General features: G+C 47.0%; 1 protein-coding gene and 1 long non-coding RNA gene across 3 annotated transcripts; one reads left to right on the top strand and one right to left on the bottom strand.

The window, feature by feature from the left end:
* The first annotated feature begins 169,809 nt into the window (after window positions 1-169,809).
* On the top strand, window positions 169,810-940,948 carry PDIA2 (protein disulfide isomerase family A member 2). Its single transcript, XM_069646771.1, has 11 exons — window positions 169,810-170,122; window positions 274,674-274,880; window positions 275,868-276,001; window positions 323,238-323,375; window positions 420,897-421,013; window positions 510,360-510,485; window positions 569,990-570,184; window positions 620,569-620,689; window positions 692,717-692,898; window positions 815,269-815,367; window positions 939,615-940,948. The coding sequence occupies exons 1-11, from the start codon at window positions 169,867-169,869 to the stop codon at window positions 939,696-939,698; spliced, it is 1,659 nt and encodes a 552-aa protein (XP_069502872.1). The 5' UTR covers window positions 169,810-169,866; the 3' UTR covers window positions 939,699-940,948.
* Window positions 347,823-350,161, bottom strand: LOC138569110 (uncharacterized). Of its 2 annotated transcripts, none has more exons than XR_011303132.1 (3): window positions 350,123-350,161; window positions 348,352-348,425; window positions 347,823-348,235 (listed from the first exon to the last, which is right to left on the bottom strand). It is a non-coding gene; the product is annotated as an uncharacterized lncRNA (long non-coding RNA). The 2 variants fall into 2 exon arrangements; XR_011303133.1 differs by lacking the exon at window positions 350,123-350,161 and adding an exon at window positions 348,905-349,158.
* Window positions 940,949-1,153,433: the final 212,485 nt, after the last annotated feature.

Here is a 1,153,433-nt window from a genome sequence, read left to right on the forward strand (position 1 = left end):
TCACTCCAATTGGGGGGAAGTTGTCAGGCAGAATCCAGTTCCTTAAGCCAGGCCCCAGAAAATGTCACTTTTAGTTACACTGTTTTCTGCATTCAAATAAAACTAACAATTTTTACATATGCAGCTAGAATGCTGATTCTAAGTTCAAAACTATGACATTTTAACAGTGACAAACTATGTGGCAGTCACAAGTCTATCCCTCAGTTTATTTACACATTTCGATTTTTGGTAATTTTAAATCCAGTTTCAGTTTAAGCCGCTGCAGACCTGCAGAGCTCAGCCAGTCATTTTATAAACCTTCAAGTCACTTCAGAATATAACTTTACATTGTATCCACCTCTCAGTAAGTCTTTCTTTGGCCTGCTTTGGGTTCATTTATTCAGTTTTACACAAAAGTCTGGTGGTTTTAAAACGCCGGCTTTCTGATAGTGGTGAGTACTGGTAATGCAACCATTTTTGGGATTTAAGAAAATGAATTCCCCACAGTTCTAGGTTGCTTTTGGCAATCAGCATTGCCATTCCCAATGGTTTCAGGCTACTGTGTGGGTAGTCCAATGGTGGTTTTAGGCAGTGCCCTTCTGTGCCCATAACATCGGCAAAAATGGGTGGCAGCCTATTCTTCATGCATTTCCCTGGGCATTTTCTGGGAAGCTCTGGCCATAATGATGTTTTCAATGCCAGTAATGCACAGGTTTTTTTTTTTTTTGTAGGGCTCGGATGCATAGGTAAAAACATCCCACACTCCGACCTGCAGAGGCGGAAAGGTCCCCTCGTCTAATGGGAACTAGCCCAATCACACTGAAGAATCCATTTCCCATTAGAGAAACTCCCCTCTGACCTGGAGAGGCAGAAAGGTCCTTTGGTATAATGAGTACTAGCCCACTCACACCAAGCAGCTATTTCTCATTAGAGAAACGGCCCTCCGACTTGCATAGGCAGAAAGGGCCCCTTGTCTAATGGGAACTGGCCCAATCACACTGAAGCTGCTACTTCCCATTAGAGAAACGGCCCTGCGACCTACAGAGGCAGAAAGGTCCCCTCGCCTAATGGGAACTGGCGCACTCACACTGAAGCAGCTATTTCCCATTACAGAAACGGCCCTCCGACCTGCAGAGGCAGAAACGTCCCCTTGCCACATGGGAACTGGCCCACTCACACTGAAGCAGCTATTTCCCATTCGAGAAACGGCCCTCCGACCTGCAGAGGCAGAAAAGTCACCTTGTCTAATGGGAACTGGCCCACTCACACTGAATCAGCTATTTCCCATTAGAGAAATGTCCCTCCGACCTGCAGAGGCTGAAAGGTCCCTTCGTCTGGGAATTGGTCCACTCACACTGAAGCAGCTATTTCCCATTAGAGAAGTGCCCCTCCAACCTGGAGAGACAGAAAGGTCCCCTCGTCTAATGGGAACTAGCCCACTCACACTGAAGCAGCTATTTCCCATTAGAGAAGCGGCCCTCCGACCTGCAGAGGCAGAAAGGTCCCCTCGTCTAATGGGAACTATCCCAATCACAATGAAACAGCTATTTCCAATTAGAGAAGCGGCCCTCCGACCTGCAGAGGCAGAAAGGTCCCCTTGTCTAATGTGAACTAGCCCACTCGCACTGGAGCAGCTATTTCCCATTAGAGAAACGGCCCTCTGAACTAGAGAGGCAGAAAGGTCCCCTCGTCTAATGGGAACTAGCCCACTCACACTGAAGCAGCTACTTCCCATTAAAGAAACGGCCCTCCGACCTGCAGAGGCAGAAAGGTCCCCTCGTCTAATGGGAACTGGCACACTCACACTGAAGCATCTGTTTCACATTAGAGAAACGGTCCTTTCACCTGCAGAGGCAGAAAGGTCCCCTCGTCTAATGGGAACTGGCCCACTCATACTGAAGCAGCTATCTCCCATTAGAGAAATGGCTCTCCGACCTACAGAGGCAGAAAGGTCCCCTCGTGTAATGGGAACTAGCCCACTCACACTGAAGCAGCTATTTCCCATCAGAGAATCGGCCCTCCGACCTGCAGAGGCAGAAATGTCCCCTCGTCTAATGGGAACTAGCCCACTCACACTGAAGCAGCTATTTCCCATTAGAGAAATGGCCCTCCGACCTGCAGAGGCAGAAAGGTCCTCTCGTCTAATGGGAACTAGCCCACACACTGAAGCATCTTTTTCCCATTAGAGAAACGGTCCTCCAACCTGCAGCTGCAAAAAGGTCCTCTTGTTTAATGGGAACTAGCCCGCTCACACTGAAGCATCTATTTCCCATTAGAGAAACGGCCCTCTGACATGCAAAGGCAGAAAGGGCCCCTTGTCTAATGGGAACTGGCCCACTCACACTGAATCAGCTATTTCCCAGTAGAGAAACGGCCCTCCGACCTGCAGAGGCAGAAAGGTCCCCTCCTCTAATGGGAACTGGCGCACTCACACTGAAGCAGCTATTTCCCTTTAGCGAAACAGCCCTCCGACCTGCAGAGGCAGAAAGGTCCCCTCGTCTATTGGAAACAAGCCCACTCACACTGAAGCAGCTATTTCCCATTAGAGAAATGGCTCTCTGACCTACAGAGGCAGAAAGGTCCCCTGTGTAATGGGAACTAGCCCACTCACACTGAAGCAGCTATTTCCCATTAGAGAAATGGCCCTCCGACCTGCAGAGGCAGAAAGGTCCTCTCGTCTAATGGGAACTAGCCCACACACACTGAAGCAGCTATTTCCCATTAGAGAACGGCCCTCCGACCTGCAGAGGCAGAAAGGTCCCCTCATGTAATGGAAACTAGCCCACTGACATTGAAGCAGCTATTTCCCATCAGAGAAACGGCCCTCCAACCTGCAGAGGCAGAAAGGTCCTCTCGTCTAATGGGAACTAGGCCACTCACACTGAAGCAGCTATTTCCCATTAGAGAAACAGCACTCCAACCTGGAGAGGTAGAAAGGTCCCCTTGTCTAATGGGAACTAGCCCATTCACACTGAAGCAGCTATTTCCCATTAGAGAAATGGCACTCCGACCTGGAGAGGCGGAAAGGTTCCCTCGTCCAATGTGAACTAGCCCACTCAAACTGAATCAGCTATTTCCCATTAGAGAAATGGCCCTCTGGCCTGCAGAGGCGTAAAGGTCCCCTCGTCTATTGGGAACTAGCCCACTCACACTGAAGCAGCTATTTCTCAATAGAGAAACAGCGGTCGGAGCTGCAGATGTGGGACAGTCCCCTCGTCTAATGGGAATTAGCCCACTCACACTGAAGCAGCTATTTGCCATTAGCAAAAGAACCCTCCCACCTGCAGTGGCGGAACGGTCCTCTTGTCTAATGGGAACTAGCCAACTCACACTGAGTCAGCTATTTCCCATTAGAGAAATGGCCCTCCAACCTGGAGAGGTGGAAAGGCCCCCTCGTCTAATGGGAACTAGCCCACTTACACTGAAGCAGCTATTTCCCACTAGAGAAATGGCCTAACACCTGGAGAGGCGGAAAGTTACCCTGGTCTAATGGGAACTAGCCCATCCACACTGAAGCAGCTATTTCCCATTAGAGAAACAGCCCTCTGACCTGGAGAGGTGGAATGGTCCCCTCGTCTAATGGGAACTAGCCCGCTCACACTGAAGCAGCTATTTCCCATTACAGAAATGGCCCACCGACCTGCAGAGGCAGAAAAGTCCGCTTGTCTAATGGTAACTAGCTCGCTCACACTGAAGCAGCTATTTCCCATTAGAGAAACGGCCCTCCCACCTGCCAAGGCAGAAAGGTACCCTCGTTTAATGGGAACTAGCCCACACACTGAAGCATCTATTTCCCATTAGAGAAACGGTCCTCCAACCTGCAGCTGCAAAAAGGTCCTCTTGTTTAATGGGAACTAGCCCGCTCACACTGAAGCATCTGTTTCACATTAGAGAAACGGTCCTTTGACCTGCAGAGGCAGAAAGGTCCTCTCGTCTAATGGGAACTAGCCCGCTCACACTGAAGCAGCTATTTCCCATTACAGAAATAACCCACCGACCTGCAGAGGCAGAAAAGTCCTCTCGTCTAATGGGAACTAGGCCGTTCACACTGAAGCAGCTATTTCCCATTAGAGAAACGGCCCTCCGACCTGCAGAGGCAGAAAGGTTCCCTCGTCTAATGGGAACTAGCCCACTCACACTGAAGCAGCTATTTCCCATGAGAGAAATGGCCCTCCGACCTGCAGAGGCAGAAAGGTCCCCTCGTCTAATGAGAACTAGCCCACTCACACTGAAGCAGGTATTTCCCATCAGAGAAACGCCCCTCCGATCTGCAGAGGTAGAAAGGTCCCGTTGTGTAATGGGATCAAGCCAACTCACACTGAAGCAGCTAATTCCCATCAGAGAAACGGCCCTCCGACTTGCAGAGGCAGAAATGTCCCCTCGTCTAATGGGAACTATCCCACTCACACTGAAGCAGCTATTTCCCATTAGAGAAATGGCCCTCCGACCTGCAGAGGCAGAAAGGTCCTCTCGTCTAATGGGAACTAGCCCACACACACTGAAGCAGCTATTTCCCATTAGAGAAATGGCCCTCTGACATGCAAAGGCAGAAAGGGCCCCTTGTCTAATGGGAACTGGCCCACTCACACTGAAGCAGCTATTTCCCATTAGAGAAACGGCCCTCCGACCTGCAGAGGCAGAAAGGTCCCCTCCTCTAATGGGAACTGGCACACTCACACTGAAGCAGCTATTTCCCATTAGCGAAACAGCCCTCCGACCTGCAGAGGCAGAAAGGTCCCCTCGTCTATTGGAAACAAGCCCAGTCACACTGAAGCAGCTATTGCCCATTAGAGAAATGGCTCTCCGACCTACAGAGGCAGAAAGGTCCCCTGTGTAATGGGAACTAGCCCACTCACACTGAAGCAGCTATTTCCCATTAGAGAAATGGCCCTCCGACCTGCAGAGGCAGAAAGGTCCTCTCGTCTAATGGGAACTAGCCCACACACACTGAAGCAGCTATTTCCCATTAGAGAACGGCCCTCCGACCTGCAGAGGCAGAAAGGTCCCCTCATCTAATGGAAACTAGCCCACTGACATTGAAGCAGATATTTCCCATCAGAGAAACGGCCCTCCAACCTGCAGAGGCAGAAAGGTCCTCTCGTCTAATGGGAACTAGGCCACTCACACTGAAGCAGCTATTTCCCATTAGAGAAACAGTCCTCCAACCTGGAGAGGCAGAAAGGTCCCCTTGTCTAATAGGAACTAGCCCACTCACACTGAAGCAGCTATTTCTCATTAGAGAAACGGCCCTCCGACTTGCATAGGGAGAAAGGGCCCCTTGTCTAATGGGAACTGGCCCATTCACACTGAAGCTGCTACTTCCCATTAGAGAAATGGCCCTGAGACCTACAGAGGCAGAAAGGTCCCCTCGCCTAATGGGAACTGGCGCACTCACACTGAAGCAGCTATTTCCCATTACAGAAACGGCCCTCCGACCTGCAGAGGCAGAAAAGTCCCCTTGCCTCATGGGAACTGGCCCACTCAAACTGAAGCAGCTATTTCCCATTCGAGAAACGGCCCTCCGACCTGCAGAGGCAGAAAAGTCACCTTGTCTAATGGGAACTGACCCACTCACACTGAATCAGCTATTTCCCATTAGAGAAATGGCCCTCCGACCTGCAGAGGCGGAAAGGCACCCTCGTCTAATGGGCGCTAGCCCACTTACACTGAAGCAGCTATTTCCCATTAGAGAAACGACCCTCCGACCTGGAGAGGCGGAAAGGTCCCCTTGTCTAATGGGAACTAGCCCACTCACACTGAAGCAGCTACTTCCCATTAGAAAAACGGCCCTCTGAACTGGAGAGGCAGAAAGGTCCCACGTCTAATGGGAACTAGCCCACTCACACAGAAGCAGCTATTTCCCATTAGAGAAACAGCCCTCTGACATGCAGAGGCAGAAAGGTCCCATCATCTAATGCAAACCAGCCCACTCACACTGAAGCAGCTATTTCCCATTATAGAAATGGCCCTCCAACCTGGAGAGGTGGAAAGGCCCCCTCGTCTAATGGGAACTAGCTCACTTACACTGAAGCAGCTATTTCCCACTAGAGAAATGGCCTCTGACCTGGAGAGGCGGAAAAGTCCCCTGTTCTAATGGGAACTAGCCCACCCACACTGAAGCAGCTATTTCCCATTAGAGAAACAGCCCTCTGACCTGGAGAGGTGGAAATGTCCCCTCGTCTAATGGGAACTAGCCCACTCACACTGAAGCAGCTATTTCCCATTAGAGAAACGGCCCTCAGCCCCTGGAGAGGCGGAAAGATTCCTCGTCTAATGGGATCTAGCCCACTCACACTGAAGCAGCTATTTCCCATTAGAGAAATGGCCCTCCGACCTGGAGAGGTGGAAAGGCACCCTCGTGTAATGGGCGCTAGCCCACTTACACTGAAGCAGCTATTTCCCATTAGAGAAACGACCCTCCGACCTGGAGAGGCGGAAAGGTCCCCTTGTCTAATGGGAACTAGCCCACTCACACTGAAGCAGCTACTTCCCATTAGAAAAACGGCCCTCTGAACTGGAGAGGCGGAAAGATCCCCTCATCTAATGGGAATTAGCCCACTCACACTGAAGCAGTTATTTCCCATTAGAGAAACGACCCTCCGACCTGGAAAGGCAGAAAGGTCCCCTCATCTAATGGGAACTAGCCCACTCACACTGAAGCAGCTGTTTCCCATTAGAGAAACAGCCCTCCGACCTGGAGAGGCAGAAAGGTCCCCTTGTTTAATGGGAACCAGCCCACTCACACTGAAGCAGCTATTTCCCATTAGAAAAATGGCCCTCCGACCTGGAGAGGAGGAAAGGTTCCCTCGTCTAATGTGAACTAGCCCACTCAAACTGAATCAGCTATTTCCCAGTAGAGAAACGACCCTCCGACCTGCAGAGGCGGAAAGGTCCCCTCGTGTAATGGGAACTAGCCCACTCACACTGAAGAATCCATTTCCCATTAGAGAAACTCCCCTCTGACCTGGAGAGGCAGAAAGGTCCTTTTGTATAATGTGAATTATCCCACTCACACTGAAGCAGCTATTTCCCATTAGAGAAATGGCCCTCCAACCTGGAGAGGTGGAAAGGCCCCCTCGTCTAATGGGAACTAGCCCACTTACACTGAAGCAGCTATTTCCCATTAGAGAAACAGCCCTCTGACCTGGAGAGGTGGAATTGTCCCCTCGTCTAATGGGAACTAGCCCACTCACACTGAAGCAGCTATTTCCCATTACAGAAACGGCCCTCAGCCCCTGGAGAGGCGAAAAGGTTCCTCGTCTAATGGGCGCTAGCCCACTTACACTGAAGCAGCTATTTCCCATTAGAGAAACGGCCTAACACCTGGAGAGGCGGAAAGGTACCCTGGTCTAATGGGAACTAGCCCACCCACACTGAAGCAGCTATTTCCCATTAGAGAAACAGCCCTCTGACCTGGAGAGGTGGAATTGTCCCCTCGTCTAATGGGAACTAGCCCACTCACACTGAAGCAGCTATTTCCCATTACAGAAATGGCCCTCAGCCCCTGGAGAGGCGAAAAGGTTCCTCGTCTAATGGGCGCTAGCCCACTTACACTGAAGCAGCTATTTCCCATTAGAGAAACGGCCCAACGACCTGGAGAGGCGGAAAGGTCCCCTTGATAATGGGAACTAGTCCACTCACACTGAAGCAGCTACTTCCCATTACAGAAACGGCCTTCCGACCTGGAGAGGTGGAAATGTCCCCTCGTCTAATGGGAACTAGCCCACTCACACTGAAGCAGCTATTTCCCATTAGAGAAACGGCCCTCAGCCCCTGGAGAGGCGGAAAGATTCCTCGTCTAATGGGATCTAGCCCACTCACACTGAAGCAGCTATTTCCCATTAGAGAAATGGCCCTCCGACCTGGAGAGGTGGAAAGGCACCCTCGTGTAATGGGCGCTAGCCCACTTACACTGAAGCAGCTATTTCCCATTAGAGAAACGACCCTCCGACCTGGAGAGGCGGAAAGGTCCCCTTGTCTAATGGGAACTAGCCCACTCACACTGAAGCAGCTACTTCCCATTAGAAAAACGGCCCTCTGAACTGGAGAGGCGGAAAGATCCCCTCATCTAATGGGAATTAGCCCACTCACACTGAAGCAGTTATTTCCCATTAGAGAAACGACCGTCCGACCTGGAAAGGCAGAAAGGTGCCCTCATCTAATGGGAACTAGCCCACTCACACTGAAGCAGCTGTTTCCCATTAGAGAAACAGCCCTCCGACCTGGAGAGGCAGAAAGGTCCCCTTGTTTAATGGGAACCAGCCCACTCACACTGAAGCAGCTATTTCCCATTAGAAAAATGGCCCTCCGACCTGGAGAGGAGGAAAGGTTCCCTCGTCTAATGTGAACTAGCCCACTCAAATTGAATCAGCTATTTCCCAGTAGAGAAACGACCCTCCGACCTGCAGAGGCGGAAAGGTCCCCTCGTGTAATGGGAACTAGCCCACTCACACTGAAGAATCCATTTCCCATTAGAGAAACTCCCCTCTGACCTGGAGAGGCAGAAAGGTCCTTTTGTATAATGTGAATTATCCCACTCACACTGAAGCAGCTATTTCCCATTAGAGAAATGGCCCTCCGACTTGCATAGGCAGAAAGGGCCCCTTGTCTAATGGGAACTGGCCCATTCACACTGAAGCTGCTACTTCCCATTAGAGAAATGGCCCTGCGACCTACAGAGGCAGAAAGGTCCCCTCGCCTAATGGGAACTGGCGCACTCACACTGAAGCAGCTATTTCTCATTATAGAAATGGCCCTCCAACCTGGAGAGGTGGAAAGGCCCCCTCGTCTAATGGGAACTAGCCCACCCACACTGAAGCAGCTATTTCCCATTAGAGAAACAGCCCTCTGACCTGGAGAGGTGGAAAGGTCCCCTCGTCTAATGGGAACTAGCCCACTCACACTGAAGCAGGTATTTCACAGTAGAGAAACGGCCCTCCTCCCCTGGAGAGGCGGAAATGTCCCCTTGTCTAAAGGGAACTAGCCCACTCACACTTAAGCAGCTATTTCCCATTAGAGAAATGGCCCTCCGACCTGGAGAGGTGGAAAGGCACCCTCGTCTAATGGGCGCTAGCCCACTTACACTGAAGCAGCTATTTCCCATTAGAGAAACGGCCCTCCGACCTGGAGAGGCAGAAAGGTCCCCTCGTCTAATGGGAACTAGCCCACTCACAGTGAAGCAACTATTTCCCATTAGAGAAACGGCCCTCCGATCTCGAGAGGCGGAAAGGTCCCCTTGTCTAAAGGGAACTAGCCCACTCACACTGAAGCAGGTATTTCACAGTAGAGAAACGGCCCTCCTCCCCTGGAGAGGCGGAAATGTCCCCTCGTCTAAAGGGAACTAGCCCACTTCCACTTAAGCAGCTATTTCCCATTAGAAAAACGGCCCTCCGAACTGGAGAGGCGGAAAGATCCCCTCATCTAATGGGAATTAGCCCACTCACACTGAAGCAGTTATTTCCCATTAGAGAAACGACCCTCTGACCTGGAAAGGCAGAAAGGTCCCCTCATCTAATGGGAACTAGCCCACTCACACTGAAGCAGCTGTTTCCCATTAGAGAAACAGCCCTCTGACCTGGAGAGGCAGAAAGGTCCTTTTGTATAATGGGAATTAGCCCACTCACACTGAAGCAGCTATTTCCCATTAGCAAAACAACCCTCCGACCTGCAGAGGCGGAACGGTCCCCTCGTCTAATGGGAATTAGCCCACTCACACTGAAGCAGCTATTTCCCATTAGCAAAACAAACCTCCGACCTGCAGAGGCGGAACGGTCCTCTTATCTAATGGGAACTAGCCCACTCACACTGAAGCAGCTATTTCCCATTAGAGAAACGGCCCTCTGACATGCAAAGGCAGAAAGGGCCCCTTGTCTAATGGGAACTGGCCCACTCACACTGAAGCAGCTATTTCCCATTAGAGAAACGGCCCTCCGACCTGCAGAGGCAGAAAGGTCCCCTCCTCTAATGGGAACTGGCGCACTCACACTGAAGCAGATATTTCCCATTAGCGAAACAGCCCTCCGACCTGCAGAGGCAGAAAGGTCCCCTCGTCTATTGGGAACAAGCCCACTCACACTGAAGCAACTATTTCCCATTAGAGAAATGGCCCTCCAACCTGGAGAGGTGGAAAGGCCCCCTCGTCTAATGGGAACTAGCCCTCTTACACTGAAGCAGCTATTTCCCACTAGTGAAATGGCCTCTGACCTGGAGAGGCGGAAAGGTCCCCTGGTCTAATGGGAACTTGCCCACCCACACTGAAGCAGCTATTTCCCATTGGAGAAACAGCCCTCTGACCTGGAGAGGTGGAAAGGTCCCCTCGTCTAATGGGAACTAGCCCACTCACACTGAAGCAGCTATTTCCCATTAGAGAAACGGTCCTCAGCCCCTGGAGAGGCGAAAAGGTTCCTCGTCTAATGGGATCTAGCCCACTCACAGTGAAGCAGCTATTTCCCACTAGAGAAATGGCCCTCCGACCTGGAGAGGTGGAAAGGCCCCCACGTCTAATGGCCGCTAGTCCACTTACACTGAAGCAGCTATTTCCCATTAGAGAAACGGCCCTCCGACCTGGAGAGGCGGAAAGGTCCCCTTGTCTAATGGGAACTAGCCCACTCACACTGAAGCAGCTATTTCTCATTAGAGAAACGGCCCTCCGACCTGGAGAGGTGGAAAGGTCCCCTTGTCTAATGGGAACTAGCCCACTCACAGTGAAGCAACTATTTCCCATTAGAGAAACGGCCCTCCGATCTCGAGAGGCGGAAAGGTCCCCTTGTCTAAAGGGAACTAGCCCACTCACACTGAAGCAGCTATTTCTCATTAGAGAAACGGCCCTCCGACCTGGAGAGGTGGAAAGGTCCCCTTGTCTAATGGGAACTAGCCCACTCACACTGAAGCAGCTATTTCCCAGTAGAGAAACGGCCCTCCTCCCCTGGAGAGGCGGAAATGTCCCCTCGTCTAAAGGGAACTAGCCCACTCACACTGAAGCAGCTATTTCCCATTAGAAAAATGGCCCTCCGACCTGGAGCGGCGGAAAGATCCCCTCATCTAATCGGAACTAGCCCACTCACACTGAAGCAGCTATTTCCCATTAGAGAAACGACCCTCCGACCTGGGAAGACGGAAAGGTCCCCTCGTCTAATGGGAACTAGCCCACTCACACTGAAGCAGCTATTTCCCATTAGAAAAACAGCCCCCCGACCTGGTGAGGCAGAAAGGTCCCCTCGTCTAATGGGAACTAGCCCACTCACACTGAAGCAGCTATTTCCCATTAGAAAAATGGCCCTCCGACCTGGAGAGAAGGAAAGGTTCCCTCGTCTAATGTGAACTAGCCCACTCAAACTGAATCAGCTATTTCCCATTAGAGAAACGGCCTTCCGACCTGCAGAGGCGGAAAGGTCCCCTCGTCTAATGGGAACTAGCCCACTGACACTGAAGCAGCTATTTTTCAATAGAGAAACGGCCCTCGGACCTGCAGAGGTGGAACGGTCCCCTCGTCTAATGGGAATTAGCCCACTCACACTGAAGAATCTATTTCCCATTAGAGAAACTCCTCTCTGATCTGGAAAGGCAGAAAGGTCCTCTTGTCTAATGGGTACTAGCCCACTCACACCCAACAGCTATTTCCCATTAGAGAAACGGCCCTCTGACTTACATAGGCAGAAAGGGCCCCTTGTCTAATGGGAACTGGCCCATTCACACTGAAGCTGCTATTTCCCATTAGAGAAAGGGCCCTCCGACCTACAGAGGCAGAAAGGTCCCCTCGCCTAATGGGAACTGGCGCACTCACACTGAAGCAGCTATTTCCCATTGGAGAAACGGCCCTCCGACCTGCAGAGGCAGAAAAGTCACCTTGTCTAATGGGAACTGGCCCACTCACACTGAATCAGCTATTTCCCATTAGAGAAATGGCCCTCCGACCTGCAGAGGCTGAAAGGTCCCTTCGTCTAATGGGAACTGGCCCACTCACACTGAAGCAGCTATTTCCCACTAGAGAAGTGCCCCTCCAACCTGGAGAGACAGAAAGTTCCCCTCGTCTAATGGGAACTAGCCCACTCACACTGCAGCAGCTATTTCCCATTAGAGAAGCAGACCTCTGACCTGCAGAGGCAGAAAGGTCCTCTCGTCTAATGGGAACTAGCCCACTCGCACTGGAGCAGCTATTTCCCATTAGAGAAACGGCCCTCCGAACTAGAGGGGCAGAAAGGACACCTTGTCTAATGGGAACTAGCCCACTCACACTGAAGCAGCTATTTCCCATTAGCGAAACGGCCCTCCGACCTGCAGAGGCAGAAAGGTCCCCTCGTCTAATGGGAACTAGCCCACTCACACTGAAGCAGCTATTTCCCATTAGAGAAACGACCCTCCGACCTGGGAAGACGGAAAGGTCCCCTCGTCTAATGGGAACTAGCCCACTCACACTGAAGCAGCTATTTCCCATTAGAAAAACAGCCCCCCGACCTGGTGAGGCAGAAAGGTCCCCTCGTCTAATGGGAACTAGCCCACTCACACTGAAGCAGCTATTTCCCATTAGAAAAATGGCCCTCCGACCTGGAGAGAAGGAAAGGTTCCCTCGTCTAATGTGAACTAGCCCACTCAAACTGAATCAGCTATTTCCCATTAGAGAAATGGCCTTCCGACCTGCAGAGGCGGAAAGGTCCCCTCGTCTAATGGGAACTAGCCCACTGACACTGAAGCAGCTATTTTTCAATAGAGAAACGGCCCTCGGACCTGCAGAGGTGGAACGGTCCCCTCGTCTAATGGGAATTAGCCCACTCACACTGAAGAATCTATTTCCCATTAGAGAAACTCCTCTCTGATCTGGAAAGGCAGAAAGGTCCTCTTGTCTAATGGGTACTAGCCCACTCACACCCAGCAGCTATTTCCCATTAGAGAAACGGCCCTCTGACTTGCATAGGCAGAAAGGGCCCCTTGTCTAATGGGAACTGGCCCATTCACACTGAAGCTGCTACTTCCCATTAGAGAAATGGCCCTGCGACCTACAGAGGCAGAAAGGTCCCCTCGCCTAATGGGAACTGGCGCACTCACACTGAAGCAGCTATTTCTCATTATAGAAATGGCCCTCCAACCTGGAGAGGTGGAAAGGCCCCCTCGTCTAATGGGAACTAGCCCACCCACACTGAAGCAGCTATTTCCCATTAGAGAAACAGCCCTCTGACCTGGAGAGGTGGAAAGGTCCCCTCGTCTAATGGGAACTAGCCCACTCACACTGAAGCAGGTATTTCACAGTAGAGAAACGGCCCTCCTCCCCTGGAGAGGCGGAAATGTCCCCTTGTCTAAAGGGAACTAGCCCACTCACACTTAAGCAGCTATTTCCCATTAGAGAAATGGCCCTCCGACCTGGAGAGGTGGAAAGGCACCCTCGTCTAATGGGCGCTAGCCCACTTACACTGAAGCAGCTATTTCCCATTAGAGAAACGGCCCTCCGACCTGGAGAGGCAGAAAGGTCCCCTCGTCTAATGGGAACTAGCCCACTCACAGTGAAGCAACTATTTCCCATTAGAGAAACGGCCCTCCGATCTCGAGAGGCGGAAAGGTCCCCTTGTCTAAAGGGAACTAGCCCACTCACACTGAAGCAGGTATTTCACAGTAGAGAAACGGCCCTCCTCCCCTGGAGAGGCGGAAATGTCCCCTCGTCTAAAGGGAACTAGCCCACTTCCACTTAAGCAGCTATTTCCCATTAGAAAAACGGCCCTCCGAACTGGAGAGGCGGAAAGATCCCCTCATCTAATGGGAATTAGCCCACTCACACTGAAGCAGTTATTTCCCATTAGAGAAACGACCCTCTGACCTGGAAAGGCAGAAAGGTCCCCTCATCTAATGGGAACTAGCCCACTCACACTGAAGCAGCTGTTTCCCATTAGAGAAACAGCCCTCTGACCTGGAGAGGCAGAAAGGTCCTTTTGTATAATGGGAATTAGCCCACTCACACTGAAGCAGCTATTTCCCATTAGCAAAACAACCCTCCGACCTGCAGAGGCGGAACGGTCCCCTCGTCTAATGGGAATTAGCCCACTCACACTGAAGCAGCTATTTCCCATTAGCAAAACAAACCTCCGACCTGCAGAGGCGGAACGGTCCTCTTATCTAATGGGAACTAGCCCACTCACACTGAAGCAGCTATTTCCCATTAGAGAAACGGCCCTCTGACATGCAAAGGCAGAAAGGGCCCCTTGTCTAATGGGAACTGGCCCACTCACACTGAAGCAGCTATTTCCCATTAGAGAAACGGCCCTCCGACCTGCAGAGGCAGAAAGGTCCCCTCCTCTAATGGGAACTGGCGCACTCACACTGAAGCAGATATTTCCCATTAGCGAAACAGCCCTCCGACCTGCAGAGGCAGAAAGGTCCCCTCGTCTATTGGGAACAAGCCCACTCACACTGAAGCAACTATTTCCCATTAGAGAAATGGCCCTCCAACCTGGAGAGGTGGAAAGGCCCCCTCGTCTAATGGGAACTAGCCCTCTTACACTGAAGCAGCTATTTCCCACTAGTGAAATGGCCTCTGACCTGGAGAGGCGGAAAGGTCCCCTGGTCTAATGGGAACTTGCCCACCCACACTGAAGCAGCTATTTCCCATTGGAGAAACAGCCCTCTGACCTGGAGAGGTGGAAAGGTCCCCTCGTCTAATGGGAACTAGCCCACTCACACTGAAGCAGCTATTTCCCATTAGAGAAACGGTCCTCAGCCCCTGGAGAGGCGAAAAGGTTCCTCGTCTAATGGGATCTAGCCCACTCACAGTGAAGCAGCTATTTCCCACTAGAGAAATGGCCCTCCGACCTGGAGAGGTGGAAAGGCCCCCACGTCTAATGGCCGCTAGTCCACTTACACTGAAGCAGCTATTTCCCATTAGAGAAACGGCCCTCCGACCTGGAGAGGCGGAAAGGTCCCCTTGTCTAATGGGAACTAGCCCACTCACACTGAAGCAGCTATTTCTCATTAGAGAAACGGCCCTCCGACCTGGAGAGGTGGAAAGGTCCCCTTGTCTAATGGGAACTAGCCCACTCACAGTGAAGCAACTATTTCCCATTAGAGAAACGGCCCTCCGATCTCGAGAGGCGGAAAGGTCCCCTTGTCTAAAGGGAACTAGCCCACTCACACTGAAGCAGCTATTTCTCATTAGAGAAACGGCCCTCCGACCTGGAGAGGTGGAAAGGTCCCCTTGTCTAATGGGAACTAGCCCACTCACACTGAAGCAGCTATTTCCCAGTAGAGAAACGGCCCTCCTCCCCTGGAGAGGCGGAAATGTCCCCTCGTCTAAAGGGAACTAGCCCACTCACACTGAAGCAGCTATTTCCCATTAGAAAAATGGCCCTCCGACCTGGAGCGGCGGAAAGATCCCCTCATCTAATCGGAACTAGCCCACTCACACTGAAGCAGCTATTTCCCATTAGAGAAACGACCCTCCGACCTGGGAAGACGGAAAGGTCCCCTCGTCTAATGGGAACTAGCCCACTCACACTGAAGCAGCTATTTCCCATTAGAAAAACAGCCCCCCGACCTGGTGAGGCAGAAAGGTCCCCTCGTCTAATGGGAACTAGCCCACTCACACTGAAGCAGCTATTTCCCATTAGAAAAATGGCCCTCCGACCTGGAGAGAAGGAAAGGTTCCCTCGTCTAATGTGAACTAGCCCACTCAAACTGAATCAGCTATTTCCCATTAGAGAAACGGCCTTCCGACCTGCAGAGGCGGAAAGGTCCCCTCGTCTAATGGGAACTAGCCCACTGACACTGAAGCAGCTATTTTTCAATAGAGAAACGGCCCTCGGACCTGCAGAGGTGGAACGGTCCCCTCGTCTAATGGGAATTAGCCCACTCACACTGAAGAATCTATTTCCCATTAGAGAAACTCCTCTCTGATCTGGAAAGGCAGAAAGGTCCTCTTGTCTAATGGGTACTAGCCCACTCACACCCAACAGCTATTTCCCATTAGAGAAACGGCCCTCTGACTTACATAGGCAGAAAGGGCCCCTTGTCTAATGGGAACTGGCCCATTCACACTGAAGCTGCTATTTCCCATTAGAGAAAGGGCCCTCCGACCTACAGAGGCAGAAAGGTCCCCTCGCCTAATGGGAACTGGCGCACTCACACTGAAGCAGCTATTTCCCATTGGAGAAACGGCCCTCCGACCTGCAGAGGCAGAAAAGTCACCTTGTCTAATGGGAACTGGCCCACTCACACTGAATCAGCTATTTCCCATTAGAGAAATGGCCCTCCGACCTGCAGAGGCTGAAAGGTCCCTTCGTCTAATGGGAACTGGCCCACTCACACTGAAGCAGCTATTTCCCACTAGAGAAGTGCCCCTCCAACCTGGAGAGACAGAAAGTTCCCCTCGTCTAATGGGAACTAGCCCACTCACACTGCAGCAGCTATTTCCCATTAGAGAAGCAGACCTCTGACCTGCAGAGGCAGAAAGGTCCTCTCGTCTAATGGGAACTAGCCCACTCGCACTGGAGCAGCTATTTCCCATTAGAGAAACGGCCCTCCGAACTAGAGGGGCAGAAAGGACACCTTGTCTAATGGGAACTAGCCCACTCACACTGAAGCAGCTATTTCCCATTAGCGAAACGGCCCTCCGACCTGCAGAGGCAGAAAGGTCCCCTCGTCTAATGGGAACTAGCCCACTCACACTGAAGCAGCTATTTCCCATTAGAGAAACGACCCTCCGACCTGGGAAGACGGAAAGGTCCCCTCGTCTAATGGGAACTAGCCCACTCACACTGAAGCAGCTATTTCCCATTAGAAAAACAGCCCCCCGACCTGGTGAGGCAGAAAGGTCCCCTCGTCTAATGGGAACTAGCCCACTCACACTGAAGCAGCTATTTCCCATTAGAAAAATGGCCCTCCGACCTGGAGAGAAGGAAAGGTTCCCTCGTCTAATGTGAACTAGCCCACTCAAACTGAATCAGCTATTTCCCATTAGAGAAATGGCCTTCCGACCTGCAGAGGCGGAAAGGTCCCCTCGTCTAATGGGAACTAGCCCACTGACACTGAAGCAGCTATTTTTCAATAGAGAAACGGCCCTCGGACCTGCAGAGGTGGAACGGTCCCCTCGTCTAATGGGAATTAGCCCACTCACACTGAAGAATCTATTTCCCATTAGAGAAACTCCTCTCTGATCTGGAAAGGCAGAAAGGTCCTCTTGTCTAATGGGTACTAGCCCACTCACACCCAGCAGCTATTTCCCATTAGAGAAACGGCCCTCTGACTTACATAGGCAGAAAGGGCCCCTTGTCTAATGGGAACTGGCCCATTCACACTGAAGCTGCTATTTCCCATTAGAGAAAGGGCCCTCCGACCTACAGAGGCAGAAAGGTCCCCTCGCCTAATGGGAACTGGCGCACTCACACTGAAGCAGCTATTTCCCATTGGAGAAACGGCCCTCCGACCTGCAGAGGCAGAAAAGTCACCTTGTCTAATGGGAACTGGCCCACTCACACTGAATCAGCTATTTCCCATTAGAGAAATGGCCCTCCGACCTGCAGAGGCTGAAAGGTCCCTTCGTCTAATGGGAACTGGCCCACTCACACTGAAGCAGCTATTTCCCACTAGAGAAGTGCCCCTCCAACCTGGAGAGACAGAAAGTTCCCCTCGTCTAATGGGAACTAGCCCACTCACACTGCAGCAGCTATTTCCCATTAGAGAAGCAGACCTCCGACCTGCAGAGGCAGAAAGGTCCTCTCGTCTAATGGGAACTAGCCCACTCGCACTGGAGCAGCTATTTCCCATTAGAGAAACGGCCCTCCGAACTAGAGGGGCAGAAAGGACACCTCGTCTAATGGGAACTAGCCCACTCACACTGAAGCAGCTATTTCCCATTAGCGAAACGGCCCTCCGACCTGCAGAGGCAGAAAGGTCCCCTCGTCTAATGGGAACTAGCCCACTCACACTGAAGCAGCTATTTCCCATTAGAGAAATGGCCCTCCAACCTGCAGAGGGAGAAAGGTCCTCTCGTCTAATGGGAAAAAGCCCACACACACTGAAGCAGCTATTTCTCATTAGAGAAACGGTCCTCCGACCTGCAGCTGCAGAAAGGTCCACTCGTTTAATGGCAACTAGCTCGCTCACACTGAAGCAGCTGTTTCCCATTAGAGAAACGGTCCTCTGACCTGCAGAGGCAGAAAGGTCCTCTCGTCTAATGGGAACTAGCCCGCTCACACTGAAGCAGCTATTTCCCATTGCAGAAATGGCCCACCGACCTGCAGAGGGAGAAAAGTCCTCACGTCTAATGGGAACTAGCCCGCTCACACTGAAGCAGCTATTTCCCATTTGAGAAATGGCCCTCCGACCTGCAGAGGCAGAAAGGTCCCCTCGTCTAATGGGAACTAGCCACCTCACACTGAAGCAGCTATTTCCCATTAGAGAAACGACCCTCCCACAAGCAGAGGCAGAAAGGTCCCCTCGTCTAATGGGAACTAGCCCACTCACACTGAAGCAGCTATTTCTCATTAGAGAAACGGCCCTCCGACATGCAGAGGCGGAAAGGTTCCGCTCGTCTAAGGGAACTAGCCCGCTCACACTGAAGCCAGCTATTTCCCATTAGAGAAACGGCGCTCCAACCTGGAGAGCCAGAAAGGTCCCCTGGTCTAATTGCAACTATCCCACTCCCACTGAAGCAGCTATTTCCCATTAGAGAAACGACCTTCCGACCTGCAGAGGCAGAAAGGTCCCCTTGTGTAATGGGAACTAGCCCACTCACACTGAAGCAGTTATTTCCCATGAGAGAAACGGCCCTCCTACCTGCAGAGGCAGAAAGGTCCCCTCGTATAATGGGAACTAGCCCACTCACACTGAAGCAGCTATTTCCCATTAGAGAAATGGCCCACCGACCTGCAGAGGCAGAAAGGTCCCCTCGTCTAATGGGAACTCGCCCACTCACACTGAAGCAGCTATTTATCATTAGAGAAACGGCCCTCCGACCTGCAGAGGCAGAACGGTCCTCTCGTCTAATGGGAACTAGCCCACACACACTGAAGCAGCTATTTCCCATTAGAGAACGGGCATCCGACCTGCAGAGGCTGAAAGGTCCCTTCGTCTAATGGGAACTGGCCCACTCACACTGAAGCAGCTATTTCCCACTAGAGAAGTGCCCCTCCAACCTGGAGAGACAGAAAGTTCCCCTCGTCTAATGGGAACTAGCCCACTCACACTGCAGCAGCTATTTCCCATTAGAGAAGCAGACCTCTGACCTGCAGAGGCAGAAAGGTCCTCTCGTCTAATGGGAACTAACCCACTCGCACTGGAGCAGCTATTTCCCATTAGAGAAACGGCCCTCCGAACTAGAGGGGCAGAAAGGACACCTCGTCTAATGGGAACTAGCCCACTCACACTGAAGCAGCTATTTCCCATTAGCGAAACGGCCCTCCGACCTGCAGAGGCAGAAAGGTCCCCTCGTCTAATGGGAACTAGCCCACTCACACTGAAGCAGCTATTTCCCATTAGAGAAATGGCCCTCCAACCTGCAGAGGCAGAAAGGTCCTCTCGTCTAATGGGAACTAGCCCACACACACTGAAGCAGCTATTTCTCATTAGAGAAACGGTCCTCCGACCTGCAGCTGCAGAAAGGTCCACTCGTTTAATGGCAACTAGCTCGCTCACACTGAAGCAGCTGTTTCCCATTAGAGAAACGGTCCTCTGACCTGCAGAGGCAGAAAGGTCCTCTCGTCTAATGGGAACTAGCCCGCTCACACTGAAGCAGCTATTTCCCATTGCAGAAATGGCCCACCGACCTGCAGAGGGAGAAAAGTCCTCACGTCTAATGGGAACTAGCCCGCTCACACTGAAGCAGCTATTTCCCATTTGAGAAATGGCCCTCCGACCTGCAGAGGCAGAAAGGTCCCCTCGTCTAATGGGAACTAGCCACCTCACACTGAAGCAGCTATTTCCCATTAGAGAAACGACCCTCCCACAAGCAGAGGCAGAAAGGTCCCCTCGTCTAATGGGAACTAGGCCACTCACACTGAAGCAGCTATTTCTCATTAGAGAAACGGCCCTCCGACATGCAGAGGCGGAAAGGTTCCGCTCGTCTAAGGGAACTAGCCCGCTCACACTGAAGCAGCTATTTCCCATTAGAGAAACGGCCCTCCGACCTGCAGAGGCAGAAAGGTCCCCGCGTCTAATGAGAACTAGCCCACTCACACTGAAGCCAGCTATTTCCCATTAGAGAAACGGCGCTCCAACCTGGAGAGCCAGAAAGGTCCCCTGGTCTAATTGCAACTATCCCACTCCCACTGAAGCAGCTATTTCCCATTAGAGAAACGACCTTCCGACCTGCAGAGGCAGAAAGGTCCCCTTGTGTAATGGGAACTAGCCCACTCACACTGAAGCAGCTATTTCCCATGAGAGAAACGGCCCTCCTACCTGCAGAGGCAGAAAGGTCCCCTCGTATAATGGGAACTAGCCCACTCACACTGAAGCAGCTATTTCCCATTAGAGAAATGGCCCACCGACCTGCAGAGGCAGAAAGGTCCCCTCGTCTAATGGGAACTCGCCCACTCACACTGAAGCAGCTATTTATCATTAGAGAAACGGCCCTCCGACCTGCAGAGGCAGAACGGTCCTCTCGTCTAATGGGAACTAGCCCACACACACTGAAGCAGCTATTTCCCATTAGAGAACGGGCATCCGACCTGCAGAGGCAGAAACGTCCCCTCATGTAATGGAAACTAGCCCACTGACATTGAAGCAGCTATTTCCCATCAGAGAAACGGCCCTCCGACCTGCAGAGGCAGAAAGGTCCTCTCGTCTAATGGGAACTAGCCCGCTCACACTGAAGCAGCTATTTCCCATTAGAGAAACGGCCCTCCAACCTGCAGAGGCAGAAAGGTCCCATTGTCTAATGGGAACAAGCCCACTCACACTGAAGCAGCTATTTCCCATTAGAGAAGCAGACCTCTGACCTGCAGAGGCAGAAAGGTCCTCTCGTCTAATGGGAACTAGCCCACTCGCACTGGAGCAGCTATTTCCCATTAGAGAAACGGCCCTCCGAACTAGAGGGGCAGAAAGGACACCTCGTCTAATGGGAACTAGCCCACTCACACTGAAGCAGCTATTTCCCATTAGCGAAACGGCCCTCCGACCTGCAGAGGCAGAAAGGTCCCCTCGTCTAATGGGAACTAGCCCACTCACACTGAAGCCGCTATTTCCCATTAGAGAAACGGCCCTCCCACCTGCAGAGGCAGAAAGGTCCCATCGTCTAATGGGAACTAGCCCACTCACACTGAAGCAGCTATTTCCCATTAGAGCAACGGCCCTCCGACCTGGAGAGGCAGAAAGGTCCCCTTGCCTAATGTGACCTAGCCCACTCACACTGAAGCAGCTATTTCCCATTAGAGAAATGACCCTCCGACCTGCAGAGGCAGAAAGGTCCCCTCGTCTAATGAGAACTAGCCCACTCACACTGAAGCAGCTATTTCCCATTAGAGAAACGGCCTTCCAACCTGGAGAGGCAGAAAGGTCCTCTGGTCTAATGGCAACTAGCCCACTGACACTGAAGCAGCTATTTCCCATTAGAGAAACGACCTTCCGACCTGCAGAAGCAGAAAGGTCCCCTTGTGTAATGGGATCTAGCTCACTCACACTGAAGCAGCTATTTCCCATTAGAGAAACGGCCCTCCGACCTGCAGAGGCAGAAAGGTCCTCTCGTCTAATGGGAACTAACCCACACACACTGAAGCAGCTATTTCCCATTAGAGAAATCGCTCACCGACCCGCAGAGGCAGAAAGGTCCTCTCGTCTAATGGGAACTAGCCCACTCACACTGAATCAGCTATTTCCCATTAGAGAAACGACCCTCCAACCTGCAGAGGCAGAAAGGTCCCATTGTCTAATGGGAACAAGCCCACTCACACTGAAGCAGCTATTTCCCATTAGAGAAGCAGACCTCTGACCTGCAGAGGCAGAAAGGTCCTCTCGTCTAATGGGAACTAGCCCACTCGCACTGGAGCAGCTATTTCCCATTAGAGAAACGGCCCTCCGAACTAGAGGGGCAGAAAGGACACCTCGTCTAATGGGAACTAGCCCACTCACACTGAAGCAGCTATTTCCCATTAGCGAAACGGCCCTCCGACCTGCAGAGGCAGAAAGGTCCCCTCGTCTAATGGGAACTAGCCCACTCACACTGAAGCCGCTATTTCCCATTAGAGAAACGGCCCTCCCACCTGCAGAGGCAGAAAGGTCCCATCGTCTAATGGGAACTAGCCCACTCACACTGAAGCAGCTATTTCCCATTAGAGCAACGGCCCTCCGACCTGGAGAGGCAGAAAGGTCCCCTTGCCTAATGTGACCTAGCCCACTCACACTGAAGCAGCTATTTCCCATTAGAGAAATGACCCTCCGACCTGCAGAGGCAGAAAGGTCCCCTCGTCTAATGAGAACTAGCCCACTCACACTGAAGCAGCTATTTCCCATTAGAGAAACGGCCTTCCAACCTGGAGAGGCAGAAAGGTCCTCTGGTCTAATGGCAACTAGCCCACTGACACTGAAGCAGCTATTTCCCATTAGAGAAACGACCTTCCGACCTGCAGAAGCAGAAAGGTCCCCTTGTGTAATGGGATCTAGCTCACTCACACTGAAGCAGCTATTTCCCATTAGAGAAACGGCCCTCCGACCTGCAGAGGCAGAAAGGTCCTCTCGTCTAATGGGAACTAACCCACACACACTGAAGCAGCTATTTCCCATTAGAGAAATCGCTCACCGACCCGCAGAGGCAGAAAGGTCCTCTCGTCTAATGGGAACTAGCCCACTCACACTGAATCAGCTATTTCCCATTAGAGAAACGACCCTCTGACCAGCAGAGGCATAAAGGTCCTCTTGTCTAATGGGAACTAGCCTTTTCAGTGTGAGTAGACTAGTTCCCATTATTATGCAGGACTTGACCACTAGGGGCAAAAAAAGGGCAATTTCTCGAATGGGAACTAGCCCACTCACACTGAAGCAGCTATTTCCCATCTGGGAAATTGCCCTAGCAACCAATGGTCCATTTCTCGGATGGGAACTACTATTGGTCCTCCGACCTATTTCCCATTAGGGAAACGGCCCTCCGACCTGCAGAGGCAGAACGGTCCTCTCGTCTAATGGGAACTAGCCCACACACACTGAAGCAGCTATTTCCCATTAGAGAACGGGCATCCGACCTGCAGAGGCTGAAAGGTCCCTTCGTCTAATGGGAACTGGCCCACTCACACTGAAGCAGCTATTTCCCACTAGAGAAGTGCCCCTCCAACCTGGAGAGACAGAAAGTTCCCCTCGTCTAATGGGAACTAGCCCACTCACACTGCAGCAGCTATTTCCCATTAGAGAAGCAGACCTCTGACCTGCAGAGGCAGAAAGGTCCTCTCGGTTAATGGGAACTAACCCACTCGCACTGGAGCAGCTATTTCCCATTAGAGAAACGGCCCTCCGAACTAGAGGGGCAGAAAGGACACCTCGTCTAATGGGAACTAGCCCACTCACACTGAAGCAGCTATTTCCCATTAGCGAAACGGCCCTCCGACCTGCAGAGGCAGAAAGGTCCCCTCGTCTAATGGGAACTAGCCCACTCACACTGAAGCAGCTATTTCCCATTAGAGAAATGGCCCTCCAACCTGCAGAGGCAGAAAGGTCCTCTCGTCTAATGGGAACTAGCCCACACACACTGAAGCAGCTATTTCTCATTAGAGAAACGGTCCTCCGACCTGCAGCTGCAGAAAGGTCCACTCGTTTAATGGCAACTAGCTCGCTCACACTGAAGCAGCTGTTTCCCATTAGAGAAACGGTCCTCTGACCTGCAGAGGCAGAAAGGTCCTCTCGTCTAATGGGAACTAGCCCGCTCACACTGAAGCAGCTATTTCCCATTGCAGAAATGGCCCACCGACCTGCAGAGGGAGAAATGTCCTCACGTCTAATGGGAACTAGCCCGCTCACACAGAAGCAGCTATTTCCCATTTGAGAAATGGCCCTCCGACCTGCAGAGGCAGAAAGGTCCCCTCGTCTAATGGGAACTAGCCACCTCACACTGAAGCAGCTATTTCCCATTAGAGAAACGACCCTCCCACAAGCAGAGGCAGAAAGGTCCCCTCGTCTAATGGGAACTAGCCCACTCACACTGAAGCAGCTATTTCTCATTAGAGAAACGGCCCTCCGACATGCAGAGGCGGAAAGGTTCCGCTCGTCTAAGGGAACTAGCCCGCTCACACTGAAGCAGCTATTTCCCATTAGAGAAACGGCCCTCCGACCTGCAGAGGCAGAAAGGTCCCCGCGTCTAATGAGAACTAGCCCACTCACACTGAAGCCAGCTATTTCCCATTAGAGAAACGGCGCTCCAACCTGGAGAGCCAGAAAGGTCCCCTGGTCTAATTGCAACTATCCCACTCCCACTGAAGCAGCTATTTCCCATTAGAGAAACGACCTTCCGACCTGCAGAGGCAGAAAGGTCCCCTTGTGTAATGGGAACTAGCCCACTCACACTGAAGCAGCTATTTCCCATGAGAGAAACGGCCCTCCTACCTGCAGAGGCAGAAATGTCCCCTCGTATAATGGGAACTAGCCCACTCACACTGAAGCAGCTATTTCCCATTAGAGAAATGGCCCACCGACCTGCAGAGGCAGAAAGGTCCCCTCGTCTAATGGGAACTCGCCCACTCACACTGAAGCAGCTATTTATCATTAGAGAAACGGCCCTCCGACCTGCAGAGGCAGAACGGTCCTCTCGTCTAATGGGAACTAGCCCACACACACTGAAGCAGCTATTTCCCATTAGAGAACGGGCATCCGACCTGCAGAGGCAGAAACGTCCCCTCATGTAATGGAAACTAGCCCACTGACATTGAAGCAGCTATTTCCCATCAGAGAAACGGCCCTCCGACCTGCAGAGGCAGAAAGGTCCTCTCGTCTAATGGGAACTAGCCCGCTCACACTGAAGCAGCTATTTCCCATTAGAGAAACGGCCCTCCAACCTGCAGAGGCAGAAAGGTCCCATTGTCTAATGGGAACAAGCCCACTCACACTGAAGCAGCTATTTCCCATTAGAGAAGCAGACCTCTGACCTGCAGAGGCAGAAAGGTCCTCTCGTCTAATGGGAACTAGCCCACTCGCACTGGAGCAGCTATTTCCCATTAGAGAAACGGCCCTCCGAACTAGAGGGGCAGAAAGGACACCTCGTCTAATGGGAACTAGCCCACTCACACTGAAGCAGCTATTTCCCATTAGCGAAACGGCCCTCCGACCTGCAGAGGCAGAAAGGTCCCCTCGTCTAATGGAAACTAGCCCACTCACACTGAAGCCGCTATTTCCCATTAGAGAAACGGCCCTCCCACCTGCAGAGGCAGAAAGGTCCCATCGTCTAATGGGAACTAGCCCACTCACACTGAAGCAGCTATTTCCCATTAGAGCAACGGCCCTCCGACCTGGAGAGGCAGAAAGGTCCCCTTGCCTAATGTGACCTAGCCCACTCACACTGAAGCAGCTATTTCCCATTAGAGAAATGACCCTCCGACCTGCAGAGGCAGAAAGGTCCCCTCGTCTAATGAGAACTAGCCCACTCACACTGAAGCAGCTATTTCCCATTAGAGAAACGGCCTTCCAACCTGGAGAGGCAGAAAGGTCCTCTGGTCTAATGGCAACTATCCCACTGACACTGAAGCAGCTATTTCCCATTAGAGAAACGACCTTCCGACCTGCAGAAGCAGAAAGGTCCCCTTGTGTAATGGGATCTAGCTCACTCACACTGAAGCAGCTATTTCCCATTAGAGAAACGGCCCTCCGACCTGCAGAGGCAGAAAGGTCCTCTCGTCTAACGGGAACTAACCCACACACACTGAAGCAGCTATTTCCCATTAGAGAAATCGCTCACCGACCCGCAGAGGCAGAAAGGTCCTCTCGTCTAATGGGAACTAGCCCACTCACACTGAATCAGCTATTTCCCATTAGAGAAACGACCCTCTGACCAGCAGAGGCATAAAGGTCCTCTTGTCTAATGGGAACTAGCCTTTTCAGTGTGAGTAGACTAGTTCCCATTATTATGCAGGACTTGACCACTAGGGGCACACAAGTGCCATTTCTCCAATGGGAACTAGCCTTCTCAGTGTGAGTAGGCTAGTTCCCATTATTATGCAGGACATGGCCATTAGGGGCAAAAAAGGGCAATTTCTCGAATGGGAACTAGCCCACTCACACTGAAGCAGCTATTTCCCATCTGGGAAATTGCCCTAGCAACCAATGGTCCATTTCTCGGATGGGAACTACTATTGGTCCTCCGACCTATTTCCCATTAGGGAAACGGCCCTCCGACCTGCAGAGGCAGAAATGTCCCCTCATGTAATGGAATCTAGCCCACTGACATTGAAGCAGCTATTTCCCATCAGAGAAACGGCCCTCCGACCTGCAGAGGCAGAAAGGTCCTCTCGTCTAATGGGAACTAGGCCACTGACACTGAAGCAGCTATTTCCCATTAGAGAAACGGCCCTCCGACCTCCAGAGGCAGAAAGGTCCCCTTGTCTAATGGGAACTAGCCTGCTCACACTGAAGCAGCTATTTCTCATTAGAGACACGGCCCTCCGACCTGCAGAGGCGGAAAGGTTCCCCTTGTCTAAGGGAACTAGCCCGCTCACACTGAAGCAGCTATTTTACATTAGAGAAACGACCCTCTGACCTGCAGAGGCAGAAAGTTCCTCTTGTCTAATGGGAATTAGCCTTTTCAGTGTGGGTAGACTAGTTCCAATTATTATGCAGGACTTGACCACTAGGGGCACACAAGTGCCATTTCTCCAATGGGAACTAGCCTTCCCAGTGTAAGTAGGGGAGTTCCCATTATTATGCAGGACATGGCCACTAGGGGCAAAAAAGGGCAATTTCTCCAATGGGAACTAGCCCACTCACACTGAAGCAGCTATTTCCCATCTGGGACATTGCCCTAGCACCCGATGGTTCGTTTCTAGGATGGGAACTAGTATTGGTCCTCCAACCTATTTCCCATTAGGGAAACGGCCCTGCGACCTGCAGAGGCAGAAAGGTCCTCTCGTCTAATGGGAACTAGCCTGCTCACACTGAAGCAGCTATTTCCCATTATAGAAACAGCCCTCCGACCTGCAGAGGCAGAAAGGTCCCCTTGTATAACGGGAACTAGCCTGCTCACACTGAAGCAGCTATTTCTCATTAGAGAAACGGCCCTCAGACCTGCAGAGGCAGAAAGGTCCCCTTGTCTAATGGGAACTAGCCTGCTCACACTGAAGCAGCTATTTCTCATTAGAGACACGGCCCTCCGACCTGCAGAGGCGGAAAGGTTCCCCTTGTCTAAGGGAACTAGCCCGCCCACACTGAAGCAGCTATTTTACATTAGAGAAACGACCCTCTGACCTGCAGAGGCAGAAAGTTCCTCTTGTCTAATGGGAACTAGCCTTTTCAGTGTGGGTAGACTAGTTCCAATTATTATGCAGGACTTGACCACTAGGGGCACACAAGTGCCATTTCTCCAATGGGAACTAGCCTTCTCAGTGTAAGTAGGGGAGTTCCCATTATTATGCAGGACATGGCCACTAGGGGCAAAAAAGGGCAATTTCTCCAATGGGAACTAGCCCACTCACACTGAAGCAGCTATTTCCCATCTGGGACATTGCCCTAGCACCCGATGGTCCGTTTCTAGGATGGGAACTAGTATTGGTCCTCCAACCTATTTCCCATTAGAGAAACGGCCCTGCGACCTGCAGAGGCAGAAAGGTCCACTCGTGTAATGGAAACTAGCCCACTGGCACTGAAGCAGCTATTTCCCATCAGAGAAACGGCCCTCCTACCTGCAGAGGCAGAAAGCTCCTCTCGTCTAATGGGAACTAGCCCACTGACACTGAAGCAGCTATTTCCCATTAGAGAAAGGGCCCTCCGACCTGCAGAGGCGGAAAGGTCATCTCGTCTAATGGGAACTAGCCCACTCACAGTGAAGCAGCTATTTCCCATTAAAGAAATGGCCCACCGACCTGCAGAGGCAGAAAGGTCCTCTCGTCTAATGGGAACTAGCCTGCTCACACTGAAGCAGCTATTTCCCATTATAGAAACAGCCCTCCGACCTGCAGAGGCGGAAAGGTTCCCCTCGTCTAAGGGAACTAGCCCGCTCACACTGAAGCAGCTATTTTACATTAGAGAATCGGTCCTCTGACCTGCAGAGGTAGAAAGGTCCTCTTGTCTAATGGGAACTAGCCTTTTCAGTGTGAGTAGACTAGTTCCCATTATTATGCAGGACTTGACCACTAGGGGCACACAAGTGCCATTTCTCCAATGGGAACTAGCCTTCTCAGTGTGAGTAGGCTAGTTCCCATTATTATGCAGGACATGGCATTCAGGGGCAAAAAAGGGCAATTTCTCGAATGGGAACTAGCCCACTCACACTGAAGCAGCTATTTGCCATCTGGGAAATTGCCCTAGCAACCGATGGTCCATTTCTCGGATGGGAACTAGTATTGGTCCTCCGACCTATTTCCCATTAGAGAAACGGCCTCCGACCTGCAGAGGCAGAAAGGTCCCCTCATGTAATGGAATCTAGCCCACTGACATTGAAGCAGCTATTTCCCCTCAGAGAAACGGCCCTCCGACCTGCAGAGGCAGAAAGGTCCTCTCGTCTAATGGGAACTAGACCACTGACACTGAAGCAGCTATTTCCCATTAGAGAAACGGCACTCTGACCTCCAGAGGCAGAAAGGTTCCCTTGTCTAATGGGAACTAGCCTGCTCACACTGAAGCAGCTATTTCTCATTAGAGACACGGCCCTCTGACCTGCAGAGGCGGAAAGGTTCCCCTTGTCTAAGGGAACTAGCCCGCTCACACTGAAGCAGCTATTTTACATTAGAGAAACGACCCTCTGACCTGCAGAGGCAGAAAGTTCCTCTTGTCTAATGGGAACTAGCCTTTTCAGTGTGGGTAGACTAGTTCCAATTATTATGCAGGACTTGACCACTAGGGGCACACAAGTGCCATTTCTCCAATGGGAACTAGCCTTCTCAGTGTAAGTAGGGTAGTTCCCATTATTATGCAGGACATGGACACTAGGGGCAAAAAAGGACAATTTCTCCAATGGGAACTAGCCCACTCACACTGAAGCAGCTATTTCCCATCTGGGACATTGCCCTAGCAACCGATGGTCCGTTTCTAGGATGGGAACTAGTATTGGTCCTCCAACCTATTTCCCATTAGAGAAACAGCCCTCCGACCTGCAGAGGTAGAAAGGTCCCCTCGTGTAATAGAAACTAGCCCACTGGCACTGAAGCAGCTATTTCCCATCAGAGAAGCAGCCCTCTTACCTGCAGAGGCAGAAAGGTCCTCTCGTCTAATGGGAACTAGCCCACTGACACTGAAGCAGCTATTTCCCATTAGAGATATGGCCCACCGACCTGCAGAGGCAGAAAGGTCCCATCGTCTAATGGGAACTAGCCCACTCACACTGAAGCAGCTATTTCCCATTAGAGCAACGGCCCTCCGACCTGGAGAGGCAGAAAGGTCCCCTTGCCTAATGTGACCTAGCCCACTCACACTGAAGCAGCTATTTCCCATTAGAGAAATGACCCTCCGACCTGCAGAGGCAGAAAGGTCCCCTCGTCTAATGAGAACTAGCCCACTCACACTGAAGCAGCTATTTCCCATTAGAGAAACGGCCTTCCAACCTGGAGAGGCAGAAAGGTCCTCTGGTCTAATGGCAACTAGCCCACTGACACTGAAGCAGCTATTTCCCATTAGAGAAACGACCTTCCGACCTGCAGAAGCAGAAAGGTCCCCTTGTGTAATGGGATCTAGCTCACTCACACTGAAGCAGCTATTTCCCATTAGAGAAACGGCCCTCCAACCTGCAGAGGCAGAAAGGTCCTCTCGTCTAATGGGAACTAACCCACACACACTGAAGCAGCTATTTCCCATTAGAGAAATCGCTCACCGACCCGCAGAGGCAGAAAGGTCCTCTCGTCTAATGGGAACTAGCCCACTCACACTGAATCAGCTATTTCCCATTAGAGAAACGACCCTCTGACCAGCAGAGGCATAAAGGTCCTCTTGTCTAATGGGAACTAGCCTTTTCAGTGTGAGTAGACTAGTTCCCATTATTATGCAGGACTTGACCACTAGGGGCACACAAGTGCCATTTCTCCAATGGGAACTAGCCTTCTCAGTGTGAGTAGGCTAGTTCCCATTATTATGCAGGACATGGCCATTAGGGGCAAAAAAAGGGCAATTTCTCGAATGGGAACTAGCCCACTCACACTGAAGCAGCTATTTCCCATCTGGGAAATTGCCCTAGCAACCAATGGTCCATTTCTCGGATGGGAACTACTATTGGTCCTCCGACCTATTTCCCATTAGGGAAACGGCCCTCCGACCTGCAGAGGCAGAACGGTCCTCTCGTCTAATGGGAACTAGCCCACACACACTGAAGCAGCTATTTCCCATTAGAGAACGGGCATCCGACCTGCAGAGGCTGAAAGGTCCCTTCGTCTAATGGGAACTGGCCCACTCACACTGAAGCAGCTATTTCCCACTAGAGAAGTGCCCCTCCAACCTGGAGAGACAGAAAGTTCCCCTCGTCTAATGGGAACTAGCCCACTCACACTGCAGCAGCTATTTCCCATTAGAGAAGCAGACCTCTGACCTGCAGAGGCAGAAAGGTCCTCTCGGTTAATGGGAACTAACCCACTCGCACTGGAGCAGCTATTTCCCATTAGAGAAACGGCCCTCCGAACTAGAGGGGCAGAAAGGACACCTCGTCTAATGGGAACTAGCCCACTCACACTGAAGCAGCTATTTCCCATTAGCGAAACGGCCCTCCGACCTGCAGAGGCAGAAAGGTCCCCTCGTCTAATGGGAACTAGCCCACTCACACTGAAGCAGCTATTTCCCATTAGAGAAATGGCCCTCCAACCTGCAGAGGCAGAAAGGTCCTCTCGTCTAATGGGAACTAGCCCACACACACTGAAGCAGCTATTTCTCATTAGAGAAACGGTCCTCCGACCTGCAGCTGCAGAAAGGTCCACTCGTTTAATGGCAACTAGCTCGCTCACACTGAAGCAGCTGTTTCCCATTAGAGAAACGGTCCTCTGACCTGCAGAGGCAGAAAGGTCCTCTCGTCTAATGGGAACTAGCCCGCTCACACTGAAGCAGCTATTTCCCATTGCAGAAATGGCCCACCGACCTGCAGAGGGAGAAATGTCCTCACGTCTAATGGGAACTAGCCCGCTCACACAGAAGCAGCTATTTCCCATTTGAGAAATGGCCCTCCGACCTGCAGAGGCAGAAAGGTCCCCTCGTCTAATGGGAACTAGCCACCTCACACTGAAGCAGCTATTTCCCATTAGAGAAACGACCCTCCCACAAGCAGAGGCAGAAAGGTCCCCTCGTCTAATGGGAACTAGCCCACTCACACTGAAGCAGCTATTTCTCATTAGAGAAACGGCCCTCCGACATGCAGAGGCGGAAAGGTTCCGCTCGTCTAAGGGAACTAGCCCGCTCACACTGAAGCAGCTATTTCCCATTAGAGAAACGGCCCTCCGACCTGCAGAGGCAGAAAGGTCCCCGCGTCTAATGAGAACTAGCCCACTCACACTGAAGCCAGCTATTTCCCATTAGAGAAACGGCGCTCCAACCTGGAGAGCCAGAAAGGTCCCCTGGTCTAATTGCAACTATCCCACTCCCACTGAAGCAGCTATTTCCCATTAGAGAAACGACCTTCCGACCTGCAGAGGCAGAAAGGTCCCCTTGTGTAATGGGAACTAGCCCACTCACACTGAAGCAGCTATTTCCCATGAGAGAAACGGCCCTCCTACCTGCAGAGGCAGAAAGGTCCCCTCGTATAATGGGAACTAGCCCACTCACACTGAAGCAGCTATTTCCCATTAGAGAAATGGCCCACCGACCTGCAGAGGCAGAAAGGTCCCCTCGTCTAATGGGAACTCGCCCACTCACACTGAAGCAGCTATTTATCATTAGAGAAACGGCCCTCCGACCTGCAGAGGCAGAACGGTCCTCTCGTCTAATGGGAACTAGCCCACACACACTGAAGCAGCTATTTCCCATTAGAGAACGGGCATCCGACCTGCAGAGGCAGAAACGTCCCCTCATGTAATGGAAACTAGCCCACTGACATTGAAGCAGCTATTTCCCATCAGAGAAACGGCCCTCCGACCTGCAGAGGCAGAAAGGTCCTCTCGTCTAATGGGAACTAGCCCGCTCACACTGAAGCAGCTATTTCCCATTAGAGAAACGGCCCTCCAACCTGCAGAGGCAGAAAGGTCCCATTGTCTAATGGGAACAAGCCCACTCACACTGAAGCAGCTATTTCCCATTAGAGAAGCAGACCTCTGACCTGCAGAGGCAGAAAGGTCCTCTCGTCTAATGGGAACTAGCCCACTCGCACTGGAGCAGCTATTTCCCATTAGAGAAACGGCCCTCCGAACTAGAGGGGCAGAAAGGACACCTCGTCTAATGGGAACTAGCCCACTCACACTGAAGCAGCTATTTCCCATTAGCGAAACGGCCCTCCGACCTGCAGAGGCAGAAAGGTCCCCTCGTCTAATGGAAACTAGCCCACTCACACTGAAGCCGCTATTTCCCATTAGAGAAACGGCCCTCCCACCTGCAGAGGCAGAAAGGTCCCATCGTCTAATGGGAACTAGCCCACTCACACTGAAGCAGCTATTTCCCATTAGAGCAACGGCCCTCCGACCTGGAGAGGCAGAAAGGTCCCCTTGCCTAATGTGACCTAGCCCACTCACACTGAAGCAGCTATTTCCCATTAGAGAAATGACCCTCCGACCTGCAGAGGCAGAAAGGTCCCCTCGTCTAATGAGAACTAGCCCACTCACACTGAAGCAGCTATTTCCCATTAGAGAAACGGCCTTCCAACCTGGAGAGGCAGAAAGGTCCTCTGGTCTAATGGCAACTATCCCACTGACACTGAAGCAGCTATTTCCCATTAGAGAAACGACCTTCCGACCTGCAGAAGCAGAAAGGTCCCCTTGTGTAATGGGATCTAGCTCACTCACACTGAAGCAGCTATTTCCCATTAGAGAAACGGCCCTCCGACCTGCAGAGGCAGAAAGGTCCTCTCGTCTAACGGGAACTAACCCACACACACTGAAGCAGCTATTTCCCATTAGAGAAATCGCTCACCGACCCGCAGAGGCAGAAAGGTCCTCTCGTCTAATGGGAACTAGCCCACTCACACTGAATCAGCTATTTCCCATTAGAGAAACGACCCTCTGACCAGCAGAGGCATAAAGGTCCTCTTGTCTAATGGGAACTAGCCTTTTCAGTGTGAGTAGACTAGTTCCCATTATTATGCAGGACTTGACCACTAGGGGCACACAAGTGCCATTTCTCCAATGGGAACTAGCCTTCTCAGTGTGAGTAGGCTAGTTCCCATTATTATGCAGGACATGGCCATTAGGGGCAAAAAAGGGCAATTTCTCGAATGGGAACTAGCCCACTCACACTGAAGCAGCTATTTCCCATCTGGGAAATTGCCCTAGCAACCAATGGTCCATTTCTCGGATGGGAACTACTATTGGTCCTCCGACCTATTTCCCATTAGGGAAACGGCCCTCCGACCTGCAGAGGCAGAAATGTCCCCTCATGTAATGGAATCTAGCCCACTGACATTGAAGCAGCTATTTCCCATCAGAGAAACGGCCCTCCGACCTGCAGAGGCAGAAAGGTCCTCTCGTCTAATGGGAACTAGGCCACTGACACTGAAGCAGCTATTTCCCATTAGAGAAACGGCCCTCCGACCTCCAGAGGCAGAAAGGTCCCCTTGTCTAATGGGAACTAGCCTGCTCACACTGAAGCAGCTATTTCTCATTAGAGACACGGCCCTCCGACCTGCAGAGGCGGAAAGGTTCCCCTTGTCTAAGGGAACTAGCCCGCTCACACTGAAGCAGCTATTTTACATTAGAGAAACGACCCTCTGACCTGCAGAGGCAGAAAGTTCCTCTTGTCTAATGGGAATTAGCCTTTTCAGTGTGGGTAGACTAGTTCCAATTATTATGCAGGACTTGACCACTAGGGGCACACAAGTGCCATTTCTCCAATGGGAACTAGCCTTCCCAGTGTAAGTAGGGGAGTTCCCATTATTATGCAGGACATGGCCACTAGGGGCAAAAAAGGGCAATTTCTCCAATGGGAACTAGCCCACTCACACTGAAGCAGCTATTTCCCATCTGGGACATTGCCCTAGCACCCGATGGTTCGTTTCTAGGATGGGAACTAGTATTGGTCCTCCAACCTATTTCCCATTAGGGAAACGGCCCTGCGACCTGCAGAGGCAGAAAGGTCCTCTCGTCTAATGGGAACTAGCCTGCTCACACTGAAGCAGCTATTTCCCATTATAGAAACAGCCCTCCGACCTGCAGAGGCAGAAAGGTCCCCTTGTATAACGGGAACTAGCCTGCTCACACTGAAGCAGCTATTTCTCATTAGAGAAACGGCCCTCAGACCTGCAGAGGCAGAAAGGTCCCCTTGTCTAATGGGAACTAGCCTGCTCACACTGAAGCAGCTATTTCTCATTAGAGACACGGCCCTCCGACCTGCAGAGGCGGAAAGGTTCCCCTTGTCTAAGGGAACTAGCCCGCCCACACTGAAGCAGCTATTTTACATTAGAGAAACGACCCTCTGACCTGCAGAGGCAGAAAGTTCCTCTTGTCTAATGGGAACTAGCCTTTTCAGTGTGGGTAGACTAGTTCCAATTATTATGCAGGACTTGACCACTAGGGGCACACAAGTGCCATTTCTCCAATGGGAACTAGCCTTCTCAGTGTAAGTAGGGGAGTTCCCATTATTATGCAGGACATGGCCACTAGGGGCAAAAAAGGGCAATTTCTCCAATGGGAACTAGCCCACTCACACTGAAGCAGCTATTTCCCATCTGGGACATTGCCCTAGCACCCGATGGTCCGTTTCTAGGATGGGAACTAGTATTGGTCCTCCAACCTATTTCCCATTAGAGAAACGGCCCTGCGACCTGCAGAGGCAGAAAGGTCCACTCGTGTAATGGAAACTAGCCCACTGGCACTGAAGCAGCTATTTCCCATCAGAGAAACGGCCCTCCTACCTGCAGAGGCAGAAAGCTCCTCTCGTCTAATGGGAACTAGCCCACTGACACTGAAGCAGCTATTTCCCATTAGAGAAAGGGCCCTCCGACCTGCAGAGGCGGAAAGGTCATCTCGTCTAATGGGAACTAGCCCACTCACAGTGAAGCAGCTATTTCCCATTAAAGAAATGGCCCACCGACCTGCAGAGGCAGAAAGGTCCTCTCGTCTAATGGGAACTAGCCTGCTCACACTGAAGCAGCTATTTCCCATTATAGAAACAGCCCTCCGACCTGCAGAGGCGGAAAGGTTCCCCTCGTCTAAGGGAACTAGCCCGCTCACACTGAAGCAGCTATTTTACATTAGAGAATCGGTCCTCTGACCTGCAGAGGTAGAAAGGTCCTCTTGTCTAATGGGAACTAGCCTTTTCAGTGTGAGTAGACTAGTTCCCATTATTATGCAGGACTTGACCACTAGGGGCACACAAGTGCCATTTCTCCAATGGGAACTAGCCTTCTCAGTGTGAGTAGGCTAGTTCCCATTATTATGCAGGACATGGCATTCAGGGGCAAAAAAGGGCAATTTCTCGAATGGGAACTAGCCCACTCACACTGAAGCAGCTATTTCCCATCTGGGAAATTGCCCTAGCAACCGATGGTCCATTTCTCGGATGGGAACTAGTATTGGTCCTCCGACCTATTTCCCATTAGAGAAACGGCCTCCGACCTGCAGAGGCAGAAAGGTCCCCTCATGTAATGGAATCTAGCCCACTGACATTGAAGCAGCTATTTCCCCTCAGAGAAACGGCCCTCCGACCTGCAGAGGCAGAAAGGTCCTCTCGTCTAATGGGAACTAGACCACTGACACTGAAGCAGCTATTTCCCATTAGAGAAACGGCACTCCGACCTCCAGAGGCAGAAAGGTTCCCTTGTCTAATGGGAACTAGCCTGCTCACACTGAAGCAGCTATTTCTCATTAGAGACACGGCCCTCTGACCTGCAGAGGCGGAAAGGTTCCCCTTGTCTAAGGGAACTAGCCCGCTCACACTGAAGCAGCTATTTTACATTAGAGAAACGACCCTCTGACCTGCAGAGGCAGAAAGTTCCTCTTGTCTAATGGGAACTAGCCTTTTCAGTGTGGGTAGACTAGTTCCAATTATTATGCAGGACTTGACCACTAGGGGCACACAAGTGCCATTTCTCCAATGGGAACTAGCCTTCTCAGTGTAAGTAGGGTAGTTCCCATTATTATGCAGGACATGGACACTAGGGGCAAAAAAGGACAATTTCTCCAATGGGAACTAGCCCACTCACACTGAAGCAGCTATTTCCCATCTGGGACATTGCCCTAGCAACCGATGGTCCGTTTCTAGGATGGGAACTAGTATTGGTCCTCCAACCTATTTCCCATTAGAGAAACAGCCCTCCGACCTGCAGAGGTAGAAAGGTCCCCTCGTGTAATAGAAACTAGCCCACTGGCACTGAAGCAGCTATTTCCCATCAGAGAAGCAGCCCTCTTACCTGCAGAGGCAGAAAGGTCCTCTCGTCTAATGGGAACTAGCCCACTGACACTGAAGCAGCTATTTCCCATTAGAGATATGGCCCACCGACCTGCAGAGGCAGAAAGGTCCTCTCGTCTAATGGGAACTAGCCCACTCACACAGAAGCAGCTATTTCCCATTAGAGAAACAGCCCTCCGACCTGCAGAGGCAGAAAGGTCCCCTTGTATAACGGGAACTAGCCTGCTCACACTGAAGCAGCTATTTCTCATTAGAGAAACGGCCCTCCGACCTGCAGAGGCGGAAAGGTTCCCCTCGTCTAAGGGAACTAGCCCGCTCACACTGAAGCAGCTATTTTACATTACAGAATCGGTCCTCTGACCTGCAGAGGTAGAAAGGTCCCCTCGTCTAATGGGAACTAGCCCACTCACACAGAAGCAGCTATTTCCCATTAGAGAAACAGCCCACCCCTACACCCCAGAAGTTCACTAAAGACAAAGCCTGGTGCGACGGCATCCAAACTGCCATTGGCAAAAAAATATAGACCTCCTTCAAGCCAAAATCCTGAAATCCAGACTCTCTCTGCCCACCCCCCCTACTCCCGACCCTCCCTCTCTCTAGATGCCTCCCCCACCTTCTCCTTCAAAACCATCCAGGAGAAAGACATCATTACCCTTATGAAAGGCATCAAACCCTCCAACTTCAAAGGAGACCCCTGCCCCGCCACCATTATCAAAGACTGTGCTGAGTCCCTCACCCCATTTCTCACAGCCTTTGTAAACGCATCCTTCACTACAGGTATAGTACCCTCCTCCCTCAAAGAAGCATGGGTCAGGCCTCTCATAAAGAAACCCACACTTGACCCCACCTCACCTAACAACTACAGACCCGTCACCACCGTCCCCTTCCTCCTTAAAATTCTGGACAAGGCAGCCTATCTGCAAGTCCAACACTTCATCGAAGAGAACAAACTCCTAGGCCTGAGACAATCTGGGTTGCGCCCAAAACACGGAACCGAGACCACCTTACTGGATTTAAAAAAACAGATGGATGATGCCAGAGACCTGGGCAAACCTGTCCTGCTCCTCCTCCTCGATCTCTCTGCTGCGTTTGACCTCGTGGATCACAATGTTTTATGCCACTACCTAACCTCCACTGCAAATTTTTCAGCCCATGCTAGTGCTTGGAACACTTCCTTCCTATATGGAAGGACCTTGCAGGTCTTCTCTGATCTAGCTACTGCATCCCCAACCATTATGCTGTGTGGGGTCCCACAAGGCTCCTGCCTCTCTCCCACCCTCTACAATATATTCACTTGCCCCCTCTCCCTCATCCTTGACGCCATGGGGATCTCATACACTAGGCGGACGACACGCAGATCCACGTGACCCTGACAGGCGACTATGAGACTGACTCCAAGACCCTCAACACCATGTATAACGCAATCCAAACCTGGATGGCTGCCAACAGCCTCTGTCTCAACTCTGACAAAACTGAACTCCTACCTGTTGGCTCCCCCGTCACCCTAAAAAAACTTGACGCGCAGTTCTCCCACTTCAACCTTGACTCTATCATAATTCCAGTATCTGAGACAGTGAAAACCCTAGGCGTCTACCTGGACTCCAATCTGTCCATGACCAGACAGGTGAACGCCATTTCCTCCTCAGCTGCCTACCAGGCCAAACTCCTCAATGCAGTTAGACCCTACCTCTCCAGCGACACCTGCACAAACATAGCTAGGGCTATCACGGGATCACGGCTGGACTACTGCAATGTCCTCTTCCTAGGGACCTCCATAAAAAACCTTGAGAAACTGCAAGTCACTCAAAACAACGCCCTCCGCGCAGCACAAGGCAACTCCAAAAGAGAGCATATATCTACTGCCAGAAGAGCCTCCCACTGGCTACCTATAAAAGAGAGGATCATCTTCAAAACCTTGACCCTCACCCACAAATGCATCCACTCTGCAGCACCAGCCTACCTGGCACAAAGGATCCACCCGGCCATGTCCTCAAGACCAACCAGGACCCCCTACACCAACCTACTCACTGTACCCAGGGTAAAAAAGCAAGAGCAGGGGGTGCCAGCTTCCCCTACCTTTGCGGCCCTACACTGGAATGCCCTCCCCACTTCCCTGCGAGCTGAACCTTCTCTGACCACCATCCGCAAAACCTTGAAAACCACGCTGTTTGCTTGATTCTCTACCGTCTCTCATGTACACCCGTCATATGTATACCTGACCTGTGTACGCCTCTATGCATATTATATGTTACGCCTATGTACCCAATCTGTAATTTATGCATAATGTAACTAAGTTGTCTGCAAGTAACAGTGCTACAATGCCCTTGGGCTGCCTGCGCGCTATACAAATGTAAAAAATAAAATAAAATAAATAAATGCAGAGGCAGAAAGGTCCCATCGTCTAATGCAAACCAGCCCACTCACACTGAAGCAGCTATTTCCCATTAGAGAAAGGGCCCTCCGACCTGCAGAGGCAGAAAGGTCCCCTTGTCTAATGGGAACTAGCCCACTCACACTGAAGCGGCTATTTCCCATTGGAGAAAAGGACCTGCGACCTGGAGGGGCAGAAAGGTCCTCTCGTCTAATGGGAACTAGCCCTCTCACACTGAAGCAGCTATTTCCCATTAGAGAAATGGCCCTCCGACCTGCAGAGGCAGAAAGGTCCCCTCGTCTAATGGGAACTAGCCCACTCACACTGAAGCAGCTATTTCCCATTAGAGAAACGGCCCTCCAACCTGCAGAGGCAGAAAGTTTCTCTCGTCTAATGGGAACAAGCCCACACACACTGAAGCAGCTATTTCCCATTAGAGAAACGGCCCTCTGACCTGCAGAGGCAGAAAGGTCCTCTCGTCTAATGGGAACTAGCACATTCACACTTAATCAGCTATTTCCCATTAGAGAAATGGCACACCGACCTGCAGAGGCAGAAAGGTCCCTTGGTCTAATGGGAACTATGCCACTCACACTGAAGCAGCTATTTCCCATTAGAGAAACGACCCTCTGACCTGCAGAGGCAGAAAGGTCCCCTTGTGTAATGAGAACTAGCCCACTCACACTGAAGCAGCTATTTCCCATTAGAGAAACAGCCCTCCGACCTGCAGAGGCAGAAAAGTCCCCTCGTGTAATGGGAACTAGCCCACTCACACTGAAGCTGCTATTTCCCATTAGAGAAATGGCCCTCCGACCTGCAGAGGCAGAAAGGTCCCCTCGTCTAATGGGAACTCGCCCACTCACACTGAAGCAGCTATTTCCCATTAGAGGAACGGCCCTCCGACCTGAAGAGGCAGAAAGGTCCTCTCGTCTAATGGGAACTAGCCCACACACACTGAAGCAGCTTTTTCCCATTAGAGAAATGGCCCACCGACCCGCAGAGGCAGAAAGGTCCTCTCGTCTAAGGGAACTAGCCCACTCACACTGAAGCAGCTATTTCCCATTAGAGAAACGACCCTCTGACCAGCAGAGGCAGAAAGGTCCTCTTGTCTAATGGGAACTAGCCTTTTCAGTGTGAGTAGACTAGTTCCCATCACTATGCAGGACTTGACCACTAGGGGCACACAAGTGCCATTTCTCCAATGGGAACTAGCCTTCTCAGTGTGAGTAGGCTAGTTCCCATTACTATGCAGGACATGGCCACTTGGGGCAAAAAAGGGCAATTTCTCCAACTGGAACTAGCCCACTCACACTGAAGCAGCTATTTCCCATCTGGGAAATTGCCCTAGCAACCGATGGTCCGTTTCTCGGATGGGAACTAGTATTGGTCCTCTGACCTATTTCCCATCAGAGAAACGGCCCTCCGACCTGCAGAGGCAGAAAGGTCCTCTCGTCTAATGGGAACTAGGCCACTGACACTGAAGCAGCTATTTCCCATTAGAAAAACGGCCCTCCGACCTCCATAGGCAGAAAGGTCCTCTCGTCTAATGGGAACTAGCCCACTCACAGTGAAGCAGCTATTTCCCATTAGAGAAATGGCCCACTGACCTGCAGAGGCAGAAAGGTCCTCTCGTCTAATGGGAACTAGCCCGCTCACACTGAAGCAGCTATTTCTCATTAGAGAAACGGCCCTCTGGCCTGCAGAGGTGGAAAGGTTCCCCTCGTCTAAGAGAACTAGCCCGCTCACACTGAAGCAGCTATTTTACATTAGAGAAACAACCCTCTGACCTGCAGAGGCAGAAAGTTCCTCTTATCTAATGGGAACTAGCCTTTTCAGTGTGGGTAGACTAGTTCCAATTATTATGCAGGACTTGACCACTAGGGGCACACAAGTGCCATTTCTCCAATGGGAACTAGCCTTCTCAGTGTGAGTTGGGTAGTTTCCATTATTATGCAGGGCATGGCCACTAGGGGCAAAAAAGGGCAATTTCTCCAATGGGAACTAGCCCACTCACACTGAAGCAGCTATTTCCCATCTGGGCCATTGCCCTAGCAACCGATGGTCCGTTTCTAGCATGGGAACTAGTATTGGTCCTCCAACCTATTTCCCATTAGAGAAACGGCTCTCCGACCTGCAGAGGCAGAAAGGTCCCCTTGTGTAATGGAAACTAGCCCACTGACACTGAAGCAGCTATTTCCCATTAAAGAAATGGCACACCGTCCTGCATAGGCAGAAAGGTCCTCTAGTCTAATGGGACCTAGCCTGCTCACACTGAAGCAGCTATTCCCCATTAGAGAAACAGCCCTCCATCCTGCAGAGGCATAAAGGTCCCCTTGTATAACGGGAGCTAGGCTGCTCACACTGAGCAGCTATTTCTCATTAGAGAAACGGCCCTCCGACCTACAGAGGCGGAAAGGTTCCCCTCGTCTAAGGGAACTAGCCCGCTCACACTGAAGCAGCTATTTTACATTAGCGAATCGGCCCTCTGACCTGCAGAGGTAGAAAGCTCCTCTTGTCTAATGAGAACTAGCCTTTTCAGTCTGAGTAGACTAGTTCCCATTATTATGCAGGACTTGACCACTAGGGGCACACAAGTGCCATTTCTCCAATGGGAACTAGCTTTCTCAGTGTGAGTTGGGTAGTTCCCATTATTATGCAGGACATGGCCACCAAAGGCAAAAAAGGGCAATTTCTCCAATGGAAACTAGCCCACTTACACTGAAGCAGCTATTTCTCATCTGGGACATTGCCCTAGCAACCGATGGTCCGTTTCTCAGATGGGAACTAGTATTGGTCCTCGACCTATTTCCCATTAGAGAAACAGCCCTCCAACCTGCAGAGGCAGAAAGGTCCCCTCGAGTAATGGAAACTAGCCCACTGACACTGAAGCAGCTATTTCCCATTAGAGAAAGGGCCCTCCGACCTGCAGAGGCAGAAAGGTCCTCTCGTCTAATGGGAACTAGCCCACTCACAGTGAAGCAGCTATTTCCCATTAGAGAAATGGCACACCGACCTGCAGAGGCAGAAAGGTCCTCTCGTCTAATGGGAACGAGCCCGCTCACACTGAAGCAGCTATTTCCCATTAGAGAAATCGCTCACCGACCCGCAGAGGCAGAAAGGTCCTCTTGTCTAATGGGAACTAGCCCACTCACACTGAAGCAGCTATTTCCCATTAGAGAAACGACCCTCTGACCAGCAGAGGCATAAAGGTCCTCTTGTCTAATGGGAACTAGCCTTTTCAGTGTGAGTAGACTAGTTCCCATTATTATGCAGGACTTGACCACTAGGGGCACACAAGTGCCATTTCTCCAATGGGAACTAGCCTTCTCAGTGTGAGTAGGCTAGTTCCCATTATTATGCAGGACATGGCCATTAGGGGCGAAAAAGGGCAATTTCTCGAATGGGAACTATCCCACTCACACTGAAGCAGCTATTTCCCATCTGGGAAATTGCCCTAGCAATCGATGGTCCATTTCTCGGATGGGAACTAGTATTGGTCCTCCGACCTATTTCCCATTAGGGAAACGGCACTCCGACCTGCAGAGGCAGAAAGGTCCCCTCATGTAATGGAATCTAGCCCACTGACATTGAAGCAGCTATTTCCCATCAGAGAAACGGCCCTCCGACCTGCAGAGGCAGAAAGGTCCGCTCGTCTAATGGGAACTAGGCCACTGACACTGAAGCAGCTATTTCCCATTAGAGAAACGGCCCTCCGACCTCCAGAGGCAGAAAGGTCCCCTTGTCTAATGGGAACTAGCCTTTTCAGTGTGAGTAGACTAGTTCCCATTACTATGCAGGACTTGACCACTAGGGGCACACAAGTGCCATTTCTCCAATGGGAACTAGCCTTCTCATTGTGAGTAGGCTAGTTCCCATTATTATGCAGGACATGGCCACTTGGGGCAAAAAAGGGCAATTTCTCCAATTCGAACTAGCCCACTCGCACTGAAGCAGTTATTTCCCATCTGGGAAATTGCCCTAGCAACCGATGGTCCGTTTCTCGGATGGGAACTAGTATTGGTCCTCTGACCTATTTCCCAACAGAGAAACGGCCCTCTAACCTGCAGAGGCAGAAAGGTCCCCTCATGTAATGGAAACTAGCCCACTGACATTGAAGCAGCTATTTCCCATCAGAGAAACGGCCCTCCGACCTGCAGAGGCAGAAAGGTCCTCTCGTCTAATGGGAACTAGGCCACTGACACTGAAGCAGCTATTTCCCATTAGAGAAACAGCCCTCCATCCTGCAGAGGCAGAAAGGTCCCCTTGTATAACGGGAGCTAGGCTGCTCACACTGAGCAGCTATTTCTCATTAGAGAAACGGCCCTCCGACCTACAGAGGCGGAAAGGTTCCCCTCGTCTAAGGGAACTAGCCCGCTCACACTGAAGCAGCTATTTTACATTAGCGAATCGGCCCTCTGACCTGCAGAGGTAGAAAGCTCCTCTTGTCTAATGGGAACTAGACTTTTCAGTGTGAGTAGACTAGTTCCCATTATTATGCAGGACTTGACCACTAGGGGCACACAAGTGCCATTTCTCCAATGGGAACTAGCTTTCTCAGTGTGAGTTGTGTAGTTCCCATTATTATGCAGGACATGGCCACCAGAGGCAAAAAAAGGGCAATTTCTCCAATGGAAACTAGCCCACTTACACTGAAGCAGCTATTTCTCATCTGGGACATTGCCCTAGCAACCGATGGTCCGTTTCTCGGATGGGAACTAGTATTGGTCCTCCGACCTATTTCCCATTAGAGAAACAGCCCTCCGACCTGCAGAGGCAGAAAGGTCCCCTCGAGTAATGGAAACTAGCCCACTGACACTGAAGCAGCTATTTCCCATCAGAGAAATGGCCCTCTGAACTGCAGAGGCAGAAAGGTCCTCTTGTCTAATGGGAACTAGCCCACTGATACTGAAGCAGCTATTTCCCATTAGAGAAAGGGCCCTCCGACCTACAGAGGCAGAAAGGTCCTCTCGTCTAATGGGAACCAGCCCACTCACAGTGAAGCAGCTATTTCCCATTAGAGAAATGGCACACCGACCTGCAGAGGCAGAAAGGTCCTCTCGTCTAATGGGAACGAGCCCACTCACACTGAAGCAGCTATTTCCCATTAGAGAAATCGCTCACCGACCCGCAGAGGCAGAAAGGTCCTCTCGTCTAATGGGAACTAGCCCACTCACACTGAAGCAGCTATTTCCCATTAGAGAAACGACCCTCTGACCAGCAGAGGCATAAAGGTCCTCTTGTCTAATGGGAACTAGCCTTTTCAGTGTGAGTAGACTAGTTCCCATTATTATGCAGGACTTGACCACTAGGGGCACACACGTGCCATTTCTCCAATGGGAACTAGCCTTCTCAGTGTGAGTAGGCTAGTTCCCATTATTATACAGGACATGGCCATTAGGGGCAAAAAAGGGCAATTTCTCGAATGGGAACTAGCCCACTCACACTGAAGCAGCTATTTCCCATCTGGGAAATTGCCCTAGCAAACGATGGTCCATTTCTCGGATGGGAACTAGTATTGGTCCTCCGACCTATTTCCCATTAGGGAAACGGCCCTCCGACCTCCATAGGCAGAAAGGTCCCCTTGTCTAATGGGAACTAGCCTGCTCACACTGAAGCAGCTATTTCTCATTAGAGACACGGCCCTCCGACCTGCAGAGGCGGAAAGGTTCCCCTTGTCTAAGGGAACTAGCCCGCTCACACTGAAGCAGCTATTTTACATTAGAGAAACGACCCTCTGACCTGCAGAGGCAGAAAGTTCCACTTTTCTAATGGGAACTAGCCTTTTCAGTGTGGGTAGACTAGTTCCAATTATTATGCAGGACTTGACCACTAGGGGCACACAAGTGCCATTTCTCCAATGGGAACTAGCCTTCTCAGTGTGAGTTGGGTAGTTTCCATTATTATGCAGGGCATGGCCACTAGGGGCAAAAAAGGGCAATTTCTCCAATGGGAACTAGCCCACTGACACTGAAGCAGCTATTTCCCTTCTGGGCCATTGCCCTAGCAACCGATGGTCAGTTTCTAGGATGGGAACTAGTATTGGTCCTCCAACCTATTTCCCATTAGAGAAACGGCCCTCCGACCTGCAGAGGCAGAAAGGTCCCCTCGTGTAATGGAAACTAGCCCACTGACACTGAAGCAGCTATTTCCCATTAAAGAAATGGCACACCGACCTGCAGAGGCAGAAAGGTCCTCTTGTCTAATGGGACCTAGCCTGCTCACACTGAAGCAGCTATTTCCCATTAGAGAAACAGCCCTCCATCCTGCAGAGGCAGAAAGGTCCCCTTGTATAACGGGAGCTAGGCTGCTCACACTGAGCAGCTATTTCTCATTAGAGAAACGGCCCTCCGACCTACAGAGGCGGAAAGGTTCACCTCGTCTAAGGGAACTAGCCCACTGACACTGAAGCAGCTATTTCCCATCAGAGAAATGGCCCTTTGAACTGCAGAGGCAGAAAGGTCCTCTCGTCTAATGGGAACTAGCCCACTGATACTGAAGCAGCTATTTCCCATTAGAGAAAGGGCCCTCCGACCTGCAGAGGCAGAAAGGTCCTCTCGTCTAATGGGAACTAGCCCACTCACAGTGAAGCAGCTATTTCCCATTAGAGAAATGGCACACCGACCTGCAGAGGCAGAAATGTCCTCTCGTCTAATGGGAACGAGCCCGCTCACACTGAAGCAGCTATTTCCCATTAGAGAAATCGCTCAACGACCCGCAGAGGCAGAAAGGTCCTCTCGTCTAATGGGAACTAGCCCACTCACACTGAAGCAGCTATTTCCCATTAGAGAAACGACCCTCTGACCAGCAGAGGCATAAAGGTCCTCTTGTCTAATGGGAACTAGCCTTTTCAGTGTGAGTAGACTAGTTCCCATTATTATGCAGGACTTGACCACTAGGGGCACACAAGTGCCATTTCTCCAAAGGGAACTAGCCTTCTCAGTGTCAGTAGGCTAGTTCCCATTATTATGCAGGACATGGCCATTAGGGGCAAAAAAGGGCAATTTCTCGAATGGGAACTAGCCCACTCACACTGAAGCAGCTATTTCCCAAATGGGAAATTGCCCTAGCAACCGATGGTCCATTTCTCGGATGGGAACTAGTATTGGTCCTCCGACCTATTTCCCATTAGGGAAACGGCCCTCCGACCTGCAGAGGCAGAAAGGTCCTCTCGTCTAATGGGAACTAGGCCACTGACACTGAAGCAGCTATTTCCCATTAGAGAAACGGCCCTCCGACCTCCAGAGGCAGAAAGGTCCCCTTGTCTAATGGGAACTAGCCTGCTCACACTGAAGCAGCTATTTCCCATTATAGAAACAGCCCTCCGACCTGCAGAGGCAGAAAGGTCCCCTTGTATAACGGGAACTAGCCTGCTCACACTGAAGCAGCTATTTCTCATTAGAGAAACGGCCCTCCGACCTGCAGAGGCGGAAAGGTTCCCCTCGTCTAAGGGAACTAGCCCGCTCACACTGAAGCAGCTATTTTACATTAGAGAATCGGTCCTCTGACCTGCAGAGGTAGAAAGGTCCTCTTGTCTAATGGGAACTAGCCTTCTCAGTGTGAGTAGGCTAGTTCCCATTATTATGCAGGACATGGCCATCAGGGGCAAAAAAGGGCAATTTCTCGAATGGGAACTAGCCCACTCACACTGAAGCAGCTATTTCCCATCTGGGAAATTGCCCTTGCAACCGATGGTCCATTTCTCGGATGGGAACTAGCATTGGTCCTCCGACCTATTTCCCATTAGAGAAACGGCCTCCGACCTGCAGATGCAGAAAGGTCCCCTCATGGAATGGAATCTAGCCCACTGACATTGAAGCAGCTATTTCCCCTCAGAGAAACGGCCCTCCGACCTGCAGAGGCAGAAAGGTCCTCTTGTCTAATGGGAACTAGCCTTTTCAGTGTGGGTAGACTAGTTCCAATTATTATGCAGGACTTGACCACTAGGGGCACACAAGTGCCATTTCTCCAATGGGAACTAGCCTTCTCAGTGTAAGTAGGGGAGTTCCCATTATTATGCAGGACATGGCCACTAGGGGCAAAAAAGGGCAATTTCTCCAATGGGAACTAGCCCACTCACACTGAAGCAGCTATTTCCCATCTGGGACATTGCCCTAGCACCCGATGGTCCGTTTCTAGGATGGGAACTAGTATTGGTCATCCAACCTATTTCCCATTAGAGAAACGGCCCTGCGACCTGCAGAGGCAGAAAGGTCCACTCGTGTAATGGAAACTAGCCCACTGGCACTGAAGCAGCTATTTCCCATCAGAGAAACGGCCCTCCTACCTGCAGAGGCAGAAAGCTCCTCTCGTCTAATGGGAACTAGCCCACTGACACTGAAGCAGCTATTTCCCATTAGAGAAAGGGCCCTCCGACCTGCAGAGGCAGAAAGGTCCTCTTGTCTAATGGGAACTAGCCTGCTCACACTGAAGCAGCTATTTCCCATTATAGAAACAGCCCTCCGACCTGCAGAGGCAGAAAGGTCCCCGTGTATAACGGGAACTAGCCTGCTCACACTGAAGCAGCTATTTCTCATTAGAGAAACGGCCCTCCGACCTGCAGAGGCGGAAAGGTTCCCCTCGTCCAAGGGAACTAGCCCGCTCACACTGAAGCAGCTATTTTACATTAGAGAATCGGTCCCCTGACCTGCAGAGGTAGAAAGGTCCTCTTGTCTAATGGGAACTAGCCTTTTCAGTGTGAGTAGACTAGTTCCCATTATTATGCAGGACTTGACCACTAGGGGCACACAAGTGCCATTTCTCCAATGGGAACTAGCCTTCTCAGTGTGAGTAGGCTAGTTCCCATTATTATGCAGGACATGGCCATCAGGGGCAAAAAAGGGCAATTTCTCGAATGGGAACTAGCCCACTCACACTGAATCAGCTATTTCCCATCTGGGAAATTGCCCTAGCAACCGATGGTCCATTTCTCGGATGGGAACTAGTATTGGTCATCCGACCTATTTCCCATTAGAGAAACGGCCTCCGACCTGCAGAGGCAGAAAGGTCCCCTCATGTAATGGAATCTAGCCCACTGACATTGAAGCAGCTATTTCCCCTCAGAGAAGCGGCTCTCCGACCTGCAGAGGCAGAAAGGTCCTCTCGTCTAATGGGAACTAGACCACTGACACTGAAGCAGCTATTTCCCATTAGAGAAACGGCACTCCGACCTCCAGAGGCAGAAAGGTCCCCTTGTCTAATGGGAACTAGCCTGCTCACACTGAAGCAGCTATTTCTCATTAGAGACACGGCCCTCTGACCTGCAGAGGCGGAAAGGTTCCCCTTGTCTAAGGGAACTAGCCCGCTCACACTGAAGCAGCTATTTTACATTAGAGAAACGACCCTCTGACCTGCAGAGGCAGAAAGTTCCTCTTGTCTAATGGGAACTAGCCTTTTCAGTGTGGGTAGACTAGTTCCAATTATTATGCAGGACTTGACCACTAGGGGCACACAAGTGCCATTTCTCCAATGGGAACTAGCCTTCTCAGTGTAAGTAGGGTAGTTCCCATTATTATGCAGGACATGGCCACTAGGGGCAAAAAAGGACAATTTCTCCAATGGGAACTAGCCCACTCACACTGAAGCAGCTATTTCCCATCTGGGACATTGCCCTAGCAACCGATGGTCCGTTTCTAGGATGGGAACTAGTATTGGTCCTCCAACCTATTTCCCATTAGAGAAACAGCCCTCCGACCTGCAGAGGTAGAAAGGTCCCCTCGTGTAATGGAAACTAGCCCACTGGCACTGAAGCAGCTATTTCCCATCAGAGAAGCGGCCCTCTTACATGCAGAGGCAGAAAGGTCCTCTCGTCTAATGGGAACTAGCCCACTGACACTGAAGCAGCTATTTCCCTTTAGAGAAAGGGCCCTCCGACCTTCAGAGGCAGAAAGGTCCCCTTGTCTAATGGGAACTAGCCTGCTCACACTGAAGCAGCTATTTCCCATTATAGAAACAGCCCTCCGACCTGCAGAGGCAGAAAGGTCCCCTTGTATAACGGGAACTAGCCTGCTCACACTGAAGCAGCTATTTCTCATTAGAGAAACGGCCCTCCGACCTGCAGAGGCGGAAAGGTTCCCCTCGTCTAAGGGAACTAGCCCGCTCACACTGAAGCAGCTATTTTACATTAGAGAATCGGTCCTCTGACCTGCAGAGGTAGAAAGGTCCTCTTGTCTAATGGGAACTAGCCTTTTCAGTGTGAGTAGACTAGTTCCCATTATTATGCAGGACTTGACCACTAGGGGCACACAAGTGCCATTTCTCCAATGGGAACTAGCCTTCTCAGTGTGAGTAGGCTAGTTCCCATTATTATGCAGGACATGGCCATCAGGGGCAAAAAAGGGCAATTTCTCGAATAGGAACTAGCCCACTCACACTGAAGCAGCTATTTCCCATCTGGGAAATTGCCCTAGCAACCGATGGTCCATTTCTCGGATGGGAACTAGCATTGGTCCTCCGACCTATTTCCCATTAGAGAAACGGCCTCCGACCTGCAGAGGCAGAAAGGTCCCCTCATGGAATGGAATCTAGCCCACTGACATTGAAGCAGCTATTTCCCCTCAGAGAAACGGCCCTCCGACCTGCAGAGGCAGAAAGGTCCTCTCGTCTAATGGGAACTAGACCACTGACACTGAAGCAGCTATTTCCCATTAGAGAAACGGCACTCCGACCTCCAGAGGCAGAAAGGTCCCCTTGTCTAATGGGAACTAGCCTGCTCACACTGAAGCAGCTATTTCTCATTAGAGACACGGCCCTCTGACCTGCAGAGGCGGAAAGGTTCACCTTGACTAAGGGAACTAGCCCGCTCACACTGAAGCAGCTATTTTACATTAGAGAAACGACCCTCTGACCTGCAGAGGCAGAAAGTTCCTCTTGTCTAATGGGAACTAGCCTTTTCAGTGTGGGTAGACTAGTTCCGATTATTATGCAGGACTTGACCACTAGGGGCACACAAGTGCCATTTCTCCAATGGGAACTAGCCTTCTCAGTGTGAGTAGGCTAGTTCCCATTATTATGCAGGACATGGCCATCAGGGGCAAAAAAGGGCAATTTCTCGAATGGGAACTAGCCCACTCACACTGAAGCAGCTATTTCCCATCTGGGAAATTGCCCTAGCAACCGATGGTCCATTTCTCGGATGGGAACTAGTATTGGTCCTCCGACCTATTTCCCATTAGAGAAACGGCCTCCGACCTGCAGAGGCAGAAAGGTCCCCTCATGTAATGGAATCTAGCCCACTGACATTGAAGCAGCTATTTCCCCTCAGAGAAACGGCTCTCCGACCTGCAGAGGCAGAAAGGTCCTCTCGTCTAATGGGAACTAGACCACTGACACTGAAGCAGCTATTTCCCATTAGAGAAACGGCACTCCGACCTCCAGAGGCAGAAAGGTCCCCTTGTCTAATGGGAACTAGCCTGCTCACACTGAAGCAGCTATTTCTCATTAGAGACACGGCCCTCTGACCTGCAGAGGCGGAAAGGTTCCCCTTGTCTAAGGGAACTAGCCCGCTCACACTGAAGCAGCTATTTCCCATCTGGGACATTGCCCTAGAAACCGATGGTCCGTTTCTAGGATGGGAACTAGTATTGGTCCTCCAACCTATTTCCCATTAGAGAAACAGCCCTCCGACCTGCAGAGGTAGAAAGGTCCCCTCATGTATTGGAAACTAGCCCACTGGCACTGAAGCAGCTATTTCCCATCAGAGAAGCGGCCCTCTTACCTGCAGAGGCAGAAAGGTCCTCTCGTCTAATGGGAACTAGCCCACTGACACTGAAGCAGCTATTTCCCATTAGAGAAAGGGCCCTCCGACCTGCAGAGGCGGAAAGGTCATCTCGTCTAATGGGAACTAGCCCACTCACTGTGAAGCAGCTATTTCCCATTAGAGAAATGGCCCACCGACCTGCAGAGGCAGAAAGGTCCTCTCGTCTAATGGGAACTAGCCTGCTCACACTGAAGCAGCTATTTCCCAATTTAGAAACAGCCCTCGAACCTGCAGAGGCAGAAAGGTCCCCTTGTATAACGGGAACTAGCCTGCTCACACTGAAGCAGCTATTTCTCATTAGAGAAACGGCCCTCCGACCTGCAGAGGCGGAAAGGTTCCCCTCGTCTAAGGGAACTAGCCCGCTCACACTGAAGCAGCTATTTTACATTACAGAATCGGTCCTCTGACCTGCAGAGGTAGAAAGGTCCCCTCGTCTAATGGGAACTAGCCCACTCACACAGAAGCAGCTATTTCCCATTAGAGAAACAACCCACCCCTACACCCCAGAAGTTCACTAAAGACAAAGCCTGGTGTGACGGCATCCAAACTGCCATGCGCAACAAACTAGACTTCCTTCAAGCCAAAATCCTGAAATCCAGACTCTCTCTGCCCACCCCCCCTACTCCCGCCCCTCCCTCTCTCTAGATGCCTCCCCCACCTTCTCCTTCAAAACCATCCAGGAGAAAGACATCATTACCCTTATGAAAGGCATCAAACCCTCCAACTTCAAAGGAGACCCCTGCCCCGCCACCATTATCAAAGACTGTGCTGAGTCCCTCACCCCATTTCAGCCTTTGTAAACGCATCCTTCACTACAGGTATAGTACCCTCCTCCCTCAAAGAAGCATGGGTCAGGCCTCTCATAAAGAAACCCACACTTGACCCCACCTCACCTAACAACTACAGACCCGTCACCACCGTCCCCTTCCTCCTTAAACTTCTGGACAAGGCAGCCTATCTGCAAGTCCAACACTTCATCGAAGAGAACAAACTCCTAGGCCTGAGACAATCTGGGTTCCGCCCAAAACACGGAACCGAGACCACCTTACTGGATTTAAAAAACCAGATGGATGATGCCAGAGACCTGGGCAAACCTGTCCTGCTCCTCCTCCTCGATCTCTCTGCTGCGTTTGACCTCGTGGATCACAATGTTTTATGCCACCACCTAACCTCCACTGCAAATTTTTCAGCCCATGCTAGTGCTTGGAACACTTCCTTCCTATATGGAAGGACCTTGCAGGTCTTCTCTGATCTAGCTACTGCATCCCCAACCATTATGCTGTGTGGGGTCCCACAAGGCTCCTGCCTCTCTCCCACCCTCTACAATATATTCACTTGCCCCCTCTTCCTCATCCTTGACGCCATGGGGATCTCATACACTAGGCGGACGACACGCAGATCCACGTGACCCTGACAGGCGACTATGAGACTGACTCCAAGACACTCAACACCATGTATAACGCAATCCAAACCTGGATGGCTGCCAACAGCCTCTGTCTCAACTCTGACAAAACTGAACTCCTACTTGTAGGCTCCCCCGTCACCCTAAATAACCTTGACACGCAGTTCTCCCACTTCACCATTGACTCTATCATAATTCCCGTATCTGAGTCAGTGAAAACCCTAGGCGTCTACCTGGACTCCAATCTGTCCATGACCAGACAGGTGAACGCCATTTCCTCCTCAGCTGCCTACCAGGCCAAACTCCTCAATACAGTTAGACCCTACCTCTCCAGCGACACCTGCACAAACATAGCTAGGGCTATCACGGGATCACGGCTGGACTACTGCAATGTCCTCTTCCTAGGGACCTCCACAAAAAACCTTGAGAAACTGCAAGTCACTCAAAACAACGCCCTCCGCGCAGCACAAGGCAACTCCAAAAGAGAGCATATATCTACTGCCAGAAGAGCCTCCCACTGGCTACCTATAAAAGAGAGGATCATCTTCAAAACCTTGACCCTCACCCACAAATGCATCCACTCTGCAGCACCAGCCTACCTGGCACAAAGGATCCACCCGGCCATGTCCTCAAGACCAACCAGGACCCCCTATACCAACCTAATCACTGTACCCAGGGTAAAAAAGCAAGAGCAGGGGGTGCCAGCTTCCCCTACCTTGCGGCCCTACACTGGAATGCCCTCCCCACTGCCCTGCGAGATGAACCTTCTCTGACCACCATCCGCAAAACCTTGAAAACCACGCTGTTTGCTTGATTCTCTACCGTCTCTCATGTACACCCTTCATATGTATACCTGACCTGTGTACGCCTCTATGCATATTATATGTTACGCCTATGTACCCAATCTGTAATTTATGCATAATGTAACTAAGTTGTCTGCAAGTAACAGCGCTACAATGCCCTTGGGCTGCCTGCGCGCTATACAAATGTAAAAAATAAAATAAAATAAATAAATGCAGAGGCAGAAAGGTCCCATCGTCTAATGCAAACCAGCCCACTCACACTGAAGCAGCTATTTCCAATTAGAGAAAGGGCCCTCCGACCTGCAGAGGCAGAAAGGTCCCCTCGTCTAATGGGAACTAGCCCACTCACACTGAAGCAGCTATTTCCCATTGGAGAAAAGGACCGGCGACCTGGAGGGGCAGAAAGGTCCTCTCGTCTAATGGGAACTAGCCCTCTCACACTGAAGCAGCTATTTCCCATTAGAGAAATGGCCCTCCGACCTGCAGAGGCAGAAAGGTCCCCTCGTCTAATGGGAACTAGCCCGCTCACACTGAAGCAGCTATTTCCCATTAGAGAAACGGCCCTCCAACCTGCAGAGGCAGAAAGGTTCTCTCGTCTAATGGGAACAAGCCCACACACACTGAAGCAGCTATTTCCCATTAGAGAAACGGCCCTCTGACCTGCAGAGGCAGAAAGGTCCTCTCGTCTAATGGGAACTAGCACATTCACACTTAATCAGCTATTTCCCATTAGAGAAATGGCCCATCGACCTGCAGAGGCAGAAAGGTCCCTTGGTCTAATGGGAACTATGCCACTCACACTGAAGCAGCTATTTGCCATTAGAGAAACGACCCTCTGACCTGCAGAGGCAGAAAGGTCCCCTTGTGTAATGAGAACTACCCCACTCACACTGAAGCAGCTATTTCCCATTAGAGAAACAGCTCTCCGACCTGCAGAGGCAGAAAAGTCCCCTCGTGTAATGGGAACTAGCCCACTCACACTGAAGCAGCTATTTCCCATTAGAGAAATGGCCTTCCAACCTGCAGAGGCAGAAAGGTCCCCTCGTCTAATGGGAACTCGCCCACTCACACTGAAGCAGCTATTTCCCATTAGAGAAACGGCCCTCCGACCTGCAGAGGCAGAAAGGTCCTCTCGTCTAATGGGAACTAGCCCACACACACTGAAGCAGCTTTTTCCCATTAGAGAAATGGCCCACCGACCCGCAGAGGCAGAAAGGTCCTCTCGTCTAAGGGAACTAGCCCACTCACACTGAAGCAGCTATTTCCCATTAGAGAAACGACCCTCTGACCAGCAGAGGCAGAAAGGTCCTCTTGTCTAATGGGAACTAGCCTTTTCAGTGTGAGTAGACTAGTTCCCATTACTATGCAGGACTTGACCACTAGGGGCACACAAGTGCCATTTCTCCAATGGGAACTAGCCTTCTCAGTGTGAGTAGGCTAGTTTCCATTATTATGCAGGACATGGCCACTTGGGGCAAAAAAGGGCAATTTCTCCAATTGGAACTAGCCCACTCGCACTGAAGCAGCTATTTCCCATCTGGGAAATTGCCCTAGCAACCGATGGTCCGTTTCTCGGATGGGAACTAGTATTGGTCCTCTGACCTATTTCCCAATAGAGAAACGGCCCTCTAACCTGCAGAGGCAGAAAGGTCCCCTCATGTAATGGAAACTATCCCACTGACATTGAAGCAGCTATTTCCCATCAGAGAAACGGCCCTCCGACCTGCAGAGGCAGAAAGGTCCTCTCGTCTAATGGGAACTAGGCCACTGACACTGAAGCAGCTATTTCCCATTAGAAAAACGGCCCTCCGACCTCCATAGGCAGAAAGGTCCTCTCGTCTAATGGGAACTAGCCCACTCACAGTGAAGCAGCTATTTCCCATTAGAGAAATGGCCCACTGACCTGCAGAGGCAGAAAGGTCCTCTCGTCTAATGGGAACTAGCCCGGTCACACTGAAGCAGCTATTTCCCATTAGAGAAACGGCCCTCCGACTTGCAGAGGCAGAAAGGTCCCCTTGTCTAATGAGAACTAGCCTGCTCACACTGAAGCAGCTATTTCTCATTATAGAAACGGCCCTCCGGCCTGCAGAGGTGGAAAGGTTCCCCTCGTCTAAGAGAACTAGCCCGCTCACACTGAAGCAGCTATTTTACATTAGAGAAACAACCCTCTGACCTGCAGAGGCAGAAAGTTCCTCTTATCTAATGGGAACTAGCCTTTTCAGTGTGGGTAGACTAGTTCCAATTATTATGCAGGACTTGACCACTAGGGGCACACAAGTGCCATTTCTCCAATGGGAACTAGCCTTCTCAGTGTGAGTTGGGTAGTTTCCATTATTATGCAGGGCATGGCCACTAGGGGCAAAAAAGGGCAATTTCTCCAATGGAAACTAGCCCACTCACACTGAAGCAGCTATTTCCCATCTGGGCCATTGCCCTAGCAACCGATGGTCGGTTTCTAGGATGGGAACTAGTATTGGTCCTCCAACCTATTTCCCATTAGAGAAACGGCCCTCTGACCTGCAGAGGCAGAAAGGTCCCCTCGTGTAATGGAATTTAGCCCACTGACACTGAAGCAGCTATTTCATATTAAAGAAATGGCACACCGACCTGCAGAGGCAGAAAGGTCCTCTCGTCTAATGGGACCTAGCCTGCTCACACTGAAGCAGCTATTTCCCATTAGAGAAACAGCCCTCCATCCTGCAGAGGCAGAAAGGTCCCCTTGTATAACGGGAGCTAGGCTGCTCACACTGAGCAGCTATTTCTCATTAGAGAAACGGCCCTCCGACCTGCAGAGGCAGAAAGGTCCCCTTGTATAACGGGAACTAGCCTGCTCACACTGAAGCAGCTATTTCTCATTAGAGAAACGGCCCTCCGACCTGCAGAGACGGAAAGGTTCCCGTCGTCTAAGGGAACTAGCCCGCTCACACTGAAGCAGCTATTTTACATTACAGAATCGGTCCTCTGACCTGCAGAGGTAGAAAGGTCCCCTCGTCTAATGGGAACTAGCCCACTCACACAGAAGCAGCTATTTCCCATTAGAGAAACAGCCCACCCCTACACCCCAGAAGTTCACTAAAGACAAAGCCTGGTGCGACGGCATCCAAACTGCCATGCGCAACAAACTAGACCTCCTTCAAGCCAAAATCCTGAAATCCAGACTCTCTCTGCCCACCCCCCCTACTCCCGCCCCTCCCTCTCTCTAGATGCCTCCCCCACCTTCTCCTTCAAAACCATCCAGGAGAAAGACATCATTACCCTTATGAAAGGCATCAAACCCTCCAACTTCAAAGGAGACCCCTGCCCCGCCACCATTATCAAAGACTGTGCTGAGTCCCTCACCCCATTTCTCACAGCCTTTGTAAACGCATCCTTCACTACAGGTATAGTACCCTCCTCCCTCAAAGAAGCATGGGTCAGGCCTCTCATAAAGAAACCCACACTTGACCCCACCTCACCTAACAACTACAGACCCGTCACCACCGTCCCCTTCCTCCTTAAACTTCTGGACAAGGCAGCCTATCTGCAAGTCCAACACTTCATCGAAGAGAACAAACTCCTAGGCCTGAGACAATCTGGGTTCCGCCCAAAACACGGAACCGAGACCACCTTACTGGATTTAAAAAACCAGATGGATGATGCCAGAGACCTGGGCAAACCTGTCCTGCTCCTCCTCCTCGATCTCTCTGCTGCGTTTGACCTCGTGGATCACAATGTTTTATGCCACCACCTAACCTCCACTGCAAATTTTTCAGCCCATGCTAGTGCTTGGAACACTTCCTTCCTATATGGAAGGACCTTGCAGGTCTTCTCTGATCTAGCTACTGCATCCCCAACCATTATGCTGTGTGGGGTCCCACAAGGCTCCTGCCTCTCTCCCACCCTCTACAATATATTCACTTGCCCCCTCTTCCTCATCCTTGACGCCATGGGGATCTCATACACTAGGCGGACGACACGCAGATCCACGTGACCCTGACAGGCGACTATGAGACTGACTCCAAGACCCTCAACACCATGTATAACGCAATCCAAACCTGGATGGCTGCCAACAGCCTCTGTCTCAACTCTGACAAAACTGAACTCCTCCTTGTAGGCTCCCCCGTCACCCTACATAAACTTGACGCGCAGTTCTCCCACTTCACCATTGACTCTATCATAATTCCAGTATCTGAGTCAGTGAAAACCCTAGGCGTCTACCTGGACTCCAATCTGTCCATGACCAGACAGGTGAACGCCATTTCCTCCTCAGCTGCCTACCAGGCCAAACTCCTCAATGCAGTTAGACCCTACCTCTCCAGCGACACCTGCACAAACATAGCTAGGGCTATCACGGGATCACGGCTGGACTACTGCAATGTCCTCTTCCTAGGGACCTCCACAAAAAACCTTGAGAAACTGCAAGTCACTCAAAACAACGCCCTCCGCGCAGCACAAGGCAACTCCAAAAGAGAGCATATATCTACTGCCAGAAGAGCCTCCCACTGGCTACCTATAAAAGAGAGGATCATCTTCAAAACCTTGACCCTCACCCACAAATGCATCCACTCTGCAGCACCAGCCTACCTGGCACAAAGGATCCACCCGGCCATGTCCTCAAGACCAACCAGGACCCCCTATACCAACCTAATCACTGTACCCAGGGTAAAAAAGCAAGAGCAGGGGGTGATAGCTTCCCCTACCTTGCGGCCCTACACTGGAATGCCCTCCCCACTGCCCTACGAGCTGAACCTTCTCTGACCACCATCCGCAAAACCTTGAAAACCACGCTGTTTGCTTGATTCTCTACCGTCTCTCATGTACACCCTTCATATGTATACCTGACCTGTGTACGCCTCTATGCATATTATATGTTACGCCTATGTACCCAATCTGTAATTTATGCATAATGTAACTAAGTTGTCTGCAAGTAACAGCGCTACAATGCCCTTGGGCTGCCTGCGCGCTATACAAATGTAAAAAATAAAATAAAATAAATAAATGCAGAGGCAGAAAGGTCCCATCGTCTAATGCAAACCAGCCCACTCACACTGAAGCAGCTATTTCCAATTAGAGAAAGGGCCCTCCGACCTGCAGAGGCAGAAAGGTCCCCTCGTCTAATGGGAACTAGCCCACTCACACTGAAGCAGCTATTTCCCATTGGAGAAAAGGACCGGCGACCTGGAGGGGCAGAAAGGTCCTCTCGTCTAATGGGAACTAGCCCTCTCACACTGAAGCAGCTATTTCCCATTAGAGAAATGGCCCTCCGACCTGCAGAGGCAGAAAGGTCCCCTCGTCTAATGGGAACTAGCCCACTCACACTGAAGCAGCTATTTCCCATTGGAGAAAAGGACCGGCGACCTGGAGGGGCAGAAAGGTCCTCTCGTCTAATGGGAACTAGCCCTCTCACACTGAAGCAGCTATTTCCCATTAGAGAAATGGCCCTCCGACCTGCAGAGGCAGAAAGGTCCCCTCGTCTAATGGGAACTAGCCCACTCACACTGAAGCAGCTATTTCCCATTAGAGAAACGGCCCTCCATCCTGCAGAGGCAGAAAGGTTCTCTCGTCTAATGGGAACAAGCCCACACACACTGAAGCAGCTATTTCCCATTAGAGAAACGGCCCTCTGACCTGCAGAGGCAGAAAGGTCCTCTCGTCTAATGGGAACTAGCACATTCACACTTAATCAGCTATTTCCCATTAGAGAAATGGCCCATCGACCTGCAGAGGCAGAAAGGTCCCTTGGTCTAATGGGAACTATGCCACTCACACTGAAGCAGCTATTTGCCATTAGAGAAACGACCCTCTGACCTGCAGAGGCAGAAAGGTCCCCTTGTGTAATGAGAACTATCCCACTCACACTGAAGCAGCTATTTCCCATTAGAGAAACAGCTCTCCGACCTGCAGAGGCAGAAAAGTCCCCTCGTGTAATGGGAACTAGCCCACTCACACTGAAGCAGCTATTTCCCATTAGAGAAATGGCCTTCCAACCTGCAGAGGCAGAAAGGTCCCCTTGTCTAATGGGAACTCGCCCACTCACACTGAAGCAGCTATTTCCCATTAGAGAAACGGCCCTCCGACCTGCAGAGGCAGAAAGGTCCTCTCGTCTAATGGGAACTAGCCCACACACACTGAAGCAGCTTTTTCCCATTAGAGAAATGGCCCACCGACCCGCAGAGGCAGAAAGGTCCTCTCGTCTAAGGGAACTAGCCCACTCACACTGAAGCAGCTATTTCCCATTAGAGAAACGACCCTCTGACCAGCAGAGGCAGAAAGGTCCTCTTGTCTAATGGGAACTAGCCTTTTCAGTGTGAGTAGACTAGTTCCCATTACTATGCAGGACTTGACCACTAGGGGCAGACAAGTGCCATTTCTCCAATGGGAACTAGCCTTCTCAGTGTGAGTAGGCTAGTTCCCATTATTATGCAGGACATGGCCACTTGGGGCAAAAAAGGGCAATTTCTCCAATTGGAACTAGCCCACTCGCACTGAAGCAGCTATTTCCCATCTGGGAAATTGCCCTAGCAACCGATGGTCTGTTTCTCGGATGGGAACTAGTATTGGTCCTCTGACCTATTTCCCAATAGAGAAAGGGCCCTCTAACCTGCAGAGGCAGAAAGGTCCCCTCATGTGATGGAAACTATCCCACTGACATTGAAGCAGCTATTTCCCATCAGAGAAACGGCCCTCCGACCTGCAGAGGCAGAAAGGTCCTCTCGTCTAATGGGAACTAGGCCACTGACACTGAAGCAGCTATTTCCCATTAGAAAAACGGCCCTCCGACCTCCATAGGCAGAAAGGTCCTCTCGTCTAATGGGAACTAGCCCACTCACAGTGAAGCAGCTATTTCCCATTAGAGAAATGGCCCACTGACCTGCAGAGGCAGAAAGGTCCTCTCGTCTAATGGGAACTAGCCCGCTCACACTGAAGCAGCTATTTCCCATTAGAGAAACGGCCCTCCGACTTGCAGAGGCAGAAAGGTCCCCTTGTCTAATGAGAACTAGCCTGCTCACACTGAAGCAGCTATTTCTCATTAGAGAAACGGCCCTCCGGCCTGCAGAGGTGGAAAGGTTCCCCTCGTCTAAGAGAACTAGCCCGCTCACACTGAAGCAGCTATTTTACATTAGAGAAACAACCCTCTGACCTGCAGAGGCAGAAAGTTCCTCTTATCTAATGGGAACTAGCCTTTTCAGTGTGGGTAGACTAGTTCCAATTATTATGCAGGACTTGACCACTAGGGGCACACAAGTGCCATTTCTCCAATGGGAACTAGCCTTCTCAGTGTGAGTTGGGTAGTTTCCATTATTATGCAGGGCATGGCCACTAGGGGCAAAAAAGGGCAATTTCTCCAATGGAAACTAGCCCACTCACACTGAAGCAGCTATTTCCCATCTGGGCCATTGCCCTAGCAACCGATGGTCCTTTTCTAGGATGGGAACTAGTATTGGTCCTCCAACCTATTTCCCATTAGAGAAACGGCCCTCCGACCTGCAGAGACAGAAAGGTCCCCTCGTGTAATGGAAACTAGCACACTGACACTGAAGCAGCTATTTCATATTAAAGAAATGGCACACCGACCTGCAAAGGCAGAAAGGTCCTCTCGTCTAATGGGACCTAGCCTGCTCACACTGAAGCAGCTATTTCCCATTAGAGAAACAGCCCTCCATCCTGCAGAGGCAGAAAGGTCCCCTTGTATAACGGGAGCTAGGCTGCTCACACTGAGCAGCTATTTCTCATTAGAGAAACGGCCCTCCGACCTACAGAGGCGGAAAGGTTCCCCTCGTCTAAGGGAACTAGCCCGCTCACACTGAAGCAGCTATTTTACATTAGCGAATCGGCCCTCTGACCTGCAGAGGTAGAAAGCTCCTCTTGTCTAATGGGAACTAGCCTTTTCAGTGTGAGTAGACTAGTTTCCATTATTATGCAGGACTTGACCACTAGGGGCGGACAAGTGCCATTTCTCCAATGGGAACTAGCTTTCTCAGTGTGAGTTGGGTAGTTCCCATTATTATGCAGGACATAGCCACCAGAGGCAAAAAAGGGCAATTTCTCCAATGGAAACTAGCCCACTTACACTGAAGCAGCTATTTCTCATCTGGGACATTGCCCTAGCAACCGATGGTCCGTTTCTCGGATGGGAACTAGTATTGGTCCTCCGACCTATTTCCCATTAGAGAAACAGCCCTCCGACCAGCAGAGGCAGAAAGGTCCCCTCGAGTAATGGAAACTAGCCCACTGACACTGAAGCAGCTATTTCCCATCAGAGAAATGGCCCTCTGAACTGCAGAGGCAGAAAGGTCCTCTCGTCTAATGGGAACTAGCCCACTGATACTGAAGCAGCTATTTCCCATTAGAGAAATGGCCCTCCGACCTGCAGAGGAAGAAAGGTCCTCTCGTCTAATGGGAACTAGCCCACTCACAGTGAAGCAGCTATTTCCCATTAGAGAAATGGCACACCGACCTGCAGAGGCAGAAAGGTCCTCTCGTCTAATGGGAACGAGCCCGCTCACACTGAAGCAGCTATTTCCCATTAGAGAAATCGCTCACCGACCCGCAGAGGCAGAAAGCTCCTCTCGTCTAATGGGAACTAGCCCACTCACACTGAAGCAGCTATTTCCCATTAGAGAAACGACCCTCTGACCAGCAGAGGCATAAAGGTCCTCTTGTCTAATGGGAACTAGCCTTTTCAGTGTGAGTAGACTAGTTCCCATTATTATGCAGGACATGACCACTAGGGGCACACAGGTGCCATTTCTCCAATGGGAACTAGCCTTCTCAGTGTGAGTAGGCTAGTTCCCATTATTATGCAGGACATGGCCATTAGGGGCAAAAAAGGGCAATTTCTCGAATGGGAACTAGCCCACTCACACTGAAGCAGCTATTTCCCATCTGGGAAATTGCCCTAGCAACCGATGGTCCATTTCTCGGATGGGAACTAGTATTGGTCCTCCGACCTATTTCCCATTAGGGAAACGGCCCTCCGACCTGCAGAGGCAGAAAGGTCCCCTCATGTAATGGAATCTAGCCCACTGACATTGAAGCAGCTACTTCCCATCAGAGAAACGGCCCTCCGACCTGCAGAGGCCGAAAGTTCCTCTCGTCTAATGGGAACTAGGCCACTGACACTGAAGCAGCTATTTCCCATTAGAGAAACGGCCCTCCGACCTCCAGAGGCAGAAAGGTCCCCTTGTCTAATGGGAACTAGCCTGCTCACACTGAAGCAGCTATTTCTCATTAGAGACATGGCCCTCCGACCTGCAGAGGCGGAAAGGTTCCCCTTGTCTAAGGGAACTAGCCCGCTCACACTGAAGCAGCTATTTTACATTAGAGAAACGACCCTCTGACCTGCAGAGGCAGAAAGTTCCTCTTGTCTAATGGGAACTAGCCTTTTCAGTGTGGGTAGACTAGTTCCAATTATTATGCAGGACTTGACCACTAGGGGCACACAAGTGCCATTTCTCCAATGGGAACTAGCCTTCTCAGTGTAAGTAGGGGAGTTCCCATTATTATGCAGGACATGGCCACTAGGGGCAAAAAAGGGCAATTTCTCCAATGGGAACTAGCCCACTCACACTGAAGCGGCTATTTCCCATCTGGGACATTGCCCTAGCACCCGATGGTCCGTTTCTAGGATGGGAACTAGTATTGGTCCTCCAACCTATTTCCCATTAGAGAAACGGCCCTGCGAGCTGCAGAGGCAGAAAGGTCCACTCGTGTAATGGAAACTAGCCCACTGGCACTGAAGCAGCTATTTCCCATCAGAGAAACGGCCCTCCTACCTGCAGAGGCAGAAAGCTCCTCTCGTCTAATGGGAACTAGCCCACTGACACTGAAGCAGCTATTTCCCATTAGAGAAAGGGCCCTCCGACCTGCAGAGGCGGAAAGGTCATCTTGTCTAATGGGAACTAGCCCACTCACAGTGAAGCAGCTATTTCCCATTAAAGAAATGGCCCACCGACCTGCAGAGGCAGAAAGGTCCTCTCGTCTAATGGGAACTAGCCTGCTCACACTGAAGCAGCTATTTCCCATTATAGAAACAGCCCTCCGACCTGCAGAGGCAGAAAGGTCCCCTTGTATAACGGGAACTAGCCTGCTCACACTGAAGCAGCTATTTCTCATTAGAGAAACGGCCCTCCGACCTGCAGAGGCGGAAAGGTTCCCCTCGTCTAAGGGAACTAGCCCGCTCACACTGAAGCAGCTATTTTACATTAGAGAATCGGTCCCCTGACCTGCAGAGGTAGAAAGGTCCTCTTGTCTAATGGGAACTAGCCTTTTCAGTGTGAGTAGACTAGTTCCCATTATTATGCAGGACTTGACCACTAGGGGCACACAAGTGCCATTTCTCCAATGGGAACTAGCCCTCTCAGTGTGAGCAGGCTAGTTCCCATTATTATGCAGGACATGGCCATCAGGGGCAAAAAAGGGCAATATCTCGAATGCGAACTAGCCCACTCACACTGAAGCAGCTATTTCCCATCTGGGAAATTGCCCTAGCAACCGATGGTCCATTTCTCGGATGGGAACTAGTATTGGTCCTCCGACCTATTTCCCATTAGAGAAACGGCCTCCGACCTGCAGAGGCAGAAAGGTCCCCTCATGTAATGGAATCTAGCCCACTGACATTGAAGCAGCTATTTCCCCTCAGAGAAACGGCCCTCCGTCCTGCAGAGGCAGAAAGGTCCTCTCGTCTAATGGGAACTAGACCATTGACACTGAAGCAGCTATTTCCCATTAGAGAAACGGCACTCCGACCTCCAGAGGCAGAAAGGTCCCCTTGTCCAATGGGAACTAGCCTGCTCACACTGAAGCAGCTATTTCTCATTAGAGACACGGCCCTCGGACCTGCAGAGGCGGAAAGGTTCCCCTTGTCTAAGGGAACTAGCCCGCTCACACTGAAGCAGCTATTTTACATTAGAGAAACGACCCTCTGACCTGCAGAGGCAGAAAGTTCCTCTTGTCTAATGGGAACTAGCCTTTTCAGTGTGGGTAGACTAGTTCCAATTATTATGCAGGACTTGACCACTAGGGGCACACAAGTGCCATTTCTCCAATGGGAACCGATGGTCCGTTTCTAGGATGGGAACTAGTATTGGTCCTCCAACCTATTTCCCATTAGAGAAACAGCCCTCCGACCTGCAGAGGTAGAAAGGTCCCCTCGTGTAATGGAAACTAGCCCACTCACACTGAAGCAGCTATTTCCCATCAGAGAAGCGGCCCTCTTACCTGCAGAGGCAGAAAGGTCCTCTCGTCTAATGGGAACTAGCCCACTGACACTGAAGCAGCTATTTCCCATTAGAGAAAGGGCCCTCCGACCTGCAGAGGCGGAAAGGTCATCTCGTCTAATGGGAACTAGCACATTCACTGTGAAGCAGCTATTTCCCATTAGAGAAATGGCCCACCGACCTGCAGAGGCAGAAAGGTCCTCTCGTCTAATGGGAACTAGCCTGCTCACACTGAAGCAGCTATTTCCCATTATAGAAACAGCCCTCCGACCTGCAGAGGCAGAAAGGTCCCCTTGTATAACGGGAACTAGCCTGCTCACACTGAAGCAGCTATTTCTCATTAGAGAAACGGCCCTCCGACCTGCAGAGGCGGAAAGGTTCCACTCGTCTAAGGGAACTAGCCCGCTCACACTAAAGCAGCTATTTTACATTAGAGAATCGGTCCTCTGACCTGCAGAGGTAGAAAGGTCCCCTCGTCTAATGGGAACTAGCCCACTCACACAGAAGCAGCTATTTCCCATTAGAGAAACAGCCCACCCCTACACCCCAGAAGTTCACTAAAGACAAAGCCTGGTGCGACGGCATCCAAACTGCCATGCGCAACAAACTAGACCTCCTTCAAGCCAAAATCCTGAAATCCAGACTCTCTCTGCCCACCCCCCCTACCCCCGCCCCTCCCTCTCTCTAGATGCCTCCCCCACCTTCTCCTTCAAAACCATCCAGGAGAAAGACATCATTACCCTAATGAAAGGCATCAAACCCTCCAACTTCAAAGGAGACCCCTGCCCCGCCACCATTATCAAAGACTGTGCTGAGTCCCTCACCCCATTTCTCACAGCCTTTGTAAACGCATCCTTCACTACAGGTATAGTACCCTCCTCCCTCAAAGAAGCATGGGTCAGGCCTCTCATAAAGAAACCCACACTTGACCCCACCTCACCTAACAACTACAGACACGTCACCACCGTCCCCTTCCTCCTTAAAATTCTGGACAAGGCAGCCTATCTGCAAGTCCAACACTTCATCGAAGAGAACAAACTCCTAGGCCTGAGACAATCTGGGTTCCGCCCAAAACACGGAACCGAGACCACCTTACTGGATTTAAAAAACCAGATGGATGATGCCAGAGACCTGGGCAAACCTGTCCTGCTCCTCCTCCTCCTCGATCTCTCTGCTGCGTTTGACCTCGTGGATCACAATGTTTTATGCCACCACCTAACCTCCACTGCAAATCTTTCAGCCCATGCTAGTGCTTGGAACACTTCCTTCCTATATGGAAGGACCTTGCAGGTCTTCTCTGATCTAACTACTGCATCCCCAACCATTATGCTGTGTGGGGTTCCACAAGGCTCCTGCCTCTCTCCCACCCTCTACAATATATTCACTTGCCCCCTCTTCCTCATCCTTGACGCCATGGGGATCTCATACACTAGGCGGACGACACGCAGATCCACGTGACCCTGACAGGCGACTATGAGACTGACTCCAAGACCCTCAACACCATGTATAACGCAATCCAAACCTGGATGGCTGCCAACAGCCTCTGTCTCAACTCTGACAAAACTGAACTCCTACTTGTAGGCTCCCCCGTCACCCTAAAAAAACTTGACGCGCAGTTCTCCCACTTCACCATTGACTCTATCATAATTCCAGTATCTAAGTGAGTGAAAACCCTAGGTGTCTACCTGGACTCCAATCTGTCCATGACCAGACAGGTGAACGCCATTTCCTCCTCAGCTGCCTACCAGGCCAAACTCCTCAATGCAGTTAGACCCTACCTCTCCAGCGACACCTGCACAAACATAGCTAGGGCTATCATGGGATCACGGCTGGACTACTGCAATGTCCTCTTCCTAGGGACCTCCACAAAAAACCTTGAGAAACTGCAAGTCACTCAAAACAACGCCCTCCGCGCAGCACAAGGCAACTCCAAAAGAGAGCATATATCTACTGCCAGAAGAGCCTCCCACTGGCTACCTAAAAAAGAGAGGATCATCTTCAAAACCTTGACCCTCACCCACAAATGCATCCACTCTGCAGCACCAGCCTTCCTGGCACAAAGGATCCACCCGGCCATGTCCTCAAGACCATCCAGGACCCCCTACACCAACCTACTCACTGTACCCAGGGTAAAAAAGCAAGAGCAGGGGGTGCCAGCTTCCCCTACCTTGCGGCCCTACACTGGAATGCCCTCCCCACTGCCCTGCGAGCTGAACCTTCTCTGACCACCATCCGCAAAACCTTGAAAACCACGCTGTTTGCTTGATTCTCTACCATCTCTCATGTACACCCGTCATATGTATACCTGACCTGTGTACGCCTCTATGCATATTATATGTTACGCCTATGTACCCAATCTGTAATTTATGCATAATGTAACTAAGTTGTCTGCAAGTAACAGCGCTACAATGCCCTTGGGCTGCCTGCGCGCTATACAAATGTAAAAAATAAAATAAAATAAATAAATGCAGAGGCAGAAAGGTCCCGTCGTCTAATGCAAACCAGCCCACTCACACTGAAGCAGCTATTTACCATTAGAGAAAGGGCCCTCCGACCTGCAGAGGCAGAAAGGTCCCCTCGTCTAATGGGAACTAGCCCACTCACACTGAAGCAGCTATTTCCCATTGGAGAAAAGGACCTGCGACCTGGGGGGCAGAAAGGTCCTTTCGTCTAATGGGAACTAGCCCTCTCACACTGAAGCAGCTATTTCCCATTAGAGAAATGGCCCTCCGACCTGCAGAGGCAGAAAGGTCCCCTCGTCTAATGGGAACTAGCCCACTCACACTGAAGCAGCTATTTCCCATTAGAGAAACGGCCCTCCAACCTGCAGAGGCAGAAAGGTTCTCTCGTCTAATGGGAACAAGCCCACACACACTGAAGCAGCTATTTCCCATTAGAGAAACGGCCCTCTGACCTGCAGAGGCAGAAAGGTCCTCTCGTCTAATGGGAACTAGCACATTCACACTGAATCAGCTATTTCCCATTAGAGAAATGGCCCACCGACCTGCAGAGGCAGAAAGGTCACTTGGTCTAATGGGAACTATGCCACTCACACTGAAGCAGCTATTTCCCATTAGAGAAACGACCCTCTGACCTGCAGAGGCAGAAAGGTCCCCTTGTGTAATGAGAACTAGCCCACTCACATTGAAGCAGCTATTTCCCATTAGAGAAACAGCTCTCCGACCTGCAGAGGCAGAAAAGTCCCCTCGTGTAATGGGAACTAGCCCACTCACACTGAAGCAGCTATTTCCCATTAGAGAAATGGCCCTCTGACCTGCAGAGGCAGAAAGGTCCCCCTCGTCTAATGGGAACTCGCCCACTCACAATGAAGCAGCTATTTCCCATCAGAGAAACGGCCCTCCGACCTGCAGAGGCAGAAAGGTCCTCTTGTCTAATGGGAACTAGCCCACACACACTGAAGCAGCTTTTTCCCATTAGAGAAATGGCCCACTGACCCGCAGAGGCAGAAAGGTCCTCTCGTCTAAGGGAACTAGCCCACTCACACTGAAGCAGCTATTTCCCATTAGAGAAACGACCCTCTGACCAGCGGAGGCAGAAAGGTCCTCTTGTCTAATGGGAACTAGCCTTTTCAGTGTGAGTAGACTAGTTTCCATTACTATGCAGGACTTGACCACTAGGGGCACACAAGTGCCATTTCTCCAATGGGAACTAGCCTTCTCAGTGTGAGTAGGCTAGTTCCCATTATTATGCAGGACATGGCCACTTGGGGCAAAAAAGGGCAATTTCTCCAATTGGAACTTGCCCACTCGCACTGAAGCAGCTATTTCCCATCTGGGAAATTGCCCTAGCAACCGATGGTCCGTTTCTCGGATGGGAAATAGTATTGGTCCTCTGACCTATTTCCCAATAGAGAAACGGCCCTCTAACCTGCAGAAGCAGAAAGGTCCCCTCATGTAATGGAAACTAGCCCAGTGACATTGAAGCAGCTATTTCCCATCGGAGAAACGGCCCTCCGACCTGCAGAGGCAGAAAGGTCCTCTTGTCTAATGGGAACTAGGCCACTGACACTGAAGCAGCTATTTCCCATTAGAGAAACGGCCCTCCGACCTCCATAGGCAGAAAGGTCCTCTCGTCTAATGGGAACTAGCCCACTCACAGTGAAGCAGCTATTTCCCATTAGAGAAATGGCCCACTGACCTGCAGAGGCAGAAAGGTCCTCTCGTCTAATGGGAACTAGCCCGCTCACACTGAAGCAGCTATTTCCCATTAGAGAAACGGCCCTCCGACTTGCAGAGGCAGAAAGGTCCCCTTGTCTAATGAGAACTAGCCTGCTCACACTGAAGCAGCTATTTGTCATTAGAGAAACAGCCCTCCGACCTGCAGAGGCAGAAAGGCCCCATTGTCTAATTGGAACTAGACTACTCACACTGAAGCAGCAATTTCCCATTAAAGAAATGGCCCTCCGACCTGCAGAGGCAGAAAGGTCCCGTCGTCTAACGGGAACTAGCACACTCACACTGAAGCAGCTATTTCCCATTCGAGAAATGGCCCTCCGACCTGCAGAGGCAGAAAGGCCCTCTCGTCTAATGGGAACTAGCCCACACACAATGAAGCAGCTATTTCCCATTAGAGAAACGGCCCTCTGACCTGCAGAGGCAGAAAGGTCCTCTCGTCTAATGGGAATTAGCCCACTCACACTAAATCAGCTATTTCCCATTAGAGAAATGGCCCACCGACCCGCAGAGGAAGAAATTTACTCTTGTCTAATGGGAACTAGCCTACTCACACTGAAGCAGCTATTTCCCACTATAGAAACGGCCCTCCGACCTGCAGAGGCAGAAAGGTCCCCTCGTTTAATGGGAAGTAGCCTGCTCACACTGAAGCAGCTATTTCCCATTAGTGAAACGGCCCTCCGACCTGCAGAGGTAGAAAGGTCCCCTCGTCTAATGGGAACTAGCCCACTCACACAGAAGCAGCTATTTCCCATTAGAGAAACAGCCCTCTGGCATGCAGAGGCAGAAAGGTCCCATCGTCTAATGGGAACCAGCCCACTCACACTGAAGCAGCTATTTCCCATTAGAGAAATGGCCCTCCGACCTGCAGAGGCAGAAAGGTCCTCTCATCTAATGGGAGCTAGCCCACTCAGACTGAAGCAGCTATTTCCCATTAGAGAAATGGACCTCCGACCTGGTGAGGCAGATAGGTTCCCTCGTCTAATGGGAACTCGCCCACTCACACTGAAGCAGCCCTCCGACCTGCAGAGGCAGAAAGGTCCCCTTGAGTAATGGAAACTAGCCCACTGACACTGAAGCAGCTATTTCCCATCAGAGAAATGGCCCTCTGAACTGCAGAGGCAGAAAGGTCCTCTCGTCTAATGGGAACTAGCCCACTGATACTGAAGCAGCTATTTCCCATTAGAGAAAGGGCCCTCCGACCTGCAGAGGCGGAAAGGTCATCTCGTCTAATGGGAACGAACCCGCTCACACTGAAGCAGCTATTTCCCATTAGAGAAACAGCCCTCCGACCTGCAGAGGCAGAAAGGTCCCCTTGTATAACGGGAACTAGCCTGCTCACACTGAAGCAGCTATTTTACATTAGAGAATCGGCCCTCTGACCTGCAGAGGCAGAAAGGTCACCTCGTCTAATGGGAACTAGCCCACTCACACAGAAGCAGCTATTTCCCATTAGAGAAACAGCCCTCTGACATGCAGAGGCAGAAAGGTCCCATCGTCTAATGCAAACCAGCCCACTCTCACTGAAACAGCTATTTCCCATTAGAGAAATTGCCCTCCTACCTGAAGAGGCAGAAAGGTCCCCTCGTCTAATGGAAATTAGCCCACACACACTGAAGCAGCTATTTACCATTGGAGAAAAGGATCTCCGACCTGGAGGGGCAGAAAGGTCCCCTTGTCTAATGGGGACTAGCCCTCTCACACTGAAGAAGCTATTTCCCATTAGAGAAATGGCCCTCCGACCTGCAGAGGCAGAAAGGTCCCCTTGTGTAATGGGAACTAGCCCGCTCACACTGAAGCAGCTATTTTACATTAGAGAAACAACCCTCTGACCTGCAGAGGCAGAAAGTTCCTCTTATCTAATGGGAACTAGCCTTTTCAGTGTGGGTAGACTAGTTCCAATTATTATGCAGGACTTGACCACTAGGGGCACACAAGTGCCATTTCTCCAATGGGAACTAGCCTTCTCAGTGTGAGTTGGGTAGTTTCCATTATTATGCAGGGCATGGCCACTAGGGGCAAAAAAGGGCAATTTCTCCAATGGGAACTAGCCCACTCACACTGAAGCAGCTATTTCCCATCTGGGCCATTGCCCTAGCAACCGATGGTCCGTTTCTAGGATGGGAACTAGTATTGGTCCTCCAACCTATTTCCCATTGGAGAAACGGCCCTCCGACCTGCAGAGGCAGAAAGGTCCCCTTGTGTAATGGAAACTAGCCCACTGACACTGAAGCAGCTATTTCCCATTAAAGAAATGGCACACCGACCTGCAGAGGCAGAAAGGTCCTCTCGTCTAATGGGACCTAGCCTGCTCACACTGAAGCAGTTATTTCCCATTAGAGAAACAGCCCTCCATCCTGCAGAGGCAGAAAGGTCCCCTTGTATAAGGGGAGCTAGGCTGCTCACACTGAGCAGCTATTTCTCATTAGAGAAACGGCCCTCCGACCTACAGAGGCGGAAAGGTTCCCCTCGTCTAGCCTTCTCAGTGTGAGTTGGGTAGTTCCCATTATTATGCAGGACATGGCCACCAGCGGCAAAAAAGGGCAATTTCTCCAATGGAAACTAGCCCACTTACACTGAAGCAGCTATTTCTCATTTGGGACATTGCCCTAGCAACCGATGGTCCGTTTCTCGGATGGGAACTAGTATTGGTCCTCCGACCTATTTCCCATTAGAGAAACAGCCCTCCGACCTGCAGAGGCAGAAAGGTCCCCTCGAGTAATGGGAACTAGCCCACACACACTGAAGCAGCTTGTTCCCATTAGAGAAATGGCCCACCGACCCGCAGAGGCAGAAAGGTCCTCTCGTCTAATGGGAACTAGCCCACTCACACTGAAGCAGCTATTTCCCATTAGAGAAACAACCCTCTGACCTGCAGAGGCAGAAAGGTCCTCTTGTTTAATGGGAACTAGCCTTTTCAGTGGGAGTAGACTAGTTCCCATTATTATGCAGGACTTGACCACTAGGGGCACACAAGTGTCATTTCTCCAATGGGAACTAGCCTTCTCAGTGTGAGTAGGCTAATTCCCATTATCATGCAGGACATGGCCACTAGGGGCAAAAAAGGGCATTTCTCGAATGGGAACTAGCCCACTCACACTGAAGCAGCTATTTCCCATCTAGGAAATTGACCTAGCAACCGATGGTCTGTTTCTCAGATGAGAACTAGTATTGGTCGTCCTAGCTATTTGCCATTAGAGAAACGGCCCTCCGACCTGCAGAGACAGAAAGGTCCTCTCGTCTAATGGGAACTAGCCCACACACACTGAAGCAGCTTGTTCCCATTAGAGAAATGGCCCACCGACCCGCAGAGGCAGAAAGGTCCTCTCGTCTAATGGGAACTAGCCCACTCACACTGAAGCAGCTATTTCCCATTAGAGAAACAACCCTCTGACCTGCAGAGGCAGAAAGGTCCTCTTGTTTAATGGGAACTAGCCTTTTCAGTGGGAGTAGACTAGTTCCCATTATTATGCAGGACTTGACCACTAGGGGTACACAAGTGCCATTTCTCCAATGGGAACTAGCCTTCTCAGTGTGAGTAGGCTAATTCCCATTATCATGCAGGACATAGCCACTAGGGGCAAAAAAGGGCATTTCTCCAATGGGAACTAGCCCACTCACACTGAAGCAGCTATTTCCCATCTGGGAAATTGCCCTAGCAACCGATGGTCTGTTTCTCAGATGGGAACTAGTATTGGTCGTCCGAGCTATTTGCCATTAGAGAAACGGCCCTCTAACCTGCAGAGGCAGAAAGGTCCCCTCATGTAATGGAAACTAGCCCACTGACACTGAAGCAGCTATTTTACATTAGAGAATCGGCCCTCTGACCTGCAGAGGCAGAAAGGTCCCCTCATGTAATGGAAACTAGCCCACTGACATTGAAGCAGCTATTTCCCATCAGAGAAACGGCCCTCCGACCTGCAGAGGCAGAAAGGTCCCCTCGTCTAATGGGAAATAGCCCACTCACACAGAAGCAGCTATTTCCCATTAGAGAAACAGCCCTCTGGCATGCAGAGGCAGAACGGTCCCATCGTCTAATGGGAACCAGCCCACTCACACTGAAGCAGCTATTTCCCATTAGAGAAATGGCCCTCCGACCTGCAGAGGCAGAAAGGTCCCCTCATCTAATGGGAACTAGCCCACTCAGACTAAAGCAGCTATTTCCCATTAGAGAAATGGACCTCCGACCTGGTGAGGCAGATAGGTTCCCTCGTCTAATGGGAACTCGCCCACTCACACTGAAGCAGCTATTTCCCATTAGAGAAACGGCCCTCCGACCTGCAGAGACAGAAAGGTCCTCTCGTCTAATGGGAACTAGCCCACACACACTGAAGCAGCTTGGTCCCATTAGAGAAATGGCCCACCGACCCGCAGAGCCAGAAAGGTCCTCTCGTCTAATGGGAACTAGCCCACTCACACTGAAGCAGCTATTTCCCATTAGAGAAACGACCCTCTGACCTGCAGAGGCAGAAAGGTCCTCTTGTTTAATGGGAACTAGCCTTTTCAGTGGGAGTAGACTAGTTCCCATTATTATGCAGGACTTGACCACTAGGGGCACACAAGTGCCATTTCTCCAATGGGAACTAGCCTTCTCAGTGTGAGTAGGCTAATTCCCATTATCATGCAGGACATGGCCACTAGGGGCAAAAAAGGGCATTTCTCCAATGGGAACTAGCCCACTCACACTGAAGCAGCTATTTCCCATCTAGGAAATTGACCTAGCAACCGATGGTCTGTTTCTCAGATGGGAACTAGTATTGGTCGTCCTAGCTATTTGCCATTAGAGAAACGGCCCTCCGACCTGCAGAGGCAGAAAGGTCCCCTCATGTAATGGAAACTAGCCCACTGACATTGAAGCAGCTATTTCCCATCAGAGAAACGGCCCTCCGACCTGCAGAGGCAGAAAGGTCCTTACGTCTAATGGGAACTAGGCCACTGAGACTGAAGCAGCTATTTCCCATTAGAGAAACGACCCTCTAACCAGCAGAGGCAGAAAGGTCCTCTTGTCTAATGGGAACTAGCCTTTTCAGTGGGAGTAGACTAGTTCCCATTATTATGCAGGACTTGACCACTAGGGGCACACAAGTGTCATTTCTCCAATGGGAACTAGCCTTCTCAGTGTGAGTAGGCTAATTCCCATTATCATGCAGGACATGGCCACTAGGGGCAAAAAAGGGCATTTCTCGAATGGGAACTAGCCCACTCACACTGAAGCAGCTATTTCCCATCTAGGAAATTGACCTAGCAACCGATGGTCTGTTTCTCAGATGAGAACTAGTATTGGTCGTCCTAGCTATTTGCCATTAGAGAAACGGCCCTCCGACCTGCAGAGACAGAAAGGTCCTCTCGTCTAATGGGAACTAGCCCACACACACTGAAGCAGCTTGTTCCCATTAGAGAAATGGCCCACCGACCCGCAGAGGCAGAAAGGTCCTCTCGTCTAATGGGAACTAGCCCACTCACACTGAAGCAGCTATTTCCCATTAGAGAAACAACCCTCTGACCTGCAGAGGCAGAAAGGTCCTCTTGTTTAATGGGAACTAGCCTTTTCAGTGGGAGTAGACTAGTTCCCATTATTATGCAGGACTTGACCACTAGGGGTACACAAGTGCCATTTCTCCAATGGGAACTAGCCTTCTCAGTGTGAGTAGGCTAATTCCCATTATCATGCAGGACATAGCCACTAGGGGCAAAAAAGGGCATTTCTCCAATGGGAACTAGCCCACTCACACTGAAGCAGCTATTTCCCATCTGGGAAATTGCCCTAGCAACCGATGGTCTGTTTCTCAGATGGGAACTAGTATTGGTCGTCCGAGCTATTTGCCATTAGAGAAACGGCCCTCTAACCTGCAGAGGCAGAAAGGTCCCCTCATGTAATGGAAACTAGCCCACTGACACTGAAGCAGCTATTTTACATTAGAGAATCGGCCCTCTGACCTGCAGAGGCAGAAAGGTCCCCTCATGTAATGGAAACTAGCCCACTGACATTGAAGCAGCTATTTCCCATCAGAGAAACGGCCCTCCGACCTGCAGAGGCAGAAAGGTCCCCTCGTTTAATGGGAAGTAGCCCGCTCACACTGAAGCAGCTATTTCCCATTAGCGAAACAGCCCTCCGACCTGCAGAGGTAGAAAGGTCCCCTCGTCTAATGGGAAATAGCCCACTCACACAGAAGCAGCTATTTCCCATTAGAGAAACAGCCCTCTGGCATGCAGAGGCAGAACGGTCCCATCGTCTAATGGGAACCAGCCCACTCACACTGAAGCAGCTATTTCCCATTAGAGAAATGGCCCTCCGACCTGCAGAGGCAGAAAGGTCCCCTCATCTAATGGGAACTAGCCCACTCAGACTAAAGCAGCTATTTCCCATTAGAGAAATGGACCTCCGACCTGGTGAGGCAGATAGGTTCCCTCGTCTAATGGGAACTCGCCCACTCACACTGAAGCAGCTATTTCTCATTAGAGAAACGGCCCTCCGACCTGCAGAGACAGAAAGGTCCTCTCGTCTAATGGGAACTAGCCCACACACACTGAAGCAGCTTGGTCCCATTAGAGAAATGGCCCACCGACCCGCAGAGCCAGAAAGGTCCTCTCGTCTAATGGGAACTAGCCCACTCACACTGAAGCAGCTATTTCCCATTAGAGAAACGACCCTCTGACCTGCAGAGGCAGAAAGGTCCTCTTGTTTAATGGGAACTAGCCTTTTCAGTGGGAGTAGACTAGTTCCCATTATTATGCAGGACTTGACCACTAGGGGCACACAAGTGCCATTTCTCCAATGGGAACTAGCCTTCTCAGTGTGAGTAGGCTAATTCCCATTATCATGCAGGACATGGCCACTAGGGGCAAAAAAGGGCATTTCTCCAATGGGAACTAGCCCACTCACACTGAAGCAGCTATTTCCCATCTAGGAAATTGACCTAGCAACCGATGGTCTGTTTCTCAGATGGGAACTAGTATTGGTCGTCCTAGCTATTTGCCATTAGAGAAACGGCCCTCCGACCTGCAGAGGCAGAAAGGTCCCCTCATGTAATGGAAACTAGCCCACTGACATTGAAGCAGCTATTTCCCATCAGAGAAACGGCCCTCCGACCTGCAGAGGCAGAAAGGTCCTTACGTCTAATGGGAACTAGGCCACTGAGACTGAAGCAGCTATTTCCCATTAGAGAAACGACCCTCTAACCAGCAGAGGCAGAAAGGTCCTCTTGTCTAATGGGAACTAGCCTTTTCAGTGTGAGTAGACTAGTTCCCATTACTATGCAGGACTTGACCACTAGGGGCACACAAGTGCCATTTCTCCAATGGGAACTAGCCTTCTCAGTGTGAGTAGGCTAGTTCCCATTATTATGCAGGACATAGCCACTTGGGGCAAAAAAGGGCAATTTCTCCACTTGGAACTAGCCCACTCGCACAGAAGCAGCTATTTCCCATCTGGGAAATTGCCCTAGCAACCGATGGTCCGTTTCTCGGATGGGAACTAGTATTGGTCCTCTGACCTATTTCCCAATCGAGAAACGGCCCTCTAACACGCAGAGGCAGAAAGGTCCCTTCATGTAATGGAAACTAGCCCACTGACACTGAAGCAGCTATTTCCCATAAAAGAAATGGCACACCGACCTGCAGAGGCAGAAAGGTCCTCTCGTCTAATGGGACCTAGCCTACTCACACTGAAGCAGCTATTTCCCATTAGAGAAACCGCCCTCCATCCTGCAGAGGCAGAAAGGTCCCCTTGTATAACGGGAGCTAGGCTGCTCACACTGAGCAGCTATTTCTCATTAGAGAAACGGCCCTCCGACCTACAGAGGCGGAAAGGTTCCCCTCGTCTAAGGGAACTAGCCCGCTCACACTGAAGCAGCTATTTTACATTAGCGAATCGGCCCTCTGACCTGCAGAGGTAGAAAGCTCCTCTTGTCTAATGGGAACTAGCCTTTTCAGTGTGAGTAGACCAGTTCCCATTATTATGCAGGACTTGACCACTAGGGGCACACAAGTGCCATTTCTCCAATGGGAACTAGCTTTCTCAGTGTGAGTTGGGTAGTTCCCATTATTATGCAGGACATGGCCACCAGAGGCAAAAAAGGTCAATTTCTCCAATGGAAAGTAGCCCACTTACACTGAAGCAGCTATTTCTCATTTGGGACATTGCCCTAGCAACCGATGGTCCGTTTCTCGGATGGAAACTAGTATTGGTCCTCCGACCTATTTCCCATTAGAGAAACAGCCCTCCGACCTGCAGAGGCAGAAAGGTCCCCTCGAGTAATGGAAACTAGCCCACTGACACTGAAGCAGCTATTTCCCATCAGAGAAATGGCCCTCTGAACTGCAGAGGCAGAAAGGTCCTCTCGTCTAATGGGAACTAGCCCACTGACACTGAAGCAGCTATTTCCCATTAGAGAAAGGGCCCTCCGACCTGCAGAGGCAGAAAGGTCCTCTCGTCTAATGGGAACTAGCCCACTCACAGTGAAGCAGCTATTTCCCATTAGAGAAATGGCACACCGACCTGCAGAGGCAGAAAGGTCCTCTCGTCTAATGGGAACGAGCCTGCTCACACTGAAGCAGCTATTTTACATTAGAGAATCGGCCCTCTGACCTGCAGAGGCAGAAAGGTCCCCTCGTCTAATGGGAACTAGCCCACTCACACAGAAGCAGCTATTTCCCATTAGAGAAACAGCCCTCTGACATGCAGAGGCAGAAAGGTCCCATCGTCTAATGCAAACCAGCCCACTCTCACTGAAACAGCTATTTCCCATTAGAGAAATTGCCCTCCTACCTGAAGAGGCAGAAAGGTCCCCTCGTCTAATGGAAATTAGCCCACTCACACTGAAGCAGCTATTTACCATTGGAGAAAAGGATCTCCGACCTGGAGGGGCAGAAAGGTCCCCTTGTCTAATGGGGACTAGCCCTCTCACACTGAAGAAGCTATTTCCCATTAGAGAAATGGCCCTCCGACCTGCAGAGGCAGAAAGGTCCCCTTGTGTAATGGGAACTAGCACACTCACACTGAAGCAGCTATTTCCCATTAGAGAAACGGCCCTCCGACCTGCAGAGGCAGAAAGGCCCCATTGTCTAATTGGAACTAGACTACTCACACTGAAGCAGCAATTTCCCATTAAAGAAATGGCCCTCCGACCTGCAGAGGCAGAAAGGTCCCGTCGTCTAACGGGAACTAGCACACTCACACTGAAGCAGCTATTTCCCATTAGAGAAATGGCCCTCCGACCTGCAGAGGCAGAAAGGCCCTCTCGTCTAATGGGAACTAGCCCACACACAATGAAGCAGATTTTTCCCATTAGAGAAACGGCCCTCTGACCTGCAGAGGCAGAAAGGTCCTCTCGTCTAATGGGAACTAGCCCACTCACACTAAATCAGCTATTTCCCATTAGAGAAATGGCCCACCGACCCGCAGAGGCAGAAATTTCCTCTCGTCTAATGGGAACTAGCCTACTCACACTGAAGCAGCTATTTCCCATTAGAGAAGTGGCCCTCCGACCTGCAGAGGCAGAAAGGTCCCCTCATTTAATGGGAAGTAGCCCGCTCACACTTAAGCAGCTATTTCCCATTAGCGAAATGGCCCTCCGACCTGCAGAGGTAGAAAGGTCCCCTTGTCTAATGGGAACTAGCCCACTCACACAGAAGCAGCTATTTCCCATTAGAGAAACAGCCCTCTGGCATGCAGAGGCAGAAAGGTCCCATCGTCTAATGGGAAACAGCCCACTCACACTGAAGCAGCTATTTCCCATTAGAGAAACGACCCTCTGACCTGCAGAGGCAGAAAGGTCCTCTTGTTTAATGGGAACTAGCCTTTTCAGTGGGAGTAGACTAGTTCCCATTATTATGCAGGACTTGACCACTAGGGGCACACAAGTGCCATTTCTCCAATGGGAACTAGCCTTCTCAGTGTGAGTAGGCTAATTCCCATTATCATGCAGGACATGGCCACTAGGGGCAAAAAAGGGCATTTCTCCAATGGGAACTAGCCCACTCACACTGAAGCAGCTATTTCCCATCTAGGAAATTGACCTAGCAACCGATGGTCTGTTTCTCAGATGGGAACTAGTATTGGTCGTCCGAGCTATTTGCCATTAGAGAAACGGCCCTCCGACCTGCAGAGACAGAAAGGTCCTCTCGTCTAATGGGAACTAGCCCACACACACTGAAGCAGCTTGTTCCCATTAGAGAAATGGCCCACCGACCCGCAGAGGCAGAAAGGTCCTCTCGTCTAATGGGAACTAGCCCACTCACACTGAAGCAGCTATTTCCCATTAGAGAAACGACCCTCTGACCTGCAGAGGCAGAAAGGTCCTCTTGTTTAATGGGAACTAGCCTTTTCAGTGGGAGTAGACTAGTTCCCATTATTATGCAGGACTTGACCACTAGGGGTACACAAGTGCCATTTCTCCAATGGGAACTAGCCTTCTCAGTGTGAGTAGGCTAATTCCCATTATCATGCAGGACATGGCCACTAGGGGCAAAAAAGGGCATTTCTCCAATGGGAACTAGCCCACTCACACTGAAGCAGCTATTTCCCATCTGGGAAATTGACCTAGCAACCGATGGTCTGTGTCTCAGATGGGAACTAGTATTGGTCGTCCGAGCTATTTGCCATTAGAGAAACGGCCCTCCGACCTGCAGAGGCAGAAAGGTCCCCTCATGTAATGGAAACTAGCCCACTGACATTGAAGCAGCTATTTCCCATCAGAGAAACGGCCCTCCGACCTGCAGAGGCAGAAAGGTCCCCTCGTTTAATGGGAAGTAGCCCGCTCACACTGAAGCAGCTATTTCCCATTAGCGAAACGGCCTCCGACCTGCAGAGGTAGAAAGGTCCCCTCGTCTAATGGGAACTAGCCCACTCACACAGAAGCAGCTATTTCCCATTAGAGAAACAGCCCTCTGGCATGCAGAGGCAGAAAGGTCCCATCGTCTAATGGGAACCAGCCCACTCACACTGAAGCAGCTATTTCCCATTAGAGAAATGGCCCTCTGACCTGCAGAGGCAGAAAGGTCCCCTCATCTAATGGGAACTAGCCCACTCAGACTAAAGCAGCTATTTCCCATTAAAGAAATGGACCTCCGACCTGGTGAGGCAGATAGGTTCCCTCGTCTAATGGGAACTCGCCCACTCACACTGAAGCAGCTATTTCCCATTAGAGAAACGGCCCTCCGACCTGCAGAGACAGAAAGGTCCTCTCGTCTAATGGGAACTAGCCCACACACACTGAAGCAGCTTGTTCCCATTAGAGAAATGGCCCACCGACCCGCAGAGCCAGAAAGGTCCTCTCGTCTAATGGGAACTAGCCCACTCACACTGAAGCAGCTATTTCCCATTAGAGAAACGACCCTCTGACCTGCAGAGGCAGAAAGGTCCTATTGTTTAATGGGAACTAGTCTTTTCAGTGGGAGTAGACTAGTTCCCATTATTATGCAGGACTTGACCACTAGGGGCACACAAGTGCCATTTCTCCAATGGGAACTAGCCTTCTCAGTGTGAGTAGGCTAATTCCCATTATCATGCAGGACATGGCCACTAGGGGCAAAAAAGGGCATTTCTCCAATGGGAACTAGCCCACTCAAACTGAAGCAGCTATTTCCCGTCTAGGAAATTGACCTAGCAACCGATGGTCTGTTTCTCAGATGGGAACTAGTATTGGTCGTCCGAGCTATTTGCCATTAGAGAAACGGCCCTCCGACCTGCAGAGGCAGAAAGGTCCCCACATGTAATGGAAACTAGCCCACTGACATTGAAGCAGCTATTTCCCATCAGAGAAACGGCCCTCCGACCTGCAGAGGCAGAAAGGTCCTTACGTCTAATGGGAACTAGGCCACAGAGACTGAAGCAGCTATTTCCCATTAGAGAAACGACCCTCTAACCAGCAGAGGCAGAAAGGTCCTCTTGTCTAATGGGAACTAGCCTTTTCAGTGTGAGTAGCCTAGTTCCCATTACTATGCAGGACTTGACCACTAGGGGCACACAAGTGCCATTTCTCCAATGGGAACTAGCCTTCTCAGTGTGAGTAGGCTAGTTCCCATTATTATGCAGGACATGGCCACTTGGGGCAAAAAAGGGCAATTTCTCCAATTGGAACTAGCCCACTCGCACAGAAGCAGCTATTTCCCATCTGGGAAATTGCCCTAGCAACCGATGGTCCGTTTCTCGGATGGGAACTAGTATTGGTCCTCTGACCTATTTCCCAATAGATAAACGGCCCTCTAACCTGCAGAGGCAGAAAGGTCCCCTCATGTAATGGAAACTAGCCCACTGACATTGAAGCAGCTATTTCCCATCAGAGAAACGGCCCTCCGACCTGCAGAGGCAGAAAGGTCCCCTCGAGTAATGGAAACTAGCCCACTGACACTGAAGCAGCTATTTCCCATCAGAGAAATGGCCCTCTGAACTGCAGAGGCAGAAAGGTCCTCTCGTCTAATGGGAACTAGCCCACTGACACTGAAGCAGCTATTTCCCATTAGAGAAAGGGCCCTCCGACCTGCAGAGGCAGAAAGGTCCTCTCGTCTAATGGGAACTAGCCCACTCACAGTGAAGCAGCTATTTCCCATTAGAGAAATGGCACACCGACCTGCAGAGGCAGAAAGGTCCTCTCGTCTAATGGGAACGAGCCCGCTCACACTGAAGCAGCTATTTCCCATTAGAGAAACAGCCCTCCGACCTGCAGAGGCAGAAAGGTCCCCTTGTATAACGGGAACTAGCCTGCTCACACTGAAGCAGCTATTTTACATTAGAGAATCGGCCCTCTGACCTGCAGAGGCAGAAAGGTCCCCTCGTCTAATGGGAACTAGCCCACTCATACAGAAGCAGCTATTTCCCATTAGAGAAACAGCCCTCTGACATGCAGAGGCAGAAAGGTCCCATCGTCTAATGCAAACCAGCCCACTCTCACTGAAACAGCTATTTCCCATTAGAGAAATTGCCCTCCTACCTGAAGAGGCAGAAAGGTCCCCTCGTCTAATGGAAATTAGCCCACTCACACTGAAGCAGCTATTTACCATTGGAGAAAAGGATCTCCGACCTGGAGGGGCAGAAAGGTCCCCTTGTCTAATGGGGACTAGCCCTCTCACACTGAAGAAGCTATTTCCCATTAGAGAAATGGCCCTCCGACCTGCAGAGGCAGAAAGGTCCCCTTGTGTAATGGGAACTAGCACACTCACACTGAAGCAGCTATTTCCCATTAGAGAAACGGCCCTCCGACCTGCAGAGGCAGAAAGGCCCCATTTTCTAATTGGAACTAGACTACTCACACTGAAGCAGCAATTTCCCATTAAAGAAATGGCCCTCCGACCTGCAGAGGCAGAAAGGTCCCGTTGTCTAACGGGAACTAGCACACTCACACTGAAGCAGCTATTTCCCATTAGAGAAATGGCCCTCCGACCTGCAGAGGCAGAAAGGCCCTCTCGTCTAATGGGAACTAGCCCACACACAATGAAGCAGCTATTTCCCATTAGAGAAACGGCCCTCTGACCTGCAGAGGCAGAAAGGTCCTCTCGTCTAATGGGAACTAGCCCACTCACACTAAATCAGCTATTTCCCATTAGAGAAATGGCCCACCGACCCGCAGAGGCAGACATTTCCTCTCGTCTAATGGGAACTAGCCTACTCACACTGAAGCAGCTATTTCCCATTAGAGAAATGGCCCTCCGACCTGCAGAGGCAGAAAGGTCCCCTCGTTTAATGGGAAGTAGCCCGCTCACACAGAAGCAGCTATTTCCCATTAGAGAAACAGCCCTCTGGCATGCAGAGGCAGAAAGGTCCCATCGTCTAATGGGAACCAGCCCACTCACACTGAAGCAGCTATTTCCCATTAGAGAAATGGCCCTCCGACCTGCAGAGGCAGAAAGGTCCCCTCATCTAATGGGAACTAGCCCACTCAGACTGAAGCAGCTATTTCCCATTAGAGAAATGGACCTTCGACCTGGTGAGGCAGATAGGTTCCCTCGTCTAATGGGAACTCGCCCATTCACACTGAAGCAGCTATTTCCCATTAGAGAAACGGCTCTCTGACCTGCAGAGACAGAAAGGTCCTCTCGTCTAATGGGAACTAGCCCACACACACTGAAGCAGCTTGTTCCCATTAGAGAAATGGCCCAACGACCCGCAGAGGCAGAAATGTCCTCTCGTCTAATGGGAACTAGCCCACTCACACTGAAGCAGCTATTTCCCATTAGAGAAACGACCCTCTGACCTGCAGAGGCAGAAAGGTCCTCTTGTTTAATGGGAACTAGCCTTTTCAGTGGGAGTAGACTAGTTCCCATTATTATGCAGGACTTGACCACTAGGGGCACACAAGTGCCATTTCTCCAATGGGAACTAGCCTTCTCAGTGTGAGTAGGCTAATTCCCATTATCATGCAGGACATGGCCACTTTGGGCAAAAAAGGGCATTTCTCCAATGGGAACTAGCCCACTCACACTGAAGCAGCTATTTCCCATCTGGGAAATTGACCTAGCAACCGATGGTCTGTTTCTCAGATGGGAACTAGTATTGGTCGTCCGAGCTATTTGCCATTAGAGAAACGGCCCTCCGACCTGCAGAGGCAGAAAGGTCCCCTCATGTAATAGAAACTAGCCCACTGACATTGAAGCAGCTATTTCCCATCAGAGAAACGGCCCTCCGACCTGCAGAGGCAGAAAGGTCCTTACGTCTAATGGGAACTAGGCCACTGAGACTGAAGCAGCTATTTCCCATTAGAGAAATGGCCCTCTGACCTCCAGAGGCAGAAAGGTCCTCTCGTCTAATGGGAACTAGCCCGCTCACACTGAAGCAGCTATTTCCCATTAGAGAAACGGCCCTCCGACCTGCAGAGTCAGAAAGGTCCCCTTGTGTAATGGGAACTAGCACACTCACACTGAAGCAGCTATTTCCCTTTAGAGAAACGGCCCTCCGACCTGCAGAGGCAGAAAGGTCCCCTTGTCTAATTGGAACTAGCCTACTCACACTGAAGCAGCTATTTCCCATTAGAGAAACGGCCCTCTGACCTGCAGAGGCAGAAAGGTCCCCTCGTCTAATGGGAACTAGCCCACTCACACTGAAGCAGCTATTTCCCATTAGAGAAATGGCCCTCCGACCTCGAGAGGCAGAAAGGTTCCCTCGTCTAATGGAACTAGCCCACTCACACTGAAGCAGCTATTTCCCATTAGAGAAACGGCCCTCCGACCTGCAGAGGCAGCAAGGTCCCCTTGTGTAATGGGAACTAGCACACTCACACTGAAGCAGCTATTTCCCATTAGAGAAATGGCCCACCGACCCTCAGAGGTAGAAAGGTCCCCTCGTCTAATGGGAACTAGCCCGCTCACACTGAAGCAGCTATTTCCCATTAGCGAAACGGCCCTCCGACCTGCAGAGGTAGAAAGGTCCCCTCGTCTAATGGGAACTAGCCCACTGACACAGAAGCAGCTATTTCCCATTAGAGAAACAGCCCTCTGGCATGCAGAGGCAGAAAGGTCCCATCGTCTAATGGGAACCAGCCCACTCACACTGAAGCAGCTATTTTTCATTAGAGAAACGGCCCTCCGACCTGCAGAGGCAGAAAGGTCCCCTCGTCTAATGGGAAATAGCCCACTCACACTGAAGCAGCTATTCCCCATTAGAGAAACAGCCCTCCGACCTGCAGACACAGAAAGGTCCCCTTGTGTAATGGGAACTAGCCCACTCACACTGAAGCAGCTATTTCCCATTAGAGAAACGACCCTCTGACCTGCAGAGGCAGAAAGTGCTCTTGTTTAATGTGAACTAGCCTTTTCAGTGGGAGTAGACTAGTTCCCATTATTATGCAGGACTTGACCACTAGGGGCACACAAGTGCCATTTCTCCAATGGGAACTAGCCTTCTCAGTGTGAGTAGGCTAATTCCCATTATCATGCAGGACATGGCCACTAGGGGCAAAAAATGGCATTTCTCCAATGGGAACTAGCCCACTCACACTGAAGCAGCTATTTCCCATCTGGGAAATTGACCTAGCAACCGATGGTCTGTTTCTCAGATGGGAACTAGTATTGGTCGTCTGAGCTATTTGCCATTAGAGAAACGGCCCTCCGACCTGCAGAGGCAGAAAGGCCCCATTTTCTAATTGGAACTAGACTACTCACACTGAAGCAGCAATTTCCCATTAAAGAAATGGCCCTCCGACCTGCAGAGGCAGAAAGGTCCCGTCGTCTAACGGGAACTAGCACACTCACACTGAAGCAGCTATTTCCCATTAGAGAAATGGCCCTCCGACCTGCAGAGGCAGAAAGGCCCTCTCGTCTAATGGGAACTAGCCCACACACAATGAAGCAGCTATTTCCCATTAGAGAAACGGCCCTCTGACCTGCAGAGGCAGAAAGGTCCTCTCGTCTAATGGGAACTAGCCCACTCACACTAAATCAGCTATTTCCCATTAGAGAAATGGCAAACCGACCCGCAGAGGCAGAAATTTCCTCTCGTCTAATGGGAACTAGCCTACTCACACTGAAGCAGCTATTTCCCATTAGAGAAATGGCCCTCCGACCTGCAGAGGCAGAAAGGTCCCCTCGTTTAATGGGAAGTAGCCCGCTCACACTGAAGCAGCTATTTCCCATTAGCGAAACGGCCCTCCGACCTGCAGAGGTAGAAAGGTCCCCTCGTCTAATGGGAACTCGCCCACTCACACAGAAGCAGCTATTTCCCATTAGAGAAACAGCCCTCTGGCATGCAGAGGCAGAAAGGTCCCATCGTCTAATGGGAACCAGCCCACTCACACTGAAGCAGCTATTTCCCATTAGAGAAATGGCCCTCCGACCTGCAGAGGCAGAAAGGTCCCCTCATCTAATGGGAACTAGCCCACTCAGACTGAAGCAGCTATTTCCCATTAGAGAAATGGACCTTCGACCTGGTGAGGCAGATAGGTTCCCTCGTCTAATGGGAACTCGCCCATTCACACTGAAGCAGCTATTTCCCATTAGAGAAACGGCTCTCTGACCTGCAGAGACAGAAAGGTCCTCTCGTCTAATGGGAACTAGCCCACACACACTGAAGCAGCTTGTTCCCATTAGAGAAATGGCCAACCGACCCGCAGAGGCAGAAATTTCCTCTCGTCTAATGGGAACTAGCCCACTCACACTGAAGCAGCTATTTCCCATTAGAGAAACGACCCTCTGACCTGCAGAGGCAGAAAGGTCCTCTTGTTTAATGGGAACTAGCCTTTTCAGTGGGAGTAGACTAGTTCCCATTATTATGCAGGACTTGACCACTAGGGGCACACAAGTGCCATTTCTCCAATGGGAACTAGCCTTCTCAGTGTGAGTAGGCTAATTCCCATTATCATGCAGGACATGGCCACTAGGGGCAAAAAAGGGCATTTCTCCAATGGGAACTAGCCCACTCACACTGAAGCAGCTATTTCCCATCTGGGAAATTGACCTAGCAACCGATGGTCTGTTTCTCAGATGGGAACTAGTATTGGTCGTCCGAGCTATTTGCCGTTAGAGAAACGGCCCTCCGACCTGCAGAGGCAGAAAGGTCCCCTCATGTAATACAAACTAGCCCACTGACATTGAAGCAGCTATTTCCCATCAGAGAAACGGCCCTCCGACCTGCAGAGGCAGAAAGGTCCTTGTGTCTAATGGGAACTAGGCCACTGAGACTGAAGCAGCTATTTCCCATTAGAGAAATGGCCCTCTGACCTCCAGAGGCAGAAAGGTCCTCTCGTCTAATGGGAACTAGCCCGCTCACACTGAAGCAGCTATTTCCCATTAGAGAAACGGCCCTCCGACCTGCAGAGTCAGAAAGGTCCCCTTGTGTAATGGGAACTAGCACACTCACACTGAAGCAGCTATTTCCCTTTAGAGAAACGGCCCTCCGACCTGCAGAGGCAGAAAGGTCCCCTTGTCTAATTGGAACTAGCCTACTCACACTGAAGCAGCTATTTCCCATTAGAGAAACGGCCCTCTGACCTGCACAGGCAGAAAGGTCCCCTCGTCTAATGGGAATCAGCCCACTCACACTGAATCAGCTATTTCCCATTTGAGAAACAGCCCTCCGACCTGCAGAGGCAGAAAGGTCCCCTCGTCTAATGGGAACTAGCCCACTCACACTGAAGCAGCTATTTCCCATTAGAGAAATGGCCCTCCGACCTCGAGAGGCAGAAAGGTTCCCTCGTCTAATGGAACTAGCCCACTCACACTGAAGCAGCTATTTCCCATTAGAGAAACGGCCCTCCGACCTGCAGAGGCAGCAAGGTCCCCTTGTGTAATGGGAACTAGCACACTCACACTGAAGCAGCTATTTCCCATTAGAGAAATGGCCCACCGACCCTCAGAGGTAGAAAGGTCCCTTCGTCTAATGGGAACTAGCCCGCTCACACTGAAGCAGCTATTTCCCATTAGCGAAACGGCCCTCCGACCTGCAGAGGTAGAAAGGTCCCCTCGTCTAATGGGAACTAGCCCACTGACACAGAAGCAGCTATTTCCCATTAGAGAAACAGCCCTCTGGCATGCAGAGGCAGAAAGGTCCCATCGTCTAATGGGAACCAGCCCACTCACACTGAAGCAGCTATTTTTCATTAGAGAAACGGCCCTCCGACCTGCAGAGGCAGAAAGGTCCCCTCGTCTAATGGGAAATAGCCCACTCACACTGAAGCAGCTATTCCCCATTAGAGAAACAGCCCTGCGACCTGCAGACACAGAAAGGTCCCCTTGTGTAATGGGAACTAGCCCACTCACACTGAAGCAGCTATTTCCCATTAGAGAAACGACCCTCTGACCTGCAGAGGCAGAAAGGTGCTCTTGTTTAATGTGAACTAGCCTTTTCAGTGGGAGTAGACTAGTTCCCATTATTATGCAGGACTTGACCACTAGGGGCACACAAGTGCCATTTCTCCAATGGGAACTAGCCTTCTCAGTGTGAGTAGGCTAATTCCCATTATCATGCAGGACATGGCCACTAGGGGCAAAAAAGGGCATTTCTCCAATGGGAACTAGCCCACTCACACTGAAGCAGCTATTTCCCATCTGGGAAATTGACCTAGCAACCGATGGTCTGTTTCTCAGATGGGAACTAGTATTGGTCGTCCGAGCTATTTGCCATTAGAGAAACGGCCCTCCGACCTGCAGAGGCAGAAAGGTCCTTACGTCTAATGGGAACTAGGCCACTGAGACTGAAGCAGCTATTTCCCATTAGAGAAATGGCCCTCTGACCTCCAGAGGCAGAAAGGTCCTCTCGTCTAATGGGAACTAGCCCGCTCACACTGAAGCAGCTATTTCCCATTAGAGAAACGGCCCTCCGACCTGCAGAGTCAGAAAGGTCCCCTTGTGTAATGGGAACTAGCACACTCACACTGAAGCAGCTATTTCCCTTTAGAGAAACGGCCCTCCGACCTGCAGAGGCAGAAAGGTCCCCTTGTCTAATTGGAACTAGCCTACTCACACTGAAGCAGCTATTTCCCATTAGAGAAACGGCCCTCTGACCTGCACAGGCAGAAAGGTCCCCTCGTCTAATGGGAATCAGCCCACTCACACTGAATCAGCTATTTCCCATTTGAGAAACGGCCCTCCGACCTGCAGAGGCAGAAAGGTCCCCTCGTCTAATGGGAACTAGCCCACTCACACTGAAGCAGCTATTTCCCATTAGAGAAATGGCCCTCCGACCTCGAGAGGCAGAAAGGTTCCCTCGTCTAATGGAACTAGCCCACTCACACTGAAGCAGCTATTTCCCATTAGAGAAACGGCCCCCCGACCTGCAGAGGCAGCAAGGTCCCCTTGTGTAATGGGAACTAGCAAACTCACACTGAAGCAGCTATTTCCCATTAGAGAAATGGCCCACCGACCCTCAGAGGTAGAAAGGTCCCCTCGTCTAATGGGAACTAGCCCGCTGACACAGAAGCAGCTATTTCCCATTAGAGAAACAGCCCTCTGGCATGCAGAGGCAGAAAGGTCCCATCGTCTAATGGGAACCAGCCCACTCACACTGAAGCAGCTATTTTTCATTAGAGAAACGGCCCTCCGACCTGCAGAGGCAGAAAGGTCCCCTTGTCTAAAGGGAAATAGCCCACTCACACTGAAGCAGCTATTCCCCATTAGAGAAACAGCCCTCCGACCTGCAGACACAGAAAGGTCCCCTTGTGTAATGGGAACTAGCCCACTCACACTGAAGCAGCTATTTCCCATTAGAGAAACGACCCTCTGACCTGCAGAGGCAGAAAGGTCCCCTTGTGTAATGGGAACTAGCCCACTCACATTGAAGCAGCTATTTCCCATTAGAGAAACAGCCCTCCGACCTGCAGAGGCAGAAAGGTCCCCTCGTGTAATGGGAACTAGCCCACTCACACTGAAGCAGCTATTTCCCATTAGAGAAATGGCCCTCCGACCTGCAGAGGCAGAAAGGTCCCCTCGTCTAATGGGAAATAGCCCACTCACACTGAAGCAGCTATTCCCCATTAGAGAAACAGCCCTCCGACCTGCAGACACAGAAAGGTCCCCTTGTGTAATGGGAACTAGCCCACTCACACTGAAGCAGCTATTTCCCATCTGGGAAATTGACCTAGCAACCGATGGTCTGTTTCTCAGATGGGAACTAGTATTGGTCGTCCGAGCTATTTGCCGTTAGATAAACGGCCCTCCGACCTGCAGAGGCAGAAAGGTCCCCTCATGTAATGGAAACTAGCCCACTGACATTGAAGCAGCTATTTCCCATCAGAGAAACGGCCCTCCGACCTGCAGAGGCAGAAAGGTCCCCTCGTTTAATGGGAAGTAGCCCGCTCACACTGAAGCAGCTATTTCCCATTAGCGAAACGGCCCTCCGACCTGCAGAGGTAGAAAGGTCCCCTCGTCTAATGGGAAATAGCCCACTCACACAGAAGCAGCTATTTCCCATTAGAGAAACAGCCCTCTGGCATGCAGAGGCAGAAAGGTCCCATCGTCTAATGGGAACCAGCCCACTCACACTGAAGCAGCTATTTCCCATTAGAGAAATGGCCCTCCGACCTGCAGAGGCAGAAAGGTCCCCTCATCTAATGGGAACTAGCCCACTCAGACTAAAGCAGCTATTTCCCATTAGAGAAATGGACCTCCGACCTGGTGAGGCAGATAGGTTCCCTCGTCTAATGGGAACTCGCCCACTCACACTGAAGCAGCTATTTCCCATTAGAGAAACGGCCCTCCGACCTGCAGAGACAGAAAGGTCCTCTCGTCTAATGGGAACTAGCCCACAAACACTGAAGCAGCTTGTTCCCATTAGAGAAATGGCCCACCGACCCGCAGAGCCATAAAGGTCCTCTCGTCTAATGGGAACTAGCCCACTCACACTGAAGCAGCTATTTCCCATTAGAGAAACGACCCTCTGACCTGCAGAGGCAGAAAGGTCCTCTTGTTTAATGGGAACTAGCCTTTTCAGTGGGAGTAGACTAGTTCCCATTATTATGCAGGACTTGACCACTAGGGGCACACAAGTGCCATTTCTCCAATGGGAACTAGCCTTCTCAGTGTGAGTAGGCTAATTCCCATTATCATGCAGGACATGGCCACTAGGGGCAAAAAAGGGCATTTCTCCAATGGGAACTAGCCCACTCACACTGAAGCAGCTATTTCCCATCTAGGAAATTGACCTAGCAACCGATGGTCTGTTTCTCAGATGGGAACTAGTATTGGTCGTCCGAGCTATTTGCCATTAGAGAAACGGCCCTCCGACCTGCAGAGGCAGAAAGGTCCCCTCATGTAATGGAAACTAGCCCACTGACATTGAAGCAGCTATTTCCCATCAGAGAAACGGCCCTCCGACCTGCAGAGGGAGAAAGGTCCTTACGTCTAATGGGAACTAGGCCACTGAGACTGAAGCAGCTATTTCCCATTAGAGAAACGACCCTCTAACCAGCAGAGGCAGAAAGGTCCTCTTGTCTAATGGGAACTAGCCTTTTCAGTGTGAGTAGACTAGTTCCCATTACTATGCAGGACTTGACCACAAGGGGCACACAAGTGCCATTTCTCCAATGGGAACTAGCCTTCTCAGTGTGAGTAGGCTAGTTCCCATTATTATGTAGGACATGGCCACTTGGGGCAAAAAAGGGCAATTTCTCCAATTGGAAGTAGCCCACTCGCACAGAAGCAGCTATTCCCATCTGGGAAATTGCCCTAGTAACCGATGGTCCGTTTCTCGGATGGGAACTAGTATTGGTCCTCTGACCTATTTCCCAATAGAGAAACGGCCCTCTAACCTGCAGAGGCAGAAAGGTCCCTTCATGTAATGGAAACTAGCCCACTGACACTGAAGCAGCTATTTCCCATAAAAGAAATGGCACACCGACCTGCAGAGGCAGAAAGGTCCTCTCGTCTAATGGGACCTAGCCTGCTCACACTGAAGCAGCTATTTCCCATTAGAGAAACAGCCCTCCATCCTGCAGAGGCAGAAAGGTCCCCTTGTATAACGGGAGCTAGGCTGCTCACACTGAGCAGCTATTTCTCATTAGAGAAACGGCCCTCCGACCTACAGAGGCGGAAAGGTTCCCCTCGTCTAAGGGAACTAGCCCGCTCACACTGAAGCAGCTATTGTACATTAGCGAATCGGCCCTCTGACCTGCAGAGGTAGAAAGCTCCTCTTGTCTAATGGGAACTAGCCTTTTCAGTGTGAGTAGACCAGTTCCCATTATTATGCAGGACTTGACCACTAGGGGCACACAAGTGCCATTTCTCCAATGGGAACTAGCTTTCTCAGTGTGAGTTGGGTAGTTCCCATTATTATGCAGGACATGGCCACCAGAGGCAAAAAAAGTCAATTTCTCCAATGGAAAGTAGCCCACTTACACTGAAGCAGCTATTTCTCATTTGGGACATTGCCCTAGCAACCGATGGTCCGTTTCTCGGATGGGAACTAGTATTGGTCCTCTGACCTATTTCCCATTAGAGAAACAGCCCTCCGACCTGCAGAGGCAGAAAGGTCCCCTCGAGTAATGGAAACTAGCCCACTGACACTGAAGCAGCTATTTCCCATCAGAGAAATGGCCCTCTGAACTGCAGAGGCAGAAAGGTCCTCTCGTCTAATGGGAACTAGCCCACTGACACTGAAGCAGCTATTTCCCATTAGAGAAAGGGCCCTCCGACCTGCAGAGGCAGAAAGGTCCTCTCGTCTAATGGGAACTACCCCACTCACAGTGAAGCAGCTATTTCCCATTAGAGAAATGGCACACCGACCTGCAGAGGCAGAAAGGTCCTCTCGTCTAATGGGAACGAGCCTGCTCACACTGAAGCAGCTATTTTACATTAGAGAATCGGCCCTCTGACCTGCAGAGGCAGAAAGGTCCCCTCGTCTAATGGGAACTAGCCCACTCACACAGAAGCAGCTATTTCCCATTAGAGAAACAGCCCTCTGACATGCAGAGGCAGAAAGGTCCCATCGTCTAATGCAAACCAGCCCACTCTCACTGAAACAGCTATTTCCCATTAGAGAAATTGCCCTCCTACCTGAAGAGGCAGAAAGGTCCCCTCGTCTAATGGAAATTAGCCCACTCACACTGAAGCAGCTATTTACCATTGGAGAAAAGGATCTCCGACCTGGAGGGGCAGAAAGGTCCCCTTGTCTAATGGGGACTAGCCCTCTCACACTGAAGAAGCTATTTCCCATTAGAGAAATGGCCCTCCGACCTGCAGAGGCAGAAAGGTCCCCTTGTGTAATGGGAACTAGCACACTCACACTGAAGCAGCTATTTCCCATTAGAGAAACGGCCCTCCGGCCTGCAGAGGCAGAAAGGCCCCATTGTCTAATTGGAACTAGACTACTCACACTGAAGCAGCAATTTCCCATTAAAGAAATGGCCCTCCGACCTGCAGAGGCAGAAAGGTCCCGTCGTCTAACAGGAACTAGCACACTCACACTGAAGCAGCTATTTCCCATTAGAGAAATGGCCCTCCGACCTGCAGAGGCAGAAAGGCCCTCTCGTCTAATGGGAACTAGCCCACACACAATGAAGCAGCTTTTTCCCATTAGAGAAACGGCCCTCTGACCTGCAGAGGCAGAAAGGTCCTCTCGTCTAATGGGAACTAGCCCACTCACACTAAATCAGCTATTTCCCATTAGAGAAATGGCCCACCGACCCGCAGAGGCAGAAATTTCCTCTCGTCTAATGGGAACTAGCCTACTCACACTGAAGCAGCTATTTCCCATTAGAGAAATGGCCCTCCGACCTGCAGAGGCAGAAAGGTCCCCTCATTTAATGGGAAGTAGCCCGCTCACACTTAAGCAGCTATTTCCCATTAGCGAAACGGCCCTCCGACCTGCAGAGGTAGAAAGGTCCCCTCGTCTAATGGGAACTAGCCCACTCACACAGAAGCAGCTATTTCCCATTAGAGAAACAGCCCTCTGGCATGCAGAGGCAGAAAGGTCCCATCGTCTAATGGGAACCAGCCCACTCACACTGAAGCAGCTATTTCCCATTAGAGAAACGACCCTCTGACCTGCAGAGGCAGAAAGGTCCTCTTGTTTAATGGGAACTAGCCTTTTCAGTGGGAGTAGACTAGTTCCCATTATTATGCAGGACTTGACCACTAGGGGCACACAAGTGCCATTTCTCCAATGGGAACTAGCCTTCTCAGTGTGAGTAGGCTAATTCCCATTATCATGCAGGACATGGCCACTAGGGGCAAAAAAGGGCATTTCTCCAATGGGAACTAGCCCACTCACACTGAAGCAGCTATTTCCCATCTAGGAAATTGACCTAGCAACCGATGGTCTGTTTCTCAGATGGGAACTAGTATTGGTCGTCCGAGCTATTTGCCATTAGAGAAACGGCCCTCCGACCTGCAGAGACAGAAAGGTCCTCTCGTCTAATGGGAACTAGCCCACACACACTGAAGCAGCTTGTTCCCATTAGAGAAATGGCCCACCGACCCGCAGAGGCAGAAAGGTCCTCTCGTCTAATTGGAACTAGCCCACTCACACTGAAGCAGCTATTTCCCATTAGAGAAACGACCCTCTGACCTGCAGAGGCAGAAAGGTCCTCTTGTTTAATGGGAACTAGCCTTTTCAGTGGGAGTAGACTAGTTCCCATTATTATGCAGGACTTGACCACTAGGGGTACACAAGTGCCATTTCTCCAATGGGAACTAGCCTTCTCAGTGTGAGTAGGCTAATTCCCATTATCATGCAGGACATGGCCACTAGGGGCAAAAAAGGGCATTTCTCCAATGGGAACTAGCCCACTCACACTGAAGCAGCTATTTCCCATCTGGGAAATTGACCTAGCAACCGATGGTCTGTGTCTCAGATGGGAACTAGTATTGGTCGTCCGAGCTATTTGCCATTAGAGAAACGGCCCTCCGACCTGCAGAGGCAGAAAGGTCCCCTCATGTAATGGAAACTAGCCCACTGACATTGAAGCAGCTATTTCCCATCAGAGAAACGGCCCTCCGACCTGCAGAGGCAGAAAGGTCCCCTCGTTTAATGGGAAGTAGCCCGCTCACACTGAAGCAGCTATTTCCCATTAGCGAAACGGCCCTCCGACCTGCAGAGGTAGAAAGGTCCCCTCGTCTAATGGGAACTAGCCCACTCACACAGAAGCAGCTATTTCCCATTAGAGAAACAGCCCTCTGGCATGCAGAGGCAGAAAGGTCCCATCGTCTAATGGGAACCAGCCCACTCACACTGAAGCAGCTATTTCCCATTAGAGAAATGGCCCTCCGACCTGCAGAGGTAGAAAGGTCCCCTCGTCTAATGGGAACTAGCCCACTCACACAGAAGCAGCTATTTCCCATTAGAGAAACAGCCCTCTGGCATGCAGAGGCAGAAAGGTCCCATCGTCTAATGGGAACCAGCCCACTCACACTGAAGCAGCTATTTCCCATTAGAGAAACGACCCTCTGACCTGCAGAGGCAGAAAGGTCCTCTTGTTTAATGGGAACTAGCCTTTTCAGTGGGAGTAGACTAGTTCCCATTATTATGCAGGACTTGACCACTAGGGGCACACAAGTGCCATTTCTCCAATGGGAACTAGCCTTCTCAGTGTGAGTAGGCTAATTCCCATTATCATGCAGGACATGGCCACTAGGGGCAAAAAAGGGCATTTCTCCAATGGGAACTAGCCCACTCACACTGAAGCAGCTATTTCCCATCTAGGAAATTGACCTAGCAACCGATGGTCTGTTTCTCAGATGGGAACTAGTATTGGTCGTCCGAGCTATTTGCCATTAGAGAAACGGCCCTCCGACCTGCAGAGACAGAAAGGTCCTCTCGTCTAATGGGAACTAGCCCACACACACTGAAGCAGCTTGTTCCCATTAGAGAAATGGCCCACCGACCCGCAGAGGCAGAAAGGTCCTCTCGTCTAATGGGAACTAGCCCACTCACACTGAAGCAGCTATTTCCCATTAGAGAAACGACCCTCTGACCTGCAGAGGCAGAAAGGTCCTCTTGTTTAATGGGAACTAGCCTTTTCAGTGGGAGTAGACTAGTTCCCATTATTATGCAGGACTTGACCACTAGGGGTACACAAGTGCCATTTCTCCAATGGGAACTAGCCTTCTCAGTGTGAGTAGGCTAATTCCCATTATCATGCAGGACATGGCCACTAGGGGCAAAAAAGGGCATTTCTCCAATGGGAACTAGCCCACTCACACTGAAGCAGCTATTTCCCATCTGGGAAATTGACCTAGCAACCGATGGTCTGTGTCTCAGATGGGAACTAGTATTGGTCGTCCGAGCTATTTGCCATTAGAGAAACGGCCCTCCGACCTGCAGAGGCAGAAAGGTCCCCTCATGTAATGGAAACTAGCCCACTGACATTGAAGCAGCTATTTCCCATCAGAGAAACGGCCCTCCGACCTGCAGAGGCAGAAAGGTCCCCTCGTTTAATGGGAAGTAGCCCGCTCACACTGAAGCAGCTATTTCCCATTAGCGAAACGGCCCTCCGACCTGCAGAGGTAGAAAGGTCCCCTCGTCTAATGGGAACTAGCCCACTCACACAGAAGCAGCTATTTCCCATTAGAGAAACAGCCCTCTGGCATGCAGAGGCAGAAAGGTCCCATCGTCTAATGGGAACCAGCCCACTCACACTGAAGCAGCTATTTCCCATTAGAGAAATGGCCCTCCGACCTGCAGAGGCAGAAAGGTCCCCTCATCTAATGGGAACTAGCCCACTCAGACTAAAGCAGCTATTTCCCATTAAAGAAATGGACCTCCGACCTGGTGAGGCAGATAGGTTCCCTCGTCTAATGGGAACTCGCCCACTCACACTGAAGCAGCTATTTCCCATTAGAGAAACGGCCCTCCGACCTGCAGAGACAGAAAGGTCCTCTCGTCTAATGGGAACTAGCCCACACACACTGAAGGAGCTTGTTCCCATTAGAGAAATGGCCCACCGACCCGCAGAGCCAGAAAGGTCCTCTCGTCTAATGGGAACTAGCCCACTCACACTGAAGCAGCTATTTCCCATTAGAGAAACGACCCTCTGACCTGCAGAGGCAGAAAGGTCCTATTGTTTAATGGGAACTAGTCTTTTCAGTGGGAGTAGACTAGTTCCCATTATTATGCAGGACTTGACCACTAGGGGCACACAAGTGCCATTTCTCCAATGGGAACTAGCCTTCTCAGTGTGAGTAGGCTAATTCCCATTATCATGCAGGACATGGCCACTAGGGGCAAAAAAGGGCATTTCTCCAATGGGAACTAGCCCACTCACACTGAAGCAGCTATTTCCCGTCTAGGAAATTGACCTAGCAACCGATGGTCTGTTTCTCAGATGGGAACTAGTATTGGTCGTCCGAGCTATTTGCCATTAGAGAAACGGCCCTCCGACCTGCAGAGGCAGAAAGGTCCCCTCATGTAATGGAAACTGCCCACTGACATTGAAGCAGCTATTTCCCATCAGAGAAACGGCCCTCCGACCTGCAGAGGCAGAAAGGTCCTTACGTCTAATGGGAACTAGGCCACTGAGACTGAAGCAGCTATTTCCCATTAGAGAAACGACCCTCTAACCAGCAGAGGCAGAAAGGTCCTCTTGTCTAATGGGAACTAGCCTTTTCAGTGTGAGTAGACTAGTTCCCATTACTATGCAGGACTTGACCACTAGGGGCACACAAGTGCCATTTCTCCAATGGGAACTAGCCTTCTCAGTGTGAGTAGGCTAGTTCCCATTATTATGCAGGACATGGCCACTTGGGGCAAAAAAGGGCAATTTCTCCAATTGGAACTAGCCCACTCGCACAGAAGCAGCTATTTCCCATCTGGGAAATTGCCCTAGCAACCGATGGTCCGTTTCTCGGATGGGAACTAGTATTGGTCCTCTGACCTATTTCCCAATAGAGAAACGGCCCTCTAACCTGCAGAGGCAGAAAGGTCCCCTCATGTAATGGAAACTAGCCCACTGACATTGAAGCAGCTATTTCCCATCAGAGAAACGGCCCTCCGACCTGCAGAGGCAGAAAGGTCCTCTCGTCTAATGGGAACTAGGCCACTGACACTGAAGCAGCTATTTCCCATTAGAGAAACGGCCCTCCGACCTCCATAGGCAGAAAGGTCCTCTCGTCTAATGGGAACTAGCCCACTCACTGTGAATCAGCTATTTCCCATTAGAGAAATGGCCCACTGACCTGCAGAGGCAGAAAGGTCCTCTCGTCTAATGGGAACTAGCCCGCTCACACTGAAGCAGCTATTTCCCATCAGAGAAATGGCCCTCCGACTTGCAGAGGCAGAAAGGTCCCCTTGTCTAATGAGAACTAGCCTGCTCACACTGAAGCAGCTATTTCTCATTAGAGAAACGGCCCTCCGACCTGCAGAGGTGGAAAGGTTCCCCTCGTCTAAGAGAACTAGCCCGCTCACACTGAAGCAGATATTTTACATTAGAGAAACAACCCTCTGACCTGCAGAGGCAGAAAGTTCCTCTTATCTAATGGGAACTAGCCTTTTCAGTGTGGGTAGACTAGTTCCAATTATTATGCAGGACTTGACCACTAGGGGCACACAAGTGCCATTTCTCCAATGGGAACTAGCCTTCTCAGTGTGAGTTGGGTAGTTTCCATTATTTTGCAGGGCATGGCCACTAGGGGCAAAAAAGGGCAATTTCTCCAATGGGAACTAGCCCACTCACACTGAAGCAGCTATTTCCCATCTGGGCCATTGCCCTAGCAACCGATGGTCCGTTTCTAGGATGGGAACTAGTATTGGTCCTCCAACCTATTTCCCATTAGAGAAACGGCCCTCCGACCTGCAGAGGCAGAAAGGTCCTCTCGTCTAATGGGACCTAGCCTGCTCACACTGAAGCAGCTATTTCCCATTAGAGACACAGCCCTCCATCCTGCAGAGGCCGAAAGGTCCCCTTGTATAACGGGAGCTAGGATGCTCACACTGAGCAGCTATTTCTCATTAGAGAAACGGCCCTCCGACCTACAGAGGCGGAAAGGTTCCCCTCGTCTAAGGGAACTAGCCCGCTCACACTGAAGCAGCTATTTTACATTAGCGAATCGGCCCTCTGACCTGCAGAGGTAGAAAGCTCCTCTTGTCTAATGGGAACTAGCCTTTTCAGTGTGAGTAGACTAGTTCCCATTATTATGCAGGACTTGACCACTAGGGGCACACAAGTGCCATTTCTCCAATGGGAACTAGCTTTCTCAGTGTGAGTTGGGTAGTTCCCATTATTATGCAGGACATGGCCACCAGAGGTAAAAAAAGGGCAATTTCGCCAATGGAAACTAGCCCACGTACACTGAAGCAGCTATTTCTCATCTGGGACATTGCCCTAGCAACCGATAGTCCGTTTCTCTGATGGGAACTAGTATTGGTCCTCCGACCTATTTCCCATTAGAGAAACAGCCCTCCGACCTGCAGAGGCAGAAAGGTCCCCTCGAGTAATGGAAACTAGCCCACTGACACTGAAGCAGCTATTTCCCATCAGAGAAATGGCCCTCTGAACTGCAGAGGCAGAAAGGTCCTCTCGTCTAATGGGAACTAGCCCACTGACACTGAAGCAGCTATTTCCCATTAGAGAAAGGGCCCTCCGACCTGCAGAGGCAGAAAGGTCCCCTCGTCTAATGGGAACTAGCCCACTCACAGTGAAGCAGCTATTTCCCATTAGAGAAATGGCACACCGACCTGCAGAGGCAGAAAGGTCCTCTCGTCTAATGGGAACGAGCCCGCTCACACTGAAGCAGCTATTTCCCATTAGAGAAACAGCCCTCCGACCTGCAGAGGCAGAAAGGTCCCCTTGTATAACGGGAACTAGCCTGCTCACACTGAAGCAGCTATTTTACATTAGAGAATCGGCCCTCTGACCTGCAGAGGCAGAAAGGTCCCCTCGTCTAATGGGAACTAGCCCACTCATACAGAAGCAGCTATTTCCCATTAGAGAAACAGCCCTCTGAACTGCAGAGGCAGAAAGGTCCTCTCGTCTAATGGGAACTAGCCCACTGACACTGAAGCAGCTATTTCCCATTAGAGAAAGGGCCCTCCAACCTGCAGAGGCAGAAAGGTCCCCTCGTCTAATGGCTACTAGCCCACTCACAGTGAAGCAGCTATTTCCCATTAGAGAAATGGCACACCGACCTGCAGAGGCAGAAAGGTCCTCTCGTCTAATGGGAACGAGCCCGCTGACACTGAAGCAGCTATTTCCCATTAGAGAAACAGCCCTCCGACCTGCAGAGGCAGAAAGGTCCCATCGTCTAATGCAAACCAGCCCACTCTCACTGAAACAGCTATTTCCCATTAGAGAAATTGTCCTCCTACCTGAAGAGGCAGAAAGGTCCCCTAGTCTAATGGAAATTAGCCCACTCACACTGAAGCAGCTATTTACCATTGGAGAAAAGGATCTCCGACCCGGAGGGGCAGAAAGGTCCCCTTGTCTAATGGGGACTAGCCCTCTCACACTGAAGAAGCTATTTCCCATTAGAGAAATGGCCCTCCGACCTGCAGAGGCAGAAAGGTCCCCTTGTGTAATGGGAACTAGCACACTCACACTGAAGCAGCTATTTCCCATTAGAGAAACGGCCCTCCGACCTGCAGAGGCAGAAAGGCCCCATTTTCTAATTGGAACTAGACTACTCACACTGAAGCAGCAATTTCCCATTAAAGAAATGGCCCTCCGACCTGCAGAGGCAGAAAGGTCCCGTCGTCTAACGGGAACTAGCACACTCACACTGAAGCAGCTATTTCCCATTAGAGAAATGGCCCTCCGACCTGCAGAGGCAGAAAGGCCCTCTCGTCTAATGGGAACTAGCCCACACACAATGAAGCAGCTATTTCCCATTAGAGAAACGGCCCTCTGACCTGCAGAGGCAGAAAGGTCCTCTCGTCTAATGGGAACTAGCCCACTCACACTAAATCAGCTATTTCCCATTAGAGAAATGGCCCACCGACCCGCAGAGGCAGAAATTTCCTCTCGTCTAATGGGAACTAGCCTACTCACACTGAAGCAGCTATTTCCCATTAGAGAAATGGCCCTCCGACCTGCAGAGGCAGAAAGGTCCCCTCGTTTAATGGGAAGTAGCCCGCTCACACTGAAGCAGCTATTTCCCATTAGCGAAACGGCCCTCCGACCTGCAGAGGTAGAAAGGTCCTCTCGTCTAATGGGAACTAGCCCACTGACACTGAAGCAGCTATTTCCCATTAGAGAAAGGGCCCTCCGACCTGCAGAGGCAGAAAGGTCCTCTCGTCTAATGGGAACTACCCCACTCACAGTGAAGCAGCTATTTCCCATTAGAGAAATGGCACACCGACCTGCAGAGGCAGAAAGGTCCTCTCGTCTAATGGGAACGAGCCTGCTCACACTGAAGCAGCTATTTCCCATTAGAGAAACAGCCCTCCGACCTGCAGCGGCAGAAAGGTCCCCTTGTATAACGGGAACTAGCCTGCTCACACTGAAGCAGCTATTTTACATTAGAGAATCGGCCCTCTGACCTGCAGAGGCAGAAAGGTCCCCTTGTCTAATGGGAACTAGCCCACTCACACAGAAGCAGCTATTTCCCATTAGAGAAACAGCCCTCTGACATGCAGAGGCAGAAAGGTCCCATCGTCTAATGCAAACCAGCCCACTCTCACTGAAACAGCTATTTCCCATTAGAGAAATTGCCCTCCTACCTGAAGAGGCAGAAAGGTCCCCTCGTCTAATGGAAATTAGCCCACTCACACTGAAGCAGCTATTTACCATTGGAGAAAAGGATCTCCGACCTGGAGGGGCAGAAAGGTCCCCTTGTCTAATGGGGACTAGCCCTCTCACACTGAAGAAGCTATTTCCCATTAGAGAAATGGCCCTCCGACCTGCAGAGGCAGAAAGGTCCCCTTGTGTAATGGGAACTAGCACACTCACACTGAAGCAGCTATTTCCCATTAGAGAAACGGCCCTCCGACCTGCAGAGGCAGAAAGGCCCATTGTCTAATTGGAACTAGACTACTCACACTGAAGCAGCAATTTCCCATTAAAGAAATGGCCCTCCGACCTGCAGAGGCAGAAAGGTCCCGTCGTCTAACAGGAACTAGCACACTCACACTGAAGCAGCTATTTCCCATTAGAGAAATGGCCCTCCGACCTGCAGAGGCAGAAAGGCCCTCTCGTCTAATGGGAACTAGCCCACACACAATGAAGCAGCTTTTTCCCATTAGAGAAACGGCCCTCTGACCTGCAGAGGCAGAAAGGTCCTCTCGTCTAATGGGAACTAGCCCACTCACACTAAATCAGCTATTTCCCATTAGAGAAATGGCCCACCGACCCGCAGAGGCAGAAATTTCCTCTCGTCTAATGGGAACTAGCCTACTCACACTGAAGCAGCTATTTCCCATTAGCGAAACGGCCCTCCGACCTGCAGAGGTAGAAAGGTCCCCTCGTCTAATGGGAACTAGCCCACTCACACAGAAGCAGCTATTTCCCATTAGAGAAACAGCCCTCTGGCATGCAGAGGCAGAAAGATCCCATCGTCTAATGGGAACCAGCCCACTCACACTGAAGCAGCTATTTCCCATTAGAGAAACGACCCTCTGACCTGCAGAGGCAGAAAGGTCCTCTTGTTTAATGGGAACTAGCCTTTTCAGTGGGAGTAGACTAGTTCCCATTATTATGCAGGACTTGACCACTAGGGGCACACAAGTGCCATTTCTCCAATGGGAACTAGCCTTCTCAGTGTGAGTAGGCTAATTCCCATTATCATGCAGGACATGGCCACTAGGGGCAAAAAAGGGCATTTCTCCAATGGGAACTAGCCCACTCACACTGAAGCAGCTATTTCCCATCTAGGAAATTGACCTAGCAACCGATGGTCTGTTTCTCAGATGGGAACTAGTATTGGTCGTCCGAGCTATTTGCCATTAGAGAAACGGCCCTCCGACCTGCAGAGACAGAAAGGTCCTCTCGTCTAATGGGAACTAGCCCACACACACTGAAGCAGCTTGTTCCCATTAGAGAAATGGCCCACCGACCCGCAGAGGCAGAAAGGTCCTCTCGTCTAATGGGAACTAGCCCACTCACACTGAAGCAGCTATTTCCCATTAGAGAAACGACCCTCTGACCTGCAGAGGCAGAAAGGTCCTCTTGTTTAATGGGAACTAGCCTTTTCAGTGGGAGTAGACTAGTTCCCATTATTATGCAGGACTTGACCACTAGGGGCACACAAGTGCCATTTCTCCAATGGGAACTAGCCTTCTCAGTGTGAGTAGGCTAATTCCCATTATCATGCAGGACATGGCCACTAGGGGCAAAAAAGGGCATTTCTCCAATGGGAACTAGCCCACTCACACTGAAGCAGCTATTTCCCATCTAGGAAATTGACCTAGCAACCGATGGTCTGTTTCTCAGATGGGAACTAGTATTGGTCGTCCGAGCTATTTGCCATTAGAGAAACGGCCCTCCGACCTGCAGAGACAGAAAGGTCCTCTCGTCTAATGGGAACTAGCCCACACACACTGAAGCAGCTTGTTCCCATTAGAGAAATGGCCCACCGACCCGCAGAGGCAGAAAGGTCCTCTCGTCTAATGGGAACTAGCCCACACACACTGAAGCAGCTTGTTCCCATTAGAGAAATGGCCCACCGACCCGCAGAGGCAGAAAGGTCCTCTCGTCTAATGGGAACTAGCCCACTCACACTGAAGCAGCTATTTCCCATTAGAGAAACGACCCTCTGACCTGCAGAGGCAGAAAGGTCCTCTTGTTTAATGGGAACTAGCCTTTTCAGTGGGAGTAGACTAGTTCCCATTATTATGCAGGACTTGACCACTAGGGGTACACAAGTGCCATTTCTCCAATGGGAACTAGCCTTCTCAGTGTGAGTAGGCTAATTCCCATTATCATGCAGGACATGGCCACTAGGGGCAAAAAAGGGCATTTCTCCAATGGGAACTAGCCCACTCACACTGAAGCAGCTATTTCCCATCTGGGAAATTGACCTAGCAACCGATGGTCTGTGTCTCAGATGGGAACTAGTATTGGTCGTCCGAGCTATTTGCCATTAGAGAAACGGCCCTCCGACCTGCAGAGGCAGAAAGGTCCCCTCATGTAATGGAAACTAGCCCACTGACATTGAAGCAGCTATTTCCCATCAGAGAAACGGCCCTCCGACCTGCAGAGACAGAAAGGTCCCCTCGTTTAATGGGAAGTAGCCCGCTCACACTGAAGCAGCTATTTCCCATTAGCGAAACGGCCCTCCGACCTGCAGAGGTAGAAAGGTCCCCTCGTCTAATGGGAACTAGCCCACTCACACAGAAGCAGCTATTTCCCATTAGAGAAACAGCCCTCTGGCATGCAGAGGCAGAAAGGTTCCATCGTCTAATGGGAACCAGCCCACTCACACTGAAGCAGCTATTTCCCATTAGAGAAATGGCCCTCCGACCTGCAGAGGCAGAAAGGACCCCTCATCTAATGGGAACTAGCCCACTCAGACTAAAGCAGCTATTTCCCATTAAAGAAATGGACCTCCGACCTGGTGAGGCAGATAGGTTCCCTCGTCTAATGGGAACTCGCCCACTCACACTGAAGCAGCTATTTCCCATTAGAGAAACGGCCCTCCGACCTGCAGAGACAGAAAGGTCCTCTCGTCTAATGGGAACTAGCCCACACACACTGAAGCAGCTTGTTCCCATTAGAGAAATGGCCCACCGACCCGCAGAGCCAGAAAGTTCCTCTCGTCTAATGGGAACTAGCCCACTCACACTGAAGCAGCTATTTCCCATTAGAGAAACGACCCTCTGACCTGCAGAGGCAGAAAGGTCCTATTGTTTAATGGGAACTAGTCTTTTCAGTGGGAGTAGACTAGTTCCCATTATTATGCAGGACTTGAACACTAGGGGCACACAAGTGCCATTTCTCCAATGGGAACTAGCCTTCTCAGTGTGAGTAGGCTAATTCCCATTATCATGCAGGACATGGCCACTAGGGGCAAAAAAGGGCATTTCTCCAATGGGAACTAGCCCACTCACACTGAAGCAGCTATTTCCCGTCTAGGAAATTGACCTAGCAACCGATGGTCTGTTTCTCAGATGGGAACTAGTATTGGTCGTCCGAGCTATTTGCCATTAGAGAAACGGCCCTCCGACCTGCAGAGGCAGAAAGGTCCCCTCATGTAATGGAAACTAGCCCACTGACATTGAAGCAGCTATTTCCCATCAGAGAAACGGCCCTCCGACCTGCAGAGGCAGAAAGGTCCTTACGTCTAATGGGAACTAGGCCACTGAGACTGAAGCAGCTATTTCCCATTAGAGAAACGACCCTCTAACCAGCAGAGGCAGAAAGGTCCTCTTGTCTAATGGGAACTAGCCTTTTCAGTGTGAGTAGACTAGTTCCCATTACTATGCAGGACTTGACCACTAGGGGCACACAAGTGCCATTTCTCCAATGGGAACTAGCCTTCTCAGTGTGAGTAGGCTAGTTCCCATTATTATGCAGGACATGGCCACTTGGGGCAAAAAAGGGCAATTTCTCCAATTGGAACTAGCCCACTCGCACAGAAGCAGCTATTTCCCATCTGGGAAATTGCCCTAGCAACCGATGGTCCGTTTCTCGGATGGGAACTAGTATTGGTCCTCTGACCTATTTCCCAATAGAGAAACGGCCCTCTAACCTGCAGAGGCAGAAAGGTCCCCTCATGTAATGGAAACTAGCCCACTGACATTGAAGAAGCTATTTCCCATCAGAGAAACGGCCCTCCGACCTGCAGAGGCAGAAAGGTCCCCTCGTTTAATGGGAAGTAGCCCGCTCACACTGAAGCAGCTATTTCCCATTAGCGAAACGGCCCTCCGACCTGCAGAGGTAGAAAGGTCCTCTCGTCTAATGGGAACTAGCCCACTGACACTGAAGCAGCTATTTCCCATTAGAGAAAGGGCCCTCCGACCTGCAGAGGCAGAAAGGTCCTCTCGTCTAATGGGAACTACCCCACTCACAGTGAAGCAGCTATTTCCCATTAGAGAAATGGCACACCGACCTGCAGAGGCAGAAAGGTCCTCTCGTCTAATGGGAACGAGCCTGCTCACACTGAAGCAGCTATTTCCCATTAGAGAAACAGCCCTCCGACCTGCAGCGGCAGAAAGGTCCCCTTGTATAACGGGAACTAGCCTGCTCACACTGAAGCAGCTATTTTACATTAGAGAATCGGCCCTCTGACCTGCAGAGGCAGAAAGGTCCCCTTGTCTAATGGGAACTAGCCCACTCACACAGAAGCAGCTATTTCCCATTAGAGAAACAGCCCTCTGACATGCAGAGGCAGAAAGGTCCCATCGTCTAATGCAAACCAGCCCACTCTCACTGAAACAGCTATTTCCCATTAGAGAAATTGCCCTCCTACCTGAAGAGGCAGAAAGGTCCCCTCGTCTAATGGAAATTAGCCCACTCACACTGAAGCAGCTATTTACCATTGGAGAAAAGGATCTCCGACCTGGAGGGGCAGAAAGGTCCCCTTGTCTAATGGGGACTAGCCCTCTCACACTGAAGAAGCTATTTCCCATTAGAGAAATGGCCCTCCGACCTGCAGAGGCAGAAAGGTCCCCTTGTGTAATGGGAACTAGCACACTCACACTGAAGCAGCTATTTCCCATTAGAGAAACGGCCCTCCGACCTGCAGAGGCAGAAAGGCCCATTGTCTAATTGGAACTAGACTACTCACACTGAAGCAGCAATTTCCCATTAAAGAAATGGCCCTCCGACCTGCAGAGGCAGAAAGGTCCCGTCGTCTAACAGGAACTAGCACACTCACACTGAAGCAGCTATTTCCCATTAGAGAAATGGCCCTCCGACCTGCAGAGGCAGAAAGGCCCTCTCGTCTAATGGGAACTAGCCCACACACAATGAAGCAGCTTTTTCCCATTAGAGAAACGGCCCTCTGACCTGCAGAGGCAGAAAGGTCCTCTCGTCTAATGGGAACTAGCCCACTCACACTAAATCAGCTATTTCCCATTAGAGAAATGGCCCACCGACCCGCAGAGGCAGAAATTTCCTCTCGTCTAATGGGAACTAGCCTACTCACACTGAAGCAGCTATTTCCCATTAGCGAAACGGCCCTCCGACCTGCAGAGGTAGAAAGGTCCCCTCGTCTAATGGGAACTAGCCCACTCACACAGAAGCAGCTATTTCCCATTAGAGAAACAGCCCTCTGGCATGCAGAGGCAGAAAGATCCCATCGTCTAATGGGAACCAGCCCACTCACACTGAAGCAGCTATTTCCCATTAGAGAAACGACCCTCTGACCTGCAGAGGCAGAAAGGTCCTCTTGTTTAATGGGAACTAGCCTTTTCAGTGGGAGTAGACTAGTTCCCATTATTATGCAGGACTTGACCACTAGGGGCACACAAGTGCCATTTCTCCAATGGGAACTAGCCTTCTCAGTGTGAGTAGGCTAATTCCCATTATCATGCAGGACATGGCCACTAGGGGCAAAAAAGGGCATTTCTCCAATGGGAACTAGCCCACTCACACTGAAGCAGCTATTTCCCATCTAGGAAATTGACCTAGCAACCGATGGTCTGTTTCTCAGATGGGAACTAGTATTGGTCGTCCGAGCTATTTGCCATTAGAGAAACGGCCCTCCGACCTGCAGAGACAGAAAGGTCCTCTCGTCTAATGGGAACTAGCCCACACACACTGAAGCAGCTTGTTCCCATTAGAGAAATGGCCCACCGACCCGCAGAGGCAGAAAGGTCCTCTCGTCTAATGGGAACTAGCCCACTCACACTGAAGCAGCTATTTCCCATTAGAGAAACGACCCTCTGACCTGCAGAGGCAGAAAGGTCCTCTTGTTTAATGGGAACTAGCCTTTTTAGTGGGAGTAGACTAGTTCCCATTATTATGCAGGACTTGACCACTAGGGGTACACAAGTGCCATTTCTCCAATGGGAACTAGCCTTCTCAGTGTGAGTAGGCTAATTCCCATTATCATGCAGGACATGGCCACTAGGGGCAAAAAAGGGCATTTCTCCAATGGGAACTAGCCCACTCACACTGAAGCAGCTATTTCCCATCTGGGAAATTGACCTAGCAACCGATGGTCTGTGTCTCAGATGGGAACTAGTATTGGTCGTCCGAGCTATTTGCCATTAGAGAAACGGCCCTCCGACCTGCAGAGGCAGAAAGGTCCCCTCATGTAATGGAAACTAGCCCACTGACATTGAAGCAGCTATTTCCCATCAGAGAAACGGCCCTCCGACCTGCAGAGACAGAAAGGTCCCCTCGTTTAATGGGAAGTAGCCCGCTCACACTGAAGCAGCTATTTCCCATTAGCGAAACGGCCCTCCGACCTGCAGAGGTAGAAAGGTCCCCTCGTCTAATGGGAACTAGCCCACTCACACAGAAGCAGCTATTTCCCATTAGAGAAACAGCCCTCTGGCATGCAGAGGCAGAAAGGTTCCATCGTCTAATGGGAACCAGCCCACTCACACTGAAGCAGCTATTTCCCATTAGAGAAATGGCCCTCCGACCTGCAGAGGCAGAAAGGACCCCTCATCTAATGGGAACTAGCCCACTCAGACTAAAGCAGCTATTTCCCATTAAAGAAATGGACCTCCGACCTGGTGAGGCAGATAGGTTCCCTCGTCTAATGGGAACTCGCCCACTCACACTGAAGCAGCTATTTCCCATTAGAGAAACGGCCCTCCGACCTGCAGAGACAGAAAGGTCCTCTCGTCTAATGGGAACTAGCCCACACACACTGAAGCAGCTTGTTCCCATTAGAGAAATGGCCCACCGACCCGCAGAGCCAGAAAGTTCCTCTCGTCTAATGGGAACTAGCCCACTCACACTGAAGCAGCTATTTCCCATTAGAGAAACGACCCTCTGACCTGCAGAGGCAGAAAGGTCCTATTGTTTAATGGGAACTAGTCTTTTCAGTGGGAGTAGACTAGTTCCCATTATTATGCAGGACTTGACCACTAGGGGCACACAAGTGCCATTTCTCCAATGGGAACTAGCCTTCTCAGTGTGAGTAGGCTAATTCCCATTATCATGCAGGACATGGCCACTAGGGGCAAAAAAGGGCATTTCTCCAATGGGAACTAGCCCACTCACACTGAAGCAGCTATTTCCCGTCTAGGAAATTGACCTAGCAACCGATGGTCTGTTTCTCAGATGGGAACTAGTATTGGTCGTCCGAGCTATTTGCCATTAGAGAAACGGCCCTCCGACCTGCAGAGGCAGAAAGGTCCCCTCATGTAATGGAAACTAGCCCACTGACATTGAAGCAGCTATTTCCCATCAGAGAAACGGCCCTCCGACCTGCAGAGGCAGAAAGGTCCTTACGTCTAATGGGAACTAGGCCACTGAGACTGAAGCAGCTATTTCCCATTAGAGAAACGACCCTCTAACCAGCAGAGGCAGAAAGGTCCTCTTGTCTAATGGGAACTAGCCTTTTCAGTGTGAGTAGACTAGTTCCCATTACTATGCAGGACTTGACCACTAGGGGCACACAAGTGCCATTTCTCCAATGGGAACTAGCCTTCTCAGTGTGAGTAGGCTAGTTCCCATTATTATGCAGGACATGGCCACTTGGGGCAAAAAAGGGCAATTTCTCCAATTGGAACTAGCCCACTCGCACAGAAGCAGCTATTTCCCATCTGGGAAATTGCCCTAGCAACCGATGGTCCGTTTCTCGGATGGGAACTAGTATTGGTCCTCTGACCTATTTCCCAATAGAGAAACGGCCCTCTAACCTGCAGAGGCAGAAAGGTCCCCTCATGTAATGGAAACTAGCCCACTGACATTGAAGAAGCTATTTCCCATCAGAGAAACGGCCCTCCGACCTGCAGAGGCAGAAAGGTCCTCTCGTCTAATGGGAACTAGGCCACTGACACTGAAGCAGCTATTTCCCATTAGAGAAACGGCCCTCCGACCTCCATAGGCAGAAAGGTCCTCTCGTCTAATGGGAACTAGCCCACTCACTGTGAATCAGCTATTTCCCATTAGAGAAATGGCCCACTGACCTGCAGAGGCAGAAAGGTCCTCTCGTCTAATGGGAACTAGCCCGCTCACACTGAAGCAGCTATTTCCCATTAGAGAAACGGCCCTCCGACTTGCAGAGGCAGAAAGGTCCCCTTGTCTAATGAGAACTAGCCTGCTCACACTGAAGCAGCTATTTCTCATTAGAGAAACGGCCCTCCGACCTGCAGAGGTGGAAAGGTTCCCCTCGTCTAAGAGAACTAGCCCGCTCACACTGAAGCAGATATTTTACATTAGAGAAACAACCCTCTTACCTGCAGAGGCAGAAAGTTCCTCTTATCTAATGGGAACTAGCCTTTTCAGTGTGGGTAGACTAGTTCCAATTATTATGCAGGACTTGACCACTAGGGGCACACAAGTGCCATTTCTCCAATGGGAACTAGCCTTCTCAGTGTGAGTTGGGTAGTTTCCATTATTTTGCAGGGCATGGCCACTAGGGGCAAAAAAGGGCAATTTCTCCAATGGGAAATAGCCCACTCACACTGAAGCAGCTATTTCCCATCTGGGCCATTGCCCTAGCAACCGATGGTCCGTTTCTAGGATGGGAACTAGTATTGGTCCTCCAACCTATTTCCCATTAGAGAAACGGCCCTCCGACCTGCAGAGGCAGAAAGGTCCTCTCGTCTAATGGGACCTAGCCTGCTCACACTGAAGCAGCTATTTCCCATTAGAGACACAGCCCTCCATCCTGCAGAGGCCGAAAGGTCCCCTTGTATAACGGGAACTAGGATGCTCACACTGAGCAGCTATTTCTCATTAGAGAAACGGCCCTCCGACCTACAGAGGCGGAAAGGTTCCCCTCGTCTAAGGGAACTAGCCCGCTCACACTGAAGCAGCTATTTTACATTAGCGAATCGGCCCTCTGACCTGCAGAGGTAGAAAGCTCCTCTTGTCTAATGGGAACTAGCCTTTTCAGTGTGAGTAGACTAGTTCCCATTATTATGCAGGACTTGACCACTAGGGGCACACAAGTGCCATTTCTCCAATGGGAACTAGCTTTCTCAGTGTGAGTTGGGTAGTTCCCATTATTATGCAGGACATGGCCACCAGAGGCAAAAAAGGGCAATTTCGCCAATGGAAACTAGCCCACTTACACTGAAGCAGCTATTTCTCATCTGGGACATTGCCCTAGCAACCGATGGTCCGTTTCTCTGATGGGAACTAGTATTGGTCCTCCGACCTATTTCCCATTAGAGAAACAGCCCTCCGACCTGCAGAGGCAGAAAGGTCCCCTCGAGTAATGGAAACTAGCCCACTGACACTGAAGCAGCTATTTCCCATCAGAGAAATGGCCCTCTGAACTGCAGAGGCAGAAAGGTCCTCTCGTCTAATGGGAACTAGCCCACTGACACTGAAGCAGCTATTTCCCATTAGAGAAAGGGCCCTCCGACCTGCAGAGGCAGAAAGGTCCCCTCGTCTAATGGGAACTAGCCCACTCACAGTGAAGCAGCTATTTCCCATTAGAGAAATGGCACACCGACCTGCAGAGGCAGAAAGGTCCTCTCGTCTAATGGGAACGAGCCCGCTCACACTGAAGCAGCTATTTCCCATTAGAGAAACAGCCCTCCGACCTGCAGAGGCAGAAAGGTCCCCTTGTATAACGGGAACTAGCCTGCTCACACTGAAGCAGCTATTTTACATTAGAGAATCGGCCCTCTGACCTGCAGAGGCAGAAAGGTCCCCTCGTCTAATGGGAACTAGCCCACTCATACAGAAGCAGCTATTTCCCATTAGAGAAACAGCCCTCTGAACTGCAGAGGCAGAAAGGTCCTCTCGTCTAATGGGAACTAGCCCACTGACACTGAAGCAGCTATTTCCCATTAGAGAAAGGGCCCTCCGACCTGCAGAGGCAGAAAGGTCCCCTCGTCTAATGGGAACTAGCCCACTCACAGTGAAGCAGCTATTTCCCATTAGAGAAATGGCACACCGACCTGCAGAGGCAGAAAGGTCCTCTCGTCTAATGGGAACGAGCCCGCTCACACTGAAGCAGCTATTTCCCATTAGAGAAACAGCCCTCCGACCTGCATAGGCAGAAAGGTCCCATCGTCTAATGCAAACCAGCCCACTCTCACTGAAACAGCTATTTCCCATTAGAGAAATTGCCCTCCTACCTGAAGAGGCAGAAAGGTCCCCTAGTCTAATGGAAATTAGCCCACTCACACTGAAGCAGCTATTTACCATTGGAGAAAAGGATCTCCGACCCGGAGGGGCAGAAAGGTCCCCTTGTCTAATGGGGACTAGCCCTCTCACACTAAAGAAGCTATTTCCCATTAGAGAAATGGCCCTCCGACCTGCAGAGGCAGAAAGGTCCCCTTGTGTAATGGGAACTAGCACACTCACACTGAAGCAGCTATTTCCCATTAGAGAAACGGCCCTCCGACCTGCAGAGGCAGAAAGGCCCCATTTTCTAATTGGAACTAGACTACTCACACTGAAGCAGCAATTTCCCATTAAAGAAATGGCCCTCCGACCTGCAGAGGCAGAAAGGTCCCGTCGTCTAACGGGAACTAGCACACTCACACTGAAGCAGCTATTTCCCATTAGAGAAATGGCCCTCCGACCTGCAGAGGCAGAAAGGCCCTCTCGTCTAATGGGAACTAGCCCACACACAATGAAGCAGCTATTTCCCATTAGAGAAACGGCCCTCTGACCTGCAGAGGCAGAAAGGTCCTCTCGTCTAATGGGAACTAGCCCACTCACACTAAATCAGCTATTTCCCATTAGAGAAATGGCCCACCGACCCGCAGAGGCAGAAATTTCCTCTCATCTAATGGGAACTAGCCTACTCACACTGAAGCAGCTATTTCCCATTAGAGAAATGGCCCTCCGACCTGCAGAGGCAGAAAGGTCCCCTCGTTTAATGGGAAGTAGCCCGCTCACACTGAAGCAGCTATTTCCCATTAGCGAAACGGCCCTCCGACCTGCAGAGGTAGAAAGGTCCCCTCGTCTAATGGGAACTAGCCCACTGACACAGAAGCAGCTATTTCCCATTAGAGAAACAGCCCTCTGGCATGCAGAGGCAGAAAGGTCCCATCGTCTAATGGGAACCAGCCCACTCACACTGAAGCAGCTATTTTTCATTAGAGAAACGGCCCTCCGACCTGCAGAGGCAGAAAGGTCCCCTCGTCTAATGGGAAATAGCCCACTCACACTGAAGTAGCTATTCCCCATTAGAGAAACAGCCCTCCGACCTGCAGACACAGAAAGGTCCCCTTGTGTATTGGGAACTAGCCCACTCACACTGAAGCAGCTATTTCCCATTAGAGAAACGACCCTCTGACCTGCAGAGGCAGAAAGGTCCCCTTGTGTAATGGGAACTAGCCCACTCACATTGAAGCAGCTATTTCCCATTAGAGAAACAGCCCTCCGACCTGCAGAGGCAGAAAGGTCCCCTCGTGTAATGGGAACTAGCCCACTCACACTGAAGCAGCTATTTCCCATTAGAGAAATGGCCCTCCGACCTGCAGAGGCAGAAAGGTCCCCTCGTCTAATGGGAACTCGCTCACTCACACTGAAGCAGCTATTTCCCATTAGAGAAACGGCCCTCCGACCTGCAGAGGCAGAAAGGTCCTCTCGTCTAATGGGAACTAGCCCACACACACTGAAGCAGCTTTTTCCCATTAGAGAAATGGCCCACCGACCCGCAGAGGCAGAAAGGTCCTCTCGTCTAATGGGAACTAGCTCACTCACACTGAAGCAGCTATTTCCCATTAGAGAAACAGCCCTCTGGCATGCAGAGGCAGAAAGGTCCCATCGTCTAATGGGAACCAGCCCACTCACACTGAAGCAGCTATTTCCCATTAGAGAAATGGCCCTCCGACCTGCAGAGGCAGAAAGGTTCCCTCATCTAATGGGAACTAGCCCACTCAGACTGAAGCAGCTATTTCCCATTAGAGAAATGGACCTTCGACCTGGTGAGGCAGATAGGTTCCCTCGTCTAATGGGAACTCGCCCATTCACACTGAAGCAGCTATTTCCCATTAGAGAAACGGCCCTCTGACCTGCAGAGACAGAAAGGTCCTCTCGTCTAATGGGAATTAGCCCATACACACTGAAGCAGCTTGTTCCCATTAGAGAAATGGCCCACCGACCCGCAGAGGCAGACATTTCCTCTCGTCTAATGGGAACTAGCCCACTCACACTGAAGCAGCTATTTCCTATTAGAGAAACGACCCTCTGACCTGCAGAGGCAGAAAGGTCCTCTTGTTTAATGGGAACTAGCCTTTTCAGTGGGAGTAGACTAGTTCCCATTATTATGCAGGACTTGACCACTAGGGGCACACAAGTGCCATTTCTCCAATGGGAACTAGCCTTCTCAGTGTGAGTAGGCTAATTCCCATTATCATGCAGGACATGGCCACTAGGGGCAAAAAAGGGCATTTCTCCAATGGGAACTAGCCCACTCACACTGAAGCAGCTATTTCCCATCTGGGAAATTGACCTAGCAACCGATGGTCTGTTTCTCAGATGGGAACTAGTATTGGTCGTCCGAGCTATTTGCCATTAGAGAAACGGCCCTCCGACCTGCAGAGGCAGAAAGGTCCCCTCATGTAATGGAAACTAGCCCACTGACATTGAAGCAGCTATTTCCCATCAGAGAAACGGCCCTCCGACCTGCAGAGGCAGAAAGGTCCTTACGTCTAATGGGAACTAGGCCACTGAGACTGAAGCAGCTATTTCCCATTAGAGAAATGGCCCTCTGACCTCCAGAGGCAGAAAGGTCCTCTCTTCTAATGGGAACTAGCCCGCTCACACTGAAGCAGCTATTTCCCATTAGAGAAACGGCCCTCCGACCTGCAGAGTCAGAAAGGTCCCCTTGTGTAATGGGAACTAGCACACTCACACTGAAGCAGCTATTTCCCTTTAGAGAAACGGCCCTCTGACCTGCAGAGGCAGAAAGGTCCCCTTGTCTAATTGGAACTAGCCTACTCACACTGAAGCAGCTATTTCCCATTAGAGAAACGGCCCTCTGACCTGCACAGGCAGAAAGGTCCCCTCGTCTAATGGGAATCAGCCCACTCACAGTGAATCAGCTATTTCCCATTTGAGAAACGGCCCTCCGACCTGCAGAGGCAGAAAGGTTCCCTCGTCTAATGGAACTAGCCCACTCACACTGAAGCAGCTATTTCCCATTAGAGAAACGGCCCTCCGACCTGCAGAGGCAGCAAGGTCCCCTTGTGTAATGGGAACTAGCACACTCACACTGAAGCAGCTATTTCCCATTAGAGAAATGGCCCACCGACCCTCAGAGGTAGAAAGGTCCCCTCGTCTAATGGGAACTAGCCCGCTCACACTGAAGCAGCTATTTCCCATTAGCGAAACGGCCCTCCGACCTGCAGAGGTAGAAAGGTCCCCTCGTCTAATGGGAACTAGCCCACTGACACAGAAGCAGCTATTTCCCATTAGAGAAACAGCCCTCTGGCATGCAGAGGCGGAAAGGTCCCATCGTCTAATGGGAACCAGCCCACTCACACTGAAGCAGCTATTTTTCATTAGAGAAACGGCCCTCCGACTTGCAGAGGCAGAAAGGTCCCCTCGTCTAATGGGAAATAGCCCACTCACACTGAAGCAGCTATTCCCCATTAGAGAAACAGCCCTCCGACCTGCAGACACAGAAAGGTCCCCTTGTGTAATGGGAACTAGCCCACTCACACTGAAGCAGCTATTTCCCATTAGAGAAACGACCCTCTGACCTGCAGAGGCAGAAAGGTGCTCTTCTTTAATGTGAACTAGCCTTTTCAGTGGGAGTAGACTAGTTCCCATTATTATGCAGGACTTGACCACTAGGGGCACACAAGTGCCATTTCTCCAATGGGAACTAGCCTTCTCAGTGTGAGTAGGCTAATTCCCATTATCATGCAGGACATGGCCACTAGGGGCAAAAAAGGGCATTTCTCCAATGGGAACTAGCCCACTCACACTGAAGCAGCTATTTCCCATCTGGGAAATTGACCTAGCAACCGATGGTCTGTTTCTCAGATGGGAACTAGTATTGGTCGTCCAAGCTATTTGCTATTAGAGAAACGGCCCTCCGACCTGCAGAGGCAGAAAGGTCCCCTCATGTAATGGAAACTAGCCCATTGAAGCAGCTATTTCCCATCAGAGAAACGGCCCTCCGACCTGCAGAGGCAGAAAGGTCCTTACGTCTAATGGGAACTAGGCCACTGAGACTGAAGCAGCTATTTCCCATTAGAGAAATGGCCCTCTGACCTCCAGAGGCAGAAAGGTCCTCTCGTCTAATGGGAACTAGCCCGCTCACACTGAAGCAGCTATTTCCCATTAGAGAAACGGCCCTCCGACCTGCAGAGGCAGAAAGGTCCCCTTGTCTAATTGGAACTAGCCTACTCACACTGAAGCAGCTATTTCCCATTAGAGAAACGGCCCTATGACCTGCACAGGCAGAAAGGTCCCCTCGTCTAATGGGAACTAGCCCACTCACACTGAAGCAGCTATTTCCCATTAGAAAAATGGCCCTCCGACCTCGAGAGGCAGAAAGGTTCCCTCCTCTAATGGAACTAGCCCACTCACACTGAAGCAGCTATTTCCCATTAGAGAAACGGCCGCCCGACCTGCAGAGGCAGCAAGGTCCCCTTGTGTAATGGGAACTAGCAAACTCACACTGAAGCAGCTATTTCCCATTAGAGAAATGGCCCACCGACCCTCAGAGGTAGAAAGGTCCCCTCGTCTAATGGGAACTAGCCCGCTCACACTGAAGCAGCTATTTCCCATTAGCGAAACGGCCCTCCGACCTGCAGAGGTAGAAAGGTCCCCTCGTCTAATGGGAACTAGCCCACTGACACAGAAGCAGCTATTTCCCATTAGAGAAACAGCCCTCTGGCATGCAGAGGCAGAAAGGTCCCATCGTCTAATGGGAACCAGACCACTCACACTGAAGCAGCTATTTTTCATTAGAGAAACAGCCCTCCGACCTGCAGAGGCAGAAAGGTCCCCTTGTCTAATGGGAAATAGCCCACTCACACTGAAGCAGCTATTCCCCATTAGAGAAACAGCCCTCCGACCTGCAGACACAGAAAGGTCCCCTTGTGTAATGGGAACTAGCCCACTCACACTGAAGCAGCTATTTCCCATTAGAGAAACGACCCTCTGACCTGCAGAGGCAGAAAGGTCCCCTTGTGTAATGGGAACTAGCCCACTCACATTGAAGCAGCTATTTCCCATTAGAGAAACAGCCCTCCGACCTGCAGAGGCAGAAAGGTCCCCTCGTGTAATGGGAACTAGCCCACTCACACTGAAGCAGCTATTTCCCATTAGAGAAATGGCCCTCCGACCTGCAGAGGCAGAAAGGTCCCCTCGTCTAATGGGAAATAGCCCACTCACACTGAAGCAGCTATTCCCCATTAGAGAAACAGCCCTCCGACCTGCAGACACAGAAAGGTCCCCTTGTGTAATGGGAACTAGCCCACTCACACTGAAGCAGCTATTTCCCATTAGAGAAACGACCCTCTGACCTGCAGAGGCAGAAAGGTGCTCTTGTTTAATGTGAACTAGCCTTTTCAGTGGGAGTAGACTAGTTCCCATTATTATGCAGGACTTGACCACTAGGGGCACACAAGTGCCATTTCTCCAAGGGGAACTAGCCTTCTCAGTGTGAGTAGGCTAATTCCCATTATCATGCAGGACATGGCCACTAGGGGCAAAAAAGGGCATTTCTCCAATGGGAACTAGCCCACTCACACTGAAGCAGCTATTTCCCATCTGGGAAATTGACCTAGCAACCGATGGTCTGTTTCTCAGATGGGAACTAGTATTGGTCGTCCGAGCTATTTGCCATTAGAGAAACGGCCCTCCGACCTGCAGAGGCAGAAAGGTCCCCTCATGTAATGGAAACTAGCCCATTGAAGCAGCTATTTCCCATCAGAGAAACGGCCCTCCGACCTGCAGAGGCAGAAAGGTCCTTATGTCTAATGGGAACTAGGCCACTGAGACTGAAGCAGCTATTTCCCATTAGAGAAATGGCCCTCTGACCTCCAGAGGCAGAAAGGTCCTCTCGTCTAATGGGAACTAGCCTGCTCACACTGAAGCAGCTATTTCCCATTAGAGAAACGGCCCTCCGACCTGCAGAGTCAGAAAGGTCCCCTTGTGTAATGGGAACTAGCAACCTCACACTGAAGCAGCTATTTCCCTTTAGAGAAACGGCCCTCCGACCTGCAGAGGCAGAAAGGTCCCCTTGTCTAATTGGAACTAGCCTACTCACACTGAAGCAGCTATTTCCCATTAGAGAAACGGCCCTCTGACCTGCACAGGCAGAAAGGTCCCCTCGTCTAATGGGAATCAGCCCACTCACACTGAATCAGCTATTTCCCATTTGAGAAACGGCCCTCCGACCTGCAGAGGCAGAAAGGTCCCCTCGTCTAATGGGAACTAGCCCACTCACACTGAAGCAGCTATTTCCCATTAGAGAAATGGCCCTCCGACCTCGAGAGGCAGAAAGGTTCCCTCGTCTAATGGAACTAGCCCACTCACACTGAAGCAGCTATTTCCCATTAGAGAAACGGCCCCCCGACCTGCAGAGGCAGCAAGGTCCCCTTGTGTAATGGGAACTAGCACACTCACACTGAAGCAGCTATTTCCCATTAGAGAAATGGCCCACCGACCCTCAGAGGTAGAAAGGTCCCCTCGTCTAATGGGAACTAGCCCGCTCACACTGAAGCAGCTATTTCCCATTAGCGAAACGGCCCTCCGACCTGCAGAGGTAGAAAGGTCCCCTCGTCTAATGGGAACTAGCCCACTGACACAGGAGCAGCTATTTCCCATTAGAGAAACAGCCCTCTGGCATGCAGAGGCAGAAAGGTCCCATCGTCTAATGGGAACCAGCCCACTCACACTGAAGCAGCTATTTTTCATTAGAGAAACGGCCCTCCGACCTGCAGAGGCAGAAAGGTCCCCTTGTCTAATGGGAAATAGCCCACTCACAATGAAGCAGCTATTCCCCATTAGAGAAACAGCCCTCCGACCTGCAGACACAGAAAGGTCCCCTTGTGTAATGGGAACTAGCCCACTCACACTGAAGCAGCTATTTCCCATTAGAGAAACGACCCTCTGACCTGCAGAGGCAGAAAGGTCCCCTTGTGTAATGGGAACTAGCCCACTCACATTGAAGCAGCTATTTCCCATTAGAGAAACGGCCCTCCGACCTGCAGAGGCAGAAAGGTCCCCTCGTGTAATGGGAACTAGCCCACTCACACTGAAGCAGCTATTTTACATTAGAGAAATGGCCCTCCGACCTGCAGAGGAAGAAAGGTCCCCTCGTCTAATGGGAACTAGCTCACTCACACTGAAGCAGCTATTTCCCATTAGAGAAACGGCCCTCCGACCTGCAGAGGCAGAAAGGTCCCCGTGTATAACGGGAGCTAGCCTGCTCACACTGAAGTAGCTATTTCCCATTAGAGAAATGGCCCTCCGACTTGCAGAGGCAGAAAGGTCCCCTAGTCTAATGGAAACTAGCCCACTCACACTGAAGCAGCTATTTCCCATTGGAGAAAATGATCTCCGACCTGCAGAGGCAGAAAGGTCCTCTTGTCTAATGGGAACTAGCCTTTTCAGTGTGAGTAGACTAGTTCCCATTATTATGCAGGACTTGACCACTAGGGGCACACAAGTGCCATTTCTCCAATGGGAACTAGCTTTCTCAGTGTGAGTTGGGTAGTTCCCATTATTATGCAGGACATGGCCACCAGAGGCAAAAAAGGGCAATTTCTCCAATGGAAACTAGCCCACTTACACTGAAGCAGCTATTTCTCATCTGGGACATTGCCCAAGCAACCGATGCTCCGTTTCTCTGATGGGAACTAGTATTGGTCCTCCGACCTATTTCCCATTAGAGAAACAGCCCTCTGACCTGCAGAGGCAGAAAGGTCCCCTCGAGTAATGGAAACTAGCCCACTGACACTGAAGCAGCTATTTCCCATCAGAGAAATGGCCCTCTGAACTGCAGAGGCAGAAAGCTCCTCTCGTCTAATGGGAACTAGCCCGCTGACACTGAAGCAGCTATTTCCCATTAGAGAAAGGGCCCTCCGACCTGCAGAGGCAGAAAGGTCCTCTCGTCTAATGGGAACTAGCCCACTCACAGTGAAGCAGCTATTTCCCATTAGAGAAATGGCACACCGACCTGCAGAGGCAGAAAGGTCCTCTCGTCTAATGGGAACGAGCCCGCTCACACTGAAGCAGCTATTTCCCATTAGAGAAACAGCCCTCCGACCTGCAGAGGCAGAAAGGTCCCGTTGTATAACGGGAACTAGCCTGCTCACACTGAAGCAGCTATTTTACATTAGAGAATCGGCCCTCTGACCTGCAGAGGCAGAAAGGTCCCCTCGTCTAATGGGAACTAGCCCACTCATACAGATGCAGCTATTTCCCATTAGAGAAACAGCCCTCTGACATGCAGAGGCAGAAAGGTCCCATCGTCTAATGCAAACCAGCCCACTCTCACTGAAACAGCTATTTCCCATTAGAGAAATTGCCCTCCTACCTGAAGAGGCAGAAAGGTCCCCTCGTCTAATGGAAATTAGCCCACTCACACTGAAGCAGCTATTTACCATTGAAGAAAAGGATCTCCGACCTGGAGGGGCAGAAAGGTCCCCTTGTCTAATGGGGACTAGCCCTCTCACGCTGAAGAAGCTATTTCCCATTAGAAAAATGGCCCTCTGACCTGCAGAGGCAGAAAGGTCCCCTTGTGTAATGGGAACTAGCACACTAACACTGAAGCAGCTATTTCCCATTAGAGAAACGGCCCTCCGACCTGCAGAGGCAGAAAGGCCCCATTGTCTAATTGGAACTAGACTACTCACACTGAAGCAGCAATTTCCCATTAAAGAAATGGCCCTCCGACCTGCAGAGGCAGAAAGGTCCCGTCGTCTAACGGGAACTAGCACACTCACACTGAAGCAGCTATTTCCCATAAGAGAAATGGCCCTCCGACCTGCAGAGGCAGAAAGGCCCCCTTGTCTAATTGGAACTAGCCTACTCACACTGAAGCAGCTATTTCCCATTAGAGAAACGGCCCTCTGACCTGCACAGGCAGAAAGGTCCCCTCGTCTAATGGGAATCAGCCCACTCACACTGAATCAGCTATTTCCCATTTGAGAAACGGCCCTCCGACCTGCAGAGGCAGAAAGGTCCCCTTGTCTAATTGGAACTAGCCTACTCACACTGAAGCAGCTATTTCCCATTAGAGAAACGGCCCTCTGACCTGCACAGGCAGAAAGGTCCCCTCGTCTAATGGGAATCAGCCCACTCACACTGAATCAGCTATTTCCCATTTGAGAAACGGCCCTCTGACCTCCAGAGGCAGAAAGGTCCTCTCGTCTAATGGGAACTAGCCCGCTCACACTGAAGCAGCTATTTCCCATTAGAGAAATGGCCCTCGGACCTGCAGAGTCAGAAAGGTCCCCTTGTGTAATGGGAACTAGCACACTCACAATGAAGCAGCTATTTCCCATTAGAGAAACGGCCCTCCGACCTGCAGAGGCAGAAAGGCCCCATTTTCTAATTGGAACTAGACTACTCACACTGAAGCAGCAATTTCCCATTAAAGAAATGGCCCTCCGACCTGCAGAGGCAGAAAGGTCCCGTCGTCTAACGGGAACTAGCACACTCACACTGAAGCAGCTATTTCCCATTAGAGAAATGGCCCTCCGACCTGCAGAGGCAGAAAGGCCCTCTCGTCTAATGGGAACTAGCCCACACACAATGAAGCAGCTATTTCCCATTAGAGAAACGGCCCTCTGACCTGCAGAGGCAGAAAGGTCCTCTCGTCTAAGGGGAACTAGCCCACTCACACTAAATCAGCTATTTCCCATTAGAGAAATGGCCCACCGACCCGCAGAGGCAGAAATTTCCTCTCGTCTAATGGGAACTAGCCTACTCACACTGAAGCAGCTATTTCCCATTAGAGAAATGGCCCTCCAACCTGCAGAGGCAGAAAGGTCCCCTCGTTTAATGGGAAGTAGCCCGCTCACACTGAAGCAGCTATTTCCCATTAGCGAAACGGCCCTCCGACCTGCAGAGGTAGAAAGGTCCCCTCGTCTAATGGGAACTAGCCCACTGACACAGAAGCAGCTATTTCCCATTAGAGAAACAGCCCTCTGGCATGCAGAGGCAGAAAGGTCCCATCGTCTAATGGGAACCAGCCCACTCACACTGAAGCAGCTATTTTTCATTAGAGAAACGGCCCTCCGACCTGCAGAGGCAGAAAGGTCCCCTCGTCTAATGGGAAATAGCCCACTCACACTGAAGTAGCTATTCCCCATTAGAGAAACAGCCCTCCGACCTGCAGACACAGAAAGGTCCCCTTGTGTAATGGGAACTAGCCCACTCACACTGAAGCAGCTATTTCCCATTAGAGAAACGACCCTCTGACCTGCAGAGGCAGAAAGGTCCCCTTGTGTAATGGGAACTAGCCCACTCACATTGAAGCAGCTATTTCCCATTAGAGAAACAGCCCTCCGACCTGCAGAGGCAGAAAGGTCCCCTCGTGTAATGGGAACTAGCCCACTCACACTGAAGCAGCTATTTCCCATTAGAGAAATGGCCCTCTGACCTGCAGAGGCAGAAAGGTCCCCTCGTCTAATGGGAACTTGCCCACTCACACTGAAGCAGCTATTTGCCATTAGAGAAACGGCCCTCCGACCTGCAGAGGCAGAAAGGTCCTCTCGGCTAATGGGAACTAGCCCACACACACTGAAGCAGCTTTTTCCCATTAGAGAAATGGCCCACCGACCCGCTGAGGCAGAAAGGTCCTCTCGTCTAATGCGAACTAGCTCACTCACACTGAAGCAGCTATTTCCCATTAGAGAAACAGCCCTCTGGCATGCAGAGGCAGAAAGGTCCCATTGTCTAATGGGAACCAGCCCACTCACACTGAAACAGCTATTTCCCATTAGAGAAATGGCCCTCCGACCTGCAGAGGCAGAAAGGTTCCCTCATCTAATGGGAACTAGCCCACTCAGACTGAAGCAGCTATTTCCCATTAGAGAAATGGACCTTCGACCTGGTGAGGCAGATAGGTTCCCTCGTCTAATGGGAACTCGCCCATTCACACTGAAGCAGCTATTTCCCATTAGAGAAACGGCCCTCTGACCTGCAGAGACAGAAAGGTCCTCTCGTCTAATGGGAACTAGCCCATACACACTGAAGCAGCTTGTTCCCATTAGAGAAATGGCCCACCGACCCGCAGAGGCAGAAATTTCCTCTCGTCTAATGGGAACTAGCCCACTCACACTGAAGCAGCTATTTCCCATTGGAGAAAATGATCTCCGACCTGCAGAGGCAGAAAGGTCCTCTTGTTTAATGGGAACTAGCCTTTTCAGTGGGAGTAGACTAGTTCCCATTATTATGCAGGACTTGACCACTAGGGGCACACAAGTGCCATTTCTCCAATGGGAACTAGCCTTCTCAGTGTGAGTAGGCTAATTCCCATTATCATGCAGGACATGGCCACTAGGGGCAAAAAAGGGCATTTCTCCAATGGGAACTAGCCCACTCACACTGAAGCAGCTATTTCCCATCTGGGAAATTGACCTAGCAACCGATGGTCTGTTTCTCAGATGGGAACTAGTATTGGTCGTCCGAGCTATTTGCCATTAGAGAAACGGCCCTCCGACCTGCAGAGGCAGAAAGGTCCCCTCATGTAATGGAAACTAGCCCACTGACATTGAAGCAGCTATTTCCCATCAGAGAAACGGCCCTCCGACCTGCAGAGGCAGAAAGGTCCTTACGTCTAATGGGAACTAGGCCACTGAGACTGAAGCAGCTATTTCCCATTAGAGAAATGGCCCTCTGACCTCCAGAGGCAGAAAGGTCCTCTCGTCTAATGGGAACTAGCCCGCTCACACTGAAGCAGCTATTTCCCATTAGAGAAACGGCCCTCCGACCTGCAGAGTCAGAAAGGTCCCCTTGTGTAATGGGAACTAGCACACTCACACTGAAGCAGCTATTTCCCTTTAGAGAAACGGCCCTCGGACCTGCAGAGGCAGAAAGGTCCCCTTGTCTAATTGGAACTAGCCTACTCACACTGAAGCAGCTATTTCCCATTAGAGAAACGGCCCTCTGACCTGCACAGGCAGAAAGGTCCCCTCGTCTAATGGGAATCAGCCCACTCACACTGAATCAGCTATTTCCCATTTGAGAAACGGCCCTCCGACCTGCAGAGGCAGAAAGGTCCCCTCGTCTAATGGGAACTAGCCCACTCACACTGAAGCAGCTATTTCCCATTAGAGAAATGGCCCTCCGACCTCGAGAGGCAGAAAGGTTCCCTCGTCTAATGGAACTAGCCCACTCACACTGAAGCAGCTATTTCCCATTAGAGAAACGGCCCTCCGACCTGCAGAGGCAGCAAGGTCCCCTTGTGTAATGGGAACTAGCACACTCACACTGAAGCAGCTATTTCCCATTAGAGAAATGGCCCACCGACCCTCAGAGGTAGAAAGGTCCCCTCGTCTAATGGGAACTAGCCCGCTCACACTGAAGCAGCTATTTCCCATTAGCGAAACGGCCCTCCGACCTGCAGAGGTAGAAAGGTCCCCTCGTCTAATGGGAACTAGCCCACTGACACAGAAGCAGCTATTTCCCATTAGAGAAACAGCCCTCTGGCATGCAGAGGCGGAAAGGTCCCATCGTCTAATGGGAACCAGCCCACTCACACTGAAGCAGCTATTTTTCATTAGAGAAACGGCCCTCCGACCTGCAGAGGCAGAAAGGTCCCCTCGTCTAATGGGAAATAGCCCACTCACACTGAAGCAGCTATTTCCCATTAGAGAAACGACCCTCTGACCTGCAGAGGCAGAAAGGTGCTCTTGTTTAATGTGAACTAGCCTTTTCAGTGGGAGTAGACTAGTTCCCATTATTATGCAGGACTTGACCACTAGGGGCACACAAGTGCCATTTCTCCAATGGGAACTAGCCTTCTCAGTGTGAGTAGGCTAATTCCCATTATCATGCAGGACATGGCCACTAGGGGCAAAAAAGGGCATTTCTCCAATGGGAACTAGCCCACTCACACTGAAGCAGCTATTTCCCATCTGGGAAATTGACCTAGCAACCGATGGTCTGTTTCTCAGATGGGAACTAGTATTGGTCGTCCGAGCTATTTGCTATTAGAGAAACGGCCCTCCGACCTGCAGAGGCAGAAAGTTCCCCTCATGTAATGGAAACTAGCCCATTGAAGCAGCTATTTCCCATCAGAGAAACGGCCCTCCGACCTGCAGAGGCAGAAAGGTCCTTACCTCTAATGGGAACTAGGCCACTGAGACTGAAGCAGCTATTTCCCATTAGAGAAATGGCCCTCTGACCTCCAGAGGCAGAAAGGTCCTCTCGTCTAATGGGAACTAGCCCGCTCACACTGAAGCAGCTATTTCCCATTAGAGAAACGGCCCTCCGACCTGCAGAGTCAGAAAGGTCCCCTTGTGTAATGGGAACTAGCACACTCACACTGAAGCAGCTATTTCCCTTTAGAGAAACGGCCCTCCGACCTGCAGAGGCAGAAAGGTCCCCTTGTCTAATTGGAACTAGCCTACTCACACTGAAGCAGCTATTTCCCATTAGAGAAACGGCCCTCTGACCTGCACAGGCAGAAAGGTCCCCTCGTCTAATGGGAACTAGCCCACTCACACTGAAGCAGCTATTTCCCATTAGAGAAATGGCCCTCCGACCTCGAGAGGCAGAAAGGTTCCCTCGTCTAATGGAACTAGCCCACTCACACTGAAGCAGCTATTTCCCATTAGAGAAACGGCCGCCCGACCTGCAGAGGCAGCAAGGTCCCCTTGTGTAATGGGAACTAGCAAACTCACACTGAAGCAGCTATTTCCCATTAGAGAAATGGCTCACCGACCCTCAGAGGTAGAAAGGTCCCCTCGTCTAATGGGAACTAGCCCGCTCACACTGAAGCAGCTATTTCCCATTAGCGAAACGGCCCTCCGACCTGCAGAGGTAGAAAGGTCCCCTCGTCTAATGGGAACTAGCCCACTGACACAGAAGCAGCTATTTCCCATTAGAGAAACAGCCCTCTGGCATGCAGAGGCAGAAAGGTCCCATCGTCTAATGGGAACCAGCCCACTCACACTGAAGCAGCTATTTTTCATTAGAGAAACGGCCCTCCGACCTGCAGAGGCAGAAAGGTCCCCTTGTCTAATGGGAAATAGCCCACTCACACTGAAGCAGCTATTCCCCATTAGAGAAACAGCCCTCCGACCTGCAGACACAGAAAAGTCCCCTTGTGTAATGGGAACTAGCCCGCTCACACTGAAGCAGCTATTTCCCATTAGAGAAACGACCCTCTGACCTGCAGAGGCAGAAAGGTCCCCTTGTGTAATGGGAACTAGCCCACTCACATTGAAGCAGCTATTTCCCATTAGAGAAACAGCCCTCCGACCTGCAGAGGCAGAAAGGTCCCCTCGTGTAATGGGAACTAGCCCACTCACACTGAAGCAGCTATTTCCCATTAGAGAAATGGCCCTCCGACCTGCAGAGGCAGAAAGGTCCCCTCGTCTAATGGGAAATAGCCCACTCACACTGAAGCAGCTATTCCCCATTAGAGAAACAGCCCTCCGACCTGCAGACACAGAAAGGTCCCCTTGTGTAATGGGAACTAGCCCACTCACACTGAAGCAGCTATTTCCCATTAGAGAAACGACCCTCTGACCTGCAGAGGCAGAAAGGTGCTCTTGTTTAATGTGAACTAGCCTTTTCAGTGGGAGTAGACTAGTTCCCATTATTATGCAGGACTTGACCACTAGGGGCACACAAGTGCCATTTCTCCAATGGGAACTAGCCTTCTCAGTGTGAGTAGGCTAATTCCCATTATCATGCAGGACATGGCCACTAAGGGCAAAAAAGGGCATTTCTCCAATGGGAACTAGCCCACTCACACTGAAGCAGCTATTTCCCATCTGGGAAATTGACCTAGCAACCGATGGTCTGTTTCTCAGATGGGAACTAGTATTGGTCGTCCGAGCTATTTGCCATTAGAGAAACGGCCCTCCGACCTGCAGAGGCAGAAAGGTCCCCTCATGTAATGGAAACTAGCCCATTGAAGCAGCTATTTCCCATCAGAGAAACGGCCCTCCGACCTGCAGAGGCAGAAAGGTCCTTACGTCTAATGGGAACTAGGCCACTGAGACTGAAGCAGCTATCTCCCATTAGAGAAATGGCCTTCTGACCTCCAGAGGCAGAAAGGTCCTCTCGTCTAATGGGAACTAGCCTGCTCACACTGAAGCAGCTATTTCCCATTAGAGAAACGGCCCTCCGACCTGCAGAGTCAGAAAGGTCCCCTTGTGTAATGGGAACTAGCACACTCACACTGAAGCAGCTATTTCCCTTTAGAGAAACGGCCCTCCGACCTGCAGAGGCAGAAAGGTCCCCTTGTCTAATTGGAACTAGCCTACTCACACTGAAGCAGCTATTTCCCATTAGAGAAACGGCCCTCTGACCTGCACAGGCAGAAAGGTCCCCTCGTCTAATGGGAATCAGCCCACTCACACTGAATCAGCTATTTCCCATTTGAGAAACGGCCCTCCGACCTGCAGAGGCAGAAAGGTCCCCTCGTCTAATGGGAACTAGCCCACTCACACTGAAGCAGCTATTTCCCATTAGAGAAATGGTCCTCCGACCTCGAGAGGCAGAAAGGTTCCCTCGTCTAATGGAACTAGCCCACTCACACTGAAGCAGCTATTTCCCATTAGAGAAACGGCCCCCCGACCTGCAGAGGCAGCAAGGTCCCCTTGTGTAATGGGAACTAGCACACTCACACTGAAGCAGCTATTTCCCATTAGAGAAATGGCCCACCGACCCTCAGAGGTAGAAAGGTCCCCTCGTCTAATGGGAACTAGCCCGCTCACACTGAAGCAGCTATTTCCCATTAGCGAAACGGCCCTCCGACCTGCAGAGGTAGAAAGGTCCCCTCGTCTAATGGGAACTAGCCCACTGACACAGGAGCAGCTATTTCCCATTAGAGAAACAGCCCTCTGGCATGCAGAGGCAGAAAGGTCCCATTGTCTAATGGGAACCAGCCCACTCACACTGAAGCAGCTATTTTTCATTAGAGAAACGGCCCTCCGACCTGCAGAGGCAGAAAGGTCCCCTTGTCTAATGGGAAATAGCCCACTCACACTGAAGCAGCTATTCCCCATTAGAGAAACAGCCCTCCGACCTGCAGACACAGAAAGGTCCCCTTGTGTAATGGGAACTAGCCCACTCACACTGAAGCAGCTATTTCCCATTAGAGAAACGACCCTCTGACCTGCAGAGGCAGAAAGGTCCCCTTGTGTAATGGGAACTAGCCCACTCACATTGAAGCAGCTATTTCCCATTAGAGAAACGGCCCTCCGACCTGCAGAGGCAGAAAGGTCCCCTCGTGTAATGGGAACTAGCCCACTCACACTGAAGCAGCTATTTTACATTAGAGAAATGGCCCTCCGACCTGCAGAGGCAGAAAGGTCACCTCGTCTAATGGGAACTAGCTCACTCACACTGAAGCAGCTATTTCCCATTAGAGAAACGGCCCTCCGACCTGCAGAGGCAGAAAGGTCCCCGTGTATAACGGGAACTAGCCTGCTCACACTGAAGTAGCTATTTCCCATTAGAGAAATGGCCCTCCGACTTGCAGAGGCAGAAAGGTCCCCTACTCTAATGGAAACTAGCCCACTCACACTGAAGCAGCTATTTCCCATTGGAGAAAATGATCTCCGACCTGCAGAGGCAGAAAGGTCCTCTTGTCTAATGGGAACTAGCCTTTTCAGTGTGAGTAGACTAGTTCCCATTATTATGCAGGACTTGACCACTAGGGGCACACAAGTGCCATTTCTCCAATGGGAACTAGCTTTCTCAGTGTGAGTTGGGTAGTTCCCATTATTATGCAGGACATGGCCACCAGAGGCAAAAAAGGGCAATTTCTCCAATGGAAACTAGCCCACTTACACTGAAGCAGCTATTTCTCATCTGGGACATTGTCCTAGCAACCGATGCTCCGTTTCTCTGATGGGAACTAGTATTGGTCCTCCGACCTATTTCCCATTAGAGAAACAGCCCTCTGACCAGCAGAGGCAGAAAGGTCCCCTCGAGTAATGGAAACTAGCCCACTGACACTGAAGCAGCTATTTCCCATCAGAGAAATGGCCCTCTGAACTGCAGAGGCAGAAAGCTCCTCTCGTCTAATGGGAACTAGCCCGCTGACACTGAAGCAGCTATTTCCCATTAGAGAAAGGGCCCTCCGACCTGCAGAGGCAGAAAGGTCCTCTCGTCTAATGGGAACTAGCCCACTCACAGTGAAGCAGCTATTTCCCATTAGAGAAATGGCACACCGACCTGCAGAGGCAGAAAGGTCCTCTCGTCTAATGGGAACGAGCCCGCTCACACTGAAGCAGCTATTTCCCATTAGAGAAACAGCCCTCCGACCTGCAGAGGCAGAAAGGTCCCCTTGTATAACGGGAACTAGCCTGCTCACACTGAAGCAGCTATTTTACATTAGAGAATCGGCCCTCTGACCTGCAGAGGCAGAAAGGTCCCCTCGTCTAATGGGAACTAGCCCACTCATACAGATGCAGCTATTTCCCATTAGAGAAACAGCCCTCTGACATGCAGAGGCAGAAAGGTCCCATCGTCTAATGCAAACCAGCCCACTCTCACTGAAACAGCTATTTCCCATTAGAGAAATTGCCCTCCTACCTGAAGAGGCAGAAAGGTCCCCTCGTCTAATGGAAATTAGCCCACTCACACTGAAGCAGCTATTTACCATTGGAGAAAAGGATCTCCGACCTGGAGGGGCAGAAAGGTCCCCTTGTCTAATGGGGACTAGCCCTCTCACACTGAAGAAGCTATTTCCCATTAGAAAAATGGCCCTCCGACCTGCAGAGGCAGAAAGGTCCCCTTGTGTAATGGGAACTAGCACACTAACACTGAAGCAGCTATTTCCCATTAGAGAAACGGCCCTCCGACCTGCAGAGGCAGAAAGGCCCCATTGTCTAATTGGAACTAGACTACTCACACTGAAGCAGCAATTTCCCATTAAAGAAATGGCCCTCCGACCTGCAGAGGCAGAAAGGTCCCGTCGTCTAACGGGAACTAGCACACTCACACTGAAGCAGCTATTTCCCATAAGAGAAATGGCCCTCCGACCTGCAGAGGCAGAAAGGCCCCCTTGTCTAATTGGAACTAGCCTACTCACACTGAAGCAGCTATTTCCCATTAGAGAAACGGCCCTCTGACCTGCACAGGCAGAAAGGTCCCCTCGTCTAATGGGAATCAGCCCACTCACACTGAATCAGCTATTTCCCATTTGAGAAACGGCCCTCCGACCTGCAGAGGCAGAAAGGTCCCCTTGTCTAATTGGAACTAGCCTACTCACACTGAAGCAGCTATTTCCCATTAGAGAAACGGCCCTCTGACCTGCACAGGCAGAAAGGTCCCCTCGTCTAATGGGAATCAGCCCACTCACACTGAATCAGCTATTTCCCATTTGAGAAACGGCCCTCTGACCTCCAGAGGCAGAAAGGTCCTCTCGTCTAATGGGAACTAGCCCGCTCACACTGAAGCAGCTATTTCCCATTAGAGAAACGGCCCTCCGACCTGCAGAGTCAGAAAGGTCCCCTTGTGTAATGGGAACTAGCACACTCACAATGAAGCAGCTATTTCCCTTTAGAGAAACGGCCCTCCGACCTGCAGAGGCAGAAAGGTCCCCTTGTCTAATTGGAACTAGCCTACTCACACTGAAGCAGCTATTTCCCATTAGAGAAACGGCCCTCCGACCTGCAGAGGCAGAAAGGTCCCCTTGTCTAATTGGAACTAGCCTACTCACACTGAAGCAGCTATTTCCCATTTGAGAAACGGCCCTCCGACCGGCAGAGGCAGAAAGGTCCCCTCGTCTAATGGGAACTAGCCCACTCACACTGAAGCAGCTATTTCCCATTAGAGAAATGGCCCTCCGACCTCGAGAGGCAGAAAGGTTCCCTCGTCTAATGGAACTAGCCCACTCACACTGAAGCAACTATTTCCCATTAGAGAAACGGCCCTCCGAGCTGCAGAGGCAGAAAGGTCCCCTCATGTAATGGAAACTAGCCCATTGAAGCAGCTATTTCCCATCAGAGAAACGGCCCTCCGACCTGCAGAGGCAGAAAGGTCCTTATGTCTAATGGGAACTAGGCCACTGAGACTGAAGCAGCTATTTCCCATTAGAGAAATGGCCCTCTGACCTCCAGAGGCAGAAAGGTCCTCTCGTCTAATGGGAACTAGCCTGCTCACACTGAAGCAGCTATTTCCCATTAGAGAAACGGCCCTCCGACCTGCAGAGTCAGAAAGGTCCCCTTGTGTAATGGGAACTAGCACACTCACACTGAAGCAGCTATTTCCCTTTAGAGAAACGGCCCTCCGACCTGCAGAGGCAGAAAGGTCCCCTTGTCTAATTGGAACTAGCCTACTCACACTGAAGCAGCTATTTCCCATTAGAGAAACGGCCCTCTGACCTGCACAGGCAGAAAGGTCTTCTCGTCTAATGGGAATCAGCCCACTCACACTGAATCAGCTATTTCCCATTTGAGAAACGGCCCTCCGACCTGCAGAGGCAGAAAGGTCCCCTCGTCTAATGGGAACTAGCCCACTCACACTGAAGCAGCTATTTCCCATTAGAGAAATGGCCCTCCGACCTCGAGAGGCAGAAAGGTTCCCTCGTCTAATGGAACTAGCCCACTCACACTGAAGCAGCTATTTCCCATTAGAGAAACGGCCCCCCGACCTGCAGAGGCAGCAAGGTCCCCTTGTGTAATGGGAACTAGCACACTCACACTGAAGCAGCTATTTCCCATTAGAGAAATGGCCCACCGACCCTCAGAGGTAGAAAGGTCCCCTCGTCTAATGGGAACTAGCCCGCTCACACTGAAGCAGCTATTTCCCATTAGCGAAACGGCCCTCCGACCTGCAGAGGTAGAAAGGTCCCCTCGTCTAATGGGAACTAGCCCACTGACACAGGAGCAGCTATTTCCCATTAGAGAAACAGCCCTCTGGCATGCAGAGGCAGAAAGGTCCCATCGTCTAATGGGAACCAGCCCACTCACACTGAAGCAGCTATTTTTCATTAGAGAAACGGCCCTCCGACCTGCAGAGGCAGAAAGGTCCCCTTGTCTAATGGAAACTAGCCCACTCACACTGAAGCAGCTATTTCCCATTGGAGAAAATGATCTCCGACCTGCAGAGGCAGAAAGGTCCTCTTGTCTAATGGGAACTAGCCTTTTCAGTGTGAGTAGACTAGTTCCCATTATTATGCAGGACTTGACCACTAGGGGCACACAAGTGCCATTTCTCCAATGGGAACTAGCTTTCTCAGTGTGAGTTGGGTAGTTCCCATTATTATGCAGGACATGGCCACCAGAGGCAAAAAAGGGCAATTTCTCCAATGGAAACTAGCCCACTTACACTGAAGCAGCTATTTCTCATCTGGGACATTGCCCTAGCACCGATGCTCCGTTTCTCTGATGGGAACTAGTATTGGTCCTCCGACCTATTTCCCATTAGAGAAACAGCCCTCTGACCTGCAGAGGCAGAAAGGTCCCCTCGAGTAATGGAAACTAGCCCACTGACACTGAAGCAGCTATTTCCCATCAGAGAAATGGCCCTCTGACCTGCAGAGGCAGAAAGCTCCTCTCGTCTAATGGGAACTAGCCCGCTGACACTGAAGCAGCTATTTCCCATTAGAGAAAGGGCCCTCCGACCTGCAGAGGCAGAAAGGTCCTCTCGTCTAATGGGAACTAGCCCACTCACAGTGAAGCAGCTATTTCCCATTAGAGAAATGGCACACCGACCTGCAGAGGCAGAAAGGTCCTCTCGTCTAATGGGAACGAGCACGCTCACACTGAAGCAGCTATTTCCCATTAGAGAAACAGCCCTCCGACCTGCAGAGGCAGAAAGGTCCCCTTGTATAACGGGAACTAGCCTGCTCACACTGAAGCAGCTATTTTACATTAGAGAATCGGCCCTCTGACCTGCAGAGGCAGAAAGGTCCCCTCGTCTAATGGGAACTAGCCCACTCATACAGATGCAGCTATTTCCCATTAGAGAAACAGCCCTCTGACATGCAGAGGCAGAAAGGTCCCATCGTCTAATGCAAACCAGCCCACTCTCACTGAAACAGCTATTTCCCATTAGAGAAATTGCCCTCCTACCTGAAGAGGCAGAAAGGTCCCCTCGTCTAATGGAAATTAGCCCACTCACACTGAAGCAGCTATTTACCATTGAAGAAAAGGATCTCCGACCTGGAGGGGCAGAAAGGTCCCCTTGTCTAATGGGGACTAGCCCTCTCACGCTGAAGAAGCTATTTCCCATTAGAAAAATGGCCCTCTGACCTGCAGAGGCAGAAAGGTCCCCTTGTGTAATGGGAACTAGCACACTAACACTGAAGCAGCTATTTCCCATTAGAGAAACGGCCCTCCGACCTGCAGAGGCAGAAAGGCCCCATTGTCTAATTGGAACTAGACTACTCACACTGAAGCAGCAATTTCCCATTAAAGAAATGGCCCTCCGACCTGCAGAGGCAGAAAGGTCCCGTCGTCTAACGGGAACTAGCACACTCACACTGAAGCAGCTATTTCCCATAAGAGAAATGGCCCTCCGACCTGCAGAGGCAGAAAGGCCCCCTTGTCTAATGGGAATCAGCCCACTCACACTGAATCAGCTATTTCCCATTTGAGAAACGGCCCTCCGACCTGCAGAGGCAGAAAGGTCCCCTTGTCTAATTGGAACTAGCCTACTCACACTGAAGCAGCTATTTCCCATTAGAGAAACGGCCCTCTGACCTGCACAGGCAGAAAGGTCCCCTCGTCTAATGGGAATCAGCCCACTCACACTGAATCAGCTATTTCCCATTTGAGAAACGGCCCTCCGACCTGCAGAGGCAGAAAGGTCCCCTTGTCTAATTGGAACTAGCCTACTCACACTGAAGCAGCTATTTCCCATTAGAGAAACGGCCCTCTGACCTGCACAGGCAGAAAGGTCCCCTCGTCTAATGGGAATCAGCCCACTCACACTGAATCAGCTATTTCCCATTTGAGAAACGGCCCTCTGACCTCCAGAGGCAGAAAGGTCCTCTCGTCTAATGGGAACTAGCCCGCTCACACTGAAGCAGCTATTTCCCATTAGAGAAATGGCCCTCGGACCTGCAGAGTCAGAAAGGTCCCCTTGTGTAATGGGAACTAGCACACTCACAATGAAGCAGCTATTTCCCATTAGAGAAACGGCCCTCCGACCTGCAGAGGCAGAAAGGCCCCATTTTCTAATTGGAACTAGACTACTCACACTGAAGCAGCAATTTCCCATTAAAGAAATGGCCCTCCGACCTGCAGAGGAAGAAAGGTCCCGTCGTCTAACGGGAACTAGCACACTCACACTGAAGCAGCTATTTCCCATTAGAGAAATGGCCCTCCGACCTGCAGAGGCAGAAAGGCCCTCTCGTCTAATGGGAACTAGCCCACACACAATGAAGCAGCTATTTCCCATTAGAGAAACGGCCCTCTGACCTGCAGAGGCAGAAAGGTCCTCTCGTCTAATGGGAACTAGCCCACTCACACTAAATCAGCTATTTCCCATTAGAGAAATGGCCCACCGACCCGCAGAGGCAGAAATTTCCTCTCGTCTAATGGGAACTAGCCTACTCACACTGAAGCAGCTATTTCCCATTAGAGAAATGGCCCTCCAACCTGCAGAGGCAGAAAGGTCCCCTCGTTTAATGGGAAGTAGCCCGCTCACACTGAAGCAGCTATTTCCCATTAGCGAAACGGCCCTCCGACCTGCAGAGGTAGAAAGGTCCCCTCGTCTAATGGGAACTGGCCCACTGACACAGAAGCAGCTATTTCCCATTAGAGAAACAGCCCTCTGGCATGCAGAGGCAGAAAGGTCCCATCGTCTAATGGGAACCAGCCCACTCACACTGAAGCAGCTATTTTTCATTAGAGAAACGGCCCTCCGACCTGCAGAGGCAGAAAGGTCCCCTCGTCTAATGGGAAATAGCCCACTCACACTGAAGTAGCTATTCCCCATTAGAGAAACAGCCCTCCGACCTGCAGACACAGAAAGGTCCCCTTGTGTAATGGGAACTAGCCCACTCACACTGAAGCAGCTATTTCCCATTAGAGAAACGACCCTCTGACCTGCAGAGGCAGAGAGGTCCCCTTGTGTAATGGGAACTAGCCCACTCACATTGAAGCAGCTATTTCCCATTAGAGAAACAGCCCTCCGACCTGCAGAGGCAGAAAGGTCCCCTCGTGTAATGGGAACTAGCCCACTCACACTGAAGCAGCTATTTCCCATTAGAGAAATGGCCCTCTGACCTGCAGAGGGAGAAAGGTCCCCTCGTCTAATGGGAACTCGCCCACTCACACTGAAGCAGCTATTTGCCATTAGAGAAACGGCCCTCCGACCTGCAGAGGCAGAAAGGTCCTCTCGGCTAATGGGAACTAGCCCACACACACTGAAGCAGCTTTTTCCCATTAGAGAAATGGCCCACCGACCCGCTGAGGCAGAAAGGTCCTCTCGTCTAATGGGAACTAGCTCACTCACACTGAAGCAGCTATTTCCCATTAGAGAAACAGCCCTCTGGCATGCAGAGGCAGAAAGGTCCCATTGTCTAATGGGAACCAGCCCACTCACACTGAAGCAGCTATTTCCCATTAGAGAAATGGCCCTCCGACCTGCAGAGGCAGAAAGGTTCCCTCATCTAATGGGAACTAGCCCACTCAGACTGAAGCAGCTATTTCCCATTAGAGAAATGGACCTTCGACCTGGTGAGGCAGATAGGTTCCCTCGTCTAATGGGAACTCGCCCATTCACACTGAAGCAGCTATTTCCCATTAGAGAAACGGCCCTCTGACCTGCAGAGACAGAAAGGTCCTCTCGTCTAATGGGAACTAGCCCATACACACTGAAGCAGCTTGTTCCCATTAGAGAAATGGCCCACCGACCCGCAGAGGCAGAAATTTCCTCTCGTCTAATGGGAACTAGCCCACTCACACTGAAGCAGCTATTTCCCATTAGAGAAACGACCCTCTGACCTGCAGAGGCAGAAAGGTCCTCTTGTTTAATGGGAACTAGCCTTTTCAGTGGGAGTAGACTAGTTCCCATTATTATGCAGGACTTGACCACTAGGGGCACACAAGTGCCATTTCTCCAATGGGAACTAGCCTTCTCAGTGTGAGTAGGCTAATTCCCATTATCATGCAGGACATGGCCACTAGGGGCAAAAAAGGGCATTTCTCCAATGGGAACTAGCCCACTCACACTGAAGCAGCTATTTCCCATCTGGGAAATTGACCTAGCAACCGATGGTCTGTTTCTCAGATGGGAACTAGTATTGGTCGTCCGAGCTATTTGCCATTAGAGAAACGGCCCTCCGACCTGCAGAGGCAGAAAGGTCCCCTCATGTAATGGAAACTAGCCCACTGACATTGAAGCAGCTATTTCCCATCAGAGAAACGGCCCTCCGACCTGCAGAGGCAGAAAGGTCCTTACGTCTAATGGGAACTAGGCCACTGAGACTGAAGCAGCTATTTCCCATTAGAGAAATGGCCCTCTGACCTCCAGAGGCAGAAAGGTCCTCTCGTCTAATGGGAACTAGCCCGCTCACACTGAAGCAGCTATTTCCCATTAGAGAAACGGCCCTCCGACCTGCAGAGTCAGAAAGGTCCCCTTGTGTAATGGGAACTAGCACACTCACACTGAAGCAGCTATTTCCCTTTAGAGAAACGGCCCTCGGACCTGCAGAGGCAGAAAGGTCCCCTTGTCTAATTGGAACTAGCCTACTCACACTGAAGCAGCTATTTCCCATTAGAGAAACGGCCCTCTGACCTGCACAGGCAGAAAGGTCCCCTCGTCTAATGGGAATCAGCCCACTCACACTGAATCAGCTATTTCCCATTTGAGAAACGGCCCTCCGACCTGCAGAGGCAGAAAGGTCCCCTCGTCTAATGGGAACTAGCCCACTCACACTGAAGCAGCTATTTCCCATTAGAGAAATGGCCCTCCGACCTCGAGAGGCAGAAAGGTTCCCTCGTCTAATGGAACTAGCCCACTCACACTGAAGCAGCTATTTCCCATTAGAGAAACGGCCCTCCGACCTGCAGAGGCAGCAAGGTCCCCTTGTGTAATGGGAACTAGCACACTCACACTGAAGCAGCTATTTCCCATTAGAGAAATGGCCCACCGACCCTCAGAGGTAGAAAGGTCCCCTCGTCTAATGGGAACTAGCCCGCTCACACTGAAGCAGCTATTTCCCATTAGCGAAACGGCCCTCCGACCTGCAGAGGTAGAAAGGTCCCCTCGTCTAATGGGAACTAGCCCACTGACACAGAAGCAGCTATTTCCCATTAGAGAAACAGCCCTCTGGCATGCAGAGGCGGAAAGGTCCCATCGTCTAATGGGAACCAGCCCACTCACACTGAAGCAGCTATTTTTCATTAGAGAAACGGCCCTCCGACCTGCAGAGGCAGAAAGGTCCCCTCGTCTAATGGGAAATAGCCCACTCACACTGAAGCAGCTATTTCCCATTAGAGAAACGACCCTCTGACCTGCAGAGGCAGAAAGGTGCTCTTGTTTAATGTGAACTAGCCTTTTCAGTGGGAGTAGACTAGTTCCCATTATTATGCAGGACTTGACCACTAGGGGCACACAAGTGCCATTTCTCCAATGGGAACTAGCCTTCTCAGTGTGAGTAGGCTAATTCCCATTATCATGCAGGACATGGCCACTAGGGGCAAAAAAGGGCATTTCTCCAATGGGAACTAGCCCACTCACACTGAAGCAGCTATTTCCCATCTGGGAAATTGACCTAGCAACCGATGGTCTGTTTCTCAGATGGGAACTAGTATTGGTCGTCCGAGCTATTTGCTATTAGAGAAACGGCCCTCCGACCTGCAGAGGCAGAAAGTTCCCCTCATGTAATGGAAACTAGCCCATTGAAGCAGCTATTTCCCATCAGAGAAACGGCCCTCCGACCTGCAGAGGCAGAAAGGTCCTTACCTCTAATGGGAACTAGGCCACTGAGACTGAAGCAGCTATTTCCCATTAGAGAAATGGCCCTCTGACCTCCAGAGGCAGAAAGGTCCTCTCGTCTAATGGGAACTAGCCCGCTCACACTGAAGCAGCTATTTCCCATTAGAGAAACGGCCCTCCGACCTGCAGAGTCAGAAAGGTCCCCTTGTGTAATGGGAACTAGCACACTCACACTGAAGCAGCTATTTCCCTTTAGAGAAACGGCCCTCCGACCTGCAGAGGCAGAAAGGTCCCCTTGTCTAATTGGAACTAGCCTACTCACACTGAAGCAGCTATTTCCCATTAGAGAAACGGCCCTCTGACCTGCACAGGCAGAAAGGTCCCCTCGTCTAATGGGAACTAGCCCACTCACACTGAAGCAGCTATTTCCCATTAGAGAAATGGCCCTCCGACCTCGAGAGGCAGAAAGGTTCCCTCGTCTAATGGAACTAGCCCACTCACACTGAAGCAGCTATTTCCCATTAGAGAAACGGCCGCCCGACCTGCAGAGGCAGCAAGGTCCCCTTGTGTAATGGGAACTAGCAAACTCACACTGAAGCAGCTATTTCCCATTAGAGAAATGGCTCACCGACCCTCAGAGGTAGAAAGGTCCCCTCGTCTAATGGGAACTAGCCCGCTCACACTGAAGCAGCTATTTCCCATTAGCGAAACGGCCCTCCGACCTGCAGAGGTAGAAAGGTCCCCTCGTCTAATGGGAACTAGCCCACTGACACAGAAGCAGCTATTTCCCATTAGAGAAACAGCCCTCTGGCATGCAGAGGCAGAAAGGTCCCATCGTCTAATGGGAACCAGCCCACTCACACTGAAGCAGCTATTTTTCATTAGAGAAACGGCCCTCCGACCTGCAGAGGCAGAAAGGTCCCCTTGTCTAATGGGAAATAGCCCACTCACACTGAAGCAGCTATTCCCCATTAGAGAAACAGCCCTCCGACCTGCAGACACAGAAAAGTCCCCTTGTGTAATGGGAACTAGCCCACTCACACTGAAGCAGCTATTTCCCATTAGAGAAACGACCCTCTGACCTGCAGAGGCAGAAAGGTCCCCTTGTGTAATGGGAACTAGCCCACTCACATTGAAGCAGCTATTTCCCATTAGAGAAACAGCCCTCCGACCTGCAGAGGCAGAAAGGTCCCCTCGTGTAATGGGAACTAGCCCACTCACACTGAAGCAGCTATTTCCCATTAGAGAAATGGCCCTCCGACCTGCAGAGGCAGAAAGGTCCCCTCGTCTAATGGGAAATAGCCCACTCACACTGAAGCAGCTATTCCCCATTAGAGAAACAGCCCTCCGACCTGCAGACACAGAAAGGTCCCCTTGTGTAATGGGAACTAGCCCACTCACACTGAAGCAGCTATTTCCCATTAGAGAAACGACCCTCTGACCTGCAGAGGCAGAAAGGTGCTCTTGTTTAATGTGAACTAGCCTTTTCAGTGGGAGTAGACTAGTTCCCATTATTATGCAGGACTTGACCACTAGGGGCACACAAGTGCCATTTCTCCAATGGGAAATAGCCTTCTCAGTGTGAGTAGGCTAATTCCCATTATCATGCAGGACATGGCCACTAAGGGCAAAAAAGGGCATTTCTCCAATGGGAACTAGCCCACTCACACTGAAGCAGCTATTTCCCATCTGGGAAATTGACCTAGCAACCGATGGTCTGTTTCTCAGATGGGAACTAGTATTGGTCGTCCGAGCTATTTGCCATTAGAGAAACGGCCCTCCGACCTGCAGAGGCAGAAAGGTCCCCTCATGTAATGGAAACTAGCCCATTGAAGCAGCTATTTCCCATCAGAGAAACGGCCCTCCGACCTGCAGAGGCAGAAAGGTCCTTACGTCTAATGGGAACTAGGCCACTGAGACTGAAGCAGCTATTTCCCATTAGAGAAATGGCCTTCTGACCTCCAGAGGCAGAAAGGTCCTCTCGTCTAATGGGAACTAGCCTGCTCACACTGAAGCAGCTATTTCCCATTAGAGAAACGGCCCTCCGACCTGCAGAGTCAGAAAGGTCCCCTTGTGTAATGGGAACTAGCACACTCACACTGAAGCAGCTATTTCCCTTTAGAGAAACGGCCCTCCGACCTGCAGAGGCAGAAAGGTCCCCTTGTCTAATTGGAACTAGCCTACTCACACTGAAGCAGCTATTTCCCATTAGAGAAACGGCCCTCTGACCTGCACAGGCAGAAAGGTCCCCTCGTCTAATGGGAATCAGCCCACTCACACTGAATCAGCTATTTCCCATTTGAGAAACGGCCCTCCGACCTGCAGAGGCAGAAAGGTCCCCTCGTCTAATGGGAACTAGCCCACTCACACTGAAGCAGCTATTTCCCATTAGAGAAATGGTCCTCCGACCTCGAGAGGCAGAAAGGTTCCCTCGTCTAATGGAACTAGCCCACTCACACTGAAGCAGCTATTTCCCATTAGAGAAACGGCCCCCCGACCTGCAGAGGCAGCAAGGTCCCCTTGTGTAATGGGAACTAGCACACTCACACTGAAGCAGCTATTTCCCATTAGAGAAATGGCCCACCGACCCTCAGAGGTAGAAAGGTCCCCTCGTCTAATGGGAACTAGCCCGCTCACACTGAAGCAGCTATTTCCCATTAGCGAAACGGCCCTCCGACCTGCAGAGGTAGAAAGGTCCCCTCGTCTAATGGGAACTAGCCCACTGACACAGGAGCAGCTATTTCCCATTAGAGAAACAGCCCTCTGGCATGCAGAGGCAGAAAGGTCCCATTGTCTAATGGGAACCAGCCCACTCACACTGAAGCAGCTATTTTTCATTAGAGAAACGGCCCTCCGACCTGCAGAGGCAGAAAGGTCCCCTTGTCTAATGGGAAATAGCCCACTCACACTGAAGCAGCTATTCCCCATTAGAGAAACAGCCCTCCGACCTGCAGACACAGAAAGGTCCCCTTGTGTAATGGGAACTAGCCCACTCACACTGAAGCAGCTATTTCCCATTAGAGAAACGACCCTCTGACCTGCAGAGGCAGAAAGGTCCCCTTGTGTAATGGGAACTAGCCCACTCACATTGAAGCAGCTATTTCCCATTAGAGAAACGGCCCTCCGACCTGCAGAGGCAGAAAGGTCCCCTCGTGTAATGGGAACTAGCCCACTCACACTGAAGCAGCTATTTTACATTAGAGAAATGGCCCTCCGACCTGCAGAGGCAGAAAGGTCCCCTCGTCTAATGGGAACTAGCTCACTCACACTGAAGCAGCTATTTCCCATTAGAGAAACGGCCCTCCGACCTGCAGAGGCAGAAAGGTCCCCGTGTATAACGGGAACTAGCCTGCTCACACTGAAGTAGCTATTTCCCATTAGAGAAATGGCCCTCCGACTTGCAGAGGCAGAAAGGTCCCCTACTCTAATGGAAACTAGCCCACTCACACTGAAGCAGCTATTTCCCATTGGAGAAAATGATCTCCGACCTGCAGAGGCAGAAAGGTCCTCTTGTCTAATGGGAACTAGCCTTTTCAGTGTGAGTAGACTAGTTCCCATTATTATGCAGGACTTGACCACTAGGGGCACACAAGTGCCATTTCTCCAATGGGAACTAGCTTTCTCAGTGTGAGTTGGGTAGTTCCCATTATTATGCAGGACATGGCCACCAGAGGCAAAAAAGGGCAATTTCTCCAATGGAAACTAGCCCACTTACACTGAAGCAGCTATTTCTCATCTGGGACATTGTCCTAGCAACCGATGCTCCGTTTCTCTGATGGGAACTAGTATTGGTCCTCCGACCTATTTCCCATTAGAGAAACAGCCCTCTGACCAGCAGAGGCAGAAAGGTCCCCTCGAGTAATGGAAACTAGCCCACTGACACTGAAGCAGCTATTTCCCATCAGAGAAATGGCCCTCTGAACTGCAGAGGCAGAAAGCTCCTCTCGTCTAATGGGAACTAGCCCGCTGACACTGAAGCAGCTATTTCCCATTAGAGAAAGGGCCCTCCGACCTGCAGAGGCAGAAAGGTCCTCTCGTCTAATGGGAACTAGCCCACTCACAGTGAAGCAGCTATTTCCCATTAGAGAAATGGCACACCGACCTGCAGAGGCAGAAAGGTCCTCTCGTCTAATGGGAACGAGCCCGCTCACACTGAAGCAGCTATTTCCCATTAGAGAAACAGCCCTCCGACCTGCAGAGGCAGAAAGGTCCCCTTGTATAACGGGAACTAGCCTGCTCACACTGAAGCAGCTATTTTACATTAGAGAATCGGCCCTCTGACCTGCAGAGGCAGAAAGGTCCCCTCGTCTAATGGGAACTAGCCCACTCATACAGATGCAGCTATTTCCCATTAGAGAAACAGCCCTCTGACATGCAGAGGCAGAAAGGTCCCATCGTCTAATGCAAACCAGCCCACTCTCACTGAAACAGCTATTTCCCATTAGAGAAATTGCCCTCCTACCTGAAGAGGCAGAAAGGTCCCCTCGTCTAATGGAAATTAGCCCACTCACACTGAAGCAGCTATTTACCATTGGAGAAAAGGATCTCCGACCTGGAGGGGCAGAAAGGTCCCCTTGTCTAATGGGGACTAGCCCTCTCACACTGAAGAAGCTATTTCCCATTAGAAAAATGGCCCTCCGACCTGCAGAGGCAGAAAGGTCCCCTTGTGTAATGGGAACTAGCACACTAACACTGAAGCAGCTATTTCCCATTAGAGAAACGGCCCTCCGACCTGCAGAGGCAGAAAGGCCCCATTGTCTAATTGGAACTAGACTACTCACACTGAAGCAGCAATTTCCCATTAAAGAAATGGCCCTCCGACCTGCAGAGGCAGAAAGGTCCCGTCGTCTAACGGGAACTAGCACACTCACACTGAAGCAGCTATTTCCCATAAGAGAAATGGCCCTCCGACCTGCAGAGGCAGAAAGGCCCCCTTGTCTAATTGGAACTAGCCTACTCACACTGAAGCAGCTATTTCCCATTAGAGAAACGGCCCTCTGACCTGCACAGGCAGAAAGGTCCCCTCGTCTAATGGGAATCAGCCCACTCACACTGAATCAGCTATTTCCCATTTGAGAAACGGCCCTCCGACCTGCAGAGGCAGAAAGGTCCCCTTGTCTAATTGGAACTAGCCTACTCACACTGAAGCAGCTATTTCCCATTAGAGAAACGGCCCTCTGACCTGCACAGGCAGAAAGGTCCCCTCGTCTAATGGGAATCAGCCCACTCACACTGAATCAGCTATTTCCCATTTGAGAAACGGCCCTCTGACCTCCAGAGGCAGAAAGGTCCTCTCGTCTAATGGGAACTAGCCCGCTCACACTGAAGCAGCTATTTCCCATTAGAGAAACGGCCCTCCGACCTGCAGAGTCAGAAAGGTCCCCTTGTGTAATGGGAACTAGCACACTCACAATGAAGCAGCTATTTCCCTTTAGAGAAACGGCCCTCCGACCTGCAGAGGCAGAAAGGTCCCCTTGTCTAATTGGAACTAGCCTACTCACACTGAAGCAGCTATTTCCCATTAGAGAAACGGCCCTCCGACCTGCAGAGGCAGAAAGGTCCCCTTGTCTAATTGGAACTAGCCTACTCACACTGAAGCAGCTATTTCCCATTTGAGAAACGGCCCTCCGACCGGCAGAGGCAGAAAGGTCCCCTCGTCTAATGGGAACTAGCCCACTCACACTGAAGCAGCTATTTCCCATTAGAGAAATGGCCCTCCGACCTCGAGAGGCAGAAAGGTTCCCTCGTCTAATGGAACTAGCCCACTCACACTGAAGCAACTATTTCCCATTAGAGAAACGGCCCTCCGAGCTGCAGAGGCAGCAAGGTCCCCTTGTGTAATGGGAACTAGCACACTCACACTGAAGCAGCTATTTCCCATTAGAGAAATGGCCCACCGACCCTCAGAGGTAGAAAGGTCCCCTCGTCTTATGGGAACTAGCCCGCTCACACTGAAGCAGCTATTTCCCATTAGCGAAACGGCCCTCCGACCTGCAGAGGTAGAAAGGTCCCCTCGTCTAATGGGAACTAGCCCACTGACACAGAAGCAGCTATTTCCCATTAGAGAAACAGCCCTCTGGCATGCAGACACAGAAAGGTCCCCTTGTGTAATGGGAACTAGCCCACTCACACTGAAGCAGCTATTTCCCTTTAGAGAAACGGCCCTCCGACCTGCAGAGGCAGAAAGGTCCCCTTGTGTAATGGGAACTAGCCCACTCACATTGAAGCAGCTATTTCCCATTAGAGAAACAGCCCTCCGACCTGCAGAGGCAGAAAGGTCCCCTCGTGTAATGGGAACTAGCCCACTCACACTGAAGCAGCTATTTCCCATTAGAGAAATGGCCCTCCGACCTGCAGAGGCAGAAAGGTCCCCTCGTCTAATGGGAACTCGCCCACTCACACTGAAGCAGCTATTTCCCATTAGAGAAACGGCCCTCCGACCTGCAGAGGCAGAAAGGTCCTCTCGTCTAATGGGAACTAGCCCACACACACTGAAGCAGCTTTTTCCCATTAGAGAAATGGCCCACCGACCCGCAGAGGCAGAAAGGTCCTCTCGTCTAATGGGAACTAGCTCACTCACACTGAAGCAGCTATTTCCCATTAGAGAAACGACCCTCTGACCAGCAGAGGCAGACAGGTCCTCTTGTCTAATGGGAACTAGCCTTTTCAGTTTGAGTATACTAGTTCCCATTATTATGCAGGACCTGACCACTAGGGGCACACAAGTGCCATTTCTCCAATGGGAACTAGCCTTCTCAGTGTGAGTAGGCTAATTCCCATTATTATGCAGGACATGGCCACTAGGGGCAAAAAAGGGCATTTCTCCAATAGGAACTAGCCCACTCACATTGAAGCAGCTATTTCCCATCTGGGAAATTGACCTAGCAACCGATGGTCCTTTCGTCTAATGGGAACTAGGCCATTGAGACTGAAGCAGCTATTTCCCATTAGAGAAATGGCCCTCCGACCTCCAGAGGCAGAAAGGTCCTCTCGTCTAATGGGAACGAGCCCGCTCACACTGAAGCAGCTATTTCCCATTAGAGAAACGGCCCTCCGACCTGCAGAGGCAGAAAGGTCCCCTTGTCTAATGAGAACTAGCCTGCTCACACTGAAGCAGCTATTTCTCATTAGAGAAATGGCCCTCCGACCTGCAGAGGGGAAAGATTCCCCTCGTCCAAGAGACCTAGCCGCTCACACTGAAGCAGCTATTTTACATTAGAGAAACGACCCTCTGACCTGCAGAGGCAGAAAGGTCCTCTTGTTCAATGGGAACTAGCCTTTTCAGTGTGAGTTGGGTAGTTCCCATTATTTTGCAGGACATGGCCACTAGGAGCAAAAAAGGGCAATTTCTCCAATGGGAACTAGCCCACTCACACTGAAGCAGCTATTTCCCATCTGGGACATTGCCCTAGCAACCGATGGTCCGTTTCTCGGATGGGAACTAGTATTGGTCCTCTGACCTATTTCCCATTAAAGAAACAGCCCTCCGACCTGCAGAGGCAGAAAGGTCCCCTCGAGTAATGGGAACTAGCCCACTGACACTGAAGAAGTTATTTCCCATTAGAGAAAGGGCCCTCCGACCTGCAGAGGCAGAAAGGTCCCCTCGTCTAATGGGAACTAGCCCACTCACACTGAAGCAGCTATTGCCCATTAGAGAAACAGCCCTCCGACCTGCAGAGGCAGAAAGGTCCCCTTGTATAACGGGAACTAGCCTGCTCACACTGAAGTAGCTATTTCCCATTAGAGAAATGGCCCTCCGACTTGCAGAGGCAGAAAGGTCCCCTAGTCTAATGGAAACTAGCCCACTCACACTGAAGCAGCTATTTCCCATTGGAGAAAATGATCTCCGACCTGCAGAGGCAGAAAGGTCCTCTTGTCTAATGGGAACTAGCCTTTTCAGTGTGAGTAGACTAGTTCCCATTATTATGCAGGACTTGACCACTAGGGGCACACAAGTGCCATTTCTCCAATGGGAACTAGCTTTCTCAGTGTGAGTTGGGTAGTCCCCATTATTATGCAGGACATGGCCACTAGGGGCAAAAAAATGGGAACTAGCCCACTCACACTGAAGCAGCTATTTCCCATTAGAGAAACGACCCTCTGACCAGCAGAGGCAGAAAGGTCCTCTTGTTTAATGGGAACTAGCCTTTTCAGTGTGAGTAGACTACTTCCCATTATTATGCAGGACTTGACCACTAGGGGCACACAAGTGCCATTTCTCCAATGGGAACTAGCCTTCTCAGTGTGAGTAGGCTAATTCCCATTATTATGCAGGACATGGCCACTAGGGGCAAAAAAGGGCATTTCTCCAATGGGAACTAGCCCACTCACACAGAAGCAGCTATTTCGCATCTGGGAAATTGACCTAGCAACCAATGGTCCGTTTCTCAGATGGGAACTAGTATTGGTACTCCGACCTATTTGCCATTAGAGAAACGGCCCTCCGACCTGCAGAGGCAGAAAGGTCCCCTCATGTAATGGAAACTAGCCCACTGACATTGAAGCAGCTATTTCCCATTAGAGAAATGGCCCTCCGACCTCCAGAGGCAGAAAGGTCCTCTCGTCTAATGGGAACTAGCCCGCTCACACTGAAGCTGCTATTTCCCATTAGAGAAACGGCCCTCCGACCTGCAGAGTCAAAAAGGTCCCCTTGTGTAATGGGAACTAGCACACTCACACTGAAGCAGCTATTTCCCTTTAGAGAAACGGCCCTCTGACCTGCAGAGGCAGAAAGGTCCCCTTGTCTAATTGGAACTAGCCTACTCACACTGAAGCAGCTATTTCCCATTAGAGAAACGGCCCTCTAACCTGCACAGGCAGAAAGGTCCCCTCGTCTAATGGGAATCAGCCCACTCACACTGAATCAGCTATTTACCATTTGAGAAACGGCCCTCCGACCTGCAGAGGCAGAAAGGTCCCCTCGTCTAATGGGAACTAGCCCACTCACACTGAAGCAGCTATTTCCCATTAGAGAAATGGACCTCCGACCTCGAGAGGCAGAAAGGTTCCCTCGTCTAATGGAACTAGCCCACTCACACTGAAGCAGCTATTTCCCATTAGAGAAATGGCCCACCGACCCTCAGAGGTAGAAAGGTCCCCTCGTGTAATGGGAACTAGCCCGCTCACACTCAAGCAGCTATTTCCCATTAGCGAAACGGCCCTCCGACCTGCAGAGGTAGAAAGGTCCCCTCGTCTAATGGGAACTAGCCCACTCACACTGAAGCAGCTATTTCCCATTAGAGAAATGGACCTCCTACCTCGAGAGGCAGAAAGGTTCCCTCGTCTAATGGAACTAGCCCACTCACACTGAAGCAGCTATTTCCCATTAGAGAAATGGCCCACCGACCCTCAGAGGTAGAAAGGTCCCCTCGTGTAATGGGAACTAGCCCGCTCACACAGAAGCAGCTATTTCCCATTAGAGAAACAGCCCTCCGGCATGCAGAGGCAGAAAGGTCCCATCGTCTAATGGGAACCAGCCCACTCACACTGAAGCAGCTATTTTTCATTAGAGAAACGGCCCTCCGACCTGCAGAGGCAGAAAGGTCCCCTCGTCTAATGGGAAATAGCTCACTCACACTGAAGCAGCTATTCCCCATTAGAGAAACAGCCCTCCGACCTGCAGACACAGAAAGGTCCCCGTGTGTAATGGGAACTAGCCCACTCACACTGAAGCAGCTATTTCCCATTAGAGAAACGACCCTCTGACCTGCAGAGACAGAAAGGTCCCCTTGTGTAATGGGAACTAGCCCACTCACACTGAAGCAGCTATTTCCCATTAGAGAAACAGCCCTCCGACCTGCAGAGGCAGAAAGGTCCCCTCGTGTAATGGGAACTAGCCCACTCATACTGAAGCAGCTATTTCCCATTAGAGAAACGGCCCTCCGACCTGCAGAGACAGAAAGGTCCCCTCGTCTAATGGGAACTCACCCACTCACACTGAAGCAGCTATTTCCCATTAGAGAAACGGCCCTCCGACCTGCAGAGGCAGAAAGGTCCTCTCGTCTAATGGGAACTAGCCCACACACACTGAAGCAGCTTTTTCCCATTAGAGAAATGGCCCACCGACCCGCAGAGGCAGAGAGGTCCTCTTTTCTAATGGGGACTAGCCCACTCACACTGAAGCAGCTATTTCCCATTAGAGAAACTACCCTCTGACCAGCAGAGGCGGAAAGGTCCTCTTGTCTAATGGGAACTAGCCTTTTCAGTGTGAGTAGACTAGTTCCCATTATTATGCAGGACCTGACCACTAGGGGCACACAAGTGCCATTTCTCCAATGGGAACTAGCCTTCTCAGTGTGAGTAGGCTAATTCCCATTATTATGCAGGACATGGCCACTAGGGGCAAAAAAGGGCATTTCTCCAATGGGAACTAGCCCACTCACACTGAAGCAGCTATTTCCCATCTGGGAAATTGACCTAGCAACCGATGGTCCGTTTCTCAGATGGGAACTAGTATTGGTCCTCCGACCTATTTGCCATTAGAGAAACGGCCCTCCGACCTGCAGAGGCAGAAAGGTCCCCTCATGTAATGGAAACTAGCCCACTGACATTGAAGGAGCTATTTCCCATCAGAGAAACGGCCCTCCGACCTGCAGAGGCAGAAAGGTCCTTTCGTCTAATGGGAACTAGGCCACTGAGACTGAAGCAGCTATTTCCCATTAGAGAAATGGCCCTCCGACCTCCAGAGGCAGAAAGGTCCTCTCGTCTAATGGGAACTAGCCCGCTCACACTGAAGCAGCTATTTCCCATTAGAGAAACGGCCCTCCGACCTGCAGAGGCAGAAAGGTCCCCTTGTCTAATGGGAACTAGCCTGCTCACACTGAAGCAGCTATTTCTCATTAGAGAAATGGCCCTCCGACCTGCAGAGGGGAAAGGTTCCCCTCGTCTAAGAGAACTAGCCGCTCACACTGAAGCAGCTATTTTACATTAGAGAAACGACCCTCTGACCTGCAGAGGCAGAAAGGTCCTCTTGTCTAATGGGAACTAGCCTTTTCAGTGTGAGTTGGGTAGTTCCCATTATTTTGCAGGACATGGCCACTAGGAGCAAAAAAGGGCAATTTCTCCAATGGGAACTAGCCCACTCACACTGAAGCAGCTATTTCCCATTAGAGAAACTGTCCTCTGACATGCAGAGGCAGAAAGGTCCTCTCGTCTAATGGGAACCCAGCCCACTGACACTGAAGGAGTTATTTCCCATAAGAGAAAGGGCCCTCCGACCTGCCGAGGCAGAAAGGTCCCCTCGTCTAATGGGAACTAGCCCACTCACAGTGAAGCAGCTGTTTCCCATTAGAGAAATGGCACACTGACCTGCAGAGGCAGAAAGGTCCTCTCGTCTAATGGGAACTAGCCCGCTCACACTGAAGCAGCTATTTCCCATTAGAGAAACAGCCCTCCGACCTGCAGAGGCAGAAAGGTCCCCGTGTATAATGGGAACTAGCCTGCTCACACTGAAGTAGCTATTTCCCATTAGAGAAATGGCCCTCCGACCTGCAGAGGCAGAAAGGTCCCCTAGTCTAATGGAAACTAGCCCACTCACACTGAAGCAGCTATTTCCCATTGGAGAAAATGATCTCTGACCTGCAGAGGCAGAAAGGTCCTCTTGTCTAATGGGAACTAGCCTTTTCAGTGTGAGCAGACTAGTTCCCATTATTATGCAGGACTTGACCACTGGGGGCACACAAGTGCCATTTCTCCAATGGGAACTAGCTTTCTCAGTGTGAGTTGGGTAGTTCCCATTATTATGCAGGACAAGGCCACTAGGGGCAAAAAAAGGGCAATTTCTCCAATGGGAACTAGCCCACTCACACTGAAGCAGCTAGTTCCCATCTGGGACATTGCCCTAGCAACCGATGGTCCGTTTCTCGGATGGGAACTAGTATTGGTCCTCCGACCTATTTCCCATTAGAGAAACAGCCCTCGGACCTGCAGAGGCAGAAAGGTCCCCTCGAGTAATGGAAACTAGCCCACTGACACTGAAGCATCTATTTCCCATCAGAGAAACGGCCCTCTGACCTGCAGAGGCAGAAAGGTCCTCTCGTCTAATGGGAACTAGCCCACTGACACTGAAGCAGTTATTTCCCATTAGAGAAAGGGCCCTCCGACCTGCAGAGGCAGAAAGGTCCTCTCGTCTAATGGGAACTAGCCCACTCACAGTGAAGCAGCTATTTCCCATTAGAGAAACAGCCCTCCGACCTGCAGAGGCAGAAAGGTCCCCTTGTATAACGGGAACAAGCCTGCTCATACTGAAGCAGCTATTTCTCATTAGAGAATCGGCCCTCCAACCTACAGAGGCGGAAAGGTCCCCTCGAGTAATGGAAACTAGCCCACTGACACTGAAGCAACTATTTCCCATCAGAGAAATGGCCCTCTGACCTGCAGAGGCAGAAAGGTCCTCTCGTCTAATGGGAACTATCCCACTGACACTGAAGCAGTTATTTCCCATTAGAGAAAGGGCCCTCCGACCTGCAGAGGCAGAAAGGTCCTCTCGTCTAATGGGAACTAGCCCACTCACAGTGAAGCAGCTATTTCCCATTAGAGAAACAGCCCTCCGACCTGCAGAGGCAGAAAGGTCCCCTTGTATAACGGGAACTAGCCTGCTCACACTGAAGCAGCTATTTCTCATTAGAGAAACGGCCCTCCAATCTGCAGAGGCGGAAAGGTTCCCCGCGTCTAAGGGAACTAGCCCGCTCACACTCAAGCAGCTATTTTACATTAGCGAATCGGCCCTCTGACCTGCAGAGGCAGAAAAGTGCCCTCGTCTAATGGGAACTAGCCCACTCACACAGAAGCAGCTATTTCCCATTAGAGAAACAGCCCTCTGACATGCAGAGGCAGAAAGGTCCCATCGTCTAATGCAAACCAGCCCACTCACACTGAAACAGCTATTTGCCATTAGAGAAATTGCCCTCTGACCTGCAGAGGCAGAAAGGTCCCCTCGTCTAATGGAAACTAGCCCACTCACACTGAAGCAGCTATTTCCCATTGGAGAAAAGGATCTCCGACCTGCAGAGGCAGAAAGGTCCCCTTGTGTAATGGGAACTAGCACACTCACACTGAAGCAGCTATTTACCATTAGAGAAACGGCCCTCCGACCTGCAGAGGCGGAAAGGTTCCCCTCGTCTAAGGGAACTAGCCCGCTCACACTGAAGCAGCTATTTTACATTAGCGAATCGGCCCTCTGACCTGCAGAGGTAGAAAGCTCCTCTTGTCTAATGGGAACTAGCCTTTTCAGTGTGAGTAGACTAGTTCCCATTATTATGCAGGACTTGACCACTAGGGGCACACAAGTGCCATTTCTCCAATGGGAACTAGCTTTCTCAGTGTGAGTTGGGTAGTTCCCATTATTATGCAGGACATGGCCACCAGTGGCAAAAAAGGGCAATTTCTCCAATGGAAACTGGACCACTTACACTGAAGCAGCTATTTCTCATCTGGGACATTGCCCTAGTAACCGATGGTCCGTTTCTTGTATGGGAACTAGTATTGGTCCTCCGACCTATTTCCCATTAGAGAAACAGCCCTCCGACCTGCAGAGGCAGAAAGGTCCGCTCGAGTAATGGAAACTAGCCCACTGACACTGAAGCTGCTATTTCCCATCAGAGAAATGGCCCTCTGAACTGCAGAGGCAGAAAGGTCCTCTCGTCTAATGGGAACTAGCCCACTGACACTGAAGCAGCTATTTCCCATTAGAGAAAGGGCCCTCCGACCTGCAGAGGCAGAAAGGTCCTCTCATCTAATGGGAACTAGCCCACTCACAGTGAAGCAGCTATTTCCCATTAGAGAAATTGCCCTCCTACCTGCAGAGACAGAAAGGTCCCCTCGTCTAATGGAAATTAGCCCACTCACACTGAGGCAGCTATTTACCATTGGGGAAAAGGATCTCCGACCTGGAGGGGCAGAAAGGTCCCCTTGTCTAATGGGGACTAGCCCTCTCACACTGAAGAAGCTATTTCCCATTAGAGAAACGGCCCTCCGACCTGCAGAGGCAGAAAGGCCCCATTGTCTAATTGGAACTAGACTACTCACACTGAAGCAGCAATTTCCCATTAAAGAAATGGCCCTCTGACCTGCAGAGGCGGAAAGGTCCCGTCGTCTAACGGGAACTAGCCCACTCACACTGAAGCAGCTATTTCCCATTAGAGAAACGGCCCTCCGACCTGCAGAGGCAGAAAGGCCCTCTCGTCTAATGGGAACTAGCCCACACACAATGAAGCAGCTATTTCCCATTAGAGAAACGGCCCTCTGACCTGCAGAGGCAGAAAGGACCTCTCGTCTAATGGGAACTAGCCCACTCACACTAAATCAGCTATTTCCCATTAGAGAAATGGCCCACCGACCCGCAGAGGCAGAAATTTCCTCTCGTCTAATGGGAACTAGCCTACTCACACTGAAGCAGCTATTTCCCATTAGAGAAACGGCCCTCCGACCTGCAGAGGCAGAAAGGTCCCCTCGTTTAATGGCAAGTAGCCCGCTCACACTGAAGCAGCTATTTCCCATTAGCGAAACGGCCCTCCGATCTGCAGAGGTAGAAAGGTCCCCTCGTCTAATGGGAACTAGCCCACTCACACAGAAGCAGCTATTTCCCATTAGAGAAACATCCCTCTGGCATGCAGAGGCAGAAAGGTCCATCGTCTAATGGGAACCAGCCCACTCACACTGAAGCAGCTATTTCCCATTAGAGAAATGGCCCTCCGACCTGCAGAGGCAGAAAGGTCCCCTCATCTAATGGGAACTAGCCCACTCACACTGAAGCAGCTATTTCCCATTAGAGAAATGAACCTCCGACCTGGTGAGGCAGATAGGTTCCCTCGTCTAATGGGAACTAGCCCACTCACACTGAAGCAGCTATTTCCCATTAGAGAAATGGCCCTCCAACCTGCAGAGTCAGAAAGGTCCCCTTGTGTAATGGGAACTAGCACACTCACACTGAAGCAGCTATTTCCCATTAGAGGAATGGCCCACCGACCCGCAGAGGTAGAAAGGTCCCCTCGTCTAATGGGAACTAGCCCGCTCACACTGAAGCAGCTATTTCCCATTAGCGAAACGGCCCTCCGACCTGCAGAGGCAGAAAGGTCCCATCGTTTAATGGGAACCAGCCCACTCACACTGAAGCAGCTATTTTTCATTAGAGAAACGGCCCTCCGACCTGCAGAGGCAGAAAGGTCCCCTCGTCTAATGGGAAATAGCCCACTCACACTGAAGGAGCTATTCCCCATTAGAGAAACAGCCCTCCGACCTGCAGACACAGAAAGGTCCCCTTGTGTAATGGGAACTAGCCCACTCACACTGAAGCAGCTATTTCCCATTAGAGAAACGACCCTCTGACCTGCAGAGGCAGAAAGGTCCCTTGTGTAATGGGAACTAGCCCACTCACACTGAAGCAGCTATTTCCCATTAGAGAAATAGCCCTCCGACCTGCAGAGGCAGAAAGGTCCCCTCGTGTAATGGGAACTAGCCCACTCACACTGAAGCAGCTATTTCCCATTAGAGAAATGGCCCTCCGACCTGCAGAGGAAGAAAGGTCCCCTCGTCTAATGGGAACTCGCACACTCACTCTGAAGCAACTATTTCCCATTAGAGAAACGGCCCTCCGACCTGCAGAGGCAGAAAGGTCCTCTCGTCTAATGGGAACTAGCCCACATACACTGAAGCAGCTTTTTCCCATTAGAGAAATGGCCCACCGACCCGCAGAGGCAGAAAGATCCTCTCGTCTAATGGGAACTAGCCCACTCACACTGAAGCAGCTATTTCCCATTAGAGAAACGACCCTCTGACCAGCAGAGGCAGAAAGGTCCTCTTGTTTAATGGGAACTAGCCTTTTCAGTGTGAGTAGACTACTTCCCATTATTATGCAGGACTTGACCACTAGGGGCACACAAGTGCCATTTCTCCAATGGGAACTAGCCTTCTCAGTGTGAGTAGGCTAATTACCATTATTATGCAGGACATGGCCACTAGGGGCAAAAAAGGGCATTTCTCCAATGGGAACTAGCCCACTGTTAAGACGGATTTCTGAACTCTGTCCTGGTGGCGCAGAAGTTCAGAAGGCCAACCTAATTACTTGGAACAGGGTAACCTCTGGACGAGCCAGACCAATCAAGGTAGCGATCGCGGCGGTCAAGACTAGGTCTCAAGAGGGGTGAGGGTGACTGAAAGCCCGCAATGAGCACACAAAGCAAGAGCGCTTACAAACTACTCCAAACAGTTGTTATATCAAAAATATATACACATTTATTTTAAGGCCTTTAAAACAACGACCGTAGCGAGAAAATCACAATATCACAATATTAAACCAACACATACCATATCAACACAATATATATACAAATACGACAGTCGCAAGCGTTATATGCACGAAATGTGTAGTCCACCTGAAAGGGAAGGAAAACAGGCAGTGCGATAACGCTTTAGACTCAGTTCGCCTTCAGAGGCACCTAACTAGATGGAAGTCCGAGCCCTGCGAAGAGTGGAGCCTTGTGCTCAAAGTACCTGCACACGCTGGTGCCAACGGGCAAAAGGAGAAGCTCTTCGGAGGAAGTCAGGCAGTTCGGGTTAGTGCACAACAGAAGAAGAACAGGTTCTGCGACTCAAGCGCAGCCTCCACAGTGAGCAGAAGCAGAGCGCGAGTACGGACAAAAGGGTGCTGTTTTTACACAGCGGGGAAAAGCAATGGACTACTGCAGGAGGGCGACCAGATCCTAGCTATACTACTCACCGGTCCCCGATGCAAGCAGACCCAGGCTTCTCCACGTTAGTTTCAGCAGCTGGCAGGTTCAGAAGAGTCGGGAAATGCCTCGCCGTCGTGTAGAGCAAAAAGACGTCCCAATCGAAGAAACCAGCACAGTTTGTTGCCGCAGCAGGACAACGGAGCGGCTGTGTGTATCTGAGCCAAATGTACACTCCTCCCTTCAGACCTGGGAACGCCAAGTGCACGAAGCGTGGGAGAGTGACAAGGACTCGAAATACAACACAACCTGGCGGCGGTTACAGCGCAAGGCTCCCTTGTAAGCTGGTCAGTCAACTGGATGGCCCAGAGACGCTTCCGAAGGCTTACTGGCGGGAGATGATGAAGTCGCCGAGAATAGCTGTTCCTGCTATTCCAAAGGTCGAAGCACCAGTACAGGCCTTCTGGTTCGATCAAAGGAGGAAAGGGTTTCACAGGACGACAGCAGTGCAAAGGAGGAGTCCTTCAGCGGGTCACCAGCGATTCCTCGGTCCAGCCTCTTGGTTGCAGGATACTTGGCTCCTGTATTCCTTCGTTCGTGAGAACTCAGGAGATCGACATGGTAGTGGTGTTTCCAGCCCCCTCTTATCCACGGTTCCCTTCGCGCCAAAACGGAGGGGAGCCAATGGGAGATCCGCTCATCAACACACACACCATACTTGGACCAATCACGGACCACAGTGGTCCCAGGCATTCACACTACCCTAGACTCTCTGGCACCCAGGATGTGTATTGGGACCAGACATCCCAGCCCACACCCTGGAGGCACACAAAAGACATGTAGAAGCCCGCGAAAGCAACCACGTTTCGCGGGAAAGTACATGCCCAAATAAGGAAGGCCCCGGGTCGCTCGACCTGGGGAAGGTGAAGGGAGCAAGACGGTCAGTGGACAGGACAAAGGAGCCTCGTGGTCTGGCCATTTTGGGAGCCAGGCCACCATTTTGGGTTCAGCGCGAAAAATGCGCTCAGAACGCCAAAAGGAGCTCAAAATACACAAATCGATCGCTGCCACCATTCCAGTCCCTGAATGACTTGCACCGATCAAATACCATCCTAAACGAGTATCTAGGGCCTGTAGAAGGCTAGAGACCCAAAAGAGCTGTAACTTAGCTTACAGTGCCCTCTTGTGTCATGTTGCACTAAAGCCGCAACATGATAAAAGAAACTACGGGAAACAGCGTTCCCCGGTACTGACTGTCTTAAGGGCATGTCAGTTTCCCCGTAAGAAAGGAGCGAAAGCCCAGAGGAGTGCGGCAGAAGGCTACACTTCTCTGGCAAAGTCAAAAACAAGGTGAAAAACAACAGCAAAAAGTTTAGGGGTTGCCACATGGAAGGAAAATTACCTACAATTACGAAATCTTTCCTAACACCCACTCACACTGAAGCAGCTATTTCCCATCTGGGAAATTGACCTAGCAACCGATGGTCCGTTTCTCAGATGGGAACTAGTATTGGTACTCCGACCTATTTGCCATTAGAGAAACGGCCCTCCGACCTGCAGAGGCAGAAAGGTCCCCTCATGTAATGGAAACTAGCCCACTGACATTGAAGCAGCTATTTCCCATCAGAGAAACGGCCCTCCGACCTGCAGAGGCAGAAAGGTACTTTCGTCTAATGGGAACTAGGCCACTGAGACTGAAGCAGCTATTTCCCATTAGAGAAATGGCCCTCCGACCTCCAGAGGCAGAAAGGTCCTCTCGTCTAATGGGAACTAGCTCGCTCACACTGAAGCTGCTATTTCCCATTAGAGAAACGGCCCTCCGACCTGCAGAGTCAGAAAGGTCCCCTTGTGTAATGGGAACTAGCACACTCACACTGAAGCAGCTATTTCCCTTTAGAGAAACGGCCCTCTGACCTGCAGAGGCAGAAAGGTCCCCTTGTCTAATTGGAACTAGCCTACTCACACTGAAGCAGCTATTTCCCATTAGAGAAACGGCCCTCTGACCTGCACAGGCAGAAAGGTCCCCTCGTCTAATGGGAATCAGCCCACTCACACTGAATCAGCTATTTACCATTTGAGAAATGGCCCTCCGACCTACAGAGGCAGAAAGGTCCCCTCGTCTAATGGGAACTAGCCCACTCACACTGAAGCAGCTATTTCCCATTAGAGAAATGGACCTCCGACCTCGAGAGGCAGAAAGGTTCCCTTGTCTAATGGAACTAGCCCACTCACACTGAAGCAGCTATTTCCCATTAGAGAAACGGCCCTCCGACCTGCAGAGGCAGCAAGGTCCCATTGTGTAATGGGAACTAGCACACTCACACTGAAGCAGCTATTTCCCATTAGAGAAATGGCCCACCGACCCTCAGAGGTAGAAAGGTCCCCTCGTGTAATGGGAACTAGCCCGCTCACACTCAAGCAGCTATTTCCCATTAGCGAAACGGCCCTCCGACCTGCAGAGGTAGAAAGGTCCCCTCGTCTAATGGGAACTAGCCTACTCACACAGAAGCAGCTATTTCTCATTAGAGAAACAGCCCTCTGGCATGCAGAGGCAGAAAGGTCCCATCGTCTAATGGGAACCAGCCCACTCACACTGAAGCAGCTATTTTTCATTAGAGAAACGGCCCTCCGACCTGCAGAGGCAGAAAGGTCCCCTCGTCTAATGGGAAATAGCTCACTCACACTGAAGCAGCTATTCCCCATTAGAGAAACAGCCCTCCGACCTGCAGACACAGAAAGGTCCCCTTGTGTAATGGGAACTAGCCCACTCACACTGAAGCAGCTATTTCCCATAAGAGAAACGACCCTCTGACCTGCAGAGGCAGAAAGGTCCCCTTGTGTAATGGGAACTAGCCCACTCACACTGAAGCAGCTATTTCCCATTAGAGAAACAGCCCTCCGACCTGCAGAGGCAGAATGGTCCCCTCGTGTAATGGGAACTAGCCCACTCACACTGAAGCAGCTATTTCCCATTAGAGAAATGGCCCTCCGACCTGCAGAGGCAGAAAGGTCCCCTCGTCTAATGGGAACTAACCCACTCACACTGAAGCAGCTATTTCCCATTAGAGAAACGGCCCTCCGACCTGCAGAGGCAGAAAGGTCCTCTCGTCTAATGGGAACTAGCCCACACACACTGAAGCAGCTTTTTCCCATTAGAGAAATGGCCCACCGACCCGCAGAGGCAGAGAGGTCCTCTTTTCTAATGGGAACTAGCCCACTCACACTGAAGCAGCTATTTCCCATTAGAGAAACGACCCTCTGACCAGCAGAGGCGGAAAGGTCCTCTTGTCTAATTGGAACTAGCCTTTTCAGTGTGAGTAGACTAGTTCCCATTATTATGCAGGACCTGACCACTAGGGGCACACAAGTACCATTTCTCCAATGGGAACTAGCCTTCTCAGTGTGAGTAGGCTAATTCCCATTATTATGCAGGACATGGCCACTAGGGGCAAAAAAGGGCATTTCTCCAATGGGAACTAGCCCACTCACACTGAAGCAGCTATTTCCCATCTGGGAAATTGACCTAGCAACCGATGGTCCGTTTCTCAGATGGGAACTAGTATTGGTCCTCCGACCTATTTGCCATTAGAGAAACGGCCCTCCGACCTGCAGAGGCAGAAAGGTCCCCTCATGTAATGGAAACTAGCCCACTGACATTGAAGCAGCTATTTCCCATCAGAGAAACGGCCCTCCGACCTGCAGAGGCAGAAAGGTCCTTTCGTCTAATGGGAACTAGGCCACTGAGACTGAAGCAGCTATTTCCCATTAGAGAAATGGCCCTCCGACCTCCAGAGGCAGAAAGGTCCTCTCGTCTAATGGGAACTAGCCCGCTCACACTGAAGCAGCTATTTCCCATTAGAGAAACGGCCCTCCGACCTGCAGAGGCAGAAAGGTCCCCTTGTCTAATGGGAACTAGCCTGCTCACACTGAAGCAGCTATTTCTCATTAGAGAAATGGCCCTCCGACCTGCAGAGGGGAAAGGTTCCCCTCGTCTAAGAGAACTAGCCGCTCACACTGAAGCAGCTATTTTACATTAGAGAAACGACCCTCTGACCTGCAGAGGCAGAAAGGTCCTCTTGTCTAATGGGAACTAGCCTTTTCAGTGTGAGTTGGGTAGTTCCCATTATTTTGCAGGACATGGCCACTAGGAGCAAAAAAGGGCAATTTCTCCAATGGGAACTAGCCCACTCACACTGAAGCAGCTATTTCCCATTAGAGAAACTGTCCTCTGACATGCAGAGGCAGAAAGGTCCTCTCGTCTAATGGGAACCCAGCCTACTGACACTGAAGGAGTTATTTCCCATTAGAGAAAGGGCCCTCCGACCTGCAGAGGCAGAAAGGTCCCCTCGTCTAATGGGAACTAGCCCACTCACAGTGAAGCAGCTGTTTCCCATCAGAGAAATGGCCCTCTGAACTGCAGAGGCAGAAAGGTCCTCTCGTCTAATGGGAACTAGCCCACTGACACTGAAGCAGCTATTTCCCATTAGAGAAAGGGCCCTCCGACCTGCAGAGGCAGAAAGGTCCTCTCATCTAATGGGAACTAGCCCACTCACAGTGAAGCAGCTATTTCCCATTAGAGAAATTGCCCTCCTACCTGCAGAGACAGAAAGGTCCCCTCGTCTAATGGAAATTAGCCCACTCACACTGAGGCAGCTATTTACCATTGGGGAAAAGGATCTCCGACCTGGAGGGGCAGAAAGGTCCCCTTGTCTAATGGGGACTAGCCCTCTCACACTGAAGAAGCTATTTCCCATTAGAGAAACGGCCCTCCGACCTGCAGAGGCAGAAAGGCCCCATTGTCTAATTGGAACTAGACTACTCACACTGAAGCAGCAATTTCCCATTAAAGAAATGGCCCTCCGACCTGCAGAGGCGGAAAGGTCCCGTCGTCTAACGGGAACTAGCCCACTCACACTGAAGCAGCTATTTCCCATTAGAGAAACGGCCCTCCGACCTGCAGAGGCAGAAAGGCCCTCTCGTCTAATGGGAACTAGCCCACACACAATGAAGCAGCTATTTCCCATTAGAGAAACGGCCCTCTGACCTGCAGAGGCAGAAAGGACCTCTCGTCTAATGGGAACTAGCCCACTCACACTAAATCAGCTATTTCCCATTAGAGAAATGGCCCACCGACCCGCAGAGGCAGAAATTTCCTCTCGTCTAATGGGAACTAGCCTACTCACACTGAAGCAGCTATTTCCCATTAGAGAAACGGCCCTCCGACCTGCAGAGGCAGAAAGGTCCCCTCGTTTAATGGCAAGTAGCCCGCTCACACTGAAGCAGCTATTTCCCATTAGCGAAACGGCCCTCCGACCTGCAGAGGTAGAAAGGTCCCCTCGTCTAATGGGAACTAGCCCACTCACACAGAAGCAGCTATTTCCCATTAGAGAAACATCCCTCTGGCATGCAGAGGCAGAAAGGTCCATCGTCTAATGGGAACCAGCCCACTCACACTGAAGCAGCTATTTCCCATTAGAGAAATGGCCCTCCGACCTGCAGAGGCAGAAAGGTCCCCTCATCTAATGGGAACTAGCCCACTCACACTGAAGCAGCTATTTCCCATTAGAGAAATGAACCTCTGACCTGGTGAGGCAGATAGGTTCCCTCGTCTAATGGGAACTAGCCCACTCACACTGAAGCAGCTATTTCCCATTAGAGAAATGGCCCTCCAACCTGCAGAGTCAGAAAGGTCCCCTTGTGTAATGGGAACTAGCACACTCACACTGAAGCAGCTATTTCCCATTAGAGGAATGGCCCACCGACCCGCAGAGGTAGAAAGGTCCCCTCGTCTAATGGGAACTAGCACGCTCACACTGAAGCAGCTATTTCCCATTAGCGAAACGGCCCTCCGACCTGCAGAGGCAGAAAGGTCCCATCGTTTAATGGGAACCAGCCCACTCACACTGAAGCAGCTATTTTTCATTAGAGAAACGGCCCTCCGACCTGCAGAGGCAGAAAGGTCCCCTCGTCTAATGGGAAATAGCCCACTCACACTGAAGGAGCTATTCCCCATTAGAGAAACAGCCCTCCGACCTGCAGACACAGAAAGGTCCCCTTGTGTAATGGGAACTAGCCCACTCACACTGAAGCAGCTATTTCCCATTAGAGAAACGACCCTCTGACCTGCAGAGGCAGAAAGGTCCCTTGTGTAATGGGAACTAGCCCACTCACACTGAAGCAGCTATTTCCCATTAGAGAAATAGCCCTCCGACCTGCAGAGGCAGAAAGGTCCCCTCGTGTAATGGGAACTAGCCCACTCACACTGAAGCAGCTATTTCCCATTAGAGAAATGGCCCTCCGACCTGCAGAGGAAGAAAGGTCCCCTCGTCTAATGGGAACTCGCACACTCACTCTGAAGCAACTATTTCCCATTAGAGAAACGGCCCTCCGACCTGCAGAGGCAGAAAGGTCCTCTCGTCTAATGGGAACTAGCCCACATACACTGAAGCAGCTTTTTCCCATTAGAGAAATGGCCCACCGACCCGCAGAGGCAGAAAGATCCTCTCGTCTAATGGGAACTAGCCCACTCACACTGAAGCAGCTATTTCCCATTAGAGAAACGACCCTCTGACCAGCAGAGGCAGAAAGGTCCTCTTGTTTAATGGGAACTAGCCTTTTCAGTGTGAGTAGACTACTTCCCATTATTATGCAGGACTTGACCACTAGGGGCACACAAGTGCCATTTCTCCAATGGGAACTAGCCTTCTCAGTGTGAGTAGGCTAATTACCATTATTATGCAGGACATGGCCACTAGGGGCAAAAAAGGGCATTTCTCCAATGGGAACTAGCCCACTGTTAAGACGGATTTCTGAACTCTGTCCTGGTGGCGCAGAAGTTCAGAAGGCCAACCTAATTACTTGGAACAGGGTAACCTCTGGACGAGCCAGACCAATCAAGGTAGCGATCGCGGCGGTCAAGACTAGGTCTCAAGAGGGGTGAGGGTGACTGAAAGCCCGCAATGAGCACACAAAGCAAGAGCGCTTACAAACTACTCCAAACAGTTGTTATATCAAAAATATATACACATTTATTTTAAGGCCTTTAAAACAACGACCGTAGCGAGAAAATCACAATATCACAATATTAAACCAACACATACCATATCAACACAATATATATACAAATACGACAGTCGCAAGCGTTATATGCACGAAATGTGTAGTCCACCTGAAAGGGAAGGAAAACAGGCAGTGCGATAACGCTTTAGACTCAGTTCGCCTTCAGAGGCACCTAACTAGATGGAAGTCCGAGCCCTGCGAAGAGTGGAGCCTTGTGCTCAAAGTACCTGCACACGCTGGTGCCAACGGGCAAAAGGAGAAGCTCTTCGGAGGAAGTCAGGCAGTTCGGGTTAGTGCACAACAGAAGAAGAACAGGTTCTGCGACTCAAGCGCAGCCTCCACAGTGAGCAGAAGCAGAGCGCGAGTACGGACAAAAGGGTGCTGTTTTTACACAGCGGGGAAAAGCAATGGACTACTGCAGGAGGGCGACCAGATCCTAGCTATACTACTCACCGGTCCCCGATGCAAGCAGACCCAGGCTTCTCCACGTTAGTTTCAGCAGCTGGCAGGTTCAGAAGAGTCGGGAAATGCCTCGCCGTCGTGTAGAGCAAAAAGACGTCCCAATCGAAGAAACCAGCACAGTTTGTTGCCGCAGCAGGACAACGGAGCGGCTGTGTGTATCTGAGCCAAATGTACACTCCTCCCTTCAGACCTGGGAACGCCAAGTGCACGAAGCGTGGGAGAGTGACAAGGACTCGAAATACAACACAACCTGGCGGCGGTTACAGCGCAAGGCTCCCTTGTAAGCTGGTCAGTCAACTGGATGGCCCAGAGACGCTTCCGAAGGCTTACTGGCGGGAGATGATGAAGTCGCCGAGAATAGCTGTTCCTGCTATTCCAAAGGTCGAAGCACCAGTACAGGCCTTCTGGTTCGATCAAAGGAGGAAAGGGTTTCACAGGACGACAGCAGTGCAAAGGAGGAGTCCTTCAGCGGGTCACCAGCGATTCCTCGGTCCAGCCTCTTGGTTGCAGGATACTTGGCTCCTGTATTCCTTCGTTCGTGAGAACTCAGGAGATCGACATGGTAGTGGTGTTTCCAGCCCCCTCTTATCCACGGTTCCCTTCGCGCCAAAACGGAGGGGAGCCAATGGGAGATCCGCTCATCAACACACACACCATACTTGGACCAATCACGGACCACAGTGGTCCCAGGCATTCACACTACCCTAGACTCTCTGGCACCCAGGATGTGTATTGGGACCAGACATCCCAGCCCACACCCTGGAGGCACACAAAAGACATGTAGAAGCCCGCGAAAGCAACCACGTTTCGCGGGAAAGTACATGCCCAAATAAGGAAGGCCCCGGGTCGCTCGACCTGGGGAAGGTGAAGGGAGCAAGACGGTCAGTGGACAGGACAAAGGAGCCTCGTGGTCTGGCCATTTTGGGAGCCAGGCCACCATTTTGGGTTCAGCGCGAAAAATGCGCTCAGAACGCCAAAAGGAGCTCAAAATACACAAATCGATCGCTGCCACCATTCCAGTCCCTGAATGACTTGCACCGATCAAATACCATCCTAAACGAGTATCTAGGGCCTGTAGAAGGCTAGAGACCCAAAAGAGCTGTAACTTAGCTTACAGTGCCCTCTTGTGTCATGTTGCACTAAAGCCGCAACATGATAAAAGAAACTACGGGAAACAGCGTTCCCCGGTACTGACTGTCTTAAGGGCATGTCAGTTTCCCCGTAAGAAAGGAGCGAAAGCCCAGAGGAGTGCGGCAGAAGGCTACACTTCTCTGGCAAAGTCAAAAACAAGGTGAAAAACAACAGCAAAAAGTTTAGGGGTTGCCACATGGAAGGAAAATTACCTACAATTACGAAATCTTTCCTAACACCCACTCACACTGAAGCAGCTATTTCCCATCTGGGAAATTGACCTAGCAACCGATGGTCCGTTTCTCAGATGGGAACTAGTATTGGTACTCCGACCTATTTGCCATTAGAGAAACGGCCCTCCGACCTGCAGAGGCAGAAAGGTCCCCTCATGTAATGGAAACTAGCCCACTGACATTGAAGCAGCTATTTCCCATCAGAGAAACGGCCCTCCGACCTGCAGAGGCAGAAAGGTACTTTCGTCTAATGGGAACTAGGCCACTGAGACTGAAGCAGCTATTTCCCATTAGAGAAATGGCCCTCCGACCTCCAGAGGCAGAAAGGTCCTCTCGTCTAATGGGAACTAGCTCGCTCACACTGAAGCTGCTATTTCCCATTAGAGAAACGGCCCTCCGACCTGCAGAGTCAGAAAGGTCCCCTTGTGTAATGGGAACTAGCACACTCACACTGAAGCAGCTATTTCCCTTTAGAGAAACGGCCCTCTGACCTGCAGAGGCAGAAAGGTCCCCTTGTCTAATTGGAACTAGCCTACTCACACTGAAGCAGCTATTTCCCATTAGAGAAACGGCCCTCTGACCTGCACAGGCAGAAAGGTCCCCTCGTCTAATGGGAATCAGCCCACTCACACTGAATCAGCTATTTACCATTTGAGAAATGGCCCTCCGACCTACAGAGGCAGAAAGGTCCCCTCGTCTAATTGGAACTAGCCCACTCACACTGAAGCAGCTATTTCCCATTAGAGAAATGGACCTCCGACCTCGAGAGGCAGAAAGGTTCCCTTGTCTAATGGAACTAGCCCACTCACACTGAAGCAGCTATTTCCCATTAGAGAAACGGCCCTCCGACCTGCAGAGGCAGCAAGGTCCCATTGTGTAATGGGAACTAGCACACTCACACTGAAGCAGCTATTTCCCATTAGAGAAATGGCCCACCGACCCTCAGAGGTAGAAAGGTCCCCTCGTGTAATGGGAACTAGCCCGCTCACACTCAAGCAGCTATTTCCCATTAGCGAAACGGCCCTCCGACCTGCAGAGGTAGAAAGGTCCCCTCGTCTAATGGGAACTAGCCTACTCACACAGAAGCAGCTATTTCTCATTAGAGAAACAGCCCTCTGGCATGCAGAGGCAGAAAGGTCCCATCGTCTAATGGGAACCAGCCCACTCACACTGAAGCAGCTATTTTTCATTAGAGAAACGGCCCTCCGACCTGCAGAGGCAGAAAGGTCCCCTCGTCTAATGGGAAATAGCTCACTCACACTGAAGCAGCTATTCCCCATTAGAGAAACAGCCCTCCGACCTGCAGACACAGAAAGGTCCCCTTGTGTAATGGGAACTAGCCCACTCACACTGAAGCAGCTATTTCCCATAAGAGAAACGACCCTCTGACCTGCAGAGGCAGAAAGGTCCCCTTGTGTAATGGGAACTAGCCCACTCACACTGAAGCAGCTATTTCCCATTAGAGAAACAGCCCTCCGACCTGCAGAGGCAGAATGGTCCCCTCGTGTAATGGGAACTAGCCCACTCACACTGAAGCAGCTATTTCCCATTAGAGAAATGGCCCTCCGACCTGCAGAGGCAGAAAGGTCCCCTCGTCTAATGGGAACTAACCCACTCACACTGAAGCAGCTATTTCCCATTAGAGAAACGGCCCTCCGACCTGCAGAGGCAGAAAGGTCCTCTCGTCTAATGGGAACTAGCCCACACACACTGAAGCAGCTTTTTCCCATTAGAGAAATGGCCCACCGACCCGCAGAGGCAGAGAGGTCCTCTTTTCTAATGGGAACTAGCCCACTCACACTGAAGCAGCTATTTCCCATTAGAGAAACGACCCTCTGACCAGCAGAGGCGGAAAGGTCCTCTTGTCTAATTGGAACTAGCCTTTTCAGTGTGAGTAGACTAGTTCCCATTATTATGCAGGACCTGACCACTAGGGGCACACAAGTACCATTTCTCCAATGGGAACTAGCCTTCTCAGTGTGAGTAGGCTAATTCCCATTATTATGCAGGACATGGCCACTAGGGGCAAAAAAGGGCATTTCTCCAATGGGAACTAGCCCACTCACACTGAAGCAGCTATTTCCCATCTGGGAAATTGACCTAGCAACCGATGGTCCGTTTCTCAGATGGGAACTAGTATTGGTCCTCCGACCTATTTGCCATTAGAGAAACGGCCCTCCGACCTGCAGAGGCAGAAAGGTCCCCTCATGTAATGGAAACTAGCCCACTGACATTGAAGCAGCTATTTCCCATCAGAGAAACGGCCCTCCGACCTGCAGAGGCAGAAAGGTCCTTTCGTCTAATGGGAACTAGGCCACTGAGACTGAAGCAGCTATTTCCCATTAGAGAAATGGCCCTCCGACCTCCAGAGGCAGAAAGGTCCTCTCGTCTAATGGGAACTAGCCCGCTCACACTGAAGCAGCTATTTCCCATTAGAGAAACGGCCCTCCGACCTGCAGAGGCAGAAAGGTCCCCTTGTCTAATGGGAACTAGCCTGCTCACACTGAAGCAGCTATTTCTCATTAGAGAAATGGCCCTCCGACCTGCAGAGGGGAAAGGTTCCCCTCGTCTAAGAGAACTAGCCGCTCACACTGAAGCAGCTATTTTACATTAGAGAAACGACCCTCTGACCTGCAGAGGCAGAAAGGTCCTCTTGTCTAATGGGAACTAGCCTTTTCAGTGTGAGTTGGGTAGTTCCCATTATTTTGCAGGACATGGCCACTAGGAGCAAAAAAGGGCAATTTCTCCAATGGGAACTAGCCCACTCACACTGAAGCAGCTATTTCCCATTAGAGAAACTGTCCTCTGACATGCAGAGGCAGAAAGGTCCTCTCGTCTAATGGGAACCCAGCCCACTGACACTGAAGGAGTTATTTCCCATTAGAGAAAGGGCCCTCCGACCTGCAGAGGCAGAAAGGTCCCCTCGTCTAATGGGAACTAGCCCACTCACAGTGAAGCAGCTGTTTCCCATTAGAGAAATAGCACACTGACCTGCAGAGGCAGAAAGGTCCTCTCGTCTAATGGGAACTAGCCCGCTCACACTGAAGCAGCTATTTCCCATTAGAGAAACAGCCCTCCGACCTGCAGAGGCAGAAAGGTCCCCGTGTATAACGGGAACTAGCCTGCTCACACTGAAGTAGCTATTTCCCATTAGAGAAATGGCCCTGCGACCTGCAGAGGCAGAAAGGTCCCCTAGTCTAATGGAAACTAGCCCACTCACACTGAAGCAGCTATTTCCCATTGGAGAAAATGATCTCTGACCTGCATAGGCAGAAAGGTCCTCTTGTCTAATGGGAACTAGCCTTTTCAGTGTGAGTCGACTAGTTCCCATTATTATGCAGGACTTGACCACTGGGGGCACACAAGTGCCATTTCTCCAATGGGAACTAGCTTTCTCAGTGTGAGTTGGGTAGTTCCCATTATTATGCAGGACATGGCCACTAGGGGCAAAAAAGGGCAATTTCTCCAATGGGAACTAGCCCACTCACACTGAAGCAGCTAGTTCCCATCTGGGACATTGCCCTAGCAACCGATGGTCCGTTTCTCGGATGGGAACTAGTATTGGTCCTCCGACCTATTTGCCATTAGAGAAACAGCCCTCGGACCTGCAGAGGCAGAAAGGTCCCCTCGAGTAATGGAAACTAGCCCACTGACACTGAAGCATCTATTTCCCATCGGAGAAACGGCCCTCTGACCTGCAGAGGCATAAAGGTCCTCTCGTCTAATGGGAACTAGCCCACTGACACTGAAGCAGTTATTTCCCATTAGAGAAAGGGCCCTCCGACCTGCAGAGGCAGAAAGGTCCTCTCGTCTAATGGGAACTAGCCCACTCACAGTGAAGCAGCTATTTCCCATTAGAGAAACAGCCCTCCGACCTGCAGAGGCAGAAAGGTCCCCTTGTATAACGGGAACAAGCCTGCTCACACTGAAGCAGCTATTTCTCAATCGAGAAACTGCCCTCCAACCTGCAGAGGCGGAAAGGTTCCCCTCGTCTAAGGGAACTAGCCCGTTCACACTCAAGCAGCTATTTTACATTAGAGAATCGGCCCTCTGACCTGCAGAGGCAGAAAAGTGCCCTTGTCTAATGGGAACTAGCCCACTCACACAGAAGCAGCTATTTCCCATTAGAGAAACAGCCCTCTGACATGCAGAGGCAGAAAGGTCCCATCGTCTAATGCAAACCAGCCCACTCACACTGAAACAGCTATTTCCCATTAGAGAAATTGCCCTCCGACCTGCAGAGGCAGAAAGGTCCCCTCGTCTAATGGAAACTAGCCCACTCACACTGAAGCAGCTATTTCCCATTGGAGAAAAGGATCTCCGACCTGGAGGGGAGAAAGGTCCCCTCGTCTAATGGGAACTAGCCCTCTCACACTGAAGCAGCTATTTCCCATTAGAGAAATGGCCCTCCGACCTGCAGAGGCAGAAAGGTCCCCTTGTGTAATGGGAACTAGCACACTCACACTGAAGCAGCTATTTCCCATTAGAGGAACGGCCCTCCGACCTGCAGAGGCAGAAAGGTCCCATTGTCTAATTGGAACTAGACTACTCACACTGAAGCAGCAATTTCCCATTAAAGAAATGGCCCTCTGACCTGCAGAGGCAGAAAGGTCCCCTCGTCTAATGGGAACTAGCCCACTCACACTGAAGCAGCTATTTCCCATTAGAGAAACGGCCCTCCGACCTGCAGAGGCAGAAAGGCCCTCTCATCTAATGGGAACTAGCCCACACACACTGAAGCAACTATTTCCCATTAGAGAAACGGCCCTCTGACCTGCAGAGGCAGAAAGGTCCTCTCGTCTAATGGGAACTAGCCCACTCAGACTGAATCAGCTATTTCCCACTAGAGAAATGGCCCACCGACCTGCAGAGGCAGAAAGGTCCCCTCGAGTAATGGAAACTAGCCCACTGACACTGAAGCAGCTATTTCCCATTAGAGAAAGGGCCCTCCGACCTGCAGAGGCAGAAATGTCCTCTCGTCTAATGGGAACTAGCCCACTCACAGTGAAGCAGCTATTTCCCATTAGAGAAACAGCCCTCCGACCTGCAGAGGCAGAAAGGTCCCCTTGTATAACGGGAACTAGCCTGCTCACACTGAAGCAGCTATTTCTCATTAGCGAAACAGCCCTCCAACCTGCAGAGGTAGAAAGGTCCCCTTGTCTAATGGGAACTAGCCCACTCACTCAGAAGCAGCTATTTCCCATTAGAGAAACAGCCCTGTGGCATGCAGAGGCAGAAAGGTCCCATCGTCTAATGGGAACCAGCCCACTCACACTGAAGCAGCTATTTCCCATTAGAGAAACGGCCCTCCGACCTGCAGTGGCAGAAAGGTCCCCGCGTCTAATGAGAACTAGCACACTCACACTGAAGCAGCTATTTCCCATTAGAGAAATGGCCCTCCAACCTGGAGAGGCAGAAAGGTCCCCTGGTCTAATGGCAACTATCCCACTCGCACTGAAGCAGCTATTTCCCATTAGAGAAACAGCCCTCCGACCTGCAGACACAGAAAGGTCCCCTTGTGTAATGGGAACTAGCCCACTCACACTGAAGCAGCTATTTCCCATTAAAGAAATGGCCATCCGACCTGCAGAAGCAGAAAGGTCCCCTCGTCTAATGGGAACTAGCCCACTCACACTGAATCAGCTCTTTTCCATTAGAGAAACAGCCCTCTGACCTGCAGAGGCAGAAAGGTCCTCTCGTCTAATGGGAACTAGCCCACACACAATGAAGCAGCGATTTCCAATTAGAGAAACGGTCCTCCGACCTGCAGAGGCAGAAAGGTCCTCTCGTCTAATGGGAACTACCCCACTCACACTGAATCAGCTATTTCCCATCAGAGAAATGGCCCTCCGACCCGCAGAGGCAGAAAGGTACTCTTGTCTAATGGGAACTATCCTTCTCACACTGAAGCAACTATTTCCCATTAGAGAAACGGCCCTCAGACCTGCAGAGGCAGAAAGGTCCCCTCGTCTAATGGGAACTAGCCCACTCACACTGAAGCAGCTATTTCCCATTAGAGAAACGGCCCTCCGACCTGCAGAGGCAGAAAGGTCCCCTCGTCTATTGGGAACTAGCCCACTTACAGTGAAGCAGCTAATTCCATTAGAGAAACGGCCCTCTGACCTGCAGAGGCAGAAAGGTCCACTCGTCTAATGTGAACTAGCCCACTCACACTGAAGCAGCTACTTCCCATTAGAGAAACGGCCCTGCAAACTACAGAGGCAGAAAGGTCCCCTCGTCTAATGGGAACTAGCCCACTCACACTGAAGCAGCTATTTCCCATTAGAGAAACGGCCCTCCGACCTGCAGAGGCAGAAAGGTCCTCTCATCTAATGGGAAACGGCCCTCCGACCTGCAGAGGCTGAAAGGTCCTCTTGTCTAATGGGAACTAGCCTTTTCAGTGTGAGTAGACTAGTTCCCATTATTATGCAGGACTTGGCCACTAGGGGCACAAAAGGGCAATTTCTCCAATGGGAACTAGCCTTCCCAGTGTGAGTAGGCTAGTTCCCATTATTATGCACAACTTGACCACCAGGGGAGCAAAAAGGGCCATTTCTCTAATGTGAACTAGCCCACTCACACTGAAGCAGCTATTTCCCATCTGAGAAATGGCCCTAACAACCGAAGGTCCGTTTTTCGGATGGGAACTACTATCAACCATACAATCATTGCAAAACGCAAAACAATCTTGAGCAGGGCTGGACTTAGCAGCGGCAAGGCCCCAGGCAGCAAAACAAAAAAAAAATGGGCACCCACTACGTGCCCCAGGTCATGTGGGGAAGTGGGCTCCTTTTTTCAATAGACGCTGAAGCAAGAGCAACAGCGCCCTATTGTTATTAAATGCGCCTCACTCCAGAGAGCAGAGCGCATTTAATGTTCAATAGGGTGCCTGCTGCGCATTCTCCCGCCACTCCTGCTCGGGAGAGACATTGAAAGACTCCCCTAAGGGGATGTGGGGGGTAATGGCACCCTGGGCGGTCGCCTCGCTGGCCCTTCCCGAAGGCTGGCCCTGCACTTGCGGCGTTATATAGAAGGTCTGGTGGCTCTTGTTTTTTGGGGATTTTAGGGAAACGGTAGAAGCTGGCAAAGTAGAAGCGGGTATGTGTTATTGTGGAAAAAGTGCAATGAAAGGTGAGAGGCTAAGAAGGAGTATGGGGCAGGTGGAGGAGGGCAGCATGGAGTGAGGAGATGAAATTTGGGAGGTAGTTTAAAGATGTTGAGGTTTCAGTTGGTAGTAATTATAAAGTGGAATCCTTCTCATCACAAAAAACCCACAATCGGCGGAAATATGCTATTAACCTCAGTCTGGCACCATAGAGAAAGGAAACTAAGATTGGAAAGAGGTGACAGAGGGATCTATCATCAATAAGCTTGACATGGAGGTGATCACTCTGTAAGGTCATCCTTTCAATAGCACACATAACTGAAACCTCCATCCAAGTCTTTCCTCGGTAACCAAGGGAGGCTGCGGCATTTGTTCTTTAGTTTGCCTCCAACCATATCTGCGTGCCTAAATGGCAGTAAACATTGGGACTTTCAATTCACAAAGGAAGTTGGGCGTTCATCTCCTCCCACAGCTGATGCCATCAATTTTAAAGGCCAGTAGCAAATAAACACGTGCCACAGAAAACGTTGGCGTCATTTGTACTAAGTCTTTATATACCGCCACTTACATGCCACCCCTCCTTTCTGCTCTCAGTGAACTGTTGGAAGCCGTCTGTAATACCAGGAACCACCCCTCTCGCAAGCATGAAGTGTGCCCTCCTGCTCTCCCTTTTACTGTTTTTTCTTCTGGGTACCCAGTCACAGAGACCAGTGGTAGCCGAAAAAGAAACGGACGCGGCATCTCATCATGGAGACAAGGAACAGGACACAAGTGAGGAGGCTCACATGGAGGACGAAGAGCGTTCTGACGAGCTCCAGGAGGACGGAGAGGTCTTGGTCCTCAACAAACACAACTTCGAGCGAGCCCTAAGAGAGCACAAGTTCCTCCTGGTAGAGTTTTGTAAGTAATGGAATCCATTCCTTCATTAAGCTGAAGCATGTACCTTTAGAATAATTGGCCTGACGAAACAAGCTATATGAGGTTTGGAGAATATTATAGCATTTTTATTTAATGCATGGGTCTATTTCCAGCGCATGTTGTTAAATGTACTGCGTGTCATTCCAATAAGGCGCAGGTCGTCAGGATAACCTTGTTTGACCGCCACATCTGTATTTGGTCACACTACACTGAAGACGCATTGATAAGATACGGGTGATTTTTGATAAGCTAATGCATGAACAAACATCACTCATGACCCTGGCTCTGCAGATAACTTTTGTCCCCCTTACACAATGCCAGGGGCCGAGTTACAAAAGCATGACAGAGTGGTACAAATACAAATTTCTGCCATTTATTTTGTGAAGGTAAATATTAAAAAATGTCCCAAAAGCATTTGACACCGTACAGGAGGGAAACGCCAGCTAAAATAACACAGAAATGCAATTTAGATCGACAATTTGTATTTGTACCACTCTGTCATGCTTTTGTAACTTGGCCCCTGGTATTGTGTGAGGGGGAGAAAAGTTATCTGCAGAGCCAGGGTCATGAGCGATGTTTCTTCATCTGTCTTCAGATGGGGGCTCCCTCTGGAACAGCTTCCCTGCCACTCTGAAACTTGAGGAGAACCATCTCTGGTTCCGGAGCACCCGAAGACCTTCCTCTTTGCTTCTGCCTTCACCTCTCCCCTGCTAATCTGCTCTCTCTCGGCAGCGTGCACCTGGCCTACCCCTGACTTCTGGGCCCAGGTACCTGCTCACCCTGTCACCCACCGGCACTGCCTCTGGGAAATCCCTGCACTGGGGTTTGTATCTGTAACCATACAGCTCCCCACTTGTTTCCTGCACTTACCAGACACACCCTGTTTATTGCCTTAAACCCAGCACTTGCCACTTGTTGGCTGCACTACCATTGTTTATTGCTTGTTATTATTTATTATTGTTTATTTATCTGTTTTCCTTTGCTGAGCATTTTCTACTTCTTCCCCCTTCCATGCACTTTTCCCTTTCCCTCTCCCATGCACTTGCGTGTTGTCAATATCACCGGGCCTAGTAATATTGTTGTTTTTTTGTTCTCCCTTTTTCCCCTCCCTTGCCTTGTCGTGCTCTGAAACACTTGTGTACTAGCGCGATACAAATAAAATATCAATTATATCAATATTCAATACATGAAAAAAGTGTTCTAATGGTGACATTGGAAGGGGGTGAAAACGTGGGTATCTCATATGCCATCTTCTCACTACCACTATATCTAATGCATAAAAGGGTCAGAAACTACTCTTTTGCGCATGGGCTGGACAGGCCTATAGGTAACTTCGGGAATTTCCCAGTAGGCTTCTGCAACCTGGGCCTCTTTTGTTCAGTAACCTATTTTATTTAAACATTTTTTCATCGAAAAAGTTTGGGCTTGCTTAAAATGTGTCTTATGGTGTCACTTTGAAAATTATTTCGAGATCCTCGTTTGGTTCCCAGTCCACCCCTGTTTGTGCATTCAAAATTGTACCGGAGTGTTATGCAAGATCGTCAGAGTTGCTGATTTCCTCTGGCAGTATTCCTGTTTAAAAATATTGCCCCCTGGTAATAACCGTGCAACGTGCACATAGGCGTATTCCACTTTTAAAATTCATTTGTTTAAAAAAATATAGTATGTATCGAAAAAGCTAAAAAAAATCATGACAACCGGGGTATTTGACCCAGCACAATTAACCCCTTGTGCAATTAGCACACATAATACAATATAACACAACATGCATTACAACACAGGAATCTTAATTTGGGCTACTCATCAATTTATAATTCAATCCCTGTTCTTTGGAGTGTTCTGCCACCGTCATTGACCATACTCGCCGTCACTGCAAGACTAGGGGCTGACTTGCCCATGATGCCAGTAATGATACTACCTCCTCAACCTAAGAATCATGCATTGCAAACATTGTTCGGTCAGGGTGGCATAAGACCACTGTCGCAATCCACTGGTAAAAATAAATGAAAACACAGAGACCATGGAAACCTCCCGTGGCGCCACCTTGTCCATTGCTGGCAAGCGCAGCTAAATATATAATGTCATTCGAGAACCCTTTCATTAAGGTCAAAAATAGTAATCAATCAAGTCATAGAATTATATAAATTCCCAAAACATCTTTTAATAACATCTTTTAATGTAATGGCAGGCGCAGGGTTGTTCTCCGTTCCATTCCGGACCGAAAAAGTCCTTCATCAGGGACCTAGGCGTTTACAACCATATTGTATCAATGTAAATCAAATTGTGCCCAACGTTCACATTTTGTAAACAATGCTTAATGAAAAAGAATAACAGATGAAAAAATAAGAAGAGAAAAAATAAGAAAAAACGGTAGCCCTTATGTCAACAGTGTTGCATATTAATAACTGACTCGAGGCACACATGTTGTCTAGTACCTGTCCTTCACAAAAGGGCAAGTGATGTAAATCACAATTACACTGTTCCTACAATTTAACCAGAAAACGCCATTATGTGCACCATCTCTCACTCATGGCTCTAACAAACGTAGTGTCCTATTTCCGAACCAAAGTACCTTGATTCCATCCAAACACTTAAACATTAGCCTCCACCATTCGTGTTCGCTAATTACTGAATACATGCGTTTTGATATCTACCTGAGTTAGATGAAATGTACAGTCACCCTGTGATTCCCGACTTACTGTGGCAATTCGATTCCAGTTTTGATGACAAAATGGTGACATAAACACACGATGTGATTGCCTTTACTGTTTCTATAGAAAGGTACTAACATGTCAACAGGAAGCGTATGTTACCTGCCCCTGCGCCTTTAAGGCTCACGCCCCTCGAGTAAAGGGGGGCATAGTTAGTAACGGGAGGAAGGGGAGGAGTATTGGCGCTGTTATCTTGTAAAGTTGAATAAAGAAAGTAACGTTCAATCCTTCTCCGGCTCCGCGTCCTTACTTCCATAGCCCGGTCCAGGCTACATCTGGCGACAAGGACGTCTCCTCGCACAGACCTGAGTCCTCCTTCCATGAGTGGCATCCACCTCGTCCGCCTACATGCACCCAGTGATCCCACTGGGCCACTATCCTCCTCCGACCTTCCTCCAACGCTGCTCCGTGTTAGGCAGAATCACCTGCAGTACCCCTTGGGAACACTGCAGGCAATTAGGACTACAAGTGTAAGCACAATTTCACCTTTGGTACAAGCCCTACTACACAGATGGCTGAGCAGCCAGACTTATCTCAAGAGTTTAAGTGAGCAGTAGAACAAGTTACACAAAGGACCAATAATACAGTGATTCAAATAGACACTTACTCAAGGTTTCTTGGAATAAAAATATACATTTATTTACACATTTAGTTAGGAAACATTACACTAGCACACGCAGCTCAATATCACACTCTAATAAACCACAAAAATCCAACCGGTAAGTAAATGAACAAGTTTAGCTCCAAAATCAAGTGGGAGCAAAATGACACTTCAGATACTTATAAAGGGGAGGAAAAGACAAGGTTATGAGAATAGACAGCCAAAATACATTCATAGGCAGGGCAAAGGGTTTCAGTTACATACAACCAGCAATTCTTCTCAACAGGCCTGGGCCAAAGTCAATGGTTCAGAGTCTTTTGTCTAGGATAGCACAGTTCTGGTATATAACGGTTAAGTATTTGCCACAGATTTTTAAAGGATTTGGCTAGGCAAAAAGTTTGACGAATGTTTAGATAAGGACGAACCTTCGAAGTTGAGGAAAATTTCACGCACTTTAACGATGGGCGAAAATATTTCAGTACCTTTTTTAACGATGAAAGCTGTAGCAGAGGCAGTTGTTCCTGGCAGGACCGAGCAGGTCTCGCATTTCCTGAGCTTCAGTCGTGGGGACAAGAAGGAGGACGTAGGGAGGTTCCTGCATTGCCCAGGGATGAGGCCAAAGCTGTAGCAAGACGTCGCTTTAAGGTGTGAGTGCCTTAAAGACCACAAACTGGTTTACTTCCCACTGGCTATCCGGTTTTCAAGCAGCACTCTGCTGAAAATTCGACCAGTTAGGGACAGTGTCCAGGCGGCTTACGATTTGGTTGTTCCCACCAAACTCAAGGGAAGAAGTTAACCTTGAAGGGCTTCTCTGTCGATCAGAGTTTCAGGCAATTGGGACCTGCCGCAGGGCTTCACCGGTCATCCAGGAGTTGCAGCAGTCCTCTTCCTTCAGCTCGTCTACGGTTCTTTCGTTCCAGTGGTCGACTCTGCTTTCCAAGTCCCAGAGACCTGCCTTTAAACGGTTTTCTCCCATTCAGTCAGCCTGGCTGTCATTCACCCAGCAGGGCGGCTGTCCTTGCCGGACAGTCAGCCAGCCAATCACACAGTAGTGCATTCAGGTCTCCTAAGAGACTAAGCACAGGGAGTTTCGGGCACCTCCCTCACATCCTGTCCACCTCAGACACTCTGGGACCAGAGGAGGGCTTCAGCACAGAAACCCGCCAAAGGGCAAAAACAAAGGGACCAAACCTGTTTTAGCGCGCAGAGTTAAACACAAGAAGGACCTTTCCTTAAAGAAATGGCGAAAAAAGTTGACCGGATTCTGTTTCTACAGATAGGTCTTGGGCGCCAGATTGAAAAACATGGCTACCCTTGATTTTGAGCTACCGTTGTTAGTGGTCGCGAAAAATCACGGTATTTGATCTAAACCACTGCCACCAGCCATTTAAAAGAGGAAAAGATAACATTTTACTGTTACATGAGTGTTTTGACTCAGAGGAAGCTAAGCAACCCTTCCAGCACTCTATTAGAAGATAGTGTGTGTTGGGTCAGTAAATCTAAAAAGACTAGTAAAGCCAATTTAACTTTACATGCTCTGGGAGACGGTAGTCAGTCCCAGAGAAGGTATTTAAACCTTGTGGAGTCTGAAAGACACCCCTGTGCCACTGCACTGAAAGTGCTGTGTGACACACATAAAAAGATGATGCCACTGAAGTTGTTTTAAAACTCCATAACCTAAGAACACAAAAGTAAAACACATTAAAAATGAAAAGTTCAAAGCCCCAAAATATTGCAAAAGACCTGGAGGGCTCTAAGGTAAAGGGCATTAAGCATTTGTGTTAAAAAATCTCCTTAGCACTCCACGCCCTGCATCCGGTGAGTCCGGACACATTCATACGTGCCCGCTCTAAGAGGGGCTCTGCCCGTGACGCACTCTGCCCACTCAAAGAGGGGCCCTGCCGCACCACACTTCACCCGCTCTAAGAGGGACTCTGCCCGTGACGCACTCCGCCCACACAATGAGGGGCCCGGCTGCGTCACACCACCACCGTTCACAGAGGGGCCCTGCAGTGCGCTCCATACCCCCCACGATATGCTCACGCAGCATGGGGCGCCACCTCCACAACACCTCCTGTCTGACTCCATACCATGTGGCTCACCCTAGGAAAGCATAACGGACACCCTGAGCCACTGGCAACCTCGACAGTGCGCAGGCCCGCTGGACAAGGCCCTGCAACTCCCTTCTGATACCGGCAGCTCACCCTCCAGCGGACCTATGAGATCACGTGGCCTGCTCGCCTGCCACGTACATGAGCCCACGGAAGTCTGTGAAGCCGGTAGGTCTGCCACTCATGCACAAGGTGAGACTGAATATCCACCTCATACAATCATGACCCCACCTTCTCGGATACCCGTGAACTCGGCATTTTAAGGCAAAAAGTGATCCGGGCTCACATAACTTCTCCACTGGGACCCCACTATGCATCCGCACCATCATCCTCATCAACCTAAGGGTGGACACCCCATGCCTTGTAGACCCTGGGCAAGGGTGGTCCTGACCTCCACCACTCACCACTTAATCTCCTACAGCGTGCCACCCTAACCACCTGCGGTCCTCTCATCTCTTGCACAGTTGACAGCCATCTTGGGAGGATAGCTCAGCGGCAACGTGCTCGCCTTCGAAGCAAGACGACACGGAGCAACTTGGGTTCGAACCCCGGGTCCACGCTTAGAAACTTCTGGGTATTAAGCACGTTATAAATAACATATCATATCATATCATACCATGAGCAACCCAAATTCGCCACCCCCGCACACAGCTCAATGTCCATACAGCTACACATGCCCCTTCCATTCTCCATGACGACACAGGCCAACAAAGGCCCCTGGTGGACTGAGTCGATGGAAGACCTCTACCACTTTGTCAGAGGGTCCGGGGATGGCGACTCACCCCACCTACGTGCCGTCTTCCTCAATTTGGTGGGGAAAGGTAAAAATTATCGTTAAAACCATCCCGACGGCCGATCAGCCTGACTTTGCCTACCTAATTGCTGCTCTTAATAGGCTTCTGCTTATTGAACCCAATAGAGACTATGAGAGGTATCTCTTCAATCAATGCACACAGAAACCGCAAGAAACAGTGGACAAGTACATAACCCGTCTGAGAATCAAAGGGGCCCACCCATTCCGACAAGGAACAAAACAAATATCACCCCGGACAATCTACTCCCCTTGATTCTCACTAAACTTAACTCGCTGCCAGAAAACTTGGGCCCTGAAGCTCTGTTGAATGAGTACAACAAAATCATGTCCACCGCACTCGACACAATTGCACCGCTCAAAATGAGACAAAGCAAACCTAAAGCCCATCTTAACTACTGGTACACAACTCACCTGAAAACACTACGTACTAAAAAAAGACAATGCAAGGTTGCATGGAGAATACAACCTTCTAATGAAAATAAAATTATTCTTAGGGATATAACTACCCTGTATAAAAAAGAAATACTGTTGGCGAAAAGGGAAACCTATAACACCAGAATATCCCAAGCTAACTCAAGCATGAAGGATCTTTTTGTCATCTTGAAAGAAATAGAATCTCCCATCCCAGTGCCAGATAATTGTGTTAAATATAAACCCTGGTGCTCCAACATACAGCAAGCTCTAGCCAATAAAGTCACTACTCTTCATGCTACAATTGCCAAGAAAAAAGCGTCACTTAGACCAGCTACTGCGCCCAAAATTCTCACCACACCTGCTAAAATCACCACCTGCCCCCCTCGCTTTAAGTTTTCTAAAGTGTCTATTATCGAGACAGAAAAAATCATACTATCGCTCAAACCCTCCAACTGTCAGGGAGACCAATGCCCAGTCCAATTGATAAAGGATGCAGCCAGAGACTTGGCTCCCTTCATCTCGAAACATATTAATGCTTCATTTGCCTCAGGTTCCATACCAAGTAACTTAAAAGAATCCTGAGTGCTCCCTTTACTCAAAAAACAGACGTTAGACCCTGCCATACCTACTAATTACCCCCCGATTACAACAGTGCCCTTTCTTCTAAAAATAATAGATAAAATGGCGTATCTACAAATACAAAACACCTAGAAGCTAACCACCTGCTAGGAGCACGACAGTCTGGTTTCCGACCCCAGCACAGGACTGAAACAGCCTTAATAGACCTAAAGGCCCAGATCAACGAGCTCAGGGATAAAGGGAAATCAGCCCTACTCCGCCTCTTGGATTTATCAGCTGCATTCGACTTTGTGGACCACAAAGTCTTATGTAGGCATCTGGACTCGGCTGCCCACTTCTATGAAGAAGCCATAGCATGGATACAATCCTTTCTCAATAATAGGACCATGAGAGTCTTTCCCCCCACTGCAGCGGCAGACCCTATCCCCATTACATGCCGAGAGCCCCAGGGATCATGTGTTTCTCCCACCCTATACAATATCTTCACAATGCCCCTTTTCGATGATCTGGACCTTCTTGGTATCACCTACACTAACTATGCAGATGATACTCAGATTCTCCTACCACTTACTGGTGGTTTGTATTGATAATTTCGAAAACAAAAATTTCGAAAGTCAAAATATCGAAAAAAAATAGCGAAAAAAATAAAGACGCATTTTTTTTAATTACTTTTTTATTCGAAATGGGGGGGTTCCCCCCAACCCCTCTTTTTTTATTTTATTTTGTTTTACCCATTTTTTATATTCCCGGACCCCAAAATAAATATATAATAAAAAAAAAATCGATTTTTTTTTCAATATTATTGTTTTGACATTATTGTCTTTCAAATGTTTTTTTCTCGAAATTATGACTGACCACCCTTACGGGTGATGATGACAAAGATTTGGCTTTGGTGAAAAGGGCGTTTCTCATTATTCAGGCATGGATGGCCACCCATGGACTATGCCTGAATGATGATAAGACTGAGATTATCATCCTGGGCACCTCCTTCACCCTTAAAAAACTGGGTTGCAACTATTCTTCCTTCAACATCGATGACAACCAAATTACCACTGCTCATGAGGTGAAAACTCTGGGCTTTTATCTGGATTCCACCCTTTCCTTTAATAAACAGGTCAATGCGATGGCTTCCGCCACTGCATATACCTGCAAATTGATAAGAGCAGGTAAACCCTTCCTGTCCAACAACAGTTGCATTACCCTTGCTAGAGCACTTGTTCTAGCGAAGTTGAGTTATTGTAACTCTCTTTACATTGGGGCCAACAAGGAAACCATCAAGAGAATCCAACTCCTTCAGAACAATGCTCTCAGAGCAGCACTCGGTATATCCAGGAGAGTCCACATCTCTGAAATCAGAAGAGCAAATAATTGGCTCTCGACTCACCAGAAAATCGAGCTAAAAGTTTTTTCACTTGTATATACATGTTTAAACAATGCTGCACCTTGCTACCTCTCTGAGAGACTTACTAGAATAAGTCCTACAAGATCCACCAGGTCTTCCAACTCCAACTGCATCTCACTAGCTAGATTTAAACTCTCTAGAGTTGGAGGATGCAGCTTCCAGGTCAAAGGCGCTCAACTTTGGAACTCCCTACCTCCCCTTCTGCGAACAGATCAACTGTACCTTAAATTCCAACAGAACCTCATAAGGTGGATCAAAGACTAGGAAAAATAAGTGACAGATATCTACTTGCTTATGACTGACTATTCCTGTCCACCCTCGTCTGGCCAACCTTATACCTTTGTACATACTTACTTGACCCTTAGTGTTTATTGCATCCGGAGGGTGTTTACTGTGTCTATACTGTAATAACATGTATTTATTTGATTTGCTCTGTTATGTGTCATGGTCATGAAGTCAGGGGCACAGGCATGCAAGGGTCGCATGCACAGGAGACCTGGGTGGACACTGTCCTGGCACCTTTGGCACCAGGCTCATGAACAAAAGTAAACAAGAACATCCATTTAACACCAAAAAGCTTTTATTATGGACATAGCACTTTAGATGCATAAACCTTGAACATTCCATCCATTAAGCAGGATGCATTAACCTTGAACATTCCATCCATTAAGCAGCCCCATGTGTATTCTTGGGTGTGGCTGCTAATGGATTGCCTTCGCACATGCTCACTCTCTAGGAGTGGCAGGGTGTGGTTGGTAAGCTGGCCCTAATGGGCGTGCCCACAATCTCAGCTATAAAAGCTGCACTGATCCTCAAGACAGACGCTTTGCATTATTCTGCACTTGCAAGCAGCGTAACGCTCATCGTCGCCTGAGGTCAGACGTACCTTTGAAGATCCTGCTTCCTGGACTTCCTGTTTCCTTCCAGCATACTTACCAACTGGAGGAAGCTGTTCTTACCTGACCATTCCTTTCGGCGAACCAAGTATTCATCTTTACACTTTCCGTAACGCTGAAATCTTCATCTTGGCACCACAGCACGACACGCTCCATCGTCGACAGCAGCGCCTGCAAGGAAAAACGGAAGACAAGGTTAGTCATCGAAAAAACAGTCTGTTTAAGGTTGCGCTTCGCCATACTTCGCGCTTGTCCTTAAACCATCACTTACCTGCTGTCGAACATTGCAGTAGCATCCATCTTCCATCCCGCCACGTCTCGCATCTCACAGCTGCATTGAGGCCGCATTTCCATCTGAGGGAAGAAAACAGAAGACAGACATTATTGCGGGCATAAATAGGAGCAACATATAAAGACATTAAACAGAACGAACAACATCAGAAGAGCTCGGGAAAGACTTACCAATCATAGGTAGAAGCATAGTCACAGCTGGACTGGACTAATCCTTATCAGGGAAGGAACTAGATCCCATTTGACGCGCCCCTGCCAGAAGTAGCAGGACGGAGAGCTTATCTTCCATAATTCACGGGTGAGCTTTATGAGCCGGAGTATGCTCACAGAAACCGTACTTTGGGGTGAAGGTTTCGAGAGGTACAACAATCACAGATTGGCGCACTCACACACTCTTATCGCCACGCAGGAGCAGTATCACCACGTATCACTGCTCACAGCTTTTCTACTGAGGGAGAGGCCTGAAGGGGGTGATTCAAGTTCAGGGAGGGCTGCAACCACGCCCCAACGCCTTTGCAGAGATCAGGTGAGCGTAACATTATGTATATTTATCGTATTATGCATGTGTTCAAACTGATATGTAACCAAGCTGTAAGTTGTCGTATGCAATGCGCCCTGATACCCTTGGTTCTGGCGCGCAATACAAGCAATAAAACAAACAAAACAAGCAAACAAACTGTCAGTTTGATGCTTTCTCCGTGGACGAGGCTATTCGCCTACGCATTATTGAAAGCTGCCTATCACTAACACTCAAAAAACAACTGCTAAAAAAGCCCCTCACAATCCCAGAGGTCAGAGAGCTTGCCAGAATCTTTGAGAGGGTCGATGCCCAACCTGCTTCAATAACAGGCACGCCAACTACCAAACACGATACCTCGGAACTTATAGCTGCGATCCAACAGCCAGTCTCTGGACCGGGTGACAGGAATACCACCCCATACAGGCAGTACAACCAACAAGTGCCCAGACAACAGACACAATGCTACCGGTGTTGTCATGAACCATCAAACTCGCCCCTTCTGGGCCTCCTGGTCCCTGACACGTCGGGCCTTACACTCCATAATACTACCAACATGGCGGCAAGATCAGAACGCTGCTCACCAGTCTTCACGTTCTACGCAGCGTCCTCTATAAAGAAGCCACACCCCCGCGGCCCTGCGCGTCTCAACGCTGCTACTAGCTGTGATCGGACATGTTCTCCAAACCTTCTCTAGTGCTACTTGCTATCTCCTGGCCCCTGGATTCCCTTCTCCCGACTTCTTCCCTCTTTCCTAACTTCCCGGAATCCCTGCGTCGCTTCCGCTTGCCCCCCTACTCCTTCTTGAATAATCCCGGAGTTTCCCGTGATCCTGGACATCGAAGTTGAACGTAATCTGGAAGCCGAGGACGGCCGAGCGGGTTTATTTAAGTCCCGAACCATACGAAAGAAGACTCCGCCTAAAGAGGACACCAGGCAACATAGACAGATGAGAAGGGGGGAAACCTGTGACAGGTGTGGCATGGCGTTCCCACATTCCGGATCCTGTCCAGCCCTGTTTCAGAGATGCACCAATTGTGGCAGAGAAGGCCACTTCCAATCCGTCTGCAGAGAAGGCAGACCATTCCCCACCGTGAGGCCCCAAGCACCCACCAGAATCCCATATCGTCCACCGCAACCTCCATACTTCCAACAGAGGTTCTATCAACCCAGCCCGTGATGATACATCCGGGCCGTTGACGAATATCAGTACCAGGAATACCCCTATGGCTACGCAGGACATGAGCAACCACCTCAGCTGACAGACGAATATCACGATCCTCCCGAGGGGTACCAAGAAGAAGCCAACTACTACGCTCTAATGCCCACCGGTGGTGCTCCCTATTACGACCCACCAACGCAGGACGAATACGTCAACCTCGTCCAAGACAATAGAGAGGCCAAGGAAGCTCCACGAATCCATGTCAAAATGGGCAACTGCCTTTTTCACTTTCTAGTGGACTCTGGCGCCACTGTAAATATTATGGGGGAGCAAGAATACATAAGGATCCCAGACGCCCAGACGCTAGGGTGAACACACTCGAGAATATTCCAGTGGGGTGCAGCCACGCCCCTGCAGACCATCAGCCACTTCAGATGCTGCATCCTCCTCAAAGGACGGAAAACGGACACGACCATCCATGTTATTCGATGCCCAACGAAAGGTCGCTGCCTCCTCAGCTATTACACGGGTTCATGTCTAGGCCTCATCGACATCCATGTCGGAACTGATGACGTGATAATATCGGCTGCTGTCGGCCAGCAATGCGAGGGCGCTGTTCAGGCCATCACTACAGATCACATCTGCGCTTTTATTACGAAAGCTGACATTGTGATGGAATTTCCCCTACTGTGCACAGGTTTAGGGAAACTAAAGAGTCCCCCGATCAAACAACACATTGACCCGGTGGTGAGGCCAGTCCCACACCACCCCAGGAGAGTCGGATTCCACCTGCAAGAAGTAGTCTCCAGAGAGCTTGACCAGCTGCTCTCCAATGGGATCATCGCGCCAGCAAAGGGGCCCACCCCCTGGGTGTCACCCCTGGTCATTGTGCCAAAGGAAAGAGGGAGACTGCGACCATGCATCGACATGAGGATGGATAATACCGCCATCCAGAGGGAGAGACACCCAGGTCCGTGCATTGAAGACATGATCATGCAACTCAACAATGCCTGATTGTTCTCGAAACTGGATCTGATAAAAGGGTATCATCAACTAGAACTGCATCCCGACTCCAGAGGGATTACAACGTTTGCCACACATGAATGACTGTTCAGGTACCGAAGGCTAAACTTCGGCATCTCCTCAGCAGCTGAGATCTTTCAGGAGGCTCTGAGACAGATCATCAGGCCAATCAAAGGCACACTAAATTATAGTGACGACATCCTCATTTTTGGGGCATCCAAAGAAGCTCACGACATGGCACTCCTCGCCACCTGCACAGCAGTCCAAGCCGCTGACATAACTCTCAACATCGATAAGTGTTGATTCAGCAAGTCAAAGCTAAAATTCTTTGGACACATATTTTCGGCAGAGGGTATGCCGCCTGATCCAGAAAAAGTGGACACCATCACCAAGCTCAAGGAGCCATTACAGGTAGCAGAGGTACATTCCTTCCTAGGGATGGCGGGGTATTGTGCCAGATACATCCCGCAGTATGCCTCAATCACTGAACCGCTCAGGAAGCTACTACAAAACGAGGCCACGTTCGAGTGGACCTCGCTTGCCAACAAGCATTCGAGGACATCAAGAGAGGCCTAACGGAAGCCCACCGCTTGGCATAATGCAACCCTTTCTGGCACACAGAAATCAGAGTGGGCGCCAGCCCGGTAGGCCTGGGTGCATCCTGGCATAGATGAGCAGAGCAGACATCAACCCCAGACACATTGTGGTGTACGCCAGCAGGGCTCTATCCATGCCGTCTGCATATCCGCAAGCCGAGAAGGGGAGCCTGGCCGCCGTATGGAACAGTGAGCATTTCCACAACTTCATTATCGGGAAGAAATTCACCCTGATCACCGACCACCAGGTCTTGCTATCGTTGTTTGGAAACCCGAGGATCAAGATGCCCCCGAGAATCGAGCGATGGGGCACCTGACTGCAAGAATATGACTATAATATCGTACACCCACCAGGGGGCGACCTCAACCCAGCAGACTACCTTTCCTGTCACCCTGCAGGCCTTCCCATCACCCATGGGGGCGATGTTGCTTACATTGACTTTGTGGTTGCCACCTTTCTTCCGCCTGCCCTTTCCCTGGACACGGTTGTGGCTGCCTCCACCGCAGATCCCACGACCGCCCTTGCCATCAGCCTGACTAATACCAACAAATGGAGAGACTACCGACAAGCAACTCTGGCTCACCCAGGGGTATGCAATGCGGAAATAGTAAGACTGGCAAGGGTATGGTTTGAGATAGCCGTAAAAGACCACAACATACTCCTGAGAGGGTGCAGAATCGTCATTCCTGCCACCCTCCAAACCGACGTAGTCCGGATAGCCCATGTGGGACATTGGGGAGCTGAAAACACCAAATGACAGCTATGCTGCCATGTCTGGTTCCCCATTCTGGACTCACTAGTGGACGAGTGGATCAAGAACTAATGCCAAACTTTTTGCTGCTGTTTTAACAGCATTGACTGACTTTGCCAGAGAAGCACAGCCCTCAGCTGCACTCCTCTGGGCTTTTGCTCACTTTTTATGGGAAACTGACATGCCCTTAAGACAGTCAGTACTGGGAGACTTTGTTTCCCTTAGTCCTTTCCTCATGTTGCAACTTTTGTGCAACATGTAACAAGTGTACAATGTGTATTACCATACAGCACACTTGGGTCTCTAGTAATTTCCAAAGGCCCTAGAAACTCTCGCTGGACTTTTTATGAACTGTACAGATGTGTCATGGACAGGACTGGTGGCAGCTATTGTTTTCTTATATTTTTAACCCTTTCTTGCCGTGTTAACCACGTTAACCGTGTTTAGCACGAATAGGTGGTCTGGCTCCAAAATGGCCATGCCACGAGGTTCTTTGTCCTGTCCTTTGGCCATCTTGCCCCTTCACCTTCCCCAAGGTCGAGTCGACCCGGGTCAGTCCTTATTTGGTCATGCACTTTCCCGTGAAACCCAATGCTTTTGCGGGCTTCTGCATGCCATGTGTGTGTGCCTCCAGGATGTGGGCTGGGATGTCTGTTCCCAATACACATCCTGGGTGTCAGAGAGTCTGTAGTGTCCTGAATGTCTGGGACCACAGTGGTCTGTGATTGGTCCACGTATGGAGTGAGTGTTTGTGAGCAGATCTCCCATTGGATCCTCTCTGTTTTGGTGCGAAGGGAACTTTGGATAAGAGGAGGCTGAAAACACCACTACCATGTCGATCTCCAGAGTTCACACCGAACAAAGGATAAGGAGCCAAGTATCCTGCAGCAAGAAGCCGAGTTAAGGAACTACTGGTGACCAGCTGGAAGGTTTGGCACCCTGAGCCTGCTGTCGTCACGTGGGACCACTCTGCATCTGATCGTCCTAGAAGGTCTGCGAAGACGCTTTGACCCATTGGAATAGTGGGATCAACTATTCTCGTCACCGTCACCAAACCCTGCAAGTAAGCCTCTTCGGAAGTGTCACTGGGCCATCCAGTGGGCTGACCAGCTTACACGGGACGTTTGCTCTGTCACCGCCATTGTTTTAAGGAGGCCTTCGAAACTTGGTATACTGCTAGCTCTGTGGCCACGGCACTCTCACACTGAATTTCGTACACTTGGCATTCCCAGGTCTGAAGTGAGACGAGTGTGCCTGGACCGGAGTAAACGTGGTTACCGTGTTGCCCTGCTGAGGCAACGACCTGTGCAAGTTCGCTGCATTTGTAAGTCTGGAGTAATATGTAAGTGTCCTTGCTTTGTGTGCTCATTGAGGTCTTTCAGTCACCATCACCCCTCTTGAGACTTAGTCTTGACCGCCTGCCATACCTACCCTGATTGGTCTGGCTTGTCCAGAGGTTACCCTGTTCCAAGAAACTCAGTTGGCCTTCTGAACCTCTGCCCCTCCAGGTCAGAGTTCAGAAATCCTTCTTAACAAATTGGTGTACAGCAGTGGGATAGTATCCAGTGTTGCACACTAGTGAAGGCATTTCAAGTTATTTCTACCAGGACACATAGTGAATTGTTGTGGTATAACTTTTAAAAAGGCCATAGTCCTATCTAACAGTATGGAAACAAGTACCTTGTTAACTTTAAATGCTTCTAAATCCGAAACATTGAGAAAGATGTGTGCTGAGCGAGGTGTCTCCTCTCAAGGCACAAACATAGAAATGATCCAAATAATCATGGACCGAAAAGAAGCTCAGCTTAGAGCTATAGCTTCTGAGGACAGTGCAGAAGGAGGTATGGCTTCTCTCACTGGTAGAACTGATAGTTCTGCCGCTGCACTGAACTGCTGTTTAGGCAGAAGGAGCTTGTGTTCAATATGGCCAAACTAAAGATAGAGCAGGCAGAAAAAAAAAACAAAAAGACAGGGATCACCAGTTGGAACTGGCCAAGCTTCAAGTTGCCAATAGATCCAAGGGTCCTGGACATGGGTCTGGGGCCTCCTCTCATCCAAGGTTTCCAAAAGGTCTGTTCAGTGTGTATGAGGAAAAGAATGACATTATGGACTGGCTGAATGCATTTGAGTATACATGTGAAGTTCAACAAGTTGACAATGCTGATAAAATTGCCTGGTTACTTAGCAGACTGCCCCATTCTGGCTGCAGTGCCATTATGGAAATGTCAAAAGCTGAGAGAGCAGATTTTGCAATGTTGAAGCAAACTCTCATCTTAAAGTTTGGAAAGACTCCTGCCCAATACTTAAAAAGATTCAGAGAGTAGAATAAGAAAGAAGGTGGTGCTTGGGTATCTTATGTAACTGAATCCTTAAAGAACTTGACTGGCTGGGTTGAAGGTTATAAGGTCTCTACCTTTGAAGGTATGATAAGTCTTGTCATGTTGGAACATATTTTTGCATCTTCTTCCCCTGAGCTTAAGCAGCATTTAGCCGATTCAAAGGAGATAGGTCATAAGAAGCTAGCCAATGCAGCAGATTTGTGGGTGTCACATTGAGTGTCCCATAAGGACAAGAATCATCCCGGTAATCAAGGAGGAAGGGAAAAAGTCCAAAGATAAGGAGGGTGGGGAAACTGATAAATCTTCCTCCCATAAGGGCCACAAAAAGAAAAATAGGGGTAAGACACAAGAGAACTCACAGGGTAGTGGAGGCCAGCCTCCAAAACAGAACTCTGGTTATAGTAAGCCTCCCTATGTAAACAGACCCAGTGGATCTTGTTTTGCTTGTGGAGTAACTGACCACGTGAAGGGGGATCCCCGATGTGAGGTCAAAACCTTGGAGGTCCACTCTGCTAATCTGGCCTTCTCCTCCTATGAGGAAGAAGAGATTACAGGAGCATCCTTCTCCTCAGACTCCTTCCCCAGTGGGATAGAAGCTGAGGTAGTTTTCGTTTCACTGGGTTCCTGGGAGCCAAAAGTCTTAGAGGCTTATGCTAGGATTCCAGATAACACTGAGCACTACTTTAAAGACAGTGTGCTGATCAATGGAGTAGATACTCCAGCTCTTAGGGATAGTTGGTGCAGTTGAACTGTAGTGGATTCTACCTTGGTAGACCCAGAGGAAGTTTCCAGAGCTACTCTGATGCCCACTAAGTTGGCTGATGGCCCACCTCTCATGTTCCCAGTAATACCTGTAAATCTTACTATCAATGGTACAGCAGTCAGGATTCCAGTGAGCATACAAAGTAGTGTCCCAGAAAAGGTATTACTGGGAAATGATCTCAGAGCTTTAGGGCTTGTGGGAGATACAGCTGACAGACCCTGTACAAGGTCTTAAACAAGGGAAGTACTGGCCAAGACCAATGCCCTGCCCCAGCCAAAGGGGAAACCCAAGGTTAAAGGAGTCTGAAAATCAAAAAGAGGGAAAGAAAATATTCCCCCTAACTCATCTACCACTGAGGTGGAGGTAGTAGGTCAATAACCAGGACCTGACGAGGAGGTGGTGATGCCTGAAGTATTTGACCCCAATGACCATCCTGAACTAAAATATTTGTTAGTAGAAGGTGGTTCTGACAGGGAAGAATTCAGTAAGGGCCAACGTGAGTGCCCATCTCTGGAAGGCCTAAGGAGACAGGCCTGCTCCCAGCTTGAGGGAGAACCTCCTGGGAAGCACAGGATTTATTGGAAGGTGGGCTCCTGTATAGTGAGCCTACAGAGTCTACAGAAGGAGACCATAGGAGGTTGGTGGTTCCCCTTGCTGTAAGACCCTTCCTCCTGCAGCTGGCACATGAAGTGCCCCTTGCTGGTCACCTTGGAATTAAGAGGACCAATCAAAGGTTATCCATGCACTTCTACTGGCCCAAGATGGGGGTGCAAGTAGAAAGCCACTGCAGGAGATGTGCCTCCTGCCAGTTATCTGGTAAGAGTGGCTCAACATTCCAAGCTCTATTGGTTCCACTCCCAGTTGTGGGGGTACCATTTGAGAGGGAAGGGATCGACATTGTTGGTCCCCTTGACCCTCAAACATCCTCAGGCAATAGGTTTATCCTGGTGCTGGTCGACCATGCCACCACGTATCCTGAGGCCATCCCATTAAAAACTGTGACTGCCAAGTCAGTTGCAAAAGCATTACTTGGCATCTTTACTAGGGTTGGCTTCCCTAAAGAGGTTGTGTCTGACAGAGGCAGCAACTTTATGTCGAAGTATATGCAGGCCATGTGGAAGGAATGTGAGGCAACCTATAAGTTTTCTTCTGCATACCACGCACAGACCAATGGTCTGGTTGAAAGTTTTAACAGGACCTTGAAAAGTATTATTGAGGCTCTGGAAGAACCTCAAAGAAGAAAATGGGATCTTCTATTACCATGCTTACTGTTTGCCTACAGAGAGGTACCACAAGAGGGTGTTGGCTTAAGCCCCTTTGAACTTCTGTTTGGTCACCCTGTAAGGGGACCCTTAGCCGTAGTCAAGGAGGGATGGGAGATGCCCACTGCCCCCATTACTACCAATGTAGTAGGCTATGTGCTAGGGCTCACAAAAAGGATGGTACTCCTGATGGGTCTGGCTAGTGACAGTTGAAGGCAGGACAAGCTCTGGTGAAACATTGGTATGACCAGGAAGCTTCCCTCATCAACTTCACACCTGGTCAGAAAGTCCTGATCATGAATCCCATAAGGCCTAGAGCTTTACAAGACAAATGGTCAGGCCCTTACACAGTGGTGGAGTCACTGGGTGAGGTCAACTATTTAGTGGACCTTGGAAGGCCTGGACAGGCCCCAAAAGTGTTCCATGTAAATAGGCTGAAGGCTTTCATCCCAAGAGTGGAAATCGCAGCACTGCTATTGGCTTCAGATGTTGACGAAGAGTAGTCAGAACCTCTCCCTGACCTATTTCAAAGCAGTCCTTCAGATAGCTCTATTGAGGGTGTCCGAGTAGCCCCTCACCTGACTTTTGATCATCAGGCTGAGGTGAAAAGTTTGCTTAGGTAATTTTCCCCCCTGTTTTCACAGTCCCCTGGTTTGACACTTTGGTGCACACATAACATAGACACAGGAGACAGTGTACCTACCAAAAGTAGGGGATACAGAATGTCAGACAAAGTAAGGTCTTACATTAAGACAGAGGTCGACAAAATGTTGGATCTTGGGGTGATTGAACCCTCTAGTAGTCATTGGTCCAGCCCTGTGGTTTTGGTTCCAAAGGCAGGTACTTCTGAATTGAGGTTCTGTGTGGATTACAGGGCTCTGAATGCTGTCACCAAGACAGATGCACACCCCTTGCCTAGAACAGATGAGCTGGTGGATACCTTGGGTAGCTCCAAGTACCTCAGCACGTTTGACCTCATTGCAGGCTATTGGAAAATAGCCCTTGCAGAACATGCCAAGGAGAAGACAGCTTTCTCAACTCCAGAGGGACTTTACCAGTTCAGGGTAATGCCTTTTGGGTTGAAGAATGCACCTGCCACTTTCCAGAGGCTTGTGAATCATGTGTTGAATGGGTTGGATGAATTATTTCTTGCATATCTGGATGATATAGCCGTTTTCAGTGCCACGTGGGAAGACCATGTGAAACACATTGGGATTGTGTTACAGGCTCTTCAGAAGGCCCACTTGACGATAAAGGCCAGTAAGTGCCAGATTGGACAAGGATCAGTGGTCTACCTTGGACATGAAGTAGGTTGAGGGAGGATACAGCCTCTACCCAGTGAAGTACAAGCAGTACAAGACTGGCCTACCCCCACTACACAAACACAAGTGAGAGCCTTTTTAGGACTCACTTGGTACTACAGACATTTCATGGCAGACTATGGTACCATAGCTGACCCTCTGACTGCTCTCACTACTCCAAAGACACCCAAGAAGGTAACTTGGACTGAAGAGTGTGAGAAGGCCTTCAATGGTTTAAAAAAGACTCCTTGTGCCAGGCCACTGTTCTCAGGGCCCCTGATTACCAAAGACCTTTTATTGTGCAGACAGATGCCTCTGACACTGGGATAGGAGCTGTACTATCACAAGTAGATCAGAAGGGTAAGGGACACCCTATTGGCTTCATTAGTTGCCATTTTAAGGACAGAGAGCTCAGATGGTCCACAGTAGAGAAAGAATGTTTCTCTGTTGTGTGGGCCCTAAGGAAGCTGAGTCCCTACCTCTATGGTACCCACTTCACTGTGCAAACTGACCATACTCCCTTAAAGTGGCTAATGAACATGAAAGGAGAGAATCCAAAGTTGCTTAGGTGGTCCATAAATCTGCAAGGCTTTGACTTCACTATTGAGCTTAGGCCAGGTGTACAACATAGCAATGCTGATGGGTTGTCTAGAATGTTTAACCGACCTGAACAAGAAACTCATCCAGTGGTGGATTAGTTCCTCCTGTCCTTAGTCTGGGAGGGGCGAGTGTTAGGAAATATTTCATAATTGTATGTATTTTCCCTCCATGTGTCAACCCCCAAACTTTTTGCTGCTGTTTTAACACCATTGACTGACTTTGCCAGAGAAGCACAGCCCTCAGCTGCACTCCTCTGGGCTTTTGCTCACTTTTTATGGGGAAACTGACATGCCCTTAAAACAGTCAGTACTGGGAGACTTTGTTTCCCTAAATCCTTTCCTCATGTTGCAACTTTTGTGCAACATGTAACAAGGGTGCAATATATTTTACCATACAGCACACTTGGGTCTCTAGTCATTTCCAAAGGCCCTAGAAACTCTCACTGGACTTTTTATGAACTGTGCTGATGTGTCATGGACAGGACTGGTGGCAGCTATCTTTTTTTTTATATGTTTAACCCTTTCTTGCCATGTTAACCGTGTTTACCGCATTTGGCATGAATAGATGGCCTGGCTCCAAAATGGCCATGCCACGAGGTTCTTTCTCCTGTGCTTTGGCCATCTTGCTCCTTCACCTTCCCCAGGTCGAGTCGACCCGGGTCAGGCCTTATTTGGTCATGCACTTTCCCGTGAAACCCAATGCTTTCGAGGGCTTCTGCATGCCTTGTGTGTGTGCCTCCAGGATGTGGGCTGGGATGTCTGTTCCCAGTACACATCCTGGGTGCCAGAGAGTCTGGAGTGTCCGGAATGCCTGGGACCACCGTGGTCCGTGATTGGTCCACGTATGAGTGAGTGTTTGTGAGCAGATCTCCCATTGGGTCCTCTCCGTTTTGGCGTGAAGGGAACTTTGGATAAGAGGAGACTGAAAACACCACTACCATGTCGATCTCCTGAGGTCACATCGAACAAAGGAAAAGGAGCCAAGTATCCTGCAACAAGAAGCCAAGTCAAGGAACTGCTGGTGATCCGCTGGAAGGTTTGGCACCCTGAGCCTGCTGTCGTCACGTGGGACCACTCTGCATCTGATCGTCCTAGAAGGTCTGCGAAGACGCTTTGACCCATTGGAATAGTGGGATCAACTATTCTCGTCACCGTCACCAAACCCTGCAAGTAAGCCTCTTCGGAAGTGTCACTGGGCCATCCAGTGGGCTGACCAGCTTACACGGGACGTTTGCTCTGTCACCGCCGTTGTTTCGAGGAGGCCCTTGAAACTTGGTATACTGCTAGCTCTGTGTCCATGGCACCCTCACACCGAATTTCGTACACTTGGCATTCCCAGGTCTGAAGTGAGACGAGTGCGCCCAGACCGGAGTAAACGTGGTTACCGTGTTGCCCTGCTGAGGCAACAACCTGTGCAAGTTTGCTGCATTCATCAGCCCCTTCCCCCTGAAGCCTGCTGAAGTGAAATTGGGCCGATTCCTCCAACCAGAGCGGAAAAATTGCCACTGTCCCGTTTGGGAATCCTCGCTGCATCTTGGGAACTACACGGTGTCGAGACTTCCTGATTGTTGCATTCGAACCTGCCAGCGAAGTGGACTGTACTGGCGAAGTTTGGGTCTGCCTGAGTCAGGGACCGGTGAGTAGTCCTTACCCCAACAGGTGGCCCCTAGCGCAGGAGCCCATTTTTACGCACAAGTGGCCCCTGAGGGCCCCTTTCCTTTCGACACCTATTGCGAAATAGCAACTGCATCCCGCACTCTCAAACTGCCTCTGCCCTCAAGTGGTGGTCATGCTTGAATAGTGGGAACTTGTTCTTCATCGCCTTATCCACCTTCCTGAGCTGCTAGAGACCCTTGAAGAGACCCTATTTTGTCCATTGGCACAAGCGCGTGCAGGTACTATTGAGCATCAGCCTCCTCTCTTCGTATGGCTTGGACTGCCTCTTAGTTAGGTGTATTCTGAATGTGGAACTGGGTCTAAAGATTACTCGAACTGCCTGTTTTCCTCCCCATCTAGGTGGTCTACATATTTCGTGCTTTTAACCCCTTAGATCCCATTGGTCTTGTATATATATTGTGTTGATTATGATGAATTGTTTACATTAGTGTTACTGGGATTCTTTGCTATGGTCTATGTTACAAAGGCCTTGTAATAAATGTGTCTATATTTTTAATATAACACCTGTCTGGAGTAATATGTAAGTGTCCTTGTTTTGTGTGCTCATTTAGGTCTTTCAGTCACCCTCACCCCTCTTGAGACTTAGTCTTGACCGCCTGCCATAGCTACCCTGATTTGTCTGGCTTGTCCAGAGGTTACCCTGTTCCAAGAAACTTGGTTGGCCTTCTCAACCTCTGCCCCTCCAGGTCAGAGTTCAGAATCCTTCTTAACAGTGACGCCCCAAAATGAAGACCAAGCCATTACGAGAAACAGCTCACTCTTCAAACACTATGTCAAGAGGGAAGATAGCGAATCGCCTCCCCCACCAATGGACCCAGCACCGCAGGAACCACGAGATGACCTGTGGCTTCCGCCAGGAGTAAGCGCGAGTCAAGGGGATGCAATAGTTGATCACCCAAGCGAGGGAGATGCCGGCGACCACCACTCCAGACCGCAGAGAGTGACAAAGAAGCCGTTGAGATGGGTCGAAGAATGCTAACCCGGAAGCTTTCACATTTTGTCCGCGGGTGGTGTTGCCCGTCCCTGTGCCTTAAAGGCGAACGCCCCTCGAGTGAAGGGGGGCGTAGTTAGTAACGGGAGGAAGGGGAGGAGTGTTGGCGCTGTGACACCAGTTATGTTGTAAAGTTGAATAAAGAAAGTAACGTTCAATCCTTCTCCGGCTCTGCATCCTTACTTACTTCCATAGCCCGGTCCGGGCTATAGCGTAATAACCTTTTACCTACATACTCCTTTAATTCTCAAAAAACGATGAGCAAGCTGTATCCATCACATATCTCCCCAAAGTAAATATAAAAGATGTTAATTAACCACAATTTGGTACATCGCCACTAGAGTATACACCTCCTCAACCTAATCTAATTACTGTTCGGTCACAGGAAGGGTCTCGTATGGGTGAAGAGACTGCTGTAGTGTGTGTTAAACACTTTTATTTGTGCGGGTCATGTCTCTTGAAATGGACGTCACAACGTCAGTACGCATCCTTACACTATTCATCCATGCTGCCAGCATCCTCCCAGCCTCACATATACACACACACGCACACATTCATACTCATTTACACACAGAAAATAACACATACAATTTCACTCTCAATCTATCACACACAGAACATTCACGTGTCTTCTCAGTCAAAAGTGCACAGATGACATTGAACTAGTGAAGGAAAGCAGCAAAGCCGACTCGCGAGCCAAACCCCTGCCCACCAGACATCTACTAGACCATCATCAGCAAAATAACACCTGCACATTACATCTGCAAGCTCATGAATCACTCACTCCAAACAGTAACCATAGACAGAAGCTTCAAATTTGCCTACATTAAACTTTCTCAAATATCCCACAGGAAGCTCACACAACCCCAACAACTACAGGCTAATATTAAACATCAATTACCTGGCCAAACACACTTATATGCACAAATCCTAACACACATGGAAACCAACCATCTACTCGACCAGGCACAAGTTGGTTTCAGACCTATGGGAGGGACTTAATCAGCCCTACACTCCATCTAAGTTCAGCAGTGACAACAGAGTGTCCTTCAGGAGAGGAGTCCCGCCTAGGAAGGAGAGGGCATGTCCCCAGGAAGTAGGGGCAGAGGACCAAGATTTGAAACTTGGATGCGTGAGCTTCCCTGGAGAATTAAAGGGTGTGCAACAGGCTTACCCGGACAGATTAAGGAAAGGGGTAATGGAAATGAATAACCTGGCCGCAAAAGACTAGTGACTGATGGGATTGCTGAAACAGAGAAGAGCTAAGGGACATGTCACCTGGTAACTTGAACAACCATAGGGAGAGGTAACCCAGGCTAGTGTGTAGAGACTGAATTAGCACTTAGGGGGACCAGTTCCCTATATTAATTGATAGGAGGCCAGCACTTGCCGTAATCGCACAGCCCTCATCAAGGATATACACTGTTAAACACAAATAGCAAAATAGGTGCCTGGATACAGGGGCCTACCAATCTGATACTAAGAAGAATCCCTCTGTGAGGAGCCCCCTCCGCTGTGAGGGTACAGGCACCTATGAGCTGGAAAGAGTCACTAAAGAAATTTAAACACCCTGACTCTCTGATTACGACAGGCCTAGCCACAAGGGGCACTCACCCACCTCTCTCGGGGGAACAGTCTGCGGCCAGGAATGACATCTCTGGTATCCTGAAGAAAGCAGAGGGATGCAGGCAGAAATTGGCCAGAGGATTGATGGTTTGGACAAAAGAATTGAGTAGATGGATGATCGAATACAAGGCCTTGGTGCCAATCAAACATCTGTTGATATTCTAGAAACACGATTAGACATGAGAATCTCTGAGCTAGAAAGACAAGAGGAAGCAATGAGGTTGAAAATGGATGACTTCAACAACTCCAAATGCTGCGAAATCCTCTGATTCTTTTATCTACCAGAAAAGGAAGGAGAAACCATTAAAGACGTTGAAAGAGCCATCTTGGAGAGTAGCCCTTTATTAACTGGAGGAGGCGGTAAAAAGTAGGTAAGGATAGACAGGGGTAATCCTGCGGTATGAGGGGGGCGCGGCCCAAGATCTGTTCTCGTTAGATGCCATTATTGCTCTGACTTAACAAAATGCTGCTCGAGGCCAGATCAGTGGGCCCCATAGAATACGGGTCAGCAAAATTCATATTCAGATGGGTCCACAAAAAGGATTCAGCGCCTCAATGCCCCTGGGGTTTTGAGCGCTATACAAATGCAAAAACAAGTAGATACAAATCTCAATATATGAAGAACTTTCAAGTTTTACCTTGACTAGGAGATGCCTTTGTTCCCCCCACACCTGATGCCTGAGAGAGAAAGTCGTAAGGTACAGATGGTGATTCCCCCCTTCTCACTATCATTTGAATATAAAGGCCTTAAATACAACCTTGTCACAGAAGATGACATTCAGAGTGTCTCAGGAGAACTCATGGGGGAGGATGAACCCCCCGCACCTCTGCCTGTAAAGACTGGAGGGGAGGTTTTCTGTACACCTGCCCTCTATATGGCAGAGTAGAAGCACAAAGCACCCCAGCCAAGGTGCTCTATTGTGGTAGCAATGGACGAGCAAACAAGGCTTAAGCTCTCAAGAGGTGATGTAGACTGGTTGTTAAGTACAGTGGTGTCCCCAAGCCCCTTCAAATGAATGTCCACACACTATGTTATGTGCTAACACAGTTCTTTATATAAAATTAAGGTTCAATATATATACACAATGAATAACACACTTTGTACTTTGGAAAATCTAATATGGAAAATATATACAATGTCTATGTGGTACCACTCTTAACTATTGACTCCTTTAAAATGCACCAACTGCTGCAGTTGCTAATGGCATACAAATCAAACAGTAATGTGTATCAGCATAGGACATAGGAAGGTAAACAAGTTGGGTTAAACACTGCCTACCTAGTGGCAGTTCTGAGTGAGGATCCCCCCACCTGAGCAACCTGTAATAAAGTGTATTAACAAGCCCAGTCCATTTACGTTTAAATAGTTGGGTCAAAAATATTCCATTAGCCCAATGTATATGAGTTTAGCAGTGTTTTGCCAACAGCTCATTGACGGGTTCCTCGTGAGTGGACTCCCTTTAAAGCAGGAGCCACTGTTGTCGAGATGCTGTGAAGAAAATGTGAACACTGTTGGCGGAACAGCAGCTTCGAATTTTGCGGTGCTCGTCGATGATCAATTGTGGACGTCCTGCATAGACGAGACGTGCGGTGCACCTCGATGACAGAGTTTGCGGCTGCAAAGAGGACTCAGTGATGAGCATAGGCCCGGCAGCAGGTGTCCGGTGTCAGCATTGGCGTCGACGATCGGTACTCGACCATGGCTGAATTTTCACTCGTCAGCGTCTTTGTGGACTTCAGGTGGCGTAAAACCCACCAGCGGATTCTCCTTGGTTGTCAATGACCTTGACTTTCTCTGGCGGGACAAAGCGGTCGATGGTGATGGAAAGGGAGCCCTTGGTTTAAATGTTCTTAGGCAATGGTGAGCGTTGCAGCTCCGGTCGTCGAGCAGCACAGCGTCAAGCTGTCCCCACTTCTGGGCAACACTACTCGACAGGCTTCCAGGGGTCACGGAAATCCTTCGAACCCTTCGACGTTGATGAACATTGACGGCCTCGATGTCCTGGTGCTTTTCTTCAATGTTTCTCAGCGGAGCCCGTCTCCGGGCGACAGCTTTTTGGGACTGACTTCCAGGGTGCCTTGATGAAGAACAGTTCCTGCACAATGTTCCCTTGTAGCGCAGGGAGAGGTCTCGTAAACAGGTCCTCTCTTGGATCAGTCCTCGACAGACACGACAACTTTCAGATTTTGTCGACGGTGAGCAGCAGCAAACCTTCTTCTTCCAGCTGGGCTTCCAGAATAAGCAGCTTCAAGTTTCAACTTCAGCTTCTGAACAATTTGGTGAGAGGTCCCCAGAGATACAGATATGTCCCTCATTCACACTGCTGAGCCAAGCTCCGCCAGCCAATCAGTCAGCAGGGCATTCATGCAGACAGGCAGCCAATCAGGCTCACAGTGCATTCAGGCGATTCACTTCCACTGAGAAACCCATAACAAGGAATGTCGATTGGGGCAAGCACCCAGCCTTTCAGCACACCACACTGGCTTCATGTCATTTTCAGGCAGGGCTGTCTGACTCTTTGTATCACACACACAGAAACCAGACACCCATAACATGGAATGCATATTGGTCACACACTCCATTCATACAGGTCCCACCCCAAGGTTGTACCCACAACATACAGTCACTGGGAGGGTTCCAGCCAGAATACCATATATGGTTCTTCAACCCAACAGCCATTGAGGGGAAGGGACAGAGTCAGGGCTTCCCAGGACTTTGGGAAACAAGGTAACAGGTAATACAAACAAAGAGGACACAGGGGCCATCTTGTCCCCTACTGATTCCTATGGCATCCCAAAATGGAGGATACTCAGAGCACCTGTCAAATTCAGCATGGAGCTTCCACCAACTCATACCCTGCTCTGTGGGCCACACACAGGTTTCCAAAAACATACACTAGGTGTACAGGGTTGTACCCCCATCCATGGGTACCTTAAGGTATCCCAAGGGTCTCTGTTAACCGCCACCAAAAAGAGGAAGAGCTGCACTGCACATGGACTCCTGTGCAGAAAACAACACAGAACACACATGATAAGGGAGTACAGGACAAGGACATGGAGGCCCTGTCCCTCCAATGCATTTTCCAGCATCACACCATCCCAGAGAAGAACTCACAGCAGACTGCACACCCCAGAGGCTAGAAGCCACTGGAGAGAAGAAGAATTCAGGCTCCTGGAAGTTCAAAAAGGTGAACACACCATTCCCTAAAATGAGAAGATGAAGGAGACCACGATATTAGTGAAATCAGAGGGTGGAGATTGGGGAGTGGAGTGAACTCCTAAGCGACTTTTATTCAAAGGTGGAAGAGGGGGGAAGTATTAAGATTAACCAAGCGGCTAAGGGTTGGATGGTCTTTTGTTCTGAATCATAGCATGTTGGGGTCCATGGAAAGAAGAAGGGAATTTGGATAACCCATAACAGGAATTAAATAAGAGTGGAGGAGAAGGGGAGAGTGGATTACTTAAAAACTGAGACATTACTCTGGAAACATGTTTAGGGGGCTCAATGTGTAGTGAATGGCTACAAAGGCTTACCAAGGTGGGAGTCCTTCTGGTGGTCCAGCTAAGTCATGGTGGGCGGTGACAGACTGACTTGGATGCCTATGGGAAGGAAGGAGGGAGGTGGGGGGCAACTTTTGGTGGTTGTTATGGGAAGTTTTATATTGTAATTGTGAAGCACGGGAAGGCGGAAGAGACAAGACGTTGGATGTTTAAACAGATACTAACATTTGGTCTTAGATCGAACAGGTGACTCATTGGGAGCATGACATCCAGATGTGACGATAACTGATACCAATATAGGGTTGACTATGGTGACCTTGAATGTATGAGGGCTTAACTCCCCCACTAAATCATTCATGACAATCCAGGAATTTTGAAGGCAATCTTAGGACTTCTTTTTCCTGCAAGAGACCCACCTGGTTATGGGAGCTGAACCCGTACCTCAGGGGATGGGGATAGAAAAGGTTTATTATGCTTCTGGACAAGTTCAAAAGAGGAACGTTGCCATAGTAGTAGGTGATCGGTGCAGAGTTTCAATTGAAAAGGTTCTAATTATATCTATTTATCACAACCCAATCCAAAATACGTTAGAGTCAATGTTTGAGAATTGCGTAAACATTTTTGATGAGGCAACAGTACTGTGGCCGCAATGTAAATTTTATAGGTGGTGATTTGAATGCTGATTGCACAAAAGCAAGGAATGACCAGCTGTTCCTTGATGGCACCGCCAAGATGCTGAGGCCTGCTTTGCGAGGGGATCTCTGGATAGAATTTTCAGGGAACTGGGAGTTTGTGTTCATTAACATCGAGGCAGAGTCGCCTCAGGTTACCTGGAAAAGAGGCTCTAAACTCTCCTGCATTGATTACTATGCTGTGTCTGCCATTTTGCAGGCTCAATGCAGTGATACTATAACTATTGATCCAGGTCGTAGGGATCATCTAATTTTGAGTCTGACTGTAGAAGCTAGGTTCTCAAGGTTGAGAAAAGACCCCACACAGAATTTACTGGAAGGAGATCGACCTGGTATCTCTCTACGTTGGAGTTGTCAATAGGACACTGCAACAGAGATCAGCTAGACTTGTATCTATAATTTGTATGGCATTGGAGGTGCTTATTAAAGTCCAAAATAATAAAAAACTAAATCAAAACCACCCATACAACAGAATTATAAAAGTGGCTAAAACTATTTTAAAAAATCTGAATTAAGAAATTTAAAAGCAGAGGCTCCTTGTGAGTCGGAATACAGTAAAAGGAAAAAAAGCTATTTGCAATACATATAGAAATAAATGTAACAATCAAAGACGTTATTTACACAATGTAACTAATCAGACAATGATACTACATCAGAGATTTGCGCTCTTTTCTGCCCGAAAATCCCCATACTTCAAACAGGGATTTTCGGGCAGAAAGGCGCACAAATCTGTGTTTTTCACACACATAATTCCATGAATCAGGCAATAAATCTATGTCGCAATGATAGACGCTCCACCTGGGCCTTGCTTAGGTCGGTCTCCCCAACTGGTATCCACGAACAAACATCCCACATTACATCTGAGGCATGGATGCAATACTTCAAGCGCAAATTTGAACTACCTCAAAGATTCCACAATAAATTGCTTGCGTCTCTAAGTATGAGATCAGTTATCTTCAAGGGGTGGTCCACTGATGAAATTGAAATAGCCATCGGGGCTTTGAATAAACGGCATTCCGCCATGTGTCATCAAACAGAATTCTTTCTTGTGGGCAGAGATTTTGAAAGTGCAATTTGACAACATCATAGAAACTGCCACTATACCGGCCTCTTGGGTGAATTCTATGGTGGTCCCAATCTATAAAAAGGGAAAGAGAACGGACCCTTTCAACTTTTGGCCCATAGCTCTGATTGATGCGGCTGCAAAAGTATTTTCAATCTTACTATTACAAGACCTGCAGGCTCATATAAGACTTAATCAGACCCTGTCGCGTTTTCAAATTGGCTTTCATGCCCAAATGGGCACTACTCTAAACGCAACAATCTTGGCCCACCTTCTTGCCAAATCAAAAGTCATCAATACTGGCCCCTTATACATGGCATCAGTGGACCTCACTGTAGCCTTCGATTTTGTTGTGCGTGCAAAGTTGTGGGCTAAGTTAGAATGCTGGCGATTTCCAGATTATCTAATTACCCTTATTGCAAAACTTCACCATGGGACTGCGTAGTTGATAAGGATAAACTCCTCAGGCGCAACGACTCAGCCGGTACCTACAGGGGTGAATGTTAGCAGGGTTGCAATTTGGCGGCAACCCTGTTTAACCTCTAGCTCTGTGATATCGATGAGATTTGGGGAAAGGAGATTAGCTATCCCGCAAGGTTAGGGCACTTAAAACTCCAATGGCTCGCCTTTGCGGACGATATTTTAATCTTCGACCGCACTCCATTTGGACTACAAATTAAGCTCAATCTTTTTGAATCCTATCTCTACAACCGCAACTTGCAATGCAATGTTGTAAAATCTAGGGTTTTTATATTTCAGAATCACAAGAGGACTAACCCAGTGATGGAGTGGACTATTGCCAGCATGCAAATTCCGCATGCGACTACAATTAAATTTCTAGGATATGAAGTAGCCGATCCTAACTTGTTTAAAATGTGGAAGAATGGCCTCAACAAAAAGGTCATCTCTCTAGCCACACAAATGCACATTGTGTACATTAAATTCTGTAAATTTTCTTTCGTCCCCCTGCTGGAATTTTATACCCTTAATATTGAGGTGATCAACCTTTATGGATTAGATATGTGCCTATCAAATATGGATAATATTCTTGACCAGGTACAGGGGGGGTCTTTGGAAAGCCGCAATGCGATTGGCTAAATCTCTTCCTAACGTGGTGCTTAGACAAGAACTTGGCATGACCTCCCTTTCATCAAGATTCCATTGGCGGCTATTAATCAACTTAGCCAAAATGCTGTACCCATCATCAAACTCCCTATATGAAGATCTGGGCCGAATGATTTTAGAGAGAAACCCACCCTCAGTAGTAAAGTATTATGATTCCATGTTAGATCTGTTAAAGGAAATTAGGGTCACACCGGGCAATTTAGAGTTTCGATTATCAAATGTAAAAAAACGCCTATTTGAGAACGATTGGTGTAAAACTAATTCAATCTTGTCATTGAAATTATATAGTGAAACCGCAAGGTTTTCGACAAAACGGATGCCCTGTAGGATGTATATTGTGCAATTTCCTTGCAATAAACTGCGGACGTATATTTACGTTTTAAGTTAAATCAGATGTGTACATTGGAATGAACTATGAATTGGGGCTCTAAATCTGGAGTTGATGTTAATATGGGGTGCAGATTCTGTAATGACGCAAATAAGAAAGAGACGCTGAAACATCTTGTAGTTTATTGTGATTTCTTTGCTAAGAGGCGTATAACAACCTTAGAGCTGGATAAAATAGGCATGACGTTGATAGCCAGTGAATGGTTTTGGATGGCATGCATGTGGGGAACCTCATTAAAGCTATTATTGTGCTTACCAACATTTTTTGTAATTATCAATGAGGAATTGGAAAAGAAAAGTTATCATAAATGTGAAGCATAGGATGCACCTTATCTAAATTTTGGAAGAGATATTTAATGTCATTCATTGATGTAACATTTACTAATGATTTGTTTTCATTACTGGGTGTTAGATGACATTTTTATATTTCTTAGAGATAGTGATGTGCATATGCTGGGCATACTGCACTGATGTTTTGATTCAAAAGTATTTGTGGCTGAGAAATTGCAATATGGATGATTATGTGCAGGAACGAAGTCTGGAATGGGTTTATAAAAGGATTTATTTTTCCTTTGACTCTTTTTATCAAAGATAAAACCTTTTTTTATTGTATCATGGAATAATGTGACAAGAGGTTTTCTCTTTTAATGTTGCTTTTTTTACCAAAAGTTGGTTGAGTAATGTTAAAGTTGTAAATGTTTGTTGAACAAACTAATAAACAACTAATAATAAAAAAAGGTTTTAAAGGATCCAGAGGGAAGGTTCCCATTCCTTCAGAGGAACTATCAAGGTTTGAAGATCACCATAGGCACGATATATAAAACGTGTTAGATCCTGATCTTGGAGGACTTGACACTAAAAATTAAATTGTTTGTTGAAGTGACCTTACATATAGGAGGTGACTTTAACATGGTGTTGGACCTGCTCAGGGACAGAAAGCGGTTTCAGGGTAGCGGGACCCATCAGGCCCAGACAGTTTAATCTAGTCACTTTAGGGATATTAGAGAATTGGTTACCAAGGATTCATGGTTCCGGGGGGTTGGAGTCGACCCCCCCCTCTATCGACCCCCCCCCCTCTATACCTACTATTGAGAGGTTTGCAGTTCTTACCCGTGGTCTAATCACGATTTGGTAGTGGTAAAAATAGGGGAATGGGGAGGGGAAGGAAAGAGGGGAAAATTGATTTGTAATGACTTCCTCCTCAAAGATAGTGAGGTAACTCAAGCATTGTTAACAAACATCAAGAAGTACTTCCAGTTTAACGATAACAAGGAGGTTAGCCCCCTACTCTATATGATGGATATAAGGCCACATTTAGAGGAGAACTAATTAGGAAAGGCTTCCATAAAAAGTGAGAGGAACAATTAGAGGAAGATGATCTGAGGCTAAAAATGAAATCCCTCCAGCCAGGGGGCCTGGGCACGAATTACAATAACCCTGCAACCTCAAAGGAATTGACAATTTACAAAGTTCAGTTAAACTCATTATTGATAAATTAAAGAGGGATGTCTATGAACATTTTGAAAGGAGAAAAGACTGCATCTTTTTCTTTTTTTTTAATAATGCGGGGGAGACCCCCTGCTACCCCATATCCCCCCACCTTAACTATTACCCTTGTCTTACCCCAGCCCTATATTTAAAAAAAAGTCCAAAAATGTCACAACAAAGGTAATTTCTCCATTCAAAAATGTATTGGCGATTATTTCTGCTGATACCATGAAACAGAAAGGAAGCTCCAATTACAAAAAAAAAAATATTATGAAAAAGGTTAAAATGGTGAAAATGCAGATAAATTCTTGGCATGGAAATTGAGAGAGATAAGAAAGTCTTAGATGACCTAAAACAGAAGTGTTCAAACTGTGGGGCATGCCCCCACAGGGCAGGCGTGGCCGCATCCCAGAGGGATGTGAGAGGCCAGCATGAAATGTTAAAAAAAAAAATACATTTTTATTTAGATTCAGGAAATGGGCAGGGGAAGCTCACATGGTTGGACAGGACCATACAACTGTCTCAGGCACCAATGAAAAAGTGGCCCTCAGTTGCAAATGGATATTCATTCCTTTAGTCACAGACTGTTTGAATAGTACCCAAGGGGTGTTTTTTGTTAAAATGTAAGCAAATTGTGATATTCAAAGAACATTTATTTATTCAGCAACAATGGCCCATTTTGACTGGTCTAAACTAGCATTTAGCATTTTTGGTATGGGCATTTCTCTATAGTCCAGTCCAAGCCTGACGGCTCCTCCATGATGGGCGAGGGGGCGTCCACCCAGTGGCCCACTCATCCATTATGGAGGAGCCAAGGAGCCAGCCCAGTGAAACATTAAGCACTCCCTCAGCTGCTTTTCCTGCTGAGCGAGTGCTCCTGGGTTTGGCTGAACTGTCAAAGAGAAACACGGTTTCCCTTTGACAGTTCAGTTCCACAGCCGCACATGCTCACTGAGCCATGCAGGGCTGGGGGCGTTTTGCTTTGCCAGCCTTGCATAGCTCATTGGAAATGCTGGCTGGGGCACTGCGTGTCTGTATGTACGAGGGGGAGCTCCTGCGCCTCCTTGCACATACGGACAGAGCAACCTGGAGCAGGGCATTTCAGCACCCACATGCAGGCTCTTGCAGAAGGTACGTTTATGTTAATTTATTTGTTATTTAGATATGTGAATGGATACATGTATGCTTGTGTTATGAGTGAGTGTATGGTGATGGGTAATCATATGAATGATAGCGTGATTGCTGTGAGAATGTGTATGTGTGTGTGTGTGTGTGTGTGTGCGTGTGTGCGCGTGTTTTTGTGTTTGTTTTTGCCTGTTGAGCTGATTTTGGTGAGTGGGGGGCAGAGGCAGGAAGGAGGGTTGTACAACAAAGGCATTTTAAAAAAAAGCCTTTGTTGTACAATTCCCCTACCCACCTGCCAGAATCAGCACTCCTTTGTGGTGCTGTGTAGCCCAGGGGACAGGGATGGTATTTTTATTTACTGGATTCATATCATAGATGTCCAGTAAAAAATACCATGCTTCCCCCGTTCCTCCCCAGTGGTAATTGCAAACTGTTTGGCTTTTTACCCATTTCTTTTAAAGTATACTCTAAAATGCAACATTTCAACCAATTTTTTTTTTTTAAATCACTGGGGAAAACCCCTGCACCCCCCTTGATTGGTTGGGGCGCCCTCGCTGCTCTCGCTTCGCTCTGGCATTTTTGTTGGAAATATGTATGCCCCTTCACTTATAAAATTCACCAGCTCCCACTGGCCCTTGGACTGTGTTGGGAACGGGGTTGGGGGAGCCCAGGGACTGTGGTGGGAGCAGGATGGGTGAGAGCACTGGGATAGTGGTGGGAGCTGCGTGGGGAGAGACCAAGGTCTGAGATGGGGTGGGGAGAGCCCAGGGACTGGGTAGGAGTGGGATGAGGGAGCCCAGTGACTGTGACGGGAGCAGGTGGGGGAGCCCAGGCACTATACTGGAAGTAGGGTGCAGAGACTGTGCGCAATAGTTCATAGCCATTTGTTCACACTGTCCATTTGGCATTTTTGGGGGGCCTGGCCTGCCCAAACTTTGCTCAGGGGGGGCCCAGGCCAAAATATTTTGAAGAACACTGATCTAAGATGATCACCTCAATTCAATATACCAGCTCGGGACCAGTATATAACAAGTGACTATTATGGTTCCATGTCTTAAAATTGCAGCAAAAATGGCTGTAAAGACAAAATATCGCAGCAAAAATGCTGTGGTTCTTTGCGCCACAATCATGTAAAGAATGCGGGGGACAACACTGCATCCATTATACCATTTAAGGGGGGCGCGGGACACCCCTGCATCCTCCGCTCCCCTTAAATGGTATAATGGGGTACACAGCATTTTTGCCGCAATTCTTTTTACCAGCAACATTTTTGCCGCAATTTTATTACCCGATACCGACTATTATATGATGCCCAGCAAATGGGGACTGCATTTAGAAGGTATCATCAGAACCTATACACGAGAGAATATGAGGGAGATGGAAGCCAAATAGCTAACTTAATGGATTTGGTGGCCATGCCTAGTATCCCTTAGAAACTGCAGGGCTTTTGGATGCCCCTATCACTGAGGAAGAAATAATAACAACTATAAAAAATATGAATGGTGGCACATCTCCGGGGGTTGATGTATTCACAGTGTGCTTTTAAAAAATGTATCGCTCAACACTGGCTCTGATCATAGCAAGGCTGTTCAATGAACTCCTGGATGGAGGATCTCTGCCAGAATCAATTTTAGGGGCAATAATAGTGGTTATTTACAAGGAAGGAAAGGACCCCACACTCTGCTCCTCCTACAGGCAGATCTTGAAATTCTAGCAAAAACCTTAGGTTAAAGGTCGTCCTCCCCAATTTAATTCATGATAGGATTCATAAGGTGAAGGCAGGGGTCTGATAACATCAGAAAAACTCTAGAGTTGACCCATCTGGTACGGCAAGAGGAATTGGACACATGCTTAACCTCTCTAGACTCAGAGAAAGCATTCAACTGTGTTGAATGGAAATTCCTGGGGAAGGCATTGAAACACCATTTGTTGTCGGGTGCCTTACAAATATTCAATAAAATAAAATGCATAGATTACCCAGGGTCAGGGAAGAACTCAATGGGGTCCTGACAGAACCCTTTGAATTGTCTTGGGATACACAACAAGGCTGCCCGCTGTCCCCGATACACTATGCCCTGGCCATTGAGCATTGGCTATAGCTATAAGAGCTATCCCCAATATTAGAAGAATAAAATGTGGTGACATAGAATTTGAGCTATCATTATTCGCTGGAGGTATTCTGGGATACCTAGGGGAAACTGGTGACTCATCGAGGGAAATGCTGACCACAATTCAGACATATGGCAAATTTGCGGGACTGAAGATTAATGTCTCCAAGCTAGCATCTTACCTAAGCTAATAACGCCATGACTAGCACCAACCTTGGAATGAGGGCCAAAGTCACAAAATTATATAAAGCCCGTGCATCTCAGAATTAGATAATAGACATTTTAAAAGGTTTTGGGACAAAATCACCGGGTGGAAATCCCTGACCAAACCTGGGACAAAATCTATAAAGGGACATTCCATAGCAACCTTTCCATCAGTGCGATGGGACACAACTTTAAGATGCCTCATGGGTGGCACAGAGATCCCCTAAAATTATCCAAAATGTACAATGGGGCATTCCCAATGTGCTTTATGGGTTGTGGGCAGTTGGGAAATCTGAGCCATATTTGGTGCCCCTGTTCACAGATTCAAATGTACTGGACAGAACCTCTAAGCTAGATAAAGGAAGTTACGCGGGTTCAACATGAAAGCAACCCTTTGTTGGTACTGTTGGGAATTCCCCCCATGGATAGTGAAGAGTTTTGTTTCCCAAGGATGTGGGAGGCACTGCTTAGAGCAGGGAAGATTGGTTGTGCCACAAAAATGGAATAATCCACTAGACCCTGATCAACTGCAATGGTTAAATAAGGTGTGGGACATTTATACGATGGAGAAACTGACATACTTAATGCTCGATGACATAGGATCTTTTAATGAAAAATGGGGGATTTTTACAGATAAGTGGGGCTCAACCCAAGACCAGCAGGGAGGTGCATCATAGAGAGGGGTGTATTGAGAGGAGGGCTATGATGGTATTCATTGCTGGGTTCCTTAGAATTAAGGGGTTACTGATGGTCCTAACTGATAGTGGAGATCAGAAGGTAACTTGAGTACTGAGTCAATGGTCGATGTCGAGGTTCTATTCACAGTGATTATGTCAAGATCCCAAACCAGAGTTTGTCTTACCTCTAACATTCGTTGTCGTAGTGGTAGGGTCTGTCTCTGGGGATGGCCAGGCTGACACCACCATTCTCAATACAAGGTGACCAGCAAAGCCACCACTGAGGTTGGATCCAATAATCAGAAGGGAAACCCTCTGGGGTAGAAAACCCGTCTGACGGTGGTACTTGATGGACTGGCGAGACGTGACTTCCTTCTGTATTGCAACAGCATACACACTGACCATAAATGGAGAGGGAGTCCAGCAAAGTTCAGAACGGGCTGGAAGACCCAGGGCATCAAAGAGAGGCAAAGTAGATCTAGCAAAGGATTAAAAAAAATTAGAAACTAGCACCTTAACAGAAAGGTTGCAAAACGTGCAGGCGCCGGCAACAACAGTAAATAGCCAATGACTTTGAGATATCATTCCGCAAGGCTCAGATGGAAACACAGTGGCCATGACAACTAGACCGTCAACTATGCCTCCCGGAAATGGCGCAAAAGCACCAAAGGGAATGGCAGGAGCATGCCACGCGCCTAGTCAATGCAGATTATGTATCTCAATATACTAATTCCAATTTACCTGCCCTTCAATTGTTTACAGTGGGGGGTTGATTATTTGGTGTATTAAATGTTAAAAACCAATGCAAAATATATTTTTAAAAATTCAGAATGAATGGGTGTGCCTAGGACAGTCTCACTTTGCCTACCAAACAGGGAGGGGCCCATGGAAAAGTCCTCACTGCAGGGTATACGATGTGGTCCATATCTCATGCTTCTTCTGTAGATCCTGCAGGAAGTTTCCAACTTGTATAAAACTGCCTGCAACAATTAAGAGGCTGAAACATGTTGATTAGGGTCAATAATGGTAATAGGTATAAAAGGAGGATAACAACCTGAAAACAAGACTCAACTGAGAGCTATGTGTACAATGTTTTTGAAATCGATATGCTATACCTATAAGTCGCATAAGATGTGTATTCAAAAGACAAAACTATTGCCATTGCCAATGCTTATTTGAAGTGCAATTGTAAGTTCAGAATCCCATTTTGGGGGGTTATGCAATCTCATTTTACGAGACCACTACTCTTTTTGCTGGTTCCCTCTTTATTGTGGGGGGGGGTTAGGTTATTTTGGGGTGGTCAGAAGAACTTCTTCTGAAGTTCTCCTGCTACTTAATTCCTTTTTGGTTTTACGGCTTATCGCCAGTACCTTTGCTACAGAGAAGTAGGGGTACCAGAAAGCTGGCTTTGTGGTTGGTATGACTACTGGAAATGCAGTGGCACAATCTCAGATACACTACATTTTATTTTGTGTACTATTACACCAATGTAATCCAATAGTGGCTTGTTCAACACATTTTCTCCCAATCAGGAGTTCTGTACCATGTCATGTGACTTTGTCTCTTTCAAAGTTGGGATGTAGTAGGGTTCTTTCTTTTCTCAGCCAGGGGAAGTTTGGGCTACTTTCCGCACCATGTTGGGCTTCAGGAGGGTTTCCATTTCTAGCTACTGTTACCATCCTAGCAATTATATTTTGCAGAGGTGCAGTGCCACTGACAATATTCAGATGTCCTCATTGGAAATCTCTTACGAGGACCTCTGTATATTGTCAGTGGTACTGCACCTCCTCAATCAAATAAGTTGTGAGGACATCTGTATGTTGTAATTGCTCCTTTCCCCCTTGTGCTCTCCCTCCTCCCCCATGCTGTTTCTCCTCCCCTCCTTGTGCCGTCCCTCCTCCCCCATGCACTGTACCTCCTTCCCCCTTGTGCTGTTGCTCTGTACCTCCTTGCACTGTTGCTCCTTAAAGCCCCCCAGTCACTGTGGCTCTTTACCCACTGGTGCTCCTCCCGTGCTGTTGCTCCTTCTCTGCCATGTCACTCCTTCCCCCTGGTGCTGGCACTCCTACCCCCCTGCCACTGGTGCTCCTCACCCCGGCACTGTTGTGCCTCTCTGCCAGTGGTGTCTATCCTTCCCCCAGTGTACTCACTCCTCCACCACGAAACAATCGTACTTCCCCTCCCCTCGGCACTGTCATTCCACCCCCCAATTGCCCTGTTGCACCTTTCCCCTATTTGGCCCGTCACTCCTTCCTTTAAATGTTGTACAATGCTCCTGTGTATCCATGCTGTCATTTCTTCCTCTATGCTGTCATTCATCATTCCTTCCCTCCATGCTAAATGCAAAATGCAATAAACAACTCTATACTTAAGGTATATGGTATTGGGTGACCCTTAAAGAGCCCAGTGCTAGGGATACTTCTCAGGCACCCCATCTATGTCCTAGGGTAATGTTATCATTCCGCATTGGTTTTATAGAGGAGGCTGGTGACAACTAATATTAAGTTTTGTTTTCATCAGGGGTGGAAATAATTTGCTGTATTAATATCCCAATTTACCTTTATGGTAGCAATTGGTACTAATGGGTGTTGGTAAGCCCTCTGTCGGCCCTTGTGTTTTATGATATGATATTTTATTTGCATCACGCTCATACACAAGTGTTTAGAGGCTTTCTTCCTTAAAGGAAACCATGAGGTACGCCTTAAAATGACTCTTCTGGCCACACTGGCTCTTTGTGAGTCTAAGATGTGTTGGGATGCATGCCCACCTTCCATGCCCACCTAAACGATTTAGGTTGAGGAAAATATATGAGTGCACGAGGAAATGAGCATGCGTAGTCGCAGGGGGGTGAAACATGCAAAACATCGGTAACACGTGTAGCATATTGTAGCAGTTGTGGTACTCTAGGTAGGGCCAGGTATAGGGCGTGTGTGATATTAGAGTATAACAGTTGGAATACAATGAAGAATAATGTAAATGGTCCCCATTGCAAGAAATACTGAAGCACCGCCATATTTAGAATGAGACCTAGTCTGCCGCAGGCCATGGTTGGCAGTAGCAGCACAGCATGACAATGAGTTCTGAGTCACTTCCTCATGCCAAGCCCCAGCAGGGAAACCGAACATAGAGGCCTTCAGGCCTGATAGATAAAAACACAATTGTTTAATGTTGCAGGCCTACGAAACCAGAATGGAATGTGAATGGTTGAGCACAGGATGGCTGAGCCCATCCCGAAGGACAAATCTGCACTTTCCACTTCTCCCCCTTGCACTTTGCCTTTTCCATGAACTTGCGCGTTCTTAATGTCACTGGGCCTAGTAAGATCGTTTGTTTTCGTTATCCCTTGTTACCTTCCCTTTGCTTGGTCGCGCTCTGAAACACCTGTGTATGAGCGCAATATAAATATAATTTCATATCATATCAAACCCATGAGAGCCAGGGCAGAGGTCTTGAGCTGTCAAAGGCCTGGTCTAGATTTAGGGCACTAGTGCCACCCAGAATGATGGTCATCCCATTTGAACTGCCATCTGCCATCTGGCAGTTCAAATGGGATGACCATCATTCTGGGTGACAAACAGAACATCTAAATCTTTCACAATTCAGCTGATTAGTGTGGTCCTTGAGGGGCCTAGCAGGAGCTCTGGGGAGGGACAGCTGATAAGGGGCGAGCAAGGAGTGAACCGCCCAGTGATTTTTACTACGAAGAGCAAGAAGTGATGCCAAGAAATGTAGTCCTGCGACAGGGAGGCATAGTGGGGGCACCCATATGTCTGGGAACAATAGAAGCACTCTTTTATTCTGAATGAACCAATTTGACCTAGAAAGTATCAGCTGAGCTCATGTTAGGTGCACATCATGTGACTAGGCCAAGGGAGAGGGTAACATACCAAGCAACCCGTCAATCAGGTAGCGGGAAACAAAGGTGATGGGATAGAGGACCACCTGTTAGTGGGCAGGGGTAGGTTAGAGTGTGTACAATTTATAGTTGGTACTCTTGTAACGTGCAATCCCCAGAAAAGAAATACAATCAGTTTTCCAATATGATTTGATTTGTTTATTTTGTGTGTATCTAGTTCTTCATGTATTCATTTCATACATTTAAATTTTTGCACTGTCCATATTGCATACTTTCAGTGTATATTTTCATGTATTAGTTTCATACACATATATACAGTTCCATGTTTTGAATTAACATTAGGTGAATAATCTCCCAACACGTGTTTCCCCACAACTTTAGCTGTGGTTCGTCAGGAGAGATTCTAAACCAAAAGAAAAAAAGGACATTTTCTAATTTGTTTCATTATGCAAATATTAACACAAAAAGAAAACCACACATATCTTATTTGAAGAAGGAGGACGTTTTTTCCTTAAAATAAATGTGTCCACTCACCCTTGTTACTGTTTTCTTGATCTTGGTTGATATTAAAGTTGTGCTTTTCATTCACTTTTTAATGTGTATTATGGTATTTCTGGGTAGTTAAATCTGTGGAAAAGTGCACATAGTTACTATTTGTTTGCTAAAACCTTTATTTTTAGTTTGCTTACTAAGCTGTATTTCAAAAAGAAAGAAATGAAAGGGTATTAGCCCACTATAGACATGGGGATATGTCTTTTTGATCAAAAGAAAAACATTTTGACATGTACTGTCAAAAGTATTAACTAGTCTCCCCATGCTTTCTATTCTGGGCAAGTTGTTATTTAGAATGCCTCAAATGGGCAGAAACGAACGAAAACAGGTAAATAAATAAATGAATAGATGAAAGCACAAGATGGGGAGAAAAGGAAGTTAAAGTGTTACCTTTTGATAATCTTGAGTATGTCTCCCACAACAAGGTGTGATTGCCTTGATGTTCTCACGATCCGAGACGGATCTAGCCATCTTGTTTTCTTGCTATTTATATGCCGCAACGCATAGCGTGTGATGATGTCATCGCGTTAGCGTGCCGCGATGATGTCATATGCGTCAATGCGTGCAGCGGCCATTTTGAAATGGCAAATCTTCGGTCTGACTGTATGTTTACTTCTGGGCATGAGAATAATTGGGTAATCCATTATACATGATTTTGAGCACTAGGAGTTATGTTTATATTTGAATGCGCTAGAGCGTGCCATTACTCAATCTCGTGTTCGCTGTGCATCCGGCAAACTTTATAATTTGACCAATTTAACCTTTATTTGCGTGGACATGTGACCCACTCTTGGAAAAGTATCAGAAATCCTAATTTGTGCATCAGACTAATTGCATATAATATACTACTAATAGGTGTTCACAAAAAAAAGAAGAAAAATACATATTAAATTTGAATTTGCACATTTCAAACATTATTGAATACATTTAAACATGTTCTTAAAGCCAATAGGCCATCTCAGGTTCTGTATTCAGACCAGTATGGCATGTGTCCAGAATACAGATCTATTTCGATTCTCTTCTTCGCAGTAAAAGTTCTCTATCTCCTCCTCTTTCTGGTTGTTCAATTTTTTCAATGCCAAAGAATTTGACGTCCTTAATGTCTAATTGGCTGTGTTCTTGTATACAGTGAGTGGCCATAGGGTATCTGGCATCTCCATCTTGATTGCTCTGAGATGTTCCATAATGCGCGTCTTTAATTCTCTTATTGTACTGCCAATATATTTCTTGCCACATATACATTGTATTGCATAGATCACATATTTGCTTCTGCAATTGATTAATTGTTTTATATCTTGCATTTTCCCAGTTGGCAACTTGATTTGTTTGGTACCAATACCATTAAGCATCTGAGTGCAAAAAGTGCACTTGCCACATTTGTAGGATCCCTTAGGTGCCAGCACTTTAAAAAAAACACTAAGATTGCTTTTAGCTGAATTCCTTTAGTGACTGGGACTCAATTTTTGCTTCAGAGAGGGTGCTTTTCTGAAAACCATTGTTGGTTTCTCTTCAATTCGTTTTTTCAATATCTCATCTGTTTGCAAGATGTTCCAATGTCTGTTCAATATTTTCTTCATACTGTTTGCTTCACTACTAAATGTTGTAATGAAGTGTGTTTTTCCATTTTTGTTTCCAGTTTTTCGTTTTTCAGTCAATAGACTAGGTCTTGATACTTTTTGTGCTCTCCTTATTGCATGGTTAGAATCCTCATTATATCCTCTCTGTATGAAATTTTCTTTTAGATCAGTTATATGTGTTTGATACTTTGTGCCCAGGCTGCAATTCCGTTTGACTCTAAGTATTGCACCATATGGGATATTCCTTATAGTATGTTTCACATGATTGCTCTGTGCATGCAGTTTGTTGTTGACTGCTGTCGGTTTGATGTAAATCCGTAAGTATCCTTTCCCCATCTGTGTAAAGCTGTAGATATAGACATTCTATTGCTTCTGAGCTGACTTTTTCTGTGAATTTGATGTTATACATGTTGTTATTAAGATGAGCAATATATTCTTTGAGACTCAATTTATTCCTGTTCCATATCATGAGTACATCATCGATGTAACCACCCCAATATACAATTTTATTCTCAGTAAATGCCTGGTGTTGCCATGCGTGGTTTAGTTCGAAGTGGCCCATAAATAGATTTGCATATGGGGAGCAAATTTGGCTCCCATGGCCGTCCCCTACTCTTGTTTATAAATTGTCTTGTTAAACATAAAAACATTATTTGACAAAACAAAATTCAACATCTCTAGAATCATGTTATTTTGTTTGAGGAATGAAATAGATCTTGTTTTTAAAAATAATTCTGTTGTTTCCAGTCCCTTGATGTGTTGGATACTGGTGTATAATGACACCACATCAAGGGTCACAAATAGAAAGTCTGTCTCCCATGGAATAGGTTAGAGTGTGGCCAATCAGCCAAGGGACTATAGGGGACTGATGGTATGTATATAGGTGGTAGATAACGAGGGTGGGGGATCCATATTGGATATTGAGTGTGTCACAGGTGACAGGGATATGCCTTATAATAACCTGCAACCTTTGAACTAACCCAGTGAGCTCCATGGCAGTTGGGTTCAACCGCACCCACTGTCACCTTTTTCCTTCTTGTATACTAAATAAACTTGTTTTCCTTGCAAAGAGGTGCACTGAGCTTTTTTCCTCAGACGATTGTTTTTACTGTGTTTACTGTGTGGAGGATGGCCTTACAAATTTGGTGACCCCGACGTGATTCAGACCCTTTGCAGGTACGGAGGATTGCTAGCAGCACATCTCAGGGGCCACACCCACCTGCAGTGATTAGTCCCCTGTGCACAAATGGGAGAGGTTTACAGGAGCCGTGTTGCCTGAATTCCTATCTATTCTTTGTAGCGGGGCACCACTCCAAGATTGTGCAGGCCGTTGATGGGATCCTGTGAGAGAGGAATTCAGGAGAGTACGTAGATATAAGGGTATCAGGTAATATTATTCCCACCAACAATATCGCCATATATTTGGTTGTCGGAAAACGGCCATAGGCGATATTATTAGTGTGGATAATTTATGGGGTAAATGGGAGCGGAGTTGCAGGGGTGTCCTCTGCTCCCTTTAAAATAATATGGGGTTTGCAGGGGTATCCCCACAGCTTTAATGGGTTAATAGTGCCGCAAAAATATGGCGCCATTCTTGTATGGCAATATTTCTGCAGGGATATTAACACATGGTGCCAGGACCAGGAGCACAGCCACACCCATTAGGGTGATACCCCACAAACATAGCATCATGGTACTCCAACCCAACCTATGTCCCCTTGCCGTCCACTGGTCTTCCTCATCCTTCCTCACAGGGTCAGTATCAGAATCTCTAAAACCCTACAGCGTCTGCAGCCACTCACACTCAAGAGCAGAGGGCTCCAGATCAGAAGCCACATAAAGAGTTATAAACAGTTTTAAGGAGACAGAGGAAGAGTTGGCGAGTTTGAAGTTGGATTGAGGGGACAGGCAGTGAGCACATATTGAAGCAGATGAGTGGAGAGCAGGAGACATTCTGTTCAGAATTGACAGTACAGATATCAGGGATTTTCAAATCGAGAAAGAAAGTAGGGGCAGCAATCTGGAAAACACGTGGGGAAAGGCCGTGGGCAGGGAGCTTGGATTATGGGTCAGCGCGGTCTGATGACAGTATGGGAACAGGAGCTGGCAACGAGGAATGAGACACAGGGGATGAACGATGGGACAAAGAAGACATGCCTGTGATATCGCCCTGGGTGGAGAGCTTGTGGTGGCCTAGTTTGAGGAACCACTATGGGTGCATGGCAGTTGCTAAGGGAAAGCAGGTGGATAAAAGGAAGGTGACGAAGATGATGGAGGCACAGTTCCCGCTGTTGCCCAAAGGACCAGTGAGGGCAAAGTATGTAACATGGCCACACAAGGACAAGAATAATTTGAGAAAGGCACTACTGTCCCTCAAAGCTGGAGCGGAAAAGTGGATTTATTCATTTGATAAACAGACAGCAATCATTACCATGGCTGTGGGTGACATGAAAAGCTTGTTTGATGCAATATTGGGGGATCAGGTGGATGACATTTGGGCCAAAGCAGAGTATCCCGAAGTGCAGTTAGGCTGTCTGTCACAATGGTGCCCATTTTAGTGATATCAGGGCCCGAGTGTGGGCGGCCCTGCGACACACATACACTGATACACCAGATCTACAGTCAATAATGCAACACACTATGCGGAAGGATGAAGATCGGGCAACGTATATTTTACAGACGCAAGAGATGTAGAGGGCAGAAGCAGGTAAACCAAGGGATCGGTTAATTGCATTTTTCTTTTTTGTGGTCGAGTAAGGGCTCCCCAAAAAAGTGCAGAAAAAAGTCGATAAGATAGTGGGCATTGAAGTGAAGGGTTGGCCGGAGATAGTCTATAATTGTGCATAATTGTAAGCGGTTGAAGGAAAAGGAAAAGGAAACAGCACAGAGGATGCGAAACTAGTGCAAAATAAGTTTGCACAAATTTCCGTTTAGGGGGCAGTAGTGGTGGCACCACAAGAAGGTCACATGGAAAACAGGGCACCCCTGGTAGAAGTAGAGGTGGCACCCACATGGGAAGGTGAATACGATTGAAATGGTGGGTATCCTCACCAAACCTACTACTGTCTCCACTTCCCATCTGCCATCCCAGGCCCTCTGCTCTATACTGGCCTCCCACTTCACAATCAAAATTTCAGACATCATGTCTTCACTCTATTCTACTCCCCCCTCCTCCCTCACACACTCTCAGGCCTCCCTTGGCCCCCCTACCTCCTCCCCTCCTAATCCCCTCTTTCTCGCCCAGGGGACCGGAAGAGGTCTCTAAACAAGTCCTCCCTATGAAAGTGTCCTCCCAACAGGTGCTCCCCTGCTCTTCCAGAACTATCAAGGACAACATTTCTGCCCTTGCGCAAGCCTTGGCTTATTTCTGCAATCACTACTTTGCCAACGGCTCCTTCCCACTACCCCTCAAGCACTCCCTTTTGTACCATATCCTTAAACTGCCCTCAGCTGACCCTTCCTTTCTGGCTAGTTACCACCCTATCTACATTACCCCCCTTCCTGGGCAAACTCTTGAAAATGTTGTCCATCTCCCAACTGATCCACCACACTGAACCTGTTGCTTGTTTCCATGACTACCAGTATGGATTCAGAGCAGCCAGAGACATGGAAACTGCTCTCCTAAACACCCATGAAGACGTGCTCTCAAATCTCGATTCCAACTCTCCCTCGATTCTCATCCTTCTCGATCTTTCCTCTACCTTTGATATGGTAAATCATGCCAGCCTGATGAATCGGCTCCATGATACCCTTAGCATAACAGATCTATCACTGGACTGGTTGACCTTCCTCGCAGGTTCAATTGGGTCCTTTCCTCTCCTCCACCACACTCTACACCCGTGGCATCCCTCAGGGCTCTATCCTCTCACTGTGGCTCTTCAGCATCTACCTTGCCCCTCTGGCCCGCCTGATCTCCGCCTTCTCTCCTCACTTCCAGTGTAATGCAGACAAAACACAGCTCTCCTTCAATCTTTCCTCCTCTTCCTCTCTCATTCCTGACAATCTGACTGCCGTTCAGACATTGTGCACTGCTAACAATCTCTGTCTTAATGCCGGTAAGACTGAGATCCTTCTAATTGGAAACCCGACTCCCTCTTTCCCTCCTACTCTCTGGCTGCCCTACCCTCTCCCTCTTGTGTGGCTTTAAAACCTTGGCGTCATCTTTGGCTCCTCTCTCTCCATCTCTCCTCACATCACAGACCTTGCCAAGAAGGCCCACTATCAGCTGCACCTGCTCAGAGACATTCTCCCTTTCCCTTTCCTCACCTTCCCTCACTGTCTCCAGCGCTCTGGTACTCTCTATGCCAGACTACTGCAACAGCCTCTTCCTCCCTCAATCTGCCTTTATCCTCCCTGTGCATTCTTCAACTAATCCAGAATAGGACTGCAAGACTTATCCTTGGCCTTAAGCCCAGGGACCGCATCTCTCCAGCCCTAAAATCTCTCCACTGGCTCCCGGTGGCTGCAAGGATCAGGTACAAGACCCTGTGCATCATCCACAAGGCTTTCTGGAGCATGGGACCCCAAATCTCTCTCCCTAAATACCTCCCTGCTAGAGCCCTTAGGTCATCTAGCTCCAACTCTGTGCAGATCAGACGTTTCTCCAAGCAGAGAGTAGGGGGGTAAATCTCTGGAATGGCCTCCCTCCCCCTCTCAGGCTTCACCCGCATCTCCTTAAGTTCCAGAAGCTTCTCAAGACCTTGTTTTTCTCTTCTTTCTTCCCTCTTCCCCTTCCTGCTAATGCGCCCCTCTACCGCACTGACTGCCTGCCTGGTCCCTTCAGAGTCTTACAGGGCACCAGGTTCTTTTTGCCCCACCTACTCCAGCTCCCTGGTCTCGCTGACCCCGCCAAACTGCACTTGCCCTCCTGGGCCCCCTTCCCCTGAGTAGCCTGGCAGGTTATGCGTCCCTGGTCCACCCCTGTCCTGGCACTTAGCAGGTGGTCTGCTCTCTGTGCAGTCCCTGCATACCTCGGCACTTGCCCACCTGGCCTTCCCTTAGAACTTGCCTGGCCCGAGGGGTCCTCTTCCTCTCCTCCCCCCTACACTAGATGCCGCCCTCTTCCCTGCACTCTCCTCCCATCCTAGCATTATCCCTTCCTCCCAGATCGGCACTTCCACACCCCTTCATTCCCCACTTCCCTCCCCCTGCAATTCTTGTCACTCCATTTGCACGATCCAAATGACACAAGGCCTAGTAGGACCATTATCATGGTTTTCTTCCCTGTCCCCCTCTCCCCCTTTTCGTCTTGTGGCAAATTGAAACACCATTTGATGTATAGGCCCTTTACAATTAACCAATAAAATAAATAAAAATAAAAAAATAAATGTCAACCGCAGTATCCAGGATGGCCTCCGGGAGGGTACCCCAGAGGGGGTATGCAGGATCCCGAGGAGGTTGAGGTGGATTTAGAGGAGTGGGCCTGAGGGAGGGAACATGGGGCAGTGTTGGACATGTGGCAGAATAAGGCACTTTTCATGGGAGTGTATGAGCAGGCAGGTGGCTGCATACAACCAGCAGATGCCTCTGTATGCACAAGGAACACCCATCCCATGCCCACATCACTATGCCCAACCCATAAGTTTGTATGGTGCAGCACTGCCCGTGGCCCACCTGCTCTGCCAGCACAGTTTCCACAGTTGCAAACACCGGCGCCCAGTGGCGTACCAGCATATACAGAACACCCAGCGCAGCCACAGGCTCCTCATGTACCTAACAATAATGCAGTTCCTCATGGCAGAGTAATACACTATCAAGGGGTCAATGAGTTTGGAGGAAATCCTTTCATTTTCCCGGAGACAAACACCTACGCAGTTTAGGACAGCCCACAGAGAACCTTAGCGTACGCAGTCCTATTTAGGGCTGTACCGAATAGCATATTTAGTTGCTTTATTTAATAAATCATGATCCAAACTTCAAAAAAACACACTTATTAAAAAAACAAATAAAGCACAATTTTAAATGCATTCTATACTTTTATTTTTCTTCATTGTAATTAATGTAGCATCTTTATTTAAAGTATAAAAGCCAGAAATAAAGCAGATTTAACCAAACGAAGGGACCAAATGTACAGAAGATTGTTGCATATTCAGTGCCAGTTAAAGTAGGAGGCTTCACAAATGCAAAAGGACTGCCTTTGTGAATCAGATGCATTGCATTCTCTATCCAGTTGCAAAGTCGATGTGGTTGAGTTTCGATCACATAGAAATGTATAAAATGGTTCATGTCGGCTCATGCAGGAGACAAGTCAAGAGGAAATCTGAAATGTGTGAACTACATCTCGCAACTATTCACGCCACCCACACAAATGCTTCTCACTTTTCACTTATCCTAGCCACTCTTTCTCATCAATACACAAACATATGCAACTTATAATTTCCGGATAAAATATCAGATAATGTTAAACTCAGGACTCAACTCCTTAAAAATAAAAATGGGGCGATTATGACGTACGCAATGGGAAGTGACATGACAGGAACTGAAAGTATCTATGCACATTTCTTTCAGTTTGTTTTTTCCAACTGAAAAAAGTGCACATTGCATATAAACATTTGCCAAAAGAAAAGATGTTCCTGTGTTGTTGCAAGCTAAGTATAAAAGATGAGCACCTTTTTTGTCTAAGGAACTGTAACAAAACATGCCCTAAAGAGCAGATTAAAATATAAGATATTTTTCAGCTGTGTAATAGCAGTTTGTCTGGTCTAATTCTATTCAGTTTTGCAAACTGAAGTCTATATTTGCCTTTCTTAGTTCATGTTGCATTGTATTCAAATGAGAATGTCAAAGTATTCGGCAAGAGCCGAATATGTAGAAACTATACGGCCGGAGCCGAATAGCTTTTGTTCAGCCGGAATTCGGCCGAATACTTCCTCGAAGCCGAAGTTCGGTACACCCCTAGACTCCTATTAGCCACTGCCAACCCAGAAGTGGAACCATTGGTGGGTGTGGAGATAGGAAACAAACCATTAATTTTCATGATAAACACAGGTGCAACAAAATCTTGTATTAGCGAGGGACATTTGCCTTTGTCAGGTGAAGTTATGGTCATGCAGGGGCTTTCTGGGGCAATAAAGTAATTTCCATTTACAGAAGGACTGCTCATCAAGGTATGTAAAAGGGTAGTACAAACCCTATTGTCATTTTCAACAGCATCCCCTGTTACCTGTAAGGGAGAGGCGTGCTCAGTAAACTGAATATGAACATCTCATTCACTGAAAGAGAATATGCGTAAGGGCAATGTTGATCATACACGCATTACAAAATGAAGCAGCAGCCAGAGGGATACCAGTGCAGCCCGATCTGTTTATGTACTGGAGTACAGTGTTGCTGAATGTGTCTAACCAGTGTTGGAGAGTGCCATCTGAGTTCTTAATTAGGCCATCCCAGCCCCAGGAACATGGTGCAGGGACCATCATTATGCTCGACATAGAAGCAGTGGTGGTGTCAAAGGACAAGAATGTCCTGATAGGGACAGATGCAGAGCGAGGAGAGTGGTGCAGTTCTGTGCATTGACCCAACCCAGCCCTTGAAAGGAGTTACAGACAGTGGCCCTCATTATGAGGTTGGAAGTAACCATGCCGCAATTAGCGGCATGGTTGCCTCCTTACCACATACCGAGCATGTGTTCCTTAAATGAGGACTTACTGGGCATTCCCAACCTTGGAGGACCCGGTAATTCCTCATCCGAGGAACCCGGACCATCCCCATTCGAGCCCCCATAGGGCTCAATGGGAATGGGGAAGGAGCTAACAACAGGCCCGTTAATAACGGGCCTGTTGTTAGCTCCCTGGTCCCCTCGCAGGACCCGGTAAGGACGTCTGGTTTTACCAGGCACCCTTTGCGGGTCCCGCGAGGAGACCTCGTAATAGGGCGGAATGGGTTTACCGGCACCGGTACCATTACCGATGCCAGTAAACCCATTCCGCCAACCTCATAATGAGGGCCAGTGACTTGTTTGAAGACAGGGACAATGATAGAGAGATAATATTAGCAGTTTGTGTCCCATATGAAGTGATGGTGCAATACCGACACGTCCCATGCACCATGTTACTAGAGGGAAGTATCCCACTGTTAAGAAGGATTTCTGAACTCTGACCTGGAGGGGCAGAGGTTCAGAAGGTCAACCTAGTTTCTTGGAACAGGGTAACCTCTGGACAATCCAGACCAATCAGGGTAGCTATGGCAGGCGGTCAAGACTAAGTCCCAAGAGGGGTGAGGGTGACTGAAAGACCTCAATGAGCACACAAAGCAAGGACACTTACAAATTACTCCAGACAGGTGTTATATTAAAAATATAGACACATTTATCACAAGGCCTTTGTAACATAGACCATGGCAAAGACTCACAGTAACACTAAAGTAAACCAATACATCATAATCAACACAATATATATATACACAAGACCAATGGGGTGTAAGGGGTTAAAAGCACGAAATATGTAGACCACCTAGATGGGGAGGAAAACAGGCAGTTCAAGTAATCTTTAGACCCAGTTCCACATTCAGAATACACCTAACTAAGAGGCAGTCCAAGCCCTACGAAGGGAAGAGCCTTATGCTCAATAATACCTGCACGCGCTTGTGCCAATGGACAAAATAGGGCCTCTTCAAGGGTCTCTAGCAGCTCAGGAAGGTGGATAAGGCAATGAAGAACATGTTCCCACTATTCAAGCAGGACCTCCACTTGAGGGCAGAGGCAGTTTGAGAGTGCGGGATGGAGTTGCTATTTTGCAATAGCTGTGGAAAGGAAAGTGGCCCTCAGGGGCCACTCGTGCGTAAAAATGGGCTCCTGCACTAGGGGCCACTGGTTGGGGCAAGGACTACTCACTGGTCCTCGACACAGGCAGACCCAAACTTCACCAGTACAGTCCACTTCGCTGGCAGGTTCGAATGCGACAATCAGGACGTCTGGACACCGTGTAGTTCCCGATATGCAGCGAGGATTCCCAAACAGGACAGTGGTGATTTCTCCGCTCTGGGTGGAGGAATCAGCCCAATTCCACTGCAGCAGGTTTCAAGGGCAAGGGGGTCATGAATGTAGCGAACTTGCAAAGGTCGTTGCCTCAGCAGGGCAACACAGTAACCGCGTTTACTCCGGTCCGGGCGTACTCGTCTCACTTCACACCTGGGAATGCCAAGTGTACGGAATTCAGTGTGAGGCTGCCGGGGACACAGAGCTAGCAGTATACCAAGTTTCGATGGCCTCCTTGAAACAACGGTGGTGACAGAGCAACCGTCCCATGTAAGCTGGTCAGCCCACTGGATGGCCTAGGGACTCTTCCAAAGAGGCTTACTTGCAGGGTTTGGTGACGGTGCCGAGAATAGTTGATTCCACTATTCCAATGGGTCGAAGCATCTTCGCAGACCTTCTAGGATGATCAGATGCAGAGGGGCCCCACGTGATGACAGCCGGCTCAGGGTGCCAAACCTTCCAGCAGATCACCAGCAGTTCCTTGACTCGGCTTCTTGTTGCAGGACACTTGGCTCCTTATCCTTTGTTCAATGTGAACTCAGGAGATCGACATGGTAGTGGTGTTTTCGGCCTCCTCTTATCCAAAGTTCCCTTCGCACCAAAACAGAGAGGACCCAATGGGAGATCTGCTCACAAACACTCACTCCATACGTGGACCAATCACAGACCACTGTGGTCCCAGGCATTCAGGATACTCCAGACTCTCTGGCACCCAGGGTGTGTATTGGGAACAGACATCCCAGCCCACATCCTGGAGGCACACACACAAGGCATGCAGAAGCCTGCAAAAGCATTGGGTTTCACGGGAAAGTGCATGACCAAATAAGGACTGACCCGGGTCGACTCGACCTGGGGAAGGTGAAGGGGCAAGATGGCCAAAGGACAGGACAAAGAACCTCGTGGCATGGCCATTTTGGAGCCAGGCCATCTATTGATGCCAAATGCGGTAAACACGGTTAACATGGCAAGAAAGGGTTAAACATATAAAAGAAAATTATAGCTGCCACCAGTCCTGTCCATGACACATCTGCACAGTTCATAAAAAGTCCAGCAAGAGTTTCTAGGGCCTTTGGGATGACTAGAGACCCAAGTGTGCTGTAAATTAAGTTACATTGCACACTTGTTACATGTTGCACAAAAGTTGCAACATGAGGAAAGGACTAAGGGAAACAAAGTCTCCCAGTACTGACTGTCTTAAGGGCATGTCAGTTTCCCCATAAAAAGTGAGCGAAAGACCAGAGGAGGGTAGCTGAGGGCTGTGCTCCTCTGGCAAAGTCAGTCAATGGTGTAAAAACAGCAATAAAAAGTTTGGGGGTTGACACATGGAGGGAAAATACATACAATTATGAAATCTTTCCTAACACCCACCATTTGCCCAAAGTGATCTAGCACAAGTGCTGAACAATTTGTGGACAAGTAATGTAAGACTTGTATGAAGTGTCATGCCAATACACATTACGCTCAAGCCTGGTGCTGTAGTGCCCAAAGTTAAACAGTACTCATTGTCCAAAGAAGCTGAGGAGGAAATATGTGACACCATTACAGCACTCTTATACCAATGCATTATCGTGCCGTCTAATTCACCCTGCAACTCAGTGATATGCCCCATAACAAAATTAAAGGCATCTATTTGGAGGATGATTTAGGATCTATGTGCCCTAAACGATACAGTACAGGCTGAGTTTACTGTTGTGCCCAACCCCATGACAATTTTATGTAGAATACACACTACAGCTACCCATTTCATGGTCATTGATTTGAAAAACACATTCTTCTTCATTCCATTGCACCCTGGCTCTCAATACCTCACTGCATTTACATATGGCGAGAGGAGATTCCAACACACAAGGCTCCCACAAGGGTACTGTGAGTCCCCCAGTATTTTCAACCGGTTGCTGCAAGCAGATTTAGGCAACATACATGTGCCAAGTATCATCATTCAGTATGTAGACGATTTTCTGGTGTGTAGTGCCAATGAACAGCAATGCAGGGAGGACTCCATCACATTGTTGAAATTACTAGCTGACAGAGGGTATAAAGTGGACAGGGTAAGCTGCAGTATTGCCAACAGGAAGTATTGTATCTCAGATAATTGATTTCCATTAATGGGAAGAAGGTGACCCCAAAGCGTGCAACTTCAGTGCCCAACACACCCCAACCAGTGACGGTTAAAGGCATGCAGACATTTCTGGGGTCGTACTGCAGGGCATGGATCTTTGATTACTCGATGTACTGCAGGCACTCAAAGAGGTCCAAAAGACAAAGAGCACCATCACATGGACAGAAGACATGCTCACTAGTTTTCAAGAGCTCATGTATGTTATTGCTACTGCTCTAGTCCTAGCGACTCTTAACTATACCCAATCATTTTATCTGTTCTCACACTAAGATGGCCTAATGATGACACCCATTTTGGCACAAAAAACACTATGGGCCACAAACCGTTAGCGTACTACATTGGCATGCTGGACTCCATCATGCAGGCACAGTTCCTATGTGAACAAGCTCTGGCTGCAGCAGCCTTTGTTTGTTTGTCTGTTTGTTTGTTTATTTATTTATAAAGCACTCCAAACCCAAGGGTATCTGGGAGCATTACAGGAATTTTCAGATTCTTAGTTACATTACATACATTTCAGGTTACATTAGACACAAGGTTGCATGATAGGATTGTGCCAGGTGATGCTTCAGTACATAAATTGACATAAAGTATATACAAGAAGTTATTTACATAAATACAGATAACAGCACAGGTGCTGATTACAAGGTTCTAGATTAGGGCAGCTACGATTGCGGTAGGTCTTGGAGGTGAGCCAATGTTTGGTGTTTTTTCTGAAATTGTGAAAGGATTGATCAACTCTTAAGGTAGTAGGTAAGGAGTTCTAAAGTTGGGCAGCCATTACAGGAAAGCTGCTACCACCTGCTTTTTTCAGTTTGAACCTAGGGACTCTTAGTCAGAAGGAATTAGCAGTCCTCATCGGTCATGTAGAGTTATTTTTGATAAATGTTTCTGTTAGGTATTGTGGGGCTGAGTTGTTAAGACATTTCTAAGTTAGGGAGACTGTTTTAAGTTGAATTCTGTCCTTGATGGAGAGCCAGTTATTATTCGGTCTGGCCACTGAAATATGTTGCCTTCATGCTTAAGGCTGTTCTAAGTGCGTTATACTGGAGTATTTGAAGTTTATTGACAAAGTATTTGTTGGCACCTAGGTAAAGAGCATTGCTTTAATCGAGTTTGGAGAGTATTAGAGCTCTAGCCAGTGTAATGCAGCTTTCTTTAGAAAGAAAGGGTTTACAGGCGTGGATCAGCTTGCAAGTGTAAGCTGTCACTGATGCCGTAGCACTGACCTGTTTATGCAAGCTCAATGCAGAGTCTAGGTAGAAACCTAAGGTTTTTACCTCCTTAGCTACCTTGATGTTGTTGCTGTTGATGTTAAAGGAGAGGTAGTGAAAGCTAAGTTTCTTCACATTGGCAGGCATACCTAAGAGCAGTAACTTGGTCTTCTCATCATTCAGACAAAGACCATGTGAGGCCATCCAGGCCTGAATGATGAGATAGATTTTGTTGACTAGTGCCAAATCTTTGTTGTAGTCGCCTGTCAGAGGTATGAGGATCATCTGCATGGTTAGTATTGATGACGCCCAGAGAGTCTAAGTCATCAAACAGTGGTTTGGTAAACACATTATACATCGTGGGCGATACACAAGATCATTGCGGGACTCAGCATGTTATAGGGAAAGGATCAGCTGCTGCCGAAGGTGAGAAAACTCTCATGGATCTGTTGTTTAAGAAAGATTGGATCCGTGCTGTTGCTTCAGTGGAAAAATGAGCTGCTGTTGAAAGTTGTTTATACAGCACCTTGTGATCAACCAGATCAAAGGCAGCTAATAGATCCAAAAGGAGCACAAGGGCAGGTTTCCCTTTGTCTTTCAGGTCATCGATCTGGTTCTTCAGGTCAATCAAGGCTGTTTCGCTGCCATGTTGGGGTCTGAAGCCAGATTGTCGGAGTCCTAGTAGATTGTTGGTCTCTAAATACAATTGTATCTGGATATAGGCTGCTTTATCAATGATCTTGATATGATATGATAGGTCATTTATAACGCGCTTAATACCCAGAGGTTTCTAAGCACGGACCCGGGGATCAAACCCGTGTTGCGCTGTGTCGTCTTGCTTCCAAGGCGAGCATGTTGCCCCTGAGCTATCCTCCCGCGACAAATCTATCTTCAATAGAAAGGGAACTGTTGTGATGGGTCTATAGTTAGTTGGGATGCTAGAGTCCAGGGAAGGTTTCTTTAGTAGTGGGAGAACCCACAAGTTCTTTAGATTAGTGGGAACAGTGCATGTGCGGAAAGAGGAGTTGATTAAGGTAGTGATAAAGGGGGCTAGGTCACTAGCCGCTTCTTTGATTGTGGATGCCGGGCGGGTATCTCCCTGGCATTGGGAAAGGTTTGAGTGAAGCTATAATATTTTCCACTTCTAGAGTAGACACTTGGGAGAATGTAAATCTCTGTAGAGGTTTTGGAGGATTAGGACAGGATTTCAAGTTGTTAACATGAGTAGGCAGGTTACGTTTTTTCGTAGCTATTTTGTTTTGGAGAAGAGTGATCCTATTGGCTAATGCATCTTGGATCTTAGTGCACCAGGTTTTGTCCTTATTGCAGTTGTCTGGTGGGGGAGTGAGGGGGAGAGATTCCAGTTCTCTTAAGATAACAAAGAGTTCTCTAATGCTAGAGCTAGCTTTATTGATTCTATCGTTATAGGTGTCACGTTTGCCTAGAAGAATTTCTTCTTTGTAGTTAGCTGTGATTTTGAGTAAGTTGTCTTTGTTGGCTGAAGTAGGGTTGTTTTTCCAGGTGGTTTCCCCTTTTCTTTTTTCATTCCGCAAGGCTTTAAGTTTAGGTGTAAAGAAAGTGTTCAAGTGTGCTATTGGTTTGCCTTTGCACAGTTTTAGAGGTGCAATATTGTCAAGAGCTGAGGTGTGTAAGTGACTTCAATCTAGCAATCCCACTAAGTCAATGCCTAGTCTGGAATGCCCAATGGAAGCCCTTATTTATATATTTTTATGTCAAGTTCTTAAATCTGGATGATGAACCCTTATATAACGCCCCTCTCTTTGAATCCACCTGACCTCACTGAGCCAAGAAGTAGGTTGTTTTGCAAATTAAAAGGTTTATTGGAAAAATCAAACAATATACATAGATCTTACTTTTATGAATGAATTAATATTTGATAGCACGCTTATGAATATGACAGTGATCAACAGTGGATAATATTACAGTAGCAACACACGCTGGAGACCAAGTAATAATACTGGGTCACACAACCGCTCTCATATGGGGCCCAAGATGGGCACGTATTTATATCTGATTCACGACAATATGGTCAAGTATCCATAATATACCATACTTCTTAGAGAAAGGAAGATGAGTCTTTCTGATTCATATCAAAAATGATTTATCCATAGTAGTTCAAACAAAAAGCTATCACTAATAATCCTTAGTGAGGAAGCAGTTGCCACAATCCACATGTATTAGACTAAAAAAGCCAATGCATTTCGGAAATTATTTCCTTCATCAGGGCGAGTCTAATTATATAAGTCCAGCAAGCAAGTATATAACATAACAAATGCAAGTATGTGACATAAATTCATATAATGGTGACAATTCAAACGAAACATACATTGAAAAAAATGAATGAAAGGAAACATACCAATCAGTAGATGTTACATCATGGGTAAATATCAATAGCAAAAAAGAAAAAAGAAAAAAGAAAAAGAAAAATGCCGTAAGTGGTTTATAAGGTAAATAAATGAAACCAAAGAATATTAGGTGTGGATTTACCTCATTGGTGTGGTCAGTGGTGAAAAACAGAACGTCCTGCGTTCATGCCCACTCAGCAGTGGGTTGTAAATGACATTATGCACAAAGGCATGGAAAAAATCCACTCGGAAACCAATCTGTGGATCATAAAAGATCCAATTAGATACTGTGTTTTACACTCATACTTGGTCAAAGAGAAGGATTGTAATCAGATTCTTACCTTGTAATACACAGAGAGAAACGATCCTCCACTGTGCAGCTGCAGGGCAGTGACACAGACTGCAGTGTGAAGCCATTGTCTAGGCAACGGTTCTTTTGTTTGGCATGTGACCACCTCGTTTCTGTGAGATGCAGGTGGTCACAATTAATGATGTAAAATCGGCCAGGGCCCACAAAAATGACAAACCAAATATTTATGGGGCATCATCAATAGGTGCCCATAATTGTGATGATAAAATCCGAAAAAAATTAAACATTAGAATAATGAAGATAGAAAAAATACTGTCACAGGTCCTGTGGCTGTCTGGTCACAAATAATGCTGTAAAGTCGGCCAGGGCCCCCAAAAATAAAAATGAGGTATTTATAGGGCATCACAAATGGGTGCCCATAATTGTAATAACAAATTCCCAAATTAAAAAAATTATGAAAAACAAAGTAGTAGTGATGGATTTATCCAGGTGGCCATAAATAATGATGTAAAATAGGCCAGGGCCCACGAAGATGTCAAACCAAGTATTTATGGGGCATCATAAATAGGTGCCCATAACTGTGATGATAAAATCCGAAAAAAAAATTAAACATTAGAATAATGAAGATAGAAAAAATACTGTCACAGGTCCTATGGCTATCTGGTCACGAATACTGTTGTAAAGTCGGCCAGGGCCCACAAAAATTAAAAATGAAGTATTTATGGGGCATCACCAATGGGTGCCCATAATTGTAATGACAAAATTCCAAATAAATATATGAAGTAACAAAGTAGTAAAGATAGAAAAAATACTGTCACAGTTCTTTAAGCTGTCTGGACAGCAAGACATAAAGAAATTAAATTAAGGCAATAGTAAAACTATTCAAACGTAGATGAGCAGTTGAAGTACAGTCACAGTGCGTAAGGTGTCGCCCAGGGGCGGCACCTTGGGTCCCAGACATACGTCCGGGACATGCACTAGGGCTGTTACTAGAATGCTCCAAACATGATTAGACAAAAGGCAACATATGCCAGACAATAATTAAGAAAATAAAGCAAAAAAGGCTACATGAGGTAGAGTGATTCGAACAAGTTAAGCTCAACGGCTGTCAACACGTGGAAATGTAAAAAAACAGTATCCAAATGTTCAGAACATCTTTCACAAATTACTCTGAGCATCATATAGAGTAGCCAATGCAATCAAAAAGTAATAATTAGAGCACAGGGCAAAGAGACCCCTATGTATGAAAACATGTTAAAGTATACAACTCAAGCACAGAAAGAACAGTAGAAACAGTAAAGTCACAAGAGGAACAGTAGAGACCCTTATGTGTGAAAACATGGCAAAGCATACACCTTTAACACAGGCAAAACAGTAGTATCACAATCAAATATAACAGTGGTAATTGATCTCCTCATTCAGACCGCTCGGGACCAAACTACAGAGTTTATCAATCCAAAATGTCTCTCTGCGATTGAGGCGCAGACCTCAATCTTCATGAGGATTATTTCTTGCGAGTACCTCCAGAATCAGAAACTTAATCTGTGAAAGATTGTGATTGTTCAAGGCCCAGTGGCGAGCTACAGCCGAATTAGGGTTGGAATTACGGATACATGACCGGTGTTCGTTCCATCTTATTTTTGCTGCTCTAGTTGACTGGCCGACATAGTATTTTCCGCAAGGACATTTAATGCCATATATGATGTTGGCAGTGTCGCATCTGCCAAATGTCTTGAGGATGATCTTCTTACCTGTGCGTGGATGGAAGATTACATTGCCTTTCATGACGGAATTGCAATTGATGCAGTGTAGACAGGGAAACGTACCAGTGCGTTGTGTGATAATTTTTTTCAATGGAGGTCTTGTATGTACAAGTTCGTCCCTGAGATTCCTACTCCTCTGGTATGCAAACACAGGTAATTCAGAAAACAAGTTTTGTACTCTTATGTCGTTTTTGAAAATGTTCCAGTGTTTCTTAATTGTTTGTTTAAATTTATTGCTCTGGGTAGAGAATTTTGATACATATACTGGTGATTTAATGTCCCTTGTTGGTTTCTTAGGAGTGGATAGTAAGGTTTTACGGTCAAGACTGTTGACCCTTTCAACTGCAGAATCCAGTTCTTCTTGATGGTAACCTCTTGCAAGAAATTTCTCTTTCATAGCAAGTTGCTGTGAAATACAATCCTCGGGGTCACTTACAATCTTTTTGACTCGAAGAGGTTGACTAAATGGCAGGTTCCTTAGTAAGCTAGGCTGATGGAAACTAAGGCGGTGTAACAGATTATTGCGATCAGTTGGCTTCCGGAAAAGGGTGGTACTATAACCATTGTCTTTCTTTATTATTTGTACATCTAGAAACGTAATCTTGTCCCGTGATGATTCCCTAGTGAATTGAACACGTTGGTCAATGTTATTAAGGTGCTCAAAGAAGTCATCAAATGCTGTATCTGTGCCTGTCCAAATGCCAAAAATGTCATCTATGTATCGAGTCCACATGTAGATATCCTTCTTCCATTCCGGTTTGTTCAAACATGTGGACTCGATACATAGATGACATTTTTGGCATTTGGACAGGACACCAATGTGTTCAATTCACTAGGGAATCATCACGGGACAAGATTACGTTTCTAGATGTACAAATAATAAAGAAAGACAATGGTTATAGTACCACCCTTTTCCGGAAGCCAACTGATCGCAATAATCTGTTACACCGCCTTAGTTTCCATCAGCCTAGCTTACTAAGGAACCTGCCATTTAGTCAACTTCTTCGAGTCAAAAAGATTGTAAGTGACCCCGAGGATTGTATTTCACAGCAACTTGCTATGAAAGAGAAATTTCTTGCAAGAGGTTACCATCAAGAAGAACTGGATTCTGCAGTTGAAAGGGTCAACAGTCTTAACCGTAAAACCTTACTATCCACTCCTAAGAAACCAACAAGGGACCTTAAATCACCAATATATGTATCAAAATTCTCTACCCAGAGCAATAAAATTAAACAAACAATTAAGAAACACTGGAACATTTTCAAAAACGACATAAGAGTACAAAACTTGTTTTCTGAATTACCTGTGTTTACATACCAGAGGAGTAGGAATCTCAGGGACGAACTTGTACATACAAGACCTCCATTGAAAAAAATTATCACACAACGCACTGGTACGTTTCCCTGCCTACACTGCATCAATTGCAATTCCGTCATTAAAGGCAATGTAATCTTCCATCCACGCACAGGTAAGAAGATCATCCTCAAGACATTTGGCACATGCGACAATGCCAACATCATATATGGCATTAAATGTCCTTGCGGAAAATACTATGTCGCCCAGTCAACTAGAGCAGCAAAAATAAGATGGAACGAACACCGGTCATGTATCCGTAATTCCAACCCTAATTCGGCTGTAGCTCGCCACTGGGCCTTGAACAATCACAATCTTTCACAGATTACGTTTCTGATTCTGGAGGTACTCACAAGAAATAATCCTCATGAAGATTTAGGTCTGCGCCTCAATCGCAGAGAGACATTTTGGATTGTTTGTCCCGAGCGGTCTGAATGAGGAGATCAATTACCACTGTTATATTTGATTGTGATACTACTGTTTTGCCTGTGTTAAAGGTGTATGCTTTGCCATGTTTTCACACATAAGGGTCTCTACTGTTCCTCTTGTGACTTTACTGTTTCTACTGTTCTTTCTGTGCTTGAGTTGTATACTTTAACACGTTTTCATACATAGGGGTCTCTTTGCCCTGTGCTCTAATTATTACTTTTTGATTGCATTGGCTACTCTATATGATGCTCAGAGTAATTTGTGAAAGATGTTCTGAACATTTGGATACTGTTTTTTTACATTTCCACATGTTGACAGCCGTTGAGCTTAACTTGTTCGAATCACTCTACCTCATGTAGCCTTTTTTGCTTTATTTTCTTAATTATTGTCTGGCATATGTTGCCTTTTGTCTAATCATGTTTGGAGCATTCTAGTAACAGCCCTAGTGCATGTCCCGGACGTATGTCTGGGACCCAAGGTGCCGCCCCTGGGCGACACCTTACGCACTGTGACTGTACTTCAACTGCTCATCTACGTTTGAATAGTTTTACTATTGCCTTAATTTAATTTCTTTATGTCTTGCTGTCCAGACAGCTTAAAGAACTGTGACAGTATTTTTTCTATCTTTACTACTTTGTTACTTCAGATATTTATTTGGAATTTTGTCATTACAATTATGGGCACCCATTGGTGATGCCCCATAAATACTTCATTTTTAATTTTTGTGGGCCCTGGCCGACTTTACAACAGTATTCGTGACCAGATAGCCATAGGACCTGTGACAGTATTTTTTCTATCTTCATTATTCTAATGTTTAATTTTTTTTCGGATTTTATCATCACAGTTATGGGCACCTATTTATGATGCCCCATAAATACTTGGTTTGACATCTTCGTGGGCCCTGGCCTATTTTACATCATTATTTATGGCCACCTGGATAAATCCATCACTACTACTTTGTTTTTCATAATTTTTTTAATTTGGGAATTTGTTATTACAATTATGGGCACCCATTTGTGATGCCCTATAAATACCTCATTTTTATTTTTGGGGGCCCTGGCCGACTTTACAGCAGTATTTGTGACCAGACAGCCACAGGACCTGTGACAGTATTTTTTCTATCTTCATTATTCTAATGTTTAATTTTTTTCGGATTTTATCATCACAATTATGGGCACCTATTGATGATGCCCCATAAATATTTGGTTTGTCATTTTTGTGGGCCCTGGCCGATTTTACATCATTAATTGTGACCACCTGCATCTCACAGAAACGAGGTGGTCACATGCCAAACAAAAGAACCGTTGCCTAGACAACGGCTTCACACTGCAGTCTGTGTCACTGCCCTGCAGCTGCACAGTGGAGGATCGTTTCTCTCTGTGTATTACAAGGTAAGAATCTGATTACAATCCTTCTCTTTGACCAAGTATGAGTGTAAAACACAGTATCTAATTGGATCTTTTATGATCCACAGATTGGTTTCCTTGTAAGCACGAGTGGATTTTTTCCATGCCTTTGTGCATAATGTCATTTACAACCCACTGCTGAGTGGGCATGAACGCAGGACGTTCTGTTTTTCACCACTGACCACACCAATGAGGTAAATCCACACCTAATATTCTTTGGTTTCATTTATTTACCTTATAAACCACTTACGGCATTTTTCTTTTTCTTTTTTCTTTTTTCTTTTTTGCTATTGATATTTACCCATGATGTAACATCTACTGATTGGTATGTTTCCTTTCATTCATTTTTTTCAATGTATGTTTCGTTTGAATTGTCACCAAGGTATGAATTTATGTCACATACTTGCATTTGTTATGTTATATACTTGCTTGCTGGACTTATATAATTAGACTCGCCCTGATGAAGGAAATAATTTCCGAAATGCATTGGCTTTTTTAGTCTAATACATGTGGATTGTGGCAACTGCTTCCTCACTAAGGATTATTAGTGATAGCTTTTTGTTTGAACTACTATGGATAAATCATTGTTGATATGAATCAGAAAGACTCATCTTCCTTTCTCTAAGAAGTATGGTATATTATGGATACTTGAACATATTGTCGTGAATCAGATATAAATACGTGCCCATCTTGGGCCCCATATGAGAGCGGTTGTGTGACCCAGTATTATTACTTGGTCTCCAGCGTGTGTTGCAATTATAAGTGCGGGTGTCTCCAGACTTGTCACAGCCAGCTCCTTTTCAATTGGATGTATATTCTTTTTTGAAATATTTGATTTTCACTTGAATATTCTTAACATTTTTGAATACATGGTGATGCCCACTCTCTTCTCTGTTTGTTAATATTACAGTAGCACCATTCTTTAATTACTTGGGAGTTGGTATAGAAAGGATAAGGTAGCCGAGAATACTTTGTTTGGTTTCAATGAAAAGCAATGATGGAAAGAATGCAGCACAGAAATAAACTGATATGGTTTCAACAATAGATAAGATGATCACTTTTTCCCTTGTGACAATTCACTCCCCCCCCTTATGCAATAGAAAGAGATGGAAAGGAGAGCGCACAGTTTTCAGGGATACAATCAAATGCAGTTCAAATTCCAGTTCCCCCCAGCATGCTCAGAGAAAACAGAGATGATTAAAACAGGCAAAAATACTTTTAATTGTGATTTGCAATGAAGTGAAAAATATGCTAAAAATGATTTTAATTCCCTATAGGAGATTCAGGGTAGGTGACAGCTACTTTAAATTAGTTCGGGTCAGCACTAGCAATGATTTATGAATGATTTATCAGAGTGAAAACGAATTTCAGCAGTGGAAAGCAAGAAGCAGCTATTTTTACAAGTGGTGAAATTGAGCCAAATTGCAATTCACGGCACTTTTTCTGAGTACGTAAAGCGTGATTATGGAAAGACTATAAGGAGTCTGATCCTAGCTTTAAAATGACAGTTAAATCTCGCTTCTAGGACATAGGATTCAAAAGATGCAGACGTATTTGTGGAGGTAGATTTTCAGAAATGAAATCAAGATTTCAGAATTATAGATGACACTTTTACAGCTTTGAAATCACAGAATGGACACACGATTTCTATGCAGTTCTGGACAGGTTGAAATGGTATGAATAAGATTATTTTAAACTAAGAGATGGGTTCTGGACAGTTTTAGATACTGACTCCTAGTTTTGGAAGGGAATGGACCTCGTCACAGATTTGGTCAGGTTTGGGCTGCGGTTCTCTCACCACGGGACGGTCTCTGGCACTGGTTCTGCTCACAGCGGGGCCTCTGGTCTGCTATCGGCACTGCACGGCGGTCTTGTCTGGGTCTGGATACAGCTCTGCTTTCTGGGTCTGGATATGGTTCTGGCACAGGGTTCTAGCCAGAATCAAACAGCTCGCCCGGCTGTTGAATAGTTTGGTTAGGTTGATGGATTCTGAGGCCTGCTGAGAAGAGTTCAGATTTTGGGTTTGGCCCCTGCATAAGGTTCTAGAGCTGGGACCTAGAGTCTGGTCTCTGGATCTATCTGGGTTTGAAGTCATCCGGCAAAGTGCTGCGCAGAAATCGATTGAAGAGTGGAAAATGATTCTCCCTATCTGGGTCTCAGTGCTTCTTTTTATGTCTTTTGAAAGTGGGTCGGAAGGCTGACTTCCTATGCCCAACCCACTAAGGATTTGATAGGTTAAAGGATTTGCTGTGACCTGACTGGAGAACGGAGTTGTCTTTATGGCTCAAGGAAAGGACACTCCCCTTTGTGTCCGTACAGCATATCTTCTTTTTCATAAAACACATATTTACAATATACCCCACCTGTTAATATTACCTAAATTGCATGACAGATTGCTTAAGGTACAGTTTGGTTCAAGTCACATGTTTCTACGAGCTTGGGTTCAGAAATGACATTTTGCACTTTTAGTGGGTTTTGCCATATTGGTTTTACACGAAATTTTACACGGATGTACACCCCCTCTCTGCGCATATTACTGGAAGTTCTTAGGTTTCTAGCATAAACACCGCATCCACAATATTAATAATTATGGGGCTTGGCCTCAGAAAATCCCACAACATCCAGCTTAGTCTCAATTTCGGGTGCATTTTTCATATTAAGAATCCCCAAATTGTGCATTTCTGTCAGCTTGATACAATATTTTATAAGCAATTTAATAAAACATACATTTGCCTCCACTGCAGTACAACCATTGGTTTGTGCCCGCCCCGAGAAAGTTGGTGAGTCAGAATGGTCACATATCTTATTTCTGCCAGAGCAGTTGTTGCTCAGGCACACCCAAATCAGCATATTCTATTCAATTGAAAGAGTCTATTTTCTTGACTGAGGTCAGCAGACCAGGGTGCCACTCTGCATCTGGTTAACATGACCATGTGATTTCCTGTGCTGTTGCTGGGAAGACTAGCAGGCCGATTCATGGAATTAATGTGCGCCGAAAATTCCCACGCAGAGGTGCCTAAACGTGTGATTCGCAGTAAAAGTGCGAAAATCGCAGTGCAACTGCGAAAATCGCACGGAAACCAGCGCACCTCAATTCATGAAAGTCAGTGCACGAGAAAAACATTGGATGTGCGCTGAAAAAGTGCGCGGCGCATGCCGGCGCACAGGTCATCCAACGGCGTGCGCCACGGCCGCTGCGAAATTGCACATAGCGCGGCGCACATCACAAAAGTAGGAGGAACACGGGGCGTAACACTCGGAATGGGGAACAACGTGTGAAAATATGGGCGTCACGGGGGAAGTACAGGAGGCAAGTGCGCGGAACACCCACACACTCGCCTACAACTCGTATTCATGGAATCGAATAGGGCAAACCAGCACACGGTGAAAGACGCGCACAGGGCCAAACAAGTACGCCACAAGAAAGCAGGCGGTAGCGTCCCTGCGCCTGAAATAAATGTGCACCAAAATGTGTGCTAACAAAAAGCACCCATATACAGCTATGATGAATGGTCCATACAGTGGCCCTCTAGGACAAATGAGGTGCAAAGGGGTACCGACAAACACGGACACCCGCTGTGTGAAAAATAGCGTGTGCGTGTATTACGGGGTTCGTGGGAAGTTCCACACGCGATTGGCCTGGGCACGTGTATTCCGGGTTTCGCGTGAAGTTTCCCACGCAAATTAGCAGGGTACGTGTTTTTCGGTGTGTGCGTGAAGTTCCACATGCAATTTCAGCAGAGTACGTGTACTCTGGGTGCGCGGCAAATTCCACACTCGAATCCAGCAGCCTACGTGTATTTCGGGGTTGCCGGGAGTCCCACACGTGAATTGGCCGTGTGGGTCCTCCCAGCTGTTCCCTCTACACCCTCCACGGCCCCTGCAGGCAGCAAACACCACAGGGGACTACCCTGCACCCCTGCACAAGTCCAGCAGGCAGCCCATCCACCATGGCCATGCCCCGCAGCCAACCCATATGTCACCTTGCACTACTGCCCACCAATGCATGTCTCCCAGCACCCCCACCCCCCAGCATCCAGGGGCACCCTCCACCAGGCCCCCACTCCTGTCCCCTTGCACCCCCACCCCCCTGCATCCAGGGGCACCCTCCACCAGGCCCTCACTCCTGTCTCCCAGTACCCCCACACCCCAGGCGTGCGATTTGCCTGGGTACGTGTATTCCAGGGGTGCGCGGGTAGTCTCACATGCGATACCATCAGGGTACGTGTATTATGGGTCCGCGTGAACTTCCACAAGCGATACCAGCAGGGTACATGTATTACGGGGTTCGTGGGAAGTTCCACACGTGATTGCCCTGGGTCCGTGTATTTCGGGGTGCGCGGGAAGTTTCACACGCGAATTAGCAGGGTACGTGTATTTCGGTGTGCGGGGGAAGTTTCACACGTGAATTAGCAGGGTACGTGTATTTCAGTGTGTGCGTGAAGTTCCACACGCAATTTCAGCAGGGTACGTGTACTCCGGGTGCGCGGCAAATTCCACTTGCGAATCCAGCAGCCTATGTGTATTTCGGGGGTGCCGGGAGTCCCACGCATGAATTGGCCGTGTGGGTCCTCCCAGCTGTTCCCTCTACACCCTTCACGGCCCCTGCAGGCGGCCCACACCACAGGGGACTACCCTGCACCCCTGCACATTTCCCGCAGGCAGCCCATCCACCATGGCCATGCCCCCCAGCCAACCCACATGTCACATTGCACTACTGCCCACCAACGCATGTCTCCCAGCACCCCCACCCCCAGCATCCAGGGGCACCCTCCACCAGGCCCCCACTCCTGTCTCCCTCCACCCCCACCCCCCAGCACTGTGGTGCACCCTCCACCAGCCCCCCACTCATGTCCAACTCATGTCCCCCTGCACCCCCACCCCCCAACAGTGCAGGGCACCCTCCACCAGACCCCCACTCCTGTCTCCCTGCACCCCCATGCCCCACCAGTCAGGGGCACCCGCCAGCAGGCCCCCACTCCTGTCTCCCTGCACCCCCACCCCCCAGCAGTGCAGGGCACCCTCCACCAGGCCCCCACTCCTGTATCCCTGCACCCCCACCCCCCACCAGTCAGGGGCACCTGCCAGCAGGCCCCCACTCCTGTCTCCCTGCACCCGCACCCCCCAGCAGTGCAGGGCACCCTCCACCAGGCCCCACTCATGTCCAACTCATGTCCCCATGCACCCCCACCCCCACCAGTCAGGGGCACCTGCCAGCAGGCCCCCACTCATGTCCAACTCATGTCTCCCTGCACCCCCAACCCCCAGCAGTGCAGGGCACCCTCCACCAGGCCCCACTCATGTCCAACTCATGTCCCCCTGCACCCCCACCCCCCACCAGTCAGGGGCACCTGCCAGCAGGCCCCCACTCCTGTCTCCCTGCACCCCCACCCCCCAGCAGTGCAGGGCAACCTCCACCAGGCCCCACTCATGTCCAACTCATGTCCCCCTGCACCCCCACCCCCCACCAGTCAGGGGCACCTGCCAGCAGGCCCCCACTCCTGTCTCCCTGCACCCCCACCCCCCAGCAGTGCAGGGCACCCTCCACCAGGCCCCACTCATGTCCAACTCATGTCCCCCTGCACCCCCACCCCCCAGCAGTGCAGGGCACCCTCCACCAGGCCCCCACTCCTGTCTCCCTACACAAAAGTCAGAGGCACCTGCCAGCAGGCCCCCACTCCTGTCTCCCTGCACCCCCACCCCCACCAGTCAGGGGCACCTGCCAGAAGGCCCCCACTCCTGTCTCCCTGCACCCCCACCCGTGCAGGGCACCCTCCACCAGGCCCCACTCATGTCCAACTCATGTCCCCCTGCACCCCAACCCCCCACCAGTCAGGGGCACCAGCCAGCAGGCCCCCACTCCTGTCTCCCAGCACTCCCACCCCCCAGCCGTGCGATTTGCCTGGGTATGTGTATTCCAGGAGTGCGCGGGTAGTCTCACACGTGATACCATCAGGATACGTGTATTATGGGTCCGCGTGAACTTCCACACGCGATACCAGCAGGCTACGTGTATTACAGGGTTCGCGGGAAGTTCCACACGCGATTGACCTGGACACGTCTATTCCGGGGTGCGCGGGGAGTTTCACACGTGAATTTGCAGGGTACGTGTATTTCGGTGTGTGCGCGTGAAGTTCCACACGCAATTTCAGCAGGGTACGTGTACTCCGGGTGCGCAGCAAATTCCACACGCAAATCCAGCAGCCTATGTGTATTTCGGGGGTGCCAGGGAGTCCCACATGTGAATTGGCCGTGTAGGTCCTCCCAGCTGTTCCCTCTAAACCCTCCACGGACCCAGCAGGCGGCCCACACCACAGGGGACTACCCTAGACCCCTGCACATGTCCCACAGACAGCCCATCCACCATGGCCATGCCCCCCAGCCAACACACATGTCACCTTGCACTACTGCCCACCAACGCATGCCTCTCAGCACCCCTACCCCCCTGCATCCAGGGGCACCCTCCACCAGGCCCCCACTCCTGTCCCCCTGCACCCCCACCCCCCAGCAGTGCAGGGCACCCTCCACCAGCCCCCCTCCTGTCTCCCTGCACCCCACCCCCCACCAGTCAGGGGCACCTGCCAGCAGGCCCCCACTCCTGTCTCCATGCACCCCCACCCCCCAGCATTGCAGGGAACCCTCCACCAGGCCCCCACTCCTGTCTCCCTGCACCCCCCCACCAGTCAGGGGCACCTGCCAGCAGGCCCCCACTCCTGTCTCCCTGCACCCCCACCCTCCAGCAGTGCAGGGCACCCTCCACCAGGCCCCCACTCCTGTCTCCCTGCACCCCCACCCCCCACCAGTCAGGGGCACCTGCCAGCAGGCCCCCACTCATGTCTCCCTGCACCCCCACCCCCTGCATCCAGGGGCACCCTCCACCAGGCCCCCACTCATGTCTCCCAGCACCCCCACCCCTCCACCAGTCAGGGGCACCCTCCACCAGGCCCCCACTCATGTCCCCCTGCACCCCCACCCCCCAGCACTGTGGGGCACCCTCCACCCGGCCTCCACTCATGTCTCCCAGCACCCCCACCCCCCACCAGTCAGGGGCACCCTCCACCAGGCCCCCACTCATGTCTCCCTGCACCCCCACCCCCAGCACTGTGGGGCACCCTCCACCAGGCCCCCACTCATGTCTCCCAGCACCCCACCCCCCACCAGTCAGGGGCACCCTCCACCAGGCCCCCACTCATGTCCCCCTGCACCTCCACCCCCTGCATCCAGGGGCACCCTCCACCAGGCCCCCACTCATGTCTCCCTGCACCCCCACCCCCCAGCACTGTGGGGCACCCTCCACCAGGCCCCCAATCATGTCTCCCAGCACCCCACCCCCCAGCCGTGCGATTTGCCTGGGTACGTGTATTCCAGGGGTGCGCGGGTAGTCTCACACGCGATTCCATCAGGGTACGTGTATCATGGGTCCGCGTGAACTTCCACATGCGATACCAGCAGGGTACGTGTATTTCGGGGTGCGCGTGAAGTTTCACACGCGAATTTGCAGGGTACGTGTATTTCGGTGTGTGCGCGTGAAGATCCACACGCGACTGGGCCTGTGAGAGTGGGGTACGTGTATTCCAGGGGTGGGCGGGATTATTTACTCGCGACTGGGCCTGGGAGAGCGTGTTACGTGTATTCCTGGGTGGGCGGGATGATTTACACGGTCGCCTACAATGCGCCAAAAATAAAAGGACCAATCCTGAAACACGTACGCCAGCATGAAGCAGGCGCACGTCCCGCGCAGCATAAAAGAGTGCGCAAACAACAAACAAGCTCAGACGCCAGGATGAATATACCATTCCTAGCATCAGTGGCCGTGGGATACCGCAGGAGGAGGAGAAGGATAGTCATGGCCAGAATCTTCACACCCAGAACCAGCCTATTTGGTATGCCTGATGACCAGGTGTATGGGAGGTACAGGTTTCCACCACACATAATACTCGACCTGGTCAGTGAGTGGGAGGATGACCTCACATCACCCACCCTGTGCTCCCAAGAACTCAGCCCCCTGGAGAAGGTCCTCAATGTACTGCACTTCTTGGCTACTGGATCATTTCAACGGACAAGTGCCATAGTGGGGGGGGTGTCACAGGCCACGCAGTCACGGTGCCTACACCAGGTTTTGGCAATCATCACTGCACGCCCATCAGTCCGCAGGCACATATACCTGCCCAGAACACCTGCAGAAAGGCAGGCTGTCAGCCAGGATTTCTACAGGGTGGCACAATTCCCCAAAGTGCTAGGTGCCATTGATTGCACCCATGTGGCTCTACGTCCCCCCAGGGCATCTGAGCACATCTATAGAAACCGCAAGCACTGGCATTCCATCAACGTCCAGGTAGTATGTGATGCCAAGGGAATCATCACCTCAGTATATGCCAACTATCCAGGGTCCAACCACAACAGCTTCATTTACAGGATGTCAACCCTAAACCGGGACATGGAAGCTGGGCGGCATGGCGATGCATGGCTGCTTGGTGAGTAGAAATGCCACAGCACACGCATGCATGACAGATACCGAGTAATGCCAATACCCCACTAATGATCCCCATCACCACCTCCCCAGGGGACAGTGCCTAACCTCTGAGCACACACATGATGACGCCAATTCGGAACCCCATCACGCCTCCCGAGGTAAGATACAACACAGCCCATATTGCAACCCTGGGCATAGTGGAGCGCACATTCGGAGTGCTCAAGTCACGCTTTTGCTCCCTTGACCGTTCTGGCGGGCAGCTGTTATACATTCCCCCAGTAGTGTGCAGGATCATAGTGGCAGCATGTGTCCTGGACAATGTGGCAACACGCTGGGGCCTGGCTGTGGACATGGTGGTGCCCCCACATCCCCAACCACATGCATGCCCGCTGCACATGGGAGGGGAAAGGGCACGGGGTGAGGCAGCCTGTACGCAGCTGGTGGCTAATTACTTCACATAGAAAGCACACCCCTGTGGCGTGCACACAGCCCTGGCACATACCATCTGACAATCAATGATGACTCAATCGACAATTATGATGAACAAAGGGACAGTCAACTGTCAGAACCATAGAAGCCTGAGATTGTTCATCTGGAAGTGTCACAATGTGTGCATCCCTATCCTACACAAACACCACCAATGCAGTGTCATCAAAAGACACACTTCCATGCAGCAGAAATGAATACCCACTTGCAAAATACAACATGAGAACAGTGGCATGTCACCCAACCCCTCCCCGGCACGGCCACACAACACACCATGGCATGTCATGCAATGTGAAAGCAAACAAATGAATCCCCACAACATGCCCCAAGTGTCACCAACTACAGTGTCCCTAATGGAAACTGGCCACACATGAAATGCTCACAGTAATGCACGACCAACAACACACATTACCAAATACTTAACAAGAATACCAATCACCTACACAACCTCCAACCTACCATAAACATGACAGTACGGACTTAAAAAATTGGTAGCCTCACTACCTGATAATGGCAGCACTTCGAACACTTCCACGTATACAGTGTTAGCGCCACGCAAGAGTGTAGGTGCACTGCTTACAACATGGACTCCAGTCCCAAAGTAGACCGCCTTGTGAAGACATGAGAAATGGACCTGCAAATTAGGAGGATGAGATGGATGCAGAGCCACATATCAATACACCATGCAGTGTACAATACAACAACAATATGCACTAGGAATGTATACACAGTATTGACTACAGACTGCCCACACATCAAATGGGAGTCCAACGTCACCGTGTAAGTCAATGTCACTTGGGCACACCCTTTGCAAGCCCATGGAAACGGGAAGCAGGAGGGGTGTGTGTCACACAAACCCAAGCATCTGACCCAAATTCAGGACAAGCCTGCATGTGCCCAGCCACAATACAGCGTATGCCCACGGGAGCCACACAAGGCAACACACTGTCCAAAAAATCAAAAATCAAAAATTTAAAAAAATAAAAAAAAAATATCAAAAATGGCCATTAATGGGCCCAGGGGGGGGAGGGGCCACCCAGGAGGTCCGAGGACAGGGTGCACACCAACACCCACCTGTGTGGATCTTGCGAAAAAAAAACACCTCCATGGGCTCATGGCCTGCATGGCTACCCTATTGTGGGAGAATCGCTGCTGTCGCTCTCCTCACCCTCTGCAGCTGCATCAGGAGGTGGAGGCACTATGGGAGGCAGCCCACGCAAAGCTCTAGTCTGGTCCTCCATGGCAGCAAGCATGCAGGTGTGGAAGGTCTGGTTCTGGAGGATAATTGTGCGCAGGTCCCCATGCAACAACTCACGGGATGCCCGGACCTCCGCCCTAGTTGCCTGCATCCCAGCTGAGAGCGTACGTATGAGCCGCTCCAGCTGCTGTTCTGTCCTCGTGTTAGCTGAAGCCTCAAGCTCAACCAGAGTTGCCCTGAGCTGATGGAGTTCCACCCTCAGGGCTTCCCTGTGGCCCTGGGACTCAATGGAAATGGCTTGCCGCAGAGTCTCCAGTGCCGCCCGCCTGTCCCTGTTGGACGCCAACATGTCCTCCCTGTGTGACTGGCTGATGGAGTCTGTTGCCTGCTGTAGTTGTTCAATTAGCCTTTCTTGGGGGACAATGGAAGTGGCCACCCTATCCATGGCCTGAGCCATCATCTCAGTTGATGCTGCCTGTTGGTTTGCCATACCGTATATGGATTGCTCCCATGCGGTATTGCCAGGTGGCATACGGCCACCGCGTCGGCGGGCACACACCTCTCTGGGGCAAGGCGGACTGCGCCTTGCTGTGCTGGCACTGTCTGAGGCTGCAGGACTGCATTCCCCCTCTGATCTGCTGGCCCAGGAACAGGATCAGATGTAGCGGAGTGTGACCCTGCATCCGTAACCACCAAAGGCGGACCTACCAACACTGACATCCCCATTGAGGGTTCTACCCCTGGTGCAGGTGGGTTGGACAGTACAGAATCCCTCCCAGAAACACTTACCTGCGACGCAACATAGGTCTCATCATCCGAATCGACACCTGAATAGAGCTCGGGGGAGGTGCACCCAGAGACACCCCTTGAGATGACGGCCTGCAGCAAGTGTGGGTTCTCACCCACCACCACACAACGTCCCTCACTGATGCCCGGTCGGGCCTGAGACCCCTCCTGGGTCTGCACCATCTCCACAATCCCAGCAGTATCAAGTGCGTCATCCCCTGCAAAGACATGAAAGAAAAGAAATGGGAACAGGCATTAGCAACATGGAACACAATTAGGCCTGAGAAGCAACAGAACCAGTACTTCATTGACACATGTACCACATGACTATAACCCTCCCATGCATGCACTGTCACTGCCTATGAAGGGGAGGCAAATGGCACACATTGATCACACCAAGATGGAAGACCAACACATTTGCTGCATGCTGCCTAGCAGTGCCATCACACATTGGCCTGTGATTGGCATGTCCAATACACATACATGACACATGCCATCACACAGATGGCATGTACCCTAGCCATGTCAAGTGACAATAGGACTGAGAAATGCCTAGTGAAAGTGGTGGAATGCAGACAATCAGCCTGAATGAACACAGAATAACATGCAACTATGTTGTGGCAAGATGACAATTCAAGGGCAACTGGCGTGAGGTTGGGCTGAATGTCTGCTGTTGCCAGAAGGGATACTGCAACACCCAAATACTGGTGCGCAGAATGTATTGGATGAAGCACATGGGTGACCCAAACCACTCAGGCACACACCCCCTCACCTGGCACTCAATCAGAAGCACTCACACACACACCGTGCACATGGATGACACACACATGCATGTGCACTCACCAGACAATGCCTCTTAATCTGGCAGGTCTCCCACGCCTTGGATCTGTTCCTCCGTGACATAGGTCCCCGCAACATACTCATGTGGAGTGAGTTCTATGTCCTCTGCTGGAGACCCACCTCCAGTCACTAGAGTTGCGGCATGACTTGAGGCCAGCTTTCTTTGCCCTGCGCTTAAGGTCATTCCAGCGCTTGTAGCAATCATTAGCTGTGTGTCTCACGAATCCAAGGGCACTTATGAGTTCTGCAATGGTCTGCCAGTGTGCCTGACGTTGTGCAGGTGTGGTCTTGCATCCTGCAGTAATCACCATTTCGCTGTCATGTGCGGACACATACTCCACAAGTGCATCAAGTTCGACCTGACTGAAGCTGGGCTTCCTTGGTGGGCCGGACTGTGTAGCCGTGTCTGGGGCATCAGCCTGTACTGGACGAGCACACTTCCTCTTCCGCTTGGAAGGTGGTGGTGATACTGAGTGTCCTACGCCGCTCTGGACACTAGGGGCAGGAGCCCCGGAGGACTGTGGACTAGGAGTGTGGGAATGAACACTCACCATGGGACTTGGTGCAGGCATTAGCTGAAGTGTGACGTAGCCAGGGGGAACGTCAGCAGGATGGACTAGGACTGACACTGTCCTGGCTGGGACACTCAGAGCTGGGGTGGATGGAGCTGCAGCTGCCCCTGCAGCCTCCCCACCCTGCCTCCTCGGGGCAGCAGATGATATAGCTGCCCCTGATCCACGTGGGCTGGTGACACCAACGTGCACCGCCACACGTGGCCTAGACCTGCTGACCTGGAAGTCAGCCATGGAGTCACCCAGTGTCAGGTCTGGTGCCACAATGGGCTGGTCCAACAAGGGCTGAGTAGGGATGGTGTCAGACACGTTACCCTCAACCGGGGGGGGGGGGTATGGGTGTCCCTGACTGGTCAACCACACATGGGGGGCTAGGGGCACCCTGCAATCCTGGCCACGTCCCCTACCGTATCCACCACAGCCACCTCTTGTGGCTCGCCCACCTTTGCCACCCTTACCGCGTGCTCACCTCCCAATCATGGCACTGATGTAGTTGTGCTTATGGGAGTTGCAGTAAACTATTGTCCTGGGCAATTGGGGGTCAAAGGGGTAGGGTACTAGATGGAATTCGTACCCTAGTGCTCTAGCAAGGCTGTATGTGACCACTGGGGGAAGATGACGGGTCACGCAACGCACAGCCACCCCGAAAAAGGGAGATAATGTGCACGCAACCCCTCCTAGACCACGTGCGTGGAAAAAAAAACCTGCACTACGCTGTGGCACCCAGAAACACAAAAATGAACGCATGCGTGTCACACGCAACCTAGACTGACCTCTGAAGGGGTAGGCAACACACGAGGCAAGCACAGATGTCAAATACGTGCGCGACTCATCGTCTGCCAGGAAAAATCGCGTGTAAAATATGTGCATGTGCGCGTTGGCAACACCCCCACCAAAAGAAGAATTGTACGCTGTCTAAGGAGACAGGACAACAGGAGAAGTGAACGCTGTTTGAGGAAACAGGCCCAGGAAAAAGACAAGAAGAGAAAAAGCTGTCAGAGGTAACAGGGAGTACGAACTTGGAACGCCGGGAAGTAAATCGCGTGTGAACCGACAAGAAGTACAGATTTCACCCACTCGCTCTCCACGAAAAGCATGTACAAGGAAATGGCGTTGTACACATACCTTTTAAACATGCCCACACGTCCAGTGTCACTTCCGCGTGTACGCGCTAAGGCCCCATCCTCCAATTACACGCACTGACACTATGACGTGCAGTCATTGGACGTGTAACATGCACCCGTGTACAGGGAAACACCCGTGCACGCACGTCACAGACGCGCATACGTGCTGTTGGCCTTTGGGCCAATGAGTTCGCGTACGTGTGCTGACGCGCTTACGCGCTAAGGCCCTTATCTCGAATTACACGCAGACGTGCTGGATTTTCACGTGCCAAATCACTCCATATCAAGCTGGCCACGCGTAAGCACACGGAAGACCACGCTCCTGCCCAGAAGGCCGAATTACTGCCCCCAGAGCCCCGAGCATGCTCCCACCTGCCATCTGCTGCTGCCTGATTGCCTGCTGCCCACGTGCCCTGCCATTTGCTGCCTGAACATCAGCCAGGGGTGCTGTTGCTGTGACCACCCCTGCTGGAACCGAAGACTCCCGACTGAGATTCCATCGCTCCACAGCCCAGCCCCAGGACCCAGTTGCCCACCCACTCCTGCCTCTGGGGTTGTCATGTCGGGCACTGCAACATCTGGCACCACTGACAACCCCTGGCCAGAGAGGCAGAGGGGCACCAGCTTCACTGCCACCGAACTTCGTGTCCTGGTGGAGCAAGTCCTGTGGCAGTTTGATGCCCTCTTCGGAAGTTTGCGCGCCGACAAGGAAGGACAGACTCGGATCGCGACGGACATCGTGACTGCCATTAACGCGGAGAGGGTGGCAGTCCGCGACTTCCAACATGTCAAGAAGCGCTGGGAGGACTTCAGGTCCAGGACCCTCAACAATGCCCGGCGCCTCTTGAAGGCAGCGGATGCTAAGGGGCACCGGGGCCACTTGTGGGACGATCAGATGAGGGTCCTGGAACGCATATCCCCAGCGCTCCATGTCCAGGTCCTTGAGAGGCAGACCCGTCTGGAGTCGAGCGGTAAGTGTACATGCATCATGATTGTAAGCTGTGCGTGTGGTGATGTGCCAGTAGTGTGCAGGTTTCACATGTGTTTGTGGGGGGCCGAATATGGATGGGGGTGTACAGGGCCGTGAGGCTAACACATGCGAGGGCTGTCATGTGTGAGACATGGATGGTGCTTGTGTGTGTAGGCTTGCATGCCAAATGCAGTTGTGTGGGCACACATGTTTGGATGAATGTGTATGTAAGTACGCGTGTTTGTGATGTCACACATGGATGTTGTTTTCAGCTGCATGTATCAGCACTGTGTACATGTGCATGTGTGTGTATTTGACAAGGGTGCAACAGTGATGCAACATGGATGCATGTGACAGCGGGATGTGGAAGCCTGATTGGCAGATGTGACATGGATGCCCATCTGAACACTGCGACAGTTGGCAGAGGTGTACACATGCATGCAAGTGTGGTGGTGTGTGTGCATGTGTAGTGCACTCCCTGTGTTGCATGTGATGTCTGGCTCACCTTTGCCTGCTCATGCTGTTGTATGTGTATGGATGATGCTGGCAGTTGTGATATGGCTGTGGTATGGCTCATGTATGCAAGTTGAAAGGACATGTGTTATGGCAATTGTGATGCCATGTCTGAGGTTTGCCAATGCCACTCATGTACAACTGTCATGTGTGTATGTGTCCATTGTACAGTGCCCTGATGCCTGTGTTTTATTTCTCCCTGTCTGCAGCGTCAACTGATGAAGAGGGCGGAGAAGGTGCTGTGGAGCACAGCGGCGGGGATCGCACCGCCAGCCGGAGACGCAAGGCCCGGCTCCTCTCCCAGGTTGTGATCTCGTCGGGGAGTGAGGAGTCCGGTGCCGCGTCCCAGGCCACAGCTGCCGGGGGGAGGTCCAAGAGACGGAGGTCGGAGTTGGACTCCTCGGCAGCAGAAGGGGCAGCTGGGACCCCAGAGGGCCCAACAGGGGAAGATGGCACGGAGTCATCCAAGTTGGTGGGGGGTTTGGTGGAGGAGGAGGCCGTGCAAGCAACAGAGACGGGGTCTGGAGGTGGGGATTCCACTGGTGCTAGTGGTGCAGTGCAGGGACAGGAGGCAGCACAGGCCGCCGCGGAGGTGCCTGTGTGCAATCCTGTCCCTGATCCTGTCACTGTATCATCTTGCACCAGCAGGGATGCCTACGTCCAGACCCGTTTTCAGGCAGGGGATGAGCTCACAGCAACTGGCCTTGATCTGCCTGCAGACGTGGCTATCCGGGTCCGGGTTGACCCTGTCCTGACTGGTGTGGCGTTGCGTCAACGGGCCATGCGAGGTGACCTACAGTCTTTTCATGAGGAGACTGCACGTCATCTCGAATGGCTCGTTGACCGCGTCGGCCTACTGGGAGAGGTCACCCAGGCCGGATTCCTCCGTTTGATGGGGCTTGCTCAGACCCCCTCCTCAACTGAACCCCCTATGCGCCAGTCGTCCTACGTGCCATCTTCCCACCCATTAGTCACCTGGGTGCCCTGTGGAGCTGCCTCTGACGGTGCGGCCAGGATGGTGGAGGAGGAATCCCTGCCACAGTCAGGAGTCGGACGTCCAGCAGGGGTGGCCACATCAACGACTGCACCCCAGCCGGTGGTGGATGTGCAGGCAGCAGGAGGCAGGGCACGGTCAGAGGCACAGCAGCAGCAGCAACGAGGTGGGGGCCATGATGGCTCGGGGCCTTCGACATCGGAGGGGCAGGCATCGGCCGGAGGGCAGGAGGACCCAGGACGGGAAGTGTCTTCCATGTGGCAGCGGTTGGGCCACGCCATAGATGCGGAGCGGCAGCGGGCGGAAGAGGCACGGCTCACGATGGTCAGGGCGGAGAACTCCATGATGAGGGCCCTGAGGCGGTCCGAGTTGGAGGTGAACATGTCGACGGCCCTGCGGACCCTCGGGGCCATGGAGGAGGACCGCCTCCGGGACATTGAGCAGGAGTTCGATGATGCCCTGGCCCGGAACATCCCAAAGTGAGCCGTCGGACTAGCCCGCTGCCCTTGTAAATAGTTCTGTAGTTAGTGTTAGGTTTCCTTTGGTTTTGCATTTTTTTTTTTACCTTTTGGACAACGGGCCACATTTTTGTACATAGTTTTTTTTATTAGGTAGTGTTATTAGATAGGTTTAATTTCTTCTGTTGGGATCATGGACCCTGGATTGTTTATCTGTATGTAGTTGACTGTTGGATTTTAATTTTTTTTTTTTATGATTTACCCATGGAGCAATGGTTTTCGATTTTAATTTTCCATTGGATTTACTTTTGTGAACTGTGACTTTGGACACCTTTCCTTTGGATTATGATTTGTGGTTTTACATTATTTCACGGACATGCTGCTTTTTTTTTTAATTCCCATTTTTGTTTGTTTATTTTTGATTCAATTTATGTTGCTTTTAATACATATTTTTTCTTCAAACTTCAATGTGTAGTATCATGGTTTCATCCATATCATGATATGGGTTTTGACATTCACTGACACCCATTGTGTGTATGTGAGGGACATGTGTTCATTTACAAACTTGCAATTGGGGTTCTATCATGTAATTGCCATTTCTAAGTGGGTGGATGCAATACTGGGTGGGTGTTTGGCATTTGGAGGCTGACCATAAGGGCCAGGGATCTAGATTGTGATGACTTGTTGGCTGGGGGACATGTGTGGGGGCCTGGTGGAGGGTGCCCCACAGTGCTGGGGGGTGGGGGTGCTAGGAGACATGAGTGGGGTCCTGGTGGAGGGTGCCCCTGGATGCAGGGGGGTGGGGGTGCAGGGAGACATGAGTGGGGGCCTGGTGGAGGGTGCCCCTGACTGGTGGGGGGTGGGGGTGCAGGGAGACATGAGTGGGGGCCTGGTGGAGGGTGCCCCTGGATGCAGGGGGGTGGGGGTGCAGGGGGACATGAGTGGGGGCCTGGTGGAGGGTGCCCCACAGTGCTGGGGGTTGGGGGTGCTAGGAGACATGAGTGGGGTCCTGGTGGAGGGTGCCCCTGGATGCAGGGGGGTGGGGGTGCAGGGAGACATGAGTGGGGGCCTGGTGGAGGGTGCCCCTGACTGGTGGGGGGTGGGGGTGCAGGGAGACATGAGTGGGGGCCTGGGGGAGGGTGCACCACAGTGCTGGGGGGTGGGGGTGCAGGGGGACATGAGTGGGGGCCTGGTGGAGGGTGCCCCACAGTGCTGGGGGGTGGGGGTGCAGGGAGACATGAGTGGGGGCCTGGTGGAGGGTACCCCTGGATGCAGGGGGGTGGGGGTGCTGGGAGACATGAGTGGGGGCCTGGTGGAGGGTGCCCCTGACTGGTGGGGGGTGGGGGTGCTGGGAGACATGAGTGGGGGCCTAGTGGAGGGTGCCCCTAGATGCAGGGGGGTGGGGGTGCAGGGGGACATGAGTGGGGGCCTGGTGGAGGGTGCCCCAGAGTGCTGGGTGGTGGGGGTGCTGGGAGACATGAGTGGGGGCCTGGTGGAGGGTGCCCCTGGATGCAGGGGGTGGGGGTGCAGGGAGACATGAGTGGGGGCCTGGTGGAGGGTGCCCCTGACTGGTGGGGGGTGGGGGTGCAGGGAGACATGAGTGGGGGCCTGGGGGAGGGTGGCCCACAGTGCTGGGGGGTGGGGTGCTGGGAGACATGAGTTGGACATGAGTGGGGGCCTGGTGGAGGGTGCCCCTGACTGGTGGGGGGTGGGGGTGCTGGGAGACATGAGTGTGGGCCTGGTGGAGGGTGCCCCTGACTGGTGGGGGGTGGGGCGCAGGGAGACATGAGTGGGGGCCTGGTGGAGGGTGGCCCACAGTGCTGGGGGATGGGGTGCTGGGAGACATGAGTTGGACATGAGTGGGGGCCTGGTGGAGGGTGCCCCAGAGTGCTGGGGGGTGGGGGTGCTGGGAGACATGAGTGGGGGCCTGGTGGAGGGTGCCCCTGGATGCAGGGGTTTGGGGGTGCAGGGAGACATGAGTGGGGGCCTGGTGGAGGGTGCCCCTGACTGGTGGGGGGTGGGGGTGCAGGGAGACATGAGTGGGGGCCTGGTGGAGGGTGCCCCTGGATGCAGGGGGGTGGGGGTGCAGGGGGACATGAGTGGGGGCCTGGTGGAGGGTGCCCTACAGTGCTGGGGGTGGGGGTGCTGGGAGACATGAATTGGACATGAGTGGGGGCCTGGTGGAGGGTGGCCCTGACTGGTGGGGGGTGGGGGTGCAGGGAGACATGAGTGGGGGCTTGGTGGAGGGTGCCCCTGACTGGTGGGGGTTGGGGGTGCTGGGAGACATGAGTGGGGGCCTGGTGGAGGGTGCCCCTGGATGCAGGGGGTGGGGGTGCTGGGAGACATGAGTGGGGGCCTAGTGGAGGGTGCACCACAGTGCTGGGGGGTGGGGGTGCAGGGAGACATGAGTGGGGGCCTGGTGGAGGGTGCCCCTGACTGGTGGGGGGTGGGGGTGCTGGGAGACATGAGTGGGGGCCTGGTGGAGGGTGCACCACAGTGCTGGGGAGTGGGGGTACAGGGAGACATGAGTGGGGGCCTGGTGGAGGGTGCCCCTGGATGCAGGGGGGTGGGGGTGCAGATATGAGTGGGGGGCTGGTGGAGGATGCCCCTGGATGCAGGGGGGTGGGGGTGCTGGCAGACATGAGTGGGGGCCTGGGCGAGGGTGGCCCACAGTACTGGAGGGTGGGGGTGCTGGGAGACATGAGTTGGACATGAGTGGGGGCCTGGTGGTGGGTGCACCACAGTGCTGGGGGGGTGGGGGTGCTGGGGGACATGCGTTGGTGGGCAGTAGTGCAAGGTGACATGTGGGTTATCTGGGGGGCATGGGCATGGTGGATGGGCTGCCTGCGGGACATGTGCAGGGTAGTCCCCTGTGGGGTGGGCCGCCTGCAGGGGCCGTGGAGGGTGTCGAGTGAATAGCTGGGAGGACCCACACAGCAGATTCACGTGTAGGACTGCCCGGCACCCCTGGAATCCACGTAGGCTGCTGGATTCGCATGTGGAATTTCACTTGCACCTTGGAATACACGTACCCTGCTGAAATCGCGTGTGGAACTTCCCGCGCACCTTGAAATACACGTACCCTGCTGAAATTGCATGCGGAACTTCCCACGCACCCCGAAATACACGTACCCAGAGCAATCGCGTGTGGAATTTCCTGCGAACCCCGTAATACATGTACCCTGCTGATATCGCGTGTCAGACTACACGCACAACCCTCATATACACGTACACAGGCGAATCGCACTGCTGGGGGGTGGAGGGGATGGTAGGAAGGAGTGGGGGCCTGGTGGAGGGTGCCCCTGGATGCTGGGGGGTGGGGGTGCTTGGAGACATGAGTGTGGGCCTGGTGGAGGGTGCCCCTGGATGCAGGGGGGTGGGGGTGCTGGGAGACATGAGTGGGGGCCTGGTGGAGGGTCCACCACAGTGCTGGGGGGTGGGGGTGTAGGGGGACATGAGTGGGGGCCTGGTGGAGGGTGCCCCACAGTGTTGGCGGGTGGGGGTGCAGGGAAACATGAGTGGGGGCCTGCTGGAGGGTGCCCCTGGATGCAGGGGGGTGGGGGTGCTGGGAGACATGAGTGGGGGCCTGGTTGAGGGTGCCCCTGACTGGTGGGGGGTGGGGGAGCTGGGAGACATGAGTGGGGGCCTGGTGGAGGGTGCCCCTGGATGCAGGGGGGTGGGGGTGCAGGGGGACATGAGTGGGGGCCTGGTGGAGGGTACCCCACAGTGCTGGGGGGTGGGGGTGCAGGGAGATATGAGTGGGGGCCTGGTGGAGGGTGCCCCTGGATGCAGGGGGGTGGGGGTGCAGGGAGACATGAGTGGGGGCCTGGTGGAGGGTGCCCCTGACTGGTGGGGGGTGGGGATGCATGGAGACATGAGTGGGGGCCTGGGGGAGGGTGGCCCACAGTGCTGGGGGTTGGGGGTGCTGGGAGACATACGTTGGACATGAGTGGGGCCTGGTGGAGGGTGCCCCTGGATGCAGGGGGGTGGGGGTGCAGGGGGACATGCGTGGGGGCCTGGTGGAGGGTGCCCTACAGTGCTGGGGGGTGAGAGTGCTGGGAGACATGAGTTGGACATGAGTGGGGGCCTGGTGGAGGGTGGCCCTGACTGGTGGGGGGTGGGGGTGCAGGGAGACATGAGTGGGGGCCTGGTGGAGGGTGCACCACAGTGCTGGGGAGTGGGGGTGCAGGGAGACATGAGTGGGGGCCTGGTGGAGGGTGCCCCTGACTGGTGGGGGGTGGGGGTGCTGGGAGACATGAGTGGGGGCCTGGTGGAGGGTGCCCCTGGATGCAGGGGGGTGGAGGTGCTGGGAGACATGAGTGGGGGCCTGGTGGAGGGTGCACCACAGTGCTGGGGGTGGGGGTGCTGGGAGACATGAGTTGGACATGAGTGGGGGCCTGGTGGAGGGTGGCCCTGACTGATGCGGGGTGTGAGAGCAGGGAGACATGAGTGGGGGCCTGGTGGAGGGTGCACCACAGTGTTGGGGGGTGGGGGTGCAGGGAGACATAAATGGGGGCCTGGTGGAGGGTGCCCCTGGATGCAGGGGGTGGGGGTGATGGGAGACATGAGTGGGGGCCTGGTGGAGGGTGCACCACAGTGCTGGGGGGTGGGGGTGCAGGGAGACATAAATGGGGGCCTGGTGGAGGGTGCCCCTGGATGCAGGGGGGTGGTGGTGCTGGGAGACATGAGTGGGGGCCTGGGGGAGGGTGGCCCACAGTGCTGGGAGACATGAGTTGGACATGAGTGGGGGCCTGGTGGTGGGTGCACCACAGTGCTGGGGGGTGAGGGTGCTGGGAGACATGCGTTGTTGATCAGTAGTGCAAGGTGACATGTGGCTTGGCTGGGGGGCATGGCCATGGTGGATGGGCTGCCTGCAGGACATGGGCAGGGGTGCAGGGTGGTCCCCTGTGGTGGGTGCTGGCGGCAGGGGCCATGGAGGGTGTTGAGGGAACACCTGGGAGCCCACACGGCCAATTTACGTGTAGTGCTCCCCGCACAACCCTGAAATACACGTGCCCTGATGGAATCGCGTGTGATACTTCCCGCGCACCCCTGAAATACACGTACCCTGATGGAATCGCATGTGATACTTCCCGCACACCCCTGAAATACACGTACCCTGCTGATTTTGCGTGTGATACTTCCTGCGCACCCCTGGAATACACGTGCCCTGATGGAATCACGTGTGATACTTCCCGCGCACCCCTGGAACACACGTGCCCTGATGGAATCGCGTGTGATACTTCCCACGCACCCCTGAAATACACGTACCCTGCTGATTTTGCGTGTGATACTTCCCACGCACCCCTGAAATACACGTACCCTGCTGATTTTGCGTGTGATACTTCCCACGCACCCCTGGAACACACGTACCCTGATGGAATCGCGTGTGATACTTCCCACGCACCCCTGAAATACACGTACCCTGCTGATTTTGCGTGTGATACTTCCCGCGCACCCCTGGAATACACGTGCCCTGATGGAATTGGGTGAGTTACTTCACGCGCACCCCTGATGTACACGTACCCAGGACAATTGCGTGTGATACTTCCCGCGAACCACTGAAATACACGTTCCCCGCTTGGCGTTTGCTGTTTGGCAGCCCTATGAACTGGTCCAGGGTTAGCGCAGCCCTTTGCGATGAATTGGGAATTTTGAAGGCTTTTCCTTGCGCGAGGGCGTTCTTGGGGGCGTAACTGGCGCTGCTGCAGGGTCGCTGCGCCACGGCTTTGGAGGCTGGAATCCATGAATACGCTCTGCGATGAAATGGATTTTATCGCACGCGGTTGGCGCAATGTATCGCACGGGGAAACTGTGTGCCAGCCGCGTGCGCCACTTTTGTGCGAAATTCTATGAATTACCCTGCTAGTGTGAAGTCTTCCCGGGGACAGCCAGCCTTTTGGAGTCTCAGCTAACTCAGGGTACAGTTTAGCTTCAGAAATACAGGTCTCCTGTCAGAATTTAGATCACTAGCGCCGGTCAGTGTCAAGCACCGGTATTGCACCCATTTTAGGCAGCTGCCTTACCAGTAAGCAATCCTCAAAATATACTTTGTTCAAATAGAGATGCACTTCTGTGGACCTCAGATTCATGTAGATTCTTGCGGGAGAATGATGTTGACCCCCCAGCAAGGCGGTGGGATCTTTTTAGTGGTTTTGTGAGCCGTGATTTTAGCAATTTTTGACATCAAGAAAACGGATTCCCAAACAGCTCGGGGTTGCTTTGGCAATCAGTATTGCTATTTCCAAGTGGTTCCAGGCTACTGTGTGTGTAGCCCAATGGTGGTTTTAGTCAGTGACCTCCTGTATTAACACTGACAGAGTCAAAGGAAGATGGTGGCCTATCTGTCAGGTTTTCACTGCGCACTTTCTGGTGATTTCTGGCCAACAGCATGCTTTCCGGTGGCCATTAGGTTGTTTCCGCTGTCAGTAATACACAATGATGTTGTAGGGCTTAGATGCGTGGGTTGAAACATCCCACAAGCCCCCCTCTTGCGATGGCCATTCTGATCTATCATCGATGGAACTTCGCAAGACTGGGATGTCCTCATCTTCTTCTGATTCCTCAAATAGCAAAGTTCAGCATCTTTTCCTCCATCAGGGTGGATCAATCGGTTCTCCTCGCCGGTCCAGATGGGAGTATTGGGCGGTACTCCGGGCCCCTCGGATCTTTGCTCCCGGTCCCCGGGTCGTCCTCCTTGGGCAGTCTCCATGGTTTCATCTCTCCTAGGATGAGAAAGCAAAAGCGGCAGAAACATATTCATAGACATTTCCCCACCACTATTAATGTAGTGGGGAGAACATATACATTTTTTTTTATCAGGAGGTATTTGGATTCTTATTATGGTATTTCATACTTTAATCAGGAGACATTTGAATTCTTATTATGGTATTTCATACACTATATGTGGAATATTTCAGGGTTGGAAATTTATTAATCTGGAGCAGCCCCCTCTGGGATGGCAGAGGACTCCTCCAGTTGCTGCAGAGTGTGCCTGGGATGGCAACAATTTAGCTGATTAATATGGACCCACTTGTCTTCCCCTTCCGCCAAACTGCCTTTGGGGATGTGGATCTTGTAGGCGACTGGTGAGATCTTGTCTACAATTTCAAAAGGTCCCTTCCAGGTAGGCAGAAATGTCCACTGTTTGGCCTGGTTCCTTTGGAAATTGTACAGATAAACCCGGTCCCCTACATTGTATTCCTTTCTGGTGGTCTTCAGGTCATAGTGGGTCTTCATGCTATCAGCTGATCTTTCTAGATTTCGCTGAGCATAGGCAAAAGCATGTTGAAGGTGTTTCCTTAAATTCTCAACATACGTATGAGTTGTGGAGGTATTGATCAATGTCTGCTCTTGGGACCTGTATAACAGATGCTGGGGAAGCACCATCCTGCGTCCAGTCATCAACTCAAATGGTGACATTTTAGTTGCAGATGAAGGGGTAGATCTGATGGCCGTTAGGACAAGAGGTAATCGAATATCCCAACTTGGCCCAGAATCTGCCACAAACTATTTTAAGATGCTCACAATGGTTTTGTTGTATCTCTCCACTGCTCCAGAAGAGGCTGGCGGGTAAGCAATGTTTAGCCTCCTTTTAACCCTCAGTATTTCCCACATCTTTGTCATTACTTCACTGGTGAAATGGCTACCTCTGTCTGAGTCAATCCTTTGGGGTAGTCCAAAACGCGAACAGATGTGATTGATAATCAGGGCAGCTGCTGTTTCTGCTTTGCAGTTTGGGGCCGGGAGACATTCCACCCATTTAGTAAATATGCATTTCACCATCATGTACTTATTCCCCCTAGAGGAGTGAATGACAGGCCCGATAAAGTCGACTTGTAAATCTGACCATGGCAGTGTCATCCCCCTCTTTTGGAGCGGTGCATGGTGTGTGAGGGATGTTGGCTGAAATTGTGCACACACAAGACACCCCTTCAAGTATTGGTCGAGATCCTGCCCCATGTGTGGCCAGTATGCAACCTCTCCTAAGATTTCAAGTGTTGTCTGAAACCCCCTATGACCGGCTGTGGCCGCATCATGGGCGTGACTTAACATCAGGCTTCAGAATGAGGTAGGAACCACCCACTGATCATGACCAGCTTGGGATTTCCTTACCAACAAACTGCCTTGGATTCGGAACATTTTTGGACATTTCATCAACACTCTAAGGTCCTCTTTCCCAATGTAATCGGTATCCGTCAGGGGAAAGTTCTCAGGGTCCTCGATGTGTTGGTAAAACTTACCAATTATTGGATCCCCTTTCGGAGCCGTAATCAAATCAGAATCTGGGGTCTCCTTACTCCATTGTGCAGTTGAAAGATCATTGTGAGCATTTGTCTGGGACCTAGTGATGGCGCTGATCTGGATTTCCCCCAACAAGGACTCAATTTTTATTAGATCCCCTTGGATGGCCCCGGTTTTGGCCAGCTGATCAGCTAAGTCATTTCCAGTTTTGTCTGGTCCCTCTACTATGGAATGACCCTTGATCTTTTTCCAGTAGATGGTCATCCCATTCGAGGTGACCAGCTCATCAATATTTTGGATTAACTTCCCATGTTTCAAGGGTTTGTTATTAGCACATAACATGCCTCTGGTTTTCCAATTAACCAGGTGCTCCACAAACCCGTTCCGTACATAATCCAAATCTGTGATTATGACCAGTTTGTGGAGTTGATGTTGGACAGCAGTGAAGATGGCCTGATGCACAGCCATCAACTCTGCCACCTGACTACTTCGGGGACCAATCTTGTACCCAGCGGAGGGTTCTGGGGACTCATTCACCCATGCATTCCCCACGCCGGCCACAAGTTCTTTCTCCTCATTGTTGTCAACATGATAAGAGCATCCATCCACATAGACTGTGGGCATTCCCTCACACTTGTCTTTTTCAAAGACTTTGTGTGGAGAATTAAGGTATGCCTCCATGTTGTCCTTGATTTTTAGACTTTCGTCCTCGAGACAGTTTTCTCTGGCACAATCATGCAAGTCAGCCAGACCTTGCGCGAGGGGACTCTTCTTGTTTTGGCCATATCTGACCTCCACAGGAAAGCCTTGCATTGACAGGATCCAGGAAGTAATTCGGGAATTACTCACATTTCTGGCCCGGATTCTGTCACTTTGGAGATATTGCAGAGGCTGGTGTGGAGTCTCCACTATGATGTGTTCCCCCTGGATAAACGGGCGGTAATTCTTCAATGCCCACACCGTTGCCAGGAGTGCCTTCTCACAATCGTTGAATTTTTCCTCCGCAGAGGATAAAGTTTTGCTCGCATAGGAGATTACTTTATTGACCTTGTCATGCTTTTGATATAATACTGCAGTCAAGCATGTATTAGAGAACCCTGGCTCCAATAAAAACTCCTCCTTGTTTCTGACAGGGTAAGCTAGGCAAGGCGCTTGTGAGAGGCTTCCTTTGAGCTGTCTTACTGCCTCGGATTGTTCTGGACCCCATTCCCACTTGACCCCCCTTCAGGAGATGAATCAGGGGTCTGGTGATCTCTGCGTAGCCCTCAATGAACTTTCTGCTGTAATTAGTCAGTCCAAGGAGGCTCCTTAGTTCCCGCAGAGTTGTGGGGTCTTTCAGTTTCTGAAGTGCTTCCACCGTCTTTTCCTGGGGACAGAGACCCTGAGGTTTAATCTCATGCCCCAAGAAATTAACACGGGTTCTACACCACTGTGCTTTCTGAAAGGAAAGTTTTGCTCTGGCGGACCTCAACTGGGTCAGAACATAACGGATCTCTGCTATGTGTTCCTCCACAGATGAACTTTTGATGAGGACATCATCTACATAAGCCAGGTTACCCCTCGCACCCAGGTCGGGCATGGCCTTGTGTAGGAAAATGTTGAATTCTTTGCCGGAGTTAAGGTATCCGAAGGGAGTCCGGGTCCATGTGTACTGCTAGCCCCCAAAGGTAAAAGCCAGTTTGTATTGGTCCTCCCTACTGACAGGCACAGTCCAGTATCCATTGGTCAGGTCTATTGCAGTGAATACCTGTGACCCTTGGATCTGGGCCAGCCCTTGGTCAATGTAGGGAAGAGGCCATCGGGAAGTATGGACCCGTTTGTTGAGCTGCCTAAGGTCGGCAGTGAGTCCCCACTGGCCGTTTGGCTTCAATATTCCCAGCACCGGATTATTGAAGCTGCTGTGAACTGGACGGATTATCCCCCGGGACTCAAGGTTCTTAATTATTTCAGTAAGGGACTCCATAGAGGCGAGAGGCAGGCGATATTGCTTCACAAACACTCGAGTCATGCCAGGGTCCATGGGAATTGTTGTTGTGTTGATGTCGGTGCGACCACAGTAATATGAGTCCACCGCAAAAAGAGATCTTGGAAATCCAAGAAAACTTGTTTCAACTTTTGCTTCTGCTCCAGAGTCACACAGGGATCAGCTAGGTTGACTCACTCTTCAACCATCTGCCTGGGTGGAGAATTCCCTGGTCAGAGTGCTGATTTGGACTGGAGGCTTCAGATGGGAAAGGCAGCCCTCATGGACCTGGAAAATCACCTCATCCCTCCTGAAGTCACAAGTCACATCTTCCTTACCATAAGGGCAGGAAGTGTACACCAGAAAGTTCCCCCCATGTCGGGTAAAGATCCTGTCTGGCGTTGTACGGTCATCACTGTCACTGTCAAAACAGTCCTTGGGGATTGGTCCTAACAGTTCATTTCTTAGATCAATGGAAAAATGTCAGTCATCAACCGCCATTCCAATAATGGTGCCTGCGGCTAGAGTAATACTCTTTAAGTTGCTGTTATCCACCTCTATTGGAATGGTGTTGTGTTCTATATTGACTAATGGTGTTGGGTTTACCCCCAACCCTTACTGTTGGAGAGAAGCATTTAGATTAATATAAGCATCAGGGTTTTTCAATTTTTGTCCTCTTTTAACTTTCCCTTCCAGGGAGAATTGTCGGGTCCTTTCTGGGATGGTGACTTCCTCTTTAATCTGAATTTCAACTGCATAAGGTAGCAATTGAGCTGACCTAAATGCTTTCTCTGGTTCATCAAAGGCCATGGGATTATCCGCTAATCAGGACCAAGCTTTGAAGTTTATTAGGTCCAAACTAATGGCAAAGCAATTGAGAATGTCACTGCCTAAGTAAAAGGCGGCAATGACGTCTCGCACGACCCAACAATTATGGACTACGCTCTTGTTGCCAATGGAGATTTTGAGCATACACCTGCTTGGCAGGAGATGTTTGGAATTGGGTGTTTCCAGATCCATTTCCCATTTGTCTATCAGTTTGAATGTGGGAATGGCTGGATCTTTTGGGAGTTGGCGGAACATGGCTTCGCTGACGAAGCTCTTACCGTTGTTCACACATACTCGGGCGAGAACAAAGTCCTTCCCTTCATTTAACTGAACAGGGATGAACAACTGCTCTCCAATTTGCTGAATATCAACGAGGCTCTGAGCTGATTTCACTTCTTTCTTGACTATTTGAGTGGGAATTTCTGATTGTTGATTGGTAAAGAATTTCAGAGTGTTTCCTTCCAGTGTGGAATACCACCTTAAACTGGAAGGAAGGTTAATTTTCAGATATAGAGAGGACCCTCCCATCACCAGTCTGTTGTCCTACCGCTATTACTGTCACGTCTGGAATTTGGTTGTTCTGGAAGTGAAATTCTACTTGGTCAGATTTTTGTTCAACCATGTGGCACGTGCCGTTTAAACTAACATGGTTGACACTCTGTTTTAATTTTATTGGTTGGCTAGTCTGGGTCCAGAGGACCTTGTTTACGCAATCTATTAAGGGTGACAACCTTCTCAGGAGGTCATTCCCTAGTAAACAAGGGGTGCCCTATGGAGTCACTACTCTGACCAGGTGTTTCACCTTGTGTCGCCCAATTTTAATGTCCAAATCCGCAGTCCCCTCGACGGGAATTTCCTTCCTGTCAAAGTTTGGAAGTTGTCCAGGAAGAGAGGTGAGAGGAATTTGGTAATTCTCCCCCCTCCATGAATTCAGTTCATCAAAGGCCTTTCTGGACAGAAGGGTAGCTTGGGATCCAGAGTCCACCAGTGCCAAAATTGTACCCTGCGCCTGTACTTGTACCGGGGCATAGTATCTTCCCTCCTTCTCCTCAAGGGGGCACAGATATTGTACATTTTTGGACAACTGGTGGGCCAATTTTCTGGTTTTGGACATGCAAAGAGAAGATATTTGGGCAGAATTCTGTGGAGAGTCTTGGGAATCTTAAAGAAAAAGTTGGGAACTAGAAGTGGGAGACATTTTGGGTTCCCCTGGTTCTGGGCCGCCCCCCCCCCTTTTTGGAGGCAGTCACCAGAATGGGTTTGAACCAGGGGATTTTGATGCTGTTGGTTCTGGGATGAGATGATGGGCGGCACTCCCCACATCTACCCAGTCTGAATGTGAATCCCTTGGGACCCATTTTTCTTTGGGAGGTGTTCCCCCATCTCTGAAGGAGAAAATCCTTTTCCCAGGATCCTCTGCGGATCCCTCTCCCTCAAATTGGAAGATCTGTACCTCCTCCACAAAAAGGGTCTGTTTGGGTCCTTTGTTTCTCCTACCTCCTCTCTGCTCCTTGGGTGGCAGACTTTCAGGGGTAGGAGATTTTGTTTCCGGTTCCTGGGTTTCCAGGGGCTGTTTACAAGTGGGGAAGGAAGCTTCTTCCAAGGCTTTACACCCCCCTTCCCCTTGTGCCTCCTCCCTGGGAACCGGTGGGTTATCGGGGTGCTGCCCCCGTCATTGTTCTGGAGCACCAGGCCCAGAGTTTGGGGCATTCTGCGCCGGCATGCTCATCTGAGGGTTCTGTTGAGCCCTCAGCATGTGACCCATATCCCGTGCCATATTTTGGACCTGGCGCTCTAACTGTGAAACACACTCAGGCTGATACGTGGTTCTGTTTTCTCCCCTGGGCGGATCCCGGGAAGGGAAGCTATCCCTTCTCTGGTAGTACCCCGGGTTGGGAAGATTTGGGTACCCCTCCACCCTTGGCCTCCCCTCTCCCGGATTAGGTGGTCTGGGCTCAGGGAAGTAGGGAAAGAAGGATGGATGATTTTGGGGTTGGAAACTTTGTGGATACCTGGGGAAAAAGTTCTGCACAGGTTCTGTGAATTTCTGCCCTCCTGTGGAAGTTAGGAGGGAAGTTCCCGGGTTAGGCGCTTGGCTGGACCCCCCCCCCTTGGGCTGGAGGAGTCCACACATAACCCAGGATGGGTCGGTTTCCCTTATAGCGGGACTTACATAGTCAGGGGAGTGAGGGACCCCATTTGTGGGACTACCTCCTTGACTCCCTGTCTGTGACTGGCCCGAGGGCCTTCTGGGCTTAGAATTATTCTGCGCAGGCAAGTTTTTAGGCCCCCCCATCTCCAAATCTAAAAGGGGGGCAACCCTTACCTCTGCCACCTTGGCAGCAGCGGGGGTGCTGGTCGGATTGGGGCTTTTCTGCACATTACTTTTATTTTCTATGGGCTTCTGCACCTCATAGATTCGGGTGGCCTGTTCAATGACCCAGTCTAGTGACCTTTTATCTTGGAAATCTCTCACTAGCTGGGTCATGATGTATTTGGGCAAGGCATGGAAAAAAGTGTTAACAAATTCTTTGCTATCCGTGGGAACTCTTTTGGTAGTCCGCGCAAAGGCACGCTTCAACTCCTGCACAAATTCTTGTGGGGCCTGATCCTCCCCACATTGCAAATTGTAGGCTGCCTTGCGAGCCTCTTGGGGATTTCTGTGAACAGAAAAGTGCTTTAAGATGGCCGCCCTATAGGTGGACCATCTTGCATGATTTTGGTCCTCCAGCCCCGCAAAGAAACTGGAGTATTCTGGGGAGGATGTCCATTTGACGTACTGCATGCAGCTACTGCTATCTTTCAAATGGAAAGTCTCCATCATTTGCTCAAAGAGCTCCAAGTGTTCCCACACATAATACTTGGCATTCTTGTGATAAGGCATGATGACACTCCTGATTGCCTTAATCTGTTTTAAGGGGTCCTTAAGCAAGGCCCTTTTTTGCCTTATTGGCCTTCTTGGTTCGGGTAACACTGGTCCATTCATCCTCTGACTCAGAAGCACTGCTCCCAGAGGTGCCTGTCTGATCTTCCAGGTTTTCCCGGATTCTGCGAGCCTGGGAATGGCTGGCAGAATGTGGGGACCTGGTCTCCTGTGTCCTGTGATGCTCAGAGGAGTCTTCAGATCCCTCCTTGCTGCCAGGATTTGATGGGTACCCCCCCCCCACTGACCTAACTGGGCAGAGTTTTTTAGGATGCCCTTAGTGGGCCTACTCTCCTGGGGTTCCCCACTAAATTGCACTGTACTTGGGTGCCCATACCGAGACGCCCGCCCATCCATGCCTGGGAGGTACTGGCCTATGAGCCCCATACTTCTGGCTGGATAGTAATCTGCCATCCTCGTGGCCCTGGGCTGATGTGCGCCAGGGGACATGGGGGTGGCAGAGTCCAGGGACTGGGAGAGATGAAGGCCTCCAGTACTAGGGCTCCTGAGATTATGCTCAGGTGTTTCCCTTTCCCAGCGAACCTCATCTCTATCAGCCCCTTCTCCCTGTTGCCATGCAAGAGCCTGTGCTTTCAGTTCCTCCATCAAGGCCTTACTAGACTCTATAAGTCTCTCCTGCATGGCTTCCTTTTGCTGGAGCCTATCATTGTGCTGGCAGAGAGCCTCATTCTCTCTCTGTGCTTCCTGGTTAGTCTTGGAGAACTGTGCCAGTCTTTGCTGCAGGAGGGTTACCTCCTGGGTACCGTCTCCACTGGCCTGCTCCTTTCTTGCCAGAGCATTGTCCACCCTCCTGGTGTGCTCCAACAAGTTCTGGTGCTCTTTTTGGAGTTCACCCAGTCCCAGGGCCAGGCGATTTTCCTCCAACTTCCCTTTTAATTGGCAGACTTCCTGGCCTATGGTATCCCTTTCCTGAGTAAGAGCCTGTCTCTGTGCTGCCAGGTCGTCCCTCTGCCTTTGAAGGGCACCCGCTCTCTGGCGCTCCTCATGAAGCTATGCCTGGGTATCCAGGTCTTTCAAAATCAGTTTATTGCTCTCTGCCTTTTCCCTATCTAGGTGGCTTTGCAGGGTGACTACCTGCTCTGCGCATGCCCTGTTGAAGTCCAGTTGTTGCTCCAGCTTTTTCTGGCTCTACAGTACGGAGTCCAAGCCTTCTTGGTACTCCTTGGTACTCCTTCTGCAAGGCCAGAAATCTGGTATCCTGGTCTGCCTTTTCCTGTTGCAGGATACCCCTGTCCTCTTTGATTCTAATGATATACTGCCTACTATCATTTTCTGACTCCTGGCCCTTCTGCAGCCTCTGCTCAGAAGAGTCCAGGTCAGATGGGGTCTTCTCTAATGCCATCAGTTGCCTATTTGCAACATCTTGGCCTTCAGCACATTTGTCCTGTATGGCTCCCATATATAAATATAAATATGCCGCTATCCTGGCAATCTTGTCATGCTCATCTTTGGCTTTAGGGGCCATATATAGTTCACTCAGGGCCACATTTAAGGGACCCTGATCTCTCCATGTATCTGACCCTGTTGCAGTGATCTGGGGTGCGATTGCCTGCAACCACACCGTCTGGTCCTGCTGAGTCCACTCACCTCTCACAAATAGCTTATGTAAGAGGTGCTCTCTCACTATTTTGATGTCTACCAGTGTCGTCATTCTGGAAATTGATTTCCTTCCTGATTTACAGAAGTTAGTATTTTATTTTCCAAAAGAGACCGTTTCCTTTAACGTTCCTTTGAGGAGTGCTTTTACAGCGTAACACAGCGTGGTGATCCAACAGGATTTATGTATCCTGTCAGTTAGCACACTGTATTAAGCTGCACAAGTGGTAGATCTAATCCAGATGTCCTGTTACGAGCCCCCACTCTGTAAGTGACTTCAATCTAGCAATCCCACTAAGTCAATGCCTAGTCTGGAATGCCCAATGGAATCCCTTATTTATATATTTTCATGTCAAGTTCTTAAATCTGAATGATGAACCCTTATATAACGCCCCTCTCTTTGAATCCCCCTGACCTCACTGAGCCAAGAAGTAGGTTTTTTTGCAAAATAAGGTTTATTGGAAAAATCAAACAATATATATAGATCACACTTTTATGAATAAATTAATATTTGATAGCATGCTTATGAATATGACAGTGATCAACAGTGGAGAATATTACAGTAGCACCATTCTTTAATTACTTAGGAGTTGGTATAGAAAGGATAAGGTAGAAGAGAATACTTTGTATGGTTTCAATGGAAAGCAAAGATGGAAAGAATGCAGCACAGAAATAAACTGATATGGTTTCAACAATAGATGAGATGATCACTTTTTCCCTTGTGACAATTCACACCCACCTTATGCAATAGAAAGAGATGGAAAGGAGAGCACACAGTTTGCAGGGATACAATCAAATGCAGTTCAAATTCCAGTTCCTCCCAGCACGCTTAGAGAAAACAGGCATGATTTAAACAGGCAAAAATACTTTTAATTGTGATTTGCAATGAAGTGAAAAATATGCTAAAAATGATTTTAATTCCCTATAGGAGATTCAGGGCAGGTGACAGCTACTTTGAATTAGTTCAGGTCAGCACTAGCAATGATTCATGAATGATTTATCAGAGTGAAAACGAATTTCAGCAGTGGAAAGCAAGAAGCAGCTATTTTTGGTGTAATTGAGCCAAATTGCAATTTGCGGCACTTTTTCCGAGTGCGTAAAGCGCGATTACAGAAAAACTACAAGGCGTTAGATCTTAGCTTTAAAATGACAGTTAAATCTCGCTTCTAGGACCTACGGTTCAAAAGATATGGACGTTTTTGTGGAGGTAGATTTTCAGAAATGAAATCAAGATTTCAGAATGACAGATGACACTTTCACAGCTTTGAAATCACAGAATGGAAACACGATTTCTATGCAGTTCTGGACAGGTTGAAATGGTTTGAATAAGATTACTTTAAACTAAGAGATGAGTTGTGGACAGTTCTAGATTCTCACTCCTAGTTTTGGAAGGGAATGGACCTTGTCACAGATCTGGTCAGGTTTGGGCTCAGGTTCTCTCGCCACAGGACGGTCTCTGGCACTGGTTCTGCTCACAGCGGGGCCTCTGGTCTGCTATCGGCACTGCAGGGCGGTCTGGTCTGGGTCTGGATACAGCTCTGCTTTCTGGGTCTGGATATGGTTCTGGCACAGGGTTCTAGCCAGAATCAAACAGCTCGCCCGGCTGTTGAATAGTTTGGTTAGGTTGCTGGATTCTGAGGCCTGCTGAGAAGAGTTCAGCTTTTGGATTTGTCCCCTGCTTAAGGTTCTAGAGCTGGGTTCTAGAGTCTGGTCTCTGGATCTATCTGGGTTTGAAGTCGTCCGGCAAAGTGCTGCGCAGAAATCGATTGAAGAGTGGAAAATGAATCTCCCTATCTGGGTCTTAGTGGTTCTTTTTATGTATTTTGAAAGTGGGTGGGAAGGCTGACTTTCTATGCCCAACCCACTAAGGATTTGATAGGTTAAAGGATTTGCTGTGACCTGACTGAAGAACAGAGTTGTGCGTCAGAATGAGTCATCAGGTATCATCTTTATGGCTCAAGGAAAGGACACTCCCCTTTGTGTCCGTACAGCATATCTTCTTTTTCATAAGACACATATTTACAATATACCCCACCTGTTAATATTACCTAAATTGCATGACAGATTGCTTAAGGTACAGTTTGGTTCAAGTCACATGTTTCTACGAGCTTGGGTTCAGAAATGACAACATTTTGCACTTTTAGTGGGTTTTTCCATATTGGTTTTTCACGAAATATTACACGGAGGTACACCCCCTCTCTGCGCATATTACTGGAAGTTCTTAGGTTTCTAGCATAAACACCGCATCCACAATATTAATAATTATCGGGCTTGGCCTCAGAACATCCCACAACGTCCAGCTTAGTCTCAAATTGTGGGTGCATTTTTCATATTAAGAATCCCCAAATTGTACATTTCTGTCAGCTTGATACAATATTTTATAAGCAATTTAATAAAACATACATTTGCCTCCACTGCAGTACACCCATTGGTTTGTCCCCGCCCCCAGAAACTTGGTGAGTCAGAATGGTCACATGTCTTATTTCTTCCAGAGCAGTTGTTGCTCAGGCACACCCAAATCAGCATATTCTATTCAATTGAAAGAGTCTATTGTCTTGACTGAGCTCAGAAGACCAGGGTGCCACTCTGCATCTGGTTAACATGACCATGTGATTTCCTGTGCTGTTGCTGGGAAGACTAGGTGTGAAGGCTTCCCGGGGACAGCCAGCCTTTTGAAGTCTCAGTTAACTCAGGGTACAGTTTAGCTTCAGAAATACAGGTCTCCTGTCAGAATTTAGATTGCTAGCGCCGGTCAGTGTCAAGCACTGGTATTACACCCATTTTTGACAGCTGCCTTACCAGTAAGCAATCTTCAAAATATACTTTGTTCAAATGGAGATGCACTTCTGTGGACCTCAGATTCATGTAGATTCTTGCGGGAGAATGATGTTGACCCCCCAACAAGGTGGTGGGATATTTTTCGTGATTTTGTGTGCCGTGATTTTAGCAATTTTTGACATCAAGAAAACGGATTCCCAAACAGCTCGGAGTTGCTTTTGGCAATCAGTATTGCTATTTCCAAGTGGTTCCAGGCTACTGTGTGTGCAGCCTAATGGTGGTTTTAGTCAGTGACCTCCTGTATTAACACTGACAGAGGCAAAGGAAGATGGTGGCCTATCTGTCAGGTTTTCACTGCGCACTTTCTGGTGATTTCTGGCCAGCAGCATGCTTTCCGGCGGCCATTATGATGTTTCCGCTGTCAGTAATGCACAATGATGTTGTAGGGCTTGGATGCGTGGGTTGAAACATCCCACAGGTGATAGTATTTTTATAAAGTTCCACTAATACTGCCGGATCGGAGGAGGCAGGCAGGGGATTTAGTATAGGTCCAAGGAAAGGCCTACGTGTGTCCACTGTGATGTTATGCTTATTTCTAGTAAGAATAGGTGGAGCTATAAGACTATTTTTATTAGGTAGAGCACAGTTTTGGATAGTAAAGGTGAGTAGAAGGTGGTCAGTCCAAGGGTATGGTTCAATTGAAGTTATAGTAGTCTCACAGTTGCAGTCGACTACCCAGTCCAGGGTTCTTCCCTTTTCATGAGTAGGGTGAAGGACTCTTTGTGTGAGGCCAAGTTCAGTCAAGGAGTTTGTCAGAGCCAAGGCAGGTTGATCATTGGGGTCGTTGAAACCGAGATTAAAGTCTCCTTACATTAGGATTTGCGATGATTACTTAATGTTGGTGCATAGTAGGGTGATGATATTGTCCTCAAAGGAACCGATGGGTCCAGGAGGTCTATAGATCAAATGCACTGTTATAGTGCGCGAGTTAGTGAGGGGCAGTTTAACCGTCAGCAGTTTGCAGGTTGTGACAGAGGGCTGTGTGGAAATTCTCAGTCACAAGGAGGATTTGGTGATAAAGGCAATCCCACCACCTCTAGAGGATTCTCTGTCGGATCGCATGATCATGTAATGATCTGGAGTAGCAATTGAGGGAGATGGGCCTGCAGCTGCATGTAGCCAGGTCTCAGTTATTACAAGGAAGTCAAGTTTTTTGTCGATAATCCAGTCGACAACGTCAGATGCATGAGCAACCATAGATCTGGCATTGATCAGTGCCCCTTTGATTCGAGTAGTAGTGTTACTTTGTGAGTTGGTATCAGGTGTAATGGATGTTGTGTTGGCTTTGTTGAGAGCTTTGTGGATTTTAGGTACTGCTTTCTTCAGACCGTGTGGTTGGCTAGTTGTGTGAGGTGGGTCAGAGGGCATTATGTACGATTGACCTAATCTGGAGCCAGGTCTGGCATTTCTGGCTAATGTAGGACATAGAAGGTTGGGCACTCGTGTACGGGAGACACTCTGAGTCAATGGGGTGGTAGCTAGCCTACTGGGTGTTTCTCTGGTATTTTGACATCATAGGTATTGTCATTGTTAAAGGCGTTAGAGTCTAGCATAAGTTTGGTAGCTCTGATAGGTATGGGTATGGTCATAGGCCTCAGGAGGGCAGGAATAAGGTAGGCTTGATCCTGTCTGGGATGAGCAAAGGTTGCAGGAATTTAGTAGGCTTAATCGAGCTAATGCTGTTGGCCTGGGCTTACATGATAATGAGTCCTTTGTTTATTTGGTTCAGTGTCTTGGTAGTTGAGTCTTGTGCGAACAAGTTGCATCAACTGGTGAGGCAATAATGGCATTTAGGCTGATGATTAGGAAACTAAAACGGATGTCAAAGATAGTGATGTACATTGTTATTAGCAGAGAGGTGTCCTAAGGTAGTCTGCAGACTATCAATATAGGGGTCACACAGGGCTTCCCTGAGTTAGGCGGAAACACAAGAATACTAGGGTGCATATATGGCAATTAGTATAAGATTTGTCTGTTAGATATAGGAGCCTGTTACGCCATCCCCTAGGTAGATAATATAATAGTAACCAGAGTTGATTGGAGCTAAAACATTTGCTAGCATACTTACATATGTGTCTTTAACAGATGCTGACATGCATGCATATGTCTCAAATATGAGTAGGCCTGATTGTTAGAGAGATTTCTCACACAAATGCTAAATGTCCTCTACCTTAGAGCCCTCCAGCTTTTTTGTTATATTTTGGGGCTTTGAACTTTTCATTTTGTGTGTGTTCTACTTTTGTGTTCTTTGGTTATGGCGTTTGAAAACAACTCCATAGGCATCATCTTTTTCTGTGTGTCACACAGCACCTTCAGTGCAGTGGCACAGGGGTGTCTTTCTGACTCCCCAAGGTTTAAATACCTTTTCTGGGACTGACTACTGTCGTCTTTTTAAATTTACTGACCCAGCACACACTATCTTCCTATAGAGTGCTGGAGGGGTTGCCTAGCTTCCCCTGAGTCAAAGCACTCATGTAACAGTAAAATGTTACCCTTTCCTACTTTAAATGGCTGGTGGCAGTGGTTTAGATCAACTAACGTGATTTTTCCCGACCGCTAACCACGGTAGCTAACAATCCGGTCAGCCATGTTTTTCAATATGGCGCCCCAGACCTATCTGTAAAAACAGACTCCAGTCATTTTTTTTCGCCATTTCTTTTAGGAAAGGTCCTTCTTGTGTTTGTCTCTGCGCGCCAAACCAGGTTTGGTCCCTTTGTTCATTGGCCTTTGGCGGGCTTCAGTGCTGAAGCCCTCCTCTGGCGCCTGAGTGTCTGGGGTGGACAGGATGTGAGGGAGGTGCCCGAAACTGCCTGTGCTTAGACTCATAGGAGACCCAAATGCACTCTGGCGTGATTGGCCGGCTGACTGTCCGGCAAGAACAGCCGCCCTGCTGTGTAACTGACAGCCAGGCTGGAATGAATGGGGGAAAACTGTGTAAAAGCAGGTTTCTGGGACTTGGAAAGCAGAGTCGACCACTGGAACAAAAGAACCGAAAACGAGCTGAAGGAAAAGGACTGCTACAACTCCTGGATGACCGGTGAAGCCCTGCTGCAGGTTCGAATTGCCTTACTCTCAATCGACAGCCCTTCAAGGTTAACTTCTTCCCTTGAGTTTGGTGGGAACAACCAACTCGTAAGCCACCTGGACACCGTGCCCATCTGGTCGAATTTTCATCAGAGTGCTGTTGAAAACCGGATAGCCAGAGGGTAGGAAACAAGCTTGCGGTCTTTAAGGCACTCAAACCTTAAACCAACGTCTTACTAAGCTTTTGGACTCATCCCTGGGCAGTGTAGGAACCTCCCGACGTCCTCCTTCTTGTCCCCACGACTGGAGCCCAGGAACAGCAAGGTCTGCTCAAACTGCCAGGAACTACTGCCTCAGCTACAGCTCTTCCTCACTAACAAGGTACTGTGCAAACACGGTCCGGAAATCTTTTCGGCCATCGCAAAAGTTTGTGGAACTTTACTCAACTTCGAAGGCTTGTCCTTCCCTAAACATTCGTCAAACTTTTCGCCTAGCCGAATTCTTCAAAACTCTGTGGCAAAGACTTAACCGTTACTACCAGAACTGTGCTATCCAATACAAAGACTCTGGACCACTGACTTTGGCCCAGTCCTATGATATGAATTGCTTGTTGTAGTATACTGAAACCCTTTGCCCTGCCTATGAATACATTTGTGCTGTTGATTCATATAACCTTGTCTTTTTACCCCTTTTTAAAGTATATGAAGTGCCATTTGCTCCCACTTCACAGGAGAGCTAAACTTGTTCATTTACTTGACGGTTGCGTATTTGTTGTTTATTAGTGTGTGATATTGAGCTGCTCTTGGTAATGTAATGTTTTCAAACTGACTGAGTAAATAAATGTATATTCTTTTACCAAGAAACCTTGAGTAAGTGTTTGTTTGCATCACTGTATTAGTTGGTCTTTTGTGTAACTTGTTCTACTGCTCACTTAAACTCTTGAGATAAGTCTGGCTGCTCAGCCATCGCTACCACTTTACTGTGTAGTACAGGCTTGTACCAAAGGTGAAATTGTGTTTACACTTTTAATCCTAATTGCATGTAGTGTTCCCAAAGGGTACTGCATGGGATTCTGCCTAACACTGATTAAAATCTAGCAATCAATATCTAAAACCCACAAACAAACTGTGCACTAGCAGACATTAATGATGGCAGCTGCAAAACAAATTGAGAATCACTGTGATCAGAAATCATTAGTTCAGGGGACAAATACCCAAGATGTCCCTGCTGCTCTACCTCTCTCTCCTCAAAGATAAACAGCCAGGGCTGCACACGCCCTCCCAGTGGGCAGCAGATTATTTACAACAGGAATTGATTACAGATGAGAAAAGGTACCTTGCAGTGACCATTGCTGTGGTACTTATGTCTTAACATTTTAGACGGATGTAATAAGCAATTTAAGTGTTATTTTTGGATTATTAGAAATTATGGGGTACCGAACATGCTGGGTGAAACAATTACCTTGTCATGCATTTCATTTCACTTTGTGTCTGTATGAGATTTTGTGTACGTTCTCATTAATTTGCATGCTGGAGGTTGTAGGCTTTGATTCAGGATGGGGAAACTAAAGCTACAATCTTAATGGTCATTTTCTAAGTCAACCAGAGTAGAAAAAGCGGAGCTAAAACCATTTACTGCAACTTTTTATGTGCTGCAGGATTTTGTATGATTTGGCATGTGAAATTGGAGGGAAGAGCGGATTTAGCAAGTTTGCCTGCTTTTACAGGTCCCCTTGCCAAATCTGATTGGTTTTCCACCTGCATGTATTCTTATGCTGGTGGAAAACCAATGGATTCCTATGAAAACTGCTTGACTTTAACACCTAGTAAAAGCAGGCAGTTTCCAATGGAATCCATTGCATGTGGAAGGGATTTACACTTTTCCAGACATGTAATGGCGAAGTGAAGCACAAAGGCGATTTTGCCTGTTTTTTACTATTTACTTTCCGTTACTTGGTGGAAACAGTTAAAATTGCATGGAGGGGCCCTTTTGCCAACATGTGCAAACATGAGTGGACACCATTGTCCAGTTTGTGATTCAGAACAAAAGGCTCTCCTTACTCTTTTTCATCAACACGTTTCTACAGAAACATTTACATTGTCAGGGTGATTTATCATGTGACTTGGGCATTGGTTTAAGTAATATGTATAAAATTGAGTATTATTGTAGGCATACAAAAACAAACTTCACCACATATTTGTACCAGCTTGAGCTGGGAAAATGCCTGGTCGAGTTCCTACATTTCAGGCTATGCTCAAATACTGGCTTTGCCACTTAACCAAAGTGTATGATCTTGGGCAAATAATTTAAGCTCACTGTAGCTTACTTGTAAAAATTAGGTTCCCCAAAAAGTGATTGAGTTTGCAGTAAAATCTATTTAAAAAAAATGACCCACTCATGGTTTAATAGATGGGCAGTGCAGGGGTGAGAGGCCGCAAGGAGACACACACATCTTTCTTTGAAACATATAAGGCTGTCTTAATTTAACAGAATTGCAACATTCAACATTAAATCAAATCAAACACATCAAACAAGAGGCCATCATGGACAATTGATGTATAGGCCAGACCACCCTGCCATGGCACACACTCAACCTGCCCATCTGCGTCCTTATCCAACACCCTCTGCCCTCGCTCTCCATTCTGAATGCTAGCATTCCCTCACACCCTCAACTCAAATAAGCTGCAAAAATGCAACAGAAATTACAAATGTGTGCTACAAAATGTCAGTTTGTTAGGAATAAAATGTCTTATTCCTTGCTTCAGTATTCTGGAGGGGGTTCTGTGTTTCACAACACAATGGAGGGACCACAAGCACCTCCTCCATGGCCTGCAGTAAGTAGCCACAGTGTTCAGAGAGGCATTGTGGAGCGTCCACCATCTGAGATTGAATAAGTACTTGGGGCATTGTTGCTCAGCCGTCACAGAGGAGAGAAGGCATCATCCTCGATTCTCTGAGCCAGGCCAAGAAGGCATGGTGAGGGTCGGTGGGAGCAGCGATAGTTGGGAGTGGTGGTGGGGGAGGTCATGCAAGGTGACTGGAGGTGAAAGGTGAAGGAGGAGTGGATAGAACAGAAAGGTGAGAACAGATGGGAAAGGAAGGGAAACTAGGTAAATTGACGTTCCCACACTATTTTGTACTATTATCTGTACTGTTTTTATATCTCATTTATAGCATGGTGAAAAAGATATATAACATTTGTTCATAGGGCATGATTAATTGTGGTTCATCTATCAGGATCTTGTTCAGAGGTCTGCAGTGTATAGTTTTTATTTGTTATGCTTAGGAAATAGCTTTCTTTATGGAGAAGGGGGGAGTGGAGGGAAGCTGAAGTGAGTATGGAATGGAAAGTCAAAAGTAGCGTGGGAGCTTATGGAAGGGAACAAAGGAGAGGATGAAAGAGGAGAGCAGAACACTTTGGAAGGGGTATTGGAGAGCATGTGGTTTTGGAATGGATGTGCGAATGGTGGGTGAGAGCAGATTTCCAACTTGAAAACATTGAGTGATCCTGGGCAAATCACTTTATGCAGTAAAACCATCTAAAACATGGAACATTTGTTGCACTTGTGACAGCCATTACATACTCCCGCCCTACGTTCTACCCCCAAACCCAGCCTACCTTGGGCCCTCTGTCAGTCTTACCCATGAAGCTCTTTGCCTTAATTCTGTCACTGAGTGCAATTCTACATTCAAGTAGTCTTAGGATAAGTGTTTCATCCCTGGTCCTAATAACCTGTGTTTTAATCCAGTCTCCTGCACCTTTTAAGGGAGTCCAACCTACTAAACCAATTAAAGGGTGCGATTGGAATTTTCCATGGAATTTTCCAGATTCGGGACATTTTGTTTCGCTAGATCATGAATCTGGGAAATGTGGCTTCAATGTGTTTAGGGTGCTTATTCACCCACTATCAATGGAACATGGGCCCCACTGGTCACAAACATGTTTAAGAAATATGACTTTTCCTTCTGCAGATGCTCCATGGTGCAGTCATTGCCAAGCCTTGGAACTGGAGTACTCAAAGGCTGCTGATGTCCTTAAAAACAAGTCCTCTGAGGTGAGATTGGCCAAAGTGAATGCTGTAGTGGAGCAGGAGCTCAGTGGCGAGTATGGGGTGAGCGGATACCCCACACTGATCCTCTTCCAGAATGGGAACAGAACCAACCCGATTGAATATTCAGGTAGGGGCCTTTGCCTTTCTGTGACCTCTAGCAACCGCTTTGAAACTGAGTACTGCTTGATTGTCTGGTTAAGTTCCGTTTTTATAGTCCAGGATAAGATTCACCCTCTCACAAATGTTCAGAAGCTTGTCCACTTGCATAATATTGAAGTTTGCCCTCCGCCCCTGTAGGGCACAGCCACCATGTAGTCAGACTGGTTCAAATAAAGTTCACTGCATCAACAAATGGCGCCTTTTCATTACAATTTTAGTCGTATTTGGGTGGCCCTTTTGTGAAAATGCGTAAGAATGGGTGCACATTTTACCACATTTGTATAGTAACATTGTTTGAAAATATCAGCTGCACAGTTCACTAAATCATTGAAAACTCTCATATTAGCCCTGAAATCTATCTAACAATAGCATGGCCGGCCTGCCAATGAAGCATTGAACTGTTGCTCGGAGTCTGCTTGTGCTATTGGTGGCAGTGCAGAGGTGGGTCGATGACTTGATCTGCTCGGGACGTATCACAAAATTAATATGCCATAAATAGCATTCTGTGTGCAGGTCGGGTTGTTTCCTTGGGCTAAATCCACGTGGCAAAACTTGCTCGAGGTCGCATTTCATCCATGTGTTTATATGATTTGTAGCAGCCAGTTAACAACCCAACCTTTACGAATGGCTTAACCTTTCCGTTTCTTGGGTGCTGATTGATATGATATGATATGGCATTTATAAGGCGCCTATACACAAGTGATTGCTCCCTGTGAAAGGAGATTATCAATGCAGTTGACATCCACTAGTTATTTTGTTTGTTTCTGTAACAATCGAATCCATTTAGCATAAAAAGACATTTTTGAGACGGTGGCATTTTCTGGTAAACAGTATGGCGTTAACTCGGAGTAGGCAAAGACAGCGTACACACTTTTTCCACCACTATGTCCCCACTGAACGGCTAGTCACAGTTGCTACTCAAGATGCCAAACTCTGATTTGTTTGGTTTCTCTAGGAAAGCGAAATGCTGAGGGATTTGTAAAATGGATGCAACGGAGGGCCATCCCTGCTGTCATTGAACTCAACAACAACGCTGACACCGAGAAATTCATCGACTCAGAGGACGTCACCGTCATTGGCTTCTTCAAAGTAAGTTGCTCGGAAAGGGAAAATGAACATTTGCATTTCCGGGTGAATGCATGAGTGACTGGAAACAAACTCATTTCAGTGGTTTTCAAATGTGTTATCACAGAAGTACAACATTGCCCAGGCTGTGGTTATTTGCACAGCTGCTTGACTATCTGACTCAACATTGCATAATAATGTTACACATAAATAACTGTTTAAATATGCAGTCAATCAAAACCATTATTTCGAAATTCATATCCATAAGGTTTGCATACAAGCAAATAGACATATAAACTACACAGAAAATGCTGAATAAAACCACAAACACTTCAGCATCTTCTTTCCAATTTACACAGCTGTCCTTATATAAGAAAGCAGCGTACATGCGACTGCGAGAGTATCTGCCATTAAAATATAATACATTGTGGGTCTGCACTGCATACAATTCTGTCCTCTCAGTAATGGGATTGTGCAAACATTTACATAGGCTGTACAATAAAAACAAGAAGTGCAATAAATCTTAAGTCCTGCATTAGATAGTAAACAGTTTAAATTGGAGGATGGTGAAATAGACCATTTGGTTGTTACTACTCTCCAAGCTAGAGAATTGAACCAAGCTCTTGTAATGAGGGAACGTTCAAATACATGTCTTGACCACATTAAGCAATTTTGTAGCAAATTAGTTATTAAAATCACATGTGATCCATTAAACAATTTCAAGATTTCCCTTGAATCTCTCATTGGAGAATGGCCTCTAACAGCATTTCCCTAGATGTAAAAACAGATTGGTCGGTAACAGATCCAGGGAATGGAAACATATTTCTAGACTTTACCATGTCAGATACATGTTTAATATGTAATAGCTGGAAATTGACAAATAAACACCTTCAGAGGACATCATATGGTTGAGAATAAGGTGCGTCAAAACCACTTTCTCATTGTGCCATACTCTAAAACATAGTAACATGGGTTCCATTAGTAGCTCATCTTCCAAAAACCTGATACGTAGTTCTTGATGCACTACATCATTTCCAGCCAAATTGGGTATACCCAATAACTTCTCTAAGAAGTTGTTCTCTTGAATTTGAAATGCTGCTCCATTACAGTATCCCCAAATCCCTGTAACATCTATTGCAATTGCTTTAGCTTTTGAATTGAAACCCTTAAAATCTTCTCAATGGGATAAGATTTCTACATTTTGGCAAACCGAAACGTCCTACCAGTTGCGTAGAGAATTTTGTTTGTTTGCTTAACACTATGTTTGGCACCTGTAAATGAAGATGAAAAAAGCCATGTCAAAATAGTTGTAGGATTTTGTCATCTTCAAGATCTCACCTGTCACAAAGAAGGTTATGGATCTATACTGCTTTTCCCTTATGCTAGTTTGACACACTGCCACAGTAGAGATTTACAAATTAATATCTAGGTCCAAACTATTAATACATTCTGTGTAAATGTTAATGACCAGTTGTAATGCACAATGGGTTCTATCTTATAAGACTGTATTGTCCACATACCCCAAAACTAGTATTTCTAATTCCCTGAAAATGCAGTACATTGGCTTTTAAACTAGGAAGGACATTCATAAAGGGGAAACAATAGCAAGTGTAATACACATCCCTGATTTACACCTGTTTCGAGGAGAAGCCATAATGTACAATGTCTTCAAATCTTGATGAATGGAAAATAATATTTGTAATACATCCTCAGGGCAGTTCTGAGTCCTAAGAAACTGCCCCAATGTATGTTTATTCACCTTATCAAAGGAAATTCTCAGGTCGATAAAAGCAAGATAGATTCTGTCCTTCTTTATCCATAGGATGCTTGCAATAATTGAAGATAGATTCAGTGCCTGCTCGGAAAAAGTATAAAAATGCCATTGTGGCGAGGACAGCCCAATACCTCTCTGAACCCAGGTTGCAAATTGGACCGTATGTTAGCTTTATTTACTCATGCTCACCATCAAGTAAAATCCTGACAAAGATCTTGAATTGTGAATCCAAGAGAGAGATTGGTCTATAGGTGACAAGGGACTGCCTAGTGTTTTTATTATAAAAAGGGTAAATAATTGCACTATGCCAGGATTTCGGAATGCTATTGTCCGAAAAGTCCTCCAAGTTTCTAAAGAAGTGCATCAGTATTTTTTTTATTTATTAAAGTGTAATGGTTAATTAAACTTTTAACAATATATTTAAAATATACATAGATAATTACAATTTACACTTTAAAAAATAAAAAAGAGAAATAGGCAAATGTCAAAAACAATATATCAATTAATAAATACAATGTAATACCATCACACAATAACTATTTCCTCAATTAGTTTTAACACCTTTTGCCAAATACGAAATACAGTAAAACTAAGAATAAGATTATTTCCAGAATATATAGTTGCCCAGTTTTTTTGATTATAGATTACACATATCATAAAATATAAGGTCATAAGCTTTTTTGTACACTCCAATCAATATACTACAGCCAGTCAGGAGATGACAGGAGGTCTCTATTTCTAATTTACAGATACAGCCCAATCTCTCCTTTTATGGAATATCTATCCCTGCACCCACACAGGAATAAGAAGGGATTTGTTCCAGTCGAAGTTGCATTAAAGATGTATGAATCTTAAAAGTATTTACTTTAATACTGAAACTAAAGGGACATATATCTGGTATCCTTGTTAAACATACACTAAAAAAACGACTTGATGGCTAATCTGGTAATATTCCTTTATTTCCTCGATTGCACAGTCAATTCAGTATGGTAGGAATGATAAAAACCACTTTGCTGGAAAAAAAAAGTTAGGTTCGCCTAAGCAACTCTTCAGAGTACCCGATTGATCTTTAATGTTCAATAGCTTGTTAATATTTGAATACATCTATGCTCCATTATCTTTCAGTAGATATTTCTGGTAAAAATACACTTGTGGTAATTTCTTTTCAGGTTAGCAAGGTCATGAGTCCCAATTCACTGCAAATTTCTTCCACAGGAGTACAATTAGAGAAACCTAAAGCCCTACACCATAATTTGTCTTCAAGTGTTTGCAACCAATACGTTTCTTTTTCTAGAAAAATGTCCAAACGATAAAGTGTGCATTGGACAATACATGTTTTATAAATATGTGCAAGTCCCACAATCGAATATCTACCTTCATGTGATACAAATCTTTTAACTGCATAGAATTTCTTCTGAACTTTGCACATTATTTCCTTAGCCAGTAGGGTTGTACTAAGGGAGTCAAAGATAGTAACGCCCAAATAAGTGTATCTATCGAAAACTTCAATCAACTCACCATTAATTTTCCTGGAATATTTATTGGAATTCTTACCAGCTTTTATAATCATGATTTTAGTTTTGGATTCTTAATAGTCAAATTATTTGTCTTGGAATATATTTGTAGAGCTGTAAGGCTACACTGTAGTACAATGGAAGTACAATCTAAAAGAACTGTGTTGTCTGCATTTGACAACCCCACAGTATGTTGATGTCCAACACATGGAGGAAAATGATTGCATTTCTGAAGTTCTTCAACAAGGTTCAGCAACATACAAGGTATACAGCACCGGGGCAAGTGTACAAGTGTACAACCCTGCTTAAATCCATAATTGGTTTGTATCGGGCATCTAAGAAAACCCTCCTGATTAAACCTTGACTCGACCGTTGTGTCAGTTGTCAGTATAGAGGGCTTTGATAAAGTGCAGTATTTGCAGGTCTAATCCCCAAGGTTCTAATTTCTTGCAAAGAATAGCCCAGTTGACGGTTTCAAACGCACCAGCAAAGTCAGCAAAACATATATATAACGTGCTACCCTTCGTCTTTAATGTAGAGCGAATCAAGTATGTTAGCGTCCATAGGGTTGACAGGGCGCTAACCCCTTTTCTGAAACCTCACTGTTGGTTTTTAAGTAAATTTGTATCTACAATACATTGGTTCCCTTTCTCAAGAACAAAATTACAAAATGTTTTAGAAAGTGAATCCGTCATCGGTAAATGACGATAAAAAATTATCAAATCACTATTTCTTTTTTTTTCCTTTTTATAAATCCTGGTATCAGTATTGAGCTTTTCCAGCTTTCTGGGATGATGCCTGTAGTTCTAATCTGAGCAAATATTCCTGCAATTATGATGGCCTATTTCTGGGTAATCTTCTTTATCAGGATATTTGCTATCCTACCTGGGCGGGGGGGCTCTAGTAGATTTTAGCATTCCAATAATACTCTCAATATCCTTAATTGTAATGACAAATGATCCCGACTTGAATAGCCACTTATAATTCCTTCTGTATTCAAAGGGGGTTTCCTCCCTGTAACACAATGTAATAATGTGTTTATACCAATTGTTTTCAGCAATCAGATTTACTTATTTTTTTCCCGTAGCAGAAGCAGAATTATTTTTAACTATAGTCCAGAATTTACGTGAATCAGGGCTTCATAAGGCATTGAACATATCTGCCATTGGGCTGATGCCATTCAGCCTTTATTGATTCGAATGCAGTTTTTAGATTTGGTCTTAAGTTTGTTTACATTATTTTGCTTATCCAGAAATGACTGTTCCCCTTCTCTAACTGCTTTAATTTCAACTTTTAATTGTCTTTTTGTATTGGCAATATCGACATCATAGATTTTTCCACTAGTTTTAGAGTTACACTTGTATTTCTTTTGCATCAAAGGTCTCCTCCAGCATATTATAAAATTCCCCAAAGTCACGGAATCGAGTGGAGCCCTCGAAGTTGAGATTTTTCAATATGAAATCATTATACACAAAATACCTTCAGCTATCCCTCTGCAAATACCTCCCCTCTCGAGCTCTTCACTCCTCTACCTCTAACTCCCTCAGGGTCAGTCATTTTTCAAAGCAACAAACTGGGGGTAGATCTCTGTCTTCGGCTGGGGCCTCCCTCTGGAACAGCCTCCCTGTCACTTTAAAACTTGAGGAGAACCATCTCCGGTTCCGGAAGCACCTCAAGACCTTCCTTTTTGCTTCTGCCTTTGGTCCCCCTCTGCCCTGCTGATCTGTTCTCTCTTGGCACTGTGCACCTGGCCACCCTATGTCCTCTGGGCCCAGGTGCCTGCTCACGCTGCCACCCTCCCGCACTGCCTTCGGGCCACCCCTTGCACTGGGGTCTGTATCTGTACCCATACAGCCCTCCCCCCTGTTTTCTTCCTGCACTTATCAGACCTACCCTGTCTGCTGCCTTAAACCCAGCACTCCCCAATTGCTAGCTGCACTACCACTGTTTGTTGCCTTTATTATTTATTTATTATTATTTATCTGTTTCTCCTTTGCTCTGCACTCTTCAATTCTCTCCCCTTCCATGCACTTTTCCCCTCCACCTCTCTCATGCACTTGCGCGTTCTCATTGTCGCTGGGCCTAGTAAGATAGTTGTTTTGTTCTCCCCTGTTCCCATCCCTTGCCTTGTTGCGCTCTGAAACACTTGTGTACGAGTGCAATAGAAATAAAATATCAATATCAATTAAATAAAATTGTGTTTGATTCATTCCATTTAAGTCTATTACCCACTGAATTAAGATGATAATTTCCTGTGAGGACATTATTGTCTTTATTGGTGTCAAATCAGAATATAAATCTGATCACAACATGGCCACACAGATCAGTGGGCATCAACTGAAAATTCATGACATAATTAAGCAACATATTAGGCATTAATATATAGTCAATCCATGTGGATTTATGACCATTTGCCCATGTATGAGGGAGTGGGCATCAAGGGCTAATGTCCATATGTAATTGCATTAAGCAATAATTTGCAATGCAAATTTACCAATCACCTTCTGTATCTGTCCATTTTCACCCATTGGATCAATAGCCAAGACTCCATATTGTTCAAAAGGAAATCACTGAAGGCACAAACGCTGTTAGGCCTGTGCAAAGGGGAGTTGTTATCAACTCAGAAAGTTAAAAAGGTGGAAATCTCAAGTGACACAGCACGACTTAAGGCAAGAAGGTAAGTACCCCCACAACCAAACAGTACCTCTGGTTAGAAATAGAGTGGTCCAGCTGGATTCTGTCTTGCTACAGCGATGCAGACCCTGGTTCCTAAGCCTCAGCTGTGGGGAGAAGAGGGAGGACGTCTGGAGGGCTCCTGTGCCAGTACTCGGAAAGGTTGTCTTTTTGATTCAGTGGCACTTCACGGTTTCAGCGCTTCGCAAACAGTACTGATGCAGAACAAATCCCTGGTTGGACTTTCCCTGCTCCCTCGGTCCTGGACTATGGTCAGGGGACTCTTGATCGGTAATTCCCCTGGCATCGGGTTTCTACAGCGGATTGTGCCAAAGTAGAGTTCGTCTTGGGGGTCGTTCCGTCAGAGCTTCTGAAAATGGAGGTCAGCACAGCAGCAGGGCTTCACCGGGCAATTCAAGGTCCAGAAGGATGCAGCGGGTTTCTCTTCACGGTTTCTTCATCGGATGGTTCTTCCAGTGGTTGACTCAGCCTGCTGTCCCAAAACCCTCAGCTTTTAAGCAACTTTTCCCATTCATGCACAGCCTAGCTGTCAATCACACAGGATGGGGGCCGGCTAATCAGGACTGGTTTCATTCAGGCACTAATAGAGACAAAGGACAGGGGAGTTTCGGAAACCGACCTCACTTCCTGCCCTTCCAGACACAGTGGAGCCGGGGGGTGGGCTTCAGGGCTGAATACCGCCAAAGGCAAAACACACAAAGTTATCAAATCTGTCTCAATGCACAGAGTAAAAGCCAAGAAAGACCTCACAAACAGAAAATGGTGAAAAATGAAGACAGGGGCCATTTTAACAAAATGGACACCCATGGGTGCTGTACTGCAACAGAGGGTTCAGCCTGCGGTAGAAAAGCACAATGGTAGTAAACATTAAACCACTGCCACCACCCATTTAAAGTAGTGAGGGTAACAACAAATGTTACATGTGAAAGTAGGATAAGGGGCTACTCAGTAACCCCCCACAACTCCACATAAGATGGTGTGTGCTTGACCTACAAATAATTTTACTATTTCTTGGGAACTGTAGTTCACCCAAGAAAAGGTATTTAAACCTTAAGAGAAATCTAAAGAATGTCTCAGTGACACTGCACTGAAGGTGCTGTTTGTCACCATACAAAAGGCAGATGCCTATGGAGTTTGGCAGACTCCAAAAACAGTGAAAACACAACAATCCAAACCAGGGAAAAACAAATGAGAGATTGAGAAAAAGGTCCCACTCACTCAGGAGTTAAAATTAAAAAGTCCTAAATCCAGCAAAAGAGCTGGGGGTCTCTAAGGTGGAAGGATTTTAGCACAGAAATGAAAATTCTCCCTTAACAGGGCAGGATCACCATTTTATATAGCCCTATTCTTTCAATTGGTGACTTGGGCAGCCTCTTCCAGAAACCCATACAGTCCTCCATAGTGGTCGGTGCCCTCCCTCTGGTGTATTGCCATCGTATGATGTGCATTTTTCCCTATATAGTGAAAGGAATCCAGATCCCATCGAATTTCTACATCTACTAGCAGTTTTTGTTCCAGTCCTGCCAACGGGAAGATCACTGACTTATCATGGTTAATGCAGAAGCCTGCTAGCCTCCTAGAAATTCACTGTATGGGATATGTTGGATTTTACACATTTAAAAATATGTTGTCTGCATATGGGGATATCACATGTGGGTATCCCTTCACCACCATACCTGCCTCTCTGTATTGGGCCCTAAAAATATTCGACTGAGATTCCAGTGTCAGGGAGAAGAGGATAGGGGACAAAGGGCAGCCCAGATGCGTGCTTCTCTCAAACTGCCAGCATTGTGAGATTACCTTTCCCATTTTTACTCTTGCTAACGGTTCATGATACAGTAATTTATTCTAAGCAAGTTTATTGGTACCCCACCCATACCCATACCTTTCCAGTCCTCGAAAAGGCCACCCCCACTCCACAGAGTTCAACGCTTTCATAGTGTCCAATGATACCACCGTCATCTCCCCCCTGTCATCTTGCACTATCTCTATAATGTGTTGTAGGTGGTGCAGATTCATGGTCGTAATCCTCCGCCAGACAAAATCATATTGATGTGGATGTATCTGTTAGCAATATAATAGCAATAACCTTGCCAAGTATTTTGGCAATTAGATTTATCAGCAAGCTCGGGCAATAGGACTCACACCATCTCACCTTCTTGCCTTCTTTAAGTATTACCACTATAAATGCTTCACTCTTGGATGATGTCATGGTCCCTTTATGAAAGCTATAGTCATTTAGCATTTTCCATTTGGGCACCATTATGTCTATGTAGGTTTTCATAAAATGTGTGTAAAATGGGCCTGTGTGTCCTATATTGTTGTTTTTGGTTCCATTACAATGAGGTGATTGTATGATTTTGGTTGAATTAAAATATGTTTCTGACTATTGTTGGCATGTTTAATGAATTGTAATTTAGTGAGCTTAGATTAGTTGGATTAGTGTCCTCCATAATACTGGAAGAGACTTTTAGGTAATTAAGTAGATATCACCACTGTTATCTCGGATTAGTGTTGATATCTAGTGTCACACACTAATGAATGCTGGAAAGAATTGTAAAATGTATGCATAGTGTTTTTGTGAATTATTCCTGGCGGGACAACTTTCTTTGCTATAGTGTGCTTAAGGGATTGAGTTCTGTGGCCAGTCCGCTGTCCACCTCCGTAATCGGTTCTTCTAAAGTTACAATCGCCCTTCCATCTAGGGTGGGGAGAGCCACCTGGTTTAAACCTCAGAAATATCTGTCTCTCCAGTGAGGCTGGAGCTTTTGTATAACCACCCATAGAAATCGCAAAAAGTATCATTAATATCCTTTAGTGTCATCACAAGAGATCCATCCCTCCTTCGTATCTGTGTGAGGACCTTCTGTGGACCCTGTCAGTATATCATGAAAGGTCATTCATTCCCAGCCGTTCTTGTGCCTGTTGTTGCAGCATACGTTCCCTAATCAAGTCTGCCCTGCATTTGAACCCTTGCGTCATCCCTCCCTCGAGTTTGATAATGTTCTCTCCAGCTACCTTGGGTGTTTTCAGAAGCATCACTCTAACCCTGTTAGTGGTGGCAAGGAATTTCCCATTAGTTGTAGCCTTAAACGACTCCCATACAATCTTGGTCTCTCCCACTGATCCCTAATTGAATAAAAAATATTCATGCATGGCTTGTTTTATGTCTTGCATTCGTCTTTCCAGAAAGAGCTCCACAGAATCTCTTTTCTCCCCTTCTGGGACTCCGACTATTCTCAGGTTGTTTCTACATGAGAGTCCATCTGTGTCTTCATTCCTTGCATTGAGGGCTTTCGTGGTTTGCAGCAAATCATCAACTTGGTTTCTTAGCTGCAGCACATCCCCTTCTACGGTGGGCACCTTTGAGTCAATTGTTTTCTGCCTCTGTGTGGCCTTCTGCATATTAGTTCAAAGCAGATTAAGCTCTTCCCCTTTGGTGCCTATTTTGCCTGCCAGGATCACTCGGGGACTCTGCACAGCTACTAGGACCTCCACAATACTGTCTTCCAGGGTTGCTGGAATACCCATGTCTGGTGATGGAGTCGAGGTTGCAACAGGAGGTTGGATCCTGCCAATTGTCATGGAAATGTATCCATCTTTGATTGTTGGGACCCCCTTTGATGGTTCTTTCCCACTGTCATCTTTCTGTAGGGCAGCACACCTCAGATCTTCTGTGTGATCTCAGGCCTTGTGCGTTCTGTATCGCTGTTCGCTGTTGAGTCCTTTCTAGTTATCTAAGGGAGAGAGGAGAGAGGCAGGGACCATAGCATAATCAACTGGCAAATAAGCACTGCCAATATCCTGACAGTGCGTTGCCGGGCCCCCACCTCACTTCCAGTCTATATGCCCATGGTAATGCAGCTTCGCTCAACATGGTAATGAGTGTTCCTTGTTTATTATGGCTTCTGTCACCCCTGGGTGGTTCAGAAAATCGGCATACAGGGGGAATTCCTGCTGGCTCCAGTTCCCCATTGAGCCCCAGCCAAAGCATAAGTGAGGTTCTAACAGTCTCAACCTAGTCCCTCAGCGATGGTGCCCACTCAGCTGGCATCAATCTATGGTGGCAATCTTGGAGTCAGGGAAGTCTCTCCTCCATGTCCCCAACCTCTGGTTACACAATTTCACCAAATACCTCCTGCTGCGTGTCACACTCCCCAGGTGTGGTGAGCCTCCCCAAGTTGGTGTCTTGTTGAGCGCCACCCCCACTCTGCTCACTCCATACAATCAAGCGATTCGGGAGGCAGACATGATGGGCTGCCTGAGTCCCATGAGGCGTACAGCCGAGGGGCTCTTATAAGGATTTCCCTTCACCTAGGTAGATGAAGACCAATCACTTGGTGCCCCGACCTTTCATTCACCATCAACTTGGTTTACTAGTCATGTGTGAGCTGTTCGACTGATAATTTCAGGAGTTTAGCGGGGCCTTAGCTAGAGCTAATGGGCTGCAGTGCTCATCCATCGCCTGCTGGCCACACCCCCTTAGTCTATTCCAACTTAAAACACAATGGCCCTCATTACGACCCTGGCGGAGATCATGGTGCAATTTGCACCATGGAGCATGGCGGAAAGCTGCCAGCACCGCCATGGGGGTTGGCGGATTTACCGCCCCATTCCGAGGTTGGCGGGGCGGTAAATCCCCATTCCCCATTTTGCCCTTCCCCATTCTCATTTTTGCCCCATAGGGTATAATGGGAGTGGGGAAGGAGTTAATTACGCCACCGTAAATTACGGTGGCGTAATTAACAACAAGGTCCCGTAGCGCCATGGATTTTTCCGCCCGGAAAAATCAGGCGTAAAAGGCTCCATGGCGCTACGGAATCTCGTAGTAAGGCGGAAGGGTACGCCATGATTTACGCTGGCGTAAACCCTCTCCGCCAGGGTCGTAATGAGGGCCAATGACATTTTCACAAACATTTACGTCAGTTGAAACTTACTAAATGTTATGTACGTGACTCTTAAATATATTGTTTATTGTTAAACCCATCCATTGCTACTGCATGATTCATGTATTGATCTGATTGTAGCTCTGATGCCTTAATAATTGCTTCTATTGGATTATTATGTACTCACACTAATGTATTAATTTCTGCAAATTGCGTCTCGTATATCCCTGCCCTGTGTTAACGCTTCATGGTCAAATTCTTTATATGCAAGTTAAGCAAAACCATTGTATTGGTCTAAAAATCATTGTAAAAGGTTGAAATATGTTGACATTTGGTTGATGTAGTTATATTAAAAAAACAGCATGATTAAGATTGCTATGTGTTTTTAACTGTTGTTTCATTGTGAATAGGTTGTATTTCAATTACCGGGCACTTAGCATTGCATTGTTTAGGCACATCGCTCACTCTTTCCTTTATTTATGTATTTTATTTATTGGTTATTTGTAATGCACACTATACAACACATTTATTTTAGGCACATCAAGACAAGGGGGGAGGGGAAGGGGACAAGGAAGGGATAACAAATAAAAACAAAAACGTTCTTAAAAGGTCTGGAAACATTCAGAACGTTCAAGTGCTATAGCTAGCATAGAGGTGGGAGGGGAAGTGCAGGAGGAATCGAAGGAGGGAGGAACAGACAAAACATTCTCACTAAGCCGTGAGATGATTTGGAATGTGCAAGTGCTGGAACATAGAGCAGGGGAGAGAGGGGAGGAAGGGGAGTGCTAGAGGGATGGGGAGAGAGTTACAAAAAACAACACAAGTTAGGGTAAGTGCAGGAATAGTAGGTAGGTTGCATTAAGGAACCCAGAAATGCAGTTTCGACAAGAAGGTAGGTGAGTGCAGACCGGAAACGCCTTGCCTCATGGAATGAGGGGCTACATCAGACATGCAGACAGCCATTTAGACAAGCAGGTAAGTGAGCGCAGACTAGAAACGCCTTGCCTCATGGAATGAGGGGCTGCATCAGACATGCAGACAGCAAATTAGACAAGCAGGTAATTGGCTAGCATTGGGGCTGCCTCATCACAGGTAGTATGGGATGCAACAGGCATGCATATGAAAGTGAAAAACAAAACAGGAGGATGAAGGTAAATATAATAGAAACAGAGCGTAGAGAGCAGAGTCAAGAGAGGAAGCTGCAGGTACAAGTAAGTAATGCGGCATAGGTAGAACAGTAGAAGAGTCTGGAAATTGCAGAAGCTCAGGATACAGGGGCAACCAAGCACAATGTGAAAGGAGCACATGGGAAGGCCCCACCTGCAAGAAAGGGGCCAACATAAGGTATGCACGGTAAACAAAGCAGGAGGCAACAGGCAGGTATGCATATTATAAAGGAGCAAGAAGTTAGGTGAGCAAGATTATTTAAGTCACAAAGGAGCAGGATGCCAATTAGTGTGTCAGAGGAGAAGGTCAGGATGGAAGCCGGAGGCAAAACAAACTGTAGTTGCCACAATTTAGAGATAATTTAAATGCTTTTTCAGATCCCACCTCTGGCAGTACAGCGTTTAGGAGTAGAAACGCTAAACAGAGTCAGAGAAGGAAATAATAACCTGAGAGTGAAGAAACAGCAGTAGCAGCTGAGAAAGGGGGGAGAGGGGGGGCATCAAGCCATCTTACCTTGAATGTAATGAGAAGCAGCGAGACCCCACAATAGTGGACAGGCCAGCGATCCTGCAAGTTGGACAGGAACATCCGGGTAGAGGAATAGAAGAATGCCACGCCGGAAGCCCTGGTCAGGCCCAGACAGGACTGCATCCTCATCCTCATCCTCATCCGGGGTCCTCAACGGGAGCGGGCCTCGCCTGCCGGCTCTCCACCAAGCGCGACAACAGCATACCAGAGGCATCTAGAGGCGGGACAAGGGCAGGAACATCATCCCATTCCTCGCTGCGGTAAGGACTCTGCCATCTTGTAGAGGAGTCAAAGCTTTGAAAAAGTATTGTCTGGCAAATAGAGGCCCTCGATCCCCGCCCGCTCCACCACCCAGGCCCAGGGTGGGATCAGGCTTTGTGGTGGTGGAGCTGGGGAGAGGGTCACAGGCATGGTCTTCTAAGGTCTTTCACACATCTGATCAATCCCCCTGATTTTTTAATAATCAATTGAATTCAAAATGAATGTTGCTCATTAAATGAAGTGATATGGATTATTAATTAAACATAATCTATTTTCTGTTTTGAATACACTGGATTGACTGTTTACAAAGTCCAAATATACCTTTTAAGCACCATTACTGGATTTACAGCAACAGCAAAAGTTTCTTCAAAGATACATATGTATTTGTGTTACACCAATAGCAACAAAAGTTTTAGACTTAGTGTTACAATACTAAGCAGCCTGCCAACATGTGTTGTGCACTTCTTGGTGTATTTTTAAGGTTGTAAAACAGAATTATAAAAAACAGAAACCCATAAGATGAATACAATTAATAACATGTTTATCATTAAGCATTACCATATACATGAGGGGGGTATGTCCTGGTAGGCAAAAACTACACCGCTCAATCCCTATTCGCGTTAGTTTTAGGTTGTCTCTGCAGTGTAGTGATAAGGACATAAGGACAAGTCCCAAAAGGTGTATGTATTTTGCAACTAGTGGGGTGTCCTAACAGTCGCTCCCTGTTAAATAAAATAAGGAGCTTCTAAGTATGTGTTTATCAATAACACATCTCTCTATATCTTTATATAAGTCCCTTAGAATCTAAGAGCTACCACGCATTCAACTGAATTGAGTTGTGTCAAGAAAATAAATGACTTGTTTAATTCTTAATAAATAAGATTTGTAAAGTTCAAATACCAAATTGACCATACATATAATATAAACATTGAAAAAAGTGCAGCAAACATGTTATGTACAATTTAAAACATAAATGAAGATAAAATCTAGCAAATAATTCACATATACTAATTCTACAAATATTTTACATCATACAATCAAAATGCAAAAATGAAATTGACAAAAAAGAGATTTGATGTGTCCCAATAGTTTTTAAACCATTCTTCAACAAAAATGACTCATGCCAATTAATGTCACAAGATACAAAAAGAACCTAAATTTGTTGCCACTTTAGTAATGGTTAGGTAGTGTTATTAAATTACATCTACATTCCAGTTTCAATTTCTACTGAGTCTTTCCAGAAGGGGGTTCAACAGTTGTTATCCCAATCAATTCACAGAAATATGTCCAAATGCAACTGAACTCAGATTCTTGTTTCAGCTGAATCTTTTCAAGCATTGGGCCAGTTATTTTGCAATAGGTTCAGGTTTAAGGTCCATGAATGCCTAGACTAGGGGTCTACGTGTAGCACCGGTAAAAATCCTGATCAGTGCTGCAAGTGTAGTCATAAGGACAAGACCCAAAAGGTGTATGTATTTCGCAACTAGTGGGGTGCCCTAACAGTCGCTCCCTGGATCAGAAGGTACGAATGATCGACGTTTCGGCGGATTGAAAATATTTCCCACCTTCCTCAGGACCAGAAATGGATGTGAGCCCTGAGGTAAAAAGAAAAAAAAGACTTATGTGATACACAGACACACTTATGTAGCACATTTTATTTTAGAAAAAGAAGAAGGCCATAGTTACTGGTGGGGCATGCGTAAGGATGTTAGATCAAGGTGTCAGCCCTACCTCCAAGGTAATGCAATCACTGCAGCCAAACATAGACATCACAGGTGATTGGGCTGAAGATGGAGTATTAGCAAGAAATAAAACGATGGACAGACAAAAAGACAGATCAAAAAATTGAGGATGTGCACAGAGCAAAACGAAAGTGTAAAATGAAAGTGTCAGCCATTGTTCGTTAATCAATCACTACTTCCTGGGAGAATACATGGGGAGCTAAAGCATGGTGTGGTGTAGCTAGAAACAAGCCCTCAGCCCTGTATCTAAAACGATAAAGAGAAGGTGGGGTCTAGGGCCCATGCGGTTACCCCCGAGAGGGGAGACCAAAGCATATATCATGCTTCTCTATCAAACCCACATGAAGTTTTAGACACTTACAGATGAGGTCAAATAAACGCATGAGTCGTCTTGTACCGATGTCTGCAGTTTCGGAAACATGCACTAGCAATTATGCAAGTACTGCTCTGTATTCCTATTTCACAAGTTCACCTCTGTGTAAAATAAACAGAGTGTTAGGAATATGAATGTAGAGCTAGCGAGAATAGCACAACGGTAAAAATACGTGTGCATATGTACAATTAGAGAAATAGCGCCAGGTAAACTAAAAGCCTACCTTTCAGATGTGGTGAAGAAAAGTATCATGAAGTGTCGCTGCAGCTGCTTATGGAAATCTATGTCAACAATTAGCCAAGTCGGGGCACAGCATGTCTGTTTTGCAGCTTAAATGATGGGGTCTCAATGCGGGTGCAAGAATGCTCCCATCTTGACGCTGAAAAAGCCTTCGATTTGGTATCGTGGCTTTATATGTTTGAGGTTCTTCACAAATTCGGATTCAGCCCTTATCTGATAGGTTGTGTCAAACTTCTCTACTCCTCTCCCAAGGCCAGAGTTCTAACCAATCGTACCCTATCCAATCAATTTACTCTATGCAGGGAAACGAGGCAGGGATGCCCCTTCTCACCCATCCTTTTTGCCCTTACCATTGAACCAGTGGCAGCTGCAGTCAGGGCTGAACAAGACCTTAGGGGTATAAAAATGGCCGGGGTATACCAAGCCATCTCATTGTATGCAGATGATGCACTACTATATGTTCGGGAACCAGAAAAGAACCTATCCCCCATTTTGGCGGTGATCACCAAATTCACTACACACTCAGGCTACAAGATCAATACTTCCAAATCTGAGATCTTTCCGTTGACACGAGCCACTACTTGCCCCACAAACACTCGTGGTCTGCCATGGGCTCCCAATCACATTCGATACCTGGGAATCCTGGTTTCTCACGACAAGAACTCTCTTTATAAAGATAACTATGAATCCACGCTACAAACCATATACCCTAAACTTCAAATTTGGTCCAAACTCCCCATATCTCTTGCCGGCCAGATAGCAGTCCTTAAGATGACAGTACTCCCTAAGCTCCTATACATCTTCTGTAATGTACCTATATGGCCGGGCAAGCTCTTCTTCGACAACCTGCGTTCCATAGCCACCACCTTCGTGTGGAACGGTGGCACGAATAGAATGAAATGGAACAAATTGGTCGAACCCTATGATATGGGAGGCGTCGCCGCCCCTTATTTCAAATTGTACTACTATGTGGCACAGGCACACTACGCAAAGTTCTGGCAGGACCCCTTGGATAATACACCACATATACCCATCAAGCGTCATTCAGTCCGCCCAACCGATTTGAGATCCATCATATTTACGAAGTCACATAAAGATGATTGCAAGTATGACCATGCCTCCTGCACAGTTGCGGCATGGGCTGCAATAAGCAAATGTCTGCACATAGACGGCCCTTATGATTCATAAGCCCCGCTCTGGAACTTCCTGGGCATTAAGCCGACATACGACATTAACATCCAGAAAAACTGGCTACCCGAATATGAACTCACAATGAAAACCATGTTCCCTAATGGTAAATTTGTAACTCCTGAAGACTTTGCAAACTCAGGTGGGAGCAACCAACTAGCCACCCTACAATTCCATCATATGAAAGTCGCTTTCAAAGAAAGATGGCCATCATTCCCAGACGAACCCCCCGAACATGCATGCTACTAGTCATTGTATTCTCAGGCAGGCACTGGGATGACCAAATTATACAATATTGTGCAGGCTCATACGAAATCAACAAACACCATCAAGGCATTGTGGGAAAAAGACATATTACAATCGAGGCGGGGAAGTGGTCCAGATACTATCTCCTATCTAAGAAGACCTCACTTAATGCAGGCCTGAGACTAATACAATTCAAGGTTCTGAACAAACTACATTTCACTCCAGCCAAACTGGCAAAGTTCTACAGGACCATTCCCGACAGTTGCCCGAAATGCCACGCCCCTGGTGTGGATTCGTTTCATATGTGCTGGGCCTGCCCCCAGATAGTGGGTTGCTGGCTCGCAGTGGCCAATATCCTTGAGGAAATAACACAAATCCCTGCACACCTCAATCCACCTAAATACCTGTTTGGAGACACTGGTAAGGTCCCGGAAAAAACGAGGAGACTGTTTAGCGTCGCCTGCGCAGTAGCGAAGAAATGCATTCTTCAAAAAATGGAAGAGCGGCCAGGCTCCAACAGCAGAACAGTTCCTTGCGACCCTCACTTACGTAAATTAATGTGAAGAAAACTATGTTGGTATGATGCCTGCTCCGTGTAAACCAAAAGGCATTTGGGCCCCGTTCAGGGCATACTTAGATGAAACCTCCACAGACACTGAAATTTCTGACAATGAAAGCGTGGATGATACACCATGCCACACAGTTAGCTAAATGTAACTTCATTCTGTGGGAATACACAAGGACATGCACCTGATGTAAAAGACTGTAAGGGGAGTTGGGTTGTCAATTTGTAATGTGAATCTGTGTTATGTAGATGCGAGACACGCAGAGTGTACTGTGACATGCAAATCAAAAATAAAGTTCTTGAAAAAAAAAGAATGCTCCCATCTAAATAAAAGTGTATGTCATAACATATGAGTACCACACAGTGTGTACCGCGGCCTCAGTATATTGTCAAAAAATGGCGTGTAAGCATTAGCAGTTTGAGTAAGCTCATGCTGCCTTACCAGGAAGGCACAAACAGCGGAGTAACTTCTGTCCTGCAGATCCGTGAGTGTTACAACCGCGAGAAACTTGCGGTAGTCATGGAAATTGTGACCAGCATTCGAGAAGGGGCAAGGATAGTGCCAGAGCGCTCTCTAGCGCTGGAGATGCATTGTGGCACAAAGTGGAACTGCAACTAGTGCTGCTTACAAGGGTACTGCTAAACAGTTGTCAGGGTCTGACCCTAAAAGTACAGAGTTGGTGTCTTCTCATTTAGCCCCTTGTTCTTGTCCATGGTTTCAAGTCGATAAATCCATCTTGCCTCCTTGTACAGCAGTGTTTTCTGTACGTTCACACTGTTTTTTACCACATTAACCATTAAGCATTAATCTTGTGAAACATTATAGAGCCCAAATATTATGCTCATCCTAATGATCAAGTAGTTAAAAGATCGCACATGCAAACACGATTCTATTGACTATGCTCAATCACTGTCACACAGCAGACATTGATTGATAAACAGGGTAGACAAGGCAGGGAACTGGTTCAACAAAAGGTTTTTATTAATAAATATCTATTGTTGACATATTTTTGTTCATATGTTATTCTTTTCACTAAGTTACCATTTCTAATTTAATATCCCTAGTATACAGTGCCAACCCACAATTTTGGGAAAATAAACGGGCTATTTGTGTTCAAAACATGAATATATTCAAATAAAAATAAAAGGGGTCTCATTACCCGGGAGGATAGCTTAGCGGCAACGTGCTTGCCTTGGAAGCAAGACGACACAAAGCAACACAGTTTCGATCCCAGGATCCGTGCTTAGAAACCTCTGGCTATTTAAGCGCGTTATAAATACACAACTAAAACAAAAAGACAATTACACAACTAAAAAACAAACAATTCCTGTAACAGTGCCTCGATGCCTGTGGGCGGTGTGAGCGCTTTAAAAATGCAAAAATAAATACATTAATTAATTAATTTGTGTAGGGGAGTCACCACAATCATATACATGACTATTGAAAACTTGTGTACACAATTAGAGTTATTTGCCTGTGCCACTCTCGCTATGGAGTAGCAAACATATGCAGTCACACCATTTACATGAAACATATTTATAACATTTCTAGCCTAATTAATACAAGGCCAACTATAAGCAGCATTCTCAACTCTATAACAACCATGCCGGTCATTGCATTTAAAGCTTTCTCTTCAATTCTAAAACTGCATTTCACTTTGTATTTTATGACAAAGTATTAAGCACTTTGTTTTTTCTAATATCACATACAAGCGTAGGTATCAGAAAAGGGTTACATAAGTCACAGGATGTGAATCCAGTAAAAATCAAGTGTTCCCATGTAAATATGGTACAGCGGGTTGCTAATATGCATGCAATTTAAATGTAGACTTATAATGAATTGCACCAGAATTCTTCAGATTTGGGTTAGGGGACCAGTGTTATCAATTCACAATGTATGGAATATCGATTCATACCCCCAACCTAGAAGAACGGTTTTATATTTTCTGATGCAGGAGATGAGTACCCCTACCCTTTCACTTCACAAACTGGGTCACACTGTCAAAGGGGAAGATTTAGGGGTGGATGAAATTTACATTAGCATAATTTTCTATTGGAGTGGAAGGTACACAACAAAGCTTCCTCTAATTCCCACATTCTTTTGTATTAGCTATATCTTTGAAAATAATTTAAAGATAAAAAAAATCCAACTCAATTGTAATCAAAGATGTGAACAGAGGTTTCCCAGAAGTGCTATCAGTTTTACATTGTGCACAGAGCTCAGAATTTCTTTTTTTTTTAAATTGGAATTACACCTCAATTGGTTTTACATGCAGTGAGAATGCAAGGTGCATTTAACATTGTTATATTGATGTATTTTAGTTGCACCTTCCAGACGACACACTCCTGGGACTTTTGATTCATTTGGGCGATTCTCATACTCACTTTGGTATGTTTAATTCTTGTCATTTCTTGGGATTGTCATCATGGACTCCCACAGCTTTTAAGTAATCTCGCACTCAGGTAGGCTCATTCTGGTCTGCTACCATAAAATTAGAACAGCTCCAGATTCTTTTCTACTCTAGTTGACTTTTGAACATGGCTTACCCCTTACAGATATTACCCCGGGTCAGAGCTCATCCATTTGGAACAGGAATTCTCCCTTCAGCAGCCCTTATTGAAACCCAGCTCTTCAATTTGCCTCTCTCTCTGATTAATCCCCCTTATCCTCTGTGTGTTCCCTATTTATTATCTGTAATATTCCAACACTTTGTCATTGATCACCTTGCACATTTTAATTGGTCAAGCTCTTCCATTTTTGTCTCTACAAGGCAACGCCACTCCAACCTTAGCAAACTCCTTAATTTCCATTAGATGTTCCTATGTTTGAATATTGAAAAGGTGGGAGATGATTTCCTTTGAGTAATATTGAATTCTAAATCAGTTTTTCTTTTATATCTAATCCCAGCAGTATGACATATTCATGAAACATGGATTTCAATAATCCCCTTGCCCTCACGAATGTTGGGACAGGGGCCATGAGTATGTGCGATAACCTTTGATAAGCATATTAATACAAATATTGTGTTTGGATGCATTTGATTGAGAGCGTTCTCACGGTCACCACACACATTTCTGTTTTTTTCATGTCATGTCTTCAGGAAGTTATCTTAAAAATGTTTGCATGACATCAAACAAATGCCACATTTGTATTTTAGTCTATTGTAGTTGTGATTTATATAGTGCCTTTTCCCATTTGTATGGCCTCAATGTGCTTTGTGGTAGGAACACACTTGGGACTGAAATCCAGATATGCGAAACGTTCTAAGAGGAGACTTAAGATGCGTGTGTGCATTTGGCCAAAATTAGGCCTTAGGAGGGCTGGCTAGGCTCCAGTAAGCAGCCCAAGAGGTCAAGTACTTGGGTTGGTTCTGAGGGTGGTCATGACAGAGCGCTAGTGCAGGAGACTCGATGTGCACCCAGCTAGATGGAATTTGTCATAGGTTGTCACTGTATTCTAATGGCAGAGGTGTTGAGGCACATCTGGTATTTCAGTGCAAAATGTATGTGACCAGTGAGACAGAATTTGTCATAGCCGTAGCTGCATTCTAGAGTGCGTGGATGGAAAAGCGTGCTTGTGGCAGATGTCCACAGAAGTTGTGCATTTATATATACTTTAAGCTTGAAGGAGTTTATCCTCAATGTCACTGTGTCCGAGTTTTCTGGCACTGTGGGCCGGCTAACCCTAAGACTGCCAGGGCAATAGGCTGGTTGTCCTAGAGCATATTCTATTGGGGGAAGACATGCTACCCTGGAAAGGACCTGTCTAATGGGATTCTCTGAGTGCAATAGGTAAGTAAAATAAATCAACATGGCTACTAAATGTCTTCCACATTCTATAGAGGTGAACCAAGTAATCTAATAAGCCCGATGTCAAGGAACACCAGCATGTAACCACTGTGTGTTCCAATGGCTAACCTAAGTGGTTATAGTGCAAAAGGGGGTTGCTAACCAGTATATTGGAATATCATCAGTGCTAACAAGTATCTTGGAACGTCATGGGTGGGCTGATGGTGTAATGTTCTGAGTGAACCACATGTGTTAATTAGATGAAGCACCAGGTTACCCACATGTGTTGCCCCAGCCCAATTGCATGTCCATGCAGGTGTTGTAAGGTTATCACCTATGGCCTTTGATATCTTTTCCATCTCCAAGACATCTGTCTAAGTGCGTCACGTTTCATATTCCCAACATCATCTTAGCGTGTTACCATTCATACCGTCGAAAATCCATCTAAGTGCATACCTTATCCTATCTCCAAAAACGAACTAGGCGCAACCTTGGTTCTTCCTCCAGTGAACCATCTAATCGAGCATTCTGAGTGCTTGGACAAGCCCCTTTGGTAATAGATGAGACAATGCATCAAAGTGCATAACATACCCTAGCCCCGCAATCCAACTAGGCGCACCTCATCGGTTACCTCCAGTGATCCATCTAGTCAAGCATTCTGAGTGTTTGGGCAAGCCCCTTTCATATTTGATAGGGCAGGAGCTACCAGTACTGGTCCTCTAGGTATTCACCCAAGGCGGGAGTTAGGATGTGACCTCGGTGCATATTTCAAAGCCTGCCCGGCTTTCCGGATACTTTACTATGTAAGGAAAAAGTATTTACATAACATTTTTTACATGCATGTTCCCGTCAGATTGTCAGGTGTTGTCCAGTAACCAGAGACTATCTGTTAGAGCGAGGGAAATCCGGGGGGCGGATGTGTGATCGTGTGTGGGAGTGGGTTGCGGTTGAGTTTAGCAGGGCAGGTGACCACGAAAGTAGCCTGCATCCATGTTAGGCAGAATTATGTGCAGTACTCTTTGGGAACACCACACACAATTACGACTACAAGTGACAGTACAAATTCACCTTTGGTACAAGCCTGTACTACACAGTTAAAGTGGTAGCTGTGGCTGAACAGCCAGACTTAGCTCAAGAGTAAGTGAGCAGTATCAAATAGTTACACAAAGGACAGCAATTACTATGATTCAGGCAAACACTGACTCAAGGTTTTCAAGTAAAAGAATATATATTTATTTCACTCTTCAGTTGTATAACATTTCACTATTCTAAGCAGTTTAAAAATCACACTATTAATACACCACACCGCGTCCCTTAAATTCCAGACAAGTTAAGCTCACAACATGAAGTGGGAGCAAAATGGCACTCCAGCAATTTAAAAGGGCGGGAAAAACAAAGTTAGCAGAAAATGAACCACACCAACAGGTAAGTACTCAGGGCAATTGAACAAGAGGAACTTCAATGATAGAATTAGGTAAAAAAGCTTAAGACCAAAGTCAATAGGTCAAAGGTCTTTTGCTCAAGGAGGGGTGCTGTTGCGCACGACCAATATGGCTGCCTGAGGGGAGAGCTCTGGCTCCACTATTAATCCTTAACTGAATACATCCTGTCAGAACCGTCCTACAAGACTGCAAGACGAGAATTTCTGAGGCGGAAGACCTGCAGAACAAACACAGGGAAAATTGTGCCTGTGCGTCCGAGGAGATCTGCAATATCTGCCTGGAAGCCCCCGAGCAGATTGGGGGTGCCGTCGCGGCCGCCCGCCGGCTCCACAGCGTGTCTACTGCGGGCCGGTGGTCTGCTGGGAGGAGCGGCCCACAGTGGGTGAGGCGGCGATCCCATACCGAGCTGCCCGCGAACGAAGGAGGTGGACTGGAGCGCCGGGGCCGCAGACGAGCAACACCGGCACCCGTGGCTGCTTCCTTTTTGCCGCGAGGAGCCGGGGCCCTGCGGAACGGCTTCGGGAACATCACGCGCCTCTTGCGGCTGCCTCGCACTTGGCACCACGGCCGCTGCTGGCGGGCCTCCCCCTCCTATCCCGTGTCAACAGATCGAGAAGGAGGACACGGGAGAGCAGAGCGGAGACACGCGTGGGGGACTTGGCACACCCCCCAAATCAAGTAAGTGAGGTGGGGCGGAAAGGCCCCCCCCTAACGAGAATTACCTATTTTACACTAAAACCCTCAGGGAGAAGCAGGGGGGAAGTTCGATGCCATAGATCCACAATTGTGCTGCATTTAATTGGAAATAGCGCCCAATGCACATCATATAAGGACCGGCGGGAAACGCTGGGACTGCGGGCATAAAGCGGCTGGGCCTGAGGGAGCCATTGCATAGGGGAAGCAGTAAGCCAAGACTCCCCCCTCTGACACTCAGTGGGGTTCACCCAATAAGTCACCAGTTCAATTTAGGTGGAGTAGTGACGGGTACAGTACTAACACCCGGCTGTAGGCAGACAGAATTTGGGGGCCCCTGCTGGACGGAAACCCATTAATCCTGGAGTGGAGCGGAAGGGGCACTCCACTGTGGGCTGTGCGGGGGTTGTATATGTGAACAAACCTTTGGGATCAGCCCAGCGAAGACCCTGGCCCTGTGGAAGGAGCACAGAGATAGCTGAACACCAGGGAGACGGAAGGTGCGTGGCGGGCCAACACTCCCACACTGCCCGCCCTTTTGCCCGTTTAAGAACACCTACGCGGAAGTTTATACTACGTGGGAGGACACAGTCCACTCAGGGGCCGTACACCATATTAAATGAGACGCACCGAGAAGAAGGGAAGGGAACAGGGGGGAGAAAGACCGGCCCGATGGATACCTTCGCCAGTTCCCATCCACACAGGGCGGCCGAGGAGGCGCCACAGGAACACGACAAACAAGGGGAAGATCCCTTGGACCACCTAGCGACGTTGGTCCAAAATGGCTTCATGGCAATCAACGTCAAACTGGACAATATAGTCACAACAATTGGGTCCCTTAAAGCCCAAGTGGAAAAAGAGAGTGTGCGCATCACGGAAGAGGAGAGCAGGATAAGCACCAACGAAGACACACTATCACAACATGGCCGCGACATAGCCCGCCTCCAGACAGAATTATGAAAAACTCAAAACAAGTGCGAAGATTTAGAGTCAAGATCGCAGAGAAATAATATCCGGATTGTTGGAGTTGCGGAAGCTTTTGGCAAAGGCGACATGGAGAGGCAAGTGGAAACCCTGTTGAGAAGCATCCTGGGAACAGACTCCTTCTCCGATCACTTTCTGGTGGAAAGGGCTCACCGCACATTGGCACCACTACCGAAGCCAGGGGCACCTCCCCGCACCATAATAGCACGCCTCCTCAATTACAGAGATAGGGATGTGATACTCAGACTGTCCAGGGAGAAAGGTACTCTACTCTTTGAACATAATAGAATCCACATATATCCTGACTTCTCCGCTGGCATACAGGCACAGAGGCGGTCCTATGAACTAGTTAAGAAACAGCTACGAATATGTAATGTACCATATGCCCTCCTCTTCCCAGCAAAATTGAGAATCCAACATGGTGGGAGAGCCCATTTTTTGGAACACCCCACAGAAGCTATGACATACATTGAGGCCTCCATTCCTTTGCCTCCCAGAGATCGAGTGGTCGACCAGAACGCCAGACCACGACTGGGGGATGAGGTACCAGATTCAGCTGGAACACATCCTCAGGCCCCAACCGGGGGAAAGAATTGGCAAAGGATGATGGAACTCCCTATTAGCTGCGGGTGCCGACTCCCTGCCGCCCAGAGAAAGGACAACTTTGAAATGTAGACGGACTGAACGAAAATCTTATAGAGGACTGAGCTGAGAGCTTGCGCCAGGACAAGCCAGGTGCATGCAACAGGAGACCCTCAGGAAAGCTCCACAAGTTTAAGGGGATGTATGCTACAGGGCAGCATCGTCAAGTTGAGGAAGATGATGTGGGTGGGGGGCTGAAATATTGTGAGAAGTTTAGCTCAGTTGAGCAGGGTCGGGAAAGGGGGGTGTTACGCTCACCTGGTTCCCACAGGGGCGTCAATCGGACCCGGACAGCTGCGGTCTCCACCAACATGATGCGTAGTGCAGAGATGACTGTCTGGACTGGCCCGCCTAATCTTGTCTGCTTGACTCGTAGAAGTGTTCTCCTGCAAGTGGAGAAAGGGATTTTGCCACCCGTGGACTTTAGTGATGGCCCCACAACTGTTCTCGTTCTCCCCACTAATCACCTCCGATATCCCCTCTTGGTAACCTCACCTTATGTTTTTAAATGATGAGCTCTCCATCCTGCATGGCATGCAGGGGCGCGTAGATACCAGTTACTTCACTGGTTTGAAGGTACTGGAGGAGTTCCGGAGGAATATTGACTCCAGTGTCTATAAAGTTCAAATAGTCCAATATGTCCGATGTTCACTCTTGTTCCATTCCCTCGTTAGGTTGCAGCTGGGTCCAAAAGAATATTGCCTGGAGGCAGCTGATGGCGTTCAGGTAAGAGTCTCTATTACCAAACACTGTCCGGTAAAAGTTGCATGAGTTTAACTTGCTGTTTTCTCTGCCTTTAGGTGCGGCATAGGAAGATGTGGCGAATTAAAGGATAATACCTCTGGTGGTAAAGCAGGTAAGCCTATGGTGGCAAGAGATTGTCTTTGTTGGTTTTCTCGGCTCACCTTGTTATTCCTTTTGTTTTCCCCCCAGGTGCTGGGTTTCGACGAAGAAAATGATGGAGGCAGCGCCGAGTCGAAAGATGCGGTGGACTGGTGATTATAACGTGGCGTTGCTGCTGGCGAAGCGACGCGTGCTGAAATAATGTCCTTTCCAGGCTCTGAGCTGTGTTGGGTCTGGAATCAGGTAAGGAATCAAATAATGTCTGTGATCTAACCTCTTATCCTTTCTTTTCCTTTTGTCTAGGAGCTCCGGATTCGAGGCGGGCGTGGCAGGAGACTGGATGCTGACTTGCAGACACGGTGAGCGTTACGCTGCTGGATACAGAATAACACAAAGCATGGGCTGCTGTTCGGGCGTGGTTTAAATAGCCTGCAAAGTAGTCCCAGGTAAGAAGTTCCCCAGAACCACACCCGAGTGAAAAATAGTCCCTGTAATAAAATAGTCCCATCCAGGCCTCATGTTGGCTTGGACTCATTTGCAGCATGGTCTGCATAAGGTAAGTAAAGTCTATGAGCCTGGCGCCTATGGCGCCAGGACTGATTTCTATGATGAGCCTGGCGCCTAAGGCGCCAGGACTGAATCCAAACAGCCCCCAGTCGGGGTCGTTGGGGTTTTAATAAGTATCTAGATGCCTGCTCCCAGGGCTGATGGACTCGATCCGGATGCCCGGGGGTAGGCATCATGACAGCGGGGGTGTGCAGGGATCAGGACTCAGTTGGAGGAGTCCTTCAATTAAAAAAAGTGGTAACATTGCAACGCATGGTACTCTCCTAAGCATCAGTAAGCCAAGAGGCGCAAAATGGATATACAGATATGGCTAACCCTGCTAGAACGGCCCGAGGGCTTAGATTGAAATTACTTACATGGAACGTACGAGGGCTGAACAACCGAGCAAAGTTGAATAAAGTGGGAGCCTATGTCAATCGTCATCATCCCCAGATTGTTATGTTACAAGAGACTCATGCGCTCCAGAAGGTTAACGCTGAATTCTTGAAAGGATGGGGTAAACATAGATATTGTACAGAATACTCCTCACAGGCACGAGGAGTACTTGTCCTGATTTACCCATCCGTTGGGTTCCAACTGGGGAGAAGTAAAATAGACCTGCTGGGTCAATACGTTATAGTGTGGGGAAGCATTGCAGGGGAAGAACTGATATTGGTAAACACGTATGGTCCAAATGTGGACGACCCTGATTTCTACATGAATGTAATGCAAGAGATTGGTTTGTGTGGATGCGAGCAAATACTGTGGGGAGGGGATTTCAATAACATACTAGACACTACCCTAGATCGATCCACCTCCACACGCAGGAATCCCACGAAAACAGCTGACACTGTGCAACAAATCATGTCACAATTGTTGCTGGTAGATGCCTGGAGAACACTACACCCCCAGAAAAGACAGTATTCCTTTTACTCCTCTCTACATGACACCAAATCCTGCATTGACTACTGGCTCGTGTCTGCATCCCTTATGCACCAAATCAACGGCAGTGACATATTTCCCCGTACCCTGTCGCATCATTCCCCTATCTTGTTAGACATGACACTAAGTGACCTTAGACCACCCGGTCAAGAGATGGAGGATGCCTCCCGACATCCTTAAGGACCCTGCAGTAGCAGAGGAATTACACACCGAGGTTGAATTTTTCCTTGAAACCAATAAGGACTCAGTAAATAACACTGCGATTTTGTGGGAGACGTTTAAGGCATGGGTGAGGGGTATCCTGATCTCCAAATCCACGGGACTGTTGAGGGTAGTAAGGGGGGAACTGGTGGAGGTGGAGAAATGATTAGGGGAATTAGAGCAGCAATATACATCCCTGCATGAAGACAGCACACTTGCTGACATCAATAGCAACTTACAAGAATTCAGTAAACTAGCTACCAGGGAATTGCTGTTTATGACTACCCCAGCCAGGGCGCGCTGGTATGGTGAGGGGAACCCTAGCTAACCTACTAAAAGTCGAAAGATGCCACACGCCGATTTCCAGCATAATAGCGAGAGACGGCACAGTAACAACCAATGAAGAGGGTATAAAAAGAGAATTTTCCCTTTTTTATACAGAACTATACGCCAACCACGACCTGAAAACTCCCAATGACATCAGGGAATACTTAGATAATATTACACTCCCGAAAATGTTAGCTGAAAACAAGCTACTGTTAGACCAGCCCCTTACGGTTGAAGAAATAAAGGAGGCAATTAAATCACTAGCCAACGGAAAGGCACCCAGCTCAGACGGTCTGGGGACTGAATTAGATAAGGAACTCAGTGAGGAGCTTGCCCCGATATTACTGTTTGTGTGGGAAGAGGCCATAGAGACAGGGACACTTCCAACATCCATGAGAGAGGCCATTATCACAGTACTCCCTAAACCCAGGCGACCCCCTAATGAGATGTCCTCATACCGACCCATGTCCCTTATAAACTGTGACGCTAAAGTATTTGCAAATATTCTGGCCACCAGACTCCTGCCCCACATGCCAGTGTTGATACACCCGGACCAATGCGGATTTATCCCCACTAGATCGACGGCACTCAATCTGCGCAGGCTATTTGGGGTCATGGCCCGAATTAAGCCGGAGGCACAGGCAGTGGCTGTGTCTCTAGATGCCGAAAAGGCGTTTGACTCTGTATCATGGGCGTATCTATTCATGGTGCTTGAGAAATTTGGGCTAGGTCCATACTTCCTGAAATGTGTCAAGGTACTATACACTAACCCGGGAGCTAGGGTATTAACTAACCGCACCATGTCAGAATGGTTTGAGCTGGGGAGGGGTACAAGGCAGGGTTGCCCATTCTCCCCCATATTATTTGCCCTGACAATGGAACCAGCTGCGGCAGCAATTAGAGAACATCAGGGACAGAGGGGTATATGGATGGCGGGCCTGACCCAATCGATATCCCTGTATGCAGAGGATGCTCTGTTATACATCCGGGAACCGGACATAGATCTGGGTCCAGCAATAGAGGCGATGCACAAATTCACAGAATATTCGGGATATAAAACTAACCATTCTAAATCTGAAATGTTTCCCCTGACCCCAGCCACTAGATGTCCAAACAACACGCACAGCCTGCAGTGGACCCCGGACAAGATAAGATACCTAGGGGTTATCGTTTCGAGAGACAGAAAATCCCTACTTTTGAATAACCACGAATCTCTATTGAATACGATTGCTACTGAACTATGCTTCTGGGCCAAACTTCCTATTTCACTTATCGGTCGGGTAGCTATACTAAAAATGATCATTCTTCCTAAACTATTGTACATATTTACTAATATTCCCATCTGGCCTGGCAGGCGGTTCTTTGACACTCTTAGATCTATGGTGGTGGAATTTGTCTGGTGTGGGGGGCGGCCAGGATGAAATGGGAAAAAATGGTGGAGCCATATAGCAAAGGTGGCATAGCAGCTCCGGATTTCGAATTATACTATCTAGTTGCACAGGCCCAGTTCGTTAAACACTGGTATGATGAGAAGGACACCTCACCCCACATTTGCCTAGAAAAACATGCTACACACCCGACTGATATAAGATCGATCATCTTTGAAAAAAAACACAGGGATGAATGCCCATTCGATCCAGTTAGTACAACAGCTCAGGCATGGTTCAAACTTTACCGCAGGCTTGGGGTGGAGACACCTTACTATGCTGAGGCCCCGTTCTGGAACTTCCCCGGTATAGCACCCATATACGATCCAAGTATACAACACAAATGGGACCCGGAGGAGAATTTTAAAATCAGTGACATATTCCCCAATGGTAAATTTATAACGTTGGAGGAATTTAAAACAGGGATGGGAAGTGACCAATTAATGGTATTGCAATATCATAGAATGAGAATGGCTTTTAAGGCCAGGTGGCCAATGTTCCCAGATGAACCCCCACCACACCGTGCCTGATGACCCTATCCACCCGGTCGGGAACAAGTGTCTTGGGGCTATATGCGACTGTGCAGGCTAACACTCCACCGTTCAATGTAATAAAGGCCTCCTGGGAAGCAGATCTGGGTGAAAATATAAATGATAGAACCTGGGTAAGGTACTGTGAATTGACCAAGAATGTATCCATGAATGCGGGCCTCAGGCTGATCCAATTTAAGATGTTGAATAAACTGCACTATACCCCAAAAAAAGTTGCGATGTTTACAAATAACAGTCCCGGAAGGTGTCAGAAATTTGGGGCAGATAAAGCTGATTCGATACACATGTATTGGAGTTGTCCTCATGTGCATGTATTCTGGGGCGAGGTAGCAAACATTTTGGAGGAGGTAACGCAGATACCGGCAGACCTCACACCACAAAAATATCTGTTTGGGGATATTGGTAAACAGTCAGAAGCAACGAGAAGGCTCTTCAATATTGCATGCATAGTGGCAAAAAAGTGCATGCTGCAAAAATGGAAGAGTGCACAGGCACCACAAGTGAGCCACTTCCTTAAGGAATTGATGTATGTCAATGAATGTGAAGAACACTATGTAATGTTACTCCCGAGTTAATGTAAACCGAAGGACATTTGGGCCCCATTTAGAATATATCTATGCGAAGCAGACTCAGCCACTAACAGCGCGGCAGGACCCAGTGAAGCGTCCAATCAGTAATACTGTTTACTCTGTTGTTTAACTGAACTGAGTGTTGCTTTTCTAGAGATATGTGATATGTGATGTTGTTGCAATGCTATGTACCGCGAGCATTAAATAAAGTTTTAAAAAAAAGTCTTTTGCTCAAGATCACACAGTTTAGGGTAGTTTGCGGTAAAGTTCGTGCCACGGATTCCGGATGAGGTTGGTTGGCAGTAAAGATAGTTCAAAGAGAAGAGAAGGACAAGCCCTCATTTTGGAGAAAGATTTCAAACACTTTCACCGCGGCTGAACGAAACGAACAACCGGATTTGCACAGTACCTTAAAATGGAGAGGTAGCTCTTCTCTGTCGTCTGATTCTGGCGATTCGGGCTTCCAGCGGGGCTTCACTGGGCGGTTCAGTCATGGTAGGGGTTCTCTTCCGTCAGCTCCTCATTGGTTCTTGCGTTCCATTGGCGACTCTGCCTTTCCAGTCCCAGAGACCTGCTTTTTATGCAGTTTTCCCCCATTCATACAGCCTGGCTGTTAATCACACAGCAGGGTGGCTATCCTGGCAAGGACAGTCACCCAGCCAATCAAACGAACCCTTCCTCACATCCTGCCTACACAGACACTCAGGCGCCTAAAGGAGGGCTTCTGCGTGGAAGCCCGCAAAAAAGGCGATGAACAAAGGGACCAAACCTGGTTTGGCGCGCAGAGTAAAACACAAGAAAGACATTTACAAAAAGAAATGGGGAATAAACCCAGCCGGAACCGTAATAAAATATATATGGTCAAGCAGATTTATGTTTGAGGCTATTATAATAGCCTTAAACAATAGCATGGTTATTTAAGATACCCGCGCTATAAAAAATAGGGTAGATACCACTGCCACCAGCCAAGTCTTAGTGTAAAGGGAGCGAAACAATGCTCCAAGAGACACAAATAAAAAGGGATAAGAATTAACCCTTTCCAATACTCCATGTAAGATGGGGTGTACTGGATCTGTGGTAAGAGTGACTAAAATAAAGTTAATGACAACTTTATCTTTTCTGGGGGACAGTAGTCAGCCCCAGAAAATGGAGTCGGTGGGAAGTCTCAAAGACAACCCTGTGTCACTGCACTGAAGGTGCTGTGTAACACACATGAAGAAAATGGTGCTATGGAGTAGGTGAGACTCCAGTGGCCAAGATCACACAAAAAGTAGAAATACACTCAGCAAACTGCATGCAAGAGTGGGACAAAGGCTCACACCCTTACCAGGTGAAAAGAATAAATCCTAGAAATCCAGCAAAGCTGCTGAGGGACTCAGTAGGTAAGGGAAATTTGCCATTTATGAGAATTCTCCCTAACAGTCCACTGCAAACTGACTTGTTGATGCTTTGGTGCATGTGAGGAAAGTCATGGGACTGTGGATGGAATAGGATTCAGGTTGTGAAGGGCATAGCTATGCTTTTGGGGCCTTTATGAATGCGAGGTGGTTGTCAATGTGGCAGATGTTTAGAGGGAGAGAGTTCCAGCTGGTAGGATCTTGGCTGGAGAAAGAGGATCCTCCCAATTCGGTGGAGTTGCAATGGGGGATAACGAGGAGAAGCGCCGTGCCAAATCTGAAGTTTCTGGTGATTTAGTAACGGATGAGTTTATCCTGGAGGAATTTGGGTCCTTTGTTGTGGATGGCACGGTCAATGATGCATATGGCTTTAAAGGTAGTCCATTGACCAATAGGCAGCCAGTGTAGGACTCTGAGTGTGGGGCAGATGTGTTCTCTAGGTGAGAGTCCTTTGAGAAGACAGGCAGCTGTGTTTTAGAATCTTTGAAGTTGTCTGAGTTGGAAAGCCAGTGCTTCTAGATAATGGTAGTTTGCATACTCTAAGCGGAAGAGGATGTCACTGAGGATGGCAGAGATTGGTAGTGAGTAGTCTAGATATGGGAAGATTCACCTGAGGATGCATAGGTGGAAGAAGCACATTCTGCATACTGAGTTGATGTGATGGGAGATGGATAAATTCAAGCCCAGCCTGCATCCAAGGTTTTTTCACAGAAGTGGAGGTTGTTGGGGGGGCCTAGAGAGTCGGGCCAGGGGATTGGTTGGGGGAGGAAAGCGGTTTTGCCGCACACTAGGATTTTGTTTTTTCCAGGGTTGAGGAGGAGATGGTTGGTTGTCATCCAGTGGTCAATATCAGAAAGGCAAAATGAGAAATCAGGATCGGTGGCACCTGGTGTCTTGGGGATTTTGAGTATGCTCTGAGTGTCATCTGCATAGTTTTACCATATGACGTCATGTGAGCGAATGAGTGCAGGGAGTGGGCTAAAATAGATATTAAAGAGGAAGGGAGACATGGATGCACCCTGAGGAACCCCTTTCAGCACTGAGTGAGAGATGGAGGTGTTGGGGGAGCATGATTTGCAAGCGATTTGAGATGAAGTAGCAGATCCATGTGGGAGCAGTGGCGTTGATTCCTAAGGAGTGTAGCCTGTCTCGGAGTATGGTTTGGTCAATGATATTGAATGCGGCCGAGAGCTCAAGACGGAGGAGCACTGTGCATCCTTCCAAGTCTGCTGTTCTTTTAAGTCATCCCAAACGGACACAGAGAGGACTTGGGTACTCAGGGGGCTCTGAAGTCTGATTGGGCTGGGTCAAGGAGGTTGTTGGCTTCTGTGAAGAGGCAGAGCTGCTTGTATGCTGCACAGTCGGGTGTTTGGCAATGAAGAGTGTGTTGGAAATGGGCGAGTAGTTCTGAGGAATGAGTGGGTCAAGTGTTTTTTTTAGGAGGGGTTTGATATAGGAGGTTTTGAAGGTGTTTGGGAAGATTCCAGAGGTGAGGAATTGGTTAAGGATTGACCGTGCAATGCTGTTTGCCCAGGTTGATGATAGGATGTTCTTGAGGAGTGTTGGAGAGCATGGGTCTCCAGGAGAGCCTGACGGGCGGCTTTGCACTAGGAGCATGTGGAACTCCAGATGTGAGATGGGGGAGAAAGAGGAGAAGGTTGGCATCAGGAGAGAATTGGAACTGGGGATGACTGGAGTGCAGGGAGGGGGCAGTCTTGCTATTTTAGAGAGAATGGCACTGTGGCTACGATAGCAGCATTGCATACAGCTTGGAAGATAGGTGGGAAAGAGGTTGAGCAGCCTGGCAATTGAATTCAGATATATGATTCTGTGCAATTCCTTGTTTGGGTAGCGAGAATTCAAGATTTGGTTCCCAAAGTATTTTATTGGGGGGCGGGGTTCGAATTTCTTACCGGTAGGCCCTTGTCAGGCTTGCAAGGGAGGTCTTGTTTTGTGTGGATGGGGTTAGTTCTCCAAGTCTGTTCCAGTCGGTGCTTGAGAGTTTGATGGATTTGAGGTGGGTGCTGTACCTTTTAGGGGTGGGGCCTGGTCTCTGAGAAATCTGTTTAGTTGGAACGAGGGCGTGAGCACGCGGGATAGCCAGTGATCGAAGAGTTTGATGGGGGAGAGCCTTTCTGGAGAGAGAGTACTGGGAGTGAGTTGATGAGTGAATTGGCTAGAACCGGCATGATGATGCCATTATTCGTTAGTGGGGTACAGAGGATGGTGGTTGGTGAGGACGGGACATGGACGTGGGAGGGGACAAGAGGTGAGGTAAGCAAGGAGAAGAAGATTGCTGAGTGATCAGTCCAGATTAGGGGGCGGGGAGGGAAAGTGGATATGGGGTTAGTGGTGCAGAAAACCACACTGAGGATGTAGCCTGCAGTATGAGTAGGAAGTGCAATGAGTTGTGTCAGGTTGAGAGCTTCTAGGCTATCTGTCAGGGAGCGGGTCATAGGGTTTGATGGGGAGCCCAACCAGATGTTGAAGTCCCCTAGTATGGTGAGAGCAGAAAGCTGGATGAAGGTAGTTGATGCAATAGGTTCCTAGTTGTCTGCAAACCAGGTCTCAGTGATGAAGATGATATCAGGGTTTTAGTCTGAGATAAAGTTAAAGATGTTAAATTTGTTTTTAGAGACTGACCTGGCATTCATGAGTATGCAAGAGAGCAGTTTCGATTTCCAGTGGGGGGGTGTTCCTCGTAACAGTGGGGGCCAGTGTGTGTTATTGGAGATGAAAAGTGAGCTGGAAGGCCGAAAGGCAAAAGGTGAGCTGGAAGGCATGGGCTTGCAAGTGAGTATTACCCAATTTGATTGAATTTTATTGATCGAATGGTACATCTGACCGAATTCGGCCTGTACCATGTGATCGATTTATTACAATCCAATTGGGTAATAAATACCAAACATGGGGAGCGGAGTTTCTGGGGTGTCTCCTGCTCTCCATGTTTGGTATTTTAGGCCTTGGGGAGGGTTGCAGGGGTTTCCATTTCCTGAAGATTGGGGGCAAGGGACGGAAAAGGAGAAAAGGGCACCCTGTAGCATCAGATCCGCCTGTGTTAAAGGGACCAAACTGACTCTGCAGGGTCAAGAGAGGCAGCAGCCATGCAAAAGGTAAGTGGGAGGGTATGGGGGGTGTATTGGGGGTGGGGGAACAAATATTTGCAGGGTTGCGTTGTTGTAGGACAAATGAGTGCAGGGAGAGGGGTGGAAGCAGGGGAAGGGATGGGATGCCCAGAGGAGGGATTGGCAGGTTGGCAAATGGGTTAAGGAGGGCCATAGAACTAGTAGAGGGTTGGGGGCGTGTGGTGAGATTTGGGAGCTGTAGATAGGGGGCAAGGATTGCAATCTAGGGTGGAGCAGGAGAGAAGCGAGGTGGGGTCTGCGGTAGCTGAGGCCATGGTCCTTTTGTGTTGTTCATGTGGCCCACAGGGTGTGGGAGAGAGTGGGGGGGCGTTGTTGAGATTGGTCTATTGGCCAGGGTGGCCCTTGCTGCACTTAGCGATGGGAAGTGTGAGCTGGAGGGGAGATTGGGAGGATATGCGGGAGATGAGGGAGTAGGGACTAATTGGTAGGGGGCTGGGAGTGAATGGGTGGGAAGGGCTGGGCAGGAGAGATGGGGGAGAGGCTGGAGGCGGTCAATGTTTTCAACTCTAGCTCGCCACCGTGCAGCTCTGGCTTAGGAGGAGCGAGATCTGCGTTGAGGTTGGATGAATGGGGGGAGGGGCAGTTGGAAACTGAAGTGTGGCTTGTTGAAGTAAGAGTGTTGAAGGGGGAGGTAAGGGCTGCTTGTAAGGAAGCGGGAGGGGTGTGCTAGTTGGGGGAGAGGGTGGAGGTTGGCTGAGTAGGACATCAATAGGCTTTCTGGAGCACCAGTGTTCCACTCTGATTTGGCCGGAGTGAGGTATGGAGTCTATCGTTTGGGCAAGATGTACCTGGATTCAAAATTCACGTAGGTCGGAAAGTGCACCTACATTAAAGGAGGTTTAGGGGGGAAATGTACCTAGATTTAAAAGACACAGTAGGAGAAATGAACCTAGAATCCAACTCACAGTATTTGCAAAAAACACCTAGGATTTAAAAGCGCACAGCAGGAGAAATGCACTGAGATTTAAAGGACACTCCTAGATTTTGAAGAATACTGCAGGCGAAAAATGCACCTAGGTTTAAAAGAACACACCTAGATTTAAAAGAGCACAGCATGGGAGAAATGCATCTGGATTTAAAAGAACACACCTAGATTTAAAAGAGCACAGCAAGGAAAAATTCACCTAGATTTAAAAGAGCACAGCTGGATTTAAAAGATCACATCCAGGGAAAAATGCATCTAGATTTAAAAGAACACAGCAAGGGAAAATTCACCTAGATTTAAAAGAACACAGCAGTGAAAAATGTACCTAGATTTAAAGAGCACACCTATATTTGAAGAGCACAGCAGAGGTACAATGTGCATAGATTTAAAAGCACACACCTAGATTTAAAACAACACAGCAAGGGAAAATGCACCTAGATTTAAAATAACGTGCCTAGATTTAGAAGAAACAGGAAGGGAAAATGCGCCTTGATTTGAAAGAACACACCTGGATTTAAAAGAGCACAGCAGGGGGATGATGCACCTAGATTTAAGACAATTGAGACAGGAGGCAATTACTAAATATTGCCCTCTCTCTGAACTGTGGACATGGGACCTTATTTTCAGCACATGAGTTTTGTGGACAGCTCTCTGTAATGCCTTCAGTCAATGATTGAGTTGAATAATGTGACAGTTCTTCTTTGTGTCCTTCCATTATCAGTCCATATTGCTGAGTTGTATGCGGAGGCCGGGTGCAAAGTGGCCATTCTAATTGCTATATTCTCCGTTTGAGGATTGCAGGCTATGTGATGTTAGAGCAGATTGGGATTTTGTAGGCTTGCTAAAATTTAATCAAATGTATTTTAAAGTATTAACCTTAGACCACGCTCATGTGGGTGGGATTGGGCCTCTTCCCGCACAGGTGTATTTCAGGTGGCTCTTTGTTCTTGGATTTTAATGGATCTTTTTCAATAACAGCCACCACGTGTTAATACCCTGGTCATCTATGTTGTCAAGCTCACTAGAGGCATGAGAAGAAAAACGAGTGTTGGCCAAGTTAAAACAAAACACTATTTTTACCATGTAAATTTTACAATAATGTATTTGTTACCTACCCCTACAATATAGGATTGGCCAAAATAAACAAATAGTGTCTGCATTGAACTAAATTGTTAGTATGTTTCTTCTCCTTGGTTGGGCAGAACTCTGGGATTACGTATATAAGAGAATGTGTCTCTCATAAAAGTAAGGGCCAGCAACACCATTTTTTCCAGTGCTTAGTAAATCAGACTGAGTATCCCCCAGAAAATCAACATAATAATAAATCATGAGCTCACAGTGCTGAGTTTTAAGGGGTTTCCACAGTCTATTTCTCAATTTCCACACCCTTGGGATCTCTTCTCCTGAGGTTTCAGTCGTTTATATAAGGTTCTTATGGCCTGGTTCCCACAGTTCTCTGGGTCTTTTCTCCTTGTTTCTCAGTCTCGGGTGTTGGTTGTGTACATAGAGCCTGCCAGTGAATTCTCACTAGATTTCCTACTTCAACCCTCTTTGTCAGAATCCTGTTCTTCCAACCACCTGCTACAATCCCTCTTTCCTCCATGGTGTCTCACCTTAAGTTTCATTCCCACAAAGATCTTTTGTATGTTAGTTTTCTAGGGGAAAAACTTTTTGTCTTCGGGACTACAACTTTCTCTTCACAAAATTCCCCTCTATGCCTCTCTATACTAGCTCCTCACCTAGTCATTTACTGGTCTTAGTTTCCAGCTCTTCACTTTCTTCCAGTTATTCCTGGAGGTTACCCAAGGTTTCTTGCCCACTATTTTCTGATTGCTCCTCTTTCAGCTTCTGGAAGTTTCTCCTCCCCCCCACCTCCTCTATCCACTCTACTACACTTTCTTAAACATCCTATTTCTTTCTTATCCATCTCTTATGACTATATTCTTGCACGTAATGCCTCTGCTACTCTCCACCTTCTTCACTCTTTCTGGGACCCCCTTTACCCTTTGGGGCCCCTCTGGTACAAATTCTCAGATATGGAAATTCTCTTCCACCTCTTCGAACTTCTTTGAACCTTTGAGCACCATTATGGTCCCCAAATTCACTCCTTACTCTCTCTTCACCACGTTGGGCACCTTCTTCACCCCTTTGGGCACTTTCCTCACAAACACAAAGGTTTCCCAACTCTCCCCAACGTCTGCAATATTATAGACCTTCCTTTCTCCAACCTCATATGTCCTTCTTGTCTCAGCCCACTGGGTCTCTTGACTCGGCATCATTTGGGTATACCCATACCCAGCATCCTAAGTCCTCCCTGCATCCCTCTGTCTCCTCCTTACCACAGCCTTCTGAGTCTCCCTGACAACATCCTATTTCCTCCTCGTCCGAGCCTCCAGGCACTCTGCTCCTGCCTCCTAGTTTCCTCAGGCTCCCAGGGCTTCGCTCTATTCTTCTGCCTTCAACTACTTCTCCAGCATTTTCTCTTCCTATCTCCACACAGCACTGCACAAGCTCCTCCTCCTACCTCCACCACATACTGACTGAGTCCTTGAGGTGACTTTGGTCCCTTTTTCCACCGATGCTCTGGTAGAATGTGAATCAGGTGTGGTAGATGTGTATAGGGAACTTGGGGATCTTAGTTCTCTGAGACTGGATGGGTCTGGACTGCAGCTTTGAGAACCATGTCTATCATACTGAAGATCACAAGTCCCTCTTTCTGTTTATTCCACTGACATAGAGAATACGTAATTGTCTCTTGGATCCCTTGGTCAAGGCCATCTCTCCCTCTTTCGGTCGATTGAGGGTCAGATTCAGCACCAACGGGAGGGTAGTTGAGTGGACAGGCGCTGCCAGCTCTGCGGGAATGCTGTTAAAGGGGCCAGAGTAGCTACATTTATCCTGTGACAAAATGCCCCTTGACAACCAACCCCACCATCCACCAACATGATCAGGCAGGGCACTTAATCGTATCACCAAATGTAGACTTCCCAATTCCAAAACAAGCCCTTTCTATTTAGCTATATAAATGAGCTAGATTGTGTATATGGTTGATTTTACTGCATTTATTAGCCACAAAAAGTGGGGTGAGGCACCCGGCACCACTCCTTCCTCCCCTCACCACCTTCCTACATACTTCCCATCTATTTTTGTTTGGTGAAATAAAGCGGCTAAACATGGTGCAAAAAACATTTGTCAAAATTGCCATTCAGCAAAAGTCGGCAATACCATGTACATCACCTCTAAAAATAAAATACAGTGAAAATCATTAAACCTTTTCAATACATTTTCAATTCAAATGTATATATGTTGTCAAATATATAACAGCAAGTTGAATATAAGTGTGTGTGTGTACAATCTTTTTTCTAATCGCCGATTAAGCAGAAATGCTTACCCTGTGTGAGGTTTCAAACACGCTTCATTGTATACTTTTTTAAGACTAAGCCATAATACATTTTATTGATCCTTTATAAATAGTTGTATTTATTTCAGTATACTAACAAACCTGTAGTAACATTATACTGTTTCTACACGGTATAACTGTGCAGATACTTTTGCCAAATAATCATCTTCCACCCAAACATTTCAGTCGACCAAAGCTCATAAAGATGGAGCACCAGAAATGATGGTGAAAAAAAAGTATTGTTGCTAAAATATTCAGAAACATTTTCAAAATCAGAGTGAGCAATGATCAGTTCAGACTGATCTCCACTGCTCATCATAAAGCAGCGAAGAAGAAACCATAGAGATTGCTAATTCCTGCTGTGTACCAGTTGTTTGAAATAGCCCAAGTACTCAGGTATTCTTTGTAACTGTCGTGAATAATTTTGGACTTGGAAATAGATAAAAAATAACTGTAATTGATCTTGTGGGGCCCACCACCAAGCCTGCATACTGATCTTTGTGTGGTATTTTTACAATTTGCAACTAAGGCTTTGAAGGTTTTATGTACGCGTGGAAATTAATTAGATGTACAATTTGCCAGCAAGGGCTCCCTAAAGCAGCTGCTTCATTTGTTCCGGAAGTAGATGGTAAATGAATGCTGCACAAATGATTCTCAGCCAGAAATTGGAATTGGCATTCAAGCTGTTAAATCTTCATTACATCAGTTATAAATAGCATGTTTTAATGAATGCTGATGCCTTCTTTATTATTAATTTTTTTATTTTTTTACATTTGTAATGCGCACAAAGCAGCCCTTGGGCATCGTGGCGCTGTTGCATCCATAACTTGGCTTAGTTACAGGAATAAGATGAGAGTGAAGTAGAGGACATAATACAGGTGGTTCAAGGTAACATAGAACCATAACAAACAGTGGTGGTTCGTGGTTACATTGAATCTCTTCAACAGTGAACAGTAGGGGGAGTGCAGCAAAGACAGTGACAGAAATAAGAGGGGTGACATAGCACATAACCAGGTTATGAGGACGAGAGAGACAAGGGGCCAGCAGGGCTAATTGAAGAGAGTGGTTTTGAGGTCTTTCCGGAGGCCGCGAGAGAGTCTGATTCCTGAGGGTGATATGAAAAGAATTCCAGAGTTTGGGCGCAAGGATGGGGAAGCTGGCACCTCCTGCTTTGTCCCTTTTGACGGTGGGTATGGTCAACTGGTTGGTGTAATAGGTTATTTTGGGCCTGGTTTAGTTATTGATGACAATTTTGTCTGAGAGATAGGAGGGGGCTTTGAGTGCGAGACATTTGTGTGTTATGGACATAGTTTTAAAAGTAATGCGCTCTTTGATGGAAAGCAATGGGCCTCGCGCCTGGCCTGGGAGATATGCTCTCTTTTGGGAATGTTTAATGCAGCTCTAAGCACGTTATTTTGAATAATTTGGAGTCGATGCAGGTTATTAGATGATGTTCCAGCAAAGAGTACGTTGCAATACTCGAGTTTAGCGCCAATGATGGCCCTGGCTATAGAGAGGCAGTTTTGTTTGGATAGGTAGGGCCTAACTGAATTAATGAGTTTCGTTGTGAATGCCGCAGAGGAGGCAATGGCACTGACTTGAGGAGTCATAGATAGTGTAGAATCGAGGTAGATCCCCAGCGTCCTCATTGAATGTGAGACGAAATAGTAGTGTTGTCTACTAAAAAGATGCTGTATTGTTTGTCCAATTTACTGAGCATTTCCCTGGTGCCAACAATGAGGATTTCTGTTTTATCCCCATTGAGGCATAGGCCGTTTGCTGCCATCCACACTTGGATGGTGGAGTATACCAGATGCAATGTCATGGCGTCTTGTTGGTAATCGCCAGAGAAAGGAAGGAGGACTTACGTGTTGTCAGCATAGTTTGTATAAGTTATGCCGCGAGCGTCTAGTTTGTCAAATAGCGATTTGGGGAACGAGTTGTAAAGAGTGGGCGAAGTGCAGGAGCCTTGGCGGACACCGCAGTGTATGGTGGTGGGCGTTGCGCAAGCCTGGTCAGAAAATACTTTCATATCTCTCCCTTCAAGGAAGGAGGTGACCAAGGTGGTGGCTTGGGTGGTGAATTGTGCTGACTTAGTGAGGTGTCTTCAGAGGATCTTGTGGTCCACAAGATTGAATGCCGTAGATAGATCAAGAAGGCGAAGAAGCGCAGGTTTGCCTTCATCCATTATCTCAGTTTTTTAAGTCCAATAGGGCAGTTTCCGTCCCATGACCCAGGCGAAATCCCAATTGCCTCTTACCTAGAATGCCGTTGGAATCAAGGAAGTGCTGGATTTGGGTATAGGCTGCTTTATCTAGAATTTATAGCAAAAACGGTACAGTGGTTATGGGACAGTAGTTGTTAGGTGAGGAGGGGTCTAGAGTTGGCTTTTTAAGGAGTGGGCGAACCCAGGGTTCTTTTTGGCATGGTGGGACGATGCTGAGGCAAAGGAGGCATTAATGAATGCTGTCAGGAACTCGCGCAAGGGTTTCTGCGCATTCTTTGACTAATTTGGCTGGACAGATGTCCCCTTTACAGTTGGTTAATTTTAGATGTTTGAGTAGAGCCACAACTTCAGTTTCTGAGACATCCGTGAAGGGGAAAATATTGTTATCCTGGTCAGGAATAACTTCGGTGGGGGAGTAGTGGAGGTCAGATTTGTTAAGAGCTTCATGGTGGCCTTGAATTTTAGCCTGCAAAAGGTCCATTTTTTTCAGCATGACAGGTTGGATCCCTGAACACCAGGCTTCATTTTTATCGGTATCTTGGAGATTGGTGGCAGGAGAGGCTAGTTCTCTGAATATGGTGAACAATTTTTTAGATTCAGATGTGGCATTAGAGATTCTGGTGTTATATGAGTTTGCTTTGGCTGTGATAATGGCTTTTATTGCATTGGTTTGAAAGTTTAAATTCTTCTTTTAGGGATTCTTGTGGATTGTATTGCCATTTAGTGAGTGCTTTACATTTGAGAGTGCAGAATTCTAGGGGCTCAGGGGTGAACCATGAGTTAGCATGTCTAAAGGTTTTAGCTTTTTTTAGTTCAAGTGGTGCTTTAGTGTCAATGGCTAGTTCGAGGGTGGTGTGTATTTCTTCTAGAATAACTGGGTCTTTTGAAAATGGAGGCTTGAAACAAAACCTTAAAAAAAGGTAGTAGATTGACTTTGGTGAGTTAACGTGCACTCCTGGCGAGCTAGGGTGGAATAGGAGTGTTATGCTTGGAGGTAGGGGAACAGGGGACGGTGAAAAGGAAGAGGTGGTGGTCAGTCCAGGGGCATGGGGTGTTCAAGCTGATGGCGGCAGTGCAGTTGAGGACTGCCACCCACTCTAGGGTGCGTCTTTTGGAGTGTGTGGGTTCAGTGACCCCTTGCAAAAATCCAAAATCTTGAGGTTTCCTGCTAATAGATGGAGTAGGCTTTCTTGAAATTCAGTGGCAGGCCTGGAGGTCTGTAGATGGTAAGGATTGTGATCGTGCAATAAGGAGAGAGGGAGAGTTTTTTTGCCAAGGAGTCTTCATTCCCAGCTAGATTGGCGTTTACTTGTCTGATGGGTATGGAGTCCTTGGCAATGATGGATACTCCTCCCCCTTTCATCTGCGGTTGGTCGTGGCGGTAAATGGTGTACCCTGGTGGCAGAGCTAAGGCATGACTGCTAAACTGATGTTGGGGCTTGCTAAATCACACTATTCTCATACTGTAGCACACGTTGATTAGCAAGCAGTTGATATCTTCTAACAAATAGTCAGAGACCCGGACAATCCTAGAGTTGTTGTCCCCGGAAAGGAATGTCCATGGGGAATGAGCAACCCGAGGATCCCTCTGGGTCCTTGGGTAATGGCCAATGGGGGAGCCGCCAACAGAGGGGTTGTCAACTTGGAGGCTGTCGATTGATTGGCCAAAAAGGACACCCCGCCTAGACCGCCCAGATCTCCCAACCAATTAAGATACTCTCTTGGAATATAGCAGGCCGTGCCAAACACCTCAACTATAATGAGTGGCTCGACTTTTTACATTCATATGATATTGTAGCATTCCAAGAGACATGGGCTATGGAGGAGGTAATCATCCAGGGCTACGAGATCTATGAGGTAAACGCCGGAAAAGACCCAAAAGGGAGACCCTTTGTTGGGCTGGCACTTGGTCTCAAGGCTGCCCTTAATTGGGAAGCTAGGCAACTGACCACAGGGTCCGACAATTTACAGCTAGTGGAATTATTCATACCCAATCAGGAATCGTCTTTGTTGTTTAACATGTATAGCAGGCTGAAGGTCACCACCAGTATAAAAGCAGTGCTGGCTTTGTGTGATACAGTGGATCGATTGGGGCTGTCCAATAAGGGACCATCATTTAGTATGGCCCTTGGCGATTTTAACACCCCCTTGGAAATCTGCAGATTGCTGGAATGCTTGTGGGATGATGAAGACGAGACCTGGTCTATCCCTGATGTAAGGGCAAACACTTCTGGGAGAACCCACCCAAAGACCTTTGGGGTGGTAAGAGGACTTCACAATATCAGCCTATGGTGTTGCAATGATGGTTTTCCAACCGATTTGCCAGCAACGGACACCTACCTTGGACCAAAAGTTTCATCAAGAATAGATTACTCCCTGGTCTCGGGTAAAGATTGGCACAGGGTTGTGGGCTTTGAGGTCCTTGACCGATGGGAAAGCCACCACAAATCGATCACGCTTTTTCCTCACAAATCCCACTGTCTCACCGTCTAGTGATAGACCGAACTACTGGCACTGTATGCTACGGCCACGCTGGATGACCGATTAGATGGGCAAACATTAACTTGGACCTTTTGGGGCAAATGCTCTATCATAGAGTCCTGATCCAAATTGAAGCATTCTGCAATCCTAGCACCAGCACTAGAGATATATGCTTGAATTATGCAGTGCTGCAGGAGGCATTGGAGTTTCTGCTATCTGCCCCAGCCAAACGAACCAGGAAAGGGTCCAAGAAGTGGGTGACTTGGTTTGATAAGGATTGTCTATTAGCTAAAAGGGCCTTAATTGCATACACGAGAGGGGTCAGCCAGGTGGACAGGAATTCTCTCCAGTGCATGAGTAAATCTTACAAGTTACTACTAACTGCTAAAAAGAAACGGCACATGCAGGAGAGGAGCAGGAGAGGTGGTCACTTATCCAAGAGTGTGCCAAGGCCAAGGATGGTGTAGGCTTCTAGAGGTTGATAACCAACTCTGATCTAAAAGTTGACGTTAAGGTACCAGAATGCATAAACCCGACTAGGTGGCGCAACCATTTTGAGACCCTGTATAGTGACCACCATATGCCCAACCAACTTACCCCTCTGATAGTACCCCACCCAGTTGCATTCGCACCTAGAGACCACACAAACCAGCTAAATATTTCAATTGATGAGGTGGCAAAGACCATTAGAGTGCAGAAAGGTGGCAAAGCACCAGGCTCTGATTCTGATAGGGTTACGGTTGATTTGTATAAAAGTGAAACGGCAGTCTGGGCACCAGTGCTTACTAGGGTATTCAACACTGTCCTGTCCTAGGGCCGGGCCCCGGAGACTTGGACAATGGCAGTGGTTGTCCCCATATTCAAAAAGGGGAAGGGGAACAGGGTGGATCCTAGCAACTACCGACCCATATCGCTGTTGGACGCGACAGGAAAAACCTTTGCAAAGTTAATCCTGCAGCATCTAACGGCGTAGGTGGAGGAGACTAACCAGCTAAGCCACCTCCAGGCCGGGTTCCAAGTCAGAAAAAGCACTGTCGACCAAAGCTTCAGGTACTATTTAATTATCCAGAAACATCTAAGGATAACAAAGACCACCCTGTATGGGGTCTTTATCGACCTAAAAGCAGTGTTTGACAGTTTCCCTAGAGAAAAACTGCTACGCCCCATCAAGCTCCTCTACGAAAACAACAACAAGGCAGTTGTTGGTTGGGGTGCGAAGAAACAGATCAGTTCAGGGTGGCTAGAGGGGTTAGGCAGAGATGCACGTTGGCACCCATTTTATTCTACCTATTTATTCATTCGAAAAATTGTGAAACTCCAGGAGGAAAACGTGGACCCCCTAGGATGGCGAGCGAACGTATTTGCGGATGACGCTGTCCTTTTGTCCACTACCCCAATGGGCTTGCGGCATGCTTCTAGCACGTTTGAAAGCAAGTGCGCCAACCTCGGATTAGAAATCAATGCTTCAAACACGAAGGCTATGGTCTTTTCAGCAAAAACTGCAAGCTGAAAACCCTTAAATTTACAGAAAAACTGTAGTATGTTAGAACAGGTGAACTGGTACAACTAGCTGTGGATCCAATTCTCAAAGGAGCGCCGGTGGGAAAATTAGTTGATTAAAGCCAACACTGTACTAGAAAAATCAAAGCCTACTATGCAGGACATGATAGGGGGGCGTTGGGCCCAGTTTTGGACCTCTGTCAGGCACAGGCAAAGGCAGTAGCGATATACGCGCCAGAGGTCTGGAGCTATGTGGATACCTCAGCCATGAGAATAACAGAAAAAATATTTCTGAAAGCCATCCTGTCGCTTCCCCAAAGCACCCCAACTAGCTACTCTCGAATGGAATGTAACCGTCCCACCAATTGATGAGGAGCTCGCAATAAGACCAGTTTTTTATTGGGTTAAGATTTGGGGTAGCCGGAAACTAGAGGAACACTGACAGACCTTGATAAATGTGTTGTCCCTGAGTGGCAGTTGCATGTTAAATACTGGCTGGCTTCAGAGGTCGAAGTGGGCGGCAGCGGTCGGGAGCAGTGCTCCTATACTTTTTATTTTTCAGTTTCACTGTTCCTATACTTTTATTTTAAAAAGGAACCCTTCTGGAACGTTATAGTTTTAAAATAAAAGTGTAGGAAGAAGTTGAAGCTTGCACACTGCACTGAACATTCCCTTAAATAATAGGTGTGTTTGTTTGGGGGTATGGATTGTGGTAGGGTGCTTAGCAATGGGGTTTGAGAAGAGTGGGGCTGACCGGCAGGGAACCTCGCTCCACTACTTCTTTTTGTACACTTCGACCACTGGCTGGCTCTCTCTTTATTGGCAAAGCCCTCGCCAGATGGAGCATAATGCAAAAAAAAGAGTAAAGGATGTTTTTAGAAGATACAAAGGGCATAAGAGCCAGGACCACAACAATCACTTTGGACACGGGGCCCGGCATACCTTGCCATGAAAGAGTCCGAGGGGTTCGAAAATTATCTGAATACCCTTAAACCAGCATTCGCTCGGGCACTTTACATGAGGTTACGCCTGGGATCGTTGAAATTACAACACTAAAAAGTGGGCTGCGACAGAACATTCACTGTGTCTAATGTGCGAGAATGGGGCAGAAACAATGGTGCATTTTCTATTGTTCTGTGAGTCATTGAAAGACCTTAGAACAATATACCTGATACCCCTATTTAGACAGTGTGGTGCTCAAATTGTTAGCAAAGCCATTCGCCTATTTAAGGAGACTACGGATTTGAATCTCGTTCATTTTGTCCCTAAGTATATTCACAGAGCATGGTTAAGGAGGAGCAGGGCCATTGTGGCTAGCCTGTGAAGGTTTATGAAATAGATGAACCTCTATACTTGGGATTTATCGGGATTTTGGTCGAAAAAATGTTGCACCGTATGCCATACCCTTTTATCTTATCATACGTATTTTAGAACTCATGAATTGATGATCATTTTTATTAATATGTATTGTTGGGATGTTGTGTGATTATTTACTGTTGTGATACTAACCGATAATCGGCTTATGCCGAATAAAGGTTATTTTGACTGAAATAGTTATATATACCATGTATACATGTATTCTATTTCAGAGTGTTACAGCCCTACTTTTTTTGGCCCGGTATTAAATGAGATTTTTAGCCGTTATACTGTCTTTTGTTCATCATTTGCAGTCTGAGTTACTGTGAATTAAAGGTGTGTTGCAGCATTGATGATGCCATGTTGGAAGGGACAGAGATCAGAAAGCATTTTATGAACCTTTGTAGCAGGCTGCAATTGATGTAACATTTTTGAAGTGTTTAATCTTCCAGCACAGGCTAACAGCTCATGTACAGCTTGCCTTTCCTTTCAGCTCAAAAAATGTATGGCTATAAATGCAAATGGCTATGCAATGTTTGTTTTCTAATGTAGCTAGTTGTTTTTTGTTCCCAGGTTTCCATGCAATGCCACAGCTGTAGAAATCTCTCATGGATAGAAAAATGAGCCCTAGAGAGGGTGTGGTGGCAGCGAAACTCGCACTCTAATAAACATTCTAAATGTGTCTCCTCTGCAGGACCCCAGAGATGCTGATGTCAAAACATTTTCAGAGATGGCCCTAGATGCTGTGGACATTGCATTTGGCATCACAAACAATGATGAGCTTTTCCAGAAGTATGGCGTGTCTGGAGACAGCATTGTATTATTTAAAAAGGTAAGAAGATTCATACAGGGGGAGGCAGCAATGGTGTCACTTCATCATTACACATATGAGTGTTGAGAGAAGAACGCTGAGTGTAACAGGGTAACAGAGACAACATTGAGTGGGTACCCGTTGGTATTAACTATTTTTAGTGTCATGAACTTTAAAAAGTGCAAATGATGCATAATTAGAAATGGGAGAGGTGCATAACAAACCCCATGCTGTGAGCATTCTGTTCCAGAATGGTCCATGCTGACAGAGCATGGGTCACCAGGACTTCAGTGGGCACTTAACTCCATGCGTCACTCCTTACTCTGCTGGCACACATTATTTCTATGTGTACTGCACGTAGTCTTTCTTGATTTTCCATTCACGTGTGAAGCAATAAATACATGTATGGTGCCTAGTGGCTCCCAGTGTGTATGTTGTAGTTTCCTCTGAAGCTGGATTGGCACGGGATTGGGCTTCGTCCTAATTTAGCCACGTGCTACTTTTGAGTTTGGTGTGAAAATCACTGTTGTGGCCTCGCGTAGGCCGCTTCGTACAGCAGTGGCGCCGAAATAAAGACGCAGCACACATAGCGAATGCACACAAGTCTTAACTTTATTATAACTCAACAGGAACTTCCCAAGCCATGCCCTCCCACGTCACTTCCCTTTCCCAACCTCCCGCCTCCCCCTGTCTCGGAACATACGTCAACGTGACCTCTCCCCCCATTTTAAACAGTCTCTTGGCTTTTATGACAGGTTAATGTCCAAACGTGGATAACTAGGCCATTTCCTCGATGAGGCGGCAAGGCTTGTTTCAAGCTCTATGCAGCCACGAGTCACTCTGTTCGGGAGGGCTGCTCCCGCTTCTGTCGTCCACCTGGTTCTCCTGATCTGAGCCGCCAGTGTTTTCCTGATCTCCTTGATAAGGATCATCCAATATATAATCAATAGGGATAGCTACTCTGCCACTTAACCGTCTTGACTCTGATGAGGGAATTCTCTTAAAGTGAAATGGTGGAACCTCCTGATCATTGGGCGGTGACCATGGATCCCTTCTTTGCTGTGATGTGCAAGGGCTCTTCATGAAAGAGGGAGGTGTGTTTTGTGCCTTTGGATGTTTCACGGCCACCACGTCTCCCACCTCCATCTGAAGTTCTTGTGTCCCTCCTGGTTTGTCTGCATAGACTTTCATACGTTCTTTGGCAGCACCATTGTGCTCTCTTACTTCTTTGACTACATCCGGTCGACTGTCGACTGTCCTAGTTTGGATTATCCTTGTCTTGATATCCCTTCCAAACATTATCTCGGCTGCAGTTTTCCTGATGGTGCTATGTGAAGTGCTCCTGTAGTCCCGCAGCATCTGATGTAGTTCATAGGGTTGTCCAGTGAGCTTGGCGATCTGTAACACTCTCTTCAAGTTGGCCATGAATCTTTCGATCATGCCGTTTGCTTGAGGTCATAGGGGAGTGATCTTCCGATGGTGGAATTCCATGAATTCCACGAATTGTGTGAAGTGGTGTCCATTGAATGGGGGTCCATTATCTCTCTTTAGCACCTTGGGGATCACGTATGCTGTAAAAATGTAATCCAGTACAGATATAACAAGCTGGGCTGCCGTTGATGAGACTAGCTGCGCTTCAGGGTATCTGGAATACTCATCCATGATTGCTAGCACATACTTTCCCCCCTTCAATGGGTCCGGAGAAGTCGGCCGCAACGGCCTCCCACACCTGTTCAGGAAGGGCTGACATGTTTAGTGGTTCTGGGTGTCTATTGAGAGTGATGAGGCTACAGAGAGGCCATAATGTCAGTGCCTCCTCCACCATAGAGTCGAGATACAGAAACCAGACCTTCTGGCGCAGCATACGCTTGGTGGATACCATCCCTCGATGGCTCTCGTGCGCAAGTTCAATAATCCTTTTCCGCAGCGTGGTGGGAATCACCAATTAGCAGTCTTTTAGTAGTAAGTGATCATCGGAGAGCGCCAGTTCTTCTTTGACCTGTAGCAATCGCTCTACTTCTGAGTGTATGGCATTCCCCCTGCCCTCCCTCTCTCTTTGGCTCTTCTCCAGAGGCCTGAGCTTCACAAATGATTTGAGAGGCTGTGTCATTTTTTACTTCCCGGGCTATCTGCTCGGTATCCATTCCCTCTGGTGCGGCTTGATGAGTAAGATAACAAAGATATCTATCCGCCACGGATGGTTCTGGGGCCCTGCCATCGGCCAGCATTGCGCTGCATGCGGAGAGGAGGGTCACTTCAAATCGGTGTGCAGGCTCCCCCGAGAGAAAGGAAGGGAGAGGGCCACAGAAATGCCAATGAGAAACAAGGGGAGGGCCACACCACCGACCCATACACACCCTAGCACCACATTGCAACGCCCGCAGTGCCATGTGAACCCAGACCAAAGAGAGAGGGATTTGGGGGAAGAAAGGCAGAGACAGGACAGAAGAGAGCACAGAAGATACGTCACGCGCATGAGACCCGAACGCAGATCCAGGCGCCACATACGGTTGCTAGTTGAACAATCCCCATCAGATTCAGACCTTAGCTCATCAGGAAGTGATCAAAGAAAGAAAACATATCTATATTAGCTGGCCAATCTTGCAGCCACAGAACACAGCCCAACCCTCATTATCAAATTGAACAAACGGCCAACAGAATTTCTCATCGACACCGGGGCCACGGTAAATGTGGTGAGTGAAAGAGTCTTCAGCAAGCTGCCTAAAAGGCCACAACTAAGCCCAACAACAGTAGACATTTATGCATATGGAGCTAATGCACCCCTCACATGCCTAGGACAATTTGAAGCTCTGTGCCGCTACAATGGTCACGGAGAGCAGTTACCCATACACGTCCTAGCCACAGAGACAGAGAGTGGCTGTGTCCTCAGCTTCAAGGCGGCCGTCGACATGGGGCTCATACACATACTATATAACATCATGGTTCACAAATGCATTGACCCCATCGAGATGATCAACAACCTATATCCCAGCCCATTCAAGGGGATCGGAAGACTAAAAAACAGACAGGTGAAATTCCACATAGATGACTCGTTACACCCTATATCCCAACACTCTAGAGGCATCCCTGTCAACATTAAAAAAAAGTAGAAGATGAATTACATAAACTGCTGGAGCAGGACATAATAGAGCCTGCCACGGGCCCAGGCACCTGGGTATCGCCGATAGGACCTGTCCCCAAAAAAGGGTCCGAAGCCGTCCGGCTGTGCGTCAACATGAGACAACCCAATCAGGCAATACTGAGAGAGAGGCACATGGCCCCACGCATAACCAACATGAGCCACCTATTGAACGGGGCCAAGGTGTTCTCCAAATTAGACTTAAAGAAAGGATACCATCAGCTCGTGCTGAGCCCTGAAAGCAGAAATATCACAACATTTGTCACGCACCTGGGATTGTTCTGCTACAAAAGGCTAAGCTTCGGTGTGTCCTCCGCGGCAGAAATATTTCAAGCAGAAGTACATAACGTGATAAAGCATATTCCGAACTGCCTCAATTATAGCAATGATATCCTGGTATTTGGAATGGATGTCCACAGGCACGATGAAGCCCTCCCAAAGATATGCAAGTCATTGGAAGCTGCCAACCTCACACTAAATCATGACAAATGCAAATTCGGAAAGCACATTGCGTTTCTTCTGGCCCATTTTCTAGGAGTGCAGCATGACACCCGACCCAGAAAAAGTTGCAGCATTAAATGAAACGACACCCCCCTCCAACGTGTCAGAAATGAGATCCTCCCTGGGCCTCGCCAGCTACTACACACATTACATTAAGGACTTTGCCACAGTGAGTGAACCTTTGAGAGCGCTGACCAAGCAGGAGGCCACGTTCAATTGGACGGAAAACTGTCAAAAGGTGTTTGAAATCATCCGTGAACGGGTTGCAAAGGCTGAGAACATGTCATATTATGATCCCATCCTTGTCGCCAGTGTTGTGGACTCGCGTAGGCCGCTTCGTTCGGCAGTGGCACCAAAATAAAGACGCAGCACACAGAGCTAATGCACACACATCTAAACTTTATTGTAACTCAACAGGAACTTCCCAAGCCCGGCCCTCCCACGTCTCTTCCCTTTCCGAACCTCCCGCCTCCCCCTGTCCCGGAACATACGTCAATGTGACAATGACTAGTTTTTACAGTATCTGGAAGTCAAGCCTACTACATTTTTTGGTAAATGGTGCATCAATCATAGCACATTATTTATTTTATTATCTGTGTAGTCGTACTTCCATTTTTTATGTATGAACACAGCTTGTTTTTCAGGGTGCGCTTGCAGATATATTCATGGGAGAGCTTGTGGAATGTTGGTGTGCGTGTGAGGTAAGCTGTGTACCCATACTTATACCTGCAACTATAATAAAGCGTCCCTTTTGTAAACCTTCTCAGATCTAGCCTGTTTCCTGTCTAAGCCTCCACAACCTACCTGAAAGACAGGTTACTTCATGCGTGTCACCCACCTTATTTGGGTTGCTCTTGGAGGCGTTTTGCCCTTGTATCCTGGACCAGGGGCAACAAAGAGAAATTCAGACGTTCTGAAAAAAATAGTTCTGCCCAATAATAATATCAGGACAGCTCAACCCAGATCCACCAATTGATCAGCAGAACCCAATGAATCCCCCAGAGCCACGCGGGACGTAATACATTCCCATTACAAATAAAAAGAGCAAATGACACTGGTAACAAATGAAGGGAAATGGCAGAGAACCACACCCTTTGGAAGAAATCACAGGTAAGGTTCACAATGGAGCACACACCTTAGCCAACTGGTTATTCTCATTCACACTGAAAAGTGTTGGAAAGACGGAGCTCACATTTGAGAACTGGGAAGTTTACTGATCATTCTCCCAATTCTTAGATTCATTCCTTGCTTTCTGGAGTAATCTTTTGAAAGAAGTACAGGAGAGGATGAGATGGAGATAATTTTGAAAGTTTTATCCTGAACTAACTGTTCACCGTCTTTAGGTCCAATACATGTCCACATTACCATGAGGGATTCTGCACTAAAAGTAGAATTTAGTAAAACCTTGCCCCCTGCCCCTCTCCACCAATGTAACCGGGCACATTTAACTGCTGATAAATTACATTATGATTAATATGCATTTTTATGGATTTGTCGATCTTTCTCCCTTTGGTCCCAAGTTTTGTCATGGCACTCCATCGCAAGGGACCACACCTCCTACACATATTATGAATGGTCATTAATTGATTGCATTTCTTGGGCCCCACCAAACGTTTTCAGGTACTGCACACAAATATTATTTTTGACTTCTTAGAATCTCCTTTGACTCCTTACCCACTTGAAACACTGGTTGTAAATGTGGCACATGTGAGTTTTATTTTCACTAACTATGACAACACATCACTGTTTACTGTGTCAACTAAGTCTTCTGAACTCTATCAGCCGTCCATCCCACCCACCCTCAGCTGGGACCTGTAGAAATCTAGCCATGACTGGGTCAGGGATAGGCTGCTGCTGTAAGGGGCATTTCCATTCCAACAAGTACATTGAAGCGAGACGAGCAGCGCAGGAGCAGAGATCAGAAAACTACACTCTGAACATGCCGCCTCCCCGAAGCAGACTGCGAGATGCAGAGAACATCAGGGGTGGCATGATAACCTGTGGCCCTAGCCCAGAAGAAAGATTAAGCAGGACAAAGGGAAGGTATATCAGGTGCAATTATGCAAAGCACTGGGGTCTGGCTGGCCTCTGGGCTTATCTTTGTACAGGAGATGGGAAGGCAGGGAGAGATGGTGTTGCCTGGGTGCTGAATGTCAACAGATGCTTCGTGCACTGAGAACAACAGAGATGCAGAGGGAGTCAGAAACGAAGACAACCCAGAGGTGCATGGGGAAGAATGATGCACTACGCATGGAAGAGTGGAATGCAGGAGAGACATATGTTGACAAAAGGTGCAGTAGAAGAGACGATGGTATGTGAGAAAGTGAGTTGCAGGAAGTGGTCAAAGTAAGGAAATAGATGAGTAATGAGAAAGCGGTGCATGGGGTGTTAGCGGTGCCATTAAAAGGTGCAAGGAGGGAGATGGGTTTTGCCAGAGTGTAGGTATGTAAGCTGAAAGTAATGTAGGGGATTGGAGGTGACGGTACAGGGTAAAATGAGTTAGTCAGAGAGGTACTCAGCAAGTGAGGAAAGAAGTGATGGAGGTAGAGCGAGGAAGTTGTAAGACGAAGAGAGCTAGGGTTTGAATGAGGGATGTGCTCAGGAGGACAGCACTGACAAATAAATGTGAGAGGCATGTGCTGAGAAGAAAATAAGAGGGATTAATAGAGGGAAACATGTATTGCTGCTGGACAAGGTGGTAATAATAATTTACTAATAGAGAGATCTTATTATTAGTATGGTACAAAGTACTTGTATATAAATTACATTAAAATGATGATTTGACAGCAACATTTAGTTCACAATGCTTACAATTTTCACTCACAGTGCAATACCCGTCTAATTATGCTTTATCTAGCATAACATGGCACCAGGACACCGAAGGCTGTAGGTTCCACGGGATCACTGTACCTGACATATGAGGCTTTAATTGACATCAGATAGAAATCTTTGAGCATTTGAATGTGCCATTGCATATGATGGCAGATTTTAAGGCATGGGAAACTATGCCTAACATAAAAGGATTATACTTAGATTGTGAGATTATTATAATTGAGAAAAGCTAGCAGGCACTGTTCATATGGGGGAATACTTGTACATGAAGGTGGCGCCCCTATCAAGTGATGGTTCCAGTGGGCATGTTCTGACCTGACCATTTCATATCAAGACATCATGCTGGGTAAAATATGGTTGGTAACTCAACCATTTTGTCTATTTTAGTAACTATTAGTTATTTTTGTATTTTATACATGTTGTAGTTTTTCAAATCCAGTAATATCACACTGTGTGCTGTAATTAACTACAAATGGCACACAACATTTGTTGTGACATCAATGAGGTCAAATGTCATCTGATGTCGCTGACTGTGAAGATTCCACTAGCGAAGGCTCCATTATTTGAGCAGGTAGAGAGGGGATAATGGGCAACCTTGGCCGGTTACTCTGGAGATCAGAATGTAGGATGAATTGTGGCCATTAATGCAGATTTTAGTTTTAGGAGATTTAAATCAGTCCAGAAATAGAGTAACAAAGCTAAGGCTGAATCCAAACGTGCAGAGCATTTTGGCAATAAAGTTCCAATCCACACGGTCAAAAGCCTCACTAGCGTCCACCACCAGTAAGGAAAAGGGATCTTGTGCCTTCTCCCAATCTCAATAATAGCCCTTCTGACATTATCAATCGTGCTGCGGTTCATAATTGGTGCCAGTGTCCTTCAGTAGATCTTAGCATCTGTATTGAGGAAAGAGAATGGGCGGTAAGGTTCACAAAGTGTGGGATCCTTTTTCGGTTTGATGATAAGGGACATCATAGCTTCCTGCATGGATTCGGAAACCACTTGTGTATGAGCGTGATAGAAATAAAATATCATATCATATCATATCCTTGACTCTTGCGGCAGGGACGTCATTTCACCAAAATGCCAGGGGCAGTGGAAGTGACATCACCCGACCCTTTACCTCTGATGACATCACAGGGAGTGATGTCATTTGACCCCACCCCGAAGTGTCATCACGCAAAGCCATGAAACACGACCGTACACCCCTTGACAAAACAGGAAGTGTTATCACATAGCATTGTTCCCAAGTACACTACAAAAAATATGGTTACGATATCACTGTAATGTGATATACATTTCATAAAAGAATTGATCAGCATATGTATCGTTACTATCAGTGTCTATAGGCCTATATTACCAAATTATTGGGAATGCAAGCAGACGTCCAAGGCCAAATGATAATGATGTGTTATTATATAGTGTTTATGCTTAAGCGCTTTATATAGAACAAATATACATACTATATCACCCAACTTGGGTTGTGTTGGTGCTCATTTATTACCTCAGATGGATGAAAGGCTGAGTTGGCCTTGCTGGGATTCGAAACCTGCAAGCTGCAGATCTCACACACACATCGCAACAGTGAGAGCTGAACCCACTGAGCTATCTTACTGGCTCTAACTATCTTACCGGCTATAGTAAAATGAGCAATTACATGTCTGAATGTTCTCAAAGTCAAAAAGCAAATAACACTCTGTAGTTGATACCATTAAACTGGTAACTGAGATTTAACAGCAGGCAGGTCTGCTGCAAAGTTGACCACATGTCAAGCCTGCGTGGATCTACTTTTCAGGCTTCAGAGGTTGGAAAAATACATACCATTGGGAGGGTTCATAATAGTGCATTAAAGGTATCCCGACCTAGAGACACTTTACGACAAAGCCTTAATTGTGGCACAATGACATCAAGGGCCACTTTATGTGCTATGCTCAAACAATTCTACACAAAATTTTAGACACAAGGATGTTGTCAAGTGACCAAGGACACCGAGATGGAATGTCTTGTGATGATCGTAACAGAGACAACCACAGAAAATAAATGCTACAACTGCAACTTGCAAAAAACAAAATACATAGGCCCTCATTACGACCCTGGCGGAAAGGGGAAAACGATGGCGGAAATGCAATACCGCCATCGAAAAGCGCTCGGTGCGACTATGACCCGTCACCGCAAAGTACGAAGCCATTAGCGACACCGTAGTGAACGCCAACGCTAACTGCACTAAGCACGCGCGCGCGCACCATGCCAAACCGCAAACACCACCATGGTGCAACGGTACGGCAATTCCGACCCTAGCGGACATGTACCTAACGCCATCAGGCATGGCGGAATGGACCATTCCGCCATGGCTAGAAATACGGCATCGTGAACCAACCGTAAATGGCCCACTGAGTGCCTGTACTCCACTCCCTGGCCACATTGCACAACTCCTGGCAGGCGCAATGTACTCACACCATGCAACCAGTGAAATCTACAATTCACCCATGCATGCCAACGTAGAAATGCATGCAGGTGTTCGAAGCGCCCCGTGAGTGGGCATCCATGTACGGCATTTCACCATAGCCGTACTGATGCAGCACAGGCATGTGAAGGTACAAGACATCAAAATGGAAATCAAGAACACATGACACAAAACAACAGTAGTCCCCCATCGCTTGCCACCAGCGCAAGGCAACATCCAAAACAGCATCCTGAGGGGGATTGCACCAGACCTGTACTCTTGCCAGTAAACAAACCAACCATCAGCAGAAGCATGTACCACACAAGTTGGCAGAGTGACTGAGCAGCCAGGCACATCCCAAGAGGGGCCGATGGGAGCTGCAGGGCACAGATGGCATGAATACAGAAGCTATTCCAATGGACATGACCCCAGTCCCCCTCCAACAAACGCACGCAAACACAGGCACCTGTGACCAGCCACATTCTGAACATCCCATCATACCATCAATCGACCTGGCTGACAGGCACCAGTCGGCCAAAAGCCAATCCCCCGCCCCTGAACAGCACATCATGTAAACAGTCACAATGGCAGCCCCTATCCGTGACCACACTGTGCTACGTAGGCAAAAGCGGCCAGTACTGTACCACACAACTCAACTCAGAAGGCGGAACACAATGCAGATCATCTCGCAATACATACCGCCACAAATCGAAAATCGCCACATCACCTGCAAAGAATAACGCAACACGCCAAATATCGGAATACAATTTAAATGCACATCCAAATGACAAAGGCCTCACAGCAATTTGTAAAATAACACCAAAACATCCATCATCACCGAGGGCTGCATCTGCAATAATTGACCAGCTTCCACTTGTGTGACGCCCTGTACCATCATGGCACACAGGGCCAACATCAACGTTCCAAAAGGCAACATGGAAGCGGCAAGAACCGCAGGTCCGTCCCATGAGGCAGGCACTAGTCCAGCTGAAAGGCCGAAATGTTGCACCTAGCCACCAGAACAGCGTAAGGGCATGTGGCCCATTGGCGATCGTCCCATAAGATCGTAATGCTGCTCCACTGATTCACCCGAAGCTGCAGGTGTCGAGAGTAAAAACCATCTGGAGGAGTGGCGTACAGATGGCATCTGCAATAGGGCAGGAGATACCTGTCACCAAAATGAAACACAAATTAACCGATTGCACTACATGACACATGATGCATCACTATCTTCATTCAACACACCAAATCCACACCCATATGCATGCTAGGCCACTCCAAAGGAATATACACACCCCTAAATCAGTATCGATACATAACGAAACCAATCGAGGTTAATACACCATTGGCAACGTCGGTTACTGTGCATGCGTCCGTCAAGATAGAACCCATGACATGGGATTAGTAACGTGCCTAGACACAAGTGTATGAAGGCGCGTCGAGACAGGGAGGATCCGACAAGGGCAGATAGACGTAAGTCCCACTATGGCAGCCTTGCATCACATAGCGCAGGGGAAGGGGATTGAATCAAAAAACACATGTACATGGCAGACCCTAAATGGAATCATCTGTCCATGCATCCATTCATCATTCCCTCATCCCGCAATGAAAACGCATGAACATTCACTCACATAATATGTGAAACTTCCATCGCGTCTGTGCGTAATGCAGTCTGCAAAAACCACTGTGCTCCTGGCCGGATCTGTAGTGTCGTGAAGCTAGATGGACTTGGGAACGTCCTGCCTTATCGTCCACTACGCTATTGCGCATCCCATTCAATTCATGTCATTCATTGCTTGCTCGTTATGGGCCCTGTCCCAAGGACATTCAACAATAGAACGTTACATTTCCAGGCAGACCTGTGGGCGTCTCCTCACCGCTACTTCGCAACCAAAAATCCTGGCCTTCGAATTCCACACTTGCAACATTACGTCGAAAAGGCTTCTGTGAACGCTTGCATTCACAATTACATCAATGTAGTGCGGCTGTGTGTCATAATGCTAACTGGCTGCAATCACAAATGGGACGCCACGCCCGTCGGTGAAGTACGATACTGTGCTGCATGAGGGTCGGCCATCGATCGAGCCCTACATACCACTGACTCTTCACAGGTATGTAAGCGGCTGCAATCATAGCATGTGTAACAATGGGAGCATAGCATGAAAATCAGTCAAAGTACATCACACTGCCATCGGGATTTGATACATGATTCCAACCCCAAGATGCCATGCGGCCAAATGCAGCCTTACGTGCGGGACGTGCTCGGCCAGAAGGGATTGCATCTGCCACAGATTCATTCAATCAGCACAGGTGGAGGCCATACAGGCCGACAGCACATATATAGCAGACCCAAACCCCTCCCACAACCACTCCCACTCCAAAATGCTACCGGCAGGACTAGCGATGTTGGGCCTGGGGCACCAGATAGCACTGCAAGTGCTACAACTACAAGAAGACGACGAACAACAACAGGTACAACAACCGGGCGCACAGGGGAGACGGAGGAGAAGGAGGAGGAGGAGGGCAAGGCAGGGTCAGCAAGGCCCACAAGCACTGCCACTACCACCACGCAGGCGGCCCGCAATCCCACGCCTCCGAGCTGATCCGTTCAACCTCACTGCTGAGCAGATCCACACCCTCTACCGTTTGGACCGGGACACCATAATCGCCATTGTGGACATGACACATGCTGACCTCGTGAGCATGATAGATAGCCCAACCGCCATCCCACCCCTACTGAAGGTGGTGTCTGTACTCCACTTCCTGGCCACAGGCACCTACCAGCACACAGTGGGACAGTTGCATGGCATTTCACAGCCACTGTTCTCACGGACACTCTCCCAAGTGCACGATGCCCTCCTGAAGCACGCCGACGACCACATCACACTACCACGCACGTACCAGGAGATTACCAACGCAAAGGTGGGATTCCATGCACTTGGCGGCATCCCGGGTTGCATTGGTGCCATCGACTGCACCCATGTTGAATTGGTTGTCCCACATGCCATGGAGGTCCAGTACCGCAACCGGAAACAATTTCATTCAATCAATGTGCAAATGGTGTGTGACTCCAACAAGATCTTTACGCATTGTTGTGCCAGATTTCCAGGATCTACCCATGATTCTATGGTCCTGAGGAACACAAGAATACCACGCTACATGGAGCGACACGCAGGGCACAGATCCTGGCTACTCGGTGAGTCTCATTCCATGCATGACATCGTGGCCCATTTGATGCGTCAATGACCTTGCAGGAGGGGGGGGGGCTACTTAGCACTATCATTCCACTGACACCCTTTATTCGTCCCATACAGGTGATGCCGGGTATCCACTGAAGAGATGGCTCCTTACACCAATCCGGAACCCACAGAACCAGCATGAGGAGGACTACAACCATGCCCACTCACGTAGCCGTGTGGTCATTGAACAGGCATTCGGCCTACTGAAGGCTCGTTTCCGCAGCCTCAGCAGGTCTGGCGGGGCACTCATGTACAGCCATGAGAGGGTTTCTAAGATGGTCATGGCATGTGTCATGCTGCACAACATGTGCATACGTAGGAATGTGCCCATGCCCCCTGACGCTGTACTGCATGCACCTGAAGATGATGATGATGAGGGTGGGGATGTGGAGGGACGCCAGGGAGTCCATGAGGCACAGGATGCACGTGCAATCCGACAGAGCATCATAGATGCATGCTTCTAGCAACCACGCATGGTGCCTATTACACGGAAAGGGGACCTGTGGCACTGTGTGTGTGTAGTACACGCACATAGTGGACTGTACGCCTATGAAGGCCTCGTACGCAAATATCAATGTCCACACATGTCATTGGATGATAATGAAGTGCTGTATTGTTAATGTGATTTGATTCATACACCCTATGGACCCGCCACCCAGTGAAGCCCAACACACCCCCTCCACCCTACTTCCTCCCCCCCCAACACCAGTGTCCAGATATGCATGCTGCCCGTGGGTAGACGCTATTGCAAGCCCCCTCTACGGGTATCAGGGGCACCCCTGCCCGTGGAGCGCAGGTTCCTGCCAGATCTGCGTTGGGGGCTGCCCTGGACGGAACTTGCCACGGATGACGTCTCTGCCTGCTCGCGTCCATGCATGTCTCTGAGGGTTTGTGAGAGCTCCGAGAGCACACGGCGCACAGCAGCAAGTTCAGCACAAACGTCTTTGGACGTCGCATGCAGTTCCCCCCTCAGGCTCTCGGTGCTTTTCTCCATTTGTGCTCTCAGGCTCTCGGTGCTTCTCTCCATTTCTCCCCTGAGGCTCTCACTACTTTTCTCTATTTGTGCCCTGAGTGTCTCGGTGGATGTTTCCATGGCTGCCCTGGAACCCCCGCATTCATTTGCATGGTCCTTGAGTAGCGTGGACGCTTCCTGCTGTTGCTCGATCAGCAGGTCGAGGGACTGTTGCCTCTGCTGGGCCATGGACATTTGCGGTGGTGTGACAGGGGGGCTGCTCAACACATGTTGCCTTGGCACAGGACTTGTGGGGGTTGGCCAGTCGTCGTCTTCAGGGTGCCCCTGCGTGGTTTCGTCATGGTGTAGGGGATGGAACATGCAGGGGGATTGGGAAAGGTCATGGATGGTACCTACGTCGCCAGCACTGTTTTCCGTGTCGGAGCATGCTGGCATGACAGCTGTGTCACCTATGGTGCTGCTACCACCAGAGGCAGTGCCATCAGATACGTTCTTTGGGGGGACCTGTGGTGCTGGGGTTGTGGACTTGCTGGCTGCTGGGGTGCCTGTTGCAGTCCCCTCCAGTGTGCTGGCACTTGATTCCTGCTGCTGCCGTGTCTTGATCCTTGCACCTGAGGTGGAGGCTCTTGGGACGTTGGTCCTGGCCCTCTTTGCAGGCGTGCTGGTAGGGGTGTCCTGCAGCTCGTCGTTGGTATCGGACCCTGTGGTGGAGTAAAGAGGGGCGAGCGTTAGTTATGGGTCTGTCGGATTTGGAATGGCAACGTGTCAAATGCATTGGGGTGGTACATGAGGCTGATATGGGACTGGGCCTTGGAGGTGGTCTCATTTTCGTGTGGATTGAGGATGCATTCATTTGGCTGCCTGCAGTTAGGGGGTGCATGCTGCACATGTAGGGGTTGTTTATGGCATCTTGATTAATTTGTTTATTCATTCTGACTTTTAGAGGGCGCTGTCAGGGCAAAGTATGTATTGCACTATGGGGTCACATGGTACTGCACATGTTCGTGGTTTGTGGATTTCGCATTGTTTCTCTTGGCAAACCTACCTGATTCTCCGGATGTCGGCACTCCTTTCTCCATCCCTCCGACTCCCTCTATGCTCTCCACTCCTATGGTGGAGGCGCAGATCTCCTCCCAGGGGGTCAACTTGATGGGCGACTCTGACCCCCCCCCGGTAGCTGTGGCGATGTTCCTGTTCGCAGAAAGTATGCTGCGTACGCGGATCCGCAGGTCGTCCCACCGCTTGCGACATTGCTGTGGCGTGCGGGGTGTTGTCCCCACCGCACTTACGCGCTGTGCCACAAGGGCCCATATGGCCTTCTTGTTGGCAAGGGCCGTCCTGGTCATTTGACTGGAGAAGACGACGGCGCCATTTTCCTGCAGGGTCTCGGTCAGCACGGTCAGTTCCTCTCGGGAGAAGTGGACCTGCCGCTTGCGATCACACGCTTTCTTGGCTACCTTTCCCATATTTATTTTTTGAACTGGGGTTGCTAACGGGTTGGGATGTGTGTCAGGGTCGGATTTTTAATGGTTGTGTTGGGATTCGGATTTTATAGTTGTGCGGCGTGCTGTTTCCCGTTCCGGCCACATGCTTTTACTTCCGTTTCCGTATATTTACGGTGCCCGTAATTTGCGGTGCCCGCTCATTACGGTGCCCGCTCATTACGGTGACCGCTAAGATGGGTGGCGGTATTGCACCTGGTGCAGCGTACGGCGGCGGTAAGGGCCGTTTTGGGGTCATTTCCGCCATCGCAGCCTTTCGGATTCCGCCATGGCGTAATGCTCGTGCCCGATGGGTCGTAATTAGCCGCACTTTGCTCCTTCGTGCAATGGCGGAAACGCTATTTACGCTGTTGCGGTCCGGTCAGTCAATTTCCGCAAGGGTCGTAATGAGGGCCATAGTCCGAAATGGATGCTTAGTCTACTCTAAATGCTTTTTGGAAGTTTTTCTGCATTGTGAATTTGAGGTGTTTAAGAACAGACTAAATAATTGACTCACCCCCAGACGTGTTCCTGAAATAGACCTTTAATGAGTCTAGCAATTATTGTATAGCCTTCCAGAAAGACAAATTATGTGTTATTCCTATTTTGTTTTATTTCGGATAATTGTTCAAAGTGATACACTTGTGGAACCCCTTGTTTTTTTTAAGAGTCCTGAACAAAAAAAACCAGCCACTCCAGAAACAAAGAGCCACATGCCACTTGCCACAGCCCAGGAGCATCCATTTAAAAAAAAAGTTTTTTTTTTCCTTTTTTTAGGGGTAGCAAGGGAGACAACAGGGGTAGCCAGGGAGACTTGCGACCCCTGGCAATCCCCAAATGACGTCCCTGCTTGAGAGTAATTAAATAATGATGTGAGTGGATCAACAAATTGAACTTTGAATGTTTAATAAAATGACGGAGTAAAGCCACCTGGCTCGGGGCCTTCTAAAGATGAAGGGGGCTGTATAGCCAATTCGGTTTCCTCCTTTGTGATAGGCAGTTCTAAATGGCTGCAGGCAGCCTGGGATAACTGTGGGAGCGTGGATACATTAAGATAAAGCTTTTGCGCTCTGGGGCACAATTTCTCCTCAGGCATCATGGTCCCATACAACTGTAAAAAAAAAAAAAAGCCTCACATTTTTCACTATCACAGTGTGCCCGATTAATCTCGAACATTTGCAACATAATTCCTGGATTTTAGAATGTTCTGTTCTTAAGCTAATTATTTTTTTGCTTTGTTATTTTGCATATGATAAAACTGTTTTGCATTCAGGATGGAGGCAGCAGTTTCCGCCCCTAGTAACGCTTTTAGGTTAGCTCAGGCCAATTTGAGTTCTGCATAGTTCTTTTGGGGTCTGTGTGTATTTGTTCTTGCTTGCACACTTGAGATTCAAGTTGTTCCCTTTGCCTTTTTCTTGGATTTAAAATATGCAGTTGTTCAGCTAATAAAATCACCCCTTATCACTGCCTTCATGGCGTCCCATAGAATTCCTGGGGATGTCTCACCATTGCCATTAATAGCAAAATAATTACGAATAGCTGCAGCAATTTCTTTGCGGATCACACGGTCCTGACCTAGCGAATGATATAGTTTCCATTCATGATATTGGGGTGGCTGGATCCCATTGAATGGCAGACACTGCAGAGTGATCAGAGACCAATTTGGGGCTGATGTAAGAGTCAGAAATGTATGGGATCAGGGATGCCGAGAACAAGAGGAGATCGATGTGAGAAAAGGTCCTATGAACAAGCAAAACATGTGTATTCTCTTTCAATTCCATGTTGGAATCTCCAAACAAAAATTAAACCCAATTACTGCAGGACTCTTGCCAGGCCTACTGCATATTTTAAATCTGTGGGATACGCCAGGAGCGTTTTATCCACAGTGGGGTCGGGGATCAAACTGAAATCATCTTCAATGATAAGGTCTCCATCTGTTAAGGCTGCCAGAGTAGGAAGATGGCTAATTAGAAATTCCTGTTGATTATCATTAGGGATATATAGGGAGGCAACACTACAGTCATTGAATGGCTGAACAAAGCAACTTTTAGGAAGAGAAACTGCTATTGGGGTCTTTCAATGCACCCTATTTAAGCCAAGGAGTATCTTTAGCAATTAAGAGAGCAGTGCCAGTGGCGGAGCAAGCATTTGATGGCAGGGGGGGCCAAGTGCTCCTCAGGGGCAATGGCACCACACAGGTCGGGTCACTACCATTTGCTTACTTTTTGCAGGTGGTGATGCTGTCAAGTAGGTACACACACACGCGCGCGTTCCTACATGCATGCACCACACACGAGCATGCACTCCCACGGTACCTTCCTAACAACTTCTAAGGGGAGCTGGCCATCTGCGCAGAGACACCCCTGTCTCCAGGCGGTGCCCCTCAAAGAGAATCTTTCCACAGTCCCACTTGTGGCAGTACTCGACCTGCCAGAAATCACCCTCCTGATGAGACAAACATTATATTTGACTAGTTTCCCAGCCAGAGACTTGTCTCTTCAACCCTCAGCGTGTACCATGACGGGTAATATTTGTACCTTATACCACAAATGGGGCATCAATAGTGCCGTGCCCAGCAGCAGGCGCTTTCCAGGCACAGCCACCGGTTGGGGTTTCTAGAAGCCGCCCTGGCAGCGGCTGGAGAGTTCTTCATTTTCAATCAATCACATTAGAGTGGGCCTTTCATCACCTGCCCCCAAGCGACGGATAATGGTAAATACCAATTATGTGCTTGTTAGGCAGAATTACATGCAGTACCCTTTGGGAACACTACACACAATTAAGACTATATGTGTAAGCACAATCTCACCTTTGGTACAAGCCTGTACTACACAGTTATGTGGTAGCAGTGGCTGAGCAGCCAGACTTATCTCAAAGGGATGTGAGTAGTACACAATGTTACACAAAGCACTTGCAATCACAGTAGTTCAAACAAACACTATTCAAGGTTTCTTGGTAAAAGAATATACATTTGTTTACACAGTCAGTTGGAAAACATTCTACTAGTAAGAAGCAGCTCAATATCACAATCTTAATGCACTACAGTACACAACCAATATGTTTCTGAACAAGTTAGGCTCCCCTGAATTGGGAGCAAAATGGCACTTCAGTAACTGTTCAGTAAAGTGGTAGAAAGACAAAGGTTAAAAGAATTAAAGCAAACCTACTTTCATAGGCAGGGCAAATAGTTTCAGTTCACTACAACAGGCAATTCAATTCAATAGGCCTGGGCCAAAGTCAATGGTTCAGAGTCTTGGATAGGCTATCACAGTTCTGGTAGTAAACGGTTAAGTCTTTGCTAATGTTCTTAGAAATAGTTTGCCAGAAAAAGAGTTATATGTCGGATTAGGAGTGAACAAGACTCCAAAGTTGGGAAAGTTTCATAAACTTCCACTGCGGCAGAAAGGATTTCCACACCGTGTTTGCACAGTACCTTAAGTGTGAAGAAAAGCTGTAGCTGAGGCAGTTCTTCCTGGCAGTTCGAGCAGGTCTCGCTGTTCTTGAGCTTCAGTCGTGGGGACAAGAAGGAGAATGTCGGGAGGTTCCTGAAAGGCCCAGGGAAGAGGCCTCAAGCTTGGCAAAAACGTCGGTTTTAAGGTGTGAATGCCTTAAAGTCCACAAACTGGTATCCTTCTCACTGGCTGTCCGGTTTTCAACAGCACTCTGATGAAAATTCGACCAGTATGGAGATGGTGTCCAGGTGGTTTATGAGTTGGTTGTTCCCACCAGCTCAAGAGAAGAAGTCGTCCTTGAAGGGGCTTCTCTGCTGAGGGAGTTTCAGGCAATTCAGACCTGCAGCAGGGCTTCACTGGGCAAACCAACGGCTCAGGAGTTGCAGCAGTCATCTTTCTTCAGCTCGTCTTCGGTTCTTTCGTTCCAGTGGTCGTCTCTGCCTTCCAGATCCCAGAGATCTGCTTTTAAACAGTTTTCTCCCATTCAATGCAGCCTAGCTGTCACTCACCCAGCAGGGTTGTTCTCCTTGCCGGACAGTCAGCCAGCCAATCACACCAGAATACATTCAGGTCTCCTAGGAGACTAAGCACTGAAGCCCGTCAAAGGGCATCGAACAAAGGGACCAAACCTGGTTTGGAGCACAGTGTTAAACACAAGAATGACCTTTCCTAAAAGAAACATCGAAAAAAGATGACCGGGTGACCCGATTTTCAGCTACCGGTGTTCGCAGTTAGGGAAAATCATGGTAATTCATTCTAAAACCACTGCCACCAGCCATTTCAAGAGGAAAGGGTAACATTTGACTGTTACATGGGTGTTTAGACACAGGGGATGCTAGGCAACCCCTCCAGCACTCTATAGGAAGATAGTGGACCTCATTATGAGTTTGGAGGCAGCCATGGTGCTTTTAGCACCATGGCTGCCTCCATACCGGGCTCCAATACCGGGGTCCTTCAATGAAAAATAACCGGGTCATTCCAACATTGGAGGACCCAGTAATTCCTCCTTGAAGGAACCATTCCACATTCCCATTTGAGCCCCTATAGGGCTCAATGGGAATGGGGAGGGAGGTAATGACGGGCACATTACGAATGGTCCATTATTAGCTCCCTCCTCCCCTCGCGGGACCCTGAATGGACGTCTGCTTTTACCAGACATCTGGTCCGGGTCCCGCAAAGGGAACCTCGTAATCGGCGCTTACGTAATGAAGGGTGCCGGTCCCGTACCGGCACCCTTCATTTCATGAGCGCCAGGGTCGTAATGAGGCTGTGCTGGGTCTATGAATTTAAAAAGGCTAGCAAAGTCAATTTAACTTTACATGCTCTGGGAGACAGTAGTCAGTCCGATAGAAGGTAAGTAAACCTTGGGGAGTCTGAAAGACATCCCTGTGCCACTGCACTGAGGGTGCTGTGTGACACACAAGAAAAAGATGATGCCTATGGAGTTGTTTTAAAACTCCATATCCAAAGAACACAAAAGTAAAAAACACATCAAAATACATGAAAGAGCGGGAAAAAAGGCTCACACTCTTTCCAGGTAAAAATAAAAATCCAAGAAATCCAGCAAAGTTGCTGGGGGTCTCAAAAGGTAAGGGAAATTAGCACATTCTTGAGAATTCTCCCTAACAGTGCTTAACGGATGCCATTAAACTTCCAGTAGATCTGAAAGTCTGCTCCCTACGGCAACGCAGATGGTTAAATAAATTCGCCTCATAGAATGCTTCTAGGCCTAACCCTCCTCCACCAAGAGCCGCAGCTTAAATGTACTTAATAAGACTGCAGCAAGCCTGATTTCCTTGCAAATGAGATAGGGTAGCGACTACACAGGAGAGCGATACACATTTGTAGCTTGATGGTTAATTTGTAAACTATTAAATACTTGGGGCCTAATTCACAGAAGCGTTTTATAATGGCAAAATCCCATTGGAAACGCTCTGTGAATACGGGCCTTGGTCTTACATGGCCCAGCTAGCATCATGTACTGTTCCGCTGGAGAGAGGTTCAGAAGAGTTTGGGGGTTTTCCGGTTTGTGAATCTTGCAACGATTTCTCAACATATTACATGAGCAAATATCTTCTTAAGCTTATGAAAACATGAATAAAATAGTGCGTTTAATGATTTGTTATTTATATAGCATTTTTGCCAAAGCACTTTACATTGAACATATTTACATACAATTATCACCCACTATGTCGGGCATTATCTAAACACAATACAGAAGTCAATATAAGGGCAGGTTTGCTGAACATAATGCAGGTCTCTATAAGGCAGGTGCTACATATGCACAGTATAGGACTCTATAAGGCAGGCATTCCTTGAGCGCATATATGTTCATGCGACAGCCAGGAGTTCTTTCGGGCTCAAACAAAATAGGTGAAAATGAATAATAATAAACATATAATAATAATATGATGTTATACATAGAGCTTCATGGGGGATTCCCATTTCTTCTGCTTCTAAGAGCTGTACACAGTATATTATGATTACCCAAATGTAATCTACGGATCTGGGCTGAACTTGCCAAACAGCTGAGCTGCACAACCCCCTCCACTCCCTCCCCCCCTAGTCAAAAAGGAAGATCATCCTGGAATCATTCTGGAGTCATCCGATGACTCCATTCTAAAGTCATCCATGGATAATTCAGGAAGATCATCCGAAGTATTCCCACAGGCCAAAATATGTAATGAGATGATGACTCTAGTCATCACAGAAACTACTCCAGGATGAGTTTGGATTACTTCCAGTGATGATCTTGGATTACTCTAGGATGACTCCATGAGAACTTCAGGATGAGTTGGGATTACTCCCAGATGACTTTGGATTACTCTAGGATGACTCCATGACAACTCCAGGATGACTTCATGACAACTCCAGGATGGGTGGGGATTACTCCAGGATGACTTCGGATTACTCTAGGATGACTCTATGACAACTTCAGGATGAGTTGGGATTACTCGAGGAGGACTTCGGATTACTCGAGGATGACTCCATGACAACTCGAGGATGACTTCATGACAACTTCAGGATGGGTGGGGATTACTCCAGGATGGTTCCATCATAACTTTAGGATGGGTTTTGAATTGTGAATGATTATTACAGACCACTCCAGGATGAGTTTAAATGATTTCAAGATGCTTCCAAAAGATTTAGGAAAAGGGGTTGGATTACCCCAGGATGTATCCCTTTTGAGTAAGATTGGTGGCATCACTTTAGAATGACACTATTTAGACTTACGTGTAGTGTACTGGAAAAATTCCTAGGGAATTTTGCAGCCGTCACTTTCCCTCTTTGACTTCTATGCTATAGCACCCAAATGTCGTTAACTAAGCTGATTTAGCGTACAAAACTGCAAATCCCCCCATGTGACGAACCAATCTGTAAACTCCCACATTTCATTTCTCACCTCTAGCTAACATGTCCTCACACCCAATAAACTCCCACAATTACAAAGTGCTGCACTAAAATACACAATCTTCAAATAAACCCAAGCAATGGCTTCCTTTTGGTTTAATGCACCCGAAATATGTTAACTAGAAGTCCTTCCTGGTAGAAGCAATGAAATCCCACAACAATCCTATACAAATCCAAAAGCAATGCAAACCCAAGACAATCCTATAAAAATCCCAAAGCGATGTTAACTATAACCCTGAAAAGAAACCCTCTTGTAGGCATTACACTCACTGGGTCTTAGTCGTCATTTGGGTAAAATGATATGACAGTCGAACAAGGCTAATGGGATATTATCTATTTTTAAAAAAGAACACGCCTGCTTTTAATTCAATTGCATTTATTAAAAGAGGCACAATGAGGTTCAACCTGAAAATGGGCACATATACACAAACATGACTGTAGCAATCCCAGAACTGGGTACTTTACAATTAGTGCACATGTATGGATTTAAAAAAAAAACAATACCAGTCAGGGAGTCAAACCCGGATATACCCAGTAAGCAAGAAGTCAGGTACGGACCAAGCTCACAGAGCAGTTGTGAAGCAGGTACCCAGACTCAGCACAGCTTTCAAGGAAGTTAGGTGGGGAGCCAGAACCAGGCAACGAGTCAAAATGAGACCCAGGGCAAGCCCAGGGAGCAAGGGTGAAGGAGGGACCCGGAACCAGCGCAGGGAGCCAGATGGGTACCCAGACACAGCCCAGCAAGTAAGGAAGTTTGTTAGGGACCCAGAACAAGCCAGTGAGTCAAATGGGGAACCAGAGCAAGCTGGGGAGCGAGGGATTCTGATGTGGACCTAGGGTGAGTCCAGGGGAGTCAGATGGTGACCCAGAACCAGCCCATGGAGCAAGGGGGGGGGGCACAGGCACAGACCAGGGAGTTGGGGGGCACGTCCCATCCCAGGGAGGAAAACGGAGGTGTGCACACAACCCAGAGATTAAACAAGATGGTGGTGCAGACTCATCCCAGGGATCAAGCAAGTGTTGGGGCGGCCCTTGATTACCCTTGGGAGCAGAGGAGAGGGAAGACGCAGACCCAGCCCAGGACGCCAAGGGAGGGATACCGGCCCACGGAGCAAGAGAGTAAGAGAGGGGAGGGCACAAAACCATGCGCGGTAGCAAGGAGTGGCGGGGACCCAGCCACAACGCAGGGAGCAAGAGGGCCGGGGGGCCCCAGACAAGTACAGGCAGCAATGGAGTTCCCCTGAACCAACCCAGGTAGCATTTTATAATACAATAACTAAATGTTTTGAAAAATAAGATGAATTTTGCATTCTGTAAATAGTGACTAGACTTGCGTAGAAAAAGACAAGTCAGGTGCCTTCTGCTTCAGACAGTAGATCCCAATTGCGTTCGGCAGTGCTTTCCGGTATTCAACAGCAGAGTGTTCTCCAAAGCCCATTTCTGTTGCTTTAATGGATACATTCTGAAATGCAAAAAGGAATCATTCTGTAGAAATTGTTTGAAAAGAGCTGGAAAAAGATGCTTAACAAACATAACTTTGCTGATGAAGTGCCTGGCACAGAGATGCCTGGATGAAATGAAGTGCAGTAGACAATTAGCACTGTACAAGCTTCAAATAAATATATTTAACATGTGTGTTCTGAATGGCATTTATGTACCTTTTATTGCTTCTTGTCACCGACAATCCAATGTTAATCTTCCCTTTTCTGCCATTTTGCTACATTCACGTGCCAGCGTTTTTTTCAGCAGGTAGCGGGCCAAGTTGCTTGTCTGTCTTTTTGTGCCGACATCACAATCTCCCTTGGTTCACCATGTAGCCTGTAACGAGACGAATGTTCCTATGTGTATATAAGAAAAGAAAAATGATTAGATTTCTCAAACCTGAAAGACTATATCAAGATCTGGAAATTGTTCAGATGTCAATATTTAATAAAGCCACATCCACAATTATATGCTCTCTTTTTGGCGGTCTGTTTATCTTGTTTCCTTACTGCTTTTCTGCCTAACTGGTTATTTATTCACATAGTATCGTGCTTTGGTGAAACAGCTTTGTAAGCACAATACATACAATTATAGATCTGTAGGCTTAGGCATATAGTCGATTGCAAACTTTACAAGGGTATCAACCCCAAGATGTCTTCACAGGAATGCCGGGGTAGAGGGGAAGAGATGAGGCAGGAAAAGACTAAGATTTCTCTGGCATATTGACTGAGAAGATAAAGCATTACATTTAATAGGGGTGTCAACCAACTTGCTTTTTACTCAAGGGGTGCTTACTTCTGATGCTGATGCCGGACCAGGATCAGGCACTCGGTGGTTCTGGTTCCCCTCTTTCTTCACTGAAGAGCCAGTTCCAGGCAGTGTCCGATGGCTAGCTTCCGATGCAAGTCCATTCTATCCCAGTACACCGAAATAGTAGCACAAACATTAATATTACACATGACCAGTGACCAAATTCCCTTCTACCCCCAACTGCTTCAAGGCGTGACGAGTCAAGGGAAACAAAGGGAGGGTGGACAACAATCATACTAAGCCAGGTGACATTCGGATCGCGCTAGTGCGTGGGAAGGGGGCAGGGATAGTGCAGTACAAGATGATAGCAATAAGTAAGTGACGGCCAGCAAGTGGCAAGTGCATGGGTAAGTGCAGACATCAGGGGGCTGGTAGGGGGACTGTAGGGGTGTGGGGGTTGCTAGGTGGGCAGTGCAGGTGTGAGACGCTGGTGGGGGAGGGACCTGGGCCCGTGATCAGAGGGTGTCCAGGTAGCCAGTGCAGTTCAGGATACAGCCAGGTGGTCAGCAGAGGAGAGGAGGAGAAAAAGCAGACGCAAAGAGAAAGGTTTTGAGGTGCTTCCGGAACCAGAGATGGTTCTCCTCAAGTTTCACGGAGGCTGTTCCAGAGGGATGCACCAGCCGAGGAAAGAGATCTACCACCAACTCGTTGTTTGGAGAAGCGACTGACCCTGAGGGATTTGGAGGCAGATGAGCGAAGAGCACAAGAAGTAAGAAATTTAGGAAGAGAGAGTTGAAGGTGTTGAGGCCCCAGAAGGCCTTGTGGACAATGCAGAGGGTTTTGAACTTAATCCTCGCAGCCACTGCAGAGATTTCAGTCCTGGAGAGATACGATCCCTGGGCTTGAGGCCAAGGACAAGTCTTGCAGTCCTGTTCTGGATGAGTTGCAGAGGGCGAAGAGTAGAGGCAGGTAGATTTAGAAAGAGGCTGTTGCAATAGAGTCCAGCCTAGAGAGAGAGCTCTGGAAACAGTGAGCTGTGGGGAAGCAGAGGAAAGGAAGAATACCCCTGAGGTGCAGCTGGTAGTGTGACTTCTTAGAGAAGGAGGGTGTGGGTCGAAGATGATCCAGAGGTTTTCACAAGCATAAAATTGCAGAAGTGGTGCCTGGCACACGGATGCCTAGATGAAAGGAAACGCAGTAGATAATTAGCACTGTACAATCCCCAAATAAATATATTTAACATGTGTGTTACATTCATGTCGCCCTAGGGACTCAAAGACTGCACACCCCTTACCTGGGTCGACAGCAGCAACAGGCCGAGGATCACAGGAGAGGCTGCAGCATCTCCTTCTCCATCCAACGAGCTACCTGCTAGAAGTAGACACAGTTTCAGGCTTGGCTGAACCCCTTCCTAGAGAGTGCGGTCTGAGCATAGCTGCACGCGCATAATGACGCAAAGGCACAGAATTGAAAGCAGAGCACCAAAAGTTTATAGTCAGGCAAGGCTGCAAACAGGGGCACAGCCGAACGTCTGAATTGGGTCTTACTCCCCCCCTCCCCTTCTCTGAGCAGGATGTTACTACAGCCGGAACTAATAGTTCACCTGCAGCTCCAACACAGCCCCCCCTGCGCCTCCTCCAGAGACTCTGAGTCTACCGCACCAACCATACCCCTTCCAGGCGGGCTTCCTTTTGTTGTGCAAAAAGTAAAAAACAGAGAGCAAACCAAATGAAATAACAGCGGATTTCCCGCCTGTTACCTTCGTCCGTGGTCGCAAGCAGCACCCCATTTTGCTGCCCTTACACCCTGTGCCAGGCTTCCAAGAGGAGGGGGGGTCCTTTATTTACCTGCACAGATGCGAGTAATGCAGCCATCATGGCAGGGATGCGTGCCCACTCCAGGAGGTGTCAGCATCCTCTGGCGTGACACCTGGAGTGATGCCCGGAGTCTCACGTGATGACATAGTAACCACATTCCAGGATACGCTGGGGTTGCACCGATGAATACATCACATTTGCCAGGGCTTGTCTGCAATCATGGCAACAGAGACCACACGTTATACATATAACTTTTCCTTCAAGCTGCCTTGCTATCTTTATCATTTCTTCGAAATGCCCATTAAGTACAACCGAAATGGGCATGAATTGTTTTCTTACCCATTTGATTCTGTAATTGTATTGTTCAAATTGTTCCATAACATGTAAAAAATTACTTTCTAACGGGTACATAATAATTATTTACTTCCGAAACCTTCACATTCGCCCGAAACAACTGTGGGTTTGCCCTGAATAATACTGTGTGCGTGCGTGCGTGTCTGTGTGCGAGCGAGAGACAGCTGGCCTGCCAACATAGAATTTTGAACCCAAATCGCCCTGGTAAACAACCCTAATGATCGCTAATGCTATACCCGCTTTATATTCCAGTTAAACGTATAGTTTCTGGTGTGCAGAAAATCTCCGTTGATTCCAGTGGCATCAGGGAACTGGGGACCGGTGTATTTTGTTCTGTTGGCATCTTTTACACAGTGTGATCGGTGGGGGGGGGGCGGGCGAGAAGAAAGACTCCGCACATGCACACGAACTCTGTCGAGAAGAACACGAGTCTTATTTGAATTTGTTATGAAACATTAGCGTCCCATATCTCCTTTGCCTGCATGACATCCAGGTTCCACGCAGGTAGGGCTTCATTGCGTGCGTCGCAAGGGGAAGGAGAAGGGAATTATTTTTCATGGCGGCAAAGTGGAGGCAGCAATGGCGGCGCCTATAAACTTTCCTCGAAGTGCATGCACATAGCGACTGACATTGAATGGGAGCGGAGGGCGAGTAAACAAAAGTGAATTGGGGTGAAAAGGGCATCTACTTCAAGGCCTGCTTTGGCACAGCAGCAGCTCTGGTAGATAGGGGACACAGACTTTGGCGCGCTGATTGGGACAGGCTTTTGAACAAAGGCAGCTCGCGGCTCCACTCGTAAATCAAATAAATGTGTCCTGAGAGGCACGCAGATCCCCAGCATGCCAACCGAATGCCTTAGAATTAAATAAGCCCAAAAATGTACTGCCTCCTTACCTTACTGTGGCTTAATTTGCTCAAACCACACGGACGGATCAAGCAGGTCAAATTCTCTGTATCCGCCATTGCTGCACTTGGCTTCCAGAAACGGAAGCCTTTGTGTAGCCCAACGGACCCAGGAAAATAGCACAAACATAGCCCAATCAAATTGTGACCAATCAGCTCCAATATCCAGTGTCAATCAACAATTATTTATTTATTTATTTATATTTATTCATACTGTTGTGGTTAAGTAAATCTTTAACACGCCAAACAATAAAATACAAAAATACATTTACAATGCAAAACAGTACATGTAACCCATATGTTATTAATAATTAAAACATTAAAACATCCCATACTCTGTCTGTTAGGCTTCACTCCTAACAGACAGAGTATGGGATGAGGTGTGAACGCACTGCTTTCCCTGCGCTACTCTAAATTCTTTAATACACAGTTATGAACCCTCCCAATGGTATGTATTTTGCCAACCTCTGAAGCCTGAAAAGTAGATACACGCAGGATTGACATGTGGCCAACTTTGCACCAGACCTGCCGATGAAATGGCCAAGCGTTAAATCTCAGTTACCAGTTTAATGGTATCCACTACTGAGTTTAATTTGCTTTCTGACTTTGAGAACATTCAGACATGTAATTGCTGATTTTACTATAGCTGGCAAGCTAGCAATAGCCGGGAAGATAACTCAAGAGGTTGAGCGTTGCTGCTGCGTTGTGTGTGAGATCTGCAAGTTGCAGGTTCGAATCCCGGCAAGGCCAACTCAGCCTGTCATACTGCTGAGGTTGATAGATGTATACCATCACAGGTTGGGTGTGTTTTGTTGTATATAAAGCACTTAAGTGAAAGTGCTATACATCAACATATCATTATCATTTGGCCTTGGCCATCTGCTTGCATTCTCAGTAATTTGGTGATATGGGCCAATACACACTGATATTAATGATGCATATGCTGATCCATTCTTGTATGAAATGTATATCACATTACAGTGATAGTGTAACCATATTTTTAGTAGTGTACTTAGGAACAATGCTATGCGATGCCACTTTGTGTTTTGTCAAGGGGTGAAAGGTCGTGTTCATTCGCTTCCTGTGATGTCACTTCGGGGTGGGGTCAAATGTGGTGAAAGGTAAAGTGATGACCCTTCAGTTACCCCTGGCATTTTGGTGAAATTATGTCCCTGTCTCTATCCTGACCCTCTCTACACTACCCCCACTCACACTACCTCTACTTTCTCTACCCCCACTCAGCCACCCTACCCCCTCTTTATCTACCAGCCCCACATTGCTTTTTGATATTCATATGTCTCAAAAGTAAGACATTTTTACAGAATAGCATAACTATACATAGAACACAGTGTGTTTAAAAATACAAATATTTTACTATAATCTGCTGCTCCCCCAGCAACACCACTCTCCTCAGAAACACACTTTCTTTAAAAACACACTTTGTTATGAAAAGCACAGTTAAATGAAATCCTCTTTATTAACCAGCTGCACGCCTCTGTCAAACAATGACTAAAAGTAGGAGACATTATCACAAAGGTTATGTTTGTCAGCTGGTTTATCATGTGATTTGCATACGTTTTAAGTCATATCCATCAAAACCCAAACATGTCCACAAACTGTAGCTGGTAAGATATGTGGTTAAGTACTTCAATTGCAAGACTGGACTCCAGTGATTTCACCACTTCCCTAAAGCGTCTTATCATGGGAAAATCATTTTGATATTGCTTTCCCTAGTCTGACAACATTTGAGGTCCCTGGGAGTGATTTAATTTGCAGGAAACGCACTTCTAAAAAGGCCTCTGTCATGGTATTGCTCCAAATGTTTCCTTGTCTCCCCTGGGGTCCTGATATCTCCCTTTCCAGTGCAGGGAACCACACAAGGGGACATTCTGGGTTCATGTATGAGGTTTTTCAGTCCCGATGGTGGACAATTTGCTATCAGGTAAGGCAATGCTGCATATGCCTGTTGTAATACAATGGGAGGAAAGTATATTCTTAAATGAAGGCGTTTTTCCAGCAGGGTGAAGTTTGAGTTTGTTCCACCACTAACAAAGAATAGCTTGGTGCCTGTTTTTTTTTTTAAATAAAACTTTCTTGTATTGTTTTACAATAATAAACAGGTGCCCAAGTGGGCACTAAACTCTCCCAACAATGTCCCACCAGCTCCACCGCCCCCCAACAAAAGAACTCACATTTCACAACCATCATTAGTGACGATCACCCAAGTTCCATGTACATTATCCCAGTCGGTTTACAGATTATTCGAGCCATCGGTTATGGTGACCTTCCCATATAGGTTTGAATCTTACCTCCAAATATGTATCACCCAGGTGGGTGTCCCGGGGAAGTGTCAGGCGTCTGCGCCTTTCGCGCTTTTTCCAATTGGTATTGCCTGAAAGGTGGCCAGTAGTCAAATGGGCGACTTGTGCTTAGGAGTGATGAGGCAAACATAGTCTGCCTGCGCTCACACAGGTCCATGCTTTCCAGTCATCTTGCAAAGGTGGGGGGATTGGCCTTCCCCCAGGTTCTGGCCACCAAGCATCTAGCCACCACTGAGGCCATGCCCAGAAGTTTTATTTTTCCAACATTTAAATGCAGTAAAAATGTGTGCCTATGTTACTGGATTGTTTTTACAGAGATACAAGTTGGTAAAAATCAAAAATAAATGTTACAATGTATACTTGCTTGTAAAATAATCAAAAATAAATGCAGTAAAAATGTGTAGTGTTGCTGGATTGGTTTTTATTGAGAAACAAGTTGAAAACAATCCAAAAGCAATCCACCACTTTAAAAGCAAGCAATGGGGAGGAGGATGGGGTGGGGCAACTCAAATTGCACTTTTTCTTTTTTGAGTTACACATATTTCTACAAGGATATGTTGGTCAACATGATTTATCATGTGATTTGTACCTGTACCTCTTTTACTGCAATGGGCCTCTCAACTCCTGGAACTTATTAACTTCAGCCAAATATGTTTTATGAAAGGAAAATGAACTGTAACTGTATTATGAGATTTGTATAGTCTTCTATTTTTTTTAAATCAAAACATTCTTTCAAATTTAATGAATACCAATTTCATTTGAACAGAGTGCAGTCTGACTACATTCTGTTTGATTATTATTGAATTTATTAAACGCTGACCGAGCTTCGAGAAACAGCAAAGCACTTTACAGAGGTATACAACAATACAGATGCATAACAGTGCACTTATTAGAGGTAACAACAGAACAGATATACAGCCAGGGGTGTTATACAGAGGGGCACAGAGGAGGTATACAGCTGTACCTGGTGGCAGACAGGCGGCCACCATCCAGCGAGTCAGGTGGCGCGATGGGAGATGGGATTGCTGAGCTGTTAGCCATTTCTTCTACCCATTGCTGCAAATTGATATACCCTGAATCTTAGCAACTAGGCATTATTTACTGGAGAAATTAGTTAAGTGCAGTTGGACTTGTAATTTTCACCAATAAAATGCAAAATAAATAAAAACCTAAACTCTGCAAAATGTTTAACCAGATTAAAATGCTAAATAACTGCAACCAACGTTACAGAGAGTCTGTAGACCCAGCACAGGTTACATTTCACGGTACAGTACATGGTATGAGAACAACAGAGGGCACGAAGCACAAAACAGGTTGCAAGGGGAGGCCGCTATGAACAGCACAGTTAAATGAAATCCTCTTTATTAACCAGCTGCACGCCTCTATCAAACAATGACTAAAAGTAGGTGACCCTATTATCACAAAGGTTATGTTTATCAGCTTGGTTTATTATGTGATTTGATTACTTTTTAAGCCATCTCCATCAAAACCCAAACATGTCCTCAAACTGTAGCTGGGAAGATATGTGGTTAAATACTTCAATTGCAAGACTGGACTACAGTGATTTCACCACTTCCCTAAAGCGTCTTATCATGGGAATATCATGTTGATCTTGCTGTCCCTAGTCCGACAACATTTGAGTAATTTGTTTTGCAGGGAAGGCAATTCTAAAAAGGCCTCAGTCATGATATTGCTCCAAATGTTTCCTTGTCTCCCCTAGGGTCCTGAAATCTCCCTTTCCCGTGAAGGGAACCACACAAAGGGACATTCTAGGTTCATGCGTGGGCTTTTTCAGTCCCGATGGTGGACAATTTGCTATCAGTTAAGGGCAATGCTGCATATGCCAGTTGTAATACAATGGGAGGAAAGTATTCTTAAATGCGTTATTCTGGTATGGTGAAGTTTGAGTTTGTTCCACAACGAACATAGAATAGCTTGGTGCCTGCTTTTGACTGGGATGGCAAAGGATTCTCACCCAGGGGGGCATGCTATGTTTAGGCCTGTGGCTTCCATTTTTGCCCAACATGGTCTCCAGCTTTACCCTTGCTACATTGGGGATTTTGAGGGTGCCGGCTGCTTGCTTTTGACTGTGATGGCAAAGGATTCTCACCCAGGAGGTGCATGCTATGTTAAGGCCTGTGGCTTCCATTTTCGCCCAACATAGTCTCAAGCTTTACCCTTGCTACATTGGGGATTTTGAGGGTGCTGGGTGCCTGGGTGCCTGGGTGCCTGCTTTTGACTGTGATGGCAAAGGATTCTCACTGTGGGGATGCATGCTATGTTAAGGCCTGTGGCTTCCATTTTTGCCGACCATAGTTTCAAGCTTTACCCTTACCACATTGGGGATTTTGAGGGTGCGAGGTGCCAGCTTTTGACTGGGATGGCAAAGGATTCTCACACAGGGGGTGCCTGCTATGTTTAGGCCTATGGCTTCCATTTTTGCTCAACATGGTCTCTGGCTTTACCCATGACACATTGGGGCTTTTGAGGGTGCTGGGTGCTTGCTTTTGACTGTGATAGCAAAGGATTCTCACCCAAGGGGTGCATGCTATGTTAAGGCCTGTGGCTTCCATTTTTGGCGAACATAGTCTCAAGCTTTACCCTTGCCACATTGGGGATTTTGAGGGTGCTGGGTGCCAGCTTTTGACTGGGATGGCAAAGGATTCTCACACAGGGGGTGCATGCTATGTTTAGGCCTGTGGCTTCCATTTTCGCCAGCATAGCCAAAAAGGTGTGCTTAGCAAAGCATTTGAAAATCATTCAGCACAAGTGCAACTAAGCAAAAGCTGAATGACTCTTGAAGTAATCAGTAGGTCATCCCAGAATCATCCTCATATCATCAGGGACAAACATGTTTTTGCCCTTCAAGTAATCAGCAGGTCATCCCAGAATCATCTGGGGCAACCTATTGATGCTCCTGAAGTAATCGGCAGGTCGTTCCAGAATCATCCCCAAATCATCATGGTGATGCTCTCGAAGTAATCGGCAAGTCATCCTAAAGTCATCAGGAACAAAGAGTTTCCTAAAATAGGGATGATGTTGGCATCATCAGCAAGTCATCCTAAGCTCATCCCTAAATCATCACCCACCATTCTGAGACATTAGCTGATGACTTTAACAGCCTGATGACTTCTAATGATGTGGGAATGACTTCTAATGTAGTTCGATGATCATCGGATGACTCCAGGATGATCTCTAAAGTCATCCTTTTAGACCAGGGGGCCCTCACAGACACCCAACTGCTGCCCCTACCTTCCGCCTCCAATGCCCCCCATCCATTGGTGACGGCTGCGAGGGACTCCTGGGACAGCTGCAGCAGGTGACGCGGCAGACACGCTCTGGTGGTCTCTGTTGCATGTCACCCCTCCTGGGGCACATGGTATGGCCCAAGGATCAATGCAGGGTCACATGGTAGCAACCATGTGACCAAGGTAATAAATAGAACAAGCTGTTTCCTGCTCGTCAGTCGATGTTAACCTGATTCCGGTGTCGTTCTTGTGTGCACCCTGTGCAGTAGGCCAAGGGACGGGGCCCTGCACGAGGTCAGCGCCCCTACTGGGCAACGCCGGCCTACTTCAATGGTATAGCCATGTGACCATGGCTGAGGGTGCAACACCGGCCTGGCTGCAGCAAGCTGGTAGCCCATAGCCACGTGGTCTGTTCTGGTGATCCGGGGCGAGCAGGGTGCCCCCGGCTCCTTTGTTTGATGCATGATCGCAGCACTGGTGACTCGTGTCGGGTGATCCTGACACATGCTCGGAGCTTGATGAAAAAAATTAATAAATAACATTTAATTTCGCCCGCAATGACAAAAGGGCAGCAGCGACTCAAACGATCAAAATGTGGTATAAAGTACTCTGACCGGAGTGTTAAAAAAAAAAAAAAGGCAAGCTGAAACGGGAGGCCCGCAAGCCCCAAGAACAAAGGAGGTGGGCGGCGTGGCATAAGCAAGCCGGGCCCGCGGCCCTGAACAATAAAATGGAGGAAGAACAGGGTCACTGTAGCCCGCGACGGCCCGAAGTGGGTGAGAAAGGTGTGTGTGTGCCCATCTGCCACACAAAGAAACAAAGGAGGCAGCGGTCGCTGCAACAAGTTGTGTGACACGGGCAGCCTCCGCTCTGAAGAGAAGGGGCGTGGCCTAGGCAATCCGGGCCCGCGGCGGTGAAAGACAAAAAAAAAACACATTGGACGAGAGTGGGATGCAGCCCCCCAAGCAACAAAGAAAGGGGGCACGACGATTACCCTGCCACACTGTAGTACTGCAGATACCCAGCCCATATTATCAAGGAGGGAGAGGGTAATGAGAACGTGAATGCCTGCAGCACCTCCTCCATCTGCCATCATTAGGGAGCGAGGCCAACATCAAGCGGGGTGGCATCCAAATGAACATGTGGGCAGGCAACCCGGCGGTTCCCTGAAGAGGGATGGCAGATTGCCCTGTGGCCCCACAGCAGCAAAGAAGAGGACCAGGTTAATAGCGCTACATCAGCCGACCAGGCCCGTCAGTTCAGGGACACAAGAGGATGACCCATCAGTTCACTCCTCGCAGAGATCCTCGATGTCACCAGGAGAGTAGCGACTCCATAAGGAGTGATTGTGCGCCCAGACACCATGTCACCAGTATCACCTTGCCAGCAGCCCCACAAGAGGAGGGGAAGTGAGAGGAGTGGCTGGTCAGCGGGCCTACCAGCCCACCCCATCGAGAAATGTGGCCCCTGGTGCTTCCAGACGTGTTGGTGCTCACCCCAAACTGTGTGCTCTCCTGTCATCCCAATAACACCAGAGAAGGACTAGGTTGATGTGGCCCCTGGTGCTCCCAGGTGCGGCTTTACCGGCCCCTGAAACTTTGACTTCCCTGGAGACACCTCAGGGGAAGTCGGACTGACACTCCTCGGACTCGGCGATCGGACAAAGCGGCTGGGTGCCAGCAGACCTAAACTGACCCAGCCCACGTATGGAGTGTTGTAATAAGGGGCGCCAGGTGCGAATGGGGGAGGTGGTGTGTCCGTGGGCTAAGGCCCACTCACCCAGGTGAATAAAGGGTGTGCCTATATGGGGAGGGGATTTTGAGCGTATCACCAGTAGCTCTCCAACCCAGACCCTCGCCCTGTGGACAAACTCGGCACCTAAGTGTGTGAAGTCTAGTTAGATTGATGGTATTATCATTATTGTGCACAGTGTGCTGTGATTTGCATTTTTGTTTTATTGTTATAAAAAAGGAGGAGTGTTGCATGTCTCCCCTCCTGGGGCACATGGTATGGCCCAAGGATCGATGCAGGGTCACATGGTAGCAACCATGTGACCAAGGTAATAAATAGAACGAGTTGTTTCCGGCTCGTCAGTCGATGTTAACCTGACTCCGGTGTCCTTCTTGTGTGCACCCTGCTGGTGCAATAACATGTCCAGTAGGCCCAGGGACGGGGCCATGCATGAGGTCGGCACCCCTGCTGGACAATGCCAGCCTACTTGGCTGAGGGTGCAACACCGGCCTGGGTGCCCCCAGAGCCGGGGCTGCAGTGAGCTGGGAGCCCCCAGCCACATGGTCTGCTCTGGTGATCCGGGGCAAGCAGGGTGCCCTCTGTTCCTTTTTTTGCAGCGGGATCGCAGCACTGGTCAACCTGACACATGCTGAGGCCCGCTCTGGTGACCGGAGGCGGGCCCCCAACAGTCTCCTCAGTTCTGAGGACTTCACGTCAGATTATGAACATTCTAACAAAACCCAAAATTTTAGGCGAGGTAGCGGTGCGCGTACTGCGCCACCGTGAGCAGATTTGCCAATGGCTCAGGCTCAGCGAGTTAATGCGTCTGACGCACAGTCACAGACCGGTAACATATAGTTATTTATTCCTTTTTTTTTTTAAATCACATTAGTTGTATTACACAACATGTAAAAGCCACTATTAGGTCTCCTGTAATGCACAAACGCCTGTGAAGCACTTTAAAGATATCCTAAATATAAGTTATATTTATGATATCTTTGAAGTGTACATAACAGATTTTTTGGAAATAATTATAATTTTTGCATTGCCACCGTTGAACTACTAACAAACTGCCAACAACGTGATTCATTTCAAAACCCTTTTCCTTGCCCACTCAGCACAGTCCTCATTCACGGTACTCTTCCCTCTACACCCTAAACCTCTTAAAACATAGGATAGTGTCACAGGTGGGGTGGTTGGAAGAATTTAAAAAATGCCTTATGTAATGTACACAGAGATGCACTTGAAAGAATCTGCATCTCAAGTGCCAACAGCAGAGCAGTTGCTCATTGAGCTATGCAGGCTTCCATTGTAGGCAAAAGAACAAAAATCAAGCAACTCCCAGCTTTTTAGGCCCCAATTTGCACAGACAACCGATGCTTCCACGTCCCATAATCCTACGTCCCATCCCTTTCCCTCTGTCCTGTGTGTGGCGTCCCTCGCGAGGGACGGGAACAGAACCTCTTTTCCACCAGAAAAGACATTTCCCCTTCAACTATACTGGCGCGTGGGGCACAGCCTCAGGAACACAGGCTCCCTTAACCCCACCCACCGGCCCCATACCACTATCTCCTTTTCCACGTCGACGGGAACGGACCGCTCCAACAGGGCTACTGGGTGAAGCCTTGCCTCCTAATTCCACACGCTTCCCCAGTACTTTATCTGATTTTGCTCTTTCTATTGCAGACCTGGGAACACCATCCGCTGGGGCCCTAGCTCTGTCCCCGGTGCATATCGGCCCCTACGGGCTTTAGCAGGTGTCCGCCGTGCAACAGTTCCTTCCCGGCAGCAGATCCACGTGCACTCTGTCTTTGATGCCTCAGTGAGGACAACGGTTGGGACAGATGCTCTGAGTGTGACGCGCTGATGCCCAGGTCGCTCAAGCACCGACTGGAGCGTTGGAGGGAACTCTTCAACAGGACTCCTCTGCAGAACATCAAGGACCACGTCCGGAGGAAGACGCAGAAAACAGGTGCGTTATTCTCGAAGACACCCCGCAGAGGCGACTCCTTCCCGGGGAAGCCCTCTGGTGGGAGGGGTCAGTCGGCCCTTACACCGGATCAGGGAGTAGTGAGGCTCAAGTAGCTACCGGCCTCACAGATGAGGGGTCCGAGGGCCCTCCCGGTCCTGCAGCCGAGAGGCCTGTGAGCTCTACGACCACCGGGACCCATCTTGAGGGTCCTAACCCGAGGGGGAGCCTTCACTCAGGGCCAGCCCTACCGGCCGGAAGGCCGAGGGTTTACTGCCTACCGGGTGCAGTTGAGCATGCAGGCCGAGCCAGGGAACACGCATGCTACAGGTCCATGCGCTCAAGGCGCAGACAAAATGGCGGCGGTTCATGACAAGATCGCGGCCACTCCCGAGCAACAAAGGCGTGAAGCCTCAGAGGCGGGCGCGTAGGCCCGTCAGCCCAGCTATCAACAAAGAAGACATTTGGCTCCTAGGACAGACTGGGCATCCACTGACACCTGTCACCTGGTTCACTTTGTATCCTAACATCCCGGGGGCCGGGTACAATATCCCCACAGGGGTAGGCAGACAGCTGGCATATTCTACCCCTCCTCCCGTACAAGACCGCTCACAGCCAGCCTGCGAGGACAGGTTTTTTGACAAGTTCATGTCACTCATGCGCTCTCCTCAAATGGGCACAATACTCAGGGGCATTATTAAAGACATGTTGTCACCTGCCTCCCTGTTGCAGCCCATGGCAACTCACCTCATGACTCCTCCGTCGGCTCCACCACCACAGCAGCCCAGTACAGAGGCTCCAGCAACAACAGTGCAGTCCCAGATCCTCAACACGGAGGAGCCCCGAGGCTCACCGGTGCCAACCCCCTGGGAACAGTGGACCAGCAGGGCAAAGACAAGAAGGAGCAGGATACGCCCTGCTCAGCAAAAGCCTTTCATGGCAGGTGGTCGGTTTGTTAGAGTACCTCGGTATCCCCCAGCCACAAAAGGAGCTACCTGAAGCTGCAGTTCTGGCAGAGGTCCTGAACATCAAGGCTGAGGCTTGGTCGGGCATACCCCTACAAAAGGATGTGGAAGCTTTGGCAAAAAAGGGCTGGCTCAAGCCCCGCTCCACACAACCTGTCAACAAAAAGTTTGATGCTAGGTTCAGGCAAACCGAGGGGGACAGCATACTACTCATTACACACCTGGAGCCCCTGTCATCAGTAATCGTTGCTGTGTCCATGTATGCCAAACCCCAGGCTTCCTCATCTAGTACCTCCACCAGAGCCATCCTCAACAAGAAAGAGAAGACCCTCGATTCATATGGCAAGAAGGTCTATTCAAATTCCCAGGCTACACCTTAGGTAGGCCAACACAGACGCTATCCTCGCTGTGGCTAATCAACACCTGTGGAGGGAGATCACAGAATTTCTGCCCGATATCCCTAAGGATAAGCAAGCCTCATTCAAGGCGGGTCTGGCGGAGGCAAAAATCATGGCCCAGGATATTATGGAGGCCTCTGCGGGCCACATTGACACTGCTAATAGAGCAATCTGTCTGGCAACAGACATGAGGCACACTGCCTGGTTGAAGGCCACTAGGTTCAACCAGGATGTGCAGGACAGAATACTTGATCTTTCATTTGAGGAGGTTGGGGTTCTCTTCCATGCCTCAACCGACGAGGAGCTTGATAAAAAGAAGACCAGCTCCCAGACAGCAAAGTCTCTGACCATATTTACCAAAACAGCAACTAAACCGTTTGTTCAGTCCCAGTCCCGCTAAAACAAGGGGTGCTCATTTGGTGGTGTCTGCCGGTTCCAGGACCGCAAAGCCAGACAGTCGGACAGGTCTCCCAGTTAACAGAGGAGAAAGCACCACAAAACAGCTCATAAAGGGTTCTTCCAGCCCCCCCCTTTGCATCAGCCTCTGACCAGAAGAAACAATAATGTTCCAGTTCAGGTCCACAGCACCCCAGAAGGGGGCAGGCTGACCCTGCACAGTCAGGCATGGCGGGCGAAGTTCGCGGACACCTGGTTCCTCTCAGTAGTTCCTGGGGCATCTGACTACCTCTTCCTTCTCCCCCTCCAAGTTCCCTCCCACTTCCACATATCGGCACACCATCACTCTTAGCAGAGCTTTGCTCCCTTGTTGAGAGCGAAGCGGTAGAGCAGGTCCCCCCATCCCAGATGGGGCAGGGTTTTTACTCCTGCTTCTTCGCTATCCAGAAGAAGAACCAGGCTGACCTGTGAGTGGTGTTGCAGCTATCTTCCCTGAATCATTTCCTACCCTTGCAGAAGTTCAAGATGGTGACACCAGCACTTATTGATGAGACACTGTGTGGGGGAGACTGGACATGTTCTCTGGACCTGAAGGACGCATATCTCGACGTTCACATTTTGCAGCCTCACGGGGCCTTCCTCAGGTTCTTGGTCATGGGTTTGCCCTTTCAGTACAGGGTTCTGCCTTTTGATTAAATTCAGCGCTGAGAGTCTTCACGAGGCTCATGAATGCAGTGGCAGCTCTTCTCAGATCGGAGGAGTTGCACGTCTACCTGTACCTTGATGACTGGCTAGTCAGGGTTACCTCTCTGGAACAGATTCGAGACTCAGCAGACAGGCTCATCTCTACCCTATTTGAATTGGGGTTTTCGATCAACGACCCGAAATCTCAGGTCACCCCTAATCAGACTATGGTGTTTCTGGGCCTGTTCTGGGACACACATCAGCAGAAGGTTTTCCCCACGGAGGACAAGGTCATGGTGATCCTATCGACAGTCTCCCATTTCTGCAGCAGATCGATCACGACAGCCTGGTGGTATCAACACCTTCTGGGAGTGCTGGTAGCATGTCTCCTAGCAATTCCGTACACCAGGCTCCGCATGAGGAGGCTTCAGCTAAATTTTGCGGATTCCTGGGCTCAGGAATCTGGCCATCAGGGGTCCCTGATCTCCATTCCACAACACCTGGACCACGACCACAGATGGTGGCAACAGGAAGAGAATATTCTGGTGGGCAGCGTGATGCTGGAAATGCAGTGGAGGGACCGGGCCTCCATATCCTTGTCCTTGACTGCTTTATCATTTATGATCTGTCTTGTTTTCCACGCAGGAGTTCATGTGTGACTCCTGGCCGTGTGGCTCTTCCTCTTTTTGATTTGGTGAAAAGACGCTTGGGATACCCTTATGAACCCCATGTGTGGGAGTACAACCCTGTACTCCTATTGTATGTTTTTGGGCACCTGTGTGTGGCCCACAGAGCAGGGTATGGGCTGGTTGCAGCTCCATGTTGAATTTGACAGGTGCTCTGAGTAGCCTCCATTTTGGGATACCCAGGCCCTGAAATTGGAATCAGTTTATTCCTGATAGGAAACACGATGGCCCATGTGGCCCTTTTTCTTTCTATCTCCTGTAACCTTGTTTTTCCCAAAGTCCCGGGAAGCCCTGACTCTGTCCCTTCCACCTGACTGGCTGTTGGGTGGAAGTTCCAAATATGGTATTGTGGGGAGGTCCAGGCCAGACTGGCTCGAGCCTTCCCAATGACTGTATGTCGTGGGTACGCCCGTGGGGTGGGACATGGGTGAAGGGAGTGTGTGACGAATACGCATTTCATGTTATGGGTGTCTAGTATCTGGTGTTTGACACAATGACTGAGACAGCCCTGCCCGAAACTGGTATGAATGCAGTGTGGAGTGCTGAATGGCAGAGTACTTGTCTGAATCCGTGTTGTGTGTGTCTGGGTGGAGAAGAATGGCCTGAATGCAATGTGAGCCTGATTGGCTGCCTGACTGCATGAATGCCCTTCTGAATGATTGGTTGCCTGAGTGTGACCCAGCAGAATGAATCGGAGATCAACAGTATATATGGGGGCCTCTCACTGATGGAAATCGTTCAGCAGGTGAAGTTGATACTTGATGTTTAACCTTGAAGCCCGCTGGAAGAAGAAGAATTGCTGCTGCTGTCCTTCGCTAATCTGAAAGCTGCGTGACTGTCAAGGAACTGATCCAAGAGAGGACCTGGTTAGGAGACCTCTTCCCGAGCTACGAGGGACCATTGTGCACCAGCTGATCTTTGCCAAAGCTCCCTGGACGTCAGGCCCTCGAAAGGCTGTTGACCGGAGAAGGGGACTGCCGCGGAATCACAAAGCGAAGCACCCAGACATTGAAGTCCATCACCGTCGACCACCGCCGTCGCCGACCAGAGCCGGAGTGCTCATATGCCAAAGTACATTGAAACAAGGACTCTCTTGCTCATCATTGACGACTGCTTTCGTACTGCCGGAGGAAGTCAAGGCCGCCGACGACAGAGGAGAATCCGCTAGTGGGTTTCCCGCCATCCGAAGACTGCAGAGACGCTGACGACCCGACGCCCTTGCTGGGCCAAAGTTCTTCATTAATTCTTTGCGGCAACAAACTCTCGTCGTCGAGGTGCACTGCACGCCTCAGCAGGACATTTTCAACCAATCGTCAATGAGCACCGCAAGAACCAAAGCTGCTGCCGCAACGACTGTATTCACCCTTTTCTTCACCGACTCTCGATGACCCTTGGCTCCTGCCTTAAATGGAGTGTTCTCAAGTATGGCCCATCGACGATTCATCGAAGAACTCAACGAAACCAGGTACTTTGGGGTCATAGAACCTTTTAGAACGACTCAAGACTAGATTGAGCATAATTGGACTGGGCTTGTCAAATACACTCTATTTACAGGTTGCCCAGGTGGGGGGATCCTCGCACAGAACTGTCTCTAGGTATCGGAGTTAGTGTTTTGCAATTGCTTGATTTAACTTGCTCTCTTTCTGTGTCTATCGTTGATTCTTCTTCTCATCTGATTCGTATGCCATTTTGAACTGTTAGCAGTTGATACATTTCAAAGGAATCAATAGTTAAGAGTGGTACCACGTAGACCTGTGTATATTTGCCATTATAGTATTGCCAGAGTACAAAGTGTGTTATTGTGATTGTGTATATAACATTGAACCTTATTTATATAAAGACAGTATTTTCGCTAACATAGTGTGAGGACATTCCTTTGTGGGTGCTTGGACTACACTGTACTTAAGAACTAGCCCTTATCACCTCCCGAGAGCTTAAGCCTTGATTGCTCGACCTTCGCTACTGCAATAGAGAATCTTGGCTGGGATGCTCTGTGCCTCTACTCTGCCATATAGAGAGCAGGTGTACAGATACCCCCCTCCGGTGTGTTACAGACAGACCCTTCCATCCACCCCCCATAGAGTACACCATTACCACGTATTTCTCACTCCATGGCTGGGGAGCCATCCTGGGAGCGCACTCTGTGCACAGTCTCTGGGCCCCGACCGACTGGCAGAATCACATCAACTGGCTCAAGCTTATTGCTATACAGTTGGCACTCAGGACTTTACAACCGACCATCAAGGGGAGGTCGGTGTGCATCCAGACAGACAATATCCCTTGCATGTTATATATCATCAAATGAGGGCACCAGATCCCTGCAACTGTGCGTTTTGACCCTGGACATCTAGGAATGAGCTGTCAGCCAGGGAGTGTGGCCCTCAGCGGTCCACCTTCCGGGGGAGTGCAATCTGTAAGCTGAAAGGCTCATCCGCCTTACTGCTGACAATTACGAATGGCAGCTGAACAGGAATATTTTCCCGGAGGTGTTCAGCATATTGAGTCACCCACCAACAGACCTTTTTGCGACACCTCACAGTCGGACGTGCAAGCAGTTCACATCCTGGGGAGGAAAGAGATGCAACTCTCTAGGAGATGCATCCCAGATACCATGGGACGGGATTTGGGTGTATGCATTGCCACCCACACCACTCGTGCACAAGATAGTGAGCAAGATCAGGAGCACCAGGAACCTCAGAATCATCCTTGCGGCGCCTCGCTGGCCGGTGCGACCCTGGTTCTCTGACCTACGGCAGATGTCACTTCAGCCAGAGATTCTACTCCCACTCGGGAAGGGCTGTGAGCAGCTGACTCTCCAGCACTTTCAGCTGTCCTCCGAAAATCTGGAGATCATCCAAAATGCCAGGAGCCAGGCTACTCTCACGCAGTATAAAAGTAAATGGACAAGATTCTGCTTTTGGTCTAAGGAACATGGTGTCAACCAACCCACTAACATGCACACTCGGCCAAGTCTTATCATTCTCAGCCTATCTCACCAGGTCTGGTGTCCAGGTCGATACCTGCAGAACGTACCTGGCCGCCATAGGTGTGTACAGGTACTCTGAATCTCTGACCCTGTCATTGGCCAATCCCATAGTAAAGAGACCCCTGACTGGGTTGACCAGGCTGTACCCCCCCGGTCAAACGTTTGCATCCCATTTGGGATCTAAATATGGTACTCAGTGCTATAGCACACAAACCATTTGAACCCATGGCCACAGCAGACATTCGGTTGGTCACTCTGAAGACAGCCTTTATGGTTGATCTTACATCAGTTTGCAGAGTGAGTGAGATACAGGCATTAGTTGCTTCAGGGCCATGCATGAGATTTCACAAAGACAAGGTTGTGCTCAGCACCCACCCAAGATGCTTCCAAAGGTGGTATCATCCTTCCATATCAACAAAGAGATTGTACTCCCCACATTCTTCCTTGACCCCAAGATAGATGCAGAGAAAACGCTCCACTCCTTGGTTGTCAGGAGGGCATTGAAATTCGATATGGACAGAAACAAGGGCATCCACAAGATGGAAAGCTTTTTGTGAAATTTGGAGGTTCTGAGCTGGGACAGCAAGCCTCGAAGGTATCCATAGCTCGATAGATGATGGCGGCGATCCAGGAGGCATACCATATGCAGCGTAAGGATCCTCTGCACGGCGTGCATGCACATGCGGTAAGAACTAAGGCGACGGCTGTCGCATTTCAGCGCCACGTTTTTTGGCAGGTTATCAGCAGGGCGGCATCATGGGACACTCCTTCAGCGTTTTGCAAGCACTATTTCTTGGATCCCAGTACCAAGGCTGATTCAGCATTCTGCCAAGCGGTGCTCCGTAATCTATTTGCCTAGAAGATCAGGCTCTCCTCCCCAGGGTGTTATGTCAGTTTTAATCGCCCATGCAGGATGGAGGAAAGGGGACGGGACATAGGAGTAATTAAATGTTAGTCATCAGAGTGACTAACGTACTCCTAGTCCATAGTCCCCTTTCCTCCATACATCCCACCATCCATCCCCATATAATAAGAACAGTGAGGTTGTTAGGTTCTAATACAGCCGGCGCGTCAAGTGGGGACTGAGGTGTGGCGCTGTTGGGCGGGGTTAAGGGAGCCCATGCTCCCGAGGCCGCACCCCCGTTCTCCAGTAAATTTAAAGCGGAAATGTATTTTTCTGGTGGAAAAGAGGTTCCATTTCCGTCCCTCGTGAGGGGCGCCCCAGATAGGATGGAGGAAAGGGGACTATTTTGATTTTATTTATTTATTTGTATAGCGCCGACCGCCCGCAGGCATCGGGGCGCTTACAGGTAGACATGTACAAAGCTCAAGAAGGAGCCAAAACGAGGCGACAGGACAAAAACATAAAGATTCCGGTTAACTGATTCAGTAGGGCCTAGATATGGGGTTACTTGAAAAGCTCTGTTTTGAGTTTTTTGCAGTAGACCAAAAGATTGGGCTCCAATCTAAGGTGCTTCGGCAATTTGTTCCAATTAGAGGCCGCTCGGTTAGGGAAGGCTCTGCCCATGCCAAGTTCCTTCTTGTGTTTCAAGGGCGTTATGAGCCCGTTTGCTTCTGATCTTAATGCCCTGGACGGGTAGTAGAAAGTGAGTTTGGACTTCAGATAGGCTGGTGCCTTGCCATATAAACACTTGTGAGTTAGGCACATAGTCTTAAATTGTATGCGTTCCTCTATTTTCAGCCAATGAAGGTCCCGTCTAGCTTCACTGATGTGTTTGTTTCTTGCTTTCTTTTTGACCATTCTGATCGCGTTATTTTGGACCAGCTGAAATTTTTGGATGCTTTGCTTACTAGCTCCTACCAGGAGAGCGTTACCATAGTCCAAACGTGACATGATGGTAGCTCTTGCTATTGTGGCACAGTTTTTCTCACTCAATAGTGGTCTAATGGCTCTAAGTAGACTGTTGTAATAGTTGGAGTTTTTACTAACATACATAGCCTGAGCATCAGAATTGAGGGATGCTTCCAACGTCATGCCTAATGTTTTAACCGTATCTGCCACAGGGATGAGGGTTTCTTTAATTTGGAAGACCTGATATTCAGCAGGGAGTTTGGCACGAGCCTGGATGGAGTCAAAAACCATTAATTCAGTTTTATTGCCGTTCAGGCACATCCAGTTATTGTCCATCCAATCTTCGATGTTTTCGTAGAGTGTATTTAGTATCGTACTATCCTTAGCGTAATCCCCACTCAGTTCCAGTACTAGCTGAGTGGGTCAGCATAGTTGGTAAAAAATATCTGGAGTTGTTGTAGTAGCTCACATAGGAATCAAATGTACAAATTGAAGAGCAAAGGGGACAAACTAGCTCCCTGTGGTACCCCGCAAAAGATGTTAAATTCAGATGAGAATTTATCACCCCAATGTACTCTGGATATTCTGTTTTCTAGGAAGGATGATAACCAACCTATTGATTCCTTGGAGCAATTAGCAACCTTCTCAAGTGCCTGCTGCAAAAGCTGGTGGTCAAGCAGGTCGAAGGCGGCACTCAGATCTAACAAGACTAGTAAGCCAGCCTTTCCCTTGTCCATAATTTCCAGCATTCTGGACTGTAAATCCAGCATAGCAGTCTCGGTGCTATGAGCGGCTCTAAAGCCAGATTGTTGAGGATGTAGAATCTCATGGCTTTCCACATATTCTTGGAATTGGGCTGTCACTATTTTGTCCAGTACTTTAAGGGTAAAATTACAGTTAGTAATGGGTCTTAAGTTGTTGGGGTCGCGAGGGTCTAGGGTAGGTTTTTTTTACTAGAGGTGTGATGGTGAACTTTTTTATATTGTTAGGCACTACGTGGTCCCGAAAAGAGGTGTTGACAATATTAGTAAAGAGTGGCGCAAAGATTTCAGGATATTGTAGGATTATCTTGGGAGGGAGTATGTTTTCGGCGCAAGAGGATGGCTTCATAGATGTTAATGTTTTTAACATAGTTTCTAGGGAGATGGATTGAAATTTAAACTTCTCCTTTCCAATTGTTGTTAGTTCTTTTGCTGGAATGTTACGTTGGGGTTTATTAGCTTGTGCTAGTGCAATACCTTCTCTGGCTTTAGAAATTGTGTTAGCAAATGCAACCTGGGTGTTTTAGCATTCAAGTTGTGATGGTATAAATTCAGGGGTCAACGCCTTGGGCTTATCTAAGGATTTGAGAATGTCAAAAAGCTTACTGGCTGAGTTGGAAGATGCTTCGATTTGACTGTTGAAATAGTTCTTTTTTGCCTCATTGATCTTAATTTTGTGGGATTTTTCTAGTGACTTCCAGCTTGTTTTGTGGTCATTTGTTTGGTTTTTAATCCATTCTGCTTCACTACGTTTTTTTTCTTTCTTGAGAGAGATAAGTTCAGGTGTGAACCATTTTTGATGGTTAAGGTTGGGCCTAACAGTTTTTTCTCGATTAGGTGCTTTCTGGTTGATTAATGTAAACATCTACTGATCATATTTTTTGATAATAGTGTCACAAGAGTCTTTTTAGTTAATGTCAGCTAGAATGCTGTTAATGCAGAGTTGTAGGTCCGCTTTTTCAATATTTTTAAAGTTTCTGGAAAGGACTTTACTTGCCTTATTTGCCAGTTCTTTTTACTGGGGAAGGTAGATGCAGGTCAAAAGCTATTTTGTAATGGTCTGTCCATATACAAGGGGTGGTAGCATAGTTACTGGTCTCTATGTTGTTGGTAATTACCCAGTCCAATGAGTCACGAGTAAGTATGGCTACTCCGCCCCTTTCCCGCTTCCTCTATTAGTGTAGTGGAGTGTATAACCCGTGGGTACCGCCAAAGTGAAAGTGGGTCCGATAGGGTCCTGTAGCCACGTTTCTGTGATACACATTATGTCAATGTTATCTGACACAATCAAGTCGTGTACACATGAAGCGTGTTGATTAAGGGAGCATGTGTTCAATAGGCATATTTTCAATTTTTGAGACAGCGGTTCTTTATCATGTATTTGTTTGGTTTCAGTCCTGGGAGAGTCACCAATGTGGGCCTGTTCTGCTGTTAACAACCTGCAGGAGGGTATTGTGTTAACATTCGTAAGGGAGTCTTGGTCAGGTAGTACTTGGGCGTTATGGGCCTTATCTAAGGTTCCCTGTGCTTGAGCATGTATGGCTCCTATTTCCTGTGACTCTTGCAGTTTGGAAAGAAGATCATAGAGCTTTCCTATTCCCATTCTTACCAAGGTCGGGGGCAGGGCTGGCCGAGGGTAGAAGATGCAGAGTTGCTGGCCAGGGACAGCGGGCACGGCGAGGACTGGCGCAGACCGGCTTGCCTCTGAAGCGCTGGCGCTTACTTTTAGAGCGCTTACTTTAGAGGGGTGTACTGGAAAACATTAAGGCTAATTCATAATCCTTAGTTGGTGTCTGGTTTCTAAAAGGAAAATTGACATGGCTAGTGCTGCCTCGTTATTTGCATGTGCTGTATAGTGTCATGAGCACTGTCTTGGAGTAACCTCAAAAAAAGAGATTCCACTCAATGCACATGTTAAGTCCATTTCTCACTGTGTCCAATCTATGGATCCATTTTTGTTCCAGTTTCCTGAGTAGTAGATCTCTGTCTCCTCCACGTTTTTTTCACTGATGGTCTGGATAACGGCCCACTGGAATTCTGTGTGTTTGTGTTTCAAGAGTGGATCATACAGATAAGATGTTTAAATGCTTAAAAATAAGGCTTTTCTATAGCTTTGCAAATAGCCATGTGTATCTACTTACTGACAGGTCTGATAAAAATAATGCAATAATTACCAGTTTTGCAGTTAATCCATGGTGTAAATGCTAGAGGCACTTTGTTATCTGTTTTGGTTGTTTCTGTATGTCTCCATTACATACACGTACTCAACACTGCCCCGTACCACATAGACACAACATGCTCTGACTACAGAGCACGGTTCAGCCCATCAAATAACGCCGTGCCCCGTTCACACCACGCAGACGCAGATCCCAGAATGCTGTTCTGATGCGCATGCGCAGAGGGCTTTTTCGCCTTTAGATTCTGCACATCCCCGAGCACATCACCACGCAGATGCAGAGAACGGACGGCGATCACGGACAACACAGCTCACCCGGAACTACCCGCAAAGCGAACAGGTAATCATAGAACGCCGAGTCCGATGTGAATTTCAGCATTCGGGCACCGAGGGCCCAGACCTTACAGGCCATAATTCAATCCACTTCCTGAGGGCACCTACTGCCCCGCACCTTCACAGCATCTGTTCTGGTGTGTGTAACTATCCTTCGCAGACAATTAGTTTTTCAAAGATGTAGGCACATAGCCGAGACACTTCGTCTCATCGCGGATAGGTACTGTCATCCCACCCAGCATTAGAGTTAAATATGCTGACACACCCTGGCAATACCCTTGGGCACTCAAGCACTTTTGTCAATTTTATGTGCATTCTTGGCATCACATGCCACAAACAAAGGACAAACTAATTAATTACTGTCCTTCGTTTTCAGATTAAATCACTGATACAAACAGAGCTGATTGGTCCCCTCTCAATTTGGCGAACACGAAGCCGCCATTTTCACAAATCATCTTGCCCTGAGACAACATACTTTTGAAAAACAGGTATGTTGTAGCACAATTGCATGTTTTTAATCATCCCCCGTGTAGACACATTTTTAAAACACACACATTTTTTATGTATCCACAGTTTCTCTGGCTTGGTGAACACCATGTGGAAGACTCTTTTCTGCTTACAACAGTCCTGAGGAAAGCTACAGGACAGTACACCAACAACACTTGTTTCTGTCCATAGCTGGAAACACAATTTGAGTGTCTACTTGATAGATGCATGTGGAATAAACATTGCATTCTCAATCATTGTGTATTTGGACTCGATAGGTGCATGTGGAGTAAACATTGCAACCCTAATCACTGTGTACTTGAAAACAATTTGCTTATGTCCATGAGACAATGAACATTATATGATGACACAATATAATGGAAATGAAGATTGTACACATGGATTTGTAGTCCCTATGTCTATATGTTAAATAAGAAACCTTTTTACATGTGTGTAAATAAAAAACTGTGTATACCTTTTTGTGTTCTACTATAACGAAAACACAGATCTCATGCACTAGGATCTGTTCACATGCATGGTTGTGTGACACCTGTAAGTGTCTCAGAGGAAGAGGTAGCCTGAACCCACCCCTTTCTACAGTATATACTCCTCCTCCAGATTCAGGCCCCTCTTTAAAACAAAAAGAGGTACCCCCCTTTCCCTCTCTTTACAAATCTTTGCAAATTATTCAGGCACTGACTAGGACAAAAGCTGTTTCAAATCACGTTATTATGAAAAAAGACACAAAGTGGAGCTCTAAGCTGCCAATAATTAACCTAACCTTAATCAGTAGCCCACGGCAGACTGAAGTATGATGTAGAGGCTCGGCGGGACCGGCGCAGACCGGCTTGCCTCTGAAGCGCCGGCGCTGAAGCGCCTGACATTTCAAGAAATAGCCGCTAGTGCTTCTGGGAACTGTAGTTCCCACTCAACAGAGCGCTCACGATCACAGACTCCTACAATGCAAACAAATGAAATTACGAGTGCTTGCTCGTTGCCAAACCTAATTCAAAGCTAATTCAAAGTTAGAAGCACAAATAAATGCAGAGAAAGGAAGTTCAAAGCTATGGACTAGGAATATGTTAGTCACTCCGGTGAGTAACACTTAATTTCTCCTTCATCCCTCTAAGCTAACTTGTGCAAACTGGCCTCCCAGAATTCATCTTATATTCTCAACAGAATATCAGCCTATGTACCACATGTAACTATCACTTTGCTCCAATCCCCCTTCACCCACCACAAGTCTCTGCAGTCCTACCCTCCAAAATAATACTGAGGTAGCAGGCCGATAGGTAAACCTCCAAATCCTACAGTAAACACGCTTAGCAGCAGCCCTCCCCGCACAATAAACAATACACTTACAATAAACCACCATCTATGAGAGGTTTGTTTGGAGTGCTGCATCTTCACATTGTCGCTCGGTGCCCCTGACAATATCCAATGCCATAGTGTGAGGGTCGGAATTCGGGGAAGGACACCCAGGACACCCACAGCACAGCAGAGCAGAATATGTTTGCCTTGCCCTCGGCCATGAGATATAAGTCCGAGATCAATTTATAAGGGGTCCACCGTTTTAAAGATGGAATTCTGTTTTGTTGAGTCTGAGTCATATTCACCTTCTAGGTTAAGCAAAAGCTGTTTGTCATCTGCTGTTACAACTGTGGCAGTGGAGCACTAAATTGGCACCCAATTGCCCTATTCATTACCATACCCTCCCTGAACAATACCTATTCATATTTTTGTCATTACTTTCCGTTTGCAAGACTTAGGTACTTCATTGCTTAATTTCACAAACGATCTATCCCATAATGCACCCTGTGGTAGTTCTCATTCCCTGGATATTCCTATGCAATAGTCTAAGAACTACAATCCCCAGAAGCATTAGAGACTAGTGCTGTTTTATCTTTCCCAGGACCAAAGAGGGAGGAGGCAGATTACCTTCAGTTGTGCCTCTCTTGGTGCTGCTAATGAGCCTTCTTCAGCATAGGGCAGGGCAGTATTTAAGCAGCTGCTTGCAGGGGCACAGGGCTCTTGCAACAAGTTTGCTCCAAGCCCCTTGTGCTTTGATCCTTGGATTTCTGTTGTGTCCTATTGTTAGGGAGAATTCTCATAAATGTGCTAATTCCCTTCACCTTAGAAACCCCCAGCAACTTTGCTGATTTTTGAGGATTTCTTTACTTGGAGAGAGTGCAAGCCTTTTTTTCCACTCTCTCGTGTATTTTGATGTGTGTTTTACTCTTGTGTTCTTTGATTATGGGGTTTTAGACAACTCCATAGGCATCATCTTTTCATTTGTGTCATACAGCACCCTCAGTGCAGTGACACAGGGAAGCCTTTCAGGCTGTCCCAAGGTTTAAACACCTTCTCTAGGATAAACTACTGTTTCCCAGAGAAAGTAAAGTGAAATTGACTTTACTAGTCTTTTCAAATTCTTAGACCCAGCACACCTTATCTTACAATAGAGTGCCTGAGGGGTTACCTAGTATCCCATATGTCTAGATACTCAAGTAGTAGTCAAATGCTACCCTTTCCAATCGAAATGGCTGGTGGCAGTGGTTTTACAACGAACTACCATGATTTTTCCCGACCGCGAACACCGCTAGCGTTAAATCCCAGGAGCCATGTTCTTCAAGATGGTGTCTGAGCCCCCTTTGTTTAAACAGGTCCCGGTCTTCTTTTTTTGCCATTTCTTTTTGGAAAGGTCCTTCTAGAGTTTGTCTCTGTGCGCCAAACCAGATTTGGTCCCTTTGTTCCTATGCCTTTGGTGGGCTTCATGACTGAAGACCTCCTCTAGCGCCCGAGTGTCTGGGGTGGGCAGGAAGTAAGAAAGGTGCTCGAAAACGCCCTGTGCTTAGTCTCCTAGGAGACCCAAATGCACTCTGGCGTGATTGGCTGGCTGACTGTACGGCAAGGACAGCCACCTTTCTGGGTGAGTGGCAGCTAGGCTGGAATGAATGGGAGGAAACTGGATAAAAGGCGAGTCTCTTGGCTTGGAAGGCAGAGTCGACCACTGGAAGGAAAGAACCGAAGAAGAGCTGGAAGAGGACGGCTGCTGCAACAACTGGACCGTTGGTTTGCCCGGTGGAGTCCTGCTGGAGGTCTGAATTGCCAAGTTCATCTCGGCAGAGAAGCCTTTCAAGGACGACTTCTCCCTTTGAGTTGGTGGGACCAATCAACTCGTAAGCCACCTGGACACCATTCTCAGAGCTGGTTGTATTTTCCTCAGAGTGCTGCAGGAAACCAAATAGCCAGGGAGAAGGACACCAACTCGTCTGCTTGACTACAGCAACCGGAATTGCAGATTTGCTTTTGGCAGCTTTTTTGACCAGTCCCAGTGCAGTGGAGGAGTCCCCCGACGTCCTCCCTCTTGTCCCCACGACTGAGGCTCAGAAACAGCGAGATCTGCAGGAACTGCCAGGAACAGAAGTCTACAGCTGCATCTTTTTCTTCATTGTAAGGTACTGTGAAAACCTGATCGAGAGAACTTACCTCTCACTGCGAAAGTGCTTGAAACTTTGGCAACTTGCAGGCCTAGTCAGCTTGTGACCCAACATATGAATCTCTCTTTTATGAACTACTTCTGAGAACTTTGGCAAAGACTTTTCTGTTCAACTTCCAGAACTGTTTTATCCTATACAAGACTTTAGCCCATTGACTTTGGCCTAACCTATTGCATTGAATCAACTCCTCTGGTGAACTCAAACAATTTGCACTGTTTAAGAGTAATTGTAATATTCGTTTTATTAACTTATGCCTTTTTGCTCCTATTTCAAATGCTCTGAATGCCATTTTGCTCTTCCTTAAAAGTAGTGTAAATGTCTCAGAACCTGATAGTGTGAAGTACTGTAGTATATTTTCGTGTGATATTGATTGCCTCCTTTTAGTGGATGCTTTATACATGACTGTGTAATATATTAAGAAGTGTTTTCCCAAAAAACCTTGATTATAAGAGTCTATTTGAATACTTGTAATTATAGACCTCTGTGTAACACCCTGGCTGGCTGCTCAGCAACGCTAACACAAAACTGTGTAGTACAGACTTATACCAAAGGTTGGTTTTGCTTACACATGTAGTCCTAGTTGTATGTAGTGGTCCCAAAGGGTACTGCATACAAACTTTGCCTAACACTGGTGGTAGGCGGTGAGCATAAATTGTATAGTTGTTACATTGAGAGTTCTGCTTTACTTTTGTTCAAATAGTAACCTTCACAAGGCTAAGCACCACTAGAAAAGCAAATTTATCATGCCTAATATGGATAACTACAGACAGGAGGCCCTGATCCTTTTAACAGTAGATCAACTGAAGGAAATGTGTAAGGTCGGGAACCTCCCTGTTAAAGGAAAGAAAAATGAATTGATAAAAAGATTGTTGGAATTTCAAAGTCTGAGAAGTAGCTCTGTTACACCTACTCCTTCAGCAAATGTGGAAAATGTTGATGAGGATAATAATGATTCAGAGTATAACTCTAATGTTATTGTGGAGCAAGAAGAGTTGGAGGAGTCTCAGGATGTGAGCCCCTCTGCACCCCAACAAGCTTTTAGGCCTCAACCTTTAGCCACAGGGACGCTCCCAGGTCCAGTACTGAGTCCAGAATGTGTCTCTCTTGAAAAAATGAGACTTGTGTTAGAGTTAAAAAGGCTGCAAATGCAAACTGAAAGTAAACATCTAGAAATCAAACTCAGAGAAATGGAAATGCAACATGCTCTTGAAATGAAGAAATTGTCTCTTGAAAATTATTCTCTCCCAGAGTCTTCTAGGTCTTCCAGTCCTAAGAGACCTTGCATGCCTAAGGAAGCTGTGAGTAAGTATGAGGTGAAGCTTGATATTTTGGATTAGTTGGATGGCTTTGAGTATAACTATGGGATTCAGGGTTTCACAGGGAATCAGTTGATTCCTTGGCTTTTGTCTAGGCTCCCACAGGTTGCAACTGATGCTGTAATGGAGGTGGGGGAACCTGATAGATTGGAGTATGAAAATGTGAAGCTAGCTTTGATAGCTAGATTTGGGAAAACTCCTTCCCAGTACCTTTAGAGGTTTAGGACCCTCAAAAAGCATGATGGTAACCCTTGGGCTACCTAGGTGTGTGAATGTTTGAAGAACTTAGATGGTTCGGTAAAGGGTTACAGAGTTAACACTTTTGAAGCAATGAGAAATCTATTTTTGTTAGAATCTATTTTGGATGCCTGCTTGATCCAAACAAACTAGCCAAGGCTGCTGACTTGTGGGTTGCCAACAGGGCTACTCACAAGGATTCTGGGGCAACTCAGAAGACGGATGATGGGAAGCAGCAAAAGAAAGATGGCAAAGAGAATTCTAATACCTTCAATTTAAAAGAGGACCCCCAACAGAAAAAGGGTAAGCCACAAGGGAAACCGAATCAGGCTAGTGAAACCTCTGGTGCCAAACCAGAGGTAGGTCAGCAGAAACCCCCATTTGTCAAAACATTTGGAAAATGTTATGCTTGTGGGTCTACTGACCATGTGAAAGGGGATCCCAGATGCAAGGGTAAACCCTCAGGGGTCCACACTGCTTCCTTAGCTTTTTCCCTAGAGGGAGAAGTACATATGGCAAGTAGAAACTTTCAATTCCTGTCTGAAGACCCCATTGGAGTCTCTGCCAGTGTTTCTTTAGTGTCCCTGGGTCTGTGGGAACAGCAGCATTTAGATATCTATAATTCAATTCCAGATAACACAAAAGAATGTTACAAGGGCAGTGTACTTGTAAATGGTCAGGAGACCACTGCCATTAGAGACACTGGGGACAGCATTACAGTGGTGAATGAAACTTTTTTCAAACCTGAGGATGTTGCTAAGGCACCCAAAGGTGTGATATTGATTGCCTCCTTTTAGTGAATACTTTATAAATGACTGTGTAATAAATTAAGAAGTGTTTTACCAAGAAACCTTGAGTATAAGAGTCTATTTGAATACTTGTAATTATAGACCTCTGTGTAATACCCTTACAGCTCACATTCCCTCTTGTGATAAGCCTGGCTGCTCAGCAACGCTACCACAAAACTGTGTAGTACAGACTTATACCAAAAGTTGGTTTTGCTTACACCTGTAGTCCTAGTTGTATGTAGTGGCCCCAAGGGTACTGCATACAAACTTTGCCTTACACCTATTGCTTCCAAAACCTGCTCCTGTTCCAGTGCCCTGTGCTCTCTGCTTGCAGCCCTTCTAATCTGGCTACACTCACCTGCCTTATGCCCTGCACCCCGGTTCCCTGCCTGTAGCCCCTTGCTCGCTACGACCAATTATCTTGTTTCCTGCCTACAGTTCCTTGTTCTGTCAGCATAGTCTTTGTTACCTGGCTTTAGCTTCCTAGACTCCAGTCCTGAGTTTCCTTGTTATCTGTCTGCAGTTCTGCCCTTATTTGTTACCTGTCTGCAGCTCAGTCATTGCTATCCTAGTCCAGAGTTTTGACCCTGTCTTTTTTGTTCCTGCTCTGTAGTTCAGTTCACTGTTCCTTGAATCCGGTCCTTATTGTATAGTCTGCAGTTCCAGTCAACTGTACCCTTGCACTTAGATTTGTATCTTTTTGCTTTCCCTCTTTCTTCCTGTTCTGCCCTGAACCCTTCTCATTTTGACTTCCTATTTTTTCTCTGGATATTTCTGATAATGTTCTTGTCCTCATTTGTGCTTTTGTAATTTCTCTGTTCTGAGTTGGCTGCTGGGTTTCCCAGCAGGCCATCTCTGCCCCTTTCGCTTGTTGCATTTCAGTATTGTACCTTGTGCCATATTGTTAACAGTGTGCTGGTTCCTGTATCAGGACGCAGTCAATGTTCAGTTCCGGCTGGACCCATACAGGCTTCAGTCTTGTGAGTACTGTTTCCTTGTTCGTGCCTTAGGGTCCAGACACAGACACCCACTCCTGCTGCTCCTATGCATGAGCATTCAGAGTGGGGCCCGGTAATAGTAACCAGCTCAGAAGGCTAGAGTTTCCCCTGACCCTGTGGGAAACTCTTCCCCCATTCTGCGTACACCCCGAGTGGAAAACTAACATGTTTGTTTTACTTGTACTCTGCCCCTTTTTGTTCACTTCCTTTGTTGCCTGTCTGTAGTTATTGCCTATCCTTTATTGTCTGCAGGGTATCAGGTAATAATATCGCCATATATATGGTCGCCGTAAATAATATCGCCGCAAAAATGTTGTGGCGATATTATTTGGGTGACCATATATATGGGGACAGGGGCCCAAAACATTTTTTTAAATAAATAAATAATAAATAAATTTGGGGGTTGCGGGGGTGTCCCCCACATGTTGCATGCAATAATGTTGCCACAAAAAACGGCCATTTTTCGGCGATATTTTTGCATGGCAAGATTTTTGTGGCGACATTATTACATGGAACCGTCTGCAGGACTCCTTACGCTCCTGTCTCTTGTGCACTTTTCTCCCCTTGGCTTTCTGGACATCTCTCTGCCCGCAAACCCCTGACATCTGCATAGTTTGAAAATTGAACACCCATTTCAGATAGCAGATCACTAAGAGGCTTAACATACAGGTTGAAGAGGGCCAAAGGTAGTCAGGTCACCTGCACTACTCCACAACAGATACGAGCAGGATCAGAGCAGGAGTCACACCAATACACTGTGGAAACCCTATGGTATAGAAAAGAGTGGATCCAGGTAATAGCACCGCATGAACAGCTACCCACCCTATCCTGAGTGAGTAGGAGGATGTCATGATATAATAAATCAAAAGCCGCTGATAAATCCAGCAACACGAACAATCTGCATCTGCTTCTATATATCATATCAAGCATGTCAGTCTGCAAGTCCAGTAACATACTCTCGGTGCTGATGTGAGCTCTGTTTCGTGACTGCCTGGGGTGCAAGATGGAGTTTTGATCCAGGAAGCTCTGTAACTATCTGGTGGCTATTGTATCCACTATCTTCAAGAGGAAAAAATGTGTTGGTAATCGGTCTAAGGTTAGCAGACTCTTTCTGACTGAGACCAGTTCTTAAAATGAGTGGCATAACAGTGACTTCTTTAATACTGTCAGGGACAGTGTTATACTGAAAGGAGGTGTTAATAAAGCGAGTAAGGAATGGAGCAACAATTGCTTTGTTATCCAAGATAGGTTTGGAAGGGAGAATATCCCCGGAGCAAGAGGCAGGGTGCATTTCATGAAGTGCTTGAAACCAACTCGGGAACAGTTATGGCCCTAAAAGCAAACTCTTGGTATTCCTTCACCAACTCCTGTCCCCTTAATCCAGGGGAGCTCAAGGCTGGAAATGCTGGGGAGACATTTGATTGATAGGTGAGTTATCTTTTATCTTGTCTCGTGCAGCAACACTTTTATCAGCAAAAGCTAGCTGCGCTCTAAAGCAGTCTTCTTTTGTTGGCACAAAGGTCTGTGGCTGGACTTTGGGTTTCTCTAACATTTTTAGAATCTTAAAGAGATGTTTAGAGCTATTATTGGCTTTAGTTATTTGTTCACTGAGAAAGTTCTTTGTTGCATCATAAATAGCTATTTTCTAGGACGTTTCATGGGTCTTCCAGGACGTTTTTGTGAAAATCAGAATTTGTTTTAGCCAGATGCATTCGGCTTGTCTTCTTTTTTAGCTCTTCCAATGCCGCTGTGAACCAAATGTTGCAGGATGTCCCATATCTCACAGTAATTGCTTTTATAGGTACTAATTGGTGGAGCATTTTGGACTTATGCAATTTGTATGATTTGCTAGGGAGTCAGGGCCATCACTGTCCGTCGTGTACTCAAGCAGTGACTTAGTCCCCTTGGCGAGGTTGATAGCTGTAATCTTTTTAAAGTTTCTACTAAAGACTTTCTTAGGTGGATGATGTGCTTTTTTAACTATTGCAGAAGATTAATTTGGAATTCCATCAAAAAGTAATAGGATCAAATACAAAGCCTGGTTTTGGAAATCCTGACATTCAGGTTCCGAATGATTACCCAGTTGAGTATTTTGCCCTTAATATGCGTGGGATCATTATTTAATACTGTGAGTTCAGTTCTATTTAAGATTTTCTCAAGGTAAATTGATTCACAGTCTGACACATCTCCTAGGACTAATGCTGCACTGCATTCTTTAATTAGTGGTTGTAGCATCTGAATAAACTCCTCATTAAAGTTAGGCATGATTGACATGATTACCCCTGCGGACTCCTCCTTGGCTACCGTGCCCTTTTCTTCCCCCCCTCGGGCTGCTTCTACACCTCTGCAGGGCGTACCTCTGATCTGTACCCCTCCCTGGAAGTCTTTCAAGGACAGCAACCTTCTCCATATTGCCACTCTAAACTCTCGCTCAGCTGTCAAACACTCCTCTGACATCTGCCACCTCCTGGAGGAACTTGACCTTGATGTCCTCGGTCTCACCGAGACATGGTTCACGGCCAGCTCTGTCACAAGCTTTGACACTCTCCTTCCTGATGGCTACAAGATCCTCTCCGTGCCCAGATCCAAACGATCTGGAGGGGATGTAGCCCTGATCTTCCCAGAGTGGATTCCTGCCTCTGTCATTCCTATGCAGGCCTACTCCTCTTTCGAATGCCTTGTCTGCAGGCTCTCTCTCTCTCCTGGCCACTCCCTACTGTGACTGCCATCTATCGGCCATCTGGTCAGATCTCCTCCTTCCTCTCTGAGTAGGCGAACCTCTCCTCTTCCCTCCTGGTGTCAACCACTCAACTCCTCCTTCTTGGAGACTTCAACATCCACCTGGATGCTTCATGTGCTTCCACTGGACTCTTTTGTGACCTCTGCGACTCTCTCTCGCTCTGTATTCTTCCCTCTGACCCGACACACTCTGTAGGGTACACTCTGGATGTTCTGATCTCTTCAGACCTTCCCCTTTCGATCCCACTCACCACTCATCTCTCCTCGAGTGATCACTTTCTCCTTTCCTCCCATCTCACACTCTCTACCCCTCAGGCCAAGCCAACTCCTGCACTGCCACCTACCTTCTCGGTTATCCGACCAATGAAGCGTGTGTCAGTTGAGGCTTTCACTGCCACTTTCTCACCCCCACCCCTCTTAGCTGACTCACACCCTGACACAGCCCTTTCCATTCCCAACTCTGCTATATCTGACAATCTTGATGATCTTGCCCGTGTCATGACGATCCGCTTGTAGCCCAAAGCTAAGTGCAACTCATGGTACGACTCAGACCTCATCACCCTTAAAAGCAGGTTCAGGGTGGCCGAGAGGAAATGGCGTGCTTATGGTACACACTCTGACAAACTGGCCTGCCGCCTGCTCCAAAGGCAATACCGGCTCTCTGTCTGCACCAAGAAGAGAGCCCACATCCAAGCTTGCATCTCTGCGGCATCTAACAACTCGGCCAAACTCTTTAAAATCTGCAAGGAGATGGCCAATCCTGCTGCAGTCTCTACGTCTCCTGTCCCCTCCCAGACCCTCTGCACGGCCCGGGCTTCTCATTTAATCTCTAAAACTCAGGACATCCTGTCCTCTCTCTTCCTCTCTCCCTCCTCCTCCACTTCCTGTTCTTCCTCTGGCCCTTCTGCGGCTACCTCTCCTCCCTCCTTCTCTGCCTTTCCCCCATTCTCCTCAGACGAGGTTTCTAGACAAGTCACATCTATGAAAGTCTCGTCAAAACAGGTTTGCCCCTGTTCCTCCAAAACCATCAAGGACCACATTGACACCCTGGCTCCTGCTCTGGCTGATTTCTGCAATAACTCCTTTGCCACTGGAGTCTTCCCCTCCCCCTGAAGCACTTCCTTGTGCACCCTCTTCTTAAGAAACCCTCTGCCGACCCTTCCTGCCCGGCTAACTATCATCCAATCTCCATCACTCCTTTCCTAGGCAAACTCCTGGAAAAGCTGGCCATCTCCGAGCTTAATCTTCACTCTGAATCTGTTGGTTGTCTCCATGACCATCAGTCGGGCTTCAGAGCTGCCAGAAACATGGAAACTGCTCTCCGGAACATCCGTGAAGACCTGCTCTCCAACCTTGATTCCAACACACCCTGTGTCCTCATCTTATTTGATCTCTCTTCTGCCATTCACACGGTCAACCATGCCATCCTGATCAACCGTCTCCGTGATAACCTGGATATCACTGATCAGGCCCTGGCTTGGCTGACCTCCTTCCTCTCCGATCGGCCCTCCAAGGTCCAACTTGGGTCCTTCCTCTACTCTATCTCTATCTTTACCTGTGGTGTTCCCAAGGGGTCTAACCTCTCTCCCTGGCTTTTCAACCAATACCTGGCACTTCTTGCCCACCGCGTTGCTGCTCTCTGCCCCAACTTTCAGTACTATGCGGATTCTACTCAACTCATTTTCAGGCTCCCTTCTGGCATCTCTTCTCCTTCTCTCATCTCTGACTGTCTGTCCGTGTTAGTGTAAGAGGATTCAATTCAACACTACAGCTAAGTCAATGCCTAGTCTGGGATACTGAATGGAAACCCTTATTGATATATCTTTATGTCCAGTTCATGCGTTCTGGATGACTACCCCTATATAACACCCCTCTCTTGGAATCCCCCTGATCCCACTGAGCCAAGAAGTAGTTCTGTTTTGCAAGTTAAAAAGTTTATTTGAGAATTTAAACAATATATATATATATATATCACACTTTATGATAAATTAATAATTGGATATCACACTTAATCTGAGCAGTAATCAATAATGGATAGTCTGGCACTAGCACACTTCTTTATAATCAATGATGAGTGGTTATAGGATGGATAAGATAGCAACAATACTTTTATGGTTTCAAATGGATGCAAGGTGGAATGAAAATGCAATGCAGAAAATACTCAATATGATTTCAACAAAACAATGTAATCACTTTCCTCTGGCAATCCATCCCCCCCTTTATGCAATGCAAGGAAATGGAAGCAAAGCACACAGTTCTCAGAAATGCAATCAAATGTAATTCAGTTCACCCCAGCAAGCTTAGACTACAGAAGTTTGAAACACAGGCCCAAAATTGTTTTTATATGTGCTGGCAATGCAGTGAGGAATATGCTGAAAATGGTTTTAATTCCCTTTAGCAGGTTCAGGGTGAGTGAAATATACTTGGGATGAGTTCAGGCTCACTTTAGCAAGGATCTAGGAGTAACTAGCAGGTTAAACTAATTTTTGGCAAAGGAAAGCAAGAAAGCTGCTGTTTTCACACGTGGCTGGATTTTTAACCAAATCGCGAATCGCGGCAAAATTTGCGAATGTGTGAATCACGATTACGGCAAAAGTATACGGAGTAGCAAGTCGGTTCTAAGCTTGTTCAAAAGCTGAGATTCTAAGCTTTCAGAGGTAAGTTAGACCAAGTTCCTAGCCCAAACGGTTCCAGAGATACGGACGATTAAATAAAGGTAGTTTTTCGGATTTGAAATTTTAAAAGTTCAAAGCGACAGGTTACAGCTTGCAGCTAGAAAATGACAGGTGACAGCTTTGCAAATGACAGGTGACAGTTAGGAGGCAGTTCTGGTTATATTAAAATAGATTGAATTATATTATTTTAACTAAGAGATTGGTTCTGCATAGATCTGCTAGGTACTCACAATATATTTTGAAATAGGCCTCCCCACGGATCTGGTCAGGTTTTGGACTGGACTCCGGTTCTGGTCTCGGCACTTCACTGTGATCTGGGTCAGCTCTCTGGTTCTGCTAACAGCGGTCTGGGTCACTCTGGATCTCTGGCCTCTGGTTCTGGATACTGCTCTGCTTTCTCTGGGTACAGCACTGCTTCTGGATCTTTCTGGCACAGGGTTTCAGGCCAGAATCAACACCTGGGTCCGGCTGTGAATAGTCTGCAAATGATTTTTGGGCCTGCTGACAAATACTTTTGCTTGCAGTGGGCCTTCTTGGTTCAAAGTTCTGTAGTCTCTGTTTAGCTTGGAAGTCTAAGTGTAGGATCTCTGGATGTGAAGTCGTCGGTCAGCATGCTCCGCAGCAAATGGAATTGAATGTCCTCTCTAGCTTCCAGTGGCTCTTTTTATGTCTTTTGAAAGTGGGTGTGTGTGCAGCATCACCAGCCAACCCCTCTCTCAACTGCCCATTGGTCAAGCTTTCCTTTCTCTCTTGATTGGGGAAAAGAAGTGGAGTGTCAGAGCGATGTCATTTAATGGCTTGCAGAAAGGACACTCCCCTGTCAAATTGCACACAAATCTATATTTGATCAAAATACACATTTCTCAAATACATAGTGGTTTGTCATTGCATGTACATATTACCTATCACATGAGGTATACTCTGTTCAAACTCTGCTCTTCCTGAGGGCTTGCATTCAAAAATGGCAACTTATTTTCGATTTTAGTGGGTTATGCAACCTTGGTTCTTCATTAAAAATTATACACATATACACGGCCTGTCCTTACATACTCCAGTAAATTCCCATGTCTCTAGGTTAAACACAGAGTCTGTAGTATCCATAAATAGCGGGGTTTTGCCCCGGAACTTCACACAAATTCCCATCGCGTCTTAAAACGTGCACAGAAAATTCACAAGAATTATGGTATCATTTAAATAATTTTGACAAGTCCGCACTGTGAGTTATACATCTTTCTTAGAATCATATTCTGGCCAACAGGGGTGTGTCTTTTCAGGTCACATGGTGTAGAAACCAGTTTATCCAGTTTCTGCCAAGCTCAGAGACCCTGCCCCTCCCAGCTTTTGCCAAGAGGAAGCTATTTTACAGTCCCCCTAATAAACCATCTGCCTGGGCCCTGGAAGGCCCATTGTTCAAGAGGAAGCCATTTATGGCCTCCGCCCAATAAACCCTCTGCCTGGGTCCTTTGTTTAGTCTCTAGCAGTCCCTTGGTAATTCAATCAGAGAGGGGTAACCTCCCTTCAGAATGCAGCCAGGCCTGAGAACTGCTGTGGATCCAGTTTCACTCCAATTGGGGGGAAGTTGTCGGGCAGAATCCAGTTCCTTAAGCCAGGCCCCGGCTACTGTCACTTTTAGTTACCCAGTTTTCTGCATTCAAATAAAACTAACAATTTTTACACATGTAGCTGGAATGCTGATTCTAAGTTCAAAACTATGACATTTTAACAGTGACAAACTATGTGGCAGTCACAAGTCTGTCCCTCAGTTTATTTACACATTTCGATTTTTGGTAATTTTAAATCCAGTTTCAGTTTAAGCCGCTGCAGACCTGCAGAGCTCAGCCAGTCTTGTTATAAACCTTCAAGTCACTTCAGAATATAACTTTACATTGTATCCACCTCTTAGTAAGTCTTTCTTTGGCCTGCTTTGGGTTCATTTATTCAGTTTTACACAAATGTCTGGTGTTGTTTTAAAACGCCGGCTTTCTGATAGTGGTGAGTACTGGTAATGCAACCATTTTTGGGATTTAAGAAAATGAATTCCCCACAGTTCTAGGTTGCTTTTGGCAATCAGCATTGCCATTCCCTATGGTTTCAGGCTACTGTGTGGGTAGCCCATGGTGGTTTTAGGCAGTGCCCTTCTGTGCCCATAACATCGGCAAAAATGGGTGGCAGCCTATTCTTCATGCATTTCCCTGTGCATTTTCTGGGAAGCTCTGGCCATCATGATGTTTTCAATGGCAGTAATGCACAGGTTTTTTTTTTTTTGGTAGGGCTCGGATGCATGGGTAAAAACATCCCACAAGCCCCCCTCTTGCGATGGCCATTCTGTTTCTCTGATGGAACTCGCAAGATCTGGGATGTTCTCCTCATCTTCTTCCAATAGATGGCACAGTTCAGCATCTTTTTCTCCATCCGGTCGGATCGATTGGTTCTCCTCGCCGGTCCTGATGGGAGGGTTGGGCGGTACCCCGGGCCCCTCGGGTCTCTGCTCCCGGTCTCCGGATCGTCCTCCTTGGCCAGTCTCCAGCTTTTCTTTCTCCTAGGATGACAAAGGAAGAGCGGCAATACCTATTCATGGACATTTCTCCCCCACCATTGATATAGTGGGGTGGCATATATATTTTAGAACTCAACAAATATGAACATGCACATTTTTTTTTAAATTAAGCGACAGGAACACACAAACTTGAGAAACACAGAATTTGATAGGCCATATGTAGGATATTTTAGGGTTGGAATTGAATTACTCTGGAGCGGTACCCTCTGGGATTGCAGAGGACTCCTCCAGTTGCTGCAAAGTGTGCCTGGGATGGCAACACTTCAACTGGTTTATGTGGACCCACTTGTCTTCCCCCTCTGCCAAACCGCCTTTGGGGATGCGGATCTTGTAGGCCACAGGGGAGATCTTGTCTATAATCTCAAAGGGTCCCTTCCATGTAGGCACGAATTTCCGCTGTTTTGCCTGGTTTCTTTGGAAGTTGTATAAATAGACCCGGTCCCCCACCTGATATTCCTTCCTGGAAGTTTTCAGGTCATAGCGGGTCTTCATACTCTCAGCTGATCTTTCTAGATTCCGCTGAGCATAGGCAAAAGCATGTTGAAGGTGTTTCCTTAAATTCTCCACATACTCATGAGTTGTGGAGGCATTTATTAGTGTCTGCTCTTGGGTCCTGTAGAGCAAATGCTGCGGAAGCACCATCTTGCGTCCAGTCATCAACTCGAATGGTGACATTTTGGTTGCAGATGAAGGGGTAGATCTGATGGCCATTAGGACCAGAGGTAATCGGATATCCCAACTTGGCCCAGAATCTGCCACAAACTTTTTTAATATGCTCACAATGGTTCGGTTGTATCTCTCCACTGCTCCAGAAGAAGCTGGCCTGTAAGCAATGTGTAGCTTCCTTTTAACCCCCAGTATCTCCCACATCTTTGTCATTACTTCACTGGTGAAGTGGCTACCCCTGTCTGATTCAATCCTTTGAGGTAGACCGAAACGGGAAAAGATGTGGTTAATCATCAGGGCAGCTGCAGTTTCTGCCTTGCAATTTGGGGCTGGGAGACATTCCAACCACTTGGTAAACAAGCATGTAATGGTCAACATGTACTTGTTTCCTCTAGTCGAGCGAATCACAGGGCCTACAAAGTCGATTTGCAAATCTGACCATGGCAGTGTCATCCTCCTCTTTTGGAGAGGCGCACGGTGTGTGAGGGATGATGGCTGAAATTATGCACACACCAGACACCCCTTCAAGTATTGGTCGAGGTCCTGCCCCATGTGTGGCCAGTATGCAACGTCTCTTAAGATTTCCAGTGTTGTGTGAAACCCCCTATGACCGGCGGTGGCCGCATCATGGGCGTGACTTAACATCAGGCTTCGGAATGAGGTAGGAACAACCCACTGATCATGGCCAGCTTGGGATTTCCTGACCAGCAAACCGTCTTGGATCCAGAACATTTTTGGACATTTCATCAACACTCTTAGGTTCTCTTTCCCAATGTAATCGGTATCCGTCAGGGGAAAGTTCTCAGGGTCCTCAAGGTGTTGGTAAAACTTACCAATAATTGGATCCCCCTTCTGAGCTGTAATCAAATCAGCATCAGGGGTCTCCTTGCTACATTGGGCAGTTGAAAGATCACTGTGAGCATTTGTCTGGGACCTAGTGATAGCAGTGACCTGGATTTCCCCCAACAGGGACTCTATTTCTATTATATCCCCTTGGATGGCCCCGGTTTTGGCCAGCTGATCAGCTAAGTCATTTCCAGTTTTGTCAGGTCCCTCTACTTTGGAATGACCCTTGATCTTCTTCCAGTAGATGGTCATCCCATTCGAGGTGACCAGATCATCAATGTTTTGAATTAACTTCCCATGTTTCAAGGGTTTGTTATTAGCACATAACATGCCTCTGGTTTTCCAATTAACCAGGGGCTCCACGAACCCGTTCTGTACATATTCCGAATCTATGATAATGACCAGTTCGTGGAGTTGATGCTGGACAGCAGTGAGGATGGCCTGATGCACAGCCATCAATTCTGCCACCTGACTACTTCGGGGACCAATTTTGTATCCAGCGGAGGGTTCTGGGGACTTATTCACCCATGCATTCCCTACGCCAGCCACCAGTTCTTTCTCCCCGTCGTTGTCAACATGGTAAGAGCATCCATCCACATAGGCAGTGGGCATTCCCTCACAGTTGTCCTCTTCAAAGACTTTGTGTGGGGAATTAAGGTATGCCTCCATGTTGTCCTTGATTTTTAGACTTTCGTCCTCGAGACAGTTTTCTCTGGCACAATCATGCAAGTCAGCCGGACCTTGCGCGAGGGGGCTCTTCTTGTTTTGGCCATATCTGACCTCCACAGGAAAGCCTTGCATTGACAGAATCCAGGAAGTAATTCGGGAATTACTCACGTTTCCGGCCCGGATTCTGTAACTCTGCAGATATTGCAGAGGCTGGTGTGGAGTCTCCACTATGATGTGTTCCCCATGGATAAACGGGCGGTAATTCTTCAATGCCCACACCGTTGCCAGGAGTGCCTTCTCACAATCGTTGAATTTTTCCTCCACAGAGGATAAAGTTTTGCTCGCGTAGGAGATTACTTTATTGAACTTGTCATGCTTTTGGTATAACACTGCCGTCAAGAACGTATTAAAGAACTCCGTCTCCAGGAAGAACTCCTGGTTTCTGACAGGGTAAGCTAGGCAAGGCGGTTGTGAGAGGCTTCTTTTGAGTTGTCTTACTGCCTCGGCTTGTTCTGGACCCCATTCCCACTTGACCCCCCCCTTCAGGAGATGAATCAGGGGTCTGGTGATCTCTGCGTAGCCCTCAATGAACTTTCTGCTGTAATTAGTCAGTCCAAGGAGGCTCCTTAGTTCCCGCAGAGTTGTGGGGTCTTTCAGTTTCTGAAGTGCTTCCACTTTCTTTTCCTGGGGACAGAGACACTGAGGAGTAATCTCATGCCCCAATAAATTAACACGGGTTCTACACCACTGTGCTTTCTGAAAGGAAAGTTTTGCTCCGGCGGCCCTCAACTGAGCCAGAGCATAACGGATCTCCGCTATGTGTTCCTCCACAGATGAACTTTTGATGAGGACATCATCTACATAAGCCAGGTTACCCCTTGCACCCAGGTCGGGCATGGCCTTGTGTAGGAAAATGTTGAATTCATTGCCGGAGTTGAGGTATCCTAAGGGAGTCCGGGTCCATGTGTACTGCCGGCCCCCAAAGGTAAAAGCCAGCTTGTATTGGTCCTCCCTACTGACAGGCACAGTCCATTATCCATTGGTCAGGTCTATTGCAGTGAATACCTGTGACCCCTGGATCTGGGCCAGCCCTTGGTCAATGTAGGGCAGAGGCCATCGGGAAGTATGGACCCGTTTGTTGAGTTCCCTGAGGTCGGCGCAGAGTCTTCACTGGCCGTTTGGCTTCAATATTCCCAGCACCGGATTATTGAAAGTGCTGTGGACTGGACGGATTATTCCCCGGGACTCAAGGTTCTTAATTATTTCAGTAAGGGACTCCATGGATGTGAGAGGCAAGCAATATTGCTTCACAAACACTGGAGTCATTCCAGGGTCCGTGGGGATTGTTGTTTTGCGGATGTCGGTGCGACCACAGCCATATGAGTCTACCGCAAAGAGATCTTGGAAATCCAAGAAAACTTGTTTCAACTTTTGCTTTTGTTCCAGAGTCACACAGGCATCAGCTAGGTTGACTCTCTCTTCCACCATCTGTCTGAAGCCTGAAAAGACTTCTGGTTTGGCTATTTCAGCGGCCTCCTCCAGCTGGGTGGAGAAGTCCCTGGTCAGAGTGCTGATTTGGACTGGAGGCTTCAGGTGGGAAAGGCAGCCCTCATGGACCTGGAAAATCACCTCATCCCTCCTGAAGTCACAAGTCACATCTTCCTTACCATAAGGGCAGGAAGTGTACACCAGGAAGTTCCCCCCATGCCGGGTAAAAATCCTGTCTGGTGTTGTATTGTCATCACTGTCACTGTCAAAACAGTCCTTGGGGATTGGTCCTAACAGTTCATTTCCTAAATCAATTGAAAAATGTCGGTCATCAACCGCCATTCCAATAATGGTGCCTGCGGCTAGAGTAATACTCTTTAAGTCGCTGTTATCCACCTCTATTAGAATGGTGTCATGTTCTATGTTGACTAATGGTGTTGGATTTACCCCTAACCCTTGCTGTTGGAGAGAAGCATTTAGATGTATGTAAGCATCAGGGTTTTTCAAATGTTGTCCTCTTTTAACTTTCACTTCCAGGGAGAATTGTCGGGTCCTTTCTGGGATAGTGACTTCCCCTTTAATCTGAATTTCAACTGCATAAGGTAGCAATTGAGCTGACCTAAATGCTTTTTCTGGATCATCAAAGCCCATGGGATTATCCGCTAATCGGGACCAAGCTTTGAAGTTTATTAGGTCCAAACTAATGGCAAAGCGATTGAGAATGTCACTGCCTAAGTAAAAGGCGGCAGTGACGTCTCGCACGACCCAACAATTATGGACTGTGCTCTTGTTGCCAATGGAGATTTTGAGCATACACCTGCTTGGCAGGAGCTGTTTGGAATTAGGTGCTTCCAGGTCCATTTCCCATTTGTCTATCAGTTTGAATGTGGGAATGGCTGGATCTTTTGGGAGTTGGCGGAATATGGCTTCGCTGATGAAGCTCTTACCGTTGTTCACACACACTCGAGCGAGAACAGAGTCCTTCCCATCATTTAACTGAACAGGGATGAACAAATGCTCTCCAATTTGCTGAATATCAGCCAGGCTCTGAGCTGATTTCACATCTTTCTGGACTATAGGAGTGGGAGTTTCTGATTGTGGATTAGTAAAGAATTTCAGGGTGTTTCCTTCCAGTGTGGAATACCACTTTAAACTGGAAGGAAGGTTGATTTTCAGAAATAGAGAGGACCCCCCATCACCAGTCTGTTGTCCTACTGCTATTACTGTCACATCTGGAATTTGGTTGTTCTGGAAGTGAAATTGTACTTGGTCAGATTTTTGTTCAACCATGTGGCAGGTGCCGTTTAAACTAACATGGTTGACACTCTGTTTTAATTTTATTGGTCGGCTAGTCTGGGTCCAGAGGACCTTGTTTACACAATCTATTAGGGGTGACAACCTTCTCAGGAGGTCATTCCCTAGTAAACAAGGGGTGCCCTCTGGAGTCACTACTATGACCGGGTGTTTCACCTTGTGTCGCCCAATTTTAATGTCCAAGTCTGCAGTCCCCTCAACAGGAATTTCCTTCCCGTCAAAGTTCTGCAGTTGTCCAGGAAGAGAGGTGAGAGGAATTCGGTAATTCTCCCCCCTTCCTGCATTTAGTTCCTCAAAGGCCCTTTTGGACAGAAGGGTAGCTTGGGATCCAGTGTCCACCAGTGCCAAAATTGTACCCTGTCCCTGTACTTGTACCGGGGCATAGTATCTTCCCTCCTTCTCCTCAAGGGGGCACAGATAATGCACATTTTTGGACAACTGGTGGGCTAACTTTCTGGTTCTGGACATTGCTAGCGAAGAGATTTGGGCAGAATTCTGTGGAGAGTCTTGGGAATCTGAAAGAAAAAGTTGGCAACTGGAGAGCAGAGCCATTGTGGGTTCCCCTGGTTCCAGTTCTGGGCCGCCCCCCCCTTCTTGGAGGCAGTCACCAGGATGGGTTTGAACCAGGGGATTTCGGTATTGTGGGTTCTGGGATGAGATGATGGGCGGCGGTAGCTCAGTCTCCATATCTCCCCAGTCTGGATTGGAATCCCTTGGGACCCATTTTTCTTTGGGAGGAGTTCCCCCATCTCTGAAGGAGAAGATCCTATTCCCAGGATCCTCTGAGGATCCCTCTCCCTTAAATTGGAAGACCTGTACCTCCTCCACAAAGTGGGTCTGTTTGGGTCCTTTGTTTCTTCTACCTCCTCTCTGCTCCTTGGGTGGCAGACTTTCAGGGGTAGGAGATTTTGTTTCCGGTTCCTGGTTTTCCAGGGGCTGTTTAAAAGTTGGGAAGGAAGCTTCCTCCAAGGCTTTACACCCCCCTTCCCATTGTGCCTCCTCCCTGGGAACCGGTGTGTTATCGGGGTGCTGCCCCCGTCATTGTACTGGAGTACCAGTCCAGAGTTTGGGGCATTCTGCGGTGGCACGCTCATCTGAGGGTTCTGTTGAGCCCTCAGTATGTGACCCAGATCCCGTGCCATATTTTGGACCTGGCGCTCTAACTGGGAAACCCGCTCAGGCTGATACGGGGCTCTATTTTCTCCCCTGGGCTGATCCCGGGAAGGGTAGCTATCCCTTCTCTGGTAGTACCCCTGGTTGGGAAGATTTTGGTACCCCTCCACCCTTGGCCTCCCCTCTCCCGGATTAGGTTGTCTGGGCTCAGGGAATTGGGGAAAGAAGGATGGATGATTTTGGGGCTGGAAATTGGGCGGATACCTGGGGAAAAAGTTCTGCCCAGGATTTGGAGAATTTCTGCCCTCCTGTGGGAAGTTGGGAGGGAAGTTCCCTGGGTTAGGTGCTTGGCCGGATCCCCCCCCTTGGGCTGGAGGAGTCCACACATAACCCAGGATTGGTCGGTTTCCCTTATAGCGGGGACTTACATAGTCAGGGGAGCGGGGGACCCCATTTATGGGACTACCTCCTCGACTCCCTGTCTGTGACTGGCCCAAGGGCCTTCTGGGCTGTGAATTATTAGGTGCAGGTAGGTTTTTAGGCCCCCCCATCTCCAAATCCAAAACGGGGGTGACCTTTACCTCTGCCACCTTGGCAGCTGCAGGGGTGCTGTTGGTTTTGGGATTTTTCTGGGTATTGCTTTTATTTTCTATGGGCTTCTGCACCTCATAGATCCGGGTAGCCTGTTCAATGACCCAGTCTAAAGATCTTTTCTCATGAAAATCTCTCACGAGCTGGGTCATTATATATTTGGGCAAGGCATAGAAAAATGTATTGACAAATTCTCTGCTGTCTGTGCGCACCCTTCTGGTGGTCTGCGCAAAGGCACGTTTTAGTTCTTGCACGAATTCTTGTGGGGCCTGATCCTCCCCACATTGCAAATTTTAGGCCGCCTTGCAAGCCTCTTGAGGATTTCTGTGAACAGAAAAATGTTTCAAGATGGCCGCCTTATAGGTGGACCATCTTAAATGATTTTGGTCCTCCAGCCCCGCAAAGAAACTGGAGTATTCTGGTGAGAAAGTCCACTTTACATATTGAATACAGCTTTGGCTGTCCTTCAAATGGAAAGTCTTCATCATTTGCTCGTAAAGCTCCAAGTGTTCCCAAACAGAATACTTGGCGTTCTTGTGATAAGGCGTGATGACACTCCTTATTGCCTTTATTTGCTTCAATGGGTCCTTAAGCAAGGCCCTTTTTGCCTTATTGGCCTTTTTGGTTCGGGTAACCCTGGTCCATTCATCCTCTGACTCAGAAGCGCTGCTCCCAGAGGTTCCTGTCTGATCTTCCAGGTTTTCCCGGATTCTGCGAGCCTGGGAATGGCTGGCAGAATGTGGGGACCTGGTCTCCTGCGTCCTGCGCCGTTCAGAGGAGTCTTCAGATTCCTCCTTGCTGCCAGGATTTGATGGGTACCCCCCCCCCCCACTGACCTAACTGGGCAGAAGTTTTCAGGATGACCTTAATGGGCCTATTCTCCTGGGGTTCCCCACTAAATTGCACTGTGCTTGGGTGCCCATACCCGGATGCCCGCCCATCCATTCCTGGGAGGTACTGGCCTATGAGCCCCATGCTTCTGGCTGGATAGTAATCTGCCATCCCTGTGGCCCGGTGCTCATGTGCGCCAGGGGACATGGGGGTGGCAGAGTCCAGGGACTGAGAGAGATAAAGGCGTCTGGTACTAGGGCTCCTGAGGTTATGCTCAGGAGTTTCCCTTTCCCAGCGAACCTGGTCTCTATCCTCCCCTGCTCCCTGTTGCAATGCAAGAGCCTGCGCCTTCAGTTCCTCAGTTAAGGCCTTACTAGACTCTATCAGTCTCTCCTGCATCGCTACCTGTTGTTGGAGCCTATTGTTGTGCTGGCAGAGAGCCTCATTCTCTCTCTGCGTTTCCTGGTTGGTCCTGGAGCACTGGGCCAGTCTTTGCTGCAGGAGGGTTACCTCCTGAGCTGTGTCCCTATTGGCCTGCTCCTGTCTTGCCAGAGCCTCCTCCACCCTCCTGGTGTGCTCTAGCAAGTCCTGGTGTTCTTTTTGGAGGTCGCCCAGTCCCTGGTGGGCCAGGTGATTTTCTTCCATTTTTCTTCTTAAGTGGCAGACTTCCTGGCCTAAGGTGTCCCTTTCCTGACCAAGAGCTTGAATTTGTGGCGCCAGGTCGTCCCTTTGCCTTTGGAAGGCACCAGCTTTCTGGCGCTCCTGATCAAACTCTGCCTGGGTATCCAGGTCTTTCAGGATCAGTTTATTGCTCTCCTCTTTCTCTCTGTCTAGTTGGATTTGCAGGGTGGCTACCTGCTCTGTGCATGCCCTGTTGAAATTGATCTGTTGCTCCAGCTGTTTCTGGCTCTGCAGTAGGGAGTCCAAACTCTTGGCGTTCCTTCTACAAAGCCAGAATTCTGGTATCCTGGTCAGCCTTTTCCTGTTGCAGGATATCCATATCCTTCTTTATTTTAATGATGTGCTGTCTACTCTCATTTTCGGACTCCTGGCTTCTGTGCAGCCTCTGCTCAGAAGAGTCCAGATCTGATTGGGCCTTCTGTAATGCCAGCAGTTGCCTACTCGCCAGATCTTGGCCTTCAGCACATTTGTCCTGCATGGCTCCCATATGTAAATATAAATATACCGCTACCCTGGCAATCTTGTGGTGCTCATCCTTGGCCTTAGGGGCCATATATAGTTCACTCAGGGCCACATGTAGGGGACCCTGATCTCCCCATATATCTAACCCTGTTTCAGTGATCTGGGGTGCGATTGCCTGCAACCAGACCGTCTGGTCCTGATGAGTCCACTCACCTCTCACAAATAGCTTATGTAAGAAGTGCTCTCTGGCTATTTTCATATCTACCAAGGTCGTCATTCTGGAATTTGAGTTCCTTCCTGACTTACAGAAGTTTGTATTTTATTTTTGCAAAACAGACCTTTTCATTAGAGTGTTCCTTTGAGGAGTGCTTTACAGTGTAACACAGCGTGGTGATCCGACCGGATATGTGTATCTGGTCAGCTGGCACGCTGTATTAATCTGCACAAGTGATAGATCTAACCCAAACGTCCGGCTCGAGCCCCCAATTTGTAAGAGGATTCAATTCAACACTACAGCTAAGTCAATGCCTAGTCTGGGATACTGAATGGAAACCCTTATTGATATATCTTTATGTCCAGTTCATGGTTCTGGATGACTACCCCTATATAACACCCCTCTCTTGGAATCCCCCTGACTCCACTGAGCGAAGAAGTAGTTCTGTTTTGCAAGTTAAAAGGTTTATTTGAGTATTTAAACAATATATATATATATATCACACTTTATGATAAATTAATAATTGGATGTCACGCTTAATCTGAGCAGTAATCAATAATGGATAGTCTGGCACTAGCACACTTCTTTATAATGTATGATGAGTGGTTATAGGATGGATAAGATAGCAACAATACTTTTATGGTTTCAAATGGATGCAAGGTGGAATGAAAATGCAATACAGAAAATATTCAATATGATTTCAACAAAACAATGTAATCACTTTCCTCTGGCAATCCACTCCCCCCATTTATGCAATGCAAGGAAATGGAAGGAAAGCACTCAGTTCTCAGAAATGCAATCAAATGTAATTCAGTTCACCCTAGCAAGCTTAGACTACAGAAGTTTGAAACACAGGCCCAAAAATGCTTTTATATGTGCTGGCAATGCAGTGAGGAATATGCTGAAAATGGTTTTAATTCCCTTTAGGAGGTTCAGGGTGAGTGAAATATACTTGGGGTGAGTTCAGGCTCACTTTAGCAAGGATCTAGGAGTAACTAGCAGGTTAAACGAATTTTTGGCAAAGGAAAGCAAGGAAGCTGCTGTTTTCACATGTGGCTGGATTTTTAACCAAATCGCGAATCGCGGCAACATTCGTGAATGCGTGAATCGCGATTACGGCAAAAGTATAAGGAGTAGCAAGTCGGTTCTAAACTTGTTGAAAAGCTGAGATTCTAAGCTTTCAGAGGAAAGTTAAACCAAGTTCCTAGCCCAAACGATTCCAGAGATACGGACGATTAAATAAAGGTAGTTTTTCGGATTTGAAATTTTAAAAGTTCAAAGTGACAGGTTACAGCTTGCAGCTAGAAAATGACAGGTGACAGCTTTGCAAATGACAGGTGACAGTTAGGAGGCAGTTCTGGTTAGATTAAAATAGATTGAATTATATTATTTTAACTAAGAGATTGGTTCTGCACAGTTCTGCTAGGTACTCACAATATATTTTGAAATAGGCCTCCCCACGGATCTGGTCAGGTTTTGGACTGGACTCCGGTTCTGGTCTCGGCACTTCACAGTGATCTGGGTCAGCTCTCTGGTTCTGCTAACAGCAGTCTGGGTCACTCTGGATCTCTGGCCTCTGGTTCTGGATACTGCTCTGCTTTCTCTGGGTACAGCACTGCTTTGGATCTTTCTGGCACAGGGTTTCAGGCCAGAATCAACATCTGGGTCCGGCTGTGAATAGTCTGCAAATGATTTTCGGGCCTGCTGACAAATACTTTTGCTTGCAGTGGGCCTTCTTGGTTCAAAGTTCTGTAGTCTCTGTTTAGCTTGGAAGTCTAAGTGTAGGATCTCTGGATGTGAAGTCGTCGGTCAGCATGCTCCGCAGCAAATGGAATTGAATGTCCTCTCTAGCTTCCAGTGGCTCTTTTTATGTCTTTTGAAAGTGGGTGTGTGTGCAGCATCACTAGCCAGCCCCTCTCTCAACTGCCCATTGGTCAAGCTTTCCTTTCTCTCTTGATTGGGGAAAAGAAGTGGAGTGTCAGAGCGATGTCATTTAATGGCTTGCAGAAAGGACACTCCCCTGTCAAATTGCACACAAATCTATATTTGATCAAAATACACATTTCTCAAATACATAGTGGTTTGTCATTGCATGTACATATTACCTATCACATGAGGTATACTCTGTTCAAACTCTGCTCTTCCTGAGGGCTTGCATTCAAAAATGGCAACTTATTTTCGATTTTAGTGGGTTATGCAACCTTGGTTCTTCATTAAAAATTATACACATATACACGGCCTGTCCTTACATACTCCAGTAAATTCCCATGTCTCTAGCTTAAACACAGAGTCTGTAGTATCCATAAATAGCAGGGTTTTGCCCCAGAACATCACACAAATTCCCAACGCGTCTTAAAACGTGCACAGAAAATTCACAAGAATTATGGTATCATTTAAATAATTTTGACAAGTCCGCACTGTGAGTTATACATCTTTCTTAGAATCATATTCTGGCCAACAGGGGTGTGTCTTTTCAGGTCACATGGTGTAGAAACCAGTTTATCCAGTTTCTGCCAAGCTCAGAGACCCTGCCCCTCCCAGCTTCTGCGAAGAGGAAGCTATTTTACGGTCCCCCTAATAAACCATCTGCCTGGGCCCTGGAAGGCCCATTGTTCAAGAGGAAGCCATTTATGGCCTCCCCCCAATAAACCCTCTGCCTGGGTCCTTTGTTTAGTCTCTAGCAGTCCCTTGGTAATTCAATCAGAGAGGGGTAACCTCCCCTCAGAATGCAGCCAGGCCTGATAACTGCTGTGGATCCAGTTTCACTCCAATTGGGGGGAAGTTGTCGGGCAGAATCCAGTTCCTTAAGCCACTGTCACTTTTAGTTACCCAGTTTTCTGCATTCAAATAAAACTAACAATTTTTACACATGCAGCTGGAATGCTGATTCTAAGTTCAAAACTATGACATTTTAACAGTGACAAACTATGTGGCAGTCACAAGTCTGTCCCTCAGTTTATTTACACATTTCGATTTTTGGTAATTTTAAATCCAGTTTCAGTTTAAGCCGCTGCAGACCTGCAGAGCTCAGCCAGTCTTGTTATAAACCTTCAAGTCACTTCAGAATATAACTTTAAATTGTATCCACCTCTTAGTAAGTCTTTCTTTGGCCTGCTTTGGGTTCATTTATTCAGTTTTACACAAATGTCTGGTGTTGTTTTAAAACGCCGGCTTTCTGATAGTGGTGAGTACTGGTAATGCAACCATTTTTGGGATTTAAGAAAATGAATTCCCCACAGTTCTAGGTTGCTTTTGGCAATCAGCATTGCCATTCCCTATGGTTTCAGGCTACTGTGTGGGTAGCCCATGGTGGTTTTAGGCAGTGCCCTTCTGTGCCCATAACATCGGCAAAAATGTGTGGCAGCCTATTCTTCACGCATTTCCCTGTGCATTTTCTGGGAAGCTCTGGCCATCATGATGTTTTCAATGCCAGTAATGCACAGTTTTTTTTTTTTTTGGTAGGGCTCGGATGCATGGGTAAAAACATCCCACATTAGGCAAAGTTTGTATGCAGTACCCTTGGGAACCACTACGCACAACTAGGACTACAGGTGTAAGCAAAACCAACCTTTGGTATAAGTCTATACTACACAGTTTTTGGTAGCGGAGCTGAGCAGCAAGGCTTATCTCAAGAGGGGAATGTCAACTGTAATGATGTTACACAGAGGTCTACAATCACAAGTAATCAAATAAACTCTTACACTCAAGGTTTCTTGGTAAAACACGTATTAATTCATTTCACAGTCAGTTATAAAGCATTCACTAGAATGAGGCAATCTATATCACACAAAAATATACTTTCGTACTTTACACTATCTGGTTCTGAGGCATTTAAACTACTTTGATGGAGGAGCAAAATGGCATTCAGAGCATTTCAAGTAGGAGCAAAAAAGCATAGGTTAATAAAACAAAGGTTACAGTTATTCTTAGACAGTGCAAATAGTCTGAGTTCACCAGATGAGTCAATTCAATGCAATAAGTTAGGTCAAAGTCAATGGGCTAAAGTCCTGTATAGGATAAAAAGGTTCTGGTTGTTACACGGAAAAATCTTTGCCAAAGTTCTCAGAAGTAGTTTGTAAAAGAAAGAATCATATGTTGGTCACAAGCTGACTAGGCCTGCAAGTTGCCAAACTTTCAAGCACTTTCGCAGTGAGAGTTAAATTCTCTCGGTCGGGTTTTCACAGTTCCTTACAATGAAGAAAAAGAGGCAGCTGAAGACGTCTGTTCCTGGCAGTTCCTGCAGATCTCACTGTTCCTGAGCCTCAGTCGTAGGGACAAGAGGGGGGACGTCCGGAGACCTCTGCACTGCACTACTGCACTGGGACTGGTCAAAAAGCTGGCAAATGGCAAATGTCCAATTCCGGTAGCTGTAGTCAAGCACACAAACTGGTGTCCCTCCCCCTGGTCTGTTTCCTGCAGCACTCTGAGGAAAATACAACCAGCTCTGAGAATGGTATCCAGGTGGCTTACGGTTCGAGTTGATTGGTCCCACCAACTCAAAGGTAGAAGTCGTCCATGAAGGGCTTCTCTGTCGAGATGAACTTGGCGATTCGGACCTGCAGCAAGGCTTCACCGGGCAAACCAACGGTCCAGGAGGTGCAGCAGCCGTCCTCTTCCAGCTCGTCTTCAGTTCTTTCGTTCCAGTGGTCGACTCTGCCTTCCAAGCCAAGAGACTAACCTTTTATCCAGTTTCCTCCCATTCATTCCAGCCTGGTGCTCTGTGACACACATGAAAGGATAATGCCGGTGGAGCTGTCTAAAACTCCATAACCAAAGAGCACAAGAGTAAAACACACATCACAATACTTGAGAGAGTGGGTAAAAAGGCTCACACTCTCTCCAGGTAAAAAATCAAGTCCTCAAAATCCAGCAAAGTTGCTGGGAGTCTCTAAGGTGAAGGGAATTAGCACATTTATGAGAATTTTCCCTAACAGTCCGCCATCCAGGGGTAGTGTGCCGCCAATGATCTCTACCTTAATGCCAGTAAGACCGAGATACTCCTCATCGGCACACCTACTCCCTCCTTTTCTGTCACTCTCTGGCCGGCCTCTCTTGGTCCTCTTCCTGCTCCCCCCTGTGAGGCTAAAAACCTCAGGGTCATCTTCAACTCTACACTTTCCTTCTCTCCTCACATCTCTGATGTCTCTAAGAGGTCACACTACCAGCGACACCTCCTCAGAGGTATTCTTCCTTTTCTCTCCTTCCCCCAAAAGCTCACTGTCTCCGGAGCTCTGGTCTAGGCTGGATTATTGCAACAGCCTCTTTCTAAATATGCCTGCCTCTACTCTCAGCCCTCTGCAGCTCATCCAAAACAGGACTGTGCCCAGGAATCGTATCTCTCCAGAACTGAAATCTCTGCACTGGGTCCCAGTGGCAACGAGGATTAGGTTCAAAACCCTCTGCATTGTCACCAAGGCCTTCTGGGGCCTGGGGCCTCAATACCTTTAACTCTCTCCCTAAATATCTTACTTCTCAAGCTCTTCACTCATCCGCCTCCAACTCCCTCTGGGTTAGTCGCTTCTCCAAGCAGCGAGTTGGTGGTAGCTCTCTTTCTTCTGCTGGGGCCTCCCTCTGGAACAGCCTCCCTGCCTCTCTGAAACTTGAGGAGAACCATCTCCGGTTCCGGAAGCACCTCAATACCTTCCTCTTTGCTTCTGATTTCTGTCCGCCTCTCCCCTGCTGATCTTCTTGCTGAATCTGAAACTGCACTGGTTGCCTGACTACCCTCTGAACTCGGGCCAAGGTCCCCTCCCCGCCAGTTGCACACCTGCATTTCCCCCCTGGCAACCCTTGCACTCAGGGAATGTTTCTGTAACCCTACAGCCCCTACTAGCACTTGACACCTGATGTCTGCACTTTTATGTATTTATTATTATTATTAAATGTATTTTTACTGTTTCCTATATACTGCACTGCCACCTCCCCTTTTACCCCGACCCTTTTCCCCTAATCCACTCCCCTGCACTTGCACAATCTCAATGTCACCTGGCCTAGTAGGATCGCTTTCTTTGTCTTCCCTCTGTTTCCCGTCCCATGCCTCGTTGCACCTTGAAACACATGTGTATAAGCGCGTTATAAATTCATATCATATCATTTCAGGAGGGTGATAAACAAGGAGGATATTTATATAGCTAGTGTAGTTGGATTTGCGCTTGAGGTGGATGATTTCACATTCTAAACAGGTTACAGAAATTTCAAAGATGTGTATTTCCTCCTTAGCGATAATCGCCACACTCCCTCCTTTACCAGTTATTTGGTTTTGAGTAAATAGCCTGTAATTTTCTGCTACTGTCAGATCAATTATTGGGCTACTGGAGTCTTGGAGCCATGTTTCAGGAAGACATAGTAGAGCAATATTATTTTCAAGGGTGTAATTGTGGACATCAATGGCGTGAGAGGCTGAATCTATCACAATAGTATTTATTTTGAAATTGCATAAATGAGTACACTCAATGTGTCTGATCCAGTTCAATATAATTTCCTTTTAGAATCATTGAGGAGAGATCTGAATAGATAAAGGACATACTATTTGAGCTCTGAATCTTGGATTTGTTTCTCCTCAATCTATTTTTGGATGCCTTTGGAGCCACAAAGAGCATTGATTTTCTAGTTCGTCCACTGGAACTGGTCAGTTGAGAGAGCTTGGATGTGTATTCATATGTGTAGTTTTGAGGTCTTTGATACAGGATTCAACTGTGTCTACATGTTTATCGATTGCAGCCATCTTCTGTGTGATCTCTGTGACAGAGCTCTGAATCTCTTTTTTGCTCTCGGATAACAACAGCATTAATTCTAACTTTGTGGCAGGTTCTGCCATATCGCCTCCCTTCCTAGGGATAAGATGGACTTGGGCCTCTAGGGAGAGCTCTTACTTCTTGGCCTTGTCGTCACCCTGTAGTAAACCCAGCAAATCGCCACTTTTCAGCATTTTGAGGTCATCTTCACTCCTAGCATCCGAGTTTTGCACGCAGGCCAAGAAGGGTCTCAGAGTTATGCAAGTCATCCTAGAATTCCAATATCGCTTTGACAGAACAGACTGGAAATATAAAGGATGAGAGTATCCTTCTGTGTCATTAGAAGAACTTCATATTCACCTCTGGTTAAGAGAGGGTTGTGCAATCATTGCAGCCTCTACTATACACATGGATATAACAAATGAGGGGGGCAGCCCCTCGATGGGCTCTTAAAGCCATGAAGAGGTGCTGTTATCTGCCTCCAGTCGCCAGCACATCCCAAACTCGGGCCAGAAAGTGCGACTATTGTGTCCCAAGGGTCTGAATGTGATCTACTAGGTTATCTAATCCACGGATGAAAAGTCAGATGGAGGGGCTCTACGGGTGAATCTCACCTTTGATAGAAATACTTTTCCATTCACTCAGCGTCACACCGATCCATCACTCCAGCAGAGCGACAACTGCCTTCTCGCTTGTTCCCCTTCGGCTCTGCACTATCCATCAGAAACACTTCTTTATATGCACATAAGGCGCTACATTCCCCTTTGGGTGTAATTAATCATCGCGCCGGGCCTGCACTTTCTTGGCTGGAGACTTCCCAGCTCGTGGCCTGGCACCCGGCGCGAGTCGTGATGTCGGCTGCCATCTTGTGCATCCACAAGGGTGGGAGAGGCCACTTGAGAATCACTCTCTGTAGCAGGGCAAAAAGACAGCAGAGCTTTTCTTGATCAAGGGGGGTGCTAATACTGCACGTCTTCCCAGCTACTCCTCATTGTGGCACATACAGGCCTGTCCTCACCCAAGAGCTGCAGAGCTTACACGGAGCACGTCCACAACACAGGCTATGCTTCACCAAGCTCCCTGTTTAAACTGCTTTAATTCAAATGTTGCCTTCACATCTACCACTGGGTTTCTTTCATACATAAACATGAATCATAAGTGGTATGCAATACATTATGAATTAACTCTCTGGTGTACAGTTTCTTAGCACACAACGTCAACAAATGTTTTCAGCCTAGCCAAGTTCTTTTGTTGAATAGGCGACAAACTGGCACCCACCTGTTCGAAATATACACTGAAAGCGCACCCACATACACAACATATACATTTATTATTTTAAAACTTTTTTTTACAAAAGAGTTAATGTTAAACCAACAAAAACTTAAAATGTACAAACATCAGAAATAATAACATTAAGGTAAAAGCATAATACACTATTGATACATTTAAAAAAATGATATGAAAATCAAATGTCATGCAAACCTTAACTCACCCTGTTTTTGTTTTGGGATATTTTTTTTTGCTCTAAAATGCTTAATAGTGAATGTAATATTAGGCTGTTGTATGGATATTTGTTTATCTATTTATATAAAAGTGAAAAAGTGTGGGGTTGTCGCAAACTGTATGTTCCCCATACAATTCCACAACATTTCAACAATCTGCACCAGATTTTGGACAGTCACCAGTTAGGACCCTCCGGTCATTACTGGCTTCATCACATCTGGACATCCTACCCCTTTCTCTAGATTTCAGCAAAAGTGAAAATGTGGGTTTGTGAGTTCAGGTATTTTCCCTATACTATTCCACACTGTTTCAACAATCTGCACCAAATTTTGTGAAGTCACCTGTTATGACCCTCCAGACATTACTGGCTGCATGACATCTGGACACCCCACCCCTTTCCCCGGATTTCCGCAAAAATGAAAAATGGGGTATGGGTTTGTGGGTTTGTGGCTTTGCCTATGCTCCCTATACAATTCCACACCATTTCACCAATCTGCACCAAATCTTGCACAGTCACATGTAAGGACTCGTCAGAAATTACTGGCTACATGACATCTGGACACTCCACCCATTTCCCCGGATTTCAGCAAAAGTGAAAATGTGGGTGTGGGTTTTTGGATTTGCGTATGTTCCCTATACAATTCCACACTGTTTCACCAATCTGCACCAAATTCTGCACAGCCACCTGTTAGGACCCACTGGACATTACTGGCTACATGACATTTGGACACCCCAGCCCTTTTCCCAGACTTCAGCAAAAGGTAAAATGTGTGTGGGGTGTAAGGAGACGTGGTGTCAAACAGTTAGACAGACACAGGTGATAATCATTCAAGGGTGTTTATTGAACTTCAATTGGGTCTGAAAAATGCCTATCTAATACTAACTCTAAAGATGGGAGCAAGCTACATCCATCGCATTATAATAATGCAGTCCTGGTCGAGCCCTGTCATAATAAAAGGGCATATACAAATAAACATATTGCCAATCCATACTTCTAAATCAAAATATGTGTGGGAAATAATGTTATGCAAAGGAAAAGTGTTCAATAAATGATATGTCAGGATACTTGAGCCAATGGCTTCCCTTCCCCACGTTTTCAGCACTGGACAAGGCAGCACTCTCAAGCTTAGGACATGCTCTGCCTTCTCTAGCACGAGGATGCAGTTCAAAACCTCAGCATCAGTGCCTTCTGTGCCAAAGTCTCTTTCTCATTAAAAGTCTGTCATTTCAGAGGCCTGATGAGACGCAACAATCATTAAAGTTCCTTTCTTCTCGGGGCACTGTTGTGCAGCGGAGCCACGAAGAGATGAACAGCTACAGCTCCTGTGTAGCCGCAGTTTAGTTTTCCTGCAGTATTATCCTGTTTTTATCGCATGCCCGCACTCCAACGAACACAGCCCCGGGCTGCGGAGGAATGGCAGCACTACCGAGGACTGCACCCCTGCAGAAAATCGCGCAGGAGATTCCGGTAAACGGAGCGCCCAAAGTGAAGCGTGTTGTCAGGTGCCATTTTTCCACTTGGTTCGGTGCTGTGACTGGGGCTGGCGCTCGAGGAGGACAACAGCACCAGCCATAACCCTCCCAGGTTAAATCCCCCCTCCCGTGGGACGGGACGAAGCAGACCTTGCCGGCCGACGGTATCTGAACGGGACCACAAGGCGCAGACCGAAATCTCTGCCACCGACTGCCCATCCCCCAAGCAGGCAGGAAAGCAGCCGGGCCGAGAGATGGAACCCAGCGGCCGTCCGAGGTGAGGAGGACAGGGGTGGGGGCTGCTATACCTTCTTGCTGACCAGTGGAGTAGTCAAAATAATAGTAGCCCCTAGTGCGGGGCTTTTTCCCTTGTTTGATGTTGCAGACACCCAGGAGACCGACAAGCGGATTCCACGCACACCCGGGGCCCCAGAATGAGGTGCCTGCATTGCACAGTAATAGGCCTGCAAATTGGGACGTGAGGAGTGCCCAGACCAGCAACACATGGACCAAGACGCCCCTGGAACTCACACTGCAAGGTGGGGGGGAGCCTAATCTAGCTACAGCAACTCCTTGTACTTGGGGGTGTAACGCTTACCTGGACTCCTCAGGAGCATAATGCCTTACCAGCCAGTGGTCCTGGTACCTTGGCACTTTTAGGATTCTCTTTCTGTTTAAACAAACAATGACAACAATAGAAATGTTATAACATCTATTAACTGAGATAGTATTGCATGAGATGTATTCTCCTGTAATCCCTCCCTTCTGACCTGTGTTTATTTATTGTGGAGCTCTCCGTCCTGCTTTTCTACAGGTGCGCGTTGAGATGAAGGAACAATGGTAACTTGGATAGCTGATGTACTCTATAGCATCTTGCCTTGAAATGTCTATATTTTAAGGATGAGTCTTTGGGTAGGTAAATTGGTGAAAATACTGTAAATTCTGAGGGCTTGAACTGATTCCTACGTTGGAGAGTACTCTCTAATCATTTTCTCTTTTTTCTCTTTTTTGCAGGTTCTTGGAATGTGGGAAACAAATATGGCTGCGGATAGCAGAGTTACTCAGGATGAGAAAATGTTTTTTTTTGTAACACGTAAGTTCGACCAATACGGAGTAACTGCAGCCTTCAAGGAAGAGTGTGGAAACAACTGTGAGGTGAAAAATTGAAGAACCTTTAGGTATGTAAATGTTTATTAAACATCTTTTCTTTTTAATTGGTAAGTTTGTTTCTAAATTAAATACCTCTTGTGTTTTCTGCAGGTTTTGAGAAAGCTGAGGAAAAGTACCTTTGGAAGATGCTGCGCCCGTGAATGAAACTTCTGACTGGAGATGATGCGGCTATGAGTGAAAACTGCTAACTGAAGATGCTGCGGCTGTGAATGAAACTTCTGGCTGAAGATGCTGCGGCTACGAGCCAAAACTGCTGACTGAAGATGCTGCGGCTGTGAGTGAAACATCTGACTGAAGATGCTGCGCCTACGAGCAAAAACTGCTGACAGAAGATGCTGCGACTGCGAGTGAAACTTCTAAGATAACCGTTTCAGAGATAACTTCGGTCAGGTAAGTCTTTTCTATTAACTACAGTATTCTGTAGTTTTCTGTGAAGCTAATGTCTCTATTTTCTCCTTTTACAGGTTCTGTGAGGAGAAACGCTGGTAGCGTTACCTGCTGTCAGCGGACCAGACGCAAACCGCTGGTTCCAGCGGAGGTGGGGCTTAAGTAGCTCCCTCTGCAATAGGCATACAACGTGCTGAAATTTGTAAATGGATCTTGCAGCGGCCATGTTTAGTTATGAAAGTACTGTAAAACATCACAAGAGTCTATGACAGCATATGCTGTGAATGGTGTAAATGCCATATGTGCCAGACTAACACCCACCTTCGACCTGCTCACTGATATAATGTTCCCTGCCTAGCCTGAATACCTGAATGAGGACCATGCTCCCTGACTGGGATCATGACAGTTTGCCCCCCAAGACCCCTCCCAAGGATGGACCCTCCAGCCCTGGCTTACTGGGGTGGTGCTGATGAAACATCTGAAGCACTTTGGGGGAATGAATATTTGATCTAGGTTCCCAAGTTCTGTCCAGTTGACCAAACCCTTTCCAATCCACTAGGTAGAATAATTTCCTTTTGACAATCTTGGAATCTAAGATTTCTTTCACTAAGAATTCTGGTTCACCTTCTATAATTAGGGGTTTTGGTGATGGTTGTAGTCTGGTCCCCAGATTTATTGGTTTTAACAAAGAAACATGGAATACAGGATGAATTTGCATTTGAGATGGTAGGTTCAATCTTACTGCTACCGGGTTGAAAATGGTTTCCACAAAGAATGGGTCCAGAAACCTAGGCTGGAATTTACGTGGGCCCTTAAGTGCAATGTGTTTAGAAGACAACCATACCTTGTCTCCCACTTTATACTCTGGAGATTTTCTTAAAGGATTATCTGCAAATTTCTTTTGGATTTCCTTTGCTATGGTTAAATGTCTCAGGACCACTCTCTGTACGTACCTGGGTAATCTTCGCATGAAGATTCTGTACTGCTGGCATATCTAAGGATTCCATTGGATCGAAGGTAGAGGTTCGAGGATGTGAACGGTTAAGGATGTAGAAGGGAGTATAACATGTGGAAGTATGTTCAGAGCTATTATAAGCATACTCTGCTACCCAAAGGACATCAACCTAAGAACAATCTATCTGGTGGAGAAGTGTCTGATTGGTTCTCTCAGTTTGACCGCCAGTTTGTGGGTGGTGGGTCATAGATAAATGTACTTCAACTTTAGCCAACTCACAACATTTCCTCCAGAATTGAGAGACAAATTTGGATTCCTTTGGGTGACAATATGAATCCCAGAAACTCGACTGAGGTTGTATGAAAGGAACATTTTTCCAATTTTACAAAGAGCTTGTGTTGTTGTAGTTTCTGGAGGATTACTCTTACATGGGTATATGCTCTTGGACCGACATTGAGTATATAAGAATGTCGTCCAAGTACACTACGGTGCAGACGTCGAATAATTCACATAAACGTCATTCATAAAATTTTGGAAGGCTGCTTGGGCGTTACATAAGCCAAAGGGCATTATTTGATATTCGTATAATCCATATTTTGTGCGGAAAGCAGTCTTCCATTCATCTTCTTCTTTGATTCTCACTAAATGGTAGGCTCCTCTAAGGTCTAATTTGGTAAAAATCTTGGCATCCTTAACTTGATCCTTCAGGACTGGGATAAGTGGAAGGGGTTACCAGTTCTTGACGGTGATCTGGTTTAGAGCACGGTAGTCTATGCAGGTACAAAGGTCCCCTTCCTTCTTGGGCACGAAAAATAGAGGAGACTCCATGAGGGACTTAGAGGGCCGAATGAACCCATTGGCCAAGTGATTATCTAAATAGGTCTTCAAATGAATATTTTCTTGTTCAGTTAGGGCATAGATTCTGCGGCATGGGGTTTTTGAACCAGGGATCAAATCGATTTGGTAATCATATGGTCGATGAGGAGGCAGCATGTTAGCCTGTTCTTCTTCTAATACCTCTTGAAAGTCTTGATATTCCAGAGGAAGGGTCCCTATCACCCCTAAGGTAGGTGTGTTACAAGAAATCTCTGGTAACTCTTTCTTCAGGGTTCCGCCTTGAACATAGCAGGAAGTTCTGCAGTCCTCAGTGAAAACAATGGTCTTGGCTCACCAATAAATCCGTGGGTTGTGTTTTTCTAGCCATGGAATTCCTAAAATCACCTTAAACTGTGGAGCACCAATCTGGTCAAAAGATATCTTTTCCCGATGTCCTTCCTGGCAAAGCAAGTTGCAAACTTCAGTACACTTCTTCACTGGTCCGGATATTAATTGTGTTCCATCTACCGCAGTGATATTTTCTAGCACAGCCTTTGGGTGTATACTCATACCGATCTTGCCTGCTAGTTCGTAATCCATATAGTTTCCAATTGCACCACTGTCCACAAATGCTTCCAGAGGATAGACCTTGGATGGTTGAAAGTCGCTACTTAGGATGACCGGAACAATTAAATGAGAGATCTGAATTTCCTTCTTTTTGCTCGACAAGTCGACCTCTATACTTGTCAGGCGTTGGTGTTTACCTGTTGTTCATCTTCTGTGACTTTCCTATCCCCCTTGTCTACTGTTCACACTGGCTTCCATGGTGGTTTCACTGGACAGTTTCACAATTGATGACCCGCTGAGCCACAATAGAGACATAAATTCTGCTGTCTTCGTCTGTCTCATTCTTCTTTAGAGATGGGACCTCGAACTCCCCCTAACTGCATTGGCTCAGGGTGACTTTCAGTCATTGAAGGAGTTCCAGAGTCTCTAGAACGAACATAAAATGATTTAACCTCTGATCTAGCCCGATCAGAGCATCGGTTCTGTAATCGGTGATCCAACTGGATTGTTAGGTCCATGAATTCAGCATAACCCGTAGGAGGATTCCCAACTTGAGCCAAAATATCCTTAAGGTCTCCTCTCAGCCCTTGATGAAAGAGTGTGGTTCTCTTCTCCTCAGACCAATTCGTTCAACTACTAATCGATTGAAAGAGGCTATATAAGCCAACAATTCCTGGTTACCTTGCCATAAAGGAAGCAACTCGTTGTCTAAGGCATGACCCTGATCAGGATGTGCAAAATGTTTTTCTAAGTCCTGCTCAGTAATGGATCATCTATGTTCACTAAGGGTATGGACCAATCTGCAGCATGTCCTGCCAAATAAGATAACACAAATGCCACCTTGGCCTGGTGTAAGGAAAGATTTCATAATTGTATGTAATTTTCCCTCCACGTGTCAACCCCCAAACATTTTGCTGCTGTTTAGACACCATTGACTGATTTTGCCAGTGAAGTACAGCCTTCAGCTGCTCTCCTCTGGGCTTTCACTCACTTTTTATGGGGAAACTGACATGCCCTTAAAACAGTCAGTACTGGGAGACTTTGTTTACCTTAGTCCTTTCTTCATGTTGCAACTTTTGTGCAACATGAAACAAGTGTAAAATGTATTTTACCATACAGCACACTTGGGTCTATAGTCATTTGCAAAGGCCCTAGAAACTCTCGCTGGACTTTATGAATGGTGCAGATGTGTCATGGACAGGACTGGTGGCAGCTATCTTTTTGCATTATTGTTAACCCTTTCCTGCCATGTTAACCATGTTAACTGCTTTTGGCACAAATAGGTGGCCTGGCTGCTCCAAAATGGGCATGCCACGAGGTTTTTTGTCCTGTCCTTTGGCCATCTTGCCCCTTCACATTCCCCAGGTCGACCAACCCGGGTCAGTCCTTATTTGGTCATGCACTTTCCCGTGAATCCCAATGCTTTCGCAGGCTTCTCCATGCCTTGTGTGTGTGCCTCCAGGATGAGGGCTGGAATGTCTGATTCCAATACACATCCCGGGTGCCAGAGAATCTGGAGTGCCATGAATGCCTGGGACCACCATGGTCCGAGACTGGTCCATGTATGGAGTGTGTGTTTGTGAGCAGACCTCCCATTGGGTCCTCTCCGTTTTGGCACGAAGGGAACGTTGGATAAGAGGAGGCTGAAAACACCACTACCATGTTGATTTCATGAGTTCTCACCAAACAAAGGATAGGATCCAAGTATCCTGCAACTACAAAACTGAGTCGAGGAACCACTGGTGACCCGCTGGAAAGTTTGGCAGCCTGAGCCCGCTGTCGTCCCGTGGAACCCCTCTGCATCTGGTCGTCCTAGAAGGTCTGCGAAGACCCTTCAACCCATTGGAATAGTGGAACCAACTATTCTCGGCACCTTCATCAAACCCTCCAAGTAAGCTTTCTCGCAAGTGTCCTTGGGCCAACCAGTGGACTGACCAGCTTACCCAGTTGCTTTGCTCTGTCACTGCTGCCGTTTCAAGGAGGCACTCAAAACTTGGTATACCGCTAGCTTTGTGTCCCCAGCAACCTCACACCGAATTACGTACACTTGGCATTCCCAGGTCTGAAGTGAGACGAGTGCGCCAGGACCGGAGTAAACGCAGTCACCGTGTTGCCCTACCGCGGCAACGACCTGTGCAAGTTCGCTGCATTTGTGACACTCTTGCCCCTGAAGCCTGCTGCAATGAAACTGAGCCGATTCCTCCACCTGGAGCAGAGAAATCGCCACTGTCCCGTTTGGGCATCATCACTGTATCTTAGGAACTGAAAGGTGCTGATACGTCCTTTTTGCCGCATTCGAACTTGCCAGCGAAGTGGACTGAACTGGTGAAGTTTGGGTCTGCTTGCATCAGGGACCTGTGAGTACTCCTTACCCCAACCGGTGGCCCCTAGTGCAAGAGCCCATTTTTACGCATGAGTGGCCCCTGGGGGCCCCTCTCTTTTCCACAGCTATTGTGAAATAGTGACTCCATCCCACACTCTCAAACTGACTCTGCCCTCAAGTGGAGGTCCTTCTTGAATAGGGGGAACTTGTTCTGCATCATCTCATCCACCTTCCCGAGCTGCTAGAGACCCCTGAAGAGACCCTGTTCTGCCCATTGGAACAACCATGTGCGTTTGCATCACATGTACTATTGAGCACAAGCCTCCTCTTTTCTTAGGGCTTGGACTGCCTCTTAGTTAGGTGTACTGTCGATGACGAACTAGGCCTAAAGACTATCTGCACTGCCTGTTTCCTTCCCATCTAGGTTGTCGACATATTTCGTGCTTTACACCCTTTAGACCCCAATGATCTTGTACATATATTGTATTGAGTGTGATGTATTGGTTTACTTAGGGCCTCATTACACGGTAGGCGGTGAGCCATGGTGCTATTAGCGCCATGGCTCATGCCGGTAAAATACCGGCACCGCCTTGGCGGAAAGGGGATTTACCGCCCCATTCCAAGGTTGGAGAGGCGGTAAATCCCCCTTCCACCATTGCCCTTCCCCATTCCCATTTCTGCCCCATAGGGCTCTATGGGAATGGGGAAGGCGCTAATTATGGCACCGCAATTTTGCGGTACCGTAATTAGCTCAGAGGTCCCTTAGCGGGTTGGATTTTAACGCCTTTAAAAAGCAGGCGTTAAATCCCCCAACCCACAAAGGGACCTCGTAGGGACCTCGCCATCCGTGTAATGAGGCCCTTAGTGTTACTGTGGTTCTTTTACTATGGTCTAGGTTACAAAGGCCTTGTAATAAATGTGTCTATATTTTTGATATAACACCTGTCTGGAGTAATTTGTAAGTGTCCTTGCTCTGTGTGCTCATTGAGGTCCTTCAGTCACCCTGACCCCTCCTGAGACTTAGTCTTGACTGCCTGCCACAGCTACCCTGATTGGTCTGGCTTGTCCAGAGGTTACCCTGTTCCAAGAAACTAGGTTGGCCTTTTGAACCTCAGCCCCTCCAGGTCAGAGTTCAGAAATCCTTCTTAAAGAGTTGGTGTACAGCGGTGGGATAGGACTGAAGGTATCTAGTGTTGCATACTAGTGAAGGCATTTCGAGTTATTCCTACCAGGACACATAGTGAATTGTTGTATTATAACTGAAAAAGGCCATAATCCTATCTATCAATATGGAAACAAGTACCTTGTTAACTTTTAATGCTTCTAAATCTGAAACATTGAGAAAGATGTGTGCTGAGAGAGGTGTCTCTGCTCAAGGCACAAAAATGGAAATATCCAAAGAATCATGGACTGGCAAGAAGCTCAGCTTAGTGCCATAGCTTCTGAGGACAGTGCAAAAGGAGGTGGGGCTGCTCCCACTGGCAGAACTGGTAGTTCTGCCGCTGCACTGATCCACAGAGACCATAAGGAGTTGGAAGATGTAATATCTACTGTTTCCTCTGCCAGTGCTGAAGGCGAGGCCATGCTTGAATTCAAGAAGCAAGAACTGCTGTTTAGTCAGAAGGAGCTTGAATTTAACATGACCAAGCTGAAGATAGAGCAGGCAGAAAAAACAGAACGACAGGGATCACCAGTTGGAACTGGCCAAGCTTCAGGTTGCCAATGGATCCAAGGGTCCTGGACATGGGCCCGGGTCCCCCTCTCATCCAAGGTTTCCTAAGGATCTGCTCAGTTTGTATGAGGAAAAGAATGACATTATGGACTGACTGAATACATTTGAGTATGCATGTGAGGTTCAACAAGTTGACAATGCTGATAAAATTGCCTGGTTACTTAGCAGACTGCCCCATTCTGGCTGCAGTGCCATTATGGAAATGTCAAAAGCTGAGAGAGCAGATTTTGTAATGTTGAAGCAAACTCTTATCTTAAAGTTTGGAAAGACTCCTGCCCAATACTTAAAAAGATTCAGAGAGTACAAGAAAAAAGAAGGCGATACTTGGGTATCTTATGTAACTGAATCCTTAAAGAACTTGACTGGCTGGGTTGAAGGTTATAAGGTTTCTACTTTTGAAGGTATGATATGTCTTGTCATGCTGGAACACATTTTTGCATCTTCTTCCCCTGAGCTTAAGCAGCATTTGGCAGATTCAAAGGAGATAGATCCTAAGAAGCTTGCCATAGCAGCAGATTTGTGGGTATCACATAGAGTGTCCCATAAGGACAAGACTCATCCTGGTAAGCAGGAAGAGGGGGAAAAGTCCAAAGATAAGGAGGGTAGGGACTCTGATAAAACTTCCTCCCATAAGGGCCACAAAAGAAAAAATAAGGGTGAGACACAAGAGAACTCACAGGGTAGTCGAGGTCAGTCTCCAAAACAGAGCTCTGGTTATAGTAAGCCTCCCTATGTAAACAGACCCAGTGAATCTTGGTTAGCTTGTGGAGCAACTGACCATGTGAAGAGGGATCCCAGATGTAAGGCCAAAACATTGGGGGTCCACTCTGCTAATCTGGCCTTCTCCTTCTATGAGGAAGAAGAGATTACAGGAGCATCCTTCTCCTCCGACTCCTTCCCCAGTGGGATAGAAGCTGAGGTCGTTTTAGTTTCCCTGGGTTCCTGGGAGCCTAATGTCTCATAGGCTTATGCTAGGATTCCAGATAATACCAAGCACTACATTAAGGACAGTGTGCTGATCAATGGAGTAGATACTCCAGCTCTTAGGGATAGAGGGTGTAGTCGAACTGTAGTGGATTCTACCTTGGTAGACCCAGAGGAAGTTGCCAGAGCTCCTCTCTTACCCACTAAGTTGGCTGATGGCCCACCTCTCATGTTACCAGTAATACCTGTAAATCTTACTATAAATGGTACAGCAGTCAGAATTCCAGTGAGCATACAGAGGAGTGTCCCAGGAAAGGTCTTCCTGGGAAATGATCTCAGAGCTTTAGGGCTTGTGGGAGAGACAGCTGAAAGACCCTGCACAAGGTCTCAAACAAGGGCAGCACTGACCCAGACCAATGCCGTGCCCCAGCCAAAGGGGAAACCCAAGGCTAAAGGAGTAGGGAAATCAAAAAGAGGGAAATAAAATATTCCCCCTAACTCACCTACCACTGAGATGGAGGTAGTTGGTCAATCACCAGGACCTGACGAGGAGGTGGTGATACCTGAAGTATTTGACTTAAATTACCATTCTGAACTAAAAGACTTGTTAGTAGAAGGTGGTCCTGACAGGGAAGAATTTTGTAAGGGCCAACATGAGCGCCCATCTCTGGAATGCCTAAGGAGGCAGGCCTGCTCCCAGCTTGAGAGTGAACCTCCTGGGAAGCACAGGATTTATTGGGAAGGTGGGCTCCTCTATAGCGAGCCTACAGATTCTACAGAAGGAGACCATAGGAGGTTGGTGGTTCCCCTTGCTGTAAGACCCTTCCTCCTGCAGCTGGCGCATGAAGTGCCCCTTGCTGGGCACCTTGGAATCAAGAGAACCAAGCAAAGGTTATCCATGCACTACTACTGGCCCAAGATGGGGGTGCAAGTAGAAAGTCACTGCAGGAGTTGTGCCTCCTGCCAGTTATCTTTTAAGAGTGGCTCAACAATCCAAGCTCCATTGGTACCACTCCCAGTTGTGGAGGTACCATTTGCAATTATATAGCGCCCCCAATGTACCTGTAATACAACCGGGTCTTCAGACATATGATGAAATGGTTTTTAAATTACTTTTTTCAGAGGTTGTTTCTCCCTCACATCCCCCTGTGATGAGACAGCACTGGTGAGGTCATCCCTGGCCCTATCGCCCAGACGCCCTGCCCCGGTCGCCGGTAAACCCCTGCCCCGGTCGACGGTAAGCATCGCGTTTGGTCACTCCTAACTAGCTACAGTCCAAACTTTTGGTAATTTGTGTTCTTTGGCTTTAAACCCACTCTGTAAGCAATCTTGGTAGAATTTAGTAATAAGATTATCTCATTCTTTAACTTTCCATTTTATTTATTATATTTTTGTCTGCTTCCCCACAGGGTCCAGTTGTTGTGTGTTTTTTTTGCCCTGAGGAAGGCAACTATCTCATTTCTGGAATCATTTGCCAGACAGGTGGCTCTTTTGCCGAAACGTGTTGAGATGTCTATTTAGTTTGTTTTTTTCGTTTTTCATTTAAGTTATGTAATGACACTCACACGTAGGCAGACCTGTCAACTAAAAGAATAAGAAAACTTTGTCAACCCGAAAAATTCGCATAAAAAATCATCACCCTAACAATTAGAGTGTTGGCTGAATACAAGTCAATACCTGGAGTTGGCACTTCTTTTCAGTTTATATTGTTTGTTATTACACTCAAGTTGGATATGGACAGTTTGTTTTTCAGTTTTTTACTTCATTTCCATGAGCCAAGTAACTGTTCAAATCCATTGCTTCTGATTTTCTGTTTTATTGTTTAACCTTAGACCTGTTTAACTATTTACAAAACTGTTTGATTCATTCACCATGATGTTTTTTGAAAAATAAATGTCTTCTTTTTTACCATGAGATTATCCTGATTGCTTTCAGAGTTTGCGGTAGCCATCAATTTGTTGGTTCAGTGATATCGCTTTGATACACTGATTAATTAAATCACCACCAAAACCATTTTCCAAATTGACCATATAGAAGTGTGGACCTCATTGTTTTTGTCTAATCATGATGAGGCAAACAATAACGATTGTCGGGCTGGATTGTGGGCCAAATAAGGGCCACCTATGCCGACACACCGGATATACATTCAATTATGGCATGCACTATGAAAGAAGACAAAGACCCAGCACAATACATACTCTAGATCCAAGAGATGTGGAGGGCAAAGACATAAAAATCATGGGATAACACTATAGCAATATTCTATCGCATGTTAAAGCAAGGACTTCAAAAGAGATGTGGAAAGGTTTCGACAAAGTAGTGGGGATCGAGGCTAAGGGATGGGCAGAGGTTTAGGTGATTAAAGTACATCATTGCAAGCAGCCGCAGTATAAAGAGAAGGAAGTGGTGGATAATGCACAGAAGGCTGAAGTGAAGCTAGTACATAAGAAAATAGTGAAGTTGAGCATATAAGCAGCAGTGATTAGGGCCCGTCTGTAGGGCAAGTAGAGCAGAGAATGGCACCAGTGGAGACGAGAATGGTACAGGAGTGGATAGAAGGGTATCGAGGCTATCCAGACACCCAAGGTTATCAGGGTGCGTGTTGCAGGGGTTATTAGGGAAATTTCTCATGAAGGAGAGGGGGATTTCATGGAGGACGAGAAGGTGGAGGAGGAGGGTTTGGAGGGATCGGCCAGGATTTGGCAGACCACGACCATGCAATTACTACCCAAAATACATTTAATATAATAAGTTTGGTTCGAAGAAATTAATCAGAGTGATGCTGAAAGTTTTGAAACCTATAAGTTCAAAAAATGTAAATGAGCCAAGTGCAATAGTTTTGGGTGCAATGATGCAGATTGCAAAGTGCAAAAAATACCAACGATTGCATACAAGAGACCGGGCCTTAAAAAATGACATATAAAATAGCTTAAGATAAAATACAAATAGCAAACAAACAATCTAAACCCTAAAAAGGTGTTAAAACTATTGGAGCTTGGGTTGACCCAGCAGCATAAATGTTACAAAAGAGAAAAAATGTAAAGCAAGTTTTGGTTAATTTCAGATCCTTTGTTTCAACGAATCAATGCTTTCTTAATATGCTTGGTTTCTTAGTACCATATGGCTGTGGAAATATATATAAATATATAAGTGTGAATGTCCTACCACATTAATGACCACAGCCTGGAGGCAGTATAGCAATCTCGCCTTAAGTAAAGATTGATCAGTAAGCTGTGAACAGGAGTGCAGAAGTTAGCCACTGCTCCTCCAGCACAGGCAGGCATGCAGAGTTGTTCCAGGTCAGGAGGCAATTAAGAGGAACAAAAATGGCAGATAGCGCTGGGAGATTAAAAAGCGTTGATGGCATGAGAACAGGAGCTTGGAGCACCTCAAGAGGGGTATCAATGCTATTGTTCCTGACCAACTCCACAGGATTCAGAAAAAGGATCTGAGGCAAAGGCAGTGCCAGGAACAGGAGGAAACAGCCTGCGCCACTATCCGCTCGGGAATATTGATTCTGAGCATTTGTTGTAATACTAGCATGTGTTGTAAGAGCATGTAATATAAGTGTGAAGAGCATGTTCATAACAGCACATGGCATAAGTGTATGTGCCGTAAGTGTGAGTTGTGATGAATCCAATGGAGTCATCACAGATTCCTCGGCAGGAATCTTCTCCCATGTGACGAGGGGATGACAGCCGCTACCTGATCCTGACCCTGGGGGCAGCTATATGAGGGAGGATCACATGGGGGGCGAGGACTACTCTGGGAGATGTCATGACGTCATTGGATGAGGCACAGTATTCCCCCTTGCCTCCCTCTGACACCCAAGCCCTTAATGGCCTATTGGCAACTAACGGCTCCCCCTGTAAAGGAAGTCAGGACACCTTTTCTTTACACTATCCAGGTCAGGCTCCCACTTTTGATTCAAACACCCACAACTCACACATAACACCTTTTGTTTCTGATGTGTCTTCATGGGAAACTGCTGGGAAAAACCATTTAAGAGTTTAAAGTCCAAGGACATCCATGAACTCCAACTCCCATAACCACTCAGGTACTGAGAGGAGGATGATGAGGGAGTTTGTGCAAAGTGACAGGTGCTCGAAGTACCACATGCCGACTGGTTGTTTTTTTAATCATTCAGTGTGTCGGACATTTAAAGGTGGCAGCTACACTATTGGAGCAGGCAGTGCGGGAGAGGATGTTAAACCCCATGATGAGGCTCACGAATGGGAGACACATTTAAATACGGGACAGTAGGAGGAATGTGACGTGTGAGCAAGAAGGACCCTGAAGACGCTGGGAAAAGCGCAGGAGCTCCTGAATGTACAGCCGCTCAAAGAAACAGTGTTCTCCTGTCCAGGATGAAAAGGAAAGCTGACCGCAGAGCCACATAGGACGCGGAAAGTACATCTGCACACTCCAAAGTGGAAAGCTGGTGCGGAACCACACCGCAGAAGTGCACGCAGAGTCAAAGATGGTGGAAGAAACCAGTGAGTCTTCCTGTAGCAGCCGAGGACCCTGGGTGTTCCCACTAGCATGCCAACACCCAGTAAGAATAATGTTTGAATGCAGACAAGGCAAAGTAAAAAAAGGCAAACCCCAAATGCAGACCAGGAAAAGTACAAAGGCAAACGACAATTAAATACCGATGCCTGAAATGCTAGTGGGCGGGGGGGGATGATCCAACAAGAAGAATGTTTGAATGCAGACAAAATGACGTATACAAGCAGACCTCAATCAAGTGCAGATGCATGAGATGCCCATGTGGGGAACAAGTATGAGCTGAGCAAAGGTTACCATAGAAGGATATACCAAGCACCTCACAGTTTATGCTATTGTGGTATACCCAAGAACTGTGACACACATAAGAAGTCCTGGCAGGCAAGTACACCAGGCGGCTGAAGTTAAATAAAGAAGTCCTGGCAGGCGAGTATACCAGGCAGCTGAAATTGTATTATGCTTCCTAGCAGGGGAGTAAGCTAGGTGATCTGCAAAGTTACAAAAATTGCCACAGAAAGATTGTTACAAAATGTATTGTTTAAACAAGAACTGAGTCCAGTAAAGATATCAAGAAACTGTTAACTAAAGAGACATTTTACTTTGTGAGTCCAGTGAAGACACAAAGGAACTGTTATCTAAAGAGACATTTGTTTCATCCTGTTCAAGAATCCAGGGGAAGGGACCATCCTCTGGATACAAGAGTCTATACCTTAGAGAACATTTTTGTTCAAATAATTTTGATTCTTTTGGTTTTGAAAATGTTTGCTAACATCAAGTTAAAGACATTTCCTTGCACCCGTTGTTGTTTTAGTTTGTAGTGTGATGGTCAGGATAGGATGTTTTGGACACAAGGATGGCTTTTCAGTTACTGACATCCTGACACAGACAGATCATTCATTTTTGGATTCTAGGCAGGGAAGATCCTCTTTAGAGCAGGGACAGAGAGGCATTTTCCCAACCTATTTTTATTTAATAAATGTCTTTAACAAAAAACATGGCAAGTTTGTGTCCGACTTTCATTTCTGATGCATGTATTGCTTCCCAGGCTACGTGGCATTCACCGTGAAGCGCCCCAACGTCCCACCTCCTCCCACTGGGCTCACCTGTCTGCTGTGGCCGCTTCTGTGTGCTTCTCGTTGCTGGGCTGCTGCTGCAGTTCGCCAACGGATTGATGGAGCGTCCCACTACCTCTTTGTTGTTTGGCTGCTTCCCAGTGTCCTCTGACAGCCTCGCGCTGTCTCTGGCCTCACATTGCCTGTCGCCAGCGTACAGGGAACAATGGTTCCCGCAGTCTTTCTTGTTTAGGCAGCACTTTCTTGGCTTCCCGCTCTCTGTCTCGTCTTGCCTCCAGAAGTGCTCTTCCTGGGCCTTCTCCCCACCCGACGAGAGCCGCCTGCTCCTGTCAGCTTCCCTCTCATTTCCTTCAGCTGTTGGGTTTTTAAATATCCCGGCACTGCACGCTACTTTCCAATGACTAGAGCGCAGCATTGGCTTCCGTGCTCTAGTGATACTCATAACTCCATTCCTCTTCCTTGTCCCAGTATTTTCAAAGGATTCATATACATGGCATTGATAGTCAGTCCTTGTTATTCTATTTGTGACAGGATTTTGAAGGATACGATCAGCAGGTTTTGCAGGATGTTATTTATTTATTTATTGTTTATTTATACAGCACTTATACACATGTGGAGTGCTTCAAAAATCTACAAGGTGCGATGGGAACAAGGAAATACAGTAATCATTCTTAGGCCTCGAAGTTTCCGATTCAATCTAACAGAAAACTAGCATACTAAGCCTGATGGCATTTCTCCTAGTGCAAGTGCATGAAGTGTTACAGTAGCGACCAAGCAGGGGAGGGGGAAGAAAAAGGGAGAGGGCGTAGGGCAGACAAACTAACTAGAAGGGGATTATCACAATATGACATCAAGGCACGGGGAATCAAGGGGGTATCCCTAAGAGGAAAATGGAGATACAATGGCCCTTATTCCGAGTAGGGCGGTAAGGGATACCGGGCACCGGTTAGGAGACCGGTGCCGGTAACCCCTTAGCACCCTTCCACGAGGACCTTCCTTAATGCCTGGTCTGACCAGGTGTTAAGGAACCTGGGCGCAAATAACGGGCTTGGCATACGCCGGCCCGTTATTTGCGCCCTCCAAATTCCCATTGAGCTCTATGGGGGCTCAAATGGGAATGGGGAATGGTTTGTTGAATGGGGATTTACCGGTCCCGCCAAGGTCTAACTAGACCGGTAAGTCCCCATTGCACCAAACCGGACACGGTACCGTTATTGGTGGCAGTCATGGCGCAAATAGCGTAATGACTACCACCAAATGAGGGCCAATGTCTCATCTGATAATGCCTGTACCTCCCCTCATGTGATACTCCCTTGCATAGCCACCCCCGGGATCAGGATCAGTGTAGCGGCTGCTGTTCCCTGGCCACACGAGGAGAGACTACCTTCAGGAACAGAGTGATGACGTCATCAGATTCATCACACTCCTTAGTCTTCACTGTCCTCATATTGGGCTTAGAACTCTTCAAAATGTGTGTGTGTTCCCTTGGGACTATCTCATTCCCAGGACAGCCGGCCAACTGTACAACCTTGGCTAACCAACTCCCACATCCTTTTCTTTATTCCCCATTAGAGAATCCCATCTTAATCGCTCCACTTTCTGGTCGGGAGTAACTACCGAACAAAAAAACCTGCTTTTACCAAGTTGGCTACATCTATTCAGGAACCCCAGATAAAACTGTGAAATCCCACGGATTGAGAGAGAGTATGCCAAGCCTAGTGACATATTCACCAAACTGCTTCAAGCCCCATTGTACATGACAAATATTCTCATATCGTTTAAACTGTCTTTGCACACTCACTGCCACCATTATACTGTCTCTAGAGGCAGAGGTAGGTGACCTCCCCTCCCCAAGGCTCCATTAGTCATGCCTTTGATCCTATGCTGGTTTATGTAGCACAAGGTTCACCTGTTACTCTTTATCTTACATTGATGAGTGTCTCCCTTTTCTTCTTTTAACACAGTTTGATGAGGCACGTGCTGACTTTAATATTGATGAAGACCTAGGGCTGGACAAGGAAGAATTTGCCAAGTTTATCATCATAAACAGCCTTCAAACGGTGACTGAATATAATATGGAGGTAAAAACTGAGTGTTGTATACTTTTTGCATTTAAATTAAATGTGGAACTTTGAGATGAAGTTGAACTAGGGTAGTAGGACCCAACAACCTTTTTTCATTGGCTACACGTTATGCATTATTTCTTCTTTTTTTTAAAAAATAAATCTTAGTTTATTTCTTTTGGGAATAAAATCCATAAAACAAAATATCAATAAAAAATCAATGATTTAATTAAATTACATAATATTTAGACTTTTGTTTGTTCTGGGTTCATTCGTCATACGAAGCCTAGGACAGGGTTCGTGAACCATAACTTATTCATGTTATCTCTGCACATATAACAGAATGACAGTAAAACAATATATACAATTAAACTGCAATGGGGCGTACAATATTGATGTTTGTTATTAATTTGGTGCTAAGTGGGTTATTTTAAGTTTATTCTCCAATCCTCATTGGGATAATTTGATACAGCATGAAATATGAAGACTTCGGTTTGCATAGCACTCCTCCGAGTTCTAACATGAACCAACCACCTCCTCTCAGTGTTCGTATGCAAGGGGAAAACATTAGAAAATAAGTCACCATCAGGATCTTTGTATTAACATTTGTCTGAAGTACCAAAGGACCATTTTGATGTATATACTGCTACTGGGAATATTCAGTATGTAATTCCAGGCCCATTCTTTAACTGGACTATTTAATGTGGTAAGTGGAAGTAGAACACCACCGCAACATGCACCATGGTAGAAATGGTCCCTATTTACAAAAACGTCAAGAAGAGAGGAGCCCTCAAATGATCGACCAGTATCTTTACTGGACGTGGGAGGCAATATATATGCAAGAGCATTGCTGGTACACCTAGAAGAGTGGGTGCAGGAATTGAGGCAGACTAACCTTCTGCAAGCGGGATTCCAAACGGGGATTAGCATGGCGGATCTATGCTTTCACTTGCAGCTACTGATCGAGAAATATGTATATGTCAGGAAATTGTTCTTGTACATCGTGTTTGTCGACTTGTGGAATACCCTTAAAGGTCTGACGTTGCACATCGGACAACAGGTAACATTTTTTATTGCCATTTATATCACTATCATCTGACAGTAACACCAAACTTCAACTTGGTCCCAAAACCCTCTCCCTCCCGCTGCCATCCCGTTACCCAAGTAGCACAGACCTTAACTCTGTTAGATACATACAACGAAAGTACATACATTTCGGGCTGATTCGTTCCTTAGTTTAAAATAATAAACATAAAATAAGTTGCACTCTGCCCGAACCAGGGGCAACTGTTATGCTGTGTGTCCATTACAGAAGTAGTTTAGACAAATGTCACAGCTGCGATTGAGTTATTAGGTTTCCTGTTGACTCTGGTTCCCAGAAGTTGGTTGTTCCAAAGGCTTTTCAAGCTCCGCCACATAGTGCCTGAACAAAGCCCAGAAGTCCAGGCACAAAGTTCGGTGGGAGCATTTGATTATACTGCGTTTCTCGCTTCTTGCACTTGGACATAGAGGAGAACCATTCCTGAAAGGTAGGGGTTCTTTTCACCCCCCAGGTCTTGGCAATTAACGATCTTGTTACTATCGAGGCCATGCCCATGAGGCGCATCTCACTTCTAGAGCCGGATACGATCAGGGCTAACATCCACACCATCGGGGAGTGAGAGATGTGAGCATTTAGTAAAGTAGACATTGTCTGCACAATCCTATTCCACAGTGCCTGCATCGGACATCGATGTGCACAGGCAGGTGACATGATAGAAATTTGACGGTACCTGCCCACATCGCTTACCATTGGGGGACCTGTCTGGGTAGATCTTGTTCAGACGGGCTGGGGAGTAATACACCTGGTGTATATATTTAAAGAGTATCAATAGCCTATTATTCATAGATATACATCTAGTTTGTGCACACACCATGTCCCACTGGGCCTCTGTCCATGTGATTCCCATATTTTCCTCCCATTTATTTCTATATTGGCTCCCGGGCGGGGGCGGGGGGCGTGGAGACCAGTTTACCTTGATGGAGCGGAGTGATGGCGTACGTTATCACAGGAGAGGGGGTAGAGGTCACTGGGAAGGTTGACCACTTGGTGGTCATCACTTCTCGCAATCTGTAGTACAGAAACATTGTCATGGATGTCCACTCCCCTCTCTCTCTCTGAGTTCGTCCCATGATATGAATCTACGCTCCACTATCAGGTCACCAACCGTGTGTACATGAAGCTTCGTAAAAATGTCTACGAAAGATTTCCTCATGTGTGAGTGGGATGCCTCGAACGTGATAAATGGCAATGTCCGGAGAGTACCACTGTTCCAGGCCGGTCCTGTCCGCCTGCTGGTGGCTGTACCTCTGTCTTATTGCACCGTTCTCGTGTTCCCCACAGTAGCCCCCTTATGTTGTCTGGGTGTATTATTACCTTTTCTAGTCGTGTATGTGGGAGGTCCGTTGTGGGGGAACACCACCACACAGCGTATAGGGGTTGCGCTACCATATAGTAAAGGAGGAGGTCCGGCACATCTAGCCCCCCCTGGGAATATGGACGGCACAGTGTGTCTAAGGAAACATTAGGGTGTCCCCCTGCCCATATGAACCTATTCATCAGACCCCTGAGGCACATCCAGAGTCTCGCTGGCGGCCATATCGGCACATTGTTAAAATTGTATAGGAATTTGGGCAGAATCACCATTTTGGATAGTGAGATTCTGGCCGCCTGTGAAATTGGGAGGCATATCCACGCATCTATCTTGTGTTCCACAGTTTCCATGACAGCCAAGTAGTTTTCTTCATACAGCTTGATAGTGGACGTGGAAACCCGGACGCCTAAATATCTGATCCCCTGTGGGCACCATGCAAAAGCGCCTCCAATGTCGTGTTGCATCACGTATGTGGAAAGAGGGAGAATCTCTGACTTGGAACAGTTGATTTGCAGGCCTGATAGTGCCCCAAAGTCTGCAAATTCCTCCATTATCAGGGCTAGATTGGTCTGTGGATGCTTCACGTATAAGAACATATCATCCGCGTATATCGATACAATGGAAATGCTTGAGTGCCGACTTACCCCTCTGTGGGAGTTGAACTCGCGCAGGGCACAGACCACGGGCTTGATCGCTAGGGTGAATAGGATGGGGGAGAAGGGGCAGCCCTGTCTGATACCCTCGGTAGGGAATATTGCAGCTTTTTGCATTTGGTTGGTGTACACCATTGCTCTGGGGGCCGTGTACAATAGGCAAATCCATTGCAGATAGGTGTTACCTAAGCCCGCCCGTCAGAGTACCTCAAACAGGAAGGGCCATTCGATAGAGTTGAAGGCCTTCTCTGCGTCGAGGGCTGTGACGACTATTGGGATCTCAGTATTGACATTGTGCATCATCTAGAATAACCTTCGAAGGTTGTTTCTGGGAAGATCGGCCCGGGATGAACCCTGCCTGGTCCGTTAGGACCAGGCTGGACATGTAGGGGAGGAGTCTGTTCTTCAGGATTTTGCCAGGATCTTATTATCAGTGTTTATCAGGGACAAGGGTCTATACGAGGAGCACTTGCTCAGGTCCTTGTTGGGTTTAAGGAGTACAGTTACCAGGGCTGTTCTGGTGGTCTCTGGTAGTGGTAGAGTACCTGCCGACCTGGCATGCTCAAACATGCTCCGCAGGGGCGGGATGAGAAGATCAGGGTAGGCTTTATACATTTCTGCAGTGTTGCCATCCGTGCCCGGGACTTTACCATTTGGGAGGGTGCATATCACTTTAAGAAATTCCTCATCGGGGGGGTGCTCAACGATGCGCCTTGGTGTCCGGGTCCAGCCACCCCAATGCTATCCTATCTAGATATTGCGTGATACTGTCGTGGCCGGCTTCCAGCCGGGTAGAGTAAAGTTTCCCATAGTAGGCCTGGAATATTTCATTCATTTTCCTGTTATTCCTAACCCTATCTCCGTTCTCCGTCTCAATTTCCAGTATAGAATCAGGGTGTCATTCATGTCTGATTGCCCAGGCCAGTGTTCTGGTAGGCGGCGCCCCTTCCCATATCTGGCCATTACAATAGGGTCCCTAGAAATCGCTCCTCGTTGGCCATAAGTTAGTGAATTGCCTTCCTTTTTTTCCCTAACAGGGACTGTAGTTCTTGGGTGTTGTTCTGGGCTTGCTTTGATTCCATGGGCCTCATTACGACCCGGGTGCTAAGGGATTACCGGTACCGGTAAGGGCACCGGTACCGGTAATCCCTTACCGCCCTACTATGAGTTCCCTTTGCGGGTCCTCCCTTAACGCCTGGTTTTACCAGGCGTTAAGGACGGGACCCGCAAAGGGACCTTAGAGCTAATAATGGGGGCTCAAATGGGAATGGGGAAGGGCCCTGGTGAATGGGGAATTACCACCCCGCCAACCTTAGGATGGGGCGGTAATAGCTCCATTCACCAGGTCGGAGTCGGTGAGGTTTTGGAGGCAGCCATGGCGCTACTAGCGCCATGGTTAACTCCAACCTCGCAATGACCCCCCATGTCTTTAATCCCCCTTTCCAGGGTTGCTACAGACCTGCGGATGCATTTCAGGACTCACCCCTCCTTAGATATACAACATCCCCGGATATAGACTTTGAAGGTGTCCCAGACCACTCTGGGGTCTGGGACAGAGCCTGTGTTCGTGTGGAAGAATTCAGTGATATATTTGCAGATATCCTCTCAAAATGTGATATCTTCCAGAGCTCTGGGTCTGAATCTCCATCTGAACCTTTTCTCCGGGACTTGTGGCCTCTTAAATTGAACCATGACTGGGGAGTGGTCCGAGAGGGCCAGAGGGTGGATCTGAACATTTGGAGTCGTCCGGGCTATCTCTGGGGACATCTGAATGTAGTCCATCCTGGAGGAGCTACCATAAACCCCTAGAAGGTGAATTCCCAGTCATTGGGGTTTAACAGTCTCCAGGTGTCGGTGAGGGAATAGTCCCTCGCTATCGACTTCCACTTCTGGGCCACCCGGGGGATCGTTGTCTGGGTAGAGGAAGATCTATCCATGTCTAATGTGAGGGCGATATTGAAATCCCCTGTCCATACTACGTCATAGTTAGGGAAGATGCGTAGATGGTCAGCACATGTTTGGAAGAACTCTGGGTTCTCGTCGTTAGGACCGTATATGTTAATAAAGAGGATGGGCCATCCTAATATCTCCCCAGCTACCAGGATAAATCTGCCTTCCGTGTCTGAGATTATTTTGTGCAGTTTAAACTCCAGGGTTCGGTGTATGTATAGACACCCCGCGGGATTTGGAGGAATAGGAGGAATAGGAAGAGCCGTATCTGGGGATCCCCCATCCAGAGAGGTCACCATGGCTTGTTTTGACCGAGGGCCATCACTATTGACTGTGTTGTAGGAGCCCCTGGATTCAGATTGCATGCTATGTACGTTCTAATATCTGTTCTTATACAGTTGTCTGTGCTTAGGATACCTAGGGAGCCCCCCACCACCCCCCCACTTTGAGTAACTGAACCTGACTTAAACAATTAAACCATTGTAACGCCAAAAACACCAACCTACCGGCCCCCCTATCCCGCACCCCCTCCCTAAACATACCGAACATCAACTAAAACAAAGCTAAGTAGCTGATGGGCATGGGGGTGCTGGCGGCTTCTGTGACTCCCTGCATCGGGAGGCTCTTCCCCAGGGAATACAGTTGTTTTACATTTTCCATCTTTTTACATTCCTAGTGTTTACGGTGGTTGGAGACTACTGTACGAGGATTGAACAACCTTGTCGTCGCACAGAAATGAGAGCCTAATTACCAAGGACGGTGCGGAAAGGTCATGGGAAGATCTGGGGGGCTCAGCCAGGGTCCGGGATGTCATTAGCGAACCGTTCTGCAGTCTCTAGAGATGTGAAGAACAATACTTTACCATTTTGTACCACCCTGAGTTTCGCTGGTTACAATATTGAGTATCGTACGCCATTTCTTCTCAGACTATTCTTAACATTTTGAAAGGTCTTTCTCTGGTCCTGCACTTGTTGGCTGAAGTTAGGAAATAAACGTATCATCGAGGAGCCCCATTGTAGGGTCTTCTTCTCTGTTGCAACACGCAGCAGGGTATCCCGATCTCTATAATTAAAGACCTGGGGTATGATGCCCCTTTCCGGAGCACCAGGAGGAGGTCTTGTGAGACCTCCTCCTGGTGCCCCGGAAAGGTGAGCGGTGCGCCCTCTCCACCATGCACAGGCTTGAGAGCGGAGGGTTGTCCAGGTCTTCTCTAAGTAGTTTCTCCACAAAAAGTTCCATGTTGTATATATGAGTGCTCTCTGCCCCCCCTGTAATGCGAACGTTGTTCCTCCTGGACCTCCCCTCAAGGTCATCGTTCTTGGCGGCCACTCATTTGACTGTCTGTTGCAAGGTGGCCACTTCATGATGCAGGGCGGTGATCTTATACTTCCCGTCTCTAATCCGCCTCTGACATTCTACCACAGACCTTATCTATTTGGATCATGGATGTGTCCACCTTACAGGTTAGGGCATCTATTTTTGCTCTAAGAATGTCTGCACTACCTTTTAGGGCCAGTAAGGTCTGGTTTAGCGCTGCAATGTCGAGTTGGGCTGAGCCAGGTGGTTCTACCTGAGTGGGGTGCTACCGGTCTGTTCTAGCAAATTGCCCCATTTTTGATTGCCGTTTCTGGTTGGCCATACCAGGGGGGGGGGGTGTGAGGAGGTGGCTGAGATTCTCTGTCCAAAGTAAGGCCACGGCACCCCCGGCGCGGTCAGGATCCTGAGGTGGTGCTTCCTTGTTCGAGGGGGCCCTGCGGGAGACAAACAGCCACAGGCCCAACCATCAGCAGCCACCTCAGCTCCTGGGGTGGGGGTCAGAGTCTGTGTTAGGCAGAATTATATGCAGTACCCTTTGGGAACACCACACACAATTAAGACTACAAGTGACAGTACAATTTCACCTTTGGTAGAAGCCTGTACTAAACAGTTATAGTGGTAGCAGTAGCGGAGCAGCCAGATTTATCTCAAGTGTAAGTGAGCAGTACAAATAGTTACACAAAGGACAGCAATTACTATGATTCAGGCAAACACTGATTCAAGGTTTCTAAGTAAAATAATATATATTTATTTACTCAACAGTTGTATAACATTTGACTATTCTAAGCAAAGTCAAAATCACAATCATAAATACACCACACCACTTCCCTTAAATTCCAGACAAGTTAAGCTCACAAAATGAAGTGGGAGCAAAATGGCACTCCAGCAATTTAAAAGGGAGAGAAAGAAAAAGTTATCAGAAATTAGACAAAACCAACAGGTAAGTATTCTGAGCAGTTGAACAAGAGAGACTACAGTGAGGAGATCAGCTAGAAAAGGCTTAGGGCCAAAGTCAATAGGCCAAAAGTCTTTTGCTCAAGATCACACAGTTCAGGGTAGTTTGCGGTAAAGTTTGTGGCACAGATTCCGGACGAGGTTGGTTGGTAGAAAAGTTAGTTCAAAGAGAAGGGAAGGACAAGCCCTCGGATTGGAGAAAGATTTCAAACACTTTCACTGCAGCTGAGCGAAACGCACAACCGGATTTGCACAGTACCTTAAAACGGAGAGGGGTCTATAGCTGAGGCAGACGTTCCTGGTAGTTCCTGCAGGCTCACGGTTCCTGAAGTGACTGTCGGACTGACCAGAAGTAGGAAGACTGGAGGGTCCTGCACTACCCAGGGAAGAACCCAGCAGCAGCGCGAAACAACGAATAAAAGGTGCGCTCCTTAAAACCCAAGCAGTGTCCGACCTTCCTGGCTATCCGGCCCACTGTAGCTCTGTACATCAAATTCAACCAGAGGAGGGGTCCTGGCTTTTAGTTTGGGCGAACTGGTTGGTCCCACCAGCTCAAGGGAAGAGGTTTTTCTGGAGGATCTTCTCTGTCGTCGGATTTGGAGATTTGGACCTACAGCAGGGCTTCACTGGGCGGTTCAGTCGTTGAAGGGGTCCTCTTCTTCCAGTTCCTCATTGGTTCTTTCATTCCAGTGGCAACTCTGCTCTTCCAGACCCAGAGACCTGCTTTTTATGCAGTTTTCCCCCATTCATACAGCCTGGCTCTCAATCACACAGCAGGGTGGCTGGCCTGGCAAGGCCAGTCCCTTTAGCCAATCAGTCAAGAGTGGGACTTGGGGTTCCAAGGGAACCCATGGCAGGGGTCCGAAGATCCCTCCCTCACATCCTGCCTATGTAGACTATCAGGCACCTTAAGGAGGGCTTCTTTGTAGAAGCCCGCGAAAAGACAGCGAACAAAGGAGTCGACCCTGCCAAGTCTTAATGTCTTAATGTTAAGGGAGCGAAACAATGCTCCAAGAGCACAGACAAAAAGGGGTAAGAGTTAACCCTTTCCAATACTCCATGTAAGATGGGGTATACTGGGTCTGTGGTTTGAAGAGACTATATAATGTTAATGGCAACTTTACCTGTTTCTGGGGACAGTAGTCAGCCCCAGAAAAATGGAGTCAATGGGAAGTCTCAAAGACAACCCTCTGTCACTGAAGGTGCTGTGTAACACACACATAAAGTGGTGCACATGCAGTAGTTGAGGCTCCAGTGCCCAAGATCACACATACAGAAGGAATACACATAATAAAACAAATATAAGAGTGGGAAAAAAGGCTCACACTCTTACCAGGTGAAATAAATAAATCCTAGAAATCCAGCAAAGCTGCTGAGGGACTCAGTAGGTAAGGGAAATTAACCATTTATGAGAATTTTCCCTAACAGTCCGAGGTTTAGGCGCCCAGGCAAAAAAACTATAGCTAGGCTACACTTGCTCTCCAAGGGGAGATTGGTGTTCCTGCCGCAGCCCAAAGGATCTGTGGTGTTTTAGGTGGGTGATGCTGGCAAGGGGTCCTCTGAGGTCTCCCCCGAGGGGGGGAATATGGGCAGGGAGGAGCCAAGAGTGGAGTAGGTTCAGCGCAGGGCCCGCTGTTGAATCTGGTAGCGGGCTGCGGGAACACTGGGGATTTCTCTTTATGCCACTGCTGGGAGCCAATAGAGGGTCTGGGCCCCCCCAGAGCAAGACTTCTATCACAGGCGCCGACCCACCACCAGCAACAGTAGTTGATGTGCACCTAGGGGTTGTATGCCAATGTCTGGAGCCCGTACTCTTAAGATCTCATGGGGAGAACAAAGTGCCCATCCTCTCTGCTGACTTCAGCGTTCCCACTGAAACCTCCGAACCCACTGCAGGTCACCCCTAAATTGTATCCTGGAGCTGTGTTGTAGGAGCCGTGTTGTGGTGAAAAAACAGTTTGCTTGGAGGCAGCCCACCCCGGGAAGCCGAAGGGGCCGTCCCCAACAGCTAAGGGCTCTGGGCCTGCTTATCTGTCCGTCGCGGGGAAGTACGGGGATGGAGGAGTGAGACGAAGCGTGGTCCCAGCCACCCCTCACCGCAGCCACCATGCTCACTCACCGCTGGGGGGATGGTCTGGTGCAGCGCCCCGGCCGTCCAGCTGCAGCAATGCTCCCGCACTGCCGGCGTCCTGAGATCCGGTCCTCCCCAACGCTGCATGTCCAGGGCCCGGGGCAGGCAAGCTCGGACCAGGGTGTAGGAGGCAGCCCCAGCCAATCGATGGGAAAATCCACTGGCCCCAGCACCGGGGTACCACGAGGCTGTCGCAGTCCGGGCTCCTGCCAGCCGATCTGGAATGCTCTTCTCGACGAAGCACCCAAGCCCGCCAGCCACACTATGTGTACAATGCGAAGCGGCACCGGTCACCAGGCAGTGGCATCAGGGCGGCCAGCTCTGCAAGGCGGTCGTTGCTTATTGGTGCCGAAGTCCCACTGAGGAGTGGGGGATGGGCCCCGCCGCATCTATCTGTGATCCGGCAGGCCCAGAAGCAGCCCTCCCGGGACCACTAGAACTCAACGGGTGAGAGTTCCTTGGGGTGTGTAAGCATACCCCCGTTGCTCCGCCACTCTCAGGTCCGCAGTTCAGGTCTCCAGCTGCCACAAGGTACAGGACATTCTACAGGATTTATGAGCCTCCAACGGAGTGCTCTCAGGCTGCAGCCATTTTCAAAGCCGCGCAACAGCGCCCCCCCCCCCCCAATGTGAAGATTTATGACATAGACCCGAAACCATGAACAATACTTCCCAGGGCTTAGTGAAAAGAATGTACAAGCTTACTGAGGAAGAACGCACTAAAATCAGATTTATGAACTCACAAACCCTAAATTCCTATTGGATTAGGAAAGGTACACAGGGTGCTGAACGGTACTTAGATATTCTAAATTCGAAATATGCATAGACACTTAACATCTAATTTAGAATGGGGATGCTACCCTTAGCCGAGCTAAGACATCATTGCGATCCTAGTTTTGCTAATAAATGTCATTGTGACAATACATTGACAGAAAATACATGCACTTTCATGTACTCTGTGGATCATATACATACTTAAGAAAGTTGTATTTGTAATCAGTTTTTCTGAAGTATGGAATTAGAACTTGCAGATAGGCAGTGTCATGCTGCTATCGAATAGATGAAGTACTAGTGTATGCAGTGTCAACATTTATTTGTAGAGCGTGGCTGACAAGGCAGAGAGCATTGTGCTTAGTTGCATGACATATTTAATTAGGACTGCTATATGTAAAGACATGACTGCCTTGACTCTTAAAGATAATTTGATGTTGGCCCCTTTTAAGTACTTGATTCACATCCAGCTAATGGGGATTTAAAAAAGAAAAAAAGGCATTTAGAACATCTTAATTAATAACCCATTAAGTTTTCAATGAAACACGTGTTATTGAATCAAATTTTAATTATCAATTGAATATGTCTATTTATTATTATGTTTTCTTAAATGGTGCTCTGCGGCGTAAAGTATTTGATTGATTGAATTCCAGATATAAGCATGAAATGGGAGCACATGGTTTACAATAGAAATATTTTTATTTTATTTTTTTCATTTATAATTATAACCAATATACAAGTGAAAAACAAAGAACATCAAGTAAAATATATGTACAACGAAAAGGCAGGAAATATATAGATAAAACATCAAAGATAGAAGAAGAAAAAGAAAAGAATAATAATCTTTAAAAAAGATCATTGAATTTCCCCAAGATTTTGTCATAAATAGACAATTTGCTTTTCAGTTTAAAAATCAATTTTTCAATTCTAGAAAGTTTGTGCATTTCCTAAACCCGGTCATCAAATAAAGGAGAAATCCTGCTTTTCCAGCCCTGAAGTATCAAGCGAGCCACAATGGCACCCCTAAAAAGACATTTTTTATGGGCAGAGCTGAGATCAGAAATCTCAGAGTCATCTACTAGTATCATTGTTTTGAAATCTAAGTTGGGATCTCCATCGATAACTTGAACACATGCAATACATACCTCATCCCAAAAGCCAAAAACCCGTGTACAACTCCACAACATATGTTCCAATGAACCAACCTCATGCATACAACCCCAGCAGTCATCACTATTAGCCATCCCTATCCTTTTAAATTTTTCTGGGCACCAATAAACACGATTACGTTTTTTAAGTTACTGTAATCTTTCACCTAGGATTATGGAACATAAGGAAACATTTCTACAAATATTTTGCCAACAATCAGTTGTGATATCTGAACCAATCCTAGAACTCCAAATATCCCGCAGCTTGTCATTACTATGATAATTAGCCAGAATCAATGTATACACTCTAATTGCTAAGCCACCTTATTTATTCATAGATGTAGCAAGAAAAATATTTAAGTCCAGAGCATTAGACCATTCGCCATCACCTATTGACCTCCTCAGACGTCTATAAGCGGAATGCGTCAGATTCCAAACATCCCACTTTTCTCTCAACTCATTTGCAGTCATCCAACAACCATCTCTCCCAAGATCACCAATCTGTTTAATGCCAGCAAGAAACCAATCAGGCCAAAAAATTGTTCTAGTATTGTCTCTAATCGTAGGATTCAGCCAGATCGAGTCTTGCAGACATCTGAAGACATCCTTACCCAATACCCAAAAACACCAATAACTCACTCCAAGCAGATGTAAAGACGTCATTACTAATGATCTACCACCATGACCTTTAGTATTTATAGATAACAAAGCCTCTGGCTAAGCGGACTAAATGCATTAGATTCCGCTATGGCCCAGCGATCCGAAGTCGTATTCAAGAAGGGAACGAATGAATGTGAAAAAAAAGGCTAGATGATAAGCTTTAAAACTCAGAACTCCTAACCCGCCTTGATGAACCGAAAGTTGCAATTTCCAAATGCTAAGTCTCGGCAGCTTTTTATCCCATAAAAATTCCTGCATGAGACTCTTTCAGTAATGATTGCTGATTTTCAGAGGTAGCATACTCATTAGAAAATTAACCTTGGGAGCTAAATTCATCTTGAGGGTGTTGACCTTACCCCACAGCGATAAATTACGAAGGGACCACCTATCAAGGTCCATCCTGCATTCCCTACAGATCACACCCATGTTCTCATCAACAATATCAGACAACGAGGGCATCAGCCAGATGCCTAAATATTGCATTCGCAGATCACACAATTTAAACCCCATTGCAGTCACCAAAGTCTTATCACATCTGAAAGAAAGAGGCAAAACCTCGGATTTTAACCAATTCACATTTGTAACCAGATGACGTATGAAAATCCAACAAAATTTGCATCAGACAGGGAAGAGATTCTTCCAAATTTCTAAGAACCAACCAAAGATTGTCAGCATAAAACCAAGTTTTCTTCATAATACCCCAGCAACTTACCCCACTCAAACCAGGATCATTTTTTATATTTCAATTGTAGCTATATTTAATTGTAGAAATTGAAATATAGCTCACTACAACTTGCAGATTTAAGACAAATACTGTGCCATCATAGTCTACAGGCTGTCTGCTCTGAAATGCATGAAAGTACAGCTAAACTTGGCCTTAATTATTGACTCAAGAGAACAGTAGTGTCCTTATTAGTGGACACTCGGACCCCAACACACCAAAATCACTGAGATATACTCAGTCAAAATTTTGAAATGTTAAAGTGTGAGTATACATATACTAAGGTTACTTAGTTTTGTTCTGACAGATGTCAGAATTTAATGAATAATACATACAAAATAATGATAAACAGTAGTAATAAACAATACAGATAATAATGCGGGAATAAGATCCCTTCTTTAGGAGAAGCACATCTTTTTGTCAGTACAATTCTTCTTCATACTTCAAGCTTTGAGTATATCTACGAAGTGAATACAGAGAGGGTATTTTAGTGTAAGGATCTTTAACTTAATGCCATTCAAATTTTCTATGTAGATTCTAGTGCAATAGAATAGCACCTTAATCACTGGTCAAGGAGCAGATAGCTAATGGATTCTTCAAAAAGAAGTATTGTCTGCTGGTGTCGACATAGATTCAAAGATCACCGTCCACCTATTATAATATGTATGGATAAATACTCGATGTGTTCAGCATGCAATTCCCTAAGGGTCTTTAAAAGACAATGGGCATGATCACGACTTGGCCATTACCACGGCGGTATTACCGCCGGCGGTAATAGCCCTACCGCCGAACTCCCCGGCGCTAATAGCGCCGGATCACGAGTTTGGCGGTAAAGTAATTCCCCATTCCCCATTGAGCCCATTCGGGAATGCCCCATTCCCCATTGGGCTCAATGGGGAATTTTCACGCTCTTACCGCTGACGGATTTCCCGCCGGCGGTAATAGCGCAAATTTTCAGCGGATTTCCCCCCAGCTCAGAGCTGGGGCGAAATTCGCCGAAGCCCTGATTCGGCGGACCCTTAAATCCGGTGGTGTTAGCGCTACGGCCGGATTTAAGGGTTACCGCCGAAGTCGTGATCAGGCCCAATGTAAGGAACTTTGCCACCTTAGTACTTGCTCATGCAGTGGAGAAAAGATGAGTTGCATGAAGGTCATTGTCTTTTAAAGACTCTTAGTGAATTACATGTTGAACACATAGAGTTAATATCCATACTTATAATAATAGGTGGAATGTGATCTTTGAAACTCCATGTAGGGTAGAATTTCAATTCGTTTTGCTTTGACGGAACTCCTACAGACCCGCCGCTGCCTCCATGTTTGTAATCCACCAACAGATGCCACTGGAGGATATGTGAAGCTTTGGTTTGTAGAGTGGAACTACAGGCCGAACCCAGAATGCTGGTTGCCTGATGTAATTTACAGTTATATAGGAGCTAGGTGGTTTGTGGACTCCTCCCGCAAGATGGAACTTTCACCCACACATTCGTTTGGCTGCAATACTGAGCCCCTGCACTTCCAACCAGGGTCATTTCCAACCAGGGTTAATGATAAAACCCAACCCGCCTTCACTGATTTTTAAAACTCTATTGCATTGGATAAAGTTCTAATCTAATTGTGAATGGTTCAAGTATGGTGGCTTCTACACTCCGGGGGAAAGAAATATATACACTTTTTTCTTTTGCCCACAGAGGCTTCTCCCAAATTGATTTAATCCTGATCATTCCCCATTTTTAATTTTTCTAACAGTCACCTGTTTAACTGTTCTCTGAAGTCCTCAGTGAGACTCTATGACACTGTTCTTAGAGACCCGATGGTACATGCAAACATTTCTCTGACAATTTCTAGTCATTGGAAATTATCTTTACCATGAGGATGAATTGAACACTTTGGATTGGAATGAAGGAGGTTATAAGGGTTGTATGTAGTATGTAAAGCTGCACCCTTTGTCAAATCCTGGCACTCACTGAGTGTCAACATGGAAAAGGAAGTCTGCAAGAAAGAACTGAACCATAAAAAGTGTTAAGACGGCCAGGGAAGTCCCAAATTACAGAGAGATTCAGGAGCCAAATCAAATAGGACTCAATAACGGAGCTAGACAAAGTACAAACCAAAGTCCAGCTTTATTATCATCAAAATAAAGCAGGGACACCATACAAGCATTCAAATCTTGTGTCTATCTCTCAACAGATTAATCAAAAACAACAGTTTATATATTCAGTATTCATCATAACTGACATCATAGTGTAATTATAGTTACCAAAACCTACGGGAATGGGGTTTGGATAATAGTGTTAACTAGATATACATTCTATAGGGGTTACAGTTCTAATTGGTTAGTGCTTGCCTGATGGCTCCTTCTGAGACTACCTCTAAATTGATAACACTAGAACGACATCTTCTCTGCAATGAGCTATTGCTTGGCATAATATGTAATCGGCAGCCTAACATTAAGGATTCCGATTGGTTGGCTTCTTACTAACCAATCCTGGATTCCTGACAGGTCATCATGACATGAGCCAGACAAGAGTAGGGGGGTGAGAGGTCCACACAGTGCTTTCCTTTCAATTAAAAAATATACCATCTCTCATTTCTAGGCCATGAGCCAGAGTGATCTCTTTGTATTTGGCCTTTTGTGTCATCTTGTGTCTGGGGATACATGTAAGGAATAAGACAGATGTCTTATTCTGTGTTAGTTGCTAATGATTAGAGAGTGTTCTTCAAATATGGGAGGGTGGGCACAAGCTATGAATTATGTTTTCATCTGCCTCTCAACAAAAGAAAGACTCATGAAAATTCCAATAGAAATTTCACCAGGCAAGGTCCCAACTGCAATCCTTAGAGACAGATACATTAGAACATTCCCTCCCTTGAAAATGAAACAGCAATCAAGCCTATTTTTTCCTGGTCCATGAACTTAAGTTTATTTAACATGATAATGAATCTCTAGATTGACTGATCAAAAGGTCAAGATGCAATAAGGGGAAGATCAAAATATCAATGGACTCTCAAATTATTTCCATCATATTATGTCAGAGGTTATACCTGATTCTACCATTCACAATTAGATTGCCGGACTTTGGAAGGACCAGCTCCGAGGGAGGATATTGAAGTAGCTGTAGCTTCGAAAGCTTAACAAAGTACTGGGCTCAAATGAGTTCCCTTCTTTTTCATAAGATGTAAAAGCTGGTCCCACTGAATCAGCTAGTGGTGGTCTTTAATTAAATCCTGAAGTTGGGTACCATCACTCCCATGATGGAAGAATCTATAACTACATTCTATCAAAACCAGACAGGATGGTTTCAGAGTTACCACCCCAAAGCTCTACTTAACATCAACGCGAACCTCTGTTCAAAGGTCCTAGCTAAATCACCTAATGATAGTCTTCCACACTTTAATAGGGTGTGAACAACCAGGATTTATCTCTAATAGGAACATTCGCTAGAGCAATAAAAGGGCTATTAATTTAATTGCAAGGGGTGAAGCTTTAGGGTCTATGGGGATTTTACTCACAGATGCAAAAAAGGCTTTTGACAGGGTTAACTGGGCCTTATATTTAAGAACTTTAAAGTCTTTGGTTTTATGCCATCATTCTTAAGTTATATTTGAGCAAACCTCAATTTAACAGAGCTTACATTGACTGCATAGCACTCTCTAGGGGTACAAGGCAGGGTTGTCCCATTTTTCCTCAGAATTTTGCCTTGCCACTGGGAACTTTGGCTCACACGAGATTAGGGTTTGCTAGAGTAAATCACTGTGTGGCCATTTATGCTGACAGTGAATTACATTGTTTGAACAATTCCAGGGACTCCATCTAGCCCAAATGTAACTGATTGCTTTGAATCTGGTACAGCATGCAAGATTCATTTTAATAAGTCCGTGGGGCTCAATATCTCAGAATACCACTAAACAACTTCATATTTAAAATAACATTTAAACACCCTAATTAGAAGAACAACACTAAATAATTAGATGAATACTGAATGTCTGCCTTTGCCCTGTTTTTATTGTTTAGTTTTTTCTCAAAACTCTGGAACTTGGTTTGAGAGCCTTACCAAGAAAGGGACCAGAGACACTGCAAACTCGAGATTGCCGTGGTAGTGGACTTCCCATCGTATTCTCCTACCCAAACACCATTTCTTTCTCTGAAAGTATGCTACTCATCACTTTTGTACAGCCGCCCAACCCCCTCAAGGCCAAGCAGTGGTGCATGCAGCTTCCTGAGGCCCTTTTTAGGAATCTGCACTCCACCTTCTTTCTTTTCTGCTCCTCATTTCATCTTGAATAATCCCCTGCAGGATCGAAGCATCACTCTGAAACTGAAGATATTGTGCTGCTTTAATGGTGACCGGTAGGGCGGGGACAATTTGGCTGTGGTTGTTTGCACTGTGTGAGAGGAGTTTGAGGCTTGTGAGTGAGAGCAGGTATGCCGCTGTGAGAAACAAGCAGGGATTTTGACCGCTGCCCTGAACACCTGGCAAATGGCTGACAAACAATCATGGGCTCTTCCCTATAGATAACATATTCCCAAGTGTCTTCACAAAACCCAAAGAAAGAAGTTCGGCACACAGGAACTGCATACTTCCGACCTGCATCCATCAACACCACAGGTTTTGCATCTGCTTCCCCCACTGTCCTACTAATGACCCTCATTTTTTCTTACAGGGCCACGTGCAGTGAGGCTACCAGAAGTGGCAGAAGGGCACTATACAAGACCACTAATATTATTCAGTTTTCCTGTACTACAGATGCCTTGCAATATTTGGGCACCAGGCTCCCTTACTGCTATTCTAAAGTCCACTTAAGGCTTAATACTGCCACATTGATTCAAAATATATCAGACTTGAAAGGATGAATACACTAGAAATGTCCATGTTGGGATTTGTAGCCACAATTAAGATGAACATGGTCCCCAGGCTCATCTACAACTTCCCAGATCTTCCTATCAAAATTCCTGGTTCCACTATTCAATTAATTTGGGGGAAAAGGTTTTCATTCATTTGGGCAAGGAGGATTCCTAGGGTTCTTGGAAGGTAGTAACAGGAAGGTATACACCAGGGAATTGATGCCCAATTGCTACAAGATATTTGTTTGCAGCTCAGCTATCCTATCTATTTGTCTGGTATGGACATCAGAAACCGGTCTGTAAACCAATCAAACAGATTGTCAGTGAGATGCTCTTCTCCCCCCACACCGTTTACCCTGTATTACTAGGAAAGATCTGTCAAGATTAAAAAGAGGTTTGGGTCCTATCTCTAGTTATAGGAAATACTGCTCTTTCACAAGTACTCATCGGGAGGTGTAAGGAAACCATGGTATCAACAGTAAGACGACAGACACAAGTGAAGTGATCACCGTTCAAGGGTGTTTATTGACTTAAAAGGGTTTGATAAATGCCTAATCTAAACATAAACCTACGACCATCAAATAATAATAATAAAGTCCTAATGGTGTCTTAGTCAAATTAAAAGGGCCGATACTAAAAAAAAACACTATTGCCAATCCTTACAGCTATGCTAAAAAATAGTGTGGGATAATGAGTTCCATGTTCATTCATTGCCTGTTTTTTTTCTCTGCACTTTTTGACGAAAAACCTTTGCCAGAAAAAATCATCACATTTTCTTTTATTTGGGGGGTCAGGCCCAATCCCACATCCCCTATTATTTCTCCCTAAACACCACCCCGCCCTACTCCTTATATGCCCTCCTGACCAATGCATATTTTTTGATATTTTTTCAGCAAACATTTTTCAGCAAAAAGTGCCACGAAAAAAAGGGGGATGAATGAACGTCGTACTGGATAATGTTCACAAGAAAATAAAGAAGTGTCCACAAAATGAAAAGTCAGGATGTTCTGGCCGGCGGTCTCCCGTCCCCACGTTTTAAGCACAGAACAAGGCAGGACTATTGAGCACACCACACTTCTGAGCTTCTCTGTGTGATAAATGGTGCAATTCAATCTCTTTCTCCCCTGCAAGCGCACTCTCCTCAACTGAGCTGTCTGAGTTGTCGGTCTCTTGTAGGCGTTGTTGTGCAAGGTAGTCTCTTCCATTCTTATGATGAATGTGCTTGTCATGGAGGGAAGTCACAGTGGCTGCTGTATAAACAGCTGTCCCGTGACTCCCTTTCCGGAACCAAGCCAGAAATCAGGGAAAAACCCAAAAGGGAAAAAACCTTAGGGTGTAGTGTTGACTCTTCCAATCCGGATGACAGGACATTCGCTGATGAGAGCAATGGTGTGAGGCGGATAGCAGATTAGTAGATGTCCAACAGTCCAAGCCAAGGAGTAGCAGAGTCAGGGAAGTCGGAAGCTCCTTGTGGCAGTTCGAAGATATGGCACTGGATCCAGGAAGAGGAAGAAGGTATGCAGCAAGCACAGCTCAGAGGAGCCCAGCAGAAAAAGAGTACGGGAAGAATCCCTGAAATTCAAAAGAGAGAGAGAGAGAGGAACGGATAAAGCACACCAGATTACCGCTCGGAGCAGCGGCAGGAAATGAAGCGAGGAGTAGCGTTCCGAGGAAAAACAGGAACACAGGCGGACAGGGAAACCCTCTGGCAGATCCGAAATGCAGACGGCAGAGGATCGGAGCGAGGAAACCCGGAAACAGGAAGCATCCACAAAGTGGGTTGCAATGCTGCGTCTACCAGGAGGCGGGGATTTAAATACTCCCAGTGGCGCTGCGTCACGTAACTGGGGCTGGAAGCAAGAACACAGAGAAGGGACTAAAACACCCTACCTCCGTGTCTCCGGCTCCAACGCGGAAATATCCGCCAATTTTGGCTATGGCCGTGACAGCGGATGACACTCTGTTACGAGCTTACAGTTCCTCTTCTCTATATCAGGGTCTTCTGTGCCCAAGCTTCTTGTTATGCAAAGTCTCTTGCCTCAGAGAGCCTGATATGTCAAACACAACAAACACAAAGTTCCTTCTAGCGATATTCACGTCGGGTGATTATTCTTCACCCTAGTATCCCCTCAGCTTGGTTCCAATCCTTCTCTCAACGTTAGCCTCTGTCGGTTGGGCTCGGACCAACAACTTCACTGTGGACATCTCTCAGTCAGGTTCACGCTTGTCATCACAATGTTTGTGGGTGTACTACAATTCACCCCAATTCGCATGGCATCCCTCAGTCGGGTTCATGTTTGCCCTTCTCACACTGTTCACTTTGTTTGCTTACAAATGCGGGATTCACTTTCCTTAGCTTTCTCCTGTCATCCCTCCATCAGGTTCATGCTTGCCACAGTTCACAATTTCATAAGCTCATCAGAAAGCTGGGTTCCCTTCCCCTAGCTTTCTTTTGCCATCCTTCTGTCAGGTTCACACTTGCCATAGTTCACAGTTCAGCAAGAAGTCATTCTAGACGCCTTAGGTTCTTCCCTTTCTTTAAATCCATGTCTCAGCCCCAGTCAGGATTTCTCTCTAGCCCCCAAGTCAGACTTTCCCTTACGCATCCAGTCAGGCATCACTTTACTTCCACAACAAAGACTGTACAATTGTTTGGCTTGACCCTTGTATGACCACTTTGACAATTCACGCCAGCCTCCCATAAGGCCTCTTGGTGGTTGTAGTTTCTCTTTGCTCGGGAGAAGGGGCACCAGCCAGAGACCTGTGAATGAGCGCCCATGTGGCGCCGGACCACACTGTCTCTGGTACCAGTTTCTTTCACAAAAGTTCACAAGGTTCAAAAAGGCCTCCCAATTACAGGTTCGGACCCTTCTCAAAAGTTCCACATTTACAAGAGGTCTCCCCTGCTGGGTTCAGACCTCTTTCAAGATTTCAAGTTTCTCAGAGAAGACTTCCCTCCGCCGGGTTTAAGCCGCCTCTCGAAATAAACAGTTCTTGTCAAATTCGTTTTTTGTCCCCGTAGTCCCTGAATGCACTTGTGAAAATATTGCTCCCACTTCACAGCTCCCCAAAACGGCTTTCCATGTTTTGACAGCTGTAGGAGCTACAAATGGGGTGTTTCAATGAGGTCAGGGTCTTACTTCCTGCCCCTCATAGACCTGGGTTCACCTATCTGGCACAAGGGGAGGAGCTCTGCTGTAGGTGTCGCCAGACAACCCCAGCTGCCCATGGTCTTGCCTTCTGGAAGTGCAGCACCCTCCTCCGCACTGCAGTCTCCTCTCAAGTAGCAGGGCCAGTGTTTGGGTGGTTTTTCTTCCTCCAGGTCTTCCAGGGCCTCTGCAGCTCACTAGGGCTTTCAACTTCTCTCCGGCACCTTCCAGCATCCCCAACTCACTCAACCAGGTTTGAGTGGTTACAAGGGAATGCCTGACTCTGCTTGTCCTTGTTAGCGGCACAGTCTGCTGTAGTAAGGGGAGAGTCTGGTGTCTGTGTCTGTGGTTCCCTGTTGGTAAGCTTCATCCTCTCAATCTCTCTCCTCCTTGTCTCAGTGGTTTTAGAAAGGAACAGGGGGGAGGAATTCGGGGACGGGTAGTGTTCACTAGACAATTTAGGAAAATCCGGTAAAATATTGTCAGGAAAGGGGGGTAGTCTTGTTGGTGTAGGGTACGGAGTGACATATGTGATTTTCTATCTTTCGTGTTGGTGTTTGTTGGAATTGGGGAGGGGTTAACGGTATAGGTTTTGAAATGATGTATGGCTTCCGAGGGAAAGTCGGGTAGGGAGGTGCTACTGAAAAGGGGATACTGCATCTCACCCAAGGGTGTTCCTGCTGCGGTTCCCAAGGGCCCCTTGGCCAAGTGATCCTCCCTCACTTGTCCACTACCAGGGTTGGAATCCAAGCAGGGTGGCCCTCCCCTGGCCGCTTGAACAAAGGATCCCTGGGGCTTTTTAAATAATTCCCTCATATTCTCATTGTTGTAGAGAATGCATGGAGGTGGGCTATTTGGCATACATGTGGGGTTTTGTCCATGAGTCCAGCTATTCTGGAAAGAGATGCTGGCCAGAGTAAACAATATAAATGGTGTTCAGATACCACTAGATCCAGTGAGTCTATTCTCTACAGACACAGGTGAGAATATGGGGGGGGGGGGATTGGCTGGCATCTGCCACATGGCATACCTCATCTGCCAGTTGCTTATTGTACCAAAACTGACTTTGACCCAAGCCTGGAATCACTCTGAAGTCCCAGGTCTTGCTGTATGATGTTGTATGAAATGTGATAGTGTAGCAATGGAGGAAAACACAGCACTGCTGTCTAATCATTATCCAAATTACCTTTTGTGCATGAGCCCCATTCATTGAGTATTGCAAGGATAATATCCACTGTACGTTTAATCCTACCATGCTCTATCAAAGCTGCAAGCCTGTTTTGAACTTACTCTCTGCTGTCGAACCTTGGGAAATACAATTTGAGAAAAGGGAAAGGTACTGAGAAAGGAAATTGAAAGCTTTTTATGTGGATCCAAATATGCCATAAGAACACATTTGCTGTCAGCTGCAAGTAATCTAGTCAAGGAGCTCCCCCAGGCTGAATAAGGAAAGCTAAACTTTGGCTGCCAATACCAACGTAGTATGGCAACTATACTGTAAGAACGAAGGGGAGAAGAGAAAAAGCATGCACTAAATTGGGAACACCCATAAGGAAACAACTGGTGTGGAAATAGTTACTTTTAGCTTACCACCGGATAATATGGTGCATCCACCGGGGGAAACACTGGAAGCTTCACTGGCTCACCCTCCCTGCCAGGATCACATTCAAAACGGCATGTATCACCTACAAAGCAGTCTCAAACGGAACTCCAACAGACTTGGGGCTAAGCTCTACACCTCTGGAGGCTCTCACACCTCACGTAGAGAAACTATCAAAAGTAAAAGCTAGCCTGCTAAAAGAAGACTTGCAAGCAGTCCTTCTCTTGCCATGCCTGATCATCTGGAACTCAATCCTGGTAGAGGCTCTAAATGCCCCTACCATCCTACAGTTCCGCAAAACTCTAAAAATACAAATACAAATCCCTCCCCCGCTTCACCAACAGTCCTGCATTTCTGTATTAAAATGCCAAGTCCAATTATGGCACAGTCCTATTGTAAAGCGCTCTGTTGCTCTTGAGCTAGATTTGCGCTATCAGCAATAAAGTAAATAAAATAAATGTAAATATCATGGGCTAACAGATTTACCACCTCAGTAGATATAGATCTCGGGGTTAAAGGGAACATACAAGAAATACATTGGCGATGCACAGGTGAAAAGACTAGACAATTAAGTGTGAATAGAATGACGAGAGCTAGGTAAGAATAGAAAAGCATGCAACAAATACCAAAATAGCATAGCCACAGCGAGTAAATGGTTTAAGAAAGATTCTAAAGCGCTGTACGGTAGATCACTGATAGCAAATTATATAAATCATGTGCAGGGTTGAATACAGACTTTGCTGAATTAAAGATGATCAATTCCCTCTCTAGTAAAATTGATAATATAAGTACTAACATAAAAGGAGAAATAGACTGAGCTATTAACCTAACTACTGATAAGGAGAAATGATCAACCACATAAAAGAGGTCAAATGGAAAACCAACCAACCGCAACATATAAAACTCAAGGAAGAGATAAATAATGCTATAACATGTGACAAGATGAGTAACACAAAATGTGACAATATTAGTAGTGAAAAGATAAACATCAACCTCAAAACAGCTACCTATTGTTGGTTGTTTCTTAGCACTCACAATATAAGAAGCTAAGCCACAAACAAAAATGAAGTAAGCTGATTTCCAACTTTGAAGCTGTCGTCTCAAACTTTTTTCAGAAATATCAGTCCAAAGACCAGCATAATCAACAGCAGAATATATGGGACAGAAGTGTGGGAAAACAAATATCTCAGTTGGAGAGAAGGAACATCCAAACTCAGCCCTTGACTAGTGCCTCTAGAGAGAAGGATGAGTCACTAATAGATAATAGTATAAATAATGTTAGAAATATGCAAGGCTGCTACTCAATTATGTGTGAAGGTATATGGAAAGCGATACGGCTTGCATCAGAGAACCAATAAAGGGATAAAATATTTCTTTCATTAATCTGGAGGGGGGAAAATAGTCTGATAACAAGGGCAGGAAGGAAGGAGGGAAGGAAACAAAAGATAGAAGGGGTGGGCCTCATGTACAGAGAATATAGCAAATGTACAGAGAATATAGCAACAGTCTTCAATAAAAGCACAGCTAACCAACAAATCTAAGCTTGTGTCTGTGTGTGTTGATCCCACTAGATTTAGAGAGACAACCCTGAAGACAGAAGGTGGAGATATGAACATTCCAATGGCAACTATTGCAAATAACAGGCGATCTAGGAAGTGGTCAAATGTGGATTTCAATAGGGTACTTCCACAACCTACATTCAACAGATATTTATTTGCTAAATGAGCATAGACAAAAAAGCAAGTGGCACCACAATTGATGATTGATGTACACATTAAATTAAGTTACACTGTGCAGCCCTTTTCGATAGTACCTCAAAATATAGTATACTTTTATACAGCTACATCTAACATTTGCCCAAGCCTGTAGAAAACGCAAAGGTGAATGAATTGAAAAAACGTCAAGAAATAAGAGATCTACATACCATCCAGACCTAGAACAAAAATATCAAAGAAAAGAAAACATGCAGTTGGGGAAAGTTACTTTAAATTCTTCGAGAACAGCAGTTGAACATTTTGACCATTTTGACCAGAAGGAATTCTGGCACAAAGCAGTATCTGAATCAGCACTATATATGCATCATGCGAGTCGTATACCAGGGAGACAGATGAAGGTGCAATGCATACAATCACTGGGAAATAGGTATGTTAGAAAACCTACATTACACTGTGCAATAGGTAGTTCTCATGATAAAGACCTAATCAAAGAGCAAAGCTAGTGGCCCTGACAGGTTTCCCAAGGATCAAAGTATAGTTTGGATTTCTTTGCTGCTTAAATGTACAAATTAGTGAATGCAGTAAACTCAAAATTTAGGGTACACCAATACCTGGAGCGAGGCAGAACAAGTCCCAATATTTGTGATTGAATTGATTTAATCTATCCAAATACGGTCCAATTTTCATAACTGACCATACAGAAATGATGCAAATATGAGTTTGGGACATTTAGAGAAATGAGGAAAAAGAAAACAACATCCTGTTATCAATGCAGGCAGGATACAGATCAAAGTTTAGCACAATGGAGTTTTCCATCCATAGGTGTTCATACAGATATATGTGATAACAAAAAATACTTATACATCCTTTTTATAGATCTACAAACTGCATTTGATAATGTATAAAGGGAATCTCTATGGGGGCCCAAAGAGAGATGGGAGACCGTTAGAAATATTGGAAGATGTGGTCTCCATTCTCAACTGCACTGTTTTCATTCCTGAATTGTAATACCCAGAGTGTATATATATATATATATATATATATATATATATATATATATATATATATATATATATATATATATTGTTAAAGGGATGTTATGGTTAAGTTGCACTACTAAAGCCCTATCAAATTCAGTGAAAAAAACATTGTTAGGGGGACTCTGTAGTAATACCAACCTATCCATATTATGGTTACATGTAAAACCGAAAACCCCCAGACATTCGCTACTTATGGTAAGCTAAGCAACCATAACTCGCGCCACCACTGTGCACTGCTAAGACTAACACCCATGACATGAACGATGACATCACAAATGTCATTGATGACATCACTGATGACATCACATGTGCAGTTAGTTGTCATGAAAAGCCTCCACAAGGGATTGTCATTATAATGTTGGCAGAAAACTATCAGAGTTCATTGGGAGAACTATCATGACATACATAGTTCATTAAGCAATGCATTGCTATAAAGACCATTGCATTACAGAGTTATTTCTATTACATAAACCTACTCATGTAGAAATGTAGTCAATGTCTGCAGCATTCACCATAGAGGTGCAATGTTCAACATTTTGCCATGTTGAATAGTAAAATGGTGAATGCTTTCGTTTCAGAGTGATTGTAGTGATGTGGATTGTGATCTGGATAGTTTGTTGGGAGGTTTCTTGGAAGTTTTGAGATTTCTAGAGAATGGTTCAGGTTTTTTTAAATGTGTACAGTCTGTTGTGATTATAATCCATTTCATCCCTGAAGAACTTTCTCTGTTTTTTAGTTTTTAGTTCATTTGTATATATATCCAAGAAGTTGTCTAATATTTTAAAATGTTTGAACGTGGCCTCTGGTATATTGAGATCTGTTATTTGTTGTTTGATGGTTTCTATCTCTTTAAGTAAACTTTCATGTGCTTTTTTAGCTTGGTCTATGACCCTGCATATCATCTCTTTTGGCGTGTTTATCAACAGTTGTTCCCAATCTTTAAGTGCTTCTACCTCATCTTCATCAAAAGATGGGAAAATACAAATGAGTAGTCCTCTTGGTATACTATTAACTTTGAGGTATTTTTCAAGTGTTGCTACCTCCCACAATCTTGAAATATCTCTTTTGGATAACTGTTTCAAATGTTCAAACAAAGCTTTAAGAGAAGTGGTGTTGGTATTGTTGGGGGCAGCTCCGGTCCACCGGGCGGCCCCATATTATGGTCGGGTGGCAGCCGACTAGGCACACATGGGCAGCGCAAAGGGTGGGGGGGTTCATCCCACCGGCTCCGGGGACACCGGAGCCCCACACATGGGCTGGATGGCAACCGGTTTACCGCGGCCCCGGCTCTGGGGGCACCCAGGGTGGGGTCGCCATCCTGGCTCGACTCACAGGGCCAGGGCGACACACAGGGACGGCGTTGCCCGGCAGGGGCACCATCCGGACGGCGTTGCCCAGCAGGGGCACCGTCCTGGAGCTGGGCCCCATCCTTGGGCCCAGCACACGTGGTGGGGCACCCGCATGGTGCCTCCCAAACACACACACACGCAGAGTCAGTTGGGTCTCGACTGACGAGCCGGAAGCGGCTTGTTTACTTTATTATCTTGGTCACGTGGTTCCCCACGTGAACACTGCAGCACACTTGGGCGATACCATGCCTCCCAACAGGGGAGACATGTAACAGGTATTATTGCTGGTACCACCAGTGCTTGTTGTGGTTGTGTGAGATCCTGAAAAAAGTTTTTCTGCCTCTTTCGATCTTGTTTTGAATCTTTGTGACATTTTGATGACTTTATTTAAGATTTTATTAGCTGAGCTCTGCTCTGGTTGCTGGAGGAGAAACTAGAAGAAAAGAGAACTTTTGCAGCCTGGGGGCAACCTTTGGCGAGCTCTTTATTAGAGCTTGTGTAGATCTTTTTTATTCGTTGGGGCTGCGGAATTGGGTGCTCTCACACTGAGGCCGCCCAGTGTGTTGAAAATATGCAAACGTTTATGGAGTCACAAACAATTTCAAAAATCTATTATGTCCATCACATTTTCAATTTAAGAAACCGCAAAAAGGATTAACACAGCTTTGAAACACACAGAATGTGAGAGGAAACTACAAATGTGGTTCCTGTGGAGTATGTATTTTCTCAGCACATGGAAAAACCAGCATCAAATTGCCAAACGGCAAAGAGCATACAATTAGAGAATTCATCAACTGTAATTCCAAATTTGTAGTGTATGGGATCTTATGCATCTGTCAAAAATTTTATATAGTCAGCACAATGCGCCATCTCAAAACAAGGATCACAGAACATTTCAGAACTCTAAAAAACAAAGACATCAAGCACCCATTGGCCTACCATTTTCATCATGAACATACCAATGAGGACTTTGGAAAAGTTAAATGTTTGGCATTGAGAAGGTTTCTAAGCCAGCAAGAGGAGGAGATAGAGAAAAAAGACTGAGGAAATGCAAGACTAAATGGATTTGCCTAGCGGATTGCTGTTTTACTGGCCTCAATTCAGACTCAGAAATGGGCCACTTCCTGTGATCACCCATTTACTTTTTTGTTACTATCTTGTTATTATTTGCAATGCTCCTGTGGTTACAATTGCATGTATATCTCTTGACAGCATCCTAGCCTCACACTCGAGGCTACATCACCTTACACATAGACCATCTAATGGGACAAATTAGCCTCAATATTAGTGGGCTCCTGTTTGCCATCTATAATTAGGGTATTCTATTAATTCATTAATACACTAGCCAAATTAAAGGCACTAATGTCAATACCTACATCGTATACAAGGCGTTTTCCCAATCCAAAATGGCGGACGGCGTGATGACATCATTGCGTTGCAAAATGACACGACGCGTCATCACGTTGTTATAAATATGTGGCCATTTTGTCCTCACCTTGCCTACAGCCGCAGCTATCATGCCAGAGAGACCTAGTTGTTCCTTCACAAACAAGGAACATCTCCTAAACCAGAAACTCAGGTAAGGATACTTTTACAGCTCGGATAAATAAGATAAGCTTCAACTATATATACATCACGAACAAGTCCGAAATTGACCATTAATTAAAATACGATATGCATAGGTACAACGGGAAATTTAACCAAGTACCCAAAGGGATAGGTATCCAGAAGACAGGCAACAGAAATACCTGCAATAAGAAACATTCTTTCATTGACATAGAATAAAAAAGTTTCACTCCACATCCAAACTAAATCAAGCATCTTAAACAACTGAGTAAATTGATATTCTACAGCACCATATACTTGATGGCAAACATTTGTCAACTATTAACCCCATAGTGTTCTCTTCCGCCTGTTAATTTAGCATTTTGTTAAAAACTGACGTTATTTCAGCAGAGAGTTTAAAAAAAGTGTTCTCATACATGTTACTTTTTATTTACAGAATTGTATTATAATGTTTAAATGTTAGACCCACCCTCCTGAGGAACCAAACATTTGTATTTGGAGAAACAAGTGTTGAGGGTTAACTTTGAAATGTATGCCTTTAATGTTAAGCAATTACAAACTTTTGATGTGAGTTAACATCAAATAAAGTACTCAAGAAATCTACAACATCTAAGAAAATAAAAATACTAATGAACTAATAAAATAAGAATCAAAGGGCCTCATTACACGGAATGCGTTAAGGGTTTACCGGTACCGGTAAGGGCACCGGTACCGGTAAACCCTTACTGCCTTACTACGAGGTCCCTTTGTGGGACCCGACCTCAACGGCTGGTTTTACCAGCTGTTAAGGAACGGGCCCGCAAAGGGACCTTGGTGCTAATTACGGCACCGCAATTCGCGGTACCGTAATTAGCTCCTTCCCCATTCCCATTGAGCCCTATGGGAGCAAAAATGGGAATGGGGAAGTTCCTTGGTGAATGGGGAATTACCGCCCCGCTCACCTTGGAGTAGGGCGGTCCATCCACCAAGGCGGACACAGTAAAATACCGGCGGCAACCATGGCGCTAATAGTTTTGAGATTGCTAGAGAATGTTTCAGGTTTTTGAAATGTGTACAGTCTGTTGTGATTATAATCCATTTCATTCCCTGAAGAACTTTCTCTGTTTTTTATTTTTTAGTTCATAGCACCATGGTTACTGCATACCGTGTAATGAGGCCCAAAGACTATTATTGTAAAGTCAAATTGAAATCATAGTTGGAAGGCACAGAAAACCAAGAGTGACTCCATAAACGTTTGCATATTTTCAACACACTGGGCAGCCTCAGTGTGGGAGCACCCAATTCCGCAGCCCCAACGAATATAAAAGATCTACACAAGCTCTAATAAAGAGATTGCCAAAGGTTGCCTCCAGGCTACAAAAGTTCTCTTTTCTGACGTACAAAGACATATTGTGGACAAAATAAAATACCACACCCGACCAGCACGTGTACCCCTTCCCCATTTCATAGCCCACCATCCCCTCAAAATCTATGTGATCAAAGACGTTATGATGATACCACAATCTCTTCCTCCTCTCACGACCAACGTGTACAAATCTCCAATTTCCCACAATATTGATCCACATCTGCTATCCCTTCCCTTTCCTAATAGTATTTATGAATGTGTGCAAATGAAGGTTGATGTGTAAATTGTTCCTTAGTGTATATGTGGCTTTTCCTTTGTTTTTAAAAGCCCTTTATGACTCAGCGGCGCACAGTTCTGGTGGGAATGACCACAATTAAGCAAAAGGGAGGTGTCCTACGGACACTGCACCTGCCCGGCCTATCCGCAATCACAATGGAGGCATCCATACCATTCCAGTACGAATCGCAGGTCTGCATCTTGTGAACCACCTATAACTAGTTGTGGGAGCTGACGTTTGTCTGTTGCACAATTACACACATGCGTATTTCTTCCTCTGTCTCCTGGTAACACCGCCCCTGTCCAGCGTATGCAGAGAAACTTGTGAAAAACTTTAAGTAGTTTGAGGTGCCCACCCACGTCCTACAGGTAGCTGTACATATAAACATCCCACCTGCTATAACCTACAAACACCCAGCGTGTCCCAAAATGGTCGGCACACATGTATTGCACTATTAATCAGTCCAGAGATCCCAACAGTGTGCATAGGACACCTATGCACATACGCACAAAGTATTCTGCCCAAAACACGTCCTGCCGTCAGCCGTCCCAATCGAGAACATTTGCAACATTACCATGCGACCGCACCCACTGTGAATGGGCCCTTATATCGTGGACACGATCTGGACCCTCGGACAGTGGAAAAGTACAATGTTCTGCAATCTACAGAGTGTTATTGGGAAATGACACGCTTACAAACAACCCACAATGTGCCATTGCGCATGTATGTGTTTGGTTCATTGATGTAGGCCCCTTTGCCTTTGCAAGGTCTCTGCAGCAGCCCTGCAAAAAGGTTACACCCCAGAACTCCTCCGCATTCTGTTTGTAGCTTTTCAGAACAGAGTAGCGGCCCACATAGCTTTGAGCTGTAATTGAATTTGGAACAATTTCTGCTATGCTACATTACCTTTGCAAGTAATGGCAACCATGTCACCCAGACTCACTATGCACAGTAATGGAGAAAAGTATTAACGCCCCTTCCTGTGAACCACACACTCAGTACCGATAATCCCCACTGTCCCATTCCCATGGGCAACATGCTGAAAACGGTAGTATGCGGAATGTGCGCTTCCCCAAGTACCACGAGGGCCGCACCCCAGTGAAGCAGGAACAGTCCTTCTGCCCATTCCACTATCTTCTTTCCAGAACACCCTTTTTCGGTACTGGTAATAGCGTCACACACGCATCCACCAATCACAATAAAGAGCTCTTCATGTAACACCATCAGTTTTGTACAACATTCCTCTGCGTAGACACCACACCCAGAAATGTTACTGCACAATCCCTTAGCCTCCACAGTCCCATTTCCATGCCCACCATCTACAAAAGCCCTGGATGTGGCTTTCGTGCTGTGTGCGGGCTTGGGGGAAAAAATTGCAACTAGGGTAGGGGATTTCGTCTTCAGTGGTGGCTCTGAAAAGAGGCATTTTTTTAGATGCTTCTAGAGAAACACCTTTATTTTGCTGGACAAAAAAATGCCATTTGCATGGAAAAACTCCACATTTCGAGAATTAATGATGTCATTGTTGCAGAAGAACATCCCACGAGCGGCCAAAAAATCACACATGCTTCTGTTGATGAGACATATATTAGGATAGTCCCATACTTTTCTTCGTGGTATGGCTGAGAAAACCACCTGGGAAGTGGGAAAAAGCCTCTTCTCAGCATTCATCAACCTATACAGTTGATTGAACAAACATGAACAAGACATGTAACCCAAATGCATGCCGCCATAATGCACAACGACAACGTGAACTGTAGCGAAAGTGGCCACTTGTCTGCAAAGTTCAAGCATAACGCCGAAACTGCGGACATGAACAGCGCACGACAATGGGTCCACTCCTTCCAAACCGAAATCGACATCAATGTGTCTTTCCTGGGCATACTTGTGCAGATCTACCACAAAGGCATCACCCAAAATCTCACTACGCAGAGTAATGAAAAATAGTATTACCGCCCCTTCCTGTGAACCACACCCTCAGTACCTGATTGGATAATCCCCACAGTCCCATTTCCATTGGCCAGCATGGTGAGAAGTGCGCTTCCCCAAGTACCGCAAGGGATTGCATCCTAGTAAAGCAGGAGCAGTCCTTCTTCCCTTTCCACTATTGGTTGTCCAGCACTACCTCATTGGGCACTGTTAAATAGTCACACACGCATCCACCAATCACAGGCAAGACCTCTGTACCCAACACTATAATTTCTATACAGCACCACATGTGTACCGTAAAACATTCAGAGTGCAAGTCATGGGTGATTCGCAAGCACCTCCATTAGAAAGTTCTGTGAAACTATCCATGACTTCTGCATCCAGATTCCTCCACATCGCCAGGAGTGAGGGAATACATGTCAACCAGGGTAGGAGATTTCGTCTGTAGTGATGACTCTGAAAAGAGCCTTTTTTACGTGCTTGCCCCGAAAGTTGTTTGTTTTTGCTCTTTATCTCAGTTTCTGTTTTCTTTTCCTTCTTACATTTTTACAGGATTCTCTTCAACGCTTCTTGCACAGTGTAAAACAACACAGCATTGCCAATGGCAGTCAAAGAGAAGCCATTTGCATGGAATCAGTCCAAAGTTTGCTCATTAATGATGTCATAGTCGGTGGAGAACATCCCAGCAGTGCACATAAAGTGACACAAGTTTCTGTTTATAAAACATCATCCGACCTCTGGCTGGGGACAAATTATACCGGCATGGTGCCGTGCTCCTGTTGGTGGTATGCTTGAGAAAACCACCTTGGCAGTGAGAAAAATCTGCATCACTGCTTTAATCAACTTCATTAGGTGAAGGAGCGAACGTCCACATGACATGTACCACAAATGTTGCGCTCCATAATGCACCACGACAACATCCACAGTACCAACAGAGGCCACACATCTGCAAAGGTCAACCATACCGCTGAAACTGCACTCATAGAAAGTGCCCCAGAAAGCCTCCACTCCTTCCAACTCAAAATTAACAGCAATGCTTCATTGCAAGGCGTACCTGTGCAGATCTTGCACAAAGGTATCACCCACGATCAGCACTGTATGTCTCTCCATCTCTGCCAACCTCACTACACAGAGTATTGGTAAAAATAGTACCACCCCTTCCTATGAAGCACACCCTGGACACCTGATTGGATAATCCCCACAGTTCCATTTCCATGCTCATCATGCTGAGAAGGGCAGAATGTGGCATGTGTGCTTTTCTAGCTACAGCGAGGGCCACGCCCCAGTAAAGCAGGGACAGTCCTTCTTCCCTTTCAACTCTTGTATTTGCAGCACTCCCTCATTATGTACTATCAAATAGTCACACAGGCATGCAGCAATCACATCCAAGACCTCTGCATCGAACACTATCATTTCTGTACAGCACACCATCGGTACCATTATACCCACAGAGTACACGTCTCGTGTGATTTGAAAGCACCTCCAGTTAAATGTTCTGGGTAAGGTGTAGCCTTTGCACTGCATGGCCAAAGCATGTAGAAAGAGCCTAGGGCTTGGCCACCACCCCCTTAATGTAATGGCTCTATGAAAGGGAGAGTAGTGAGGCACTTAGCCGTTAGGTATGCGGCCGAGTCTGCTCACACCGTTCCTGCAAGGGAGACCATAACGACACAGAGAAAAGGAAGGATTGTTTGGCAGCCCACTGTTGCATTATGGACCATTCCCACAGCTACTGACATACACTGCATTGGTGGTTAGGTGCACAGGGGACTATCATATGTTGGTCAGTGTAGGCAGACTGTATTGGAGATGGGGAGTGCCTTGGAGATAATATGAGGATATTTGCAGTCAGTGTACTATGTTGTGTTGTGTCTGCAAAGGCTCTACTGCCTTGTGTGCAATGCAACGGCCCTTGGCCTTAACAGTGTGGGCACTGGTTGAAAGTAGGTGTGAGAATGTTGCTTTGTTTGGCTCCTTTAGTGTAGGTATACATACATATAGGCAGGAAAGCACAGTGGGAAATGTTACCATGCATGCCTCTATTGCCTTCCAGTGGGCGTGTAGTAGGACTAGGCAATTGGGTGCATGGGCGGAGGCCATAGGCCTCCGCCTATGTACCCAAGATCCTCGTGCTTGGGCACAGGCTTGCTTTACGGAGGGTAGTTAGACATTGACAATATGACAATATTTGCAGTTGGAGTGCTATGTTGTGTTGTGCCTGGAAAACCCCTATTTGGATTCTGTGTATGGCTGGGGCCCTTGGACAAAACAGGGTGGCCACTGGTAGGAAGTAGGTTACAGAATGTTGCCTTGAGCTCTTGGACATAACTGAGTGGGCACTGTTTGGAAGTTGGTTATAGAATGTTGCCTTGATTGGGTTCATTACTGTACCAATGTGTACCTGTGGACAGGAATGATAAGTGGGCATATGTTTCATTGAATGGCTCCATTGCTTTGCAGTGGGTGTGGCGAAGGAGTAGGTTGTTGGCAATTAAACTGCAACAAACTGCTACACTGTATGGGAGTACTGTGCTATTGATATGTATATTGCACACATATGTACAAAAACTAGTGTAGGTGTTGGGCACACTACCTGAAACACAATGTAGGCATCTATGGGAGAACTGTGATAATGGTGTGTGCATTGCCCACATACGTAGAAAGACTGCATTGAGTCCAGGTAGACTGCATTGGGGATGGGGAGTGAATTGGAGGTAATATGAGGGTAATTGCAGTTGATGTATGACGGTGTGTTGTGCCTGCACAGGTGTACTGGATTGTGTGCATGACCAGGGCTAATGGATGTAACAGTTTGGCCACTGGTTGGAAGTAGGTTGGAGAATGTCGCGTTGTGTGAGTTTGCTAGTGTCCCCACACATACTGGTAGTCAGGAAAGGTACGTGGCCACATGGTAGTATGCATGCCAATATTGCATTTCAGTGGGTGTGTTGAAAGAGTAGGGTATTGGGTGCGGTCTCCGCCTATGTAACGAAGATTGTAGGGCTTGGCCACAGCCTTGTTTTAGGGAGGGAAGTCAGACATTGGCACATGGAAGGATTGTGTACGCAGGTACTCACATGTACTTTATAGGTGGGTAGTTGTGGAGGTGACTATCATTTTTTGGTGAGTGAAGGCAGACTTTATTGGATATGGAGAGTGCATTGGAGACAATATGAGGATATTTGCAGTTGGAGTGCCATGTTGTCTTGTGCCTGCAAAACCCCTACTGGCTTGTGTGCATGTGTACGGCCCTTGGCACTGGTTGAAAGTAGGTGTGAGAATGCTGCCTTGTTTGAGTCTGTTGCTGTATCTATACATACTTGTAGGCAGGAAAGCACTGTGGGAAATGTTACCATGCATGATTCTATTGCCTTCCATTGGGTGTGTAGTAGGACTAGGCAATTGGGTGTAAGGGCATAGGCCGTAGGCCTCCGCCTATCCCAAGAGCGTAGGGCTTGGGCACAGCCTTGCTTTAGGGAGGGTAGTTAGACTTTGGCACATGGAAGGAATTTGTACGCAGGTACTTACATATACTTTATTGGTGGACATTTGTAGAGGTGACTATACTTTTTTGGTGAGTGCAGGCAGACTCCATTGGGGATGGTGAGTGCATTGGAGAGAATATGAGGATATTTGCAGTCGGAGTGCTATGTTGTATTGTGCTTGCAAAACCCATACTGCCTTGTGTGCATGGCTGGGGTCCTTGGACATAAGAGGGTGGGCACTGGTTGGAAGTAGTTAACAGAAAGTTGACTTGATTGGGTTCATTACTGAAGTGAGATGTACCTGGGGACAGAAAGGGTAAGTGCTGACATGTTTCCATGCATGGGTGTATTGCTTTGCAGTGGGTGTGGCAAAGGAGTAGGCTCTTGCTAAGAAACCTGCAACGCAATTCTGCTATGTATGGGAGTACTGTGATATTGGTATGTGGATTGAAGATATATGTACAAAGAGTACTTTCACTTTGCCTTAGGTCATTTGCATAAGTTATTATAAGCATACCTTGGGCCATTCAATACACTTGTAAATATGTAAGTGTTGTAAGATCTGCGCCTTTGCAGAATCAATGTGGAGGACATTAACCAGGTCGTAAAGGGGCACTGGTGAGATAAGACACTATTTGCGTTGGGAGGGGTGTGGATGTGAACAGAGCTTTAGTTCAGAGAGTACAGTGAGAAAGTAAGAAATGCAAGGATTGTTTTACTGTGTAACGTTTGTGAGACCATGTATGCAGATATTAACACATAAAGCGTTGTGGGGTAAGTGCGCAGGCAACAACCTTCAGATGTCAGTCTAGAAATACGGATACCTCTACTTTGAGACCGCAAACGCATTTTGGTGGCCGTGGGCCAACCATCTCATGCACCATATGACACAATATAGGTTTTCGAGTTTGCCAATGAACGGCCATTTTGATGTAACAAGAATCGCCATTTTGTTTTCTAACCATTGCTCATTGCTTTCTGTTCCTATTGCTTCGCAGTATATTTTCCGCTTACACTGCTCGACTGTGAAACATTGTTGTCTGTATGTGAAAAGGACAAGGCCGCAAGGCCGCAAGGATAACAAGAGTTCGCTGAAACACAAACGTAGGCAGCGCCAGGAAGAATCCCCGGCTCCCTCCCGAATGTAGCCTTGAAGCAGAGCTGCACAGCATTTAATCATTTCACAGCTGCCAGCCAGTCTCGTTATATGGTAGAATATGTTAGAATAATACTGCTAAAGGCTTGAATTATGCTTTTCTTATGGCCCCCCTTTGCTGAGCCCACTAGAGCATGTCGGCTCCCAGGACGCGAATAGCACCTGATAGATAACAAGGTCCTGAATGCAACTACCCCCCGTATGTAGTTCGCTTCCAAGAACAGAAGCGCCATGTTCTATTCAATAACCGAAAGATGCCTTCGCACTCACAAATTGCAAATTGTTACTAGAATAGATGTTTGAAGGTGTCTTAGTGGTCGGAGATGTCCATCATCACACCAAGTTCAAAGAAACCCAATAAAGGGGGGTGTTAAACATGTCATAGCTGATTGTTTGATATGCATTTTGTATATATGTAACTGATGTACATAATTTACTCTCTTGCGTCCCTCGAGGTCTGGAGATACACGTTGCGGGGCGTGAGACCGAGTTGGCCAACTGAGACTTTTGCTTTGCAATAAAACCCTAGCTTTGGGAATACAACCTTGTGTCTATCGTGTGTGGTGACTCGCCTTGTTTCCATAGACGTCAGGGTCCCCTAGGGGCCCCTTTCAAGATGGCGCCCGAATAGGGACCCTACCCCACTTGTTCCATCGCGTAACGTTGTAATTGAGTAAGGCAGAGAACAGCGAGGACGGGACAATCAACCCGGGATCAAGAGGTGTTCGGGGCGCCCTGTAAAAGTGATGAGAGACTCCTTTGCAGATCTGCACACATCTGATCCCTGATCGACGTGCCTGGCTAGAGAACAAGGAGGCGAGGGTCCCGAAAGGAGGCGGAAGCCAAGAAACGCAGACACGACATCCTTTGGTGTGTCAGTATACAGACGACTTGATTCATCAGGTGAGTCATTCCCCGATTCAAAGCATCCTGATATTGGTTGAGAGTTGACTTTGCAAAATCAAACGCCCTAGGTAAGGGTGATTAACAAGGGGGAAGGTTGAAACATGCCTGGGGTATTGTCCACCCTAGCTGAGTTTTTCCGCTGTGGTAGACAATCTTTGGAAGATGGCCAAATTGTACCACCTGGGGGAACGCCGGCGTATGAGATGTATGTGAAGTATGGAGTGGGTGCGATAATATTCTGTGAGACTTGGCATAGGCAAACCAGAAAGCAACAAGACCATCAGTGGCCGATTAATGATGGTTTTGAGATGGCGAGGATAGATAACCTGGAAAGGGTGTTGATAAGAAAGAAAGCGCGTCCTGCAGCATTTGGGACTATTAAAGACTGGAGAAAGGAAGCAATGCTCCGATTTAAAAGCAGAGCAAAGCATGCACGCAGGCATAAATCAAAAGGTGAGGTAGCGGAAGAAAAAGAAGAGGAGGAGTGGACTGAGAGTCTAAGAAGGGCAGGTAGGCATGACCAGTTGAATATAGAAAAGATATACCCACAACGAGAATTACACATAGCAGATGAATTGATAGAAAATATATTGACCCATACAAAACAAGGCCCAAGATCAGAAGTAAGACCAGACATGTCAGTAGCTTTTGCCCAGATCCCGCCAGTAGCTCAAGCTCCCCCTCCGGTAGCTCAAGCCCTCCCACAGCCACAGACCGCACACGTAACACTTCCTATTAGCCAACCAGGCCCACAACAGACACTCCCTGTTCCCATTGTCCCATCCGCACTTCCCGCCTTAGACACAGACTCGGTACCGTCCGTTCCTCCCGGGGTTGAAGTTGAAACCACAGGGGCAAGAGGCGGGACTGACCAACGGGGGTGCACGAGGGTAACCTGCAGCGCAATCAGCAAAGAAAGGAAGGTGGAATTGCAGCAACAGGCAGAGATGTATATAGACGAGAATGATGGGACGGCAACATTGGCTTCGATATATGACTTCCGTAGAAGCAACGAAAGACAGGTAGTGTTGGAATGCATGGGTGAATATTTGGTGGAGAAATGGAAACAGCTAATTGGGAAATTACCACTGCAGCGATTGTTAGATTTGAATGCATTAGCACGCTGTAGGGAGAGGGATGAAGAAGTGAGAGAACATGTGTATAGACTTTTTGAGCTTAGAGATGCCCCGCTCCTCTCGCGGCTCCGCCGCAGATCACACGAAGCTCTCCCGGGGCTGCTCTCTCACTCTGCTGTTATCGAGAGGTGGACAGCAGGAGGGGTGCCATAGTGACCTCCTGTCCCACAGCGGCCCTCGGGTGTGTGGTTTCGCAGTTTGAAACAGTGGCAGCCATCTTTGGGGCAGGCAGCCTGAAAGCCACGCGAAGCGTTCCGCGCTTCCGGTATCGGCGGGAAGGCGCGTTATGCTCCGTCTTCTCATTCCTCTGCAGCACCAGGGTGTCTCGCACCCGTCAGGGTTGTTTGCACAGGTTCAGATTCCGTAACAGAGGATTATAAACAGGATGAGTATTACGGCCGCGGGAGCTGGCGCTCCGCACGTCTTCTCCATGCCGCTGCTGGCCACGCCCAGAGGATCCTCTTCTTGGTCAAAATCGCTGCACACAGCTGTAGTGGTCCGGGTAGCCAACTGAAGAGCCTCTCCTGTTTTAAAGGCGTACACCTTTTATTCACTGTTGCTTTTACTGCTGCTGGCTTCATCCCTAGGTAGTGCAGATCGCTCCTTCTTGTCCCCACGACTGAAGCTTCAGGAACCGTGAGTCTGCAGGAACTACCAGGAACAACTGCCGTGGCACCAGCTTTTCTTCATACGAATAAGGTACTGTGTCCGACTTCGAGGAACTAGGGTGAACCCTTTTCTCCTCACCAAAGGCTTGTCCTTATCTTCCCTCCCTCTTATAACTTTTGCTTCCTCTTTTGACAATATCCAAGTACTCCTGGGAATCTCGAATCATGAACTGTTCTAATCTTGTGATCCTCGACAACAGGAACCCTGTTGCATTGACACTGGTACAGGCCTATTGACTTTTATCTATGTTTTAGAAAGTGTCTCTTGATTCTATCTGCCTTGACAAAAGTATTGCCTATGATTTTTATCCCCAACTCTCTTGTGTTCATTCATGTGCTAAGTGTGTTTGACTTCGGTAACATTTCTTCTCGCGGGTACGTCTTTCTTTAGTAAGACCCGAACTGGCATTACTGTCAAAAAGTGATTGCGTATTAACCCACAGTAAAGTCTTTGTTTCACAACACCAGTCTGTCAAATCCAAAGGTACTTACCATATATTGTTCTGCACAAGGGGAATTGGTTCTGTGTAGTGTATTTGAAATGTGGTTTTAATTTAATAGAAGTGAAGTGTTTTGTGAACAGATGGTCTAAAAATAAATGTACTTATATTTTTATAACCAGAAACCTTGAGTCAGTGTTTGCTTGAGTCACAGTAATTGTAGTCCTTTGTGTAAACTTTACTACTGCTCATTTGCTCTTGAGATAAGTCTGACTGCTCCGCTACTGCTACCACTCTAACTGTGTAGTACAGGCTTGAACCAAAGGTGAAATTGTACTACCACCTGTAGTCTTAATCTTGTGTAGTGGTCCCTAAGGGCACTGCCCAGGATTCTGCCTAACACACGTGATTTGGATGGCCACGCTTACTCTGTCCTGCCAGGAGACGCACAGGGAGATCCTGAAACCGTCGCCATGGCAACAACTACCGAGAGAGGGCCGGCGACTGCAATTGTAATGAGGGAACCGGTACACCTTTATGAAAACAGGCTGGAGGGGTTGTATTGATGACTCTGATAGAAATGCCCACGGGTTTGACCACTGACCTTCGTCGGCCATGGAGATTTCTGACAGTTTCCTCCCACAAAGGAACATCCATTCTACGAGAAGCCTAAAAATGGGCTAGAAGACATGGGGCATGGATGTTCTCAACAGGCTCCCAGGTCCGATCCTCCGGACCGTAGCCTTTCCAAGCTATCAGCTAGGACTGTATACCACCCCGCACCCTAGTATCCAAGATAGCATTAACCTCGTATTCCTCGGATCCCTGTACAGAGAGTGATGGTGGATGAGCAGTAAGACGCGTACCAAGGCAAAACATTTTTAACAGGGACACATGAAAAACCGGATGTATTTTCCATGCCCTAGGTAGCTACCTTCACCACCAGAGGGTTGATGAACTGAACAGTTTCATAAGGACCCACAAAACGAGGAATAAGTGGCCGTCAACCTGGAATCCGTAGATTCTTAGTTGACAGCCAGACTTTCATACCGGGTTGATAACCCGGAGCCGGAGAGTGGTACCGGTCAGCGAATGATTTAGTACGCTCCTGGGCCTCGTGCAAACGTTTTTCGATGTTTCTGTGTACGTCGGTCAACTCCCTAACACAGTCGAGGGCTTCAGGATTATGTCGAGAAAAGGACGGGTCAACTGGCAGAGCCCAGGGTGTTGTCCATAGAGTGCATAGAAGGGTGACGAATCAGTGGAAGAATGCAGAGAATTGTTGTATGCAAATTCTGCCGCAGCCAAGACTGACAGCCAGGTCTCCTGATGTTGTAGGAGGAGACACCGGAGGTATTGCTCAAGCGTGGCATTAAGCCTCTCTGTTTGAACATCCGTCTGCGGATGGTATGCGCTAGAATAACGTCCTCAATACCAAAGGAAGCTATGACCGACTTCCAGAAGTGAAACGTGAATTGTGTACCGCGGTCCAAAACTATGATAGAAGGGAGCCCAAAGAAACAAAATCCATGTCTCAAGAATAGGTCTGCAAGGACAGGAGCTGAGGGCAACCACCGACAGGGTATGAACAGGGCCATCTTGGTTAAATAATCCACCATTAACCATATGGTGTTGTATTCCTGTACCGCAGGAAGCTCTACGATGAAATCCATAGACAGCATCGACCATGGACGCTGTGCTACAGGTAGAGGTTGAAGAAGGCCCATAGGTTTGGCTGGGGTAGTCTTGCACTGAATAAATATGGCACAAGAAGCTATGTAGACATGTAAATCTCTCCACATGGATGGCCACCAACACCATCTCTGCAAGAGTTCCATTGTCTTTCTCCTACCAGGGTGTGCAGAGAATACCGAGCCGTGACACCACATTAATGCAGTATAACGAGACTTGGGATCAGGCATAAAAAGAAGTCCTTGGATGTACGGGAGGGAGTTCACCGCATCCAGATTACTCAGAGATCTCATTAGGTTGTCCTGCCACCCATTCCTGGAGTGATGATCAGAGCGATGGTTGGGGTGTACAACCACATAAAATCTAATAGGGCAGAAGCAGAGTGTCTTCATCCTCAATCGTCGGTGAAGAACCTGGCATGCGGGAGAGGGCATCCGCTTTTGAACGCAAATGTCCCAATCGATAAGAGACTGTGAAATCGAACATTGAGAAAAAACTCATGCCACGTGGCATGACGAGAAGTAGCGCATTTGACAGATTTCATAACCAGCAAGTTTCGATGATCAGTGAATACTTGCACAGGATGAGTAGCCCCAAGTAAATGTTGTCTCCACTCTTTGAAGGCATCACGAATCTCCAGTAATTCACGCTCCATTGTTGTGTAGTTCTGTTCATACATTGTGAGTTTCCGGGAGAAAAAAGCAGCTCTCCAGTATCACTGCACTGCTGAGACAGTATGGCACCAATAGCAATGCCCGAAGCGTCTGCCTCGACATGGAAGGGCAGTGTAGGATTCGGGTGTTGTAACACCAGAGCTGTGGTGAAAGCGACCTAAAGAGAATCGAAGGCCTGTTGAGCTTCACAGACTAAATGAAATGCTTTTTGCTACTTGTAAGGGCGGTTAACGGAGCAAACATCCCTGAAAACAAACGGATAAACCGTAAAATTAGCAAACCCTAGAAAGGATTGTAATGTTTTCACATTAACGGGAGTTGGCCAGTCGAGGATAGCTTTGACTTTGGTCTGATTCATTCGTATTCTGTGATTGGTCAAGTCGTAGCCAAGGAACTCCACCTCAGTTGCGTGAAAAACACATTTCTCTGCTTTGGCAAATAAATGGTTTTCCCGCAATCGTTGGAGTACTGAAGTGACATGTGTGAGGTGTTGCTGATATGATGATGAAGAGACCAAAATGTCATCAAGATAGACTACAACGTATCAGTCTATCATATCCCTGAATACGTCATTCATATAGTTATGAATTGTAGCCGGGGCATTTCAAAGCCCAAAAGGCATAACACAATATATTTATTAAGACCAAACCACATATTGAAGGCCATTTTCCATTCATCGCCTTTGCGTATTCCCCTCAAATTGTATGCTCCCCTCAGATCCAATTTAGTGAACAAATCTGAAGAACCCAATTGGTCCAATAATGTGGAGATCAAAGGCAAGGGATACTGGTTCCGGATTGTTACGGCGTTGAAAGCCCTGTAATCGATACAGGGCCTCAGGTCCCACTCTTTTTTCAGTAAAATAAATAAGGGAGAAGCCACGGGAGAGGGAGATGGACAAATAAAACCTGTCCTTAAGGCTTTATTGATATATTCTTTGAGTACAGTGGTCTCCTTTTGCATAAAGGAGTATATCCTACCGCTGGGTATGTTTGCCCCGGGAACCAGATCAATCGGGCAGTCGTAGGGTCAAGTAACTGGTCAGCTTTTCCCTTGACGAACACATCTTTATAAGCACCATATTCAGGAGGTATGGGGTGTTGGTAGCAGCGCCCACCACCAAGGCTGAATCCATAAGAGGACGACATTGCCCCGTGGGCCTGTAACCATCCTGGTGTAGATATTGCGACTCACAATAGTCAGAGGGAAAACACACCTCATGTTTTTTTCCAATTTATACAAGGATTTTGCAGGGAAAGCCAGGGTATCCCAAGGATTACCTTGAACTGGGGAGCTGCAATTAGCTAAAATGAAATAGTCTCGATATGCCCGCCTTCAGCAGCCATGAGCATTTCGACAGTGCGTTTGGTAACCAACCCCAAAACCAAAGTGGTTCCATCCACTACATGAACCACTTCTGGCTTAGATTTAGGGATTACAGGGATACCGGTTTCTCGGGCATATGTAATATCGACATAATTGCCTGTAGCGCCTGAATCAAAAATTGCTTGAGTAGTCCAGGGTTTCCCTGTTGGGAATGAAAGCAATACCATAATTGTAAAAGGAGAATAACCACCACTTGAAACAGGATCTAGACATGGTGGACTCGGCAGACAGATCCCGTCTACTGTTGAGTCCTGGCGTTTCCCGATTTTTTCGTTGGCTTCTTTGGGCATGACCGTATGAAATGTTCTGGTGAGCCACAATAAAGCAGAGATTGTTATCCTCCTGTTTTGCCTCTCACTGGGGATTAGTGGTCCCCGCACTGTTCTTGTCTGCATAGGCTCAGACTCGCTAGTCTCTGTTGCCTCTAGACGTGATGGTACTGGAGCCACCGGTCTTCTTTCACCCTTTCTCTCTGCTCTCCTAGCATCAACTTGTAATACCGGGTCCAGGAGTTCTGGGAAAGTCGTGGGTACAACTGGCACTGTAACCAAGGTGCCTTTTGAGGATTCGGACAGCCCTTTGTAGAACACAGCAGCTTTTTTGTCTTCAGGCCAACTTGTTTCAGTGACTAGCTGATTGAATTTAGCCACGTAATTAAGGAGAGAAGAATCCCCTTGATGTACATTAAGCAGCTCAAGGTTGGTTGCTTGGTCTTGTAGCAGGTGTCAAACACGCGGCGCATGGCAGTTATTAAGGCATCACAATTGTAGAGCATAAAGCTGTTTTCTTCCAGCAATGGATTCGCCCAGGCTGCTTCTGTCCCCCCTCAATATGACAAAACAAATGCAGTCTTTGTAGTGGAATCGGGGAAAGATGCAGGGTGGCATAGAATCTGTAGTCTGTACTAATTTAGGAAAGTCCAGAACTGTTTGGGATCCCCATGAAACCTCTCCGGAGCAGCCAACGGAAACTGGGCTGATATGAGGACTGGACCTGGGTACTGCCAAGGTACGGGGAACCCGGAGCCAGAGGCCACCTGGGGGACAGGTGCCTCTGCTCCTACGGTGCGCGTTGAGGCCTGCAGGTCATCTATGCAACAATGTGTTGCCTGATGGGCTGCCATCATCTCTGCGCGCAGTTCCAAAACTAAACAGAGCAGATTGTCTAGGGCACCTGAGGTTTCCATAAGTAAGGCTTCTGATTATGTTAGGACTCACCGCCAAGAGGTATCAACTTGGGGAAGAGTGCCGAATCAAGAACGCCTGGACCGTAGCTGAATGATTCTTCCCCCTATTGTAACCCTCTGCTGTAAAGAATAAACAGACAGAGGGAACTAGTAGGTGGAAGAGGAGACACACGGCCACGACTCACCAGCTGCCGAGACAAAGAAAAATTATCAGTACAATGGGAAGTAATTGGGAAAACACCCCGCCTCCCTTATAAAGACTACCCACTCCAAGAAGATCAGGCTGGAAGAAGGGGTGGGCGGAAGATCATAGGAGGTCCCCAATCTAGTCCCTATGGATGTCTAAGGTAACAGAAATAGGAATAATCAGGTGGGAAAACAGGTCATAGGTGTGAAAATAACAGAAAGTAGAAAACTTCTTACCAAGTCACCAGAGAGACGAGGAATAGTCCAATATCCAAACAGTTCCGGACACCTATTCCGACGGCACGAGGACGCCTGAAAAATCGTAATTGGGAAGAGTCAGAATCTCAAAAAAAGGTCTACCCCGACGGCACCAGGATGCCTACTTGAAGAATGGCACACTCAGCAAGCGTCTATAGTCCCTGTGCCTGTATAGTTCCACAGAGTTATGTTCCGGGATAGAGTAGATGAGGCAAAAGAAATACAATAAGCAAACCGTGATTGTTAGTATGTGGTCAAAAAACTGCCTGAAAACGTTAGGAAAGGTGCAGTCCGTGATGCAGACCAGGTTCATCAATGTGCGGGCAAAGACAAGGATTAGTTCATATGCAGAAGCAGTCCAGGAAGCAAGCTGGTTTCGTCAACGTGTGTGCAACGGCAAGGATTAGAACGTTAAGCAGGTTGCAGTTCGGGATGCAGACCAGTTTCATCAACATGCGGGCAAAGGCAAGAATTTGAAAATAGGCAGATGCAATCCAGGAAGCAAGCCTGGGTTCGTCAACGTGTAAACAAATTCAAGGAAAGGTACATGGTACGGAGATTTGTAACAGAGGACAGGATCAAAAGGCCAATAGCAAGGAATCAAAAACAAATGCAAAAACAAAGGGTAACCAGGTAATCCGAAAAGCAGTGAAAGTCTAAGATACTTGGGGAGCCAAAGTAACAAACATGGAAGTCCATAACTTCAATCAGAAGCGCCGGTCATAGCGTAAGGGCGGTCTTTATCCTTTTTGTATACGTTTCCTAGGTGTCACGTGATTCGGACTGCCAAGCTTACTCCGCCCAACCAGGAGACGCGCAGGGAGATGCTGAAACCATCGCCATGGCAACAAGTACAGAGAGAGGGCCGGCGACCGCAATTGTAATGAGGAAACTGGTACACCTCTATGAAAACGGGCTGGAGGGGATGTATTGATGACTCGAATAGGACTGCCCACAGGTTTGACAACCGACCTCCGTTGGTCACAGCGATTCCCGACAAGCATGCATCATACAGTTACAATATCGAAATTCTTCCCATGTTGCATAGTGAAATGACACATGGTTTCCTGTTAGACCTTTGTGGACTGTTCCACATGTAATAAGTAGCTACGCTTCCCTCAGTTACTAAATAAATATACTACAGCACACAAAACTGAAAGACAGCACAACGCATACCAATAGCAGCATATACAAACAAAGTAAAGTAAGCAAAAACGTAGCAGTACTAACAGAACGTGTTCTTAACCTAACTGATTATATTAATGCACAGAAATGATTGCTGAATTTCTGGCTTCCTTCTTCCTGTATATATATGTAGCACATGATGTCACTGAACCCTAAGGAAAGCAGTGTAAGAACATATGAGAATGGTAAGGTGTACAAATGTAGTACCTTCTCACTTTGCAATTCCTCTCTGTTAGTGAAGAAAAGCACCTAGTGTACATATCTCACTAAACAAAAAAAGAGGGAGCCAGACCTGTGATGTCATCAGTGATGTCATCAATGACATTTGTGATGTCATCTTTGATGCCATGGGTGTTAGGCCTTGCAGTGCACAGTGGTAGCGCGAGTTATGGTTGCGTACCATACCATAACTTGCGAATTTCTGGGGTTTTTAGGTTTTACCTTTAACCATAACGACGCTGCAGCAATGTTTTTCCATTGAATTTCATAGGTTTTTTAATGGTGCAACTTAACCATAACGTCCCTTTAACAATGTTTTTTGTTAGTGAATATATATATACTTTACAGGGCCTGCGGTAGCGGCTCTGTAGTTATGGTTAAGTTGCTCAACTCATAGGAAGAGCACTATTGGGCGGCTTATAACTTTGCTCCCCACGGACGTATCCTTACCAAACTTTGCAAAAAAAGTATATGGCCCCCTCTGAACTGTTCGGACAAGTTTGGTGAGGTTTCATCAAGGGGGGAAAAGTTGTAGGGGGGTCACATATTTTTTTTTCCATAGATGCAATGGAAACAAAATGTCTACAGCCCAAACCGTTGGACGGATTTTCACCAAATTTGCTGCAGGAGCGTCGGCTTGATCCCAAAATCGTGCTTTTTGTAAACTTGGTGTGAATCCATCCAGTAGTTTTTTTTTAACCGGCCAAAAGTAGGTAAAAATAAATGTGTGATATCTGGGTTTGGTCTGCAGACTCACTTCCCTGTTCGGTCTGCGGACGGCCCTTTGATTGGTTCAGAAGGTGACGTGAGGTCCACGGACATTGGGCGCACCTGCTGATTGGATGGTGAAAAGCGTGAAATGTGGCTGATTTTTGGAAATGCCCAACATGTTGGATTCGCGGACATCCGCAGCAGTAAAAAACCTATTATAAAACACAAGATTGCACTTGTCAAACTCATCAAACAATCTCTGGGGTGGTGGGGGGTGATGAGGATGGGATGGATATGGCTGTAAGAAGCCAAAAAACGTGTACTTTTAACCCGTGAGGTCCGCAAAACAGTCCCGATGGTCAGGCACAGTCCTGTGATGTTCACGAACACTGCAGATGTTCGGGGACATCTATGCCTATTTCTACATTACTGGGTTGGTGAAAAGCTGTCTTTGGATGGCTTACAACTTTGGCACCACTCGATAAAACTGCATTACATTTTGGAATTTTATTCTAGACCTGATTCTGAATGGTTCTGGAAAGTGTAGAGCTGTTTTGGCAAGAGGGAAAAAAATTAGAAAGGGGGTTTAAAAATATTGAAAAGGCTTATAAATGTGGCACCATTTGATGAATCTGCACAAAACTTTGCGATTTCTTTTTAGATCTAGTTATACATGCATTTGTTAAATTTGGTGGGTTTTCGTCAAGAGGGGGTTTGACGAATGTGAACAAATGTTTTCAGAAAGATTATAGACCCAACCTTGAATGTTTGTGTAAAGTGTGAATGAATTTTGTCAATTGGCGGCTAAGTTATATGACTATTGTAGGTACATATATTTTTACACTTTAAAAAAAGCAAACCATGGGCGGATTTCCAACAAACTTGTGTAAGGAGCATTGGCAAGGTCCTTAAAGCATGGTTTTGCAAATGTGCCTGTGTTCTATTTTTTGACAAGTGTCATAATGTTGGTACAAAAATAGTGATATACCTTTGGTGACTGAGGTATAGCCTGTGGCCAAGGGCAGTGGCCAGATTGTCCGGGTCATGGCATAAGGTCATGACCCGGACAATCTGGCTACTAGCCATGACCATGAGGGATGACACATGGGGTTAAAGTGGCCATGTCCACCTGGGACTGGCTATGTGGTAAAGTTATTCGAAAGTGGGATAGGTTTCAAAGGGAAAAAAATGTGCTCATGGTAATATGGTCATAAGGTTCTCTTTTTGCCTTCTGCAGGCTGCCATGGAAAGGGAAGAGCAGCTTTTGAGTACCTCGGGTTCCTGCCGTAGGGAACCTCGCTTCACTTGGGCCAATAACTTGGGCTGCCGGCCTGTTATCCCTGTTCCAGTCCCTGGAACGGGGGATGAACTCCACATAATTTCGATTAGCATAACACTAAATGCTAATGGAAATGTTGGAAAATCTTAATGGGTCTATGTACTTTACTGAGAAATGTCTATAAGATTTTTTTTTATTCTATTTTTTAACTGTGAAAGTTAGTTCCTAAAGGAACCTTCCTTGTGTTGTTTTTAATGTATGAGGTTAGAACGTAAGGTGGGGAGGTAAATGAGGGAAGAGGCACCAAGCACTAATATGGAGGGGCAGGTGGACAGGGGAGATGTTGTGCATTTGTTACTTCTAAGATAGGGGGTAGTGTTTCTCATGCTCCTTGATTACAGCTTCAAAAGCAGTTCGAAATGTCTTCCCCCTGCAGCATTGTGAGTTGCAGTATATGCAGAGGACTGTTGTCTTCGAAAGATATGGATCAACATCCTCTTTTATTGCTTGCAAGGTAGCTGGTGGGATTTTGTGTACCACAGATGTAGGCTGTGTGGTTACAGTATCAGTTGAGGAAGATGAGGTGGAGGAAGCCAGCCTACTACTTGCAAAGGAAGGAAATACCTTTCTGAGAGCATTGCAGTGGTTGGATTTTGTGAGGTGGCGCATGGATGTGGTCCCGTAGGAGTACATTGATATGATGTCATCTTTGATGTCCTGGGTGTTAGTCTTAGCAGTGCACAGTGGTGGCGCGAGTTATGGTTGCTTAGCTTACCATAACTGGCGAATTTCTGAGGTTTTTCGGTTTTACTTGTAACCATAACGTCCCTTTAAAAAAAAATTCACTTAAATTCATGGGTTTTTACCTTTGCATGCTATTTTCCTACAACTCTAATTTAGCCCCCTCTTGACAAAATCCCGCAAAACCTTACACAAACATTTATATCTGCAAACTTTTGTGTAGATTCGTCAAATGGCACCACATTTATAAGCCTTTAGAATATTTTGTGACCCCCCCTCTAATTTTGCCCCCTCTTTACAGAATCTCACAAAACTATGCAAACCCATTCAGAATCAGGTCTAGAATAGGATTCCAAAATGTCATGCAGTTGCATTGAGTGAAGCCAAAATTATAAGCCATCCAAAAGCTAACTTTCACCAACTCTGTAATGCAGAAATAGGCATAGATGTCCCTGAACATCTGAAGTGTTCGCGAATATCAAAGGGCGTTACCCGAACATCCTCACTGTTCCCGGACTTCGTGGGTGAAAAGCACCCGTTTTCTGGCTTCTTACGGTCATATCCCATCCCATCCTCATCGCCCCTCAACTTCCCAGAGATTGTTTGATAAGTTTGACAAGTGCAATGTTGTTTTTTTTAATTTTTTTTATTTATTGCGTTTTTTCCATCAAAAACAGTGACAACATAGCAAGGATTGTGTTACAAAAACATACTCCCCATTAACCCCCTACCCCCCAAGAGTCACATCCTTATTTTGTACTACATTTCCACCTTCCCCCCCAGCCCCCTCCCCCCATGAACATCGTCTTCATATACCAAACATTACCATTACAGTACCGTACGCTGTGGTGTGTAGACAGTGGCTTCTTTTGTGTTTAATCACTTCTTTTGGCTGCCTCAAGGACATAGTTTATAATGCAAAATCGTCAAGCTGGAGGGGCACTACCGTGAGTGAGAGTGTGCATTCTCATAATATATACTTTCATCTACTGCGGCCCATCGTCTTACGCATTGTACACAGTATTCCACTACTTGCTATCCAGGGATTTAGCCATAAAGTCACCCCATAACTGTGTGGTGCCGCTTTCCCATGAAGGGCTGCTGTTATCCTTTCCATTACACATAATTATTGGCAACATTTATCCACTCTTTCTTTCCTGGTGTCCTAGCATTTTTCCATTGCATCACAAGGCAGACCCTTGCCGCGAGCAAAAGGGGCACTGCCAGTCCTGTAAGCCTCCTAACTTCCCCATCAATCGCCTCTATCCCAAATAGTATAAGAACTGGCTCATTAGCATGTTGGATCCCATTCAGGTCCCTTATCCAACCCAAGACCTCATCCCAGAATACCTTAATATAGGGACAACCCCACCACATGTGCCAATAATCCACTCTCTTACCACATTGACGCCAGCACTCAGGGCTAGCCGACTGGAACATCTTTGAAAGCCTTACCGGGTCGTATTGCCATCTATGAAGAAGCTTAATAGCTTGTAACTTATACTGATTGGCAATCGAGGATTGCAAGGCCCCTTTACATATTCTCCCCCAAAGGTCCGGGTCTATGTCTTTTCCCAGGTCCCTCACCCATCGTAGCCTCAGATTTTCAGTTGACCCCTTCCCAGCATCCAACAGTGCTCGGTACATGGCTGAGATCAGACCCTTCATTTTCCTTCGTTTGTCTAGAAGTTCTTCAAAGGGGGTCAGGTTTTTCTGAATCTTCTCTCTCCATTTCTCCAAGGTAATAACACCTTTAAGTTGGAGGAAGGAAAAAAACGGACAGCGGACCTACGCCCAATGCCTCTTCCAGATCTGTGATCGATCCAGAGTTGGCCCACCCTCTCCAGGCCTGCATCAAACCAAGGTTGGAATCTTTCAAGGTTAGGGATTGCCTCTTGGACCCTGAGTGCCCAAATAAGACTCAGGGAAGATGGCCACCTGGCAATTCGCTGTAAGTCGACCCGTTCCTGCCAAACCTCCCATATGATACCCAGTATCGGGTGGTCCCTGATTCTTCGTGGAAGCTAACTTCTGGGCACCCGCAGCCATTCTGCCACTGTGGCAGGGGCTAGATTACAATTATCTAGGGCCATCCACTGCAAATCCTTCTGCCCTCTTAGATGGGGAATAAGAACCCTTAACTGTACCGCTTCATAGTATTTGTTCAGATTCAGGAGTCACACCCACCAAACCCCTTGTCCTTGGGCAGTGTAAGAACATCATAAACTGCTCTCGCTTTCTTCCCCTACCATAAGACTGTAACATTGCCCCCGTCACCGAATGGAAGAATGACTCTGGAAGACGAACCGGCAGCATTCGAAATGGGTATTGGAATTTGGGCCAACAGACCATCTTCAAGGCGTTCAGTCGCCCGAGCCAAGACATGGTCAGGTTCTCCTATCTCGTTAAGTCAGCATGAAAATCAGCGACCAAGTTGGGGAAGTTGGCGATGTACAGGGCACCCACCTCCCCTGTGAGGTTAATCCCCAGGTAGCGCAGTGTGTCACTGCCCACCAATAGTCCCAATGAGGAAAATCTGCTACCATCCCAATCCCCCAGTCCTTCAGTGGGAATAGGATCGACTTGGCCCTGTTGATGTTAAAGCCCGATAACACCCCATACTGTTCAATCAATTGGATCATCCTAGGTACAGAGGTCAGAGAGTTTTGTATGTGCAATAACAGGTCATCTGCATAAAGAGCCACCTTGTTTCCCACCCCTTCAACCATGAGACACTCCACTTGTGGGTCATTTCTAATCCTCTGGGCCAGGGGTACAAGGGAGAGGGCAAACAAAATCGGCAAATGGGGACACCCCTGCTGTGTGCCCCTACTTAAATTGAACCAGCGGGAGTAGTCCCCATTGACTGCTACCAATGCCCTGGGTGAGGTGTACACCGCCATTACTTCCTTCATGAACTTGGATCCCAAGCCCACTTTACCCATGACCTCCTCCAGAAAGCCCCTTTCCACCCTGTCAAACGCTTTCCCTGCGGATCCCCCCCATCTTCCGCGATTCATGTATCAAATGGAGTGTTTTCCTCCTTGTGTCCGTGTGTTATCTTCCCATGATAAATCCGACTTAGTCAGAATTGATCAGACGTGGCATATACGTTTCGAGTCTTGTGGCCAGAACCCTTGTGTAGATCTTGGCATCAATGTTCAAAAGTTATTTCGGGTGGTAGGACCCACACCATTTGGGGTCTCTGCCTTCTTTAGGGATCACAGTGATTAAAGCACGTGAGAATGATTCGGGGGCATCGCCTGTGTCAAGAATGTCATTAAAGAGCCCCACCATGAAGGGGAGGAGGAGGGAGATAAAGGACTTATAAAAGCCAGCAGTATACCCGTCTTCTCCCGGGGCCTTCCCCAACAGCAATCGCGACACCGCCCTTTTAATTTCTTCAGCCGTGATTAGGCCGTCCAGTGTGCCGGCCTCTTCACGGGAGAGTTTTGACATCTGAGTATCAGCCAAGTATGGCTCTATGCCCCTCTTCCCTTGAGACAGCCTCATAGAACATTGCAAATGCCTCCGGGATCCCCTCCCTCCCTGGATCCCGCTCCCCAGCGGCCCCCTCTATTGCCGTTACCCACCTTTCAGCGCACTGTCCTCGCAGTCTGGCGACCAACAGTGCATCTGCCTTGTCCCCCTTTTCGTAAAATGTCTGTATCAGAAACTGTAGCTTCCAGACTATTTGGCCTTCTTCAAGGAGTCGTAGCTCTTCTCTTTTCTGTCTGGCCTTGAGGACCGTGGACTCCCTCTCCTCTGCGGCTTCTCTTGCTAACTTGTTGTTACGAGGAGTGATTAGGCAAACTCTGAGTGTCATACGACAATGATTTATTCAGCATCAAGGTTAGCAACCCCGAGCCAGGGAGCTGAGCATCCACTGGTCTCCGTTGAACGCTACCTCATAAGATGCACATTGACATTCTGTGGCATGACCCACAACAACTATGTACATAGCAACAGTAGTTATGGAACCTTCATGTGAAGACACTAAGATAAAGAATAGTGGCGGATGAGCAGTTCCCTAACACCTCCCTTCTTTCCCAAATAAAATGGAAATGACAAGGGAAATAAAAGAAAGCAACATATGTACTACTAAACAAAAAATAAATATGTGATAGCTGGTCGGTGGGCTGTGGCTCCAGGATAAGGAACTGGATTACCTTACCCTTAAGCATCCCTGCTCATACCACTCCTCCTCCACGACACGCCACTCTTAACAATGGCTACCCTCTCCTTGTTCCATACAGCACCACCTTCCACAAGCACTGAAGATCCCAAATCCTTTATCACCAATTTGGGCTCCGAATACACTGAAGACCTTTTCCTCACCTTGGTGGGAATCTTTACTTTGATCCACTCTTCCTCTTTCACAACCAAAGGTCTGCAGCTATACTTTTGATCATATCTAGTCTTTGCCCTGACACCACTTGCTTGTATATTCTTTCTCACGCCTTCAATGTTTACCCTCACGCATTTTGATCTTCCCATCCATCCTGGACACAGATGTGCATTGGGATTCCTGCCACGCAGAACCTCAAAAGGGGACACCCCCGTAACACTATGTGGCACTATCCGATACTGGAAAGTCCTCTCTATCACGGCCCGGAGCCAGTTTCCCCCAGTTGCCACCGCTATAATAACAGCTTCCGTGAGCGTTCTATTAAACCGTTCTACACAGCCGTTGCCTTAGAGGTGATACAACACTGTGGTGACTTGTTCCACACCATATCTCCCAAGGAATTCCTTAAATTCTCTAGACACCAGTTGCATACCATTGTCTGATAAGCAACTCTTGGGGAATCCCTCTCGCCAGAACACTTGTTTCAAGAACTGAATTATCCTGCTGCTAGAAATCTCATTCAACACGCATATTTTGGGCCATTTGGACAAAAGATCCATTACCACTAGTAAATAAATGTCTCTGGATCCCCTAATGTTGAACGGGTCTAATAAATCAAGAGCTACCTCCTCCCAGGGCACCTTGGGAGTTCCTTGCACAATCATAGGAACTTTCGAACCGACAAACCCTTGTTCCCTGCTAAACAATCCACACAATTCTCCACCTGTTCCTCAATGTCCTTATCTACCCCAGGCCACCAAAAATGAGCCCTCACAAGACCTTTTGTTCTAGCCAAGCCTAGATGACCTACATGTGCCAATTCTATTACAGCGCATCTCATTTTCACCGGAACAACAAGTTGATGTCCCCGATATAAGTAATCACCTTGAACCCAGAGTTCATTTCTCACCTTTCCAAAACCTTCCAAAGTCCTGTCACCTTCCTTAACAATATTCTTTCTCTCCTTGGTCAAGACATTTTGATATAATATGTCTTCCATGCAGGCAGTATGCCATTCACTCCTTTGTATAGCACTCTGAACTTGAAAAATCTCCACTGATTCCTCCACTTGCTTCTCTTCAATCACACCCACTTTATCTTGCTCCACACCCCTCGAGAGGGCATCCGCTACAACATTGCTCTCACCCCGGACATGTACCATGGTAAACCTCAATCCCTGCATGGAGCTCACCCCTTTCATTATGCGGCGAGATACTCCCTCAAGACCTCCTTTGGAATATGCTTACTAGCAGCTTTTGGTCAGTGCAGATTGTGAATTCTCTCCCCCACAGGTATCTTTTAAATTTCTCAACACCCCACACACAAGCAAGAGCTTCTTTCTCTACAACAGAGTACCTAAACGCAGCACTCTTGGGACTTCTGGAAGCAAATGCTATCGTGTGCAACACACCATCATCCTCCTGCATCATAACACCTCTCAAACCATAATCACTAGCATCAACAAATAGTATAGTCTTCCTATTATCCTCAAATACTTCTAAAATGGGCGCATTGACCACTGCGATTTTCACTTCTTCAAATTCCTTTTGACATAACTCATCCCAGGCAAAATTCACACCTTTACGTGTAAGCCTGCGCCTATTCCTTGTTTTGTCTGCCAGTCTCCTAATGAATTTACCATAGAACTCCACAAGTCCCAGGAAAGATAACACATCCCCTTTACTTTGAGGCGCTACCATGCACCTGATTGCCTCCACAGCATCTTCCTTAGGCCTAATTCCATCTCCTGTGATCTCATGCCCAAGATATACCACTTTCTTGGCCTTAAAAATGCACTTCTCCTCAGCTATAGTTAAACCATAAAGTGTTCAAACGATGTTGTGAGGAAAGAGTTGTTGAAGGAGTGTAACCCTACCTTAGATAGGGTAATTGAGATTGCAAAGATGGTGGAACATACAGAAAAAATTACCAAGATACTTCAGCTTGATAAAGGTAGTGAACAGTTAGCAGATAAAGTGAACTCAGAAGAAGCCGTTGTGCATAAGGTGTAGAAAGGATGCCTGAGGAGTGAGACAGCCAAAAGAGTTGAAAGATCAGACAGGAGAATCGAGGAGCACGGAGAGTACAAGAACAATAGAGACTCGAGTCACCAAGAGGCTCATCTGAGAGATTCAAGAGGCTCAGCGAAAGGGCTTGCAGGACCCAGGGAGTTCAGGAATACCGTAATCAGGAGATGTTTTAGGTGTGGGAGTGTATCCACGTACTGGACCTGAAGGGAGTCTAGTACCCACATCTTCCCTTGTCTATGAAGTTATCACACTAGGATTTGGGTATTCTTTATTTGATGGTTTACTAAAAGAAAAGCATTTTTAGAAACATTTTTTTTGTGTGTCATAAAAAGACTGTCCTCTAGGTGAAACAATTTGTGACTTTATTTGGTTTCCGTAGGGGACAGATGTGCTTTAAAAAGGCCCACAAATCCCTAGTTTTTGATTGTAGCAATTTGACCACTGTGGCCGTCGTGCTAGGGGGTGGGTATAGTTAGGACAAAAAGGACCAGGGGTCCTTGTGTCGGTTTCTTTTTGTTCTTTTTATTTTTCACTTACTATCTAAATCCCTGTGTCGTGTATACACAGTAAAATTCCTTGATCAGTCCTATTATTCGTTTTGTGGAGAGATCAAACTGTAGTCTGGCATATTTAATTCAATTTGACTGCACAGGTACAGCATTATGATGAGCCGACCGGTTTCAGTGGTAAGGACCACTTTCATCAGGGCTTGGAACAGCTGATGGTTAGTAGTGCTGTTGTAATTGAAGGAGAAGCTGGATATAGCTTGTATTGTGTAGGACCTTCCCTAGACAATGATGTCTTCTCTTGTCATGGTGGTCCTATGTGAGACTTTAGCCATGTTTTAAGCCACCTGTTGTGCCTCATTCCTTGTTGTAGCGGGTCGCACAGGTTAGCTGCAAACTGTGCCGCGCTAAAAATGGTAAAGGAAAAGGTCCCACACATCTAGCATTTGAAAAAGAATGTGTGGCAGTCCATATAATTTGTCATGATTGTGGAAGAAAGGGACATCTGGCACAGTGTTGCAAGAATTTCACTGGTGTTCAGATTCGGGAAATCTCTGCTAGTGGTGATGATGGTGAAGTTGGGGAATTCGGGAGGGAAGTTATATTTTCAGTAAATGCGGTAGCTGGCAAGGTAAAGATACCAAAACTCCATGCACAGGTGATGATCAATGGAATTTCGGTTAGAATGTTGATTGACAGTGGTGCAGACTACACTTTGATTGGTGTGGGAGTGTGGAGAGATACCTTCAAGTGTTGTACATTATGGGAAGATGAGGTTAAGGCAAATGCGTATGGAGATGTCCCGATAGAGATCAAAGGATGTTTTGAATGGGAGCTACAATTTAAAGGTAGAAAGGCTACAGGCACTATTTATGTAGCAACCAAGGGTGGTGGAGAATTACTGTCCTGGAGTCATCAGGCTGAGCTGAAGATTAAGCTAGATGCTTGTCATCCTGACCAAGTTTTAGCGGTGAAGGGAGTAGAAACACAAGATGATGCTAAGAAAAATGTGGTGGGGGTGATGGATAAAGAAAACTGTAGTCTTGGGTGCCGGAAAGGCTTTGTCCACAAAATCAGATTGAAGAGAGGGGCTGTTCCAAGAATTGTGAAATTGCGCATTGTACCTCTAGCATTACGCAGGGAGGTGGAAGAGGAGTTGTTAAGAATGGAAGGTAAGGGTGTCATAGAGAGAATTATTCTGGCCTCAGAGTGGGTTAGCCCCATTGTAGTGGTGCAGAAAGCAAATGGTCACATAAGTGTTACGCTCACCTGGCTCCCACAGGGACGTCGATCTGAAGTGGACAGCTGCGGTCTCCACCAATGTGACGCGTAGTGCCGAGGTGACAGACTGGACTGGCCCACCTAGCTTCGTTTGCTTGGCCCGTAGGAGTATCCTTCTGCAAATGGAGAAAGGGAATTAACCACCTGTGGAGTTGAGTGTTAACCCCCACCCCTGCTGTTCTCCCACTGATCACCTTTAATGTCCCCTCTTATAGTCTCACCTGATGGTTTGGAAAGATGAGCTCTCTAGCCTGCATTGAGCGCAGGGGCGCATAGATAACCAGTTGTATCACTGGTTCCAAAGAATTGGTGAGTTCCAGAACAATATTGACTCTGAGATTTCCTGCGAGACGCTGTAAGTATATAGTTCGTAAGAGTTCAAATGTCTGACTTTCACTCTTGTCCGATTCCTTGCAGGTTGCAGCTTGACCCTAGCGAAGAGTTCCTCGTGGAAATCGGTAACATTCAGGTAAGGATTTGTATTATCCAACACAGTTCGATAAAATAATGTCAGTATGTAACCTGATGCTTTCTCCCTTATTCAGGTGCTGAGAGAAATTATGAAGTTTCGGGGAATAATGCCTTCGGCGGTAAAATTTGGTAAGTCTATTGTGGTGAGAAGGATTCCCCTTGTTTGTCCCTTTGTTTCACCTTGCTGTCCTTTTGTTCCCCTTAGGGGGCGGGGTGTGGCGAAGATGCGGTGGAGGCTGCACCGACCCGTGAAGAGGAATAGTACCCCCGGCGGTAAAATCAGGTAAGTCTATGGGGGTAACTAATATTGCCTCTGTTTATTACCTTGGTTCAACTTGCTGTTCTTGTGTTCCCCTTAGGTGCAGGAGTGCGACGGGAACATGCAGAAGGATGCGGTGGATAGTGAGGATGCTGCGAAGGCAGGTGAGTTCAGTGCGGCGCTGCAGCGGGCGAGGCGACGTGCATAAAATAACTTCTTTCTTCCAGCTCGAAGGAGCGGTGGATCGGGAATTCAGGTAAGGATCAAAGGTATTGCTCTTGTTCTAACCTTTTCTCCTTCTTTCTCCCTTTTTCTAGGAGCTCCAGACTCGAGGCGGGCATGGCAGAAGACTGGATGCAGACTTGCAGGCACGGTGAGCGTTAAGCTGCTGGATGCAGAATAACGCAAAGCGTGTGCTGCTCTTCGGGCGTGGTTTAAATAACATCCAAAGTAGTCCCAGGTAAGTATTCCTCCCTGACCCCACCCAAGTAAAAAATAGTCCCTAGATAAAGTAGTCCCTTCCAAGCCTCTTTTGGCGTGGAGCTCTTGCAGCATGGTCTGCATCAGGTAAGTTTGCAGCATGGTCTGCATCAGGTAAGTTTTAATCTATGAGCCTGGCGCCTATGGCACCAGGACTGACTCTCCATATGAGCCTAGCGCAATAGACGCCAGGACTGCACCCAAATAGCCCCTATCAGGGGTTGTTGGGCTTGCTTGGAATAACTTGATGCCTGCTTCCGGGGTTGCTGGTGTTGGTCTGGAGGCATCATGACAATAAGGCTTTGCATTGATCTCAGGCACCTCAACAGCATGGTAATAGCTGATAGGTTCCCCTCCCGAGAATTGATGATCTGTTGACAGGGGTGTCTGGATCAACAGTGTTTTCAATATTGGACTTAAAGTCGGCGTATCACCAAGTAGAACTTCATGAGGAATCTAAAGATCTTACAGCATTCATTACTCCCATAGATTTATTCAGATGTGCGAGAATGCCTTTTGGGCTTGTATCAGCTGCCAGCGTGTTTCAGAGTATTATGCACAAACGTTTGGGGGGAGAAGCAGGTGTAATGTGCTACCAGGATGATGTACTGGTATGTGGGAGTGATGAGATCGAACATGATGTGAGATTGAAGAGAGTGATGAATTAAGCAAACTCAGGTGAGTGTCATACGACAATGATTTATTCAGCATCAAGGTTTGCAACCCCCTGCCAGGGAGCTGAGCATCCACTAGTCTCTGTGGAACTCTACCTCATAAGATGCACATTGACATTCTGTGGCATGAGCCACAACAACTATGTACATAGCAACAGTAGTTTATGAACCTTCATGTGAAGACACTAAGATAAAGAATAATGGCTGATGAGCAGTTCCCTAACACCTGTCCAACCAGGCAATCTCCCCCCTCAACCCGGTCTCTATGAGAGCCCTCTCCCTCTTCTTCCTGGCACCTTCCCTGATCAGGATCCCTTGCCACGTCGCCTTTCGTGCTTCCCTACACCGTCTTCCTCTGAATCTCTCCCGTATTATTCAATCTAAAGTATTCCTCAATTTCCCCAGCCATCTCTGTTCAGAATACCGGGTCTTTCCATTGTGACTAGTTGCATCTCCACTTTGCTCCTCTAGTTGGTAAGCCTACCCAATCCAGATCAACGGTCACCATGTCGTGGTCTGACCATGTGATGGGAGAGATTTCGGAACCCTGTGCCACGTTCCACAGAGCACTTGAAACGTACAAGTAATCAATTCTAGTGAAGGTAGCATGGGGTGCTGAGTAAAAGATATACCCATTCTCATTTGGGTGAAAGTTCCGCCATGCATCCCTGAGCCCATAGACCTCCAACATCTCTGTGACCCCAGCCCTCCCTTGACCGGTGCGTCCTGCGTTCCGGGATCCCCCGCTTGCCTATCCAGTTTATTATCTGGCCATATATTGAAGTCCCCACCAAGAATTATGTGGCCTGAAGCCTCGAAAATCAGTTTTGGGATAATCCTTTGCAGGAACCGCGGCTGGCCCCTTATTGGGGCAATACACCATCGCCAGTGTAAAATGCACATTCCGTGCAGTGCCCACTACCATCAGGACCTTCCCTTCCACATCAGCCCACACCTTGGTCCCCTCCATATTAAGCCCCTTCCTGACAAGGATGCCAACCCCCGACTTTCCCAGAAGATCCGAGCCCCAGTATTCCCGTCCCAGTCTCAGACCCAAGATCTTTCATTCCTCCCCTTTTGCGTATTTAGTTTCTTGCAGGAACAGCACATCGAGGCCCGCCCTTTGGAATTCTCTTGCCACTAGAGATCTTTTCGTTGGAGAATTCAATCCCACCCTCAGGACGCCTCCCCCCGGGGACCCGACTCTACTGCCATTGTTGCATTTCCTTACCTATATCTATCTACACCTAACACCCCGGGTGGCCTGATCAAGCATTCCACCTCCACCCTGCCGCGTACACACATCTTAAAGAAGACCCTATCCTACCCTTGTCCCCCCAAACCCCTTCACCCCCCCGCACCCCTACAAGGCGTCCAACACCACCCGGTTGACATCACCAGGCTGAACTCGGACCACCAGTTGGGTTCCGATCTCCCCCCGGTCCCTCACTGACTCAACCACAATGATTACTGAGCCCACTCCCCACTGAACACAACATTGCCAGTTCAGAACAACTCACCTGAACTACGTGCCCCCCCTATTCACCTTCCGAAGCACCCACCAAACCTCAACTTCTGAACATGGAAACACTCTCCAACCCTATTGAACATTTAACCAATATTACAGCGTGTCCGGCGAACTTCAGGTGTTCCCCCCCCAGGTGAAGCATTCACTCTCCTGTACTTTCTGGAGCCCGTTATGTGTCTCAGTTTGGCCCTTGAACCTGCCATTCCCTGTCATCTGCTGCTCTTCCACCCTGGTTCTCATCACTTTCAGATTCACCCAACAGCTCGGATATACATGCTTTTGCCCATCCAATTCAAAAATGAGGGAGACCGGGAACCCCCATATAATCGCGTACACCCTTCTCCTGTAGCCACATTGTTAGGGGCATGCACATTCTTCTTCTGGCTAGGGTCAGGGACGATAGGTCCTGGAAAACTGTCACTCTAGCAGAGCCGAAGGTGATTGGGTCCTTCCGCCTCGCTTTCTCCAGGATTTAGATTTTGTCGCTATAGTTATGGAACCGAATCAGATCGACCTGGGGCCTCCGACGGTCCCCCCTGGTCTATGAACCCTCTCGATCTTTGCCTAATTGATAAAGTAAATTGCCTTCTCCACTACATAGAACCCTTGTTTGCCTCCATCTACTCCTGATACCAGCTTTAATTCCTCTTGGGTGTCTACCTTCCCATCTATTGTCCTTTGTCCCCTGCTTTGTGATAGCGCTCTTCACTCTACTCTAACTCTACCACCTATTGTGGTCCGCTGGTCTTCCCAGCCACCATTTTGTGTACCCACTCCTTATGACTTTCTGAGCCCCTCCTGGTCATCCCTCTGAACTAATTCTGTAACCCTGGTATCCTGTTTGCTCTCACTCAGGCGTAACGGTCTGTTTCCGCTATTCACTTTCTTGCCTTAGGTGCCAGTTCTCTTCCATTCACGACCTAGAGCCCCTACTCCCTCTGACCTTATTGCCTCCTGCCGGTCATCCTTCAGTACTGAGCCCCTGACCTCCTTCCTACAATTCGGAACTACCTCCTCGCTTTCCTGCCTCAAGCACCTGGACTTCTCCTACTGTAGTCTGAATCTCTTGGATCCTCCCAGTTGTCTCCTACCACTGTCTCGAGTCCACCTTGGACGCCATCTCCAATTAGACTCCTCTAATCGAATCCCCAGTACCTGCTTCCACTGATCCTATGTGATCCGACATATCTTCCTTCCAACTCACCCTCCCCCCTCTCCCATCCCCTCCCCCTCCTCCTCTCCCTTCTACTCTCCTCCTTCCTCCTTATGCCTTGGCCCCTTCACTATCCTCTCCCCCACTCCCCCAGCTACCCCCCTTCCCCCTCTCACCGTCCTTACCTTCTCTACCCCCCCACTGCTAAACATGCTGCCCTCATGAACATTGCTCTTTGGAATGCCAGATCCATCTGTAACAAAGCCGCTGCTACCCTAGATCTATTCTTCCGTCTTAACCTCCATTTCCTCTGCCTCACTGAAACCTGGATTCCTCCTCATAACACCTCTGTCCCCGCTTCCCTAACAACCTCCTCTTCCTCTTTCCTCCATATCCCCCGCCCCTCTGGCCGTGGTGGTGACGTCGGTCTCCTGTACCACTCCAAATTCATCTCCTTCTCTTCATCTCTAACTCTCCCCTCTTTCCCTTCCTTTGAATTCCTCTACATGTCTTTCTCCTCTCCCCATCCTATTTCCTTCCTGATCATCTATCGTCCCCCTGGACCTCTCTCCTCCTTCTTTGAAGACCTTGATCAACTCCTCTTACTTATTTCTCCCTCCCCCTCTCCTCTTACTGTACTTGGCGACTTTAATATTCATCTTCCTTCCTCCCCCCAATCTTCCCCCTCCTCTCCATCCTTGATTCCTACCTCTCTCCCCCCTTCCTTCATCCCCAACAACCTCCTCTGGTTCCACTCTTGACCTCATCTTTAACTCCTCCTATCCCTCCTCCCCTGTCTCTTTTCTTCCTGTTTATCTCTCTGATCATACCTTTCTCTCATTCTCCCTTTCTCCCCTTTCACCCTACACTAATACTAATCCCTCCCCCCCAATCTTCTCACGCCGTGACCTGTGTAATTTCGATCCTACCCTCTTCTCCCACACTTGCTCGTCTTCTCTCCCATCTCACCAAGACTTTGCACTACTTTCTCCCGATGATGCTCTCTCCTCCCTTTCATCTTCTATCACTACTACTCTTGACCAACTCTACCCCCTTTCTCTCTTCCGCCCTACTCAAAAACCTTCTGAACCTTGGCTTACTTCCCATCTCCGCTCTATGCGGCGTCTTCTCAGGCGACTAGAGAGACTTTGGCTCAAAACTCCCTCGCTTTGCAATCAAACCTCTTACTTCTCCTACCATGCACTTTACAATTCTTGTCTTGCGACTGCCAAATCCTCCTACTGCTCTAACCTTCTTCAGTCTCAAGCCTCCCATACTCGTCGGATCTTTCAAACTCTTTCCCGTCTTCTCTCTCCTCCCACTCCTGATCCCTCATCCAATTCCTCACTTTCTCCCTCTGACTTTGCCAACTACTTTTCCTCTAAAATCATCTCTCTCAGGCAAAAAATTATCTCCCTCACTGACTCCTCCTCTCCTCCTCCCCCCTCTCCCTCATCTTCCATCATGTCTGTCTGCTCATCTGTTTCCCCTTCTGATATCTCCTCCCTTTTATCTAAAGCCCACCCCACGTCCGCCCCCTCTGACCCTCTCCCCTCTGTTCTCATCCCTAATATCTACCCTCTTACTCTCCCTTACCTCACCACTTTCTTCAACTCCTGCTATCCTCATCTACCTTTCCCTCTGTTTTCAAACATGCAACGATTATTCCTATTCTTAAGAAACCCTCTGCAGATCCACTGCTCACTGCTAAATACAGACCTATTTCTCTTCTGTCCTAAACATTCCACTGAAACTGCTCTCACCTCCATTCTCAACTCGCTCCTGTCTGCTTGTCATACTAAGCAATCCTCTATTCTTATCCTCCTTGATCTCTCTGCCGCTTTTGACACTGTTGATCACCCACTCCTGCTCCATACTCTCTCCTCCTTCGGGTTCAAAGGCCCTGTTCTAAAATGTCTATCCTCCTACCTTTCTGCCCGTTCCTTTACTGTCTCATGGGGAGGCCAGACCTCTCCTTCCTTCCCTCTAATTTACGGTGTTCCTCAAGGCTCTGTACTTGGCCCTTTCCTCTTCTCTCTCTACACCTCTCTCATTGCCCCTGTTATCTCCTCCTTTGGCATTTTCCATCATTTTTATGCAGATGATACTCAACTCTTTCTCTCTTTCTCCTCCTTCACATCTGACATCCATCTTAAACTCTCCTCTTGTCTCACGGCCATCAAGAACTGAATGTCCTCCCGCTTTTTCTCTCTCAACACCGATAAAACTGAAGTCCCTTTCTTCCCCTCTAATACTCTTCCCCCTCCCTCGCCTCCCCCTTTTATCCATTTTCCTCCTTCTGATCGCCCTATCTCCACCCATGCTCGCAATCTAGGCGTTCTTTTTGACTCCTCTCTTAACTTCTCGCAGCACATCTCACTCACCTCCCGCTCCTGCCGATACCACCTCTATAACATTCGCAAAATCTGTCCCTCCCTCACTTTCCATGCTACTAAACTCCTAGTCTCCTCACTCATCTCTTCTACTGCTCCACTCTTCTCTTCGGACTTCCCTCTTCTCATCTTGCCCCTCTTAAATCCATTTACCACTCTGCTATTCGTACCCTTTGTCTCCTTATCCCTTGTGATTCTATCTCCTCTTCGCTCTCTCACCTTGGCTGGCTACCTTTCCACCTACAACTAAAATTCCACTTTCTCTGTCTTGTTTTCAAATCCCTCCATGGTCTTGCTCCTCCTTATCTCTCCTCCCTTCTCTCCTTATACTCCCCCCTTGCTCCCTTCGTTCAGCTGACCACTTCCTTCTCACTCTACCCCCTTCCCCCTGCGCTTCTTCCCGGTTCTGCTCTTTCCATCTTCTTGCTCCTCTGCACTGGAACTCTCTCCCCCTCCTAATCCGATCTTCCACCACCCTCACCTCATTTCGCACCTCCCTTAAATCCCTTCTTCTCCATCCCTCTCCGTGAAGCCCCCTCCTGCCCTCTCGTATCCTCCCCCTGATTTCCCCTCTTCAATTCCTCTCCCCCCTCTCCTGTAAGAGGATTCAATCCAACACTACAGCTAAGTCAATGCCTAGTCTGGGATACTGAATGGAAACCCTTATTGATATATCTTTATGTCCAGTTCATGAGTTCTGGATGACTACCCCTATATAACACCCCTCTCTTAGAATCCCCCTGACCCCACTGAGCCAAGAAGTAGTTCTGTTTTGCAAGTTTAAAAGGTTTATTTGAGAAATAAAACAAAATATAGATACCACGCTTTTATAATAAATTAATAATCGATATCGCCCTTATAAATATAATGTTAATCAACAATGGGTATTCTGACACTAGCACACTTCTTTATAATCAATGAGGAGTGGGTGTAGAATGGATAAAGTAGCAAAAATACTTTTATTATTTCAAGGGAAAAGCAATGGGGAATAAAATGCAGTACAGAAATACTTGATATGATTTTAGCAAAAGATAAGATAATCACTTTTTCTCTGGCAATTCACCCCCCTCCCCTATGCAATGTAAGAAATGGAAGGAGATGGAAAGAGGAGCACACAGTTCTCAGGAATGCAACCAAATACAATACGAAATTCAGTTCCCCCCCCAGCAAGCTTAGAGGAAACAGGTAGAAGTTTGAAACACAGGCCCAAAATGCTTTGAATGTGATGACAATGAAGTGAGAAATGTGCTAAAAATGCTTTTAATTCCCTTTAGGAGGTTCAGGGTGAGTGAGAGATACTTGGGATGAGCTCAGGCTCACTTTAGAAATGATTCAGGGATGGTTATTAAGAGACAAACAAATTTTTAGCAAAGGAAAGCAAAAAGCTGCTATCTTTTTACATGTAAAGAAATCAGGCCAAATCGCAAATCGCGGCAAAATTCGCGAGTGCGTGAATCGCGATTACGGCAAAAGTATAAGGAGTAGGTTCGTTGGAAAGCTTAGATTCTAACAGTTCCAGAGATACGGACGATTAAATAAAGGTAGATTTTCGGATTTAAAGTAAAACTCAAAATGACAGGGGACAGCTTGCAGCTGCAGAATTGACAGGTGACAGTTGTGCAGCTTTAAAAATGACAGATGACACGATTTCTAGGAGACAGTTCTAATCAGATTAAAATAGTTGGATTAAATTATTTTAACTAAGAGCTTATTTCTGTCACAATCTGATCTAAGTACTCACTCCTAGCTTTGAAAGGACTGGACCTCGTCATGGATCTGGTCAGGTTTTGGACTGGACTCCGGTTCTGGTCTCAGCACTTCACAGTGATCTGGGTCAGCTCTGTGGTTCTGCTCACAGCGGTCTAGCCTCTCTGGATTCTGGATGTAACACTGCTTTCGGGTACTGCTACAGGATCTGGAGATTGATGGATTTGAAGTCTGGATCTCTGGATGTGAAGTCGTCGGTCAGCATGCTCTGCAGCAAATGGAATTGAATGTCTCTACCTGTCCCAGCAGTCTCTTTTTATGTGTTTTGAAAATGGGTGTGTACCTGGGCCTAGCTAAGCCTGCCCCTCTCTGCTTGTCATTGGCCCAATTCTCCCCTCTCCCATGATTGGGGGAAGGAAATGGATTGTCAGCATGATGAATTCTGTTTATGGGTCAGAGGATCCTCCCCTGGTCAGTTTGCCCACAAATCTATATTTGATTCAAATACATCCTTCCCAGACATACAATTTGTTGAAATTACATGTGCACATTATATATTCATTATGGTCCATGCTTGTCCGCCTCTGATCTTCCTGGGGGCTTGCATTCAAAAATGACAACATTTTGCGCTTTTTAACTGGTTTTGCAATATCTGACATTTACCCAAAATTACACACATGTGCGCAAGGAGTATGGACATTAATTGATGAAGTGTCAGATTTTTAACATGCATACATTTGGAGTGAGACCCTATTTTCCGCTAGCAACCCCCCAGAATACACCAAAGGGTCCTAACGCCTCTTAAAATGTTCACAGAAAAATCACAAAAATAATGATATTACTTATATAATTCTGACAAGTCCGCACTATGAGTTATCTATCTTTCTAAAATTATGCTCTGGTCAAAAAGGGGTGTGGCTTCCCACATCACAGGGTGAAATAACTGGTTTATCCACTTCCCCCAAGCTCAGCTGCTAGCAGAGACACTGCCCCTCCTAGTTTCCCCTAAGAGGAAGCCACTTTACGGCCCCCCAATATAACATTTGCCTGAGTCCAGGACAGGCCTTTGTTCAACTCCCTGTAGTCCCCAGCTGCTCCACCCCTAATCTAATCAGAGAGGTGACAACTCCTTTTGGCAAGGGGAGTGGCTGAGCAGGTTTCAACTCCTGTCGGGGGTAGTTGTCAGGCAGAATCCAGTTTCATTAAGCCAGGTTTCAGCTAAATGTCACATTTTGTTCCCAGTTTTCTACATTCAAATCAAACTGACAATTTTTACATATACATTAAATAATTACTTCCTTCAAGTCATTTCAGAATATAGTTTTACATTGTATCCAACTCTTAGCAAGTCTTTCCTTGGTCTGGTTTTGTTTCATTTGTTCAGTTTTCCACAAAAGTCTGGTGGTTTTAAAACGCCGGCTTTCTGATAGTGGTGAGTACTGGTAATGCAACCATTTTTGTGATTAAGAAAATGAATTCCCCACAGTTCTGAGTTGCTTTTTTGGCAATCAGCATTGCCATTCCCAATGGTTTCAGGCTACTGTGTGTGTATCCCGCTGGTGGTTTTAGGCAGTGCCCTCCTGTGCTCACAACATAGGCAAAAATGGGTGGCAGCCTATTCTTTATGTTTTCCCTGTGCACTCTCTGGGAAGTTCTGGCCATCATGATGTTTTCCATGCCAGTACTGCACAGTTTTATTGTAGGGCTTGGATGCATGGGTAAAAACATCCCACAAGCCCTTTACTCTCTCTCTCCCTTCCTTCTACACTTTCTCAATCCTTCACCTGGTCCCCTCAACTCTCCAACTCCCACTCCACTTCTCCCCCCCCAGGTAATTGCTCTTTACACTGTTTTATGGAATGATTCAACTTGTAATTTTTTGCTCACACTGTTAATTTGTTGTTATTTCTGTGTATTTGTTGTTCCAATGTACAGCGCTTTGGTGCAAAGCGCTCGATAAATAAATAAATCAAATCAAATCAAGTAATCCTCAAAGCCGTGTCACTTCGTGAAGCATTCTTTTCAGGTCCTGCTCTGATTCCCCTACTTTGTCCGGGATCCCAAAGATTGTCAAGTTTTTGCGCCTTTCCAGATTTTCCAAATCATCCGTCCTCAGGCGGAATTCCTCATCCCTATTTTCCATGTCCATGATTCGTTGGTCCATTTGGGGTAAACAAGGAGGTCTGATTGTTTTAAACTTCCTCTAGGCGCTCCTCCATCTTGTCTATCCTGTGGGTAATTTTGTCTACCCTAAAGCCAATGTCCGCCCTCATGTTCCTTATTTCCTACATCAGGGTGGCTAAATCCTTCTTGATTGCTGCCGATTCCTCCAGCAACGCCGCCATCTTGCCTCTAGTCGGGGTCACCATCCCAGATCGATGGGAGTTATATTTGTAGGTGTCGATCCTCTGATGTGCGCCCATACACTTCCTTCACTGCCTCTTGTGTAGTCTCCCACACCCCCCGACTGGTATTACTCTCCCACGGACAGTAACTGTGCCGCCTCTGCGTGTCCCTGAGGAGAGGGGAGGGCAGGAGCGAATCGGATCCTCGAGTGTCTCGTAGAGTTGTGGGCCACCCCACCAATGAAACCCAGTGTGTGTTGTTGCTAGTACTTTCCTCCAGTGCGCCCCTTCAAGGCGACAAGTGCCTCAGTTAGTTCTCGCCTCTTCAGTGGTCCGTAATCAACTGTGGCACTGCTTCCCCCTTGCAGCCAATGTGGCGGGCACATGCCACAGTCACGGGGGCCCACACCACAAAGGTCCAAAGTCAGGTCCTTAAACTGCTATGTTGTCGTGCTATCTTGGTGTCCACACCCAGGGCTCACTGTATCACTGCAGCTTCTGGTTCTCCATGGCAAGGTTACTTCCTGCCGCGTTGATTCCCCAGATGCCTGTCGTTCGGGTCTCCTTGAATCAGGGAGGAGGGCACACGCCCGAGATCGGGGGCCCACCCCTCCCTGGTTGTCAGGGGCTTCTCTGTTCTTTCCTGCGTGGCTGCCAGACCCTGGGGCTCAATGTGGGCAGAATTCAGACACCTTCCACCCTGGGCGTGAAAGGTGGATCAAAATCAGTGATAGGGTGCCCTGCAGAGGGAAGCCAAGTTGCTTGTTCCCATAAATCAATCCCTCTCGCAATCTTGCAGCTGTCACGGTCCCTAGGCGGGTCATGTGTCCTCTGTAATTGCTTTGTCCGCAGTTACTACGAATAGGTAGGTGATCCAAGAACCCCGTAAGCCACCACTCAGCTTCTCCCCCCCACTGGCATGAGCAGTAGGCGGGTCTCCCTCCAAATATACATGTCAACATGAGACCCCTACTATACGTGTGTGGTTCCCGCCGCCACACCTTCATTCCCACATTATTGGGATTCCCAGGGAGTGTTGGTGACAAAGAGCAGTGCCTATCCGCACAACAGGTATGTCTCTGGGGATTCCCCTCCAGGCCAGCTGAAAGGCTTTAGTCAGTCCGCCCTGCCGTGGGCAGATCCTCGCTGCTCTGCTGTGTCCCGGTCCAGGGGGGCCTTATTACACTGCCTGCTCCCTCTTACCAGTATTGTGCCGCTCCTCGGCACCAACTCCCTACCGCCTCCTCTGTTCTAAGGTTGGCCCTTCACCTCAAGCTGTGCACCGTCCTCGGGGCCAGCCGCGCAGTCCTCAAGCCTCTTCAGCTGCCAGATCAGCCCGGGCAGGCTAATGGGCACCCGCTTATTCTGGATCCTCCGCTCCACTTCACTGAGGGACGCCCTCTTCCTTGGCGGTCCTTCAGCGCACCTCCACAGAGGTGCTGCATCCCTATGGGTGAGGCGTAATCACCTCCTCTCTGGTCTTAGTCGGGAGGGAGGTGGGAGAGGAGGCCCAGCGTCCCGCTAGGTGAGCTGCTCCCTCAGTGTGCCGCACCTCAACAAGCACTGGGAGGGGAGGCAGCACATCCCCACGATTCCGTGATCTGTGGTGGGGGAGTCTTCCAACAATCCTCCGCAGCTCGCTTACCCCCGTTAGCTCTTCTCCCCAGGGTTCTCCTCAGATCAGGCGCTGTTGTTCTGGGTGGACCTACAGGATCCCATCAGTCCCCCAGTCACGGGGGGGGTTCCAAGCGCTTGCACTTCCTCATGGCTGCCTCACAAGCCCAGTGTTTCCTTTTCCTGGTCTGCACTCACAGCGCTGTTCCTCCCAACCACACGGCTATCTCATGGGATGGGATTCACTTTTGTTTTCGCCTCTGAGCACCGAGGCTATTTCTCCGAAGTCCCGGGGTCAATTTCCCTCGCTCTTTCTCTCCGTATCTGCAAGGAAGGTTCATACACCCCGTTAGTCGTTCATTCCTGGGGTGGGGGGTCCAAGTGGGGGCTCAAACCACCTTATGGGACCGGGAGATCACGTAGAGACAGGCTGCATCCACGCGCCCCATGGTGGCCAATCTCCAATGTTGCATTTTTTAATAGGCGTTTACCGCGATGTCCGCAGACAATGGTGGTTGTCGGCAATCCAATGTGGTGGGTGGTTTACAAAATTCTGACACACTTCCCACTTTTCACCATCCAATTGGTGGGCGTATTTAATGTCCGCAGACATCACGTCTCCCACTAGGCCAATCAAATGCCCGTCCGTGGACCGAACAGGGAAGTGAGTCCGCGGACCGAATCCGGATATCACTATTTTATTTGTACCTTCTTTTAGCCCGTTTTAAAGAAAACTACCGTACGGATTTACACCACATTTACAAAAGCATGCTTTCGGGACCAAGCCGCTGCTCTTGCTGCAAATTTGGTGAAAATCCATCCAGCAGTTTAGTCTGTAGACGTGAGCAAATTTATTTTGTTCATTGCGTCTATGGAAAAAAAATGTGAGACCCCCACTATAACTTTGCCCCCCCCTTGACGAAACCTCACCAAACTTACCAGAAGAATTCAGAGCGGGCCATATACTTTGAGTCAGCCCTATAAACCAATGTTTATTATGCGCAATTAGTATAAAACATGTGTCTTTTTTAATAGAGCAGGATTGAAATCCTGTCAGTGGAAGCTGGACGACGTTTTCCTAGCTGGGTCTAGAAACAAATGGTTAACTGTTTTGTAGTGGATGAATTGAGCTTTATAGAGTTAAAGCAAACTTGACATCATGATGCAATAGCCATGAATAATAATTTAAGGGAAATAGAACTCTCAGGATATGGACAGGAGAGCTAGAATATACTCTGCATAAAACCTACTATTTGATAGACATTCAATTAGATAGAGATAATGTATTAAGCACGTTAGTTCACTTTAACATACATCAGATGATCGCTAAAGAGGTTGATGTTATGTGTATGGGGTTCAGTAACAGGGGCCAGTGGCAATATTGATATTGAACATGTAATGCTTATGATAAAATGCCAAAGGAACTTGATTCATTTATTAATAGATAGAAATAGTGCTAAAGATAGGTGATTTACCTGCCATGAGTAGTTTAGTTATTAACTTGAATCCAACTATATTAAGGGTCCAATTCTTACATGATCTATATCAACTCGACACAGTTTAGAGGGACCTGTACTGGATGTGTTAGGGTGAATTATTCAAGTTACTAGTAAATACTTGCAAATATAAATAAAGAACTGTAAAGCCAGGGACCAGATATATTTAGCAATTGTATGAATTTCTTTTAAATGTGAAATTTATCGTTTTTTCTAAAAATAGGATGAATATGTGTTATCAATCACAACATACATTTTGTTTTAAGGAATTCATTCAAAATGAACCACATTGTTTGATCATTCACAAACAACTAATTGGGTCAGGCATTAGTGGCATCTCTGATTTAGAAAGAGAAAGATATTAATTGAATTGTATTTGCGGAATGAATGTGAACATGTCAATCTGATATAAGATTATGAGTGTGTGAGGAATTTAAATCACACAGACATAAACAAAATGTAATCGTACCTAGGCGCTGATGTTAACAACAAGAGAGAAGCAGTAGTACACATTTCAAACCAGATCTCCAGGCTGTTATAGATAAAAAGACCTGAGGTTTATTTAAAAAGATAGGTTTTCACTACTTTACGGAACTGCGGAAATGAGTATTTTATCCTGATCTCCCAAGGAAGACTATTCCATAATATGGGTCCGTACACAGCAAATCTCCGGTCTCCACTAGATACAAAAGAGGATGAGGGTACAATCAGAAGCAATTTATTCCCTGGCCAAAGATCCCAGGTCGGATGATATAACCTCATTTTCTCTGCCAAACAGGATGGTGCAAGATTATTTAGACATTTATATATCATACACAGAATTTTGAAGTCAATCCTGCCCCCCACAGTCAGCCGGTAAGGAGCGTTGAAACAGTGAAATGAGTGTGGATTTGCATACTGCAAAAACCAATCTGGCTGCAGCAGTCAGTGCCATCTGAAGTCGCTGAAGTTGTTTGTGTGGAATGCCTGATAGCAAGCTGTTACAATAATCAAATTGGGAATTAACCAGAGCTCCTATTACCACAGCATGGTCCTTTTTGGGAACACATGGAAGGGCTTGTTGCAGTAACAGCAATGAGTAAAAGACAGACTGCACTTTTGCCACTATCTCACCTTCGCTGCTCAAGTTTTCCTGTCAAATGCAGCTGAGATTTTTTTATTTTTGACGCAAAATTCAGTTTGGAACCCAAGAAACACAGAACATGTGGCCGTCTCTCAGGATTAAACATGTTCTTATGTCCAAAAAGGGCTACCTCTGTTTCACTTGAATTAAATTGGGGTCATTTGGCAGCCATCCAGTCACTAACTTCATTTAACCACCACCCTCCTCTAACAAATGAGTCCTCTACGTTACCTAGCTTAATAAATACCTATGTATTGATATTGATATTGTATTTCTATCGCGCTCCTACACAAGTGTTTTGTCCGCTTACACATGGAAACAGACATCATGTCTCAACAGAATATCCATAATCGGGCATAAATACAGGTTGAACAACAGTGGAGCTAAGGAGGGCCCTTGTAGGACTCCACAGGTCTGGGGAAGTTTGTCCAAAAGAAATCATCCCAACCGGACTTGTTTCTGGCGGTCTGATGAAAAAGAGTCAAACCATTTAATTGTCTTTCCAAATACATTACCAGTCCACCTCAGGCTTTTTAATAAGATGAAGTGGTCCACTATATCAAACGTTACAGAGAGATCTAACATCACTAGTAGCTCCCCTTGATCTGCCACACGTAGAATCGAATCCCAGACTGCTAACAACGCAGTCTCTGTCCCAAATAAAGGCTGACACCCTGATTGAAGGGGGCCCAGTTAGGACCCTGTTTCAACATATTCCTGCAGTTGGCCCATAACTACCTTCTCCATAATTTCTCCTGGCCAGTGTAGACCTGCAATGGTACGGTAGTTTTGGCATTTATCTGGGTCAAGGCTGGGTTATTTCAATAAAGATGTGACAGTTGACTTTTTCAAATCATGGGGGACCATGCCCTTTGCGAGTGATTCATTCACAAAATGAGTCATGAACGGAACGATGTCTACCGCCAAGCATTTAGCTGTACATGCAGGTAGACAGAAGAATGAATCATTTGTGGGTTTAAGGTCCTGCAACAATGACTAAATAGTATCCTCAGATACTGATCTAAAATCGAACGGCATAACACCATGGGAAGACCTTGCAACTGCCACAGATACTTGTTCCGGGCAGGTGATCGCTACTCCTGAAACCTGTTGCAAATTCAAGGAAATATTATCCTGAATTAGTTTAATTTTATTCTGAAAAAAGGTTTTAAAGGAGTTAGCTTGCTAGAAGGCGCAACCCCACTTGGACGGACAAAGTTGGTGATCACTGAAAAAAGTTATCTAGGTTGATTTCTTGCGTCCTCAATCTGTATTATTAAAAAGTCTTATTTAGCTTTAAGTATGGCTACTTTGTATTCTTTCAGGGCCACCTTCACCCTAGTTGCCCGATCAAACGTTCTGTGCTTTCTCCACATCCATTCCCTGGCTCTATACTGTTTCCTCTTAGCAGCTGAACTCAGGGTAAACCAATGCTTGTAAATCTTCTTTGGCTTTTTTGGTCTTAAAAGGGCCACTTTGGAACAAATGGTGTCCATGATGGCTGCCCCTTGAGAAAAAACTCCTCACATTTGAGTGTGAGATTAAGAGCCGCCAAGGCTCTCCTAATATCCAATCCTGAAATTTCAGCTACATCTTTGGGCTTACAAGAAAATATCATGGACTTGGTACTAGGAGGTAACTCACTCTTTTTACACTGAGTAAAAGAAAACACCCTGGCTGATTGGTCTGACCATGAAATAGCAACAGTAGACGTCGCCATGATACCATGAAATCAAGTGATGCAAAATAGTTTGTGAAAGCGAACCAAACCGTAAACCAATTAATTAAGGTTTAAAATCATGGAACACATGAAAAATTCCTAGACAAGGAGATAGAGAATATAAATTGAGGAAAATATAAGAATATTGGATCAACTATCTGCAGACAAGTAAACCTTTTGGGGTAAATTTATCATTAATATATATATATAACTTTAATGTGGTATAGAATGAAAATAAATTCAGACTTTACACATATTACAATTTACAAGAATTACAAAGCATTGAACTTGAATCATAAATATATGCAGACATATAAAAAACATAAGTAAAACTCAAATAAAAGAAAAAAAAATAAACGGCAGTTAAAAAGAACAGTTACGCATTACCTTTCCTTATAGGATTTACAAATGATCATATCGGGGTAATGACTAATAACTAAGTTGGAGTTGGAATGAGTATATTTAGGAATAATAATCAATTTCTGTCTCAAATAGGGTACTCTATGCATTCCTAAATCTCCTCAATATTGGGGCGATTCCAATCCACACTCCATAGCAAGTTCAACCTGTTGCCAGATATTGTAGAATGCTATAAATAGATGCATATTGCTAGAGTTAGTGCAATAGCGCCAGAAAGACGTTTTGCGTATGGTTGCAACATCATGTACAAATTCTCCCAGATGACGTAAAATTGTGTCCTTCAGTATCCGGCATTCAGTGAGAAGATGTCTGGCTGTCTCTAGGCATTCTGAGGATTTACAGAGACGGCAAGTACGCTTATCAACCGGGATATTCTCCCATGCACCTCTAATGTACAAAGTAGGCAATTGCTCTAATCTAAACAGGATGATGAAGCGTCTGAGTTTTCTGGAGGGGCAGAGGTATAGGTAGGCTTGAGGTTTCATGAAATTATATAGTCTGTATTTCACAAAATGATAAGTCTTAAGGGTACTTATATGTGCGAAATTCTCAAGCCAATCCCACCGGTCTACTTTTTTTCCTAGTGCATAAAGGGTTTCCTTGGTGACAATTGCCCCTTTATGTATCCATCCAATGTCTAAGAGAAATTTAGTCATATCTTTATGTAGGGGCGAAGTAGTATATTTTTTAGTCACCTCCTGACGGATCACAGTTAATAAGGGGTTATTGGTATCTCCTATCATCTTAAGGTGAAACCCTGCTCTTTTCCTCAGTACCATTGCTTTCAAAGAAGGGAGGCCCAATTCCAATCTGATCAGGGCCATTGGTACCCCGGGGGGTAATCCTAATATCCGTCTCCAGAACTTGCCCTCCAGCACTTGCAGCCACGCAAGATTCATTGTGTGCAGTGACTCAAGGCCATAGATGATCATCGGGGCAAACACTTGGATGTAAAGATGGCGCGTACCCCACAGGGTAAAGCCACCCTGCTTATTTGTAAAAGAAGAAATAAGTGAGGTGACTTGCATGGCCCTAGTGATTCGGCCCTGTCTACAGAGTGAGTAATCGCCCATGGGCTCAATTTCGACTCCTAAATAGCGATATGATGGAGCATAGAGTATGTGATTTCCATGTACTATCAGATTCACACGCGATACTCTTCTCCTAGTAAATCTTAGTACCTTCGTCTTATCCAGATTAATGGTCAGGCCATTAATCTTGGCACAATCCCATAAGGCAGAAGCAGAACGTCTCAGGCCACCTATGGTGTTATCAAAGACGACTAGATCGTCCGCATACGCTAATACCGCGCATGGTGCTGTACCTACTTTAGGAGGGCAGTTATCAACCTCGGCTAATGCTGCAGGGATATCGTACACATAAAGATTGTAAATCAGGGGTGCAGTAACGCATCCCTGTTTTACCCCACTGTCTTGGATCACCTTTCGGGTCATGTTTCCTTCCTGATTCAATCTTAGCCACGCCGTGGTATTCTGATGGAGTAATCTCAGGTAATATAATATACTTGATGGGCATCCTAATTTCTCTAACTTGGCCCAAAGCCTCTCACGGGGGATGGAGTCAAATGCGGCTTTAAAGTCAATATACAGGGCGTACAACGGGGGCTGCCCCTCACTAAGTGCCCGTGTACGAAGTATATCCATGACCAAAAGGTTATGTGAGGTGGAAAAGTCCCGCCTAAAGCCGCATTGAAATCTGCTGAGTATTTTATTATTTTCTACCCATTTCTGCATCTCGTCAAGCAAAAGTGAGGCAAATAATTTGCCTGAGATATCAAGCATGGATAGCAACCTATAGTTATTAGGGTCAGTTCGGCTTCCTTTTTTAAATACCGGAATTAGAATGGCAGTTTGCCAGGACTGGGGGATAATCCCCTGCTCTAAGATCTTGTTAAAGAGTAGGGAAAACAAGTCAGCCCAAAATATGGGATGACTCTTGATCACTACGTTAGATAGCCTGTTGGGTCCAGGGGCTCTAGAGGACTTAAGAGCCGCTATTTTATTCCGTATTGCCTCCGCTGAGACATCGAAAGGCAACTGAGTGGGGGCCTTTTCCAAAGATCTATTCAAGGTTACCTCTCCTCCTGAATTGCGGCCTAATAAGAATTTTTCCCATGTCTCCTTACTGATTGGATTAATTAAGGGGCCTTTGGTCTTCTCTCTGTTCTCATTTAAGAGTGACCAAATGCCACGGGAATTTCTAGAGCAGATAGTTTGTATCAACTGCTGGTATTTAAGATTTTTCTGTGTTATCTTAATGGTCTTAATCTCTGCTCTGTATCGATTTTTAATTTTTCTTAATTTCTCGCGGTACAGGGCCCTGGGCAGGTTCATAAACTTCATACTTCGAATATCCGCTCTTAAACTTCTCTTAGCGTCCCTGATTTCTCTATTGAACGGGAGTACAGCCCCCCCTGTTTTTAGCATATATCTCTTATTTGCCGTGGCATGCTGCCCTGAGAACCTGGTGATCCAATCTTCAATCTCATTTATCGCCATAAGTTTGAAGTCACAGAAGCCTAGAGCTGAAATAGGTTCAAGAGCTTCAGTGGCCAATTTTATGTTTCTCTCGGACCACACTATTCTGGATCCTACACAGTTGGCTTGGATGTTACCCATGTTCAAAGGCGTGGGGGTAGAGATAGGGCGGGTAATCCGGAATGTGCATTGCAGCGACGCGTGGTCGCTCCATACATTAGGCTTCACGACCATATCGACAACTCTAGACTGCAGCTCGGGACACATAAATATGTAATCTAATGTACTAGATGATGATCCATTAGACCAGGTGTGTTTTCCCGGCGTATCTCCCAGAGTACGGCCGTTAATCATAGCCATATCCCAAGCTCCGAGCAATTGCAGCCAGCCTAATCCTTCAACCTCCCTCTTTCCATGGGTCATTGAGCACCTTACATTGAGATCAGGATTAGAGGATATAAGTGTTTCATCTATCATCTGACAATTGAAATCCCCCATGACCACCACGGCGACATTACCCGTTCTCAGCCACCAAGAGGCCAGTAAATCCTGTATTGCCTCTTGGAGTGAGTCACGTACCAACTCTCCTGGAGGGTTGTAGAGATTATTTAGCAGGAGCCTTCCCAGACCATTTTCGTCATAATATTCTACTTCTACTGCCAAAAGCTGCTCTTCCGCTTTACACTGAATCTTGCGGGACATGATCGTATTTACTACCCCAATTAATAAGCCACCATATGGGCGTCCCTTACTGCCTCGTTTAGCCACTGATTGATGAATAACAAAACCATCCAGGAGTAATGGGTCTAAAAACCATGTCTCTTGGAGACAAATGCAGCTATATTGTGACAGTAGGTCTACCGAGCCCTCCGCCCTCAGAAGGTGTGAGAAACCTCTGCAATTCCATGAGAGAAGCGAGAAGCATCAATGGTTCTTTAACAGTTGCGGAATGGACTCTAGGAGTGACTTTAGCATTTGCTGTATTTCAGCCAGGGCAGGGTTTTCCCCTCCTCCAGATTTAAGCATATTAACCGCAGGGGCCATTGTCATAGAATCCACTGGTTCAGGCAAAAGAACCTTCTCTAGTGGGTCCACATCAATATCTATGTCCACAGCTAACAGATCTTCTTTGTATTTTCTAATTAAAGTCGCCGTAGTCAGAAAGGTACAATGTATAGCAGAGACATTAGGATTTGGGCCCTCCAGAGGTTCAATAAATAAGAAATCCTCAGATTTTAGGACACGGAGTTGAGGTATATGGTAAAGTCTTGCCAGTAACTCTGAGCGTGTTAACCAAGGATTTTTGCCCCTGGGATACAGGTTCTTGATGTAGCAAATCCGATTCGTGTTTATATCATTCACTGACCTCTTCTGGGGCAATGGTGGTGGCTCGACCGCATCTTCTTGCGGCCGTGGCTCAGGGATATACTCCAGCTGTGTATGCGTACTGGATTCCAGATCAGGCTCAGCAAACATCACAGATACATCCTCTACATCCGCTCCCGAGGGCTTCTCATCGAGTATCAACCAGTCTGATAGAGGGCCCTTTGCCTTGGCCGCCCTTTGGGCTGCTCTCGCCATTCTTTTCCTGGCCTTTTTTGATCGGGTCTCAGGTGCTGGGTTAAGTCCTGCTGTAGGAGGTTGGGCACATTTTGCAGCTGACTTGATTTTCAGGGCCTTTTTTGCCAATCTACGCTGTTTCCGTGTGGGAGGGGACAGGGGACTATGCTCCCGCTCTTGATCGTCAGCCTCCTCGGGGATTATCTCCATTATACTATTGCTGCTAGGTACATGTTGCGCCTCGCCCTCTTCTATCGCTACTTCCTGCTCGTCAATCTCATCAGCTATATGCAATGCAGTCGATAGATTAATTTCTGCCTCTTCACGAGGGAGGCCCATTGACCCTAATGCCGAGGTAATGATGTTAGTATTGGCCAAGATACGTCCCGACATCTGTAGGAGTATCTTAAGGGCAAATTGCAAAGCAGCCACCGATGATTGAAGTTCAGTTATCTTTGCTGAGCTAGGGTGTTGTTCGGTATTATCTTCAATCTCATTGTCTGGTACATCCTCCATCGATGCCATTACTAGATTAGGAGAAACAGACAGACGGCCGCTGCTTCCCACAGCATTATGCTCACCCGCGATGCTGTTCATGCTGTTTTCTTTCAAGGATGTTGTGCCACTGGATAACCTCAGGGGAGTTTGTACCCGCATCTCTCTCTGTATGGTCAGGCAGAGATCTAGAAGGGAGTTATTGTCTATGTCATCAAAATTGGTGGTGTTTAGGGAGACGCCATCGTTATGTATCAATGCTGCCGTTTCCTCGATCACAGTGGAATTGGTGGCCAGGGGAGGATTCACAGAGAAAAACTCGGTTATAACCCCTTTCGCCGCTGGCAAAGCATGTTTGGCATTCTTTTTAGCTTTACCCCCTTTCTTATGGGGCTCTTTAGGTTCCTTTATGGGTTGAGACTTGTTTTTACGTAAGTTATATATCGAGTGGGAAGCTCTTCTGCCCCGCTGCATGTCTGCATTATAACTCACTTCGATTCAGAGTCCAGATAATATAGATTACTCCAGACAAGGGTAGTCACAGTGGGATGGTGTTAATATGCAGGGATAATTCCCCTTATTCTGCACAGGAGAGATGAATGTAATTCCCCCCTTTCCCCTCTTTCCCCGATACCCTCCCTTACCAATATGGTATACCGGGGAGCGTTGTTGACCCGGATCAAAGGCCGAAGCCCGCAGTCTCCGGGAGATACTAGTAGACTCCCCTTCTTCTTCAGATCAGCTCCAGCTTACTTCCAAGGTAGGGGGTCGCACTTCTTCAGATCAGCTCCAGCTTACTTCCACGGTAGGGGGTCGCACTATCTAAGCGGGATAGCCAGGTCAATGGAGGAAGTACCGGCTCCCAGCACTATAACCAGCACTTATGAGGAACTCTCTGCCTCTTCTAATCCCAGGCCCCCTCCTCCTATCCAGGAGAGAAGCCCACCAGGAAGGAGCGCCCGGTGAGTATATACTCTCACACTGGTTTATAAAGTGGGCACTACAGAGTCCAATCCAAGCCGTGCCCTCCTCTTTCCGGGGGGCTCCTTGTAGAGATGAAGCTAATCACCCGGGACCTCCGCAGCTAACTGCATGCCATGATGTAGCCTATTGGGAGCGGGTGCCGCAGGGAGCCAGAGGAAGCCGCCGCGCCGTGCAATATTTATGTCAACCGTGTAGATTTTGTGTCACGGTGCGGCACGGCTCAGCGGCAAGTATCCACGTTATTCCGTTCCTCAGGGTCCTCAGGGTTCTCACCTGCTTTTGCCTGGACCTGCCTGCACTTCTCCCTGCTGCCTGAATCTCTCTTTCTCCTTCGTTTCTCCCGCAAGATGTTTCTCCGTCGCTCGCTCCGTCGCTCGCTCGCTCACTCGAGATGCGAGACGCGAGATACGAGATTCGAGGAAAGAACCCACTAACGTGGGCTTGCGTGGATTTGCGTGTCAAGCCGCACCTCTTGCTTCAGCACCAGCGTAGGCACAACTTCTCACAGAGGCCGCCTCCGACAACCTCCGACAATAGGAGTTTCAGGATCAGAATAAAGTTTATTCGGAAAGTAAATCTATAAACTGCGTATATAAACAACAATGCACAAAGTTAAAACAATGTTTAGCAACAATTAAAACAGTCCATGTAAAACATAATTCACACAAGAAATATAACAAAGATTAAAATGACATAAAAAAAATGCATGTACTATCTCATCTTGCAAACAATTTGTTCCGGCGATACCAAGCTTTTCTTAAAAATGCTAAACAGCCCCATGACACTTGGTAGTTTCAGCGTGCAACAGAAAAATCAAAGCACAGCTAACCTTACTAAAACCTATATTTTTGAGCAAAGGTACAATGGTCCTCTTTCTTATGTCCTGATAAACCGGACAAAACATTACAAAATGTAGGAGATCTTCCTCTGGCCAATCGCAGCTCTGAATAGCTGTAGACTGTTCCATGCACAACCAGTTCTTTGTTCTCGTCCTAAGCCATAAAGAATTAAAACGTGCCTGGGTCAATGCCCAACGATCAGGAGGTTTATGGCTATGGAGAAGATATGGCTGGATGCCCTCTACAGCAGAAATGAGCATATGCTTTCTTTTAGACTCAAACCTGAGTCCAGATGGTTTTCTGTTTAATACAGTTATTCAATGAAATGATTGCTTGTATTTCTTTACCACCAGCGGTAACAGAAGAGTAGAAGGACATTGCAGTTTCTGAGCGTTCAACTGCGAAATACATTTATAAATGTAAGAAAGCCAAGGTATTTTAGATCTTAACGGGCTAGTGGTCAGAGTTCTGATGATCATATGTGCTAGGGTGGCTTTTGGATTCGACCACACTGTCAACCAGTGCGACAGAGGGGCCATTTGCCATTAATCCCCAATGAGGGGGATTCCAAGTTCAATATGTGTAGCAAAGTTAGGTGCCAAGTTCGGTAGACCAAGCAGCTTCTTTAGATAGGTGTTTTCTATAATTTCAATTGTGGTGACTTTATCCATGCCACACAAGGCTGCCCCATAATTGGTAGCAGCCTTCTTTTGGGCTCTATATACCTCCAGAATAAACTTAACTGCATGACCTGAGCACATATTCTGGAAACGAGACAAGCCCCCAAGAGCTTGCCTCATTTTCAGACACTGCTTCTCAATGTTATAAGACACCGCCAGTGTTCACTGAAGGTGACTCTGAGTTAGTCAAATCTGTCTACCCTGGGGATTAGTTCACCACAACTCCACATTTTTCTCATCTTTAACGGTTTACTACTTCAGCCCGAACAAGCCATTACTGCAGATTTTTTAGAGTTCACTGTTAGCTTGAGATTTGACATAAACAGAGTGTAGGCATCAATTAGATGTTGTAGAGATATAGGGGTCCGGGCAATCAGAACCATAACCCCGCATAGCCTAAAAATGGAAGCAGGAATCCACCCAACCTAAGAAAGTCAGCATTAGTTTCCACCAATGCCCGATAGAGTCCATTGATAGAGAGAGTGAATAATACTGGGGCAACCACGCAGCCCTGACACACAGCCAATACCACTTCAGAAAAGCCTGTGCATTGGCCCTGTTCACCAAATCTCACACAAGCAGAAATATTTTCATGAATGATCTGCAACACTTTTACCAGCTCCTCTGGACAGCCCATGGACCTGAGCACACCCGACAACAAGGCTCTATCCACCTTGTCGAATGCTGTCCATGAACGCCAAATAGAGTGGTTCACCCCTAACAAAAATATACGTTTCTCCCGCCAGGTACAAATTAAGGACTTGATCTCGGGTATGGACTTTGGAGAAATAGTATGTAATCAAATACATATAGAGGAGAGTTTTCTTTAGTTTGTATGTGTGAAACACATCCATGCAGATTTAATGAAAAATGATTGCAACAATCATAGCTGCAATGAAAAATTGCCCAAAAACTGGAAATTGCTTATGAACGAAAACAATGAATGGCAGTGAAGTACTGATAAAATAGTGATTAACATCACTGTTTAATTAATGAAAACATTTTAAATGTATGGTAGGTTGTCAAATCATAGTTTGTACCCCTCCAACACCCTGCTACCCAACTCTGACATCTTTGCTAATCACTCCATTGCAATCCCATCCATCAATTGCCTCTGTGTCTCTGTGCTGCTCAAGCAATTCTGACAGCTGTGCAAGTCAATAAGGTAACCGTGCAGAATCAAACTATTTGATCTCTACTCCTCCTTCCCCACCCCATGGACTTAGCGCACCATAATTCCCCTCCTCAAACTGGAACATAACTTCCTGACCATCTGTTTAAAATTTCAATGAAAACAGGAATGGGGAGTTCATAATTGAAAAGACCCCAGGGAGCCAATGCGCAATAAACAAATCTGCTTCTTGCATATTTATTTCACTGCGTTTTGCTATTAACACTTGTCATAATCACTTGTTTGAAATAATGTCACCAAGGGATTTTCTGCTTGAGTAATTGCACACTTATACTTCACAATGTATGGCAACTTCACTTTTCTTACCAACCCACATCGTAACGCACAAATTAAAATAAATGGGTCCTTTACCCTTCCTACAAAGTGCAGGGACATTCCACACATTTTACTAAACGAACCACTGGCACTCCTATCGTGTGGAATCCGGACAATCTTCAACTATGACTCAGAATTGAAAAATCAGACAGAAAAAAAGGAATGCATGACGGCTACCTAAAACGAGTAGAATATATTGCCACTCACAACTCAAAAAGGATCCAGCCTTGCCCTGACCTTCTTAATCGAATATTGGAATAAAGCATCCAGCACTCATTTCCCTGCCAGCAATATCACTGAAGACCCGAGACAATCTAATGACAGTACGAATTCTGCAACTGACAATAAAGAAACATCCCATACCAATACTGCACACATACCTCACACACGGGCCAGGTCAGTCTCACCTCACACAAACGCACAATCCAAGAACCAACTGCCACCAACATTTAACCCAGTCACTGGACGGTATTCTTCTAGACACAATAACTGTCATGAGCCATCGAACTCGCCCCTTCTGGGCCTCTTGGTCCCTGACACGTCGGGCCTTACACTCCGTAATACTACCAACATGGCGGCAAGATCAGAACGCTGCTCACCAGTCTTCACGTTCTACGCAGCGTCCTCTATAAGGAAGCCACACCCCCGTGGCCCCGCGCGTCTCAACGCTGCTACTAGCTGTGATCGGACGTGTGCTCCGAACCTTCTCTAGTGCTACTTGCTATCCCCTGGCCCTTGGATTCCCTTCTCCCGACTTCTTCCCTAACTTTCCAGAATCCCTGCGTCGCACCCGCTTGCCCCCCTACTCCTTCTTGAATAATCCTGGAGTTTCCCGAGATCCTGGACATCGAAGCTGAACGTAATCTGGAAGCCGAGGACGGCCGAGCGGGCTTATTTAAGTCCCGAACCATACGAAAGAAGACTCCACCTAAAGAGGACACCAGGCAACATAGACAGGTGAGAAGGGGGGAAACCTGTGACAATAACCCAGTGCACACAACCCAAAAACACTTAGAAAACCTACTCGCTCAGATGCCAAGTTCTCTAGGTTCTACAAGCACCAACAGAAAAGCATAACCTCTATCCTACTCCCTCTTCCCTCACTAACCTACCCACCCACTTTCTTACAAAGCCATGTGAGCACATGGAGACCATGCAAATGGTAATGGTGTGCAGTATAAGACAACTTAACATAACATTGATAAATGTAATTTTACAACATTGTTTTCTCTGGTGGAACTGCAACTCAGACAAATGATTAATCAAAGAATAAAGAAAATAATTGAATTTTTAAGGAAAAATCCTCTAGGAAATGAGGGTTCCCTGAAACAATCCAGTTAAAAAATATGTGCATGCATCAGCCCAATAGTGCGATCAGAGGGAGAGTCATCTTTTTCCTTAAATAATAAAATAGTGTCAGTTCGCGTTCCTGAAAACGTACCCTCACTGGATTTATTCTTGAGCATGGTAAGTTATTGCGCTGGCCATATGCTTTGTAAAACATACCTGGAATACTGGACCAAGGACCGATGAGCAGAGACGATGACCCCCTGCTGTTGTGTGGTGAGGAATAGAGCTATATTTGAAGAGCTCTCTGCACGTGTTTTTTCTAATTCCATTTTTAGAAAAAGAAATGCTTTATTTCCAACTGTGCTGGATCTGTACCTTTCAGACTCACCAGGCAAGCAATTTTTTATTAATGGCCTTATGTGCAGCTTCCTCAATAGTACTACCCCGGACCAGGCCTCAATTTAGGGCATTTGTTTCCCCTGCCCCCGTTACACGTTGCCATTACTTTTCGTTCTCATAAGTCAGAAGAGACCACATAATTTAGAGAAAAGAACAACCCGATCATAACAATTCAAGAATATGTTTCACATTGTTCAACCTAACGGGGTCTGTGGTCTGAATGGAGTATCTTTATTGGCCACCAAAGAAACACGTCACTGCTAAGAGGGTGGGGCTTGGGATAGTTCCTGGGCTAAATACACGAAAATAAAGTGATACTTGCACTGAGGACAAGTGCTTCAAGTCACAGATCTAGCACGGTTGTATTAGGGCCTGGGTCACCTCTCCAAAACAGTACAGCTGGCAGCACCTTGATTCACCCCTCTTGGTAGGTGGGGTCTGAATGGTGTTAAGGCATGGGTGTGTAAACTCAGGTTCACCAGATATTTTGGACTATGGCTCTCAAGATCCTTCATCATTGACTTATCTGGCAAGGGCTGATTGGAGTTGTAGTACAAAACATCTAGAGAGCCAACGCTTGCACACCTTTGTGTTGCGGACTGGCACCGGTGGTCTGAGATTGTGTGGTGAACTGGCACCGGTGGTCTGAGATTGTGTGGTGATGTATGAGGTGAATGGACCCCCAGTTTATGAACCATGATCATACATTGTGCAGTGCCCAGTTAGCGCGGAGAGTATCAAGGTCCTGTCTGCAGTAAGAGCACTCCTTTTCCCACTGCCCTAAGTGTAGCCGTGGCTGTTGGCAATTTGCAGTGCCTGGCCCATGAATCACATGCTGCTGATCCCAGGCGGCAGAAGAACTTTTGCAAAACGCGGTGTTGCGCTCAATCTGGGATCTGTGACGTCTGCACACAAAAGGTCAAACCTTCATGGTACCTAAAGGCTAGGCAAGCTGCCCTGAACTGGGTGCTTGTTTTGCCTCTGCAACATTGTGCTCTCCTATGGCCCTGGTGGTGGAGGGTGCTCGTGACTCTGTGCATGGAACTGGGAGAGTGCCGAGTGGCAGCATATTGCAGGGGTCCACTCCCAAGATATCTGTGTCAGATAATGATGATGGGATGGAAAATCTGTCCGCCCCTAGTGGCATGTTGCAGTGCTCCCAGCTGGCGCTTCTTGACCTCACGCAGCATTTCACCAATGTGACACTGCCTGAGTTTGTCACGCAAAGGGTGTCTGCGCTTTAGCACTCCAGTAGAAACTCTACATGAAATGCCTCAATGTGTATTTCATTGAAATGAGGTAAGTGGACAACGTGGCCGAGAAACTGGTAATAATTTGTATGATGCTGTGAAGATGGCCTTCAATGAGTACATCAAGCATCTAAGTAGCATGGGCTAGGAATGCTTTCAGCTGGGCCAGGCTCAAGGTGATCAGGAAGCCTTGGAGGAGGAATCCAGCACCTGGCATTGACCTTTGAGTTACGAGATAAGGAGGACAGTATACAGATGCAGCTCTTCCAAGGGTGCTTGTCAGTTGGCTTGTTGTATCAAATATTGAGGGAGTCAGATATTCTTGCAGCACACTCTGGAAATTGGGAGATTGCACGAATGTACAGCTGCATGAGCATATAACGTGGTGGATTCCATTAAGTCCCTGTGAACAGAAAAGGCGAGGATGCTAAATGACAAGCTAGAAACATAAGGTCTCCAGCGGGCTAGAGGAAATTACTGTGCATCACTGCAGGCGCCCCTGGTACCACAAACCAACATGAGTGAATACTGTGGGGGTCAGTTTCCACATGCGGGGGGCTGTCTGGCTGCTGGCCAGCTGTGTTGTTAATGCCTAAAGGCAAATCACTTCCTGAAATTCATCAAGGTGACAGCACTGTCGATGTCAATGACCAAACCCACAATCACACGAGAGAGCACAAGAATGGTTGCAGCTGTCAGTAATCTGGGGACACCAACATGATACGGTCCAAGTGAGAAAGAAGAAGGGGATGCGAAGGAAGAATTTTTAAGTGGTGATCCAGTCAAGAACCTTTCTGATCGGCATTGACTCTGATCATTTGATCAATGTAATGGCCTCCTCCAAATTTAGTGCAATATCTCCACATCCATCACAGGTACCACCAAAGGTTAAAGAATACATATACGGAAATGACACCCCATTGTCCCTAGAGGGTACATCATGCAGAGAGATCATGATCAGGCATATGTTCAAGAAAAATTACTAAGCTATAGTATGATGGAGTCTGTGGGGCTAGTTCACATTGCCTTAGGGGTCTATGCGCATGATGTTGGCTCTCTTCTGGGGGTGTATCAGTACTTGTTTTGTGGTATTGGATGTCTTCAGCATCAGCAAGTGTGGATCCACACAGATCCAATGATACAACCAGTGGCCTAAAGTCACAGTAGAATATTGATTCATCTAAGGTTAAAAGTGGAGTGAGAACTAAAGAAACTGCAGAAACAGGGTACCAAAGAGTCACTGTCCCAACACCTTATCTCTGTCCATAAGTCGTGGCAGCCAAGCCCAAACAACTAGATGCAACCAGATGTTATCTTTCTTTGTGCCCCCTCCCACCCACTTGTTTGTCTTGTGGCGCCTTGAAACACCATTTGTTGCATAGGCACCTTACAAATATCAAATAAATAAATAAATGCACACGTGTGTTTACATGTGCTTGCCTCACAAGGCCAAATTCCAGCTTCAGGACTATGGAGTGGCACTCTGCTATAAGGCAGGGGCTGACAACCTGGCAGACTGCATTTACATTACATTACACCCGGCAAGGTCAGCGAGCAAAGTAAATGTGGAAGAACACTGGACAGAACAGTATGTGTGGTTGGTTACCTCAGTGGCAAGCCACAGCTGACTGCAACTAGTCATCTGTCAGGTAGAAAAAAACAATTAAAAGCACTTTCTAACAGTGCAAGCTCACCACATCACTGAGCGCAACAGGTATGCTGGGAAGGCCTGTAGTATGTGAAATCTGAGTTGACAGTATCGACAGATGGGCTACTCCTCAAATTGTTACATTGTCATGGCAGAGGCATTGATTGAAGAAGTCCTTAAGTTAGCACATGTCGACTACCAAGGGGCAGTCAAAACAAAGGTACACCACAGAGAGTTGTAATGGTCCCCGGGGTTGGAACGCCTTTGAGGGAAACACATAGAGCAATGTCTATTGTGTCACATAACAGGCAAAGGGATCAGTCAACCCACAAAGCGGGGGAAGGTGCACTAAACCTAGTGTGTTTATTGGTACCGTAATAAACACTCAGCACTACCTTGTCATTGGGGAGCTATCGTCGTATCCAGAATTGGAGTCCTATTTCCCACTGCAGCATTGACCATTATCCCTGTGCCAAATACACTCTTTGCACCAACATCAGTGCACTACAACAATTCCCGTCCCTTCAATGGTGGTGACGTTCAAGATTTATTAACATTTCTGTGAGTACAAAATGAGAGGATCACACCCTACTGGCACTGGGCCAACAGTAATGTTGACCACTTCATGGGGACCATCATCAAAGGGTTTTGCATTGACTGCAAACAGGATACCCTGTTGTAAGTGTCATTGGGCATGTTTCTGATGCTATATTGTACAACACCCCATTCCTCTACTGGTGCTGCAACAGGTGAGGTGTTCTGAGGGAGAATGGTCAGATCTAGGTTCCCACTGCATTCCTCTGGAGTTGCACATGAAATTGACCCGGTCAAGGTTTGAGCAAAACAATTGCAAGACAATGTGAAGGAAACATTGAGAAGACAATTGCAGGACTCTCAAATATCAGAAGTCCTCATACAATCAAGATATGCTCAAGCAATCTCTTCCTATCGAACCCCATCCATGGACTATCATTAGAATAAAGGGGTCAATGGTCACTGCCAGCAATGTGCATTTGTGCGTTGCAGGAATTACAGAAGGTTGTAGAGGACGCATTAAAATTAAGATGAAAGAGGCGACATTTGGGAGCCAAGAGAAATTGTCTGAATGCGATTGGGAAGAACGGGAATAAAGTAGTAGAGGACCGGGCCAATCCAAGAAAACAGTTCAGAGAATAGTAGTGAACAAACCACATTGTCAGAAGAGAGTGAAGATACCGCAACTGATACACTACAAGGGTGTTGACCAAGTTTAATGATTACATATTGTATGATTAGGAAAAAGCTATACAAAATGTATTAGGTTTGTTTAAGGTTAGAAGTAACTATTTTAAAGTCTTAATGGTTGGGCGGTGTCTTCCTTGGCAAGCATTAGATATTGTGAGGGTTTATGAGGCATGATGATGTGGACAGATCATCATGCAAGATCAATAGAAGGTAATGTGCATGTGCAAGGTGTGGCCTTCCATGCAGGTAATCACTGTGTGTGTGTGGTTGTTCTGACCACTCTGGTCTGTAGGTTCCTTCCATACCTCCCAACAAGCAATAACAAATGGTGTCCCCAGACTGGAAACACATTGTCAGCAAGAGGGTAAGGCTCCAGACCGTGTTCAGTCCGTTGCCACCCTTTTAAGAGCATAATAAATGCGCACAATAAAGTGCATGTGCAGAAAAGTCCTTGTCGCTTGTCACAATTGCATGAGCTGTTTATCTGAGTGACAGAGCAACTAATTTACTCCTAGACTGACACGTTGCACCTTCGGGAAGATCCCTTGATACATTAGTTTTCTTTCGTGCCATTCAACTTATTTTTCTGTTTCCCTCCCACAGAACTCTGAGAAGATCTTTGCTGCTAAAATTGTGAACCACCTGCTGCTCTTCATCAATAAGACAGTGGAGGACCACCTCTCGCTTCTAGAAGAGTTTCGAGGTGCAGCACCTCAATTCAAAGGAAAGGTAAGGAATGATAATTATGTGGACAGTGCTTCCCTACTTTCTGATGGAATATTGATGCAACGGCTGAGCCCACTTTAGTGTTGCAACTATAGAGCAATAAAGCAGTTGGTCTGTCATTACGAACTCGGCTCCCAAATGAAAGGTTAATTGCCATGTAGGCAGAAATTTACACTGAGTGTTGCCCCCTTCTCTTCCTGATCATAGTCCTTAGGAAATTAGGAGCGTCTGCCCCTGACACAGGTACTTACTGCTACCCTTTAAGTGAAATTGGAGAGGCAGAGGATATATTTGTAGTCACTCTTCTATTTCTAAATATTTAAACACTTCCTCTTCCATGTATAAAGGTCTGCATCTCCCATTAATGTAGCTGTTTAATTGTCTATCTCCCTGGTAAAGGTAAGTATGCCCCTTCCTCAAAACGACAGGTAATACTTATTTTCTTTGTTATTACTGTAATGAAATGAGGCCTGAGCACAACTAGGTTGTCTCTTCTCTGAACTTTTTTTATTATTACTGTTATTTTTACTCCCGGTTTCCATGGTCTGATATCTGTAGAAAGTCCTTTATCTCAGTTGGTGGGTCATTGGACCCTTTCCGTCAAGGTATTGGGTCCAATTACTACATTAGTTAGAAAGTATGGCATTCATAATTAAACACTACACAATAGGTTATCCTTTCAAAAGGCTGACTTCGACTTTATCCCCACCATATGATGGTGGGGTTTTGTACTCAAATGCTGACCACTTAATTACTTTGATTTAGATTATCTACCCTGACAGTTGGATCATTGATCCATGGCCAAAGTTTGGCTAACACGTGCAACCTCTGATACTTTATGTAGCTGTTAAACAGCTGGACGTTTGTCTAGAGACATGCATCCCGTTGATCAAGGTCATTATTAGAATATTAAACACCATAGAATATGGCAGACATTTTACTACAGTGCCCTGTATCACACCTGGTCTCTTCCATATGGGATTGATCATTCTGTGATTTGGTTGTGTGAAGGTCAGACATAGTTGTTGTATGCTCAGCCTTCATAGGCTACACAGTTCGGTTCTGTCAATGCAGATAGTCCTTAGGCCTTCCATACCATTATATCCTAAAGGGTCCCAATGGGCAACTGATTCAGAATAAAGTGATCACTATCGGGTTTACTCAGAAATATGAAGCATTTATTGACAAAACTTGTTTAAAAAATGAATTAAATATATCTTCCCAACAAAAGAGAAGCATGATAAGTGTTTTTGACCGTTTCTGCATACATTGCAATAGACTAAAATAGAGTTTTTCTATCGTTCCTCTCACGTCCATCTAACGTCAATACCGCTTGAGAAGAAAAAAAAAGTCAATACCGCTTAATTCAACATTGTTCTTACATTCCACTGAGAAAAACCTGCCTCCCGGGCATGTTCGTCCATCTCTGATTTGTTTGGCTTAATGTCCTTTGTGGAGACCCCTTGTCGGCAGAATATTAGACTCCAAACATTACGCATCATGGGTTCCTTATGCAAGTCAGTTCAAAACGTTGGTATTTAGCTACAGTCTCAAAGAATGTAGCTCTAAATGGCCACCATATGCTGCTGTCAGAATATTTGTTTGCTGACCCAAAGCACTCTCCTGAGAATTGAGCAGGAACTGGTGCAGAGGTCCCTTGATTTGGTCATCTTTTTCCACTGCCTCCTGGTCGTTCCTTGAAAGGAGGATAATCATCACGTCACATGGTCCCCTGAGCTCATCTATATTTTATGCTAGTCGTTTTTGAATTCCTGCAATAATAAATACTTTATGGACTGAACTGTGTCTGCATTGGTACACCAGGCTGAAATCTCTGGGGTTCCTCCCTATCCCTTAGGTCCTATGGCTGGTACAGGGGGGGAGTAGAAGGGGAGAGAAGGCACTGGTATTCGATTTTCCACCGGAAGAGCTCTGCTGTTAAGCACCTTGGAGAGGTTTTGTTCTGCCCTGTTTTTTTTCCTATGCGTTGATTGTTTGAGATATAGTTTATTTCTACATTGGACTCTGTATCATATTAGTGTACTCTTCTCCCTCCAATTGCAGTTTTTATCTTTTAGAGAAACCCATGTGACCCACAATTGCATAGGAAGATTCACCCATTCTCTTTACATTCTTTGGCCAGGTTTCTCCATTGACATGCTTCCAAAATGGCTTCTTTTCGTCATAGGTGGCTCACTCTGGGTGGATGAGGAAAAGCTATCTTCCCTCTATGACTTCTGGCTTTGCCAGGTGCCTATTTTCACGCAATGTATGATTCTATAGGGCACCTAACTGGTTTAGTCATTAATTCCCATCAAGTGTTCAGTTACAGTGTGCACTAGTGCTCAATAGTTCTAGTGCTCTTTTGAGGAATTTTGCTCATGGTTTAAATGTTTCCAAGACTGTAGAAGAAAAGAGATTTGGAGTGAGGGTGGCTGGTTCTGTGGTGTTCAGTATATTCTCCCCAATAATATATGCATGCCTATTTACTGATATAATCACTTGATGACCTTGATGACTTGTAAAGAGAACGTTTAGTTTTACAGAGAAGGTGATGTCATTTCTGTCTGGAATTCTCTGGATTGTTGAATCTCTACATCTGTACCACATACTTGCTCATTTCCTTTCACTTATTCACGCTGGCACACTCATACTATGTGACCACTGGTCAATTCGGGTTTTGATGATATGTAATCTCTCACTCTCTCTTTAAAGATATTTTACATCTTGGTTTCCTATTTCTGGGAATCTAAGACAAGGTTTTGAGCCATTTGTAATCTGTGAGATCAAATACTCCAAATGCATTCTGCTCCTCTAGACACTAATGTACCTTTGAGGTATTTCCAGTTGAAGTGGACATTCAACAAAGTGCTCTGAAATAGTCTGCCTGTGTAGTGTAGGATAGGCAGAGGCCCCTTTAGCTGAATTGTATTGTGTATGGAGCTTTTCTTACGAAGAAGGATTTTTATTTTCCAAGACTCTACTTCAGTTTGAAGGACTGGTGAGTTAGAATTGTCTTGATCCTTAGCATTCTTCATGCTTCATTATCATTCTTCATTGAATATTTTCTGATCAATCGGTTTTATGCCCAATGACTTAATGGGAATCTTTTCTCTACATTTCATTTGGGGCAGGCTTGGGGGTACAAGTCCTTTTGTGAAGCTCCTTTAGGGTATCTACTAGATGCTGACAGAAACTTCCATCTGATCCAGATTAAAATGGGGCTGTTAAGCGGTCTTAGGTGTACAATTTTTATTGTCTAATGACAATAGGTTTTATATGAGTTTAAGTCTTGTCATAATCTGTTAACATCACCATCATTCAGATTAGGCAAAGATGTGGCATAGCCTTCCCTGGTTGAAGGCCAGGCAGCATACATGATGTGTCTACTGTTGCCAAACTTGGTGCCACCACTGATTTGACTAGAAATGTATGGTTAACAGCGTCAGTTTTACTTTAAGACATGTAATGTGATATAAAGTGGTCTTATATAGGGGCCTTCTGCAAATAATAGTAAGAAAGGAGGGCAAGGTGTGTTAGTTGGATAGTGGGAAGGCAGATGCAGAAACCTCTGGTGTTGATGGATGTGCCGAAGATAAGGCCCCCACAGCGGACGAGCACAACAGGCATGCCGAGTAGCACGCAAAAGGCGCGCTTAAGGCAAGCTTGTCTGTGCCCGTCCGTGCTACGGATGTGCTGGATGGAGCTGTACATTTCTCTAGGCAGGATCTTTTGAACTTGCCGCCTGACACACAGTTTCCATGTGGTTGGAGATCTTGTCCTCTTCTCAGTATGCCATCCAGCTCCTATTCAGCGCCCCTTCAGGCTCAGAGCATGACAGGACTGTCTGCGATGCTGCTTAGTACCCGGTCGCTTCCAGCGCACGCTGCCGATGTGCATCATTTTTGTCTGATCGGAAACCGGATCTGCTTTGTTTAACCGAGACCCAGTTACATGAGTGCTCGGCACCTGCATTGGTACAGGCCATTCCTGCTGATTTTAAAATTATTCACCTTGATCAGGCCTCTTCCCAGACTGGGGGCGGGGTGGCTTTGTTCTTTAAATCTAATTTTAGGGTTACTTAGCTGGTGGTTTCATTCTCTATGGCTATGGGAGCGCTATTGCTGAGATGTGTTATTTCACCACATTACAGCTGCCATTTCTTAATTATTCATCGTCCTCTGGGATCATATGCTGGGTTCCTAAAACCCTTTTTAGACGTATTGGCTGCGTTACAAATAAAATGTGCACACCTTGTTGTGCTGGGGGATCACAATTTGAAATGTAATGGCCCTCGGGGTACAGCGATGGATCTCTTTCTGATAGTATGGCCGACTTGGGCCTTCAGAAATTTCTCTCAGAACCTACACATAAGCTGGGAAATACGCTTGACCTGGTTTTTGCCAAAGAAGCACAATTAACTTTTTTTCAGGCTGAGCCCGTGCTGTGGTCTGGCCACTATCTTGTGGCCTTTTTTCTTAAAGCAGCACTGAGGAAACCGAAGAAACTTCCCTCTAGAGTCTGGCAACGCAGCTGGCGCTCGGCTGATCTTCAAGCCCTTGTATCCTCTGTCAGAGCCAAATGCGGTATCGCCTCGGAGGCCGAGCTCTCTGTGCTCACTGCGAGAAGCAGCTGACGAGGTGGCCCCCCTAAGGCGTATTCAGCTGCGAAGGCTCCAGTCTGAACCCTAGTTTTCTGAATAGCTTAAATCGGCCTGTCTTGAACTAAGACAGGCTGGGCGGAAAGCCTACCATCCCTGTCTTAGATACCAATATAACGCCCGTGCTGCTGCCTATTCCGCAGCGATGGTGGCCGCGAAGAAACCATATTTGGCACAGAAAATTGAGCTAGCCCTTTGTAAACCCAGAGCACTTTTTTCTGTGGTGAAATCACTGACATCTATGACTAATCTGGTGCCTATGGTGAATCCATCCCAGGAACTTTGTGACTCTCTGTGTCAGTTCTTTACCACCAAAATTGTGACCATTTGAGCCGGTATATCAGTGGCGACGATGGCATCTGCCCCTGTGAGGGAACCGCTGGATCCAAATTGCCTGGCTGCATCCACAAGGTGGTCTCTTTATCCTAAATTTGCTGAGTCTGAGATCTCTACCCCCATCCACCAACTTAAGTCAGCGGCCCCATCTGATTCGGTCCCTCTGGCAGTAAAGAAGGATATCTCCCCGGATCTTCTGAGTGCGATCACGGTGGCCATTAATACTTCCTGTCAGATGGGTTTTATCTCTCAAGAACTGAAGGTAGCAACGGTGATTCCGCTTCATAAAAAGAGTTTGTTAGACCCTACACTTCCTTCAAATGTTTGCCCTCTTACCTTTCTTTATGAACCTCTTGGAGTCCCTGATTTCACCACTAATGTCATCCTTTATTGAGTCCTCTGAACTTTTTGACTCAGCTTAGTCAGGCTCTAGGCCTTGTCGTGGTACAGAGAGTGTTTTGGTGTCAGTTCAGGATGATATGGCTATGCTGGTTGATGCAGGGGGGGTTGGTGCTCTGATTTTACTCAATCTATTTGCGGATTTTGATACCGTAGACCACCTCTTGCCCGGACTGGGCTGGCACGCATTCAACAAAAGGACAGAGCTGGAGGGACATGTAATTCAACCTTCTTTATTGGAACTCTAACCAGGCACTAATGTACCCAAGGCAACCTCTTCCCTCCCGCCTTGTATCACAACACACACCCCTAACGTGGCGGGGCTTGTGCCTTAAAGGCACAGAGTGGTAACACCACCCCGGACAAATGTTCTTTGACCCAACGTAGCAGCTTTCACGTTGCTCGCTGTTGTCTGGCTCCTTGCTCTCCTAAAACGTCCATGCCCGAAAGGTCAGGCATGGGTCTTCCTTGGCCCAGTGCCCCTTGTGGTGGGACCCAAATGTCATCTCGTGGCTCCCTCGACTCTCGATCAGGCTCAGGCGAGGGAGGCTCACATTCCTCTCTCTTGACAAAGTGCTTGAACAATGAGCTATTTCTTGTGATCTCTTTGTCATCGTTCTGGGCTGTCACCATTGTCCATTTCACGGCAATGACGCTCATGGGGCTCGGGGCGAATCGACTGTCCATCTTCTTGGTCGTTGGCTGTTGAACCAGGACTTCATCCCCAACTTGAAAGTCTTTTGGCACTGCTCGACGCCTCGCGTTAGAGTCTCGCTTTGTTTTCTCTTTCACCTCTGCGTCTCGGTGGATCACTTCCGCATCTGCTTCACCTGTGGTTGAGGAGTTTCTTACTATATGTGTTTGCACGTCATATCGTATCATCAATTCTGCCGGGGCCTTGTTGGTGGCCTTGTGTGGGGTGTTGCGGTAATTTCGGAGGAACCGGCACAGAGCCTGGTGGGCATTAGTGGCCTCTATGCAAGCCCTTTGGAGCGTCTTCTTTATCAATGCCATAAAGCGTTCTGCCTTCCCGTTCGCTTGGGGACACCTAGGAGTTATCTTGGGGTGTTTGAAACCTAGATGCTTTGCCAGCTCCCCAAACTCATGGCCATTGAACGGCGGGCCATTGTCCGACTTGATCACTCTCGCTATGCCCCATTCGCTTCATCGAGGACGGCCGCTATTTGGGGGAACGCTGTGGTGGCAACCCTTTTGACAATGGGGAATTGGGAGTGCTCATCAATGAGGAGGAGGAGGTATTCCCCTGACCCCAACGGACCATAGAAGTTGACTGCAACTCTCTCCCATGCTTGTCCTGGGATTCACGTGGGTTGTAAGGGCACCGGAGGTACCGCTGGTGCTGTGCATTGGCAGGCTAGGCAGTTCTTGATCCAATCATCAACTAAGGTGTCCAGAACAGGAAACCAGACTTGGCAGCGTAATTGCCTTTTGGTGTTCTCTGCTCCGTGGTGTCCCTCATGCGCTGTCCAGACTACGTTGGCTCTGAGGGTGGCGGGATCACGATGCGACAGCCCCTCAGGAGTATGTTGTGGTCCTTTACAGCTAACCCAGACAGTACACACGCCAGTCTCTCCATTTCCTCTTTGTACACCCCCGGATGGGCCAGAGTGGCTCGACGGTAGTCCTTCCATCTGCTGTTGGTCATCAGGCTGATGGCCAGGGAGGTCATAGGGTCTGCCAGATGTATGCCACGTCTCCAACTCGGGTAACTAGCGGACCTGCAGGATGTCAGGAAAGGTAGTCCGCTGGGTTCAGGTCGCCCCCAGGGCTGTGTACAATGTCATAATCATACTCCTGCAACCTGATGCCTCACTACCCGATCCTCGGGGGCATCTTGGTGCGTTGGTTGTCAAACAGTGATAGGAGCGCTTGGTGATCAGTGAATGAGGTGAAATTCTTGCCAATGATAAACGGCGGCCAGGCTCTCCTTCTCAGCCTCCGGGGCGGACAGGGCCCTGCTGGCATGGGCCACGATGTGTCTGGGGTTAATGTCAGCCCGCTCGTCTGGGCCAGGATGGCTCCCAGTTTAACCGGGCTGGCGTCAACAGGCATCTCAGTGTGCCAGGCCGGGTTGAAATATGCTAGGCGATGGGGTTCCGTCAAGGCCTTCTTGACAACGTTGAATGCCTGTTGACATCCATTCAAACACAGCCTTTTTTTGTAACAGCTTCCTGAGTGGCTCGGTGACTGAGGTGTAATGGGGAATGTACCTTACGCAGTACCCTGCCATTCCGAAGAAGGACCGGACATCGGCCACTTGCTGTGGTTCCTTCAGTTTCGTTATGGTGTCGACCTTTTCAGGGTTGGGTGTAATGCCATCGCTGGAAAATATATGTCCAAAGAATTTTAACTTGGATTTGCTAAATCGACATTTGTCGATGTTGAGTGTGAGTCCAGCAGCCTGGACTGCTGTACAGGTGGCAAGGAGGGCGGCATCATGTTCCTCCTTGGATGCACCAAAAATGAGAATGTCATTGGTATAGTTCAGCGTCCCAGGGAGCGGCCTTATGATCTGTCGTACAGCCTCCAGAAAAATTTCGGCCGCCGAGGAGATCCCGAAGTTCAACCTTTGATATCAGAATAGTCCCTCGTGGGTCCCGAATATTGTTATGACTCTTGCGTCAGGGAGCAACTCGAGCTCATGATATCCCTGTATTAGGTCAAGCTTAGAGAACATGCAGGCATTATTGAGTTGCAAAATCTTGTCCTCTAAGCACGGCCCCGGGTGCCTTTCCCTCTGGATGGCAGTGTTAGCCACCCTCATGTCGACACAAAGGTGCAACCTTCCACCGTCCGTTGGCACAATGACTAGAGGTGAGACCCATGGAGTGGGTCCGGTGGCCGGTTCAATGATGCCGTCCGAAAGCAGTTGGTCTAGCTCCCTCGAAAACTGCCTCCTGGAGGTGGAAACCAACCCTCCTGGGGTATTGTGGGATGGGTCTCACGGAGAGGTCGATGTGAAGCTTGATCGGCGGCCCTTTTAGCCTTCCTAGGCCTGTACACAGCAGTGGAAATTTCTCCATGATGTCAAATTTGGTGATAAGACCCTGTGTGTCATCGGTGGTGACGGCTCTCACCTTGTCGTCCAGGGTCTCTGATTGACTGCGGCTGAGGTGATCACATCGTCGGCCCCGACATATATGTCGATGTGTTCAAGGCATGAGGCAGTGTAGTAACTGAGGAGGCACCGTCCTTTCCTGGGGCATCGGATTACGTGAATGGTTGTGTCCGTTTGTCATCCTCTGAGGAGGAGACAAAGTTTGAAGTGGCCGATGGCATGCAAAGGTTGAGCTGCGCCCCCACTGGAAGATTCTGGACAGTGTCAGCTCTAGCAAGGGTTTGTCAGGGATTCGCAAGTACTCCTGCCCCCCAATGATGTTCACTGTTGCTCCAGAGTCTATTAAGAAATGAAAGAGGCAGTTGCCCATCTTGACTGGAATTCGTGGGACCTCCCAGGCCTCCTTGCTATCCTGGATGAGATTGACGTATTCATCCTGCGTTGATTGGTCGTAGTATAGGGCGTTCGGGTTGTGCATGGTGGTGTATTGGCCCTCCTGTTCTGGGTACCCCTCCGGGGGCTCATCATATTCGTCCATCAGTTGTTGCGGCTGCTCGTGGTATCTGCATGTCTGTGGGTAGTCTGGCTAGTGATATTCATCCACTGCTCTGACGTACGGCTGTTGGCTGGGCTGGTACAACCTCTGCTGAAAGTATTGGGGCTGCGGCGGTCGGTATGGCATCCTATAGGGCAACTGTGGCCTCGAGGTTGGAAACGGCCTCCCTTCACGGCAGATGGATTGGAAGTGGCCCTCTCTCCCACAGTTGACACATCTCTGCAACAGGGCCGGACAGGAGCCTGAATGCGGAAACGTCATGCCACATGGTAGCATTGCCTCTGTTGTCTGGGCCCTGGTTGGCTGGGTGGCCAGTATACATTGATACCCCTCTCACCTTGACGAGGGCTGACTGTTGAACTGCTGCAGTGAGCTTGGTGTTATCATTCTTCGGTGTCGGTGCAGCCGCCATCGTGGCAGCCTGGGCATCTACCCTCTCGAAGATTCTTGCGAGTTTGCTGACTTCTGGGGTTGTGAGAGGCTTTTTTAGTAGTTGTTTCTTAAGCAAGGGCGATAGGCAGCTTTCACTGATGCGTAGGCATATGGCTTCGTCAAGCGAGAATGTATCGAACTGGCAGTGGGCCCCTTTGACTTTCAAGCATGTTATGTACTCATCCACCGACTCTTGTGGCTTCTGCGTGCATTGATTGAATAAATAACTCTCATAGTCTCTGTTGGGTTCAATAATGAGCAGCCTGTCCAATGCGGCGATCAGGGAGTCAAAGTCTGAAGAAGCTGAGAAATGTGCTTCCCCTCTCATCCCTGAAGCTCAGGTCGCCTGTGGGGGCAACTATGGTCTTGAGTCGCCTGGACTACTGTAACGCACTTTATTTGCCCAGCCTAAGGGGATTGTCCAGCGGCTACAGCACCAGCACAATCTGGCCACGCAAGTGGAAACGGGATCCCTGTATGGGGCACTTATCTCGCCAGTTTTGTGCTCCCTGCATTGGCTGCCTGTGGCCCAGCACATTAAGTTCAAGACGCTCTGCCTGGGCCATCGGGCCATGCACGATCTAAGTGCTGAATATTTGCAGGCTAAATGTACCCATTATTTCCCTATTCGGACACTACGATCAGCTTCAGCTGGCCGGCTTTGTGTGCAGTCGATCTGCTGCTCTCGAATTGGAAGCCGGGCCTTTTCGGTGGCTGCAGCCCAATTGTGGAATGACATGCCGCTTCTACTAAAAAATCTGTCTAACCATTTTGCGTTCAGAAAGACCCTGAAGACCTACCTGTTTTAGATGGTATTGCCAGACTGTTCTCCCTCCCTCTCAGCGCCATACCACCTTCGGGTGACCGTGCACTTTACAAGTTTTCTTAACATAACATAACATAACATGGATGCAGGTCCGGAAGTACCCATTACCTGTGTGTCGATATGAAAATATCAATGTTGTTTGTGGTTGGTACTGCCCGGGCAGGTTAGTCAAATAGGAATCCCCCTGGATTGTGGAGTGGAAAAATGAAGAGCAGGGTTGTTTAAAGAAGATGGATAAGGTCTGACTCTGTTAAGTACACTAAACCTATGAGGTTGTCTGTAGGAGTGTGGGAGGTTAAAGGGTGCAATATTCTAGTAGTGAGGAGTTAGTTGAGGGATGAGGGGGGTGGAGTTGGGTTGTGGGTGTTGTCACTTTCTGGCTCTTGGTGGTAGGTGTCACTGAGATTACGGTGCAGACCAGTGTCATGCAGCAGAGGTTCCATGAGTCAGACTGGTTTCCCGCAGATTGTAGTGTCGAGAGTTTCAGAAAATGCAGAAAATTAGCCCAGTTTATGGTGCAAAATTTCTAGTTTGTTGCTATTATTTTTCGTTTATTTCTAAGTGGTTGCTTAAAAAGCCAAGTCTTTAGCTATTTCCTTAAAGTCAGGTGGTTCTCTTTCAGGTGGAGATGTGTGGGTAGGGTGTTCCACAGTTGCATGGCCAGTACTGAAAAAGAGGATCCTCCTTGATGTTCGTTTTTGAAGTTGGGGACTCGTACTAGTGCTGCATTGCTGGGCCTAACTGTTCTCGAATCAGTGTTGTGTTGAAACCTACGCCCGAATGATAGAGGGTCCTCTCCATGGTTTGAACGATGGGCAATGCACAAGGTTTTGAAATGAACCCTTTTTTTCTGATGGGCAGCCAGTGGAGAGTATGTAATGCTGGCGTGATATGTTCAAATTGCTTTATTCTGAGAAGTCTTGCTGCTGCATTTTCATCATACATAAGTTTTGAACTCTTTGAAGTTTCCTCATTAGGTAACTTCGGAGTTCAAGATAGTGGTTGTTTGCATAACCTATTTTGGATAGTATTAGAGAAATTATTGCCATGGGCCATGGGTGGATGTTAAGTAAGGTACGATGCGACATAGCATGCACAGCTGAGAGAAACAGCTACTAACAAGGGCTTTGAACTGTAGATCAAGAGTGAGGATGTTGTCCATTTTCATTCCAAGATTTCTTACTATGGTTGACGGGTTTGGGCAGGTGTCCATCACATCAGGAAAAGGGATTCTGGTGGAGTCAGACCGTGTAGGATTAAAGATCATCGCCTCGGTTTTGCTAGGGTTTGGTTTTCGTCTGTTTGCTGTCATCCATGCGTCGACCTGTGCAAGGCAGTTTTTAAAATCTGGGGCATTTGGTGATGGGTGTTTCACAAATTTTTAGGATATTGTCTTTCATCCACATACTTGTAGCAGGAGATACCAGATTTAATAGTGATGTCTAGTAGGGGTGTCATGTAGATGTTTAAGGGCAGAGTGGAGTGTGTGGATCCCTGGGATAATCTGAAGGTAAGTGGGCAAGGCTAGAAATTGTAGGGCCCTAGATTGGGTTTTCCATTCCACCAGTGATGAATGAGGTGACCCAGTGTTGAGCTGAATGTTCAATACCAACATCTTCTAGTCTTTTTAGGAATATTTCGTAAAAAAAAAAGTGATTAGTTCTCTGAGTTTTCATCCACATTGTTTTTAAGTGTATCCTAGATGGGGCCCAGAGCCAATGCTGTACTCCTAGAAGTTCTAAATTCATGCTGTGCCTCATTCAGGAGTTGGTATGTTCTGATAAAGTCCCAGAGTTAACGATACATGAATTGTTACCTCCTGCCAGGCGAGCACCCTGGAGACGGTCGGCCCGCCTGGAAGACAATTGCCCAAGGCCGGGGACATCATCTCCAGCCATTCTAGAGCTCTGGCTGGGTTGCGTTAGAGCTTTTCCCTCTGGAGAGGGATGGGAACCTGCTGTGGCTCTCTGGGACCACCGCTGGACTTGTGGTCAGTTGACTCACATTGGGGACAGGTGGCGAAGGCTGGGGACATCACCCCTGGCTGTCCGGGACCTATCGGAGGGCTGCATTACAGCATTTCCCTCCAGTGAGGGATGGGGACCTTGCCATGGTTCCCTGGAACTACGGCTTGACTTGTGGACGGTCGACCCACAGTGGAGACAGACGCCAAAGGCCGGGGGCAGCACCCGGCTGTCCTGAAGCTCTGGCAGTGCTGTGTTACAGCTTTTACCAACAGGGAGGGATGGTGGCTCTGCTGGGGCTCCCTGGGACTGCCGCTGACTTGGGGATGCTCGTCCCACAATGGAGACAGACGGCAAATGCTGGGGACATCATCCCTGACCATCCTGGAGCTCTGGCCTGGCTGTATTACAGGTTGTCACTCCATGTAGGGATGGGGACCCTGCCAGGGCTCCATGGGACAGCCGCTGGACTTTGGGACAGTCGACCCACAGGGGAGACAGGCGCACAAGGCAGAGGACATCACACTGAACTGTCCTACAGCTCTGGCTGCATTACAAATATTTCGACTGGGGAGGGATGGGGACCCTGCCAGGGCTTCCTGGGACTGCCGCTGGACTTGGGGATGGTCGACCAACATGGGAGACAGGCGCCCAAGTGAGGGACATTACCCCCAACTATCCTGGAGCTCGGGCCTGGCTGTGTTACAGAAATTCCCTCCAGGGAGGGATGTGGACCTTGCCCAGGCTGCCAGAGACTACTGCTGGGCTCAGGGACAGTCGGCCCACCTGGAAGACAGGCGCCCAAGGCTGGGGACATCACCCCCGGCTGCCCTAGAGCTGTGGCTTTACTGCGTTACAGCTTTTACCTCTGGGGAGGGATGGGGAACATGCCAGGGGTTTTTGGGATCGCCGCTAGACTTGTGAATGGTTGACTCACTTGGGAGACAGGCACCCAAGGCCAGTGGTAGAAACCCCGGCCATCATGGACCTGTGGCTGGGCTGCATTACAGCTTTTCCCTCCAGTGAGAGATGGGGACCCTGCCAGGGCTCCCAGGGATTGCCACAGGGCTTGGGGATGCTCGGCCCACATGAGAGACAGGACCCCAAGGCCGGGACAGCACGCCTGGCCGTCCTGGGGCTGTGGCCCTGCCACTTTATAGCTTTTCCCTCCGGCTTGACTTGTGGGCAGTTGACCCCAGTGGAGACAGACGCCAAAGCCCAGGGGCAGCACTCCGGCTGTCCTGAAGCTCTGGCGGTGCTGTGTTACAGCATTTAACAATGGGTAGGGATGGTGACACTGCCGGGGCTCCCTGGGACTGCCGTTGACTTGGGGATGCTCGACCCACATGGGAGACAGACGGTAAATGCTGGGGACATCACCCCCAGCTGCCCTAGAGCTGTGGCTTTACTGCGTTACAGCTTTTACCTCTGGGGAGGGATGGGGAACGTGCCAGGGGTTTTTGGGAACGCCGCTAGACGGCGCCCACTTGTACATGCCACTTTTGGTGTTAGAACCTTTGGTGGTATGCATTTTTTGGACTTTTTGTATAGTCAGACCTTTTTTTGGTCCTTTCGTACAATACCAAATCCCAGATTGTGTAAAGCAAAGTGAACTGTATTTGAGGCAAATGTGAACCCGGTTGAGGTATTCCCGTGCAACGGGGTGAAATGCGATAACCCTGTTAACATTGTGTTGACAATAGTGAACCCGGCTGAGTGGTGTCTACAGTGAAAGATTGTGTAAAAAGACATTGAGACTTGCGAATTCAACAAGTGAAGTAGTCTGAGGAAAAAGGCAGTATTGAACCCAACAGAGGGAGGCCAACATTGGAGAAGGATCTGAGCCCGGAAGAGGGGGATCCCAGGGTGAAGAGTCATCACCAGACATGCATAGAGAAAGGAACTCTGATTTGTTATTTTGGATAAATTAGGCCCACAGAGGCAAGAGACTTTTGCAGAAAGAGACTTAACCACTGAAGGTCCTGATATCGCTTAAAGGAACTGTAGCCTAGTGCTGGAGAATCCCACAAGTGTGCTGTGCTCAATAGTCCCACCCTGTCCCATGCTAAAAATGTGGGGAAGGGAGACCCGAGCTTATGTCATGCCACTACTGCTTACCTGGGAGAGGGGGCGGGGTCGCCAGGACCGGCGGGTCCCATCATGGAGGGTTTACCCTCATAGGTGCCTGTGGTGGCCACGTTTACTTGTGGCCTCCGTCTCCCTGGGGGCATCTAAGTTTGTGGGTTTGCGCATGCACTGCGGCTGTGTCCTGCTTTCCATGCATGCGCAGTCTGCCTGGTGTTGGAGATTGGGTCCCGGTCCCATATTAGGTCCCCGCTCACAATGAGGTTTGTTTCCTGATTGCTGCACGCTTTTCGTTCTGCTCCTTGACTTCTGTTCTGTACCTGTTCCTTCCTGATCCTTGGTCCCCATGCCGGCATCTGCCTACTGAATTATATGATACGCCTCCTGAGACCAGCAGCCTGCCTTTGGAGTCCTGAGCACTACATCTACTGGACATCAGTTGGCTTTCCCTTCCAATGCTTGCACTGTCCTGACGTCACGCTAATCAGGGAAGCGCCATTCCATGACGTTGGGAACCGGTCCACACCAGACCTATTGTTCCATTGGGTGGGTGTTGGGCTGGTTCCTCGCGTTACCTTTTCTTTGCCTCAGCATTTAAAGACAGACTGGCTACCCCTGCGCGTCCACCACCAGCAAGCTCAGGTACACAGAGCCCACGTGACGCTTTTCTTAACAGATTGAGACGCCTTCCTTTGACCCAGAGATGGATGAGTTCAAAGAACTCAGGGATGAATTACGGGCTCTTCGTTTGGAAATGTCCACAATACACCAAGAAAACATCTCCTTATGGCAGATGGTGGTTCAAGGAGCCGGAGCCACCCCTCAGGTCGTGAGAGTGCCATAGCTCACACTTCACCTCTAAGGTACGACAGTGATCCCAGACGTGTGGCCGAATTCTGCAATCATTGCAAGATACATTTCCTCTTCAGGCCTATGCATTTCAATCAAGACCAAGCCAAGATCGGATACATTTTAGGCAATTTGACTAGGAATGCGCTTGCTTGGGCCGCTCCTTTGGTTTCAGCAAACAGTCCTATACTGAACGACTTCACAGCATCCGAAAAGCCGTTTTTGGATGTTTTCAAATCCTCCAATCTGGCCTCAGCCGCTCAGAACCAGTTAATGGATATCCAACAAGGTCCTGGTGACATTATTGCTTACATTAGCCATTTTCGTCAACTGGCAACTGACTCACAATGACCCAAAGTTACCCCAAAGACTTTGTTTCATCAGGGTTTTAGACAGGAGTACAAGGACAGGCTATTGCATATACCGGAACCTGATACCCTACAGACTCTTGTGGACCAGGTGCTTTGTATTGACCATTGGTTGGCCGAAAGAAGAGGAGAAAGGTGCTGGGTCGAGAGAGCGTACCCTAGACCTCAAGCCACCCCTATGGGGATACCACATCCTGCTGAATCGGGTCCAGAACCTATGCAGTTGGGTGCTACAAGGGGCCCCTTGACAGAGGCGTAGAAGAAGCACCAAAGAGGTCTTCATTTGTGTTTATATTGTGGAGCCGCCTGCCATTACGTGAGAACCTGTCCTCTGCGCCCTCCAAGGAATTCGGAATACTAACAGGCTTGTCGTGTATGCGGAAGGCAATACTTCTGTTCCAGTCCTTCCAAATCTCGTTCTGCTCCTTCAGCCCACGTAGCCGGTAGTCCTGTTAGTGTTGAAGATACAGATAGCTTGGTGGGACACGTGTGTTGACGCTGTGGGCCTTCTTGATTGGGATGCCTCTGGCAACTATATTGATTCCGTGTTTGCAGCTAACAGCGGCATTCCGGAACATCTCAAGGAATTTGCCACTATGGAGGAAGTCATTGATGGGACTCTGTTATCCTCCGGTCCCATTCGTGAAAACACTGGGACCCTGCTCCTAAGGATAAATGAACATCAAGGGAACATTTCCTTGGATGTAATCAAGTAACCCTCCTACCCAATAGTCTTGGGTGTCCCTGGCTGCTGTATCACAATCCCTGTATCGACTGGGAGACACGAACTTTGAAATTCGCATCCATTTATTTATTTATTTATTACATTTGTTATACGGCCAGACCCAGAGGTATCACGGCGTAGTTGCAGACAGTGTGTAAATACAAACTTAGGTAATAAAAAGACACAGTGAAATACAGTCTGAATTATAGAAGAAGCATGGAGAAGCAGAAGTGGCAATACACACAATAAGTGTACAAATGATGGTGAAGGTCAAGTCAGAGTCAGGTCAAGGTACAAGTTAGTATTGGTTGAATAATCAAGTTTTAAGTGTTTTTTTTAATTGTGGGTAGGATGTCTCAATCTTGATATTGGTAGGTAGGGCATTCCATTGTCTAGGAGCGAGGACTTTGAAGCTGCTGCCCCCTGCTTTTTCTCTTTTGTATCTTGGGATTTCGAGGTGTGCATTGTTATTTGATCTGAGGAGTCTGGTGTGTGATTTCTTCATGACGGTATTGATGAGGTATTTGGGAGCTTTGTTAGCAATACATTTGTGTGTGATACCAAGGGTTTTGAATAGTATCCTAGCTTTAATTGGGAGCCAGTGGTTGTCTCTCCTGATGTTAGATATGTGTTCTGACTTTTTTATGCCTAGTGCAGCTCGGAGGGCTTTGTTCTGCATGAGTTGGAGTTTGGCTATGTTGGCGCTGGAGGTACCCAGGAAAAGGATATTGCAATAGTCGAGTTTTGATATTATTAATGCTCTAGCAAGTGTGACAGAGTTGTCAGGAGTGAGGAATTTGCGACTTAGGGAGATGAGTTTGGATGTATAGGAAGTGGAGGAGGCTAGGGTGTTGACTTGTTTGGACATAGTTAGTGTGGCGTCTAAGTAAACACCAAGGGTCTTGACTTGTTTAAGCACTGGGATTGTGGTGCCATCAATGATGAAGATTATGTAAACTGGCTGTAGGGACTCAATTTTAGGGGATGATCCTAGTATGAGCAGCTCTGTTTTGTCATCGTTGAGGCACAAACTATCATTTGCCATCCGGTTTTGTATTAGAGCGTACATTTGGTTGATGAGCAGTGAATCTTGCTCATGGTTGCCGGATAGTGGAATGAGGATCTGGGTGTCACCTGCAAAGTTGGTGTAGATGACACCCATGGCATCAAGAGCTGCGAATAGCAGCTTAGTATATGTGTTATAGAGGGTGGGGGATAGGCATGAACCTTGCGGTACGCCTATGGGAACTGCAATGGGGTCGGCTGATTCTTTGCCGATAGACACTCTTGAGGTTCTATCTGTTAAGAATGATTTAATCCAGTCGGTGGCATCTTTGGACAGGTTGAAATTGTTAGCAAGTGTATCACAGAGTATGTCAGGGTCGACCAGATCGAAAGCTGCAGAGAGATCTAATAGCATTAGTAAACAGAGTTTGCCTGCTTCTCTGGAGGCATGCATTTGTATCTTTAGGTCAAGGAGGGCCGTCTCCGTACTGTGGTTAGGGCAGAATCCTGACTGTTGGGCCCCCCGTAGTTGGTGGTGCTCTAGGTGGTTTTGTATTTGGGATTATGCTATTTTGTCAATTATTTTCAGGAGAAATGAGACCGTTGTGATGGGTCGGTAGTTAGTGGGGATTGAAGGATCTAGGGTAGGTTTTTTGAGGAGGGGGGGTTACCAATGCTTTTTTGATGCTGGTAGGGACTGTGTTGGTGTTGAATGAGGCATTGACAAATTCGGTAATGCCGGTGAAAGGGTAGGGGCACAGAGTTTAACTAGGTGGGACGGGAATTGGTCTTCTTTACAGTTGGATGCTTTAAGTTTGGCTATAGTGTCTAACACTTCCTTGCGAGAAACCGATGAGAATTGAAAAGGAGTGACCGGAAGGGTGTTGGATAGGTTTGCTATGATGGCCAGGGGTCTTTTTTCTGCTAGGAGTGTTTTTTGCTGTCAATTTTCTTTTGAAGCATCGAGATTTTCGATGCTAAGGCGTCTTGTATTGTTGTCCACCAGGCTTTGCTAGCATTGGTAGGAGCTATGACTGGACAGGGATTCTCTAATTCTCTAAGGATAGAGAATAGTTCTTTGCTATCAGAGGTAGCTTTGGCGATGCGCAAGTTCAAGGCATTGGCTTTATTTGAGATTATTGCTTATTTGTAATATCCATGCACTCTATCCAGGATTGTTGTTCCCCCGGAACATCCCAGACTGCCACTACTATCACTCCCTTTTCACTGGAAGACAGGTTGACTCATCTCTGTTCCTTACTTTCAGTACTTCAGGACTATTCAGAGTTTCGCAGTCTGTTCCTGAACCTGAGGATATCCCTCTACCTCCTCACAGACATTTCGACTGTGCCATCGATTTGTTGCCTGATGCTGTGATGCCTCATGGGAAGGTGTATTCGCTATCTCCATCCGAAAAGGAGGTTTTGCAAGAGTACATCGAGGACTGCCTCAAGAAAGGATACATCACACCCTTCAAATCTCCGGCAGGATTTCCACTATTTTTGGTGTAAAAGAAGGAAGGGACCTTGCGGCCTTGTGTCGATTGCCGTCAATTAAATGACATTACTCGAAAGGAGAGATACCCTTTACCTCTAATCCGCAATATCACGGCATCCCTTCATTCTGCTTGCATCTTTACTTAGCTAGACCTCAGGGGAGCCTATCACCTGGTCAGATTAAGGAAGGAGATGAGTGGAAGATGGCCATCAAGACAACGTCTGGGCACTATGAATACCGGGTAATGCCATTCGGCCTATGTAATGCCCAGGCTGTCTTCCAACATTTTATGGATGACATCTTTTCTGATCTGAATGGAGTGAGCGTTTGGGTATATCTCGATGATATTCTAATTTTCTCTATGAACCTGGAGGAACACATACGCCACGTCAAGGAAGTGCTACAACGTTTGTCCCTCAACCAGCTCTTCGCCAAGGCAGAAAAGTGTCTTTTCCATTGAGGGCAAATGGAGTTCTTGGAGTATGTGGTTAGCAGTACAGGTATTCTCATCGATCCAGCTAAGGTACAAGCCATTCGGAACTGGAATCAACCACATGACCTGCAATCACTCCATCGTTTTTGGGGTTTTGCCATTTTCTATCTGCGCTTTATACCCCATCTCTCACATTGGCAGTGGTTTTGTCTTGCTTGACCAGTATCAAGATACCTTTCCTTTGGGATTTCATGGCTGATGCAGCCTTCAGGGAATTAAAGGAAGCCTTCACCACGGCCCCTATCCTTCGGCAGCCCAATGATAAGATTCTGTTTATCGCTGAGACGGATGCTTCTGATTTTGCCATTGCAGCTGTACTGCTACAGAAGGACCCAGGTTCTTCGATTGAACACCCTGTGGCATATTTTTCTCGCAAGCTTTCCTCGAGTGAACAGAACTACGCCATTATTGAGAAAGAATCCTGGCCATAAAAGCGGCATTTGAAGAGTGGAGACAGCACCTGCTGGGAGGGAGGTTTCCTGTGGAAGTACGCACCGATCACAGAAATTTGTAGTACCTACGCTCTCTACAGTGCCTCACCTCTCAACAAGCTTGTTGGGCCTTCTTCTTTTCCCATTTCACTTTTGTCATCACCTATATACCCAGTGCTTTGAATTTGAAGGCCAACTCATTGTCTCGCTCCTCGGAGAACAATGTTGAAAGAGGCGATATGGACATGCCACTGATTGCCCTGAAACATTTCTTACTCACTCTCTCTCCCCATCTATGGTCTATCCTGCAAGACACCTTGTCTGATCCGGCTAGAACGAGACTGTTGAATCAGCCTCACGTGAGTGAATGCAACAGATTGATATTCTGTCGGAATCGGTTATAAATTCCTTCTGCCAACCTTCGGACCGCAATACTGCATGGTTTTCATGATTCCAAGGTTAGTGGACATCGCAGAGTAAAGGCATTCCAAGAACTGATCGCCAGGCAGTTCTGGTGGCCAGGTTGGGCCAGCCAAGTGAAACAATATGTGGAATTCTGTCCCATTTGTGCTCAAACCAAGATCACGAGGAGAATACTTCTGGGTCTGCTACAACTCACAGAGGTGCCACCCTATCCATGGCATACCATCACCACTGATTTCATTGTTGATCTCCCTCCATCTGAAGGACCTACTTGTATCATGGAAATTGTGGACTGTTTCACTAAGAGGGCTCACTTTGTCCCCTTCCCAAAGATCCCTACCACTCTCCAGATGGCTCATAGATTTCTTCACAAGGTGTACCGGGTCCATGGATTACCTGAAAAAATATTGTCTGATCGCGGCTCCCAGTCTATCTCATCTTTTTGGAACCAATTGTGTAACCATCTTGGCATTCGCAGAGCTATGAGTTCGAATCATCACCCTCAGACCAACGGCCAGACGGAACGGACTAACAAAACTTTGGAGCAATACTTACGCTGCTACGCTAATGCCTCGTAGAATAATTGGTTAGCCCGTCTGGATGCTGCGGAAGTGTCGTATAACAACTCAGTACATGCAGCAACGGGTTTCAGCCGTTTTTTTCTGTTCCTGCAGACAACACTCTAAGCTACTTCTTTTTCGCCCAGTAATTGCCCAGTGTTCTTCCATCTGCCGACCAACTGGTGGCTTCCATCCAGAATCAACATACCATGGCAGCTAGTACCCTTGCGGAGGCGCGTGAGTGCATGAAAGCACTGGCTGACAAGAGGCGTACCCCCAAGCCCATGCTTCAGGTTGGGGACTTGGTTTGGTTATCCTCAAAGAATTTACCTGTCTGTAATCTACCCACTAAGCTCACACCCCGCTACTTTGGGCCCTTTAAGATTACCAAACCTTTGTCTTCAGTGGCATTCCACTTACAATTGCCCTCGTCCTGGTGGATTCACCCTGTGTTTCATGTTTCCCTGTTGAAACCCTATGTGTCAGACACTTATGGTCGGTCCTGTCCCCGCCCTACCTCTGTTAAAGTGCAGGGTACCCATGAGTTTGAAGTACAAGAGATTTTTGATTCATGCATTTGACGTGGGGTACTCCAGTTTCTGGTGGACTGGAAGGGTTACCCGGCATGTGATCACACCTGGGAGCCACGTAGTTTTATGCTGCCCCTCGTTTGGTTCGGGAATTCTATCTCAAGCATCCCTGGAAGCCTGGGTCTCTTGGCCTTTCTGTAAGGGGGCATAGTGTCTTGCCACCGCCGCTTACCTGGGTGAGGAGGCGGGGTCGCCAGGACCGGTGGGTCCCGTCATGCAGGGTTTACCCTCATTGGTGCCTGTGGCGGCCACGTTTCCTCGCAGCCTCCGTCTCCCTGGGGGCATCCAGGTTTGCGGGTCTGCGCATGTACGGGCTGCTGTGTCCTGCCTTCCGCACCTGCACATTCTGACTGGTGTTGGAGCAACATGGGTTTGCACCCCATATTAGGGCCCCACCCACGGAAACAAACCACGTCTCAATGCGGTCTGTTTCCTGATCGCTGCACGCTTTGCGTTCTGCTCCTTGACTTCTGTTCTGTACCTGTCCCAGCCTGATCCTTGGTACCCTTGCCTCCATTTTGGTCCTTGTTCCTGGGGTTGGTACCTCTCCTTGGTCCCTGGTTTGGGTTCCCTTGGGTTGGGGAAATTCCTTGTCAGGCTTCTCCTTTCCCCTTTCCCTGTTCCTTGGTTCCCTCCTTTGGCTTCCCTTGGCTTTCCTTCCTAGTTCTCAGCTCCTTGTTCCCTTGCTCTGGCTCCCATTTCCTTGATTCGCCTTGGCCTTTGTCATAGCCTAGTCCCTAGTCTCCGTCTGGGTACCTTGCCACCGAAGACCGACATCTGCCTACTGAGTTCTACGCTATGCCTCCTGAGATCAGGAGCCTGCCTTCGGAGTACTGAGCACTACATCTAATGGACAACAGTTGGCCTTCCCTGCCAGTGCTTGTACTGTCCTGACGTCACGCTAAACAGGGAAGCGCCGGTCCACTCCAGACCTATTGTTTCATTGGGTGGGTGTTGGGCTGGTTCCTCACGTTACCTTTTCATCACATCAGGATTTAAAGACAGACTGGCTACCCCTCTGCGGCCATCACCAGGAAGCTCAGGTATGCAGCGCCCACACGACATTTTTCTTAACAGGTTATAACATCCTGACTTATCATTTGTGAACACTTCTTTCTTTTCTGGTGAACACTACCCCAACTTTTTTGTAATTTAGCAGTAAGGATTGGTAATAGTTTTTTTTGTTTAGTATAGGCCCTTTTATTTGATGGTCGTAGCTTGCTCCAAACTTAGATTTAGGTTTAGGTTAGGCGTTTTTCTCACCCATGTATACAGTTTCATAAACACCCTTGAACAATGATCACTTGTGTCGGTCTTTACTGTTGCCACCATGAGTTTCTTACATGGGTGTCACGAGTGGGATATGATTGAACTGAAAAAATTGAAACCCATGCTGATAATTGTTGTACCAGCAGAATTGGAAAACCAAATTGTGGAAATCCTCAACTCTGACCGTGTATCCACATTAAAAGAAGTGCTGTTCTCCCAACTGTGGAATTTTGACTGGCCAACAGGTTTTTTTCTTTAAAACTCAGATACTATTGGACACCCTTCCCCTCTCACACTGTCAGATACAACAGTGGGATTGGATAATACTAAAGGTTTGACCTGTCTTTACTTTTATTAGACCTAGTGCTTTAATTCCAGGAAAATTTGGCGAAACTGGTCGAATTGCAGGCAAGACCATTCTTACCACAGGGGGTACTTCAGCCATATCATAAAGGCGAAGCTTTAGGGATCTTTTCCCTGAACTTTGAACACCTAGCAGAACAACTGGGATGGGAAGAGAACCTCAAAATATGCTACTTGGGCCCTTTATTGAAAGGAGAATTACAATCCTACTATCAACTACTTAATCTCGCACAGTGGCCACATTTTTATAGACAGAATATTAGGGCCATTAAGCTACCCAGGAGAAACCCCTATGCAATAGGCAAACGTGTCAAAAACACAGTGGCCCTATGGATTAATAACAAATCCCTAGAAGAATTGACAGAGATGTAAACCCTGGAAGAAATTCACTAATTCCTTAGACCCCTTTTTGCAGAAAAGCTGTTCTACAGTTAAATCGACCAACCTTAGCTCTTGCCATTGAGACTGCCCAAAAAACACTCTGATGCAGCCAAACAATTCCACTCGTCCATCGGTGGGAGGAACGGAAGGATCATAAACCTATCCACTGCCATCAACTCCAAGCAATAGACAAAAAATAGGGAGGTCATGTAGAACTAAAGAAGAGATGACACGAGACAAACTAGAAATTATAAGAATGGATCCTAAACCAAGGATGACAGGAAAAAGGAAGGAAATTAAGGGGAGTAGACCAGCCCTTCCTGTCTGTTTGTCTTGTAGAGAAACTGGACATGTAGCTAGGAACTGTCCAAAGAATCTCAGGGACGAACCTATGGAAATAGGTTGTTTAAAAGGGGAAGAATGGGACGAACTAGAAGAGGAGCTAGAGGCCTTTATTATTTGTTTATGTCAAGCCTCCACTGACTTTACATACGAAAAGGCCTGGTTAGGTGGGAGGCAAGTGAGGGCCCTAATTGATTCGGTAAGTAAACAAATGACTATACAGGCCGATTTGGTCACAACCAAGGACTTAGAAAATGCAGCCCTAGTTAGGGTTACCTGTGTACATGGGGATAATGAGGTATACCCCAAAATACCTGTACTCATTGACATCCGGTGAGATTCCTGTGAAATATCGACCACCATAATCCCTGGGCTCCCAGAGGACATCATTCTGGGGTGAGATTTCCCTACCTTTTCTACTCTCCTACAGGAAACTCCACCTCCATTTGGAGATTTTCTGTCCCAAAGGTATTGGCAAACAGACTATCACTCCCAAACGTCTCCCATATGGGAATGGGAGAAGTCTGAGCCTAGGGGACCTGAAACAACCCTTAAATACCAATGTATAGGCTATTCTAGTGAAAATAGTAAGATCATTGCACCTCTACCAAAACCAGTCACACAAAATCAATGCAATATGCAAGAGTTCTTGGACATCTCTCATCCCTGTTCTCTCCGAGGTCGTAACAAAAAGCAACCTGGACAAAGAACAGGCATATCCATCTTGTATAGGGGAAGGGTATGTGAGAAACCTGAAGGTGTCTCACTTGCTAGTCCCTGGGGATCAGTCATTCAGGTCGCCAGGACATGGCCATCGCTATTGGATCCTGGGGGTAGGCCAGTGCAGGAGGATCACCTGGATGGGGTGTCCTCAGGGAGTGGAGGTGGGAGACCGAAGTGTGAGACATGGTACCCCTCCTTATAACACCTTTTCCCCACCCAACCCCATAGGATACTCAGACGTTCAAACCCCCCTCTGTCTGACACAAACACTTTCATACACCACGAAAGACAACGGACTAACAACAGGACTGTTTACCTGACATGTCCCAACACAAGGGCCAGGCAAAGTCAGGCAATTGACAATAACCACACACACCTGATGGCCCTTTTCCTTTCCCACAGGGATAAAAGGTGGAGCATGAGAGCACACTTAGAGCAAGGCATGCCGTGCGATGAGGCAGCTGTTCCACTAGGCGCCTGGGTGTCTAGGTGGGCTGAATGTGAGGGAGGGGTATAGTCACCCCCTGCACAGGGTATCCTAGGAAACCCAAGTCGCACTTTGCCATGATTAGCTGAGGTGGTTGCCCGGGCGGGACAACCCCCCTGCTGGTGATTGACTGCCAGGCTGTGTGAATGGGGGATTTCCGCATAAAAGGCAGGACTCTGGAAGTCAGAGTTGCCACTGGAACTACAAGGAACCGAAGAGAAGCGGAGAAGAAGACTGCTGCTGCAACTACCCCATCCCGGTGAAGCCCTGCTGCAGTCCTGAGCTGTCTACCCTTCGACGACCAGAGAAGATCCAGTCTGGAGTCTTCTTCCCTTGAGCCTTGTGGGGTCAACCAGCTCATCTTCCACAGCCAGAGGATCCTCTTCGTGGTCGAAATCGCTGCACGCTGCTGTAGTGGTCCGGAAAGCCATCGGAAGAGCCTCTCCTGTTTTAAAGGAGCGTACCTTTTATTCACTGTTGCTGCTGCTGGCTTCATCCCTGAGTAGTGCAGGCCCCTCTAGACGTCCTCCTTCTTACCGAAGGTCCAGGAACCATGGGTCTGCAGGAAACTACCAGGAACAACTGCCGTGGCACCAGCTTCTTCATTGAATAAGGTACTGTGTCCAGCTTCGAGGAACTACGGTGGATCCCTTTTCTCCTCATCCAAGGCTAGCCCTTGTCTTCCCTCCTTCTTAGAACTTTTGCTTCCTCTGTTGACAATATCCAAGTACTCCTGGCAACGTTGAATCTTGAACTATCTGACTGTGTGATCCTCGACGACAGGAACCCGGTTCCACTTGACTCTGGCTCTGGCCTATTGACTTTAGTTTTCCTGTCAGCAAGTGTTCTCTGATTCTATCTGCCTTGACAAAAGTATTGCCTATGATATTTGCCCCCAACTCTCTTTGGTTAACTCAGGTGCTAAGTGTGTTTTTGCCCCGGTAACATTTCTTGCTCCGGATACGCGTATCTTTCATAAGACCGAACTGTCATTACTGTCAAAAAGTGATCGCATATGTATTCCCGGTAACGTATTTTGTTTCACAACACCGGTCCGTTAAAACATAGGGTTCTTTCCTTGAGTTGCTCAGTGCCAAGAGAATTGGTTGTGTGTAATGTATTTTCGTGTGGTTTTAATTTAATAGAAGTGAAGTGTTTTACCAACAGATGGTTTAGAAATAAATGTATTTTTACTTTTTCAACCAAAAACCTTGAGTCAGTGTTTCTTTGAGTCACAGTAATTGTGGTCCTTTGTGTAATCTCTACTACTGCTCATTTGCTCTTGAGATAAGTCTGGCAGCTCCGCTACTGCTACCACTTTCACATAGTAGTACAGGCTTGTACCAAAGGTGAACTTGTATTACCACTTGTGGTCTTAATTGTGTGTAGTGGTCCCTAAGGGCACTGCACAGGATTCTGCCTAACACTGTTGTCAGCGGTGAGGATTTTTAAGTATAGTGATTACACTTAGAGTGCTGCTATTACCTTGGTTCTACTAACAACAAGGATAAACACCACTAATTCTGTTAACTAAAACAATCATGTCAAATATGGAAAACTACAGTGAAGAGGGTCTCTTAAACTATACTGCTGAGGTTCTGAGAACCATGTGTAGAGAAAACAATCTCTCTGGTGAAGGAAAGAAATCTGAACTGGTTGCAAAGTTAATGGGAGAACAAAGTCTGGAGAGTGGGTCAGAAGGGCCTACCACTCCAGCAAATATGGATACTGATGTTTCTGATTCTGAGAGTGTTGGATTAGAGGAAGTAGATGAGTCCTTGTTAGGAAACCCTACAACTCCCCAACCTGCTCAGAAAGCACAACCTCTGTCCACAGGGACCCCCACAGGTCCTACTCACCCCTGAGTTTATTGCACTTGAGAAAATGAAACTTGAATTGGAAGTGAAACATATTGATGCACAAACTGCCATTAAACATCAAGAGTTAAGGCTCAGAGAAATGGAGCTGAATCATGAACTAGAGATGAAGAAATTGACTGTAGAAAATGCTGCTCTCCCAGAGTCTTCTAGGACTTCCAGCCCTAAGAGACCCCGTATGCCAAAGGAAATGATTGGTATGTATGAGACTAAACTTGATGTTTTGGATTAGTTAGCAATGTTTGAGTACAATCATGGGATTCAAGGTATCTCAGGGAATCAGTTGATTCCTTGGCTTTTCTCTAGGCTTCCCCCCTTTTGTAAGTGATGCTGTAATGGAGTTGGGGGAGGAGGATAAGCAGGAGTATGAGTGTGTGAAGCTAGCATTAATAGCTAGATTTGGGAAGACCCCTTCCTAGTACATTAAGAGGTTTATGACCCTCAAAAAGCATGATGGTACCCATTGGGCTATCTGGGTGTGTGAATCTATGATGCCTGCTCTCCTGAGCTTAGACAGCACTTGGCTGATTCAAAGGAGATAGATCCTAAGAAGTTAGCTAAGCTGACCATGTGAAAGGGGATCCCAGATGTAAGGGTAAACCTTCAGGGGTCCACACTGTCTCCTTAGCCTTCTCCCAGGTAGATGAAGTACCTATAGCCAGTGGAAACTTTCAGTTACTAGCTGATGAGCCCATGAGAGTCTCAGCTAGTGTTTCGTTAGTGTCCTTGGGACTTTGGGAACAACAGAACTTAGATGTCTAAAACTCAATCCCAGATAATACTAAAGAGTATTACAAAGATAGCGTTCTTGTGAATGGTCAGGAGACCCCTGCCATCAGAGACACTGGACTCAGCATAACTGTGGTTGATGAATGTTTTTTCAAGGTGGAGGATGTTGCTAAGGCACCCAAACACCTAACCAAGTTAGCTGGAGGCCGTGTGCAAATAGTTCCCTAGTTACCAGCTCTCATCCAGTGCAATGACATGACTTTCAGAATACCTGTAAGTGTGCAAAGTGGCGTACCTGGAAGAGTCCTGTTGGGTAATGACCTTAAAACTCTTGGAGTTGTGTCTAGTACCCCCAGGCCTCCCAGCAAAAGGAAGCAGGAGCTCACACGGTCTGCTAGGGAGAGAACCTTGAGAGGCTCTATGTCATGATCACTGCTTCCAAGGAGCCAGGACCAGCCCAACGTCCTTGGAAGCAGGCCCCTAACCCTAATCCTAGGCACCAGCCGGTCCCCACGGGGACCTTTTGGACCTTGTCCTGGCGCCGGTGGCACCAGGCTCATCAGAATCATCGGTCCCGGCACTGGAAGCGCCGGGCTCATAATATGTGTGCAGATGCTTGGGTGGACTTACCTGCAGCAGACCATGCTGCTTACTTACCAGCCACTTAGAAGTCCTCTGTGAACAGGAACTACTTTCTCACCTGGGTGGGGCAAGCTCCACTCCCTGGATTCAGCACTGGAAAGCTTCTGGAACTGGAACTCTTTTCTTACCTAGGCGGGGCCGTGGAGGAAGACGCCTCATCACTCCAAGGCTATTTAAACCACACCCGATAGACGAAACGTGCTTCGCGTTATTCTGCATCTGCAGCAGAACGCTCACCGAGTCTGTTCCAGCCTTTCTTCTTACGATCCTGAATCTGCAAGAATCATACTCACCATTCCTGCATCCTGAATCTGCAAGAAGCATACTCACCATTCCTGCATCCAGTCGAGAGCAGCACCTGCAGAGACAAGAAACAGCAGGTTAGCAAGGCAGCCTTAACTCGCAGTGCTACTCACCTGATCCATCGGCTGCGGTCATTTTGGGCACGCTGCACCTCCGTCTGCGAAGATAAAAGCATTGTCACTACTCACCGGCACTCCGTGAATTCTGGATTTCTTCACATTGCATCGCCGCCTGCGGAGATAAAAGCATTGTATCTACTTACGGACATTCCGCGGACTCCGGCGCTGCAAACCAACTTCTGAAAGACAAAAGAAGAGACATTAGACAGGTATTTACTTACGTCCATCGCGCTCTTCGCAATAGAACGCCTGCAATACTCCGGCGTCTCTTCGGCACGAACTACGCTGCAAGGGAAAAGACAGTTAGAGCGCTTGCATTTACTCACGCATTTCCAGGCGCTTCACTCCATCTTCCTCAAGAGTCCTGCAAGACAAAAGGGAGAAAAGCATTATACGAAGTCCTGTTCAATGTTAACGTGCCTTGCACCTAAAGACTATAAAGACTAAAAAGGTGTCTGGAAACTCACCGCTCGTGCAGTTAACGACGGTAACGGTCTTCTGAGTCCAAGAGGCCTATGTTTCACCAGTGAAGGAACTGGCAACAGCGCCCTGCGCCAGACGCAGATGGAGAGCCCAGCATTCACCTATCTAAGGTGAGCACGTTGACCTGGGGGCTCTACGGAGAGGGAGAGAGAGGAAGAGGGACATTGAACAACCCAGACCATTAACCCCCATATTCTTTCACCTGCAGAAACCTCACCCTACGAGTTCGACACACAGTGCGAAGAGGTTCGACCACAGAAGCCCATCGGGTTCTGCACATCACCTTTCGAGTCACAGACACCTTCCTGCCAAGATCAGCGCCTCCGTGGGAATCAGGTGAGCGTTACAGTCTACTGGGGACATGATAGAGGAAACTATCACCCAAAGTCCACAAGACTTACTTACTGCTATTGCAGGACAGAAAGAGACAAAGGGGAAACACAAGTCTGCCAGCAAGAAACCAGCAAGCACCCCTGTTCCCAGAAGGACAATCCAAGACTGTCCAAAGTCACATCTTCATTGATCTAGAAGACTCTGGGAGTGTGAGGTTCAACCCTGTATGGTTCAACTAGATATTGAGGAATCAGATCTAGAAGAAGATCCTACCTTGGTTGGAGATCTTGACCCTGTTGAACATCCTGAACTGCAGTCTTTACTGGCAGAAGGTGGACGCAACAGGGCAGACTTCAGCAGAGGACAAAGAGAGTGTCCTACTCTTGAAGGTCTTTGCCTACAGGCAGCTTCTCAGCTCGATGGGAAAGAACCTGGAAAGTATAGGTTGCACTGGGAAGATGGCCTCTTCTACAGTGAACCGACTGAGACAACCCCTGGAGACTGCAAAAGACTTGTAGTACCTCTAGTGAACCGACTCCAGTTCCTACAGTTAGCCCACGAGATACCTTTGGCTGGTCACTTAAGTTTTAAGAAGACCAAGGAAAGGCTCTCTCTTTACTTCTACTGGCCTAAAATGGGTTCGGAAGTAGACCAATTCTGCAGGAGCTGCCACAATTGCCAAACCTCTGGCAAGAGTGGAGCCAAGAATGTGGCACCCTTGGCGCCTCTCCCAGTGGTGGGAGTTCCTTTTGAGAGGGTAGGGATTGACATTGTTGGTCCCCTTGATCCTCCCACATCTTCAGGAAACAGGTTCATCCTGGTGGTAGTAGACCATTCTACTAGGTACCCTGAAGCCGTACCTATGAGAACTGTTACGCTCAGGCTGTGGCTAAGGCCCTACTTGGTATTTTTACCAGAGTAGGTTTTCCTAAGGAGTTGATATCTGACAGGGGATAACATTTTATGTCCCACTACATGCAAGCCATGTGGAAAACCTGTGGAGGTACCTACAAGTTCTCAACTGCCTACCATCCCCAAACCAATGGATTGGTGGAGAGGTTTAACAGAACTAGGAAGAGCATGATAAGTGCTTTAGAAGAACCCCTTAAAAGAAAGTGGGACCTTCTACTGCCATGCATTCTCTTTGCATATAGAGAAGTCCCTCAGGAGGGAGTAGGTTACAGTCCCTTCGAACTTCTTTATGGCCATCCAGTCCGAGGTCAATTGGCCCTGATTAAGGAGGGGTTGGAGAGTGCTCCTTCCCCCAAGCCAGTCAGAGTGACTGACTATGTTATAGGTCTCCAGAGGAGAATGTCACACATGCTGGCAGAGGCAAGTGATAACTTGAAGGCTGGTCAGGCTCTGGTCAAGCATTGGCATGACCAGAAGGCTAACATGGTTGAGGTTACTCAAAACCAGCTTGTTCTTGTTATGGTCCCCACAAGGCAGAGGGCCTTGCAGGACAAATGGATAGGACCCTTCAAAGTTGTGGGTAAACTTTGAGAGGTGATATATCTGGTGGATTTAGGCAATCATAAGGAGGCTCCTAGAGTCTTTCACACCAACCGTTTGAAGGCTTATGCCTCTAGACCTGACATAGGAGCTTTGCTTCTAGCTTCAGCTCAGGAGGAGGAGAGTGAACCTCTGCCTGACCTCCTCAGAGGCTTACCTTTAGATGAGCAAGTGGAAGGAGTCAATCTCTCTTCCAGTCTCACATCTGACCAGCAGGATGAGTGACCATTACTGTTAAATCAGTTTGCCTCCCTGTTCTCACTTTCACCAGGCTTGACCCCTTGGGCCCAGCATGATATCCTCACTGGTGACTGTTTGCCTGTCAAAATCAGGGGGTTCAGGATGTCAGACAATGTAAGAACTCATATAAGGAATGAGGTCAACAAGATGCTTGATCTCGGGGTTATAGAACCCTCTACTAGCCCATGGTCTAGCCCAGTTGTGCTTGTACCAAAGGCAGGATCCAAGAGTTGAGATTCTGCGTGAACTATAGAGCTCTAAATGCAGTCACCAAGACTGATGGCGATCCTTTGCCTAGGACAGATGAGCTGGTGGACAAACTTGGTGCAGCCAAGTACCTCAGCACATTTGACCTAACGTCAGGCTATTGGCAAATATCCCTGACAGACCATGCCAAGGAGAAAACAGCATTCTCCACCCCAGCTGGCCTCTACGAATTTAAGGTAATCCCTTTTGGATTAAAGAATGCAACTACTACATTTCAGAGGATGGTCAATCAAGTTCTGAATGGGATCGAGGACTTCTGCATGGGATACTTGGATGACATTGCAGTGTTCAGCCCTACATGGAAAGAACATATTGATCACCTAAGGTATGTTTTACAGGCTCTTGAACAGGCCCATCTGACCATAAAGGCAAGTAAATGTCAAATTGGTCAGAGCACAGTGGTCTACCTTGTACATGAGGTAGGAGGAGGTGAAATAAGGCCATTGCCTAGCAAAGTACAAGCTGTACAAAACTGGGCCGCCCATACTACTGAAACCCAAGTAAGAGCCTTCCTAGGTCTCACTGGGTATTACAGGAACTTCATAGAGAACTATGGGACCATAGCTTCTCCCTTAAATGTCATCTCCTCTCCCAAGTTTCCTAAAAAGGACAAGTGGAATGAGGAGTGCAATCAAGCCTTTGAAGGTCTGAATAAAGCCCTTTGTTAAGCTCCAGTCCTAAGCCATAAAAGCGGCATTTGAAGAGTGGAGACAGCACCTGCTGGGAGGGAGGTTTCATGTGGAAGTACACACCGAACACAGGAATTTGCATCACCTCTCGACAAGCTTGTTGGGCCTTCTTCTTTTCCCATTTCAATTTTGTCATCACCTACATACGAAGTGCTTTGAATTTGAAGGCCAACTCATTGTTTCGCTCCTTGGAGAACAATGTTGAAAGAGGCGATATGGACCTGCCACTGATTGCCCTGAAAAATTTCTTACTCACTCTCTCTCCCCATCTATGGTCTATCCTGCAAGACACCTTGTCTGATATGGCTCGAATGAGACTGTTGAATCAGCCTCACGTGAGTGAATGCAACAGATTGATATTCTTTCGGAATCGGTTATAAATTCCTTCTGCCAACCTTCGGACCGCAATACTGCATGCTTTTCATGATTCCAAGGTTAGTGGACATCGCAGAGTAAAGGCCTCAAAAGAACTGATCGCCGGGAAGTTCTGGTGGCCGTAATGGGCCAGTCAAGTGAAACAATATGTGGAATTATGTCCCTTTTGTGCTCAAACCAAGATCACAAGGAGAAGACTCCTGGGTCTGCTAAAACTCACAGAGGTGCCACCCTATCCATGGCATACCATCACCAGTGATTTCATTGTTGATCTCCCTCCGTCTGAAGGACATACTTGTATCATGGAAATTGTGGACTGTTTCACTAAGATGGCTCACTTTGTCCCCTTCCCAAAGATCCCTACCACTCTCGAGATGGCTCATAGATTTCTTCACAAGGTGTACCGGCTCCATGGATTGCCTGAAAAAACATTGTCTGATCATGGCTCCCAGTCTATCTCATCTTTTTGGAACCAATTGTGTAACCATCTTGGTATTCGCAGAGCAATGAGTTTGAATTATCACCCTCAGACCAACGGCCAGACGGAACGGACTAACCAAGCTTTGGAGCAATACTTACGCTGCTACGCTAATGCCTCGCAGAATTATTGGTTAGCCCATCTGGATGCTGCGGAAGTGTCGTATAACTCAGTACATGCAGCAACGGGTTTCAGACGTTTTTTCTGTTCCTGCAGACAACACCCTAAGCTACTTCCTTTTTGCCCAGTAATTGCCAAGTGTTGTTCCATCTGCCGACCAACTGGTGACTTCCATCCAGAATCAACATACCATGGCAGCTGGTACCCTTGCGGAGGCGCGTGAGTGCATGAAAGCACTGGCTGACAAGAGGCATACCCCCAGCCCATGCTTCAGGTTGGGGACTTGGTTTGGTTATCCTCGAAGAATCTACCTGTCTGTAATCTGCCCACTAAGCTCACTCTCCGCTACTTTGGGCCCTTTAAGATTACCAAACCTTTGTCTTCAGTAGTAATCCACTTACAATTGCCCTCGTCCTGGTGGATTCCCCCTGTGTTTCATGTTTCCCTGTTGAAACCCTATGTGTCAGACACTTATGGTCGCTCCTGTCCCCGCCCTACCTCTGTTAAAGTGCAGGGTACCCATGAGTTTGAAGTACAGGAGATTTTTGATTCATGCATTTGACGTGGGGTACTCCAGTTTCTGGTGGACTGCAAGGGTTACCCAGCATGTGATCACACCTGGGAGCCACGTAGTTTCATGCTGCCCCTCGTTTGGTTCGTGAATTCTATCTCAAGCATCCCTGGAAGCCTGGGTCTCTTTGCCTTTCTGGAAGGGGGCATAGTGTCAAGCCACCGCCGCTTACCTGGGTGAGGAGGCGGGGTCGCCAGGACCGGCAGGTCCCGTCATGGAGGGTTTACCCTCGTTGGTGCCTGTGGCGGCCGTGTTTCCTCGCAGCCTCCGTCTCCCTTTGGGGCATCCGGGTTTGTGGGTCTGCGCACGCAAGGGCCGCTGTGTCCTGCCTTCCGTGCATGCACAGTCCGACTGGTGTTGGAGCAACATGGGTTTGCGTCCCATATTAGGGCCCCACCCATGCAAACAAACCACGTCTCAATGCAGTTTGTTTCCTGATCGCTGCACGCTTTGCGTTCTGCTCCTTGACTTCTGTTCTGTACCTGTCCCTGTCTGATCCTTGGTACCCTTGCCTCCATTCTGGTCCTTGTTCCTGGGGTTGGTACCTCTCCTTGGTCCCTGGTTTGGGTTGCCTTGGGTTGGGGAAATTCCTTGTCAGGCTTCTCCTTTCCCCTTTCCCTGTTCCTTGGTTCCCTCCTTTGGCTTCCCTTGGCCTTCCTTCCTAGTTCTCAGCTCCTTGTTCCCTTGCTCTGGCTCCCATTTCCCTGATTTGCTTTGGCCTTTGTCATTGCCTAGTCTCTAGTCTGCGTCTGGGTACCTTGCCACCGAAGACTTACATCTGTCTACTGAGTTCTACGCTATGCCTCCTGAGACCAGGAGCCTGCCTTCGGAGTCCTGAGCACTACATCTAATGGACAAAAGCTGGCCTTCCCTGCCAGTGCTTGTACTGTCCTGACGTCACGCTAATCAGGGAAGCGCTGGTCCACTCCAGACCTATTGTTTCATTGGGTGGGTGTTGGGCTGCTTCCTCACGTTACCTTTTCATCATATAAGCATTTAAAGACAGACTGGCTACCCCTCCGCGTCCATCACCAGGAAGCTCAGGTATGCAGCGCCCACGCAACGCTTTTCTTAACAGGCTATAAAATCCTGACTTATCATTTGTGAACACTTCTTTCTTTTCTTGTGAAAACTACCCCACACTTTTTTGTAACTGAGCAGTAAGGATTGGCAATAGTTTTTTTTGTTTAGTATAGGCCCTTTTATTTGACAAGACACCACTAGGACTGCCTTATTATTATTTGATGGTCGTAGCTTGCTCCAATCTTAGATTTAGATTTATATTAGGCGTTTTTTCTCACCCATTTATACAGTTTCATAAACACCCGTGAACAATGATCACTTGTGTCTGTCTTTACTGTTGCTACCATGAGTTTCTTACATGAGTGTCACGAGTGGGATACGATTGAACTGATAAAAATTGAAACCCATGCTGATAATTGTTGTACCAGCTTAATGGGAAAACCAAATTGTGGAAATCCTCGACTCTGACCGTGTATCCACATTAAAAGAAGTGTTGTTCTCCCAACTGCGGAATTTCGACTGGCCAATGAGATTTTTTCTTTAAAACTCAGGTACTATTGGACACCCTTCCTCTCTCACACTGTCAGATACAAGAGTGGGATTGGATAATACTAAAGGTTCGACCTGTCTTTACTTTTATTAGACCTAGTGCTTTCATTCCAAGACAATTTGGCTAAACCGGTCAAATTGCAGGCAAGACCATTCTTACCACAGGGGGTACTTCAGCCCTATCATAAAGGCGAAGATTTAGGGAATTTTTTCCTGAACTTTGAACACCTAGCGGAACAACTGGGATGGGTAGAGAACCTCAAAATACTTTGACCCTTTATTGAAAGGAGAATTAAGATCCACCTATCAACTACTTAATCTCGCCCAGTGGGCCACATTTCCAACCATCAAGGATGGACTGTTAAAAAGAGTGGGGCAAACCCGCAATTTTTATAGTCTGAATATTAGGGCCATTAAGCTACCCAGGAGAAACCCCTATGGAATAGGCGAACGTGTCAAAAACACAGTGGCCCTATGGATTAATAACAAATCCCTAGAAGAATTGACAGAGATGTTAACCCTGGACCCATTCACTAATTCCTTAGCCCCCTTTTTGCAGAAATCTGTTCTACAGTTAAATCGACCAACCTTAGCCCTTGCCATTGAGACTGCCCAAAAATACTCTGATGCAGCCAAATAATTCCACTCGGTCCATCAGTGGGAGGAACAGAAGGATCATAAACCTATCCACCGCCATCAACTCCAAGAAGTAGATAAAATAGGGAGGTCGCATAGAACTACAGAAGGGATGACACGAGACAAACTAGAAATTATAAGAATGGATCCTAAACCAAGGATGACAGGGAAAAGAGAGGAAATAAAGGGCAGTAGACCACCCCTTCCCGTCTGTTTGTCTTGTAGAGAAACTGGACATGTAGCTAGGAACTGTCCAAAGAATCTCAGGGATGAACCTATGGAAATAGGTTGTTTAAAAGGGGAAGAATGGGACAAACTAGAAGAGGAGCTACAGGCCTTTATTATTTGTTTATGTCATGCCTCCACTGACTTTACATACGAAAAGGCCTGGTTAGGTGGGAGGCAAGTGAGGGCCCTAATTGATTCGGGTAGTTAAAAAATGATTATACAGGCCGATTTGGTTACAACCAAGGACTTAGAAAATGCGGCCCTAGTTAGGGTTACCTGTGTACATGGGGAGAATGAGGTATACCCCAAAATACCTGTACTCATTGACATCTGGTGTGACTCCTGTGAAATAGCGACCGCCATAATCCCTGGGCTCCCCGAGGACATCATTCTGGGGTGTGATTTCCCTACCTTTTCTACTCTCCTACAGGAAACTCCACCTCCATTTGGAGATTTTCTGCCCCAAAGGTATTGGCAAACAGACTATCACTCCCAAACATCTCCCATATGAGAATGGGAGACGTCTGAGCCTAGGAGACCTGAAACAACCCTTAAATACCAATGTATAGGCTATTGTAGTGAAAATAGTAAGATCATTGCACCTCTACCGAAACCAGTCACTCGAAATCAATGAAATATGCAAGAGTTCTTGGACATCTCTCATTCCTGTTCTCTCCCAGGTCGTAACAAAAAGCAGCCTGGACAAAGAACAGGCATATCCATCTTGTATAGGGGAAGGGTATGTGAGAAACCTGAAGGTGCCTCACTTGCTAGTCCCTGGAGATCTGTCATCCAGGTCGTCAGGACACGGCCATCGCTATTGGATCCTGGGGGTAGGCCAGTGCAGGAGGATCACCTGGATGGGGTGTCCTCAGGGAGTGGAGGTGGGAGACCGACGTGTGAGACATGGTACACCTCCTTGTAACACCTTTTCCCCACCCAACCCCATAGGATACTCAGACGTTCAAACCCCCCTCTGTCTGACACAAACACTTTCATACACCACGAAAGACAACAGACTAATAACAGGACTGTTTACCTGACATGTCCCAACACAAGGGCCAGGCAAAGTCAGGCAATTGACAATAACCACACACACCTGATGGCCCTTTTCCTTCCCCACAGGGATAAAAGGTGGAGCATGAGAGCACACTTAGAGCAAGGCAGGCCTCGCAATGAGGCAGCTGTTCCACTAGGCTCCTGGGTGTCTAGGTGGGCTGAATGTGAGGGAGGGATGTAGTCACCCCCTGCACAGGGTATCGTAGGGAACCCAAGTCGCACTTTGCCATGATTGGCTGAGGTGGTTGCCCGGGCCGGACAACCCCCTACTGCGTGATTGACAGCCAGGCTGTGTGAATGGGGGATTTCCGCATAAAAGGCAGGGCTCTTGGGCTGGAAGTCAGAGTCGCCACTGGAACTACAAGGAACCGAAGAGAAGCGGAGAAGAAGACTGCTGCTGCAACTACCCCGTCCCAGTGAAGCCCTGCTGCAGTCTGAGCTATCTACCCTTCGACGACCAGAGAAGATCCAGTCTGGAGTCTTCTTCCCTTGAGCCTGGTGGGGTCAACCAGCTCATCTTCCACAGCCAGAGGATCCTCTTGGTTTTCGAAATCATTGCACGCTGTTGTAGTGGTCCGGAAAGCCATCGGAAGAGCCTCTCCTGTTTTAAAGGAGCGCACCTTTTATTCACCGTCGCTGCTGCTGGCTTCATCCCTGAATAGTGGAGGCCTCTCCAGACGTCCTCCTTACCGAAGCTCCAGGCACCGTGGGTCTGCAAGAAACTACCAGGAACAACTGCCGTGGCACCAGCTTCTTCATTGAATAATGTACTGTGTCCAGCTTCGAGGAACTAGGGTGAATCCATTTCCTCCTCATCCAAGGCTAGCCCTTGTCTTCCCTCCTTGTCTTCCCTCCTTCTTATAACTTTTGCTTCCTCTGTTGACAATATCCAAGTACTCCTGGCAATGCTGAATCTAGAACTATCTGACTTTGTGATCCTCAACAACAGGAACCCGGTTCCACTTCACACTGGCTCCGGCCTATTGACTTTTGTTTTCATGTCAGCAAGTGTTCTCAGATTCTGTCTGCCTTGACAAACGTATTGCCTATGATTCTTGCCCCCACTCTCTTCGTTTAACTCAGGTGCTAAGTGTGTTTTTGCCCCGGTAACATTTCTTGCCGCGGATACGCGTATCTTTCATAAGACCGAACTGTCATTACTGTCAAAAAGTGATCGCATATTTATTCCAGGTAACGTCTTTTGTTTCACAACACCGGTCCGTTAAAACATAGGGTACTTACCTTGAGTTGTTCAGTGCCAAGAGAATTGGTTGTGTTTAGTGTATTTTCATGTGGTTTTAATTTAATAGAAGTGAAGTGTTTTACCAACAGATGGTTTAGAAATAAATGTATTTTTACTTTTTCAACCAAAAACCTTGAGTCAGTGTTTGTTTGAGTCACAGTAATTGTGGTCCTTTGTGTAATCTCTACTACTGCTCATTTGCTCTTGAGATAAGTCTGGCTGCTCCGTTACTGCTACCACTTTAACATAGTAGTACAGGCTTGTACCAAAGGTGAACTTGTATTACCACATGTGGTCTTAATTGTGTGTAGTGGTCCCTAAGGGCACTGCACAGGATTCTGCCTAACACAGAGACATTGAGTAATGTATTGTAGGGCGATTTGCGCAAGTCAGATATCTTTGGATTCCCACGGGTGTTTTCTTTTCAGAAATGCATGGGGTTCCCAGTTTTTCTTTTGGCTGCGACACCCCAGGCCCAAATCTGTGGGTTGTCCACTAGACCAAATCCAGTAAAAATGTGGTCTTCCCAGGTCCTTTGGACTACCAGTGGTTTAGCCTTTTCCCTTTGCACCCAGGTCAGTGCACCCACACATGTGAGGTACCATTCTTGTCGGGACACCCATGGGAACGTGGGAAGGTAGGTCATGTGTTGTTGCTGGCGTGTTTTGGTGGGACCCTGTTGGAAAAGTTCAGAATTTGTTTTTTTTCCCCTACATCTTGGCCTTGTGGGTAATATATTTGAAGGCGATTTGTGCAAGTCTGACCTCTTTCGATTCCCACGGGTACCTTCTTTTCAGAAATGCATGGGGTTCCCTGTTTTCCTTGGTGGCTGAGACACCGCAGGCCCAAAACTGTGGGTTGTCCACAAAGCCAAATCCAGTCTTCCCCAGGGCATTTGGTGTACCAGTGGTTTAGCCTTTTCCCTTTGCGCCCAGGTCAGTGCACCAACACATATGCGGTATATAGTTTACATTGAGACACCTGTGGGAACGTAGTACATGTGGTGTTGCCAATGTGTTTAGGTGGTTTCCTGCTGGCAAATGTCTGAAAATTTAGTTTTGTTCCCTACATTTTGGAATTTCATGCAAGTCAGACCTCTTTGGAGTCCCACATCTGTGGGTTGTCCACAAGACTAAATCCAGTAAAAATGTGGTCTTCCCAGGCCCTTTGTTGTACCAGTGGTTTAGCCTTTTGCGCCCAGGTCAGTGCACCCAGACATGTGAGATACCGTTCTTGTTGGGATACCTGTGGGAACGTGGGAATGTCAGAAAATTTTGTTTTTCCCCTAAATTTTGGAATTTGCCAGGTCTTGTGGGTAATAAAAGCTAGGGCGATTCGCACAAGTCAGACCTCTTTGGATTCCCATGGGTGTCTTCCTTTCAGAAATGCATGTCCCTCTTTTCCATGGTGGCTGCCACACCTCAGGCCTAAATCTGTGGGTTGTCCACAAAGCCAAACCCAGTCTTCCCCAGGACAATTGATGTTGCAGTGGTTTAGCCTTTTCTCCATGCGCCCAGGGAAGTGCACCCACACATGTGAGCTACCGCTTTTGTCAAGACAACTATGGGAATGTAGCAAGGTAGGACATTTGGTGTTTTCTCTTGGTTTTGATAACATTTCCATACATTTTCCACTGCACTTTGTCACACAACCCTTTAATTTCCCAAATGTGACATACATTTAGTCGCTGCTTTAGGCACCGTATGCATGTGTAGCCTGTGCAAGTCACCTATCCTTCAAAAGAAATGTCTGTGCTCTTAAAAAAAATGTATGCTTGCCATTCTTCACCACATTTGTTGTCCCTATTCAAATGCTAAGTACTTCTGTTTGGGCAGTCACCATAAACATCCTGTGTATCATGGCTCCGATTTTGGCTCGTGGTATTGCTGGTTTTGTGAAACATTATAAGAAATATGTGATATCCTAACTAGAAGGGTCGGGGGGAATATAGCGGTGCATTGCTTTTCCCAATATTCACAGGAACCATTACCTTACAAGTGCAAACATGTCCAGCACATAATTATTTTTCTGTCACTTTTCCAATTCGTTCCCAAACTCTGGGAATTTTAGGTACATAGTTGTTGCCTGATGTGATGCTTGAAATGCATTGGAGGCACAGAGTCACCCTGTCCTTGTCCTGTACGCCCTTATCATGTGTGTTCTGTGTTATTTTCTGCACAGGAGTCCAGTTGGGACCCCTGGCGTGCAGCTCTTCCTTTTTTGGTTGTGGTGAACAGAGACCCTTGGGATACCCTTATGGCACCCATGGGTGGGGGTACAACCCTATACCCCTAGTGTATTTGTTTTTTGGGCACCTGTGCGTTGCCCACAGAGCAGGGTATGGGCTTGTGGCAGCTTCATGCTGAGCTCTGAGTATTGTCCATTTTGGGATACCCAGGCCCTGCCATAGGCATCAGTGGATTCCTGATAGAAGGCAAAATGGACCTTGGGGTCTCTTGGTATCCATTGCCTGTTACCTTGTTTTCCCAAAGTCCTGGGAAGCCCTGACCCTGCCCCTTCCCCTGATTGGCTGTAGGGTGGAAGAACCATACATGGTATTGTGAGGAGGTCCAGGCCAGACTGGCTGGAGCCATCCCAGTGACTGTATGTTGTCGGTACACCCATGGGGTGGGACCTGTGTGAGTAGAGTGTGTGACCAATATGCATTCTATGTTATGTGTGTCTCGCTTCTGTGTGTGTGACACAATGAATGAGACAGCCCACCTGAAACTGACATGAATGCAGTGTGACGTGCTGAAAGGCTGGGTGCTTGCCCCAATCCACATTCCTTGTTATGGGTGTCTGGGTGGAAGTGAATGGCCTAAATGCCTGTGAGCCTGCTTGGCTACCTGCCTGCATGAATGTCCTTCTGTGTGATTGGCTGACTGAGCCTGGCTCAGCCAAAGTGAAGGAGGGGAAGATGTGTATATCTGGGACCTCTCACCAATTTGTCCAGAAGCTGAAGGCGAAACTTGAAGCTCATCCTTGAAGCCCAGCTGTAAGAAGAAGATTGCTGCTGCATTTCCTTTGATGTAATCTAAATGCTGTTGGGTCTGTCGAGGACTGACCCAAGAGAGAATCTAGCTAGGAGACCTCTTCCCAAGCTACGAGGGACCATTGTGCAAAACTGCTGTTCTTCATTGAGGCACCCTGGAAGCCAATTCTGTGAGTCTGACGGCCAGAGAAGGGGTCCACTGAGAATCCTGAAGAGAGCACCTGGACATCGGGGATCATCAAAGTCCCTTGGCGTCTACTGGGGTTCGGAAGATTTTTATGATAGCTGGAACCCAAGTTGAATCATGTCGCCGGAAGCAGGGACACCTTTATGCCATGCTGTTTGATGCCCAGAGCTGAGAAAGCTACATTTTTGCGTAATAACATTTGTCAAAAGGCTCCCTTGCCATCACCGTCAACCACTTTGTCCCGCCAGAGAAAGTTGAGGTCGCCAGCCGCCGGCCGCCAAGGATAGTCCGTTGGTAGGTTTCCCGTCACCAGAAGCCGACAAAGACATCTCGAGGACACTGACAGAGTAAAGATCCGAGGTCCAGCTGGTGGTCGAGTCCCGATCGCCAAAGCTATCCTGAGGAATGTGCTGCGGCTGCAGCACCGACAGGCCAGAGGACCGCTGAAGCAACTCCCGACACCCGACGCCCGCTGCCGGGTCTGCGTCCATCACTGCCGAAGGTCTTTTAGGTCCACCGAGTCTTATTTGCAGCACCGAACACTTTGCATCAAGGTTTACTGCATGCCTTATCTTCTCAGACTTCCATGATCAATCGTTGAGGAGCACCACGAAGGTCGAAGCTGCAGCATCACTGCAAGTGTTCCACTTTTCCTCGAAGTTCTCGACGCCTAGTGACTCCTGCTTGAAAGGGAGTCCACCCTCGAAGGATACCGTTGACGAACCGTCAAAGAAACTCTTCCACCTCAGGTATATTGGGGTGGTTGAACTTTTCAGGTTGCCCAGGTGGGGGCATCCTCATTCAGAATTGTGCATCTATATCCAAAGAAAGCATTCTGCCATTGCTTGACTTTAACCTGCCTTCCTTCCTTATCATCTATGCTGATACACGTTACTGAATGATTTGCATGCTCTATTATAACTGCCAGCAGTTGATGCATTTTAAAGGAATCTAAAGTCTAGTGTGGTACCACATATAATTGTTTAGATTTGTCCTTATGGAATTACCAGAGTACCAAGTGTATTATTGAATTGTGTATATATCTCTGAACCTTATACTTATATAAATAATTGTGTTAGCACATAACATAGTGTGTGGACATCCCTTTGTGGGGGCTTGGGGACTCACTGTATTTAAGACTCAGCCTGCATCACCTCCTGAGAGCTTAAGCCTTGGTTGCTCATCCATATCTACCATATAGAGAACTTTGGCTGGGGTGCTCTGTGCCTCTACTCTGCCATATAGAGGGCAGAAGTACAGATACCCCCCCAGTCTCTACACCTGACCTGCGCAAATGACCCCTTGCTGAACTTGGAATGTGTTCTACATTTCAGAAATGTATGCCTTTCTGTGTTCCCATTGAGCTTTCCTACCCTCCTCTTCCATTCCGTACAAGCGTGTTCTATTAAAAAAAAAAAAGGAAAATCACCTACCTTCCACAAAACTGATGGTGACCTTATGAAAAATATGTTTTTTTGTTTTCACTCAACCTGTTCTTGAAAGCTTGGAAAATGGCAAATTCAGAACTGCAAACCATTTGTTCCTAGCTTTTACAAGAAAAAGAACACAGGCTTCTTTGTATATCGTTTTATTGGCATTTTCTGAAAAAACACAAAATGTGGCCACTTTTTTGTTACTTTCTTACACCCCATACAACAAATGACTAATCCTTGGTGGCGTTATGACTCCCTACATGTGGGAAGAAAAGGGTGCAAATGTGGCCGGGATATCACTTGTAACAAAAAGGTTACAAGAGATTGAATGTGACATACCGAAATGTTCAAAAAAAAGGGCTCAGCACTGGGAGCGAAAACCCTCAGCAGTGGGGTTAAGCACTGCAATTTTGACAATTGCTCTACGGAAGTTGCACTTTGGTCGCAGATAATTGCAGGAAGTGAGTCTTCGGGATTACAGAAGAAGTTACTGCAAAAAATAAAATCATTAGAAAAAATTCTTATGCTGGCCCGCACGGACATGGCCATCGACATGCAGGAAGAGGCCATGGATACAATCAATATATCACAAACAAATCTGGCGCCAGTGTGTCCAATGCATGAAGTGGAAAAACAAACATATGCAGAGCAACAAAAGTGTAATAGATGTATATGAGTTTTCCCTTGAAGGGCAATGTCTGGCCATAGGTGACTTGTGTGATGCATTTGGTGGAGAAAACCTTTTCCAGTCAGTGTGCCGAAATGTCAAATATGGACAGTGTGCAAGTGACACAAGAAGATCCTGGAGGAACCCAGGGCCCCTCGACCAGAAAACAGAAGATCACTGGCACCAAGACTAAGAAGGTCACCAGAGAGAAATCAAATATCTTCGCACAGGCCGCCAAAGTCAACAGGACGACATTGAGAATTAAGACAAACAACTAACTCAGAAGAATACAAAAGGAGATCAATGTGATACGATACCTGGAGTCATCACCAAAGCACCAAGAGAACTCAGGGCCATCATCTAGCAGAGTGTCATGAAATGCTCTACGCATCCAGCTGTACGTTATAATGTTCATTCATTATCAGGCACGGGTAATGCATCAAGTGGCAGTATGGTGATTTCGCATGTACATCGTAATTGTAAAATGCTTACTTCTGCCAAGTGCAAGGGGATCCGATCACGGATCTTCATGACGGGTCGTGCTAGACTAATCGAACCTTGGAGGTTGCCATGGAAATTGGCTGCCTCCATACGTTCATGGTGCACATCACGTGCTACCCCTCGATCACGTGACAATGTCATCCAATAAGAGCGCAGTTATTCTGGTGTTCAGTGGTTCTGATTTTCAAATCACGGAAGTGCCTTGTTCCTGCTACTTTTGTTTATTGGATTTTCTGAATGCCGACCTCTGTATTTCCCACAGACTGCCTCGTCTCCAACCCTTTGTAATTTTGCCTGTTGCCGAACTCGGACTACCTTGTACTTCCATCCGCCTTCTAATTTTGACTCTGTTTGCTATCTTGGTTTTCAATCTGGATTGTTCAAAGGACTTCGCCTGGATTAGGTTTTGCCATTGGAATTGCTCGCCTGTGAACTGACTGGTACTCTGCTGGGATAGCTTGGATTACCCTTGGATTTTTTGGTTGCCCAGATTATGGTGTATGGTGGCTCAGAAAATTGCACACAGTGGGACTGCGGACAATGTGCATAGCATGAGGCCTCCGCGTGCCGGCGGGTCTGGTGACCCCATTGGGAACTAGAGACTGGGTCACCGCAGTTTAGGCGTCTGCATGCCGTCATGATAGCCTGATATTCTGAGATGCCATCACCAGATTTCTTTTGATCTTGTGTCCAGTGGTAAATCCTGTTTGCAATTGTTCAATTATCCTTTGTGGTTTTGTCAAGGTATTAACGGGTCCTTTTTTATTTGTCGCAGGAACACCTTTACACCACAGCTGTTTGCCTTCTGGGTTATCTACTTCCTGAAAGACTATCTTTCGTGTCCTCTAGTGAGTCTGTTTGCCTTTTTACATTGTATTTGTCTGCCTCATGCCAACTAGGTATTCATTGCTTGCTTGCTATTCCTTGTTGTAGCTCACGACTGACCTTTCACCACTGTCCTTTAATGAATGACATCCGGTGGGATTCAGGAAGACGCTTCAACCAGCCGCTGGTGTTCCTTTATTCCTGCTAATTGACTCCTCTGCGTGTTTTATCACCCAGAGGGGTACATTGGTCAGAAGAACTCGTCGACTACTCTACGTGAGCTACTTTGGTGTTGATGGGTTCTGACACAGAGACAGGAAGAGAGGATATGTCCATGCCATAGGAAACAGAACAGCCATAGAATACAGCCCCACACTATTGCTACAGGTGAATGGCAGTTCCCGAAGGTTTCCAATAGACACGGAGGCCACCGTAAACATCATGAACAAAGAGACATACGCAGGATTGAAACACACTGCCAAGTTGCGAACACCTGACATTGACAGTTACCCATATGGGTTGAAAATGACACTCTGATGCAAGGGGATGTTCCAAACTACATGCTCTTGTAAAACCAAGGCAACAAACAGACAATATATGTTGTCAAAGGAGATGCATTCTCAGTTTTAAATCTCCAATGCACATGGGATTAGTGCACATCATGTATCCACTCATGTCAGCATTCACATCAGGCCCAAAGGACATGGTCAAGAAAATATATCCCACACTATTCCCTCAGTATCTCCAAAAGTGCCTGTACCCAAGAAAGAAAATAGTGGAAAAATGTGTATATCTGTGGACATGCATATCCCAAACCGAGCCATAGAGAGAGAAAGACACCTGTCACCGAGGATGACAGACATGATACATGTATTGCATGGAGCCAAAATATTATCAAAGCTGGACCTAAACGAAGGATATCACCAGCTGGAGTTGCATCCAAACTCCTGTTACAACTTACATCACTACATTTATAACACATTTAGGATTATTTAGATACAAATGGCTCAGTAGACGAAATATTTCAAAATGAAATCCATCATGTCATACGTCCTATCATACAGTGCCTCAACGACAGTGACAATATTTTGGTGTTTCGGGCTACCCAAGAAGATCATGACGACGCCCTACAGTGTGTGAGTATGGCAGTAGAAGATGCTCACTTAACCCTTTAATGCTGACAAGTGCGAATTCAGCAAATCTACACTGACATTTTTAGGGCATACCTTTACCAGCCATGGCCTCCAGCCTGAGCCAGAAAAATTACAGGCGCTGGCCACAGCATGTACCCCTACATCCATGGTCGTTTCAAGGGATGGCCAGTAACTGTACCAGGTATATTCAAGATTTTGCATCTGTTAGTACACCATTACAATTACTCACTGGCTCTGGACAGGAATTTAGATGGTCTCAGGAGTGCAATGATGCTGTCAAAAAAATCAAGAATCGCATCTTGTCAGTCATATGTATGGCGTTATTATGACTCAGACCTGGAAACCAACCTCACACTGGATGCCAGCCCTATAGGGTTAGGGGCTATCCTTGCTCAGTTCAAACCTGGTTCCTCATCGCCATAGAACATTGTATCGTATGCCAGTTGGAGTCTGTCAAACACAGAGTGCACAAAATCACAGCCAGAGAAAGAAATCTTAGCTGTAGTGTGGGCATGCAAACACTACCATCTGTTTCTACCTGGAAAGAGATTTACGATAATCCTTGATCATCAAGACCTCAAAACGATCTACAGCAAGCCTAATGCAAGAATGCTGCTGAGAATTTCACGGTGGGGTCTCCGTCTCCAAAAATATACATTTTGACTAAATCTACAAGCCAGGAAAAGACAATAATCCTGCTGATTTTCTATCAATGCATCCCCTTCTGGCATTAGAGCATGCACACACATTTAAGGCTGATTAATACATCAACTACATTCTACATAATGCCCTCCCAAAGGCTATGGACATTACATCCATTGTGAATGAGTCGAAAAAATGACAGTCTCATAGTAAAAATAAAACAAAGGGTACTGTCCAGGAGGTGGTGAGTTCCCAACAGCCCTGAAGAAGTAATCTCAGAAAAACCAATGGAAAATGGTGCAAATGTTTGCACTTATGAAAGATGAACTGTCTATATTCCTGCAAAGGTCTTCTCATGAAAGAAAATAGGATCATCATTCTGCTGTTGCTACAAGGTAAATTCATAGAACTTGCATATGCTGAACACAGGGGCATAGTGACCACCAAAAGATTACTGAGGGCAAAGGTGTGGTTTTTCAAGATGGACATGGAAATATAGGCGGTCCTTGAGAAGTGCATCATTTGCAAATCAGTGGCACCCAGAACACTCCCTGAACCACTGAGGATGACATCTCTGCCTTTAAGAGTGTGGCACGATGTGGTGGTTGATTTGATTGGACCTCTCTCAAATGGAAAATGTGTACTCGTGGCAAATGTCAAGATATTCAGAAGTACAGATGGTGTCACCAACAGCGACTCAGGTGGTTATTCCTGCTATGGACACTACGTTTGCGGACTATGAATTCCAACTGGTGTAAAATCCGATAATGCTGCTCCATTTAGTAGCCATGAATGCACCCTGTTTGCTGAGCATAAAGATGTATGGCCAGCATTAAAAGAACCCTGCAGATATGTAGCATCATAAATGGTCATTAATGCAATCTATTTGTACTTTATTGAGAGACTAATGGAACACCCCGCTCAGTACCACTGAGGTATGTCATCAGAAGTCATGTTGAATCGACAAATGTGTACCTGATTGCCACAAGTGTCTGAGAGGCAGATGGAAAGAGAAGTAGCTCAGTGAGCAAGGCAAGCTGATGAGAGCAATACATGAATGTAAAGGCAAATGCAGATGGCAGGAGACGTGCCAAATAATCAGAGCTTCATGTTGGTGATTGCGTACTTCAAACACAGTCACAAAAGGACATGCCCGCTTTGAGTCCCAGTCCATTAACCGTGACGGATGTGAAAGGTTACAGGATCTCAGCAGGATGGTAGGGTTTACACCGTCACTAGAAACTCGTCCATTTTTAGGAAGATATCGGATGACGTGACAACAGCTTATTATAGGAAGGTGTGGAGGCAACATTATGAGGAATAAAGAAAGAAGAAAGACGTACCAACTGCATACTGTGTGTCATCTTCATTATAGCGTATGCCTAAATGCTGCTGGCAGGTGTTGGGGGTCTCAGGATGCCCCCATGCGTGCCCGTGAGCCCCTCCACCCACAGACCTCACGCAGGACACGTCCGTGTGTTTTGGGCTCCCCGGTCGCTCTAACGCGGCCGGGCACGCCCCGTTTATTTAAGCCGCACGCGGCGACGTGCAACGTCACGCCGCCGCGTGCGCATACCCTCACGGGGCAACGCCACACTCCTCCTTTTTCCGGGAGGAACAACAATAACAGACACTTCTAGATATTGCACTGCACACAAAACAATAATTGAAAACTCAGAGCCCATGCCCCTTTAATGTCAGCCACCCGAGTCCCCTCACTCCGGAACACAATCAATCGGTCCCAGCACATAGTCCCCGAGGTAGGCAGGTTTCCCTCGCCCAGCCCTCTGGGGGTACCTCCCTCCTACCTCCGCCGCAGGACTTCCTTTGGTTCCAGTCCCTCGATCTGGCGACCCCGAGAGTTCCCCCCGGGGGGTGTCTTCATCCGGGAGGTCCGTCTCATCCGGGTCCGGCGGGAGTTCGGCTCGAGAGTCACCCAGCTTCTTAAAGAAACTCACATTCCGAGTGACGGCCGATTTCCCATCCGAGGCCGTCAACATTGACCCTTTTACTGCAACCACATCCAGTGGCTCCGGTTCATACGGGAGCGAGAGCTTGCCATGAGGATGCCGGTTCCGGATCAGCACTTCGTCACCCGGTTCCAGCCGCTGTGGACGGAGACCTCGCCGGATATTTTCTTGGAGTGTCCTTATCTGTCGCTCCGCATCCACCCGTTGATCGTCTATCACGCCGGGCTCTTTTTCTCGTACCTCCAGCAGGAGGCCTCGGGGGCATCGTCGGAATAAGACTTCCGCCGGGGCAACCCCCGTCGAGGCGTGTGGGGTGGTGCGGTATACCCTCAGGAATTGGTATAGTGCCCGCTGGAGGGGCTGGCCCTGCCCTTGGGCTATTCTGAATGTTTTATTCAGTGTTCTCATCAGCCGCTCTGCGTCCCCGTTCGCACGGGGCCACAGCGGGGAGACCTTCCTGTGTGTCACTCCGCAGCTCTCCAGGAACTCCGAGAACCGTGCACTGTGGAATGGGGACCCATTGTCCGAACATAGGGTTACTGGAAACCCATGGGTGGCAAAGATCTTCTCCACTGCTCCCACCACGTGCTCAAACGCCACTGACTCGACGAACTCTACCTCGGGGTATCGGGAGTATTCATCCACAATGGCCAGGAAGTCGGTGCCCACAGCTGTGGATCCAAAGTCCGCATGTACGATCTCCCACGGCCGGGTCCCTCATGGCATTACCTCGATCTCAGGCTCCCGCTGGACCGGGGAGGCCGCCTGGCACCACACGCAGGCCGCCACGAAGTCGTCCACCTTCCTTGCTAGCTCTGGAAACCACACCTTCAGCCTCAGTCTCGCCTTCGTCTTGGCGGCTCCTTGGTGTCCCTGGTGTGCCAGATTGATGACCTCATTGACTTTGGAGCCCGGCACCACCAGGCGATCGCCCCGCAGCAGAAGGCCTGACTCCGAGAAGGACAGCTCGTCCTTCACTTTCCAGAGTTGCTCGAGGGTCACTTTGGCCTCTTGAGTGCGCCCCGCCACCAGCTCCAGCACGGATTTCCAGGATCCCGATCGCATTGAGCTTCTCAATATGCGGAAACACTCGTCGTTGGCCGCGGCAGCCTCCAGTTCGGGTAGCGGCATTGCGTTGGGAGTGGCACCCTCTACCACCATTCTGATGTGGTCGTCGGCTTCCTCGGCGCAGGAGTCTCGCACTGATCCTCCACCACCTTCCGGGTGTCGGGACAGGTAGTCAGCCGCATTGTTGGCACCCGGCCGGTAGATCAGGGTGACGCCATATTCCAAGAGGGCAAGCATCCACCTCTCGATTCTGGCCGGCGGCTTCGATGATGATCCAGCCATTATCGGGAGCAGTGGCTCATGGTCCGTCACCACCGTTACAGGACTTCCCAGCACATACAGCCGAAAATGCCGACAGCCCCAGAGGACGGCCAGAGCTTCGCGCTCTATCTGGGAGTATCTCTGTTCGGTTTCGGAGAGGGCTCTACTGGCGTAGGCCACAGGTCTGATTCCTCCATCTCGGCCCACTTGAGTGAGCACAGCTCCCAGGCCGAACGGGCTCGCGTCCACCACAATTTCAGACTCAAGGGCCGGGTCAAAGAAGGCCACGGTATCATCTGCTGTCAGGGCGCCCTTGATGTCCTCGAACGCCGACTGCTCCAACGGGCCCCACTGCCAGGCTGTATCCTTCTTTGTCAGGGCCCTGAGTGGCTCCGACCTCGAGGCCAGGTTCCGGATGAAGCGCCCGCAGTATGTCACCATACCCAGGAAGCTTCGCACGTCCGATGCCGACTCAGGCGGTCGCGCTGTCTTGATGTCACGGACCTTCTTCGGGTCCGGCGATACACCGCCCTCCTTGAATATGAACCCAAAGAACTCAATGGTCGGGCGGAGGAACTCGCATTTGTCTTTGTGGAGGGTGAGCCCCAGCGACTGCAGCCTCTCGAGGGTCTTTGCAAGACGTTTCAGATGGTCCAGCTCAGTCTTGGCGAAGACCAGAATATCGTCACTAATGTTGAGGACGCCCTCCAGATCTGCGAGGGCGCCTCGAATTATGTTTTGAAACACTTCGGCTGCTGATGATACTCCGAAGCTCAGCCGCTTGTATCGATAGAGCCCCCTGTGAGTAGTGAAGGTCGTGATGTAGCGGGACTCTGGGTGGAGGACGACTTGATGGTATCCGGCTCGTAGGTCCAACTTGGAGAAGAACCTGGCCCCCTGCACTTCTGCAATTATGTCATCAATGGTCGGGGTCAAGTGCCGTTCTCTCCTGATGGCCTTGTTGGGCAACCTCATGTCCACGCAGATCCGGACAGAGTCCGGCTGTTTCGGTTTCCTCGCCACTACTATGGGGGACACCCAGGGTGTCGGGCCCTCCACCTTCTCGATTATGTCCAGGTTCACCAGGTTGTCTAGTTCCTTGTCAACCTGGTCCCTCAGATGAAAAGGGATCCTCCTATGTTTCAGAGCCACCGGCTGCACCGACTCATCAATGTGGAGCCTCACCGGGTCACCATTCATTCTCCCAATCCCCTTAAAGATGGCAGCATACTTGTCCAGCAGGTCGTTTATGTCCTCTAGGTAGACTGAGTATGCGAAACTCACGATGCCAAGAGCCTCCGCTGCCGCACAACTCAACAGGGTGTTGCTGCTCACTGGAGTCACGTAGAAGCGGGCCTTGATCATGGACCCGTCATGCTCCACCTTTGCAACGAACGCACCGTCCAGTGGCAAGGGCTCCCGCCCCCCAAATGCAAAGATGCGGGCTCTCTGCGTCGCCAGACTCGGTGGTGGTTTGAGCGCGGCATAATGTCCTCTCGCCATTACATTGACTGATGCCCCAGTGTCGACCAGCACCGGGACAGGCGAGCAGTTCACCTCCACGACGCATCTCGGCTGTCTCCTGCTCCTCCCTTTTAGGACTTCCACGCTGGAGATGAAGAAAATGTTTTCCTCGTCCTCCTCCTCAGCTTCCTCCGCCGGCGCATCCTCTTCCGCCTGTGCCACCTGAGCTACATTGGGCGGGCGATTCTGGCGAGGAGTCCACAGTCGAGGTTGCCCTCTCGGAATCAGTACAGGTAGGGTCGCCCTGCACACCCTCGAGAAATGGTCGGGTATCCCGCAGCGTCCACAGATCTTCCCCATTGCCACACACTCAGATGAGTGGGGGAGGTCATAGCCACAATTTTGGCATGATTCCACGGGTTTTCCTGCTCTGTCCCTGGGAGCACCACCGGGCCTTCGCACCCCTCTGCCGCCCCGCCAGACGGTGCACACCTCTTCCGGCCGCGCGGCGCGGGATCCTGCTTCCATTTTGTTGGCACGGGCCTCGGCCACCTCATGACACCGCCCCAGCTACAGGATGCGGGGTAAGGTGAGGCCGGGCTCTCTCAGGACCTGCCGCCTCAGTTTGCCCGATGAACAAGCCTGGATTAGCATGGTCCGTATCATGTCCTCCGCATCCCCCCATGCACACCCTTGGGAGAGACGGCGCAGGCGACCATAGAAGGTGTCGAGAGTCTCATCCTCCTTTTGCCTGGCCGACAGCATGACAAATCTCTCGTAATCCACGTTGGCAAGGGGAATGAAGTGTGCGAGGAGAGCGGCTTTGGCTTGGTCGTAGGAGTTGTCCACCGGAGTCAGTGATTCAAATATCTCTTGGACGGCGACTCCGGCTGAATATAACATAGTAGCCACCATACTATCATTGTCCGTCACCTGGGCGGCCCGGAAATACATGTCCAGACGTCCGATCCATCTTCTCCACCGGGGGCCCAGGCTGGATGGGGGACCTGCAGTGTCAAATTCTGGAATGGGCTGCAGGGCCGCTTGCGCCCTGGCCTGGGCCATGGCCAGAGGGGGTTGTTGAGCGGCACCTACCGCGAGGGGATTCTGCCGAAATAGATCTGCCAAGCCTTCGTCCTGTGAATCCTCCGAGGTCGTGGCAGCCGCACCCTCCAGGGCGCCGATATCACTCATAGGCCCAAGCGCACAGGCACCCTCGTTCCGGTCCTGAGGGCCGCAACTTGGACCTCTCCCCACACTGCCACCACCCTCGTGATGATGAAGGGGTTAAAGAAGCTTTCTCGAGCCGGAGGTTCCAAAAATTGAGCTTGAAAGTTGGAGTGGGCTGAGAAGGCCCAGCCACCTCAGTCCGTCTCCCAGCTACTACACGACGTCAGAGACCCAAAAATAGCCAAAACATCAAAACCCAGGCATGGGCCTGCAGGTTAGGCTGCTCGCAGTCAGCATATCCAAAAATTTGGCTCGGATCACCTTCCGACTCCAAACCGGAGCTCCTGGAAGTTCCGCAGCCACATGTGCAAAATGGCCGCCAGCCGCGTGTATGGTCCGTGGCCACGGCGTAAGACGAAACATCCGCGGATGTTCCGACGTATGGAAAAAATTCTCCCGGATAACTCTCACCGCCGGGCCCGGGCATCCAGAACACTCGTCCCCACTGTTGGGGGTCTCAGGATGCCCCCGTGCGTGCCCGTGAGCCCCTCCACCCACAGACCTCACGCAGGACACGTCCGTTTGTTTCGGGCTCCCCGGTCGCTCTAACGCGGCCGGGCACGCCCCGTTTATTTAAGCCGCACTCGGCGACGTGCAACGTCACGCCGCCGCGTGCGCATACCCTCACGGGGCAACGCCACAGCAGGTTGGGAGCTAAATACATAACAGCCCTATGTTTGAATTCCCTTACAAGCATCCACGACTTGCAACTTAGTGAGTGGCATCAGTTATGGCTGCGAACCAGTTGTTAATTGATTTGGAATGGGTGTGTTTGATTGGGTTTTGGCAGATTATGCTCTACTCTAATTGTAAATGCTTAAACCTGATTGCCTGTAAGGGAATCAGGTCTTGTGGCTTTCCTCATTACACTTGTTTGTGATGTTGGGTGTGATGTCGGGAAACTCCGTTGCTGCGGGGGCCTGGCAAGGTGCATGGGACTGCTTAGGCCTGAGGCCGCAGTATGGTGCTAATAAAACCACGACCACTCTCTTCACTGCATAAACCAGGACTGGCGCCAAAACGCCAGTTCTGCTGATTCCTTTATTTTCTGGCTCCCGCCCCCTGACATCACATTGGGGTGCTGTAGGAACTGGTTGTCAGATCTGCAAATAAAGCCCACCTAGGTTAAAGATGGCAGCAGCTAGCAGAGACAGATTTATTTATTTATAAATGTACAAAAATGGACACGGACACTGAAAGAGTATCCCCGTCTTGAGAAATTGGCCCTCCTGCCCCCCCTCCCCGAGTCTAGAGTTGTCCTTGCTTTGTAGGGTTTTACACAATGAGAAACATACAATAGATGGTAAGATACATTTAGTCACTTACATACAACCAGTACGTTTCTAGTGGAACATCCCTTGACCCTGCATACTTGTCCACTGCAACATAACTCCTGCTTGTACAATTCCATTTTCCGCTACCATGTGACACCGCCTCCGCTCATGGGAGGTTGCTCCACCATATCTGTCAATCACTACCTGGTAAGTTATGTCCCACGTGAAATTCTCTCCAGTTCTTATGTAAAGACTGAGACTCACCTTCATGTGCGACGGTTCTATCATCTGCATCATTGGGTGTGGCTATGGTCTGATCAAGGGATTGACCCACAGCCGCACAGCCCCTCGGTTTTACATGATTCTTGCCAACCCATCGTAGCTTCTCATAGCTCATTTGCATTATATTATTAATCATGTGTGCAGTGCCGGCCTGGTTGGGTTGAGTTCAACGCTCATTTGAAAACATAAAATATTCACTCAGTATTCACATAATTTTGGCTGATTAGGACTGCTGCGGCTAAGTATCCCTTATGAAGGATTCCCTGCTGTATGTAGTGTCTGGTGATCACTCTAACATCCTGATGTCTGTTGTCAGGTATTTGTGCTAGATCTCTGTGCTAATGGCTGATTGATATGGGGGTGTATCTGTTTGGGCTTTTAAGAATTGTTGAGTATTGGATTTTATTGCTGATATCAGTCACTCCCATAGCGGGAAGCAACATCTGTGCCGCATCTTGGGCGAAGATTCTCGCCATCTTTATTGGAACCAGACCGCGTGGCCCCTCCAGCATGGCCGCCAAGTGAGGTGGTCGCATCAGCTGTTCCAGGCTGATGCCGCCTTGCCTGATTGGGTGGCTTTCTTCACTTCTGCGCATGAGCCCACAGAGCTGCCAGACGATTGCACGCCCCCTCAAAGGGCCTCATCTAAGGGCCAGTTCCCTCCCTGTCTGACCCTGTCTTGTCCTGGTCAGGCTGCGGGGGCCCTCCACTCATCCTAACATCCCGGCAAACATTTGATGACTTGCAACGTTGCATGCTCACACACCGTGTAAGCAGGCTCTCCTTCTGACTGAGGGCCTCACAAACCCCCTGCCCTCATCTGGCACCTATCCTCAACATCTCCTACCAAGCACTGCTTCAGGTGCCTCCCACTAACTCTAGCTGACTTACGGGCTACTCTTCTTCTGGTCAGCGTCCCTGAGAACTCCCACCTCTACTACAGCACATGTAATGCGGACCTCCAAACTTAAGTACTCTTTTAGGCCTTGTGCTCTGATGTCTGTCGGCCTGCCTAGGTCCACTTAGCACCTGTACCTGTTATATTTTGCCTTGCCTCTTACTCTGCACAACCTCCATTGTGTGCTTCATTGAAATGTCTTGCCTGATAGTTTTCTATTGCTTCTAAATACTTTGTACTAAATATGATTGTATGTGTACTTTCCATCTATGCATCCACCATTCTATGCTGCTCGTTAGTGCTCTCTGCAAAAGTCGAATCTAGGTGTGCTTCCAGCTGTGCATTCACATTTCTGTGCTGATTTTTAGTCCTCTCTGCAAAAGTCGATTTTAAGAGTGCTTTCTAATTTGTAAATACCTGTAAAACTGGGAATTTCCAGTGTGCTCATTGTTTTTGTCTGCCTGGCCACCTGGTGAGATTCCAATGTGCATAGTGCTTCTGATCCTTTCCCCTTTTTCCTCTGAATCCCCCTCTCATCCCTGACCCATGGTGCTTTCCGTCTCCCCTATCTTTTCTAACTGCTTCTCCATCACATATCGTCCCTCTCTCACAAATTCTGGAAGGAAGAAACTAAAAAAGGCACTTCTTACGTCCAACCCTGGTCGCCCATTGCAGTCACCTACATCAATGCTTCCTCTGGACAGACTATCACTGACATTCTCTTTGCTGTTCCTTCTTCTAAACTATGGACGCCCCATATGGTCTCTGTCTTCTCCCCTTTCTCCTCCTCACTCATTACTGGTGGCACTAGATGGGAAGTGCTCTTGGCTCACCTCGCATCGTCCAAATGCGCCATTCATGTCTATCACAATGGCACTATCATGGCCCAGCGCTCTCAGCCAAACCTGTGATTTCCTGATAGGCATCTTCCATCTCTCTTCAACTTCCCCCCTCACCTACCACCCCTCCATCCCTCATCCACTTCCCTTCCCCCCAGTGTTGTACCCCACCCCTGTGCTCCCCCCACCCAATTATTTAAAGAGGGAAACCAGCCCTACTTAGCTACCCTCAATTCTCGCTCTGCTATCAAACACTCCTCTGCCATCTGTCACCTCCTTGAAGACCTTGACATCCTTGCTCTCACCGAGACATGGTTGAAGGCCAGTTGCGTCACTGCTTTTGACACTCTTCTCCCTGAGAGCTACAAGATTATGTCCTATCCCAGGTCCTCCTGGCCTGGTGGTGGAGCAGCTCTGATCTTCACTGAGTACGTTCCTGCCTCCCTCATCCCCACTCAAACCTACTCATCCTTTGAAAGCCTAGTCTGCAAGCTTTCTGTCTCGCCTACCTTTTTTCTTACTCTCGCTACCATCTACAGCCCCCCCCCATCCTTCCTCCCTCTTCGTCTCAGAACAGACGGACCTATCCTCCTCTCTTCTTGCCTCGTCCTCCAAATGTATCTTCCTTAGGGACTTTAGTATCCATCTGGACAATCCAGATGTTGCTACTGTTCTCTTTTGCAACCTCTGCAACACTCTCTTCCTCACTATCCTTCCCTCTGACCCAAACCACTCTGCCGGACTCACCTTGGATGCTCTCATCTCAACTGAAATCCCTCTCTCTAACCCTCTTACCACCCCTCTCTCTTGGTCTGACCACTCTTTCCTCTCTTCCCACCTTCACCTCCCCTGTGCCCTGATGATGCCTTCGCCCGCACTGCCAGTCGCATTCTCTGTCATTCGACTGATGAAGTGTATGTCAGTCGCTGCATTTTCCTCCTCCTTCATCCCTCCTCCTCCCCCTTTACTGGTCTCTCCTTCTGAATCTGTTCTTGCTGACCTCCATCTCTCCATCTCTAACACCCCGGACATCCTTGCCCCTGTCATGGGGTCTGCATGAAGCAAGGAGTTTGCCAATCCTGTGGCAGTCTCTACCTCCTCTCTCGCTTCCCAGGTCCCCTGTACGCCCCTGGCTTCTCACTTCATCTCTAAAACCCAGGACATCCTGTCCACCCTCTCAGCTTCTCCTCCTTATCCCTCCAGTCTGTCCCTGCAGCCACCCCCCTCTCCCTTCTCTGCCTTTCCTCTCTCCTCCTCTGACAAGGTTTCTAGACAAGTCTGATCTATGAAAACCTCATCAAAACAGGTTCTTCCCTGTTCTTCCAAAGCCATCAAGGGCCACATTGACACCCTTTGTTAACGCTGCCACAACTCTTTTGCCTCTGGAACCTTCCCCTCCACCCTGAAGCACTCTCTTGTGCACTCTCTTCTCAAGAAACCCTCAGCCGACCCCTCCCTTCCGGCTAATTATCACCCAATCTCTATCCCTCCTTTCCTGGGTAGACTCCTGGAAAAGCTGGCCATCTTCCAGCTTAATCTTCACACTGAATCAGTTGGTTGTCTTCATGACCATCTGTCTGGCTTCAGAGCAGCCAGAAGCATTGGCACTCCTCTCCTGAACATTCATGAAGACCTGCTCTCTAACATTGATTCTAATCTCCCCTCTGTCCTCATCCTACTTGATCTCTCCTCTGCCTTTGACATGGTCAACCACGCCATCCTGCTCAACCGGCTCTGTGATAACTTGGGTATCACTGATCAGGCTCTGGTCTGGGGGACTTCTTTCCTCACTGACGGACCCTCCCAGGTCCAATTTGGGTCCTTCCACTCCTCTATCTCTCCCTCCACCTGTGGTGTTCCCCAGGGGTTTAAACTTTCTCCCTGGTTGTTAAACGAATACCTGGCACCTCTCGCCCACCTCATTGCTGCCCCCTCCCCAAACTTCCAGTGCTATGTGGATGATACTAAGCTCGCCTTCAGGCTCCTCTCAGCCACCTCTTCTCCTTCTCTCATCCCTGACTGTCTGTCTGCAATCCAGGAGTAGTGCGCCGCCAAAGATCTCTGCCTGAATGCCAGTAAGGCAGAGATCCTCCTAATCGGCACCCCTCTACCCCTCTTTCCCTCCATTCTCTGGCTGGCCTCCCTTGGCCCTCTTCCCCCTCCCACATGTAAGGCTAAGAACCTCAGATTTACCTTTGACTCCACACTCTCCTTCTCTCCTCACATTTCCGACATCTCTAAGAAGTCAAATTACCAACTGCACCTCCTCAGAGGTATTCTTCTCTTCCGTTCCTTCCCCCAGAAGCTCAGTGTCTCCAGAGCTCTGGTTCTCTCTAGGCTAGACTACTGCAACAGCCTTTTTTTTAAATCTACCCACCTCTACTCTCCATCCTTTGCAACTCATGCAGAACAGGATTGCAAGTCTTGTCCTTGGCCTTAAGCCCAGGGATCGTATCTCTCCAGCACTGAAATCTCACCATTGGCTCCTAGTTACTGCAAGGATCAAATTCAAGGCCCTTTACATTGTCCACAAGCCTTCTGGAGCCTGGGACCACACTACCTCCAACTCTCTCTTTCTAAATAGCTGCCTTCTCGAGCTCTTTGCTCCTCCACCTCCAACTCTCTGAGGGTCATTCACTTTTCCAAGCAAAGAGTTGGGGGCAGATCTCTTTTTGCAGCTGGGGCCTCCCTCTGGAACAGCCTCCCTGCCTCTCTGAAACATGAGCAGAACCATCTCTTATTCCGGAAGTAACCCAAGACCTTTCTCTTTGCTTCTGCTTTCTCTCTTCCTCTCCCTTGCTGATCACCTGCCTGATCCATGCACTGGTCACCTGGTTACCCACTGAATTCGGGCCCAGGTCCCTGCCTGTCCTGCTGCAACCAGGTCCGTGTCTATAGAGCCTGCAATCCCACATTGCCTCTTTTCTCCCTTGCACTTGTGGTCTGGATCTGTAACCCTACAGTCCCCTCTCTTGCACTTATTCTCCACCCGTTGGCTGCCCTTATGAGTACCCGCACTTGCCACCTGTTGGCTGGACTGTTGTTTCTCCTTTGTCTTGCACTTCTCCATCCTCCCCTTCCCATGGCACTTCTCCCCTCCCCTCTTCCCTGCCCTTGCGCTATCTGATTAACACAGGGCCTAGTAAGATCGTGGTTTTTTCCTCCTTTTTGTGTCCCCCTCCTTGCTTTCTCACACCTAGAAACACTTGTGTACGGGCGCGTTATAAATGCCATATCATATCATATTATATCATAACGCAGTGCAACACAGGTTTTAATCCCGATCCCCTGCTTATAAAACACTCATTGTTATTAAATGCATCATAAAAGAATAATTATAATTAGGTCATACGGTCTGCTTAAACATGTACGTACACCCTGCCCTTAGTCGGCTTTATAACACATCAACCCTGTTTAATCAATCACACAATCACATTCTGAATATTCATTTAGAATAACAAATGTCTATATCATCTGTACCTGTGATTGTATTCTACAGATCCTGTTTGTTTTTATTGACACAAGTGGGGAGCATGCTGAAGTCCTGCAATACTTCGGCCTGAGCAACGAGGACGTGCCCACCATTCGATTCATCAATATAGAGACTGCACGGAAGTTTGCCATGCCAGGAACAGACCTCACCACAGCAGCAGTAACAGGCTTCTGTCAAAATGTGCTGACCGGGAAAATCAAGGTGGGAACTTTCACAATAGTCTCCCAAATATTACCTTTTTTGAAACAACTCCCATTTTTGTCTTTGTCTGTGTATGTCTTTAACTAGCACATTATTCACATTGTGCATAGGTTCTAGCTGCTCAGAACAAACGATAATAATCTCTAGCTGTACTAAGCATATGATCAGTGATGGTGCCAGTAACCGACTTTAGGGAACTGAAGTCCTCCCAAAATGAGGATGTTGCAGACAGAAAACAGCACTCTGCAATGAGCTCAGCCGAGTGTAATTGGGAAAGAAGAGCTGCACCAAGAGCCTATCAAACCTCTCACCTTAACAAGCAGCAGAAATAAACATTTAGTGGCAGAGGGCATATCAATTTAGCCCTCAGTATGAAAGTAAACATTTAACTGCTCTGCTCTGCTTTTTGATGACTCAGACCGCCCAACAATTACAATCTGTGCTTGAAACCTAATAGCTTCAACACTGAGGTGGAAGATTGATGTAAAGGACCAAATAGACTGAAGGTCTAGTTCAGACTAGTTTATCTTGTGTTGATCAACGTTTAACATAAAGGCCACAAATACCGTTCCGGATGAGATATGTTTGCTTGTTATGTTGGGACCTGCAATCACCTCACACCACCATGAGAAGTTAGCCTGTTTGATTCCCAGTGTTGACAGTTGCTGGTGTGCCCCTCTGGCCCTGTGAACCCACCCAGCAAACAGAACACACGCAACACAGTGTTCTCTGTCCGGGCTCCACAGTCGCACTGGCGATCCGTGGCATGCCCAATTTAGTCTGTACAAACATGGCTGAGTTGCAGGCACCATGCTCCTCCTTTTTGATAACAAACAAATACAACAGGAGGCACACATATATGATTTCAAAATTCCACTGCAAACTTAACAACACCACTTTGTTTGCTTCCCTCCTAGGCCCACAAGTTTACGATCAGCCCGTAGACCGGGCACACCAGTTCAGAGGTCCAAAACATAATCACTGAGATGGGCAGGCTTCCCCTCCCCGCCCTCTGGGGATACCTCCTGCCCGTCTCCCTGATCGGGCTCTCCTCACCTGCCTCCCCTCGACTTAAGGGACTTGGCCACGGCCCTCGTCTGGTACCTTGACACAGTCACTTCGCAGGCTACCATGTCCATGGGACTAGGCTCATAATTTAGTGACAGTTTGCCTTGTGGATGCCGGTTCTTCTCTAGTTCTGGGAATCGCTGATGGGTACAGAGTCCTCTTCTGACGTTTTCTCCTTCTGTCCCGCTCCACCTGAGCATGGTCAATCACGGCTGGTTCTCGCTCCCTCATTTCAGGTATTAACCCCCTCGGACACTGTCAAAACATTGCTTCCGCTGGTGCCACTCCAGTTGATGCATGAGGGGTGGCCCTATACTCCCTCAGAAACAGAGCCAATAGAGAATTTGAAATATTGATAAGTGTACAACTACCTCTCACTTTTTGGCACAGACCGCAGAATTAGTGGCGCTGATTGTCACGCTCAAGAAGCATGCAGACCAGGAAATAACAGCGGTACAGTGACTCTGCCTATGTAACATCGACAGTATATGCAGGGCTAGCACGTTGGAAAAGGAGGGGCTTCCTCCGAGCGGACGGCACTCCAGTGCAACACGCTGTTTTATTGGATAGACTCATTAAAGCCCTGCAATTCCCAGTAGCTATCGCAGTGGTTAAATGTGCCACACACACTAAGGCAGCAGACTTTATTTCATGAGGAAATCAAAAAGCAGATGAGGAAGCTAAACGTATTGCATGTACAGATGATGTAATGACTTTTGAAACACCTGATGTGAATGAAAGAATGGTGGGAATGATGAGTGTGTCTGAGTGCTATAGTAATTTGTCTAAAACTCAGATTATGGAGGTCCAGGGGGAAGCGCCTCAGGATAAGAAAGACCTGTGGATGAGGTGGGGGTGTTCTTTATCCTCTTCCAAAGCACATGGAGACAGAACAGCACGGGTAAACCGGTGATGCCTATAGCCTTATTAAGGGTAGCATTGGAACAGCTGCACTATCCTGCGCATGCCACTAGAGAGAGCCTCGCCACAACTATTGCGCAGGAATGGTTCTTTCCAAATTTGGTAGAACACGTTGCATTTAATATAGTAAACTGCATCGCATGTCAAAGGTTTACCGCTGGGCACACACTGCGCACAGTTAGAGGAGTTATTCCAAGGCCTAATGGCCCCTTACAGCATTTACATATCGACTATGTCGACATGCTTCAAGTCTGTAATGGATACAGATACATGATTGAAGCACATTTTGAATGGATATCACACTAAGAACAAGGACGTTTCCTTGAATATTGAATATTTTATTTTGAACAGATGCAGTAATTGTTCAGAGTAACCTTGTTAGGGTAAACCTCTCTGGCTTTTGCACAGTCTGCTCCTGTAAAAAACATTGAATCACCACTTTGCAGTGGCCTTTATGATTTTGTTGAAAGAAAATGTTTTGACATTTTTCAATGTATCCTAAACAACTTTGGGTGGTGCCCACCTTTCTGCTCTTCATTTTAGTATCTGGTGTGTGACACAATGACTGAGACAGCCCTGCCCGAAACTGGGATGAATGCAGTGTGGAGTGCTTAAAGGCTGGGTGCTTGTCTGAATTCTGCACTGTGAGATTGATTGACTGCCTGACTGCATGAATGCCCTTCTGAATGATTGGTTGCCTGAGTGTGACCCAGCAGAGTGAATGAGAGACCAAATAGTATATTTGGGGGCTTCTCACTGATGGAAATCGTTCAGAAGCTGAAGTTGATACTTGATGCTTACACTCGAAGCCTAGCCGGAGGAAGAAGGTGAACCGCTGTTCCCCTCAAACGCAATCTGAAAGCAGTTGTGCCTTCATGAAACTGATCCAAGAGAGGACCTGGCTAGGAGACCTCTTCCCGAGCTATGAGGGATCATCCTGCACCAGCTGACCTTCGCCAAATCTCCCTGGAAATCAGTCCTCAAAAGGCTGCCTACCGAAGACGGGGACTGCAGCTGAATCACGAAACGAAGCACCTGGACATTTAAGTCCATCACCGTCGACTACGAACTTCGTCGATCGGAGCCGCAACGCTCCATCGCCTAAGACATTTGAAACAAGGACTCCCTTGCTCATCACCGACGACTGATTTGTCCCGCTGGAGAAAGTCAAGGCCGCCGACGACTGAGGAGAATCCGCCAGTGGGTTTCCCACCACCCAAAGACCACCAAGACGCGACAACCCGACGCCCTTGCTGGGCCAAAGTTCTTCATTAATTCTTTGTGGCAACAAACTCTTGTCATCGAGGTACACCGCACCTTACCTTGGAACTAACAAGAAAATCCCAACACCCACGGCTTGGCTAGGCATGCTGAAAACACAAAGGACCAACACAGAAAAAGAAGGGACACACCAAGAAGAGAAATGAACGAAACCGACGCTCCCACCCCACATAGCACAAAAACACGAGGACACCTCCCCCAAATTCAATACAATATAGAAACGGAAGCAGAATAAATCAGCAACCCAATAATTCATCTAGCAGTCCAATTCAACGAAGAAACAGTTCACACTGAACACCCACCACATCCGGAGAGCAACATGGAAGCATACCGACAGATCAACCATGACACAAAGCCAATATCAAAAACTAAAATAAACTGCATCAAAATGATGCACTGCAACCCAATCAACACAAAATTGATGTCCAAACACGCCACAGAGATATAGGACATACTGTGCTATGGAGGTATCGACATCCTATTCATTACAGAAATATGGCTAGACGACAACTACAAAATCACACTACAAAGCTGCATCCCCGACAACTTCAAGTGCTCACAGATAAACAGGAAAGACAAAAGAGGTGGAGAACTTGCAATGGCATACAAAGAGCATCTGAAAATAAAAACAGACAAACTACTAAACATCGTAAACTGTGAATCCCTAATCCTTCACCTGACAACGGACCCCAAAACAAATCTCAAATTCATTCTGGTTTACAGACCACCAACATACGACACAGCATTCATTGACATCTTCACAGAAGCCAGCACCAACCTGGCCTTTGAACACAAACACCTGATAATCCTCTGGGATTAACATCTGTTTTTAATAAGAAAATGCAAACTCGCAAAATTTGCTAGCCAAGTATTTCAAGACAATGAGATTACATCAGCTGGTTAAAGGAGCAACACACACAGCAGGACACACACTTGACACAATCTGCTCTAACAGAAACCTTATCACCATGGCACCCCCAATAGATACTCTGGAGCGACCACCTCATCATTCCATTTGTGATCAGGCTACCTGCCGAAGCAGCCAAACAACCCAATAAACCTCTGACTGTCATGAGAAGAAACCATAAAAGATATTAACTTAGTAGAACAACTTGAACTCACAAAACCATCAACCATGAACCTCGACTAAATCGACCTCGATAGACAGACAGACAAACTTCATAAATGGATCACCGAAACAATCGACAATATCTCCAAGGAAAACCCATTCACCCCATCACACAAGAGAATAATGGCAAAATGGTTTACTCTATTCCTCGTTGCCATGAAAAGGAAAAATAAGAAGCTGGAACTAGAATGGAGGAAACAATACGACCAGGTAGAAAAATCACAATTTCAATGACAAATCCACTCATACAAAAAGGAAATCCAAAAGGCAAAAAAGAAATACTATGACAACCAAAGTCACAAACACCCAAAAAGAACTACTCAACGTCATAAACAAAATGAGGAACCCAAGTGGATGCAACAATGCCCCAGTGCCTTCAGTGAAACCATGCAACAACCACACAGACCCCTTCAAAAATAAAATCAGTGCCATCCACCAAATCATACAAAGCAGAACAGGCAACGAAAATACAGAACCCACTCTCCCAACCGAGGATCCCCAGAACAAACTCTAAAGCTTCCCCCAAATATCAGAATAGACTTTCATCAAGCTGGTAAGAAATAGCAAAAAAGCAGGATCCCCCATGAACCCCTGCCCTACAGACATATACAAATTAATCCTCACACAGGGCACACCCTTGGAATGTTAGAGAAACCTCTTCAACCAATCACTTGCAACAGGGAAAGTGCTGCGTTCTTTCATATCAGTGTACATCAAACCACTGCTCAAGAAGACGGCAGGAAACGTGGAAGACCTCTCCAACTACATACCTATCTCGAACATCCGTACCCAGCAAAAATACTTGAAACCTACATCTATAGACTAACACAGGACATATAGCAAAACACCAACTGCTGGACCAGGCACAAGTTGGATTTAGACCTAAGAGAGGAACTGAGACGGCACTCCCCTCAATCTGGGATGATCTAAAGACAAATGCAGACTCTGACACAAGTTCAGCTCTGATACTTCTAGACCTCTCCGCAGCGTTTGACACAGTCAGCCATGACTTCCTCATCAAGACACAAGTAGAAATAGAAATCACTGTCCTGGCCCGACTGTGGATTAAATAATTCCTAACAGACAGAACGGAAACCGTTTGGATTAAACCTTTCAAATCTAGAGAGCAGTATGCAGAGATTGACAGGCTGCTCTCATCCGAGGTAGTCGTGGTAACACTGCACACTGCATGACAATCAGCTTCCTTTAATCAGCAAGACACATCATTTTGTTTAAGCTTTTTCGAATTAGTACCGAACTCCAAATGTCCCCATATGTCACAAGCAGCACCCCAACATGTATTTTCTTCGCCCCAATTCACAAATACACACAGCCGTGGTAAACTCCGGAGTCAGTGTTGCCAGGACAGAAGGAATAAATAAGCTGAATGCCCCTTCAAAACAACCCCAAAACAAGCTGACTACCAAACAAATAAGCTGAAAAAACAAACACACCTCAAAAACACTGTGGCTAGGTCTCAACAGTAAGAAAAATAACAATCATGCATACATAGAGAGAACACAGACATAATATCTTAGAACAAAAAGCATTTATTAAAATTGCATTTAATTTTTCTAACAATTAGTGTCTATTTTTATTTCTTGTGTGTGTGACTTATAAAAGCACATCATTGGCTTTCTGGATCCATAGCTTCTCTGGTCCATCGTCCAGCTGGTCCTTGATTCGTCGCTCTCCTCCGTTCCTTGGCTCCCTTGCACACACTGCCAGGTAGCCCCATGTCCTTTGTGACACTTAGCCAGCCCAGGCCTTTCCTATTAAATGCTAGGACTGGTATTTTTGTTCTTTCCATTATAAGTATGGGCCTACCAGCACCACCATGCAAAGTGAAAATCCAGGACTGGCTCATGGCGTCACACATGACATGGGCCCCCCACTTGGCAGCGATGCCTTTGTCAGTTGCTCCTCTTTTCTGTCGCCCCTTTGGTCCTTGGCTCCCTAGTGAGTCACTCTCCTCTGGTCAGTCACCCTTCTGGTCTTGGGCAACCTGGTTGATAGATCTCCTCTGGTCCTTGGTTCATATGGTCCATCACCCCTCTGCTCAATGGCTCCCTAATGAGTTGCTCCTCTAGTCCATCACTCCTTACATTTTAATGTATCATGAAATACCCTTGTTACTGAGGATAATTTTTGGGTAAATAGAGAAAGAATAGCCATGCAGAATGTTTCCAAAGGGTCCACTTGTACTCCCCAAGTGAACTAGCCAGGTGCTATGGCAGAACTGGGGAAAAGACTCAGTCATCTGGTTCACCCTAGAGTTGGCCTGTCAATGTACTGAGAAAGAAGGAAAATTAAAACTACAGGAAAAATGAACAAAAGCACAAACAAGATAAGATGACAGAATCTTACCCAACCAGTAGAATAAGAATTGTCTAATGCAATAGTCCTTATTTTTTATAATATGCCATTTGTACGCTTGTATGCCTGGACAACCTAGTATGACAGATATTGCCTTTTTGTACCATGTACTGGTATCTTACAACAGCACACTGTAAAATATCCAGCCGTAGCCATTACACAAAGAGGTAGTGCTATTACATGGCTCTTGTATGGTCAGATGTTTCCATCACATATCCAAGTGTAGCCCATGGTTACATAAGTAGCACAGGTTCTACTGCCACGGGCCCTGTTACAGCGTCACAAGCTCAGGCTTTACCATCATATGTCTGGTACTGGTTCACATGCTAGTGAACACTTCATATCCCTAGGTGCTGTCATAATGTCGCTACATCCCTTACATGCCTATGTAAAGCTGTCCCCCGCACCCTCCCCTCCTCCCCCTTAGCCTCCTCAGCTTAAAAGGGAACTGTTCTTTTTAGTTAAGGTTATTATAAGCCAAATAAATCGCGTTAGAGTACAGATAGGAAGAAATGGAATATGAGGGACACACAGCTTGTAGGTGTTGTTTGGTTAATAGCCCTCCCATTGCCATGCTAATTCCTATGCTAGCCACTCCTTTTCACCACTTAGCAAGCCCCGCCCACCTGGTGCCTTCATGCTTGCTGCTCCTTTTCACCACTTAGCAAGCCCCGCCCACCTGGTGCCTTCCTGCTTGCCGCTCTTTTCCCTACTTAAGGAGCTCTCCAGCCTCTTTTCCTTTGTAGCTGGGGAGCAGCTGTAAGTGGATCTAGGTCACCTGACCTAATCCCGCCCACCTTCTTAGCCCTGCCTCTTCCTTCCTGCTCTTAACTCTTAGATGAAGGGCGTCTCTCGCCTGGGTGTCCAAAGTGAAGGGCAGTCAAAGAAAAGGGCTATTGCTGTTTGAACCTGTTCGGACCAGGAGGATCCAGGGTCCGACCCTCTGCTAAGACAGCAGGTAAGCATGCACCAACATGTGTTACTTCCTCTGTCCCTACAGGCCATCCCCACCCTCTCTGGTCCCCCCGTGCTGTTCCCTTGTGCACCCCCCCTTCCCACACACAGGAGTCTGTCCTGATACATTCTGGTTTCACCATCACCGTCTTGTGGCCAATGCTGGATTTTACTTTTATGGACTTCATTGATTCACGGTGCGTCACCCTTTCTCAACTCTCATGCTGGACTTCCTTTGCATCTTGTAGTTATGGTGGCCCTGAATCATGCTGTTCCATCTTCATCTTGTATCCTGGCTTGCAACATTATGTGTTACTACTGACTTCTGCAATTGTATTTGCGCTCCTCTCTTCCTTCTCCACTCTTTTTGACTGCTTACTCTATGTTCTCTTCTCCCCTCCCCTCTCCCTTTTCCCATCTCCTCCTCTCCTCCCCTTACTTTCTTCTATGCACTTACTCTATCAGAATTGTCCCTGGACCTATTATGATAGCAACCTCGTCTGTCGCTCCCCTATCCCCTTACTGTTGACCCCCTCCCTCCTTCCCACTCTCCCCCTCCCTTCCTTATCTATGTCTTAGCACTTGCACTATCTGAAATGTCGTCAGGCTGAGTACGATAGTTAATTTCACATCCTTACTGTTCATGGCCTGTAAGAATGTCGTTGTATTTTCCCTTGTTCCCTTCCTTGCCTTGAAGCGCTTTGAAACGCATTGTGTATAGGCGCTATATAAATAAACTATCATATCATATCATATCATATCATATCATATCATATGGCCATTCCCAGCCAGTTCCTGCACAAAACCCTTTCTCATGGGAACTCTTTTGAACTGGAAAACTTCCAACCCTTTAAGGAAAGGTAACAATACTGTGAGATGAATAGGGATGCAGAGATTACTCAAAACATCAATAATAAAAATGACTCAGGAAGTACGCAAAAAGATAACTGTTTTAATATCAATTATCTAAAACAGGGAGTACAACGAACGTCATTCAGACGTATCATAGCAAGGTCTCAAAGAACTTCACATAAAAGCACTCTTTTATATTAAAATATAAAAATAATAATAATTACGCATTTATATAGCACTACGAACCCTCAGGTAGCTGAGCGCTGCTTTTTATTACCCACGGTGTGTGGTGTTCATTTATCGACCTCGGAAGGATGAAGGGCTGAGTTTGGCCCTGCCGGGATTCGAACCTGCTCAGCAGGCTCTGTACGGATGTCAAAGCAAGCGCTCTACTCGCTGTGCCACTTGACCAGCTAAAATATCATCATAGGTGATGTACAACCTTTGTGTCACTGCCGTCATCCTACGTGGCATATTACAAAACCTACTAGAAAGTATGATTGGGTCTAAGGGAACATCTAAGTATACAATCCATACTAGTGTAAGGGGCGTACAAGAGGTGATAGGTTTCTTAACATCAGGTGGGCAACTAAGCCCTTCCCTCAAAACAGGTCACTACGAACGTCACTAAATACACGTCTTATTGGCTACTTAACTATAGGGCTCCTAATATGCGGCCCTCTATCATTGGCTGATTTCTAACCTCCGTCAGCCCTCTTCCAACCACGTTAGCAGCACGCAGGCCAGACTGCCAGGTGCTTGGCGAGCTGATCATAACCCTAGCTTCTCACCAATTAGAAAATCATCCATCATCACCTCAGTGGTCTGCTGTCAATTAGGCCTTTTGAACTTGTCCTTGAAAATGTTCTTTTGCTCTGAGAGCTACAGGGGAGTTGAGGCACACTCTGCCCTCGTGCTTAGGTGTGACCATCCTGCTCATCCAACTCCTTCTCCCCACGTGACTGAAGACCACAAAATTGAGCTACAGCGTATTAAAAAGACTATTTTCCAATGAGTCTCTGACTTCTTCTTTGTTTTATACACGCCTTCAGAACAGGTGGTTCATTCCTCACAGATTGCAACTAATTCTTGTTCCTTTTAGCCGGAAACGACCTTGGCTTCTTGGCTCGTTCAACCTCGTCTTTCTGATACTCGTCTGTATTTCACTAATTTTCTTACTGCGACACACTTGGAAAAGAAGTCTTTCTTCCTTCTTTTGGTCCGGCTCTGCTATAATGCGTGGTGGAAGACTCCATTTCATACTCGTACTTTATACATAGATATATTGGCGTTTGCCACAATCTATTTTATTATAAAGATAGCCTTAAGAAAACTTTGTCTGCTTGCGTTACTTTGCATCTCCACACGTGTGAACTGGCTTTAATAATGTCATTGTTTCTGTAGCATAAGCCTCTTTATCTTGAGCCCAAGATGTTGCTTATCTTTGATACTTTCTTGATGCCTCATAGACTATCCGCATTCTCCCATGTCTGCATCTCTTCTATTGTACGTCAGCTCAACTCTCGCATGATGTCATCAGTCTGTTCTCTTGTGTATTCGTCCTTTTCCTTCAGGGTTTTCATTCAAATAGCCATCATACTGTCTTGGATGCAGGTATGGTTTTCTCAACATGAACCTTGCCTCCAGGATTCTCTTGGATATAGGCACTTTCCTTGGTACTGCTCCAGTTGCAGACTCTGGTATCCAACATATAGGCAATATGGGCGAGGTGATTGAGGTGGGGTACATAACTCCTTCTCTACAGTCCCCCTGTGGGCAATTCATCAACCACTCCTCCTTTCTCCTTCATATCCAAACATCCTCATCTGAAGAGATGCTTTTTAGGGACCCATATCTTTATGACCCCCCTCAGGCATCCAGCTATCTTCAAATGCTCATCCTTGTTCCAGGTCATAAGCATGCACTATCCACTTGGAATGCAGTAGATGCATCTTCCCACATACTTCTTATGGTCCTTTGGATACAGGAATTTCGTTCCCTCAGGAGCATGAATACTGGCTTTTATGAAGTTTCTGATTTCTTCATCTTTCAAGTCTTTGACTTTCCACCCTGACTCAACATCATGATGATGATCTTCATCCCTATGGCTTTCTTTGCTGTATTCCTGCATTGTGCGATTATTATCTTGATCGCACAGAATCCTAGCAACACTAACAAGATCAGTGCTGCAAGAAACTGGAACATATCTGACATCCATTGGGGAATTCAAGAAAAGAGTGATCCAAATTAGCTGTCATCAGCAATCTCTTCTACTTCTTCTATCATCTGGCCATGCAGTTTTGTCAGCATTTCTATGGCCTCTGTCCAAGTGTCATTCTCATCATCATGAGAAGGTATGAATGTGCAGCATGATTCTCAAATTTGTGCACAAACACCTCCATCCATAGCTGTAATCATATCCAAGACTTATTTGTTCTGAAGAGTCATCATTCTTACAGCTCTCAGTTCTTCCTTGATAACATTGAATCACTTTATGGTCATATTGATCGTCTGCAGCAATTCCCATTTGGTGATCTGCAGCCATTTGGTATTTGCTCCAACCTGGATTCTCGGCATGAAGATCATTGTAAATACTGACGAAGTCTGGCTGAATAATCTGTGCTCATAAGGAATAGAGTCAAAAGCTTCTATTGACTTGGCTGAGAAACAGTTTTCTCTCTTCATGCTATTTATCAGCTCCACAGATATGTTCTTCCTCAGGTGAGCGTCTGCTTTCAGGAAACTGTCCATGTTCAGATCACTTTTCGGAATCACTAATGCTGGAACATGAACATTCACCAGGGTGCATATTCCTCCCCATCCTCCGGGTAGCTTCATGTAAGCCGTGGCTCTGCATGCCCAAAAGTTGACTCTGCATGCCCAATAGTGATTTACAGATTTACAAATCAAACCAGACAAAGAAATAAGCTCCCAATTTTGTCTTTCATGCTGGCCATATTGGAAGTCAGTTGATAGCTTTTTTCTGTACTTTTATGAAGATATTTTTTTACCTATGTTCTAAATTGACAATTCTTTCTATATATAAAAGTGCAAATGTTATGAAATTTGACTGATTTATTTCAGCTTGTAAGGTGTGCAGGGGACGGGAGTGTCTTTAAGTTTAGACACTTTTTGTTTTATGTTTAACACATGCTCCAGTGTCAGGGCGTGTATTCCTCCCCAGCACCCAGAATTGTAATAAAATCTCTCTAAATAGTTATTTAGTTTTTGAGTAATTAGGTGTGCTCTGATAGATACTTCTTCACAGTGACTTACGTGCCACTTGTGAATTCCAAACAGTTGATTGAGGGTGATTAGATTTCATCCAGGCTCTGCAGATAACCACTCCTTCTTCCCAGCCATCTGGCGATAACACTGATCCCCAGACCTGCTTTTCGCCTTTGTTTTTCCATATCCAAATGTCTGCAGCAGTCTTTTCTGGACCCTCAAGTCTTCGGTTTACTGATTCCTGCTCCTTTCACTCCAGGCTCTTCATACCTGATTACATGATTCTTGGTGTGCGTCCTATTTCTTGTCTTCGTATCCTGGACATAATCATCTTCATCTGGATCTGTCTTTTCAGTTGCCATTTGAGATAGGCATCTCGACCCATGAACTGGCCTCTTGTACGAAAGAATGCAAGGTGTGATAGACAATGTGCAGTCGGAACGTCTACCTCTATGGCTATGAAGATCTTAGACTTTCCGATACTATAAGGTAGGAGTGCACATACAAAGCATTCTTCCGTTGAGGTACTTCTTTCATATGCTGATACCTTACGTTATTCCCCACATATGCTGTACTGTCCAGGTAATCATTTAACCCGTGATCATCCCCCCTGATGCTTCTTTTAGGTCTCATTTTCCTCCCATGAGCCTCTGTGATCATATAATGAAGTATTTCAGTATATGTTCTTCTTACTGGACCAATTCTAGTATAATTTGTCAGTAGGCTGGGTGCACCTACATGTGCTACCTGTGTAGGAGAGATTTCTAGAAGCCTTTGCCTACTTTGATGCCATCTCTTGGCATCGGCAAATGATGGCCACATATAGTCTATTAAAGCCTCCGTACGCGACCTTTCCTTAAAAGGAAGCCCTGGCTTTCTTATTTCAGGCTTAACCTCCTGCTCATGTGCCTGTACAGTAGGGATAATCATATACGGTCTTGGTAGTCTAATAGTTGCCACACTTGTACCTTCCTTGGGCACAAGACAAACAGGACCCTTTGCTTTATTGGGATCAAAATAATACGCAGTACGGAATGTAAGTGAAAGAAGTACCACAACAAACAAAATGCATGAATAAATCAAATACAAGTAGGTCCACTTCTTGCAGCAATGGTCTCTTGCCCATCCACGTCATCTGTCGATGTCGGTCACTATGTTGGTACTACTGCTGCCGCCCATTCATACTCTTTTTAAGGGAGAAAAAAATGACATTTATTGGGGCAACATCATAAAGTACTCAGGAAGCTCTTTGATCTTTTCTACAAGCTCCTCAATCAGCTGGCTGATAGCTGGACGATTCACTGGATTTCTAATACACATGAAAGCATAGTTTTTTCGCCAAACGTAATGTGGATATTTCTCCAGAAGGTAGTAGAAGACAAAAGAAAGTATGTTCTCAGTGTCCACACTCAGAAGCTTCATTCGGGTCTCAGTGTTCTCTCGGAGTAACGATTCACCTGCACAACAATGTTCCTTAGCAATTGATTCAGCAATGCATTATTGTTGGAGTCTCTGAGAAAAGTCTGAACATCAGTCAATCGTCCAACGAGATGTGGGCATTCCTCTATACGATAATAGAAGTCCATATCGACCAGTCTGTGTGCATTGTCCTCACATAGGGGCATCTGTACTGCTTTTTGAACGATACTCAGGAAGCTGGAGCACTTGCTCTTTAATGGACACAAGCAGTCTCCTCACGATTGGGCCATTTTTAGAATCTTGCTGAAAATTTTGTACATCAAAAGTTCTTCCCATGACTCAAGGATAAGAGCGCAAAATGTAGTGAATATAGCAACAACCATCCGGTGTGCATTGTCATTGGGTACCACAATGGGCACCTCCAAAAGAGAATTTCAATGGGAAAGGAATCAGGGTACTGTACCCTATCCGAGTCGTCGAAAAGGGAGTTTTTTGAATTTTGGCAAACTCTCCTTCTCGATGAAGACGTAAGCAAGTTTTAGTTCAATGTCAGCAAACTCCTGTGGCACAAGAACGAATAATCTTTCCTTAATTCTTTTCTTTTGTAGCTTTAAAGAGAGTCCTGCAACAAGCCATATTCTAATGTACTCCTTTTATTTATTTTGCTGCTTCTGCGTCCTTCTTCCTATGTCACAGACCTGGTCTGAACGTGCTGAGGTTCTTCCCCGATGTTTACTTTCATTGGAGGTGCGGGTAACAAGAGTTCTCCAGTGTAGATCTTTGTGTCGCCAAGGAAGATCTAAGCACGTCTGCCTTGTACTTTAACTGCAGGCGGTGTGACGTCTTCCACAATGAAAGGCCAGTTGAAGCGCGGTTCATGCCACTTCCTCGTTAAGTTATGAATTAGAATTTCATCTCCAGAAAAGAGTGTTGGAAGACACAGTCCTTTATCTTGGGTCGCTGGATCATCTTCTTCTGTGTTCATTAGTTTCCCTGTATGTGCCTATGATTTGTATGCATTTTGGGTCTTCATATGTATTGTTTGTGCTAGCACAAACACTGTAGAAAGTCTTGTATTGGTAGCTAGTTATTACATGTTTAACATTACTCAAACTCTGATAAGGTAGGGTTAATTATAAATATTGTTTTTCTATGGTGCATGCTGCAGCTATTCCCTATGTTTATGTATGATTAGGTTCCTGTATTAACAACACTCCAATACAATGGGCCTCATTACGAGGCTGGAGGTAAGTACCAGACCTTACCGGCATGGAGCAAATACCGTGTCCGTGTAGCTTCAAGGCTGCTATTAGAGGTCTATTACGACTACGCGGGCACAAGCTTTGCGCCATGCCGGTAACAACCTCACCACCATGCCGCTAAAGACCCAAAAATCGCCCTTACTGGCATCGCGCAAAGCGCAGATAGCTCCACCGCCATCCATGGCTCCGGCATTAGGGGTTACCGCTATCAGTGGTGACCGCTATTAACGGCCACCGCTATTAGCGGTAACCGCTAATAGGCAGAACCGGAAGTAGCGTCACGGCACAGGAACGGGAAAGATGGAAAGAGCACGGCGGCCATCTTTAAAAACACAATCCATTGCCATCCTCTGTACCCAGGACCCACATCACCACCACACCTCTCCCAATATATACCTGAAGCCCAGGTTCCTTTCCAGGGCCCAGCCAAGGCACTTAAAAAAGGTGTTGCGCGCCTGCACAAGGAGCGCTTCTCAGAAGAAGAGCTCAACATGCTTGCAGACACCTTAGCAGAAAATGGGGATGTTGTCTTCTCCAATGATATGCGGCGACCTGCACTGATGCAAAAACAAGAGATCTGGGCGGAGGTGGCGCGTAACGTGAGTGCTGTTGGCACCACCCTGCGCACAGTTAAAGATGTCCGGAAGCGCTGGCATGACCTGCGGATACACGTCCGCAACATCATCTCTGCAAACCGTAACCAGGGGATGGCAACAGGTGGTGGAGGTGGCTCACCCATAAAGATGACCCACTGGGAGGAGTCCTGTGCGAGCACCACTAGAATGGAGGCTATCGAGGGAGTGAGAGATATGGAGCATGGAGCCCCGTTATCGGCTGATGCAGGTAGGTGTCCCAAATAAACCACTGTAATGAAAAACATGATGATGTCCCCCTGAACTGACAGTGTAATGATGCAAAGCAGGGTCCACCAGACACATGTACCCCACACTGTCTACAGGCAGTGCACAGCACCATCTCGTCCACATGCATGATGCACCCCAAACATGTTTCTGCCCAGATGCATCCCTGCATGACCCACCCAAAAGGCAAGCAACCCGTATGTCACTACTCCAACGCCAAATACCTGCCATTCCATAGATATGCAGCTACCAGAATGCATGCCCGATGCACGTAGACCCATCACTAATGCCCTCCCTCTCTTGGTCCCCCACAGGCAAGCAATCAGACAGCAATGACGAGGACCCCAGGGAGAAGGCACCACACAAGAAGTCCAGGGCATAGAGGGAGCAAACCGGCCCTCAACATCAAGGGGAAGTGGGCAGCCTGAACTACTGTGCAAGCCCAACACAACACAAGAACCTACAGCACCAATGTGCATTAGGGTGATCACCACAGCACCCACACCAGCCACGACCACATAGGAGCCAGTGGCTGAAGGCACTGTATCCACTGCCAGCAGTACTGTCGGGGAGGCAGCTGCCACAGCAGCCGTGTCAGATGATGAGGCACCTGGTCTGACACCTGGCACACCTACCACTACAGGCCCCCTCAGTGCTTAATTTGTAAAAAAATAAGTGCCAGTGCCCAAAAGATATTGGCCCCATAATGCCGGGCGCGGCGCCGCCCGCAGTGCGGCGCGGTGCTGCAGTCAGTGAGGTCACAGCACTGCCCTCAGCGCGGGCACGCCGGCCGCGCCAGTTCAGTGCTAGGCCTACCTAGATCGGCCCACCACCAGCCCATAACACTGCTGCTGCTCCATGTGTCATGTTTGGCTCTGCAGCAACTGCTGGCACAGGCTAGTAGTGGGATGGAGATGGGGAATGGCATACATGAGTTGAGAAAGTATAATGCTTTAAAGGTGGAAAACACTTGTTATGGTAGGTGTAGTGGTTCCAGCATTCCGGCAAACCCAGAGGCAAAAGAGTGCATTTGAACACACTTCTAAGTTCTGGACCACACTTGTTAGACGTATGGACCATACTTGCTGTCCTCGCAGTGATAATGCATTTGATAAAATTGTTCCAAACCTGTGGATGTTATCTTATTTGTCAATTTTGTAGCCCTTCTGACCCATCTGACAGTCTGTTAAAGTACACCAAGTATTGTTAATCGGTTACCTCAGGAAGAGCACCCTCCCCTCTCAGCCCGTTCCTCAGTCACCTCATCCAGGTGTTTTGTGTAATCAATTTACTCTCAAGCCCTTATCAGTCATCACATCTCATAAATGCATCCCCCTTCACCCTTCCTTCAAGCATGAGCATGGTGTTGTATAACTTGGAAAAAGTCATTTCTGCAAGACATTGTTGTGAAATCAACGGCCTGTGCTACTTCTGCTTTAGGGCCTCTTTCCACGTTAACACATATTAAAAAACTAAACATGTTTTGTCACCCAATATTCAGGAGCCAGAGGAGAATGCATATTTGGATATCTCCTTCCCACTGACATGTTCTTGGCATACTTCACTAAACTGCGGGGTGTAACAGACACCCACCTCTCTGAGGATTCCTATCTGAGGATTCTGAGGATTCCTCTCACTCGGAGCACATACTCGGAGCGTATTGTACCCAGGTTAAGGGGCCACATCTGGTGTAAAAACCACACATCAGGATATAAAATATGCGCTGGAATTATGTAAGAAAATGACAGCAAAAGACAGTTGAGAATTATACACAAATACTCAACTAGTGCTTTTATTTATGACGACAGATTAGTGGGCACGTGCACCATGTTTATCCCCGTCTAGTTTCCATGTGTGTATCTTTAAGCCTGAAATGGCATTTCAGAAGTTCGTCTTTGCATGGGCTTTTCTCGCAAAGTGCAGCCGGTTCGGTTTCGGCTCATTACGTGCACCGTTCCGGCTCCCCTCACTGAAGCTTGTTTGTGAACTAATGAGGCCGATAACATTAAAAGGAAGAATGGAAACACCAAGGCAAAAAGTCACAGTTCATGTTTCGCTTAGATGAATGTTATCCAGGGTCAGCCTGGGGCATACAATTGTCTTGAGTCGGGCTCGGCACCAATGAAAAAGTGGGCAAAGTTGCAAACGACATTTCATTCCTTTTGTGACAGACTAGTGGGACCACACTGCTGCCCGTGCCCCGCCCGGTCCTGGGCCGTGCCCTGCCTTGCCTCAATCACTTAGGCTACCTACCGTGGGGCCGCCACCGCCACGGCCATGCTGTGCCTGATTATGACAAAAATAGGTAAGATTTAAAAAAAGAAAATGTATATTTGGGCGGCTAGGCCCGTCACTTTCGAAGTGATGGGCCACAGCCACCACTCAAAATAAGTTATTTCTTTTAAAACCTACCTTCTGTGGGGTGGGCCTCCAGCCACCGCCCCCACGGAAGGTCAGGTTGTCAAAGAAAAAAGTAAAAAACTTACTTTTGGGCACAATCCACGGGCCTGGCCGCCCGCGGCAGAGTCATCCGGCTCCCCAGGTCACAGAAATTGGCCTGGGCCTGGCACTGACTGCAGTCAGCAGCACACTGCACACAGGTCACACAGATAGAAGCCTGGGCAAGGATGGGCCCCTGGTGGGGTCCAGACTCCTGGGCAGTCAGGACACCACCAGGGGACTGTGCCGCCTCCCGGGCCCCGACCTAGATCTTGCCTGATCACTTGACTGTGACAGGCTCAGGCTTCACCGCACGCAACAACAAGTGAATTACCTGCTTTGCCGGCTGGGACTTGGTCTCCTGTCGGGGCCTCAGGGTGGGGCGGGGGGGCGGATTTCGCACACTGGTACCCGGACAAATGAAAAAGCAGGCAGAGGGGGCCCCAGGAAGCAACTAGGCCGCACCACGCAGGCTCTCTCTCTTACAAGTCAGGACTGACGACGCCACGCCTCGACACCTTCACTTCACAGTAACTCGTGAAATGAAGGTGGCGCTGTGCTGCCTCCTGTGGCAACAACAACACGTCACAATGTAATTTCACTGGCTCAAAAGAACAGCCAATGAAAACTGCACATTCTGTGTTACTATATACTAATGTATAAAATACTGCATAGTAACAACAGAATGGTAGTTTTCATTGGTTGTTGTTTGTAACAGTTTGTTGTTCATTGCTATTGCTGGCCCCTCCCAGGCCCAGCCAGCCATGGCCTGCTACCTGCAAGCATGAGAGAATGGCCTGCTACCTGCAAGCATGAGAGAGATTGAGATCAGAATGACAAATCCCAATGATTTATAATCGAAGCAAAGCGAAGTGGAAGAACAAACAAAGCAATTGCACATACGCTGGCTCCCCATGAGTTCCGGGGCCCAAAGAAGAGTGCCGGTGTTGGCCACCGGCAACCACCCCCACAAATTAAGCACTGGGCCCCCTGCAGTCACCCCATCTCTCCCCACCCAGCATACACAATAACAGCAGCCATGAGCTGTCTGCTATCGAGTCATGGCCAGGGAGTTATAGCCCCACACCGAGCATGCATGAAGCACCGACCATGTCGCTTGCACCTTCTACATCCACCAGTGTCCGGAACAGCCAAAAGGGGATCAGGGCAATCCAACAGCGCCAGGAGGAGCTGACAGGGCTGGTGACCCAGCACATCACTGAATGTGGCCAGGCAAGTGAGGAAATCAGGCAATGCGCAGCATCCCTCAAATCTGCCATTGAGTCCACTTCCAAAGACATATGTAGCGAATTGGCGGCTGTGAGGCATGTCTTCACCCAAATTGTGGCAGCATTGGAAGCTCTGCGTCCCGCACAGGTGGTAGAACAACCTAGCACATCCTCAAATGTCAGCTCCACTCAGGCCAGCCCCCTGCGTAGGTCTGGGCGGAACCTGCGCAGGCCGGACAGGGGTCCACCTGATGCTGGGAGAGGACAAGGGGTGTAGGTGTATCCAGCCATTCAGAACTCATGTAGACTTATGGTGCATGTGAGTGCACACAATGTGTGGGGAAGTTGAGGGGGAAGGGGGAGGAGGGAGAGGGTGTGTGGGGGAGTTGAGGGGGGAGGCGGAGGGGGTAGAGGGTGTGTGGGGGAGTTAGGGGGGAGGGGGACGAGGGTGTGTGGGGGAGCTGAGGGGGGAGTAAAAGGGGGGAGAGGGTGTGTGGGGTGGAGGGCTTGTGCACTTAATATGTTATATTTCTTCAATACACCTGTTGTGAAATGAGAATTCACATGAGCGGACATTGTTTATTGTGTACGTGTGCTTTATTGGTGAACAGTCTACAGTGTCCATGTCCCTGACACACCCAGTGCCCTGAGTCCCACATCCATGTCACACTCCGCATCCATGTGTGCTAGAAACATTGTTTAATCAAAGTCTGACGCACGGCACGTCCCTCCTGTGCATCGATGCCTCCCTGAAGTGCAGCCCCATCTCCACCCTCCTCATCCTCATCGTCAGGTGGTTTCAGTTCAGCGTCAGGGGGCAGAGGCACATTCCGTCTGATGCACATATTGTGTAGCATGACACATGCCATGACGATCTTGCCCACCTTCTCATGCCCATATATGAGTGCCCCACCAGACCTACTGAGGCAGCGAAACCGTGCCTTCAAAAAGCCAAATATCCGCTCAATCACCACACGGGTACGTGTATGTGCACGATTGTAGTCGTTCTGCGGGTTCCGGACTGGGGTAAGGAGCCACCTCTTCAAGGGATAGCCAGCATCACATGCATGTGTGCAACAATGGTTATGTGTAAGTGATCACATCATATGGGACGTGTATCAATGACACCATAGCATGCATGTATTTCCTGTTTGCACCCACATATCCATCCATGAATAGAGCCACATGATGTGACTGCAATGTGTGAATTCATCTGATCGACAGGTGTGCGTGGCATCGTCTAGTAGGCACAGGGGTGTCCTATTCCTTGTGAGTGCTCATGCACTGTGGTAGTCCACGCCGGTTGTTCCCATGATCTGGGTGATGTGTAGTCAATTGTATGCTTTCATCCTGTCACCGTTGAGATTCATGATGATCTCACTCTGCACGACAGATGGTGACATGCTGTTTTGGTGGACCTCTGTGTTGGTGTATGGGTGTGTTCATGTATTTTGCCCTCATGTGACTCCTTTGTACGCAGTAATGGACAACTGTCCTTTTTGATGATGGTATTTGGTGCTGTGCATTGGCCATACTAAATGCTTGTCGCTGCATTCTTTTGCGGGGGCTACGGTCTCATTATGTGCAGTGTACATGTTGATGGCTATAGAATGGTTGTAGCACTGCATCATTTTCATGGTAGTGCAGCTTACGTCTTGCATTTTGGGGTCAAGTGTCAGGTCCGGTCTGGCCTGCTTTGGGGTATGAGCATGGTCCATCCTCTCAGGTACTCTCAGCTAGGTGAAGTATGCATCTTTCCCCCCCATCTCAGCCAGGTGAAGTATGCATCTCTCCCCCCTCCCATCTCAGCCAGGTGAAGAATGCATCTCACCCCCCCCCCCCCCATCTCATCCAGGTGAAGTATGCATCTCTCCCCCCCATCTCAGCCAGGTGAAGTATGCATCTCCCCCCCATCTCAGCCAGGTGAAGTATGCATCTCTCCCCCCAATCTCAGCCAGGTGAAGAATGCATCCCAACCCCCATGTCAGCCAGGTGAAGTATGCATCTCTCCCCCCACCATCTCAGCTGGGTGAAGTATGCATCTCCCCCCCATCTCAGCCAGGTGAAGAATGCATCTCACCCCCCCATCCCAGCTAGGTGAAGTATGCATCTCCCCCCCCCATCTCAGCCAGGTGAAGTATGCATCTCCCCCCCATTTCAGCCAGGTGAAGTATGCATCTCTCCCCTGCCCCATCTCAGCCAGGTGAAGAATGCATCTCATCCCCCCATCTCAGCCAGGTGAAGTATGCATCTCACCCCCCAATCACCTACCCACATCGCGCTGCCATGAGCCTGACACGCAACTCACCGAGTAGCCACGATCTGTGCCCTGCGTGTCGCTCCATGTAGCGTGGTATCGTGGAGTTCCGCATGACCATTGAATCATGGGTTGATCCGGGAAATCGGGCACAACAACGATCTTGTTTGAGTCACATACCATTTGCATGTTGATGGAGTGGTATAACTTACGGTTGCGGTACACTGCCTCCATGGCATGTGGGACCACCAATTCAACATGGGTGCAGTTGATGGCGCCAATGCAACCAGGGATGCCAGCCAGTGAATGGAAGCCAACTTTGGTGTTGGAGATCTCCTGGGCTGTCTGTGGTAGGAAAATGTGGCCGCCTGTGTGCTTCAGGAGGGCATCGAGCACTTGGTTCAGCGTCCATGAGAATAATGGTTGTGATATGCCATGCACCTGCCCTACTGTGTGCTGGTAGGTGCCTGTGGCCAGGAAGTGGAGCACAGACACCACCTTCAGTAGAGGGGGGATGGCGGTACAGATGTCTATGAGGCTGGCAATGTCGTTATGTATCATGTCCACAATGGTGGTGATGTTGTCCCGGTCCAGACGGTACAGGGTGTGGATCTGCTCAGGGGTTAGGCTCAATGGATTGGCTCTGATTCGAGGGATTGGGGGCTGCCTGTGTGGTACAACTGCCTGCAATGGTGGTGCAGGCTGTGCCTGCCTCACCCTCCTTCTCCTCCTGCGTCTCCTCTGTGCTGCCTGTTGTTGTTGTTGTTGTTCTTGTTGGAGTTCCACTGCAATCCTGTCCTCCAGCCCCAGCATTGCTACTAGTATTGGAATCATTTTTGTGTGTGACTGGGTTTGGGAAGGGGATGATGTGTGCTCCTTTTGTGCTGGTCCAGTCTACATTGCCTTCACCTGTGATGATTGTGTGCACCTGTGGCAGTTGGGAACACTGTACATGGCCGTTTACGGGTGGTCCGCTTTGCCGGTATTTGCTCCATGCCGGTAAGGTACTTTTCTGTCTTCTGTAGGCCGCTATTAGCATGTCTGCATTACTTGTGTTCAGCTCCTGTTTACGCCATGCCGCTATTGCCAGAATGTGAGGTCGCGTGCCCACGCCCATGGCGCTAATAGAGGCACCATTATTTACCGTACCGCTAATAGCGGGTTGGTGGGTCATAATGGACCGGAGCGGTAAGCGATGCTGGCAATCCTTTACCGGCATCGTTTATCCCTTACCTCCTAACTCGTAATGAGGACCAATGTTGTTTAGATGAGAATATTTTTAATAGATTAAGTAGTTCATGATAGGTCTCCCAATCACCCCTGACATCTTGTTACCAACATTATAAACACAACCCGTTGTAGGGATATTTCATCAAAATTTATTTCACATGTGATGTCATCAATGACATTTGTGATGTCATCTTTGATGTCCTGGGTGTTAGTCTTAGCAGTGCACGGTTGCGGTAAGAGCTATTTCTGAGGTTTTACGGTTTTACTTGCAACCATAACGTCCCTTTACCAAAGTTTTTCAGTGAATTTCATAGGTTTTTATTAGTTATTAGTCATAGGTTTTAATTGTCTCGAGAGCATAGCTCAGCGGCAACGTACTCGCCTTGGAAGCAAAACGACATGGAGCAACACAGGTTTGATCCCCGGGTCCGCGCTTAGAAACCTCTGGGTATTAAGCGTGTTATAAGTAACCTATCATATCATATCATAGTGCAACTTAACCATAACGTCCCTTTAACAATGTTTTTTCAGTGAATTGCATGGGTTTTTACCAGTGCATGCTATTTTCCTACAACTTACTAATATCATACTTACCCCAATATAGCAACACTTCTGTCCAATTTATAATGTTTCACCTTAAAACTCTGCCATGTCCCACCTGCTAGCATCATTTTTAACACTTCTATGCAATTTTGGCAACTTTTTCCACAGTTTTTCCGTCCATCAAGACAAAGACAATGAAAAGGACCAAGAAGATGAGGTAGAGGAAGTGCCTACCTCTAGCACCCAGAGAGAATCATGGGTGGGGCACTTCTTTACCACTGTTGGGAATGTACCAAAGGCTAAAGCTACCAAAGTGAAACTTTGTGATCAGTCGCGGACTACCTGGACAGTACTCCTACAGTACCAACACTATGCGCCACCACACCTAATCCAACCACCTCAATGCTCTCAGAAATATTGTTCCTTTCTTAGCAAGTAGTAGGCTGTCTTCCTATACCTCTTTTTCCTCAACCAATACTGTAACCACACAGCCTACTTCGGTGGGACACAAAATCCGACTAGCTACCTTGCAAGCAATAAAAGAGGCTGTTGATCCACATCTTTCGAACACAACAGTCCTCGGCATACACTGCAACACACCACTCTGCAGGGGGAAGCAATTTTCGAAGTGCTTTTGAAGCTGTAATGAAGGAGCATCAGAAATACTGCCCCCTACCTTAGAAGTAACACACACACAACATCTTCCCCTGTCCACCTGCCCTTCCATATTAGTGCTTGGTGCCTCTTCCCTCATTTCCCTCCCTACCTTACGTTCTAACCTCTCCTGCAAAAAGAATACATCAAAAAAGAACAAAAGAAAGGTTCCTTTAAGAACCACCTTTCAGAGTTTAAAAATAGACCTAAAAACAAATCTAAAAGACTCCATCTTCTTTACATTTCTCAGTAAAGTACATATACTCAATAAGATTTTCCAACATTTCCATTAGCATTTAGTGATAAAAATGTGGTGCTCATCCCCCGTTCCATGGACTGGAACGGGGGATGACTGCCCGGCAGCCCAAGCTATCGGCCCATGCGTAGCAAGGGTGGATAACGAGGGCTCCGGACTGGTATCCCCAATCCAGCCCCTGCAATGGGGGATGAAAGCCATTAGCACCCTGGGTTGCCGAGGCGGCAACCCGGGTTGCTAAATCAAAATAAAAGGATTTTCTTCCTACACCGGGCCACCTGCGGCGTCCCGCTGTAGGAAGGAAAATCCTTTTCCAAGAAGACCACTATAGAAAGGGAAGGCGGCGCTCGGTACAGAGCCCCTCTTCCCTTTCCATAGCAGCCTGAAGAAGGCGAAGCGAGAACCCTATGGCCATATTACCACAAGAACATTTCTTTCTCCCTTTCAAACCTATCCCACTTTCGAATAACTTTGCCACATATCCGGTCCCAGGTGGACATGGCCACTTTAACCCCATTTGTTGTCCCTCGTGGTTATGGCCAGTAACCAGATTTTCTGGGTCATGACCTTATGCCATGACCCAGACAATCAGGGCCACTGCCCATGGCCATAGGCTATACCTCAATCACCAAAGGTATATCACTATTTTTTTAACCTAAATTATGACATTTGTCAAAAAATAAAACACGGGCACATTTGCAAAACCATGCTTTAAGGTCCTTGCCAATGCTGCTTGCATGAGTTTGCTGGAAATACACCCATGTTTTATTTTTTCAAAATTGACAAAATGTACGTACATAAAATAGTCACAAAATCCTTTCAGACTTTCCACAAACATTCATGGTTGGGTCTATAATCATTCTAAAATCTTTTGTGTACATTCATCAAACGGCATCATAGTTATAAGCCATCTAAAAATGTTCAAACCCCCTTCTAATTTTGCCTCATCTTCACAAAACCCCACCAAACTTTGCAAAAACATCAAATCTGGGTCTTAAATATTTTTCTCAAACTTTTGTGAAGATTCGTAATGCTGCACCAAATTGTCAGATCTAGAAGGATATCACCAAATTTCATGCAGTTTCATTGAGTGGTGCCAAAGTTATAAGCCATCCAAAAACTGCTTTTCACCAACCCTGTAATGGAAAAATATGTATGGATGCCCCCAAACATCTGAGATGTTTGTGAACATTACAGGGCTTGCGGATTTCCGAGATGAAAAACCATCAGTTTTTTGCATTAATGGCCATATCCCAACCCATCCTCATCACCTATCACCTCCCCAGAGATTGTTTCATTAGTTTGACAAGTGCAATGCTGTGTCAATTACAATGCTAATCAGCAGATAATTACTGAGCACACCGAACCAGGTGCCCACGTGATGACCAGGCCACCCCTTGGAATCAGTAACTGCCCTTATTTGCGACGATACCGGGATAAGATACTGGGATTGCATGCCATACTAATTTCCACAACCTCGCAGCATTGACTGGCCCACAATCCATTCACCTTGAGAAAGACACTAGAGAGTCGCAACACGTGTCAGCTGACATCTAACAATAAATATAGCACCAACAATGGTTTTGAAGACTGCTTTATTACGACAACAGTTACCTATTGAATAACCCCGCGCTCAGATCAACAGGGATCACTCTCCTATTTGAAGCCTAACACTTGAAGAAGGAAGGGAACCTTCACAAAAGAACCCCATCACCAGCAGCAGGGCAATCAGTTTAAAATACTAGATGAAGCACAGTGATCTACCCATTCTACCGCCCTGCAATTACTTGTTAATCGTGTACTCTGATTTAATTATTACGGTGTGCAGCATGGCCGAAGCCCTATGTTTGAATGGGAAAAGAAATTCTGCTTGAGGCTACAGCTTGAAGTGCTGTACTGAATTACAACAAACCTGTGCGAGGAGCATCAGCAAGGACCTGGAAGCATGCTTTTGCAAATCTGTTTTGTGTTTTCTTTTTCCAAAGTGTCCAAATGTAAGCACTAAACATAGTGATATATCTTTTCTGCTGTGGGCAGTGGGCCTGGGCCTCGGCAAGGACAAATGCCTACTCTGATTTGCCTATTGGGGTATACGGCATGGCCGAAGCCCATGTCCCATGGATTGTGGAGACTGGCCATTTGTTACATTATGAGGGTATAGTGGACACTGAACTAGGATGCTGGGTAGGTGCAGTGGTTTGGTGGAGCTGGGGTCATGGTCGAGCCTCATGCCCTAGGCAATTGAATAATGACTTGTATTCCCAGCATGCACTGCTGATAATGACACACATAAGTATGCGTTGCAAAAATATGTTTTTAAAGGAGGTTTATGATTTTTTCATATATGTTAAAAGAGGAATTATGAACAGCTTATGTACAGTGATGTACAATATGAAACATTTTCACTTATAAAAACCTATTACATTGACAGAAAAAAACATTGTTAAAGTGACATTACAGTTAAGATGTACTCCACCCTTGGGACTCCTCTGCCCAGCAGTTAGCTACTGGCCTCGCACGACATCCCTTGGCACTTCCCTCCTGCGCTCCCGTGAGCACTTGCCCATCCATACTGCCCCTTTTATGTGTGCACTTCTCTCACTGCACAATGCCTATGTACATTTGTAGGAGCACTCTTTAAAATGTGTTGGTATAAGTATGGGAAATGCTGTTGCAAAAGATGTGTAGAACATTGTTAAGTGGCAGTTGGTGGGTGGAAGGTTAATATGTTGATAGGCTATAAGTAGGTTTTTTTAAGTGATTGGTGGATATATATGTGAATGGTTTAAAGCAGGAAATGAGGGAGTGTTACAAACATAACAGTAAAAAGTGTAGAAGGGCTGTCTTGTGTGATGGTGTGCATGTTGAATCCCAGTTTTCTAATAAGGCATGGGCTAGACAGGGAATGCAGAGAAAATGGATAGTCACAAAGGGCAATGGATTATGGTTTTTATTGTATACTATAGAAAAAACCTTCGGACAGAAAATTGTTTCTGTGCTTTTTTCTTTTTCTCTACTATACAATTTCCATTATTTCCATTGGCACAGTAGAAAATGCTAATGGGAATGTTGGAGAATCGTATTGAATCTAACTACTTTACTGAATAATGTAGATGAGTCTATAAGCTTAGTTCTATTTTTTAACTGTGAAAGGTGATTCCTGAAGGAACCTTTATTTTTTTAGTTTTTTTGCAGGAGAGGCCAGAAAGTATGATGGGGAGGGACACAAGGGAAGGGGCATCAACCACAGATATGGAGGGGCAGGTGGACAGGGAAAGATGTTGTGCATATATATATATATTTTTTTTTATTTTCATTTAGTTTATTACAAACTTTTGAAAAAGAAAACAGCAGACCTACAATATAAAAACAATGAAAAATGTACTCTAAAAGCACAGTGGCATATTACTGTCTCCGGCTACTGTGCTAAATGCACCAAGTGATGGCACCTCCTTCTGAAGTCTCGGACCATGAATTCATCTCTTAGATCAATGGCAATGTTCATGTATCACATTTAGTTCACTCTGTTCGTTACTGGACTTCCAACAATCTGCTTTCGAGATATTTCAAGAATTGCGTGAGTGCAATTATCAGTTTTTTGTTTGGACTGCAGTGCATTTTTTCTCACCATTCTTCCGCACTTAATGTCGATGCCAAACTTAGTTCTCGGTCGAGATATTTAGATATTTGTGTTTTTAGGTCATGGCAAAACAAAACTAAGTGTTTCAAGGTTTCCTCTTCTGTATTACAAAACCGACATTTAGAGTCTCTATCCTGCAGCTTTCTTCTGTAGCCTTGGATTTCTCTCATCTCATAAAGATACAGCCTGAATTTCAGGTAGTTTCGCCTTAGGTGTTTACATGGGAACATTTCCATATAGTGTGGTACTCCGTTAAGTTGCTTTGCTTCGGGTAGAGAGTTTCTCATACATTTCTGGGATCTTCTCTTCTCGTAGGTCTCAATCCAATCTAATTCAAGCACTTTTCTTTTCACCAGATTCGGATGAGATAGTAGCGTTTTTTCATCGGATCCTATATGGGCCAATGTTTCTCTGCATGTTTGTCTCTATTTTTGCAATGGGAGTTGGTTTCCCTTTGGACCATTCTCTGTTATTATATCAAATTGAGAAATGCACTTTCCGAGTGTTTTACCATACAGCGTCAGCATATTCCTTGTTATTCTCGCATTCAATGAGGACATACTGACTTCATATAGGACACAGGCAGTAGGGCAGCTTTCGGGGATTTGAAGTATTTACTTCCAAAACCTTGCTTCGCATCGGGCCCAGATCTTACTAGATCAGCCAAACATGCATTCTGCCCTAAGGTAGGGGGCAATGTTTCTCATGGTCCTGGATTACAGCTTCAAAAGCACTTTGAAATGGCTCACTCCTGCAGAGTGGTGTTTTGCAGTATGTACAGAGTACTGTTGTCCTTGAAAGATATGGATCAACAGCCTCTTTTATCGTTTGCAAGGTAGCCACTGGGGTTTTGTGTCCCATAGAAGTAGACTGTGTGTTACGGTATTGGTTGAGGAAGATGAGGTAGAGGAAGGCAGCCTACTACTTATTAAGAAAGGAACAACCTTTCTGAGAGCATTGCGGTGGTTGTATTTGGTGTGGTGGCGCTTGGAGGTGGTCCTGTAGGAGTACTGCCCAGTTTGTCCGCGGCTGAGTACTCAGTGCATTTCACTTTGGTAGCTTTAGCCTTTGGTACATTCCCAACAATGGTAAAGAACTGCCACGCCCATGATTATCTCTGGGTTCTAGAGGTAGGCACTTCCTCTACCTCATCTTCCTGGTCCTCTTCATTGTCTTTTGAAGTATTGCGCTTCTTTCATTGTGTAGATCCTCCAGCTGGTGGTGGCTCTTGGGGAGGAAGGATGGCAATAGTTGATGCCATTTTTAAGATGGACAGCAATTTTGCTAATATTCTTCTATGTGCTGTGTGCTAGATTGTTAATGGATAATGAGTAAGAATAGGTGTAGGAGCTGTGCAAAGGTAATTTTTCAGTTTAAAACTTCCTAGATCAGATGGAAATGCAGTTCCAAACCGTTTGCGAAGCACAGATCTGTTCGCGAACTGGGACGCATTCACAAACATGTCATCATGACGTGCGTGCAAGGTCACGTGACACTGTCAGGAAAGTAAGCAATGACATCAGATGTTTGCAAACGTAGACGAACACAAGAACAGTGGAAAAAGTGTATAGAAGTGTTAGAAATTATGCTTGAAGGTAGGGAATGGGAGAGTTTTAAGGTGAAACTTTCTAAATTGGACACAAATGTTGCTATATTGGGGTAAGTATAATATTAATAAGTTGTAGCAAATTAGGATGCACTAGTAAAGACCAATGAAATTCACTGAAAAAACTTTGTTAAAAGGACGTTATGGTTAAGTTGGTCTAATAAAAACTTATCAAATTCAATGAAAAAACATTGTTAAATGGACGTTATGGTTAAGTTGCACTATTAAAAATGAATGAAATTCAATGAAAAAAACGTTGTTAAAGGGACTTTATGGTTACAAGTAAAACCCCCCAGAAATGTGCCACCACCGTGCACTGCTAAAACAAACACGTACAAGAAACATGACATCACAAATCTGGGCACTTGTTTTTGTTCACTGACATGTGTAGGCTAGTTTTTCTTTTTACTGACAATGGGAATTTTAAAAATGGGAACAGTGTTATATGCAATATATATATATATATATATATATATATATATATATATATATATATATATATATATATATATATATATATATATACATTAACCTTCTTATATCTTCTTAAAGTAATGTCCATAAAGTTGGAGTTAACCTCGCAGTGCACATACATGGGGCAATAAGCAGGCCTCAAACACACAATTCATTTGTGCACATCATAATGATGTCTAATGTCATTGTCATTTTTTTGGTGCTGTTGTTTCTTTCATCCTAACTTTAGTTTCCCTGTATGTGGCTCTAATTTGTATGCATTCTGGGATTTATATGTATTTGTTGTACTGACACAGTGTGTCATAAGTTTGAAATGGTTAGCTATTTATTCCATGTTTAAAATTACGCAAAACTTTAATAAGGTAGCATTTATTATTTTACAATCAGAAATTACCAGATTAAAAATATTGTACTTCGTTGGTACATGCTGCAGCCATTGCCTATGTGTATGTATGATTAGGTTCTTGTATTAACAACAACACTCAAATATAATGGGCCTCTTTATGAGGTTGGAGGTAGCCTTGTCGTTAAAACCGGCAAGGCTACCTCCAAACTCGCATCCGGGTCCGGCACCCGTGAATAGGCAATTACCGGGCTATTCCAGCCCAGCCAGACCCGGTAATTGCCCTTTCACAGGCGCCGGGTCCGGTACATCCCCATTCCAATTTAAGCCCCATAGGGCTCAAATGGGAATGGGGAAGGTGGTAGCACCGGTACCGTTAATAACGGTACCGGTGCTACAGTCCTGTTCTGCTCGCGGGTGCCGGTACGGCCACCCAGTCAGACCTGGTGGCTGCAAGGGCACGCGCAAGCAGAACTCGTAGTATGGCGGTACGGTAACAACGGTGCCGGTAGCGCTGCCAACACCATTGTTGCCTTGCCACCATACTTGTACTGAGGCCCAATGTTTTCTTTAGATGAGAACATTCTTTAATACATTAAGTAGTTTATGATAAATCTTCCGAACACCCCTGAAATCTTGTTACCAACATTATAAACACTATCCCTTGTAGGGACTGTTCATCAAAATTATTTTAATATGTGATCTCATCAGTGATGTCATCAATGATAGTTGTGATGTTGTCTTTCATGTACTGGGTGATAAAATATGATATGATAAGTCATTTATAACACGCCTATACACATGTGTCTCTAGGCACGAAAAGGCGAGGAAGGGTAGACTGGGGATGACAAAACAAACAATCTTACTAGGTCTTGTGTAATTCAGATTGTGCAAGTGCGAGGGGGGAGAGGAGAACTGCCAGGTGGGAAGTGGGGGAGAGTGCAGTGTCAAAACGCGGTATGTGCTGCCAGGATGGTGGCTCAAGTAAGTGCAAGGAGGCAGGGGACTGTAGGGTTGCAGATACAGTCCCTAAGTCGGTGGGAGGCCCAGAGGCAGTGCAAGGGGCTTCTTGTCGTGCAGGAGCCTGGTGCCTGTGAGCTTCAGTGAGTTGGCAGGTAACCAGTTAGCGCAGCAGACATGAGCATCAGCAGGGGAGAGACAGAGAGAGAAAGCGGAAGCAAAAACGAAGGTCTTCAGTTGCTACCGGAAACTTAGGTGGTCCTGCTCAAGTTTGAGAGAGACAGGGAGGCTGTCCCAGAGGGAGGGCCCAGCTCAGGATATTAATTTGCCCCCACTCTCTGCCAGGAGAAGCGTCTGACCCTCATAGAGTTGGAGGTGGATGAGCGGAGGGCTCGAGAAGGAAGATGCTTAGGAAGAGAGAGTTGGATGTAGTGTGGTCCCCGGCCCCAGAAAGCCTTATGGGTGTTGTAGAGGATCTTGAACTTGATCCTTGCAGCCACCGGGAGCCAGTGAAGAGATTTCAGGGCTGGAGAGATGCAATACCAGGGCTTGAGGCCAAGGACAAGTCTTGCAGTCCTGTTCTGGATTGGTTGCATAGGGTGAAGAGCAGAGGCAGGCAGATTTAGAAAGAGGCTTTTGCAGTAGTCCAGCCTAGAGATAACCAGGGCTCTGCAGACTGTGAGCTTATGGGTGAAAGTGAGAAAAGGAAGAATATCTCTGAGAAGGTGCAGCTGGTAGTGTGACTTCTTAGAGATGTCAGAGATGTGAGGAGAGAAGGAGAGGGCCCAGGGTGGGTGGCCACAGTGAAAGAGGGAAAGCAGGAGCAGGGGTCCCAATGAGAAGGATCTCAGTCTTACTGGCTTTAAGGCAGAGATCATTTCTGAATCGCGGATAGATAGGTATGAGCGAGAGAGCAGAGGAGGCTGAGGGGAGCCTGAAGGAGAGCTGAGTGCCATCTGCATAACACTGAAAGTTAAAACAGAAGGTAGAGATGAGGTGGGCCAGAGGTGCCCATTAGTGGTTGAAGAGCTAGGATGAGAGGTTAGAACGCTAGGGAACTCCACATGTAGAGAGGGAGAGAGGGAGGTTGTAGAGAGAAATGACCCAAGTAGGACCTGGGAGGGTCAATCAGAGAGAAAGGAGGTCAACCAGGCTAGGGCCTGACCCATGATGCCCAGGTTGTCACAGAGATGATTGATCAGGATGGCGTGGTTGACAGTATCGGAAGCAGATCATAGATCAAGGAGAATGAGGACCGAAGGGAGGGTAGAGTCGAGATGAGAGAGCAAGTCTTCATGGGTGTTCAGAAGAGCAGTTTCTATGCTTCTGGCGGCTCTAAAGCCAGACTGGTGGTCATGGAGAAAACTAACAGATTCAGTATGGAGAGTAAGCTGGGAGATGACCAGCTTTTCCAGGAGTTTGTCCAGGAAAGGAGTTATGGAGATCAGGTTGTAGTTTGCTGGAGAGGAAGGATCGGCATAGGGCTTCTTGAGGAGGGGGTGCACAAGGGAGTACTTTAGTGGGGAAGGAAATGTTCCAGTAGCAAAAGAGTGATTGCAGAAATCGGACAAGACTGGAGCTAGGGTGTCAATGTGGTCCATGATGGTTCTGGAGGAGCAGGGGAGCACCTGCTTTGACAAGACTTTCATAGATCGGACTTGCTTAGAAACATTGTCGGGGGTGAACACTTGGAAGGAGGAGAAAGGAGGAAGAGAGATGGCCGTAGAGGGCTGGGAGAGGTAGAGGGAGAGGAAGAGTAGAGAGTGGACAGAATGTCCTGAGTTTTAGTGGAGAAGTGAGAAACCAGTGCTGTGCAAAGGGCCTGGGAAGGAATAGGAGAGGTGGAGACTGCAGCAGGATTGGCCAGCTCCTGGCAGATGTTGAAAAGTTCGGCTGAGTTGTTACAGGCTGCAGAGACGCGTGCTTGGATGTAAGCTCTGTTCTTGGACAGAATAGAGAGTCTATATTGCCTTCGGAGCATGCAGCTGGCCAGTTTGTCAGAGGATGCACATGATGCCCTCCACTTCCCCTCAGCCACCCTGCACTTGCGTTTAAGGGTTGCAAGTTCTGATTCATACCAAGAGTTTCACTGGATGTGGGCTTCAGACGGATCCTCATGACAGGGGCAAGGACATCAAGAGTGTTAGAGATTGAGAGATGCAGGTTGGAGAGGGCTGCGTCACAGTGTGAGTTAGCTGCAGGTGCAGGAGGAGGACAGAAAGTAGCGGTGAAAGACTCCCCTGACACACACTTCATGGGCAGGGTGACCGAGAATATGGGTGGCAGTGCTGGGGTGAGTTTGCCTGGGGGACAGAGAGTGACAGGTGAGAGGTGAGAAGAAAGTGGTCATTCCAAGAGAGAGGAGTGGTGAGAGGGTTGGAGAGATGGATGTCTGACGAGATATGAATATCCAGGGTGTGCCCGACAGAGTGTGTTGGGCAGGAGGGAAGAAGAGAAAGAGAGAGAGAGAAAGAGAGTCGCAGAGATTGCAAAAGAGCCCATAGGAGGAGCTAGACTCATCCATGTGGATGTTGAGGTCCCCAAGGAGAAGTTGAGAGGTAGAGGCAAGGAGGAAGGAGGAGAGGTCAGCGCACTCAGAGAGGATGAGGGTGACCTGGACAGGTGGCCTGCAGATGGTGGCCACAGTAAGAGAGAGGCCAGGAGAGATAGAGAGCCTGCAGACCAGACATTCAGAGGAGGAGTAGGCCTGCGTAGGAATGACAGGAGCAGGGAGCCACTCCAGGGAGATCAGGGTTACTCCCCCACCTGGACAGTTGGTTCCGGGTTTGGAGTCAATCTTGTAGCCATCGGGGAGGTGAGTGTCAAGACTTGTGACAGAGCTGGCCGTGATCCATGTCTCGATAAGACCGAGGACATCCAGATAAAGTTCTTCGAGGAGTCGGCAGATGTCAGAGGAGTGTTTGACAGCAGAGCAAGAGTTAAGAGTAGCAACATGGTGCAGATTGCCACATTTGAAAGACTTCCCTGGACGGGTACAGGCATGAGGTACGTCCTGCGGAGGTGTTAGAGTTGCCTGAGAGTGGGCAGAGAAGGAAGAAGGAGATGGCAGAGTAGTCAGAGGGGAAGAAGACGCTGCCAGAGAGGTGGTGGAAGAAGGAGGAGGTAGAGTAGCCAGAGGAGCTGAGAAGGATGCCAGAGAGGTGGCGGAAGAGGAAGGTGGTGTAGGAGCCAGAGGGGTGTAGGTAGGCATAGCAGGAGAAGGAAGGAAGTTGATAAGATGCGGGAAGCGTCTATCAAAAAGGAGGAGATTGGGCCGAGGACCCTGGACCAAGATGGTGCCAGTCAGATAGACATTAATGATGGTCTTGGAGGAGTGGAAGGGGACCAGGAGGACCTCCCACTGAGTGCAACCATTAAATGGAGAGGAAGAAAAAGGAGGGAGAACATAGACCATGTGGGGGGCCCATAGACCTGGAGAGTGAACGACAAAGAGGATGTCGGTGAGGGCCTGTCTGAGGGAAGCACTGGTGAAGGTATCAGCGATAGGGAGGCCTTGGTTCAAGACCAGGATATCCCTTCTGAGATTCTTCCTACCGGACTTAGTAAGATGGATAGGATAGGAGATAGAATAGCAGTTAGAGAAGATAGGAGAGACTGAGAGCACCATGGAGGGGTGTGAGGCAGTGTTAGGAAGAATTCTCATTTATGGCTAATTTCCCTCACCTAGTGAGTCCCCCAGCAGCTTTGCTGGACTTCTGGAGTTTATTTTCTTCCACTTGGTAAGAGCGAGAGCTTTTCCCCCACTCTTACCCAGGTTTTGCTATATGTTTCTACCTGTGTTTGTGATTGTGGACTTTGAAGTACACCACTTCAGTAGCCCTCTTCTTTTTGTGTGTTACACAGCACCTTCAGTGCCGTGGCACAGGGTTGTCTTTGAGACTTCCCTCGACTCCATTTCTGAGGCGACTACTGTCCCCCAGAAAAGGGTAAAGTTACCATTAACTTTACTTAGTCAATCTACCACAGATCCAGTACACCCCATCTTCCATGGAGTACTGGAAAGGGTTAACTCGTATTCCTTTTTATCTTACCTCCTAGAGCATTGTTTCGCTCTTTTAACATTTAGACTTGGCTGGTGGCAGTGGTATCTACCCTAACTTTTCTACCGCGATTATATTAGATAAACATGGTACTGTTCTTGGCTATTATATTAGCCTCGAACATAAACCCGCTTGACCAAATCGTCTTTCTTTTGGCTCCGGTTGGGTTTCTTCGCCATTTCTTTTTGTTAAAGTCCTTCTTGTGTTTTACTTTGCACGGCAAACTAGGTTTGCCTTCTTTGTTCACTGTCTTTTGGCGGACTTCTGCCCAGAAGCCCTCCTCAAGGCGCTTGGGTGTCTAGGTGGGCTGAATGTGAGGGAGAGGTGTAGTCACCCCCTGCACAGGGTATCCTAGGAAACCCAAGTCGCACTTTGTCATGATTGACCAGGGTAGTTGTCCGGGCTGGACACCCCCCCTGCTGGATGATTGACAGCAAGGGGGTTTTTCGCATTAAAAGGCAGATCTCTTGGGCTAGAAGTCAGAGAATCGCCACTGGAACTACAAGGAACCGAAGAGAAGCAGAGAGAACGACGGCTTCTGCAACTACTCCGTCCCTGTGAAGCCCTGCTGCAGTCCTGAGCTATCTGCCCTTCAACGACTCAGAGAAGTTCCAGTCCGGAGTCTTCTTCCCTTGAGCTTGGTGGGGATAACCAGCTCATCTTCTACAGCCAGAGGATCCTCTTCCGTGGTCGAAATCGCTGCACACTGCTGTACTTCAATAGCCCTCTTCTTTTTGTGTGTTACACAGCACCTTCAGTGCCGTGGCACAGGGTTGTCTTTGAGACTTCCCTCGACTCCATTTCTGAGGCGACTACTGTCCCCCAGAAAAGGGTAAAGTTACCATTAACTTTACTTAGTCAATCTACCACAGATCCAGTACACCCCATCTTCCATGGAGTACTGGAAAGGGTTAACTCGTATTCCTTTTTATCTTACCTCCTAGAGCATTGTTTCGCTCTTTTAACATTTAGACTTGGCTGGTGGCAGTGGTATCTACCCTAACTTTTCTACCGCGATTATATTAGATAAACATGGTACTGTTCTTGGCTATTATATTAGCCTCGAACATAAACCCGCTTGACCAAATCGTCTTTCTTTTGGCTCCGGTTGGGTTTCTTCGCCATTTCTTTTTGTTAAAGTCCTTCTTGTGTTTTACTTTGCACGGCAAACTAGGTTTGCCTTCTTTGTTCACTGTCTTTTGGCGGACTTCTGCCCAGAAGCCCTCCTCAAGGCGCTTGGGTGTCTAGGTGGGCTGAATGTGAGGGAGGGGTGTAGTCACCCCCTGCACAGGGTATCCTAGGAAACCCAAGTCGCACTTTGTCATGATTGACCAGGGTAGTTGTCCGGGCTGGACACCCCCCCTGCTGGATGATTGACAGCAAGGGGGTTTTTCGCATTAAAAGGCAGATCTCTTGGGCTAGAAGTCAGAGAATCGCCACTGGAACTACAAGGAACCGAAGAGAAGCAGAGAGAACGACGGTTTCTGCAACTACTCCGTCCCTGTGAAGCCCTGCTGCAGTCCTGAGCTATCTGCCCTTCAACGACTCAGAGAAGATCCAGTCCAGAGTCTTCTTCCCTTGAGCTTGGTGGGGATAACCAGCTCATCTTCTACAGCCAGAGGATCCTCTTCCGTGGTCGAAATCGCTGCACACTGCTGTAGTGGTCCGGAGAGCCACCTGAAGAGCCTCTCCTGTGTTTAAGGAGCGCACCTTTTATTCTGTGTCACTGCTGCCGGCCTCATCCCTGTGTGGTGCAGACCCCCTTCAGATGTCCTCCTTCTCGACGAAGCTCCAGGAATCGTGGGTCTGCGGGAAACCAACAGGAACAACTGCCAGGGCACCAGCTGCACCATTGGAACAAGGTACTGTGTTCTGTTGAGGAAACTGGGTGAATCCCTTTCTTCTTCATTTCCAAGGCTTGCCCTTGTCTTCCCTCCTTCTTATACCTTTTGCTTCCGAACATTGACAATATCAAACTACTTTTGGCTACGTTGAATCGTGAACTGTCGGACCGTGTGATCTTCGGCAACTGGCCCCGGTGTCTTTCGACCCTGGCTCCGGCCCTTTGACTTTTGAACTCCTGTCTCTGAGTGTTTCTTGATTCTGCTTGCCTAACCAAAATATTGCCTCTGATTTTTGCCTCCAACTCCCTCTGGGTATCTCAGTTGCTAAGTGTGTTTTTGCCCCGGTAGCATTTCATGTCACGGATACGCGTTTGTTTAGTAGACGGAACTGTCAAAAAGTGATCGCAATCATATTCGTGGTAACGTGTTTTGTGCCTAACACCGGTTCATTCCAACACAGGGTACTTACCTTGAGACTTACTGTACAAAGTGAATTGGTTACCTGTAGTATATTTAACGTGTGGTTTTTATTGAAGTTTGATAGAAGTGTTGTGTTTATAACGAATGGTTTAAAAATAAATGTACTTATATTCTTCTACCTGAAACCTTGAGTCAGTGTTTGCTTGAGTCACAGTAATTGTGGTCCCTTTGTGTAATCTCTGCTACTGCTCATATATTCTTGAGATAGGCCTGGCTGCTCCGTCACTGCTACCACTCTGACATAGTAGTACAGGCTTGTACCAAAGGTAAAACTTGTATCACCACCTGTAGTCTTAATTGTGTGTAGTGGTCCCTAAGGGCACTACACAGGATTCTGCCTAACAGGTAGAGAGCAAAGAGGAGGCAGCCCAAGCAGGAGGGAGTTCTCACTCTAGGGGCACACAAGGGGGAAGGCAGAGGAGGAGGATGGGTACAGGAAGAACAGAGTACCGTAACAACAATAAACGACCTGGAGATAAGGAGACAGTGTAATAATGTGCAATAATACAGTAAATTATACAAGTAGACGAACAGAAGGGCAAGGATGTGCAGAGCTATGAAGAAGCACAGCCTAAATTGCGGGGGAGAGGGTTAATGTGGAGACGGGCCATGAGGGGAAGGACGCGCAAGGCTGAGAGAAGTGGAGCCTAAGTTGCGGGTGGAAAGCGCACGTGGAGACGGGACAAGAGGGGAAGGACGTGCAAGGCCGGGAGAAGCAGAACCTAAGTTGCGGGGGAATCGCACGTCTAGATGCGCCAAATTTGGAAATGACGCGCATTGACGGGAGAAGCATAGCCTGAATTGCGGGGGGAAGTGCACGTGGAGATGGCCAGATAGGGAACGGACACGCAAAGCCGGGAGACGCGAAGGCTAAGTTGTGGGAGGCAAGCACATGTGAAGATGGTCAGATGGGGGACAGACGAGCAAGGTGGGGAGTTGAGTGGAGTGCAGCAGTGCTACTCTTCATCCCTGCACCTTCTTACCTTATGGACAGGGATATTGTCTGCTCTCGCAGCCAACGATGCTACCCCTTTGCTGCCAAACATCTGCATCACACAACACTGCAGCCCAGTCCTGCGTGGGCTTTGCCTCAGAGGGTCCGATCCTAAGTTCTTAATGTCTTGGGAGAGTGGAGGTTGCCTTTGCGTGCTACGTGTCGTCGGGCAGCATCTCCTGCGCTCCTGCGTCACACAACATTGCAGCCTTGTCCTGCGAGGGCTTTACCGCAGAAGGTCTTATCCTCAGTTCTTAAAAGAACGGGAGCGTGGCAGTTACATTCTATGTGTCACCCAGTAGTGTCTCCTACGCACCTGCGTCGCTCAACACTGTGGCCTTGTCCTGCGAGGGCTTTGCCGCAGAGGGTCCAATCCTCGGTTCTTAAAGGCTTAGGAGTGTGGAAGTTGTGTTGCATGCTACGTGTCGTGGGGCAGTGTCTCCTGCGCACCTGCGTTGCACAAAACTGCAGCCTTATCATGTGAGGGCTTTGCTGCATTGGGTCCGATCCTCGTTTGCTAAAGGCTCAAAGCATGGAAGTTGCGTTGCGTGCTATGTATCGTCAGGCAGCGTCTCCTGCGCACCTGCATCGCACAATACCGTGGCCTTATCTTGCAAGAGCATTTGATGTGTTTTGGGTGTTTGTCTTAGCAGTGCACAGTGGCGGCACGAGTTATGGTTGCTTAGCTTACCAGATATTGGCACAGAGAAGAAACATGTTGGCTTCAGGTAGCTGCCTACTAACGTGAACGATTGCTTAACTATTTTATTCAGCATCATGGTGCTCAGTTTAGCACATTCTCTAGTAAAATTCAGTGTGGAATGCACTACTTCTCATGTGGAAGATTACAAACAGTGCAGATTATTTGGGATGTCTGTAATTTTTACATATATTGCACTATTACAGTAGGACAATTTTGCATGGTGTTACCAATCCGGCAAAGTTTGCTCTTGGGTATTGAATTGAATTGATATTTTATTTCTATCGCGCTCATACACAAGTGTTTCAGAGCGCGAAAAGACAAGGGAGGGGAACAGGGGAGAACAAAACAACAATCTTACAAGGCCCAGTGACATTGAGAATGTGCAAATGCATGGGAGAGGGGGAGGGGAAAAGTTCAAGGAAAGGGGAAGAGGTGAAAAGTGCGGAGCAAAAGTACAGAATAAATAATAATAAATAAATAAATAATAAATAAAAGCAACAAAAATGGTAGTGCAGCCAGCAAGTGGCAAGTGCTAAGTTTAAGGAAGCAGACAGGGTAGGTCAGATAAGTGCAGGAAGAAAGAAAGGGTTGACTGTATGGGTACAGATACAGACCCCAGTGCAAGGGGTGGCCCGGAGGCAGTGCGGGAGGGTGGCAAGGTGAGCAAGAACCTGTGCCCGGAGGACAGAGGGTGGCCAGGTGCACAGTGCCAAGAGAGACCAGATCTGTAGGGAAGAGGGGGGCGAAGGCAGAAGCAAAGAGGAAGATCTTGAGGTGCGTCTGGAACTGGAGATTGTTCTCCTCAAGAGGAGATGGTTCTCCTCAAGAGGGTAAAAACCTCTTCTTTCAATGCATTTTTGCACCAGCGCAAAGTTTGCCCTAGTGCAAATACGGAATGGTATTAGCACTAGGGCAACTTTGCCTGGCTGCAAAAAAGCATTGAAAGTATGTTTTTTGCAATAGTGCAGTTTTTACCTTAGTGCTAATACCGTGCACAATTGCACTTTCACTTGTGAAAAGTGTCTGTAATGTGGCCACAGGTATGTAACCATAAAACATAATGCATATAATGAGTAAGGGATTGTTCTCAGTCATTTTAAAAGAAGGTGGTGGGGAGTTTCTGGGTGGTTAACATGTAAAGATATGCTAAATATCTATTAAATGTTTGCAAATAAATTGACATGTGCTGACTTACTTTTAGTATGTAGAGCAGTCACATTTTTATCTGCTGCAACTTGTCAGCCTTCTTTGATGCCTCGTTCCAGTGTGAAATGGTGCTTGCTTTTCTGGGGAACTGTGGATTTCTCTGTTTCCAGTGGCATGAAGCGATTCTCAAAAGCAGAAAAGTCAGGACACAGATGTTAATGTTAATGTTAAAGGATACTTGTACCGCACACTATCACCACCGGAGTGATCTCCTGGCACTCTGGCAGATCTGAAACAAAGGGGGGTAGGTTAAGCGTGTTACTAGGATAAAGTTTGGAGAAGAGCAAGGGAGCTGTAAAGTACTGCTGCCAGCTTCGGTTCGGTTAACACCGTTCGCCAAGCATATTGGTGTGTTATTGGGTTCCGAGTCCGTTGTGTGCTTTTGCTTGCGGGTCTGTGTGGTGTGGCTGTTGTTGGTGTGTAAAGTGCATGCGGTTTGCTGTCGACTTAAGAGGTCTGGTTGTGTTTGATTAGAGTGTCAGAGGTGTGTGAGGAGCGGTGAGGTTTTTAGTCGTTTTTGGGATTGGTTAGTATCCTTGCTGTTAGGAGATATGCATATTCCTATTGCGTCTCCTTCATGATTTAGAGAAGGTAGTTTCCTTTTGGTGATTAAGTTTCAGCATCATAAGGCTGTCTCATCTCTCTGTCATTATGCTAAATTAGCTACTTTAGTGTTTCCATCTATGTATTCGGCCATCCCTTTTATCCCAGTTTGTCCTTGCTGTGACCTAGTTTTGGAGTGATTTATTTGCAAGCTACGCCTGTGCCCTATGTCCTTTTTTTAACGTATGTTTTGATTCCAGGCCGATTTCATTGCTTGATCTGAGGAGTCTCGTTGGCTTGTAGATTGTTATTTTCTTCTGTAGAAATGATGCTCCCTGTCCGCTGATTGCCCTGTGCGTTATGCACATTGTGCTTCATTAGGAGGCTGTCGCCTGCGGAATGAACGGTGCCAGTAAGGGACCGACACCGTTCATTCTGGGCCGCCACATTACGAGGTCTGCAGCGGGCCCCGCTCTGCACGCCTGGTCAGACCAGACATGCAGAGCGGGACCCGCTAGCAGACCAGGATGCTAACAACGGGCCTGTCATTAACAGGCCCATTGTTAGCCTCCTCCCCATTCCCATTGAGCCCTATGGGGGCTGAAATGTAGATGTACCGGGTCTGGCGAAAGGGAATTACCGGGCCCTCCAAGGTCGGAATGGCCCCGTAAGTCCCCTTTTGTGGGACCAGGACCCGAGTTTGGAGGTAGCCATGCCGCTAAAAACGGCATGGCTACCTCCGAACTCATAATGAGGCCCATTGTCTTGAACGTGATACGATGTTTGATTGGGAGCCAATCTAGAATTTTTAGTGCTGGAGTGATGTGGTCTCTTCTGGTTGGTTTGAGGAGGAGTTTGGCTGCTGTATTATGGATGCGTTGTAATTTCTTCAGGAGGTATTCCGGCATCCCAAGGAAGAGGCTGTTTGCATAGTCTATTCTTGTCATGATGAGGACGACGATTGTCAGTGTTTTGTGGGTGAAGGAGAGGAAAGGTAGGATTCTTCTTGTTGTGTGAAGGAGGAAGAAGCATTTCTTAATTATTGCGTTCACTTATGGCTTAAGGTTAGGGCGTTGTCCATTAGGACTCCCAGGTATTTTACTGCCTTAGATGGTGTGGGCGCGGTTCCATTTCCATCGGCCAGGGAATGTAGGTGTCGTTCTCTTGATTTTTGGATATGATCATGTTTTCAGTCTTTCCTGGGTTGATTTTCAAGTTGTTGGTGTTCATCCAATCAAAGATTTCTTTTAGACATTCTATTAGTGTTGAGTTGTCGGCTTGAGTATCTTCGATTTTGTGGATGATTTCAGTGTCATCTACTTTGTTGTAGCATGTAATGTTGTATTTTTTGAAGATCCTGATTACTGGCGTTTGGTAGATGTTGAGGCATAGTGGTGATAGTGAGGATCCCTGTGCTACTCCACAGCCGTTAACTCGTGGAGTAGATTTGAAGGGTTTATCCATACGGTTTCTGTTCTGTCTGCTAGGAATGATTTAATCCAGAGTAGTGGCATGTCCGTTATACCTATATCTTCCAATCTTTTAAATAGGGTGTCATGGTTTACTGTGTCGAAGGCTTTGGAGACATTGAGCAGAATCAGAGCAGAGGTTGAGTTGGAGTCTGCGTTTGTTTTTAGGTCATCCCAGAAGGATAGTAGTGCTAATTCTGTTCCTCTTGCGGGTCTGGAGCCGACTTGTGCTTGGTCTAGCAGGTGGTGTTTTTCTACATATTCTTGGGTTAGTTTGTATGCGTATGTTCATGGGAGTTTTGCCGGGTGGAAAATGTTTGAAATCGGTCTGTAGTTGGAGAGGTCGTCCATATCGCCACTTGTGTTTTTTAAAAGTGGCTTAATATATGCTGATTTGAAGGATGGTGGTACAGTCCCTGTTGTGAGTGACATATTTAAGAGGTTTCTGTAGTATTCTGATGGAGTTCCTTGTGCGAGGATTGATTTGTAGATGTCAGGGGGGCAGGGATTCATGGGTGATCCTGCTTTCTTGCTGTGTTTAACCAGCTTGACGAATGTCTCTACTGATATTTTCGGGAAGTTTTGGATTTTGTGCTGTGGCTCCTCGTCAGGTTCGGTTGGTTGTGTGTAAGGGTTGATTGGTCTGTTTTGTATGATTTGTCGGATATCGTTGATTTTTGTTTTTGAAGTGGTCTGCCAAGTTGTTGCATAGTTTCTGTGAGGGCATTTGAGTGTTGTCACAGCCTGGTGGGTTCATTTCTTCTATGATGTTGAACATTTCTTTTTGTGTGTTGGTGGCTTTGTTGATTCTGTCATCATTATGCCTTCTCTTTGCCTTTTGAATTTCCTTCTTATATGATCGGATTTGTTTCTGGAACTGGGTTTTCTTATTTTGGTCATATTCTTTCCTCCATTCCAATTCTAGCTTCTTGTTCTTTTTCATGGTAAATAGTAGTGGGGTGAACCATTTTGCCATTGCTCTTTTTCTTGAGGGGGTGAATGTTTTTTCCGGGGCAATGTTTTCGATTGTGTCAGCAATCCATTTGTGGAGTAGCTCCACTTTCCAATCTAGGTCAGCCTTCTCCAGTTCTGCCGTTGAAGGTTTGGTCATCTCTGGTTGTTTTGTTAGGTTGCTTGCTTTGATGGTTTTCCAATTTCTTTTTGTGGTGGTTGGGATCTTGAGGTGCTGAATGCTGACTTGAGTTGGTAGTGTGATCACGAATGGAATGATTAGATGGTCACTCCAAAGTATTTGTATCAGTAGTGTCATGGTGATACGTTTTTTTCTTGGCGAAGACTGCGTCAGGGGTGTGTCCTGCTGAGTGTGCTGCCCCTTTGACCAACTGTTGTAGTTTCATGGTTGTTAGCTGCACAATTAGTGAATTTTGAGAGTTGGCATGTTTTTCTTCAAACCAAATGTTGAAGTCCCCCAGGATTATTAGATGTTCACGTTCGATGGCTATGATGGTGATGGCTTCTATGAAGTTGTCGACAAAGGTTGCATCATATGTCGGTGGTCTGTAAACCAGTATGAATTTAATGTTTGTTTTTGGATTTGCCGATAGGTGTATGACCATGGATTTGCAGTTCATCGTGTTAAGCGGTTCGTCTGTTTTTACTTTCAGGGATTCTTTGAATGTTATTGTGAGGCCATCTCCTTTTTTATTTTATCTGTTTAACTGAAGGCATTTGAAGTTAGTGGGGAGGCAGTTTTGGAGTGTGATTTTGTAGTTGCCATCAGCCATGTTTCTGTGAGGAATAGGATTTCGATGCCATTGTCGCAGAAAAGGTCGAAGATCTCAGTTGAGTGTTTTGACATGGATCTTGCATTTATTAGGTTGCAGTGGATTTTGAAGGTATTGGGCCTCATTACAACTCAGGCGTTAAGGGTTAACGCCACCGTTAACCCTTAACGCCTGATTCTGATTTTAACGCCTGCTTTTAGCAGGCGTTAAAATCCATGGCGCTAACCTGCCATGGTGCTAATTACGCCGCCGTAAGTTACGGCGGCGTAATTAGCGCCTTCCCCACTCCCATTATGCCCTATGGGGCAAAAATGGGAATGGGGAAGGGAAAATGGGAAATGGGGATTTACCGCCCCACTCACCTTGGAATGGGGCGGTAAATCCGCCATCCACCATGGTGTAAACGGAGTTTACACCATGGTGGTAAAGTTGGTGCACTTAGCACCAAGGTTGTAATGAGGCCCATTGTTTCGTTTATGCTTTTTTGTCGGCGTTGTCTTCTAACTGGTGTTAAGGTTTCTTTCCAAGTCGATCTCTAGTTGAGGTATTGGTACAGTTGTGTCTGTATCATCGAAAAGCTCTTCTAGGTTCAGTCTTTGGTTTTTGTTTTCATCAGGCTCGTCTTCTAAATGTTGTGGCTGTCGAACAGAGGGTCCTCTTGTTTTGGTGATTGAAGGGGTTAGGGCATTGATCATGTTCATGTTATCTCTAGATGTGTCCATTCTTCTTCTGCATAGTTGTGTTTGGTTGTTAGTCGTTGTTGATTTGTGCGCTGGGTTGGTTCGTTCAGGTGGGTGATTATTTGTAAGGTATGGAGTTAGGTATAGGGATTTCTCTCTTCTCTCTGCGCTGGTTCTGTTATCGTTCTGGTCTATGGGAGTGCGTTCTGCACTTGTGAGTCTTCGGTGGTGTTCAGTTGGGTTTGTTCTTACTGCTCTTTGTCTTTCCTTATGTCCAATTCGTTTCCGTGGCATTTTGAGTTTTGAGTGTTTTTTGGTTGGTTTTGTTCAGTTTGTTGCTGCAGAGTTGGTCTTTGTGCTTTTTGGTCCGGCTGTCCTGTGATGTTGGAATCGGTGTGGGGGATTGTCCGATCCAAGCTTGAGCTCTGTCTGTTGTGGTGGTCTGGTCAGGTGATATCGCTAGGGTAGTTCAGTTGCCAATAATCACAGTATTAGTCCGAGGAACAGTGTAATTATCACAGTACTATCCTAGGAGGAACAAGCTAATTATCACTGTATTGTCCTAAAGGAACAAGGTGATAATCACAGTACTAATCTAGAAGGCACAAGCTAATAATCAAAGTGTTGTCATAAAACGGCACAAGTCAATAAATGTAGTACTATTCCATTGCGTTGCTTTCTTGGTGTGAATTAAGTTGGTAAGTGGTAAACTCTAAGGGTGTGGTGCAGTCTCGTAATCACTGTACTATCATAGAAGGCACAAGCTGATAATCACAGTATTATCCTAGAAGGTGCATGTTAATATTCAGAGTATTTTTCTATAGAAGTGCTTTCTAGATATGATTCAGGTCAATTTGTGCTACTCTCTACGGGGTAGGGCACAGTCTAACCATCAGACTGTGATCCTAGAGGACATACGCTAATGATTACTGTGCTAACCTAGAAGACACAAGCTAATAATCACAGAATAATTCTAGAGGGCACAAGCTAACAATCACAGGGTAGTCCTAGGGGGCACAAGCTAATAATCACACTGCAATCATGGAGGTCACAAGCTGATAATCACAGTACTACCATAGAGGGCGCAAGCTAATAATCACAGTGCTATCCTCGAGGTGTTCAAGCTAATAATCCTAGAGGGCACAAGCTAATAATCACAGTATTAACCTTGATGGTGCACGTTAATATTCACAGTACTATTCTGTTGTGGTGCTTTCTAGATGTGAATCAGGTCAGTATGTGCTAATCTCTATGGGTGGGGTGCAGTCCAACAATCACAGTATAATCCCAAAGGGCACAAGCTAATAATCACAGTGCAGTCCTAGAGGGCACGAGCTAATAAACACGGTGCAGTCGTAGAGGGCACAAGCTAATGGTCACAGTGCAATCCTAGAGGGCACAAGCTAATGATCACAGTGCAGTCCTAGAGGGCACAAGCTAATAATCGCAGTATTATCCTAGAAGGTACACGTTAATATTCACAGTACTATTTAATAGTGGTGCTTTCTAGATGTGAATCTGGTCAAGTTGTGCTAATCTTTAAGTGTAGGGCGCAGTCTAATAATCACAGTGCAATCCTGGAGGGCACAAGCTAATAATCACAGTGTAGTCCTAGAGGGCATACGCTAATAATCACAGTGCAATCCTGGGGGGCACAAGCTAATAATCACAGTGTAGTCCTAGAGGGCACAAGCTAATAATCACAGTGCAGTCCCAGAGGGCACAATCTAATAATCACAGTACTATCCTAGAAGTTGCATGTTAATATTCACAGTACTATTTTATAGTGGTGCTTTCTAGATGTGAATCTGGTCAGGTTGTGCTAATCTCTATGGGTGGGGTGCAGTCTGACAATCACAGTATTATCCCAGAGGGCACAAGCTAATAATTGCTCTGCAATCCTGGGCGGCACAAGCTAATAATCAGAGTGTAGTCCTAGAGGATGCAAGCTAATGATCACAGTGAAATCCTAAAGGGCACAAGCTAATGATCACAGTGCAGTCCTAGAGGGCACAAGCTAATAATCGCAGTACTATCCTAGAAGGTACACGTTAATATTCACAGTACTATTTAATAGTGGTGCTTTCTAGATGTGAATCTGGTCAAGTTGTGCTAATCTTTAAGGGTAGGGCGCAGTCTAATATTCACAGTGCAATCCTTGGGGGCACAAGCTAATAATCACAGTGTAGTCCTAAAGGGCACACGCTAATACTCACAGTGCAGTCCTAGAGGGCACAATCTAATAATCACAGTACTATCCTAGAAGGTGCATGTTAATATTCACAGTACTATTTTATAGTGGTGCTTTCTAGATGTGAATCTGGTCAGGTTGTGCTAGTCTCTATGGGTGGGGTGCAGTCTGACAATCACAGTACTATCCCAGAGGGCACAAGCTAATAATCGCACTGCAATCCTGGGGGGCACAAGCTAATAATCAGAGTGTAGTCATAGAGGGTGCAAGCTAATAATCACAGTGCTATCCTCGAGGTGTTCAAGCTAATAATCCTAGAGGGCACAAACTATAATCACAGTGAAATCCTGGGGGCATAAGCTAATAATCATAGTGCAGTCTTCGAGGGCACAAGGTAATAATCACAGTACTATCCTAGAAGGTGCGCTTTAATATTCACAGTACTATTTTATAGTGGTGCTTTCTAGATGTGAATCTGGTCAGGTTGTGCTAATCTCTATGGGTGGGGTGCAGTCTGACAATCACAGTATTATCCCAGAGTGCACAAGCTAATAATCGCACTGCAATCCTGGGGGGCACAAGCTAATAATCAGAGTGTAGTCCTAGAGGGTGCAAGCTAATAATCACAGTGCTATCCTCGAGGTGTTCAAGCTAATAATCCTAGAGGGCACAAGCTAATAATCACAGTGGAATCCTGGGGGGCATAAGCTAATAATCATAGTGCAGTCCTAGAGGGCACAAGGTAATAATCACAGTACTATCCTAGAAGGTGCACTTTAATATTCACATTACTATTTTATAGTGGTGCTTTCTAGATGTGAATCTGGTCAGGTTGTGCTAATCTTTATGGGTGGGGTGCAGTCTGACAATCACAGTATTAACCCAGAGGGCACAAGCTAATAATCGCACTGCAATCCTGTGGGGCACAAGCTAATAATCAGAGTGTAGTCCTAGAGGGGGCAAGCTAATAATCACAGTGCTATCCTCGAGGTGTTCAAGCTAATAATCCTAGAGGGCACAAGCTAATAATCACAGTGGAATCCTGGGGGCATAAACTGATAATCAAAGTGCAGTCCTAGAGGGCACAAGGTAATAATCACAGTACTATCCTAGAAGGTGCACTTTAATATTCACAGTACTATTGTATAGTGGTGCTTTCTAGATGTGAATCTGGTCAGGTTGTGCTAAACCCTATGGGTGGGGTGCAGTCTGACAATCACAGTATTAACCCAGAGGGCACAAGCTAATAATCGCACTGCAATCCTGTGGGGCACAAGCTAATAATCAGAGTGTAGTCCTAGAGGGGGCAAGCTAATAATCACAGTGCTATCCTCGAGGTGTTCAAGCTAATAATCCTAGAGGGCACAAGCTAATAATCACAGTGGAATCCTGGGGGCATAAACTGATAATCAAAGTGCAGTCCTAGAGGGCACAAGGTAATAATCACAGTACTATCCTAGAAGGTGCACTTTAATATTCACAGTACTATTGTATAGTGGTGCTTTCTAGATGTGAATCTGGTCAGGTTGTGCTAAACCCTATGGGTGGGGTGCAGTCTGACAATCACAGTATTAACCCAGAGGGCACAAGCTAATAATCGCACTGCAATCCTGTGGGGCACAAGCTAATAATCAGAGTGTAGTCCTAGAGGGGGCAAGCTAATAATCACAGTGCTATCCTCAAGGTGTTCAAGCTAATAATCCTAGAGGGCACAAGCTAATAATCGCAGTGGAATCCTGGGGGGCATAAGCTGATAATCATAGTGCAGTCCTAGAGGGCACAAGGTAATAATCAGAGTACTATCCTAGAAGGTGCACTTTAATATTCACAATACTATTTTATAGTGGTGCTTTCTAGATGTGAATCTGGTCAGGTTGTGCTAAACTCTATGGGCGGGTTGCAGTCTGACAATCACAGTATTAACCCAGAGGGCACAAGCTAATAATTGCACTGCAATCCTGGGGGGCACAAGCTAATAATCAGAGTGTAGTCCTAGAGGGTGCAAGCTAATAATCACAGTGCTATCCTCGAGGTGTTCAAGCTAATAATCCTAGAGGGCACAAGTTAATAATCACAGTGGAATCCTGGGGGGCATAAGCTAATAATCATAGTGCAGTCCTAGAGGGCACAAGGTAATCACAGTACTGTCCTAGAAGGTGCACTTTAATATTCACAGTACTACTTTATAGTGGTGCTTTCTAGATGTGAATCTGGTGAAGTTGTGCTAATCTCTATGGGTGGGGTGCAGTCTGAAAATCACATTATTATCCCAGAGGGCACAAGCTAACAATCACAGTGAAATCATGGGGGGCACAAGCTAATAATCACAGTGTAGTCCTAGAGGGCGCAAGCTAATAATCACAGTGCAATCCTGGGGCGGGGGGGCATAAGCTAATGGTCACATCACTATCACAGTGTAAGTAGGTTGTTTATGTGGCAGGGTTTCAGAGTACAGTGATTGCTCTACTCCCCCACCCTGGCCACTCTTACCTTATTCGTTGCTGCTGGTTGACGGGCTGGCCGCTGGCTTCCCCTGCTGACACCTGAAGACACAATTCGGAGCCGCCTCTGTTGGAGTCGCGCTTTTCCTTGGGGGCCTTTGCCGCGGGGGCTGCCGTGCAGAGTGCTGCCCTGGGAGGGTCTGTTAAGACCAGAGAACTAACCAATAACAGGTGGAGGGAGGGCTGGGAGGTGGGTAGAGGGAGGGGAAGTGAGAAGAAGGGAGCCGGGGAAGCAAGGCAGCACGTGGGACCTGGGGAAAACCAGGAACATGCCCCAGGATTTTAAAAGGCCCACGAGGGTCAGAGGACCTTAAACAGCTCACCTGGGAATGCTGAGTGGCAAAGACGTTGTCCCACAGTGCAGCTGCTCACGGGAATGCAAAAGAAAAAACAATCAGCCAATCATGGGTGGAGGGAGGGCTGGGAGGTGGGTGGAGAGAGGGGAAGAGAGAAGAAAGGAGCCGGGGAAGTGAGGCAGCACACAGGGCCTGGGGGCAACCAGGAACACGGCCCAAGATTTTAAATGGCCCACAAGGATCAGAGAACCTTAAACAGCTCACCTGGGAACACCGAGTGGCAAAGGCGTTATTGCACAAATTCTGCATTTCCGAGATTTCAAGCATCTGAGCAGATGGTGGTAAAACCTTATTTTATGTGTAATTCGTGCTCTGTATAATTGGCCAAGAGTAAAACAACGTGCATTTCACAAATCAGCTCTTGGCCTTGTGTTCCTTGATTAATCAGGCTGACAAAGGCACAAAGTGCCCCACCTGATGAAAAGACGGCCGCTGATAGCCAGCATGCGGCGTGTCAAGTCTACCACAAATGTGGTAGCTACCGCCAGCATTCTACTGTAAGCAGTAGCACATTAGAACGTAAAAGTACGTTTAGGTCTCTGAGAGATTTGCTGAACTGTATGGACGTTGTAAAGATAAAACAGCTGGTGATGTATACACTGCTAACGTTATCTCTTTGCCTCCCCGTAGCCCAATCTCATGAGTGAGGAACTCCCTGAAGACTGGGACAAGCACCCCGTTAAAGTCCTCGTAGGCAAAAACTTCGAAGAGGTGGTTTTTGATGAAACCAAGAACGTGTTTGTTCAATTCTGTAAGTATTCTGCATGCACAATGTGCAACATATTCACAGAAGCTTGCTAGTGGGCAAAGGGACAAATGGGTGGACAGACGGGTTAGTGGAATGGTGTATGTTTGAATAGGCAGAAACAGGCAGAAGTTAAATACTTTACACACAAGTGATTTGGTTAATACCTGAGTGAAGGCAAAAGATAAACATTAATGAATCGTTTAATGGAGGAACACGTTGTTGAAAGTCCAGCAAGCAGAAATAATGCATGAGACCACCGTATGTGTAAAGGTGCAAGAGTGGACCACCAAATATATCCCAAATATGACTATACAAACTACAATGTGGGTGCCCCAAAGGAAATGATAACAGTTGGAATATGTTTGCACTAGAGAGCTACCGAAACCCACCTATGCTCATTTCCATCAACCAAACTCTGCACACAGATCCCAGATTTCCTCTATGATACAACCCTAGCTCCCAAACCCCAGCTTTGCAATGGGGCACAACATGCATGCTCTCCCCTGACACTTCGACCAAAATTCCCCTAAACCGGCCCGGGAGGATAGCTCAGTGTATGTCAAAGCCACCCACAGCAAGAGAGGTTCCAATCTCGGTCCGTCAGAGACTGCTCTCTGGTATTCAGCATGTTATAAAAGACTGATTCAATAATTAATTAAACAAAACTGAAGAGTGATGGCTGGAGGTTTTTGAATACATCCTAACCACTAGTATTGCTATGGGCAAGCCACCAAACCTTTTGTTTTTTTATCTGCCATTCCATTACAGGAGCGAAAAACATATTCAAATCATGCTTCCTCTCATCCCAAAAGGAGCAGTCCATCCCAAACGATAAGGTCATCTTTCTTCTACAAAAGACCACATCCAACCACAGACATGTTTCTGCCCCATTGGGTTTCGTCACTGAGTTGTAACCTGGGTGTCTAGGCAGAGATAGCTCGGGACTGATATCTGGGCACACCTGTCCCAAATGGAATGACAAAACAGAGGAGGGATGAGTAGAGGGTGCTGAAAAAATCATAACTAGTGGCATTGCTCTAACATCTCTCACTGGATCTGGCTCATCTGTCTGCGGTGTTGTATTCACGGGCTACCGATTCCATTTCCTCAAAACCCCTGCTGAATTTCTTGGTCAGTGGGCAGGCCAATGGTTTCCATCATAACACCGGGGCAACCCTGTGACCCCAGTTTTCCCCTTTGTTTTAAATGTTTGTATAAGCTTGTCCTGCATAAACCTTTTACAGCAGAAGCATTTGCCGTAACGTGACCCCTCCTCCCCCTCCATAACCATTCTTTCTTTGGCATTTACTTCATAAGGGAAGAGGAAAGACATTTTCAGTTCAAGCTTGTCCCTCCCAAAAGGGGCAGACCAGCCCAAAGTACTGATTCTGCCCAAGACAAGAAACACCCTTGAACATGTTTCAGTTCCAACATGTCTTAGACCTGGCCTCACAGACCCCAATGTGTATCCAGGACAAGCATCTCAAGCTTTACCCCAGGCCCAGGCTCCTTCGATAAACACGATAAGTTGTCTGATTGGAAACATCATGCACATGTCACAGCCCAGAAAACACTTGCACTGTCAGTGGGGTAAAACCTGGGGCTTGGACTTTCAGGAAGACAATTCTACATGCAAGTCTGACTTCTCTCCAGTCTCTTCGGAAGGAATGCTGCCACTTCTACCAGCATTTGAAACCAACTAATCACAATTACTACCCTGGGAGACGCCATCCACCAATAAGTATGCTTGGAACGCGGGCTGTATTTACCAAGAAAAGCCTGCATTCCGAGCATTCTCATTGGTGTCAGGCGCTTCCCTTCCCCGTTCCCCCTTCAACATTTAGCACCCGTGTAGTATTCTACACGGGAGCTAATGGTGTCCTTTTTTCCAAAAGGAAAAGGAAAATAAAACTTACCTGGATGGTGCAATTGACTTTCCTGGTAGCACTGGAGCCGATCTGCAACATAAAGGGAAGTTTCCTTTTTTTAATAAAAATAAAACACCATTAGCACCCGTGTAGGGAAACTACACGGGTGCTAATGGTGAAATTAACCGAGGCGGCGGGCTGACCCTGTCGGTAGGCACCGCCGCCCTTTTTAAGGGACCCTCGACTTCGCACGGGCTCTTATTTTCTTCCAGCTAATCTTGCCTGTCATCAGGACAATATCTTATGTGAATTACTAGCTTGGTCAATTCTTCCATTTGTCAAGGGACTGCCCCTAATGCTCTGAAACCATCTTTGTTGATGCCTTTGCTGAAAATAACATCTTTAGACCATAATACTCTACAAAACTACTGCCCAATTGGTGGTCTTTTATGGGCAGTTAAGATTATTGAAAAGTAGTCATGTTGCAGCCGCAAACATTTGCAGAAAAGAACCAGCTTCTGGGTCTTTTGCAGTCTGGCATTAGGAAATCTCATGGAATGCAAAGGGCACCTGTAAATGTGTGGGATGACATCTAATTTTTAAGAGTCTCTGCCTGGTGTTTAAGTCTCCTAATGGACTGACCCTAGCCTATGTCCTGAGAAAAATGCATCCTTATTTTCCCAGCTCGGTCCCTTCGATCTTTAAATGACTGCTTGCTAGTGGTACCTGCATCCCAATTTGTCCGACGTTTTTCGGTTTTAGGCACCCGTCTCTGGATTTTACGTGCATTGATCTAAGAATTATTAACTCTTATCTCTTATTTAAAAAAGACATTAAAACTTACGTCTTTCAATAATTTGGCCTTTTTTTGTCTTCTGCACGGTTATATATATGACTGAAAATATACTAACATCTGCACCCGGATGCAGCTTATTCTGTCCTTTTCTCACCATGCCAGCGGATCTGCGCCGGAAAAACAAACTCCAACTCAAACATGGATTCTTTATAGTTCTTTTTAAAGCAGAGGGAGTGTGAGGGGTATCAGTTAGCCACACAAAACAATCAGAAGAGTATCCAGTTCGGTAGCATCAAATGCATGTGTTGAATGACTACATAGTCCAGAGGAAACCGGATGGAAGTGACAAAACAGACAGGAATCCAAAGTGATATGTCGGGTCAAGGTATAGAGATAAGAGGTAGTCAAGACTTAAATACGTTCAAGGAAAAAGTGAGGAATTGTCAAACTGCTTTGCTTAGAACAGAAGGCCAGCTAGCATGGTGCAGGAGGATGTAGGGTGAAGCATGAGAGTAGAGCAGAGATGGCAAATCTTTCTCAGGGGATCTGAAAGAGTAATGTGATATATCGATTAAATGGCTACTACTTTAGTCTAGTTTTCTCTGTATTGTTAGGGAGAGTTCTCAAAATGTGCTAATTTCCCTTACCTTTTGAGACCCCCAGCAACCTTGTTGAATTTCTAGGATTTGATTTTTTTTTACCTGGGAAGAGTGTGAGCCTTTTTTTCCCACTCTTCCATGTATTTTGATGGGTGTTTTACTTTTGTGTTCTTTGGTTATGGAGTTTTAAAACAACTCCATAGTCATCATCTTTTTCTGTGTGTCACAGAGCACCTTCAGTGCAGTGGCACAGGGATGTCTTTCCGACTTCCCAAGGTTTAAATACCTTCTCTGGCACTGACTACTGTCTCCCAGAGCATGTAAAGTTAAATTGGCTTTACTAGTCTTTTTAAATGTACTGACCCAGCATACCCTATCGTCCTCTAGAGTGCTGGATGGGTTGCCTAGCTTCCCCTGAAATACTGTGATTTTTCCCGCCCGCTAACAATGGTAGATAAAAATCCTGTCAGCCATGTTTTTCAATATGGCGCCCAAGACCTATCTGTAAAAACAGACTCTGGTCATCTTATTTTATCATTTCTTTTAGGAAAAGTCCTTCTTGTGTTTGTCTCTGCGTGCCAAACCAGGTTTGGTCCCTTTGTTCATTGGGCTTTGGCGGGCTTCAATGCTGAAGCCCTCCTCTGGCGCCTGAGTGTCTGGGGTGGACAGGATGTGAGGGAGGTGCCTGAAACTCCCTGTGCTTAGTCTCCTAGAAGACCTGAATGCACTCTGGCGTGATTAGCCGGCTGACTGTCTGGCAAGGACAGCCACCCTGCTGTGTGAGAGACAGCCAGGATCGAATTAATGGGGGAAAACAGTTTAAAAGCAGGTCTCTGGGACTTGGAAAACAGAGGCGACCACTGGAACGAAAGAACCGAAGATGAGCTGAAGGAAAAGAGCTGCTGCAACTCCTAGACGACCGGTGAAATCCTGCTGCAGGTTAGAATTGCCTGAAACTCCAATTGACAGAGAAGCCCTTCAAGGTTAACTTCTTCCCTTGAGTTTGGTGGGAACAACCAACTCGTAAGCCACCTGGACACCGTCCCCATCTGGTAAATTTTCATCAGAGTGCTGTTGAAAACCGGATAGCCAGAGGTAAGGAAACCAGCTTGTGGACTTTAATGCACTCACACCTTAAACCGAAGTTTTGCTAAGCTTTTGGCCTCATCCCTGGGCAGTGCAGGAACCTCCCGACATCCTCCTTCTTGTCCCAACGACTGAAGCCCAGGAACAGCGAGGTCTGCTCAAACTGCCAGGAACAACTGCCTCAGCTACAGCTTTTCTTCACTAATAAGGTACTGTGCAAACGCGGTCCGGAAATCTTTTCGGCCACCAAGAAAGTGTGTGAAACTTTCCCGACTTCGAAGGCTGGTCCTTCCCTAAACATTCTTCAAACTTTTCGCCTAGCCAAATTCTTCTAAAAACTGTGGCAAACCGTTACTACCAGAACTGTGCTATCCAATACAAAGACTCTGAACCATTGACTTTGGCCCAGGTCTACGAGATGAATTGCTGGTTGTAGTTACTGAAACCCTTTGCCCTGCCTATGAATGCATGTGGGCTGTTGATTCTTATAACCTTGTCTTTTTACACCTTTTTAAAGTATATGAAGTGCCATTTTGCTCCCACTTCATGAGTACTACACTTGTTCATTTACTTACCCATTGTGTATTTGTGGTTTATTAGTGTGTGATATTAAGCTACTCTTGCAAGTGAAATGTTTTCAAAGTGACTGAGTAAATAAATGTATATTCTTTTACCAAGAAACCTTGAGTAAGTGTTTGTTTGAATCACTGTATTAGTTTGTCTTTTGTGTAACTTGTTCTACTGCTCACTTAAACTCTTCAGGTAAGTCTGGCTGTTCAGCCATCGCTACCACTTTACTGTGTAGTACAGCTTGTACCAAAGGTGGAATTGTGCTTACACTTGTAGTCTTAATTGCCTTTAGTGTTCCCAAAGGGTACTGGAGGTGATTCTGCCTAATATGATGCTGATGGGTTCAAGGGTAAAAGAGATGGGAGCAAGTGGTCACATGAGAGCAATCTGACTTATGAATAATGCAGTCACTAGGTGCACAGTGGCATTGAAGTAGGCGAAGTAGCCAAACATTTGTAACTGAAGTGGATGGGAGATTTCAGGACGGAAAATACATTGTGGACACCAAGGAGTGTTTGTTTGGCTTCTAATCCATCCTGCTATTAAACAGGGAGGAGCAGTCCATTTCTGGCCAATTGGGGCTTACTAGGTCTGGTAGTCTGGGAGTTTGACCACTTCCTTGAAGAATCCTTTAATTGTAACAGTGTCCAGAGGTTTTGCACATGACTAGCTGGCTCTTGTGGCCCGAGGGGCACCGCCTTGGATTCTCTGAGGGTCTTCTTCACTCTAGTGACTTTCAGAGGTTGTGAATGGTCATGGTTGAGTGACCAAAGGTTTAGCACAACCAGCTAATGAGGTCATAGGTAGACAATGCAGGCCTGGTGCTCCTTTATTTTATGCATCAGAAGTGTGGGGATGGCATTAGGGAATTAAGGAATTCCTGTGTGAGTGGTGGTCCTCCAAGGGAAGTTATCGACAGGTAAAAATACTTCTTGGGCTTCTCCAAGTCGACTTGAATAGAGCAAAATGTACATTGAGATCTACAGCAGTGCAAATCACAGCAGTGCAAATCACAGGGCAAATAAATAATGCATACACATGTCTTGGAAAATGACAATCCTCACACAAATCATTGTTTAAAGAAATTCTGGATGCAAATGTACTAGGGCACATTTTTAAGATCTAACAAAAATGATTGATACATGTCTTAATTAGGCAGTTATTGTTTGATCGGGGCAAGGCTACATGAGGACAGAGTGATGGCACTGCAGCCACTTTTGTGGAACCCATAGACAAAAGTCAGATATAATATTTAAAAAAATAAGTTACAGTCCAACATCCTCCCACACCGACCTCAATCACTTGATCAGTTTCCATTAAAGATTCTGATAGGGTCATTCCCCAGCCTTATAATCCACTACCAAAAACAGTAGAAATCAATGGCATGGGTGACCAATGAACTGATATATTGTTGAATAATTTTGAAGTAATCCAACAGGTGAAGACCCATAGGAGATGTCTTGTGGTAATACATTAGATAAGAACAGTACTTAATCTAGTACATATTCAAATGGGAAAAGCACACAATATTATTTCTAGCTCTACCCTCTGTGATGGCTGAGGACTAAACAGACAATTTGAGATGAACTTCAAGTTCTACACTGACTTTTTGGGTATCACAAACACACAGCTTTGTGTTGGCTGAAGCATCACCAATGAGAGTTATAACAGTGGACCAAGCATTATGGCAGTAACCCCACCATGTGACTGCTACATCGGTCCATCAGAAAGTAGAAGAACAGATCAGTGTGTCTGATGCCTGTGAGAGAAAAGAGCAGAAGGAAAAGTTAAAACAGATATCTGTGGATTTTGAGAATGTTCTCTCTGTAGATTCTTATGATTGTGGACATACATCTCTTCATTATACAAATATACCTATGCACCCAGTATTTTAAAGACAATACGGGGTACCTCTATTGTCCATGGAATCAATCACTGACGTTTTCAAGAACTTGAAATCTTGTGGGGATTATTCAAACCAATCCATAGTACCTTTAATAACCCAGTATTATTATTGGATTAATTTATTTTAATTGTTTTTTTTATAATGCGTTTAATACCGTACCTGAGTTTGGATTCGAACCTTTGTTGCTCTGCATGGTCTTGCTTCCAAGACCACCCCTTTGCCGTGCTATCCTCCGTACTAGGAATATTGAAACCCAATGGACAATGGAGACTCTCTGCATACTTAAGGGAATTGAATAAGAGGGTAGACATGTCACAGTGGCCTCTTACTTATATTGATCAGGGCCTTACACAGACCAAGGGCCTGAAAGTTTATACTTCCCTTGCTTTGACTAATGGATATTGAACTGTCTGTGTATTCTGTGAATACCATTGTAAATTTGCTTTTACGTCTATGGGGCAACTATACGTATGGACATGAACTCCCTTTGGGTATATTAATAGTGGAAATTAGTTCAATATATTCCTACATATGTCCATGCCTGACCTTGTAGAAAGAGGGAATTTGGCTTATGTGGATGACCTATTAATCAAAAGCAAAACTGCTCAAGAGCACCTGCAGGAGATCTGCCATATGTTGACCCAACTAAGAAACACAGGTGCAAAGTTATCTCTACAAAAAACACAGAGTTGTAGAACGGGAAAACTTTCTAGATAGTCTGAAATCACAGCCAAGGGTCTTAATCCCCAAATGTAGAAGGTTGAAGCTCTACAGAAATTGAAGTACCACACAAATCTACATAAATTATGTAGACTCTTAGGATTAACTAACTACAGTCATAAATTCATACACAGAGATTGCTCAACCCTTGATCCATCTTTTGAAGGCAGGGGTCAATGAGAGTGGGGGATTCCTAAACTGAGGTTGTGAAACAACTGAAAAGAAGTTTATGCCAAGTCCATGCTTGACTAATGCTATAAAAAAGATATTTTCAAACACATGTTTAAACATAGTCTTGTATAAGAAGCATGGCAGGGTTAATAAAGTGATCTTGTACGCCAGCAAAATGTTATCACCTTTGGGGATCACATTTAATGAATGCCAGAAAGCACTCCTGGCAACATTGTGGGAATTGAACAATTATCATCCATTGATGCATGGGGGATATATTATAGTTCAGGCCTCCCACCAGCATCTGCATTGCTTGCACAGTGACTGGATATGAACTGGCAATATCTCTAACTCAATGATTACATTCTATATTATTTCAATGTAGGGTTACCCAGTGTAATTCAGATATGGTCAGAACAAAAAGAGTCGAAAGGCACAAGGATTAGTCAATCTATGTGATTTTGGCCAAGCCAATTGTGGAGAGGATGAAGAGTTAAAACAACCAATTATATAGAGACATATCTAGCTCCTCCTCATAAAGTATATGACGAGAACACCTGACAAGGAATGCCAATAGTTTATGTAAATGGATGCTCCAACCATATTAAAGAAAATAATGATAAAGAATGAGTAGCTAGCGTTGGGAATGCATGGGTGAATGACAGCCCTGAACCCACACCCAATTATAAAATTGGTCCCAAAAGTAGTCAGGTGGTGGAACTGATTGCAATAGATGAAGGTGTCCTTAGTGTTGTACAACGCCAACTCTAGGAACTAGTAATCAAAACTGATTCAGACTATGGGCCTCATTACGAGTCAGGCGCTCCCGTAATGAAGGGTGCCGGTTGTTAGGGAAGATTTCTTAATTGTGGGTAATTTTCCTTCCATGTGGCAACCCCTAAACTTTTTGCTGTTGTTTTCACCATGATCTAGACTTTGCCAGAGAAGTGCAGCCGTCTGCCGCACTCCTCTGGGCTTTCGCTCCATTCTTACGGGGAAACTGACATGCCCTTAAAACAGTCAGTACCGGGAAACGCTGTTTTCCGTAGTTTCTTTATCATGTTGCAGCTTTCGTGCAACATGACACAAGAGGGCACTGTAAGCTAAGTTACTGCTCTCTTGGGTCACTAGGCTTCTACAGGCCCTAGATACTCTTTTTGGATTGTAACTGATCGGTGCAAGTGAATCACGGACGGGAATGGTGGCAGCGATCGTTTCTTGTGTTTTCGAGCTCCTTTTGGCGTTTTAAGCACATTTCTCGCGTTTAGCCCAAAATGGTGGCCTGGCTCCCAAAATGGCCAGACCACAAGGCTCCTTTGTCCTGTCCGCTGACCGTCTTGCCCCCTTCACCTTCCCCAGGTCAAGCCGACCCGGGGCCTTCCTTATTTGGGCATATACTTTCCCGCGAAACACAGATGCTTTTGCTGGCTTCTACAGGCCTTGTGTTTGCCTCCAGGATGTGGGCTGGGATGTCTGGTCCCAATACACATCCTGGGTGCCTGAGAGTGTAGTGTGGTGTGAATGCCTGGGACCACCGTGGTCCGTGATAGGTCCACGTATGGTGTGAGTGTTTGATGAGCGTATCTCCCATTGGGTCCCCTCCGTTTTGGCGCGAAGGGAACCGTGGATAAGAGGGGGCTGGAAACGCCACTACCATGTCGATCTCCTGAGTTCTCACAAACAAAGGAATACAGGAGCCAAGTATCCTGCAACCACGAGGCTGAACTGAGGAATCGCTGGTGACCCGCTGAAGGACTGCTCCTCTGCACTGCTATCGCTTTATGAAACCCTTTCTACCTCTGATCGAACCAAAAGGCCTGTACTGGTACTTCGACCCTTGGAATAGCGGGGACAGCTATTCTCGGCATTTTCACCATCTCCTGCACGTAAGCCTTCGGCAGTGTCTCTGGGCCATCCAGCAGACTGACCAGCCTACCCAGGAGTCTTGCTGTGTAACCGCCACCAGGTTGTGTTGTATTTCGAGTCCTTGTCACTCTCACACGATTCGTACACTTGGCATTCCCAGGTCTGAAGTGAGTAGTGTATATTTGGCTGAGATACACACGGCCGCTCCGTTGCCCTGCTGTGGTAACAAACTGTGGGGGTTCACTTCGTTTGGGACATCTTTAACTCAACTCTGCTGCTGCAGAATCTACACGACGACGAGACGTCCCCTGCTCCCCTGAACCTGCCAGCACTGAAACTGACGCAGAGAAGCCTGGGTCTGCTTGCATCGGGGACCGGTGAGAAGCATAGTTAGGAACTGGTCGCCCTCCTGCAGGAGCCCATAGCTTTTCCCCGCTGTGTCAAACAGCACGCCTTTCCGTACTCGCGCTCTGCTTCTGCCCACAGTGGAGGCTGCGCTTGAGTCGCGGAACTCTGTTTTTCTTCATTTGTGCACCAAACTGAACTGCCTGATTCCCTCGAAGAGACTCCCCTTTTTGCCCGTTGGCACCAGCGTGTGCAGATACATTTGAGCACAAGGCTCCACTCTTCGTAGGTCTTGGACTTCCTTTTAGTTAGGTGCCTCTGAAGGCGGACTGGGTCTAATCATTATTTCGCACTGCCTGTTTTCCTCCCCTTCTAGGTGGACTACACATTTCGTGCATCTAACGCTTTAGACTCGTTTGTATTTGTATATATATTGTATTGGTTTGGTATGTGTTGGTTTACTAGAGTTTTATTGTGATTTCTCGCTACGGTCATTGTTGCAAAGGCCTTGGAATAAATGTGTATATATTTTCAATATAACACCTGTTTGGAGTAATTTGTAAGTGTCCTTGCTTTGTGTGCTCATTGCGGGCTTTCAGTCACCCTCACCCCTCTTGAGACCTAGTCTTGACCGCCGCGATCGCTACCCTGATTGGTCTGGCTTGTCCAGAGGTTACCCTGTTCCAAGTAATTAGTTTGGCCTTCCGAACTTCTGCGCCGCCAGGACAGAGTTCAGAAATCCGTCTTAACACCGGTACAGGACCGGCACTGTTCATTACGGGACGCCTTATTACAAGATTCCCTTGCAGGACCCGATAAGGACGCCTAGTAAAAACCAGGCGTCCTCAGTGTGTCCCGCAAGGAGACCATGGAGCTAATAACGGGCCCATTATTAACAGGCCCGTTATTAGCTCCCTCACCATTCCCATTGAGCCCTATGAGGGCTCAAATGGCAATGGGGATTGGTTTTGTGAATGAGGAAATACCGGGTCCTCCAAGGTTGGAATGACCCGGTAATTCCTCATTCACAGAACCCAGAGCTGGAACCCGGTATGGAGGCAGCTTGAAACACTTGTGTATAGGCGCGTTACAAATGCCATATCATATCATCTCATATCATGCCCTTAGTAAGGGCATGGCTACGTCCATACTCGTAATGAGGCCCTATGTCTGAAAAGTATTTGTTGAGCATTTAGTGAATTGGAAAGCCAAAGGTATGCTTTGTGAAAACAACATACCCCTTTAACATGGGAAGTTTTTCCCAACGATAGATGATTTAGTGACATCAAACAATATGACCCTAGTTTGTTAGAAAATAAAGGGTCACTTAAAAGTTGAAGGTCCTGATAAAATTGGAAATGATTTGACTGATCAACTAGCCAAAACCAGAGCAATCCAAGGTGCATACATTGATATGGAACATCTCCTTGGAGAAATATAGCTAACGGCAGTGACTCAGTCACAAACTCAAATTGAAAACAAGGTTTCTATTCTGCAGTGGAGTTGAGATGCTCCAGACCAAGATTTACTTACCACACACAGAGAGAAGTTTCAATAATAGGATGATTCTATAAAAATCAAGAAGGCCCAGAAAACGTTCCCTTATCTAAACTGCAGTGGTAGGGAAAGGAAGATCTTCGAGTATTAATGAAATTCCAGAAAATGTTCAAAATTCAAGACAGACTATTGGTTAGGAAATCTGGATTATGGTCAGTGGTTGGTACCAAACTCATTGTTAAGCATAATGTTAAACCATGCCCATGATGCAGCTAAAGCTGGTTTTCAGGGTTTTCAAAAGAAAATGGTGATCCTACATGAAGTCGCTTATTGGCCACAGATGGATTAAGACCTACATATCTAGTGTGTGCTCAGTTCCAACAGAGTTCTCGCTCTCACAGAGCTCCTGTACAAAGGAGAGGTATCACATGACCATGGTCTGATCCTCAGAACGACTTTAATGGTCCAGTGACTCATTCTGCATGCAGCAACAATATATGTTGAGCGTTACCTGTCTCTTTACTATGTGAGTCAAATATCTTCCCACTCCAAATTATAAGCCAGAGACAGTAACACTGTTATTAATGAACTGCTAGTTTCGGCCTTCCTCAAAAGATCGAGTTCAACCGAGGTAGTCATTTTGCCAGTGAACTAATGACTAAACTATGTGAAATTCTTGGAGTGAAGAGAAAACGGCATATCGCCTACCAACCAGCATCCATCCTGGAGTGGTGGAGCGATATGACAAGATGGAATCTTAAAGAAGTTCATAGTGTTTTCTGGACCTAGTTGGGAATTACAATTACCACTAGTCCTGATGTCTCTGAGGTTTATACCTACTTCTGTGACAAAGATGTCCACTCATGACTGATAGGATAATGTTCGTGCCGCAACATCTGTTACACCAAATGCTGGAACAGACGTTGACCAACACTTCACTCATGAATATGTGGAGAATTTGTGAAAGCACCACCAACATGCTTTTGCCCTCACAGAGAGGAACGTTCAAAAAGATGTGGTAAGTACCAACACCTACTATGACCTTTAAACATCTAAAAGGGATTATTAGGTCGGTGATTTTCCTTTATAATTTCCAAAGGAACCAGTCCAAGGAACACACGTTCCTTGCAAACTGGAAGGGATAATATGAGATTATTGATAAAAACCCTCCCATTGCTTATATAATGCACATTCCAAAAAGGGAGAAAACAGAGGAACATTGGGTCAATGGGAACCAACTGAAAGCCTGCCATCCTCAAAATACTCTTGGTTGGATCAAGGAATAAGTTCCACCTCCCAATCAAGCAAATTCTGAAAAAGGAAAGCAATTTAAGTAAAGAGGTAAGTATGCATAATTTGGTTGAATACATGAATACTGGTAGAATGTTAAAGATAAAACATAATTGATTAATTATATGCAAAACTTTGATGTATCGCATTGTGAAAAGAGTTGGACAGAACATGGAGTTGCAGGGACTATATATTATGAAACCCTATTAGAATGTCATACTAAACCAGTCTTTACCTGGAGATGTCAATTCTGGGAGGGGGAACTGTAAGGAACTTTGGATCTCAAGGATAATGGTTTAAAATAAATTGTCCACAGAAGAGCCTTTTCCAAAAGTGTGAAAAAAGCACCACTCACAAAAGTATGCTTCTTATTGGATTGGGCATCTTGCTCCATGCCATGATTCAAATCATGTCCTGGAAAAATGTGAGGTATAAATATATATATATATATATGACATTTTTCAAGTCAAAATTAATTTCAGAAGACAACAACCATTTCCAAGGCCTTCCTGTTGAATATAGAGACTGTATGGTTGGTGCTAAGGACTGGCCAAGAACCAAATCGGAACTTTTAACACATGCAGAAAAATACTAAGGCCCAAGCACATGGTTATCAGCGAAGGAATTCAGCCTGGGTCCCAGAACACTTATTTTCACAGCCTTAAAGCATACAAGGAACTTGATTTCTCAGCATATTCCTATATGTGGATGCCATGTTTAGAGAAAAACATAAATGCAATTTAAAATGTGTTTCTTTCCCTTCAGTGACTGTACTTACTATCTGATTTGTTTAACCAAAATTATGTGAAATATGAGATCTGAAAAACATAATGTAAAGTCCCATTGTATTCTTTCATGCATTCACTTCACTTGGAATCACATTGTATTATTTAACTTGAAATGGAACATGCCTGAACAAGGCACTGTATTTCATTAGGAGAAGTCAAGCCCCCACATTAAGAATACATCCATAAGACCGAAATCACTAGTCAAGTGCCTTGTTTACTTCAAGTAAGAATAACATATCCAGTAATGTTTTTTGAAACTGGTCTTCCCATGCCTAAAGCCACAAGACAATCCATGTTTTGCATTCAAAATCACAGGTACTTGAGCTTTCTACAGTAAAATGGAAAAGAGCCAATTTTCCAGGCAAAGCCAGTGCCATCTGCAGGCCAAAATCGGCATAATACAATTGTCCAGTTGATGAAAGGTCATCTTTGTGCATTGTGCTTTGTGCTTTGGAAATCAAACATACAAGCCTTTAAAAAATCTTATCTTTAAAAAGGAAACACCTATCAACTAAAGAACTTGCAGTTTATGGCTACAAATTATAGCTTTCAACTTGTTTACAATGTACCTAGGAACAATTTGGAGATAAATGGGAAATATGATCATCTCTATAAGTACACAACGCACTGTAAACTTTCACACAAGTGATCATGCGCACTGATCTACAGAATATGATCATAATTATTTTATTAATCTCACACATTCACAGTCATGTGGCATACATTAAATGCTTCTTCAGAAGTTTAAGAGTGATTTGATCCCTACTTCAATCATGGGACTTATCAAAGCCACACTGCAGTCACAAGGCTGGAGAGGAGCCCAGGATCATAAAATAGCATGCTCGCAGAAATGATTAATTAATATTGGGAAAGGCATATGGAAGGTTCTTCCTGGAATGAGGTGGCCAGGGGAAGCAAAACTGAACCCGTCCGGATGGCCTATCCCCATGCAGACTGGAGACAGAAGACAGTGAGAGGGGAATGCCCAGTTCATGGTGGACATTGACAGCCAGCTGAAAAGAGAGCTTGCTGATGAAGAAATTCCAGACTGACTGGGTCCCTGGGGATTCTTCAGAAATAAAAAGCCACATTCAAAAAGAAAGCAGAACTATGAGATCATAAAACATTGTGTCATTATATTATCCATGGTAAAATCCCATGAATCAAAGGGACTGGGAATTAGAAGGAAACCTTAATATTACAAAGACCCAGGTGCAGTGTTAGATAAAATGCCCTGTGTCTCCCATTTACATTGAGTATAACATGTGATGTCATTTAATAGCACCCCAATGCATTTTGTATTGAGAGGTGCAATTTAAAACAGACAGAGTTGTGGTGCAACTTAAATACGGAGCGCTTTTGTGAAATTAAACACCATTTATAACGGAGACCACATCTTAAGCCGGTGTAAAATCATCTGGAACATAGTGCATTCTTGGAAAACTATTGTCTATAAGATATCATGCATTAAAGCAGCTGGGGAAGGTCTTGCCATCATTTTGATGTTTGCGTAACAGAAATGATTACAGGGAATTGGCTCTAGTCACTAAAATGTGTGAACAGTGTTAACCCCCTGCAGTCCCTTATCTTGAAATGCACAACCAGACCTATGTTTAATGTGAAAGGGCAAGGAGGATGTAAATTATACCTTTGCTGTAGAATAGTATATGTACACCCCAAAATGCATGGATCTGTATGAACATGAATAGGGGTAGATTGAAGCTGTGCACACACACACAAGCTGCACACTCACACATGTATTTAAAGTGGTGCACACATATTATAGATCAAAACTACACACACACACATGCACACAAACATGATCATTGAAAGCTACACACACATATTCTGAGAAGACTATACAAATGTGTGTTCAGAGTAGAGTGCAAAATCCCTGAGAGGATTCTTTCAGAATACAGACTTGTAGGAGTCATATGCAAGCTGCCCATTGTCTGCATTTAAATGACCTATACATATTGAATGCATTCATAACCCCAGACACTTAATGGTGAACCAAGTGGAATACATATGTATTGATAAAATGCCAATTGGTTAAGTAACATGTCTCTGTACCATACCTGTCTTGACGTAGGAGAAAAGAAAAGTATTCTTTAGCACTTGAGATTGTAATATATCAATAAATAAATATGCTAGCCAAAAAGCAGCAATGTTATCATTGAAGTAATCTGTGTTGCTTAGATAGAAGCAATCATAGAAGGAGTGTATGTAAAAAGCCTAGTATTTTTAGAGTATAATACCTATATATAATTGATTCCAGAAGAAAATGCTTGTCTGAGAATCAGTACTGCGATTCAAGTAGGCAGGTACACTTTCATTTCATTGGCCAATTGTGTTTGAGCCTTTAACATTGTGGTTATCACCATGGCATGAAGCTGGAGACCACCTTTCATTGCAATTAAGTAATTTCCTTAAATACATTTTCATTTTGAGCCATCACTGTCTGTTGATTGCCCAGAATTGTGGAGTAGGATTTTACATAATAAATTGGTTGCACAGCCCTACTTGAAGCTATACATTAATTCATACACAAACTATTCCTATAACTGTAAGCATAAGCTAATCTTTTCGCTGTAGTCTTACGTTCTAAAGTGTAACTACCCTGTTCCCACTCTCGTAAGCGCTATATGTAATGTAAAGTGTAAGTTTGAATCATTCATTAGGCTATGTGCTGGAGGGTTAGGAATATCACAATCATTGTTTATGTGGCAACTGGGGATCTGTTAATGACTAAAGTATACTTTGTTGAAAATACGTCCAGCGGTTTGGTCTGTAGGCGCGAGCAAATTTTTATTTTTCCACTATGGCTGTGGGAAAAAAAATGTGAGACCCCCCTATAACTTTGCCCTCCCTTGGAGAAACCTCATCAAACTTGCAAAAAACATTTAGACTGGGCCATATATTTTTGTTTGCTTTGGTATGGATTTTTCTAGGGGGAGCAAGGTTATAAGTCGCCCAAAAGGTGCTCTTCCTATGAGTTGAGCAACTTAACCATAACTCTTAACCATAACTTCACAGCCGCTACTGATTGTTTTCAAGTATCGCCCATGACACAATGTAACTTCAGTTAAAATTACATTGACCTGAAAAACAAAAACTGGAGAAATCCAGCAAACCACGAAATGTGCCATCTGACAGATCAAAGCCTGATTATCAATTGCACTGACTAACAACCATGCACCTAAAGCAAAAATACTTTGAAAATGCATTCTGACAGAGCTCGATCCATGGACCCCTAGCTGACCAAATCCTGGAGGTAATCACATGGTGGATAGGCCTGGATTGGGAGAAAGGGGATCTAAAGGGACCAGAGGCATTTAAAATAGTTCAACTCTGACATTATCTCTGCCATAAATTCACCACCTGTGCCAAGCTCATGAGATATAATGCTTAGGTTTCTAGGAAAAAGAAAAACTGTTCCGAAATTGTGAGAGCTAATCTTACCAGAAGAGATCAAACACAAAATATTAATATTCCTCCATCATTAATAAAATAATATAAATGTAATAACTGTCAATTTTGAACCCAGGATCCTTAAATCACTAACATGTCATGCAAAGGATGGGATGCAGAATAACTCTTACACCAAACAATCAGACTGACTCAGGAAGTTGGCAAAGTCTCATCTGACTGTTTTAATATCATTTGTCTAAAACAGGGAGTTAGAACTGACATCGAAGGACGTTCGCTCAACCTCTCAAACATTTTGCATAAAAACATACTAATATATTAAAAATGAATCATACATGACATCATACTACGTGGCAAAATAAAATAAACCTACGGGGTGTTGTGGTTGGATTGAAGGAAACATCTAAGTATACTTTCTATATAGGAACGGGTTGTGATTGGGTCTCTACAGTCAGGTGGACAACTTATGGCCACCCCTAGTGCAGGTCATCTTCATCAGTTATTAGATACACAGCATATCATTGGCTCTCAAACTATAAGGACCTTTGTTATATGGCCCTCTACAATTGGTTGGCATGCTCATGCCCTTCTGCAACATTTGGTTGGTACTCCAGGTGTCAGTAGGTGGACTTTGACCGTGTCTCACCACCCAATTAGCCAAACATCTCTCATCGCTCATGCCTTCTGCCATTCAGATTGTCTTTGAACTTGGCCTTGCAAAGTATCCTTGCCTCTGAAAATAATAGGGAGTACAGGCACACTCTTATCATAGTTCTGGTCTGCATGCCGAACTCCTATTTCCATCCTTGGCTAACATGGCAAGAGACCATATATTGGCCTGTTTTGCAGCATTTAATTGTCTTCAATTAATAAACTTGACACTAATGGTGTTCTTTCCTTGTACCTTAACACGAGATGATTCAACGTCTCACTGTTACTGTTCTTTATGAATAGATAACCAGTTCTCGGCTGCTTCATCCTTTGACACCAGGCCAGACAGCTCTTCCAGGCCTTTCCATGCTCTTAACTTCATGTTGCTGCGACACAGCTTTCTGATCCTTCTTTCTATTTGGGTCTGAGCTTATTAAATATGTGACACCGATGTCCAGCTTCTATATAATGGTGGCACCGCCTGCAGTCTATTCACTACGTATAGCTAGCCTTTAAGATTACTAAGTCTACTTGTGTTGCTGCATCTGTACAGTTATTAAACGGCTTACTTTTTCTGCAGTGCTCTTCACACGTGCAAACGTGCAAACGTTATTCAGCATATGAAGGTTTACTCGATCTTTTATTTCCTCATCAGATTCCATACAGTCTATGGGCCTCATTACGAGTCAGGCGTTAAGGGTTTTACGGCGCCGACCCTTAACGCCTGATTACAAGGTCCCTTTGCGGGATGGTGATTTTAACGCCTGCTTTTTGCAGGCCTTATTTTTATTTTATTTTATTTTTACATTTACAAAGCGCTCACACAGCCCGCAGGCATCGAGGCGCTGTTACAGGAATTGTTTGTTTTTCTTAGTTGCGTAATTGTGTATTTTTCTTTTTGTCTTAGTTACGTATTTATAACGCGCTTAAACACCCAGAGGTTTCTAAGCGCGGACCCGGGGATCGAACCTGTTGTTGCTTCATGTCGTCTTGCTTCCAAGACGCGCACGCTGCCGCTGAGCCATCCTCCCGGGACGAAAACCATGCCGCAAAGGGACCTTGGTGACCTTGGTGCTAAGTACGGTGCCGCAATTTGCGGCACCGTACTTAGCGCCTTCCCCATTCCCATTATGCCCTATGGGGCAAAAATGGGAATGGGGAAGGGCCATGGCGGAAGGGGGAATTACCACTCCGCCAACCTCGGAATGGGGTGGTAATTCCCCATTCCGCCATGGCGGAGTCGGAGAGTTACCGGCATGGACCATGGTGCTATTAGCACCATGGTCCATCCGCCAGGGTCGTAATGAGGCCCTATATATCCTTTTCTTTAGCCACTCTTCTCAATGCAGCACGTTCATTCCCTGTGACGTCACCAACTTCTCTTTCTCTCATCTTCATATTCCTTCGGGGATCTCCTCCAAGAGATTGTCATTTCTATGGGGATAAGTCATATAGGGTCTTCTCAACGGATACCTTTTCTTGAAGGCTCTCTGTGGAATAGGCACCATCACTGGTGTTGTTGCATATCGCGATTTCTGGTTGCCAGCATATAGGAAGTATGGGGGTGGGACATTCTGAAGAGGCATTCAGCTGCTCCTCTACCCTACCCCCCTCTGGTTGATTCATTGACTACTCCTTCACCAGTCTTCATGTCATTCAGGTGGATCCATGCTAGTCTGCCTTGGCCTTTTACTGCTGAGGGAGTAACATTTTCAACACAAAAGGGACCATTAAATCTCGGCTCGTGCCACTTCCTAGTGAAGTTTTTAATTAGCACGGTGTCACCAACAAATAGTCTAGGTGCTGATAAAAGTTCACTTGATCCGGTTGCTGAATGGGTTTCATCTGTGTTCTGAGACCAACCCCAACCCCCCTTGCACTTGAGTTGATCTGAAATGAGAGAGATGCTAGAGGTCATACATGTCAAATATTCACGTAACTCCTAATATTTTTGCTGTACTCTGGGCATCACTTCTACTCATCGATGGAGGAGTCAAAGGTGTTTTTCATTCGTCTTCCTGTCCTTAGTTCATGGCGTGTGAGGTGGTGGTCCAAACCAGCGTGATTCCTTAGAGCATATAAAGCTTAGGGCAGGCAACATAGCCATCCCTTTTTCAGCATTAGTTTGATCTTGGCAATCCTTTCTTTAAGGATGCCATTGAGTCTCTCACATATCCCATTCACTTGTGGGTGACAAGCAGAAGAAAATGTGTGCTTTACTTTCAATAATAGTCGTATCTGTTCAAATACTTCATTGACAAAATGTGGCCCAATATCGGATCTCAGCACTTCACACGCTCCCCATCTCGGAAAAACTTCATGTACTAAAATCTTTGCTGCGAAAGTGGCATAGGGTGTGTACGTGGACCTGCATCAATCCACCTAGAGAAGGGGCACACCACCACTATCAGATACCTCTATCCATTACACACCTGCAGCATATCAACATAGTCAATATGTAAATGCTGAATTACTCCACTAATTGTTCACAGTGTATGCCCAGCGGTAAACGTTTGACATACGATGCAATTTACTACATAAAATGCAACGTGTTCTAACAAATTTGGAATAAACCAGTCTTCCGCAATCGGTGCAACAAGACTTTCCCTAGTTACATGCACAGGGTAGTGCAGCTGTTCAAGTGCTAACTTTAACAATGCTACTGGCATCACCAGATTTCCAGTGTTATCCTGTGGTCCTAATGCTTCAGTGGGGGATAAAGAACACCTCCTTCGCTTCCCTAGTTCCTGCTCTTCCTGTGGTGTACTGCCTTGAATCTCCATTAATTGGGTTTTTGGCAAATTATTAAATCCTTCTTTGACTACCATAATCGTGAATACCTTCTCTTTGACATCTGTAGTATCAAAACTTGAAATATCTTGTGTTTATGCAACCCTTTTGGCTTCTGCATCGGTGGCTTCATTCCAGCAAGAAATAAAGTCTGTACTCTTAGTGTGAGTGGCACATTTAAAGACCGCTATGGCTACTGGGAGCTGTAGTGCCTTAATAAGACTGTTCAATAAGGATGCATGCTGCACTGGAGTGCCATCCGCATGGAGGTAGCCCCTCCTTTTACAGCATGCTAGCCCTGTGTGTACGGTTTATGTCAGTTAGGCAGAGTCACTATACACCGTCACTTGTTTTACTTTATTTTATTAAATTTATATTGCGCAGCCATTGACCCTTGGGCTTAAGGGCGCAACAAAGACAAAGACAACAAGTAACCGATAGGCGTGACTAACGTGCAAGGAAAGAAAGATCATTGATGCAAATGACTATGCAAACAAGTAAGTCTTGAGTTTCCTTTTGAAAAAGTCGAGGCACTCAGTGTGGTGTATATCTAGAGGAAGGTCATTCCAGGCCTTCAGAGCAATAGCATAGAAGGCAGCATTTGCGGCCTTCGCCGTCCTACATCTTGGAATAGTGAGATAGTTCTGCTGACTGGATCTAAGTAGTCTAACATGAGTTTTATTGATTAGAAGTTCTCACAGGTAAAGGGGCATTTTTCCCTGAAGACATTTCTGCGTAATGGTGAGGGTACGAAAGAGGATTCGTGATTGAATGGGTAACAAATGCAGGCTCTGCCTTGCATCAGTGACATGATCTCTCCGGTCAAGCCTCTTTATCACTCTTACCGCACCATTTTGGACTACTTGCAGTTTGTTGCATGTGGTTTTATCAATGCCCATCAAAAATCTAGAACAATAGTCCATTTTTGCGCCTATGATCGCTCGCGCAAATGTTTCTGCATTCTTTTACGATATGAATGGTCTAAGATGGGCAAGTAATTTTATGTAGTAGGCACAAGATGATATCAGACTGCTTACATGGGGTTTCATGGTGAGGTGCTGATCAAATACTACTCCCAAAGTTTTGACTTTTTTCAGAGGGGCCATTTTTATAGCTCCTAATGCAAAGTTCTTGTAATTGGGGCCCAGTTTCTGTAGAGGGGAGCCGATGACCAATAATTCGGGTTTCTCTCTATTAAGTGTTAACTTATTAGAGATCATCCATGACTCCACTAGGGAATAGATCTTATAGATAAAGAGAATGTCTGCATCATAGTTGCCAGTTAATGGGATGACACATCTTGTGTCATCAGCATAATTCATAAATATCACTCCCTCTTGGGTCAGCATGGCAAATAAGGGAGCAGTACATATGTTGTATAAGCATTGTGATATACAAGCACCCTGTGGTACACCCATGGTAACCTTGATGGAAGCTGATTCAGCTTCCTTAAAGAATACCTTACTTTCTCGGTTGCTAAGAAAAGAAGAAATCCTGTGGACCGCTAGAGGGGAGAAGTTAGCTTCTTCCCCCAACCTGGTGGGCATGATGGAATGGTTCACCAGGTCGAAGGTGGCCGATAGGTCGAGTAGCATCAGCAGGGAGGCTTCTTGTTTGTCCAGGCGTGCTAGGATATTAGATTTAAGTTCTAAGAGAGCTGTCTCAGTGCCGAAGCCCACTCGAAAGCCCGATTGATGGTCATGTAGGACTGAATATTTATCAAGGTGCTTGGCTATTTTTTCATAGGCTACACGATCAAAAATGTTCAAAGGAAAGCTGGTGTTCGTAATAGGCCTATAGTTGTTTGCAAGATTCACATCAAGGCCAGGTTTTTTCAGGATCGGCATAACCCAGGCATCTTTCAATTCCTGAGGGACACTCCCGGTGACCAAGGAAGCATTAATGAACATGCAAATTGCATTAAGCAATATGGGTGGGCATGTTTTAATCATCATGGCTGTTTGAATATCATTTTTGCATTTAGTAGTTTTGAGGTGATTAATTATGCTAGCCAATTCAGTTGTGGTAATTGGTTAAAAATCAAAAACGGGGATGTCAGGACATCTTATATAGGACTCCTGGCTTCCAGTGGTCTTATCGTCTAGGTTGGACTTTTTAGTATTTATGTCCTTAAGGATGTTATCGAGTTTATCTTGCATAGCTTTTTGCAGGGTGTTACACCAGGCACTATCCTTGTTAACTAGGTCTCCATTCATGCAGCCGGTGCATTCCTGCTCCTTCAATATTTTAAATAGTTCTTTAGAATCTGATTGGGCCTGTGTATTCTTTTGTTAAATTAACCTTTTTTGCCTCAATAATGGCAACTCTGTACTTTTTAGCTGCTGTTTTATAATCTAATAGAGAGTCTTGGGTTTGTGTGGATTTCCAGATGTGAAAGCGTTTAAGAGTATGCGATTTTAGACTTTGGAGTTCAGGGGAAAACCATAAATTACGTTTGATGCCTTCCTTCCGTGTTTTAGTTTTTGGTGGTACTAAAATATTGGCGGCTGTACACAAATCATCTGATATGGATTTAGCCAGTGCTTTGGGATTATCCCTTTAACAAAGCTTGTTTAGTGATATTAGTAAGGGGTCAAGCTTGGAGGCTGTAATGGTTTTTAGGTTATGGGCAGAGAATTATTTATCCTTTTTAGGTTTATTTTTATCAATGAAGCTAGAAATTACAGTGAATTCCACAAAAGAGTGATCAGACCAGGGACATGGGGAAACTACTAAGTCACTGGTTTCCACTTTATGACAGGCAACCCAATCAAGAATATGCCGTAAGTTGTTAGTCGGATCATGGACGAGTTGTTCAAAGCCTAATTCATTTAATGCTAGGCGTAACTCACATGCTGCCCTTCATGATTCTCGAGCGCGACAATGAGAGCTACCAATTCTGCCGTTTGTGCTGAAAAGTGAGACGGTAGTCTTACACTTGCTTCTACCACAAACATGTCATTTGCTCTATGCCTCACTACAGCTGTGCCAGAATGCCTTTCTCCACTAAATTGATAAATATTTGAAGAAACATCAATAAAGAGAATTTCCACTCCTGGTAAAGCGTTCTCTTTTACGTGCGGTATATCGTCATAGAATTCAACGTAGTTTGCACAATCATGCACATGGTCACTCTCTGTCACTTGCTCGGCTATAAACATGGCAGGATTCACTATTTTACATCTGACCATTTTAATCGCTGGGTTTGAAATCATCACTTCATAAGCAGAAGCTCTTTGGGTTTCTCTAAAATTGCAAACAGCATGCTCCACAAAAAGAGTCATAGAACAGCCCATTGCAATTCTTGTAGACTTCTCAATTGCGAACACGGCAGCTGCCAATGACTGTTCGCAAGGAAAGTGTTCTTCCATAATTGGGTCTAGATCCCACTGTAGTACGCTAGAGGATTGTACCCCAATGTGGTCCTGGTGTAAGCACTGCTGTCATGACTGTCCCATTTGTGTGCAAAAATGAAAACAACTCCTCAGCATAATTGGGGATTCCTAAAACAGAGGCTGTACAAATTGTTTTTTTAACTCTTCAAACCCTTCCTCCATTTCCTCAGTCCATTCTATTGTGACTTTATCCACCTGTGCCTTTTTTAAAGCCTGCAAAAGCGGTCTTGTGTATGAACTGTAATCAAACACCCATGCTCTCTCACATAGTTAGATAATCTCAAAAACTGTTGCATCTTCTTTACGTGTGCAGTTTTGCAGTTTTCCTAATAGCCTCAGCCATTTCAGGTGTCACATTTTTTCCTTCATGTGAAATCAACTGTCCTATGTACAACACCTCTTCTTGACAATACTGTAGCGTCTCTATGTCTACTTTGTATCCCTTGTCTGCTAAGATAGTCATGAATCAAATTGAGTCTTGTCTACACTCATCTTCTGTAGTGCTACAAATTAAAATGTAATCTATGTACTGAATTACCATGCTTTTCAAATCAGTATTGCCTAGGTCCATCTTTAGGACTCTATTAAAGATTGATGGAGACTCAAAGTATCCTTGAGGCAACCTAGTAAGTTTCAGATTAGTCTGGGGGAACGTAAATCAAGTTAAATCTTGTGACTCCTTGTGCAACGGGATTGAGAAAAATGCATTTTTCAAATCAATCACCATGAAATATCATGCTTGTACTGGGATACTGCATAGTATCGTCACTGGATTAGGAACTAAAGGAAACTCTGCCTCTACAATCTGGTTAATTGGTCTCATGTCCTGTATGAATTTCCACAACTCTCCCTTTGATTTTTTCACAGGATACACAGCAGTGTTGCACAATGATTCTGACGGTACCAGAATACTTTGTGCCATCAGTGCAGAATTAGTCTTGTAAATACCCTCATCAGCCTCTCGAGACATGGGGTACTGTCTTGCTCGAGGTAAAATCGCTCCTGGTTTCAGCTTTATCTTGACTTCCCATATCCCCTTTAACAGTCCTACATCATAAGGGCCTGTAGTCCATAAGACGCTTGGCACCTTTTCAAAGTCTTCGATAAAAAATACTGGACGCGGCCACATAGTTGTCATTCGCTGTGGGATCTACCTTTTCTCTATTCTTATCCAGTATGTAATGCTCCCAAAGAACACTACCTCATTGTGTGTCATATAGTCTCTAAACATGTCATCATCAGTAATGTCAGTCAACCTGTACCCTTCCCCAATAGCGATCACTGTTCTCCATGGTCTACCCTCATCATCCGTTCCTTCGAGTATTGCCATTTCCCCTCGCACTATGGCTGCACATAATTCTATAGGGATGGTCTGTCCCCCCTCTTCGTACATGGGTATCGGTGGTCTAAACAAAAATTCATCAGGTATTCTCATAGTTCTTCCCACTAGGCCAGGTAGCCATGTCAATAGAATGCTCACCCCATAAAGAAAAACCTCTGGTTCTACTGGGACGCCTTGCAGAGCCACTTGCCCTGTGAATGCCAATATAAATTCACCCACATTCATATAATGTATCCCGGGGTGGAACACACTATCCCTTCGTCAGTAAAAGAAATCTTCATGTTGAGTTTTGTCATCAAATTTCTTCCCAAAATGTTAACTGGTGCCTGTCGAGAATACAACAATGGAACAGACATATCACATTCTCCTATAGAGACTGGTAATTCATCAGTAAAAGGAACGCGACTCGTTGCTCCAGAGAACCCTTGAGTATTCCTGGCAATTCCTGACATTAGATATTTTCCCTCTCGTACACATGAACAAGTAGCCCCAGTGTCTACTAAAAAAGAATAAGATTTGCCTTCTATTGTCACATCAACCCTTGGTTCCTCTTGGGGGTCTGGTGTCACAGATAGTACTGAACACATCAAGTCACCTTGTGAGCTGTCCTATTGTGGATACATACATACCCCTGTACCTGTGAAAGGATGTTTCTCCGATCACAGTGACACCCCCATTCTTGGTGCCAACAATTGTCCTGTGTTTGCATACTGCTATGTTTGCATGGGGGCGTGCTGCGACTGCCCTTGCGGTTGATTCCTTTGCATTTGCTGTGGTTACTGTGCCTGTTGCAATTGTGGCGCCTGTGTTTGATACACTGTCTGATCTTCGGCAAACCCTTCCCTAGCTTGGGAGCTATATGCTGGAGGATAAGCTGTGCCCCAATTCTGTACATTCCCTTGACTCTGACATACATGTGCAATGTGTCCTGTCATCCCACAAGTCCAACACACAGGTGGAGCCCGTCTGATTAGTCCCCCTTGGTTAAATCCTCCTTGCGCATTCTGATTCTTATTCTGTGCATTCTGAAACCCACTTTGATTGTTTTGGAATTCACCCCTTTCTCTATATCCCATACCTCAATCTCGTGGCACAATTCCATTCCCTCCTTGGTCCATTGGATGCTGATTATTTGCCTGTGATGTATCCGCTGCTTGATGTAGTCCCAGACCTTCTCCGCTTGTCAATACCACCCCTTCTATGGTACATTTTGACAATTTCTTCTGAATTAATTTAGCTTCTTCAATGTTCCTAGCCTCATCTTTCTTCCTATTTTTCTCGTGTAACAGCTGACAGTGATGCACTATTGTCAACTGTATTTCAGCCCATGGCTTTGCTTCTATTCCCACTTGCTTCTTCATTTGCCTCTGTACTTGCTCAGGCAATTCCTGACATAAAATGTGGTAAAATAATGCCACTGTTTTTTCCCACAGTTCCCTCATATCAAGAGTCCAACGCTCTTGAATATCCTGAATATAAGCAAGAGGGTCTTCATCCTCGTTCATCTTACGTGTCATGATTGCACCCATGTCTGACATGTTGGGATACTGTACCCTGAGAGCCCTCCAGACATCTGCTCTGCAATTATTAAACAGCGCTCCATTGTGTCCTGTCACACTTGAATAACCTGCTCTCTTCCATGTGTCATCAGCTCTTTCCCCAAGAATAGCTGCCAAGAGACCCTTGATGACTCCTATGGCTAGCCTGTTTCTTTCTGCCATTTTTTCTAAATCCTTTTTCCCGCACCCAATGTCAAACTCGGGAGCTTACATCTTAAATCATCCCTCTCCATCTGTGGCCATGGAATATACTGCGGTATTGCTTCCCCTTTTTCCAATAAGGGAAACTGCATGAACCCTAACCCGCAATCGGCTCCCATCATCTGCCTATCCATGGTAGGAACAATGGTCCCTGACCGTCTCCTCCATGGCAATGATCTTAACAGTGGCAGTGGTTCTCCGTTCTTGCTATACGATCGTCCTCTGGGACGCTCTGGACATGCTATGGGATCTGGCATCCTATCGTTAGATTGCTCTAGATCAGACCATCCTACTTCCTTGTCTGCCTGCAGGCTTCCCTCTGGGGCACATGCACCTCCTCCCTCTTCCCCACGGAAGGATTCCCTCTCCTCGCCTGACATATCTAGTCCCCAACTAGTATGACTCTCCTCCCCTTCACCCTTATCTACAGTCAGTCTACTTAGGGATAAGGTTCTGTGCTCGAGGCTGAATGGACTTTTCTCTTTGCTTCGTGATTGGAAGATCAGGGATTGATTTCCCTCCCCTTGGCTTCCCGGTTTACTACCTTCCTTTAACTCTTGATAGGCCTTATCGATTCTGTCGCTGATACTTCCAATATAAAAATTCTCTTCTAAAGCCAATCTAGATGGCTCTGACGTTGCTCCCTTTAATGGAAGGAACTCTTCCATTCTGTCCCATTGTACTGAAGGACTTGGCTCCATTAGCTCCTTTTGAATACGGTTAATTTCAAGCTCCCGCTGTCTCCTCTTACGTTCTAATTCTTAATCTAATTATCTTTGCTTTCTAGCTTCCCATCTAACTCCTCTTCTTGTCTTATCTCTTCTCTCGTTACTACTGATCTTCTTTCTCCTCTTCGTCTCTGTATTCTTCTGTCTCTTAATTTCGGTGCTTCTTCCTCTTCTCTCTTCCTTTCTTGCCTATCCCGTTCTTCTGTTGCTCTATGCCTGTTGTCGTGCTTTCTTTGCTCCTCTGCCCATTTTTCTTTTGTTGCTCCTCCTGATACTGACCACAAAAGTGATGGGTGGAAGGTTTCGAATGAATCTAAACCACTGGCAATTGCTCTGGGCAACCTTCCACACCACTGTTTTTAGCCCGTCTGCGCCATTGCAAAAGGGGACCAGCCATGTGCAAATCAGTCAGCAGCTGCTGCCACCGAAGGTAGCAGCCCAGCCCGAACTGCTAGGCCAGGTCCCCTCTACACAGAAAGCCAAGCAACCCCAGACATGTTTCGGCCTTGTTGGACCTCCTCAGTGAGGTACAGCCTGGTGCCCTGTGGCGCAGTGAGCAAGGGACCCACGTCTGGGCATACCCTCTCTCACAAGGAGAAACAAACTGACCGCAAAAGTGATGGGTGGAAGGTTTCGAATGAATCTAAACCACTGGCAATTGCTCTGGGCAACCTTCCACACCACCGTTTTTAGCCCGTCTGCGCCATTGCAAAAGGGGACCAGCCATGTGCAAATCAGTCAGCAGCTGCTGCCACCGAAGGTAGCAGCCCAGCCCGAACTGCTAGGCCAGGTCCCCTCTACACAGAAAGCCAAGCAACCCCAGACATGTTTCGGCCTTGTTGGAGCTCCTCAGTGAGGTGCAGCCTGGTGCCCTGTGGCGCAGTGAGCAAGGGACCCACGTCTGGGCATACCCTCTCTCACAAGGAGAAACAAACTGACCGCAAAAGTGATGGGTGGAAGGTTTCGAATGAATCTAAACCACTGGCAATTGCTCTGGGCAACCTTCCACACCACCGTTTTTTAGCCCGTCTGCGCCATTGCAAAAGGGGACCAGCCATGTGCAAATCAGTCAGCAGCTGCCGCCACTGAAGGCAGCAGCCCAGCCCGAACTGCTAGGCCAGGTCCCCTCTGCACAGAAAACCAAGCAACCCCAGACATGTTTCGGCCTTGTTGGACCTCCTCAGTGAGGTGCAGCCTGGTTCCCGGTGGCGCAGCGGGCAAGGGACCCACGTCTGGGCATACCCTCTCTCACAAGGAGAAACAAACTGACCACAAAAGTGATGGGTGGAAGGTTTCGAATGAATCTAAACCACTAGCAATTGCTCTGGGCAACCTTCCACACCACCATTTTTTAGCCCGTCTGCGCCATTGCAAAAGGGGACCAGCCATGTGCAAATCAGTCAGCAGCTGCCGCCACCGAAGGTAGCAGCCCAGCCCAAACTGCTAGGCCAGGTCCCCTCTGCACAGAAAACCAAGCAACCCCAGACATGTTTCGGCCTTGTTGGACCTCCTCAGTGAGATGCAGCCTGGTTCCCTGTGGCGCAGCGAGCAAGGGACCCACGTCTGGGCATACCCTCTCTCACAAGGAGAAACAAACTGACCACAAAAGTGATGGGTGGAAGGTTTCGAATGAATCTAAACCATTGGCAATTGCTCTGGGCAACCTTCCACACCACTGTTTTTTAGCCCGTCTGCACCATTGCAAAAGGGGATCAGCCATGTGCAAATCAGTCAGCAGCTACCGCCACTGAAGGTAGCAGCCTGGCCCGAACTGCTAGGCCAGGTCCCCTCTGCACAGAAAACCTAGCAACCCCAGACATGTTTCGGCCTTGTTGGACCTCCTCAGTGAGGTGCAGCCTGGTTCACTGTGGCGCAGCGAGCAAGGGACCCACGTCTGGGCATACCCTCTCTCACAAGGAGAAACAAACTGACCACAAAAGTGATGGGTGGAAGGTTTCGAATGAATCTAAACCACTGGCAATTGCTCTGGGCAACCTTCCACACCACCGTTTTTTAGCCCGTCTACGCCATTGCAAAAGGGGATCAGCCATGTGCAAATCAGTCAGCAGCTACCGCCACCGAAGGTAGCAGCCCAGCCCGAACTGCTAGACCAGGTCCCCTCTGCACAGAAAACCAAGCAACCCCAGACATGTTTCGGCCTTTTTGGACCTCCTCAGTGAGGTGCAGCCTGGTTCCCTGTGGCACAGCGAGCAAGGAACCCACGTCTGGGCATACCCTCCCTCACAAGGAGAAACAAACTGACCACAAAAGTGATGGGTGGAAGGTTTCGAATGAATCTAAACCACAGGTAATTGCTCTGGGCAACCTTCCACACCACCGTTTTTTAGCCCGTCTGCGCCATTGCAAAAGGGGACCAGCCATGTGCAAATCATTCAGCAGCTGCTGCCACCGAAGGTAGCAGCCCAGCCCGAACTGCTAGGCCAGGTCCCCTCTACACAGAAAGCCAAGCAACCCCAGACATGTTTCGGCCTTGTTGGACCTCCTCAGTGAGGTGCAGCCTGGTTCCCGGTGGCGCAGCGAGCAAGGGACCCACGTCTGGGCATACCCTCTCTCACAAGGAGAAACAAACTGACCACAAAAGTGATGGGTGGAAGGTTTCGAATGAATCTAAACCACTAGCAATTGCTCTGGGCAACCTTCCACACCACCATTTTTTAGCCCGTCTGCGCCATTGCAAAAGGGGACCAGCCATGTGCAAATCAGTCAGCAGCTGCCGCCACCGAAGGTAGCAGCCCAGCCCAAACTGCTAGGCCAGGTCCCCTCTGCACAGAAAACCAAGCAACCCCAGACATGTTTCGGCCTTGTTGGACCTCCTCAGTGAGGTGCAGCCTGGTTCCCTGTGGCGCAGCGAGCAAGGGACCCACGTCTGGGCATACCCTCTCTCACAAGGAGAAACAAACTGACCACAAAAGTGATGGGTGGAAGGTTTCGAATGAATCTAAACCACTGGCAATTGCTCTGGGCAACCTTCCGCACCACCGTTTTTTAGCCCGTCTGCACCATTGCAAAAGGGGACCAGCCATATGCAAATCAGTCAGCAGATGCCGCCACCGAAGGTTGCAGCCCAGCCCGAACTGCTATGTGGAATCAGAAAAAATACAATATTACGGCTGTTACACCAAGCAAAGGAAAATACACCGACACAGGCTTATAAAGATTCCCAGAATCTTTATTACAAAACTGTACAGTATTCAACAAAGTACACAAATAGCTATTTGGCCGTCAATATATCACAGAGACCACCAGCAGGGTTCAATGTGAGCAGTGAACAGAATTTCCTAGCTGGACATCGACGCAGTTATACAATTTGTAAAATGATGTCCAGCCCTCTTACAGGTTAATTATACACTGAGCTAGGGTCGCGCCAGGTTCATTTTCCTAATGTACATATCTCGTGCATGCGGTTTACTTTCTAATACATTTACTAACACACTCCATTATTCTTTAATTTAACATTTACATTCTTTACATACTGTTTTAATACAGACCAAACAAATGTTTCACATATTATATTCGGATAGCATTACTGTTCTTGTATACTTGTAGTTTAACATTGCTAATTCAAGTAATCCCCTGCTCCTGAGGTCAACAAAGGACACGGTCTACATGTCCCTAACATGTAGCCTGAAGGCAGGTTGGACATCAACTTTCCTACAGAGGTTGGAGAGGTTAAGGGAAGAACAAGGGCACACGAGACGGCCATTTTAGATTACAGGGTGACTTTGTACAAAAACCCCAAAATGGCGGTTCTAACCTAAAAATGGAGGCTTGATTCAAGATGGCGGCTTACATCAATTTCTAAGGTCAAGACCTTGCCGTAGAGAGTTATTTGCGTACATTCTTAAGCAACTTGGCGTAGGCCAATATACATACAAATCGTTATAATAGGAGGCATAATTTAATATCCGGTTCGACAAACCCTCCTTTTGGCCTATGCCAAGTGCTAACGCTACTTCTGATCTACTTGCAAATAACTCCATACGTCATCGTCCATACACCCCGACTCATTGTCGGACATATCTATTGCCATTAGATCTGACACCAGAGTTTCTTTCAACACATACTCTTTGGAAACTTTCTTTGGGGCGTATATTTTATGCCCTAATACACTTGTTGCTTGCGCGCAACATCCCCCTAACACTGAGCATATACCAGGGAGACACTGTATACAACAACAAAGAAACAGAAAACTTCCCAAGATAATCAGCAGGGCCGAAAACAACTTCCATCCCCATGACCGTAGGAGGTCCCAAAACCATGTGCCAAGTTCCCAGTTTCCCTCAGGAACATGTACTTCTGAACTAAGAGCATGTAGATTTTGGATAGCCCTAAAGATCGTCGGAGAGGAGTCTGGTATGTAAACGCAGCAAGCGGACCCCACTAATTTACATACTCCTCCTCGCTCTGCCAGGATGACATCTAATGCCATCCGGTTCTGAAGAGCCACTAATCTTATCGCTCTCTGCTCTAACGTCATATTATAGAGTATGTCAGTGGTCCGGTTGATGGTTCTCTCCAATACTCTCGCTAGTCCCCTGATATCTTCTGAATTCGTAATTTGCCCAAAAAATGGCACAAAGGATTTCATAATATCTCCTAGAGTTTGCGCTGGAGTATCCCCTTTTACACCTCGTTGTGGACGAGTCTTCGAAATTTCTATAGTACTGGCAATAAATACCCCAGGTAATAGAATCCCTAAATAACAGGTTCCTTGCCAATCCCTGGGTAACCATGGAAATGCCACATTACCGCAAACAAAATAGACAGGTTCGCCTACGTACAGAGGCCTGTTTTCACTAGTCAAATTCGCAACGTTGGCGCACTTTCTAAAATTACCCATTGACCATGTTCCATTCCTCTGTATGCAGAAGGATACTGAATCGGGGCTATGATTAACAGAATAAGATGGAGGCGTGGCATCCTTATTGCCTATAGGAGCCATTTTGAAAGAGATTAAAGACCGAAAGGGACGAGACAACCTATCAGAGGGCCTAACAGAAGCAACGTTTGGCTTACTTCTATTTGCAAAAAACGAGCATCCCAGGGGCATCAAAACATTCTTTTCAAAACTATTTAAATTTGTACCATCAAAGTTCCCTGAGATGCTGTCATTCCATCGACCAAAAAATAGTGCTCTAAGAGAAGCGTAACAGGCAGTTGTCAAAGGTAAGGGATAAATATACCAACTTAGCCCCTTATCCCCATGTTGCGGTAGATGTGTACAGATCCAGCAATTGGTCTTATTAAAAATTGCATGAGTGGCATTCATTATTAACAAAAGGGTATTATTCTGATAGTTCCGTTTATGCAAAGAATCCCTAGGCGACAAAGTATGCAATTGCAAAGAAGGAGTGGGAATAACAGATACATTTTCAATAGGTAAAAAGTCCTCTAACGGATATGCTTCCTCCAGATACTATAACCCAAACCCAACAGTTACTAAAAATCCAGTAATTATCACAAAAAGGCAACAATATACTTTGGGGGTCCCCTTACATGCTTGACCATTGTCTCTGCTAGTCAAATGTTGATCTAAAAGTTCGGTACGAGCGGTAGCGGGTGCAGGCATTGTCGTCTTCAACCGAAAAAACACATATTGTTCGTTTGCTGGCGACTCCAGTCGCGCGTCTTCTTAATGTCTTTCCCACAACCCTTAGCCGACAGAATCTTCCCGCACAGTTGGGCCAAAAAGGCAAGCCCTCAAATGATTTTCTCAATCGCACAGTCAGACCATGCTGTACGTTTACTTCCTTGGGCGCAAATTATATTTTGCAGTTTCTGATGAGAACAAAGTGTCATCACTTCCTCCTGGAAAAGTGGCGAATGGACGGAAATGGGATCAGAAAAGGATTGATCCGGACGTTCCACTGTTGGGGAGTGCGGAGACAAGATGGCCGTTTTGTCCGGCCTTGTGGATTCTGAAGCGGTCTCCGATTCTCCCTTGTTGGTTGTTGCTGTTTCAGGCACGCTAGTTACAGCAGTTGGAAGGGATTCTGTGTCTTCTATATCGTATGGCACGGGCTGTGGGAACCATTTGGTGTGCTTCGCATGGATCCAGTGTTTACGACCCGCTACCCGCACGGCAGTCTGGGTGATTAGCAGGACTTGGTAGGGACCCCTCCACCGAGGTGCAAGGCAAGAACCTCTCAAAAACCTTGGTGAGGATCCAGTCTCCCGGTCGTAGACTGTGACCAGGACCCTCGTAGTGCACAGGTAATGCCTCTCGCACCTGGTGATAAATTGAAAACAGATTTTTAGTCAACTGGTTACGGTAATCTGAAAGAAGCACATTTTCTATATCCCGTAATGAGCGACTTTTTGGCATACCCCAAATATTAGCAGGTCTCCCCATTACCACCTCAAATGGAGAGAGCCCAGTCTTAGTTTGAGGGGTTGTTCTCATCGACAGTAACACGATCGGTAAGGCGTCAGGCCATTTTAGCTTGGTGCCAGCACACGTCTTAGTGAGTTTGTTCTTTATAATGCCGTTGTGCCTTTCCACTAATCCGGCACTTTGGGCATGTCTAGCTGAATGGAACCGTTTGTCAATCTGTAATCCTTTGCAAATTTGTAGGATTACAGTGGCAATAAAGTGTGGCACATTATCTGACCAGATGACTCTCGGCAGCCCGAACCTAGGAAAAAACTCTTTCAACAGAGTTTTTGCCGTGGTTATGGCCGTTGCATCTCTAACCGGGAAGGCCTCAACCCACTTACTAAAGGCACAAATAACAACCAATACATATTTAAGATTGTTACACCGTTCCATTTCAATAAAATCAAAGTGAATAACCTCAAACGGGACAGAAGGTGGAGCAAAACTTCCTTTAGGCGTCGAGGTACCTTTTCCTACATTGTGCTGCAAGCAAGCCATGCAGTTCTGGACAAAACGCTCCGCAGTTTTGAAAATCTTATCATTGGCCCATACACTGTGTAGCATTTTGGTCCATTTTCGCGCACAAACATGTGTCGGACCATGAGCCATAATAACCATCATTGTAATGTAGGCGTCAGGGAGTAACCATTTCCCTTCAATATTGTCTACCCAACACCCATCGTCATCCAATCTCCCTTCACCCTCAATCCATCTCTTAGTTTCCTCTATGGTAGCATCTGCTTGAATATCTTTTACAGCATCGATACTTTCACCCAAAGTGCAAACATTTACAATTTCTTTTACAGCATACATTTCTGAACTGGAATCAGTGGCAGTCTGTTTAGCTATCTGATCGGCGAAAGCATTCCCTTTTCCTACATCATCTGTAACCTTTTGATGTGCTGAACATTGTATGATAGCTAACTGAACAGGGAGTGCAAGTGCTGAAAGTAATCGCACTATTAAAGTGCCATGCTGGATTTTCGTTCCGTGCGAGGTCAAGAAACCTCGTTCTTTCCAAAGTCTACCGAAATTGTGGGCTACCCCAAAGGCATACTGACTATCAGTATATATATTCACTGTAAGCCCTTCAGAAAGTTCACAAGCTCGAGTTAACGCTATAATTTCTGCGGCCTGCGCAGAGTTATGCATAATTCTTTTAGTTTCCACAACCGTGCTTAAAGTAGTAACAGCATAAGCAGCCGTGGATGTAGCATCTGGAAGTTTAAAACAAGAGCCATCACAAAATAGCTCTCATTGTGGGCTATTCAAAGGCGTGTCTTTCAGATCGATTCTGCCTTTAGTCTCTTGTTCTGTTATATAAAGGCAATTGTGTGACGTATCGTCACCATCAACAGTATCTTGAGAGACAGGTAAAAGTTCAGCTGGATTCAATACACAACAACTCTGAATTTGAATGTGGGGGGCAAACAAGAATAGTTCATATCTTATCAATCGTGCAGAAGTGAGGTGTTGTGTTTGAGTTCTATTCAATAGAATATCTACAGAGTGAGGCACCATTAGGGTTAATGCATGACCCAGGACCATTCCCTCACTCTGTTTTACAGACGCAGCAGCAGCAGCAACAGCGCGCAAACATCTTGGCAAAGCGCATGCTAAAGGATCAAGGGCGGAGGAATAGTAGCCGCACGGCCTATTCTTCCCTCCATGTTCCTGCGTTAACACAGCCAAAGCACATCCATCACGTTCATGCACAAACAATAAAAAGGCCTTGTCATAATTTGGAGTTCCTAAAACCGGCGCTGAACACAGCGTGGATTTAAGCAAATCAAATGCTGTCTGGTGTTCCAAAGTCCATGGCAATGGCAAAGAAATGCCCTTATTTGTCAAAGCCAGCATTGGTTTAATCGTTAACGAAAAGTTAGGGATCCACAATCTACAATAAGAAGCCATACCTATCAAGGCTCTAACTTCCTTTTGCGTATTTGGGACAGACATGCCAGAAATGGTCTTTATTCGTTCAGGTGTCAACCATCTTCCCTCCTTTGACAGGAGATAGCCTAAATAGGCGACCTCCTGGCAACAATATTGGAATTTTTTAAGTGAAGCTTTGTGGCCATCTTTTGCTAGATGACAAAGCAACAACACGGTACCTTCTTTACAGGCGCTCTCAGAATCAGCAGCCAAGAGGAGGTCATCTACGTACTGCAGTAACGTGCAAGTAGCAGGCAACTCGAGGGTATCAAGCTGCTCTTTCAATGCCCTACTATAAATACTTGGACTCTCAGTGTATCCTTGTGGTGCACGAGTGAATGTAAACGAGCGTCCACCTAGGGTAAATGCAAACAAATACCTGCTATCCTTGTGTATGGGAATACTGAAAAACGCTTTTTTAAGATCAACAACGCTAAAATGAGTGGCAGAAGCCGGAATCATGGTTAGTATCGTTGTAACATCAGGTACGATAGGAAATTGAGGAGCCACAATTTTGTTAATAGCGCGTAAATCAATTATAAAACGAAAGGGAATCGTACTATCACCTTTTTTGTATACTGGCAAAATGGGGCTGTTACATATACTACCCGTAATCTCCTCAATTACTCCACGATGTACAAAATCAGAAACTATACATTTCAAAGCCTGTTCGCCTTCAACTGAGATCTTGTATTGCGGGATGTGAGGCAATTTTACTCCATGTTTCAAAATAATTTTAACAGGTTCAATTTGAAGAATGCCCACATCATTATCATCAATTGCCCATAAGCATTCTGGAACATTACAAAATTCTGGCGGTAAAGGTTGAGTCAAAATCTGAGAGGTGAGTGATTGCTGAGGTGAAATTGTTAGCCAAATTCTGTCTGGAGAACAATGTATTACTGCATGCAATGCCTTCAACAAATTTAGCCTCAGCAAGTTTTCCCCACAGTTTGTGGTAAGTAGAAATGGACACTGTTCCGTGAAGGGACCCAGTGTTATCAGTACCGGCAAAGAGACCGGACAAACTACAGGTGTGCCTGAAAACCCTACGGAAACGTTGGATTGCCCTGACAGCAGAATATTTGGAACCCGTGAATGATCAATGGAACATTTCTGTGCTCCCGTATCTACTAAAAATAGATGCTTCCTATTTCCCACCGCCATCTCAACGTAGGGGCCTTTCTGATGAACGGGAATAGGCGTAGCTTCCAAATCCTGCTTCGGGCAATCCTAGCGAAACAGAATATTATCAAAAGGAAGCTCTTCAGAGAGGTACGCGGAAGAAGGGTGATCAAAAATGTTTCTATTATCCACATTCGAAACTTGCTTATCTTGTGAAGGAGGTTGCTGTGATTCTGGTGTAAACTGACCTCTGCCAGGGCACCCTGCACCTGGGCGACCTCTGGATCGTCTACCCATGTTCCCAAATGACCTTTGCTGTAAGGTCGGACATTGTGTGTGCCAGTGGCCTTCCTGCCGGAAATAGGCACACTGGTTAATGGTTACCGGAGCCAAGGGCGCACTTCCCTGTGGAATGTACTGACCTCTAAATTGATTACCCCCTCTAGGGTTTCTAACAATCTGCTGTAATAAAACTTTAGTTTTCAGGTCACCCTTTTTTTTCTCAAGTTTTTCCTTTTCAGTATTTACACGATTTTCATAGTACTGAGCCATATGCAGTACTTCTGATTGGGACTTCGCCTGCCAAGCGCTTTCAGAAGACATAATCTGTAACTGGATGTCAGGCAGCAATCCACGTACAAATTTGTCGACAAACAACCTTTTCCCTGACTCTGTGCCTAAGTCTTGTCCACTGAAATCTGAGAATACCTGCTCGAACCAATTGAAGAAATCGGTAGCACCCTCAGACTTTCCTTGGACACAGGCCGTAAGCTTGTCCCAAATGATTCTTTTTTCTGGAACCATAGTTTTCAATTTTACAATAATTCTATCAGGCAAGGTTAATATCACTTGAGGTGGTCGTTCGCCAGCTGGTCTTTCTCTGTCTAGCCTAACCATGTTATCCCATGTATCTCCCAACCCAGGTATGTCATCTATAGTCCTCATCTGTTTCCACAAATCAACTGGCAGGAGTACGGGAAATAATAGGTCAATATCACTTAAAGTGAATACCGACGACTATAAGACCGACTCTATTTCTTTATAGAATCCGGTCAGATTCTTTCTTATATCAGGAATAGATTGCTTTATGGTGTTCACTTCCTGTCTTGAAAACGGGACGTGAACAAACTGTGAAACGTAATGTGCAGGAATTTCTCCGGCGACTATTCCTCGTCCAGCATCGGCCGCAATCTCAACTTTTGGGACAAATGTCAGAGGGACCTCTTTCATAGGCAACTGAGAAGTAGGCAGCTACGAACGCTTACTAAGCAACAGAGCCAAATCAAGCGCTAAGGCAGTCGAAGAAGTATCAATCGAAAAAGCTCTCTTATAAACACTAAACAATTCTGCGGGACAACAAATCTTTCTTCTTACACACTTGTTCTGCAGGTGCTCTACCATCACCTGTATCACTTACTTTTGCATTTCTAACGTATACTGACTATATGTGTCATATACTTCACCTGGAGTTATCGACATATCCGAAATCCATCTTATCGCGTCCTTTATACAAATTCGCGCTTCCTCTCCTTTTAATTCTCGACGAGGAGAAAAACGTTTCTGTAAGTACATAATACCTAAGCTACTACCATCTACTTCCTAATTCTGTAACTCTTCCAACTCCTTCCTTTACTCAAAAATCCTCTCAATATGCTCATATACCTTCTTCGCAGTATCTCTGGACAACGCTAAGGTGTTCAAATCCCGTAACCCTTGTGGGAAATCTACATCATTTAGTCTATTCCACATTATACTCATATGAGTCCCTAATCCTTCGATAAAAACATTTTTCTCAGGAATATCTTTTAAATTTTCGAGTGTGGAAAAAACATCAGCCTGTTCCCCCTTCTCCATACAATGTTTAGCCCAAGCAGTCAATTCACTCTTTTTATCTAGGGACACAGTATTACGAGCCACAACCCTTGGTCTTGCTCCCTGGACTACTACAAGTGATGCAGAATCACTTGGAAGAGGAAGAGTAGGCACATTCTGAATAACAACAGGTGAAGGCAAGGGGGCAGGCAAAGGGGCGATGGCTGGAAGAACAACAGGAAGAACAGCAGGGAGGACCGGAGGAACTATAGGAGGGGGAACTACAACAGGAAGGGGCAAAGCGCCAGGAGGAGGGACGTATGGAGGTGGCGTGGAGGCATCGGGCCTTCGTTCCTGCAAAAGTTTATTAATCAATTCATCTGACGTATGAAAATCTTTTGAAGGGTAGATTTTCTGAATGCCTAATTGAAATGCCCTGTCCGTGTTCCTAACCGATTCCAATTGTTTATTTTGATCATATAACCGTGCCTTTTCGACACTTGTCATATGTCTACGCATGTGTTTCTCTCTACTCTTTTGTTGCTGTAAAGCTTCTGTTTTCCAACTGTGCAATGCGTCAAATGCTGCAGGTCTAGCCTTTTTCTTTACTAATACAGACTCTAAATATTCTATATGAGGGATTTCAAAACTACCATTGGTTGGCCACCGAAGATTAGAATTATGTCTGGTTTGTCTGTGCCAAATGTCATTAAATGCTATACTACCAAAGCCTTTCTTACAGTACATAGTACATGCCGGCGACCCCTCCTGTGGTGCGGGACGGCTATCTTCCAAAGATTGTCTGTCGCTGCGGAATAATGCCCTAAAACAGGCAGACAATTTCCCAGGCATATCAAAGTTCTGGTGTTACCTGGTTAAATAATTGTGCTCGCAAGTACAGTGCTCCAAATTCAAATTGTCAGGGTTAGATTAAGTATCGGGGCACGATTCACCTGACCAAAGGAATGGGAGGCCTGATCGGGTTACTAAGGACAATGCTAAGGACCCACGTGTCTGGTGATTTTCGGCAAATTTACCCACCTCAAATATATGGACCCTCGTCAAGACGTCATCTCGGGCTACAGCTCACCGTCCAGGGATCGGATCGTGCAGTTTCGTCGAGGAATTCGCTTCTCGTCTAGAGTGGCCATTTCTGTTGGCACCGTCCGATCCCGGTCCGATAGCCGAGCCAACCTTCAATGAGACTGAGTCAATCTTGAGGGTCTCTATTCGGCCGCCATCTGTGGAATCAGAAAAAATACAATATTACGGCTGTTACACCAAGCAAAGGAAAATACATCGACACAGGCTTATAAAGATTCCCAGAATCTTTATTACAAAACTGAACAGTATTCAACAAAGTACACAAATAGCTATTTGGCCACCAATACACCACAGAGACCAACAGCAGGGTTCAATGTGAGCAGTGAACAGAATTTCCTAGCTGGACATCAACGCATTTATACAATTTGTAAAATGATGTCCAGCCCTCTTACAGGTTAATTATACACTGGGCTAGGGTCGCGCCACGTTCACTTTCCTAATTTACATATCTCAGGCATGCGGTTTACTTTCGAATACATTTACTAACACACTCCATTATTCTTTAATTTAACATTTACATTCTTTACATACTGTTTTAATACAGACCAAACAAATGTTTCACATATTATATTCGGATAGCATTACTGTTCTTGTATACTTGTAGTTTAACATTGCTAATTCAAGTAATCCCTTGCTCCCGAGGTCAACAAAGGACAAGGTCTACATGACCCTAACATGTAGCCTGAAGGCAGGTTGGACATTAACTCTCCTACAGAGGTTGGAGAGGTTAAGGCAAGAACAAGGGCACACGAGATGGCCATTTTAGATTACAGGGTGACTTTGTACAAAAACCCTAAAATGGCGGTTCTAACCTAAAAATGGAGGCTTGATTCAAGATGGCGGCTTACATCAATTTCTAAGGTCAAGACCTTGCCGTAGAGAGTTATTCGCGTACAACCTTAAGCAACTTGGCGTAGGCCAATATACATACAAATCGTTATAATAGGAGGCATAATTTAATATCCGGTTCGACAGCTAGGCCAGGTCCCCTCTTCACAGAAAACCAAGCAACCCCAGACATGTTTCGGCCTTGTTGGACCTCCTCAGTGAGGTGCAGCCTGGTTCCCTGTGGCGCAGCGAGCAAGGGACCCACGTCTGGGCATACCCTCTCTCAGAAGGAGAAACAAACTGACCACAAAAGTGATGGGAGAAAGGTTTCGATTGAATCTAAACCACTGGCAATTGCTCTGGGCAACCTTCCACACCACTGTTTTTTAGCGCGTCTGCGCCATTGCAAAAGGGGACCAGCCATGTGCAAATCAGTCAGCAGCTGCTGCCGCCGAAAGTAGCAGCCCAGCCCGAACTGCTAGGCCAGGTCCCTTCTGCACAGAAAACCAAGCAACCCCAGACATGTTTCGGCCTTGTTGGACCTCCTCAGTGAGGTGCAGCCTGGTTCCCTGTGGCGCAGCGAGCAAGGGACCCACGTCTGGGCATACCCTCTCACAAGGAGAAAGAAACTGACCACAAAAGTGATGGGTGGAAGGTTTCGAATGAATCTAAACCACTGGCAATTGCTCTGGGCAACCTTCCACACCACCGTTTTTTAGCCCGTCTGCACCATTGCAAAAGGGGACCAGCCATGTGCAAATCAGTCAGCAGCTGCCGCCACCGAAGGTAACAGCCCAGCCCAAACTGCTAGGCCACGTCCCTTCTATGATTAGTAATACAATGCTTTGTTTTGTGGTACCATTACGGGAGATTTAGTTTGCTCGGAATCCATTACTACGGTGCCTATGACTTCCTTGTTGTATATATGACCAATATGAGTCACATGATCGTGAGGCACGTGACGATGAGGTGCTTTTTTTCCATTCTTATTTGGCATCACGGGATCGATCGTGTTTTGACTTGTTGGCGCAGAAACGGTACTAGCAGACCGTAGCTTATTTGAGGTAAGGCATTTTCTAATGTGCTTTCTATGTTTTGTAAGCAGAGATTAGGTTATTTATATTCCGTCGACTCGTGTAAACTTACATGGATTCTTTTATCAGGTTTTGCCATTGACGGCTTGCTGTATGTTGCTATTTGATTGACTGGCTAGTCTCAGACATCGCGTATTGAAGGTAATGATATACTTTTTCATTCACAATTGGGATTTCTACTTACACTGAGCTCTCAAGATAAGCATTGTACATGGAGTAACTCAATGTTTGATTTCACTAGGTACCTTCGCATGGAGTTTAGGATGGCATCAATATTGTTGCAGACTCTTTTGTAACATTTACAAGTGGATACGCATTTGCTTTACTTTCTACTCGGTAATGATTTTGCTGATATATGGTGACATGACACGTTTCTGAAGGGCATAGGGTTCTCATTTCCAAACCTTTGGACTGTATATCCTATTATCCTAATGTACATTGATTTGGCATAGTGGATGTAGTGACGGGTGCTCTAGCTGATATCACTCGGCTTCTAAGCGGTGGCACGCGTGAATGCATGACATTAAGCTTTTGGAAATGTTAACATGACATTTATGAATCCATGGCATTAAGCTTTTGGAAATGTTAACATGCTATTTATATGATCTTATAATAGCTCACTAACATACAAGATCTTACAAATAGTTCACCCTGCTAATTTGAAGTCAGAAGAGGTTTCCTCTACCTTATTTTATTTATTCATTTTCCCTTCATGTGCTGCTTATGGAATGTTGGTCTACTTACTTGCTATGACATTTGGATGGGGTAATGTATACCTTGATTTTATGTTTGATGTGTGTTTTGTATTGGTGGATCCTGCTTCTTTATAATGACATTTATTTTGATGACATATTGTATGTATCTTGTCTTTGGGAAACAGAGTTCTGCCATGAGAAAGACCCGTGGGGTCGAAACACGTGTTGGCACACAACTCTACTATTGGAAACGAATATAATTAAACTGCGCGAAAATTCATCCATGTTTGACCAGAAATTGATTTTGTATTTGGACTGTAATTGACTCTGATGATTATTGTCATTTTGGATGTATAACTTTTATGAGCTGGCAGCACATTCAATGGTAGAACAAATTCACTGTTTTCCATAAAACACAAGGCCCTATTGCACAGTACTGAAGGTACTTTGCGGAATGATAAAAAGTTACCAACAAGTGGCAACAAAGTCGAAGGACTAAGAGAACCAAAGTTTCTCAGTACTGACAGCGTTAATGATGTGTCCATTTCCCCATTACAATGAGCTAAAGCTCAGTGGAGTGCAGCTGAAGGCTGTGCTCCACTGTAAAAAGTCAGGTCAAGATACTAAAACAAATGCAGAAACCCAGAAGAAGTAGGAAGAGAGCTCTGGGATACTAGAGGTATGCAGAGGAGAACCATTATCCAAATGGAAGAGTGCTGGAATGCTGTAATACCTCGAGAGAAGGAAGAATTTCCTCTGAACCTTGCCCAAGAGAAAGCCTAAAGCAGAATTCATCTCAAGTGGACCTCTTTCCCTGAGACTGATGTAGCAGATACCAGAGGGGCCTAGTTGGTTGGGAAGAATTACCTGGAGGCTATAATTACCCATGCTTGTTCCGTGCCTTAAAATAATAATCTAAAAGTGAGTATATAAAATGATCCAATGTAATTACAAATATTTCCCTAAAAATGCTCTATTGATAATTCCACTGAAGAGGGTTGAAACGAAAGGGCAAATCAATTGGGGGAGGGGTTAAAATAGAGTTTCGATAGTATATTTCTGTGTACTGTGTGCGGTTTTAATGAGAGTTTGAATAGCATTTTCCTGGCAGAGCGCGCAGCATTCAATCAGCTACAGATTTATCCCAATTAGAATTTTGTAGTAGTTTTACTGTGAAATGTGACTTCATCTGTCATCATATTTTGAGCCAAGAGAAGACCAATTTAAATTGGAATTTAATAGTATTTCTGCACAGAGCAGTGTTTCTTTCAAACATAGTCAAATAAGTTCAGACCATGTTTTCACAGGTGCAGTCAGTGGCTGGGGTGATTAATCGGTGTGCAACACTTAATAGCCTGACAGTAGAATAATAAATGAGGACATGTGAATGCCATAATTAGTTAAAAAACAGACACATTGCAAATCCCACTTGTTGCTAGGTGGGTGAATGAGAGCTTAGAAAATTCCCTAGAGAATGATGCAATTTTAAAGAAACACTCAAATCTCACCAATGACATTGTGAAGTCCGGGAATCCTATATTATCTAAACCTAAATCATCCAACGGAACTGGGGGGATAGTTGTTGTCCTTTCAGGAAATCATACAGGGTAATTCATGGAATTAATGTGCACTGAAAAGGGGGGCGCAAGTGTGAAAATCGCAGTGCACGCGTGCAAAAGCCACGCCCGCAGCTGTTTGTTGATTCATGGAAGGTGCTGCGCGTGGCTTACCTGAGATCTGCGCTGAATCAGCGTGTGGTGCACACGTCATTGCGACATCCTGAAGGCTGTGTGTGAGATGGCTAGTGAAGGCGACACAGGGCAGTGCACACACCTAAAAGGGGGCGAAACACACGGAATGGGGAACAACACGTGAAAATGTTGGCGTTATGGCAGAAGTACCGCTGCTAAATCCTCGCAACGCCCACACGGGCGCTAACAACACGTATTCATGGAATCGAACAGGGGAAACCCACGCACCACAAAAGATGCGCTAATCCGGAAACACGTATGCCAGGCGGAAGCCGGCATAAGCGGCCCACGCAGCATAAAAGTGCACGCAAACAACAAACAAGCTCATACGCTTCGATGGCTATACCGTTCCTCGCAGCAGTGGTCGTGGGACACCGCAGGAGGAGATGGATAGCCAGGCCCCGCATTTTTTTACCCAGGACCAGCCTTTTTGGGATGCCTGATGACCATTTCTATGGCAGGTACAGGTTTCCACCCCATATCATCCTAGAACTGGTTTCTGAGTGGGAGGGATGGCCTCACATCAACCACCCTGTGCTCCCAAGCACTGAGCCCCTTGGAAAAGGTGTTGAATGTACTGCATTTCTTGACTACTGTGTCATTTCAGCGGACAAGTGCCATAGTTGGGGGCATCTCACAGGCCACACAGTCACGCTGCCTACACCAGGTGTTGGCGATCATGACTGTACGCCCCTCAGTCCGCAGGCCCATATACATGCCCAGAACACCTGCAGAAAGGCAAGCCGTAGTCCAGGACTTTTACGGGGTGGCACACTTCCCCAAAGTGCTAGGTGCCATTGATTGCACCCATGTGGCGCTACGTCCTCCTAGGCCCACTGAGCATATCTATTGAAACCGCAAGCACTGGCATTCCATCAACATGCAGGTTGTATGTGATGCCAAGGGAATCATCACCTCTGTATGTGCCAACTATCCGGGGTCCAGTCATGATAGTTTTATATTCAGAATGTCACCCCTAAACCGGGACCTGGAAGCTGGGAGGCATGGTGACACACGGCTCATTGGTGATTAGAAATGCCTCTGCACATGCATGCATGTCAGACACAGACAAATGGCAAAACCCAACTAATGACAACCATTATCACCTCCCCAGGGGACAGTGCCTACCGTCTGAGCACCTACATGATGACGTAAATACGGAACCCTACCACACCACCCCAGGTATGATACAACCCAACCCATATTGCAAACCGGGGCATAGTGGAGCGCATATTCGGAGTGCTGAAGTCACGTTTCCGCTCCCTTGACCGCTCTGACGGCCAGCTGCTATATGCGCCCCCAGTATTGTGCAGGATCATAGTGGCAGCATGTGTCCTGCATAACGTTGCAACCCGGCGGGGCGTGCCGGTGGACATGGTGGTGCCCCCACATCCCCAACCACATGCACGGCTGCTGCGCATGGGAGGGGAAAGGGCACGTGGTGAGGCAGCCCGTACCCAGCTTGTGTCAACTTTTTTCACCTAAAATCCCACACCTGCAGAGTGCACACAGGCCTAGCACATACCAGCTGACAATTGATGATGACAAAAGGGACAGTCAACTGTCACAACCATACCACCCTGAGATTGTTTTCCTAAAAGTGCTACATTGTGTGCATCCCTAGCTACTTTAACAGACCCAATGCTTTGTCAGTAAAAGGCACACATTCATGCTGCATGAAGGACTACCCCCTTGCAAAACAGCACACCAAATATTGGTATGTCACTCAACCCCTCCCAAACCCCATCTCAGATGCCCAAGACACCATGGCATGGCATGCAATGTGAAAGCAACCAAATGAATGCACAACACATGACACAAAGTGCACCCTCACAAATGCAAACAGGCCACAGACAATTCCCTCTCACCTATGAAAAAGAAACAGCACACATGAACAAATACTTACCAGCAAGATAAATCATGAATACAGGACCCAACAGTGGCAACGTCTGACAGTAACCAATCACAAAAGTGCAAGTGTCACAACCTGATAAAGGCAGCACATCGACCCCTTCCATCTCCATTGTGTTGCTGGTAGGTAAATGTGGCAGGGTACTGCATACAACATGAACTGCATCTGCAATGGAGACTTGCAAGTTAAGACATGAAGAAGCTTCATGCAAATATGCATAATGGGCTGTATGGAATACAATATACAAATCAACCATGCAGTGGAGAAATCATCAGCAATCCCCACTAGGGGTGTATACACAGTTTGGAATACAGACTGGCCACACAACTGATGGAAGCCCAATGCCTCTGTGTAAATTACTGTCACACGGTGCCACCCTTGCAAGCCCATGGTAAGGGGAAGCAGGAGTGGCAAATGTGTCTGGACCCCAAGCTTCAAACACAAGACAAGCCTGCATGGGCCCAGCTGGGACACACAGTGGATGCCTTCGGGTGCCACACAAAACAACACACTGTAACATGAATGCACAATAGACAAAAACATTTTTTAACAAAAAATGAAAACATAATGAAAAATAAAAATGAAAAATGGCCATGGGTAGACCAAGGGCGGGGGGCACCACCCAGGAGAGATGAGGTGCAGGGTGCACCCCAACACCCACATGCGTGGATGTTGAGAAAAAAAAAACTCCATGGGCTCATGGCCTGCATGGCTACCCGATAGCGGGAGAGCTGCCATTGCTGTCGTCACCCTCTGGTGCTACATTAGAAGGTGTGCGTGGTATGGGAGGCAGACCACGCAAAGCCCTGGCATGCTCCTTCATGGCAACAAGCATGCAGGTCTGAAAGGTTTGGTTCTACAGGATGATGGTCCGGAGATCCCCATGCAGCACCTCACGGGTAGCACAGACTTCTGCCTGCAAGGCCTCACGTGATGCCCACATCTCCTCACGGGTTGCTTGGAACTCAGCTGAGATTGTGTGTGTTAGCTGCTCCAGCTGCTGTTCTGACCTTGTACTTTGGGACACCTTAAGTGCACCCAGAGTAGCTCTGAGGGAGCTGTTTTCTACCCTCAGAGCATCCCTGTGGGCCTGTGCCTCTGCAGATATGGCTGTGCGCAGAGCCTCCAGTTCAGCCCGTCGGTCCCTGTTGGCGGCCAACATGTCCTCCCTGTGGGAGCGGCACGTGGACACTGTTGCCTGCTGCTGGAGCTCCACCTGCCTTTCTGGGGGGAGTATGGAAGTGGCCACCCTATCCACGGCCTGAGCCATCATCTCACACAATGCCCCCTGTTGTGCTGCAATTGCATAAATGGAGTTCTCCCACACAGTATTGCCTGGTGGCGCACGGCCACTGCGTTGCCGGACACAACACCTGTTTGCCCCAAGGTGATGTGCACCTTGCTGTGCTGGCACTGCCTGATGCTGCAGGACTGCATTCCTCCTTTGATCTGCTGCCCCAGGAACAGGAGCAAATATTGGGGAGTGTGACCCGGGATCCGTAACTGCCACAGGCGGACATTCCAACACTGAATGGACCATTGAGGGGTCTACCCCCAGTGCAGGTGCATTGGACAGAACAGCATCCCTGACAGAAACACTCATCAGCAATGGGACATTTGTCTCAATGTCTGATTCAGCACCTGAGTGCTCCAGTGGTGCTTGGTTGGGGCTCTGAGTACTCCTGCCCCTGCGCCATCTCTTCCTCCTCCACAGCATCTGGTGCCTCATCACCTGCACAAAATGAAAAGAAAAGTAATGAAGACACGCATGAACAGCATAGCCGGCACACATAGGCATCACAATCTACACATCCAATACATTAATGAGACATGTCACACATGACACAAACTCTGCCATGCATGCAGTGGCAATGCAGTGGAAGGGGACCCTGAAAGCAGACACTGATGAATCCAAAATGGAAAAGCAACACATGTGCTGCATGGTGCATAGCACCTGCATCACACATTACCCTGTGAGTGGCCTGGACAATCCACAAACATGACACATGCCAGCACACAGATGGCACGCAGCATAGCCATGCCAGAACTAACAATGACACCCAGATGGGAGTAAATCACTAATATCCCCTATCCATGTGAGACGCACATCATCAAATAAAACATGCAAAAGAGTGTGACAAAACACACATGTGTCACACGCTGCAGCAATGCCAGTGTGCTCAAATACAGTGATGGGAGGCACATGGATACAACAATGGTAGGTCACTTGGACATGACACAAGTCAATTGTCATGTTGAACATTCAAACAGGGCTCAGAAGTGATCGGGTGCAGTGCATGTGTAGGTGCAGAGCAGTCAATCAGCCTGATTGATGAAATCATTTGCGTAGAAATTGAACATATGTGGGTCTTTGTGAGGGAAAATCCCTGTCTGAAGTATGGTGATTTTGGGGCAGAACGGCACACAAATGTGCGTTTATCATGCAAATGAATCCATCAATCAGGCAGAATGAAGAGAAAACTGTAATAAGAATGGTGTGGCATGATGCCAGTTTAAGGGCAAGTGTAGTCATAATGTGCAAAGTGTTTGCAGTGGTCTGTTGGGATACTATGAAATACAAGGCCGGGGGATGACTTGACGGCACTACATTGATCACATATAGCAATCATGACTACACAGCCTGACCTGTCACTCAATCAGAACACATCACCCAAGCAACATACACATGGTCTGGACACACACGCATGGGCACTCGCCGGACATTGTCTCACGATCTGGTAGGTCTCCCACGCCTTGGATCTGATCCTCTGCGATGAACCCTCCAGCGATTGCCTCATGTTCTGTGAGTTCATCCTTCTCTGGTGGAGACCCACTGCCAGTCACCAGAGTAGAGGCATAATTGGAAGCCAGCTTGTTTTTTGCTCTGCGTTTGAGGTCATTCCAACGCTTTGAGCAATCATCAGCTGTGCACTTCACAAATCCAAGGGAACTAATCATGGTCCGCGATGCACTGCCAGTGGGCCATATGCTGAGCAGTCGTAGTCTTGCACCCTGCCGTCACCAGCATGTCGCGGCCATGTGCCGACACGTAGCCCACAAGTGCGTCTAGTTCCACATCATTGAAACTCCGCTTCCTTGATGTGCCGGAGGGGCGAGCCGTGTCTGGGGTCCCAGCCTGTTCCGCAAGAGCACGCTTCTTCCTCTTGAGAGGTGGTGCAGACCCTGAGTGGCTTACGCCGCTCTGGTCTGTAGGGGCTGAAGTGCAGGTGGACTGGCCACTGGAAGCAGGCAATGGCACGATGACCAAAGATCTCACTGCAGGCATTGGCTGCTGGGTGCTGTTGCCAGGACCAAGCAGCACAACTGCCTTGGTGTGATGGTCTGGGACCAACACTGTCCCGGATGGGTGACTCAGAGCAGGGGTGGATTGAGCTGCAGCTGCCCCTGTAGCCTTCTCACCCTGGCTACTCGTGGCATCAGATGACATTGCTGCCCCAGATCCACGTGGCCTGGTGACAGCAACTTTCACTGCCACACGTGGCTTGGACTTCGTGACGCGGAACTCGGCCTGTGAGCCATCCCGTGCCAGTTCGGTGACCAATCCGGGCTGGGTTAGCAGGGCCTGAGCTGGGATGGTGTCAGCTGCATAAGGGGAGGGGCATAAGTGTCCCTGTATGGTCCTCATCACACTGCCCTCTTGGGCCACCCTGCCCACGTTGGCCACCACTGCCACCTTGGCCAACCTGCTCATCCTGGCCATGTCCCCTACCGCGGGCACCTCTTGGAGGTCGGCCACCTTTGCCTCCCTTACTACTTGGTTGCCTCCCAACCATGGCACTGATGTTCTTGTGCGAATGGGAGGTGCAGAAAACAATTGTCCTGGGCAATTGGGGTGAAGGGGGCAGGGTACTAGATGAAATACGTACCCTGTGCTCTTCCAACGCTGTCTGTGACCCCTGGGGGAACATGACGGGTCACGCAACGCTCAGGTACCCCAAAAACAAAAAAAATGTTCACGGGGCCCCTCGGTAGCCCACGTGCATGGAATGAAGGACCCACAGTATGCTGTGGCACCCAGAAACACAAAAAATGCATACACGTGGTACACGCAGGCTACAATGACCTCTGAATGGGTACGCGACACACAGGGGCAACCACAGTGGAAAAATAAGTGCGCGATTCACCGTCTGCCTGGAAAAAGAATGTGAAAAAGACGTGCGTGGGTGCGTTGGCAACACCCCCGCCAAAAGAAGAATTGAGCTCTGTCTCAGTAAACAAGGAGTACACACTGCAACCGTTGTGAAGTAATCGCGTGTGAACCGACAAGTACAAAAATCACCCGCACGCTCTCCACAAAAAGCACGTACAAGAAAATGGCGTCCTACGCAGACCTTTAACCCCTGCCCACAGAAACGCCCATGCGTGCCACGTCACTTACGCGCCAACGCACTAAGGCCCTTTCCTCGGATTACACGCTGACGTGCTGTTTTTTCACATGCGGATTCACTCTGCATCAAGCTGGCCACGCGACAACACACAAAAGACCATGCTCCTGCCCAGAAGGCCATTTTCCTGCCCCTCAGAGACCCGAGCAGCCTCCTACATGCCATCTGATGCTGCCTGCTTGCCAACGTGCTCTGCTATTTGGTGCCTGCACAGAAGCCATAGCCAGGGATCCTGTACCTGAGACCACCTCTGCTGACCCAGAAGACTCCCGACTGGGATACCATTGCTCCACAGCCCAGCCCCAGGACCAAGTTGCCCAACCACACCTGCCTCTGGGGTTGCCATGTCCTGCTCAACACCATCTGGAGCCAGTGGCAACCCCCAGTCAGAGAGGCAGAGGTCTGCCAGCATCACAGAAAATAAAGTTGGCATCCCGGTTGAGTGAGTCCTGGGGAATTATGATGCCCTCTTCTCAAGTTCGCGCCTCGACAAGGATGGACAGAGGAGGATCTGGAAGGACATCATGGGTGCCGTCAATGCGGAGGGGGTGTCATCCCGCGACTATGACCATGTCCTGACGCGCTGGGAGGACTTCAAGTCCAGGGCCCTCAGGAAGGGCCGGCGCCTCGTTGATCCCCGGGACCAGCTGTCCAACAACCAGATGAGGGTCCTGGAGCGTATTAACCCAGCGCTTCACCACCAGGTCCTCCAGATGCAGAGCCATCCGGAGTCGAGTGGTAAGTGTCCATGTGTTCATCTCCAGCGTAGTGCATGTTGAGGTGTGTCAGGTGCATGCACCTTGGACGTATGTGTGGCATGCACCATGTATGGATGTCTGTGTTCAGGGGCATGACAGTGAAGCATGTTACTCCATTTAAGCATGTGCAACGACAATGGTGTGTGTGTTGATATGCATGATGTGCACCTGCATGTGACGACGCACACATGTTTGCATGCCTGTACCTCGCCATGTCTGTTGTGTGATTCATGGATGCTGATGTCACCCTCATGGACATGCATTTTCCATCGCCGCCGTGAACCCAGTAAGAACTAAAAGAATGTGAATCAGATCAATGGCTAATCATAAGCCTAGCGCTGTTGGAATCCGGTTTCCCCGGCACAGCCGATCCACACCCACTGGTGAATCTTTTCACACCACCAGACCTAGGATTTCACCCAGGTCGGTTGACAGCATACCGCCTCACTCCGGTTGGACGATCTTACCCACGGAAAGACTCCCCAACTAGTCTCGCCTGATGAAGTCCACCACAACTACAAGCTTCTACTAAGCCATTGTGGCCGAAACACAACTGTGTCGATCACTTGTGGCACAACTGTGAAAATACCCTTTGTTGTATGTTTCTAATTTCGTGTTGTGTACACTGTTTTTGTTTAAAACCACACCCGGGTTGAAGAACAGCCTTGGGCAGCACTTATCTGAGTTACTTTTGTCACCTACATACTCATATGTGCTTGTCACTAGGGTACTCATCCTCTACCTCCCGATGAGGGTGCACAACTGCACTTCCCTATGTTTTTATTGAAATCTGTCCGGTATTGCTTTCGTCCTTAGCGAAGGTTTGTAATAATTTAAGACACTGGTTTTTGAGATTGAAATAAATATGTCCAAAAACTGTGGATTGTTGTGAGGATCTCGCTTCCTGATTATTTGTGTTATCAATATATGTACCCACCTGGGCATAACAGGACTCCGCCAGGCGCCCTTTATTTTCTCTCCGCACATGTGCGTGTTACAGAGTGGTGAGTGTGTGACTGGGAAACGCCATGGATGCATGACACATGCACATCTCGTTGCGTGCATTGACTGTTGTGTACTAGCTGTCCATGATTGAACTGTAATGGGAGGTGGACACAGACGGATGCATGACTGTGCAGTGGTGAATGTGCATGTGTGTTGCTTGCAAGGACCCCTGTGTCGTGGAAGGTGATGATGGCTATGACATACGACAGTGCCCCTCATGTGCATTTGCTTTGTGTCTGGCAGACTTACTTTCAGTCACCTGATGCTTGTCTTCAATGTCTCCTTTTCCACAGCGGCGAGTGAAGAAGAGGGCGGAGACAGCGCTGTGGAGCAGAGAGGCGGGGATGCCTCCACCGGCCGGAGACGCAAGGCCCAGTCACCCTCCCAGGTAATGCCATCTTCCAGGAGCGAGGGGACTGGTGCCGCGCCCGCCACTACGGCCGCAGCTGCTGAGGGGAGGCCCAAGAAGCCAAGGTTGGAAGTGGGCTCCTCGGCAGCGGAAGGGGCAGGACAATGTGGAAGACGGTGCAGAGGCATCCAGGTTGGTGGTGAGTGAGGAGGAGGCCATTTTAGACCCACACGTAGGGCCTGGTGGGGGTGATTCGACAGGTGCAAGTGGTGCAGTCCAGAGACAGGGGCAGGAGGCAGCACAGGTCGCTGCAGAGGTGCTTGTGCGTAATCCTGTCCCTGATTCTGCGACTGCATCTCTCTGCACCAGCAGGGATGCCTCATTCCAGGCTCATCCGCAGGTAGCGGACCTTCCTCTACCTGCGGACGAGGCAATCCGTGACAGGGTTGAGCCTGTCCTAGTCGGTGTCTCGATGCGCACATGTGTGATTCGTGATGATTCCAGGAAGGACAACGCACATCATCACGAGCAGCTGTGTGTCATCTTGAACTGGCTAGGACAGCTCATTGTCGCAGGGTTCATTCTTGCGACCCTCTCCTCCTCTGCACCCATAATGTGTCAGTTGTCCTAAATGCCGTCTTCCGGCCCAGATGCCACGAGGGCATCCTGTGGACCTGCCTCATCCACCGCGGCCAGGCTGGTGGAGATCCCATCCCTTCCAGTCGGGAGTCGGAGGTTCAGCAGAGGTGGTCACCCGGGCAACAAGATCCCTGGCAATGGAGGATGTGCAGGCAATTTCCAGCAGGGCAAGTCCACGACAGGCCTGGGGGTCGTCAGCATCCTGGAGCCAGTCGTGGTGTCACAGGCAGATAACATCAAGGCAGCAGCACCAGGCTCGATATAGGAGGCCTCTGGACTCGGGGCATTCAACATCACAGGGGCAGGCATCGGCCGAAGGGCAGGAGGACCCTGGACTGTGTTTGTCTTCCATGTGCGTGTGGCAGCGGATGGGCCTTCAAATGGTTGCAGAGCGGCGGCGGGCAGAGAGGGCACAGCTCACCATGGTCAGGGCGGAGAAATCCATGGGGCGGGCATTGAGCTGGGCACAGTTTTGCGAGGAGGCTCGCAGGGAGTTGGAGGAGACCATGTTGGCGTCCCTGTGAGCCCTCGAGGACAGAGCCTATTCCCGGTTTATGGTCATAAAACCGAAAAAAATCACATTTTTTTAATGACGTATTTTATTCGAAATGGGGGGGGGTTCCCCCCCCCCAACCTCCTTTTTTAATTTTTTATTTTTTTTTACCATTTTTTTTTAATCCCGGACCCCAGAATAAATATATATTTAAAAAAAGAGAAATGTGACTTTTTTTTCGGTCTTTTTTTTTACCTTATTGTTAGTCGAGATTTTTTTTTCGAGATTTTGACTGACCACCCCTAGTCCCGGCTTCAGGACATAAACTCGGAGTTCGATGATGCCCTGGCCAAGACTCTTGGTAAGAACGGTGAGCCGTAGGACTAGCCCGCCACCATTGTATATAGTTAATTAGGCTTAGCTTTCCTTTCATTTTATTTTTAGTTTGGAGTGCATGGACATTGCTCCACTTTTTGTATAGTTGTATTTTTGTAACATTTTTTATAGGTTTCATTTGGTTGTGGGATCATGGACCCCGAGAACTTTCATTATTAATATTTCAGGAACTGTGGACTTTATTATTTTGATTTTTTGACACACATGATGGAAAGGTTATTTTTTTTATTTACCGTTTGGAATCTGGATTTCTTTTTCTGGACATGGACCACTGGGAGGTTTTCCTTTTGTTTTGATCACATTTATTTTTTTATTTTGCATTTCAGTTCAGTTCACAATCATTTATTGTTCCTTGTCAAGGTTGTTTTTCATTTGGGAGATTTCTGTTTTTAATAAATTTTCTTCAAATCACATAATTTAGTTGTGTGCTCTCATTGGTTTGGTCCATGTGTCAGTCGTCATTGCCTCAGTCATGTGTCGCTACTGTGCGGCCATGTTGGGCATGTCTTTGGGTGCATGCATGTGTGCTTCTTTGCATGATATGCCATGTGGGGCCTGTACTCGGAAGTGGGGACACTGGATGAGTGTGGAGTTGTACCGTGGGGGGGCAGCGTGGGGTGGGATTTGGGTGGACATTTGCTACATGCATGTATGTTGTGACAGTGTGTTGGTTGGGTGGACATGAGTCGGGGCCTGCTGGCAGGTTGCCGTCACTGGGGATGGGGGGCATGAGTCGGAGTCTGCTGGCAGGTTGCCGTCACTGGGGGTGGGAGGTGGACATGAGCCAGGGCCTACTGGCAGGTTGCCGTCACTGGGGGGGACATGAGTCGGGGCCTGCTGGCAGGTTGCCCTCACTGGGGGGGACATGAGTCTGGGCCTGCTGGCAGTTTGCCGTCACTGGGGGAGGGGGGGGCATGAGTCAACGCCTGCTGGCAGGTTGCCATCACTGGGGGTGGGGGGAACATGAGTCGGGGCCTGCTGGGAGTTTGCCGTCACTGGGGGTGGGGGGACATGAGTCGGGGCATGCTGGCAGGTTGCCGTCACTGGGGGGGCATGAGTCGGGCCTGCTGGCAGGTTGCCGTCACTGGGGGGGATGGTGGGACATGAATCGGGGCTCCTAAGTGCATGGTGCCATGTGACATGCCTGCAGGGCATGGTCAGGGGTTGTAGGGGTGTCCCCTGTGGTGTGGGCTGCCTGCGGAGCATGGAGAGGGGAGAGATCACACCCGGGAGGGCCCACACTGGCAAATCGTGTGTGAAACTCCTTGCGCACACCCAAAATATGCATACCCCACTTGCGCCAGCCTATTTGCGTGTGAAACTCCTTGCGCACCCCTGGAGTGCACGTACCCCGCTCGTGCCAGCACATGCGCGTGTCAAACTCCTTGCGCACTCCCAGAATACACGTACCCCTCTTGCGCCAGCCCATTCGCGTGTGAAACTCCTCGTGCACCCCCGTACCCTGCTTGTGCCAGCAGAATCGCGTGAAAAGCACACTCGAGTACTCCCATATTCGAGCACCTGTGTGGTGAGGGGCCACATGCACCCCCTGCAGGCAGCCCACACCACAGGGGAGCCCCCTGCAATCCTGGACATGTCCCAGGGACAGCCCATCCACCCTGACCATGCCCCACAGGAAGCCCATCCAGCCTCCCCATGCCCCACAGGCAGCCCATCCACCCTGACCATGCCCCACAGGCAGCCCATCCACCCTCCTCATGCCCCGCAGGCAGACCATCCACCCTACCCATGCCCCGCATGCAGCCCATCCATCCTACCCATGGCCCGCAGGCAGCCCATCCACCCTCCCCATGCCCCGTAGGCCGCCCATCCACCCTCCTGATGCCCCTCAGGCAGACCATCCACCCTCTCCATGCCCCGCAGACCACCCATCCACCCTGACCATGCCCCACAGGCAGCCCATCCACCCTCCTCATGTCCTGTAGGCAGCCCATCCACCCTACCAATGCCCCGCATGCAGCCCATCCACCCTCCCAATGCCCCACAGGCAGCCCATCCACCCTACCCATGCCCCACAGGCAGCCCATCCACCCTCCCCATGCCCCACAGGCATCCCATCCACCCTCCCCATGCCCCGGAGCCAGCCCATCCACCCTGACCATGCCCCACAGGAGGCCCATCCACCTTCCCCATGCCTGCAGACAGCCCATCCACCCTACCCATGGCCTGCAGGGAGCCCATCCACCCTCCCCATGCCCTGCAGGCAGCCCATGCCCCGCAGCCAGCCCATCCAGCCTGACCATGCCCCACAGGCATCCCATCCACCCTCCCCATGCCCCGCAGGCAGCCCATCCACCCTGACCATGCCCCACAGGCAGCCCATCCACCCTCCCCATGCCCCGCAGCCAGCCCATCCACCTAGACCCTGCCCCACAGGCAGCCCATCCACCCTCCCCATGCCCCGCAGCCAGCCCACACCACAGGGGTGACTTTTTAGATTTTGATGTAACCTACCATGAATTGTATTTTACTTATAGGTATACGCTAGAAGCCAACAGCACCACATTTGTTGATTTTATTTGTACATTTATAAGAAGTTCACATAACCCAGAGGCATCACAGCGCTGGTTACAGAAAAAGGACAAGGAAGGAGGGGGGCAAGGGGGACGATAGGATTAGTTGAATAGAAAAGTCTTTAGATGTTTCCTGAAGGTGTAGGATGAAAGTTCATTTCGAAGATGTGGTGGGAGCTCATTCCAGAAGCTTGCCCCAACCTCCCTGCTCTTTTCCTGTTGAATCTTGGTATGGTAAGGCAATGTTTGTAGGCTGATCTGATAGGCCTGGTAGAGGTATGTTTTCTCATTGTCTCAGTAAGGTATTGTGGGGCCTCGTTGGGGATACATTTGTAGGTGATTGAAAGTGTCTTGAACTTGATTCTGTCTTTTACAGGAAGCCAGTCGACAGCTTTCTTAGCCTCTGAGATGTGGTTGTGTCTCCCGATGTTGAGAGCTGCTCGGAGAGCATTGTTTTGAATTTTTTGTAGTTTGTGGAAGTTTTCTCAGAGGTCCCACAGAGTAGGTAGTTGCAGTAGTCCAATTTTGAGCCTATTAGGGCCCTGGCAATTTTGAACCGGTTCTGGGAAGAGAGGAACTGTTTGCTCGCATTGATGAGTTTGATGGCATACCCCGAGGAGGAGGCAATGTGGTTGACTTGGCGGGTCATGGTGAGGGCAGAATCTAGGTAAACACCCAGAGTTTTGACAGAGGGAGCTACTGTTCTCTTATGACCATCAATGGTGAAGGATTTGTAGGAGTCCACCAGTCTGGATAGGCGGGATAATAGGCCAGTAATGAGGAGTTCAGTTTTTCGTTGTTAAGGCAGAGGCTATGTGCAGCCATCCAGGATTGGATAATTTAGTAGATAATGTTGATATGACGTGAGTCGGAAAGGTAGGCACCAGAAAGGGGTATGATAATTTGTGTGTCGTCAGCGTAGTTGGTGTATGAAATGCCAAGGAGCGGTCGAAGAGGGCTTTGCTGTACACATTGTATAGAGTTGGGGAAACACAGGATCCTTGGGGAACACCATAAGAGGTAGGGATAGGGGTAGCTGAGGCTACTCCTGCAAAGACTCTGGAGGATCTGTTGACAAGGAAGGAGGCTATCCATTTAGTTGCCTCCAGTGAGTAGTGGGCTGAAGTAGATAGAGCTTGGCAAGGGAGCTTGTGATCCACGAGGTTGAAGGCGGCAGAGAGGTCAAGCAGCAGGAGGAGTGATAGTGATCCCTGGTTGTTGGCATTGTCAAGTTGGTTTTTGAGGCATGGAGGGCTGTTTCTGTGCCATGTTTGGGGAAAAAGCCAGATTAACGGGTACCTAAGATGTGGTGGCATTCTAGGAATGCCTGGATTTGCAGATAGGTGTTTAGGTAGGTGGATAGGTGGATTTCTAAACTCTGACCTGGTGGGCAGAAGTTTAGGAGGACACCCTTGGTTTAATGAAACAGGGGATTCTTTAAGACAAGCCAAACCAATCTAGGTAGCTTGCCAGTCGGTCAAGACTAAGGCCCTCATTCTGAGTAGGGCAGTAAGGGATACCGGGCACTGGTAAGGAGACCGGTGCCGGTAATCCTATACCGCCCTACTACGAGGTCCCTTAGCAGGTCCCTTGCTTAACGCCTGGTCTGACCAGGTGTTAAGGACGGGACCCGTTAAGGGGCCTGGGTGCAAATAACGGGCTTGGCATACGCCGGCCTGTTATTTGCGCCCTCCCCATTCCCATTGAGCCCTATGGGGTCTCAAATGGGAATGGGGAATGGTTTGGTGAATGGGAACTTACCGGTCCCGCCAAGGTCGGACTAGACCGGTAAGTCCCCATTGCACCAAACCGGACACGGTACCGTTATTGGTGGCAGTTATTGCTCAAATAGCGCCATGACTACCACCAACCTCGGAATGAGGGCCCAAGTCTCAGGAGGAGTGAGTGTTATCGGAAGCCCACAATGAGCAACAAACCACAAATTACTCTTAGACAGGTGTATATGAAAAATATCTATACATTTATTGTCAGCTGGACCAATAGCCACAGTAAACTTCAGTGATGTGAAAACAGTTATCACACACAGTCCTTATACTATACAATGTATATGCATTACGTTTCCTAATGCAATACAGTGATAAAACACAGCCACAACCTGCAAAGAGAGGGTGTAGTTAACACAATAATAGCATTAGGCAATTCTTTGGAGTTGTTACCTAACTTTCAAGTTCAACCCTAAGAAGAGGGGAGCCTTGTGCTCAACAGTACAGTTTTGTGTATACAAACGCATGGTCGTGCAAGTTGGGAGGGCTGTAGCAAGTCAGGAAGGGGCTTGAGGCAATGAAGAATTGGTCCCTACTATTTGAGCAGGATCTGCCCTTGGCATCAGAACAGTTATCAAAAGGTGAGAATAGCTAGGGAGCGCAGGGTAACCCAGCCAAGATTGAATACTGTTAAGGGATACTTGTGCGTAAAAGTGATTGGTTGTGCCAGGGGGCCACCGGTAAGTGATGCAAGTACTCACCAACCCTCGGTAAAGTCCAGATCAAACTTTGCCCATTTGTTTCGCTAGTAGGTTCGAGTCCTGCAGTTTTGTGGCGCTCTAGCTCTCAGCGGCTGCAGGGGAGAACGATGGTCTGCGACGGGACAGTTGCCTTTTCTCAGATTCCGAAGGAGGTATGAAGAAAATTCCAGTGCAGCAGGCTTCAGGGCACAGGAGAGCAGAACAGCAAGGGATCTACAGTGACCGTCACCAGCAGGTAGTGACACAGTAATCACAGATGCAGGCAGCGTTACACACTCTCCTAATTTCGGAACCCAGGGGAGCTAGGCCTACACAATCTGTCAGCAGAATGCACAGGACCACAAGCACGCAATGTCCCAAGTCTCTGGTTTGCACTCGAGACTGCAGCGGTTCTGCTGGATACCCTGAGGTAGAGCTGGACAGTTCGCAGTTCAATGGATGGCCAAGGAACACTTCCGAAGGGGATCGTTTGGTAGATAAGCAGGGGGCGCCGAGAGTAGTTCTTCCCAATAATCCAAAAGGGCGAAGCGCCTTGGCAGGTCTTCTTGATCGAAGAAGAAAGCAGGGGTCTGACGGGACAGCAGAGGGCGAAAGGTGCCAAAACCTTCCAGAGCATCTCTGGCGGTTTTATGAATCCGTTTCTTCATGCAGGAGTTTGGTGAGAATTCAGGTGGTCGACCTGAAATGTATGCAGAGCCCCTTCTCTTATCCAAGATTAGCTTTGAGCCAAAATCAAGGACTTCCAATCGAAGATCTGCTCTCTTTCAGGCATCCCAGTCGTGGACAAATCACGGTCCATGCTGGTCTCAGTTATTCAGGCACTCCAGACATCCTGGCACCAGCATTGTGGATTGGGACCACACAGTCCCAACCCGCTTAATGTGCACACAGAGGTGACTGGGAGAAGCCTGCAAAAGAAATTGGTTTTCGTGGGAGGCTGCGTGCCCAAATAAGGGAAACCCGGGTTACGCAACCTGAGTGAAGGCAAGGGACAAAATGGCCATGGGGCAGAACAAAAGACTTTGTGGCTCGGCCATTTTCGGGCCTGGCCACAGTTTTGAACCAAACGCAGTAAATGCAATGTGATTCAGTAAAAAGAAGTAAAACACTATAAAAAGTAACTGCTGCCACCAGTCCGTCCCAGGCACATGTATACAATCACTGAACAATCCTTCGAGGGTGTCTAGGGCCATAAAACAAAAAGGGATCCCAGCGCACAGTACTGGAAGGTACATTGTGCACTGTTAAAAAGTTACCAAGGAATTGCAACATCAAGGCATAAAATAAGCGGTATCGCATCGCAATTTGCGATACAATACCGCTGTTTTGCTGTATATTTAATGAATCATGTCGCACAAACTGCGATATGATTCATTAAATATACAGCAAAACAAAAGATTGTGCCTAAACTCTGCCTCTACTCTGCCTGAGTGAGGCTGTATACAGCGTGCACTGCAGGCGAGGCAGAAGCACCCAGGGCTGGGCTCATAACATTGTATCAATGTTATGAGCCCAGCCCGGATGCCAACGTCATCGCGTGAGAGGAGGATCTCAGTCCCCCCCTCACACTGGCTCTGGCATTTTCTGAGGTAAGGAGTGCTTAGGGGAGGTTTGGGTGGGGGAGCCGGGCCCGTTTTGCATTAATGTTTTATGCTCGTAGAAGCTTCTACGAGCCGGCTGCATTATTACTGCGGGTGCTGGTTTTAGAAAGTGGCTGACAACATTATTTCTCCCGCCCATTCGGGCGGGAGAAATGTTGTTGCCTGCCACGCTCTAACACCCAGCACTCGCAGTAATAACGCAGCCTGCTCGCAGAAGTCTTTTGAAAAGGTCTTCTGCAAGCAGGCTGCGTTATTACTGATGGTGCTGGTGTTAGCAAGTGGCTGACAATAATATTTCACCCGCCCACCCCCACACTGCTGAGGTTGGAAAGCGGTGCAGGGTCAGACTGGGGCATACAATAATTGACTCAGGCACCAACTAAAAAGTGCTCCACAGTTGCAAATGGTAATTAATTCCTTTTGTGACGCTGTTTGAATAACCCAATGGTAAGGTTTCTGATGTGCAAATTGTACATTTTAGAGAATATTTATTCAGCAACACTGTTCAAAACGATAATAGTCCAGTTGAGTAACTCTTCAAACTGGCCCACATTTGCATAAATGGTGGGCCACTCATTTGGCCCATAAAACAGGCCAACACAGCTTGCAGAAGGCCTTTCAAAAGGTCTTCTGTGAGCAGGCTGAGTTATTACTGCGGGTGCTGGTGTTAGCAAGTGGCTGAGAAATATATTTCTCCCGCCCATTTGGGGAGATATATTATTGCCAGCCACTCCCTAACACCCAACACTCGCAGTGATAACGCAGCCTGCTCACAGAAGGCCTTTGAAAAATGCCAGGCTCAAGATGTGTGCCTCCCAGCCCGCCACTGCTGAGGGTTGAAAGTGGCGCAGGGTCAGACTGGGACATACAATAATTGTCTCGGGCACCAACGAAAAAGTGCTCCACAGTTGCAAATGGGAATTTATTCCTTTTGTGACATTGTTTGAAGAACCCAAGGGGGAGGTTTCTGATCCAGTGTGATGCAAATTGTGCATTTTAGAGAACATGTATTCAGCAATATTGGTCAAAGCTATTAGCCACAATATAGTCCAGTAACTCATCAAACTGGCCCACATTGGCAAAAAAAGGTGGCCCACTTTGACCCAAAAAATGGGCCCACACAAGCATTTTGTGTTTTTGGTTAAGCCATAGGCCTATTGCCCTATTGGCCAGTCCGGGCCTGCCATGGTGCATGGAGGTTAGCTGCCGAATGTATCACGAGGCAGGCAGCCAGAGCCAGTAGGAAGCTTTACACTGGCCATAACTTTAATGTGAGCACTGCAAAGTGCATATTAAAAGCCCCAGAATGGAAATTGTGACTTTTATTGCTGTGCTTTGCGGACTCGAAAGATGGGGGCATTTGCTGGACCCCCCTCCTCCCAGAGGCTAAAGGCCCCCAACGCTGTTCCAGATTGCTGGGCTGAGTGTGCTGTTAGCAAGTGGCTGCGCAAGCATTTATTTCTCCCACCCGTTCGGGTGGGAAAAATATTATTTTCACTCCATAGCGGTGCTGAGGGGCCAGTTTGATTCTCGAGTCCCCCCCCCAGAGTGAGTGTGCATTGTTGTGGATAATGAGTTGCTTTTTGCCTATTTTGTAGGAATTGGTCTGCAGTGTAGAGGAAGATTAGGCAGAAAGGCCCAACCCACAAGCCTAGCCCAACTTTTTATTCTAAACATATCTTTTTAATTGTAGACTATTCAAAGGCCTTCTGCAAGCAGGATGTGTTGTTGGTGCAGGTGGCCGCGCTGAATTCAGGGTGTTGCAAATACTCCCCCAAAGGTGGTTGCTTCGAGTGATTTGTGTTCTTTGCAGATAAACAACCATTTGGTAGTTTTTGAAACAAAACAAATATGTTTACTATTAATTAGAACTTGGAAGGTATGTGGCAAGTTGCTTAAATTGCTGGCAAATTCTGGCTTCACTGCTTAACCAAACTGTGTGATCCTGGGCAAATCATTTGACCCAACACAGCCACACCAGTGTGCTGGCAAGAACAGAAATGTGCACTATTTATACCTTGGCAGTGTTGGTGGCCTGATGGGCATTACATTGCACAATTTGCTGCTAACTTGCCACTCAATACTTTCCACAATGCCATGTATTCACAAAAATGTGGTGCCTGTGTGCCATAGATTTAGAGAAGAGATTTCCGACCTCTTGCACCCTGATGATTTTTCTATTGGCTTTTAGGTGTTTGATGGCACTCCCTCTTTAGATTATTTATTTTGATCTTTTAAATCATCTCACTTTTTGCTGACTTGCAATAAGCCAGACCATAAATGGATGAGTAAATGTAACTTGCTGGGCCCATTTGTCTCGCAGATGCATGAGACTTTACCGCACTAGTAACTGGTAGGTGCTGCACCATGGCCTCACTGACCTGGGCAGACCAAGAGGCTGGCAACTGGGCATTTGGTTCTGCAGAATAAGATAGCTAATGTCCCCAATGTGTCACAAACTCCTTGTAGCTGCTGTCTTCATCTTGGGGAGTTACTTGTGACTGTTATATGCCAGAACACTAGCTAAATGAAACTTGATAATAAAATAAAAATGACACACTCACAATTGCATCTGTATTGATGTCTTGTTGACAATTTGATGGGCACTGCACTATGCACCACTGACTGCTGCATGACCCAGCTGCACAGAGCCTTGAACTGAAAAAAAACGTCAGAGCTTTTTTTTAAATCAGATCTATTTATGTGGTCCATTCATGCAGTGAACCTTTACATTTTACATACTCATTGTACTTGAGAGGTACATAGAAATGCTGTATTCTTGCTAATTGTTTGTCTTGGGGTAAAACTAACTTTGGGTCACATTTAAAATAGGAGTACAAAATTGCTAATCAAATACATTTATTTGCTAATCAAAAATATTTTAAGTAGCTAATTCTGCTAATCAATTTTTGAAAACTAATGTATGCCTTGAACATAGTTAAAGACTAAAGGAAACATAGTTTTCCAGTACTGACATTCTCAAGGACATGTCAGTTTCCCCATAACAAGTGGGCAAAAGCCCAGGGGAGTAAAGCTGAAGGCTGGGCTCCACTGGAAAAAGTCACGATAGGATAGCCAAACAAAAGCAAAAGGTTTGGAGCGGTCTAAATGGAGGTAAAATGGCACATAAAGGAATTCTTTCCTAAAACTAGGCCACTCTGTCCATGATTTTGAGGAGGAAAGGTACCGTTGTAATTGGGCAGTAGTTGGTGAGGATGGTAGGGTCAAGTGTAGTTTTTTTTAGCACTGGGGCTACTCAGGATTCTTTAAGCGTGACAGGAACTCGGCCAGAAGCGAAGGTGTTGTTGATGATGGCAGCGATGAGGGGTAGTAGGGGTTCTACGCAGTCTTTGGTGTGATGGCTTAAGGCTTTTGATGATGTTGGCTAGGCAGATGGTGTTGATGGGCTGGAACTCGAAAGGGGGGATGGCAGGCATGGATGGGGAGGGGGGAAGGTGCAGGGGAGGGAGGGAGTTTTGTTTGATTTTTCCTTGTAGTTGGGCTGTTGCACCAAGTATGGTCTTTGATGAAGGCAAGGGGAGATGGGAGTCTCTCATTCCTTAAGGTTGGAGAAAAGCTCACTGGAACTTAAAGTAGCTATAGAGATTCTCTAGTTGTAGGTTGTGTCTTTGGAAGTAAGGATTGCTTGTTTGCAGTGAAGGGAAATCTTTGTGAGTAGGGCTTTCTTAATGGTGGTGGATTCTTTCCGCCATGCGGCTTCCACTGCTCGTTCTAATAGCACGGATGCAAGGGGTGAACCATGAGTTGAGGTGTGCAGAATGTTTACCTTTTTTAGATTTGAGGGCAGCTAGTTGGTTGACTGCTGAATGTAGCAGGGTGGTAGTGTCTGAAGTAGGGGGGAGTGGTTGGTTTAGAGGGGGGCCAAATGGTCGGGTTTGAGGTTCTGCAAACCACAGGCCAGGGTGGTGGCATCGTTAGGTGCTGGCTTGGAGGGAGCTGCACGGGCAGGAAGGGAGAAGGTAATGGTATGGTGGTCTGACCATGTGCAGGGGCTGACGCAGAGGGTTTTAATGTTATTATTGTGGTCCATAATCCAGTCTAAGGTGCGGCCGAGACTGTGCATAGGTTGTGTGATATTTTGGGTGAAATCTAGGGCTTCTAGTGAGTTAGAGAGGGAGGCAGCTTCTGTGTCGGTGGAGTCATTGAACCCCAGAATGAGCTCTCCGTGGAGATGAGTGGATGGTTTGGGGTTGGATGTAATGATTTGGATGAGGTCATATTTAAAGGAGTGGGTGGGGCCAGGTGGTTAGTAAATGAGGTGAATAGTGATAGTGGCCGTGGAGGAGCATGTCAGTTTGAAAGAGAGATGCTTGCAGTTATGCAGGGCAGTGAATGTGGTGGTGTGTAGAGGGAGTGTGTCCCTGAAGATGACGGCACTCACCCACTGTTTTTTGTGATCTATCAAATCATAGCATAAAGTAGCCTGGTGGGATAGCTATCGATAGGAGTGGGCCAGATGACGGGGTTAGCCAGGTTTCTGTGAGGGCTAAGAGGTCAAGTTTTTCATCTGTGATGAGGTTGTGAATCTCATGAGCGTGGGCTGCTAGGGACCTATTGTTTAGGAGGGCTCACCGAAGGGGGGTATAGAGGGGGAGGAGGTAGGGGCAGTAGGGCTTGTCAAGGCGTAGGAAGTGTGGGTGGATGTTGGGAGGCTCACAAAGGAAGGGGGGATATATCCAGGGTTAGTGTGCAATTAGAGGAGGCTATTCCGTGTAGAGATGTTCTGTGGGATGGATGAAGGCCACAGGAGACTAGTACGGGCTGAGAGGTGGGTAGTTCTTTATGTCCGTGTTTGTGGGCGTATTCTGCTGTGATAAGGGAGAGTTATATGGCTTTGGGAAGCTCAACAGACTAAGGCTGGCTTGTCTAGGCACAGGGCATTTGGATGGAGCAGAAATGGCTTAGATGCAGAGCGTGTAGGTATTGGCTTGGAGAATGGATCAACTACTGTGTGTGAGGGGAGCATTTTAGATAGGGGTTGTAGCCATGGGGACTAAGAGGGGAGGTTAGAAGGTGTGATTATTAATTTGTACGGGTCATTACTGTCTGGCCTGTTGGGGGAGCAGGCAGTCCTGTAGGTGATAGCGCATGGGGTGTGCTGGGATATGTTGGCAGTATGCAAATTGATGGCTGGTGGGAGGTGGGAGGGTAGACTTAGTACTGTGACGCAGCTCTTCCAATGCTGGGAGAAATCGAGTGGCCAGTGGGGAAGGGGTCTCTGGGCCTCATTATGACTCTGGTGGTAGCCGTGCCTTACAGTCCCGGCAGACCCAGTATTTGCCCATTCCCGGGTGCCAGTAAATATTACTCCCCATTCCCATTTGAGTCCCATTGGACTAAATGGGAATGGGGAGGCCGGATGCACCGGCTCCATTCATGAGTGGTGCCGGTGCATCTGTCGAGGTCTGCTCGCGGGTACCGGTGCATCTGTCGAGGTCTGGTCATGGGTGCCGGTATTTCTGCCAGGTCAGACCTGGCAGGTGGGAAGGCACCCACCCGCAAGCAAAACTTGTAGTTTGCCGGTCCAGTAACAACGGAGGGTTTACGCGAGGTTGCCTTAGGGCAGTAGTGATATTTTGCGTGTTTGGGGCGTTGCAGAGGCGTATGGGTGGGACAAAGGGTGTGTGTCTAGAGTCATGTTTAAACAGGTCTGCAGACATGAATGCAACATAGAGAACGATGTGAGCCTTAGCATACATATGTGATGTAGAGACAGGCTTACCTTTACATATGGACAATGTAGCTGGCTGCGCGAAAGTAGACCCGGCATCCTAGCTTCTCCAGCTGAAACCGGCAAAGACGATTCTGAACGGCCTTGAATTCAGGCCTTCAATGTTAATGGAAATACAATAATAAAGGAGAATGTATAGGAATTACAATAAATGTGCAATGTTTTCAGTGTAACCTTTTTCTGATACCAATGCCTGTCTTTGACATTAGAGAAAACAAAGTGATTTGAAATAATTCACGGTCTAAAAAGAAAGTGTACTGCATTGTCTGTTTAAAATTGAAAAGAAAGCTTTAATAGTCTTGCTGACAAGCAGCAATTTCATTTATTTATTTGTTTATGTATTTGTAATGCACCGGAGCCCACATCACAAAAATCAATAGTATTATAAAATGTATTGTGCAGTTTATAAATAATTTTGTGCTATGATATTGGGCCTCGTTAAGGGTATGCCGGTCCAGAAAAAGGTCCAGATAACAATGGTTACCAGCAACTTTTCCGGACTGGCATACTCTGAGTCTGCCGGTAGTGGCAGTGAACTACTGTCCGGCCTGACCTGCCAGTAGTTCAGACCCCTACCAGCAGATTATTCACTGGAGCACCGGCACCGTTGTTAACGGTGCCCGTGCTTCAGTGAATATTCTGCCTATAGGCTCCATGGAAATGGGAATTTACTGTTCCTCTGCCGCCGGTAATATCCCAGTAATAGCAGGATATCGGGTGGGGTAAACGGTAAGCTGGGGTTGCCGGTAAACCACATCCTATGGTGCAGGTGCTTCAGAGAAAAATCTGCTGGTAGGGGCAACCTCGTAATGAAGCCCATAGTATTGGTTGACTCACATAAATGTGTGTCTGTGTGAGAGAATGCCAGTGTGTGTGTGTATGTGTGTGTGGGGGTGGGGGGTTGTGTACAGTAGTAAGAATTTGTAAATCGACTATTAGTATAGACTATCCATCTGTGATAATATGTCACTGTTGGTGACCTCCTCTACATAAAGTTAAGGGGACACCCTTCATTACAAGTATCCAATTAAAGACACTATAGTATTAACTCCAAATACAGTTTTTTTCTTGTTCCACAATTCTGGTGTGGGATTGTGTACTAGTTGATATAAAATCGGAGGGTGTGCCATAGAGGAATACAATAATTGTATTCATAAGGGCGGACGTGGAGGTAATGTGTAGTGGCCCCGTTCGGTAAGTAATTGCTGTCACAACAGTACGTAGTTGATAGTGACTTAATTCCTGGTCACAATGTGGGTTCAGTAGCAAGTTACATTGGAGGAACACCAGTAACATCCCACCCGGCAACCGCTGAACATCAACCGCCACTGATAGAACACCAAGTACGTCAACCCGCACTGTACACACAGGAATACCCCTGTGCACTCCAGCAAACACGCGCCCATGCAAACAAGAATTCCCCCACGTACTCCAGCAACCACGCGCCCATGCGACTACATTACTACACATCTTCCCCGTCAATTGTTTCGAAAAAGAAACATTGCACCACTCCAACTCTAAATACACATGTGTGGGCAGCACGCTATGAACAAAAGCAAACACCCCGATGGAACAATACTTCAACTGTGACACGCATGTCACACAAACCCACAACATAAGCCCCTCATAGGGCACACAACCAATGTAGACATGGCCACCGTTAGCTAAACCCCAACAGTCACTACTATCACGCACACCATAATAAGGCGCACCACAGCTGAAAACATAACTACAATTGGGTCAAAAAGTTATCCCTCAAACTAATACCCCAGACCACACTATCCCAGACCCTTCTTTAAACAAAGATTACTTCAACACAACCCTCATCTACACCAACCAACTGTGGAAAATCGAACCATGGAGGACTGAAAACAATAAACTGAACATCCACCAGTCTTGAGCTGCCCCTCGGAAAATGGGACTGCCACACCCAGTCCGTCCCAAAAATATACCACATGCTGACCAACAAATACCAACGCGCACACACCCCTTCCGCCCTGAGCTGCCCCTCAGGGCCCCCAGCCTGCCACTCCCGAGCACATCCCAGCTCACACGCTGAGCAAACTACCCACATCTAACACGAACACCGCCAAACTACATGTTACACCCGCAGAGGAAAACATCACACGCAAAACCACCTCACACACAAACACAACTCCCCACAACAAGTCACCCATACAGGCCTCCAGGCACTGCCAATAACCAAAACAAATGCAACCCCAAAAGAGGTGCACCACACTAGAATCGAAGCACCCCAGGCAGGACCCGGCCAGTATCCCACCTCCACTACGGAGCAACACAAATCTTGGGGGCCTCTACCAAACACAATAGAACTTTCTTAAATGCTACCGTAGACCCACCCGGCCATCTACAGCACAAGAAAATGACAACAGAATGCTAGCCACACCACGCACCCGGACAAACGTAGTCCAGAACCACATGCCCTACAAGGCACCCAGTGTTGAGTGAACCAGTCAAAACTGCACCAATAACCCTAATACTAAACACTCAACACTATCTAACCCACCCGGCTTCAACATAAACCCCCCTAAGGTGCTCGCTCTCACACCACCACACCTATAACACACCTACTGCACCTAGTTACTCGTGTAGGGGCACAACCATTTACAGACACTACCTCAGTAAGTAAATTCACCACCATTTACTGAGACTACCTCTATCAGTAAATTCACAACACAGGCTCACCCCGCCACTCAACGCGCACGCACAGAACTTAACCGCACAAGCTCAGCATATGATTTTGCTAATGACATATCCCCAACTCATTGACAATACCCCAGTGAATTCACATATTGAACACCCGCCAGAGAGAACAACAACCCTCTGCCTAAAAATCTGCGTAAATCGCAGAGACCACAAACGGAATTCAAACCCAGCTACATAGAGTCCAGAACTTAGACTCCTCACCCCAAGTCCATCAACCTGCAAGGAAACCTACATTGGTTATAATTAACACCACAAGGAACACTATAAACTTCCCATTAATTGGTTGACCCCTCACCCGCAAGTCCATCCACCTGCGAAGAAACCAAATCCGTCCCCACCTGTAAGGGAACACAATAATGCAAAACAAATAATATGCAAAACAATATACATCCCCAATTCTCCCGCTCCCTCAAGTCCGTTCAACCAACTGCAAAGGAAGCAATAATTTAAAACACATCTATCACATTTTCTAGATCACCTTAAAGCACTCTAACCGAAATACACACTATGGGCCACAACATTAACACTCTCACGCCCACGCCACGAACGCACACCACTCAGGCCAGACTACAAGATACTAACAACTGAGGCCACATCACCAACCAGACACACGGCCTCAAACAACCCCAAAAGTTAGTCCTCAAGCAATGTAAGGTTGTTTATTGCCGCGTAAAAGTCATACAGCTCCCAATCAAATTCAAGATTGAAACAGGACACGACAACCCTCACATTAGCTGTTGTGGAAACACCCATCTACCCGGCATACAGGACATCAGTGCCAACATGTCCTCTTTCCAAGTTCACTGGAATGGCTGTCCTCGTCCAAGGTCCTCCTCTTCTGGGCCGTACCACTTCTCTGCCACCAGCTGAGGAAGACATACTTGTCAAATTCGGCACTCAGAACAAACGCAGACGTCCCCTGCAAGATGAAACCGGAATACATCCCTTATCCACCTCCGTAGGAAATGCACACTGCTTCCAGACTACGTCTCTGACGTCGCGTTCCAACGCCTCACCAAGATGCGTCGATGCCCCAAAAGATGTTGTGATCAGTTCCGTAACATGAACTGTAGGGAAGACGTGCTCCCCGGGAACGTTGCGTTCCAGCCCATGACGTTTGGACGAAGAGGCGTCAGAACTCTCTTGGGCCATTGGTAGAAAAAGGCTGAGTTTGCCTCAGCGCACTGGCACCGCTGGGCAAACGCCGGATCCCACTCAAGTCCACTCCTGCATTGGCTCCCGGACCCGACCAACAAGGGCCCGGAAACTCTGCCTGAGCAAACACAGTGGACCGACCTGCGCCGCCTCGCCCTGGACCCCGGCTGCAGAGCTTGTCAATGAATCGTTGGTACAGCGCAAGTCAGTTCTCTCCAGGTCCACCACAACATCGGACCTGGCACAGGCCACAAGTACGATCCAGAACTTCACTCTGCAATCCCTGCGAGAGACCCCAAGCAGCAAAGGACCGCGCAACAACAGCCAGCTGCGACTTCGTCGGACCCCAACCTACAGGTCCTGCTGCCAGCACTACCGGTTCTGCCGGGTGCCAGGTCTGCTGGGTGAGATAGATGTCGTATGGAGGGTAGTGTCCTCGACCGCCACACCGCCCCCTCCGCGACGGCAAGAATCCTCGTCGCCAGTGTAGTGGTCCGGTTCGGTAAGTAATTGCTGTCACAACAGTACGTAGTTGATAGTGACTTTATTCCTGGTCACAATGTGGGTTAGCAGCAAGTTACATTGGAGGAACACCGGTAACATCCCACCCGGCAACCGCTGAACATCAACCGCCACTGATAGAACACCAAGTACGTCAAGCCGCACTGTACACGCAGGAATGCCCATGCGACTACATTACTACACAATGCTTCTACATTAGCAGTGAAATCAGTCATTGTTAAATCCCAGTTCCAATTCTGAATACGGCAGTAAACTGAGGGCAGGGATTAAAACTCAGAAGTGGTTCATTTTGCTGCAAAATATGTAGGCCAATGGGGGGGCCTTAATAGTGCACTGTGTGTGTGTTGTGCGTGTGTAGTTGAACCAACAAAGTACCTAGAATGGGCTAATTAGCATGGCAAATGCGGAAACCCTTATCTGACTTATAAACCTGATTTGAATAGCTCACAAGTTATGTGCTCACCTCAGACCTGGTGCCAGACTGCATCTCGCAACTGTTGCAGTGCCAAATCAGTCCTTTATGATAAAGTTGATAAATTAAGTACCATTATACCGGATAAATAGCATGTGTTACTATGATGCTTAAAAGTGAGAAATCCAGCATGGAGCACTACTTAGGAACATACATTTTATTTTCAACCCAAGTTCAACATCCCAGTATTCACCTGAGTCTTACTTTCACTAGCTTTAAAAATGTTTACCCGCTAATTAGTTCTGGATAATCTGAGGGGTTTGCATTTATTTTAGGGGGCTTTTGCTGTCAACATCGTAAACGGTATTTTTTTGTTTGTCCGAAAATAAGTTGAGTGATGTGTACTCGATGTACCACAAACACAATGGGCATGATGAGTTACAATGGACTGGTGGAAAGATGGATGGAAGAGGTGTATGGAGAGTGTACATGTTCCTACCGTCCCTTAACTGACACATTTCTTCCCCTCTCTTATGGCACCCACAGATGCCCCCTGGTGTACACACTGCAAAGAGATGGACTCAGCATGGAATGAGCTGGGCGAGAAATATAAAGACATCGAAAACATCATTATCGCTAAATTTGATGCCACTGCCAATGAAATTGATGGACTGAGGGTGCGAGGCTTTCCAAACCTCAAGTATTTCCCAGCTGGAAAGGAAAAAAAGGTAAAACGATGTGTCACGTGTTTACTAAAAGGACGTCATTCATTTCTTTGGAGCAGATTCCAAAAGGCTTAACTCATAACAGTTCCTTTCCATTTTCACTCTCTGGTCTCACCTAAACATGGGGGTTTAAAGTGGAATTTTTCCTAAATGCATTGCCACCAAATAACACCAGATGAAGGATACATAAACCCCTTAAGTGCGGGAATTGGGAGGGCTTACAATGATTTTCTGCATAATCCATAACGAAAATCTACACCTTTGGCATTTTTTGGGCAATTGTAGAGGTAGAGTGCTGACTTTGTATCTGATATATTCCTCAAATGAAGGGCCTCATGTTTTCCTAGACTTATCGAGCTTCCTGGAATGAGAAGTGATGAACGGCAGGAGGCGACCCTACTGAGGTTCATCAAATATATATCACCACTACACACCTCAATTATCTGCAAATTCATACCGACTTTGTAAAATATCGTATTATACATGCCTTTATCAAATTGCAGGTGCTTTTTGAACGTTCTATTAAAATGTACTCTGTTAGAAACCCAGATTCCAAAGTAGTTTCTCTCAAGCATCAGTTATCTAGACTAACAGGCCGATTCATGGAATAATTAGCGCGGCGCAAGTGGGCAAAAACGTGCGAATCGCAGTGGAATAGCGAAAATCGCAGTGGAATTGCGAAAATCGCAGTGCAATTGCGAAAATCGCACGAAAAGCAGCGCACGTCGATTCATGGAAGGCCGTGCGCGAGAATACCAGTGGATGTGCGATAAAAAAGTGCGCGGCGCACGTTGGCGCACAGGCCATCTAACAGCGTGCGCCAGGTCACAGCGAAAATCGCACAGGCCACAGCGAAATTCGCACATAGCGCGGCGCACGCAACAAAAGTAGGCGGAACACGGGCGTAACACTCGGAATGGGGAACAACTTGCCAAAACGTGGGCGTCACGGGGGAAGTACAGGGCACAAGTGCGCGGAACGCCCACACGCTCGCCTACAACACGTATTCATGGAATAGAATAGTGCAAAAAAGCGCACGCTCAAACCAGCGCACAGGCACAAACACGACCGCCACAAGAAAGCAGGCGGTAGCGTCTCTGCGGCTGTAAGAAATGTGCGCCAAAAGGTGCGCCAACAAATAGCACCTATATACTGCCATGATGAATGTCCCATACTGTGGCCCTCCAGGAAAAATGACGTGCAAAGGGGTACCCACAAACACGGACACCCGCTGACTAAAAATACGTATGCGTGTATACCGGGGTGCGCGGGAAGTCTAACACGCGATTTCAGCAGGGTACGTGCATCACAGGGGTTCGCGTGAAGTTATTCACGCGATCGGGCCTGGGGGAGCGGGCTACGTGTATTTCAGGGGTTCGCGTGAAGTTTCACACGCGATCGGGTCTGGGGGAGCGGGCTACGTGTATTACAGGGGTTCGCGTGAAGTTCCTCACGCGATCGGGCCTGGGGGAGCGGGCTACGTGTATTTCAGGGGTTCGCGTGAAGTTTCACACGCGATCGGGTCTGGGGGAGCGGGCTACGTGTATTACAGGGGTTCGCGTGAAGTTCCTCACGCGATCGGGCCTGGGTGAGCGGGCTACGTGTATTTCAGGGGTTCGCGTGAAGTTTCACACGCGATCGGGCCTGGGGGAGCGGGCTACGTGTATTACAGGGGTTCGCGTGAAGTTCCTCACGCGATCGGGCTTGGGGGAGCGGGCTACGTTTATTTCAGGGGTTCGCGTGAAGTTTCACACGCGATCGGGTCTGGGGGAGCGGGCTACGTGTATTTCAGGGGTTCGCGTGAAGTTTCACACGCGATCGGGTCTGGGGGAGCGGGCTACGTGTATTACAGGGGTTCGCGTGAAGTTCCTCACGCGATCGGGTCTGGGGGAGCGGGCTACGTGTATTTCAGGGGTGCGCGGGAAGTTCCACACGCGAATAGCCTGGGCGCGTGTATTTCAGGGGTGCGCGGGAAGTTCCACACGCGAATAGCCAGGGCGCGTGTATTTCAGGGGTGCGCGGGAAGTTCCACACGCGAATAGCCAGGGCGCGTGTATTTCAGGGGTGCGCGGGAAGTTCCACACGCGAATAGCCAGGGCGCGTGTATTTCAGGGGTGCGCGGGAAGTTCCACACGCGAATAGCCTGGGCGCGTGTATTTCAGGGGTGCGCGGGAAGTTCCACACGCGAATAGCCTGGGCGCGTGTATTTCAGGGGTGCGCGGGAAGTTCCACACGCGAATAGCCTGGGGGCGCGTGTATTTCAGGGGTGCGCGGGAAGTTCCACACGCGAATAGCCTGGCCGCGTGTATTTCAGGGGTGCGCGGGAAGTTCCACACGCAAATAGCCTGGGCGCGTGTATTTCAGGGGTGCGCGGGAAGTTCCACACGCGAATAGCCTGGGCACGTGTATTTCAGGGGTGCGCGGGAAGTTCCACACGCGAATAGCCTGGGCGCGTGTATTTCAGGGGTGCGCGGGAGGTTCCACACGCGAATAGCCAGGGCGCGTGTATTTCAGGGGTGCGCGTGAAGTTCCACACGCGAATAGCCTGGGCGCGTGTATTTCAGGGGTGCGCGGGAAGTTCCACACGCGAATAGCCTGGGCGCGTGTATTTCAGGGGTGCGCGGGAAGTTCCACACGCGAATAGCCTGGGCGCGTGTATTTCAGGGGTGCGCGGGAAGTTCCACACGCGAATAGCCTGGGCGCGTGTATTTCAGGGGTGCGCGGGAAGTTCCACACGCGAATAGCCAGGGCGCGTGTATTTCAGGGGTGCGCGTGAAGTTCCACACGCGAATAGCCTGGGCGCGTGTATTTCAGGGGTGCGCGGGAAGTTCCACACGCGAATAGCCTGGGCGCGTGTATTTCAGGGGTGCGCGGGAAGTTCCACACGCGAATAGCCTGGGCGCGTGTATTTCAGGGGTGCGCGGGAAGTTCCACACGCGAATAGCCTGGGCGCGTGTATTTCAGGGGTGCGCGGGAAGTTCCACACGCGAATAGCCTGGGCGCGTGTATTTCAGGGGTGCGCGGGAAGTTCCACACGCGAATAGCCTGGGCGCGTGTATTTCAGGGGTGCGCGTGAAGTTCCACACGCGAATAGCCTGGGCGCGTGTATTTCAGGGGTGCGCGGGAAGTTCCACACGCGAATAGCCTGGGGGCGCGTGTATTTCAGGGGTGCGCGGGAAGTTCCACACGCGAATAGCCTGGCCGCGTGTATTTCAGGGGTGCGCGGGAAGTTCCACACGCGAATAGCCTGGCCGCGTGTATTTCAGGGGTGCGCGGGAAGTTCCACATGTGATTTGACAGTGTGGGTCCTCCCAGGTGTACCCTGTACACCCTCCACGGCCCCTGCAGGCAGCCCACACCACAGGGGACTACCCTGCATCCCTGGTCATGTCCCGCAGGCAGCCCACCCACCATGGGCATGCCCCCCAGCAAAGGCACATGTCTCCTTGAACTAATGAACACCAACTCATGTCTCCTTGCACCCCCACCCCCCAGCAGTGCAGGGGCAGCCTCCACCAGGCCCCCACTCATGTCTCCCACCACCCCCACCCCCCAGCACTGTGGGGCACCTGCCAGCAGGCCCCCACCCATGTCCAACTCATGTCTCCCACCACCCCCACCCCCCAGCCACCAGGGGCACCCTCCACCAGGCCCCCACTCATGTCTCCCACCACCCCCAGCCACCAGGGGCACCCTCCACCAGGCCCCCACTCATGTCTCCCACCCCCCAGCCACCAGGGGCACCCTCCACCAGGCCCCCACTCATGTCTCCCACCACCCCCACACCCCAGCCACCAGGGGCACCCTCCACCAGGCCCCCACTCATGTCTCCCACCACCCCCACCCCCCAGCACTGTGGGGCACCTGCCAGCAGGCCCGCACCCATGTCCAACTCATGTCTCCCACCACCCCCACCCCCCAGCCACCAGGGGCACCCTCCACCAGGCCCCCACTCATGTCTCCCACCACCCCCACCCCCCAGCCACCAGGGGCACCCTCCACCAGGCCACCACCCCCACCCCCCAGCCACCAGGGGCACCCTCCACCAGGCCCCCACTCATGTCTCCCACCACCCCCACACCCCAGCCACCAGGGGCACCCTCCACCAGGCCCCCACTCATGTCTCCCACCACCCCCACCCCCCAGCACTGTGGGGCACCTGCCAGCAGGCCCCCACCCATGTCCAACTCATGTCTCCCACCACCCCCACCCCCCAGCCACCAGGGGCACCCTCCACCAGGCCCCCACTCATGTCTCCCACCACCCCCACACCCCAGCCACCAGGGGCACCCTCCACCAGGCCCCCACTCATGTCTCCCACCACCCCCACCCCCCAGCACTGTGGGGCACCTGCCAGCAGGCCCCCACCCATGTCCAATCCATGCCCCCCTGCACCTGGGTCCCAACATTCCCCAATCATGTCCGTAATGCCCATCCTCCCCTGCCAAAAGGCCCAACCAACTATCACACCCACCCACATATCAAAGGCAATTACATGTTACACCCCCAATTTAAATAATGCAATTGAACACGTCTGTCACACACAATGGCTGCAAGTGAATGACAAAACACCCAACATGACATGCCTGAAAGCAATGAGATGATACGACACATTGAAGAATAAAAAAAATAATGTATTGAACAGCAAGTAGAATGGAAATGAAATAAGAAAAAACACAAAGCAAATCAAACAAAACAAGATGAATGTCCAAGAAAATAATCTGAAAAATAAAAATAAGCCAACGAAGAACCATGAAGAAGATCATCCTGGGTCCATGAGCCCAACCAAATTAAACCTAACTATGACTACTAACTAAAAACTGAACTCTATACAAAAAAGTGGTGCATTGTCCAATCGCTACCAAAAAAAATCAAAAAAACAAAGGAAACCTAACCCTAACTATACAACTATATACAAAGGCAGCGGGCTATTCGGACGGCTCACTGGTTGTTGTCATGGGCCAGGGCATCATTGAACTCCTGGTCAATGGCTTGGAGGCGGGCATGTTCCCTGGCCCCGAGGTCCCGCAGGGATAACGCAGTGTCAAGCTCAAACTCCCTGTGAAGACCCTCGAGGCACTCAGCCCGCCTCAGCGCCCTCCGCATGGAGTCCTCCGCCCTGACCATCGTGAGCCGTTCCTCCTCTGCCCGCTGCCGCTCCGCACCTATCCGCTGGCACAACCGCTCCCACACGGAAGCCACTCCCATTCCAGGGTTCTCCTGCCCTCCGGCCGATGCCTGCACCCCTGATGTTGATGGCCCCGAGCCATGATGCCTCCCACGTTGAGCCTGCTGCTGCCTCCGACGCAACTGCCTGTGCCAGCACGACGGCATCCAGGCTGATGGAAAGCACCGACGCCGTCGTGCACGTGCCCTGCCCGATGATGCCGTCACATCCTCCATCTGCTGGGGTCCAGTTGCTCTGGTGTCCACCCCTGCTGGATCTCTGACTCCCGACTGTGGCAGGGATGGGATCCCCACCGAGCTGGCTGCATTGGTCGGGGCAGGTCCACAGGGGGCCCTGGTGGCATCTGGGCTGGAAGACGGCAAGGAGAACGACTGGTGGATAGCCTGCACAGAGGAGGAGAGGGCCGCCACATTGGCCAACACATGCAGGAAACCCCCGAACATGGCCGATCCCAATTGGGCCACGTCGGCACGGTGCACTTCGTGATGCCGTGCGTGCTCCTCCCGGGAAGCACGCACGGCATCACGAATCACAGCCGTGCGCATCGCGACCCCAATCAGGACCTTCTCCGCACGGCCAGGGGTTCCCACGTCCGCAGGTGGAGGGGAGTCAGGTGACATGGACATCCCCTCTACCTGCGGACAGGCCTGGGACGGGGCATCCCTGCTGGTGCATGGTGGTGCACTCACAGGGTCAGGGACAGCGACATGCACAGGCCCCTCCACGGTGACCTGTGCTGCCTCCTGCCCCTGGCCCTGGACTGCACCACTTGCACCAGCAGGGATGCCCCCACCAGGCCCCATGTGTGCCCCAGTGGCGGCCTCCTCCTCCTCTGTGCAAACCACCAACCTGGATGGCTCCTCACCGTCTCCCACCGTAGCAGGCCCCTGTGGGGGCTCACCCACCCCTTCCGCTGCAGCCGTGGGGGCATCCCCGCCGCCTTGCTCCACAGCGCCGTCTCCGCCCTCCTCTTCACTAGCCGCTGCGTAGAGGGAGACAAAGAACACAAGCATCAGGGCACTGTACAATGGTCCCCTAGACAGGAAGCAATAGCAGATGAGCACCACTGTCAAAGTACACTTCCATCATGTCCCTCCACAACACATGGGTCAGTCCAGGCAAAACACACAGTAACAGGCATGGTGCATGCCATGGACATTTCCATGCATGTCCAATGGACTCTTGAAACATTCAATGATATGTAACTCACATGCATCATGGCTCATGCCTATCACATGCACACACTTCACCTCAGTCACATCCATCTGGCCCCAAACACACCAAACACAGCGGATACAAGGGTAATTTGGCTGCTTTACTGAATCTGTGCATTGTCACACACATGTGTCATGCATCCATGGCATGCACAAGTCACAGACACGCAGGTCAGGCACACAGACATGGCTACCATATATGTACCTGGCATCAGCACCCATCCCTCACCCCCACCCATGTCCAGGTACAGAGACTGGCATGCTCTCATGTTCTAAATCTGCATAGGGCTCCCCATGCGGCATTTCAACACATGCAACAACCATGTGGGTCACACATCACTGGTCACACATGCATTACCATGATGTCCCTGCACACATACATGCATACATGGCCTATGGCACACATACAGGCAAGTATCATAGAACCAGCACACCGCAACATGCCCTGTCTCACACAGTAATGCATGGACACTTACCGCTCAACTCCAGACGGGCCTCCCTCTCAAGGATCTGGGCGTGGAGCGCTGGGCGTACGCGTTCCAGGACCCTCATCTGGATGGAACTCATGCGGCCCCCCTCCACGAGGCGCCGGGCCTTCACAAGGGTCCTGGACCTCAAGTCCTCCCAGCGCTTCTTGATCTTCAGGACGTCGCGGGTTGCCACCCCCTCCGCGTTGATGGCAACCACACAGTCGGCCCAGATCCTCTGCCGTCCTTCCTTGCTGGCGCGGGACGATCCAAAGAGGGCATCATACTGCCCCAGGACATGCTCCACCAGGACACCAACTTCGGTGACAGTGAAGCTGGTGCCCCTCTGCCCCTCTGGCCTGGGGTTGCCACTGGTGCCAGATGTGGAAGTGCCCGACATGGCAACCCCAGAGGCAGGTGTGGGTGGGCAACTGGGTCCTGGGGCTGGGCTGTGGAGCGATGTAATCCCAGTCGGGAGTCTTCAGTTCCAGCAGGGGTGGACACAGCAACTGGACCCCTGCAGATGGCTGATGTGCAGGCACCAAATGGCAGGGCACGGTGGCAGCAGGCAGGCAGGCAGCAGCAGATGACACGTGGGAGGCTGCTCGGGGCACGGGGGGCAGTAACTCGGCCTTCTGGGCAGGAGCGTGGTCTTCCGTGTGTTTTCGCGTGGCCAGCTTGATACGGAGTGATTTGGCACGTGAAAATCCTGCACGTCAGCGTGAAATCCGAGGAAAGGCCCTTAGCGCGTAAGCGCGTCAGCACGCATACGCGATTCTATTGGACCAGAGTCCCTCAGCGCGTAAGCGCGTCTGTGACGTGACCCGCACGGGTGTTCCCCACTCAGCACGTGTTGACGGGGCACACGTGGAGATACTGCACGTCAGAGTGTCATCGCGTGTAATTGGACAAAAGTGCGCGTACACGTGATTGGCCTATGTACGTGTATTTAATGGGTGCGCGGGCACTTACACACGCAAGTACGTCAGCGAACCTGTATCCCGTGGTGCGTGTGAATTTCCACACGCTATTGGACTGGGAACTGGATTCCAGGGGTGCGCGGGTCACACGCTGTATCCCGTGGTACGTGTGAATTTCCACACGCTATTGGACTGGGAACTGGATTCCAGGGGTGCGCGGGTCACACGCTGTATCCCGTGGTGCATGTGAATTTCCACACGCTATTGGACTGGGAACTGGATTCCAGGGGTGCGCGGGTCACACGCTGTATCCCGTGGTGCGTGTGAATTTCCACACGCTATTGGACTGGGAACTGGATTCCAGGGGTGCGCGGGTCACACGCTGTATCCCGTGGTGCGTGTGAATTTCCACACGCTATTGGACTGGGAACTGGATTCCAGGGGTGCGCGGGTCACACGCTCGCCTAGAACACGCGCAAAGCATACATTTGCGGACTTTAACAATAACAAGCTCAGACGCCAGGATGAACATACCATTCCTAGCAGCAGTGGCAGTGGGCTACCAAAGGAGGAGGAGGAGGATAGTCAGGGCCAGAATATTCACACCCAGAACCAGCCTTTTCGGGATGCCTGATGACCAGGTGTATGGGAGGTACAGGTTTCCACCACACATTATACTGGACCTGGTGAGTGAGTGGGAGGATGACCTCACATCACCCACCCTGTGCTCCCAAGCACTCAGCCCCCTGGAGAAGGTCCTCAATGTACTGCACTTCTTAGCCACTGGATCATTTCAGCGGACAAGTGCCATAGTGGGTGGGGTGTCACAGGCCACCCAGTCACGCTGCCTACACGAGGTCTTGAACATCATCACTGCACGGCCATCAGTCCGCAGGCACATATACCTGCCCAGAACACCTGCAGAAAGGCATGCTGCCACCCTGGATTTTTACGCTGTGGCACGATTCCCCAAAGTGCTAGGTGCCATCGACTGCACCCATGTGGCTCTACGTCCCCCCAGGGCATCTGAGCACATCTATAGGAACCGCAAGCACTGGCATTCCATCAACGTGCAGGTAGCATGTAATGCCAAGGGAATCATCACCTCAGTATATGCCAACTATCCCGGCTCCACCCACGACAGCTTCATTTACCGAATGTCCACCCTAAGCCGGGACCTAAGAAGCTGGGCGGCATGGCGATACATGGCTGCTTGGTGAGTATGTATGCCACTGCACATGCATGCATGTTGGATACTGAGCAAGGTCACAACCCCACCAATGATACCAATCACCACCTCCACAGGGGACAGTGCCTACCCTCTCAGCCCCCACATGATGACGCCAATTCGGAACCCCACCACGCCACCCCAGGTAAGATATAACACAGCCCACATTACAACCAGGGGCATAGTGGAGCGCACATTCGGAGTGCTAAAGTCACGCTTTCGCTCCCTTGACCGTTCTGGCGGGCAGCTGTTATACGCTCCCCCAGTAGTGTGCAGGATCATAGTGGCAGCATGTGTCCTGCACAACGTTGCAACACGCCGGGGCCTGGCCGTGGACATGGTGGTGGCCCCACATCCCCAACCACATGCACAGCCGCTGCGCATGGGAGGGGAAAGGGCACGGGGGGAGGCAGCCCGTACACAGCTAGTGGCTAATTACTTCACATAGAAATCACACCCCTGTGGAGTGCACACTGCCCTGGCACATTCCATCTGACAATCAATGATGACTCAACCTGACACTGATCCTGAATGTCTGGAGAATGAACCGTCAAAACCATATCAGCCTGAGATTGTTCACCTGGAAGTGTCACAATGTGTGCATCCCTACCCACACAGGCACCACCAATGCAGTTTTGTGAAGTTACACATTGAAGCAGCTAAAATGAATACCCACTTGCAAAATGCAACAAGAGGACAGTGCCATGTCAGCCAACCCAACCCCAGCACCGCCACACGAGACACCGTGCCATGTCATGATAATTGCAGGTAAACAAAGTAATCCCCACAACATGACATCAGTCTCACTATGTACAGTGGCACTATTAGAAACCTGCAACACCTGAAATGCTCACAGCAATGCCGGACCAACAACATACTTGAGCACGTAGTACCATTAACATGACATCACAAATGTTACATATTAGTAGTCTCACCACCTGGAAATGCCTGCACTCCCACCACTACCAACTGTGCAGTGTTGTCGCCATGTAGAGTTGTAGGTGCACTGCTGCCAACATGGACCCCATCTCCAGACTAGAGGTCCTTGTGTGGACATGAGGAAGGGACCTGCAAATTGGGAGGTAGACACAGAAGAAGAGTTACACATCAATGCAACATGCAGTGTACAAAACAACAGCAATATGCACTAGGAATGTATACACAGTATTGACTACAGACTGCCCACACAGCTCATGGGAGTCCAACGTCACTGTGTAATTCACTGTCACTTGGGCACACCCTTTACAAGCCCATGGAAACGGGAAGCAGGAGGGGTGTGTGTGACTCAAACCCAAGCATCTGAACCAAATACATTACAAGCCTGCATGTGCCCAGCCACAATGCAGCGTATGCCCACAGGAACCACGGAAGCCAACCGATAGTCCCAAAAAAATTGGGAATAAAAAAAATAAAAATAAGAAACAATCAAAAATGGCCATTGATGGGCCCGGGGGGGTTGGGGAGGCCACCCAGGAGGTCCGAGGACAGGATGCACACCAGAACCCACCTGCGTGGATCCTGGGAAGATAAAACACCTCCATGGGCTCATGGCCCACACGGCTACCCTATTGTGGGAGTATCACTGCTGTCGCTATTATCACCCTGTGCAGCTGCATCTGGAGGTGGTTGCACTATGGGAGGCAGCCCACGCAAGGCCCTAGTCTGCTCCTCCATGGCTGCAAGCATGCGGGTGTGGTAGGTCTGGTTCTGGAGGATGAGTGTGCGGAGGTCCCCATGCAACAACTCACGGGATGCCCGGACCTCCGCCCTCGTTGCCTGCATCTCAGCTGAGAGCGTACGGGTGAGACGCTCCAGCTGCTGTTCTGTCCTTTGGTGTGTTGAAGCCTCAAGCTCAACAAGAGTCGTCCTGAGGTGAAGGAGCTCCTGCCTCAGGGCTTCCCTGTGGCCCTGGGACTCAATGGAGATGGCCTCCTGCAGAGTCGCCAGTGCCGCCCGCCTGTCCCTGTTGGACCCCAACATGTCCTCCCTGTGTGACTGGCAGATGGAGTCGGTTGCCTGCTCTAGTCGCTCCATCAGCCTTTCTGGGGGGACAATGGAAGTGGCCACCCTATCCATGGCCTGAGCCATCATCTCGGATGATGCAGCCTGTTGGGTTGCCATACCGTAAATGGATTGCTCCCATGCGGTATTGCCGGGTGGCGTACGGCCACCACGTCGGCGGGCACCACACCTGTCTGGGGCAAGGCGAACTGCGCCTTGCTGTGCCGGCACTGCCTGAGGCTGCAGGACTGCATTCCCCCTCTGATCTGCTGGCCCAGGAACAGGATCAGATGTCGCGGAGTGTGACCCTGCATCCGTAACCACCGAAGGCGTAGCTGCCAACACTGACATCCCCATGGAGGGTTCTGACCCTGGTGCAGGTGGGTGAGACAGAACAGAATCCCTCCCTGGAACACTCACCTGCGACGGCACGTAGGTCTCATCCGAATCAACACCTGAGTACAGCTCGGGGGAGGTGCAGCCAGAGACACCCCTTGAGAGCACGACCTGCAGCACTTGTGGGTTCTCCCCCACCACCACACCACGTCCCTCACTGGTGGTTGGTCGGCCCTCGGACCCCTCCTGGGTCTGCACCATCTCCACAACCCCAGCAGTATCAGGTGCGTCTTCCCCTGCAAAGACATGAAAACAAAGAAATGGAAACAGGCATTAGCACCATGGCACACATTGAGGGCTGAGAAGCAAGAGAACCAGTACTTGATTGACACATGTCCCACATGACTAAAACCCTCCCATGCATGCACCCTCACTGCGTATGAAGTCCAGGCAAATGGCACACACTGATGACACCAAGATGGAAGATGAACACATTTTCTGCATGCTGCCTGGCAGTGGCATCACACATTGGCCTGTGATTGGCAGGTGAAACACACATGCCATCACACAGATGGCATGTACCATTGCTATTGAGTGAAGATGGAGAGGAGGGCAGCACCTATTCATTCAGTCCAGTTCCCGCATGTAATAGCTTTTCTAATTCTAACAGGTCAGATTTTTCACCTGGAGCTGCCAGTCTGAAATGGTCCAATTGCACAGGGACATGTGTGTACAAATGATATCCAGGTAACAAAGTCACTCCACTTTACCATACCCATGTCAGACATGTGACTAGTGGACAGCGACATGCCTAGTGAAAGTGGTGGAATGCAAACAAACTGACTGAATGAACAGTGAAAGAGAAGCAAATATGTTGTGGCAAGGTGACACTTCAAGGGCAACTGGCGTGCAGTTGGGCTAGATGTCTACTGTTGGCAGAAGGGATACTGCTATGGCCAAATGCAGCTGCGCAGGAAGGATTGCATGAAGCACATGGCTGACCCATACGACTCAGGCGCACACACTCTCACCTGGCACCCGAACAGAAGCCCTCACACACACACCATGCACATGGATGACACACACATGCATGTGCACTCACCGGACAATGCCTCGTAATCAGCCAGATCTCCCACGCCTTGGATCTGTTCCTCCGTGACGTAGGTCCCAGCGACTGACTCATGTGGAGTGAGTTCCATGTCTACTACTGGAGACCCACCTCCAGTCACTAGAGTTGCGGCATGACTTGAGGCCAGCTTACTCTTTGCCCTGCGCTTTAGGTCATTCCAGCGTTTATAGCAATCATTGGCTGTGCGCCTCACAATTCCAAGGGCACTTACGATGTCCGCAACGGTCTGCCAGTGTGCCTGGCGTTGTGCAGGTGTGGTCTTGGATCCTGCAACAATGACCATCTCGTTGTCATGTCCGGACACATACTCGACAAGTGCATTCAGTTCGTCATCCGTGAAGCTGGGCTTCCTGGACGGGCCGGACTGTGTAGCCGTGTCTGGGGCATCAGCCTGTGCCGGACGAGCACTCTTCCTCTTCCGCTTGGAAGGTGGTGGTGATCCTGAGTGTCCTGCGCCGCTCTGGACACTAGGGGCAGGAGCCCTGGTGGACTCTGTATCAGGAGTGTGGGATTGCACACTCAGCATTGGAGTTGGTGCAGGCATTAGCTCTAGTATGATGGTGTCAGGGGGAATGTCAGCAGCATGGACTAGGACCGACACTGTCCTGGCTGGGTGTGTGAGGGCTGGGGTGGATGGAGCCGCAGCTGCCCCTGCAGCCTCTCCGCCCTGCCTCCTTGGTGCAGCAGATGACCTTGCTGCCCCAGATCCACGTGGCATGATGGCATCAACGTGCACCAGCGCACGTGTCGTAGCCCTGCTGACCTGGAAGTCAGCCGTGGAGTCAGCCAGGTCTGGTGCCACAATGGGCTGGTCCAACAAGGGCTGAGCATGGATGGTGTCAGCCACATCAGCCTCAATGGGAGGGTGGGGGGATTATGGGTGCCCGTGACTGGTCCTCCACACATGGGGGGACAGGCTCACCCTGCAAGTTACGACCACGTCCCCTACCGGATCCACCACGGCCACCACTTGTGGCTCTTCCACCTTTGCCACCCTTACGGAATCCTCGCCTCCCAGCCATGGCACTGATGTTAATGTGCGTATGGGAGTGGATGTAGACTATTGTCCTGGGCAATTGGGGGTCAAAGGGGTTGGGTACCAGATGGTAATTGTACCCTAGTGCTCTAGCAAGGCTGAATGTAACCCCTGGGGAAAGATGACGGGTCACGCAACGCACAGCAACCCCTCCTAGACCACGTGTGCAGAAAGAAAAACCTGCACTACGCTGTGGCACCCAGAAACACAAGAATGAACGTATGCGTGTCACACACAGCCTAGAATGACCTCTGAAGGGGTAGGCTACACACGGGGCTAGCACAGATGTTAGATACGTGCGTGACTCACCGTCTGCCAGGTAAACGAGCGTGTAAAAGGAGCACGTTTGGTTGGCAACACCCCCGCCAAAAGAAGATTTGTCCGCTGTCTGAGGAGACAGGACAACAGTAGAAGGGAACACTGTTTGAGGGAACAGGCCCAGGTGAAGCAGTAAAAGAGAAAAAAGAGCAAAAGCTGTCAGAGGTAACAGGGAATACGAACTAGAAACACCGTGAAGTAAATCGCGTGTGAAACGACAAGAAGTACAGAATTCACCCACTCGCTCTCCACGAAAAGCACGTACAAGGAAAACGTGTTCTACACGTACCTTTTATACAGGCCCACACGTCCAGCGTCACTTACGCGGCGTGTACGCGCTAGGGCCATTTCCACCTATTACATGCTTTGTCACTTCTGCGTGTAGGGCCATTTCCACCAATTACACGCTTTGTCACTTCTGCGTGTAGGGCCATTTCCACCAATCACACGCTTTGTCACTTCTGCGTGTAGGGCCATTTCCACCAATCACACGCTTTGTCACTTCTGCGTGTAGGGCCATTTCCACCAATCACACGCAATTACACTCTGACGTGCAGTCTTTCCACGTGTGCTCTGTCATCACGTGCTGTGTGGGAAACACCTGTGCGGGTCACGTCACAGACGCGCTTACGCGCTGAGGGCCTTTCCTCAGTTTTCACGCTGACGTGCAGGATTTTCACGTGCAAAATCACTCCGTACCAAGCTGGCCACGCGTACGCACACGGAATACCACGCTCCTGCCCGGAAGGCCGAACTACTGCCCCCCAGAGCCCGAGCACGCTCCCACCTGCTGCTGCCTGACTGCCTGCTGCCCCTGCACTGCTGGGGGGTGGGGGTGATAGGGGACATGAGTGGGGGCCTGGTGGAGGCTGCCCCTGGTGGCTGGGGGTTGGGGGTGATAGGGGACATGAGTGGGGGCCTGGTGGAGGGTGCCCCTGCACTGCTGGGGGGTGGGGGTGGGGTGGTAGACATGAGTGGGGGCCTGGTGGAGGGTGCCCCTGGTGGCTGGGGGGTGGGGGTGGTGGGAGACATGAGTGGGGGCCTGGTGGAGGCTTCCCCTGGTGGCTGGGGGGTGGGGGTGGGGTGGTAGACATGGGTGGGGGCCTGGTGGAGGGTGCCCCTGGTGGCTGGGGGGTGGGGGTGCAGGGGGACATGAGTGGGGGCCTGGTGGAGGGTGCCCCTGCACTGCTGGGGGGTGGGGGTGGGGTGGTAGACATGGGTGGGGGCCTGGTGGAGGCTGCCCCTGGTGGCTGGGGGGTGGGGGTGGTGGGAGACATGAGTGGGGGCCTGGTGGAGGCTTCCCCTGGTGGCTGGGGGTGGGGGTGCAGGGGGACATGAGTGGGGGCCTGGTGGAGGGTGCCCCTGCACTGCTGGGGGGTGGGGGTGGGGTGGTAGACATGAGTGGGGGCCTGGTGGAGGGTGCCCCTGGTGGCTGGGGGGTGGGGGTGGTGGGAGACATGAGTGGGGGCCTGGTGGAGGCTTCCCCTGGTGGCTGGGGGGTGGGGGTGGGGTGGTAGACATGGGTGGGGGCCTGGTGGAGGCTGCCCCTGGTGGGTGGGGGGTGGGGGTGCAGGGGGACATGAGTGGGGGCCTGGTGGAGGGTGCCCCTGCACTGCTGGGGGTGGGGGTGGGGTGGTAGACATGGGTGGGGGCCTGGTGGAGGCTGCCCCTGGTGGCTGGGGGGCGGGGGTGGTGGTAGACATGGGTGGGGGCCTGGTGGAGGCTGCTCCTGGTGGCTGGGGGGTGGGGGTGGTTGTAGACATGGGTGGGGCCTGGTGGAGGCTGCCCCTGGTGGCTGGGGGGTGGGGGTGCAGGGGGACATGAGCAGGTGTGCAGGGTAGTCCCCTGTTTTGTGGGCTGCCTGCAGGGGCCGTGGAGGGTGTACAGGGAACACCTGTGAGGACCCACCCAGCCTAATCGCGTGTGTAACTTCCCACGCACCCCTGTAATACACGTACCCTGCTGAAGTCGCGTGTAAAACTTCCCTCGCACCCCTGAAATGCATGCGCCCAGGCTATTCGCGTGTGGAACTTCCCGCGCACCCCTGAAATACACGCGCCCAGGCTATTCGCGAGTGGGACTTCCCGCGCACCCCTGTAATACACGTAGCACGCTGGGAGACATGAGTGGGGGCCTGGTAGAGGCTGCCCCTGGTGGCTGGGGGGTGGGGGTGCAGGGGGGCATGAGTGGGGGCCTGGTGGAGGGTGCCCCTGGTGGCTGGGGGGTGGGGGTGCAGGGGGACATGAGTGGGGGCCTGGTGGAGGGTGCCCCTGGTGGCTGGGGGGTGGGGGTGGTGGGAGACATGAGTTGGACATGGGTGGGGGCCTGCTGGCAGGTGCCCCACAGTGCTGGGGTGTGGGGGTGGTGGGTGACATGAGTGGGGGCCTGGTGGAGGCTGCCCCTGGTGGCTGGGGGGCGGGGGAGGTGGTAGACATGGGTGGGGGCCTGGTGGAGGCTTCCCCTGGTGGCTGGGGGGTGGGGGTGGGGTGGTAGACATGGGTGGGGGCCTGGTGGAGGCTGCCCCTGGTGGCTGGGGGGCGGGGGTGGTGGTAGACATGGGTGGGGGCCTGGTGGAGGCTTCCCCTGGTGGCTGGGGGGTGGGGGTGCAGGGGGACATGAGCAGGTGTGCAGGGTAGTCCCCTGTTTTGTGGGCTGCCTGCAGGGGCCGTGGAGGGTGTACAGGGAACACCTGTGAGGACCCACCCAGCCTAATCGCGTGTGTAACTTCCCACGCACCCCTGTAATACACGTACCCAGCCAAATCGCGTGTGATAATTCCCGCGCACCCCTGTAATACACGTACCCAGCCAAATCGCGTGTAAAACTTCCCGTGTACCCCTGTAATACACCTACCCAGCCAAATCGCGTGTGATCATTCCCGCGTACCCCTGTGATACACGTGCCCTGGCTAATCGCGTGTAAAACTTCACGCGTACCCCTCTAATACACGTACCCTGGCCAATCGCGTGTTAAACTTCCCGCGTACCCCTGTAATACACGTGCCCTGGCTAATCGCATGTAAAACTTCACGCGTACCCCTCTAATACACGTACCCTGGCCAATCGCGTGTTAAACTTCCCGCGTACCCCTCTAATACACGTACCCTGGCCAATCGCGTGTTAAACTTCCCGCGTACCCCTGTAATACACGTGCCCTGGCTAATCGCGTGTAAAACTTCACGCGTACCCCTCTAATACACGTACCCTGGCCAATCGCGTGTTAAACTTCCCGCGTACCCCTGTAATACACGTGCCCTGGCTAATCGCGTGTAAAACTTCACGCGTACCCCTCTAATACACGTACCCTGGCCAATCGCGTGTTAAACTTCCCGCGTACCCCTGTAATACACGTGCCCTGGCTAATCGCGTGTAAAACTTCATGCGTACCCCTCTAATACACGTACCCTGGCCAATCGCGTGTTAAACTTCCCGCGTACCCCTGTAATACACGTGCCCTGGCTAATCGCGTGTAAAACTTCACGCGTACCCCTCTAATACACGTACCCTGGCCAATCGCGTGTTAAACTTCCCGCGTACCCCTGTAATACACGTACCTGGCTAATCGCGTGTACAACTTCCCGCGTACCCCTGATATGTACGTTACCCGCTTTGCGTTCCTTGTTTGGCAGCCCTGTAAACTGGTCCAGGGTTAGCGCAGCCCTTTGCGATGATTTAGCGATTTTGATGGCTTTTCCTTGCGCGAGGGCGTTCTTGGGGGCGTTACTGGCGCTGCTGCAGGGTCGCTGCGATACTCTGCGCCACGGCTGGTTTGGGAGCCTAAAATCCATGAATACGCTGTGCGCGGAAATCGGTTTTAGCGCACGTGCCTGGCGCAGACAATCGCACGCGGACACTCTGCGCCAGCCGCTTGCGACACTTTTCTGCGAAATTCTATGAATTACCCTGTACATGACGGGCAGGTGTCTGAACTATTCTGCTTGAATGCAGAGGAAGAAACTAGCCAAGTTATCACCTCAGCCCTAATGACATCCATTTGGTGTTTCCTTGTACATAGATAAGAATACAAATTCCAATATGCACTCAACTTTATCTTTAATATCTGAAGGTGAGCTCAAGCCTCAGGAGTGACCAATTTCATATGGTAATCCTCATTAATCGAGTTCACCACTCCTGTCGTAGTCCTTACTAAATGAAGGTTCTATGCCTTCCCAAACCGAAACGAACGAGGTTTAAAAAATGTCCAGAATGTGTCTCTACTCCCTAAAGCAGGGGGCTGCAAGCTTTGGTCCCACCAGTCCTTCGCAGCATAGGCTGTGGTAAGAGATCGTGTGAGTCATAGTCCAAAACATCTGGAGAGCTGAAGGTTGCAGACCCCTGACCCCTGACCTAAGAGGGGTGTAAAACCCTGCCTCTTCTTGTCCTCTGCCTGTGCTTTTACTATCCCTGGACAAGGAGACAGAAGAACTCGGGAGGGAGTGGACGGAAGGCTGTAAATTCTATGACGAAACAGGTCATGAGGATTACCGTATGTAATCAACCATTACCGCTTTGTCCACCCTTGTTTCATCATACTCCTTACTAAATGAAGATATAGCAAGCAGTACACTTTATACTTCTGCTGAGTAAACCAGGTAAACAATATATGAAGATCAGATTATTAAAGGTCGGGATGATAAATGAGTGACTCAAGCATTTGAGAGCGAGTCTGGAATGATATCTCCACCAGTGAATGAATATATGTGGATCTACCCACGCATACTGGAAGATACATTTGCAATCTACAAACAACATTGCCCAGGATGTAGCCCTACCTGTGGCATGAAGTCTGCAGAGAGATGGCTGCAGTCTAAACACTCTTAGCATGCTGAAGAGGTATTAATTCAATGAGTGGGCCTCATTACGAGTTTAGAGGTAGGCATACCCTTAATAAGGGCATGGCTACCTCCAAACTCGAGTCTGGGTACGGGTTCCTTGAATGGGGAAATACCGGGCCATTCCGACCTTGGAGAGCCCGGTATTTCCCCATTCAGGGAACCCGGACCCGATACATCCCCATTTCCATTTGAGCCCCCATAGGACTCAATGGGAATGGGGAGGATGGTAACAACGGGCCCGTTGTTAGCATCCTGGCCTGCTCACGGGACCCGCTAAGGACGCCTGGTTTTACCAGGCGTCCTTAGCGGGTCCCGTGAGCAGACCTCGTAATTAGGCGGTAGGGGGTTAACGGCTCCGGCAGCTCTACTGGCGCCGTTAACCCCCTACCACCAGGGTCGTAATGAGACCCAATGTCATTCATAAAGGAAAACATCAATTGGCTGTCATGGCTAGGATGTCGTAGTGATTGACAAATATTCTTACCACTGAGGAGCCTGTGTTGATATCTACTCACACAACAGCTATTTCACCTGTAATAAGAAGGGTATAACAACCATTCAATGATCTGCATTCCCACTGAACCCAATGGTGCCCTGGATTGGCCATCTCATGACCCTAGGTACCAGACAGTCTGAGACCAAATCTGAGTTCTGTGTGTACCCCAGACATTTGACAAGGACTTGACACATGCATATGCATTTTAAGTGTAGCCATGGGTCCCCAAGCAAACATTGGGAACAAATGAATTGACAAAGCAGTCTAATAAAAAATAAATAAACAAATGGTAATCAATATGATACATTAGCCCATCCTAAACGACCCACAATATTCCGTATAATTAGTGGTAAAAGATATTTAGTCTAAGAAGGGAGTAAATGTCGCCATGATTAATTGGAAGAAGGTGACTTGTGTTGTGGAAGGCATTCAAATTCGCATTAATGTAAATCTAACTGGCTCACAATACAGCCTAGACCTGAAAAAGGGAGAAGCAAACCAGTGCAAGGTGACAGTATGTTCCTTGCTTATCCATGCTAAGCATGCCAGTATTCAAGGGCTACATAACAAAATACCTCAAACTTCATGCATGCAACTTGTCCTGTTTGTTACTGGGAATCCAAGCAAAACAAACATGACAAGCGACACCACTCGGCCACAGACTGACCCATGCCAGCAGTGCACTCCCCTCCTCCCCCCGCGCGGAATGCCACGTTCCCAGTGACCAACAAGAATACTAGAACTGCATGCATGCAGCCTGTTGTGTTTCTTATGAATGAGTACCAAAGAACAGGACCACTTTTCAGACATTCTGCAAGGGCAATGAGTTGGTGCTCTAGCCCACTAAGGTAGAGCAGCACCAAAGCACAGCAACACAATACAACATATTAGTAGAAAAAACAGATATCGTGTCAGGATATGAAAAAAGGTAGCTGTCATCCATAAAGAAATCTGCAATACTTATCACAGGATAGAAACCCATTGCCGTGAAAGTGTCCCTATTTATTGTCTGATGGACAAAACAGGGAACAGCCACTAAAAATACCCATATTGGAAAACTACTTTGTACAATAAGGGGTAACACCAGTTAAGGAGCCCATCTTTTACATCTTTCAATTGTTTCACTTTAGATCAAACCTAAGCATGTTGAAGGAAACAGTGGATGATGGACGATATTTGACTGATCATAAATAAACAGAGGACAAGACTGGGGATGGATCAGCACTGGGGAATTTATTTTTCACCCAACAAGTTACACCACCTGGTTAGAAAAGGTATCACTAATAAAGAGTAATCTGACCTATTCCTATCACTGAAATGGTATTTGCTCATTTGGTAGGTTTCCTCCATCTGTACAGCATTACAAACCTTCTTTAGTAATGTTCAACCGCCATACCTGGTAAATATTAGTTGCATCTTACCTTATTCTACACTTGAACCCTGTTATACCTGACCACCACCTCTGGGATAGAGTGGTACCGTGACTCCTGATGTGCCGGGTGCTCCTTTAGCGTACTTACCTAGTGCAGATCATATAGAGGACTGCAGTATAAAAGTATATATACTTGGGCTTTATTTGCCCTGACTTGGATATTTCTTGTAGGAGGAACAACCATACATGTGCTCTGTTCCCAGGGCACAGCTAGTTTCCTGGAGCAAGGATTTCTGTATGATCAGGAAAACTACTATTCCAAGGAAGGAAGCTCATGCTCTATCCATGGGGTTAAGGATTACCATGCAGTTATTCAAATGAGATCTTGTTAAAAAGGAATATTTGTATCTCCTTTTGCCGACTATAGCACTTATGATATGATACAATAAGTCATTTATAACGCGCCTGTACACATGTGTTTCTAGGCGTGAGTACTACTTATGAGGGAAAAATTCCACTCCTGAAGGAAAGAAAGAGTTAACATTGCATGGTGCAACTCAGAATTTGACAGAAACCCACTCCTTGGGATAGAACAGTGCACTAATCTGTGGTTGTGAGCAGTCAGTAGGCAAGAAGCTTGTTCGTTCAAGGCAGTCTCCCATCCCAGTACTAGCCAGGTCAATACCTCCTTAGCGTCCCCATTAGACAGCAGATGACTTGCGCAACCGTTTGTTGGTGTGCAGCTATAACAGCTTGTGATGTATCATAAACTTATTAAGTCTAAAATACTTTTCCAATTAGGGCTGTACACCAATGATGAGAGTAATATGTTTCACCCAAGAGAAAGTGCTTGCTGGCTAGGAAGAGAAGCAGTTGCTTTAAAAGAGAACAATATAGAATACAATAAGCATTGCAAACAATATGTGAATCAAGTAACAGAAAACATTATATGCAACAAATTACAACAATTAACTTGAGTGCTGTGATATAGCAAGAAAAGTGTAGGGTGGAAGTGGGGGAAGCAACAGGAAGGTGTAAGGATGGGTAGCAGGATCAAAATCAGAGAGAGAGAGGTAGTAGAAATCAGGGTGGGGATTGGTGGAGATAGGATTTTAGAGAAGTGCGGAAGGAGGGAAAGGAGGGGTAGGAGGAGATAGAGCAGATAGAGAGAGGAAGGCGGTTCCAGTGGAAAGGAGCAAGTAGTTGGAATGAACGGAAGCGGGATGGGGTACAGGGTGGTGGAAGAGAAGTGATTAGGAAGTGTTCAGCCGAGCGAAGTGGCCGAGAAGGGGTGTAGAAAGTGAGGAGTGAGGAGAGGTATGAGATTATCACGTGACAACAACCTTGGACAACATGGATTATACCAGTCAGATCAGTAGGTCCACAAAAAATCTGGAATCTGACGAAAGCTAAGGGCATCATCAGAACTGGGTCTGTTCTGCATTGAGGCCCTGTGCGGGGTGACGGAGTGAGGCGGGTCACCGATTAGGAAGTCGCAGGAGATATACAAGCAGGCCGTTAACAGGACGCCCTATAGTGCATTTGGAGCTCAAGTCACGCTTGTTAGGCAGAATTATGTGCGTGCGGTACCCTTTGGGAACACCACACACAATTAAGACTACAAGTGACAGTACAAATTCACCTTTGGTACAAGCCTGTACGACACAGTTAAAGTGGTAGCAGTGGCTCAGCAGCCAGACTTATCTCAAGAGTAAGTGAGCAGTATCAGATAGTTACACAAAGGACAGCAATTACTATGATTCAAGAAAACACTGACTCAAGGTTTTCAAGTAAAAGAATATACATTTATTTTACTCTTCAGTGGTATAACATTTCACTATTCTAAGCAGTCTAAAAATCACACTCTTAATACACCACACAACTCCCAATAAGTTCCAGACAAGTTAAGCTCACAAAATGAAGTGGGAGCAAAATGGCACTCTAGCAATTTAAAAGGGAGGGAAAGACAAAGTTATTAGAAAATGAACCACACCAACAGGTAAGTACTCAGGGCAATTGAGCAGTAGGAACTACAATGATAGATTCAGGTTAAAAAGTCTTAGGGCCAAAGTCAATAGGTCAAAAGTCTTTTGCCCAAGATCACACGGGTCAGGGAAGTTTGTGGTAAGGTTTCTGCCACGGATTCCGGACGAGGTTGGTTGGCAGAAAAATTAGTTCAAAGAGAAGAGAAGGACAAGCCCTCGGATTGGAGAAAGATTTCAAACACTTTCACCGCGGCTGAACGAAACGAACAACCGGATTTGCACAGTACCTTAAAATGGAGAGGGAGCTGTAGCTGAGGCGCACATTCCTGGTAGTTCCTGCAGGCTCACGGTTCCTGAAGCGACTGTTGGACTGATCAGAAGTAGGAAGACTGGATGGTCCTGCACTACCCAGGGAAGAAACCAGCAGCAGAGCAAAGCAACGAATAAAAGGTGCGCTCCTTAAAACCAAAGCAGGGTCCGACCTTCCTGGCTATCTGGCCCACTGTAGCCCTGTACAGTGAATTCGACCAGAGGAGGGGTCCTGGCTTGAAGTTTGGGCAAACTGGTTGGTCTCATCAGCTCAAGGGAAGAAGTTTCCTGGAGGATCTCTTCTCTGTCGTCGGATTCTGATGATTCGGACCTGCAGCAGGGCTTCACTGGGCGGTTCAGACGTGGTAGGGGTCCTCTTCCGTCAGTTCCTGGTTGTTTTTTTTGTTCAAGTGGCGACTCTGCCTTTCCAGTCCCAGAGACCTGCTTTTTATGCAGTTTTCCCCCATTCATACAGCCTGGCTGTCAATCACACAGCAGTGTGGCTGTCCTGGCAAGGACAGTCACCCAGCCAATCAAACAGGAGTGGGACTTGGTTTACCAAGGGAACCCATCGCACGGGTCCTAAAACACCCCCCCTACATCCTGCCTACCCAGACTTTCAGGCGCCTAAAGGAGGGCTTCTGTGTAGAAGCCAGTGAAAAGGCGATGAACAAAGGGACCAAACATGGTTTGGCGCGCAGAGTAAAACACGAGAAAGACATTTACAAAAAGAAATGGTGAATAAACCCAGTCGGAACCGTAATAAAACATGTATGGTCCAGCGAGTTTATGTTTGAGGCTAATATAACAGCCTTAAACAATACTTATTTAAGATAACCGCGGTATAAAAAATCGGGTAGATACCACTGCCACCAGCCAAAGCTTAGTCTAACAGGAGAGAAACAATGCTCCAAGAGACACAGATAAAAGGGATAAGAATTAACCTTTTCCAATACTCCATGTAAAATGGGGTGTACTGGATCTGTGGTAAAGTGACTAAGTAAAGTTAATGGCAACTTTTCTGGGGGACAGTAGTTAGCCCCAGAAAATGGAGTTGGTGGGAAGTCTAAAAGACAACCCTGTGTCACTTCACTGAGGGTGCTGTGTAACACACATAGAAAAATATGGTGCCATGGAGTAGGTGAGGCTCCAGTGCCCAAGATCACACAAGAAGTAGAAATACACTTAACAAAACACAGATAAGAGTGGGGAAAAAGGCTCACACTCTTACCATGTGAAAATAATCAATCCTAGAAATGCAGCAAAGCTGCTGAGGGACTCAGTAGGTAAGGGAAATTAGCCATTCGAGAATTCTCCCTAACAACGCTGAACAAGAGACAGTAACCTGAGGAAGCGGGAAGAGGTAAACTGATCCTAAAGACCTTAAAAGCCGCCCTCGATCAAATGACCTGAAACAGCAGAACCACAGTATTGTGAAGTGTCTGAGCACATTAGGGTTTGGACTACATCCAGAGCCGTCATGGGAAGGGGCTTGCACTGAACGTTGGAGTGAAAAAAGGTGTTGGATCAGCGGACAAGGGGGACCTATCATTGGTCCACAACAAGGACATAACTCTGGACAATAAGTTACAGAGTTTGACTGAGAGGGGGCCACGGGAGCATTGACAAGAAACTGTCTGGCGGCAGTTGGGAAGGGCACACCGTGGGACCGAGAGATACAATATAGCACAGCACCTCCACAAGCTAATGTAGATACACGAGTGGTGGCGATGTCAAAATCTAGCAAAGGGAACACGCAGCATTCTAAACTGCAATTCGACACACCCTCTCAGACAAAAACTAACAAATCAATGGAGAACCCCACAGAGAGACGGATTCAGGCAATGTCCCAAGATCCAGTTGGAGCATTCCAGAACATTAAGGTAATGTTTAATCAGCTGCAAACCATCATACAGTCCCTGGATGGGGAAATGGACACTCTCACTTGTAAGGTCAATGACATGCAGGTTCGCCTGGACAAGCACAGAGAACAATTGGATGAGGTGGAGGGGAGAGTGTCCAGGGTGGAGGACGGATCTACATACCTGACCAGAATCGCTGAGGGAGCCAATGGTGGTGGTGGTATTAAAGCCAGATAAGCCCTGTAACGATTGCTCTTCGTATCACCCAATATCGTTATCAATATAGATAATAAAATCTTAGTGAAAATCGTAGCGTCCCGACTCTCGCCTATGATGCAAACGATGCTGAGGGTGGATCAGGAGGGCTTCATCCCGGGGCGGTCTACCTCATATGGGCTCAGGAGAATGTTTGAGTTGATCACAGCAGAGCAACAAGAGAATTCAATAGTGGCAGCCCCATTTGATGACACCAAAGTGTTTGATTCGGTTGAGTGGCCGTTTCGGTTCTCAGTACTGTGTCGCATGGGGATGGGGGAGCAGTATATAGCCATGGTCTCACTATTATATACACATCCAGTAGCCAAGATAAGGGTGAATGGTCAGCTAACGCCGACAATAGCAATGGAGAGGGGAACATGACAGTGACGCCCCCTCTCACCATTGCTATTCTCCCTGGCATTAGAGCCACTGGCAGAAAGAATAAGGGAGCTGCACTTACACCGCAGGGTTCAGCTGCATACCCACAACATGGTGATATCATTATATGCAGACAACATGGTGTTGTTTATTAAGGACCCCAGTGCCACCATAGATCCATTTATGAGGTGTGTACAATGATTCGGAGAACTATCGGGGCTAAAGGTAAATCGATTCTTTTCCCACTAACAGAGGGGGTTGAGCGGTACCAAGATGGGCGGGGATTCCAATGGCACATGGTCCAAACCCGTTATCTGGGGATCAATATAGCTAGGGATGACAGAGTGGTGTATAACGGCAATTACATGAGAGTTCTGGAGCCGGCAAAGGAGGCCATGTGAAGATGGAAGTACCTCCCTCTTAATCTATACGGTCGGATATCTGTCATTAAAATGACATTAGTTTTCTGTATGTTTTTTTGAATGCCCCAATATGGTGTCCTGGTGCAAACTAACAGCGCCCATACAGGAGGGGGCCTAGCAGTACCTGAATTCGAAATGTAGTATAATATGGCACAGGCAGGGTTTCTCAGTTACTGGTATGACAGACAGGGGGACAGAAGGCATGTGGAGGTAGAGAGAGCGATTGCGGCACTGGCCTTGCTGCGATCGGTCATTCTTACAGCGCCGGATAGAGCACAACAGGCACAAACATGGTGGATGTAACCTGTAGAGCCTGGACTCGCATAGAACGCAATACCAGACTCCCTGTGATGAAGGGAGGGAGCAAAGGAAAAATACAATCACAATTCTTACAAGGCCTTGAGACATTAAGAATGTGAAATTAACTATTGTACTAGGCCAGGTGACATTTCAAATAGTGCAAGAGCTATGACAAAGATAAGGAGAGGAGGAGGGGTGGGGTGGGGGATGGAGAGGGACAAAACAAGCGACTATCGTACTAGGCCTGACAACATATCAGGTAGTGCTGGAGGGGGAGGAACAAACAAGGAGGGAGGGGGAGGAAAACAAACAAGCTGCTATCATACTAGGTCTGATGACATTTCGGATAGAGTAAGTGCAATATAGTAAGGGGAGGGTGAGAGGGAAAAAGATAGGGAGAGGAAGACGAGACAGAGAGTGTGAGTCTGGTGAAAGAGAAGAAGAGGCAAGCAGGGGGCGGAATGCACAGGAGGGCATACGGGCATTACAAGCATGCAGCAGGGGGAGCGTAATACACAGGAGGGCATACAGGCATCGCAGGCAGAGAGCAGGGGCGAGTGGAATATACAGGAGGGCATTCAGGCATCACAGGCAGGCAGCAGGGGGAGCGGAATACACAGGAGGGCATACAGGCATCACGGGCAGACAGCTGGGGGGAGCGGAATACACAGCAGGGCATACAGGCATCACAGTCATACAGCAGGGGGGCCTGCGCCAAAAGCATAGCGAGATTGCATAAATGCAGCCAGATTTGAGATTAAGTCAAATGTATAAATACAGCCAGATTTTAAATAGCAGCTAGAATCAGATGCTAGCAGTGGGTGCAAAACGCAATGAAATTGGGAGTGCAAACATGGGAGACAAGCAGAGAATGAAAGTGAAAAGGAGGGTAGTGTTAACTTAAATAGTGTTTCAAACAAAGCTATGAGCTGCTTCTAGCTCTAGCTTACTCTTCAGCTTCCTTTCCCAAATGTCCATAAGTTCATCACACAGTTCAATTTGTCTTCCATTAAACAGTAGAATAAATAATTTCATCAAGGCTGTGGTGCCCTTCCCCAAGTTCAACACTGTTCCAGGGCAACAAAGTTCCAAGTCACTGAACCTTAGGGTTCCCTTCCCCATCATGTTTACTAACAATTTCATCACAATTCACATCTCCAACTTTAGTTTGTTGCATTGTACTTTCTACTTTCTCCATGGCAAGCTCAACATCAGTTTAAATAATTGGCTCACCAAGCACATTTTGACTTCCTACTGCATAATCTTGACTTCCCTCAGTAGTCTCTTTTGCCCATTCAGCTGCCAAAAGTTCTTCTTAATGTAGTTCTTTCTCCAGTATCTCCAAGTACTGCTCACATTTTGGCTATTTAATTAAGCTTTTTTTTAGCAAAATGTTTGCAAACTGCCAAGCAAATCACTCTCTGAACTCCATGTGAACAACAACAGCAAAAGACCAAAAAATAAATTCCTTTTTCTCTGCAGTTTGACAAGACAGTTTCATGTAGTTAAGGAGACTTGCCTTTTCATGTCTCACTAGACAACCACTAAATCTATGTACTTTAAACCGTCCTCTGTCACTGTTTGCTCCAACATTTCGATATGAGTAGCATTGTGCTACTTCATAGAAACAAAAATTCTCCAACATTTCAGATTGATTGCGATAATATGTATCAATCAAGTTGTTTTTCAAAATCTCTGTACTGTCAGGTACGTCTTCAGCTAACGGCTCAAATTCACTCAAAGGCTTCAATAGTCAAATTCTAGTACTAGCTGGTCCAAGACTTAACCAAACTACATTAATGCTACGTCCATACAAAGGCAAACTAATGAGCCAATCTGCAGCTTTGTAGCTAACACACTCTCTATGTGAAACTATCTTTAAACCAAAGCTTAGAGGTTTCTGACTAAGACTTGTATCTGCTTATAAATCTGCCCATACTGCAGCTGCATTGCTCTTTTCAGCGTTTCTCATGTATGCTAGAACATAATGAGCAACAGCTGTTGAATCATCAACAACAAACTGTACATCAGTATTTGCATTCCATAGCCGAGCAATCACAAGATTGTAATCATTAATGAATTGGCATTCCTTACTTCTTTTTAAATGATGTGTATTTCTTGGTGACTTACCCGGAACATGGTGTCGAACAGATGACATTAAACACTTCACTCGACCATCTGTCATCATATGCCTTAGAAAGCCAAATCTGAGTGTAGTACTTGTCTTCCCTTTTGTACTTTCTCTGACAGTACTGTACACATGAGTGCTTTTGAAATCTTTCCACCTTGTTCCATAGATCAGCATTCACGTGCTGAGTTGGAATGGAACAAGTAAAATATTTTTCAATGAAATCCATCACACAGCCATCACTTTCCTTACCAAACTCAGGAGCATCTTTAATCCACAACAGCATTTGTATATGTGGAGCCCCATGTGCCTGGTACTCTTTCCTCCAAGAGAAATGTTCCACAGTACCTAATGGGCCATCTTCTTTATTACATGTAAAATGTAACATGGCTAAAACAAATGGTGATACACTTACAGGGTCTATAGAACACAATTCTCCTGGTGTCATATTTTCTTTCGGTGGATTACTTTCACAAATCCACTCTGAAAGATCATCCCAACCATACTAGGCTCAACTCAAAGTCTCAAACCTAGTTGGAGATCTCAAGTTTCTGATCATGCATCTAACCTCAGAGTGTCTCCTATACCAATATGTTTTAGTTCCTCTCATTGTAGCAAGAATATTCATAGGTTTACCCTTTAAAACCTTTCTTTCACCTGTTGCAGCATCTCACAATCAGAAAGATTTTGAAATCTAGTTCCAGTCTGAAGTGCATTAGCAACAGCATAACATAATGTTAAAAATTCACTTTCATATAATAAGTGAAAAATATATTCAACACTGGTGCAGAATCGTGAATCATCAGAATACATTCTTGTACAACGATATTCTGAAGCAGAATATTGTTCCTATGATCCAATCTCCCTAATGTACCAGTTGGAAAAAGCATTGGGAAACAAAGGGCTTCCAATGTCTTTTCCTAGATACTGATTTGTGCACCTTTTGTTGCTTTCATTTGGTGCAATTCTAAACTGTGTAGAGGATAAATAGTGTAATGTTCATATATTCCCTTCTGCAACAGATAGATGCTGAAACTGACCTTCATTCCTTTTTTTGGTTGTTGACTCAACATCAAGCATAGACAAGTCTGGTACAGTCAGGCTGCCTTTGTATAAATCATTGTGCTCCAATAGAAACACCAATGCATTTTTCACGTTTCCAATATCTATACGCTGTCGCCAAATGCTCTTATCTTTAGTGGCAACACCATTTACTAAAACAAACATAGAATCTGCAATGTCACGCTTCACTCCTAGAGTGTTTACATTTTCTTGCAAATTAAGAGGTAAATACACAACTTTGCCTCTCACACCTTGCACTAATGATTTCTTAGGCAGATTGGACATCTTTGTTTGCAATCTAACAATAACTTGGAAAGGATGGACCGTTTGCAATGCAATCACTTCAAACATGTTCAATTTTTGAAGCACAGAAGGGATATCAGGCACTAGCATGTCATTCAAAACACTTTTTTGGAGGATTATTTATTTGATTATAAAACACAACAAAGTGACTACAAACATAAAGTGCCTCTCTTGTGTCATCGTTGAAACAAATAAAGATACATTTCTTTCCAAACATCTTCTACAGTGTATTTAATTGTCTCCTCAATGTACACTAGTTGCACTTGAGACTTAAAAAAAAGTGTGTCGACAAGATATGCAATCAACGTCAGGTCTTTCAGTAGAAGATAACTAAAACATTGCAATGCTTCTTTTATACTGTTGAAAAATCTGATCCTTTGAAAGCATAAGCTCATCATTTCCACTTCATGTAAGTGTTTCATCCACATACAGATACCCTTTTAAATGCATCATATTTATAATTTGCATTGTAGAAATTAAACTTTCTACAGTTCCATTTAAAAGTATTTGATTTAAAACGGCAAGAGACATGCATGATGTTTTGCACTCATACAGTTTAACTACAAGTTATCTCATTTTAGTATGATGTCCAGCCAGCATCCGTATATGAAGAAACTGACTCTTACATCTAATTTTATCAAGACAAGCTAGAGAATGCCCCAAAAGTCCTGTTTTTTCACAAACTTCACAGCCATCTTTTCTTTGTAGCATCTTGATCTGTCATTGAACATTATCGAGTAAAACATCTTTGATTTTATTTTTGACTGATCTACACTTTCCATTTCTGTATTATCACACTGTGCGATTTCTTCTTTTTTTTAGAAATCACACCATTTTGGACTTCATAGCTATGTCCACTCTCATCAATATCTAGGAGAAAATTCTTTCCTTGAATGTAACTCTCCTCATTAACACTCAAATAGATTAGGGAATCCCAAATTTCACTAAAAAGCAATATCTCTACCTTATTTGGGGAGGATATATAACAGAACTTGGATAAAGTAGTTAGATAGTACAACAGTTCGACCAATAATTCAAATTAATGTAGAAAAATGTATAAAATTTGATACATTTTTCTACATTCATTTGAACTTCTGGTCGAACTGTTGCACTATCTAACTACTTTATCTAAATTCTGTTACTCTCCTCTTTAAAACATATTTCTGTATGAGAAGTGTGTTTCCACTCTCCACCAAACATGTCACAAAAGTTGTCACGTTTAAGTACGTTAACTGTTTCTATATTTGTATAGAATGGTGTAGTCACCTTAAGTCATATCTTAAGTTTATTCAATAAGAAAATGAACAATTTTCTTTTCATATCAACAGCTTTATTAATTAAAACTTATAAAAATACGCTTTACTACATATCTAGATTTTGGTTTCACACTTCTCCAAAGATTTGTAAAAACCTGAGAGTGATACATTTTCCTATATATATCTTTATTCCTGTTTCTTTTTTTTTCTTTCAAGAAAAACATTCTTGGTTCCATGATTATATTCTGACGGCACATCTCCTAGTTGAAATTGCACATTTTCAAAAGTATCAATAACAGGTATTGAATTACCTACAGGATTTGTATCTACAGATTTAACAATACTACTTTTTGAAATTGACACTGTAGAAATGTACTTTCCTGCAGATGATCCTTTCTTATGGCTCGTTGTTGTTGCTTTCTTGATGGCATCTTACAAAAAAGCTGTATATAAAATAAATTGGGATAGTGAAGGACAAGCATTGGGTTTCTTTATATTTTCAGTATATTAAATAACTTCCATGCGCAGGCTGACAGGCAGAGGTGGGGTTTAACGGACCGCCGGCCTTGGCTTTGTAGGACCAAGCGAAACAAGTGCCTCAGTCATGGCTGCAGGATGTAAAACCCTGTGCCACCCGTCAGCCGAGACGTAATAGTTATTCGCAACTCAGAATCTCATCAGAAAGAAAAAAATAATTCCCACTGCCATTTAAATCGAAAAGAGACGAGGTCCATTTTCATATGACAGCGACCATAAAACCCTGTTCCAAATTGTCCACTGTGATCCAAAAAGGGACCTTCAAACTAATCCTTACTACTGCTACTCAACAAAACATATCAGCATGTACAATCTCCCTCACTACCCATCCCCACTATCACTAGAGTTTGAATTGCCAAGTGCCCTGGACAGCTCCATCAAGATACCTACCAAACCTAATCAATAATACAGTAATCCCATATTACTATACATTTCTTAATTAATAGCTCACATAATCTACGCATAACTTCAGGGTACAATTCCCAAACAACTTCTAAATAGAAGAAATGTTCACTGGAAACAACATGACAAAAATTACTGTCATTTCTTCATTCCCATTCATAAAGGTGTTCCAAAATAATATATAACACATCTTTGCTTTCATATACCAACCAAAACATATCACCATGAATATACGCCCTCCACTACACATCCCCACTATCACTAGAGTTTGAATGGCTAAGTCCACCAGGCAGCCCCATAAAGCTACCTTACCAAACCTAATCAGTAATACCACTACCCCATACCACTATACATTTCTTAAATAATACTTCATATACCCTACACATAACTTCAGAGTACAATTGCCAAACAACTTCTAAATAGAAGAACTGTTCACTATAAACAACATGACAAAAATTACCATAATTTCTTCATTCACATTTCTAAAGGTGTTGTAAAATAATATGTAACACATCTTTGCTTTCATATAACAACCAACTATTTATTCATATCTGGTGTGTACTAAATTCATAAATAACGTGATAAGACAACATAGCTCCAACATTATGCACTGCCACTTAGTTTCTCCACCCAGCTCCAGTTTTCACACCTTAAAAGCCCCTAGTTAACAACTGTAGGCCAACTCCAGGCACACACCATTAAGTATACTCCTGGACACATAACTGGGCCTTGCTACACCCTTGCCTCTCCCAAAACACACTTCATTAGTCCTTAGCCATCCTCAAAAAAAAACATGCAAAAACAACCACCTCACCTGTTTCCACCTATTTAAGCATCATAAGCCAATGGCCTGACCCACTATCCACCTTTCACCTACAAACTAATTACTATTACTGCTGCTCAATAAAACATATCTGCATGTATATCATCCCTCCACTGCTCATCCCCACTCTGGCTAGGGCTTTCATGGCCAAGTGCCCTTTGCAGCCCCACACATCTACCCTAGCAAACCTCATCAATAATACTGTTTCCACATACCACTATATACAGTTTAACTACAAGGTATCTAATTTTACTATGATGTACAGGCAGCATCCGTATATGATGAACCTGACTCTACTTTTATCAAGACAAGCTAGAGAATGACCCAAAAGTGTTACATTTATTCTACACCTCACATACTCTTAACATAACTTCAGACTACAATTCCCAAACAACTTCTAAAGAAAAATGTGTTTCACTTAAAACAATATGACATTCATTTGCATAATTTCCTTATACACATTCAAAAAGGTGTTGCAAGATAATTTCTAACACATCTTTTACTGTGATGTACCGACCAATCATTCCTGCATCTCTAGTGTGTCATGAATTCATGAGAAAAGTAATAACAGAAAAGAGCTGCAAGATAATCCACTGCCACTTACTTGCTCCACCCAGCTTCAGTTGTAATACCTTACAAGCTTCTCCTTAAGAACTGACCATCAACTCCAGACACACAGCATTCGGTCTACTGCTAGTCACATAACTGTGCCCTGTCACAACTATCCTCCTCCTACCATCCATTGAATCAGTTCTTCTTGGTCATCCTCATCAAATAACATGTAAAGTCAAGAACCTCAATTGCTTCCACCTATTCAACTATCATAGGTCCAACTGCCTGACCCACTATCCTACATTCCACCTACAAACTAATCACTATTACTCAACAAAAGATATCAGCAGTATGCCCTCCCTCTTAGCAAACCTCATCAATAATACTATTTCTCCCATCCCACTATGCACCCCCATTCATACATCTCCCTATGTCAGTGCATTGCGTAACATGTTGCATTACATAGTATGAAACCCAAATAAAGCATAACATTTCCAAGCAAATTGTGACACTACCAAATATAGTTGTTGATTATTATTTCTAAAAGACTACCAAGTTTGCATTCACCAGGTACACTGCCTCCTAACACTTCTCAATTTTAAAGCCACATTCAAACGCTTCCACAATTCGAAGACAGTAAAAAATGAACAACAAAGAAACAGCTTAATATCCAACTAAAAAGCGCACACACAGCCACATTATTGGTCAACGGTAGAGTTATACTCCTTGCTTCACACTAGGGTTTCTTATACACCCACATTCATAACACATCTTCCAATGTCAATGAGAAACAACCTTTATTATGAAAATATTTTTTGTCACACATAAGTATTGAATAACATGTCATATGTCTTCATCACTCTCCTAAAAACACTGAAGTAAAATATGGAAAACCCTACTTGCCAAAGAATACTTCCCACTGCCATTTAAATCGAAAAGAGATGAGGTCCATTTTCATATGACAGCGACCATAAAACCCTGTTCCAAATTGTCCACTGTGATCCAAAAAGGGACCTTCAAACTAATCCTTACTACTGCTACTCAACAAAACATATCAGCATGTACAATCTCCCTCACTACCCATCCCCACTATCACTAGAGTTTGAATTGCCAAGTGCCCTGGACAGCTCCATCAAGATACCTACCAAACCTAATCAATAATACAGTAATCCCATATTACTATACATTTCTTAATTAATAGCTCACATAATCTACGCATAACTTCAGGGTACAATTCCCAAACAACTTCTAAATAGAAGAAATGTTCACTGGAAACAACATGACAAAAATTACTGTCATTTCTTCATTCCCATTCATAAAGGTGTTCCAAAATAATATATAACACATCTTTGCTTTCATATACCAACCAACTATTCATTAATCTATGTTGTGTCCTCAATGCATAAGTAACATGATAAAACAACATAGCTTCAGGATAATGCACTGCCACTTAGTTGCTTCACCCAGCTCCCATTTTCACACCATACAAGCATCTACTTAACAACAGTAGCCCAACTCCAGGCACACACCATTGAGTATACTGCTCGTCACATAACTGAGCCCTGTCAAACCCTTGCTTCTCCCACCACCCATTTAATCAGTCCTCCTTAGCCATCGTCACAAAAAAATAGCAAAATGAACCACCTTGCCTGCATGCATTGACCAAAAATCCTGCCTTTCACCTACAAGCTAATCACTAATACTGCCACTCGACAAAAACATATCACCATGAATATACGCCCTCCACTACACATCCCCACTATCACTAGAGTTTGAATGGCTAAGTCCACCAGGCAGCCCCATAAAGCTACCTTACCAAACCTAATCAGTAATACCACTACCCCATACCACTATACATTTCTTAAATAATACTTCATATACCCTACACATAACTTCAGAGTACAATTGCCAAACAACTTCTAAATAGAAGAACTGTTCACTATAAACAACATGACAAAAATTACCATAATTTCTTCATTCACATTTCTAAAGGTGTTGTAAAATAATATGTAACACATCTTTGCTTTCATATAACAACCAACTATTTATTCATATCTGGTGTGTACTAAATTCATAAATAACGTGATAAGACAACATAGCTCCAACATTATGCACTGCCACTTAGTTTCTCCACCCAGCTCCAGTTTTCACACCTTAAAAGCCCCTAGTTAACAACTGTAGGCCAACTCCAGGCACACACCATTAAGTATACTCCTGGACACATAACTGGGCCTTGCTACACCCTTGCCTCTCCCAAAACACACTTCATTAGTCCTTAGCCATCCTCAAAAAAAACATGCAAAAACAACCACCTCACCTGTTTCCACCTATTTAAGCATCATAAGCCAATGGCCTGACCCACTATCCACCTTTCACCTACAAACTAATTACTATTACTGCTGCTCAATAAAACATATCTGCATGTATATCATCCCTCCACTGCTCATCCCCACTCTGGCTAGGGCTTTCATGGCCAAGTGCCCTTTGCAGCCCCACACATCTACCCTAGCAAACCTCATCAATAATACTGTTTCCACATACCACTATATACAGTTTAACTACAAGGTATCTAATTTTACTATGATGTACAGGCAGCATCCGTATATGATGAACCTGACTCTACTTTTATCAAGACAAGCTAGAGAATGACCCAAAAGTGTTACATTTATTCTACACCTCACATACTCTTAACATAACTTCAGACTACAATTCCCAAACAACTTCTAAAGAAAAATGTGTTTCACTTAAAACAATATGACATTCATTTGCATAATTTCTTTATACACATTCAAAAAGGTGTTGCAAGATAATTTCTAACACATCTTTTACTGTGATGTACCGACCAATCATTCCTGCATCTCTAGTGTGTCATGAATTCATGAGAAAAGTAATAACAGAAAAGAGCTGCAAGATAATCCACTGCCACTTACTTGCTCCACCCAGCTTCAGTTGTAATACCTTACAAGCTTCTTCTTAAGAACTGACCATCAACTCCAGACACACAGCATTCGGTCTACTGCTAGTCACATAACTGTGCCCTGTCACAACTATCCTCCTCCTACCATCCATTGAATCAGTTCTTCTTGGTCATCCTCATCAAATAACATGTAAAGTCAAGAACCTCAATTGCTTCCACCTATTCAACTATCATAGGTCCATCTGCCTGACCCACTATCCTACATTCCACCTACAAACTAATCACTATTACTCAACAAAAGATATCAGCAGTATGCCCTCCCTCTTAGCAAACCTCATCAATAATACTATTTCTCCCATCCCACTATGCACCCCCATTCATACATCTCCCTATGTCCGTGCATTGCGTAACATGTTGCATTACATAGTATGAAACCCAAATAAAGCATAACATTTCCAAGCAAATTGTGACACTACCAAATATAGTTGTTGATTATTATTTCTAAAAGACTACCAAGTTTGCATTCACCAGGTACACTGCCTCCTAAAACTTCTCAATTTTAAAGCCACATTCAAACGCTTCCACAATTCGAAGACAGTAAAAAATGAACAACAAAGAAACAGCTTAATATCCAACTAAAAAGCGCACACACAGCCACATTATTGGTCAACGGTAGAGTTATACTCCTTGCTTCACACTAGGGTTTCTTATACACCCACATTCATAACACATCTTCCAATGTCAATGAGAAACAACCTTTATTATGAAAATATTTTTTGTCACACATAAGTATTGAATAACATGTCATATGTCTTCATCACTCTCCTAAAAACACTGAAGTAAAATATGGAAAACCCTACTTGCCAAAGAATACTTATAAACTTAACTAAATCAGAGACCTAAACATGCTTCATTTATGTTTGCGATACAACAATTCAATATGCACATAAAATATATAAAAACACACTATCGCACACTTTCAGCTGTTACAATTAATGAATAGATGTTCACAGTAGCCAAACACAGAACATGTGCACACTCTGAATTCTGGAATCTGGAACCAGAATGTGAAAAGTTCACCAAAAGCTCACTTTCATAGCTTTCATAAATCAATAGCACAAAAAGAGGACTGTAGAAAGCAAACAAGTAAAATGCCTAACACATTTTCATTACAACCAATTTCAATCAATAAACCGCAACATAATCCTTCCAAAGAATACTATATAATGCATTTACACACTATATAAAAAAACATTTCCCCCCCTAATTTGCCAAATTAAATAACCGCAGCTATAACCCCGGTTACATGACGAAAACCCACCTATAGACGAGGTTATACATATTCTTTTCAAATGTACTGAAAAACACATATTACAAAGGTTTCAAAATCAATTCACACTAGCCTTCAGGTAAGAACATCCAAATCAAAACACATGTACAAATCTGTGCTGAAGCATCCATAATATAATATGATCACTGCACCAAAATACAGACTGGTATAACCGTGGGTACAACCAACGGGTTCATATCCACTGCTAACAAGCCCGCCACAAAGTACGACGTATGATTGGAGCATTCATAGGCGCGGATCAAGTCAACTGCCAGTAGTTGCGGATACCTGTAACATTTTTACAAATTCAAAAAGACATATTGACAAGGTATATCAATTGAACCAACATAAAAGCACACATGAGGGCATATAATCAGAAACACATGTGAAATTGTGTAGTGTAAAATCAATGCAACAACTTGATCAACGCACAGAAATTGGAATCGCCATACCCGCGGCTGAGGCGATAGTCATAGTCGTGGCTACATGCGCCATTGGCTTAGTGGTACCTGCGGCTATAATCCATCTAACACGCCACAACGTTTTATTGACTGCTGTCGTAACCGAGGCTATTTGAAAAAAAAGTCAAAGGTATTTCACTATAAAGCCCATTCTCAAAATTCTCAAAGTCTCCACAGTCTTCTGAACAATGAAAGCCCTTGCCTGCTAAAATTGACTGTATGTTTCAAATATCCTATCAAACAATAAATATACCCCAAAAATACCACAATCTCCTACAACTACACCTCACTATGAAGCAATAAAAGTACTATGTAGAAAAACTCTTCATACAATAATACAATATAATCTACAGTTTTATTGGCATATATAAACACCACTTAAAAAATACATTGTCTGATAGGTTCAACAATTCAACATCATCAGAGGTACTTGACATCCTATTGGCAGCCACCCACCACACAGAAAATGCATAAACAATCAGAAAGTACATACAAAATGTCACCTTTTCTCCTCATGTAATCTTCCTCCATTTCTAATTCTAATATCTGAAGTGACAAGCAGTATTTCTTTCTACCACACTAAAATGGAAAACTACAAGCAATGGCTGGAGGACAATTATCCTACAGAGGAAGACATTTAAAAAAGAAGATACTGAAGAAAATGAACCAGAAGAAAATACACCACATTCAGTATTTTGTAAGTCCATTCTTTAGATTTATTTAAAATGAGACTAAAAATACAATTTTAAGGAACGAAACGAATATCAATCACCAAACAGATGTACTTTATCTACCTACTATCAAATGTGAATATAACCAACACAAATATTTTTAAAGTGTATTATATCTTCAGTTGCTTAAAAATCTTTCAAATATTTTCAAACAGATGAAGAAGTCATTCAAGTATCAAGAAGAATCACACAAGAAGCACCACAAACAATGCCCACAAAACGAATCATGGATTAATTAACAGAATTAAAACAACTATTAATTAATATTGAAAAAGAAGTACATTCAATGAAAAAGGATATTGAAGATTTACGACAAATCATGGACAGTAAAAATCCAGATAATTGGTCTAAAGAAGAAGATATATCATGTGTTCTCACTAAAAGAAAAAGGAAACCCAAAACCACAGCCCCCCAAATAAATCTGTTTTCAACAAACTTTGCATATTTATTTACTTTTTTAAAATATGTACACTTATATGTATTATTAATGTATAAAAAGTCGCTAAAATGTTACAATAACTGTTTACAAACACCACACTCAATACACCTTAAAAAAGAATTTCCAGATTACATTTCTTTTCTCCAAAAATGTGTATAGCCACGGTTACAGAAAAATCCAGTAATGCCCCAAGTCTTGTAGCCGCGGCTATAAGAATGCATGTGTTTCTTTTAATAAACCTAATCCAAAATATTAATTACAAAACAAACAGCAAAAAAGCACATAAAGAGTGGACTTTTTGCGCATTAGAGCATTAAAGCTATAGCCGCAACATCCAACAGCCTATTGAACTACACCATAGCCGCAGTTATTCATCTATTTAAAAACAATATATCATTCTATCTGAAAAAAAAACAATCAGTTGAAGGACAAAAACACACACACACTTTAATAAACACAATTTAATGCACACACTTTATAACCCTCATATTTGTATGCAGTGCATCACATGCACTATATAAGACACAACATTTGTGCATAAAACACTGTTGTTCTCTTTGCACATAGTAATCATTGGGAACAAAAAAAACAACTTGGATTAAAGAAAAACATACAACAATATAAAAAAGTATAAGAAAATACCACTACAAGAAACAAACAGGTACGTATAAACTGGGTGAGAATAAACAAAAAACATTATAATGTGACGGTGCGAACATCCGAAGTGCATCACAAGTGGACTGTTGGGCTGGAGAGGCTCAGGAAATTGGTAGCTGTAATCCTTCAGCGTTTGTGACCGCAGTCGGCAAGAGGAAGACCGGCATCCCTCTGCAACACGCTGAATTGCTGCCCTTGGACTTTAATCTGCCAATCCGTCCTGCTACCGCCCTCTGCCCGCCTCTGAGCCCGCCTCCTTTGCTCCCGCCTACCTCCTTCCACTTCCTACATTTGCACTGGTGTGCGCGCATCGTGCGTGCATCCGAAGTGCATCACAAGTGGACTGTTGGGCTGGAGAGACTCGAGAAATTGCTTGCTGTAATCCTTCAGCGTTTGTGACCGCAGTCAGCAAGAGGAAGACCGGCATCCCTCCGTAACACGCTGAATTGCCTGCCATTGGACTTTAATCTGCCAAGTAATTGCTTCATTTATAGACACTGCACATCTGTTGCCTTGACTTTGGTCTCTTTACATTACTTTGGTGCCGCGGCTTCGCCGCAGCTTCTACCTGTTGCATGCCCATAATTCTTACCTGCCCCTTCTCTGTTTCTCTGCAGTCCTTCCTGCTACCGCCCTCTGCCTGCCTCTGAGCCCGCCTCCTTTGCTCCCGCCTACCTCCTTCCACTTCCTACATTTGCACTGGTGCGCGCGCATTGCGTGCGCGCATCCGAAGTGCATCGCAAGTGGACTGTTGGGCTTTTAGGCGGTGAGGCGGCTGGGGCGCTGGTAACTTGGTGTTGTTTGTTATTGTTTGGTTTTTTTCTGGCTCACCTTTCTTGCAAACACAGATTGTTGCTCTTGGACCGACCGCATCCCCACTGTTGTAGGGTGAGCACTCTGTGTGCCCAGACAACCCCACTAATCATGGCTGAAGGGTTGCGTAGTGGCAAGAAATCAAACATGCATAATAAAAAAAAAGCTGAGGCAGAACAAATTGAGGTTCATTCACATTTAGATATTCCTTCTATCCTACCTATTTTGGAAGAGGAAACTGTAAGAAATGCTTTTACTGACCAGCCGCTTGTAAACCTAGTTTATTTAGAAAATGTGAATGGTCTGCTTGTGACAGGAAACGAGGGGGACTTGTTGGTAGAAAAAGATCTAGCAATGAAAGGCACAATTGTACCGGCCTCCCCCGAGCGTGTAGAAGAAAAGGGTACACTCACCCCTCACTTACCTAAATAATTGAGGGGTGAGTAATACCTCTCCTAACGCCTCCTACTTTGGCTGCTGTAAGTGAAAAATGTGACTTAATTGCACCTAAACTAGTGGTACATGCAGAAATAGCAACCAAGCCTTTTAAGGATAATTCTTCACAGAAGAAATTGATTCCGAATACTGCTTGGGAGTCCCCCACCTCCAACTTGGACAAAGAAACTACAGAGTTTAAAAAAGCGATGGGGTAACTTTCCATCAAAGAAGCCACTAAGATCTACCCGAGAGGTTGGGTTAATGAGGACTCAAACCTAGATATCAGTCTAGATAGAGATGCGATCAGGAAAAAAATGGGGATTGAGAAGTTTGGCACCCACACTGCTGACTTCTCTATGCTAGCACCTGCTATAGAGTCTGAATTGGGGAAGCGTATTAGACTATCACACAAACCCTCCACTCCAGTAAATAAAAGCAAATATGGGATCGAAAATGTCTTTTTATTTAACAATCCCCCAACTTATTCATATTCTGTGCCTCCTCACTTCAGCGCCCAAAAAGAGGCACAAATGTTAGGGGGCAATTTTCCTCCGAGAATGTCTAGTGCAGGTGGGCCCAACACTCAGAACAACAGCTCTCCCATTTCAGAAAAATCACTGATCCAAGGTACCCAACTTTCACATAGTCCTGAATGTTTTGGTGTTTCACACTACGATTTCAATGAGTTCCCGAACCATGGAAATGGACCACAGCCGAATCATTGCCGTGTAGAGCAGCAAAAATGTGCAGATGAACAACAACAATGCCTTGAAACCTTCCCCGTTTTGACTCGGATCCTAAACTTATTAGATAAGGGTCACGAGGAAATAAGAATCTTACAGATGCAAATGTCTGAACTCATAAGCAAGCTTAGCAAAATGAAGGGTATGCTGTTTTCATGTAATATGTTTTCGGCCCTGTTCGACAAAAAAGACGTGACGCCAAATATTCATCACATTGCCACACAAACCAAGTCTTTCGCTGAGGCAGTGGCTGAGGGTCTTTCACCCAAACCTGTCACAGAGAAGGACACCATTCTGCCACCAGCAAATTTAGAGGACGTAAATGCATCAAATATCGCAGCAGTGACCGTCCTAGTAACAGAGATGGCAACTACCCTTGGCACCCTATCTACTCCAGCTGTCATCGAGGGCAATATGCCCTTGAAGGGTAAAGATGATGCCCGGCTGGATAGTCCCTCTGCGCTTTAAGAGGAGAGGACTTTGTATTGAAGGATACAGGAGGAAAGACAACAGTCAACCAACAGGATGACGTGCCTCCCTTAATTCCCCAAAATAAAAAACAAAGAAGAGTCTTGGCTCGTGCAGAAAAGCGTAACATTTTTAACAAAAGCACGAAAGGAAAATTTGAAAAAAAAACAAAAAAATCAAGCATGCAGCAAAATAGACAAGCGCAATACACATATGAGAGATATCTGCAATTTATCTGGGAGTGATACCATCATTGATTTAAATCAATTGAATAAAGAATCCAAAGCTATGTTGAATCTTCCGGAATCCAATCAGACGGCCCAACCAATCCAAAAGAAAATTCATGAAAATAAAAAAGCTTTGGAAACCATAGTGATGGATGTATCCAAAGCAGGTCCAATGTATAAGGACATAAAGAAGCTTCACATGAAAGCTAAGAAAGGGGCAGTCTGCTTGGATGAAGCAATTGCAAACTCAAACCTGGAATCACATCCCCAAACTGATTTTTCAAACCAAAAACAATCTGTACTCTCCAACTTTTATCCCATGTTGAATACAAAAAAGACAGAAAAAGTGAACCTTGGCATTGATAACGGGCAAAGGGCTATCAAACAAGCCAATTGCGCAAAGAAGACAGGAATGGCTCAATTAACCATGTCTAACGGGCACAGGTCACACTTGCTCGACTCTAAAGTATCAGCAACACATGCTGCATTGGATGATAAGACTGCCCACGAAGGGGCACAAGATACGGAGCAGATGATACTAATATCAAACTCTATGAACTTGATGCCACAAAGCATATTAGCAAACGATAACTCTACTGATATAAAATCTGCCTCAGTAACGGGGCTGCAAGGCACTTCAGCAAATGTAAATTTTATTGACATAAAATCCGCCACAGTAATGTGGTGGGAAAGCGAGCCAGTACCTTATGGAAAGGCTCGTCTAAATCATACCTTTATGATGACTGCTATTCAAGATATCCCCGCTCTGCGAAATATACGCTCAAATGATATTGACTGGGTGAAACTGGCAGCCGTGAACAATGACAGAATGATTTGTAAATGTATGTCTCCTTTTATTCTGAAGTTGCTATGGGAACATAGAGAAGATTTAGTATCTATCCATCGCTCGAGGAAGTAAAGAGCTTCTTGGAAACTATGCCTCCCCCTGTTGAAAGTACGCCCTCTTGTTCTACGCAAGGTGATACATCTAACTTTGATGCTAACACCGTGAAACAGTTCATGGCATTTGTGTCAGCGTTAAAGGAGATGTCATGGAGGGATCCTAATATCGATCATCCCCCAAATCAAGCAAATGGGATAAGAGACTCTTAGCTTGGCTAAATTCTATATCATCTCATGGAACCCGTGCGGCTTAAATAATTTAAAAAATGGTATAGCCTAAATTACCTGCAAAGACCCGACATCATTTTCATGCAAGAATCTATGAATCAAACCAACTTTACCATAGAGGGTTACTTTGCATTCATCCAGGTCGCAAGTCGGGGTCTTTGGGGAAGACCTTCGGGTGGCCTTGCGATCTTAATTAATACCGCATACAAGTGTTCCACAGAAATGATCAGCAGTTCCGAATCTATATTAGCTATTGTATTAAAAGACAATGAGAATCCCTCAATTATTCGCCTACTGATCTGCATTTATTGGAATAAATTAATTATTCCAATCGAGGCCATATTAGAAGAATTGAATGATGTGATAGAAAAGGTTCTGATTTCATATCCTGCAGCTAGAATAATCGCCCGAGGTGATTTGAATTGTTACTGTTATGAAAAAAGCGCTCATACTAGTGCTATGTGGAACAATCATTCGACATCCTCGAAGAAATATGGGCAAATGTGGAGTACATTTTTTCTCGATTGGGACATGCAGACGCCTCTCTACCATTTGGATCCAGATAACTATACTTGGGCGAGAGCAGATTGCAATTCCCTAATCGACTATTTTTTTGTCTCGTCCAGGTTATATTCGAATGTTGATGCTCTGACGATAATCGATCCGACACTAGGAGATCACATGATCGTTTCACTGACCCTGAATATTCCTATTACTCGTTTTGCTGATGAGCTATTTCTTTCTCTGGTAGAACCTGACCGTTACTCCCTATCAGTAAGATGGAATTCTAGAGAGTGTACCACCTTTATCCAGCACCTCAAATGGGATCCTGACATCTCCATACACATAGTTCTAGGAGGTTCTTCCCTACTACACATGGATAATAAAAATTCCTCTAGAATAAAATTTCATTTGCAAAAATTAAAAGATGCACGTAAAAAGAATGAGCAAGTCTCAGTTACCCATGCTCACAAATTTAATCTTCAAGTTGCATGTTTGAAAGTGCAGAAAAACTCAGAGATTAGAAATCTTATCAAAGCAAGTATACCTTCTGAAAGTACGAATAAAAATAGTTAGACAAAGCTATAGAAACAAGTTAAAATGGTTGAAGGGTAAACTGCACTATGAAGATAACCAAAAAGTTATCTACCACTTGCTGAAACATGACTCAAGGCAAATCTGGAGTACTCTGCATATTATTACCTCTGATCTTGTTAATGCAATAGAATCAGTAATTACTGCAGAAAGTTGGGCTTCTTACTTTAAGGCCAAATATCATATGCCTGAACGCTTTTGTGCGTTAAAAGGGGGAGAGCCCCAGTTGTTCCTAGACACAGAAGCCAGGTGGTCGATTAGGGACATTATTGAAGCCATAGGTAAACTCAAACATTCTAAGGCTCCAGGCCCCGATGGTTTGCCCCCTTGTGTTTATAAGTCAAACCCTTTATTTTGGGCTCACATTCTTAAAATCAAATTTGACTCCATTTTGCTCACTGGCAATATTCCCCCCTCCTGGTCATCTGCTCTTGTCATACCCATCTATAAAAAGGGTCCTCCGGACTCTCCTTCTAATTATCGCCCGATAGCGCTCACTGACGCCTCGTCGAAAATGTTCTCCCTTCTCCTACAGCAATTACAAATGTACATCGATGACCATAATCTTCTGTCACTTTATCAAGTAGGTTTTAGGAAACACATTGGCTGCCCTTTAAATGCCACGATTTTATGTCACCTTCAGGCCATTACGTCCTCCTCCAAAAATGGCTCGGTTTACATGGACAGTTTGGATTTGACCGCAGCTTTTGACAGCGTTATACGTGCAATTTTGTGGAATAAAATGCTAGTTATGGGGATCCCCCCCCCCCACTGGTTGCATTGATCGCTTTGCTGCACAAAAATACCAACTACCGTATTCGCCTAAATAGGGAAGACACGCTTACTGACCCAATCCCCACCGAAATGGGTGTAAAACAGGGTTGTAATATGGCAGCGGTGTTGTTTAATTTATACCTCTTGGGACTGGATGATCATTGGCAGATTGGAGAGTGTTTTCCAGCCAAGCTTGGCTCTGTTAAACTAGACTGGATGGGATTTGCGGATGATCTGCTATTCTTGACAGAACCCTGTTTGGTCTGCAAAGAAAACTAGACCTATTCGCAGACTTTGCTACCAATCACAATCTGTCTCCTAACCCTGCCAAAACTTACATCTTCATTTTCTCTGATGGGAAACTCAAGCCTCACCGCTTTTCTTGAACTCTAAATGGCACTAAAGTAGAATATGCACCCACAATACGCTATTTGGGTTATCCACTTACTGATTTATATTTGTTAAAAATGTGGAAAAACTTTCTAAATCAAAAAGCTAATATCCTATCTTCACAAATGAAAATTATTTTTCACAAATACTGCCCCTTATTCAATTTTATCTTCAAAAAGTAGAACCTATCAATCTCTACTCGCTAGACATCTGCTTTTATGATCTCAATGACTTTCTAAACATATTTCAGGGAAAACTTTGGAAAACTGCATTGGGTATGGCACTCTAGATTCCAAATGTAATGATTTGTCACAAGTTAAACTTATTACCTCTGTCGGTAAAACATAATTGGAGAGGTATCACCAACTATATCAAAATGCTGAATCCACCCAAAAATACGCTTTATACAGAAATGAATAAAATCTTGGGCGAGTCGCATATCAGATCGTGAAACTGTATTACTTTAAAAATTACCAAAATCCTACCCTCTATCAATGAAACTCCAGCATCTATGAGCATGTGGCTGCCGAGCCAAAAACAAAATACCAAAGATTTTATTGGTGTAGCATGCTGGATGTAATGGGTACTTATCCATCATATGAGGAATACAATGGTGTTCGAGGTAAATGGGAATGCAGACAAAAATATCTGATTCAGTTTCCCTCGGCTAAAGCGAGGAAAACTTATATGCGATTCCGACTCAATCAATTGTTAACGCGTTATCGGACAAGAAACTGGGATGTTTGTCCAAATAGTAAAGGATCAGTAATGTGTTGCTTCTGTGAGAACATTGAAGCACCTGAAACACTGAAACATCTTGTGATTGTTTGTCCATATTTTGAGGAATTGCATATTCAAATTTTTTAGCATTATTTTTCAAACTCAGACATTGCAAGGCAATTCTTATGGAAACGCTGTATGGAAGGGTATAGCCAAAAACTAATTTTCAACCTAATAAATCTGCTTGAAATTATAGAGACTGAACTGGCGAAGTACCGTTAATTGTCTAAATTGTGTAATTTCTCAGTAGCATGAAAAATATCGGAAAAGTGAAAGCAATCAAAGTAATGTATTCCTTTTTTCGGTGATGTGGAAGTCATTATTTACCTTTGTTGCTTTTCTCAGTTTCCAAAGAATCAATTATAAAAGTGTGACCAGTGCAAACTGTTAATGCCCTTTGGATTCTATGTATTGGAATGTTGACTCTATCATTACAAATCTACTATACTCATTTGATTAACATCATTTGCGATTGTAATTAGGAGTCTTATCTGCTATGTCATAGCTTAGTATTGTGGCACGTCCTTAAGGACACTTTATCAATTAATAAGTCTCTACATTGTGTAATGTGTATATATGTTTATATCTGAATGGAAAGGTTGGACTGTTTTTTTTTTCTTATTTGTGTCTTCTTTCTTTTAATCAAACTTTTAATGGAACTTTGTATTTTTAATGAAAAAGAACTGTAAAGGTTTTTATTTTAATAAACCAAAACAAATTTTAAAAAACAAATGTGACGGTGCAGGACAAAGGACGGGAAGGTTAAGTAAACTTGGAGAACAAGAGAAAATAGGGTAGAATAAGTAAATTTGGAGAAACAATGGATTGAAAACAATCACACAGGTAGAAACACTAGGACTTTAACCATGATGGTAGCAGCAGTGATGACATTATCATTTTGGTTCCGAAACCATCACCACCAAAGAAAAAGACAACTAGGATTAAAATCACTGATGACATTTGGCACTGCTTTAAAGTCAAAGAACACTGTTCCAGAAATCGGTAGTTGAGGTACTTTGCACATACTCCAACAAGCCACCGTGAACAACCTAGTAACACCTTGTTGAGTCTAATGTGAGCAGATACGAGTGCCTCCACTCTCCACATGCAGGATCTTTCCTTTCCTTTGAGCCCCCCTTTAGCTAACATAATTGTCATCCGGTTTCCCACACTACAGTGCACAGGGTACTGCCATGCTATTACTGTAATCACCATAATTGCCTTGCACTAGAGCCTAAATAACATGCTTACAAAAGGTTTTTTTTGTTGTTGTTTGGTTTATGTTAATTTGTTTTGTCCACACTACACTATTGCTAAATGTATTAATATATGCTGTACCTCATTGTATCCTTCTCAACACTATAAACCAACTGTTACCTGTTATTTTTTTTTAAAACTTTTATTTTTGTTGGCAGAGGCGAGAGACATACACACACATCAGAGCGACTAAAAGTAACATAATACACAGTCGATGAATTACAATGAGACGCATAGCTGGCAAATGGATGAAAAAAGTCAATTAGGGGGCATGACAACATAGGGCGTACAAAGCTATAGATCACAGCAGAGAAGGTCATGGCGAGTTGTCAGCCGACAAAGGGGCGTCCAACCCTTTCAGATAGCTGTTAAAAGCAGTCCAAATATTTTTGGGCCGGGATCGAACAGGGAGGGTGCTGAGGTATTCCTCTTCACAGTTCTGTGACCAAGTCAGTAAATTCAGCCATTTCCGGGAGTTTGGAGGGGTGGAGCATTTCCAATTCTGCAGTACACATTTCTTAGCAATAAGACAACCCACATTTAAGAATTTGGCTGCGCCCCTGGCTCCCTCAGCATCCCAAACCCCAAAAAGCACTCCCAACGGGTCAGGCTCAATAGTGGTATCACAGATTTCAGACAGTGTTTTTAGGATCTCACCCCAGAACGTAGCCAGTCCCGGGAAGTTCCAGAACATATGCAAGTGACCTGCATTCTCCGCTCAGCAGCGAGGGCAGGGCCGTGGGTCAGAGCGGGCAAACCTGGACATCCTGCGCGGAAAGTAATATAACCTGTTCAGCAATTTATACTAAATAGTGCGATATCGAAAGTTCAGGGAGACCCTATTAGTGTGGGAGCACATTTTCCCCCATAGCTGGTCGGAGAGCTCCATCTCTAATTCGGATGCCCAGTCGTCTCGGCACGAGAAGGCGATGCAGTACCCGCAAGAAGGAGTTTATATAATGAAGACACTACACCGCGCCCCCCCCCCCGAGTTAGCAATATAGAAGATCCCAGGAGAATCAGGAGGTTCATTGGGAAACTCTGGCCATGCGCCGCGGAAGGCAGCACGAAGTCTATAATATTGTAGGAATTCTAGTGGCGAACCAGAGTGGCCCGGTTTCCAAGTCTGCGGTGTTAAGATTGGCCGTCTGGGAAGAAGTCAGTTAGGGCACGGTATCCCAGGGTCTGCCAGTGTTGAGCCAGGGCCGCATCATTTGTGGGTTCCAGCCCAGGAAAATGCCAAGCGGGGAGCCATTTATAATACGGGTGATTTTCGGTCTCCGCAGCAAACACCCGCTCCCAGGCCAATAAGGTAGCAAATACAGTGTCAATGGGGGAGTCCGGCACATATCGGCGGTGCAATATAAGCAACATTACATTGGTGCTAGCTGCAGCTAGGGCTTCCAGTTTGACATGGGGGCGAACAGGGGGCCCGGGGTACCAATAAGAGGCGAACTGAGCCTGTGCTGCAATCCAGTATTTCAACAGGTCAGGGGCAGTGAGCCCCCCTTTATCATATGGGAGTGCCATTCCAAGCCATTTTTTGCGCACTGTGCCGGAATGCCACAGAAACTGGGCGCACAGCTTGTGGAGATCTGTAAAGTACTTCATGCCCGGCCATATAGGAACGTTCCTAAATATGTATAGCACCTTAGGGAGCAGTATCATTTTGACCAGTGAAAATCCCCCAGCTAGTGATAGCGGGAGAGAGCGCCAACGCTCTATCTTGGTGCCTGCCTGATCCGCTGCGGCCACGTAGTTATTCGCTAGGAGGGTGTCTCTAGTCAGGGACACCTGGATGCCCAAGTATCTTATCCCATCTGGAGACCAGCAGAGCGGATATTCTGTGGCAGGTTGGTCTGTGGAGCTAGTAAGAGGGAAACGTTCGGATTTGGTATAATTAATAGTGAAACCAGAATATGAACCAAAGCGGGTGACGTCCCGAAGTATTGGGTCAAGATGGACATCTGGGTCTCGGACGAACAGCAGCACGTCGTCCGCGTAAAGAGAGATGATCTCGGGGGTACCCTGTAACCGTATCCCTTTGTGAGAATGGCGCATCCTTATAAAGTCCGCCATGGGCTCGATGGCTAGGGCAAATAAGATCTGGGAGAATGGGCAACCCTGGCGGGTGCCTCTGAATAGAGGGAATAGGGTGGACGTTTGCGAGTTAACCCGAACCCTGGCAACCGGGGAGGTGTACAACAGCTTGATGTATGCGATCATCCTAGGCCCAACCCCCATGGTCTCGAGGACGAGCCACATGTACCTCCAGGACACCATGTCAAAAGCCTTCTGGGCATCAAGAGTGACTGCAACTGCGCTCGTGCCCTGGTGGATTCATGACATGACATTGAGGAGCCGCCTGATATTGTGCGACGTGGATCTCCCGGGCACCAAACCTGATTGGTCGTCCTATATCATGTATGGCATAATAGGTAAGAAGCGACTAGCAATCACCTTAGCAAAAATGTTAGTATCTAAGTTCATAAGAGAAAGGGGCCGATATGATCCACAATCGTCCCCAGGTTTCCCAGGCTTAAGCAGGACCGTAATGATGGCCTCTCGCAACGTTGAGGGAAGGGATCCAATCCGAAGGGACTCATTCCAAACCCGAGCAATTCGGGGGCCAAAATAGCAACATGCTCCTGATAGAATTCAGCAGTGAGCCTGTCGGGACCTGGCGCCTTTCCCTTAGGGAGACTAGATATGGCTTCTACAATTTCATCTAATGTAATGGGGGAGTCTAATTGGTCTCTAGTTTCACCAGAAATAATGGTGGTGGGTATCTGCTCCAGCAACTCCCGCATCTGTGAGTCACAGTGTTCGGGGGGCTGAGTGTACAGTTCAGAGTAGAAGCCAGTGAAGACCTCAAGGATGCGCTGGTAAGACCACTGCATTTCCCCTTGTTGACCTTACTACAGTTAATTTGAGATTGGCCCCACTCACCCCTCACCAATGCAGCTAATGTCTTACCGGGCCTATCACCCTCCCCGTACTTCCGTGCAGCCTGTGGGCGGCTGAAGAACTGGACCTCCCTAGTAGCATGCTCATTAAAGATCTTTAGCTCCTCACTGATCCGGGAGAGGACACTAGGGTCAACCGAGTCCGGGTGGGCCCGCTCCAGATCTCGGAGTCTGGTTTCGGAACGGGATAAGCCGGCTCTTATAGTCTTAAGGACTCCGGACTCTCTGGAGATGGAGGCCCCACTGATAAAGGCTTTAAAAGCATCCCAGCGGACCCCTAGGGTGGTGGACTGCGACCCATTATGCTCAAAATAGGACTGGAAGTCAGCAAGAATAACTACCCTGAACACAGTGTCCCGGAGAGCGGCCGATTTGAATCACCATGTATTGATGGGAGGAGCAGGCATTCCCAACTCAAGGACCATAAGTATCAGTGAGTGGTCGGACAGAGTGTGTGCCAGAATTTTCATTTCCACAATCTTACCCAACACCGAACCGGATACCAGGAACATGTCGATCCTGGAGGAACTATCATGTACTGAGGAGTAGTAAGTGAACTCCCGTGTCTGTGGATGAAGCACCCTCCATACATCATGAATGTCAAGTGTCACACTGTGGGACAGTAATCTGCGAGGTGCGCCTGACAGGGTTCTAGAGGCCGTGACAGGCCTATCTTTCATTGGGTCGAGTATGAAGTTCATATCCCCACCCCAAATGATCTGTACCCCCACATACCCTAGTAAAATGAATGACACCTAGTCGATAAATGTGGTAGAGTCAACATTGGGCCCATATGTGTTCACTAGCAAGCAATCCTTATTGGCAATAGCGCAGTACAAAACAATGTATCTCCCCATGGGGTCCACGTAGCTCTTATGTAAGACAAACTTAACCGATTTATGGATCAGCGTCAGGACCCCTATGGCGCGCGTGGAATATGAGGTGTAATATCTGTGCGATACCCATGTTGGCGCCATACTTTTGGATAGAGGGCCCATTGAGTGTGTCTCCTACAAATGCAGGATTTTGCAGCCGTGTCTGCTGGCATACGCTACAATCTCACGAGCCTTAGTGTAATTGCTCAGGCCCCGCACATTCCAAGACATCACCACCACTTGCATTTCAAAGGTCTAAGCAATATCTCACCACCAGCGTCATAATGTTGGACCAGACTGGAGGCCGCCCCCGCATGACATCCACGGAGTGCACCTCAAGCATTGTCATGCAGCCGTATACCTCAAAACACCCTGTGATCCACGAAACCAAGGACCAGACCCCGAGCACCACGGTGCACCCGGGTAACATAATAGACGGCCCACCAAAGCCTAGTGGACATCCCACCACTGTTGTCGTAAACCAACTATAAGGCAGCGCTCATTCCTGCACAATGTTGTGTGATCTGCCAGTCTGCCCCTGCCGTTTGCAATACCACGTCTCAAAACCCCAACATTGGCCCCCACCTCCCGCACTGCCCACCCCCAACTTGCAGTGGATTTCCCCCACCCCCCAACACAAACTCACGAGATGTACCAACACTCACCAAAATAGAGGGGCCCGAGGACCAGACCCAACATGGGAAAGCCCCAGGAAATGCCCAACAGGGGCCTACAACCAGTCACAACAACCAGAACAAAAGCATTTGCAATTTCAGTGAGGTGTGCTGTAGCCGTGTGGACGGCACTTCAAATACCATTGATATTGTCAAAAGAGAAGTTCTGCGAAAAATGGACTCATCGGCTGAACCCCAGAGCCAGGCAGTCATAGCAAGTGGGAGGACTCCAGGGAGGCACCTGGGGTACATGACTACACCAACCATTCAGATGTGAAGGGGAGGCCAGTGCAGCCCGCACCCAGGACGAACCATGACTCAGTCCACAGCGGAGGGGGCCCAATCAGCTGAAATTGCAGCACCTAATTACCATTTGCATAATCCAAGTCACAGATTTTACCATATAGATTAGTTAACGTCGGACCATCATGCTCTGAGTCAATTGACGTTGGCGGGCTCTCCAGCCTGATCAGGAAGTGATATGTGCGCTTCAATAAATTTCACCGCCTCAGCGGGGACAGTGAAGAAGTATAGTTTACCATTGTGGGTGATTTTGAGGCACGCTGGGAAAAGGATAGCGTACGGGACACTCCTTTCTCTGAGCAGCTTCTTGACTCCAATGAACTGGTGCCTCTCCTGCTGAACCACAATTGAAAAGTCCGGAAAGATCCTGACGGTGTGGGATTCAAGACGCAGGTCCCCTCTCTCGCGGGACAGGCGGAGGATGAGATCTCTGTCCCGGTAATTGAGGATCCGGGCTATGATGGGCCTTGGAATATCGCCGGGCTTGGGGTGAGGTGATAACGCTCGATGAGCTCTCTCAACTGTAAAATGCAGCGATAGCGTCAGGTTGCCCAGCAGGTCCTTCAGTAAGGCTTTGACCGCATCCTCCATGCACCCCTTAAGGGCGTTCTCAGGGACCCCTATAATGCGCAGATTATTTCTGCGGGAGCGCGATTCTAAGCCATCGCACTTTGCCCGCACACTTTTCATGTCACGGGACAAGGAGGTAACAGCGTCCTGCAGAACATGTATAACATCCTCATTAGTGGAGATTCTGTTTTCAGCTTCAGTGATTCTGGTCCCCGCCTGATCCACCCGTGATTTTAGGGTGGCGACGTTGGCATTAATGTCATCGAGCTTCTCGTGAAAGGAGGCAAAGATTTTAGCCATGGATTCCATAAGAGTGGTCAGATCAGGGGCCGTTGCATTCGGGCGCAAGTCAAATTCCGGTTCCTCTTGCAGGGATGATGCGTGCCCTATTTCGCTCCTCAGAACCGTTTTGGCAAATTTATCCATGCCCCCCCCCCCCCTTGGAGGACCCCTTGGACCTGTTCGACATTACTGGACTCCTTCAGGTATGGCCGGACCCAGAGGTGCAGTAAACGGGCAGTGGACTAGGGGGCCAGAGGACAGCAGGTGCTATCCCTACCACGGTGGAGTGGGCCGGCTCTGGTAGCAGTGGAGGGTGAGTATCCGTAGCCGGCTTGAACGCCAGGGGCGCGGTCCAGGAGTATGAGGGCACCAGCACTCGGAAATTGATAAATGACGTGGCAGTGTTGTAGGGGGCCGCTCCCCCATCCAAGTGAGAGGCGTGAGAAAAGCCCAACAGGCCCCCCGCCTCCCGCCTCCAGGGGCTCAATCCGTGCAGTACAGTAGCAGATGAGGTGTCAATACTCCCAGCACACACAGGGGCATCCAGGTGCAGGTGTATGGCCCCACGAAGGGATAAAATGCAGTCTGTGCCTTGGCAGTGACTAATGCGGGCAACTCCTGTGAGCTTTTTAGGGAGAGTTCAAATAGCCCACTCTCCAGGGCGCCCAGGCCTGGTGATGCGGCTCAAAGTACATGCGGGGGGATCCCACGGTCCCCATAATGGAGCAGGACAGCTGGCAGAGTGGGGGGAGAGGGGCGCAGCAACAGTCCCAGAACGGTCCCCCCCCAGCCCCTCGCCTGATCAGCGCGATTGCTCACGCGCTCCTGGAGGCAGGAAGTCTGCCACAGCAGGCAGGCCGCGGCCCGGTCGGCCCACGCGTCCCGGCGATGTGGGCTCCAGCCCCGTCAGCAAAGGCAGGGGCCGGGCGCGCTCCAGCGACGGTCCCGGTAGCTGGTCCCCAGAACCGCCCAGCCCAGGGACTCCAGCCCAAGGGAGATGTCAGGAGGCGGGGAACACCGTGCAGCGGCTCCAATAGCAAAGCGACCGCTCCGCAGCACTTCACGGGGGAGACCGCCGCGGCTCCCCACACAGCTCCAGCGGCCCCGGCCAGGCACGGGAAGTCCAGCAGGGCACCCGGGGGCCGGGGCAAGCCTCCGGCACCGTGCAGCAAGGCTCGCTGCAGCCCAGGCACTCAGAGGACCAGGAATGAGGGGTTTGGGGCCGGGGACACACCACGGCCACTGCGAGTCAGCAGGCCGCAATTGGAGGAGGCCTGTAAGTAGGCTTTCCGAGTCCGATTTGAGCCGGGATTTCACCGGATGATGCCTGACACAACAGGGCAGCAGGCCAACCACAGGCACAGTGTCAGAAGTGGTGTCGGTCGCAGATGTATGCGGATGATTGCCGGAGCCACACGGAGCTCAAAGGCTAGACAGCCATCTTGGGCTGCTCCACAGCGCCACCCCTGTGTTACCTGTTATTAATCAATAAAAACATTTGAAAATAAATAGAAATAACTTTAAAAAAGAAATGAAACATTAACACCCCAAAATATACAGCCGCGGGAACAGAACTGCTTGTACCTGCAGGTATCTGTAGGCCTTTGTAGCCTCGAATATAGCCCCGAATATTGGCAAAAAGACAGAAAAAAATGCCCCCTAGACCCTTACCAAGTGCCCCCTCATCTGTGCCAGCTCCCTTCACTCCCTAGATGGCCTCCTCACCTCCCCTGCCCTCTCCCTTTCCCCCCACAACACACACTGTTTCTGTGATGCAGTTTACTTTCATATTTCGGCTATTTGTGGCTATACCTGAGGCTACGGAAAGCTTTGTGCTACAAACTCAGTCCCTACACCCTAACCAACTCCAAAGATTCACTTGGTGCTCTCTAGCCTCGCCCTCACCTCTAGCCTAATTGCATTTCCATGTTTTTTGACCTGCAAATAGCGTTTTTCCCGTGTTTCATTTTCCCATATCCTCAGCTATAGTCGCGAATATCGCTTGCATCGAGAGAAAAAACAAGATGGCAGTTGTTTCATTTCTAAAAACACCCGGTTTTGGGTAAATCCCCTAAATATCACTATCTATTTTTGGCAAGGGAGCTCCCCCTTCTCCGTCAAATATTGAAATAATTACTGCACAGAATAACCCCAAACCATGCATGGATCACGAGCCACCGCTTCGTGCCCAACTTGTTTTGGACCTGAATCTGTCCAGTGGTTTGGCCTGTGCACTTTGGCAAAAATTGACTTTGTTTGTCCATGGAAAAATGAATGGGAAGAATGCTGTACTTATGATATATTTCTTTTTACGTGTAACTTTTTTTCAACAAATCTTTATGAAACTTTGCAGTCTGGGGCAGGCCGCAGGTCTTTAATCACTTTCGAAATTATGGCCAAAAACGTTACTCGAATCAAAAGTTATTCACAATAGAATTTTGAGGGTTCCTATGTGTCTCCCACTCACCTTAACTATAGGGCAGCGACCGCCGCCTTATAATGATTTGAACAAAAACTCCATGACATCTTTTCTGAGTAGTTGAACCGAGTATGTGGGCGCAGTCTCTTATCCATCCTTGATTTGTCATCTGCATCCTACCAGATGTCCAGAAAGAAGACAGTAAGCACCCTACATTGTTCAGCATACCCTTTAGAATAAACTGTTACCAGAGGATGAACTTTGATTTAGCGTCCATGGGAGCGGTCCTCCAGAGGGTGATGTTTCACATCCTCAAGGGCATTCTTGGAACATTGTTCTACCAAGAATATATTTTAATCTATGGCAAGGACAGAAAGGAGCACAACTCTAGATTTAATGAAGTGCTTCAATGAATCAGTGCTTGAAATAAGCAAAGATGAATTCAGAGCGACGGAGGTGGAATACCTAGGTCATCTAATAAGCTGCACAGGGTAGAAACCCAAGGAAGATGCCATGTAAGCTGTAAGGGATGTTCCCTTTCCTACAAACAGAGATGAAGTGCACTCCTTCTTGGGGCAAGCAGAATTTGAGGGTAAATATGTGCAGAACTTCACAGAGATTACACATCCGATGAGGGAATTAACATGGAAGGGAATGGGGCATGGAGCGAAGAGTGTGAGAAGGCTGTATAGGCGATGTAGGAAGGAATCTGTGTGGCTCCTAGTTTAGGCTTCTCCACACAATGTCCATCCATACTCATGATGAATGCAAGCACGAAAGATCTAGGGTTGGTATTGTCTCAGGTGAAATGTGAGCATGAAATAATCATGTGCCATGCATCCAGGGCAGTGAATGATGTGTAGACACTCTACTCAGTTGTCGAGAGAGCTATTGGCATTCATTTGGAGTGTATAGTATTTCTGAAAGTATATTTGATGAAAACCCATCACTAATCACATGGATCATAAGCGCTTAGTTGAGCTGTTGACAGAACCAGTATTTCCTATTGCTACCCCCTGCATTGCCCGTTTTTCTTTAAGGCTGCACAAATATAATTACCAAATACAAGACATGTGAGGGGCTCCGAGTAGGATTGTGAACCTCTTGTCCCCCAGACGCATATACCTTTTTTCAGAAGGATTATCTATTAGCTAGTGTTGCCCAAATGGACTAGATGATTATGAGAAATGCACTGAAACAAGATCAGATGCTGTCTCAGGTTGCACAATAGGTGTACGGTGGTTGGCCTAACAAAGGTTTTGGGGATAACAGCTGTATGGCCTTTTGGGAAGTAAAAGAGGAATTGTCCTTTGAAGAAAAGATATTTTTAATACGTTTTAACCTAATTCACCTTAATGATCTACGTAAAAAGCTGATTACCCTAGCAAATGAGGGCCATTGCGGTATTATTAATTCAAAGGCTAAAATCGGTGAAAATTACTGGTAGCCGAAGATAGGCCTATAGTATTAGTAAAACTGTATTTGCTCAGCAGCCTCCCTTTTAGAAACACAAAATACATGCATTTAAAAAGATGTTAAAAACATAAAATAAGAGAGAAATAGCAGAATATTGTTACATTTCTCAGTTCTTCCATCCCTGTTCACCTTTGTTTCCTACATACGAAGGTTCTCTGAATAATTGCACCACTGTAAACACTACCACATAACTGGTAGTATTTTGGGTCAACTTCCAGGAAAAGTCCCAGCATCCTTAAGTAAGAGATTCAACCATTTCAGCATTAGATGGGAGTAGAACCTGTACAGAAACTAAACATGGATAACTGATTCAACGGAGGAGCCACAAGACAAAGATAATTACTCTCATCATTTCAGGCCCACTTCCCTACCACTGCAGCAAGTGGTCAGCCTATGTGGGTCTATATAAAATCTTATGTAGAGGGCTCTTATTTCAGGATTACAAATTCTATCAAGATATGGTTCTCATCCCGTGGGGCATTTTGGTTCAAGATCTAAGCAGAGTCTGGGATTGCCTACAGCTCATTCGAACATGTTTTCTCTCCTAACTCCCAGTATCTAGTATTCATATATCTCCCAGAGGTGGCTTAGATCCAGCTCATTTAAATCTTTTTTATAGCTCTAAACCAGTCCGGATCTGCATATTCTGGCAGGGCATGACGTCCCATCAGATGGTCCTGGTAGACTGAAGGTCCAGGACTTGCCTGATCTGGACCAAAAGGGCTATCGGTTTCAGACCCATATTCTCACTAGCAGGTTTAATTACCAGCTCTTTTTGTGTTAGGATCGAGGAAACAGACAGAGGAATCCTCATAAGATTCAAAACATATATATTGTCTACCTTCTGAAGTGAGTGACACTTGACATATTCCCAAAGTCCTCGCATGGACAGGGCTCCAGCAACCACCTTAGCCCTGAACTCTTCTGACAGGGCACTAACAACGTGTCCAAATGATGGCGGATTCTTCCCTGTAACTTGTTATATGTGCAGCGTATGGTAAGCGAGTGCTGGATTTTATTTAAATCTGACATGGGTAATTGAACCATAAAGCAAGTTTTGAATCAATTCCCCAGTCCTTCTAGCCAACTAAAGTATCTAGACGTCAATGTTTATTGGCTCTAGCAAGTCAGAGGCTGAAGGGGTTTTTCAATAGTAGATTATTTTCCAAGTTGCCAGAGTTAAAATGCATGGAGAATGTCAGTGGGAAAGATATTATTAATTTGCTGGAGGGTATATTTAGGGGAAAAGGTTAATCTGAGGAGATAATTAGTCATAATCAAAGCTCGCAGTATAGGTGTGTAAAGGTGCACATTTTGCTAAAAGTAAGGGATACAGATGGAAATTCAGTATTGTGTACCATCCCGAAAACAAGGGTCTGTCTCAAGCAGAGGCTCAACAATGTTGAAACAAGTATCATTGAAGAAGCAAACAGCAATAACATTGATTTAATAAAAGCTCAGGGTGACGCTATGGAATCTAAGGTCCACACCCAGTAAGGCAAATAGAGTTTCTTTCTACAGCCAAATGAAAGGGTGAAAGTTCAACACATTACTCATCTCAGCTCGGGTGGATTAGACACTAACCACTGAAGATGCTGACTGCACAGTTCTGAATGAGTACCTGGGAAAGGGCCTGGTCAAATTTGAGGCCAGCTTTGACAAACAAGTTCCAGCATGGGGCAGGCAGAATTATGCCTATTCAATGGAGGTCAAACCAGCAGAGACCAAGTGGTGGTGTTCACTCCCACTTGCCCTCTTTTATCAAGACTTTGAGCACCCTTAGTGTCTAGATATGCACAGTGATGCCCCACCGATGGATGGTGTCTGCCCTTCGCCCTGCTCTTACCTCTGTAACTGGACATGCATGTCCAGGCAAGCCAAGAAGGGAGAAGCAACTTTCTGAACGTATACATATCCAGGCAGAAATATATGTTGTCAATATGTTCCATCCCAAAAGAGGATGAGGGGGTACTTACCCATGCCAATCTGGTTACCCATTCTGAAAATACTGCTTTTGTTGCCCTTTTGGTGAGGTAGGCTTATCTAAGTTTAAAGTATTCTGTGAAAGTATTATCTGCTTGGCATCCTTAGTGGTTTCATAACTTTATTGTATGACAGGATTGTTGTTGTGTCATGTCGTTCTTCACGCAGTTTATGTAATTAGCGTGATTTGTTAATACAGACTATATACTTCAATACATCTATATTGCCTGCTCTTTGATTAATTGTTAATTTTCTGGCTATTATATGAAGTTACTTCTTCGCCAAGGCCTGGATGGAAGGTTGCCAGCTGGGAAAGGCATTTCCCTCTCGGGTCTCTGCATCACAAACATATCTTGTTTGTTTGTTTATTTATATAGCGCGCCAAACCCATAGCGTTGGGCCCACAGGGTTACAACACACCCACTGTTGCCACTTGCTGGACCTTTGAGGATTACATATTGCGGATCTACCTGCTCTACAGTCATCTTGCGATACTCATTAAGGGTGTTCCACATTATCCTTGCGTTAATGGATAGGAGACTAAGCTCATATCTTATGCACGCAGTAGGCACACCCTTCAGGAGCCACAAAACTTTTGACCAGAATGATTGTTCAAGTGAAACCCAAAATTCTGCCGGACATCCAAAAGCACATTCTGCTCCATGTATCAAGGCTGGTACGACCTTCTGTTTATAAAAATTCAGGACTGGCTTCAGTGAGTATTTGCCAAATTTTCTGTTCAAAATGCTCGCTTGAGCCACCAGTTGCTTGCATTTATCCTCTATTTTTTGTACCCAGGGGGCATCGTTAAGACTGGAGCTGATGTACATGCCTAAGTAAATAGTTTGCTTTAGCAACTCAATGGTTTCGTTTCCAATGGCTTCTCTATTCTTTTGCAAATTTTGTAGAACCAACATTTCTGATTGGAGTGGATTGTGTCCTCCAACGTATTGCTCATTTTAGATGTAGTCGTGTGGCTCAAAAATGTCGATCACGGACCCGCACCGCGAGTGTTTGTGGTGCCTCGGAGAAGGCCACGACATGGAGGCCTGTTCAAAGTGTCAGGCGATGACGGGGAAGGCCTTGCGAGAAAGGAGAGGAAAGCTACAGGTAGGTCGGAAGGATCGAAAAGCCTCTAGCGTCGAGTCGAGACCCCATGAGGAGAAATCTCCTCGACGCGAAAGGCATCGATCTAGATCCCGAAGCGATTCTCATCGCTCGTCGTCTTCGTCAAAAAAATCAAAGAAACAACGCCACAGGTCTCCCTCCACCTCGTCGTCTGACGAGTATCCGAAAAGGATGAAATGCCCCACGAAACATTCGCCTTCCGAAGAGCGGGAAGCATTCAGGGTCAAAATGATGGAGGTGTTTGAGAAGGCGAAGCCTTGGTCCGCGCCTTCTTCGGAAGCCGGCCGGGAGCGTCATCACTCCGACACTCGTGCGCCCTCGAGCCCGGGTGATCATAAAAAGGAAGGATAGAGAACCTTCCAGGACGCTGAGCGATAAACACTCAAGTCGACTGCTCGAGGTCCCTGACGCCGTCCGAGACCTATCACACCTCGAAGGGAAAATAGTCGAAGACTGCCTTGACGCCCTCGAAGCAGACCCTGTCAAAGACCACTATGTCGTTGACGCCGTTGACGCCTTTATCAACGTCAACGCCGAAACCCTCGGCGCCAAAGGCTCCAGCCAAGCCAGGGGAACCAGAAAAAGAGAAGGAGAAAGTTACAAAACATGTAATTTCTTCAGAGCCTGGTACTACACCTCTTCTCCTCCTCTCCCAGAGAAGGTTTTCAAGCCTCTACCTAGGAAGGAGTTTTTCAAATCCTTGACCTCAATTTTTGAGGTACAGGAGAGATCCGATGAGGAAAATGTACCTTTTGGATTGGAATATGGCACCCCAAATGTCCCAGAATGCTTGATCTCAGAAGAAAGCAGAATGAGGGATTTGGTGGAGTCTTTACATAATGCAAGTGGCATTGACACTTCTCCTGAGAATTACTTTGGTAGACCAGATCCAGGAGAGCATGCCAGTCCATCTTACCGTCAGTTAATGACCAAGGTAGTAGAATACCTGGGACGGGCTAGACTACCAGCCCAATTCGTCCAAGACGATTTTACAGACATATTGGACCATGGTCCCACTGAAGACCCATTACTACCTTTTCATGTAGCCTTACAAAACAAGAATTGGGAAACTCCGGATTCTATTCCTCCTGTAAATAAGTCCCTCGCATCAAAATACCATCCAGCCAGTAGCGACCCCGGCTATCTGTCAAAACATCCAACTCTCGAGAGTCTGGTCATAAGGGGAGCCACAGCTTCCAACAAACTTGCGTACCCGTCTATCCCTCCAGACAGGGACGATAAGCGTGTGGATGGTTGGGCACGGAAGGTATTTTCAGCCGGGAGCATAGCATTAAAATCTGCCAACTCCACATGTGCCTTGGCAAAACTTTCGTACACTCTGTGGGGTACATCGCAATGGCGGCGGAGCACATACCAGAAGGGGAAGAAAGGGAAGGTTTCCTAGCCATCGTTAGAGATGGAAAGGAAGCCATGCAGGAATCCCTTCAATCTGGGTTGGACACTGCGGATAGTGTAAGCAGGTCCATGGGCACTAGCACAGTAATGCGCAGGTTTGTGTGGTTACGGAAGTCGGGTTTTGCACCGGATGTACAGAACCACCTTCTGAACATGCCTTTTGACGGGTCTCACCTTTTTGGCAACAAGGCTGACAAGAGCCTTGAGAGGTTGCAGACCTCAAAAGCAGCGGCCAAATCTTTAGGAGCTGCTATTAGGCAACCTCAGCCTTTTTGTGCGCAAGGGCAATCATGGAGGGGACGATCCTATCATTATTACACCTCATATGGAAAGGCGAGAGGAATGGCCAGTCAAAGGGGCCAAAGAAAGGCCACTCGTGGTGGACGAAGAAAACGTGCTAAGCCAGCTCCAGCTGCAGCCTCTCTGCCATCAGCGGCTGCAACATCCGCCACAAAACCACTTTGAGGACTTGCACCACAAAACACCTGTAGGAGGCAGGCTGTCACAGCATCTGCAAGAATGGCAAGCCATTACTTCAGATGTTTGGGCTCTAGAAATAATAGCACAAGGCAACCTCAAAGCAATCCACCAGGGAGACACCCGTTGAAGTCTTCAAACCTGCTCCTACAGCAGGAAGTTCTAACCCTGCTGGAGAAAGGTGCCATAGAACCAGTACCTACAGCAGAGAGGAACAAGGGGTGGTACTCCCTGTATTTTTTTTATCCCCAAAAAGGACGGAGGACTGAGACCCATCTTGGACTTAAGAAACTTGAACAAGTTCCTCAGGAAGGACAAATTCAAGATGGTTACCCTTTCTCAGATCCTTCAGGCCCTTCAACTTCAGGACTGGTTGGCGTCATTGGACCTCCAGGATGCTTATTTTCATGTGCCGGTTCATCTCAAACACAGAAAATACCTGAGGTTCGTAGTTGACGACTCACACTATCAGTTTTGAGTCCTGCCATTCGGGTTGACCTCTGCCCCGAGGGTCTTCACCAATTTAATGGTAGTGGTGGCAGAGCACCTCAGGAGAGGGGGGATTCATGTCTACCCCTACCTAGACGATTGGTTGATCAGAGCGCGTTCTGCCCAGCAAGCACTGGATCGTCTGAAAGTCACCTGCCACTTCCTCCACAAACTGGGCTTCTTCCTCAATTTCAAGAAGTCACAAATGACACCTTCCCAACAGCTTCAGTACATAGGAGCTGTACTAGACACATCCTTGGGAAAGAGCTTGCCTCCCAAGACGAGGGCTCAAGACATTCTTCAGATGGTTTCCAAATTCCAAAATTCCCAAAATCTCCAGGTTACGACTTTTTAAGGTTGCTCGGCCTCATGTCATCCTGCATCTTCCTGGTGCTACAGGCACGCTTGAGGATGAGATCCCTTCAATGGGCTCTAAAGACTCAGTGGTCCCAGTTCTCGGGTCAAATGATGAATATTCTTCAGATACTAAACAAGGTCAGACAAGACCTTCTATGGTGGACCTGTACAGAGAACATCCTAAAAGGAGAACCTTTTTGGCAACCATGGCCGGAGATCACAGTAGTGACGGATGCCTCACTCCTGGGGTGGGGAGCTCATGCCAACGATTTGACAATCAACAGTCGTTGGTCTCCATCAGAGTCCAAACTACATATCAACCTTTTAGAGCTGAGGGCAATCAGACTAGCCCTGAAGGCCTTCCTGCCATCTGTCAGGGGAAAGAATGTCCTGATAATGACAGACAACACAGTGGCCATGCACTACCTAAACAAAAGAGGAGGTGTGGGGTCACTACCCCTGTGCAGAAAGGCAATGCAGCGCTGGTATTGGGCGATTCAGGAGGGAATCTCTTTAACGGCAATTCATCTAGCCAGGGAAGAGAATATGACGGCAGATGCTCTGAGCAGGCAGAGCACGGTGTCCCACGAATGGGAGCTTGCTGAGGAAGTCATTCAAGAGATCTTCACCCTTTGGGGAACCCCCCAGGTAGACCTATTCGCAACCAGTACCAACCGAAAATGCGAAAGGTATTGCTCAAGGGAATTTCCCCCGAGAGGAGCCCTGGGGGACGCATTCGTGGTGGAGTGGAATTTCCCACTATTGTACGCATTCCCTCCGATTCCCGTCATTCCTCAGGTCATCAGGAGGCTGAGACGCTTCGGGAACCGCATGATCCTAATTGCCCCGGATTGGGCCAGGAGAACGTGGTATCTGGACCTTCTAGATATGTCCATCTGTCCTCCAGTACGTCTTCCTCAGAGAGAGAACCTTCTCTCTCAAATGGAAGGTCAGGTTCTCCACCCAGAGGTCAGAACACTCAACCTTCATGCTTGGTATCTGAAAGGCTGAGATACAGGGATTGGAACCTTCCAGATGATGTTATGGAGGTGTTGCTTTTGGCAAGAAGGCCAGCAACAAAGTCTCTATACCGTTACCGTTGGAAAAAGTTTTGCAACTGTTGCAGGGAAAAGAATGTCGATCCTTTTCTATGTTCTATTCCGGAAGTACTATCTTTCCTTCTGACCCTAGCACATAGAGGTTTGAATATCGGAACAATAAAAGGTTACCTTGCGGCGCTTTCCATTTTCAAGCGCTCATCGGAAGAATGCTCCTACTTCAAAATTCCTTTGATAACACAATTCTTAAAAGGTCTCCCTAACGTGTTTCCTCCTCACCCATTTCAAGTACCGATTTGGGATATAAATTTAGTCCTAAAATTCTTAATGTGTGCCCCTTTTGAGCCTATGCACACGTGTCCATTAAGATTACTAACGTGGAAAACTGCCTTTTTAGTTGCTCTAACATCAGCAAGAAGAGTGAGCGAATTGCAGGCACTGTCTTCTGGGCCACCCTATACTGTGTTCCATAAGGACAGAGTTGTATTGAGGGTTAAACCATCATTTTGACCAAAAGTAATATCTGATTTTCATTTAAGTCAGAACATTGTTTTACCCTCATTCTATCCTCCACCTCATCCTTCTAAGGAGAAAGAAAGATTACACAGACTGGATCCAAAAAGAGCTTTAAGCTTTTACATCTGTAGACCTTCTAGGCTTAGAGTGGACAACCAGTTGTTTATAGGCTACACAGAAAGGAAACTGGGTCAATCGATAACAAAACAGACAATTTCACGCTGGATCGTACTTTGCATTTCAGAATGCTACAGACTAGCACAAAAAGACCCACCAGAAGGGTTAAGGGCTCATTCCACCAGAGGCTTCGCCTCTTCCACGTCCCTTCAAAGAGGTGTCCCAATAAGGTCCATTTGCGAAGCAGAAACTTGGTCTTCACTTCACACCTTCTCAAAATTCTATAGCCTGGATGCTTCCCAGTCTAGGAAGCTGACTTTTGGAAAAGCAGTGCTTTATTCCGCCATCTAAAGGCATTGGTGGGGGAAAAAATCTGACCCCTCCTCCAGAGTAAGTATGCAAAATACTGCTTTGGGAGTCTATCTAAGATGAGGAATACGTTGGAGGACAAAATCCACTCGAAGAACAAGTTACTTAACAACTGGTAATGTTCTTTCGATTGGAAGTTCCTCCAACGTATTCCTCATCGCCCTCCCAGCCTACCCCTCTGTAGATTTTTACGGGTTATTGCCATCTCAAATCTCGCAAGGCTGATACCTGTCTGCCGGCACAATCTACACAGTACAAGATCACAGACAAAAAAGGGGGAAAAACAGAACTGAGGCCAACGGGAGCCACGCGTGCTACTTATACACCCGATGACGTCACCCTCGACGGAGGCCTTCGAGGGACCATAGACTCGACAACATCGACGCACGACGCACTCTGCCGAAAAAATTTCCGGAGAGCAGCATAGCGGGATGGAATACATCTAAGATGAGGAATACGTTGGAGGAACATCCAATCGAAAGAACGTTATCAGTTGGTAAGTAACTTTTAAGTCAGAAATTTTTTTTACCCTCATTCTATCCTCCACCTCATCCTTCTAAGGAGGAAGAAAGATTACACAGACTGGATCCAAAAAGAGCTTTAAGCTTTTACATCTGTAGACTTTCTAGGCTTAGAGTGGACAACCAGTTGTTTATAGGCTACACAGGAAGGAAACTGGGTCAATCGGTAACAAAACAGACAATTTCACGCTGGATCGTACTTTGCATTTCAGAATGCTACAGACTAGCACAAAAAGACCCACCAGAAGGGTTAAGGGCTCATTCCACCAGAGGCATCGCCTCTTCCACGGCCCTTCAAAGAGGTGTCCCAATAAGGTCCATTTGCGAAGCAGAAACTTGGTCTTCACTTCACACCTTCTCAAAATTCTATAGCCTGGATGCTTCCCAGTCTAGGAAGCTGACTTTTGGAAAAGCAGTGCTTTATTCCGCCATCTAAAGGCATTGGTGGTGGAAATAATCTGACCCCTCCTCTAGAGAAAGTATGCAAAATACTGCTTTGGGAGTCTATCTAAGATGAGGAATACGTTGGAGGACAAAATCCACTCGAAGAACAAGTTACTTAACAACTGGTAATGTTCTTTCGATTGGAAGTTCCTCCAACGTATTCCTCATCGCCCTCCCAGCCTACCCCTCTGTAGATTTTTACGGGTTATTGCCATCTCAAATCTCGCAAGGCTGATACCTGTCTGCCGGCACAATCTACACAGTACAAGATCACAGACAAAAAAGGGGGAAAAACAGAACTGAGGCCAACGGGAGCCACGCGTGCTACTTATACACCCGATGACGTCACCCTCGACGGAGGCCTTCGAGGGACCATAGACTCGACAACATCGACGCACGACGCCCTCTGCCGAAAAAATTTCCGGAGAGCAGCATAGCGGGATGGAATACATCTAAGATGAGGAATACGTTGGAGGAACATCCAATCGAAAGAACGTTATCAGTTGGTAAGTAACTTGTTCTTTTCTTGCATTGACACTCAAGCCGTTTTGTTGAATATGTTGTTATAGTATGTTTAATTTACGCTGAAGCCCTATGTGTGTCAGGTCCAAGAGGACCAGGTCATCCGCGTACAATAACTAGTTGAATTTGCTTCTGTTGATCTTCGGAGGAAACACATTGGCTCCTGCGTATGCGTCACCAAGGTCAGAAATGAAGAGATTGAATATTATCAAAGCCAATGGGCAACCCTGTTTTATGCCCGACAAGTTTTTATGGGTTCAGATAAGGTGCCCTTTTGATCCAATCTCACCCTTATCTCGGTGTCTGTATGCAAAGCTTTGATAGCCATTAGTAGGCTAATAGGGAATTTCCATGCAATCATTTTCGACCATAATAGCTCTCTGTTGATGCTATCAAATGCTTGTGATAAGTCCACAAATGCAAGGTAGATCTTTTTGTCCTATCTAATTGCTTCCATTTTAAGCAGTTGAGGATCATCAAATTTAGTCCACAACCCATGCCTTTTACAAAGCCAGTCTGCCGGCAATCCAAGTGGTCAGTTGTTTTAATCCATTTCAACAGTTGTTTTTGGAGTTGAGATGCAAACATTTTTCCAAGGACATCTAAAAGTGCGATCGGTCTGTAATTTTTGGGCTCTGCTCTATTGCCCTTTTTAAAGATCGAAATCACTATCACACTTTTCCAACTTGCAGGAATTGCCCCTTCATTTGCTATGTTTGCAAACAACTTCACAAGGAATTTAGCCCATTCTTCTGGATTTTGTTTGATGATATGATTTGTTAGACCATCAGGTCCGGGGGCCTGTGAGGAGAAACTCAGTTAGATACTGTGTAAGATGTCCTATACCTCAAATTGAAGTTCCCATTTGTCCATTTGAGGTAGATTCGATCAGCTATTTTTCCTTTCTTCTCGTACACTGTTTCAGAATGTTTGACCCACTGGATTTCACTCACCATGTTCGATTGGATTGCTTGTTGCTGGCAATCGATGTTATTTATTAGTTTCCAAAAGTCCAATGAGTTCTTGTTATTGAGGCTAGACATTATTGCTTCGGCATCTTGTTGTGGTAAGATGGACCTATGACAAATCATCCAGTTTTTATATTTTTGTCTGCTGGCTTTTTTTGCCAAATGTTGATGATCCTTATTTAGGTTGGCGTGTTGTCTGAGTTCTTTTCGCAATTGCTGATTTCTAATGGCGATTTCTTCATCGTAGTGATGCTTTAGTTTAAACGAGCATCTTTTAGTTCCATGATCTTGTATCTTAAACTGCTGCAACAGATAGCTGTATTCTACTTTCTTCTCTGTTGGGCCGTTTAGATTCTTGCAGTATGTTTCTGTAATTATCTTGACTTAGTGTGGTTTTATTTTTAGACCTGTTCTATTTGGTTCCACTACGACATTGTGATCCCACTTCGGGGCCTTTTTTGTCTCCAACGAATGCACAGTCATTTTAAGTTGGCTATGGTCACTGGATGGTGAGCTGGTAATTTGCAGAGAAACCACGCGACGACTTAAGTTTTCCAATATGATAAAGTAGTCTATGGTGGAGGTCTGGTTCTTACACCTCCTGGTTTTTTGTGCCGGTATGTCGCCTGTAGTGTTGCCATTTATCATCGTTGGGTTTCTCTCTTCTAAAGCAGCACACCATTTTAATGCCAATTTATGAGAGGCATTTTGAACCCCAAGATCATTTTTGGTCACTTTTATACAGCTTAAGTTGAGATCACCACAGAGTATTATGTTGGATGTCTCCTGTACACTGTTAATGTCATCAATCAATTCATGCACGATCTTCATGAATTTGGTCATTCCTGCCATTTTGTGATGCCAGTATACATTAATGAGGTCAAGCACGCTTTTTGATTCCACCATAATATGCTGTATAAATGGCGTGTAATTTGTTGAACTGATAATTTTCCATCCTGAGTTTTTTCTGACTAGAGTCAAGAGTCCAGCAGAAGGACGACCATTTTTTCTTGTTATGGCTGGGTTTATTGCAAGTTGAAAATCATCGGAAATAGGACAGGAAGCCATCCACGTTTCCTGTAAACATATAAAGGTAAGGTCCTGCAGCCAGTTTGCGGTTTCCTTAAATAAATGACTGAATCCTCTTGTATTCCAGGATAAGATGTTAAAATTTGGGCTTTCTGGCCCTTGGTGGCATTAGCTGGATTGGCCTCCCAGTAATTCCGCTAGCCAATTTCAGTTTGGCAGATTATCTTTTTCAGTTACACGGTCCTTTGAAACATTATCAATTGCCAAAAGGTTTGCATTCCCTTGAATCGTGATTTTGATTTTTTCTCCTGGGGGAGCTTGGTCTCGATCATCAATGTTTTTGGTCGCTTCAGATCGGTCTTTGCCTGCCTCATTTATTGCAACCTCCCTAACTTTCTGGTCTACAGTTACTGAGTTGTCAAAGGTGACCTTGACGTTATACCACCTATCACTTTGGTTCTCACTTGTCCTTTCCTTAGCCAAATTATTGACCATTTGAACATCGGGTTCTTCATGTATATCAAACCCTAATGACAAAATGAAGGGTACAGCATTTAATAGGGGGTCGCAAATCAATCTTGAGTCTATGTAGAGCCGAACTTTATCATTATGTTGTTCATTGAAGAATTCAACAGTTTGTATATCATTGGACTCGATGGATCTTAATCCCGGGACATGGGGTAATAACCGTAACACATTATTTCTGTTTAGGGTCAAGCCATCTTTTGTGTCCAGGATACATTCAAGAGACAGATGATATTTTGCCGCTTTGGCATAGCTTACTGGTGGAGGAATGTTTTTTTGAGCCGAACTCCCTCGATTTCTATCTTCACTGAAGATTTTTGTTTTGTGTGCGTTCTCGCACTTGTTGGATTGTCTATTTACATGACAGTTTGGCGGGATCATTTCGCCTTTTGACTGTACTGACACAAGTATCACTCCGTTGGAATCGCTTCTTGTAGTGATTCTATCATTTAGAGTTTCTGTAGCACAGTTTAATGCAACAAAACGCCTTCTTTTGTCATCCATAGTCACAAAGTTAAAGGCCTTATCTCCTGTCTTTGTGGGTTTAGCGTCACCAGAGGGTAGAACCAATTGGCGGACTCTACCAAGTCCTAAGCTAACCCCAGTTATTAATGGTATTTGATTCTCCACACATGGCACACCATCAGGTTTGTCTGTGTGTTCAACATTGCAGTCTTCTTCACTGGCTTCAGAGCAAGCCTCATCTTCATATATCGAAAGGTTGGGACATTTTCCGCACTTTCATCCAGCTCAGTTAGGCCTTTAGAGATAGGATTGTTGGTAGGTTTTACTGGTTGTTCATCCTTCTTGGGGTTGGAATTAGGCTGCTCTGTATTTACAAAGACATTTACCGATTTTAGGTTTCTAAGGAATTTCCTTGAACCAATGTTATTTTGTTTTCTTTTGCATTTTTGTTTTTTTCGATTTTTTTACTTGAGGTAAGTTTGACAACATAGTCTGAGTTTTTTGAAATATCAAGTAGGTTTTGTCTTTAGCAGCAGCATCTGCAGGTTCTCTCACATCGGGGTTGCCAATGAAGCCCTTCCCATTAGCCGAAGTTGAGGGAAGAGACTTGATAATTTCTGTCTCGGTTCCGTTGATTGAATCCTTACCAATGGCAAAAGAGTCAATGGTATTTGTCTGACACTGCGCTTGATGCCTTACGAGCAGATCATCCGATTTTTCCAGGTCAATGACTTCCGATCTTTCAGACTGACAGTGGATAATGTTGCCAAGGTCCTGCTGTACAGAGGCCGAGAGTCGACCTCTATCCGTCGGCACAGCCATTGGAAGTTGCGTGCAACACGCAAGCTCTGCGTCTTGGCTCTCAGTATCTCTGCAGGAGCTACCATTAGACAGCACTATCATTGAAGCTGAACTTTTATTGCACTCCAGATGGAACGGAGTCGGTAAGGTGTTCACTCGGTCTTCTCTGCTTGACTTTTGAATATGTTTCAGGAGTCCCAGGGCTTCTCTAGCCACTTCAGCCAGTAATATTTTGTCCTCACTGTTGTTTTGTTTTTGGTCCACTAGCTCCTTTAGAGAAGAATCAATTCTTCTTATATTTTCCCATATTTTGAACTTTGAGGGATCATTTTCTTGTTCAGCACTTAACAGTTTAGAGTTCATGAGTGCAAACAAAGTCGACAGGTCTTTTATATTTTCGTGAATTTGCTCATACATTTTGAGCATTGGTGCCATGGCTATGGTTAAGAAGGACATTACATATGGTCTGAGATCGCTTAATGCCTCCCTAAGCAATTTATGCACATGGATGTCCGTCGTGACTTGATTTTTACTGGCTTTATGGTGCAAACATCTTATTTTTGGATGGTCACTTTCCATAAATGAGGAATCTTGTGAGGTTTCATTTGTAGAGGAGGAACCACTCGTATCTCCTACACTCGGGGCTTGGAAATTCTCCTTATTTGGGGTCCTTGTCAAAGAAAGTTTGTCATTTGTATTTGTAGTTAGATTCTGACCTTTTTTTCGAGTGGTGTTTCTATTCTGTGAACAAAAAATTGATGGAGATGGGCTAGACGCCACCCGTCTTCTTTTCCTGGCACCTGTTGGCCATTGGGGAACAAAGGTATCCTCATTTGCAGGAGTTGCACATGTCTGGTTATTCGTCGAAGGCTCTTTATAGGCATCCTCCTTGACATTTATGAGGTCAATGATAGATGTTTTGCAGTTTAAGGTTCCATTAATTTCCGCCAGGTCTTGTAAAAGCAAATTCTCTACTGCCAAGGAGTCACGCCTTTTAGTTGGACTAAAGTTTTTTTCGCACAGCTTATTGTTTTTCGGTTGATCAGGGTGTTCCTTATTTTCATAAATAATGGCAAGAGCTCCTCAGGATCCTCCTTGGGCACCTTGTTTTGAAAGTGTTTAGCTTCTCCGTCACCATTTATAGTCACGTTTATGGTCACATTTTGATGGGCATTATGACAAGTTACATCACCCCTCTTTGTTTCAGAATTCAAGGGGGAAGTCAATTTTGTCCCCATTAAGGATACAGACAGGTAATGATAAACACAAGGCAAGATGCGTAGTGAGGTATATGTACAGCAACGTATACTTCAATTTGTAGGGTATGTAGCAGATAAGCTGCGTAAACAACACGCTAGGACTAGTGAGCACTGACTGTGATTACAAGGCTAGAGGGAGGCAACAGTAGATAAGGGGGGCCTTAGTAGGAATCGACTAAAACATAATGCAAATACATTAGCAAAGACTGGTCAATGGTAGTGATGAGGATTAACTCAGATAGATTACATGCAACAGTGGCGGTACTTGGCAGGTGGCAAAGTGGTAAACCTGTGTAACATAGTTCATTTATGTAATTGTAACACTCAGAGAAGCAGGTTAATGCATAGCGGGTTCACAAGGACAGGTGATTGTCGGCTTACCGCAAGGACCGGCAGGCATGTAGCAGTCGGTTACCGGTCACCGGCATGAGAGTGCATATGAGAGATTTCTCCTTATTTGCATGAGACCTTAAAGCTTGCAGTCGAGATGATGACAGTGGGTGTCAGACGGGATATATCGTTTGCACTGTTTAAAGGACACGGTATGTGTCTCGCGACCCTAACCGCATGGACAGGCACAGACAGGGTGGGCCTTGTGCTAGGTGGCCTTGGTTTGGGGGCCGGCTTCCGCCTTCTGGCTGCCCTCCTGGCCTATAGGAGCAGGTTCAGAACTAGTTGCTAGGCAACCTGATATAAGCAAATTACAGCAATCATGGCGGCGGCCATCTTAGAGTCGTATTACCTCTGGCAGTGATCCACGGAGTCAAGGCTCCATGTGGGATGTGGCAGCACCGTAGGATGAAGGCTCGGTACCAGGCCAGGTAGGCCTTGGCAAAAGTAGATGTGGAACATAGATAACAGCTGATTCTTTTTGTGGGGGGATCAGGAGGACTTGTATGCAGGTCCAGCCTCACCTGCAGCGGTCACAGTATGTGGGAGGGAGAGGAGAAGCTACTCCAGTAGCTCCGGTGAAGCGGGGCTCCTGCCCCTGGAACAAATGAATGTAGATATGGGCACAGACAGGGTGGGCCTTGTGCTAGGGGCCCTTAGGCATAGGGGGCTGGCTTCCGTCTTCCAGCTGCCATCCTGGACTATAGGAGCGGGTTCAGAACTGGTCGCTAGGCAACCTGATATAAACAAATTATGGCAATCATGGCGGCAGCCATTTTAGGATCATATTACCTCTGGCAGTGATCCGCGGAGTCAAGGCTCCACGTGGGATGTCGCAGCACTGTAGGTTCAGGGCTCGGAACCAGGCTAGGTAGATGTAGAACATAGATAACAGCTGATTCTTTTTATGGCAGGATCAGGAGGACTCGTATGCAGGTCCAGATGCTCCTGCAGCGGTCATAGCATCAGGGAGGGAGAGGAGAAGCTGCTACAGCAGCTCCAGTGAAGAGGGGCTCCTGCCCTTGGAACAAATGAATGTAGATATGGGCACAGACAGGGTGGGCTTTATGCTAGGGGGCCTTAAGCGTGGGGGCCGGCTTCCGCCTACCAGCTGCCCTCCTGCCCTTGGAACAAATGAATGTAGGTCTAAACATATTGGTCTAAGCAATACCCACATAATGTTCATCAAAGCTATCTTGGTGGTTGCATATATCCTTGATTTCATAGCATTCATCTGTATCCTTGCCTAGAAAATTGTCTGGCCAAAGTATCCTCTAGGCAGCAGCTTCTACATAATGTTCAATGCTATGCAGCACTACACAAAATCTGAGATTTGTAATATATCAACAAAAATCCAGCTTGCAAATAGTTCAGAGAATTCATAATGTTCAATGCTATGTGTTAGGCAGAATCATGTGCAGTGCCCTTAGGGACCAATACACAATTAAGACTACAGGTGGCAATACAAGTTTTACCTTTGGTACAAGCCTGTAATACTATGTCAGAGTGGTAGCAGTGGCGGAGCAGCTTGGCTTATCTCAAGAGTATATGAGCAGTAGCAGAGATTACACAAAGGGACCACAATTACTGTGACTCAAGCAAACACTGACTCAAGGTTTCAGGTAGAAAAATATAAGTACATTTATTTTTAAACCATTCGTTATAAGCACAACACTTCTATTAAACTTAAACACAAACCACATGTCAAATATACTACAACTAACCAATTCACTTTGTACAGTATGTCTCAAGGTAAGTACCCTGTGTTTGGATGAACCGGTGTTACGAACAAAACACATTACCGCGAATACGATTGCGATCACTTTTTGACAGTTCGGTGTACTAATTAAACGCGTATCCGTGACATGAAATGCTACCGGGGCAAAAACACACTGAGCACCTGAGATACCCAGAGGGAGTTGGAGGCAAAAATCACAGGCAATATTTTGGTTAGGCAGACAGAATCGAGAAACACTCAGAGACAGGAGTTCAAGAGTCAAAGGGCCGGAGCCAGGGTCAAGTGACACCGGGGGCCTGTTGCCGAAGATCACACAGTCAGACAGTTCACGATTCAACGTAGCCAAGAGTACTTCGATATTGTCAATGTTCGGAAGCAAAGGTTATAAGAAGGAGGGAAGACAAGGGCAAGCCTTGGAGATGAAGAAAAGCGGTTCACCCAGTTTCCTGAAGCAGAACACAGTACCTTATTCCAAGGGTGCAGCTGGTGCCCTGGCAGTTGTTCCTGTTGGTTCCCCACAGACCCATGATTCCTGGAGCTTCGTTGTGAAGGAGGACGTCTGAAGGGGGTCTGCACCACACAGGGATGAAACCGGCAGCAGCGACAATTAATAAAAGGTGCGCTCCTTAAAAACAGGAGAGGCTCTTCAAATGGCTATGCGGACCACTACAGCAGTGTGCAGCGATTTCGACCAAGGGAGAGGATCCTCTGGCTGTGGAAGATGAGCTGGTTATCCCCGCCAGGCTCAAGGGAAGAAGACTCAGGACTGGATCTTCTCTTAGTCGTCGAAGGGTAGATAGCTCAGGACTGCAGCAGGGCTTCACCGGGACGGGGTAGTTGCAGCAGTCGTCGTTCTCTCCGCTTCTCTTCGGTTCCTTGTAGTTCCAGTGGCGACTCTCTGACTTCTAGCCCAAGAGACCTGCCTTTTATGCGCAAACCCCCCATTCACACAGCCTGGCTGTCAATCACCCAGCAGGGGGGTTGTCCAGCCTGGACAACCACCTCAGCCAATCATGGCAAAGTGCAACTTGGGTTTCCTAGGATACCCTGTGCAAGGGGTGACTACACCCCTCCCTCACATTCAGCCCACCTAGACACCAAGGCACCTGGTGGAGGGCTTCTGAGCAGAAGCACGCCAAAATACAGTGAACAAAGAAGGCAAACCTAGTTTGCCACGCAAAGTTAAACACAAGAAGGACTTTAAGAAAAAGAAATGGTGAATAAGCCCAACTGGAGCCAAAAGAAAGACAATTTGGTCAAGCGGGTTTATGTTCGAGGCTAATATAATAGCCAAGAACAATACCACGTTTATCCAATATAATCGCGGTAGAAAAGTTAGGGTAGATACCACTGCCACCAGCCAAGTCTAAATATTAAAAGAGCAAAACAATGCTCTAGGAGGTACAGATAAAAAGGGATACAGATTAACCCTTTTCAGTACTCCATGGAAGATTGTGTGGATCTGTGGTAGATTGACTAAGTAAAGTTAATGGCAACCTTACCCTTTTCTGGGGGACTGTAGTCAGCCTCAGAAAGGGGGATGTCTCAAAGACAACCCTGTGCCACAGCACTGAAGGTGCTGTGTGACACACAAAAGAAGGGGGCTACTGAAGTGGGGTACTTCAGAGTCCACAATCACAAAAACAGAAAAATACACATGGCAAAACACAGGTAAGAGTGGAGAAAAGCTCACACTCTTACCAAATGGAAAAAAATAAACTCCAGAAGTCCAGCAAAGCTGATGGGGGACTCACTAGGTGAGGGAAATTAGCCATAAATGAGAATTCTCCCTAACACTCGTCCCCCCAGACTAAGGGACAGGAGGATTTAATCCACTCCTGGATGGACCTCATACCTCTAGTCGGTTACAAACATCCTAGAGAGACCATCAGCATTTTGGTGTGTGCTCAATGGAAAAATCAAATCCTTGCAGGCAGATTGACCATCTGCGTAACTTTGGGTTTTCCCCTTTCATTTGCATCAGCCATCTGAAGGGTTGGTGGTCAATCTGAATAGTGAAGGTAGATCTATACAAGTATGGTCTAAACCTCTTTAGTGCCCACACAATAGCAAAGCATTCTCTTGCTATTGTTGCCCACCTTGTTTCAGGATCCTTTAACTTCCTGCTGATGAAACAAATAGGGTGTTCACTACCTTTCTCATCCAGTTGACTACAGACTGCACCTATACCTACATTAGAAGCATCAGTCTGTACAATGAAGGGTTGGCGATAGTCAGGAGCTCTTACGACTGGAGCTTGACAAAGGGCTTGCTTTAGACCTTCAAAGGCTTGATTGCACTCCTCATTCCACCTGACCTTTTTAGGAAATTTCGGAGAGGAGATGACATTCAAGGGAGAAGCTATGGTCCCATAGTTCTCTATGAAGTTCCTATAATACCCAGTGAGACCTAGGAAGGCTCTCACTTGGGTTTGAGTAGTAGGGGTGGCCCAGTTTTGTACAGCCTGTACTTTGCCAGGCAATGGCCTTATTCCACTTCCTCCTACCTCATGCCCAAGGTAGACCACTGAACTCTGACCAATTTGACATTTGCTTGCCTTTATGGTCAGATGGGCCTGTTCAAGAGCCTGCAATACATAACCTAGGTGGTCAATATGTTCTTTCCATGTAGGACTGAACACTGCAATGTCATCCAAGTATGCCATGCAGAAGTCCTCCATCCCATTCAGAACTTGATTGACCATCCTCTGAAATGTAGCAGGTGCATTCTTTAATCCAAAAGGCATTAACTTGAATTGGCAGAGGCCATCTGGGGTGAAAAATGCAGTTTTCTCCTTGGCATGGTCTGTCAGGGCTATTTGCCAATAGCCTGACGTTAGGTCAAATTTGCTGAGGTACTTGGCTGCACCAAGTTTGTCCACCAGCTCATCTGTCCTAGGCAAAGAATGGGCATCAGTCGTTGTGACTGCATTTAGAGCTCTATAGTATAGTCTATAAGCATCTTGTTGACCTCATTCCTTATGTGAGATCTGACATTGTCTGACATTCTGTACCCCCTGCTTTAGACAGGCAAACAGAGTCCAGTGTGTATGTCATGCTAGCCCCAAGGGGTCAAGCCTGGTGAAAGTGAGAACAGGGAGGCAAACTGATTTAACAGTAACTTGCACTCATCCTGCTGGTCAGATGTGAGACTGGAAGAGAGATTAATTCCTTCCACTTGCTCATCTAAAGGTAAGCCACTGAGGAGGTCAGGCAGAGGTTCACTCTCCTCCTCCTCCTGAACTGAAGCTAGAAGCAGAGCTCCTATGTCAGGTCTAGAGACATAAGCCTTTAAACGGTTGGTGTGAAAGACTCTTGGAACCTCCTTAGGATTGCCTAAGTCCACCAGATAGTTCACCTCTCCAAGTTTACCCACAACCTTGAAGGGTCCTATCCATTTGTCCTGCAAGGCCCTCTGCCTTGTTGGGACCATAACAAGAACAAGTTGGTCTTGAGTAAACTCAACCATGTTAGCCTTCTGGTCATGCCAATGTTTGACCAGAGCTTGACCAGCCCTCAAGTTATCACTTGCCTCTGCCATCATGTGTGACATTCTCCCCCAGAGACCTATCACATAGTCAGTCACTCTGACTGACTTGGGGGAAGGAGCACGCTCCAACCCCTCCTTAATCAGGGCCAATGGACCTCTGACTGGATGGCCATAGAGAGGTTCAAAGGGACTGAATCCTACTCTCTCCTGAGGGACTTCTCTATATGCAAAGAGAAGGCATGGCAGTAGAAGGTCCCACTTTTTTCTAAGGGGTTCTTCTAAAGCACCTATCATGCTCTTCATAGTTCTGTTAAACCTCTCTACCACCCCATTGGTTTGGGGGTAGTAGGCAGTTGAGAACTTGTAGGTGATGCCACAGGTTTTCCACATGGTTTGCATGTAGTGGGACATAAAATGTGATCCCCTGTCCGATATCACCTCCTTAGGAAAACCTACCCTGGTAAAAATACCAAGTAGGGCCTTAGCCACAGCCGGAGCCGTAACAGTCCTCATAGGTATGCCTTCAGGAAATCTATTGGCATGGTCCACTACAACCAGGATGAACCTGTTGCCTGAACATGTGGGAGGGTCAAGAGGACCAACAATGTCAATCCCAACCCTCTCAAAAGGAACTCCCACCACTGGGAGAGGCACTAAGGGTGCCACATTCTTGGTTCCACTCTTGCCAGAGGTTTGGCAAGTGTGGCAGCTTCTGCAGAATTTGTCTACTTCTGTACCCATCTTAGGCCAGTAGAAGTGCAGAGAGAGCCTTTCTTTGGTCTTCTTAAAACTTAAGTGACCAGCCAAAGGTACCTCATGGGCTAACTGCAGAAACTGGAGTCGGTTCACTAGAGGTACTACAAGTCTTTTGTAGTCTCCAGGGGTTGACTCAGTTGGTTCTCTGTAGAAGAGGCCATACTCCCAATGTAACCTATACTTCCCAGGCTCAGTCCCATTGAGCTGAGAAGTGGCCTGTTGGCGAAGACCTTCCAAGGTAGGACACTCTCTTTGTCCCTTACTGAAATCTTCCCTGTTGGGTCCACCTTCTGCCAGTAAAGACTGCATCTCAGGATGGTCAACAGGGTCAAGATCTCCTACCAAGGTAAGATCCTCTTCTAGATCTGTTTCGTCAGTATCTAGTTTGACCATACAGGGTTGAACCTCACACTCAGCCTCAGATGGTGTGAGAGCCACAGGTGTGCCTTTGGACAGTCTCTGAGATGTCCTTCTGGGCACACGAGTGCTTGCTGGTTTCTTGCTGGCAGAATTAGGTTTCCCCTTTGTCTTTTCTTGTCCTGCAATGGCAGTAAGTAAGTCCTGTGGACTTGGGGTGATAGTTTCCTCTATCATGTCCCCAGGAGAGCCTCTTAAGGTTCTCTCCCTTGCAGACCTTGTTAGCTCCTGCTTCCTTCTGCTGGGGGGCCTGGGGATACTGGACACAACTCCAAGAGTTTTAAGGTCATTACCCAACAGGACCCTCCCAGGTACGTTATTTTGCACACTTAAAGGTATTCTGACAGTCATGTCATTAAACTGGATGATAGCTGGTAACTGGCGAAGCATTTGCACAGGGCCTTCAGCTAACTGGGTTAAGTGTTTAGGTGCCTTAGAAACATCCTCCACCTTGAAAAAACATTCATCAACCACAGTTATGCTGACTCCAGTGTCTCTGATGGCAGGGGTCTCCTGACCATTCACAAGAACACTATCTTTGTAATGCTCTTTAATATTATCTGGGATTGAGTTATAGACATCTAAGTTCTGTTGTTCCCAAAGACCCAAGTACACTAAAGAAACACTAGCTGAGACTCTCATGGGCTCATCAGCTAGTAGCTGAAAGTTTCCACTGGTCATAGGTACTTCATCCACCTGGGAGAAGGCTAAGGAGACAGTGTTGATCCCTGAAGGTTTACCTTTACACTTGGGGTCTCCTTTCACATGGCCAGGTAACCCACAAATAACGCGTTTCCCAAATGCTGTCTGGAATGGGGGTTTGCTCTGACCTCTATCTGGTGTGGAACCAGGTGGTAGACTAGCCTGATTCAGTTTACCTTGTGGCTTACCCTGGTTATGTTTGGGGCCCTCTTTTGGATTGGAATTCTTGGAATTCTCTTTGTTGTCTTTCTTTGGCTGCTTCCCCTAATCCTTCTTCTGAGTAGTCCCAGAATCCTTGTGAGTAGCCCTGTTGGCAACCCATAAATCAGCAGCCTTAGCTAGCTTCTTAGGATCTATCTCCTTTGAATCAGCCAAGTGCTGTCTAAGCTCAGGAAAGCAGACATCAAAAATAGACTCCAACATTACAAGATTCCTCAAACCTTCATAAGTGTTCACTTTGTAACCCTTAACCCAACCATCTAAGTTTTTCAAACATTCACACACCCAGGTAGCCCAAGGGATACCATTATGCTTTTTGAGGGTTCTAAACCTCCTAAAATACTGGGAAGGGGTCTTCCCCAATCTAACTATTAATGCTAGTTTCACACACTCATAATCCTGTTTATCCACCTCCCCCAATTCCATTACAGCATCACTTGCAACAGGGGGGAGCCTAGAGAAAAGCCAAGGAATCAACAGATTCCCTAAGATACCTTGAATCCCATGATTGTACTCAAACATTGCTAACCAATCTGAAACATCAAGTTTAGTCTCATACATACCAATCATTTCCTTTGGCATACGGGGTCTCTTAGGGCTGAAAGACCTAGAAGACTCTGGGAGAGAAGCATTTTCTAGAGACAGTTTCTTCATTTCTAGTTCTTGGTTCAGCTCCATTTTTCTGAGCCTTAACTCTTGATGTTTCATGGCGGTTTGTGCATCAATGCGTTTCACTTCCAATTCAAGTCTCATTTTCTCAAGTGCAATAAACTCAGGAGTAAGTGTAGTGAAGGTGAAGGTGGACAGAGGTTGTGCTTTCCGAGCAGGCAAAGGAGTTGGAGTGTTTCCTAACAAGGACTCATCTACTTCTTCTAAAGTAACACTCTCAGAATCAGAAACATCCAAATCCACATTTGCTGGAGTGGTAGGCCCTTCTGACCCACTCTACAAACTTTTTCCCATTAACTTTGCAACCAGTTCAGATTTCTTTCCTTTACCAGAGAGATTCCTATCCCTACACATGGTTCTCAGAACCTCAGCCATATAGAGTAAAAGACTCTTCAGTGTAGCTTTCCATATTTGACATGATTTCTCAGTTAAATAGAATTAGTGGTGTTAGTCTTTTGGTTAGTTGAACCCAAGCAATAGCAGCACTCTAAGTGTAATCACTCTACTTCCAAATCCTCACCGCTGTACACCAGTGTTAGGCAGAATCCTGTGCAGTGCCCTTAGGGACCACTACACACAATTAAGACTACAGGTGACAATACAAGTCTTACCTTTGGTACAAGCCTGTACTACTATGTCAGAGTTGTAGCAGTGGCAGAGCAGCCAGGCTTATCTTAAGAGTATATGAGCAGTAGCAGAGATTACACAAAGGGACCACAATTACTGTGACTCAAGCAAACACTGACTGAAGGTTTCAGGTAGAAAAATATAAGATCGGGGTTGGCTCTAGGTGTGGAGGCAGCCTGTGCTAAGTTCCGCTCTTGTCCGAGTCTAATAAGTTGATCTGGCATTGCAAGATCACAGGAGTTGTTAGGGTTTAGCCAGTACCCCAAATTGTTAAGTAGATAAAGGAAGTTTTCTCCTGGCTATCTTGCTTCAATAGTTGAAATAATCTTTTTAACACTGTGGTTAGTGCGATACAATTTTCGCTTTTATTAGTGATGGTGTTGGATTGGTTCTCACATTACATTGATAAGCGTCAAATACACTTAAAGGCAATTGTGCGCCTTGTTTGTCAGCCGACATGTGTTTCGACCCGAAGGGTCTTTATCAAGGCTGAAGAATATTCAAAAATCATGTGGTTCGTGACATTTGTGACATAGGTTATATTAGTGACATCGGTTATATTGGTGCATGAATGGTGGTATTTGCGTGAAGTGAATAGGTTGTGGCACTTGATTCAAAGTTACATGGTACATACATACGATGTAATGAGGTAATCATTGAAGGTAGGAGGAAAGAGGAGAGGGAACAGAACAAGGTTAGCAAGGAATTGGTTGGGGGAAAAGGGGAATTCGGGAGTTAGCCAGGATTAGAGCCTCTTACCTATTGTCAAAGTTCTTGATTCCTCTGTGGGGTCATGGTTCTGGTATGGGTGCTGTCCTGTAGGCAGGCGTGGCTCCTGTTGGGCCCTGAAATGCAAGTGGATTTGTCGCAAGGGAGCATTTATTGCCTGGGGGATACCCCATGTGGTCCCTTTGGAGGAAATAGGTGGTGGCAGGTCCTCAAGGATTTGAGGTCCGGAAGGGCCGTGCACGGCATAGCCCTGTGGAGGCTGGTGTGAGATGGTATTGCCAGCCTTCTATTGAAGGCGTTTGGAAGAAAAAGATTCCCTGGCCCAATATGTAAGGGTGGGAGGGGCCGGGTTGCTGAGGATGTTGGTCCCCCTCGGAGGAGTGTTGCCGTGGCGCTGGCAGGGGTGACGGGGTGCAGCTTGGTTTTTCACGGCATTAATTGCCAGGTACTTGCGTGGCCGGCCGTGTTGTGTGGTCATGGCGGTCCGGTCCAGGTCTGGTGCTGGATGCGGTGTGCATGTTGGGTTATACCCTTGAGCATTGGAGTGGTCGGGGCTCTGCAGCCCTGATGAGTGCGCTAGTAGTTGTGACAATGCGCATTGGCTTGGAGGGTCGAGCTCCACTCGTGAATATGGAGTGAAGGAACCTGTGTAAAGCAGCCTAACCGTCCGATGCAGAGCAGTGGCTGGGTCCATTGAGGATAAAAAAGCTTTCTGTGGGGCTGAACAAGCAGAGTTGCTTGTTTGGGTAGGGTGTTCGGGGCTTTGCAACCCTGTTGAGGGTGCTTAGCAGAAGTCGAGGCGCGTTGGCTTGGAGGGCTGGGCTGGCTGGTGTTAGGGGAGTGCAGGATGGCCTGAACATCCGCGACAGTGATGTGGCTGCGTCCATTAGGGATGGTGAAGGGCTTGCGCGTGGGCGAGAGGGGTTGGTGCTTACCTTGTAATGCAGCTATAATTCTGGTCCGTTGCGGCTCCTGTGTGGTGCCTGCATGACAGCCCTTTTGAATAGTGTGCGCATGTTTGCCGAGTCACGTAGTGTGACTACGGCGCATGCGCGGGGAGCAGTGTCCCTGTAGGCGCATGTGCCTGTAGCTGGGGAGAGTGACGCAAGATTGCACATGCGCTTGGCAGTGCTCGTTCTGAATTGTAAGGAATAGGTTCCAGGCGCGTGCACGAGGGGAATAGTGTCCCCGTGGGCACGAGTGCCCTGTGTGTTGGGCATCGGCGGTGTTGGTCCGGGGAGGGGGCCGCGAGCTGGGAGTATGCATTGTCCTGGCGGGGAGGTGGTGAATGGGTTATTGTTCAAGGTGAAACAAAGCATTCACACTATGTTAAGGGAGAGAGCATGTGAAATGCAGGATTTGTATTAAGGTCATGCCCCTGTGAGCCTGTGCTGGATGGATGCCATGGTTGGAAATGTGGTTTGGTATACATGTGGCATGAGCAGTCTCATGTAAAGTGATTAGTGGTATTGTGTTGGAGGCCAGGTGGCAGTGGTCATGGCTGTCTGGGATTGAATGGTGTCAGTCAATCCTTGTTGGTCCTGATGTTGTGTGAAAAGGCATATATATTGCCCTGCCGGTCAGTGGGGCTGGTGTGTCAAGGTCATGGATGAGAGCAGAGGTTCCTTGATCCATGGAAGTCCTCGGATTGGTTGGGCTAATGAGGCTGTAAGTGTCCTGTATTTGGCCGTGAGTGATGGTTGGGTCCAAAGGAACTGGAGTCGATTGGTTAGACAAAAGGGGGGAATAAATTACAGAAAGACATTGAAATCATGATCCTTGTTGAGGCCATTTTTAACACATCTAAAATGGCAAATCAATCGTGCTTCCTCTTGTCTAAGTCTTTTGATTCTGTCTCCTCCTCTGGTCCCCAGCAGTACGGTTTTCAGTCCAATGAATCTCATCTTGCTCTTGTCGTCCATCTGGTGATTCTTTCGCCAATGGTTGGCCAGTGATAGTTTTGGATCCTGTGAGTGTATGCTGTTCATGTGTTCCCGTATCCGAGTACGTACTTCCCGGATGGTTCTTCCTATATAGATCTTGTTACACACACAGATTAATGCATAAATCACAAATTTGCTTCTACAGTTGAGGTGCTCCATGATTTTGAATGTTGGGCAGCCTGTGAATTTAGCACATTTAGTTTGGGTGGCATATTTGCACATTGAGCAGGTTCCACATTTGGTGAAGCCAATTAGTGTTTGCCTGCTGAGCCAGTCCTGTGCGGAGATGTTTTTCTCAGAAAGGAAGGACGGGCTCAGTAGGCTCCTTAATGTTGGTGCTCTGCTGAATGACATACTGGGGTATGCTTCCAATTGTGGTTTGATGTGCTCATCCATGAGGAGTAGGTCCCAATGTTTGGTTAGGATTTTTTGGATGGCATGACTGTCATTGTTGTATCTGGTTACAAATCGAATCTTGGGATTTGCATCTTTCTTCTTAAGGTTGGGCGAGAGCAACATTTCGCTTTCAATGTTTAGGGCTTGATTCCTTGCTAGCTTGAGGTTCTTGGGGGAGTAGCCCCGACATTTGAATCTTAGGTCCAGCAAGTTGCATTCCTCTGTGAAGAATTTTTTAGTGTTGCAGTTTCTTCTAGCACGAATATACTCCCCTTTAGGGATATTCTGGATAACACTTCTTCTGTGACAGCTTTGCGCATGGAGGGTTGAGTTTACCTCCGTCGGTTTGCGAAAGGTCTTGGTTGTTATTTTGTTGTCCTCAATTGCGATCCTTAGATCCAAAAAGTCAATTTGGTCGGTGCTAATGTGACTGGTTAACTCAATGCCATAGTTGTTTACATTCAGGTATTCCACATATTGGTTCAATTCTTCTTCGGTTCCTTTCCATATGAAGATAATGTCATCTATAAAACAAGCCCAGTTGACAATGTGGGTGGTGAATTTGTCTTCTCGCATTGCATGTTCCTGTTCATACGAGTGCATGAAGCAATTAGCTAGAGCTGGAGCATTAGCACTATTCATGCACCAATATAACCAATGTCACTAATATAACCTATGTCACAAATGTCACGAACCACGTGATTTTTGAATATTCTTCAGCCTTGATAAAGACCCTTCAGGTCAAAACACATGTCGGCTGACAAACAAGGCGCACAATTGCCTTTAAGTGTATTTGACGCTTATCAATGTAATTTGAGAAACAATCCAACACTATCACTAATAAAAGCGAAACTTGTATCGCACTAACCACAGTGTTAAAAAGATTATTTCAACTATTGAAGCAAGATAGCCAGGAGAAAACTTCCTTTATCTAGAAAAATATAAGTACATTTATTTTTAAACCATTCGTTATAAGCACAACACTTCTATTAAACTTAAACACAAACCACACGTCAAATATACTACAACTAACCAATTCACTTTGTACAGTATGTCTCAAGGTAAGTACTCTGTGTTTGGATTAACTGGTTAGACGAACAAAACACGTTACCACGAATACCATTGCGATCACTTTTTGACAGTCCGGTCTACTAATTAAACGCGTATCTGTGACATGAAATGCTACCGGGGCAAAAACACACTGAGCACCTGAGATACCGAGAGGGAGTTGGAGGCAAAAATCACAGGCAATATTTTGGTTAGGCAAACAGAATCGAGAAACACTCAGAGAAAGGAGTTAAAGAGTCAAAGGGCCGGAGCCAGGGTCAAGTGACACCGGGGGCCTGTTGCCGAAGATCACACAGTCAGACAGTTCACGATTCAACGTAGACAAGAGTACTTCGCTATTGTCAATGTTCGGAAGCAAAAGTAATAAGATGGAGGGAAGACCAGGGCAAGCCTTGGAGATGAAGAAAAGGGGTTCACCCAGTTTCCTGAAGCAGAACACAGTACCTTATTCCAAGGGTGCAGATGGTGCCCCGGCAGTTGTTCCTGTTGGTTCCCCGCAGACCCACGATTCTTGGACCTTCGTTGTGAAGGAGGACGTCTCAAGGGGGTCTGCATCACACAGGGATGAAGCCGGCAGCAGCGACAATTAATAAAAGGTGCGCTCCTTAAAAACAGGAGAGGCTCTTCAAATGGCTGTCCGGACCACTACAGCAGTGTGCAGAGATTTCAACCAAGGGAGAGGATCCTCTGGCTGTGGAAAATGAGCTGGTTATCCCCACCAGGCTCAAAGGAAAAAGACTCCGGACTGGATCTTCTCTTAGTCGTCGAAGGGTAGATAGCTCAGGACTGCAGCAGGGCTTCACCGGGACGGGGTAGTTGCAGCAGTCGTCGTTCTCTCCGCTTTTCTTCGGTTCCTTGTAGTTCCAGTGGCGACTCTCTGACTTCTAGCCAAGATACCTGCCTTTTATGCACAAAACCCCCATTCACACACCCTGGCTGTCAATCACCCAGCAGGGGCGTTGTCCAGCCCGGAAAACCTCCTCAGCCAATCAAGGCAAAGTGCGACTTGGGTTTCCTAGGATACCCTGAGCAGGGGGAAACTACACGCCTCCCTCACATTCAGCCCACCTAGACACCCAGGCGCCTGGCGGAGGGCTTCTGAGCGGAAGCCCGCCAAAAGACGGTGAAAAACATAAACTCCACTAGGTGAGGGAAATTAGTCATAAATGAGAATTCTCCCTAACACTATGCAGCACTACACAAAATCTGAGATTTGTAATATATCAACAAAAATCCAGCTTGCAACTCGTTCAGAGAATTCAATTTCAATTTCAAGGAAGCATGGTGGCTACCTTGTGGAAATAACCTTTTCATCTCTAAACAGAATATTGCCATCAAGTGTCTTCATGCATTTTGATGCTTTTGAAGCGACCGCAAACATAAATACAACGTTATTGTGTTTGAAAACGCTGCGGTTTTTCTTTCTAAGTTTCTCAGGCTCCTCCGAGCCTGAGAAACTTAGAAAGAAAAACCGCATCGTTTTCAGACACAACCGCGTTGTGTTTCTGCCTAAATCTGCTTTCCCATTTGGGGCTCTCGGGCTCCCCACGGGGAGCCCGAGAGCCCCAAATGAGAAAGCAGATTTAGGCAGAAACACTGCAGCATTTAGCATTGCAGAAAACACCCGCGTTGTGTTTCTGCCTAAATCTGCTTTCCCATTTGGGGGCAGCCCGAGAGCCCCAAATGGGAAAGCAGATTTAGGCAGAAACACTGCAGTATTTAGCATTTCCCATTTGGGGCTCTCGGGCACCCCGTGGGGAGCCCGAGAGCCCCAAATGAGAAATCAGCTGTAGGCAGAAACACTGCAGCATTTAACACAACTGCGTTGTGTTTCTGCCTGCCTTGGCTTTCACTTTGGGTCTCCAGTGCTCCCCCTTCAAAAGCTACCGCAAACATAAACACAACGTTTTTAAAGCTGCAGTTTTATTTGTAAGTTTTCCGGGCTCCTCCAGTCCGGAAAACTTAGAAAAAAAAACGCAGCTAGTGCTTATTTTAAAAAAAAATAAATAGCACTTCCCGAGATGCAGCTGTAGCTTTTCTGCCTGTAGTCTCCGGTCCGCGTCCTCCGAGTACCGGCACCAATGAAGGAAAAGCCACCCAGTGGTAGCTTTTGTTTACTACAGCTGGCTGGCTTTTCCTTCATTAGTGCCGCAAAAGCAAAAGCCAGCACAGGCGGGCATCCATTTCACAAAATGGATGCGCCCATGTGCTTGCTTTTCCAATTTTTGAGCTTGAATTGCTCAAAATTTTACATAGGAACTTAAAAAAAAAAGTGCAAGTATATTTGTTTTATTATTGCCCATCTTTTTGGGCAATAAAACATTTTGGGCGAACCATTCCTTTAAGGCACTCACACCTTAAACCGACGTCTTGCTACAGCTTTTGGCCTCATGCCTGGGCAGTGCAGGAACCTCCCGACATCCTCCTTCTTTGTCCCCACGACTGAAGCTCAGGAACAGCGAGATCTGCTCGAACTGCCAGGAACAACTGCCTCAGCTGGTATCCAGTCATAATTTCGAATACAATATATTCGAAAGTAAAAATGACGAAAATATTTAGTCGAAAAACAAAAATGTCGAAAAACAAAAATGTCGACTTTTTTTCGACTTTTTTCGATTTTATGTGTTAATAATAAATATTTTATTAAACTTTTTTTTAAAAATAATTAAAGGTATTTCCATGGGGGGTGGGGGTGATGGGGAGGATGGGGGGGTTGGGGATAGGGGTTTGGGATGGTTTTTTAAATAATTAATTAATTATTTAATATTATATTAAAGATTTTTTTAAAATAATTAAAGGTATATCTATGGGGGGTGGGGAGGATGGGGAGGAGGGGGGGTTGGGGTAGGGGTTTGGGATGGGGGGTTGGGGGGGACCCCCCCCCATAATAAATGTTACTATCTGGGTAAAAAAAAAAAAGAGTGTTTTGGGTTTTTGATTTTTTTTTCTACATTTTTTTTTCAAAATTATGACTTTTCCTATTATATGTATGTTTTTTCGACTTTTTTACATTCGACATTTTTTTTTCGACATTTTTGCTATTCGACATTATGTTTTCGACTTTTTGACTATAAACCGCCTCAGCTACAGCTTTCTTCATTAACAAGGTACTGTGCAAACACGGCCTGGAACTATTTTCGGCCATCGAGAAAGTGCGTGAAACTTTCCTCAACTTCGAAGGCTTGTCCTTCCCTAAACATTCGTCAAACTTTTCGCCTAGCCTAGCCAAATTCTTCTAAACTCTGTGTCAAAGACTTAACCGTTATCTACCAGAACTGTGCTATCCTATACAGAGACTCTGATCCATTGACTTTGGCTCTGGCCTATGAGAAGAATTGCTGGTTGTATTTAACTGAAACCCTTTGCCCTGCCTATGGATGTATTTGGGCTGTCTATTCTTATAACCTTGTCTTTTTATCCCTTTAAGAAGTATTTGAAGTGCTGTTTTGCTCCCACTTCACAGGAGCTAAACTTATTCAATTACTTACCGGTTGGATTTTTGTGGTGTATTAGTGTGTGATATTGAGCTGCTTATCCTAGTGTAATGTTTTCTAACTGACTGAGTAAATAAATGTATATTCTTTTACCAAGAAACCTTGAGTAAGTGTTTACTTGAATCACTGTATTAGTTGGTCCTTTGTGTAACATGATCTACTGCTCACTTAAACTCTTGAGATAAGTCTGGCTGCTCAGCCATTGCTACCACTTTACTGTGTAGTACAGGCTTGTACCAAAGGTGAAATTGTGCTTACTAATTGCCTGTAGTGTTCCCAAAGGGTACTGCAGGTGATTCTGCCTAACAAGCAGCCATCACCCGAAGATAACGTGCAAACAGAAAGGAACTTTGAACTTTTGTTTATTATTTTGAATGCATTGGGCCCTCGAAGGCAAGAGACGTTTTATAGAGTAAGATCCTGATAGCTGAAACCGGAACTGTCGTCTCGTGCTGGGAAAGCTCAAGCACATGCTGTGCTCCAAAGTCCCACCTTGTCCCGTGCTGAAATCGTGGGGAAGGAAGACCTCAAGTACTGCATCCTGACATCATTTGTACACACTTCCCTCTTTCTTATTAACATTATCCCATACTTCTTTTGTATTTAGCGTAAGGATTGGCAATAGGATTTTCTTAGTATAGGCCCTTTTATTTTGACACAATGGGCCTCATCACGAGTCTGGCGGTAACCCTTAAATGCAGCGGTAACGCTATTACCGCCGCATTTAAAGGTCCGCCAAATCATGGCCTTGGCAGATTTCCTCCCAGCTCGCTGGGAGGAAATCCGCGGCAAATTTGCCGATTTTCGGCGCTATTACTGCCAGCGGGAAATCCACCGGCGGTAATAGCGCAAAATTTCCCAATTGGGCCCAATGGGGAATGAGGAATTCCGGAATGTGCCCAATGGGGAATGGGCACTAACCACTCCGCCAAACCCGTGATCCGGCGCTATTAGCGCTGGGGGGTTTGGCGATAGGGCTAATACCGCCGGGGGTAATACCGCTGCGTTACCGCCCAACTCGTGATGAGGCCCAATGCCACTAGAACTGGCTTATTATTATTCAAAGCTTGCTCCCATCTTAGATTTAGGTTTAGATTAGGCGTTTTTCCACCCAACCTACCTTTAAAGTTTAATAAACACCCTTGAAATGTGATCACTTGTATCTGACTATTATTGATAGCATGCCTTCCCTACAGTGACCAACAAAGAAGCAGGCACACCTAACAAATGATGGCACTATGCTTAATCCATAGGTAAGAGAGCATTTCAGTCTTGCGGAATTCCTCAAAAAGATTATTTTTTCAACATTAGAAAGTTTCATAGCTTTATCATGTCACTTTATTTTGGATTGGTCTGGTAGGGACTTTTACCCTCCGACTCCAGTGATTCACAGAATGTTACAGAAATTCACTTGTATCATACTGGCTTCTCCATTTCTGCTATTTACATCTTCTACTCTTACAAAGCAGCCCATTCCTGGGTCTTCGTTGAGTAAATGCTTCTTATCAAGAAGGATTAATTCTCCAATACACATTGCCATTGCTTAACTCCGGAGCCTAGTTCCTGAGTAGCTATTGTATGATCACAATTGGATATTTGGCCCTAACTTTGACATTGAGGGGCGATTCATGGAACAAACGTGCGCCGAAAATCCCAGCGCAAGCAGGTGCAAGGTGGCGCAAGCGTGAGAAAGCAAGCGCACGCGTGCGATTCAAGGAAGGCGCTGCGCTTGTTTCCCACCGGTTGTGCGCCAAATCCATGCATGGCAAACGCGGGCACACACGCCATCAAACGGCGTGCGCTACGCGCACAGCAAAAGCACACATAGTGTGGCGCGCACAACAAAAGTGGGCGGAACAGTGGGAGTAACACGCAGAATGGGGAATAACGCGTGAAAAAGAAGGCATAACTGGGGAAGTACTGCAGGAAACTACACTGAACGCCCACACGCCTGCGAACAACCAGTATTCATGGATTCGAATACGGGAAACCCGCACACGGCAAAAGACGCACACAGGTGTCAACACGTCCGCCACACGAAGGCAGGCGGAAGCGTCCCCACGCACAGTATAAAAGTGCGCACAAACAACAAACACGTATATACAGCTACGATGAATGCCTCATTTGTCGCAGCACTGATCGTGGGACACCGCAGGAGGAGGAGAATAGCCAGGGCACACATTTTTTCACCAAGGACAAGCCTTTTTGGGATGCCTGACGACCAGGTCTATGGCAGGTATAGGTTTCCACCCCGTATCATCCTAGACCTGGTCAGGGAGTGGGAAGATGACCTTACATCCCCCACCCTCTGCTCCCAAGCATTGAGCCCCTTGGAGAAGGTGCTCAATGTCCTGCATTTTTTGGCCACTGGGTATTTTCATCGGACTACTGCCATAGTGGGGGGGTCTCACAGGCCACGCAGTCATGCTGCCTACACCAGGTCTTGGCAATCATGACAGTGCGCCCCTCAGTCCGCAGGCACATATGCATGCCCAGAACACCCGCAGAAAGGCAGGCCGTTGTCCAGGACTTTTACAGGGTGTCACACTTCCCCAAAGTGCTTGGTGCTATAGATTGCACCCATGTGACCCTACGTCCACCTAGGGCCACTGAACACATCTACCGAAACCGCAAGCACTGGCATTCCATCAACGTACAGGTGGTATGCGATGCAAAGGGAATCATCACCTCTGTCTATGCAAACTACCCTGGCTCCACCAATGACAGTTTCATATACAGAATATCCACCCTGAGCCGGGCCTTGGAAGCTGGGCAGCAGGGCGACACATGGCTCCTAGGTGAGTACAAATGCCCGTGCACATGCATGCATGTCACACACACACACAAATACACAAACCCCAATAATCACAACCATTGTCACCTCTCCAGGGAACAGTGCCTACCCTCTGAGCAACCACATGATGACGCCAATCCAGAACCCCACCACACCACCCCAGGTAAGATAGAAGGCCGCCCATATTGCAACCAGGGCCATAGTGGAGCGCACATTCGGAGTGCTCAAGTCACGCTTCTGCTCCCTTGACTGCTCTGGCGGGCAGCTACTCTATGCACCCCCAGTAGTGTGCAGGATCATTGTGGCAGCATGTGTCCTGCACAATGTTGCAACACGGCAGGGTGTACCGGTGGACATGGTGGTGCCCCCACATACCCAACCACAGGCACAGGCGCTGCCCATGGGAGGGGATAGGGCACGTGGCGAGGCAGCCCGGACCCAGCTTGTGGCCACATTTTTCACCTAAACTCCCAACCCTGCGAAGTACACACAGGCCTGGCACATACCAGGTGACAATTGATGATGACAAAGAGACAGTCATCTGTCACACCTTTACCACCCTGAGATTGTTGCCATGGAATTGCTACATTGTGTGCATCTCTAGCTACATAAACACAAGAAATCCTGTGTGACCAAAAGGCACACATGCAAGGTGTGAATCACACAGACCTGCAAAACAGGCCATGACTATCGCTGGTATGTCACTCAAACCCTCCCAAACCACAACATGACATGGGAAGCAATAGCCATACACCAACACAGTACCAATAAGGTACACATTGCCATGTGCAAAATGTAAATTGGCATCAGACAATGATGCCTGACATGGAATCAGATGAAATGACTGACCAACAACCTCCCACCCAAAATAAGTCATAGCCTAATGCATTCCAAAAGTTGTAGTTGTAACATTACAATGAATGCCTGTCTACATGCACAATGTGCATTGCAAAATCAACACTGCATCTTCTGTGTGCCGTGTCCAGCTCCTGCAACACACTGCTCAGTGCACAGCACAGTGAACAGCCATTGTGTGTGATGCACACCCTGAGCATCACATCTAAGCGACAAACTACACCAACAAGCAAATTAGGCATGCACAGGATCCACAATTGTTCATAGAACATGTGCTGCAGGGACACAGTGGGCACCAGAAGGCAAACAGAGTGTACACGTGGACATGGAAGGGGGGTTGTACATGTAGTGGATAATAGTGCAAGTGTGTGGGTCAGTAGGGACATGCACTCAACATATGCATGTGCAATCAAATGACCATCAGTGTCCTCTACACATCACATGTGAACATTCACCATGTGTATACCAAAGCATGTCAAACCGCAACTATCCCCTCACACTTGAAAGGTAAACACAACACATGAACAGGCATTGATCAGCAGAATACATCATGTACATGGGATACCACAATTACAATGTCAGGGTGCCAATCACACTGCAGGGCAAGGCAACTATCAACAACAAACCCCCCCCACACAGATCACCACGACCCACTGAACAACTGCACCTGGGTTATTCAGCCTCATCCTTTAATTTCCCCTGGCCACAGGATCACCCTTCCCCTTTGCAACCATCTCCCACCTTGTGTGTAAAAAGTTGTTAACAACCAAGGTACCACAGTAAAACAGTGTCACAACAGGATGTGTACCATGTGTGGTACATAACATAGAAGGATGCACCACGAACGGATGTGTACTGTCACAGCTCCCGTGTACAGGCGCAGGAGTGGCACGAACCAACCACCCCCAACGTGGTCTGGGTGCCTGCAAGGTCAATCTCACACAGGCCTCTGAGACCCTGGTGGGGAAGGAGAGCCAGGGATATGCAGCCGGGACAGGCATTGGCATACTGGATAACCGGAATGAGGGGCAGGATAGGGGAGTAGGATTGACACGGGAAAGTAGGGAATGCACAAAAATGAAGTACTCACATTAACACATACACAATTAGACCAAATTTGTTCATCATGCACATAGCAGCAAATTACTCAAATGTAAGTCAAAGAGAAACTTATCTTTGGGGTGAGTGCTGGCCTCCTGCCTGCGCGCTCTCAGGTCCGGTAACAGAAGCAGTTCAATGCTGCAAAGAGAGCCACAGTTAATAATCTGTGCGTGACCAAAACACACAAACATTCCACCAAATATGCCCCAAAGTAACAAACTACTCTACAAACAGACAATCTTGTGTGGATGCTTCGTACCCATACATAACATTACCCCTGTGATGGTTCATACACAGTCAATGCTGTAAGTTAGGCGCCGTGGGTGCGTGGCAAATGGAACACCAATGTGTCGCGATTCACACAACATGCAATGTTCCCTGGGTAAGCAGACAGACGCATATAGCAAGGTATGACTTCAGAACAAGTCGTGTACCACCATGACTAAAATAAAGTAGGCAGTGCATGTTTCATATTCTACTTGGAAATGAAATGCACTGCACCCGAGTCTGTCCCTTTGCTGTCTGTCCCTGTGAGCTGCTTCTTTCCATGTCTCGGAACGCTGCATAGCTAATACAAGTGCCTCAATGGCCCGTGGTGGACCGGAGGGTATGTGCCACTGCCCCTGCATGTGCTCCAGACAACTTTCCCTATCAACCAGCCATCAGTCCACTAACACATCTGAGATGTATTGTGTGCTTCAACACCAATATTTGTCCAAGCTCACCATTAGTGCTGCTACTAAGCATGCATGTGTCCTGGTGGAAGGTTTGCTGTGTTGTGACCCCCCTGTGCTGCTCACCTTGCTTGGAGTCCCTTGAAACACGTCAGCAGTTTTTGGATGTATGATCGCAATCCCTGTGCCTCTGCTTGCGCACACATGCGCATGTCGGCACCACCAAACGTGTCAGATCCCAGACGTCCAATGGCGCATGTCTGCTGGCAAAGGTGGTCTTGAGGCTCATCCCCCTGCAGAAAGGCCATGAAACACATGATTAATGCTTTAGATTCATCTGTGTGTGTCTCTTCAGACATTTCATGACTGGACCATGTCAGAGACGTACATCAGAAATCACAGCATCAGTCCGTCTTTCACAGCAAAAGTGTGGAACACACTATCTACAGCATGAATTGCAACAAGCACATGTACAGTAAAGATAAGAAACATACTACACAATGCATAGCAGTGAATGTATACATGAATCATGAAACACCCCATCTAGCAAAAGAAGAACAGTGGTCAATTACACCCCAATCATCCCCACTAGGGGTGTCAACACAAGTTCCACAGCAGCAGACATGCCACATATATGACAGTCCAAAGCCCTTGTGCAATAGGCTGTTACACCGAACCATCCTTGCGAGCCCATGGATAAGGGAAGCAGGAGTGGCATATGTGAGTCAAGGACCCCAAGCAGCAAACACATACACAAGACAAGCTTGAAGGGCCCAGCTGGAACAGACAGTGGATGCTTTCAAAAGCCACAAAGCACCACACCATCACATGAAAGCACAATAGACAAGCAATTTTAAACTATATTAACTAATTACACCAACTATGAAAAACCTACATTACCTATTTAAACTAACTATCAAACAGAAACCTAACTAACTAAACTAAAAGAAAAATAAAAAATGGCCACATATGACCAGGGGGGGAGGCACCCACGAGGGGAGAGGTACAGGGTGCTGCTCAACACCCACATGCGATGATGCTGAGGAAAAAAAAACCTCCATGGGCTCAACGCCTGCACAGCCCGACCTACGTGGGAGAAAGATTGTCGTCCGAGTCTGGCTCTTCCTGGAAAGGAGGACGTGGCACAGGAGCATGACCACGCCTAGCCGCAGCTTGCCCCTCGTCGGCAGCAAGTCTGCCGGACGGGTGAGCCTGGTTCTGTGTGGCGATGACTCGTAGGTCTGCATGCAGAACCTCCCGTGATACACGTGCTTCCTCTTGCAAGGTAGCACGTGTAACATGGAGTTCCTCCTGCAAGGCCTGGCTGGACAACCGCTGCACCTCCCGGCAAACATGTAGCTCAGCCGAGATGGTACGCTCAAGCTGTGCAAACCTCTCCTCTGCCCGCTCCCTCTGGGAGATCAGAAGGACACCGAGAGTGGATCTGAGGGAAGCATACTCCTCCCTCAGGGCCTCCATGTGTGCCTCTGCGTGAGCAGCAATTGACGCAGAGATGACATTTCAGCCTGGCGTGCCCTGACTGAGGCCGCCATGCCCAGCCTGAGCGAGCGGGCCGTGGACCGTGCCGCATGCTGCTGGAGAAGCACCTACCTAGCAGGGGGAGCACGGATCGGGCCACACGCTCCATGCTCTCAGCGATGTTCTCCATTGCTGCCCCCTGGCGTTCAGAATTGGCAGTCATGTCTTGCTCCCACTCAGTATACAGCGGTTGCGTGCGGCGACCGCGTTGCTGGGCTTGACCCCTGCGGGTCCCAAGGACCGGATGTCCTCGTTGTGTTGGCACCGGCTGCACGACTACATGCCCCCATCGACGTGATGTCCCAGGCACATCAGTGACTGGTGTGGAGGGTGACCCTGCGTCCCGATCCACCTCGGGTGGAGGTTCCAAGATTGTCTGACCCCTCACTGCAGGTGTCGCAGACAGAGGAGTGTCCACATCAGAATCACTCACCCCTGACATATGGACCTGATGCTCATCCAACTCGACATGCTTGTCAGAGTGTTCATCAGGGCTGGACTCATAGGCAGCCAGAGACAAGATGGACTGTAGCACTTGGGGGGTTTCGTGGCCTACCACCCCACAACCCTCACTTGTGCTGGGTTGATGTAGTGATAGCAACCCTGTGCCTGGCATGACAACACCATCCTCCGGCTCCATTGCATCATCACCTGAAAAATAGAGAGAAAAAAGGTCACTACACATGTTAGAATCACACAACACACACACACACACCGACACCAAACACATCAGGCAGACATGTGACACACAAAATAGAACCTGGCATGCATGCTGGGTCAACTTGAAATTGCTTCTGTGATTAGACCTGTGGAAAGGTGGCAGTTTGCACTGAAGGGAGTGGAATGCAAGATGTTAACAGCCCCCCTGAACCTGCAGTGCAGCAAATATGTATGTTACTCACTATCTACATGTACAAGGACTTCATGGTGGGTGTCAGAAAATGTGAAGGCAGTGCAAGGTCAACTTCAGGCATCACGTGCAATGTGCATTCAATGAGTAGCATGTCTACAAGCAAACCACCCCTCCCACCAAGTGCAAAAGCAGGGATGCCTAGCATGGTATCAAAAGGCTGACCATAGACCTGTGTATTGACAGACAGTGTTGACTAGCATCAACAGCATCATGTGATTCAAGTGACAACACAGCAAATGATGATGGGAGTAAGCAGGACACATGATGAAACCTCTGGAGTACACCCACGTGTGAGGAAGACACTACACCAGTTGGACAGAGTCATTGGCCATTAAACAGGCTGAGGCCTGTGACCCACACAGATTGTCAGACCCTAAACATGTGTGCAACGCAGTACTGAGCCACAGTTGACATGGGAAGGCAGATGAAATGCCATGCAATATAGGTCATCCAGGACTTGTATTACAGTGATCATCCAGTCATGGACACATAGGGGCATGCGTGGAATGCACATGAGCATGAATGGGCACTCATGTCCCTGCGGGGCATCTGACCTCTGCACAGTCCAAGTGAGACACCCTGCATCAAGTACTAAGGATGTACCACACAGCGTATGTCTGGCAGATTGGCCGCTGGATGTTAAAATGTACACAGGAGGCATGAACAAGGAAGTACCCAACATCAATATTGTAGTAGACCAGTGCTAAGGTGGAATTGGGGTGCAGAGCAGGGGGTTGAGGGGCAAGGGAGCAGGCAGAGAACACATGCACGTCAGTCATGCTATGCATAGTCCCTGGGCTGAGAGGAAGGTCACCCCACGCTACATGCAGAAGTGCCAGTGAGCTGGAACATGGACCAGAGGGGCATACTGGTAACCAGCATGTGAGAAGGGTGCAATAGTGGTGATGCGGACAGTCTTCGTCTGCTCCACATGTCCACCATCCAGCAGTGTAGACATGCATCAGGGAAACATTGCATTACTTGCACATCAGAACCATGTACACGTGACATGTAGTGGCAGTCATGCACCACACATCACACAAGTAAAACACACACGTCCTCGACAAACACGCATCATCACTCACTGGACTGGGCATCAAAGTCCGGCATCTCTCTCACTCCTTCGACCGATTCAGATGGTATGAACTCCGCAACGAGTGATTCATGCGGAGTGAGGTCTTCCTCCTCTGGTGCAGGCCCACTGGCAGTCACCAGAGTCGAGTCAAGTTGTAATTTGAGGCACGCTTAGCCTTAGCGATGCGTTTGAGGTAATTGCAATGCTTTTTGTACTCTTGCACCATGCGCACCTCATGGCCGAATGCACTCACATGTTCCGCAACTTGCTTCCAGTGGGTATCACGTTGGGCAGCCGTAGTCTGACAATTAGCACCCACTAGCATGTCACGGCTGTGGTCCCGAACGTAGTCCACGAGGATTTCCAGTTCCTGTTTGCAGAAAGGCTTCTTCCTCGATGTGCAGGAGGTTGTGGCTCTGTGTGGGGGTCCCAGCCTGTGCTGCAGGTGCAACCTTGCTCCTCTTGGATTGTGGCGCAGACCCTGGCTGGCTGATGCCGCCCTAATCAGTATGGCCAGTGGGTTTGGTGGATTGAGGCAAGGGAGTGGCAGGTGGAGGGACGACCAAAGGCCTGACTTGTGTCAGTCGCAGCTGGGTGCCCTCTAATGGACCCTGCGCAGCAACATCCGCTGTGGCAGGGTCATTGACCGCAACTGTCCTGGTTGGTAGACTCACAACCGGGGTGTTGTTGGGTGCATCTGCCACTGCACTTGCCAACACCCGGCTGTTCGGGGCAGCAGATGACATTACTGCCCCAGGGACACGTGTCTTGGTCAGGGCAGCCCTGCGTGCCCCTTACGGTTTCCCTCCTGGCCTGTTGGAAATCTTCCAAGGGCTCTTCAAGTGCCAACGCAGCCTGCACTGGCAGACCCTGAGCCTGGGTGGTGGTGTCCACAGCTGCACCTGCAGCTACCACTACCCTTGGGCCCGTGGCAGTCGATGAAATGGACTGCCGGGTCACACGAGCGCCAGTGCCAGATGAAGAAGCTGCATCTCCCGGAACCACAGGGGGTGGTGGCATGACTGCACCGACACATGGCACAACATTGTGCTCAAGTGGCGCACCCCTGCCTCTTCCCCCTCTGCGGCCACCCTGGTCACCCTGGAGTCCCCCTACTCCCTGATCACCCCGGCCACGTCCCTGACCACACCCGCCATGAGGAGGATGCCCAGCTGAGGCGCCCCTCACCTTTGGTGGCCTCCCAACCATGGCACAGATGTAGTAGTGCCGGAACAGATGGAGTAGTGCCAATGGGAGGGGTACACCACAAATGACCTGGGCAATTGGGGTGAAGGGGGTGGGATGCAAGATGTTAACAGCCCCCTGCACCTGCAAGGATGTATGTGACCCCGGTGATGTAGTGACGGGTCACGCAACGCTCAGGCACCCCAAAACTGCAGTAAAACCGTGCACGAAACCCTGCAGCCTACGTGCGTGGAATCAACCTTCCGCAGTACGCGGTGGCACCCAGTAAGACGAAAAACGCGTACGCGTGGGACACGCAGGCTACTATGACTTTGTAAACGGGTGCGATACAGAGGGACACCTGCAGTGGGAAAAATAGCGTGCGTGACTCACTGTCTGACTAGCGATGCAGGAAAACACACGTAGCCAATACCCCCGTCAAAAGAAGAGATACTACGTCCTTGATAGCTGTGAAGTTGTGATGGCGCGCGAAACAACACGTAGCAGCAAAACAAGTCGGTCTCCACGAAAGGCACGTACAGCGAACTGCTGGTCCCGCTCACCTTTAATCCGTGCTGAGGGAAACACCCGCGCGTGACACGTCACTTACGTGCGTAGGCCCTTTCCTCGGATTACACGCGGACGTGCAGTTTTTTCACGTGCGCTGAAACACTATGGCCACGTCAGAGGGAAACGCCCACGCGCGTAACGTCACAGATGCGCTTACGCGCTAAGGGCCTTTCCTCGAATTACATGCTGACGTGCAATTTTTTCACGTGCCAAATCACTCCGTATCAAGCTGGCCGCGCAAAAACACACGGAAGACCATGCTCCTGCCCAGAAGGCCTAATTACTGCCCCCCAGAGCCCCGATCATGCTCCCACCTGCCATCTGCTGCTGCCTGACTGCCTGCTGCCCACGTGCCCTGCTATTTGCTGCCCGCACGTCAGCCAGGGGTGCAGTTGCTGTGACCACCCCTGCTGGAACCGAAGACTCCCGACTGGGATACCATCGCTCCACAGCCCAGCCCCAGGACCCAGTTGCCCCCCCACTCCTGCCTCTGGGGTTGCCATGTCAGGCACAACACCATCTGGCACAACTGGCAAACCCCAGCCAGAGAGGCAGAGGGCCACCAGCTTCAGTGCCAGGGAAGTCGGTGTCCTGGTGGAGCAAGTCCTGGGGCAGTATGATGCCCTCTTTGGAAGTTTGCGCACCGACTATGAAGGACGGACCAGGATCTGGATGGACATCGTGACTGCCATCAATGTGGAGGGGGTGGCAGTCCGCGACTTCCAACATGTCAAGAAGCGCTGGGAGGACTTCAGGTCCAGGACCCTCAACAAGAGCCGGTGGCTCTCGAAGGCAGTGGATGCCAAGGGGCGCCGGGGCCACCTGTCCGACCACTAAATGAGGGTCCTGGAACGCATATGCCCAGCGCTCCACGTCCAGGTCCTTGAGAGGCAGACCCGTCTGGAGTTGAGCGGTAAGTGTACATGCATACTGATTGGATGCTGTGCGTGTCGTGGTGTGCCAGTAGTGTGCAGGTTGCACATGTGTTTTGGTAGGGCCATTTAGGGATGTGTATGAACATGGGCGTGAGGCTGCCACATGTGAGTCCTCTCAGGTGTGAGACACATCGATGGTGTATGTGTTGATAAGCATACTGGGCAAATGCAGGTGTGGGATCACACATGTTTGAATTTCTGTGTATGTACAGTGGCATGGCTGTGGTGTCACACATGGATGGTGGTTCCTGCTGCATGTATCTGCAATGTGTACATGTGCATGTGTGTGTATTTGACAAGTGTGCAACTGTGATGCAACTTGGATGCATCTGACACTGACATGTAGAAGGCTGAATGCCAGATGTGACATGGATGGCGATATCATCACTGTGATGGTTGGTGGACATGTACACATGCATGTAAGTGTGGTGGCATGTGTGCATGTTTTGTGCACTCCCCGTGTTTCATGTGACGTAAGGCTCACCTTCGGATGCTCATGCTGTTGTATGTGTATGGATGGTGCTGGCTGGTGCAATATTGCTGTGGAATTGCTCATGTGTGTGAGTACAAATGACATGTGTGTTGGGGAGTGTGATGCCATGTCTGAAGTATGACACTGCCACTGATGTACAACTGTCATATGTATATCAGTCCATTGTACAGTGCTCTGATGCCTGTGTTTGATCTCTCCCTGTCTGCAGCGTCAACTGATGAAGAGGGCGGAGAGGGTGCTGTAGAGCAGAGCGGCAGGGATCGCACCACCAGCCGGAGATGCAAGGCCCGGCTCCCCTCCCAGATTGTCATCTCATCGGGGAGTGAGGAGTCTGGTGCCGCATGCCTCTTTGACCACGTTGACCTACTGGGACAGGTCACCGGTGCTGGATTCCTCCGTGTGCTGGACCTTCTTGCGACCCCCTCCTCACCTGAACCCCCTACGCGCCAGTCGTCCTCCATGCCATGTTCCCACCCATGTATCACCTGGGTACCCTGTGGAGCTGCCTCTGACCCAGTGGCCAGGCTGGTGGAGGACAAATCCCTGCCACAGTCGGGAGTCGGATGTCCAGCAGAGGTGGCCACCACGACAACTGCACCCCAGTCGGAGGAGGCCGTGCAGGCAGGAAGAGTCAGGTGCAGGCACAGCAGCAGCAACATGGTGAGAGCAATGATGGCTCGGGGCCTTCAACATCGGAGGGACAGGCATCGGCCATAGAGCAGGAGGACCCTGGATTTCAAGTGTCTTCCGTATGGCAGCGGTTGGGCCACGCCATAGATGCGGAGCGGCAGCGGCTGGAAGAGGCACGGCTCACAATGGTCAGGGTGGAGAACTCCATGCGGAGGGCCCTGAGGCGGGCCGAGTGCCTCAAGGCAATTCGCAGGGAGTTGGAGGTGAACATGTCATCGTCCCTGCTAACCCTCGGGGCCATGGAAGAGGATGGCCTCCAGGACATTAAGCGGGAGTTCGATGATGCCCTGGCCCGGGACATCCAAAATTGAGCCGTTGGACTAGCCTGCTGCCATTGTAAATAGTTTTTAGAGTTAGGTTTCCTTTTCCTTTTCCTTTGATTTGTGGTGAATGGACTATGCCACACACATTTGTATATAATTTTTTTATTAGGTAGTTTCTTAGGTAGGTTTAATTTCTTTCGTTGGGCTCATGGACCCTTGACAATGGATTGTACATAGTTGGACAATGGATTTATTTGTACTTTTTTATTTGATTTTGGACATGGATTAATGGATTTTTCTTTTGGACAATGGATTGTACATAGTCGGACAATGGATTATTTTGAACTTTTTCTTTTGATTTCACCATGGATCAATAGATTTTTCTTTTTACGTTTCCTTTGGATTTGCGTTGGTGGAGGGATAGTTTTGACTATTTTTATTTAGGATTACTTTGGATTGGTTATACTTTTCATTTACTCATCTTTTGCACATGGTTTTCATTTCATGTTTGCTATTTTGTTATGCTTTCATTTCATTGCTTTATTTTTGTACATAATACATTTTCATATTTTAGTTCCATGTGTGGGATTCGCTCATTGGGTTGATGCATGTGAAAATGTGGGTTTACACAATCAATGACAACCAGTGTGTGTGTGTGACGGACATGTGTTGATGTACATAGTTGACTTTTGGTTTGTGTCTTGAGATAGGCATGTCAGTGTGGGGTGGATTGGGAAATCATTGCGTCTCAAGAATGGGGTGGCGTGCTGTGGTATTTTGGTTTAGAAGTAGGCCATGATTGTGCATCTTTACTTCATGTAGGGGGGGACATGAGTGGGGGCCTGCTGGCAGGTGCCCCTCACTGCTGGGGGGTGGGGGTGCTGGGGGACATGAGTCGGACATGAGTGGGGGCCTGCTGGCAAGTGCCCCTCACTGCTGGGGGGTGGGGGTGCTGGGGGACATGAGTGGGAAATGAGTGGGGGTCTGCTGGCAGGTGCCCCTCACTGCTGGGGTGTGGGGGCGCTGGGGGACATGAGTGGGACATGAGTGGGGGCCTGCTGGCAGGTGCCCCTCACTGCTGGGGGTTGGGGGTGCTGGGGGACATGAGTGGGGGCCTGCTGGCCACGCAAAAACACACGGAAGACCACGCTCCTGCCCAGAAGGCCTAATTACTGCCCCCCAGAGCCCCGATCATGCTCCCACCTGCCATCTGCTGCTGCCTGACTGCCTGCTGCCCACGTGCCCTGCTATTTGCTGCCCGCACGTCAGCCAGGGGTGCAGTTGCTGTGACCACCCCTGCTGGAACCGAAGACTCCCGACTGGGATACCATCGCTCCACAGCCCAGCCCCAGGACCCAGTTGCCCCCCCACTCCTGCCTCTGGGGTTGCCATGTCAGGCACAACACCATCTGGCACCACTGGCAAACCCCAGCCAGAGAGGCAGAGGGCCACCAGCTTCAGTGCCAGGCAAGTTGGTGTCCTGGTGGAGCAAGTCCTGGGGCAGTATGATGCCCTCTTTGGAAGTTTGCGCACCGACTATGAAGGACGGACCAGGATCTGGATGGACATCGTGACTGCCATCAATGTGGAGGGGGTGGCAGTCCGCGACTTCCAACATGTCAAGAAGCGCTGGGAGGACTTCAGGTCCAGGACCCTCAACAAGGGCCGGTGGCTCTCGAAGGCAGTGGATGCCAAGGGGCGCCGGGGCCACCTGTCCGACCACCAAATGAGGGTCCTGGAACGCATATGCCCAGCGCTCCACGTCCAGGTCCTTGAGAGGCAGACCCGTCTGGAGTCGAGCGGTAAGTGTACATGCATAATGATTGGATGCTGTGCGTGTCGTGGTGTGCCAGTAGTGTGCAGGTTGCACATGTGTTTTGGTAGGGCCATTTAGGGATGTGTATGAACATGGGCGTGAGGCTGCCACATGTGAGTCCTCTCAGGTGTGAGACACATCGATGGTGTATGTGTTGATAAGCATACTGGGCAAATGCAGGTGTGGGATCACACATGTTTGAATTTCTGTGTATGTACAGTGGCATGGCTGTGGTGTCACACATGGATGGTGGTTCCTGCTGCATGTATCTGCAATGTGTACATGTGCATGTGTGTGTATTTGACAAGTGTGCAACTGTGATGCAACTTGGATGCATCTGACACTGACATGTAGAAGGCTGAATGCCAGATGTGACATGGATGGCGATATCATCACTGTGATGGTTGGTGGACATGTACACATGCATGTAAGTGTGGTGGCATGTGTGCATGTTTTGTGCACTCCCCGTGTTTCATGTGACGTAAGGCTCACCTTCGGATGCTCATGCTGTTGTATGTGTATGGATGGTGCTGGCTGGTGCAATATTGCTGTGGAATTGCTCATGTGTGTGAGTACAAATGACATGTGTGTTGGGGAGTGTGATGCCATGTCTGAAGTATGACACTGCCACTGATGTACAACTGTCATGTGTATATCAGTCCATTGTACAGTGCTCTGATGCCTGTGTTTGATCTCTCCCTGTCTGCAGCGTCAACTGATGAAGAGGGCGGAGAGGGTGCTGTGGAGCAGAGCGGCAGGGATCGCACCACCAGCTGGAGATGCAAGGCCCGGCTCCCCTCCCAGATTGTCATCTCATCGGGGAGTGAGGAGTCTGGTGCCGCATGCCTCTTTGACCACGTTGACCTACTGGGACAGGTCACCGGTGCTGGATTCCTCCGTGTGCTGGACCTTCTTGCGACCCCCTCCTCACCTGAACCCCCTACGCGCCAGTCGTCCTCCATGCCATGTTCCCACCCATGTATCACCTGGGTACCCTGTGGAGCTGCCTCTGACCCAGTGGCCAGGCTGGTGGAGGACAAATCCCTGCCACAGTCGGGAGTCGGACGTCCAGCAGAGGTGGCCACCACGACAACTGCACCCCAGTCGGAGGAGGCCGTGCAGGCAGGAAGAGTCAGGTGCAGGCACAGGCACAGCAGCAGCAACATGGTGAGAGCAATGATGGCTCGGGGCCTTCAACATCGGAGGGGCAGGCATCGGCCATAGAGCAGGAGGACCCTGGATTTCAAGTGTCTTCCATATGGCAGCGGTTGGGCCACGCCATAGATGCGGAGCGGCAGCGGCTGGAAGAGGCACGGCTCACAATGGTCAGGGTGGAGAACTCCATGCAGAGGGCCCTGAGGCGGGCCGAGTGCCTCAAGGCAATTCGCAGGGAGTTGGAGGTGAACATGTCATCGTCCCTGCTAACCCTCAGGGCCATGGAAGAGGATGGCCTCCAGGACATTAAGCGGGAGTTCGATGATGCCCTGGCCCGGGACATCCAAAAGTGAGCTGTTGGACTAGCCCGCTGCCATTGTAAATAGTTTTTAGAGTTAGGTTTCCTTTTCCTTTTCCTTTGATTTGTGGTGAATGGACTATGCCACACACATTTGTATATAATTTTTTTATTAGGTAGTTTCTTAGGTAGGTTTAATTTCTTTCGTTGGGCTCATGGACCCTTGACAATGGATTGTACATAGTTGGACAATGGATTTATTTGTACTTTTTTATTTGATTTTGGACATGGATTAATGGATTTTTCTTTTGGACAATGGATTGTACATAGTCGGACAATGGATTATTTTGAACTTTTTCTTTTGATTTCACCATGGATCAATAGATTTTTCTTTTTACGTTTCCTTTGGATTTGCGTTGGTGGAGGGATAGTTTTGACTATTTTTATTTAGGATTACTTTGGATTGGTTATACTTTTCATTTACTCATCTTTTGCACATGGTTTTCATTTCATGTTTGCTATTTTCTTATGCTTTCATTTCATTGCTTTATTTTTGTACATAATACATTTTCATATTTTAGTTCCATGTGTGGGATTCGCTCATTGGGTTGATGCATGTGAAAATGTGGGTTTACACAATCAATGACAACCAGTGTGTGTGTGTGACGGACATGTGTTGATGTACATAGTTGACTTTTGGTTTGTGTCTTGAGATAGGCATGTCAGTGTGGGGTGGATTGGGAAATCATTGCGTCTCAAGAATGGGGTGGCGTGCTGTGGTATTTTGGTTTAGAAGCAGGCCATGATTGTGCATCTTTACTTCATGTAGGGGGGGACATGAGTGGGGGCCTGCTGGCAGGTGCCCCTCACTGCTGGAGGGTGGGGGTGCTGGGGGACATGAGTCGGACATGAGTGGGGGCCTGCTGGCAAGTGCCCCTCACTGCTGGGGGGTGGGGGTGCTGGGGGACATGAGTGGGAAATGAGTGGGGGTCTGCTGGCAGGTGCCCCTCACTGCTGGGGTGTGGGGGTGCTGGGGGACATGAGTGGGGGCCTGCTGGCAGGTGCCCCTCACTGCTGGGGTTTGGGGGTGCTGGGGGACATGAGTGGGGGCCTGCTGGCAGGTGCCCCTCACTGTTGGGGGGTGGGGGTGCTGGGAGACATGAGTGGGAAATGAGTGGGGGCCTGCTGGCAGGTGCCCCTTACTGCTGGGGGGTGGGGGTGCTGGGGGACATGAGTGGGGGCCTGCTGGCAGGTGCCCCTCACTGCTGGGTGGTGGGGGTGCTGGGGGACATGAGTGGGGGCCTGCTGGCAGGTGCCCCTCACTGCTGGGGGCTGGGGGTGCTGGGGGACATGAGTTGGTGATTACTAGTGCAAGGTGACATGTGGCTTGGCTGGGGGTCATGCCCATGGTGGATGGGCTGCCTGCGGGACATGACCAGGGGTGCAAGGTAGTCCCCTGTGGTGTGGGCTGCCTGCAGGGGCCTTGGAGAGGGTAGAGGGCACACCTGGGAGGTTCCACACTGCCAATTCATGTGTAGGACTCCCCGCGCACCCCCGAAATACACGTACCTCGCTCTGACAGCAAAATCGTGTGTGAAACTTCCTGCGAAACCAAGTAAGACGCGTACCCCACTCGCACAGGGCCTATCGCGTGTGAAACTTCCCGCAAACCCCCGAAATACACGTACCCCGCTCCAATCGCGTGTGAAACTTCCCGCGAACCCCAGTTATACACGTACCCCACTCGCACAGGGCCAATCACGTGTTTAAATTCCCGCGAACCCCAGTTATGCACGTACCCCACTCGCACAGGGCCTATCGAGTGTGAAACTTCCAGCGAACCCCAGTAATACACGTACCTCACTCGCACAGGGCCTACCGCGTGTGAAACGTACCGCGAACCCCAGTAATACACGTACCCCACTCGCACAGGGCCTACCGCATGTGAAACATACCGCAAACCCCAGTAATACACGTACCCCACTCGCACAGGGCCTACCGCATGTGAAACTCCCCGCGAATCCCAGAATTACACGTGCCCTGCTCGCACAGGGCCTACCGCATGTGAAAGTCCCTGCGAACCCAAGTAATACGCGTACCCCACTCGCACAGGGCCTATCGCGTGTGAAAGTCCCCGCAAACCCCAGAAATACACATACCCCGCTCGCACAGGGCCAATCGCATGTGAATATTCCCGCAAAGCCCAGTTATGCACGAACCCCACTTGCACAGGCCCAATCGCGTGTGAAACTTCCCGCGAACCCAAGTAAAACACGTACCCCACTCGCACAGGGCCTATCGCGTGTGAAAATTCCCGCAAATGAGCGGGGTACGTGTATTTCGAGGGGTGCGCGGGGAGTTTTACACGCGATTGGCCTAGCGCGAGCTGAGTATGTGTATTCCGAGGGGTGCGCGGGGAGTTTTACACGCGTTTTCGTGGTTGGGGGGCTGTATGCTGATCCACTGGCCTGTGCACCATGTACTGGATTTTTGCACTGTTCATGGCGCACGGGCGGAGTTGCGGGCGTAACCGGCGCTGCTGCAGGGTCGCTGCGCCACTCTGCGCCACGGCTGCTTAGGGATGTTAAAATCCATGAATACGCTGTGCGCTGAAATGGGTTTTGGTGCACGCGGCTGGTGCAGACAGCCGCACGCTCACACTGTGCGCTAGCCACATGCACCACTTGTGCACTGAATTTTATGAATTACCCCGCAAGTGTTCCGCCATGAAACACTTGAGTGGTAAACAATATGAAATAAATGATTACTTGTCTGTCCTTGGTCTCCATAGAGAAGTATTTTCTTCTTTTCAGAACGGAGCAACAACATGTCAGTTTGCTATTCCTTCATCTGCATCTGTCATTAACAGAGCATCGTTCATAATTAAGCAATATGACGCGAGCGGCGGGGGCATTACCGACTCAGGTAATGCCCTGGGGACCATAGTTATAGGCCCGAGCGAGCATCTATAATTTCCCCGCCCTGCTGGAGCCTGCCATCGTCCCCCAGCGGGGACGCAGGAGCAAGGAGGTAAGAGGGATAGGGAGGGCATTGAGGAAGAAGGGAAGAAAAAAAAAGGCAGCCTCTCCTCGAGCCTCCTCATTGGCTGATGGGCTGTCACGCCCCCCGCCGAGGACATGGCAGCTGGAATCCCGGCCGAGAATCGAATGATTCTCGGCCGGGTAAGGACCCGGCGAGAGCCAATCAGAATGCTTGTTGCATTCTGCTTGACTCTCGCCGGGTACTAATCGGGTTTGAATTTTGTTAGGGATTGGCTTACAAAGAGACCCTTAGATCCTATGGCTTGCTACAACCTTAGCGTGCTGTTTTGGTAAAACAGCACATTTACCAGACAGAAGAGTGAGGTACAGGCTTTCTCTTGCAAAAAAATTAGGCATCATTACAAGTTTGGTGGTAATTCAGCAGTAAATATTCAATGTGAAAGCCAGTTAAATTGGGTTCAGCATTATTAAGGCCTACATACCGCGGATACCATGAATTGTTTGAATCTGAAATGACCGAGGGAGATAAAAACATTTTTTTTTTAAAAAATAACTTTGCGTTTTTCATCCCAGACCATTTCAGATAACCCACTCCACACACCCCTTTACTTACTTTGTTGGCGAACATCGCTGTGTGCCTTCTATTCGCTTTGTTCCTGTGAAGCCTGTTCCTTTCACTTCGGTGATCTGGAACTGGTACGGAATGGTCCTTTTTTATTTTTGTAAAATAAATATTTTAGGGCACCACTGAAGCCATTACAGTGAACAAGCGTGCAGGGAAACCCCGGCCCCTTGTTCCCCATGTTCCGTTTAATGGCACTGAATGGGAGACTTAATTGACATTTCCGGCTATATGTAATTTTCGTATAGCGAAATTCGATGAAATCTCCCATTCATTTTTTTCATGATCATATCTATGGATTCCACATACTGCATGGTCCTCGGTTCGAGAGAGACGTCATGAGCATTCCCCCAGATCTAATGCAGCATTTGTTACTTTCCAAAAGTTTATGCCCGTTGCAGACAGTTAATGGGAAAGCAATGCTGCTACAACCTTCTTGCTTTTGGTTTATATTCTGTTGACTTTATCTAAACAACTTGGGAAGGACAGAGAACAAGGATGTCAGAGTAAGGAAATGTTGCCTTGATGGTATTTCAGATAGCTCTCCCTTCATAGCTCTACGGCTATCACAACTCCTGCCTTGTTTTTCTTTTGTGCAATCGGCTCATTTTTTTATTTATTTTTTATTTTTATTTCTTGTACTTAAACTTTTACAAATGTAAAACATCATATTAAACATATTTATACAATTATCAGTGAAATATCAAAACAGTCCGAAATTCAAAGATAGCTAAAGGCGACGCCAGATTTCATCACAAGAGCAACACCCCTTTCCTCTTGGCGCTAGGAATCCGAAACATACATTAGACACCAGGTTGTGATCAGCAATCAAGAAGTTTAAAACCATAGATTGTGAATGGGTGGGTTCCCACAGGAGACGTTCCTAATGTGTATAAAATATTTAAGAACTTTAATATTATAAATACTAAAAATTCAAGTCATCTAAGCCATGTATAATTAAAATCAATTAAGATAGATAGTGATTGTCAACTATGGGAATACTAGGCCTAAAAATATTACAAATTATTACAATAACTCACCCTAATTGACCCTACCATAATCCTTGGGTAAGAAATTCTTGATAATGCCCCACAGACTGTACAGATCTGTACCCTTTCGCTCTGTGAGTTGAGACAATAAATCCAAAACGAGTCTAGTTTTATGGATTCATAACTGTGCACAAAAATACCTACCAAAATGAGTACACTCCGTAAAAAGATGTTTTGCTGTCTCCAACGAGACCCGGCTATAACAGATGGGACAGGTCCATTCCTGGCGCAGGATATTTTACCTTGCCGCACAGGTTGCCAAAAGAGAACATTGATTAATCCTTCATTTTAATAAAAACCACTTAACAGTGGGGCTTGGACATAGTATCAGGTATCTTTGTGGTGTCTGGTACAAATGTGTTACATTTGTAGCATCTACATATGTTCTCAAGGTTGAGAGGGCAGAATAACTGTTTGTCCAATCTCACAGTTTTAATTTTCTTTAAAAAATATGTTGCAAGGAGGTGAGACTGGTACCACGTTTAAAATCTGGGGTCCAAGCCACATCTGCACAAAGCTTATCAATCAAGTTGTTAAGTTCATTACCTTCCCAAACCTTTAGGCATAATCATTATGGCAAGTAGTTGAGATTTCGGGCTAGAATTTGTTTTTAAATACAACATCCCCTGTCTAGCTATTGCCTGGCCTTTTAAGGCTACTAAACCAAGCTCTGACCTTAGATTCTCAATTGTTGTTCACATAGAGGCAGTATGAGTATCCTTTTACAGAAGTAGCCCTCAATACAATTGAGCCACCGGAAGTCCAACATAATGAGAGCATCAAGACCATAGAGGACTATCGGACACAGGCATTGACTATACAGGTTAAGTACCCCTTCAAGAGAGTAGCATGTGGTTTGGTCGCAAACTTGCCAATCAGGTCAGTCAGGCATTTAGCTTTTGTGCTTTTAGATTCCTTTATGTAATGGAAGGATCTTGATGGACTAAATTCCAAGCCCAGATACGAGTACTTTCCCACCTTTGCTAAAACACCAAGGCTAACATTAAATACTGGACATTTTATCATTGTGGGAGCAACCACCATAACCTAGTTTTTTCCATATTAATGCAAAGATCATGGACCATAGTGTACTCAACCAACTTCTTGAACATTGTCTTTACTCCACTAAATGTATGGTTAAATAGCACAAAGTCGTCTGCATACAGCATACAAGAAACAGTCCCCTCCCCCCACTCTAGGGCAACATCCTTCTGCCTGATTAAAGAGATGTGGGAGGACACACCGTGAAAAGCTGTACGGAAGTCGACAAAGAATACAGTGCAGCCCCTTCCCCTCCCCCCAAGAGACGGTGCTTCCCCATACAGGGAGTCCATAAGTCTTATATTGTGAGAGATGCCACACCCTGGGCGAAACCCTGTCTGGGCAAATCTTTGAATATTCGCTTTGTCAACCCAACGTTGCAAGGCACCCAACACTAAAAAGGCAAATCGTTTTCCAGTAGTATCCAAGAGGGAAAGCAACCTATAATTGGTAGGCACACTATGATCCCCCTTTTTATAGACTGGTATTAACATAGCCTGTTGCCATGAGGTTGGAATCACCTTGGATAAACCCACTTTGTCGAACAAAATGTTCAATATGGCTCCCCACTTCTTGGGGTTTTGCTTAAGGACAGCGTTCGCCAGACCATTAGGGCCCAGAGCCCTGGAGTTATTGAGTTTCTTAATTTTATTTTCGATTTCGTCTTAACTGATAATCAAGGGCCAACCCCCAATCAAATACTGGGCAGGGGAGGCCCTCTTAGCTGTCTTGCTTACCCCCTTAATAAAATCAAGCCACTCAGACTCCTGAATGGGGTTCAATACTTTTTCCCTACTATCTCCTTTAGCTTTGTTCAGCAATGTCCAAATATCCTTGGTTACCTTTCCCAAGCGTTATAATCATATTTTGCCAGTGTGTGTTCTTTATTGAAAAGTTCCAGTGTTTTTGCCAGCCCAAGTAATTATCCTTTATCCATCTCACCAGTCGGTGCTTCTCCATATTCGCAGTAGACACTAGCACCAATCTAATTTGACTATGCATGGTGCGCTTGGCATCCCGGATAACCCAGCCGTATTTTTTATTCACTTTGCTACTAGTAATTAACCACCTCTTAGGGCATTTACCAGTTTTAGTGGCCAAACTCTTTAGCCAATCCTCCATCTCATTACAATTTAAGGCACCAAACGAGTCAATCTCTGTCCATTTTAATGCATTAAATGTGGTCCCAATTATCTGTAAGTTCCTGCTTGTCCCTCCTACACAATTCCCGGCATGGTTGGGCGATAACCCCGTACACCAATGGGTGTCCCCCAATTCCCTGATTGTGTCCTCCAGGTATACAGTAAGGGTGAGTAGTTTGTGATCACTGTAATCACAAGCCATAACTCTGAGCTCACCCACAGCCAATAAACAGGCATTATTTCCAAAGAAATAATCCAAAGTGGCCTTAGAGTTGTTCCCCTCCCAGGTGTATTGTCCCGGTATGTCTCCCTCTGTTCTGCCATTTAACATGGTATGGTCCCACTGCCTCAGACGGTTCACCAAGCTTTCCCCTTACGGTTACCACCTCCTTGGAGCATTTTACAATTTGAGGCCACTTTACGATAAGGCGGGCACTGCAAATCATCTCGACATCCGACGTTTGGATCCCCTCCTAGTAGTACAAATCCCTCATCCCCATGCCGTGAGACATTTAAAGATAACATTTCCTCCGACTTTAGGAGGGTTACTTCCATTGATTTTAAACTGGGAGGAAAGTACAGGTTAATAATCAACAACCTTGTATCTTCGTACTTTGTTCCAGTCCATATTTCCACCACTTGAATGTACCCACCATCGACTGACTTCCATACTTCACGAGAGTTGAGCCACTGACTTATTCCAACAATTAATCTGCCGAATGGCCTACCTTTGAGGCATTTATTTGCTGGCATTTGATAAAGGTGGTAACCCTCAATCTGTACTATGCGATCGAGCCATGTCTCCTGCAGTAAGAATACGTCATAATTAGACAGAATGTGTAAGGATCCATCAGATTACAGGAGGTGTCTATGGCCCTGTGTGTTCCAACAGACAATCCTAATTGGTCAGTTGTGGCCTATCAGTTTTTTTTATCACAATACTTGGTTTGGGGGGAAATCAGTGCACCCGCTCCCAACCCAATGGATGACAAGAGTATTGTCCAGTTGCCAGGGTGGAGTGTACCAGTCCAAGCAGCCCTCTTTTCCACCCAGACAGTGCGAACCCTATACCATAATGTCCCAGAGAGAATTAGCTATTTCTCACAGGAGATTCTAGCTTAGAAACACACACAAATAATCTCAACCCCAATCCGTCAAGAGCATCAACATTAGCACACAGCAGTGCTGCCACTGCAGGAGAGGCAAATCATAGCAAACCCCAATTAGAACAACTGTCCCACTTAGGCAAGGTCAACTCTTTAATGTCTACAGGTGTAATGGTGGACAACCAAGGGATAGTTGCCCATAGTCGGAGCAATGTTGACCTGTTCAAGAAAGGGCTCCATACTGAGCTGTGCAACTCCTCGAGCTTGACGAGACATCCAGACTTAATTAGTCCGGTCTCAGGGCTATGGGATACGATGGTTGAGTTGGCAGCTATCCCGACCCATTTCGCATTGTTATTCTCAATGGCCGTACCCTGGTCAAGTCTCGTGCAAACATGACTTGTGACGTTGACCTCTCTCTTATGGGGCTGTCCTTTCCCATACCAATCCTCCCAAAGCCATTTCTGTTACAGGGCACGTTAACAGTAGTATGAGCTTGCTTTGGTAGCCAGAGATCATCCCTGTCCTTCGAGTTACAATACAAGGGCATGGCCTCATCCTTCTTTTTATGGGCCTTTACTTTGGGTTTGGAGAGGGGCCACCTGTCCATAGGTCCCTGCAGGATTACCGTCCTTCTAGTACCATCTGCAAGGTATTCTTTATATTTTTTGTTCTTGCAGGTACACCAGCAGGATCCACTCCAACAGTGTCCAATGTCCTGGTTATGTCTCTGTGGAGGGGTGCAGTGTTAGGAGAAATTGGTTTAGTTAAAACTGTATCCTTAGGCATTCTCCTCATAATATTTTTGTTGGAGATAGATAATGTTGATTTTTCCATTAATGAGATTTCCAAGCACAGGGCATCGAGAGCATCTTTTTCATTTTCGGCTGCAATATTGACAGAGTCTTGGGACCTCCATGTAAATTGAGTGTCATCTGGGGATATGTAGATGCTAGGATCCACTTTTTCTTGTTCTTCAGCATCGCTCTGGTCCACCCTTGTGTCAGGAACGAACAGTGCCTTTTCGTAGGAGTATCCGAGTTCGGCAGCCCAAACCCAGGGCCCTGGGTCCGTGTTGTTTCAGCCCAGAGAGCAGTGTCCCAGTAGCTTGCATTAAGGTGGTCAGCGACTGCTTCATTATACCCTGATCCTTAGCCATTTTAGAGCACAGTGACAATACTGCATCTAATTTTGCAGACATATCTTTTAGTTGAGATTTAGAGAACCCATCAAACTTTAAAGATGCAATAACCCACTGTGATGTTGTCACTGCGTTTTCAATGGTATTCATGCCTCCCGGTGCAAAGTTGTCTGCCAGTAGGTCAAGATTTGGACTGGATTAAAGGTTACCTGGCAATTCTGCACTGTTCACTTGTTTGGCAATCCCTGTAGAGTTACGTTGTAGTGTTCTGCACAGGTTCAAGAGGGAGCCGTTGTTGCCCAGTGAATGAGTGGACCCAGACAATAGCGCAGAGGAATCCCCAATCGTGCCAATATGTGGAGCAACAGGCGAGACACCGCCCTCCCTAGATCCTTGCTGTGCTTATGGAAGTCCAGAATAGGCAAAGGCGTTTGGTCTCCTTGTTAACTCCCTCGGTCACAGTTTCGTTTCGCAGCTCCGTAAAGAAGCCAGTAATACTTTGAGTGGCCAGGAGAACACACTCATTAAGACCATGGTCTTTTTTCTCTCTTTTGTCATGGGAACGTCTTTTTGTGGTTTGCGGGTCAGCACCGGACTACGCAGCCGTTTGCTTCTTCATGCTACCGCACTGCGCAGACCTGCTCTACAGGTATTCTTCAGTTTCATTGTGTTAGCCAAGTGCTTGTGCTTCAGAATGGCTGACAGCAAGTGGGTGCAGAGCATTACCCCTGTCAATAATTCGACCCCACACAAGCCTTAGGGCTGTCTTTTGTACTGGTCTGCCAGCTAGTAATACTGTTTTTGTACCCCTTAATATCCGCTGGTGATCTAATATAACTGTAAGTGCCTCCCCCTTCTGCAACGGCCGGAAAGCTGTAAATAGGCTCCACCACTCCTGTGTCGAGTATTAAATGGAAAGGGGGTTCCAAGGCTCAAAGGACCACTGTCAAAGGACCACGGTCACCACCCTCAGTTCAAATTCCTTTAATAGCCGAATTGGCCACACAGAGTAATTTAGCCTGGTGGACTGTTTTTCCTTAAGTCAGTGGGAGACACATCCACCCGACAATGGGCAAGCAGAACAAGCCACCAAGACACAAGCTCACCTGGTTTCACCAACGAGGTGTGCTGTCAAGGAGTGAAGCAATTCATGTATTGGTCACGTGGTTCAACTCCTACTAGCTCAGTCTCCTCAAGTGCGGTCTAATATGGGTGTCAGGGCCCTTCGTCCTTCACACCTAAACGCTCAAAACACTCGTCTTCACTCTGCTGAGGCTCTGCCAAACGAGCTGTTTTTGCAGGCTCCGCCTCCTCAGGTGGTTACAGCAAAGGTAGACAGACTCGAGTCTAAAGGAAAAGGCACTACAGCAGTCAAAACTCTCGACCCATTTAAAATGTCTGTGAGTTTCAGAAAACAGAGAGGAACTGGTGGTTGGACCATTGATGATTGATTATATACCAAAGGGAACAGCTGGCACAAGCACCGGGTTCCAAATAATGTGACCGTCCTTGACCTGCAATCGAAGTAGAGCTCCCAGCAAGTTGTCAAAAAGGCAAAGTTACAGACACATGGGGTCATGTTACTTGGAAAGGAGTGAGAAATAAAAGTGTAAAAGACTTAATTTCCCACTGCCCAGTTCCAAGTACTTTGAAACAGAGTCAAGATCGCTGCCATGCTTTCCTCCTCCATCTTCAAAGTACTATTCATTTGATGTCTGCATGAGATTTTCATGTAGGCATAAAACCAATGGATTCCCATGGAATCTGCCTTCACTTAGCGCCTGCTAAAATCAGACAGATTCCATAGGAGTCCATTGATAAACGCTGTCTGCAGAGCATAGTTTGCAGATGGGGTATTACTCTTTCCTTTTGGACTCTGCCTTGTATACGTATAAAAAATGCATACAGTGGACCCCACAGCACGTACATGCTTACATTAGTGGTTCCTTGCATGGAATTTACACTTTTAGTAAAATGCCCCCATAAGAGTACCTAAATCACCCTTAAAGTAGTATTAATTATACTTCCCCCTTACCAAGTAAGAGCATACCAGCTTCTTTCACCCACACCAATGACTCAAGCAAGCAAGAAGTGTATTGATATAAGGGTGTGCAGAGGGAAAAACACACAGGATCATTGTATTTAAAAAAGTATACATTGTCTGCAGGGGATTGCGAACATTAGCACTTACATGCTGTTCAATCTCCTGCATGCTATTTTAAGGGTAGTCGAGGCGGATGGACCAGGAAAGGGTAAAAGCGAGGCAAACTCACTTTTACTCTTTTCATTTTCCACTCTGTCTCATAGATAATTAAATGGTTCCTGCAAATAGGCTTTGCGGTTGGGGTTTACTTTCAGATTCCTATGGAATCTGCCGGGTCTTGACCAAGTGCAAAATCAAAGCGGATTCCTCCGGAATGCATCTGTTGAGCATGTGCATAAAAAACTCATACAGGTGTACAACAAGATGTATGTTATGTCCTGTTTCCCTTGCCATGGCCCTGCATGAATGGTGCTTCATGGGATGACTGGTGGAATGTATGACTGTGGAATGGTATGGTGTGAGTGCCCTAGCTTGTTCCATGAATGTCAGTTGGAGTGAAGCTGTCTGTGAGAGTGGAGGCTGGTGGATGTCTTCTTGTACCCTTCTTGTATCTTCTTTTACCTTCCTACTAACTTATCTTTGGAATTACCTGCTGTATACACCTTGTTATCTGGAACTTAGTAAAGAGGTTCACTTCCCCACTTGAATGTCTGGACTTTCATTTCACACCTTATCAATGACAACGAGCTGATTTGGAGGGGAGAGCCATCTCCTGAAGGAAGAAAGGAAGGGTGAGAGACTAGAGGAGGAGACATCCACCGGCCCCTCACCCACACAGGTGAGCTGACCCCTGTGCAGAGCTAAGCAGCAACAGCAATGGAGGCACTGGGCAGCAGGGGTTGGAGGCGAGGCTGTAAGGGGCAGCCAGAGTGTCCTGTAAGCCGAATAGGGCTGTCCTGCAGAGGGAGGACAATTAGTGTGGATGCAAAGTGCAGTCAGAGGGCCCTGTGAACAGTGTGGAGGCCACCCCCGGTCACTGGGGCAGGCCACAGATGGAGCCGGGAGTACCCGGCTGCACGCGCATGCACTGCGATCACGCAGTGGAACACTGGTGGGGATCACCCCAGCGACTGCAGCCTCCTCACAGGGAGCACCCAGGTGAGGCTGCCCGGATAGGCTGCAACCATGCGGCAAGGACCCCACCAGTAACAACACAGACACAAGTTGCCGCTTCCTGGGGCTCTACTGCACTGTCTTCTGCGTGCCGGCAGAGACCCTTTTATTTGAGAGGCGTCATAACCTCGTCATGATGCTCTCTCACAGTACAACCACTAGACCCACGCGTAACATCCCTCCTTTATTACAAACAACAAAAATTCACCCCCCACTGCAAATGGCGACCCTAGACTGGGTCTGGCTTGGTGCATTCTAGTCCGCGCACCTATTCTAAGGCTGCATCATCACTGCAAACACAAGGTGCATTCCAGTCCGAGCATTCCCTAATGACTACTCAAAACCTTGCACTTTTAACACTGCAAACAAACAGGTGTGTTCCAGTCCGCACACCAAGGGGCCAGATAACGGGCTAGTCCCACTCAGAAGATTCCGGGATCGAACTGGCCAGTGGTGCTGCTGCATGACAGGAAGAATAAATTTTCTTCATCTTCCTCCTCTCCCACCTCATACTGCGTTCTCCTTGGGTCTTCTGCCACTTGGACCGCTGCCACTCTCGGGGTCTTTCTCAACTTCGACTCACTCCCCCCCGATGTCCCTGCCATGCTGGCTGGTGTTGGGGCGAGGCACACCTCTGCAAAGTGATCCACCTTCCTGCACCTCCCACAGATGTGCCCTTTCGCCGGGCAGTCTTGCGGGTGTGGAAGATCCCACCCGCACTATTGGCATATTGTGGCATTGGGGTCCCTCCTTGGCCAATCTCCCCTCCTCATCGACTTTTCTCCTTGTCACTTGCTGACCGCCGACACCTCCTCCAGCTTGATCCGTTGCATAGGGTCCTCCAGCTTGAGGTGATGTCTGGATGAATCCATGACTGAGGCTTGCACCTCCGCCAGTTCCTGGGCACGGCCAAGATCTAGTATCCTGTCGAGGGTCAGCACCGGGTCCCTCAGGACTTGCCTGCGTAGCTTCGAGGAGCTGCAGCCGTAGATGATCTGCGCTCTGATCTCATCCTCCTCGAAGTTTCCCAGGTCGCAGGACAGTGCAATGCCGCTCAGCTTCCCATGGAACGCATCAAGGCTCTCCCCTTCCTCCTGCCTCGCACACCTCATCCTGAACTGTTTATAGTCCCTGTTGACCATGGGTCGGAAATATTCGTTCAGGGCTGCGATGGCTGCAGCATATGACTGATTTGCGGGCCTTAGTGTCTTGAATAGCCTCTGGACAGCCAGTCCGGCAGAGTACAGGAGTGTTTGGCGTTTGGCTGCGTCCTTGATCTCCACCACCTCAAGGTAGAGCTCCAGGTTATCTACCCAGGCTCTCCGCCAGGCTCCCAAACTGGCAGGCAAGCCCATCACATCAAAGTGATGTAGTGGCACAAGCTGTCCTTGACACCCCCTTCGTTGTCGTCCGTCATGATGAGCACTGGGCGGGATGCCGAATGTGACCACAGCTGGTGAGGCTTGGGGTGTGTTCAGTCACCATCCCTCAGGTGACTTGACCCCCTTTCGACGTCTTGTGAAGACGCACAAGCACTCCTTGAGGAGCCGCTACCTTCAGTTGGTATGTGACAGGTGAGGAGGAACACAGTGACCTTCCCTTTCCGTTATGTCCTGTGAGCTGTGGATTCCCAGTAGGAAGGCACGCCCCCATGTTATTTCTTTGGCGTGTCACTGGCCTGATCAAGTTACATGTCGTTTTGCCAGGCGGGCCGGGTTTGGATGTGGCCGTCCGCCCTTTCCAGGGCACTCTCCCGCTGTTCCCCACGTGAGGGAGCACACTAGATGGGTTGCCCCGCCCCCTTTCTTCGTTCCGAGGCTAGTTTTCAGGTAGAGGCCACCTGTGGGCCTTAATGTCCTTGGGGCTCGCCCCTCTCACCTAGGTCTCCGCACCAGCAAGACAATCAGTCTCCCTTTCCAGGCCCGGTGTTCCTGGGTTTCTCTGGACGCCCACTGTGAGAACCTGCTGCCTCGTGTCATCCCGAGAAACTCACCGCCGCGGCCTGGATCCACAGGCCACGCCCCTTTCTATTGCTCTGGGGCTCTCGAAGAGGCCACGCCCCTTTTTTCCTTGTTTGTCGTCGGGAATGCCAGGCCCTGGTCCTTTCGGGCCGCTCCACCGGCCTCAAGATCCGCTTTCAAAGGAAAGTTACTTTTTTTCAGGCTCCGCCCCTACCTTTCACCCTCTTGCAGCATAAGGCTGGGCGGGGGGGCAGATGTCCGGGCTACTCACCGCCGCGACCCAGTGTGGGAATCTCAGTCCCCTTACCCGCGGGCCAGGCGGAGAGACAGCTCCGCCCCCTTCCTTTGATCGGGCCGGAGCGTCTTCCCCTCTTGCGGCCGACGCCGCAACGCATGCTACAGGCTTCCGGCAACCCACACAATGGTGTGCGGGCCCGAACCGCCTCGTCCGCAATGTGGAGGCCACCCCCGGTCACTGGGGCGGGCCACAGATAGAACCGGGAGTACCCGACTGCACGCACATGCACTGCGAACACTCAGTGGAACGCTGGTGGGGATCACCCCACACTGACCCCACCAGTAACGACGCAGACACGAGTTGCCACTTCCTGGTGCTCTGCTGCACTGCCTTCTGCGTGTCGGCAGAGCCCCTTTTAGCAGGCGTTAAGGACGGGACCCGCAAAGGGACTCTGGGGTCAATAACGGTACCGAAATTTACAGTACCATTATTGCCGCCTTCCCCCTTGGGGAATGGCCCTGGTGAATGGGGAATTACCGGTCCCTCCGACCTCGGAATGGACCGGTAATTACTCCATTCACCAGGCCGGAGTTTGGACGCGTTCGGAGGCAGCCATGCCGCAAATAGCGGCGTGGTTACCTCTGAACTCGGAATGAGGCCCATGATTGTGAATTTTACAGCAGTTAGTGGTCTGTGAAGCAAATTTTGATACACTGGTGTTCTGAAAACTAACTTATGAGCACTGTTGCCTTCAGCTTTGGTAGTGATGTTACCACAGTGGTGGGTGGAACCATTTACACCATTAAGTGATTATTTGCAGTGAAACAACTTTTCATGTTGTGCATCAACAGGTTTCATTGTTATACCATGGTTGACATGTGAGGCCTGTTATTTGCTATGGTATTTTGCATGTTTCAGATTGTCACAGTGTTGCTTTGTGTGGTTTATAGCTTGAAGTGGATGTGACTGTGCTTAATTTCGGTATGATATCTCCTGAGTTTGCAGCATGTCTTACATGGCCTCTGTCATTAGATATTAGCTATGGTTACAGCAAATGTATGTGTCATGTATGTTTTTTGTATAATTAAATATTTTCCTCCACAGCACCAACTATGTTAAGGAACTTTGTAGCTCTAGGACTTTGTACTCCATTAGTATAGAATGTCTCTTGTTTGCTGTGCCTCAATGCTCAATTTGCCCATACCTGTGTGTGGTGAGGCTTGACTGTTGTATGTCCTGTGTTGTAAACCCAGATAGCTGGCCTAGCATACCACTTGCCTGGGTTGTGGCGGCCCAACCCCTGTGTTTATGTGTTTTGCAGTACATTGTCCGCTTATGGGGCTTGACCTGTCTGTGCGTTAGTGTGGTGCAGTGTCTGCTCTCTGAGCCCGACCTGGCCACGGCCCGTCCAGGGTGTTGGAAAAGTGGCACTTAGTGGTCACCGACTGTGCCTGGTTCTTGGGGTGTTGGACAACCACACTTGTTTTTTTTTTCCTGTCCATACTTCTGGGGAGTTGGACATTGGTACCCTGGGGTCCTCTCCACCTGCTAGGGCACTGGAGTGGGTTCCTGTGGCCTAGAATGTGTTCATTATTGCATTGGAGTGGTAGTAGCTGAAGGGTGCGCTGTGACTCAGTGCACTTCAGTCGTTGGCAGTAGGATGAATGGGGGTGTTGTTTAGAGATTGTGTGGCTTGGTGGTGTATTGTTGAGTTAGGGCGGGTTCCTTTGTTAGAGTGTCTGTTGTGGGCAGACGACAGACTTTGAGTCCACTTGTATGCTTGCTTGGCTTCATTGTAAGTAGTTGAGTGGTCGAGGTAGATGGGAGCATGGCGCTTTGTTCTTTGGAAAGGAGTGTGTGGAGTTTGGGTTTAGAGTTTGGAGTTTTGGAGGTTGTTGTGGCCAGAGCGTTGTTTACATCATGCACCACCTCATTACCATTTGGTTTTCCTTTGTGCACTTTTCCGTGCCCTGTACCTTGGGTTCTGCGGCGGAGGTAGATAAGTTATGTCCTGTGTTTCCTTTGCTTTGGCCCTGCATGAATGATTCTTCATGGAATCGCTGGTGGAATGTATGCCTGTGGAATGTTACAATTTGAGTGCCCATGTGTGGTCCATGAATGTCACTTGGAGTGAAGCTGTCTGTGAGAGTGGAGGCCAGTGGATGTATTCTGTGTACCCTTGTTTTACCCGTCTTGTATCTTCTTGTACCTTCCTACTAACTTATCCTATCGTCTTGTACCATCCTACTAAGGTTCATAGTGAAAACAAATGTTTATTTTATTTTTTTAATGGGGGGGGTTCCCCCCAACCACCTGTTTATTTTTTCTTAACTAAACCCAAAAAAACATACAAATAAAAAAAAACACATTCGATTTTCTTTCAATTTTTTTTTCCGACATTTTTGTTTTCGACTTTTTGCAGTCGACATTATAACTGCACACCTCCTACTAACATATCTTTCCAATTACCTGACCTACCTGCTGTATACACCTTGTCACCTGGAATTTAGTTAAGAAGTTCACTTTCCCACCTGGATGTCTGGACTTTAATTTCACCCCTTATCAATTTACTGACAAGCCAGAGCAGGGCTGCATTTCGGAGATCTCATCTTCGCTCCTTGCCCCTGCTCTGTCTCGTCACTGCTCTAAAATTACGTGGCACATTAAATGGTGGGGGGGGGAAAGCAGTATGTCTCACTTTTAAATTTTAATTTAACACCCCTCCCCATTCAAAAATGGGCTAACAGTGTGATGCCAACCATATAAATATAGAAAGGCAATGTTTCATGAAGACTACATTTAAATATTGTCATTGATAAACATATACAACTGTACCCATTTGTAACTGGAAGCCGTGCTGGATTATTCCAGGAGCTTTGCTTCAAAATCAAGAGTAACAAGTATGTTATCAGATGTGTGATCTAGACTTTCATGTTAAATAACACATTCCTAATATTCACCTGTGAAATCATGACATGGTTATTTCTATGTGATAGCACAGCAGTTGACACGTACTCCCCATGTTCACATAACGATGGCTCTTAGTCTTTTAATACTATAACGTCTTTGTGTCTGATTGTTACAGATGCTTGAGTATACAAAGGAAAGGACTGTTGAACTGTTCTCCAAGTTTCTCGACAATGGTGGCTTGTTACCAGAGGACGAAGAGGAAACCCCAATAATGGTGAGTGAAAAAAGTGTGTGTGTGTGTGTGTGTGTGTGTGTGTGTGTGTGTGTGTGTGTGTGTGTGTGTGTGTGTGTGTGTGTGTGTGTGTGTGTGTGTGTGTGTGTGTGTGTGTGTGTGTGTGTGTGTGTGTGTGTGTGTGTGTGTGTGTGTGTGTGTGTGTGTGTGTGTGTGTGTGTGTGTGTGTGTGTGTGTGTGTGTGTTTTTTTTTTTTTTTTTTGAGGTGGTCCTTCCGCTCAGCAAACCTGTCTGTTTGTTCCCATTCTCCTCCCTATGGGAGTGGCCTAAATACTCCCAATGGGCATATTCCTTTTATTTCTAGCACATAGTTGTCACTTTATCGAATTCAATGTAGCCTAACTCTTTGCCCTTATGAAGTAAGATGATGCCATTTGTAATGTCATCTTTGCTCTCCTGGGTGTTAGTCTGAAGTGTATGGCGGGGGGGGGGGGGGGGGGTATCAAGTTGTGGTTGGGTACCATACCATAGATGGCAGATTTCTTTGGTTTTTAGATTTTGTCCTGCAACCATAACGTTCCTTTAACACGTTTTTCACTGAATTGCACAGGTTCTTATTATAGCAATTTAACCGTAATATCCCTTTGACAATGTCTTGCCACCGAATTTCACAGGTTTTTATTAAAGCAATTTAACCATAACGTCCCTTTAACAATGTTTTTTCATTGAATTTCACAGATTCTTTTTTTGGCAAAGTAATTTACCACTTATACATAAATGAGCAGCCTGGAGTTTAACCATGACTTTGCAGGAACCATAGGCTACACTATACAAGGAGTGTCATGGTATTTCCATAATTGAACCAATCAAAACTATAGTGAGGCCAAACACAATAATACAATCGAAATGTAGGCATTGAAATTAATTCAACAAATGTAAGCAGTATATCTTTTATCTATAAGTTTATAAATACAAATAATGCCCTTAGAATTGCAACATAATTAGGATTGTACCATATATGGAAGCAAACTGTTCACCATTCACTTCAACACCTGACAGTTAGTGGAAGACAGTCTTTTTTTTAAGTGGACAAAACCACTTTCAGTAAATAGTAGTTGCAGGTAGCCCAACAATAATCTTGCATATTATTTATAAACATGCATGGGTCTTTACTAAATACATGAAGATTGTATACATCCATAACCAAAGTACCTATAATTTTAAATAACTTTAAAAAAAATCTTGTTATCATTTGCAATAATACACTGTATATTTATTTATTTTTTAAATATTGAAACGTATAATACCGTTCGATTTATTTTTCTCTTTCTTACGTTATCATTTGCAATAATACACCGTATATTTATTTATTTTTTAAATATTGAAACATATAATACCGTTCGATTTATTTTTCTCAAAACAATGTTTATTTCTTTTTTTTTTTACTTTCTTTATTTGACTTGCCAACACACAACAACAGTACGGGATGCATACAGTGCGACAGCAGGATACAATCAACATAATGAATAGAGTACAAATGCATGATGGTTACTTCACTTAAGCTGATTGGTCAGGGACCAGGTGGCATCACAAAGGAGGGTTAAGGGAGGGGGGATATGGGGATGGAGTGTTCAGTGTCTGAGTCTAAGTTCACAGAGGACATGTGACTGCGAAATTTCCGCCTATATCCCTTGGTTTCGAGCGTGGGTGCTGCATTGCGCCCCAGGATTCCTCGGTGTCCGATGCCCAAGTAACTGCCATGAGCCATTGTGTATAAGTGGGTGCTCTGGGTTGGAGCCAGATCATCAGAATGTAACGCACAGCTAACAGCATGCAGAGCCCAGCATGTTTCCTATAGTCTCGCCCCAGTTGGGGGAAGTCGTGAAACAGGCAGCGTAGAGGAGATGGGTCTATAGTATGGTCCAGAATACTAGACAGTGTCAAACATACCTCTGACCAAAATTGTGATAAGTGGGAACAAGACCAGATCATATGAATGTATGTCGCCTGCTCGGAGCCACATCTGGGGCAGTTGGAGGGGAGGTCACTGAACATATGGTGCATCCTGCTCTGAATATGATGATATCTATGCAACACCTTGAATTGTATTAATTTAAAACGGGAATTGAAGATTTGTGCTTGCACACATCCGGGACCAGCGAGCATCCGTAACCTCCACCACCAGATCCTCCTCCCATCGGCGTCTCAGCTTGGTGAATGAGGGGGCAGCTCTGGTCTGTAGTAGTGTATAAAGCCTAGACACCTTTCCCCTCGAAGAGTCGAAGGAGCATAGCTCAGCTATTATGGGCTCGTCAGGTGGTATCATAGGGAAATTAGGATATTTAGTTTTGAGATTCTTCCGGAGAGAGGAGTACTGCAACCAGGCCGATGGTTTCTGTTTAAGGGATGGCGGAAGATCTGTCCATTCAATAAAGTTACCCTGCACATACACATCTCGTAGTGCCATGAAACCCGCGTCAGCCCATCGGGATACAATGGATTGTGGTACGCGCGGGACCTCCGGAAGGAAATTCCAGAGCGGGAGATCCCCGTGAAAGGGGTGGGGTGTGTCTAACAGCTTCCAGAGTTTAGTGAGGGCTAGAAATGTGCTAGCTACTGGATCTGCTGAATCAGGGTCTGCTGGCGCGGGTTTGAGAATGAGGGAGCAAATTTCGCGGTCACTGACCGCCAGTTTCTCTAGCCGAACATGGGGGGAGGGGTACATGGTGTTGAACCAGTGGGACGTGAATTGGGATTGTGCAACTAGCCAGTATCTGAGGAAGTCCGGAACGCTGAAGCCTCCGCATTCCATGGGGGTGGTTAATGTTGTTTATTTGAGTCGGACTGCCCCGGAGTGCCACAGAAAGGTATTTTGTGCCGCGTAGTGTCCGGAAGAAGTCATCCCCTGGCCATATGGGAAGATTTATGAAGCGATAAAGGAGCTCAGGAAAAACCACCCTTTTAAGTATACCTATTCGGCCTGCTAAGGAGATAAGGAGATTGGTCCAGCTTGTAGTTTTGGTGGCTAGGTTCGTGAGATAGTTTAGATAGTTGTCCTCACATAGCATCTCGGTGCACCGGGAGACCACCACCCCGAGGTAAATAAACTTGGATTGGGCCCATGTGAACCCCATTAGGCCAGGGGAGGGTTGTGTGCATTCAGTGAGCGGGAACAGGACTGACTTCGAGCAGTTCACCTTGAGTCCGGATATGTGTCTGAAGTGGACCACGTCCTCTAGGATTGGGGAAACATTAGCATCTGGAGATAGGATATACAGGAGGGCATCGTCGGCATATAGGGAGACTATATTAGACTGGCCTATCGTTCGCAGACCTTTTTGGGCATGCGATTGGCGCATCATGTCTGCAAATGGTTCCATGGCTATAGCGAATATTAGCGGGGAGAAGGGGCAGCCCTGTCGCATTCCTCTGGCTATTTGGAAAGGCGGAGAGTACCTGTCCTCTGTGCGGACTCTAGCTGATGGGCTTGTGTAGAGTAGTTTAACCCAAGCTCGAAAGTTAGGACCGAAATTGCATTTCTCTAGGACTCGCATTGGTACTCCCACGATACAGAGTCAAAAGCTTTCTGCATATCTAGGGTGGCCGCCACTGCCTGCACTTTTTGGCCGATCCTACTGATCACATTGAATAGGCGTCTAAGATTAAGGGATGTGGAGCGGCCTGGGACAAATCCAGCTTGGTCCGGGTGGATGATGTGGGGGATCAGTGAGGCCAGGCGTATGGCTAGTAGTTTGGCGTAGATTTTAACATCACAATTAATGAATGAATGGGGTCAGTACGAGCCGCATTGGGTGGGAGGCTTGCTAGGCTTGAGAAGTATCGTTATCATCGCTTCCCGAAGCATGGGGGGGAGTATACCATTTTCACAAGCCTCCTCCCATAGAGCCACTAGGTGTGGGACCAGAAGGGGTTTAAATTGTTTATAGAATTTGATGGGGAGGCCATCTGGGCCAGGGGCTTTGCCAGATGCCAGCAAGTCTATGGCCTCTGAAAGTTCTTCTGGAGTGAATGGCTGCTCAAGGGCGATACTAGAGTCAGTGGAGAGGGCAGAGAGAGGGAGGCTGTCTAAATAGGAGTCGATCTCTGATATCTGAACACTGTCTGCTTTCGAGTAGAAGGAACTATAAAATTTAAGGCATTCCGAATTAATTTCTTGTGGTGATGTAGCCAGTGTTCCATTGGGTCTCTCTATTGCAGGTATATTGGGGGCTCAGAATTCTCGGCGTATCAGTCTGGCCAGCATTCGGCCTGGTCGGTCTCCCTCTCCATACTTCCTCACAAGATGGGGGCCATCCAGAAAGTTAACCTCACGCCCGGCCAAACTACTGAATTTGTCCATCTCTGAGCCCAACAGTGCCAGGGTCGCAGGGGAGTGAACCTGGGAATATTGAGCCTCGAGAGCGGAGAGGGTCGACTCGGTTCTTGCAATGTCAGTGCGGATCTCTTTCAGGATTCCACTTCCCTTGGAGATGGTGACACCCCTGACATATGCCTTGAAGGATTCCCAGAGAGTGGCTTGTGATGACACAGAATTAGTATTAATTCCAAAGAATTCCTCAATGGAGGATTCTAGTTCAGAGCTAAAGACCGGATCAAGTAGGGAATAAGGGTTCATTTTCCACCGCATGGGATTGTCATAGTCTGGGCCCCAGTTCAGGGAGATGACCACTGGCGAGTGGCCAAAAGAGTGCAGGGGAGAATTGAGAGTTGTGACAGGGATCTAATCAGAATGTGCCCCGACATTCCAGCATATATGGCATCCCTCATTGTTATTCAAGCCTTTTTTAACATAACTCCCCCTCTCCCCTGCCCCCTCCCCCCACCCACATCCCTCCCCCAAACAGAGGAATGAAAACCCAGCATAACCACAATAACAACCAGATTAGCGGCATCAACCCCTGGGGGCCTGAGAGCTGGCCTGGCGGTGCTACTTCGGACTGGGGGTTATAAGAATATTCGTACTTCAAAACACCAGCATGGCCCATGAGGACCACATGAATCACGGATCATCTGCACAAGGGAGAACAAAACCGGCTACTAACTAATACATTCTTGTGAGGAATAGCCTCAACCAGGCCCGCAGCAGAAAATTGGTCTATAAACAATAGAGGCTTGGTTAGAGACAACAGAGCAATGACAGTGTCTGCAAAATGGAGAGGGATTGTCCAGGAAAAGTTTCATCAATAAACTTTGACGCCTCTTCTGGGATTGTGAAAAAGAATGTTTGATTAGAGTGTTCAATTCTTAGCTTCGCAGGAAATAGCATAGAGTATTTAACCCCCAAGTCCCAGAGTCGCTTTTTCACTACCATGAAGGTTTTGCGCTCCTGCTGCACAGCAACGGATAAATCCGGGTATAGATGGATCCTTGCCACCCCAAGAAGTAGCTCCCAGTTGGCCCTGGCCGCCCTCAGGAGGGCATTGCAGTCACGAAAATTTAAGATTCTAGCTATGATGGGACGTGGAGGTGCGCCCGGTCTGGGCTTCGTGGTCAGGGAGCGGTGGGCTCTATCAACTGCGAACTGTGGGGAAAGTTTTGGTGTATCCAAGAGTGTTAGAAGGATGCGTTCCACATAGTCTTCCATGGGTTCTTTGATATTGTCTTCCGGTATTCCGATTATACGTAGATTATTACGCCTTGAGCGAGATTCAAGATCGTCATTCTTCTTTTCCACTGTAAGCACTCGACTGGAGAGTGTGGATACTGCAGCTCGGAGGGACCCCAGGTCATCTTCGGCGGCCCCCACCCTGGTTTCAATCTCAGCCACACGGCCATCGGTCTTCTCGATATGGGATTTTATAGAGGAGATGGTGCCATTCATATCATCCAGTTTGCTGTGCAATGTGGTGAACCCCTCGCGGATATATTCCAGCATTTTTTGTGAGTCGTCCGGGGCCGGTGGACCAGAGGTGGTGGGTGTCTCCTCTAGTGTTTCGACGGCCGGTCTAGCCGGCGTTTTAGCAAACATGTTCAGTGAACTCTGTTTTTTCCCTGCACCATCTCCCTTAGTCATCGTGTCCACGAGGCAGGGTTCCAAGGGATATAGGGAAGCATAAGGGATATAGGGACATGTGGTGATCAGAGGCCTCGGAGTAATACTGTGGCGATTGTTGCAGGGGGGTTATCTGGAAACATGTTAATGCGGATTGTTGGGCTAAACTGTGCTGGATTCTGCTGCTTAAATGTGGTGTCGGCCCTTTCCGGGGCTTGTCATTGTGTGCAGTAACAGATGTTTTTTAGCTCTAGCCGGACGTACTCCAGATGATAGCTTTACAGGTTCGGTTGACTTGCGTCCGTGGCAGTGGTGACTGGGATCGCTCAGAGGGGGTGAGGTAAGTGGCCCGTCCACCAGCGGCAGTAGCCCAGGGGGCCTAACGTGTGCACGATGGGAGCCGGTGGTCAATGCTGGACCATGCGAATGGATGGGGCCCTATGGAGTGATTAAAGTATCTGCCCACTGTTTGAGTTTGATGGAGATGTCCCAGCGAGTTTATATCCCCATTTTGGACATTTGTAGATGCGCCTCCAGTTCTGGCGTTCCCAATTCCATTAGTGCCCCACTGAGGCGGCAGTAACGGGGGGGGAGCCATTCAGAGGGGGCTCAGTTATGAATTTCCTGTCTCAGGCAGTGTCTGGGAGTCAGCCGTGCGCGGCCTGGGTGTCGGTGTTGTGAACAGGCCAGTACTCCAGGTTGGGCTCAAGTTGCATTCACTGTATTTAAAATACCAGGATTGGGATAGGATTGGGATGGGCTGCGTTTGGTGGGGGGTCTTGTGGAATTTCACCCGGTGAGGCTGGCCTCAAGGGTTTATGTGTGCCAGCGGGGTGAGACTCTTTACAGGGCCAGTCCTCTAGGCGCGGGCGTCACCTCCAGCCGAGCGCCAGATTTGAGGAGATCACTCTGTGCCTCTGGTCAGAGCCCGCAGCCCAGCATCAGCCGCCCCTCCAGCCCGGGGGGGGGGGGAACAAGGGAGCCCCCACGGCCACAGGGACATGCAGCGCCGGAGTATAGGCGCACCCGCCGGGGGGCCCCAGCCCTCCCCCAGGGCTCTTACCATGTCGATGTTCCTGCACAGTGCGAATCCAAGGGGGGGGGCGGCCAGGGGGGCAAGCACCCAGCGCACCGGAGCGGGCCCACAGCAGGCAACCCAGCAGTCATCCCAGCACCTAAGGCCACAAAGTCAGGGGATCCGCGGTGTCCGGACTTCACCTCTGCCTAGCGGGGCGGCCTCTCAGCGGACCTCGGGTCGACAGGCTCTGGGGCTCTCGGTCCAATCGGTACAGCACAGGAGAGAGCGTAGTGTTTGCATTCTGAATGTGGCAGCCTGGCGCACTCCCCAGGTCGGGGCGCCCGTCCCCCACGATGGCCAGCCATGCCGCGGTGTGGAGTAGACGAAGGAGGCCGTGGCTGATGGAGCCGCCGTACGGGGCAAGCCAAGCACGCACAGCGGCAACTCCCACCTCGATCGTTTTTCTGCTCCACGGGGGTCCCCTGTCTCGTGAGTCGGCAAGGATATGGTGGAGGGATTCCCTCAGGGGCCACTGCAACTAGAAGAGGATCTGCTGCGTGTATGAGGTTCTTTTTTTGATTTTTAGTGGTCCCCAGTCTGGAGCTCGGCACTCAGGCAGCCATCTCTGTTCAGCGCAACAGCGCCCCTTCACAATGTTTATTTCTAATGTACATATGAATGTTTTAAAAAATAATAATACTATTTATAAATAAAGATACACAAATATATATCATGTTAAAAGTATACTTTTGGTATGAACATATATCTTACACTCTTTGATATAAAAGCTATGACAAGTACAGTAGAATGGCTAGAGTTAAACTTCCCTAAACATGACTTCAGTGAACAAGAAGAACCGAGAAATGGTAAATTATTCTGTATTTTATCATGAAATAGTACATTCTTCCTATTTACAAATAAACAATACATTTTAATGAATTATATATATTTGATACTTCACAATTTAGAACAAGAATGAAGAAGAATATGTTGAAAATAAAGAAAATATATCGTCATTTTGAACAAAGATCACAGAATATTGAAAACAGTATGGATCAATTATGTGAGGAAGCAAGAGAAATGTAAAAGCAACTAACACAATTATGTACAGCTGTAAAGACCTATTTTATTTATCATTGAAACACTTGTACGTGAGATCCTTGCCCCCAACAATCCCCAGTCAAGAACAGAGAATATTACAGGTCGATTTGATGTAGTTTGCATTCCACCTTCCCTTAATCATAGACCTGTGTTGCTTGCAGATTCCTCCATTTTTGTTACCCATAGTGATTCTCCTTCCCTATGGTAATTGTAAATAATATATTGAAATATTTTCTTTTATTGCAACATTTTAACAATTTTGTATATATATTTCTGAGGCTTGTGGCTCTGCTTAGAATCACATGTGTTGCATAGACTTACATCTAGAAGTTGGTGTAAAGTATGACATGACTTGTTTTCGAAATCAAAAAGGTACATCGACAGGGCGTGCTTCTTATACTATCCTTACTGTGACGTGTACTCTACCCATGGTCCTTCACACGTCAAGGTCCTCTGATTGTTTTGCTTCACCATGCTGTTGGTCGCATTTCACAGAGTTCGACTTTCGGAGTTTACTGTTAGCGCCTGAAAAGTATTGATTGTTAACTCCAATACCTCAGTATTTCTTGTCTCCGGCAAGTTCGTTAGATGCATCCTAATTGACGCATCTGGTGTATTTCAATCGTACATTATGTCCGTCAGAAGATCCAGGAACCATTAAACATAATTGTCACGTCTCTCTGTCTTCCCGCACATATAATGGAGAACACTCCATTTAAATTCTGCCTTTTCAACCAAGTTTCCCTCGAAGGATACACACAAGGTGTGTAGCCATTACCTCCCTCGTGACCATCAGGAAATTAGGCGCTGCACGTGTAAGCTCTTTTGGCTGAAAACCCTTAAAGACCGATGATCGAATCTCTGGCCAGCCTGAGTGATGCAGGCTGAAGCATCATTGGCACACCCTGCCGGCACGGGGGAATCTGAGGCAGAGAAAGACAGTCTCATCACTATAAGTGATGCTGGGGAGACACCCGACTGGGAAACAGAAGATTCCCTGTGCCTATCCCGAGCTCTGGAAGGCAGGTGCTCTGCACTGCTTTGGAGGTTTCCTATAGCGGCAGGGGCTCAAATATGAAATGCACAGAGGGGTTAGCGGCACACAGGGCGCTGACACATAAACACAAACATAAACAATATACACTGTCACCACATGTTCCGGTGCACCCGTCTAAAGGTGGCATATCGCTTGCCTAGTCCTTCAGCAGGCAGCTCAGTGCCTCATAAAACCTCTGTGCCCACGCTCCTTCTTCGGCGCATTTTCCGAAACACAAATATACACTGAGCAAGAGCGGTTCCGTGCCTAACATTCCCTCACAGACACCTAACCAGCCAGCAAAGCAGCCAAAACAGTCTGTTTCAATGCCTTTTGACACTCGAAGGTCAGCATGCACTGGAGTCACCGCCCCATCGTCGGAAGCACTTCAGACAAGGTTAAACACAAGCAAACAAAAGGAAATTCTCTTTCCTCTCCAGGACATCGCATCTAGTGGGCCCTGGACTAAATATACATTTGCGAGTACCATTAATAAGATGGCTACAGAAACATCCTATCGAGCACAAACCCATTTCTCAGGAAGTAGGGAAACCCCTGTCAAAAATTCCAATAATACAACAGACTGACCCCTCTGAGCTAGATGGAGATGAAGAAAGAAGATGAGAATGCCTTTTAAGAAGGCAACCCTGGCACAGACCCTGATGACCCACATGATTACAAAGTCCCCTCTCCAGACGTCGCACAGGACCCAGTGACAACCTCACCTATTGACGAGCAGCTGCTCTTTAACTACCTTCTTAAGAAGGGCGCCGATTTTCTCAAAATTGAAACTCACTAATCAGAGGAAGACATTGACTTTGTTCAAAACATTCTTAATGAGAAAAATCAAATAAGTCAATAAATACCATTATTGCACTCTGTTAGGAGATGCCTCCTACCTTCCCTATTCATGCCTGCTCAAACTAGAGCAGTCAACCCTCACATAGAGACGCATTTTAAACCAGCACCCACAGACCACTCTTCATCAAAATACATTTGAAACCTGATTCTCTTGTGTTACCTACCACCCACAAGAGAGCTGGCACGCCCTAAGCCACTTCAGTGGCTCCACCGGATAAAGAAATGTAAGCTCTGGGAAAGAAGGTTGCAACGTCGGCTGCATTTCAGATGCTTATTGCCAACAATATAACCCTTATGTCTAGCTTTAATAGGGCCCAATGGGATCAGATAGACAAACAGATTAGTGGGATCCAGAGCCTTTGCGCTCTCAGATCCTTAAGACTCTAGTTCTAGTCACGTGTGGGTTAGGAATTCATGGTTCACACCCGAGACACAAGCCCTAGAAACAGCTAAGAAGGAGCATGTAACCCTCAAGACTTCAGGACAAATCGCTAATAAACTACATGGCAACACTGGATATGAAAGATGCATACTTTCATATTTCATGTTGCTAGCTCATAGAAAGTAACTAAGATTCAATATTGGGGCTACACACTAACAATTCAAGGTACTCCACTTCAGGATGGCGTCAGCCCCTCGGGCCTTTACAAAAGTACTAGCTGTAGTAACAGCACACCTGTGCAGGCAGTCAATCACAGTGTCCCTTTATATGGATGGTTAGCTCATAACAGGGGACACCCCACATATGTATCAACGGCATACTTAACGAACGATAAACTTTCTTTTTCAACTAGTTTTTTTTTATCAATGAGAAATATTAAGCTTTGTTCCCAGCCAGGTCAAACAATTTCTAGGGGCAGTGTAAGGATATTGAAGAAGGATGCTGACACAAAGGTGGCACGTTTATGGTTATATACTTTTATTTTGGAAATGAAAAGAATCCTTACTATTACCAGCTTCTAAAATGGGTCTCCCATGCCTCAAAACGAATAATAAAAAGGTCTGTCAGAATGTCCATAAAAATAAATTCCACCATCCTGTGTCAAAGCCTACTTCTGTCTCTCATACTACAACTAAAAAGGTAACTAACAGAAAGTTCCTTCTTTAAGAAGAATGGCTCCCTTCACCTGATTCTTGAATGGGGTTCAACAAATATGTTCCTTCAAAACAAATATACCCAGGGAATGACCCCCTTCCCCGAGTTTGCCGATTTCAGACACTCTTTACACAATGTTCTGTCCAGAAGAATGTCTCCCTTCTTCTGGTGTGGCTATGTACAATTTCCAATAGAACCAGGGGAATGGCTTCCTTCCCCTGGTATGGCTTGGTAAAATTCACAACAAGGCCAGGGGGAATGACTCCCTTCCCCTGGCTTCTTCACCTCAACTCTCAGTTCAGGACCAAGAGAATACCTCCCTTCTCTTGGTTTGTTTTGGCAGAGTTAAACACAAGACCAGGGGGAATGACTCCCTTCCTCCAATGTCTCCGGCTTGACTCTCGTTTCAGGACCAAGAGAAAGGGAGAATGACTCCTTGCTCCTGGTAAAGTTTGATACAGTTCCTTCTATGATATTCACGTGTCTTGTTGGGACTTGTTTTCAACAATGTCCCAAATCTTTTAGGAGCCCAGATCCTTCTCTTGTAACTAGTGGACTTTTCTACGCCACTATAATGAGGAAGGCTTCCTCTATGCTTTGGTTTACTTCTGTTGCGGTCCAAGACGATTCTTGTATGGCCAGTGGTCTCCTCTTTACCACTGTTATGGCAGACGGGGTGCCAGAACCTTCCCTGGCGCCCAGTGAGTGGGCTTCTCTTTCCCACTGTTAGGATGGACAGGGTCCCAGACACTTCCCTGGTGGCCAGTGGGATTATTTCAGCCACTGTCTGGAGGGCGATTCCCTTGGATATTTGCTTGGTGTAGGTCTGGGTCCTAGACCCTTATCTTGCTTGGGCTCCAAATCCTTGTCTCTCTTCCACTTGTGGAAGGTATGGTATTGTTTATTTATAAAGCGCCTATACACAGGCAAGAGTTTCAAAGCGCTCAAGGCCCTCTTGGTTCACTCTCCTGCCAAGTACTGCCACAAAGGAGATTACTTGTATTGTTATTTTCAGTAAACTTACATTCATTCACCAATTCTTTACCCCGACCAGTTCCTGCATTGCATCTGTTACCTTCACTGGCTCCAGAAGCTCTGCCAGTTCTTCCTGGGGTCATGCTTCATTTGGGAGCATTGCACAGGTGCTCTTGCTCTGCGTGTCTCATTCACGTTCTCTGATCCAGTGTTGTAGACGCTGTTGCAGAACCGCATGGCCCACATTTCAATGGTCGCCCCACTGCTTCCCAGCCTCCAGCCATGTTCTCGACCAGCTCCACACCACCGTATCAAGGATTTCTGCTGTCTGCTTCCCGTCTCCAGCAGATGACAGCCTTCAGCTTCTCCACAGAATTCTCTGTGTCTCCTTTGCTTTTTCCCGGGCTGTGCTGTCTCCCATGCTGCTCTCTTCCTTTCTTGTCCAGTCATTCTTCTGTTTTTATGTTAGTCAAGTGAACACTCCCCTGCAGAGAACTAGAATGGTTCTTCGAGTTCCCTGGAACTCTTCATGGCTCCCAAGAGCCACCTGCAGGGTCCGATTGGCTCATCTGCCACTTGGCCAGTGACAGGCCGAAATCACATGTATTCCCTGGGGGCCGGTTTCAGCACAGGCCTGGGCCGGTTTGAAAAAAAAAAAAGGTTACCTTGCTTTGATGATTGATTTGCATGCATGATGTGTGCATCATAAATTATGATGCATGCATTATTCACATGCTGCTGCAGCATGCGGCCAACTTTGCACCAGACCAGAAGATGAACTTAACTGGTCTGCTGTTAAATGTCATTTACCAGTGTAATGGTATCCACTACAGAATAATTGCTCGTTTTACTATAGACGATATGAGAGCTCAGTGGGTTGAGCGCTCTCGGCTGCGATGTGTGTGTGATCTGCAGGTTGCAGGTTTGAATCCCAGCAAGGCCATCTCAGCCTTTCATCCTTCTGAGGTTGATAAATGAGTAGCAACACAGGTTGGGTGATATTGTGTGCATATTTGTTCTATAAAAAAGAAGTTAAGCGTATGTTCTATACAATAACATATTATCATTTGGCCTTGGACGTCTGCTTGCATTCACAGTAATTTGACAATTTGGATCTATACACACAGATATTAATGATGCATATGGTGATCCATTCTTCTATGAAATGTATATTAGTGAAATCCTAACCATATTTTTCGTAGTGTACTTAGGAACAATTCTCTTTGATGCCACTTCCTACTTTGTCAAACGGTAAAATGTTATGTGTCATCGCTTCCTGGGATGTCACTTTGGGGTGCGGTCAAATGACATCACTTCCGGTGATGTCATCAGAGGTCAAGGGTCGTGAGGCAAGGGGTGGGCCACTTTTTTGAGGCGAGGGGTGGGCCACTTTTTCTTGGGTGTCCGGGCCAATTTCTTGTCCCAGTCCGACCTTGGCCACCTGTTCCCAGTGTTTGCATTCAGAATAATATTTATGTCTCGGGTGATCTTCTTTGTCTCCATTGGTGAAACTGATGTGATGTTACAATAACACACAGATGTATCAGTCAGAGGGGGGGTGAAAGGGTAAGAGAGGTTTTGGGAAGGTTTGGGTGTTGTGCCACCTATCACCCAGATGGGCGCTCTCATTCCCAATAGGGGAGTACCACATCATGAGGTTCTCCCCCACTAAACCACGCTTAGAGGGAATATTGGGTAGTGGCCTCACCTCCCTAACCTCATGAGCAAGGTCTCCCCTTTGGGAGAAGTGATGACAGCTAGCGAATTGTAAAAGCAGTAATTTGAACACCAGACACCTTAGTCTTTTCCTCCCATGAGAGGGTCCAAAACATGCTGCATCAGATCCCATGTTATACAGCCAATCGCCAGTTAAGAGTCTGGAAAGTGATGCGCCTTCTTGGTATGAATGGCATCTTTCATCTTCACTGTGCCACATGCAAGGCTTCACATGCCTCCAATACACCAATGGCTAGCGAAACAATGGGCTCAAGCAGAGTGGGACGATCTAGTGGTAGTTTTGCAGAATCTAGTGCCGGCTCTTTAATGATGGACAAACGACAACCTAGAGAAAGGGAACCCTTTTGTAAACCTGCCAACATAAGCCGTGATAATAACAGACACACTGCTCTCACACTGGGGAGTTCATTACCTCCACCAGACAACACACGGCATGTGGACCCGCCCATTAACAAACAAGCACATCAATGTCTTGGAATTGTTAGCAGTGTACAACACACTACAAACTTTCCAACATCACCCAGTAGGGAAAAATGTACTCATCCTCACAGACAGCACAACCACCATGTTTTATATCAACAAACAGGGCAGGACACAATCTCTAAATCTGTCCAGTCTAGCACACAAATTCTGGAGATGGCGCCTCGAGAGAGACCTCTTCCTCATGTCACAACAAGTTCCATGGGAACACAACTGCCTAGCAGACACATTAAGCAGAAATACAGAGCTACCCTTAGAACATGAGTGGGAGCTACATTCAAACATTGTGAACAAAATGTTTTCAAGATGGGGTCTCTAGTCATAGATCTGCTTGCCACACAAGAAAATATAAATGCCGCAATTACGCCTCCAGATTCCACCAAAGGGATCCAGGGGGAACGCACTGTGACTCATTTGGGTTAGGGATATTTTCATACGCTTTTCCTCTGACCTCATTCCTCAACAGAGTAATCCACAAGATGCATCAGGAACACTTAACATGATCCTCATTGCTCCAATGTGGGAATGTCAGACATTGTAATCTGTCATAATGTGGTTTTGAGTTTTTATTCTGTGGTGGGTCCATTTGTGGCGTGCTGGTTCAGTGGTGAGTTTTCCTCTGAGTGTCATGATCTGAGTCTGTGGTCATGATTTGGGTATGTGCTTACCTGGGTTCTGGGCTATGAGGCCATGTAGAACATTTTAGCTCAAGCTCATGGAATGTGGGCAGGGGAAGGTTCTGCAATTCTAGAGATGACAGTTTGCTGTGTTACTGGATGGATGTGGATGTGGTTGTCCCGGTACTTCCTCTAGTACTGTAATACTTCAACAAACCCACATTATGACACATCTCCCTCCTTACATATCTTAAGGATCGACCCAACCAACACACCAAACCGGCCAAAAAACACCGGACCAACAAGTAAAACTGTGACCCACCAAATCCAGATGAAAACTCACCACTGAACCTGCACGCCACAAATGAACCCACCACAGAATAAAAACCCAAAACCAGCTACAACCCGCTGATGCACAAGAACCAGTCAAGACTACAACACATGACCCCGAGCAAAACAACCTTTTGCCCCCCAGCCCCAGAGCCCACCCGGCCACTCTGGACTAGACAGCACCTAAGTACCCAGACCCCAACTAAGAAAATGAGTCAGCACCTCATTAGCCACATCTCATATAGATGAGCGCCTAACTGTCCACACCCCATTTGAAATGGTCAACCCACACTGGCCACAACTGTTTTGAATGAGTCAGCACCCCCCTGCCCATACCGTTTAAAACAATCAGCACCTGACTGCCCAGGGAGCAGGACCCTGGCAGAAACAATGTACCCTACGACAACACACCACTGAAAAGCACAACCAGAACACAGAATTCTAAATAACCAAACTGGACACCAGCAGAATGCAAATAACCAAACTGCACATGTCCTGTTTCACAATACCATGCCCCTCACACGGCCCCCCCTACCAAACCGCAACTGCAACCCACAGTTGAACAATAATCCCCAGAATCCCACTCACCTACCTAATACATGCACAAATCAACACAATCGCGACCACCACTAACCAAACCCCAAAGCTACAACGCACCTCACAGCCCCTAAACTGCTGTAACCAACAGTGTCCCGACCGTAACCCATGGTCAACCGCTACCGTTCACCACACACTGCCCTATACTAGATGGCATGCACTGCGCACGGCCCAAAACCACATCCCCAAATATAACCCACAGTCAACCGGTACCATGAACCTCACACGGCCCTATACCAACCATACTGCCACCACCACGCACACTTATTCGCCTGACTGCAACCAAACAGCCCCCACTGAACCAACGACCCAACACACACAACATACACTCCCCCAAAATCAACACCTCCACACACCTGGCTGAAGCCAACAGTCCCCACCGAACCAACCACACAAAACACGTACACTCACCGGAATCCCGCTCACACACCTGGGGTATACATACTAACAACACAATCGCAACCACCACTGACCAACAATCAACCGGTACCGTGCACCCCACACAGCCCTAAACTCATGCCAAGCACCTAACGCCATGCCGCTCAGACAGCCCTAAACCAGATGCACCAAAAGTCATATCCTGGCTGAACCCAACAACCCCTAAACTACTGTACCCAACACACCCAACAGTAACCGACCAACCATACCAAACCGTCATGCACCTAAACGTGCCCCACTGAATCCAGGCCGCCGTCAGCCCCAACATGCTATAACTAACAGCCACCAAATGACTGTACCCGACAGTCACCTCCCAAACTGCAACCAAACAGCCCCCACTGAACCAACTACACACTGGCTGAACCCAACAGCCCCCAACCTGCTGTGCCCAACAGCAACCGACCCACTGTACCAACCAAGCACGCACTTAAACAGCCGTACACCCCACTTGAATCCAGGTCACCAACAGCCCCTAACTTGCTGTAACCAACAGCAACCAAACGACTGTACCCGACAGTCACCACCCAGGCTGTAACCAACAACCGCACCAAACCAACTACACCCTGGCTGAACTATCAGCCCCTAACCTGCTGCAACTAACAGCAACCGACCGACTGTACTACACAGTCATGCCCCACACGACTGTACTCGACAGTCACCATCCAAACTATAACCAATAGCCCCACCGTACCAACTACACACTGACTGAACCATCAGCCCTGAACCCGCTGCAACTAACAGCAACCGACCGACTGTACTAAACAGTCATGCCACACACTTGAATCCGGCCGCCAACAGCCCCTCACTTGCTGCAACAACAGCAACAACAGTGCCTAAACTGCCTCTACCCCGTTTAGAATTGGTCAGCACCCCACTACCCATACCTAGTTTCACATGGTCAGCACACCACTTGCCATACCCCGTTACACTGGTCAACACCTCACTGCCCAATACCCACCAGAGCCCAGCCGGCCACTCTGGACTAGATAGCACCTAACTGCCCATACCCCAATTGAAGATCAGTCAGCACCTAAGCCCATGCCCGTTTCAAATGATGCACACCACTATGGCCACACCCCATATTGGATGTGTCAGCAGCCCACGCCCATACACTGTATAGATGGTCAGCACCTCACGAGCCATCTCATTCAAATCAGCACCTAACTGCCCATACCCCTATTAAATGGGTAAATACCTCCCTGCTCATACTGGTCAGCACCTCACGGCCCATACCCGTTCAAGAATGAACAGCACCTCACTGCACGTAGCCACTATAACCCCATTAAAAGTGGTGAGGACCTAACTGCCCATACCCCGTTTCAGAATGGTCAGCACCTCACTGCCCATACCCCCCGCAGAGCCCGCTCGGCCCCACTGGAGTAGACAGCACCTTGCTGCCCGTAACAACAATAACCCTGTCACCAAATGGTCAGAACCTAACCGCCCATACCCTGTTAAATAATGGTCAGCATCTCACTGCCCATACACCGCCCCCATCAGAGCCCACCCGGCCACTCTGGAATAGACAGCACCACACTGCCCCTAACAACTATAACCCTGTTACAAATGGTCAGCACCTAACTGCCCGTAACAACATTAGAGACAGCACCCCGCCCCCTATAATCCGCCACCAATTAAGACAGCCCCTCACTGTCCATACCCACCAGAGCCCACCCGGCCACTCTGGAAATTACCAGTGGAAACTCCCCTACAAACAACACAAAACACCACAGCACGAACAAAAACAGATGAGCATTACAACCCAAAAAGGGATGCACATGGGTAAACACCAAGCAAATTTCACTCTGCGAAAGTCCAGCGCTGAACCCCGCACCCTCATGTCCACGATGAGACAAAACAACAACACCCTGCAGAAGAGAGCCCACCCCTCCCCTGCAAAAGAAAACAATGTCTCAAGAAAATACACTACATGACCTTGGACCCCACACCCACGAGTCCTCACCGCAACTCAAAAGTGTCCTAAACAAAATAAAAACAGGCCACAACATGAACACAACAAACCTCTGCATATGATTAACTGGCCATTAACCAGTAACATAAACCCAGGGCCCAACCCCAAAACATGCACTAACCCCCGAGGCCACAACATAAAAACAACAGCATCACTGGCCTCCCCCGACGCCTACATCAATTAGTCTTCAGGACTCATGAGAGCCTTAATCCGGGAGTCCAAACCCCACAAATCCAGATCCAGCTCCCTCAGGTACTCTGCTATGCCTCAACATGTGTTGCAAAAGACCTGTTGCTGCTGCCGCCCCTTGGCACACGCGAAGCATGGAGGTTCCTTCACAGACTCTTCCGAACCTTAGCAGCACCTCACACCTTGCAACAGGCCGTCCTCTCCGCTTTCCTCCTGTCTGTCCTGCCCACTCTCCTCATGTCCAGAACAATATTGCTGCCACTTGCGACCACTCTCCACACAGTTATCCAGGCTCGCAGCTCCTGCCACGGACTCCGCAGCTACAACGGATGCCCCCAGCTCCTCCATAGACACTCCAACAGCTTGGGCAACCGCGCTGTGTTCAAACTGAACGTCACCAATCCACCCGAATGCCACGTTCCAACAGAACAGTCCATGCCGGGCCTTACGCTCCCCGCCCACCGACGTCATCATTCCTTCTGCCGGCTTTGGAGAGCAAACACCAACATCTGCTCCTTGCCCGACTGCGACATACAAGACCCCGATCCCATGTTGCCGCACAGTCCGTCCATTAGCCATACAAATTTCCCTGAAAATATCCATTGGAGAGACCAGCGGTCCACCACACAATGTATCTACCTTGGACCTCCCGACGGCTGCTCCTTTTCCATGGCTGGCCTGTTCCTCGACTAACGTCTGGCCCCAACACCAAGCCAATCTCTAGCCAAAACGCGGGGCAGCTTCCACAGGTGACCCCACTGACAGAGGTCACCTCAGCCTGCTGTCAGCCCACGTGACCACGAACTTCCACAGCACAGCAGCCGTTCCTCCGGGCCACTTCAGCCGCCAGACCGCTCCCCTGGCACACGAGTGGATCACTTGACCTTGCAATCCTACCCCCTTCGCCAGAGCCCCCTTCCTGGTCCTTTACAGCGCACCACTGCTGCTCCTGCAATCGCCCGGCTGCAGGGTCCGTCACTGCTGTGTACTGCTCACTAGTCTATGCAAAGCATGTAGGACGTTATGGTTCAGTTGCGCTACTAAAAACCTGTAAAATTTAGTTAAAAAACTTTGTTAAAGGGACATTATGGTTCCAAGTAAAACCGAAAAACCCCTGAAATTTGCCAGTTATGGTAAGCTAAGCAAACCATAATCATAACTCGCGCCACCACCGTGCACTGCTAAGACTAACACCCAGGACATCAAAGATGGCATCACAAATGTCATTGATGACATCACTGATGACATCACATGTGCATTTACCTTTCATGAAAAGTCTGTACAAGGGATTCTTATTGTAATGTTAATAAAAAAGTGTCAAGGATCATTGGAATAAATATCATGAGGACATGTAGTGCATTAAGGAATGCGTTAATCCAAATAGCATTGTATTATGAAGTTTTTTCCATACATGTACTAACATAGGCATAGTGTGCAGCAGACATGATGGAGATGCAATATTAATAATCTTGCCATGTTAAATACTAAAATTATAAATGCTTTCTTATTAAAGTCTTGCATACTGTGAAACATTTAATAAGTACCTAATCAAACCCACTTACTACATTATTCCACTACTGCACACAAAACACAAACAAACAACAACACATAGAGTATATACAGAAAAAGTGAAGTAAACAAAAAACAGCAGTATTACCCTACAATCTTCATAACCTAACTGATTATCTTCATGCAAAGAAATGATTGCTCTGCTTCAAAGCTACTACTTCCCTATGTATAACTATCACATATTGTGACTGGACCCTAAGGAAAGTAGTGTAAGTGCAATGTGCACACATATGAGCATATCCAGAGAAAGTACAGTAAAAAAACAGAACTATAAGACAATGTTGATAACCTTACTAATCATCATCATACATAGAAAGCATTGCTGTCTTCCAAGTCTGTGTTTTCCCCTTTGTATATTTTTCATATGCTTTGAGTGGACACTAAGTGAATTACTGTAAGAACATATTTAAACTATAAGTCTACAAATATAGTACTTTGTACTATAGTATGGTGATTTTTTTAGTTCCTGACTGTTACTGGCCTAGATATATCATTAAAAGAAAAAAGAGTGAGCGAGACATGTGATGTCATCAATGATAACATCAATGACATTTGTGATGTCATCTTTGATGTCCTGGGTGTTAGTCTTAGCAGTGCACGGTGGTGGCGCGAGTTATAGTTGCTTAGCTTACCATAACTGGCGAATTTCAGGGGTTTTTCGGTTTTACTTGGAACCATAATGTCCCTTTAACAAAGTTTTTTAACTGAATGTTACAGGTTTTTAGTAGCGCAACTGAACCATAACGTCCCTTTAACAAAGTTTTTTTACTGAATTTCACAGGTTTGTAGTAGCGCAACTTAACCATAACATCTCTTTAACAAAGTTTTTTTACTGAATTTCACAGGTTTTTAGTAGCGCAACTTAACCATAACATCCCTTTAACAAAGTTTTTTTACTGAATTTCATAGGTTTTTAGTAGCGCAACTTAACCATAACGTCCCTTTAACAAAGTTTTTTTTTACTGAATATACACTTGCATCGTGTGAATTTGGGAGATGTTTACTAAAATTCACTTACTTTATATACATATAACATAGAACATACTGAACCCCCGCGCTAATGATTTTTGAAGGCCACAGACTGTCCGTATCTCTGCGGACGGGCACTGACGACATCAACACTACCCAAACACTCAAGGGGTATCTGAAATTGTTCTATCATACCATAGAAAAACTGCACAAGTTTAAAAAGCAGCACGTAAACACATTGTAGGTAATAATAAATAAGCAGCGCAACCTAAACGTCTAACACATCAACCATCCATTTAAAAACCATATGTAATGAAATGGATTATACCATAATTAAGAAGATATGCCTCCACTTTAATTTCCTCACAGAAACTGCAGAGCTAGGAGCGACAGTAGACGAACACAACACAACGAATTCAAATTACCAGAAACTAGTAAGTAAACTTCATTTTTCTTATATAGTGGTATACTTTTTGTATGAGGTACAGAACAAATAATGTATTTGTGTTTTTCACACAGAAATGTGCAGTACTTTGGATTGGCTTGAGGAGAATTTTCCGCGTGACGAAATGTCGGAAGATAGCGATAATAATGGTACACTTCTCTGCATAAGCAAATTAATAGTCAATAGTTTATGTGTACTTAACATATATATATTTATTTTTCACAGACCATGCAAAGATTGAAGAAATTCCACCAAAAGACACAATGCAAGACACCTTGCAACGCATAGAACAGAAAGTGGACATGCTGAAAGATAATTTCAATAGTTTAAGGCAATTTGTGGAGGAGCACGTCAAAGGAAAAATTAGATAGCACTGTCCTACCTGTACCTGTCCCGCCTCTCCATGTCCCAGTGAACTATCCCCAAACCCTCACGAACAACATAAACGTTTCGACGAAATTTCCATCCCTTCATCCCCTGACAACCATCCTCTGGAAAACCCTAATTCCCCTATATTTGTTTCAGTTTCTGCTTCCCCCTCTCTTTCTTAAATGCTGTATATGTGTATAATAAAAGAAATGTTATATTACTTGTAATGAAATAGTTAGTGTCTCATTTTCTTTTTAAAACAGTTAAAAAGGCCGCGGACAGCGCGCCTGTCCGTATTTAACAAAGTATGGATGACATAAAGACACTACACCTATCTGTACCATTCGCAACCAAGATGAAACTGTTCTTAGAATACACCAGCTGTCCTGGATGTCCGTAAATCAACAAAATGGTGGTGTCCTAAGGACACTATACCTCTCCGTAGCGTTCGCAACCAAGATGAAACTTTTCTTAGAACACACCAGGTGTCCGGGATATCCGTAAAATAACAAAATGGGGGTGTCCTAAGGACACTATACCTGTCCGTACCGTTCGCAACCAAGATGGAAATGTCCTTAGAACAGGCACGGTGGCCCCGATGTCCGTAGTCAAACAAAATGGAGGTGTCCTAAGGGCACTATACCTATCCGTACAGTCTGCAGAACATCTACGCATATGCGCACCACACCCGTACGTCCTGCGAACATTGCGCCTGTCCGTAACTGTTCGTCTCACTTGTGTCAGACTTTTAATTAGTTTCAGGACCCGAACACTGTCTGTAGAACACCCGTGCGCATGTACAGGGCCGTTCCTGCGCATTTGGCGTCCTGCGGACACCCATTCCCTTCGCAGGCTTGTTCACAACATCATCATCTGACCGCACCCACACTGAGCGTGAGTCCTAATTTCCGCACTTTGTCTGCTTCCCCAACATTTTAAAAGATGCAGACAATCCAAAGTATTTTACAGTAAAAAATCACCCTTTCACATGTCTCAGACAAAGGCCCTAGCTTTCCACATGTTTTTTGTAAATTTTTGATCGCTTTGGACTGATCGATATGGTCACGAGGCGCACCCCTCCACCCTTATAAAAGGCTACACCCCAGAGCTCATCCTCATTATACTTCTGAATATTGGAGATTGACTTCTGCTGGCTTTACTGCCCTAGCAGAGATTACCTCACCAACACGAATGGCATCCATGACAGCTGTTCCTACATTAGCCTCAGCACCACCCCAAACCCTCCACCACCACCACCTCCCCAAGGGCCTGCAGAGGGGAATACGTGAGGATGTAGAATGTAGAAAACGAGGATGAAGAGAATAAGGTTGAGGAACTTCCTACTACCAGCACTCGCCGGGAGTCGTGGGTGTGGTGGTTGTTTAGCGTTCATGGTAACGTACCAAAATCACGTGCGAACCAAGTCACCAGTAACCAGTGCAAGTTGGTGCTGAGTCGTGGGAGACCTGGTTCGTGCAGCTTTGGTACGACATCCATGAAGCAACACCTAACTTCGTTCCACGGTGCGGACATTCGCAAAGTTGTACCATGTACAGAATGTAGTAGGTTGAGTTCCTCCGCATCATCCTCCGTTTCTAATCCTCTCACCACAAGAGACACTCCTGTGGGAGAGCGCATCCCACAAGCAATTCGCGATGCTGTTGACCCTTACCTTTCAACTGTCACAATATTGTGTATGTACAGCGACGCAGTACTCTGCAGGGCGGAGAGTCTTCGAAGTGCTTTCGAAACTACGGTCAAGGAACACCAGAAGAGCTGCTACCTACATAAATAAGGCCCACCCTACATCTTCCTCTCTGCACCTGCCCTTTCTTATCCCCGTGGTTGGTGTCTCTTCCTTACCCTCCTTTCCCTTCCATTCCTAGTCTGTCGGGTGTGGAAAAAGCCACAAAAAATATATAAAACATCAAAAAGTTTTTGAAAAGGCTCTTTTCAGAGCCGCCTTTCTCAGTTTAAAAATAGAACTATCAATTAAATGGTGCAGGCCCCCGCGCATTTTTTTAAAAGTCTGCGGACAGTCCTGGAACAGATAACATTTTGGGGTGCAACCCTAGCAAAACTAATCTAGAATTAAGTGGTGGCTCTGAAAAGAGCCTTTTGGTGGTATTTTGTGTGTTTCAAAAACTTAGATTTGCCAACATGTAATTCAAAATAGATGACTATACTTCCAAAAAAGGTCGCAATGCATTTTGGACATTTCGAATAAAAATCTGATTGCCAGCATATGTAAGATGGACACCATCTCTGCGAAAAATGAATGTGCTGCGAAACATAATATTTTCATTTTCGGAAAGACGACATGCCAACATCTCTGAGAAAGGCACAAACAGCCTTATTCACATTGCGCCTCACTTCGTCCATTTGTGGACCAAATAAAGAAGAACGCAGCCACATTTGTCTTTGCGAAATCCGTGAAAAAATTACTTGGCAATTTGGAAACATGTCCATGACCTTATCAAGTCCTTCCTTCATTGCAAATTGCAAAGGAATTCCGGACACATGTCCTTAACTGTTCCCTCCACAATAATTATAATTATGTCAGGATGACGCTCTGTCTGTAAAGTAGCACAGAGACGTACCAAGTCCAGCCACTTCATTCTATGCACTCCATGCCAGTGCACGTCCACATGAGGGAATCCAAGATCTGCAGATATACCACAACTTTCTGCATGCACCTTCAACCAATGTATCCATGAGTCTCCCAAAATCCAGATAATCTGTTTTCGCGCACACACAGCCATAGCTGTCTGTTCTCCTCTCAGGAAAAAGACATCCTCACTAAATCTCTCTGTACACAACACACCCACTAAACTTTACTGACCAATCCCTAGCTCCGCTCATTCGCATTTGCATGCCTCTCCACCACAGAATCCCTGTATACAATACGCGCTGTCCGCAGACTACCGCCATGCCCGCGGACATGTAGAAGATCTGAGCGTGGCGAATGTACATTTAAATAGTATTCCCCATTTCCCCTTTAAGGTGGGCTCTGAAAAGAGACTTTTTTTTGCAGATGCCTGACAGACACCTGTTATTTTGTATTTTCTTTTCTTAGTTTACTCCTAAAATCTTCACATAACCTGTTCCAAAGCAATCCTTACATTCCAAAAAAGCATGGCATTTCCCAAAAAAGATAAAGCAACACCATCAAAATAATCCGCATTACTCGAAACAATGTTCTGGTGGCTACAAAAAAACATACCAGCTCTTAGCATGGAAGCATGCATGCCTCGATTAATTTCGCACCTAGCAATGCTTTGATCCGGACAGAGCTGTTGTCCTATTTTGCTCTAGGAAGTAATCCAGAAAAAAATACTTTCATAGTTGGAAAGATGTTGATTACTGCTTGAACCAACTGTTCCAAATATCCCAACAAAGTAGGGGAACTCACGTAGCCCAAATGGAAAGCACCATAGTGCAAAACTACCACATGGGGACCGTTCATCCTACGCATATCTCTGCAAACTTGGAGAATTGCCTCTACGTTGCAGTCAGTCATAGCGCTCCACTCCACTCCTCTGACATCGAAATTGTTTGCCACATGCCTGCATTGAGAATAATGCTGTAAACCATGGACAAACATATCTCCGAGCACCAACACCCTGACTGTCTCCACCTCTGCCATCTTCACTAACACCCTCTATTTATATACAAATCAACAACGTCAACATCTGATTGGCTGATCCCTTCAGTCCATTTTTCATGCTGGATTTGCTGTAAAACCCTGTATGTGGCACGCCCTACCTGCGGAGAGGCGTGGTGTCCGCGCGGCACGTAACTCTTAGCCAGCCCTTTTCACATCACTCACGAATCCATTGCCTCATTGGACACAGTTAAGCAGTCACACAACCATCCACCAATTACATCCAAGACCTCTACATCTAACTCCATCATCAGAGTTCCGTACTTCAAATATACTTTTAATCACTCTGAATACAAGTCTCATATCATTGGAAAGCACCTACTACAAAAACTACTGTGCAAGTCTCGAAGATTTCTACTTATAGCTCCACGCATATGCACATGCATGATTACAAAGTACAGGTAGGCATATTTTATTCAGAGTACATGCACAACAGTTATGAATCCATATAAACAAAGTAATGCCACTAAATCTGCATAGCCAATACATACATGCCAACGCTCCCGCTTTAAGCACGAGACTCACGATTTTTCATTAAAAAATCACACTACTTTGTACTATCTCCCCCATAACCTATACATACATGCCAACCCTCCCGAATTTATGCACAAAACTCGATTTTTCATTAAAAAATGTCACCATTTTTTAGTGTCTCCCGCCTAAATTAATACTGATCCCAATGCGATTGTATGATAAAAATAAACATTCCCGATTGCTGTGGTGAAATCTCCCTCTCAGGTGCTCCCGATCATTCGCATGTCTAGTTATAATATGAAATTATTCAAATTTTTCCCATCTACTATATTGAACTATGACTTCCAAACCTCTCTGCTATCTACAACACAGCTGCAAAACAACAAGGGAATTTCATGAACTTAAAACATAGCTCTCAACTCTCACGCTTTTGGCGGGTGTCACTCGCCTTGTAAACAGCGGACTCACCCGCCAAGCCTCCTGCACGCCCATTTGTTTCAATAGGCTCTCACCCGCCAAAAACTAAATCGGGTGTTTTCACCTGCCTTTGCAAAGCAAATGGTTGAGAGCTATGTTTAAAATTGTACTCATTTGCGAAGCTGGTTAAACTAACTTACTGCAAATAACATATAAAGGCTGCACCTAGTCAAATAAAATGTGTGCATACACTATGGTCAGATATCAAACGAGAATACTACCACGAAAACATAAATGTTAACATGTACATTAACATCAGTGCTATAAACACACAAAATTACTAACTTCTTCCTTTACAATTGCAGTGAAGACCACTCTCCTGAAAATCAACAGCATCTTAACTACAAACAACATATCCGAAGAAACCTGCTCATTCCACCCAAAAAAGTAAGTAGAATACTACCTTCATATTCTTACTGTTCTTCAAAGAAACTGTGTGGTTAATTCATGTAATTTGCGCTCCAAAAAAACCCATCGATTTCTGAACCATTCTACCCGCAAATCCCCATTTACTAAACAGAGATTAACAGGCAGAATGGTACACAAATCCCTGTTTTTTTGAAACACAAATAACATACTCAAGCCTTAGAATGTTACTACTACAAAACAAAGAACTATTTTAATTTTATACCATTACGTTTACTATTAATGCTTCTCCTCAGCACTAGCTCACTTTCTACTCTCATCTGAACCAGAGCGTAGTAACATACAAACAGAAAAATAGCCTTCCCAACTCATTGTAACTGCCCAATGCACATTCACACACCACCACAAACAACTTCCCCATCAAACTCTTACACGCATGCACACAGCACACACACATTGTAAAACAGACCAACCCATACCTTCTTTTTTTTAACAGACCCCAAAGAATACCTACCAAAAAGCAGGTCCGTAGAAAGCAATGCAGATATAGAGCAAATGAAAATAAAAGTGTCCAAAATAAGCATCCATCTCTACCAGAGTTTGTACAAAACGTGCAAACAAAACAGCTAATGCAGTCATTTAGCGAAACAAAAGAAGCTTCAACTACAGAAACTTTGACTCCTCTATCAAAATGTGAAACGAAACAGAAAATGCTTAACAAGAATTCGGCTACCACTACTGCTAACACTGCTCCTATAAATCCTCATATAGTATCAAGAAACCATACTAAAAAAAAGTATTTTAGCAAAAATCTTCCGCCACAGAGTCGTTCAGAATCTAATAAGAACAGGAGTGAAATCATCCACAACCCTTAAAACCTTCCCTAGAAAATTAATCCTAGAAGCTTTCGTAGACAGTGCAATCCTTCTCAAAAGGAAGTTATTTATTTTAGTTTTAAACAGGATGCAACCACTAACAAAAGTAAGTACTAGACTATAAAAGAAACCTCTCAATAAACAGAATGTCAACAAAAATAACTTCTTAAATATCTGTGGAGGTGAATGGAGTCATACCACGACCACAGAACCATATTATAATGAAGAAGCATACAAACAAAACCAAACAAACACAATTGCCATCCGTAGCAGTGGACGAGGATATGAAAAAATCAATAATACCATCATGCAACAAGAAACACTGCTTACAAAAGTATCCCCAAAAAACTCAGAATTACCTTGTCAATGTGTAACATTCCCAACAAATCTTTAAAATCTTTACGCCAGTTCCTCATTCAGTATGTGAAAGGTAAAGACAAAATCAAAATGAAACTGCTGCAAAATATGGATACCTGTTCAGTACGCAAATACACAGGACTACAAGGACATTCATTAGCCTGCATTTCAGGACCTATTTGCAAAAGCACCTTCCATGAAATCAAAATGATATCAACACATCATTCAAATGTAAGAAATCTAGTGTATAAACTGTACTATGCTAAAAGTCCTGCTTTGGAACTAGCCAATTTAAATAACGCTCTTCTACATGAGTGTTTGTAATATGGAGGAATTATGTAATTGAATTGTATAAGGTACTTATGATTGTAGTTCAATTGAGGATAGTGATGACAGAATATGTGGTTGATTAAGATTGCTTTGGCTACTTTGTGTTGTAACGCCATGAAGCTGCAATCTCTGGTTTCTTTTCTGTGGAAAATAAACAGTACAATTGGTTAAGGATGATAGTTCAAAAGCTGTCGTGGTATACAGTTTTCAATATACATTTTCTTTTTTAGACCCTCATAAACAGTACATTTTAAGTACTATGTTTGGTAAGACAGTAGTGAATGACACACTGCTGTTGTTTTGAAATGACAAAATCATTGGGAAAAAAATCTGTATTGGATACCAAAAAAAAGACTGATTACAGTTATGTGAGTGTAAGTGTGATAGTATGTTTGTTTGAAGTATGTTGAAATTAACGGAATGCTTGAAAATAGTTGGATACCTGTTGGCGTATTCTAACTAGATTGACTTTCCAAGGTGTTCTTTCAGTATTAAGGATATAGTTAGATACCTGCTGGCATATTGTAACTGTTAATTGTGCTATAGTTTAGTGACTACATTTGGGTTGAAAGAGTATTAAGTAGGCATTTTTTAAATTAGCTGGTAACCTATGTTTTGGGTTAATGGAGGTATCATTACATTCAAACCAACAACTTTTTTTCCCCCTCACTTATACAGTGTAGTGCCCTGAAGTAGTTGCAGCTCCAGCGTGGTATATTATAACTAATGTTGTGAAGGTTTTCTTTCACGCACTTGGTTGTGTGTGAAGCCTGTAAACTTACAGTTATTTTTGGTACCATCTGCATTGTACCTTAGAAGCATTAGTGTGACATAATGGCTATGTGAGTTTATTTGTTGACACATATGAAGTGGCATGCCATGTACTTCTAGTTTGTCTGTGGAACTGATATGCAGTGTAGGTTGCATTTGTTTTTTCAAAATTGTCTTGTTGAATTGACTACAGCTTGCAAGGGTTGGCATCAAGAGAAAACATTTTAGAATTTGTTGAATTAATTGTTCAATGACATCAGGAGCAGATGTATTTCGTCCATATAGCTTCTAATACTGCCATTAATGTTGTCCCAATGTTTTAAAAAGTATAGAAGCACATGCTTTTCCACTACTATTTCCTACTGGCAAAAGAGGAAGATACAATGATAGACCCACTCAGATAACAGCATCAGAATACCGCTCATTATGAATATATTCTGAAGATCCCAGATTTAGACATAATGTGGAAGACATATTCCACCTACTCTTTGAAAGCGAACTAGCAACCCTATGTTACGGAGTTGCACACATATTGAAATCTGGAACCCACTTTCAAAATATGTCAGCTACGCAATTAATACAAAAAGTGCAAGAAAAAGATGGCGTGTTACAATCAAGCTTAGCTAATCTGTTTACAAACATGCGTGGGACGAAAGAATACTGGTTCCGACATCACGGAGATGTACGTTGTATGATCAGAAACCTTGGACCACCCACTTGGTGTATTACATTAAGTTGTGCAGAATATGCATGGAAAGATTTACATGATTTCCTACGCATATCAAACAACAAGAAAACCTGGAGAACTTTGCTCTCTAGATCCTGTTAATGTTCCTAGATATTTCCACCATTGTTTCATTGGTATGCTACACTTTATTTGTAATAAAACTGTTCCTCCCCTCAGAGAAGTGCAACTCTTCTTTTGGAAAAAATACCAAGCCAGAGGAGCACCACATATCCACATGCTTTGATGGATTAAAGGTGCACCTAAATTTGGTCAGGACAGTGATGCCACTGTGTTGCAGTTCATCCAAAAATATGTCACTTGTGAAATCCCTTCACAAACGACACATAGTGACCTTCATGGACAAATTATACAATTTCAAAGACACAAATGTGGCAAATATTGTCGTTGCATATACAAAAACAAAGGGAAATACTACACCAAATGCCACTTTGGTTTCCCTAGACCAGTTACAGAAACAGGTGAAGTGAACAACTTCATGTCTTCAGTTCGAGATAGTGTTAAAGGTAAATCACCTAAGAACACGTATTACATAAAAAGAACAGAAGAATCAAAATATATCAATGATTACAATGCAATCATTGCCCTCTTATGGAATGCAAACATAGATGTGCAGTACATTGCAGACAATTCCACTGCAGTTGCACGATATGTTACAGCCTACTTAACAAAAGCAGAAAAAACAGAGCTTCAAGACCTCTGGAATGACCTATCATCAGACAAAACGCTATCTCAGAAATTTTACAGGCCAGGCATAAAAATGCTCTCTCACAGAGAATGTGGCTCCTACGAAGCTGCAGATCGTTTAACCGGTACTGCTTTATATGGAAATACGGAAAATATAGTATGGCTAATTCTTGGTCCTGCTAAATCTAGAAAAAGAGTTCTCAAATCATATGAGGACATAGAAACAATAGACAAAAATGATCCGAACAGCCAAGACATTTTGAAAAACAATTTACTAGACACATACTACCCGAACAGGAATATCACTTTGGAAACCATGGGCCTCATTACACGGTAGGCGGTAAGTGGGTCCCTTCCTTAATGCCTGGTTTTACATGGATCGTAATTACATGGTCTGCGGTAGGAAGAGCACTTTTTGGGCGGCTTCGCTACCCCTGGACGAATCCTCACCAAACAATGCAAAACAATGATATGGCCCACTCTGAATCTTTTTGCAAAGTTTGGTGAGGTTCGGTCAAGGGAGGGCAAAGTTATAGGGGGCTTCCCAAAATTTATTTTTTTCCCATAATGGGAAAAAACTTTGCTCACGCCTACAGCCCAAACCGCTGGACGGATTTTCACCAAATTTGCGGCAGGACCGGTCGCTTGGTCCCAAAAGCGTGCTTTCGTTAATTTGGTGTAAATTCATACAGTAGTTTTTTTTTTTAAAAGACCAAAATGTAAGGCAAAAAAATTAGTCATATCTATGTCCAATCCACGGACTCACTTCCCTGTTTGGTCCGCGGACTGGCCTCTGATTGGCCCAGAAAAAATGTGCAAAACGTGAAATGCGTCTGTTTCCGCGAAATGCCCGCCATGTTGGATTCGTAGACTTTTTTGGGGTCCGCGGACAGCGCGGCAAAAATATTTTGAAAAAAAGCATTGCACTTGTCAAACTCAACAAACAATCTCTGGGGAGGTGGGGGGATGAGGATGGGATGGCATATGGCCATAAGAAACCAAAAAATGGGTTGCTTTACTCCCTACAGTCCGCAAACTCTCCAGATGTCCTGGGGCAGTCCTGTGGTGTCCGCGGACACTTCAGATGTCCTAGGACATCTGTACCTATTTCTGCATTACAGGGTTGGGGAAAAGCAGTGTTTGGATGGCTTATAACTTTAGCGCCACTCAATGAAACTGCATGTAATTCTGTAATTGTATTCTAGACCTAATCCTGAATGGTTTTGCAAAGTTTTGTGGGATTCTGTCAAGAGGGGGCAAAATTAGAGGGGGGTCCCAAAATATTGTAAAGACATATAAATGTGGTGACATTTGACGAATCTGCACAACATTTGGCAAAACGATTTTGGATCTAGATAAAAATGGTTTTCTAAAGTTTGGTGGGATTTTCTCAAGAGGGGGCGAAATTAGAGGGGGGTCTCAACATTTTTAGATGGCTTATAACTTTGTTGCTATTTGAAGAATGTGGACATAAGTTTTGAGAAAGATTATAGACCCAACCTTCAATGTTTGTGTAAAGACTGAATGGATTTTGTCAAGTGGGGGCTAAGTTATATGACTATTGTATGTACATACATTTTGACACTTTTGAAAAAATTAAACATGGGCGGATTTCGAGCAAACTCGTGAGGTGCATTGGCAAGAACATTAAAGCATGATTTTGGAAATGTCCCCGTAAGTGTCATAATGTAGGTACAAAAAATAGTCATATACCTTTGGTGACTAAGGTATAGCCTGTGGCCGTGGGCAGTAGCCAGATTGTCTGGGTCATGGCATAAGGTCATGACGCAGACAATCTGGCTACTGGCTATGACCGCGAGGGACATAGATGGTGTTAAAGTGGCCGTGTCCACCTGGGATCAGCTGTGTGGTAAAGTTATTTGAAAGTAGGATAGGTTTGAAAGGGAACAAAAATGTGCTTGTGGTAATATGGTCATAGGGTTCTGCAGGCTGCCATAGAAAGGGAAGAGGGGGTCTGTAAATCCTTCCTTCCTACTGTAGGAAGAGAAATCTATTGTTTAGCACCCCAGCTTCCCGCTTTGGGAACTAGGGTTTCTAATGGCCTTTATCCCCCATTGCAGGGCCTGCAATGGAAGATAATGGTCCGGAGTCCTCATTATTTATTTATATATTTATGTATAACATGCTAAAGCCCGCAGACATCAGGGCTCACACAGACATACTTTGTTTGGGCCGATAACTTGGGCTGCCGGGCTGTTATCCCCTGTTGCGGACGAAAAATTGTGTGAAAGTGGCCATGTCCACCTGGGACATGCTATGTGGTAAAGTTATTCGAAAGCAGGATAGGTTTGAAAGGGGAAAAAATGTGCTTGTGGTAATATGGTCATAGGGTTCTGCAGGTTGCCATAGAAAGGGAAGAGGAGCTCTGTACAGAGCACCGCCTTCTCTTTCAATGGTGGCAATCATAAAAGAACATTTTTAAGCACCCCGGGTTCCCGCTTTGTGCATTTCACTTTGGTATTTTAAGCCTTTGGTACACTCTCAACAGTGGTAAAGAACTGCCACACCCATGATTCTCTCTGGGAGCTAGAGGTGGGCACGTCCTCTACCTCATCTTCTTGGTCCTCTTTATTGTCTTTACTGCGCTTTTTCTGTTGTGTAGGTCCACCAGCTGGTGGTGGTGGCTCTCGGGGAGGAGGGAGGGCAATATCTGATGCCATTTTTACGAGAAATAGCATTTTTACTAATATTCTTCAAAGTATGTGCTTTGCACTAGATTGTTAATGGATAATGAGGAAGTATAGGTGTAGAAGCTGTGCAAGGGTACATTTTGAGCATGGAAGTTCCTAAATCAGTTGAAAAATGCAGTTGCGGACGCCTTCGCAGGCACGTCATCATGCTGCGTGCGAGCGCCTTGTCACCTGGCACTGGCCCTCATTACAAGTCCAGCGGTGGACCATGGTGCTAATAGCACCATGGTCCATGCCGGATTCCGCCATGGTGGATGGCGGAATTACCGCCCCATTCCAAGGTGAGTGGGGCGGTAATTCCCCATTCACTATTTGCCCTTCCCCATTCCCATTTTTGCCCCATAGGGCATAATGGGGATGGGGAAGGCGCTAATTACGGCACCGTAAATTACGGTGCCGTAATTAGCACCAAGGTCGCTTAGCGCCTTGGACTTTAACGCCTGCAAAAAGCAGGCGTTAAAGTTTGAATCAGGCGTTAAGGGTTAACAGCGCCGATGGCGCCGTTAAACCCTAAACGCCTGATTTGTAATGAGGGCCACTGTCTGGAAGGTCTGTGATGATATCAGACATTTGCGGACGACGACAGATGCAAAAACAGTGGAGAAAGTTGCAAAAAGTGTATAGAAGAGTTAAAAATGATGCTAGAAGGTGCGAAATGGCAGAGTTTTAAGGTGAAACATTGTAAATTGGGCAGAAGTGTTGCTATATTGGGGTAAGTATGATATTAGTAAGTTGTAGGAAAATAGCATGCACTGGTAAAACCCCATGAAATTCAGTGAAAAAACTTAAAGGGACGTTGTGGTTAAATTGCACTGATAAAAACCTATGAAATTCAAAGAAAAAACTTTGTTAAAGGGACGATATGGTTAAGTTGCACTAATAAAAACCAATGAAATTCAATGAAAAAACTGTGTTAAAGGGATGTTATGGTTACAAGTAAAACTGAAAAACCTCAGAAATTTCCAGAGTTATGGTAAGCTAAGCATAACTCACGCCACCACCGTTCACTGCTAAGACTAACACCCAGGGCATCAAAGATGACACCACAAATGTAATTGATGATATCACTGATGACATCACATGTGAAATTCATTTTGATAAAAAGTCTCTACAAGGGGTTGTGATTATAACCATACTTAACCATAACGTCCCTTTAACAAAGTTTTTTCATTGAATATATATATATATATATATATATATATATATATATATATATATATATATATATATATATATACACAAATGTATGAACGGCAGTCGCTGCGCTATAGTTAAGGTGAGTATCAAGTTCCATAGAAGTTCCATAGGAAACCGAAAATTTCATTGCTAATAACTTTTGACATTTGGCTCATATTTTGCAAATAAAAGGTTTATCAAGGCCCACCCCCCGATTGACCATTTTGGGAAATATTAAAAAAAAATGAAAATGTTATTAAGAAAGCAGAAAACTGCTGCTTTTGGCCCACTCCCAATCATTTTCCCATAGAGAAAAAGTCCACATTGGTGCGCAGCGCGAAAACTGCTGGATTGAATTGGGCCAAATAATAAACATCTTGGGCAAGAAGCGTTGACTCGATTTCCGGGAGGTGTCTGGGGTTATTTTGTCCAGTAGTTTTTAAAATATTTGATGGGGAAGGGGCAAAGTAGGCATTTTCCCCCAATATTATATTGCTAATAACCTTTGACCTGTTGGATGGATTTGGATGACTTTTTTCCAAACTAAAGTTTGTCATCATCCCCCAAACCCCATTATTCTGGGATTAATACATTATGGAATGGAAAAGTTATTAAGAAACCAAAACACCATCGTTTTCAGGCCATTAATTTTCCCACACAGAAAAGATGCAATATTTTAAAAGCCATATCGAGAAAATCACTCGGCAGATTTGGACCAAATGAGAAAAAACTTGGGCACAAAGAGTTGACTTATGTCCATGAGTTGCTTGAGGTAAATCCATCTAGTCGTTTTTAAAACATTCGACAGAGAAGGGGATGCCCTCTGCTCCTTAAAACCTTCATCTCAGCCTTGGTGCTTTGCAGCAGAGTGGCTGAGCGAGGCTAATAACGGTAGACTTGCTGGAAGGCTTTGGATGAACTTTTCCAAACAAAAAGTTTGTCAAGGGCCCCAAACTCACAATTTTGGAATCAATTTGTTAAATAATGAAAAAGAAAATAAGACAACATAGAAAACAGAGTTTTCAGCATACTCCCATTCATTTTACCATAGATAAAAAGTGCAGATTTTGCGACAGACGTCGCATGAGCATTTGTTGGCATGGTTGGACCAAATAAGAAACAATTTGGGTATGAAGCATTGACTTAATTTCCTTGCCTGGTTTGGGGTAAATCCATCCAGCAGTTTAAAAAATATTTGACAGAGACATGGGGGTGCTCCTTGTTCGTTAAAAATATATATTCACAGAAAAAGCTTTGTTAAAGGGAAGTTAAAACAGAAATTCACCAGTTATGATAAGCTAAGCAACCATAACTTGTGCCACCACTGTGCACTGTTAATACTAACACGTAGGACATCAAAGATGACATCACATATGACATTAATTTTGATGAACAGTCCTTAAATTGAGTAGCACCAAAGTTATAAGCCAACCAAAAACTGCTTTTCAACAGCCCTGTAATTCAGAAATAGGCATGGATGCCCACGAACATCTGAAATGTCCACGAACATCACAGAAAGGTCCCCGGACATCTAAGATGTTCGCGGACATCAGAGGGGGAAAAAAGGCACATTTGTTGCTTCTTATGTCATTCTCCCTTCCCACCCTCATCACCCCTCACCTCCCCAGACATAGTTTCATGAGCTTGACAAGTGCAATGTTGTATTTTAAAATATATTTTTACTGTGCTGTCCACAGACGTTTTTCAACATCCAATCATTGGGCGCGTACTATGTCCGCGTACACCATGCTGCTCCCTTATTGTCCCAGACGGGTGTCTATGGATGGAATAGGGAAATGAGTCCATGGACCATACCCAGATATCACTAATTTTCTTTTTGCCTACTTTTTGGCTGTTTATTTAAGAACCAACTGATGGATTTACACCACATTTACAAACGCATGCTTTTGGGACCAAACGGCCGCTCCTGGCGCATAATTGGTGAAAATCCATCCAGCGGTTTGGGCTGTAGGCGTGAGCAAAATTCTTTTTTACATTGCATCTATGAGGAAAACCACAAATTATGTAACGTCCCCTATAACTTTGCCCACTTGGACGAAACCTCACCAAACTTTGCAAAATCAATTTGAGGGGGATGTATACATCTTCAGCAAAGTTTGGTGAGGATTCGTCCAGCGGTAGAGAAGAAGTTAAAAGCCACCCAAAAAGTGCTCTTCCTATGAGTTGAGCAACTTAACCATAACTACAGGGCCGCTACAGCAGGCTGCGTAATATATATATATTGGGGATTTGAAGGGTGGGTTGGGGAGCCAGTTAGAGGTAGAAAGTGTTGGGTTTATGTGGGGAAGACTGCAGGAATCTTAGGAGATTACAGCGGCAACGCCACAAGATGCGCTCAGAAAAAGATGTGCATCACAGGAAGAGATGAGTGCTGGGGGATAATGGGAGAGGGTTAGGGAGGGGAAAAAGCTATTGAGAGGAGTAAAGAGAAATGGAAGGGGGACACATGTTGAGTGTGTGTGAGGACGTGGTAGCAGTGGTCAAAGTGAGCGGGAGCGGTGGGGAGCGGTGCTCCTCTAATTTTTTAAATTACCTTTTACAGCTCCTATACTTTTATTTTAAAAAGAAACCATTCTGGAATGGATTCGTTTTAAAATAAAAGTGTAGGAAGAAGTTTGAAACTTGCCCTTTCAGTGCACTGCATTGAACGTTCCCTTAAACAGCAGGTGCAAGTGTTTGGTGGTATGTATTGTGTGTGGGAGTGGACGTGATGATGGATTTTGTGGGGAGTGGGTGCGGCCAGCAGGGAACATAGTTCCACTACTTCTTTTCGTACACTTTGACCACTGCGTGGAAGACTTTTGAATTCTGAGCAATTATTCCCATTATCGTGAGAATCAGCAACCCATCACCCTACCGCAGAAATTTCTGTTATTGGAAAATGATTACTGTGAAATTATCGTGGGAATAAGGAGTTAGAAAAAGAAGTTTTTATATCTGCCATACCTACATCTACTGGGTTCAGCACTTGCCGTTCGATCAAGTCCACCTTAACTATGTGCCTCCTGTTGTACAGTGTATGACCACAATGATGGCATCACAGATGACAACACTGGTGACACCAATAATTACATCATACATTCCATCAATGGTGAGATCAATAATTACATTATATATGTCATTATTGATTATATAAATTAGAATATCTATGTTCACCTCCTTTGGTGCATATTTTATTTCATTACACTTAATAATAGCAAGATGAAATGGAGCATTACACTGATGCAGAAGTATCATATGATTGAGTGTACTGCATTCATTTGTAGTACTTAACTTATAAAATGTAAAATATAAATATGTAACGTTATACAAATGGTTTGAATTTCATGTATTAGTAAGCAATTATTCAGTGAAAAAACGTTTGTGGACCTGACAATAAGGTGCCACTTTCATGCCACACAACCCCTGAATTTCTTAACCTTAACTATGAGGCCATATTGTGAAGCCTCTAAGCACACGTATTCCATCACAAATACATCACTGATGATATCACATATGGCATCATGAGTGACATCACTGGGATGAGGCACGCAAGAAAGACAGATGCAACATTTTAAAAGCTTGTATCTGGATATTAGAGTGATTTCAGGTGCAAAGCTTGGTTGGAGTTTGCATTTAAAAATACAGGCTATTTACAACCATGGTATTCTTACACAAAAGAGTCACTCTGTATTGATTTAGCACTGGCTATGATGAGATACTCAAGCCCCTTTATAACTCTGTCCTAAAAACAGTCCCTATGCAATGAAGACATTTTAATACTCCAATTATGAAGGCACACCTATCCACTAAAGAATAAAACATACATAATAATACGGGTCATTATCAGGCCCCAAAGTATATATACTATAATTTGCACCTACATTTTGGCACTTTTGAAAAAAATAAAACACTGGAGGGATGAACACCAAATGAGCAAAAGCACACTTTTGGGACCTGACCAAAGATTCTCACGCAAGTTGGGTGCAAATCCATTCTATCATACGGGCTGTATCCGCTAGAAAAATGTTGTTCCCATTCAAGTCTATCGAGATTTCAAACATTTTTGGACCCCCTACAACTTTTTCCACCCTTGATGTAACTGCACCAAATGCTAACTACATCAGATATGACATTACTGATGAAATAAGACATGAGATCCCTCATTATGTATTTTCAAATATTTTTGAATAACTCTCTTGGTGTTATTTCAGTATCTATTTACACATATATACTTGTGAATGTGTGTTTGTATGTTCGGGGTTGGCTCCATCCCCATAATAGTTGGTGGGCTGACCATTTGGACCAGGTTTGGCATACCAATATGGGGTGTACTGGCAATAGTGAAATTTGACCAACCCCACCAATTGACCCTACACAGGGCGGGCCCGGCCCTTTACTATCATTATCGGAGATTTTGGGATATTTTCTGATTTTGCAATTGTTGGCTTAGGCCCCACAACAGTTGTTGGGCTGAAATTGTGGCGCAAGGGTTGTCATACCAGTCTGGGGTGTACTGGCGATAGTGTAATCTGACCAACCCCACCCATTCGCTCTGCACAGGGCAGAGTCCCACCCTATTCTATCAGTATAGATGATTTCGGCAGATTGCAGAGTTTGTAATTTTTCAAAAATAGGAAGTGATTACACAGTTAAACATAGACAAGGCTATAACAGCCCCCATCATGCATGTCAGCTACAAACCCATGTGACGCCAGGTGGTACCAATAGTTAAAGTATATATTGTTTTCCATACAAAATACGTACAATACAACATTGCCTTCAATTAATATGTTCACTTGACATGTGATAATTAGACTAATTTCCATGCTCACATATGCCTAGAGGTGACATTGCATACAGTTTGAAACTCTGACTGATGATGTATATACTTAGGGCCTCATTACGAGTTGGGTGGTATCCCGGTGCTATTGTGCTGCAATACTGCCCTGCACTATTAGCGTTACCACTACTGAGTTTGGCTCTATCAATGGACCCAATGGGGGTTTCATGGCTCAATTAGCGCTGCGCTAATAGTGCCCAAAATGGCCGTTAGATGGAGATTTTTACCTCCAGCAAAAAGCTGGAGGTAAAACTCCCATTAAACACCCAACTCATGATAGGGCCAACCCTTAAATGCAGCGCTAATAGTGTTACTGCTGCATTTAAGTGTTAAGGCCCAACTCGTGATGAGACCCTTAGTAACTATAAGCACATGACATAGAACAGTAGGTACACATGTTTGATATGAGTACTTGTGGAGCATTCATTTGTAGTATTTATTAAATTAAATATAAATATGTTGTATTTTAGAAATGTTGTTTAATAGTAAGCAATTAAAGTAATCCATTCCATAGAAGGTACCTGATTGTGCCAAATGTAATAAGGATATTAGTAAGATTATGTAATATGCATACACAGTAGTACAAAAATGACAATAGGAATAGATAGAAAAAGAAACATGTTGAATCCTGAGTGTTAGGAAAATGCTAAAGGTACAGATTTACATTTTTGATTGTGCTTATTATTAAAATGGTATATGTACATATTGGTTTCTAAGTGAGAAGTGTTAAAAAACAGATGTGAAACAAAGTACATGCACTGATGTAGTGTGATATATTATAAGAATTCTAAGCATGGGTATGCTAAATAAATGTATTAATACAACATAATTCCAAATATAAAAAAAATAATGACGGTTAGAAATTGAAGATTTACTTTTATACATGTAATTCAGCTAGTTCTTTTATAAATTAATTATGACTTTGTATTCCACTCCAACAGATGGCATGACAAAGGAAATTCATCTTTACATACTACACAATTTTTGTTGTTGTACTAATTTTTGTATGTACTTCAAATTGTGGACCATACACTAAATTTAAAGAAATGACTGCAGAATAAAATGGTCTTTGAAAATATGTATATATATATGTTATGTAAAAGGGGGTGTTTACATAACATATATATACATATTTTCAAAGAGATCCAGGGATGGAGCTAGGCAACAGTTGGAGGGGGCGTTGTTGGGAAGGGGTTGGGTGGGGAGAGGGAAGGGAGGTGGGAAGTTTGGGGTGTACATAGTTTTGGGGGGTTTAAGTTTGAACATGAGCCTACATGTAAGAGTTGGAGGGTTGTATTTGCATAGCATGACCGTGAGGGTTCGGTTGGAAATGAGGGAGGAAGATATCAAGCGCTATGGGAGATCTCAGGATAGTGATGTGAATGTCAGGGGACTTAACAGTTATATGAAGAGGAATAAGGTCATGCTGTATTTGAAAAGGCAAAAGATAGATGTTGCATTGTTACAGGAGACGCATTTGACGCGGGAGAAGCTGGAGCTAGTTGGGAAAAAATGGAACGGGATTGTGGTGGGTTCATCGTACTCTGCTTACGCTAGGGGAGTGCTTGTCTGGGTGGCACCTCATGCCCGTTTCAGCTACTGCAGGAAATGGCGGAAACTTGACGGGAGGATGGTTATATTGAGAGGGCTGTTGGAGAATAAAGAGGTATGCATCGTGAATACGTATGCTCCTAACCATAGCACGGTGGCATACTTCAGGACTCTGTACACCAGTCTTAGTATGTGTGTGGGAAGCGTGGTTATTTGGGGTGGGGATTTCAATTGTGCAATGAACCCCAAGGTGGATAGATCTGACATCAGGATTGATAGGCCCTTCCCAGCAGCCAAAGCATTGCAGGTGCTACTAGATGATTTCGGCATGGCAGATGTATGGAGAGCAAAACATCCCAATTATAGGCAATATTCGCATTATTCTGCCCCGCAGCAGCTACACACGAGATTGGACTATGTCTTTGCCACGCCGGATGTGGTGGCAGAGAGCACTCAAATAGAACACAAGGCGAGGGTCCTCTCGGATCACTCGCCCCTGATTCTTGGGTGGCAATACTGCCCCTCGAGGGCGCGGATCCCGACGTGGCGCCTCCGAGCGGAGGCACTCAAAGATCCGGTCTTTCGTGAGGACATAAGAGATGAGATCATTAACTATTTTGAAACGAATACTGGTAGTGTTGACTCGGCGGGTACACTATGGGAAGCTTTTAAGGTGGTGATGCAGGGGGGCAGCCATAGCTAAGTCAAAGGGCCTGCAAGGTGGGGTTCTGGTTGACCTACAAAGAGTTGAAGATGAACTAGAAAGAACATTAGCAAGTGTCAGTGTGGACACTGAGCTAGTACTTAAACTACAACAGCAATGTGCGGAACATTGGGAAAGGCTCTGTAACCTCAATTATAAAAAGTATGTAGAAAGACAGCACGCGGGAGGAGATAAAACGGGTAGGCTTTTAGGCTGGCTGTACAAGAGTGAGACCTCTAGACCCCCGATTAGGACAATAACTAGAGAAGATGGCGATGTAGTAGACACTCAAGAAGGAGTCAACAAGGAATTTGCGGATTATTATAGGGTGTGATACGGGGACAAGGAGGGACGTAGTCAAGAGGAGATAACCGAAACACTAGAAGATATAGGATTACCTAAGATAAGTGATGAGGAGAGAGAAGAGCTTGATGCACCAATTACCCTGGAGGAGTTGAAGGAGGTTGTGAAGCAGTTGCCCACCAGTAAGACCCCAGGAGCAGACGGGATCCCTAGCAAATTTTACAAAGTATATAGAGAAGAAGTACTACCCCCAATGCTAGACATGCTTAACGAAGCGTTTGAGATGGGAAGGTTGCCGGAGTCACTCAGAGAAGCAATCATAATACCGCTTCCTAAACCCAACAAACCGGGGTATAGTTGTAGCTCCTACAGGCATTTATCGATGCTGAATCAGGACAGCAAGATACTGATGGCTGTCCTGGCAAACAGATTGCGGAAAGTAATTAGTAAATTAATCCACCCTGATCAAACGGGCTATGTTCCGAACAGGAATATAACCCATAATCATAGGAGACTCCACCGTGTGATTGATTGGGTGAATAGAAATGAAGGCGAAACGGCGATTGTATCACTAGACGCAGTAAAAGCCTTTGACTCTGTTAAGTGGCCATGGCTGCTGGCGGCCCTGGGAGGCTACGGAGTAGGGCCGGGATATATCAGGTGGGCGAAAATGCTATACAGTGAGCCGTTAGCCAGAGTTCGAACGGGATCAGTGATATCCGAGAGATGACAGCTTAGTAGAGGTACCAGGCAGGGGTGCCCCTGGTCCTCGATGCTTTACATTCTAGCCCTGGAGCCCCTAGCGATATACCTCAGGCAACAGTACGATACGATAGGTATTGAGGTTGGGGGGAGCGGCATCTAATATCCTTATATGCGGATGATTTATTACTGTACCTGAAATACCCGGAAGAGAATCTTCAATATATCCTTGAAGTGATGGAGAAATACGCGGGGTTGTCCAGCATTGCAGTAAACCCTCAAAAATCCAGTATATTCCCCTAGGTAACTATAAGGGTACCCCAAAGGAAAGGTTGCCTGTGTTACAGATACCATGGGTGCCTGGTTCTTTCCGTTACCTTGGCATAGAAGTGTATCACACTGCAGAAGAGGGACATAAGCACAACACCGTGGTAGCTGTTGAGAAAATCCGGAAATGCATGAAGTTTTGGGAGAGGGTCCCCCTAGCCATGATGGGATGGGGGGCAATGCTTAAGATGGTGGTCCTACCTAGGCTTTTACATTATTTTAATAATATTCCACATATGATACCCAAGAAGTTCTTCACTGAATTGAATAGTATATGCAGGGACTTCCTATGGCATGGTACCCGGAATAGAGTAGCGCTATGGAAGTTGCAGAACTTCTACGAAAAGGGAGGTATCAGGCTGCCCAATTTTGAGGTCTACTATATAGCAAGTCAATTACAATATGTAGCCAATTGGCTCTCCGACGAAGTGACCCCTGAACATAGGTTGTTTGGGCGGGTTTGCATCCCATTTTACTTAAGGGAAATGATATGGTTGCCTGAGACAGATATGAAGGAGCGCCCTAAAATGATGATGATGGGGTGGAAAATGTGGCGTCGAGTGTGTCGGATGATGGAGGACCCATTCCCGTGCTCCCCGCAAGTACCGCTGGTCGCATTAGCGGGAGGGGACGAGCAGCTGAGGGTGATTATCAGAACCTACTGGGACTCGGTGGGGCTGGTAACGTTAGGGGACATCTGGCAAGAGGGGACCATTAAAGATTTCGAAGAACTTGGGGAGGAGGTGGGATTACACACTGGCCAATATGTTACATACCATAGGATGGTTCTGAAAATTCGGAAAACGTGGCCTGAAACAGTGTTGGCGGAGGAACCAGATGCTACTGTGGGGGTAATATAAGACATATCGGAAGGGGGGGCATGAGATTTCTAGATTGTATGAGATGGTGATGACCAAGGTGGGGAAGGAATCGACACATCTGAGACTTGATTGGGAGGAGGAGGTGGGGGCCCCAATGGGAGATGGGATGTGGGAACGCGCCCTGGGATATCACGAAAAAGTGTCAAGAAACGCTAGACTTAAACAAATACAGCTGTACATAACGCATAGAGCATACATGACCCCTCTGAGGATATCTAAGTTCCGGAACGCTGGGCGACAGGCGTGCCCTAAGTGCGACATGGAAAACGCTAACATGACACACATGTTTTAGTCATGCCCAGTAATCATAAGTTTCTGGGGTGAAGTGGCACAAAAGTTAGCGACAAAAGGGGTCACGCTTGTCATAGATACCACCTGGGCCTGCTTGCTGGGAGGGTTCCCCAGACCACGGAAACTTAAACATGTTGAGAAACTAAGAAACTTGGCATATGTGCTAGCAAAACGGAGGATTGCCATGGGCTGGAAGAAATGCCACAAGCGACGGGTGGAGGTATGGTGGAAGGAGTTACAGAAATGGGCAGAGGCTGAAACGGTAGTATGGCAGGAGGCGAGCAGCATGAGTGGGGAGCAAGAAGCGGGTACCTTGATGGCATGGAAAGTATTAATAGCAGAACTGTTCGGATCTATATCGGACCCGACGGAATCCGAAGATAGTGAGACCCAGCCACATGTAGCAGATGCTGAACGCGAAGTACAAAAAGGCTCATGATGGAGGGTGGGACTTGGGGAGCAGTGGCAAAATGGAAATACAAATGGTATCTAATGAAATTGTTGTAAATTACACTGTGTGTTGGATTTGTTTGTATTGTTGTTTGGTTTGAATATAATTAATAAAATATTTAAAAAAAATATATATATATTTTATATAAAAGAAAATAGTCCTAAAAATTGAAAATGGAATGAATGTAATCAATGCCTTTATCAGTCAAGTCATATATGATCAAGTGGGTTAGGACAATGGAGACTTGCCCTTAAGTTTTTACTATCTACCCCAATGGTTGGAGTTGCTTTTACCTTCGCCTGTTTTCTAAAATCAGCATGTCATGAAAGAAGCTGTGTTTATCATGAGGCAGAGAAAGCATGATGCTGGTATGCTTTGTGTTTCATGGCTTCAGTTTTTCCCCCTCACTTTTTCTTTTCAAGTGTTTTTAAGGTTTGTTCTGGTATGCAACAACAACAGGATATACATATTTTTAGGGCCTCATTACGTGTTTGGAGGTAGCCAAGCCCTTAATAAGGGCCTGGCTGCCTCCAAACTCAGGTCCGGGTTCCTTCAATGAGGAATTACCGGGCTATTCCAACCTTGGAGGACCCGGAAATTCCACATTGAAGGAACCCATCCCCATTCCCATTTCAGCCCCCATAGGGCTCAATGTGAATGGGTAGGGAGCTAATAACGGGCCTGCAAAGGACGTTTGGTCTGGCCAGACATTCTGAGCGGGTCACGCAAGGGAACCTTGTAATAGGGCGGAATGGAATTACCAGCACCAGCACCATTACCGGCGCCGTTAAACCCATTCCGCCCACCTCGTAATGAGGCACTTAGTCTTTCAAATGGTGTTATTATTGATAGAATGCTTTATGATATTTTTGATACAAAGTTGTTTGATGGATTTTAATTGTAAATCTTAATAAACAGAATTACTACTACATTACCCCACAATTCTTTCTAATACCAGTACCCAATGGTAATCTGTGTTATTACCACATATCCATATTCCTCATCCTAATACCCCATTAATAATACATATCAATACCCCTGCATCCCTCTTGTTCATCACCAGTATCCATACTAATCCATGTCATTACCCCATAGCCATCTTCCTCATCCCAGTATCCCAATAGTAATACATATCATTATTTTCACATCCCTCTTCTGTGTCCCAGTACCCAATACTAACCCATGTAACTACCCTCACATCTCTCTTTGTCATCCCAGTAACCCAATAGTAATCCATGCCATTACCACATCTCTCTTCCTCATCACAGTACCCATTCTAATCCATACGATAACCCAATAGCCCTCGTCCTCATCCCAGGGTGTTGGTAGATTACTGTGCATTACATTTCATCGCAGGAGAATTTGTCACATTTTTCGCAACACATTGTGCTATATATATATCAGTGAAAAAATCCTGTTAAAGGGACGTTATGGTTAAGGTGCGCTACTAAAAACCTATCAAATTCAGTGAAAAAACATTATTAAAGGGACTTTATGGTTCAGTTGCCCTAATAAAAAACCTATCAAATTCAGTGCAAAAACGTTTTTAAAGGGACATTATAGTTACTTTGCACTAATAACAACATATCCATACTATGGTTACTAGTAAAACTTAAAAACCCCAGAAATTCATCAGTTATGGTAAACTGAGCAACCCTAACTCGCGCCACCACTGTGCACTGCAAGGACTAACACTCATGACATCAAAGATGACCACACAAATGTCATTGATGACATCACATGTGCATTTAGTTTTCATGCAAGGCCTCCACAAGCGATTGTCATTATAATGTTGGCAGAAAACTATCAGATATCATTGCAAGAACTATCATGAGATAAATAGTTCATTAAGCAATGCATTGCTATAAACACCATTGTATTACTGAGTTCTTTCCAGTACATGAACAAACTCATGTAGAAACGTAGGCATTGTCTGCAGCATGCACCATAGAGGTGCAATATTCAAAATCTTCCAATGTTGGATAGTCAAATATTGAATGCTTTCGTTTCAGAGTTTTGTGTATTGTGAAAGATGTAATAAGTAGCGAACAATGCCTCACTTACTACATAATTGTACTACTACACACAAAACATAAAGAGCCACAACACATAAAAACATGAGCATGTACAGGGAAAGTAAAGTGAGCAAAAAAGCAGCAGTGTTACCAGAAAGTGTTCATAACCTAACTGATTACCTTCATGCACTGAAATTATTGCTGTGTGTCAGGCTTGCTTCTTCACCTCTGTATATGTATCATATGATGTGACTGAACCCTGACTAAGGTTCTGTAATAACATATGAGAAGGGTAAGTTCTGCAAATATAGTACCTTTTGAATGTTTAGTTCCTGACTGTCAGTGAAGAAAACCACCAGGCCTAGATATGTCAGTGAACAAAATAAGAGGGAGCCAGACATGTGATGTCATCAGTGATGTGATCAATGACATTTGTGATGTCATCTTTGATGTCATGGGTGTAAGTCCTTGCAGTGCACAGTGGTGGCGCGAGTTATGGTTGCTTAGCTTACCATAACTGGCGAATTTCTTAGGTTTTTCGGTTTTACTAGTAACCATAGTATGGATAGGTTGTTATTAGTGCAAAGTAACTATAATGTCCCTTTGATAGGTTTTTATTAGGGCAACTGAACCATAATGTCCCTTTAACAACATTTATTCACTGAATTTCATAGGTTTTTACCAGGATACCCTTAATTTGTATAGATGTACCATACAATATACTGAAACCGCTGGCTCCGTGCTAATGAGCACACTGGCCGCGGACTATGCGTCTGTTTGCTGACATCGGGTGGCATCAACCTGCTGGAAAAGGCAGGGGTTCTCTTACATAGTGGTACCATTCAGCAAATACAAGGAACATATACAAACAGCACCATGTGCATGAATTGTAAGGGAAAATAGAGTAGGTCTGCCAACTCTGTACTTATGAAACAAACAGAGCAACGGCATAGGGTGTGCACCATAATGGAATGCACCAACAAGAGACGTAACATCTGCCTTCAACAATGTTACTGCACTGCTGCTTTACATAGGAACGAAGAACAAACTGGCAGAGTAAGGACTGCCAAGTACTGAGAGCAGAACGTCACTACAGCGTGGTAAGTACACTAAAGTCTGTCCTATAATTGCGCAGTTTGTGCAGTGTACAATACTAGAAAAGCATGATGTTTCTTTTTTGACGCAGAAATGGCAAGCACCCTAGAATCCCCAATTCCCCTCTATATGTATCCATTTCTGCTACCCCTTCCCTTTCCTAATAGTAGCTATGAATGTGTGAAAATAAAGATTTATATGTAAATTGTTGCTGAGAGTATGTTTGGCTTTTCTTTTTTTTTTTATCCCATAATGACTCTGCGGCGCACAGTACTGTTCGGGATGACCTCAATTAAGCAAAATGGAGGTGTCCTATGGACACCGCACCTGCCCGGCCTATCCGCAATCACAATGGAGGCATCCATAGGATGCCACTACGGGCCGCATGTCTGCATCTTGTGAGGCACCTTTAATTAGTTTTGGGAGGGCACGTTTGACTGTTGCACGACTACACACCTGCATATCTGCCCCACTCCAGCATGTTCAATGAATCTTGTGACGTACTTTTAGTAGTTTGAGGCACCCACACACATCCTACGGATAGCTGTGGACATGAACATCCCACCTGCTGTACTCCACAAACACCAAGCTTGTTCCGAAATGTTTGTTGCATGTGTGTCACACTTTTAATTAGTCCGGGGATCCCAACCCTGTCCGTAGGACACCTATGCACATGTGCACCAAGTATTCCGCCCAATAAGCGTCCTGTGGACAGCCGTCCCATTCGAGAACGTTTGTGACATCACCACGTGACCGCACCCACGCTGCGCGTGGGCACTTATTTGCCGTACACTATCCAGGGCCCCTGCACAGCAAAAAAGTAGTATTTTCTGCAATGTATGGCGTGTTACTGTGAAAGTGCACCCTTACAGAGGTCCCACACTGTACCCCTCTACATCTAACTATTTTTGGGAACGATTTTAGGGCCGCTTTCCGGTTCCAAGTGCTCCACAGCAGCCCCATAAAAGGCCACACCCCAGAGCTGCTCCGCATTCTGTTTTTGGCTTTCCGAAGCGGAGCAGCGGTGCACATTGTTTCATGCTGGAATTGCTTTGTGATTAATTCTGCTGTGCTATGTTACCTTTGCAACTAATGGCAAACATGGCTGCTGCTACTGCCTCTGACTCAGCAGCACCCACACCCTCACCACCACCACCTCCTTCCGAAGTGCCTGGACAAGGGAACGGGCATGGTAATGTAGATAGAGATCAAGAGGAGAATGAGGATGAAGTAGAGCAATTCCCCATTGCCTGCACCCAGCGTGAGTCCTGGGTGTGGAAACTATTTACCACCGTAGGAGACGTGCCCAAATCTCATGCTAACCAGGTGAGATGCACTGAGTACTCAGTCGTGGAAAACCTGGCTTGTACAGCTACGGCACCACCTTCATGCGGCAACACCTCAAATCGAACCACAAGGCAGCAGTCTGGAGGGTTGTCCCCTTCGAACAAGGCAGGTTAATTTCCTCTACAGCATCTTCCGCATCTGCTCCTGCCACCACTATGGACACTCCTGTGGGGCAGCATATCCCTAAATCAGCCTTGCAGGCCATACACACCGCAGGTCACTGTATTGTGCATGTACTGCGATGCAGTACTCTGCAGGGGAGAGCAACTTCGAAGTTCTATCGAGGTTTCGGTCCGGGAGCAAGAGAAGGACTGCCCCCTACCTAAGTAAGAGCCACCCAGCACCTTCCTCTCTCCACTTGCCCTTTCTTATCCCTGTGTGGTGCCCTTTCCCTAACTTCCCTGCCCTTGCTTTCCTTCTGTGCCGTGTGTTACAAGAACAAGAAAAATACAAAACAACCAAAAATGTAAGAAAGAAATAAAAGGCTCTTTTCAGAGCCACCTTTCATAGTTCAAAAATAGAATTCCAATGTAAGGAAGCAGGCCGCCGTGCAGCCTACAAGCTCCACGGACAGCGCAGTAAATAATGCGAGGGGTGGCTCCATCAAAACTTTGCACGCATTCCCAAAAGGAAGTGGTGACTCTGAAAAGAGCCTTTTTGTGCTATTTGTGTTTGGAAGGTTTGAAGTGGTCAACACCTACTGGGGCAATGCTTGCTATACTTGCAAAAAGCGCTGCACTGCATTTTGGATATTACGCGGAAACAGCTGATTACCAGCATCAGTAAGATGGACTCCATCTCTACGAAAAATGTTGGTACTACGAAACGTAATATTTTCCTTGTGGAAGGAGAACATGCCAACATCTTGCAAACAGGCACAAATAGCCTTGTTCACATTGCGCCTCGCTTTCTCCATTTGTGGGCCAAATGAAGAAGAACGCAGCCACATCTGTCTCTGGGCAATGCAAGAAGAACTTACTTGCGACTTTGGAAACATGTCCAGAACGTGCTAAGTGTCTTCTTCATCGCAAACTGCAGTTAGATTCCGGTAGCATGTCCTAAACTGTTCCGTCCACAATGAATAATAATAATTTCTGGATGATCAAGCATCACCAAAGTGGCACAGAAAGGACCCACATGCAGCCACTTCATCCCACGTACTCGGTACCAGTGGACATCCACATGAGGGAACCCAAGGTGTGCAGCCACTCCAAAGCATTCTGCATACACTTCCAACCAATCTATCTAGGAGTTGCCCAAAAGCCATACACTCTGCCTCCTGAATGGCACAGCCATAACCATAGCCATCTGCACTCCTATTTGCAAACAAACCTTCTGCCACAATCTGTCCTTAGACACCACACCCAGGAAACCTTATTGACCAATCCCCATGCCTCCACAGTCCCATTTCCATGCCTGCCACCCTCAAAAGACCTGCATGTGGCACATGCGCACCTCCAACTGCTGCGGTGTCCACTGAAATATTGTCCTTTGTGCACGGGTGCGGGAACAGATTTCAACCAGGGTAGAGGATCCCCTCTTTATTGGTAGCTCTGAAAAGTGTTTTTTTTTGTTTTGTTTTTTTAAAGGTGCTTGTAAACAAACACCTTTTTTTATTTTTTGGGGATTGGTCTCTTCTTCTCCTCCTTACATTATTGCACAAACTTCTCCAAAATAGCTTTTAGATTCTGGAACACAAGATCATTTTCATTCGGGGACAAAATAAAATCAGATCCACTGAAAAACCTCACATTAGAAGCATTAAGGTTCTCATGGGCACAGAAGAATATCCCAGCATCAAACAGAAATGCAGACATTCCGGCGTTTACAAGACACCTTTCCTTCCCTACCTTGGAAGAAAGTACATTGGGATTGTTCCACACTGGCCTTGGTGGTATGCATGAGAAAATCACTGTTGCAGTGGGAAAAAGGCACATCACTGCTTTCATCACCTCCTTAAGTTCACAGAGCAAACTTGCAGCAGTGCGAAAAGCCACATGCAGTGCTCCACAATGCAGCAGTAGTATGTCAACAATGCTCCAAGTGGCCACATGCATTCTGCAATCACAGCTTGCAAACTCGGCAGAGCCACACTGCGCCACAAAGCGTGCACTCCTTCCACACCAAAATGTTCATCAACGCTGCTACCCTGGGCATATCTCTGCAGTTCACCCACAAGCGAATCACCGACAATGAGCACTCTCACTCTCTGCATCTCTGCTATCATCACGATACACGCCACAAAAACAAGAATTACCACCCCTTCCTGTTAAGTACACCCTCAACACCTGATTGGATAATCCGCAGTCCCATTTCCATGCCAAGCATAGTAAGAAGGACAGCATGTGGCATGTGTGCTTCCCACGTACTAGTAAAGCTGGGACAGTCCTTCTTCCCTTTCCAGTACTCTTTTTCCAGAACTCCCTCATTGGTTACTGTTAAACAGTCACACACGCATCCACCAATCAATTCCAAGATCTCTGCATCTAACACTATTATTTCTGTTCAACTCTCCATACTTACCGTTAAACAAGTGTCCTGTGATTCAAAAGCACCTCCACTGCAAAGTACTGTAAAACTATCCAAGATTTCTGCATCCAGATTCATCCACATCGCCACTCATCACCACAACCTGCAGGTATCAATATTTTTTATACAGTACATTTGCAACTCTTTTATTAGTACCTCCCAACAGGGTACCTCAACCTCCATAACGTACTCAAAAAGCATGCTGTCATTTCTCCCATCACCTACCATTAAATGCCACCTACAATGGTATGTGCTTTCAAATGTTGTATTTACCCATATCAGCCATTGTAATATCCAAACGGTTACCCTCTTCTTTCTTTCTGTCAATTGTATGACCTTTTCCCCCACTAACGCACCTCCTATAAAATTCGTAAAATTCTCGCAGAAAAGGATCACTGAATGTATCCTACCAAACTAAACCAAGTACATACATTGCATGCATGACAGCAGGGTACCTGCCACTTACCTTGCACACTTCACAGAATGCAACATTACTTAAAAAACAAAAAAATGTATGTGTGCGTTGACAACAGTATCATTCATAAATGTGCATAAATAAATCAAACAACTGAAATAATTGCTCCATTCATGTAGCAAGCATATATCTACAGAAAAGTAAATGGAACTGCACACACGAAAACATTCTCCTTTCCAATCTGTACATTTTTCCAAACCTTTTTCTCACCCTTCTACAATTAAGACTAATCCATTTTCAAACTAAATAGTCAGACACCAATACACACACTTGCTAAAGTGCACGTCATACAACACACTTACAAATAAACCATTTACCCCCTTACCAAACATGCTGATGCTCCCAAGTCCCCATTCATATACAAAGCCATCCAATTACACACACACACTAAGTCTTCCTGCCAAGACACCCCCCTACACTTTTAAATAATGTATTCTCCAAATGAAATCACTATGCCATTAACAAACATATTTTCTTAAGATCTTCTTTTACAGTTGCAGTACCCACCTCTGTCCTGAAAGCCACTGGCGTGTGAACTTGAAAATACAACATAGAATAAACCTACTCTCAACAACCAACAAAGTAAGTACAATACCATCGTAGTGTTTTACCTCTTACTGAGAGAGTGCAGTGTTCTTGTATTGTAAGATACAGAATTCTGTCAACCCACCGGTATTTGCTTCATTCTTACTCATTACACCTCTACAGTTCCTCACTTTATATTATCATCTCGCCACCATTATACTAACCCCCAGATAGCAATATAGCGTTCCCAACCTAAAGTTAGAGCCCATTACACAATGACATACTTCTATTTAAATGCTTACCCTCATATTCAACTACTCATGCACATTGCACACATATACATTTCGAAATCTGCACACCCACACTTTCCTTTTTTCTCCAACAGCTACTACAGAATGTCTACCAAACAGCAACTCCATAGAAAACAACAAAGAACTAGATTAGCGCAACCTGAAGGATCCCGAACAGAGAGAATACAACCGTTTTACCCCAAAGACGGAATCCAGAGAGTTGCAATGCAGTGTGCTGCCTGCTCGCGCTGCAATAAACCCAAACAGACCATGGCGCCATCTGGAAATAAACTAGACTGGCACACTAAACGCCGGAATGAACGTAGTGGTACAACCTCGGTCCTCTCCTCCATCTATGCCATAGCGACCATCGTGCTGCTGTGACACCCAGACAGCCTTGTGGATGACAGTTTCCTTACTGGTAGATGCTTTCATTTTCGTTAGTGACTGTATTAGCTCTTCTCTTTGAACTTTCTGTCCAAATTCGGCTAGGGGTGGATGGCTACTTTATGCAAAGGGTCTTGAATTTGATCCTTGCGGTCACCGGGAGCCAGTGAAGAGATTTTAGGGCTGGAGAGATGTGGTCCCTGGGCTTGAGGCCAATGAAAATGCAGATCTATTCTGGAATAGTTGAAGAGGTCAAAGGGAGTCTGGCCAGAGAGTGGGGGGCTAACGGGGGGCTGGTGTCCCAATGAGAAGGATTTCCGTCTTACTGACATTCAGGCAGAGATCATTGGAAGAGCACCATGCCTGAATAGTTGTCAAACAATCATGTATGAGGGAGGAGGAAGAGGCAGATGATGGCAGCTTGAAAGAGAGCTGTGTGTCGTCTGCATAACACTGGAAATAAGGGGAGAAGGTGGAAATCAGGTGGGCCAGAGGGGCCAGGTAGATGTTGAAAAGCCATGGTGATAGGATAGAGCCCTGAGGGATGCCACAGGTAGATAGAGAGGTGGAGGAGAGAAAAGACCCAATTTTCACTTGGAATGGTCTGTTTGAAAGGAAGGAGATAAGCCACGCCAGTGCCCTGTCTGTGATGTTATCATGGAGACGGTTTATGAGGATGGAGTGGTTGACTGTGTCAAAGGCAGAAGAAAGATCGAGGAAGGTCAGAACAGAGGGAGTGTTTCAGTCCAGATTAGAGAGTAGGTCTTCCTGGGTGTTCAGGAGAGCAGTTTCCGTGCCTCTGAAAGCCCTGAAACCAGACTGGTGGTCATGGAGGCAGTCAGCCACTTCAGTGTGGAGGGCCAGTTGGGGGATGACCAGCGTCTCCATGCGGGTGCCCAAAAAAGGGGTGATAGATAAAGGGCGATAATTAGCTCAGCAAGTAGGATCAGAAGACTGCTTTTTTAGGAGAGGGCGCACAAGAGAGTGCTTGAGGGGTTGTGGGAAGGAGCCAGTAGCAAATGAGTGGTTGCAGAGGTCAGCCATAGGCTGGGGCGAGAGGGATGATGTTGTCCTTGATGGTTCTGGAGTAGCAGGGGGGCGCCTGTTTACAGGCGACTTTCATAGAACGGACGACTCTATAGAGATGTCCTCTGGTGCAATGGGAGAGAAGGAAGAGAGTTGGAGGAGCCAGGGGGGCAAGGGAGGAAAGAGAAAGGGTGGGGAGGAGGGCAGCAGATGACAGATTTCCAGAGTTTGGAGAAGTGGGTGGCCGGTGCCGAGCAGAAGGCATGGAAGGGAGGAGACTGAGGTAGGATTGGCAAGTTCCTTGCATATTTTCAAGAGTTCAGCCGTGTTATTGGTGGCTCCAGATATGCAGGCTTGGACATGAGCCCTCTTCTTGGAGCAGATGGAGAAACGATATTGCCTTTGGAGTAGGCGTCAGGACAGTTTGTCAGGGGATGAGCTAGATGCCTGTCACTTCCACTCTGCAATTTGCACTTGCGTTTCAAAGCTGCCAAGTCAGAGTCATACCAAGAGTTGCATTTGGAGGCAGGCTTCAAGCGGATCCTCATGATGGGGGCAAGGATGTCCATGGTGTTAGAGATAGAGCGGTGGAAGTTAGATAGACCAGTCAGAAGGATTGTCAAATGAAGGGGGCGGGGGACAAGGGATGAAGGAAGAGGCAAATGCAAGGATTGACACAAGCTTCATCGGTCGATTGACGGAGAAGGAGACTGGCAATGCAGGTGGAGGCATCATCAGGTGACAGGGGAGGTTAAAGTGGGAAGAGAGGAGAGAGTGATCCAACCAGGCGAGAGGGGTAGTAAGAGGGTTGGAGAGAGGGGTGTCTGTTGAGATGAGAGCATCCAAAGTGTGTCTGGCAGAGTGGGCTGGGCCAGATATGATATGATATATGATATGGCATTCATAACGCGCCTATATACAAGTGTTTCAAGGTGCGACGAGGCAAGGGAGGGGAAACAGAGGGAAGACAGAGATAGCGATCTTACTAGGCCACGTGACATTGAGATTATGCAAGTGCAGGGGAGGGGGGAAGGGTAAAAGTGCAGGGGCAAATGGGAGGGGGCAGTGCAGTACATAGGATAACAGTAAAATAAATAAAGACAATAAATAATAGATAAAAGTGCGGTCAGCTGGGGTCAAGTGCAGGGGTAAGTGCAGACATCAGGTGTGAAGTGCTAGTAGGGGCTGTAGGGATACATAAACAGTCCCCAAGTGCAAGGGTTACCAGGGGCATGGCAGGTGTGCAACTGGCAGGGAGGGGACCTGGGCCCGAGATCAGAGGGTAGCCAGGTAACCAGTGCAGTTTCAGATTCGGCCAGGAGATAGCAGGGGAGAGGAGGAGAGAAAGCAGAAGCAAAGAGGAAGGTCTTGAGGTGCTTCCGGAACTGGAGATGGTTTTCCTCAAGTTTCAGTGAGGCAGGGAGGCTGTTCCAGAGGGAGGCCCCAGCAGAAGAGAGAGATCTACCACCAACTCGCTGCTTGGAGAAGCGACTAACCCTGAGGGAGTTGGAGGCGGATGAGCAAAGAGCTGGAGAAGGAAGATATTTAGGAAAAGAGAGTTGAAGGTATTAAGGCTCCAGGCCCCAGAAGGCCTTGTGGACAATGCAGAGAGTTTTGAACTGAATCCTCGCCGCCACTGGAAGCCAGTGCAGTGATTTCAGTCCTGGAGAGATACAATCCCTGGGCTTGAGGCCAAGGACAAGTCTCGCAGTCCTGTTTTGGATTAGTTGTAGAGGGCAGAGAGTAGAGGCAGGCAGATTTAGAAAGAGGGTGTTGCAGTAGTCCAGCCTAGAGAGAACCAGAGCTCTGGAGACAGTGAGCTTCTGGGGGAAGGAGAGGAAAGGAAGAATACTTCAGAGAGTTGCAGCTGGTAGTGTGACTTCTTAGAGACGTCAGAGATATGAGGAGAGAAGGAAAGGTGGAGTCAAAGGTGACTGCGAGGGTTTTAGCCTCAGAGGTGGGAGCCGGAAGAGGGCCAAGAAAGTGACAGGAAAGGAGGGAGCAGGTGTGCCGATGAGGAGAATCTCTGTCTTACTGGCATGAAGGCAGAGATCATTGGCGGCACACCACTCCTAGATGGCGGACAGACAGTCAGAGATGAGAGAAGGAGAAGAGGTGACAGAAGGGAGCCTGAAAATGAGCTGAGTGTCATCCGTAAAGCACTGAAAGTTGGGACAGAGAGCGGCAATGCGGTGGGCAAGAAGTGGCAGGTATTGGGTGAAAAACCAGGGAGAGAGGTTAGACCCCTGGGGAACACCACAGGTAGAGATAGAGAGGAAGGACCCACGTTGGACCTGGGAGGGCCGATCAGAGAGGAAGGAGGTCAACCAAGCCAGGGCCTGATCGGTGGTACCCAGGTTATGACGAATACGGTTGAGCTGGATGGCATGGTTGACCGCGTCAAAGGCAGAAGAGAAATCAAGTAAGATGAGGACACAGGGGGTGTTGGAATCATGGTTGGAGAGCAGGTCTTCACAGATGTTCAGGAGAGCAGTTTCTGTGCTTCTGGCAGCTCTGAAGCCAGACTGGTGGTCATGGAGACAACCAACAGCTGGGAGATGGCCAGCTATTCTAGGAGTTTGCCTAGGAAAGGAGTGATGGAAATTGGACGATAGTTAGCCAGGCAGGAAGGGTCAGCAGAGGGTTTCTTAAGAAGAGGATGCACAAGGGAGTGCTTAAGGGGGAGGAGAAAACTCCTGCGGCGAAGGAGTGGTTGCAGAAATCAGCCAGAGGAGGAGCCATGGTGTCAATGTGGTCCTTGATGGTTTTGGAGGAACAGGGGTGAACCTGTTTTGACGAGTCTTTCATAGATCGAGCTTGTCTAGAAACCTCGTCTGAGGAGAAAAGGGGAAAGGCAGAGAAGGAGGGAGGAGAGGTGGCCGAAGAAGGGCCAGAGGTAAAGCAGGGGGTAGAGGGAGGACGGGGAGAGGAAGAGAGAGAGGACAGGATTTCCTGAATTGTAGAGATGAAATGAGAAGCCAGGGCTGTGCAGCGGGCCTGGGAGGGGACAGGAGAGGTAGAGCCTACAGCAGGATTGGCCAGCTCCTTGCAGATTTTAAAGAGTTTGGCAGAGTTTTTAGATGCCTCAGAGATGCAGGTTTGGATGTGGGCTCTCTTCTTGGTGGGGACGGAGTGCCGGTATTGCCTTTGGAGCAGGCGGCAGGCCAGTTTGTCAGAGGATGTACCGGAAGCACGCCATTTCCCCTCAGCCACCCTGCACTTGCGTTTAAGGGTGACAAGGTCTGAGTCACACCAAGAGTTGCACTTGGCTTTGGGCTTCAAGCAGATCCTCATGACAGGGGCAAGAACATCGAGAGTATCAGATATAGCAGAGTGGAGCATGGCAAGGGCTGTCAGGGTGTGAGTCAGCCAAGGAGGGGGTGAGAAAGTGGTGGCTAAAGCCTCCACTGACACACGCTTCATGGGTCGGATAACCGAGAATGTAGGTGGCAGTGCTGGAGCTGGCTTGGCCTGAGGGGAACAGAGGGTGAGATGGGAGGAAAGGAGAAAGTGATCACTCCAGGAGAGAGAAGTGGTGAGAGGGATTGAAGGGGGAAGGTCTGAAGAGATCAGAACATCCAGAGTGTACTCTCCGGAGTAAGTCAGGCCAGAGGGGAGAATAGAGAGTGAGAGAGAGTCGCATAGGTCACGAAAGAGTCCAATGGAAGGACAGGAAGCATCCAGGTGGATGTTGAAGTCTCAAAGAAGGAGGAGTTGAGTGGTTGAGACCAGGAGAGAAGAGGAAAGATCCGCCCACTCAGAGAGGAAGGAGGAGATCTGATCAGGTGGCCGATAGATGGTAGCCACAGTGAGGGAATGGCCAGGAGAGAGAGAGAGCCTGCAGACGATGCATTCAAAAAAGGAGTAAGCCTGCATAGGAATGACAGAGGCAGGAATCCACTCAGGGAAGAGCAGGGCTACACCCTGATGTGGAACGGTTGGATCTGGGTGCGGGGAGGATCTACTATCCATCGGGGAGCAGAGTGTCAAAGCTTGTGACTTTGCTGGCCGTGAACCATAACTCGGTGAGACCAAGGACATCGAGGTCAAGTTCCACCAGGAGGCGGAAGATGTCAGAGGAGTGTTTGACAGCTGAGCGAGAGTTTAGAGTGGCAATATGAAGAAGGTTGCCGTCCTCGAAAGACTTTCGGGGAGGGGTACAAATCAGAGGTATGCCCTGCGCAGGTGTAGAAGAAGCCCGAGTGGGGGGGCAGAAGAGGAAGGAGGAGAGGACAAGATAGCCAAGGGGGCGACAACAGGGGTAGGCAAGTGTTACCAGCCACTCCAGGGTTAATGGTGGCCCCCGCCGTTGGAGAGGCAGGGCCCAGTGACGTTGTTGTTAGGAAATGGGGAGTAATGGGTAAGGCGCGAGAAGCGCCAGTTAACGGTTGGTGTTGATCTAATAAAGACGTGTTACACACCTCTCCGTGTGTGTGTGTGTGTGTCCTTCTTTGGCCCAGCTAGAGGCAACACTGGCGATGAGGTCATTCCTGCACGCACCGGAGTCCTCCTTTTCAGCCGTCCGCTGCATTACTCAGGCGTAGACAACTCGCCAAGCCTCCTGTTAGGGAGAATTCTCATAATATGGCTAATTTCCCTTACCTATAGAGTCCCCCAGGAGATTTGCTGGATTTGAAGGGTTTGTTTCTTTTTACCTGTTAAGAGAGAGACTCTTTTTCCCACTCTTAGGCATTTCTGCTATGTGTGTTCTAGGCTATTTTTGTTTTTATTGCCTATGGGATTTTCTCTCCCCCATAGGAACCATCTTTATTCACATGTGTTACACAGCACCCTCAGTGCAGTGAAACAGGGGTGTAGTAGCGACCCCCAAACATATACTCCATACCCTGTGACCAACTACTGTCTCCCAGGGCATGTAAAGTCCCCATTGACTTTACTAGTCGATTTTTATGAACTTAACCAGTACAACCCATCTTACTATGGAAGTACTGGAAGGGGTTCATAGTTTTTCCCCCTATGTTCATTTTCGAGGGGGTTCCTTAAAGTCCCTCTCTCTAAAGTTTCTGGCTGGTGGCAGTGGTTACTACCATAAATATTCGACCACGAATATTTCTCTACAGGATTTTCCCATTGTTCGAGGCTACCACTTTTTCTGACAGCCTCTAATATACCGCGGTACATTTTAAAATTAACTTTGCTCCGGTAGGTTTTATTTGCCAGAACTTTATTATAACTTCTTTCTCGTGTCTTTCTCTATGATCCTAACCCAGGTCGGGGATCCTTTGTTTGCCCCAGCAACTCAGGTCGCACTCTATCCTGATAGGCTGGAGGGTCTCCCGCCAAGAAGACCACTCCACTGTGTGAGTGACAGCTAGGCTGTATGAATGGGTCTCTTTCTGCATAAAAGCAGGATCCTGAGGACTGGAAGAGCAAGACGTTGCCACTGGAACTACGGAACCGAAGAGGAGAGAAGCCAAAGACACCTGCAACGACTGCCACCACTGGTGAAGCCCTGCTGCAGCGTCTCACCACTTTTCTCCACACGACGAGAGGAGATCTTCATCTGAAAGAGCCTTCTTCCCTTGAGCTGGTGGGGCCAACCAGTTTGCCAATCGCCTTTCCGAACCTGCTGTGGTCGAATCGCCAGTGCCCTGCACTTGGAGACCGGATAGCCAAGCAGCTATCGACCCGGACCGCGATTAAAAGGAGCGTACCTTTTAAACTTTGTTTGGCTGCACCGCGGCTGGTTTCATCCTTGCCTAGTGCAGTACCTCGAACCTTCCTCCACGACGAGAGCCTCTCTTACTCTGCTGGATCACCCGAACTGCAGGAACTACCAGGAGCCACCGCAGGAGCCACTTCTTCACTTTTAAGGTACATTGTTCTGCCAGGCCGCCCTTTCTTCGCGGTAGTGCTAAAGGTGTTTTAAATCCTTTTCCTACCTGTTGAGTTGGCCGCCCCTCTCTATTAACATTGTCTTTCGCTTTCTGCATCCACCTTTTCAACATCGTTAACCAAAGACTTGACTGCAGCTACAAGAACATTTTGCACTTGGGCCCTTGCCCTGTACCATTAACTCTGGCACAGGCCTACTGACCCTGGTCACATTTGTTAGACCTGCTTTCTCGAGATTGATTCTCCATTCGAACTGTGTGGTGCAACCCTTTCTTATAACTACCTTTTCGTTCCCACTGCATAATCATTGTGAAATGCCATTTTGCTCAATTTCATTTGAAGTATTGCCTATATTGATGTACCGTCTGGCTGAACGGGTTCACAACTGATGGGAAGTGTTGCTAGGGGGTATAAGAACATATTTCTAGATAACTTGTGTTTTCCCTCCCTTGTGAGAAACTGCTAGAGGATCCCTTGTGTGTAGTTGTCACTGTGCCGTTTATCTCAGTTTTCGCTCTGGTTCACTTGGTCTACAATTTATATAGGGAGTGTGTATATTTTTCTATTGACTTAATTTAACTTGCTTGATACTTGTGATACATGTGTTTGCTTAGAAGTGTATAAAATAAATATATATATATACTTTTTAACTACAAAGCTTTGATCAGTGTTTCCTTTTGCCACAGTACAGTGGGCCTATTGTGTAAACCCTGAATACTGCTCATCTCCCTCTTGAGATAAGTCTGACTGCACAGACACAGCTACCAACTAAATCCTTGTGGTACAGACTGATACCAAAGGGGATTTATTGCTCTCACCTGTAGTCATAATCTGGTGTAGTGCTCCCTAAGGGAACTGCACTGGATTCTGCCTAACACTGGTGTACAACAGTGAGGATAAAAGCATTGGAGTTCTGCTAGTGCTTTGGTTCAAATAACCACAAGGCTAACTATCACAACAAGTTTATTTTAAACAAAAGTCAACATTATGGAAAGTTATATCCAGGAGACCCTCCTTACTAATTCTGCTGATTATTTAAGGAATCTGTGTAGACAGAAATCTCTTCCTGTCAAAGGCAAGAAACAAGAAATGATTGATAGACTGTTAGAGAAACAAAGTCTGGATAATGGTGCTGTAGTGCCCACTACTCCAGCAAATGTAGCAAACAGTAATGAGGATAATGTTGAAGATGTTATTGTTGAGACATATGAGGAAGAGGAGGATCACAATGTCACCCCCTCTGGTCCTATGCCTGCTCAAAGGCCTCAGCCTGTGGCTACTGGACCCTTACCAGGTCCCACATAAAGTCCTGAATTTATCTCTCTAGAAAAAATGAGACTTGAACTTGAATTCAAAAGAATTAGTGCCCAAACTGAACAGAGACATCAAGAACTAAGACTCAAAGAAATGGAGCTCAACCATGAGCTTGAGATGAAGAAATTGTCTTTGGAAAATGCTTCTCTCCCTGAATCCTCTAGACCTTCCAGTCCAAAAAGACCCTGGATGCCTAAAGAGATTGTGGGTATGTATGAACCTAGGTTGGATGTATTAGATTGGCTGGCTATGTTTGAATATAATCATGGGCTCCAGGATATTACAGGGAATCAGTTGATACCCTGGTTACTCTCTAGGCTCCCCCCTGTTGCATCTGATGTGGTAATGGAGTTGGGGGAGGTGGATAGGATGGATTATGAATGTGTAAAACTAGCTTTAATAGCTAGATTTGGGAAGACTCCTTCCCAGTACCTTAAGAGGTTTAGGACCCTCGAAAAGCATGATAGTACCCCTTGGGCTACTTGGGTGAATGAGTGTTTGAAGAACTTAGAGGGATGGATAAAGGGTTATAGAGTTAACACTTATGAAGGAATGAGAAATCTTGTTATGATGGAGTCTATCTATGATGTCTGCTCTCCTGAGCTCAGACAGCACTTGGCTGATTCAAAAGAATTAGATTCTAAGAAACTAGCTAAGGCTGCTGACTTGTGGGTTGCCAACAGGGCTACTCACAAGGATTCAGGGGTAACTCAGAAAAAGGATGTGGGAAAGCATCCAAAGAAAGACAACAAAGAGAATTCAAATAATTCCAATTCCAAAGAGGGCCACAAGCAGAATTCTAAGGGTAAGCCACAAGGGAAACCTAATCAGGCTAGTGTACCTTCTGGTCCCAGACCAGAAGGAGGTCAGAACAAGCCACCAATTCATAAAGACATTTGGAAAATGTTATGTTTGTGGCTCTACTGATCATGTGAAAGGGGATCCCAGATGTAAGGGTAAACCTTCAGGGGTCCACACTGTCTCCTTAGCCTTCGCTCCAGAGGAGGAAGTACATATGGCCAGTGGAAACTTTCAACTACTAGCTGATGATCCCATTGGAGTCTCAGCTAGTGTATCTTTGGTATCTCTAGGGTTGTGGGAACAACAGAATTTAGATGTGTATAATTCTATCCCTCCTAATACTAAAGAGTATTATAAAGACAGTGTCCTAGTCAATGGTCAGGAGACTCCTGCCATTAGAGACACTGGGGCCAGCATAACTGTGGTGGACGAATCTTTTTTCAAGGTGGAGGATGTTGCTAAGGCACCCAAACGCCTCACCAAGTTAGCTGGAGGGCCTGTGCAGATGCTTCCCCAACTACCAGCTCTCATCCAGTGCAATGAAATGACTGTCAAGATACCTGTGAGTATACAATCTGAAGTACCAGGAAGGGTGCTGTTGGGCAATGATCTGAAAGACCTGGGAGTAGTGTCAAGTACTCCCAGACCTCCTAGTATGAGATTACAGGAGCTTACCAGACTTGCAAGCGAGAGGACCTTAAGGGGCTCTCCTGAGGAGATGATAGAAAAAGAAATCACTCCTACTCCACTGGAGTTACTAACTGCTATTTAAAAGCAACCAGGAGCAAAGGGGAAATCCAAGACTTCCAAGAAGAAACCAGCAGAAAGCACTCCAGTACTGCCAACCAGGAAATCTCCTAGGTTGTCAAAAATCACACCTGTGATTCCTCCTCCAGTTGAGGCTGAGAGTTCAGGTTCTAGTTCAACCCTGTGTGGTTGAACTAGAACCTGAAGATTCAGATCTAGTAGGAGGCCAGGAACTCATTGGATATCTTGACCCTGTGGACCATGCTGAGCTGCAGTCTTTTCTGGCAGAAGGTGGACCCCAAAGAGCAGACTTCAGTAAGGGACAAAGAGAATGTCCAACTCTGGAAGGTCTTCGCCACCAGGCAGCTTCTCAGCTTGAAGGGCAAGAACCTCGGAAGTATAGGTTACACTGGGAAGATGGCCTCTTCTATAGTGAACCAACTGAGTCACTCCCTGGGGACTACAAGAGACGTGTAGCACCCCGAGCAAACCGACTCCAATTCTTGCAATTAGCCCATGAGATACCTTTAGCTGATCACTTGAGCTTCAGGAAGACCAAGGAAAGGCTCTCTCTCTACTTTTATTGGCCTAAAATGGGGTCTGAGGTAGATAAGTATTGCAAGAGTTGACAAACTTGCCAAACCTCTGGTGAGAGTGGCTCCAAGAACGTGGCACCCTTGGTGCCTCTCCCTGTAGTCGGAGTACCATTTGAGAGGGTAGGAATCGACATTGTTGGTCCCCTTGATCCTCCAACTTCTTCAGGCAACAGGTTTATACTTCTTGTAGTAGACCATGCTACTAGGTTCCCTGAAGCAATTCCTATGAGGTCTGTTACAGATAAGGCTGTAGCTAAGGCCTTCCTTGGTATTTTTACCAGGGTAGGGTTTCCTAAGGAGGTAATAACCGACAGGGGGTCAAATTTTATGTCCCACTACATGAAGGCCATGTGGAAAAACTGTGGAGTTACCTACAAGTTCTCAACAGCATACCACCCTCAGACAAATGGGTTGTAGAAAGGTTTAACAGAACCATGAAGAGCATGATAGGAGGTTTAGAAGCCCATCTACAGAGGAAAAAGTGGGATCTTTTACTGCCATGCCTTATCTTTGCATATAGAGACGTCCCTCAGGAGGGAGTGGGTTACAGTCCCTTTGAACTTCTCTATGGCTATCCGGTCAGAGGTCCATTTGCCCTGATCAAGGAGGGGTGGGGGAGTGCTCCTTCCCCCACGCCAGTTAGAGTCACTGACTATGTGATAGGACTCCGGAGGAGAATGTCACACATGATGGCTGAAGCAAGTGATAACTTGAAAGCAGGTTAGGGTCTGGTCAAGCATCGGCATGACCAGAAGGCCAACATGATTGAGTTCGCTCAAGACCAGCTAGTTCTTGTTATGGTCCCAAAAAGGCAGAGGGCCTTGCAGGACAAATCGATGGGACCCTTCAAGGTTGTGGGAAAACTTGTAGAGGTGAACTATCTGGTGGACTTAGGCAATCCTAAGGAGGCTCCTAGAGTGTTCACATCAACCGTTTAAAAGCTTATATCTCGAGACCAGAACTGGGAGCTTTGCTTCTAGCTTCAGCTCAAGAGGAGGAGGAGAGCGAACCTCTACCTGACCTCCTCAGAGGCAAACCTTTAGATGAGAAAATGGAAGGAGTCAATCTCTCTCCTAATCTGACACCTGAGCAACAGGAGGAGTGCAAAGTTTTGTTGAATCAATTTGCCTCCCTGTTCTCTCTAGCACCAGGCTTGACCCCTTGGGGCCGGCATGATATTCAAACTGGTGACTGTTTACCTGTCAAAAGCAGGGGCTACAGGATGTCAGAAAATGTAAGAACACACATCAAAGGAGAGGTCAACAAGATGCTTGATCTCGGGGTAATAGAGCCCTCTACTAGTCCATGGTCTAGCCCAGTGGTGTTAGTACCAAAAGCAGGATCAAAGGAGTTGAGATTCTGTGTGGACTATAGAGCTCTAAATTCAGTCACTAAGACTGATGCCCATCCTTTGCCAAGGACAGATTATCTGGTGGATAGACTTGGCTCAGCCGAGTTCCTCAGCACATTTGATCTCACGTCAGGCTATTGGCAAATAGCCCTGACTGACCATGCCAAGGAGAAAACTTCATTCTCCACCCCAGTTGGCTTATACCAATTTAAGGTTATGCCTTTTAAATAATGCACCTGCTACATTCCAAAAAATGGCTAATCAGGTTCTGAGTGGGATGGAGGACTTCTGCATGGCATACTTGGATGACATTGCAGTGTTCAGCCCTACTTGGAAAGAACATGTTGACCACCTAGGACATGTTTTACAGGCTCTGCAACAGGCCCATCTGACCATAAAGGCAAGCAAATGTCAAATTGGTCAGAGTAAAGTGGTCTACCTTGGGCATGAGGTAGGAGGTGGGGAAATAATGCCTTTGCTCATCAAGATTGAAGCTGTGCAAAATTGGACAACCCCTTCTACTCAAACCCAAGTGAGAGCCTTCCTAGGCCTCACTGGGTATTACAGGAATTTCATTGAGAACTATGGATCCATAGCTTCTCCACTGAATGTAATTTCTTCTTCTAAATTCCCTAAAAAGGTCAAATGGAATGATGAGTGCAATCAGGCCTTTGAAAGCCTGAAGAAAACCCTTTATCAAGCTCCAGTTCTCAGAGCTCCTGACTACCACCAACCCTTCATTGTACAGATGGATGCTTCCAATATAGGTATAGGTGTAGTACTCAGTCAACTGGGTGAGAAAGGTAGGGAGCACCCCATTTGCTTCAACAGTAGGAAACTGAAGGAACCTGAAACAAGGTGGGCAACTATTGAGAGAGAATGTGTTGCCATTGTGTGGGCATTGAAGAAGTTTAGACCATACTTGTATGGATCTACTTTCATCATTCAAACAGACCACCAACCTTTGAGGTGGTTAATGCAAATGAAAGGGGAAAACCCAAAACTGCTAAAATGGTCAATCTGCCTCCAAGGGTTTGATTTTACCATTGAGCACAGGTCAGGATGTCACCACCAAAATGCTGATGGTCTCTCTAGGATGTCTATAACCGACTAGAGGTAAGAGACTCATCGAGGAATGGATTGGATCCTCCTGTCCCTTAATCTGGGGGGGCGAGTGTTAGGGAGAATTCTCATACTATGGCTAATTTCCCTTACCTATAGAGTCCCCCAGCAGCTTTGCTGGATTTGAAGGGTTTGTTTCTTTTTACCTGCTAAGAGTGAGACTCTTTTTCCCACTCAGGCATTTCTGCTATGTCTGTTCTAGGCTATTTTTGAGTTTAATGCCTATGGTATTTTCTCTCCCCCATAGGAACCATCTTTATTCACATGTGTTACACAGCACCCTCAGTGCAGTGACACAGGGGTGTCGTAGCGACCCCCAAACATACACTCCATACCCTGGGACCGACTACTGTCTCCCAGGGCATGTAAAGTCCCCACTAACTTTACTAGTCGATTTTTATCAACTTAACCAGTACAACCCATCTTACTATGGAAGTACTGTAAGGGGTTAATAGTTTTCCCCCTATGTTCATTTTCGAAGGGGTACCTTAAAGTTCCTCTCTCTAAAGTTTCTGGCTGGTGGCAGTGGTTACTATCATAAATATTTGACCGCGAATATTTCCCTATGGGATTTTCCCATTGTTCGAGGCTACCACTTTTTCTGACAGCCTCTAACATACTGCCAGTACATTTTAAAATTAACTTTGCTCCAGTAGGTTTTATTTGCCAGAACTTTAATATAACTTCTTTTTCGTGTCTTTCTCTCCGATCCTAACCCAGGTCGGGGATCCTTTGTTTGTCCGTTTGGCGGGCTTCTGCCCTGAAGCCCTCCTTCCGGCGCCACTGAGTCTGGGGTGGGTCCATTGTGTGGGAGGGGGAGTAGGACCCCTGGACAGAGTTGCTGCAGCAACTCAGGTCGCACTCTATCCTGATAGGCTGGAGGGTCTCCCGCCAAGAAGACCACTCCACTGTGTGAGTGACAGCTAAACTGTATGAATGGGTCTCTTTCTGCATAAAAGCAGGGTCCTGAGGACTGGAAGAGCAAGACGTCGCCACTGGAACTACAGAACCGAAGGGGAGAGAAGCCAAAGACACCTGCAACGACTACCACCACCGGTGAAGCCCTGCTGCAGCGTCTCACCACTTTTCTCCACACGACGAGAGGAGATCTTCATCTGAAAGAGCCTTCTTCCCTTGAGCTGGTGGGGCCAACCAGTTTGCCAATCGCCTTCCTGAACCTGCTGTGGTCGAATCGCCAGTGCCCTGCACTTAGAGACCGGATAGCCAAGCAGCTATCGACCCGGACCGCGATTAAAAGGAGCGTACCTTTTAAACTTCGTTTGGCAGCACCGCGGCTGGTTTCATCCTTGGGTAGTGCAGTACCTCGAACCTTCCTCCACGACGAGAGCCTCTCTTCCTCTGCTGGGTCACCCGAACTCAAGGAACTACCAGGAACAACCGCCACCGCAAGAGCCACTTCTTCACTTTTAAGGTACATTGTTCTGCCAGGCTGCCCTTTCTTCGCGGTAGTGCTAAAGGTGTTTTAAATCCTTTTCCTACCTGTTGGGTTGGCCGCCCCTCTCTCTTAACATTGTCTTTGGTTTTCTGCATCCACCTTTTCAACATCGTTAACCAAAGACTTGACTGCAGCTACAATAACATTTTGCTCCTGGGTCCTTGCCCTGTACCATTAACTCTGGCACAGGCCTACGGACTCTGGTCACATTTGTTAGACCTGCTTTCTCGAGAATGATCCTCCATTCGAACTGTGTGGTGCAACCCTTTCTTATAACTACCCTTTCCTTCCCACTGCATAATCATTGTGAGATGCCATTTTGCTCAGTTTTCATTTGAAGTATTGCCTATACTGATGTACCGTCTGGCTGAACGAGTTCACAACTGATGGGAAGTGTTGCTAGGGGGTATAAGAACATATTTCTAGATAACTTGTGTTTTCCATCCTTTGTGAGAAATTGCTAGAGGATCCCTTGTTCTCACTTGGTCTACAATTTATATAGGGAGTGTGTATATTTTTCTATTGACTTAATTTAACTTGCTTGATACTTGTGATACATGTGTTTGCTTAGAAGTGTATAAAATATATATATATATACTTTTTTACTACGAAGCTTTGATCAGTGTTTCCTTGTGCCACAGTACAGTGGGCCTATTGTGTAAACCCTGAATACTGCTCATCTCCCTCTTGAGATAAGTCTGACTGCTCAGCCACAGATACCAACTAAATCCTCGTGGTACAGACTGATACCAAAGGGGATTTATTGCTCTCACCTCTAGTCCTAATCTGGTGTAGTGCTCCCTAAGGGAACTGCACTGGATTCTGCCTAACACCTCCTCCTCCTCCTTCGACGTTCCAGAGTGTGGGTGTGCTGACCTGGGCAAGCCACCAGGTCTCTTCCTCATTCGCTGCACACAGAGCCGCGATGTCCAGCCATGGCAACCTGCTAGGCCCTCAACTCCTCCTGCGCACACAATGCTGCGAGCGCTCGGAGAGCGCGCCGAGTCTTGGCAGTCCGCCAGACCTTCCAAAGACACGCACGTGGGTCATTCCCACCCACGCAGTTCCATCCACGCACGTCGGCATCCATCCTCCTCACACGAGCGGCGTCCTGCTCCAGGGATGACCAATTTTAAAGTGATTACACAGTGCTCTGACTTCCACGGGCCCACAGATTTTCCCTGCTCCTGCCCATACATGCACTGGTGAGTGTGTCATTTGTCAAAACCCATAGGCCCAGACCATACATTTCACCACAGCACTACAGGCCTGGCAGCAAGGCACAAGGACACCTGTGCCTGATCAGCCAACAGTGTCGTCCCCAAAAACCAGGCACCCACGAGCAGCACATATCCACATCCACCCGCTGGTGGGGTGTGTAGGACCTTCACCCAACCTGAAACATGAGCAATCCTGCGTCCCCCCAGCCTGCTTGCGCTGCAAAGTCCATTCAACTGCTGATGCCTCTGCTATTCACCATGACGCCCCAGGCCATGAAGGAGCCTAGATGGATTGAATGGATGGAGGATTTTCAGCACTTTGTGAGGGGGTCAGTTGATGGTGACTCCCCCAACATCAGAGACATTTTTCTTAACCTAGTAGGTAGAGAAATAAAGACTATCGTGAAAACAATCCCCTCAGCAGAACAGAACAACTTCCCAGAACTGATCAAAGCACTAGATAAACTCCTCATCATTGAAGTGAACAGAAACTATGAAAGATACTTATTCAACCAATGTACACAAATCCCACAGGAGACAGTGGACAAATTCATAACCCGCCTAAGAGTGAAAGGGGCACACTACCAGTTCAACGCGTTTTCCCTCGAGAAGGCAATACGGCTGAGGGTCATAGAAGGCTGTCTCTCCCCCGCACTCAAAAAGCAACTATTGAAAAAGCCTCTCACCACCCCTGAGGTCAGTGAGCTTGCTCGCATCTATGAGAGGGTTGACGCCCAGGCCGCATCCATGGGTGGCACCGGCAACCCCAAACAAGTCACCAATGACCATACAGCCACCTCGCCAGGGTGACAGAGGTTCTCACCCATACAGACCACAAGGCCCACAAGGCCCGCGCCAACAGAGCCAATGCTATCGCTGTGGAATGACTTTTCCACATTCAGGGGCATGCCCGGCCCTATCGCAACGTTGCACAAACTGCGGGAGAGAAGGACATTTTCACTCAGTGTTCAGAGAAGGGATACCGTTTCCCCCGGTGCGCCCGCAAGTGCCCACCAGGACACCATTCCAGCCACCATCCCTACAATATAGACAGCCAAGATACTATCAATAAGGGCAACGGCGATATGTCAGAGCGATCGACGAATACCAGGAACCAGGATATCTGCCAATCCCTGACCAGGCGGATCAATCTCAATACCTCGTAGATGAATATGGCAACCCACCGGCAGAATACAGGGCTGAAGAATTCTATCAGGATGGTCCAGCGACCGCCTACAATGCACATTATGATCCATACAATCAGAACAAGTTTGTCAACCTCATACTCGACAATGAAGAGGCCAGAGAGGCCCCCAAGATTCCGATCAAGATGGGAAACTGCCACTTTCAATTCATGGTAGATTCTGGCGCAACTGTAAATATCATGGGTGTGGAAGATTATGCCAGGATACTGAACCCGCCAGCGCTCAACCCATCACATTCGCAAATTTTTCCGTGGGGAGCTGCCACACCTCTGCATACCGTAGGACATTTTGCACAGCGTTTCCTCCTGAACGGCCACCAAGTGGACACTACCATCCATGTCATTCGCTCGCTTGCCAGGAGTCGGTGCCTACTCAGCTATCACACGGCCTCTTGCCTAGGTTTGATTGAAATTCACGTGAGGGCGGGAGACACCATAACCGCAACATCGAACAAACAGGACCCGAAGGACTCCATCGGCACAATCGCGTGCAATCAATCCCAGAACCTCATCACGCAAGAAGATATCAGAAGGAAATTATGCTCAGGTCTGGGGAAACTCAAGGGTCCCCCCATTAAACTTCACATAGACCCCTTGGTGAGACCAGTGCCACAACACCCCAGAAGAGTTGGTTTCCACCTCCAGGAGGCAGTGTCAAGAGCACTCCAACAACTGCTCTCCGATGGCATCATCGAACCAGCAACAGGACCGACACCATGGGTGTCCCCCCTCGTGATTGTACCTAAGGAAGGAGGCAAGATACGTTTGTGCGTGGACATGAGGGTGGTCAACACCGCCATCCAACGCAAGAGGCATCCAGGTCCGTGCATCGAGGACATGATAGTGCAGCTAAATAATGCCCAGATGTTCTCCAAACTCCACCTGATCCAAGGTTACCATCAATTGGAGTTGCATCCCGACTCCAGAGCGATCACGACCTTCGCAACACATGATGGACTATTCAGGTACCGGAGACTAAATTTCGGCATCTCGTCCGCAGCCGAGATTTTCCAGGAAGCCATACGCCAAATCATCAGACCCATACGGGGTGCCCTGAATTATAGCGACGACATTCTTGTTTTTGGATCATCAAAGTAATCTCATGACAGTGCACTGCATGCCACCTGTGAAGCGCTGCAAGCGGCTGGCCTCACGCTCAACATTACCAAATGCCGTTTCAGCAAAACGAAGCTTAAATTCTTTGGACATATCTTTTCCAGTGAGGGGATGATGCCAGACCCCGACAAAGTCGACACGATCACCAACCTCAGTAAACCTCAGCAGGTTGCAGATGTCTGCTCCTTTTTAGGCATGGCGGGGTGCTGCGCAAGATACATACCTCACTATGCTTCCCTCACTGAACCACTCAGGAGACCTCTACAAAAAGAGGCAGTGTTTGAATGGACCCCTGCATGTCAACAGGCGTTTACTGACATCAAGCAAGCCCTCACCGAAGTTCACCACCTCACCTATTTCAACCCGTCGTGACACACGGAGGTGGTAGTGGATGCAAGCTCAGTTGGCCTTGGAGCCATCCTGGCCGAAATCAGCGGCACAAATGTCAACCCTAGGCACGTGGTTGCCTATGCAAGCAGTGCCCTGTCAACCCCACCCCAGAAATGGCCTACTCCCAGGTAGAAAAAGAGAGCCTAGCCACAGTCTGGGCGTGTGAACATTTCCACAACTTCCTAATTGGAAAAGAAATCACCCTAATTACGGACCACCAGGCACTTCTCTCCCTTTTTGGGAACCCACACACCAAGATGCCCCTAAGGATCGAGCGTTGGGACATTTGCCTGCAAGAATACAATTACGACATCATCCACCGAAAGGGGGGCGAACTTAACCCTGCTGACTACTTGTCGCGACACCCAGTCAGAGCCCCGATAACACGGAAAAGGGATGTTGCACACGTACATTACATTGCATCGAACTCACTACCACTGGCACTGTCACTTGAGACGGTCGCTGCCGCATCAGCCGCAGACCCCACAACCGCTCTCGCCATCAGCCTCACGATGACCAGCAAATGGAGAGACCACCAGAGAGTAATGTTGGCCCAACTGGGAGTGAGCAAGCAGGAAATCAAGAGACTAGCTAGAGTGCATAATGAACTGGCTGTAAGAGACAATAACATCCTGCTCAGAGGGTGCCGGATCGTCATCCCAGCCACTCTGAGGAGCGAGGTTGTTCGCACCGCCCACGAAGGACACAGAGGGGCTGAAAACACAAAAAAACAGCTGAGGTGCCATGTTTGGTTCCCCTTCCTAGATGTTGCAGTCGACGAGTGGGTGAAGAACTGTCACGCCTGCCAGTGCACGTCACCAGCTGAGACCCCTGACCCGTTACAGCACACGCAGATACCTGATCACCCATGGGAGCGAGTAGCCATGGATTTCTATGGGCCCACGGAAGCAGGTGACTATCTCCTACTCCTGATAGATGAACATTCAAGATTTCCGATAGTCAAAAAGGTTGCCACCACCGCTTTTCCCCAAGTAGCAGCGGTATTGGAAGAAGTACTCAGCGAATGAGGGATTCCCAAGATAATCAAATCCGACAATGGGCCACCGTTCTGTGGACATGAGTTTGAGACATTGGCAAAGCACTTAGTATTCAGTCACATGAAAATAACTCCTCGCCACCCTCAAGCAAATGGGATGGCGGAACGCTTCATGTCGTCAATCAAAAAGACAAGACAGAGAGCCAGGATCAAAGCAGTCAACCCACACCAAGCATTATGCCGACTCCTGAGAGACTATAGGAACACACCACACAAGGCCACGAACAAGACACCCGCCGAGCTCATGTTCCGCTATGAAGTGCGAACCCGCATCCCACGTAATCCATCAGGTGTGGAGCCTCCAGATGCTGAAATCCTACAAAGAGACGCAGAAGGGAAAGAAAGGGCCAAACGGGACACTGATGCCTGACGCAGAGCAGTGCCAAAAGACTTCCAAATAGGTGATGAAGTTCTCGTACAACAGCCAACACCTAGGGAGACAGATTTGTGGTTTGCCCCAAGCCCCATGAGGGTCACTGCAGTGAAAGGAATGATGGTGACAGCCGAAGATCAAGACAAAGCCATAACAAGGAACTGTCAGCAGCTCAAACGTTACGTCAAGAGAGAAGATACAGAGACATCTCAAAGACCTGTTGCCCCGGGACCATGGGCTCCGAGAGATGACCTGGGGACCCCTCCTGAGGGAGATCCTGGAGGGACAGACCAAGACACGGAAACCCAGAACGCATCAGTGTCAGTAGCCCAAGATGGGAGGCCACGTCGGACAATCAAGAAGCTGACGCGACTAGTGGAAGTGTGTTAAGTTGATGTTCGGACATATTGCCCGGGGGTGGTATTACCGGCCACTCCAGGGTTAATGGTGGCCCCCACCGTTGGAGAGGCGGGGGCCAGTAACGTTGTTGTTAGGAAATGGGGAGTTATGGGTAAGGCGCGAGAAGCACCAGTTAACGGTTGGTGTTGATCTAATAAAGACGTGTTATAAACCTCTGTGTGTGTGTCCTGCTTTGGCCCAGCTAGAGGCAACAGCAAGGAAGCCGTGGAGGGGAGAGAGGGAACAGCACGAGAAGAAAGGAAATTGATGAGGCGCGGGAAGCATCTATCAAAGTGGAGAAGGTTGGCTTGAGAGCCTTAGCCAAGACGGTACCATTCAGGTAAACATTGATGATGACCTTAGAGGAGTGGAAGGAGGCCAAGAGGGCCTCCCACCGAGTGCCACCATTAATAGGAGAGGAGGAGAAGGGAGAGAGCACAGAGACCATATGTAGAGTCCTTAGGTCCAATGAGGGAACGAAAAAGAGAATATCAGTGAAAGTTTGCCTGGAGGAGGCACTGGTATAGGTATCAGCGATAGGGAGGCCTGGGTTGGAGACCAGGATGTCCTTTTTAAACTTTTTCCTACCAGATTTAGTGAGGAGAGCAGGATAGTCGATAGAGAAGCAGTTAGAGAAGATGGGAGAGACAGAGAGCACCATAGAGTAGGTAGGGAGAGGAGAGAAGAGGAAGGGAGTGGGAGGGGAGAACAATAGGGAAGGACACAGGGCAGGGAGCAAGCAGACGAGACAGAGAGAGATGGGACAAGTTGACAATTGGACAAGACGAGAGGTGCTTAGGTAGTGGTAGAAAGGTTTGCTAGATGAGTGCTATGCTAGGAGGCAAACCACAGAACGGCACTACTTTCACAATGCAATTTTAAAAACATGAGAAACACACCTAAGTCTGAGAGTTTGCTAAGTGGCACGGTATCAAGGGTAGAGTGAAGGCTCCACTCCTAACCCAGGCCACTCCTACCTTACTTAATAGCTGCTGGCTGATGACTGGCGGCTGGCCACTGGCTTCCCCTGCTGACACTTGCAGACACAACCAGGAGCCGCCTCAGAGGGCGCAACCCTTTGCCTAGGGGCCCTTCGCCGCAGGGGCTGCATGGGCAGAGGGTTGCCCTGGGGAGGTCAGTTAAAGGAGTGGAATGCCCAATCACAACCTGGGAGGTGGGCTGGGAGCCGGGAGGAAGGAGGGAAGGGGAAACACAACTCGGGGAGAGAGAAGGGTGCGGGAAGGGCGCGGGGGATCGCTAAGAGGCACAGCTAAATCAAATTAAGCAGATAGGAAGGCCCAGGAGAGTCATGGCTCAGATGCTCTCACCTGGCAGCATCTCATGGAAAATGGTGCTTCGGGGCTGTAGCAGCGACTAGGCTCGCCAACTGCTGGTGGAATGGCCAATCACGGCCTGGGAGGCGGGTTGGGAGGCAGCAGGAGTGAGGGAAGGGGAAACACAACACAGGGAGAGAGAAGGGTGCGGGCAGGGCCCAGGGGTCGCTAAGAGGCACAGATAAAACAAATTAAGCAGATTGGAAGGCCCAGGAGAGTCGGGGCTCAGATGCTCTCACCTGGCAGCACCTCGTGGAAAATGGTGCTTCGGGGCTGCAGCAGCGACCAGGCTTGCCAACTGCTGATGGAATGCCCAATCACGGCCTGGGAGGCAGGTTGGGAGGTGGGAGGAGGGAGGGAAGGGGAAACAACACAGGGAGAGAGAAGGGTGCAGGCAGGGCCCAGCTGTCGCTAAGAGGCACAGATAAAACAAAACAAATTAAGCAGATTGGAAGGCCCACAAGGGTCGGGGCTCAGATGCCCTCACATGGCAGCACCTTGTGGAAAAATGAGGGAAGGATAGTGAGGGAAAGAGTGTCACAGAGGTCGCAAAAGAGAACAGTAGCGATATCTGGAGAGTCGAGATGAATGTTGAAGTCCCCAAGACTGGGGAAGGAGGCGAGAAGAGAGGAGGACCATTCTGAGAGGAAGAGGGAGGTCAGTCTGATGGGCCTGTAGATGGTGCAAGAGTCCTGCAAACAAGGCTTTCAACGGATGAGTAGGTTTAAGTGGGGATGATGGAAGTAGGAACCCACTCGGAAGATCAGAGCCACACCGCCACCAGGCCGGGTGGGCCTGGGATTGGACAGGACCTTGAAGCCCTCAGGGAGAAGAGTGTCAAAAGCAGTGACGGAGCTGGCCTTGAACCATGTCTCAGTGAGAGCAAGAATGTCACAGGTGGATGCGCCGTTGGAAGCACACCTACATTGGACGCTAGCCAGAAAGCACTAAAAAGCAGTACAAAAAAGATGGGCGCACAGTTGGAAGCACACCTAAATTCAACTTTAGCCAGAAAGCACTAAAAAGCAGTAAAAAAAAGGTGGATGCACAGTTGGAAGCACACCAGAGAATAGAAAAGCATTTTAAGTTATTTGCAAGTTTTGTGATTATTATTTTGTTCATAGTAGGGGCGTGCAGTGTACCAAGTAAGTGTGGAATCCTTGGGAGCGATGGCGAGAGGCAATGGGACTAGGAGTAGTGGCATGGAGGGGGCTCCCACCAGCTCTGGACAGGTCCAGACACGGGCAATATGTGGACCTTGGCTGGGGGGCCGGCTCAACGCCTGCCAGCTCCCGGATTGAGCAGATGAAAGAATTGAGGTCCAATCAGTAACAGGGGTCACGCAGCAACAAAACTCACATTCGATGCATGTGGCGGTGGCCATGTTTCAGGGTGTTCGGGACTCAGTAAATATTCAGCCCCACTGTGCTATGCACAGGCCGGGTCCCTGCGCACCATATGCCCTGCGTGGGCAATGACCCAAACTGAGGTATGGAGCAGCCCTTCTGCATCGCACTGCAGATGTAGTGCGAGATGCATAAAAATTCACACTCACGGTGCGCAAAGTGTGCAAATGGCCCAATGCCTCACCTTAGTGCTGGCAATCTCGCTGGATCCTCGTGGTCTTGTGGGTGCAACCACCAGCAAAAGTTGATGGATGGACCTTACAGCATAAGGTTGATTAGCATCTCCAATACCACCATCACCACCACCCCCCGCAACGTTGCTTTTCTGCAAGCAGAACCAACACCGCTTAGTACATTGCTGAAAGGTCCTAGGCATCTCAGCATGCCAACATTAACGTTCAGGAGGAGGTCCCTGGCTGTCTCAGGGTTTGTTAACAAGGCATTTTATTTTCTATTTGATGTTTTTTTTATTAACATCCAACAAACATTATGTCGGCCCTATGACAAGAGCCTTTTAAAAGGAAATCCTTTTAAGTGTTTTAAACATTTTACATTTTAAATATTTAAATATATTTTTAGCTGCTTTAATTACTTAAATGATTTATATTTCTTATAAATGTAACAACTGTTTCTGGGAGGGATTTTTATCAATAATGTGATGTGATGTCAGTGTGTATTTATTGTGATTTGATTTAATGAAATTGATATTTGGATTTAATATAATATGTATCTTATTAATTTTGTTAAAGTTCTTTTGAACTGTAAACACATAAAAGATAAATAAATAAAGTAATAGCAACAGAAACAATCAACGGAACACAAAATACCAGCAGTATAGGCATTGTTATTGACACAAAATATGTTTCTAGCCACCTCTGTCACCATCACTTTGCTAGGGTACAGTATATTCAGATATAGCAGATAAGCTCATCTACATGGTATAAGAGCATACTAGTGTAATTATTCAAAGCCTCTGATCCTTGATTTGAAGACTATTGGCCAGAGGACAGATAAACCACTATGGTGAACCAGAACCACACTGCTATCAGCATCTGCAAATGTTCTATCATATAATATATATAACAGCTTAACATATGCCCCCATGGGTTGCTTCTATCAGGCATCAATCGTTTCAGAAGTCCCTATCTTTCCACTAATACTATCTTTAATAATTGATTATGCATTGTTGGTAGGTAGGGTCTTCTTCGGATGACCATGAAGCGACAATGGCATGAATAGTCGCTATCAGCAGTATATGGATTGCTTGTTTTTCCATTGAGGAGAAACTCTGCAGCGGTGTACCTTCACCGAAGAGTCAGAATCTAGGGGTATCCGGCAAGTCACAGGAGGCCAGCCCATGAGCTAGTGTGCCCACTCTGTTTAATAGTCGCTTCAGCTTTGTACATGACCAGAACATGTGTCCCATGGTTGAAGTGTCTTGGCTGCATCAGCAGCAATTAGGTGTTCCTGTGGTGCCCAACTTATATAATTTGTATGAGGCACAATAAGTTGTGTGCAGCAAGTTCAATTGTGTTTCCCTAAGTCTGAGTGAAATTGAGATATCTGGTATTAGGCCCCATAGCCCTCTGAAGTCTAATGGTTTCAAACTATCTGTAGGTCCTGTGACCATGTGATTGCTAAAATTGCTATTTTCATGCTGTTGTCTGATAATAGCAAGAGGTAGGATGGTTTTATCTTTGGAAATTCAGTGTCGAGGTTTCTCACAAGCTCTTCCCAGCACGCGAGTTTGTGAATGAATGCGTCTGGTTGAATCTTGCGTTTCAGCACTTGTGTAAGTCCCTAGTAAAAGAGCCAGTCCATGGCGTGTAAAATATCATTTTCACAGATAACATTGACACATAAAAGCACATAGAAAGTAATTGTTCACAGCAAGTAGCAGAAACAGCAGGATGAGTTCATCAACACCGTAAGGAAATCACCTAGAAGTTCATTGTTCAGTGAAAAAAATAGATGGGCATGAACAGTACAACACCTGCATAGAGCTTAGAAGGGCAGTTTTGAAACAATAGCAGAAGTGTTTTGTTGTAAATTGAAGGACAGGAACTACATGTAAACACAGGAGGAAGAGTGAAGAGGAAGACAGGGACTGTATAATAGAATGGTAAAGCACAAAGACGCAGAGGTAGCGATTAGACAAGCAATGGCTGTGTGAAGTGTATACAATAAGAATACACACTAATCCCAAGTGCTTTTACATCTTAGCACACAGGCCAACTCTCCGTAAACAATACAGAAAAAATAACAGAATTCTTATATGAGGGAGTAGGATATGCGTAAAGTGCACTACCAGATTTTTGAAAGCAAGACAAAAAGCAGTTGCAATATTTAAGTAATCATGGGCCAGCATAGCAAAATGTTTACTATGAACCAATTACATAGGTAATTAAGAATTGGTGGACGAGCTCCACAGATCTCTATGGCAAAAATGCCATGCACTACAGTGATCAGGATTTCTACAGAAGAAACTATGTTAGTCTTTGTGACTAATATCTTAATCACTTAAACCCAAGCTGGACACTCTAGTTCACGGTAGGTAATAGAATTAGATTGTCAGAGAAAAATGGTGACTACTCACACAACAGCTGGGATAAATCCAACGCATGGAGTATATATCTTCGAAGCAAATTCGGGGGTAGGAGACAGAGAATTTGACATGCTTGGCATAGAGAAGCAGCTCGCCCGGTGTGAAAGTTGTACAAGACTGCTATGGGAATTTAGCCAAGACCTACAGAGCAAGGCAGAGCGAACGGGTGGATGGAAGAGAATTCAGACCCCGGAATTGGTATGGGTGTTAAACCAGAAGAAAAACATATGGGTCATGAAAGCTGTGCAATTTTATGGACCCTTTTTCACACAGAGACAAGGCATGTTGATTCTGCTTTTCCTGGCTCATTAGTAGTTGAATTGTAGCACTGAGTTACCAGGAAGCTGCTAATAAAACATGTATCCTTTTTTTAAACAGCCACTTAGAGCAGGATAAGCTTGCATTGTTTTAACAAGATGAGTTGCAAGTAGATTTTGGAACATATTTAGTCTGGAACATATTCTGTCTAGAAGAAATTGCATAGCTTATACAAGGGCCTGAGCTAATACATTTTAAAAACCTTGACAGCGAGAATGGAATGCTGATTTTAAACTGATAGTGGGTGATACCTATATAGCTATTATGATTTGATTGAACCTAAATATCACTAGCAGGATGTTTGGGAAAAACTGAAATACATTGCAAACATTTGAGATACTATTGGTTTGTATCATGAAATCAATGCTGATTTTAGCAAGATATTGTGAAGGGTTAAGATCATTTTTGAGGAAAGTATATCAAAGCAAAGAACAATTATTTAATGAGATATAGTGGGTAAGAATGCTTACATGTGTAGATGCTTAGCTGAACCAAAATATGTTCCAATACATAATTTAAACATAAGCCAATTAGTGATTTCCTAAGCCTTCAAGTGCCAGTGACAAATGTAAATAGTTCTACTTATTGTTCTAATGACCTGTTCATGTTTGTAAATATGCTTCTCTCACTTTTGTACCTGTTGTTATATTGTAAAGCGCTTTGGCTTAAAGAGCTATATAAATTCAATAAACATAAACATAATGAGTAACAGCTTTGTCATAAATAATGTGCAGATAAATTGTGCTTATAGACATCATTCAAATGTAGACAGATTCACCACATACACATCCCACTGCCAATATAAGAGGGGAAAAGAACACATGATACAAAAGAATGCATGCTGTAGTAAAGTAGAAGTAGAAAAGGTGATTACCCCGACTGTCATTTATTTGGCATGACCAGCTCACATTTGAGTTTTTCCTTAACATTGATCAATTACAACTCATAGCAGTGATCACAGCCCTCTAATGGCTATTTTCATGCTAGCACCCTTAACAGTGTTGGCTCAGGTTACTAATGCTGCAAACCAGGCTTTGATCATATCTTCTGGTCACGCCTGTAAGGGTAGTAGATGGGAAAAGTTAGAACACACTGATTTCAAACCCCACTTCTATGAGGCAGTACTTCCCCATATCGAGAACATCTGCTCTGAGACAGCCCAGGATTTGGAAATTATTCAAGCCTTTGAGAAAACAATTGGAACCATTTTCTCTTCTGTCCCCTACCCAAGCCATTACATTAAACAAAATGCACTGACTAAGGTCGAGTGGAATGATCAGGACTGCACCCAAGCAAAACAGGCCCTGGTGGCCACATTGGCACAGGGACCTCTAGTTGATAGAGAACCACTACGCACTAGGCTTTCATACTATAAGAAAATTCCAATTGAAAAAAGATAGTTATCTAAAATCAAAATGGGACTGCCTGGCAGTAAAACAGAAGAGTGGAGCCCGTGTTACCTTCTGGAAACTAGACAGACAAAGTGGTTAATGAGCATGGTAGCATGCAGAGCAACATAACTGCTGGGGTTATTTTGAGTCATGTTTCTGCATTGTATGGTGGGGCACAACATTGTGAACCTGTCGGAAAGATATATTCATTACCCGAAACTGGAGAGAGAGTTGGTGTTCAGAGTTGCAGATGTGGAATCTGCCATAAGGACATAGAAGGCAGGGAAGGCGTCAGGACCCGACAAGGTCCCAGTAGATATCTACAGAGACAAACCTTCTGTTTTGGCACTGGTTCTGTGGAAACTTTTTAAAGCATGCGCCAACACCAACTTTGTTCCCGACTCCTGGCGACTAGCAGAAATAGTGCCCCTTTATAAGAAGGGGGTATTGAGCATCCAGCAAATTACCGGCCTATATTTTTGCTGGATAGCTCAGGCAAAAATTTTGCCAGGGTCGTTCTGAAGCATATGCAGTCCTGGGTTGAGGATAATGAAAACATGAGCCCAATGCGGGCTAGTTTCCAGTGTGGAAAAAACACAGTTTATCAGACTTTCTACCTTTACCTCCTCATCCAAAAATATACCACCCTTGAAATGAAACTGTACGCCACCTTTGTGGACCTAAGGATGGCATTTGACTGCGCGCCTCGAGATTTAGAACATGTCTTAAGTCTGGAAGTGGCAGGAACCTGCCGTGAACAGCCCATGTCAAGAAGGGTCTGCAAAATGTGGAGGGAGCAGGATCTATGGACATGCCCAGCCCAGATTAATAAAGCATTGCTACCAGAATCAAAAGCAAGATCTGCACTGTTCATTATAGAGAGAACATTGTGGCAGACTGTAGAAACTTAAAGCTGGCTCCCAGCTGCTTAAGTATAAAAGATGATCTTGCCTTCTAAAAATACCTTGAAGGTCTTAATACTCCTTTTGCTCGTGCCCAGTCTATAAACTTTTGTTTGGGAACTCTAAAGGTGGCCTCCTTCACAAGGACCTGTGGAGAGGGGAACACAGGCATACGTACCAACTGTTTGTGGAGACAGTGGTCCACTTCATGTTATTATGCCCAATGACACAGGGCCTGAGAACATTTTATTTGAAACCACTTTTAAGAAGATCGGGAATTCGCAGCAAACTTGGAGCTCTGGACTTATGAAAAAAAGATCGGATGAGATGGAGTCACTACTGTGTCCAAATTCATCCAGCGTGCGTGGATGGTGAGGTCCAAAATGTGAAGTGGGCAACACGATTCTGTTGATAATGATGAAAAGCAGGGTCGGACTGGGACAAGAAATAGGCCCGGACACCCAAAAAAAGTGGCCCACCCCTCGCCTCAGAAAAAGTGACCCACCCCTCGCCTCAGAAAAAGTGGCCCACCACTTGCCTCAGAAAAAGTGGCCCTCAGACCATCATCCGGGAACTGGGTCAATTCACGACTTTACAGAAAATACTACATATGGAGGTTCATGGTGTTTGTTGCATGTTATGTGTAAACTCATAAGAAAACGAGTGATTACCTTCTTTTTGTTCTTTTTAAAAAAGACAACCTCATCACATAGCTAAATAGAACATATTTACAAACAAATATTCCCAAATGAGTTTGGTACTCATTTATGAACCACGAATTAATGAAAGGCTGCGTAGGGCTTGCCAGGATTTGCAGATCATGTATAGATTGCAACAACGTCTGCAAGCGCTCAACCTGCTGGTCGATATTACTGGAGTAAGCTAGGAGGAGCACGCAGTTCCTTCCTTCTTCCTACCATCATTCATAATTCCCTTTTCCCTCCCTCCCTCTTGATTTTCTTCTTTCTTTTTTCTTTTGTTTCTTTCTTTTTTCTTGCTTCCCCTTCCATTCTCTCCCCTTTCTTTCATGGGCATATTTCCTCTCCTTTCCTTCCTCTCTCACATTGTTTCCTTCCTGTCTCTGTACCATCTTTTCCTCTCAACTTTTTACTCCCATTCTTCTACCCTCATTTTTTTTCGTCTCTCCCCATTCCCCCATATTCCTTTCCTTCCTCACTCTCTGGAAATCCTATCCCATTTTTATGTTTGAAAACAGCTGTTAAAGATAAATGCGTGGCGAGCAGGAGCTTAAGTGAAAATGTGAGGCTGCCTTGCCCAATGAAACTGCAGGAAATGCCCTACAAGATCCAGGTGGCATCCAATGACCGTTCACCTTAGCAGAGCCAACCTTCTACTCCCAGCGGCAGTACACCTCACTTTTCTGCTGTGTGCACCATCTTCTCCGGGGTCATCCTATAAAGCGCCACATCTCACTGGAGCGCACTGGAACTGATTAGAGCGTGGAGGAGGGGCTGGGGAGGGAGAGATCTTCGGTCCGGTTTTGGGTTCCTTAGAGCAGTCTCTTCCACTGGGTGAAAAGAATAGCCTCTGCAAATAGCGCTGTGGTCTGCAGAGTCCACTTGGAAAGTGAAAGGACCCGCTGAGGTATGCATCTGTTTTGAAGCCTTTAGAGCACTTCAATAGGAGGGCGCACACAGGTAGCGGGACTTAATGGACTACAAATAAATAAAATAAAAGGTACAGAAAGGAGTCGACACGAGGGAATGGGGTAGCAACTGGATCTAACATGACTGGTCGGGTACAGCCTGCATAAACCACTATAGGAACCCTCCAGCACAGTCGGGACGTCCATTATACTAAATGCATGCACAGCCCTGGGTGCGCGGCTGTGGTTGGTTTTCTCAAAGGCAGGGCTATTCAAACATTTTTGTGCTGAGCCCACCCCTTGAGTATAAACATGTTTGCCGAGCCCCCACTTGAGCAAAAACATTAGCACTGAGGCAGCTATACATCTGTGGGCAACTGTCACAATACCAAATTCTTAAATATCAACAGCAAGGGCCGTTTCTTAGTTGGGGGAGGAGAGGAGGCACGGCGGGACTGGCTGCTCAGGGTGCAAATGATTTCAGAGGACAAGATCAGCTGTCGACCAAGCTAGCGCCCTGAGACTACCTTCCAAGCGCAAGCTGGAAGACCTCTGTTACAGTTGTCTGTTTTTATTCATTTTGCATTTCATGAACAAAGAAAGAAAGAAACTGGCCTGCACAATGTCTATCAACAGCTTTTGTTTGCTCTCTTTGTTCCAGCAGAACACTTACACCGACATTTGCAGCACAGGGCTGCAGACACAGCCATGAATGGGTAATTGGGGGCATCTATTGTTAGTGGGATTTCCTTAATGATGATTGACTAAGAATGGGAAAGGTGCATGAGGAGCTAGCTGCTGTGTTAAACAATGACTTCCAGCAGGTGACATCATCACACACCTTCATTTGCTGTGCGTCGTGAAGTCTCCACAGAGCAGCTGTAAAACCTGAACGGGATTTGCTTAGGGTCACATTACTTTAATGCTTGGTGGATTGTTTTTCCAATAACAATTAATATTTTGCCAGGTTGGTTTATTATGTTATCTGCATACTCTTAAAGTCACATGTATAACACATTATTTTGTCATGGAAAGCCAAACATTAACATTTATCTATACTAACTGCGGATGAGAATATATGTTGTCAAGTGTCTTCGAGACACGAGAAGTCGCTAATTTGGAGACATTGAAAAGAAGCTCACAAACTTCCCAAAAATAAAAGATGAGGATGGGTGAAAATAGTGAGACAGTAGCAAACGTGGCAGAATATATAGCAACGTGTCACTACATAAAACAGCAAATGGCCATAAACTATCGACAAGGGTGGGGGCGAGGAGGCTGATGCAGAGCAGACACTGTAAAAAATATAATGAATCAGACACATCTTTTTATGAACAATATTCACACACATGATGCAATAATAATGTTCTGCTCTAGCGATCGAAGTTTATTACTCATGCCAAGACAACATTATTGAATTTCCTTTTACTGATTACATTGCAGAATGGACTCAAATTCCAGCCCCACCGCTTAATAACATGGTGTGATCCTGGCCGAATCATGTAATCTCACTGTGCTTAAAATTCTGTCTGATAAAAATTGTGAGTCTCTAGAAGTGATTGCATGTGCAGTGTACATACACTTTCAAAAGAAATCCCAGCCAATGCATATATGATAATGGAAGTTATTTTTTTTTTAAATAGTTAGTGAACTTTGTAGTGTTTTCTTATTACTGTTAAATGATTCAATAATATATTCAATAAAATATCTTTTGTTTATAGTTCAGTGATTTTATATCATTGGGGCATGGTTGAAGTGCAAGTTTGCGGTATGGGGACACATGCTACAATGACACTCTAGGCGCTATATTGTCTAGAAACGTCCCTATCAATAGCCTGTGTGTGTACGGGGTAAGTGCGTGTTGTGCTTGTAACACAATCACTATAAAACCGCAGGAAGCATTAACACTGTGTTTTGGCCTTGTATACATCTCATCGATTTTTTTTCGTGGTTATTCACAACAATCTGATGGTGTTTTTAATTTTAATGACACAAACTGTGAGACGACGTGTACATTGTGTTGGCCTTTTTACAGCAAACCCAAAAAGAGGGAAGCGGGGTGCCCTGGTGTGGCGCTACAACAATTGCGTGTGTGGGACTTGTGTAATTTGTGTGTGTGTGTTCTTTATATTGGAAATAAATGAAAGCCCTGGAGATAAAGGAAATGTGTGTCTGTGTTGTATTTAGACTAAACATGTGATTTAATTTCAGCGTGATTATTTGTATACATCGATTTCTGAGAATTAATTAACGATACTTGTAATTTCGTGGTTATTGGGAACAAGTTCATTTCTTGGGCTAAATGCCCATAGGGTTGTGGGACACACATTGCCACACTCCCAGGCACGAATGGGGGGTCAGCTGATTAGGGATGTGTCCAGTGTTGCACCTGCTGCCTCGCCCTCCATTGAGTCAGGTATTAATCGCATTAACCATGAGCAGCTCTGCAGCCTTTGCAAGAGGTTACAAAGCTCAGCTAACCCCTTTCTCGGGATTCTGAGTATTAATTCCATGCATTGTGTACATAAATGTGCACGTGTTTTCAAAAACAAGAGGATACTCTTAAATGCAGAACACATGTGAATGAGAGCACAGATTTCACATAACTGACCACACAACGCGGGTGAGATCACTTTCTACACCTTACCTTGTGCGTGCTTTTTAGGCTTGCTCAGTGCTTCCTCGTCATTGTCGCCAACACTTCCTCTGACCTCCTTCCTCAAATCTTCTCACGTGGCCGCTTCAGCTTCTGGGGCTCCACGTCACTTCATATCCCCATGACACTGCTGGAGGCTGCTATGGTGGCTTATCCTGTGATTTAAAAATGTATAACTGTTGTGGAAATGCTCTGTTAATCACCCTGACACGAAATTGGGGGTGATGGGACTTTGTGTGTGAGAGATGCACTTCCCCCGTGTGTGTGTGTGTGAGCCTCTCCCAAATTAAAAATGAAATGCCAAGGTCCCCAGGCCAAGCCCAACCACCAACCCCCACCCCCACTTGTGACTGCCAGGCGTGTTGATTGACCCACCTGACCTCTCAGTCTCCTGCTCCACTCCCGGAGCGGAATCCTCCCTGGAGGATCCCTCCAAATTTAATTGGCTGGCTGCAGGCTGCAGACAGTGCTGCCCGGCAATTTCCCCGGCCCAAGGGCACTCCGACACCAAAGTTTCTTTCAACTTTGCAAGTACAACAACAATTTGTTGTTGGCACCGGCAAAGTTGAAAGCAACTTGCAAATAGACAGTGTCAGTGGCGCCAGTGACTGACAGCGTGTCTGTTTCCTTTTCGGGCCTGGTGCCCGAGGCGAGCTGGCTGCTCGGGCCGTGCACTGTGATAAAAAAAGGCCCATCTAAACTTGGGACGTGCTGCGCCGACCTGTATAAACACAATAAAAAAAAACAATTTTTAAAAAATGGCCCATGCTGCCAGTCCAACCCTGATGAAAAGACTGCAACATGGACTCTCTTCTTGGAAGTCTATGATAAATATGGTAACTACTGTGTGCCACGGCCACTTCTGAACCTAGATGTAGAGGCAACTATGTATAACATTTTGCAGGGTGACTAGGCCTCTCAGGTACAATCCAGCTGTGGGGGCTGCAAGTAAACACTATCCCCCACTTTATGATCATCAGAAGTCTGTGGTCAGTTGCCCTCAAAATGCGAAATTGAGAGGTGTTGTAAATAACGACTTCTCCCCTTTCTAGTTCTCTGTATGCTTTTAATATCATGTATGCATATATCAATCTACAGTATTTTATAATGTATGTTACTATGAGATTTTATTATGGAATTGTATTTTATTGTTGTAGTTACCTTTATGGCTCTGTGCCGAATATGTGTGATTGATTGATTGACAAGTCATAGCTTCAATGAAGTCATTAAGGTGAAAATGCCAAATGGCTCCATGTTAATCACTAATTACATCTTAGACCCTGGGGAAGAAATCTAGGAAAAAGAACATCTAAAAATATTAACAAAATGCACTGCGAAACGTCATGATCATTTCTTGTAAAACATATAACCCAAAAAAGGCAACAAAATCATCTTGGACAAATCTGCTCTTCTGATTATTGAACATTAGGCCAGAACATTACATTTATAAACCATACCAAAGTCACGGCTGACCTGAAACACAAAGTATTTGAACCTTTCTGGTGTGTGTGCTGTTTATTAGCAGCTCACCAATGCCTTCAACATTTAAACCAAGCATTGAATATGAAACGGATTTAGCACAATTAATCTCTAATCCAGAAATTATTCTAAATCCTTCAGTGGTTTCAATAAGCTGTGGTATAAGCACTATTGGGTTCCTGATATCTGCCAGTATATCATTGCCCCATAACATGGTGAACTTCATACGCACCCTAAAACCATGCTAAGAGATTCTGTTTGTGTTAGGCAAGATTGTATGCAGTAGCCCTGTGGGAGACTACACCAGTCTTGCCCTCATGGTATTAGGTAACCCACCTATTGGAATAGGTCTGTACTACACATATTGGTAGAGTGACTGAGCAGCCAGACTTATCTCAAGAGGGACAAATGTGAGCTGTAGAGCTGTAGCATCGAAATCCACAAATACAAGTATACAAATAACACTTACTCTCAAGGTTTTCTAGTAAAATAATGATTTATTTAATGGTCAGTTTTAAATGAGCCTTCTTTAAAAAGGGCGATATGCAACAATAAAAATACACTTCATAACACTTTCTCAGAATCAATAAAAGCAAGTAGATATTCGTTAGAGATGATTCATACACACTTCCCACACCCTGAGGTGACTTCAGTTACTAGGACAGCATTGGGGTTTATATATCACTTTTGGTACTTGGTAAAATTCTGAGGTTGTGGAAAAGGAAAAAGTTAGAGAAGGAAAAAGGTTAAAAGGTTCTCAGAACATGTGAGTACTTTTCAATCTTCCAATGAAGTCTAGATTAGATCTTTCCAGGCAATACAAGTTAAATTTATGCACCACCTAGAATCAAGGTCAATGGATCAGAAGAGTCTGCAGGGAGCCAGGACAGCTAAAGTAAATGTGAACAATGTCTGTGGAGCGGAGGCAGTTCTTTAGCTAGCACAAAGTGTTGCACAAGGTTTAGAGAGTTTGTAAGAAATCACTGTTGGGCCACAAGCTGCTAGGCTTGTGAAAGATAAAGCTGAGATCAACTCTGCAAAAAGCAGCTACTGCAAGTCTCTACTGAGATAATGCAAGCTATAGAGAAAAGAGGTAAGTACCCCTTAGTCAAGACAGTACCTTGGGTTAGAAGAAGAGGATCCAGCTAGCTTCTGTTCTGGTTGCATTCTTGCAGTTCCTGGGCCTCAGTCCTGGGGACAAAAGGGAGGACGTCTGGAGGACTCCTGCACTTCAGTTTGAAGGTCCGCGGATACAGGCTCTTTTCAATTCAGCTGCACTTTGCGGTTTCAGCTACCGCCAAATAGCACCACTGCGGATCTTGGACACCTTGTGGGATTCCCTTGCTTCCAGAGTCCAGCACACTGGTGAGGTGACTCAGGCTTGTTTTTTCCTGCTTTGGGAGGGTCTTCAGGATCTTCCTAGAGCTCTGGTCTGACTTAAAGACGATGCACTCGATTATGGATTTCTCAACCCCTTGCACTCGGTTCCAGCAGCAGAAAAGAAGTACAGCCAGTTGGGGAAGGTCCTCCAGAAAAGTTTGTCTTGGGGTTAGTTGGTCCCACCAACGTAGGGGAAGAATTTGTCAGTTCTGGGGCTTCTCTAGTCGATACGAAATTGGAGCTTCAGCACTGCAGCAGGGCTTCACTGGGCAGTTCAATGGTCCAAGAGGGTGCCGCAAGCTTCTCTTCCAGATTCCTTCATTGGATGTTTCGTCCAGTGGTCGACTCTGCCATCAGTCCGAGAAACCTCGCCTTTAATGCAGGTTTCTCCCATTCATGCACAGCCTAGCTGTCACTCACACAGCAGGCTGACTGTCCTGCAAGGACAGCCACCCAGCCAATCAGCACTGGGTGCAATCAGGTAAACAAGGAAACTAAGGACAGGGTGTTTCGGGCACCTCCCTCGCTTCCTGCCCTGCAAGACACACTGGAGCCAGAAACGGGTTTCAGCACTGAAGCCTGCCAAAGGCAAAATGAACAAAAGGTTTAAACCTGGTTTGGCGCGCAGAGTAAAAACCAAGAAAGAACTCACAAGCAAGAAATGGCAAAACAAGAAAACAAGGGCCATTTTGACAAAATGGGCACCATTGGATGCACTGCTGCAGCTGAGGATTCAGCCTGCGTTAGAAACGCACAATGTTAGGAAAATTAAACCACTGCCACCAGCCATTAAAAGTTGTGAGGGTAACATAAAAAAATGTTACATGAGAAAGTAGGAAAAAAGGGCTGTTAAGTAACCCCCACCAGTACTTCCCCATAAAATGGGATGTACTGGACCTACATAGGAAAAACAGGTAAGTAAATTCAATTTCACTTTCCTACTCTTGGGAACAGTAGTTCACCCAAGAGAAGGTATTTAAACCTTAGGAGAAATCCAAAGGACTTCTCTGTGGCACTGCACTGAAGGTGCTGAGCGTCACCATACAAAAGTAGATGCCTTCTGAGTTTGTCAGACTCCAAAAACAAAGAAAACACAGATTCCAAATCAGATCAAAATACATGAGAGAGTGAGAACAAGGTCTCCCTCCAGGATAAAAATTAAAAGTTCTATAGTCCAAAAAAGAGCTGGGGGTCTCTAAGGTTGAAGGGAAGAAGCACATAAATTAGAATTCTCCCTAACAGTTCCTGACCACACAGGCCAGCTGTTCCATAAACAAGTGTAACAAATTAGCAACATGTGGGGAACACCTCTGCCTTATTCCGATCTGCACTGACCAACCCATGATGATGATGCCACTTGTGTGAACTCTACCTATTGGTACTTGTTAGAGCAATAGAACCACTTGAAAACAGCCAAAAAGCACCCACAAACACTAAACTCATTTAGCAGAAAAAATATATTCATTAAGTTACAGGGGGTGTTCCAAAGAGAGATAATTTCCTTGGTCTTCATATATGTTTGGTGATCACTTGCACTTGCCTTTCAGTTATAATTCTATTGAGAATTTTAGCATCAACATTTATTAGTTAAAGTTACCAAAACAATCCACAAATCCTCCCATAATTACCTGGTTGCTTCTGACGTTGGTTTCAAGAGAACTGCTCAGTCTAATGGTTATTAGAATTGGGCAGTCATTAATTCTACAGAGAACTCACAATGAAAGAATCTGAAATACTCTATTAATATTTTAAGAACAGATAATCCTAGTTCCTTAGTAAAATGAAAACCTCTTTCCAGCACCATGCAGTGCCCTCCATATTTCCATATGCTAAAATCTTTACATAACCTTCAACATAGCTTTTGAAGTTGTGCCCAGAGTTTGAGCTCTGATGCTCCCTTCCACAACAACATAATACATACAGTTATGTTATGTTATGTTTTTGGGATTTGTACTGCAGACTGCTGCCATTTTTCATGGTCTGCAGGCGCTGAGGCGGATCTTAAAAGGAAGGGTGTTGCGAAGGTTAGTGGGGATGAGATGGACAAGCTAAAGAGAGCTTTGATGTGCTGTATCTTGCTTCAGTTCGGAAGAAATGTTCCCTGTGTGCTAGTATGATTTTGGTTGATTGGCGTTTATATGTTGTATGCAGGTGTTTTAGGTGTGTGTTGGGTGTTGTGGAGAGATGGGAGAGTGTTTGTAGTTTCGGGGTCTAGTGTCAGAGGTTTGTGTCAAGTTAGTTATGTAATGGGTGGTGGATATGCTGAGTGTTAGGAAGTTAGAGAGTTATTAATAAACAATTCAACACAATGGCTCCCCTCAAAATCCTCAGAGTGCAACACATTGGCTATCTTCATGTTTCATCTAAGTGTGGTGTGTTTGCTATCCTCCTAGACCTATTGTGTGCCACGCCTAGGCTAGCTCCGCCATCTGCTAAGTGCAGTACACGGCTTACCTATACATTTTCCAAGTGTAAAGCAGTGGCTAACCTACAAGCCTCATCAGGAGCAGTTTATCTAAGTGCAATACACAGGCTGAGCTTCACATTTCTTCTAGTTGCAATACAAAGACCAACCTGCACTACTCATCCAAGTGCAACACACAGGCTGACCCTCACCGTTCTTCCAGATGCAATACATAGGCTACCCTGCACAATTCTTCTAAATGCGATACATAGGCTAACCTCCACCTTTCATCTAAATGCATTACATAGGCTAATCTTCACATTTAATCATAATGCGATACATATACTAACCTCCACATTTCGTCTTAATGCGATACATTTTCTAACTTCCATATTTCATCCAAATGACATACATATGTTATGTTTATACATTTATACAGAAGCACCAAGGGCCCATAGGCTAACCTTCACATTTCATCTAATTGCGATAAATAGGTTAACCTCAACATTTCATCTAAATACGCTACATAAGCTAACCCTCACATTTCATCTAAATGCAATACAATGGCGAAACAAAGAGCCGTTTGCAGAGGCGTTTATCTTCCACTTGTGCTTCCCTTTGCTGCAGTCTGTTTACTCGGCTCACTGTGCTGAAGGAGGAAGAGCCATTTCTTTAAAGTCCTCATTTTGACGCAGAGTGCCCTCGGAGCCGTTTGCAGAGGTCTTTGTCGTCCATTGGTGCTTCGCTTTGCTGCAGTCTGTTTACTCTGCTCACTGTGCTGAAGGATATGGAGCCATTCCTTTAAAGACCTAATTCTGACAGAGAGCCGTTTGCAGAGGTGTTTGTCTTCCACTGTCTTCGGGTGCGACGGCTACACAGACACAGTCAGCCTGCATGCCCCTCTCCACGGCTTAACACGGTATGAGTTTGACTCCATCCATTTCACAAAGCAATTATTCCTCTTGGGCCAAGTATTTTCACTTTCCCATTATTCTCAGCGACTGCGGGTTGTTTCTTCTCTTTGAACCGAGTACTTTGGCTCCACGTTAACACAGAAAGCTGCTGTTGTGCATTGGGTGACTGCAGAGCCGTGATTTCCAGCTCTTTGGACTCAACACCTAGGTCACATGGCCCTTAGAATTGGTCTTAGAAGCCAAATTCCTGGCGCAGATTTAACTCAATCCATGGACGCCCCTACAGGCCTATCACATGAGGACGGAGGTTACCTACCTCCAACTGCCCGTATTGAGGGTATTGAAGAGCATTGCAATAAAGCAGAGATTGTCGCTGCTTTGAGGTACAATTTAGGGGATGATAATATAAATGTGCCATCTAAAGCACCGCCCTTTGATACCGCTGTGGAGTCACAGCTCAAAGGAGTAAAAAAGTGGAGGGTCAAAAACGAACCCTGCTACTCAAGAAAGCAGATATACTGCTCCTGATGTCTCCCATAGCGGGCCAATGCATCATGGGCTACTTTCCTAAACTTTTTGGGACAAGTACAGAAGTTAAATCTTTTCTGCCTACTAGAAAGACTGCAATCCTAGATCGCACACAGATGAATGTTGTAACAGACTTGAGTATAATAGAGTATGCAGACTCTGTGATTCAACCAGATGCCTGCGAGATCTCAGAGAGCGTAATTCAACAGACATGTGATGCATCTAGAGTCGGCTCACCCACGGAACTAAAAGACTATATATCTCAAGTGAACTGTAGGGAGCCGTCGATTTCCTCACCAGACTATTCCTCCCAACCTAGTGAGGGCGCTATACATCATACTCTCAGGGAGAATGACTACTTCATAAAGCTGTCCTCTCCCAGCCTCTCTGCCCTCAACATGGTTTAGAGCTTGTATGTAAAATAATATAACAATATTTGGGAAGAGGTGAAGGTTTATACTACATTGTTAAGCTCCATAAACATTAAGGTTGAAGATTTAGAAGCCTGTGTAGGCCACACAGCGTCTCGACGTTTAGTACCCATTGTGGGGGAGACATGGCAAAGCAAGCAGAGGTCCATAGTTGACGACCCTATAATAATAGATGATTCTGTTGTTGAAGTTGTTTCTATATCTAACTCTGCCCCCCCCACTCGAGGTAACTATCCAGGGGGCTGGGATGGCTTCGCAAAAGGTTATTTTTCAGAAATATCACATATAGCAAACTGTAGCTATGGCTCATTCGCAATGCACAGAAGCCCCTGACAGTGTGGGAGGTAGAGGGAAAAAAACAAAAAATTGATAAAACACCACAAATGGTTGCATAATCTCTCCATTGTTGACTCATTAAAAAAAACACAAATGCAGATTAGATGTCAATACTGTCAGCTGACCCGGTGATAGAAGAAAGGGGCATGGAGCTTCAGTCTGTTTTTCCAGCTGCTCATTTAATCCATTGTATGCCTCAATCTTTGTCTGTGACAAACCCCCCTACTGTAACTTTTGGTACGCCTCTACCCATTTCTAAAAGCTCCATTTGCATAAAAAGTTGTTAGGCTTCAAAGTTGTTCGGTGGCATCAGATGATGTAAATTCCAACGCTACTGCACTTTTAAAGGTGTATGCTGGTATGCAAACTGTTAGGGAGAATTCTCACCCAAGTGCTAATTTCCTCTACCTTAGAGCCCTCCAGCTCTTTTGCTATATTTTGGGACTTTGAACTTTTCATTTTCAATGTGTTTTCTGTGTTTGTGTTCTTTGGATATGGATTTTTAGACAAACTCCATAGGCATCATCTTTTTCTTGTGTGTCACACAGCACCTTCAGTGGCACAGTGGCACAGGGATGTCTTTCAGACTTCCCAAGGTTTAAATACCTTCTCTGGGACTGACTTCTGTCTCCCAGTGCATGTAAAGTTAAATTGACTTTGCTAGTCTTTTTAAATTCATAGACCCAGCACAAACTATCTTCCTACAGAGTGCGTGAGGGGTTGCCTAGCATACCTATGTCTAAACACTCACGTAACAGTCAAATGTTACCCTTTCCTCTTGAAATGGCTGGTGGCAGTGGTTTTAGAACAAAGTACCATGATTTTTTAGCTACAAATCGGGTCAGCCATGTTTTCCAATATGGCGCCCAGGACCCCTCTGTAAAAACAGACTACGGTAATTTTTTTTAGCGTTTCTTTTAGGAAAGGTCCTTCTAGTGTTTGTCTCTGCGCGCAAAAACAGGTTTGGTCCCTTTGTTTGATGGCCTTCGGCAGGCTTCAGTGCTGAAGCCCTCCTCTGGCGCCTGAGGAGACCTGAATGCACTCTGGCGTGATTGGCCGGCTGACTGTCCGTTAAGGACAGCCACCCTGCTGGGTGAGTGACAGCTAGGCTGGAATGAATGGGAGAAAACTGTTTAAAAGCAGGACTCTGTGACTTGGAAGGCAGGGTCGACCACTGGAACGAAAGAACCGAAAACGAGCTGAAGGAAGACGACTGCTGCAACTCCTGGACCGTTGGTTTGCCCGGTGAAGCACTGCTGCAGGACTGAATTGCCTGAAACTCCCTCGACAGAGAAGCCCCTTCAAGGACGACTTCTCCCCTTGAGCTGGTGGGAACAACCAACTCGCAAGCCACCTGGACACTGTCTCCATATTGGTTGAATTTTCGTCAGAGTGCTGTTGAAAACCGGAGAGCCAGTGAGAACGATACCAGTTTGTGGACTTTAAGGCACTCACACCTTAAAACTGACGTTTAACCAAGCTTGTGGCTTCATCCCTGGGTAGTGCAGGAACTTCCCGATGTCCTCGTTCTTGTCCCCACGACTGAAGCTCAGGAACAGCGAGATCTGCAGAAACTGCCAGGAACAACTGCCTCAGCTACAGCTTTTCTTTATCAATAAGGTACTGTGCAAAAGCGATGTGTAAAATCCTTTCTGCTGCGGTGAAAGTTTGTGAAACTTTCCCAACTTTGGAGTCTTGTTCGCTCCTAATCCGACATATAACTCTTTTTCTGGCAAACTACTTCTAAGAACATTAGCAAAGACTTAACCGTTTACTACCCGAACTGTGCTATCCTATCCAAGACACTGAACCATTGACTTTGGCCCAAGCCTATTGACTTGAATTGCCTCTTGTAGTGAACTGAACTTATTTGCCCTGCCTCTGAAAGTAATTGTGTTTTGATTCATACAACCCTGGTCTTTCTACCCCTTTTGAAAGTTACTCAAGTGCCATTTTGCTCCTACTTCAGGGGAGCCTAACTTGTTCAGAAACGTATTGGTTGTGTACTGTAGTGTATTATAATGTGATATTGAACTGCTTCTTGCTAGTGCAATGTTTTCTAACTAAATGTGTAAACTAATGTATAATCTTTTACCAAAAAACCTTGAGTAAGTGGTTGTTCGAACTACTGTGATTGCAAGTCCTTTGTGTAACATCTTGTACTGCTCACATCCCGCTTGAGATAAGTCTGGCTGCTCAGCCACTGCTACCACATAACTGTGCAGTACTGGCTTGTACCAAAGGTGAGATTGTGCTTACACCTGTAGTCTTGACTGTGAAGTGTTCCTGTTAGGGAGAATTCTCATAAATGGTTCATTTCCCTTACCTAAAGAGTCCCCCAGCAGCTTTGCTGGATTTCTAGGATTTATTTTTTTCACCTGGTAAGAGTGTGAGCCTTTTTCCCACTCTTATATGTGTTTTGCTATGTGTATTTCTACTTTTTGTATGATCTTGGGCACTGGAGCCTCACCTACTCCATGTGCACCATTTTCTGTGTGTGTTAAACGGCACCTTCAGTGCAGTGACACAGGGTTGTCTTTGAGACTTCCCCCTGACTCCCTTTTTCTGGGGCACAGCTTCACCTCACTGATGATGCCCAACTAGGCTCAAACACGTGTATGGGGTTGCTGTGGTACTCTTGTTCAGAGGAGCATTGCCTAGCATTTCAGTGCTGGACTGCCTCTGGGCAAGACAAAGACTGATATGCAGGGTCATTTCTTCTCTGTGAAAAGAAAAGTGAGCTAAAGACTTGGTTGAGACTCTCCCAGGGGCCATCCACCCAAGAACAAAACAATGGGCTGTGTTTGTGCTGGTAGAGAGTTTCCCAGACCCCCTCTGTTTTGCATACCAAGTAACTTTGGGTCTCACCCTAAGTTACCAGGGGAATCCAGACGTGGACCCTTTGCTCACTGCTCTTAGAGAGGCACAGCTTCACCTCACTGATGATGCCCAAATAGGCTGAAACATGTGTATGGGGTTGCTGTGGTACTCTTGTTCAGAGGAGAATTGCCTAGCATTTCAGTGCTGGACTGCCCCTGGGCAGGACAAAGATTGATATGCGGGGAAATTTCTTCTATGTGAAAAGAACAGTGATCTAAAGACTTGGTTGAGACTCTCCCAGGGGCCTTCCACCCAAGAACAAGTCAATGGCCAGGACAAGTGCCTTGAAACACTTGTGTATAGGCGCGTTACAAATGCCATATCATATCATATCATATCAATGGGCTGTGTTTGTCCTGGTAGAGAGTTTCCCAGACCCCCCATTGTTTTGCATTTTTCTGGGACTGACTACTGTCCCCCAGAAACAGGTAAAATTGCCATTAACTTTATATAGTCACTTTAAACCACAGACCCAGTATACCCCGTCTTACATGGAGTATTGGAAAGGGTTAACTCTTATCCCTTTTTGTCTGTTCCTCTTGGAGCCTTGTTTCGCTCCCTTAACATTAAGACTTGGCTGGTGGCAGTGGTATCTACCCTAACTTTTCAACCGCGATTATCTTATATAAACGTGGTAATGTTTTAGGCTATTATATTAGCCTCGAACATAAACCCGCTTGACCAAATACATTTTATTTTGGTTCCGACTGGGTTTATTCACCATTTCTTTTTGTTAAAGTCTTTCTCGTGTTTTTCTCTGCGCGCCAAATCGGGGATGACTCCTTTGTTCGCTGTCTTTTCGTGGGCTTCTGCACAGAAGCCCTCCTTAAGGCGCCTGATAGTCTAGGTAGGCAGGATGTGAGGGAGGGATCTTCGGGCCCCTGCCATGGGTTCCCTTGGTAACCCAAGTCGCACTCTTGTCTGATTGGCTAAGGGGACTGGCCTTGCCAGGCCAGCCACCCTGCTGTGTGATTGACAGCCAGGCTGTATGAACGGGGGAAAATTGCATAAAAAGCAGGTCTCTGGGACTGGAAGAGCAGAGTTGCCACTGGAACAAAAGAACCAATGAGGAACTGGAAGAAGAGGATCCCTACCACGAATGAACCGCCCGGTGAAGCCTTGCTGCAGGTCCGAATCTCCAAATCCGACGACAGAGAAGATCCTCCAGGAAACTTCTTCCATTGAGCTGGTGGGACCAACCAGTTCGCCCAAACTACAAGCCAGGACCCCTCCTCTGGTCGAATTCACTGTACAGAGCTACAGTGGGCTGAATAGCCAGGAAGGTCAGACCCTGCTTCGGTTTTAAGGAGCTCACCTTTTATTCATTGTTTGGGGCTGCTGCTGGTTTCTTCCCTGGGTAGTGCAGGACCCTCCAGTCTTCCTACTTCTGATCAGTCCAACAGTCGCTTCTGGAACCGTGAGCCTGCAGGAACTACCATGAACGTCTGCCTCAGCTACAGCCCCCTCTCCGTTTTAAGGTACTGTGCAAATCCGGTTGTGCGTTTCGCTCAGCCGCAGTGAAAGTGTTTGAAATCTTTCTCCAATCCGAGGGCTTGTCCTTCTCTTCTCTTTGAACTAACTTTTCTACCAACCAACCTCGTCTGGAATCTGTGCCACAAACTTTACCGCAAACTACCCTGAACTGTGTGATCTTGAGCAAAAGACTTGGCCCTAACCCTTTTCTAGCTGATCTCCTCACTGTAGTCTCTCTTGTTCAATTGCCCAGAGCACTTACCTGTTGGTGTTACCTAATTTCTAATAACTTTGTCTTTCCCTCCCTTGTAAATTGCTGGAGTGCCATTTTGCTCCCACTTCATTTTGTGAGCTTAACTTGCCTGGAATTTAAGGGAAGTGGTGTGGTGTATTTGTGATTGTGATTTTGATCTTGCTTAGAAAAGTGAAATGTTATACAACTGTTGAGTAAATAAATATATATATTCTTTTACTTAGTAACCTTGAGTCAGTGTTTGCCTGAATCATAGTAATTGCTGTCCTTTGTGTAACTATTTGTACTGCTCACTAGATAAGTCTGGCTGCTCCGCTACTGCTACCACTATAACTGTGTAGTACAGGCTTGTACCAAAGGATAAATTGTACTGTCACTTGTAGTCTTAATTGTGTGTAGTGTTCCCAAAGGGTACTGCATATAATTCTGCCTAACAGTTCCCAAAGGGTCCTGCATGTAATTCTGCCTATCACAAACCATGGCTAAAGTGGTAATCTTGGGAGGTATATTTTGAGACCAATGACACTCGGGCGAAGGCAATGGTTTGGGAGGCCGCAGAACCCATGTTCCAGGGCTCACTTATAGTGGAGGGGGCTCGTAGGAAGAGGGAGAGGTTGTTCATTGAGATGAGGATCCGCAAGGAGCTGAGGGCACTGCATATGCAACTCAAGCGGGGGGATAGTGACAGAGGGACCTTACTTAGCACTATGAGGAAGAAGAGGCAAAAATTGCATACGGTCCTGATTGGGGAAGTACTTGTACCCTCACCAGAAATATTATGAGAAGGGGGATGTTGTGGGGACCCTTTTGGTGTGAAGGGCAAGGGGCTGTAGATTTGAAAGGAAGGTTGCGGTATCCGGGTAAGAGAGGGGCAAATCTCCAGGGGAGGGAAGGAAATACCAGAGTGCTTGGCAAACTATTATAGAGATTTGTATTTGAGACCCGCCAATGAGACGATAGAGGCTACTCTGCACTACCTGGCCAAATGCAACCTCCCCAAGTTGAAGAGGTCGGAAAGGGAGTCCTTGGAGAGGGAGGTTTCTGGAGATTAAGTCATTGACGCCATGAAGGGACTCTGGATGGGGAAGGCCCCAGGGGAAGACGGCTTCACTGCCGATTTTTATAAGCAACACCAATCCTTACTGGCCAAACCCCTTGCTAAGCTGTACAACATGTAAGTGACTTCAATCAAGCACTCCAACCAAGTCAATGCTTAGTATGGGATGCCCAATGGAAGCCCTTATTTATATATTTGTATGTCAAAGTTCTTTAAATCTGGATGATGAACCCTTATATAACGCCCCTCTCTTTGGATCTCCCCGACCTCACTGAGCCAAGAAGTAGGTTTGTTTTGCAAGTTAAAAGGTTTATTTGAAGAATTGTACAATATATATATATCACATTTTTATGAATAAAATAATCTCCGAATAGCACACTTATGAATTTGACAATGATCAGTAATGGGTAATATTACAATCTCAACAATTTCTTTAATCAGTAAGGGGTAGGAATAGGAGAATAAGGTAGCAGAGAATAATTTGTATGGATTCAAGGAAATGCAAGACAGGAAAAATGCAACACAGAAATAAAACTTGATATGATTTCAATCAAAAGATAATATGGTCACTTTTTCCCCTGTTATTACCCACTCCCCCCACTATGCAATATGAAGAGATGGAAATGAGGGCACACAGGTTTCAGGAATATTAATCAACAATGCAGTTCAATTCCAGTTCCCCCAGCAAGCTTAGAGAAAACAGGTATGATTTTAAAACAGGCAAAAATACTTTTGAATTGGATAGCAATGAATGGGAAAATATGCTAAAATGATTTTAATTTACGGTTCAAAAGTTACAAAGGTTTGTGTGAAGGTAGGTTTTCAGAAATAAAGTCAAGATTTCAAATATGACAGATCGCGCTTTAAAGAGTAGGAATCAATATGGACTTATACTAAGGAGCTATGAAGAAGCAAGACACTCAACGGGCAGCCACCAGAACCGCGGCGCCACCGCTCTGATTTCTGTCCGTCAAAACACTTGTCCCTCTTCAGAAATATCAGCGCAAACATGATTATTGCTACAATTATCAAGAATTATGTGGAGGAGAGAAGAATTTAGGATAGACAAAAGAGGTTTTATAATGTAGTTCTGGACAGGCTGAGACGGTTGGAATAAGATTACTTGAAACTAAGAGATGACTATGGACAGTTCTAGACTAAATACTCACCCCTAGGCTTTGGAATGGAATGGACCTCGTCAAAGATCTGGAGCAAGGGTTTGGCTTCACTCACCACCGGACAGGTCTCAGGCACTGGGTTCTGCTCACAGCATGGCCTCTGGTCTGCTCGCTCTCTCGGACTGGATCTGATGGGTTTTGGGTTGCAGCACTGCTCTCTCTGGGTCTAGATTTTGGTTCTAGCACAAGGTTCTTAGCTAGAAGCAACACAGCTCAGCCAGGCTGTTGAATGGTTTGGTTAGGCCCCGTGGAAGTTTAGGGGTTACAATCAGGTTTGCAAAAGATTCTGAAGCCTGCTGAAAAGGGTTCAGCTTGTGGGTAAGGCCTCTCTGCTCCAATGTTCTAGAGTTTGGTTCTGGAGTCTGGAGTCTAAGTTCTGGAGTCTGGAGTCCAGCAGGGTGCTGTGCCAAGAAATCGGAAGATGACTGGAAAAAAGTGTGTCTCTGGGACTCAGCAGTCCCTATCTATGTGTTTCCAAAGTGGGTGGGGAGGCTGACTCTCTATACGCAACCCTCTAAGGATCCTGATGGGTCAGAGAATTTTCTGTCCCCTGATTTGAGACAGGAGCAGTGTGTCATATGTGTCAGAGTGATGCTGTGTTTTATGGCTTAACTGAAATCCTTCCCCTTTGCTTTTACATAGAAAATCAATTTTTACCCAAAAACATATTTCCCAGATACACAAGTTGTTCATAATACATATACATATCACAGATTAATTAAGGCATGTCTCTGTTCAAGTCCCATGTTCCTACGAGCTTGGGTTCAGAAATGACCACTTATTCGCGCTTTTGGGGGGTTTCCCAATATTGGTTCTGCACCAAATTTTACACAGGCATACACACTCCATCTGAGCACATCTCTCTAATTTTTAATGTCCCTAGCATAAACATAGCAGCTACAAGATGAATAAATTCCAGGGCTTAGTCTTTGAACATCGCACAGATTCCAGTTTAGTCTTAACTTGTGAGTGAATTTTTCATTTTAAGAACCTCAAAGTTTCCCATTTTTGTCAGCTTGGTACAATTTGTTATAAGCATTTTTATAAAACATATATTTGCTTTCAATTCAAATCACATCTCAGTCTGGTCCGCCTTCTAGAGCTAGGCTGACTCAGAGGGTCACATGTCTTGTTTCCTGCCAGAGCAGTTGTTGGCCAGTCACACCCAATTTAGCATTCCTATTCAGCTGAAAGACTCTATTGTCTCTTTCTGCTGCCAGCAGAGGAATCTCCTCCCCATCTGATTAACATGTCCATTTGACATCCTCCCTTTTGGTGGGAAGGCCCAAAGTGTGAAGGGTTCTCAGGGAAAGACAGCCTCTTGAAAGTTCCTACTAAATCAGATTACCTTCTGGTCAATTGCAACATAATTCCTTGTAAAAACATACATTTATACATTTAAAATAAGCAACATATCTTTAAATCAAGTCTTTTTCAACATGAAATCCCTGTGTGGCACCCTATATGGCATTTTGATGGAATTCTCTTCTTTTGGCATAGTTTGGGTTCGATTGTTCAACTTTACACAAATGGTTTTAAAACGCCGGCTTTGTGGTAGAGGTGAGCAACGGTATTACACCCATTTTGACAGCTGTCTTTCCATCAAGTATCTTTAAAATAGGATTTTGTTCTGAGAACATATGATTCTTGCTGACATTGTATTGATGTGGATTCTTGCAGTAAATGATGTGGAACACCTAACAAAGAGGTTGGATCTTTTAGGTTATTTGTGAGCCATGATTTTAGCATTTTTTGACAATCAAGAAAACGGATTTTCAAACGGTTCTGTGTTTCTTTTTCAATCAGCATTGCTATTTCCAAGTGGTTTCAGGCTACTTTGTGGGTAGCCCAATGGTGGGTTTTGGCATTGATCTCCTGTGCTCACTACGATAGTCAAAAGTGGATGGTGGCCTATTTTTCAGGTTTTCACTGCGCACTTTCTGGTGATTTCTAGCAAGCAGCATGCTTTCCAGCAGCCATTATGATGTTTCTGCTGCCAGCAATGCACAGTGATGTTGCAGGGCTTGGATGAGTGGGTTGATGCATCCCACAAACACAATAGCAGGTGGAGATACAATCCCCCCAACCTTCCTGCAAGCTTTGATAGCCATAATACTGAAAGAAGGGAAGGGCCTGGTGGAATGTGCCTCATACAGGCCTATATCTCTCCTCACTGTAGACGCTAAGATCTTTGCCAGAATCATGGCAATGCGTTTGGAATTGCGACTCCCCCGCCTGGTCCACGCTGATCAGGTGGGCTTCGCCAGGCGGGCTTCGTTCAAAACAGACAGGGAGCGGACAGCATGCGCAAGACCCTACATATTATGAGCTCCCAGTCAGTGCTAGATAAAGGAGTGCTTTTCCTATCTCTTGACGCTGAAAAGGCATTCGATCGGGTAAGTTGGGTATTCATGGAGGAGGTTCTTACATCTTTGCGTATGGGTCCAAGATGGAGGGGGTGGCTGGCAGCTCTCTACTCGCAGAGTCACAGTAAATGGGACAGAATCGGGGCCTTTCCCTTTGAGGCGGGGCACACGTCATGGCTGCCCTCTGTCACCTCTGATCTATGTGTTGGTGATGGAGCCATGCGCTATTATGGTCCGGAATGATAGGGATATCAGAGGGGTGGAGGTGGGTGGGATATGCTGCAAGCTGATCCTATTTGCAGATGATGCATTGCTCTACGTCTTCGACCCCTCGTGTTCTGTCCCCCGTGTCCTGAAGAGCCTGAAAGAATACGAGAAGGTCTCTAGATTTAAGGTTAACATGAGCAAGTCCGTGGCATTCCCGATCAGGAATCTCCTGGAGGAAGAGAGGAACTATGTAGCTCAGCTCCCTTTCAAGGTTCAGGCAGAGAGGTTTCAATACTTGGGGATCCAGTTGACAAATGTCTTGGGAGATCTTTTCCCTGTGAACTTTCTTCCCTTGTGGGTTGCAGTGAAACGCGACCTGGAGAAGTGGGGGGCATGGGGCTGTCATGGATGACAAGGCTTAATCTGATTAAGATGGTGATACTGCCCAAATTCCTATTCCTATTCCAGATGCTCCCAGTGATTGTACCTAGGTCTTTCCTGCTCGAGGTAAAGCGTGTCCTGCTGCGGTTCCTCTGGGCAGGAAGGAAACACAGAATAACCTATGACATACTAACCTGACCCAAGGACAAAGGGGGGAGGGGATACCCAGAATTGGCAGTTTATTACAAAGCCACCCAGTTGCGAGTCTTAGTGGACCACTTTGCACCGGCCCCAGGGAAACAGTGGGTTGAAATGGACAACGCGGTGCTGTCACCGGTGATGCTGAGTGAGTGGCTGAGGGTCCCCAGGGCGAGCATTCCTGGTAGGGTGTTACATCATCCGGTCCTTGAGGTAATGTGGTCGCTTTGGAAGGAAGGGGGGGCCAACAGATGGCTCATGACTTGGCCGTCTCTGCTGAGTTGTATTTGGGCCCCACCACTCCGGGATGGGATAGTTGAGCCTCAGGCCTTCCAGCTATGGTACAAGGTGGGGTGCTGCAGGGCGGGCCAATTATGAGTGGGAGGTGCCTACATGTCCTTCTGCGATTTGGAGGAGGCCCTGGCCCTAAAGGGACTATCGCCCTTTTGTTTTTTGCAGTTAAAGAGGGCCTTGACAGACGAGAGGTGGGGGGTGAATCTCAGAAGGGATCTAACGGATTTGGAGAAATTTCTGATATCGCAGTCGGGGTCCAAAGGGGTGGAAGCGAGAGTGTACAAATTAATACTGTTGGCAGCCCCGAGGAAGCCCCCAACATCCAACATCGAGAGCCAAGTGGGAGAAAGACCTAGGCATGGTTATAGAGGATGAGTTGTGGCTCAGAATGTGTAGACGGGCCCACCAGTCTACAAAGCCTCCCCAATACAGACATCACACCTGCAAGCTCCTTTATAGGTGGCACTAATCCCCTACGATGGTAGCATGAATTAAAGGTACCCACAACGCACGTTGCTGGGATTGCCGACAGGAGGGGGGAGACTATGTGCACACATTGTGGAGCTGCCCAGAGGTGAGGGGGTTTGGGAGGAGATCCTTACCTGGATCGAAGTTGTGGATGGGATTCAGGGGCCTCTCTCCATGGCTCCTTCTGTTCAGAGTGAGAGTTGGTGAGAAGGGCGGAGATGACAGGAGGCACATGCTTAACATCATGCCTGTGGCGGCGAGCTGCTACCTGGCCCAGAATTGGAGAACAAAAACCAAAACAGCTTATTACTAAGCAGTAAGCCCAGATGCACTCCTAAGGAACCGTAGTTCAATTCTTTAGGTCCTGCCAAATAGGCAGAAATAAGTTCAATGTAGTCTTATTCGTGCATTCATACAGAATATATATACGCCATATTTGAAATTTAGAAGTCTATACTGAAGATTAACCTCCAAATAAGACAGCATTCACAATAGTTCTTAGAGATATGGTACATTTTAATTGTCCATTCTCTGTTAAGCTCAATTGAGGTTTCAAAACAAAATTTCAAAGAAGAAGTCATACATTACATAATAACAAAGTGAAAGTAAATCACTGCACAGTATGTGTTCACAAAGTAAATCGCTGCATAGTATGTATTCACAACAATATACACTTAATTCAGTGTTACATTAGTAATTGCAAATTGGGTTTTCCTTAATTATAAAGGACAATCTACAATCCGAAGCCCTCTTTTTCTTGCAAATATTAGCAATTAACCGACGCGTTTCGGATCAAGTGATCCATCGTCAGGGTAGGGGCTTCACTCTTAAGGTAAATCTTGAGAAATATAACGTGAAAACTTATTTATCGAGGTGCTTGTCCTATAAAAAATTAGAGAGGGGCATTATTGTTGGTGATATGTAAGAGGAGCTGAGAAATAATGGCTAAAGAGCCGGGCGAGGTAAATGTTACTAACCTCAAGCCGAGGGAAGCAGTGTCACAACTCTGGCCTATTCAAAGACAAAAGGTGTGGGAATGTCAATATTTCACATACATAAAAATATAAAAATATTCTGAGCAAAGACGACAAAATGACAGTGAATGCCAGAACCAATCACTCACCCAGTCCAGAACTGGAAAGTACTGTAGACTGGGACGCGGCAAAGGGCTGCTGGGGAGAGCCTAGGGAAGGATACGGGTGTCAAAACCATTCAATTTTAAAGCGTAACTCATATTAATGATGAAACCTCAAAGGGAGATATCTATCAGACCTGTAGTCATAGTTATTAATCCTTACCCGAAGGAGGGGGAATCAAGAACAGCGACTGCCATCAGCAGCGAACAAAGCTCGACTGCGAGTGGCGTTCCCTGTTGTCAAGGGAGCCCCACGCATGCGCGCGTGGGCCGAGGAATGGTCGGCCATCTTAGTGTGGGCATGGTGTGCGTCATAGCGTTATCATGGTAACGGCAGACGCTACTGGGCATAAAAGCATAAGTAAATCTAAGGTTAAGTAACCGGTAAAAATGTAACCTGTCACAATGCCTCGGGCCGTGACAGAAGAGTTGAAAGTGTAAATGATGCATGTGGGAGCCTACAGCAAAAACACCCACCAGTGGTGGAACGCTGAGCGCCCCCTTCCACACATCCAAATCGGGAGACAATTTAAAGAGAAGTTCAACGATTGCTCGCTCATGACCTCAACCGAGGTAATTAAAGTACATAGAATGCAAGTGAGGGCTCCAAGCGAAATTCCCCAACAAGGGGAGGTACGCTGGGCGCCCCCATCTTGCATATAACTTAGAGATTGTAATTAGGATGCTTAAAGGGGGGGGGAGACTCAACAAGAACTGCCCTGTTGCTGATGGAAAACGTGATTATTCTGGCAAAAGGGTCAAGGGGCAAAAGGCCTCAATCAAGGTTAACGATCCATTAGAATAAAGGTATAAATGAAGACTGTCACAATTTTAAAATTCATCTTTCAAGCACAGTATGTCTACAATTGACAACATCCGTATATTACATACACCCTACTGGGAGGGTTCATGTTTACAGAGTCTAAATCACAAGCTGATACACCAAATCAAAAAGGTCCTATGTCATAACATAGAGTATCGATTGCAGGGACAATCCACAATAAACACATCAATCATGCCGTTGTGCGCTAGCTACTATCCAGGAATTTAACAGATTCTTGAATGGTGATTTATAGTCAGTCCATATAAGTGCCTCTTGCATATAGCCTGGCTAACCTTACAAAAAGCAATGTACAGGAAGCAATGTACAAACAACAATATATAAAGAAACATCCCAAAGTACTGTACATAGATATATAGATGCAAATTGAACATTCCGTAATTACAGTATACATTCTGTACAGCTTCTCTAAGACCTATGGTATTTAAGAACGGGCCCCTATCCGGGAGAAAAGGTCTCTACGCAGGTACCATCTAGGTGGAAAGTTATAGATAACACATTAGGTCAAATTCCAAATTCATACCACGAGGGTGTAAAGAGTCCAAAAGTTCTATCCACAAGATTTCACGTTATGCTAACTTACGTTGCAGGTCACCTCCTCTCTTCCCTGGTGTTACTTGTTCAAGGATGACACACTTTAGTTGTGCCACTGTATGTCTTGCCTCTGCAAAGTGAACTGAGACCGGTGATTTCAGACTTTTGGTACGTATGTTACACTTATGCTCGGTCCATCTTGTTTTGGCTTTTCTATTGGTCATACCTATATAATAAGAGACCACAGGGACATTTAAGTGCATAAATTACATTTTGCGCGTCACAGGTACAAGAGTGTCTTAACTGTATTTGTTTGCCTGAGTGCGGATGCTTAATATAGTTGCCTTTTATGATGTTCCCACAATGTTGGCAGTTGTAACAAGGTATTGTCCCCTTATATTGGGATGTGGTATTTGGCATGGAAATTTCAGCCTTCACTAAACTCTTGCTTAGCGACTTGCTGTTTCTATAGGCAAACGTAGGAAGTTCAGGAAACAGATGTTGTAGCTGGGGATCCAACTGCATCATTGGCCAGTTTTTTTTGATAAATTTCTTGATTTTATTGCTCTGCACTGAGTAGGTGGCAACATATACAAGTGGTTCTCCAGACTTTGTTGGTTTAGGCACCAATAAAGTTTCACGATTGGTATTCCTGGCTTTACTTGCTATGTCTGAAATAAGCACTGGATCGTACCCTCTCGCTGTGAATTTTGTTTCCAATGTATTTGCTTGTCATTCATATTTCATTGTGTCCGAGATATTTCTTCTATATCTTAAGAATTGACTCAGAGGGACACTCTCAATGGTATGTTTTGGATGGAAGCTAGTCGCGAGTAAGATACTGTTCCTATCTGTTTGTTTAGTATATATCCTGGTTTCCAATTTGGCTTAAGAGACATAGATTTCTACATCCAGAAAATGGATGATAGTAGTGCTGGTTGAGGTGGTAAATTTAATCCGAGGGTTCATGTCATTCATCATTGTGAAGAAATAGTCTAGTTCATCACGGTTTCCAGTCCATATACCAAAGACATCATCTATGTATCTGACAAAAAGTGATAAATGTCTTGCCCATCTTGGCGACGAAAGGACATGCTCATGCTCTAAATAGTGCATAAAGGCGTTGGCATAGCATGGTGCCATAGCCGCCCCCATGCTAGTTCCTGATGTTTGGATAAAATACCGGTCCTGGAACCTGAAAAAATTGTTATTAAGGACTAGTTTCAAGAGTGTAAGGACAAACAGTCAATCTCCTTGGCATTTGTCCGATCTTAGAATGAGCCATTCTATTGCTTCTAGTCCGGCTTCATGAGCAATGTTTGTTTACAGGGATGTCACGTCCATCGTGAACATTATATCTCTTCCATCAACATACTGTACATCTTTCAATTGTTGTAGAAAGTGCATTGTGTCCTTCACGTACGTGGATGTTTCTTGGACAAGTGGTTGCAGTATTTTGTCAAGATATTGTCCCAAAGGTTCAAGGATACTGTTAGTTGCTGCTATAATTGGACGTCCCGGCGGTTTCAACAGTCTTTTATGTATCTTCGGTAAAATGTAAATTACTGGCATAATCGGGTGTTCATTTTCAAGAAAACGTCTTGTTTTATCTGAAATAACGTCATTTTCCTCTGCTTGATCCAAAACTCTTTTGATTAAGGCTCTCACTGTTTCTGTTGGATTCATAGGTACCTCAAGATATGTCTCCTCGTCACTTAATTGGCGTTCAATCTCATCTAAGTAGTCCTGTTTGTTCATCAGTACCAATGCTCCACCCTTATCAGCCGGTTTAAAGATAATTTCCTTGTTATTGAGAAGATTTTTCAAAGTATGACGTTCAATTCTCGAGAAGTTCCCTTGTGTGTCTGACTGGAACCGTATATTCTTAAACTCATCCAAAACAGTCTTCTCAAAGGTAGACAATATATGGTTTTGTACAGATGGATTGAAGCTGCTTTTGGTACTAAGTTCCAAGTACTTATGTTGTTCCTTTTCAACATTTTTATCTTCCAAAGAGTTAAAGAAAACTTTAAGCTTGAGTTTGGAGAACCCCACATCTCCCTGTTCAAGGGGAATGGGTGACGAAGGTTCGAGCTATTTATGATATGGAATACCTCACTAATTTTATTTGCGGAATCCAGGGTCAAAATTGAGACAAACTGGCTCCCCTTCTTTGAGAAATATGGGCAGCCAGACCGAAATGGTTGAATATTAGAAGGAGGGGTGGACGTGCGGGGGGCGGGCTTTGGAAAAGGAGAGACTATGTCCATCCTCAGCGTTCAGAGGTTCCATGATTTAACCCTGACCTAAGATGACCTAAAATGACTGTAACAATGCAATGTCAAAACTTGGAAGTGAACTTTTGATTGGGAATGCATGGCTTGGGTGGCAGAGGAGGAGATTTCGTAATGGAGATGTTATTGTGGAATTTCATGCTGTTTGATGTTATATGATTAAAAATGCTAATAAACTTGATTAAAAAAAATAATTGTAATCTTTGAAGATGTCACCGCCCTGAAGGTTGGCTCGTTCCAACTTCCTGGTCCCATACCCCCTGCTGTGAATCCTGCCCTGCTCTTTGACAAAGCACCCCATTTATCTACCGTTGCCATAAGAGTCATTGTATGTGTGACATTGGGCAGAGGAGCGCTGCATCAAATGTGAACTGAAACTAGGAGGCTGTTGTACAAACTGGGGTCTGGAGTGTGTTGCAAGTGTCCCCAGTAATTTTGGTCAGGTCCCCCTGCACTACAGATTTAATAAGATACCTATCAATCCACCTTTGCACCCCATGCTCCCCCTTTTGAAGGAAATCACAACTAGAACTTACGGAGACTACTTGATAAATTGTATTTGAAGGAAATCACAACTCAAACTTGGGGGGACTTGTTGATAAATTGTAATTACTAAGAGAGTAAGAGAGTGGTGATGTGATATCTGTCCCGCTGTAATGACTCCTGTAGGGCCTTGTATAGTTCCCCTTGAAACCATTAACAATACTTATGTTCCTGAAGGGCATAATATCAACAAGAGTTCCTGTATTTCCTGTGGCACAGACTCAAGTGAGTCTAATTCCTCTACCTTGCTACCAAGCATGTCCGAAAGTGAATCTGTGTAGAAATTAGCTTTCTTAGGATGCTAGGAACATACTTGTGATTTCTATCTTACTAGGAGATAGCTTTCCTATTTGTTTGAATCACACTAACGTTTTGGTGATCTTTGCAGAAATTCCCATTTTAAGTGCTCTTTCTTCAGCAGACATTGAGAGAGTGGTCTTTCCAAGTAAGCAGAATACGGTGCAATCATTGCTCTACTTTCGCTCTAGACTGGTGATTGACCTGATTCTGTCAGAAAGGGTACTCTTTAAGCAATAGGCCCCGAGCAGGGGGGGCACTACCACTTCAGGTAATGCCCTGGGGGCCATAGTTACAGGCCTGACCGAAGCGAGGGCCTTAACGATGGCCCCGGGGCATTACCTGAAGTGGTAATTCCCCCCCCCCCCTGCTCGGGCCTATTGCTATTAGTAACCCAAGCGTTTCCGAACAGAAAAAAAGACAAAAGAATGGCCGCCGGGGAAGGAGAAACTAAGTCAGTTTTCCATTTCCATGGAGGCCATTGAAAATTAATGTAAAAGGGTAAACAAACATTGTGGAAAAATGTAAACAAAGAAAATGGCCGCCATGAAAAGGAGAGAAGGGACTATGTGTAGTCCCTTCTACCTTTCAATGATGGCCGGTCGCGGATCAGTAGCAGACGCGATGGGGACAGAAGTGTTCCCAGCGTGTCCGCTCCCGAAAAAGGACAAAAAAGAAGGTAAGTGGGGTCGGGAGGGAGCGGAGGGGTTTCTGTGGATTGGGGCTGGGGGAGGGAATACACTTACCTCGATCCCCGGCTGGGAAAATGGCAGTCTTCAGCCGTGTGGTGCTCGGAGGGGGATTACCCCGTTCCGAGCCTCCTCATTGGCTGAGTGGTTGCCACAACCCCCCCCTGCCGGGGACAGAAGAAACATTATTAGGAGAGGGATTCCCAGTTGGGTAACGCCCCAGCGAGGGCCAATGAGATTGCATGTTACAATCTCATTGTCCCTTTTGTCCCTTACCGGGTACTAACAGACAATATGGGTTTTTCAATTGCCTGGTGGTCGGACGGTCGGCAAATTTCTCACGTCCTGTGGTCAAGGGATAATTCACGTGCCACTAATTTAAAACGCACTCAATATAATTTTGATGGGGCTAGTAATCAAATAAAAACACCAGACTTGAAAGACCAGGGACCTGTGAGGCATAATGCTTTTAGATTTAAGTCAGGATAATGATGTATGCTCACTGCATTGGTAAAGAAGAACTGTAGTTACTTTCCTGGAAATCCAGAGGCAATGTGCTCTTGCTGACAAATACTGAAACAATAGCTCTTTTGAGAAGCAGCAATTGTCTAATGCTCCAGGAAACTTGAATAACATCCACTACTCCTCTAGACGGTTTCTGGGTATTTTCTCAGCCTGCAAAATCTTGCTGTGGTGGTGGACCCTCTGGTGGCCTTATTATTGCTCTACAATGTTATCTTTGTTCAATTGGTCGACAGATGGAAAACCTCCCTTATGAATTGATAGCTGTAGAGGTTTCGGCATATACAGACAATGGCCATGGTTCGCTGATTAATATATATTGGCACAAGGGAGTGGGTGTGTTAGAGGAATTCCTACTCACTATTACCGAGCTGGTTGTAGACATGTTCTTCTGGCTGGTGATTTGAATGCCAATTGCATACCAACTACCTTAGAAGATAATCTGTGGGACAAGTATCCTGACTCTATAGCCTGACTCAAAATCACAAGCAGGTTGGCAGTGAAGTTGTGTCATGACCTCCCTGGGTCTCTAAATTATCAACGGGTAGATCGGGGGGGGGGGGCAGGGTGACTGACATACTTTGTCTTGAGGTCTTAGCAAATCCACTCTGGATTACATCTTTGTTGACCAACAGATGTTCGAGCTTTGCTCTGATTTTATGGAACAGGCCAAAATTACCAAAAATAAATTACAGACCCCACCAAAAGACGTAAAACACATACCACAAAAAGTTTGAACTACCAAAAGTTCAAACTTTTTGTGGAAAGTGTTTTGGTGTGGGGTCGGTAAAAAAAAAAAGCACAAAGGCTGCCGGGGTGTTTCCACCGCAACAACCCCCTCACTATACTATACAGTATAGTGGGCAAGGGTTGCAGGGAACACCTCCGCAGCTCACCTGTGAGAAAAGTTAAAAAAAAAGAAAAGAAAAAGAAAAGGACCCTGCGGCACTGGTTCCCAGTCACGGAAGTGAAAGGGAACCGGCGCCGCAGGGACACAGCGTGTCTGAAAGAAAGATAAGTAGGGGGCAGGGGTGTGTTGGGGGTGTGAGTGAGGGTGTGTGTGAGGGTGCATGTTTAAATCTGTGTGATTTTCAATGGATGTTCGCATGGGAAATGTACGAACATTTATGTGTTGCGTACATTTCCCATGCAGACATTTACGCTATGGACCATTGCGCAACGGTAAAATCACAGTGATCCGAATTTATGATAAAAGAAAATACATGGACTGATCATTTTTTTTAAGAGCCAAATTTACTTTATCTTTTAAAATCAAAGAACAGGCAATAGTTGGTCCCATTAATTTGCAAGTGACTCCTAGTAGAAATGATGTCCGTTGGTCCCCACAAAACATAGAGATACTGACTAACGAACTTAGTCGGGGGATTTGCCATACTACTTTGAAGTGGAAAATAGACGTTTTCAATGTGGACCACTTTGCTTCACCAATCGAAGAGTTAATGATTGCTGCTATAAATAACCCTAGGCTGAAACGGAAGAAAATAACGAAGAAACGGCAACATGTTTTTTATGATCAGTTGGCGCATAGGAAAGTTGACATGAGACGGGCACTGAGAATAATAGTGAGCTCTGATACGGCTTTTACTACACAGTTAACTAGCTGTAAAGATGAAAAACAAAAATATAGACATTTCTGCAAGTTTAGATGATCTACGCTCCTACAGTGTGATGCAGAAATTATGCTCCAAGTATTAACCAAAAAACACTTGGGTGCGTTTTGGTCTATGATTAATGGCAGGTGGGATCTTTAAACACTTCATAGTTAAATGCTGTTGAAGAATTTGCTTGGGTAGAGTTCTTCTCGGACTTATATGCTCCAGGAAAAGCTATGCCATTATCTACTGTTATTCAGTCTGATGCTGTTATGGCTCTAGAAACAAATATCTCCATTGAAGTGAATAAGGTGTATGAATTGATAACTTTATGTAAATCATCAAGAGCCGCTGGACCCATTGGCCTAACATCACCCTAAAGAAAGATCCAACCAACTGGGCAAATGCTTTGGCCATTCTTTTCGAGTGTGTTATTGCTTCTAAAACCTTTCCTAAATCATGACAGACTGCCCACATTGTCCCTATTTTTAAGGTGCAAGATCTGAGCTGAAAAATTATAGACCGATCTCACTGTTAGATGTAGATAGCAAGATCTTTGCGTCTTTACTACTTCAACATCTTGAAATGTGGCCTTCCACCTCCAATAGGCTATCCAGATTCCAGTTGGGCTTCTGCAAGGCACATTCCAAGAATCTTAATGGCCTTATTTTAAGGACCATCCAGAAATCTGCCTGGTCCACTTCTGCTGGTTGCACGTATGTTGCCTCTGTCGACCTGTCATCTGCTTTTGACCGTGTTGATCGGTCAAGATTATGGGGAAAGTTGGCCAGTTGGGGTATCTCGCACGGCCTATTAAAACTTATAATAGGGCTTCACAAGAATTCTAGTTTTCAGGTTAGGCTGAATAGAGAGGGGGTTATGTCTAGTTTCATCCCCACTCCCTCTGGTCTAAAGCAGTGCTGTATCCTTGTGGCTTGTTTATTTAATTTATATGTCTCCGATGAAAATGATTATCTTAGTCCGGCTACGCTTGTATCACCAAAGGTGGGTGCCTTGAAAGTGCCTTGGTTAGCCTATGCAGAGGACTTCTTATTGTTCAACAACTCCTGTGTTGGTCTAAAAAGGCTACTCTCAGCGTTTTCATCCGTCGCGAGTGATAACAGCATTTTGATCAATCCAAAGAAAACCAAAATCCTTGACCTTACAAGAAGAAAAGGAAGGGCCCCTGTGTGGTCTTGGGAGAACACAGTGATTAAATCTGCATCTAATATGACATATGTGGGCTTCTTTATATCGGCCACCTCTGGCTATTGTAATGTAGGACAAAATCTCTACCAAAAATCTGCTCTTCTGCTTAACCAACTGTTTGAAAGAGTCACCTGCAGTACCCTTTGGGAACACTACAGGCAATTAGGACTACAGGTGTAAGCACAATTTCACCTTTGGTACAAGCCTGTACTACACAATAAAGTGGTAGTGATGGCTGAGCAGCCAGACTTATCTCAAGAGTTTAAGTGAGCAGTAGAACAAGTTACACAAAGGACCAACTAATACAGTGATTCAAGTAAACACTTACTCAAGGTTTCTTGTTAAAAGAATATACATTTATTTACTCAGTCAGTTAGAAAACATTACACTAGCATAAGCAGCTCAATATCACACACTAATACACCACAAAAATCCAACCGGTAAGTAATTGAACACGTTTAGCTCCTGTGAAGTGGGAGCAAATTGGCACTTCAAATACTTCTTAAAGGGATAAAAAGACAAGGTTATAAGAATAGACAGCCCAAATACATTCATAGGCAGGGCAAAGGGTTTCAATTAAATACAACCAGCAATTCTTCTCATAGGCCTGAGCCAAAGTCAATGGATCAGAGTCTCTGTATGGAATAGCACCGCTCTGGTGGATAACTGTTAGGTCTTTGCCACAGAGTTTAGAAGAATTTGGCTAGACAAAAAGTTTGACGAATGTTTAGGGAAGGACAAGAATTCGAAGATGAGGAAAGGTTCATGCACTTTCTCGATGGCCGAAAATAGTTCCTGGCCGCGTTTGCAAAGTACCTTGTTAATAAAGAAAGCTATAGCTGAGGCAGTTGTTCCTAGCAGTTCAAGCAGATCTCGCTGTTCCTGAGCTTCAGTCGTGGGGACAAGAAGGAGGACGCTGGGAGGTTCCTGTACTGCCCAGGGATGAGGCCAAAAGCTGTAGCAAGACGCTGGTTTAAGGTGTGAGTGCCTTAAAGTCCACAAGCTGGTTTCCTTCCCTCTGGCTATCCGGTTTTCAACAGCACTCTGATGAAAATTCGACCAAATGGGGACGGTGTCCAGGTGGCTACGAGTTGGTTGTTCCCACCAAACTCAAGGGAAGAAGTTAACCTTGAAGGGCTTCTCTGTCGTTTGGAGTTTCAGGCAAAACCTTGAAGGGCTTCTCTGTCGTTTGGAGTTTCAGGCAATTTGGACCTGCAGCAGGGCTTCACCGGTTGTCCAGGAGTTGCAGCAGTCCTCTTCCTTCAGCTTGTCTTTGGTTCTTTTCGTTCCAGTGGTCAACTCTGCTTTCCAAGTTCCAGAGACCTGCTTTTAAACAGTTTTCCCCCATTCATTCCAGCCTGGCTGTCACACACACATCATGGTGGCTGTCCTTGCCGGACAACCAGCCAGACAATCCCGCCAGAGTGCATTCAGGTCTCATAGGAGACTAGGCACATGGATTTTCAGGCACCTCCCTCACATTCTGTCCAACCCAGACACTCAGGAGCCAGAGGAGGGCTTCAGCACTGAAGCCCGTCAAAGGCCAAGGAGCAAAGGGACCAAACCTGGTTTGGCGTGCATAGACAAACACAAGAAGGACTTTTCCTAAAAGAAATGGCGAAAAAAGATGACCGCAGTCTGTTTTTACAGCTAGGTCTTGGGGGCCATATTGAAAAACATGGCTGACCCAGTTTTTTGCTACCATTGTTAGCGGTCGGGAAAAATCATGGTAGTTGATCTAAACCACTGCCACCAGCCATTTAAAGTAGGAAAAGGTAACATTTTACAGTTACATGAGTGTTTTGGATCAGGGGAAGCTAAGCAACCTCTCCAGCACTCTATAGGAAGATAATGTGTGCTGGGTCAGTAAATTTAAAAAGACTAGTAAAGCCAATTTAACTTTACCTACTCTGGGAGACGGTAGTCAGCCCCAGAGAAGGTATTTAAATGTTGGGGGGTCTGAAAGACACCCCTGTGCCACTGCACTGAAGGTGTTGTGTGACACACAGAAAAAGATGATGTCTATGGAGTTGTTTTAAAACTCCATAACCAAAGAACACAAAAGTAAAACACACACAAAATACATGGAAGAGTGGGAAAAAAAGCTCACACTCCTCCCAGGTAAAAAAATTAAATCCTAGAAATCCAGCAAAGTTGCTGGGGGTCTCAAAAGGTGTAAGGGAAATTGGCACATATTGAGAATTGTCCCTAACACCAACTATTAATGATACATCAAAAAATGTTACTTTATTCAATTTTTCCTGCATTAAAGTTCTATGAAGGGAAAGTAATTCCAAAACTTACGTATGCGCAGGAACTTTACTTCCCTGTAGTTCCTAAATGGTTGTATTAGGCACAGGCTAGGATTTGGCGGAGGATTTAGTGGGGTACCAAAAGCTGTCCCTCTTGCAGTTATACGATTTGAGCTAGGTTTAATTTCAATCAGAGAACGGGTACAGTGGAAAGTACTATCTTTATACAGAAAACTGCTTTTATCAGTCTATGCTTCCTTGTATGAAGACTTGGATATGTGCATGAACCAAAGTCTCTGAGGCAAAACCATGAATTATACTGCTCAGCTCTGTGTGTCAAGTGAAAACATTTTGCAGAAGTTAAACTTGAACACCGAAGTTATGATAGCTAATTCACAAAGGTTAAAAAATGCTTATATGACAGACTGGATTGACACAACAGAGAAATTTCACAGTTATCCATCAATGAGTCATTTTAGCAATGAACACAAGAAAAGGGGGACATTGCTGTTCTATTAAGTATGATATCCCGATCATTTGCATAGATCAATAATGCTCAGATTTCAGGGGAACATTTTACCAACCAACAAAATCCTCTTGAGGAGAGGATTGATGTAGCAGATTCTGGGGGTAGATTTTGTAAAAATAAAGACATAGAGGAATCCTCTCGACATCTGATTCTGCACTGTCCAGCACTCAACAATATGAGGATGAGCTATTTAGGGAAATGGTTCCTCTCTAGCCATTGGTGTAGTGAGGAACATCTTTGGCATAGATGTTTGTACAGTGACAATGCTCATAACACCTTAGCTGTAGTAGACTTTTTTAAATCTATTGAATTAAAATTAAGGTATTATTAACTCCGCGTTAACCTTTTAAATGTTTTTGAAATATTAATTGTTTTTAGTTTATATATTTTCGTAAAATTATATATACAGATAAAACTATGAAACAATCTTTGTGATCATTTTATACTTGTTTTATACCTTTTGCTTTGTTTTGTATTTTCTTTAGTTCTGATTCTTGATTTTTAATGTTTTAAAATGTATGTGACTATCTTGTTATTAATGTCAATTGTATACTGATGATACATATGATGTGATGAAATGTAAAAATATCTTTCTTTTGTGTTGTAAAGGTTTAATAAACCATAAACAATAAACAGAAAAAACAGTACAGTGCAAGACAACATAATGTTAAGAGTAGGTGATAGCAATGTATGAATGGCAGGGTTTTACCAGTACACAGTAATGGATGTACTCTTCTTCCATACCACCTACCCGAGTTCTTGCTGTAGGATGTTTGTTCAGGTGTCCTTGGGCGAACAGGGTCAAACAGGTAATAAGAGCTGCCCAGGAAGGGAGCTGCCCTTTGCCTCTGGCCGTTGGCCGGCTGCACGGGCAAGGCTGCTCTGAGAAGATCACTAAAGTGTATGTGTACCGGTCACATGGTTTGAGCATACCCAGTCGCAACCAGTCTGGGAGGCAGGGGGACTGTGGATGGGCAGGGTTTAATGGCAACAGGTTGCTGCACTCAAGCACAGAGACAAACATGCAGGCTAACAGGAATAATGATGCTTGCTACGAGAGACCAAGCAAGAAAATAAACACGGAACAAGTCCCAAAGAAATAATTCAATAGAACACAGAACAAGAGCCCAAAGGAAATACATAGACATGGAATGAGAGCCCAAGAAATAATTAAATATAACACGGTATGTGAGCCCAAAGGAAATAACATGGAACGAGAGCACAAGGCAAAGTACCTTACCCGAGTGGTCAATCCACCCCCCCAGCGCAAAGAAAGGCGGGCAGGCAATGGGGACATGGATAGTAAGCGCTAAGTCTACAATGTTTTCCGGTCACGTGGATTGGCCCTAACTAATTGCCAACAGCCTGGGCAGGCAGGGGGAATGTGATGAGCAGGGCTGAATGGCCATAGGTTGCAGCACTCACAGACAAGCACAGAGACAAATGTGCAGGTTACCAGGAATAATGATTTACACCACGAGAGACCAAGAAAGTAAATAAACAAAATACAGCACATCCAGAATAACCAGTGATCTGAATAGCAAGAAATTAGATTTCCAAATGACTCAAAGTAGGATTGGCATTGAATCTCAGATTCAATTGATCACCCTTTAGTTGAATGTAAACAACAACCATGCATATACTCTGCATTTTCATGTAGTCTTTTTTTAGATTATCTCAGTGAACAATACCAATAGCCTTTAATTTCCAACCCATTCTTGCTGCACAGTTCAACGCTAGAACCCAGCGCCTGCAGTTCGGCAAAGCCCCCACTATCTGTGCCTCTTCATCACCAACTTGGATGCTTGATTTGGGGCACTCCAGCAAGAGAAATATATCTTGACTTGTGTGTACACCCAGCCCCACCCTAAACCTGTACCTTAAGATAAAAAAAATGTACCTTCCACCCATAGACAGAACCACTGCATCATCAACAAGAAAGTGCTGCATCAGTAACTGCGGTACCAAATGCTCGCAATGATCAACACTCACTGGGATTCTGAACTTGTAATGAACAGCGCAGCATTGCCAACAGAACTTCCTGGACCCACCACATCCATGGACACCATGTCCCAGACTTCTTGCGATACAAACTAGAGGAGACGCATGCTAATTCACATGAACATTTGCGCTTTTTTCCAAGCAGCTATCTTTTCACATCTCTGACTTCAGGGTTCCAGACAAAGTCGTTATAGGCCGTAGTTGCTCATACCTTTATTCTCAAAAGTGTGAAAGAATACGTCATCAAGGTCCACATCTGACCAGGCTTCATCTCAGTATTAACTTGACATGTCAAATTGCATACCTCCACTGCCTATACCTTCAGTCAGTTATTGAATCACTCCAGCCTATGGCCATCACTATCATGGCTATGTTACACCTCTAGTCTGATGATATAGATTTCACCAAAACCTCCAACAGTAAACTGCAAAATGATTTGCACTTCTGAAAGCCCATCAGCTGTTAATTAACACTTTTCAACCAAGTTACTCTAGCAGGATATGTAAAAGGAATGTACAGCATGGATACAAGGAACTCCAGCGACTGACATGCTCCATTCCACATCAAGCCACGCCTCCATCCAGTTGAACCCTTTGACTGCCACCCATCCTCCCTCGAGGGCCCATACTCTTGCCGCCCTAAAAAAGGTTTTGGCATTGGTGCCTGAGACTTGGTTAGCAAACAAATTGTGCCAATTGCCAGACAAAAACAGAAAATTAGGGCTATGTTAAATGAAGCGGGTGCCTCCTTGGATTTTGTTTTCCTTTGTTTAGCATTCACTTCTGTAACCCAAGGATGAAGGAAATTCCCTTTTCACTGCCTCTTACTATGCACAAGGGGGCACTCTGTTGGCAATTCAGTAGGATAGGAAGATCCTTTTCACTTTATGACTTTATTTCAGCAAAAGAATGCCATAAAAGTTTCATGTAACTATAAAATGCCAGCTTGTATAAATAGTGAATCAAAATATAAATAAGAAAAAATTAAACAAAATAAAAATTATGCACTTACACATTAATATGCATGCTATAAATAACATGAATAAAATCCACATAAAATCCAAGAGACTGAATACGTTTGTTTTAAATATAGAAGATCCTTTCTCCAGCCGTCCACACCCCATACCATGGACTATTGTCACCTCCTGCAGACTAGAAGGACCAAAACCTCGACTGCCAGCTAGAGGCCCTTAACTGGAGATAAGTGTGACATGTGTGGGGACTCACTAGCCTTGATTGCATGCTAGCCCTCTCTGAATAAAGACTACTATAATTCCTCACATAAACATAGAGTCATTACTTCAGGATTAACGATGGCTCTATAGCACCACCTTCTGTGGCAAAACATTGGAATTAAGTGTGCAGAAAGAGAGATGGCTATGCAGAACAAGGTGTGCATCTATCATTCATCAAATCAAGCTACATACTTTTGCTCATAGGTAGTGCACTAATGCCATAATTAATATTTTGGATTCTCAGTGGCACCTTTGCACTAAAGAGCCCAAGGATATTGATATATAAATAAGGAACACGCATGCATCAGATAGTGCACATTGAAACGTTCCAGGCCCGAAGAGGCATGTAGGTCACATCTCTGATCTCTCTGCCTTAGAACTAAGAGGAAGCATGTGTGGATAAGTTATTTCCTTCAGAAAAGTCCTAACGTTTGGCCAGTGGCTGTTTTCAACATCGTTGTGACACTACTAACATGTCTTCAAGTACTGCCTTTGGAAAAGTGCTCAGGATAAGTAGAGAAGACTGAGGCATGGGCTTTCCCCCCATTGTCACATGTGGTCAGTTAGGTCTCACAGGTAAGAGCTCTCCAAGTAAATACAATATGATCAACCACAGTGATATGGCTAAAGAAGGCCAAGACTTTTTACAGGAACAAAAAGATCTCTTAATCCAAGAAGATTGATGGTTTTATCAATATCTCTGGGAGTACTGAACGGTCTATGTGTGTCGTAGATGGTTGATACTTAGGGGCTAGGAATACTGTTGGACAGCTGTGGTCTAGGACAGAGTCTGAATCTCCTACTAGTTCTGAGAAGGTTCTCTGGCACCAGCCCAGGACAGGGCCTCAGAGGCACCCACTGAAGCAAACCCTGAGCCGTTCTTGGAGTATCAAAATACTTAAATCCAAACAAGTTTTCAGAAGAACCTCTGAAATGAATGAGGCTACTGAAGCCCATCGCTGGTAACCCATGGATACTGAAATAATGTTTAATCAAAGTCTGTGTGCTTGTCAAAGAAATATATTAAACACTTAAGCCTGTTCTTCACAGTCTGAATAAAAAGAGTCACAGAGGGCACAATCTTCCGAATGACGCCATGGCACCAGCACATGGAGACACAAAGGTGCTCAATTTATATGAACTCGTAATTTGGCGTTGGGGAGCCTTTACGTGTAGACATACACATTTTGGTAATTTGCACAGTGCCTTTTGCCCTGCACATTTGCACTGCGTCGTGCAAATGAGTAAATGCTGCATGCCATGGGAGCATGTCAGGCAGCATTTAGAATGGATCCATATGCAGTCTGCATGCTTTATGCTGCCCAAAAAGTCGATGGGCTCCATAGTGATCCAAAGCATTAGCACTGCCTTGAAAATGCATGCCGTTACAAATTCTGGGGCATGTGTATTGCGGAGAGGAACGGAGGTAGTGGAAATGCAAGTTGCATTCCGCCCCTCCTCTCTGGCATACAAATGAATGAACATGTGGCGTAAATGAAAAGTGCAAAAGCCTTATCCCAGATCAAAATAGTCTCCAAAGTATGTGTGCTATTCAGAAAAGTTAGTCTGACACCTCTGGCTTAATTTGAAGCTGAACTACTGAGGAATAAGCAGCCAAAAAATGATCAGGGGAAGAAATGTGAACCAAAGGTAACTCACCCTGCACCGACTCCCGCCACCACCCACCGGCCTGGGCAGTCCCAAACAACAATCTCAAAAACCTTCAAAATTAAGACTAATCTAAAATAAGCTGAAGCTCTGCAAGAATTGCCCAGTTGGTCCAAAGTATATTTCTTTTTCTTTAATGCTGACAGTTAAATACTGCCTGTGATTATATCTCCTCAGAGGAAACTCTTAACTGTGTTTTAATCATTACGCTGTTGCTACATTTAATTGTCTTTTAGCCTTTTTAAAAAACTGCTTTTAAAATAGTGTATCCTGCTAAAATATTGCAATTTAAATCCAGCTCGTACTAAGCGCTTGTTAGTAACTAGTTATATTTTGTTTCCCCAGTTGCCGTGCCTCTCTGCACGAACTGCTCAGTGCTGCTCTTAGGTCTCCGGTTGTTGTCAGAACTACAAATGCCATCAGGATTGTAGTCTGATTCGCTTATATTCACACAACAGGTGCGAGAGTGCTGGCGCGAGAGGGACAAGCCGGTCCGTTGCTCTCCGGGGTGCAGGGTGGGTTCCGTATTGCAAAAGTAAATTGAAATGAGTGCCGCTAATATTTTATCATTAATTAAGGAGACCAAAGAGAAATCAGAGATGAGGGCCTTAAAATGGGATGAAATGGCCTCTTTTGCTCCCACTCGCTCTGCCTCAATTATTGGTTGAGCAATGATGCACAAGCTAAGTTTCTTGAGGATGCCTTAGCGGATCTGGGGTTTGAACAATTTGTAAAAACTCCAACCCATGACAAAGGTAATATATTAGACTGGGTAGCGGGCCACAACATGTCCCTGAGATATCTCCATGCCCATGGTCAGACCATTTTTTCATTCACCTTTTGGTCATTTGCGATACGGTGATTATGCGCAGGAAAGAATATAAAGTTACTTTGGTATGTAGAAATACCAAGAATCTTTCCCCAAACGCTATGCGCCCCTGGTTAATTCCCCTGTCCCAGGAATTGAATGTCTCACTTTCAGTGGTTGTCATTGTTGAGAAATATCTGTGCACCCTTCAGGAGGCAACTAATGCCTTAGCACCCTGGAAAACCAAAAAAGGCATTCAGAAGCAGGCTAACATCTGGTTTACTCCGGACCTTCAAATCCTCAAGAGTGCGAAGATTAAAAGCCTCTAATGAGACAGAGAAAGAGGCCTACAGAATTAATTGTGGAAAAAAGTTTCAAGGAATAGCAAAAAAATCCTCCCTTGATAATAGAATCAGTAAGGCACCATCACATTCAAGAGAACTGTTTAAAATCCTGAAGGAATTGGAACATCCGAGCATGGGTAAAACGTATGGTATCATTAGGGATGCTGAATGGTGTACGTCGATTTAGGACGCCATGTTTGGCAAACTAAATACTATTAAAGCTAACATTGAATTGGCAAAGAAGCCATGGGGCCCAGCGTGGAAATACTTACTAACACTACTCAGAAGCTGTGGGAGCAGGACAAACAGTTTGTTTTTAAACCAGTGACAGAATCAGAACTTGCTCTGATAATAGAAAATCCGAAAGCAACCTCCTGTCTGGGGGACGTGTGCCAAGCCATGATTTTAAAAACCTATTCACCCATGATGATTGGCACTCTGTACAAATGTGTCAATGCCTTGTTCAGGGAATGCCATGTCTGTCTGGCAATAAGAATACATGGATTAGACCTCTTCTGAAGAAGACATGTCTCTGTCCATTGAATCCGCTGAACTACCAGCCTATCTCTAACTCCCCATTCCTGCTTAAGATTCTTGATCGTGTGGCATACACACAAGTAATGAAATCGAGGGAATAATAATGTTTTGAACAAATGGCAGTCAGTATTCAGGGAGAATCATGGCACGGAGACTGCCCTCCGGAATTTTAAATCTAGACTTCTTCGATTCATGGACAATGGCCAGGCGGCAATGCTGATGCGGTTGGACCTCTCCACTGCCTTCAATCTGGTAGATCATGCATTGCTGGTCTCTAGGTTAAGGGAGGTGGTGGGTTCAGCGCCACGCTGGACCGAATCGTTCCTCAGCAATCGATGGTGTAGAGTCAGTAGAACAATGGCAGATGCAGAACCTGCCTGGATCACACAAGGTGTGCCTCAGGGGTCCTGGTTGTCCCCTGTTTTTTATAATATATTCACTGTTCCTTTTTAAAATCTTTTAGAAGAAAAGAAAATAGATTTCACAAATTATGCAGATGACACGTGTCATCCCCCTTTCCGTTAACATTTCTGAGGATGAGAAAACCATCAATACGATATGGACTGATCCAGCGGTGGATGTGCAACAATGGGCTTGCTCTGAACACTGGTAAAACTGAGTTGATGTTAGTTGGTACAGAGTCTAGGACTCGAAAGAAAGCGCAGGTTAGTTATCTGGTCTCCTCAGCCTCTTACTGCATAAAATTGATGGCGTGAGCACGTCCATTTATCTCTAGAGTCAGCAGAGAGATATTAGCCTAGGCTTCATTACTGTAGTAGTCTGTTAGCTGGCCTCTCTAAATCTGATATGGGCCGGCTGCAGGTTGTACAGAACAATGCTGTTAGAATTGTCATGGATTGGCGCCCGATGGAAGCTAGAATTGATTTCTGCCTTCTCCTGATTACCGATAAGTGCTTGACAGGCTCATCGACACTGTATCTGGACGAAGTGCTCAAATTAAAATCAAATACACATAATCTCAGATCAAAGAACACCACTCAACTAAGAATCCCAGTCTTTAGGATGTCCCAATTAAAAAAGGGGCATTCTTGTCAGCAGCCCCTTTTGCATAGAATTCAATCCCCTTAGATATCAGGGAATAACATTCTACTGCCATGTTTAGGAAAAGGCTTAAGACTTTTTAGTTTAGATAGGCTCGCTCTTTGGCACTGCTCTTTGATCTCCTGGTTCCCTTAATGGCATGGACCTCCATGGCCTCTGCTCGCTTTTGACCACCTTTGTGTTTGTTTGTCCTATTGTCCTGTTGTCCTGTTGGGCGCCCTTAACCCTCCGGATCAGTGGTTGCCTGCCATAAATACAATAAAGTAAAGTAAAGGTGGTGATTGAGAGGGGATGATAGGAAGAGAGAAGAATGGGAGAGGGAGAGACATTAGTATTTGGCTGCAATGTCTTTATTTTGACGTAGCGGATTAGAACAATATGCACTTTGTTTTCTTTGACTATCTCTCTTACTGTAACATCTGGATTGCAACTTTCCGTGTGTGATGGACCCACAATGTTGCCTAGAGGAGCATGTAATTATTTTTGGACATTAATAGTTCCTGTCCTAATATGTATCATTAATTCTTTTTTTGCATGTTTGCAGGAAGCTGACAGCAACGAACCAACCCAAAGTGTAAAAGAAGTGGAGCAGCAAGAGCAGGCCAACAGCACAAAAGACGAATTGTAAAACACCCGCTCATCTACCCCATTACATTTTTGTTCAATGTAAAACAATGATACACCACCAAAAAGGTTTTCAGGCAGCAACAGTGTCGCACAAAATGAATCCTTGCAAAATGTGGTGGGGGTCCCCTATAATTCTTGTCATCCAATTAACATAAATGTAGCTTGGGCCAATCTGAGGGCTCCTAAATAGTGGGAGGACCCTTGCGGAGCAGAGGATACTTGGTTGTCCGCCATGGCCCTTTGTAGCCTTGATTGGTCAATATTGAACCAATCCGTAGTTGAAACTAGTGTCAACAGCTCTGCACAATAACTGTTATCAGCACATGTATTCTATTGTTGATCTCTTCTAAAGTAATCAGAATGCAGTCTGTAATCTCTGATATACATTTCAATCAAACGATTCTAATTTGATCAGCAGCTTGACAAGCAGGATAGAAACCACTGTCTGAAGCTGTGTAAACATAGCGAGAAGCATGTGCAGTTTACTTCCACAATCTAACAAACACCAGTGAAATGAAAAATGAGTAATGTTTGATAGTACTGGCTCCATGAAAATTACTGGTTACTTGTGAATGCCTATTTTTCACCATCACTTGTAATTATAACCCTTGCTCAACTTAGCACCCTCTGGCAATAACTTGGAGATGGGCCATTATACCCTAATAATAGCCTTTCCTTCATTCTATGGATTCCAGCAGTTATGTGCTGGTAGTTCAAATCCATTTTAGATAAGTTTGTAGGCCACAAGACACAGATGGATGGCTGAAATCGTCCATAATTGGTGCTAACTAACACTAGCTTGGTTGGCTTGAACAAATATGCAGAACATGCAACTAGAGGTAGCTAGCTGTTTGTCTTGTGGTTAACACATGTATTCCATAAAAGAAACCCACATTGTAGTAACCCGACATTTTGTTCATTACTCAGTAGTCTGACAACGGCATACATAGCAAGTTCCTTGGATGTTCCAAATTCAGAAGGCGTTTTTAGTATGCATCTGAGAAGACAGTAGAATCCATTTTGCAGTAGCGACGTGTGCTGTTAAAAGAACATGGTGTTCTCTAGCAGTAATAAATATTTATTTGTACTTGATAGCATGTTCTTCTTAGGTCATTGCCTTTCGTTTACCCTCATTTTGAACAGAAATTAACCAACAATGCTTACTGTTTGGTGGATTAAAGAATTGTAATATTCTTCAAAATATGAACATGTAAAACATTGTCAAGAACAAAATAAAAGAGTACAATTATGCCTCTGCCTTATCTGTTTAATATTATTCTGAATTGTTTAAAATATTATTCAGAGTATCTAAATATGTAATGTTAACGTGAAAGATAATTTGTACCCCGCACTAACACCACCGGAGTGGTCCCCTCGCACTCTGGCGGCTCTGAAAGATAAGAGTGTGGGGGGGTGGCTTAGTAGGTTATAACGTGAACAGGTATAGCGAGAGTTGTGATGTTCTTTTGACAGCTTCAGTTCAGTTTTTACTGTTCACTGAGCTTGGGTGCGATTTACAGCTCGGTGGATTCCCTTATGCTGTTGTGCAGGGCTATGTGTGGTTCGTTTTGTCGTTGCAGTGTGGTGAAGTGCGCGCGGATTGCTGTACAGATAGGCGGTTGTGTTTGTTTTGCATTTGAGAAGTAAATGCAGAACTTGAGGTTTTAAGGTTGGGTTAGTAGGATTTACCTCATTGCTTTGGGCTTCTCTGTTCATCATCTATGTCCATGCTGTGTGCTGGGCGTTTTGTAGGGCTTTGTTCACTGGGTATTGCACATGGTAGTGGCTTTCCTCTGTAATTGTCCCTGGGCTGGAGAGGTTCTGGTTGTCCCCCCAGGTTTCTTGTGTGGGATCCCAACCCACCAAAGACAGGTGCGCACTAAGACCTCCTAGGGTGTCCGTTTATTGGTTAATGCTCCCCCGTCTGCAGCTGTGGTTCCTGTCTCTTGGGTAATGACTGGAGTGGGGTATTGTAGGGAGTGGTTCTTTTTTGGACTCTCTCCCTCGCTTTTTCCTTTCATGTATGCTTATTGGTGTGTGCTCTGTTTCCAGTGGAGTCTTCGTTTTTCCTAGGTGTTCCATTCCGAGTTGAAGATTAAGTCATTTTCTGAATTTTAGGTGATCCTTTGTATTGCGTATGTCTTTTGGGGGACACTTCCAAGTTTTTGCTGCCAGGTGGTAGAATGAGGACCCCCCAAGTTTTCTTTTTTTGTATTGTTTCAGTTCTAGGAGAATGTTGTTGCTTGATCTGAATAGACTTGCCGGTAGGTAAATGGTTACTTTTAATGAGCTTGATTAGTGGAGTCGGCTAGATATTGAAGAGCAGTGGGGATAGGGACGATCCTTGTGGTACTCTGCAGTTGGTGTCCCTTGGAGTGGATTTAAAAGGTTTAATCCAGAAGGTTTCCATTCTATCTGTTAGGAATTATTTAATCCGGAGAAGGGCTCGGTTAGTTATTGCTATTTCTTCCAGTCTCTTCATGAGAATGTCATGGCTGACTGTGTCGAACGCTGTGGAGAGGTCCAGAAGTATCAGAGCGGAACTGGTGTCAGAGTCTGCATATGTCTTTAGCTCATCCCAGATTGAGAGGAGTGCCATCTCAGTTCCTCTCCTAGGCCTACAGCCGACTTGTGCTTGGTCCAGCAGCTCGTGTTTTTCTATGTGTTCCTGTGTTAGTCCATAGGTTTCAAGTAGTTTTGCTGTGTAGGGGATGTTTGAGATAGGTCTGCAGTTGGAGAGGTCTTCCACGTTTCCTGCCGTGTCCTTGAGGAGTGGTTTGATGTACGCCGACTTGATCGCTGTATTTTCCCTATTGCGAGTTATAGGCCGAGGAGGTATCTAACTTTCTAAAGGTGTGCCTTGTGTTTTTGTATTTGTATTTATTGTTTGCTTGTTAGACGCTTATACAATAAGAAAATACTGTCCCCAAGCGCCCACAGGACAGGGAGGGAGCAAGGGTGGGAAAACATTCAAAACACCATATTTAAGCGCAGAGGGGGGAAAATGTAGATGGGACAAACCTACTATGCCTTGTGAGTATTCAGAACGTGTAAGTGCAGCAAGGAAGAGGGAAGAGTGTGTTAGTGCTGGAGAATCCGGCTCATGGATGAACCACAGATAAAGTGCTAGGAATGTTGAGTGCTACACGGACTAGGGTCGCGGGAGGTGTATGTGCGAACCTACAGAGCATCTGCAAGTGCTGTGGATAGACAGGAGCTGGGTAAAATTGGTGTGGGAGGTCGGGCCCCAAGGATGCATAAGGGCACAGGACACCAATCACAGCAACTGTGGGATTAGCAGAGGAGAGAAGAAGCGACGGAGGAGGAAAAGAGGAAAGTCTTAAGGAGCTTCTGGAATTTTAGAAGATCTTGCTCAAGGCGCAGTGGGAGGGGGAGGCTATTCCATAGGAGAGACCCCGCTCAGTATAGTGACCGACCACCTACGCTCTGTTTAGAAAATCCCTTTACACACAGAGAGTTGGTGCCAGAGGAACATTGTGGTCTAGAGGGAGAGTATTTGGTTAGATAAACTTGAAGATAGAGTAGTTCTCGGGCCCTGACAGCCCTGTGGATAATGCAGAGGGATTAGAATTTTATCCGTGCAGCAACCAGGAGCCAGTGAAGACTTTAGTGTAGGAGAGATGCGGTCTCTGGGTTTAAGGCCAAGGATAAGTCTTGCTGCCCTATTCTGGATTAGCTGGAGTGGTTGAAGAGTGGAAGATGGTAGATTCAGGAGGAGACTATTGCAGTAGTCAAGCCTAGAGAGAACCAGGTCTTGGGTCACAATGAGCCTCGGGGGGGAAATGAGAAAAGGTAAAATTACTTTGAGAAGGAAGAGCTGAAAGTGGGACTTCTTGGCAATGTCCTGAGTATGAGGAAGGAAGGAGGAAGAGGAGTCAAAGATGACGCCAAGGTTTCTGGCTTCAGTTCAAGGCGCAGGGGGAGAGCCCGAGGAGGATGGCCACAGTGAGGGGAAGAAGGAGAGAGCAGGGGTCCTGATAGGAAGGATCTCAGTTTTACAGGCTTTGAGGCAGAGATCGTTGGAGGTGCACCAGGACATATACAAATCAATCCTCCTTGTGTGAGGATTGATTTGTATATTTCTGGAGGGCAGGGGTCCATGGGGGAGCCTGCTTTGTTGCTATTTCTTAACAGCTTGAGGAATGTCTATAATGATATTTGGGGGAAGCTTTGGAGTTTTTTCTGATAATCCTCGGTTGGGGGGGGTGGTTGTGTATTTTGGTTGACTGGTCTGCTTTGTATGATTTGGTGGATGACAATGATTTTGTTTTTGAAGTGGTCTGCAAACTTGTTACATAGTTTCAGTGAGGGTACCGGAATGTTGTTGCATCCAAGTGGGTTCCTCATTTCATTTATGATATTGAACCATTCTTTCTGGGTGTTTGCGGCTTTGGTGATTCGGTTTTCGTAGTATTTCATTTTGGCCTTTTGAATTTCCTTTTTGCATGAACGGATTTGTCGTTGAAATTGTGATTTTTTTGCCGGGTCATTTTTTTTTCTCTATTCTATTTACAGCTTCCTGTTTTTCCTTTTCGTTTTGGTGATCCATTCATGAAGTATTTCTGTTTTTCTATCGACGTTGATTTCGTCCAGGTTCGTGGTTGATGGTTTTGTGAGTTCAAGTTGTTCTACTAGGTTACTACCTTTGATGGTTTTCCAATTTCTTTTCACGACAGTCGGAAATGTGTTGGCTTGTTTGGCTGCTTGTAGGTAGCATGATAACAAATGGTTGCTCCAGAGTATCTGTATTGGTGATGCCGTGGTGATGAGGTTTCTGTTGGTGAAGATCGTGCCAAGTGTGTGTCCCACTGTGTGTGTTGCTCCTTTAACCAGCTGATGTAATTCATTGTCTTCAGTTGCTTGACTAACGATTTTTGGGAGTTGGCGTTTTTTTCTTCAAACCATATATTCAAGTCCCTGAGGGTTATCAGGTGTTCTTGTTCGATGGTCAGGTTCCGTGAAGGTATCCATGAATGATGCGTCGTATGTTGGTGGTCTGTAAACCAGAACAAATTTGAGATTTGTTTTGGGGTTCATTGTCAAGTGAAGGATTAGGGATTTTCAGTTTTTGATGTTTAGCGGTTCGTCTGTTTTTATTTTCAGATGCTCCTTCTATGCTACTGCAAGTCCTCCACCTCTTTTTTTTCTTTCCTGTTTACCTGTTAGCATTTTAAGTTGTCGGGAAGGGAGATGTGTAGTGTGATTTTGTAGTTGTTTCTGTAATGAATAGGATGTCAATACCTCAGTAGCACAGTAGCTCATATATCTCTTTGGCATGTTGGTACATCGATCTTGCATTGCGTTGATTAGGTTGCAGTGGATCCTTTCGATGCAGTTCAGTTTTGTTTTAATATTTGCTTTGTCCTGTGGTTGTTATGTTGGTGTTCGTCCATGTTGCGGTCAAGATGTGATGGGTGTTCAGCGCAATCTGTTTGTTTGTGGAATTGGTCTGTTAGATAAATTATTGGGATGCTGATTTCTTCTGCTTCCTCTTGTATATTTTGTTGTAGTTGTTGGAGGTGTCCTCGTGTTTTTGTGATATATGGGGTGAGGGCGTTGGTTTCATTTGTTTCTCTTCTTAGTGTATCTCTTCTTTTTCTGCGTGGTTCCAGTATGTTTTTGTCTGTTTTTGGGATGTTCTGGTGCATGGTCATTTGCGAGGTACAGTGTTAGATATAGGGACTTTTCTCTTCTCATGATGTCTGTTTTGTTGCCCAAAGTGTGTGTGGCGGGTGCGTTCTGGGTTTGTGGCAGTGTCTACAGGAGGAGGGCGTGGTTCCATTTGGTTTGTTCAGTTTTTCTTTGGCGTCATCCTGTTCTGTGCAGTGGCATGTTGAGGTCCTTAGTGGCAAGTTGGTTTGGAGGTTTGTGTGTAGTTCACAGGGGCAGTAGCCCACCTGTGGGACCTTGCAGGGTTTGCATTGTGGCTTTTCTTATCTTCCTTGCGTTGCAATCTCGGTGGTCGTGTGACTTGATACATTGGTGTTAATCCGGTGGTGGTGGGGAGCTGCTGGGGTGGGGGATTTACTGGGGTGTTTTTATCCTGCCATAGGATTGACTTGGGAAGGTAGTATGGAGTACCAGGCTAGATACGATTCTAGGGTTGTGGATATTTTGCTGTGGGGTGTCAGGGAGCTACCCACGTAGTATAATGGAAGATGGGAGGTGGGCTAGGTATCTAGATGTAACATTCATTGCCAATACACCCAGATTTGAGTTTCCTCGATTGTGGGAAAAGGCCTAGGTTTCACGGTAAATGGAACACATTAAGATTTGAGTTTCCTAGACAGTGGGAGAAAGGCCTAGGCTTCACAGTATAGCAGTCAATAAAACCCACATAGATTTGTGTTTCTTGGATAGTGGGAAAAAGGCCTAGGTTTCATAGTAAATGGAACACACTCAGATTTGAGTTTCCTGTATAGTGGGAAAAAGGCCCAGGTTTCACAGTACAGCAGTCAGTAAAATTTGCTTAGATCTAGATTAGCTTTTCTGAAGGGTGTCTTGTGTGCTCCAGGTGAGAAATAAATAGTGTTATTGGCGAGTGTGAGTGGTGGGGTGGTTTAAAGATGAACTGAGACAGATGTCCTCAGTGTTTGCACCGTGCCTACCTTGTTAGTTGATGCTGGTTGACGGCTGCCTTTTCCTGCTTCCCCTGCTGACACCTGCAGACACGATAAGGAGCTGTTTTTGCCTCAGGGTTTTTCACTGCAGGGGCTGCAACAGGCAGGGGGCTGCCCTAGCACAATGAGAGTTATGAGGGCTCTGGGCCACTCCGGGCCAGGGGTGAGATTAGGGCTAGGCAACCACAGAAACGGGTCAGGAAGGAGCAGGGTGGCAATGGGAGTAAGTGAATCCTAAGGCAAACCCAATGCAATTAACAACAGCAAAACGAAAAATGCATTTTGTTTAAAAAAAAAACAAAAATAGGGGCGCTCAGGCACGCAGATAGTTCTCACCTGACCGATTCCACAACTTGTCCTCAGGGCCTCTGTTGCAGAGGTATGTTTAACTGGAACTAGCTTCTGGTTATAAGAGGCTGCACAAACCAATGGACGGGAGTGTGATGCCTGCTCCAGGCCATGGGGCGGGCTAGAGGAGTGGCACTGTGCGGGCCCTGAATTGCAGCGCTGAAAGGATACGCAAACACAGCTTGGTGAGTCACTGGAGTGCGAACTGCCAAATTGGCAGGCTCCTCCTCCCTTTATTGTCTTGTCCACGTGACCTCTGTCACGTCACATCACATCCCTTTTCATCTTCAGGAAAACAAAACAACATGTGAACTATATAACTGACTGTAATGTTCTATTTCAGTTCTGGTAACTGTTGGTGCACTCCCGCCGACCGGTGGGGCTCACCTGGCCTCTCAGTCTCTCTTTCGCCTGTAGATTCTGTTCAGTACGTAGCCTTCTAGTCGAGTTGACGGTGCCGGTCGTTTATGCAGCGAGTAGTGAGTCCCTCGCTCTCGGGGCGGTGTGGCGGGTCTGATTGTATCTTCCTCTCCTAGTAAGTCTGTGTTTGCTTGCAGCCTGTACTCGATTCTCCCCTCTTTTCTCTGTGGTTTGTGGGACTGTCATTCAGGGGAGTTTCCCTTGGGAGGTTGGTTTCCTCAGTGACTTCCTCCCATTGCGTTGGTGGGATTTTCTGGAAATGTGAGACATTTCTGGTCACTGTCTTCTGTCCCCAGGTGGCGGAGGCAATGCCGTGCTCTCTGTGTGATATTGTCCATGGTGCTGACTCATATGGAAGGGACATCTTTCCCTTTTGGCTTCTGTTCTTCACAAGCACTGTGTCTTCTATCTGGATTTCACTGGGGGATGCCCTTCTGGCCTTGTCTTCTTTGGCATTGTGCCTGTGCCTTTTGGCCTTGATCGCTTCCAGGTCGACCTGTGGCGTTGTCCAGGAGTGATGTAGATTGAGGCTTCCTTGGATGGGAACTCCAAACATCATGGCTGCTGGGCTGGCTTGCGTAGCCGAGTGGGGGGTTAGTAGATAGGCCCAGAGGAATCTGTAGAGCTTTGGGAGCCACGGTCGGCCTTTGTCTTTGACGATTCTTACAGTCTTGTTGATGGAAGCCATGAATCTTTCAGCATCCCCGTTGGCTTGTGGCCAGCATGGGGTGATGTGATGGTGGCGTATTCCCAGGTCGTTCATGAAAGTTCGGAATCCTTTGCTTGTGAAAGGAAGTCCATTGTCGCTTCGGATTGAGGATGGGATGCCATGTGTCGCAAACATCCTCTCTAGCGCCGTGGTCACAGATATGGCGTCTGTGGAGGCGACTGGTTCGACCTCTGGATATCTGGTGTGTTCGTCGATTGCGACCAGTAGGTATGATTCGTATGCAATTGTGCAGAAGTCGACGCTTATGGCGTCCCTTCGGCGGTCGCTCCGAGGGGGGCACATCATGGGTTCCGGCAGGCCCGGTCTTCGTGTGGGCAGACAGGCTGTGCAGGCTTCTACTAGCGAAATGACTTTGTGTTGCATGTGTGGTAGCCATACCCGTGACTTGAGGAAGACTTGCGTCTTTACTATCCCCTGGTGCCCTTCATGTGCCAGTCTGAGGGCTCTCTCATGGAGGGATGCAGGTAGTACGATCCTGTGCCCTTTTAGGATTAGACCATCTAGTGAGACTGACAGCTTGTGGCGTATCCCGAATAGGGCTTGCAGTAGTTCTTGTGCTGGGGGTGTCTTTCGTGTTACCACTGTTAGGAAGGTATTCCATTCGGACAGGATTGCTGCCTTTGCGTGTTGTAGGCACGCATCCTTGTCTGTCTCGGCTTGGATTTCCTCAATCTCAATTTTCATGGTCTTGGGAATGGCACAGGCAACAATGTGGCATACATGTTCATCTGTCACTCTCGCAGCTTCCCGTTCGTTGTTGGTGGCTGGACGCAGGTCTCGTGACAAAAAGTCTGCTGGGTTATCAGCACTTGCACGGTATTGGACGTTCAGCTCAAATTGTTGGAGTTGTACCAGCCAGCGTTCGATTCAGGCTGGGGGGTGTGGTGCCGATCCTCCAAAGATGGGAATGAGCGGTTTGTGTTCTTTCAATATTTTCACTGGGTGTCCTAGGATGTACATGTGGAAGTGTTTGCACCCCCAGATGATCACCAGCGCTTCTTTTTCAATGTGGGCGTAGAGTGCCCTACTTGCGAAAGCGATGGTGTAGACAGTTCCTTCTTTGTCCGTCTGTGTTAGTACTGCTCCGAGTCCTACTCGACTGGTGTCGACCAGTAGTTCCGTCGTGCGGGAGGTGTCAAAAAACGCCATGGTGGCGTCGCTGGAGAGGGAGTCTTTGATCTTTTGGAATGCTTGTTCTTGTTCCATTTCCCACTCCCAGGGGGCTTTGGCTTTGGTGAGTTTGCGCAGAGGGGTGCCAGATGTGGCCAGGTCTGGAATGAAACGGCCACAGTATGTGGCCATGCCTAAAAAGCTGCGTACTTCGGTCGTTGTCGTGTGTGCTTGCGGATTCTTGATGCCGTTGATTTTGCTGCGGTCGAGTGACATTCCGTGCTCATTAAAAACATAACCGAAGAAGCTTAGCGAGCGTTTTCCGAATTCACATTTCTCTTCATGTGAGCCCTGAGACTTCTATCTTTTGAAGGTGGCTGCAAGCCGCTTGCTGTGTTCGGCTTCCGTTTTGCCGTAGACTAAGATATCATCGCTGATGTTGGTCACCACTGGTAGATCTTGCAGGACTTTTTTTATCTCATGGTGAAACACTTCTGCTGCCGAGCAGATGCCGAAGTTGAGGCGTCGGTAGCGTCGAAGACCTATGTGTGAGGCGAACGTGTTGATGTACCGTCTTTTGCGAGGCAGATCTGGTGGTAGCCTGATCTGAGGTCGAGCTTGCTGGAGATGGCTCCACCTGTCAGATCAAGGATCAGTTCATCAATTGTCAGGGTGATGTGTCTCTCTCGCCCGATTGCTGCGCTGGGGAGCCACATGTCAGTGCAGATGCGGACTGCATTCGGCTGTTTTGGTTTGGCTGTGACCACCATTGGGGAGACCCACGGGGTGGGTCCTGATGTTTTTTCGATGATTCTGAGGTCTTCAAGCTTCTTGAGCTCTGCTTCCACTGCCGCTCTCATGTGGAATGGTACCCTCCTGTGGTCCACCGCTCGTGGTTCGATGGTGGGGTCGATGTGTAGTTTCACCGACCTGCCCTTGAGACAACCGATTCCTGTTAAGAGGTTCTTGTGTTTTTCTAGTAGGTGTTCTATGTCGACTGATTGTACTGCCAGGTTGAACTGGATGACTTCCAGGCGTTCTGCAGTCGCGCAGCTGAGAAGAGTTTCGATGCCAGCATCAACGACATAGATGCGGGTCCTGCAGCTGATCCACCGATGGGAGAGGGTTGTTTTGAAGTGGCCTGCTACGGGCTGGGGTGTTTTGCTACCATATGCGTTAAGTAGGACCGATCGTCGTTGAAGCATGGGTTTTGGATCGAGTTTGTTGAACTTAGACAATGGCATGACATTTACCGTGGCTCTGTTGTCGATCATCATAGTTACTGGTGCTCCTTCCACTGATATGGTGCATCGTCGTGACGGGGTCTTGCTTGACAGGTTCCCCTACCTGGGTTTTACTGCAGAAAACGTGTGTATCTTCTCCCTCCTGTAGTCACAGTGTTTGTCAGCGTGGTTTGGGGATATGTCTCTGCTGGACTGCTCTTTGTCACTGCTAGGGCTGTCGGTGTCGTCACCGACGATGGCGCGGGCTCAGTCGCTTCTGTTGCTGCGCTGTCTGTCCGAGGGTTCTCTGTGCTCTCTTCTTCCAGGCCGGGCGGGTGGTCTGCGGGGCCGTGTTTCGCCTCTGTGGTGCTGGGTGGCTTCTCGTGGTGTGTAGTTTTATGGTTGTCTGGAGCTCAGGCACACCAAGGCGTAGTGATTGAGTTTTCCCCATTTGTGACAAGTGGTGCCGTATGCTGGGCACGGGTCCTTCCTGCTGTGTTGTCCTCCGCACCATATGCAATCTTTCAGTCGTGTAGCAGGTGGGTTCTGCTGGGGTCTTTGTTGTCTGAGGGCGTTGACTGCTGCAGTGTCACACTTGGGCAGTTCTGTGTCTAGTGGTAGACGGCTTATGATCGTCTCCATCTCCATAGCATGTTCGTCTGTCTGCTCGCTAAGACGCCCCATGGACAGCATTGTGTCTAGCGAGAGATCTGACTCTGCCAAAATGGCGTGTCTCAGTTTGTCTGAAGATAGGCTGTGTATGACTGGTTGTCTTCATTTGGGAAGTCAGAGGCTAAGGCCATTTCCCTCAGGCGGCTGTGGAAGTCGTCTATGCTCTCTTGTGGACGTTATCTGGCTTGGCTCATTTTGAATCTTTCGAAGTCGGCACTGACTTTTGGCTTGAACTACTTGGTGAGTACCGCTTTTGCAGTCTCATAGTCGTCTTCCGTACCTCGGTTTGGTAGGGCATTGAATATGCGGAGTGCCATTGTGCCTAGGTTGAGCATAAGGAATGCTCTATTCAGTTCTTCACTGTCAACTTTGCATGTGAGGAGACTGAGTTCAAATTTTTGCATCCACAGTTCCCATCTGAGGTCAGTGCGTGGACCAAAGGGTTGGAAGGGCTGCTTGAATGTCCCTTGAGTGGTGTTAAGCCATGCGCAGGTGTCTGGATTGCGAGCTTGTAGCCTCTGCGGGGTCGTGATGTCATCCGTCATGTTGTGGCACTCTCCAATTTGTCAGTGCAGTGGTCTTGTGCCTTGTGCGTCCTCCGCTCTGGGTGATCGGTGTGTGTGGAGACACTTCTTGTGTGGGCGTCTGTGGTGTCGCCATTGGCTACTTGAGTGCGAGTGCAAAAGTCGTGCCTGGCCCTTTGGTTGGGGCCACTGGTGTAGGCAGTGTGGCTTGAACTCTGTTTCACATCTGTAGTCCTGGAATCCCGTCTCGTCGCCAGTGTGATGCCTGCTCCAGGCCGCGGGGCGGGCTGGAGGAGTGGCACTGCACGGGCCCTGGTGTGCAGCGCTGAAAGAATACGCAGACACAGCTTGGTGAGTCACTGGAGTGGGAACTGCCAAATTGGTGGGCTCCTCCTCCCTTTATTGTCTTGTCCACGTGACCTCTGTCACGTGGACATCACAGGGAGGAGGGCGGGATGGGAGAGAGTAGAGGTGGTGAGGAGGGGCTGCGGGAGATAAACCAAGCACTGAGTAAACAGTGAATCCCAAGGCAAACCTAATGTAATTACCAAGAGGAAAAAGAAAACAAATTTTGTTTTAAAAACGAAAATAGGGTCGCTCAGGCACGCAGATAGTGCTCTCCAACTCCGATTCCACAGCAAAATGGGATCACTTCAGGGGCGGGGTGATAAGGAGGGTAGGGTACACTTACTGCCCACTCCCCCCCAAGATCGCAAGACTTTTGCTCCCTGAGCCAGAGCTTTAAAATGCAAAAAATACATCAAATAAGGTAAAATCCTTCAGAATTCACACACTATCCTCTGGAGGCCTACAGATTGAGTGCTATGAAAATCGGCAATGTCATTGACACCTACTATTGCAGTGCTTGGAAGCCACAGGAAACCACCATCAAACAATATTTAAAAATACATTATAAATTAAGTGAGCGATTTTTGCTGAAATAGAAAAGCTCCTCAGTGTTATACTTACATTTGATTTATTTTACTATACCAAGGCAAGAGACACACTTTTGAAAGAGTCCCACACCGTGAGAGCACAGCTCCTTTCTCTTTCACATAACTCCCACCTTCCAGCTGACATCTTGACTTGCCAGCAGTCACATATACATATGTACATTATCTATATTGCGAAGGCACAATAGCAGTAAAAGGCAGTATTGTTAGGAGGTCATGGCAGCCCCTACCCACCCAACAGGTAGTAAAGGGAACCTGCAGTCCAACCAGATTTTAGAATGTATGATGTGCAGTCTGCTTACTATATGATTCAGAGACATTACCCCGGCCCAAATTTGGCAGTCTTTGAAAATAAATGTTTGAAAAAATATCCTTCACTTGCCCAAGACTACACAAACTCTCCCCGTACATGTTGAGGTTAACTTGAGTTGTATTGAAAGCTTAATTATGATGAAACCACTTTTATATTGGATACATATCTGGTTCTCACATTTAATAAAATATAGGGAAGCATGGAAGACCCTCCTTAACACAGGGTGGTGGTTGCACACTCCCATGGTGCAGATATGTCCCGCTCATAGCAAATTATATAGGCCACCTGGAATTATGGACCAACCTGGTTGTCATTGATTGGTTCGCCAATCAGAAAGAGTGCTACATAAGAGTGCATTTAGGCACCATTCTCTTACCTGCTGCCTGCTGGATCCTTTGCTGCTGTGACGAGAGCTTTATTATTTCTTTCTGGACTGAAACTTTGCAAGAACGCTGGTTGGCCATGCAGCTTTTCTGACAAAATCATTCAAAAACTCTTTCCTGTGCGCATAACCGTGCACGCATCACAGAGAGCTTCACTGAGTACAGTTAGGCACCACTCCCTTACCTGCTGCCTGTTGGAACCTTTGCTGCTGTGATGAGACGTCCAGTGGACGGGGACCATCTGATACATTACTACGTGGACCTTGCAAACTTTGAACTTTGGGGATCATTTATTCACCCAAACTTATTTTACATTCAGCTTTATCATTTGTTTCTGGACTGATTTACTGAACTTTGCAAGAACGCTTGTTGGCCAGGCCCATTTTCTGCCAAAATCATTAAAAGAACTCCCTCCTGTGTGCAGCATCGCGTGCGCTTCACAGAGTGCTTCACCGAGTGAGTTAGGAAGTTGGGCGGTCGGGTGGCGGTGCCGAGAGCGATGATATTGTCATTATTTATTTTCTGGTATGCTCTGGAAGTAGTTACAGATTGCCAATCATCTGTTTGTTTTTTATGTTGAAGTTTTTTTCCCTGGAGCGGACAGAACTCGATTCATGATTTGCTTCTAATTGATTTGGTTTATCACAAATCTAAAATTGTATATTTCCTCTATGGTTTTACTTTGCCTGCTCTGAAATGTCTTATGCCTACCCACTCAATTCAGCCATGCCTAGGAAGGCACTTCCACAACAGGTGGTTGGCACTTCCATTGAAACTTCCAACATATGTGAGGGTGATCAGGCCTCTCTGCAGAGAACCCAAGCTCGGCAACATCTCTGTACAAAATCCTTAACGTCCGATATTAGAGGTTATTGTACTAAATTAAAGAGAACTTGCGAAGTGGAGGCTGACCAAACCTTTTAATCGGCTGTGGCCTTCAATCCCGTGACACTCCTCCTCCGACTACTTGTAGATTTTACAGACGTATCAGATTCTGCTATCATCGTGGAACTCCCACAGATAGAGCAGAGGAGGGGACTCGGGGAAGGGTGGTAGTGCTATCCCCTCTACTATCCTTGAGGGGGGAGCTTGATAATGTAGCCTCATCCCATCTAGTGGAAATACAGAATCACCAGACCATGGCAGCCCAGGTCCACATGGGGGTTGGATTAAAACTATGTAATCCCAGTTTGCCCACTGGTGACAAATTGCTGGTAAATGACAATTCACAGATAACCAGCAAAAATTCAAGCTCAATGCCCAGCCACGGCATTTCTGTAGTAATAAGACCACAGTACCAAAAATGGGTCTAACGCACTATCCTGATCCAGTAACAATTCTAACAGTGGAAGGTGTCCTTGTTCAGGACACTCAACCACCATTACTATTTTCTCATCTCCCCCTGAATCTATCCCAAATCTCCTATACTGTTCCTCAATTTCTTTTGTTAATCCCACTCCCTGAAGGTCTCCTGGCTTGAACCATGGGCACTCTCCCATGATGGAGGTCACCCTAACGGCCATGAACACTGCTTTAACGGCTATAACTAAACTATATGAAACATTGGACATCAAAATCGCAGAACAATTTGGCATACTAACCACTTTGACAACAAAAATAACCATCATGGAGTTGTATTTACTCCAAGGGGAGTCGAGAGTCACAGAGATAAGGAGCAAAGCAGAATTGTTGACATGGATCATGGGACTAGCCTCGGTGGTGATGGACCCAGAGTCACAATCCTCTATCCTAGAATGTGACAATTTAGATAATGATGAACTACCGGCCAAGCAAGATAATGTGATGCTGGGTAGGGAAAGTGTTATACTCCAAGATCCAGCTGATGAAATTGATGAGATCTTACTACCATCACCCATTTTCTTAATGTTGGCAAGAGAAAAGGGGCACTGAAACCTACCCAAATGGGTAAAAAAACAAAAATCACAGATCTCTTTCGAGATCAACCTTATTTGGCTCTAGAACATTTTTGCAGACTCTACATCCCTGAAGGAAACCTATCAAACAATGGAGTCAATGAAAAAAAATGAAACTTCAACGTAAAAAAGCCAAAGCTGTTCACGATAGCTGATGACACTCTACCCCTAAACCTCTTCCGAACAAGCCACTGGAAGAAATAGATGAACTATTACAAGAGAGTGTTATTCTTAACCTCACCGTACATACAGACAAAGATGACTCTTTTGTGGAAGCTGCTGGTACGAAATGTAATCAATCCTCTAGAAATAAAGGATTTAATAGGCTGCACCGCGATCTTGATGATACAGCCTATCAAACTAATTCCCCTTTAGGGGTGAATTCATTACAGTAGAGCAGAGAAGGAATCATCTATTAAAATAATTCACAAGGGCCCAAATAGGACCCAGCAATAAGGTATTACATCTAGGGACAATCAAACGCATCATATAGAAGATCCTTTGAGGACATGCAGAGACTCTGATCTAAATGAAGAGCGGAATGATAGAGGTTAAAAGGATACAAGGTACAAATCATTTCCCTCTTTGAGGCAGATGAGTTCACAGGACCCTCGCTCTCATTCTCGAAACCATCTTAATAAGCACTACAGCCTTATATTAGATTGTAGAGGAGGAATCTATGAAGAGTTTATGTTAGAGATGTTCCTTGACATTCCTGGCCTGGAAAAGATTCAATACTCAGACATTTCCCAGGTTGAATTCCTTAGTGACTACGACCTGGGCAAAGTGAGGCTGCTGGTGCAGGCCCAGTTTGTTACCAAAGCATTACTGCGAGCAAGAAACTGCTTCTTCCAGCTGGGATATATTTTGAGGGAGGAGATCAATTTTCAATCTCTAAATATAAGGAGAGAGAACTCTACAGCATAGAGAGAAGAGGCCATCTAGACTACTCTTGAGGATCTCGTGTTCGCAGGGACAGTCCAAAAGTACACGACAGATCCAGTTGCTAACACCACCACACAACCAGAAAGATCTAAAATGCTCCTTGCTGCCGGGTGTATTAGCACAGAATGATTAACACTTTCAGAATTAACTCCCAACCTAAACAGAAATCCTAAATTTGAAACTTGCAACTTGGACCACCAGAGGTTTCAAACAGTTACTGGTTAAAGAAGGCAACCCACTGCAAGGCTTGGACATAGTCATGCTCCAGGAAACTTGGTTTTTAAACCCCCTGGCTTGGGATGGCTACGCCTTGCTCTTTTTAAAGCTAATAAATGGAGGCCATTGGCTAGATTATTGACTGCATGTAAAAAGAGCACTGGTTTTACCTTGGAGCTGAGGGCCTCGCCTAATTCTTTCACGCAGTTTACAAAATTGATAGGCCCCAATGGCCATTTTGCCATTCTAAATTTGTACTGGAACCATGCAGCAATCGCAGACGATTTGTTTTTGGAGGGAGTAGAACTAATGTTAAACATAATTCTTCAAGACTCCAGTATTACTTCAACAATAATTGTGAGTGATCTAAACATTCAATGTATAGTTACAACCCTTGATTCAATCATTAATCCAGCAAAACGATGGCTATCTCTAATAAGAAGTCGTGATTTCATCATGCTAAATGGAGCTTTGAAAGGTGAAAATACCTCCATGGCCTACGTGGAAACGGGCGTTTCACGCCTCTATCATTGATTATATGAACATTGAAAGGAAGATCTTGATGACCATAAAAGATTTCCAAGTGATCTCTCAAGACCACAGTGACCATAGTTTATTATGGTTAACATGGGCTCAACTCATGCCCATTATACAAGCAAACTATTATGATTTTAACTTGGAGGTCACAGATGCAAGGAATAGGTTTAGATGGACTACCTTAACTGTGCATACACTAAATGTGTGTTTAATTAATTAACAGTCCTCACTTAACTCAGAATTAATAGTCAGAGGGCCGCTATGTGGCCACGCTGAATATATTTATAGAACAAAATGACCTGCATTCAAGCATAAGCACGTCTTTGATATTAAGATTAGAGATAGGAAGAGGCAACTAAGGAAGAACCTGAGAGCATCTTCTCATCTAGATCTGGCTATGAGATTATCCATGTCTCAGAAACCTAGACTTGGATATAAGAACTGGTTGAAGTTGCATCATGACTTTATGTACCAACAGGATGGGGAGTTAAGGCTACATACAATAGCATATAAAAATAGTGCCCAGATCTGGGCCCTATTGAATAAAGCTGACAATCTTCAACTCTCGCTCCAAATTAATCAATTCCAGGAGAAAGTATGGATGCAATATTTTCTTGAATTATATGCCTCTAGGCGTATGATCAAAGGCAAAGGGAACTACACATGGAGCACCGAGAATACTGTAGTTATTTTGGCCTGGATGCTATACTCCTCCAGATACGAAAACTGAGCCGATCTAGAGCCCTGGGTCCAGATGGTCTCACAAATTGTATGCTAAAGGCCCACCCCAGGCTTGGTCTAGGATTCTCGTTTCCATTTTCACCCAGGTTTTACAGTCGAAGCAAATCCTGCAAAAAATAGATCATCCCCATATTTAAGAAGGGATATCAAGAATCACTGTGGAACATTGAGCCAATTGCTCTTTTGGATGGCCAAAGATCTGTGCTCGCCTGCCCCTCAGAGATATGATGCGCTGGATCCACAGAGTGTCTCTGGGGGACAGACTGCAATCAGGTGTTGCCCCGGGCCTGGGTACATCAATAAATCTTTTGGCACTAAACTTGGTTAAGAAAAGAGTCATTCAATCAGACCAGGTGGCTATATGACGTTTATAGATTTTAAAATGTCCTTTGACTCAGTTCCAAGAGATCTTTCCTTGTCAAAAATGAAAGAGGCAGCATGGCTGGCATATATTCTAGCATTTATTTCACAATTCTATTCGGATACATCCATACAAATCAGGCTAAATCAAAACGGACTCCTGACACAATCATTCCGCATATTCAGGGTCTAAAGCAGGGATGCATTTTAGCGCCTGCTCTTTTTAATTTCTTCTTAGCTGATATTGGCATTCGCTTCTGCTATCTGCCAAAACTGAAATCTATCCCTTGCGTGGCTGCTCTATGCAGATGATCTTGTTATTTTAGATAAAACACTGATGAGTCTACACAATTAATTATTGGCCCTTGAACACTATGTAAAAAAGAATCATTTAACCAATAATGTTGAGAAAACCAACATTCTTATCTTAACTGCAAAAAAGCTTTTGAGGAAACACACAGTTAAGTGTTTTTTATGTAAAAGGCCATTGGTAATTCTGGATGAGTATCGCTATTTGGGAATGAATACTAATAATAGAAATCAAGAGTCCCCTTACAAATTGGATGTTAGAAGGAATGCCTTATCAGTGGCTTCCCAGGCTGCAATTATATGCAGCAAATATGGGAAATTGTCCTTTGTCATTACTCACCTTTTATAAGCAAAAGGTGGTCTCCATTTTAATTTATGGAGCAGAAACTAAGATGGTAGATGTTATGCTGGTCTGGACTTAAACTGAGGGTTTGTTCTGGAGGAAAGTGCCATCCCTTCCATTAAGTCTTTCAATCCAATTGATGCGCTACGAGTTGGGGCTATTATCACTAAACATTATGTGCACATGGCGAACTATGGCCTTATTCATGAAATGTATTCTGAACAATGGCAATCCGTTTCAATATTACAGTACATAGCCTTATTATTAGAACCCAACTCTGACCAGTCTTTGTAGGCATGGAAGAAAGCCTACATAGATACAATGACGGAAGCAGACAATTCTCTAGATCTACTTGTACCTAACCTAGACCGAGCCAAGATCAAATTGTGGCACTATGATTGGAGGCTTCCTTGGAAGCAGTGTAATAAATACAAGAATTTTAGGAGCAGTCGCTTCGAGTTGAAAGCTTTCACCCAAATAACTGCTTATCTTATGGGGTTCCTGTAACCAAAGTTTAGAGCATTGTTTTTAAGATTTTGCTTTAATTAATGGCCGAACAAGGAGGTCCTGGGGGTCAGTTTAAAAAGTTTGACGGGGAAAGACGTTTGCTGTTTTACAAACCCGTGGATTTGACATGCAACTTGTGGGCGTCACCACACCCTGGCCAACTTATTGTGCCCCGGACCTCAAGAGTGACCATTACACTCTTGAACCTACTAAGCAGTGTATCCATTACACCGCTCCACCGTTCTCCAGCATGCAATTTTGTGGGACACCATGTAGAAGCCTTACCGCCGCATTGTTCCTTTGACGATACCACACGGACAGACTTACCCTTCACTTCCATCCTGAAGAAGGCCACGCCAACAACTAGCTCCAATCAATCCGCCACAGTTGGCCGAAACACTACAGTGTCGATCTGTGACACAACGCCTTGTCCTTCCTTCCTGTTTATACATGTTGTTGTGTGTTATGTTTTATGAAACCCATGGACCACTAGCAGTCCTGGGCAGCACTTACTCTTTTTTGTATTGAAATGTTTAATTGTTTGCTAGAGATTGTGCACTACTGTGAGGAAAATACCCTCAATATTGAAGAAGTTGGTACGCAGTAGAGAACCCCATGTTGTTAAAGTGAAATACATGTCCGTTTACTGGTGGTTTGTGAAAAAGTAAAACTTTTTCAGTTCACTACTAGTTTGAGATAAAATAAATGAATTCGTAATCTTGCTGTTTAGATCTCCCATCCGGATTTTTCTCTTTATCACTAATTACCCACATGGGCATATCAGTACATAGCCAGGCACCCTTTATATTATATTTTACATAGGGAGACGGGCATCAGATGAGGGAGCACACACACATGGGCGTAATTTTAGGGAGGGCAGGGGTGTTTAATTCATAATCTTGCTGTTTAGATCTCCCATCCGGATTTTTCTCTTTATCACTAAATATGATTTATCACTAAAATACCATGCCTGCCCCTTGGGCACCCCAAAACCTCAGATACACACATAATCACGTTGATTGTGTCCATGTGTTAGGCACTGTGGAGCCCAGGGGACAGGCATGGTATTTTTTTACTGTACAAAATTCTTGTAAAAAATACCATACCTGCCCCTCTGGGCTGCCCAGCACCTTGCATATACACATAATCACTTTGATTGTGTGCGTGTGTTTGGTGCTGTAGGGCCCAGGGGACAGGCATATAATTTCTTTATTGGACATCTATGATAGATGTCCAGTAAAAAATACCATGTCCACCCTTTGGACTGCCAGCGCCTGTCATACACACATAACCAAATTGATTATGTGCATGCGTGAGAAGCTCGGGACTATGAGAAACCTGAAGGTATTCTCCCAAGTAGACCTCGGGAGTCCCTTATTCGGGTGGCCAGGGAAACGCTGTCTCTTTCAGATCCCAACCCTGGTGGGGGACGAGTGAGGGAGGATCACCTGGGTGGAAATCCTGGGGTTATGTTCAGGTGAATGCCCCAGGTGAGACGCAGTACTACACCACAGATGGAGAGGAGAATGAAGTTCCTGGGATTTTTCTTGGCTATTCCGTATCTAATTCCCTTTCTTCCAAAGAAGCTCCCCTACTCAAAATCTGTCACCCCTACAAATCTGACAAGGCCCCTAGGAGCCCAAAGTCCATTATTCTCAAAAATGATTTGTCACAATCCCACTCTATTCATACCAAATACTACCATTCCCATAATCCCTCCTGGTTATGTTCCGACAATAACTCGTCATCTTCATTTTTTTCATGAACCGTACCCATCTCACCTTTCTGAGCTTTCCAAAACCCCTAGGGAATGCTTTCTCCTGACACAAAAGACAACAGACTAACTCTTTCGGAACTGTGATCGAAACCAAACTAATGTTAAACCTGTTTACCTGACATGTCCCAACCCAAGGGTCAGCCAGAGGCAGGCAATTAACCTGAATCACACCCATCTGACGGACGTTTACTTTCCACACGCATCATATCGACGCTGATAAACTGGAGTGAGGGAGACTCCTGCTACCATGGTACTGGCCTTGACTCCAACTACAAGGAAAGCCAAGCGGTTCTTCACAGCCGGTGAGTCGAAGGGAGAACCGATAAGTACTGGGGCTGTGGTGAATGAAAGTCACAAAGTGAGAAAAGTTCAAAGAACTGTAAAATAGAAAAAGGAGAGATCAGCTACAGAAGGGGACCAGCACTATGTGGGTGCTGCTCCCAGAAATTATGGTCAATCCCCATCTGAGTAAAACTTTAATTACCAGAATGCCATAGAGATCAAAATGGTCAGACGGGAGGTTAACCAAAATCCCTGTACAGTCGAAAGCCTTTGACTTAAGAAATATAAAGTAAGCAAGGGAAGTGAATCCCGCCACGTGAGAAAGCAAGGGAAGTGAATCCTGCCACATGAAAAAGCAAGGGAAGTGAATCCCTTAACTATGGAAAGTAAATATGAATGTGAAGTTGGCAAGAGTGAACCCGGAAGAGGGATGCCGACGAGAAGGGGCAAAGTCTAAAGTTCCAAGAAACAGTGGGCCTCATTATGACCCAGCCAGTCCGGAAACAACATTGGCGGTAAATCCGCTGCCACTGTTGTTTCCCAACCAGCTGATTCCAAGTCCTGCAGGCGGGAGGTGTCACACCCGCCAGGTCTGACCTGACGGGAGTAATGCCACCTGCCTGCAGGCGGATATGGAAACACTGGCTCCGTCATAGACGGAATTCTGCCTCTGGAATTACTGGGTCACTGGGGTTGTAATGCCCCGGTGATTCCGGAAATCACGGAGGTGGGATGGTTGTTCGGGTCCGGTGGCAGCCTGCTGGTTTTTCTGGCACGGCAACCGCTGGACTCGTAATGAGGCCCAGTGTGTTGACAAAGAGTGATGTCCACATCTGCCGCAACAGACTTGGGCTACTGTCCTCGGTCTTACGATTCCTTCTGCAGAGGATTTGCAGGGTTTTGTCTAAAAGGGAGACTTGAGAGAGGTCTGCACCCGGAAGAGGGGGACCCAGGGGTGAAGTCATCACCCAACGTATTTGTAACTGAACTTATTGTGTTTGTTGTTTTTTCTACCTTCGAAGGCAAGAGACTTTGGAAGTAAAAGAGACCTGGCCATCGAGGCTCCTGATATCTGAAAACAGACTGTTGTCTCGTGCTGGGGAAGCTCGAGAGTGTACCCTGCTCCAAGATCCCACTTTACCCCATGCTCAAAATGTGGGGAAGGGAGATCCAAGCTACCGCATCCTAACATATTATTTTTGAACACTTCTTTCTTTTCTTGAAAATCGTCCCACACCCTTTTTGTAATAGTTGTAAGGTTTGGCAATAGGTTTCTTCGTATAGGCCCGTTTTATTTGACACAACGCCACTAGGACAGACTTATTTCCATTTGATGGTCGACGCTTGCTCCCATTTTAGATTTAGGTTTAGAGTAAGCATTTTTCCAACCTGCATACAATTTAATAAACACTGTTGAACTGTGATCACTTGTGTCTGTCTTTACAGTTGCCACCATGAGTTCCTTACAGGACCAAGGGGACAGGCGTGTCTTTTAATTTACTGGACATGTTTGATAAATGTCCAGTAAAAAATAATATGCCTGACACTTGTGCCCTCCAGCGCCTCACATACACATGATCACATTCATTGTTGTGTGTGACACAGTGGGGCCCAGGGGGTCACGCATGGCATTTTTTACTGGGTATGCCCAGTAAAGAATGACAGCCCAGTCCACTGGGATTAATATCACCTCACATGCAATGTCAAGCCTGACCTCTAAACCCCCTAGGGGCCTCGCACATACACATAATTGATTATCTGTGCATGTGAGGCGCTGGAGGGCAATGAGGGAAGGAATGCCATTTATTAATGGGCATCTGGCATTTTTTATGCAACCAGTCTAGCAATGTTTTACTGAGGCATGATATTTTGTATTGGGCATCTTTGAAAAAAAACAAGCATAAGTGTTATTATGAAGCAAGACTGGCAATTTTATGAAACCAGTTCAGATATTTCTTATTGCGGTATGATATTTTGTATTGGGCACCTTTGATGAAGCATGCATGATAAGTGTTAGCATGTAGCTCGACCGGCATTTTAGTGCAGCCAGTTTGGACATGTTTTCATACATTGGCATTCATTTTTAATGGTAAAGCCAACTGGAGTATGTTTTTACATGGGAATACTGACATATATTGGCAGAACAAACAAGGACATGTTTTCTTATAGTATCAATACAACCATTGTTAGGCAGAAACCTGTGCAGTTCCCTCTGGGACCACTGCAAAAGATTTAAGACTACAGGTGTTTGGCAGTAAACCCACTTGGTAGCAGTCTGTACCACACAAATTCACTTGGTAGCTGTGGCTGAGCAGTCAGACTTCCCTCAAGAAGAGTTAGGCAGTATACAGAGTATTCACAATAGGTCAAGAGAACACAGTAGAACAAGTAAACACTGACCAGGGCTTGGTGTAAAAGAGATATAATTATTTATTTAAAACCACATCTAGAAAAACACACAGGCACTAATATTAAGCAGTTTAAAAACACGGTCACTAAAAGATATACACTCCCTTAAACGAATACTAGACAAGTCTTAAGTACAGCCCCACTTATTTTCAGACAGCGGTGAGTGCTCACATAGATGGCACTCTAATAGTTTGTTTTAAAAAGGGAGAGAAAAGCAGAAGAGCAAGAGAGGAAGGCAAAGTAAAACCGTGAAGTTAGAGTTCAAGCGGCCGGATCCACTTCAGGGGATCCAAACGAAATGTATCCAAGATCACACGGTTGCAGTGCACAAAAGTCTTGTAGCGGTTCAAAAAGGAGTTGGACCAAAGAAAGGGAGCAGTTAGAGGGTCAAGGCGGCCAGCCCAGTCCAGAAGGTTAAGGGGTTATTATTACCTTGTAGCAATCTTTAGAAAGGGAGGCCTGGCGGACACGGTACCTTAAAGTGGTGAGAACGCTCCAGCGGGGGCAGTTGTTCCTGGCAGCGGTTGCAAGTCTGTGCTTCGTCCGGGGGAAGAGAGGATCTCGTCGTGGAGGAAGACAGGAGTCCGTTGCACTGCCAGGGAAGAAACCAGCCGCAGAGATTCTCAGGTACAAGGAGCGGTCTGGTGATTCGCGGTTCAGTGGTGAGTGGCTATCCGGCTGCCGGGGTGCTTTGCACGGGCAGTTCGACCACAAACCGGGCTGGGGTGCGAAGAACAAAAGGTAAACTGGTTGTGCCCACCAGTCAGGGGAAGAAGCCTCTCCAGCCAGGAGATCTTCTCTGTCGTCGGGAAGTGGTGAGTCGGTTCTGCAGGGCTCCACCGGTGGTGTCATCGTGGTAGGTCGGCTCAGCTTCTCCCTCGTCGGATTCTCAGGTCCTGTGGCGACTTCTGAAGTTCCAGTCCCCAAAGCCCTGCTTTTATGCAGCATAGCCCCATTCACTCAGCATAGCTGTCACTCAAACATGCTAAGTGGTGAGCCGGCCGGCTCACCACTTGGGCCAATCACACAAGAGTGCGACCTGAGTTACCAAGGTAACTCGGTCCAGGGTGCTTAAACCCCCTCCCGCACCCCCTGTGGTACCCAGACAGAGTGGCACCTGTTAAGACGGATTTCTGAACTCTGTCCTGGTGGCGCAGAAGTTCAGAAGGCCAACCTAATTACTTGGAACAGGGTAACCTCTGGACGAGCCAGACCAATCAAGCTAGCGATCGCGGCGGTCAAGACTAGGTCTCAAGAGGGGTGAGGGTGACTGAAAGCCCGCAATGAGCACACAAAGCAAGAGCGCTTACAAACTACTCCAAACAGTTGTTATATCAAAAATATAAACACATTTATTTTAAGGCCTTTAAAACAACGACCGTAGCGAGAAAATCACAATATCACAATATTAAACCAACACATACCATATCAACACAATATATATACAAATACGACAGTCGCAAGCGTTATAAGCACGAAATGTGTAATCCACCTGAAAGGGAAGGAAAACAGGCAGTGCGATAATGCTTTAGACTCAGTTCGCCTTCAGAGGCACCTAACTAGATGGAAGTCCGAGCCCTGCGAAGAGTGGAGCCTTATGCTCAAAGTACCTGCTACGCCGGTGCCAACGGGCAAAAGGAGAAGCTCTTCGGAGGAAGTCAGGCAGTTCGGGTTAGTGCACAGCAGAAGGAGAACAGGTTCCGCAACTCAAGCGCAGCCTCCACAGCGGGCAGAAGCAGAGCGCGAGTACGGCCAAAAGGGTGCTGTTTTTACACAGCAGGGAAAAGCAATGGGATACTGCAGGAGGGCGACCAGATCCTAGCTAAACTACTCACCGGTCCCCGAAGCAAGCAGACCCAGGCTTCTCCACGTTAGTTTCAGCAGCTGGCAGGTTCAGAAGAGCAGGGAACGCCTCGTAGTCGTGTAGAGCAAAAAGACGTCCCAATCGACGAAACCAGCACAGTTTGTTGCCGCAGCAGGACAACGGAGCGGCCGTGTGTATTCGAGCCAAATGTACACTCCTCCCTTCAGACTTGGGAACGCCAAGTGTACGAAGCGTGGGAGAGTGACAAGGACTCGGAATACAACACAACCTGGCGGCAGTTACAGAGCAGGACTCCCTTGTAAGCTGGTCAGTCAACTGGATGGCCCAGAGACACTTCCGAAGGCTTACTTGGCAGGAGATGATGAAGTCGCCGGGAATAGCTGTTCCTGCTATTTCAAAGGTCGAAGCACCAGTACAGGCCTTCTGGTTCGATCAAAGGAGGAAAGGGTTTCACAGGACGACAGCAGTGCAAAGGAGGATTCCTTCAGCGGGTCACCAGCGATTCCTCGGTCCAGCCTCTTGGTTGCAGGATACTTGGCTCCTGTATTCCTTCGTTCGTGAGAACTCAGGAGATCGACCTGGTAGTGGTGTTTCCAGCCCCCTCTTTTCCACGGTTCCCTTCGCGCCAAAACGGAGGGGAGCCAATGGGAGATCCGCTCATCAACACACATACCATACGTGGACCAATCACGGACCACGGTGGTCCCAGGCATTCACACCACCCTAGACTCTCTAGCACCCAGGATGTGTATTGGGACCAGACATCCCAGCCCACACCCTGGAGGCACACAAAAGACATGTAGAAGCCCGCGAAAGCAACCACGTTTCGCGGGAAAGTACATGCCCAAATAAGGAAGGCCCCGGGTCGCCCGACCTGGGGAAGGTGAAGGGAGCAAGACGGTCAGTGGACAAGACAAAGGAGCCTCGTGGTCTGGCCATTTTGGGAGCCAGGCCACCATTTTGGGTTCAGTGCGAAAAACGTGCTCAGAACGCCAAAAGGAGCTCAAAATAAACAAAACGATCGCTGCCACCATTCCAGTCCCTGAATGACTTGCACCGATCAAAATACCATCCTAAAAGAGTATCTAGGGCCTGTAGAAGGCTAGAGACCCAAGAGAGCTGTAACTTAGCTTACAGTGCCCTCTTGTGTCATGTTGCACTAAAGCCGCAACATGATAAAAGAAACTATGGGAAACAGCGTTCCCCGGTACTGACTGTCTTAAGGGCATGTCAGTTTCCCCGTAAGAAAGGAGCGAAAGCCCAGAGGAGTGCGGCAGAAGGCTGCACTTCTCTGGCAAAGTCAAGAACAAGGTGAAAAACAACAGCAAAAAGTTTAGGGGTTGCCACATGGAAGGAAAATTCCCTACAATTATGAAATCTTTCCTAACACTCGCCCCTCCCAGACTATGGACAGGGGGAACTAATCCACCCCTGGATGAGTCTCTTGTTCAGGTCGGTAAAACATTCTGGACAACCCATCAGCATTGCTATGTTGGACACCTGGCCTATGCTCAATAGTGAAGTCGAAGCCTTGTAGACTTATGGACCACCTAAGCAACTTTGGATTCTCCCCCTTCATGTTCATTAGCCACTTTAACGGCTTATGGTCAGTCTGCACAGTGAAGTGGGTCCCATAGAGGTAGGGCCTCAGCTTCCTTAGGGCCCACACAACAGAGAAACATTCTTTCTCTACCGTGGACCATCTGAGCTCTCTGTCCTTAAGCTGGCGACTAATAAAACCGATAGGGTGTTCCTTACCCTTCTCATCTACTTGTGATAGTACAGCTCCTATCCCAGTGTCAGAGGCATCCGTCTGCACGATAAAAGGTCTTTGATAATCCGGGGCCCTAAGGACAGGGGCCTGGCACAAGGAGTCTTTTAAGCCATTGAAGGCCTTCTCACACTCGTCAGTCCAAGTTACCTTCTTGGGTTTCTTCGGAGTTGTGAGGGCAGTCAGAGGAGCAGCTATGGTGCCATAGTCTGCCACAAAATTGCGGTAATACCCCGTGAGTCCTAAGAAGGCTCTCACTTGGGTTTGCGTAGTGGGGGTAGGCCAGTCTTATACTGCTTGTACTTTACTGGGTAGAGGCTGTATCCTCCCTCCACCTACTTCATGTCCAAGGTAAACCACTGAGCCTTGTCCAATCTGGCATTTACTAGCCTTTATGGTCAAGTGGGCTTTCTGAAGAGCCTGGAGCACAATCCCGAGGTGTTTCACATGGTCTTCCCAGGTGGCACTGAAAACTGCTATATCGTCCAGATATGCAAGGCAGAATTCGTCCAACCCATTCAACACATGATTCACAAGCCTCTGGAAAGTGGCAGGTGCATTCTTCAACCCGAACGGCATTACCCGGAATTGGTAAAGGCCGTCTGGAGTAGAAAATGCTGTCTTCTCCTTGGCATGTTCTGCTAAAGCTATTTGCCAATAGCCAGCAGTGAGGTCAAACGTGCTGAGGGACTTGGAGGCACCCAAAGTATCCACCAGCTCATCTGTTCGAGGCAAGGGGTGTGCATCTGTCTTGGTGACAGCATTCAGAGCCCTGTAATCCACGCAGAACCTCAATTCAGAAGTGCCTGCCTTTGGAACCAACACCACAGGGCTGGACCAAGGACTACTAGAGGGTTCAATCACCCCAAGGTCTAACATCTTGTTGACCTCGGTCTTAATATAAGACCGTACTTTATCTGACATCCTGTATCCCCTACTTTTGGTAGGTACACTGTCTCCTGTGTCAATGTTATGTTTGCACCAAGGTGTCAAACCAGGCGACTGTGAAAACAGGGGGGAAAACTGCCTAAGCAAACTTTTCACCTCAGCCTGCTGATCAGAAGTCAGGTGAGGGGCCACTCGGACACCCTCAAAGGAGCTATCTGAAGGACCGCTCTGGAACAGGTCGGGGAGAGGTTCAGACTCCTCTTCCTCAACGTCTGAAGCCAGTAGCAGTGCTGCGATTTCGACTCTTGGGACGAAAGCCTTCAGCCTATTCACGTGAAACACTTTTGGAGCCTGTCCAGGCCTTCCAAGGTCCACTAAATAGTTCACCTCAACCAGGGGCTCCACCACTGTGTAAGGGCCTGACCATTTGTCCTGTAAAGCTCGAGGCCTTATGGGATTCATGATCAGGACTTGCTGACCAGGTGTAAAGTTGATGAGGGAAGCTTTCTGGTCGTACCAATGTTTCACCAGCGCTTGCCCTGCCTTCAATTTATCACTAGCCAAGCCCATCAGAAGTACCATCCGTGTTCTGAGCCCTAGCACATAATCAACTACATTGGTAGTAACAGGGGGAGTGGGCATCTCCCATCCCTCTTTGACGATGGCTAAGGGTCCCCGTACGGGATGACCGAACAGAAGTTCGAAGGGGCTGAAGCCAACACCCTCCTGTGGTACCTCTCGGTAGGCAAACAGTAAGCATGGTAAAAGAAGATCCCATTTTCTTCTCTGGGGCTCCTCCAGAGCCCCAATCATGCTCTTTATCGTTCTGTTGAAACGTTCCACCAGACCATTGGTCTGGGGGTGGTATGCAGAAGAGAACTTGTAGGTGACCCCACATTCTTTCCACATAGCCTGCATATACTTCGACATAAAGTTGCTGCCACGATCTGACACAACTTCTTTAGGGAAGCCAACCCTAGTAAATATGCTGAGTAAAGCTTTTGCAACTGACTTGGCAGTTACAGTCTTCAATGGGATGGCCTCAGGATACCTGGTTGCATGGTCGACCAGCACCAGGATAAACCTATTGCCCGAGGATGTTTGCGGGTCAAGGGGACCAACGATGTCGATCCCTACCCTTTCAAATGGTACCCCCACAACTGGGAGCGGTACCAACGGAGCTTGGATTGTCGCGCCAACCTTACCAGACAACTGGCAGGAGGCACAACTCCTGCAGTGACTTTCTACTTGCACCCCCATCTTGGGCCAGTAGAAGTGCATGGATAACCTTTGCTTGGTCCTCTTCATACCAAGGTGACCAGCAAGGGGAACTTCATGCGCCAACTGCAGGAGGAAGGGCCTAACAGCAAGGGGAACCACCAACCTCCTATGGTCTCCTTCTGTAGACTCTGTGGGCTCACTATACAGGAGTCCACCTTCCCAATAAATCCTATGCTTCCCAGGAGGTTCACCCTCAAGCTGGGAGCAGGCCTGTCTCCTTAGGCCTTCCAGAGATGGGCACTCACGTTGGGCTTTACTGAATTCGTCCCTATCAGGACCTCCTTCAACTAACAAGTCTTTTAGTTCAGGATGATCGTTGGGGTCGAATACTTCAGGCATCGCCACCTCCTCGTCAGGCCCGGGCGATTGACCAACTTCCTCCACCGCAGTGGTAGGCGAGCTCGGGGGAATATTCTCTTTCCCTCGTTTTGACTTGTAGACTCCTTTCGCCTTGGGTTTCCCCTTTGGCTGGGGCGGCGTATTGGACTTGGCCAATGCTGCCCGTGCTTGAGACCGTGTGTAGGGTCTTTCGGCAGTGTCTCGTACGAGCCCTAAAGCTCTGAGATCATTACCCAACAAGACCTTTCCCGGGACGTTTCTCTGAATGCTCACTGGAATCCTGACTGCTGTACCATTTAAAGTAAGATTTACAGGTATTACTGGAAACATACGGAGGGGGCCGTCAGCCAACTTAGTGGGCATCAGAGTAGCTCTGGCAACTTCCTCTGAGTCTACCAAGGTAGAATCCACTACAGTGCGACTGCACCCACTATCCCTAAGAGCTGGAGTATCCACTCCATTGATCAGCACACTGTCTTTAAAGTAGTGCTTGGTATTATCCGGAATCCTAGCATAAGCCTCTGCGACTTTAGGCTCCCAGGAACCCAGGGACACTAAAACTACCTCAGCCTCTATCCCGCTGGGAAACGAGTCTGAGGAGAAGGATGCTCCTGTAATCTCTTCTTCCTCGTAGGAGGAGAAGGCCAGATTAGCGGAGTGGACCCCCAAAGGTCTAACCTTACAACGGGGATCCCCCTTCACGTGGTCAGTTGCTCCACAAGAAAAACAAGCCCCAGTGGGTCTGTTTACGTAGGGAGGCTTATTGTAACGCGAGTTCTGTTTCGGAGGCGGACCTCCACTGCCCTGTGAGTTCTCTTGTGTCTTACCCTTGTTTTTCTTTTTGTGGCCCTTATGGGAAGAAGATTTAGCAGATTCCCCACCCTCCATATCTTTGGACTTTTTCCCTTCCTCCTGCTTACCAGGATGAGTTTTGTCCTTATGGGACACTCGATGTGACACCCATATGTCTGCTGCAATGGCCAGCTTCTTAGGATCTATCTCCTTCGAATCGGCCAAATGCTGCTTAAGCTCCGGGGAAGAAGAAGCAAAAATATGTTCCAGCATGACAAGATTTATCATGCCTTCGAAGGTAGAAACCTTATAACCTTCGACCCAGCCAGTTAAGTTTTTCAAAGATTCAGCGACATAAGATACCCAAGTACCACCTTCCTTTTTCTTATACTCTCGAAAACGCTTTAAATATTGGGCCGGAGTCTTCCCAAACTTTAAAATGAGAGTTTGCTTTAACATTGCGAAATCAGCTCGCTCAGCCTTCGACATTTCCATAATGGCACTACAGCCAGAATGGGGCAGTCTACTGAGCAACCACGCAATCTTATCAGCATTGTCAACTTCTTGAACTTCGCATGCATACTCAAACGCATTCAGCCAGTCCATAATGTCATTCCTTTCTTCATACACACTGAGGAGATCTTTCGGAAACCGTGGATGAGAGGAAGCCCCAGACCCATGTCCAGGACCCTTGGACCCATTTGCAACCTGAAGCTTGGCCAGTTCCAACTGGTGATCCCTGTCTTTCTGTTTTTCTGCCTGTTCGATTTTTAGTTTGGCTATGCTGAATTCAAGCTCCTGCTGCCTAAACCGCAGCTCTTGCTTCTTGAATTCAAGCATAGCCTCCCCATCAACACTGGCAGAGGAAACATTAGACATCACATCCTCCCTGTCCTTGTGGTCGCGATGGATCAGTGCAGCGGCAGAACCGTCGGTTCTACCAGTGAGAGCAGCCCCACCACCTTCTGCACTGTCCTCAGAAGTTATAGCGTCAAGCTGCGCTTCTTGCCACGCCACGATTCTCTGGATCATTTCCAATTTTGTGCCTTGAGAGGAAACACCTCTCTCCGCACACATCTTTTTCAGCGTTTCTGATTTGGAAGCATTTAAAGTTAACAAGGTATTTGTTTCCATACTGTTTGATAGGACTATGGCCTTTTTAAAGTTATACTACAACAATTCACTACGTGTACTGGTTGGAATAACCTGAAATGCCTTAGTTTGAGCGCAACATTCGATACCTTCAGTCGTATCCCACCGCTGTACACCAATTTGTTAAGACGGATTTCTGAACTCTGTCCTGGTGGCGCAGAAGTTCAGAAGGCCAACCTAATTACTTGGAACAGGGTAACCTCTGGACGAGCCAGACCAATCAAGGTAGCGATCGCGGCGGTCAAGACTAGGTCTCAAGAGGGGTGAGGGTGACTGAAAGCCCGCAATGAGCACACAAAGCAAGAGCGCTTACAAACTACTCCAAACAGTTGTTATATCAAAAATATAAATACATTTATTTTAAGGCCTTTAAAACAACGACCGTAGCGAGAAAATCACAATATCACAATATTAAACCAACACATACCATATCAACACAATATATATACAAATACGACAGTCGCAAGCGTTATAAGCACGAAATGTGTAATCCACCTGAAAGGGAAGGAAAACAGGCAGTGCGATAATGCTTTAGACTCAGTTCGCCTTCAGAGGCACCTAACTAGATGGAAGTCCGAGCCCTGCGAAGAGTGGAGCCTTATGCTCAAAGTACCTGCCACGCCGGTGCCAACGGGCAAAAGGAGAAGCTCTTCGGAGGAAGTCAGGCAGTTCGGGTTAGTGCACAGCAGAAAGAGAACAGGTTCCGCAACTCAAGCGCAGCCTCCACAGCGGGCAGAAGCAGAGCGCGAGTACGGCCAAAAGGGTGCTGTTTTTACACAGCAGGGAAAAGCAATGGGATACTGCAGGAGGGCGACCAGATCCTAGCTAAACTACTCACCGGTCCCCGAAGCAAGCAGACCCAGGCTTCTCCACGTTAGTTTCAGCAGCTGGCAGGTTCAGAAGAGCAGGGAACGCCTCGTAGTCGTGTAGAGCAAAAAGACGTGCCAATCGACGAAACCAGCACAGTGTGTTGCCGCAGCAGGACAACGGAGCGGCCGTGTGTATTCGAGCCAAATGTACACTCCTCCCTTCAGACTTGGGAACGCCAAGTGTACGAAGCGTGGGAGAGTGACAAGGACTCGGAATACAACACAACCTGGCGGCAGTTACAGAGCAGGACTCCCTTGTAAGCTGGTCAGTCAACTGGATGGCCCAGAGACACTTCCGAAGGCTTACTTGGCAGGAGATGATGAAGTCGCCGGGAATAGCTGTTCCTGCTATTCCAAAGGTCGAAGCACCAGTACAGGCCTTCTGGTTCGATCAAAGGAGGAAAGGGTTTCACAGGACGACAGCAGTGCAAAGGAGGATTCCTTCAGCGGGTCACCAGCGATTCCTCGGTCCAGCCTCTTGGTTGCAGGATACTTGGCTCCTGTATTCCTTCGTTCGTGAGAACTCAGGAGATCGACCTGGTAGTGGTGTTTCCAGCCCCCTCTTATCCACGGTTCCCTTCGCGCCAAAACGGAGGGGAGCCAATGGGAGATCCGCTCATCAACACACATACCATACGTGGACCAATCACGGACCACGGTGGTCCCAGGCATTCACACCACCCTAGACTCTCTGGCACCCAGGATGTGTATTGGGACCAGACATCCCAGCCCACACCCTGGAGGCACACAAAAGACATGTAGAAGCCCGCGAAAGCAACCACGTTTCGCGGGAAAGTACATGCCCAAATAAGGAAGGCCCCGGGTCGCCCGACCTGGGGAAGGTGAAGGGAGCAAGACGGTCAGTGGACAAGACAAAGGAGCCTCGTGGTCTGGCCATTTTGGGAGCCAGGCCACCATTTTGGGTTCAGTGCGAAAAACGTGCTCAGAACGCCAAAAGGAGCTCAAAATAAACAAAACGATCGCTGCCACCATTCCAGTCCCTGAATGACTTGCACCGATCAAAATACCATCCTAAAAGAGTATCTAGGGCCTGTAGAAGGCTAGAGACCCAAGAGAGCTGTAACTTAGCTTACAGTGCCCTCTTGTGTCATGTTGCACTAAAGCCGCAACATGATAAAAGAAACTACGGGAAACAGCGTTCCCCGGTACTGACTGTCTTAAGGGCATGTCAGTTTCCCCGTAAGAAAGGAGCGAAAGCCCAGAGGAGTGCGGCAGAAGGCTGCACTTCTCTGGCAAAGTCAAGAACAAGGTGAAAAACAACAGCAAAAAGTTTAGGGGTTGCCACATGGAAGGAAAATTCCCTACAATTATGAAATCTTTCCTAACAGCACCACATTTGGAGGCTTCTGTGGAGAAGCCCGCCAAAACGTGGAACAAAGGGCTCGACTTGGGTTGGAGTCACAGAAGAGAACACAAACGCCATTTTAGAATCGAATCTTGGCAGAAAATACCAACCGGAGAATTAATATTAATTAAATAAACCGGCGGTATGTTCGAGGCTATGAGAATTAAATAATTAAAGTTGGTAGCCTCGAACAATGGGAAAATCCCATAGGAAAATATTTGCGGTCGAATATAAAAAGTAGTTTCCACTGCCACCAGCCAAAACTCGATCAGGGGGGACGGAGACGTGCCCCCTCGAACAACAGACCCCGGGGCAATCGAATTGCCCCGACCAGTACGTCCACAATATGATGGTTTGTACTGGTTTCTGTTAATAATTTGGGACTAGTAAAGCCAAAATGATGACTTTACATGCCCTGGTAGACAGTAGTCAGTCCCAGGGTTATGGAGTCTATGGTCGGGTGTCACTATGACACCCCTGTGTTACTGCACGGAGGGTGCTGTGTAACACACATAGGAAAACACATGAGACCCTATGGAGTAAAGGACCCCATAGCCCATAAAACACATTACCAGTCAAAGGAATACCATGAATCATGTCCAAGAGTGGGAGAAAAAGAGTCTCACTCTTGGCAGGAGAAAAAAAAACTCCAGAAATCCAGCAAAGCTGCTGGGGGACTCACTAGGTTAGGAAATTCAGCCTAAAGAGAGAATTCTCCCTAACAACCATTATGCGCAAAGCAAACATGAGTATGTTCTTATATGGGAATACTAGGGTATAATGGTACAGTCAGCATGGAAATGTATGGGCACAGCCTGTTAGGGAGAATTCTCAAGAATGTGCTAATTTCCCCTACCTTTGGAGACCCCCAGCAACTTTGCTGGATTTCTAGGATTTCATTTTTTACCTGGAAAGAGCCTTTTTTCCCACTCTTTCATGTATTTTGATGTGTGTTTTACTTTTGTGTTCTTTGGATATTGAGTTTTTAGACAAACTCCATAGGCATCATCTTTTTCTTGAGTGTCACACAGCACCTTCAGTGCAGTGGCCAGGGATGTCTTTTGGACTTGCCAAGGTTTAAATACCTTCTCTGGGACTGACTACTGTCTCCCAGTGCATGTCAAGTTAAATTGACTTTGCTAGTCTTTTTAAATTTATAGACCCATCACAAACTATCTTCCAATAGAGTGCTGGAGGGGTTGCCTAGCATCCCCTATGTTTAACACTCATGTAACAGTCAAATGTTACCCTTTCCTCATGAAATGGCTGGTGGCAGTGGTTTAAGAACAAACTACCATGACTTTTCCCGACCGTGAACACCATTAGCTAAAAATCGGGTCAGCCATGTTTTTCAATATGGCGCCCAAGACTCCTCTGTAAAAACAGACTCCAGTCATCTTTTTTGCCGTTTCTTTTAGGAAAGGTCCTTCTAGTGTGTATCTCTGCGTGCCAAACCAGGTTTGGTCCCTTTGTTTGATGGTCTTTGGTGGGCTTCATTGCTGAAGCCCTCCTCTGGCGCCTGAGTGTCTGGGGTGGACAGGATGTGAGGGAGGTGCCCGAAACTCCCTGTGCTTAGTCTCCTTGGAGACCTGAATGCACTCTGGTGTGATTAGCTGGCTGACTATCCGACAAGGACAGCCACCTTGCTGGCTGAGTGGCAGCTAGGCTGGAATGAATGGGAGAAAACTGTTTAAAAGCAGGTCTCTGAGACTTGAAGGCAGAGTCGACCACTGGAACGAAATAACCACCGAAGACGAGCTGAAGGAAGACGACTTCTGCAACTCCTGGTTGGTTTTCCCGGTGAAGCCCTGCTGCAGGTCCGAATTGCCTGAAAGTCCCTCGACAGAGAAGCCCCTTCAAGGACGACTTCTTCCCTTGAGCTGGTGGGAACAACCAACCCGTAAGCCACCTGGACACCGTCTCCATACTGGTCGAATTTTCATCAGAGTGATGTTGAAAACCGGACAGCCAGTAAGAAGGATACCATTTTGTGAACTTTAAAGGCTACTCACACCTTAAAACCGATGTTTAGCCAAGCCCTGGGCAGTGCAGGAACCTCCCGACGTCCTTCTTGTCCCAATGACTGAAGCTCAGGAACAGCGAGATCTGCAGGAACTGGCAGGAACAACTGCCTTAGCTACAGCTTTTCTTCATACTTAAGGTACTGTGCAAATGCGGTGAAAGTTTGTGAAACTTTCCCAACTTTGGAGTCTTGTCCACTCCTAATCCGACCTATAACTCTTTTCCTTGAAAACAACTTCCAAGAACATTGGCAAAGACTTAACTGTTTACTACCAGAACTGTGCTATCCTATCCAAGACACTGAACCATTGACTTTGGCCCAGGCCTATTGCATTGAATTGCCTCTTGTAGTGAACTGAAACTATTTGCCCTGCCTCTGGAAGTAACTGTGTTTTAATTCTTATAACCTTTGTTTTTCTACCCCTTTTGAAATTTACTGAAGTGCCATTTTGCTCCCAGTTCAGAGGAGCCTAACTTGTTCAGAAACGTATTGGTTGTGCACTGTAGTGTATTGTATCATATTGAGCTGCTTTTTGCTAGTGGAATGTTTTCTTACTAAATGTGTAAATAAATGTATATTCTTTTACCAAGAAACCCTGAATAAGTGTTTGTTTGAACTACTATGATTGCAAGTCCTTTGTGTAACATATTGTACTGCTCACATCCCTCTTGAAATATGTCTGGCTGCTCAGCCACTGCTACTACCTAACTGTGTGGTGCAGGCTTGTACCAAAGGTGAGATTGTGCATACACCTGTAGTCTTAATTGTATGTAGTGTTCCCCAAGGCTACTGCATATAATTCTGCCTAACACAGCCATTGTAAAAATGTTTATACTCCCACATATTGTGGGAAAATACATCATGAAAATGTGTTGGAGAAATGCTCCTGTGCATTGTTGGTGACTTGCATCTATTAGATGTTTTCATGAGTTACCCTTCAGAACCAATTGCAAACTGTTTGTGTTTTATACCCAATTTTTCTAAAAAGGTGTGCTCTAAAATGCACTATTTTAACCCATTGTTTTAAAATAATTCTTGGGGGGGTTAACCCAACAAAGCACTTTTTATAGGTGCGGGCTACCTCGCTACACTCAGTCGCAATGTCATATCTGGGACATATATTTACCCCCTCCAGTTAAAAAAATCACTAGCCGCCACTGAGAATGGGTAGCGCAACTATCCACTTCTACAATATATGAATATGTTTCGGGTAACTTTCGAAAACCTCTGCTCACATTGCAGTGTCATGGGCCTTGACACTGGTCTTGGCATGTACAGTTCATACAGGCTAGCTGTGCCCGGGGTCAAAAGCAGCTCGTCCACGTTTACAGTTTCTGCAATGGGGCATCTCCTTATTTGCAGACAACATGCCTGCTACCGGTGCCAAAGACGTCAGAACATCTTTAAATCCACTCACCCCACAAGAGCCTTTTGTAAACAAAGGCTGCAGGGGTTACTCATTGTGGTGTGGAACCCTCCCCAAGTATATTTCCCTTTTAAGATGGGCCTTTTCAGCCACCTCAGAGCCTGATCTGTGACGCACAGCGTATTGCGGAGATGAGTGATCAGGATGCTGTGGTTCACATTGTCAAAAGCAGAGGATAGGTTGAGGAGAATGAGGACAGAGAGAGAGCTAGAGTCAAGGTTAGAGAGCAGATCTTCACAGGTGTTCAGGAGAGCAGTTTCAATGCCTGTGGCTGCTCTGAAGCCAGACTGATAGTCATAGAGACAATCAACAGCGTCAGTGTGTAAGGTTAATTGGTAGATAGCCAACTTCAGTGGCAGTGCTAGGTGGAGCTTTGCCAAGGGGACAGGAAGCTTCAAGTGAGAAGAAAGAAGAGAGTGGTCAGTCCAGGAGAGAGGGGAAGTGACCAGGAGAGAGGAGAAGTGAGAGGATTTGAAAGGGGGATGTCTGAAGAGATGAGAGCATCCCAGATGTGCCCGGCAGAGTGAGTTGGACCAGAGTGTAGAATGGAAAGGGACAGAGAGTCGCATAGGTTGCGGAAAAGCCCTGACAATTCTGGAGTGTTAGGAAAGATTTCATAATAGTATGTGATTTTCCCTCCATGTGTCAACCCCCAAACCTTTTGCTGCTGTTTAGACACCATTGACTGACTTTGCCAGAGAAGCACAGCCTTCAGCTGCACTCCTCTGGGATTTCGCTCACTTTTTATGGGGAAACTGACATGCCCTTAAGACAGTCAGTACTGGGAGACTTTGTTTCCCTTAGTCATTTCCTCATGTTGCAACTTTTGTGCAACGTGTAACAAGTGTGCAATGTATTTTACCATACAGCACACTTGGGTCTATAGTCATTTCCAAAAGGCATAGATACTCTCGCTGGACTTTTTATGAACTGTGCAGATGTGTCATGGACAGGACTGGTGGCAGCTATCTTTTCGCATTATTTTTAACCCTTTTCTGCCATGTTAACTGCATTAACCACGTTTGGCACAAATAGGTGGCCTGGCTCCAAAATGGCCATGCCACGAGGTTCTTTGTCCTGTCCTTTGGTCATCTTGCCCCGTCACCTTCCCCAGGTTGAGTTGACCCGGGCCAGTCCTTATTTGGTCATGCACTTTCCTGCGAATCCCAATGCTTTTGCGGGCTTCTGCATGCCTTGTGTGTGTGCCTCCAGGATGTGGGCTGGAATGTCTGATTCCAATACACATCCTGGGTGCCAGAGAGTCTGGAGTGCTTTGAATGCCTGGGACCACCGTGGTCCGTGATTGGTCCACGTACGGAGTGTGTGTTTGTGAGCAGATCTCCCATTGGGTCCTCTCTGTTTTGGCACGAAGGGAACTTTGGATAAGAGGAGGCTGAAAGCACCACTACCATGTCGATCTCCTGAGTTCTCACTGAACAAAGGATAGGATCCAAGTATACTGCAACTACGAAGCTGAGTCGAGGAACCGCTGGTGACCCGCTGGAAGGTGTGGCACCCTGAGCCCACTGTCGTCCCATGGGACCCCTCTGCATCTGGTCGTCTTAGAAGGTCTGCGAAGACGCTTCGACCCATTGGAATAGTGGGACCAACTATTCTCGGCACCTTCAGCAAACCCTGCAAGTAAGCTTTCTCAGAAGTGCCCCTGGGCCAACCAGTGAACTGACCAGCTTACCCAGTTGCTTTGCTCTGTCACCACTGCCGTTTTGAGGAGGCCCTCGAAACTTGGTATACTGCTAGCTCTCTGTCCACGGCACCCTCACACCGAATTTCCTACACTTGGCGTTCCCAGGTCTGAAGTGAGACGAGTGCGCCAGGACCCGAGTAAGCGCAGTTACCGTGTTGCCCTATTGTGGCAACGACCTGTGCAAGTCCGCTGCATTTGTAACCCTCTAGCACCTGAAGCCTGCTGCAGTGAAACTGGGTTGATTCGTCCTCCCGGAGCAGAAAAATCACCACTGTCCCATTTGGGAGTCATCGCTGTATCTCAGGAACTGAAAGGTGCCAAGACGTCCTTTTTGGCGCATTCGAACATGCCAGCGAAGTGGACTGAATTGCCAAAGTTTGTGTCTGCTTGCGTCGAAGACCGGTGAGTACTCCTTACCCCAACCGGTGGCCCCTAGCGCAAGAGCCCAATGTTACACACGAGTGGCCCCTCGGGGCCATCTCCTTTAAACACCTATTGCAAAATAGCGACTCCATCCCGCACTCTCTATCTGCCTCTGCCTTCAAGTGGAGGTCCTTCTTGAATAGTGGGAACTTGTTCTGCATCGCCTCATCCACCTTCCTGAGTTGCTACAGACCCTTGAAGAGACCCCATTGGCACAAGCGCGTGCATGTACTATCGAGCACAGGCTCCTCTCTTCGTAGGGTTTGGACTGCCTTTTAGTTAGGTGTATTATTGATGTTGAACTGGGCCTAAATATTACCTGCACTGCCGGTTTCCTTCCCCTCTAGGTTGTCGACATATTTCGTGCAGTCACCCCTTTAAACCCCCATTGTCTTGTATATATATTGTATTGAGTGAGATGTATTGGTTTAATAAGTGATACTGTGATTCCTTTGCTATGGTCTATGTTACAAAGGCCTTGTAATAAATGTGTCTATATTTTTGATATAACACCTGTCTGGAGTATTTTTTAAGTGTCCTTGCTCTGTGTGCTCATTGAGGTCCTTCAGTCACCCTCACCCCTCCTGTGACTTAGTCTTGACCGCCTGCCATAGCTACCCTGATTGGTCTGGCTTGTCCAGAAGTTACCTTGTTCCAAGAAACTAGGTTGGCCTTCTGAACCTCTGCCCCTCAAGGTCAGAGTTCAGAAATCTTTAACAAATTGGTCTACAGCAGTGGGATAGGACTGAAGGTATCCAGTGTTGCATACTAGTGAAGGCATTTCGAGTTATTCCTACCAGGACACATAGTGAATTGTTGTAATATAACTGCAAAAGTCCATAGTCCTATCTATCAATATGGAAACAAGTGCCTTGTTAACTTTAAATACTTCTAAATCTGAAACATTGAGAAAGATATGTGCTGAGAGAGGTGTCACTGTTCAAGGCCCAAAAATGGAAATGATCCAAAGAATCATGGACTGGCAAGAAGCTCCACTTAGTGCCGTAGCTTCTGAGGACAGTGCAGAAGGAGCTGGGGCTGCTCCCACTGGCAGAATGGGTAGTTCTGCTGCTGCACTGATCCACAGAGACCATGAGGATTTGGAAGATGTAATGTCTAATGTTTCCTCTGCCAGTGCTGAAGGTGAGGCCATGCTTGAATTCAAGAAGCAAGAACTGCTGTTTAGGCAGAAGGAGCTTGAATTTAACATGACCAAACTGAAGATAGAGCAGGCAGAAAAACAGAAAGACAGGGATCACCAGTTGGAACTGGCCAAGCTTCAGGTTGCCAAGGGATCCAGGGGTCCTGGACATGGGTCTGGGTCCTCCTCTCATCCAAGATTTCCTAAGGATCTGCTCAGTGTGTATGAGGAAAAGAATGACATTATGGACTGGCTGAATACATTTGAGTATGCATGTGAAGTTCAACAAGTTGACAATGCTGATAACATTGGCTGGTTACTCAGCAGACTGTCCCATTCTGGCTCTAGTGCCATTATGGAAATTTCAAAAGCTGAGAGAGCAGATTTTGCAATGTTGAAGCAGACTCTCATCTTAAAATTTGGAAAGACTCCTGTCCAATACTTAAAGAGATTAAGAGAGTACAAAAAGAAAGAAGATGGTACTTGGGTATCTTATGTAACTGAATCCTTAAATAACTTACTGGCTGGGTTCAAGGTTATAAGGTCTCTACCTTTGAAGGTATGATATGTCTTGTCATGCTGGAACATATTTTTGCATCTTCTTCCCCTGAGCTTAAGCAGCACTTGGCAGATTCAAAGGAGATAGATCCTAAGAAACTTGCCATACCAGCAGATTTGTGGGTGTCAGGTAGAGTGTCCCATAAGGACAAGACTCATCCTGGTAAGCAGGAGGAGGAGAAAAAGTCCAAAGATAAGGAGTGTGGGGAATCTGATAAAACATCCTCCCATAAGGGCCACAAAAGAAAAAGTAAGGGTAAGACACAAGAGAACTCACAGGGTAGTGGAGGTCAGCCTCCAAACAGAACTCTGGTTATAGTAAGCCTCCCTATGTGAACAGACCTAGTGGATCTTGTTTTGCTTGTGGATCGACTGACCACGTGAAGGGGGATCCCAGATGTAAGGTCAAAACCTTGGGGGTCCACTCTGCTAATCTGGCCTACCCCTCCTATGAGGAAGAAGAGATTACAGGGGCACCCTTCTCCTCAGTCTCCTTCTCCAGTGGGATAGGAGCTCAGGTAGATTTAGCTGCCCTGGGTTCCTGGGAGCCTAAAGTCTCAGAGCATTATGCTAGGATTCCAGATAATACCAAGCACTACTTTAAAGACAGTGTGCTGATCAATGGAGTAGATACTCCAGCTCTTATGGATAGTGGGTGCAGTATACTGTACTGGATTCTACCTTGGTAGACCCAGAGGAAGTTACCAGAGCTCCTCTGTTACCCACTAAGTTGGCTGATGGCCCACCTCTCATGTTCCCAGTAATACCTGTAAATCTTACTATAAATGGTACATCAGTCAGAATTCCAGTGAGCATACAGAGGAGTGTCCCAGGAAAGGTCTTGCTGGGAAATTATCTCAAAGCTTTAGGGCTTGTGGGAGATACAGCTGAAAGACCCTGCACAAGGTCTCAAACAAGGGCAGTTCTGGCCAAGACCAATGCAATGCCCCAGCCAAAGGGGAAACCCAAGGCTAAAGGAGTACGGAAATCAAAAAGAGAGAAAGAAAATATTCCCCCTAACTCATCTACCACCGAGGTGGAGGTAGTTGGTCAATCACCAGGACCTGACGAGGAGGTGGTGATACCTGAAGTATTTGACCCAAATGACCATCCCGAACTAAAATACTTATTAGTAGAAGGTGGTCTTGACAGGGAGGAATTTAGTAAAGGCCAATGTGAGTGCCCATCTCTGGAAGGCCTAAGAAGACAGGCCTGCTCCCAGCTTGAGGGTGAACCTCCTGGGAAGCATGGGATTTATTGGGAAGGTGGGCTCCTGTATAGTGAGCCCACAGAGTCTACAGAAGGAGACCATAGGAGGTTGGTGGTTCCCCTTGCTGTAAGACCCTTCCTCCTGCAGCTGGCGTATGAAGTGCCCCTTGCTGGTCACCTTGGAATCAAGAGAATCAAGCAAAGGTTATCCATGCACTTCTACTGGCCCAAGATGGGGGTGCAAGTAGAAAGTCACTGCAGGAGTTGTGCCTCCTGCCAGTTATCTGGTAAGAGTGGCTCAACAATCCAAGCTCCATTTGTACCACTCCCAGCATTGGCGGGGCCATTTGAGAAGGTAGGGATTGACATTGTTGGTTCCCTTGACCCCAAACATCCTCAGGCAATAGGTTTATCCTGGTGCTGGTCGACCATGCCACCAGGTATCCTGAGGCCATCCCATTGAAAACTGTGACTGCCACGTCAGTTGCAAAAGCTTTGCTTGCCATAATTACTAGGGTTGGCTTCCCTAAAGAAGTTGTGTCTGACAGAGACAGCAACTTTATGTCCAAGTATATGCAGGCCATGTGGAAGGAATGTGGTGTCACCTATACGTTTTCATCCGCATACCACCCACAGACCAATGGTCTGGTTGAAAGGTTTAACAGGACCTTGAGAAGCATGATTGGGGCTCTGGAAGAACCTCAAAGAAGAAAATGGGATCTTCTGTTACCATGCTTACTGTTTGCCTACAGAGAAGTACCACAAGAGGGTGTTGGCTTCAGCCCCTTTGAACTTCTGTTTGGTCACCCTGTAAGGGGACCCTTACCATAGTCGAGGAGGGATGGGAGATGCCCACTACCCCCATTACTACCAACATAGTGGACTATGTGCTAGGGCTCAGAAAAAGGATGGTACTCTCGATGGGTCTGGCTAGTGAAAAGTTGAAGGCAGGACAAGCTCTGGTGAAATACTGGTATGACCAGAACGCTTCCCTCATCAATTTCACACCTAGTCAGCAAGTCCTGATCATGAATCCTGTAAGGTCTAGAGCTTTTAGAGGACAAGTGGTCAGGCCCTTACACAGTGGTGGAGTCACTGGGTGAGGTCAACTATTTAGTGGACCTTGGAAGGGCTTGTCAGGCTCCAAATGTGTTCCATGTAAATAGACTGAAGGCTTTCATCCCAAGAGTTGAAATTGCTGCACTGCTCTTGGCTTCAGATGTTGAGGAAGAGGAGTCAGAACCTCTCCCTAACCTGTTCCAAAGCAGTCCTTCAGACAGCTCCATTGAGGCTGTCCATGTGTCCCCTCACCTGACTTCTGATCAACAGACTGGGGTGCAAAGTTTGCTTAGGCAATTTTCCCCCTTGTTTTCACAGTCCCCTTATTTGACACCTTGGTGCAAACATAACATTGACACAGGAGACAGTGTACCTACCAAAAGTAGGGGATACAGAATGTCAGACAAAGTAAGGTCTTACATTAAGACACAGGTCAACAAAATGTTGGATCTTGGGGTGATTGAACCCTCCAGTAGTCCTTGGTCCAGCCCAGTGGTTTTGGTTCCAAAGGCAGGTACTTCTGAATTGAGGTTCTGTGTAGATTACAGGGCTCTGAATGCTGTCACCATGACAGATGCACACCCCTTGCCTAGAACAGGTGAGCTGGTGGATACTTTGGGTGCCTCCAAGTACCTCAGCACGTTTGACATCACTGTGGCTATTGGGAAATAGCCCTTGCAGAGCATGCCAAGGAGAAGACAGCTTTCTCAACACCAGAGGGTCTTTACCAGTTCAGGGTAATGCCTTTTGGGTTGAAGAATGCCCCTGCCACTTTCCAGAGGCTTGTGAATCATGTGTTGAATGTGTTGGATGAATTCTGTCTTGCATATCTGGATGATATAGCACTTTTCAGTGCCACCTGGGAAAACCATGTGAAACACCTTGGGATTGTGTTACAGGCTCTACAGAAGGTCCACTTGACCATAAAGGCCAGTAAGTGCCAAATTCGACAAGGATCAGTGGTCTACCTTGGACATGAACTAGGTGGAGGGAGGATACAGCCTCTACCCAGTAAAGTACACGCAGTACAAGACTGGCCTACCCCCACTACACAGACCCAAGTGAGAGCCTTTTTGGGACTCACTGGGTATTACAGAAATTTCATGGCAGACTATGGTACCACAGCTGCCCCTCTGACTGCTCTCACTACTCCAAAGAAACCCAAGAAGGTAACTTGGGCTAAAGAGTGTGAGAAGGTCTTCAATGGCTTAAAAGACTCCTTGTGCCAGGCCCCTGTTCTCAGGGCCCCTGATTACCAAAGACCTTTTATTCTGCAGACAGATGCCTCTGACACTGGGATAGGAGCTGTACTATCACAAGTGGATGAGAAGGGTAAGGAACACCCTATTGGCTTCATTAATCGCCACCTTAAGGACAGAGGGCTCAGATGGTCCACAGTAGAGAAAGAATGTTTCTCTGTTGTGCGGGCCCAAAGGAAGCTGAGGCCCTACCTCCATGGGACCCACTTCACTGTGCAAACTGACCATAAGCCCTTAAGTGGCTAATGAACATGAAGGGAGAGAATCCAAAGTTGCTTGGGTGGTCCATAAGTCTGCTAGGCTTTAACTTCACTATTGAGCATAGGCCAGGTGTCCAACATAGCAATGATGATGGGTTGTCCAGAATGTTTAACCGACCTGAACAAGAAACTCATCCAGGGGTGGATTAGTTCCCCCTGTCCTTAGTCTGGGACTGGCGAGTGTTAGGAAATATTTCATAACTGTATGTGATTTTCCCTCCATGGCCCTCATTACAACCCAGGCGTCAAGGGGTTAACGGCGCCGTAAAAGGTGGGGCGCCGGTAAACCCTTAACGCCTGATTACGAGGTCCCTTTGCGGTTTGGAGAATTTAACACCTGCTTTTTGCAGGCGTTAAAAACCAACCCGCAAAGGGACCTTGGTGCTAAGTACGGTGCCGCAATTTGCGGCACCGTACTTAGCGCCTTCCCCATTCCCATTGAGCCCTATGGGGCAAAAATGGGAATGGGAAGGGCCATGGCGGCATGGGGAATTACCGCCCAGCCAACCTCGGAATGGGGCGGTAATTCCCCATTCCGCCATGGCGGAGTCGGTAAGTTACCGGCATGGACCATGGTGCTATTAGCACCATGGTCCAACGCCAGGGTCGTAATGAGGGTGCATGTGTCAACCTTCAAACTTTTTGCTGCTGTTTAGACACCATTGACTGACTTTGCCAGAGGAGCACAGCCTTCAGCTGCACTCCTCTGGGCTTTTGCTCACTTTTTATGGGGAAACTGACATGCCCTTAAGACAGTCAGTACTGGGAGACTTTGTTTCTCTTAGTCCTTTCCTCATGTTGCAACTTTTGTGCAACATGTAACAAGTGTGCAATGTATTTTACCATACAACACACTTGGGTCTCTAGTAATTTCCAAAGGCCCTAGATACTCACGCTGGACTTTTTATGAACTGTGCAGATGTGTCATGGACAGGACTGGTAGCAGCTATCTTTTCGCATACTTTTTAACCCTTTTCTGCCATGTTAACTGCATTTGGCACAAAAAGGTGGCCTGGCTCCAAAATGGCCATGCCACAAGGTTCTTTGTCCTGTCCTTTGGCCATCTTTTCCCTTCACCTTCCCCAGGTCGAGTCGACCCGGGTCAGACATTATTTGCTCATGCACTTTTCCGCGAATCCCAATGCTTTTGTGGGCTTCTGCATGCCTTGTGTGTGTGCCTCGAGGATGTGGGCTGGAATGTCTGATTCCAATACACATCCTGGGTGCCAGAGAGTCTGGAGTGCCATGAATGCCTGGGATCACCGTGGTCTGTGATTGGTCCACCTATGGAGTGTTTGTTTGTGAGCAGATCTCCCATTGGGTCCTCTCCGTTTTGGCGCTAAGGGAACTTTGGATAAGAGGAGGCTGAAAGCACCACTATCATGTCGATCTCCTGAGTTCTCACTGAACAAAGTATAGGATCCAAGTATCCTGCAACTACGAAGCTGAGTCCCACACCGGATTTCTACACGCCCCTCGCGTGTAGAAATCAGGTGTGGGCCCCCAAGCCTTCCGGGGAAGCATCTGTGGTGACAGTTTCCTGGTGTGGGGGTTCTGAAACCCTGTGCCCCGGGCGACCTTGGAGTGGATACCCCACCACCATATATCTCGACGGAACTCCTCGTCAAGGGTGAGCTTGTCTGCGAAGCCTCTGGACACCTGTATCCAGCGAGCATCCAGGAACTGCTGAAGAGGTTGCATCTGTAGCCTGCAGAGCCGGATAAGGTAGATGCACAAAGACATCATGCCAAGCAGTGACTTGATGGTCCGCACCGAGCAAGCTTCATCGACAACATCCGTTGTGCCTTCAACAGTATGGCCGCTACTCTCTCCTCCGAGGGGGATGCCAGGCAGGAGACAGTGTTCTGCGATGGAACCAAGCAGGACTTTGAATAATTCATGGAGAATCCCAGATCCATCAGCAGCTGGATGGTCCTTTCATTGTGCCCGACAGCCACTTCTCTTGATGACTTGGCCCAGATGAGCCAGTTGTTGAGGTACAGGTAGGTGTACACCCTGTAGACATATATAGGCAGCCATGGGCGCCGACTAAAGGCCGAAGGCAAGGGCCTTAAATTGGTAGAGTCTTCCTTGCACCATGAAGCGCAGGAACTTCCGATGCTCCCTCCAGATGGGAACGTGGAAGTATGCGTCCTCCAGATCCAGAGACATCAAGAAGTCCCCTTCCTCCAGTTGGCCGAGCACATGCTGCAACATGACCATCCTGAATTTTTGAGACTTGATCTATTTGTTGAGACGCCGCAGGTCTAGAATGGGCCTCCAGCCCCCGGTCTTATTCTTTAATAAGAAGTATCTGGAGTAGACTCCGGAGCCCCGGAGCCATCTTGGAACTCGCTCTATCACCCCCTTTCGTAGCATGGCCCATACCTCTTGCAGGATCTGAGGGATGTGCTGTTCCTGCCATGCCACTGAGGGGATCCGCAGACATTTTTGCTGAAACTCCAGGCTAAATGCGTGGGTAAGAGCATTCAGCACCCATCTGTCGGTGGAGATCTTCTTCCGCTTGCCAAATAAACTCGCCAGCCGGACACCCACTGGGATGCATGGGCGGGGGCCCGATGTCTTGGACAGTTCAGTCCTGCTTCGGTGCCTGCATCCGGCATGGGAGAGGTGACAGCGCTGGCCACCTCCACCGAAAGCCTTGGAACGATCATTGTATCGGTTCCCGTGTCCTGGTCCCTTGGAAGGGGGAGGAGCGGGGTGATGAGGAGGTGCTGGATTGCGCTTCCGCTTTTTCACCCAAGGTTCATCCGGGGCAACCGGGGGTCACCAGGGCCATCAATGTCGGGGGCATCCTCCTCTGAATTTCCAACACCAACATGTGCAGGGTTGAGAGTATGTCCAGCGATACATCTCTTGGAGATAGGTTGGCAGGCTTAATAGGCCCCACACTGCTGGCATTTCCGTCATTGTCTCCTTTTCCGACATCGTCTCAGTCAGCTTTTCCATCGGCGTCATCCCCCATGTCCTCATGGAACATGTAAATGGACTCCTGGTCTTCCTCATCCGATGACAAAACATCAGTTCCTTGGAGCACCATTCCACCTGATGACTCCTTGCCCATCCCCTCCCCCGTTTTGCATCCGGAGGGGTCAGATTCTGGCTTAACTCCGGCATACTCTTTTGCGGTGTCCTCTCCACGGCCCCCAGTGGAAGCCTCCTGCCTTGGTGGCAGGGACTGTTAGGCAGAATCCTGTGCAGTGCCCTTAGGGACCACTACACACAATTAAGACTACAGGTGGTGATACAAGTTTTACCTTTGGTACAAGCCTGTACTACTATGTCAGAGTGGTAGCAGTGGCGGAGCAGCCAGGCTTATCTCAAGAGTATATGAGCAGTAGCAGAGATTACACAAAGGGACCACAATTACTGTGACTCAAGCAAACACTGACGTAAGGTTTCAGGTAGAAAAATATAAGTACATTTATTTTTGAACCATTTGTTATAAACACAACACTTCTATTAAACTTCAATAAAAACCACACGTTAAATCTACTACAATTAACCAATTCACTTTGTACAGTAAGTCTCAAGGTAAGTACCTTGTGTTGTAATGAACGGGTGTTAGGCACAAAAACATGCTACCGCGGATACGGTTGTGATCACTTTTTGACAGTTCGGTCTACTAAACAAACGCGTATCCGTGACATGAAATGCTACCGGGGCAAAAATACACTTAGCACCTGAGATACCCAGAGGGAGTTGGAGGCCAAAATTACAGGCAATATTTTGGTTAGGCAGGCAGAATCAAGAAACACTCAGAGAGGTGAGTTCAAAAGTCAAAGGGCTGGAGCCCGGGTCGAAAGACACCGGGGCCAGTTGCTGAAAGTCACACGGCCCGACAGTTCACGATTCAACGTAGCCAAAAGTACTTTGATATTGTCAATGTTCGGAAGCAAAAGTTATAAGAAGGAGGGAAGACAAGGGCAAGCCTTGGAAATGAAGAAGAAAGGGATTCACCCGGTTTCCTCAACAGAACACAGTACCTTGTTCCAATGGTGCAGCTGATGCCCTGGCAGTTCCTGTTGGTTTCCCGCAGACCCACGATTCCTGGAGCTTTGTCGAGAAGGAGGACGTCTGAAGAAGGTCTGCACCACACAGGGATGAGGCCGGCAGCAGCGACACGGAATAAAAGGTGCGCTCCTTAAAAACAGGAGAGGCTCTTCTGGTGGCTATCCGGACCACTACAGCAGTGTGCAGCGATTTCGACCACGGAAAAGGATCCTCTGGCTGTAGAAGATGAGCTGGTTATCCCCATCAAGCTCAAGAGAAGAAGTCTCCGGACTGGATCTTCTCTCAGTCGTTGAAGGGCAGATAGCTCAAGACTGCAGCAGGGCTTCACCGGGACGGGGTAGTTGCAGCAGCTGTCGTTTTCGCCGCTTCTCTTCGGTTCCTTGTAGTTCCAGTGGCAACTCTCTGACTTCTAGCCCAAGAGACCTGCCTTTTATGCGAAAACCCCCCATTCACGCAGCCTGGCTGCCAATCACCCAGCAGGGGGGTTGTCCAGCCCGGACAACTACCCTGGCCAATCATGACAAAGTGCGACTTGGGTTTCCTAGGATACCCTGTGCAGGGGGTGACTACACCCCTCCCTGACATTCAGCCCACCTATACACCCAGGTGCCTTGAGGAGGGCTTCTGGGCAGAAGCCTGCCAAAAGACAGTGAACAAAGAAGGCGAACCTAGTTTGCCGCGCAAAGTAAAACACAAGAAGGACTTTAACAAAAAGAAATTGCGAATAAACCCAACCGGAGTCAAGAGAAAGACGTTTTGGTCAAGCGCGTTTATATTCGAGGCTAATATAATAGCCAAGAACAGTACCACATTTATCTAATATAATCGCAGTAGAAAAGTTAGGGTAGATACCACTGTCTAAATGTTAAAAGAGCGAAACAATGCTCTAGGAGGTACAGATAAAAAGGGATACGAGTTAACACTTTCCAGTACTCCATGGAAGATGGGGTATACTGGATCTGTGGTAGATTGACTAAGTAAAGTTAATTGTAACTTTACCCTTTTCTGGGGGACAGTAGTCGCCTCAGAAATGGAGTTGAGGGAAGTCTCAAAGACAACCCTGTGCCACGGCACTGAAGGTGCTGTGTGGCACACAAAAAGAAGGGGGCTACTGAAGTGGTGTACTTCTGAGTCCACAAACATAAAAACAGGTAGAAACACAAAGCAAAACCCAGGTAAGAGTGGGGGAAAAGCTCTCACTCTTACCAAGTGGAAAAAATAAACTCCAGAAGTCCAGCAAAGCTGCTGGGGGACTCACTAGGTGAAATTAGCCATAAATGAGAATTCTCCCTAACACTCGCCCCCCCCCCCAGACTAAGGGACAGGAGGATTTAATCCACTCTTGGATGGACCTCATACCTCTAGTCGGTTACAAACATCCTAGAGAGACCATCAGCATTTTGGTGGTGACTTCCTGCTCTGTGCTCAATGGAAAAATCAAATCCTTGCAGGCAGATTTACCATCTGAGTAACTTTGGATTTTCCCCTTTCATTTGCATCAGCCATCTCAAGGGTTGGTGGTCAGTCTGAATAGTGAAGGTAGATCCATACAAGTATGGTCTAAACCTCTTCAGTGCCCACACAACAGCAAATCATTATCTTTCTATTGTTGGCCACCTTGTCTCAGGATCCTTTAACTTCCTGCTGATGAAACACATGGGGTGTTCCCTACCTTTCTCATCCAGTTGACTATGGACTGCACCTATACCTACATTAGAAGCATCAGTTTGTACAATGAAGGATTGGTAGTAGTCAGGAGCTCTTAGGACTGGAGCTTGACAAAGGGCTTTCTTTATTCCTTCAAAGGCTTGATTGCTCTCCTCATTCCACCTGACCTTTTTAGGAAATTTGGGAGAGGAGATGACATACAAGGGAGAAGCTATGGTCCCATAGTTCTCTATGAGATTCCTATAATACTCAGTGAGGCCTAGGAAGGATCTCACTTGGGTTTGAGTAGTAGGGGTGGCCCAGTTTTGTACAGCTTGTACTTTGCTAGGCAGTGGCCTTATTTCACCTCCTCCTACCTTATGTCCAAGGTAGACCACTGAACTCTGACCAATTTGACATTTGCTTGCCTTGGTCAGATGGGCCTGTTCAAGAGCCTGCAATACATAACCTAGGTGTTCAACATGTTCTTTCCATGTAGGGCTGAACACTGCAATGTCATCCACGTATGCCATGCAGAAATCCTCCATCCCATTCAGAACTTGATTGACCATCCTCTGAAATGTAGCAGGTGCATTCTTTAATCCAAAAGGCATTACCTTAAATTGGTAGAGGCCAGCTGGGGTGGAGAATGCAGTTTTCTCCTTGGCATGGTCTGTCAGGGCTATTTGCCAATAGCCTGACATTAGGTCAAATGTGCTGAGGTACTTGGCTGCACCAAGTTTGTCCACCAGCTCATCTGTCCTAGGCAAAGGATGGGCATCAGTCGTGGTGACTGCATTTAGAGCTCTATAGTCCACGCATAATCTCAACTCCTTGGATCCTGCCTTTGGTACAAGCACAACTGGGCTAGACCATGGGCTAGTAGAGGGTTCTATTACCCCGAGTTCAAGCCTCTTGTTGACCTCATTCCTTATGTGGGATCTGACAGTGTCTGACATTCTGTACCCCCTGCTTTTGACAGGCAAACAGTCACCAGTGTGTATGTCATGCTGGCCCCAAGGGGTCAAGCCTGGTGAAAGTGAGAACAGGGAAGCAAACTGATTTAAACACTTTATTTTTGGATCAAAGGCATACAAGTATATCAAAACAGTTCAGAAACAGTAAATTAACATTCTTAATCAACCTCCCTCTCTTTCTGATGCTGACCAACAATGGACAAAGCGTCTTAGCCTCTGAAAGTTCTTCATTTTCCATTTTGTAATTCCCCAACCACTTTCCCCTTCTGTCTTCCCCTTCCCTTTCCCTCCCCCTCCCTGCTTTAACTAACACTTCAAAATACCATAACACATTACAGAGATCCACATATGAAAGGGTTCCGTTTAGGATTAGTCCTGAGTTCATTCCTCCGTGCTGTTGTTATCCCTCATATGACATGTATATTCCTGAGGAGACGGGGTTTAAAAAAGAGGGCCTCTCTATCGCTCACACACTCGTGGAACGGGGACCAGGTCGCAAGAAATTTTTGATGTTTTCCAGCCGTAAGTGCGCAGATTTTCTCCATGGCCATCACTCCCCAGATCTTGACCCACCACCATGCCACTATGGGGCCCTCCTAATTTTTCCAGTTTTGCGCTAAGGTCATCCTTGCAGCCGATAGCAAATGAGTAATGAGAGTGGCGGTCGCCCCGGACATTGCATATTTGCCTTTTATCGGGACACCTAATAGGATAGTTTTCGGAGACATCGGAAGTTCCACACCTGTGATATCTTTAATGTGGCCCAGAATCTCCTTCCAATAGACCGTTGCCTTGGGGCATGACCACCACATGTGGATTAAGTCCCCTCTCTCTCCACAGTTTCTCCAGCAGAACGGCGAGTAGGTCTTGGTGATCTTATGCAAACGGTGTAGGGGCATATACCACCTAAAGCACATTTAATAGGCGGATTCTTTAATCGTGGTGCATCTGGAGGCACCATGCGCTCGTGACCATATTTTGCACCACTCTTCTTCCGTTATGGATTCCTGCAAGTCTCTTTCCCAGTTCACTTGATATGGGAGGCGATCTGACGCTTGGGAGTTTGAAAGAAGTTTATAGAGTCTGGTGATCCCTTTTTTGGTCTGGCCCTCCTTTAAGGTTAGTTCCAAGCCGGACGGTGATCATGTGCCCGCTCTTTTCACCATGGGTTGAGTTGTCCAATGTCTGATTTGCAAGTACCTGTATCGCTCCCTTTCTCCTATACCAAACTTCTGCTGGCAGTCCGTGAAGTGCAGTGGGGAGCCATCTCTGTACATCTCTGCCAAAGTCAGGGTCCCCTCTTCATTCCATCCCTCCCAGTCTTTGCCTCGAAGGCCCGGGGTGAATTCCGGGTTATTTAGTATAGGTGAATATGGGCCCAGACCCGGTGGGATACGTTTCTGTTTCCTGGCTATATCCCAGCTCTGCAAGGACCCCTTTGTGGATTCCAGGAGGGCACCGCCACCTCCTCTGTGTTAGATTTCAGACCTAGGAGTGAGATCAGAAGGATCGTCGTGACTGATTGTTCTATTGTACACCATCCTTTGTGATGTTCGACCTTGGCCCATCGCAGCATAGGGGCTAGGTGTGCTGCCAATATGTATCTGCCCACGTCTGGAAGCAAACTGATTTAACAGTAACTTGCACTCATCCTGCTGGTCAGATGTGAGACTGGAAGAGAGATTAACTCCTTCCACTTGCTCATCTAAAGGTATGCCTCTGAGGAGGTCAGGTAGAGGTTCACTCTCATCCTCCTCCTCCTCCTCATGAGCTGAATCTAGAAGCAAAGCTCCTATGTCAGGTCTAGAGACAGAAGCCTTTAAACGGTTGGTGTGAAAGACTCTAGGAGCCTCCTTAGGATTGCCTAAATCCACCAGAGAGTTCACCTCTCCAAGTTTACCCACAACCTTGAAGGGTCCTATCCATTTGTCCTGCAAGGCCCTCTGCCTTGTGGGGACCATAACAAGAACAAGCTGGTCTTGAGTAAACTCAACCATGTTAGCCTTCTGGCCATGCCAATGTTTGACCAGAGCTTGACCAGCCTTCAAGTTATCACTTGCCTCTGCCATCATGTTTGACATTCTCCTCCGGAGACCTATCACATAGTCAGTCACTCTGACTGGCTTGAGGGAAGGAGCACTCTCCAACCCCTCCTTAATCAGGGCCAATGGACCTCTGACTGGATGGCCATAAAGAAGTTCGAAGGGACTAAATCCTACTCCCTCCTGAGGGACTTCTCTATATGCAAAGAGAAGGCATGGCAGTAGAAGGTCCCACTTTCTTCTAAGGGGATCTTCTAAAGTACCTATCATGCTCTTCATAGTTCTGTTAAACCTCTCTACCAGCCCATTGGTTTGTGGGTGTTAGGCAGTTGGGAACTTGTCGGTAACTCCACAGGTTTTCCACATGGTTTGCATGTAGTGGGACATAAAATTTGATGCCCTGTCAGATATCACCTCCTTAGGAAAACCTACTCTGGTAAAAATACCAAGTAGGGCCCTAGCTACAGCCAGAGCCGTAACAGTCCTCATAGGTATAGCTTCAGGAAACAAAGTGGCATGGTCCGCTACAACCAGGAAAAGCCTGTTGCCTGAAGTTGTGGGAGGGTCAAGAGGACCAACAATGTCAATCCCGACCCTCTCAAAAGGAATTCCCACTACAGGGAGAGGCACTAAGGGTGCCACATTCTTGGATCCACTCTTGCCAGAGGTTTGGAAAGTGTGGCAGCTTCTGCAGAATTTGTCTACTTCTGTGCCCATCTTAGGCCAGTAGTAGTGCAGAGATAGCCTTTCTTTGGTCTTCCTAAAACTTAAGTGACCAGCCAGAGGTATCTCATGGGCTAACTGCAGAAACTGTAGTCGGTTCACTAGAGGTACTAGAAGTCTTCTGTATTCTCCAGAGGTTGACTCAGTTGGTTCACTGTAGAAGAGGCCATCTTCCCAGTGCAACCTATTGTAACGCTCACCTGACTCCCACGGAGGCGCTGGCCTGGTTCGCGCTGCTTGACCTCTTCTAAGGTGATGCGCAGGGTTCGTAAGATGGACTGGACCGGGCCCCCAAATCTGGCTTGTCTGGCTCGCAGAAGTATCCTTCTGTAGGCGAAAATAGGGGGTTAACTGTCTGCGGGGTAATGCAATCAGCCTCCCACTTTCCCCTCTGACCCTCCTCGAAACCCTTCTGTGATTCCTCGTAGCGTCTCACCTTAGGGTCTGGAAGGACGAGCTCTCCATCCTGCTTCTGATGCAATGGCGCTTTGGTATCCAGTTACTTCACTGGATTTTCGGATTGGTGAGAACCAAACTTGCTTGGCTTCCAGGAAAGTTTTTTGATAAGAGATTCCCCTTGTGTCCATGCATTAATGTACTAATGCTAGTGTCTTTTTCCCCATAGGGGCCGGGGTACGGAATGCCGGGGAACAGGCACCGACCCGAGATGAGAGGTGAAATCCTTGTAGAAATCAGGTAAGTCTTTAATGAGCTTTTTTTGGTAATGTCTTTTCATTCGTTCATTAACGCTGATGTCTCTTTTTCCCCTTAGGGGCCGGGGTCCGGAAATGCCAGGATGCGGCGCGGACCCGAAATTAAGAGGGAATGAATCAACAGGTAAGTCTTAACATGGAGATTTAGCTTTCCTTATTCCCTTCTCTCTCTCACCTTTTGTTCTGGTCTTTTTCTCCCTAGGCGCTCGGGCATGACTGCGAATCCGGATGATCGCTGCTGAACATGGAGGCGCCCAGTAAAGGTGAGTGGAATGCGGCGCTGCAGAGATCGACGCGATGAGCTTTTAAATAAAAGTCTTCCTTTTCAGGATTGTCGGCGAGATGTCTCCGGGATGCGGATTTAGCAGGTAAGGACATTTCCTTCTTCTGTTCTCTTCTTCTCTTCCTTTGCAGGTGATCCAGGATGCTGGCAGGCGTGGCAGAAGTCAGGATGCAGGAGCAGACACGGTGAGCGTCCAGCTGCTAGATGCAGAACAACGCGAAGCACGTGTGGCTGTTCGGGTGGGGTTTAAATAGCATTGGAAGAAGTTCCAGGTATGTATCCTTCCTCCAATCAGGTATGTATCCTTCCCCGACCACGCCCGGATGGTAAATTAGTCCCACAGGTAAAGCAGTTCCTTTCAGGCCTCAAGGAGGCCGGGATCCTGCAGCATGGTCTGCATCAGGTAAGTGCACCCAAGCACATCCATAATGAGCCTGGCGCCTATGGCACCAGGACTGATGTCTTTTATGAGCCTGGCGCCATAGGCGCCAGGACACTGTCCAAAGGGCCCCTATATGGGGTTGCTGGGTCCTTCCTTGGAGACTGGATGTCCGCTTTCGGGGACGCAGGGCTTGAACTGGCTCCCTGGGAGCGGGCATCATGACAGCACTCCCCCCCAAGGCCCCTCCCAAGGTTGTTCCCTCCGGGGGTTTTGGTTTGTCTGGGAAGAGTCGGTGGAATTTCCTGACTAATCGAGGTGCATGCACATGGTCGCTGGGTTCCCACGACCTCTCCTGAGGTCCATACCCCTTCCAATCAATTAGGTAGAACAGTTTTGACCTAAACATTTTTTAGTCTAAAATGTTCTTCACTTCGAATTCGGGCTCCCCATCTATTAGAATAGGTTCTGGAGGTTTGAGTAGTCGGGTTCTGGGTACCACTGGTTTCAGAAGTGACACATGAAAAACAGGGTGAATTCGCATACTAGCTGGTAAATCAAGTTTAACAGCCACTGGGTTAATTATTGCCGTAATAGAATAAGGTCCCAGATATTTTGGGTTAAAAGTTCGAGGCCCTTTGAGTGGTAAATGTCTGGTAGCTAACCACACTTGATCCCCAATCTGATACGGAGGTGCTTCACTCCGATGTAGATCAGCATTCTCCTTGTATTTTCTCTTGGCTTGTTGTAAATGCGTAGTTGCCTCTTTGAAGGCTTGGGTAATTGTAGAATGCAGATGTTCTACTGCAGGCATTCCGAGGTTCTGAGGTGAGTCAAGGTTTGAGGTTCGAGGGTGATGCCCAAACAAAGTATAAAAAGGACTGTGGCCAGTTCCAGAGTGTACCGAATTATTATATGCGTATTCGGCTATCCAAAGAATGTCTTTCCAGTTGCTTTCAGATTGCTGTAACATACACCGTAAGTATTGCTGAAGGGTCTGATTTGTCCTCTCGGTCTGACCATCGGTCTGAGTGTGGTGACTGGTCGATAATCTTACGTCGATCTGCGCCATTTGACAACATTTGCGCCAGAAGTGGGAAATGAATTGGCTTCCCCGGTCAGAGATTAGTATAGATGGGAATCCATGTAGCCGAACAATATTTTCGAGGAATTCTTTGGCTAGGACAGAAGCTGAAGGTAAACCTTTCAAAGGAATAAAGTGGGCCATTTTGGAAAACAAATCCACAATTACCAGAATAGTATTGTACCCCGAACAAGGAGGCAGGTGTGATGCTGGAAATGCATCAGAGGGACAGGGCCTCTGAATCCTTGTCCTTTACTGCTTTTTATCGTGTGTTCTGTCGTGTTTTCTGCCCAGGAGTCCATGTGGGACTCCTGCCAGTGCAGCTCTCTCTTTTGGTTTGGTGAACAGACCCATGGGATACCCTTATGGCACCCATGGGTAGGGGTACAACCCTGTGCCCCTAGTGTATGTTTTTGGGCACCTGTGGGTGGCCCACAGAGCAGGGTATGGGCTGGTGGCAGCTCCATGCTGAATTTGACAGGTGCTCTGGGTGTCCTCCATTTTGGGATACCCAGGCCCTGCCATTGGGATCAGTTGATTCCTAATAGGAAACAAGATGGCCCCTGTGGCCTCTTGCTTTCTATTGCCTGTTACCTTGTTTTCCCAAAGTCCTGGGAAGCCCTGACTCTGTCCCTTCCCCTGACTGGCTGTTGGGTGGAAGTTCCATATATGGTGTTGTTGTGAAGGCCCAGCTAGACTGACTGGAGCCTTCCCAGTGACTGTATGTTGTGGGTACCTCCTGTGGGTGGGACCTGGGTGAATGGAGTGTGTGACCAATATACACTCCTTGTTGTGGTTGTCTGGTTTCTGGCATGAGAGACAAAGACTGAGACAGTCCTGCCCGAAACTGGCCTGAATGCAGTGTGTAGTGTTGAATGGCTAGGTACTTGTCGCAATCCACATTCCTTGTTGTGAGTGTCTGAAAGGGAGGAGTGTGGCCTGAATGCACTGTGTGCCTGATTGGCTGACTGACTGCATGAATGCCCTTCTGTATGATTGGCTGCTGAGTGTGTGCCAGCAGTGTGGATGAGAGACAGAATAGTATATCTGGGGACCTCTCACCACTGGTAATAGTTCAGAAGCGTTCAGAAGCTGAGTCTCCACTCTAAGAGTAACTGGAACTGCTGATCCTCGACGCCCAGCTGGAAGAAGAAGACTTGCTGTTGCACTTGCTTCGACCGATCTGAAAGCTGCCGTATTCGTCGAGGACTGACCCGAGAGAGGACCTGGTAAGGCGCCCTCTTCCCGTGCTCCGAGGGATCATCGAGCACCGCTACATCTTCGCCGAAGCGCCCTGGAAGTCAGACCCTCGAAAGGCTGCCGACCCGAGACGGGACCGCCGAGGAGATCGAAGTGAAGCACCCGGACATCGCCGCCGTCGAAGTCCATTGCCGTCGACCAGGGTCCGCAGGTCTGTGTAACCGCTGGAGGCCCGTCGAAGTTGTGTTGCCCAGCCGTGGGAACCACTTGATGCCGTGCCGCCGACGACCGGAGCCGTCCGCTCCTTGCCTAAGAACCTTTGAATCGAAGGACTCCCTCGTCCGCACCGTCGACCGCTTTATCCTGCCAGAGAAAGTCGAGGACGACCAACGCGCCGACGAGAAACCTGCCGGTGGGTTTCCCGCCACCTGAAGACCACAAAGACTCGAACGACTCGACGCCCTTGCTGGGCCCCCGTCTTCACAATCTTTGCAGTCCAGAACAATTGTGATCGAGGTGCCCCGCAGGCCTCTGCCTTGCAGGACACCAACGCTCCGTCGTCGACGAGCACTGCTTGGATCAAAGCTGCCGCCTCATCGATGCCGTTCTATCCTGTTTGTTGTCGGACGTTCGACGCCCCGTGTCTCCCGCTTGAAAGGGAAGGCATTCAAGAAGGGCCGTCGATTCCCCGCCGCCGAACGCCAAGTTCCTCGACGCTTCTCGACGCCTCTCGGCGATCCGTGACTCCCACTTGAAAGGGGGTCGCTCAAGAAGGATCCGTCGACGCCTCTTCGACTCCACCAGGTACATTGGGGAGGTAAAAACATTATAAGAGGGAATAAGACTTGCAGAACAATGTATGGACTGGGCTTGTGCTATATCTTTATTTTACAGGTTGCCCAGGTGGGGGGATCTCCACACAGAACTGTGTCTAGTGGTAGGGGCCAGTATTCTGCCTATTGCTCAACCATCTTATTTTCTCTCCTCTCTCTATTGCTGGTTTCACTCTATTGATCTGTGTGACATTGTTACAGTATTGTTGATGCACTTTAATGAGATCTAATACAAAGGGTGGTACCACTGTAGAATTGTATACATTTGCCATTGTTGATTTTCCTAAGTACAAAGTGAGTTATTATGATAAGTGTACATAACCTTGAATATTGATTATATAAAGACTGTGTTCTAACCAATACAGTGTGTGGACATTCCTTTGTGGGGGCTTGGTGACTACACTGTACTTAAGAACCAGCCTGCATCACCTCCTGAGAAGCTAGGCCTTGATTGCTCGACCATAGCTACCGAATAGAGAATCTAGGCTGGGGTCCTCTGTGCCTCCCCTCTACCATATAGAGAGCAGAAGTACAGACCACCCCCTACCAGTCTTTACAGCAGGTCTGTAATAAAATCCATTGATAGGGTGTACCAGGGTGCTGGCGGTATGTCTAGAGGTTGAAGGAGACCGGCTGGTCTTTTCTTTTGACTTTTATTTTGGGCGCAAACACCACAGGACATCACAAAAGATTTAACATCTTTTCGCCAAGAGGGCCACCAAAATTGTCGTTTCACCTTTTCCTCTGTCTTGGCAATACCGGGGTGTCCCTCTATTAATGCATCATGATAACCGGAAATAACTAGTTCGTGTAATTCCTTATGTGGCAGGAATAAGCGTCCTTGAAAATAAGGTAAACCATTATCTATGGTAAAGTCTGATCCCTTTTGTATCCAATCCTGTAAGGTTGTAGGGTCCAGGAGTTGTTTCACTCTGGCTTGAATGTCTTCAAGCGTCTGTAACAAAGTCATGCCTAGAATCCTCTGTTCGGGAATTATTGGTACTGGTTCTGAGTTTGTATCAGATTCTCCCATTCCAATTCGGGATAAGGCGTCTGCTTTGCCATTCTTGCAGTCAGGTCGATAGGTAATCACAAAATCAAATTCAGCGAAAAACAAAGCCCATCGGAGCTGCCGTGATGACTGAGCCTTGGCGGTTTTCAAATACTGTAAATTCCGGTGATCAGTGATCACTGTGATGGTATGTCGAGCGCCAAGCAGATAATGCCGCCGGGCTTTAAAAGCGGACTTAATGGCTAATAGTTCTTTGTCCGTGATTGCATAATTAACCTCGGGTGCCGAGAATTTTCTGGACCAAAATGCTACGGGATGCAGTTGGTTGGTTTCGGGATCTCTTTGGGACAGGACAGCTCCCATGGCTAGGCTGGATGCGTCAGTCTCGACGACATAAGGGAGATCTGGACGCGGGTGTTTCAATATAGGTGCGGAGGTAAACTTAGCTTTTAAATCCTGAAAGGCCTGCTCGGATTCTTCAGACCATTCAAAACGTTTATTTTTCCTCAAGAGTGGAGTAATGGGTTGTACCACGCGTGAAAATTCCGGGATAAACCTGCGATAGAAATTGGCAAAGCCGAGCATGCTTTGAACCCCTTTTACAGAGCTAGGTGATGGCCATTTGAGGATGGCATCCACTTTTCTTGAGTCCATTCGGACTCCTTTGGGTGTCAGGATGAAACCTAGAAACTCGACTTCTGTGGTATGGAAAACACATTTCTCCAATTTAGCAAATAGTTTGTGTTGGCGCAGTTTTTCAAGTACTGCCCTGACGTGTTTTCTGTGATCAGATTCCGAAGAGGAGTACACCAGAATGTCATCGATATATACGACAACACAAACATCGATGAGTTCCCGAAGGACATCATTCATGAAGTATTGGAAGGCAGCCGGCGCGTTACACAATCCGAAAGGCATCACCTGGTACTCGAATAATCCGTATTTAGTACGGAAGGCAGTTTTCCATTCGTCGCCTTCTTTTTTGGGCACGAAGAACAAAGCCGAGGATGCCGGTGACTTTGACGGGCGAATAAAACCATTAGCTAGGTATTGATCCAAATATTGTCTCAAATGCAGATTCTCAGGTTCGGTTAGGGCATAAATCCTGCTACAAGGGGGTTGTGCACCGGGCACCAGATCGATTTGGCAATCGTACGATCTGTGAGGAGGTAACGTGTTGGCCTGTTCCTTTTGGAAGACGTCCTGAAAGTCTTGGTATTCTGGAGGTAGTTGCATGGAGGCAGAGGTTACAGATGCTAGATTAATCTTCAGGTTTTCTGGGTAGCAGGTTTGTGTACAATCCGGGAAGGTTATTCTCTTAGCTCGCCAATCAATTCGAGGATTATGTGTCTCTAACCAAGGGATTCCAAGAATAACCTGAAACTGTGGAGCCTTGATTACATCAAACACAACACCCTCCCGATGGCCGTCGGGACCAATAAGAGTCACCTCAGTAGTGGAATGTGTTAAAGGTCCAGAGGCAATTTCAGTTCCATCGACTGTGGTGATGACATCTTTGCTGGTTTTAGGACAGAGAGGGAGGTTAATCCTAGAGACCAATTCACGATCCACATAGTTTCCAATAGCCCCACTATCGATGTATGCCTTTATTGCATGCAACCGCTTAGGCTGTTCTGGATCTACGAGAACCATTGGCATAATGAAATGCTAGGTCTGAGAGTTAGTTTTCAAGCTCGGCAAGCGGACCCCTACACTTGTCGGGCGGCGTTGTTTCCCGAAACAGAGTCTTCATGGTTTTTATCAGCGGCTCCTACCGCCTTTCAGGGCGGTTTTGCCGGGCAATCTCGTAGAAAGTGTCCAGAATTCCCACAATAAAGACATAATTTTAACTGCCGCCTCCTTTCACGTTCCTTTTGAGTTAAGGGTCCTATAACCCCTCCAATTTGCATAGGCTTAGAGACATCAACTCCCTTGGGATTAGCATGGGTCTTGACCAACACCCGGGTCTCAAACCTGGACCAATCTGCTTTTCTGTTTTGAACTCTGTGATCCAATTGGACCACTAAGTCTATATACTCTGTGCATTCTTGGGGCAGATTTACAACTTGGGCCAAGACATCTTTAAGTTCTCCGCGTAGGCCTCAATAAAACAACGTGACTCTTTTATCCTCTGGCCATCCCGTTTCCACAATTAGTCTATTAAAGGTTGCAATATAGGATAGGAGGACCTGATTGCCCTGTCGCAGGGAAAAAAGTTCGTCATCCAGAGCCTGCCCCTGAGAGTGTCGAGCAAATAACCTTTCCATGCTTGCTTGAAACCTTTGAAAATCACGGAGAATCGGGTCATCTTGAGTAACCGGTAGAACTGACCAATCGGTAGCGCAGCCGCTGAGATATGACAATACAAAGGCTACCTTGGTCTGATCATTAGGGAAGGCCCCAGGTCTGCATAGGAAGTGCAAACGACACTGATTCATGAATACGGCGAATCGTTCGGGGTCCCCAGCAAAGCGTTCGGGTGGGGCCAGCGGCATGTTTCCAGGTAGATTAATCTGCACAGGGTTACTGGAAAACACAGGAGCGGGGTTCCCTCCGGAACCGGGTAGAGGAGTTTGCCCAGCTTGACCTTGCAAAAGCTGTCTGGCCAGGTCATCAGTTCTTTCCTTTGATATTATTAATTCCCTCCTGAGGGCATTAGTCTCTTGACGAGCGGCATGTACTTCGGCCCATAATTCCCCCAGTAATTGGGCCAACTGATCAGTCTCAGAACTTTCCATAGCGCCTGGGTGGGAATTTGTAGGAAGGCTTTGCGTTCTGTAACGCTCACCTGACTCCCACGGAGGCGCTGGCCTGGTTCGCGCTGCTGTGACCTCTTCTAAGGTGATGCGCAGGGTTCGTAAGACGGACTGGACCGGGCCCCCAAATCTGGCTTGTCTGGCTCGTAGAAGTATCCTTCTGTAGGCGAAAATAGGGGGTTAACTGTCTGCGGGGTAATGCAATCAGCCTCCCACTTTCCCTTCTCAGCCTCCTCGAAACCCTTCTGTGATTCCTCATAGCGTCTCACCTTAGGGTCTGGAAGGACGAGCTCTCCATCCTGCTTCTGATGCAGTGGCGCGTTGGTATCCAGTTACTTCACTGGATTTTCGGATTGGTGAGAACCAAACTTGCTTGGCTTCCAGGTAAGTTTTTTGATAAGAGATTCCCCTTGTGTCCATGCATTAATGTACTAATGCTAGTGTCTTTTTCCCCATAGGGGCCGGGTACGGAATGCCAGGGAACAGGCACCGATCCGAGATGAGAGGTGAAATTCTTGTAGAAATCAGGTAAGTCTTTAATGAGCTTTTTTGGTAATGTCTTTTCATTCGCTCATTAACGCTGATGTCTCTTTTTCCCCTTAGGGGCCGGGGTCCGGAAATGCCAGGATGCGGCGCGGACCCGAAATGAAGAGGGAATGAATCAACAGGTAAGTCTTAACATGGAGATTTAGCTTTCCTTATTCTCTTTTCTCTCTCTCCTTTTGTTCTGGTCTTTTTCTCCCTAGGCGCTGGGGCGTGACTGTGAATCCGGGTGATCGCTGCTGAACATGGAGGCGCCCAGTAAAGGTGAGTGGAATGCGGCGCTGCAGCGATCGACGCAATGAGTTTTTAAATAAAAGTCTTCCTTTTCAGGATTGTCGGCGAGATGTCTCCAGGATGCGGATTTAGCAGGTAAGGACTTTTCCTTCTTCTGTTCTGTTCTTCTCTTCCTTTGCAGGTGATCCAGGATGCTGGCAGGCGTGGCAGAAGTCAGGATGCAGGAGCAGACACGGTGAGCGTCCAGCTGCTAGATGCAGAACAACGCGAAGCACGTGTGGCTGTTCGGGTGGGGTTTAAATAGCCTTGGAAGAAGTTAGAGGTATGTATCCTTCCTCCAATCAGGTATATATCCTTCCCCGACCACGCCCGGATGGTAAATTAGTCCCACAGGTAAAGTAGTTCCTTTCAGGCCTCAAGGAGGCCGGGATCCTGCAGCATGGTCTGCATCAGGTAAGTGCACCCAAGCACATCCATAATGAGCCTGGCACCTATGGCGCCAGGACCGATGTCTTTTATGAGCCTGGCGCCATAGGCGCCAGGACACTGTCCAAAGGGCCCCTATATGGGGTTGCTGGGTCCTTCCTTGGGGACTGGATGTCCGCTTTCGGGGACGCAGGGCTTGAACCGGCTCCCCAGGAGCGGGTATCATGACACCTATACTTCCCAGGCTCAGTCCCATTGAGCTGAGAAGCTGCCTGTTGGCGAAGACCTTCCAAGGTAAGACACTCTCTTTGTCCCTTACTGAAATCTTCTCTGTTGGGTCCACCTTCTGCCAGTAAAGACTGCAGCTCAGGATGGTCAACGGGGTCAAGATCTCCTACCAAGGTAAGATCTTCTTCTAGATCTGATTCCTCAGTATCTAGTTTGACCATACACGGTTGAACCTCACACTCAGCCTCAGCTGGTGTGGGAGTCACAGGTGTGACTTTGTACAGTCTCGGAGATGCCCTTCTGGGCACAGGAGTGCTTGCTGGTTTCTTGCTGGCAGACTTAAGTTTCCCCTTTGTCCTTTCTTGTCCTGCAATGGCAGTAAGTAAGTCCTGTGGAGTTGGGAAGATCAACCACAGTTATGCTGGCTCCAGTGTCTCGGATGGCAGGGGTCTCCTGACCATTCACAAGAACACTATCTTTATAATACTCTTTAGTATTATCTGGGATTGAGTTATAGACATCTAAGTTATGTTGTTCCCAAAGACCCAAAGACACTAACGAAACACTAGCTGAGACTTGCATGGGCTCATCAGCTAGTAGCTGAAAGTTTCCACTGGCCATAGCTACTTCATCCACCTGTGAGAAGGCTAAGGAGACAGTGTTGGTCCCTGAAGGTTTACCCTTACACTTGGAATCTCCTTTCACATGGCCAGGCAACCCACAAACAAAGCATTTTCCAAATGCTCTCTGGAATGGGGGTTTTCCCTGACCTCCATCTGGTGTGGAACCAGGTGGTACACTAGCCTGATTCGGTTTACCTTGTGGCTTACCCTGGTTATGTTTGGGGCCCTCTTTTGGATTGGAATTACTGGAATTCTCTTTGTTGTCTTTCTTTGGCTGCTTCCCCTCATCCTTCTTCTGAGTAGCCTCAGAATCCTTGTGAGTAGCCCTGTTGCCAACCCACAAGTCAGCAGCCTTAGCTAGCTTCTTAGGGTCTATCTCCTTTGAATCAGCCAAGTGCTGTCTAAGCTCAGGAGAGCAGACATCAAAAATAGACTCCAACATTACAAGATTCCTCAAACCTTCATAAGTGTTCACTTTGTAACCCTTAACCCAACCATCTAAGTGTTTCAAACATTCACACACCCAGGTAGCCCAAGGGGTATCATCATGCTTTTTGAGGGTTCTAAACCTCTTAAGATACTGGGAAGGGGTCTTCCCAAACCTAGCTATTAATGCTAGTTTCACACACTCATAATCCTGCTTATCCTCCTCCCCCAACTCCATTACAGCATCACTTGCAACAGGGGGGAGCCTAGAGAAAAGCCAAGGAATCAACTGATTCCCTGAGATACCTTGAATCCCATGATTGTGCTCAAACATTGCCAACCAATCCAAAATATCAAGTTTAGTCTCAAACATACCAATCATTTCCTTTGGCATACGGGGTCTCTTAGGGCATGAAGATCTAGAGGACTCTGGGAGAGAAGCATTTTCTAGAGACAGTTTCTTCATTTCTAGTTCATGGTTCAGCTCCATTTCTCTGAACCTTAACTCTTGATGTTTCATGGCAGTTTGTGCATCAATACGTTTCACTTCTAGTTCAAGTCTCATTTTCTCAAGTGCAATAAACTCAAGAGTAAGTGTAGGACCTGTGGGAGTCCCTGTGGACAGAGGTTGTGCATTCTGAGCAGGCAAGGGAGTTGCAGGGTTTCCTAGCAAGGACTCATCTACTTCTTCATAATTAACACTCTCTGAATCAGAAACATCAAAATCCACATTTGCTGGAGTGGTAGGTCCTTCTGACCCACTCTCCAGACTTTTCCCCATTAACTTTGCAACCAGTTCAGATTTCTTTCCTTTACCAGAGATATTCGTATCTCTACTCATGGTTCTCAGAACCTCAACAGTATAGAGTCAAAGACTCTCTTCAGTGTAGTTTTCCATACTTGACATGACTTCTTAGTTAAATAGAATTAGTTGTGTTAGCCTTGTGGTTAATTGAACCCAAGCAATAGCAGCACTCTAAGTGTAATCACTCTACTTCCAAATCCTCACCGCTGTACACCAGTGTTAGACAGAATCCTGTGCAGTGCCCTTAGGGACCACTACACACAATTAAGACTACAGGTGGTGATACAAGTTTTACCTTTGGTACAAGCCTGTACTACTATGACAGAGTGGTAGCAGTGGTGGAGCAGCCAGGCTTATCTCAAGAGTATATGAGCAGTAGCAGAGATTACACAAAGGGACCACAATTACTGTGACTCAAGCAAACACTGACTCAGGGTTTCAGGTATAAAAATATAAGTACATTTATTTTTAAACCATTCGTTATAAACACAACACTTCTATTAAACTTCAATAAAAACCACACGTTAAATATACTACAACTAACCAATTCACTTTGTACAGTAAGTCTCAAGGTAAGTACCATGTGTTGGAATGAACCGGTGTTAGGCACAAAAACACGCTACCGTGGATACAGTTGTGATCACTTTTTGACAGTTCGGTCTACTAAACAAACGCGTATCCGTGACATGAAATGCTACCGGGGCAAAAATACACTTAGCACTTGAGATACCCAGAGGGATTTGGAGGCCAAAATGACAGGCAATATTTTGGTTATGCAGGCAGAATCAAGAAACACTCAGAGACAGGAGTTCAAAAGTCAAAGGGCCGGGGCCAGGGTTGAAAGACACCGGGGCCAGTTGCCGAAGATCACACGGTCCGACAGTTTTTTTTTTTTATTTAAAATTGTGTTTGATGCAAGCATCTTTACAATTTGTGAACAACATACATTGAAGCATCATAACAACTACAGTAGTATAAACTCATAAAACATACAATACAATGTTCAGATCCAATCAATATAAAATACATAATAGAAAAATGAAAACACTTGTAAGCTAAAAGCCATTTGACACTTTAAGAAGCCACCTTATACATATTTTCAGTTTCAAATCAAACCTACAAATTAATTCAGAATAGACAAACAACACCATGAATCCACTATCAAGCCACAACTGCTAGACACCTTAATTCACTCTTTTAGACAAAACAAAATAAAGTAATACAATATCATACGATTATGCCCTGTACACAAAACAAAGAAAAACCTTTTATTGATTTACAAACATCATAGTCACATTAAGAGTCATATTCATCTAATTGTGTTTGAATACAATATAAATAGCGTGTTAATGCTAAAAGTAAGGAATTACTGTCACCCCACATACAAAAGCACCAAACTAGTTCCATTGAGAACGATGACTTGGTTAAAAAATATTTGCTCAATATAGAAGAGCGTACAGATTCAAGACCATCACAATCTAGTATGAGATGTTTCAGCGTTTCAATCTGTGTGGGAATCATACAGAAACGACATCCTAAGTCTGAAAGGAGAATTTGGCTGTTATGCCAATACTTGGTTCGATCCTTGGTGTTAAAAAGATTAAATCTATATCTCATGAACATGCCTGGTTCGTTCAGAGGGGCAGATCTTTAAATAGTGCATCCTAGGTGTTTGCTTATGTCTAAACTTGGCATATTCAGACAACTGCGAGTAGAGTGCCAACTGATTGGTAGTTACCGCCCAGTCAGCCTGAAACAGTTTTTTTTTTACCTGTACCGATCTATACACAAGATCATACTCAACCAGTTCCGTTAAAGTATCAAGCATCTGTTTCTTGAATCTGGCCATGGAGAGAGGACTATCTTTATGTATCATTTCCAGTAAATCTTCATATAAAGAATTAGCAGGGGGTAAAAGTATTTTGCTGAAGTTGTTAAGTCTACGCCACTTTAACCTAGTAGCCAGAGAAGATAATCCTAATTCATGCCTAATACAGGCATTTGGGAGACTTTTTGGTAATACAAGTACTTTTTTCCAGATAAGCCCCTGTATCCTATTCAGCTGCATGTCCAGATTTAATAAACACATGTCAAGTCCATATAACAAAATCGATTCCACTTTACGTAAGTAGAAATCGATTAATGGTAATAATGAAAATGTACACAGTTTGTTAAGAATAATTTTCATTTGCGCAATTAGTGGAGCTGCTTTGATGTTAAGGGCGTTATACCAGGTGATAAGCGAATTGGAATTAGTTATGTTGTATCCCAAATATATGAGACTTGATTTCATTTGAATAGGAGTACCTCTTAGTAGCCACTTAAATGAACGACCTTTTTTCCTTGTTTTTTATTGGCAAATATGAGAATATTAGATTTCGATGCATTGATAGACAAGTTATGTTGGCTACAGAATTCAGCAAAGATGTCGATTTTTGTCTGAAGGCCAAAAGGCATTCTGTCAAATAAGATCACATCATCTGCAAAGGCCATCCAGCTTAAAATTAAAACCACCTAATTTGACAGGAAAACAGTTTTGACCAGGCCATAGATCCTCGACGTCTGCCAAGTAAAGATTGAATAATACAGACGCCAAGTTACACCCTTGTTTGACACCTATTTCCGTGGCTATTTTGCTGGTTACGGAGCCAACTTGGTCAATTCTGATTTTATAGTTCGTTTCCTGATGTAGCAGGGCAATGATGGCTATCAGATGGGCCAGAATTCCAAATTTGGCCATCTTTGCCCATAAGAGGCTTCTTATAACGCTATCAAAGGCAGCGGCAAGATCTAAGAATGCCATATAGATGGGACCTTTGTTGGCCTGAGTTGAGACAGCCAACAGGTGTGCTAGGATGGTCGCATTAAGTTGTGTGCCCAAATGTTTCCTAAAACCAGTTTGACAACGAGAAAGACAATTATGCATATTAATGTAAGAATTAAGTTCCAGTAGAATCAGAGCAGCAAAAACTTTGGCAGCAACATCAATGATTGCAATAGGATGATAATTAGATGGCACATCCATTGGACCCTTTTTGTAGAGCGGAATGTTAAGTGAAGTGAGCCAGGAGTTAGGAATCGTCCTGGTTTGTAATAAAATATCAAAGCGCCTTTTAAGAAATGGAGCCCAAAAATGAGGATCGTCCTTAAGGACACAGGGGGGAAGGCCATCAGGCCCAGCGGCCCTGGAACTCTTGAGATTGGTTAAAGCGTGATGAATGTCATTAATTTCCCATGGACAATGCAGTAAGATGTCCTTGGAAAAATCTTTGGAGTTGAGACCCAAAAATCTCAACGGACACAAATACTTGGGTGTATAAAATTGCACCCAAGTGTCCCCTGAGATACAGGATTGAAACTCAGGGAGGGGACTGCCCAAAGGGTTTTTGAGCATCTTCCATGTCTGCCTGGTGTTCCTAGTGCAGACAAAATGAATAATTCTCTGATTGTTAGCCACAAAAATTTCACTTTTAATTCTTTTGATCTCATTTTTATATGCTAGAAGAAGAGCGTACAGGTTCAAGACCATCACAATCTAGTATGAGATGTTTCAGCGTTTCAATCTGTGTGGGAATCATACAGAAACGACATCCTAAGTCTGAAAGGAGAATTTGGCTGTTATGCCAATACTTGGTTCGATCCTTGGTGTTAAAAAGATTAAATCTATATCTCATGAACATGCCTGGTTCGTTCAGAGGGGCAGATCTTTAAATAGTGCATCCTAGGTGTTTGCTTATGTCTAAACTTGGCATATTCAGACAACTGCGAGTAGAGTGCCAACTGATTGGTAGTTACCGCCCAGTCAGCCTGAAACAGTTTTTTTTTTACCTGTACCGATCTATACACAAGATCATACTCAACCAGTTCCGTTAAAGTATCAAGCATCTGTTTCTTGAATCTGGCCATGGAGAGAGGACTATCTTTATGTATCATTTCCAGTAAATCTTCATATAAAGAATTAGCAGGGGGTAAAAGTATTTTGCTGAAGTTGTTAAGTCTACGCCACTTTAACCTAGTAGCCAGAGAAGATAATCCTAATTCATGCCTAATACAGGCATTTGGGAGACTTTTTGGTAATACAAGTACTTTTTTCCAGATAAGCCCCTGTATCCTATTCAGCTGCATGTCCAGATTTAATAAACACATGTCAAGTCCATATAACAAAATCGATTCCACTTTACGTAAGTAGAAATCGATTAATGGTAATAATGAAAATGTACACAGTTTGTTAAGAATAATTTTCATTTGCGCAATTAGTGGAGCTGCTTTGATGTTAAGGGCGTTATACCAGGTGATAAGCGAATTGGAATTAGTTATGTTGTATCCCAAATATATGAGACTTGATTTCATTTGAATAGGAGTACCTCTTAGTAGCCACTTAAATGAACGACCTTTTTTCCTTGTTTTTTATTGGCAAATATGAGAATATTAGATTTCGATGCATTGATAGACAAGTTATGTTGGCTACAGAATTCAGCAAAGATGTCGATTTTTGTCTGAAGGCCAAAAGGCATTCTGTCAAATAAGATCACATCATCTGCAAAGGCCATCCAGCTTAAAATTAAAACCACCTAATTTGACAGGAAAACAGTTTTGACCAGGCCATAGATCCTCGACGTCTGCCAAGTAAAGATTGAATAATACAGACGCCAAGTTACACCCTTGTTTGACACCTATTTCCGTGGCTATTTTGCTGGTTATGGAGCCAACTTGGTCAATTCTGATTTTATAGTTTGTTTCCTGATGTAGCAGGGCAATGATGGCTATCAGATGGGCCAGAATTCCAAATTTGGCCATCTTTGCCCATAAGAGGCTTCTGATAACGCTATCAAAGGCAGCGGCAAGATCTAAGAATGCCATATAGATGGGACCTTTGTTGGCCTGAGTTGAGACAGCCAACAGGTGTGCTAGGATGGTCGCATTAAGTTGTGTGCCCAAATGTTTCCTAAAACCAGTTTGACAACGAGAAAGACAATTATGCATATTAATGTAAGAATTAAGTTCCAGTAGAATCAGAGCAGCAAAAACTTTGGCAGCAACATCAATGATTGCAATAGGACGATAATTAGATGGCACATCCATTGGACCCTTTTTGTAGAGCGGAATGTTAAGTGAAGTGAGCCAGGAGTTAGGAATCGTCCTGGTTTGTAATAAAATATCAAAGCGCCTTTTAAGAAATGGAGCCCAAAAATGAGGATCGTCCTTAAGGACACAGGGGGGAAGGCCATCAGGCCCAGCGGCCCTGGAACTCTTGAGATTGGTTAAAGGGTGATGAATGTCATTAATTTCCCATGGACAATGCAGTAAGATGTCCTTGGAAAAATCTTTGGAGTTGAGACCCAAAAATCTCAACGGACACAAATACTTGGGTGTATAAAATTGCACCCAAGTGTCCCCTGAGATACAGGATTGAAACTCAGGGAGGGGACTGCCCAAAGGGTTTTTGAGCATCTTCCATGTCTGCCTGGTGTTCCTAGTGCAGACAAAATGAATAATTCTCTGATTGTTAGCCACAAAAATTTCACTTTTAATTCTTTTGATCTCATTTTTATATGCTAGAAGAAGAGTTTTCTTCCTTATAATCAATTCCCCAGCCTTAAAGTTCGATTTGCTAAGCTGCCACAGAGCATAATTCTTTTTTGTTTTTAAAGCCCTAATTCGATGATTACACTGACATTTTTTCTCGACTATAGGCCTACTGGAGTTTGTATCAGCTATACTACGCAGATGCAATTGGATCATATTTAGATTACATTTGTCAATTAAAGGAGCCAGAAGTTCACCACTGTGATGAGAAGGAGGAACCCATAGGTCACGATTCATTAGGCTATTAAGATTCCTGCAAGTGGCAGGATGCCATTGTACCAATAGTAACTGCCTGTCCATAATGGGCAGAGAGAGTTTCAAATCAACTTTATGTTTGGCAATACTTATAGCCAAAACGCACTCCAACAACAGATGGTCACTATTCCCTGCTTTGATTAAATTAAGTGGACCTGCTGTTCTAGCTACACCATTAGAGAGAATGATATAGTCTATATAGGACATCATCCGGCCTCTCTGCCAGGTGAAGGGATTAATGTGAAGGTTATCAGTAATTACAGGCAAGTCCCAGTCATCAAAGAATTGGATCCAGGAAGAGGCCTTGCTATATAACAGAGTGTTCCCACCAAGCCCACTGGGCGGTGGATGCAGAGATGTATTAAAATCACCTCGTAAGATGACTTCAAGGTTAGAGTTAAGTATTAAAGCATCGGTCAGTATGGCGTTCAGTTTAAATATCATTTTTTCAATAGGAATTGAATTTGGAATCCAATAAAGTGAAATAATCAAAAAGCATTGGGGCGGTTTCATAGATAAGGATGCGTGAATGACTAAGAACTGTGGAGAAGCTGCCAAAATATATGAGGAACAATCAATGTCATTTTTTATCAAAATAGCCAGACCACCGCATGGCCTACCCACCTATGCTTTTTCAGCATTGTGAGAGAATGCTGTATACCCATCGGACATAATATCCTTCAAGGCCATTGTTTCTTGTAGCATAATGATTGAAGGCAAATCACTACATTTTAGAGAATGGAACCATGTGTAAAAGTTTTTGAACCCACAACAGTTCCAGGAGCTAACAGAAAGAGAAGTATTCTATGATTTGTTACTCGAGATGTTGGCGCTCGTGATTGTTTTAATTAGTGATTCCAGCCAGGCCAAGCCTTTGACTATGTTGGAAACCGAATCCAGTTGCTCTTTCAATGCAATACTAGCCTGCTGTGAATTAAATTCCAAATTTGTTAGGTGAACAGATGAAGATGCTGCCTGTGGTTGGTGTTCAATAAAGGCAATAGATTTGTCAATTGATGTAAACATAAACAATTGGTACCCAAGCGCGAACAAGTCGGATTCATGCTCCCAAATTAATTTGGCAATAATATGTGATTGCAATCTACAGAGCATACGACTGTTCTTTATGCAAGGAAGTTTGACCCATTCCACATCCTCGGAAATCAGACTGCGTAAGGCCGGAATCTGGTGGAACAGTTTCATCAATGCTGATCTATTTAAGCATGGAGGAGCATTATTATCTGTAGTTACAAACCATCCCATCAGTAATTTCAATTTCATAGGTAAGTGCTCGAGCATTGAAGCAGAAGTTATGACTTTGTTTCGGGGTTGAGTACCCATTTGTCTATCAACAACCGTGTCCGACACGCTTGACATTGCTGTGCCTATCACAGCACGAGACTTCTCAGTTTGTTGAACAGCATAGACATTCACTTCAGACACCATGTTACCTTCCCCAGACTGATCTAGGACAAGGTTAGTCTTGTTTCAGGATGTCTCTAGATCCTTGTTGTGTTTAGAGGATAGAATCTCATCAGTACCACTCCTTGAGCAGTCTCATTCATGGCCAGGGCCAAGGTGGAAAGGGAAGATTTTTTGTTGTCAGTCAACGGAAAGTAGTTACTCATTTGCGTTTGTGTTGCAGCAGAAGAAGCACTACATGTTTTCAGAGGGTCTTTAACCCTAATCTCTGCAGTTTTCATGACCACAGCGGTTGTAGCAGACTCTTTCGATAAATGCTCCAAATCTGCAGCTTTAAGATCAAGATGCAACTTGCTTTCGATGTCTAACTGATTCAAGTCTATAATTATGTCTTCTTCTGGAGAAGGTTCAGTTTTCTTAATGGGTGTTTTAGGCCCTTTGTTTTTTTTTAATGGTACGTTTTTTGATTTAGACTCAAACGGAACTATGGATAAAGATTCCGCTTTAGCTCTAGCCTGTGCAGTATTTCGCCTTTTAATTGCTCTCATATATGATCTTCTCACTTTGCGCGACATAAATGGCATGTTATTTTGAAAATCATTCTGACTGACCGAGTCATCATTAGATTCAGCAGATTCAGCACATTTAGGCTGCTCAGCCTCAATAATTTCAATTAAAGGTGAAGGACTATTGGGATTAGCCAAGATGTCACCTGAGTCTGTGTGGTATTGAAAACAAGGTGAGAAGGATCATTGGGAACAAGGTTGGCTTGGGTGAGAATATTTTCTATGACAAGAATTCTATCATGCTGCAGTCTCGCAATCGACATGTAATCAATGGGCGAGACCCTTTCATCATCAGTCACCGTATGTGTTGGTATTTTAAGAACATTGGCAAATGATTTTGGATTAGTGCTTGGTTCTTCCATGGGGCCACATGTTTGAGTTTCTTGTGTCTGGAGATTGATGATAGGGGAGACTTGTGATTTGGGTTTACAAAACGTAGAAGGACAACACTGCATCAGTGCTGGTGTTTGAAAATGTTCCCGTGCCAGCATGAAGCCTTCTATTCTACTCAATTTAATAAGAATATCAGGTGTGGACGCATTCAGTGCAAGAATAACTGCATGGGTATGCTCGTGACCCTTGTCCAAGAGATTCAGTATACGGGTAAGAAGCGGAAAATTTTGTAATTCCTGCTTGTTGAGGTCAATTAAAGATTCTTCCAAAGGAAACGTTGGAAGATTAGCCTGACTCTGATGAAATGAAACCCCACCTATGTTATGCGCAGAAACAGAAGATACATCCACTAAGGGGTGTAAAGGCAAGGGTTCCAAAATCAATGCAGCCGCATCAAGTGTAGGAGAGCTAGCAGTGATTTGATCAGACATAACCTCATTACATATCCGTACATCTTTGTTGGAGTTAGAGCCTACCAGTACTCCTAGAGGTGTTTGATGGAAATGCACCTGTTCCCTTACTCCTTTAGAATTAGAGACAGGAGTTGAGGGACCATTAGACAGGCATACACGCTTGTGCAATTCAGCCATAACACCAGGGGCTACCAATGAGGTATCTAGGTTTGAGCAGACAAAGGCATCAGTTGGAATACCCAATAAAGAATTGTCCATTATAGGAATGTTATGCACTAAGACCATTGGGGGACTAGCAACAGTCTGAAGCTTGTAGTCATTTGTGTTATCACACAATATATCCGACTTAATACCATCACTACCATGTGCATTATGCGACACCACGTCACAAGACGAATCTACAATGTTCGCATCCACAGTGTTTGGATCAGATACAATTCGTTGTTTGCCCGCCCTCGTTAGCAACTGAATCGGCGCTGAATCAGCAAACGCTAGGGCATCAGCTACGCTCATCCGAGCTTTCGCTGGTATCGTACCCAGACATTTGCCATTTCTTAGGGTACTAGACGCAATGATTTAAATTCGTGACTGCTCGATCTTTAAAATACTGATATGCGACAGGGGGTAAGTACACTCCTGACCAACAACACATGAAAGAGTCCCCCGAATCAATTGAAAACAAGGTCTACAAACAAACTTACCCCACACCCGCGCACTCGCCGCACACCCGAACAGCCAAACAGCCAGACACTTACGGGGCACTTCCGGGTGCGCGCGCGCGATGCGCGAGTACGGGGAAGATGTAGGCAGAGCCTGCAAAAGTGGGAGGAGTCACAGCATCCACTGAAAAAGAACAGAAACAAAAAAGGGAATGAGAAATTGAAGTACAGCACACGAGTTAAGTGAGCAGAGCAGAACACTCAAGGAACACAAGCAGAACACAAGCAGTTTAAACAACAGAGAACCTAGGTGACTACTACTACATTAAAGAGCAAGAGTCCTTGTGATACAATGTTACGACACTAAATGAAGCAAGACACCTTCTTCTTGCCGATGGCCGCTTCTCCAGAAGCAATTCACACAGGGACAAGCAGCGCGTTGCAGCCAAACAGCCAGACACTTACGGGGCACTTCCGGGTGGGCAAGCGCGGTGCGCGAGTACGGGGAAGATGTAGGCAGAGCCTGCAAAAGTGGGCGGGGTCACAGTGTCCACTGAAAAAGAACAGAAACAAAAAAGGGAATGAGAAAATGAAGTACAGCACACGAGTTAAGTGAGCAGGGCAGAACACTCAAGGAACACAAGCAGAACACAAGCAGTTTAAACAACAGAGAACCTAGGTGACTACTACTACACTAAAGAGCAAGAGTCCTTGTGATACGATGTTACGGCACTAAATGAAGAAAGACACCTTCTTTTTGCCGATGGCCGCTTCTCCAGAAGCAATTCACACAGGGACAAGCAGCGCGTTGCAGCCAAACAGCCAGACACTTACGGGGCACTTCCGGGTGCACGCGCGCGGTGCGCGAGTACAGGGAAGATATAGCCAGAGCCTGCAAAAGTGGGCGGAGTCACAGCGTCCAGGGGCACTTCCTGGTGCGCACGCACAGTGCGCGAGTACGGGGAAGATGTAGGCAGAGCCTGCAAAAGTGGGCGGAGTCACAGCGTCCACTTCTTCTTGCCGATGGCCGCTTCTCCAGAAGCAATTCACACAGAGACAAGCAGCGCATTACAGCCAAACAGCCAGACACTTACGGGGCACTTCCGGGTCCGACAGTTCACGGTTCAAGGTAGCCAAAAGTACTTTGATATTGTCAATGTTTGGAAGCAAAAGTTATAAGAAGGAGGGAAAACAAGGGCAAGCCTTGGAAATGAAGAAGAAAGGGATTCACCTAGTTTCCTCAACAGAACACAGTACCTTGTTCCAATGGTGCAGCTGGTGCCCTGGCAGTTGTTCCTGTTGGTTTCCCGCAGACCCACGATTCCTGGAGCTTCGTTGAGAAGGAGGACGACTGAAGAGGTTCTGCACCACACAGGGATGAGGCCGGCAGCAGCGACACGGAATAAAAGGTGCGCTCCTTAAAAACAGGAGAGGCTCTTCAGGTGGCTATCCGGACCACTACAGCAGTGTGCAGCGATTTCGACCACGGAAGAGGATCCTCTGACTGAAGAAAGGGTGAGCTAGTTAGTCCCACCAGGCTCAAGGGAAGAAGACTCCGGACTGGATCTTCTCTTGTCGTTGAAGGGTAGATAGCTCAGGACTGCAGCAGGGCTTCACCAGGACCTGGTAGTTGCAGCAGCCATCTTCTTCTCCGCTTCTCTTCGGTTCCTTGCAGTTCTAGTGGCGACTCTGACTTCCACTCCAAGAGTCCTGCCTTTGAAGCCAAAATCCCACATTCACACAGCCTGGCTGTCAATCACACAGCAGTGGGGTTGTCCAGCCTAGACAACCCCACTGTTTTTAGCTGGCAGTGCCTTGTCCAAGAATGTGAATGTCTGTTGTGAATGACAGACATGATTGTGCATGTGTGTGAATGGCACTCCCCTGTGTGTTGTGGATGGTGATGATGGTTGCGACCTTTGACAGTGCCACTGATGTGCATTTACATTGTGACAAACACACATATGTACAGTATCTATCTGTTCTATGTTTCCCTATGCACAGGGATGATGGAAGAAGAGGGCGGAGAAGGCACTGTGGACCACGGTGTTAGGAAAGATTTCATAATTATATGTACTTTTCCCTCCATGTGTCAACCCCCAAACTTTTTGCTGCTGTTTTTCACCCTGATCTAAACTTTGCCAGAGAAGCGCAGCCCTACGCCGCACTCCTCTGGGCTTTCGCTCAATTCTTATGGGAAAACTGACATGCCCTTAAGACAGTCAGTACTGGGAGACTTCGTTTCCCTTAGTCCTTTCCTCATGTTGCAGCTTTTGTGCAACATTTAACAAGAGTGCACTGTAACTTACTTTACCGCACTCTTGGGTCTCTAGTCATTCCAAAGGTCCTAGACACTCTCGCTGGACTTATTATGAACTGTGCAGGTGTGTCACAGACAGGACTGGTGGCAGCTATCGTTGATCTTATGTTTTTAACCCTTTTTTGCCATGTTATCCGCGCTTACCGCGTTTGGCACGAATAGGTGGCATGGCTCAAAAATGGCCATGCCACACGGGTCTTTGTCCTGTCCTTTGGCCATCTTGCCCCTTCACCTTCCCCAGGTCGAGCCGACCCGGGTCAGTCCGTATTTGGTCATGCACTTTCCCGCGAAACCCAAAGCATGCCTTGTGTGTGTGCCTCCAGGATGTGGGCTGGGATGTCTGTTCCCAATACACATCCTGGGTGCCAGAGAGTCTGGAGTGTCCTGAATGCCTGGGACCACCGTGGTCTGTGGTTGGTTCATGTATGGAGTGAGTGTTTGTGAGCAGATCTCCCATTGGGTCCTTTCCATTTTGCTGTAAAGGGAACTTTGGATAAGAGGAGGCTGAAAACACCACTACCATGTCGATCTCCTGAGTTCACACCGAACAAGGGATAAGGAGCCAAGTATCCTGCAACAAGAAGCCGAGTCAAGGAACCGCTGGTGACCCGCTGGAAGGTTTGGCACCCTGAGCCCGCTGTCGTCCTGCGAGACCCCTCTGCATCTTATCGTCCTAGAAGGTCTGCGAAGGCACTTCGACCCATTGGAATAGTGGGACCAACTATTCTCGGCACCTTCATCAAACCCTGCAAGTAAGTTCTTCGGAAGTGTCCCTGGGCCAACCAGTGGGCTGACCAGCCTACACGGGACGTTTGCTCTGTCACCGCCGCCATTTCGGGGAAGCCCTCAAAACTTGGCCTACTACTAGCTCTGTGTCCACAGCACCCTCACACCGAATTTCGTACACTTGGCATTCCCAGGTCTGAAGTGAGACGAGTGCGCCTGGACCAGAGTAAACGCGGTTGCCGTGTTCCCTGCTGTGGTAACAACCTGTGCACGTTCGCTGCATTTGTGACTCCCTCGACCCTGCATCCTGCTACTGCAGAATCTACACAGTGTCGAGACGTCCTGATCATCGCATCCGAACCTGCCAGCAACGTGAACTGAACTGGCGAAGTCTGGGTCTGCCTGCGTCGGGGACTGGTGAGTAGTCCATACCCCAAACGGTGGCCCCTAGCGCAGGAACCCATTTCTTTTCTACCGCTGTTGCGAAATAGCAGATCCATCCCGCACTCTCACCCTGCCTCTGCCCGCAAGCGGAGGTCTTGCTTGAGTAGAGGGGGCTTGTTCTTCATCGCTTCATTCACCTTCCTGAACTGTCAGAGACCCTTGAAGAGACCCTATTTTGTCCATTGGCACAAGCGCGTGCATGTACTATTGAGAATAAGGCTCCTCTCTTCGTAAGGGCTCAGACTGCCTCCTAGCTAGGTGTATTTATGATGTCGAACTGGGTCTAATGATTACTTGCACTGCCTGTTTTCCTCCCCATCTAGGTGGACTACATATTTCGTGCTCCTAACTGTTTAGACCCCTCGGTCTTGTATATATATTGTATTGATTGTGATGTGTTGGTTTACTCTAGTATTATTGTGATTCTTTGCTATGGTCGATGTTACAAAGGCCTTGTAATAAATGTGTCTATATTTTTAATATAACACCTGTCTGGAGTAATTTGTAAGTGTCCTTGCTTTGTGTGCTCAATGAGGTCTTTCAGTCACCCTCACCCCTCTTGAGACTTAGTCTTGACCACCGCCATCGTTACCCTGATTGGTCTGGCTTGTCCAGAGGTTACCCTGTTCCAAGAAACTAGGCTGGCCTTCTGAACCTCTGCCCCACCAGGTCAGAGTTCAGAAATCCATCTTAACAAATTTGTGGCAGAGTGGGATAGGACTGAAGGTATCCAGTGTTGCATATTAGTGAAGGCATTTCGAGTTATTCCTACCAGGACACATAGTGAATTGTCTTAGTATGACTTTTTAAAGGCCATAGTCCTATCTAACAGTATGGAAACAAGTACATTGTTAACTTTAAATGCGTCTAAATACGAAACATTGAATGTGTGCTGAGAGAGGTGTCTCCTCTCAGGGCACAAAAATGGAAATGATCCAAAGAATCATGGCCTGGCAAGAAGCTCAGTTTAGTGCTATAGCTTCAGAGGACAGTGCAGAAGGAGGTGGGGCTGCTCTCACTGGTAGAGCTGCACTGGTCCACGGTAACCATGAAGACATGGAGATGTAATGTCCAATGTTTCATCTGCCAGTGCTGATGGGGAGGCCATACTCGAATTCAAGAAGCAAGAGCTGCTGTTTAGGCCGAAGGAACTTGAGTTCAATATGGCCAAACTAAAAATAGAGCAGGCAGAAAAACAGAAAGACAGGGATCACCAGTTGGAACTGGCCAAGCTTCAAGTTGCCAATGGGTCCAAGGGTCCTGGACATAGGCCTGGGGCCTCCTCTCACCCAAGGTTTCCAAAATATCTGCTCAGTGTGTATGAGGAAAAGAATGACATTATGGACTGGCTGAATACATTTGAGTATGCATGTGAAGCTCAACAAGTTGACAATGCTGATAAAATTGCCTGGTTACTTAGCAGACTGCCCCATTCTGGCTGCAGTGCCATTATGGAAATGTCGAAAGCTGAGAGAGCAGATTTTGCAATGTTGAAGCAAACTCTCATCTTAAAGTTTGGAAAGACACCTGTCCAATACTTAAAAATATTCAGAGAGTATAAGAAAAAAGAAGTTGGTGCTTGGGTATCTTATGTAACTGAATCCTTAAAAAACTTGACTGGCTGGGTCGAAGGTTATAAGGTTTATACCTTTGAAGGTATGATAAGTCTTGTCATGCTGGAAAATATTTTTGCATTTTCTTCCCCTGAGCTTAAGCAGCACTTGGCAGATTCAAAGGAGATAGATACTAAGAAACTAGCCATTGCAGCAGATTTATGGGTGTCACATCGAGTGTCCCATTAGGACAAGACTCATCCTGGTAAGCAGGAGGAAGGGAAAAAGTCCAAAGATAAGGAGGGTGGGGAAACTGATAAATCTTCTTCCCAAAAAGGCCACAAAAAGAAAAATAAGGGTAAGACACAAGAGAACTCACAGGGTAATGGAGGTCAGCCTCCGAAACAGAACACTGGTTATAATAAGCCTCCCTATGTGAACAGACCTAGTGGATCTTGTTTTGCTTGTGGAGCAACTGACCACGTGAAGGGGATCCCAGATGTACGGTCAAAACATTGGGGGTCCACACTGCTAATCTGGCCTTCTCCTCCTACGAGGAAGAAGAGATTACTGGAGCATCCTTCTCCTCAGACTCTCTCCCCAGTGGGATAGAAGCTGAGGTAGTTTTAGTTTCCCTGGGTTCCTCAGAGCCTAAAGTCTCAGAGGCTTATGCTAGGATTCCAGATAACACCAAGCACTACTTTAAAAACAGTGTGCTGATCAATGGAGTAGATACTCCAGTTCTTAGGGATAGTGGGTGCAGTCGGACTGTAGTGGATTCTACCTTGGTAGACCCAGAGGAAGTTGCCAGAGATACTCTGATACCCACGAAGTTGGCTGACGGCCCACCTCTCATGTTCCCAGTAATACCTTTAAATCTTACTATCAATGGTACAGCAGTCAGGATTCCAGTGAGCATTCAGAGGAGTGTCCCAGGAAAGGTCTTGTTGGGCAACGATCTCAGAGCTCTAGGGCTTGTGGGAGATTCTGCTGACAGACCCTGCACAAGGTCTCAAACGAGGGCAGCACTGGCCAAGACCAATGCCCTGCCCCAGCCAAAGGGGAAACCCAAGGCTAAAGGAGTCAAAAAACCAAGAAGAGGGAAAGAGAATATTCCCCCTAACTTGCCTACCACTGAGGTGGAGGTAGTTGGTCAATCACCTGGACCTGACGAGGAGGTGGTGATGCCTGAAGTATTTGGCCCCAATGACCATCCTGAACTAAACGATTTGTTAGTAGAAGGTGGTCCTGACAGGGAAGAATTCAGTAAAGGCCAACGTGAATGCCCATCTCTGGAAGGCCTAAGGAGACTGCTTCCTGCTTGTGGGTGAACCTCCTGGGAAGCATCAGATTTATTGGGAAGGTGAACTCCTGTATAGTGAGCCCACAGAGTCTACAGAAGCATACCCTGTGCAGGGGGTCACTACACCCCTCGCTGACATTCAGCCCACCTAGATACCCAGGTGCCTTGAGGAGGGCTTCTGGGCAGAAGCCTGCCAAAAGACAGTGAACAAAGAAGGCAAACCTAGTTTGCCGCGCAAAGTAAAACACAAGAAGGACTTTAACAAAAAGAAATGGCGAATAAACCCAACAGGAGCCAAGAGAAAGACGATTTGGTCAAGCGGGTTTATGTTCGAGGCTAATATAATAGCCAAGAACAGTACCACGTTTATCTAATATAATTGCGGTAGAAAAATAAGGGTAGATACCACTGTCACCAGCCAGGTCTAAATGTTAAAAGAGCGAAACAATGCTCTAGGAGGTACAGATAAAAAGGGATACGAGTTAATACTTTCCAGTACTCCATGGAAGATGGGGTGTACTGGATCTGTGGTAGATTGACTAAGTAAAGTTAATTGTAACTTTACCCTTTTCTGGGGGACAGTAGTCGCCTCAGAAATGGAGTTGAGGGAAGTCTCAAAGACAACTCTGTGCCACGGCACTGAAGATGCTGTGTGGCACACAAAAAGAAGGGGGCTACTGAAGTGGCGTACTTCAGAGTCCACAATCACAAAAACAGGTAGAAACACATAGCAAAACCCAGGTAAGAGTGGGGGAAAAGCTCTCACTCTTACCAAGTGGAAAAAATAAACTCCAGAAGTCCAGCAAAGCTGCTGGGGGACTCACTAGGTGAGGGAAATTAGCCATAAATGAGAATTCTCCCTAACACTCGCCCCCCCAGACTAAGGGACAGGAGGATTTAATCCACTCTTGGGTGGACCTCATACCTCTAGTCGGTTACAAACATCCTAGAGAGACCATCAGCATTTTGGTGGTGACTTCCTGCTCTGTGCTCAATGGAAAAATCAAATCCTTGCAGGCAGATTTACCATCTGAGTAACTTTGGGTTTTCCCTTTTCATTTGCATCAGCATTCTCAAGGGTTGGTGGTCAGTCTGAATAGTGAAGGTAGATCCATACAAGTATGGTCTAAACCTCTTCAGTGCCTACACAATAGCAAAGCATTCTCTTTCTATTGTTGGCCACCTTGTCTCAGGATCCTTTAACTTCCTGCTCATGAAACACATGGGGTGTTCCCTACCTTTCTCATCCAGTTGACTATGGACTGCACCTATACTTACATTAGAAGCATTAGTTTGTACAATGAAGGGCTGGTAATAGTCAGGAGCTCTTAGGACTGGAGCTTGACAAAGGGCTTTCTTTATTCCTTCAAAGGCTTTATTGCACTCCTCATTCCACCTGACCTTTTTAGGAAATTCGGGAGAGGAGATGACATTCAAGGGAAAAGCTATGGTCCCATAGTTCTCTATGAAGTTCCTATAATACCCAGTGAGTCCTAGGAAGGCTCTCACTTGGGTTTGAGTAGTAGGGGTGGCCCAGTTTTCTACAGCGTGTACTTTGCTGGGCAGTGGCCTTATTTCACCTCCTCCTACCTTATATCCAAGGTAGACCACTGAACTCTGACCAATTTGACATTTGCTTGCCTTTATGGTCAGATGGGCCTGTTCAAGAGCCTGCAATACATAACCTAGGTGTTCAACATGTTCTTTCCATGTAGGGCTGAACGTATCCACGTATGCCATGCAGAAGTCCTCCATCCCATTCAGAACTTGATTGACCATCCTCTGAAATGTAGCAGGTGCATTCTTTAATCCAAAAGGCATTACCTTAAATTGGTAGAGGCCAGCTGGGCTGGAGAATGCAGTTTTCTCCTTGGCATGGTCTGTCAGGGCTATTTGCCAATAGCCTGATGTTAGGTCAAATGTGCTGAGGTACTTGGCTGCACCAAGTTTGTCCACCAGCTCATCTGTCCTAGGCAAAGGATGGGCATCAGTCGTGATGACTGCATTTAGAGCTCTATAGTCCACGCATAATCTCAACTCCTTGGATCCTGCCTTTGGTACAAGCACAACTGGGCTAGACCATGGGATAGTAGAGGGTTCTATTACCCCGAGTTCAAGCATCTTGTTGACCTCATTCCTTATGTGGGATCTGACAGTGTCTGACATTCTGTACCCCCTACTTTTGACAGGCAAAAGGTCACCAATGTGTATGTCATGCTGGCCCCAAGGGGTCAAGCCTGGTGAAAGTGAGAACAGGGAAGCAAACTGATTTAAACACTTTATTTTTGGATCAAAGGCATACAAGTATATCAAAACAGTTCAAAAACAGTAAATTGACATTCTAAATCAACCTCCCTCTCTTTCTGATGTTGACCAACAATGGACAAAGCGTCTTAGCCTCTGAAAGATCTTCTTTTTCCATTTTGTAATTCCCCAACCACTTTCCCCTTCTGTCTTCCCCTTCCCTTTCCCTCCCCCCTCCCGGCTTTAACTAACACTTCAAAATACCATAACACATTACAGAGATCAACATATGAAAGGGTTCCGTTTAGGATTAGTCCTGAGTTCATTCCTCCGTGCTGTTGTTATCCCTCATATGACATGTATACTCCTGAGGAGACAGGGTTTAAAAAAGAGGGCCTCTCTATCGCTCAAACACTCGTGGAACGGGGACCAGGTCGCTAGAGCTTTTTGATATTTTCCAGCAGTAAGTGCGCAATTTTCTCCATGGCCATCACTCCCCAGATCTTGACCCACCACCATGCCACTATGGGGCCCTCCTCATTTTTCCAGTTTTGCTCTAAGGTCATCCTTGCAGCCGATAGCAAATGAGTAATGAGAGTGGCGGTCGCCCCAGACATTGCATATTTGCCCTCTATCGGGACACCTAATAGGATAGTTTTCGGAGACATTGGAAGTTCCACACCTGTGATATCTTTAATGTGGCCCAGAATCTCCTTCCAATAGACCGTTGCCTTGGGGCATGACCACCACATGTGCATTAAGTCCCCTCTCTCTCCACAGTTTCTCCAGCAGAATGGCGAGTAGGTCTTGGTGATCTTATGTAAACGGTGTGGGGGCATATACCACCTAAAGCACATTTTATAGTCAGATTCTTTAATCGTGGTGCATCTGGAGGCGCCATGCTCTTGTGACCATGTTTTGCACCACTCTTCTTCCGTTATGGATTCCTGCAAGTCTCTTTCCCAGTTCACTTGATATGGGAGGCGATGTGACGTTTGGGAGTTTGAAAGAAGTTTATAGAGTATGGTGATCCCTTTTTTGGTCTGGCCCTCCTGTAAGGTTAGTCCCAAGCCGGACGGTGATCGTGTGCCCACTCTTTACACCATGGGTTGAGTTATCCAATGTCTGATTTGCAAGTACCTGTATCGCTCCCTTTCTCCTATACCAAACTTCTGCTGGCAGTCCGTGAAGTGCAGTGGGGAGCTATCTCTGTATATCTCTGCCAAAGTCAGGGTCCCCTCTTCATTCCATCCCTCCCAGTCTTTGCCTCGAAGGCCCGGGGTGAATTCTGGGTTATGTAGTATAGGTGAATATGGGCCCAGAACCGGTGGGATACGTTTCTGTTTCCTGGCTATATCCCAGCTCTGCAAGGACCCCTTTGTGGATTCCAGTAGGGCACCGCCACCTCCTCTGTGTTTAGCTTTCAGACCTAGGAGTGAGATCGGAAGGATCGTCGTGACTGATTGTTCTATTCTACACCATCATTTGTGATGTTCGACCTTAGCCCATCGCAGCATAGGGGCTAGGTGTGCTGCCAATATGTATCTGCCCACGTCTGGAAGCAAACTGATTTAACAGTAACTTGCACTCATCCTGCTGGTCAGATGTGAGACTGGAAGAGAGATTAACTCCTTCCACTTGCTCAGTTGGTGTGAAAGACTCTAGGAGCCTCCTTAGGATTGCCTAAATCCACCAGATAGTTCACCTCTCCAAGTTTACCCACAACCTTGAAGGGTCCTATCCATTTGTCCTGCAAGGCCCATTGCCTTGTGGGGACCATAACAAGAACAAGCTGGTCTTGAGTAAACTCAACCATGTTAGCCTTCTGGTCATGCCAATGTTTGACCAGAGCTTGACCAGCCTTCAAGTTATCACTAACCTCTAACATCATGTTTGACATTATCCTCTGGAGACCTATCACATAGTCAGTCACTCTGACTGGCTTGGGGGAAGGAGCACTCTCCAATCCCTCCTTAATCAGGGCCAATGGACCTCTGACTGGATGGCCATAAAGAAGTTCGAAGGGACTAAATCCTACTCCCTCCTGAGGAACTTCTCTATATGCAAAGAGAAGGCATGGCAGTAAAAGGTCACACTTTCTTCTAAGGGGTTCTTCTAAAGCACCTATCATGCTCTTCATAGTTTTGTTAAACCTCTCTACCAGCCCATTGGTTTGTGGGTGTTAGGTAGTTGGGAACGTGTCGGTAACTCCACAGGTTTTCCACATGGTTTGCATGTAGTGGGACGTAAAATTTGATACCCTGTCAGATATCACCTCCTTAGGAAAATCTACTCTGGTAAAAATACCAAGTAGGGCCTTAGCTACAGCCGGAGCCGTAACAGTCCTCATAGGTATAGCTTCAGGAAACAAAGTGGCATGGTCGACTACAACCAGGATAAACCTGTTGCCTGAAGTTGTGGGAGGGTCAAGAGGACCAACAATGTCAATCCCGACCCTCTAAAAAGGAAATCCCACTACAGGGAGAGGCACTAAGGGTGCCACATTCTTGGATCCACTCTTGCCAGAGGTTTGGCAAGTGTGGCAGCTTCTGCAGAATTTGTCTACTTCTGTGCCCATCTTAGGCCAGTAGAAGTGCAGAGTTAGCCTTTCTTTGGTCTTCCTAAAACTTAAGTGACCAGCCAGAGGTACCTCATGGGCTAACTGCAGAAACTGGAGTCTGTTCACTAGAGGTACTACAAGTCTTCTGTAGTCTCCAGGGGTTGACTCAGTTGGTTCACTGTAGAAGAGGCCATCTTCCCAGTGCAACCTATACTTCCCAGGCTCAGTCCCATTGAGCTGAGAAGCTGCCTGTTGGCGAAGACCTTCCAAGGTAGGACACTCCCTTTGTCCCTTACTGAAATCTTCTCTGTTGGGTCCACCTTCTGCCAGTAAAGACTGCAGCTCAGGATGGTCAACAGGGTCAAGATCTCCTACCAAGGTAAGATCCTCTTCTAGATCTGATTCCTCAGTATCTAGTTTGACCATACAGGGTTGAACCTCACACTCAGCCTCAGCTGGTGTGGGAGTCACAGGTGTGACTTTGGAGAGTCTCAGAGATGTCCTTCTGGGCACAGGAGTGCTTGCTGGTTTCTTGCTGGCAGACTTAAGTTTCCGCTTTGTCTTTTCTTGTCCTGCAATGGCAGTAAGTAAGTCCTGTGGACTTCGGGAGATCAACCAAAGTTATGCTGGCTCCAGTGTCTCGGATGGCAGGGGTCTCCTGACCATTCACAAGAACACTATCTTTATAATACTCTTTAGTATTATCTGGGATTGAGTTATAGACATCTAGGTTCTGTTGTTCCCAAAGACCCAAGGACACTAACGAAACACTAGCTGAGACTCTCATGGGCTCATCAGCTAGTAGCTGAAAGTTTCCACTGGTCATAGCTACTTCATCCACCTGGGAGAAGGCTAAGGAGACAGTGTTGGTCCCTGAAGGTTTACCCTTACACTTAGGATCTCCTTTCACATGGCCAGGGAACCCACAAACAAAGCATTTTCCAAATGCTCTCTGGAATGGGGTTTGCCCTGGCCTCCATCTGGTGTGGAACCAGGTGGTACACTAGCCTGATTCGGTTTACCTTGTGGCTTACCCTGGTTATGTTTGGGGGCTGTAGAGATATCGCGAGAGCGCGCGCTCTCGCGAGATCTCGCCGCGGACCTTAGCTCCGCCCCCGCGTGCTTCACGCGCACTACGGGACGAGCGGAGGACGCGACAAGAAGCGCCCTGCTGAGCCCTCCTGTTACGGGGCCCGCTCCTTATTAATCTGGGACACAGACATTAAGGCATATCCTCCCAGCCACCTTCAGCCCGTTGGCTATTATTATTAAGACACACATGTTGTGTGTATCCTGCATGAAACTTGTGAGAGAATAAATACAAAGTTACAAGACCAGAGGCTCCTGTCCTTTTTACAAGTAATATACTACATAAATTGGCGACGAGGATCACCACCGGAACCCACAGAGGAGCATGCAAGGAGCAACGCCACCATTTCTCCAAACTCCAGGTAGGCCTGCCATCCCATGGCCACAATGGCAGCCCCTATTCACGACATATGTGGAGGCCCTAGGTGGGGCAGGGTTCTCAGCGGCAAGGCGCAGGGCCATGCTACTAAATGCCCTGGGAGTGGAAGGACAGAGAATATTCGAGAGTCTCACCCCGAAACCGGTGGCTGGCGACAATGACGATGTTTTCAAGGAAGCGGTCAGGAGAATCATAAAAAGGTTTGCCAGTAAAGAGAACACAGTGCTCCACCGGATACAGTTTTACACGCGAAGGCAAGAAATGTCTGAACCAGTTGACGATTACGTCACCAAGCTGAGGGAATTAGCAGCGCTGTGTAATTTTGGCAACAATGCGGAGAGTCTCATATGTGATATGTTGGTCGTCCACACTAACAGTCGGAAAGTCCAAGATAAGTTTATTGTCGAAAAGGAACTGCAGTTGGAGAAAGCGATTGAGATCGCCAGAGCATTCGAGGAAACGGCGGGAAGACGAAAGGAGCTTACTGGGGCCCAGAGTTCCGCAGAAATACAAGCAGTGGGTTTCCATGCAAAAAAAGAAAGGCCGGCAACCGACACGAGAGAAGGGAGAGGGAACAGGAAAGAACCCCTAAAGTGTCACAGGTGCACCAGCACCAAACACCTGGCGTTTGACAGGGAGTGCCCAGCCAGAGACAAGGAGTGCTCCATTTGTAAACGCATTGGCCATTTCTCTATTGTGTGTCGGTGGAGGAACAAGAAAGTCTCCAGCCTAAATGCAGATCGCAATACGGAGAAAGAATCATCCTCAGAAGATGAAGGAAGACCCACTGTCATCATGGTTAACAGCACAAGAGCAAGGAGAGAGAAACCTCACTGCATGATCAAGATTGATGGCATGGAAACAAGGGTCATGGCAGATTCAGGGTCGGATCTAACGATCATTCCCCTTCGCACGTATAAGGACATGGTGGGAAAGGAAAAGGTGCAAGTGCTAATAACGAAGCACAAACCCACGGTGTTTGGAGGGGCGTCAGTTGAACTGTTAGGATACATCAAAGCCAAAGTAGAATTCAAAGGAAGGGAAACCACAACCAGGGTCTATTTCAGTCACGAAGGCCCAGCAGTGCTGGGGTGGGACGACCAAGACAAGCTGAAAATCAGACTGGATCCCAGCACCGAAGATCAAGTCCTGTCAGTCAGGGTGACGAGCGGACCTGTCGTCAAAAGCGACTACCCAACACTTTTCTCGGAGGAGCCGGGGCACATCAAGGGTTTTCTGCACAAAATAGTGCTCAAAGGGAATGCGGTCCCTGTAAAGCACCGAGTGAGGCCAGTACCAGCCACGGCAAGGGACATCCTTAGAAGTCAGTTGGAAAAGATGAAAATGGAGGGTGTCATAGAAGAAATCGAAGCATCTGAATGGCTGAGCCCTGTCGTGCTTATAAAGAAACCCCAATCACAGGAACTCAGGGTATGCATAGATCTACACAGCTTAAACTTGGAAGTCATCACAGATAACTACCCTCTTCCAAGCATAAATGAACTCATTCTGTTAATGAAAGAAGCCAGAATATTTTCAAAACTGGAAATGAGGAATGCATACCACCAAATACAGCTACATGAAGAGTCGAAACCCCTCACGGCATTCATCACTCCATTTGGCACATACCAATTCACCAAAATGCCATTCGGGTTGTCATCAGCAGCGTCGGCTTTCCAACTCATGATGGATGTTTTGCTAAAGAAAGTCAAAAATGTGGTGTACTTCCAGGATGACATCCTCGTGTATGCGGAGGATGAACAAACGCATGACGCCACGTTAAGAATTGTCCTAAACAAGCTACAAGAAGCAGGGGTGCGGTTACGGTATGAGAAATGCCTGTTCAGAGTGAAAGAAGTTGAATACTTAAGATATAAGATTTCAGAAAAAGGTATCAGTCCCAAACAGAATCTCATGCAAGCAATCATTAAAGCAACGGAACCAAACAGCAAAGAGGAAGTAAGGTCATTTCTGGGGCTGGCTGAGTACTATGTGAAGTTCATACCAAAGTTTTCCGAGACCACAGCACCCCTTCGAGATTTACTCAAAAAGGGCTCGGAATTTTTATGGCAAGAACCCCAAAAGACGGCGATGGTGAATATAAAACAGCATATCATAGATGCACCATGCCTTCAACCGTTTAATCCGGCGTGGGAAACAGTCGTCACCACCGACGCCAGTGCTTATGGGCTAGGAGCAGTGCTAACACAAAAGAAAGGTGACACTGAACACGTTGTGGCCTTTGCATCGAAGGCATTATCGGAGGCGGAACAGAACTACTCCACCATTGAAAAAGAGATGTTGGCCTGCGCATGGGCAGTGGAACATTTCAGGACGTATGTATGGGGCACCAAATTCAAGTTGGTGACTGATCATAAGCCCCTTATCCATATGCTCAGCCCGGGAGGCACAAAAGTATCCACGCCCAGATTGGCACGCATTGCAGCCAAGCTGCAAGAGTACACGTTTGAGATCCAGCATATCTCAGGCTGGAAAAACTCACAAGCTGACTGCATGTCGAGACTGCCGGAGGGCAAGGATAAAGCCACCACGTTCCTTCATAGAGAATGCATAGTTGCATCCATCATGGACTTGAGAGCGCCAGATTACCTGGAACTCAGTGAGAGACACTGGGAAGAGGAAGACGGGAAAGACCCCACCATGGCCATGATTCGCAAATGGACCAAGGAAGGTTGGCCAAGTGAAAAGGCGTTACCCGAGGGCATGAGACCCTACTGGAAGGTGTCGGACGAACTATCTGAAACGGAGGGGATAATTATGAAGTCAGACCAGATTATTCCTCCCACAGGAATGAGAAGAATCATCCTATGTAGAGCCCACGCGGGCCACTTGGGAAACACCATGACCCGTCGCAGAGTGAGAGAGGCCTACTGGTGGCCATCCATGGACCAGGAAATTCGATCCATGATAGAACGTTGCCATGAATGTCTCAACAGCGACAAGAGACTTAAGGTCCGCCAAGCACCCCTAATACCCACGGAAATTCCAGAAGCTGTGTGGTCAAAGGTGGGCATTGACTTCATAGGGCCTTTGGAAGCAATGGCACCTGAACACCGGTACGGCATAGTACTGGTCGATTACCTATCCAAGTGGGTGGAGGCCGCGTTCGTCCCGAACATAACCACGGCAACCGTTATAGAAGTACTTACAGAAATTTTTCAGAGGGAAGGAAGTAGTCACAGACAACGGGGTGCAACTAGTCTCAAAAGACATGGAGGAATTCTTAAAAAGAAATCACATAAAACAAAAGAAAGCGGCCCTATATCACCCCCAAGCAAATGGGCTTGTAGAGAGGGCCAACAGGTTCATAAAAGGCGCCATCCAATTGGCAACGGCTTCGGGCATGGACCCGCTCAAAACCACCAAGGAGGCCATAGCGGCCCACAGACTCACACCAAATGGGATCACTCAAATATCCCCCTTCAAAATGTTGAGAGGGAGGAGTGCGGCATCCACGCTGATTCCACCATGGTTGTCGAAAATACGAGAAGATGAAGCGGTGGACATGGCAGAAGTAGTCTGGAGAATCGAAAGCAATAAGACACGCATGAAGTCATGGAGTGATCGGAGAAGAAGAACCAAACAAACGTCTGACATAGGAAAAGGAGACCTGGTTAAAATCCAGTTACCGAAGAAAGATCAAGTCACAGGGTCTCGGTTTAGCCGACCAATTAAAGTGATTCACAAAGGAGCAAATCATGTTCGCACGGAAGACGGGCGAGCGTGGAATCTCGAAAGAGTGGCACTATACCAGAAGACTCGAGGAAGAGCAAAGACCCCGGAGAGATCACGAACGGAAACCGAAAGAGACCACGGAGCAGGTGAAGAAAGAGAACCAGGAGACGACAGAGAGAGGGTGGAAACCGAGGTCGAACCGGAAGCACTGGGTGCAGATCCCGATCAGGAGCAACAGGAGAATTGCACCCGAACTGATGATCGGCCCAGAAGAGAACACAGAAGACCGGTGAGATACAATGACTATGTTTTACAATGATTTTGCTGTGCATTGAAAAAGGGAGATGTGTAGAGATATCGCGAGAGCGTGCGCTCTCGCGAGATCTCGCCGCGGACCTTAGCTCCGGCCCCGCACTACGGGACGAGCGGAGGACGCGACAAGAAGCGCCGTGCTGAGCCCTCCTGTTACGGGGCCCACTCCTTATTAATCTGGGACACAGACATTAAGGCATATCCTCCCAGCCACCTTCAGCCCGTTGGCTATTATTATTAAGGCACACATGTTGTGTGTATCCTGCATGAAACTTGTGAGAGAATAAATACGACGTTACAAGACCAGAGGCTCCTGTCCTTTTTACAAGTAATATACTACAGGCCCTCTTATGGATTGGAATTACTGGAATTCACTTTGATGTCTTTCTTTGGCTGCTTCCCCTCATCCTTCTTCTGAGTAGCCCCAGAATCCTTGTGAGTAGCCCTGTTGGCAACCCACAAGTCAGCAGCCTTAGCTAGCTTCTTAGGATCTATCTCATTTGAATCAGCCAAGTGCTGTCTAAGCTCAAGAGAGCAGACATCAAAAATAGACTCCAACATTACAAGATTCCTCAAACCTTCATAAGTGTTCACTTTGTAACCCTTAACCCAACCATCTAAGTTTTTCAAACATTCACACACCCAGGTAGCCCAAGGGGTACCATCATGCTTTTTGAGGGTTCTAAGCCTCTTAAGATACTGAGAAGGGGTCTTCCCAAACCTAGCTATTAATGCTAGTTTCACACACTCATAATCCTGCTTATCCTCCTCCCCCAACTCCATTACAGCATCACTTGCAACAGGGGGGAGCCTAGAGAAAAGCCAAGGAATCAACTGATTCCCTGAGATACCTTGAATCCCACGATTGTGCTCAAACATTGCTAACCAATCCAAAATATCAAGTTTAGACTCATACATACCAATAATTTCCTTTGGCATACGGGCTCTCTTAGGGCTTGAAGACCTAGAGGACTCTAGGAGAGAAGCATTTTCTAGAGACCGTTTCTTCATTTCTAGTTCATGGTTCAGCTCCATTTCTCTGAGCCTTAACTCTTGATGTTTCATGGCAGTTTGTGCATCAATATGTTTCACTTCTAATTCAAGTCTCATTTTCTCAAGTGCAATAAACTCAGGAGTAAGTGTAGGACCTGTGGGGGTCCCTGTGGACAGAGGTTATGCATTCTGAGCAGGCAAGGGAGTTGCAGGGTTTCCTAGCAAGGACTCATCTACTTCTTCATAATTAATACTCTCTGAATCAGAAATATTAAAATCCACATTTTCTGGAGTGGTAGGTCCTTCTGACCCTCTCTCCAGACTTTTTCCCATTAACTTTGCAACCGGTTCAGATTTCTTTCCTTTACCAGAGATATTCATATCTCTACACGTGGTTCTCAGAACCTCAGCTGTATAGAGTAAAAGACTCTCTTCAGTGTAGTTTTCCATATTTGACATGATTTCTTAGTTAAATAGAATTAGTTGTGTTAGCCTTGTGGTTAATTGAACCCAAGCAATAGCAGCACTCTAAGTGTAATCACTCTACTTCCAAATCCTCACCGCTGTACACCCGTGTTAGGCAGAATCCTGTGCAGTGCCCTTAGGGACCACTAACCACAATTAAGACTACAGGTGGTGATACAAGTTTTACCTTTGGTACAAGCCTGTACTACTATGTCAGAGTGGTAGCAGTGGCGGAGCAGCCAGGCTTATATCAAGAGTATATGAGCAGTAGCAGGGATTACACAAAGGGACCACAATTACTGTGACTCAAGCAAACACTGACTCAGGGTTTCAGGTATAAAAATATAAGCATTTATTTTTAAACCATTTGTTATAAACACAACACTTCTATTAAACTTCAATAAAAACCACATGTTAAATAGACTACAAATAACCAATTCACTTTGTACAGTAAGTCTAAAGGTAAGTACCATGTGTTGGAATGAACCGGTGTTAGGCACAAAAACACGTTACCGCGGATAGAATTGTGATCACTTTTTGACAGTTCGGTCTACTAAACAAACGCATATCCGTGACATGAAATGCTACTGGGGCAAAAACACACTTAGCACCTGAGATACCCAGAGGGAGTTGGAGGCAAAAATGACAGGCAATATTTTGGTTAGGCAGGCAGAATCAAGAAACACTCAGAGACAGGAGTTCAAAATTCAAGGGGCGGGAGCCAGGGTCGAAAGACACCGGGGCCATTTGCCGAAGATCACACGGTCCGACAGTTCACGATTCAACGCAGCCAAAAGTACTTTGATATTGTCAATGTTCGGAAGCAAAAGTTATAAGAAGGAGGAAAGACAAGGGCAAGCCTTGGAAATGAAGAAGAAAGGGATTCACCCAGTTTCCTGAACAGAACACAGTACCTTGTTCCAATGGTGCAGCTGGTGCCCTGGCAGTTGTTCCTGTTGGTTTCCCGCAGACCTACGATTCCTGGAGCTTCGTTAAGAAAGAGGACGTCTGAAGAGGTTCTGCACCACACAGGGATGAGGCTGGCAGCAGCGACATGGAATCAAAGGTGCGCTCCTTAAAAACAGGAGAGGCTCTTCAGGTGGCTATCCGGACCACTACAGCAGGGTGCAGTGATTTCGACCACGGAACAGGATCCTCTGACTGAAGAAAGGGTGAGCTGGTTAGTCCCACCAGGCTCAAGGGAAGAAGACTCCGGACTGGATCTTCTCTTGTTGTTGAAGGGTAGATAGCTCAGGACTGCAGCAGGGCTTCACCAGGATTTGGTAGTTGCAGCAGCCGTCTTCTTCTCCGCTTCTCTTCGGTTCCTTGCAGTTCCAGTGGCGACTCTGACTTCCACTCCAAGAGTCCAGCCTTTGAAGCCAAAATCCCCCATTCACACAGCCTGGCTGTCAATCACAGAGCAGGGGGTCGTCCGGCCCGGACAACCCCCCTGTTTTTAGCTGGCAGTGCCTTGTCCAAGAATGTGAATGTCTGTTGTGAATTACAGACATGATTGTGCATGTATGTGTATGGCACCTCCCTGTTTGTTGTGGATGGTGATGATGGTTGTGACATTTGGCAGTGCCACTGATGTGCATTTGCATTGTGACAAACACACATATGTACAGTATGTATGTGTACTATGTTTCCCTATGCACAGAGACGATGGAAGAAGAGAGCGGAGAAGGCACTGTGGAGCACGGTGTTAGGAAAGATTTCATAATTGTATGTAATTTTCCCTCCATGTGTCAACCCCCAAACTTTTTGCTGTTGTTTTACACCCTGATCTAAACTTTGCCAGAGAAGCGCAGCCCTCCGCCGCACTCCTCTGGGCTTTCGCTCAATTCTTATGGGGAAACTGACATGCCCTTAAGACAGTCAGTACTGGGAGACTTTGTTTCCCTTAGTCCTTTCCTCATGTTGCAGCTTTTGTGCAACATGTAACAAGAGTGCACTTTAACTTACTTTACCGCACTCTTGGGTCTCTAGTCATTCCAAATGTCCTAGACACTCTCACTGGACTTATTATGAACTGTGCAGGTGTGTCACAGACAGGACTGGTGGCAGCTATCGTTGATATTATGTTTTTAACCCTTTTTGCCATGTTATCCGCGCTTACCGCGTTTGGAACGAATAGGTGGCCTGGCTCAAAAAGGGCCATGCCACACGGTTCTTTGTCTTGTCCTTTGGCCTTCTTGCCCCTTCACCTTCCCCAGGTCGAGCCGACCCAGGTCAGTCCGTATTCGGTCATGCACTTTCCCGCGAAACCCAAAGCTTTTGCGGGCTTCTGCATGCCTTGTGTGTGTGCCTCCAGGATGTGGGCTTGGATGTCTGTTCCCAATACACATCCTGGGTGACAGAGAGTCTGGAGTATCCTGAATGCCTGGGACCACCGTGGTCTGTGATTGGTCCACGTATGGAGTGAGTGTTTGTGAGCAGATCTCCCATTGGGTCCTTTCCGTTTTGCTGTAAAGGGAACTTTGGATAAGAGGAGGCTGAAAACACCACTAACATGTCAATCTCCTGAGTTCACACCGAACAAGGGATAAGGAGCCAAGTATCCTGCAACAAGAAGCTGAGTCGAGGAACCGCTGGTGACTCGCTGGAAGGTTTGGCACCTTGAGCCCGCTGTCATCCTGCGAGACCCCTCTGCATCTGATCATCCTAGAAGGTCTGCAAAGGCACTTCGACCCATTGGAATAGTGGGACCTGTTGGGTATTTTGTGTAGATTTGGGGCCTGGCGGTATTTTCTTACCACCAGAAATAATGGTAATTTGGTGATGAATACTCCTTTCAGTGACCATTCCTTATTACATGATATAGGATCATTTAGTGGTATACATTATTGTTGGTGGTATTTTCTGGTGGTAAATTACTCAGTGGTGAGCATGATTTTCCTTCCCTTCATTATAGCCCCATCATACAAAACCTTCCTTATTCTTATAATACTTCTGTGATCTATAGAGAGCCTTGGACTTACATTATTCAGAAACACCACATTTTCATATAGAGTGCCACCTGTGGCTGTTATCACTGATTTATCTACACCAGTGAACTATGTTTCCATATAGTATTCACAATAACTAGTGGTATTATCACTAATTTATATACATTAGTGAACTATTTTCTCCATAGGCCTCTTTGCTGATTCATATATGCCCAGCAATATATTGTATTATATTCCACTCAAACAGCACACTGAGTGGAAACATGCACGCATCTATTTATAATTGCTGGTATTATTATTTCATCTGCATGGGAAACATGACACATGTATTACCTAAAAAAATCTTCCTCATTTCCTATAATATTATACTAGATGCAGCAAAGGAAAAGACAAAACAAAGACACTCTACACCATGTATGCACATTATACTTATATTATAAACAATTGCATTTCAAAATAACACCTCACCCTTCTGTTTTACAGAAATAAACAGAAAAATGTACAGCAGCAGAATGAGATCCACTTGGCATCATCTGTAACAAGAAGAAAAAAAATACGGCAAAAGAACATTCACTTTGCAACATTACAGCGTGTCAATTTAACACAGGGGATTCCCTATTGCTACTCTACCTGCCTGATATTAGGTCATTCGTACAGCAGTCACAGCAATCTTCATTCACTTTGATAATTACCAGCTATCTGTAGTTCTCCCACACGTGAACTTCCTGCGCTCGTCTCCGAAGAATGGGCCTGGGGTTTTCTTTTTAATCTTGAAGGATTAAAGTGCACAGCGAGAACATGCAGTTCAATTTACAGTTCTCAAGCCGTGCTAAGTGAGACTGGACCTACCTCACAGCCAGTCTCAGATGCTCCGTCTCTACAGCTCAGCCAAAGCAAACTCCTCACGGTAGCCCGGCCAAAACCATCTCCTCACAGCAGCTCAGCAAAAGCGATCTCCACTCAGTTCTGTCAGACCTTATCCAGCAAACCTCTGTTGCATCCCCCCATTATGACGTGTCACCAATCAATTTCAAGAGACCGTATCCTCCTCCTTTCAACAATAGCTCGGCTTTTACAGTAAGAAACTGTATCTAAACTCATTTCCTGGCATGCAGATTTTGCTTCCTGCAACACAGTGAACAAAGAGAGCAAGGAAAAAAGAAATCTGACTGCACGTTTAAAAATGACTCTCAGAGCACGTCTCTTCTGCCTCTTTTTCCACATGGAGAGCACATTATAATGTTATTGAGTTAGTATCGGTGTTAGTATTTGTTAATTAAGTCAGTCAATTAGATAGCTAATGTGGTCTCCTATAAATGAGGCATTTCAAATAAGAAAAAGAAAATTCTATTGTGCTTTTAAATCTGTAACCTGTCTCCATTTGCCTATATGGCTGGCTATATGTTTGCCACATTATAGCAATAATGTGATCATATGCAGTGGTGCTGTACTCCGAAACACAATAAATTATAATACATAATCCCTCCTTTTTCTGAGAATTTGGCAATGGTCAAAGCCACAATTGGAAGAAACCCAACTTGCTCCTTTTCTTCTTCTAAATCATAGCAATTCAATAAAATGAATATTCAAACATTTTACAGTAAAACACTGTTCATCCACCATAATATCAAAATTCATCTCTGAGTCCATCAGTCCTCATAAAATATTTTACATGTTTGTTCCCAATTTAAGTGTTTATAGTTCATTGTCCTGTTCTTATACTTGAAGTCAATTATAAAACAATAAAATAAAATAAATAATTAAAATAAAGAATTAAAACAACAGATTAAAATAATTAATTAAAATAATAAATATGTGGAACTCCATACTCCAGGATACTTCAGAATTCATGCACCAACAATGCTGCAAGTCCATTGTTCTTCTACTGTTGTTCGCCCCTGAGACGTCCCGATCAGCAACATCCCATCATCTGGTTCACTTGGAGCACTCTTTCATCCTGGCACTCTTGGATGCTTTTTCCATAGGAGTCATCTCATTTGGCATCCGGGTTACTTTGTCTTCACCTCCACCCAGAGGCAGGCATCATTTGATCTTCATCCAGGGGACTCCAGGACTCCACCGTCTCCCGTGTCCTCCGGTCCCGTGACCTCCGACTAAAGGTATGTTAGTATTCTAAATCAAATAGAAAAGAAACAGATTAATCATATAGCACAATACTAATTTCACCCTTTTCTCAAAAAAAAAATATATATCCATGCACTTTATAAATCACTTCGCCTTCTTCCTCTCGCATTCTGAAATTAAGCACATGTTAGAGAGAAAACAAACATACATAAAGTAGCATTCAACATTTAACACATTTTAATTTTGTGAAATAACTCCATAAGTTTCAGCCCCCATTTAACTTTTTTTATTTATAAGTCACAGTATTTGTGTTCCATTACAATAATCAATCACATCTATTTTTATTTCTCTGTCACTGCCCTATGACTAGACTCATATATTTTCTTTCATGTATTTAACTGGCTTTATCTGTTTCTACACGGTCAAGTCTCTTTACCTCATGTTTGGGGTGCCATGGTTTAATTTGGTTTACATGAACAAACTGTTCTGTTGGTGTTTCACCTTCAGTTTTCAAAATTTTGTACACTACGGGAGAAATCTTATCTATAATTCGAAATGGCACTTGCCAGGCTGCCAGAAATTTAGAATTTTTCTGTTTACCTTTTCCAAAATGAAATGTATACACCTGATCCCCCACACAATACTCTTTCACTGATGTCTTTTATCATAATATGACTTTCCACTGTCAGCAGCCCTTTCTAGATTTTGCTGCACAAAAGCAAATGTATGTTGTAAATGCTTCCTCAGCTCATCCATATATTCATGAACTGTAGATGTGCTTACAAGTGTCTGCTCATGTGTTCTGTATAGTAGGTGTTGCGGCAACACCATCTTCCTACCTGTCAAAACTTCATGGGGGCTAATACCTGTTGCCTTGGCAGAAGTTGATCTGATTGCCATCAAAACCAAAGGTAAATGCAAATCCCAGCTGGAACCTGCTTCTGCTACAAACTTCTTTAATATGTCCACAACAGACCTATTACAGCATTCAACTCCCCCAGAAGAAGCAGCTCGATATGCAATATGTAATTTTCTTTTCACTCCCAGTATTTGCCATACCTTACTCATTAGAGCACTTGTGAAATGACTTCCCCTGTCTGATTCTATTCTTTGTGGTAATCCAAACCTTGAAAATATATGATTCACCAGTAATGTAGCTGCTGTTTGTGCACTACAATCTGGTGCAGGAATACACTCTATCCATTTTGACATCAAACAGACCACACTCAAAATATACCGGTTCCCCCTGCTCGACCTCTTTACAGACCCTACATAGTCTATTTGCAAATCTGACCATGGAAGAGTTAAGCCTCTTTTCATTAATGGGGCTCTATGCATTGGTGAAGCAGGTTTAAATTGGGCACATACTAGACATCCTCTAGTATATAATTCCACATCTTGGGACATATGTGGCCAGTAAGCATAGTCTTTCAGTATTTCCAATGTTTTTTGTGAACCTCTGTGGCCTGCAGTTATTACATCATGCACATGGTGTAGCATTAGCCCTCTGACTGAAAGGGGGACCACCCACTGTATCTGTCCTGTTATGGACTCTCTAATCATGAGCCCATCCTGTAGTCTAATTCGTTTCTTATTCTTTAATAGCACCCTCAACTCTTCTTTTCCCACACAATCATTTTCTGTTAAAGGGTTTTATTCAGGGTCTATTAAATGATTATAATATATTCCCAAAATTGGATCATCCTTTTGTGCTTTAATCAGATCTTGATCTGGTGTATCGTAACTCCATTGTACTACTCGTTGATCCACCTCTTTTGGCGCTTTAGAGCGTGTAACTGCATCAAGTTGTATTTCACCAAGTAAATGTTCAATAGTTAGCAACTCTCACATCACAGCCCCAATTTTAGCTAGGTGATCTGCCTTATCATTTCCCTCCTTATCCTCTCCTGGAGTTTTTAAATGTCCACAAATTTTTCTCCAGTATATTGTTAAATCATTCTCTGACACCAATTTGTCTATGGCTTGTATAATTTTTCCATGTTTAAGGGGCTTTTTATTGTATGTAATCATGCCTCTCGCTTTCCAGCCAGGTAAATATTCTACAAAGCTATTCCGTGCATAATCAGAATCCTTCACCAGGACAATTTCACTAAATTTATTATCAACTGCAGTAGCAATTGCTTTATAAATGGCTGCCAGTTCTGCTACCTGACTGCTCCTAGCTCCAATTCTCATCCCTATACTGAGGATGTCGTCACATTTCAACCAGACATTTCCTATTCCTGACACCAATTGTTTATTACTGTCATTTTCAATGTGAAAAGCACAACCGTCAACATATACAGTCGGCAAATCCTTGCATGTCTTTTCATCAAAAGCTTTGTGTGGCGATTGCCCAAATTCCTGTAAATTACATTCCACTTCTACTTCATTTGACACATGTTCAGCTGCACAGTCATGTAGATCTGCCAAACCTTGAGCAACTGGGCTCTTTTTATTTTGGCCATATCTCACTTCTACAGGAAAACCTTGTGATGCTAGCGTCCATGAGGTGATTCTGGCCTGTGCTAGGTTGCCTGACCTGATTATTTCACTTTCTAAAAACTGCAAAGGTTGATGATTTGTCTCAATAATCACCTTTTCTCCCTGAACAATGGGGCGGAAATGCTGTAGCGCCCACACAGTGGTCAAAAGGGCCTTTTCACATTCACTGAATTTAATTTCAACATGGGAAAACGCCTTACTTGCATAAGCAATGGTTTTGTGATTCAAATCATGTTTTTGTGATAATACTGCTGACATACAAAGTTCAGAGAAACCTATTTCTATAAAGAAATCCCTATCCTTTATGGGGTATGCTAAACATGGCGCCTTTACAAGACATTCCTTTCATTTAGCCACTGCCTCAGACTGCTCTTTTTCCCATTTCCAGGGTGTATTCAGCTTTAACAGTTTAGTCAATGGTTGAGTGATTTCAGCATAATTTTCAATGAACTTCCTGTTATAGCCCGTCATCCCTAATAAACATTTTACCCCTTTGACATTTTTAGGCTCTTTTAGTTTTTGTATGGCCTCCAATTTCTTCTTTTGTGGGTTTAATTCATGTTCAGTCACTTCATGGCCTAGAAAATTGACTTTTTCTTGCACCATTGTGCTTTTTCTAAAGATACTTTGGCGCCTGCTTTCTGCAATTAGCCAAGAACATGCCTTATTTCATCAAAATGGTTTTTCAAGCTTTCATTTTTTTATCAGTACATCATCCACATAAACTATGGTACCTCTTTCCGCTGCATCAGGCATAGCCTTTCTCAAAAATATGCCAAATTCACTCCCACTGTTAACGTATCCGAATGGAGTTCTAACCCATGCGTATTGGGTCTTGTCAAATGAAAATTAAAATACATTCTGAATCTCCTCTGCCAATGGTACACACCAATATCCAGAAGTCAGATCTAACATGGTTAATACTTTTGATCCATGTACCTGAGCCAGGCCCTGATCAATGAATGGCAGTGGCCATCTGAATACTGGCACTCTTTTATTTAATTCTCTCAAATCTGCACAGACGCCATTGACCATTTGGCTTTAAGACACCTAGAATAGGTGTGTTGGATGTGCTATGAATAGGCCTGATAATTCCCCGAGACTCCACATTTTTAATTATCTCTGCCAATGACTCTAAACATGCCAGTGGTAATCTATATTGGCGCACAAATACTGGACTTCTACTACACCCTTCCGGTAATGTGGCAAAATGTAAGTTAGTTAGTCCACAATCATAAGCATCTTTAGCAAAGACATCTTTAAACTCCACAAATATTTTTCTCAATTCATTTCTATCCTCATCGCTTTTGCATGCATCTGCTGATAAAATCTGCTCCTCTACCATTTTTGAAAATTCTGGAAAATCTTCCAGTAGAGGAATCTCTGTGCTTTCCTCTAACTGTGTGACTGTGTCTCTGTAATGCTGCCACTTTTAAATATTTTGCTATATCAGCTTCCACTTCCATGGGCTGATTTTCTGTTTCATTTTCATTTAAGTTAAATGTTATATAATCCTTTTGATGACAGCACACTGTCTCATTTGAATCATAAGGATACACAGAATGAATTTTAAACATCCCTTTGGGCTGAGAATCCAGGTATTCTGGCAACACCCCCCTTGCATCTACATACCTTTCAGGGATATTTCCAATTACCATGTTATTGAAATCTGCAGTATAATGTGATTTTTGTATGGCCATTCCTAATGAGGAATTTTCCTCTAAATGAATATCTTGACACCCTTCATTATTCAGAATAATTTTTACAGACCCTTCACCAACATCTATCAATGGAATGTATTCATAATCCAGGCCTTGCTGTTTTATGGATTCATTCAACCACACAAATGCATCAGAATATTCCATCTGCTGTCCATTTTTGCACTTCAGTGTTTATGCAACCTGTTTGGTGAATGCAGGGATAATAGTATCCTTCCTCAGCTGTAATTCAATTGCATATGGGACCAGTTGTGCGCAATGATAAGCCCTTCTTTTGTCTTCAAATTCAGGTGCAGGCCCACCTAGGCGTGACTATATTTTTTGATTAAGGAAATCTAACACCATACACATGCTGTGCATGATATCATTGCCCATGTAAAAGTCATGTTGTGTTCCATTCACTATTCACACATTATGGTAAATTGTTTTCTGCCCAATACTAATTTTTAACATGCATCTGCCTGCAATTTGGTTTTCAAAGTCTGGACTGTCCAAGCCAGAGACATATTAGTTTTTAATTCTAAATTTCGGGATCTCCTCCCTCTCCATTATTTTTTGCAACAATTTCTCATTAATGAAGCTCCTTTCCTGTTCAATCGCTAAAGTGGCTTTTATAGTTTTAGAATAATTATTTATACCAATGTGAACCCATGGTTGCTCATCTTCCATGTGTATTTCAGCAAGAGTGGTGATGTGTTTTTCCGTCTCTGTTTTAGGAGCAGTATTCTGTTTGCATGTCTCCTCTTTTAAATAAAAACTTAATGTGTGCTCATCTATGGCAGTTTGCCATTTTTTCCTTGGGCCTAAATATATTTGTACAGATTGTTTCTCATTTTCACTTCGCATTTTATCTTGGCATATCAAAATGACAGTGACGCTAGGCATACAGCTATTCTGGAGATATACCTCTACTGCATCATTTGTTTTGGCAAAGGTGTGACATTCGTTTATATTGCTGTTTTGTAATTTTAGTTTCTTAGGTCTCAATGTTTTTTTGGTTAAGGACCACAGTACTCCATTCACCGTATCTATAAGAGGAGACAATCTTTTCAGGCAATATGTTCCCATCAGAAATGGAATTTCACAATTAGATGTGATCAGTACCTCCTGTTTTATTCTGTGCTTTCCTATCTTTATGTCAACCTCGATGACACCTATAATAGGCACCTCCTCCCGGTTAAAATTATGCACTGGACCTTGATTTTCCTTCACTGTGATCTGATTCTGTGGGGATCTCCCTTCATTGATACTCTTTACCAATTCTTTAGACATAATTGTGGCCTGTGCGCCACTGTCAATCATTGCAAATGTATTGCATTTTTCTTCTACAGTAATGGGAGCATAATACCTGTCTTCAACTTCCTCTAACACACATAAGAAATGCGAATTCTTACTGATTTCAGGGCTCACCTTTCTCAGACCTTTTTCACTTTTGGCTAAGCACAATCGTAAATGGAAAGAGATTTTTCCATCCTTTTTGCACATTTCTGTGTGAGAGACTTTATTCATTTCTCCATGTTCAGAGGTTTTTTGGAGTGTGCCCACTGTTCCCCTATGCATCCAGGTATCATCAGAGGTCACATTACAATCCTCCAACTGAACATGTGTAACAACATCACTTGGCAATTTGTCATTGTCTAACTCTGTGCGTTTGTGGTTATTTAATATGGTACCAGTCCTTTTAACTTCTTCAAAAATATGTGGCTCAAAGAATTCTTCAGGTGATTGACCTGTACCCTCCTTTTGAGTATTTATTTTTTCTGCCTGTCTTTGGTCATTGTTTTGATTGCCCAGGGAAGGAGTTATGGCATCCCCACTTCCTCCCTGTTCATTGATATTCCCCATGCATGAGTCATCTTTCTTAAATCTGTCTCTTTGTTCTTTTGAAATTTCAGGTTTTCCTTTTTCATTTGTACAAATCTCCGATGTTTGATTTAGCTCTAGGTTAAACCGTACCTCTCTTTTAGATGTATTTGCAATTTCTGTCACATGTTCATTTACTGGTACTTTCACTTTTAAATCATTAGGCATCTCAGAGTCATTATGCATAATTACATCAGAGCAATCTGTCTTTTTGGCACTGCATGTATCATAAATACTTAGTCACTTATCAGAAACCACCCGCTCATTGCTATGTCCTTCTGTCCCCTCCTTTGATGACTGTTTTTGTGCTGTACAGAGCTTTCCTATTTGTTCAGCTAACATTTTCACTTGGGCCTCGAGACACTGGAATCTTTCCATCTCTCTAGAATCCTCTCTCTGTGGTCTAGATCGATATTGGTTGTTTTCCCCCTGATTGGATCTATTCTGATACCTCTCAGGGGAATGATTTCTATTGGGATTGTTCCTGAACTCTTGATTAGTATGTGGAGGGGAGTGGGTTGCACCCATCCTTTGATTGTAGTCCCCTGATGGTGGTGATTCATTGTATTGATGTTGAGCATAATTCATATTCTGCCTCATGCCCTGTCTCTCATTTTGTGGGTACTGTCCCCAATGCTGATTCCCATTATCAGTAAACCGATCCACACATTGGGGTCTGTCCTCATCACCATATATCATGGTATTAGGATCAAGTCTACTTTGTGTCCCCAATGTCTGGTAGGGACCATTATTTCTTTGATCCTGTCCTTGTCTCTGATTATTATTCATACCTGACATATCAGGCCGATATCCTGCCTGGGTTCTGTCTACATAGTACCTAGGGCTAATGTAGCTCTCCCTATTACTAGGATCATGTGATAGAAACATTGGTGCAGGGTGTGATGACCTTTGTTGATTACCCCTTTGTTCAGGTGCCAAATTATTTTTACCTGGACTTTGAGCAGACTCAAGGGACATTTTGGCGGACCTGATTTCCATCACTGTTGCTGAGGGTTCTTTAGATTTAGGTCTAGTATCTTTCATTTTATCACTTTCTCTACCCTGACAATATAGTACCTCATATAGTTTGTGCTTTGGTGTACAATCCATTCAAGGGACTTGTCACGGTCAAATTCACGGACCAATTGGGATATGATGTCTTTCTATAGCCCATAGAAGTAGGCAGTTTTAAACTCATTGGAATTGGGGTCAAAAGATACATCAAAGCGAGAAAATGCTCTTTTTAAGTCTTGTAAAAACTGGCGAGGGGCTGTGTTAGGCCCAGCAGTGATTGCAAAAGTAACTTTTTTTGCCTCCTGCAATGACTGGAAAGAAGAAAAATGACGCCTAATCTCTTTTTCAAACTCTGCCCATGTCATATTCTGCTGTTCATTCAATCCTCTTATAGTACTGGCTGTGGGAGCATCTAGAGCTAAATGAAAATACTGACTGTTTTGTTCCTTAGGTATCTGCAGGGCTTTAAATATGTCATGCACCACTTCTAAGTGGTCTTCTATGCAGCATTCCCCTCCCTTTTTAAATGGTTTGATCAGTGCTTTAATGGATTTCATTATCTTTATGGGGCTACTCACTGTTATGCAAGGAATTGCACTACTTTGTGATTCAATCCTGGTTTCAGGTGTATGGGATTGGTGGCGGCCCCCACTGGGTGTGTCAAATCCCCCAAGGGCGCTGCAGCCAAGTTCATTCACTGGCCCAATCAGTGGGGCACTAGCTCTTTGGGTAGAAATAGGATTCACCTCAATTCCATTGAATGTGGTGCCCTGCCTTCTATCCTGGGACCTGTGAATGCACATTTGCTGTTCCAATTCCTTACACTTCTTAAGGAGCCTATCTGCCTCTTTTTTTGCAAATAGTTGTTTTCATCACTCATTTTATTAACTACCTACTGCATCTCACACATTTGCATTTGGCATTCATTGAATTCTTTGTTTCTCTTGTCTCTTTCTTGAAACATTTTAACCATTTACTGTTCTGCATTTTGGAGATCACTTTATTTTTCAAAATGTTCTTTTTGTAAAACCTGCACTTGTGAAACCATCTCATATTTATCTTGTCTAATGTGGTCCACCAATGCCTTTAAATGTACCAATTCTTGTTCAATGTCCTCAAACTGTTTCTTGCTTTTGGACAATTGAATGTCAAAATCTCTGCATTTTAACTGCATGTCATTTTGACATACATCCAATTCTGTTCTTAACATTTCCTCTTTCTTACTTGCCTCATCTAGATAGGCTTTTAACCTGTTAATCAGCTTAGTATCATTTTCTTGCATTCGCAGGGATCTATTCAAAAATAAACCAGGTCTTGGCGCATAGCCGTATCAGACAATCTTTCTCTGCATGTTTATCAGTTGTATTTAATAATCTCAGAAGGCAGACCTGAATTATGCTGCCTTCTGCAAAAATGTTGTTTAGTGGTTCTTTCTGCACTTCACCATAAATGCGGTCGTGCCATTCTGCGGCATTATTCGATGATCATGTCCCATGTGCATATAACTTTGCCTCTAAATATTGCACTAGTTCTGAGAATGTGGCCTCTATTTGAGACATTCTGAAATTCGTTTTTAGTGACACACTGCTATTATGAAATGAGTTCCCTCTAATGTACAGATGGTAGTGTGAGACACACTTGCCACGCCCAGCAGGTTCTCTATGATCACTTTCCCGGCCTGCAACGCACCATAAATATGTTGGGTATTTTGTGTAGATTTGGGGCCTGGCAGTATTTTCTTACCGCCAGAAATAATGGTAATTTGGTGATGACTACTCCTTGCATTTAGATTGGGTTTGGCCTTACTTCCCTTCAGTGACCATTCCTTATATAGGATCATTTAGTGGTATACATTATTGTTGATGGTATTTTCTCTTGGTAAATTACTTAGTGGTGAGCATGATTTTCCTTCCCTTCATTATAGCCCCATCATACAAAACCTTCCTTATTCTTATAATACTTCTGTGATCTATAGAAAGCCTTGGATTTACATTATTCAGAAACACCACATTTTCATATAGAGTGCCACCTGTGGCTATCACTGATTTATCTACACCAGTGAACTATGTTTCGATATAGTATTCACAATAACCTGTGGTATTATCACTAATTTATATACATTAGTGAACTATTTTTTCCATAGGCCTCTTTGCTGATTCATGTACGCCCAACAATATCTATTGTATTATATTCCACTCAAACACCACACTGAGTGGAAACACGCACGCAGCTATTTATAATTGCTGGTGTTATTATTTCATCTGCATGGGAAACATGACACATGTATTACCTAAAAAAATCTTCCCCATTTCCTATAATATTATAATAGATGCACCAAAGCAAAAGACAAAACAACACTCTACACGATTTATGTACATTATACTTATATTATAAACAATTGCATTTCAAAATAACACCTCACCCTTCTGTTTTACAGAAATACACAGAAAAATGTACAGCAGCAGAATGAGATCCACTTGGCATCATCTGTAATAAGAAGAAGAAATACGGCCAAAGAACATTCACTTTGCAACATTACAGCGTGTCAATTAAACACAGGGGATTCCCTATTGCTACTCTGCCTGCCTGATATTAGGTCCTTCGTACAGCAGTCACAGTAATCTCCATTCACTTTGATAATTACCAGCTATCTGTAGTTCTCCCACACATGACCTTCCTGTGCTCGTCTCTGAGGAATGGGCCCAGGGTTTTCTTTTTAATCTTGAAGGATTAAAGTGCACAGCGAGAACATGCAGTTCAATCTGCAGTTCTCAAGCCGTGCTAAGTGAGACTGGACCTGCCTCACAGCCAGTCTCAGATGCTCCGTCTCCACAGCTCAGCCAAAGCAAACTCCTCAAGGTAGCCCGGCCAAAACCATCTCCTCACAGCAGCTCAGCAAAAGCAATCTCCACTCAGTTTTGTCAGACCTTATCCAGCAAACCTCTGTTGCATCCCCCCATGATTACGTGTCACCAATCAATTTCAAGAGACCGTATCCTCCTTCTTTCAACAATAGCTCAGCTTTTACAGTAAGAAACTGTATCTAAACTCATTTTCTGGCATGCAGATTTTTCTTCCTGCAACACAGTGAACAGAGAGAGCAAGGAAAAAAAAAATCTGACTGCACGTTTAAAAATGACTCTCAGAGCACGTCTCTTCTGCCTCTTTTTCCACATGGAGAGCACATTATAATGTTATTGAGTTAGTATCGGTGTTAGTATTTGTTAATTAAGTCAGTCAATTAGATAGCTAATGTGGTCTCCTATAAATGAGGCATTTCAAATGAGAAAAAAAAATGTGATTGTGCTTTTAAATCTGTAACCTGTCTCCATTTGCATATCCATATGTTACACTAGCGACATATGACTGGCTATATATGTGCCACATTATAGCAATAATGTGATCATATGCAGTGGCGCTGTGCTCCAAAACACAATAAATTATACTACAGACCAACTATTCTTGGCACCTTCATCAAACCCTGCAAGTAAGCCTCTTTGGAAGTGTCCCTGGGCCAACCAGTGGGCTGACCAGCTTACACGGGATGTTTGCTCTGTCACTGCCACCCTTTCGGAGAAGCCCTCGAAACTTGGCCTACTGCTAGCTCTGTGTCCACGGCACCCTCACACCAACTTTCGTACACTTGGCATTCCCAGGTCTGAAGTGAGACGGATGCACCCGGACCAGAGTAAACGTGGTTGCCCTGCTGTGGTAACAACCTGTGCATATTTGCTGCATTTGTGACCCCCTCGACCCTGCATCCTGCTACCGCGGAATCTACACGGTGTCGGGACGTCCTGCTCATCGCATCTGAACCTGCCAGCAACGTGAACTGAACTGGCGAAGTCTGAGTCTGCCTGGGTCGGGGACCGGTGAGTAGGCCATACCTCAACCGGTGGCCCCTAGCGCAGGAACCCATTTCTTTTCTACTGCTGTTGCGAAACAGAGGATCCATCCTGAACTCTCACCCTGCCTCTGCCCGCAAGCGGAGGTCTTGCTTGAGTAGTGGGGACTTGTTCTTCATCACTTCATTCACCTTCCTGAACTGTCAGAGACCCTTGAAGAGACCCTATTTTGTCCATTGGCACAAGCGCGTGCATGTACTATTGAGCATAAGGCTCATCTCTTCATAGGGATCGGACTGCCTCCCAGCTAGGTGTATTTCTGATGTTGAACTGTGTCTAATGATTACTTGCACTGCCTGTTTTCCTCGCCATCTAGGTGGTCTACATATTTCGTGCTCCTAACTCTTTAGACCCCTCGGTCTTGTATATATATTGTATTAATTGTGATGTGTTTGTTTACTCTAGTATTATTGTGATTTTTTGCTATGGTCGATGTTACAAAGGCCTTGTAATAAATGTGTCTATATTTTTAATATAACACCTGTCTGGAGTAAGTAAGTGTCCTTGCTTTGTGTGCTCATTGAGGTCTTTCAGTCACCCTCACCCCTCTTGAGACTTAGTCTTGACCACCGCCATCGCTATCCTGATTGGTCTGGCTTGTCCAGAGGTTACCCTGTTCCAAGAAACTAGGCTGGCCTTCTGAACCTCTGCCCCTCCAGGTCAGAGTTCAGAAATCCATCTTAACACATGGCAGCAGGGATGCCTCCACCAGGAGTAGACACAAGGCTCAGTCATCCTGCCAGGGACTGTCATCTTCCGAGAATGACGAGACTGGTGCTGCGTTAGAGTCAACGGCTGCAGCTGCTGAGGGTAGGTCCAAGATGGTGAAGGTGGTGGAGGACTCCTCAGCAGTGGGAGGGACAGGTTAGCCTGCACAGGGGCAAGACACTGCGGTAGAAAGTGGGAATGCATCCAGGTTGACGGGTGAGGGGGAGGGAGAGGAGGGGGAGGGAGAGAAGGAGGAGACCACATCAGCCCAGCCCATGGGGCCCGGCGGGGTTGATGATGTAGGTGTTACTGCTGCAGTCCAGGGTCAGGGGCCGGATGCAGTGCAGGTCACCATGGAGAGGCCTGTGCCTAATCCTGTACCTGGTGCTGCAACTACAGCAGTATGCATCTGTGGGCATGCCCCAGGCCAGACCCATCCACAGGTGGCGATCGTTTCTGCCCAGACAGAAAGACCAATGCCTGTGGATGTCGCCATTCAGTACAGGGTGGAACCTGTGCTAGCCGGTCTCATGAGGCGGGTAGACTCTGTTCGTGATGATGTGTCGGCTTCCAATCAGGCGCTTGCATGTCATCACAAGGAGGTCTGCCGTCTCGTGAACTGACTGGCACATTTCCTGGTATCGCAATGGGTGTGTGGGCTGGCCACTTATGTGACCCCCTCCTCGTCTGCCTCCTCTGTGTGCCAGTCATCCTCCCTGCCGTCTTCCGGGCCAGATACCACCAGGGCTCCCTGTGCTCCTGTCCTAACACCGCCAGCCAGTCTGGTAGAGACCACATTCATGCCAGCAATTCATGCCAGGATCGGGAGTCGGCGGAGGATCAGCAGAGTTGGTCACCACAGAGATCGATCTGGCTACAGGACATGTGGCAATGGTGGATGAGCAGGCAACAGGCAGCAGGGCACATGCACGACTGCCCTGGGTTTGTCATCATCCCAGAGGCGCAGGCACTGGGCTTTTCGGCGGCTGCTGGCTCGGCGTAGGAGGCGACAGGACTCGAGGCCTCCAATGGAGGTAAGGCAGGAATCGGCCATCGGGCAGGAGACACACATGGACCTTTCTACAAGGATGTCTTCCGTGTTGGGGCGACTTGGACAGCAGATTGGAGCAGAGCAGCAGCGGGCACAGGGGCACAACTCACCATCACCAGGGCGGAGAATACCCTGCGTCGGGCAGAGAGGCAGGCAGAGCCCCTCGAGGAGACTTACAGGGAGTTTGAGAGGAGCACGTTGGAGTCCCTGCAAGCACTCGAGGGGAGAGCACAGGCCCGCCTAGGGGAAATCGACGCAGAGTTCAATGATTCCCTGGCCGAAACTCTGGGTGGAAATGGTGAGTCACAGGACTAGCCCGCTGCCACTGTACATAGTTTTTTAGATTTAAGTTTCCTTTTGTTATTTTTTGCTTTGGAGTTTTCCTCCACGTATTGTATATAGTTCTTTGTTGTTTTTCTTCTTCTCCATATTTGGACATGATTTTGGACCCTGGATTTGTGTAAATAGTTCTCTTTTGTGACGTATATTTTTCTTTTCACCATCGAGTAATGGTTTGATTTTTATTTATGATTTCATTTTGAGTTACTTTATGCACATGGACCACATCTTTGTTTTCATCATAATTTGTTTGCCTTGGAATTATATTTTCTTTTGACTATCTTTTATTTCTTTGCTCATTTGATAATTTACTTATTTTGTTTCATACGAGTATGACTTGAATACTGTTATAAATATATATTTTTTAATTCAAAATCAAAGTGGTGTCTGGTCTCGATGGTTTAGGGCAAGTTTAACTCTAGCTTACTATGTTCTATATCCATGATGCTGGCCTATGTTGTTCATGTGTGTGCACACATGCATGCATGTGTCTTGTTTCACTTCCAATGGCATGTGGCAGGTTGTGCTGTGCATGAACAATGGATGGGTGTTCAAGGTGCACTTGTAGTGTTCAGCGTGTGGTGGCATTTCATTTTGCATCTGCGGAATTGATGTCTATCAGTCCACAGTGTGTTGGGGGTATCCCATGAGGTGGGGCCTGCATGCAGGTTGCCATCCCTGGAGGTGGTGGGGGACATGAGGCAGGGTCTGCATGCAGGTTGCTGTCACTGGTGGTGGTGGGGAACATGAGGCGGCGCCTTCCTGCAGGTTGCTGTCACTGGTGGTGGTGGGGGACATGAGGCGGGAGCTGCATGCAGGTTGTCGTCACTCGTGGTGGTGAGGGACATGAGGCGGGGGCTGCATGCAGGTTGCCGTCACTGGTGGTGGTGGGGGACATGAGGCGGGGCCTGCATGCAGGTTGCTGTCACTGATGGTGGTGGGGGACATGAGGCGGGGCATGCATGCTGGTTGCCGTCACTGGTGGTGGGGGACATGAGGTGGGGCCTGTCTGTAAGTTGCCGTCACTAGTGGTGGTGGGGGACATGAAGTGGGGCCTGCATGCAGGTTGCCGTCACTGGTGGTGGTGGGAGACGTGAGGCAGGGCCTGCATGCAGGTTGCCGCTACTGGTGCGGGGTATGGTCACGAGTGATGGGGGTCCCATGTGGTGTGGGCTGCCTGCATGGTATGGACACGGGTGAGGGGGTGTCCCATGTGGTGTGGGCTGCCTGCGGGGTATGGTCATGGGTGGTGGGGGTCCCATGTGGTGTGGACTGCCTGTGGGGTATGGTGAAGGGTGATGGGGGTCCCATATGGTGTGGGCTGCCTGCGGGGTATGGCCACGGGTGAGGGGGTGTCCCATGTGGTGTGGGCTGCCTGCGGGGTATGGTCATGGGTGATGGGGGGTCCCATGTGGTGTGGGCTGACTGCGGGGTATGGTCACGGGTGATGGGGCGCCCCATGTGGTGTGGGCTGCCTGTGGGTATGGTCACGGGTGATGGGGGTCCCATGTGGTGTGGGCTGCCTGCAGGGTAGGGCCATGGGTGATGGGGGTCCCATGTGGTGTGGGCTGCTTGCGGGGTATGGTCCACTGCTGGGGTCTGGCTGTTCCGTGAGGAGGCGTCTGCTTCCAGGGGAGTTGTGCGTGTATCGGGCAGGACTTTCCACACGATCTGGCTGTTGCGGGCGGACTATGCGATTTTGCTGGGGTGCGGACGGGGTACGGGTCGGCCTTTCCACGCAATTTGGCTGTTGCGAGCGGGGTATGCAATTTCGCTGGGGTGCAGATGGGGTACGCGCAGGCCTTGCCACGCGATTTGGCTGTTTTGCGAGCGGGGTATGTGATTTTGTTGGGGCGCAGACAAGGTTTGCGCGGGCCTTGCCACGCCATTTGGCTGTTGCAAGCAGGGTATACGATTTTGCTGGGGTGTGGACAGGGCACACACTGGCTTTTTCACACGATTTGGCTGTTGCGAGCGGTGTACGCAATGATTTTTCACTCAATTATGTTGGGGGGCTGTGTGCTGTCCCACGGATGGCGCGGGGCCTTGCGCCATCGTAGCCATTTCAATGGCTTTTTCCTGCACACAGGGGCGTGTTGGGGGCGTTACTGGCGCTGCTTTATGTGCATTGCACCACGGCTATTGATGGCTCGGAAAATCCATGAATACGCGTGCCCCGCAATTGCTGGTTTGTGCCATGGCTGGTTCACGCTCTTTCTCGGCGTGCAGCGCTTGCGCTACTTGTGCGCTCGATTCTATGATTTGGGCCCCAAATCTCATGCTTCTGAGGGCCTAATATATTCAAAATTACCAACAAAAGTTCCTTTCTGATTGTATTTAGAGTGATGATGCTTCACTCCTGGGTCCCCCTCTTCCAGGTTCAGACCCCTCTCGAATGTCAGCTTCCCTCCGTCGGGTTCACATATTTTATTCGTCACACTTGCGTGTCATTTGGTGATGGTTTTTCACCCCTGGATCCCCCCTCTTCCGGGCTCAGCCCCTTCTCACTTATCAGCCTCCCTCAATCTAGATTCACTATTGCTGCTCAACAAAATCTCATCTGTGACATTCACAAAACTTAATGGGCCTCATTATAAGTTTGGCAGTAGCCTTGCCAGTAAAACCGGCAGGCTGCCACCAAACGTGCAAAATTTTCCGGCGACCGTGAATAGGCATTTACCGGGTCATTACAGCCCTGCCAGAACCGGTAATTGCGCCAGAATGAAATGCTCCCCCAATCCCATTGAGCCCTATAGGGCCCTATAGGGCTCAATGGGAATGGGGAGGTCGGATGCACTGGCACCATTCAGAATGGTGCTGGTGCATCCGACATGCACTGCTCGCGGGTGCTGGCACGCCCGCCAGGCCAGTCCTGGCGGGCGGGAAGGCACCCGCAAGCAGAACTCGTAGTTTGCCAGTCCGGTAACTATGGTACCGGCAATTTAACTGGTACCGTAGTTACCATACCGGCAAACTTATAATGAGGCCCAATGTCTTTTTAAACAGTTTACTGCGGACATCTCTTTGCCGGGTTCACTATTGTCAACGCACTATTCATTGGAACGTCAGGCTTCGCCCCCTTTTCATCGGCATCATTCAGTCGGGTTCACTCTAGCCAACTTTGCTAATCCTATAATTCTTAGAACAGTTCTTCAGTGCTGGATTCACTTCCCGTAGCTTTACAATCATCTGCCGGCCAAAGACTTTCGACTGTACAGAGGATTTTACTAGACCCTTCCAGGACTACTTTGACCCCTTTCTCACTCCTTTCCCAATGTCTTCTGGTAACAGTAGTTTCAACAATAGGGTAATCGCCCAGAGTTTCCCAAGTGAGCTCGCACATGGTGCCTGACTGGAGCTGGTTTTCCCCTCTCACATTAACAGTTCTTTGTACTTTCTTCGATTAGCCGCTTGCTACTTTTGTTCAACAGAGTTCGGTTTCTTATTGGCTCTTCGCTCGACTCAACGGCTGTGATGAACTGCTTGGCTTTTCTTGCCTCGGAGTCAAGGCCGGTACCACAGTGGCAAGCATCTCTCCCTGGCTTGGTTATCAGCGTAGGAGGGCCCAGTGTACCACTGACATCTGCGGCAACACACACTGGCTATTGTTTGCGGTCTTACGATGCCTTTCGCAGAGGTTTCAGTGACCTGAGATGGAAAGGGCAAGGTCGCTTCTCACCTTGTCACCCCCTTGGTTCTCACGGTATTCCTCCACCTCTTGAAATGCGGTGCTGCGTTAGCTTTCTCATTGTGTGGTCTGCCTTGCTCGTATTATGCTCTTGTGCTCTACCTTTTATCCCCATGGGGAAGGGAAAGGGCTGTCGGGTGTGTGTGATTCTGGTCAATTACCTGACATGTCCCAACCCAAGGGTCAGGCAAAGTGTTGTAAATGGCTTTATTGTTAGTCTGTTGTTTTTCATGTTGGGAGAAAAAGCCTGTGTCGGAAAAGAGGGGATTATGGGTACAGTAGTATTTTGCCAATTCTGATTGGGGATTCGGAAAGTAATAACCAGTGGGACGCACAAAGGAATGTTGGGGAGTATTCAGGGAGGACACTGGAAAACAAGGATTCTGGGAGGGATAGTTTCTGGGTTTTACTGTGTGTGGGATCCTAGGGCATTTGTTATTGACGGAGGGCTTGTTGGATCTCGGCCCGAGAGATTCAATGGAAGGAAGGGCAGCAGAAGTAGTACATCCCATTAAGACCTCAGGGATCTCGTCCTCTTCTCTTGTACAAAACCGCATCTCAGCTGGGGCACTTCCCTGAGTGCACCTCCGTGTTCCCCTACCCAGGTGATCCCTCCCCACTTGTCTACCCCTAGGGTTTGGATAGAAGAGGGTCAGTTCTTCCCTGGCCACCTGAATAAGGGATTCCTGGGATTTACTCTGGAGAATACCCTCAGGTTTCTCACATACTCCTCCCTTATGCTGGTTGGGTGGAGGTGTTTCACTGGGAGACTTCTCTGTGGAACATCCAGATTCCCGGTCAAAGCCTTCCAGCATAGAATCCGAGTTGATCTTCCCTTCGAGTACACTAAGGTTATTATAGCTGGGGCTTTCCACCCTTCTCTGGTTGTTCAGGTATTGTGGAGGAGATGGTTTTAAGAGTGTTCTGTTTACTTTCTCTCTTTCTATCTGCCTTTCCCTTTATTGAGCTACCATCAACTCTTCCTCTATAGCTTCAGGGCAGATCTCTATAACATGGCCCCTCTCTCCACAAAATAGGCATGATTCTAACTGAGAGGTTTCTGATGTATCCAGAGATATATTGTATGTTGACCCTTTTTACTCTTATTCAGGGGCCTAAAAACAATTTCCAGGGTGCTATAGTTCTCTAGGTGTTGCCCTTCCTGGTTGATATAGTGTTCTTCTCACATCTTCCCATTTGGGTTTCTCACCTCTTCTCTCCCTTGCTCGGCTCCAACTTTTTTCCTTTGAATAACAAGGATGGGGCTCTGGTACTTTATCTTCTGTGGTAGTGATCTTTAGGTCTCCTCCCAGTGTTTTTTAGTTGATATTTACCTTAAGGTCTCACACATGAGGTTCCCTCTAGGTGTTTTCCAAGGAGTTTCATATACTAGGATCCCTACTCTGTCTCCCCTATGGATTTTTATGGGACTGGGGAAAAGATTCAGGAAAACAAAGGTTAACTCGTCTTTGCGAGAGAAAAGAGGTAACATTTTTTATTCTACCTTCTTTACAGAGTAGAATATAATAGGACAATCCCAAGGGATATTTTACTCTTATTTGTAAAGAGACTAGAGCCATGTCCCTACCCTGTAGCAAATAATATTGTGTGCAAAAGAGATAGTAGATGTTGCCCTCAACCTCTTTTCGGATAGGTGGAATGGCTTGAGAGGTCAGGGATGAAATTGTACTCCCATTTTCTGGTCTAAGGGCTGGAAGGGTGGTGTTATGCTTTCCATAGATCTCTCACCATTTAGGGGAAAAGGGTTTTGATAGGGCTTGCCTCTTGACTCCAAGATTTCTGAGTCATATCGGGGAGGATTGTCCAGTCGCTCTCTTTCTAATACTGTGGCTAGAACATGGAAATTCATACTTGGTCTTTTTTTTATATAAATGGGTTCTCCAACTATCATCAATTGATTCATATCCGACCCTGGCACCATATGTAAGGAAATCATGGTGGCAACATTAAAGACAGACCCAAGTAATCACAGTTCAAGGGTGTTTATCAAATGTATAAGTAGGTTGGGAAAACGCCTAATCTAAACCTAAATCTCTCAGATGGGAGCAAGCTTTGACCACCAAATAATAGGAAGGCAGTCCTAGTTGCGTCTTGTCAAATAAAAGGACCTATACTAACAAAAAAAAACTATTGCCAATCCTTACACTAAATACAAAAGAGTGTGGGATAATGTTCACAAGAATGAAAGAAGTGTACACAAATAATAAGTCAGGATGTGGTAGCCGGGGGTCTCCCTTCCCCACATTTTGAGCATGGGACAACGTAGGATTGTGGAGCACAGCACATGCTTGAGCTTTCCCAGCATGAGCCAACAGTTCCAATCTCAGCTATCCGGGCCTTCGATGGTTGGTTAAGTCTCTTTTCTACAAAAAGTCTCTTGCCTTCGAGGACCTGATGTGTCTCAAAATAATAAACAAAGAGTTCCTTTCCATATGCTTGATGGGTGAGGACTTCTCACACCTGGATCCCCCTCTTCCGGACTCAGATCCACAAAAAGTTGCTTGTGATATCGGGACCTTCGACGTTTAAATCTCTTGCTTCCGAGGGCCTGATATATTCAAAATTACCAACAAAGGTTCCTTTCTGGTTGCATTTAGAGTGATGATGCCTGATCCCTGGTCTTCCGGGCTCAAACCCTTCTCCTATGTCAGCTTCCCTCCGTCAAGTTCACTATGGTTTGTATTCAAAAGATATGGCTTGCATTCAAAAGATTTCATTTGTCATATTCACGTGTCGTTTGGTGATGGTTTTTCACCCCTGGGTCCCCCTCTTCCGGGCTCAGACCCTTCTCACATATCAGCCACCCTCTGTCTGGTTCACTATGGCTTCTCAACACAATCTCATCTGCGACTGTAAAGACTGGGGGGGGGGGGTATCTGTACTCCTGCCCGCTATATGGCAGAGTAGAAGCACAGAACATCCCAGCCAAGGTTCTCTATTGTGGTAGCAATGGACGAGCAACCAAGGCTTAAGATCTTAGGAGGAGATGTGGCTGTTTCTTAAGCACAGTGTAGTTTCCAAGCCCCCCACAAATGAATGTCCACACACTATTTTATGTGCTAACACAGTTGTTTATATATAAATAAGGTTCAAGATATATACATCAATTAATAACACACTTTGTACTCTGGCAATCGTAATATGGCAAATATATACAATGTCTATGTGGTACCACACTTAGCTATTGACTCATTCAAAATACATCAACTGCTGACAGTTATAATGGTATACAAATCATACAGCAATGTGTATCAGCATAGAGGATAGGAAGGAAGACAAGTTGGGTTAAACAATGGCAGAATGCTGACCCCAGCTACCTAGATGCAGTTCTGTGTGAGGATCGCCCCACCTTGGCAACTTGTAATACAGAGTATTAACAAGCCCAGTCCATTAATGTTTAAATAGTCTTGTTTCATGGTAAAAATGTTCAACTACTCCAATGTACCCGAGTTAGAAGAGTGTCTTCAATGGTTCGTCGACGGATCCCTCGAGTGGACTCCCTTTAAAGCAGGAGCCACAGGGCATCGAGATTCCTCGAAGAAATGTGAACGCTTGCGTCGAGACTGCAACTTTGACCTTCACAGTGCTCATCGAAGATAGATCGTGGATTTCCTGCGAAGATGAGGCATGCGGTGCACCTAGATGCAAAGAGTTTGGTGCTGCAAAGAAGACTCAGTGAAGTACATAGGTCCTGCAGAGGGCATCATGGTTGACGATCGGACTCGACCACAGCTGGATTACGGATCTTCACTTGTCGGTGTCTTTGTGGACTTCGGGTGGCGGGAAACCCACTGGTAGACTTTCCTCAGTCGTGGGCGACCTCGACTTTCTCCGGTGTGACAAAGCGGTCCACATTGATGGCAAGGGAGCCCTTCATTCAATGTTCTTAGGCAAGGTAGAGCGGTGCGGCTATGGTTGTCGAGCAGCACGGCGTCAAGATGTCTCCGCTTCTGGGCAACACGACACAACAGGCTTTCAGCGGTTACGGAAACCCTCCGAACACTGGACGGTGATGGACGTCAACGGCCTTGATGTCCTGGTACTTTACTTCAAGAGTTCTCGACAGACCCCGTCTCCAGTCGACAGCCTTTCAGGACTGGCTTCCAGGTTGCCTCAATGAAGATCAGCTTTTGCACAATGTTGCCTCATTGCTCAGGGAGCGGTCTCCTAGCCAGGTCCTCTCTTGAATCAGTCCTCAACAGACTCGCCAGCTTTTAGATTTCATAAATGGAAAGCAGCAGTAAAGCTTCTTCTTCTAGATGTGCTTCAAGGATGAGCTTCAAGTTTCAACTTCAGCTTCTGAACAAATTGGGAAGGGAGAGGGCCCCAGATATACACATTTGTCCCTCATTCACTCTGCTAAACCAAGTTCATTCAGCCAATCAGACAGAAGGGCATTCATGCAGGCAGGCAGGCAGGCAGCCAGTCAGGCTCATAATGCATTCAGGACATTCACTTCCACCCAGACACCCAGAACAAGGGCAAGCACCCAGCCTTTAAGCACACCACACTGCATTCATGTCCGCTTCAGGCAAGGCTGTCTCATTCATTGTGTCGTCCACACAGAAACCAGACACCCATGACATAGAATTCATATTAGTCACACACTCTATTCACACAGGTCCCACCCCAAGGGTGTACCCACAATTTACAGTCACTGAGAAGGCTGCAGCCAGTCTGGCCTGGACTTTCCCCACAATGCCATATATGGTTCTTCCACCCAACAGCCAGTCAGGGGAAGGGGCAGAGTCAGCGTTTCCCAGGACTTTGGGAAAACAAGGTAACAGGTAATAGAAACCAAGAGGCCACAGGGGCCATCTTGCCTTCTATCAGGAATCAATTGATTCCTACGACAGGGACTGGGTATCCCAAAATGGAGGCTACTCAGAGCACCTATCAAATGCAGCATGTAGCTTCCACCAGCTGCCACACACAGGTGCCCAAAAACATACACTAGGTGCACATGGTTGTAACCCCACCCATGGGTGCCATAAGGGTATCCCAAGGGTCTCTGTTCACCATGATCAAAAAGAGGAAGAGCTGCACTGCCAGGAGTCCCAACTGGACTCCTATTCAGAAAACAACACATAACACACATGATAAGGGAGTACAGGACAAGGACATGGGGGCCCTGTCCCTCCAATGCATTTTCAGCATCACAGTGACATTCACGAACCTTAATGTCTTTTTAAACAGTTCACTGTGGACATCCCTCTGCCTGGTTCACTATTGCCAACTTTGCTCATTATACAATTCTTTGAACAGTCCTTTGGTGCGGGATTCACTTCCCTTAGCTTTACAATCATCTGCCGGTCAAAGACTTTTCACTGTACAGCAGATTTTACTAGACTCCTGCACGACCACTTTGACCCCTTTCTCAAACCTTTCCCAAGGCCTTCTGGTAAAGGTAGTTTCAACAATAGGTTAATTGCCCAGTGTTTCCCATGTGAGCACCCACATGGTGCCCGACTCCTCTGTAGCTGGTTTTCCTCTCTCACATTAACAGTTCTTAGTACTTTCTTCAATTAGCCGCTTGCTACTTTTGTTCAGCACAGTTTGGTTTCTTATCGGCTCTCCCCTCAACTCACCAGTTATGATGAACCGCTTGGATTTTCTGGTCTCTGGAGTCAAGACTGGTACCACAGAGTTCCCCTGTCTGGGACATATCAGGTAAGGAACAAGAACTATTGTTCTCCAGCATGGGTCCTGGCACGGATTCACATGCTCATGAATATTCCCCGTTGTCAGGCCGGGAATCCTCTGTAAAAGAAAAAACAGTTTCACTTTCACTTACAAACTGTCTTTCTCCTCTAAACCAATCACGGAGCTCTTGGTCATACTGCCCCCTGCCAATGACTGCCCTCTCCCTAAGCCCCTCCTCTGGCAACCATTTTCAGATTTGGTAAAGTGGCAGTATGACCAAGAATAGCCACAGAGGGGACGGCAGGAGGGTTCGCATGTGAATCCATGCCAGACCCATGCTGGAGAACAATAGTTACAGGTAAGTAACTTTGAGAAGGGGTGGCGTTAACAGGTTGAGAAGATCCGGATACCAAATCTGTCTTAGCCACGCCGGGGCGATGAAGATCATCCTCCATCTGCACCGTTTGAGTTGATTGATGACTCGTAGCACGAGAGGCAAAGGGGGAAAAGCGTAGATGAACAGGCCGTCCCACAGGAAGGAGAATGCGCCCCCCATGCTCCTCGGCTGGTGGAACCTGCTGGCGAATCTCCGGCACTTGGTGTTCATCGTCAGCGAAAAAAGAGCAATCTGTGTTCTGCCCCATATGAGGAAGAGGCTGTCCACTTGATCCTGTCGAAGTTACCACTCTGTCATGATCCCAGTAAAGGAGCACAGTTCCCATTCAGACATACGAGGGAAGCAAGGAACTTCACATCGGTCAGTGGGTCAACAGTGGCTACAAGCCTGGCACAAATGGCATTTGCCTCATTCATAGCATTGCACCCATAGGCTCACATAGCGCTTACATTTGTTTTCATAAACTCAATATGGCAGCTGCCCGGTCCACGGATAACTTACAGCACATTCTATGCCTCTTGTAGAGGGACTTAAGATCCGCCTTCACTGGAGCGCTCGCTTCGCATCTTCTCTGCTGACAGCGGGTAACGTTACTGGAGATCTCCTATCAGAACCCGTCAAAGAAAAGAAAGTTCAGAGACATTAGTTTCCACAGAAAATCAACAGAATTCCATTGTTTTTGGAAAGACTTACCGAATCAAAGTATTTGTGAAGTGTTTCTTCAGTCAGCTGTTTATTTCCTAGTCCCTGCATCTTCTGTCAGAAGTTCCTTCACAGCCGCATCATCTTCTTCACAGCAGTCTTCATTTGCGGTCGCAGTGCCTTCTTTCAGAAGTTTCCTCAGCAGACTCTGCGTCGTTCGAAGGTATTTCATCTGCAGCTTTCCAAAAACCTGCAAACAAAAGGTATTTTCATTTAACTTATAGAAATAAAAAAGAAGGCCTTTTACATACATTGCTTACCTGAAGTTCCAGCAAGTTTTTTTCGCTTAGTTATTACCACGCTCGTCTTTGAAGGCTGCAATTACTCAGTGAAGACGAACTTACGTTTGTTAAAAGTTTCCTCAAACCGAGTATTGTCACAGCCATTCCACAGCATTTAACCTTTTCAGAGAACCAAGAACCTGCAAAATAAAAGGGAAAATATTAGAGATCTCTCCAACCTAGGGACTCCTCAGAATCTGATGAACTATCATCTTTTTTCGCAAAATACTTACACAAAATAACGCAAGAAAAAGCAAGGTCATTATTCTGACAAGAATCATTTGAACACTGCAGCCTTTCAAGTTAAACGTTTTCAAACCAATGCGCCACTGTAGAATACAGGATGGAGAGCTCCACAAAACATAAACACAGGTGAGATGGAAGGGATTATCAGAGGCGCACTGCTATACAATTTTTTCCCAGCAAAATAGAAGTTATAGTAGTGCTATTGTTATTATTGTCGTTTTCACAGAAAGAGAGTCAAAAAAGTGCCTAAATAACAGATCCTGTGGCTGAGAAGGCATTACGCTCCCGCAGTGTCCCAGGTAAGCGTTACACACTCGTGGCAAGAGAATAGCTCCTTGACGAGGGAGTCTGCGATGGTGTTCTTGACTCCCGCCAGGTGAAAAGGAATGGAGGAACATCCCTTGGGCGATGGCCCAGTGCCACAAGTCCTGCGCCTCTCTGGAGAGCGCTGGGCATCTGGTGCCCCCCCCAGCTTCCTGATGTAGAACATTGTGGTGGTATTGTCCGTGAAGACCCTTACCAACTTGCCCTTGCGGGACCGAAGGAATGACTTGAGGGCCCAGAACACTGCCCGCAGCTTCAGGACATTGATGTGGAAGATCCCTCTTCTCCGGCAGCCACAGGCCCCTGGCATGGAGACGTCCGGTGTGGGCTCCTCAGCCCCCCAGGGAAGCGTCCATGGTGACCGTCTCCTGGTACGGGGAGCTCTGGAAGCTGTTGGAGTGCACGCCCCACCAGCTTATCGCTTGACTGAACTCCTCATCGGGAACTATCTTGTCTGCGAAGCTTCTGGACACCTGGCTCCACCAAGCGTCGAGGATTTTCTGAAGGGGTCACATCCGCAACCTGTAGAGTTGTATCAGGTAAATGCATGACAACACCATTCCGAGCAGCATCTTAATGGTCAGCACTGTGGTGGTCTTCAGTGCCAACAGCCGTTGCACCTTGCCCAGCATGGCTGCTATCCCTTCCTCCAAGGGGGCCGCAAGGTAGGAGACTGCGTTTAGCCTGGCCCCCAGGAACCGTGCTTTCGGCGATGGAATCAAGCAAGACTTTGGATAGTTCACGAAGAATCCCAGATCCGTCAGCAGCCGGACGGTCCTCCCCGTGCATTCCACAGCTGCTTCCCTTGGCTTGGCCCAGATGAGACAGTCATCGAGGTACAGGTACACATGTATCCCTAGGCGCAGATGGGCCGCCACTGGTATCAGGCACTTTGTGAACACTCTGGGTGCCGACTTCAGTCCGAAGGGAAGGGCCTTGAATTGGTAGTGCCTTCCTTAAACTACGAAGCGCAGAAACTTTCAATGCTTCACGTGAATGAGAACGTGGAAGTATGCATCCTCCAGATCCAGCGATGTCAAGAAATCTCCTTCCTTAAAAGGTCTGAGCTCGTGCTGCAATGTCACCATGCTGAATTTTTGGGACTTGAGGTTTTTGTTCAGACGCCGCAGCGCTAGAATGGGCCTCCAGCCCTCAGTCTTCTCCTTTACCAAGAAGTATCTGGAGTAGACTCTGGAGCCCCACAGCCACTTTGGAACCAACTATCACCCCTTTTTTTAGCATGGCCCATACCTCCTGCAGGAGCTGAAGGATGTACTGCTCCTGGCGGGCCACCAGTGGTATAGGCGGACACTTCTGCTGTAACTCTAGAGTGTGTCTGACGAAGTCCGCCAGCCGGCCTCCTACTAGGGCGCATGGTTGGGGGTCCGACATACTGGCCCATTCAATATTGCTTCGGGGCCTGCTTACCACCTTGGGTTCCACCTATGCTGAAAAAGCCTGGCCTGGATCAGAGCGTTTCAACTAACTATAGGCCAATAACAAATACTCCCTTTCTGCTTAAAATATTGGATCGAGTAGCTTATTCTCAGATGGCCCAACATCTGAATATTGGATCGACTAGCTTATTTTCAGATGGCCCAACATCTGAATCTTTATCCCATCCTGAACCCATTACAATCAGGGTTTAGACAAGGCTTTGGGACGGAAACTTCGCTTCTGGATCTTAAGTCGAAACTCTTAATGAGATTGGATAATCAGATGGCCTCACTACTTATCGCCTTGCATCAATCCACGTCCTTCGATCTCGTTGATCATTCTATTATGGCCGATAGGCTGAAGTCTGTTGCGAATTGCTCTTCGGCAGCCATTCAATGGTTGTTATTGTTTCTTTCTAATAGAGTCAGTAGGGTTTGCGGTGATGATGCTATGGCATCCCCTATTTCGGTGCTTTTTGGAGTCCCGCAGGTGGCCTTTTTATCGCCATGTATTTATAATATCTTCATGACCCCATTCTTTGCACATCTTGCACAGGAAGGGGTTCTCTTTTCCAATTATGCGTATGACACGCAATGTGTCATCCCGCTAACAGGGCATCATGGATTGGATGAACTAGAATTAAATAGAATATTTGCCATAATTGAGTGCTGGATGATGCAGAATTCTGGCACTCAATCGGGGCAAAACAGAATTTATGGTGTTGGGTTCAGTGGGCATTCTCGCCAAATTAGACCCAGCATATAAACACTTTCAGCTGGGTAATGTGGAAATCTCCACTCTCCCGAAAGTTAAAATTTTAGCGGCTGTGCTGGATCACTATTTGAACATGAAAGCTTATGTAGGCTGTACTGTTATGTCAGCATCATACTACATTAGGTTACTCGCTCATTTGAGACCTTTTATTTCTCAAAAGAATGCGGTGGCAATTGCGAGAGCAATAATAGGCTCCAAAATAGATTATTGTTGTAGTCTCCTATCGGGGGCCAGTAAAGCAACCATTAACAGACTTCAAGTTGTGCAAAATGGAGTAGTGAGAGTAGTTACAGGACTCTCATATTGCTCTCATATAACGCAAGCACGCCGGGCATTACATTGGCTTCCAATGGCGGCTCGGATCACCTTCCGGTTGCTGGTTATTACATGTAAGGGCCGAAAGGGGATTATGCAGGCCTACCTACAAGAGACAAGGAGACAAGGTGACAGACGGTTCCAATACCACCAATGCCTTGAACTTCAAAGAAGCGTGGTGGATATTCAAGCTACATACCACCTCGAAGGGGGTCAATGAGCTCACACTATTTGAATATCTGTAAATGTACTTAAATGTCTTTTTCAGCTTCCCACCCTTCAGTCCATACATGGACCCCTTAAGAAAATGTTCAGCCGGCTAGGGTATTGTTTGCCCCTTGGGAACCCAGTTAACGCCCCCCGGCCCCCCAGGGCTTCCAATCTGCAAGCCTACACCCGCCCACTCTGCACTGAGAGCCACCCCAACCTGGAGGCCCTCCACATCATCATTTTTTCATATTTGCTGTGACACAGTCATTCGGGCTGCTGGCGTCCTCCCACCCGCCTCATAACCCACTGACAGTAAACACACAACATGAATCACAGATGGAGATACCCCCAGCTACGTTCACTTTTCCTTTCACAACCGCGCTCCGCTCCCGGAGTTCATTTTCTGCATCATTTTGCTTGCCACACTGGCTTCCAGGCTGAAAATGCCCTCTTGCTTGCCTAATTAGCCGCGCTACACACTTAGCACCGGCTCAATCACAACCTCAGCCACCCCCAGATTCCTTTTCCATTCCACGCTCCGATTCGCGTCCACTTTTCCTTGGAGACCCGGCATCAACGCCCCTGCGCATGCACGAGGCACAGACACGACTCCTGCATGCACGCGCACTCTTTATACGTAATACAGCTCTCTCCCAGACGAACGCGAGCTCCATTACTGTGCGGACACAGCTCACGGCTCGCATGCAGTCTCTAGGTGAGTCCTCCCAACTTGGCAAGGCCTTTCTTGCACCCAGCCCCTTATCCCCTCCTAGCCATTACCCATTACTAACAGCGATTCCTGGCTTTTCTGTCCCCTCTTCCCGCTCCCCAGAATCTAACTCCGAGCACCCAGACCTCCAGGCAGGAACTTATCTCCTGCTACTGAGACACAACGCTCACCAAGGGAGCACCGCAGGACTGCGCCCAGCTTCCCTGAAGCAACAAGGAACCCTCAGCCAGTCTCTTACATTACAGAACTACAGCCAGGCGTTCCAGCCACATATGACTAAAACCACTGTGTGTGTCCTGTAATTTCAGATCACCTCATAGTGAATATCCCACATCTCACAGAAAGCAGGACACCAATCACCAAACCATGAGAGTTCTATCAATCAGCTCTTGAAACTAATTTGTCAAATGCAAGGTTAGTGTCCGGGTCCGGAGGGACACCCCTCAGTGTAGCCTCTCACTGGCTTTTTTAACATTCATAGTAATGATCCACTTCCTGGAACATCCAACAATATACTTCTATATTGTTTTATATTGTCCCCTCTTCCCGCTCCCCAGAATCTAACTCCGAGCACCCAGACCTCCAGGCAGGAACTTATCTCCTGCTACTGAGACACAACGCTCACCAAGGGAGCACTGCAGGAATACGCCCAGCTTTCCTGAAGCAACAAGGTACCCTCAGCCAGTCTCTTACATTACAGAACTACAGCCAGGCGTTCCAGCCACATATGACTAAAACCACTGTGTGTGTCCTGTAATTTCAGATCACCTCATAGTGAATATCCCACATCTCACAGAAAGCAGGACACCAATCACCAAACCATGAGAGTTCTATCAATCAGCTCTTGAAACTAATTCGCCAAATGCAAGGTTAGTGTCCGGGTCCGGAGGGACACCCCTCAGTGTAGCCTCTCACGGGCTTTTTTAACATTCATAGTAATGATCCACTTCCTGGAACATCCAACAATATACTTCTATATTGTTTTATATTGTCCCCTCTTCCCGCTCCCCAGAATCTAACTCCGAGCACCCAGACCTCCAGGCAGGAACTTATCTCCTGCTACTGAGACACAACGCTCATCAAGGGAGCACTGCAGGAATATGCCCAGCTTTCCTGAAGCAACAAGGTACCCTCAGCCAGTCTCTTACATTACAGAACTACAGCCAGGCGTTCCAGCCACATATGACTAAAACCACTGTGTGTGTCCTGTAATTTCAGATCACCTCATAGTGAATATCCCACATCTCACAGAAAGCAGGACACCAATCACCAAACCATGAGAGTTCTATCAATCAGCTCTTGAAACTAATTCGCCAAATGCAAGGTTAGTGTCCGGGTCCGGAGGGACACCCCTCAGTGTAGCCTCTCACGGGCTTTTTTAACATTCATAGTAATGATCCACTTCCTGGAACATCCAACAATATACTTCTATATTGTTTTATATTGTCCCCTCTTCCCGCTCCCCAGAATCTAACTCCGAGCACCCAGACCTCCAGGCAGGAACTTATCTCCTGCTACTGAGACACAACGCTCATCAAGGGAGCACTGCAGGAATATGCCCAGCTTTCCTGAAGCAACAAGGTACCCTCAGCCAGTCTCTTACATTACAGAACTACAGCCAGGCGTTCCAGCCACATATGACTAAAACCACTGTGTGTGTCCTGTAATTTCAGATCACCTCATAGTGAATATCCCACATCTCACAGAAAGCAGGACACCAATCACCAAACCATGAGAGTTCTATCAATCAGCTCTTGAACCTAATTCGTCAAATGCAAGGTTAGTGTCCGGGTCCGGAGGGACACCCCTCAGTGTAGCCTCTCACTGGCTTTTTTAACATTCATAGTAATTATCCACTTCCTGGAACATCCAACAATATACTTCTATATTGTTTTTATCCATAGGGAGACCTGTTTAACCTGGCCCCAGAAGAAGGCTGCTACCCTCTTACAGCCGAAATGTCCTATGTCATCATGCCCTGACCCTACACCTTTCGGACCGATGACCTGAATCTTCATTACCACCTTTATGTTGACATCGCCTTTTAGCAGACCCTATTTATAAGTTTCTTTAAGCTATTAGCATTGTGCTATGCAAATGTTGGTTGTGACTGTGATAACACATTACTAGGTGGGCAAATATGATGTTATACTTTGCAACACTGTACACAGGCAATACAACACAGCACCGGTATAGGAGTGTGGAGGTAACACACTATACTAACTTTGCAAATGTACTTTTTTTTGTGGAAATGTTGGTACATTGCTAAAAAGTCACTTCAGAATTCTGCACTGTGTGGACTAAAACAGGCTAAATTCAGTGACCACTTGTCACCACTGGACATGTAATGCTATTTAAACATGCCCTAAATATTTGTAACACATGTGTCTTCTTTTTACAAAACTCACCGAGTTGGTGATAAGGTTTATTTTCTATTTTTCTATGTTCAAATTTTCCATTATCTACGTTGAATTATCAATGCTTAAACATGCGGCCTAATTAATAAAGGACACTGCAATTGTTTTTCCAGAACTTGATTTGTACTTTCCTCCAATGATGCATACTTATGTAGATGTATTAACCTTAATATGGAGATGTGTTAGATTTGTTACTACGATAATCCACTGTAGTTTAAATGTTTGAGGACAGGACAACCCCCCTGTACAAAAAAAGGCCTACCTACAAAAGCATATAATGGAAAAACCCTGCTATAGCAATTTAAAATCCATCAACCAAAACATTTTATCTCTGCCCAGATGCAAAACAAAGAAAGTTCAGGCAGGAGCGTTCTTTTGTGTTGGACCAACACTGTGGAATGCTTTGCCGCCTTCTTTGAGAAGTCCCCTGTCCTTGAGCTCCTTTAGTAAAGATCTCAAGACGCTACTATTTTATTAGTCATCTCGCCTTGGACCATCGGTTTTGGTGGAGATCTCCATCTCCTGCCTTCTTTGGAGCCTGAATGTTTTATGTCTTGTCTGTGCCCTCACACCTATGGGTTTATGGCTGCGCATTATAAATGGATTAAAGTAAAAGTAAAGTAGTGACAACTTCAGCCATCTCTGCTGAAAGCCTTGGAACGGCCCCTGTAGGGCTCTTGGCCCATAGGTCAGGAGGGTTGACAGTACGAAGAGGAACCTCCACTGAAACCCTTGGACGATCTGCCAGATTTTCCACCGCAGGCACGAAAAGATGGACAATGCTGCTGAAGAGTGCCCAGGGCACGGGCCATCTCTGTCTTAATTACCTGCAATGATTCATCGACGGCTTTCAAAAAGAGGTTGTCCCCGTTGAAGGGCATGTCCAGCACCCTCGTCTGGACCTCTTGCTGGAAGTTGGTGGCCTTCAACCAGCTTCGGCGATGGAGGCAGACACCATTCCCCATCTGTCTGACCCATTTGTCGTCGGGGAGATATTCCAGCAGCAGGGCCTTCTTATGTAACAGCTCCCTGTTGTATATGGCCAGGATTGCAAATGCATTCGCTGCCTTGAACGTCATCGCTGCCGAGTAGATCACTTTACTACCCATGGCGTCCAACTTTTTCCCCTTGTTGTTTGGGGAAATAGAGGCTGAAGATGAAGGATTCGAAGACTTCTTCCTCGCAGCTGCCGAGACCACTGAGTCCAGGGAGGGCTGCAACCGTAGACACTTGGGTGCAGACTGCGGCACCCAATACTTCTTTTCCAGCCTGTCCCTCTTTGCCAGGGCTGAGGCTGGGTTTCTCATCAGCGCCAGGCCCTCATCCCAAATGTCGACTAGGAAAGGTACCACCAGAATGGTCTTCTTCTTGGCCTCACGTCGTTGGTAAAGGAAACCTTCCTTCTTGGTCCTTTGTGGCGTCAGCTGGAAGAGCTCAAACGCGGAGGTGACCATGGCATGAAATGACCCCACTTCGTCCGGGGGAGAAGCCCTCAGCGACAGAGACATGTGCGGCGGTTGATGAGGTGGCGTAGGGTGGCGTTTTCTCTTTTTCAGCGACGGTGCAGTAGGTGCCACCGGGGCCGGTGGTGCCATCCGCATCCTCTTCTGGATCTCCAGCATCAGTGTGTGGAGAGTTGAAAGGATGTCCAGCGATACATCCTTGGGAGGTGTCAGGGTGATAGGCTTGCTGGGACCAGCGCCCACGCCGTCGTTATTGGCATTCCCTCTGTCGTCATCCCCCTCAGTGTTTCCACTGTCATCCTTGTTCCCCACGTCCGGGACCGTGTGAACGGACACCAGGTCATCTGCGTCTGAGCAAGAAATATCCATGCCCTGGAGCACGGTTGAGGCCTCCACTCCCCCCGCCCCTTATTAGTATCCTGGGGGGTCGGTCTCGGGCTTAGGGATGGCATCCTCTTCTCTGGCGTTTTCTCCACCAGTTTGGCCAAGGCCTCCCGCCACACGGGGAGCGCCACTCTGGTCACTTTCTGGGTCCCTGGACCTGGTCAGCCCCTTTTGCCTTCAAGAGGGTGGCCGCCACCAGCTCGATCATCGATGATGACTTCACCTTGATCACTTGGGCCTTCAGGGGCAGGTCAGACAACTTCTCCCACAACTTCCCTGGGTTAGCCGATATCCTCTTTGAGGAGGAGCTGGAGCAATGACTGGAGCTGGAGGCAGATGGTGAACATGAGCGCGCCCTGCCGGTCGCGGGATTGCTTGCGTGATGACCCCAACGGAAATGCACTCGCGGTGCTTGGCCTGGTCTTGGGCCCCCACGGATGGAATGCCTTCAAAGGGCTTAGAAGCCTGCTTCTCGGACCGGCCGCTCCTGGGTGAGTCATGCCCCTGCTTGCCGGACGGGTTAGAGGCCTTGGCGTTGAGCCACGCCGCCAACCTACCTTGACAATCCTTGACAGTGCACTTGGAGAAACCAATGCAGATTTCATAATCCGCTTCCCTGTGGTCCGGATGGAGACAGTAGAGGCACTGGGAGTGTTTGTCCTCCACAAACACGTTCCTCAATCCGCAGCTGGAACAGAGCTTGAAGAGGAAGCCTCTCTCCTTCTCCTCCGACATGATCTGGCATGTGGTGTAGGCCCAATGTCCTTATTGAATCTTCAATGAAACTCTCGACGATTCTTGCCCTTGAGGGGCATTGAAAGATGCAGACAAACAGATTTCCACTTGCTGGGCAAAGGAGCGAAATAGGAACCTTTTATCGAAAAAACACAAAAACGTAGAAAAGCTCTGAGAGCAAAACACAAGGACTCCCAACACTTGAACGTGCAGTAAAAATCTGAAGATGGCTTCCAGAGGAGGGGCTTAGGGAGAGGGCAGTCATTGGCTGGGGGCAGTATTGTGATGTCCCGAGTGTGCACTGGGCATGCGCGAGCCTCGTTTGGGCCCGTGCATGCGCAATGGAATAAAGTAAATCTGTGCGGCAGTGGCCGCCGGGTGATGCAACCGGCAACATCGTGTCTGGCTCCTTGTTGCATGCATGTGTGTGTGTGCACGTGTGTTTGGCCACCCACACTCCGCTAGGCCACACAACAACTGGCGACGAGGCAGGATGCCGCACGAGCGTTCGTGAAACACATGGCATGTTGTAGCAGCGACGTCACGGCAGATGAGTCACGGACCCGGCGGGTGCACTCCGGCGACGTTTTGGAAGCAGGAGCACAGTTGTAGCGGCCTGCGAAGGTGCTCGTGCGCCCCTAGCTCCATTTCTACCAATTTTTGGAATTTCTGGCTATCCTCCACGCACGGAGGATGACCCATTGAAGGCAGGCACCACACGAAGGGGACCTGGAAGCAGCAAAATGCAACAAGGGCGCCAGCACACGCAGTAAGAGACGTGAAGGTATGTGCAAGACCCTCCGGAGTCAGGTTTGCGGCCTCCAGCCCAGCAGGAGGTGCCTGTGCGACCTGTGATCATGTCAGACAGTGATGGAGAGGCAGAAACTGCAGCGGTGGTGGCGAGAGCACAACAGGGAGCTTTGTTACCCATGCAAGAATTTGATGTGTCAGGACCCCCTTCGAAATTGGGCCCAAGATGGCGGCTTTGGATCAAAAAACTGGATATGTACTTTACAGCAACGGGGATTACTGATGACAATGCAAAGAGGGCCACTTTGTTATACTCAGCAGGCTTAGAGGTTTTACGCATTTACGAGTCCCTCAACTTGCAGGTAGGCACATACGCCGAGGTGAAGAAGGCGCTGGAGAACTATTTCATACCGCTCTCGAATGTCGATTACGAGAGGTTCCTCTTCTGCGGGGAAAAGCAGAGAGAGGAGGAGTCGCTCGACCAGTTCTGTGCCCGGCTTCGAATGATGGCCACCTCTTGTTGATGGGACAATGATGAGTGCATGATACGTAATCATGTTCTACAGGGTTGCAGTTCCAGCAAACTGCAGAGACAAGTGTTAAGAGAACCAGGCTGGTCCCTGCAGCAGATATTGGACAGTGGCAGAACATTTGAGCTGGCCGAGTCCAGAGGTGCGAAAATGGATGCGGCGGTGCGTCCAGGAGCGTCGGAGGAAGCATTCGCCATGGGGAAGCGGTCGATGTCCAGAGACAAGTGGGGGCAGAGAAAGCAGGAAAGTCGCTCGACTGCGGGGTCCGACAGCAGTTGCCAGCAATGCGGCTATGATCTGCCCCACTCAGAGGAATGTCCTGCCAAGGACAGGTCATGTGGCAGATGCGATAAACCTGGCCATTTTGCCCGAATGTGTCGCGCCCCCAACCCGGTGTCAGTGCAGAGAGGCCCAGCCAGAGCACGTGGCGGTGGTTTGAGAAAATTGCGAAGCATCGCGGTATTGGAGCAGGAGATACAGAGGCTTCACATGGCAGAAGAGGAGGAAGAGGAAGAAGAAGACGTATTCTTCATCTCAAACATTGCTTCAGGTGCCAAGAACAAGAGGCAGCCTAAATGCGTAGTCGACATCCAGGGGGTGCCAACGCAGGTGCTCATTGACATCGGTGCATCGGTCTGTGTGCTGGCCACAGACCACTATAGGAGGATCCCGGGGCCACCAGGCCTAAGCACATCAACTGCCAAGATCTTTACGTTTGGTGGGGACACCCCCCTTCCCATTGATGGCGTGTTCATAGCGCCCGTGTCCAAGGATGGTAAGACCATAAAGGCACGTTTCTTCGTTACTGACGTGAGCCACCACTCGTTTCTCAGCTGCGCAGCGTTCGAGGCCCTGAATTTGGTCCATTTCACGATGGCAGTTTATCAAATGGACATCGAGGTACTGTTAAACAAATTTACAGGCATTTTTGAAGGGGTTGGAAAATTGAAAGCTCCACCAGTGCGGCTGCACATTGATAATACGATCAGGCCGACCGCCCTGAAGCACAGGCGGATTCCGTTCCACCTGAGGGAAAAGGTGGAAGAGGAGCTTCGCTCGCTGGTCAACAATGACATTATTGAGAGGGTGGAAGGGCCGACACCCTGGATATCCCCCATAGTAGTGGCGCCAAAGCCGAAGCAGCCAGGGGCGGTGAGGATTTGTGTGGACATGCGTCCCCCCAATGCCGCCATTAAGAGGGAGAGGCACCTCACGCCAACACTGGACGATATTATTGGCGAATTACAGGGAGCGAAAGTATTTTCGAAATTAGACCTATGAGCGGGCTATCACCAGCTTGAGCTCCACCAAGACTCTAGGTTCATCACCGTCTTCACGACCCACGAGGGGCTCTATCAATTTAAACGCCTGAGTTTTGGTATCTCCTCAAAAGCAGAGGTTTTTCAGAACACTATAAGAGGGGCACTCGCAGGCCTAAAAGGGGTGTTGAACATAAGTGACGATATCTTGGTGTTTGCGGACACAGAGACCGAGCACATGAGAAGGCTCGAGAGCACACTCAAGAGATTGCATGACCTAGGCCTCACCTTGCACCACCAGAAATGTGAGTTCCTCAAAGATCGGATTGGGTTTTTTGGGTTCATATTTCACGCAGCGGCAGTGTCACCGGACCCGGAAAAGATCAGGGACATTCGAGAGGCAGCGGTGCCAACGTCCCCCACGGAGGTGAGAAGCTTCCTGGGGATGGTGAACTATTGCGGACGCTTTATCAAGGGCCTTGCCTCCTTATCAGAACCCCTCAGGGCACTGACCAGAAGCGATGCGGTGTGGAAGTGGGAAGGTAAGGAGCAGGAGGCGTTTCAGGCACTCAAGAATGCCCTGTCGAATGGGGACACTATGGCCTACTTTAACCCCGCCGTAGAGTCGGAGATTGTCCTCGATGCCAGTCCGGTGGGAGTGGGGGCACTGCTCTTGCAGCTGGATGGAAGAGGAGACATGAGACCTGTTGCGTACGCCAGCAAGGCCCTCTCTGATACTGAAATGCGATACTCGCAAATTGAGAGGGAGGCGCTCGCCATCTTGTGGGGCTGCCACCATTTTCGCCTATATATTCTGGGAAAGCCGGTGATAGTGGTAACAGACCACAAGCCCCTACTACCAATACTAGCGGGTCTATCTTCGAAGCCGCCACCAAGAATAGAGAGGTGGATGCTGGCCCTGATGGAGTACAGGGTGCGACTAACGTATAGGCCAGGCACCAACAATCCGGCGGACTACCTGTCACGTCACCCCAACGCGGGAGGTAACAACAAAGGCAGAGAGGTGTCGGACTGCCAGGGACTACTCTGTCATGTGGTGGATGGGGCGCTCCCCGTAGCGTTGTCGAGAGCAACCATTGCCTCTGAGTCATCCAAGCATGAGGTTTTTGACATCACTAAAGAAGCCATTAGAAGTGGAGAATGGAAGGAAATGCTGTGCAACAACTCCCGGCGGCAGCAGAGAGATCTTCAGGCACTCTGGCGGGTGAAGGAGGAGCTCTCAATATCCGACGATGGTCTGCTACTGAGAGGGAGGCAAATTGTAATCCCGCAGACACTAAGGAAGCGGGTGCTTGAACTGGCACACATTGGACATCAAGGGGTGGTCAAAACGAAAGCGAGACTACGACCAAAGGTGTGGTTTCCGGATCTAGAAGAAAAGGTCGAGGGCTTCGTGAAGAGGTGTTTGGCTTGCCAGGCGGCGACCCTGGGTGAAAGGGCTCCCCCTATAAGCTCGATGGAGCGGAGTGAGAAGCTGTGGGGGACAATCCATGTAGATTTTGGTTCGACGGGTCGGGGCAGGTACTTCCTGGTAGCCGTTGACCAATGGTCGAGATACCCGGAGGTGGAGGTGGTAGAATCAACGGCAACAGAATTCACCACGAGGGCGTTCGACAGAATGTTTGCGGCACATGGATTTCCGGAGATGCTCTGCTCCGACAACGGACCGCCGTTCACCGGCAACCAATTTGCGCAATACCTCCGTGATAGGGGAATAAAGCACCGCATAGTCTCGCCACTGTGGCCTCATGCTAACGGTGAAGCGGAAAGAATGATGCGCACGCTGAATAAAGTGCTCAGGATCTCGGCTAACGGAGGTGACGACCTGCAGAAGAAGCTAGTGGAGTTCTTGAGGGAATATCGGACCACACCCCATCAGTCCACGGGCGTCGCCCCGGTGGAGGCCCTGTTTGGGCGCTGCCCCAGAGGAATGATACCTGAAATGGAGGGGAGGAGTCCGGGCATCATAGACAATGAAAAGGTACGACAAGAGCTGGCCGCACACAACCAGAAGGAAAGTGACAGACGAGGTCTGCAGGGCAAGGAGATCCTTGTCGGAGATTCGGGCTAGCTTTCACCCCGAAGGAAAGCTAGCTCTACCGTTTGAACAGCACCCTTGAAAGGTCACCCATGTAAAGGGGACCATGGTGACAGCTGCCTGTGAGCGCGGTACGGTCACACGTAATGTATCGTTCTTCAAGAAGGTGGACACATCAACAGGAATGTCCAGTGCCCAAGCCGTGCCCGCCCAGGAAGAAGGCCCTGAAGAGCTGGGCGAGGAACCCATGAACATCGGAGCCCCAGCGGCGGAAACGAGCACGGAGACCCCAACAGTCACGTCTAGGTATCCCTCAAGAGTGTCCAGGAGACCGCCTGCCCGTCTCAAGGACTATGTGTTGGACTCAGAGGACTGAGGTCAGGAGATCCGTGGCCGTCAGTAAGTGATGGGAATAGACCTGCTCCCAGGTCACTCCAGTTAATGTTTTACTAAGTTAATTGCATGTTGTTGTTTGTTGTTAAAGATAAAAAGGGATGTGACGTCCCGAGTGTGCACTGGGCATGCGCGAGCCTCGTTTGGGCCCGCGCATGCGCAATAGAATAAAGTAAGTCCGTGCGGCAGTGGCCGCCGGGTGATTCAACCGGCAACATCATGTCTGGCTCCTCTGTGCATGCGTGTGTGTGTGTGCACGTGTGTTTGGCCACCCACACTCCGCTAGGCCACACAACAAGTATGACAACAAGTATGACCCAGAGCTCAGCGATTGGTTTAGTGGAGACATTATAAGTTACTCACCGTAGTGACTAACGTACTTAGTCCCCTTTCCTCCATACTGCATGGGCATCCCTTCCAATGTTCATACTGTCACATGTATCGAATGTCTTGAGGAGAATCGTCTTACCTGTTCGTGGATGAAAAATAACATTGCTTTTAATAACTGAGTTGCATTTGATGCAGTGTAAACAGGGAAATGTACCGGTACGCTGTGTGATCAATTTCTTCAAAGGTGATCTTGTATGTACCAGTTCATCCCTGAGGTTCCTACTTCTTTGATAGGCGAAAACAGGTGGCTCATTGAATAGATTTTGTACTCTTGTATCATTCTTAAAAATGCTCCAATGTTTCTTAATGGTTTTCTTAATTTTATTACTCTGAATGGAGAATTTAGATACATATACTGGTGACTTGAGAGATTTTGAGAACTGTATCTGGCATTGCCCTACTTTAAATGTGGAGTTCTTATTGCTGCAACCTAAGCCTCTGATGAAAAGCTGTACACAGCTTGAAATACGTGTCAGGCTTCTCTTTGCACAAACAATAAAGGCTTCTCTTTGCACAAACAACTAATTATAACATCTTTGTTATTCTTATTTTGTCTTTTCTATCCACCAACTATTGAAAACACTGCTGATCGGTATGTTACATTTTCTTTTATTTATTACAACAAATGTGCTTATTATGATGTTAATGTGTTTGTACATATCCACTCTGATTACTAGACTTGCCCTGAAGAAGGAAATTATCTCTGAAATGCATTGGCATATTTCAATCTGAATTATGTATGGATTGTGGCAATTGCTCCCTCACTAAGAATTCATTAGTGACATTTTTTGTTTTGAATTTCTTTTGGATAAATAATCATTTTGGATACTCAACCATGAAACAGACTCATCTATTTTTTTGATTAAGCATTATACCTTTTTGATACCTGTTTATATTGCTTTGAACTTTGAACAACTACGTACCCAGATTGGGCCCAAAAGAGAGCGGCTGTGTGACCTAGTATTGCTACTTGGTCTTTAGCTTTTGTTAAACATTATCACCTCCCCAGGGGACAGTGCCTACCCACTGAGCACCTACATGATGATGCCAATACGGAACCCCACCACATCACCCCAAGTAAAATACAACGCAGCCCATATTGCAACCAGGGCCATAGTGGAGAGCACATTCGGAGTGCTCAAGTCACGTTTCCGTTCCCTTGACCGCTCTGGTGGACAGCTACTATATGCACCCCCAGTAGTGTGCAGGATCATTGTGGCAGCATGTGTCCTGCACAACGTTGCAACACGGCGGGGCGTACAGGTGGACATGGTGGTGCCCCCACATCCCCAACCTTATGCACGCCCACTGCGCATGGGAGGGGAAAGGGCACGTGGCGAGGCAGCCCGTTCCCAGCTTGTGGCTCAATTTTTCACCTAAAATCCCACCCCTACGGATTGCACACAGGCCTGGCACATTCCAGGTGACAATCGATGATGACAAAGGGTCAGTCAACTGTCACAACCTTACCACCCTGAGAATGTGTCCTTCGAAGTGCTACATTGTGTGCATCCCTAGCTACTTAAACAAACCCAATCCTGTGTGACCAAAAGGCACACATTCAAGGTGCATATTGCACTACCCCCTTGCAAAACAGCACATCCAAATACTAGTATGTCACAAAAACCATCCCAAACCCCATGGCACCCGCCCGACACATCATGCCATGGCATGCAATTTGAAACACATGACACAACTGTCACAAAATGTGTTAAATGGAAATAGGCCAGAGATAATTCCCTCTGACACATCAAAATCAAACTGTACACATGAACATATATTTACCAGCATAACATATCATGAACATATGACCCAACAGTGACAACGTCAGACAGTAACCAATCACAATAGCACAAGTGTCTCAATGTGACAAAGCCACCACATGGACCCCTCCCATCTTGAGTGTGTCACTGCTAGCTAAATGTGGCAGGGTACCACATACAGCAGGAAGTGCATCAACAATGGAGACAGGCAAGGTAATACATGAAGATGTAACATCTAAATATGCACAATTAGCTATATACAAACGAAAATGCATGTCAACCATGCACTGGAGAAACCATCATGAATCCCCACTACGAGTGTATACAAAGTTTGGACTTCAGACTGGCCACAGAAATGATGGAAGCCCAATGCCTCTGTATAAGTTACTGTCACACGGTGCCCTCCTTGCAAGCCCATGGAAAGGGGAAGCAGGAGTGGCATATGTGTCTGGATCCCATGCCTAAAACACAAAAACGAGACAAGGCTGTATGGGCCCAGCTGGAACACACATTGGATGCCTTTGGATGCCACACAAAGCAACATATTGTTACATGAATGCACAATAGACAAAAAAATAAAAAGAGCATTGAAAAAAAAATGGCCATGGTTGACCAGGAGGTGGGGGGCCACCAAGGAGGGAGGAGGTGCAGGGTGCACCTATACACCCACATACGTGGAGGTTGAGAATAAAAAAAAAAATACCTCCATGGGCACATGGCCTGCATGGCTAGCCTATAGTGGGAGTACCAACGTCACCCTCTGGTGCAATATGAGAAGGTGTGCATGGTATGGAAGACTGACCACGCATAGCCCTGGCATGCTTCTCCATGGCAGCAAGCATGTGGGTCTGAAAGGTCTGGTTCTGCAGGATGATGGTCCGGAAGTCCCCATGCAGCACCTCATGTGTAGCACGGACTTCCGCCTGCAAGGCATTATGTGGTGCACGGACTTCCGCCTGCAAGGCCTCACGTGACACACGGGTCTCCTCACGGCTTGCCTGGAGCTCAGCCGAAATGTTGTGTGTCAGCTGCTCCATTTTCTGTTCCGCCTGTCTACTGTGGGCCATCTCAAGTGCACCCTGAGTAGCTCTGAGGGAGGTGTTCTCTTCCCTCAGGGCATCCCTGTGGGCCTGTGCCTCTGCAGCCATAGCTGTGTGCAGAGCCCCCAGTTCAGCCCGTCGGTCCCTGTTGGCGGCCAACATGTCCTGCCTGTGTGAGCGGCACGTGGACCACGTTGCCTGCTGCTGGAGCTCCAACTGCCTTTCGGGGGGGAGAATGGAATTGGCTACCCTTTCCACGCCCTCAGCCATCATCTCACATGATGCCCCCTGTTGCTGTGCAATGGCATACATGAAATTCTCCCACACAGTATTACCCGGTGGCGGACGGCTACCGCGTTGCCTGACACCACACCTGTCGGGCCCCAGGAGACCTGGTCCTTGCTGTGCTGGTGCTGCCTGTGGCTGCAGGACTGCATTCCTCCTTTGATCTGCTGCCCCAGGAACAGGAGGAAATAGTGTGGAGTGTGACCCTGCATCCGTAACCACCACAGGCAGACATACCAACACTGAATGGCCCCTTGAGGGGTCTACCCCCACTGCAGGTGTGTCGGACAGAACAGCATCCTTGCCAGAATCACTCACCTGTGACAGCACATATGGTTCAATATCCAATTCCACACCAGAAGCATAGAGATCCTTAGAGGTGTACTCAGAGACACTCCTGGCCAGGATGGTCTGTAGCACCAATGGATTTTCGTGCGCTACCACCCCATGGCCTCCACTGGTGCCTGGTTCGTGCTTTGAATACTCCACCCCCTACGCCATTTCCTCCTCCGCCACTGCTTCCAGTGCTTCACAAAATCAAAAAGAAGACATGACCACACATGTTAACAGCATAGGCCACACACATAGGAATTACAATGTTGACAGCCAACACATGAAGCAGCCATGTGACACATGACACAAAATCAGGCATGCAGGCAGTGCCAATGTAATGGAACAGAACCCTGAAAGCAAACATTGATGCCTGTTAAATGGTAAAATAAGGCATGTACTGCATGGTGCATAGCCCCTGCATCATACACAAGCATTCCAACAGCCGACCAGCCATGAGAGAGGGCAGGAGCCCTCTCCCCTTCCCTACACCGACACCGGAGCCTCATCAGGCAGCTACCGTCATGCAGCTCACATACGGTGAGATTTCCACGAGTGCAGTGCAATCTGCAAAAATGATCTCATAAAGATCCCTAATTTCACCCTTTTGCACCAGAGTGCAGCGAAATGTTCAAGAAGGAGCAGCACCCGCAAACAAAGCCTTTTCCCCGACTGGCTTCATTGATCCACCATTATCAGCAACGTGCGTAATGGCTGTGCCTCATTTGTTTCTTTTCCTGGAGGCAGTCCCGGAATACCACTGCAGCCTCTGATAGGCCCACACCAGCCTCTACATCCGCCCACCGTTGCTACCGTTAGGCGTTAGCCGGCCTTTACTAAGGGCCGTGGAATAAGGGTCTGTCTGTGTCTGCGACCCTCATTCCAAGAACCGACCAGCCGTGAGAGAGGGCAGGAGCCTTCTACCCTTCTTTACACCGACACCAGAGCCTCGTCAGGCAGCTACAGTCATGCAGCTCACATACGGTGAGATTTCCACAAGTGCAGTGCAATCTGCAAAAATTATCTCATAAAGGTCCCTAATTTCACCCTTTGAACCGGAGTGCAGTGAAATGTTCAAGAAGGAGCAGCACCCGCAAACAAAGCCTTTTCCCCGACTGGCTTCATTGATCCACCATTATCAACAACGTGCGTAATGGCAGCGCCTCGTTTGTTTCTTTTCCTGGAGACAGTCCTGGAATACCACTGCAGCCTCTGATAGGCCTGCACCAGCTCCAGCCTCTACATCCGCCCACCGTTGCTACCGGTAGGCGTTAGCCGGCCGTTACTAAGGACCATGGAATAAGATTCTGTCTGTGTCTGTCCGTGGTGCTACGTCGGCCGTCGCTGGGACATGCGGACAGCCTCGCTATCCAGTGCCTTATCATTGCGGATAGACTCAGACCTTGCAGGTATATCTCCACTATACGCTTTCCCTCTCCGGACTAGATTCCTTCTCGCTATATTTATTAGCATAGTACCACAGTGAAAACTATATAACATGCCCGCCCTTCCTAAATTTACTTGGAGTCCCATTCGCCCGCCTATGGCGCTCCCCACCGCCCCATCTATGCCTGACTCGTCTAGGCACACCTCCATGTCATTATATGATTCCACATGCATACTGCTTACCGCTGGTTCAACACCGGCTGATTCTACATCTACATGCTGTTTTTCACGTCTTTCCATTCAACAGCATTTTATACCTGCTGCCGCGTTTTCGCCAGCACACCACAATTGTATGTATCACTAGAACTGTCTTACAGATAATGTGCTAGCCACTTGCAACCCGTGGCCACTTACTACGGCATTGTGTCACCTAGTCCCTTATGTTATTGTCGTTATTACGCTCCTATTAGCCTCTGTTCCCACGCAAACTACTTTATGCCAAAGACCCGCTCCCCCATGCTGCCCATTGCTCTTACTAGTATCTGAGAATTACAATTCCAATGCCCAGGCGTAGGTGCCCCTGTACATTTCCCCACCTTATTGATTTACTGTGTTAGGACCAGGTGCCCCCATGCATTGTCTCTTCCTGTTGCTTGTGTTAAGGCCCAGGTGCCCCCATGCATTGCCTCTTCCTGTTGATTAATTGTGTTAGGGCCCAGGTGGCCCAATCATTGCCTCTTCCTGATGATTAACTGTGTTAGGGCCCAGGTGGCCCCATGCATTGCCTCTTCCTGTTGATAATGTTAAGGCCCAGGTGCCCCCATGCATTGCCTCTTCCTGTTGATTAATTGTGTTAGGGCCCAGGTGCCCCCAATCATTGCCTCTTCCTGATGATTAGCTGTGTTAGGGCCCGTGTGCCCCCATGCATTGCCTCTTCCTGTTGATTAATTGTGTTGGTGCCCCTATGAATTGCCTCTTCCTGTTGATTAATGTGTCAGGGCCAAGGTGCCCCCATGCATTGCCTCATCCCATTGATTAACTGTGTCAGGGCCAGGTGCCCAGGTGCCCAGGTGCCCTATGCATCACCTCATCCTTTGCTGATAAACTGTGCTAGGGCCCAGGTGCCTCTAAGGTCTTGACCTCCTTTGCTTAATTTTACTGACCTACTGTGATCTGGCCTAGGTGCCTAGCTGACCCGCCCAGGAGCCTAGTTACCTCCCAGGCACTACATTACTTGCACTACCCAAGCAAGAAAGATGATAAGTCTAACTATTCTGTTCTGTACAATGGCTGCCACCTTACACAGTGGTTCTAGAAGCCATACATGCTTCACTGAGCTCCCCCCAGTAACGTTAGCTATACCGTATGCCACTTCCCCACATCCCTCACACTACAGTGCCGCAGGGACAGCAACCTATGCCTCTTTACCATGTGCCTTGTCTAATAGAAATACGAGACTTTGTGCTAGATTGTCTAAATTACATGAACCACTGAGAAGATCTCTACCTCCCATCAACCAGAAAACTCACCACCATCACATGTTGAAACCTAGTCATACCTACTTGTCACTTCCACACCCTATTTCCAATACCTATGCACCCCAAACTAAAAATCATAAGTGCAAACTTATTGACAATACCACAGCTAAACCTATCGAGGTCAAAATTGGAACCAAGGCCACTCCCCTCAAAGGCGCACTTCTCAATGTGAGATCACTTGTCGCCCACGCTATTGATACGGCTGACCTAATTATAGAAGGTAATCTGGATTTCCTTGCAATTACTGAGACGTGGCTATATGATGCGGCAGGACCGTCTCTTACGTTAGCCATCCCAGACGGTTACACAATAGATAGACAAGACCGGGAAGGCGCACGAGGAGGTGGGATCGCCTTCATCGCCAAAAAATCTCTCTCCCTTAGACTAGCCCCTACTCAATTATCACAATCCTGTGAAATGTTATATGCTAAATTCCAGATAAACAATTCACAATCGCTCACCATGCATCTAATATACAGACCGCCAGGCCCTCTTGGCACCTTTGAGGAGGATCTTCAGAACATACTCGCTAACAACCTTAAACCCTCCTCTCAAGTACTCCTTCTAGGAGATTTCAATATAGGCTTTAATGACCCGACGGATAAAAACGCTATAGATATTGCTAACACTATCAATGCACTAGGTTTATCTCAAAAAGTTAATAAACCAACACACTCAAAGGCGAGAACACTGGATTGGATAGCGGACTACAACTGTACAGTCACTATTTCTTCCATTACGCCCCTTTCCTGGACTGACCATTCACTGGTATCCTTTCACTTATCACTACCAGACCTACCCCTACAGCCCCTTACTAGTGCCACCTTTTCTAGCCAGAAATAAAAAAAGCATTACAGTAGATAAAGTAATCCCTGCGATCCTTCCTACTCTTAATGCATTACCAGAAAACCTAGATCCTAGTAACTTAGTCCATGAATTCAACAACATTATGCTCTCCACTCTGGATAAAATAGCCCCTCTCAAACTTAGATAGACCAAACCAAAAGCCCACTTAAACAAATGGTTTATGCCACAACTCAGAGACCTACGCCTCCGGAAAAGAAAAAGTGAAACTAACTGGAGACTCTGCCCCTCCAAGGACAACAAAGACAAATTAACCTCTCTCTCCTCTCACTATAAGAATGAAGTCTGCCGGGCAAAACGCAATTCTTATGACGAGCGCATTGCCAATCCAACCCCAGCATGAAAGAACTCTTCTCTATACTAAAAGAATTAGAGTCTCTCATAGCCATACCGGATACCTGTACCAAGGACAAGACCTGGTGTGCAGACATCCAACACGCACTAGCCAACAAAATGAACATGCTCCAAAATAAAATACAGCAAAAAAAAAAGAAACGCTGAATCTACAGCACCTACCTAAAAACTCTCCACCTAGTGGCTCACTGACAGCACACAATAATATATTCAATTTTACCAAAATGTCTACCCTGGAAGTAGAAAAATCATCATCTCACTGAAGCCTTCCAATTGCAAAGGTGACATCTGCCCAGCGCAATTAGTAAAGGATGCAGCCAGAGAACTATCTCTGTTCATCGCAAAATTTATCAACGTATATTTCGCCTCAGGTTCCATCCCTGCCAACCTTAAACAGTCTTGGGTGCTCCCACTCCTCAAGAAACAGACATTAGATCCTCTCATCCCCACTAACTACCGTCCCATTACCACAGTACCCTTTCTACTGAAAATTCTCGATAAAGCTGCCTACAACCAAATTCAGAAACACCTAGAGGCTCACAAACTCTTGGGGGACAGACAATCTGGCTTCCGCCCTCTATATGGAATGGAAACTGCCCTAATTGATTTCAAATCCCAAATTGATTAGCTGAGAGACAAAGGGAGGACAGTACTCCTGCTCTTACTTGATCTCTCAGCTGCATTTGATTTAGTGGACCACAAGGTCCTCTGCAGACACATTGATGCTGCTGCTCACTTCTCCTCTGAGGCCATCAGATGGATTGAATCATTCCTGAGCAAGAGAACTATGAGAGTATTCTCCCCCTCAGCAGCTGCAGACCCTACCCCTATCTTGTGTGGTGTTCCCCAAGGGTCATGTATAACTCCAACGCTATACAACATCTTCACCAAGCCCTTGTTCGATGATTTGGACCATCTAGGTGTCATCTACACTAATTATGCAGATGACAAACAGATTCTCCTCCCGCTTTCTGGGGATCATAGTAAGGACTTGCAGCTGGTGAACAGGGTATATCTTATCATCCAGGCCTGGATGGCCACTCACGGCCTGTGCCTGAATGATGATAAGACGGAGTTGATAATCCTGGGTTCACACACCAACATCAAAAAACTAGGCCAGGAATTCTCCTCATTTAATATCGACGGGAACACTATCAAAGTCTCCAAGGAAGTAAAAACCCTTGGTTTTTACCTGGATTCCACTTTGTATTTTGATAAACAGTTAATATCCTTGGCTTCCACCACGGCCTACACCTGCAAGCTGATAAGAGCTGGCAAGCCTTTCCTCTCCAACGGCAGCTGCTTGATCCTGGCCAGAGCCCTCAAACTATCCAGAATTGATTACTGTAATGCCCTATACAGTGGTGCTAACAAAACCACTATCTGAAGGCTCCAAACAGTACAAAATAATGCCTTAAGAGCAGCACTTGGCATAAATAAAAGAACCCATATATCCTCTATTACACGCCAACATAAATGGCTGTCTACTAGTAACAAAATTCAGCTCAAGACGGTATCACTGACCCAAAAAGCGCTAAATAATGCGGCCCCCAGCTACCTAACAGACAAACTTCACAGAGAATCTCTCTAAGACCTGCTAGAGCTGGCAATGCCAACTGCCTGGCTATACCCTGATATAGGCTTAACACAATTGGTGGCAATAGTTTCCCTGTGAAGGTTGCCAAATTATGGAACTCACTGCCACTAGATACTGGAGCAGACCAACCCTACCTACACTTCAGAAACAATGTTATCAAACACCTCATATCGACTGACCCCTAGTCGCCTACCCTTCGGCCCATACCGTACCAGACCAGCTTACTCCCACTTGCCCTATCCTCCCATTTATAAGCTGTGACACCTGTAAATTGTATATCTGCACACTATATATTTGGTGTAATTATTTATGCCTTTATATTGTATAATTTGTATATTTTGTAATTATGTAAGCCTTTATTTTGTATACTCTGTATATTTTGCAACATTTTGTAAGCCTTGCATCTTCCTATTGTTGTGCCCTGTTACCTACGGGTCTGGTGCGCATAAAAAGTGAATAAACAAACAAACAAAAAAACAAGCTTGTGACTGGCATAGTCCTTCCACAAACATGACAGATGCCAGCATACAGATGGCATGTAGCATAGCCATGCCAGAACTGTCAACCAGCCCCAGATGGAAGTCAAATACTATTGTCCGTGATCCATGTAAAATGCATGTCATCATGCAGTACATGGAAATCACTACAACAAAACACACGTGTCACAGGATGCAACAACGCTAGAGTGTTGAAATACAGTGAAGGGAGGCACATGGATACATTAATGCTAGGTTACTTTCACATCACACAAGTGAATATGCATGTTGAAGGGTGAAACAGGGCTCAGAAGTCTGTGGGTGCAGTGCAGTACATGTGTACGGCCTCAACTATCAATACAAAACCAGTAATTTCAATGTTGTGTCATGATGGCAGTGTAAGGGCAAGTGCAGTCATCATGTGCAAAGTGTTGGCAGTGGGTTGTAGGGATAAATTGAACCCCAACCCCAAGAGTGGGGTATGGCTTGGAGGCAGTGCATGGGTCAAAATGGTTACTCAGAGTACCCTGTTGTAACAGACAGTGTGGGCAGGTGTCAATGCCATTCTCACAGTCATCTGGGACTACAGCAGGGTGGAGGAGGACAAAAAGCACAAAACATGATGAAGCATCAGAAGTGCCCCCAGACCCGGAGAACACACAACAGCAGTTGCATAGAGGCAGGCAGGCTGTAGCAGAGAGAGGCATCTGCTTGACACGGACGAGAACCACAAACTAATGGCCATGTGGAGCAACTGACCCTGAGGGAGCAGGAAAGGGATCAAATACCATGAGAAGGAGGAAATACCAGAGATGGATTCGGATGAGGGGCTTGCTCCGGACCCATAGAGTCTTGCTTGGAATGCACATGGTCCATGAATGAACACTCGTGGCTACTGTGAGCCTGTGCCATCAGCACAGTCCGAGTGACAGACCCTGCATCAAGGCCAAAGGATGTTCCACACAGTACAGGTCTGGCAGAGTTGCAGAGGGAAGAGTGTATATTCACAGAAAATCGGGAACAGGCCGTTGCAGTAGTCTGCCATGGGAATCACCAGTCCCATGGAGACAGTGAGCTGCTGAGTCGATAGAGAGGCAAGGAAGGATGCCCCTGGGGAGGATCAGCTTGCAGGGTGACCTCACAGAGACGTCAGTCATGTGACGACAGAGGGCAAGTGTTGAGTGGAAGATCATCACAGGCTATCCGCAAACATGTTTTGGAGCAAGAATATGGACAAGAGAGGCTGGCGAGTGATTGACATGGAAGGAGGGTGCAGGTGTGTTGATGAGGATTGCCTCTGTGTGCAGCACATGGCCTGTATGCAGTCTGCATCACAACAAGCACGTATCAGTCAAGCATCACATGGGTCACACATGGCAGTCATGACTACATGGCCTGAACTGGCAGTCAATCACAACACATCACCCAAGCAACATACACATGGCCTGGACACAGACGCATGAACACTCACCGGACATCGTCTCATAATCCGGGAGGTCTCCCACGCCTTGGATCTGACCCTCTGCGATGAACACTCCAGCGATCACCTCATGTTCAGGGAGTTCATCGTCCTCTGGTGGTGACCCACTGCCAGCCACCAAAGTAGAGGCGTAATTAGAAGCCCGCTTGTTTTTTGCTCGGCGTCGGAGGTCATTCCAATGCTTCGAGCAATCATCAGCTGTGCGCTTCTCACATCCCAAGGCACTAATACAGTCCGCAATGCACTACCAGTGGGCCCTATGCTGAGCAGGCGTAGTTTTGCACCCTGCCGTCACCAACATGTCGCAGCCGTGTACCGACACGTAGCCCACAAGTGCGTCCAGTTCCACTTAATTGAAACTCTGCTTTCTTGACGTGTTGGAGGCCTGAGCCATGTCTGGGGCCCCTGCCTGTTCTGCAAGAGCACGCTTCTTCCTCTTGGGAGGTGGTGCGGACCCTGAGTGGCTTCTGCTGCTCCGGTCAGTAGGGGCTGAAGCGGAGGTGGACTGGCCACTGGAAGTAGGCAATGGCATGACGACTGAAGGTCTGACTGCAGGCATTGGCTGCTGGGTGCTGTCGCCAGGACCCAGCGCCACAACTGCCTCTGTGTCAAGCGCCAGGACCAACACAGACCTGGCTGGCGGACTCAGAGCTGGGGTGGTGTCAGCTGCAGCTGCCCTTGCAGCTTCCACACCCTGGCAGCTCTGCCGTAGATCACATTGATGCCCCAGATCCACGTGGCCTGGTGACAGCAACTTTCAGCGCCACACATGACTGGGACTTCCTGACACGGACGTCGGCCTGTGAGTCATCCTGTGCCTGTTCTGTGACCAATCCGAGCCAGGCTAGCAGGCCCTGAACTGGGGTGGTATCAGCTGCAGCTGCATCTCCCTGACCCACTGGGGGGGGCATAGCTGTCTCTGAATGGGATTGGACACACTGCCCTCATGGGCCACCCGGCCCACGTTGCCCATCGCGGCCACCTAGGCCACGTCCCCTACCGCGGCCACCTCTGGGAGGGCTCCCAGCTTTGCCTCCCTTACCAATTGTTGGCCTCCCAGTCATGGCACTGATGTACTAATGCGAATGGGAGGTGCAGACAACAATTGTCCTGGGCAATTGGGGTTAAGGGGGCAGGGTACGTGATGGAAAACTTGCCCCTGTGCTCCTGCAAGGCTGTCTGTGATCCCTGGGGAAAAATGACAGGTCACGCAATGCTCAGACACTCAAAAAACAAAAAATCATGCACGTGTCCCCTGAGTAGGCCATGTGCGTGGAATTAACGTCCCATAGTACAGTGTGGCACCCAGAAACACAAAAAGTGCGTACACATGGAACACGCAGGATACTATGACCTCAAAAATGGGGTACGTGGCACACAGGGGCAACCACAGTGGAAAAAATATGTGCGTGACTCACCGTCTGCCTGGAAAAATAAAGAAAAAACAACCGCGTGTGCGTGTCTCGGCTGCTCCCCCACCAAAACAAGAAGTAAGCACTGTCGCAGTAAACAAGAAGTACGCACTGCCACAGTAGTGAGCAAATCGCGTGTGAATCCACAAGAAGAAGAATCTCACACGTTGGTCCCCACGAAAAGCACGTACAGTGCACTGGCGCCCTACGCGGACCTTTAACAAGTACTGAATGGCAATGCCCAATGTCTCGCGTGCGTCACGTAACTTACGTGCTTAGGGCGTTTCTTCTAATTACATGCTAACGTGCAGTTTCCGCACGTCCAGAGTCACTCTGCATCTGTCTGGCCAAGCTAAAGCACACGGAAGAACCACGCTCATGCCCACAAGGCCATTTACCTACCTCAGATGCCCCGAGCTGCCTCCTACGAGTCATCTGCTGCTGCCAGCCCACTCTGTGTGCCTGCTGCCCACGTGCCCTGCAATTTGGTGCCTGCACATCAGCCACCCAGAAATCATGTTGCTGAGACCACCTTTGCTAACCCAGAAGACTCCCAACTGCCATTCCATCGCTCCACAGCCCAGCCCCAGGACCCAGTTGGCCACCCACACCGGCCTCAGGGGTTGCCATGTCGGACCAAGCAACATCTGGGGCAAGTGGCAACCCCCCCCGGCAGAGAGGCAGAGAGCTGCCAGCTTCTCTTGCAAAGAAGTTGCCATCCTGGTGGAGCAAGTCCTGGGGCATTATGATGCCCTCTTCCCTGGACCATCGCGACTCGACAAGGAAGGACAGAGTAAGATCTGGGTGGACATTTGGGTGCCATCAACGCGGTGGTAAGTGTCCATGTGTTCTTGTCCAGCGTAGTGCATGTTGAGGTGTGGACGGAGTCTGCACCTTGGCCTCATGTCTGGCATGCCTCAAGTACGGATGACAGTGCTGCATGTGAGTCCAATCAAGCGTGTTCCACATCAATGTGTCTGTAATGCAATGCATGATGTGCACCAGCATGTGACGATGCACACATGTTTGCATGCCTGTGTCTGGACTTGGCCATGCGAGAGGTGTGAGACATGGATGCTTATGTCACCTTCATGGACATGCATGGTGTACATGTGCGTATGAGTGTGTGACTGGCCAGCCCCATGGATGCATGACACATGTGCATCTCAATGCGTGATTGACTCATGCGGCCCAGTTGTCCACAAGTGCGCTGTGATGGGAGGTCTACATGGCCTGATGCATGACTGTCAGGTGATGTGTGTGCATGTGATGTACATGTTACATGATACATGTGAGGTTCAGCCCCTCTTCTGATGTGCCTGCAGTACCTTGTACATGGATGCAAATGTTTGTTGCATGTGGCATGAATGTTTGTGCATGTGTGTTGCTTGCACTGACCTGTGTGCTGTGGAGGGTGATGATGGTTGTGACATTTGACAGTGACACTCATGTGCATTTGCTTTGTGTCAAGCAGACATTTCTTTGGTACACTGATGCCTGTGTTCAATGTCTCCCTATCCACAGCGGCGATGGAGGAAGAGGGCGGAGACGGCGCTGTGGAGCACCCCAGCGGGGATGCCTCCACCAGGCGGAGACGCAAGGCCCAGTCATCCTCCCAGGTTACTACATCTTCTGGGAGCGAGGAGACAGGTGCCACATCCGCAACGTCAGCCACAGCTGCTGAGGGGAGGCCCAAGAAGGTAAAGTTGGACGTGGGTCTCCTCGGCAGCGGGAGGGACAGGTTAGCCCCCACAGAGGCAATCCAATGTGGAACACGGTTCGGAGTCATCCAGGTTGGTGGTGGGGGAGGAGGAGGCCGCATCAGACCAGCACATGGGGCCTGGCGGGGGGTGATGAGGCAGGTGCAACTGGTGCAGTCCAGCGTGGTAATCGACAATTCTTTTAAAATACATTGAATAAGCTCATAAACAGGGTAATTCATGGAACATATTGCACGTGGCTTATCTGAGACCTGCGGTGAATCCGCGCAGGTCCAACACATCACTGCGATACCACGAATGCCTTGTGTGATACGGCCAGCGAAGGTGCACACCGTCCAGCACACACACCTAAAAAGGGGGCGGAACACGTGAAGTGGGGAACGACATGCGAAAACGTGGGCATTAAGGGGGGAAGCACCGAAGTAAAATCCTTGCAATGCCCACACGCGCGCTAACAACACCTATTCATGGAATTGAACAGGGCTCACTGGCGCGCAGCAAAAGACGTGCAATCCAGGAAACATGCACGCCGGGCGAAAGCAGGCGGAAGCACCCCACGCACCAAAGCCAAGCATGAAAGTGCGTGCAAACAACAAACGCGCGTATACAGCTACGATGAATGTACCATTCCTCGCAGCAGTGATCATGGGACACCGCAGGAGGAGGAGGATAGCCAGGCCACACATTTTTTTACCCAGGAGCAGCATTTTTGGGATGCCTGATGACCAGGTCTATGGCAGGCGTGGGTTCCACCTCATATCATCCTAGACCTAGTCACTGAGTTGGAGGATGACCTCACATCACCCACCCTGTGCTCCCAAGTACTGAGCTCCTTGGAAAAGGTGCTCAATGTACTGCATTTTGTGGCACTGGGTCTTTTCAGCGGACAACTGCCATAGTTGGTGGCGTCTCACAGCCCACACAGTCACGCTGCCTACACCAGGTGTTGGCAATCATGACTGCACGTCCCTCAGTCCGCAGGCAATTATACATGCCCAGAACACCCGCAGAAAGGCAAGCCGTGGTCCAGGACTTTTACGGGGTGGCACACTTCCCCAAAGTGCTTGGTGCAATTGATTGCACCCATGTGGCCATACGTCCACCTGGGGCCACTGCGCACATCTATCGCAACCGCAAGCACTGGCATTCCATCAACGTGCAGGTTGTATGCCATGCCAAGGGAATCATCACCTCTGTCTATGCAAACTATCCAGGGTCCACCCATGATAGTTTCATATTCAGAATGTGACCCCTAAACCGGGATGTAGAAGCTGGGAGGCATGGCAACACATGGCTCATTGGTGAGTTCAAATGCCTGTGCACATGCATGCATGTCACACACAGACAAATAGACAAACCCAACTAATGACAAACATTATCACCTCCAGAGGGGACAGTGCCTACCCTCTGAGCACCTACATGATGACGCCAATACGGAACCCCACCACACCACCCCAGGTAAAATACAACGCAGCCCATATTGCAACCAGGGCCATAGTGGAGCGCACATTTGGAGTCACGTTTCCGCTCCCTTGACAGCTCTGGTGGACAGCTACTATAGGTACCCCCAGTAATGTGCAGGATCATTGTGGCAGTATGTGTCCTGCACAATGTTGCAACACGGCGGGGCGTACAGGTGGACATGGTGGTGCCCCCACATGCCCAACCTCATGCACGCCCACTGCGCATGGGAGGGGAAAGGGCACGTGACGAGGCAGCCCATTCCAGCTTGTGGCTCAATTTTTCACCTAAAATCCCACCCCTGCAGAGTGCACACAGGCCTGGCACATTCCAAGTGACAATCGATGATGACAAAGGGACAGTCAAATGTCACAACCTTACCACCCTGAGAATGTGTCCTTCGAAGTGCTACATTGTGTGCATCCCTAGCTACTTAAACAAACCCAATCCCGTGTGACCAAAAGGCACACATTCAAGGTGCATAATGCACTACCCCCTTGCAAAACAGCACATCCAAATACTAGTATGTCACATAAAAAATCCCAAACCCCATGGCACCCACCCGACACACCATGGCATGCAATGTGAAAACAACAAAATAAATGCACAACACATGACACAACTGTCACGAAGTGCACCGTGACAAATGGAAACCGGCCATATACAATTCCCTCTGACACATCAAAATCAAACCGTACACATGAACATATATTTACCAGCATAAAATATCATGAACACAGGACCCAACAGTGACAACGTCAGACAGTGACCAATCACAATAGCACAAGTGTCTCAATGTGACAAAGCCACCACATGGACCCCTCCCATCCTGAGTGTGTCGCTGCTAGCTAAATGTGGCAGGGTACCACATACAGCAGGAAGTGCATCAACAATGGAGACAGGCAAGGTAATACATGAAGATGTAACATCTAAATAAGCACAATTAGCTATATACAAACGAAAATGCATGTCAACCATGCACTGGAGAAACCATCATGAATCCCCACTAGGGGTGTATACACAGTTTGGACTTCAGACTGGCCACAGAAATGATGGAAGCCCAATGCCTCTGTGTAAGTTACAGTCACACGGTGCCCTCCTTGCAAGCCCATGGTAAGGGGAAGCAGGAGTGGCATATGTGTCTGGATCCCATGCCTAAAACACAAACACGAGACAAGCCTGTATGGGCCCAGCCGGAACACACATTGGATGCCTTTGGATGCCACACAAAGCAACACACTATTACATGATTGCACAATAGACAATAAAATAAATAAAATGAAAAGAACATTGAAAATAAAATGGCCATGGTTGAACAGGAGTGTGGGGGGGGCCACCCAGGAGGGAGGAGGTGCAGGGTGCACCTATACACCCACATACGTGGATGTTGAGAATAAAAAGAAAAACACGTCGATGGGCACATGGCCTGCACGGCTAGCCTATAGTGGGAGTACTATCGTCACCCGCTGGTGCAATATGAGAAGGTGTGTGTGGTACGGGAGGCTGACCACGCATAGCCCTGGCATGCTCCTCCATGGCAGCAAGCATGTGGGTCTGAAAGGTCTGGTTCTGCAGGATGATGGTCTGGAAGTCCCCATGCATCTCCTCATGTGTAGCACGGAGTTCCGCCTGCAAGGCCTCACGTGTTGCACGGACATCCACCTGCAAGGCCTCATGTGACACACGGGTCTCCTGTACGGCTTGCCTGGAGCTCAGCCGAGATGTTGTGTGTCAGCTGCTCCACTTGCTGTTCCGCCCGTCTACTTTGGGCCATCTCAAGTGCACCCAGAGTAGCTCTGAGGGAGGTGTTCTCTACCCTCAGGGTATCCCTGTGGGCCTGTGCCTCTGCAGCCATAGCTGTGTGCAGAGCCCCCAGTTCAGCCCGTCGATCCCTGTTGGCGGCCAACATGTCCTGCCTGTGTGAGCGGCACGTGGACCACGTTGCCTGCTGCTGGAGCTCCAACTGCCTTTCGGGGGGGTGGGGGAGAATGGAATTGCCCACCCTTTCCACGCCCTGAGCCATCATCTCTGTTAGGGAGAATTCTCTGTTAAGGCTAATTTCCCAAACCTAGTGAGTCCCCCAGCAGCTTTGCTAGATTTTTGGGGTTTATTTTTTTTTCTCCTGCTAAGAGTGAGACTCTTTTTCTCCCACTCTTAGACATGATTTGAGATATCCTTTGACTTTGTAATGTGTTTAATGGGCTATGGGGTCTTTTACTCCATAGGGTTTTCATGTGGTTTTTGGTAAGTGTGTTACACAGCACCCTCAGTGCAGTAACACAGGGGTGTCATGGTGACCCCCAAACATAGACTCCATACCCTGGGACTGACTACTGTCTCCCAGGGCATGTAAAGTCACCATTGACTTTACTAGTCTTAAATTGGGAACAGAACCAGTACAAACCATCATATTGTGGAAGTACTGGTAGGGGTAATTAGATTGCCCCTGGGTCTGTTTTTTGAGGGGGCACTGTGCAGTCCCCCATCGTCGAGTTTCTGGCTGGTGACAGTGGTTACCACGCGAAATATTCCTTAAGAATATTTACTATGGGATTTTGCCATTCATTTTAAACTTCATGTTAAAAATACAGCCGGGTTATTTATTTAATATTTATTCCCCAGTTGGGTCTTTTCGCCAGGACTCAGTTTTAAAATGGCGCTTGTGTTCGCCTCTGTAACTCCAACCCAAGTCGAGCCCTTTGTTCCACTTTTTGGCGGGCTTCTCCACAGAAGCCTCCAAAAGTGGTGCCACTCTGTCTGGGTCTACAGGATGTGTGGGAGGGGGGGTTAGGCACCTTTTGCAGTGGTCTCTAATGGAACTGCACAGGTTTCTGCCTAACACTGGTGTACAGCGGTGGGATTTGTATTGAGTATACATTTTAGTGTGCTTATAGATACCTTACTGCAACTAACCACAAAGCTTAGCACTTAAAAAAAGTTATTTTCTAACCTGTCAACTATGGAAAGTTATAGTCAAGAGTCCCTTGCTACAAAAACTGCTGATTGTTTCAGAGTTTTCTGTAAGCATAAGAATCTCCTGACTAAAGGCAAGAAAATGGAGCTAATAGAAAGGTTGTTAGCAAACCAAAGTCTGGATGGTGGTTCAGAGGAACCTACCACTCCAGCAAATGTAGATAACAGCAATGATATTGATGTTGATGCTAGTATTGATAATCTTGAGTCAGAAGCAGAAGAGGAGGGTGAGGATGATGTAGTTGTCCCTCCTAGGCCTCTACCTGCTCTGCCAGCGGTACCTACTGGACCTATACCAGGTACCACCATTAGTCCTCAATGTCTTGAACTAGAGAAAATGAAACTTGAATTGGAGTTTAAGAGACTTAATGCTCAAACAGAACAAAGGCACCAAGAACTAAGGCTCAGAGAAATGGAGCTCAAGCATGAGTTAGAGATGAAGACATTGGGCCTCATTACGACCCAAGCGGTTTGGAAATAACGGTGGCGGTAAACCCGCCGCCACCGTTGTTTCCGGACCACCTGAGTCCGACCCCTGCAGGTGGGAGGTGATGTTCCCGCCAGGTCTGACCTGGCGGGTTTAACACCGCCCGCCTGCAGGCGGACGAGGAAACACCGGCAGCAATACGAGATGCTGCCGGTGTTTCCATGATCCCCATTCCCATCGAGTCCCATAGGACTCAATGGGAATGGGGATTAACACCATTCCGCCTCCGTGATTCCCGGAAAATCGGGGTTGTAATGCCCCGGTAATTCCGGGAATCACAGAGGCGGAATGGTAATACGAGTCTGGCGGTAACTAGGCGGTTTTACCGCCACGGTTACCGCCGGACTCGTAATGAGGCCCATTGTCTGTTGAAAATGCTTCTCTCTCTGGATCCTCTAGGAGTTCCAGTCCCAAAAGACCCCGGATGCCTAAAGAGCTTGTGGGTATGAATGAGCCTATGTTGGATGTGTTGGATTGGTTGAGTTTGTTTGAGTATAATCATGGGCTCCAGAACATTACAGGAAATGAGCTACTTTCCTGGTTGTTCTCTAGGCTCCCCCCTGTTGCAACTGATGTGGTAATGGAGTTGGGGGAGGAGGATAAGAAGGATTATGAATCTGTGAAGCTAGCTTTGATAGCTAGATTTGGGAAGACACCTTCCCAGTACTTTAAGAGGTTTAGGACCCTGAAAAAGCATGATGGTACTCCATAGGCTACCTGGGTGAGTGAAAGTTTGAAGAACTTAGAGGGATGGATTAAGGGTTCCAAGGTGAACACTTATGAGGGAATGAAGAATCTTGTGATGTTGGAGTCAATTTATGATGCCTGCTCTCCTGAGCTCAGACAGCACTTGGCTGATTCAAAGGAATTAGATTCCAGAAAACTAGCTTAGGCTGCTGACTTGTGGGTTGCCAACAGGGCTACTCACAAGGACTCTGGGGTAACTCAGAAAAAGGATGAGGGGAAACAGCCAAAAAAGGACTCCAAAGAGAATTCTAATAATTCCAATCCCAAAGAGGGCCCCAAACAAAACAATAAAGGTAAGCCACAAGGGAAACCGAATCAGAGTAGTGTACCTTCTGGTGGTAAACCAGAAGAAGGTCAGAGCAAGCCACCATTCCAAAAAGCATTTGGTAAATGCTATGTTTGTAGCTCGCCTGACCATGTGAAAGGATATGCCAGTTGTAAGGGTAAACCTTCAGGGGTCCAGCTTCTCTCCTTAGCCTTCGCTCCAGAGGAGGAAGTACAAATGGCAAGTGGAAACTTTCTGTTACTGGCTGGTGAACCCATCGGAGTCTCAGCTAGTGTTTCTTTAGTGTCTCTGGCGTTGTGGGAACAACAGAATTTAGATGTCTATAATTCTATCCCAGATAATACTAAAGAGTATTATAAGGACAGTGTCTAGGTGAATGGTCAGGAGTCTCCAGCCATTAGGGACACTGGGGCCAGCATAACTGTGGTGGATAAATCATTTTTTCAGGCAGAGGATGTTGCTAAGGCACCCAAACGCCTCACCAAGTTAGCTGGAGGGCCTGTGCAGATGGTTCCCCAGTTACCAGTTCTCATCCAGTGTAATGACATGACTGTGAAGATACCTGTCAGCATACAAAGTGAGGTACCCGGAAGGGTTCTGTTGGGTAATGACCTGAAGACTCTTGGAGTAGTGTCACATACCCCAGACCTCCTAGTAAAAGGTTACAGGAGCTCGCCAGACCTGCAAGGGAGAGAACCATGAGAGGTACTCCCAAGGAGATTATGAAGAAGGATATCACTCCTACTCCACTGGAGTTACAACTAGCTATCTCTGAACAACAAGAAGCAAAGGGGAAACCCAAGACTTTTAGGAAACAGCCAGCAGCAAGCACTCTAGTGCTTCAAACAAGGACTTCCCCTAGGTTGTCCAAAGTTACACCTGTAACTCCACCTCCAGCTGAGGCTGAGAGGGAGGTACAACCCTGTGTGGTGGAGCTAGAATCTGAAGAAGAGCTAGTGGAAGGCCAAGAACTCATTGGAGATCTGGATCCTGTTGACCATCCTGAGCTGCAGTCTTTACTGGCAGAAGGTGGACCCAACGGGGCAGACTTCAGTAAGGGACAGAGAGAGTGTCCAACTCTGGAAGGTCTTCGCCAACAGGCAGCATCTCAGGCTGATGGGCAAGAGCCTGGGAAGAATTGGTTGCACTGGGAAGATGGCCTCTTCTACAGTGAACCAACTGAGTCTGCACCTGGAGACTACAAGCGGCTTGTAGTACCTCAAGAAAACAGACAACAGTTCTTGCAACTGGCCCATGAGTTTCCTTTGGCTGGTCACTTGAGTTTCAAGAAGACCAAGGAAAGGCTTGCACTCTACTTTTATTGGCCAATAATGGGGGCTGAGGTAGATAAGTTTTGCAAGAGCTGCCACACCTGCCAAACTTCTGGTAAGAATGTGGCACCTTTAGTGCCTCTCCCAGTTGTGGGAGTCCCATTTGAGAGGGTGAGATTGACATTTTTGGTCCCCTTGATCCCGCAACCTCCTCAGGTTACCGGTTTATCCTTGTTGTAGTAGACCATGCTACTAGGTACACTGAGGCAATTCCTATGAGGACTCTGTTACAGCTAAGGCCCTCCTTGGTATTTTTACCAGGGTTGGGTTTCCCAAGGAAGTAATCTCTGACAGGGGGTCAAATGTTATGTCCCACTACATGAAAGCCATGTGGAAAACCTGTGGAGTTACTTACAAGTTCTCTACCGCCTACCACCCTCAGACAAACTGGTTGGTAGAAAGGTTCAACAGAACCATGAAGAGTATGATAGGTGCTTTAGAAGATCCTCTTAAAAGAAAGTGTGACCTCCTATTGCCATGCCTTCTCTTTGCTTATAGAGAAGTCCCTCAGGAGGGAGTAGGTGATTCTCCCTTTGAACTTCTTTATGGCCATCCAGTCAGAGGTCCATTGGCCCTGATTAAGGAGGGGTTGGAGAGTGCTCCTTCCCCCAAGCCAGTCAGAGTGACTGACTATGTGATAGGTCTCCGGAGGAGAATGTCACAAATGACGGCAGAAGCTAGTGATAACCTGAAAGCTGGGCAAGCTTTGGTCAAGCATTGGCATGACCAAAAGGCTAACATGGTTGAGTTCACTCAAGATCAGCTAGTTCTAGTTATGATCCCCACAAGGCAGAGGGCCTTGCAAGATAAATGGATAGGACCCTTCAAGGTTGTGGGTAAACTTGGAGAGGTGAACTATCTGGTGGACTTGGGCAATCCCAAGGAGGCTCCCAGAGTCTTCCACACCAACCGACTAAAGGCGTATGTCTCGAGGCCTGAAGTAGGAGCCTTGCTTCTAGCTTCAACAGAAGAGGAAGAAGAGAGTGAAGCTCTCCCTGATCTCCTCAGAGGCTTACCCTTATATGAAAAGATTGAAGGAGTAAATCTCTCTTAAAATCTGACACCTGAGCAACAAGAAGAGTGCAAATCTATGTTAAATCAGTTTGCCTCTCTGTTCTTACTTTCACCAGGCTTGACCCCTTGGGGACAGCATGATATACTCACTGGTGACTGTCTGCCAGTCAAAAGCAGAGGATATAGAATGTCAGAAAATGTAAGGACCCACATCAAAGGGGAGGTCAAGAAGATGCTTGATCTCGGGGTGATAGAGCTCTCTACTAGTCCATGGTCTAGCCCAGTTGTGTTAGTACCAAAGGCAGGATCCAAAGAATTGAGATTCTGTGTGGACTATAGAGCTCTTAATGCAGTCACCAAGACTGATGCCCACCCTTTGCCAAGGACAGATGAGTTGGTGGATAGACTTGGTTCAGCCAAGTTCCTCAGCACATTTGACCTTACGTCAGGCTATTGGCAAATAGCCCTGACAGACCATGCCAAGGAGAAAACTGCATTTTCTACACCAGTTGGCTTATACCAATTTAACGTTATGCCTTTTGGATTGAAAAATGCACCTGCAACATTCCAAAGGATGCTAAATCAGGTTCTGGCTGGGATGGAGGACTTCTGCATGGCATACTTGGATGACATTGCAGTATTCAGCCAATCATGGGAAGAACATGTTAACCACCTAGGGCATGTTTTGTAGGCTCTTGGACAGGCCAATCTGACCATAAAGGCAAGTAAATGCCAGATTGGTCAGAGTAAGGTGGTCTACCTTGGGCATGAGGTAGGAGGTGGAGAAATAAGGCCTTTGCTCAGTAAGATTGAAGCTGTGCAAAATTGGACAACACCTACTACTCAAACCCAGGTGAGAGCCTTCCTAGGCCTCACTGGGTATTACAGGAATTTCATAGAGAACTATGGGACCATAGCTTCTCCACTGAATGTAATCTCCTCTCCAAAATTCCCTAAGAAGGTCAAATGGAATGAGGAGTGCAATCATGCCTTTGAAAACCTGAAGAAAGCTCTATGCCAAGCACCAGTATTGAGAGCTCCTGACTACCACCAAACTTTCATTGTGCAGACAGATGCTTCTAATGTAGGTATAGGTGCAGTCCTTAGCCAACTGGATGAGAAAGGTAGGGAGCACCCCATTTGCTTCATCAGCAGAAAGCTGAAGGATCCTGAGACAAGGTGGGCAACAATTGAAAGCGAATGTTTTGCTATTGTGTGGGCACTGAAGGCGTTTAGGCCATACTTGTATGGTTCTACTTTTGTCATTCAGACTGACTACCAACCCTTGAGATGGTTAATGCAAATGAAGGGGGAAAACCCAAAACTACTGAGATGGTCAATCTGCCTGCAAGGGTTTGATTTCACCATTGAGCACAGGTCAGGGTGTCACCACCAAAATGCTGATGGTCTCTCTAGGATGTATGTCATCGACTAGAGGTATGAGATTCACCCAGGAGTGGATTAAATCCTCCTGTCCCTTAGTCTGGGCGGGGGGGGGGGCGAGTGTTAGGGAGAATTCTCTGTTAAGGCTTATTTTCCAAAACCTAGTGAGTCCCACGGCAGCTTTGCTGGATTTTAGGGGTTTATTTTTTTTTTCCTGCTAAGAGTGAGACTATATTTCTCCCACTCTTAGACATGATTTGAGACATCCTTTGACTTTGTAATGTGTTTAATGGGTAATGGGGTATTTTACTTCATAGGGTTTTCATGTGGTTTTTGGTGGTTGTAGGTCATTTGGTTGAAAACCAAATGATCGAATGCCATTTGATCGACAGTCAAATGGTCGAAAAAATTGTCGATTTTTTATTTTTTTATGGAGGCGTTCCCCCCCAAATCCCCCATTTTCTTTATTAAAAACATTTTTTTTACCAACCTAAACTAAAAATATATATATAAATAAATAAAAAAAAAATCGACCTTTTTTTTCGACCATTTGACTTTCGATCAAATGGCCATTCGATCCTTTGTTTTTGACCATTTGAGTAGACAGCGTTTTTGGTAAGTGTGTTACACAGCACCCTCAGTGCAGTAACACAGGGGTGTCATAGTCACCCCCAAACATAGACTCCATACCTTGGGACTGACTACTGTCTCCCAGGGCATGTAAAGTCACCATTGACTTTACTAGTCTTAAATTGGGAACAGAACCAGTACAAAACATCATATTGTGGAAGTACTGGTAGGGATAATTAGATTGCCCCTGGGTCTGTTTTTCGAGGGGGCACTGTGCAGTCCCCCCTCGTCGAGTTTCTGGCTGGTGGCAGTGGTTACCATGCAAAATATTCCTTAAGAATATTTACTATGGGATTTTCCCATTCATTTTAAACGCACCACTTTTTGGTGCAATGTTAAAGATACTGCCGGGTTATTTATTTAATATTTATTCCCCGGTTGGGTCTTTTCCCCAGGACTCGGTTTTAAAATGGCGTTTGTGTTCGCCTCTGTAACTCCAACCCAAGTCGAGCCCTTTGTTCCACTTTTTGCCGGGCTTCTCCACCGAAGGCTCCAAAAGTGGTGCCACTCTGTCTAGGTCTACAGGATGTGTGGGAGGGGGGTTTAGGCACCCTGGACTGAGTTGCCTCAGCAACTCAAGTCGCACTCTTGTGTGATTGGCCCAGTGGTGAGCCGCCCGGCTCACCACTTAGCATGTTTGAGTGACAGCTAGGACTGATGAATGGGGGTTTTCTGCATAAAAGCAGGGCTTTGGGGACTGTAACTTCAGAAGTCGCCACAGGACCAAAGAATCTGAAGTGGGAGAAGCTGAGCCGACCTTCAACGACGACACCACTGGTGGAGCCCTGCTGAACCGTCTCACCACTTCTTCCAACGACAGAGGAGATCTTCATCCCAAAGAGTCTTCTTTCTTTGACTGGTGGGGATAACCAGTTTGCCCGCCTTTCCGCCTTCCCGGATCATCTCGTGGCTGCCTTGCCTGTGCCAAGCACCCCGGCAACCGGAATACCACATTTTACCACTACAGCGAATAAAAGGGTAGTACCTTTTAACCGGAGAACTCCGCAGCTGGTTTCTTCCCTGGCAGTGAAACGACCTTCAGCTTTCCTCCACGTCGAGACCATCTCTTCCTCTGGACGACGCCTCAACTTGCACCCACTACCAGGAACAACTTCCCCCGCTGAAGGATTCTCTCCACTTTCAAGGTACTGTGTCCGCCTGGTCTCCCTCGCAACTGTCTGTGTGGGGTGTCTCTTAAATCCTCAACTTACCACTTGTGTTGGCCCTAGGCTGGCTAACTGACCTTTTCTGAGCTGAACTAATTATTTTCTGAACTCCCTGCAAGACTTTTCAAGCCTCTTAAACTGTGTGATCTTGGGCGCATTGGTGCTCTGTTCTCTCTAAGAGGGAGCCTGGCCTCTGAACTTTTTGCTCACAAGTAGACTTTGACTTTCCTGCCTTGCTGGGTGCTTCTAAAGTATTGTGGTGTGTGCTTTTCCTAATTTCTGCCTTTTCCCTCCCTTTTTCTTAACTTATTGGAGTGCCATCTTTAGTTAAGCGCTCACCTCTGTCTGGAAATACGTGGTGTTAACTAAGACTTGTCTAATAAGGAATAAGGGATGTATATATATTAATAGTGATTGTGTTTTTGAACTTGCTTACAATAATAGTGCTGGAGTGTTTCTAAGTGTGTCTTTAAATACATAATTATATACTTTGTTACCAAAGCTCTGGTCAGTGTTTGCTTGTGCTGCTGTATTTTGGTACCTATCTTGTATACTCTATATACTGTCTAACTCTTCTTGAGAGAAGTCTGGCTGCTCAGCCACAGCTACCAGGTAGATCTGGGTGGTACAGACTGCTACCAATTGGATTTAATTGCCAACACCTGTAGTCTTAAGCCTTTTGCAGTGGTCCCTAATCTCACATGATGCACCCTGTTGCTGTGCAATGCCATACATGCAATTCTCCCACACAGTATTACCCGGTGGTGCATGACCACCGCGTTGCCGGACACCACACCTGTCGGGCCCAAGGAGACCTGGTATTTGCGGTGCTGGCGCTGCCTGTGGCTGCAGGACTGCATTCCTCCTTTGATCTGCTGCCCCAGGAACAGGAGGAAATAGTGTGGAGCATGACCCTGCATCTGTAACCACCACAGGCAACACTGATTGGCCCCTTCAGGGGTCTACCCCCACTGCAGGCGTGTCAGACAGAACAGCATCCATGCCAGAATCACTCACCTGCGACAGCACATATGGTTCAATATCCGGTTCCACACCAGAGGCATAGAGATACTCAGAGGTGTACTCAGAGACGCCCCTGGTCAGGATGGTCTGTAGCACCAATGGATTTTTGTGCGCTATCACCCCACGGCCTCCAGTGGTGCCTGGTTGGGGCTCTGAATGCTCCACTCCCTCCGCCATCTCCTCCTCCTCCAATGCTTCCAGTGCTTCACAAAATCAAAAAGAAGACATGACCACACATGTTAACAGCATAGGCCACACACATAGGAATTACAATGATGACAGCCAACACATTAAGCAGCTATGTGACACATGACACAAACTCCGGCATGCACGCAGTTCCAATGTAATGGAACAGGACCCTGAAAGCAAACATCGATGCCTGTCAAATGGCAAAATAAGACATGTACTTCATGGTGCATAGCACCTGCATCACACACAAGCTTGTGACTGGCATAGTATTTCCACAAACATGACAGATGTGAGCACACAGATGGGATATAGCATACCCATGCCAGAACTGTCACCCAGCCCCAGATGGAAGTCAAATACTACTGTCCGTGATCCATGTAAAATGCATGTCATCATGCAGTACATGGAAATCACTACAACAAAACAAACATGTGTCACAGGATGCAACAACGCTAGGGTGTTGAAATACAGTGAAGGGAGGCACATGGATACATTAATGCTAGGTCGCTTTGACATCACACAAGTGAATAGGCATGTTGAAGGGTGAAACGGCTCAGAAGTGTGTGGGTGCAGTGCAATACATGTCTACGGCCTCAACTATCAATACAAAGACAAAACCAGTAATTTCAATGTCGTGTCATGATGGCAGTGTGAGGGCAAGTGCAGTCATCATGTGCAAAGTGTTGGCAGTGGGTTGTAGGGATACAGTGAACCCCAACCCCAAGGGCGGGGTATGGCTTGGAGGCAGTGCATGGGTCAAAATGGTTACTCAGAGTACCCTGTTGTAACAAACAGTGTGGGCAGGTGTCAATTGCATTCTCATAGTCATCTGGGACTACAGCAGGGGAGAGGAGGACAAAAAGCACAACACATGAGGAAGCATCAGAGGTGCCCCCAGACCCAGAGAACACACAACAGCAGTTGCATAGAGGCAGGGAGGCTGTAGCAGAGGGAGGTATCTTCTCGACACGGACGAGAACCACAAACTAATGTCCATGAGGAGCAACTGACCCTGAGGGAGCAGGAACGAGATGATCAAATACCATGAGAAGGAGGAAATACCGGAGATGGAATCGGATGAGGGGCTTGCCCCAGACCCATAGGGGCTTGATTGGAATGCACATGGTCCATGAATGAACACTCATGGCCACTGTGAGCCTGTGCCGTCAGCACAGTCCGAGTGACAGACCCTGCATCAAGGCCAAAGGATGTTCCACACAGTACAGGTCTGGCAGAGTTGCAGAGGGAAGAGTGTATATTCACAGGAAATCGGGAACAGGCCATTGCAGTAGTCCGCCATGGGAATTACCAGTCCCATGGAGACAGTGAGCTGCTGGGTGATAGAGAGGCAAGGAAGGATGCCCCTGAGGAGGATCAGGTTGCACGGTGACCTCACAGATACGTCAGTCATGTGATGACAGAGGGCGAGTGTTGAGTGGAAGATCATCACAGGCTATCCGCAAACATTTTTTGGAGCAAGAATATGGACAAGAGAGGCTGGCGAGTGATTGACATGGAAGGAGGGTGCAGGTGTGTTGATGAGGATTGCCTCTGTGTGCAGCACATGGCCTGTATGCAGTCTGCATCACAACAAGCACATATCAGTCAAGCATCACATGGGTCACACATGGCAGTCATGACTACATAGCCTGAACTGGCAGTCAATCACAACACATCACCCAAGCAACATACACATGGCCTGGACACACAAACATGAACACTCACTGGTCATCGTCTCATAATCTGGGAGGTCTCCCACGCCTTGGATCTGACCCTCTGCGATGAACCCTCCAGTGATCACCTCATGTTCAGTGAGTTCATCGTCCTCTGGTGGTGACCCACTGCCAGTCACCAAAGTAGAGGCGCAATTAGAAGCCTGCTTGTTTTTTGTTCGGCGTGGCAGGTCATTCCAACGCTTTGAGCAATCATCAGCTGTGTGCTTCTCACATCCCAAGGCACTAATACGGCCTGTGATGCACTGTCAGTGGGCCCTATGCTGAGCAGACGTAGTTTTGCACCCTGCAGTCACCAGCATGTCGCAGCTGTGTACCAACACGTATCTCACAAGTGTGTCCAGTTCCACTTAATTGAAACTCTACTTTCTTGACTTGTTGGAGGTCCGAGCCGTGTATGGGGTCCCAGCCTGTTCTGCAAGAGCACGCTTCTTCCTCTTGGTAGGTGGTGCGGATCCTGAGTGGCTTCTGCCGCTCCGGTCAGAAGGGGCTGAATCGGAGGTGGACTGGCCACTGGAAGTAGGCAATGGCATGATGACCGAAGGTCTGACTGCAGACATTGGCTGCTGGGTGCTGTCGCCAGGACCCAGTGCCACAACTGCCTCGGTGTCAAGGGCCAGGACCAACACAGTCCTGGCTGGCAGACTCAGAGCCGGGGTGGTGTCAGCTGCAGCTGCCCCTGCAGCTTCCTCGCCCTGGCTGCTCGGGCTGCAGATGACATTGCTGCCCCAGATCCACGTGGCCTTGTGACAGCAACTTTCACTGCCACACGTGGCTGGGACTTCCTGACACGGATGTCGGCCTGTGAGTCACCCCGTGTCTGTTCCGTGACCAATCCGGGCCGGGCTAGCAGGCCCTGAGCTGGGGTGGTGTCACCCTGCCCACATTGCCCACCGCGGCCACCTTAACCACGTCCCCTACTGCGGCCACCTCTGGGAGGTCGCCAGCTTTGCCTCCCTTACCACTTGTTGGCCTCCCAGTCATGGCACTGATGTACTAGTGCGAATGGGAGGTGGTGACAACAATTGTCCTGGGCAATTGGAGTGAAGGGGGCAGGGTACGTGATGGAAAACTTACCCCTGTGCTCCTGCAAGTCTGTCTGTGACCCTTGGGGAAAAATGATAGGTCACGCAATGCTCAGGCACCCAAAAAACACAAAAAAACATGCACGCGACCCCTCGGTAGCCCAGGTGCATCTAATTAACCTCCCGCAGTACACTGTGGCACCCAGAAACACAAAAAATGCATACGGATGGAACACGCAGGCTACTATGACCTCAAAAATGGGGTACGTGACACACAGGGGCAACCACAGTGTAAAAAACATGTGTGCGTGTCAGCAACTCCCCCGCCAAAACAAGAAGTAAGCAAGGCCGCAGTAAAAAAGAAGTACGCACTGCCACAGTAGTGAGCAAATCGCACAAGAAGAAGAATCTCACGCGTCGGTCCCCACGAAAAACACATACAGTGCACTGGCGCCGTACGCTGACCTTTAACAAGTACTGAATGGCAACGCCCAACATCAGGCGTGCGTCAAATAACTTACGCGCTTAGGGCCTTTCCTCTGATTCTGACATGCGGTTTCTGCATGTGCGGAGTCAATCTGCATCCGGCTGGCCACGCTAAAGCACACGGAAGACCTGCGCTCCTGCCCACAAGGCCATTTACCTGCCTCCTATGAGCCATCTGCTGCTGCCAGCCCACTCTGTGTGCCTGCTGCCCACATGCCCTGCAATTTGGTGCCTGCACATCAGCCAGCCAGAAATCCTGTTGCTGAGACCACCTCTGCTGACCCAGAAGACTCCCAACTGCCATTCCATCGCTCCGGACCCAGTTTGCCACCCACACCTGCCTTAGGGGTTGCCATGTCAGACCAAGCAACATCTGGGGCAAGTGGCAACCCCCCGGCTGATGGCTGCCAGCTTCTCTTGCAAAGAAGTTGTCATCCTGGTGGAGCAAGTCCTGGGGCATTATGATGCCCCCTTCCCCGGACCATCACGACTGACAAGGAAGGACAGAGTAAGATCTGGGCGGACATCGTGGGTGCCATCAATGCGGAGGGGGTGGCACCCCGTGACTACAAACATGTCCGGAAGCGCTGTGAAAATTACAGGTCCAGGACCCTCAACAAGCCCCCTTGACCAACAATGAGATGAGGGTCCTGGAGCGCATCAGCCCAGCGCTGTGCACCCAGGTCTTAAGAGTTGGAGCTCCGTCAGGAGTAGTGTGGTAAGTGTCCATGTGTTCTTGTCCAGTGTAGTGCATGTTGAGGTGTGGATGGAGTGTGCACCTTGGCCTCATGTCTGGCATGCCTCATGTCTGGCATGCCTCATGTACGGATGTCTTTGCATTTGAGTCCAATCAAGCATTGTTAGGGAGAATTCTCATTCTATGGCTAATTTCCCTTACCTAGTGAGTCCCCCAGCAGCTTTGCTGGATTTCTGGAGTTTGTTTTTCCACTTGGTAAGAGTGTACCACTTTTTCCCACTCTTACCTGTGTTTTGCCATGTAAATTTCATCTGTTTTTGTGATTGTGGACTCTGGAGAACGCCACGTCAGTAGCCCCCTTCTTTTGTGTGTTACACAGCACCTTCAGTGCGTGACACAGGGTTGTCGTTGAGACTTCCCACCGACTCCATTTCTGAGGATGACTACTGTCCCCCAAAAAAGAGTAAAGTTGCCATTAACTTTACTTAGTCAAATTAACCACAGATGGAGTACACCCCATCTTACATGGAGTACTGGAAGGGTTAACTCTTGGCCCTTTTTTATCTGTACTTCCTAGAGCATTGTTTCGCTCTGTTAACATTTAGAATTGGCTGGTGGCAGTGGTATCTACCCTAAACTTTTCTACCGCGGTTATATGATATAAACATGTTAGTATTATAGGCTATCGTATTAGCCTAGAACTTAAACCCGCTTGACCAAATACTTTTTCTTTTGGCTCTGGTGTGGTTTATTTGCTATTTCTTTTTGTCAAACTCCTTCTTGTGTCTTACTTTGCGCGGCAAACCAGGTTTGCCTTCTTTGTCCACTGTCTTTTGGCGGGCTTCTGCCAAGAAGCCCTCCTCTAGGCGCCTGGGTGGGTTGAATTTCAGGGAGGGGTTTAGTCACCCCCTGCACAGGGTATCCTAGGAAACCCAAGTCACACTTTTTCATGATTGGCCGAGGTGGTTGTCCGGGCTGGACAACCCCCCTGCTGTGTGATTGACAGCCAGGCTGTGTGAATGGGGGATTTGCGCATAAAAGGCAGGTCTCTTGGGCTGGAAGTCAGAGAGTCGCCACTGGAACTACAAGGAACTGAAGAGAAGCGGAGGAGAAGTCGACTGCTGCAACTATCCCGTACCGGTGAAGCCCTGCTGCAGTCCTGAGCTATCTACCCTTCAACGACTAAGAGAAGATCCAGTCCGGAGTCTCCTTCCCTTGAGCCTGGTGGGGATAACCAGCTCATCTTCTTCAGTCAGAGGAATCCCTTTGTGGTCGAAATCGCTGCACACTGCTGTAGTGGTCCGGATAGCCACCTGAAGAGCCTCTCCGGTTTTTAAGGAGCGCACCTTTTATTCATTGTCGCTGCTGCCGGCCTCATCCCTGTGTGGTGCCGACCCCCTCATCGTCCTTCTTCGTGCCAAAGCTCCAGGAATCGTGGGTCTGCAGGAAACTACCAGGAACAACTGCCGTGGCACCAGCTTCATTCTTTGAGAACGGTACTGTATCCTGCTTGAGGAATTTGGGTGAATCCCTATTTCTCTTTTTTAAGGCTTGTCCTTCCTTTTCAATCCTTCTTATAACTTTTGCTTCCGAACATTGACAATATCAAAGTACTCTTGGCTACGTTGAATCGTGAACTGTCCGACTGTGTGATCCTCGACATCAGGAACCCGGTCCCACTTGACACTGGATCCTTCCCTTCAACTCTTGAATTCTTGTCCATGAGTGTTCTTCGATTCTGTCTGCCTAACTAATATATTGCCTATGATTTTTGCCCCCAACTCTCTCTGGGTATCTCAGGTGCTAAGTGTGTTTTTACCCCGGTAGCATTTCTTGCCGCGGATACGCATTTATTTAGTAGACTGAACTGTCACAAAGTGATCACAATCAGTGTTAGGAAAGATTTCTTAATTGTAGGTAATTTTCCTTCCATGTGGCACCCCTAAACTTTTTGCTGTTGTTTTCACCCTGATCTAGACTTTGCCAGAGAAGCGCAGCCTTCCGCCGCACTCCTCTGGGCTTTCGCTCAATTGTTACGGGGAAACTGACATGTCTTAAGACAGTCAGTTCCGGGAAACGTTGTTTTCCGTAGTTCTTTTATCATGTTGCAGCTTTCGCGCAACATGACACAAGAGGGCACTGTAAGCTAAGTTACTGCTCTCTTGGATCTCTAGTCACTCTACAGGCCCTAGACACTCTCTTTGGATTGTTAACGAACGGTGCAAGTGAATCACGGACGGGACTGGTCGCAGCAATCGTTTCTTCGTGTTTTGAGCTCCTTTTGGCTGTTTAAGCGTGTTTCTCACGCTTAGCACAAAATGGTGGCCTGGCTTCCAAAATGGCCAGACCACAAGGCTCTTTGTCCTGCTCGCTGACTGTCTTGCCCCCTTCACCTTCTCCAGGTCGAGCCAACCCGGGGCCTACCTTATTTGGGCATGTACTTTCCCACGAAACACAGATGCTTTCGCGGGCTTCTACAGGCCTTGTGTGCGCCTCCAGGATGTGGGCTGGGATGTCTGGTCCCAATACACATCCTGGGTGTCAGAGAGTCTAGTGTGTCTTGAATGCCTGGGACCACCGTGGTCCGTGATAGGTCCACGTATGGTGTGAGTGTTTTGTGAGCAGATCTCCCATTGGGTCCTCTCCGTTTTGGCGCAAAGGGACCTCTGGATAAGAGGAGGCTGGAAACACCACTACCATGTCGATCTCCTGAGTTCTCACGAACAACGGGTACAGGAGCCAAGTATCCTGCAACTAAGAGGCTGAACCGAGGAATCACTGGTGACCCCCTGAAGGACTGCTCCTCTGCACTGCTGTCGCTCTGTGAAACCATTCTGCCTCTGATCGAATGAGAAGGCCTGTAATGGTACTTCGACCCTTTGGAATAGTGGGAACAACTATTCTCGGCATCTTCATCATCTCCTGCACGTAAGCCTTTGGAAGAGTCCCTGGGCCATCCAGTGGACTGACCAGCCAACACAGGAGTCTTGCTCTGTTACCGCCATCAGGTTGTGTTGTATTCCGAGTCCTTAGCACTCTCACACTATTCGTACACTTGGCATTCCCAGGTCTGAAGTGAGAAGTGTGCATTGGGCTGAAATACACACGGCCGCTTCGTTGCCCTGCTGTGGTAACAATCTGTGCGGGTCACTGCATTTGGGACATCCTCAACTCTAACTTCTGCTGCCGTGGAATCTACACGATGCCGAGACGTCCCCTGCTCGTATCTGAACCTGCCAGCACTGAAACTGACGCGGAGAAGCCTGGGTCTGCCTGCATCGGGGACCGGTGAGTAGCAATGCTAGGAACCGGTCGCCCTCCTGCAGTAGCCTGTAGCTTTTCCTCACTGTGTTAAACAGCACACCTTTTTCGCACTTGTGCTCTGCTTCTGCCCGCAAGTGGAGGCCGTGCTTGAGTAGCAGAGATTTGTTCGCCCTCCTTTGTTCACCGCTCTGAACTGCCTGATTTCCTTGAAGAGACTCCCCTTGGCCCGTTGGCATCAGTGTGTGCAGGTACTTTTGAGCACAAGGCTCCACTCTTCGTAGGGCTCGGACTTCCTTCTAGTTAGGTGGCCTCTGAAGGCAAACTAGGTCTAACGATTACTTGCACTGCCTGTTTTCCTCCCCATCTAGGTGGTCTGCATATTTCGTCTTCTAACTCTTTAGACCCTTTGGTAATTGTATATATATTGTATTTGATGGTGATGTGTTGGTTTACTTGAGTTTTATCGTGATTCTGTACTATGGTCAATATTACAAAGGCCTTGCAATAAATGTGTGTATATTTTTAATATGACACCTGCTTGGAGTGATTTGTAAGTGTCCTTGCTTTGTGTGCTCATTGCGGGTTTTCAGTCACCCTCACCCCTCTTGAGACCTAGTCTTGACCGCTGCAATCGCTACCTTGATTGGTCTGGCTTGTCCAGAGGTTACCCTGTTCCAAGAAACTAGGCTGGCCTTCTGAACCTCTGCCCCTCCAGGACAGAGTTCAGAAATCCATCTTAACAATCGTATTCACGGTAACATGTCTTGTTTCATAACAAGGTTCCATTCAAACACAGGGTACTTACCTTGATTAATACCGTACAAAGTGAATTGGTTGTTGTAGTGTATTTTACGTATGGTTTTGAATTTAATAGAAGTGTTGTGTTGATAACAAATGGTTTAAAAATAAATGTACTTATATTTTTTTCCTGAAACCTTGAGTCACTGTTTGCTTGAGTCACAGTAATTGTGGTCCCTTTGTGTAATCTCTGCTACTGCTCATATACTCTTGAGATAAGCCTGGCTGCTGCGCTACTGCTACCACTTTAACATAGTAGTACAGGCTTGTACCAAAGGTAAACCTTGTATTGCCACCTGTTGTCTTAATTGTGTGTAGTGGTCCCTAAGGGCACTGCACAGGATTCTGCCTAACACTGGTGTACAGCGGTGAGGATTTGGAAGTAGAGTGATTACGCTTAAGTGCTTCTGTTGCTTGGGTTCAGCTAACTACAAGGCTAACACCACCAATTCTATTTTACTAAGAAATCGTGTCAAATACGGAAAGCTACACTGAAGAGGGTCTCTTGAACTACACTGCTGAGGTTTTGAGAACCATGTGTAGGGAGAGGAGCCTCTCTGGTAAAGGAAAGAAATATGAATTGATTGCAAAGTTAATGGGAAAACAAAGTCTGGAGAGAGGGTCAGAAAGGCCTACCCCTCCAGCAAATGTGGATACTGATGTTTCTGATTCTGAGAGTGTTAATTTTGAAGAAGTAGATGAGTCCTTGTTAGGAAACCCTACAACTCCTTTGCCTGCTCAGAAAGCACAACCTCTGTCCACAGGGAACCCCACAGGTCCTGCACTTACTCCTGAATGTATTGCCCTTGAGAAAATGAGACTTGAATTGGAAGTGAAACCTATTGATGCACAAACTGCCATGAAACATCAAGAGTTAAGGCTCAGAGAAACGGAGCTGAATCATGAACTAGAGATGAAGAAATTGTCTGTAAAAAATGCTTCTCTCCCAGAGTCTTCTAGGTCTGCCAGCCCTAAGAGACCCCGTATGCCAAAGGAAATGATTGGTATGTATGAGACTAAACTTGATGTTTTGGATTGGTTAGCAATGTTTGAGTACAATCATGGGATTCAAGATATCTCAGGGAATCAGCTGATTCTCTGGCTTTTCTCTAGGCCCCCCCCCTGTTGCAAGTGATGCTGTAATGGAGTTGGGGGAGGAGGATAAACAGGATTATGAGTGTGTGAAACTAGCATTAATAGCTAGATTTGGGAAGACCCCTTCCCAGTATTTTAAGAGGTTTAGAACCCTCAAAAAGCATGATGGTACCCCTTGGGCTACCTGGGTGTGTGCATGTTTGAAACACTTAGATGGTTGAGTTAAGGGTTACAAAGTGAACACTTATGAAGGTTTGAGGAATCTTGTAATGCTGGAGTCTATTTTTGATGTCTGCTCCCCTGAGCTCAGACAACACTTGGCTGATTCAAAGGAGATAGATCCTAAGAAACTAGCCAAGGCTGCTGACTTGGGGGTTGCCAACAGGGCTACTCACAAGGATTCTGGGGTAACTCAGAAGAAGGATGAGGGAAAGCATCCAAAGAAAGACAACAAGGAGAATTCCAATAATTCCAATCCAAAAGAGGGCCCCGCACCTGACCAGGGTAAGCCACAAGGGAAACCGAATCAGGCTAGTGTATCATCTGGTCCCAAACCAGATGGAGGTCAGAGTAAACCCCCATTCCAGAGAGCATTTGGAAAATGCTTTGTTTGTGGGCTACCTGACCATGTAAAAGGAGATCCCAGATGGAAGGGTAAACCTTCAGGGGTCGACACTGTCTCCTTAGCCTTCTCCCAGGTGGATGAAGTATCTATGACCAGTGGAAACTTTCAGCTACTAGCTGATAAGCCCATGAGAGTCTCAGCTAGTGTTTCTTTAGTGTCCTTGGGTCTTTGGGAACAACAGAACTTAGATGTCTATAACTCAATCCCAGATAATACTAAAGAGTATTACAAAGATAGTGTTCTTGTAAATGGTCAGGAAACCCCTGCCATCAGAGACACTGGAGCCAGCACAACTGTGGTTGATGAATGTTTTTTCAAGGTGGAGGATGTTGCTAAGGCACCCAAACACTTAACCAAGTTAGCTGGAGGCCCATGCAAATAGTTCCCCAGTTACCAGCTCTCATCCAGTGTAATGACATGACTGTCAGGATACCTGTAAGTGTGCAAAATAATGTGCCTGGGAGGGTCCTGCTGGGTAATGACCTTAAACCTTTTGGAGTTGTGTCTAGTACCCCCAGGCCCTTAAGCAGAAGGAAGCAGAAGCTCACAAGGTCTGCAAGGGAGAGAACCTTGAGAAGCTCTCCTGGGGACATGATAGAGGAAGCTATCACCCCAAGTCCACAGGACTTACTTACTGCCATTGCAGTACTAGAAAAGACAACGGGGAAACCCAAGTCTGCCAGCAAGAAACCAGCTGTTAGGGAGAATTCTCTGTTAAGGCTAATTTCCCAAACCTAGCAGGGCTTTGGGGACTGGAAGTGGTAAAACGGGTCAGCAGGGCTCCACCTTTCGTCTCGTCATTGCAGATCGGCTCAGCTTACCCTCTTCGGATTTTTTTGGTCCTGTGGCGACTTCTGAAGTTCCAGTCCCCAAAGCCCTGCTTTTATGCAGAAAACCCCCATTCATCAGTCCTAGCTGTCACTCAAACATGCTAAGTGGTGAGCCGGGCGGCTCACCACTGGGCCAATCACACAAGAGTGCAACTTGAGTTGCTGAGGCAACTCAATCCAGGGTGCCTAAACCCCCCCTCCCACACATCCTGTAGACCCAGACAGAGTGGCACCACTTTTGGAGGCTTCTGTGGAGAAGCCCGCCAAAAAGTGGAACAAAGGGCTCGACTTGGGTTGGAGTTACAGAGGCAAACACAAACCCATTTTAAAACTGAGTCCTGGTGAAAAGACCCAACCGGGGAATAAATATTAAATAAATAACCCGGCGATATCTTTAACATTGCACCAAAATGTGGTGTGTTTAAAATGAATGGGAAAATACCATAGTAAATATTCTTAAGGAATATTTCACGTGGTAACCACTGCCACCAGCCAGAAACTCGACGAGGGGGGGACTGCACAGTGCCCCCTCGAAAAACAGACCCAGGGGCAATCTAATTACCCCTGCCAGTACTTCCACAATATGATGGTTTGTACTGGTTCTGTTCCCAATTTAAGACTAGTAAAGTCAATGGTGACTTTACATGCCCTGGGAGACAGTAGTCAGTCGCAGGGTATGGAGTCTATGTTTGGGGGTCACTATCACACCCCTGTGTTACTGCACTGAGGGTGCTGTGTAACACACTTACCAAAAACCACATGAAACCCTATGGAGTAAAAGACCCCATAGCCCATTAAGCACATTGCAAAGTCAAAGGATATCTCAAATCATGTCTAAGAGTGGGAGAAAAAGAGTCTCACTCTTAGCAGGAGAAAAAAATAAACCCCAAAAATCCAGCAAAGCTGCTGGGGGACTCACTAGGTTTGGGAAATTAGCCTTAACAGAGAATTTTCCCTAACATGGACAGTGTTCTTGTCAATGGCCAGGATACTCCTGCCAGGTGAGACTCTGGGGCCCGCAGAACAGTAGTGGATGAAAGCTTTTTCAGGCCTGGGGATGTTGCTAAGGCACCCAAAGGTCCCACTAAGATGTCTGGAGGCCCTGTCCAAATGGTTCCAATTCTACCAGCCTTCATACAGTGTAACAACATGACAGTGATGATTCCTGTCAGTGTTCAAACTGAGGTGCCTGGGAGAGTCCTGTTGGGGAATGATCTAAGAACTCTAGGAGTAGTATCCAGTACCCCCAGGGCCCCCAGTATGGAGACCCAGAACCAAACCAAATTGGCTAGAGAGGCCACCTTAAGGAACCACTCTAAGCCTGTGGGAACCTCTACTGAGGCCCCCACTACAAGCCCTGGTGTTGGTAAGTTGACCTCTGACCCAGGCACATTTCAGGCTAAAATGATAGGGAAATGGGAGCCCGAACCAAGCTCCATCATTATTCCCCTAGTTTTAAAGTCTGTGACTCCCCCTGCTTCTGAGGAAGAGGTGGATAGACCAACTGGACCCCTAACTAGGCCTATGGGAACTGTTAATTCTCAGTGCTGGTGGAAAACCAGAAAATAAAAGTATAAGGCCAAAAACCTTCAGACTGTTGGACCTTCTACTGAAGACTCCAACTCAAATCCTAATCTTGGGAGTGAACCTCCTAAAGTTGGTAAGGGTAGATCTAAGAGGAAGGAAAAGCATTTACCTTGCTTATCTCCACCCCCTCCAACCAAGAGGCCCAAAACCCAACCTTCTCCCAACAGAGAAGTGGTGAGGAACTCTGGAGGCCCCTCTAGATCTAAGGGAATACTTTATAAGGGCCCCTTGAAAAAGCCTAACACAGGTTCAGAAGTTGTACCAACTTCTGCGGGACTGGTCAACCAGATCCCCTACAGTTTTAAAAAGACTGATGTTCCTCAAAGGGTTTGAAGGTCATATATCTTACAAAGGAAAACCTTTGATTTCACCATTGAGCACAGGTCAGGGTGTCACCACCAAAATGCTGATGGTCTCTCTAGGATGTATGTCATCGACTAGAGGTATGAGATTCATCCAGGGGTGGATTAAATCCTCCTGTCCCTTAGTCTGGGGGGGGGGGGCGAGTGTTAGGAAGAATTCTCTGTTAAGGCTAATTTCCCAAACCTAGTGAGTCCCCCAGCAGCTTTGCTGGATTTTTGGGGTTTATTTTTTTCTCCTGCTAAGAGTGAGACTCTTTTTCTCCCACTCTTAGACATGATTTGAGATATCATTTGACTTTGTAATGTGTTTTATGGGTTATGGGGTCTTTTGCTCCATAGGGTTTCATGTGTTTTTGGTAAGTGTGTTACACAGCACCCTCAGTGCAGTAACACAGGGGTGTCATAGTGACCCCCAAACATAGACTCCATACCCTGGGACTGACTACTGTCTCCCAGGGCATGTAAAGTCACCATTGACTTTACTAGTCTTAAATTGTGAACAGAACCAGTACAAACCATCATATTGTAGAAGTACTGGTAGGGGTAATTAGATTGCCCCTGGGTCTGTTTTTCGAGGGGGAACTGTACAGTCCCCCCTCATCGAGTTTCTGGCTGGTGGCAGTGGTTACCACGCAAAATATTCCACCGGAATATTTCCTATGGGATTTTCCCATTCATTTTAAACGTACCACTTTTTTTGGTGCAATGTTAAAGATACCGCTGGGGTATTTATTTAATATTTATTCCCCGGTTGGGTCTTTTTGCCAGGACTCGGTTTTAAAATGGCGTTTGTGTTCACCTCTGTAACTCCAACCCAAGTCGAGCCCTTTGTTCCACTTTTGGCGGGCTTCTGCACAGAAGCCTCCAAAAGTGGTGCCACTCTGTCTGGGTCTACAGGATGTGTGGGAGGGGGCTTTAGGCACCCTGGACTGAGTTGCCTCGGCAACTCAAGTCACACTCTTGTGTGATTGGCCCAATGGTGAGCCGCCCGGCTCACCACTTAGCATGTTTGAATGACAGCTAGGACTGATGAATGGGAGTTTTCTGCATAAAAGCAGGGATTTGGGGACTGGAACTTCAGAAGTCGCCACAGGACCAAAGAATCCGAAGAGGGAGAAGCTGAGCCGACCTGCAACAATGACACCACCGTTGCAGCCCTGCTGAACCGCCTCACCACTTCCCGACGACAGAGAAGATCTTCATCCCGGAGAGTCTTCTTCCTTTGACGTGGTGGGGATAACCAGTACGCCCTCTTTTCGCCTTCCTGGATCGTCTCATGGTTGAATCGCCCGTGCCAAGCACCCCGGCGGCCGAGAGCCACGCTTCACCACTACCGCGAATAAAAGGGTAGTACCTCTTAAACGGGAAACGCTGCAGCTGGTTTCTTCCCTGGCAGTGCAACGACCTCCAGCTTTCCTCCACTTCGAGATCTTCTCTTCCCTTGGATGAAGCACCAACTTGCACCCGCTGCCAGGAACAACTGCCCCCGCTGGAGCTTTCTCACCATTTCAGGTACTGTGTCCCGCCTGGTCTCCCTTGCAACAGACTGTTCAAGGTGTCCCGTAAATCCTTGACTCTCTATCCTGGGGTGACCTTGGACCTGTTAACTAACTTTCCCTGAACTGATCCAACTCTTTTTGGACTATCTGCAAAGACTTTTAAAGTATAATTCAACTGTGTGATCTTGGACACATTCCGCCTTGCTCTCTCCAAGAGTGGGCCTGGCCTATGAACTTTCTTGCTCTAACAGTAGACTCTGCCTTTTCTGACTTGCTGTGGTTCTTTTTAAAGTATTGGTATTGTGTACTTTCCTAATTCTGCCTTTTCTCTCCATTTTTAACTACCTTATTGGAGTGCCATCTTAGGTTAAGCACTCACCTCTGTCTGCAAATAAGTGGTGTTTTAACTAAGACTTGTTCAATAAGTAATCAGGGATGTATATATATTGATATTGACTGTGTTTGAACTTGCTTGCCATATTAGTGTTAGTGTATTTTACAAGTGTGTTTTTAAATAAATAATTATATACTTTTATACCCAAGCTCTGGTCAGTGTTTGCTTGTGCTACTGTATCCTTGTACCTATTTTGTATACTCTATATACTGTCTGACTCTTCTTGAGAGAAGTCTGGCTGCTCAGCCACAGCTACCAGGTAAATCTGGGTGGTACAGACTGCTACCAATTGGGTTTACTGCCAACACCTGTAGTCCTAAGCCTTTTGCAGTGGTCCCTAAGGGAACTGCACAGGTTTCTGCATAACACCAGCAAGCAATCCTCTGCCCAGAAGGACATCTCCAAGACTGTCCAAAGTCACATCAGTGACTCCTCCAAAAGCTGAGGCGGAGTGTGAGGTTCAACCCTGTATGGTTCAGCTAGATACTGAGAAATTAGATCTAGAAGAAGATCTTACTCTGGTAGGACATCTTGACCCTGTTGACCATCCTGAAATGCAGTCTTTACTGGCAGAAGGTGGACCCAACAGGGAGGATTTCAGCAAGAGACAGAGAGAATGCCCTACCTTGGAAGGTCTTCGACTACAGGCAGCTTCTTAGCTCAATGGGACTTAGCCTGGGAAACATAAGTTGCACTGGGAAGATGGCCTCTTCTACAGTGAACCAACTGAGTCAACCCCTGGATACTGAAAAAAAACGTGTAGTGCCTCTAGTGAACTGACTCCAGTTTCTGCAGTCAGCCCACGAGATACCTTTGGCTGGTCACTTAAGTTTAAAAAGACCAAGGAAAGGCTCTCTCTTTACTTCTACTGGCCTATGATGGGCTCAGAAGTAGACAAATTCTGCAGGAGCTGCCACACGTACCAAACCTCTGTCAAGAGTGGAGCCAAGAATGTGTCACCCATGATGCCTCTCCCAGTGGTGGGAGTTCCTTTTGAGAGGGTTGGGATTGACATTGTTGGTCCTCTTGACCCCCCCCCCCACATATTCAGGCAACAGGTTTGGTTGTAGTGGATCATACCACTAGATTTCCTGAAGCCATACCTATGAGGACTGTTACGGCCCCGGCTGTGGCTAAGGCCCTACTTGGTATTTTTACCAGAGTAGGTTTTCCTAAGGAGGTGATATCTGACATGGGATCAAATTTTATGTCCCACTACATGCAAGCCATGTGGAAAACCTATGGAGTCACCTACAAGTTCTCAACTGCCTACCATCCCCAAACCAATGGATCGGTGGAGAGGTTTAACAGAACTATGAAGAGCATGATAGGTGCTTTAGAAGAACCCCTTAAAATAAAGTGGGATCTTCTACTGCCATGCCTTCTCTTTGCACATAGAGAAGTCCCTCAGGAGGGAGTAGGATTCATTCCCTTCGAACTTATTTATGGCCATCCAGTCAGAGGTCCATTGGCTCTGATTAAGGAGGGGTTGGAGAGTGCTCCTTCCCCCAAGCCAGTCACAGTGACTATGTGATAGGTCTCCGGAGGAGAATGTCACACATGATGGCAGAGGCAACTGATAACGTAAAGGCTGGTCACTCTCTGGTCAAACATTGGCATGACCAGAAGGCTAACATGGTTGAGTTTACTCAAGACCAGCTTGTTCTTGTTATGGTCCCCACAAGGCAGAGGGCCTTGCAGGACAAATTGATAGGACCCTTCAAAGATGTGGGTAAACTTGGAGAGGTGAATTATCTGGTGGACTTAGGCAATCCTAAGGAGGCTCCCAGAGTCTTTCACACCAACCGTTTAAAGGCTTATGTCTCTAGACCTGATATAGGAGCTTTGCTTCTATCTTCAGCTCAGGAGGAGGAGGAGAGTGAACCTCTGCCTGACCTCCTCAGAGGCCTACCTTTAGATGAGCAAGTGGAAGGAGTTAATCTCTCTTCCAGTCTCACATCTGACCAGCAGGATGAGTGCAAGTTACTGTTAAATCAGTTTGCCTCCCTGTTCTCACTTTCACCAGGCTTGACCCCTTGGGGCCAGCATGATATACTCACTGGTGACTGTTTGCCTGTCAAAAGCAGGGGGTACAGGATGTCAGATAATGTAAGAACCCATATAAGGAATGAGGTCAACAAGATGCTTGATCTCGGGGTTATAGAGCCCTCTACTAGTCCATGGTCTAGCCCAGTTGTGCTTGTACCAAAGGCAGGATCCAAGGAGTTGAGATTCTGCGTGGACTACAGAGCTCTAAATGCAGTCACCAAGACTGATGCCCATCCTTTAACTAGGACAGATGAGCTGGTGGACAAACTTGGTGCAGCCAAGTACCTCAGCACATTTGACCTAACGTCAGCCTATTGGCAAATAGCCCTGACAGACCATGCCAAGGAGAAAACTGCATTCTCCACCCCAGCTGGCCTCTACCAATTCAAGGTAATGCCTTTGTGCCTAAGGAATGCACCTGCTACATTTCAGAGGATGGTCAATCAAGTTCTGAATGGGATGGAGGACTTCTGCATGGCATACTTGGATGACATTGCAGTGTTCAGCCCTACATGGAAAGAACATATTGAACACCTAGGCTATGTATTGCAGGCTCTGGAACAGGCCCATCTGACCATAAAGGCAAGCAAATGTCAGTACAGTGGTCTATCTTGGACATGAGGTAGGTGGAGGTGAAATAAGGCCATTGCCTAGCAAAGTACAAGCTGTACAAAACTGGGCCACCCCTACTACTCAAACCCAAGTGAGAGCCTTCTTAGGTCTCACTGGGTACTACAGGAACTTCATAGAGAACTATGGGACCATAGCTTCTCCCTTGAATGTCATCTCCTCTCCCAAATTCCCTAAAAAGTTCAGGCGGAATGAGGAGTGCAATCAAGCCTTTGAAGGTCTAAAGAAAGCCCTTTTTCAAGCTCCAGTCCTAAGAGCTCCTGACTATCACTAACCCTTCATTGTACACACTGATGCTTCAAATGTAGGTATAGGTGCAGTCCTTAGTCAACTGGATGAGAAAGGTAGGGAACACCCCATTTGTTTCATCAGCAGGAAGTTAAAGGATCCTGAGACAAGGTGGGCAACAATAGAACGTAAATGTTTTGCTATTGTGTGGTCACTGAAGAGGTTTAGATCATACTTGTATGAATCTACCTTCATCATTCAGACTGACCAACAACCCTTGAGATGGCTGATGCAAATGAAAGGGGAAAACCCAAAGTTACTCAGATGGTCAATCTGCCTGCAAGGATTTGATTTTTCCATTGATCACAGAGCAGGAAGTCACCACCAAAATGCTGATGGTCTCTCTAGGATGTTTGTAACCAGCTAGAGGTATGAGAACCATCCAGGAGTGGATTAAATCCTCCTGTCCCTTAGTTTGGGGGCGGCGAGTGTTAGGGAGAATTCTCATTCTATGGGTAATTTCCCTTACCTGGTGAGTCCCCCAGCAACTTTGCTGGATTTCTGGAGTTTGTTTTTCCACTTGGTAAGAGTGTACCTCTTTTTCCCACTCTTACCTGTGTTTTGCCATGTGTATTTCATCTGTTATTGTGATTGTGGACTCTGGAGTACACCACTTCAGTAGCCCCCTTCTTTTGTGTGTTACACAGCATCTTCAGTGCCGTGACACAGGGTTGTCATTCAGACTTCCCACCGACTCCATTTCTGAGGATGACTACTGTCCCCCAGAAAAGAGTAAAGTTGCCATTAACTTTACTTAGTCAAATTAACCACATATCCAGTACACCCCATCTTACATGGAGTACTGGAAGGGTTAACTCTTAGCCCTTTTTTTATCTGTACCTCCTAGAGCATTGTTTCGCTCTGTTAACATTTAGAATTGGCTGGTGGCAGTGGTATCTACCCTAAACTTTTCTACCGCGGTTATCTTATATAAATGTGGTAGCATTGTAGGCTATTGTATTAGCCTCAAACTTAAACCCGCTTGACCAAATACTTTTTCTTTTGGCTCCGGTGCGGTTTATACACCATTTCTTTTTGCTAAACTCCTTCTTGTGTTTTACTTTGCGCGGCAAACCAGGTTTGCCTTCTTTGTTCACTGTCTTTTGGCGGGCTTCTACCAAGAAGCCCTCCTCTAGGCGCCTGGGTGTCTAGGTGGGCTGAATATGAGGGAGGGTGTAGTCACCCCCTGCACAGAGTATCCTAGGAAACCCAAGTCACACTTTTTCATGATTAGCCGAGGTGGTTGTCCGGGCTGGACAACCCCCTTGCTTTGTGATTGACAGCCAGGATGCGTGAATGGGGGATTTTCGCATAAAAGGCAGGTCTCTTGGGCTGGAAGTCAGAGAGTCGCCACTGGAACTACAAGGAACCGAAGAGAAGCAGAGGAGAGGTCGACTGCTGCAACTATCCCGTACCGGTGAAGCCCTGCTGCAGTCCTGAGCTATCTACCCTTCAACGACTAAGAGAAGATCCAGTCCGGAGTCTTCTTCCCTTGAGCCTGGTGGGGATAACCAGCTCGTCTTCTTCAGTCAGAGGAATCCCTTCGTGGTCAAAATCACTGCACACTGCTGTAGTGGTCCGGATAGCCACCTGAAGGAGCCTCTCCTGTTTTTAAGGAGCGCACCTTTTATTCATTGTCGCTGCTGCCGGCCTCATCCCTGTGTGGTGCTGACCCCCTCATCATCCTTCTGCGTGCCGAAGCTCCAGGAATCGTGGGTCTGCAGGAAACCACCAGGAACAACTGCCGTGGCACCAGCTTCATTCTGAGAAAGGTACTGTGTCCTGCGTGAGGAATTTGGGTGAATCCCTATTTCTCTTCTTTAAGGCCTATCCTTACTTTTCCCTCCTTCTTATAACTTTTGCTTCCGAACATTGACAATATCAAAGTTCTCTTGGCTACGTTGAATCGTAGACTGTCCGACTGCGTGATCCTCGACAAAGGGTACCCGGTTCCACTTGACACTGGCTCTGGCCCTTTGACTCTTGAATTCCTGTCCATGAGTGTTCTTCGATTCTGTCTGCCTGGCTAATATATTGCCTATGAATTTTGCCCCCAACTCTCTCTGGGTATCTCAGGTGCTAATTGTGTTTTTAGCCCGGTAGCATTTCTTGCCGCGGATACGCGTTTATTTAGTAGACCAAACTGTCAAAAAGTGATCGCAATCGTATTCACGGTAACGTGTCTTGTTTCATAACACCGGTCTATTCAAACACAGGGTACTTACCTTGATTAATACCGTACAAAGTGAATTGGTTAGTTGTAGTGTATTTTACGTATGGTTTTGAATTTAATAGAAGTGTCGTGTTGATAACAAATGGTTTAAAAATAAATGTACTTATATTTTTTCCTGAAACCTTGAGTCCCTGTTTGCTTCAGTCACAGTAATTGTGGTCCCTTTGTGTAATCTCTGCTACTGCTCATATACTCTTGAGATAAGCCTGGCTGCTCCGCTACTGCTACCACTTTAACATAGTAGTACAGGCTTGTACCAAAGGTAAACCTTGTATTGCCACCTGTAGTCTTAATTGTGTGTAGTGGTCCCTAAGGGCAGCGCACAGGATTCTGCCTAACAATCGTGTTCCACATCAATGGTGTCTGTGTTGCAATGCATGATGTGCACCAGCATATGACGACGCACACATGTTTGCATGCCTGTGCCTGGATTTGGCCATGCGAGAGGTGTGAGCCAAGGATGCTTATGTCACCTTCATGGACATGCATGGTGTACATGTGCGTGTGTATGAGTGATCAGTGTGTGACTGGCCAGCCCCATGATGCATGACACATGTGCATCTCAATGTGTGATTGACTCATGCGCCCAGTTGTCCACAAGTGCGCTGTGACGAGAGGTCTACATGGCCTGATGCATGACTGTCAGGTAATGTGTGTGCATGTGATGTGCATGTTACATGATACATGTGAGGTTCATCCCCTCTTCTGATGAGCCTGCAGTACCTTGTACATGGATGCAAATGTTTGTTGCACGTGGCATGCATGTTTGTGCATGTGCGTTGTTTGCACTGACCTGTGTGTTGTGGAGGGTGATGATGGTTGTGTCGTTTGACAGTGACACTCATGTGCATTTGCTTTGTGTCAAGCAGACATTTCTTTGATACACTGATGCCTGTGTTCAATGTCTCCCTATCTACAGCGGCGATGGAGGAAGAGGGCGGAGATGGTGCTGTGGAGCACCACGGCAGGGATGCCTCCACCAGGCGGAGATGCAAGGCACAGTCATCCTCCCAGGTTACTACATCTTCCGGGAGTGAGGAGACTGATGCCACGTCTGTAGCTACAGCCACAGCTACTGAGGGGAGGCCCAAAAAGGTAAAGTTGGACGTGGGTCTCCTTGGCAGCAGGAGGGACAGGTTAGCCCCCACAGGGGCAATCCAATGTAGAACATGGTTCGGAGTCATCCAGGTTGGTGGTGGGCGAGGGGGAGGAGGAGGCCGCATCAGACCAGCACATGGGGCCTGGCGGGGGGTGATGAGGCAGGTGCAACTGGTGCAGTCCTGGGGCAGGAGGCAGTGCAGGTCACCACGGAGGGACCTGTGCCAATCCTGTCCCTAAAGCTGCGCCTGCATCAGTATACACCTGCGGGCATGCCTCAGGCAAGACCCGTCTGCAGGGAGCGGATGAGTCCACATCAACTGACTTTCCACTACCTGTGGACGAGGCAATTCATGACAGGGTGGAGCCCATGCTAGCCGGTATCGCGAGGCGCCCTTCGTGATGATGTGCAGGCCTCCCGTCGGGTGCTTGCACATTATCATGAAGAGGTCTGGGCCCTCATGAACTGGCTAGCTCAGCTCATTGCCGCGGGTTTGCTACATGTGCTGAGCACTGCTGCGACCCCCTCCTCCTCTTCCCCCACTATGCAGCAGTCGTCTTCCGGTCCAGATGCCACCAGGGCCCCCTGTGGACCTGTCCCAACCACAGTGGCCAGTCTGGTGGAGATCACATCCCTGCCACAGTCGGGAGTCAGAGGTTCAGCAGAGGTGGTCACCCCAGCAACAGGACTAGTGGCAATGGAGGTTGTTCAGGCACCTTGGAGCAGGGTATGTGCACGACTGCCCCAGGGGTTGTCATCATCCCGAAGGCAATCCCGGAGTCGCAGGCACAAGGCATATTGGCAGCAGCAGGCTCGATGTAGGAGGTGACAGGACTCAGAGCATCAACATCAGAGGGGCAGCTATCGGCCATCGGGCAGGAGGGAGACGTGGACCTTGGCCCAAGGATGTCTTCCGTGTTGCAGCTAATGGGCCAGCAGATCGGTAGAGAGGGGCAGCGAGCACAGGGGGCACGACTCACCATGGCCAGGGCGGAGAACACCCTGTGTCGGGCAAAGTGGCGGCCGGAGTTCTTCGAGGAGACTTGCAGGGAGTTTGTGAGGACCATGAGGGAGTCCCTGCGGGCCCTCGAGGAGGGAGCACGGGCCCGCCTCTGGGATATTGACGCAGAGTTCGATGATGCCCTGGCCGAAACTCTTGGGGGAAATGGTGAGTCATAGGACTAGCCCACTGCCTTTGTAAATAGTTGTTTAGAGGTAGGTTTCCTTTCTATTTGTTATGTTTCGGAGTCAATGGACTTTTCTCCACATTTTGTAAATAGTTCATATTTCTTCTAGGGTTTTTTAGGGTGTATTTATCTTTTTTGGTATCATGGACCCTCGTACACAGTAAACAACACTACAAATTACTCTCAGTCAGGTTTATATATCAAACATACATATACATTTATTAAAGGCCTTTTAAATCAAACACAAAACAAATATCAGGAATAATAACTAAACCAACACAACATTACTATTAAACACCTTTGAACCTTGGAATAGGAAGAAATCCTAGGAACTTGGAAGAGTAACGGGACCATCCACATTGGAAGAGAAAATTGGCACGCAACCTCGAAAAGGAAGAGGATGATGACACAGGACAAGGACAAAGAGGGCAGAGTCAAGGGCCCAGAATGAGGAGGAAGAGGACGACCTGGAACAGAGAGGAAAACCTGTGACAAAGGTGAAGATGAATCTGCTCAAAGAGGATGTGGGACAAAGAGGAAGATAACCTCCGATGAGACCTTGGGATAAAAGGGAAGACTAGCCGGTACTAGTGCCTGAGACAGAAGAAGAGGAAGACTTTCTGGGTCGCGGAGTAAGAGGAAGATTATCTGAGCAGTAGTGAATGACAACATACTGTGATGCAGAGGAGGAGGAGGAGGACCTTGGACTCGAAGTAGGACGAAAACCTGGGACATGCAGGAAGATGAAGACTACCTGTGATGAGGACATGGCATAAGACGGAAAAGGTACAGGACAAGGTGGAAGAGAATGAAAAGCTGGGAACTTGGAAAAGGAATTGGACCCTGGGACCTTGGAAGAGAACTTTGAAATAGCACCTTGGAAAAGGAAATTGATGTGGGACCTTGGAAATGAAAGAGGATAAAGACACGGGATGAGGACGAAGATGGCACGGATGAGGACCCATGATAAGGGCGAAGATAAATACCTGAATGAAGGGGAACACCAGTAATAAAGGGGAAGAGGACCCAGGTCGAAGAGAACCCCTCACAAAGAGAAAATTTACCTGGGATTAAGACATTGGATAAATAGGAAGAGTACCTGGTATGAGGGCCTGGGACAAAGAGAAAGACTTTCTGAGGTGGGTAGAAAGATGAAGACTATCTAGGACTCAGAGGAGGACAAGGACCTGGTACTCCGAGAAGCACGACTAGGACCTGGAACGCGGAGGAGGACAAAGAATACCTGTGATGAGCGCATGGGGTAAGACAGAAGAGTGTGAGGATGAGGCGGAAGAGAATGTGTACCTGGGACAAGAATGAAGAGGAAGACGTCATGTGACGAGGACCCAGGTATGGTAGAAGACTTGGACCTCGGGCAAGGCAAAGCACCTGGGATCTTGGAAGAGGATCTTGAACCCTGAAAGAGGGAGAGGACCTGGGAACTTCGAATAGGAAGAAGACCTGGAAACTTGGAAGAGTAAGGGGACCAACCACCTTGAAAGAGAAAATTGGTATGCAACCTCGAAAAGGAAGAGAATGAAAACACAAAATGAGGATAAGAGGGCACAGGCGAAGACCCAGAATAAGGACAAAGAGAAAGACATGTGATGAAGAGGAATATCTTGCATAAAGCAGAAGAGGACCCAGATCGAAGAGAACCCGGGATAAAGAGAAAGAATTCCTGGAATGGGGACCTGTGATAAAAAGGAAGAGTGACCGGTATGAGTTCCTGAGACACAGAGGAAGACTACGTGATACGAGGAGGAAGAGGAAGACTTTTTGTTACCCGGAGTAAGAAAAAGATTACCTGAGACATGAAGGACGATGCATCCAATGCCTAGGAGGATGAGGAATTGGGACTCTGAGGAAGATGAGGACCTGAGACATGGAGGAGGATGAAGATTACCTGTGATGGGATAAGATGGAAGAGGGTGAGGATGAGGTTAAAACGAATCAGAACCTGGGAACTTGGAAGATGAAGAGGACCTTGGATTAGGAAGAGGACCTGGGAACTTGGTAGAGATAGGGGGCCTAGGACCGTAGAAAAGAAATTTGACATCGGATCTTGGAATAGCAAATTGATATGTGGCCTTTGAAAAGGAAGAGAATGAAGAAATGGCACAAGGACAAAGAGGGCACAGTCAAGAACCCAGAATGAGAAGGAAGAGTAAGACCTGGGACGGAGAGGAAAACCTGGAATGAAGGGTAAGATGATCTGGGTTGAAGAGGACCAGGGAAAAAGAGGAAGAGAACCTAGGACGAGTACCTTGGATAAAAAGAAAGAGTACACAGTATGAGTGCCTGAGGCACAGAGGAAGAGAGAAACTATCTGGCAGGAGGAGGAAGAGGAATACTTTCAGGGATGCAGAGTAAGAAGACGACTATCTGAGATGCGGAGGAGGATGAGGGACTGCGACACAGAGGAGAATGAGGACCTAAGCCTCAGAGGAGGAAGATGACCTGGGACATGGAGGAGGGTGAAGCTTACTTGTAATGAGGACATGGGATAAGACAGAAGAGGGCAAGGTGGAAGAGAATGAGAACCTAGGAACTTCAAAGAGGAATTGGACCCTGGGACCTTGGAAGTGGACCTGGGAACTTGGAGGTCGATGGGGACCTTGGAAGAGAAAATTGACATGGGTCCTTGGAAAAGCAAATTGATGTGTGGCCCTAGAAAAGGAAGAGGATGTAGACACAGGACAAGGACAAAGAGAGCATAGTCAAGGGCCCAGAATGAGGAGGAAGAGGTCTACCTGGAACAGAGAGCAAAACCAGTGACAAAGTTGAAGATGAATCTGCTCAAAGAGGATGCGGGACAAAGAGGACGATAACCAGGGATGAGACCTTGGGATAAAAGGGAAGACTACCCGAAATGAGTGCCTGAGACACAAAGGAAGAGGAAGACTTTCTGGGTCGCGGGGTAAGAGGAAGACTATCTGAGACGTAGTGAATGACGACAGACTGATGCAGAGGAGGACGACCTTGGACTTGAAGGAGGACGAAAACCTGGGACATGCAGGAAGATGAAGACTACCTGTGATGAGAACATGGGATAAGACGGAAGAGGTACAGGACAAGGTGGAAGACAATGAAAAACTGGGAAATTGGAAAGGAATTGGACCCTGGACCTTGGAAGAGAACATTGAAATAGGATCTTGAAAAGGAAATTGATGTGGGACTTTGGAAACGGAATAGGATGAAGACACGGGATGAGGACGAAGATGGCACGGACAAGGACCCATGGTAAGGGCGAAGATGAGGACCTGATCGAAGGGGAACACCTGTAATAAAGGGGAAGATGACTTAGGTCTAAGAGAACCCCTCACAAAGAGAAAATGAACCTGGGATGAAGATGTGGGATAAATAGGAAAAGTACCCGGTATGAGGGCCTGGGACAAAGAGGAAGACTTTCTGAGGTGGGGAGAAAGAGGAAGACTATCTAGGACTCGGAGGAGGACAAGGACCTGGTACTCGGAGAAGCATGAGGACCTGGGATGCATAAGACTAGGAACTGGGACGCAGAGGAGGACAAAGAGTACCTGTGATGAGCACATGGGGTAAGACAGAAGAGTGTGAGGATGAGGCGGAAGAGAATGTGTATCTGGGACAAGAATGAAGAGGAAGACGACATGTGACGAGGACCCAGGTATGGTAGGAGACTTGGACCTCGGACGAGGCAAAGGACCGGGGATCTTGGATGAGGACCTCGAGCCCTGAAAAAGGGAGAGGACCTGGGACCTTGGAATAGGAAGAAGACCTGGGAACTTGTAAGAGTAATTGGACCATCCACCTTGGAAGAGAAAATTGGTATGCAACCTCGAAAAGGAAGAGAATGAAGACACAAAATGAGGATAAGAGGGCACAGGCAAAGACCCAGAATAAGGATAAAGAGGAAGACATGTGACGAAGAGGAAGTCCTAAGTCCTTGGATAAAGCAGAAGAGGACCCAGATTGAAGAGAATCTGGGATAAAGAGAAAGAATACCTGGGATGAGGACCTGTGAACAAAAGGAAAAGTGACCGGTACAAGTGCCTAAGACACAGAGGAAGAGGAAAACTATCTGGCAGGAGGAGGAAGAGGAATACTTTCAGGGATGAAGAGTGAAAGTGAGCGTCCCCCAAAAAGTCATTTAAAACTCCACAATGAGAGTCAATAATGGACACACCCCAGATGGGAATGGGACCAAGACCAAGTGCAGGTGAATTCAAAAGGTAAAATGTTATCTAAACCAATTTAGGACCAGCAGAGAACTCTGCAAACTCTGAGAGCGCTCTGCTGAACAATAGTAAAATAGTCACTTTTATTACAGAATTGCATCACAGACTAGCTACTATGTAATCCGGTGCTCCAGGATTGGTGGAAGTCCACATGGTGCCAGCGCGGGGTGGATGGGTCAGCTGGGCTCTGCGGGGTGGAGAGCTGGGTCAGATGGTGTCCAAGCTGTTACAATTTATGCTACAAGCCACACATACTCTAAACACCATCTATCCATTCTGGCATGTGAAAAATATATTACTGGACATCTGACCTGGACAATAAAAGTAGAAATACATGGGCCCAGGTGCCTAACCTGTTGACAAGATTAGGTTGTCTCATTCATCAACCATCCCTTTGGATCTCATAAGACAGTTATTTGTTGTTTGTTATCGTTAAGAGAATATATGGCCACACATGGGATCAGGGGTCTTGGGTGAGCTGGGGTGGTACGCTGGTGAGGGGCATGCAATCTTACTTCAAAAGGAATTGGGGTGAGGGACTTATTGTCCATATTTCTTTAACCAGAGTCTGGGGGAGCAAGGCAAGTTCATAGTGATATTGTGAGTTAGAGGGCTGCAGGAGGATGGATACTTGGTGCAGGCTCAGCGGAAGGGTGAGAGGTTACATTTGTAGCATCAGGCCATCAGTGAGAACAAGAGTCTTCAGCCATCAGCCCAGCATGAAGGGGGAGGATGGTGGGGGCTGAGCGCGCGCCGCTGTAGGAGAAGAGATCGAGGGCCCTGTTGCTTCTAGTCTGTCTATGTTATATGATTACATGCACATTATTTAAAATGCAAGATTGGAATGAGCTAGTGTAGCAACATGTACATTGGACATTACGTGAGCTTATGAACGCTGTATACATATGACATGTTTATGCTCATCTTAATTACCGTGTTCATGAAATAACTTTTATTAAACACAGTCTGGTTAGCATTACATCATCCCCGGGGCTGAGGCTTTACATCTGGGTGTGGAACACACATTAAAAGTTTGCATTCACAATGAGGTAAATATAGGTAAGTGTGTGCATTAGTACGGGGAAGAGTCTGCAACGTTCTGCTCCTAATAGGGCTTACCTAACGTAATGCTCAGAGGGCAAACGAATGCTACAAAGGACACGCTACTATACAGTTGACACTCATTACATTGAAATTCATGCATATTGCAACACTCAATTGTATATCTATAACCTAGTACATGTCTAAGAAATCATAGACTATGTATATATATAGTGTAGTTATGGTTAAGTTGCTGTTTCCATAGGAAGAGCACTTTTTGGGCGGCTTATAACTTCGCTCCCCCTGGACGAATACCCACAAACTTTGCAGAAAAAGTATATGGGCCACTCAAATTTTGGTGAGGTTTGGTCCACGGGGGGCAAAGTTATAGGGGGGGTCCCATAACTTCTGTTTTTCCCATAGACTGAATGGGGGAAAACTGCACACGGCTACAGGCCAAACCGCTGGACGGATTTTCACCAAATTTGCGGCAGGGGCAGGGGCTTGGTCCCGAAAGCTTGCTTTTGTAAATTTGGTGACTTTCCGTGCAGTACTTTTCTTTAAAATGACCAAAAAGTAGGTCTAAAAAAATGTGTGATATCTATGTCCGCCCTGCGGTCACAATTCCCTGTTTGCTCCACAGACAAGACACCAATTGGCTAAGGGGCTGGCGTCATGACCGTGGACACGCGACGTCTCTGCCAATTGGCTGCAGCGAGACGTGCTCTGCGTCAGATTTTTTGGATGCGCCCGACATCTTGAATCCGCCGACAGAGGAGCGGGTACCAGCGGCAACAAGCTATTTCAAAAACTATTTTGCTGTGTCAAAGTGCTTGGGGATGTTCAGATAGTAAGAGATGGGTGAAAAACTGCATTTGTTCTGGCGCTAGGTGTTCATGATGTATTTTGTATGGCCGCCTTGTTCGGGATGTTTGTACGTACAGAAAATGAGGTGTTTAATAAGGGGAGTGTTTCAGTCCGTACTGTGCACAGGGAACTTGAAACTGTTCTATGGACACGCATGCTGTTAGTGAAAATTGAAATTGAGTACATGCCGTATTTTTTACATTACTTTTTCCTATGGGTATGCCATTCATTAGTACGCTGCCATGGGTGTGACATGCTGCGGTGGTTGTGGCCAGGGCCTACAGTCTTGGATGCATACTTCCAAGACTGTAGGCCCTGGCCACAACCACTGCAGCATGTCACACCCATGGATACACCTGTAGTATTGATTATCGATTAGCTCGTTGTGGGGAGTGTGTACAGTCTGTGTACAGTCTTGGGTTCATGGCCGAAGACCATGCACCCAAGAACAAAGTTATAAGCACCTGCGGTCTAAGCCAATGCACACCTATAACTTATAATATCTATGGACATACAGCTAGGACTCCAGCCTCTGGCCAGAAGCACTGAAGCATACCACACCTATAGATACACCCGTACTACGGCACATCACTGAGGTGGTTGTGGGGAGGACCTGCACCCAAGAGAACAAACTTATAGGCTCTAATTATATAAGCCAACGTGTATTTTACATAGTGCAGTGATTGTGGGCAGGACGTAGTCTTTTGGGTGCATGGCTGAAGGCTGTAGGCCACACACCGAAGAGTGTAGACCCTAACCACAAGCACTGCAGGACATCACATTCATACATCTCACCCATACGTTCGATTATGTATCTGGTAGGTGTGGCCAGGGCCTAGATTCCTGAGTACGAATTGAGTACATGGTCCAGTTACAATGTTTCATTGTATGGGTGTGTTAATGATCTATAAGCGACCATGGGTGTAATATGCTGTGCTGGTTGTGGCCAGGGCCTAGAGTCTTGGGCGCATGGCCGTAGGCCGTAGGCCGTACTTCCAAGACTCTAGGCCCTAGCCACAACCACCGCTGCATGTCACAGCAATGGATACACCTGTAGGATTGCTTATGGAGCAGGTGGTTGTGGAGAGTGTGTAGAGACTTGGGTGCATGGCCATGCACCCAACAACAAAGTTCTAAGCACTAGAGTTATAAGCTACTACACACCCATGCATTGCAATATCTATGGACATACAAATAAGAGGCTATGCTATGACCTCATCCACTGCAGCATACCACACCTATCGATACACCCGTAGCATCGCACATCACTCAGGTGGTTGTTGGCAGGCCCTGCACTCTTGGGTGCATGGCCAAAGTAGTAATCGGTGTAAAGGGACACTGCCTATGTTCTAGGTAGCTAAACCTGTGGGGGCAGTTACAATAGCTGACAGTTTGTTGTTTGTCAATTGTTGAAGGAACTTGCTGATGATTTTGATTAAGAATGTTTTTCCTGGCCCAGCTTCACCACTAACGTACAGCAGTATAGGTTTGTAATTTTGGCAGGTACATTCTTTATTTTCGTGTTGTACACCATGTACAATTTGTTTTGTTACGTCTTCAAAAATGGTGCGCTGATCTTTGTTAAGTTTTGCTTGTTGTACAGTTAAGTCTTCTATATCTTCTTTATAGTGCAAATGGTGTTTTCCACTTCTGTCATAGCTAATTCTGCCTCATTTGCTATTAGTGGCTGTCCTAGTAGTTCTTGGCTTCCTGTTGCAGAAGGTTGACTACTGTCGGAAGAGTGCTTATCTAGTTGGGCCTGAAGTTCTTCTTCGTGTTGCTGCTCATTGTGTAACATTGTTTTGTACTGCGTAAAGTTCACACCGGTGATAGCGCGTTTATTTGCTTTGAAAGCATCTTCATAGCAGTCATAGTTATCTAGTATCTCTTCCTGTTTTCTCCATGGTTTAATAAGTTGTAGCAGAGACATGTAATATAGTTATTTTTGTTGAGCAGTTTTTAATGACAATTTAACATGATTAATTAAGCTTTGTTTGGTAAGTTTCACTAAGCTGCCTTCACAATCGGTCACTCTATATCTAGCTTTGCTTTCATCGGGTTTTATATTATTTTTGTATGCAAAGTTTTGGGCTATGTGGTATAGACATATGCTTTCCAAAGTGCTACTCCTGTTCGGATAGTATGTGTCCAGTAAATTGTTTTTTAAAATTTCTTGGCTGTTGGGATCATTTCTGGCAATTGTTTCTATGTCCTCATATGGTTTCAGAACTCTTTTTCTAGATTTAGCAGGACCAAGACTTAGCCATAGTATGTTGTCTGATTTTCCATACAAAGCAGTACCGGTTAAACGATCTGCTGCTTCACAGGCGCTATATTCTCTATGAGAGAGCATTTTTATGCCTAGGCTGTACAATTTCTGCAATAGTGTTTTGTCTGATGCTAGGTCATCCCAGAGGTCTTGAAGCTCTGTTGTTTCCGCTTTTGTTAAGTAGGCTGTAACATATCATGCAACAGTAGTAGAATTGTCTGCAAATTACTGCACATCTATGTTTGCATTCCATAAGAGGGCAATGATTGCATTATAATCATTGATATATTTTGATTCTTCTGTTCTTTTTATGTAATGTGTGTTCTTAGGTGATTTACCTTTAACACTATGTCGAACTGAAGACATGAAGTTGTTTACTTCACCTGTTTCTGTAACTGGTCTAGGGAAACCAAAGCGGCATTTGGTGTAGTATTTACGTTTGTTTTTGGATTTGCGACAACGATATTTTTGCCACATTTGTGTCTTTGAAATTGTACAATCTGCCCATGCAGGTCACTATGTGTCCGTTGTGACGGGATTTCACAAGTGACATATTTTTGGATGAACTGCAAAACAGTGGCATCACTGTCGTGACCAAATTTAGGTGCACCTTTGATCCATAAAAGCATGTGAATATGTGGTGCTCCTCTCGCTTGATATTATTTTCTCCAAAAGAAGTGTTGCACTTCTCCGAGGGGAGGAACAGTTTTATTGCAAATAAAGTGTAGCATAGCAATGAAATGATGATGGAAATATCTTGACACATTAACTGGATCTAGAGAGCAAAGTTCTCCAGGTGTTAATATATCTATGTTGGTTTTGTTGTTGTTTGCTATGCGTAGGAACTCATGTAAATCTTCCCATGCATATTCTGCACAACTTAGTGTAACAAACCAAGTCGGTAGTCCAAGGTTTCTGATCATACAACGTACGTCTCCGTGCTGTCGAAACCTTTATTCTTTTGTACCAGGCATGTTTGCAAACAAATTTGTTATACTTGATTGTAAAACCTCATCTTTTTCATGTACTTTTTGTATTAATTGCATAGCTGATATATTTTGAAAGTGGGTTCCAGATTTCAAAATGTGTGCAACTCCGTAACATAGCGTTGCTAGTTCACTTTTGAAGAGTAGGTGGAATATGTACTCCACATTTTGTCTAAATCTGGGATCTTGGGAATACATTTGTAATGAGCGGTATTCTGATGTCGTAATCTGAGCGGGTCTATCATCGTATCTTCCACCTTTGCCAGTAGGAAATAGCAGTGGAAAAGCATGCGCTTCTATACTTTTTTCCCATATACTCATTGGTGAACCTTTGGTTTGTCGCATTTGGTAAGTTTCTACTGCATCATCTATGCTTTCATTGGAATGCAATGGATGAATTGTGTACTGGTCCAAAAGAGTGCATACTGCAGCAGGATCCAGAAGTTTGAATTGTCCAGTTTCTGATGGCTCTTGAATTATTTCAGTTGTTTCCCTTGAGCTTTCTTCAATATTTATTTCCTTGTAGTACTCGTTATTGTCTTTTAGATATTGCAAGGCTTGTCTAACTTTATGTAAATCCACCAGTTGTTGCCAATTTTTTTTGTCTTTTGTTGGTACACCATTTACCAAGACAATTAAAGAATGCTCTATTGAATGTTGCACTCCTAGAGTGTGTACATGTTCGGTTAGAACGAATGGCAAATAAACTACTTTGCACGAATGCCTTAGACCAATTAAGAAGGAGGTAGTTTTTGGGTGAAGGCGTATAATTGCTTGAAATGGGTGAACTGTTTGAATTATGATGCTCTCATACAAATTGAGTTGTTGCAGGGTTTTTGGTAGTGGGAACAATTCCAAATTATTTGTGATAGCATGTGAAGGAGTTTGGTTGTTGTCTAGTGTTGTAGTGCAGTAACTGCAACATATTAGGGGTTCACTTATTTGATATTTGTTTTCTGCTAAAAGGTAGAGAGCTAATTCAAACCATATGGAATCTTCATTGCCTTCTATTTTGTATGCTATGTCTACATTTTTTGTGTTCCTTTTGTAAAACGTTCTGCGGCAACACACACACACACACACGGTTTGGTACTTCAGCCGATGCACTTTTAAATTTTAGTATTTCTTTTTTGTATGTGTGTAATAGAAGGTTGCTATGTGCAGACTTGTTGCTACTCTGTTCTAAAACTATTGCATTTTGTAAGTGGCTTTCACTTCCAAAATATTTTCTCTGGATATGGTCAATTTCTTCTTGTAGGTATTTGGGTGTACCATGCAGAAGAGTGTTATTTAAATTGCCTTATTCTGAAGCTGGACTTTTAGCATAGTATATTTTATACACTAGGTTTCTTACATTTGAATGATGTATTGATAGCCTTTTGATATCATGAAGGTGTTTTTGCGAATAGGTCCAGAAATGCAGGCTAATGAATGTCCTTGTAGTCCTGTGTATTTGCGCACTGGATAGATATCCATATTTTGCAGCACTTTCATTTTAATTTTGTCTTTACCTTTTACATACTGATTGAGGAACTGACGTAAAGATTTGAAAGATTTGTTAGGAATGGCACACATTGATGTGCACGGCCATTTGTATACTGGACGGTCTGGTTCAGTCGAATCGAGAGGTAATTCTGAGTTTTCAGGGGATACTTTTCTAAGCAGTGTTTCTTGTTCCATGATGGTATTATTGATTTTTTCATACCCTCGTCCACTGCTATGGATGGCAATTGTGTTTGTTTGATTTTGTTTGTATGCTTCTTAATTAAAATATGGTTCTGTGGTTGTCGTGTGACTCCATTCACCTCCACAAATATGTAAGAAGTTATTTTTGTTCACATTCCGTTTATTGATAAGTTTCTTTTGTAGTTTGGTACTTAGTTTTGTTAGTGGTTTCATCCATTTTAACACTAATATAAACAACTTCCTTTTGAGAAGGATTGCACTGTCCACTAGAGCTTTTAGGATTAATTTTCTACGGTGGGTTTTAAGGGTTGAGGATGATTTCAGCCCTCTTCTTATTAGATTCTGAAGGACTCTGGCGAAACATTTTTGCTAAAATACTTTTTTTACTATGGGTTCTTGTTACTAGATCAGGATTAATAGGAGCATTGTTAGCAGTACTGGTAGCCAATTTTTTGTGAAGAGTTTTGTGTTTCATGCTACATTTTGATGGAGGAGGTAAAGTTTCGGTAGTTGAAGCTTCCTTTGTTTTGCTAAATGACTGTATTAGCTGTTTTGTTCCAACGTTCTCTACAAACTCTGCTACAGATGGATGCTCAGTTTGGACACTTTTATTTTTATTTGCTCTACTTCTGCGTTCCTTTCTACGGACTTACTTTTTGGTAGGCATTCTTTGGGGTCTGTTGAAAAAATAAGGCATGGTTTGGTCTGTTGTACAATGTATGTGTGCTGTGTGAATGCATGCATGCATTTGATGGGGAAGCTCTTTGTGGTGGTGTGTGAATGTGCATTGGCCTCTTACAATGATTTGGGAAGGCTATTTTTCTGTCTGTTTGTATCCTACTACAATGTGCTTCAGATGAAAGTACAAAGTGGGCCAGTGGTGGGGAGAAGCATTAACAGTAAACGTAATGGCATAAAATTGAAACAGCTATTTGTTTTCGAGTACTAACATTCTAAGGATTCTGTATGTTATTTGCGTTCCAAACACACAGGGATTCGTGAGCCATTCTGCCTGTTATTCTTTATTTAATAAATGGGGATTTGTGGGTAGAATGGTTCAGAAATCAATGTTTGCTTTGGTGCACAAATTAAATAAATAACCCACATAGTCTCTTTGAGTAATAGTTAGAATATAAAGGTAATACTGTACTTACTTGTTTTTGTGAAATGACCAGGTTTCTTCGGATATGTTGTTTACAGTGTAGATGCTGTTGATGTTCAGGAGAGTAGTTTTCACTGATTGTAAAAAAAAAAGTTAGTAACTTTGTGTGCTTAAAGCAGTGATGTTACTATACACGTTACTTTTGCTTCTTTCATCAGAGTATTCTCCTGTCATATTTCAACACAGTGCATGTGTGCATTTCACTTCACTATGTGCTGCCTTTGTAAGTTATGTGCAGTATGTTAGTTGCACGTGCTTCAGAAATTAGTAAAATAAATTTTTAGGTTATGAAAATGTCTTGTTTTGTTAAAGCTGTATTATCTATAGGAGAGAGGTTTGTAAGCGATAGGTCATTATAGTAGATGGGAAACATTTCTCTACTTTCATATTATAAGTACGATTCCAAAAAATCGACAGACCCTCAGAGGGAGATGTCACCACAGCAACCGGGAGCGTTTATTTTTCTCATACAATCGCATTGCAAGTAGCATTAATGTAGGCGGTACACGTTACAAAATTCAGACATTTTTTAATGGTCAATAGAGTTTCGCACTCACAGGGGATGGTTGTGACGTATGTATAGGTTATGCGGGAGACAGTAAGAAGTAGTAAGGTTTGTCAATGAAAAATCAGATATCTTGCACTTAAAGGGGGAGCGTTGGTACGCATTGCCTATGCAGATTTAGTGGCATTAATTTGTTTGAATGAAATCATAAGGGTTGCACATGTTCTCTGATTAAAATATGCATACCTGTACTTTATACTCATGCATGTGCGCATGCAGGGAGCTGTATGTAGAAATCTGCGACACTTGCACAGTAGTTTTTGAAGTAGGTGCATTGCAATGATATGCGACTTCCCTTCAGAGTCATCGATAGTACATTTGAAGTGATGACGGAGTTAGATTTAGCGATGTTGATTGTGATTGGTGGATGGTTGTGTGACTGCTTAGTTGTGTCCAATGAGGAAATGGATTCGCGACTGACGCGGAAAAGATAGAAGGACCGGCTAAGAGTTATGTCCCGCACGTAGACAACGCTTGTCCGCGGGTAGGGCGTGTCACATATGGGTTTCTACAGCAAATCCAACATGGAAAGGGGACTGTAGGCATCAGCCAATCAGATGTTCACATTGCTCTTTTGTGTCGAAAGATGGTGCGTATACTGAATATGGCAGAAGTGGAGAGGGTCAGGGTTTTGGTGCTTGGAGATATTTTTGTCCATGGTTTACAGCACTATGTCTAGAGTAGGCATGTGGCACACCATTTCGATGTGAGAGGAGTGGAGGTGGTGTGGAGCGCTGAGAGCGATCGCAATGTTGAGGCAATTCTACAAGTTTGCAGAGACATACGTACGATGATCACTCCCACTCCTCATGTGGTACTTTTGCACTATGGTGCTTGCCATTTGGGCTACGTGACTTCACGTACTTTGTTGGAAGATTTGGAACTGTTGGTTCAAGCAGTCATGAACATCTTTCCAACTGCGAAAGTAATTTATTCTGGTTTACTCCCTGGAGGAAAATGGGACAAAAGCTCTGTTTTCTGTCCTGATAAAAGTATTGGGAGGTGTAACATCAATCACGGCATGCGTGCTTTCATGTTACGAGCTGGTATGTTTTTCTGCAGCCACAATAACATTGTTCCCAGTAATGCGGATTATTTTGAAGCAGATGGTGCTGTGTTATCTTCTTTGGGAAATGCCATGTTCTTTTGGAATGTAAGGCTTGCTTTAGAGAAGGTTCTGTAATGGTTGTAGGAGTAAAGTAAAAACAAAAATATAAACAAAACACAAAATAACAGGTGTCTGTAAGGCATCTGCCCAAAAACAAAAACGTCTCTTTTCAGAGCCCACCTTAAAGGGGAAAAGGGGAATAATACTTAAATGTACAGTCATCACGCGCTCTGATCCTGTACGTGTCCGCGGACATGGCAGTGGTTTGCAGGCAGCGCATATTAACAACGGGGATTCTGGGGTGGAGACTCATGCAAATTAGAATGAGCAGAGCTAGGGATTGGTCAGTAAAGTTCAGTAGGTGTGTTCTGAATGGAGAGATTTAGTGAGACAGTCTTCTCCCTGACAGGAGAGCAGACAGCCATGGCTCTGTGTGCTCGAAAACAGATTATCTGGATTTTGGGAAACTCATGGATACATTGGTTGAAGGTGCATGCAGAAAGTTGCGGTCTATCTGCAGATCCTGGATTTCCTCATGTGGCAGTTCACTGGCATGGTGTGCGTGGAATGAGGTGGCTGGACTTGGTACCTCTCTGTGCTACTTTACAGACAGAGCATCATCCTGATATAATTATCATTCATTGTGGAGGAAACAGTTTAGGGCATGTTTATGGAATTTCTTTGCAATTTGCAATGAAGGAAGGACTTGCGAAGGTCATGGACATGTTTCCAAATTGCCAAATAGTTTTTTCCCATATTGCACAAAGACAAATATGGCTGCGTTCTTCTGCATTTGTCCACAAATGGAGAAAGCGAGGCGCAATGTGAATAAGGCTGTTTGTGCCTTTCTTAGAGATGTTGGCATGTCCTCATTCCACAATGAAAACATTTTGTTTTGCAGCTCTTCCATTTTTCTTAGAGATGGAGTCCATCTCACATATGCTGGCAATCAGATTTTTCTTCGCAATGTACAAACTTCATTGCAACCTTTTTTGGATTCACTGTAACCTATTTGACAATCCGTTTTTTCCAATATACATTTTTTGACGCACACAAAACACCACCGAAAGGCTCTTTTCAGAGCCACCACTTACTCCCAGCGTAAAGTCAATTGGTTTTGCTCTGCTTGCACCCTCCATTTTTGTGTGTCCTACGACTGTCCGCAGACTTTTTAAAAAATGCGCAGAGGCCTACAACGGTCACTTGATAGTTCTATTGTTAAACTGAGAAAGGCGGCTCTGAAAAGAGCCATTTTTTTTATTTTTGTTGTTTTCCACTTTACTGCTTTTGGATACACGACACACTAGGAGAGGAGGGCAAAGGAGGGTAAGGAAGGGACACCAACCACGGGGATAAGAAGGGGCAGGTGGAGAGAGAAAGATATAGGGTGAGCTTTACTTAGGTAGGAGGCAGTTCTTCTGGTGCTCCGTGACCGTAGCCTCAAAAGCACTTCGAAAACTCTCCCCTCTGCAGAGTACTGCGTCACAATACATACACACTATTGTCACCTTTGAAAGGTAAGGGTCAACAGCATCGCAAATGGCTTGTGAGGCAGCTGGAGGGATGCGCTCCCCACAGGAGTGTCTCTTGTGGTGAGAGGATCGGACACGGAGGATGCTGTGGAGGAACTCAATCTACTACGTTCTTCACAGGGCACCACCTTGCGAATGTTCGCATTGTGCAATGAAGTTTGGTGTCGCTTCATGGTTGTCGTACCACTACTGTACACACCAGGTCTCCCGGACTCAGCACCAACTGGCACTGGTTACACCTGACCGGGTTCGCACATGCTTTGGGTACGTTCCCACAAACAGAAAACAACCGCCACACGCACGACTCCCAGCGAGTGCTTGTAGTGCGGAGTTCCTCCACCTCATTCTCTTCTTCCTCTTCTTCTTCGATCTCTACATCCTCACTCGTATATCCCTCTGCAGGCCCTTGGGGAGGTGGTGGCGGTGGAGGGTTTGAGGGTGGTGCTGAGGCTAATGAACCAACAGTAGCCATGGATGCCATAACGATTAGTTTCCTATTGGTCTCTAAAGCAGTAAAGGCATCACAACTCAATCTGCTATAGCCAGAAGCACAACGAAGATGCGCTGAGGGGTGTGGCCATTTATAGGGGTGGAGGGGTGCAGCTCATGACCACCTTGATCACTCAAAAGCGTTCCAAAAAAATGATACGGACAGGTATAGTTTCCTTAAGACATTCCCATTTTGCTCATTTACAGACATCCCGGACACCTGGTGTGTTCTAAGAACATGTTTTATCTTGTTTGTGAGCGGTACGGAGAGCTATAATGTCCTTAGAACGCCCCATTCTGTTTATTTGTGCACAACTTGCACAGATGGTGCATTCTAAGATCAGTTCCATCTTGGTTGGCATTGGTACAGGTAGGTGTATTGCCGTTAGAACATCCATATTCTATGGTTTACGGATAGCTCGAACAGGTGCGCTGTTCGCGAACATTTCAAGTCTTTTTTTAAAAAGAAATGTTCCTCAAACTCTTCAACTACAACTAATATACACAAACTTTCCAAAAACACACACACACTCCAATCAAGAGAAATACAGGGGGAAGCAGATACTGGCACGAATATAGGGGAATTAGGATTCAACACAGGCTCGTTATGAGGGGATGATTTGTGAGGGGAAGAAGGCATGGATGTTTCATCAAAACGTCTATTTTCTTCTTGAACGTTTTGGGATGGTTCACTAGGGAATGGAGAAAGGGGGCAGGGACAGGTGGGACAGTGATAACGTATTTTTCCTCTCACAAACTCCTCCACAAATTGCCTTAAACTGTTAAAATTTTCATTTAGTGTGTCCATTTTCAGTTCTATCCTTTTCAGCCTTTCTTCCTCTGTGTCGTTTGTTGGCCTTTCTTTTTTTTTCCTGGTCTGTTAAAAATAAATATATATATATGTTAAATGCCCATAAAATACTGACCATTACTTTGCTTATGCAGAGCAGTGTGTACCGTTATTATCACTATCTTCGGACATTTCCCCATGTAGAAAATTCTCCTTCAGCCACTCCAAAGTACTGCACATTTCTGTCTCAAAACAACAGAAAGAAATTATTTTTTCTGCCCCACATACCAAAAAAAGTACACACACATATAAGAAAAATGAAGTTCACTTATTATTTTGTTGTAATTTGCCTTTGTTGTACTGCGTGCGTCCACTGTCAGTCCTGGCTGCAGAGTTTCTGTGAGGTAATTACGTTGGAGGCATACTTTTTGGTTATTTTTTGGTTATGGTATAAACCATTTCATTCTACATGGTTATTAAATGTATGGTTTTTATTTCACATGTTTAGGATTCCCTATTTAATAATTAGTACTTTTCAAAGTTGAGCATTTTTTGTGTAAGACAATAGTACAATTTCAGATACCCCCTGACTGTTTGGGTACTGTTGATCTCGTCCGCGCCCGTCCGCAAACAGACGCTCAGTCCGTGCCTTTCAAATATCGATAGCGAGGGGGTTCTGTATGTTCTATGTTACATGTATATAAAGTAAGTAAATTATACTACATATCTCCCAAGATCACATGATGATAGAGTATATTCAGCAAAAAAACTTTATTAACGCGATGTTATGATTAAGTTCCCCTTCCAAAAACCTGTGAAATTCAGTAACAAAAAAACGTTGTTAAAGGGACGTTATGGTTAAGTTGCCCTACTAAAAACCCATAAAAATCACTACAAAAAAAACTTTGTTAAGGGGACGTTATGGTTAAGTTGCCCTACCAAAAACCTGTGCACTTCACTAAAAAAACTTTTCAAAAGCGCCATTATGGTTCAAAGTAAAACCGAAAAACCCCTGAAATTCGCCATTTATGGTAGGCTAAGCAACCATACCTGCTATCAGCACTGTCCCTTAAACAACATTTTTTTTTACTGAATATACATATACATATATGGCAGTGAACACAAACAAAGGGGCTAAACATGTGATGTCATCAGTGATGTCATCAATGACATTTGTGATGCCATCTTTCATGTCCTGGGTGTTAGTGTTAGCAGTGCACAGTGATGATGGCAGGTATGGTTGCTTAGCCTACCATAACTGGCGAATTTCAGGGGGTTTTCGGTTTTACTTTGAACCATAATGGCTCGTTTAAAAGTTGTTTTAGTGAAGTGTATATATATATATATATATATAAATATATATATATATATACATATTACACGACAATCCGTGCAATATTTTTCTTTAAAACGGCCAAAAAGTATGTCTCAAAAAATGTGTGATATCTATGTCCGCTCCGCAGTCACACTTCCCTGTTCGCTCCGCGGACAAGATAACGATTGGCTAATGGGCTTGCGTCATGACTGCGGACATGCAACGTCTCTGCCGATTGGCTGCTTTGAGATGTGTTCTGCATCAGATTGTTTTGCTGCGCCCGACATCTTGGATCTGCCGATAGCGGAGCAACAACCAGCGTACACATGCTATATTTATAAAACTCTTTTGCTGTGTCACAGAGCGTTGGGACATGTTCAGACAGTAAGACATGGGTGATCAATGCATTTGTTCTGGGGGTCGGCCTTCACAATGTATTTTCTATGGCCACCTTGTACGCACAGAAAATGAGGGGTGTAATAACGGTAGCATTTCAGTCCATGCAGTGCACAGGAAACTTTTTACTGTTGTAAGGAGATGAGTAGTGGTAGCGAACATTGAAATTGACAACATGCCATAATTGCAACACTTTTTCCTATGGGTATTATTATATTCATTAGTACGCCGCCATGGGTGTGACATGCTACAGTGGTTGTGTCCAGGGCCTAGAGTCTTGGATGCATGGCCGTCGGCCGAAGGCCGAAGGCCTTACCTCCAAGACTGTAGGCCCTGGCCACAACCACCGCAGCATGTCACACCCATGGATACAACCGTACTATTGCGTATCGATTGCTAAATTGTGGGGAGTGTGTGCAGTCTTGGATGCATGGCCGAAGGCCATGCACCCAACAACAAAGTTTTAAGTACTGGACGTGCAAGGCAGCGCACACCCATCCCATGTAATATCTATGGACATACAGCTAGGAGTGAAGCCTCTGGCCAGAACATATCACAGCTTTTGGTGCACTTGAACTATGCAACATCATTAAGATGGTTGTGGGGAGGGTGTAGCATTTTGGGAGCATGGCCAAAGGCCATGCTCCTAAAACCAACTTTGTATATAGTGAAATGAGAAGGCACAATGGTTCCGATATGCTGTGGTGTTTCTGGCCAGGACCCAGACTCTTGACTGCATGCCCAAAGGCCATGCACCCAAGACTGAAGTCATAAGCAGTGGAATATGGGAGTGGTGTAATGTGTTAGTTGTATGCACGCCCTAATGTCTTGGTTGCATGGCTGCAGACGATGGTCCCAACAGTAAATTTATAAGTAGCTAATTTACAAGGAACATGGTTTGGATATGTAGCAATGGTTGTGGCTAGGAAGTCTACTCTCTGCACTTTGGTCGCAAGTCATAGGTCGTAGGTTAGACACTGAAGATGCAAGAGCTAGTCTCCGGCCACTGCAGAATACTACTACCATAGATTAGACGTGTACATTCGCATGTGTAGAAAATGACTGCCAATATACTTACTCCTTACTTTGTTCAGAATCCACTTATATTTTTTTAATGCTTTTCGTACTTGGCGGAAGTATCCCTTTTTTAAAAAAAATTCTGTGATAAAAGAAAAGGGTATGTTTGTCTTTGCATTTTATGAAAACTTACTACATTGCATGATGGACAGTTTACCTTTTTTTTACCCTCATATTTAGTTTACAAACCAGTGTACTGTGCATTGTGCTCAGTTTCTGTGTTTGCTTTTCTAATCCTTGGGTCTGGGGAAAAGAAATCCTTGTCGGATTAAAAAAAACCTTCTTTTCCTATGGTACTAACTACTCCCTTGTTTCCTTGAGTGTTTCCCTCATCTTTCTTATTAATGTTATGTTTGTTGCCTTCCTGCCGATTTTTAACAACAGTTACAAACCTGTAGACGTATTGTAACTGTGCATTTGTTCCTACAAATCTGTGATATCCATTTATTTGTGTCATTGTTATATCCTCTTGGGCAGTTAGATACCTATTGGCGTATTCTAACTGTTTGTCGTCTTTCGCATAATGTTTTGGCAATCTTGAAGTACAGATTATTTGTTAAATTTTGGCTTTAAGAAGATTAAATACACATTTGTAAGATTAGCTGGTAATCTTTGCTTTACAGTAATGGTGCTATCATTACATTCAAACCATCCACATTTCTTTTTAATGCGTGTGACCTGCATTGGTTGTAGTTCCTGCATGGTAGATTATACCTATTGTTGTAAAGGTTTTCTTTCCAAGTGACACTTGACCGTGTGTGAATCCAGTCAGTTTGCAGTTGTTTTTGGTACCATCTGCATTATAATGTAGAAGCATAAGTATTATGTAGGCACTATGTGATTGTATCAGTAAGGTGGAGCGATTGTCTGATTTGCAAATACTACATAATCTGCCATGGTTTGCATTCTGTACAAGTTGCTGAAATGTAATGCTTTCACAATTTGGTATGGAAACATACACAAATCGCTCATTTGGGATTTCTTCTTGTATCACATTGCTACAGAGAGTGCATGTATGTTTCCACATGCATGAAATCTGGAAGATTTCATTTACAGGTATGCTTTTGTTTTCCAATACTTCTTGTGAGTTCAGAGTGAATCTCACCATTCCAGCACAGTCGTCCGATTCTTGCAGCATTCCATGAACACTGTATGTGTTGTCAGGATTGCTTGTTGCATTTCTATGAAGCACTAACATTTGCAAACACAATTGGTCTGTACTGCTCAAGTAAATATTGTTAACTATTGGTGGCAATTGAAATAGAATATTCATTGCTACATTTGCATAGCAACTTACTCCACTTTCATTTGCAAATTTGAATGGGCCAGCTAGTTCTGTATCTGAGTGCATTTTTTGGAATTTCTGTTCCTTCTTTGCCGACGACCCTGGTTTACATTCCCTAATAGGTTCTTCTTTGTGGTAATTGCTGAAACTTTAGCTTCTTTTCTTTTCTTTGAGGAATTTGCTGTTGGATTCTGTTGCATTTCTGTTTCATTTACTTTTCTTTTACCACGTTTTACTTTATCTGGAACAGGATATTGTTTCAGATGAGGGGTGTACAGTGAACGCAGTCTATTGTATTCTAGAATGCAAGGAATATCAGCTTTCACTTTACTTGCATCAAAGTTAATTAGCAATAGACGTCAAGTGTACGTAAGTGTGATAATGGTACGTAGCTCATGCCTTCCTTTAAGACTGTGTTTCCTATATCTATCAATGCTTTGTCTAGGGTAAGACCTTGGGATTTATGAATGGTAACTACATATGCAAGAGTTAGAGAAAAGTGCTCTCTACGTACATAAATGTCTTTGAAGAGAAGGAATCGAGCAATTGAGCGTCCTATCCTTTTCACTTCTGAAACTTTATCAGAGCAAATATTGACAAACTGAATGTTGCTGTCACGTGGGTATGATTGAAAGCCAACAAATGTACCTAGTGCTCCATTAACTAGCCCTTGCTCGACGTCAAGGTTACGTTTAAGCATTAGTCTACAATATAAGGATAATGTTCATATTTTTTCCAACCCAGCTGTGTTGGAGATTGAATTTTCTAAACTATTTAGTCTTGTTGTGGCTTGTTCATACATGGGTACTGTCATACCATGTACGTCTAGTTTGTCTGTGGTGCTAATTTCCATTATTGGTTGCATTTCTTTATTTAACATTGTTTCATTGAATTTGAAACAGCTTGCAAGAGTTGGCATTAAGGCCATACAATTGACATTTGTGTGCCCTATTTGTTCCATAACATCAGTTGCACATGCATTATCGCCATAAAGTGCATGCATGTGCCGGTTTTTCAATACAACTTGTGCTTCTTGCGATAGTACACCAACTCTAATACTTTTTAAGATGTTGGCATAAGTGAGATCTGCAGATTGCCACATGTTCTCAGTTAATTCTCTGTATTGGAAATGTTGCCAAATTTTGACATTACCTATGCTACCAACAGTTCTGCAGCAGAGTGTGTGGCCTAAGGTTTTAAAAATAGGTTCACCTTTCACTGGTGTTAATTGTAGAAGTTCTCCGAAAACGATAATGTGTTCCCTGCAAAGAGTTCTTTGTTGTTACTTTTAAGTACTTCTTGCAATCTGAGGTGAATCAAAGCCAACATTATATTGGAGACCATGCTCACTTCATCTATTAGTAGCATTTTCATTTGTTTTAATACTCTACGTAATTCCATTGCAGCTTCTGCAGAAAGTTTGTAATAGTCTAATTTATTTTGATGCTCTACTCAAAGCAGTAGTAATCGGTATAAAGTGACACCGCCTATGTTGTAGGCAGCTAAACCTGTAGGGGCCGTTACAACAGCTGACAGTTTGTTGTTTGTCAATTGTTGAAGGAACTTGCTGATGATTTTGATTAAGAATGTTTTCCCTGATCCAGCCTCACCACTCACGTACAGCAGTATAGGTTTGTAATTTTGGCAGGTACATTCTTTATTTTCGTGTTGTACACCATGCACAATTTGCTTTGTCACGTCTTCAAAAATGGTGCGTTGATCTTTGTTAAGTTTTGCTTGTTGTACATTTAAGTCTTCTGTATCTCCTTAATACTGACACATGGTGTTTTCTAATTCTGCCATAGCTACTTCAACCTCATTTGCTATTAGTGGTTGTCCTAGTGGTTCTTGACTTCCTGTTACAGAAGGTTGACTACTGTCGGAAGAGTCTTTATCTAGTTGGGCCTGAAGTTCTTCTTCCTGTTGCTGCTCATTGTGTAACATTCTTTTGTACTGCGTAAAGTTCACATCGGTGATAGCGCTTTCATTTGCTTTGAAAGCATCTTCATAGCAGTCATAGTTTTCTAGTATGGCTTCCTCTTTTCTCCATGGTTTGACAAGTTGTAACAGAGACATGTAATATAGTTCTTTCTGTTGAGGAGTTTTTAATGACAATTTTACATGATTAATTAAGCTTAGTTTGGTAAGTTTCACTAAGATCCCTTCACAATCAGTCACTCTATATCTACGTTTGCTTTCATCGGGTTTTACATTTTTTTTGTATGCAAGGTTTTGAGCTATGTGGTATAGACACATGCTTTACAAAGTGCTACTCCTGTTCGGATAGTATGTGTCTATTTGTTTTTTTAGAATGTCTTGGCTGTTGGGATCATTTCTGGCAATTGTTTCTATGTCCTCATATGATTACAGCACTCTTTTTCTAGATTTTGCAGGACCAAGACTTAGCCATACTGTGTTGTCTGATTTACCATACAAAGCAGTACCGGTTAAACAATCTGCTGATTCGTAGGCGCCACATTCTCTATGAGAGAGCATTTTTATGCCTAGGCTGTAAAATTTCTGTGATAATGTTTTGTCTGATGCTAGGTCATCCCAGAGATCTTGAAGCACTGTTTTTTCTGCTTTTGTTAAGTAGGCTATAACATATTGTGCAACAGCAGTTCAATTGTCTGCAATGAACTGCACATCTATGTTTGCATTCCATAAGAGGGCAATGATAGCATTGTAATCATTGATATATTTTGATTCTTCTGTTCTTTTTATGTAATACGTGTTCTTAGGTGATTTACCTTTAACACTATGTCGAACTGAAGACATGAAGTTGTTAACTTCACCTGTTTCTGTGACTGGTCTAGGGAAACCAAAGCGGCATTTGGTGTAGTATTTACCTTTGTTTTTGTATTTGCAGTGACAATATTTGCCACATTTGTGTCTTTGAAATTGTAAAATCTGCCCATGCAGCTCACTATGTGTCTGTTGTGAAGGGATTTCACAAGTGATATATTTTTGGATAAACTGCAAAACAGTGCTATCACTGTCGTGACCAAATTTCGGTGCACCTTTGATCTATAACAGCATGTGAATATGTGGTGCTCCTCTCGCTTGATATTCTTTTCTCTAAAAGAAGTGTTGCACTTCTCCAAGGGGAGGAACAGTTTTATTGCAAATAAAGTGTTGCATGGCAATGAAACGATGATGGAAATATCTTGACACATTAACTGGATCTAGAGAGCAAAGTTTCCCAGGTGTTAATATATCTATGTTGTTTTTGTTGCTGTTTGCTATGCGTAGGAACTCATGTAAATCTTCCCATGCATATTCTGCACAACTTAGCGTAACAAACCAAGTCGGTGGTCCAAGGTTTCTGATCATACAACGCACGCCTCCGTGCCGTTAGAGCAAGTATTCCTTTGTACCACGCATTTTTGCAAACAAATTTGTTATACTTGATTGTAAAACCTCATATTTTTCCTGTACTTTTTGTATTAACTGCACAGCTGACAGATTTCAAAATGTGTGCAACTCCGTAACATAGTGTTGCTAATTCACTTTCATAGAGTAGGTGGAATATGTATTCCACATTTTGTCTAAATCTGGGATCTTGCGAATACATTCATAAAGAGCAGTATTCTGATGCCCCAATCTGAGTGGGTCTATCATCGTATCTTCCACCTTTGCCAGTAGGAAAAAGCAGTGGAAAAGCATGCGCTTCTATACTTTTTTCCCATATACTCATTGGTGACCCTGTCAGAACACCAATTCCTACTGCAAGTTCCCGCTTACCAGACAGACTTTCGACAGTCAAAATAGCTAGGAACAGCAGCAATCGCTTCCATTCCTTTAAAGGCTTGTTTCAAAGGCATTGGGGGTTGCCATGGCGACGTTGGCCGCTAGTACGTCTGCAGTCACGTGTTGCTCAGGTTTCCCGGTCACGTGACTCCCGCGTTGTGGTCACGCAAATTTAAGTCCGCCCCGTTTGCCGTTTCGGTGCTTCTGATCGTTTTCCTCGGAATCCTACAGTGGCACTTGCTATCTTGGATCTTGTCCCTTCTCGACCTCTTGCCTGTCTATTGGATTTGCTCTTGTCTTGCCCACGGTACTGCTATGAACTGCTGCTACGACCCGGACTTCTTTTTGACTTCGATTCATGTCTCGTGCTTCATTTTGTCTGCTTACCTGGTTTTGACCCGGAACACTTGGATTGTTTACTTACGTCTCTCAGAAGAAGGATCTCCCACCTTAGGCGTACGCGTGCCGGCGGGAATAGGAAACGAGTGCTGGACTAGAGACTGCCTATAGCACTTTTGGGACCTCGCTGAACTTTCTAGGCGTACGCGTGCCGGCGGGAATAGGGTTGCACCGGACTCAAGAAACCTTCAGCATCTGTGAGACTGTGTTCTTCTCGGACTCTCCTTTTGGATCCGTTTAGATCTAATTCATCACATCTTCCTCGTTGCATTCCTTCATACGGATATACATGTAAGAATTTTCATTTAGTGTTCATTTTCCAGTTATTGCCTCTTATACTTTTCTTTTTCTTATGTAAGTTCTTGTATCATTACAGAAACTGTTTAGTTCCAATCTACTGTCGTTTTCTTGTCGGATATGTACTGCACCTTACCCTACTGACAATCAGTGAGCTCCCAGTGTGTCCTGTGCAATTGCCACATATCTGAAAGGAACTTGCAGTCACCCGGAGTTCCAGAGTGTCCTGTTCCTTCTTCAAACATCTTTCAACCAATTGAACGCTCAGACTGTTTTTATGCACAACTGAGTGTTACATTGGTGGGAAGAATATATTACTGCACTACGGGTTCAACAGCTCCTCTTCGGTCACCAGGCGCTTTACCCTGTTAAGGTTCACTGTTCTGACAGAATCAGAAGCCAGAAAATGGACACAGCCACTGATCCTTTGGCTACTTTGGTTCAATTAGTGGCTGATTTACGTGCTGACATGCAAACTGCCCATGATGCTACCCATCGCCGTATTGATGATATTCAAGCGGGATTAAGGGTTAGCGCCGTTGAACCTCCATCAATCGCAGTGGCTTCCGGGTCTGGTACGGCCGGTGCTCAGGCCAGGGCAGACCCGGTTCCGGTAGTTATGACTGCACAGTTTCCGTTGGCTCCTCCTGAACGTTTTTTGGGTGATCCAAAAGCCTTCAGAATGTTCATCAATCAATGCAGACTGCATTTTCTTTGTAGACCAACATCGTTTCCCGATTCAACCACTAAGGCCGCTTTTATATTGTCTAATCTAGGGGGTACTGCTGCAGTCTGGGCTAATCCTCTCTTGGAGCAAGGAAGTCATTTGTTATTTGACTGTGACGCTCTCATAAAGGCGCTTACGAGAGTTTTTGACACCCGATACAAGTCTCAGGCCACTGATTTGGAGTTATTGAATTTACAGCAAGGCGATTCTTCTCTATTGATGTATCTGGCTAAGTTTAACCAATTGGTTGCGGAAACCAACTGGCCAGACGAGAAGAAGGCAGCCTTATTTTATAAGGGTTTGTCAGACTCCCTCAAGGATGTCATTGCTACAGTACCTGTGGTCCCCGTCTCCTTTCCTGACTTTTTGGATCTAGTTCTTCAGATCGATGCCCGTAAAGCAGAAAGGAAGGGGGAGAAGAGGATTTTACCCCCGGTCCCTGTCAACCTGACAAGTTTGGTTTCAGGTAATGGGGAACCCATGCAAATAGGGGCGATAAGAGGACCACTGTCTAGCGAAGAAAGAGAGAAGCGTAAAAAGAACAATTTATGCTTTTATTGTGGTTCTTCTGGTCATTTCTTGAGTTTATGTCCCAAGAAACCCGCGAAGTCGGGAAACTCCAAAGCCCGACAATAGAGGGCGCCCCTATGTCGAGCATTGATCTTCCGGGCTCCAAATTTTCAGTTCCTTTCACTTTTCAGGTCATTCTTTCATCTCCGGACGGCGAAACCTGGTCCTCTGAAGCGGTTTTGGATTCTGGGGCTACTGGAAACTATGTTGATCTCCAGTATGTGAAAGACTGGAACATTCCACTGGTACCAAAGGAACAACCTGAAGTGGTCAACGCAGTTGATGGTACCACACTGCTCTCAGGATTGGTAACAGAGTCTACAGTGCCCCTGAACTTACTTATAGACGGCTGTCATAGCAAAGTCATTTCATTTGATGTCATTACTGCACCTCAATTTCGACTAATTCTGGGTCTACCACGGCTTAGGGTCCATAATCCCTTGGTGGATTGGGTTACTGGGCCTGTCTCGTTTACCTCAACTTATTGTTCAGGACATTGTGGCCCATTAACCCAAGTGAAAAACAACCCATGTCAAGCCTTATTGGAATCTGTTTCGATGGTAGGTGGTATTGTCAATACTATTTTACCCCCTTAATACAAGGCTTTCGCAGATGTTTTTGACAAAGGTGAGGCAGAAAAGTTACAGCCTCATCGCATTTATGACTGTCCCATAGATCTTAAGGAGGGAACTAGAATCCCCTCTGGGAGGATATACTCTCTTACTTTGAAGGAGGATGCAGTATTGAAGGAATATTTGGACAAGGCTTTGGCTTCTGGTTTCATTCGCCCCTCTCGTTCTCCTGCTGCATCTCCCCTGTTCTTTGTTCCGAAAAAAGAGGGGGACCTGAGACCATGTATAGATTATCGGGACCTGAACGCAGTCACGATACGGAATCAGTACCCCATACCACTGATTTCTGTACTTTTGGACCAGCTAGGCTCTTCAGTAATATACACCAAATTGGACCTCAGGGGTGCATATAATCTGGTGAGGATAAGAGAGGGAGATGAATGGAAAACGGCATTCAAAACCAGATACGGCCTCTTTGAATATTTGGTCATGCCGTTTGGGCTATGTAATGCCCCTGCCACATTTCAACATTTTATCAATGACGTTTTTCAGGACATGATTGATCGGTTCGTGATCGTCTATTTAGACGATATCTTGATTTATTCCCCTTCTCTTGAACTACACATCCAACATGTTACTGAAGTACTACAACGTTTGCGTAAGAATAAACTATACGCAAAACTAGAGAAGTGCATTTTCCATACTACTTCAGTTGAATTCCTGGGCTATGACACCACTAACCAGGGTGTTCAAATGAGCCAAACCAAGGTCAAGGCAGTACTGGAATGGCCAGTCCCAGGCACACTAAAAGCTTTGCAGTCCTTTTTGGGGTTTGCAAACTTTTATCGGCGATTTATCAGGCACTTCTCTAGCATTGTGGCTCCACTTACTGCTTTAACAAGTAATAAGCATCCGTTTCAATGGAATCCCGAGGCACAAAAATCATTTGAGACTCTCAAAGAGGCCTTTACTTCAGCTCTGGTACTTCAGCATCCTAATGTCAAACAACCGTTTGTTGTAGAGGCTGATGCGTCAGACGTGGCAGTAGGGGCAGTCCTCTCCCAGTTTTGTCCTGACACAGGGGTCCTCCATCCTGTCGCTTATCATTCACGCAAGCTTACTCCATATGAGGTAAACTACACCATCACTGAACGTGAATTGTTGT

The sequence above is a fragment of the Ambystoma mexicanum genome, chromosome 2q, assembly GCF_040938575.1.
Source record: "Ambystoma mexicanum isolate Mex_15411 chromosome 2q, UKY_AmexF1_1, whole genome shotgun sequence".
NCBI lineage: Eukaryota > Metazoa > Chordata > Amphibia > Caudata > Ambystomatidae > Ambystoma > Ambystoma mexicanum.

Bases quoted from the DNA above. Each gene is read 5' to 3' on its own strand.
- PDIA2 (XM_069646771.1), top strand. From the start codon at position 169,867: ATGAAGTGTGCCCTCCTGCTCTCCCTTTTACTGTTTTTTCTTCTGGGT. The intron at 323,376-420,896 runs GTAAGAAGATTC...CTTTTAACACAG, and splicing joins GCATTGTATTATTTAAAAAG to TTTGATGAGGCACGTGCTGA. The intron at 620,690-692,716 runs GTAAGTATTCTG...TGGCACCCACAG, and splicing joins GAACGTGTTTGTTCAATTCT to ATGCCCCCTGGTGTACACAC.